General features: G+C 43.8%; 5 protein-coding genes, 1 long non-coding RNA gene and 1 other non-coding gene across 9 annotated transcripts; 5 read left to right on the forward strand and 2 right to left on the reverse strand.

Moving 5' to 3' along the window:
• Nucleotides 1-25,504: 25,504 nt before the first annotated feature.
• Nucleotides 25,505-407,467, forward strand: LOC115472725 (collagen alpha-1(XI) chain-like). The gene is made up of 8 exons (XM_030207103.1): nt 25,505-25,694; nt 220,685-220,832; nt 229,902-230,060; nt 242,412-242,607; nt 252,618-252,770; nt 254,763-254,810; nt 266,640-266,681; nt 406,838-407,467. The coding sequence occupies exons 1-8, from the start codon at nt 25,574-25,576 to the stop codon at nt 407,444-407,446; spliced, it is 1,476 nt and encodes a 491-aa protein (XP_030062963.1). The 5' UTR covers nt 25,505-25,573; the 3' UTR covers nt 407,447-407,467.
• On the reverse strand, nt 83,314-83,395 carry TRNAS-AGA. Its single transcript has one exon. It is a non-coding gene; the product is annotated as a tRNA-Ser (tRNA).
• LOC115472527 (collagen alpha-2(VIII) chain-like) lies at nt 407,456-542,431 on the forward strand. The gene is made up of 18 exons (XM_030206820.1): nt 407,456-407,706; nt 426,568-426,612; nt 426,833-426,952; nt 448,643-448,681; nt 450,170-450,223; nt 450,811-450,864; nt 453,681-453,788; nt 465,642-465,695; nt 477,568-477,621; nt 489,020-489,064; nt 502,316-502,369; nt 517,924-517,968; nt 519,810-519,863; nt 529,738-529,782; nt 529,968-530,021; nt 531,596-531,640; nt 536,422-536,475; nt 542,279-542,431. The coding sequence occupies exons 1-18, from the start codon at nt 407,569-407,571 to the stop codon at nt 542,429-542,431; spliced, it is 1,215 nt and encodes a 404-aa protein (XP_030062680.1). The 5' UTR covers nt 407,456-407,568.
• A 350-nt stretch (nt 542,432-542,781) lies between these two features.
• Nucleotides 542,782-798,907, forward strand: LOC115472910 (collagen alpha-1(V) chain-like). 2 transcript variants are annotated; one of them, XM_030207418.1, is made up of 44 exons: nt 542,782-542,835; nt 565,385-565,491; nt 578,719-578,771; nt 583,624-583,674; nt 586,175-586,225; nt 593,521-593,574; nt 596,757-596,801; nt 597,376-597,429; nt 602,032-602,085; nt 613,189-613,242; nt 624,802-624,855; nt 627,974-628,027; nt 631,238-631,282; nt 632,744-632,788; nt 635,104-635,211; nt 636,533-636,586; nt 652,133-652,186; nt 652,521-652,574; nt 654,323-654,430; nt 666,874-666,927; nt 667,879-667,986; nt 668,529-668,582; nt 672,878-672,931; nt 682,673-682,726; nt 700,870-700,923; nt 714,323-714,430; nt 715,704-715,757; nt 717,644-717,697; nt 718,592-718,645; nt 732,964-733,017; nt 748,585-748,638; nt 760,587-760,640; nt 765,779-765,832; nt 772,458-772,511; nt 772,597-772,650; nt 772,764-772,817; nt 782,393-782,410; nt 792,911-792,964; nt 793,443-793,505; nt 797,543-797,708; nt 798,006-798,112; nt 798,185-798,265; nt 798,368-798,556; nt 798,641-798,907. In XM_030207418.1, exons 5-44 carry the CDS (start codon nt 586,187-586,189, stop codon nt 798,788-798,790), a joined length of 2,730 nt encoding a protein of 909 aa, XP_030063278.1. In that variant the 5' UTR covers nt 542,782-542,835; nt 565,385-565,491; nt 578,719-578,771; nt 583,624-583,674; nt 586,175-586,186; the 3' UTR covers nt 798,791-798,907. The 2 variants fall into 2 exon arrangements, with proteins under 2 accessions (XP_030063278.1, XP_030063279.1); XM_030207419.1 differs by having other exon boundaries at nt 732,964-733,014; nt 748,582-748,638.
• A 12,978-nt stretch (nt 798,908-811,885) lies between these two features.
• SLC31A2 (solute carrier family 31 member 2) lies at nt 811,886-836,131 on the forward strand. 2 transcript variants are annotated; one of them, XR_003942550.1, is made up of 5 exons: nt 811,886-812,295; nt 833,428-833,494; nt 833,980-834,166; nt 834,454-834,904; nt 834,937-836,131. XR_003942550.1 is itself a non-coding variant. In XM_030207106.1 (4 exons), exons 1-4 carry the CDS (start codon nt 812,287-812,289, stop codon nt 834,638-834,640), a joined length of 450 nt encoding a protein of 149 aa, XP_030062966.1. In that variant the 5' UTR covers nt 811,886-812,286; the 3' UTR covers nt 834,641-836,131. The 2 variants fall into 2 exon arrangements, 1 of the variants encoding a protein (XP_030062966.1); XM_030207106.1 differs by having other exon boundaries at nt 834,454-836,131.
• An 11,991-nt stretch (nt 836,132-848,122) lies between these two features.
• LOC115472742 (niban-like protein 1) lies at nt 848,123-1,058,420 on the reverse strand. Its single transcript, XM_030207126.1, has 14 exons — nt 1,058,115-1,058,420; nt 951,532-951,662; nt 927,301-927,429; nt 918,901-919,006; nt 917,614-917,781; nt 895,874-895,989; nt 894,055-894,159; nt 874,719-874,881; nt 873,616-873,803; nt 870,446-870,601; nt 864,964-865,080; nt 855,387-855,494; nt 854,805-854,916; nt 848,123-853,604 (listed from the first exon to the last, which is right to left on the reverse strand). Exons 1-14 carry the CDS (start codon nt 1,058,167-1,058,169, stop codon nt 852,235-852,237), a joined length of 3,024 nt encoding a protein of 1,007 aa, XP_030062986.1. The 5' UTR covers nt 1,058,170-1,058,420; the 3' UTR covers nt 848,123-852,234.
• LOC115472743 lies at nt 864,642-888,168 on the forward strand. The gene is made up of 4 exons (XR_003942553.1): nt 864,642-864,843; nt 883,318-883,325; nt 887,089-887,098; nt 888,155-888,168. It is a non-coding gene; the product is annotated as an uncharacterized LOC115472743 (long non-coding RNA).
• Nucleotides 1,058,421-1,123,487: the final 65,067 nt, after the last annotated feature.

Consider the following 1,123,487-nt stretch of genomic DNA (forward strand, 5'->3'; position numbering starts at 1 on the left):
CCACCATGTTATCCCTGTTCGTTTTAACTTGGGTTGCTTTCCAAGCACAGAGAAGGCCAATTTGCCATGGTGGGTTTCTTGCTCCCTTTTCAGCGTGTCTGCTGTCTCTTTCATTGCATATATATTTCCCAGAATTCTCATGGTGAGTTGCCAAACTTGAAATGCACCAACCAAGTTTCTGCATCCAAAACCAGTCTAGTAGTGGCTGTAATTTGAACAAGTAATGTTTGCATGTAAATTATATACATACTATACATATAAAAAGTATGTGCATGAAAAATGTTTATCTTCGTACTTTTTTGATACAATGTATTCATCAGTTGTTAATTTTTAATTATATTTGATATAAATTGGGGGTTTGTTGCAAAAGCTTTATATTAAAAAAAAAACAGTGTTTCAAAAAGTATCAAAAGTTCCGATCATGCAACACAGCTGGAACTGGAAAAAAAATGCCCTTCAATTAACTTACTTTCCTGCCTGAGTACTATTTATCAGCCAAACTTTGAATTCTGCCGTTGTTTCTACAATTATGTTTTGTATGAAGCAAAGTCCTTGAATTAAAATAAAACTTAGCAAATAAAAAAAAATGTGTGTGAGATGTGGCTAATGTATAAGAATGTGGATGTTACTGATGCAGCAGTGCTCTGATGAAACAGAGGAACCCCAGATTTCCCGTTGCACTTTCAGAACATGAAGTCCGTTTACAGGCCCACATCACAAAGAGATCGGAACCACAGCATGTCCCATTCTATCTGAACAAGTATCTTCAGAAATTACCCATAAATGTTCAGATTTTCCAGTATAAATAGAAACAGAGGATTATATATGAATGCACCAAAGAAAAGGAAATTCTTCTTGAGTAATTAGTTGAGCTGTTACTGTTAGGTTGCTTTTTTTATTATGATGCCACTCTTTTCAGCTGGTAAAGTGCCATTCATGGAATACCAATGGATGTTCAGGAAAAGAGAAGGTGCTGGTGTACAAAGAAAATATAGTATTTATATAGGAGCTCATTTTCAAAACAACAACAAAAAAGTCCAAAAAACGTCATAAGGTGGCAGAACGTTTTTCTCTCAAAGACATCCAAGTTGGAATTTTTGACACCTCGACTCTAGACGTTTTTCTCCATAGTTTGTCTGAATTTCATGGGGGCATGTTGTGGGCGGGACATGGACAGCACCAAAAGATAGACATTTTTCTTGGAGCAAAATGAAAATGTCTAGGGCCAAAATTGAGATGTTTTTAGCTAGACCTGTTTCAGTCATGATGAAGTGACCAAAAGGTGCCCAAAATGACCATGTGGAGGGATTAAGGCATAATCCCCAAGGGTCACTGACCCCCTCCCACCCCCACCCCCTCCCCCAAAGATGTGAAAGAAACAGTGTATATACCAACCTCTATGACAGCTTCAGATGCTATGGCCAGTCCTATTAAAGCAGCAAGCAGGTCCCTGGAGTAGCCTAGTGGTCAGTGCAGTGGATTGTAGAGAAGGGGACCCTTGTGGTGGAATATATGTAAGCCCACCAAAACACTACTGCCCCTACATATATAGGGTGAGGCAAAAAAAGTAACTTCCTAGAGTTTTTTTGCTGTTTTCTCAGCAACCTTACAGCTTTATTTGTTGTTAATATCCATGTTTATGTGCCCAGTGAAATGAGATTATCGTTAAACACAGTGAAGTCACAGACTTTAACATGACCACCCAGCAATTTTTGCACATTCAAAAATGTTTGCACTTTTAAACTATCATTATTTGAAAAAAAAAGGGGGGGTACCAGATTACTGTTAATGACATCACAATGACATAGACCTTTGTCTTAGGAGCAATGTTGGAGGCCTATAAAAAGCTCCACCCAATCGCCAAACTCAAGGAAGCGCTGCAGATGATCTGGGACAGTCTGCCACAGGGACCGATCAACAAGGTTGTTAATAACTTACCAAAGTGACTGAAGGCCTGTGTTCACAGTGACAGCAAAATTCTGACACATTAATTGTATCATTGGAATGATGCTATTTTACTGTGTTTTAACTTAAACATTTTTAATGCACAAATGTTGGTAGGTAGTAACGCTAAAATGTCAGCAACATCAACATAGCTTAAGATAATTAAATGTTATTTAACAGTAACACATAATAAGTAGGATAACTGAATAAGTACATAAAATTTCTCATTGACATTCAAAGCGGTTGCTGAGTAAACAGCAAAAAAACTCTAGGGGGTTACTTTTTTAAATTTTATCTCACCCTCTATGTGACACATGCAGGCTTAAGGGCTATTGTAGTGGTATACAGTTGAGTACAGTAGGTTTGGTGGGTTTTAGGGGGCTCACCATACAATATTAGGGGTAATGGTAAGATGTGTACTTGGGACCTTGTATGTGAAGTCCTCTGCAGTGCCTCCTAGGGTGCCCCACTGCTCTCCTGGGATGTCTATGTGGCCAGACTACTAAGAATGCTGCCCCCTCCCCCAATACATCCCAATGGCTTGTTTTTGTGTGTTTTTCCCTTCAACTTTTTTTTTCTTTCAAACATGGTCCTAAAAGATAGATGCACTGAGTATAAAAACGTTTAACCATTTTTGAAACAAAAAGTTGGACATTTTTCCATTTGAAATGGCTATATTCACTACTGGATTTTTGGACATTTTGCAATTGGATTTAGACATCATATCAAAAATGCCTCTCTACATATATTGTAATATATTAATTACATAATATTTCACTTTTCTCTGGGAAGGGGAGAATTTATCACATTTTTTCTCACATTTTCTTTAAATGATTATTAAGGGGCCATTTTATTAAATGGCAGTAAAAGGTATCCCTTGGTGGTACCAGTGCATGATGGGATTGCCATGCACCAAGGCCACATTTTACCACAGCAGGTAAAAGTTGTTTAAAAAAAAAAAGGGGGGGCAGTAAATGGCCATGTGATACATAAAACATTGTCACGTGGCCATTTACTGCTGGAACTCTTACCGCCTCCTATTTAGGAAGTGGTGAGGGCTCTGGCAGTAATTGGACAATGCACAGCACACCCATCATTGGGCACAGTGCGTGGCACACCCACTGCCTGCCCACCAGCGCTAGAAAATAAAAATATTTTCTAGCGCCGGAAATGGCATGCAGCAGACCCGAAACTATGGGCCAATTTGCTGTGTGCAAACCCAGCAGTAGCCCTACTGCCTCTTTGTAAAAGGCCCCTAAATGAAGCATCTTCAGATATCATCATAAATAATCATCGCATCTTCTAATTCTTGGGGCAGCCATGTTAGCGTGGTGTAAAAAATTGACAGAGGCAGGTGGCACCTTACAGACTAACCAACTTATTGAGGCATGAGCTACTGAGGATCAGAATCCAATTTGTCAGATGAACACTCATGCCTCCATAAGGTGGTCTTTTACTAAAGCTTAGCTTGAGTTATCTGCAGCAGGCCCCATTTTATTCCTATGCAGTGGCGTAGCAAGGGGGGCGGGGGGTGGTCCGCCCCAGGTGTCAGCTCAAGGGGGTGCTCCCTGCCAGCTCCCCCCCCCCGGGTGCAGCATGATAACACCCCCCCTCGGCGTATCAACACCCCCAGACCCAGTGTCTACCCTCAGCTCCATCCAACCAGCTCCCGCACCCTACCTTTAAAGAAATCTTGGAAGCCTGCATGTAAAAGAAGTGTGGATCGTCTCATCGGGCCTTCCCTCACTCTGTCTGTCCCACCCTTGCGGAAACAGGAAGTTGCATCAGCGGAGGGCGGGACAGAGTGAGGGAAGGTCCGATGAGACGATCCACATTTCTTTTACATGCAGGCGCGAGGCGCTGCGCCTCGCCTCGCCATGGCTTCTGAGATTTCTTTAAAGGTAGGGTGCGGGAGCTGGTTGGACGGAGTTGAGGAGGGTAGGCACTGGGTCAGAGGGGGGGTGTTGATGTGCTGGGGGGGGGGATGTCATCGTGCTGCACCCGGGGGGGAGGATGCAACGGCGAACCACCCCGGGTGGCAGTCCCCCTTGCTTACGCAACTGTTCCTACGGGCCCTGAAGTAGATAACTCAAGCTAAGCTTTAGTAAAAGACCCCTTAAGTTGGTCTGTAAGGTGCAATCTGCCTCTGTCAATTAATAGCAATATATGGGGATTAGATATAACAGACTTAATCAGCTGTTTATTTTGTATTTATGTACTTATTTGGATTAACTGCCTTTATGAAGAGATTCATCCAAGGCAATGTACGACAAGTAAAGGTTTCAGGTTTATTTACCTTTGATGTACTGCTGAATGGGATACTGACTCAGTGATTAACAATAAAATAAAATCAAGTATACAAAGGAAAGAAGAAAAAAGGGAGGGGTAGAAATAAAAGTTAAATAATTAAAATAAAAGTGGAATACAACCAGACATACTATCCAGAACTTACGGACATCCCTGGTATCCCAGATCCCCTCCACCAATGCAAATCTGTCTATTCTCAGACACATCTTGAAACAGGTAGGTTTTTAGGATGCTCATGAACCTTTGAAAGGAGGTATCGCTTCTAAATTATAGTGGAGAAGATTGTTCCAAAGTGTAGGACCCCTCACGCTGAATATGGTATAGATTGACAAAACAACTTACAATGTATTAACAGCATAATGGTAAAATGACCAAATGTCAGAATAGTACACAATTAGATAACAACAAGGATAAAACTTGGAGACAGACAAATTAAATCTTACTAATGGCAATAATGTGATACATTGTCAGTAATATACACATCTACAACAGCACGGTAGAACATTCATACAAAGAAATATGATTAATGTCAGCAGAATACAAATGATACACCATAATAAATAGCATGGGAGAACACTTATGTAACACAGATGTGATATGATCTCAGCACAATAGAAATTAAACACTAACAGGCAGCAGTTGAGACATGTAGAAAGGCAAGATGGGTAAAACAAATCTTTAGGATGAAAAAATGAGTGTCTATATTGAAGGCAAATTATATATAGTAAAGTTGAGGGGCATAATCGAACGGGGACGCCTATCTCTAAGGTCAGTGCCGTGAAGGGGCGGGGTAACCCGTATTATTGAAACAAGATGGACGCCCATCTTTCATTTCGATAATATGGTCGGGGATACCCAAATCTCAACATTTAGGTCGACCCTAGAGATGGTCATCCCCAGTTTTCAGCGATAATGGAAACCGAGGACACCCATCTCAAAAATGACCAAATCCAAGGCATTTGGTCGTGGGAGGAGCCAGCATTCGTAGTGCACTGGTCCCCCTTACATGCCAGGACACCAACCGGGCACTCTAGGGAGCACTGCAGTGGACTTCAGAAATTTCTCCAAGGTACATAGCTCTCTTACCTTGGGTGCTGAGCCCCCAAAACCCACTCCCCACAACTATACACCACTACCATAGCCCTTAGAAATGAAGGGGGGCACCTACATGCGGGTACAGTGGGTTTTGGAGGGCTCACATTTACCAGCACAAGTGTAACAGGTAGGGGGGGAAGGGCCTGGGTCCGCCTGCCTGAAGTGCCCTCCACCCACTAAAAACTGCTCCGGGGACCTGCATACTGCTGTGATGGAGCTGGGTATGACATTTGAGGATGGCATAGAGGCTGGCAAAAAATGTTTTTAAAATTTTGTTTTTTGGGTGGGAGGGGGTTGGTGACCACTGGGGGAGTAAGGGGTGGTCATTCCTGATTCCCTCTGGTGGTCATCTGGTCAGTTCGGGCACCTTTTCGAAACTTGCTCCTGAAAAAAAAGGGACCAAGTAAAGTTGGCCAAATGCTCGTGAAGGACGCCCTTCTTTTTTCCATAATCGGCCGAGGACGCCCATTTCTTAACCACGCCCCATCCCACCTTCAGTACACTGCCGACAAGCCCCCGTGAATTTTGGTCGTCCCCGCGACGGAAAGCAGTTGAGGACGCCCAGAATCGGCTTTCGATTATGCTGATTTGGGCGACCCTGAGAGAAGGAAGCCCATCTCCTGATTTGTGTCGGAAGATGGGCGCCCTTCGCCTTCGAAAATAAGCAGGATAGTAACATAGTAGATGACAGCAGAAAAAGACCTGCACGGTCCATCCAGTCTGCCCAACAAGATAAACTCATATATGCTACTTTTTGTGTATACCTTACCTTGATTTGTATCTGCCATTTTCAGGGCACAGACCGTAGAAGTCTGCCCAGCACTAGCCACGCCTCCCAACCACTAGCCCCGCCTCCCATCACCGGCTCTGCCACCCAATCTCCGCTAAGCTTCTGAGAATCCATTCCTTCTGAACAGGATTCCTTTATGTTTATCCCATACTGTACATGTTTGAATTCCGTTACCGTTTTCATCTCCAGCACCTCCCGCGGGAGGGCATTCCAAGTATCCACCACTCCATGAAAAAATACTTCCTGACATTGTTCTTGAGTCTGCCCCCCTTCAATCTCATTTCATGTCCTCTAGTTCTACTGCCTTCCCATCTCCGAAAAACGTTCGTTTGCGGATTAATACCTTTCAAATATTTGAATGTCTGTATCATATCACCCCTGTTTCTCCTTTCCTCCAGGGTATACATGTTCAGGTCAGCATGTCTCTCCTCATAGTCTTGTAACGCAAATCCCATACCATTCTTGTAGCTTTTCTTTGCACCGCTTCAATTCTTTTTACATCCTTAGCAAGATACAGCCTCCAAAACTGAACACAATACTCCAGGTGAATAAGATATATGGAAGAGGTCTTATAATTTAGTCTATTGGAACACATATTTATAGGCCAGATTCAGTAAACAGGGCTCAAATTAGGCAACAGGAAAAATATGTGCTAAGCGTTATTCTGTAGTGCATCCAACTTTGCGTATGAGGACAACATCTGCTGAAACCTGGTGTAAATCCAGGTGCACAAATTGGATGTGTAACACCACTTCTGTAACACTGCACCTAAATATGTGGCATGTACCTCCCGTGGCCATGCCTTCTTTTGGGTTGTGCATGAGATACTTCGGGCATGCAAAGTTATAGAATAACACATAGGCAGATGTGAGTTTAAAATCCAAACTAGTGCCAATTAACTCCAATAATTGGTTCTTAGTGCCCAATTGACTACTTAGTTTATGCGTGCATTTGGGATCCGCACCCAACTTTGGGTGGCCTATATAGAATTCGGGGGATACTACCTTTCTATATATGCAACAAAGTGGTGTGCAAAACAACAATAATAAAAATAACACAGAAGGACAATGAAACAGAAAGGCCTGATGCTCAAAGATTCACGGTAGAGGGAAACTGTACTGTGAAACTAGCACTGAAAACTTACATTGGCTTGCTCAAAATAATGAGCATGCAAATTCGTGCCACACTAAAATCTCGCAAATCTGCAGCTCAGCACAAAGAAATGTTAGTGTACAACTTCTCTGGTAGTGTCTGAGCGATGATTAGCTCAGGCACTGACAGAAAAGCTGGCATTAGAAAAATAAAAAGCATGCTGCGGCAATAATTACCCAACACAACCCCCCCTTACCCCAGCCTTACTAAAAAACAAACAAAGGTCCTCTCCCCTTTCCCAGCTAGGCTGAGCCAACCCAGGGACCTCCACCCTCCCTCCCCTAAATAAACATTCCCTCCCCTAATTAAAAAAAAATGCACCAGGATGCACTGCCATTTTGAAGATCACGGCACCCAGATGCGGAAGTGAGTAGACATCACTTCTATTTCCTACAAAAATATATTGGGGGGGGGACAGATCTTCACTAGACCACCAGGCCTGTTTCTGGGGAGGCCAGGCCTGACCCAGTTTAGCCGGGGGTTCACCGGGTGGGCTGGGCTGGGAGGGTACCTCTGGACTACCAGGGCATTTTTGGACAGGGAAGGAGAGAGGGAGGAAGGTAAGGGTAGGGGGCCACCGGACCACTGGATAATTTTTTTTTTTAAATAAGGGATGGAGGGAAGGATCAGATTGGGTCAGCATAATGAGTTTGGAAGAAGAGAAGGGGTGCTGCCAGAAACCCACTCCTCTCATTCAATCCTTTTACACTGACCCGACCTGGTGTTAATTTTGTGGCTCTAAACACACCTGAGAGCCTTTATTTATTTTTTGAGGGGGGGGGGAGAAATTAGCGCGGGGTGCTTAATGATTTAAATGCAGTCTGCAGTAATGGTTTCAGCACCCGCACTGAAACCATTAGAGCATTCTGGACACACTAACACCAAGTGCTAGTCTGACGCTAATCGCCTTTAGTGCAGGCATTAGGTTTTGAGCATCGGGACCAAAGAAATAAAGAAGAAGAAAAGGGTACAATTCATCTTGTTAGCAAAATAAAAATAAAGCAAAGAAAAGGCATAGGAAAGACAGGCCACCCTATGAAAAGTATCACAAGATACAGGTCAAAAGGTTTGTGAGCAGAAATTAGCTTTCCAATTAGCCTTCAATACAGGGAGCAATGTCTTGTACCTAAGATAACAAGGTAAAGAATTCCACAACCAAGGAGTTAAGTAGGAAAAATGCTACCTAACAGAAACAGTCTAAACAGACAACAGAAGGAGGTGATAGTATCAATAAACTAGCAGATCGCAAATAAAGAAACTTAAGGGGAGATTCTATATATGGTGTCTTTAAAAAATTGTCACTGAAATCAGTGCCGACTAAGTGTATTCTATAATTGGCGCCTAGATTTAGGCACGGTATATAAAATGTGCTTAGTTGATATCTCATCGCCTAAAACTACGTGCATCCATTTACACCAACGAAAATGTGGCATAAATCCCGGCATGTAGATTTACATGCACTTGGCCATATTCTACAACTACATGTTTAAATTTGAGAATACCCACGAAATGTCCATTTTTCTGCCTATAACCATGCCCTTTTTTGCCTGCATGTGTTAGAAGTTTGGTGCACTTTGTTACAGAATACGGTTCGTGACTTGTGTAAGTAAATTCTAATTAGTGCCAATTAGTGCTCATTATTGCTTGTTAAGTGCTGTTATCAGCGCTCATTAACTTGTTAAGCTTCTTAAATTGTGCACATTTTTATAGAATCCACTTGGATTTCGGCGCAGATCTCTAGGCATGCTATATAGAATCTGGGGGTTAGTGGGGTGACATGGCATAAAAAGTTTAGTAAGAATCTCAGTATAGAGGGCCCTATGCACCAAAACTAAGAGTTGAAACTTGATGATAACAAATGTAAGCTCTGCCATTAACAAAGGGGAAATAGAATCATACTTGTAGGCTTTATGAATAACTAGTAAAACAGGCCCGTTTCTGGCACAAATGAAACAGGCGCTAGCAAGGTTTTTCTCGGAGTGTGTATGTTTGAGAGAGAGTGTGTGAGAGTGATTGTGTGTGAGAGAGAGTGAATGTGCGAGTGTGTGTGTGTGACAGAGAGAGAGTAAGACCACTGGGTGCGAGTGTGTCTCTTCTGTCCCCTGCCCCCCCTCCAGCCACCCAGTGATTCTCCTCTGTCCCTTTCCCCCTCTGTAGCCACCCAGCAATTCTCCTCTCTCCCCTGCCCCCCTCCAGCCACCCAGCGATTCTCCTCTTCCCCTGCCCCCCCTCTAGCCACCCAGCAATTCTTCTTTTTCCCTTGCCCCCCCTCCAGCCACCCACCAATGCTCTTCTCTCCCCTGCCCCCCCTTCAGCCACCCATCGATTCTCCTCGTTCCCCTGTTTACCTCCATCGAAGCAGCCACGTCTTTGAAAGCCCTGCCCATCTGTAGCCTTCCCTTTGACTTCGTTCCCTCTGAGTCCCACCTGCTGACGTCATTTCCTATTTCCGCGAGGGCAGGACTCTGAGGGAGCGAACTCGAAGGGAAGGCTATAGACGTTGAGGTTGTGCCTCGTGCTGCTATCCTGTGGTTGGTCAGTGCTGTTTGTGACAAACCCGGAAGTGCGTGACGTAAATTCAGGAGATGGATACAGCGTTAGAGGCAGCACGAACCCTTCAACCTTTCACTGCCACGGAGTCAGCTTCAGAACATTGGAGGTGCTTTTTATTATATAGGATATGAATAGCTGTATTCTGCATAAGCTGTAATCAACACACTGAGGAAAGGTCCCATCAAAAAGAGATTTACAATAGACCGATTGACTCAAGACAAGGGCATGAGTCACAGAGTACAGATCTCACTCCAATTTTACCTAAGAGATCGAATTTGCCAAAAGGAATAGAAATGAGTACACAACTGAAGAAAAATTAGAATCAAATGTTAGCAGATTGAGTCTCCAAAGTTCTAATGATATCATGAACCAGAACAGGCACCCTATCAGTCATGGATTGCACCTGAAGGAGAAGGAACTTTCTAGACAACCAAATGCAGCCTGACTTAATAGTTGGTCACTACAGCCATTAACGGCTTCATCTGCTTCCTGTAGCAGCGATGGTCTTGACAAGTGTAGCCCTTCTGGGAGTGAGTTCCAGAATTTGGAGGCTACTCTTGAGGAGACTCACTGATGGGTGTCACATTACATGATACCTTTTGACAAGGATACAGAGATGTACATTGAGAGGACTTCAAAGATTTGTAGAGGGCTAACTTATTCTTTAAGAATCTATAGGTTACTGATAGCCAGTGCAGTTTTGCAGGAAGAGTGGTGTGGTCATGCCATTTGTAACCCTCTATCAGTTTTACCACAGAAAAAGAATTGGCCATTCAATAAATGAAACACTTGTCACATGGCCATTTCCAAGGGGAGCCCTTACCACCACTATTTAGGTGACGGAAAGGCTCCAGTGCTAACCTGGCGGTAACCAAGCAGCACATGGCGTTGCCCGATTACTGTCAGGCAACCCCAGCACTACAAAGATAAAAAAGATTTTTGTCACGCAGGAAATGGGGCACATTGGGGGGGGGGGGAACTAACACTGGGCTCCTGCGGTAGCCCAGCAGTAGTCTCAATTTGGCGCACGGCAAAGCAGCAATACATGTACCGCTGCTTTGTAAAAAGGGCCCTAATAGTGCAAAAGCAGAGAAGGTCAATGAATAGAGGATTTGGGGGTGGGGGGGGAGAGGTTGCAGTAAATCTGGGCATGGAAAAGCAATCTGAAAATAAATGCAAAGAAAAGAGGAAAGGAATTGAAAATGAAATTTTAAAATGAGCAGCCAAACATATACTTGCAGAATAAGTTTCTGATTCTGAACTCCTACCTTTGATTTTTGAAAAGGCAACCTCATCAAGAATATTTTAATGTAGTTCCTTTACCTGTAGATAAAACAGAAATGTTTGTAAAACATAAACTGTGCAACCAAGAAATGCAAGGTCTGGCTGCCTAAATGAAACAGCACCATGAAATTTCTCTTTCTTTGAAGATTCTCAAGGAGTCATATCTGAATGTGCAAGATCTTCAGGTTAGTAAATACTCTTATGCCATATTATTTGTGACTGTGTCTGGGAAAAGGTGACAAAAGTCTCAGATGCAAAATTTTCAGAATGGCTGATTTTTCATGTCATGAGTCCATAAATAATCTGAAAAAGTTATGTTTGAACTTCTGTAACTTTTTTATTTTTTTCTCATAAAAGGATGAGGTTTGTACTGTTTTATTACAAATTGCTTGCTCTAGCAGATTTAATTAATTAAAACCTTATTTGTTGTTTCTGGTGACTTTAGTTACCTTTTCCCAGAGATGGTCACGGTAGCAATGTTAGTCCACTTTTAAAGGTAATAGAAATACATTAAAACATAGAAAAGAAAATAAGATGATACCTTTTTTATTGGACTAACTTAATACATTTTTTGATTAGCTTTTGAAGGTAACCCTTCTTCTTCAGATTGGAAAAGACTTTTGAAACTGCTACTTGAATTCTCACATTATACAGTTTTCATGTTTTGATGCTATTACTTCTAATGCAGTTAAAAATAAAACAGGTAATCCATTTACAGTTTCACTTTTATAAATATTATATTTGTCTGATGAGTTGTTTAAATAGTGATTTAAATCAAATCTGCCTTGCTTCATTGTTGAATGTCTGGCTAATACGCGAGGAACTGGCAACACAGGTCACCAACATGCCCTTATTGGATCTATTACTGAGCTAGCTTTTTCATTCATGCCTAGTTAGCAAAATATTTTGACTTGTAAGGGGGTGGAGGCAGTTAAAGGGAAGGTGTTGCTTTTCACTATAGTTCCTTAATTTTGCAGATCTTCTCTTGGGGTTGTATATGCTAAAGATCTCAGGTCAGTGCAAGGGTAATAGGTGGATTTTCAGCCTTGCACTGCTCACCAATTAGTTTAAAGTCCCCTAGGCGCCCCTTAAAATGTTGATGAACTCAACAATCACGATCATATCAATGCCTTCCAGAAGAATCCTGTAAAAATGCATAATTAGACATCATAGATTTTAATATTAAAGAAGACTGCATTGGAGGCAAAAACACATGGTAAAACCTTTTTAGGTATATTAGAAGCAAGAAGCTGATAAAAGAATCAGTTGGACTGTTAGATGACTGAGGGGTAAAAGGGGCACTCAGAGAAGACAAGGCCATAGCTGAGAGATTAGACAAATGCTTTGCTTTGGTTTTCACCGAGGAAGATGTGGGGGAGATAACACTGCTAGAAATGGTATTCAGTGCTGATGAGTCAAAGAAACTGAGACAAATTTCTATAAACCTGGAAGGTGTCATGGGGCAGTTTAACAAATTAAAGAGTAGCAAACTACCTGAACTAGATGGTACACATCTCAGAGTACTGATAGAATTGAAGAATGAACTTGCAGAGCTATTAGTAATATGTAATTTATCTTTCAAATCAAGCATGGTACCAAGAGATTGGAGGGTGGCCAATGTAATACTGATTTTTAAAAAGGGTTCCAGGGGTGATCCAGGAAATTACCGACCGGTAAGCATGACTTTGGTGCCATGGAAAATAGTGGAAAGTATTATAATGAATAAAATTACAAAACACATTGACAAACATGGTTTAATGGGACAGAACCAGCATAGGTTCGGCCAAGGGAAGTCTTGCCTTACCAATTTGCTTCATTTCTTTGAAGGCGTAAATAAACCTGGCTAAAGGTGAACCAGTTGACGTAGTGTATCTGAATTTTCAGAAAGCTTTTGCAAAGTTCCTCATGAAAGGCTCCTGATAAAATTAAAAAGTACTGGGATAGGAGGCAATATCCTTCTGTGGATTAGGAATTGATTATTGGATAGAGAAGAAAGGGTAGGGTTAAATGGCCATTTTTCTCAATGGAGGAGGGTGAATAGTAGAGCACCGCAAGGATCTGTACTGGGACCAGTGCTATTTAACATATTTATAAATGATCTGGAAAATTGAACGATGAGTGAAGTGATTAAATTTGCAGATGACACAAAACTATTCGAAGTTGTCAAAGCGCATGCGGATTATGAAAATTTTCAGGAAGACCTTAGGAAACTATAAGACTGGCATCCAAATGGCAGGTGAAATTTAATGTGGACAAATGCGAAGTGATGCATATTGTGAAGAATAATCCAAATCATATTTACCGATGCTAGGGTTCATCTTAGGAGTTGGCACTCAAGAAAAAGATCTAGGTGTCATTGTAGACAATATGCTGAAACCTTCTGCCCAGTGTGTGGCAAAGGCCAAAAAAGAAAACAGGATGCTAGGAATTATTAAGAAAGGGATGCAAAATATGACCAAGAATATTATAATGCCTCTGCATTGCTCCATGGTGCAACCTGAACTTGAGTATTGCATTCAATTCTAGTCATTGTATCTCAAAAAAGATATAGCAGAATTAGAAAAGGTTCAAAGAAGAGTGACCAAAATGATAAAGGAGATGGAACACCTCCCATATGAGGAAAGGCTAAAGAAGTTAGGGCTCTTCAGCTTGGAAAAGAGACGGCTGAGGGGGAATATAATTGAGGTCTATAAAATACTGAGCGGTGTAGAACGGATAGAAGTGAATCGATTTTTCACTCTTTCAAAATGTCCAAAGACCACGGACACTCAATTATCTTACATGGAAATACTTTTAATATAAATAGGAGGAAATATTTTTTCACTCAAAGAATAGTTAAGCTCTGGAACTTGCTGCCGGAGGATGTGGTAACAGTGGTTAGTGTATCTGGGTTTTGAAACAGTTTGGACAAGTTCCTCAAAGAAAGGTCCATAGTCTGTTATTGAGATGGACATGGGGGAAACCACTGCTTGCCCCTGGATTGGTAGCATGGAATGTTGCTACTAATTGGGTTTCTGCCTGGATTGGCCAATGTTGGAAGCAGGATACTGGGCTAGATGGACCATTGGTCTGGCCCAGTATGGCAATTCTTATGTTGTTATGCCATTATTAAGATGGACTTAGGAAAGAGGTATTACTCAGATATTTAAGACGTACTATGAGCAATTGTACACTCCTCATCTGACTCACACTGCTGATTTGACTCACACACTAGATCCAGACATATATTTAGGAAATATGGATTTGTCTCGGTTTTCAAATTTGCAACCAGCGAGGCTCAATAGACCTATTGAACAGGATGAAATACACTGGCCAGTGGTGAGAAGTGCACTTTATAAGACACTGGGACCTGATGGTTACAGAGCAGAATTCTATAAGCAGTTATTAGTGAATATACGACAACCTCTGGCAGCTGTGTTTAATACCATTATAGAAGTGCAGATGTTACATTCCTCCCTGTCAATGGCGGAGATAATTGTGTTCCCCAAACCATAGAAGGATTCCACTTATCCAGAATCCTATAGCCCTATCTTGCTGATTAGTTACAAAGCGAAATTGCTGGCTACCATTTTGTCTAATCACCTAGCCCGGGTGCTTCCTTATAGCAGAGCCACAAGTGGGTTTCAGATGGCATAGACAGGCCGTTAAAAAATATTAGCTACTTTGGAACATGTTTATCATGCAGTGCTTTCCACATTGCTTATCAGCTTTGACGCTGAGAAAGCATTTGATAGGGTTAATTGGGGGTTTCTCTTTGCAGTCTTATGTGTCTATGGCATTGAGGACTTCTTTGAGCAAGTGATTAGAGCATTACATCGAGCACCCACAGCTTGGGTCTCTGTTAATGGGACTCTCTCAGAGATATTTGCAGTTCTTAGTGGAACCCAGCAGGGATGTCCGCTTTCTCCACTCCTATTGGCGTTGACATTGGATCCTTTTATTTGGAAGATTCTTACTAATCCAGAGATCACGGGTGTTAAATTAGGTACCCTTGAATTCAAGATATTGGCCTTTGCTGATGATTTGTTGGTGCATTTGTCTTCCCTTGCTCAAGCCTTCCCTGTGTTGTTGGAAAGTTTTGCTGAACAGGGGTCATTTTCAGGTTTTCATCTTAATATGCATAAGTCTGAGGGCTTGCCAACTTCTCCCAACTATGTCATCAATGGGTGAGAGCTTTCCCAGGGCCCACCCATTTAGAGCTCAGGCCCACCCAACAGTAACACATGTTTAGTGGTAGCTGGTGGGGATCCCAAGCTTGGCCAGCTGAAGACTTCCCCCTGATGGTAACGAAAATGCTACTCTCCATGATACTGGCACCTGAGCATGCTCATTTTTCAGTGTATACCTGCTGCTGACTGCCAAGATGGAAAGAAGCGTTTTCCTGCCAGCTGAGATATTTTTTTGGTGGTGGTTGGGGGGGGGGGGGGGGGAGAACACTTGGTACCCACCCACTTCTTGCCTAGGCCCACCCAAAATCTGTTGTCTGGCTACGCCCCTGGTTTAAATAGGGTCTGGCATCTGACGTCAGCTACCTAAGACGTCAGCCCAATCCCTGACATGGCCAATCAGGAGCGAGTCCCAGTCACTATAGGCACTGACTCCGTGGGTGCTGTGGATGCTCGAGCACCCCCAATATTCACCGGCCAGAAGTTGGAACCATACGTTCCCTTCGCCAGCCCAACCTGCCCGGTGAAAGGCGAGCAGGCTCGGCGCTTCAGCCTTCCCTTCTCTCTCTCTCTCAGCTCTGGTCCCGCCCTTGCAGAAACAGGAAATGAGGGCGGGACCAGAGCTGAGAGAGAAGGGAAGGCTGAAGCACAGAGCCTGCTCGCCTTTGACTGCTGCTGCAGGGACCCCAAGGTAAGATGACTTTTAAAATTCTGGGTGGCACGCAGGAAGGCGAGGGCGGACCAGCGGAGGACTGTTGTGGGAGAAGAGGTAGGGCTGGGGTTGGGACTGGCACTCAGAGGGAGGGAGGGAGGGGGGCCTGGAACTGGGAGGGAGGGAGGAGGGGCCTGGAACTGGGAGGGGTCTAGAACTCGGAGGGAGGGGGCCTGGAACACAGGGAGGGAGGGGGCCTGGAACTTGGAGGAGAGGGAGGGGGAGGGAGGGGCAGGGGGAGCGGAGGGGGGAATGCACCACCTGTAAAAAAAAAAAAAAAATTTCAGCACCCTTAATCATTTTGAAAAGTTGGCTCCTATGCCAGTCACTACCCTGCCTGTCCCAGTAGGATCAAGTTCCAATGCTTCCAGTTTTGAGCTGAACTCAATTTCTTGTCTTTCAGTGAAACTCCCACTGACAAACTAGGTATCTGAGCCCAAACTTTTAAAATTGATCTGCTAAAACCTTTCCCAACTGTCAATCACTAACCAGACTCCAACGTTATTACTTTCAGTTTTGACACTTCATCTGGGGAAACTAATCCACTTTTCTGTTCACCCAGGTTCTGCACCACAGGAACTGTCTGTGTTTCTCTACTGTGAACAGCAGAAATGCTCCCAGGACACCTTCATCCAGTCTAGCGGCACATACTCCTGAACCAGATGGAAGACCCCAATCCTATTCCTCTCATGCAGCTGCAGCTACAACATAAAACCAAGAGCATAAGAATAGCCATACTGGGTCCATCTAGTCCAGTATCCTGTTTCCAACGTGGCCAATCCAGGTCACAAGTACCTGGCAGAAACCCAAATAGTAGCAACATTCGATGCTACCGATCCCAGGGCAAGCAATGGTTTCCCTATGTCTATCTCAGTAACAGACTATGGACTTTACCTCCAGAAACTTGTCCAAACCTTTTTTAAACCCATACCTGCTAACTGGTATTCTTGGTCTTATTTGTCATTGCTTTCCTAATTCCTAGCATCCTGTTTCCTTCTTTGGCCACCGCCGCACACTGGGCAGAAGAGTTCAGCATATTATCTTTTTTTTTACTCCTAAGGTGGACCCTAGCATCAGGTAACTATGATTTGGGCTATTCATCCCAATGTGCATCACTTTGCATTTGTCCACACTAAATTTAATCTACCATTTGGATGCCCAGACTTCCAATTTCCAAAGGTCTTCCTGCAATTTTTCACAGTCTGCATGTGTTTTAACAACTTTGAATGGTTTTGTGTCATCTGCAAATTTAATCATCTCATTTGTCATTCTGATTTCCAAATCATTTATAAATATGTTAAATAGCACCAGTCCCAGTACAGATCCCTGCAGCTCTCTATTATTCATCCTCCTCTATTGAGAGAAATGGCCAATTAAACCTACCCTCTGTTTTCTGTCCAATAACCAGTTCCTAACCCAAAACAGAACATTGCCTCCTATCCCATGACCCTTTAATTTTCTCAGGAGTCTCTCATGAGGATCTTTGTCTAAAGCTTTCTGAAAATCTATCCTGCTTATTTTCAAAGGAGAAGGGCAGCCATCTTCCGACACAAATTGGGAGATGGCCGGCCTTCTCCTAAGGCTGGCCAAATCGGTATAATCAAAAGCCGATTTTGGCCGGCTTCACCTGCTTTCCGTCGCTGGGCTGGCCAAAGTTCAAGGCGGTGTGTCGGCAGTGTACCGAAGGCGGGACGGGGGCGTGGTTAAGAGATGGCTGTCCTCGGCCGATAATGGAAAAAAGAAGGCCGGCCCTGACAAGCATTTGGCCAACTTTACTTGGTCCCTTTTTGTTCACGACCAAGCCTTGAAAAGGTGCCTGAACTGACCAGATGACCACCGGAGGGAATCGGGGATCACCTCCACTTACTCCCCCAGTGGTCACTAACCCCCTCCCATGCAAAAAAAAATATTAAAAACTTGTTTTTGCCAGCCTATATGCCAGCCTCAAATGTCATACCCAGCTCAATCACAGCACTATGCAGGTCTCTGGAGCAGTTTTTAGTGGGTACTGCAGTGCACTTCAGGCAGGCAGACCCAGGCCCATCCCCCCCTACCTGTTACACATGTGGTGGTAAATGGGAGCCCTCCAAAACCCATCCGAAACCCACTGTACCCACATTTAGGTGCCCCCCGTTACCCATTAAGGGCTATGGTAGTGTTGTACAGTTGTGGGTAGTGGGTTTTGGGGGGCTCAGCACACCAGGTAAGGGAGCTATGCACCTAGGATCAATTTGTGAAGTCCACTGCAGTGCCCCCTAGGGTGCCCGGTTGGTGTCCTGGCATGTGAGGGGGACCAGTGCACTACAAATGCTGGCTCCTCCCATGACCAAATGGCTTGGATTTTGCCCGGTTTTGAGATGGCCACCATTAGTTTCCATTATCAGTGAAAACCAATGGCGGCCATCTCTAAGGGCGGCCCAAATGTTGAGATTTTGCCTGCCCCAACCGTATTACCAAAACGAAAGATGGCCGCCCATCTTGTTTTGATAATACGGTCGGGCATGCCGCTTTACGGGGCTGTCATTAGAGATGGGCGCCCCCGTTCGATTATGCCCCTCTATATAGATACAAGTCCAGCTTCCAAAGTTAGATGTGGATTGGCACTATTCCATATCTTGGTGCCTAACTTTTGGGAATGCCCATAATTCACTCATGCCCCTCCTATAGCCACACCCCCTTTTTGGTTGTGCATGGGAAAGGTTAGGCACCAAGTTATGGAATAGTGCCCAAGGGAGATCTGTGGGTAACTTCAACTGAGCACCGATTAAGTGGCCAATTGGGGCCAATTTCCTTGTTAAGTTGCATGCAGAACTCAGATCCACATGCAGATTCTGGCATCCAATGTTCCACAACCCATATATAGCATCTGGGGGACTGTTTTTACCATATCTTCTTTCAGCAAATTCCAATCCTTAACTATGTGGTGAGTGAAAAAATAGCTTTCCTATTTATTTTAAATGTATTATTTAATAACTTCATGGCACGTCCCCTGCTCTTTGTATTTTTACTATGCCACTTCACACCGGATTTTACAGATCTCTATCATATTTCCCCTCAGCCATCTCTTCTCCAAGCTTAAGAGCCCCATCCTCTTTAGCCTTTCCTCATATATGAATCGTTTCATCCCACTATATCTTTTTTTGAGCTGCAATGACCAAACTTTCACACAATACTCAAGGTGCAGTCGCAACATGGAGTGATACAGAAGCACTATTTAATTAGGATTTATTTACCACCTTTTTGAAGGAATTCACTCAAGGCGGTGTACCATACTATGATATTTTCTGTTCCTTTCCTAACAATTTCTAACATTCTGTTTGTTTTTTTGTCTACCGCTGCACACTGAGCAGAAGATTTCAAGATATTGTTCGCAATGACAATAATTTTCCTGGCTGGTGACTTCTAGAGTGGAACCTCACATCATGCAGCTACTTTATAATTTGTTATTCTTCCTTATATGCATCACTTTGCACTTGTCCACATCAAATTTCATTTGTCATTTGGATGCCCAATCTCCAAGGACCCTCCTGCAATTTCTCATGATCCACAAGCGATTTAACTTTGAATAGTAACATAGTTGATGACAGCAGATAAAGACCCACATGGTCCGTCCAGTCTGCCCAACAAGGTGGACAGTGTCGAATCTGCCACTCCTATGCAGGTTACACTCCTTCATGATCCGACACTGGCATCACAAACAGGGCAATCAGAAATTCACCCCAATGTCAACTACTTGTAGGCAGTTATATTTGATACAAGCTTGGAAGAGTGTTTTTTAAAGGTTGGCTGCAACATAGTCACAAAAGAAAGAATCCAAGTAGGTACTTCCAAAGGTTTTATCTAATAAGGCTTAATCAAGGGTCAATAGATGTTTGTAAAGCACAGGCACAAAGTAGCAAAAGCTTTCTACTATAATGAAGTAAAAATGATTGCTGTGCAGTTCGTCAAGTAGCTCTGTGGTGTTGGATGAAGAAATTGCCGCTGATCTATTCTGTCACTGTTTTTATCTCCACCAGCTCCCCAGGAGGACATCCCAGGTAACCATCATCTTCTCCATGAAAAAGTATTTCCTGATGCTATTCCTAAGTCGACCTCCCTGCAGCCTCAATTTATGTCCTCTAGTTCGCTCACTTCCTCTTCTCTGGAAAAGATTGTTTGTATATTTATTTATTCAGAACTTGCTATACTACTTAAATTAACAGGTAGGGCCAAGCAATTTACAAACTAAATCATAGAAGGGAAAGGAACTCTACCTATCATAAGATAGGTCAGAGAGTAGACAAAAAGAAAACAAAACATTTCACATGCAAACGGTCCCAGGTAGTGCACTGAATCCAACTCAACCCAACTCAAGGCTCAAAGGCTTGTAAAAAAAAAAAAAAAAACCCATGTTTTAGCTTTAGATTTATAAGCTTTCAAAGATAGTTCAGTGTGAACATCCAAAGGAAGTGAATTCCAGAGCATCAGAGCAGTGAAAAAGAAAGCACTGCGTCTTTCAAGTATTTAAACATCTGTATCATATCTCCTGTATTCCTCCAGGGTATACATATTCAGGTCATCAAGTCTCTTATGTCTTTTGATGCAAACCCCATACTACTTTTGTTACCTTCCTCTGAACCACTTCAAGTCTTTTTATGCTCTTAGAGATGTTTTTATTTATTTATTTTCAGCACTTGATATATTGCAGTGATCCCTGAAGTGACTATGTGGTTTAAAATTTCTACTACAGGAACGTTGCACTGTCCCTAATGGGCTCACAATCTAAGTTATATATTGTTCCTGGGGCAATGGAGGGCTAAGGGGTTCTTTTACTAAGCCTCATAGGCGCATCCTATGTGTGTCAATTCTGAACTACCGCCCGGTTATGAGGTCTGGGTGGTAATTTCATTTTTTATACATGTCCACTAGGCACACTGGAAAATTTTCGGCACACGGCACTAGCCGGGCAGTAATTGGCATTGTATGCACATAGCCCATTACCTCCCGGTTAACACGTGAAACTTTACTGCAAGGCCAATGGGTGGTGGTAAGGTCTCAGGCCCAAAATGGATACGTGCCAATTTTTATTTTGTTGCACGTCCATTTTCGGCCCCCCAAAAAAGGCCTTTTTTGCAGGTACGCTGAAAAATGGACCTGTGCGCATCCAATACACGTATCTACTCCAGCGCATGACATTTTTCGGCGCACTTAGTAAAAGGACCCCTAAGTGACATGCCCAGGGTCACATGCAGCTGCAGAGAGAATTCAGCCTGGTTCCCCAGGATCTCAACCCACTGTTCACCCTCAGGCAGCAGCAGGAATAGAACCCCAAGTCTGTAATCCACTGCACTAACCATTAGGCCACTCTTCCACTCAGTACGTTAAGTGGGACTTCACCAATGATCTGTACAGGGGCATTAACACCCTGTTGTCATCTATAAATTTGATGACCTCACTCGTTCCCATTTTGAGATTATTTACAAATATGTTAAAAAGCAACAGTTCCAGTGGGCTACTCCACCATATTCTTTCTGTTGAGAAAATTGGCCATTTAGCCCTACTCTCTGTTTTCTAACTTTTAACCAGTTCCCAATCCACAGAGAACAAAGCACTTGTACTTTGTTACAGTACTTAAGTACAATTGTCAGTACTTTTTACATGTAATGAGTTAAATTTTTTCCAATACTTTTACTTGTAACTCGTTACAAATAACCTCTGCTTCTCTCCCTCAGGGCTTGCAGCTGATTGGGCCCGAACTTCCAGTCCCAAAACAGCTGAGCTGGGACCAGAAGTTCAAGACCAATCAGAGGCAAGCCAGCATCTGACATGGCAGGTTTCAGGGAGCGGCAATGGCATCACAGGCATGTCAGCCAATCAAAATAAAAAGAAATTCCATGCACCACACGCATAGACTATAACCAGGAAGAGGAGGAGTTAGATGCAACAACACATGCTATGAATGCAGTTGCTGCTCCATGGCGCTCTGCTCTCGCTTGCCTGCTGCTGCCTTGTGCTGCCACTGCCTGCTTTTTAAAGCTGCTCATGGCACTGACTGTTCTTTTGCTGCCTGCTGTGATGTATCTTATCTGGATGCCACTGCCCCTCCCCCTCCAGTGACAGATCTCCTTTGTCAACCCCCCCCCCCCCCCCCGTGACGGTTCTCCCGAGACGGTAAAATCCATCAACCCCCCCCCCTCTCCTGCAACCATAATCCTGCCTTGACTACCCCTGCTCCCCCTCCACGACGGTTCTCCTTCTACACCCCCCCCCCCCGCAGGGTGTCTTTAGTCCTTACTCTCGCCTCCCCACTTCTGGTCCGGTAGCTCTCTGACACTGTTTGCCTTCTTTTTGCCTCACTGACATTCCTCCATCTCCCACTTCAGTCTGCTCTGTACGGGATCCTGACCCTGAGGAAACAGGAAATGACTTGACATCACCCAGAGCAGGACCCCATACAGAGAAGATTGATCCTGGAACTGGCAGCCCGTGCAAGGGGGTTAGACTGAGAACAGGAGACAGTATGGCGTCAAAAAGCTGAAGCCAATTTGGTTAGTCTCCCTTTCCCTCTCTGGACTTCAATAGACTGCATTAGGGGCTTTTAGCCCATTTAGTTATGTTTAAACAAATAAGATATCTGCATGAAATAAAATATTTATGTAATGTTTAATTTGACTTATAAAACTACTTGTCCTTGAAACTTGATCAAAATAGAATAATCCATTTGTGTATGTAAATTGCAAACTTCTACATGGTAGATTACAACAGTTAAGACAAACCCATCAAGAAACAGGATATCCTCACTGAAGTTTGACCATGTATTATTTATTTATTTAGATTTTGCTCACACCATTTTCAGTAGTAGCTCAAGGTGAGTTACATTCATGTACACTGGATATTTCTCTGTCCCAGGAGAGCTCACATTCTAAGTTTGTACCTGAGACAATGGAGGGTTAAGTGACTTGCCCAGGATCACAAGGAGCAGCAGTGGGATTTGAACTAGCCACCTCTGCATTGCAAGACCAGTGCTCTAACCACTAGGCCACTCCTCCATTCCATTATTGCATTCTGTAGAATAGTGTAGAAAAATGAGCACAAAATACAGAGTTTCTTAGTGCTGTTTCTACCAGCTAGCAGCTGCAATAATTTTTTAAGCTGTTTTAGTGATATTCAATTTTATTTCATGATATTTATTCCTTCACTGTGTAGGAATCTATAAAAGTCCAGTAGTAAGTATATTGTTGCTCTAGAGCGCAGTGTAATATTTATTTTATAGCACTGTCTTTTCATAGGTGTTAGAGCTGTTATGGTGTGATAAGTTTCCTATATAGGTTTTGAGTGTCTTTTCAACCTCCTGTTGCTGCCGCAAGGTACCTTTGCTGGCAGGTGTCCCCAACCCCCGCCAGCCTTAGTCTTCTTCAGCGCCGGTCTCCGGCACGTTCGCTCACTTCGCTGATCTGTGCTGCGAGTCCTGACGTCCTGCATGTTGAGCGTTAGTTAGAATGTGCTTTTTAGAATGTGCTAAAAATGCTAACGCACCTTAGTAAACAGGGCCCTTAGAGTATAACAACTATGCTTCAGACTTGTATGCCAACTGCCTAGTGCCCCTCTCAGTTTGGGCCCTCCTAAAAATAAGATCTGATTATGCCACAAATTAACCAAACTACTCCCGTAGTTAGCAGGCAAATGTGGAGCCAGTAGCTGAACTTATTTTCACTCGAGGCAGTCAACATGGATTTAGTGAAGGGAAATCTTGCCTCACCAATCTACTACATTTCTTTGAAGGGGTGAACAAACGTGTGGATAAAGGGGAGCCGGTTGATATTGTGCATCTGGATTTTCAGAAGGCGTTTGACAAAGTACCTCATGAAAAACTCCAGAGGAAATTGGAGAGTCATGGGATAGGAGGTACTGTTCTATTGTAGATTAAAAACTGGTTAAAAGATAGAAAACAGAGAGTAGGGTTAAATGGTCAGTATTCTCAATGGAGAAGGGTAGTTAGTGGGGTTCCCCAGGGCTCTGTGCTAGGACTGCTGCTTTTTAACATATTTATAAATGACCTAGAGATGGGAGTAACTAGTGAGGTAATTAAATTTGCTGATGATACAAAGTTATTCAAAGTCGTTAAATTGAGGGAGGATTGTGAAAAATTACAAGCGGACCTTATGAGACTGGGAGACTGGGTGTCTAAATGGCAGATGATGTTTAATGTGAGCAAGTGCAAAGAGATGCATGTGGGAAAGAGGAACCCGAATTATAGCTACGTCATGCAAGGTTCCATGTTAGGAGTCACAGACCAAGAAAGGGATTTAGGTGTCGTCGTTGATGATACATTGAAACCTTCTGCTCAGTGTGCTGCTGCGGCTAAGAAAGCAAATAGAATGTTAGGTATTATTAGGAAAGGAATGGAAAATAAAAATGAGGATGTTATAATGCCTTTGTATCGCTCCATGGTGTGACCACACCTCGAATATTGTGTTCAATTCTGGTCGCCGCATCTAAAAAAAGATATAGTGGAATTAGAAAAGGTGCAGGGAAGGGCGACGAAAATGATAAAGGGGATGGGACGATTTCCCTATGAGGAAAGGCTAAAGCGGCTAGGGTTCTTCAGCTTGGAGAAAAGGCGGCTGAGGGAAGATATGATAGAGGTCTATAAAATAATGAGTGGAGTTGAACGGGTAGATGGAAGCGTCATCACGCTTTCCAAAAATACTAGGACTAGGGGGCATGCGATGAAGCTACAATGTTGTAAATTTAAAACAAATCGGAGAAAATGTTTCTTCACTCAACGTGTAATTAAACTCTGGAATTCGTTACCAGAGAATGCGGTAAAGGCGGTTAGCTTAGCGGAGTTTTAAAAAGTTTTGGACGGCTTCCTAAAGGAAAAGTCCATAGACCGTTATTAAATGGACTTGGGGAAAATCCACTATTTCTGGGATAAGCAGTATAAAATGTTTTGTACATTTCTGGGATCTTGCCCGGTATCTGTGACCTTGATTGGCCACTGTTGGAAACAGGATGCTGAGCTCGATGGACCTTTGGTCTTTCCCAGTATGGCAATACTTATGTACTTAAGCAGAATTATTAAGCAAGGAGCAGTCCACTGTACCGTACATCTAGAAGCCTAAAAGCTTTCTTCATTTTCAGAGATTCTGAAAACGTTATTGGTATGATAAGTTATACCTATTGCCGAAGTAATACATAAAGTACAATAATAAAAATGATAAGCAGTGGAAACGAAAATGTATATATAGTAACGGACATAAAAGGCAGGCAGAAGAATAGCGTTACTCACTCACATGACACCTGTTGGTGAGAGGGGATGGAGCCCAAGCTCCAATCAGTGTCAGTGCGCGCCCCAGGTAAACCCCATAGCCTGGCCGGAAAGTCGTTCACCGATTGGCCAGCTCGCCACCGGAGGGCGTCGGGAGGGAGGGGCGTGAGTGGGCGTCGCAGCCGCCGCTAGCTCTAAGCAGTTTGAGCTCGCAGCTATAGTTCGAGCGCTGCTGCCTCAGGCGTAGCTGTGTGCATTTCCTCTTTCTGTAAAGGTAGAGCCGAGACTTCTCTTTTCGAGGAAAGAGCTAAAAGAAAGTAATGCCAAACGTGCTTCGGAGCGGCCGAGGGGCGGTGCTGTTGTTGCTGTGGTGGGGTGCCTACCTGGCGCTGGTTGGGGAGGCGCAGGAGCCCTTGGAGCTGAGCTCTGGGCAGTTGATAGGTATGTCTTTCTGTCATTTCGGGGCTTTCTGCGGATGTCCGCTGCCCTGGTACGAGTCTGAAGCCCCCATCCCTCAAATGGTAGAAGTCACACGTGGGGGAGGGGGTAGCTATTAATCATCTCTAGTTGTATGCTGTACTGGGAGCTCAGGGTTTGCCTGAAGCCCCTAACCTCTGTTGCATTCTGACAGGATTCGGCGTCGCAGAATGGACAATATATAAATATTACGATAATTTTGTATTATTATTACTGTTACAGGATGGGGGTACACTCAGAATATTCACAGGGGAGAAAGGCACCAGAACAAAACCTAAGTGAAACTTGCGAATAGACTTGGGACTGGTTTGCTGTCTGTTTTATGTTCCAGTATTCTTGTTATAAGCCATATTATATAATAACTTTTTGAATAACTAGGAAATATAGTATCATTTTTGTAGTGTGCATTTTGATTTCCTTGCTTTGTAGCGGAACACGAGAAACCAATCTGAGACCGATGCTCTTCCACTGGAAGCAACAGCATATACTGTTAAAAGTTTTTGGCCTCTGCAGATATTTACTCCCAGATTCTGTAGGTCCCCTAAATTTGGGCATGGATCCCAGATAGAACAGTATAAATTAAAACATAAATATAAGTAACATCCTAAGAGGAGCATAATAAACCAAGGACATTAATAACATAATGGGTGAAAAAAATACCAACAATAGGCTTTACTTTTATACTATTTAGCTCTTGGGTGGATGTAAAATTTAAAACAGAGAAGGTTTTGATATATTCAAACAATTGTTTCACCTTATATATACGTATATATTTTTTTGGAATGTGAACCACATTGGGATAATGTGGGATACAAATTATAATAAAATGTAAAGACTTGGTGGGGATGTTTTTTTTTAACCCATTGTGGTATTTAAAAGTGTCCATGGTTTATGTTCCTCTTAGGATGTTGTTGATACTTATGTTTTAATTTATATTGTATGACTGTGAATTTCCTTGTCTCTATATTAATGGTGGTCCTCATATTTGGGCTTCTTTTTCAGTCATATTAATAGTTTCTCCTTTGTTTTTATATTGTTTTATTTATTATGCATTTCATTTTTGTTTTATGTATTTCCATTTTTTATGCTTTTATAATGTATAAATCAGTTTTATTTATGTTTATAATTTTTTATATAGATTACCGAGGCAGGCTTTTTAATCGAGACACAGCCCGTGTCGAGTCATTGTTTTGTTTTGAAATTTCTTATTAAAGGACATAAGTGCACCAGATTTCCTTTGTCAGCTCCACTGTTTCTTGCATTGCTGATGAGGGATCTCCAGCCCCTGCCAACTGAAGAAGTGTGAAGCCCACCCGCAGCATGTGAATCGTCTGATACCAGCACCATGAGCATGCTCAGTTCTCATAGGCATTTCTTAGCTGGTGGAGTTTGGGGACCTCACCAGCTAATAGGGGTAGGGGTGGCAGGGAAGCAGAAAGGGGAGGCAAGGGAAATGGAATATCTAGTATCCACCTATATTAACCGTTGGCCTCCTAAAAATGTGGTTCTGTCTATGCTTCTGATCTGTATTTAGAATGAACAATCACATCCAGACAGATTACGTTTTAGTTATGCTACTTCATATGTTTAAAATGCCAGATTAATAAGACCAGCCATGTTTTCACCTGCGTTGAACAACGTATGTGTATGTATATATGTATGTGCTGGAGAATATCAGGAAACATATACATCATTTCTAGCTCTAGTTGGCAGTCATAATTTGTTTCTTGAGTAATCGTAGTTTTTGTGGCGGACTCCTTTATCCCCCCCCCCCCCATCCAGTCTGTATTCTACAGTTGTCGTTTGCTGAGAAGAGGTTGGTGTAAAGAAAAACAGGTTTGAGTGTATCATAGACCACAACCAGACTGAGCCCCCCCCCCCCCCCACACACACACAGTCCCAGCTGGTGGTTTCATCTTGGTATAGATCTGTTACAGGAATTACACAGATGACTAAGGATATGCTGGCAGTATGAGGGGAAGGGAATCCATGACTGGAGTGGCAAGTGGTGTTGCATTAACACTGAGGTGTGCATAATGTTTCTTTGAAGGAGTAGCGTAGTGGTTAGTGCAGCAGACTTTGATCCTGGGGAACTGGAGGGTTAAGTGACTTGCCCAGAGTCACAAGGAGCTGCCTGTGCCTGAAGTGGGAATATGTTAGCTACGCCCCCCCCCCCCCCACCTTCTATAAAGCTGCGCTAGGGCAACTGTGTGCATTACTGTGTGGTAGCTGCTAGTGGTGGCTTTGTAAATGGTGGGGGTTAATAACAATGTTGGCTGACATGTTATTGAAATTAGCAAACACTAGAAGTTCACACTTCTTTGGTATTTGCCTTATGCAATCTCGGGCATCTTGTTTTAAATATTTGCAAAATGGATAAGGCAATGGATTTTGTGCCTTCTTTTTAGCACATAAACGGAGTTGTGTTCTCTTTTAGACCATATTTGAACACTGTTGAGCGAGGGGAAAAGTGCACTGTTGCTCTATCATCAGCCTTCAATCTGGTTGACCATACCCTCTTTACAGAATCTTGAGGACATAGGAATGTCCTAAACTGGTTTAGAGGGTTTTTTTTGTCCAGTAGATCATATAGGGTTAAATTGTACTCTGCCTTATCTTCTAATTGGAGTAACCCATGTGGAGTGCCGCAGGGCTCTCCCCTTTCCCCGGTGCTGTTCAACATTTTTCTGTGAACTTTGTATTCATTGTTAGATTGTTATGGTTTTCTTCATAAAACACAACAAGGCAATCGATCTGCAGACTCCAATGTGGAAAAGAACACAGCAGATCAATGATTAGTCCAAAATGTTCTTTATTGCAGAGTCTCAGTCAAACAAAATGCCCAACACAGGCAATGTTTCGCCCAAAGGGGCTGCGTCAGGAGCTATATCATAAACTACAAAGACGAGCACTCTGAATGGTTTGTGATGATTTAAACCATACATAGTTGTTGGTTGACAAATCATGACACCATGGAGATAAGTGTTTTTATATCAGAAACATTTGTTACAATTTGTTTAGAAAAATTAGAACAGGTGTTTCTGATATAAAAGCACTTTTTCCACTTAGGGGCCCTTTTTGCATAGCTTTCTCCTTCCATTTATCATTTTTTTTATAGTCAATAGCCTATCTTAACTTTAGCTGTTTTTATCCATTTCCGCTCTAGTTGTCTACATTTTTGTTTCAAGAGTAACTTGGAATCAAATCATTCGTTGTTCGTTCGCACAGGTTTAGTCTTCCAAAATAAAGGAGCAATATCGTTCAAAATTTCTCACTATAATCAGAACATACAATTCCAAAATTATCCCAATGTTCAATTAATTGAGAATGTTTAAACAAATCCCAAAACCGGTTAATATCAATTCTACTCCTTGTTGCATACTTTACTGCAGGTCTAAAAACAGCCTTCCTCTCCCAATCCCATCTCAATAAAATTAAGCATAAAATGATCCAATCATATAACTAATTTGCAATAAATATCCAGAAATATTAATAGATTGTATAGGCAGTACTTCACCTGTAAAAGCTATCTAATTGATTTCCCTTTGAGTAAGTCACTGTGGTTTGAATGGGAGAATAGTTCAGTGCTGACAATATAAATTTTAGACCTAAAATTCTTGGGTCTTCCTTATCTTCTAAAGGGATATTAATATATATCCCCTAATAATAAATTTAAATGGGAATCTAAACAATTTTTAAAAACAAAATCATAGAAAGTCTCCTTATCTTGAGACCAGCAGACTGGAGGGCACACATCCACTCGTTTCAAATCTCGCGGAACCTCTCTCGTCTCTAAAGATCTATTAAATAAATCTTTGAGGTCCTGCCAGTACCTCTCTGAGCTCCTTCAGTATCCTGGGATGTATCCCATCTGGCCCCATAGCTTTGTCCACCTTCAGATTCTCCGACTGTTCATAAACACTTTCTTCCATGAACGGCACAGTATCCACTCCATTCCCAGATGTTCCCTCCACAGCCTACTGCGGTCCTCCAGGATTTTCCTCTGTGAACACCAAAGAGAAATAATTGTTTTGCACGTTCACTTTATCTTTATCACTCTCCACATAGCCATTCTCATGACCTTTCAGTTTCGCAATTCCATTCCTATCTTTTCTCTTTTCTCCAATATATCTGAAAAAGGTCTTTTCATCTCTCTTTACATCTTTAGCCATTTTTTCTTCCGCTTGTGCTTTCGCTAGCTGTATTTCCCTCTTCGCTTGAGTTTAATCCAGTAATCTTTTCTGTGATCCTCTCGTTGCATTCTTTTGTATTTCTTGAACAAATCCTCTTTTGCTTTTAGTTTTTCAGCTACTTGTTTGGAGAACAATATAGGCTTCCTGTTTCTCTTGTTTTTGTTTATTTTTCTTACAAAAAGATCAGTCGCCATATTTATAGCAGCTTTTAGCTTGGACCACTGTTTATCCACATCTACTACACCTTCCCACGGCAACAGCTCCTTCTTCAGGTATTCCCCCATTTTATCAAAATCAGTACGTCCACACTCTGCCTTCGCCCTTATATCAAACCATATGGTGTAATGGTCACTATTACATAGGTTGGCACCCACCCGGATATTGGAAATACTTCCTCCACTCGTGAGCGCTAGATCCAGCATTGACCGTCCCTCGTGGGTTCCGTCACCATTTGTCTGAGTAAGGCACTTTGACAGGCATCCACAATCTCCCTACTTCTTTCTGATTCTGCAGAAGGGACATTCCTATCCATGTCAGACAAATTGAAATCTCCCAACAGTAGCATCTCAACTTTCATACCAATAGTGCTAATTTTATTTCACCTTTCCATCAGTTAAGGTTAAAAGGAGGCTGTTGCTTTATGAGAACTCTCTGGCTATTCAAGTCACTAGATTGTAGAAAGATATTGCCGGCATGTCGTTGTCTTCTCAATCCTATCTTCTATTCAGAAGGAAGATTAAAACATTCTTATTTAAGAAATATGTATTATAGGCTGGTATTGTTAATTTTTAAGTGATCTTTGTAATTCTGAGAGGTTTGCTTTGGTTTTCTTGGGTGTTTGTGACCCATTTAGAACTGAAAGGTGATACCGGGATGGAAGTCCAGATGTTAATCTTAATGTTAGCCATAGTGTTTAATGTTTAATAGCTAGCTTGATATACCACCTTTCTTAAAGGAAAGTCAAAGCAATTTACATAACTAGGTTTATTATGAAAACAAAAAGGACTACAATCATCATAGGAAAGGAGAAGAATAGGAGAGAGAAGGAAAAATGTGCTGCTAATCGGATACTGAACAAAATGTCTAATGGGAGGAGGCAAGGGAAAACAGATGGGTTTTCAAGGCTGACCCGGATTTGAGGTAGGATCCCTCAGATCTATGTCTGAGGGGTAACATATTCCAGAGGGAGGGCGCCTGGTAGAAAAGAGCTGAATGCTGTGTGGATTCCAAACAAGAACAGTAAAGAAGTGGGATAGCAAGTTGATTAGAAAAGGACGACCGGAGTGAACGTGAAGGGGTATAAGGAGGAATGACTGAGGAAAGAGAGGCTGGGTAACAGCCATGTAGAACCTTATGGGCCATAGTTCAAGTCTTGTGCTGAATTTGGAACTGAATGTGTGACCAGTGAAACTAAGCAAAAAGTGGAGAAACTCGGTTGAAATGATGGGTGCATGTCAGGATTCTGATGGTGTCAGATTTCTGAGTTCTTGTACCAAGTAGAGCACTGCTGAGCCTGGTACTCAGACCAGGTTCTGCTTGGCGGCCGGACAACCCCGGGTTTCACCTGATGTGACTGCCGTTGCATGAGGTTGAGCCCCTAGGTTTGAGTGGCCTGCAGGACTTACGAGACGGAGCTGGAAGCAGCGTGGTGAACGTATCGGCCAGGCAGGCAGCAGGTCAAGAGAGTAATCCAGGTACAGGCAAGTCAGTAGGCAGGCTGCAGGCAAGAGAGTAATCCAGGCACAGGTAAAGTCAATAGGCAGGCAGCAGGCAAGAGAGTAATCCAGGCACAGGTAAAGTCAATAGGCAGGCAGCAGGTAAGAGAGTAATCCAGGCACAGGCAAAGTCAGCAACGAGGGACAAAGTAGAGAAGAAGCAAACTACTGAGCAAGTAGCACCTACCAAAGTAGAAGCCGAAGCATCTGACAGCAGGAACCGGCAGGGAGAAGGAGCACAGCCATAGGACAAGAGCAAGGGAAGGAGGAACCGGAAGACAAATAGGAGAGAAGCAAGGGAAGCCAGGCAGAAGGAGAGAGCACACCAAGGTGCATGAAAGCAAAGCAATCAAGGAGCCTGCAGCCAGAGAAGAACTAAACACACATGACTCAGGGCTGTGCCAGTCAAGTGTGCGTGTCGACAGGACCCTGCGCAGCCCGAGGACGCCGCTTGCATTGAGGTAGGGGACATGACAGATGGCAGTATTCTGAACCATTTTTCAATCTTTTTAGAGGAAAGTGGGAGACCAGAAAAGATAATATTACAATAATCCAGCCGAGAGGTGACAAAGGGCTTAGATTAGTAGTGCAAGAAAGGTCACCCAAATAGTAGCAGAGGGAACAGATTATTCTTAAGGAATAAAAGCAGGACTTCACAAATGATGAAATGGGAGAAGTAAAGGAGAGCTTCAGCTAAAGAATGGCACCAAGGTATCTCATAGAATCGATGGAGGTAATTAGAGATCCTCTCAAATAAGGAACAATCACTGTTGTGGGGTGTGGGGGGGGGGGGGGGGGGGGGGGGGGGAACAATACCTGGAAAGCCATAAGGCTGCCCTTTTAGAAGGGTTCAGAATCAGATTATGTGAACAAAGCCAGAAATCAATGGCATCAAGACATTTTTGGAGTGGGGAAAGATCAAGGGTGGGGAGGGTCTGTTTGTCCATCATGCAAGGTGGTGGGGAGATCAAGCTCCACCATCTAAAGATATTTTAGGGCTATGGCAAAAAGTTGGTGCTCCAGGGAATCTAATCCCCCAAAGAAAAATAAAGAAGAAAACCATGGTTGCAGTGCACTCTAGTATCGTGTCAATAGAAGAGGCAGCTCCTGCAGAGACTCATTGAACAGTAGTCTGTTGAGGACTTAACCTGTACCAATAGAAGAGGAGACAGTTATTGGAGTGGTTAAGGAGTTGATTGGAATAGAGGAAATTGCCCAGGGAGTGGAAGGAGGTGTGAGAAATGACCTTGAGAGAGAGAGGACTGAATGGGGTTAGGGGAAAGGGAGCTGGAGACACATGAAGTGGACAATTCACGTGTGAAAGAATGTACCACCCACACACACTCATATTTATACATCAGTCAGACACACGCACACATGCATGACACGAAAAACACATGTACCCTCTCAGATCAACTGCACATATACATGCACCCATCACTCACACACCCCTCCCCACCAAGTTATTATCTATGCAGATTCACACTCGCATATAGACTCCTCATTCACCCACTCAGTAAAACATGCCTACTTAAAATGTTTCTAGCAGGTTGCAAGGGAGGGAACTATACCTTTTAAATGTATATGCTCCCACTCCCCCAGATGACTCTTTCTTCCCTAGACTGTCTAGGCAGTTACTCCCTTATGAAAGTAAGCAACTAGTGATTGTGGGAGATATGAATGTATTGATGGACCCAAGAATTGACTGTTCGAAGGGAGACCAGGAGGGGAGAGAGCACCGCAGGGGAGGTCGAATGTTAAAGGAATTTAGCAATTCACTGTCTGTCATAGATACATGGCGTAACTTACACCCAGGCTCGAGAGAATATACACATAGATCTAGGGCGCACGGCACCTGGGGCAGAATAGATTATATGTTTACTTCTCCCACACTATTTGCGTGTATTAAAAACACTAAAATTGAAGAAATATTGATATCTGATCATAGCCCTGTCTGGTTGGAACTGGAGGCACCTGGGAGCTACCAACCGACCAGGCAATGGAGATTCCCCAGTTACTTAGCAAAGGATAAGTCTTTTCAAAAATTTTTAGTTACAAAATGGGAAGAATATGGTTGGTTTAATAGACAACATGAAGCTAATCCCCAATTATTTTGGTGCACTGGAAAGGCAGTTCTCAGAGGTAACATAATTGCCTTTATTGCAAATAGGCGGAAAAAAAACTCGGCTAGCCTCCTGCACTTAAATAGACAATTACAGAAAGCCAGAAATCGATATATGACACGGCAAACCATAACTAATAGAGACTCTTATCTATCTATCCAAGCAGCGGTGAATTCCCTGCTGCATGAGAGAATGAAAAAAAATAGAATCTTTCAGAAGTATAGCTTCCACAGGTTTGGGAACAGAACGGGGGGAATGCTGGCTCGGATAGTTAGGAGACGGGAGGGAGGTAGAACCATATCGGTACTAAAAGAAAAGACGGGAAGCCTCACCAATTGCCCGGATAGAATCCTTCAATTGCTCCATGAACACTTTGCACAACTATACACAGCTGAACACCCGGCTGGGGAAATACAAATGAATGATTTTTTGAAAAGAGCCAAGATGCCAAAACTCGGGGATCTAGATATAGCGGGCTTAGAAGCTCCCATCCAACCTAAAGAATTAATAGAGGCAATTAAAGGACTGAAATCCTTTTCAGCTCCAGGGGTGGATGGGTATTCCGGAGAATTTTATAAGCTATTACAACCTCACTTAATACGGCCGCTTTTTGAATACCACCAGTCGGTGATACAAGAAGGGAAATTTCCCTTATATGAAAACACCGCCTGTATTTCATTACTGTTGAAGCCTGGGAAAGTGGTTGAAGATCCAGAATCCTATAGGCCTATTTCACTAATCAATGTGGATATTAAGTTGTTAGCAAAGATTATGGCTTCACGACTCGGTAGATGTATACCTAGTGTAATAGATCCGGCGCAGGTGGGCTTTATTCCAAAAAGACATTCTGTTGTACATATACGGAGAATGTTACTAGCAATGGCACAGTGTCAGTTCCACGAGACACCAGGGATATTGGTGAGCCTTGATGCCACTAAAGCTTTTGACAGAGTGGGGTGGAGTTATCTGTTCTATGTATTGAAGTGGATAGGACTCCCTCCTGGAATAATCCAAACTATTGAGACTTTGTATTCTGGCATGGAAGCATGCATATCAGCTAATGGGGACTTTCGACACGGTTCAGGATAGGGAGAGGAACAAGGCAGGGTTGCCCCTTGTCCCCACTATTGTTTGATATAACGCTAGAGCCACTGTTGCGCCTTCTTAACTCCGACCCCAGAATTCGTGGGGTACAGTTGGGGGGGCAGGAGATCCGAGCGTTGGCTTACGCGGATGATGTTCTTCTACTATTGACTAAGCCACGGGAATCATTTGAAGCGGCACTATCTCTGATAAAAGAATATGGGATGTTATCGGGATTTGAACTCAATCTCTCTAAATCTTGTGCGATGCCTATGAACTTGGGAACTGAGTCCCTCTGGCGGGGGGAGGCCCCCATTAGGTGGGAGACGAATAAGCTGAAATACCTAGGAGTATACATCCCGTGCGATAGGTCCGCTGTGTATCGAGTTAACGTAGGCCCATTAATGGAGATGACTAAAAGTAAATTGATGATGTGGAAAGAGCTCCCGCTCACCATCTGGGGTAGAATAGCACTATTTAATATGATGGTGGCCCCTAGATGGTTATATGTTTTTCAACAACTACCACTCTTTTTGAAACACAAAGATGATAAGCAGTTACAGCGCTTAATACAAACATATCTTTGGCAGGGAAAGAAACCCAGAATATCATACAGCCAAATAGTGACGCCAAGGGAAGGAGGTGGCATGGGACTTCTAAATATCAAATTCCTAACGACTGCATGCTCTATGAGACATATAAACGACTGGTATCGGGGGACATCTGAGTTCTCCGCCACATTGGTGGAGACTTCGGTGTTTCCGGATATACATTTCAGTCATTTGCTACACACGGGTGCCCCATTACCACGGATGGCATTTAAGAGGCATCCACTTTTGCGACCCCTCAGGGAGACTTGGAGATGGGTGTGTAGAAAGTATCATTTTTCTTCTCGTGTAACCCCGTGGGTGTCAATTTGTAATAATCCTGCATTCCCACCCGGCAGAGGGATTAATATATTCAGTAGTTGGGCAAAAAAAGGGATTGTATACTTGGCACACATAGTCACAGAGGAGGGACGCATTCTGGAGTACGCGGAACTCCAGGCCAGATACGGAATTTCCCCAGTGCATTACTTTGCATATTACCAGTTGAGACACTATGTGGCCACATTAGAATGGACAGATATTACAGAAGATGTGGTGGAGGTTCTATCTGAAGAGTTTACATTGGGAGCTCAGCTGCAGGTGCCGCTAAAATTTCACCATAGACAACTCAAAGATACTACAGCAGAGCTGGATTTCCGGCGTCTAGCACGAGAATGGTCGGGGGATCTGGGTTGCACATTTACTGAGGATGACTGTAGGACTTATTTAAAATCCATTTATAAGCAGAGACTTTCCATTCCGCAGAGGGAACGGCTATATAGATGGCTGCTTAGGACTCACATATCTCTGCAGAGAGCACATAAAGCGGGATTTAACACGACAGGTGTGTGCCCCAAGTGCAGCCAGCCTGCGGCAACCCTAGGCCATATGTTCTGGAGCTGTCCCTATACAGCAAGATTTTGGCAACAAGCACTAAAGGGAATAGATCAAATGTGGGATTGTACTCTCCTGAGGGAGCCGTTAATCTTATTTAACTTATTTAAATACACAGTAGACCCACCAGACGGGTTTAGAGCGTTTGCAAAGATAGCAATTTATTTTGGAATAAATACTATACTACAATTTTGGAGAGCACAAGAGGCGCCCCCATTGCAGGTATGGCGCTCTCAATTAGTACAGCAAATGAGAATTGACAGGTGTGGGATACATGATTTGGAAAGCACAAGTGGTTTAAAGTTCCAGGCCCAATGGGAGCCCTTATGGAATACCCTTACACCGAAAGCACGTAGTCTTCTCTTGAATTTTTGACTTATCCGTGAGAATATCTGAAATTGGCCCTACCCAAAGAACTGAGTGATGGGATAAAGCCCGTCTATGTCTTCCTTTTAGATAGGGCCCTCAGTGTATTTTGCAAAGTATTGAACTCACTTCAAATATTAGAGAGGTGAAGTCGGGCCAGTTGTTTATGCTAATGGTTAGAGCCCTATTCAGTCCATTCTATTATATAGAAGTTGTGGAGACACCGAGTGGGGAGGGGGGTGGGTTGAGAGGAACACAAGATCAGTTCAGGCAGGGAGGGAGGGAGGGTAGGAAGGGGGGAAAATATAATAAAAATAACATATATTGTTTATTTTAGTATTGCACATAAGATGTTAGAAGACAATTTTTGTGTTATGCATTTTCTTGACAAGCATTTGTTATGTGTCAATTTATTAATAAAAACGATTTAAACATAAAAATGTTTCTAGCATGTTTTATTTTGATTATGTTTAATACATTTGTATTGTTATAGTTGGAAGTGTGTTTTTAGTGATTAGGTGTATGATAAATGGATCAAATCTGATTACATGGTGAGAGGAAGAGGTAAATAGTTGCTCATCAAGCCACATCCTTCTCCTCCTGCTGCTTAGCTTGTAGCTGCTGTTTTTTGTTAGTCTTTGCCTCTTTATTGATTAATTTGTTAAAGTACAATAACGGGAAACAACCCAAGTACAGCAAAGGCAAGAGTTGAGCATATATCCAAGACATATGAACATCCATCCATGAAGTAGAATAAAACAAAAAGATTAGCACTGTAAATATATTTCCAACTGCTGGTTTGGACTTGTGGTTCAAATCAGCAATTGGGCCTAGGATGGCAGATAAGGAGGACATGGTCCAAAGTGCAGCCACCCTCCTTCTGCTCTTGCTGCAATGAGCAGTGGGGAACTGTGCCTTCCACTGGGTCTACTGGTTCTGCCTCCTGGTCTCTATTGAGAATTCTCTGCAAACTCTACATTCCATAATTGATCAACCCTTTACTCTGAAGGGAATTCTGCACAATTCTGCTGTCGTTTCCATATACTGCTGTTTATATTCATTGAACATAATTAGAAGCTATGATGACTATTCATGTTAATGTCCTTGGGTTACATTTATTTGCAAACCTTTTTAAGATAATTAAAAAAATTGAAATATAAAGGACTCTCTGGGGGGGTGGGGGGATTTAAAATGCTGCCAGTTTCTACCCACTCTGCTTGAAAATACAATCTGCATGTTTTGGTATCCTGCCCTGTCGAAAACGTTCCCTTGGGAATGCCATCTCTAAATGTTAAAAGCATGAGCAATTGTAGAATATCACTGTGCTTTTAGTAAGCTTGGGTGATGGTGTGTGTGGGGGGTAAATAAGTCTGTTTACTCATGCAGGAAACCATTGGAGTCGCCACTAAAATTTAATGTCCCTAGTACAGAGACTGTAATTGTTTATTCCAGTGCTATAGCCAGCCAAAAAAAAAAATTAATTCACTTTCCCACATGAATACAGTAAGCAGAAACATTTATGTAGTGTAACATTTATGTCACATTGTTAACTTAATAGATAGGAAAGTATAGTTCTGAGTTTTTTCACCAATTAAGTTGTCTTGGTTTAATTTACATTAGTATCACCTGTAATTGATTGACTCCAAAAGTTACAGATAGATGAATTGTTCCTGAGTGATATATCTAAAAGTTTGTAACAAAGGGTTTAATTTACCTAGTGAACTCCTACCAGACCTTTTGACAGTAATTAATGTAGCATTCACAATAGGGTATGGAATGAACAACTTCTAAATTCCATCATAAAATGCTTAACCCGTATTGGTTGATCACACAAACTGTTCATGAGAAAAATAACAAGTGGAATGGAATGATATTAAGGAAGGGTGAGAGGGAGGTAAATTATTGTTCAATAAAAAGGAAATATATCTTGTCTGCTACTGAAGCATGGAAGTTAAGGATTTTGAGCTGTGTACTAAGTGTCATGGTGATTGCTTGGGCTGTGAGAAATGTTCCCTTTTTGACAAAGAACTGAGAAGCACCCTTCATTTAATGTTGTGGCTCTGAAAATCGTCTCATGCATTTGCAATGTAAATCCCATACCATTTTTGTAGCTTTTCTTTGTACTGCTTCCAGTCTTTTTACATCCTTAGCTAGATACGGTCTCCAAAACTGAACACAATACTCCAAGTGGGACCTCACCAATGACTTGTAGAGGGGCATCAACACCTCCTTTCTTCTGCTAGTTATACCCCTTTCTATGCAGCCTAGCATCCTTCTGGCCATGACCGTTGCCGTGTCGCATTGTTTCTTCACCTTCAGATCCTCGGACTCCAATACCCCAAGGTCTCTCTCCTGAGTCGAGCTTACTAATCTCTCCCCTCCAATCCAGTATCTCTTTTTCGAGTTTCTGCACCCCAAGTGCATCACTCTACACTTCTTGGCATTAAATTTTAAATCCCCAGTAGCTATTTTTGAAATACAAAACACCCATTTATTATATCTAAGTGCACTCACACATGACACATATCAATTAAAACTTCATTCATCCACCAATCACCCACTTAAACCCATGTTTTTTTAGAATAAACCATATTAATAAATATAACTTTGCTTCATACACATAGACTGCACTCAATATAACTGCAGTACATAATGTCCACAAAAGTTACACTGAAAAAATGTCTTTGTGCAATGCTGGATGTGGCTGCATTCAGACTGAGTTTTGATGACCTTTTACAAGATAGAGGGTACATCAATACCTTCATTATCTGAAGAGCACGAGATAAGTGTGGTATCATTTGATAAGTGATCTATGAACCAACTGATCTGAACATTTCTCAGCACATCCAGCATTGCACAAAGAGACATTTTTTTCAGTGTAACTTTTGTGGACATTATGTACTACAGTTATATTGACTGCAGTCTATGTGTATGAAGCAAAGTTTTATTTATTAATATGGTTTATTCTAAAAAACCCTCTTCCACCTGTCGGTCAACCAGTTTCCTATTCAGTTCACCACTTTCGGTCCTAAATTCAACCCTTTCAGCTTATTCACGAGTCTTCTGTGGGGGACCGTATCAAAGCTTTGCTGAAATCCAAGGAGATTACATCTAGTCAGTGCTTTTTTTGTAGAAAAAAAGGTGCCGGTACTCATTGTGGGCGGGGTCACCACACATGGCACCGCCCCTATTATAGCCACACCCACATTAGCCACACCCCTTATACCAGCCATGGCGCATATAAACAGACATCATTGAAAATATTATACTAGTATAGGAGAAAAAATAATGTGATTTTTTTTCATTATAAATAATTTCTGTAAGCTGTTACAGCTCCAGTATACCCAGTGCAAAATAAGACAAATTCCAAATACTAAAATGAAAATAAAATGATTTTTTTCTACCTTTGTTGTCTGGTGACTTTGTTTTTCTATCCATATTGGTCCCAGTCTCTGATTCTGCTGCTCTCCATCTGTTCTCTTAACTCCGTTTCCAGGGCTTCCTTTCCATTTATTTCTTTACTTTCCTCCTTTCTTCTTCTTTTGTTGCCCTGCATCCATAAGTAAAAGCTGGGTCCTCCTCCATGGAATTGACTGGAGGAGGTATAACATGGATCCAGCTTTTGCCTATTTTCTCCATCCATGTGCAGTTTTTCTCCTCTCTTCCCTTTCCCTCATCTCCATCCATGCGCATCTTCTTTTTTCTTTCCTCCCCTCCATTCATGTCCAGCACTTCTCCTCTCTCTTTCCCTCCATCCATGTCCAGCATTTCTCATCTCTCTTCCCTCCTCTGTATCCATATAAAGCAATAATTCTCTCTCCCCTCTCCTCCATCCAAGTCAGCATTTCTCCTCTCTCCTAGCCAACTCCTCCATCCATCCATGTCCAGCAATTCTCCTCTATCTCCTGCTCTCCTCTCCATCCATTTCTAATATTTCTTCTCTCTCCCCTCTCATCCATGTCCAGCAATTCTCTCTTCCCTGTCCTCCCCTCCCTGTCCAGCGATTCTTCTCTCTCCCCTCCATGTCCAGAAATTCTATCTTCCCTGCCCTCCCCTCCATGTCCAGCAATTATCTCATCCCTGCCCTCCCATCAATGTCCAGCAATTCTCTCCCCTGCCCTTCCCTCCCATCCCATCCCATGTCCAGCAATTCTCTCTCCCCTGCCCTTCCCTCCCTTCCCATGTCCAGCAATTCTCTCTCCCCTGCCCTTCCCATGTCCAGCAATTCTCTCTCCCCTGCCCTTCCCATGTCCAGCAATTCTCTCTCCCCTGCCCTCCCCTCCCATTACTTCCAGCGATTTTTCCATCCCTCCCCTGCCCTCACCTCTCCCATAACCAGCGATTCTTCGTCCCTCAGCGTCCTCCTTCACTGCCTGCCAGCCAGCGTCGGACTCGGAAGCGAACGGTGCAGGCAGCGATTGGCTGGCAGCGTCGTAGCTTCCCTCTGCATGTCCCACCTACAACTTCCTGTTTACGCATAGGCGGGACTTGCAGAGGGAAGCTACGACGCTGCCAGCCAATCGCTGCCTGCACCGTTCGCTTCCGAGTCCGACGCTGGCTGGCAGGCAGTGAAGGAGGACGCTGAGGGACGAAGAATCGCTGGATATGAGAGAGGTGAGGGCAGGGGAGGGACGGAAAAATCGGTGCATGTCGATGGGAGGGCAGGAGAGAGGCGGAGAATCGCTGGAAGTAATGGGAGGGGAGGAGGAGAAAAAGGTGCCGGTACGCCGTACCGTTGCGTACCGGCACAAAAAAAGCACTGCATCTAGTGCACATCCTTCATCCAGTTCTTTGGTCACACAGTCAAAGAACTCAAGATTCGTTTGGCAGGATTTTCCTTTGGTAAAGCCATGTTGCCTCAGGTCCTGTAACCCACTGGTTTCTAGAAAGTTAGCTATCCTTTCTTTCAGCCGTGATTCCATTATTTTTCCTACTACCAACGTAAGACTTACCGGTCTGTAGTTTCCCTCTTCTTCTTTCTACACGTTTGTGAAGAGGGACCACATCTGCTCATCTCCAATCCCACGGAACCTCTCCCGTCTCTAAAGATCTATTAAATAAATCTTTAAGAGGTCCTGCCAGTACCTCTCTGAGCTCCTTCAGTATTCTGGGATGTATCCCATCTGGCCCCATTGCCTTGTCCACGTTCAGATTCTCCAGCTGTTTATAAACTCGTTCTTCTGTAAACGGCACAGTATCCACTCCATTTACAGGTGTTCCCTAAGCAGCCGACTTCGGTCCTTCACCAGGATTTTCCTCCTTGAACACGGAAGAGAAGTAATTGTTTAGTACGTTCGCTTTATCTTCATCACTCTCCACATAGCCATTCTCATGACCTTTCAGTCTCGCAATTCCATTCCTATCTTTTCTCCTTTCTCCAATATATCTGAAAAAAGTCTTGTCATCTCTCTTTACATCTTTAGCCATTTTTTCTTCCACTCGCGCTTTCGCTAGCCATATTCCCCTCTTCACTTCTTTGAGTTTAATCCGATAATCTTTTCTGTGATCCTGTCATTGCGTTCTTTTGTATTTCTTGAACAAAACCTCTTTTGCTCTTATTTTTTCAGCTACTTGTTTGAAGAACCATATAGGCTTCCTGCTTCTCTGTACTTTTGTTTTTTACTTAAGTACTTTTAACAAGTAATGACCCCCATCTCTGGTTTGAGCCAGGCTTTGTGAACTGCATTCTGTTATAAATAATAATTTTAAATTATTGTCAAACATTTATTTTTGAAGGCTAGGGATTTCAGTCAAAATTCTAAGTTCTTTTCAGCCTGGTTTCTAACGATATCATCATCATCATCATTATTATAACCAGGGCTTGTGCCAGGGTATACCCCCTAATTCTATAAAAGTCACCAAAACCTGTGCGCCCAAATTTGGGTGTGTGCCCAATTTGCACCCGCAATTTAAATAATGAGCTAATTAGTGCCAATAATTGGCTTTTTAACAAGCAATTGGTACTAATTAGATTTAATTGGAATTTTATGCAAAAAGTATTAAAAGGTGCAGAAATGGGGAGAGTCATAGGCAGAACAGGGTCATTATAGAATAAGGGGGATATGTGCCTAATTTAGGTGTGTACATTTGCATCATGTTTCAGTTTTTGCAAATGGCTGTGCCTAAAGTTAGGCATGATTCCTAGGTGTGCGTGCTATTCTATAAACTGCGCCTAACTTTAAGTGCGACTTATAGCATTTTTTTGGTTCCACACATAGAATTCACTCTATAGCGTGCCCTAGGCAAATCATCAGCACACAAAACAAAGAGCAGACCAGCAATATGAAGAACAAGGCGGTTTATTAAAACGAGAACCCAACATGGCCATGTTTCACCCAAAGCCTGTCGGGGGTAAAGCTATAAGGGATTAATTATTAAACGTTCCCCTAATAGCCAATTCCAAACAGCACACTCCAGAGCAGCAGCATTGCCCTCCCACCCCCCTTAATAGTTACACCAACCCTGCATATATTTTGGATTGCAAGTAAATGTTCTGGCTTTCTCATACTGTATGTTGTCTTAGATCCATCGTCATCCATTTTATTCTTCTAGTTTATTTCTATTTTGACATTTCTAAGCAAGTTAATTTTTACATAAACAGGTTACCAGACTATCAGTCCACTTTTTGCCTCTTTTCTTTAGACTTGTTTAGCAAAGATGTGCCTACTGGAAGCATGTTCTCTAACAAATTTCTCAGGCTTATCAGAGTATGTAAGTGTCCTTACAAACATGAAGGTAAAATAGAAATCATGCACTGAGTCCTTCCACACTTCTGGATACTTTAATAACACAGCATTCTAAAGTAAAGATGAAAAATTATTGAAGGTTGTTCATTTTCATTTTTTGCAATTTTGTAAAAAAAAAAAAAAAGACATTTTAGTAGATTCACAGCATAATTTATTCCAGGTGAGGGAACAGCAAAAGCAAGTGATACTTGATACTTCATTAATGTTTTTGGCACTCTAAGAGCTGAGGCCAAGGAAATGTGTGACCTTTGTGAAAATCTCTACAGACGAGTTGGTAATACATTGAACAGATGTGTGGCAGAAAGTTTGTCAAAGAGGACCTGCTGTGTATTGTAATTGTCATAAGGCAAAATAGATCTGACTGTATGTTCCCTTACAATGAAGTAATAAAGAACCAGAGTATAGTTAGGAGGGAACCAAAATGATAAAGGATTGACCAAATAAACTAAGTAAACTATGTGAAAAATATTTTTATGATAATGGAGAGATCTCAGAGTATTAACTCACCCAAGTGAGGCTACACCGAAGTGATTTACGCCTCTTAGGGTGGACAGGTTTCTCGATCATGGAACTTCTCCACAATTTTTTATTTTCTATGTGAGCAAAAACACTCATGCGCTTTTATTGCATTGAAAATATATAACCTAATGCAATATTTAAAAAAATTATCTGGATCAATCCTCTCATTTGCTCCGTCCAATCTCATGCACGTAACAAACAAAAAATTTTTTATAGAGGATGTCACTCCTTTTTTACTTTTATAATTTCAATAGAATGATAATGTGCTGTAATCTCTCTATAAATCAATATAATCAATATAGGCACTTAGCATATAGTGCGGTGATCCACTCCCAGATGGACTTTCAATCTGTGTTTGCAACTTGTACTCTAGGCAAGTGGTCCTTCACTGGTACTCATTCTCCAACAGGAGCGAGTCTGGTATTTTGTATATTCCAGATCTTAGACGCTCCCGTGCTGTAATGCACTGTGTTGTTCTGTTTTCCTCAATAAACCATAGCGAGTTACAATGTAGGCAGTTTTCCTCACTGAAATGGTAAAGAGAGAGTAAGAGACCCTTTCCTAGCAACCAAAAAATTGGTATTCAGGGTTTGAAATATTCTGGTGTCTGATAATTAATTGGAAATTACTGTGAGCAGGTAGGTTTTGTTTTTGTTCATATGGCTTAGAGCACGCATGGGCAACCTCAGTCCTCGAGGTGCCACAACTGAGTCGGGTTTTTGAGGATTTCCCCAATTCTTATGCATGAGATCTATTTACATACAATGGAAGCAGCAAAGGGAATACTAAGTGACCTTAGGAAGGTTTTGGCTAGACCAGACCAAGTGTCTGTTGCTGTGATCTCAGTGGGCTGTGCAAGGTACCACTTGACTGAATTGGTACAGGAACGTCCTCTGGGTGGGAGGGTGATATAGGTTTCTGCTGTCCAATGTTGAAGCTGTAGCCTGTGCCCAGAGATCCCATCTTGTTGTGATTATATGGAAGGAAAGGGTGACAGACACAACAGGAGGAGGAAGTTCTAGCTGACAGTGATGTTGATACTGACAGTTCTGCAAGAGGAGTTCTCTTTTCCCACTGTCTTTCTGTCTCTTGCTCTTAGATTCCTGCACTCAACCCACAAGTGCTTCTTTCCAGTAAGTCAGTACTTCTTTTTACCCATATGTCACACAGGGTGGCTAGGATGTAAGAATCCAACTGGGTGAGAGGTTTGAATCTGTTTTGTAGCTGCAGCTGCAAGCACTCCACTAGGGTGCCATTCCAGTTTCCCACTGAAATCCTTGTAATTTAGCCTTTAGCAGCTTGACTATGTGGCTATGGCTGAATTTTGTGGTATCCTTGAAGGGGTGCAGGATGTACATATTTTGCTTTGTGTTTAGCCAAAGGGTGATGAGAACCAAACCAATGTCTGTCTCCATAGAAAGCTCATTACGGGTTATCTGCTGCTCCACAAGTCTCTGCGTAATGTGAGAGGTGAGATTCCATCTGATGCCCATATTGTGAATAATGTGCTGTAGAGACAACCCCACCTTTATCCTGTTTTTACAGTAGCTCCTGTCCACACTTCATGCTACAGTTGAAATGTTCACTATTTTCCTGTACAAAGGTATCAGATCCTACAGGATAGAGCCATCATCATTTCCCAATGCAAACCATTGGATTTCTTTTTGCCTATATCACCCACTGCCCAGGTCATGTTTTTTGATACTGTGATGAAATAATACAGGAATAGTCTTGCCTGGCTGGTCTAGTTGGTACAATCTTGCTAGAGCTGATACCTGCCTCTGCCTTGTCCAGCAGCCATCAGTATGTTGTCAGAGAAGTGGGCATGTGTGGTGGTCTAGTTGGCACAGATGTTGCACATAAATTGGATGCTGATGCTAATGCCCTTTACCTTGACCAGTTGTGCCTGTATGTGGACAAAATCACTGAGTGTACAGAGTGGAGATCATGTATCTATTAGAAGTTGTTTTGGAAGGCACTTAGTAATTTTGGAGGAAACAGCTTAAATTCCACATCTTCAAATACCTGCAAGGGGATGATTATCCAGGATGATGAAATTCACTAATGCACTGTGATACAGCCTTCAATACTACCTGTTTCTTGTCTTGGGACAAAGATGTGTAACACTACCCTGTTTGTTTTATAGTGGCTTGCTTCTGAGGATGTGAGGCCGATGCATGTTGGCCTGCCATCTCACTGGATGATGGGCCCAGAGGACTCAACTTTGTGATGAATTTCCCCATTTCTTTAACCTTCTTCCATGTTTAAACCAACTGGGAATGAATCTATGGTTTGAGGAGCTGAATTTGGAGAACGGTTGCAGAGTTTTAGAAAATACACAAGGAATAAGTTAGGAGATAGTTATGCGATGGACATGAGTAAGGTAGGCACACTTCTGGAAGATCTTATTGGACCAGAATTGGGTGTGTTCTGGTTTAGTACTGAATAAAAGTCCAGTTCCTGTGGGGATTACCTCTTGCTTGCTCTGTTCATCTGGTTCCTCTTCCTGCATTTTGCCTGGTTGATTCTGTTTTTCCTGATCCATGCCTGATGTTGCTGTGCTTCATAGTTTTACTCAGTGACTTAGTAGTGCCTGCACCACTCTGTTATTCCCTGGCCTTAGCCTCTCTAGATATGCTGTCTTTGTAAGGCATGAGTACCCCCCTTGCAGGGGTGATCCCTGATAGCAAGATGGCCCTCTGTGCTTGCTCTACTGATGGTCTTTTAACAGGGAAGGAATGCTGCAACATGCTGATCCTTCATAGCACTAAGTGCTCCTTCAACCTTGCTTCTTTATCAGGATCCCTTCTCTGGAGTAAAAGTTAAGGTTGGATGGAGCATTAAAGCCTAGGGGCATTTCATGCTCTCATGTACCTGATCTTGGAGGGAAGATGATCTTGGCCCCAGTAGTACCCTTCTGATACCAGTCCTGACATTTGATCATTGCCTTCATTTTCAATTGACCTTATTCATTGTAACATGGAAATATTGTACTCCAGGATGATTTAGAATCTGTACTGGCCACATTCATGTGCTGCCTTTAGCTCTGAAGAGTTGACTGACAATCCTTAGTGCCTGTGAGCTTTCTGCTTTCTCTGTTCACTGATAAGATTCTCATTTGTACAATATCATCTCCTAACAATGTACAAACCCTCAGCAGATATATGACCAACGGGAAGAGGAAACAACCTCTTTTTTTTTTTTCTTTGTTATACTTCATTTATTTCTGTCTAGTGCCTCTTGCTAGGTTGCTGCCATACCTGGTCCCCAATATTTTCCATTTTCTCTCTGATTCCTTCCAGTACATAGTCTGAGATTTTCATTCTGTTTATCTACTTTTAGTGGTTTACGTGATTTGCCACTAGATGTCAGCATAAGAGTCCGATCAAGTGGCTATGATAGCTTCTTTGACTGCAGTAACCCTATGCTTCAACTGGCAATTGACTTCGTCTGTCTGGTGGCAGCACAGAGCATTCACCACTTTAAGAGGTTTTTACATCTTGACTATATTAAAATATAGTCTGCAAGCTTGCTACTGCCTTGGATTAAAAAACCAAAACAAACAAACAAAAAAACCTGAAACAAGAGTTTGCCAAGAGTTTGCTAAAGTACCACTTACAGATCCTTCCACTTGTGGATTTCTTAGTTCAAAATTTGACTTTGGATTAAAACATAGAACTTAAATTAATTTTCACAGCTAGGAGTCATAAGTGAGGACTGCAAACCAACCAGTTTCAAGATATTCATGATTTATATATGATTGGATGTATTTTTGTACGCACATGATACAAGTCTAAGACTAATCCACATATTTTGCTTACCTTGAGAATAGACTTGTTTTTTCTTTTTTTATTGAGTCAAGGAGGTATACTGTAAATATAGAAAAAAGAAGCCTTTACCTTGCCCCCCTTTCCCTGAGAGGGGGGCATCTTGCAGAGGACAGGGAGGTACAGAGGGCTCCGGGCAGCCCAGAAACAGCACTGACACCTTTTTTTAAAGTGTTTAAAACGCTCCAGCATTGTTATAAAACTAAGAACTCAGGTGCCCATAGATGCTAGAGGTGTGTGTAAATTTTATGAGTTTGTAACTGGGGGGGGGGGGGGGGATACAAGGCTCCTGATTGGTTGTCTGAGGCCCCAGGGAAAGCTGGGATCCTGAGGGGCATGTGAGGCAAGCCTGGGGGGCCGTGTGGAAGGTGGCCAATAGGAGCCAGGATCTGGTAAAAGGCATGAATTTGGACCAATGAGGTGGCAGGAGGCAGCCTGACCCATAGATTGGCGTGAATTTCAAGCCAATCAAGGGGTCAGGAGGGGTGGAACAGCAGGAAAAAGAATAGCAAGGCAGAGGCATCCTTGGAAAGAGAAAGGCAAGCCTGGGCAAAGAGAGAAGGTTGAAAGCATGCTCTGAGAGGAGAAGATCAGATCAGATCCAGGCAGGAGTGTGCTGCAAGCAGGGGAAGAGAAGGGCAAGCTCAGGCAAGAAGAGGTAGCTGCAGGCTGGAGGAGAAGATAAAACCCAAGCAGGAGTGAGCTGCAGGCTGGAAGAGAAGGACCCACTGATGAGCCCCAGATGAAGAGAGAGAACTGGTGAGTCCTGTAAGGGGCCAGGCACTAAAGCAGACAGGAACAGAGGAGGAGGAGAAGGGGGTCTAGAGCGAGCTGGGGGCAAAAGAGGAGCCGAGCTGCAGGGGAACGGGCAAGCTGGGCCCAAGAAGAGGAGCTGTAGCAGTAGCCACAGAGGCCATTCTTCAGGCAGAGAGAGGAGCAGAGGAGGAAGAGGGACCACACTGGGAAGCTGAGACGTGTTGGGAGCAATGCAGAGCTGAATAGAGAGCAGCGTGGCAAGGGCCCTTAATTACAGAGAAGTCCACCCAGCGCGTCCCTCCGTGTGTGTGCTTGCCTGTCCAGAGAGGAGAAAGCCAGCCGTGTGACTGTGTGACTGCCTGTCCTTTTAAAGAAGAAGCCTATCCCGAAAGGGAAGAAGCCCCACAAAGAGAGAGATAGACACCCCCCCCCCCCCGCACTGAGTGCCCAGACTCCAACGGAACTTTTTTAGAGTGTCTGCCAGTGTGAGTGTCTTCCTCAAGAGGATCCAGCACAGAAGCCTGCTGGTTCGAGTGTCCATACCTAAGCAAGCCTGCCCTGGGGAAGGAGCTGCCCAGCCTAAACCTCGAGCCCTGTGAGTGCCTGCAGTTAAGGGCCTGCCTTTAGGAGGTTTAGTTTAGCAGTCCATCAGTTTGAGTAGAGGGTGTATAATAAAAGAAAAGGGATCATATATTGGGAGGGCTAGATAAGAATTTCCTTTGCTTATCTTTTTATTTGAATTTAGTTAGCCCACAAGGTCCTTTGCCAAAGAAAATACTGATTGAGGTTAGCACACACAATGAGCGCAGGGAGTCAGGAATTTCATTTTTTTTTTTAGCTCTTTTAGTCAGAGAAGTAGGTATCCTGGAGTTCCTGAGCCGGTGAGCTAACCTCACCAACCGAGGAGACATGGATGTGGAGAAGACTAAGGTACCCAACGCAAGAGAGCAGCAATGCTAGCAAAGATTTGATATACCGGTAACATTATTGTGCGCACACAAATTGAAATATATATATCAGATCTGAGTACAATAATTGGGGTTGTGTACATGTTTGGGATGGTTTGTGTTATTGCAGAAGTGGGGTTGGGGTCTTGGTAACTGTAATTGTAGTTTTGAACATCTTATTGCCTTTGTAACTTATCACAAAGTATTTAACACCGTGCAGTATTTTTATTTAATACTAGCAAACTTTAACAATTGGTACCAACATTTAGGAACATATCTAAATGTTTCTATTAATTTTACCATTTAATAAAATATTTAATATTTTTCTTGTCAAATCCCTTGGTTGCGTGGAGTTTATTTGGGAACCCTATTTGAAACTGTGACATTCCTATATATTTATTTCTTTACTTATTGTAATTACCCGCTCCACCTCTAGGGGGCTTACAATACAGCAGGTACAGTTTAACATAAAACTTACAATTTTGTTAACAGCATAACAATAGTAAAAATATCCAAATATAAACATAAATACAATAAATGAGATGAACTTAAGAACAGCAAATTAAAACTCAATAGGACTACAATGAAACTATCCAAAATATACACATTTAACATATGTGAACTTCAAGTAACGGAGACACAATGCAATGTCAGCATAATACTAATGAAACATAAATATGTATTAAAACATTCAAATAACATAGATATGATGCTAATGATTTTCTACAATTCAGCTTAGCATGTAACTGAGGGGCGAAGTTCAGATATATAGATGGGAGGTAAAACAACAAGGCAGACCTTGTAAAAAAGCACCGTTTTTATTAATAGATTAAAAGCTCCCAGAAATTCAACATAGAATGCCTGACATGGCCATGTTTTGCCAGTATAAAATGGCTGCATCAGGGGCAGTGGGTCACTGTAAATGAAAATAAAATCATTCAGTGTGTAATAAAATCCTATAAGAACATAATTATGAATAAATAATCTATAAAAACTCCCAGGATTAAATGTGGCTCAGTTTCCAGTTGTGCTGACAGTATTGGCAGGACCGGTGTTTGGGGGGGGGGGGGGGGCAAACAGGGCAGTTGCCCTGGGCCCCATAGCTCTAGGGGGCCCCCGTGGTCTGCCACCTCTTCCCATTCTCACCACCCACATCCAAGGTCTCTCTCTCTGTTCCCCTCACTGATAGTGAATATAGAGGTAGAAGCGTAGTAATGGAGGGTAGATGAAAGATGGAAAGGAATGGCAGACTGGGGAATGAGTGAGATGGGATAGAGAAGAATATGGAAAGTTAATAGGTAGCTGAAAAGTCAAAAGAAGGGCAAGAGTGAGAAAGAAGGTGAAATCTGAGTGGATAGAGAGGCAGAAAAGAAAAAGACCTAGAAAGGAAGGATCAGTATATCAGAGAAAGGTTTAATGAAAGAATAGAACAAGACTGGAGAGTGAAGAAAAGACAAATGGATAAAACTGCTAGAAAGAATTAGCTGAAGACAGATGGAGAAACTGGGACCAACATGATGGAAAAATAAAATGTCCCGACATCAAAGGTAGAAAAATGTTTTATTTTGAATTTGTTAACTGGAATATGTTAACTTTGGGATGTATGTATCACAGATATCTTTGTATTGTGTACACAGGGGGGGAGGGGAGCAAGGCAGGGCTGAACTTTAAAGTGGGTGGGCACCAATTTTTCCCCTCCCCACCTGAATACAAAATAAAATACCTGAGCTGGCAGGGATCTCCAATTAAGACCTCCTGTTCCTTTGCTTCTTTGACATCCAGAACTCTCCAAACTCTGTAGCCAGTGGCAGTGTCCCCAAGCTGTTGTCGCCACTGGTAACCTACCCCTGTGAATACTTGGTTTTTCTGCATGTATGAAAACTAAGTATGCATGGGGAGGCCAACAGTGGCAGCAGCAGCTTGAAGACACAGCTACTAGCTGCAAAGCTTGGAGAGCTCTGGCTGCTGTGAGAGTGCAGGTGAAAGGGGAACCGGGAAGGCACGAAGAAAGGGGGTACAGGGAGCTGGGGAATCCCAACGGGGCAGATTTCAGGTGCACAACACCCACATCCAGAAAGCTGGACTACCGGAGGCAGAGAGGTTGGCTGGGTTAAGGAAGAAGGGGAGGAACTACCAGTCCCAGAATCCTTCTCTTCCCCACCCAGCTGTGCAAGAGTTAGGGGAGGAGATAGAAGATTGGGAAATGGTCTCTGAGGAAGGTGATGAGGGCCAGCTGGAGAGATTGGGGGCGGGGGAAGTTGGAGAGGAGGATAAAATGGAGATTACTGAAGGGCTAGGGGAGGAACAGATGAAGATTGGAGCCCTGGCTCAAACCCAAAAAGCTGCTGTAAGAGGGTGGCTAGCTGTACCTTGGAGAGACTGGTGGAGGACCGGAGGAGAGAGGCTAAGGCACTGGGGGAAATCTCTACTAAAGAGGAAACAGGTTCAGCCTGTGGGAGAGAAAGAGAGCTGGGCACAATTGAAACCCCAGCCTGAACCAGGTGGGAATAAAGCTGTGTAACCGTGCTGTAAGAAGGTACAAGAAAGGCTGTGTAAACTGTTTCATACTAAAAAGGTCTGGGCTGCAACCTACCAAGCTATTGGGTTTTTCCCTCTGATAATGTACTGTTCCCTAAGTGAAGTAATCTGAGCTAAAGTGAAGTTATATGGACTGTTTTTGAACCTGAGTTTGCTGACTGTGTTGAACCTGAATTGTGCTCTGGGCTGCTAGCCTAAACAACCTGGAGTGAAGGGTGTTTTGTTGCTCTAAAGCAAGAAAATAAAAGCTCTTACTTATAAACATTGGGCTTTGAATGTGCCTCTGTGAAAGGAACGGAGGGAGGAGGGAGGAGGAAGTCCTGGGAGTTCGCAGGGCCTGGAGCCAAGGCTCAGAGGAGCCAGATTGCTGTGGAGTGAAGGTAACAGTTGTGTGGAGGAAGAGGCAGCTAAGCAGGGTCCAGCCTGGCTGGGTCCTGGATGGGCAACCCAGCTACACTGCTGGACTAGAGGAGGTGGTCTTCAGCTGGCACAGCTTGGGGATCCCCCTTCAGCTACAGCAAGGGTAATGGCTAATTTTGGGGGAGTCCTCTGTGGATTTGCCACCTATTATGTTCAATACAAAAGGAATTGCATTTCTGTTTTTATTTCTTCAGTGTTGCAGTACTTGCCAAGTTTAGGTTCTTGGGGTTCCTAGTTCAATTTTGGTGTTCATTTTTCTAATTTCTGATCCCTTGTTCTGTATTTGGTGAAGTTGTGTCTGTGTTTCATGTGTGAAGAAGCCATGTAAAGTTGATTTTTATGTGGCAGTAATAGTGGGTGGGGAGATTTGGGAAAGGGGCCCCCTCCTTAATTTCTGCCCTGGGCCCCTAACATGTCTAAAACCAGAGCACACGAAAAAGAAGTCCAAATCTCCCGTGAAAACAGAACAAAACACAAAAAAGGCAGAAGATAAACCAAAACAGACCAAAAACAAGGGAGTAAGAGCGCCAGAAAAGTTTGTTTCTGGCGCTCTTACTCCCTTGTTTTTGGTCTGTTTTGGTTTATCTTCCGCCTTTTTTGTGTTTCGTTTATGTCTAAAACCAGCCCTGAGTACTGGAGGTCAGTCCGATTCCATTTGTATGCATTTAATCCAGGATTACATACTCCTTTAAAAACAAATTTAGAAGTACAACTACCCTTAAATTACTCTCTTTCATGGTGGGATTAGTTCCAGTAGGGCTAAGGTATATTAGAGAATAACATAGGGACATAGTTTGGCCTTGTCTCCCCCCCCCCCCCCCCCCCCCCCATCCCTGTGTCCTCATCTACAGAAGCCTCAAACACTTATGATTTTATATTTAAATCTTTTTATTAAAGTATAAAAAGGAACAATATTCTGTGCAACTGTTGTTTATAAATCACAAAAAGAAAACAATAATAACATAAGCAACTATAATAACCCTCCCACCACCACCCTCTATACTTCCAACCCCAACAATAGCTGACTTCTACTACCCCAAGGAATCCTAATCCACTCTGTTAAAATGTCCAGGGTTACAAAATACAACCTGTTCTGTATGCCCTAGCGAGGGAGAAATATGCCTCATGAAGCACTGTTAAGATTTTTTAATCTGCGGATGAATAAGTCATCAACAATCTCGGGATTCAGACTAGCTCTCCTGTCTTCCACAGTCCTAACTGCAATGGAAAATGTCTTCTTAGAAGGTGTGCTGGTAGCAGGAATGTACAGGATCCCCAATGCAAATGCTGCTAGTTGTGGCCTACATGTTGGGTTGTTTTTCCAAAAAATCTAAATATGCATCTGCATCACTCAAACAAAAATCCAGATTAACAGGCTTCAAAGTAGAAAATGACACGGGGTCAAAGTTTTTCCCCATGGTTACTGCAGGTCCTCATGTCATTCTCTAAGGTACACCTCTGTTGCTAGTTTGAGTGCAAGCAGCACTGTATGTTTCCTGAGAGCGCTTTTGTACAGAAAGCATAAATTTAGCCGTTGCTTGTGAAAAATAAATCATTTTGAAATATAGGATGGAGGAGAAGGAGCCACCGGAGAAGGAGCCACCGGTGAGTCAGTGGAAAGCATTAGTGCATAAACTGGCGGCTTTTGAGCTCCAAACTGCTAAACCTAAGTGAAAGCACGAATATATAATGATCAAACTGCTGTAGCATAGCTACATCAAGTAGAGCCCCAATGATGTGTAGAAGAGTAGATGCTATATGTACCAATAATAGAGTGTGGGGAGGGCGAAGATGGGAGGGAAGGGAAGTGGGGATTTTTTTTTTTGGGGGGGGGGGGGGAGGGTGCAGGAAGGCCTAGGGATAGGGAGGAAACAAACAAAAAAAAAAGAACAAGATTAACTTCAAATGTTAGGTGTACTGGCATACAATTTGTGTAAATAGCAAGGTTTATGACTGTATTTCCTTGTTGCTTCAATTAAAAAAAATGATTTTGTTTGAGTCTAGATCCAAAACTATGTCTAAATATTGGGTAACTATTTTCAGTTGATGAAGTGTTGCAGTGTGTGGGCATGCTTTTGTATGCACTTGCCTTGTAACTAATTTTCAACTAGAAACTGCCTGGATATTTTCATTTTTGAAAATTAGCTACACATGCATATGAAAGCCTCATACCTTGCACTGTTTCTCTAGGGCAGTGATTCACAAACCTGTCCTGGGTGATCCCTAGCCAGTCAGGATATCTCAGGCTATCAGGATATCTACAGTGAATATTCATGAGATAATTTGCATACAGTGCCTCCTTGGTATGCAAATCTGTCTCAAATATTATCTGGGCAAATGACTTGAATAATGGCATATACTCATGTATGTGTGCGCATATGCTAGTGAATACAAACACTTTGCCCTTAATATATTTAGAATAGTAGTCATTAGAAGCTCAAACATACCTAATCTTTCTAAAGTCAGCATTACTGCCCTTTCACTTCACTTACAGATCCTGCCTGGAGGTGTCTGCAGGGATGGTTCATTTAAGACAAAATCCTGATCTTAGTCTTTCTTCTAAGCTTCAGTGCTTCTATGGTTAATGGTAACAGTGCTTCCATGGCGTCCCACAGATCAATCCAGAGACTTGTGGGTTGTGTCCCTCTACCAGCAGGTGGAGATAGAGAGAACCTCAGAGGTTTGCTATATGTGGACCTGTTCAGCCAGCTGAACCTCAGTATTCTCTCTATCTAGCAGGTGGAGGGACGTGTCTGTGCAGCTCTGGTTTGATCTGGCTATTGGTGTCCTTTGGGCCTAGTTTAGCACATACAGGGGGTTGAGTGGCTGTTTGCAACTTGTGGTGTATATCTGGTGGTGCGAGGTCCCTTCCGGTCTCCCCCTACCTTTCCTCCATCACCCGGGGCTCTTGGCCTGATCGGGTGTTTCCTTTCTCTCCTGACTTAAAAAATTAAAAAAAAAAAAAAAAGGTAAGAGGCTTTGTTTTTATTTAATCATATGGAAGAACTAGATGTTCTGCTGAGTCAGTGTTGGGGCAGGTGTTTGTGGAGTATGTCTGCCTTTTGAGGTGGCTAAGCTCTGCTCCTGGTGTGGGGGCCGGAGAGCAGCATCGGGGGAGTGCGAGTCCTGCCGCCGTCAGCCCGCAGCGGGTGTTCAGTGCGATGGGGGTCCCCTCAGGCATCCGGTGAGTCGGAAGCGCAGGGGATAGTTTCGGCAGTTTTCTCGGGGCAGTTAGTGCAGCGCGCATTGGTGGGCACCATTTTTTCCTCTCAGGCGTGACCTGATCTGCGCGTGGCGGTTGATAGACAAGAGGTGCAGCATGCTTCTGTGGCACAGGCTCCAATGGAGGGAAACGATGTACAGGGAGCAGGGGAGTCCCTTGCAGTTCTTTCCCCCAGATTTTGTTTTATTAATGCACAATGCCTTTCTTTTGAAGAAGTCAGGAGCTTCTCTTCAGGCAGCCCCGTCTCTTCCTCAGCAAACTTTGGTTGCTGCAGTCTCTGTCTTTCCTGCCTAAACTTCCTTGGGTGGAGAGTTTGGATCCCGAGGAGCAATCTGACACAGATGGCCCAGTTTTGTCTCCGGGCTCTCCCTCAGAATCTTTGGATTTGGCAGATGAAGTCACCCTGCCCTCTGTGGAGGGGGATGATCTGACGACTGCCCGCCTTTTTCACAGGGAAGAACTTCCCTCCCTGATTGTTAGGGCTTTTGAGGTTTTGGCCATTTCCCCCCTGAATCATCAGGGGGAACAGGTCCAGTGCCCTCTATTATGTCTGGCACCAAATACCCACCTCGTTCCTTTCATGTGCATGAGGCCATGAGGATCCATATTTTGGCACAGTGGGATACGCTGGCCAGTGGGCTTAAGGTTGCTTAGAGCTATGTCGCTACCTGCTCCTGACTTAGACTTGCTGAAGGTCGCTACGGTGGATTCCTTAATCAGTGGTCACCAAGAAAACCACTTTCCCTGTGGAGGGTGGCACGGCGCTCAAGGACCCTTAGGATCGTAAGTTGGAGACTTGCTTGAAGCTGTCCTTGAAGTAGCGGCCCTTTCCCTGCAGGCCTCAGTTTGTGGCTTCAGCGTCCTCCTTTCGAACCCTTATCGGGGATTACGATTAAGGATCTCACCTTGAAGGTGATTTTCCTAGTAGCCATTTCTTCCACTCAGAGAATTTTAGAGTTGCAGAGACCCCTTCCTGAGCTTTACGGAGGCAGTGGTATCGATTAGGACAGTTCCTTCGTTTTTGCCCAAGGTGGTTTCTCGTTGCCACTTGGGGTAGTCCCTGCATTTGCTGGCCTTCCGCTGGGAAGATTACCCTAAGCCAGTGATGGCGAACCTTTCAGAGCCCGAGTGCCCAAACAGCAACCCAAAATCTAATTATTTATCGCAAAGTGCCGGTACTCATTATGGGTGGATTCACCACATATGACTCCACCCTTATGATAGCCACACCCCTTACACCAGCCATGGCGCATATAAACAAACATCGTTGAAAATATTATACTAGTATAGGAGAAAAAAATAACATGATTTTCTTCCATTATAAATCATTTCTGTAAGCTGTTACAGCTCCAGTATATCCAGTGCAAAATAAGACAGCAGATGTAAATTTTCAAATAGGACATATTCCAAACACTAAAATGAAAATAAAATGATTTTTTTCTACCTTTGTTGTCTCTGATTCTGCTGCTTTCTTAACTCCGTTTCCAGGGCTTCCTTTCCATTTCTTTCTTTACTTTCCTCCTTTCTTCTTCATTTCTTGGCCTCCATCCATGTCCAGCCACCCTCCTCTCCCCTCCAGCCACAGATGTCCAGCCACCCTCCTCTCCCCCTTGCCTGCCCATCCTCCCTCCCAGCACCAGGCAGGTCTCCCACCCACCTAGCACCCAGCACCAGGCCTGCCTGCTTCCCTCCCAAACCGACGAAGCACCAGGCCGCCCGCCCTCCCTCCCAGCACCCAGTAGCACCAGGCCTGCCTGCCTGCCTCCCTCCCTTCCAGCACCCAGTAGCACCAGGCCTGCCTGCCTGCCTCCCTCCCTCCCAGCACCAGGCCTGCTTCCCTCCCAAACCGACGAAGCACAAGGCCTGCCTGCTTCCCTCCCTCCCAGCACCACCGCTTACCCTCCCTCCCAAACCGCCAAAGCACCAGGCCGCCCTCCCTCCCTCCCAGCACCAGCGCTCGCCCTCCCTCCCTCCCAGCACCAGCGCTTGCCCTCCTCCTCCGAAATTGAAAAGGCGTCGGCAGCTACAGCGAAACGCGGCATGGTCTTTGCTCGGCGCGCCTTTGCTTTGCTTCTGTCTCTCAAGCTCTGGTCCCGCCAAATCTCTGCTCTCTTGCTGCCAGTATTCAGATGTCAAATATATGCTTTTAAAAATTACTCACTTCAATAACTCTAACAACATGAATGATCTGAAAAACAGAGCAGCCTATTTTGTGCCATCTTGTCAGTTAGCTGATGTCACTTCTGATGTGCTCATGACAGTGCAATCCATGCTAGGACGTGTGAGCTGGCATGGTAGCAACACAGCAGGTGTACTTTTTAATATTTTAAAGCAGCTGTCTACTCTGAATGAATTTATTTTTCTTTGGCATGTTTGTTAATTGCTGAGTCCTTTACAGCTACCCTGGTAGATGCCAATACCAGCAACAGCAGGGCTGCATGACTGGAAATTGCTTGAATCCATCTGCAGTTTGTATGTGAGAATGGAGCCATAGTTTCCATAGTGAATCTGAAACAGTTTGGGTTTGCATGCTATTTCAAGTCACCTGGAAAAGGAGAGGCACCATAGGGGGAGTTTTTAGTTGGTCACACAATATCCTGTAATTTATTCCTTTTAATATCTATGTGCTGTATGTGTTTTGTATACATGTTAATTATCCCTGTATCTGAGATCATCTTATGTCTTTCAGATCTTGACTCCAATGCTGGTTGTGTTTCTATGACTCCTGATTTAACAATTACTGTTACTCCAGTGCATTCCTCTCAACAGCTGTATCTTCATCACATCCTGTTACTATTACTTATTCTTATTTCTATAGCACTACTAGATGCACTCAGCACTGTACAGGTACCCATAAGAGATAATCTATTCAACAGTGCTTGTAATCTCTAGAATCATTTTGAAAGATTTTTTTTGTTCTTGCTACTGAAGCCACAAAATGGCATTGAAGATCTTCATTTGCTGCTGGGCACAGTTTTCACTCCCTGACCAGGGCTGGGAGTGCTGTGGAGGTAGTGCCAACTATTGCTCAATTGTTGCATCTACTGTCTGGACCTAGGATGTGCACATACAGTTTCTGGAAGCAGCTGTGGCCAAGGACTGAAGGGCCAATGCAGGGGTATAACCAGCTTTTGATTTTTGGGGAGGGACAGGGGGGGCGACAACTGTGCTCCGATCTTCCCCCTCCCACCACCTGCTGTGTTAATAAGCATACCTTTGCTGGTGGGGATGCCTAATCCGCACCAGCTAATGAGATCTGCTGCCCCAATGCTGCCTTGGCAGCGAAGTAGTTGGTGGCCTCCTTTACTGCCACTGACAGCAGCATTCCTTGTGCATGCTTAGTTCGCTCATGAACTAAATATGCTTGAGGAGTGCTGGCGTCGGTGGCTGGAAAGGTGTCCACCAACTACTTCTCTACTGGGGCAGCGTATCTCATCAACTGGCGAAGATTTGGCATCCCCCAACAGTCAATCAATGGATACCCCAGTTGTGGAGGGGGCCTGAGCCAAAAGTAGGAGGAGGGTCAAGGACTCCCTTTGGCTATGCCACTGGGTCAATGCAGTAAAAGTGTGCAAGGCTTTGCACAGGGCTAGCTCAGGGTGAGCATGGTTATAGTGCACAATTTTGTGGGCACACAGATGCAAAAGGGTTTTGCGCAGAAGCTAATGCTGTGCAGAGTTTTGTGTTAGACATCAGTGCAGAGCATAATAAAATCTGTTGTAATGAGGCTGTCCCATTAGTCTCATGGTGTAGTCAGTAGGTCTCTTGCCTATGTCTGCAACCTGAGTCCAAATCCTTCACTAGGATTTCTGTCAGGCAGCCAGCCAGCCAGCCTCAGGCCAATTTGGCCATCCACTTTCAGTCAGTAAATGCCCAGCCTTAGCTGGGGGGAGGGAGGGGAAAGATGACTGGGGAAGGCATTGGCAAACCACTCCCTAATAGTCTGCCAAGAAAATGTCACTCAAGTAGCGTCCCCCACAAGTTGTTCATCCCCTTTGGAGGTCCAGCTCCTGATGTACCACCTGTGGAGTTGCCTGAAAAATTACTTTGATTTGATAACCAGGGATAAATTGGGCCTGCTGCATAATCTTGTTGATCCCTCGAGAACATTTTGATTTTGAACTTAATACCTTAACCCCTTATGGACTGAATGACAATATCGAATGGAACACGGTCATTTAGGCAATATAGACATTATTAGATTTAAGCGTTCTTTGATGAACCCAGATGCATTCAATTTTACCTTATTATCCTAGAGATTGAACAGCGTCATTTCCTGCCTGGGATCGCATTTAACTCTCCTCCATATTGTTAGCAGCTTTGAGAGTAAAGAGGTAGAGATTTTCCTCCAAGGTTGACGCTTGAAGACATTTAGAGTTCCTGAGGAAGTTTTTCAACGAAACTCTGCAGTGTTGGACTCTTGATGCTTTAAGGATAGAGACGCTGCCGAGCCATAGTGTGAAGTTTTCATTTTGATTTAGTGGCTTTTGTGGGAAGCATATATGGAAAAGACAATCTTACCAGTAATTCTAAGGAAGTCCAAGGAAAGATAAGTGATTAATATTGTTAAGTGCCTCGTGAATATAAGAACTACAAAAAGACTATAAACGAGTCAATATAGAAATCCTTAGTGAGAGTGAGAAGAAATAGGGGTATGAGATTGACGAGCACAACTGACTTTGATTTAGCACTTTAAAGAGCACTATAGTGGTTTTTGTGAAAGAAACGTACAAATATAAAAACTTTTTTAATAAAAACCACAGAGAGGCTCTATGATTGAGAAGCTCAACCACCCTTTGAGATTTACACATGTATGTGTAATTTCTCGCATTTTGGGTGAGTAGATACTCTGAGAGCCCTCCAATACACATTATACATTATTTAGTGAATGACATCAGTAAGGGTCAGATGTGCAGCCAATCTTTTAATTGAACCCCGGTATCCATGTTTTCAGGATTCAAAGAAGTGTGCAGAAGCTTTAAAGGCTGAGCACAACACGTGGGCTTTAATGCCAAGTCTAAGGAGGCATAGAAGTGTTAACTCATTCATTTGCAGTAACATATGTAAGCATTTATGCCAGTTTCTTCTTTTTCCTCTGAGCATACAGGACCCAACCAAATAGGAGTAGAGGATGGATAATGGACACTCCAACACAGGGACTAGTGCTTAAAAGATGCTTTATTCAATGCTTGTACCTCAGGACCTGACATGGTCTGTGTTTCGCTGTAATCAAACGCCTGCCTCGGGGGTCACAATGATGTTCAAACAGATTTGATTAGATAAAACTATCCAAAGGACTTCGCTCAAAAAAACAGTGTCCAAACATTCAGGAAAACCCAAAGGAGTCACACTGATACTGTGCTTAGATCTTCAGGTTTTGCTGGATGTTTGGAATTTTTTTTTTAACAAACTCCTTTGGATAGTTTTATCTAATCACATCTGTTTGAAAATCATTGTGACCCCTGAGGTAGGCATTTGATTATGCCGAAACACGGACCATGTCGGGTCCTGCTGTGCAAGCATTGAATAAAGCATCTTTTTAAGCAAAGTCCCTGTGTTGGAGTGCCCATTATCCATCCTACTTCTATTTGGTTGGACTTTCTTCGTGGAGGTTTTTCCTGTTTGTTGTTCCTCATACAGGACCCAAAACATTTTTCATGGTGTCCACGTAGTGCATAAGTAAAAAGACAGAACCGGACTGTTGAGAGCAGGTGGTGCTGCACATAGGTCTGAGCAGAAGAAAATGATATCTGCACACATCTGTTCATATGTGAAATGCTATTCTGTTCATGCATCTGGACATGTTGCAGTGCTATTCTCTCTGATGATGTTTTCTGATTAGACATAAACACAGCACTAGCTGACCTTGAGGCAGAATGTGTGAATGTTCTCTCCTGGATTAGTGTACAAGTTTTGTGTAAGTCTCATTTGCATACAATTTGTGTAACACTTGGGTTAAGGAAGCTGCGCTCTGTCATGAATGTGTAACACAACATTACTGCATCAGCCCTTGGACCTGCAATGGCTGAACCAGAGAAGGGTTTTGAAAATAGCCTAGCTAGTCGTGAATGAAGGCTCATGGTGCCCTGTTGCAGGAGAAACTAGTTTAGATTGAGCAGGAGTTCAAAACACTAGGAAGAAATTGCAGATCTAAAAATATAATAAAAATATTATGATCATGCAGTTCTTTGTTAAATTATTCTAAGCCATGGGCGTAGTTTGACGGTTTCATTTGGGGGGGGGGGGGGGGCAAAGGGTGTGGCTTGGCACATTTGCATATTTTGCATATATACATCTCATACGTATTCATTATGGCTATTAATAAAATCAACAAAAACACACACGCACCAGACTAAAATGCTGAATATGAACCCAGCATATCAAAAACAATAGGGGCAGACACTTTATGAAATAACACAAAACCCTACAAAAGACACTCAAAACCTATACAGAAAACTTAACACACAACAGTCTTAACCCACCTATGAAAGACAGTGCTATAAATTTTACGCTGGACCCTAGAGCACCAATATACCTGCTACTGGAAAACAGGGGCGTAGCCACGGACGGGCCTGGATGGGCCCAGGCCCAGCCACTTTCCCTCCAGGCCAGCTGGCGCCGCAATCCCCACCTGCCTACCAGCTCTGTCGATGGGGAGAGATGACCCTCTTCTGCCACCCAACACCCAGCCTTAAAAAAGAAAACGGAAGAAGCGCCTCGCGTCTGCCCTGCTCTGCGCTGCTAAGGCAAACAAACTGCCCCCCTCACCCCCCAAACTACGCCCATGTTATAAGCCCTTAAGACAGTTACATCTATGTGTTTTGACACAGAGAGTGGTGATAAAGTGCTTCATTTACAGACCAGTGGGGTAGAAACATCCACTGTAACTGTATATTCAGTTTCATGGCAGTATGCATGATGAGCCCCAGTAAGTCCAGCTGGAAAGATGGGAAGGTGTGAAACTAATCAACATTCATTCTTGCCCAGCAGTGATGACAAGGAGCAGCTATGGAAACAGAGCTGGTGTCTACCACTGTTGCTACAACAGTGCAAATTACTATACTTCATGGGCAGTGCCAATTAAGTGGGCTTGCTGGCTGTGGCAGTGTCATTGGCAACTCTGCCCTCTGGAAGCATCTCTCCTTGCTTTACTTAAGGGTTCCTGAGGTCAGACAGCTAACTTCAGAGATGGGGGAGGGGGGAAGAGGATGGCTAAACTTAATGAGACAGATGGAAGCAAACAAACCAATTTAAATAAATTCTAGATCCTTTCACTGTCAGCCAACTGGATGGGCTCATTCCCAAGCTGACTACAAGGAAACGGAGAACATAGATGGTGACAGCAGGTAAGAACTGTGAAACCCTTCTAGCCACCTTACTGTCTGTTTAGGCCTTCCCTGCATCCAGCACTGTTTTTCATAAAGGAATATATTTGTTTCTTTTTTTTTATCATAATTGTACAAGTTAAACACACTTTTCAAGAAATACAGAGAGTGTTTCCATTAAGTATATGAAAGAAGAAACTCAAATACAGGGACGTATCAAAATTCTATGGATACACCAGTACTCTTCCTTAGACCACCATAAATGGGGAGAGTGGCAACAAATTTAAGGAGATCATTATCAAGAAAAATTAAACAATAAGGCAAAGGCTTAGCCTAAGTAAACAGCCTATATAGGAACATATTCTAATGTTAATCCTGAGGCTACTTTTGTGAGACATCTAGCATGAAATTTTGATTTAATTTCCACTGAAAAATATTTGCTACTTGTGCATTTTTTAGACTTTCCATTTTCTTTTTCTACTTTCTTCTTTTCACTACCTCATCCACCTCACAAATAAACTGCACTGTTTGACCTTCTTTTGACCCCCTTTTTAGGTATGGAACATTGAACTTATTGAATGATTGTGCAATAAATGTGACATCTGAAGTGTGTAGTCTGGGTGTCGTGTTAGACTCTCGCCTGACCTTAACACCACAGATTTGTCATGAAGTGAAAAGCTCCTTTTTTTAAGCTTAGGACGTTGAATAGGTTAAAGCCCTCCTTATATCCTTCTGATCTTTGGTTTTGCAGAGTCTTGTGTTGAATGGGTTTGATTACTGTAATTCTTTGTATTTAGGCCTGCCAGCATCAAGGTGTGAGCATTGCAAGTGGTTCAGAATGCTGCTTCAAGTTTTGAAACGTATACATGTAACCCTGGTCTCGCCATATAGTCTGGCACCAGCTAGCTCTCCACTGGTCAGCATCCGAGCCACAAAGAAAATCCAACTCACTCACTGTCAAGTCTCCTCTCTCTCTCTCTCTTGAACTTGGGCGTAGGTCAGGGTCGGATAAAAATCTGGAAGGCCGTAGGGTTATGAGCTGTTCTTTCACTGTCTTCTCTTTCCTTTACTAGTCTGGGAGCAAATAAGCTTCACTATCACGCAAAGAAAAGACTCCAGTCTAGAGAGTTATGCAAACAAACTAAATTTTACTGAATATTCTGCAACAGGAAGTTCAAATCCTCTTTGAAGAAAACAGTCAATTTATGAACCAACTTGATAGCTGATGCAAACTGTAAATAGGGATATGGTGTATCTTCGTAATCCTACAGTATGTACATATTTACAGCTCCTCCTGCCAATACCCATCCATTCTGGGTGAAATAATCTAAGGCTGTGCCTGTAGCACTTTTGCAGCAAGCAGGTCTTCACTTTGGATCAGCCCCTTGGGCTGGATCCTTTACCATCCACAACTCCAGAATCCTCCCCTCGGAAAACTCTACAGAGTTCTACATTCTGACACTTAGTAATTCCCATTATAATGGGGGATTACATACTCGAAGTTTTGAAAAAAGAATCCGCTTCCTACTTGTTCTCTGTTTTACATGTACAAGTTCTAAGTCGATCTCTGTGGTCTGAGAATGAGATCTGGCTTCAGTGCCAGCATTTCAAAATTTTCATTATGAAAAAACCCGAATGCCTTTTCAGGTCCTAAAATATGGAATTTGCTACCTGTTTATATCTGAAAACTCACTGATATCATGCAGTTCAGGAAACTGTTGAAACATCATTAATTTGTAAAAGTTTACCATATTCTTTAATCTTTCAGCATCTAATTCTTGGTAGCTTGTGATGTGCTTCTAATTGTGGTTGCAGTAGTATGTAGTTAATGACTGTCATTTTGTATAACTGTTTATGATGTGATGTGTTTATACAGTGGGGGAAATAAGTATTTGATCCCTTGCTGATTTTGTAAGTTTGCCCACTGACAAAGACATGAGCAGCCCATAATTGAAGGGTAGGTTATTGGTAACAGTGAGAGATAGCACATCACAAATTAAATCCGGAAAATCACATTGTGGAAAGTATATGAATTTATTTGCATTCTGCAGAGGGAAATAAGTATTTGATCCCCCACCAACCAGTAAGAGATCTGGCCCCTACAGACCAGGTAGATGCTCCAAATCAACTCGTTACCTGCATGACAGACAGCTGTCGGCAATGGTCACCTGTATGAAAGACACCTGTCCACAGACTCAGTGAATCAGTCAGACTCTAACCTCTACAAAATGGCCAAGAGCAAGGAGCTGTCTAAGGATGTCAGGGACAAGATCATACACCTGCACAAGGCTGGAATGGGCTACAAAACCATCAGTAAGACGCTGGGCGAGAAGGAGACAACTGTTGGTGCCATAGTAAGAAAATGGAAGAAGTACAAAATGACTGTCAATCGACAAAGATCTGGGGCTCCACGCAAAATCTCACCTCGTGGGGTATCCTTGATCATGAGGAAGGTTAGAAATCAGCCTACAACTACAAGGGGGGAACTTGTCAATGATCTCAAGGCAGCTGGGACCACTGTCACCACGAAAACCATTGGTAACACATTACGACATAACGGATTGCAATCCTGCAGTGCCCGCAAGGTCCCCCTGCTCCGGAAGGCACATGTGACGGCCCGTCTGAAGTTTGCCAGTGAACACCTGGATGATGCCGAGAGTGATTGGGAGAAGGTGCTGTGGTCAGATGAGACAAAAATTGAGCTCTTTGGCATGAACTCAACTCGCCGTGTTTGGAGGAAGAGAAATGCTGCCTATGACCCAAAGAACACCGTCCCCACTGTCAAGCATGGAGGTGGAAATGTTATGTTTGGGGGTGTTTCTCTGCTAAGGGCACAGGACTACTTCACCGCATCAATGGGAGAATGGATGGGGCCATGTACCGTACAATTCTGAGTGACAACCTCCTTCCCTCCGCCAGGGCCTTAAAAATGGGTCGTGGCTGGGTCTTCCAGCACGACAATGACCCAAAACATACAGCCAAGGCAACAAAGGAGTGGCTCAGGAAGAAGCACATTAGGGTCATGGAGTGGCCTAGCCAGTCACCAGACCTTAATCCCATTGAAAACTTATGGAGGGAGCTGAAGCTGCGAGTTGCCAAGCGACAGCCCAGAACTCTTAATGATTTAGAGATGATCTGCAAAGAGGAGTGGACCAAAATTCCTCCTGACATGTGTGCAAACCTCATCATCAACTACAGAAGACGTCTGACCGCTGTGCTTGCCAACAAGGGTTTTGCCACCAAGTATTAGGTCTTGTTTGCCAGAGGGATCAAATACTTATTTCCCTCTGCAGAATGCAAATAAATTCATATACAGTGGGGGAAATAAGTATTTGATCCCTTGCTGATTTTGTAAGTTTGCCCACTGACAAAGACATGAGCAGCCCATAATTGAAGGGTAGGTTATTGGTAACAGTGAGAGATAGCACATCACAAATTAAATCCGGAAAATCACATTGTGGAAAGTATATGAATTTATTTGCATTCTGCAGAGGGAAATAAGTATTTAATCCCTCTGGCAAACAAGACCTAATACTTGGTGGCAAAACCCTTGTTGGCAAGCACAGCGGTCAGACGTCTTCTGTAGTTGATGATGAGGTTTGCACACATGTCAGGAGGAATTTTGGTCCACTCCTCTTTGCAGATCATCTCTAAATCATTAAGAGTTCTGGGCTGTCGCTTGGCAACTCGCAGCTTCAGCTCCCTCCATAAGTTTTCAATGGGATTAAGGTCTGGTGACTGGCTAGGCCACTCCATGACCCTAATGTGCTTCTTCCTGAGCCACTCCTTTGTTGCCTTGGCTGTATGTTTTGGGTCATTGTCGTGCTGGAAGACCCAGCCACGACCCATTTTTAAGGCCCTGGCGGAGGGAAGGAGGTTGTCACTCAGAATTGTACGGTACATGGCCCCATCCATTCTCCCATTGATGCGGTGAAGTAGTCCTGTGCCCTTAGCAGAGAAACACCCCCAAAACATAACATTTCCACCTCCATGCTTGACAGTGGGGACGGTGTTCTTTGGGTCATAGGCAGCATTTCTCTTCCTCCAAACACGGCGAGTTGAGTTCATGCCAAAGAGCTCAATTTTTGTCTCATCTGACCACAGCACCTTCTCCCAATCACTCTCGGCATCATCCAGGTGTTCACTGGCAAACTTCAGACGGGCCGTCACATGTGCCTTCCGGAGCAGGGGGACCTTGCGGGCACTGCAGGATTGCAATCCGTTATGTCGTAATGTGTTACCAATGGTTTTCGTGGTGACAGTGGTCCCAGCTGCCTTGAGATCATTGACAAGTTCCCCCTTTGTAGTTGTAGGCTGATTTCTAACCTTCCTCATGATCAAGGATACCCCACGAGGTGAGATTTTGCGTGGAGCCCCAGATCTTTGTCGATTGACAGTCATTTTGTACTTCTTCCATTTTCTTACTATGGCACCAACAGTTGTCTCCTTCTCGCCCAGCGTCTTACTGATGGTTTTGTAGCCCATTCCAGCCTTGTGCAGGTGTATGATCTTGTCCCTGACATCCTTAGACAGCTCCTTGCTCTTGGCCATTTTGTAGAGGTTAGAGTCTGACTGATTCACTGAGTCTGTGGACAGGTGTCTTTCATACAGGTGACCATTGCCGACAGCTGTCTGTCATGCAGGTAACGAGTTGATTTGGAGCATCTACCTGGTCTGTAGGGGCCAGATCTCTTACTGGTTGGTGGGGGATCAAATACTTATTTCCCTCTGCAGAATGCAAATAAATTCATATACTTTCCACAATGTGATTTTCCGGATTTAATTTGTGATGTGCTATCTCTCACTGTTACCAATAACCTACCCTTCAATTATGGGCTGCTCATGTCTTTGTCAGTGGGCAAACTTACAAAATCAGCAAGGGATCAAATACTTATTTCCCCCACTGTACTTTCCAAAATGTGATTTTCCGGATTTAATTTGTGATGTGCTATCTCTCACTGTTACCAATAACCTACCCTTCAATTATGGGCTGCTCATGTCTTTGTCAGTGGGCAAACTTACAAAATCAGCAAGGGATCAAATACTTATTTCCCCCACTGTATATGGGTATGAGATTGGAGTGTATGTGTTTTAATTCTAAAAAAAACCCTTCAATCTCTATTGATGGATAGTTGGATTGTGTTTTTATCTGTTTTACCATGATTTTGAATGTTTTCTATACTCCGTCTGGATATAGGTGGATTATCAATAATAAACTAAAGTAAACTAAACCATATTATCATGGTCTCCTTTCAAAGTGCTATAGCAATAGGTTTTTTGTGTGTCTTCTTTCCATTGATGACAAATTAGATTGCATTTTCATTGCTATTGTGGATATGAAATGAGGAATATGAGGGGGTTTATAGAACACTGACCCTCACCCTTAAGGAAAGCTCTCTCTAATCAGTTTGGGCCACCTTAAGAGCACTGGTCCCGCCCTGGGAGGAAATGTGTCGGGAGGGGCGGAGCCCATACTGGGCCAAGCTGAAATTAAAGAGGCCCAGGGAGGGAAGACTTGAATCCCCACTCTTAAGCTGCTGAAGCTCCTGTACCTGGCTAAGCTAAGCCATTGTTACTGTGACTGAATCTTGCAAGTTTTGCTTTGAGGTCTGGCTGGAGGCAGACCTGGACCTTGGAGTAAACCCGAGAACTTATAGGTTGTGTTTGGGGTGTGGCAACCCTGGCAGTCACAGACTGTGTTAAGTCTGCCACTGGAGGCCTGCTTAATACCGTTTTACTGAACAGTGGTTTTCCTACCTTATGTCTCGGCCCTTTGAGGGAACAGGCCTGAGGATTCCTTTGAATAAATACTTATTTTTGTGTTCATCCCTTTTGTCTGGCTGTGTTATTTCACCAGCCCACTCCCAACACTAGCTCAGGATGTCACAAGAAGGTAGACTCAACAGCAACATGGGGAAACATGTTTTTACAGAAATAGTGTTGGTGGGTTTATGCAGTGTCCTCCCAGAAGAGCTGGTGGAGGGAAAAATGGTGATGGGCCAAAGGAAATGGCCCAGAGTACTTGACAAACAGGATAAGTACATAAGTATTGCTATACCTGGCAAGATCACAAAAAAGTACAAAACATTTTATACTGCTTATCCCAGAAATAGTGGATTTTCCCCAAGTCCATTTAGTAACAGTCTATGGACTTTTTCTTTAGGAAGCCGTCCAAACCTTTTTTAAACTCCGCCAAGCTAAACGCCTTTACCACATACTCTGGCAATGAATTCCAGAGTTTAATTAAACGTTGACTGAAGAAAGACTTTCTCCGATTTATTTTAAATTTACTACATTGTAGCTTTATCGCATGCCCCCTAGTCCTAGTATTTTTGGAAAGTGTAAACAGACGCATCATATCTACCCGTTCAACTCCACTCATTATTTTATAGACCTCTATCATATCTCCTCTCAGCCGCCTTTTCTCCAAGCTGAAGAGTCCTAGCCGCTTTAGCCTTTCCTAATAGGGAAGTCGTCCCATCCCCTTTACCATTTCCTTCACCCTTCTCTGCACCTTTTCTAATTCCACCATACCTTTTTTGAGATGCGGCGACCAGAATTGAACACAATATTTGAGGTGTGGTCGCACCATGGAGCGATACAAAGGCATTATAACATCCTCATGTTTGTTTTCCATTCCTTTCCTAATAATCCCTAAAATTCTATTTGCTTTCTTAGCCACAGCAGCACACTGAGCAGAAGGTTTCAACGTATCATCAACGACGAAACCTAGATCCTTTTCTTGGTCTGTGACTCCTAATGTGGAACCTTGCATGATGTAGCTATAATTCAGGTTCCTCTTTTCCCACATGCATCACTTTTTGCACTTGCTTACATTAAACATCATCTGCCATTTAGATGCCCAGTCTCCCAGTCTCGTATGGTCCTCTTGTAATTTTTCACAATCCTCCCGTGATTTAACTACTTTGAATAAGTTTGTGTCATCAGCAAATTTAATTACCTCACTAGTTACTCCCATCTCTAGGTCATTTATAAATATGTTAAAAAGCAGCGGTCCCAGCACAGACCCCTGGGGAACCCCACTAACTACCCTTCTCCATTGAGAATACTGACCATTTAATTCTACTCTCTGTTTTCTATCTTTTAACCAGTTTTTAATCCACAATAGAACACTATTTCCTATCCAACGACTCTCCAGTTTCCTCTGGAGTCTTTCATGAGGTACTTAATCAAACGCCTTCTGAAAATCCAGATACACAATCAACCAGCGCACCTTTAGCCACATGTTTGTTCACCCCATTCAAAGAAATGTAGTAGATTGGTGAGGCAATATTTCCCTTCAGTAAATCCATGTTGACTTTGGCTCATTAATCCATGCTTTTGAATATGCTCTGTAATTTTGTTCTTGATAATAGTCTCTACCATTTTGCCCGGCACCGACGTCAGACTCAATAGTTTATATTTTCTCAGATCTCCTCTGGAACCTTTTTTAAAAATCGGTGTTACATTGACCACCCTCCAATCTTCCTGTACCACGCTCTATTTTAAGGATAAATTACATATTATTAACAATAGCTCCGCAAGCTCATTTTTCAGTTCTATCAGTACTCTGGGATGAATACCATCCGGTCCAGATTTGCTACTCTTCAGTTTGTAGCACTGCCCCATTACATCCTCCAGGTTTACAGAGAATTCATTGTTTCTCCGACTCGTCAGCTTCGAATACCATTTCCGGCACCGGTATCCCACCCAAATCTTACTCGGTGAAGACTGAGGCAAAGAATTCATTTAATCTCTCCGCTAAAGCTTTGTCTTCCCTGATTGCCCCTTTTACTCCTCGGTCATGTAAGGTCCAACCGATTCTTTTGCCAATTTCCTGCTTTTAATATACCTAAAAAAACATTTTACTATGTGTTTTTGCCTCCAATGCAATCTTTTTTTCGAAGTCCCTCTTAGCCTTCCTTATCAGCGCTTTGCATTTGACTTAACATTCCTTATGCTGTTTCTTATTATTTTCAGTCGGTACCTTCTTCCATTTTCTGAAGGATTTTCTTTTAACTCTAATAGCTTTCATCACCTCAATTTTTAATCATGCCGGCTGTCGTTTGGTCTTCCGTCCTCCTTTTTTAATACGCAGAATATATTTGGCCTGGGGTTCCAGGATGGTGTTTTTGAACAGCATCCACGCCTGATATAAATTTTTGACCCTTGCATCCGCTTCTCTACTTTTTTTTTTCCACCGTTCTTCTCATTTTATCATAGTCTCCTTTTTTTAAAGTTAAAAGCTAACGTATTTGATTTTCTTTGTATTCTTACTTCAAAGCTAATATCAAATCCGATCATATTATGATCACTGTTTACAAGCGGCACCAGATCATGCATTCCACTAAGGACTTGGTCTAGAATTTTTCCTTCTCTCATTGGCTCCTGTACCAGCTGCTCCATAAAGTTGCCCTAATAGTTACTAGTTAGTGGAATTGAATATCACCACTAGCTGGATAACTCTGGGGGCCACCTTGGCTCCACTCACAGCCTGCCCCTCACCATCCATACCACACATATCTCTGGTAAATCCAGGCTGTAGAAATATTAAGTGGCACTCTGGCACTAATTGGATTAATATGCACTGTCAGCCTGATAGCTGCTGAATATTGGGCTGTTAACAGGGCTAGCCCAACCATTAGGCAACCTAGGAGTCTAGGGTTGCGACTAGAGTGGCAGAATTTGGGGGGTGGCAGCAGAGCTCTGGCTTTGCCGATTTGCCATTGCCATCCCGTCTACCTCCTGGGGAAGCTGGAAGATAAAAGAAGCATTAATGCGGTGTAGGCCCTATAAGCACAGACCATAAGAGCATCTTGTCCTTCAGTTTTGTCTGTGGTCCACCCTGTATAATACTTCTGTTTTACCTATTGATATTTTTTCCTTTCTACCTTATGCTTTTTAGCTATCATGTTCTTACATTGAGGGATAGTACTGTTTATTGCAAATATAATGTAACCCTCCATTATTTCTCTCATTTGTAAATTGCTTAGGTATTTCACTGGTGGTATACGAAATAAAGATGACTATGACCCATACTGAAGTGCTGCTTTTTTTTTCTCTTCTCCTCCCCCCCCCCCCCCCCCCAGACAGTTCTCATATCAGAGGGAGGCAGCCAAAGCGGCACTTCAGCATGGAGTTCTGTGCTTACAGGGCCAATGCAGCACTGATGATGCTTTAATCTTCAGGCTATCCTGGGGAGGAAGTAGGGGCGGCAGGCCCTGTGGCGAGAATGAAAAGGAGAAATGTTAGACTAAGGATGAGGGTTGGGAAAGGGAGATGAGAAGCTGGCCAATAGATGAGTTGGCATTAGAGGAGAAGGGGAGATGCTTGACTTTGGGGGTGGGAGAGCAGCAGCACGCCTGAAGGTTTGCCTAGGGCATCTGATACCCTTAATCTGGCCCTGGCTATTAGCATGTGCAACACACACAGTGAAATGGCAACGCATCTATATTATGCATTTTTATTCAATGTACATAGATACCTATGGGAACAAGGTGTCTGTAATAATTTTTAGGAAGCCATAGACGCATTCTCTCTATGCATGCAATGTGTTAAATGATGCTCCAGTATAAACAGAGGAGAGGATATTCATGGTTTAAATAAAACAAAGGCTGGGATTCATTCTTTTTGGTACTTTTGGTTTCTCTTCAGACCAAATAAACTGGAATATTGTTCTTCGCCCCTATTTGGCTAAGAATTTAGTGTTTAGACCTCAAGAAGTGGGCAGATAAGGCTATCTCTGCTTTTCCTTCCTTAAGAACATAATAATAGCCATACTGGGTCAGATCAATAGCCAATCTAGTCTAGTATCCTGCTTCCAATAGTGTCCAATCCAGGTCACAAGCACCTGACAAACTCAATTAATAACAACATTCGATGCTACCAATCCCGAGGTGAGCAGTGGCTTCCCCCATGGCCATCTCAATAACAGACTTTGGACTTTTCCTCCAGGAACTTTTTAAACCCAGATAAGCTAACCGCTTTTAACACATCTCCCGAAAACAAGTTCTAGAGCTTAACTATTCTTTCAGTGAAAAAATATTTCCTCATATTTATTTTAAAAGTATTTCCATGTAATTTAATTGAGTGTCCCCTGGTCTTTGCACTTTTTGAGAATGAAAAATTGATTCACGTTTACCTGTTCTACTCCACTAAAGATTTTGTAGACCTCGATCATATCTCCACTCGGCTATCTCTTTTCCAAGCTAAGAGGCTTAACCTCTTTAGCCTTTCCTCATATGGGAGGTGTTCCATCCTCTTTATCATTTTGGTCGCTCTTCTTTGAACCTTTTCTAATTCTGCTATATCTAATTCCTTATCTGATGTGGTCTTGGTCTGCTCAGAGGAGCCATCGTAAAGAAGCAGTTTTTTATTGGACATAATACATTTCTTGATTAGCTTTCGAAGGTTGCCCTTCTTCGTCAGAGAAGAAAGATAAATTGTAGCTTCCCGGGGTGGACTCGCTTGTTATGGTGGTGTTTGAAGTGGCATCAGCAGTCTGCAACACAAGATGGGTGCCATAGCACCCTGCTGGGAGCGGGGTTGGCCTACTTTGTGGATGCTATTTATGACATGTTACAACCCGCAATATGTCTTTGGCTGTCACAGCATGTTGGAAACTCTGGTTGTGTCATTTGGCAGTGGATGCTGCGTCAGTCATGTCTAATTAAAGAAGTGCCCTTTCAGGGCAGGTAGCTATTCGGAGACGATCTTAGTAGTTTGATAAAAACTGGGGGAAAGTAAGCAGCAGTGGTTGCTGGAGGATACACCGAAAGCCTCTGGGCATTTGTCTTCCAGGGGCTCTCAGTTTTGAGACAGCAGATGATACTGGCTTGGTCATCAGCAATGTGGTCAAAAGGTCCACTTTCAGACACGCCAATCTTCCTTTCATGCAGACAGGAAGTCCTCTCAGTCAACTAGTACACCCAATGCCTCCCGAGCTTCGCAATGATACGAGCCCGGTCCATTCTTCTCTTCCTCCATTAGGAGGGTGTCTTCAGAGTGTAGCTTTCCAAAACAAAAATTAACTAAGTAACTTTCTTAATAGTGATAAGTTATCAAACACATTTACTTCTGGAATATTTATAAAATACATTTAAGCAGTCACTTGGGGCCCCTTTTACTAAATGGCAGTAAGCTTACCCTCGCTAAACAGGAAGTACTGCTGGGCTACCTCAGCAGCCCAGCAGTACTCCCCACCCCTAGTGTGCTGTCATATCCGGCGCTACAAAAATATATATTTATTTTGTAGTGCTGGAGTCTACTTGGTGGTAATCAGGCAGTGCACGGGAGCCCCTACCGCCACCTCAATGGGTAGCAGTAAGGGCTTCCTCAAAATGGCTGCATGGCAGGAGAGACTTCCCTTTTACCCGCTGCTGTAAAAGGGGGCCTTGGCGCACATGAAAAACACACGCCAAGCATGCCCCCTTTTGCTGCAGCTTGGTAAAAGAGGCCCTTAAATAGTTCAGAGAGATGCAGGGGCCTTTCTTGGCTCTAAGAATCCCTTCACACTACCCTAGGTATTTATCCTTGACTCTTTGGAATGCTACTTTATACCTAAATTTTTCAATCCAGTATGTCTTTCTTTATGACTATCCTTCTTTCTAGTTGAAAAGCTGATAAACATTTCTGATGACTGTCACTCATTTTTAGACATCAAACTGGAGAAGATCTGCTGCACTTTTCTCTTGGCTATAGACCTTTGTCAGTTTCTTTAAATTCACTGGACTACTTGGATCTATTCTAGGACCAACTTGCTGAGACTCCCAGAGAATGAAATGCTGAGCAGGTACTAGTTGAGCTCAGGTTGTTGAGGACCTCTATGAGGTACCAAAAGTTGGACTTGGAGAAGTCACTATCTGTTCTCATGCTATCCCAAGACTTCCAAAGCCATTAGAGGCATATCATGTACTGGCCTCTGGTTCCTTTCAGTGTATGTCTGTTATTGTGGCTGAGATGTCATCGTATGCTTCTGATGGAAAGATTGAGCAAATGCAGTGCAATATGATGGGCATGATGGGCAAAATTTTCACTTTATTTCATTTTAATTCTTCCTTTCCTTGATATATTTGTTTCATTTTAATGTGTGAATGCATATTGTATTTATGCATGTAAAGCAACAAAATGAAACTGACTGGAAGCATCTCTAATTGTTACCATCTCCTCTTGCTTTCTTGCAGATGAGACTTTGATGATGATCTCCCATCCCCTCAATCTCTGTTTAGGGTTTAGTTTTCTGATCTGTGTGTAGTCAGTTGCAGGTGGATTCCCTTTCTGACCAGATAAATGTGTGAGGGTGAAGAACAGTATTTGTATTTTATAGGGTCCAGCGGCACAGCAGGGGGAAATCAATCTCCAAGACCCTTATATGACAACTCGCTAAGCAGTCTGCATTCCATGCTGTGTATCAGTTCTCTGTCAGATCAGGAACAAATCCACAGTGCACACTGGTGTAAACTGAAACTTCATATTAATGAAAGAAACATGGTTTTCATTAACTGGGCAGCAATCTGAGTCTTCCAAAATAAGCAGGCTTTACAATTCTCAACTCTTTAGAGAGGTAATTAATTCCAGGGCCAGAATAACACTATATTTGAGCTCTAGGCAAACACATATTTTTTGCCCCATATCATGGAGCTCCATTTCTTCTTTCCTCATGCCCCCCCAGAGTTGCATTCACTTTCCCTCTCCGCCTTAAATGTTCATTCATTATCTTCCCTCCAAATTTCACCTCTCCAAGTAGCAGAAGTACAGAGCCTACAGTAGCTGTGGATGTGGCAGCAATAACAGTTTATAAATGAGCATTGGCACTAAGCAAGCATGTGCTTTGAATGGGGTAGCTTAATGATTAGAGCTTCCAAGTTACCTAGTCCCAGGAGGGAGATTTTAGGGCAGTTCTGGATTTCTGACAATCCTCTTGTGATAAAACAGTGAGTTTTAAGCCTATAAACTGTATTGATTATTTCTTGAAGTGTATTTCTCTAGATTGGCCAGCAAGTGGTGCATGTTTATGTTTAAAGCTGTTACAGAGAAATGACTGTTCCCTCTTTAGTTAACACAGGTAAGAAGTAGCCTGCAATGATGTGGCCAGCTACTTTTAAAACTTGTTCTGGGCTCTGATTGGCCCAGGAGCTCAATTTATCTAGGAGGTACTGGCTTTTGCCCCAGTCTTAGCCAGGGAGAAAAGAGGGAAAGATCTCTTTGCTGAGACCTGTGAACAGTTATATTTGATAACCTGTGAGCAGCTACATGTCCTGGACTGTCCAGGTGCTATTTAGATAGTAAACAAATGTTTAGATTGTGTTATAATTGATTCATATATTAGTTACCTGTTATTGTTTTGTTTTGTTAATTGCACCTTTTCTGTTTTATTGTTCTAATTTTTTCATGACAATAAACATTTTTAGTTTATTGCCTCTGCTTGTCTGGACTGACTAAGAACCTTGGTGGTTTGTGTTTTGGGTCTGTGGGTGCTTTCTGGGAATTGTGGGACCACAGGGAGTGTGGTCCTAGTAACCTAGGAATCTCTGGGGATAATTTGAGAGTGAGAGATTTGCTTAGATCGGGACCCAGTTAGTGGGAGGAGGGTGCTAGTGTGGAGCACAAGTGGCAGGTGCTAAGTGGCCTCAGGGTAGCCCCAGGTGGGCGGCTAGGCATTTCGTGACACCTGTCATCATGTATTATGGGAAACGCATAGCTGAACAAAGCAAAGACACTTTTCCCTCCAAAGCCAAGCCTTTTATAACCTTGGGAACTCTCGGCTCCTCCTCTGGACACTTATCCAATAAGTAGTCCACCTAGAAATTTCCTAGGAGTATAATTCCTTGTGCTGCTTCCAGGGCAAAGTTTCCCCTGAAAGGGCATATCAGGAAACATATACCTTCTGTTATAAGGGCTTAGTGACAACCTGGTCACATATAATATCAAGAACATTAAAGTCATCATGCACTGTGACTTGGAAAATTATTTGTAACTTAGAAAACTAGTGACCAAGGTATTCTAAAGCCTAGAACAATATTATTCATTTTATACTAGTTTTCAGACGTTCTAAGAGGTTTGCAATTTTGGTTTCTGAGCGTGTGATTTTCTTAACCATTTAGGCTAGTAAATTGTTTTATAGGATAATTTCAGCAGTGTACACTATTGATATCACAGGCAAAACAGTAAATTTTCAGGGTTTCTTTTTCTGCTTCAGGTTGAAAACATGAAGCAAAATGGGACATTTCCCATGGAGTAAAGCCTAATAGTTAGAAGAGCAGGCAGAGAACTAGGGAAGTCCAGTTCAAATCCCACTGCAGCTGTTTGTGATCTTGGGCAAGTCACTTAGGGCTCCTTTACAAAGCCATAGTTGTGATCAGTGATGCGCCAAACAGAGCAAAGCCCATTCAATTCCTGTGAGCTTTGTCGCATTCTGCATTCGGTAGTGACTACCACAGCATTGTAAAAGGAGCCCTTAACTTTTCATTGCCTCAGGTTTGAAACTTTTAGGGGTCCTTTTATTTATTTATTTATTGCATTTGAATCCCACATTTTCCCACCTCTTTGCAGGCTCAATGTGGCTTACAATACATCATGGATACTGGAAATGAGAGGAGAATATACATTTGGTTTCACAGAAGGATTTTGTGTTACATGGTCATGAAATATAGGATAATGGTACGCCAGCATTTTTAGCGCACACTAAAAATAATCGCACAATAAGCGTTAGTCATCCGTATATTTCTATGAGTGTTGCTAGTGTTTAGCACGCGCTAATGATTAGTGTGCCCTAAAACCGCTAACATGTCTTTGTAAAAGGACCCTTCAGTTTCTAAGGCCTCTGGGGACAAGAAGATACTTACTGTGTCGGAATAAAACTTGCCTTGAGTCACAACTGGAAATGCGTGAGCTAAATCCAAATTTTTATCCCTTTTCATGTTTTATATGAATGCACATCCCCCCAGGCTATTTACTAAAATAAAATATAAAAGTGCTTTAATTCTGAATATAACCAGCATTAACAACCTTTATTTGTTTTTATTATATAGCTTGGGATTCAAATTGTTTTTTTTTTCTTAGTTTGATTAGCGTTCTTATCAAGAGAGCTCCACCCTCAAGGCTTTCTGGTTGGAAGTCTAGAGGAAATGCTTCTCCACCCCCTTTTCTCATTGCTCCATAATCTGAGCTCTGAGAAGGACCCACATCCCTGGCTTCTGGTGCAGACAACAGCTATCAATATGGCCGTGTGTTTGCACATTCCTGGTACACAGTACAGTAGAGTCAGCATTTAGCATGCATTCTAATTAAGTGATTTCATGGGTGGTTGAGTAGAGAGGTGTGGTAGCTGTGTTAGTCCACTTTTAAAGGTAATCAACAGAAATAAAACATGGAAAAAAATAAGATACCTTTTTTATTGAACATAATACATTTCTTGATTAGCTTTCAAAGGTTGCCCTTCTTCGTCAGATCGGAAATAAGCAAAGTTGGTAGATGACAGTATATATGTGAAACATCAAAGCATTTCAATGACAGTCTAACAGGATGAGGGTGGATAGGTGAGAGGCAGGAAGAGTCGGGCGGATGAGGGACAGGGAGATATGCATGGAGATAGGAGGGTGACAAAGCAGTTCAATTTTATGGTTTAAAATGGGCTAGAAAACCCAGATCTTTGTTAAGGCCTGTCTGATGGGTGTCAAAATATTTAATCATTCTGACTTCAAAGGTCTTACATTACAGGAAGTTAGACTGTCACTGAAATGCTTTGATGTCTCCTCCCATTTAACCAGTTTTTAACTCAGTCATTTTAGGTCCCATACCAAGGGCACTCAGTTTATTTATCAGTCGCCTGAGCGGGATCGTGTCAAAGACTTTGCTAAAATCCAAGTACACCACATCTAGTGCCCCTCCCACATCCAACTGTTTCATCACCCAGTCAAATAAATCAATTAGATTCATCTGACATGACCTGCCTCTAGTGAAGCTATGCTGCCTCAGGTCCTGCAGTCCGATTTGAGAAACCTCATGATCCTCCGCTTTAGAAGCATTTCCATTAGTTTACTCACCACCGAGGTCAGACTGACAGGTCTGTAATTCCCTACATAAGTATTGCCAAACTGGGACAGACCAAAGTTCCATCAAGCCCAGCATCGTGTTTCCAACAGTGGCCAATCCAGGTCACAAATACCTGGCAAGATCCCAAAAAAGTACAAAACATTTTATACTGCGTATCCCAGAAATAGTGGATTTTCCCCAAGTCCTTTTAATAATGGTCTATGGACTTTTCCATTAGGAAGATGTCCAAACCTTTTTTAAACTCCGCTAAGCTAACCGCCTTTACCACATTCTCTGGCAACGAATTCCAGAGTTTAATTATACGTTGAGTGAAGAAACATTTTCTCCGATTAGTTTTAAATTAAATTTACTACATTGTAGCTTCATCGCATGCCCCCTAGTCCTAGTATTTTTGGAAAGTGTAATCATGCTTCACATCTACCCATTCAATTCCACTCATTATTTTATAGACTTCTATCATATTTCCCCTCAGCTGCCTTTTTGCCAAGCTGAAGAGCCCTATCCGCTTTAGCCTTTCCTCTTGAGCAGAGGGACCAGACCTGCCCTTCTGCAGTCTTCCAGGACCATTCCAGACTCCTAAGGAAGCATTGAAGAGGTCAGACAGCAGAGCCACCAGAACATCTGAGTTCCTTGAGTACCCTCGGACGTATTCCATCAGGCCCCATATCTGAAAAATGTCTGTCCCCCAGTTTTACTTTATTGGCCATCTTTTCCTCCATTTGCCTCTTGGCTTCCTGACTGCTTTTCCAGCTTCTCTTAGCTTTTCCAGTGTGCCCATCACTACACAGGTTAATTGCACAATGTGGTTCCCATCCCTTGTGGAAGATGATTTTATAACAAGGAGCATGCCTATTTTTATAAAAGCAACATGTGCTTGTATGCCTTCATAAAATAGGCTCATGCAATGACTCCCATTGGTGCACATAGTCGCTCACACAAATTTTGCATCTGCTTCAAAGAAAGTGTAATTGTGTGTGTGTGTGTGTGTGTGTGTGTGTGTGTGTACTTGATGAATTGATGCATGTATTTTATAAAGTATGCTCCATTTCTGCTCTGCCCAAACAACGCTTCCAGGATCACCTACATGAAGTGTGTGAAAGTAAGATGCACATTCTTGGCATGTGTATATTTATTTATTTATAAAACATTTTATCCCGCTCCATATACAATTCTGGGCAGTTTACAAAATGAAAATCAATGCAAACAATTACAAAAAGACCTACTCCATTAAACAATTACATTGGACATATTCCAAAAACATTAAACATTCACAATCTGAGACTCGTCCACTTATCCTCAGCTATTTACAATGTCAGAGGCAACTCAGAATGTCATGTTTAAAATAGGCAAAACCATGTTACAGGTTTTACTAAGAGGTCACACAAATAAACCAATGGCAAAAAGCTTTCTGAAATGGTTTCTGATTTTCTTTTTAATCCTTTGTCCATTTAAGATCAATCAACTTGATACCATGGTATAACGAAGAACTGAAAAAACTAAAAAAAACAAGCTAGGAGGCTTGAACGAGCTTGGGAAAAAATAAAAGATGAACACACACTCAACGCATGGAAACAAATGCAAAGAAAATACAAATATGCAATAAAACAAACCAAAAGGTCTTATTTCAAAACCAAAATAGGGCAAGACTACAAAGACATGAATAAACTATACCAACTCGTGAATAAATTACTAGACACCACACTGGTTACCACAGCCAACACAGACACCCCAACTGCAGACAAACTTGTAATTACTTCAACGAGAAAATTGTAAACCTACGCAATACATTATCACAGAACACCACTGACATCGACTGTCTGGACCCAATCCTCGGTGAATATCCAGCAGACTGAATCTGGACAAATTTCACTCTCCTTACCGCTGAAATCGTCACCCAAGCGATTAACAGGTTCGCCAAATCTCACTGTAAACTGGACACATGCTCCAACTACCTAATAAAATCCGCCCCTGAACGCTTCATAGCAGACTTCACATCACATCTAAACTACATGCTGCAACATGGACTCTTTCCTAAGGACAAAGGCAACATACTACTCACCGCAATACCTAAAGATTCAAAGAATAAAAGCAAGTGATATCACCAACTACCGCCTGGTAGCATCCATCCCTCTGGTAGTCAAACTGCTGGAAAGCATGGTAACCAAGCAACTTACCGACTACTTAAACAAATTCTCAATATTACACGAATCACAATCAGGATTTCACTCCAACCACAGCACCGAAACAGTACTAATCACTCTCCTAACCAAATTCAAACAAGAAATTGCAACTGGCAAAAGTGTACTTTTCCTACAATTCGACATGTCTAGCGCGTTCAACGTGGTAAACCATAAAATACTACTAAACATCCTGTGCTTTAAAAAGTTAACCAAAAAGGCATAGATATGAAGAAATGTATAGACAGAAAATTCTGATGTCCACATCTCAGCTTATGCCTCAAGTGAGTGACTCTTTGGTTAGCTGGTAGGTTCATAAACATTAGCAAAAGTTTTGGGGTTTTTTTTTGTTGTTGAAAGTATGATTAGTCTGTACGCTGTAGGATATGGCTCATTGCCTGGTAAAACAGGAAGGTGGCACATTTCTATAACCACAAAATACATCAGAACAAATCCTGAATAGAAATAACATGTGGATGATGGCTAATGTTTAGAGGAATCAAGACACTCCTCACAGCTGTGTAAACCACTATCATGTACTGTAGTATGAGACATATGAGGTGAGCAGGTTCTCCATAGGGTTAAAAATGTGACACTTCCTATCATGCTATGGAATATGCCGGGGGGGGGGGGGGGGGGGTAGGGGGTAGTGCAGTGCCGTGCCTTCATCTCTTGTCTTCGCTTAATCTTTTCAGTTCAGCCTTCTTTTTTCATCCAGGTTTTATTTCAGCAAGGATATAGGGAAAGTATGCTTCTGATGGAAAGGGGTATCCATAGGGCAAACAAAAACACACAGGAGTAGTTTGCCTGCTTAGTTTTTTTTTTTTTTTTGGGGGGTGGGGAGGAGGGCAGAGGGTAAGGAAATCATACTCCCTATGAGGAAAGGGGACCAATTCAGCATTAGCACCCATAATATCTAGAAGGGCACCAGCTCCCCCATACCAGCTCCAAAATATGTCTATTCCCAAACATGCTTAGAAAAGTCATTCTACTGGTTACTGCAACAGGATTGCTCTAATTGTTGCCTGTGTTCTATGCACTGATTATAGCAGATGCTAGGTGTAAAATCATTATCTCTGGGGTGTGTAGATTCAAAGTCTGATGTGTGCAGAAGTTAGGTTTGACAACCAAATAGTTATTTTCTTTTAAGTATATACTGTTTCCTTCTTCTCTGTGTATATTTGTATGCGCAATCTCTTTTTTTTTTTTTTTATCACTGAATCCTTCAGTGCCATTTTGCATCATGGTGATGACGTGTAATTTACAAGGAATGAATGTAACACATCTGTGCTGGCACCATTGCACAAGAGACCCAGACCTCGTAACTTACATTTTAAAAACTGTTATAAAGATATGGCACTGTCCTCACTTCAGATATACATGGATGCTTATTTTCAAAGCAGTTAGACTTACAAAGTTCCATAGATTACTATGTAAGGGGGTCTTTTACTAAAGCTTAGCTTGAGTTATCGGCAGCAGGGCACATTTTATTCCTGTGGGCCTGCTGCAGATAACTTGAGCTAAGCTTTAATAAAAGACCCCCTAACATTGTAAGCCTAAGTCCTTTGAAACCTCCACTTGACTTTGTAAGTCTGTGTGCTTTAAAAATGAACCCCATGGCCATTGCCAGAGGGTAATATATATATATATATATATATATATATATATATAAACTGGTTGCCTGGAATAAGAGGACAAAAAGGCACTTATTTTCAGCTTATTATAAAAAGGCACATAGGCTTCTTTGTGTTTTTTATAAAATACTAGCACGAATTACTACAGCAATTGCACCTTCATTACTCCTGCTCAACAGCAGATGTAAATGTACAAGTGTGCAATACACACTATTACTACTATTAATCATTTCTACAGCACTACTAGACATACGTAGTGCTGTACACATTATATGCAGGTACTTTCTCTGTCCCTAGAGGGCTCACAATCTAAGTTTTGTACCTGGGGCAATGGAGGGTTTAGTGACTTGCCTAAGGTCACAAGGAGCTGCAGTGGGATTCAAACCCTGTTCCCCAGGATCAAAGTCTGCTGCACTAAACGCTAGGCTACTCCTCCACTTGACAAATTTTGCAGCCCCGTAATCGGCAGGATTTGAACCTACACGGGGAGACACCAATGGATTTCTAGTCCATTGCCGTAACCACTCGGCCATGACTACCAGGTCCTGTGTATTTTATAAAATATGTGTTTAAATCTTGCTTCATTCATGCTTTGCCCAAGCTCTATCCCAGAATATGCCTACACTAAAGCAATCTTGGCACTGAATGTTCAGATTGGGTAACTTCATATAAGGCAGCATACACACGTATTGGCATATACCCTTAAAAATGACTTAATAAAATTAATGGTTCAGTTGTATGAGCCATATGTACCAGACCTGCACCTGTTTTATTTGCATGATGTAAGTCATTTAGTTATCCTTGACCTAACTTTTTCTGTTGCATTTAAATGATGGCCCTTCCTATTTAATCTCTTTCCAGCCCCGCTCCCAAATAATGTTTAAGAATTTCCAATCACCTGGCAGTTTTCTGAGCTGTAGGCTTGTTAGATGTTTGTGTCATGTTGGTTCACACTTACTAATGTGATGATAATTTGGTGTGAAGTGTCATAACTCTAGGCAAAGGAAACTCAAGGGTGCCCTCTGTAGCAACAGACTGGATTTGAAATAGTGAAAGAATAAAAGGGACTGCTTATGCCCTCTGCCTTCAACCTACTCGGGCCAAAGGGCTAGAAGGAGTCAAACTTGTTTCCCTAGCCAGCGGTTTGCTCACACAGGATGTTAGGCTTATCAACCTTGCAAATATTTATTTGTTTGGATGAATCTCTTCATAAAGGCAATTAGTAAATATTAATACATTAAATAAAATGAAGGTGTATCAATCTTAACAGTTGTATTACTGGTTTGTCCTCTTGACCCATGCCCAGTCTCTCTCAAAGGTAGCTCAAGGCAAACTGCATTCATTTTATTTTTTATTAGTTGCTGGTGCTGGGTTCTCATCCCATCCTTGGTTCTCAAAAGGTTTGTCAAGTAGCTGGTGGTGTAGTCTGTGCGTGAGGCAATTTCTTCCTCTGGACAGGGAAACAGATAAGCTCAACTGTGGTTGGCAGTAGAGGCGGATTGAATTTCTGGCCCAAAATCTGCATTCGGCCTTGTTTTGGCTGAAAATGGTAGTGCATTTTAACCTAAACCAAAACATTTTTATTTATGGCTCATGGCTCTCTTCCTCCCCCCCCCCCCCCCCCCCAATAGACCGTAATAGCTGACTGCACCTGCTCATACCGGCTCAATCTCAAAATAGCCACTGCAACCTCCAGCTGCAATTTTGCAAGCTGTATGCTGGAATTCACAGCAGACGTTTTGACAAGGGACACGAGATGGGCAGGAGTGACTGGAGATTGCTTCTGCTCCAACTTGCCACTAGACCACCAGGACGATGACAGTGACAGCCTATGAGTGATCTGGGGGAGATTTATTATGTTCAGGTGGGAGGGAAGAAGTGGGAGTGGGACCTCTTGTGGTTTGAAAGGGCAGTGGCTTTGGAAGAGAATGGGAATGGAGATTCCAGAGACCAATCTGGCAGCTGCATTCTGCACAATTTGTAATGCTTTAAGCCTACACTCTGGAACCCCCAAATAAAGAGAGTTGCAGTAGTCAATCCTTGACAAAAACCATAGTGTAAATAACACTTGAAATCAGTCAAATATAACATAGGTTTCAACCAAAACAATAACTGCAGTTTATTTCTTTATTAGGATTTTTTTTTACCACCTTTTGATAAAAAGCTGATTGAACCACATGCAGAATTTGTTCTTTCATTGTAAGTCATCCAAAATCACACCCATAGGAATATGTGGGTGTCTCTAGCGTTAGTGTGCGCTAATTTTTAGCATGAGCTAAAAACGCTAGCCTGCCTACAGCGCAGCTTAGTAAAGAGTGCCCTTTTCCTTGTGCACAGGCGTATCAGTTTCACCCACACAAGTGGTCAGAGGCCAACAGTCAATCAACCACCCTGCCCACAAGAAGAATTTCTGTCTTATCCACTTTCAAAGCAAGCTTAATAGATGTCATCCACTTACAAATCTCACTCATGTAATACGTTAATTGTACAGACAAGTCTCCACCCCATACTGTTATTGGGAAAAAGAACTGAATATCATCAAACAATAATCCAGACCTAATGATTTGAAAACCTCACACAGAGGGGCCATATAGATATTAAACAAAAGCGCTGATAAGGCAGAACCTTGTGGACACAGGAATAGATTTAGAAACCCCTCGTCCGCTTTGAACAAACAGAACTTACCCAGATAAATAGGAGGCAAACCACTCGTACACCTTACCTCCTATACCCAAACTCTGCAATCTAGCCAGCAGACTTGCCCCCTCAACAGAATCAAAAGCAGATGACACATCTAATAAAATCAAGCAAAAACACTGATTCCTATCCATACCTCTCTTTAAAGTATCTACCGTAGAAATTAACACAGTTTCCAAACTATGAGCCTTTTTAAACCCATATTGGAATTAATTCAAACATTTATTCTCCTCCACAAAATCTTCTAGTTGTTGTTAAACCACCTTTTCATGATTATGACTAGTAGCGTACCAAGGATGGGGTGGTGGAGGTGGTCTGCCCTGGTTGCAGGCAGCAAGGGGGTGCATGAAGCAGGTGAACGGCTGTTGGCTCTGCTGGTCCCCTGCTCCCTCCAGTGTTACATCCTGTTCCGGGGCAGGGACCGGCAGAGCCAACAGCCACGCACCTGCTCCGCTCACCCCCCCTTGCTGGGAGCAAAAGTTCTGGTGATGCGCTTCGGGGGGGGGGGGGTGACATGCTAGGGGGTGACGCACTGGGGCAGTGACCCGCCCTGGTAACAAACAGGCTAGGAACGCCACAGATTATGACTTAAAAAGTCCATACTAAAATGTGTTTCCCTCAATCTAAAGAGTTGCTTTCTGTTCTTGCTTAGTTGTGTAATGGGCCTCTCTCATAATGGTCTTGTAATGGAATTTAATAATAATTATAAGTAGAGGAATGTGGTAGCCGTGTTAGTCCACTGTCATAGAAATGCTTGAATGTTTTCACTTATATACACTGTCAGCTAGCACATTTGCTTATTTCCGATCTGACGAAGAAGGGCAACCTTCGAAAGCTAATCAAGAAATGTATTAAGTTATGTCCAATAAAAAAGGTATCATCTTATTTTCTTTTCCATGTTTTATTTTGTTTGATAATAATTATAGAAAGGTCTATTGCCCAAAATATACTCCAACGCTCCCAACTTTTTCCCTCATGTCACAGACCAGTAAAGGATCCTCTGCTAGTGAACTTAACATATTATGAGAAATAATACCAAGGCACAGTAAATTAGAAAAGGCAGAAAGTCTGGAGATAGATATGGCTTTAAAATTAAAAGCTCCCTTTTTCATCCACTCACCAGTAATGTACAAGTATATTCAAAAGAAAGATTATGAAAACCAAAAGACAAATAGTCCATAAAAACAAGGGAATATACTTACAAAATGAATCGAACGGTTTCATTGGGCTCATTTACACAGGACTCCCCACATCAAATTCCAGCATTGCCCACGTTCCTTCACAGAGTAGATAACTGTAGAAAAATACCATACTCCCTCTTATGATGCTTTTATTCCTCCTCAGTGCCACTCTGTAGCCCTTATCTCCTTTTATCAGTTGGTGTGGGGTATTGGGCAAGGGTTAAGCCCAGTAGGTTACCTTTCAGAGCTGGACACCCCGTACCGCCCGAACAGCGCAGAAAAATGTCTCTCCAGTTCTCAAAGGAAATGGTATTCAAATTATTTACTTGCTGTAAAAGCAAGGGGGAGGAATGTGCTTGGCGGATGCACAGAAGTGTTTCATGATAAGTGCAGCACTTGTGCGCATGCGTCAGGCAAAAACATGACCATGAAGCACATGTCGGTGCAGCTCTTCTGTGCCTTTAAATGTAAGCATTTCAATTTATGTATGTATGTATTTATTTACTTGGAAGGCTTATATTTAAGCATTTTAAACAGGTGCCAATATGTGCTTTCACTTTCAGGTTTGCTTGGACTTGCGCACATTTCTTTCTCAGTGCTAGCGCTTACAGGCTTTCATGGGCTTTCTTCCGCTTCCAAAAGAAATCAAAACTGGCAGATCTTAAACTGGAAATCACAAGAAATCCTCTCTTCAAACCTTCCACCACCAGCTCCGAGCTGGTGTTCTTTTTCCAGTGGTAAGATGAGGGTTTGTTTGTTCGCTGTTCTCTGAGCATTGGGAAGGCATAGCAAATGATATCATTAACATGCATTTGACTACATTTAAATACAATTTGCAGCCATCTCTGCTGTACATGTTTTTCACACTGAAACCCTCTGTGCATTCCATGCAGATTTATATTCTCGCTGTTCCTGCTCTAACTGGCCTTACCAGTCCACCAGCGGTAGGTTTTGAGAATTGGCCTGCTGCTCTCCTTTCTTATCGCAACAGGTCTTATGTGCTCTTTCTCCATTTGATGTCTACTCTAGCTCTCTTGTGATAGCTAGGTCCCCAGTTCTTTGGATACTTGGACTAGGAAGAAGTTGGTGGCCAGTATCTTGGATGGGTTGGTATCCCTTCTTATTTAAGGTAGTAGCACTCACCAGCCCCACTGCTTCCAGCTTTCTAGATCCCTTCCTCAACAGGGACTGTCTCTTTGGCAGTAGCTGTTCATAATCTCTCTGGTTCTTGTCGCTGTGATCAAGTTTCCCCTTCCCTTAAACGGTATCATTGGCTTCTTGTTTCCTTTCAGATTTGTTACAAGATTTTTGTCATTTACTCATAAGGTACTCATTCTGGAACCCCTTCCTACCTTTTCTTTTTACTTGTCCCTTATAAGCCAACATTGGTGTTGCACTCTGCCTCCAGTGATCTGTTCCCGTTTGGAGTCTATATGATGCGCCTCATTTTCCTTTGTAGAACCATCGCTGTGGAATTATCTCCCTCTGGGCTTAGGGCTGAGGTATCCTATCCCCGTTTTATGATGGCTCTTCTTACTTGTTCATTGCAGTCTTTGGAGGCGGCTGATTGTCGTTTGGGTGCCAGTTGGCCAGTGCATGAGGTGCTCTTTATTTTTCACCTGTTTTATTTCTGTGGTTTACTTTCCTATGATTTACTGCAGTTCTCTTTCTTGTTTTGTGTTTTACCATGTTAGTTGTAAACTGCTTTGGTTCATGTTGTGAAAGGCGGTATACTAACCATCAATAAACTAAACTGAACTAATCGGTTATTGTGCTGCAATCTAGCTGTGCTAACTGATTAGCGCAGAATACACCTATTCTACATACCCCAAACGCACTCCTGGTGCGTTCTATTTTTTTAGTGTATCAACTCCCAAACTATCAGGGGTCACCTGAGTGTGCCCCGCAATAGTGCTTTTTAACCTGTGGTAAGCACGCATTAATGCTTACCACAGCTTAGTAAAAGGACCCCCAAGTAAGATACTGTAACATATTGCTCCTACCAGCTAATAGAGACAGAGCAGTAGTGGGAAGCTCTTCATCTGGCAGACAGGTGTTCAGGAGAAATGTAAAACATTGCCACAAGAAAAGAGGATTTTGAAAAGTGAGGTGGGGAGAGGGGAAGAGTGAAAACATACTAAACATTTTTGTGCAGGATTTGCTAAATGAAACTCCTAGATGGGATTTAAATCTGAATGTTAACATGTGCCTTAGAGGCAAACAAATCAGGCAAGGTATGCAGACTGCACATGATTCATGCCAGCTTTTAGATTCAAATAACAAGAAGCACTGAGGGAACTGAGAACAAAAGATACAGTAGTTGGGAAAACTAGAGGATAGTTTTCAAAATGATTTACCTGGATAAAAAGTGTTCTCGCATTAATCAACTATTTGAAAATGGCCCTAGGTCAATGTCTGAACTTTTAGCCATAGTGGCATGAAATTGAGGAGTAGCTTAACAGGGTGGTGGAATGAGAGCCAGGGGAGCTGGGTTTGATTCCCACTGTGGTTCCTTGTGATCCTGGGTAAGTCACTTAACCCTCCATTGCCCTAGTACAAAATTTAGATTGTGAGCCCAGTAGTGAAAGAGAAAGTACCTGCATAGAATATGTAAACCCCTTTAATTGTACCACAGGAAGGCAGTATATCAAGTCCATGACCATTTACCCTTAAGTCACTTAACCCTCTGTTGCCCCAGGTACAAAAACTTAAGCCTGCAAGCCTATTAGGAACAGAGAAAATTTAGGATCACACTCCTAAATTTGTGAGCGTACCTGTTAATTGATTTGTTAGCACCAATAATTGTTTTTAAACAGCCAATTATTGGCACTAATTGGCCCATTATTCAGTTAAATTGCACGCAAAAATTGGGCACTCACCCAATTTTTCACACGTAGTATTTGGTGATTTTTATAGTGAGAGGAGGCATTGGAGAAGAGAAATAATGTATTCAGCGCTGCATGCTTCCTTCCCACCCTTTCCCAAGGGAAAAAGTAACCTAGAAAAAGTGGGCAAGTTTCAAAGAGAAGATATTTAGCTTTGAATCTTGTTCACAGTTGGTGGGTTACAAATACCTTCAGACTTGATCCCAATGCACAGTTTGAAGGGGTGTGCTAATGAAATGGTTAAAAGGAGGTGCAGGAATGGTGGAAGATCAGGAAGTGCTGGCTCTTTTTGGGTATTAAAAAGTGTGCTGTCTGGTCTTAGCTCTGCTTAGGCTCATGCATAAGGCTGGATGAAAGTGTATATACTGACCATGGTTCATAGGCAGATGATCAGAAGCCCCATGCCGTTCCAAACAGCACTCTAAGAACAGCGCAGGGCTATACCGCCCCTGTGATCAGAGCTAATGCAAATATAGGCACGCTACATTTACGGGAGACGTATGTGTTAGGCGGGGAGAATCTGATAGGTACGGACGGGGAGAGGGATCTTGGGGTGATAATATCTGAGGATCTGAAGGCAATGAAACAGTGTGACAAGGCGGTGGCCGTAGCTAGAAGGTTGTTAGGCTGTATAGAGAGAGGTGTGAGCAGCAGAAGAAAGGGGGTGTTGACGCCCCTGTATAAGTCGTTGGTGAGGCCCCACCTAGAGTATTGTGTTCAGTTTTGGAGGCCTTACCTTGCGAAGGATGTAAAAAGAATTGAAGCAGTGCAAAGACAAGCTACGAGAATGGTAAGGGATTTGCGTTACAAGACGTATGAGAGACTTGATGACCTGAACATGTAAAGAAAATGCTTTACTTTTTGTCTATTAGATTGTAAGCTCTTTGAGCAGGGACTGTCTTTCTTCTGTGTTTGTACAGCGCTGCGTACACTTTGTAGCGCTCTAGAAATGTTAAATAGTAGTAGTAGTAGTAGTAACATGTATACTCTGGAAGAAAGGAGAAACAGGGGTGATATGATACAGACGTTCAAATATTTGAAAAGTATTAATCCGCAAACGAACATTTTCCGGAGATGCGAAGGAGGTAGAACGAGAGGACATGAAATGAGATTGAAGGGGGGCAGACTCAAGAAAAATGTCAGGAAGTATTTTTTCACAGAGAGAGTAGTGGATGCTTGGAATGCCCTACCGCGAGAGGTGGTGGAAATGAAAACGGTAACAGAATTCAAACACGCGTGGGACAAACATATAAAGGAATCCTGTTCAGAAGGAATGGATCCTAAGGAGCTTAGCCGAGATTGGGTGGCAGAGCTGGTGGCGGGAGGTGGGGATAGTGCTGGGCAGACTTATACGGTCTGTGCCAGAGCCGGTGGTGGGAGGAGGGGCTGGTGGTTGGGAGGCGGGGATATTTCTGGGCAGACTTATACGGTCTGTGCCAGAGCCGGTGGTGGGAGGAGGGGCTGGTGGTTGGGAGGCGGGGATAGTGCTGGGCAGACATACACGGTCTGTTCCCTGAAAAGGACAGGTACAAATCAAGGTAAGGTATACACAAAAAGTAGCACATATGAGTTTATCTTGTTGGGCAGACTGGATGGACCATGCAGGTCTTTTTTTTGCCATCATCTACTATGTTACTATTAGCTCTGATCATGGGGGAAAAGCTCAGCACAATCCTCTTGCACTATTTTATAGGTCTGGGCTGTCAAAAGCCCGGACCTGTCAAACGAGGAGATGGAGGTCTGTGGGACCTCCACCATTCGCCACCTCAAGCCCCCCCCCCCCCCCCAGATAGAGACATGGGGGCAAGAGGTCCAGCGGACCTCCAGCCTCCCGACACCCCTCCCGACACTGGATCTCCAGCCCCCCCCCCCAACCATCCCAACACCCCAAAAAGAAGCCGAAGTGGACTTCCACCCCAGCCACCTCCTTCAGAGAGGTATGAGAGGGAGGGGGGAAGGGAAAATGGGGGGTTGGTGTGGCAGCCCACTTGGGCCACCAGGGCTCCTTTTTTGGGTGTAGGGGGGTATGGGGCTGGATATCCACCAGATCTCCAGCCCCCCAGGCCCTTTGTTTGGGGGGGGGGCTGTAGGTCCGCCTATTCAGTCTGCCTACTAAGCTCTATAATCCCTTTGTCTTCATTAGAGACCCTCTGGCCCTCATGATCAAAAGCAAACTCCGGTGCTAGAGGCTGTTAACACCATACTAGCGCCGGAGTTTGCAGCCGACCCATGATCAGAGCCCTCAAGCGCCTGAAACAACGCACCCGAGGGCTCTTAGCGCAAGTAGCATGCAAATGCATGTTAAACAGGGCTTCCAGCATTCATCCCCAATGATCAGCGGCCAGTGCGCCAAAGATTGGGTCGCTGGCCGCGGTAAAATCAACGCCAGCTCTGAGCTGGCGTTAGACTTTGCGGATCATTGGGGAGGAATGGTGAGCACTGTCCAGCATGCAGTTGCATGCTGGCAGGCCCCCGTTCCCCCCCAAAGCAAACGCAAACAGGGGACTGGAGGTCCCCCCGACGATCCGACCCCCTCCATGCCTAGGGAGGGCTGGAGATCCGGTGGGTCTCCAGCCCCCCCCCCCCCCCCGAACCCCCATAAATCATGGTGGCTGCCTCCGGCCAAACGCTATCCCACTCTCCCTCCCACTGAGCGACGGGGGGGAGGCTGGAGGTTCGGTGGGTCTCCAGCCCCCCAAACCCCAAGAAATCGTTGTCGGGGCTACAGACCATGTAAGGGATTCCCTTACATGGTCTGTAGCCCCGCCCAGCGCATCCCAGGATGCAATAGGCGGGGCTGGGTGCCGCCATTTTGCAGCGGCGTCGACAGGAAGAGGGAGGCAGGCAGGCTGCGTCCCTCCTCCAACAAAAGGTAGGGGGGCCAGCTGGGGGGGCCGGCAGGGAGGGTGGGTGACCACGGACCACCAGATTCTGAACGCTGGGGGAGGGGAGGTGTTGGGGTGGGCTGGAGGTGCACCGGACCTCCAGCCCCCACCCCCCTCCGTCGATGGATAACAGGGTGGCGGCAACAACGATTTCTTGGGGTTTGGGGGGCTGGAGACCCACCGAACCTCCAGCCCCCCCCACCGGTCGCTGAGTGGGAGGGAGGGTGGGATAGCGTTTGGCCGGAGGCGGCCACCACGATTTATGGGGGTTCGGGGGGGGGGGGCAGGCTGTTTGACAGGTTTGGGCTTTTGACAACCCAGACCTGTCAAACAAGTGCAGGAGGATTGTGCTGAGCGCATGCTCGGCACAATTCTCCCGCATTTTAAACATGATAATCAAAGATAATAGCGCTGCTTAGATTTGCATGCATTTTCTTTGATCATCGATGCAGAAAAGCCCTGCGCTGTCCAGGCGCTATTTTATGTTTGGAACAGCGCAGGGCTTTTGATCATCTGGGCCTCTGTGCTTGTCCCTCAGGGCCCGATGCACAAAGCTTACCGTGCTTGCAAAATTTGCTTTAGACTGGTTGTAGCTGGTCCAAAGCACACGTTGTTTAGCATCTAATACACAAAGGAATTCTACGTCCCTTTTACCATTCACCATAGCACCTACCTATAACACTATGCAAATGTATTACAACAAGCTCGTCAATAATAAAATGAGCATTCTGACCAATGCACAGACATTTCCGTGCACTGATGTGCAGATGATCAAAAACCCTGCTCTGTTCTGATAGCGCTCTAAAATTAGCTTCGGAACAGCACGGGGCAATAACACTCCTATGATCAAAGTAATAGCATGAAAATTCATGTGTGCTATTAGGTCTGATCATAGGAGTACTTCTGCAGGAGGATTCTGCCTGTGCTTGTATGCAAGTCAGACTCCTCCCACAGAAGTTGTTTGACAGGTCTGGGCTGTCAAAAAAAAAAGTCCAGACCTGTTAAACATTCCAAGGGGCTCCAGACCCCCCCCCCCCGATAGAAGAGCCCCCTACACCCTGACCTGGCGAGACCTGAACCCCCCCCCCAGACAGAATGGAGGGCTGGACCTCCAGCCTTCCTCTGGTGGTCTAGTAGCCCACCTTACCCTGAACCGCCCCCCCTACCCCCCCGACAGAAGAAAGGACTGGAGGTTTAGTGGACATCCAGCCACCACCTGGTGGTCTAGCGCCCCCCACCCCACGGTACCTTCAGATGACAGAGGGAGTAGCACTCCCTCCTCTTTCCAGTGCTGCCTTCAAAATGGCGGCATCCTTTCCTGCCTAGTGCATCCTGGGATGTGCTGGGTGGGGCTTCCCTATCATTAAAGGGAGAAAGTCACTTTATATGGTAAGGAAGCCCCACCCAGCACATCCCAGGATGCACTGGGCAGAGCATGGTGCCACTATTTTGAAGAGGCACCCACTGAGGAGGGAGGGAGTGCTAGTCCCTCCCTCCTCCAATTTTGAGGTAGGCTGCGGGGGGGTGCCAGTGAGGAGGGCTAGCGGTCCCACTGGACCACCAGGGTCTCTTTAGTTTTTGGGGTGGGGGCTAGAGGACTCACTGGACCACTAGGGTCTTTTGGGGGGTTGGGGGAGCCTGGAGGTTCACTGAACCTCCAGTCCTTGTGTTTGGGAGGGGCAGGCTTTGGTTTGACAGGTCCTGGAGAAAATCCTGGACCTTGTCAAATTTCTTCTGCTGGTCTCCCTCATTCATCCCTTGCTCAGCAAACCCTAACGCCAGCTCCGAGCTGGCATAGGGTTTGCAGCGGGAGTAGCACACTTGTTTGGTGTGCTGTCTGCTGATCATAAAGGAGGAATCTGGGAGTCCCTTGTTTGCATGCATTTGCATGCAATTAGCAGTTGGAGCCAGCGAGCGCGTTGTTACACTTGCTCAGCCAGCTCTGAGCATCGGGTAGGAGCAAACACGAGCACTTAGTATGGTAATATTGGCCTCTAGCGCCCACATTTGCTTTTGATCATCTGCCTTTGAGTGCCTGCCTTTAACGTGCAAAACTTAATGACAGCTCCTGGAGCTGTCATTATGGGGAGTAGTCTGCTTGCACTATATAGTGCAAGCAGACTGAACCCCCGACCCCAAAACTTTAAGGTATCCCTGGTAGTCCTGTGGACCCCCCCCCCTTACGACCCTCCAAACCTTTAAAACTCCCTGCAGGTTCATACCCAGACTCCAATTCACCCCTTAACCTTTAAAACTCCCTGGTGGTCCAGCAGACCCCCCCCCCTCCTGACCCAGCCCAATCACTGGAACCCAAAAATTGCTGGTGGTCCAGTGGATCCCCTCTCGAGCCTCCCAACTCAAAAACCTCCATGGTGTCTAATTACCCCACCCCTCCATATACCTTGTGAGAATTGGAGGCAGGAGGGCAGGAGCAACACCTACTTCTTCCTGCCTCTGGGCTCACTCTTCTCAAAATGACAGTGCCCAGCCCCTGCCCAGTGTGATGCACTAGGAGGGGCTAAGCACATCTCTTGTGGGCCTACTCCAGGAATGCTTGGATCCTTTTACCGACCAATGCTCAAAACTTAACAGCATGCATATAATTTGTATGCTGTTGGTGTAGAGCATTGATTGGTTGGTAATTCCGACTCGATGTTGAGCCAGTGTTTTTGTGGCGCTGTTCTGTACAGTGACAGAGTTTTGTGCATCAGGGACTCAGTTTCTTGACTTCAGAGACCATGTTCATCTCCACCACTTACATTGCGGAGGCTATTTCACACATTAACCACTCCTTCCTTAAAGAAATAATTTATCAGTTTACTCCTGCCTTTTTTTCTCTCTGACAAGTCAGAAATATTTTAGATAAATGCTAAAACACATTTTAGTTTCCTCGACATTATGCCTTTCTAATTTAGGACATATTTTTGGGGAAAGGGAAGGAGTCTGAAATTGAGGCTTGGGTGTGAGGGATAGCTAGGCTTTCAGCTGCTGTGTTATTATTGAAACCTGGTCCATTGCCTGGACTGAAGGGTAAAAGTTTTTGCTGGAAAGTTTATTATTTCCCCTTCTTGAGGGGGCAGGAGTTTGCAGATTTAATTACAGGGGAAGGCTGTAGTTAATCAAAGATATATTTTATAGTTTCTCCAATACGTTTGGAGAGAAGAAAATACTTTACTGCCACCTGGTGGTGAATTATAAGGTATCTAAAAGCATAGGGGCAACACAGTACTGAAAGATGGAATAGAATATAAATAAAGCTATTAATTTGAAATGGACTAAAGAGTAAAAGTAAATAGGTGTTAAGAACACACAGGCTGGCATTGTTTATTTCAGAAGAAACTCATTTGTCAAATGCAGAAGGTGGAAGAAAATGAGCTTGGGATGATGCATATTCTGTACTCGTTTCTGCTGCAGCCTCAGAAGGGGGGAAAAGGTTCCATTAAAATAAGTAAGCTGTGTATTAAAGATCTGGAAGTGGTTAAGGATGCAGAGGACAAGGGCATTAAAAGGGTTGATGTTATCATGATTTAACCAGGTCTAGTGTTGATTTTTAGTAGCACTTAACCAGAGACCTCTGCTGAATATCCGCACAGACCACCACGGACCTCTGCGGTTAGTGGTGAAACCAGGAGTTATCTGAGCACTGCCTATATTGAATGCTGGTGCTCTGATAACTATCTTGGCAAGCAGGACCACATACACAACAGTCCTAACCTGCCCTGATGGCTATCCAGATACCAGGAGTGAATATCGTCAATATCTGGATACCTTCTGGGAGCTGTTGGAAGATCCAGGTGTTCATTGTAGGTACCCGGATATGGGCCTGCACTGAATATCCAGATTTAATAATAATAATAATAATAATAATTTAATTCATCCTGTGGTGGTCAGCATTTAAAAACAGAAACTGCTGACAGCTATGGGGTCAATATTAACCACAAAGTTTTCAGTGCAGTGTTAGGAGATGTAACACAGTCCTAAAGAAGATACCTGTGCTGCTAATCAACACCAGGAAATTTAATAATAAGTTTCCAGAATATCACTCACAGTACAACTAAATCATACAAAGCCTGCAGTAAGGGTAAAACTACTGGCAGAATAATGGAGAAGTTAGTAAATGCATACACTGATAGCAGACTTGTCCAGATATGCAAAATATTGGCTTTTGATGGAGACTGTTGCAGTCCCAGTGCCAGGTTGCCATAGCAACTCGGATTTGCAACTTGCAAAGAGTGTCAGTGTATCACTGTAATCTCTCTAGCGCTTTGCAGTGCGTAAGTCATTAACTTTTTCTGTGCACCTTGCTCTTTTCATTGTTTTTGTTCTTATGCGGATGGCATCTTTGTATTTTATCCTTTTATTTCTGCAGGTTGTGCCTGTATTGAGTTTTTTTTAGTGTGTATCACTTGGTCTGTGAAACAATTACAACTATGTAGGCCATTGTGGGATTTTCATAAAGTATGAAAGAGGTAGTGTGTACAGAAGATCCTATTATCGGTTACGAAGCCACACTAAAAAAATTAAAAAAAAAATTAAATTGACCCATGAAACTGCAGGCTGGAGTAGAAAAAATATACAAAAATTACTACCAGCACATAACTGAAACAAGTTGAAAAGTGTGGCTTAATGGCATGTTTCCACTTTCCTCTAGTGGCAGATTTGGGCATGTGAGTGGAGGACACTGGGTTGAAATATCCATGGTAAAGTGCATCTCAGTAGAGTAACAGGATAAAGACAGGGAGTGAATAACGGATATGGATAGTGGTTGGTGATGTATGTGTGTGTAGATACTGATATATAGTTTATTCATCCAACTCACATTCAACTTGCTTGCTTCAATCATCTCTAGCCGTCCTCCCCATGGTGACCATTTCTCTCCTCTACTCTGCCCCCTGTGATAACCACCATTTTTGTCCTGCCTCCTGCAGTAACTGGCATTGCTCTCCTCTACCCTTCACCCCCCTTCAACGACCGGATTGCTGCTCTTACTTTGCATGCTCAGGACCTTGAGCATGCGCAGATACTTGAGGCCCCGCACCATAACCTTAAGACGAAGCAATAAGAGAGATCTGGTTGGGGAGGGAGGGACAGTAAAGCCAAGGGAAGATGGGCAATTATTGTAGGGGAATCTTGATGTGGTTTTAAAACCAAATTTTACAGCATGTTTGGGTTCTGAAGCAGAACTGTGGGCAATTGTTGGAGGTGGGCTATTAGAGATAATAAAATCTGTGCAGTAGAGTTGCCATTGAGCATAGTTGCACAGTAATCAGCAGATCCTAAGTTCTGTAAATAACTGGACTGACTTCTAATTTGTGGAACGCGGCAATTTCTGTATCAGTTCTTCCCTTTTGCAAATCTGCAAGTTTGCTGTTCTGGCCAGTTATAATGGTCAGAAAGGAACTTTTGCATTTACCGAGTTGGCCTTTTGTGAAAATTTCATGTGCAGGAGTCCAGCGTTCAGATTCGTTCTCTTTGAATATCCTCTGTATTATGTTATGTTCGCAAAACAGAGGTGAGAGGGTCTCATACATGTACTCATGGAAAATAGCTGAAGAATCTTTGTGACCATGGGAGCAGTGGTATAAATTCCACCCAAACAGCCCCTGTGTTGCAGAGAAGCCTAGGAAAGGCAGGGGCCCATTTTACAGCTGCTCTTGTATCTTATATATAAGTACATAAGTACATAAGTAGTGCCATACTGGGAAAGACCAAAGGTCCATCTAGCCCAGCATCCTGTCACCGACAGTGGCCAATCCAGGTCAAGGGCACCTGGCACGCTCCCCAAACGTAAAAACATTCCAGACAAGTTATACCTAAAAATGCGGAATTTTTCCAAGTCCATTTAATAGCGGTCTATGGACTTGTCCTTTAGGAATCTATCTAACCCCTTTTTAAACTCCGTCAAGCTAACCGCCCGTACCACGTTCTCCGGCAACGAATTCCAGAGTCTAATTACACGTTGGGTGAAGAAAAATTTTCTCCGATTCGTTTTAAATTTACCACACTGTAGCTTCAACTCATGCCCTCTAGTCCTAGTATTTTTTAATAGCGTGAACAGTCGCTTCACATCCACCCGATCCATTCCACTCATTATTTTATACACTTCTATCATATCTCCCCTCAGCCGTCTCTTCTCCAAGCTGAAAAGCCCTAGCCTTCTCAGCCTCTCTTCATAGGAAAGTCGTCCCATCCCCACTATCATTTTCGTCGCCCTTCGCTGTACCTTTTCCAATTCTACTATATCTTTTTTGAGATACGGAGACCAGTACTGAACACAATACTCCAGGTGCGGTCGCACCATGGAGCGATACAACGGCATTATAACATCCGCACACCTGGACTCCATACCCTTCCTAATAACACCCAACATTCTATTCGCTTTCCTAGCCGCAGCAGCACACTGAGCAGAAGGTTTCAGCGTATCATCGACGACGACACCCAGATCCCTTTCTTGATCCGTAACTCCTAACGCGGAACCTTGCAAGACGTAGCTATAATTCGGGTTCCTCTTACCCACATGCATCACTTTGCACTTGTCAACATTGAACTTCATCTGCCACTTGCACGCCCATTCTCCCAGTCTCGCAAGGTCCTCCTGTAATCGTTCACATTCCTCCTGCGACTTGACGACCCTGAATAATTTTGTGTCATCGGCGAATTTAATTACCTCACTAGTTATTCCCATCTCTAGGTCATTTATAAATACATTAAAAAGCAACGGACCCAGCACAGACCCCTGCGGGACCCCACTAACTACCCTCCTCCACTGAGAATACTGGCCACGCAATCCTACTCTCTGCTTCCTATCTTTCAACCAGTTCTTAATCCATAATAATACCCTACCTCCGATTCCATGACTCTGCAATTTCTTCAGGAGTCTTTCGTGCGGCACTTTGTCAAACGCCTTCTGAAAATCCAGATATACAATATCAACCGGCTCCCCATTGTCCACATGTTTGCTTACCCCCTCAAAAAAATGCATTAGATTGGTGAGGCAAGACTTCCCTTCACTAAATCCGTGCTGACTTTGTCTCATCAGTCCATGTTTTTGTATATGCTCTGCAATTTTATTCTTAATAATAGCCTCCACCATCTTGCCCGGCACCGACGTCAGACTCACCGGTCTATAATTTCCCGGATCTCCTCTGGAACCCTTCTTAAAAATCGGAGTAACATTGGCTACCCTCCAGTCTTCCGGTACTACACTCGATTTTAGGGACAGATTGCATATTTCTAACAGTAGCTCCGCAAGTTCATTTTTTAGTTCTATTAATACTCTGGGATGAATACCATCAGGTCCCGGTGATTTACTACTCTTCAGCTTGCTGAACTGACCCATTACATCCTCCAAGGTTACAGAGAATTTGTTTAGTTTCTCCGACTCCCCCGCTTCAAATATTCTTTCCGGCACCGGTGTCCCCCCCAAATCCTCCTCGGTGAAGACCGAAGCAAAGAATTCATTTAATTTCTCCGCTACGGCTTTGTCCTCCTTGATCGCCCCTTTAACACCATTTTCGTCCAGCGGCCCAACCGACTCTTTGGCCGGTTTCCTGCTTTTAATGTATCTAAAAAATTTTTACTATGTATTTTTGCTTCCAACGCTAATTTCTTCTCAAAGTCCTTTTTTGCCCTCCTTATCTCCGCTTTGCATTTGGCTTGGCATTCCTTATGATCTATCCTGTTACTTTCAGTTGGTTCTCTTCTCCACTTTCTGAAGGATTGTTTTTTGGCTCTAATGATTTCCTTTATCTTACTGTTTAGCCACGCCGGCTGACGTTTAGTCTTTTTTCCCTTTTTTCTAATACGTGGAATATATTTGTCCTGAACCTCCAGGATGGTGTTTTTAAACAGCATCCACGCCTGATGCAAGTTTTTTACTCTGCGAGCTGCTCCTTTCAGTCTTTTTTTCACCATTTTTCTCATTTTGTCGTAATCACCTTTTCTATAGTTAAACGCTAGCGTACTTGATTTCCTAGTTTCACTTCCTTCAATGCCAATATCAAAACCGATCATATTATGATCACTGTTATCAAGCGGCCCTCGTATCGTTACCCCCTGCACTAGATCATGAGCACCACTAAGGACTAAGTCTAGTATTTTTCCTTCTCTTGTCGGCTCCTGAACTAGCTGTTCCATGAAGCTGTCCTTGATTTCATCAAGAAATCTTATGTCCCTTGCGTGTACAGATGTTACATTAACCCAGTCTATATGCAGGTAATTGAAATCCCCCATTATTATTGTGTTGCCCAGTTTGTTTGCGTCCCTGATTTCCTTTAACATTTCCGCATCCGTCTGTTCGTCCTGGCCAGGCGGACGGTAGTACACTCCTATCACTATCCTTTTCCCCTTTGCACATGGAATTTCAATCCACAGTGATTCCAAGGAGTGTTTTGTTTCCTGCAGAATTTTCAATCTATTTGATTCAAGGCTCTCGTTAATATACAATGCTACCCCTCCACCAATCCGATTCACCCTATCACTACGATATAATTTGTACCCCGGTATGACAGTGTCCCACTGGTTATCCTCCTTCCACCAGGTCTCAGAGATGCCTATTATATCTAATTTTCATTTAGTGCAATATATTCCAACTCCCCCATCTTATTTCTTAGGCTCCTGGCATTCGCATATAGACATTTCAAACTATGTTTGTTGTTCCTAAGTACATCATGCTTAGTACTTGACAGTATTAATTGGCAATCTTTTGTCTGATTTTTATTGTTATTTAAAGATACCCGATCTACTACAATCTCTTTTGCAACCTCACTATCAGGATACTCTATCTTCCCTGTTATGGTGATATCTTTGAAAGATACCTTATCCCGAACCATGCTCTTTTGAGCGACTGTCGGCCTTCCCCCCATTTCTAGTTTAAAAGCTGCTCTATCTCCTTCTTAAACGCCGATGCCAGTAGCCTGGTCCCACTCTGGTTAAGATGGAGCCCATCCTTTCGGAATAGGCTCCCCCTTCCCCAGAATGTTGCCCAGTTCCTAACAAATCTAAAGCCCTCCTCCCTGCACCATCGTCTCATCCACGCATTGAGACTCTGGAGCTCTGCCTGTCTCTTGGGCCCTGCGCGTGGCACAGGTAGCATTTCAGAAAATGCTACCCTGGAGGATCTGGATTTCAGCTTTCTACCTAAGAGCCTAAATTTTGCTTCCAGAACCTCTCTCCCACATTTTCCAATGTCATTAGTACCCACATGTACCAAGACAGCCGTCTCCTCCCCAGCACTATATAAAATCCTATCTAGGTGATGCGTGAGGTCCGCCACCTTCGCACCAGGCAGGCAAGTCACCAGGCGATCCTCACGTCCACCAGCCACCCAGCTATCTATATGCCTAATGATCGAATCACCCAGTACAACAGCTGTCCTAACCTTTCCCTCCCGGGCAACATTTGGAGATATATCCTCGGTGCGAAAGGATAATACATCCCCTGGTGGGCAGGTCCTGGCTACAGGAGTACTTCCTACTTCACCAGGGTGATGCTCTCCTTCTAGGAGACCTCCCTCCTCCAAGGTAGCACAGGGGCTACCTGACTGGAGGTGGGACTTCTCTACAACATCCCTGTAGGTCTCCTCTATGTACCTCTCTGTCTCCCTCAGCTCCATCAAGTCTGCTACTCTAGCCTCAAGAGAACGGACACGTTCTCTGAGAGCTAGGAGCTCTTTGCATCGGGCACACACATATGACACCTCACCAATTGGGAGATAATCATACATGTGACACTCAATGCAAAAGACTGGATAGCACCCCTCTCGCTGCTGGACTGCTGACTCCATCTTAGTGTTTTTTGAGTTTTTCCGTAATTTAAAACTTGCTAAAGTATTAAGGATATCAGCCTATCACTAACTTACAGTTCCTCCTTTAAACCCCAATCTTCAAGTTCCGAAAGCACAAGCAAAATTTGTTCACTTACCAGAGAAATATCCTCTTCTCCCAGAACTTATTAGAAGGAAAGCTTTCGCGCGCCTAACGGCGTGCGGCACCTTGAGCAGAGGCCCCGAGTGGATCGGAACGGACCTGGGAGTCACTCCGGCGAAGGCTCCGAGGATATGCAGATGAGCTGCAAGTCCTCCACGGCACCTGAGAAGGCAACCGGTGGGAGAGCTGGGCACCTCTCAACCAAGAAAAGGCTTACCAGGGGTTAGGCCGAAGCCAGCATTCCTCCCCCTGAGGGTCACCTGATCCTGGCTAAGAAGTACCTGGTAGGGTAGGGACCTTTCTGATATTTTGCTTTAGGGCCCTTAATTTGAACTTTTCCTAGTGCTAGGGAGAATACAGTCCTTTACTGAGCCTGGAACAACTGTTTTGCACTGAACTTAAACTAAACTGAACATTGAGTTGCTGGGGTGGACTCTATAACCATTTGCATATGTCTCTGGGTTTTATTTAACCAAGCCTTGTTTTATATCTTGAGGATAATTTTGTGATGGACATTTTAACATTACTATGTATGTATGGTTCACCTGATAAGCATTCGTGTATGTATGATGTTTTACATATTATTTCGGTAAGCCACACTAAAAAGCATAGAAGAAAGCAGACCTCCGCAATGGAAAAACCAGTAGAACATAGCGAAGGTGACATATTATTTCTTAATATTTTATATTTTGATTTTGTAGAATTTTATTTTTACAGTTTTATATGTCCACTAGTAAAAAAGGCCCGTTTCTGACACAAATGAAACGGGCGCTAGCAAGGTTTTCCTCGGAGTGTGTATGTTTGAGAGAGTGTGTGTGAGAGTGACTGTGTGAGAGAGAGAGAGTGAATGTGTGAGTGTGTGTGACAGAGAGAGAGAGTGAGACTGGGTGCGAGTGTGTCTGTGACAGAGAGAGTGTGTGTGTGAGCATGAGAGTGGGTGCCAGGGCCCCCCTCCCTCCTAGTTCCAGGGTCATCCCCATCCCTCCCTCCCCTCCGAGTTCCAGAGTTGTTGTCCCCCTCCCTGCCTCTGAGTTCCAGGGTCGTCCCCTCCCTGCCTCCCTTCGAGTTTCAGGGTCCCCTCCCTCCCCTGCATTCATCCATATGCAGGCAACGTCCTCTGTGCCCTGCCCCCTCCATCCATCCATCCATCCATCCATCCATGTGCAGCATCTCTCCCCTGCCCCTCCACCTCCCTCCCTCCCCTCCCTCCCATTTCCAGTGTCCCCCCTCCCTCTGTCCCTCCCTCCCAGTTCCAGGCTCCCATGGAACTGGGAGGGAGGGGGGACGGAGAACGTTGGAGGAGTGACGTCAGCAGGTGACACACATTGGAACGCTGGAGGAGTGATGTCAGCAGGTGGTTACGATCCCAGTGAGACACATTGGAATGTTGGAGGAGCAAATTATTATATTAGATAATGTTTTTTTAATCATTGGATTTTGCTATGTTTGTAATACTTAATTTTACAATTGTTCTAGACCCCTGTGACAGGCGCTGGTGAGAACTCAAACATGACCCGTGTTGGGTCACTTCCAATAAAGACTGTACCATTGTTCCAGCTGTGGAGGCCTTTTTGTGCTTTTTCTTTATTGTTATATTTTGTGTACTTTTGGACCCTCTCTTTTTTGCTGTTTCTTTCAAAGTAAACATATGGAGGTATTTAGGTCTGTCCCCACATGCTTTATAACAAAGACCGGTGACCACTTTAGTAACCATCCTCTGGACTGACTCCATCCTGTTTGTTTTTGAAGATGTGGTCTCCAGAATTGTACACAGTGCTCTAAATAGGTCTCATCAGAGACCTATGCAGATACAGCCTCATCTCTTTTTACCTGGTGGCCATTCCTTTCCCTATATACCCAAGCATGCTTCTGATTTTTGCTATCACCTTTTCCAAGTCCTTATCTTCTTTCAGGCATAGAAGTACTTAATCCCCTATACTATACCATTCCCTCAGGTTTTTACAGCCCATATGCATAACCCTGCATTAAATCTTAGCTGCCAAATTCTAGACCGTTCTTTAAGTTTTCCTAGATCCCTTCTCATGTTATACACACACCATCAAGTGTTTTACCCTATTGCAGATTTTGGTAGCATCAACAAAGTGGCAAACCTTACCAGACAACCTTTTTGCAATATTTCTTACAAAATCATTAAAAAGAATTGAACCAAGACTGATCCTTTCAGAACACCACTGGTAACGTCCCTTTTGTCAGAATGAACTCCGTTTACTACTACCCTTTTTTGCCTTCCACTCAACCAGTTTCTAACCCAGACACTTTAGCCTTACCCCATCTGCCATACAGCCTAGACAAAGCACCATGCAATTTCCATCTTTTTCCAAAATTAAAGAAATACATTCGGGAGCATCTCTTTGACTTGAAGGAAGTGGTGGAAAGGACTGTGAAGACAAGATGTGCAATTCTTTTGTGACTGCTTTCAAAAACTTGTCCATCAGCAGAAGTGTGTGGTGAATGGTGGCGACTACATAGAGCAGTAAATGCCGCTCCGAAGGGACACCACCTTGTAGTGGTGGAGGGGCTTCTGTGTTTCAATGACTCAGAGGGCTATGCTGAAGGGTTACCCATATCAGACAGGCCTCTGAGGAGAAACCAGTCAAAGAGTGTCCCAACTAGGGAGAATGGAAAGATGGCGACCTGAAGCTCGTACGCTCAACGGCCCAGCTGACCTCTGAAGTTCTGTCTTTGTTTACTTGAAATTTCCTCTCTGTAATTGCAGTTACCTTAACTGAGAGAAAGGGGACAATCGGGGGTCAGCCGCCGATGGCCAGCGTTTTGTCCCCTGTGCAGCAAGTGTGGGACTGCTGCGTGACGAGCTGCCCACAGATGACTGGGTTGGTGACTCCTTTGATTAGCGCCGGTGAAGGAGCGTCAATGCTCTTGGACCTGGAAACAACTTCATCACTCCCGAATCATTTAACCACCATGTCCAAAGGAGTGGAGGAGTGAGTTAGGAGCGTATGCTGAAACGGAAGTCGTTTACAGGTGAACCCGTGTTGGTGGTGCCACTCCTAAACCCACAAGAGCTTTCTGCTTGGAGTTTTTGGCTCCCGTGGAGGTTACATTGAATATCATCTGGAAGGCTCTCCAGGACCTAACTGTGGTAGTAAATAAGTTTGCTTCCGATATAATCTTATTAGTGAGCCACATGAATAATCTAATCAAATCCTTTGAGAATGAAAAATTGATAAGGCAAATGAAGTTCTACATGAGTAGGAAATGGTTAAGATTTTGAAGATGACAATAGACCAGAAAAATTTGAACAAAATGAATATTATTACAGATTAATATCGATGTTGTTTTCCGAGAGTTTCGGGTATGACTCCTAAAGTTTTTTCCTCTGAAATGATTCCTCTTAGTATATTTATTCAAAAGGAGTGAAGCCTGTGAAACTGGGATTACCGTAATCAGTGGGAATTGGATTAGAGACTCAATTGTTAAATAATGTCTGGTTTTAAAAGAGAAAAAAATGAAATCAGTTGACACCGTTTTGGGTTTGAAGAAGCCAACCCAGATGATCAATGTGGAATAATGATACAGGTAAATAATAACTGGGGATAATCAGGTTAATACCACGTTTTCTTTGTTTACTATTGTTTAATTGATATCCATGTCTTGTTTCACTCTCCCTATATTGTGATCTAAGGAAGAGTATAGAATTACCTGATTGAAATAATTCTTGTATTATTTTGTCTGTATTTCTGGCAAGTTATTTTAGTGCTTGTAAAATTAAATTGTTATAAATAAAATTTTTAAAAAAAGAGAACAGTAAATGCATGTAATAAAAGAGCAAGTTTCAAGCATGACTTGTTCTTTTTAAAATTCATTACAATATCTTCATTTAAACAAATGTTATGGATGTGGAGGCGTTACTTTTCATTTAACCCTTGTTCATACATGCTAGTACCTGGAGAGTATTCTGTACTAGAAAAATATCATTTGCTGGCAAAATTTTTCATCTGGTGATTAGGGTTAGAAGATATGGAATCGTGTAATGCAACATCATAACATAAAATGGTCAAGTTGTAAAACACAGGGATGAAGCTTGATGACCTTGGCATGCTTCTAGTTGAGAACAGCTCAGCCTGGAGCTGTCATCTGGTGTCTGTAGATCCATCCAGTGATAAAGAATACTTTATCTAGTAGCCCTCAAAATTGCTTTTCCTGGCAGACATCCTTCCTGATGGACCAGATCTTATCTAAAGCTATGAGCTTGGGAATACAGCTAGCTCTCTATTAGCACGTCCAATTGATGAGGTTCAGGTTTCATCTTAGATTTTTGGTTTAGTCTTGATGCTTTTGTTCCCATCAAAATGTTCCTTGAAAAGGAATAAAGTTTGCAGTTATCTAGCTAGCTTTTAGCTGTCAAGGTGTTATACCATAGAGTTACCAAAAATAAATACATAGAAAATTAGTCCTTGTGAAACATGGGTCATTTTGCAATTTTAATGAATATGTCCGGGCACCATTATTTGAAGAGGTGAGTTGCAAATCCTGTTTAAAACTTTTTTTTCCAAAAATTGACTTTATAGCAGAAACACACTGCCTTTATAGATAGTTGTAGATTGGTACTAAAGATTGAAGGTGACCTATATAACTCTAATTTTTAAAAAGAGTTCCAGAGGTGATCCAGACAGTTATAGACCGGTGAGCTTTGTGGTGGTGGTGCAGGGCAAAATGGTAGAGAATATTATTAAAAAAAACCTTTCTGAGTATATTCATAGGCATAGTCAACATGGATTTAGTCAAGGGAAGTCTTGTCTCACCAATCTACTATATTTCTTTGAAGGGTGAATAAAAATGTGGATAAATGTGAGCCGATTGATATTGTGTATCTGGGATTTCAAAAGGCATTTGACAAAGTTCCTCATGAACAACTTCTGAGGAAATTAGAAAGTCATGGGATAGGAGGCAGTATTCTATTGTGGATTAAGAACTGGTTAAAAGATAGAAAACAGAGAGTTAGTGTTAAGTGGTCAGTATTATCAATGGAAAAGGGTAGATAGTGGGATTCCCCAGGGGTCTGTTCTGGGACCGCTGCTTTTTAAAAATTTTATAAATGATCTTAAGATGGAAATAACTAGTGAGGTAATTAAATTTGCTGATGACACAAAGTTATTAAATTACTAGAGGATTGTGAAAAATTGCAAGAGGACTTTACAAGACTCGAAGATTGGACCTCCAAATGGCAGATGACTCTTAATGTGAGCAAGTGTAGAGTGATGCGTGACATTTAATGTGACAAGTACAAAGTAGTGCCTGTAGGTTCACTTGAGTTAGTAACAGAAAGAACCACTATGTTAGTGACATTTGCAATTCGAGTTGGACTGCAATAATGTGTTTAAATTATATTTCCGCCACATAAAGATTTCTTGGGCTCGAAAGTTCAAATTTTTCCAGACTTATCCAGGGAAACTCTGAAAAGGAGAAAAGCATTTTTACAGCTGAAATCTAGGTTGCTTATTATAGGAGGGACTTTTCTGCTTAGGTATCCCTGTAGATGTGTCGTAGTCTTTAATTCTCAAACTTGCATTTTTTTTGAACCTGAGAAACTTCTTGAGTTTATTTCTAGTAAGGAATAGTGAATTAGACCCCGAATATAATGCTACGCATCGGCTGCGCTCATAGAAGGTGCCTTCTGCTTCTGTTTTTATAAACTTAATTTACAATGTTTATTATTTTCCTTGATCTTGGACATTATTGTGGTCTTATAAATTGTATAATTTTCCTTTAATATATATAACTAGTAAAAAAAGGCCCGTTTCTGAGACCAATGAAACGGGCGCTAGCAAGGTTTTCATCATAGTGTGTTTGAGCGAGTGTGTGTGAGAGTGACTGTGTGAGAGAGAGAGACAGAGTGAATGTGCGAGTGTGTGTGACATAGAGTGAGGCTGTGTGTGTGAGAATGTGTGTGTGTGTTCCCTCCCCTTTTTCCTCACCTTCCCCTCCCAGCTTCAGGGTCGTGGCCCCCCATCCCTCCGCCTATCAGGGTCATGGCCCCCCACCCTCCGCCTTTCAGGGTCATGGCCCCCCTCCCACTGGCATGTTCCAGCTGGCTCCCTCCCTCCCTCCGACGTTCAGGCTGCCTGCCTCCCTCCCTTCCTCCCAGATTCAGGCTTGCTCCGTTCCTCCCTCTTTCAGGCTGCTTTCCTCCTTTCTGCCGAACAGCTGACTCCCTCTTCCCCGATGGCCCTGCAGCCCTCTCCTCCAAACCGCCTCCCCAACACGGCTGCTGAAATCACCGCTCCAGTCTCGCTGGGCCCCGCCACAGTGTCGCGAACCCCCTTCCCGCCTAACAGCTGACTCCCTCTTCCCCGATGGCCCTGCAGCCCTGTCCTCCAAACCGCCTCCCCAACGCGGCCGTTGAAATCGCCGATACGGTCTCGCTGGGCCCCTCAACAGCATCGCCAACCCCTTTACCGCTGAACAGCTGATTCCGTGCCTGTCTCTCCTCCCCTCTCCCACTCGCGCAGCGCTGCAGCTTCCCACATGGCTGCCAGTGATGTGATTCATTGATTGGCAGTGCTCCGCCCTCGATGTCATCACGTTGGACGCGAGGGCGGGGCGAACAGTCATGGGCAAAATTTGATCTACACCAACACGGATTTAGAACGTTGGGACTTGTGGAGGCTTCATTAGAACGTTGGAGGTGCGTTTTATATAGAGAGATATTTACAATATATTTTTCTTGTTTTTTTCCAAATTTATGTGTATGCATGAATGTAAAAAGAAAATTCATAAATAATTTTTTTTTTAAGTAGTGCATGTAGGAAAGAGGATCCCAATCTATAGCTACTTAATGCAAGATTCCACATTTGGAGTCACCGACTGGGAAAAGGATCTAGGTGTCATTGTTGATAGGTTAAAACCCTCTGCTCAGTATGCAGTGATGGGTAAGAAAGCAAATAGAATGTTAGGGAAGGGAATGGAAAAAAAATAAGAATATTATAATGCCTTTATATCAATCCATGGTGTAACCACACCTCAAATGCTGTGTGCAATTCAGGTTGCCACATCTCCAAAAAGATATAGAGGAATTAGAAAAGGTCTAGAGAAGGGCAACAAAATGATAAAGGGGATGGGATGACTTCCCTATGAGGAAAGACTAGAGAGGTTAGGGCTCTTCATCTTAGAGAAGACACGGCTGAGGAGAGAGGTATGATAGAGGTCTATAAAATAATGAGTGAAGTGGAATAGGTAGCCATGAATCGCTAGTTTGCTCTTTCCAAAAATATGATGACTAGGGGACATGCAAAGAAGCTACTAAGTAGTAAATTTAAAAGAAATCAGAGAACATATTTCTTCACTCAACTTGTAATTGAATACTGGAATTTATTTCCAGAGAATGTGATAAAAGCAGTTAGCTTAGCAGGGTTTAAAAACGGTTTGGATAATTTCCTAAAAGAAAAGTGCATAAGCAATTATTAAGGTCGACTTAGGAAAATCCACTGCCTTATTTCTGGGATAAGCAGCTTAACATCTGTTTTACTCATGGAATCTTTCCAGGTACTTATGACCTGGATTGGTCATTGTAGGAAACAGGATGCTGGGCTTGATGGACCTTCAGTTTGTCCCAGTATGGTAATGCTTATGTTTTTATGTAATGTGTGAAATTTGCACTAAAAGGCATTTATTGGTAAGGTATATGATATTCATTGAAAGAAAAAATTCTTTTGTAGGCTGTAATTCTTGAATATAAATCTTGAATTTATCCAGAAAACAGCTTTTCGTATTTAACAGATTTTGGAGCTCACCTTTTTTATTTGTTGAGATTTTAGTGCCATTCACTAAACAGAGACAATCAAAATCCTGAACAGTTAAGTAGAACATTTGAACTCTATGTTAAATTTCTCCTGCATTATGTCTAAAGATGCTCTGAAACAAAACTTAACTTTTGACTTTAGCTCCACTGCTGAAGATTAGTGGAGGATCTGGAAATACTGCCAGCTTTGCCCGTGGTCAGTCAGTAAATCCAGCTGTCAGTGAGGAAATCAAGATGATTTATGATCTGAGTTTTTCAAATAAGCAGATGATTACATGCTCCTGAAACTTCACAACTCTTCCAGCATTAGGTGGGTGATGGTTATGTGCGATAGTTGGAACACTGTCTCTCCAGGTGATTGTGAACACTGTCTATGTAGTATTCTCAACCTTTACCAGCTTGAGGTTCAGGAACCAAAATTGGATCTCCTGCATACACAACATTCCCACTGGGCCATTAAGACACACTAATACCTTTTTAGATAATTAGAGAGAGAGAGGTTTCTTGATTAAATCAAATAAATGAAAGCAAGTACATTTTATAGTATTATATAAAAGCAGGTAAATCATATAGTAGTATTATATTATTCACTTTATTTTCTTTGATTCTCTGTTGTGTTTTCAGCCCTTACTAGAAACCCTGACCAAGTTTCTCTGACCTCAGCCTGGTAATTCCATGGGCCTGTAGCATTTCTGCTGTTGAAAGTTTTGCCCCGCTGACACATTAATGCTCTGGAGCAATAACTGCGTATGTGCCTGTTCCAGTGATACTCTGCTTTTTGTGGGCTTTCATGGGGAATACAGCAGTGTTAGTGCTGTGACAGTGCACCCAAATACATATTTTTATGTTCAGCGTTGTAAGGGGGCCAGTTCTCTGTGCTGTATACGCATCCTACTTGAAATTACTTTTCTGCTTACTTTGGATGCTCAGATTATATTTAGCTCCCTTACTATGGTTTAGTTTAATGATTTGTTTATACCACCCTGCAGATCATAAAAAGTTTTGGTTCTGCCTCTCCAGTATTCAAGAAAACAACATGTTTTAGTCCTGCAGGAGAAATTAATTTCACATATGCTCAGATAACTTTTGTTTGTTCTATTGTATTAAAAATTGGAGCTACATGTCTCTCTGCGCAACAGAAAATCATGTGCATAATTTTTCTAACGCTGGGACCTGTTCCCCTGGGCACATACCCCCCCTCCCCCATCGCCTCCTCCCCATTCCCTTTCTTTCAAAACCAGCCTCACAGATCAATAAAACTCACTTACAAAACCAACCTGGGATAACAGTAGGCTGCAGCTTAATGTATTAACAGCTTTCAAAACATAGCTACATCAGGGAATAACATACCCCCCTGAACTACAGCTGTTAAAGGTATCAACATCGAAACATGCCGCCCCCCCCCCCCCCCCGCCACAGTTTGCTAGGTCAGCAAAGCAGAAAAAATGCTTTCTGTGGTCGTTGCCAATCTTCCTCTTCCGGCTCTGCCCTGGCAGCAAGAACTCCATCTTGTGTGGACCTCCGCACTTTTCATTAGGGTTACTGGACCCGCCTTTCAGTGACCTGGCTCATTCCCTATGAGCATATGCTCCTGTAGCTTGGGTTTTCCAAAACAGGGGGTCTTTGACATCTTTCAAAGACACCCCCCCCCCCAAAAGAAAAGCTGCGGCCTACCAAAGCCCCCCCCCCCCCCCCCAAACAACACTAAACAAGAAAATCTTGAATATCATTTAGGAAAAGGTCCAGGCCCACATCTGACAGATGAACCCTGTCCCAAGCAAAAAGGCCAGCACACTGCATGTTGACCCATTCGTGCTTAATCGACCAAGCCCCTCCACGCCATCGACCAAACCCCAATTTGGCAATTAATTTTGTGCAAACCCCACCTCCACTTGCACGCAGGTAATTGAGCAGGCCTGGGAATAATATGAGACCATGCCAGTTTAGTAAAAGGAAACCAGGGTAGCATAAATCACAAATCTTCCTTGATGGTATCAATCAGTCTCTTGCCTGTACAACTGTCCACCTCATTGTCACCCAAGTGGATGATCAATACATGCGGGTGCCGAGGTTTGTTGCACAGCTGATACAGAAGAGGCAGGAGTTGACACCAGCTCATTCCGTGCTCTCCCAACCACGAGATGCAAATCCCCAGCCACGCCAGGCCCAGATGAATTCCTCTGGGATGACTTGTAGCTCTGCATCCAGCCCAGTGAACAAAAGAGTGGCTGATATTCCAAATAGACTGGATCGAGCAAACAGCATCAAGAAAAGCAACCAGCAAGTAGGAGAGTGTGGACAGAGCAAAACAACCCCACTACAGAGATCCAACAGCCAAGAAGACAGGAAGAAGGCCAAAAGAACAGAAGATTGAGCCTGGATCTAGTCAGCACCCAAAGATAACTGAACTCACCCCTCCAATCCTCCTGATCAGAAGGGCCAAATATAACCCTGGAAGGCCTTAGACGATCACATGTCAATACTCTGGATGGCAGCTGCCACTAAACCCGCCTGGCAGGTACTAGTTGCCAACCCAGTGAGGAATGAATGGGTGCCAAACCGACCTGGATCCTCTCCCACGCCGACTAGACATTCGTTGCCAGAGAATGCTGTAAAAGCAGTTAGCGAGGTTTAAAAAAGGTTTGGATGGCTTCCTAATGGAAAAGTCCATAGGCCTTTACTAAAATTGACTTGGGGAAAATCCACTGCTTATTTCTAGGGTAAGCAGCGTAGAATATATTGTACTGTTTTGGGATCTTGCCAGGTACTTGTAACCTGGATTGGCCACTGTTGGAAACAGGATTCTGGGCTTGATGGACCTTTGGTCTGTCCCAGTATGGCAATACTTACAGTGGTGGAAATAAGTATTTGATCCCTTGCTGATTTTGTAAGTTTGCCCACTGACAAAGACATGAGCAGCCCATAATTGAAGGGTAGGTTATTGGTAACAGTGAGAGATAGCACATCACAAATTAAATCCGGAAAATCACATTGTGGAAAGTATATGAATTTATTTGCATTCTGCAGAGGGAAATAAGTATTTGATCCCCCACCAACCAGTAAGAGATCTGGCCCCTACAGACCAGGTAGATGCTCCAAATCAACTCGTTACCTGCATGACAGACAGCTGTCGGCAATGGTCACCTGTATGAAAGACACCTGTCCACAGACTCAGTGAATCAGTCAGACTCTAACCTCTACAAAATGGCCAAGAGCAAGGAGCTGTCTAAGGATGTCAGGGACAAGATCATACACCTGCACAAGGCTGGAATGGGCTACAAAACCATCAGTAAGACGCTGGGCGAGAAGGAGACAACTGTTGGTGCCATAGTAAGAAAATGGAAGAAGTACAAAATGACTGTCAATCGACAAAGATCTGGGGCTCCACGCAAAATCTCACCTCGTGAGGTATCCTTGATCATGAGGAAGGTTAGAAATCAGCCTACAACTACAAGGGGGGAACTTGTCAATGATCTCAAGGCAACTGGGACCACTGTCACCACGAAAACCATTGGTAACACATTACGACATAACGGATTGCAATCCTGCAGTGCCCGCAAGGTCCCCCTGCTCCGGAAGGCACATGTGACGGCCCGTCTGAAGTTTGCCAGTGAACACCTGGATGATGCCGAGAGTGATTGGGAGAAGGTGCTGTGGTCAGATGAGACAAAAATTGAGCTCTTTGGCATGAACTCAACTCGCCGTGTTTGGAGGAAGAGAAATGCTGCCTATGACCCAAAGAACACCGTCCCCACTGTCAAGCATGGAGGTGGAAATGTTATGTTTTGGGGGTGTTTCTCTGCTAAGGGCACAGGACTACTTCACCGCATCAATGGGAGAATGGATGGGGCCATGTACCGTACAATTCTGAGTGACAACCTCCTTCCCTCCGCCAGGGCCTTAAAAATGGGTCGTGGCTGGGTCTTCCAGCACGACAATGACCCAAAACATACAGCCAAGGCAACAAAGGAGTGGCTCAGGAAGAAGCACATTAGGGTCATGGAGTGGCCTAGCCAGTCACCAGACCTTAATCCCATTGAAAACTTATGGAGGGAGCTGAAGCTGCGAGTTGCCAAGCGACAGCCCAGAACTCTTAATGATTTAGAGATGATCTGCAAAGGGGAGTGGACCAAAATTCCTCCTGACATGTGTGCAAACCTCATCATCAACTACAGAAGACGTCTGACCGCTGTGCTTGCCAACAAGGGTTTTGCCACCAAGTATTAGGTCTTGTTTGCCAGAGGGATTAAATACTTATTTCCCTCTGCAGAATGCAAATAAATTCATATACTTTCCACAATGTGATTTTCCGGATTTAATTTGTGATGTGCTATCTCTCACTGTTACCAATAACCTACCCTTCAATTATGGGCTGCTCATGTCTTTGTCAGTGGGCAAACTTACAAAATCAGCAAGGGATCAAATACTTATTTCCACCACTGTATGTACTTACGTAAAAAGGCAAAACCTGCCAGATGACGAGACACAGCGCTTCAGGAACACCTGAGCACTTTGGCATGAACAATGTACGCAGCCAGCAGCTCATCAGACGCCAGTCCAGAATTCCAGCCTTCACTCCTTAGATAACTCGCTACCCTGTCATAACTGTAGAGATAGGCAGACCAAGTAGATGATGTAACTAAGGCTCTCAATATCTCCCACACTTCAGGTTGCCTAGTTGCCAGAGACATACCGGCATCAATAGTCCATCTCATCTTCTGGAGTAAGGGCATGAAAGGCCTGAAATTGAAAGCAAAAAAGGGACATGCTGAGCCGCAGGTGCACATTGAGCCCAAGACAATGGAGGACCTGATCAAGGAGTTCACCAACAAGCAGTGAGCCACCTCCTTGTTAACCACCTGTTCCATACGCCGATTGACACACCACACCAAAATACTCTTATTCAGGAGCCTATCAGGCCATAGCTCACAAGCAACCAGAAAAAGGAAAAGCTCCAAAAAGGTGATACTCTTTGTTAAACTGGATGCTTTTCAGTGGTGTGGCCACGGGGCCGCACACCAAGAGCCTGCATAATAAGCCCCAAAGCCCGAGCCCCCCGCCGCATCCAAGGTCCCATTGAAAGATGACAAAAATTCCAACCATATCTGTAAATCCAGTCAAACTCCAGCAGATAAATGCACATAAAGATACAGTTTCTTCACTCCCAACGACGCAAAGGCCAAACACCTAGAAAAGGCATGGCCCATCGGTATGACCCAACAAGTGAAATTGAGGCTCACCACAAGCGACTGGACTGAACGTAAGAGGGCTTTGCGGGCCCACAGCACAGCCAGTATTTGGGCGTCCAGCTGGATGACATTCTCCCGAGGCAGATGGATGACCATCCGATAAGCATTGATTTCAGTGTCCAGGAAAGTTAATATGGAGACAGTGCCTTCCATCTTGTCAGAGGCCAAAGGGATGCCAAATGCTCCTGCAACAGGCATGAACTCAATCAATAAATGGCTGCAATCATACCATCCAATGCCCAATGAAGAGAAAATTGTCCAAATAGTGCACCAGACTGCCCAGACCTGTCCTCTGGGCAGTCACCCAATGCACAAAAGAGCTAAACCGCTCAAAATTGGCGCAAGAAATAGAACAGCCCATCGGTATATACCTTTCATAATAAGAGGACCTCTCCACTTGGAACCCCAGCAATGGAAAAGAGGTAGGATGGACAGACAGCAGCCAAAAGGCAGACTCAATATCTACTTTCTCCAATTTCGGCCCCACACCACATTGGTGGACCAGATGCACCGCAGTATCAAAGGAGATATACTCCGAGCAAACTTCTTTGAAAATGCCTGCATTCACAGATCGACCAGTCGGGTGAGATAGGTTGTGAATGAGCCTGAATTTCCTCGGCACCTTCTTTGGGATGACCGCTAGAGAAGAAAGCATTAGAACCGGAAAAGGCCAGCAATAAAATGGGCCAGCAATCCTGCCCAAATCAATCTCCTTCGACAATTTCCTCATCACCACCCTCACAACTGAGTGGTAGACATCGAGTTGCTCACCCAATTGTTGACCAACTTACCCTGGAATGGGACAACACACCCTTCCCCGAATCCCTTCTTAAATATCTCTGCCGCAGCCCTATCGGGGTAACAATTTAGCTATGGCAGTATAACATTGACCTGCACCGGTGTAGGGGCCCAGAGAAACCAGTTGTGGCTTTCGGGTGGATGGCGCACCACCAACTCCCTTCTTAGGACATTTGACTGTGGAATTTCCTTGCGCGCAGGAGGAACATACGTGTCTAAACTTGCAATCTGGAAAGGGACAGGACGACCTGTTGAACCTCCAGCAGATCTGGACCCGGGGGCACTTCTGGCATGACCCAATGAACGAAAGGAATGTGAAACTGCTGGAGGGCTGAGCCCCGCCTTGTATCCTGCATTCCTCAGGACATATGGTGGTTCTCCATCTTGTCTCTAAACGCCTTGTTATAACTTAACCACGACCACCCGCAATACCACTTAAAGGCATCAAGTACCGTATCGGCATATGCCAACAGGAGGCTGTACGGTTCCGGATCTCTGTGCCCCGCCCCCCAGACGCTGTCCAAATGCATAAAAGATTGCATCCAATTAACTACATTTTTCGCCACCCTAGGCTCCTTCATACCCTCTGTGTATTTCTTAGCCTTCTTCTTATCCTTACTATGCCCCCGCCCCTCCATTAGCCGAAACAAGTCAATACATTTTCTTTTCCTGATCTATCTATGCACTGAGTGTGGGATCTGCTCCCATAATTCGGAAAGGGCCACTAATGCCGACCAGGCCCCTAGCCTGATCCTCCTCAGCCGGCGCTGTCCCCAAAGTCGTGGATAAGACCACAGAAGGAGAGAAGGAAGAGAATGAGGTAAAAGAGGGTAAGGAAGAGCTAGAAGAAGAGGAGTCTCTACGCTTGTTTCCCTTCCCCTTCTTTTTTCACCTAGCGCCCTGCTCCCATGTGACCATCTCCAGACAACATCCCAGGATGCACTGCTGCCAAGTCCATGGTAGGGGCTGCAGCCCAAGCAAGACCCGGGCTGGCCAGGCTGTTTGTACGGGCCGCCGATGGCCCAGGGTTCACCTCTGCAGACCGTGATACTGCTCCTCCACTCTCACCAGGCACCACCACCTCCTGCTCTCCGGATTCCTGCACCTGCAAAGACACAACAGGAACAGTGGCAGGACCAGTACCAATGATTTCTACCCCTACCCCCGCTCCAGGGAACTCCCCCACCCCCCACCGGAGGACCCATGGAGAGGCAGGCCCCCAAAAGGCATGGGGGTAAATTGGCCCATATGGCAGACGGGGAAGGGAGGCAGGGGGCTGCCCATGGGGTTCAATGGTAAGGCTGCCAGGGGCCCAAGTTGAAGTGACCTAAACCCAAAGGAGCACCACTGACCAGAGAGCTAAGAGGGAAACACCCCAATTGCAGGCTGGCAAATTAGAGGTGCCAGGGAACACATTAGAACTCCTCTCCCTGTTCCCCAGTGGAAATCAATCCCACGATGTTAGGGAGACAAGCCCTGACACCCGATACCGCTGCAGTAGAACCCTCATCCTACTGCATCAGAAGTGATGCGGCAGAAGCAGTCGGAAGACAGAGAGAGACCCTGAAGGGGATTCCATCGCAGAGAACCCCCAACCCGGGACCGGCAGCACAATGGACCCATTGCCCGCAGAGGAGCTGGATTCCCTGGAAAAACCCCCTCCAACCCTTTTAAAGCTGCAGGCCTCTCAGTCCCGGTTTTCTGGTTTTTGGCCCTGGCCAGGGAGACTTTTGAGCAGCGCTTCCTGCCAGCACCCTGTGCCGCGACAACAGCAATGGCCATCTGAGCACTCTCCTTAGACCTGTGGGTCAAGGAGAGTGGAGCCATCTGCCCCAAGAGAGTACCCATGTGCTCGGGACTCCCCCAGTCGTCTAGGTCGTTGCACAGAGGGAAATTTCCTCCTGCAACAAGTCCTCCACGGAAGTCTCCGGACCCGGGCTGAAAAGTCACCTCCAAGGAGTAAGAATGCCCTGATCCTTGGAGGGGGCAATCATTTAAGGGGCATCCATAGCCTGCCTCTACCACCATCCCAGACAATCCCCCAGCCGGCAGGTTCACGGGCAAACTGCTTTCATTCAAATTTGCCCAATAGCAGCCGCCCAAGATGCGCTGGACTTGCCCCCCTCCCCGGCCACTAGCCACTGCATGAGCTCGTGTTGAATAGGCCCAGCTCACAGTTAATTGGGCCTGTCGAGGCACACTCGCGGGCTTGTCTTTTCTTGGTGTATTATTGGCACAGCCTAGATTTATCCCATTGTACAGTGGAGTGACTAGAAACCCTCACTGTAGAATAGCATTTTACATGTTCAGGTAAGGGTTTATAAAATTAACCCAGTGTGTAAATACACAAGTAAATACTAGAAAACACGGGGTAGATATTCAAAGCATTTTAAATGTTCAGGATAGGCTCCTAGCCGTTTAAGGGGTCCTTTTACAAAGCTGCGGCAAAAGGGGGCATGCTCTGTTGGGTTTTTGACACACTCTGAGACCCCTTTTTACTGCAGCATGTAAAAAGCAGGGTTTTTTTAAAAAAAAGAAATGGACGTGCGGCAAGTGAAGCACTTGCCTTGTGCCCATTTCGAGTGGGAGCACTTACCTCCACCCATTGAGGTGGTGGTAAAGACTCCCGTACTACCCCAGTGGTAACCGGGCAGCGTGTGGCATTGCCCAATTACTGCCGGTACACATATTCTTGTAGCGCTGGAAATGGGCGCACAATGGGGGTAGGAACTACCTCTGGGCTAATGGCTCCCTTTTAGCGAGTGGTAAGCCTACGTGGGCTTACTGCCACTTTGTAAAAGGTTCCCTAAATTGTTTGTGTGGTGCTATCCAACAATATTAGTGACATTTCAGTGGCACTTAACTGAACAGTGCAACTGGATAATGTAATAGGGGGCTAAGGAAAACAAAATTAAAATACTTACCTGGGGTCCAGGGCTGTTCGGGGCCATTCTTGGGCCCGTTTGTGGAAACGGAGGCTGTCTGGGGGCAGGGGGGTTAGAGGAGGAAAAGGCTGCACGAAGCAGCATTGTATTGTTTTTTTTTTTAAGCTCTGTTTTTGGCGGGGGGGGGGCCGCTACGGAGAGCGTGGGCCCGAGAGGGACTGGCGCCAAGTTTACTGACTCCCGGGAACGATTAGGCACATTCCCGGGAGCGAAGAAGAGTACCGGGCAGTTCCGGTGTTGGAGAGGCCGGGATTGGGCCGATTACGGCGACTGGTGGGTGTCCGGGGCCGTTTCGGGCCGGGGAAGGAGTGCGGGTCGCGAATCGGGCATTTTGGGCCCTGTTGCGGCCGCTCTGCAAGCCCGGAGTGAGGCCGGATGAAGAGGAGAGGCGGGAGGAGCGAAGGAGTTCGTGCATGAGGCAGCGCGCAAAACTCCGTGAAGGCCGAAGCCGGGGGCTAAATTTTGGGCCCGGCCACGGAGGTTTTTTTGTTTTTCCTCCGTTTTTGAAGAAGGATCCAGCGGGGGTCTTCGCGAAAGAGGAAATTCTTCTTTCAGGTAAGGGGTCGTTTGACCCGAAATTTTAATTTATTGAATTTTAAAATGTGGAAATAGTGTTTTTTATTTTTAAAAATTCGGGGTTTTGGGTTTTTTAAATTTGGTTTTCAGTTTTGGGGTCGGGGAATTTTTGGGAATTTTTGTGGCGGGTTAGATTTTGAATTTGCATATTTTAAGTGGGAGTTTTTGATAGGGTGCTGTTAAAAGGGGTTCTGAAAGGGTTAATTCGACGGGGTAGGTTTAGAGGGGGGAGTTTGAATTTTTGGGATATTTGGGATATTTTTTGAATTTTTTTGGGATTTTTAAAAGGGGATTTGGGGGAAAATAGTGAGGTATGGTTTAGAAAGGGTTAAATTTAAATTTTGAAATTACAGCTAGGTAGGGAATAAAAGTGTTATTGGGTATGGGAATTTTGGGGTAGATTGGAAGATGTTTAGTTGGGTTTTTATTTTAATTATTGATTTCCCCATTATTTTCTATGGGAAATCAGTAATTAAAATGGGGATTTAGCACTGTTGGCCAAGATTCCGCCGGTCAGCAGTGAAGCTCGGAATGTTGAGGGAGAGGGCTGATTGGTTGGGAAGGGCTTGGAATGTCACCGAAAGCTCCGTATCCTTGGATACGGAGTCGTTGGCGGTTGGCAGAAGGAGTTGGGATCTGGTGAGGAGAGGGTGTGTTTTGGAGTGGCTGGTGGAGATAGGTGATTTGAGGGTGAGTGGTGTTGATTTGAGTTGGAAGAAGGGAGTGATTGGTCAGGAGGAAAGTGAATAAAGAAGGATTTGGTGTTAAAGGGTGAATTAATGCTGGTGGGGCTGATTTGTATATATTTGGAGTTGAATGTGAATGTTAGGGTTACTGGGGGGGAAAAGAGTGATTGTGGGGTGTTGTGTTGGGTTCCTGTTGATCACCTGATCGCTCCTTTATTAGTTTAGGGTCTATAATAAAATAAGGTTAGGTTTTTTTTAGACTAGGGAATTATAATTGTATTTGTTTAAAAGTTAAATAGAACCAAAGTTTTGATAGTGTAATAAAGTAGTGTCATTAAGTGGGGGTACCTGAAAGGGAGAGAGGGTCTTGCCTCCTTTTTTTTTTAAGGGTGAGGTTAGGGCGAAGACGCGCCGGAGGAGTGAAGCTGAGAACATGGGCCCCCACGCAAGAAAGACTAGCGACCAGCTAAAAGGAGCGTAAGGAAAAGACTGCATTGCTGCACCCGTTTAGGAGAACGGGACTTTTGAAAAGGGAAAAGGGGAGGGGAATAGGATATAATAAGAAGAGTAATACTTACCTGGTTTGAGGGAAGGTTGGTCCGGGAATCCTGTAAAAGATAAAAATCACACAAAGGATCAAAATCCTTATATGAAAACGATTCTGGAAAAGAAATTGAATAATTTTCAGGGATATTGTAAAGTATAGGAATAGAGGTTAAGAATAAGGATACTTATCTGAGTCTGGGTGATGTGGAGAGAAAACCTGTGAAAGGAATAGAGAAATAAAATTACCTACTTGATTGACATTATAAATTTTATTAAATGTTATGCGAAATGTTACATCTGTTTAAAATAAATTCCTAATCGTTTACAATTTTATATGGTGAGTTGGTGATTTGTGCTCTCAAATTGGGAAAATCTTGAAATTAGTTTCCATTCCTCTCTTGCTTCAGAAGCAAGGGACGAGGTTAGTGATTGTTGTCTGCTCCTCACTCCTGGGAACTGGTTCCTGAAGAGTCGTCACGACTACTTCCATCAGGCTTACCAGGGTCCAGTTTATTTACACCATCCCGGGCCTGAGGGCCGACTAACAATATCCCCTCTAGCTGCTCCTGCCAAAAACGATTAATTTGTGGACAGAGTTAGGGTGAAGTGGAAGCTTAGCCAGTTAGGGGTGATTTTCAATCTGCTAAACATCCGAAGAACCATATGAAGTTGGGACAGAAAAAACGCTGCCCTGACTTTATACAGGGAGTTAACAGAGCACCTGTGTGAATATGGGCTGGTGCCCAGTTAACATCTGGTTCCTGGCCAAATTCATTTCCAACCCCCCCACTCAGGATAGACCCCTCTGGCCTACTCAATTTCCTGGTGGTCTAGTAGAGGTGATGAGGACAAGATTGAACCCCACTCACTCCTGCCCCTAGTGGCTGTCTCTAGAAAAGAACTGTTGTGACCTCTTTTGGCAGCCTTGCAGTACTACCGAAGTAGGGTTGCGGCATCCAGGAGTAAAAGTTAACGTACCAGTAAATTTATACCGGTTCCCTGATGTAGTGGCATGAATACTGGCCACAACATGTTGGCTGTCGTTGGAGAATGCCTCTTGCCGAAAGAATCCTTACACCCTGTGCAGTCAGCTGCAGTGTTCCCGAGCCACTACCGCCCCACCCCTCATGCTTGCTCAGTTTGCGCGCATATGCTGAGGTTGGCCATGTCAGCGACTCTGGGACATTGCTGGTGGCAGCACAGGGTGTAAATGCTCTTTCTGCTGCGAGGAGGTCTTTCGCTAGTGGGGCTTGAAGCTCGGGTATTTCTTTTCTTTTGGGTTTTGAGCTCAGGCCCACCGCCGATTGGCCCTCTGGCTATGCCAGTGGTTCTATAGTTTTCCCATTTTGGAAAAGGTTCATTTTGTTCATTGATACTGCTTAGATCTGCTTGTTAGTCCAGGTAGTATAGGAAGTGCTTATAAACTATTTGAACATCTATATCGTATTTCACCTGTCCTTCTCCTAATATAGTAACATAATAGGTGATGGTAGTTAAGACCTATATGGTCCATTCAGTCTGCCCAACAAGATAAACTCATAGTATAAGGTATGATGTGATACTACATATGTATACTTGATCTTGATTTGTGCTTGCCATTTTCAGGGCACAGACCATAGAAGTCTGCCCAGCACTGGCCTTGTTCTCCAACTTTTTGAAGTTGTCATCAAAGTCTCACTCCAGCCCATTCAAGTCTGTCCAGCCACGATCAGGACACAGACCCTAGAAGTCTGCCCCGCACTGAATTTGCTTCCCAATTACTGGTGTTGCTATCTAATCACTGCTATGCTCGTTTAGTTCCATGCCTTCTGTATAGGATTCCTTTGTGTTTATCGCTTGCATTTTTTAATTCCGTTACCATTTTCATCTCCACCACCTCCTGCAGTAGGGCATTCTAGATATCTACCACCCTCTCCTTGAAAAAGTACTTCCTGACATTGTTCCTTAGTTGGCCCCCCTCTAGGACATATTCAGGTTTTCAAGTCTTTTCTCATGTCTTTTGGTACAGACTCCATGTCATTTTGGTCACTTTCCTCTGAGCTGCTTAATCTTTTTTTTTATCTTTTATTCTTTATATAGGTGAGTTCTATCAATGTGAGTCATCCATCATCATTGTCATGTCTTTGTAAAATGTGCATTCATCTGTATGCACATTTTAAAGGACATCTCCATGGACAAGTTTCACTTAAATTTTAGTAGGATAGTTTCTCATTGAGCTGCCAGCATGCTAGATACATTTCAGCAAAATGCATTCAGGGTTAGGGTCCTTATTTATTTCAGTGCTTGTATACTGCCTACCTGCTTCCAAAGAGGCAATTAATGAGGGTGCTTGGGCAGTAAGATTAGCAAATGTGTACAGGAAGATTAGGATTGTGCGCTCCATGAGTTAAACTATTCACACATGCTTCTCCAAATTGTTTAATTATGTAAGCTGCACTCTTAAACCCCTGAAGGCCCTGCTAACTTAAATTTACAAATGATGCATACTATCTTGCTGATCCATATTGACTGTGATTTGTAGTGCGACCATTGCTGTTCTGCTGCACAGTCTTGTGAATAAATGCATCTACTTCTTTTGACAACACACAATATTTTAACAGGATAATTTTCAAAGCCATTTACCTGGATAAAATGGCAGGACTGAAAATAGCCCTGTCTCTCAGCTAAAAGTACTCTAGGCTTCATTGTTACAGGTCCAATTTGATAGAATGATTTAATTGGGCAGGAGAGGCTCCTGACTGGTAAATCATTCTGCCCTGCTTTAACACTACTATTCAGCAGCCCTTCACCAGAGAGTGCAGTGGAATATTAGCTCTAACTGCCATGGCACGTGCCAGTTAGTGCCTTGACGGTCCAGAGGCAGAGTTGGGGTTGACTTGGAAGTTCAGAGGCGGAGTGGGGGAGTGACCTCGAAGTTATCGGAACACTGCTCATATTCAGTGCTGGAGCTGAGATAAGTAACAGAGTAAAGTAGGACCACATAAAATACAGTCCTAACTATTCCTGGTTAGCTATCCAGATCCCAGCACTGATTATCAGCTGGACCTAGATAACTTCTGACATCCCATAAAGACCCAGATATTCAGTGCCAGTAGCTGGATTAGGTCCATCACCGAGTATCCAGGTTTGATTATCCCACAGTGATCAGTGCTTTAAAAAACATTGACCATTGGAGGCTGAATATTGACCCTAGTCAGAAGTTAGCATTTGAAAAAATCAAGAAAACTATGGTAAAAATTCTTTAATAATGTTTAGTTCATTTGCTGGTACAAGTCACCTGACCACTGTGGTTTTTTCACCTCTCTGATGGTTTTTAGGTTCTAGGTCAGTTCCCACCTGGACAATTCCCACTGAACCAATTCCCACCACACCAAGAAGGACAATTCCCACCCATAACCCAAAAAATAAAAAACACAGTAGGACAAGTAATCTCCCTTTCCTTTCTAGGTTGTTTGACGGGGCCAGTACCCCTCACAACATTATCTTTTACACATCTGATATTTATACAAGCTGATACACACCACCACCTTCTCCTACTTGAGCACGCAGCTGTGGAATGCTCTACCTACAGACCTGAAAGCTACTGACGAAATAACTAACTTTTGCAAATCTCTGAAGACACATCTCTTCCAAAAGGCCTACAAAGAAAATACATAGCCTACAAAACTACCTCAACAATCCACACAGTTATCACAGTTCACCTCTAACCTACCTAACACTTTCCGTCTATCTTCCCTTACCTAATCTTCAAACATTAATAATTGCACCTGTTATCACGAAATGATTGTCATAACCACACTCTGTAAGCCACATTGAGCCTGCAAATAGGTGGGAAAATGTGGGATATACATGCAATAAATAAATAAATAAAAATCTCTTACCCCTTCCAGACACGCAGTTTGTGAGTTGAGGGGGTCAATGATCCCCACACACCCCAAACTAGGTTTCAACCTAATTCATTTTAAATCTGGGATCTAAATGTCATGAATAAGTAAAAATAGATAAATACAAACTGCAGTTCATATGGGGGGGCAGTGCCCCTACCCCTCCCCCAAACTAGGTTTCAACCTGATTCATGTCTAATCTGGGATCTAAATATCATAAATAAATACAAACTGCAGTTCGTGTGAGGGGGCAATTAAATCTGGGATCTAAATGTTGATTAAGTAAATAAATAGATAAATACAAACTGCAGTTCATATGGGGAGCGCAATGCCCCCCACACAACCCCAAACTAGGTTTCAACCTAATTCAGCCCCTCAAAATGACACACTGATTATGATTTATAAACATTTTACCAGGATTATGGGACCCAATACAAGAAAGAAGCTACAGTCAGTTTAAAAAAAAAAAGGCTAGGGAGGGTGGAAAATGATCGGGAGGGGGGGGGGGGGAGTCCTTGGTGGGAATTGTCCCCATTAAGGGGGAATTGTCCAAGGTGGGAATTGGCTCGGGGGGAATTAGTGAATGTGAACTGTCTAGGTGGGAACTTGCCTGATATCGGTTTTTAATATTGACCCTGCTATTTTTAACAGAATTTAAAAAGGTGTTCTGGGAGGAGGGAGACACTTCAGCATATATCTATGGAATCTCCAAAGTAAGCATACTAATGTACTCCCATCTAGGCTCCCTGTAGATGGGAGCCTAGATGAAAGTACATTAGCATGCTTCAAGTGGTAATCTCATGAGGCTCCCAAAGGAAGTCTTGGCAGCCATTTGCAAGAAGTGACAATACTGGCCTGGAGCAGTGGCAGAGGGCAGGAAAGAGTCAAGTTCTTTCCTGCCCCGTATGTCCTATGCAACTCCTAGCTCCCTGGTGAGTGTGGGGGCAGCAGGCGACAGCTGTGAAAAAATTGGATGGTGTATGGGTGCAGGGGGGGCTGTAAAAAAACTATGAATGGTGTGTGAGGGAGGGTGCGGGGGGCTGGATAAAAGGTAGGTGCAGGAGGGCTGGAAAAATATGGATGGTATCAGTGCACAGGGAGGGGGCTATAATATTGTTTAAATTATGACAAACTTGCAGAATTTGCAAATTTTGTGCACAGAATTCCAGCAGTATAGTATGTATTGAACATTTTATATTTCCAAGGTCTTATCCTTCTGAGGGTTAATTGACAGCAGGCTCTCGCTTTTACAGTCTTCACTACTTCAAACTCCGCTGATATATGAAAGTCCTAGCACTTCTTCCACAGCAACAGGCACAGATATTGAGACACATTTTGCACAGCAACATCTACTTGTATGATGGAATGTAGCATCCAGGGGCGTAGCCAGACACCCAATTTTGGGTGGGCCTTGGTCTAAGATGGGTGGGCAGAAGAACTCTGCCTTGTCCCACAAGTGATTTGGTCTCTCCTTCTCTCACCTGCATGCCATATGGTCTATCAAACATCCCCCCCCTCTCCTGCATACCTTTTAAATAGCAAATTTTCACTGGCAGCGAGCAGCAACTAATACACATTGCTTATGTTGACCCCAAAGCCTTCCCTCTGATGCATCTTCCTGTTTCCGCATAGGTGGGAATACATCAGAGGGAAGGCTGTGGGGCCAGAGTAAGCAGTTTGTATCAGCTGCGTCTCACTGCAGGAGAAGATCTGCTGTTTACAAGGTATGCAGGAGGGACAGTTGTTGGGCATTTTAAGCTGGTGGGGCTTGGGGATCCCTGCCAGTCACATCATAGGTGTGCTGCTACTAGGTGGGCCTGAGCCCAAAGTGGGTGGGCCTGGGCCCACCCGAGCCCACCCTTGGCTACGCCACTGGTGGCATCACAAAGTCCTCATAGAGGTGGACTGTGTGTGTGGGTGCAGTGATATTGCATCTGTAAATGCTAATATCTGCCCATGCCCCTATTTCTAGTAACTTTTCTTTCTCTTGCTCTGGAATTATTTTTATCTGTCCTCAAATTAATCTACAATTGTGTTCTTCAGTGACCAGCCCCTCTGGGTTCTGCAGCAGCCCTGCCTCTCTGCAATAACTTTAGTTGATAAGCCCAAGAGCAGGTAAGATTGATGAGCGAGGAGGAGCTGCAAGACCCCACTGCAAATCCAAACTGTCACTTTTATGGTAAGAGTACATTTATGCACAAAAGTGCTAGTATTCTATACACATATGAGCTTAAGGGGCACATAAATGTGGGCAATCTGTTATAGAACTGCCCTTTAACTAATCCATTTCCCCCTTCCAACTTCGTATCTCCTAATGGGTGAGACTTGCTGTACAGTTGCCTGATCTCCCTCAAACAATAACTTAGCAGTTGAGGTGTTTTGCTGTCATGTCTCTTAGAGGTAGTGTCGCCTAATGGGTTAGTTTTGCACATACCGTAACAGCAATGAACCTTCCTCCCAGTGGCGTAGCCAGACCTGACATTTTGGGTGGGCCCAGAGCTAATATGGGTGGGCACTATATATATGAGTAGTGTTTCTTGGAATACTACAAAATAATGCCTTAGAATGCATTTGATCACGAATTTCTAAGTAGTCTGCCCAACAGCTGCCCTGCATCAACATAAACCACAAACATACTTAACAGAAAAAAACAATATTTTATAGAGTTACATTATCCCGTATCTTAAACTTGACCAGACATAAGTCTACTATAATGGCAAACACCTCAACATATGACAAGATCTCCACCATCCATCCTGTAGCTAACATTAGCCCTACCCTACCCCCACCCCTCCCTGTAGCCCAACATCAGCCCTGTCCTAAGCCCTACCCATCCCCCGTCTTGCATCTCCCCTGCTCTTCCTAATCTCACCCCCACCCCACCCCACCTTAAAGCACACTAGCATTAAATATAAAACATTTTGTATTTTAATGTCATGCGCATGGCAGAGCCCACCTCCACCCAGAAACCTACCTACATTAATACAAAACGGGTTTGTTTTTTTTAATCCTGGGCTCTGCAGTACTCAGGCCCAGGTTAAAATAATTTTTTTTAATGTTTTTGTATTTAATGTTGGTGGGTTTCTAGGTGGGGATAGGCTCTGCAGTGCCCAGATTAAAATTAAAGTTAAAAAAGCGACCATCCACATCAACATGACATCTACAACCTTTTTTAAAATTTTATTTTAACCTGAGCATTGAGCCTGTCCCCACCCTGAAACCCACCAGCAGTCCAGCATTACACATAATAAAAATTAAAACATTTGCTTTTACCTGGGCTTAAATGTTGCAGTTATGCACACTATGCAGTCAGTGTGCATGTGGAGCAGAGCACTGCAGACTGCGCTGGATCCTGCACTTGGCCCTGTTTTTGGCAGCGGGGGAGTGCTGAGGCCGGTCTGAGGCTGAAGTGAGTGATACAGCATCGTGGATGCTAAAGCCACTGCTGCCATGTTGCTTTGTCTGCACTCTGCGGCTGCTCTCACCGGTGCCTGCTGCCCTGTCCCCCACACGCCCCCTCCCCCTGCAGCGTGAATGCGACTCGTCGGGCCCGATCTCTTCCAACTGTGCCTGTGTTCCACTGCCGGTACTGAGCTCCTCCTAGGATACGACCCAGATTCGGGACGGGTCCTTGGAGGAGCTCAGTGCTGGCAGTGGTGCGTGGGCACAGTTGGAAGAGACCGGCCCGACATAGTAGATGACAGCAGAAAAAGACCTGCACAGTCCATCTAGTCTGCCCAACAATTTAAACTCTTATGTGCTACTTTATGTGTATACCTGACCTTGATTTGTTTCTGCCATTTTCGGGGCACAGACCGTAGAAGTCTGCCCAGAACAAGGTCCACCTCCCAACCACCAGCCCCGCCCCCCCCCCCCCCCCCCCCCCCATTGGCTCTGCCACCTAATCTCAGCTAAGCTTCTGAGGATCCATTCCATCTGAACAGGATTCCTTTATGTTTATCCCACGCATGTTTGAATTCTGTTACCGTTTTCATCTCCACCACCTCCCGCGGGAGGGCATTCCAAGTATCCACCACTCTCTCCGTGAAAAAATACTTCCCGAGTCTGCCCTTCAATCTCATTTCATGTTCTCTCATGCATAAGCACATAACTTGTGACCTGAATTGAGTACTGTTGGAAATAAGCTACTGGGTTACATGGACAATAAAAATAAAATAAATATTGGTCCAACCACAATGCAGAATACCATCAAATAGATGCGATAGCCACTACTTCTGGAAAATTAGTATCCAGTCTCTTGCTCAAATAAAAATCAGTTACTATGGAAAATTATTTTTATTAATAAGAAAAAAATATTTTAAAAACCCTCTAAATGCATATTGCATAATGCTAGAAACAGATTACCTAACCATCCGCGGAAGGGTTAAAAAAAAACCTCTTTGTTAGCCTACCTGCTTAATTTTTGTGTATTTTTATGTTTAGCATATAGGACAATTCTCACTGGACAAATGTTTTTGGGATTTGCAGACTATAGTTTGTGATAAGTGTTAACACTAAACCAAAAGAAAACACTACTTAAAACAAAAAAAAGAAAAGGTTGTGGTAATGTTATCACAAAAAGCACATTATTACAAAAAGCTTTGAGACTGGATTTCAGTGAGCCTACGACCCTCATGTACAGTCCTGAAGCTTCTGTACCTCTCATTTTTCTTCCGATTTTAACTCAGCTCCCTCAGTTCAAAGTGCAAACCTAATGTAGAAGCAGTTGCCTTCCTCGGACTCTCATGCCCTGAAAACTGTGCATGGAACAAAAATACTGACAAAAAGGAAAAATCCGGACCGTCCCCAATATCAACGGCCACTCTCTGGCTTACCAAGTCACACATACTGGCTGCCCTCACACACCGAGCACCATTCTTATAATCAACCCCACCCCACCCCTGCGCCGCCCGGCATCTACCCCCTCTCTTCCACTCTCCTAGTATCTCTCCTCCCGTCCGTGATCTGGCATCTTTCCCTTCTCTCCCCTTCTTCGCATTCGCGCCGTGGGGGGGGGGGGCAGGGAAGCAGGCACCGGTGAGGGCGGCTGCAGAGTGCAGACAAAGCACTACAGCAGCAGCATTAGCAGCCATGCGTTGATGCAGTCAGCGACAGTCAGAGTAGGTCCTCCCAGCTGCTGACTAACTCCACTACCGGCTGAACGATCCGGACCCCAGCACTGCAAGAAAACCGGTAACGACGATCCAGGCTTCTGCAGCTGAACCGGCGCCTAGAAGATCGGCGCCAATTGGTGGATAAGACAAACTGGGCGGGCCTAAGCCGAGATTGGGTGGGCCTGGGCCCACCCAGGCCCACCCGTAGCTACGCCCCTGCTTCCTCCTATGCCAGAGTATGGCGAGTATGATCTCTGTCTCTCAGATGTATTGGTAAAATTTGCAGTAGTACTTGCATTGTGTGGAACTATCTTTGTTCTAGAGATCAAGGAAATAATGGAAATGATACACAGTGAGATTGTCCATTATGAAAAGTAGCATTGTCTTCTACCTTCAGCTTCTGTTGAGGCTTCCCCCACCCCTTGACCTTTAACACAGGCACACACACAATCAAGAAAACTTTACCCAACTTTTTAGAATAAAAAGGTTAAGTTACAGTTGGTGATCATCAGGTCTGCTGTACCCCCATCAACTATCTTTCAGGCCTCTAGCTCCGACCCTCCTTCAATACATTGGTATTTAAATATTGGAAAATCACCCACTTTTTTTTGTGGGTAAAAGTGCATGCCAATGGTTATGAGTTGCAGTTGTAAGGACTGATTATTTTGCTTAAGAGTCAGCTGTTCTTTGCTGCCCCCCCCCCCCCCCCCCAAAAAAAAAGAAGATTGTGTAGTTTGCCTGTTGGTGACCATTGATTCATTTTATTCAGTTGAATTTAATTTGTGAATCAGTCTTACTTTTTTGTGAGAAGGTGAAGGCTGTTTGGGAATAAAATCCCTTCTCATTTTTCTTCTGCCTGCCCAAGAGCATGACAGCCAGAGACCACAGATAGGAACTGACTAGAAATGTGCTGGTTAGGTGCCTAAGGCTAACACATGGGACATGTTTACAGAATCTTACATTATTTGTGTAAAAGGTGGCCAGGGTAGAAATTAAATGGTATCAATTGTTTGCAAATTTATTGCTTAAAATCAAGCTTAATAGCATGTGATCTGACTTTTCCTGCAGAAATGCAAAGGCTAGTAAGCTCAGCTGGGTTTAAAAAGAGGTTTAGACAATTTCCTGGAAGAAAAGCTCATAAACCCATATTAGCTATAGACTTGAGAAAGGCTCTGCTTTTCTCTGGCTGTGACTTCAGGGAATGGATGTACTCTTCCTTGGATTCCTGCTGGCCACGGTTGAGGATAGAATTCTGGGCCTGATGGACCTTTGGTACACAGAGAAGCAAAAATCACAATCAGTGGAAATGGTAGCAGATCAACAGTGCATTCCAAGATAAGAAATGAGTCTAGCAGCAGAATGACAGCACAAGTTTATTGAGGCTTAACTATTTGTTGAGTGAAGAAATATTTCCTCCTCATCATTTAAAAAGTATTATTATCTAGCTTCATTGAGTGTCCCTTAGTCTTTGTATTTTTTTTTTAAGTAAAAAATGATTTTGTAGACCACTTCATATTCCTCCCCCCCCACCCCCACCCCTTTTTCAAGCCCTAATCTCTTTAGCCTGTCCTCATATAAGGGAAAGGGAAATGGGACTTGATATACCACCTTTCTGAGATTTTTGCAACTACATTCAAAGCGGTTTACATATATTCAGGTACTTATTTTGTACCAGGGGCAATGGAGGGTTAAGTGACTTGCCCAGAGTCACAAGGAGCTGCAGTGGGAATGGAACTCAGTTCCCCAGGATCAAAGTCCACTGAACTAACCACTAGGCTACTCCTCCCCTTTATTATATTGGTCGCCCTTCTTTGAACCTTTTCTAATTCCGCTATATCTTTTTTAAGATAAAGCACCCAGAATTGCGTGCAGTTTTCAGGGTGAAGTTGCACTGTGGCATTTTAATATTCTGTGTATTATTTTCTAAGACTTCCATTGGCAGAATCCATACTTACTGTGTCCCATTAAACCATGTTTGTCTGTGTGTGCAGTAATTTTATTCTTTATAATAATTTTCACTGTTTTTGCCCAGCATTGAAATCAGACTTACTGGTCTGTAATTTCACGGATCACCACAGAACCCTTTTTAAAAATCTGTGTTACATTGACCACCCTCCAATCTTCAGGTTCTAAAGAAGATTTTAACGAAAGGTTACAGGTCACTAATAGCAGATCAGCAGGTTCATGTTTGAGTTCTTTCAGTACCCTGGGGTGCATACCATCTGATCCAGGTGATTTACTACTCTTCAATTTGTTGATTTGGCTCAGTATGTCTTCCATGTGCACCAAGATTTCTTTCAGTTCCTCTGCATTGTCACCTTAAAAAACAATTTTGGTACAGGTAGATCTCTTACATGTTCTTCAGTAAAGATTGAAGCAAATAATTCTTTCAGCCTTGTGCTTCCTGAGTGCCCCTTTTGCTCCTTGATGATCTAACGGTCCCACGGATTCCCTCATAGACCTTTTGCTTCTGCTATACCGTTATTACTAAGAGATTTTGACTCTGTGGCAAGTTTCTCTGAGACTATTACAGTAAGAGGATAATTTTATAAAGGTATATTAATACATATGTGACTGTATATGTGTATATAATTCCACTTATAAAATCTTCCTACCCTCATGTAATTTCAGTCTTTTTATTGATGACAAATTAGTACAAACATAACAAGCAAACCTGCAAGCAGTTATGAGTCATTAAAAAATTTTATATCTTCTCCCCATCCATCCAACCCACCACCCACCAATGCCCATTTCAAATCCACATAACGATACCCAAAGTTCAAACAACCCCTTCAACCTCCCACGTCCCCTTCCTGTATCATTGCAGATAAACGAAGGGAGATGTTGCACCATGAATGACACACAGAGAGACAAGTCACACTATAAAACAAAACAAACAAAACCAAAAAGAAACAACACACAGTACAATAGTAACATTCCCCACTATCCAAAAGATCGAAGAACAAATAGTATATTGGATTTGTCAACCTATGAGTTAAGCCGTAGCACTAACCAGAGGAAATGAAGAACAGCCTGTGTTGTTATAGCCCTTCTATGCTCACCTCAGCTGAACAAAGGAACTATACCTACCCACCTCCCCACCACTTCTTAAAAAAAAAAAAACGAACCACACACACACACAGACCACAGCAGCCCCAGTGTAAAACATTCTGACAGTCTAAATATGCCTTAAAGAGAATTCAAAACAAAACTGCAAGCCCTTGGAGAAAGGGATGAAATATATGGGTCCAATATAGATAAAAATGTTTTCTTCTGTTTGAGTGATCTGCCTACGTGTAATTTTTGTTCCACCCTCATATAAATATACACGCACACTTTTATGTGACTTGAGGTGTATTCAGGGATGGATTTTGGGCAAAGTATGAGCAGTTTTTGGGCTTGTATTTTCTAAAGACAAATAGGTAACTATGGGGTTCTTTGTGTATTGGGCGTGCACTGGGCCAGTCTTTATGCATCTACAAAAAATGAGTTTTTTTTAATGAGACGGGAAGAGGGCCTGCGGTAATCAGTATGCGCCCAAAACCAGCCTGAGCCCTTAACTCCACCCATTGATCTAGTGGTAAAGGCTTATGCGCTACACGCACGGAGACCGGTTGAGACGCATGTAGGAGGAAATAAATTCTTCCAGGTGTTATGGGTACACGCCAAATCAAATTACCACCAGGAGGGTAAGCTGGCCTGGCGGTAGTTTCATTTTGGCACACGCTGCACACTTGTAGAGTCTACCATGGCTTAGTAAAAGAGCCCAATGTAACTATAAAATGAGGCCAAATAGCACCTACTTGTACTTGTGACCCATTATATAATTATTTTCCAAAACAGAACAGAAGACTAGTAAAGCCTCCCTACTTTGCTTACTTAACGGTAATACCACAAACTTTACTGCATGCTCGACTTTTTTCTTAGTTCCTCACCATTAAGCATTTGCTGTTCATTGAATAATTTTGCTATTTTTGTCTCATCAGCTGTCAGGGGATACTGTTCATGAATCCATCCATTTTTTTCTGTCTAGAACTGAATAGGTATTTATGAGACATTTGCTTAGATTTGATCAATGAACCAAGTTTTCACCTGCATCATTTGGTTGCCTTAAAAACTTAAGGTCCAGATTTATAGACCACTGTTTTTGCTTAATCAGGAAAGAACACTGGCCTAAACAGTAAGGAGTAAATTCTATATATAATGCCCAAAAATTGCTATTCTACAAAATGTGCTTAAAGTTTGGCGTAGTTTTGTAGAATAGCACTTATGCCTGGGAAACATGCCTAACTTTGCTGTATCCATTTGCATCAGCTAAAACATGGTGCAAATACCCGTGTGCAAATTTAGGTGCAGATGCTCTTATTCTTTTAACTATGAACGTAATTTAAAGGAACACTCCTAATCAGCCCATGACAATCCCGTTTCCACACCCCCTTTTTTGACTCACGCCTAAAATTTATGCACGTACATTTCAAGTAAATTGGTGCCAATAATTGCTTGTTAAAAAGCCAGTTGGCATTAATTATCTCATTCCATTAAATGTGCAGATTGGGCTATACCCCTGGCTGGGTTTGTAATATATAAGCATATAAAATGCTCTTAAGAAAGCTTGTTGCACATTGAAAGAAAAAATATATATGCAAGGGTCATGCTTCAAATGGTGCTTCTCTTCCCTCTGGGAACATTGTCCAGATCTGTCTGTGAGAAGATATGGGAAATGAAATTGCTGTACAAAGCAAATGATGTGATGAAAGCTGTTAAAGACAGAACGTCCACTTCCAACCAGGCAAGTTTCAGCCTGATTCATTAGATGGAATGTTTGCTCTTTCAAGAGCAAACAGCAGGGTCAATAGAAAACAACATCGTGGTACTGCTCACACAACAGCTTTATTTCATTAATGTAGGCTTGATTCAATACGAGCTTGTTTTAGTCAAATTTGAACTTGTGTGATATAGCATTTTAATGTGCTGTAATTGACTTAGTGCATGTTAATTGGTAGGTTAATGTACCTTTAAATCAATTTAGTGCACACTTTTTTTTTCAGACAAACTAATCAACTAAATGCAGGTCCCTGAACACCACTTCCTTTGTACTTGCACCCCTCCTCTGGTTTGTCTTATATCTTCCACTGAGTTATATGGGGTCCTTTTACTAAGCTGCTGTAAGCAGTAGTGTGTGCTTACTGAAGCTTTACATGGCTTACTGTGGGACACGCTCAGGTGTCCTGTTTTAATTTTTGGATATGTGTGCACAAACCACATGCTAAAAAATGTTATTTTTTACCACAGAGGGGGGCGTGTCTGGGGTGGCAGAGAGTGGATGTTGCACTAATCAGCACATCTACATTACTGTGCGCTAACTGATAGCTTGGGATTAGCACATGAGCCCTTACCACCTACAAAATAGGTGGCAGTAAGTGCTCACATGCTAATAATGACAAAATTAGCACATGACAATTAATTTAAAAAATAGAAAATTAGCCTTTTTCTGGCTGCAGTAAAAATGGCCTTAGTGTGACATGAATGAACTAATTTGATTCCATCAGAAAAGGGACCAGTACTTCTGTGGCACAAAACCTCTGATAATCATCATTTTTTTTTTTTTTTTTTTTGTATCCCCTAATTAGCTAGAAAATCAATAACTAAATTTACAATTTATAAACAGCTAAGAATAGAAGATGTAATTTTACTGCATCTCTGCCTGTGCTTGGAAGAATGCAGATCTTGTTAATTTCTCTTCTCCTGTGGCCTATAGCCAGATTTATGCTCTACTACACTGTAAATCTGTTAGTGTGCATTAATAATCTTTGATGATTTGTGCTGCTAAGTAAAGACTTAGGAGCTCATTTTCAAAAGAAAAACATCCAAAAAAACATCATAAGGTGGCGGAAGGCCATTTTTCTGTACAAAACATCTAATTTTGCAATTTTAGATGTTTTGCTCTGCAGTTCAGTAAAATTTCAAGGGGGTATGTTGGTGGCAAGCTTTGGGCGGGACATGGGTGGCATCAAAAAATATACGTTTTTCTGTAATAATGGAACAAAATGAAAATGTCTAGTGCCAAAATTAATATGTTTTTGGCTAGACCTCTTTCAGTCATGACCAAGTGACCAAAAGGTGCCATAAATGACCGCTGAAGGGATTAAGGCAGAAACCCCCTTACTCCCCCAGTGGTCACTGATCCCCTCACACCCTCCAAAGATGTGAAAGAAACCGTACATACTAGCCTCTTTGACAGCTTCCGATGTTATGGCCAGGCCTATTAGAGCAGCAAGTAGGTCTCTGGAGTAGCCTAGTGGTTGGTGCAATGCAGTGTAGAGAAGGGGACCGAAGCCCATATCCCACTCTGTTACACTTGTGGAGGAAAGTGTAAGCCCTCCAAAATCCATCAAAAGCTTACAGTACCTACATAGAACTGACACCTGCAGGCATAAGGGCGATTGTAGGTTTTGGGTGGATTTTTGAGGGCTTGCTGTACAATATAAGGGGGTAGCAGTGAGATGTGTACCTGGGATCTTTTATATGAAGTCAACTGCAGTGCCCCCTAGGGTGTCCCACTGCTCTTCTGGAATGCCTGTGTGGCCAGTCTACTACGAATGCCTCCCCCTCCCCCCACATACATCCCAGTGGCTTGTTTTTGTGCGTTTCTCCCTTGGACCTTTTTTTTTTTAATGGTCCTAAAAGATAGATGCACTGAGCACATAAGCATCTAGCAAATAGCCATTTTTGAAACAAAGAGTGGACAAAATATTTTTCTGATTTGAAAATGGCCATGTTCACTACTGGAGTTTTGGATGTTTCTAGCAAAACGTCCAAAATCAGATTTATACATCATATCAAAAATGCCTCTCTTACTTTCTCTAAAGTGCCCATAAAGCCCAATTTATTTCCTGTGAGAAATGGTCTTTGCAGCTGAGCCAGTTCTAGCACATGTCTATCAGCAGTTGATGCAAACCTTGCCGGTGGTACTGTGCATGCCCTAAGCTAAGTCATTCTGAATAAAGATACCAGCTGACTCAGATGTAAGATGATGGTTCTTCATTTGTAGGCTTCTGCAAGCTATTGGTTTTTAAGTTATTGTGGCATTACCTTGAAAATATAAGACTGAAGTTATGCAGACTGGATAGTTAAATGTGCACGTAGAAAAGCAGAGCATGTCTATAACTGCAACAGTTTTTACTGGGTTTCACCAGCAGCCTTCTGCAGCTGAACTGCTCTGTAGCAGGGGCATAGCCAGACCTTGCCGGGAGGGGGTGCCAGAGCCCGAGGTGGGGGGGGGGCCACTGTTTAAGCCACCCCCCCAAGCCACCGCCACCACATTGGACCCCCCCCCTGCCTGCCTGCCAACGACCCCCTTGAACCCCCTTCCGCCACCAACCCTCCCCCACCGTCGCTGACCACCCCGCTGCTGCATCAGAAACCTTGTTTGCTGGCGGGGGTCCCCGAACCCTGCCAGCCGAAGAGAGTCGTCTTCAGCGCCGGAGTAGCGCCTTCGTTCAGTGAAGTTCCTGGTGTGATCAGCTGTTTCGACGCCTTACGTCCTGCACGGGGCTACGTGCACAGTGCAGGACGTAAGGCGTCGAAACAGCTGATCGCACCAGGAACTTCGTTGAACGAAGGCGCTACTCTGGTGCTGAAGAAGACTCTCCGGCTGGCGGGGTTCGGGGACCTCCCCCAGCAAACAAGGTATCTGACGCGGCGGCGGGGCGGGCGGCGACAGCGGGGGAGAGTCGGTGGCGGGAGGGGGGTTCAAGGGGATTGTCGGCAGGGGGGCCAGGGCCAAATCTACGGGGGCTCAGGCCCCACGTAGCTACGCCACTGCTCTGTAGAGAGACTAGTGTTTACAAGATTAGCTCTTTTTGTGGGCAGTGTCTCCAAATGGGTTAGTTTTGCACTGATATGTATTTATTTAGGAGTCCTTTTACTAAGCCGTGGTAAAATGTGGCCTGCAGTAGTGTGAATGTGTGTTTTTGGCACACGCTGGGCCATTTTTTACGGTGACTGGGAAAAAAGGCTTTTTTTAAATAGGGCAGTAAATGGCCGTGCACTAAAATTAAAAGTAGCGCATGGCTATTTACTGCCTGAGACCATACTGCCACCCATTGACCTAGCGGTAAGGGCTCACGTGCTACATGTGCAGTACTCAAGCAATACGCACCAATGTGGGTGTGCTGTCAATTGCTGCCAGGAATGCCCCCCTGCAGTAGAAAATAGAAAAATATTTTCTACTCTGGGAAACAGCACACGCCAACTTTAAAATTACTGCTGGGTGGTTGTGTCGATTTGGCGCTCTACACTTGCAGTAGCCCTATTGGACAAGATGGTATTCATCCCAGAGTACTGATAGAATTGAAAAATGAACAACAGCTAAGAATAGAAGACGTAATTTTACTGCATCTCTGCCTGTGCTTGGAAGAATGCAAATCTTGTTAATTTCTCTTCTGCTATGGCCTTTAGCCAGATTTATGTTCTACTACACTGTAAATCTGTTAGTGTGCGATAATAATCTTTGATGATTTGTGCTGCTAATTAAAGACTTAGGGGCTCATTTTCAAAAGAGAAAAACATCCAAAAAAAAGTCATAAGGTGGCGGAAGGCCATTTTTTTTCTCCAAAACATCTAATTTTGCAATTTCTGACACCCCCGATTTTAGATGTTTTGCTCCGCAGTTCAGTAAAATTTCAAGGGGGTTTGTTGGTGGCATGTTTTGGGCAGGACATGGGTGGCACCAAAAGAAATTTATTCTGTAATAATGGAACAAAATGAAAAGGTCTAGGGCCAAAATGAATATGTAAGTTATCTTTAAAATTGAGCATGGTACCGGAAGATTGGAGGGTGGCCAATGTAACGCCGATTTTTTTATGTGTAATCATTTTTATTGTCAACATATGCTGCATCTTACATCACAAGCGTAAAATAAAACATTACAGCGTATAACAGCCATGTTGAGTTTCCATTAACCAGAGAACTTTGCAATCCCAAAACCTAAAACAAATAACTCCCCCCCTCCCCCCATATTCCCCCCCCCCCCCCCTTGTGAGTCAATCAGATGTTCAGAATGTAGCTTCTCGCTCGTGAGGGCATGGTCAGCCACAAAGGTTCCCAAAGTTTGCGGAACGCCTCCCCTTCCTCACTATCCAGCGTCCGCACCCTGCATCTATCAAGCTTCATTTGTTGAATCATCAGAGCTCGCCAATGTGGCAGGGGTGGTCCCCACTCCGATCGCCAGGTTTTCAGAATTGTGGAAATCCCAAATAACATCGCCCATTGCACATATCTCTTAAACCCGGGTGGCGGCCTCTCTGTGAATTTATAAATGTAAAATAAAATCAGAGGGTCACACACTAGCGAGCACCCCCACTGTGAGTGTAGAGAGAGAAGAACATCCCCCCAGAATTGCTGCACCAAAGGACAGAGCCAGAACATGTGTGCCAGTGAGGCTGACCCGCTCCCACACCTGTTGCAGGTCCCATCACAAACTTCAGTTATACGAGCTACTCTCTTTGGTGCCAGGTATGTCCTCAAAAGAAATCTATATAACTTTTCACACTGCGGGACTGACAGGTGTTGTAAGTGAATTTTCCTAATGAAATTCTTGCAATTCTCCAGAGTAAGCGTGCACCCCAAGTCCTCTGACCATTTTGCGGCAAGCCGCGTGTAATCTATTTCTTGTGTTGAGTCCTTTAGCTGCTGAAGATGAAACCGCAGGGGGACAGACTCCTGTGCCCCCAACGAATAATTCTCTGTAAGAATATCTACTACATCTTCTGTGAGGTCAGACCACGTGAGAGAGGACACATAGTGCTTTAATTGTGTGTGCGCAAAGTAGTGTGTACCAGGAATGCCAAACTCTTCTGTGAGAGCAGCCAGTGTTTTGAGTTGCCCCTCTTCATTAACTACGTGAGATAAATAAACAACACCTCTGCTCCTCCACCGGCCAAAGACACTAACACCCAGCCCCGGGGGAAACTCTGGATTATTGCTTATGGGAAGCAGCGGTGTGACTTTGGCATTAAAATTATGTCTCCTACATACCCACCGCCAAGTAGCTCTGAGTGAATACAATAGAGGATGGCGGTGATATGCTAGGGGCGGTAAGCGATAACCCGTGTGCAGGAGATAGCTGAAATGTATCCCAGGGAAGATTGTCGTCTCAGCCACCGTATTGGAAAACTCGGTCGTTCCCCGAAACCAATCGTTGACATGCCGCATAGCGCATGCGATCGAAAGGCACCTTAAACTCAGAAGCCCCATCCCACCCTGTTCTTTGGGGGTACAGACTACTGATAGAGGCAATCTAGGGCGTTTACCCCGCCAAAGGAAATTTTGCAACAGCCTGTTTAAAGCCCGTTCCTCTCTCCCTTTCAAAAACAGCGGGAGCTGTTGAAAAAGATAAAGCCACTGCGGGGCCATAAGCATATTAAAGAGTGCAATCCGCCCCCACAAGGAGAGCGGGAGAGCCTGCCACAACGTCAATTTTAGTTTCATACTTTCCATCATTGGGCCCATATTGAGTTTGTATAAGGACGACAATTCCCGAGGGATTATTATCCCCAAGTATTTTAGGTTTGTATCTACCCAGCGTAACGGGAAGCTCCCCTGCCATGTGTGTTGTAGCCCTACGTCTAAGGCGAGTGCGCATGACTTCTGGAGGTTCAGCGAAAACCCCGATAGAGCCCCATATCGCCTCACAACTTCCAAGGCATGTCGCAAAGATGTCTGAGGCTCCCGCAAAACCAGCAGAATGTCATCCGCATAAGCCAATGTTTTCACCTCCTCTCCAGCAATGCCCACCCCCCTAATTTCATCAGCACCATTCAGCGCCCATATCAGGGGCTCCAAGGAAAGATCAAACAAGAAGGGCGACAGGGGACACCCCTGCCTTGTTCCCCTACAAACCGGGAACCAATCCGATCTCTCCCCATTTGCTATAACCTGTGCGCCTGGTCTTTCGTATAAGGCTCTTATAGGGCGAACAAATCCCTCTGGGAACCCCATCCATTCTAACACCCTGAACAGATAACTCCAGTTCACATGATCAAAAGCCTTCGCTGCATCTAGGCTTACTAGCATACCGGGTTCTTTTTGATCATTGCAATGGGCCATGGCCAAAAGAATTCTCCGCACGTGTAGGACAGAGTGGCGTTTGGGAATGAACCCCACCTGTGCTGGGCTTATGAGATCTGAGATACACGCTGCTAACCTATTAGCCAGTATCTTTGCTAGCAATTTGACGTCTACGTTGATTAAAGAGATGGGGCGATAGGAATCGGGATCCCCCGCCGGCTTGCCCTGTTTAAGTAAGATTGCAATCAGTGCCGTGTTTTCATGCTGTGGGAGACCCCCATCCTCCACCACCGCCTGGTAGTACTCCATTAATGGTGCGACAATGGACAACTGCAATGCTTTGTAAAATTCCCCCGAGAATCCATCTATCCCCGGGGCCGACCCCAGTTTAAGGCTACGAATAGCACTTTGGAGTTCTTTTAACTGCAGGGGCAATTCCAAGGCAGCGCGGGTCCCCTCATCTAACCTGGGCAACCCTGATCTAGACAGAAACCTATCCACTTCCACCATGGGGGCCGGGCCATCAGCTGCATACAAGTTTCCAAAATATTCCTGCAACAGCTTCAGTATCTCGTTAGTTCTGCTGTGCATGTTCCCTTGCGGGTCCCTCAGTGTAGTGATAGTACGATTCCCGGTCGGGGGGCTAACCATCTTGGCCAACAGACCGCCCTGTCTACTCCCATACTTATGCAATCTGAATTTATAATAGGTAATGTTCTTTTGTGTTTGTTCTTGTATTAAAGAATTTATGGAAACTTGCAGCGCTTCATAGTTGTCCCTATGTGTCTGTGAGGGGGAGGTAATAAGTTTGCGCTTGGCGATACTCAGTTGCGCTGACAGATTAATAATACTAGCAGCCACTTTTTTCTTTCTGGCCGCCATGTAGGAGATCACCTCCCCCCTCATCACTACCTTTGCCGTGCACCAATACAAGACTGGATCCCCTCTGTGTTGCTGGTTGTGAAGAGAAAACTCCTCCCATTTCTTTTTAAGGAAATTGGTGAAATCCACATCTTTCACCAGATAACCCGGGAACCTCCAGTGCTTTGTTGTGGAAATCCCCCCACCAAATTCTATAGTAATCTTCATCGGGGAGTGATCTGAGATTATAATTTGTTCTTTGGAGGCCTCTGTGACACCCGGGAACAAAGAAGCTGACACAAAAATGTAATCTAAGCGTGCCCATGTCCCGTGCGCACGGGATCTGTGTGTGAAGTCTTTGCCCTCCGGGTGTAGAGCTCTCCAAGTGTCTGTTAACCCAAGAGGCGTCGTGAAAGAGGATAGTAAATCTCTCCCCCTGCTATTATCTGCTCTCATGTTCCTCCTCCCCGTGCAATCCACCTCGCTGTCCATGATTGCATTCATATCCCCAGCTAAGATTATCTCTTGATCTCTAAACGGTAGAAGAGCCCGCAGCAACTCAGAAAAGAAAACCGGTGTTTGGGGGGTGGGAGCATAAACTGACAACAAGTACAGTTCTTTACCCTGTATAGTCATCCTGACCATCAGATAACGCCCCTCCTCATCTTTAAGCACAATTTCTGATGAATACACTAGGTGTTTGCGATATAGAATTGCCACCCCCCCTTTTCTCTGACCCGATGATACATAATCTACTCGGCCCACCCACATTTTCTTGAGCTTTTCATGTTCTTCATCGGACAGTCTGGTCTCTTGAAGACAAGCTATGTCAGCATTAAGCCGTTTTAAATGTGTGAGGACCTTTTTACGTTTTATTGGGGAGGAAATCCCCCCCACGTTCCAGGTTATAAATTTATAGGAAGCTATCCCTTATGGTTATGTACTTGTGCCACTGACATCCTGTGTACCGACTCTATGGATATGGGAGCCCAGCCCAGCCCAGCCCCTCCCCCACACCCAGACACCGTACTTGGCCCTGTTCACAACAAACAAACCCTGTTGTATTCTCTGCCCTCTGTGAATGTTGTCGTATGGCTCACAAGGTTCCACTATCGGAGAAAATCTTTCTTCACTCAGTGTGTAATTAAACTCTGGAATTCGTTGCCAGAGAATGTAGTAAAAACAGTTAGCTTAGTGGGGTTTTAAAAAAGTTTAGATGTCTTCTATAGGTAAAGTCTATAGACCATTATTAAAATGACTTGGGGAAAATCCACTGCTTATTTCTGGGATATGCAGCATAACATGTATTGAACTTTTTTAGGATCTTGCCAGGTATTTGTGACCTGGATTGGCCACTGTTGGAAACAGGATGCTGGGCTTGATGGCCTTTTGGTCTGTCCCAGTGTGGCAATACTTATGTACTTATGTACCACCTCTTTGTAAAAGGGCCCCTTAGTGTAGATTTATATTCCACTAATCCAATCAGAAGCATTCTCTCAGCAGATAAGAATATGAGGTGAGCCTTTTTTAAATGAAGGAAAACTCTGGAATGAGAGAATTGAAGCGGTGCAAAGAAAAGCTACGAGAATGGTAAGAGATTTGTGTTACAAGATGTATGAGGAGAGACTTGATGACCTGAACATGTATACTCTGGAAGAAAGAAGAAACAGGGGTGATATGATACAGACGTTCAAATATTTGAAAAGTATTAATCCGCAAACGAACCTTTTCCGGCGGTGCGAGGGCGGTAGAACGAGAGGACATGAAATGAGATTGAAGGGGGCAGACTCAAGAAAAATGTCAGGAACTATTTTTTCACGGAGAGAGTAGTGGATGCTTGGAATGCCCTCCCGTGGGAGGTGGTGGAAATGAAAACGGTAACAGAATTCAAGTCTAGGCTTAAAACCCACCTCTTTGTTACTGCTTTTGATTCCTAACCATGACTCTCTTACTCAACACACTCACTTATCACCCCTACCACTGCAATTTCCCCACCCCTAGCTGTCTGTTCGTCTGTCCAGTTTAGATTGTAAGCTCTGTTGAGCAGGGACTGCCTTTTCATGTTCATTTGTACAGCGCTGCGTAAGTCTAGTAGCGCTATAGAAATGTTTAATAGTAGTAGTAGTAGTAATTCAAACATGCGTGGGATAAACATAAAGGAATCCTGTTCAGAAGGAATGGATCCTAAGGAGCTTAGCCGAGATTGGGTGGCAGAGCCGGTGGCGGGAGACGGGGATAGTGCTGGGCAGACTTACACGGTCTGTGCCCTGAAAAGGACAGGTACAAATCAAGGTAAGGTATACACAAAAAGTATCACATATGAGTTTATCTTGTTGGGCAGACTGGATGGACCATGCAGGTCTTTTTCTGCTCTCATTTACTATGTTACTATGAAATTAAAAGGAATTAGGTTTAGGAGGAATCTAGGAAAATGGCCTCCCAGTGGAGGTTGTGGAGACAAGGACTGTGCCAGAATTTAAGAAAGCATGGAAAAGGAACACGGGATCTCTTAGGAAAAGAAGGAGTTAGTGGCTGCTGAGGATGGCCCATTTTGCTCTTATCTGCCATCTTGTTTCTATGTTTCAATGAAAATGGAACATAGAATTAAAAACAGAACACACTAAATCAAAACAGTAGCAACCAACTGTTATAACACAGACTGATGCATTAAAGAGGTTGTTTTAGAAGGGTTGCACAGCATTTACGCACGTAATTGGTACTAACGCGGAAATTCCAGTTTTACAGTACCATTGTTTACATGTGTAGATGCCATAGGATGCATACATTTGAAGGGGTGCATCCTGCATGTGGTTTGTTTGGATAAAAAAAATTGTATTCCTCATTTTGCAAGGCAGTACACAAATATTTTTCAATATTTCACTGCTGGCATTTATCCATACTTCAAGGCAGGCATAAGTGTCAACTAGCTGCTGGTTTTGGATTTGGGGTTTCGTCATTAATTGATATGACAAGAGTGCTTACCTCAGTGATGTCTGACACCACCTAAGGAATTCAGAAAGGTTATTGCGCCTGTCTTTTTACTTGGCCCTCCTTGTACATGTAGTTCAAAGGTGTAGCCAGAACGTGAATTTTTTTTTCTTTTGGGGGGGGGGGGGGACTAGGGGTAGATGAGGGCAGCCTAGCATTTCCTCTGCCCCCCCCCTTTCCTCCATACTGCTCCCCATCATACCTTTGCTGGTGGGGATGATCAAGCCCTGCATGCTGAAGACATTCTCTGCCACAGCATGGGACCATGCTGCCTAAGGGGCAAGGAAGCAAGCAGGCTGCTCCAGCCTCCAATGCCAGCACTTCCGCTCATGCTCAGTTCAATTGCATGAACTGAGAATGGTCATAAGTGCCCAGCATTGGACTTTCAGCTGCTCAGACAGCATGAGCAGGGGCTTCGGCAGCAAATCTCTTTGGCTGGCAGGGCTTCACCATTACCGCCAGCCACGTATTTGCTTCTGCAGTTTTGGATGGTGCCTGAGCCCAAAGTCGAGGGAGAGGGGGGCAGGAGCAGGGCCCTGAGGCCTTCCCTGTGGCTACATCACTGATGTAGTTCAATTAAAATTGGCAGTGTACATGTAAATGGCAGCAAATATGTATGTTGCAAGATCAGAGCTTAGAAATGTAAAGATGTGAAGGATGCCACTCTTTTTTTGTTGTTGTTATTGTTTTGTTGTTAATGTGTGTTCCCGTGAAATCTCTATTGCTGCTGGATGTGCCAGTTAATACACATATATTTGCCAGTGTCCTTATACGTATTTTATAGAAGGCTTTTTGTTCATCTAAGCCTTTTGAAAAATAATCAGCTTTGTTGACTTCCTGACTTGGATGTGCCAATTCTTACCTAATGTCCTGTGCAAAATAGGCCCAACTAAATATGTTACACTGCCAAAAATATCACTAAAATTAAGATACAAAAGCATGTTATGACTACAGTATGATGGATTGTTTTGCCTGTTACTTCGTCATCTCCCCTTAACCAGTCCTCCCCCTAATTTTTAACCTTAAAATCCACTTAAAGTTAAAAGCTACTTCAGGATACTGACTTATCATAAGCCTACTTGTGAACTGGCTAGAAAAGAGGGATTTAAGAAGCTTTTTCCAAAAGTGTGAATTCAAAAGCTTCAAGATTTTGAGAGCTATAATGATTTTGGTTAAATGGTGTTCTCTTCTGATTGGGCCTTAGTATTCACTCCCAATCCTTGAGAGCCACCACCAGGTCAGCTTTTTAGAATTCCTCGAATATGCACGAGAGAAATTTCAGTAAAATAATGAAGTGGAAGGCTAGTCTAATGGTTAGAACACTGAGCTGACAGCCAGAGAAAGCTGTGTTCAAATCCCTCTGCTTCTCGTGATCTTGGGCAAGTCACTTAACCCTCCATTACCTCAGGTACAGACTTGCATTCAGATACAGTAGGTATTTCCATGTCCTCAGAGGGCTTACAGTATAACTCACCTTGAGCTGCTACAGAGAGAGGTCTGAACTAAAAATATATTCTATTTATTTGGATTTAAGTGCCAGGTGATGAAGATATCCTACAAACTAAAGGACTAGTTTTCTAAAAATGGTACATTCATTTAAACTGGACTGTATCAGAGAGGACATAAAAACTGGAAGCTGCAGTAACTGATTCTAGAAAAAGAGATATGCCTGATGGTAGTTTTATTTTAGGAAGTAAAAGAGTGTTCTGTCTTGCTTAATTGCCACTTTCTCCCCCCCCCCCCCCCCCCCCCCCGACTACTGTGAAGTCTACTGTACTTTTAGCTCAAAGAATTAAATTATTCCTTAAGTCAAAAATTTCTGTTATAGTAAAAACCAGCTTGACTATGACTATTAGTAACAGAAGAATTATGCACATGTCAGAAACTGGACATACCCCCAGGGTTTTTCCTTGGAAACCAGGAGACACAAGACAGCTCTCTAGGTTGATAGTGATCCCTTCCAGCCAGGCACCTGGAACTGATGGCAAATACTCCTCTTAGAGCAAAGGTGGAGAGCCAGGCACAGTGTCTTTCTAGTCTGGGATATGTATAAGGGCAGAGGGTGCCTCAAAAGTCATTATTTACTATAGAAATTTTAAGTGAGGCATATGCATATTTGAGGAGTTTGCCTTAGGACTACTGTGTGTCTGTTTGCTCAGTGTTAAAAGGAAAGATAAATGATTGCACTTACTTTTGGTTTTGTCAACTTAATGACTGTTATTTCAGATGCATTCCTCCAAAAGTTGAGGTGCTGTTTTTTTTTATCGACCCTTGAATAACTAAACAAAATAAAGTCATAGTGCTGTGCATAGAAAAATATTCTGTTGTTTTTCAGATCTCTTCTAGGTATTTTTGGCTAATATTTAAATATTTTTTCAGTTCATAAAATTATGTGTATAGAATTCAATATATGTGTTTTAATCAACTTTACACACTAGTGCATATTACATGTGCATAAAGTTTTCTAAACAAAAACATAATCTAAATTCTTGGATGGTAAGATTGCACCTACTTTCTGAAGACCACTTTCTTCTGATATGATACAGACGTTCAAATATTTGAAAAGTATTAATCTATAAACAAACCTTTTCCAGAGACAGGAAGGTGGTAGAATTAGAGGACATGAATTGAGGTTGCGGGGGGGGGGGGGGGGGGGGCAGTCAGGAATAATGTCAGGAAGTAGGTATTTACAGAGATGGTGGTAGATAGCTGGAATGCCCTCCCATGAGAGGTGGTGGAGATGCAAACTGTAATGGAATTCAAAAAGGCATGGGATTAACACAAAGGAATCCTGTTCAGAAGGAATGGATCCATAGAAGCTTTGTAGTGATTAGATGGCAACACCAGAAATTGGGAAGCAATGCCAGTGCTGGCAGACTACAACAGGTCTGTGCCCTGATCGTGGCTGGACAGATTTGGATGGGCTAGAGAGGGACTTGAATAACAACTTCAGAAGTTTTAGAACAAGGACAGTATCGGACAGTCTTCTACGGTCTTATGAGAAGTTCCAAGAGAAGAGGACATTTCTCTGTTAAGTGAACACTATTTTGCTTTGTGTTTTGGGAACTAAAACTAAATCTAAAACTAAAACTAAATCTAATGCATTTTTTTGAGGGGGTAAGCAAACATGTGGACAATGGGGAGCCGGTTGATATTGTATATCTGGATTTTCAGAAGGCGTTTGACAAAGTGCCGCACGAAAGACTCCTGAAGAAATTGCAGAGTCATGGAATCGGAGGTAGGGTATTATTATGGATTAAGAACTGGTTGAAAGATAGGAAGCAGAGAGTAGGATTGCGTGGCCAGTATTCTCAGTGGAGGAGGGTAGTTAGTGGGGTCCCGCAGGGGTCTGTGCTGGGTCCGTTGCTTTTTAATGTATTTATAAATGACCTAGAGATGGGAATAACTAGTGAGGTAATTAAATTCGCCGATGACACAAAATTATTCAGGGTCGTCAAGTCGCAGGAGGAATGTGAACGATTACAGGAGGACCTTGCGAGACTGGGAGAATGGGCGTGCAAGTGGCAGATGAAGTTCAATGTTGACAAGTGCAAAGTGATGCATGTGGGTAAGAGGAACCCGAATTATAGCTACGTCTTGCAAGGTTCCGCGTTAGGAGTTACGGATCAAGAAAGGGATCTGGGTGTCGTCGTCGATGATACGCTGAAACCTTCTGCTCAGTGTGCTGCTGCGGCTAGGAAAGCGAATAGAATGTTGGGTGTTATTAGGAAGGGTATGGAGTCCAGGTGTGCGGATGTTATAATGCCGTTGTATCGCTCCATGGTGCGACCGCAGCTGGAGTATTGTGTTCAGTACTGGTCTCCGTATCTCAAAAAAGATATAGTAGAATTGGAAAAGGTACAGCGAAGGGCGACGAAAATGATAGTGGGGATGGGACGACTTTCCTATGAAGAGAGGCTGAGAAGGCTAGGGCTTTTCAGCTTGGAGAAGAGACGGCTGAGGGGAGATATGATAGAAGTGTATAAAATAATGAGTGGAATGGATCGGGTGGATGTGAAGCGACTGTTCACGCTATCCAAAAATACTAGGACTAGAGGGCATGAGTTGAAGCTACAGTGTGGTAAATTTAAAACGAATCGGAGAAAATTTTTCTTCACCCAACGTGTAATTAGACTCTGGAATTCATTGCCGGAGAACGTGGTACGGGCGGTTAGCTTGACGGAGTTTAAAAGGGGTTAGATAGATTCCTAAAGGACAAGTCCATAGACCGCTATTAAATGGACTGGAAAAATTCCTCATTTTTAGGTATAACTTGTCTGGAATGTTTTTACGTTTGGGGAGCGTGCCAGGTGCCCTTGACCTGGATTGGCCACTGTCGGTGACAGGATGCTGGGCTAGATGGACCTTTGGTCTTTCCCAGTATGGCACTACTTATGTACTTATGTACTTATGTAACTTAAAGATTGGGGTTTAAAGGAGGAATTGTAGGTTAGTGATAGGCAAAATAAAAATATAAAAAGCAAATTTTATCAACTAATCTCCGTGGAGGGGCATAATCGAATGCAAACGCCCATGTGTAAGAACGTCCATCTCCGAGAACGGGTTGTGAAGGGGTGGGCTGAATCGTATTTTCGAAAAAGATGGACGTTTATCTTTAGTCTCGAAAATACGGTTTGTGCCAGGCAAATGCATTAGATGTGGGCGTTTATTTGAGCTGGGCGTTTTCGTTTTTCAGCGATAATCGAAACCAAAGCGTCCCAGCTCAAAAACGACCAAGTCCAAGGCTTTGGGTCATGGGAGGGGCCAGGATTCGTAGTGCACTGGTCCCCCTCACATGCCAGGACACCAACCGGGCACCCTAGGGGGCACTTTTATAAAATAGGAAAAAACATTAAATTACCTCCCAGGTGCATAGCTCCTTTACCTTGGGTGCTGAGACCCCCAAATCCCCCCCCCAAAACCCACTCCCCACAACTCAACACCATTACCATAGCACTTAATGGTGAAGGGGGGCACCTACATGTGGGTACAGTGGATTTGGGGGGGGGGGGGGTTAGAGGGCTCCCATTTACCACCACAAGTGGTACAGGCAGGGGGGGATGGGCCTGGGTCCGCCTGCCTGAAGTGCACTGCATTACCCACTAAAACTGCTCCAGGGACAGGACTTGCTGCTGTATAACCTTGGCACAGCAGTTCACACCATAAGACTAATCTCGCTGAAAACGTCCTTTATTTCAATAACCGTGTTTACTCACAGTTAACTGCAGATCAGAGGTTGTGCCCCACTGGCAATGAGTCTCCCTGGTACTAAGATTAGCAGTAGGTCAGAGCTGGCAGAATGGTGTACAATGCCCTCTTTCAGCAACATTCAAGGTAAGAACTACGTTCTGTAACGTGGCTAACACACGAAAGGGATCTAAAATGGACTTACAAAAATGGCCACTACCTCGTGGACTACCGGAAACAAAACAGGGCACACTCTGACCCAGTAAGCAGAGGGAAAAGCACCATGGGAGAAGAGCCTACCAACTACCAACATTGTGAGACTGTAACACAAGCTAGTGAAATCACGGAGCCCAATACCCTACACCCACCACAATGCAATGCTGATGTGACCCTGCAGTGCACCCGAGAGCCACATCTGACCCAGAGAAAGGCTGTGAGAAGATCAAACACATTCTGCTGTCATGGAGGTGGGTACGGAATTTGAGGAGGGTGGCATAGAGGCTTGGAAATAAGGTTTTTGCAAGTGGGCTTTTTTGGTGGGAGGGGGTTAGTGACCATTGGGGGAGTCGGGAGGTGATTCCCGATTCCCTCCGGTGGTCATCTGGTCATTTAGGGCACTTTTTTGGGACCTGTTCGTGATAAAAAAGGGTCCAAAAAAAGTGTCCTAAATTCTCGTTAAAAACGCTTTTCTTTTTTCCATTATCGGCCGAGCGCGCCCATCTCTGCTCGGCCGATAACCATGCCCCAGTCCCGCCTTCACCACGCCTCCGAACGCCCCCATCAACTTTATTCGTTCCCGCGATGGAGTGCAGTTGAAGACGACCAAAATCGGCTTTTGATTATACCGATTTGGCCGCCCACGGGGAAACGGACGCCCATCTCCCGAACATGGGCATTTTTCTCCTTTCAAAAATAAGCAGGATAGTCTTTTCTACTTAGTTTTAAAAACATTGTACCACAGCATTAACAGAATCTAGCAGGCACTGCAGGATCTAGTTTAGTCTTCCCGCCCACCCCTAGGACAACTCTTCATTTATAGTCAGTTATTGTAATTAGAGTAAAGCAAGGAGTGCTCTTCCAGATTTCTAAATACATTTCATTGCCATCTAAGAAGGAAACACTAAATAAATCATACAATATACTATATAAACTACAGGACATTTTTATATTAGGCTAATATCCTTAATACTGTAGCAAGTTTTAAATTATTGAAACACTCAAAAACACTAATATGGAGTCAGCAGTTCAGCAGCGAAAGGGGTGCTATCCAGTCTTTTGCATTGAGTGTCACATGTACGATTATCTCCCAATTGGTGAGATATCATATGTGTGTGCCTGATGCAAAGAGCTCGTAGCTCTCAGAGAACATGTCTGTTCTCTTGAGGCTAGAGTAGCAGACTTGGTGGAGCTGAGGAAGACAGAGAGGTACATAGAGGAGACCTACAGGGATGTTGTAGAGAAGTCCCACCTCCAGTCTGGTAGCCCCTGTGCTACCTTGGAGGAGGGAGGTCTCCTAGAAGGAGAGCATCACCCTGGTGAAGTAGGAAGTACTCCTGTAGCGAGGACCTGCCCACCAGAGAATGTACTATTCTCTCGCATTGAGGATATGTCTCTAAGTGCTGCCCGGGAGGGAAATGTTAGGACAGCTGTTGTAGTTGGTGATTCGATCATTAGGCATATAGATAGCTGGGTGGTTGGTGGACGTGAGGATCGCCTGGTGACTTGCCTGCCTGGTGCGAAGGTGGCAGACCTCACTCTTCACCTAGATAGGATTTTAGATAGTGCTGGGGAGAATGCCGGCTGTCCTGGTACATGTGGGTACCAATGACGTAGGAAAATGAGGTTCTGGAAGCCAAATTTAGGCTCTTAGGTAGAAAGCTCAAATCCAGAACATCTAGGGTAGCATTTTCTGAAATGCTACCCATTCCACACGCAGAGCCCAAGAGACAGGCAGAGCTCCGGAGTCTCAATGCGTGGATGAGACGAAGGTGCAGGAAGGAGGGTTTTAGAGTTGTTAGGAACTGGACAACATTCTTGGGAAGGGGGAGCCTATTTGAAAGGATGGGCTCCACCTTAACCAGGGTGGGACCAGGCTGCTGTCGTCGGTATTTAAAAAGGATATAGAGCAGCTTTTAAACTAGAAACTGGGGAAAGGCTGACAGTCGCTCAAAAGTGTATGGTTCGGGATAAGGTATCTTTCAAAGATATCACCAAAACAGGGGAAGATAGGGTATCCTTCCTCACCACCAGGTCCTACCAAGTAACAACGAACAATGATAGATCACCACCCTGGACATCAGAATGTGGAGTTCCTCAGGGATCCCCCCTTTCACCAACTATTTTCAACCTAATGATGATACCACTAGCCAAACTACTAGCCAATCAAAACCTTAACCCCTACATATATGCGGACGATGTTACGATCCACATCCCGTTCAAAAGTAACCTAAACAAAATAACCAACGAGATCAATCAGAGCCTCCAAATCATGCACTCTTCGGCGGACTCATTCCAGCTAAAACTGAACGCGGAAAAAACTCAATGTCTAGTTCTCACTTCCCAATACAACACAAACAACTACCATAACCTCACCTTACTGCACACTCCCCATCTCAGAAAATCTAAAAATTCTTGGAGTCACTATTGATCGAAACCTAACACTTGATACCCACGTGAAGAACACAATGAAAAAAATGTTCCACTTGATGTGGAAACTCAAAAGAATAAAACCTTTTTTCCCAAGATACGTCTTCCGCACCCTAGTACAGTCACTAGTGATAAGTCACCTGGACTACTGCAATGCTCTGTACATAGGATGCAAAGAACAGACAATTAAAAAACTCCAAACAGCCCAGAACACCGCAGCCCGACTCATTTTTGGAAAAACCAAATACGAGAGCGCAATGCCCCTAAGAGAGAAACTGCACTGGCTCCCACTCAAGGAACAAATTGAGTTCAAGATCTGCACGACCGTACACAAAATTATTCACGCGGATGCCTCACTCTACATGCTAAACCTAATAGACTTACCACCCAGAAATGCCAGAAGATCAGCCCGCAAGTTCCTACATTTGAACTTCCCCAGCTGTAAAGGAATTAAATACAAACAGGCATACGCTACTACCTTTGCGTACAAAAGCACACAGAGATGGAACGCACTACCCGTGGACCTAAAAACCACGAACAACTTAACCAGCTTTCGCAAATCTATGAAAACACATCTCTTCAACAAGGCATACAAAAATAATCCTTAATGAAACAAATCACTCCCTACACCACCCAAATGCTTTAACCACCCCTCACACAACCTTACCTAACACCTTCTAACTAATTATTCTTTTACCTCCAGCCTATTACCGAATGTATCTAAGATTATGTAATGATGATATCATATTAACACCATGTAAGCCACATTGAGCCTGCAAAAAGGTGGGATAATGCGGGGTACAAATGCAATAAATAAATAAATAAAATAAATCCTGACAGTGAGGTTGCAAAAGAGACCATAGTAGATCAAGTGTCCTATTACATTTCTTTGAAGGGGTGAATAAACATGTGGATAAAGTGAGCCGGTTGATATTGTGTATCTGGATTTTCAGAAGGTGTTTGACAAAGTACCTCATGAAAGACTCCAGAGGAAACTGGAGTCATGGGATAGGAGGTAGTGTTCTATAAAACTGGTTAAAAGATAGAAAACAGAGAGTATGATTAAATGGTCAGTATTCTCAATGGAGAAGGGTGGTTAGTGGGGTTCCCCAGGGGTCTGTGCTGGGACCGCTTTAACATATTTATAAATGACCTAGAGATGGTAGTAACTAATGAGGTAATTAAATTTGCTGACTACACAGTTATTCAAAGCCGTTAAATCGTGGGAGGATTGTGAAAAAGAGGGCCTTATGAGACTGGGAAACTGGTCGTCTAAATGGCATATGACGTTTATCGTGAGCAAGTGCAAAGTGATGCATGTGGGAAAGAGGAACCCGAATTATAGCTACGTCATGCAAGGTTCCACGTTAGGAGTCACAGATCAAGAAAGGGATCTAGATGTCGTCATTGATGATACGTTGAAACCTGCTCAGTGTGCTGCTGCAGCTAAGAAAGCGAATAGAATGGAATGGAAAATAAAAATGAGGATGTTATAATGCCTTTGTATCGCTCCATGGTGCGACCGCACCCTGAATATTGTGTTCAATTCTTGTCGCCGCATCTCAAAAAAGATATAGTGGAATTAGAAAAGGTGCAGAGAAGGGTGACGAAAATGATAAAGGGGATGAGACGACTTTCCTATGAGGAAAGTTAAGGCGGCTGAGGGGAGATATGATGTCTATAAAATAATGAGTGAGGTTGAATGGGTAGATATGAAGCATCTGTTTACGCTTTCCAAAAATACTAGGACTAGGGGGCATGCGATGAAGCTAGAAAGTAGTAATTTAAATCAAATCAGAGAAAATTTGTCTTCACTCAACATGTAATTAAACAATGGAATTCTTTGCCAGAGAATTTGGACAAGGCGGTTACCTTAGAGTTTAAAAAAGGTTTGGTCCATAGACCATTATTAAATTTACCTTGGCAAAAATCCACTATTTCTAGGATAAACAGTATAAATGGGAGAGGGATTGGAAGGGGGGTCATGCTGTTCTGGGGGGGGGGGGGTGGGGGTATCAGAACAGGAGGTAGAGAGACCCCCCTTTGGAGCTACCCAGAGGTTAACCAGGCCAATATTCAGAGTGGTGTCCAGGTATCTCCATGGCTAAAGTTAGGTGAGTATCACTACTAGGGGCCAGATTCTATATAAGGCACCTAGAAAATCCACGCAGAAAACATTTCTACCTAAGGGTATTCTATAAGCGGCCCCAAGATTTAGGAGTGGTATATAGAATACACTTAAGTTGATATCCCAGCACCTAAAGCTATGTGCCTCCATTTACACCAGTGAAAACGTGGCTTAAATCCCTGTGCATAAATTTATGTGCACTGGGTCATAATCTATAACTTTGTGTGTAAATTATGGAATACCCACAAAATGCCCATTCCCCCCATAGCCATGCCCCTTTTAAACTGCAAACATTAGAATTTAGGCACAGTTCATTATAGAATATGCTTAGCGAGTTGTGCATGTAAATTCTAATTATTACCAATTAGTGCTTATTGCTTGTTAAGTGCTGTTATCAGCATATGCCTGGATTTTGGCACGGATCTCTAGGCGCACTATATAGAATCTGGGGATAAATGGGTAGGTATCAGCTCAACACAGACTTTGCCCAAGCTTTATCCATGAATTGTCCCAATACTAACTGGACAGTGCAGGGGTGGTTAGTGAAGATATTCAGCAGCACTATCCAGTTAAGTGCTACTGATTATCAGGGAGCAATTTAGCTGCATAGGACCCTCTCCCGCTTGGTTCAATTGCTTTGAATATTGGGTAGGAGATCAATAAATAAATGATAACTAAGCAGAATTGCTGAACTTGCTGTTTTCTTTAGCAAATGGAATGTGTTCTTGCTTCATCATATAGTTTAGCTGTTTTATATGATATTTCCTTTAAAATAAGAGAAATTATATTAACTTAATAGGATTGCATGTGCCTTTAGAATGAGTTTCAGTTACTGCTGGTTGCTCTATATACTGTCCTAATCGTCCTTCCTCCTCTGAAAAACGTATAAAGAATTTGTTGGAGAGTTGGGATGGAAGATGTGATGAGGGCCCATGTGAAATGTTGGAGGATGGTGCTCAGATTGTTCCTTCCAGGGCAAAACACCTACATCTCTAAATGCCATGGTGGAAAAAGTCATGCCTAGGATGCTAGAATCCAGTTTTTTATCAAAAAGAAATTTGTTAGTACTGCAGAGTACATTTTTCTGTCATCTTTTTTTATCTGCACGAACATTCCTTTGGGGTTTGTTTTATTGTGATTTTAAAGTTTTGCAGACTATAGTTAACAGGAAAGTAAGATCAGAACAGATAATGTCTCTGGTCTTCCAGTTGGGAAAAAGTCTTAAGGAAGCAATTTAGATAAATAACTGCAGTGAGTTTCATGGCCCTGTGTTTGTTGATTGTATATTCTGGTTATTTTGTAAGATGAAATAGTGTGTCCAATCATCTAAAAAAAAAAAAGTCATATCGTTGAGCTAGTTCTGCTTATTGATAAAAGGTGCCATACAGTTCCTTTAATCATTTTAAACCATTAACACGGTTTTCTCTGGGAAAATGTTTGTCTTCAGTACATAGTATCATCTCACTCACCGATGAGATTACTGCAAAGCTAATAAAGAACTGCTGGTATGCCTTTTTTCTTCTTAGATATTCTAAATACAGGTTTAAAAGAGGGAATCTTCCCTGATACATGGAAGTGTTAAATGATCTGCCCTCTTTTAAAGAAGCCCAACTTATCACAGTTAGAGCCTAAGAATTATAAACCAGTGTCTAACCTCCTGTTTGGATATAACTGAAAAGGCAGTAGCCTCTCAAGTTGAGGTTTACCAGGCGACCAGAAATGTTTTCCATTCCTATCAATCGGGTTATTAATTGGAGTGCCTCAGGGCTCAGTGATAGCTTTCACATTATTCAATGTGTATCTTGCTCCTTTAGCATTATTGATCCAGGACCTGGGACTCCATGCTTATTTTTACACAGAAGATATGCAGTTAGTGATTGCCTATGATTCCTGAGATAGTGTATTTCAACAACCCCTCAATCAGAAACTAGATTGAATAAAGCAGTGGCTGGATGATCATGGGCTATTTCCTTAATCCTGTCAAATGTGAAGCATTATGGATCTCGGAAACAGATACACCTATGTTTATTCCAGACAGGACTTAACAAAGATTTGGGTTTTCTATCACATTATAAACCATAAAATTCTACTGCTTTGTCACCCTGTCTCTCACCCACCCAGCTCTCCCTGTTTCTCACCTAACCCACCCCACCCTTTTCCTTAAGACTATCATTAGAATTATTTTAAGTCAACACTTGCTCAGTTTTGATCTGAAGAAGACATTGCCTTTGAAAGCTAATCAAAAAATATATTGTTAGTCCAATAAAAAAGGTATCATTGTGTTTTCTTTTTTCTGTATTGTTTTATTTCTATTTATTACATTCCAAAGATTCAAAATCTCAGTGAAATCTATTATTAGTTTGTTAGGAGTGATTTGGGACTCTAAATTAACATTCAATCTTTGTATCTCAGGTATTGTTAAAAAGCTCATTTAATAGTTTGAGGAAAATCTGATCTCTTTTGCATGTCTTAGATCAGAAAGCAACCAAGCTCTTAATTCACGCACTAATGATAAGTAGACTTGATCAATGTAGCTCCATAATAGCGGGTTGTCCTCAATATCAAATTAAGCACCTACAGCTGATACAAACCTCAGCAATCAAGTTATGTAATTGAGTCAAGTTCACATCGCATGTTACACCTTTACTTTCTAAGCAGGATTGGATACCTGTACTTACAAGGATTAATATCCTTATATTGGCCTACAGGGCATTTTATACGGGGGTACTGTCCTACCTGCATTCATTCCTTCCTTATTGGCCAATGCGAAGCTTGCAGTCCTCACAAGCAAATTATTTGATAGTACCATCTCATAAAAGTCTGTGGTTGGATGGACTCTTCTTGCTCTGCAGCATTTAGCTATGCTGCACCTCAACTTTGGAACTCTCCTCCCCAAACTTAGATAGAAATGCTCCTATTCCAAAATCAAAATAGGCCTAAAGACATGGCTGTTCAATCAAGGCTTTGGTATAATAATTAGTGATTTTTTTTTTTTTAATGAAGGCCAAAGACCCAGAATAGGGGGCGGATTTGGTTGGCGGATGTCTGATTTCTAACTCTATTCCTAGTGCCTACAGTTACTCTTCCAATGTCTACTGAAAGATAAATTGTTGTGATATTCATGTCCATCCTGTTGTATCCATTATTGTCAGATTGTTAGATGTTTGTTAACATATTTGTCAGCACATTAGTCAGTTGAACCTGTTTGTAAACAGCTTTGATACTGTAATTTGAAAGGTGCTATATTAAATAATCCAAATAAAAAATAATGACATCTGAATCTTTGAGTGAGGAAAGAAGTAGAGATTTTTTAGTTCTGAAATAACGTTCAGAATTGTTGTGCTCTGATTTGATTAGGTTGGTTCACATGACCATGCAAGTTATGTCAGTCTATTCCACAGTCAGGAGGGATCTCTCAGGGACAATGTTTCCAAATGGTTTGTTTTGCACATACTGTGACAAATGAAACTCATTCCTAAGCAACATGGTTTCACTAGAGGCAGATCTTGTTAGACAAATCTAATTAAGATCTAATTATTGTGTGGACATTGTAAGTAGTATTCTATGCCATACTTTCTATTATTTAAATATTTTTACTGCTGTAATTGCCTATTGCTCATGTTTGATCTATTCTTACTGTACACCGTCTTGAGTGAATTCCTTCAAAAAGGCGGTAAATAAATCCTATTAAATAAATAGATTTCTTTGACTGGATCGAGGGAGAGCATTAAATGTGGTGTATTTAGATTTTAGCAAAGCCTTTGACACAGTTCCGCATAGATGACTAATAAATAAACTGAGTTCCCTCGATATGGGCTCTAAAGTGACTGGGTTAGGACTGGTTGAGTGGAAGGTGACAGAGGGTAGTGGTAAATAGCACTCATTTTGAGGAAAAGGATGTTACCAGTGGAGTGCGCATGGTTCATTTCATGGGCCAGTTATTTTTAACATTTTTGTAAGTGGTCTTGCTGAAGGGCTGACTGGTAAAGTTTGCCTCTTTGCAAATGATACCAAACTCTACAGTAGGGTATACACCCCTGGTAATGTGGATAACATGAGGAAGGACTTAGCGAAGTAGAGGAATGATCTGGAATTTGGCAGCTTAGATCTAATGCTAAAAAAACAGTACAGTTGAGGGGATGAAGAACTTTTGTGCATGAAAGAGGAGTGGGACTTAGGTATGATCGTTTGTGATGATCTTAAGGTGGCCAAACGGAAAAAGGTGACTGTGAAAGCTAGAAGGATGCTTGGGTGCACAGGAAGAGGAATGGCCAATAGGAAAAAAGAGGTGATGATGCCCCTGTATAAGACTTAGGTGAGACCTCATTTGGAATATTATGTACAATTTTGAAGACTGCACCTTCAAAAAGATATAAACAGGATGGAGTCAGTACAGAGGGCAGTTATTAAAATGGTCAGTGGTCTTCATCATAAAGTTATAGGGACAGACAAAGATTTCAGTATGTAAACTTTGGAAGTAAGGCAGGGGAGGGAAGATATGATAGACATTTACATACTTATGTGGCATAAATGCATAGGAGGCAAGTCTCTTTCAATTGAAAGGAAACTCTGGGATCAAGTGGGGGGGGGGGGGGGGGAGCCATAGGATGAAGGTGAAAGGGGATAGACTCAGAAGTAACCTGAGGAAATACTTGGAATTCATGGAACAACCTCCTGGTGGAAGTGATGGAGATGAAAACAACATCTAAATTCAAGAAAGCTTTGAACAAGTACTTAGGATCTCTAAGAGAGTGATGGTGAGAATAGATGGCATGGATGAGCAGACTGGATAGGCCATATGGTATTTATATGCCTACATGTTTCTATGTTCTGTGCATATTAATTACACTATTCTATAATTTACACATCACCCCACCCATGCTCTACCTAAATGCCCATGTTTGCCCACTTTTCATCAATTTGCTGTTGCATTTTGACTTCTGTTTATAAAAATAGCGCTTATTATTCTAATCATTTATGTGAGTATTCAGTGCATAAATGTTAGCACCTGCAAAATTATCTCTTAGAGCTTGGTGACTGGTTAAAGTCTGGCCAGTGCGTGCTTCTTCTCATGTACTTATCTCCCTGAAGGCTCCCCTTGCATGAGAACTGAGCTGTGGTCTTTGCCTATTTTTATATAGCTGTTAGTTACAGCCTGATGATGAGGTTGCCACCAACTGGTCCACTGAGAACGCACTCTGGCTGGTCTGGTTCTTAGGAATCCTTCTTTTCTAATTGGCTCCTTACATATCTATTTCCTGGACCTCCCTTTCTACTTAACCCCCAGATAGACTTTACCTGCAAGTTGTTGAGTGCTATACTTTTTCTGCTTATCTTCAGTATCTGACCATTGCCTACCTTACACTTACACGTATGGGGTAAAGATGTCTCTACCATCTTACTTGCTCTATACAAGGAGCATCTCCACTCCTACCATAAAAAATATCTCTTGGACAAAGAAGGCTTACTTGTTTAACATTGTACAGACAAAGGGAAAGGAACAGAAAGCTTTTTAGCATCATCTTTAATATCACCAATCCTCCACCCACTTGAATACCATTCCAGCCAGCCACCTATTGCAAATGATCTAACAGTTCATTTTTTATCTAAAATAGAGAACAATTATTCCAATCTTCATTGTTCTTCTACTGCACTCCAGTGATATAAATGGTCCTTCCTCTGCTAGTTCTAAGTGTATCACTTGTGTTACTGATTCTTATTTGAGCTCATGGTCTGATTTTAATGAGTTTACTATGTGGGCCACAGAGTAACCTCTCATTCATGCAATCTTAGTGTGATTCTCCTCCCTCTTATCTTGTTAAAAACCCAGCTTTGGGTCATTCTGAAGTCATCACAATCATGATCAACTCTAGCCTTTCCACTGACATTCTGCCACCTAACAAGCAATAATCCATTCTAAGCTCAAAAAAGCCAAAGTCCTTTTCCTGATCTCTCAAGGCCTACACAGATGAGACGGAGGGCCTTTTTGGAACTCCGTCCTAGGGTGGTGGCACTGGGAGCAACTTTTATATTACGTTTTCCTTGTTATTGTAATGTAATGCTTGAGGATAAACAGTTTCAATTTGTAGACCCAAAACAGTTAAAACAATTTCTAGATGCTAGAGTGGAATTGAATGTTGTGTGCCCTCCCTAAATGCAGGCTGGGGTCTGAACCAGAGGTTGCAACCACTAGTCCGTAATTATTGCTTTAAATTCTACATTCTTGGATTCCTAATTTCCTAAACTTGTGGACAGAAAGGCTGTTATTTTTTATTTTTGCCTCTTGTATAAATGCCGATTGCATTTTCACGTATTGTGATGATATATTGAAATATATGAATAAAGAAATAATAATAATTAAAAAAAGCCAAAGTCCGACCCTTCTGATCCATTCTAATGTAGACCTGTTTCAAACTTCCCTTTCATAGGATAAATCACTGAAAAAGTGGTTGTCCAACAACTAAGACACTAAGTTAAGGCCATGAATGCACTATCCCCCTAATTCTATAAAAGTCGCGCACACAGATTTGGACAGGTGCCCAATTTACATGTTCAGTTTAATTGAATATCAAGCTAATTAGCATTGATATTTAGCTTGTTAACCAATTATTGGAACTAATTAGATGTAATTGAAATATACGAGTGTAAACCCGCATATAATTTTACAAGCAAATTCAAAAAGGGGGCATGAAAATTGGAGGGTCATGGGTGGAATGGGGCATTCCTAACATTTATGCGTATTGTTATAGAATGAGGAAGATACACACCTAATTTAGGCATATACATTTGCACCACAGTTCAGCTGGTGCAAATAGCTATGTCCAGAGTTATCTGCGATTCCTGGGTATGAGCGCTATTCTATAAACCACGCCTAACTTTAAGTACGGTTTATAGAATAGTGCTTGTTTCTGTGCTGATTTTTTTTGTACTACATAAAGAACTCACTCCATACCTTAAAAAATCTGCTTGTGTCTGTGTTTCAGTACAGAAACTATGCTAGCATCCCTTAACTGTATTTATTTCAGCAGGTCTTTGAGAACGTGAGTTGATGACTGTGGGTTGCATTAGTTTCCAGTTTTCTCTCTTTCTTACATTTTCTTTTTCCTTTTCTCCTGAATGACGAACTGTATTGCTTTCTATTGAATTTATATTTCCTTTTCTGTTTCACAGTTTTAATTTTTTTGTAAACTGCCTTGATATTATTAAACGTTAAATATATACATAGCATTTTTGATGGGGGAAGGGCTGTTTTGGTCTCACTAGTCCTCTCTTTTGCTTTTGATTTTACTGATCAGTGATCACCATCTCTGCCTCTCACATGCTTCATAATTTGGCATTCATGGCACCATTTCTCACTTGTTTACATCCTTTCTCAAGGACACATTGTACTTTGCTTCTTTTTTAACATCTCCACTTCCACACTTCACTTGCTTCATTGTGGCATACCTTGCTACTCCGCTTTTCAGTCCCTCCTTTAGTCCTCTTTCCATGCTTACAAAGTCTTTGGCATAAATGACTATTACTCCATTGATTCAGCCCTGTTCTATACTGACAATACTTCTAATTTCTCCCCACTAAACTATTGTCTTAATTCTGTTGCTTCTTGGATCACTGCAAATAGGCTTGTATTGAATCCCTCCATAGACAATGGTCATGTTTCTCACCTTACATCTCCCTTGTTCTTGCAAACACTCCAATTGCTCTGGTTATTATTTATTATTATTATTATTTATTGCATTTGTATCCCACATTTTCCCACCTCTTTGCAGGCTCAATGTGGCTTACAATACATCATGAATAGTGGAAATATATTAGAAAATAGACATTTAGTGTTACAGAAGGATCATTGGGCAACATAATGATGAAACATGATAGTAGTATAACAAGCAGATATTATAAGACAGTGCTGAATATATGTGGAGGAGTTGTGTATGTTCACATTGGTTGATCTTTGTGGTATGCCTTGTTAAAGAGATAGGTCTTAAGCAGTTTGCGGAAGTTCATTAGTTCGTCAATCGTTTTTAAGTTGCACGGTAATGCATTCCATAACTGTGTGCTCAAGTAGGTAAAGTTTGACGCGTGCATTAGTTTGTATTTTAGACCTTTGCAGTTTGGGAAGTGCAGATTGAGGAATGTGCGGGATGATCTTTTGGCATTCCTGGGTGGTAGGTCTATCAGGTCTGACATGTAGGCTGGTGCTTCTCCGTGAATGATTTTGTGGACTAGGGAGCATATTTTGAACGTGATGCATTCTTTAAATGGGAGCCAATGTAGTTTTTCTCGTAGAGGTTTAGCACTTTCATATTTTGTTTTACCGAATATGAGTCTAGCTGCAGTGTTCTGGGCTGTTTGAAGTTTCTTGATTATTTGCTCTTTACAGCCGGTGTAGAGCGCTTTGCAGTAGTCTAGGTGACTGAGCACCATTGATTGTATTATGTTACGGAAAACAGTCCTTGGGAAGAAAGGTCTTACTCTTTTTAATTTCCACATTGAGTAGAACATCTTCTTGGTTGTGTTTTTCGCGTGGCTCTCGAGTGTTAGGTGTCGATCGATGGTAACTCCAAGAATTTTTAGGGTGTCCGAAATTGGAAGGTTCAGATTTGGTGTATTGATGGCGGTGAATTTGTTCTTGTTATGTTGAGAGGTGAGTATTAGGCACTGGGTTTTTTCTGCATTAAGTTTCAGCTGAAATGCGTCCGCCCATGAATGCATGATCTGGAGACTTTGGTTGATGTCATTGGAAATTTCCTTTAGATCTTGTTTAAATGGGATGTAAATCATTACATCATCTGCGTATATGTATGGGTTGAGGTTTTGTTTTGATAGTAGTTTGGCTAAGGGTATCATCATTAGGTTGAATAGAGTCGGCAAGAGGGGGGATCCCTGTGGGACTCCGCATTCAGGTATCCATGTGGCTGAAGTAATCGAGTTAGATGTCACTTGGTATGATCGTGTGATTAGGAATCCCTTGAACCAATTGAGAACGTTACCTCCAATTCCGAAGTACTTGAGGATATGTAGTAGTATTCTGTGATCAACCATGTCGAAAGCGCTTGACATGTCAAATTGTATAAGTAGTATGTTCTTTCCCATTGCGATCATTTGTTTGAGTTTGGTCATGAGAGTGACTAGTGCTGTTTCAGTACTGTGGTTAGACCGGAATCCTGACTGGGAGTCGTGGAGTATTGAGTGTTTATTTAAATAGTTTGTGAGTTGTTTGATCACTAACCCTTCCGTTAGTTTGGTTATTAAGGGACTGGATGCTACTGGCCTGTAGTTGGTTAGTTCACTGGCACTTTTCTTTGTGTCTTTGGGTATAGGGGTGAGTAAAATGTTTCCTTTCTCCTTCGGGAAGAGTCCATTTTGTAACATATAATTCAAGTGTTTCGTAATGTCTGTTATGAATTGTTGAGGAGCGAATGTCATAAGGTTGTTTGGGCATATGTCTAGTTTGCAGTGAGTTTTGGCAAATTATTTGAGCGTTTGGGAGATGATATCCTCTGACAGTGTCTTGAAATTGGTCCAGGTTCTGTCTGCTGGGTAAATGCCAGGATCTGGGTCTAGACAGTCAAGGATTTCATCATAGTCGATGGTACTGGCAGGTATCTTACGTCGCAGTTGTACGATTTTTTCGTTGAAGTATCTTGCGAGATTGTCTGCTCCTGGTGCATCTTTGCTGTTGGTTGTGACTGGTGTAGTATCTAGTAGTTTATTCACGAGTTGGAAAAGTTTGTGTGTCCTTGTAGTTTGGTCCAATTACAGTTTTGTAATATAATCTTTTGGTTTGTCTTATGGTATATTTGTATTTTCTTTGAAGATGTTTCCAGGCATTAAGTGTGGGGTCGTCTTTATTTTTATTCCATGCGCGTTCTAACCTTCTAACTTGTGTTTTGAGTTTTTTCAGCTCTTCATTGAACCATGGTATTGAATTCTTCCTGTGTGAGGTTCTAGTTTGGGTTGGAGCAATGTTGTCTAATATGGATCTGCATCTGTCATCCCATTCTAAGAGGAATTGGATTGTATCTGCTTTTATTGTCCATTCCTTATTGTAGATCTGTTGCCAGAATATTACCGGGTCTATTTTTCCTCTCGTAGTATAGGTTTTTCGTATAGGTTAGTTCTTTTAACTACTACTAATCATTTCTATAGCACTACTAGGTTTACGCAGCACTGTGCGCTTTATATGCAGGTACTTTCTCTGTTCCTAGAGGGCTCACAATCTAAGTTTTTTGTACCTAGGGCAATGGAGGGTTAAGTGATTGCCCAAGGTCACAAGGAGCTGCAGTGGGACTTGAACCCAGGTTGCCAGGATCAAAGCCCGCTGCACTAACCATTAGGCTACTCCTCCACTCAGCTTTTAAAATCTCCACTCTTAAAATCTTGGATTGCCATTTCCACCCCTCTCTCACAACGGTAATTCAAATCTCCTCTACAGTTAGGCATGATTTGCTTCACTCTGATCCATCTGATCTCTCAGACCTTGCCTAGATAGTGTTGCCCTTAGAATGATCAGGCATGCTCTAGTACTGTCACTCTGATTTATGTGAAATTCTTTATAGTGAATTGTATTCTATCTCAAATCAAATATCTGCAAAACATTCTTAACACTGCAGCGGGTTGCAGACCTGGGGAACTGGGTTCGATTCCTACTGCTGCCTGATGGTCAGCAGTGGGTTGAGATCCTGGGGAACCAGGTTCAATTCCCTCTGCAGCTCTGTGTGACCCTGGGCAAGTCACTTAACCCTCCATTGCCCCAGGTACAACAGTAGTACAAAGTACTACTTAGACTATGAGCCCACTGGGGACAGACCCAGTACCTTTAAAATGAAAACTGTGGGGGGGATCACGTGGTGCGATGAGAGGGTGAGATGTGTTTTTGCTCTCTCCGAGGCCCCGACACACTTAAAATCTCAAAATAGCCCTACAGCGCTGGAATTATAACATCACTTGAGCAGCGGAGGCCAGTTTAATATATATGGACAAATACCTAGAAACGCCAGCTAAAGGTATGGCGAACAGAGGGGCTAAAAAAGAGAGAGAAAAGCCGAGAGCATCGGAGGTTGGGGCAGAGAAGTCGCCATCTTGTGCTGGGCCGACTTTCTCGGCAGAACAACTGGCGCAGATGAAGGAGGTGCTGGAGCCCAAGTTTGAAAAATTGACTAGTCAATATGAGGCCATTGAGGTGCGACTCGCTGAGACCACGAAGAGGACCGGAGAATTAGAAAAGAGGGTATCTGATCTAGAAGACACCGCCAACCCGATGCAGACAGACCTCAAAAAAACTCACCGGCACGGTTGAATCCCTGTCTACAAAATTAGACAATTTAGAGAACAGGTCCCGACGGTCGAATTTGCGGATCATGGGACTGCCTGAATCAATGAGATCGAGTGCTGGCAACAACACTAGAGCGCTGGCTGGCTTCTGAGTTTGCCTTGTCGGACTCGTCAGGGCCGCTTTGCCTTGAACAAGCGAACCGCGTGGGACGAATCAAAGATGGCAGACAACTGCCTCGTGTGGTGATTTTGAAAGTCCATAACTACCTGCACAAAGCAGAAATCCTACGTGGGTACCGGTTAAAGCGTGATGAGGTAAAGTTTGATGGGCACCTTATACGTATATTTCAAGACTATTCTGCCCAGCTACAGGACAGACGGAGGCAATTTACTCCAGTGTGCAAGCAGCTGGCCGCACTTAATGTCAAATTTATGCTCCTGTACCCAGCCATATTAAAGATCAGACAGGATAACAATTGGAAAAGTTTTGAGTCAAGTCACGCAGTAAAGGATTTTGTCTCCGGCCTTGAAAGAGACCAAAGAGAAACAAGGAGCAGCCCTTCAGGAGACTGAAAGCCGTTGCATTAAGGTTTGGCTGGCTGAGTATACAGGCTAAAGCTGTAGATAATATACCGCTGTGGGTTATATAGAATTATGTTGAAGTAAACGAAGTTGTGGGGGCCTCGAGCAATGAAGTGTCCCCTAATGTTACAGGTTGGGAAGTGGTTAAGGGGGGGGGGGGCAGTGGAAAGGAATTTTGGGAGGGAAGGGGGGAGGGTGAGATATGGGAGCAGACAAAAAGGAAGAGACAGAAAGGAGAAATGTGGAAGACTAGACTATTGGGGTGTAGATGGGGGCAAGGTTAAAGAACGCAAAGGTGGTGTAGCGAAACAGAGGACCCTAAGGGTGAGGCTGGGCGCCCTGGGGTGGTATGTACAAAATAAGCTGAAAGTAATTTCTGGAAGAGGACCTGGCTAGATTAGGACTCAAAAAGGTACGCCTGGTCTCATGGAATGTGTGTGGTATCACATCCCCAGTGAAACGCACAAAAATTTTGGCGGCCCTTAAACATCATGGAGCGCAAATAGCCTGCCTACAGGAAACGAGGTTGTCACGAGAAGAACACGATAAATTAAAGAGGCATTGGGTAGGAGAGATGTTCTGTTCCCCAGCAATGGGACGAAAAGGTGGGGTTGCAATCTTGATACATAAATCCCTTGCGTGCACAGCCAAGCTGAGGTTCAAGGATGGGGAGGGGAAGTACCTGGGAGTTCAAATAAACATGCAAGGAAAAGAGTTACTATTGGTAGCAGTCTATGCACCTCTTGTGAAAAGCAGAAGTTTTTACACACACCTGTTGCATAGATGTCAGCAATACACACACCTGCCACTGATAATAGCAGGAGATATGAACCAGGTATATGATGCACAGGTAGATAGGTCCAGTGGGAGAGACCATATTAGAATCCTTCTGCACATTAGCAGGGCTAATAGACCCCTGGAGACTATTGCATCAGGAAGAAAGAGACTATATGCATACATCTAGAGTACATCGCACACAGTCCAGACTGGATTACATATTGGTGTCCCCAACCCTGTTCCCTCAAGTGTTAGACGCCCAAATAGGCCCGGAGGAAATCTCCGATCACGCAATGATATGGGCAGATTTAGAAGCACAGTCTTTTTTTCAGAAGTCCTCAGGCTGGAGATTTCCCTCATATCTTTATTCCTCCCCAGACTTTAAAAATATATATCTGTGAGAGATGGGAGGAATACCTGAGGAATAATGAGTGCCATTTGGAAGACCCGGGCCTTTTCTGGTCGGCGGCAAAAGTGGTGCTGAGAGGAGACATAATAGCGTATGTGTGTAAGCGTAATTGATGTATTAATCAACAAGTTATCGCTTCCGAATGCAAATTGAGGGAGATGAAGAGAGCATATACTAAAACCCCCACTCCAGCCTGTTATGATGCCCTTATGGTGGCACGGGCGGCGCTGAATAGCCTTTTACATGAGAGAATGACTCGTTCCCTTATTTATCAGAAATTTTGGCTCCAGAAATTTGGAGATAAATCTGGAGCATATCTGGCCAAAGTAGTGAAAAACACTAGAAAACTACATTTTATTACAGCATTGCGCACACGGGAAGGCGGGGTTTCCACTAATATAGAAGAGGTTGCGGAAATATTTAAAGAACATTTTGCAACACTCTATAAAGAGGCAGGGGAGAAAGAACCATTAGAGACCAGAATATTAGACTATCTAAAGATCTCGGAAATGCCCAAATTGTCAACAAATGCAATTGAGGCCCTAAATGCTCCAATAACAGCGAAAGAAATTATACATGGCATTAAAGCACTCCGGCTTCATACTGCGCCTCGGCCAGATGGCTATACCAGTGAATTTTACAAAATGCTTCAAAACCAGGTGGTGGGACCATTAATAGATGTATATAACGAAGCGGTACAACAGGGCAACTTCCCCCGCCATGCGAATTCAGCTTTGATTAGCTTGATCCCTAAACCAGGGCGAGACCCCTTGCAGCCCAGCTCATACAGGCCAATATCACTAATTAATGTAGATATAAAAATTTTATCTCGAATCCTGGCAGACAGACTGGCTTTTAGCCTGCCTCATATTATACACACAGACCAAGTGGGGTTCATCAGAGGACGGAAATCTGTACTTAATGTGCGGAAGCTGCTAGCAGTACTGATGCATGTGAGAGAGTCAGGTACAAACAGGCTAATGGTCAGCTTAGATGCGGAACGAGCATTTGATGTAGTCAAGTGGCCGTTTATGTTTGAGACGCTGCGGTGGGTGGGAGTCCAAGGTTGGTACTTTGAAGCAGTTAAGGCACTATATACATCGCCAAAAGCTGCCATCTTGGTCAATGGCATTCGGACAGGAGAGTTTGGGATTGAGCGGGGGACGCGACAGGGTTGCCCGCTCTCCCCCTTACTATTTGTGCTCACTCTAGAACCACTGTTATGTGTAATTAGAAACACAAATGCAATTAAAGGAGCACAACTCCCTGAACATATGATTAAATTATTGGCATATGCGGATGACCTTATGCTCCTTTTAGATGATCCCCAATCGTCGCTGGAAGCCTTACTTAAAGTGGTAGGAGAATATGGAGAGTTATCAGGTTTCAAGCTTAATAGCACAAAGTCCTTGGCAGTGCCGATGAGTGAAGAGGTTCAAACTGGGTGGCGGGGGCAGTTTCCTTTGAAATGGGTGACTGAGCAGTTGAAATATCTTGGGGTTGTGATACCTGTTGACCCTTTACGGCTTTATAATGAAAATGTATTACCACTTCTGACTGAGACCAGGCGTACATTACAAAAGTGGGGGAAGGCCCCACTTTCTCTGACCGCTAAGATCGCCCTGTTTAATATGATGGTGGCCCCTCGGTGGTTATACACCTTCCAAATGCTCCCGCTGTATTTAAGACAGAGAGATGAAAGGGTCCTATCCAGAGCGATCCAAATATTTTTGTGGCGAGGCCTGAGACCGAGGCTCCCAATTAATGTTCTTCACAAGCCTAAAACGCATGGAGGAATGGGCTTACTAAGCATAAGATACCTCACTATAGCTAGCTCCATGAGACACATAAGAGATTGGCTGGTGGGGGGCCAGGAATTAACAGCAACCTCCATAGAATCATCTGCTTTCCCTACTGTGCACCTCAGCTGGCTGCTGCACTCGGGCAAACAAAACCCAGATATTAAGATCTCTACAAACTTGTTCTTGACATCTGCTAGAGCAGCTTGGAAATGGCTATGCAGACGGCATGGCTTTTCAGCGAGTTCAACGCCGTTTTTGTCAATATATCATAATCCGGACTTCCCGGTGGGTACAACTTCAGGAGTGTTTGCTCGTTGGCGGCAGAAAGGTATTCAATTTTTGTATCAAATAATTAATGAAGAAGGACAACTGCAACCTTTTAAAGATCTACAAAGAGAATACACACTGCCAGCTTCAGATGTGTTTGCTTACTTGCAAGTGAAACATTATGCCACATCGGTGGGCTGGATTAACCTATGTGAAGATGTTCAAGACACGCTGAGTACAGCCCTGACACTGGGATCTCAAAATGAAGTCCCGCTAAAGTACCATCATAAATATTTGTTAGACACCATGGAGGACATAGACTACAAGAAGAAGGCACAGGACTGGTCTGCAGACCTAGCAGCTGAGGTGTCAGACAGTATGATACAAAACTTTCTGTTGTCCGTTCTCCACACCTCGCCATTCGTACGATATTGGGAGCTACAATATAAATTTGTACTCCGTTTATATGTATCGCCACACAGAGCCCAGAGAGCAGGATATGGAGCAACTGGAAATTGTCCAAAATGCGCTGCCCCACTGGCCACCTTGGGACATATGTTCTGGGCCTGTTCAAGAGTGCAAAGATTTTGGAAGCAAGTGCTCGAAGCGGTATGGATATGCTGGCATAGAAGGACAGTGTTACAGCTATTGATGTTATTCGAAGTATACAGATATGTTAAGCCGGCGTTGCCGGGATATCGCAGATTTTTGCAACGCGCGATATTGACAGGAAAGAAAGTGATTTTAAATGGTTGGATGGATCAGAAAGGACCGAACATTACTCAATGGAGAATACTTATGATAGATTTATCCAAACTGGAACGATGCGCAGTCCGAGACCTAAATTCAGAAGAAGGAAGTCGGCTGCAACAGACTTGGGGCAAATTCTGGAATACGCTACAACCATCAGCAAAGAGACATTTACTTGCCACCTAAATCCCAATGCTCTTCCTTATTGTTATTTCTAGAAGTTAATAAGGGAAGGGGAGAAAGGGGTGGGGGGGGGGGGGGGGGTTGGGAAAGAGGGGAGGGAGTTTATTAGTTATATAATGTTAGATAGCAAAGAACTGACATGTAAGTTTCCAGATGGATGTAACTGTATTTGATTTGCTGTCAATAAAAATTATTGAAACATAAAATGAAAACTGTAAACCACTGAGGTGTAACCGGTATCTAAATACTTAAATGAATGAAAATCAGCGCATAACTTTATTTCCCATCAAGTTCAAAATCTTTTTCTTAGCATAAAAAACTTTCTTTTTTTACGTATTCAGCATTCTACCTAGCTTCCCTCCTCATTTCCACTGCATTCTTCCCATACGATGAGATCTCAGCATATTAATCTTATCTACCCAGCAATATGTAGTGTTCTTCGACGCCCCTTTCCTCTGGAATTCCCTTTGGGCCACCCTTCATGCTGAATCCAATTATAATTAATTCAAGACCATCTTTAGGATTTTCTTTTTCTTCAAAGGTTATTGGAAAAGGAAATGGAGTCTTAGTCTACTAAATAAGCCTCATGACTCAATGGCTTGTGAAGAAGTGCCAGCTAGTGAGGCCAGGTTTTAAAACATCCTATATAATAATTCTCACCTCCAACGTTCTGAGGCTGCCTGGAACCGTGGTTTCCGGCCAGAGTTAGATGGAGTAGATAAGTGACGTCAGGGAGAGGGGAGGAGCCGTGAAGCAGGGAGCAGCGAATCGGCTGCAGCGAGTGTACAATGGCAGGGAGAGGAGTAGTTTCCCTACTCCTCCGACCCAGCCAGCAGCAAACAATGACTCAGGCAGGGGGAGGAGTAGGGAAACACGCCTAGGAATTGCTCAACACTGCCTGCCAACCGCCTGCGCTGCGACCCTCCCCTCCCCCTGCCCTCTTCCAGCCACCCATGTCCAGCGACAATCCCCTCCCCTCCCCTCCTGCCCCCCCTCCGCGCATCACCCAAGGCCCTCTGTAACGACGGATCACCAAGCCCCTACCCCCCCTCGGGATATCACCCTCCCCCCGGCGCATCACCAAGCCCCTCCCCCTCCCCCACCCACATCAGCCCCCTTAGCCGCAAATACTAACTCTGTATAGCCGCTGCTGCTGCTGCTGCTCCTGTTGAGCAGCAGCAGCCCATACATAACGAAAAAAAGAAAAAAAATCTTACAACTAAAACGCACCTCTGTGGACAGCCATCTCACATTGGCTGACGTCTCTGCAGCTGCTCCTCCTCTCCCCTCTACGTCACTGCCCCTGGGGAGGAGCGCAGCGACGTCAGAAGGGAGAGGAGGAGCGGCTGCAGAGATGTCAGCCAATGTGAGATGGCTGTCTACGGAGGTGCGTTTTAGTTGTAAGATTTTTTTTCTTTTTTTCGTTATGTACGGGCTGCTGCTGCTCAACAGGAGCAGCAGCAGCAGCCGGACAGAGTTAGTATTTGCGGCTAAGGGGGCTGATGTGGGCGGGGGGGGGGAGAGGTTTGGTGATGCGCCGGGGGGGAGGGAGGGGGGTAGGGGCTTGGTGATGCGCCATTACAACATACCCAAACAATGCCCTCTTGCCACCTACGGGGTTCCACACTCCTCCTCTCCCCGTGAAAGCCGGAAGCACCCGGTTCCTGGGAATATTCCATGTGAAAAACAAACCACCCACACCATCACTGTTTGCCGACCAAGGCCCCCCCCCCCCCAACTAACAAGTTTCCTACACCTCTCATAAAAACACACTGCAGCAAACCCCTCCAAGTTCACCAGACAACCCCCTCCCTGTTATATTGTTACACACACACACACACACACACACACACACACACACACACAATATAAACTCCACACACACAATTTCTGAACCCCACACACCAACTTTGACACACTCTCTATCACATCCACACACACAAACACCGCCACCCCCCCCCCCTCAAAACCCCAGCAAAAAACACACATACACTGATGCAGAACATGGAGAGATGCACAATCTCTCTCTCTCTCTCTCTCTCTCTCTCTCTCTACCCCCTGCAACAATAACCACCCTCAAAAACCCCCTCCACTTCCTCCCACTTTGCTAGCATGGCACACCCCAACCCCCCCCCCCCCCGAACCAAAAAAAGCACCACACTAATACCAGACAGCAGCAACACGGCCAACCCCCCCACCAGCAATGCTGACCCCCCTCCAAGCTCCCCTGCCACACCCTCTCAGTTCTGTTGGATTATTTGTAGTAAATAATTAGCAGATTTTAGTACACACAGCTTCAGCTTTAGAAATGTTAATTTCTTTCTTCATCTCTCTCTCATTCACCCCTGAATAATTCACTGCTGAGTCACTTTAAAGTTGAAGTAACAAAACATCTGTTTACTCACAGTTTGTAGTTAGATTATAATCAGACAGGCTTATATATACATATTACTATACATTTGTCTTATCAGCTCCTTCCATGTGCTTAGATGGTAATGGATGCTCACACCACCATAGATCCTCTCAGGTTAGGAGAGATCATGAGCTCCATGTGCTCCATGTGCTGCATGTGCTGCATCTAACCCCCACAGGAAGTTGCATAGCTGTGTGACCTCTCTAAGTAATTCACATCAGAGGTCACAGAGTAATCACAGAGAAATAATAGGTGACAGGCAATGCATGTAAAATACAATAAATTCCAACAAACCCCTTCTCATGCATAACTGTCATGCAATTATTTATTCATACAAAGTCCAAGCTTTATACGCAGATTCACAAAATGTTCTCTGGGTAACGGTTTGGTCATGATGTCAGCTGTCATCTCACTGGTGTGACAATAGTGTAGACTGATGACCCCTTCTTTCGCCAACTCTCGCACGTTGTGGTATTTCGTTGCGATGTGCTTGGTGCGTGACTGAACCTTGTCATTCTGTGACAGTCGGATGCAGCTCTGATTATCTTCCATTATCTGGATTGGTCTCTTTTCAGCTATTCCGAAATCCAGCAAAAGTTTTTCAATCCACATCAGTTCTCTGCACGCTTCCGATACGGCCACGTATTCAGCTTCTGTAGAAGACAAACTCACAATACTTTGTTTATGACTGGCCCATGAAATTTGTACATTTCCATACATAAACACATATCCACTTGTGGATTTATAATCAGAATGATCCCCTGCCCAATCTGAATCACAGTAACATATTAGTTTTGGATTACTATTGGCTGAAACCTTTAATTTACAATCAATGGTACCCTTTAAATACCTTACCATCCTTTTAACTGCAGTCCAATCTGATTTGGTAGGTGAGCTGACCCTTCTGCTCAAAATTCCTACTGCATTTGCTATATCAGCCCTGTACGTGGTAGTTAGATATAAAAGCTTACCTATGGCTGATCTATATTGGATGTTATCTGGTAAAGGTTCTCTTACTGTTTCATCCTTCAGAAAATCAGTGATCATGGGAGTGCTTACAACTTGGGCATCTTGCATACCTAAACTTTCAATAAGCTCATTTATTTTCTGCTTCTGGCTTAGAAGATAAGAACCATCATTTTGTTTCTCAATTTCTATACCAAGATAGTATGACACATTACCAAGTTCTTTTATCTCAACATTGTGGTTTAAACACTTTACAATGTCCTTGTACTCTTGCTCACTTTTGCTTGCAATGAGCAGATCATCAACAAAAGCTAAAATGTATGCATATTGTCCATTTCTGCACCTAGTGTACAAGCATTTATCTGCTTCACCTTGCTTAAATCCTAAATTTGTCAATATTTCATGCAATTTATCATTCCAACATTTTGCACTTTGCTTTAATCCATAAAGACCTTTGTTTAATTTACACACTAGCTGTCTTTGTTTTGTATTTATGAAACCTGTTGGCTGTTCCATGTACAAGTCTTCAGTTATATCTCCGTGAAGAAACGCTGTTTTCACATCAATGTGGTTGACTTGCATGCCTTTTGAGACTGCAATGCTCAGAAGTGTTCTGATTGTCGTGTGTTTCACTACAGGTGCAAACACTTCATCAAAATCTTCTCCATATTTTTGAAGATATCCCTTTGCCACTAATCTGGCTTTATACCTTTCCACTTTTCCTTGTGCATTCCTTTTTAACTTGAATACCCATTTGCATCCTATAGCTTTCTTGCCAGGAGGTAATTTTGTAAGAATCCAAGTATTATTTTTATCCAATGCATCAATTTCTTCTTGTGCAGCTTTATGCCATTCAGCAGCTTCTTCTGCTGGCATTTTCTCAATCTCATCCCATGTTAAGGGCTCTTGCGCTTCTGCTGACTTTGTTAGGTAAGACAGTCTTGGGGGTGGAACACCTTTGTTTTCCCTGGATGAGCGTCTGACAACAGGTTGGTCCGACCTTTCTGCATCCTCTAAATCTGAGAGTACTTCTCCAATTGATTCCCCTTCTCCAACTGTACTGTCTTCTTCAATGATCCTTTCTGTGTCTGCTTCCTCTGCCTGTTCCTCGTTAGATACAGGTGAGTTGCTTTCAGACATCTGCCTTGGTATGGCATTTATATACACTGGCATGTCTATTATGGTTCTAGTTTCATATTCTGGATGATAAGGCTCATCTGGGATAATCCAGCCTTTATCAACCCTTTTGTTTTCATCAAAATATGTAACATGTCTTATGCCAACAATGCCAGTTTTCAGATTCAAAATTCTATATCCTTTGTGTCCTGGAGCATAGCCAACTAAAATGCCCCTTTCTGTTGTGGAATCCAGCTTATGCCTTCTTTGCTTTGGTACATGAGCATATGCTGTACTTCCAAATGTTCTTATGTGTGACAGGTTTGGCTTCCTACCATGCCATGTCTCATGTGGTGTGCGCTCAGCGCCTTTAGTTGGCATTCTGTTTTGTAGGTACACTGCTGTGAGAATGGCTTCCCCCCATAGTCTTTTAGGGAGATTGCTATCTGACAGCATACATCTGGTCATTTCCACAAGTGACCTAAATTTTCTCTCTGCAACAGAATTTTGCTCTGGTGTATAAGCTACTGTTGTGATATGCTGAATGCCTTCTTGTTCTAGAAATGTGCGCATGCTTTGTGAAATGAACTCACCACCATTGTCGGTCTGAAGAACCTTTGGTTTTCTTTCAAATTTATTGCTCACCATGGCTACGTATTTCTTCAGCATGTCTGTGACTTGACTTTTTTCTTTCAGCAAATAGGCCACACAATATCTAGAGAAATCATCCAAGAATATTAGCACAAATCTGTTATTTCCCAATGATGGGATATTAAACGGTCCACATAAGTCACTGTGTATTAAGTCCAGCACTTTATTACTCCTATTTCCTGTGTATGCAGGAAATGAGGGTCTTACACCTTTTTGAGTAACACAGTCTATGCATTTCTCCATTTTACCAGCATCTGCACTTATCTGAATGCCGGTGGCTAGTTGCTTACTGTAAAGATCCTGGATCACCTTAGAATCACGATGTCCCAGGCGGCGGTGCCAGATTTCCAGACTACATTTACCATCATTCTTCCTTACTTGCGCCATATGTGAGGCTTCACCTGAAATGCTCAGTTTATAAACATCATTATGCATAAAAGCTTCAGCATACACTTCATCATTTTTAGAGATTGTGCACTTACTGTTTTCAAAATGAATCACAAATCCCTTCTTATCTAATGTAGATACACTAAGCATATTGCAAACTGCTTGGGGAATATACAAGACATCACTTACAGGAATTTCTTTAACTTCATTAGACACTTTGCATTTTAAGAATCCAATCCCTTTTGCTTGGATCTTAGCAGTCCCTGCGTTTGCAGTTTTAAGAATACCTTCCTCTGGACACATTTCCTGAAAGAAATTCTTACAATTGGTTAAATGGCATGTGCTCCCCGAATCCAAAATCCAAGTACTTTCATTTGAATTATTATTTACCATAGTCAAAGATTTTTCTGCCATTAGAAAGCCCTTGTGTTTATCTTTGTCCTTCATACATTTCCTGGTTTGAAAATTCTTTAGTTCCATTGGCTTAGGTGAGCTAGAGGGAGTGTTTTGTGTTTCCTTACACCATTTAGATACATGTCCCTCCTTTCCACATGAGTAGCAAATCAGCTTGCCCTTGGGTGGAGTTTTCCCATAGCTCCGCCTTCCTCTGTTCTTTGCCAAGAAATTTGTTTCATTTCTCTCTGACTTGCTTTGAGAACACATCTCCTCAGAATCATTTATTATGCATTCCTGCCTTAGTTTTGATGTTGTCTGTTCAAAAGATTGCCCTTCAATGGCCTCATTTACAGACCTAAAAACATCAAACTTCTTTGATAGTGAGGTAAAAAGAAATGCTCTTTTCAATGCATCACACATGGGAATTCCAGAAAGTTCTAACTTTTGAAATGAAGACATAAGATGCATAATGTGATCATTACATTTACTTTTATCCCTTAATTTGGTTTCATTCAACTCTGCCAGCCAAATTGGTTGCTGCTTTGCATATGTAGTTGCATACATAGTTCTCAGTTTATATAAAATGTCCTTTGGTGTATCTTTTCCCTCCACTAATATGGCTTGTTTCTCTGAGAGAGCTTCCAAAAGCATGCACTTCACATAATAGTTTGCATTGTCCCATTCAGCCATATTTTCAGCTGTCCTGTCTTGGTCTAAGCATATATTTAATCTTTTTGCTCGAAGGAGACATATGAATCTTAGTTCCCACTGCTGATAATTAAACTCATTTAATTTAGGCACCTTGAGAGAATAGAACAATGGTGAATTTCTTCCCTCAGCCATTTTCTTAGCCTTCTGTCTGCTGTGTGGGGGGAGAGAGAGACAGACTGAATCTTTCCTTTAAAACTTAAGAGAAAAATGTGGCCTTTTTTTCTGCCTGGTAATATTTCTCTTCTTTTTCAATTCCTGAGCCCTGGGCCCATAACCCTTTTGTTGGATTATTTGTAGTAAATAATTAGCAGATTTTAGTACACACAGCTTCAGCTTTAGAAATGTTAATTTCTTTCTTCATCTCTCTCTCATTCACCCCTGAATAATTCACTGCTGAGTCACTTTAAAGTTGAAGTAACAAAACATCTGTTTACTCACAGTTTGTAGTTAGATTATAATCAGACAGGCTTATATATACATATTACTATACATTTGTCTTATCAGCTCCTTCCATGTGCTTAGATGGTAATGGATGCTCACACCACCATAGATCCTCTCAGGTTAGGAGAGATCATGAGCTCCATGTGCTCCATGTGCTGCATGTGCTGCATCTAACCCCCACAGGAAGTTGCATAGCTGTGTGACCTCTCTAAGTAATTCACATCAGAGGTCACAGAGTAATCACAGAGAAATAATAGGTGACAGGCAATGCATGTAAAATACAATAAATTCCAACAAGTTCACCACCACACACTCACTCACTCTCTGTCTCTCACATACACTCTCTCTGACAGACACGCTCCATCTCTCACACAAGCTCTTTCTGAAACATACACTCCGAGGAAAACCTTGCTAGCGCCCGTTTCATTTCAGACAGAAACGGGCCTTTTTTACTAGTTTTTCCTATATTTTCCTATTCTTTCTAATTGCTTTCTTATTTTTTTCTATGCTGTCCCCTTTCTTTTTCTGTGTTATATTATATTGTTTGCTATGATGGCTTTAGAAGCAGTGTATTAGAAATTCAAATAAACTAAACTAGTTCTGTGAACCCTTACTTTAGCCTGCTTTCTGAGCACTCTTCTGCCTGCTGTCTTGGTGATGTTCTGTTCAGCAAGTCTGCCTTTTGCCTGGCTGTGGTGTTCGTGAGCCCAGCCTATCTTTTACCTCCTTCCATCTGGTGACTGGTGTCTACTCTGCTTCTGTGGGAACACCTCAGGCTTATGCTCTTAAGCTCTAACCGTCCCCAAGTATAGAGGGGTCAACTGGAAGGGAAAGGGGGCTGTTAAAGGTTAATATTTATTTAAACTTGGTATATAAACTTGATATATTACCCAATCTAAATTAGGTTCAAGTGGTTTACAGGCAATAAGTTCAAACAAAACAATCAGAAGAAACTCCATCTTCAGATAGAATAGAACATAACTCAGGCACATAAACACCAACATAGGTGAAAATGCGCATGACCTAGGTTTAGGGTCCCTGCTGTTTCTTATGGTGACCCAGCTGTGAGACTTCTACAAGCTTGGACTGTGTGTGTGCGTGCGCGCGCGCACATGTACTTGTTGCAGTACTTATCAAGTCACCTTTTAAATACCTCTACCAACCAAACACAAACATATATTATTGTTTCTGGTTCTGTTTTAGTTTATGTCCTAGATTCTTTCTCAATAGATGATACAGAGATTGTTTTCAGTAAGAAAATTTGATCTTTGGGTGTCCTGATAGATTCATCACTGAATATGAAATCTCAGGTAGCTTAGGTGATTAGTACTGTCTTTTTCAAATTAAGACTTGTTAGAAGATTGAAGGATTATTTGTCCCTTGAGAATTTTCATTTAGTAATTCGAAGCATAGTAATGCCTCACTTTGATTATTGTAATGCCTTGTTTTTAGTATTGACAAGATATGCTTTACAGTCATTACAGATTACACAAAATGCTGCTGCACGTGTTTTTTGGGGAATGAACGGTTTTCAACATATTACACCCACGCTTGTCTTTTTGCATTGGATGCCTGTCTTATATAGAATGCAAAACAAAATCTTGATGGTATTTAAAGTGATAGATAACCAATAAAATCTCCCCTGTGATTTTAGCACGTTTGCATTTATATCAGCCTTCTCGGTCCTTGAGGTCAGCATTTTCTAATATGCTTGATGTTCCTTCTTTCAAGACTGTTTTTCTGGAAAAATATAGGAATTCGATTTTCTATATTGCAGGACGTTAATTTTGGAACTCCTTTCCTACTCGGCTCTGACCCTTACAAAATATGGATGAATTCAAAAAGGTCTTCAAAACTGCAAGCGTTTGATATCCCCTTTTAAGGATAAGTCTCAGACTATCTGAATAATGTTGACCCTGTTGTTTTTTATTATGATTATATTGTGTGTTTTCTAACATGTCTATTACTATTATGAATGTGTATTGTTTCCTGCTCAGGGTTGTAGGTGTATGGATCATACATTTAAATATATATAAATAAATAAATAGGGCACCTTTTTGTGGCTTAGTCGTGATTTGAAACAGATCCAGATAAAACTAACCCAATTTTTGCCCTACACGTTTTAATCTTATTCAGTTTTGGGCCTGCCCAAAACACACCCCCTCACAATTTAAGCAAACTGCGGAGAATACATCTCGATTCTTAGTTTCAAAAATTGTGATGTGGACGGTTTCCCATGAAAAATGTCCATCTGCTGCTTTGTTCCCCTTCTGAGATGTTTTTCTCTTTTGAAAATGAGTGTCATAGAGGGGCATAATCGAAAGGGACGCCCAAGTTTTGCTGAGGACATCCTCGCAAAACGTCCCGGTGGAGCGATGGGGAAACCCGTATTATCGAAACAAGATGGACGTCCATCTTTCGTTTCGATAATACGCTCGGGGACGCCCAAATTTGACATTTAGGTCGACCTTAGAGATGGTCGTTTCTGATTTTCAGCAATAATGGAAACCAAGGACGCCCATCTCAGAAACGACCAAATGCAAGACCTTTGGTCGTGGGAGGAGCCAACATTCGTAGTGCACTAGTCCCCCTCACATGTCAGGAGACCATCCGGGCACCCTAGGGGGCACTGTAGTGGACTTCATAAATTGCTCCCAGATACATAGCTCCCTTACTTTGTGTGCTGAGCCCCCCACCCCACCCCCCAAAACCCACTACCCATAGCCCTTATGGGTGAAGGGGGCACCTAGATGTGGGTACAGTGGGTTTGTGGTGGGTTTTGGAGGGCTCACATTTACCACCACAAGTGTAACAGGTAGGGGGTATCGGCCTGGTTCCACCTGCCTGAAGTGCACTGCACCCACTAAAACTGCTCCAGGGACCTGCATAGTGCTGTGATGGACCTGAGTATGACATTTGAGGCTGGCATAGAGGCTGGCACAAAATATTTTTAAAGATGTTTTTTAGGGTGGGAGGGGGTTAGTGACCACTGGGGGAGTAAAGGGAGGTGATCTCTGATTCTCTCCGGTGGTCATCTGGTCATTTCGGGCACCTTTTTGATGCTTGGTCGTAAGAAAAACAGGACCAGGTAAAGTCGTCCAAGTGCTCGGCAGGGACGCCCTTTTTTTTCCATTATGGGTCGAAGACGCCCATGTGTTAGGCACACCCACCTTCTCTATGCCTCCGACACGCCCCCGTGAACTTTGGTCGTCTCCGCGATGGAAAGCAGTTGAGGACGCCCAAAATCGGCTTTCGATTATACCGATTTGTGCGATCCTGTGAGAAGTACACCCATCTTCCGATTTGTGTCGAAAGATGGGCATCCTTTTTTGAAAATGAGCCTGATAGACTAAAATCTGGTTGAAGTTCTAGCTTGAATTGTTCACACCTACAGTAATATACAGGTAACCATCCTACAGTTTCTTACAGCAGTTAAGTATTGCATCTTTTACATGCACCATACAGTGCCTGCTTTTCATTAAGTGCCTTTCTTCTGGGAAGATATCAGGGTACTGCAGAAGGGAGACTTCCAGACATGATGGCTTTTAAATAATTGTAGAATGTAAAATTCCAAATCAATTAACGTCATGAGATAAAGACAACCCTATTTGTGCCAGGGCAAAACAATTTGTTTTTGGTTTATTTGACCTTTTTTCCCCCAAAGTTCTGGACAATTTTTTAGTTAGTTTCCCACATTCGTTTCAATCTTTAAAGAAAAAAACCCCAATGTTTAACATTTGTTATATATTTTTGACATGAACTTATTGACTTAATACATGGTAATTTATAGGCTAATGTGCATTTAATTGATGTCATGAGCACTGAATTAATTTTTTAATGGCATATTAATAAACCAAATGTGCACTACTGAATGCACATCCCTACCCTTTTCTGATTTGAGAGTCAACAAACAAGCTGTAGGTGATAACATTTCTCTAAACTAACATAATCCATTTGCTACTAGCTTTTGAGAGTTATGCTTTCTCTTCATTTCAGTGAAGAAATAGCACAGCATAGTCAGCTTGACTGTAAGTTGTCTGGATCAGTGTTTTGGTGTTTCTAGTTTCTGCCACGGTGTATGTGGAATGCTGTATCTTAAGGGACATAATTTTTGTATGTGAGCAGCAGCAGAAAGGGGATAAGAGAAGGATGTTTCTACCACTAGTCCACCACCCGGACTCAGGCTTCTGTTTCATTCTCTCCATCTCTTTCTTCTCAGCTTCCATCTCTTTTCTCTTCGTTACTGTCTCTTCTAATTTCTGACAAGCTTTTCTCACATTTTTCAGTTCTTCCCTCCCTCTTCACCCAATGCCCCATTCTGTTTCTCATCCTTCCCTATTCTTCCATCTCCACATATCTACATTTCTTCTGTCTCTCTTTTTATCCTCATGTCACGAACAAGACACTTATGGGAGGGGCAGCATTATATATGATATCTCTCACCTGCAGTTTGTCAGCTGTGTTGCCAATTATTTAACTACACTGAACTGAACTGTGAAACCTGAAATCCTGTATTCCCTTCCTTCTGCCCTAGAGGTGACTGTGTGTATTAATGTGCAGCACTGAAATCATTACAGTAGCAGTTGGTTAATTCAGACCCCTTGTATTAAGGAAAGCCTTGTTATACAAGGACCCTCTTTCAGATGTGCACATTACCCAGCAGCAGTACTTGTTTGATATAACTAACTATTTGTACTGTTAAGCCATTGTTTTAAATGACCCATGAGAACCAGCAGTTTGGAAGAGAGTTACCAGTGGCACCACTCAGACCATTGTTTTTGCGCAGTTCATGATATCGAATTCTGAGCAGATTTCTACAGTCCTTTTCCCTATATGAGAAGACAGAATCTGTCTCATATATGACAAGACAGATTTGGATAGGCTGGAGTAAGCTTTGATGGCAACTCTAGTAGTTGGAATGTAAGGACAGTGCCTGGAGGACTTTCATGGTCTATGTCCCAGAAGTCTCAAAGAAACACCAGGATAAAGTATTTTATACCACATTCTAGAGAATGATGCAGGGACAAAGTTTATCCCCGTCCCCTTGTGGGCGATCTCATCCCATCCACACAAGCCGCAAACAGTTATGATGTTATATTTAAATCATTTTATTAAAGTATAAAAAGAAACAATGTTCTGTACAACTGTCATTTTATAAATCACAACCAATACAGAACAAAGAATTTTTTTAAAAACCTGTCTCCCCTCCCCCCTCACAAATATCTCCTCCACTATTGGGAAAACTGAACAGGCCAAATTACTACAGAATGCTAAATAGAAAATTCATGCTATCAGAATACTTTGGTCAAACACACAAAACACAAATGCCAAATACATAATAGCTGACCAAAAATGGTAAACATATATTAAACCAAAACCCCAAAAGGCCACACCAAAGACATAGAAAGAGATGCATTTCTGTCTATACTGTGTAAACTATAAAGATCACACATGCCAGAGATGGTGTTAGGGGAGTGCAACCAGGACAACTGCCCCCAGCCCTAAGTCTGCTGGAAGCTGAAGAAGGCACAGCCTGGTATTGGGCTTTGGGGTCCTGTCACAAATTTCTGCCCTGGGCCTCAACTATGTCTACCAGCAGCTGTGGGAAGATACACATTTTAAATCTGACACATTCTAATCACAAAATAGAAAATAATTTTTTTCCTACCTTTTGTTTGGTCATTTTATTTTTCAAATAATGTTGGTCCCGGGCTCTGGTTGGTCATGTTGGTCCCGGACTCTAGTTTCTGTTTCCCTCTGTTTTTTCTTAACTCACTTGCTAGGATCTCCTGCCAATTTGACATTTCTTCTTTCTCCATACTCACCATCCATCTTCCATCTCTATGTACCTATCTTTCCCCATGTACAGTATCTCCCTTCTCTGTGTCCCCTATATTTCCCCATCCAGCATCTCCCCTGTGTCCATCTCCCCGCATTCATCATCACCACTCTGTCTCTATCTTCAACCTCTGAGTCCAGCATCGCTTCTCTGTGTTCTGTGCCCCCCAAGTGCAGCATCTCCCTTCTATATTCCTATTTTCCCCCCATGTCTAGCATCTTCCCTCTGTGTTCGTGTACCCCCTCCCATATCTTGCATTGCCCTTCTGTGCCCATATACCATCCATATGCAGCTCCTCCTGTTCCTTTGCTGCTTCTCCCCTTCTTTCCCTGACTCCAGTCCTCCCCCGGATCCAACACCTCTCTCCCTTCCCTCCAGCCCCATGGGTCCAGCACCTCTCTCTCTTCCCTGTAGCCTCCAACCCCCCATTGGTCCAGCACCTCTCTTCCTTCCTTCCAGTCTCCCCCCATGGGTCCAGCATCTCTCTCCCTTCCCTGCCACTAGCCCCTCTCTCCTTTTCTCCCCTCTTTCCCTTCCCTCCTGCAGGACAGTAAAACGTTTTGCTCCTGCACCTGCGGTAAATGTGGTAACTTTTTTAAACTACAGTTTACCGCAGATTACTGTGGGTCCCATCCCCATGTCATTCTCTACCACATTCATTGTTGGTTAGTCATGAATTAATAATGAGTGTGGCTGTTGGGTAGACTGGTTGGACCATTCAGGTCTTTATTTGCTTTCATCTACTATGTTAATATGTATATTAACAATGAAGAGACGAGGATATTAACACTATCCCTTTCCAGATAAAGAAGAAGACCTCAGTGAGTAAGCCAATCAGAAAAGTATAGAGATTTTTCTTTCAGTGTTTTTACATCACAGGTCATAAAACCTCTGCCATATTGTATATTTTTTTATCAAGTCAAATCTGTATCATTACTTAAAAACTTTTTTGTTCAATTCAACCGATTTAAACAGTTCAAAGAGTTACAAAATTTTAATTAGCTTAAGCTTGCAGTTGTGGTATCCAGACTTCAACATTGCCAGTAAGATTTATTCAAATATGGCACTGGTCATTTTTGATGACATGCATTTGAGCCAGAGCCAGGGTGCATATGTCCATTGACACTTTAGCTGAAATGACACTTCTCATGTCAGGCGTGTGGTAGGGAAAGTTTAAATAGTTCCATAAACAAAGATATAACAGTCATATTTTAATTTGCAGTAAGGAGCTTGCTTTGAAACCTTATGAAGAGCATGGATGATGAGTAATGCTTTCCTTCAGGAAAGATAGGATAGGATTTGTGGTGAGTGTGACTGTTCTACAGATAGTGAGGGCAGTTTTCTCATGAGAATATTCATTGCTCAGCTGGCACAGTTTGTAAATCTAGACCTTTTTCTTGTGTCATTCAAGATACATTCTATTGCTCCAGTTAGAAATAATGATGCTAAAGGGTATTTGTTTAATTAACCTAGAATATGAACTAGATTGTATCTGTTGCTCTGAACATGTGTTTCAAATAAAACCAGTTGCTAGCCTGACTGGTGTTTGTCGTGTTGGATTTTGCTTCAGATGTGTGGAGAAGATTCTAGTTTCCAGCCTTTCTCGGGATTCCAACGCATATAGCGTTTCCCTCCCCCATGGTCTTTGCAACTTTGATGTAGTGTCCTACACAAAAGATAGGAGGCAGGGTAAGCAGCTATCATGCAGCTAGTGCCTTGATACATTGCATATTTTCCTTGAGAAGTCATAAGATGATATTGTCTGGACCCACAGACTGTGGCTTACAGTTTTTCAGTTGGGATACTGTTGTCTTCTAAAGAGGTAAATTGGATCAGTCTGACATACCACCCATGAAATGTTGTAACAGGCTCTTATTTTATAAGCTATGTGTGTGATATGCTGTACATGTGTAAATAGCAACATTTGCATGTATGTATTGCTTATGTGTAAAATCCAGTTTCAGAAAGCTTGTATTTTCATCTGTAAATCCTTATGTGTAAATATCAAGGATGCATGGGAAGGGCTTGGGTAAGATTAAAATCTATAAGTTTATTCCCTATTTCACAAAGAGAATACATGTGTATGAGAAATTCGCACATATGAATTTACTCCTGGTCAAAAGCATGCGTAAATGTTTTAATGTGGTCTTTTCATCCAGTTCTTTATAGGATAGATTAGAGGAGTTATCCTTCTTAATCCCATGTTATTTCTCCCTCAAAGCAATAAACAGTTGCAAATTATGTGCTTAATTACCAGCACTCACATGTGTAGGTTTAAAAAATGGCTGATAACATATGTGTAAGCTTCACACACCTCATGCATGTAGGTTTTGAAATACCAACGTACACATGTCAGCTGTTATGTGTAAGTTGCTGAGTTTTCACCGTTCATCTTTTCAGTGTATGTCTGTGTAAAATAGATGCTCCTACTGCACATCCTCGTGCATTACTGCATGTATGTTCGAAAAGACTCTACAATGACTGATCCTCTTCTAAACTGCTACTGGAATTGTGCACATCCTGATCTGGACATGTCAATTCCAATTTCGTTGTTCTCTGTAAAATGATGCTTCATATGTTTCTGGAACTGATGTGACTTTGAAGAAGGCAAGTGGACTGGTGGAGGATGAAAATGTCATGGTATAAGGGGGAGATGCATCAAACTTACTGGCCCAGCAACGTGCTTTCTTGACCAGTTCCAGCTGGTTTAGTGAGTGAGTTTTTCATCCGGATATGCACAAAGGGGCTTTGCGAGCTTTTTATCGTTCACAGCAGCAGACAACAGGAATCACATGCTAATATATTCAACTGAGCTATTTCAGCATTCAAATTTGCATTCCAAGGGATGCACAGCCATTTCCGAGTGATGCACAGAAAGGACCACCCTTTTTTAACAACAGAAATTTTACAGGAGGTCTGGAGCAGCCATAGCGGAGGTCAGGGGCTGTCAGTAGTGGTTTGAAGGAAGATTTGAGAGCTGAACCGGAAGAAGCATTCTGGTCAGATGGCAGAGCCCCAGATGTGGGTAGTCATTGCAGTCTCCTGCAAACTCTGTTGGTCGTTGGGAGGGAGGAAAGCAGCTCCTTCCCACTACTGCTGCTTTGGGCACCTGTCTACTCCCTCAGCACAACACCGAGGACTCCAGGTGCTAATAGCGGCCCCGCACCATATCTCGGGCCCCGGTTGGCAGGGGATGCAGAAGGATGAGGCACCTCCCAAGGCCGTTCAAGGGGAGATCTTCCAGGGACTCTTGGGAGGAAATTATTCACAGTTCACTCTATCAGCTTTGAAAAAAAAAAAGCTAAAAATGGCTTTAATACATACAGCTTGTATGCATGTAAAAAAGCCATGAGAAGTTCTGAGAGAAGAGGACATTTCTCTGGTAAGTGAACACTACTTTGCTTTGTGCTTTGGGAACTTAAAGATTGGGGTTCAAAGGAGGAATTGTAGGTTAGTGTTAGGCAAAATTAAAAAGCAAATTTCAACAGCTAACAGAAAACAGCTAATCTCCATAGTCTTTTCCACTTAGTTTTAAAAGCTTTGTACCACAGCATTAACAGATAGAATCTAACAGCCACTGCAGGATCTAATTTAGTATTAAGGGTGAATAAAAAAAGAGAGAGAGAGGGAAAAGCAAGCAGGGCCTAGTTTAGTATTAAGGGAGGAATAAAAAGAGAGAAAAGCAAGCATCATTAACTAGTTGCCATAGTGTATAAACCCTTTCCCCACAGTTTTAAACTGAACTTTTCTCTAGAAATAGGCATTTTCCCCATAGTTTTAAACTGAAACCTTTTCTAGAGGTAGGAACTCCTTTGTTCTAAACGGCAGTTATTTTTCTTTTCCTTGGCTGCTGGAGAGTTAGCTCATCCAGTGACCTAGTTTTAAACTGAAACCTTTTCTAGAGGTAGGAACTCCTTTGTTCTAAAAGGCAGTTATTTTTCTTTTCCTTGGCTGCTGGAGAGTTAGCTCATCCAGTGACCTAGTTTTAAACTGAAACTTTTTCTAGAGGTAGGAACTCCTTTGTTCTAAAAGGCAGTTATTTTTCTTTTCCTTGGCTGCTGGAGAGTTAGCTCATCCAATGACCTCAATTAAGTGATAATTAAGGGTGGGGGAAGTAGAATACTTGCATAGGTTGCTGAATCAGCTTAAAAGAGACTGTTCAAAAGAGGCCCCTTAGATTCAAAAGTATATAAAGAGGAAAGGTCCCACTGAACTTTCTTTCTGAGAAGTTCTGAGAGAAGAGGACATTTCTCTGGTAAGTGAACGCTACTTTGCTTTGTGCTTTGGGAACTTAAAGATTGGGGTTCAAAGGAGGAATTGTAGGTTAGTGTTAGGCAAAATTAAAAAGCAAATTTCAACAGCTAACAGAAAACAGCTAATCTCCATAGTCTTTTCCACTTAGTTTTAAAAGCTTTGTACCACAGCATTAACAGAATCTAACAGCCACTGCAGGATCTAATTTAGTATTCCCCCCCACCCCTAGGACAACTCCTCATTTATAGTCAGTTATTGTAATTAGGGTAACAAGCAAGGAGTGCTCTTATAGAGTTTTAAATACATTTCATCACCATCTAAGAAGGAAATACTAAATAAATCATACAATATACCAGGGGCGTATCTGCGTGGGGCCTCAGGGGCCTGGGCCCCCGCAGATTTTGCCCTGGACCCCCCTACCGACATCAACCCTCCCCCGCTGCCGTTCTTACTTTTGCTGGCGGGGGACCCCAACCCCCGCCAGCCGAGGTCTGCTTCCACCTGCCGCTGCCGTAAAAACTTCTTCTTCAGCCGGCGGGGGACCCCAAACCCCCGCCAGCCGCCCCGCGGTGTTTAAAATTCATCTTCGGTCTCCGTGGCCGTGCTGCTGTGATAGGCGCTTTTGAAATCCACTTCGGAGTCTGAGGTGGGGGCTCGGCGGTGGGGGCTCGGCGGCGGCGGGGGGGGGCTAAAATGTGCCCCCTCCCTCTGGCTCTGGCCCTGGCCCCCCCTACCGCCGGAGTCCAGATACGCCCCTGCAATATACTATATAAAGTAAAAGACACTTTTATATTAGGCTAATATCCTTAATACTGTAGCAAGTTTTAAATTATTGAAAAACTCAAAAACACTAAGATGGAGTCAGCAGTCCAGCAGCGAGAGGGGTGCTATCCAGTCTTTTGCATTGAGTGTCACATGTATGATTATCTCCCAGTTGGTGAGATGTCATATGTTTGCGCCCGATGCAAAGAGCTCCTAGCTCTTAGAGAACGTGTCCGTTCTCTTGAGGCTAGAGTAGCAGACTTGGTGGAGCTGAGGAAGACAGAGAGGTACATAGAGGAGACCTACAGGGATGTTGTAGAGAAGTCCTACCTCCAGTCTAGTAGCCCTTGTGCTACCTTGGAGGAGGGAGGTCTCCTAGAAGGAGAGCATCACCCTGGTGAAGTAGGAAGTACTCCTGTAGCCAGGACCTGCCCATCAGGGGATGTACTATCCTCTCGCACTGAGGATATGTCTCCAAGTGCTGCCCGGGAGGGAAAGGTTAGGACAGCTGTTGTAGTTGGTGATTCGATCATTAGGCATATAGATAGCTGGGTGGCTGGTGGACGTGAGGATCGCCTGGTGACTTGCCTGCCTGGTGCGAAGGTGGCGGACCTCACGCATCACCTAGATAGGATTTTAGATAGTGCTGGGGAGGAGTCCGCTCTCTTGGTACATGTGGGTACCAATGACATAGGAAAATGTGGGAGAGAGGTTCTAGAAGCCAAATTTAGGCTGTTAGGTAGAAAGCTCAAATCCAGATCCTCTAGGGTAGCATTTTCTGAAATGCTAGGACTAGGGGGCATGCGATGAAACTACAGTGTAGTAAATTTAAAACAAATTGGAGAAAATTTCTTCACCCAACGTGTAATTAAACTCTGGAATTCATTGCCGGAAAATGTGGTGAAGGCGGTTAGCTTAGCAGAGTTTAAAAAGGGGTTGGACGGTTTTCTAAAGGACAAGTCCATAAACCGCCAGTAAACAGACTTGGAAAAATCCTAAATCCCAGGAATAACATGTATAGAATGTTTGTACATTTGGGAAGCTTGCCAGGTGCCCTTGGCCTGGATTGGCCGCTGTCGTGGACAAGATGCTGGGCTCGATGGACCCTTGGTCTTTTCCCAGTATGGCATTACTTATGTACTTATGTAGTACGAGTATGCACAGAGCAGCCATACATAATGATTGACTACTCTGCGCATGCCCTGGCAGCCTTCCCTACCGAGCTGCACATAAGTCCGTGCAGTTCATTTGCATAGGATTCATTTCATGAATTACCTGCTATTTCTACCTCGGTAATTTTTACCAGGGTGGAAATAACAGGTGGTTCTTTCTGGGGCATAAGTGCATAGGCCCCTAAAACTTCTAAAGTGGCTAGGGCTCTTCAGCTTGAAGAAGAAATGGCTGAGAGGAGATGTAATAAGAGGTCTATAAAATACTGAGTGGAGTATAACTGATAAATGTGAATCACATGTTTACTCTTTTAAAGGAATAGGGGACATGCAATGAAGCTACTAAGTAGTAAATTTAAAACAAACCAGAAAAAATATTTCTTCACTCAACGTGTAATTAAACTCTGGAAATAGTAGAATGACAAGCAGACCAGCAGTCTGAAAAGATGTGCAGCTTTATTAAAAAGAATCACCCGACGTGACCATATTTCGTCAGCAGGCTGTGTTGGGTAGAAACTAATGTACAAACAATCAAAACCATACAAATCACACGATGTGGCCACATTTCATCCGTAGGCTGTGTCAAGGGTAGAAACTAATGTGCAAACAAACAATCAAAATCATACAAATCATAAAACTTAGCCTTAAAATTAAAAGCTTCAAATTTAAAAAATATGTAAGGCTTCAAAACCAAATGAATATAAACTCATACTTAATAAGACAGACAATAACTGTTAGAATAAATAGTGACAGTGAAAAGACTATAGTGTATCCACATATTTAAATTAGGTTAACAGTGAACCAACTCATAAACAGAAAAAAACATATCATTTTGGTGCACAGCATCTGTATTATATAATTTTAATTGTTGGTTTGTATGATTTTAATTTGTACATTAGTATGAAGAAACTGTGTGTTTTAAGCCTGTAAAATGTATTGGGTATTTTCTTGCATTAATTATGTCTTGAAATGCACTTCTACTATTTGGCCAGAAGGTGGTGTTTCTTTGCTGTAAATCTGTTCAAGAGAACTGAATGCTCTTTTCTTTAGTTTAACACAAACAGGAAACAAGAAGCAGTATATTTGAAATTTTGTTGACCTGGGCTCCGATTCGCCCAGGAGCTCATTTCCTTTAGAGTGTACTGGTTTTGCCTCCAGTCTTAGCCAGGGAGAAAAGAGACAGATCTCTTTGCTGAGGCTTGGTAAATTATATGTCCTGATCTTCCCAGGTACTGTTTAGAAAGTAAACAAATGTTTAGTTAGTGTTATAATTGATCCATATTTCAGTTATCTGTTATTGTTTGCTGATTGCACATTTTTTGTTCATTGTTCAACATATTTTTAAGACAATAAACCATTGTTTATTGCCTCTGCCTGTCTGGAATGATAAAGAATCCTGGTGGTTTGTGTGTTGGGTCTGTGAGTGCTTTCTGGGAATTGCAGGACCACTGGGAGTGTGGCCCCAGTAACCCAGAAATCATTGGGGAAAATTTGGGAGCAGGAGACTCGCCCAGAGGCGGTTGTAACCCAGTCAGTGGAAGGAGGGTGCTAGTGTAGAGCAGAAGCGGCAAGTGCAGGCAGACCCGAGCTGTGTTGAGGATAGACCCTCTAAGTGGCTGCGGGGTAACCCTAGGCGGGTGGCTAGGCATTTCATCACAATTAGTTTCTACAACTGATGCAGTCTGCGTTGAAATGTGGCCACGTCGGATGACTGTTTTTAATAAAGCTGCACACCTTTCAGACTGCTGGGTCTGCTTGTCTTTCTACTACTGTGCTTAGGTTGTGGATCATCACCTCGCTTTTCTGCTGTATTAAATTCTGGAATGTGGTAAAAGCAGTTAGCTTAGCAGGGTTTAAAAAACAACTGAATAATTTCCTAAAAGAAAAATCCACAATCCATTGTTAAAATGGACTTGGGGAAAATCCACTGCTTATTTCTAGTATAAGCAGCATAAAATCTGTTTTTCTGTTCTGGGATCTTGCCAGGTACTTGTGACCTGGATTGACCACTGTTGGAAACAGGATACTGGGCTTGATGGTCTGTCCCAGTACAGCAATGCTAATGTTCTTATGTTTTAATGCTAAAATATGAAACGTAAACAAAATTATTGCATGGATTTCAAGGTTTTGTTTTCATAGTTTGTATACATAAAGGGTAATTCTATAAACTTTCAAATATATATATAGATTATAGAATACTAGCACTTAGGCATATTGTTAATGTCAATAATTACCATTTATACATGTAAGTGCTAGGTGATATTCTATAAATCATGCAGCAGATTCGCTTAGCACATACCTGCAAGTCACACACAGGCAGAGCATGGGCGTGTTGCCACCTGATGCATGCAACTCATAGAATAGTATCAGTTGCACACTTACACCACTACCTAAAGACGCTAAGAAAAGCACAATGGACCTAACCAACTATCGCCCAGTAGCATCCATCCCGCTCTTAACCAAACTCATGGAAGGTGTAGTGACGAAACAACTCACTGACTACCTAGAAAAATACTCAATTCTGCATGAATCGCAGTCAGGGTTTAGGTCGAACCACAGTCCTGAAACAGTACTAGTGTCTGTAATGAACTCATTTAAACAAGCAATCACAACTGGCAACAACATACTCCTACTACAATTTGACATGTCTAGTGCTTTCGACATGGTCAATCATGGAATTCTAATACACATACTAAAATACTTATGAATTGGAGGCAAAGTTCTCAGATGGTTCAGAGGATTCCTGACCACTAGATCATACCAAGTAACAACAAATGTGGATATTTCAGCCCCATGGATACCTGAATGCGGAGTTCCCCAAGGATCCCCACTATCACCCACCCTCTTCAACCTAATGATGATACCCTTAGCCAAATTACTTGCCAACCAAAACCTCAACCTCTACATATATGCAGTTGATGTCACAATTTATATCCCATTCAAACATGATCTAAATGAAATCACCGACAAGATCAACCAAAGCCTCCAAATCATGCACTCCTGGGCAGATGCGTTCCAATTAAAACTTAATGCATAAAAAACACAAAGTCTTGTACTTACCTCACAACATAATACAAGCAATTTCACCACCACAACCACAACAAACTTCTCTCTCCCCATCTCAAATAATCTGAAAATCCTTGGAGTTACCATTGACCGAAACCTCACACATGAAACCCACATGAAGAACACAACGAAAAAGATGTTCCATGCCATGTGGAAACTCAAAAGAGTAAAATCTTTTTTCCCGAGATCCATCTTCCGCAACTTGGTACAGTCCATGGTATTAAGTCACGTGGACTATTGCAACGCACTGTATGCCGGTTGCAAAGAATAAAATATTAAGAAACTCCAAACAGCCCAAAATACCGCTGCCAGACAGAGGAGTGGCCTAGTGGTTAGGGTGGTGGACTTTGGTCCTGGGAAACTGAGGAACAGAGTTCAGTTCCCACTTTAGGCACAGGCAGCTCCTTGTGACTCTGGGCAAGTCACTTAACCCTCCATTGCCCCATGTAAGCCGCATTGAGCCTGCCATGAGTGGGAAAGTGCGGGGTACAAATGTAACAAAAAAAAAAATATTTGGAAAAACAAAATGTGAAAGTGCAAAACCCTTAAGAGAGAAAGTCCACTGGCTCCCACTTAAAGAACATATTGCATTCAAGATCTGCACGATGGTACACAAAATCATCCACGGAGATGCCCCGGCCTACATGTTAGACCTCGTGGACCTACCTCCCAGAAATGCCAAAAGATCATCCTGCAAGTTCCTTAACCTTCACTTCCCCAGCTGTAAAGGACTAAAATACAAGTTCATACATGCGACTACCTTCTCCTACATGAGCACCCAGCTGTGGAATGCACTACCAAATGACTTGAAAACAATCAACGAAACAGCTAACTTTCGTAAATCTCTGAAAACGTACCTCTTCAACAAGGCCTATAAAGAAAACCCATAGCTTAACTACACCACATTGCTAACCCACCCCAGATTTGATAGTCATCTCTCTATAATATCTACTTAGACCTTTTTTCTCATCATTCTTCTTTCTGTATCACCAATTGTATCTGTTAGCCTGGAATGGCTATGCCATAACAAATCTATGTAAGCCACATTGAGCCTGCAAATAGATGGGATAATGTGGGATACAAATGCAACAAATAAATAAATAAAAACAAACTCATTGAATATTCTCTGTGTAGCATGGCCATTTCTCTGATTGATGCATCTGTATTCACCTAGTGGCTGGTCTATAAATCTATTCATATTCTGTGGATCGTACTCATTTTGGCAACATTTGGTACTCCACTGTAAGATGAACCGTGCTGATTTTTGTCTAACCTAGATCCAGTCTGCTGCTTCTTTACATAATCTGGAGCAGAACAGCTGATCATCTTACTGGCATGGTATAAAGTATGGAGGTCCTCCAACCTCCTTAGATGCTTCATCCATTCCAGAAAAGATTTTGGGATGCTTTCCTGAGGAGTTATTTTTCTCTTTGCTACTTTATTTCTGTGATGAGCTCTTGTCTCTAGGGCCCTCATTGTTGCTGTAGACGTTCTGGCTTACCTTTCCATTTCATTTACTTTTTCTCTCTCTCTCTCTCTCCCAGATGCCCTAAGCATATTTTCCCCATAGACACACAATAGCCGCATTGAGCCTGCCATGAGTGGGAAAGCGTGGGGTACAAATGTAACAAAAAATAAGAAAAATTCTTTAGCACATCTGACTCTGTGTAAAGTGTGTAAACCTCATCTCATAACTATAAACTGGGAAGCAGCAGGATTTTTATGAAACCAAACTACCTACTCCAAGGGGTATTCATCTCTTTTGTACTTCTTCCATAAGAGAGATTATATTTGTCTTTTGGAAGAATGGATTTCTTCACACTTTTTAAAATTGACTAAGGATAAAACCAAATTTTTTTTAATTGGTCAACATACAGAAATATGGACAGACAGTCTCCTGAAATTAGCTAACCCAAGAGCCCTTTTACAGAGTGGCAGTTAGCCCAACATGAGCTTTGCACTTGCTGTTCTGGGACTACTGCTGACCCAATGTGGCTGCCGGTGGTACTCCAACCACAAGTGCGCACCATTTCCGTGGGGAAAAAAAACCCCTCGGGTGGCGGTAAGGGCTCCCTGTCGCATGGGTGTGCGGTAAGAGTTTTCTTACAGCATGGCCATGTGTGCCCTGGGTCTTTTTACCTGCTGTGGTAAAAAGGGCCCTGGCACACAGGAAAAATGGCCCCTGCTGCTAGCACAGGGCCCTTTTTCCCTCTGCTTAGTAAAATGACCCCTCACAGTTTAAATTTGAATCGAAGGTGTGATAACTGGCCAATGCACTAAATCCAGACTTGCAGGTTCAGGCTTCGGTTTAGAAATGAAAAATTGAGAAGCTTAATAGGTTATTTTGAGCAAGATGCTTTTAAATTAATTGTACAAAGTTTTATATTAGGCCAGCTGGACTATTGCGATAATGTCTGTTTGGGATGTACTAAGTCCTTATTGAAAAAGATTTAGACAATACAGAGCACGGCAGCCCGCCTTATATTTTCAGCACATAGGTATGAGTAGGTTACATCATTTCTGATTAGGTTGCACTGGCTCTCAGTAGAGGCCAGATTTTATTTTAAGCTAAGTATTTTATTGTGAGGCTCCAGTATATATGAAGAATTTAATTGTTCTTTTGACGCGATCTAGGACATTTTTTTAACAGAAATCCTCTGCCTTTTGCAGTTCCTAAATCCTCAAAGAATCCGTTTGAAGCATATTTTTTCAACCACATTTCAATACCTACCTGCACAAGTCTGGAATGCCTTGCCAATTAAGATTCAATTATTTCAGATTATATGGTATTGAGAAAAAAGTTAAAAACATATCTTTTTAACAAATATCTTTATTAATTTTTGGTTATTGTAATATTAGTTTCAATTTGTTGTCTATATTTCTGGTAATTGTAATTTTTCAAGTTTGTCTGATTTCTTACGATGTATGTAATCTGCATTGAACTTAAAAGTTGTTGCGGAATACAAGTGAATATCAGTATCAGAGGGGAGAGTTATGCTCAGCAATTAAATAGTCCCTCACTATCTTATGCCATTACAGATGGTACCAGCTTGCATAAATCGCACAAAGCTGTGAAAACACCCTGACATGCCATTCACTGCAAAAGGCTGGCTTCACAAAAGAGCCACATCGTCTTACAAATGAGAAATAGTGTTGGCAACCACAGTAGCACCTATCTCACCTCCACCATCACTCTGTCAGTGGCCATTTTATTGGACAGTGGATCAGTTGACCATAGTATGGCTATCTGATTCCTATCTTTACTATGGAGCTCAGTTCAAACAGATTATCACTGGACCACAGGAGCTGCACATACTCATTTTCCTGAAATCTGCTGGAATATGAGAAAGTTGAGAATTCTTTTAGTTGTTATTAGTAATTGTTTGGTGTAATTTAGAAGTAATTTATATATGTCTGTGCTGTTGCAATTGTATTGATATTTTAATGTTTTCCTTTATTTTAATTTATTGCTGTTGGGCTATGACTGAGAAAAATAAATTAGAAATAAATAGCTAATTCTGATTTTTCAGATTAAACAAGTGTCTGATAGGGATGTACAGCCCAAAAATGTTTTTCTTGTCATTTCCCATATCATTATGATAATTGTTTTGTGTTTTTTTTTTTTGTTCATTATAGAAGAAATATCATTAGTAGTGCACATTCTTTTGCAAAGAGCATTCACTCTATTAACTACACATGAAAAAAAACCCCAAGATTTTGGGATTTCCTGTCTTTTTGGGCAAAAGCGATACAAAATGTTGTTGACATTTTTCATGCCATATTTCAGATGAATGCATATCCCTAATGTCTGTTGCACCTGTCATTGTCATAACAACAAACCCCAAAACTAATTTTTCTAGCAGTTATCAAACTAACCTCTAACTACCAAACTTTGTTTTTGACTATGGTTCTCATGTTAATCTTAAGAAGGTTTTAGTCTGTGGTTCACCAACAGCAGAGGTTCCTTGAACTGTCCCGGTGGGAATCCCAGCCAGTCAGATGTCAGGATATTCACAATGAATATTCATGAGTTAGATTTCAATACATAGTAACATAGTAGATGACGGCAGAAAAAGACCTGCACGGTCCATCCAGTCTGCCCAACAAGATAAACTCATATGTGCTACTCTCTGTGTATACCTTACCTTGATTTGTATCTGTCATTTTCAGGGCACAGACCGTATATGTCTGCCCAGCACTATCCCTGCCTCCCAACCACCGGCTCTGGCACAGACCGTATAAGTCTGCCCAGCACTATCCCCGCCTCCCAACCACCAGTCCCGCCTCCCACCACCGGCTCTGCCACCCAATCTCAGCTAAGCTTCTGAGGATCCATTCCCTCGGAACAGGATTCCTTTATGTCTCTATTGCATGCAAATCTAACTCATGACTATTCATTGAGGGTATCCTAAAAACCTGACTGGCTGGGGTTCCACCAGGACAGGTTTGGGAACCACTGACCTACTGCCATTAGTTAACTCCTTTGACTCTTTCTCTGGATTTATTTATAACCTTTTTCTTTATGTCTGAGCAGTGAGAAACAAGGAACTTCAAAATCTTCTTCTTCTTCCCTGTCTGAAATCTTAGATGTAAATATTTTTTTATTGAAAACAAGAAATTACAACAGACTTGAAAAAAAAAGAAAACATACTCGAACAAGAGAGCTCAACATGCCAAACAAACTGCTATTACACAATCATAAAGAAGCATTTAAATATCTTCAACTTCAAAATTAACCCCAAAAGATCACATAATTCCCTTTACACTTTAAAGCTCTTAGGGGCCCTTTTACTAAGCCGCATAGGTGCCTATGCGCATCCAATGCATGCCAAATTGGAGTTGCCACTTGGTTACTGCATGGCCCTTGTGGTAATTTCAATTTTGTCACCCGTCTGAAAAATATTTTTTATTTTTTGGTGCGCTGTGGCTACATGCGTTGACCATTACCACTAAGTCAATAGCTTGTGGTAAGGTCTCAGACCCAAAATGAACGCGCGACAATTTTCATTTTGCCGCATGTCCGTTTTCGGCAAAAAAAGGCATTTTTTTTAGGTGTGCTAAAAAAGAATTCTGTGCACACTCAAAACATGCATCTACAGTACCGCAGGCCATTTTTTAGTGCACCTTAGAAAAAGGACCCCTAAGTGTCGGTAAGCCCAACATGGGCTTTACCCCTCACTATTCCAGAACTACCACAGGAGCTCAGTGGTAGTTCCCACCCCCTGTCTGTGCCACTTCTGGTGCTACAAAAATATGTTCTAGTTTTGTAGAGCTGGTGCTTACCTGGCAGTAATCGCTGCCCAGTTACCACCGGGTTAGTGAGGGAGCCCTTACCACCACCACAATGGGTGGCAGTAAGAGCTCCCTGTCAAAATGGCCATGTGGCAAGTGGTTCTCTTTCCGCACAGCCATTTCTTTTTTTTTTAAATGTTTTTATTGAGAAGAGAAACACACCATACAGATAGGTAATTCACAGAGTACCAGAAGTACAAACATCAAAAAGAGATTCCATTCTACAGATGCAGATAAATGTCATATAGGTCTGGCTCTCACAAATGATGGGGAAGTCCCAACATAACAATGACATAACCCCAGTGAATCAGTACGACCATTTCTTTTTGATCAATAAAGACAGCCTTTTACCCCATGCAGTAAAAATGGGGGCATCAACATGTGTCAAAAACACATGCTGACGCTAGCACTGGACCTCCTTTTACTGCAGCTTGGTAAAAGGACCCCTCAGTGCTGTAGGTATTTAATAAACATTTTTATACAGTCTGCCTTCTCTTTTACAGACCTGCTGTAAATATAGATAAATAAGTAGAAGCCAAGATTATTAGCTGATTGATCACACATCTCATTTTAGATACAGATGTGTAGATTTATTGCAGTATGTTTGGGTAGCTTGTGAGATGTATTTTGTAAGTGTGAAAAACAGTAAGAAAGAGCCTTGTCCGCGTCTCATGATATCTTGTGTGGTTGATGTGGCTGGAAACAAGCATATCTTTGAATTCTCTGTTTGTTTACTGTGTAATTATGTACCCTAATTGTGCATCCTAAACAGCAGTGTTACTTAATTGTTTCAGTCTGTTGTTGGTATGTTAAGTTCATTGCTGGAAAGTCCTCTTGTATATGGTCAAACAGAAACTTTCTAGACTGGGTTAAATCAGGAACTGAAAGGATGGCAGCGACGTAAGAGTTACATTATCCCTACAAAGTAATCTTGAGTAACAGCCAATCTCTTTCTTAGACCACTATTAGCGATTGAGGGAGGGAGAGGCTACTAGATAAGGAGATCCAAAAATAATACACAGAAACAAAATTATAGGTAAGTGGCCTGGCCTGAATATTCCCACCCTATTCTTTTTTCTGAATCAGTTATTCCAACTATCATTCCATCAGTCTATTTGACCAGTTTTTCATATCCAAAAATGCTCAAAGTTGTTCTGGGGGGAGGCGTGTCAAGATGGCGGCCTGAACTCATCTGCTAGTCGGTCTGAGCTGTTTTCTGGCATTTCTTCTACTAGTTTCATTACCCAATGCTTCATACCAAAAGAAAGGGGACAGTGAAGGGTCAACTGCAGCTGGCCAGAACCTCATCTCCTATCCAGCAAACGCTAGACAGATATAGGACGAGCATCCCACCGAATACCAGAGTGTTGAACCCTGCTTTGAGAGCCGACGGAGGAGCGATGGCGCTCGTGGGAACTGAGACATCTTTATCTTCTCCGGAGCTTAATCCACCACCATGTCCTGCGTACTTTCGGGGTATAGAGGAAGGCCCAGCTGAATCGGGAGTCGGTAGCAGCAAGGTCTTGGTCGGCAGCGTTCTACCCCAAACTGCAGAGGAAACGAGCTTGGAGTCTGAAGCTCCCGTTGTGGTTTCATTGGAGTCTATTTGGAGGGCAATTCAAAAATTAATAACTGCAGTTACCAAATCAGCCCAAGACACATCTCTTCTCGTGAGTAAAGTAGATGCTTTAACTTTGTCGTTAGAAAAAGTTAAACAAGATTCAGTGAACCAAGTTTTACAGACGCAATCAGAGGTTGAAAATTTAAAATCTATTACTGATATATTGGTTAAAAATAAACTTATGACATGTCGGAAAATAGAGCAAATAGAAAACCACAACAGGCATCTAAACTTAAGAGTACTGAACTTTCCTATGGCTACAGGAATAAATGCGATGGATTTCTTTAAAAAAATACCTAGTAGAAATTCTTCAATATCCTCCTTCTGTTATTCCTCCATTTAACAAAATATATTACCTTCCATTATCTCCTTGAACTGGAACGGAGCCATTGGGCTCTGAGAGTTTGCCTCAAGTTCAGGTTCCTGGGCCGAGAACTCAGGATATTTCTTCTCTACTCGAAGAATCTTTGTCAGAAGTAACAATGTGACGGACTTTAATAATATCATTTGTATTTGAACAAGATCTAAATTCAGTAATGAAGCTATACTTTAAGAATTAATTAAAAACCTTTTGTGGTCATAGAATATGGATTTTTCCTGATGTGACAAAGACAACGCAAGACAGAAGGAAATTATTTCTAACTCTCAGGGAAGACACGAAGGCATTAGGAGCAACACTTCTCTTGGCATATCTGTGTAAATGCCTAATTTGGTTCTTGGGCACAAAATATGTTTTCTTTGAACCAATCCAAAAATTTATATACCTCAAAATTCAAAGGTCCTACGTGGTTTAAAACTTTTCAAACTGCCATTACAGAGCATATATAAACACAATGATTTAAAAGAAATAAAAAAGAAAAAATACAATGAACATAAATTAACATAATTAAAAATTACACTGACAGCCATTTCTCAAAGAGAGGTTTTCAGTCTCCTCCTAAAGGAGTAATTTCAAGGATCTAACCTAAGGACCATACTGATACTGAAAAAAAAAACAAAAGAAAAAGCTTTCTAGTGCTTTCTATATTTCACGCCATTAGGTGAAAGGAAAAATAGCAAGTAACAACTTTTCAAACGTGTACATTTTCAAAATAAGAAAAAAAATTCAGTTGTTCAATCAGAAAAACAGATACTGAACAATAAATTGCATTATGAATAAATCATAAAACTTTAAATATCAGTCTCGCATGCACAGGAGGCCAATGAAGATTTCTCAACAAGGGAGAAACACTATTAAACTTAGTGCAACAAAAAATCATCCTTGCAGCATAAGTACATAAGTACATAAGTAGTGCCATACTGGGAAAGACCAAAGGTCCATCTAGCCCAGCATCCTGTCACCGACAGTGGCCAATCCAGGTCAAGGGCACCTGGCACGCTCCCCAAACGTAAAAACATTCCAGACAAGTTATACCTAAAAATGCGGAATTTTTCCAAGTCCATTTAATAGCGGTCTATGGACTTGTCCTTTAGGAATCTATCTAACCCCTTTTTAAACTCCGTCAAGCTAACCGCCCGTACCACGTTCTCCGGCAACGAATTCCAGAGTCTAATTACACGTTGGGTGAAGAAAAATTTTCTCCGATTCGTTTTAAATTTACCACACTGTAGCTTCAACTCATGCCCTCTAGTCCTAGTATTTTTGGATAGCGTGAACAGTCGCTTCACATCCACCCGATCCATTCCACTCATTATTTTATACACTTCTATCATATCTCCCCTCAGCCGTCTCTTCTCCAAGCTGAAAAGCCCTAGCCTTCTCAGCCTCTCTTCGTAGGAAAGTCGTCCCATCCCCACTATCATTTTCGTCGCCCTTCGCTGTACCTTTTCTAATTCTACTATATCTTTTTTGAGATACAGAGACCAGTACTGAACACAATACTCCAGGTGCGGTCGCACCATGGAGCGATACAACGGCATTATAACATCCGCAAGCCTGGTTTTCAATCTCTGCGGGAGGCCAAGTATACTGAATTACTTTTTTTCTATTACCAAGAATCTCACTAGAGGTTAACTTTCTTATACTAGAGGTTCAGTACAAATTAGTAACTATAGTAAAAATTGCCCCAGACCAGCAGGTAGTACTTTTGGTTCCTATTGCAGTACATTTTACTAGAAATGAGTGTTTTTCTGTCTCATTTGTAGGCCACTGGAAATTCATGTCAGTCCTCCCCCTCTCCCCCTATTAACACAAAAATAGTAATGTGCAAAGAAAGTTATTTGTGTTGATATAGTTCAGTATCATAAAAAAAACTAGTTGATGTAGAACAGGAATGAGCAAACTTTTTTTGTAGCACAGGACCACATTAGTGGCACATGCTTGATCTGGGGGCTGGCGTCATCTTGGTGGTTTAGTACCATAGATACGGAGTGGGGAAGGGGGGGACATTGGCTTAGCTAGTCCTGATACGTGTGTAGATCATTTGACAAGTCATCATAAGAAGGTATCTCATTTGAATTTTGTGTTGATCTTGCAAGAATCGTAGAAAACAAGACTTGACATACCCTACCAGCAGTGGTTCTGAATCCTGTCCTTGGGACACAACCAACCAGTCAGATTTTCAGGATACCCACAATGAGAGAGATTTCCATATAATGGAAGTAGTACATGCAAACTAATTTTATGCTCATCTACTCAAAGTGAAAGAATTGCAAGTGAGTAAACGGGATGGAAAATGTGAAAGCCAAATTATTCTCTTAGCTAGAAAATTGAAATCCAGATCCTGTAGGGTAACATTTTTGGAAATGCTCCTCATTCTACACGCAGAAGAAGCACACAGAGCTCTGAATCTCAATGTGTGGTTGAGACGATTGTGCAGGGATGAAGGATTGAGAGTCGACAGTTGCCCAGGGGCGCATGGTTCAGCGTGGAGTATCCTTGAAGGATACTATTGAACTAGAGAGTTGCATGGGGACAGAAATTTAGTGTGTCCCTGCCGGAATCTAACCCATCCCCATCCATCCCCAAGGAAATCTAACCCATCCCCGCCTCAAGTAATCTCCTCCATCCCAGCCCCCGGCCCGCCCTGCCCTTGCTGTGCCATACTGCAGTCACTGTGACCCTCTCCCATGAAAGCCAGATTCTATAAGCAGTAAAAATACTAGTAAAAGTATCATAAATAATTTTCTTCCATACTCTGCTAAATACAAAATTAAGTAAGATACAGATATCCATGAGCAGCATGTCCCCATCTCCTCTCCATCCCCTTCTATCCCATGTGCTCTATTTCCCCTTTCCCACTCCTCCATGTATGTCCCCCTTACCAATCTTTTTTCCCTCTTCCCTGCACCCACACTCCCTATACCCTTTTTACCAAGGAGATTACATAAAACAGGAGACAGGGTGAGCCTATCTATCCCATTATATGGGCTGAAGCCAGTAGGTGGATTGCCGCCACACTGGATCACCAAAAACAATAGCAAATGCTATTGAAAACAATATCAAAAAGACTATTAGAAAGAAGAAACTTTTTTTTTACATTTATATCACACATTATCCCAAGCAAACTCTTTTTCAATTTAGCTATATGTTTAAAAATACAGTGAGACAGAATAATAGAATTCAAAGTTGAGATTAGCATATATACCCAACTGGGCATTTAAAAAAAAAAAAAAAAGGTAAGTGCATTTTCATAATATACCACTGCAATCCTGAAAACAAATTCCCCTTACTCTCCCAGTGGTCACTGATCCTCCTCCCATCCCTCAAAGATGTGAAAGAAACAGCGTCTATGACAGTTTCAGATGTTATGGCCAAGCCTAGTAGAGCAGCAAGCAGGTCCCTGGAGTAGCTAGTGGTTGGTGCAGTGCTCTATAGAGAAGGGGACCCAGGCCCTTATCTCACTCTAATTGTTACACATGGTGGAAATTATGAGCCCTCCAAAACCCACCAAAACCAAATCCCACATATAGATGACACCTGTAGACATAAGGGCTATTATACTGGCGTATAGTTGGGTACAGTAGTTTTTATTTATTTATTTATTTATTTTTTATTGATCATTTTACTTAATTACATTCACATTTATCACATAAATGTAAGGAAATACAGAAATTAATATAAAGGAAAAAGAAAACATTTTCTCTCATCAATATTATAATAATTGTCCACAATTGGGGGATCCAAGATCAGGAAAACAATCTAAAAGAAAATAAGAAAAACACAAAATTGCTAATCTTACAATTCATATTTTGAGGGAGGAAGGTTAATCGGTAATTGCAGCCGGTACAGTGGTAACTAAAGGAAGCTGCTGCAGAGGATTCTTCATCTGTTCTTTTAACTCCACAAACTCTTGTAATTTCTTGGGTTCAACAAATAAGTAATAAGGAAATAAAACACTTACAAGGGAATCGCTCTAGGAAGGTCCCACCTAGGGCAATGATTCTTGGCATAAAAGCCAAGAATTCACACCTCCCAGTCTGCGACTCCCTTGATAAGTCAGGAAATATATTTATCTTTGAACCCAAAAAACTATCAACCATGTGTCGGAAATACAATTTCAAAACATTGTTCCTATCTAAATCAAAGACAAAAGTCACTAATAATATAACTCTCTATATAGGATATTTTAGGAAAATTTATCATTCAAGTTATTTTTCCTTAATTGGTTCTCCAGAAATTCCAATTTTTTTTTTTACAAGAAACATGTCTGTCCTTCATTATCAGATTAACTGATTTTCGTAGAGAAACCATTTCTGTAATCAAAGTCTCTATTTTTATATCTTGGACTTCCACTTTGGTAGATAAATATTGATTAATCACATATTTATTCCTGAAATATTTGTGACATCTGAAGAAGAAAGTTATTCACTTTCTGCAGCACTTCCCATAGTGCGTCCATTATAACATTTTTGGCTTCACCGAGTCCAATTTCTCAGCAGAAACTGCTCCAGATATCTTTGGGGGGGGGGGAAGAGCTCACTCTCCAATCCCCCAGTTGGTTTATTATCCGGCGTCAATGCTGCGCCAGGACCTCAGATCGCGTGAGAATCCTAATCCACTTCGGGCGTTTCCACTGTCGACCTCCATAGCGAAGCGTTACTGTTTCCGGGTCTTGGAGAGGTCATGCCAACAGGGGGACTCAAAGTCACTCCCTCTCCACTGAGATTCGGCGATAAAGCCTTGCTGTTCCCCGAAGCAGGAACCAATATCCCCGACATTATGACCCCGAATCTCTCCAAAGTAGACTGAGAGGTGGTGGGACCCCCAGCCATGTTCGAGGAGGATAACACCACGGCTTTGCCTTTTCTGTTCCCCATTCTCTGGGGAGCGCGCCTACTTCTTCAGGTATTCTGGTGTAAAACGGGAACTCAACTAACGTACGTCCTCCCTCCAGTTTGGGACACTCTTTGTCTGGTTTCTCCTCAGAGGCCTGTCTGATATGAGTAACCCTTCAGCATAGCCCTCTAAGTCATTGAAACACGGAAGCCCCTCCACCGGTACAGTAGTTTTTGGTGGGCTTTGGAGGGCTCACCACACAATATACGGGGGTAGCGGTGAGATGTGTACCTGGGAACTTTTATGTTAAATCCACTGCAGTGCCCCCTAGGGTGCCCCACTGCTCTGCTGGGATGTCTGTGGCCATTCTAGTAAGAATGTACCCCCCCCCCCCAATACACCCCAATTGCTTGTTTTTGTGCTTTTTTTCCCTTAGATGTTTGTTTCTGAAAATGGTCCAAAAAGATAGATGCACTAAGCACAAAAACATCTAGCAAATGGCCATTTTTGAAAAAAAAAAGTTGGATGTTTTTCTGGTTTGAAAATGGCCATGTTCACTATTAGAGTTTTGAACGTTTTCCGCAAAGCATTCAAAATTGGGTTTAGATGTCATATTGAAAATACCCCTCTATTTAGCACTAAATAAAGAGGTAGATATAATAGGCATCTCAGTGACCTGGTGGAAGGAGGACAGTCAATGGGACTGTTTTAACAGGATACAAATTATGTTGCAATGATAGTGGACCAAATTGGAAGGGTGGTAGTGCCAGGGCTTTTTTTGAGGGGGGTACTTGGGGGTACTGAGTACCAGCACCTTTTCCATTGTCTACTAAAATTGACCCATGGTCTCCATGTTTTAATGAAAGAGCTCAGGCTTTACACAGCAATTCTGCCTTATCATAGGTTCTGTTACTGGTTGCAGGGGGCCTGGCTATTGTGGGGTGGGTCCCTCAGTGATCACTCCCACCCCTGAAGTGTGGCCTGCCATTTGAGTACCGGCACTTTTTTTGCTAGAAAATATGCACTGGGTAGCGCTATATGTTAAAGAGGGAATTGAGTCAAACAAAATAAACATTCTACATGCAACAGCAGCGTGAAATACTTCTGGATAGAAATTTCATGTGAGAAGGAAAGGAGAATACTGTACTACCGTTCCCCAGGACAGATTGAACAGACAGATGAAGAAATATTTACAGAAATTAGAAAAGCTGGCAAATTGGGCAACAGTGTAATAATGGGTAATTTCAATTACCAAAATTTCAAAAAAACATCAGCACCCTTTCTCTGCAGAGTCACCACCAATTAAGTGGCGAAAAAAGTATAGAAAGAGCTCCAAACAGGCAGCACTAAGACGGTAATAGCAGAGAACTCACTTTAATCATTGGTTACACCAAAAAAACTCCACTTACAGAAGCAACAGTCAAGTCCTTGACCTGAAGTGGGCATAAAGTAATAATTCACCCCAGTCCAATCACTCTTCTTAGCAGCAAGTTGACAGCAAACTCAATCAGCCATTTAACAGTACACTGAACAGTTCATAATTCATAGTCCAATGTCACTTATCTAATCTTCCTGGTGAGGTCCCAAATTCACAGCAGGAGACCCTGTTTCACCCAAAGGCATCATCAGGGGAAAAAGCCAACTGGTTTCAATAACATCCATACTCAAAGTGGCCACGGAGGATAGAAAACGCCCAGCTTTCACTTCTCAGCACCATAGCATGACGTCATGACGTCAAGCAGTTGACTGGATAAATATTACAGCAGGGACCGCTAGGGAGGTAAAATTACTAGATGTAATAAATGACTTCTTCTTGGAGCAACTAGTCCAGGAACCAACAAGAGAGGGAGCTATTTTAGATCTAGGCCTTAGTGGTATGCAGGGCACAGTATGAGAGGTAACAGTGTTGGGTCTGCTGGGAAATACTGATCTTAACATGATCAAATTTGAGCCAATATCTAGAGTAAAGCCAAAAAGGAAATCTACTGTAGCAGCATTTAATTTTCAAAAGGGCAACTATGATAAAATGAGGAAAATGGTTAAAAAGAAACTAAAAGGATCAGCTGCAAAGGTTAGGACTTTAAATCAGGCATGGACATTGTTTAAAAATACCATCATGGAAACCCAGACCAGATGTATTCCATTTCCACGTATTTACAAAGGTGGAAAGAAAAGCAAACAGCATGGTTAAAAGATGAAGTGAAAGAAGTTATTAGAATTTTTAAAAAATCCTTAAAAGAATAGAAAAAGTACCCTAGTGAAGAAAATAAGCAACATAATCACTGGCAATTTAGATGCAAACATTGATAAAGATGGTTAAAAGAAAGTATGAAGAGAAATTTGCCACAGAGTCAAAAACTCGCATAAGAACATAAGCATTGCCATCAAGCCCAGTATCCTGTTTCCAACAGAGACCAATCCAGGTCATATGTACCTGGCAAGATTCCACAACAGTAAAACGGATTTTATGCTGCTTATCCTTGAAATAAGCAGTGGATTTTCCCAAGTCCATCTTAATAGTGGATTAGGAAAATATGCAAACCTTTTTTAAACCCTGACAAACTAACTGCTTTTACCACATTCTCTGGCAATGAATTCCAGAGTTTAATTTACTCGTTGAGTGAAGAAAAAAAAATTTTTAATTTCTTTTTAGCTTCGTTGCGTGCTCCCTAGTTTCTAGTATTTTTGGAAAGGATAAACAAGTGATTCACGTCTACCTGTTCCACTGCATTCAGTATTTTTTAGACCTCTATCATATCTCCCCTCAGCTGTCTCTTCTCCAAGCTGAAGAACCCTAGCCGCTTTAGCCTTTTCTCATAGCCTTTATCATTTTTGTCACACTTCTCTGTACCTTTTATAATTCCAGTATATCTTTTCTGAGATGCGGTGACCAGAGTTGCATACAGTATTCAAGGTGTGGTCGCAGTATGGAGTGATACAAAGGCATTATAACATTCTCATTTTTGTTTTACATTCCTTTCCTAATAATTCCTAACATTCTATTTGCTTTCTTAGCCGCTACTGCACACTGAGCAGAGGGTTTCAACGTATCATCAACGATGATACTTGGGTGTTGACCTCTAATGTGGAACCTTGCATCACATAGCTATAATTTGGAATCCTCATTTCCACATGCATCACTTTGTACTTGCTCACTTTAAACATCATCTGCCAGTTAGATGCCGCCATTTGAATGCACGGTCTCCCAGTTTCATAAGTTCCTATTGCAATTTTTCACCATTCGCTTGGGATAATTGAACGTTGCCTGCGAAATCTATTTTGGCGGCAGCGCAACAGCTGGCCGGAACCATATTATCGAAAAAGATGGCTGGCCATCTTTTTTTCGATAATACGGTTTAGCCTGGCCAAATGCAAGAGTTCACCGGGTTTGAGATCGCCGGTTTTGTTTTTCAGCGATAATGGAAAAAAATGCCAGCCATCTCAAACCCGGCGAAATCCAAGGTCATGGGAGGAGCCAGCATTTGTAGTGCACTGGTCCCCCTGACATGCCAGGACAGCAACCGGTCACCCTAGGGGGCACTTCTAAAAATGTTTAAAAAATACACAAATAGCTCCCAGGTGCATAGCTCCCTTACCTTGGGTGCTGAGCCCCCCAAATCCCCCCCAAACCCACTCCCCACAACTCAACACCATTACCATAGCCCTTATGGGTGAAGGGGGCACCTAAATGTGGGTAGAGTGGGTTTTGGGGGGGGGTTTGGAGGGCTCAACACTTAGCACCACAAGTGTAACAGGTAGGGGGGGGATGGACCTGGGTCTGCCTGCCTGAAGTGCACTGCACCCATTAAAAACTGCTCCAGGGACTTGCATACTGCTGCTGTCAGGGAGCTGGGTATGACATTTGAGACTGGCATACAGGCTGGTAAAAAAAGGTTTTTATTTTTATTTTTTTAGTGTGGGAGGGGGTTGGTGACCACTGGGAGAGTACAGGGAGGTCATCCCCCATTCCCTCTGGTGGTCATCTGGTGAGTTGGGGCACCTTTTTGAGGCTTGGTCGTGAAAATAAAAGGACCAAGTAAACCCGGCGAAATACTGCTTAACGCGTTTTTTTTCTTTTCTATTATCCGCGAAAGCCGGCCATCTGGTAGCCACGCCCATGCCTGCCCATGGCCCGCCTTCGCTATGCCGCCGACACGCCCCCTTGAACTTTCACCAGCACTGTTAATAATAATGAACATGCTACATAAATATAATGAGAAACCGTTGAACAGTATAAAGTTCCTATGGTCAGTGAAGTGCAAGTATTAAGGCAAAAGACCTATGAGTCACAAACCTGTGAAAACAATGAGGGAGTCATAGAATCAACCTTGAGCAGCCTGGTGTGAAGCAGAGACAGGAGGCTGTGTAAGGGGGGGCAGAAGGAATGTTGCTTGCAGACATTTGTAGATAAGGAATGTAAGAACAAGCTTCAAAGAAAGGGATTGCTGATGTGCACACATTGGGTGCAGTATGAATGTAAGTGTATTTAAACTGAGGAGAAGATAGGTATCTTAAGCAAAGCAAAGCAAAAGCAAAGCAAGGCAAGCATATATCTCTGTATTACTGCTGAGCAAATATATATATCTCTGTATTATTGCTAAAAATATATTGTGTAAGCAGACTTTGCTTCCAGTGTGGTGTTCCCACGCTGCCTCTGTCTGACGGAGGACAGTTGAAAAAAAGAAAAATATTTTGATTATTCTTCTTTATAATAGGTGTCAGTTTCTTTGTTTACACACATATAAGGTGTAAATCAACAAATTGGCGACCGCGGCAGGATGCGGCTGCCGTCGTTCGGATTAAGTTTTTGGATTGGTAATCGTGTGACTTTCTTTCCTATGATCTCCAGAAATGGCCAGCCTGGATTGAGTAGGTTATAGACTGTCAATCAGCTGAACCGTGAGTATATCTTGAAGCAAAGTCTTTTGAAAAATTGCTTTTTTATTTTTATTCTTGTATCTTTCATTATTTATATTATTGTTTGCTGTGTATTTTGCTAGCTTAGGCATTGTTTGTTATTATATCATGAGACCTTTTCAGTCTAAGAACGAACTATCCCCTCAACCCGCTGCAGAGGGTCAGGGAGAAACATCTATCACTCCTTATGTTTTGTATGTAGATAGCCGAAAGAATTGCTCACCCCTTGTGCATGTTAAGGATACTTTTCCCTTTGAGGCACCCGTTATTCAAAAGGTCTGTGAGAAATGGACTGGATATGCCTCACAGGATTCATTTTTATCATGGCCAGGTGGTGGTTCATTTGTAAGAACTCAGCTGTTGTCTGTTTTAAAATACATACAACAAAACAAAAAGGGAAAATCCTTGCAGAAACACTTACATGTTTTAAATCTTTTTATGGTAGCAGCAGACTTATACCATGCTGATAAAATGAAAATTGAGACACAGATGCATGAAGGCAGACGAGGAATTTCAAAAACAGCCTCCTTATCAGAGCTCTGAAGCTGCCACAGCAACACTACAACATCTTGGATACCTTTTGCAGAACCAGCTGCCACTGCTGAATTAGGACAATTACAATCATTATTACATGTTGTTACCCATGAATTGGACATTGCTTTAACCACCCTATAAAGGCAGATTGATGATGATGTTTGTGAACTTATTAATGATACCTCATGTTGTACTGTTATCAGAAATCAATAATTGTTAAAAATGCAATGCAGCACATTCTTTCTCTAGCAAGAATTCAAGTAAGTGATTATGAAGGGATATTGGACACGTCATGGTGGGATACCATAAAAAATTGGTTTGGAGGATTAGGTCCATGGTTAAGAGAGATTGTGACTGGATGTATTGTTTTCATATGTGTTGCAGGACTCTTATTATGTTGTTTGCCTTGTTTACTTGGTTGCTGGAGACGAGCATGTCAAGATTAATTGAAAATGACCATGGTAACTCAGATACAAAATATAATGCCTGACACCAGTGACTATGAACCAAACTGTCCTGGGTTACTGATGACTCCCGAAAGTTCTGTGGTTTGATAGAAAATGTTTGTCATTGCCATGACGGCCTGAGGTGTTACCTATTTATAGGATGATGCCCAGTCTAACAGTGATGAAAACTATAACCATGAAATTTTGGTGAACCTTGCTCTACAAGGTTCAAGGGAGGATTTGTTAATAATAATGAACATGCTACATAAATATAATGAGAAACCGTTGAACAGTATAAAGTTCCTATGGTCAGTGAAGTGCAAGTATTAAGGCAAAAGACCTATGAGTCACAAACCTGTGAAAACAATGAGGGAGTCATAGAATCAACCTTGAGCAGCCTGGTGTGAAGCAGAGACAGGAGGCTGTGTAAGGGGGGGCAGAAGGAATGTTGCTTGCAGACATTTGTAGATAAGGAATGTAAGAACAAGCTTCAAAGAAAGGGATTGCTGATGTGCACACATTGGGTGCAGTATGAATGTAAGTGTATTTAAACTGAGGAGAAGATAGGTATCTTAAGCAAAGCAAAGCAAAAGCAAAGCAAGGCAAGCATATATCTCTGTATTACTGCTGAGCAAATATATATATCTCTGTATTATTGCTAAAAATATATTGTGTAAGCAGACTTTGCTTCCAGTGTGGTGTTCCCACGCTGCCTCTGTCTGACGGAGGACAGTTGAAAAAAAGAAAAATATTTTGATTATTCTTCTTTATAATAGGTGTCAGTTTCTTTGTTTACACACATATAAGGTGTAAATCAACAAATTGGCGACCGCGGCAGGATGCGGCTGCCGTCGTTCGGATTAAGTTTTTGGATTGGTAATCGTGTGACTTTCTTTCCTATGATCTCCAGAAATGGCCAGCCTGGATTGAGTAGGTTATAGACTGTCAATCAGCTGAACCGTGAGTATATCTTGAAGCAAAGTCTTTTGAAAAATTGCTTTTTTATTTTTATTCTTGTATCTTTCATTATTTATATTATTGTTTGCTGTGTATTTTGCTAGCTTAGGCATTGTTTGTTATTATATCATGAGACCTTTTCAGTCTAAGAACGAACTATCCCCTCAACCCGCTGCAGAGGGTCAGGGAGAAACATCTATCACTCCTTATGTTTTGTATGTAGATAGCCGAAAGAATTGCTCACCCCTTGTGCATGTTAAGGATACTTTTCCCTTTGAGGCACCCGTTATTCAAAAGGTCTGTGAGAAATGGACTGGATATGCCTCACAGGATTCATTTTTATCATGGCCAGGTGGTGGTTCATTTGTAAGAACTCAGCTGTTGTCTGTTTTAAAATACATACAACAAAACAAAAAGGGAAAATCCTTGCAGAAACACTTACATGTTTTAAATCTTTTTATGGTAGCAGCAGACTTATACCATGCTGATAAAATGAAAATTGAGACACAGATGCATGAAGGCAGACGAGGAATTTCAAAAACAGCCTCCTTATCAGAGCTCTGAAGCTGCCACAGCAACACTACAACATCTTGGATACCTTTTGCAGAACCAGCTGCCACTGCTGAATTAGGACAATTACAATCATTATTACATGTTGTTACCCATGAATTGGACATTGCTTTAACCACCCTATAAAGGCAGATTGATGATGATGTTTGTGAACTTATTAATGATACCTCATGTTGTACTGTTATCAGAAATCAATAATTGTTAAAAATGCAATGCAGCACATTCTTTCTCTAGCAAGAATTCAAGTAAGTGATTATGAAGGGATATTGGACACGTCATGGTGGGATACCATAAAAAATTGGTTTGGAGGATTAGGTCCATGGTTAAGAGAGATTGTGACTGGATGTATTGTTTTCATATGTGTTGCAGGACTCTTATTATGTTGTTTGCCTTGTTTACTTGGTTGCTGGAGACGAGCATGTCAAGATTAATTGAAAATGACCATGGTAACTCAGATACAAAATATAATGCCTGACACCAGTGACTATGAACCAAACTGTCCTGGGTTACTGATGACTCCCGAAAGTTCTGTGGTTTGATAGAAAATGTTTGTCATTGCCATGACGGCCTGAGGTGTTACCTATTTATAGGATGATGCCCAGTCTAACAGTGATGAAAACTATAACCATGAAATTTTGGTGAACCTTGCTCTACAAGGTTCAAGGGAGGATTTGTTAATAATAATGAACATGCTACATAAATATAATGAGAAACCGTTGAACAGTATAAAGTTCCTATGGTCAGTGAAGTGCAAGTATTAAGGCAAAAGACCTATGAGTCACAAACCTGTGAAAACAATGAGGGAGTCATAGAATCAACCTTGAGCAGCCTGGTGTGAAGCAGAGACAGGAGGCTGTGTAAGGGGGGGCAGAAGGAATGTTGCTTGCAGACATTTGTAGATAAGGAATGTAAGAACAAGCTTCAAAGAAAGGGGTTGCTGACGTGCACACATTGGGTGCAGTATGAATGTAAGTGTATTTAAACTGAGGAGAAGATAGGTATCTTAAGCAAAGCAAAAGCAAGGCAAGCATATATCTCTGTATTACTGCTGAGCAAATATATATATCTCTGTATTATTGCTAAAAATATATTGTGTAAGCAGACTTTGCTTCCAGTGTGGTGTTCCCACGCTGCCTCTGTCCGACGGAGGACAGTTGAAAAAAATAAAAATATTTTGATTATTCTTCTTTATAATAGGTGTCAGTTTCTTAGTTTACACACATATATAAGGTGTAAATCAACAGCACGGTGACAGGAAAGCGGCAATGGTGTCAAAAAAGCCGCTTTTGATTATATGGATTTCGCTGCTTTTGAGAGATCGCCGGCCATCTCCCGATTTATGTCGGAAGATCGCTGGCGATCACTTTCAAAAATAAGCCTGTGTGTGTCATCAGCAGACTTAAAGGGGTTCTTTACTAAATCTTAGCTCTAGTTATCTGTAGCAGGGCACAATTTATTCCTATAGGTACTTTTGTCAAATGCCTTTTGAAAACCCAGATATACAATTTCGACCGGCTCACCTTTATCCACGTGTGTACTTACTCCTTCAAAGAAATGTAGTAGATTTGTGAGGCAAGATTTCCCTTGACAAAATCCATGTTGGTTTTGTCTCATTAATCCATACTTATGTATATGTCTTGTAATTTTGTTCTTTATGATAGTCTCTACCATTTTGCCTGACGACAGTGTCAGGCTCATCAGTCTATAATTTTCTGGATCACCTCCAGTACCAAGCTTGATTTTAAAGATAAATTGCATATTATTAACAATAGCTCTTCAAATTCATTTTTCAATTCTGTCAGTGCTCTGGGATGTATACCATCCAGTCCAGGTGATTTGCTACTCTTCAGTTTGTCAAATTGCCCCATTACATCTACCAGGTTTACAGAGATTAGCTTAATATTCTCTGATTCATCAGCATTTCTGGCACTGGTATCTGTTCCACATCTTCTTTGGTGAAAATCGAAGCAAACAATCCATTTAATCTCTCTGCTATGGCCTTGTCTTCCCTGAGTGCCCCTTTTACCCCTCAGTCATCTATCGGTCCAACTGATTCTTTTACTGGCATCTTGCTTCTAATATACCTATAAAAGATTTTACTATTTCTTTTTGCCTCCAATGCAATCTTCTTTTCAAAGTCTCTCTTTGCCTTCTTTATCAGCGCTTTGCATTTGACATGCAATTCCTCATGTTGTTTCCTATTTTTTTCAGTCAGATCCTTCTTCCATTTTCTGAAGGATTTTGTTTTAGCTCTTATAGCTTCCTTCACCTCACTTTTTAACCATTCCAGCTGTCGTATGGCCTTATTGCCTCCTTTTTTAATACATGGAATACATCTGGTCTGGGCTTCCAGGATGATATTTTTAAGAGCATCCATGCCTAATGTAAACTTTTGACCTTTGCAAATGCTCTTTTAAGTTTTGATTTTTTTTTTCTGATATTTCTTCTCATTTTATCATAGTCTTCTTTTTGAAAGTTAAATGCTAATGTATTGGATTTCCTGTGTGTACTTACTCCAGAGATTATATCAAATTTGCTCATGTTATAATCACTGTTATCAAGTGGCCCCAGCACTATTACCTCCTGCACCAGATCATGTGCTCCATTAAGGACTAGGTCTAGAATTGTCCCCCCTCTTGTTGGTTCCTGAAACAGCTGCTCCATAAAGCAGTCCTTGACTTCATCAAGGAATTTTAACCTCCCTAGCATGCTCTGATGTTACATTTACATTTACCCAGTCAATATCGGTGTAATTAAAATTGTTGTGTTCCCCAGTTTGTTAGCCTTCCTAATTTCTGATAATATTTCTGCATCTGTCTGTTCATCCTGGCCAGGTGGACAGTAGTACAATCATATCACTATTCTTTTCCCCTTTACACATGGAATTTCTATCTATTTGGATTCCAAGGTATGTTTTGTGTCTTGCAGAATTTTTAGTCTATTCAATTCAAGGCCCTTCTTAAAGTATAATTCTACCCCTCCACCAATTCGATCCACCCTATCACTACAATATAATTTGTATCCTGGTATAACAATGACCCATTGGTTATTTTCCTTCCACCAGCTCTCAATAATGCCTATTATATCTATCTTTTCAGGTACATCAGAAACAGAAAACCTGAAGGAATCCATGGGACTGTTAGATCATGAAGGAGCAAAGGTGCACTAAGGGAGGGCATGGCCATAGTGGAGGGACTGAATAAATTCTTTGCTTTGGTTTTTATGGAAGATGTTTGAAGTCTACCTGTACCAGAAATGGTTTTCAAAGGTTACAATGCAGAGGAACTGAAAGAAATCTTGGTGAACCTGGAAGACGTACCGAGTCAAATCGGCAAATTAAAGAGTAGTAAATCACCTGGACCAGATGGCATGCACCCTAGGGTACTAAATGAACTCAAACTTGAAATTGCTGATATGCTGTTAGTGATCTGTAAACTGTTGGTAAAATTGTCTCTAGTACCTGAAGATTGGAGTGTGGCCAATATAATGCCGATTCTTAAAAAGGGTTCTAAAGGTGATCTGGGAAATTACAGATTGGTAAGTTTGACTTCAGTGCTGGACAAAATAATGGAATTATGGAACACATAGATAAACATGATTTAATGGGACAGAGTCAGCATGGATTCAGCTGAGGGAAGTCTTGCCTCACAAATTTGCTTCATTTCTTTGAATGTGTGATTAAACATGTGATAAAGATGAGCCAGCTGATGTAGTGTTTCTAGATTTTCAGAAACCTTTTGACAAAGTTCCTCATGAGAGATCATGAGAAAATTAAAGGATAGGAGGCAATATTCTGCTATGGATTAGGAATTGGTTATTGGACAGAAAATAGAGGGTAGGGTTTAAATGGCTATTTTTCTCAATGGAGGAGGGTAAATAGTGGAGAACCACAGGGATCTGTACTAGGACTGATGGTATTTAACATTTATAAATAATCTGGAATCAGCATGACAAGTGAGGTGATTAAATTTGCAGATGACACAAAACTATTCAAAGTTGTTAAAGCATATGTAGACTATAAAAATGCAGGAATACCTTAGGAAATTGGAAGACTGGACATCCAAATGGGATGGACAAATGCAAAGTGATGCAAGTTGGGAAGAATAATTTGAATCATAATTACCTGATGCTAGGATCCACCTTGTGAATCAGCACCCAAGAAAAAGATCTAGGTATTATTGTGGACAATACACTGGAGTCTTCTGCCCAGAGTGTGACTGTGGCCAAAAAAGCAAACAGGATGCTAGGAATGATTAGGAAAGGGATGGTAAATAACTTCAAGAATAATATGCTTTTGTATTGCTCCATGATGTGATCTCACCTTGAGGTATTGTGTTCAATTCTGGTCGCCGTATCTCAAAAAAGAAATAGGGGACTTAGAAAAAGTTCAAAGAAGATCAACCAAAATGATAAAGAGGGAATTCCTCTCATATGAGGAAAGGCTAATGAAGTTAGGGCTCTTCAGTTTGGGAAAGAGACGGCTGAGGGGGAGATTTGATTGAGGCCTACGAAATCCTGAGCAATATAGAATTGATTAAAGTGAATCGATTTTTCACTCTTTCACAAAGTACAGAGACTAAGGGATACTCAATGAATTTACTTGGAAATACTTTAAAAACAAATATGAGGAATTATTTTTTCACTCAACGAATAGTTAAACTCTGGAACTCATTGCCGGAGGATGTGGTAACAACAGTTAGCGTATCTGGGTTTAAAAAAAAGGTTTGGACAAGTTCCTGGAGGAAAAGTGCATAGTCTGCTGTTGAGATAGACATGGGGAAAGCCAGTGCTCGCCCTGGGATTCATAGCATGGAATCTTACTATTTGAGTTTCTGTCAGGTACTTGTGACCTGATAGGCCACTGTTGGAAACAGCAGGGCCATGCCGACACGGTAAGCGAGGTAAGCATGGCAGGAGGGCGCCATCCTCTGGGGGGCGCCCCGCTGCACCATGCTTACCTCGCCCTCTTCTCCCCAGATCCTTGTCCTTTTTTTTTTGTTTTGTTTAAATTTACCTCTCCGGCGCGTGGCAGCGTAGCGTTAGTGAGGAGGCGGCGCTCCCCCGCCCCGACGTGTTAGTCTCTTCCCTTCGCTCGGTTCCCCCTTCTTCTGACGTCAGAAATGACGTCAGAAGAAGGCGGGACACTGAGCGAAGGGAAGAAGACACATCGGGGCGGGGGAGCGCCGCCTCCTTCTCACTAACGCTACGCTGCCGCGCGCCGGAGAGGTAAATTTAAACAAAAAGGAAAAGGATCTGGGGAGAAGAGGGCGGGTAGTGTAGCGATCGTTTTCGGGGGGGGGGGGGCGCGCCGGCGGGGCCAACTGCAGGGGGGCGCCGGAGACCCTAGGCACGGCCCTGGGAAACAGGATACTGGGCTGGATGAACCACTGGTCTGAGCCAGTGTGGCTGTTCTTATTGAAGATTTGGAGGTTTTTTTCTACCGTCATTTACTTTGTTTCTATGAATTATGATTTGTATGTGTGTCCCTGAGCATAGCATCTGTTCAGCTGTCTACAGGAATATTCACTGTATACCTACAAACTCTGTATAGTTCTCATGATGCTGTTTTGTATAACTCTTGAATTATTAATAAAAACACAATATAAATTTGAAACCCCCCCCAAAACAAAACACTGAACCAGTTTACATAGTAAATGATGGTAGGTAAAGACCAAATTGACCCATCCCATTGGTTGTGATGGAATCAGACAGTGCTGAGGAACCAAAGTAGATATTTGTGTCATGTAGCCAAGACTGAACTTGAACTGGTGCCTCTTCCATTGACAGAGGTGGCAAGGATGATTGTAGGTAATACTCTTGTTTATTTGTTTTTAAACATTTAGAGAGCAATTCTATAACTGGCTGCCCACCTAAACATACTCCTCGCGCACCTAAATGTACAGAATGTTAGCACTTTTGTGTGTAAGCATACACTTCCCCACAAAAGTTCCAGCAAGGTGCCTCAGCATTCTATTCTGTAAGGTCTATGAAAGTGGCATAAGAGGACATTCTATAAATGGTGCCAAAATTTCAGTGCTGGAAAAAATCGGTGCAGAACACTATTCTATAAGGGGTGTTCTAGGTTGAGCGCTGTTTGTATAATTGGAGTTAGAGCCCATTTCTGCATCAAAATGCCCTATTGGGTACCAGCATTCCCACTGGGGTTTAGCTGGTATAAATACTGGCACTGAACTTTTGGGTCACAAATGAATTATACAAACAGCGCTCAACCTGGAACACCCCTTATAGAATAGTGTTCTGCACCGAATTTTTCCAGCACTGAAATTTTGGCACCGTTTATAGAATGTCCTCTTATGCCACTTTCACCCCACGCGCAACTTTTAGGAATGCCCTTCTGAGATATGTGCTAGGGAATTTAGGCACGCAGATTATAGAATAGGGCACGGGGAGATGTATTTGCAAATTTCAGTTATTGTCAATTATCTGCAATAATTAACATCAATTAATTGCAATTAGCTTGTAAGCTAATTAATTTGCACACTGATATTTGATCCACAGTTGAATTTTGGCGCCGAAATCCCAGTGCCGTATATAGACTCCTGGGGATAGTGCGTAAATGCAAGAGGGTGTATGCATGGGCTGAGCATAGGCAGGACATGGACAGTGCCTCCACCAATGAATATTACTTAATGAATACTGTAAATGTCATGCTTCCTTACCACATTTACACAACCACAGTTAGACCAGGTCTATGACTGGTGTAACTGTGGGTACATAAATGTAAAGCTCCCCAATACCAGGTTAAAATTATACTTTACTAGTAAAAAAAGGCCCGTTTCGGAAACAAATGAAACGGGCGCTAGCCAGGTTTTCCTCGTGGTGTGTATGTTAGAGAGTGTGTGTGTGTGAGATAGAGAGAGTGACTGTGCGATTGTGAGAGAGAGATTGAGTGCTTGTGTATCTGTGAGTGAGTGTGTGTGTTTCAGAATGAGTGTGTGCAAGTGCGTATGTTGGACACAGTGAGTGAGAGAGACAGAGTTTTCCGAGAGCTACAGTGTGTTTGACAGAGTGAGAGTCTGGTTCCCCCCCCCCCAATCCTACTTTTGACTTTTGTTGCCCCCCTCCTGCCTTCCCCCTCCCCCCTCTGTCCCTTCCCCACCTCGAGTGAGTGAGTGTGAGCCCCTCCCCTCTCGCAGGGCCCCCACCCCCACCTCTCTGGTGTGAGGAGCCCCTCCCCACCTGCTTTTCCCTCTGTTAAGCGGTTCTGTCTTCCATCCCTAATGTCCTCCTCCTCCATGCCAGCATTCTGTCTTCCTTCCCCGATTTCCTCCTCTTCCATGCCATCATACCCTCCCAGCCTGAGTTGACCCTGTTGCTGTGAGGTTAGGTTTTGTGTGTTGATGTCGATTACCGAGGGTGGCTCCGGGATCTCGGTGCAAGTTCTGTATGTGTGACGCTCTCTGTACCGCCCCGCCGTCATCGCTTACCGAGGGGGGCTCGGGGATCTCCGTCCAAGTTGTGTTTGTGCGACGCTGTTTATACTGCCCCGCCGTCGACGTAATCGCGTGTTGACATGCGGGTGTAGCTACACGTCCCGGCCCGCAAACAAAAAAAACTCGGCTCCGCCTCCCTCAAGCTGAGTGAAGTTCCTCTTTTTTTTTGTTTGTTTGTTTACCCGACGGACTGATGCGAGGGCGGGGCGGGTGAGCGATGCGATTGGGTGAGTGCCATTGCCCCGCCCTCGACGTCATCACGTGGTGATGCGAGGGCGGGGCAGACACTTATGTGATCTACACAACTTCAATTTAGAATGTTGAAAATTTAGAATGTTGGAAATTTCTGAGGCTTCATTAGAACGTTGGAGGTGCGTTTTATATAGAGAGATAATGGATTCTAGGTGCCCAGATACCATTATAGAATAGTCTTTTTATGGCCTCGGGTGCGCCTAAATAGAGGTACCTACATATAGAATCATCTCCTTATAGACTACCTATCAATAACAGTCCTAGTTGGCTTATAATAAAACATTTTAAAAAGTAAGCAAATTATTATTTCCTCATTGCAGATGAAGTGAACTTGCTGGACAAGCTTACAGTGCACTCTCCAGACCTTGTGAACGTGTCTCTGACCTACGATGAAGCTAACTGCAGTTCCCTTGAGATTGGCCAGTATTCCACCCTCAGCCTCCCAACCAAGACAGTGTTTGGAAACAGGCAAGTCCTCTCTTTCCTGTTGGCATATGCAGCTCAAATGTAGAGGTGGTTCTAGAACAAGAGGTCATAATATGAGAGGAATACAAAGATCAACTGAGGCCTAATGTAACCAGAGGTTAAAAATAATTTGTTTTTAAAAATACCTGGGACCTGGGAGTTGGTGTTGGCTCTGGAGAGACCCAGAGAGCAGGTAATTCAGGTGCAGGAATTCCACACCTGGCATGACCTGCAGTGTTCTGGACCACCTGGCAGTAAGAAAGGCCAGCAATAGGTTCCAGGAGAGGCCCAGGCTGTGCTCAGGCCTAGGTTTAGACCAGGAAATGTTGCCATGCACATGCATAGTTAACACACATGCTCGGTGACTACATGCACACATGCATGATAGAGGGAAGGCAGCTGATGGCTCCAGGAAGGTCCTGGGAGCTTAGGGGATGCCCTGAACCACCAATTAAATGAAAAAAAAAAAAAAGTACAAGTGATGGGGGGGGGGGGGGGGGGGGGGGGGCAAGGCTTGGAGAGGATCTTTGTTAATTGAGTCACAATTGGTGATGTAATTCTTAAGAACATAAGTATTGCCATACTGGGACAGACCGAAGGTCCTTCAAGCCCAGCATCCTGTTTCCAACTGTGACCAATCCAGGTTACAAGTACCTGGCAAGATCCTCAAAAGTACAATATATTTTATGCTGCTTATCCTAGAAACAAACAGTGGATTTTCCCCAAGTCCACTTTTATATTGGCTTATGAACTTTTCTTGTAGGAAGCCATCCAAACCCGTTTTAAACCCTGCTAAGCTAACTGCTTTTACTACATTCTCTGCCAACGAATTCCAGAGTTTAATTACACATTGAGTGAAGAAATATTTTCTCTGATTCATTTTAATTTACCACTTTGTAGTTTCATTGTGTGCCTCCTGGTAGAGGCTATTATTAAAAACAAAATTACAGAGCACATCCAAGGACATGGATTACTGAGGCCAAGCCAGCACGGCTTTTGTGTGGGGAAATCTTGCCTGACCAATTTACTTCAGTTCTTTGAAGGAGTAAACAAACATGTGGACAAAGGGAAGCCAGTTGATATTGTGTATCTGGATTTTCAAAAGGCGTTTGACAAGGTACCTCATGAAAGGCTGCAGAGGAAATTGGAGGGTCATGGGATAGGAGGAAATGTCGTATTGTGGATTAAAAACTGGTTGAAGGATAGGAAACAGAGAGTGGGGTTAAATGGGCAGTATTCACAATGGAGAAGGGTAGTTAGTGGGGTTCCTCAGGGGTCTGTGCTAGGACCGCTGCTTTTTAAATATATTTATAAATTATTTAGAGATGGGAGTAACTAGCGAGGTAATTAAATTTCCTGATGACACAAAGTTATTCAAAGTCGTTAACTCGCGACAGGATTGTGAAAAATTACAAGAGGACCTTACGAGACTGGGAGACTGGGCGGCTAAATGGCAGATGACGTTTAATGTTTGCAAGTGCAAGGTGATGCATGTGGGGAAAAAAGAACCCGAATTATAGCTACGTCATGCAAGGTTCCACATTAGGAGTTACGGACCAAGAAAGGGATCTGGGTGTTGTCGTCGATAATACACTGAAACCTTCTGCTCAGTGTGCTGCTGCGGCTAGGAAAGCGAATAGAATGTAGGGTATTATTAGGAAAGGTATGGAAAACAGGTGTGAGGATGTTATAATGCCGTTGTATCGCTCCATGGTGCGACTTCACCTTGAGTATTGTGTTCAGTTCTGGTCGCCGCATCTCAAGAAAAATATAGTAGAACTGGAAAAGGTGCAGCAAAGGGCGACTAAAATGATAGCGGGGATGGGACGACTTCCCTATGAAGAAAGACTAAGGAGGCTAGGACTTTTCAGTTTGGAGAAGAGACGACTGAGGGGAGACATGATAGAGGTATATAAAATAATGAGTGGAATGGAACAGGTGGGTGTGAAGCGTCTGTTCACACTTTCCAAAAATACTAGGACTAGGGGGCATGCGATGAAACTACAGGGTAGTAAATTTAAAACAAATCAGAGAAAATATTTCTTCACCCAATGCATAATTAAACTCTGGAATTCGTTGCCGAAGAACGTGGTGAAGGCGGTTAGCTTAGCAGAGTTTAAAAAGGGGTTAGACGGTTTCCTCAAGGACAAGTCCATAAACCACTACTAAATGGACTTGGGAAAAATCCACAATTCCAGGAATAACATGTATAGAATGTTTGTACGTTTGGGAAGCTTGCCAGGTGCCCTTGGCCTGGATTGGCCGCTGTTGTGGACAGGATGCTGGGCTCGATGGACCCTTGGTTTTCTCCTAGTGTGGCATTACTTATGTACTTATGTACTTAGTGGTGCTGGCAGTTACTGAATGTGTGAGATGTGGTTACAGCATCTTAATTAGGCTGCGGGATCTTGAAATTAAAAGAAATTCCTTAAGAGTACAATATAAAATTTAAACATGTTTGGAAAGCTAAAATGTTTGGGAAAAAGTTACGTTGAGAGTCTGCAAACATGAATTCTGTTAATCCTATTCAAAAAGAAGGTATGAAAATATTTATTTCAACTTAATTTAGTGATATAGAATGTGAGTGAGTTTTAATGTAGATGTAAGCTGAATGCTGATTGCCTGTACTGCTCAAGAAAGAATCTGACAAAAACAGTAGTTGGGGGGAATCAATGTTAGGAGCAGAAGAGGAAGGAGGTGTTGCAGAGGGTGTCTGTGTGAGAGAGGTTTGAGGAGATAAATGACTGGATTGAAAGTTAAATTTTGAGAGGAAAAAAATGTAATGAATGTAAACTGAGTGAAACTAGGTTTTTTTTTTTTTGTTTTTACAGTTCACAGTTCATCTATATTTAATGTACCACAAATAATAATAATATCTAAGTGGCTTACAGATCAAAATTTATTATGGTTAGAGCAATGGGTAGAAACAAAAGGTGAGATTAGGTTACATGGGGTATTTAATAAAGTGCCATATATACAGCTTGTTTGGGGGCAAATATGGCAGGCCAATAATGAAAAAAAGGTGGAGAAAAAAAGACTTCAGAAAATTCGGATACTCCTCGTTCTTAAAGGACACGCCTTTGGTATAATGAGGGAACCATAGCAATCATATGTCTTCACAAAAAAAACTCCACTCTATAAACCCTTCATAAAAGCACTGTTATAGGCCACCACAAACACTTGTACTGGAGACACATTTATCACAACTTGGAAAGAGTACTTAGCTTCAATGTTGATGTCTTCAATATCATAGTCCGGTCCAGTCTCATATATCATACTCTTACAGTTCATCAAAGATGAACTTTGGGATTTGATGAACTGTAAGAGTACGATATATGAGGCTGGACCGGACTATGATATTGAAGACATCAACATTGGAGCTAAGTACTCTTTCCAAGTTGTGATAAATGGGTCTCCAGTACAAGTGTTTGTGGTGGCATATGACAGTGCTTTTATGAAGGGTTTATAGAGTGGAGTTTTTTTTTGTGAAGACATATGATTGCTACAGTTCCCTCATTATACCAAAGGCATTTCCTCTAAGAACGAGGAGTATCCGAATTTTCTGAAGTCTTTTTTTTCTCCACCTTTTTTTCATTATTGGCCTGCCATATTTGCCCCCAAACAAGTTGTATATATGGTAGAATTTTGGGAGTTTGTTAATTTGGTTCTACCTATTCTAGAATTATACAGTATTTAATAAAGTCCAAGAGAGGAGTAGAATTTAATTAAAATTAAAACTGAAATTAAGGGCCCTGTTTACTAAGGCATGTTAGCGTTTTTAACGTGCCTACAATTAGTGCATATGCTAAATATGTGGGTGCCTATAAGGATATTGTAGTCACGTACACTGTTAACGTACATACTAACGATCCTATAATGGCTTGGCAAACAGGGCCCTAAATTAGGGAAGGACATGAGGTGGGGAAAGGAACATGAAAAGAAGAGACAATGGACATAGGTGTGCAGAGGTTAAACTTGCTGTGAGGAGTGGGAAAGAAAAATAGTTGCAATCATCATGGAGTAGAGTTAAATGAGTTAGTGAAAAGATGAGTTTTAAGAATAGCTTTAAATCTTAGAAGCAAGAATTCGGTTTGTAGGTGCAAAGGGATATCATTCCATAGGGTAGGTGAAATGACTGAGAATGTGGTAGTTCTTGCAAGATGTGAGCGCACCTGAAGAAACAATGGTACTATTAAAAGTTGCTGTTGGGAGGAATGTAAAGTACATATTGGAGAATAAGGTATGAGCTGTTTGAATAGGAAGAGTGGGAGACCATAATGAAGAATTTATAATCTTAAAGAGAATTTCGTATTGGATGGGTAGCCAGTGTTCTGCTTGAAGAAGAGGGGAGACAGTGTACCGTGTATCAGTTTAACCATTGTGTTTTGAACCAGTCTATTGGTATAATGATAGACCATGAAGGAGGTAATTGCAATAATCAAGGCATGAAATTACCATGGATTTAATGAGATGGTGGAAAAAGGATTTATCAGAGAAAGATCTTGCAAGGCGTATTTGGAGAATACAAAAAATTTCTTGACAATTAAAGAAATGTGGGATTTGAAGATAAGATAATTGTCAATAAGAACTTCAAGGATTTTAATCTCTTCTTTAATAGGTGTAGATACCCCAGAAATAGAGGGGATTGAAGTAAGATAGGAAAAGCTCAATAACGGAAAGAAGAGAGCTGTGGTTTTGGAAAGATTCAATTTTAGTTGATGCAAAGAGAACCAATCAGCAATCATGATCAATTTATTTGAGATATCCAAGATTAGAGATGAACCAGTATTATCAAAGGGGAACAGAAGTTGGATATCATCAACATAAATAAAGAAGGTGATTTTCATAGTCTGAAGAAAAACGGCTAGTGGTGATAGAAAAATATTGAAAAGAATAGGCCCTAAAATGGAACCTTGTGGGACTCCGCATGAAAGGTTCTACATTGAAGAGTAGATATCAGACCACAGTATTTTAAATGCTCCGCCTTGGAGATATGATTGAAACCAGAGAAAGGGAACACCGGTTACTCTTCTCTTTGAGTTGGGAAAGAAAGATGTCATAATCTACTAAATCAAACGCTGAAATAAGATTAAGTGAGATGAGAAGGACTTCTCTACCACTGTCAAGAGAACGATGAACAAAATCTGTGAGAGCCATCATTGTGTGTTCAGTGGAAAAGTGGTCGCAAAAGCCAGTTTGACAGGGAAGGAGATAGTTTTGTTTTGTCTATGAAAAAGACAAGTTGTGTGGCCACAATTTTTTCAGTAAATTTTGAAATAAATGTAACTGTTTAACAGGATAATAATTATTGGTATCTGAGGTGTTAGTGGCAGCCCCTTTGGGTAGGGGGTAAATAACAGCAAGTTTCCAGGCTGATGAAAATACACTTGTAGAGAGACTTGTAATGAGCATAGAATGCAGATAGGTGATGAAATATTTGGAGATTTACTACTACTAATCATTTCTATAGTGCTACTAGACATACACAGTGCTGTACATATTATATGCAGGTACTTTTTCTGTCCCTAAAGGACTCACAATTACAAATTTTTGTGCCTGGGGCAATGGAGGGTGAAGTGACTTGCTCAAAGTCACAAGGAGCTACAGTGGGAATTGAACCCCAGTTGCCAGGGTCAAAGACCACTACACTAACCATTAGGCTATTCCTCCACTCCTTTGAAAAGCAAGGGATCAGTGGGAACAGACGAGGGGTTCATAGTAGAGTTTACTTTAAGAACCTCAGATTGTGATGGAGTTTGAAAGACTGCAAAAGCATTATGTGAGTGTATAGGATTGTTTAGATCAGGCAGTGGTAAAGCAAATGAATCAATGGAACTCTGAAGGAGAGTAATATTGTTGGTAAATGCAACTGCAAAATCTTCCACAGTAAGGGATGATGTAGGGGCAAGATTTTGAGATGAATTCATATCTTGATGAGCTAAGTCCCTACAGAGGAGTTTAGGCAAGAGACCTAAGAGAAACCAGTTTTACAAATTTACTGAAGAGATAGTAAACCAGTAATGGAAGATAGTGATTAGAACATACTTTTATGCAATATTTTAAAATTTAAATAGTAATTTTCTGTATGTTTTGGTAACTAATTGTAACAGAGTTCAGTAAACCTGACAGAATCTGAGGAGTTATATTTATCCTCATTTGATGACTATGAGAAAAGTTATCTGAAATCGTTAGGTATATTTAAAAAAAAAACAGAAGTTGGTAAATATATTTTTTAAAGAAAAGAAAAAACAGAACTCACTTCAAAAGAAAAAATAACCCAAGGCCAATTAAAAATTAGCCTAATTTCAAACCACCTGCTTGAGAAGCAGTGTAATAATAACAGTATATGTAGCTCAACTCCAATCACTCAAGACCCGAGTCATAGGGAAAACCTTCTTTTTCTTCTTTCTCTATTCTTTACACCACACTCCTCGCACTTCACATACTCCACACTGCACAATCCGTTCAGTTTGACATTGGCAGTGGGTCAAGGTCCGGAATAGAGATCCGAAGATTGGGAAATTAAGTGAAGGCTTATCAGTGTCTCTTTACCAGTCCAGGGAGCAAGCATCCCCTCCCATTTTTGAGACAAACCACACTGTACTCCAGATGTTTCCTTAAATGCAAGTCGGCTTTAGACATAAATCTGACACAAATGATAGAGGATGATACGGCAGGCCTTACAGCAGCAACACTCAAAGTTACATTTATTCTGCAGCCCGACAGAGATTGGATACTAAAGCAATATTTCCTACATAGAGAACAGGATTTCCTAGGTTATAAAATAAGAATGTACCCAGATGTCTCGAAGGCAACGCAGAAAAAAAGACAAGAATTTCTTAAACTTCGCCCCAAAGCATTGCAACTGGGCGCGTTGTTTTGGCTAAACTTTCCATGCAAATGTGTTATAAAATTAAATTCTGTTAAATATATATTTTTTGATTCTAAACAACTGACCTCTTTTTTGGAATCTAAGCTAGCTGGCTCATCCGTTTTGCTACCAAGACCTGTGATAACTTCTACGCCGTAAAAGTTTAACACTTGGCTTGTCTGCTATGCCACCTTTTTCCTTAGCAAATATTAAGATAATTTCCTGTGGTATAGTTTTGTATTGCCTCCATATTGTGGACTAAAGATGATGTGATTGAATTTAGATTGTTTTTTGTATTTCCTGTATATTGCTATGACTAATAGTCATCTTTATTGAACACAAGATTGTACTTGATTTAAACTATAAAAGTGATAAATAAAATAAAATAAAAAGAAACCTAAAGTGCAGAACAGTAGGGCAAAAAGTCAGTGAGTCTTCATAATAAAAACGAACAGTAAGTGAACTTAAAATGCAATAGGAAATAGTGCATTCAGTCAGCCTTAAAAGTATCTTGAAAATAGCTTCAAAAACAGTCTTCCATATTTAAAAGCCCAGAGTAAGAGATAAATATCAATATACAGCATAGTGCAAAGTACTTATAGAAAGCATATAGAAATGTGCTGCAATCAAAGTACTCACGGATGTGATCAATTCATATCTCAAAACCAAAAGTAATCATAATATCAAAATGCAGTCAAAGTGGCCTAAATAATGCATGTGAACATAAAAATGCAAAGCGATTGTGGGAACAAACTACATAAAATTACCCCCCAATTCTAATTTACAAAACTGCGCTACTGATTCCCGGTGCAGCAAATGAGAGGAAGTCCATTCAATTCCTATGGGCTTCCTCTCATTTGCCACGCGGAAATCACTAGCATGGCTTTCTAAAATAATCCCTTAATTATTTATATTTATGTATGTTAAGTACAATTATTATCTTAATTATGTTTTAAGATGTTTTGAGTCCAGTTTTAAGCTATCATTATTAAGGGCCTTGTTTACTAAGCCGCGATGTAGGCACACTAACATTTTTAGCATATGCTAAACTTAGCACGTGCTAATATATGGGTGTCTCTTTCACTTAGCACACGCTAATTTTAGTGCACGCTAAAAACGCCAGCGCACCTTAGAAAATAGGGCCCTTAGTGTTTTATTGCAATATGATTTCTGTACTGCTTTTGTTTCTATAGTTGATAGTTTTATTTATTTTGGTTTTAACAAACATGGAATGTTATTCAGTATATATGTTTATACACTCGATTTTATAATTATGATATGATTTTTGTTTTTATGATTGTTTTAATTGACCCCTGATGTAGGTGGAGTACCGCCAAAACACGGCCCATGTCGGGTCCTTTAAGAATAAAGTGCTTGTCCCAGTCTTGAAGGCCCTTGTGTGCTTTTTTTTATTTTTATTTTTTGCTTAAATAAAATTATCACCCTTACATGTGACTGGTCTTTTAAAGAAAAATCCTGAAATTTAGTTTAATTTCCTCCATTTAATTCAGGATTCTGTGGATGGGGTGGTTTGCTCAGGGTCAGAGTTGGGCTCCTGAGATGACCACGACTACAAAAACTTTCTCACAGGATCTAACTTCACCTGAAACAAAGCAGGTTACAATACAAACTGTTAAAAAAATAAATAAGTTTAAAAAAAAAAAAAAAAAAAAAAATATATATATATATATATATATATATATATATATATATAAATGGAGGATATGCATGTATGTAAGCAGAGTGCTATATGTTAGAAATAATACAGTAAGATGATATCCCTTCCACAAACAGTAACACATAGCAGATTTTGAAATGTACTTTATTGAATACTTTGATTTACCACAGGCCTTACTGTACACACTTTGCAGTGTTAACTACACTTCAGATAGTCTGGGCATTATCGAATGTGTTAATGTTCTTGTCATATACTGAATGATACAGACATTAAACATTCCTGGCTGCAGGGGCGGACTGACAGTGATCCTGGCATTAAGGGTCATGACCCCTAACCACCTATCAGAAATTATTAAACAAGATGGAAGCTAGGAGAAAGTGGGCCCCCTACTGCTGTGGGCCCTCAGGTGCTGCCCTGTTGTCCCAGTGGTCAGTTCACCCCTGCCTGGCTGTAACTGTACAGTTGAGTCCCACATGATTCAGGAGCTGTGCTTTCTCTTTTTCTTTTCCTACTGTCCTCACAGTTTTGTGGATGAGCTGAGTGTGCTGATAAAGTTCAGGTACTCACTTAAGGAAGACACCAGCCTCCTGTCCATTCTCAACATTCATGGCCAGGTGCTGTTCCAGATCAGAATTAATCCTCACGCCTTCATTTTCGTCTCTGTCAGGAGAGGTGACTATGAGTAAGTTTCATTGTTTATGTGCTTTTCTTTCTAGTGGTTGTACTGGGTGACATGCAAAAACATTGAAGTGAGAAGTTGCCTGACCAAGAGGACTAAAAGGATACTGGGGGTGATAGTGTTATAAGGATCCACTTAATTTATCTGCTAAGAACATGAGTAAATGGTGATATTTTAAACATTTGCGTATGTAAGTGGCCACTTAACGCACATATATGACCTCATAAAAAACAATCAGCTTAAATGTATGCACGTTGTTTGCATGGCCCATATTTTCATTGTGGACATGCACATGGGCGGTGTTTGGATGGAGTACAGGCGGTGCATGGATGGAGTACGGGCGGTGCAAACAATATGTGCATTATTTGTGAAATACAATAATTTGTGCACATGCAAAATGTCAACAGTCACATTTAAATCACCTCTAGAGCTGGTGTAAGCATCAACATCAGCAATATATGCACATGTTAGGTGACTTACACTAGTATTTTTTTTTAATAGATATATGCTTTTCTTTATAGAATAGTCTTAAAATAGGCACCTTAAATAGCATTTTTAGTAGGCACCCTGTTATTAAATTACGCTTTTTCTGCTGGCCACCTGAAATACTGTACAAAAATTGGGGCTATAACAAGCCTCTAAAATGCATGTACCAGCGAAAAAGGTTCTGCTAGAATAGTACCAAGTGTACATTTTCAACCATAGCACCATGATATTGCTCTCATAACTATTTCTTGGTCTGGAAGTTGATGGATAAGTCCTTTGGTGTGCTGTCACATGTTAAAATAGGAATGAGTTAGTGAGCGATTCTTAGTTTTTTCAGATTGGCTTTTTTTTTTTTTTAATCATCTCAACTGTTGACAGCTCATGTCGACATCATTAGTGTTTTGAGCCTTAATCCTCAAACAGATGGGCTTATGTTTGCTCATCTGTAAAACTTCTTAAAGCAAATGGTTTTCCCAAGCTCATTTTGTGGTGTCCAGCGGTCACGTTCTACAGAGTTTCTTGGGACTTGATAGGAGCCCTTCTTACTCGTATTGTTTTTCTTTCAATCTTGCTTCTACCTCCTTGCTCTCTTCATTTTTTATCCATTTCCAGTGAGGTTACATTGGCTCAACACTGCTGCAGGGTTATCCTGTAAAGAATTAGGGGACAATTTTCAAAATCCACAGGTATTTTTTTTACACAAGGGCTTTGTGCCAATTCTGAACACAACATACACATATTTTTCATTTGAAACTTGTACAGGTACTAAGTACCTGGAGAGACATACATGCATTTTCTATGTGTACAGTTCAACATGTTATTAGCACACATATGTTACTTTCCCTACCCTAAACATGCCCCTGGGAACATGCAGACGATATTCAGATTTTTTGCAAAGTTTCTGATGCATCCTCTATCTCGTGCATAAATGACTGTTTGTCTCATGTATCTTCTTCAGTCAGAAGTTAATCTCCTCTATCGCAATATCTTCAAATGTGAGTACATCTTCTTCCCTTCCTTCCGTAATATTTCATCTCCTTCTCCTTCACTTGATGGTATTCTGCTTCCTTTCAAAGACTCTGTTAAGATTCTGAGGCCTGGATGCGCACCTAGAGGATGGTTGCAACCCCAGGGAGCTCTCGAACCGCTGACCACAATCTGCTAAAATCAAATGGAGCAGAGCAACAAGAAGCTGATCCAAAATAAAAAAAAAAAAAAAATTCTCACAAATGAAAGCAGGCGATAAGAAACTGACCAGAACAACTCCTCTACCAGTGAAAAATGGAAAGCTGACATGACAGCAAACCATGACAGAGTGCATGAGAGCACAAGATGGCAACGAGGCCTCGGCACCATCCTCACCGGAGATATTGGGCGGGAGCTCACCTCAAATAGAGAACATAACTTCACCAATTTACCAAGGAGATCCCACAATAGATCCTTGCCTCTATAAAAGAGAGCACAGTATCACTACAATGTACCCTGGCACAAATCCGAACTGACTTAAACAGAGTGCAGGCAAACATCAGGTCTGCAACAGAGAGAGTTGAACATGTGGAGCAGAGAATCACAGATGCAGAGGAGGATCTAATAGCAGACTGGAGGAAAGAAACCAAAAAGTGCAGCAACCGGCGGAAATGCGCCCCCCCAAACCAAGCAATTATCCCACCTGACAGACTCCTTGACATCCAGTTGTTGGGGAAGCAGAATCATTGACTCCAGAATCATGGCTCCAGTACACTTTTTCTTCTTGGTACTGTCCCTTCCTAATCTGTTTCTCCATCTGAAACCACTGTACACTGCATTGTCCACCCTCTGTATTCATCAGCTCACCATCTCTTTTTTCCTCTTCCTTTTTCTCAGCTCTCAACCTTCAACATTTCCTTCCTTCCATTCTCCATCTCCTTTCTATCTGAGTACATCTCGCCTTCGTCGCTGTCATCATACCTCTCCTACTCTTCTCCATACTCTCTTGCTCCTTCTCCTGCGCTCTGCTGGGGACATTAATCCCAATCCTGGTCCTCCACATCAGCTCTCATCCTATTTGTGCAGGTCACACCGTGATATCTACAATCTAATTTGTGTTCCTCTCCTCCCCACTTCTTCCCTGCCTTTCTCTTGCGCTCTGTGGAATGCCTGCTCTGTCTGTAACAAACTTTCCTACATCCATGACCTCTTTATCTCTCGTACTCTCCATCTGCTTGCCCTAACTGAAACTTGGCTTTACCCTGAAGACTCTGCTTCAGTCGCGGCCCTATGCCATGGAGGTTATCTTTTCTCCCATACTCCTTGCCCGCGGAGGTGGTGTTGGGCTACTACTTTCACCCTCTTATAGATTTCAACCTCCTCTTCCACCTCAGTCTCACTGTTTTTCTTCCATCGAAGTCCGCTCCATCCGTCTATTTGCTCCTCTGCCTCTCTGAGTAGTAGTCATTTATCGACCCCCTGATAAGTCCCTTTTTTCCTTTCTCACTGACTTTGATGCCTGGCTTTCCTTCTTTCTTGAACCTTCATCTCCTTCCCTCATTCTTGGGGATTTTAACATTCATGCTAATGATCCCTCTGACTCTTATGCTTCTCAGTTTCTTGCTTTAACATCCTCTTTCAATCTTCAACTGTGCTCTACTGCCCCCACTCACCAGAATGGTCACTGTCTTGATCTTATCCTCTTCTCAAACTGCTCACTCTCCAGTTTCTATGCCTCAGCTCTTACCCTCTCTGACCATCATCTGATAACTTTCACACTTAAAACACCCTCCTCCCCAGTCCTGTCCAATCTTAACCAATACATTTAGGAATCTTCAGGCTATTGACCCTTCTACTCTGTCCTCCAGTGTTTCAAATCTCTTCTCTACCACTATGTTATCCAAGTCTGTCAATGAGGCTGTCTCTTCCTATAATACTATTCTCTCCTCTGCTCTGGATACTCTAGCTCCTCTCATTCCCCATTCTGTAAAACATACCAAACCCCAGCCTTGACTGACCTCTAGAATCCGCTACCTACGTTCCTCTGCCCGCTCTGCTGAATGCCTTTGGCTGAAATCCCGTGCCCATGCTGACTTCATACATTTCAAATTCTTGCTGACCTCCTTCCAGTCTGCTCTTTCACTTGCCAAACAGGACTATTACATCCAGTTGACAAATTCTCTTGGCTCAAACCCTCAGCTTCTCTTTACCATACTGAACTCTCTCCTCAAAGTGCCTTCACCTCCAACCCCCCTTCACTTTCCCCCCAGACTCTGGCTGAGTTCTTTCATGATAAGGTTCAGAAGATTAAACTTATTCAAGTTCTCAACCAGGTCACCTCCACCTCTCCTTCCCTTAGTCCATTCTCTCAACCCTCCAACCCCTGCCTCCTTTTCTTCCTTTTCTGAAATCACTGAAGAGGAAACTGCACATCTTATTTCCTCCTCGAAACTAACTCCCTGTTCCTCTGATCCTATTCCCACTCATCTACTTAACACTATCTCTTCTGCTGTCATCCCTTTTATCTGTCATATCCTCAATCTTTCACTGTCCACTGCGACTGTTCCTGATGCCTTCAAACATGCCATAGTCACACCATTCCTTAAAAAACCTTCAACTATCCTTCCAACTATCGCCCCATCTCCCTCCTCCCTTTCCTATCCAAGATACTTGAACATGCTGTTCACCGCCATTGCCTTGACTTTCTTTCATCTCAAGCTATTCTTGATCCACTTCAATCTGGCTTTCGCCCCTTCATTCAACTGAAACAGCGCTTGCTAAAGTCTCCAATGATCTGTTTCTGGCCAGATCCAAAGGTCTCTATTCAATCCTCATCCTTCTCGAACTATCTGCTGCTTTTGACATTGTTGATCACATCCTACACCTTGATACGCTGTCCTCACTTGGATTTCAGGGCTCTGTTCTTTCCTGTTTTTTTTCTTATCGCTCCCAGCGTACCTTTAGGGTATACTCTAGTGGATCCTCCTCTACTGCTATCCCACTGTCAGTTGGTGTACCTCAGGGATCTGTCCTGGGACTTCTCTTTTCTCCATCTATACTTCTTCCGTTGGTACTCTGATCTCATCCCATGGTTTTCAGTATTATCTTTACGCTTGTGATTCCCAGATCTACCTCTCCACAACAGAAATCTCAACCGAAATCCAGGCCAAAGTATCAGCCTGCCTGTCTGACGTTGCTGCCTGGATGTCTCAGCGCCATCTGAAACTAAACATGACCAAGACTGAACTTCTTATCTTTCCCCCTAAACCAACCTCTCCTCCTCCCCCATTCTCTATTTCTGTGGATAACACTCTCATCCTTCCTGTCTCATCAGCTCGTAACCTTGGGGTCATCTTCGACTCCTCCCTCTCCTTCTCTGCACATATTCAGCAGACTGCTAAAACCTGTCGTTTCTTTCTCTATAATATCACCAAAATTTGCCCTTTCCTTTCTGAGCACACTACCAGAGCCATCATCCACACTCTTATCACCTCTCGCTTAGACTATTGCAACTTGCTTCTCACAGGTCTCCCACTTAGCCATCTCTCTCCTCTTCAAACTGTTCAAAATTCTGCTGCACGACTAATATTCCGCCAGTGTCGTTATGCTCATATTAGCCCTCTCCTCAAGTCACTTCACTGGCTTCCTATCCTTTTCTGTATGCAGGAGGGGGTGCGGCCAACAAGGAACTTTTAACCATATCTAGTGGGAGTGCCCAACAATACAAACTTTCTGGAAAGGGCTACATCGATGGACACAAATATTAACAAGAAACAAACTGAACTATAAAATAGAAACCATGCTGTTGGGCTACCTGGGAGAAGCACAGAACCAATGCTTACAAAGAAAGGACCTTGCTTCATACCTACTGCTAGCAGCATGACTAGTCATTGCATTGGATGGAAACAACCAATTCCTCCCTAGCTACATCAGTGACACAACAAAGTGATGTGGATCAGGAACATGGAAAAAGCAGTGACTAGATGGCACGAGCAGACCTGCAGATTCAAAATGACATGGACCCCACTAGTAAACTGTACAAGCACCTAACTCCTCTCCAGACAAGAAAAGCCTAGGGCATAGCCTGAAGGCAGTGGTGTGCTGGAGCCGGCTCGATCCGTCTCGCAAGATCCGGTTGTTAAATTTTCTTCGGACTTTAGAGCCAGTTATTAAAATGGGCGAGCCGGCTCTCCTCCCTCCCTCACGGCCAGTCCGACCCAACACGGTAAACATGGCAGGGGGCGCCATGCTTACCGCCACTTATCTGCCCGCCGTGGCGCCCTCTTCTTCCCCCAAGGATCATTTCTATTTTAAATTTACCTAAACTTCCGTCCGTCACTGGAAGTGCTCCTCCCCTCCCGAGTCCCGACGTCTCTAGCAGAAGCTTCCTGATTCGTTCATTCTCATTGTCCCACCCTCAAGGGCAGGACACTCTCTATGTCTCCCCCCACCCCCCGGATGCTCCTGCTTCAAACTAGTAGCAGAAGCAGCATCAGTGGCAAAACAAGTTAAAGATATTGTGGTCGGGGGCCTGCGTTCCACATACCTATGGCTGCCAGCTCTGCTCCGGAACTGGAAGTGATGTCAAAGGAGCGGGATCGGTAGGTAGAGTGCATCCCTCACAATCATATCTAACTTGGTTTGCTGCTGTCACCGCTGCTGCTGCTAGTCTGCAGAAAGAGAAACAGTAGTGGCAGGGGTGGCGGCTGGATGAAGGCATGAAATGGAAGGCTTCGGGCCACACACTACAGTTAAGAGGGAATAGTGCACGGAATCCGATTTAGCACCCCTTATTATCTGCAGCCAGGGCAGGCCGTCCCCACCGTTCCGGTACACCACTGAGACAGATGCCAGCTGGAAAGGGGAGAGAGAGGAGGCAGACACTGAATGTGGGGGCGGGGTAAGGAGGTAGACACTGGATGACATGGGGAGAGAGAAGGCAGGCACTGGATGGAAATAAGAAAGAAGGGTCAGAGGCTGGATGGAGGGGGGAAAGAAAGAGAACAGATGGTAGGTGGAAGGGAGCAAACAGACAGAGAGAGAGGGCAGACACTGGATGGAAGAGGAGAAAGGACGGATGCTGGAAGGAGGGGGAAGTAGAGAAACAGGGCAGATACTGGATGGAAGGGGGAAAGAGAGGGCACACGCTGGATGGAATGGAGAGAAAAAGAGTGCAAATGCTGGATGAAAGGGTGGAGAGAAAGAGGGAACACACTGGATGGAAGAGAGAGGGGGCAAATGCTGGACGAGGGAAAAGAAAAAGGATAGAGTTAGTGAGAGACTGGGAAATAAGAGGAAGTGAAATAGGAGAGCCAGAGTGAAGGAAAGAGATTTTTCTGTAGACACAGAAAAAAAGAAAAGAGGGTGGGAATTGAAAACCATACAGTTTGTCCATTATATGGTAAGGAAGCCCCGGCCAGCGCATCCCAGGATGCATTGGGCAGGGCGCCGCCATTTTGGAGGCGGTGCTGGAATAAGGAGGGAGTGCGACTCCCTCATCGTCATCAAAGGTACGAGGAAAGGAGCGAGGGTACTGCTAGACTAACAAGTTGGGGCTGGATGTCCACCGGACCTCCAGTTCTTTTCTTCTATTGGGGATGGGTCAGAGTAAGGGGGCTGCTAGACCACCAGAGAGGTCTTTTCTGTTGGGGAGGGTTGGGTCAGGGTAACGGGGAGGGCGCTAGACCACCAGGGAGGTCTTTTCCGTCAGAGGGGAGGGGGGTAATCGGATCATCTTCCATTGGGAGGGTCTGTTCTGTCAGGGTGGGGAGTGGACCTCCAGGCCTTGTGTTTGAGGGTGTGGGCTTTAGGTTTGACAGGTCTGGGAGAAAATCCCAGACCTGTCAAACCCTTGCGGAAACAGGAAATAAGGGCGGGACCAGAGCTGAGAGAGAAAGAGAAGGAAAACGGAACTAAACACTGAGCCGAGCCTGCTTGCTTTTTACCGATGCTGCCACCCTAACCCTGACAAGGTAAGATAGATGACTTTTAAAATTCGGAGGGAGGGGGTCTGGAACTCAAAGGGAGGGAGGATGCACTGGGCAGGGCACTGCCATTTTGATGACATGCCCAGGAAGAGGGAGTAGGAGTTCTCTCCTCCTTCAAGGTATGAGAGGAGTTGGGGGCCAGTGCTGTAGTCTTAGGGGGGTCCTGGCCAGGGGTCCCACTGGACCACCAGGGTTTTGGTATTTGGGGGAGTGTGGGGTCTGGGGTACACCGGAACACAAGGACTGTAAGTCTTGGGGGGGGGGGGGGGGGTCTGTGGTCCACTGGACCACTAGGGCCTTAGGTATTGGGAGTGGGGGGTCTGGGGTCCACCGGGGTTTTCTTCCTAGATGCTTTCTGGGCATGTGCTTAAGAGCTCTGCTTAACACACAGTTCTTGAGTGCATGTGCCAGACACTACCCTCCTGCCGAACTCCCTAATGCTCCACGCTATGAGCATGCTTATATTTGCATCTCATTAGCGTTGAGCATTAGGGTGTTGTTCCTTTGCACTTTCAGCACCATTTCTCCTGCGCTGTTCAGTACAGCGTCAAAGTTTTGAGCATCTGGGCCTCAGAATCTTTTTTTTTTTTAATCATTGTTTTTATTGAATTTCCAGTGCATAGGTAATGCCACACTGGGAAAAAAACAAAGGTCCATCAAGCCCAGCATCCTGTCCACGACAGCGGCCAATCCAGGCCAAGGGCACCTGGCGAGCTTCCCAAACGTACAAACATTCTATACATGTTATTCCTGGAATTGTGGATTTTTCCCAAGTCCATTTAGGAAACCGTCTAGCCCCTGTTTATACTCTACTAAGCTAACCGCCTTCACCACGTTCTCAGGCAATGAATTCCAGAGTTTAATTATGCGTTGGGTGAAGAAAACGTTTCTCTGATTTGTTTTAAATTTACTACACTGTAGTTTCATCGCATGCCCCCTAGTCCTAGTATTTTTGGAAAGCGTGAACAGATGCTTCACATCCACCTGTTCCACTCCACTCAATATTTTATATACCTCTATCATGTCTCCCCTCAGCCATCTCTTCTCCAAGCTGAAAAGCCCTGGCCTCCTTAGTCTTTCTTCATAGGGAAGACGTCCCATCCCTGCACCTTTTCCAATTCTACTATATCTTTCTTGAGATGCGGCGACCAGAATTGAACACAGTACTCAAGGTGCGGTCGCACCATGGAGCGATGCAACTGCATTATAACATCCTCACACCTGTTTTCCATACCTTTCCTAATGATACCCAACATTCGCTTATAACAAGACATCTTCAATTTACATTAACATGGTTTACCTTCCTTTCTTTCAACAGCTAATATTTAACTGAACCAATCAACTATTTACTTATAACCAACGAAGTGATGTATCTGTGTGTTCCCGTTACCGGGCTGAGTATTTGAGTGAATTGAGGTTAGAACTGCAGGCTATGCCCTAGGCTTATCTTGTCTGGAGAGGAGTTAGGTGCTTGTACAGTTTACTCAGCCAGATTAGGACTTGGGCCATCTTTCTAGTGGGGTCCATTTCGTTTTGAATCTGTGGGTCTGCTCGTGCCATCTAGTCACTGTGTTCTCGTTACCGGATCTCCAGCCCCCCTAAACTTGTGTGAGGGAGGGTCAGGGGAACTGGAGGTCCACCGGACCTCCCACCCCCATGGTGTTGGCTTGGGGTTGAGGTTCAGTGAGGTACTAGGCCACCAGGACCATGCTGTTTGGGGTCTGGTGGTCTCGCGGACCTCCAGCCCCTATGTTTGACAGATCTAGGCTTTTGACAGCCCAGACCTGTCAAACAAGTGCGGGAGGATTGTGCCTGAGCCTCACACACTTTACCCTATGATCAGAGATAATAGCGTGCATAAAATTGCATGCTATTATCTCTGGTCATAGAGGCAGTAAAGCCCTGTGCTGTTCCAGCGCTATTTTTAAAGCGCTATTTGGAACAGAGCAGGGCTTTCATTCATCCAGGTGTTAGTGTTTTTATGTAAGGTGCCATAGATTTATACTTTGCTATGACAGAATTGTGTTGGTGCTTTGCTTAGAGAAATAGTGTGGAATCCTTACTTGTACCTAACAGATGAATCTCTTTGCTTTAGATCTCAAACCTCACACTGTAACTGAATCTTGTTGGTATAGAAAACCAACAACCTTGGCAAGCATTAAAGGCTGTGTTTAAAGCTTAACTTAGTAGAATTTTCAATTTGAGTTTGACTGGTCATATCAAAGGCACCAACTTAATTCACAGAACGGATTGCTGAGTTCCATTTGAGGCATTTTTAAAACACCCATGCAGTAAATATTACAGTAAGAAAAGTCACCTGATGGGGCGGGGGAAGGATTTTGGATTTAGCTCACAATTCAATTGTAGCTCAAGGAGAGTTACATTGAGATATAGGTATTTCCTTGTCACTGGAGGGCTCACAATCTTAAATTTGTACCTGAGGTGCATCAGTGGGATTTAAACCCAGGCTTATGTGGTTCTCAACCCACTGCTCTAACCATTAGTCTGCTACTCCACTCTAGGTAAGATTCAGCTGACAGTATATAATCCACATGGGCACAATTGTTATATATAAAAAAAAACAGGCTCAATATTGTAAACTGTTTTAATACACTGGTGCTAAGTGGTATATAAAGTATTAAAATCAAATTAAAACCACTAAGCAGTACAGAACTGGAAAGGAGCATGGTCAAAAAATTATACTGGTCAGTATTAAGCCATCAGCAGTGAGTGTTTCTTTTTTTTTAATGCTTACCTTCACCAGATAAGTCAGACTTGCATAATCAATGTCGAGTCTGACCGGATTGGAGACAGCCATCCTTAATTAGTGTGTTCCAGCCAATAAATAAGACACTTTTATGCGAGTCCTGGTTCAATATCAACTGGGACCTACATAATGGTTTCTGGTCAGGTTCCCAGAAACCCAATCCCCCTTCCTCTACCCTCTGTAAGCTCCATCACACCTACCTTTCAAATCCCTGGTGGTCTAAGGGTAATGCCTTTTGGACCTTAGACCCCCCCCCCCCCCCGGGATTTGAAATGTAAGGGAAAGGGAAGGGAAATGGGACTTGATATACCGCCTTTCTGAGGATTTTGCAACTACATTCAAAGCGGCTTACATATATTCAGGTACTTATTTTGTACCAGGGGCAATGGAGGGTTAAGTGACTTGCCCAGAGTCACAAGGAGCTGCAGTGGGTATCAAACTCAGTTCCCCAGGATCAAAGTCCACTGCACTAACCACTAGGCTACTCCTCCACTCCATGTGGACATGGGAGGGCCCTACAGGGGGTGGGGAGTGTCCATATTAGGGGCCGTAAGGCTCTTGGAGAGAAGGAGATGAAGGGGAAATCAAATTCAGGAGGCCTTTGCTCTTGGGGAGGGGGGATCAGGTTCGAGGAGCCTTTGCTCTTGGAGAGGGGGGAGGAGAGATTAGAATTAGGGGGGGCCTTTTCTCTTAAGGAAAGGGTTTGGATTCGTGGAGGGAAGATCAGAGGGAAGAGGTCAATAGGACTTTTCAGGCCACCAGCCGGAAGTTATCCAGGCACTGGCCAATATTCAGTTCCTGGATAGCTAACCACTCGAAGAGAGGACTGCTTTTTATGTAATTTTATCTGCCAATTTAGGTATCTGGCCACTGGCACTGAATATCACCTGTACCCAAATAAGTGCCAGCTCCACCCAGACTCCACTTCTGGAGCACCCCAGCACTACTCGGACAGTGCAGGGGGATCATTGCTGATATTCACTGGCACTACCTGGTTAAGTGCTGCTGAACATCAGTGGTTAGCTGGCCCCATGTGAATTAATCGGGCAGGAGTCTCTCTTGCCCAGTTAAAATGCTTTGAATATTGACACCATCATGAAAAAATAAATTCCTACTAATCAATTTCTACTCATTACATTTATAAACAAAACCCCCTATACTAGAAACCAAACTCAAATCCACAAAAGTAAAAGATATTATTAATATAGCCCTAAAATAGGAGCTATACTATATTCATAAGAAGAAAATTACCAGTCAGGACTGGTGTTAGACATTCTGGGACCAAGGGCAAAAAGTTTGGAGGCAGCCCCCAAATCTGTTGACAGGCTGCACTTTCTTCTATGTCGGGCAAGTTTGGGGTCCCCTTGGCATGGTGCCCAGGACAGTTGCTCTATTTGTACTCCTCTAATTCTGGCCCTGCGTCCAGTTTTCAGTTGTTTCATATCCTTGTAAAAACTCAGTCAACTTCAATCATTCAGGTGATGTCTACAAACTAACTCCACCAGCTGTGCACAATACCTTTTTAAAAATATAAAGCCCATTTAGTCCCAGGGGGTTTTGTTTTTGTACATGTAGGAATTGATTTTAGAAGAGGCTGCCTATGTGAGAAGTTCTGAAAGGTAGCTATTTCATAAATGCAACACAGGTGTCTATCTGCCTTATATAAACTAGGCATCCAGATCAAGCCTCAGTAGTGCACTGGATCTGAAAGTGTAAATATATGTGTGTACTTTACACATAATTTTATAAAATATATATACACACACACCCCAAACCCCATCCCTGGGTCACGTAAAAGTATGCAGACTTTCTGTGAATATAGCTTTTATGTACATACTCAGTTGCACAATTTTATAAAACTGCTTTTCTGCACGTAAAGCAGGTTTTAAACATGGAAAAAACTTTATTAAGTTACTCCATAATGATCTGAATGTGTTTATGAAAAGTATATTTCATTATGATTTTTGACAGGTCACTCTATTGTATTCACAGTTGTTATTATTATTTAAGATATGCACTGTCAGCTTGTGGTGATTACTGCAGGTTGCCCAAGAGGGCAGTATGTTAGATGCCAGTTAATTGTCCTTAAACACCCAGAGTGGTGCTGTATAAGATTTTACTTGTGGTTAAACATGTAAATTTCCACAGGTTCCCTGTTTCTTTTCTGTCTGATGGGGAGTGGCATTGTATTGCCCTAAGCATCTCTGCAGAGAGGGTTGAGCTGCATGTGGATTGTAAACTCATGGAGCGCATAGCCTGGACCAACTTCTTTGGAATAGGGGTCACCACTGATGGGCTAGTCCTGGTGGGAGGCCTCATTGAGCCTTTTGAGATACCATTTGAGGTAAGAAGAGGAAAAAAAGAGAGAGTGAATTGGGTGGGAGGGAGAGATGAGAATACTGATGCATAAAGTGCATTCAGCAGCAGAGCTAGTCAGGATTTTATCAAAGATGGGTTAACCTGATCAAAATTCCAATACAGATATATAGTACTACCAGTACTTTTTAAATTGTCATTTTTGCTTAGACACATTCCATGTCTCCAGTAGATTCTCAGCAGTGGCATGTGGAAGGAATAACAAATCTGCAATGAAAATGAATGTAATCTAAATGCTATCATCACATTTTTACAGTTCTAAATCTTCTTGTAGCTATTGTAGAACATTTCAAAACTATGTCTTTCCAAAGAGAATTTCCTTATTCTTTGAAAAACTGAGGCGTTATTTTCTTTGCTTGTCATAAAACTCAGAGAAGTGCTTCTCAATGACAAGACTGAACCTTTCAGTCCCATGGAAGGAAGGTCTGAAGGTCAAACATCAAACATGCTTGAAAGAACAGACTTGTTATAGATGTTGCTCCAAAACGGGATTCTCATCCCAGTCATCAGGACATACCTAGCCTGTTAGGTTTTTAGGATATCCAGAATGAATATGCAAGAGAGAAATTTGCATGCACTACTTCCAATGTATCGCAGTCTATTTTCATGCATATTCATAATGGGTATCCTGAAAACCTGATTAGCTTGGTGTGTCCTGAAGGTCGAGTTGAGAAACCCTGCTCCAAAATGGACCAGAAAGCTTGTCAAGTTAGGGTTAGCATATGTCCGGATTCCCCCGGACATGTCCTCCTTTTCAGGGGACTGCCAGGGGTCAGGAGCAGTTTTTACCTGCATGCCCGTTTTGTCTGGGTTTCTGGCAGGTGGGCTGGCCGGCCTTTTCTCCCCCTCTTCCCCCTCCCTGGGCCTATCTTATAGCCCTAGTGATCTAGTGGCCTCATCGGGGCAAGAAAGAACACCACTTTTTCCTGCTCGCTGCCGCCGCTTCTTGAAAATAGCTGCCGAGATTTCAAGTGGTGGCCTAACAAGACTTCCACAAAAGTCTTCCGAGGCCACCAATTGACTGGGCAGTCATTTTCAAGAAGCGGCAGCAGTGCACAGGAAAGAGTGGGGTTATTTCCTGCCCCGAAGAGGCTCCTAGATCACCAGGGCTGTAAGGTAGTACAAGGGAGGAAAGAGGACTTGATATGCTGCACATGGATGGGGAGGGAAAGGAGAGGGACAAGCTGTTCATGGATGGGAGGGAGAGAAGGGGGCAAGCTGCACATGGTTGGAAGGGAGAGAAGACGACAAGCTGTACGTGGATGGAAAGGAAGGGAGAGGAGAGGGGGCATGCTAAACATGGAGGAGAGAGAAGGGAAGGGAGAGGTAGTTAATGGATAGAAGGGGATGGAGAGGAGAGGGGGGACATGCTGCTCATGGATGTTTGCTTTTTTGGAAATGTACACATTTTCTAATTTTGTATTTAGCAGAGTACAGATGAAAATGCATTTCTGTTACTTTTACCAGTATTTTCACTGCTTATAGAATCTGGCTTTCTTTGGGGAGTCAGGATAACTTTGTGGCAGGGGGCGGGGCAGCATTTTATTTTTTTTGTCTCCACAAATATGGTAACCCTATGTCAAGTCAGTATGAGGGCGTCTGTTTTGGATGCTGCAGCCAGCAAATAAGGTAGAGTCCTATCTTCTGTTGAGACACAATGTTAGTATCTGAGTTAGAGAGCCAAATTGAAACAGAAATCAGCAGTCAGATGATGTGACTGTAAATTTTGGGCATAGAGTGGCACTTTTATTAGGCTTCATTGTTTTTTTGTTTTCTTGTGCTAAAAGTTACTGCCAAGTAAAACAACACATAAAATATCCCCTTATTATGCAGCATTGATCCACAAGAACCCTGCATAACACTTGTACATATTCTTTGCTGCCTGCTATTGGACCAGTGCCTTCCTTTCAGACTTCCTGCTCTCTAACGTCACAGTCTAGCAGCTCTCTCCATTTCCTCCCCTCCCCCCATGGGTTTGGCATCTTTCCTTCTTCCCATCCCCCCCCAATGGGTCCAGCATCTCTCCTTTCTCCCCCTCCAACCACAGTCCAGTGTCTCTCCCTTCTCTTGCCCCTCGTGGTCCTCTAAACTCATGTAGGTTGACAGCTGCTATGAAGACAGGCTGCCTTCAGCCTGCAGGGCCTTCTCTCTTCTGCATCCTGCCCACAGGAAATGCCTTGGTGGCCTAGACCCCCCCCCCCCCCACACACACACACACACAGATTGGGCTCAGGCCCCCTTCAAAAACTGCAGCACCAGATTCATAGCTAGCAGGGTTGCTCAAGCCTCACCAGCCAAAGAAGATTCACAGCCCAGCCCCCTGCACTTCTGCGCATGCTCAGGAGCAGTGGCGTTTCCAGAAAGCAATTTTTGGGTGGGCCAGCAGGTTGGATGGGTGGGCACCCATGCTCTGTCCCTACCCCACTCCATGCTGGACCTCTACCTTACTCCTCACATGGTCCACATCGCTCTCCTTTCCCTTCAGCCATCCCCAATCCCCTGCATATCCAGCACCTATCTCAGCCCCGCTTCTGTGTGTCCAGCACCTCACCTTCCCTTTCCCTCCAACCCCCACCCCCCCACCTGCATGCCCGCATATGCAGCTCCTCTCCCCTTCCCCCTGCAAATCCAGCACCTCTCCGTCTCCCCGTCCCTGCAACCTCCCCTCTGCAAGTCCAGTGCCTCCTCACCTCACAGTCTCCGTGTCCTACCCCCGCTGCAGCGCTTGCAATTTGCTATCGTCGGCGCTGCCTGACACAGCTGAGAGACACGACACGACGTCCTGCTCCGGGGCCTTCCCTCTGCCGCGCTATTTCAACTTCCTGTTTACGCATGGCAGAACGCACGCGGCAGAGGGAAGGTCCCAGAGTAGGACGTCACGCTGCGTCTGTCAGCTGTGTCAGGCAGTGTGCCGATGATAGCAAATTGCAAGCGCTGCCGTGGGGGTGGAAAACGGAGACTGTGAGGTGAGGAGGTAGCGCCGATAGCGTTAATGGGAAGCGCTACGGTGGGGGTGGGAGAGGGTGTGAGGAGACTCGTCGGTGACGGAGGTGTTGGGAGTCTTCTCTGGATGGGCCTGGGCCCACCCAGGCCCACCCGTAGCTATGCCCCTGCTCATGAGTACTGATCATGTGCAGAAGTGCCGGCGTCAAAGGTTAGATCATTCTGTTGGCTTTCTCACTGCTTCTGTAGCACGTGCAGGGGCTCTAGCAGAGGATCTCTGGCTGGTGGGCTTAAGCATCCCCGCCAGCAAAAGTATGATTTTTCGGTGGCAGCAAGGAGGAGAGGGACTGAAAGGAAATGCATGACCCTCTGACCATTCCTGGGCTCTTCCCTTCCCCCAAAAAACGAGTTCTGTACAAAAAAATTAGGGCAAAATAGTCTGCATTCAAGAACACAACAAGAGGATCACGGAAAAGATTAACATATTAAACTCAAAGAAGAGGAAAATATGGCTAGTAAAAGTGCAGGTGGAAGAAAAATAACTAAAGATGTAAAGAGAAGGTGACAAGACTTTTTTCAGATATATTGGGGAAAGGAGAAAAGCCAGGAATGGAATTGTAAGACTAAAAGATACTGAGAACAGCTATGTGTGAACAGTGATACAAATAAAGTGAATGTGCTCAACAAATACGTCTCTTCATTGTTCACAGAAGAAAATCCTGGAGAAGGATCACTGTCAGCTGGCAAGGATATATCTGGGAATGCAGTGGATATTGCACCGTTTACGGAAGAATGTATTTATAAACAACTTGAAAATCTGAAAATGGACAAAGCTATGGGGCCGGGTGGGATACATCCCAGGACACTGATGGAGCTCAGAGAAATATTGGCAAGACCTCTTAAGGATTTATTTAATAGATCTTTAGAGACGGGAGAGGCTCTGTGGGATTGGAGATGAGTGGATGTGGTCCCTCTTTACAAAAGTGGGGATAGGGAAGAAATGGGAAACTATAGGCCGGTATGCTTCACATCAATGGTAGGAAAATAATGGAGTCGCTGCTGAAGGAAAAGCTAGTTAACTTTCTAGAATCCAACATGTTGCAGGATCTGAGGCAACATGGCTTTACCAAAGGAAAATCCTGCTAAATGAATTTGATTGATTTCTTTGGGGACCAAAGAACTAGATAAAGGACATAAACTAGATTTACTTGGATTTTAGCAAAGCCTTTGATACAATTCCTCACAGAAGACTCATGAAGAAGCTGAGAGGGCTGAACTTAGGACACAAAATGGTGACCTGTATTGAAAATTGGTTGACCAAGTGGTAAATGGAATTTGTTCGCAGGAAAGGAAGGTGAGTAGTGGAGTGTCTCAAGGGTTGATACTGGGGCCGATTCTGTTTAATATATTTGTGAGAGACATTGCTGAAGGTTTTGAAGGAAAAGTTTGCCATTTTGCGGAAGACATGAAAATAGCCAATAGAGTGGATACCCTGGAGGGAGTAGAAAGCATGAGAAAAGGTCTCCAAAAATTAGAAGAATGGTCAAAGGTCTGGCAGTTAAAATTTAATGTGACAAAGTACTGAGTGATGCACTTTGGGGTGCAGAAATCTAAAGGAGAATTACCAGACAAGAGGAGAGAGATTGATAATTACAGCTCAGAACAGGGACCTTGGGGTGATGGCGTCCGAGGATCTCAAGGTGATGAAACAATGCCACAAGGTGGTGGCCACGTCCAGAAGGATGCTAGGCAGCATAGAGAGAGGTATAAGCAGCAGAAGAAAGGAGGTGTTAATGCCCCTATACTAGTCATTGGTGATGCCCCACTTGGAGTATTGTGTTCAGTTTTGGAGGCCGTAACTTGCTAAGGATGTAAAAAAAGACTTCAAGCGGTTCAGAGAAGTGCAACAAAAATGGTATGGGGTTTACACAACAAGGCATATAAGAAGAGACTTGAGGACCTGAAGATGTATACCCTTGAGGGAAGGAAAGGCACAGGTGATATGATACAGACATGCAAATATTTGAAAGGTATAAATATATAGACAAACCTTTTCCAGAGATGGGAAAGTGGTATAACTAGAGGACATGAATTTAGGTTGCAGGGGGGCCGACTCAGAAGGTACTTTTTCACAGAGAGGGTGGTAGATACCTGGAATGCCTTCCCGTGGGAGGTGGTGGAGATGAAAATGGTAATGGAATTCAAAATGCATGGAATAAACAATCTCCTCCCTCCCAGTCCCGTCCTATCTTATCTAATTTATCTAGGAATCTTCACGATATTGACCCTTCATCTCTATCCTCCCATGTTTCAAACCTATTCTCTACTGTGGCACCATCCACGTCTGTCAACGAGGCTGTTTCTTCTTACAACAATACTCTATCCTCTGCCTTAGACACTCTTGCACCTTTGATGACCCGCCCTATAAGGTGTACAAAACCCCAACCTTGGCTGACTTCTAATATCCGCTACCTACATTCCTGTACTCGCTCCGCCGAATGCCTCTGGCGGAAATCTCGGGCCCTTGCTGATTTCTTACACTTTAAGTTCATGCTGACCTCCTTCCAATCTGCTCTTCTACGCGGCAAACAGGATTATGTTTAAATGATTTTTATTGAGTTTTTTCATAAAACATATACATTCAACATTATGCAACATACAGCATTGTAAGTCTCTGCAACTAACAACTGATCTTCTAACCCTTTAACCTTCCTTACCTCCCATCCCCTTCCCCCTCCCAAACAGGATTATTATATCCAACTGACCAAGTCTCTTGGCTCTAACCCTCATCTTCTCTTCACCACATTAAACTCTCTCCTCACTACGAATCCTGGCCCCTCCCACGACCCAGTGCCTTGGATGTGTTCATTTTTGAGCTGGGCGCCTTCGGTTTCCATTATCGCTGAAAAACGAAACCACCCAGCTGAAATCCACACAAATCTGATGCATTTGCTGGGCACCAACCGTATTATCGAAAAAAAAGATGGGCGCCCATTTTTTTCTAAAATACGGTCTGTCCCAGCCCTTCACATACCCGTTCACAGATATAGATGCCCATGGAGATGGGCATTTGCATTCGATTATGCCCCTCTAAGTCTTGCAGATTCTCTCCCACAGGAGCAGGCTGCAGAGCTTCACCAGTTGGCCAGTAACCAGCTGGAGTGTAGGAAATATCTGGCCAGGGGCACGTATAGCTCTTTTGACATAGGATCCAGACTCTCTTCTATGGGTGTGGGAATGCACAGACTCTCATGGCTGTGTGTCTCTGACCTAGAACTGGCAGTTTAGGAGAGGCTGGCAGACATTCCTTGCAGGGTGATAACTTATTTGGAGATAAGGTAGGAGAAGGTCACCAACCTCATAAAGAATTATACAGATGCCCTCCAGCTGCATCCTCTTCCTCAAAGATTTTTGAGTGGGTCTAGACAATGAACCTACTACTCTCAAAGGTGTAGGTTCCCACTGCCTTCCCACTCTGCCTAGCTGCCCCACGCCTAGCATTCTTGGCCTCGCCAACCCCGTCCTCAGAAGACCCAAGCTGACGCTCCAGTTGAAGCAAGGGGTGAGCTTTTGATTGTCTCCAAAAGAACACAGCCAAACTCAAAGTAGCCATCCTGAACAGCCTACTGGTAGGGGGAAGGCTGAATTTTTGATGGTGCTGAAGTAATTTTGGATGCTCGGTTTTACTACCAGTGCTAAGCATAGTGTGTCCCTGGCTAGCTGTTTTAGTTCTGTATCCCTGATGTGGCCTATGATGCAAAACATGGCCATGTCGGGTTTGTTCAAATAAAGAGTTTTTGGATTTGACAGTGTTGGCTCTAGTCCTTACCCTCCAAAACCTAGTACAGAACTTGTTTCAGGTTGATCAAATAACAGGCCTTGAAGAACCCCTGAAGAGAGTTTGAGGATCCCTAGAGTTTCACAGATTCCAGTATGTGAATCACTGATCTAAGATGTGGTATTCTGTTAGCATTTATTTAATAAATTTTTATACCGCACAATCTACCATTCTTGCAGTGTACAATAAGACATACAAAATCATTGTATGCAATGAAGCATGAAGAGATCTTGTTGCAGTTATGTTTGTTTTCAGTTGTTTCAGTGGGTAATATATTGGTGTTTTAGAGCATGGTGTAATATTTACAGTGCTGCCTCTTCATGCATAAGGTTGTTGCTTTCCAAGTCTTGGGAGTCAGTGCTGTTAAGGTATGGTAAGGTTCTGAATGTGTTTTTGCACAAGTTTGTGCATAGTGTTTTGAAGTGGAGGCATTGTGTGTTGGCCTTAATGAGGTGACATCAAAACTTTAATTTTTGTTTGTCAAAACATCAGACAGAGTGTTTGAAAATGTTGCAGAATCTGTTGTGTGTTGAGGTGGTTGTCTTTATAGCAGACGTGTGTGATCAGGTTTAACTTATGAGATACTGCCAGATGAGGGATATTTAAATACAGTTGAATTGTTTCCATAGATTTGTATGTGGTTTAGTGTTAAGTGTTTGAAATAATTTAGTTTAAAATATGTAACATATCATCCACAAAGGCACGTGAAGGCATTACTTGTGAATAAGAATGACCAGCAGCCCTTCCTTGGGCTTCAGTCCCTTCACCACCATTTCAAATGTATACATTGAAAGCACTATGAGAAAAACCTCTCATTGAGGTACATGTCACTCTTCTTGATGGGATTAGCTATAAGTATACAGGGGAACTGGTTTCTACCAGTCAGTCCATATAAATACAGAAACCTAGTTTAACAGTAAGTAGGCATTAAATATTCATTTATGGAGGAAAAACGCCTCAAGAAGCACCTCTGCCTTAAAATAAATTGGCCGAGGGCTAGGACTTCTTCATCATAGGCTAAAAAACCTCCTTCTTCGATACTCTCAGCTGTTTAGCAAAATACAAAACAAGGCACTGCCTTCTACATTGAAAACTTTTTTTACTTAACTTAGGCAGGCTCGCTCTTCAGCTGGGATCGTGGTTAACAGGCCCTGTTTTCCCTTAGCTGCTTCAAAACCACTGATCTCGTGCTATAAAATAAACAGGAGAAAAACATTTTTACAACGATTTCCTTCTCATCATCTTCTCATTCATTCATGCACCTTAACTTACAATCCGTTCACTCTGCCGACGGTCGCATGAAGGGCAGTCATACTTCCAACATGGCGGCCGTATATACTCCTCATGACGTCACACGTTATTCTTAGTGACCTATCAGAACTCTTCAAAACTAAAAAAAAAGTGAAGCCATCCAGTCTTCCCATTAAGCCCAACGGGGGCTAGAGAATTTAAACGGAATATCCATTGTTCTTTTCTAAGAAGCAATAACCGGGCTTCATCTTCTTGCATATCTGATCTAACCTGTTGCAGGACGATACATCTTAATGAATCAAACCCGTGGGCCATCTCTGTACAGTGGACTGCTAAAGGTGATGTAGTCTTCTTAGTAAAAATCACACTCTTATGTTCTGTCAACCTAACCAAAAACTGACGGGAAGTTTGGCCAACGTACAGTTTTTGACACTGGCATTTTATGCAATAAACTACCCCTTTAGATTTACACGTGGTGTTAATGTAGAGAGCAAATTTGTGTCCTGTAGATAGATCTATGATGTCACTTTCTTCTAACATAATTGGGCACATCTGACAGTTGCCACAGCGTTTATGTCCTCCATAACTACGAGGATCTGATGATTTTGGGATGACAGAGTATAACACCTCTTTTATCTAAAGGGGTAGTTTATTGCATAAAATGCCCGTGTCAAAAACTGTACGTTGGCCAAACTTCCCGTCAGTTTTTGGTTAGGTTGACAGAACATAAGAGTGTGATTTTTACTAAGAAGACTACATCACCTTTAGCAGTCCACTGTACAGAGATGGCCCACGGGTTTTATTCATTAAGATGTATCGTCCTACAACAGGTTAGATCAGATATGCAAGAAGATGAAGCCCGGTTATGGCTTCTTAGAAAAGAACAACAATGGATATTCCGTTTAAATTCTCTAGCCCCCGTTGGGCTTAATGGGAAGATTGAGTGGTTTCACTTTTTTTTAGTTTTGAAGAGTTGTGATAGGTCACTAAGAATAGCGTGTGACGTCATGAGGAGTATATACGGCCGCCATGTTGGAAGTATGACTGCCCTTCATGCGACCGTCGGCAGAGTGAACGGATTGTAAGTTAAGGTGCATGAATGAATGAGAAGATGATGAGAAGGAAATCGTTGTAAGAATGTTTTTCTCCTGTTTTTTGACAGCACGAGATCAGTGGTTTGAAGCAGCTAAGGCGAAACAGGGCCTGTTAACCACGATCCCAGCTGAAGAGCGAGCCTGCCTAAGTTAAGTAAAAAAAAGTTTTCAATGTAGAAGGCAGTGCCTTGTTTTGTATTTTGCTAAACAGCTGAGAGTATGGAAGAAGGAGGTTTTTTAGCCTATGATGAAGTCCTAGCCCTCGGCCAATTTATTTTAAGGCAGAGGTGCTTCTTGAGGCGTTTTTCCTCCTTATAAATGAATATTTAATGCCTACTTACTGTTAAACTAGGTTTCTGTATTTATATGGACTCTTCTTGATGGGCCACCCTTGTCATCTATCATATTCCTTCTCTCCACTATTCCCGTGTCCATCATTTTCCTTATCCCCTCTCCCACCATGCCTTCCAACTACAATATGTAGCCAAGGAGCTCTCAGACAGTTGGAGTAACCTGAGGTTCATGAAGAACCTGTTGACCTTGTAGTTCCCAGTCTCATGAGCCAGCAAAATCAACAAGCTCAGCTGAGCCACTGACTGCCTATGCTTACCACTTATTAGAGTCTAGGATAAATGTTTGTAGTTGAGGCTGTTGATTTTATGTATTACTGCAAGGGATTAGCCAAGGAGAGGATATATATAAAGGTATATATACACAAATAAATATAAGGAGGATATCTCCTTTGGTACAGGATGCCAGAGAATAATGTCAGACTTTGTTCCAAGGTAACTGATGCAGAGTGTTGTATAGGTGATGACCACCTCATATAATGAACTTTCTTTCACCTTTCAGGGTTCTCTGCAGCAACTGATGTTTGTCATGGGAGACCCAGGGGCAGCCAAGGATTACTGTAGCACCTGCAGTGAAACCTGCCTGAGGACTTTCAGTACAGAGACCGTCCACAATCAGTTCTTTATTAGGGAACCTTCCACAGCTTATCCGGAGGTGTGATATGCATGCTAAGGGCAGAGCTATATTCTTTTTATTTGGCTATGGATTAAAGATAACTAGAGGGGTTCTCTGTCTTTGTAGCTATTCATTTGTTTTAAACACAGTAAGGCATTAACCCTGGAGAGGGGACTACTTCTCTGACACTGCCCACCATAACACTAAATTTACAATTAAATAACAACCAGAGGTGAGTCGACCCTCCCAGGGTTAGTCTGGTCCCTTGAGACCAGCTCTGGTATCTGGTACATATATTTAGTTCTGATATACATCCTGTGTAACACAGGAACAGTCATTTACATATTTTTATTTACTTTTCTCTCCTTCAATACAAATGCAATCCATTACTCAACCAGCCAAACCGTGTGCTATTCCTCTTCCACCAATGTCTCCAATATTGCTGAATCTGACCAGATACCTATTTACCTTTGGGAATGAAATATACACATTATCCCTTGGATTCTATATTTTGTTCCGAGATTTCTGCACGGAAATTGAAGTGTATTCCATAACTGTGAGCATAACCTAATTGGTTAACAAGCCAATCAGTGCTGATAATTGCCAGTTAGCAAGCAATTATTGGCATTGGCATTAATTAGAATTTACGCGCAAAACTAAGCAGATTTTATAGCATCCTGTGCGTAAATTCTAGGTTGCATAGTTGAAAAGGGGGTGTGGAAAGGGTGATCATGGACATTTCTAGAATCTATGCGTGTTGTTATAGAATATACCCAGTCCACATCTAATTGAGGCGTTGGCATTTACACCAGGTTTTACTTGGTGTAACTGTCCACTACTAAATTGAGTCTTACGGACCAGTGCTTGGCATATTCTATATACCGCGCAGACATTTAGGCTTATTCTATAAAGTATGCCTAGATTAAGGCATACCTTATAGAATGCACTTGAGCAAATTTCATTATGGCGCCAATTTTTTAGGCATGAAATATAGAATCTGGGGGGTAATTCTAGAAGTGAGCATCTCCTTTTAGGCACCACAATGCTCTGCAGTGAGAGCCTATTCTATAATGGCATCTGGGTTCCCAGGTTTCATTATAGAATAATAGATTAACCCAGCATCAATGAGGCTTAGATTTATGTGCCTGCAGTTACACCAGCCACAGACCTGATGTAATACTGGGTGCTTAAATGTTTCAAGGATGCACGTACCTTACAGTATTCTGTAATCTGCATTAATGGAAGGCACACCAGTGTCCTGCCCATGTGAACGTCCCCCCACCCCTGGCTTTTACATACAATGCCACAGTTACAGAAGAGCACTTAGCTGCTTTGCTGCCTCTTAAGCAGGTAAATGTACACTTACCTGTGAAAATGCTGGTATTCTGTACATTTATGTGTGCAAGTGGTCAGTGCCTTCATAAGCCATTGCTATTAACTCTTCAGAAATAGTACTTCTTTTCAATATTTCTTTAAAATATTCTGTGGGAATGTAGCTGCCAGCCTGGGAAACTTCACAATATGCAGGTTTGGATGATTAGCATGGTTCTCTACATTTTCAACTTATATGACAGTAGGATTTTATTAGGAGATGGAATTTGATATACTGTCTTTCTGTGGTTTCAATCAAAGCAGGTAGCATATTATATACAAGTACTTATTTTGTGCCTGGGGCTGTAATAACCTGAGTTTGATAGCTTGGACATGGACAGCTGGCTGCCCCCTCCAGGTGAGGGAGAAAGGATTACCCTGGAGGCTATGGCCAGCTAGGGCGTGGGGGAGTTGTCTCCCTCCATAGTTCCAGGACTGGCCAGGTGTGGTCTCAAATTTCAAGTTCCAAAGCTGGCATGAAAAGAAATAATCTATATGCTGAAATTTTATTTTCACTAGGATAGTAATTACCTGCTCACATCCTAAGAAAGATGGGTCTAGATCAGTATGAGGACACTGCAGACTGAAACTTATTTAATCATGTAAAGCTTTCCCATTCATTTTACCAACTCTGGTTCTTTTCTTTTTCATGCTGAACAGGTGCACACGCCCTCCTCAGAGGGTCCTGAAAACTCCTTCCCTTTAAATGTAAGCATTCATTCATTCTTTAGTCTTCCTTTGCCCTGCTGTAACCATAAATGACAACTTTATTTTTGTTCCTAAATTAAAGACATTTGGTGGTTCTCTTAGCTGCTGGGTCTTTTCTCTTTCATAGTCTGGCATTTGCTTTTATGCATGTTTTATAAAAGCACTGTAATGAAGTATTATGAACAGATCATTGTAATCCTTATCTAAAAAAATGCAGTTAGTGCAGATTATCTAGAAAGAAATTACAGTGGATAGACTCGGTAATATAATAATAATAATGTATAGTATCTATCTGGGCTGGCATAAGTAAGCTAGAAAATAACACAAATACTCAATCTCCCCACCCCCACCCCCTACCCAGTTTAAGAAGTCTCCACTTTGAGGGTAGTTGTATAACAGGGCACTTTGTCGGGGAAAGGCACATTAGTGTTTAGAAGTTAGGGGGAGGATGGTGCCTGGCTCATGCGTTCAAGAGTTGTGCATTAAGCATAGCTCTTACGTGCATGCCAGAGGGGGGAGGAGGGAAGGAGGAAGAAAGAAGTGCCAGTTGCCCAGCAGTAAAGAGAAGATGGAGGTAATAAGAACTTTCATTCTGTTGATGTGTCTTGTGTCTAGTGCAGCCTCTGTTTCTCCTTGCAAAGTTGGTTTGTTCAAACCAACTACAACCTTTTTTTTTTCATATCCGATAATCACAGGCCCAAAAGAACCCTTCCCGGAGCCATATTATTTCAGCTCCCTCAACCTGTGCCAGGTCGGTCCCTAGCCTGTAAGGAACCGTACCTGTCTGGCACATTCCAGCCGGTTGGGTACCATAGACACCCTAATGCCATCTCCGAGCTGGTGTAGGGTTTACAGCAGAAAGAGCACCTTTGTTTGGCATTCTGTCCTCTGAGCTTTGGAGAGGAATAGAGAATAACCTTGCTCACTGTGTTGTGAGCTGGCGAGCTTGCTGGTTCATGTGCTTGTCAGCTCTGTGCATCGGGGCCTAAGTGTTTGTTTTTTCAAAATTGGAGGCACAAAGGGGGGAGGGGTGCAGGAAGGGGGGGAGTGGCTGAATAGTTACATACACGGCAGAATAGGGCATTTAATGGAGCCTTTTGGGAAGCCACAGTTCTGAGTCCATAGCTGGTATGGGATAAGGTTACCATATGGCTCCAGAAAAAGGAGGACACATTGATCCAGTCTGGGTTTTGCTTCCATTGAAAACAATGGAAGTAAAACCCAGACTGGCTCAATCTGTCATCCTTTTTCTTATATCAAGATGGCCGCTGAGTGGATGGTCGCAGGAGCACCCAGCTCCGCTGACCCCCAGCGATCCAGCCCGTGATCAGTTACAGACCAGCCCGGTATCGCTGGAGATTGCAGCGAAAGAAGCCGGGAAACCGAGGATTACTCTCAATACCTGATCCAGCCAGGAGCACCAAAGAGAACCCGGTGAAACATCCTGCACGCAACAGTCCCAGGACCACGTGTTGCTCGGCCCCGACCTCAGCATCGGCCCGGCCGTAACTGCATCCAACGCCTTTGGAAGATCGCCCAGACAGAACTACCCTGCTCCGCTGAACACTAGCTAACGACGAGTACGGCCTGCACCGCCGACGTCCGCCATCCCGACGGCGCCCTCCTCCCAATCAACTGTTGGTCCATAGAGCTCGCTCTTGTTGCGCCGATCAGGCTTCCCGGCGCCAATCATTGAGGGAGGAATCCAATCGGCCCAGAGAGAGTAGAGCAAGGGACAAATCGAGGAGTGAGCTGGGTGCAGCACGGAGCAAGGTGAACGAGGGGAGAGGGGATCGGAGACCCGCAGCGCAACGAGGGAACGGTAAACGGAAAGCAGGAGTGAACCGTAGCTGTACCTTAACAGCTTCGGGCGGCCACCCCAGCTAATCCCTAGACCCTCGTGCTGATTCTCTCCCTCAAGCCCATCTTTCGCGTCCTTGTGACCCCTGTTGGCTTTGGTCCTCGCCTCTGCCCTGCTGCCCCGCTGCCCTGTCCTTCTGCCTCCGGTCCTTCTGTTCCAGCTTGTTCCTGTCCTGCTGTTCTGCTCTCTTCTGTTCCTGCTTGTTCCAGTCCGTCTGTTCCAGCGTGTTCCGGTTCTGCGGCCCTGCTGTCTACTGTTCCAGCTTATTCCAGTCCGTCCCTTCCAGCTTGTTCCAGGCCGTCCATTCCTGCTTGTTCCAGGCTGTCTGTTCCAGCTTGTTCCAGTCCTGCTGCTCTGCTGTATTCTGCTCCAACACGCCCCAGCTTGTTCCAGCTTGTTCCAGGCCATCTGTTCAGCTTGTTCCAGTCCTGCTGCTCCGCTGTATTCTGCTCCAACTTGCCCCAGTCCAGCTGTTCCAGCTTGTTCCTATCTGCCTGTGAAACCAGTCTGCGTGTTCCAGCTTGTTCCAGTCCGTCTGTTCCAGCTTGTTCCAGTCCATCTGCTCCAGCTTGTTCCAGTCCGTCCGTTCAAGCTTGTTCCAGTCCATCCAGCTTGTTCCAGTCACATCGCATCTACTCCAGCCTACCTGCCTGCCTGCTAGCCCATCAAACAACCTGCCTGCTTGCCAGCCCATCAATTTGCCTGCTTGTCAGCCCTACCTACCTGCCTGCCTGCTAGCCCATCAACCAACCCGCCTGCTTGTCAGCCCATCAACTACCTGCCTGCCTTCAAGCCTGCACGACTACTTAGCTGACTCCCCACCTGCCAGCTTGCCAGCCCTTTACCTGCCTGCCAGCTCACCCATCAACCTGCCTGCCTGCCTCCCAGCCCATCAACCTTACCTGCCTGCTTGCCCACCCATCAACCTACCTACCCGCCTACCAGCCCCTCTACCTACCTCCCTACTTGCCAATCTGCCTGTCAAACCACCTGCCTACCCACCAGCCTACCCACCTTCTGTTCCAAGTTGTTACATGTTCCAGTTTTAAGCCCCCAGCCCGGCTTTCCTGCCCTACCTGTTGCTTAACACCTCAGTCACTACATATGCACCTCAGTCAGTACTCATGGCCCCTATACACATTCTCTTCCTTGCCCTGTCCCTTCCTAATCTTTTCCCCCTCCCCCACCGCTGTCTACTGCAGGAACTCACTGCCCATCCATGCCCTCTCCCGTCCTGCTCACTACTGCAATACCCTACCCACCCCCGTCCCCCAACACCTCACCATCTCTCCTGTCCTCCTCCTCCTTCCTAGCTCTCAACCTTCAACACCTCCTTCCTGCCATTAACCCTTCCCCATTCCTCCTAAGCACATCCCGTCTTCGTCGCCTTCGTCGCCCTACCTCCCCCACCCTCCTCCACACTCTGTTGCTCCTTCTCCTGCTATCCGCGGGAGACATCAATCCCAACCCAGGTCCCCCACACCTATCCTCATCTTATCCATGCAAACGATTCCGCGATGTCTCCAATCTCATCTCTGTTCCTCTCCTCTCCCCCTCTTCCCTCCCCTTCTCATGTGCCCTGTGAAATGCCCGCTCGGTCTGCAACAAACTTTCCTTCACCCATGATCTCTTCATCTCCCATTCCCTTCAACTGCTCGCCCTAACTGAAACCTGGCTTACCCCTGACGACTCTGCCTCAGTTGTGGCCCTATGCCATGGAGGTTATCTTTTCTCCCTCTTTCCCCGCCCAGTTGGCCGCGGAGGAGGCGTCGGGTTACTACTCTTGCCCTCTTGTAGTTTTCAACCCCTCCTCCTACGTCAGTCTCATTGCTTCTCATCCTTTGAAGTTCACTCCATCCGTCTATTCTACCCGCTGCCACTCAGAGTTGCAGTCATTTACCGCCCCCCTGTTAAGTCCCTCTCTTCCTTCCTTACTGACTTCGATGCCTGGCTCTCCATTTTTCTTGAACCCTCATCCCCGTCCCTCATTCTTGGAGACTTTAACATACACGCTGATGACCCATCTGACTCTTACACTTCTCAGTTCCTCACTCTGACCTCCTCCTTCAACCTCCAACTGAGCTCCACCATCCATACTCACCAAACTGGCCATTGCCTTGACTTCGTCCTCTCCTCTACCTGCTCACCCTCCAATTTCTGTGCCTCAGCCCTTCCTCTCTCAGACCATCACCTGATCATCTTCACACTTCATCACCCTCCCCCTCAGTCCCGCCTAACACTAACCACTACTTCCAGGAATCTCCAGGCTATCGACCCTCCCACCTTATCCTCTAGTATCTCTAATCTCCTCCCTTCCATCATGTCCTCCGAGTCTGTCGACAAGGCTGTCTCTGCTTACAATGCCACCCTCTCCTCTGCTCTGGACACCCTTGCACCATCCATCTCCCGTCCCACAAGGCGTACTAATCCCCAGCCCTGGCTGACCCCTTGAATACGATACCTTCGCTCCTGTGCCCGATCGGCTGAAGGCCTCTGGAGGAAATCTCGCACCCATACCAATTTCATTCATTATAAATTCATGCTATCCTCCTTCCAGTCCTCCCTATTCCTTGCCAAACAGGACTATTACACCCAATTGACTAATTCTCTCAGCTCTAACCCTCGTCGTCTCTTCGCTACCCTTAACTCCCTCCTCAAAGTGCCCTCCGCTCCCACCCCCCTTTCACTCTCTACTCAATCACTGGCTGACTACTTCCACGACAAGGTGCAGAAGATCAACCTCGAATTCACCACCAAGCCACCTCCTCCTCTTCATCCTTTAACCCACTCCCTCAACCAACCAACCCAGGCCTCCTTCTCCTCTTTTCCTGATATCACCGAGGAGGAAACCTCCAACCTTCTTTCCTCCTCTAAATGCACCACCTGCTCCTCTGATCCCATCCCCACCAACTTAACACCATCTCTCCTACTGTCACCCCCCCCCCCCCCATGTCATATCCTCAACCTCTTTCTCTCCACTGCAACTGTCCCTGACACCTTCAAGCATGCTGTAGTCACGCCACTCCTCAAAAAACCATCATTAGACCCTACCTGTCCCTCCAACTACCGCCCCATTTCCCTCCTACCCCTCCTCTCCAAGATACTTGAACGCGCCATTCACAGCCGTTGCCTTGATTTTCTCTCCTGTCATGCCACCCTTGATCCGCTTCAATCTGGCTTTCGCCTCTACACTCGACAGAAACAGCACTATCTAAAGTCTGTAATGACCTGTTCCTTGCCAAATCCAAAGGTCACTACTCCATCCTCATCCTCCTCGACCTGTCCGCCGCTTTTGACACTGTCAATCACAATTTACTTCTTGCCGCACTGTCCTCATTTGGGTTCTAGGGCTCTGTCCTCTCCTGGTTCTCCTCTTATCTCTCCCACCGTACCTTCAGAGTACATTCTCATGGATCTTCCTCCACCCCCATCCCACTCTCTGTTGGAGTTCCTCAGGGATCTGTCCTTGGACCCCTTCTTTTTTCAATCTACACCTCCTCCCTGGGCTCGCTGATCTCATCTCATGGTTTCCAATATCATCTTTATGCTGACGACACCCAGCTCTATCTCTCCACACCAGACATCACTGCGGAAACCCAGGCCAAAGTGTTGGCCTGCTTATCCGACATTGCTGTCTGGATGACCAACCGCCACCTGAAACTGAACATGGCCAAGACCGAGCTTATTGTCTTTTCACCCAAACCCACTTCTCCTCTCCCTCCACTCTCTATCTCAGTTGATAACACCCTCATCCTCCCTGTCTCATCTGCCCGCAACCTCTGAGTCATCTTCGACTCCTCCCTCTCCTTCTCTGCGCATATCCAGCAGATAGCCAAGACCTGCCGCTTCTTTCTCTATAACATCAGCAAAATTCGCCCTTTCCTATCTGAGCACACCACCCGAACTCTCATCCACTCTCTCATTACCTCTCGCCTTGACTACTGCAACCTACTCCTCACTGGCCTCCCACTTAGCCATCTATCCCCCCTTCAATCCGTTCAGAACTCTGCTGCACGTCTTATCTTCCGTCTGGACCATTATGCTCATATCACCCCTCTCCTCAAGTCACTTCACCGGCTCCCGATCAGGTATCGCATACAGTTCAAGCTTCTCCTACTAACCTACAAATGCACTCGATCTGCAGCTCCTCGTTACCTCTCTACCCTCATCTCCTACCCGTAACCTCCGCTCACAGGACAAATCCCTCCTCTCAGTACCCTTCTCCACCACCGCCAACTCCAGGCTCCACCCTTTCTGCCTTGTCTCACCCTATGCTTGGAATAAACTCCCCGAGCCCATACGCCAAGCCCCCTCCCTGCCCATCTTCAAATCCTTGCTCAAAGCCCACCTCTTCAATGTCGCATTCGGCACCTAACCATTATACCTCTATTCAGGAAATCTTGACTGCCCCAACTTAACATTTCGTCCTTTAGATTGTAAGCTCCTTTGAGCAGGGACTGTCCTTCTTTGTTAAACTGTACAGCACTGCGTAACCCTAGTAGCCCTTTAGAAATGTTAAGTAGTAGTAGTAGTTTCTGGAGCCATATGGTAACCCTAGTATGGGAGGGCATTGATTTATAACTGTAAAAAATCTGTATAAATTGATAAAGTTCAAGCTCCTGGAAGCACAGCATCTCAGCATGGTATGTAGTTGGTATCCTAAAGTTAAAAAAGCAAGTATTTCCTCTCTCAACCATAGTCTATATCTAAATTTCCAACACCTGCTAAGAAAAAGGAATCCTGCTAAAACCCTACTGTGTCCCACACAGTAGGTTAGGAGCTCAGAAGAAGGGAAAGATAATGACTAGTTCCTCTGGAAACACCAGTGAGCATCTGCATTCTAAAGTAAGAAGCAGGAGAACCTTTAATAAGCCACTTATTACCTGGAACAGGTGCAGTCCCAATTTGGGAGAAGCACTGTAGCCATTATAGGTCTGATTCTTGGGAGTAGGGGAAGGGGAAGCAAGGTAGGTCTCAAGAGGTTGGATTAGGAAGCAGTCAAAAGAAATGTGAAAGCCTTCTGGGAGATTTATTTAAAACATATTTTACCCGCTCTTTTCGACTATTCTAAGCAGATTACAGTGTAGTCTTTAGCCTATCTCTCGGTCAGATGAGCAGGAGAGCTCATCAGCTGCCCCAGCAAGGAAGGAGAAGAGTGGGGTTGAAAGCTCTCCCTAGCTCAACAAGCACTACATCAGAGACCTCTAGAAGGGAGGAAGCAGATGTCAGTCACACCCTGAATTCTCAGATCTAGAGGCAGTAGAAACCTTTACAGTTAAAGGGAGAAGGAATATGATGAGGACAGACAGCAAGGTGGGAATTTTGTTTGATAACCCTTTTCTTAAGCATTCCTCTGTGAGACTGAAAGAGGAAAATCTCGGATACTGGAAAGACAGGTCATGGAGGTTTACAATAAAACATAAATCAATAAAAACTATCAGAAAAAGAACCCCATAGTCAGTAGGATAGTAATTACATACATACATCAAACATATCAAAGAAATCAATCAATCATACAAAAATATACAACCATTGTCTCTGTCTGCACTGGCCTAACCAGTCATACTGAGAGAATATCCTAATGCCAATTGAAAAAAAGTGAGTTTTTAGGTTTGACTCATTTGGCAATGGAGAGTTCTGCCCTAATAAGTGGGGGCAGATTGTTCATAGCTTTAGGGCCAGGAAAATAAATGCGGACTTTGTGGTTGACTCATAGTGTGCCCATTTTGGAGGAGGCAAGACTAGATTACTGGCACCAATGGAACGAAGTGCACAATTTGGGGTATAAGTCAAGGAGGGAGTTTTGTCTGATAACCCTCTTTTCTTTAACTTTTCCTTTTACCAAAAGCCCCAAACCAGATGGGCATGGACTTTGTTTAACCTTCTGTTTTGAAGGAAGGATTCATGTATGATGTTTAAATTCAAAATCTAGCAGCCCAGGGAAGGCTTTAACGGCCCTTTAACGACAAAATTTGCCACCGTTGCATGCATTATAGGCCTTTTTCTGAAGCTGCTAGCAGATAACGAAAATGGAATGCAAACCAGAAACTACCATTGAAATGTGGACAATTCGAAGTGCACTAACCATACCGACGATTCTAACGAATCATTTAACGTGAGAAATTTAGCGAGATCTCAGACCTATCGCTCAGGCCTGAGCTGTCATCTCCCCGCTCCCTCCTGCACCTTAAAAATGCAAGCTGGCAAGTAAAAACAAAAAAAGTTATATAAAACACAAACCGGTAGTTCCCCACTTCCCCCTGCACTAACCGAAACCAAAAAAAAATTCAAATAGATCGGGAGGAGGCAAAGGCGCTCGTCAGGAGCGTCCTGTATGGGCGCCCTTGCCCCCCCCCCCCCCAAATCACCACTGTTCCCCGCTTCAGCCGGTTTTAATGAAAACAAATCTCCACATTTTATCATCCCTGGTCCCCCTCCCTCCCTGTGTTTCCTGTCCCTTGCTCCAGGGCTCCTCCTCCCGCCATCCTCCGCCCTGTGCCCCGCCCCCCTGGGATCGTCGCCGCCGCTCCCACCCTCCACCGGACCCCCCTCCGCATTACCGTCCCGTGCAGCGCCTGTCACCTGTATGTGGAGGCGCTGCACAGGATAAAACATCTGATCGCCAATTGCTTCTCCCTCCTCCGACGTCAGTCTGTTGTTCCTGGGCCCGCCCTCCATTGACGTAAGTTACCTAAAAAGGCTGTCCCGGCCCCCCTCCCTTCCTCTCTTTCCCAGCCCCGCCTCCCGAATCCTCTGCCCTGTGCCCTGCCCCCTCCTGGGGTCGTCGCTGCCATTCCCCCCCTCCACCGGGCCCCCCTCCTACGGGGCCCGTGCAGCGCCTGTCACCTGCACAAGCAAGAAGAACAGCTCAGCTGATGCCTTCGCCCAGTCTTCGTTTGCATCTCTCTCCTCCTGGGTCCGCCCCCGTCTGACGTAAGTAACCTACGTAGGTTACTTATGTCAGACGGGGGTGGGGGCAAGGCTGTCTGTACAGGACGCTCCTGATGAGCGCCTTTGCCCCCTCCTGATCCTTTTTTGATGTTAGTTTCATTTTTATTTTAGGCAGAGGGAAGCAGGGAGCTCACTTTTCTTTTTAAACATGATTTTTATGGTGCAGGGGCCAGTGGGGAGATGACAGCTCAGGCCTTAACGACAGGTCTGAGCTCACGTTAAATTTCAGACGGTAGATGATTTGTTGCAATCGTCGGTATGGTTAGTGCATTCCGAATTGTCCACATTTCAATGGTAGTTTCTCGTTTGCATTCTGTTTCGTTAGCTGCTAGCTTCGTTGGAAAATGGCCTTTGATGCATGCTACGGTTCCTTAAGGGTCAGTAAAGGGTTGTTAAAAGGGTCGTTAAGGTTTAGTGCGTCTGGGCCTTAGTCTTCTGCAGCAGTTCTCTTCTTCAGGCAGCATAACCAATAGCCTCATAAACCATTCATTTTAACATGCTGTGTGCCAGTATCTACCATGCAAGTTAACTTTTGTAATGAACTCCTTTCTGCATTGTGTGCCTGGTAACATGCATGTAGACCTATTGCATGTTTCTCCCCACAGTAGCTTTCTGCATTGGCCCCTAGGTAGGGGAAGGGAGAAATCTTCCTAGTTCAAATACACAGAAGAAGCATGCCCTAAAAGAATTTGTTTTGCAGCATGAAACTGCACAGGTGCAGTTTTATAGGTTCTCTTTGATTTACAGCCTGAATAAAAGACTGTACCTTAATTCCTTACACTGCACATGTGAAGTTATACTGTTTACTTAGGGGCAGCAGCCTATATAAAAGGGATGAGTAATTGGAGTTTAGTCTTTTGGAGAGCTAAGTTCTGGACAGGGGCGTAGCTAGACAACAGATTTTGGGTGGGCCTGGGCAAGAAGTGGGTGGGCGCCAAATGTTCTCTACACCCCCCCCCCCCCCACCCCACCAAAAGATATCTCAGCTGGCAGGAAAATGCTTCTTTCCACCTTGGCAGTCTGCAGCAGGCATGAGCTGAAAAGTGAACATGCGCAGGTGCCAGTATCTTGGAAAGTAGTGTTTTCTTTACCATCAGGGGGAAGTCTTCAGCTGGTAGAGCTTGGGATCTCCACCAGCTACCGCTAAACATGTGCTACTGTTGGGTGGGTCTGAGCCCTAAGTGGATGGGCCCTGGCCCACCCAGGCCCACCTGTTGACTATGCCACTGGTTCTGGGAGGGAGAACGGAGAAAAGGGGAAAAATCTCTGAGTTCCATGAACTCACAGCAGGATCCATCTGTAAACACCACCACGTAGGGTGGCATGGTTGTGATACCACATGTTAGAGATTGAATACCAGCAATTCTAGGAAGACTTAAAAAAAGACAGTGATAAGTACATAAGTAATGCCATACTGGGAAAAGACCTTGAGTAAGGTCCATCGAGCCCAGCATCCTGTCCCCGATAGCAGCCAATCCAGGTCAAGGGCACCTGGCAAGCTACCCAAACATACAAACATTTTTTATGTTATTCCCGAAATTGTGGATTTTTCCCAAGTCTATTTAGTAGCGGCCTATGGACTTATCCTTTAGGAAACCGTCCAACCCCTTTTTAAACTTTGCCAAGCCAACCGCCTTCACTACGTTCTCCGGCAACAAATTCCAGAGTTTAATTATGCGTTGGGTGAAGACAAATTTTCTCCTATTTGTTTTAAATTTACTACACTGTAGTTTCATCTCATGCCCCCTAGTCCTAGTATTTTTTGGAAAGTGTGAACAGACGCTTCACATCCACCTGTTCCACTCCATTCATTATTTTATATACCTCTATCATGTCTCCCCTCAGCCGTCTCTTCTCCAAGCTGAAAAGCCCCAGCCTCCTTAGTCTTTCTTCTTTCGTCCCATCCCTGCGGCGACCAGAATTGAACACAATACTCAAGGTGCGGTCGCACCACGGAGCAATACAACGGCATTATAACACTCACACCTGTTCTCTATACCTTTCCTAATTATACCCAACATTCTATTCGCTTCCCTAGCCACAGCAGCAGCACACTGAGCAGAAGGTTTCAGTGTATTATCAACGACGACACCCAGATCCCTTTCTTTGTCCGTAACTCCTAACGTGGAACCCTGCATAACATAGCTATAATTCAGGTTCTTTTTTCCCACATGCATCACCTTGCACTTGTTCACATTAAACGTCATCTGCTATTTAGCTGCCCAGTCTTCCAGTCTTGTAAGGTCCTTTTGTAATTTTTCACAATCCTGTTGCAAGTTTACGACTTTGAATAACTTTGTGTCATCAACAAATTTAATTACCTCGCTGGTACTCCCATCTCTAAATCATTTATAAATATATTAAAAAGCAGCGGTCCTAGCACAGACCCCTGAGGAACCCCACTAACTACCCTTCTCCATTGTGAATACTGCCCATTTAACCCCACTCTCTGTTTCCTATCCTTCAACCAGTTTTTAATCCACAATAGGGCATTTCCTCCTATCCCATGACCCTCCAATTTCCTCTGTAACCTTTCATGAGGTACCTTATCAAACGCCTTTTGAAAATCCAGATACACAATATCAATCAGCTCCCCTTTATCCACATGTTTGTGTACTCCTTCAAAAAATTGAAGTAAATTGGTCAGGCAAGATTTCCCCACACTAAAGCCGTGCTGACTTGCTATCAGTAATCCATGTCCTTGGTTGTGCTCTGTAATTTTGTTTTTAATAATAGCCTCTACCATTTTCCCCGGCACCGACGTCAGACTCAGCGGTCTATAATTTCCCAGATCTCCCCTGGAACCTTTTTTAAAAATCGGCGTTACATTGGCCACCCTCCAAGCATTTGGTACCAAGCCTTGGCTTTAGCGAAGAGGTGATGGGCAGCAGCAGGATGGTTTGTTTTGAATGTTTTAAATCTCTTCTTTTTTAAATTTATTATACTTGATATTCTGCATTTCTAATTAGCTAACAAACATAAAATTTTAATTCAACCCTCTCTTGTTGTCTTTGCAGGTCAAAGAAAAAACTTCTGAAATTCAAGAGACTTCTATTCAGGTAATTAAAGCTCAGTTGCTAAAGACCTGAGCTGCATATTTAAGAGGCAATTTGTTGCATTGCCTCCCATGGTGCAAAGTCTTGGACCTAATTTTCAAAATTGCCCATGCATACAAAGGTTTGCACCTCCTCTTCTAGCACATTGTTGCTGGAAAGCAGGTTGTGTAGATGTGAAAATATTCCTTCCAAAGACAAGGATCCGTACTTCATGCATGCTTTTAGTCAGACCATAGTGAGGGCAGTTAAATAGCCAGTTCACCTAGATAAATTGCTTAAAAATGTTTTTCTTCAAGGGGGCAAATTTTAAAATTGGTAATATGGGTACTTTTGTATCCCGGGACTTTACGCCCATAAAACAGGCTATCTGCTACCTGTGCCCAACCAAATCCCACAGCTTTATTCCTCAGGTAAAACTACTTTTCTTCCTCCTCTGCAAGTAAAAGTATTCGTGTTTTGCAGTGGAATTTTGTACAGTTGATTTTACCTGGGCAACTGTTTTATTGCCTCAGTAAAATAACTTGGAAATTGTCCTCAAAGTACTTAAGGTAGTATTAGTCATTCCACCTCTGTGTTATTAATAATAGCCAAAATTCCCTCAATTTGCAAAGATGATCACGGATAAAGAGAACCAGGGAAAATGTTTTGCCAGGGCCAGGTAAATTTTTGGTCCATGAAGAGAGGAGGTTTAAGTGCTTTGGGGGTTTTGTGGTCAGGGGCCTCCATGTAGTGAGACACCAGGCTTGGGAGGCTCTGGTCTAGGTGCCCAGGTTGGGAATGCCCTACCACAGGTGCTCTGAAACCTGTGGGTCCTCTAGCTTCAAGGTCCAATCTCCAAGGGTACCCAACTTGGGGATGCTGTGCTGATTTTTTTTTTCAACTTCTAATAACTTTTGTTGAAGGGAAAATGAACTGAACAGTTCCCTTGGACTGTAGTGGCAGTAAAACAAATGGTAATGAATGATTTTTGGTTTCATCAGAATGTGTGTCCATTTGTTTCATTTGAAACTAAGGGCCCTGTTTACTAAGCTGCACTATAGGTGTGCTAACGTTTTAGCACTCGCTAAAAATTAGCATGCGCTAATGCTAGAGACAGGGCCCTGAATGAGTCCAAACTTTTTTTGCTTGTGTTTTTGGAATGTGCACAAACAAAAAAAGTTTGGTTTATTTTTGTCATTTTCCAAATTTTTCCTGATTTTTGGGTATGTGCTTGGGTTCATTTCGCATATTTATCTCCATAAAGATTTGTTATTATTCATTAATGAACATGGGGCCTTGTTTACTAAGACACGCTAGCATTTTTAGCACACGCTAATACTAGAGACACCCATATATTCCTGTGAGTGTCTCTAGTGTTAGCGTGTGCTAATTTTTAGTGCATGCTAAAAATGTTAGCACCTACAGCATGACTTAGTAAACAGGGCCCTTAATGTGTGTTACTTAGTGCATCAGTGCATGTTAAATCAATTTAGTGCATACTAATGAGTCAGTATTCAGCTGGTAGTAGTCAGCATTTTTTCACCGGCTAAATTAGATCCAGATATAAAATGTTGGGCCATGTCCTGGTACTGGCATTGAATATTCGGGTAACACCAGATGTGTCATAGTCTATGGAACTTATGCGGGTCTCAGCAGATATTCAGCCGAGATCTTACATAGGTCCCACTGAATATTGCCCAGGACCCACATAAGAAGATGTGTGAGGTCATTGAATTCCCACATTCTGATTTCCCCACCACCACCATACACACACATACTGACTCCAAAGGCTTGCTAGCCACATACATGGGCTGAATATTGGGCTCTGTATTGTTATTGAAAATTTTCCTTTTTATAATTAACACATTGAGGCTTATTTTCAAAGCACTTAGACTTACAAAGTTCCATAGGTTACTATGGAACTTTGTAAGTCTAAGTGCTTTGAAAATATACCTCATTGTACATTTGCACAGTTTAAAAGAGTATTTCAGCAAAATAAAAGAAAGCTGTATTAACAATTTACTTTCTTCCTATATTAATTAAAGCTTGTCTCTTTCACAATATTAGTTCTCCTTTTTCTACTCTCGAATGGAAAGTCCCACAGGTCAAGAAAGGGAAAACAGAACTTCTCATTTATGTCTTTGATGAGTAGACTGAACTTCCAAAATTCCCTATGCAGTGGCTCTTCAACACATCTGACCTTATCACAGCTGTCAGACTCAGGTTTATTTAGAACATAAGAATAGCCCTACTCGGTTAGACCATAGTCCAACTAACCCAGTATCCTGCTTCCAACAGTGACCAATTTAGGTCACAAGTACCTGACAGAATCTAAAATAGTAGCAAGATTCATTCTACTGATCCCATAAACAGTGTCTTTCTCCATGTCTATCTCAGTAGCAGACTATGGACATTTCCTCCAGGAACTTGCCTAAACCTTTTTTTAAACCCAGATACACTAACCCAGGGCTTGACAAATCATCATGGCACCTAAAAACTCTGACCTGGCACCTAGGTTTTGTCCCTGCCAGCAGTTCCTGTCTCTCCACTACTCTTGAATTCAGCGCCTCTGTCACCATTTCCCTCCCCAGGAAACTTGCCTCTGATCCTTACTGTAAGCTGCAGGCTTTCAAGACACCAGTTTCCCAGGTTCTCAGGCCACTGAACTAAACATTAGGCTACTCTTTATGCTGGATGTCTCTGTTCCTCCCTAAATCCAGCATAAAGAGTAGCCTAATGCTTAGTGCAGTGGCCTGAGAACCTGGGAAACTGGTGTCTTGAAAGCCTGGTGTCCAGATTCTCTTCTCTATGTTTCTGTTGCTCTTTGATTTCTGGTATTTAGTGTTATGGTACTCTAAGATTCTCAATGTGTTTTTCACATATATGCATAATCTATTACGGGGGAGGGGATTGAGTGTTGCTCTTAATGAGGTGGCATCTAGGGTACTACCTGTTATAGGTTGAGTTTTTTGTATTTGAGTCTTGAACATTAGTGCTGCTTTATTAATGATTGGTTTTCTATAGAGCTCTGAAATGTATTTTTTGCAGGGTTTGGTTACTTGTTCTCTGACGAAGTCTCCCTCCCCCCCTCCCCCCCCCCAGCTCACCCAGTCCCCAGGATCTTGGAAGCGATGGAGGGAGTGTGAGAAGAGAATGCTGAAACTGAAATGCAGAGCGTGGATATTTACCATTCCCCTGAGAGTTCTATTATAGGTGTTTGACTCAGAGCTTCATTTCCTAACATGAGTTAATTCAAGTTAAATGCATATTAAATAGGCCTCATGGAGAATAATGGGGCTTGCATCATTTAACGTGAATTAAATTGCATTTATGTGTGTTAGTAAATAAAACCCAAAGTCAAGTAATAGAGAGTGAGAAATGAGCAACCAAGTTACAGGAGATGGGGATGCAGTGGCGTAGCCAGAAGGCAATTTTTGGGTGGGCCAACAAGTTGGATGGATGGGCACTAGAGAAACACTTGCCACCTGATATGCCCTGCCCATGTCCCTACTCCTACAGCACACCTACCCCACTCCCAATAACTTCAATGGGAGTAGCAGTGCTGGCCTCAGTGGCTGCAGGACACATTGAGAGCTAGGGGAAATAAAAGAGGGTGCACGCTTCATCCTCCACTGAGCCACAGTCCGCCAACACACATATGCTTCCCCCAAATATGCCCTAAATATTACAGTGGGGCCCTAAAATATCAATACATCAAGAAAACTGAACAAGCCAAAGTACTACAGAGTACTACATAGAAAATTGGTGCTAACAGAATACTTTGGTCACACACACAGAACACAAATGCCAAATACAGAATAAGTGACCACAAACCATAAGCAAATTAAATCAAAATCCCAAGAGGCCAGACCTTGCATTTAGCACAGAGAAACACAAAGAGATGCATTTTCTCCTATACTGTGCAAAATATGATACCACATGCAAGAGACAGCGTTAGGGGAGATACAACTAGGGCAACTGCATTTGGCCCCCTAGCCAAAGAGAACCCCAGGCCTGCTGGAAGCTGAAGAAGGTGCAACCTGTTAGTATGACTGGGGCCCCAAAGCAGATATTTAGGGGTCCCCTCCTAAATATCTGCCTTGGGCCCCAGTCATATCTAACACCAGCTCTGGCAGGATGTACATTTCAAATCTGACATATTCTAGTCACAAAATAGAAAAATAAAATTATTTTCTCTACCTTTTGTTGTCTGCTCATTTTATTTTTCAAGTCATGTTGGTCCCAGTCTCTAGTTTCTACATCCTTCTGTCTTCTCTTAACTCACTCACCAAGGTCTCATGTCCATTTGATATTTCTACTCTCTCTCCATGTCCACTATCCATCTTCTTCCATCTCTGTACCTCTATCTTCCTCCATGTTTAGTATCTCCTTTTCTCTGTGTCCCTATATTACTCTGTCCATCTTCTCCCCTCTCTTTGTCCCCAGTGACATATCTCTACCTTCTCTGACCCTACCCCATCCAGCTTCTCTCCCTCTCACTCCCTCTCTCTTTCCAGCATCTGGTTTGGTTGCTTGATTTCCTGCCTCCCTCCCTCAAGCTGTAGGTTTAATATTCCCTTTTCCTTCATCTCCTTGGTCTGGTATCTCTGTTTCCCTTCCCTCCCTCCTTGTGCTGTACCAGCAGTTCTCTCCCTTCCCTCCAGTTCTCCTCCCATGTCCAGCAGCTCTCTCCCTTCCATCCAGTCCCCTCCTCCTCTTCCTCCCACATTCAACAGCTCTCTCCCTTCCACCCAGATCCCCTCCTCCTCTTCCTTCAGCAGCTCTCTCCCTTCCATCGTCCCCTCCTTCTCTTCCTCCCATGTCCAGCAGCTCTCTCCCTTCCCTCCAGTCCCTTCCTCCTCTTCCTCCCTTGTCCAGCAGCTCTCCAACCCCTTCCTCCTCTCCCTCCCATGTCCAGCAGCTCTCTCCCTTCCATCCAGTCCCCTCCTCCTCTTCCTCCCATGTCCAGTAGCTCTCCCCCTATCCTCCAGTCCCTTCTTCCTCTTCCTAGCTTGTCCAGCAGCTCTCCAGCCCCTTCCTCCTCTCCCTCCCATGTCCAGCAGCTCTCTCCTTTCCCTCCCTCTTCCTCCCTTGTCCAGAAGCTCTCCAGCCCCTTCCTCCCATGTCCAGCAGCTCTCTCCCTTCTATCCTGATCCCCTCCTCCTTTTCCTCCCACCTCCAGCAGCTCTCTTCCTTCCCAGTTCCCTCTAATCCCCTTCCTCCTACAAGTCTGACTCTGTCTCTGGCAAAAGTATCCCTTCCCTTTCCTCTCCCCCCCCCCCCCCAACCAACCAACCACAAATCCAGCACTTACTCTTCCAGGCCCACCCATCCAAATCCTTCATCGCTGTCGCTGCCTTTTCTCCCGCGGCTTCGGGGAATGGCCGTCCGGGAGGCAGCGATCAGCGTTGCCTGTCAGTGCCTGCCCTGAAATTGTGCTTCTCTTCTCCCCAGGCTTCCTCCCGCTCTTTTCTTCGCTCGTCGCGCAGCGCTGCGCTGCTATTCAAACAGGCAGCTCCGCTCCTCTCCTCTCTGCCGCGTCCATCTGGCCCTACTAAACAGGAGAAAAGGCAGCGACAGCGATTAAGGATTTGGATGGGCGGGCCTGGAGGGAAAGTGGGTGGGCCTGGGCCCGTCCAGGCCCACCCGTGGCTACGCCCCTGTGGGGATGTACTAATTTAGCTAAAAGTCCTGCTCTAGATCATCTTTAGCCATACAGTTGTATTTCAGATTTCTAAGATCCTTTGCTGTGGAATAGGTTGTGGACCTACGTGGTTCTGCAGCAAGTGAAACCTGCACATTTGGCAGCTGAATGATATTCAGAACAGAGAGTGAGACTAGTGTTCTTAAAAAAAGCCATTCCTCTCTTGATCAACAGAGGAAAGTAACAGGGTGAAGCAGTGATTTAAGACTGGCTGCCAAGTTTTATTTTATTTTTATTCTATGTATTTATTAATTAATATTAACCACCCTAATGAAAAGAATTGAGCCAAGCCAGCATACAATAGATATTTGGAACTTCACCAGAGCAGGTTCCCTTCTTTCTCCAGCAGACTGCTAACTTACTTGAGTGAGACCAAACTTATCTTTTATATATCTATATCTTCTCTATTAAAATACATAATCGACATTTAAATGCAACTACAAGTGCATTGATAAATGCATTAATTGCATTTGACTCACTTAACTTAGCTACAAATCTTATCAGCCAGTATTAGTAGACAAAACAAAATATCCTGCTGGGTAGCTGACAGACGATATGAAGAGCTGCTTATCTTAATTTACAAATAATAATTCTAAGGTATTGCACCAGGGCAAATTCTGTCTGTCTTGGATTAACAGGTTTTAGCAGACTGTCAGCATTCTTGGCGCTGGCAGTAAGTTTAAAGAGTCTGCACTTAGTTTGCAGCCCTGCAGAGTTTTAAATAAGATGTCTCACATCATTTCATTGCCTTTTAGTAAATGTGGGCTACATTGTGGCTGGAAGATTGCTGTGAGGAACAAAAATAATGGATCTCTTCCTGGACCAGCCCTGCACCCCATAATAATGTGTGGTTCTGAAATCTGTGCCCAGTTTTGCATTCCCTGATGGCCACTCTTCTTTTTCATGATCCCTGCAGTAGGGAATATACTGTCCAGGGAAGCACTTATTCAACAGTGGCTGTGGGAACTGTTGGTGGAATTGTTTCCCAGATAAAGTATTTTAGGAGCACTACAGTTCTGTGGCTTGGCCAGTTCTTGGCCATTGCCTTCTGTGGGCTCCTTTATGTTCACTGCCCACTCTAGGTTCCTATTTTCCATTTTTAATTCTTCTACTTCATGTTTTCTTTTTGTAGCTTAAAATTATAGTTGGCTATTTTTACATCCAAGGCTGGGCCTTCTAATCTATTTGTTGTGCAAGCCCTTTGCATGAAAGGGGTAGACCCATAATTAGCCAGCTACAGAACTCTCTCGCCATTGCTGCATGGTACTAGTCTAAACACATTAAGTGGGGGGGGGGAGGGAGTGAAAGAGACTTGAGATACTGCCTTTCTGTGGTTTTTGCAACTACATTCAAAGCAGTTTACATAGTATATACAGATATGTATTTGTACCTGGGGCACTGGAGGATTAAGTGACCCAGATTCACAAGATGCTGCATTGGGACTCAAACTCAGTTCCTCAGGATCAAAGTCCGCTGCACTAACCACTAGGCTACTCCTCCACTCCATTACCTCCAACATCATTTTTCTTCATATAGTAGATGGTTTATTATATATTTGGTTTTTTGAAATATAGCTTGCATCATTCTTTGAGGAATTGTATTTATATTTAGGAGAAACAAGGTGATAAGTTGAGGATGTAAGTTGTTAGTAAACATAATCTAGCCAATATTCAGTGCTATTTAACTACTCAGTGATGATCCTAGGTCAGCTGCCACTCGGGGCGGATCGCAGATGCGCACATACTCCCCCCCCCCCCCCCCCCCCCGGGTGCATTTTTAGCTGCTGGGAGCAGCCGCACAGCTCTCTGCTCCGCTGGCTCCCTGCTCCCTCCGGGGCACAGGGAACCAGCGGAGCCGACAAGCGCACGGCTGCTCTCTGCACCCCTCCAGCAGTGTGCACCTGGGGCGGACCGCCCCCACCACCCCGCCCTTGGCACTCCGCTGCTCCTACTGAATATTCGCAGTCAGCAGATAACCAGCCATATCGCTAATATTCAGCACATCACAGCTAAGTTTTTGGCAGCCAAATTGGGCCAAAATAGCAGGCCTATCTTTGGATGGTTTACTACTACTACTGCTTATCATTTCTATAGTGCTGCTAGATGTACACAGAGCTTTACAGTGCTGTACACTTGACCATGAATAAATAGTTCCGGCTCAAAAGAGCTTACAATTAGGACAGACAAACTGGACGGATAAAGGAATTACTAAGGTGGGAATGATAAAACATGGGTACTGAACAAGTGAGTAAGGGTTAGGAGTTAAAAGCAGCATCAAAAAGGTGGGCTTTTAGCCTAGGTTTGAAGACGGTCAGAGATGGAGCTTCACGTACTGGCTCAGGAAGTTTATTCCAGGCATATGGTACAGCAAGATAAAAGGAACAGAGTCTGGAGATAGCGGTGGAGGAGAAGAGTGCAGATAAGAGAGATTTACCCTGTGAACGGAGTTCCCGAGGAGGAGTGTAGAGAGATATAAGAGTGGAGAGCTACTGAGGAGCTGCAGAGTGAATGCACTTGTAAGTCATTAAGAGGAGTTTGAACTGTATGTGGAAACGCATAGGGAGCTAATGAAGTGACTTGAGGAGAGGGCTAATAGCATAGCGACATTGGTGGAATATAAGTCGTGCAGCAGAATTTTGAACAGATTGAAGGAGAGAGAGGCCTTAGGGGGAAACCTTTGAGAAGCAAGTTGGAATAGTCTAATCGAGAGTTGATAAGATTGTGGATGAGGGTTCTGGTAGTGTTCTCAGAAAGGAAAGGATGAATTTTGGTGATATTATAGAGAAAAACAGGTTTTTAGCAGTCTTTTGAATGTGTGCAGAGAAGGAGAGAGAGGAGTCAAAGATGACCCCAAGGTTACGAGCTGATGAGACAGGGAGGATGAGAGTGTTATCCACAGAGATAGAGGAGATTGGTTTAGGGGGAAAGATGATAAGCTCAGTCTTGGTCAAGGGGGGAAAGATAAGAAGCTCAGTCTTGGTCATGTTTTGTTTCAGATGGAGGTAAGATATCCAGGCAGCAATGGCAGACAGGCAGGCTGATACTTTGGCCTGGATTCCTGCTGAAATTTCTGGTGTGGAGAGGTAGATCTGGTACTCATCAGCATAAAGGTGATACTGAAAACCATGGGATGAAATCAGATTACCAAGGGAGGAACTATAGATGGAGAAAAGAAGAGGTCCCAGGACAGAACCCTGAGGTACACCAACTGATAGTGGGATAGAAGTGGAGGAGGATCCACCAGAGTATACGATAAAAGTATAATGGGAGAGATAAGAAGAAACCCGGAAAAGAACAAAGCCTTGAAATCCAAGTGAGGACAGCGTATCAAGGAGTAGGCGGTGATCAACAGTGCCAAAAGCAGCAGGTAGATTGAGAAAGATGAGGATAGAATAGAGACATTTGGATCTGGCCAGGAACAGGTCACTGGAGACTTTAGCAAGCGCTGTTTCAGTTGAATGAAGAGGGCAAAACCAGATTGAAGTGGATCAAGAATAGCTTGAGATGAAAGGAAATCACGACAATGGCAATGAACAGCATGTTCAAGTATCTTGGATAGGAAAGGGAGGAGGGAGATGGGGGTGATAGTTGGAAGGACAGGTAGGGTCCAATGAAGGTTTTTTTGAGGAGTGGTGTGACTATGGCATGTTTGAAGGCATCGGGAACAGTTGCAGTGGAAAGTGAAAGATTGAGGATATGATAGATAAAAGGGATGACAATAGGAGAGATAGTACTAAGTAGATGGATAGGAATAGGATCAGAGGAACAGGGAGTTAGTTTTGAGGAGGAAAGAAAGGCAGGGGTTGATGGAAGGTTGAGAGAATGGACTAAGAGAAGGAGAGGTGGAGGTGACTTGGTTGAGAATTTAAGTTTAATCTTGTGAACCTTATCATGAAAGTACTCAGCCAGAGGCTGGGGAGAAAGTGAAAGGGGAGTTGGAGGTGAAGGCATTTTGAGGCGAGAGTTCAGTGTGGCAAAGAGACGTCGAGGGTTTGAGCCAAGAGAATTTGCCAACTGGATGTAGTAGTCCTGTTTGGCAAGTGAAAGAGCAGACTGGAAGGAGGTCGGCAAGAATTTGAAATGTATAAAGTCAGCACGGGATTTCAGCCAAAAGCGTTTGGGAGAGAGGGTTTCAACTTAACCGGCCAGCACTGAATATTGACTTGGCTGGTTAAGTTGAAACCGGCCAAAAATAAGCCGAATATTCAATGCTGGTCCCCGGAAACAGCCTAGTATTGAAGTATTTTAAAACCTTTTGTACTAGTTAATAAAAAAAAAAAAAAAGGAATGCATGGACTTCTCATTGTATACAGAGAAGTGTAATATTGTAACAATATACATCTGACCTGCAACAGCTTTTAAGGTGACTCATATACCTACATGTCATAGCAATTGTATGCTGTGATCACCAAAAATCATTTGTTTAGAAGTAGAAAACCCCTGCAATGCAAGCATGCAGGCTCGTATACAGTTTCCATGAACTGAGTCAGAAGGAATTATGACCAAATATGGGCTTTGGTGAAATTTATGAAATAAAAATCTCTTTCTAAATGTTTGCTGTGCATTTTACCAAGACCAGCAGAAATCTGATGGAAATCCATGGAGATATATGTGTGGGTCTGGTGGGATGTATGTGGATCCAAAGTTACTCATTTGAAAAAGAAATGTTGGATCTGTGAACTAATTCCCTGCTCTCAAATTTTGAAAGCTCATTTCTTCCAAATTTGTGTGACTCTGCATATGCCCCATAATCCTCAGCACAGTCTTGCTTTTGTAGTGAGCAAGTTTGCATGGTTTTGCAAGCAAACCTCACCAACAGGTTAAGAAAGCTCCCAGCTCATGTTTGGTGGGCTCTCTTATTGATTAATGTCACTGATGTGTTACTTCTTTTTCTTTTTTTTTTTTAAATCTTCTTGCACTGACAGAGCCCTAAGGATGAAAGTAGGTTAAATATTAAACTGTTGAAGAAGCTGACATTGATGCAACCCTCAGGGAAACTTTTAACACTGGCTAGAGAGAACCTTCGGGCCACTTGTAGAGTGGTGTGAGGTATATCTCTTTGAGAGCTCTAATTAATCTTCATTAAATTTTAAGGTTGCAGAGGTATGCAGGGTACTTGGATGGTGGCACTGGTTCCCATCCCCTGTGTGAAGGTATGCAGGTTTGTTTGCTCTGGAATTGGTTTTTATGTAGTTTACTACTTTGAGGCAGGGGTGGAAGTTTGTATCTTTTGGAGATTAGTCAGAAAACAGTGATCTGCCTCTTAAATCTCCTTTGTTATCCAACATTTACTGGTACTTGAGATTTATTGGGCCATAATCATAGCTCAGAATATGAAAATCACAGGAATTGTGTTAAACATTTCCATGGTATTTATGGGGGGGGGGGGGGGGTTCTGTCTCTTCTCTCTGTCTGGAATCTTCAGATCCTGTTCACTTGTAAATGCTTCAAATATGTAAACCAAGGCTCTCCAATAAATCTCGGCTACCTAACTGTAGCTGGCAACCTAACACATACTTTCAAGTTGATTACCCAAATAAGTTGGGTTAACACCATGATAATATTTCAAACATACTTGTCAACCATTTAAAATGAACACAAAAATCATTGGGCAACCAGTGTAATTGCTGAGGGACATGAGGAGAAACAGCAATAGAGATGCAATCACTTTGTAGATGTAACCCCTAAGGGGTTAATTATGTTTTTTTTTAACCTGGGGCGGGTCCTCCGGGGCACTTCGGTGGTCTTTGGTGGTCATTTTGGCCATTGATTGCCTTGGAGACATCCCTGATGGTCAGTGTTCACTTTGGTGACCAGAGCTGCTGATTGTGGAGTCTGGAGGTGACTGGGAGGTCAGGACGCCCTCTGGCTTATTTTGGGCCTGAATCCGACTGGCATGGGTGGCCAGGAGGGTTCAGGATGGGCTGGAGCCGGGAGCTTTGTCAAAATGCAACCGGCAGCGAAGGCACACTGATCGTGAATGAAGGAAGACAGGCATCAGGCAGGCAGGAAAATCCCAGCGTTGGGCCATTTTTGAGCTGCCTGGCTGGAGTTCCAGATATTTGGAGGGGGGGATCGGGTTTTTTTTTGTTTGAGGTCCAGAATTGCTGGGGGGGTCCATTGGGACCCAAACCAATGGTGGATACCAGGTAGAGGGAGTTCAAGGATCAAGGTAAGGGGTCTGGTGGTTCAGGATTATGTATAATCTTTTTAATGGTTTTAGGGTCTGGAGTAGTGCTGTCCAATTCAGTCAAAACATTTTTGATTTGGTACGATTCTATTCTTTCAAAAAAATTTAACTTGATTGAAATAGTGAAGCCCACATGCTAATATTATAACACACAGGGTAAAAAAAAAAAACAACAACAACAGGCAGCAGCAATTGAACAAAGGCAAACTTTAGTGTGAGCACGCCATGCACTGTTATATCATGTGAAAAGTGAAGTTTGGTCAAGTCCTACATCTTCCAGTTTTATTAAGAAAAATCATTTTGTCCGTTTTGGCTGGCTTCAGACAACTGTGTCTTGCAGCTATAATTTGTCCAGAAGCTGAAAAAATTCTTTCTGAGGGCACAGAGGTGGCTTGCGTACACAGAAACATACTGTTCTTCAAATGCAATTGTTGTGGCTTCCTCAAAAGCCTGGAAAACATAAACAAGTTTTTGGGCAAGATCATAGTTACGTTCGGCAGGTGCACCATTCTTTGTGATTTTATTGCTGCTGTTCAAAGTTAAACCAATGGGTTGCTTGCCCCTGAAACATGTTCAAAACAAAATAATCCATTTGTGTATCTAAAAGGTAAACTTCTACAAAACAGATGAAGATGTGATTCCATGTGCCCCAATGAAAGGAGAGTTTAATTCTACTTCCGTTTAATTTCAATATATTCCATCATCTTTATAACACCAGGCTTCCCAAGGCTGATTACAACAGTTAAAATAAACCCGTCAGGAAATAGGATATCCTCACTGAAGTCTGGCCATATGTATTGTATAGAAGAACAGTGAAGAAAAATGGGCACAAACTACAGAGCTTATAATTGCTGTTTCTACCATCTACAATGATTTGTGAAGCTGTTTTAGTGATATTCAATTGTTATTTCTTTTCTCCTCCACCTTTTAAGGCATTGCCTATCCAACTGAAACAGCTTTAGACTTGTTACAGATGTGGACCAGCAATAAACAACGACAATGTGGAAGCAGCAGCTCTTAGGTTTGCTTGTTTGTTTTGAGCGTAAGGCAATGATGGCTACGCAGGGGAGTGTACACACAGATTAACCAAATTGGCTTACTTGCTTACAGTGGACAAGATAGCTGGCTCACTTCCACTCCAGTCTAATAAACCTCCTTACTTGGCTTCCTTGGCTCGGCTGCCGGCCCCGCCCCCTGATGTCAGTTCCTATTCTGGCTGCACGCCAATAGAAAGACTTTCTTGCCTGCGCTAACAACAGAGAGACCTTGGGCAGCTGCAGTGATTTGGGTGAGAGCCTGATTTCTGGATCTGGGCAGATTAAAGATCCAGTTTCCAGAAGGAGTTTTTCAAAAGTGAAGAAATGTGAGGGAAATAAACTTCTTACAGGAGTTTATTTCTGGTTTGGTTTAGAATCTGTTTTAAAGTGATTCTGAGTGAATCTTTAAAATTGCTGTGATTGACATCAAAGGCTTTTCTTAGTGATAGGGAAGGAAAGTAGAGTCAGGCCTAGAAAACAGGGCATATTCTTTTTATTTATTTTTGCAGTTAATAAGGCCACATTTTTTGGGACTAATTGCCACAGATTATAAATTAATCGTATTGATGTAAGGAGACAGGGTATTGCCTCCTATTTTATTTAAGTTTAGCCAGGTTTAGGTGAAAAAAGAAAAATGTGAAAAGAAAAACAGCAGAGGATGTCAGAAGATCACGTGGAAAATCAAGGGCCCCACGCAAGAAAGAATAAAGAGTTCCTGGCACAAGTGAGAAATCTTCAACTAAGTAATTTTGCACCTAAACATCATTTAAAAGGAGACCTTGTTAGGGAAAGTTAATAAAAATACTTACCTGAGTCCATGCTGGATTTCATTGAGAACATCCTGAAAATACAAAACAGAACAAAGAAGCAAATTATTGAAAGTGTTTATATTAGTTTAAAGAAAAATGTACACTAATAGTGTTATTTAAACAATGATACTTATCTGATAGTCATGGGCATAGTTTGGGGGGACGAGAGGCAGGGCCAGCGCAACGCTGCAGGCAGCTCTCCCTCCGTCCCGCCCTCAGCTCTCCCTCCATCCCGCCCTCCACTCTCAGCTCCCCGACCCACAGCCCTCCTCTCCGTAACTCCCCCCCCCCCCCGGCGCGTTTAACCTTTTATTTTCAGAGGCAGCGACGGCAGTGAAGAAGAAAGCACTGCAGGCTTGCCTCCAGCTTCTCCCTTCCCTCACACAGTGTCCTGCTGTCAAGGAAACAGGAAACGCATCATCGCAGAAGAGGGGACACTGTTTGAGGGAAGGGAGAAGCTGGAGGCGAGCCCGCAGTGCTTTCTTCTTCACTAGCCGTTGAGCCCGTGAAAATGGGCTACTTTTGGAATGGGGGGGTTTCCGAGCCCCCGGAGTCCCGCCGCCGCCCCTCCACCCGGCCCGAGCAGCACTGTAAACTTACATCAGCACGCAGCAGCAGGCACATCAGCAAAGCTGCCGTCGGGGCGGGCTTCCTTCTCTGCCTGTGTCCCGCCCTCGTGTGACGTAACGTCGGCAAGGGCAGGACAAAGGCAGAGAAGGAAGCCCGACGGCAGCTTTGCTGATGTGCCTGCTGCTGCGTGGTGATGTAAGTTCACAGTGCTCGGGCCAGATGGAGGGGCGGTGGCGACTCCGGGGGAGGGGGAGCGTTTCTGACGTCTGCAGCATGCCAGTAGAGACTTCCCTCTCTGTCCCGCTCCCATCATCACGTATTGAAGCGGGGGTGGGGCAGAGAGGGAAGTCTCTACTGCGCATTTGCGAGTGAGTACGGTCACTCACCGTTTCTATGTTTGATTGCTGTTGCTGCCACTGAAAATAAAAAGGTTAAATGCGCCGAGGGGAGGGGGGAAAGAACGGAGAGGAGGGCTGTCGGGGAGTTGAGGTAGGGCAGGGAAAATCGCTGGACATGGATGGGAGAGGAGAGCAGGGGGAGAGAAGAGATTGCTGGACAGGGAGGGGGGCAGGAGGAAAGAAAAGAATGCTGGACATGGAGAGATCGCTGGACATGGAGGGGAGGGCAGGGGGAAAGAAGAGATCGCTGGACATGGAGAGGAGGGGAGGGCAGGGGGAAAGAAGAGATCACTGGACATGGAGAGGAGAGGAGGGCAGTGGGAGAGAAGAGATCGCTGGACATTGAGAGGAGGGGAGAGCAGGGAGAGAGAAGAGATTGCTGGACAGGAGGGGAGGGCAGGGGAGAGAGGAGAATTGCTAGACATGGATGGATGAAGGGGGCAGGGGAGAGAGGAAATTTGCTGGATATGGAAGGATGGAGGAGAGGGCAGGGGAGAATGGAAAGTTGCTGGACATGGATGGAGGGCAGGGGAGAGAGGAGAATTGTTGGACATGGATGAATGGAGGGGCAGGGGAGAGGAAATTTGCCGGATATGGGTGGATGGAGGAGAGGGCAGGGGAGAATGGAGAGTTGCTGGAAATGGATGGATGGAGGGGAGGGAAGTCAGAAAGGAGATGCACATGGATGGAGGGGAAGGGAGAGAGGAGAAATGCTGGACATGGATGGAGGGCAGGGAAGACAGAGGAAGCAGATGCACATGGATGGATGGAGGGGAGTGAGGAGAAATGCTGGATATGGATGGAGGGAAACTGCTGAATTTAAGGGCTGGATCGGAACACTTTGAGGGGCAGATACTGAAACTCGAGGAAGGATAGGGACAGGGCTACAGATGGTAGACAGGACGCATAAGGACACAGGAGGATGGTGGACATAGTGAGTGAAAAAATATCAAATGGAAAGAAGACACTGCATAAAACAGAAGACACTGGGAGCAAAGCGAATAGAAAAACTATATGCTCAGACAACAAAAGTAGAAAAAAGTATTTTATTCAGAATGTATTAATTGGAATGTGTCAGCTTTTGAAATTTGCTTCTGTGATATTTTGCATGTAAGTTTCAATTTTTCTAATATTGCTGCATGCCGAGTCTAACTTCTTGAGGTAACTTTCCAGTTCAGTATTTTGCCTTCATATTTTTTTATTTCTAGTTCCTTATGTCATATCTGTTGTCATGTGTTTTTCATGTGTGATCAAGGTGCAGTATTCTGCTAGTGTGTAGTATTTGCAGTCCTTTTCGGGTTTTTTTTTTATTAGGTAGTGTACTGGTGTTTTAGAGCCCGGTGTAATTACAGTGCTGCCTTTCCACGCATAAGGTTGTAGCTCATCGTGTCCTTGGAATTAGTTCTGTTATGGTTTGGTAAGGTTATGAGTGGGTTTTTGCACTAGTTTGTGTATAGTGTTTTGCCCTGGAGAGATTGTGTGTTGGCCTTACTGACATGGCACCAAAACATCAGAAAGGGTATAGAGCCTAAATCATGACACACTTACCTCTTGAAGGATCTACATATAGAGCTTATGCATTTCTAAGGTCTACACTGGCATGGTATGGGAAAGGGGGTGGGGAAATACTACTGGAGAGGAAGAGGGAGTGCTGGGTAGGGAGGAAGGAAGGAAGGGAGAAAGAGCTGACTTTTTTGGGAATAACCATAATGTATATGTATGAGATATCTCATACATATTCATTACCACAATTCTAAATGAGGTTCACACTCAGTATATTATGAACCTAGTATATTATGCAACATATTCAAAAACCATTTATAATGCAAAAATTCACTCTTTATTAACTATCTTTTATAAATCTATGTTCTTCCCTTCACATTGTTGTAAAAAACTGACAAAATCATACCACAAACATCCACTCTCATTCATACATATCACAATTATAGAAAAATAGTAACATAACAGGACTTTTCTCTAAGTATGCATCATTACTTTTCTGTTCCACGTTATTATGAACACTTTAACAGTACAGATCTCACAATTATAATCCTTCAATTCTCATTCCCAACTCGGGCTGTCATAGGTATTTACTATTCGCCATTCCCCAATGGAGTCTTTACATAAAAGACTTCAGTAGCGTAGTTCTCCAGCGAGAAAGGATGTAGTCTCTAGTCCTTTATACTGGCGCAATGTCACTTATCAATAGATGGCCAGCGACAACCCAGCAGAATGAAGTGTCCAGCCTTTAGATAGAGTCACTGTTAACTTCTTAATGGTGAATTCCCAGTCGAATCCAGGGACCACAGTCTCTGGCCTTTACATGGAATAACTGTTCAATCCTTGATCGAATAACCACAATTGGACCCTACATGATCATGTTTCGCTATAAAAAAGCGTCTTCAGGGGTCTTGTGTTCAGCCTGACCATCTTGAAGCATTCTATCCCAACTAGTTGGGTTACTGTCCCACATACTACAAAAAGATTTTATCGGCATAGTAATACTACATGTAATAGTGACAGGGTCGTATATTGTATTATATGCCCTTGCCCTTTATATTACATTGGGCATACTAAGCGATGTTTAAAGCAGAGACTTGCAGAGCATGTCAGTAATCTTAGAATCTGTAAAAAGGATGTCCCTTTAGTAGCTCATTGAGCTTCATGTAAACACACTCTAGAGGATTTGAAATGTGTTGTGTTAGTGCAGTTGCCCACCCCTGAAGGGGGAGGAGGGGATATTACTGCTCGGTTGTTGGCTATTGAGCAGCGTTACATCTTTCAGTGGGACACTGTGACCCCTAGAGGGCTCAGTCTGGAAATTGAATGGATTTGAGATTCTGTTCCTTTAAGTTAAGGGCGTTTCCTCTTCACTGTTTGGTATTTAGCTCATTGCCCTGTGATGTGGTTTATGAGTTGGAAGCTTGGAGGTGGGGCTTGGATTCCCTGCCTGGAGGTTGGTCCTGTTGGTGAGTAGCTGTTAAAATGTATGATTCTTGAGAGTTGTATTTATATGAAGATTGATTGTTATTTATGTGATTGAGTTTGGATTTTTTTGTTGATATGTTATAGGCTATGAGGGGTGGCTCCCCCTTAGGAAGATCTATGAAGTGCGGTCTCGCATTGGGGAACTTTGGAGTATACCAATGTTGTTGGTTTAATTATCTATCCCTGGAAGCCTCCCACTTGCCTGAAACGTTTTATGGCTGCCTTTAATTGAAGGTTTGACTGTTTGCTGAACCACAGAAGATTCTTGTGACTTTGCAATCCCCTGTGTTCCTCTGTGTGTGTTTTTTACCACATGGACAAGAACAGTGGTTTCACTTTGTTTGCAGCGAGGATTTTTCCTCTCTTCGTTTATGAGCTTGCTGGATACTGTGAGCAGTGACACCTACTGCTAAAAACTGGGTTCCGTACACCATTATTATTTATGGCTAAGTGAGTGATCTTTACTGAGCCCTGTGTTTTGATTATATACAGAGACTGAAGAAACTGCAGTTTAGGGTTTATGCTTAGTGTTTTTGGGATGGGATTTGCATGTGTGATCTTGGTACAAGTGCAAGTGTGGATGGTAGTGGGAGTGAGTTGCAGGGGTATTGTTTGGTAGGTTTTTAATGCACTGAATTATTTTCACTAATAAAGACTTTTTAACTTATAGAGAATAGGAGTACTGTTTGTTACAGTTAAAATTTAATGCCAAGAAGTGCAGAAATTCAAAAGAGATATACCAGATAGGAGGGGAAAGATTGGTAAGATCGTCTCAGGAGAAGGACCTTGGGGTGATGGTGTCTGAAAATCTCAAGGTGACAAAACTGTGACAAAGCAGTGGCCACAGCCATAAGGATGCTAGGCTGCATTTAGAGGGGTGTAACCAGCAGAAGAAAGGAGGTGTTGATGCCCCTCTACAAGTCACTGGTGAGGCCTCACTTGGAGTATTGTGTTCAGTTTTGGAGACCTTACCTTACTAAGGATGTAAAAAGACTTGAAGTGGTTCAGAGAAAAGTGACGGAAATCTTAGGGGGTTTATGTAGCAAGATTTACATGCAGAGATTTGCTGACCTGTACATGCATACACTGGATGAAAGGAGAAACAGGGGTGATATGATATAGACGTTCAAATACTTGAAAGGTATCAATTCACAAACATTTTTCAGAGATGGGAAGGTGGTAGAACTAGAGGGTATGAATTGAAGCTGAAAGGGAGCAGACTCAGGAATAATGTCAGGAAGTACTTTTTCACATAGAGGGTGGTAGTTACTTGGAATGCCCTTCCGCAGGAGGTGGTGGAGATGAAAACGGTAACGGAATTTTAAAATGCTTGTGACAAACACAAAGGAATCCTGTTTAGAGGGATCAGATCCAAAGAAGCTTAGGGGAGATTAGATAAGAAAGCCAATGGCTGACTTCTACAGTCTGTGCCTTGATGGAGGCTGAATTAGATTTGGATGAACCAGAGTGGAGCTTTTCAGGGGCTTTGACAACAACTTCAGAAATTTCAGAACAAGGCCAGTGCCGGGCAGACTTCTATGGTCTATGCCCTAAAAATGGCAAGGATAAATCAAGATATATGAGTAGGAAATTAAATAAACTTATACCTTTCAATCCAGTTATATATATTTTTAAGGTATGAATCTTTTTCAGGAAAAATATTGCCAAAATATGCATAAAAATATAATCTACTATTAAATCATAAATGTGAATATTTGTGAAAAGTGCTCAGTTCACACGTCAGTCATAATGTAACGTGACTGGCTGAGTAGAGAACCATCATCGCACCCTTGGCGTTCTCAATTGTATAGGGACAAACGTATTGTCCCTATCAAGCATCTAATAATAAAGAACCTTGATTAGACAATTATCAACTGTTATTAATGCTAAATCAAGATGCTTGTATTAATTATTGTATCAGCCGTTATTAGTGCTAATTCAAAATGCTTATATTAAATATACTTATATACGTTTCTCATGTTATACAAATTAGAACTAGATGCTAAACAGATGTTACAATACCATTTTGATGACATTAGTCAGATAATTGAGTCACTGGTTTAGTACCATTCATATCAAACAGCTGAAATATTCTTGTGGATAACCCACTATGTATAAGCTTTTTCAATATGGTAATGAGCGCCAATTGTGCGGAGATGGATCCACATCCAGTTCAGAAAGTGCTTCTCCCAACAAAACCGATATCCATGAAGCGTGGAAAACAATAAAAAAACAACAAAAATAGTATTGTGTCAAAATATTAACAAATCTGTACATCCCATCCTATTAGTCCTCAACTCTAGCTGATCCGCAATTGTTTCACTAATAGTTCCAGCTGAGTTTCAACGGGTCTTCATCAGGAGGAATAACTAAAAAAGCACATATCAAAAACTAAACCTTATGACCAATCAAAACTGCAACCTAACTTATGCTTTATCATAGATGGCTTATGAACATAAAAAATAATATAAAGTTAATATGGAACAATAAGCTAGCCACCTACCCTGTGGGAACTCCAAACTCTACTCGTCGTTAACAAAGCTCTATGTGAACAGCATATTTAAATAGCTCGTAAATTTAACGCACCTTAATGTATCACGTCATGCGTGATTACATCACTATCTTTCCGTTTACTACATAAATTAAAGGACCATTCAACCATAACCCATTCAACTTCACGGTTTAGACCATTGGGCTATACCGTGTTCCACTTGTATATAAATCGTTGTTCCTTGGTGATCAAAACCTTGGATATATTGCCCCCATTAGGCAGTTCTACCTGTAATAACACAATAAATTTAAGGTCTTGTTCTGTATGATTGTGTTCCATCCAGTGGGATGTAAGTGGGGCTTCTTCTCTGAGAACGCTAAGGATAAATCAAGAACAGGTTTTCATACCATATGTAATGAGTTTATCTTATTGGGCAAACTGGATGGACAGTACAGGTCTTTATCTGCTGGCATCTACTATGTTACTATGTAATTAGTACATAAGTATTGCCATACTGGGAAAGACCAAAGGTCCATCAAGCCCAGCATCCTGTTTCCAACAGTGGCCAATCCAGGTCACAAATACCTGTCAATATTCCAAAAAAGTACAAAACATTTTATACTGCTTATCCCAGAAATAGTGGATTTTCCCCCAAGTCCATTTATTTTTATTTATTTATTTGTTACATTTGTATCCCACATTTTCCCACCTATTTGTAGACTCAATGTGGCTTACATAGTGCCAGAGCGGCGTTTGCAGACTCCTGTGTAAACAAATACAAAGTGTTGTTGTGGTAAGATAAAGTTCATGTGGCACAGCCACATTAGGGAATCATACAACGGAAGTGTTGTGTTATGTCCTTTACGTATTTTAGTATTAGTGTGTTGTAGAAATCGGTGTTTATGTTGGGTTGGTAGGGTATGCCTTTTTAAACAGGTTAGTTTTTATTTTTTTCCGGAAGTTTAGGTGGTCATAAGTAGTTTTCATAATGGTCTATGGACTTTTCCTTTAGGAAGCCGTCCAAACCTCTTTTTTTAAACTCCACTAAGCTAACCACCTTTACCACATTCTCTGGCAACAAATTCCAGAGTTTAATTACACATTGAGTGAAGAAAAATTTTCTCCGATTCATTTTAAATTTACTACATTGTAGCTTCATCACATGCCCCCTAGTCCTAGTATTTTTGGAAAGCGTAAATAGACGCTTCACAACTACCCGTTCAACTCCACTCATTATTTTATAGACCTCTATCATATCTCCCCTCAGCCGCTTTTTCTCCAAGCTGTATTTGGATATTGTCAGCATAGACAGAAGTTGTAAAGTCAAGTGATTGCAAGAGTGTAAGGAGAGTTGCAAAAAAGAGGTTGAAGAGGGCGGGGGCTAGAACTGAACCCTGTGGACCCTGAATAGAAGTGAAAAGGAGTTTGATGAGGAGTTAATGTTTTGTACTATGTAAGATTGGTTGATTGAATAGGGAGTAAACCATTGAAGAGCAATGTCTCTAATTCCTATATGTTTTCCTGAGGGTGGAACTAATACATAAGTGCTTAGATTAAAAGAAAACAAACAACAACAAACAAGTGTAACTAGCTTAGGTGTGACTATGAGCAGACACTTCCCAGGTGGTTATTTTATAAAGGTAGGCATTCAAATTAATTCAAATTAATCCCTTTATAAAATAGATGCAACTTATGTGCATTTTGGTAACATAAGGTAGGCTCTTTCTTATAAAAAATAGCCTCTAAATGCTTGCTGTTTTCAGTTGGCACTAACTGGTATCCACCTTGTGGTCTAAGTGTGATTATTTATGGACACCCATTAACCAAAAACTGGTTTGAGGCTATGAACTTAGAGTCCATTGAACAACCTGCAACAACCACTGACCTAATGTTCCAGTAGGGTGTACTAGTACAGTTCTGTCTTTGAGCCACAGTGGATTGCATAGATGTTTCATTTCATTTTTTCATTTATTGATGCTTACGGTATATCTCACATTATCCAAATGAGGTTTGGTTCAATGTGACTTACAACCGCTTAACATTGGCAAACATAAATATTAACAAGAATCTTGTTCTCTTAAGGGTGAATTTACATAAGGAATATACGTGCCCTATTTTCTATCTGGTTTGACACACATGGTCAGTAGTTACCCTTTTTCTAATAAGAAAATCTTTAACTGAGCTTTAGCATTTTGCAAAAACTAAGGTATTCAGATGTGTGTGTGTGCATGTTTGTGAGGGAAGGACTGCATAACAGCTGTAATGTAAGAATAAACTGTGACTTGGTAAGGGAGAGGAAATCTAAGTATAAAACTGCTAAGGGCACTGCCTTCCAGTTTGATTTGGAATTTAAGGTGTAAGTATTGCTGAGTCATGAGTTAGAATATTCTGTGGCAAACATTCTCAAACTGAATGACATATTTGTATAGATTTGCCTAGATTTGCAAACTAACTGCATTTTATATTATATAAAAAATGAAGCAATTTCCCAGCCTCCCTTCTGTTTGAATAATTGATTTTGTTCTTGTTTGGGTGTGAGTGACATACAGGCTTATTTTTGAAAGTGATCGCCGGGCATCTTCCGACATAAATCGGGAGATGGCTGGCGATCTCTCAAACGCGGTAAAATCCGTATAATCGAAAGCTGCTTTTTTGACAGCATCGCCGCTTTCCCATCGCCGAGCCGGCGAAAGTTCAAGGGGGCATAGCGAAGGTGGGACATCGGCGGGCATGGGCGTGACTACCAGATGGCCGGCTTTCACGGATAATGGGGAAAAAAGCGGCGTTAATCAGTATTTCGCCGGGTTTACTTGGTCCTTTTATTTTCCCGACCAAGCCTCAAAAAGGTGCCCCAACTCACCAGATGACCACCGGAGGGAATGGGGGTTGACCTCCCCAAAGTCCCCCAGTGGTCACCGACCCCCTCCCACACTAAAAAAAAAAATAATAACCTTTTTTTCCAGCCTGTATGCCAGCCTCAAATGTCATACCCAGCTCCCTGACAGCAGTATGCAAGTCCCTGGAGCAGTTTTTAATGGGTGCAGTGCACTTCAGGCAGGCAGACCCAGGTCCATCCCCCCCTACCTGTTACACTTGTGGTGCTAAGTGTTGAGCCCTCCAACCCCCCCAAATCCCTCTGTACCCACATGTAGGTGCCCCCCTTCACCCATAAGGACTATGGTAGTGGTGTAAAGTTGTGGGGAGTGGGTTTTGGGGGGGATTTGGGGGGCTCAGCACCCAAGGTAAGGGAGCTATGCACCTGGGAGGTATTTGTATATTTTTAAAACATTTTTAGAAGTGCCCCCTAGGGTGCCCGGTTGGTGTCCTGGCATGTCAGGGGGATCAGTGCACTACAAATGCTGGCTCCTCTCATGACCAAATGCCTTGGATTTCACCGGGTTTGAGATCACCGGCATTTTTTTCCATTATTGCTGAAAAACAAAACCGGCCATCTCAAAACCGGCGAACTCTGGCATTTGGCCGGGCTAAACTGTACTATCGAAAAAAAAGATGGCTAGCCATCTTTTTCGAAAGTACGGTTCCGGCCAGCTGTTGTGCCGCCACCAAAATAGATCACCAGTGATGTTCGATTATGCCCCTCATAGTAGCAGACGTCCCTAGAAACATTCCCTCACTGAGATTATAGTTCAGCCACCTTTCAGCAGGTGGCGCTAGTCTGCTGAGACTGTCAGAGGGGTGGGGCTCATGCCAGGAGGGCGTTAAAGTGAGAGAGAGAGAGGCCCCAATATAGAAATTTGAGAGAGAGAGCACCAGGAACCTGCATGCAGAGGACTCCCAGAATCCTGTAATTGCTAATAGGTCAAGCTTCAGTGAGGTAGGAGAAGTTTCCTTGAACTTCAGAGTGAATGTTAACTAACCATGTGGCGTATATAAGAGAGACTACAAGAGTCTAAGTTAAGAAGAAGTAACTATGTTTACCCTGTGAAGCCTGTGTTTGGGACGAGGTGCTGGAACCCTGAACCAAGAGGCAAAAGTAGTCTTTATTGAAATGTTGAACCTGTCAGGGATAAGGTTCCAGGGTTATTTTTTAAGAGACTTCATTGAGAGTGAAAACCCTGTGAGGAAATAGGCTTGTTTATTTCCCTTTCTGTACAGAATAAAGTCTTTCCTTTTGACATTGCACTGCCCTCCATCTGTATTTTATGGAGACTCCATGCCTTGCCATCGCTCACATTACCACAGTTCTTTTCTTGGGGAAAAGGAATCCAAGGAGTTAATGCCATGTTATTGTTGATCAGCTCATCAGGGTGAAGGGAGGTGGACGGTGGGGATTTCTGTAGGTGAGAGGAGGGTTTGCAGGAGAAAGGTTCACCTATGCATATATGCCTGTTCAGCTGCCAATATGGGGTCTTTCTGCTGGGGCTGTTCCTGGTTTCCTGAGATTCTATGTCCTTGTCTGTGGAATCTAGAGGTCCTGGCTATAGTGGTAGTAATTGAGAGGAAAGAATTCAGATCCATTTTCTCTTTGTGTAAATGATTTTGACCTTGCATTGGCAGCTGTTCAGTGCCAGGTATAATGAGAGGGGAGGAGGGGATGCTCAAACACTTAATAGTGGAAGGAAAGTGATTTATGGGAATTGTTTTTTTTTACCAAGGTCATGTTACAAGGGTCATGAACCATCAGCCTGGATTTAGTGATTGAAGAAACCCTGAAGGAAACATTAATAGCAGTGTTGGGGCCGACATGCAACATTTTAAGTGCAAGGACTTGGCCTCAAAATGTATTGCGAAGCAATTATCATTCCAGACTAATGATTCATGGAAGAGTGGACACTAGAAGCCAGGTGTTACTAGTTAGCCTAGTCCATATCCAGAGAGTGGCTTTCAGCAAAAATAGTCTCCCATGTGATGAATGTGAACAGCTGTGTATATGCTGCCTCTTAAACCCTTCTTTCAAGTGATATTTTCTGTTCTGCTTCTCACATTGTGATACTTTATTCCTTGGACATGACATGAGCATTGAAGTTGGACAATAAATAGAGGGGGTAATTTCATAAAAGTCATTTTTAGATATATGTGTCTTTTATAAAATTACCCCACACTTACACATTTAATGTAGGTGTGCTCTGGCGCAAAGTTTGGATGGGGGCATGATTTTTAACTCTTATAAAATTGTAGCAGGGGAAGTGCCGACTAGAAGCCTGCATTGAGTGGTGAGGTGCATAGAAAGAGGAAAATTGACAGCTGCTCTATTTGTGCACTGCCCTAGGTGGAGGTGGCTGATAATCTGAAAGTGAAGTCATTGCCATTAATGCCTATAAAAACTATGTATAAAAACTGTACCTAACCCCAAACTTTATGAGAAGTTCTGAGAGAAGAGGACATTTCTCTGGTAAATTAACACTATTTTGCTTTGTGCTTTGGGAACGTAAAAATTGGGGTTTAAAGGAGGAATTTTAGGTTAGTGATAGGCAGAATAAAAATATAAAAAAGCAAATTTTATCAACTACCCTCCATAAGTCTTTTCCCCTTAGTTTTAAAACTTGAACTTTGTACCACAACATGAACAGATAGCCTCTAGCAGGCACTGCAGGATCTAGTTTAGTCTTCACACCCACCCTCCTCAACACTTGCCCAACCCTAGGACAACTCTACTTTTATAGTCAGTTATTGTAATCAGGATAACAAGCAAGGAATGCTCTTATAGAGTTCTAAATACATTTCATTACCATTTAAGAAGGAAACACTAAATAAATCACACAATAATATAAACTAAAAGACATTTTTATATTAGGCTAATATCCTTAATACTGTAGCAAGTTTTAAATGATTGAAAAACTCAAAAATACTAAGATGGAGTCAGCAGTCCAGCAGCAAGAGGGGTGCTATCCAGTCTTTTGCATTGAGTGTCAGATGTATGATTATCTCCCAGTTGGTGAGATGTCATATGTGTGTGCCCGATGCAAGGAGCTCCTAGCTCTCAGATAACATTTCCATTCTCTTGAGGCTAGAGTAGCAGACTTGGTGGAGCTGAGGAAGACAGAGAGGTACATAGAGGAGACATACAGGGATGTTGTAGAGAAGTCCCACCTCCAGTCTGGTAGCCCCTGTGCTACCTTGGAGGAGGGAGGTCTCCTAGGAGAGCATCACCCTGGTGAAGTAGGAAGTACTCCTGTTGCCAGGACCTTCCCACCAGGGGATGTACTATCCTCTCGCATCGAGGATATGTCTCCAAGTGCTGCCCAGGAGGGAAGGGTTAGGACAGCTGTTATGGTTGGTGATTCAATCATTAGGCATATAGATACCTGGGTGGCTGGTGGACGTGAGGATCGCCTGGTGACTTGCCTGCCTGGTGCGAAGGTGGCGGACCTCACACGTCACCTAGATAGAATTTTAGATAGTGCTGGGGAGGAGCAGACTGTCTTGGTACATGTGGGTACCAGTGATATAGGAAAATGTGGGAGAGAGGTTCTGGAAGTCAAATTTAGGCTCTTAGGTAGAAAGCTCAAATCCAGAACCTCTAGGGTAGCATTTTCTGAAGTGCTATCCGTTCCACGAGCAGGGCCCAAGAGACAGGTAGAGCTCCAGAGTCTCTGCGTGGATGAGACAATGGTGCAAGGAGGAGGGTTTTAGATTTGTTAGGAACTGGGCAACATTCTGGGGAAGGGGGAGCCTATTCCGAAAGGATGGGCTCCACCTTAACCAGGGTGGGACCAGGCTGCTGGCATTGGCATTTAAAAAGGAGATAGAGCAGCTTTTAAACTAGAAACTGGGGAAGACTGACAGTCGCTCAAAAGCGCATGGTTCGGGATAAGGTATCTTTCAAAGATATCGCCAAAACAGGAAAGATAGGGTATCCCGATAGTGAGATTGCAAAAGAGACCGTAGTAGATCAGGAGGGGCATTTTCGAAAGGGATATCCAAGTTTTGATGAGGAAGTCCTTGCAAAACGTCCCCATCCAGGGGTGGGGAAACCCGTATTTTCAAAACAAGGTGGACGTCCATCTTTCGTTTCGATAATACGGTCAGGGACGCCCAAATCCTGAAATTTGGTCGTCCTTAGAGATGGTCGTCCCTAGACTTGGTCGTTTCTGATTTTCAGCGATAATCGAAACCAAGAATGTCCATCTCAGAAATGACCAAATGCAAGCCATTTGGTCATGGGAAGAGCCAGAATTTGTACAGCACTGGTTCCCCCTGACATGCCAGGTCACTAACTGGGCACCCTAGGGGGCACTGCAGTGGACTTCATAAATTGCTCTCAGGTACATAGCTCCCTTACCTTGTGTGCTGAGCCCCCCAACCCTCCCCCCCATGAAACCCACTACCCACAACTGTACACCACTACCATAGCCCTTACAAGTGAAGGGGGCACCTAGATGTGGGTACAGTGGGTTTCTGGTAGGTTTTGGAGGACTCGCTGTTTCCTCCACAAACGTAATAGGTAGGAAGGGGTGGGCCTAGGTCCACCTGCCTGAAATGCACTACACCCACTAAAACTGCTCCAGGGACCTTCATACTGCTGTGATGGACCTGAGTATGACATCTGAGGCTGGCAATCAGTATTTTGAAAGATGTTTTTTGAGGGTGGGAGGGAGTTAGTGACCACTGGGGGAGTAAGGGGAGGTCATCCCCGATTTTCTCCGGTGGTCATCTGGTCATTTCGGGCACCTTTTTGTGCCTTGGTCGTAAGAAAAACACAACCAGGTAAAGTCGTCCAAGTATTCGTCAGGGACGTCCTTGCTTCTTTCGATTATGGGTCGAGGACGTCCTAGTGTTAGGCACACCCAAGTCCCTCCTTCGCTACGCCTCCGATACGCCCCCTTGAACTTCGGCCGTGCCTGCGATGGAAAGCAGTTGGGGATGTCCAAAATCGGCTTTTGATTATACCGATTTGGACGACCCTGTGAGAAGGACGCCCATCTTCCGATTTATGTTGAAATATGGGTGTCCTTCTCTATTGAAAATGAGCCCACAGGTGTCCTTAAATAAAAATCAGGCAAAAGATTGCAAATTAAATACTGTCAAATACTGAGCATGATGTAAATAGGAACAGCAAACATAGTTTGAAATGTCTAAATGCAAATGCCAGAAGCCTAAGAAATAAGATGGGAGAGTTAGAATATATTGCACTAAATGAAAAATTAGATATAATAGGCATCTCTGGAACCTAGTGGAAGGAGGATAACCAGCGGGACACTGTCATAACGGGGTACAAATTATATCATAGTGATAGGGTGGATCGAATTGGTGGAGGGGGTAGCAATGTATGTTAAGGAGGGCCTTAAATCAAATAGATTGAAAATTCTGCAGGAAACAAAACACATCTTGGAATCCCTATGGATTGAAATTCCATGTGTAAAGGGGAAAAGGATAGTGATAGATACCGTCTGCCTGGCCAGGATGAATAGACGGATTCAGAAATGCTAAAGGAAATTAGGGAAGCAAACAAACTGGGCAACACAATAATAATTGGTGATTTCAGTTACCTCGATATTGGCTGGATAAATGTAACATTGGGGCACGCTAGGGAGGTAAAATTCCTTGATGAAATCAAGGACTGCTTTATGGAGCAGCTGGTACAGGACCCGACGAGAGAAGGAAAAATTCTAGACCTAGTCCTAGTGGAGCGCAAGATCTGGTGTGGGAGGTAATGTTGCTGGGGCCGCTTGATAACAGTGATCATAATATGATCAAATTTGATATTATCTTTGAAGTAAGTATACACAGGAAATCCAGTACGTTAGCGTTTAACTTTAAAAAAGGAGACTATGATAAAATGAGAAGAACAGTGAAAAAAAAACTTAGAGGAGCGGCTTTGAGGGTCAAAAATTTACATCAGGCATGGATGCTGTTCAAAAACACTATCCTGGAAGCCCAGGCCAAATATATTCCACATATTAAAAAAGGAGGATGGAAGACCAAATGACAGCCAGCATGTTTAAAAAGTGAGGTGAAGGAAGCTATTAGAGCTAAAAGAAAATCCTTCAGAAAATGGAAGAAGGAACCGACTGAAAATAATAAGAAACAGCATAAGGAATGTCAAGTCCAATGCAAATCGCTGATAAGGAAGGCAAAGAGGGACTTTGAAAAAAAGATTGCGTTGGAGGCAAAAACACATGGTAAAATATTTTTTAGGTATATTAAAAGCAGAAAGCCAGGAAAAGAATCGGTTGGACCGCTAGATGGCTGAGGGGTAAAAGGGGCGATCAGGGAAGACAAAGCCATAGCGGAGAGATTAAATGAATTCTTTGCTTCATTCTTCACTGAGGAGGATTTGGGAGAGATACCGGTGCCAGAAATGGTATTCAAAGCTGACGAGTCAGAGAAACCGAATGAAATCTCTATAGACCTAGAGGATGTAATGGGGCAATTTGAAAAATTGAAGAATAGCAAATCTCCTGGACCGGATGGTATTCATCCCCGAGTACTGATAGAAGTGAAAAATGAACTTGCGGAATTATTGTTAGTAATATGTAATTTGTCCTTAACATCGAGCGTGGTACCAGAAGATTGGAGGGTGGCCAATGTAACGCCGATTTTTAAAAAAAGATTCCAGATGAGATCCGGGAAATTATAGACCGGTGAGTCTTACGTCAGTGCCTGGCAAAATGGTAGAGACTATTATAAAGAACAAAATTACAGTGCATATTCAAAAGCATGGATTAATGAGATAAAGCCAACATGGATTTAGTGAAGGGATATCTTGCCTCACCAATCTATTCCATTTCTTTGAAGGGGTGACCAAACATGTGGATAAAGGTGAGCCGGTTGACATTTTGTAGCTGGATTTTCAGAAGGTGTTTGACAAAGTACCTCATGAAAGACTTCGGGGAAAATTGGAGAGTCGTGGCATAGGAGGTAATGTCCTGTTGTGGATTAAAAACTGTTTAAAAGATAGAAAACACAGAGTAGGGTTAAATGGTCAGTATTCTCAATGGAGAAGGGTAGTTAGTGGGGTTCCCAGGGGTCTGTGCTGAGACTGCTGCTTTTTAACATATTTTTAAATGACCTAGAGATGGGGGTAACAAGTGAGGTAATTAAATTTTCTGATGACACAAAGTTATTCAAGGTAGTTAAATCGTGGGAGGATTGTGAAAAATTACAAGAGGACCTTACGAGGCTGGGAGACTGGGCGTCTAAATGGCAAATGATATGAGCAAGTGCAAAGGGATGCATGTGGGAAAGAGGAACCCGAATTATAGCTACGTCATGCAATGTTCCACGTTAGGAGTCACAAACCAAGAAAGGGATCTAGGTGTCGTCGTTGATGATGCGTTGAAACCTTCTGCTCAGTGTGCTGCTGCAGCTAAGAAAGCAAATAGAATGTTAGGTATTATTAGGAAAGGAATGGAAACAAGAATGAGGATATTATAATGCCTTTGTATTGCTCCGTGGTGCAACCGCACCTCTAATAATGTGTTCAATTCTGGTCTCCGCATCTGAAAAAAGATATAGTGGAATTAGAAAAGGTGCAGAGAAGGGTGACGAAAATGATAAAGGGGATGGGACGAGTTTCCTATGAGGAAAGGCTAAAGCGGCTGGGGCTCTTCAGTTTGGAGAAAAGACGGCTGAGGGGAGATATGATAGAGGTCTATAAAATAATGAGCGGAGTGGAACGGGTAGATGTGAAGCATCTGTTTACGCTTTCCAAAAATACTAGGACTAGGGGGCATGCGATGAAGCTAAAAAGTAGTCAATTTAAAATGAATCGGAGAAGATCTTTCTTCACTCAACGTGTAATTCAACTCTGGAACTCATTGCCAGAAAATATTGTAAAAGTGGTTAGCTTAGCAGAGTTTAAAAAAGGTTTGGAGGGCTTCCTAAAGGAAATGTCCATAGACCATTATTAAATTGGACTTTAGGAAAATATTTCTGGGATAAGCAGCATAAAATGTTTTGTACTTTTTGGGGGGATCTTGCCAGGTATTTGTGATTTGGATTGGCCACTGTTGGAAACAGGATGCTGGGCTTGATGGATCTTTGGTCTGTCCCATTATTGCAATACTTATGTACTTATGATAGTGGGAGTTGTTGAATGCAAGCCCACATTGAGTGAAGAGGTGTATGGAGAGTGGAGAGCTGATAGCTGATCTGTTTGTGTATTGCCCTGGGGGAGGCACCTGATAACATGAAAGTGACATCATTGCCATTGACACTCAGGTGTAGAAAACTCTATCTCACTGGGGCTGCAGGCGTATACCTGAAGGGGTGTGCCCAAAGGGGAACACCCCTTTGGAGCCCCAGTGATGATTCAGTGGTGTCTCAGTGAACGATGAGCAGTGTGCAAGTTTAGTAGTGTCCATTCAATCTATGTTTCATTCACTGGTTAAAGGGAATATGGAAATGGAGAATAAAATGAAACAATTGGAAATTTTACCTTGCAGCAGATTGATAACCCCTTTGAACATATCCTATATAATACTCACCTCCAACAGGATGTGCTTGGGACCGTGCCTGCCGGAAGTGGTCTGCTAGGCAGGCACGCACTGACCTCAGTGACATCAGTGACAGACAATTTGGCAAAGCAAAACAATCTGAGTGCTGGCCATTAGGACACAGGGTTGATAGGAGAGTTTTAAAAGACTGAAGGAACCGAAAGTGTTAAATGAGGGGAGGGGGGAGTTCTGAACGACTGAAAGACATGAACATTTGGGAAAGGAAAACAATCGGAATGCTGGCCATTAGGACACAGGGTAGATAGGAGAGTTTTAAAAGACTGAAGGAAACGAAAGTGTTAAACTGGAGAAGGGGGGGGGAGTTGTGAATGACTGAAAGACATGCAAATTTGGGACAGGAAAACAATCTCAATGCTGGCCATTAGCACACAGGGTACATAGGAGAGTTTTAAAAGACTGAAGGAACCAAAAGTGTTCAGGGGGGGGGGGGGGGGGGGGGGCAAGTTCTGAATGAATGAAAGAAATGAAAATTTACAAGAGGAACACAATCTGAATGCCGGGCATTTGTACACAGGGTAGATAGGACACTTTTTAAAAAAAAAATGAAGGACATGAAAGTATTACATCTTGGGGGAGGGGTGAGGAGGAAAGCGGTGGGGTATCCGGATACTGGGAGTTAGGGCCACGGGGGTACATAGACTTTTGAAAGCCTTAAGGATCCCAAAGTGTGGGAAGGAGGAGGAAAAGGAGGGGAGGGAACGGGGTGAGGGGCATTAGGAACAGGGGAGGGGGCCCTGTCACACACTCTCATTCTCACACACACAGTGTCACACAGACAGTCTCACTCTGTCACACACCCGCACATTCACTCTGGCTCTCTCTCAAATAAGGAAAACCTTGCTAGCGCCCGTTTCATTCATTCCAGAAATGGGCCTTTTTTACTAGTAATATAATATAGATAGAGATAGTTAGATATAGATAGATATGTTAGGTGTGTTACATATTGATCATGTTTCTCTGCTGGTGATCTCCAGGGCTTTTTATATTCCAGACTACACGGAGAGTCTTGAAGAAGCTGCTGGAACTGCAATAGCGTTTGATTTTTAACTGCTTGCCTTGAGACATCTATAGAAGGGCTATTCCGGTGACTTTTTTTCTATATGCCTCAGAAAGGAGTTTGAAAATTGATTTGGTTTTTTTTGTACAATGTAGTTTATTTTTTGATCATAAGGTTTATGTCTTCCCAGATGTATCTGCTGAAACCCAGAAAATTAAACGAGGTTTCTTCAACTTCAAACCAGAGCTTCAGCTCTATGGATGAATTTATTTGTAATTTCCTAGGAAATGTATTAGATTTAGAGAGAGTGAGAGACTATGTGTTTAGTGATTTGGCCCATTTATGGGAATCATTCCAGTGCATGAACCAAAGACATGTGAAAGGTAATTTTATAACTATCTTAAGCCTATTTATTAAAAAGAAAAATAGGTGTAACTAGCCAAAAATGCACCTAGAATGTAGAAAGATTAAGAAGTCTATATATTTTTTAACCTGGTAACTGATTGCTGCCCTTCAAAGAGAGACTTCTTGTTTCTCCCCCTTTCTCAGAATCTCTGAACTTCCCGACTAGGTGTTGCATCCCTTAGTCTAAGCAAGACCTTTTTTTTATGCATGTATTTTGAACACACACTGTAATACATCTCTGTGCTAACCTTCAGTTGGGAGCCTGGAACAAAGGATGTTTCTCTAATTTCTTAGCAGTTGATCTAGAACAGCAGCTTCGTTTACTAGGACCAGCTGGGAATCTCCAACACAGTCTGGAATCCTCTGGGAAGGGCCCTTCTATACAATCTATTTTAATAGCCCCAAAACATCTCTTGTATGTTACCCCACATTTCTTGTTATGCTTGGATATAGCATTCCGATTGCCAACTACTTTTATTCAGATTTCTGAGACCGGGGATCTGAAACCACTCAAGTTTTGTGGCTTCAGACTCCTTGTCCTGCCTCTAATTTGAGTGTGTATTTTAATGACAAGTTTGGCCAAAGCAGAGATGAATCAGAAATATGCTTTCTGATATTTATATGTCACTGACTGCTTCCTTCTGGCAGCAAACACTTAACCCACTGGAGTGCATTGAAAACTGCTTTATAATTATCAGCTTGGCAGCTATATAATTTGATTCATCTTTAATGTGGCCCCGAGGCAGTCATAAGAAAGGAAGTTGATTCAAGCTGGTGTAGCCATAGTGTTAATCTTTTCATACAATAAACTAGAATCTTTGCAGGTGGTGGTAGTGTTTATTGAACCAGCATAAGAGTTAATCAGAAATGGTGTTCAGTACCTCAAAATACCTCTCTTCATATAGAAACACAGAATCAGAGAAAAATGAAAGCAGATAAAGACCAGATGGCCTATCTAGTCTGCCTGTCTGTACTATCTATTATCCTTTCCTGGCCCTTAGAGATCCTATGTACTTCTCCAATGCTTTCTTGAATTCAGATACAGTCTTCATCTCCACCACCTCCACTGGGAGGCCAATCCATGCTTTCACTACCCTTTTCGTAAAGAAGTATTTTCTGAGGTTACTTTTGAGTCTGTTCCCTTTAGCCTTCATCCTATGTCCCCTCATTCTAGGGCAGAAGTGAGCAACCTCAGTCCTCGAGGGCTGCAACCCAGTCAGGTTTTCAGGATTTCCCCAATGAATATGCATGAGATCTATTTGCATACAATGAAAGCAGTAAATGCAAATAGATCTCATACATACTCATCCTGAAAACCTGACTAGGTTAAGGCTTTCAAGGACCATGATCATTGACAATGATCTTAGATTCAGACCGCACATGTCATCAGTAGTGCAGCACTCCTTTTACAAACTAATACTAATTCATTCTATGCAATCCCTTCTCTATCCCTCAGCGCTTAATATTCTGGTTCATTCCTTGGACTACTGTAACTCATTGTATAGGGGTCTTAGAGTTAGGGATCTTCATTGTTTATAGCTAGTTCAAAACACCACCATTGGGATCATTAAGCAAAACAAAATCATGTAACTCCACACCTGAAGACTGCCCTTTGGTTACCACTCTCGCATTGCATCACTTATAAACATTACTCTTGGTATTTAAAATTCGTTACTCTGGTGAACCACCCTATCTCTCATGATTCAAGACACCTTATTTCCCACCTAGGACACTTAAATCATCTCAACAAATTTGCTTATTTGTTCCTATCTTTAGAGAAATTGTTTATGAACATACCTGGCATTCTATCTACTTTGGAATATGCTACCTGAACATCTTTGAATGCAACCCACCCTTGACCGATTTAAGTCTGACCTTTAAAACTTTCCTCTTTAAGGATGCCTTTGGCATCTATTGATTTTCCTACAAGCATTGACTGCAAAGTGCTGGCCGCATAGCTTTAACCTCATGTGTTTTCCCCACCCCCACCCCTGCTTTCCTATCTGGCATTGTCATTGCCCCCTCCTGTCTTTCTCTGTCTAGTCCAGTGTTCTTCAGTGTAAGGTCCGTGGGCAGTGGCAACTTCTAGAGACCTCTGGGGCAGCCCCCATCATTCTAGCTTTTTTCTGCTACTTTTTGACTCTCTACTCAATCAAGCTCATGACAGAAAGGGAAAAATGGATGGGAGGAAAAGATTCATGCTTGAAGGACAAGGTATTTCTCAGTAGAAGAAGAAAAGAATGCATTTGGAAATACCCATGTCCTAAAGGATACCCTCAATATAAAGTCTGAAGGGGGGCTGGTGGGGTAGATGTGATGGACGCACACTGGTCAGGAGTGTCACGGCCTCACATGGGAAAATATTTGGCGGCTCTGCTTCAGCTCATTTGAATCCAAGGTGACCCCCAACTTAAAAATTAGCACCACTGATCTAGTTTGTCAAATTAATATACTACTCTTTTTTTTAGACTGTATGCCGTCCAGATAGCTGTCTCATTGGTGGGATAGTAAATTCTGATTAAACTTGAAACTGGTTGCCCACCCCTGTTCTAGAGCTAAGTTTCAACTGAAAGAGAATCATCTCCTTTGCATTTATTCCACAGAGGTATTTAAAGTCTTTCTGCTCTCCCCTCTCGTGCCTTTCTTCCAAACTATACATATTGAGATCTTTAAGTCTGTCCCCATATACTCTATGATGACCACTGACCATTTTATTAGCTGCCCTCTTATTGACTCCATCCTGTTTATATCTTTATGTGCTGACATTTATGCCTGAGCATGTATAGTACCAACAGAAATCCACCGAGGCGGAGAACACTGAAATTTCATGGGAAATAGTAGCAGAAAAATGTAGTCACTATCTGTTTCGGCATTAGCTAGGTTTGATGTTTTTAAATAACAAACCAACGATCTTTTGGGTTATCCTTATTCCCATCATACATTATTAATATGTTGGAATATTAACATCAAGGTCAGTAAATAGATATATATGTGTGTATTCATATCAGTTACATTTCATGATATCTGTATGCAGTCTAAGTTTTTTTTTTTAATTAACTACTTTTGTACATCATGTCCTTATTGGCAATTCATTTACACTGCATATTGTATATGTGTAAGTATTCCAATAACTTTTGGTGTATTTTTTGTAGACCTTTTCGTTTGTAGTTTTTGCATTCAAAAGATACTACATTGGAGATTTGTCATCCAGTTGATATCAACAGGTTGGTTCATATATACTTTTATTTATGCGTACATCTCTATTTACACATATATTACTCTTCATTGTTTTTTTTAATACATATATTATGTTCATATTTATATACTTTCAGCTTTAATTATCATCCTTTTTAGATATATATGTTTTCCATCAATTTCCCTTCCTAATATTCTTGTTTATATTTTAATACTATTGTTTATATTTCAGTACTATTGTTTATATTGTATTGGTTATTTTCTTGTATATACAGTGCAATCCACTTAAGTGCAAGGGTCTGGGACCAAAGAAATACATGCAGTTAACCGGAGCATGCATTTAACCGTTGTGACCCAAAGAAGCTTGACATCTGATAAACATATGTACAGTACTGTTTATTATATACGTACAGTATACAGTCTCCGTTAACTGACGTTAGGCTTACTTGAAGTAATCAGTCATAGTCCTCTGTACACTATTGTGTCTGTGAGTTCCGTAGACTGTGTCTGCCAGATGGTAAAAACTGTCATAGCACTGACATCCAGTGGCCTCCAGGTAGGCCCGCACGGTGTTGAGACTCTCCAGTGCTCTTGTAAAAGTGACAGGAGGTTGTTGAATTTCGTCAGCATGTGTCTCGCTGCTCATTTCATCATCTGTTTCATCATCAGCCGTTGCCTGCGTGTAGGCGCATATCTCGACATCAGTGCTGTCGTCAGCTGTTTGTAGATCGTAATCAACAGCTACGTAGTGATGAAACTCCTCTTCACTAACACCGGCTGGGATGTCAATAGCCTGTTCATCTGACGCGTTTGCAACAGCTGCATCTGTTTCGTCCCTCTCCACATCCTTAAGAAAGCTTGCCCGTTTGTAGGGAATCCAACAGTGATAGATTACGAGCCAGTTCAACAGCACGTTTATCCTTGCCAGTCTGGTCATCCATAACGCTCATCAGACGACGTAGCACAAGAGTCCAATAATGTTTTTTGAAATTGGCTATTATGCCCTGATCCATAGGTTGGATCAGAGAAGTAGTGTTTGGTGGCAGGAAGTCCACCTTGACGTTAGGCAGCCTGACATCATCACTGTGTGCAGCACAATTATCACAAAGCAACAAAATCTGATGCTTTTGTGCCAGCAATCTAGTGTCAAACTTCTTTAGCCACTGCTTCCAAATTTCTCCGGTCATCCATGAATGCGCGCTAGCCTCGTATGACACAGGAAGTCGCTTAACATTCTTGAAGCTACGGGGCTGTTTGCTCTTTCCAATGGCGAGTGGTTCCAACTTCTCACTCCCATCCATATTGCAGCAAAGGAGGATCGTCAGTCGCTCCTTTGACGTTTTACTTCCTGTAGTTTCGGCTTGTTTGAATGCAAGTGTTCCATCAGGAATCGCTCTCCAGTAGAGACCGTTTTCGTCAGCATTGAAAATGTCATGAGGTGCAAACTCGTTCAAGATGGTAGGAAGCAGGGGCGTAGCCAGACACCCAATTTTGGGTGGGCCTGGGCCCAAGATGGGTGGGCAGAAGTACTCTACAAGTGATTTGGTCTCTCCCTCTCTCACCTGCATGCCATATGGTCTCTCAAACATCACCCCCTCCACTGCATACCTTTTAAATAGTAGCTTTTCACTGACAGTGAGCAGCAACTAATACACACTGCTCATGTTGGCCCCACAGCCTTCCCTCTGATGTAACTTCCTGTTTCTGCATAGGCGGGAATACATCAGAGGGAAGGCTGTGGGGCTAGTGCGAGCAGTATGTATCAGTCGCTGCTCACTGCAGGTGAAGATCTGGTATTTACAAGGTATGCAGGAGGGACAGTTGGGAGTTTTTGGCTGGTGGGGCTTGGGGAATCCCTGCCAGCCACATCATAGATGTGCTGCTACTGGGTGGGCCTGGGCCCACCCGAGCCCACCCTTGGCTACGCCACTGGTAGGAAGAACTGAATTATCCCAATTTTCAGCACCAAAGTCATCAGCGTCTTGTTTTTCACCATGCTGTTTCTTGAATTTTATGTTGTTCCTCTCCTTCCATCTTTCCAACCATCCAACAGTGGCTTTGAATTCAGTTAGTCCAAGACTTTCAGCTAGCTGATAAGCTTTCTCCATAAGCAATGGACCACTGACAGGAAACTGTCTGCTCCTGACTTGAGAAAACCACCAAAGAAGAGCATCTTCTACATCCTCAGCTTTTCCCACCCTTTTACATTTCCTGTGTGGATTTGTTTTGTTTTGCCAGTCTTCCAGAAGCTGAACTTTCTGCTTCAAGATATGTGAAATTTGACTGGGATTGACACCATATTCTTTAGCAACAGATGCTTGACTTTGTTTGTTTTCTAATTTTTTAAGAACTTCTATTTGTTCAGCCAGTGTTAAAGTCTTACAGTTGCGCAATGACCACGACGACTACTCCAGTGTACACTCTAACAGCTTTCTTTCGCTTATTCTGCCTTTGGCAGTTAACTAATGAGATTTCAAATTTATCGCCCCTTTCTCACGTGCCAGTCGGCTTCCATATTCCGTGCGTGCGCTTATGCGGAGTGTTTCCTGCAGAGGAGCGGTCTTAAACCATGCATATAAGCGAATCTTGCACTTATCAGTGTTGCGCTAAACTAAAGTTTCGCCCCATAGAAATTGATGGCGCCAAAAATGGGACCGAAGTACGGCATGAAGTTAAACAGAGCATGCGCTTATCTGATGTGCACTTAAATGGAGTGCACTGTATTTACTTTTTAGACTCCTGAAGCAGGCCATAGGCCAAAACACATTGCTGTGTCGAGTCTTTTTATCAATAAATCTTCTCTAAAGTATCAAGGTTGTCCTAATTTCTGGAGTCCACAGTTGACTTCCCACATGTCTTTTTCTGTGAGCATGTATAGTATCCATGGCTTCAATATGACCATTCTGGTCATATTAGAGAACTTTCATTGTTACAACACTTAGCTGACTCACTGGCAGGAAATCACTGCACAGCAGGAGGTGGGTTGGGCTCTGATATAGAGACTGAGACCACTTGCTTGCATTGCATTGCATGTGCTGGACCTGAACCAAATTACTGCTAAGTAAATTCTGATTACACTGGTAAATGACATTTTTGTTACAAAGAATGTGAATGGTGTTCTTAGCTAAGTCATGGGTGCTGAATTCAAAATGAAATCAGTTTTTTGCCTATCGGGCTCAGTTTTATTTTATTTTTATTACATTTGTACCCCGCACTTTCCCACTCATGGCAGGCTCAATGTGGCTTACATGGAGCAATGGAGGGTTAAGTGACTTGCCCAGAGTCACAAGGAGCTGCCTGTGCCGGGAATCAAACTCACTTCCTCAGTTCCCCAGGACCAAAGTCCACCACCCTAACCACTAGGCCACTCCTCCACTCCATGTATTTCTTGTGACACACTACCCTTTTTATAAAAATCCTTGAAAACGCTGCATTTTGGTACCCTGCTGTGAAGTGCCGCCGAGGGGGGGGGGGGGGGGCGGGGAGACAAAATTCCCAGGGCCCGGGCCTTCAAGGGGGGCCCGGTGCCAGTCCCACCCGCCCTCTGACCGTCTGCCACCGGGCCCGCCCCCTGTATTAAAATCACCGCGCGGTGCGACTCTCCCTCTCACCTCCCTGTGAGGCGGAACTCCTCCCTTCGGGTCTCCTTCCCTCCCTGTATCCCGCCCTCGGGGGAGCAGCAGCAGCAGCGGCGACCTCGGAGGAGGGAGGGGAGCGGCAACCTCGGGGGCGGGGCTGCGGCGGGGGCAAAGTGGCCTTGTCCCGGGCCGAGCCAAGTTTCTCGGAGGCCCTGCTGCTGTGGATTAATTTAATTCAGCAGTTGTAATTGTTGGAAAAACAATTGAAATATACTAGGAATTACAATACAAAACCCTTAGTTTAGAAAGCCACCACCAGGAAATAAGGGAGGTTTGGCAACATTGCCCATGAGTCATGCTCGAACATGTTCAAACACGTTCTGTTGCGTCAGTTGCCACCTGTATCTCAGCATTGACTACTACTACTATTTAGCATTTCTATAGCGCTACAAGGCATACGCAGCGCTGCACAAACATAGAAGAAAGACAGTCAACAATTGCTGTTGGAAGTGACTGCTTGTAGTTCTGCGTTTGTGAAGGTTTGTGTTTTGTGTCATTTCAAAAGAAATGCCTCGTACCTGTGCAAATAGCCCAAATTCTTTTTGTTATATCTGTGGAGAGTTTACTCTGAAATCGCAAAAACGAAAACTTAATCCTCTTGTAAAAAAGTGCTACGAACTATATTTCGGGTGTAAGGTTGGTGAACCCACATTTGCTGTTTGATGTGTGTTACACTCCTGACAGGCTGGTTAAAAGGAAGACGTCGCATGCCCTTTGCTGTTCCCATGATTTGGAGGGAACCAACGGATCACACAACAGACTGTTATTTCTGTCTGACAAAAATAGCAGGAATCACCTCGAAAACAAGGAAAACTGTGCAATATCCTAACTTACCATCTGCTATAAGACCTGTATGTCACAGTGAAGAATTGCCAGTGCCAGTGCCTCCTGAGAATTTGATAGTGAGTGAACATGAATACAGTGACGAACATGCAGAAGACAGAGAAGGGGATATGCATACCGACCCATCATTTAAGGACCTCTGTGAATCAAATGTGCCCCACCTTTTGACACAAGGGGATCTCAACGATCTTGTTCGTGATTTAAATTTGTCGAAGCAACAGGCTGAGCTTTTAGGTTCGAGATTAAAAGGATGGAATCTTCTTTCTTGCGATACGAAAGTGAGTGTTTTTCGTGACCGACATGCTATTTTTTCTGAATATTTCTCCAAGGAAGGTGACATGGTCTTTTCTAATGATATTGAATCCGTTAGAACGGTTCCACCAGGACATTTCTCAAATGGAAAAGCGTTATCAAAGCAAATGGAATGCCGCAATGTTATCCGACTACTGCTGGACCTTACGGAGAGACGTTCCCGAGGCAAAGTACCACAGGAAATCAGGAAGGAAATCTTTTTAGGTATGTTTCTTCACTTCTCTTTACGCTTATGTTGCTTATATCTTTGATTTATTTGTGAACTGACACAGTTTTTTTGGAACTCTTGTAGCAGAAGCGTGTCATTTTGCCAGATACATATAATAGCTACATGCGCCAACACAAACATTTACAAAAACCATTATCACATGAAAACTGAGGCTGATACAGAAATTCTGAAATGAGATCTGGATTCAGGGAAGAATTATCTTCCAGAAAATGTATGTTTTGTTCTTGTTTTTTGTAGACCAGTGTTATTTTATTCCAATTTCTCCACGTTTTGGCTAGAGATTTAGATACCTGATATTTTCTTTAATTTAATGCTTATTTAATTTATTGCTTATTGCTTAATTAATTTGTTTTGTGAACCCTCTTTCCTTTCCTGCCTAGCTCTGATAGAGGAGAGGCTTTTCAAACTGCATTGTGGTTATAAAGTTGCTTTTTACATTGATGAAACTGCTATAATTTAATGGGAATAATTAGATTTATTTACAAAAGGAAAGTTATATTCCAGGGGAATTTGAAAGTTTAATCTTGAACTGAAAATTCCTTGACCAGACTCAGAGCCGTGCCATCACAGTAAGCGCGGTAAGCGCCGCAGGGGGGGGGGGGGGCGCCTGCCTTCAAGGGTGCCGCTCCTTCGAGCTGTATTTAAAAAAACAAAAACCTTACTCCTCCGCTCCATCCCCGATTCCCCAATGCTTTAAATTTACCTCGCTCCAGCTCCGACGTCTGCGCAGCGTCAGTGAAAGTGCTCCCTGTCTGACGTCTCTCCACCAGCCTTCCCTTCGCTCATTCATTCCCTCTGTGTCCCGCCCTCAAGGAAATGACGTCAGAAGAAGGCGGGACACAGAGGGAACGAACGAGCGAAGGGAAGGCTGGTGGAGAGAAGTCAGACAGACAGCGCTTTCACTGATGCTGCGCAGACGTCGGAGGCGGAGAGAGGTAAATTTAAAGCGCCGGGGAATCGGGGATGGAGCGGAACTCAGGCCAAACCCAGCCATTTCCTCCATCGTGCCCCAGATAGCAGCTTGGGGGAGCAGCGCTCAGCTCTTTGGCACCGCCCAGCTCTTCACGCGCCTTGGAGCCAGGCAGGTCCGGGGGGGGGGGCGCATGCATGTGCCAACTGATAGTCTGCGGGGGGGGGGGGGGGGGGGCGCCAACTGATGGTCTGCAGGGGGCGCCAGAGATCCTAGGCACTGCCCTGACCAGATTTTACCATTCTGGTCATACTAGAGAACTTTCATTGTTACAACACTTTGCACTGATACTTATAGTCCCACCCACCCCAGGGTTTTCCACTCATTTATAGACAAGCCAAAACTCATTAACTTTACTCATCAGTCATACAGAGGCAATCTTACAGACTGTTCACCCGAACATAGTACACCTATTCTTACCCATTTCAACTAATCAGGATGACTTTTATTCTCTGCAATAATTGTGATGCTTTAGTTTCAAGGCCAATCATCTGGAGACTTAAGTCTTGTCCTATCTGTCTTCAGCTATCTAGTTTAAAACAGGAGCTCAGTAAAGTAAAGCAGGAATTGAATGCACTTAAAGCAACTTCTAAGACTGCACAGAATCATACCATCTTTTCACCACTGCCTCAAAGAATAAAACTACCTAAGAATAGATGGTTCATGGTAGGCTCAGGCAGACTTCGTTATGTGATACAAAAGCATCCGCCCTCACAAGTGTTGCCCCTACAGAATTCTTTTGCTCCATTACAGCGTATTGATGATCCTGAAAATAGAATTGAGGCAGAAGAGAAAGCAATGAAGTTGGAGCAAAAGGATAAGAAGGTACCCAAAGAGAAAAGACAACCCCAAATCACAAATGTTAAAGCACATACCAGGAAATGTACATGGAAAGCGATGGCCACAAATGCTGGCAGTCTAAGCAGTAAAGTTCATGACCTTCAAGCCCTGATGTTGGAGGTAGACTTAGATGTTGTTGCAATGACGAAGATGTGGCTTAATGGTTCCCATGAATGGGATGCAAACATACCAGGCTATAATCTATTTAGGAAGGATAGAGAGGGTCGTAAAGGTGGAGGAGTAGCTCTATATGTGAGAAATGATATCATGGCGACCGAAATGAAAGGGACCTGGGGAAAGGAAGAAGCGATATGGATCACCTTAAAAAGAGATGATAGAAACTCTGTCCACGTGGGTGTTGTCTACAGAAAACGACACAATTGGAGGAATTAGATAAAGACCTGATCGCAGATATTCAAAAGTTGGGAAACAAGAGAGAGGTGCTGTTGCTGGGAGTTTTCAATCTGCCGGATGTAGATTGGAAGGTTCTGTCTGCGGAATCGGAAAGAAGTAGAGAGATCGTGGATGCTTTCTAAAGTGTTTTGCTCAGACAAAAGGTGACGGAACCCATGAGGGAGGGAGCGACGCTGGATCTGGTGCTCACAAATGGGGATAGCGTGTCAAATATCCGAGTGGGTGCCCACCTGGGCAGCAGTGACCATCAAACCGTTTGGTTTGATGTAACAGCTAAAGTGGAGAGAGGCCACTCAAAACTCAAAGTCCTGGATTTCAAGCATGCTGACTTCAGTAAAATGGGGGAATACCTGAGGAAGGAGATGATGGGCTGGGAGGAAGTACGAGAAGTGGAAGGACAGTGGCCCAGGCTGAAAGAAGCTATAAATAGGGCCACGGACCTTTATGTAAGGAAAGTAAATAAAAGCAAGAGAAAAAGGAAACCGATATGGTTCTCCAAGCAAGTGGCTGAGAAAATAAAGGTTGAAGAATTGGCGTTCCAGAAATACACTAAAACTCAAGAAAAGGAACGCAGGGAGGAATACCGGATGAAAATGAAAGAAGCCAAGAGAGAGATACGTCTGGCGAAAGCGCAAGCGGAAGAACAAATGGCTAGAAATGTAAGAAGGGGTGACAAAAATTTCTTCAGGTATATTAGTGATAGGAGAATGACTAAAAAGGGAATTGTGAGACTAAAAGATACTGTGAACTGCTATGTGGATAATGATGAAGAAAAAGCAAATTTTGCTAAATAGATACTTTTGTTCTGTTTTCACTGAATAAAATCCTGGAGAAGGACCGCGATGGACTGGAAAAAGTACAAATGAGAATGAAGTGGATAGATCACCGTTCACGGAAGAGAGTGTGTATGAACAACTTGAAAAGCTAAAGGTGGACAAAGCCATGGGACCGGACGGGATCCACCCCAGGATATTGAGGGAGCTCAGAGAGGTTCTAGCGGGTCCTCTTAAAGATTTGTTTAATATATCCTTGCAGACGGGAGAGGTTCCGAGGGATTGGAGAACGACGGAGGTGGTCTCTCTTCACAAAAGTGGTGATAGGGAAGAAGCTGGAAACTACAGGCCGGTAAGCCTCACTTCGGTTATTGGAAAAGTAATGGAAGCGATGCTGAAGGAAAAGATAGTGAATTTCCTGGAAGCCAATAAGTTGCAAGATCTGAGACAACATGGTTTTACCAAAGGGAAATCGTGCCAAACAAATCTCATTGAATTCTTTGATTGGGTGACAGGAGAATTGAATCAGGGACGAGCTATGGACGTCATCTACTTAGATTTCAGCAAAGCTTTTGACACGGTTCCCCACAGGAGGCTCTTAAATATACTGGACGGGCTGAAGATAGGACCCGAAGTGGTGAACTGGATTAGGAACTGGTTGATGGACAGACGCCAGAGGGTGATGGTGAATGGAATTCACTCGGAGGAGGGATAGGTGAGTAGTGGAGTGCATCAGGGATCGGTGCTGGGGCCGATTCTGTTCAATATATTTGTGAGTGACATTGCCGAAGGGTTAGAAGGTAATGTTTGCCTATTTGCAGATGATACAAAGATCTGTAACAGAGTGGACACCCAGGAGGGAGTGGAAAACATGAAAAAGGATCTAAGGAAGCTAGAAGAATGGTCTAAGGTTTGGCAATTAAAATTCAATGCGAAGAAATGCAAAGTGATGCACTTAGGGAATAGAAATCCACGGGAGACGTATGTGTTAGGCGGTGAGAGTCTGATAGGTACAGACAGGGAGAGGGATCTTGAGGTGATAGTATCTGAGGATTTGAAGGCGAGAAAACAGTGTGACAAGGCGGTGGCCATAGCTAGAAGGTTGTTAGGCTGTATAGAGAGAGGTGTGACCAGCAGAAGAAAGGGGGTGTTGATGCCCCTGTATAAGTCGTTGGTGAGGCCCCACCTGGAGTATTGTGTTCAGTTTTGGAGGCCGTATCTTGCTAAGGATGTAAAAAGAATTGAAGCGGTGCAAAGAAAAGCTATGAGAATGGTATGGGATTTGCGTTACAAGACGTATGAGGAGAGAGTTGCGGACCTAAACATGTATACTCTGGAGGAAAGGAGAAACAGGGGTGATATTAATCCACAAACGAACATTTTCCATAGATGCGAAGGCAGTAGAACGAGAGGACATGAAATGAGATTCAAGGGGAGCAGACTCAAGAAAAATGTCAGGAAGTATTTTTTCACGGCGAGAGTAGTGGGTGGTGGAAATGAAAACAGTAACGGAATTCAAACATGCGTGGGATAAACATAAAGGAATCCTGTTCAGAAGGAATGGATCCTCAGTTAGTGGAGATTGGGTGGCAGAGTCAGTGGTGGGAGACGGGGATAGTGCTGGGCAGACTTATACGGTCTGTGCCAGAGCCGGTGGTGGGAGGCGGGGATAGTGCTGGGCAGACTTATACGGTCTGTGCCCTGAAGAGGACAGGTACAAATCAAAGTAGGGTATTCACAAAAAGTAGCACATATGAGTTTATCTTGTTGGGCAGACTGGATGGACCGTGCAGGTCTTTTTCTGCTGTCATCTACTGTGTTACTATGTTAATATAGGCACATAAATGCAGTTCTATAACTAGGTGCTTGCAGTCATGTGCATATTACACACAAATGCACCAATTAATAGCACTTAGGCACCCAAATGCACTACACGCTCTTCTATATGGTGCATAAATATGAGGGGTGTATACATGGGTGGAGCATGGGTGGCCAAGGTTGTGGTGCTAACCTACATAGGTAATTTGTAGAATACTGTAAGATATATGCCATAGCAGAGAGATAAAATTAATTCTTTGCTTTGGTCTTCACCGAGGAAAATTTGGGAGAGATACCGGTGCCAGAAATGGTGTTCAAAGCTGACGAGTCAGAGAAACTGAATGAAATCTCTAGAAACCTGGAGGATGTAATGGGGCAATTTGACAAATTGAATAGTAGCAAATCTCCTGAACCGGATGGTATCCTTCCCAGAGTACTGATACAATAGAAAAATGAACTTGTTGAACTGTTGTTAGTAATATGTAATTTATCTTTAAAATCAAGCATGGTACCAGAAGATTAGAGGGTGGCCAATGTAACACCGATTTTTAAAAAGGTTCCAGAGGAGGCTTTAGGGGCGTGGTTAAGATGGCGGATTGACCTCGTCGACTGCCAGAGCGTGTTTGTTTCTCTCCAAAATTCCTGTTATTCTTTCTATTTTGGTAGAAATGCCTCATACTAAAAGGAAAGGCATTGTAAAAAGCTTACCGCCGGCGACTTTAAATACAACGTTAATACAAACAACGCTAACATGGCATGTTACGAGTACACCTCATTTACCCGGCTCGAGTATTCCCGCAGCGGGCGGAACTGAAGGAGGTTTCAGCCTGCAGGGAGAGGAAACAACTTTGTCCTCGCCGGAATTGAACCCACCGCCATGTCCTGCTGCAGCTCAGGAGAGCGTGGAGATTCAGAAGCCTTCGGATCCCGTGGTAGAAGTTTCCCCGTTTGGCTGCGCCTCCTTAGATTCAGCAGAAGTTGACAACAAGAGTGGAAATATTTCCCCCATGGCGCCGACATTGGAGTCTATTTGGGCAGCGTTACAGACTTTGACTTCAACTGTCTCTCAAGCTGCCAGAGAAACTTCCTTAATCGTGAGTAAACTGGACACATTAACTACTTCTTTAGAAAGACTGAAACAGGATGCAATTCAAGAGAAATCGAAGGTTCAACAAAAGATATCAGGCTTAAAGATGAAGACAGATCTATTAATCAAAGTTAAAATATCAATCCACCGAAAATTAGAGAACTTTGAAAATTATAATAGACGTTTGAACCATCGGATTCTAAACTTTCCACGCTCGACGGAAATAAATGCAACAGATATGTTCAAGAAGTATTTGGTTGAAAACCTATCTCATCGACACTAATTCCTTCGATTAATAAAATCTATTATTTACCGCTTCCTAAAGCGAAAGGAGATAGAAATGAAGGTTTACAAGATCTTTCAGCGTTTCTAGAACAATCTAATGATGGTATTTTTGAAAGGCGTACTTTGTTGGTTTCACTAGTGTTTGAACAGGACTTGATTATGATAAAAAAGACTGTACTTTAGAAATTATGCTAAACCATTTTATGGTGAAACAATTCAAATTTTCTCTGATGTTATACAGGTTACACAGGAAAGGAGACGGGCTTTTCTGGCAATGAGGGAAGAAGTTAAAGCTTTAGGAGCCAGCTTTTTGCTGGCATTTCCCTGTAAATGTCAAATACGATATCTTGATAATAAGTACCTTTTTTTGGAACCGGAACATTTAAGATCTTTCATAGATGTTAAAACTTTGAACAAATAGCTCAAATGTGTATTTAAGATCATGTAGTTCATATTAACAAAACGAAGTACACCAGGCCATATTCCTATATTATATTTTTGCTTTTTGTTATCTCCTTTGGTTCTTTAGTCCCCTATGAATCTAATTTGTGGTCTAAGAAAAAATGTGTTATTTCTTTTGATTTTCAGATATGAATGCTTGATATTTTTTCTTTTCTGATTTTCTGTAATCCGTTGGGTTGGTCGTGAGCCCTTGGGCCCTGGCCGAGGCCAGCAGGGCGCCGACCCAGGCCAAGGGGAGACCGACCCACCACCGCACACCCCAGCTACACAATACCCCCTAAGCTACCCCTACCCCCAGTCCCTCAGGAAGAAGGGAAATAGGCATACAGGCGGGCCTCGCGGCCGAACCGGAACCCACACAGACAGAGCCACTCGTGCGAGCCTCACGGCTGAACTGGAACCCAATCACACACAGGGAGGGGTGAAAGAACCCAGAGGGCCCCAAGATGCCAGACACGCGCTGAACACCAGCAATAGGGCAGAGGGGGAAACAAAGGACCAGAGCGGGCCACGCCCACACAGGGGACTAGCGCAGGACAGGGGAACTAACACAGCAACCCCCCCCCCCCCACCAGGGTAGGAGCCCCAGGCAGAAGCCAGAGGAACCAAACACAAAAGGAAGGCAGAAAGCCCTTGCCTCAAACCCACTGTAGACAGAGGCACACAGAACACAAAGGGTTAAGCTTGTAGAGCCAGCAGAGAGAGAGAGTGCCATAAATCAACAAACAATCAGAGAGAACGCTTCCCCTCCTGAGAGGGAGTGGGGCAGTGTTGCCAGGTGGGCGGTTTTACCGCCCAATTTGGCGGTTTTTCGCGACCCGCCGCGGGAAATTTTTGCCCGCGGCGGGTTGCGGTTTTTGGGCTGGTTTTTGGGCTTCAGGGCGGGTTTTTTTTCGGCCGCGGGGGGCGGGGTTAGTGACGTTTTGGGCGGGGCCGATGACGTGGGAGGCGGGGCCGATGACGTGGGAGGCGGGGCCGGTGACGGGGGAGGCGGGGCCGGTAACGGCGGGGGCGGGGCCGGTGACGGCGGGGGCGGGGTTGATGACGGCGGGGGCGGGGGTGATGACGCGGGGGTGGGGGTGTCAGGGGCGGGGTTTGTGTTTGGGCGGGTTTTGGGCTGTTTCTTGTGCGGGATTGGGTGGGAAAAAAATTTTCCACCTGGCAACCCTGGAGTGGGGCCCATCCAACAAACACACTGGCAGAGGCAGGAATACAATACACACAGTACACAAAGGGTTAAACTCACTGAGCCAGCAGGCCGGGACACTGGGAAGAGAAATCCTTAAAACAAACAAACAAAGGAGAACTCTCTCACTCAGCCCAGAGCCCGGGAGGCTGAGCAATGCCCAGCCCCCACTAAACAACCGAGCAGCTGACCCTGATTACAGAGCTAGGTACACACACACACACAGCAGTAGCTAACCCAGAGGGAAGGAAAAGAATACTCTAAATCAACACAGATCCCTGTCAGAACCTAGAGCACGTTCTGAGAGAAACCTATCAGGCTTTCCTGTTACTACCAAGAAGTAATGCAAAAGCAGAGAAACTCCTCAGCTGCAGGCTAAAGTACTATCCCCTGACGTCAGCACAACCCCTGGCAGCCAATCAGAAGAGACGTCCCCCCTCCCCCTCCCCCTCAGCCAAACCGGCAGAATCATAACATTTTCTTAAACAAGATGCATTGCTTGTGTTTGAAGTTATAAATTCATAAATAAAAAATTTAAAAAAAAAAAGTTCCAGAGGAGATCCGGGAAATAATAGACCGGTGAGCCTGACGTCGGTGCCGGGCAAAATGGTAGAGACTATTATAACGAACAAAATTACAGAGCGTATTCAAAAGCATGGATTTAGTGAAGGGAAATCTTGCCTCACCAATCTACCACATTTCTTTGAAGGGGTGAACAAACATGTGGATAAAGGTGAGCTGTGTATCTGGATTTTCAAAAGGTGTTTGACAAAGTACCTCATCAAACACTCCAGAGGAAATTGGCGAGTCATGGGATAGGAGGTAGTGTCCTTTTGTGGATTAAAAACTGGTTAAAAGACAGAAAACAGAGAGTAGGGTTAAATGAGTATTCTCAATGGAGAAGGGTAGTTAGTGGGGGTCCCAGGGGTCTGTGCTGGGACCGCTGCTTTTTAACGTATTTATAAATGACCTAGAGATGAGAGTAACTAGTGAGGTAATTAAATTTGCTGACAACACAAAGTTATTCAAAGTTGTCAAATCGCAAGAGGATTGTGAAAATGGAAGATGATGTTTAATGTGAGCAAGTGCAAAGTGATGCATGTGGGAAAGAGGAACTCGAATTATAGCAACATAATGAAAGGTTCCACGTTAGGAGTCACTGACCAAGAAAGGGATCTAGGTGTCATCGTCGATGATGCATTGAAACCTTCTGCTCAATGTGCTGCGGCGGCTAAGAAAGCAAATAGAATGTTAGGTATTATTAGGAAAGAAATGGAAAACAAAAAAGAGGACAAAAAAGAGGCCTTTAATGGAAGAAGTAACTAACTTGTTAGTCTCACTCACACACACAAGGAGTGACTCGGGCTGCACATACTGCAGGAGGACATGTTTATCCACTCCTACCCTAGCTGAGATAATATTTAACCATCTCTCTGACCTCCTGTTCAACTTTCTTTAAATCGGTCACCTTACTTTCTTTCTTACTCTCTTACATATCTATATGTTCCATCTTTGCTTAAAGCTTCACTATCAGTTAAAATGTTCTATTATGTATTGTGTTGACATTGCAAGTAGTATACCATGCCATATTTTGTATTGTTATTTGAATACTTCTACTGCTGTAATTGCCTATTGCTTATGTTTGTTCTATTCCTACTGTACACTGCCTTGAGTGAACTCCTTCAAAAAGGCGGTAAATAAATCCTAATAATAAAATAAATAATGCCTTTGTATCGCTGCATGGTGCGACCGCACCTCGAATATTGTGTTCAATTCTGGCCACCTCATCTGAAAAAAAGATATAGTGAAATTAGAAAAGGTGCAGAGAAAGGCGATGAAAATGGTAAAGGGGATGGGACGACTTCTCTATGAGGAAAGGCTAAAGTGGCTAGGGCTCTTCGCTTGGAGAAAAGACGGCTGAGGGGAAGATATGATAGAGGTCTATAAAATAATAAATGGAGTGGAAAGGGTTGACGTGAAGCATCTCTTTACTCTTTCCAAAAATGCTAGGACTAGGGGGCATTCAGTGAAGCTACAATGTAGTAAATTTAAAACGAATCGGAGAAAATGTTACTTCACAGTCATTTACCGCCCCCCTAATAAATCCCTCCCTTCCTTCCTCACTGACTTCGATGCCTGGCTTTCCGTTTTTCTTGAACCCTCATCTCCGTTCCTCATTCTTGGAGACTTTAACATACACGTTGATGACCAATTCGACCCTCACGCTTCCCAGTTCCTCACTCTAACATCCTCTTTCAACCTCCAGCTATGCTCCACCACCCCTACTCACCGAGACGGCCATTGTCTTGACCTCGTCCTCTCCTCTACCGGCTCTCCCTCCAATTTCCACGCTTCAGCTCTTCCTCTCTCCGATCATCACCTGATCACCTTCACACTTCGTCACCCCCCCTCAGCCCCGTCCAACTTTAACCACTACTTCTAGAAATCTCCAGGCTATTGACCCTCCCACCTTATCCTCTAGTATTTCTAATTTCCTCCCCTCCATCGTGTCCTCCGAGTCTGTCGACAAGGCTGTCTCCGCTTACAATGCCACTCTCTCCTCTGCTCTGGACACCCTCGCACCATCCACCTCCCGTCCCACAAAGCGTACTAATCCCCAGCCTTGGCTGACCCCTTGCATACGTTACCTTCGCTCCTGCGCCCGATCTGCTGAACGCCTCTGGAGGAAATCTCGCACCCACTCAGATTTCCTTCACTACAAATTCATGCTATCCTCCTTCCACTCCTCCCTATTCCTTGCAAAACAGGACTATTACACCCAATTGACCAATTCTCTCAGCTCCAACCCCCGTCGTCTCTTCGCCACCCTTAACTCCCTCCTCAAAGTGCCCTCCGCTCCCACCCACCCCTTCTCTATCCTCAATCACTGGCCGATTATTTCCGTGACAAGGTGCAAAAGATCAACCTTGAGTTCACTACCAAGCCATCTCCTCCTCCTCTTCTCCCTTCAACCCTCTCCAACCAACCAACCCAGGCCTCCTTCTCCTCCTTTCCTGACATCACCGAAGAGGAAACCACTCGCCTTCTTTCCTCCTTGAAATGCACCACCTGTTCCTCTGATCCCATCCCCACCAACTTAACACCATCTCTCATACTGTCACCCCCTCCATCTGTCATATCCTCAACCTCTCTCTCTCCACTGCAACTGTCCCTGACACCTTCAAGCACGCCGTAGTCACACCTCTCCTCAAAAAACCATCACTTGACCTTACCTGTCCCTCCAACTACCGACCCATCTCCCTACTACCCTTCCTCTCCAAAATACTTGAGCGTGCCATCCACAGCCGCTGCCTTGATTTTCTCTCCTCTCATGCCATCCTCGATCCACTTCAATCCGGTTTTCACCCTCTACACTCGACAGAAACAGCACTCTCTAAAGTCTGTAATGACCTGTTCCTTGCCAAATCCAGAGGCCACTACTCCATCCTCATCCTCCTAGATCCATCCGCCGCTTTTGACACTGTCAATCATGATTTACTTCTTGCCACACTGTCCTCATTTGGGTTCCAGGGCTCTGTCCTCTCCTGGTTCTCCTCCTATCTCTCCCACCGCACCTTCAGAGTTCACTCTCATGGATCTTCCTCCATCCCCATCCCGCTATCTGTTGGTGTTCCCCAGGGATCTGTCCTTGGACCCCTTCTCTTCTCTATCTACACCTCTTCCCTGGGCTCCCTGATCTCATCTCACCTCCGCTCACAAGACAAATCCCTCCTCTCAGTGCCCTTCTCCACCACCGCCAACTGCAGGCTCCGCTCATTCTGCCTCGCCTCACCCTATGCTTGGAACAACCTTCCTGAGCCCTTACGCCAAGCCCCCTCCCTACCCATATTGAAGTCTTTGCTGAAAGCCCACTTCTTCAGTGCTGCTTTCGGCGCCTAACTCTTACCTTTCAGGAAATCCAGACTGCCCCAATTTGACGGCCCCTATCGGACTGACTGTTCACTTGTCCTTTAGATTGTAAGCTCTTTGAGCAGAGATTGTCTTTCTATGTTAAATTGTACAGTGCTGCGTAACCCTTGCAGCGCTTTAGAAATGTTAAGTAGTAGTAGTAGTAGTTCACTCAACGTGTACTTCAACTCTGGAACCCGTTGCCAGAAAATATGGTAAAGGTGATTAGCTTAGGAGAGTTTAAAAAAGGTTTGGAGGGCTTCCTAAAGGAAAAGTCCATAGACCATTATTAAATTGGAGTTTGGGAAAATATTTCTGGGATAAGCAGCATAAAATGTTTTGTACTTTTTTGGGATCTTGCCAGGTATTTGTGACCTGGATTGGCCACTGTTGGAAACAGGATGCTGGGCTTGATGGACCTTTGGTCTGTCCCAGTATGGCAATAGTTATGTACTTATGAATTTGTCCAAACCTTTTTTTGAACCCAGATACACTAATTGCTGTAACCACATCCTCCAGCAATGAGTTCTGGAGCTTAACTATTCATGGAGTGAAAAAATATTTCCTCCTATTCGTTTTTCATGTAACTTCATTGAGTATCCCCTAGTCTTTGTACTTTTTAAAAGAGCAAAAATTGATTCACTTTTACCCATGCTATACCGCGCATGATTTTGAATGTATAAAGTTCTAGAATACTAGCACTTATATACATATGTGTGCCAAAACCTGCAAAAATGCCAGCTGGGTGTCCAAGTAATATTCTGGAAATACCTAGTTATATAACACATATTTACAGGGGGAATATACATGGGCTAAGCATGGACAAGATCTGCTTACATGTGAAACTTACATCATAGTGAAAGTTGTGTGCATACACCACATTTAGGTGCTAGCCCTATGGCTGGTGTAATTGTAGGCACTAATACTGGATTATGCTAGTATTCTATAACAACCTGGGAGCTTGGGTTCCGTTATAGAATATACAGCATTGGAGCACCTAAATGGAGGTGTCTAGTTGTAGAATTGCCTCCTGCTGCAGGGTTTGTGCTAGTATTTTATGAAGACACATAGGTGTCTGTGTCTTTATAAAATACGTTGGAAACACATCCTTTTTGCCGTCTCACTTGGGTTCATTTTTATAAAATTATCCTTTAATAATTTTTAAAGGTGACCTCAGGGATCCTGTTGCTTGCAGTACCTTATACTTGATGTGAGGTGTGTACATGTGATTCCTATTGTAAAGCATGCTGGTCTTCTGCAAGCTGTGTGTATTTATGTTGATTGCATATGTCAGGGTGGGGAGCACAGTGGACCCTGAAGGAAGGTTGTGCATATATTCCAGAATTCCCATGGATGTAATAATTTTTGATGGCTGGATACAGCTTAAAGGGATCACTGGACAGCTTGGTTTGGATTTCAAAAATGGACATCTGGATGTTTGGTTAATGTAACTATTTTAAGCTACGCTAACATTTTCCTATCATGTAGGAATAGAAAGTATATGTAACAGCAGGCTGTTGCCAACAAACACCACATGAATGTTCCTAGATGGTACCTACTGCCATAGTTACACCATTAAAATCTGAATAAAAGGGATTTTTCCAAAATTACGTACAGTGCTTTGTGTGTAAATCTGGATAAAAATTAGACAGTTCCCAGAAGTACCTTTATTTCCAAACCTGCACTTAATAGTTGAATAGAAAGATCCAGACCCATTCAAGCTTTAAAACTGGTCACAAATAGTACTTCAGGGGAACCAATTTTCAATAGCTTCTGTGAATGTTCTCTCTCATCCCATGGCTTATCCCATGCCAGGTGAGTTACCCTGGAGGTGGGCAGTATCTGGAGCAATAGCTTTCAATAAAAACCATTTAACTGGATAACAAAGCTCTCTGAAAATTGCCCATTCTCTGAACCAAAGTCTGTGTGGGGTTCTGCAGGATGTGTTTTTGTATTAGGTGGAGGCTTTCCTAAAGACATGTGTAGGAGTTTTGTCAGCTGTCCAGTGGCTGCCAGTTCAGTCTTGGTTCCAGTCTGAAACAATGACATTAGCCTTTAAGGGGTTAGGTAGAATGGCACCAAAATAATTAAGGAAAAATCTGCATTGGTATACCCCAGCTTGAAGATTATGTTCACAAAGAGAATCTTGGTTGGTGATCCCAGGAATAGGTAAGTTGCAGTCCTTTGTGTTTTCTGTGAGTATCCCTACCTTATTGAATAAGCTCCCTTTGAGTTGTGTCAATTGACTGAGCTATTGCCTATAAGGATGTAATTGAAAACGTACTTATTCCATGGATTGGACTAATGTTATGTCTTCATCTGAGAATTGTTTGGGGGAAGCTGATATGACTATCCTACATAATAATTCTCACCTCCAACAGGATGTGCTTGGGACCGTGCCTGCCGGACGTGGTCTGCTAGGCAGGCAGGCACTGACCTCAGTGACATCAGTGACAGACAATTTGGCAAAGCAAAACAATCTGAGTGCTGGCCATTAGGACACAGGGTTGATAGGAGAGTTTTAAAAGACTGAAGGAACCGAAAGTGTTAAATGGGGGGATGAGGGGGAGTTCTGAACGACTGAAAGACATGAACATTTGGGAAAGGAAAACAATCTGAATGTTGGCCATTAGGACACAGGGTAGATAGGAGAGTTTTAAAAGACTGAAGGAAACGAAAGTGTTAAACTGGAGAAGGGGGGGGGGGGAGTTGTGAATGACTGAAAGACATGCAAATTTGGGACAGGAAAACAATCTCAATGCTGGCCATTGGCACACGGGGTACATAGGAGAGTTTTAAAAGACTGAAGGAACCAAAAGTGTTCGGGGGGGGGGGGGGGGGGGCAAGTTCTGAATGAATGAAAGAAATGAAAATTTACGAGAGGAACACAATCTGAATGCCGGGCATTTGTACACAGGGTAGATAGGACACTTTTTTTTAAAAAAATGAAGGACTTGAATGTATTACATCTTGGGGGAGGGGTGAGGAGGAAAGCGGTGGGGTATCCGGATACTGGGCGTTAGGGCCATGGGGGTATATAGACTTTTGAAAGCCTTAAGGAACCCAAAGTGTGGGAAGGAGGAGGAAAAGCAGGGGAGGGAACGGGGTGAGGGCCATTAGGCACAGGGGAGGGGGCCCTGTCACACACTCTCATTCTCACACACACACTGTCATACAGACAGTCTCACTCTGTCACACACCCGCACATTCACTCTGGCTCTCTCTCTCTCAAACATACACACTCCCAGGAAAACCTTGCTAGCGCCCGTTTCATTCATTCCAGAAACGGGCCTTTTTTACTAGTTAGATTATAAGGGTTGAGGGGGCCGTGACAGAACAGTGTGTTTTAAGCCTGTAAACTATCTAAGGGGTCCTTTTACCAAGGCGTGCTGAAAAATGGCTTGTGGTAATATAGGTGCAGGTTTTGGGCACGTGCCAATTCATTTTTCAGCGCGCCTGTGAAAAAGGCCTTTTTTTTTTTCCAAAAATGGATGTTCAGCAAAATGAAAATTGCCGCACGTCTATTTTGGGTCTGAGACCTTACCGCCAGCCATTGACCTAGTGATAAAGAATCCAGGCGGTAATGATGTACGTGTGCCAAATGCCACTTGGCGCGCATCTGTTACACGCGTCTGAAAAAAAAAATTTTTCAGACCCATGTAGTGGATGCGCACCAAAATTGAAATTACTGCAAGGGCCACGAGGTAACCGGGCGGTAACTCCAATTTGGTGTGCATAGGTGCCTACGCAGCTTAGTAAAAGGGCCCCTCAATTAACTCCTGAAGTGCATTTCTCTGGTTTGGCCAGCAGGTGGTACATGTTTTATATTAAAGCTGTTATAGAAAAGTGAATGCCCTCTTTTAGAGGCCCTTTTACTAAGCTGCGTAAGCACCTATGCGGGCCCAATGTGCGGCAATTCAAAGTTACTGCCCTGATATTGCATAGCCCCTGTGGTAATTTCATTTTTTATGCGTGCCTGAAAATATTTTTATTTTCTAGCTCATGGGTGGTAATCGGCATTTTATGCACGTGGACCACTACTGCCCGATTACTGCATGAGACCTTACCACTAGGTCAATAGCTGGCGGTAAGGTCTCAGACCCAGAATGGATGTGCAGCAATTTTCATTTTGCCGCACATCCATTTTCTGCAAAAATTTTAAAAAGGCATTTTTTACAGTTGCGCTGAAAAATGATTCTGCGTGCAGCCAAAACACGCGTCTACACTACCGCAGGCCATTTTTCAGTGCACCTTAGTAAAAGGAACCCTTAGTTTCACTCAGCGAAGAAGTGAATCTACAGTACTGTGAGCAGTATACTTTTAAAACTTGTTGACTGGGCTCTATTTGGCCCAGTAGCTCATTTCTTGTGACCTGTACTGGCTTTTTCCCCAGTTTCAGCCCAGGAGAAGAGCGAGAGAAAGTTCTTTGATGAAGCCCTTTAAAAAACAGTTATATTTGATAATGGGTGAGCAGCTATATGTCCTGATCTCCCAGATACTTTTTAGAAAGTAAACAAATGTTTTGTTAGTGTTATAATCGAACCACATTTCAGTTACCTGTTATTGTTTGCTGATTGCACATTTTTTGTTCATTGTTCAATATATTTTTAAGACAATAAACAATTGTTTATTGACTCTGCCTGTCCGGACTGATAAAGAATTCTGGTGGGTCTGTGAGTACTTTCTGGGAACTGTGGGACTACTGGGAGTGTGACCCCAGTAACCTAGAAATCACTGGGGATAATTTGAGAGTGGGAGAGTGTGACCCAGTCAGTGGGAAGAGGGTGCTAGTGTTGAGCACAAGCGGCAGGTGCAGGCGGACTTGAGCTGTGCTGGGGATAGACGCTCTAAGTGGCCATGGGGTAACCCCAGGCAGGTGACTAGGCGTTTCATGACAGGGGTGATTCATGTGTTTAATTGTATTAATATGAGTGTAACTCGTTCTATGCTTTGTTGTAAAAATGGGCTAAAAATCTAAATAAATAATACATAGATGTCCATGAGTACTTTGTAGCCCCGGCAGTTTTCAAAGTTAAAATACACTTGTACTAAAAATTGTTACAAAGTATAGGGAAGATGTACCCCAAGATGTTGCAGTAATGTTGGCAGTCTGAAAATTACCCTGTTTGTTTAATTATTGTATAAGAAAAAGCTGCTCTGCTTCTTCTTTCATGTTAGGATTTGAGTTTGTGTTTATTAGGGCAGAGGCCTGATGAAAAGCATCACTCATTGCACTTAATACTACTGTCAGTAGTGATGGGGGTCAGTTTATGCTAGAACTACAATCAATTCTGTATTTCCAAATTATTCAAATGTACTTATTGATGATATTTTTCGGATAGTGAAATTCTAACTCTCTGAAAAATATAATCAATAGGTACATTTGAATAATTTGGAAATACAGAACTCTGTTTTTTTTCTTCTACAAACATGTTGGTAGGATAATAGGTCACATTCATAGTGCTGGATTTGCATGTCATGCACCCCTAGGCATAGGATCTTATTTATTTATTTATTTGGATTTTGCTCACACTTTTTCAGTAGTAGCTCAAGGTGAGTTACATTCAGGTACACTGGGTATTTCCCTGTTCCTAGAGGGCTCACAATCTAAGTTTTTACCTGGGCCAATGGAGAGAAGTGACTTGCCCAAGATCTCAAGGAGCAGCAGTGGGCTTTGGATGTCAAGACTGGCTCTGTAACCACTAGGCCACTCCTGTCTTTGCCCCTTGTTCCTTTGCTAGGGAGGAAGGTCAATATTGGGTGCTGGGGAGGAGATGAATTTTCCCATGGTGCTCTGTATAGTGCTGACTGACCCTAGGTATGTACTTTGTGTGCCTAATAGAGCTGTACTGAATAGCATATTTTATTATTCAGCCGAATATGAATAGTGAAAAATATTATTTGGCCAAATACAAATACCAAATATGAATAATGGGCATTGATCGTTAATATATCAAATAATAAAAGAAGCAACGTGAAATCAGAGATCAGTAGGATTTAACACAGTAGAGCCCCAGATTATTCGCATTCTAATATAAATCACTATTCAGCTGAAGATGAATAATGTATTTGGGGCCAAATCAAATACAAATATTTGGTACAGACCGAGTGCCTAATGAACAGCTTCATCTGCAGGGCCAGATTTCTCAACCATAATTTTTCCACCCTTCTGCACCATCCACCTGGAACAGATTTAGTAAATTGATATGGCATGCTCCCTCTCTGGCCATGTTCCAATCCAATCTAAAAACTTGCCTTTCTGAGACTGCTTTTAAATCTTAACTACTTCTCTTTAAATACATTTCTCATAGACTTTTTGTCATATATGTTTCTCTTGGCTAGATGATGAGCTTCATTGAGCATAGCACTGCGTACATCTAGTATTGCTTTAGAAATAAGTAGTAGTAGTTTCAGTGATTAGTGAGGACATTATGCTAGTAGAGTTTTTTGAGACAAATCATAGAATAGCAATTTAGGCTGCATTATGCAAGCATCTAATTTTAGCTTATGAATCTTAAGGCTTCTGAGTAGCAGAAAACTTTTTTTCATCTAACGTGGACTGAAAAAAAATGGAAAAAGCTTGATTAATTACGTGTGTGAATTGGCACCTTAGTACTATAGTGAGACTGAAAAAATGGCTTTGTTACTAAGCCCAGCAGTTTTTATAAAGAAGTAGAGAATGGGACCTTGATGTACAGAGCATGGTCTGTTCTTGTTTCCATTATACTTTGACTGCAGTAAGTGATGATGTTGCATCTATCTGCCTGTTACTCAGGTTCCCAGTTCCTTCAAGGTAGAAAGACATGAATATCTCAGCCTGGTTCCTTGCAATCTGTGGCATAGTTATAGAGAAATCCTGAATGTTTTCATTAATGAGATACACAAATTTAACTTGTGCAGTTGGTGGGTCTCAGGAAAATCTCTGGTACATTTCTAAAACATTGGACATCTTCTATGTTTTCAGGCATCAAAGTGAACTTTATCATTTGTAGCTACTGAAAAAAAAAAGAAAATAATGGTCCTCCAGCAAAGAGTGAGAACAGAAAATGTTTCTGCATACCACATTTTATTCTAGTATTTCATTAACTGAAGTTGTTAACTAACTATATTCATGGTCAAAAATGGTTACAAATCCCCCAAAGGTAAAAGATTGGAAGCAATAGACTGCCACATATTTTTAAATGCAGGCTCTGTTAATTGACTTCAAGAACATGAAAATAGACCAGAATTTGAACAGAAAGGAATTTTGCATTCTGGCTGCCAAACTTGTCCACCCTTGCTAGTTCTTCCTTTGTAGTTAGCACAGTTCAGGTTCCCTGGAGCGCAGGGGGCTGTGAAGTGACACAGCTCAGCAGGTACTGCCAGACTAACCACTCCTGGCCTTGGGATATGTTGGTGGTATTTCTCCAAAGCCACATTAATCCCTTTCTGCTGATAGGATGGAATGCAGACATCTTGACAGATATCAACCTTTTGTTTTCAGGCATGAGTAAGCTTTATTCCATTAATGTTTGTATATTTTTTTTCAATTATTTCTTTATTAAATTTTCAGAAAATAACATAAAGAGTAGTACATCTTACTTAAGAAGATGTAAAGATAACATGAGAACAACAAGAAAAACTGATGTAATGCAAGATATTACAAGTTTACTGGTGTTGAGATGTTGGAAAAAAGAACAGTACTGTCATGAATTATTGTATATGTAATAAGCATCAAATGGATCCCATCATTTTCTGAAATGAGAGATGTGAACTTTGTAGACTGCTGCTTCTTCATTTCCTAATGGAACATAAATGACTCCCATCATTTGTGCACATTAAGTGTAGAGTTATTTTTCTAGTAATATACAATAAGGTGAGTCGCAAGTACTAGCATTGCAAAAAAAGTTTGTTGAGCAGGTCTCCAGTTTTCAAGCCTGGCGTAGAAGAGCAGAGAATGACTAACTTGAAGGAGATTGTGATATTAGTGTCAGTAGGTAAGATGACAAAAGCTTTGCTCCAAATTGAGAGCCAAAAATTATGCATATGTTCACAATACAATTGGAGATGAGATAGAGATCCCTCTTGTTTGGAGCATGACCAGTATGTGGGTGGGACTTGACTTCTCTTGAATTTTGCCATTTTAATAGGAGTTCAGTAAGCTTTGTAGACAATAAAGAAAGACAATTATGTAATCCCAGCAGATAGTGAGGGGCAGTTAACTTTATACCAAACATTTTGCAAGTCTAATTCAGCAGCTTGCAGTTCAAGCTCTGTCTCCCAAGCGCTCTCCAGCTTAGTGCATGGGTTAGTTAGATTCTCAAGTATTTTCTTGTTTATTTTTGAAGCTTTCTTATTTCCTAAAAGCAGGGCTTGGCAAAAAGAGAAGTTCAGAGTCCACAGAAGGATTAGAGGGCAAAGCAAAACTTTTTAGCAGTTTTTCATTTGATGCCAGGAATCATATTGTTGTACAGGCAGACCATGTAAAGAATTTAACTTTGTAACTGAATACATAATCCCATTAGAAAAAAAGTTGGTGATACAGACCACATGCCACAGTTTTGTCAAAGAAATTCAAATAGTTGTTAGTTTGTGTACCAGAATTATACCAAATAGAGATATCTGAAAATGATATGTCAAAAAGTTAAAAAAAAATGTTTTCCACATTTATAGTGGATACAGTGGATTTAATTAGTTGAAAATTATCAAGGTAAGGATAATTGTCCATGGAGGGAAATAGATAAAGTGGACATGGGTATGTCAGAATGGATTCAAATGTTAGCCACCTTGTAAGATCTAATGTTCAACTTTCTTCAAATTAATCAATCACCTTACTTTCTAACTCTTCCTACTTTCTTACCCATCTATATGTTACAACTTAGCCTTACCCTTCACTATCAATTATAATGTTCCATTACGTATTGTGTTAACATTGCAAGTAGTATACCATGCCATACTTTGTATTGTTAGTTGAGCATTTTTACTGTTGTACTTGCCTATTGTTCATGTTTGATCTATTCTTACTGTACACCACCTTAAGTGAATTCCTTCAAAAAGGCGGTAAATAAATCCTAATAAATAAAATAAATAATGAATCTGTTTGGTAACACAAATGGATGGCTTTAGACATTCTAAAGGCAAGATGGTATGATTTAAAGTCAGGTAAATTGATGCCACCATTTATCTTACTCATGTTAAGTTTCTGAAGGTCTATATGAGAAGTTTTATTCTGCCAAATAAATTTAGTAATGTTACTATCAATTCTTTTATATATGTTGTGACGAAGTGAAAAGGGAATCATACTAAGAATAAAGTTCAGTTTGGGGACTAGTATCATTTTAATTACTTCTGTCTTGCCCCACCACAATAGGTATAGCAGTGACCATTTGTCAAGGATAGAATTAATAATAGATAAAAGGGCATTAGAGTTTAGTTGTACTTTATCTATGGCAGTGGCGTAGCCAGACCTGAGATTTTGGGTGGGCCCAGAGCTAATATGGGTGGGCACTGTGTGTATAGTAGTGTTTCTTGTGATACTACAAAATAATGCCTTAGAATGCCCTTGATAATGGATTTCTAAGTAGTCTGTCCAACAGCTGCCCTAAATCAACATAACCACATACATATTTAATGGAAAAATTTATATTTTTAAATATGATTACATTATTCCATATCTTAAAATTGACCATGCATAAGTCTACTACAGCGGCAAACTTCTCAACACACATGGCATGATCCTGCAATATAATTCATAGGAGAAATATATTCAAATTCTGGAAGCACCTCAATAATTGCAATACAAAATCCCTTCACTGCCAGGTACTTTGTGAAGTAACACTAAAGGCTGCAAAGAAGCTCCTTAACACCAATTCTGAACACGTTTACCAACAACAGTACTTTTATAAAGGCAGAGGTGAATATACATAGTAGCAATACATTCCATTGGAAAATTCAGACGTCAGATTCATACCACACAAACTACATGCCAGCAGAATCTCTCACCTCAGTCACATGCAGAACACATACCAACCCTCATCAATTACAGAAAAGAGGACCAAAAATTAAAAATTGTCCTGTAACATGGCATCAGCCCTTCTCTGCCCTTCCCTACCCCCCAAATCCATCCCCATAGCGCAGCATCAGCTCTATCCTTCCCTTCCCCACCATCTAACCCTGCATTTTTTCTAGCAAAATAGGTGCCGGTACTCAAATACTAGGCCACCCTTCAGGGGTGAGGTGATCACTGAGGGACCCACCCCACAATAGCCAGGCCCCCTGCAACCAGTCACAGAACCTATGACAAGGCAGAATTGGTGTGTAGAGCCTGAGCTCTTTCATTAAAACTTGGGGACCATGGGTCAATTTTAGTAGACAATGAAAAAGGTGCCGGTACTCCCAAGTACCCCCTCAAAAAAAGCCCTGATATATATTCCATCAACTTTATAACACCAGGCTTCCCAAGGTAGATTACAACAACAGTTAAGATGAACCCATCAGGAAACAGGATATCCTCACTGAAATTTGGCCATCTGTATTGTATACAGTGTATTTATTTATTTTATTTTTTAGTGTACAAAAATGAGCACAAAATACAGAGTTTAAAATTGCAGTTTCTACCAGCTATAATAATTTTAAAGATGTTTTAGTGATATTCAATTGTTATTTCATGATATTTATACCTATATGGGAAGCTTTCTAATAAATAAAAAAGCTGTCCAATAAGTAAAAACAAAAACTTTTGACCTCTACCTTTTAAGGCACTACATATCCAATTGAAACAGCTTTAGACTTGTTACATTACAGATGGACAAACAGTAAAGAGCGACAACGTGGATGCAGCAGCTCATAGGTTTGCTTCCTTTGGTTTGAGTGTACTAGAGGAGATGAGAGCTATGTGGGGGAGTGAAAACAGAGATTAACTTGGCTTCCTTGCTTACCATGGATTAGATCGCTTGGTCCCGACTCCTGAGTGTCCCGACAGTGTCCTTTGACTGCCGCCGTGTCCTGCAAGTTGAATCAGAGTAGGCGGGATGTGGCAGGCAGCAGAAGGACCCCGACGCCCAGACGCCGGCACCCTCTCCCCACTGCCTGCATGTACGACGGTCCGGTCCGGACTCCGGAGGACTGCGGGGGGGGGGGGGGGGGGGGGAACGAGGTTGAGGGAAGGAGGAGCGGATGCGAGAGGGAAACTGAAAATGGACAAAAAGTTCAACAGAAGGGTGGGAAGGGCAGCAACAATTCTTTCCAGAAGCCGAGGGTGTGCTTCTAGCAAGTTCAGCCCAGCAGTCCTGCCTCTTTTAAGGTAAACTTCCGGGCCGGGCAGGGTCACAAAAGACTGGGTGGGCCTGAGCCAAGATTGGGCGGGCCTGTGCCCACCCAGGCCCACCCGTAGCTACGCCCCTGATCTATGGAGTTACTGTTCCAGAGACCCAGGTAATTTAATTTATTAGGTTGCCAGATGAAGGGAAATTGAGATAGGTGATGTTTTAAAACATAAGGTGATAGAGGACTTCAGTCTGGGTATTGTAGAAATATGCTAGCCCTTGCTCTCAGTAAAAACAGGCCAATGGCTCAGGCTAAAGAGCTAGGCCTCTTAAAAATCAAAATCATCTCTAATACAAAGTACATTTTACTGCAGCACAAGCTGAAGTGAGTTCTCAGAGAGCTGGCAAGGGAGGGGGGGCATTTGCTCTTGTAAACAATCCTGGGACTGGCACCTGTGAGAAGTCATGAGAAATATGTTTTGGCTAATAGAAGTTGATAGAGGGTTAGATGTACATAGGATGAGAATACCCAAGGGGAGGGGGGGGGGGAGCTGAAGAGAGCAAGATGATCTGTGAAGTCATCTAACAAGATGCGCTCTGAGCATATCTTGTTTATACTTAGAGCTTGAGAACTTGTGAAGTCATTTCTTATCAACTGATAAGGGCCAAGAGCTCTAGTGAGAAAGCTGGGGTCCATTGGAATCAATAGGGCCAAAATGGTATAAAAGGAGCAGTCTGAGGGGTATTAAATCAGAAGGAAGGTTACAAGAGAAGGCGGGTGACAGACGTGTTGTGAACTGCTTCTCAACCATATGAGTGACTGAACTGCTTGTACTGTTTTTGGGTAAGATATCAATGCTAATAAACTATATTTCTTTATTTACTAAATACTGGGTTCCTTTCTAATTACGTAGGTTTATACAGCCTTGACTATGTAACACTGTCATGAGCAGATACAAGGTTGGGGTAATTAAGTATTTAGAGGGGATAGGCAGTTCTGGCCAGGGTAGTAAAAGGGCCATGGCTCCGCTACCCAAATGGAGATGGCAGACCTAATAAATTAACAGTATGGTGCAATGAGGAGAGCAGTTAGAAGGCTCTGGACCCCCCTGCTTCCATTTGCTACTTAAGACCCCTAATTGATTAATATTGGTTCAGAGAATTCCTCCTGAGTCCCGTTGGATTCCTTGCTGATCAAATCGAGTGCCTATGATTTCTAGAAATGCCAAAAAGGACCACATAGGAGATGACAAGATGGCTGACAAGAGCTGCCACTGTAACATAGTAACATAGTAGATAACGGCAGAAAAAGACCTGCACGGTCCATCCAGTCTGCCCAACAAGATAAATTCATATGTGCTACTTTTTATTTGTACCTGTCCTCTTCAGGGCACAGTTGGGAGGTAGAGATAGTGCTGGGCAGACTTATACGGTCCGTGCCAGAGCCGGTGGTGGGAGGTGGGACTGGTAGTTGGGAGGCGGGGATAGTGCTGGGCAGACTTATTCGGTCTGTGCCAGAGCCAGTGGTGGGAGGCGGGGCTGGTGGTTGGGAGGCGGGGATAATGCTGGGCAGACTTATACGGTCTGTGCCCTGAAGAGGACAGGTACAAATCAAAGTAGGGTATACACAAAAAGTAGCACATATGAGTTTGTCTTGTTGGGCAGACTGGATGGACCATGCAGGTCTTTTTCTGCCGTCATTTACTATGTTACTATGTGTTACCTTTAGTATGAAGGCAAAACTGCCCTTTGTTTTCAGGATTACTCTGCAGTGGTTTCAGCAATGCAGAACCGTTTCGTTGATATGCACCAATTTGGTGCAAAAAGAAATTTGCTTTACTCTAGCATATCTGGCAAGGCTCCGCATAACACATAATGGTACTGTGCAGACCACATAATGGTACTGTGCAGACCTTTGAATCGCCTACTGATGCAGCCAAATTTATGGAGTGATTTGACCTAGCTATACAGGACTGAAATTCTGAGCATTCATTATTTTGGGAACTATGAGCTCAAGGTGACTGATTTATATACTCTACACGTGTATCCCATATGCTACTTGTTCGATTTAATTTACATTTTAAAATTTGGGATTACAAAGTCATTTGATACATGGACCTAGTACAACTGCAGGGAGTCTGCGGAAGCTCCGTGATGTTTTCTGGTGGGGACATTTTCAGCACAGAGAGTGGTCTCCCTCTGTGATATGGCTCGCAGCAGCGGACTCTGGGTGACTGTTTATATACTGACCATTTGGTGGAGTTCATGCTGTTTACATCTCCTATAGTCTCCTATACTGATTTGGAAACTGCTATTAACCTTGATAACACACATTTGAGGGGTGGGGGTGTAGTGATTTTCACTGGAAAAGACTGAACGTGGGAGCCTCTTCTCTTAGAGTCAATTCATCATTCAGCAGCTGTTTTATATATAATATGTGCTGCTTCCCATATAGAGGTCATGGGGCAGGGCACTTGGACTAAGATATTTGGAGACTAGGTGATCCTTATTCTAAGCGTTTCATGGCAACTGTGACTGTATGTTGTTTTCAGGGTTTAGGTGCTCAGGCAGTTTTGATGATGGTATTTTCAGTTGTCTCTAAGTGGGATATGGTTATCTTGGCTCGTTTTAGTATGTATTTTGAAACTGTTGGTTGATAGGGGGATGTTTCTTGCCAATACATGCTATGAAAGAAGAACATTCTTACTCTTGGTATGGGGAGGGACAGGGCCTTCGAGAAGTAGCACCTTTATGGTGGTTATGGTAATTATGGGGGGTATGGGGATGGAAGAGAGGGCATGGGGGAGTTGGTTGGGAGGGTCGAGGGAGGGTATACTTAGAAATTTTAGGGAGGTTGGGTTATGGCTATGCAAGATATTTTTACTGGCTATGGCAGTGGAAGGCATTTTATGTTTGTTTGCAGGGGGTTGGTACTGATAATCAGGTCACGGGGGAGGGGGGTAGTGGCTGGGACGCCCCTCTAGTTTTATGGGTATGGTTTATTTTTGTATTTTTTTTTTCATGTCACAATCTGTAAACCTCTGAAGATCATTACTTGCAGTGTGGAGGGTATACAATCCCCTATTTAAAGACAGAAATTTCTTCACGCTTTGCATAAGTGTGGGGCAGCTATTGCTTTCTTACAGGAAACCCACTTATCTACAGCTGAGCATGAGAAACTGTGTAAGTGGTGGGTGGGAGAATATTTGCATACACCTGCTTGCCATTAAAAAGCTGGAATAATTATCCTAATACATAAAGGCATACAAGTGGTCACCCATAAGGTAATCTCAGATCCTGAGGGATGCTATGTTATTGCATTGGTAACGTTAGGTTGTGTAAAGTGTGTTTTATGTAATATTTATGTGCCCAGTACTTATGTAAAAACGTTTTAAATTTCCCTGCTGAAAATCCTACATAATTAGGAAGACTTTTCAATTATTATGTGGGGGTGAGGGATTTTAATGAGATAAATGGCCCTTTCTTGGATAAGTCACATATGCCTAGAACATCTTCTCTGGTTGCCCAGGGGGGACTTCTCGGTTCTGTGGGCCATTGGGTCTGGTGAATGTGTGGAGGACACTGTATCCCACAGAATAAGATTATACACACTTGTCCAGGGCTCATTCCAAATGATCTCGTATAGGTTATATATTCACAACCAGAGATCTCTTTTCAGATGTGGAAGATGTAGAAATCAGACCTATAGGGATCTCTGATCTTACTTGGGTGGAAATATCGATTAGTCTCTCTGTGGGTTCAGTAAATGTGTCCAAGTGGCAATTTCCTACTAAATTATATAGAGGTGCTAAATTTTAGGAAAAGGGTCACCCATTTGTTTAAATTATTTGGTCAGTATCACACCCTGAAGTACAAAGCCTTGCTGTTGGTGGCTCAGCAGGCTCTTAACTCATTGATTCATCAATCGGCCCAAGGTCCTTTGCTTAGTATAAATACTCCTTATACAAACAAGCTAATAAAAGTGGTCATCTCCTGGCTAAGTTGGTGCAGCGGTTTAGAGGACCTGTTAAAGTGCTGGCATTGTGTGATAGATGTGGAGTGTTGGTCAATTCAGATGAGGGTATAATAAAAAATTTTCAGGGTTTTTTTTCTGACTTGTTTTCTAGCCTAGTGCAGCCACATATAGAAAGAGTGATATTTATCTGTCCAACCTTGGTGTTCTACAAATTGTGCTGGCTGATTTGGAAAGGCTGAATGCATGAAAATGTTGGAGGAAGTAGACTGGGCTATCTGGCAGAGTCCTCTGAATAAGACCCCAGGCCCAGATGGGTTCAGGGCAAGTTTTATAGATTGTTAAAGGATCATATTGCACCTGTCATTACTACCATTTTTATTGCTATTATTGATGGAGGAGTTTTGCCTGATTCTTTGTGACTGGCTGAAATTATTGTTTTGTTGAAACCGGACTGGAAACCGGAGAGACCTGAATCTTATCGTCCCATATCCCTTTTAAATTTTGAAGCCAAGTTATTTGCCAAAGTTTTGGCTGATCATTTAGTCCCAGTGCTGCTTTCTTTGGTTGTCGAACCCCAGTGGGATTTGTGAGCAACTAGGTGGTTTTGAAGAAAATTAGAAAAATTGTTGCAGCATTGGAGATGGTGAAAACCGAGGTTACTCCCTCACTGCCCATGTTTTGACACAGAAAAAGAATTTGACTGGGTGGTGTAGGGGTTCCTCATTGTATGCTGTCATCTTATGGGATACACAGTTTTTTTGCCCAGGTGAGTTTGGTTCTTTATAGTCATCCTCAAGCTAGAATCTGGGTGAACGGAGGATTATCAACCGTGTTTGATGTTCAGTTAGTACACAGGGGTGCCCATTGTCCCCATTGCTGTTTGGGCTAACCCTTGCAAGATAACCCAAAGATTGTGGGATTTCAGGTGGGGGAGAGTTGTTTTAAGATCACAGCATTAAGTACATAAGTATTGCCACACTGGGACAGACAAAAGGTCCATCAAGCCCAGCATTATGTTTCCAACAGTGGCCAATCCAGGTCACAAATACTTGGCAAGATCACCAACGATTTACTAGTTTTCCTTCAGGAACCCCATAAATCATTACAAATTTTGTTGGAAAATTTTTGGGACCAAGGCATTACAAAGGAGATGGGGAACATCCCTCCTGCTTTGATGGGTTCAGGGTTCTTTTAGATATTTGGGAGTGCATATGTCTATGGTTTGGTTAAATATTGATAAACTTTTACAGGATACCTATACACAATTGGTTCATTGGCCTCATTTGCCTCTCTTGCTGATGGGCAGAGTACAGTTATATCACGTGATTATTTTTTCCTGCTGGTTATATGTCCGACAGACACTCCCTTTACGTTTATTATGGAAGGACATCAAGGCTTTACAACGGCTGCTGAGCACATTTTGTTGTCTGGTAAGAAGTCAAAGATGTGATGGCATCACTTGCTTTGTAATTGGTGTCAGGGTGGCCTGGATTTGCTGAATATAAAGATTTACAATCAAGCTTATTTACTACGACATCTGACGGACTGGATTCTGGACATGGCTAGCTATACAGCTATTTTAGTTCATGGCACCCAGTTGCTGTCTTACATACTCGGTTCTCTGGGATTCCTGCTCAGCTCAAACATAGCCTTCTACTTCACCCACTCTGGCAATTGTGGAGAAAATTGCTTTCAGCTTGGGGTCAAAATCCACATAGTGCAGTGTTGTTACCTTTGGTTGGTATTGTGGATTTTCAGCCTGGTCTAGACAATGTAGTGTTAGGCATTGGAGGACGAAGGGTCTTGAACTTGTAGAGCATTTGTGGCATGAAGGAGGTTCTTTATTGTCTTTTGCTGACTTGCAACAGATATCTTCCTTTTCGATGGCGGATCATTTTGTGTATCTACAGGTCTCTAGCTATTTTAAGGCTATTCCACCTCATAGCTTGCTCCCATCTTTTAGCACTCGATTGAGGGAATTTCTTAAAGGTAATCTGTTGGACAAGTTTCTATTTCTTGGTTTCATAAATTGTTGACTAAACAGTAGTCGGCTCCTATATATACTATGGTAAAGGATGCCTGAACTAGGATATGGGGTGCTCACTGGTAGGTACCATATTTATGCAAATTTCAGCACTGGTTCATCAAACCAAACTGCAGGAATGTCAATACCAGGTGCTTTGTCTATCTTATTTTTCTCAGCATCATGCCTTTCATGCGGGATGTGAAGACGTCCCTTGTATAAAATGTAAGACACGGGATAACACGTTATTCCATGGTCCTGTAGCAAGATTAACTTTCTGGGTGGCTCTTCTAACCTGTTTGTAGCGTCTGTTGGGACATCTTTTTGTGTTGGCTGTGAAGAGCATTTTGTTTCTTAAAATCTCATTTCTGAGCTTACAGAATGGTGGGGAGCATACGTTTTTGGGAAAAACACACATTATGGGTAAGAAATGCTTATTAAATCATTGGATGCAGAGAGTCCCCTCCTACATTTTGGTATTAGAGGAATAAACTGCATGCATTAATGCTTTGGGAGTTACGGGACCAGTACTCATCCTAAACGCCAGAAGGCTTTTCTTCTCACCTGTGATCGTTATTTGGCCTCGACTTCACCAACTGCCTATAGCCAGGTTCTCAATCAGTTTCAAGATAGGACCAGCATACCTGCATAGCTCTTTAGGTAAGGAGGAGTATGGGTTGGGTTGGGAAATGGTGGGGCAGTAGGATGGTTTTCTTCAGTTTGAGGTATTAAGATTCCATACCTTGAGCTGTTGTAAGCTATTTATTGATTTGTTTATTAGGATTTATTTACCGCCTTTTTGAAAGAATTCACTCAAGTTGGTGTACAGTAGGAATAAATCAAGCAATAGATAATTACAGCAGTAAAAATATTAAAATAACAGTACAAAGTTTGTCATAGTATGCTACTTACAATGTCAGCACAATATGTTATAGAACGTTTTAATAGACCGCGTAGGGAATGAGCAAAGATGGAATGTATAGATAGGTGAGAGAGTAAGAGGATTTAGAAAGTAGGATGACTAATTTAAAGAAAGTTACATATTAGGTCAGAGAGATGATTAAATGTTATTTCAGATAGGGTAGGAGTGGCTAAACATGTCCTGCTGCAGTATGTGCAGCCTGTGTCATTCCTTGTGTGCGTGTGTGTGTGTGTGTGTGTGTGTGTGTGTGAGAGAGAGACTAAGAAGTTAGTTACTTCTTCCATTAAAGGCCTGGTTGAAGAGCCAAGCTTTCACCTGCTTCCTGAAGCAGGGATAGTCTTGTGTTAAGCGGAGCTTTTCAGGGAGTGCATTCCAGATAGTGGGGGCTACTCTGTAGAAGGCTTGCTTGAGGGTATCACATTGTGTAATGTCTTTAGAGCAGTGGCGTACCTAGGGTAGTTGATACCCGGGGCCGGTCATTTTTTAACACCCCCCCCCCCCCCCCCAAATCCAGAACTAGGCATGCCGAGAATACAAAACACTCAGGACCTATAGAGCAATTCTACCATACCATAAGCAGTCATTTCTACGAGTCACACAAGGAAAAGGAAAGCATCTTAAACACTACAGGGAGCACTAGAACATCAATTCACCTATTGTAAAACGAAACCAGACAGAATTGTACAGATCGTAGATCCTGCACAGTCAATGCCAACTGAAAGCCATGTCTTTTTCACAAACACAGATACACCCTAATCCACTATAGAATAAGTAATCATAAACTTTCTATTTAGACAAAAATTAAACTGAACCCCCAATGCCAGACTCTGCATACAATGCAACACCACAGAAACAGAAACTGTCCCCTAGTACTGTGCAAAATATAAAGACAGCAGATGTAAATTTGAAAAAAACTAACAAGTACCAATCACCTCTTTACAAATTAACAAATAGAAATAAAACAAATATAGAAAGTAAAATAATACCATTTTATTGGACTAATACATTTAGCTTTCAGAGGCCAAAACCTCCGTCCTCGGGTCAGTACAGTATAGTGCTGTTACAGTATCCTATCCTGACCTGAGGAAGGGGGTTTTGTTCTCCGAAAGTTAGTCAAAATGTATTAAAATTAGTCCAATAAAAAGATTACCTTATTTACATGTTCTATTATAAACATTTAACACATCTATAATACTTTATCCTAAAGCAAAAAAAAATAAAAAAATATATTTTATTTACAGTTTGTTGTCTCTGGTTTCTGCTTTCCTCATCTTCTTTTCACCGTCTTCCTTCCATCCAGCATCTGTCTTCACTCTCTCTCTCTCTCTGCCATCAAGTGTCTGCCCTCTCTGCCGTCCCTTCCATCCACTGCCTGCCCTTTCTCTCTGCCCCTTCAATCCACCATTTGCCCTCCCTCTCCCATCCATCCAGGGTCTGCCCTCCCTCTCGCTCCCCCTTCCATCTAGGATCTGTCCCCTCTCTCTCTCTGCCCCTTTTTTCAGCCCCCAGTTCCAGCCCCCTTCTCCCCTCTGAACACCCCCACCACAGTCCCCTTCTCCCCTCTCCTGTCTGAGACCCCCACCCCAGTCCCCTTCTCTCCTCTGAACATACCCACCCCAGTCCCCTTCTCCCCTCCCCTTCCCTTCTCCCCTCCCCTTCCCTTCTCCCCTCTGAGATCCCCACCCCAGTCCCCTTCTCCCCTCTGAGATCCCCACCCCAGTCCCCTTCTCCCCTCTGAACACCCCAACCCCAGTCCCCTTCTCCCCTCCCCTTCTCCCCTCTGAGATCCCCACCCCAGTCCCCTTCTCCCCTCTGAACACCCCCACCCGAGTCCCTTTCGCCCCTCTCCTTCCCCACCTCAGTCCTGTTAAAACCGGCGAAGCAGCATCGCAGGCAGCGCCTCGTGCCCTGCTTGTAAAAAAAAAATCTAATCTCCTTCCTTCTCCTCGTCTTGACGTCGACTCGGGCCTTCCAATCAAGGCCCGAGTCGACGTCAAGACGAGAAAGAAGGAGATTTGATTTTTTTTTTTACAAGCAGGGCGCGAGGTGCTGCCTGCGACGCTGCTTCGCCGGTTTTTTTAATGTGCGGCGCCGCGGGAACGGCCACGGGAGGCGGCGGGAGCGGAGCACCCCCCACCCACTGGCACCCAGGGCGGACCTCCCCCACCGCCCCCCCCCCCTTGGTACGCCACTGCTTTAGAGAGGTTGTGGTTAGGGGTACCCCTTGGGAGGACCTTAGTGTCCTTGGATGTGTATAAGGGGTCATCCTGTTCTTCAAGTACTCAGGGCCATTTCCTTTAAGGGCCTTGAAGATCAGACATAGAGTTTTGAATTTAGCTCTGTATTGTACTGGTAGCCAATGAAGTTTTTGCAAAAATTGTATGATGTGGTCACGTCACTTGCAACCTTCTGAGTCTTGCTGTAATATTCTGAATCAGTTGGAGCTGATGCAGACTCTTTGTACTCAGACCATTATAGAGTGCATTACAATAATCCAGTCTTGATGTTGTCATGGCATGCACAACTGGGATAAAATTTCCTTCTCGATGTAAGGAGAAAGAGGCAGCATAGTTGTCGCAAATAGTAGAAGCAGCTCTTGAAGGTTGCTTTGATTTGGGGAATTAGAGTAAGAGTTGAATCTAACTGTATTCCAAGGTTCCTGACTTGTGATTTGAGGGGGAGTTTGTACTTCCCAAAAGAGATTTTGATGTAAGGTGCGTGTCCACCCAGAGAAGCTCAGTTTTACTTGGGTCCAGACAAAGTTTGTTGTGCTTAGCCCATTCTTGAATTGATGTTAGACAGGTAATCAGTTTATTCAGGTCTGTGGGTAAGTCAGGTTCAGTGGGTATGAGTAGCTGCACATCATCCGCGTAGATGTAGAACTGAGTGTCCATTGACCGAATCAGCTCGGCTTGTGGCTTGAGGTAGATGTTGAACAGAATGGGTGATGGTATCGATCCTTATGGCACCCTACAGGTCATTGGCCATGGTGGCAATGAGGTGCTGCCAAACGTTATGGATTGTTGTCTGTATGATAGGATCTGAACCACGCAAGTACTATTCCATTGATGCCAGTTTCTGCCAGTCGTGCTATAATTATGAATCTTGTATTGTTCATATTTTCTTAATAAAAAGATTTTGTAATAAAATATAAGGTGATGAATGCATAACAGCAGATTTGTTTCAGTTAATTTTGTAACACAAAATAGCTGAAAATGATTCTATGCAATTTAGCATAGAGGGAAGAGACTCTTTGGTTGTATAGAGAAGAATGTCATTGGCATATATCGAGAGTTTGCAGTCCTCTTTATCGAGATGCACACCCTTTATGGATGTGTTTGATCTAATTGACATTACCAAGTGTTCTATGGCCAGATTAAATAAGAGAGGGGAAAGAGGACAGCCTTGCCTTCTACCTCATTTGAGTGAGAAAGGGTGGGATGTAGTACCATTTACTGAGGTAGTTGGTTGAGGGTTAGCATAGAAGAGTTCAGTAATTGCAATAAATTTGCCACAGAAACCAAACCATTTCAAGTAGTGAAATAAATAGTCCTGTTTAATGTTTTTTCTGCGTCAAGAGAAACTGTAATTGAGGAGTTTTATGAGGAATTAGCATACGACAGGATATTCCAAAACAGATGAGAGTTATTGTTAGGGAACCTATTAGGGGTGAACCCTCTCTGGTCTCTATGGATGAGATAAAGAAGAACTTTTTGCAACATAAATGCCAACATTTTGGCATAAATTTTGTTGTCAGTGTATGTTAAAGATATGGGTCTATAGTTCTAAACTTTAGTGTGATCTTTATCTGATTTGAAATCGCTACTATATTGGATTCTACAAAGGATCCTTTATAAGAATTCTCACTGAGTAGTAAATTATATAATTTCAGGAGCTTAGGGACCAAGATGTCTGAGAAAGCTAAGTAGAATTCAACATTAAAGCCATCCTTACCCAGGGCTTTGCCTTTTGGGAGAGCCCTCATGGTGTCAATTTCTTGCTCAGACAAATCTTTCTCCTTATTTAAAAGGTGAGATGGTAATTCCAGAGAGGGTGAGAATTCTGTGAATTTCTGTAAAAGCGAGGCTGAGAAGTTACTCAGAATTGTACAGGTTTTTTAAAAATAATATTCTGAAACTGTTGGCAATCGCAGAATCCGTAATGTGGGGTGTTCCGGACGTGCCTATTATTTGAGATAGTCTAGATCTGTTGCCTTTGGATTTCAGATATTGGGCTAAGAGAGAACTAGACTTTTGTTCAATATTTTCTTGGCCCCTTTTCTGTCTCTTGCACAATCTCTTGATTTTACAACTTTTGTATATGCTCATGACATTCAGTTGCTTTGTGCAGTTAACCATTTTGACTCTCTAGACATTGCCGTCCTTAATAACAAATTATCCAAACTGACAGACTGGTTTCAATCTAATAAATTGATTCTAAACCCCGTAAAATCTACAGCATTACTTTTCACTAATCATGCAATTAAAAAGCTATGTACACCTGCTATTTATTGTAATATATATGGTAAGAAATATATAAAAAAAACTTTCTCCCTTACCTGGGGCTCTGGGGCGGCCATTCCAGGGTTTTTGGTGGCTGGTACTGGCTGCCTGTGATGTGGCTTCGGGTTTGGGGCGCAGTGGGAGGAGGCACCGTTGTTGGGTGGCCATGGGAGCGTGTGATCGCAGGCAACGGTCAGACCCGGGATCGTGAGGGGGCCGCTATGGGTAGGGTTACCATATGGCTCCAGAAAAAGGAGGACGGATTGAGCCAGCCGGGTTTTACTTCCATTGCTTTCCATTGAAAGCAATGGAAGTAAAACCCGGCTGGCGCAATTGCTTTCCATTGAAAGCAATGAAAGTAAAACCCGGCTGGCTCAATCCGTCCTCCTTTTTCTGGAGCCATATGGTAACCCTAGCTATGGGTGGTCAGCTGTTCAGGTCCAGGTTTAATAGAAGCGCATAGGAGAGGCGCTGTTGTGGCAGGGTTAGTCGCTGGTCTAGTTCGCTTATGCGCGGTGCGTCAGCATGGGCGCGTGCACGCTTGGGGTAGTCTCTGGGTCCGGTTAGGCCGCAGCCGGGGGCTCGATTTTTGAGGCCTAACCGGAGCTCCAGAGAATTCGGCGATTTGGGGGGTGTTTTTTTGTTTTAGCTCCATTTTTTTTTGAGTCGTCGTGGGACCGGATTTGTTGGTGGTCTTCAGATGAGAAGATTCTCAGGAACATGATAAGGGGTCTTGTGGTCCAGGATTTTATTTAGTTTATTTTTAAATTGTGTGTTTGGGATGTTTAGGCTTTGGAAAGCAAGGGGTTAATTGAAAAAATTTTTTTTTTGGTAATTGTGGGTTCTGGAGAATTTAATGATAATTACTGGGGGGGGGGGGGGTTAAATTTAGTTTTATGGCTTAAAGTGGGAGTTTTAAAGGAGGGGCTTAAATAAGGGTCCAGTTTGGGGTTTAAAATTCTAAGTTCGACGGAGCAGGTGCAGGAGTGTTTAATTTGATTTTTGAAAAAGGTTTAAATTTAGTTGGGAATTTTTAATAGAGTTAGGTGAAGAAATTGTGAGACGTTTCTTAAAAATTGTTTTTTTAGAAAAATAAAACCATGATTAGGTGGGGATTGTAATATAAAATGTTTCTGGGTGTTTTGGGTACAGTTTTTTTTAATCATTTTACTTAATTACATTCATATTTATCACATAAATGTAAGGAAAAACAGAAATTAATATAAAGGAAAAAGAAAACATTTTCTCTCATCAATATATATTATATAATTGTCCACAATTGGGAGATCCAAGATCAGTAAAACAATCTCAAAGAAAATAAGAAAAACTCAAAATAGTTAATCTTACAAATCACATTTTCTGAGGGAGGAAGGTTAATCGGTAATTGCAGCCGGTACAGTGGTAACTAAAGAAAGTTGCTGCAGAGGGTTCTTCATCTGTTCTTTCAACTCCACAAACTCTTGTAATTTCTTAGGTTCAACAAATAAGTAATAAGGAAATAAAACACTTACAAGGGAATCGCACTAGGAAGGTCCCAACTAGGGCAATGATTCCTGGCTTAAAAGCCAAGACTTAACGCCTCCTAGTCTGCGATTCCCTTGATATGTCAGGGAATACAGTCATCTTTGAACCAAAAAAACTATCAGCCATGTGTTGGAAATACAATTTCAAAACATTGTTCCTATCTGAATCAAAGGCAAAAGTCACTAATAATATAGCTCTATATGTAATTTCTGAATTTTCCAAAATGTCAATTAAGTTCACATCTCTTTTCTCTGATAAAGAAAATTTTAAGGGAAATATAAATCACTTTAGACACCAGAGGGTGGCTATCAGAAGGTATTTGCAAAATATCAGAGAAATATTTCTTCAACAGTTCAGTAGCTGATATATAGGATGTTATAGGAAAATGTATCATTCTCAAGTTATTTTTCCTTAATTGGTTCTCCAGAAATTCCAATTTTTACAAGAAACATGGCTGTCCATTACCAAATTAACTGATTTTTGTAGAGAAACCATTTCTGTAGTCAAAGTCTCTATTTTTATATCTTGGACTTCCACTTTGTTAGATAAGTATTAATATAAATTCTTTAACTCGCATGATTATTTCTGAAAAATTTTAAACATCTGAAGAAGAGAGTTATTCACACTCTGCAGCACTTCCCATAGTACGTCCATTGTGACATTATTGGCTTCACCAGATCCAATTTCTCCACAGAAACCGCTCCAGATATCTTCCGGGGGAAGAGTTTACTCTCCAATCCCCCAGTTAGTTTATTATTCGGAGTCGATGCTGCGCCAGGACCACCTCACGTTGCGTGAAAATCCTAACCCACTTCGGGCGTTTCCACTGTCGACCTCCATAGCGGAGCATTACTGTTTCCGGGTCACTCCCTCTCCACTGAGATTCGGCGATAAAGCCTTGCTGTTCCCCGAAGCAGGAACCGATATCCCCGACGTTATGACCCCGAATCTCTCCAAAGTAGGCTGAGAAGTGGTGGGAACCCCAGCCGTGTTCGAGGAGGACAACACCACGGCTTTGCCTTTTCTCTTCCCCATTCTCTGGGGAGCGCGCCTACTTCTTCAGGTATTCTGGTGTAAAACGGGAACTCAACTAACGTACGCCCTCCCTTGACGCCATCTTGGATCCTCCAGTTTGGGACACTCTTTGGTTTCTCCTCAGAGGCCTGTCTGATATGGGTAACCCTTCAGCATAGCCCTCTGAGTCATTGAAACATGGAAGCCCCTCCACCACTACAAGGTGGTGTCCCTTCGGAGGGGAGTTTTACATTAATTTCTATGGAGAAAAGGAAATCCAAAATGGAGATTCAGTTAGGACAGTCAAGATTCTAGAAAAAAAAAAGGGGGGGAACCAGCCTTTAACTGACAGTCTGGCTGAGGGACGTCAGATGTTCCTCTTGGAGGGGGGGAGTTGCCTAGGAGACTTCAGAGCTGGAAGAAGGGAGAAGGCTGAAGCACTGTGAGTGAGAGGAAGCGTATGCTGGGTATCTGTAACATAAAGGAGAAAAAGTATAGATTTTATCGGTTTAAAGTGAAATAAGTGACAGGAAGAGCAATTAAAACATAGGCTTATGTGTGTCAGTTTGAAAGAGGGTACTTTGATATTGAAAGTGAGCTGAGGTGAGTGTGAATGATGTTCCAGTGATAGAACTGGATTTCAAGAGATAAAAAGTGAGTTACCATTTTGGGGAGAAAGGAATAAATGAGCCTTGGTACTGATAATGAGGTGATTTGGGCTGAAAAGTGAGTAATTAAATAAACAGCCCCTTGACATAGCTGTATTGTTGAATCCAATTGGGGAAAACTGATGTGTTTTGGGTGAGTGAGGGCTGTCCTAAGAGAAAGCAGTGAGAAATTTTAAACCGAATTTAATTTGGTTTTGAGTGGAAAAAAGGTATGTCCCTGCTGTTAATATTCCATTACAAGAATTTCTCTTGGACCCGGGTCTTATCACTGTCAGGCTTATTTTCGAAAGAGATCGCCGGCAATCTTCAGACACAAATCGGGAGATCGCCGGCGATCTCCTGAAACCGGCCAAATCGGTATAATCAAAAGCCAATTTTGGCCGACTTCAACTGCTTTCCGTCGCAGAGCCAGCGAAATTTCAAGGGGGCGTGTCGGTAGGGTACTGAAGGTGGGATGGGGGCGTGCTCACGAGATGGCCGGCTTCTCCCGATAATGGAAAAAAAAAGCCAGGCTTGACGAGCATTTCGCCGGCTTTACTTGGTCCCTTTTTATTCATGACCAAGCTTCAAAAAGGAGCCCCAACTGACCACCAGAGGGAATTGGGGATGACCTCCCCTTACTCCCCCAGTGGTCACCAATCCCCTCCCATCCCCCCCCCCAAAAATCGAAGTGCTCGTCAGGGACGCCCTAAATCAAAAGTATTTTTGCTCGGCTTTTTCAGTAGTACCAGTGGGATTTGAACCAGCCACCTCTGGATTACAAGACTGGTGCTCTAACCACTTGGCCACAGCTCCACTTACTTCGATGTCCCTCCCTTTTGATTATGTCCCTTCAGGTCTCTCTCAGCCAATCACAGACAGCTAAATGCGCTGTGATTTTTCGATAATACGGTTGGCACCGCCCTTTTGCGGAGCTGGCCCCGAAGATGGCCGGCCATATAGATGGCCGGCGCCGTTCGATTATTCCCCTCTTTGTTATCTAAGTCCCCAACACTTCTTCCCTCTCAAACTGTAAACATAGTCTTAATGTCCGCGTCTGAGCTAGAGTCAGTGGCACCATCTCTGTCAGGGGAGGGAGAAGAGCACTCTTTTCTGGTACAGTGTGACCTTGGGTGGGTGTAAGAAGGTAGAAAAACCCTATTTGTCCCATATTTCCAAATTGTATATTTCTTATGGTAAGTAAGTATATCAGAGAAATAATTCCCACATAATTACAGCCCTCACTGATACTACTACTACTTATCACTTCTAAAGTGCTACTAGATGTACGCAGCGCTGTACACTTGAACATGAAGAGACAGTCCCTGCTCGACAGAGCTTACAATCTAATTAGGATAGACAGAACAAACAAGAGGTAAGGGAATATTAAAGTGAGGATGCTAAAATAAGGGTTCTGAACAAAGTGAATAAGGGTTAGGAGTTAAAAGCAGCATCAGTGGGCTTTTAGCTTAGATTTGAAGACGGCAAGAGATGGAGCTTGACGTACCGGCTCAGGAAGTCTATTCCAGGCATATGGTGCAGCAAGATAAAAGGAACAGAGTCTGGAGTTAGCAGTGGAGGAGAAGGGTGCAGATAAGAAAGATTTATCCAGTGAACAGAGTTCCAGGGTAGGAATGTAAGGAGAGATGAGAGTGGAGAGGTACTGAGGAGCTGCAGAGTGAATGCACTTATAGGTCAATAAGAGGAGTTTGAACTGTATGTGAAGTGACTTGAGATGAGGGTTAATATGAGCATAACGATACTGGCGGAATATTAGTCGTGCAGCAGAATTTTGAACAGATTGAAGAGGAGAGAGATGGCTAAGTGGGAGACCTGTGAGAAGCAAGTTGCAATAGTCTAAGCGAGAGGTGATAAGAGTGTGGATGAGGGTTCTGGTAATGTGCTCAGAAAGGAAAGGGCGAATTTTGCTGATATTATAGAGAAAGAAACGACAGGTTTTAGCAGTCTGCTGAATATGTGCAGAGAAGGAGAGGGAGGAGTCGAAGATGACCCCAAGGTTACGAGCTGATGAGACAGGAAGGATGAGAGTGTTATCCACAGAAATAGAGAATGGGGGAAGAGGAGAGGTTGGTTTAGGGGGAAAGATGAGAAGCTCAGTCTTGGTCATGTTTAGTTTCAGATGGCGCTGAGACATCCAGGCAGCAATGTCAGACAGGCAGGCTGATACTTTGGCCTGGATTCCTGCTGAGATTTCTGGTATGGAGAGGTAGATCTGGGAGTCATCAGCGTAAAGATGATACCGAAAACCTTATCTAGGTTGTCAGAAGAGGCCATGTAAGAACAGACTCCGACTATAAACACTGCATACAGTGAATGGAATGGCTAAGTTATAGGGAATTTAAGGTCATGGAAGGTTGAATGAGAGTCTGTATGCTAACTTACTAAGTGGACACACGGCTGCCTACTCTTTTTAGAATAGGGAGAAACAGTGAAGCACAGGTTTGAAAGAAAAGGATGTTTTGTTAAGTTTATTTTGAGTAGTAATTAAGCCACAGTAATATTTTTCCTTAAATGTCCCATAGGAAGGAGCGGAATCATTAGGTAGTCAGGGTTTTGCCTCCTATTTGATTTCTTTAAAGTGAGGTTTAGGAAGAAGAAATCTGTGACATATCCTCTGAAGGGTTTCCGGTTGAGCTCCAACGTAAGAAAGAAATCACCCAAATCAATTCAACTACAGCTAAGTGACATTTGCAAAGGGTGTTGAAATAAATATATATTTTTTACAACATTTTAAGGGAAAAGAGGGAAAAGAACAACATCAAATGCCCAAAAATCCATACTTACCTGACCTGGCTAAGTGTTCTGGTTCCAGTGAGATCCATGCAAAAACATCAATAATACACACAAAGACTCAAATTCTTAAATCAATAGCAAGGAAAGTAGAATAGCAACAAACATCTGATTTTGATAAAAGACAATTTAAATACTTATCTGAAAGGGTTCTTTTCTGCCTTTTGAAGTGGTTCTGTTGAAAGAAACCTAAAAAGTAACGGGTATAAATGAAGTTCCACATTTGAATGTTGAATATGTTGAGTGGAGGAGTGGCCTAGTGGTTAGGGTGGTGGACTTTCGTCCTGAGGAACTGAGTTCAATTCCCACTTCAGGCACAGACAGCTCCTTGTGACTCTGGGCAAGTCACTTAACCCTCCATTGCCCCATGTAAGCTGCATTGAGCCTGCCATGAGTGGGAAAGCGCGGGGTACAAATGTAATAAAAATAAATAAAATATGTTATTGCAGTTCTATTAAGCCACAAACTAACTTTGAATTTGAGATTATTTAAATGAAAATTTGCTTGCATTTATATTCAATAAAGAAAAAGATCATTTGCAAATCTGAAAGTCTGGTTCTTCCATATCAGGAGCAAATCCTAAATTTTAGCATCTTTTCCTCCTTTATTCTTTGAGAGTAAAGGACGAGGTTAGTCTATTTGTTCTACCCCCTCTGCTGTAACTGCGTGTTTCCTGGATATTCGCCACGACTACAGCAGCAGGTATCCCATGCCACAATCAAGTCCCTGTGCTTATAGACGATACTCTTTCCTTTAAACATCAAATTAGTCAGGTTGTTCGTTGGATGTTTTATATATTACAGTTAATTAGATCCATATGACCATTGCTTATACAATCAGATCTCAATATATTGGTCCACTCCCTTGTGATTCAAAGTTAGATTATTGTAATTCTCTTTATAAAGGGATTAGAGTAAAGGATCTAAATGCTTATTGTTACTTCAAAATACTGCTTTACAACTGGTATACAGGATAGGTAAATTTGACCACATTACGCCTCATATGAAAACAGCCCATTGTCTTGCCTGTACAAAAAAGGATCATTTACAAATATTGGGCCCTGTTTACTAAGGTGTGTTAGTGTTTTTTTATCATGCCTGCACTTAGTGCGTGCACTAACCATATAGGCGCCTATAGGGATATTGTAGGCACGTACATGGTTAACGTGCGTTAAAAATGTTAACACGCCTATAAAGCTACTTAGTAAACAGGGCCCATCGTCTTTTGGTTTTTGAAACCTTACAAACAGAAGAACCCCCTTATCTTAATTGCCATCTAATTCGCTATGTCCCTGCCTCCACTCTTAGATCCCTTAATCAAAATTGGCCACATACACCTAGTCATAAAAAAAAATACTTCATGAACATATCATATGTAAACCCCCACTATGATGTCATGAGTGCTCACTTGAAGGAACAGGCCCTGAAAATGTCACAGTGCTTTTCCCCACAAAAAAAAAACTACCAGAGCCTTTGTCAAATTAAGGCAAATGTTACAAATTAACGTTTATTAAAAAACAACTAACAAACTATTTTAACATCCTAATTTTCAAGTAAGCAATTTATAAACTAGTCTTTTAATCCTTTTCTAGATTTAGTTCCAATGTTCATGTAAAAATGACACCAATACTGACATTTGCATCTAAAAATGAAAACTGAGTGTACACACACAAAAAAACCATATGTATTGAAAGAACAACTTCACCGGCTCCGTCGCTTTCTTGCGGTGGGTACCTTAGGTTCTCAGCAGCTGGTTCAGTCTCTTGATCCCCTCCTTGGATCTTTAGGGTGTCTTCAGAACCTACTAACCTTCTCAAAAAAAATCAAAGAAGGAAGACCCTGACTCCCTTTGTGTGCAGCTGAATCAGGCCCAGATGCATCAACCAAACGTAAAAAAATGTAAAAGTCCTTAACGAATTTTAAAAAACAAAGAATGCACCAAAAAAAACAAGTATTTAATGTTCGGTACGGTATTGTAAAGTACAATGCATTAAAGATTCGTTAAATTGGTGTAATCCCCATCGGTAATCGGCCCCTAAAGCATGCGCAGAGCAGCCAAGCGTTATGCTGGCTACTCTGCGCATGCCACAAACGTCAAAACAAAACAAAACACAAACACGTGGCTTCCCGCTTCCCCCTGCATAAAGCGAAAAAGGATCGGGATGGGGCAAAGGCGCTCGTTATGAGCGTACTGTATGGACGCCTTTGCCCCCCCACCCGCCCGAGGTTGACGCTGCTCCCCGCTTCTCCCTGTATTAAATAAAAAATTAAAACAACCTACGTATTAAACCTACGTAGGTTGCTTACATCAGACGGGGGCATGCGAGGGGGGGATCGGGACGTGCGAGCGTTTAGCTCTGTGATCCTAGCAGGAGAGTGCAGTTGAAGACGTCCTCCTCAAGACTCCAAAAAGGATGTCCTTCACAAACCCCCCTTTCTAACAAAAGACCTCTTTCACTGTGATCCCCTTTAGCTCAGCAGAAAGACCTGGGCCCGCCCCCGGCTGGGGGAAACAGAGGATGGGAGGGGGACCGGGGCAGTTTAAAGTTGTTTACAGAACCGGGAAATTGGTTTCAGAGGAGAGCAGAGTGATTTTTTAAAAATTTAATACAGGGGGAAGCGGGGAGCAGCATCGACCTCGGGCGGGGGGGGGGGGGGGGACAAGGGCGTCCATACGGGACGCTCATGATGAGCGCCTTTGCCCCATCCCGATCCTTTTTTGCTTTTTGGGTTTTTTATGCCAGCTTGGATTTTTATGCTGCAGGGAGAAGCGGGGAGCAGTGTCTGTATGACAGCTCAGGCCTTAACGACAGGTCTGACTTCACGTTAAATATATCACGGTAAATGATTGTTGCAATCGTCAGTATGGTTAGTGCATTGCGAATTGTTCACATTTCAATTGGAAGTGACTCGTTTGCATTCCGTTTTCGTTAGCTGCTAGCGTCATCAGAAAATGGCCTTTAATGCATGCTGCAGTTGAAAATTTCTTGTTAAAGGGTCGTTAAAGTTTTGTGCATCTGGGCCTCAGTGTCTTCTTTGGCAGAAAAGCCGTATATACTAACTAATTCTGAAACCAAAATATAATTATTTGTCCCTGTGCTAATATCCCCAAAATCCCATAAGGTCTTTTAATGCACACTACACTCTCAACAATGCTCCATACAACAATGCAGCACCCAAACCTTTCTCACTGTAGAACACATGTCAAGTCTCAGATTTTGTCAGTCACTAAGCAGCTTCCAGCACTGCTCCCTATGCAGACCCCAACATTCTAAAGCTGCTTCAAGCTTAAGGTCACTTCAGCTTCAATACAGCACTGGGCATTCTAAACTGTTTTTCAGCCCTGCTTTTCTCTTTCTCCCCAGCAAACTCAGGAAAGCAATCAGAAATGACTAAACAAAAACCCACAGTATTCCCTGAAGTTACTCTTCCCCGAATCTGTTTTTTTTTTCCTTTAAAACCAGCCTCTCAAAACATCAGTTCCCTTTTATAATGAAACTGTGAAATTAATAACTTTCTCTTTTAATCCCATGTCATATCCCTTAAGAGAACATTGTTTCTCTGAAATCCCAAGCTCTTCAAACTCTTTTCAGAGCTCTGACATCAACTAAAGGAAATTTCTGGTTTCCAATGTTTTTCTCATCCCCTGTAAACAGAAGTTTTCTTTCCCCTTTCTCCCTGAAACAGTACCCTTTTCCTTCCAGACTACTAAAAATCCTGAAACTAGATAACCTTTTTTTATCTCTAAATTCTGCCTAAAATTCAGACTGCAGCAACACTTGTCTTTGTCTTTCTTCAGGTTTTCCAACTGACTCATACAACTGAACTTTCCTGATGACATCACTCATTATACCAGGATCATGCATGTGCAAATTCTAAACCCTGCACATGCCACAACTCACTGCACAAATAGACTCTATCTCCTCTTAAGGACAGACACAGTTTCCTTGTCCTTTCTCCAAACCACAGCAGTCACTCTGCCTAGCAGTATTTATTTATTAATTTTACTGAGTTTACACATAGATGTATCTTTTCACTACAAGGCCCACTTTTGTGGAATTCATTTCCATCTCATTTTCATCTCCAGACATCCATTACTCAATTTAAGATAGACTTGAAGATCCATCTTTTTCTAGACGCATATACATATGGCATTGGCACGTTTGAGGCCTGCAGAGCAAGAGAGTTCCCTTATGTGTATCCCCCTTGCTTTTCTATTAAACATTGTAGTTCTGTCCCTCCTTCCTCACTGTGTTGTATTTTTCAGGCACTTTCCCTCTGTTTTTATATTTCTTTTAGAATGTAAACCACCTAGATGGCAATGCCGTAGAGCAGGGTAAAAAGTGTGAATTAAACTTGGAAGCTTGGACTTGTTATTTTCAGCATACAATTTAGATTTCTGAGAGTGAATAAATGAGATGACTTCCTGAGAAAAGGTTGAATTACATGTATATTTTAAAGATTGCAATTCAGCATGTGTAGAGGGTTTTTTAAAATTAAGGGGTCCTTTTACAAAGGCGCGCTGAAAATGGCTTGCGGTAGTGTAGGCACAGGTTTTCGGCACACCGCGATCCATTTTTTAGCATGCCTGTAAGAAAGGCCTTTTTTTCCCCTGAAAATGAATGTGCGGCAAAATCAAAATTGCCGCAAGTCCATTTTGGGTCTGAGACCTTACCGCCAGCCATTGACCTAGCGGTAAAGAATCCAGGCAGTAATGATCTATGTGCGTCAAATGCCACTTGGCGCGCGTCCATTACACGTGCCCAAAAAGAAAAGATATTTTTCAGATGCATGTATCAGACGCTCGCCAAAAATGAAATTACCACAAGAGCCACTTGGTAGTCAGGCAGCAGCTCCATTTTGGTGCGCATTGGGTGCACGTAGACGCTTACGCGGTTTAGTAAAAGGGCCCCTAAGTATTGTATTTTTTATATTACTCTGTAAATCCATTAGCAGTTTTTTGTGTTCTTTGTTTTTGCAGCTGAGTAATTAATTATAGCTCCTCTAAAGGTGGCTTTAAAGGCATCCCACCAACTACTAGTTTTAACATCAGGATAAAGAGTTATTATTAACAAAGTAACATATAGTAGCATAGTAGATGACGGCAGAAAAAGACCTGCACGGTCCATCCAGTCTGCCCAACAAGACAACTCATATGTGCTACTTTTTGTGTATACCCTACTTTGATTTGTACCTGTGCTCTTCAGGGCACAGACCTTATAAGTCTGCCCAGCACTATCCCCGCCTCCCAACCACCGGCTCTGGCACAGACCGTATAAGTCTACCCAGCACTATCCCTGCCTCCCAACCAACAGTCCCGCCTCCCACCACCGGCTCTGGCACAGACCGTATAAGTCTGCCCACCACTATCCCCGCCTCCCAACCACCAGCCCCGCCTCCCGATCTCGACTAAGCTCCTGAGGATCCATTCCTTCTGCACAGGATTCCTTTATGCTTATCCCAGGCATGTTTGAATTCCGTTACCGTTTTCATTTCCACCACCTCCCGCGGGAGGGCATTCCAAGCATCCACTACTCTCTCCGTGAAAAAATACTTCCTGACATTTTTCTTGAGTCTGCCCCCCTTCAATCTCATTTCATGTCCTCTCGTTCTACCGCCTTCGCATCTCCTGAAAAGGTTCGTTTGCGGATTAATACCTTTCAAATATTTGAACGTCTGTATCATATCACCCCTGTTTCTCCTTTCCTCCAGAGTATACATGTTTAGTTCAGCAAGTCTCTCCTCATACGTCTTGTAACGCAAATCCCATTCCATTCTCATAGCTTTTCTTTGCACCGCTTCAATTCTTTTTACATCCTTAGCAAGATACGGCCTCCAAAACTGAACACAATACTCCAGGTGGGGCCTCACCAACGACTTATACAGGGGCATCAACACCCCCTTTCTTCTGCTGGTCACACCTCTCTCTATACAGCCTAACAACCTTCTAGCTACGGCCACCGCCTACAACTTCCTGTTTACGCATAGGCGGGACTTGCAGAGGGAAGCTACGACGCTGCCAGCCAATCACTGCCTGCACCGTTCGCTTCTGAGTCGACGCTGGCTGGCAGGCAGTGAAGGAGGGTGGCTGGGGGACGAAGAATCGCTGGATATGGGAGAGGTGAGGGCAGGGGAGAGATGGAGAATCACTGCACGTCAATGGGAGGGCAGGGGAGAGGCGGAGAATCGCTGGATATCATGGGAGGGGAGGACGGGGAGAAAAAGGTGCCGGTACGCCGTACCGTTGCGTACCGGCACAAAAAAAGCACTGACCAAAGGCATGTCTCCGATAGCTTCCAAAGTTATCACAGTAGGTTTAGGGTAAAGGGTCATGGATTTGATATACTATCTTGCTATGGGTACAACCAAAGCGGTTTACATACACTTTCCAAAGACAAGCATGCCTTTGTATTCTTACAGCTGGGTGACGTCATCTGACACAGCCCGGTGTGGATGCTGACCAGCGAGACTAAGAACTTCCTAGTAGCATCCCACCACTTATGCGCTAGTGTCTTTCCGGCTGCCACAAGAGCTCGAGTCCCTCAGTTTCATTTTTTTCATGGAGCAGGGAAGATGCATTTTGGGTTCTCCTCTCTCTTTCGCAGCGTCTTCCCATGTGGGTAGTTTACCATTTTTCAGCTACTCTTTTTTATACTTACTTAGTTTGCCTTTATTTTCATTAGTTTAGATTCTTAAAGTTTCCTTTATTTTTTGCAAGCTGCTAGGCCCGTTTAGGCTGGAGCACTGACCTCAGTTTGACTGCTGCCCCTTTTTCAGTTCACAATTGAGGAGTTTAATTTGCCCACGATTCTTTTCTCCATGTCCCAGAAGAAGCCACTGGGGTTAAGAGTTGCATCCAGTGTAATCGGTGGTTTTCTGTGATGGACCTGCACCCTTGGCATTCATTTGCAGTGTAACAGCACTTATTTGCTATTCTGTAAACTTAGCCCTGCCATCAGTTGGGCAGCCATTTTCTCTGTATGGGAGAAGTATGCGCTTGCTGGAAATTGAACCTCTTCCCTGAGGAAGATATGAAACCTGGCCATGTCAGTGGACGTTCTCTCAGCGTGGAAATCAGCTGCCAGTTAAGTAATATTATTGATGCTAGTGCAGTCAACTACATTTTGAATAAGAAGTTGTTGAATCAAAAGGAGTTTCTTAGAAAAATTGAAAAATATGGATCGATGAAGATTTGCACATCGCTGCTTTTTGAAAGTGGTATAAGCTGCGTCGATGCTGTGAACTCTGATGATCCTTCATAAAAACATTTTAAAAAATGTTTTACAAAAGAAAATAAATTTGGAGAGTGTGATATAATATTGATGATAAATGTTTTGATATATTTTTTCACTCTGTCTGTATATTGGATTTAAAAGATTAGGTGCCTGGGACTGCATTTTTTGTATATCAGTTGGGCGCGAGGATGTATCCTAGCTCTTGGCAGGTGTAAGTGCTCATGCCCAAAGCTAGGTGTGGGAAGTATGCCAAGCTACTATATTGTAAAGGGTGCTCTGCATGGAACACCCTTTACAGAGGGGTGCAGACAGTGGTGTGCTGGTAAATGTTTAACAACAGGCTCTCTCCCCGGTCCACCTCTGCGCCCCCCGTCCACCTCTGCGCCTCCTCCACGTCCACTTCTGCGCCCCTCGTCCACCTCTGTACCCCCCCCCCCCCAATTGCAGAGCAGGTTATAGCCGGGGAGAGAGCCTGGTGGGGGGGGGGGAATCTAATTCATGTTTAATGTGGGATAAAATGCCGTAAATAAAAATAAACTTTTAATGTTGAGCACCTGATTCTCAAAGTGGACATATTCCAAAAACTATAATGAAAATAAAATGATCTTTTCTACCTTTGTTGTCTGGTGACTTTGTTTTTCTGATCATGCTGGCCCAGTATCTGATTCTGCTGCTATCTGTCCTCTTAACTCCATTTCCAGGGCTTCCTTTCCATTTACTGTATTTCTTTTCTTTCCTCCTTTCTTCTTCATTTCTGGTCCTCCGCAGACTTGACTGTCCAGTGGATCCAGCTTCAGCCTATTTTCTCCATCCATCTGCTGTTATTCTCCTCTCTTCCTTTTCCCTCTTCTCATCTCATTCCTCACTCTTCCCTCCCTTCCTTCCATGTCCAGCATTTCTTCTCTCTCCCTTCCCTCTCCTCCATCCATGTCCAGCAACCCTCCTCTTCCCCCTGCCCTGCCCTCCATGCATCCATGTCCAGCAGCAACCCTCCTCTCCCCTGCTCTCCATGCACCCATGTCCAGCAACCCTCCTGTCTCCTCCATCCTCCCATGTCCAGCAACCCTCCTCTCCCTTCCATCCACCCATGTCCAGCAACCCTCCTCTCCCCCCTGCCCTCCATCCACCCATGTCCAGCGACCCTCCTCTCCCCATGCCCTGCATCCACCCATGTCCAGCAACCCTCCTCTCCTCCCTGCCCTCCATGCTCCATCCACCCATGTCCAGCGACCCTCCTCTCCCCCCTCCACTGCATCCACCCATGTCCAGCAACCCCTCTCTCCCCTCCATCCACCCATGTCCAGCAACCCTCCTCTCCCCTCCATCCCCCATGTCCAGCAACCCTCCTCTCCCCCTGCCCTCCATCCACTCATGTCCAGCAACCCTCCTCTTCCCCCTGCCCTCCATCCACTCATGTCCAGCAACCCTCCTCTCCCCCTGCCCTCCATCCACCCATGTCCAGTGACCCTCCTCTCCCCCCTGCCCTCCATCCACTCATGTCCAGCAACCCTCCTCTCCCCCTGCCCTCCATCCACCCATGTCCAGCGACCCTCCTCTCCCCCCTGCCCTGCATCCACCCATGTCCAGCAACCCTCCTCTCCCCCTGCCCTGCATCCACCCATGTCCAGCAACCCTCCTCTCCTCTCCCCTGCCCTCCATCCACCCACGCCCAGCAACCCTCCTCTCCTCCCTGCCCTCCATGCTCCATCCACCCATGTCCAGCAACCCTCGTCTCCCCATGCCATCCCCTCCATGATCCACCCATGTCCAGCAACCCTCGTCTCCCCCTGCCATCCCCTCCATGATCCACCCATGTCCAGCAACCCTCGTCTCCCCCTGCCCTCCTCCCCTCCATCTGCCTTCTTCCAACCCCCCCCCCCCCCCCCCCGCTGCCCCGGTCGTCTATCATCCGTCTTCCCTGTGCTCCCCGACAGACCTGGTTTCCTTCCTGCGCCGCTGCTTGCCTTTAAAAATAAAGGCACGCCGGCGTTGAAGGGAAGGCAGCAGGCTTAGCTCGGTTTCAGCCTTCCGTTCCCTTCCCTCGCATCATGGCTCCGCCCTCGTGCAAACAGGAAATACGTCAGAAGAGGGCGGAGCCATGATGCGAGGGAAGGGAACGGAAGGCTGAAACCGAGCTAAGCCTGCTGCCTTCCCTTCAACGCCGGCGTGCCTTTATTTTTAAAGGCAAGCAGCGGCGCAGGAAGGAAAATCTTAGTTTCTTACCTGTAACGGTAGTTTTCCGTGGACAAAGGATCTTCTAGCCACACCCCTTGAATATACGCCACGATGACGTGCGTGACCCGGCCATCCAATAGCAACGCTTTAAAAAGAAAGCAAAGAATTAGCGGATTCCCGCCCATACATATGGTATAAATACCCTTGACAGCTCAGACCAGTCAGTTTAATAATATAGCTACGACAACCAGGGAGGGTAGGGAGGGATGGTGTGGCTAGAAGATCCTTTGTCCACGGAAAACTACCGTTACAGGTAAGAAACTAAGATTTTTCCATGGACAGGATCTTCTAGCCACACCCCTTGAAGACTCCCAAGCCAACACAGGTAACCAAAACATGCAATCATTAACATGAAGTATAAAGTAAATCCCATGTTGGAGATCTGTTACCTGTGATAGGAGGAGGAGGACAGTTGTCGGTTACATAGCCTCCCGCAGTATTGACAGTCCAAACAATGAATCTGCCCGTGAAGCTGCATCCAAACAGTAATGCTTTGAAAACGTATGCAGAGAGGACCAGGTAGCTGCTTTACAGATATCAATAAGAGGTGCTCTATGTAGAAATGCAGTAGAGGCCGCCATTGAACGTAATTTATGAGCAGTAACATGAGGATGTGATGAATGCTGTTTATAACAAAAATTTATACACTGAGTCACATATGATGATAAAGTTCGTTTTGATATTGGCTGTTGAGCCTTACTATTGTATGCTAAAAAAAGCTGTGAAGGTCTATGACTATTTGATGTACGTTGCAAATAAATGGATAATGCTCTGGTACAATCCAATGTGTGGAACCTACTGTGTTGAACAGATTGATGTGGAGGAGGAAAAAACACTGGTAAAACAATAGATTGATTTATATGAAAAGAAGAAACTACCTTTGGCAGAAACTTCGGATGAGGACGTAGTATCGCTTTATCATGTAATACTTGAGTATAAGGACTGTAATATACCAGTGCATGTAATTCCCCAATTCTTCGAGCTGAAGTAATAGCTATAAGAAACAGGGTTTTCCAAGTAAGATATTGAAGGGTTGTTTCTTGAAGAGGTTCAAAAGGAGGTTCCATAAGTTTTTCTAAAACTAAATTCAAATCCCAAACTACTGGAGGTAATTGAATCGGAGGTTTAAGGTTAAATAACCCTTTCAAAAATCGTTTAGTGATGGGATGTGACATGACAGTGCAACCATCAATTGAATCATGAAAAACAGAAATCGCCGCAACATGTACCTTTACTGAAGATGCAGCTAGTTGTGAATTAGATAAAGAAAGGAAATATTCCAATAAGGAAGAAATTGAACAGGACACTGGGTCAAGTTGATGTGCTGTACACCAATGACAAAATCTTCTCCATTTTGAGGCATAAACCATTCGAGTCGAGTGCTTCCTGGAAGCCAACAAGACTGCAAGAACTGGTTGAGAAAAAACTAATGATTGATTTGAAGATACCACGCAGTGAGCTGGAGGTGGTTGAGATTTGGGTGTAGAAGCTGACCATTGTTCTGTGAAAGAAGGTCTGGAACTAGAGGCAGAAATTGTGGTGGTCGGATAGTTAACTGGGTTAGCACAGGAAACCACACCTGTCTCGGCCAATACGGCGCTATTAGAATGAGTGATGATTTGTCTTGGAGAACTTTCTGCAACACTCTTGGAATAAGAGGGATTGGAGGGAATGCATAAAACAGAGAATTTGTCCAACGGATAGCAAATGCGTCCTCTGCTATTCTGTTCTTTGCAGGCCACCTTGAACAAAATCTCTGACATTTGTTGTTCTGTGGGGAGGCAAAAAGATCTACTAGAGGCCAGCCCCACATCTGGAACAGATCGTGAATAATTATGGTCTTCAGTGACCATTCGTGAGGTTGAAGACTCCTGCTTAACACATCTGCAATCTGATTCTCCCGACCTGGTAGATAAATTGCTTGAATCACCGAATTGAGGGAGAGAACTAGGTTCCAGAGTGTGACAGCTTCTTGACATAGATGAAGAGAACCCATACCTCCTTGCTTGTTGATGTAAAACATTGCTACTTGATTGTCTATACGAACTTGTATCACTTGGTATCGAAGAAGATGGTGAAAAGTTTGAATAGCTAATCTGACCGCCCTCAATTCTAGAAGATTGATGGAATAACTCTTCTCTTGAGTGGTCCAGCAGCCTTGTGTCGAGAAGTGGTCGATATGCGCTCCCCATCCCACTTTGGATGCGTCTGTGGTAAGAACTTTTGTTGGAAGAGGTGACTGGAAAGGTGCTCCTACCAAGAGATTGTGTTGATGTGTCCACCAAGAGAGCTGACGTTTGATTCGGGAGGATAGAAGAATCCTTGAAGTAAGTGGATCTTGATACTGAATCCACCTGTTCTTTAAATACCACTGTAAAGGTCTCATGTGCAGACGTGCTAGTGGAAGTACTGCAACTGTTGATGCCATATGACCTAACAGAATGAGAAGAACCCGAGCTGTTATGATTTTCAGTGATTGAAGATAGTGAACTAATTGGATAAGCAATTGAGCTCGAAGGAGCGGTAACTTCGCTAGAGACTCGTATGACACCAGATCCGCTCCGATGAAAGTCAATCTTTGTGTTGGGATCAAATGTGATTTTTTGTAATTGATCACTAAACCTAACTTTTCGAGAAGCACAATGGTAGTTTGTAAATCTTGAAGATTCTGCTGAGAAGACTGTGCTACAATCAGCCAATCGTCGAGATATGGGAAAAGGACAATTCCTTGTCGATGTAATTGAGCCACTGGTGCTATGACACACTTCGAGAACACCCTTGGAGCTGATGTTAGACCAAAGGGCAGAACTTTGTACTGGTAATGTTGCCCTTGACAGACAAACCGAAGAAATCGTCTTGAAGAGGGATGAACAGGAATATGTAGGTAAGCATCCTGTAGGTCTATGGCTGAAAACCATGCTCCCTGATTCAATAGAGGGAGAATGACTTGTAACGATGTCATTCGAAATCGTTGTTTTGGGAGAAACTTGTTGAGATGCCGGAGATCTAGTATCGCTCTTTGACCTCCATCTTTTTTGGGAATGAGAAAAAATCGGGAGTAAAAGCCCTTGTTTATGTCGTGAGCAGGTACAATCTCTATAGCATTGAGTTGAAGAAGTCTGCATACTTCTTGACGTAATTGAAACAGTTGAGAACTGGGGACATGGAGATGTGTAGATGATTGAAAAGGTGGGGTTTGTGAAAATACCAGACAATAACCATGTTGAACAATCTCCAGAATCCACTTGTCTGTTGTTATTGATCTCCAAGCAGGGAAAAAATGTTGAATCCTGCCCCCCACCGGATGTTGGGTCTGGGAAGGGTCAAAAAGATGGTGTAAGCTTTTGCGTCTGATGTGGTTGAATAGGCTTCTGAGAACGCCTTTCTCTAACCGGTCTAGGATGAAAATTGTATCGGTGATACTGAGATTTGAAATGAGAAGTTGACCGTTGAGGAGGAAAAGATTTCCTTTGAAAAAATCTATTCTTAGTATTAAAATAAGGCAAGCGTTTATAGTTTGATTTTGAAGGCTGTTGTTTATCCTGCTCTAACGTATCTAACGTTGTACAATCCTCTTTAAGACCCTCAATTAACTGTTTTACTTTATCTCCAAACAAAGAATCCCCAAGACAAGGAGCATCAGCTACCTTGTCATGAACATCTTCTCCTAATGCCGACGCTCTTAGCCATGACAAACGTCTGGATGCAATAGAAGTAGCCGCAGTTCTGACCGAAGTGTCAAACTGATCATGAATAGTTCGGATCATTTGTTTCGAACTGTCTTCTAAATTCAGCAGAATTTGCTGAAAAAGTGGCATGTTCTGTTGCTGAATCAATGATTGTAATTTAGATAAGTCTTCCATGATGGTATAAAGGTATTCAATCTGATGGAACATGTGAATCGCAATACGTGCTGACAACATGGAAGACTGAAAAGTTTTCCGTGCTAGAATGTCCATAAATTTCAAATCTTTTGGTGGTGGATGGTTGGTGATATCTTTCTGTAACTTACTTCGTCTCATGGCTGATTTGACTACCAAAGATGCATGAGGAAGTTGCAACTTTTCATGACCCAGAGAATCCTGAACCTTATATTTATTATCTAACGACCTTTGTGTAGGTCTAATTGAATAAGGTGTGGACCAAACTAATTTTTGATGATCTTGAAGCACCTGCGGTATAGGCAAGGCTATTGATTGCTTGACTAAATTTAAATATTTAGTGACAGATCTTTTACCTTCAGAAATCTCCCCTTGAGATGTAAGGGGTATATGCAAAGTAGTCACTAATTTGTGTAAAAATTTTGTATAAGACTCATCTTGAACAGGAAGAGTCTCTTCCTGAGACGTGGAAGGAATAGGTGGAAGCACAGGTAAATCTTGTCCTGTGGTAGTCTTGTGTGAATGATGCGAAGAATCCACTGAAGGAGGTGGTGAATTTACTAATGACTTCACTGACAATTCGTCTTGCACCAAAGGTGAAGGGGAAAAGGCACATAATTGCTGCCTCTGAGGTGAATGAGGTAGAGAAATTGAGTCAGAATGAACTGCAGGCTGCTGTATTTTTTGCTGGTTTTCTAACAACTTCGTTAGCAAATCCACTATTTTCAATTGTGTAGTGGAAGAAGTGGAAGAACGCCCTCTAGAGGAGGCATGAGAAATAGACCGAGTCGATCCCCTGCATCTAACAGAGCGGGAGGGTGATCGAGCCTGCCTTCTGCATCGCTTTTTGTGAGGAGAAGCAGATGAAGAAGAAGAAGAACTGGATTGGACAGTGCTTCTGCCTCGAGGAAAACACTCATATCTTGAGGAATGTCGATGGTGCCGTGCACTAACCTGCCTGGCATCGATCATGGATCCATTGCTCGAAGTCGAGCTGGCTGACCTTTTACGACGTCGAGGGTTGTCATGACGACGTCGAGCATCAGCTGATCTCGAAGATCTATGATGCCGACGTCGATCTCGAGAACTGACCTCGATGTCAGTGACTTCTCTCCTCGAAGTCTGCTGTCCATTTTGTATTGAAACAACCTGATCCCCGGGCACTGAGGCAAGGGGGAGAGCAGGAATGGACGCCTCCTGATCCCCGGGCACTAAGGCAAGGGGGAGAGCAGGGAGAATGGCCACATCCTGAAGCGTTGAAGCTGCTGCTGTTGTGGCCGCCATATGTGGTGAAGCTTTGTCAGAGGAGCTGACCGATCGAGTGTCAGACTGAGGCGCTGTTAGATACTGATGTAGTTTAAACGCCCTAATGTCCAAAGATTTCTGAGACATATTTTTACAAGCAAAACAGGACTTGGTATCGTGATGTTCACCTAAACACCTCAAACATCTAAAATGTGTATCTGTGAGAGATAATTTACGGGGGCATGTAGCGCAAGCCTTAAACCCCGTTTTCTTTTGAGACATAACGTGATAAATTTAAATTAATTGACTGACTAACTGAGTAAATAGAAAAAACCGGGTCGCTGTCAATCGCGGAAAAAATAAAACTGACTGGTCTGAGCTGTCAAGGGTATTTATACCATATGTATGGGCGGGAATCCGCTAATTCTTTGCTTTCTTTTTAAAGCGTTGCTATTGGATGGCCGGGTCACGCACGTCATCGTGGCGTATATTCAAGGGGTGTGGCTAGAAGATCCTGTCCATGGAAAACAAGGTCTGTCGGGGAGCAAAGGGAAGACGGATGATGGACGACCGGGGCAGCGGGGGTGCAGAGGCGAGCCGGCTCACAAAATGCCAGTAAATTTAACAAGCGGCTCTTGCGAGCCGGTGCGAGCCGGCTCCAGCACACCACTGGGTGCAGAGCACCCATTATGATCTGGGTCTAAATGTGGGTGCCATTTACTGAATCTGCCCCAGTGTGACTCCCAAAAGCAGGAGAGGACAAGTATGGCTCTCTCTTTCCTTACAGACCCATCAGGCTTCTCCACTGCCCGTGTATATTTAGTGTTAGGTTTAAATGAAGCCTACTGTAAACATTCTTCCTCCATCCTGGCAACCCTATATTGAAGGAATTTACAGATAGGAAAAGGATTGCCAGCCAAAAAAGAAATGCATTCTGGGCCATGTGTGCACCTACCACTGGTCTTGTGATCGACTTTTAATTACACCCAGTGTGGCATCTCTGTCTTCACCTCATTACACACTACTGTTTGTTATACTTGAAAATGTAAACTACACTGGATCCCCATGAAAGACTGTATCAATTTCAAAGCTGCCTGCTTGATCTTTCAAATCCTATACGGAACTACCTCAAGCCTATTGATTGACACACTGTCACTAAACCTAGCCCGTTCCTTGAGACTCAGCAACCAGCTGTTCATTTCCTCACAGCCTCACAAGGGAGTCAAGTTCTGGAAAACCCTCAGCTCTCTCTTCCCTGCAGTCTGAACCTCCCTATGGAACTCTCTACCCATCGGAATTAGGAAAGAGACAGATTACCTCAGTTTCAGAAAGAAACTAAAAACTCATCTGTTCCCTAACCCTTCCACATAACTCTCCTTCTTAGCCTGGCTTGAATTTCTTGCTATCTATTGTTATCTCTACCTAATCCATGTAAACCTCACTGACTCTATTTAGGGGGTATTAGCAGTATGTAAGACCTAACTTGAAATTGAAATCTTTGTGGAATAATACACTGCAATATTGTGACTTGGGGTTCCTCAGTTTGATGGGATTGCCTTTATTGGCAAACAAACAAAGGGGCAGAGATGGACCAGGTACCTTCCAAATAAAAGAAACCCAGAGTATCTGAGACTTTGGCCAAAGAAAAATGTATTAAAAATCCACAACCAGGCCAAACCAGGCCAAGGGAGGAGTGGCCTAGTGGTTAGGGTGGTGGACTTTGGTACTGAGGAACTGAGTTCGATTCCCGGCATAGGCAGCTCCTTGTGACTCTGGGCAAGTCACTTAACCCTCCATTGCCTGCCGCATTGAGCCTGCCATGAGTGGGAAAGCGTGGGGTACAAATGTAACAAAAATAAATAATAAAACAACATAAATATCCACCAGAAGGCCAAGAATCATAGGAACAAACAAATGGACTCAACACAGGTCAGTGTTTCAGCTAAAAACACCTACTTCAGGAGTCACAAAATCTAAATTCCCTTAACAATGTGCCAAATACTGGAACTCCCTCCTAAAACTAGTCAGATAGGAAAATAATTATTTGAAATTCCAGAGATCCTTAAAAACCTTTCTTTTTAAGAATTTTGTTTTACTGATGAACCCCCCCCCCTATAAGATAGAATCCTAATGCAAAAAGTTCATTTCCATTCTTTTTTACTTCATAATGTTATTCCTTCAAATTAACTATCATATTCTGTTTAATCATTGTTTAATTCAACCAAGTTTTTTTATACTGATGTATTCACTGATTAATTTGTATTGTTAGCTTAATATGTTAGGTACATTGAACCCAATTTGTATTGTTTGTATAATAATCTGTTGGCCACATTGAAACCAATTTGATTGGGAAAATGTGGGCTATAAATGAAATAAATAAATAGTCTGACTGGATTCATATGCAGTTAAGACTCTCCTATGAAAATATATATGCACTTGGTAGAACAGGGAGAAAAACACCATGTAGCAATGTGTGTATTTTTAGCCACAGTCTCAGACACTCTGGATTTCTTTTATTTGGAAGGTACCTGGTCCTTTCCTGCTCCTCTGTTTGTTTTGTCCCCTCGCAGGGTTTCTTCGGTTTTTGGGGTTTTTTTGCTACCCATGGTTGCACTTATGGTCTCTTGCTCTTAAATGCTATATAGTATATAGAGTTTTAAAAATAAAAGTTGCAGAATGTGATGTGCTATATGCATCAAATACTACAGGCTTTTTTTTCCTAAGCCACGCTAACTTTTTAGCATACACATGCTAAAAAGTTAGTGCACCTACAGCGCGACTTAGTAAACAGGGCCCTATATAAGATGGGGATAAAAGGAGCACCATTAAATCCTCAGCCTCAAATACATGTCTAAAACTGTCCTTATTACAGTGAGTGGCTGATTCCCAAATAACCTGTGCAAATATTTTTTATGGTTGCTAACATATGAAAAGTTGTAGAGATTTATGTGAAAAGAATCCATGTCTGCCTCCTGGTGTACTGAAGCAGCTGGCTAAGGATGGTCTTATTCAAGCGACCTTCTCTCTCTGCACACCCTCTATCCCTCCAAATTTATTATTTAAAATCATTTCTATCCTCATTCATCCATATGGCTCACAGCGAATTGCAATAAAATATACATAATAGTCACAAAATTTAATAACCAAATTAACACTAACACAGCATAAATCTGATGTTTTATAAGCTAAACATCAAGGGGCCTTTTTACTAAGCAGAGCTAAAAAGTGGCCTGCGCTATCCCACCACCCAGGGTCCTCTTGTTCCCATTGTGCCTTGTATGCTAACTCCCCCGTCTGTAGTATTCTCGAGAGGATCCCATACAACACCGATATCAGGCCCCCTTCCCTTATGCCCGTAATAAAATAATTCTTCTAATGGAGTGAGGGGCCTTAAGAAATCCTCTTTATTCTTATATAGATAGTGAAACACCTGTAGTACAGGGAAGACTCTTGCTTTTAATACTAAATCTGGTCCTAACTCCTCCAGGGTCTTAAACCTCCCTTGGCTAATATAATCAAACACCCTCCCCATGGCCAGCTCTGTCATCCATTGGAATCTCCGAAAGTCCTGTCAGCCAGGTTGAAACTCCGGGACACTCAGTATATCCTTAATAGGGGAGGAAGCAGGGTTAATACCCATCTCTCGGGTAATAGTAAACCAGGCCTCTAGTGTGGGACCCACCAAGCTATGTGCTCTTCAGTTCTGGGGCAGCTGATCCCTCCTTTGAAATAAGAGGAAACTCAAAGTGCGGTTTCCCACCCCACCCTCCTCCATCCGTATCCAGTTCTGATCCGCAGTACTCCACCACCAAAAATAAGCAGTGCGCAGTTGTGCAGCCCTATAATACAGCTGCATCTAATGGTAATTTCAGGGTCCATAGTGCTACTCTGGGTCGTTCCCCCCCCCCCCCCCCCCATATAAATCTAGATACCATAGAGACTAATTGGCGAAAGAAAAATCTCGGCAGAGCACAGGGCAGCATTGAAAACAAAAAAAAGCAACCTTGGCAAACTATTCATCCTAATAACATTAATTCTAGTCAGGAGAGCATTCTCAACCAGTTCACCTTCACCTCTCCTTCCCTTAGCCCATTCTCTCAACCCTCCAAACCCCTGCCTCCTTTTCTGAAATCATTGAAGAGGAAACTACATATCTTCTTTCCTCCTCGAAACTAACTACCTGTTCCTCTGATCCTATTCCCACCCATCTACTTAACACTATCTCTCCTACTGTCATCCTGTTTATCTGTCATATCCTCAATCTTTCACTGTCCACTGCGACTGTTCCTGATGCCTTCAATCATGCTGTAGTCACACCACTCCTTAAAAAACCTTCATTGGACACTACCTGTCCTTCCAACTATCGCCCCATCTCCCTCCTCCCTTTCCTATCCAAGATACTTGAACGTGCTATTCACCGCCGTTGCCTTGACTTTCTTTCATCTCAAGCTATTCTTGATCCACTTCAATCTGGCTTTCGCCCCCTTCATTCAACTGAAACAGCGCTTGCTAAAGTCTCCAATGATCTGTTTCTGGCCAGATCCAAAGGTCTCTATTCTATCCTCATCCTTCTCAATCTATCTCCTGCTTTTGACACTGTTGATTACAGCCTACTCCTTGAAACGCTGTCCTCACTTGGATTTCAGGGCTCTGTTCTTTCCTGGTTTTCTTCTTCTCTCTCCCAGCGTACCTTTAGTGTATACTCTAGTGGATCCTCCTCTACTTCTATCCCACTGTCAGTTGGTGTACCTCAGGGATCTGTCCTGGGACCTCTTCTTTTCTCCATCTATACTTCTTCCCTTGGTACTCTGATCTCATCCCATGGTTTTCAGTATCATCTTTACGCTGGTGACTCCCAGATCTACCTCTCCACACCAGAAATCTCAGCCGAAATCCAGGCCAAAGTATCAGCCTGCCTGTCTGACCTTGCTGCCTGGATGTCTCAGCGCCTTCTGAAACTAAACATGACCAAGACTGAGCTTCTTATCTTTCCCCCTAAACCAACCTCTCCTCCTCCCCTATTCTCTATTTCTGTGGATAACACTCCCATCCTTCCTGTCTCATCAGCTCGTAATCTTGGGGTCATCTTCGACTCCTCCCTCTCCTTCTCTGCACATATTCAACAGACTGCTGAAACCTGTCGTTTCTTTCTCTATAATATCAGCAAAATTTGCCCTTTCCTTTCTGAGCACACTACCAGAACCCTCATCCACACTCTTATCACCTCTCGCTTAGACTATTGCAACTTGCTTCTCACAGGTCTCCCACTTAGCCATCTCTCTCCTCTTCAATCTGTTCAAAATTCTGCTGCACGACTAATATTCCACCAGTGTCGTTATGCTCATATTAGCCCTCTCCTCAAGTCACTTCACTGGCTTTCTATCTGTTTCCGCATACAGTTCAAACTCCTCTTATTGACCTATAAGTGCATTCATTCTGCAGCTCCTCAGTACCTCTCCACTCTCATCTCTCCCTACATTCCTACCCGGGAACTCCGTTCACTGGGTAAATCTCTCTTATCTGCACCGTTCTCCTCCACTGCTAACTCCAGACTCCGTTCCTTTTGTCTTGCTGCACCTTATGCCTGGAATAGACTTCCTGAGCCGGTACGTCAAGCTCCGTCTTTGGCTGTCTTCAAATCTAAGCTAAAAGCTCACCTTTTTGATGCTGCTTTTAACTCCTAACTCTTGTTCACTTGTTCAGAACTCTTATTTTATCATCCTCACTAATATTCCCTTATCCCTTGTTTGTCCTGTTTGTCTGTCCTAATTAGATTGTTAGCTCTGTCGAGCAGGGACTGTCTCTTCATGTTCAAGTGTACAGCGCTGCGTACATCTAGTAGCGCTATAGAAATGATAAGTAGTAGTAGGGGTCTAAGAATCTCCATATGGTAAAATCCGCCTCTATGACCCTGAGCATCTGGGGGTAGTGTAGGTGATATATTTCTGACAAGTTCGCTGAAACTTGAACCCCCCCCCCCCCCCCAGGTACCTGACTCGATTATGCCACTGATCTTGTGTGATATTAATAGGTAAAATAATGGATTTTGTCGCATTTAACTTATACCCTGAGGTTTGGCTGTAACAGGCAGTAAGATCAAGAAAGGCCTGTAGGGACTAAGCTGGGGACTGTAAGAATAACAATGCATCATCAGCATATAAAGCCACCTTGTGCTCCACATTCCCCATCTCCACTCCCCTTATGTTTGGATCCCGCCTTATAGCTTCCTCCAGGGGCTCCAGGGCTAAGGTGAATAGCAATGGCAAGAGTGGACATCCCTGTTTTGTCCCCCGACCCAGGGAAAAAGAGTCCATCAAGTAACTGTCGATCTTTATTCTTGCCCTGGGATCTCTAAATATAGCCTGAAGGGTCCCCAAAAAACCCGGTCTGAAGTTTAAAAACTCCAGTAGGTGAAACAGAAAAGACCACTCCACCCTATCAAAAGCTTTTTCTGCATCTAGCGCTAATAACATTGTCGGGGGTGGGGATCCTGTCCCACATGTTGTATCACATTAAAAACCCGTCGGACATTATGCGTTATATTTCTCCCCTTAATGAAACCTATCTGATCTCTATGAATAATCTGTCCCACTACTCTATTAAGTTTTGTAGCGAGCACTTTTGTAAGAAGCTTAGCATCAACATTAAGTAAACATATGGGTCTATAAGATCTGCAAAGGGTACTATTCTTCCCGGGCTTCTGTAATATTGTAATGTTAGCGTATGAAAAAGCGTCCGGGATCATCCTGTCCTCCAAGGCTAAATTAAGAACTTTCAATAAGGGTTCCCCTATAACGTGCCAAAAAGTTTTGTAAAATTCTATAGGCAGGTCTGGGCCTGCTGCCTTTCCCGGGGGTGAGGACGATAGCCTCCCAGAGTTCCTTTCCGTGAATAGGGGTGTCAAGTGCTATCCTATCCTCCTCCTTAAGTTTCCTATATTCCAAAAGGGATTTTAAAAAATCTGAATGCCGCCCTGTGCCATACCCTCTGAGGTATACAGCTTAGAATAATAATCAGTAAAGGTGGTGGCAATCCCCCTCCGATCCCTATGTGAGATGCCTTGTTCATCAAAAATCTCTAGTATGGTACTTTGTGCAGTTTATCAATTCCCCCCCCCCCCCCCCCCCGTGAGGTAATGTTGAAGCCCCATCTTGTTGTAAAGCAAATGAACTTCGGCCTTGGCCATAGCATTAAGTTCCCTTCTCAGTGCCATTACTCTTGTGGTGTACCTTTTTGAGGAATCGCTTTTATGTTGTTGTTCTGCCTCAGCGCTTTCAACACTGCTTCCCTTCTCCCTAACTTCTTGCTCTTCAGCCTCAATCCCAGTTCAATACATTTTCCCCAAAATACAGCTTTCAGCTCTTCCCATAGGACCCCCCCTGAGATACTTCCCCATTATCATTAATATGTAGATAGTCCTGTAGGCACTCCAGTAATTCTTTAACGAATGTCTAGTTATTCAGAATAGAGGTATTTATTGTCCATGCTGACCCCCCCCCCCCCCCCCCTTTCCACCCTTCCATATCCTGTCTGGAGATACTTATGTAAAATGGAGCATGATCAGAACTAACTATATTTTCAATCTCACAAGAGCGCACATATACCCGTAACTGTTGCTCCACCAGAAATAAATCTATACGTGAATAAGAATTATGACTTGCAGAATAATATGTATAGTTTCTCTCCTGTAGATGTAATTCTCTCCATATATCCAGAAGATCAATGTATTACAAATTTCCTGCAAAGTCTGTGATGAAGAACCTGTTATAGAAGAAAGTGGGATGTTTGACCGCGGCAAAACAAAATCTGGAGAGATGGATCTTAAAAATACTTGTTTGTTGATGAAAAAAAGGACTCGACACAACCGTTGTGTTTCGGCCATTAGGCCTGCATCAGGAGTCTCGCTCGACGCTGTTCTGTGGGGTGGGTCTCAGACACTGGCGAATAGCTGATGCGTGCGTTAGAAGGTACATAATGTGTAGATCTACGAAGTGGGTCTTTAAAAAGACCTTTTGCGAGAAAACATGCTCGTAGACAAAAGGATTGTAGATCTACACATTACTTGCCTTCTAACGCACGCATCAGCTGTTCGCTGGTGTCTGAGACCCACCCCGCAGAACACTGTTGAGCGAAACTCCTGATGCAGGCCTAACAGCCGAAACACAACGGTTGTGTCAAGTCCTTTTTTTCATCAATAAACAAGTATTTTTAAGATCCATCTCTCCAGGTTTTGTTTTGCTGTGGTCAAACATCCCACTTTCTTCTATACCTGTGTTCTCCCATGGGGCGTTCGAGTTCTCCGCTTGACTGCGGATTTTTTTGATGAAGAACCTGTTAACCTCGTAGAAATTGCATGATCCAATCGGACAGACATAACCCAGTTCAAATCTCCCCCTACAAACAGAGGCAGGCTAGTCCACCTCTGTATCTCCATAAGTGTGTTCTGTAAGAAATGCAATTGCCCTTTATTTGAGGTGTACAAATTAACCAGACATAGTGGAATACCACCCAAGGTTTAGTTCTATTGCTATTGCCCTCCCATCCCTGTCCCTCCACACCCTTTCAATCCCTCTCACTTTATTCTTCTAAAATAATACCGCCACCCCTGCACTATTGAATAACCCTCCCGAGTGATAAATTTTGCCTACCCAGGTTGCTCTTAACTTCCGGGAATCCTCCCTTCCCAAGTGCGTTTCCTGAAGAAGACATATGTCAGCCTGTGACCTATCTAACTCGAGCATAATTTTCTTTCACTTACCTCGCACATTGTAGGAGATAATATTAAGTGTCATCAGTATTTGTGATGCAAATCTTACTTAACAGCATAATTACAGTTAATACCCCAGAACACCAGTCTCCGTCCCCTACTATGTCCACCAAACCCCCGCATCCCACTCGCCCAGCAATCATCCACATCCACTCTTAATTTTCAAGTGTTAGGTGTTTATCAGTGGTAACTCCAAGGATTTTTAGGGTGTCTGAAATTGGAAGATTCAATTTTGGTGTGTTGATGGTGGTGAATTTGTTTGTGTTGTGTGGGGAGGTGAGTATAAGTCATTGGGTTTTTTCTGCGTTAAGTTTCAACTGAAATGCATCCGCCCATGAGTGCATGATATGTAGACTTTGGTTGATGTCATTGGAAATTTCCTTTAGATCTTGTTTGAATGGGATGTAGATCGTTATGTCATCTGCGTATATGTATGGATTGAGGTTTTGGTTTGATAGTAGTTTGGCTAAGGGTGTCATCATTAAGTTGAATAAGGTCGGTGAGAGGGGGGATCCCTGAGGAACTCCGCATTCAGGTATCCATGTGGCTGATGTAGTCGAGTTAGATGTCACTTGGTATCATCGTGTGGTTAGGAATCCCTTGAACCACTTGAGGACGTTGCCTCCAATTCCGAAGTACTCGAGGATGTGTAGTAGTATTCCATGATCCACCATGTCAAAGGCACTGGACTTGTCAAATTGTAAAAGTAGTATGTTCTTGCCAGTAGCGATCATTTGTTTGAATTTGGTCATAAGAGTAACTAGTACTGTTTCAGTACTGTGATTAGACCGAAATCCTGAAACCATTGTTTTGGTTATTAAGGGAATGGATGCTGTGGGTCTGTAGTTGGTTAGTTCACTGGCACTTTTCGCTCCCCAGTATCTCTCCACACTCGTCCTTCCCTACACCCCTTCCCGTGCACGCCGCTCCATGGATAAATCCTTCTTATCTGTTCCCTTCTCCACTACTGCCAACTCCAGACTTCGCGCCTTCTGTCTCGCTGCACCCTACGCCTGGAATAAACTTCCTGAGCCCCTACGTCTTGCCCCATCCTTGGCCACCTTTAAATCTAGACTGAAAGCCCACCTCTTTAACATTGCTTTTGACTCGTAACCACTTGTAACCACTCGCCTCCACCTACCCTCCTCTCTTCCTTTCCGTTCACATTAATTGATTTGATTTGCTTACTTTATTTATTTTTTGTCTATTAGATTGTAAGCTCTTTGAGCAGGGACTGTCTTTCTTCTATGTTTGTGCAGCGCTGCGTATGCCTTGTAGCGCTATAGAAATGCTAAATAGTAGTAGTAGTAGTAGTAGGATATGGGGGAGAATAGTAGTAGTATGTTTCCTTTTTCCTTCGGGAAAAGTCCATTTTGTAACATGTGGTTCAAGTGGTTGGTTAGATCTATTATGAATTGTTGAGGGGCTGATGACATTAGGTTATTTGGGCATATGTCTAATTTGCAATGAGATTTGGCAAATCTTTTGAGCGTCTGGGCGAAGGAATTCTCTGATAATATCTCAAAGTTGGTCCATGTTCTGTCTGCTGGGTATATCCCATGGTCTGGGTCTAGACAGTAGAGGAGTTCGGTGTAGTCGATGGTGCTGACAGGTATTTTTAGTCGTAGTTGTACAATTTTCTCATTGAAGTATTTCGCAAGATTATGTGCTCCTGGTGTGTCTTTGTTATTGGTTGTAACTGGTGTGATATCGAGTAGCTTGTTCACGCTGTGAAGGTGTGTACTGGAACATAAGAAAACTGGGCCTAGGAGGGAGGAATTGGATTCTAGACACCAAACAGATTCTGCAGGACTATTTGCCCAAACTGGCTGTCAAGTTGGGTATCCTGCTTAAGGCAGTAGTGAGATGTGAATGTGTGGACTGAAGACCTCATCACAGCATTGCAAATCTCCTCAATGGAGGTTGATCGCAGTTGGGCTATCAGTATAGCCATGGCTCTGATGTTATGAGCCTTGACATGACCCTCCAAGAGTCAGCCTAGCCTGGGCATAAGTGAAAGAGATGCAATCTGCTAGCCATTTGGACATTGGGTAGTTGCTGATAGCTACCCTCATCCTGTTTGTGTCGAAAGAAATAAAAAGCTGGGTGAACTGTCTATGACCTTTAGTCTGCTCCAGATAGAAGGCTGCTTGCAGTCTAAGGTATGCAGTACACTTTCGCCAAGATGGGCATGTGGTTTTAGGTCAGAGACACACAGCCATGAGAGTCTGCACTTCCCCACACCTATGGTGGACAGTCTGGATGCAACATCAAAAGTATCATAAGTGCCCCTGGCTAGATACTTTCTGCACTTCACCTGCTTACTGGCCAACTCACAAAGCTTAGCAGCCTGCTCCTGAGGGAGTCTGTGAAGTGAAGGGTACTTCAAATGGAGGCTCAGGAACAGCTGGTAGGACTGGATTCAGGTAATAAAAATTGAGGCCTAATAAACTTTCCTCCCAAATGAGTCTAGTGTTTGAGCCTCTCTACCTGGAGAAGCCGAGGCATGAGTCCTGGAACTCACTACTCTTTGGTAGTCAAATCTGCCCTCAGATGAGTTCATTTGAGGGCACAGATTCGACTACCAAAGAGTAGTAAGGCAGCTGAGCCCTCTCAAATCTGGGAGCTTCTAGATATGGTACTGCTTATCTACCTTCTTAGGTGCAGCCAGAACCGAGAAGGGAGATTCTTTGTCAGTGCATCTTTAAGGGTAGGGTGTAATGAAACCTTGACCCCCTTCCTTAGGAAGTGACTCATAATCCAGGATAGACAACGTCTCTGCCCTGGGTTCCTCCTCTTTCTCCAACTTAAATGGGATGACTGAAGCTATCTCCTTCACAAAACCTGTGAAACAGAAACCCACAGGTGGAGATTTACATCTCTCTTGAGGTGGGGAGGAATCAGAAGTGACCACACAAGACTCAGAGAAGTAATGAGGGTCCTCTTCTGAGTCCCATGAGCAGTCCCAATCAGACTTCTCACAGTACTCAGGTTGAGCAGAGTGGGTCTGTGCCTGCCCCAGCTCAATGGTATCACGCCCATGCCCTGAAGGGTGCCAGGGTACAGCCCTACCCTCAGTCTCTGGAGAAGCTTCCCCAAAGTCAAGATTGGTACTGCATGAGTTGACATTGACACCCATCAGGATACTGGTATCGAAGACTGCTGCACAAGCAAGGTAGGAGCCTCAGGAAGAAGGCAACCTGAGCGGTGTGCAGCTGTAGCAGCTGCACCAGCTCCTCCCTGAGCATGGCGTGGTACCACTCATTGAAGGTAGGCATTGGCAAAGGCTGGGGAGCCGGGATAGGGACAGCCTTCGAAAAAGCCAGTGCTGAACTGGAAGTGGGAACCTGGCCGCCCGGATGCTGACGCAGTGACACCTCCACCAAGGAGGGAGTGCGCTCCATCTGGTGCCAGTGCTTCTCAGATACCAGTGATGCCAAAGTCTCGGTGCTTCTGGCACCGTGCATCAAAGAGGACCAATGCTTGTGCTTGTTGGGCTTTCCCCGACGCTTAACATCATAGTCCTTCAGTGCTGACGAGGATGATGTCGATCCTGTATGCATCCTCGGTGTCAGGTCCAATTCTGACCAGTCCTGGGACTGACTATCAGTGCACAATTTTAGGGAGGTGTAGACCTCCTTGATACCAGTGCACTCCCGGTGATACTTGAAATCTGGGCAGCTATGGAGGTCAGTGCTTCCATTGCTGATGTCAATGGATCGACCTTTGAGGAGCCAAAAAATCTCTCCTGCTGGACCTGACGTGTCCTATGTGTCCTCCACTGCATCTTCAAACAGAGAGAACAGGAGTTAGAGTCATGGTTAGGCCCAAGGCACCCTATGCACCAAGAGTGTGGGTCCATCACCGAATTCATCTGATTATATTGGATGCACCTCTTGATGGCACTGGGGGAGATCTTGAACTTCAAGAAAAGAATTGTGTCGCTTTAAATTCGTGGACTTTTTTGGAATACAAAAAGGGGCAGAGCCTAAATCAAGCTCGGTGCTCAGGCCTAAGCGGGCCTATCGAGCCATGAAAAAGAAAAGCATTTTGAAGGCCTGAAAACACTAAGAACTAAGAGGCAAAATAACTAAAAGTGAAATTAAAGACAAAAATATGAAATGAGGGGAAAATACCAGCATGGGAAGGCACTGCAAAAACAGAGAAAGCACTGAGGGGAGACCACAATGACACGTTCTCCCTGCTCTGTGGAAGAATGAAGACTGAGGGACCCGAGTTCACGCATCAGGTGGGAAGACACCCATGTATGTGCAGTGGAACGCTACACTAGTTGGCGTTCACACCGGGCTCCATCGAATGACTTCACCCACATGTGAGAATGCAACTGGACCTGCTTGTCCTCGGAGAGATAGTCCTTTCCTTCATTTGTAACACTGTCTGACTGTGTGGTAAATTATTTCATCTTTGGGAATAAAAGAGGATATTTCAGAAACCTTGAATCTTGCAAAATTTTCCTTGTGCCTTAGCAAAGAACCCATGGAACGTAGGGTGCAGTATGGTCCCTAAGCTGCCCAAAGAAAGTTTATGTCCAACTAGAGGACACCAACGTTTCTACATTTAAAATAGGTACAAAACCAGTTTAGAGCAGGAGAAGTGTTGATAGTCTGAGATTCTGTGACAAATTATATAAATTTCTTTGTGATTTTAAAAGTTTACTAAATGCATGCAGTTTGGCTATTTTGCTGCCTGTTGAGCCTGCTTTTTGTTAACCATATTCTCAATGTATTCTGGGTTAAATTAACCTCATAATGTGTCTGTCTGTAAGTTTGTATTTAATGCATCCTACAGTAATTTGAACAGTGAAATTAAACTTTAGGATGTTGGCCTGCACCCAGGCAGTACTTATGTCAATTTTTCCAATTTGCCAGTTTATTACTGGAAAGAAAATTGTGTTTTTTTCATTCAGTTGGAGAAATACTAATCATAACTACCGAATATTATAAAAACAACATGTGACTTGACAGCCTTCAGGAAATTATTGAAAACGCACTTGTTCGAAGAGACTTACAATAAGAATCCTCCTTAAGGACTTGATTATTCTATGTCTAAGCCAACCACTTACTGATCCCTCTGAATTGATTATATTAGTCATATTATCATTATTGGTCATTTATATTTTACTGCTTTCTATTATGTGTTATGTAACTCATTCTACAGACCTATTTTCCTTATTTCTTACATAGTAATATGTTAAATTAGAACAAACCTCTTACTCTGTTCATAATTATACCTTTTGCAATATAATGTAAGCCACATTGAGCCTGCAAATAGGTGGGAAAATGTGGGGTACAAATGCAGCAAATAAATAAAAATAAAAAAATAACTGTAATGACCTAAGGGGCTTATTCACTAAGCTGCATTGGCTGTTTAACATGGGAATTACCACATGCTAAAACAGCACAATCCTTTGCTAAATTACCATAGCCAGGGCCGTGCCAAGGGTCTCTGGCGCCCCCCTGCAGACTATCAGTTGGGCCCCCCCCCCCCCCCCCCCCCCCGGTGAAAATGATCGCTCACCACTTACCACACTGACAGGAATTGTCAGCAATATTCTTAGAAACAAATTGCTATACATTGCAAAATAAGATAGCAGATGTAAATTCTCAAAGTGGACATATTCCAAACGCTAAAATGAAAATAAAACGATTTTTTTCTACCTTTGTTGTCTGGTGACTTTCTTTTTCTGATCATGCTGGCCCAGTATCTGATTCTGCGGCTGTCTGTCCTCTTAACTCCGTTTCCAGGGCTTCCTTTCCATTTATTTCTTTCCTTTCCTCCTTTTTCCTTCATTTCTGGTCCTCAGCTTCTGCCTATTTTCTTCATCCATGTGCAATTTTTCTCCTCTTTTCCTTTTCCCTCATTTCATCTCCTTCATCTCTCTTCCCTCTCCTTTATGTCCAGCAGTTTCTCCTCTCTCCCTGAGCCCTGCCCTGCAATCCATATCCATCCATGCCCATCTGTCCCCTGCCCCCTCCATTCATCCCTATCCAGCAATTCCCTTCTCTCCCTGAGCCCTACCCTCCCATCAATCCATGCCCATCTGTCCCTTGCCCCCTCCATTCATCTCTGACCCTATCCAGCAATTTCCCTCTCTCCCTGAGCCCTGCCCTCCCAATCCATGCCCATCCATGCTCCTCTGTCCACTGCCCCCTCCATTCACCCTATCCAGCAATTCCCCTCTCTCCCTGAGCCCTGCCCTGCAATCCATATCCATCCATGCCCCTCTGTCCCCTGTCCCCTCCATTCATCCCTATCCAACAATTCCCCTCTCTTCCTGAGCCCTACCCTCCCATCAATCCATGCCCATCTGTCCCTTGCCCCCTCCATTCATCTCTGACTCTATCCAGCAATTTCCCTCTCTCCCTGAGCCCTGCCCTCCCAATCCATGCCCATCCATGCTCCTCTGTCCCCTGCCCCCTCCATTCACCCTATCCAGCAATTCCCCTCTCTCCCTGAGCCCTGCCCTGCAATCCATATCCATCCATGCCCCTCTGTCCCCTGCCCCCTCCATTCATCCCTATCCAACAATTCCCCTCTCTCCCTGAGCCCTACCCTCCCATCAATCCATGCCCATCTGTCCCTTGCCCCCTCCATTCATCCCTGACCCTATCCAGCAATTCCTCTCTCTCCCTTCCATGAACCCTGCCCTTGCATGCTCCTCTCTCTCCCCTGCACTCCGGCAACTATTCCCTTTCTTTTTTTTTTTTTTTTTCTTTTAATTTTACCTCCGTGACTACCCGGCAGCGCAGCGTCAGTGCAGGAGGCGGCGCTCCCGACGTGTCTAGCCTTCCCCTTCGCTCATGTTCCGCCTTCTTCTGACGTCAAGGAAATGACGTCAGAAGAAGGTGGAACATGAGCGAAGGGGAAGGCTAGACCGGGAGCGCCGCCTCCTGCACTGACGCTGTGCTGCCGGACGGAGGTAAAATTAAAAGTATTAAAAAAAGAAAAAGGGATCTTGCTGCAGGAGAGAAGAGAGCGCCGGCAGTTGGGCAATGGGAGTGGGAGGGCGAGGAGGTAAGCATGGTGCGGCGGCGCCCCCCAAATGACTGCACCCCCCTGCCATGCTTACCTCGCTTACCGTATTGGCACGGCCCTGACCATAGCTCCTTAACTGTTAGCACACAATAATTTTTTCAAGGAAATTAGTATTTTGGGGACATGGATTGAGTGAAGACTGCACCTTACAGTTAACAGCTATGTTTTATGTGCTGCATTAACACCATTTCAAGATGTGTAGCCAACTGCATTGAGTGTTATCTACCATACAATTAAACATGCAATATCTACTTTTTCTCTGTATTAACTGTACATAAGCCCTCCCAAAAATGCTGGGAATGTCGCCATCAGTTAATGCAATAGTTATGCAGTTATACAGGTATTGCAAAGCCTTACTGCAACTTAGTAAACAGGAGCCTAACTGTGCTGTAAATTAGATTAATACCATTGAAGTTTCTGGAGACAGCTGTAATGAACTGAGCTGAAGACCCTTTATGCAGCATAGAGATAGTGCAGGCCAGATATTCTCCCACAGTTAAGCAGTGGCCATGCCTAAGTTGTAGGGGGAAGTAGATTGAATATTGAGATGGTCATATGTAGGGTTATGTTGAACATTTGGCTACATGAATACGATAGTTGGACGACGTTTTGTTTGTCCATTTTTAGGGGGGTTTGTTTTGTGTGTTTTCTATATATGTGTTTGTTCTTAAACCATTTAAAGGCCTTTTCTGTAAACTAGGCCCACACCTATTGCCCTTGTAAATGTTTAGCATATTAAAATATATGTGTGTGTCGGTGCTCACATAGTCACGTGTATGCTAGTATGACGCCTAAGCACTATTTTATAAATACAGGACTATCTTGCAGAGTTTGTATTTGCAAGGGGGTCATACATGTGGAAGGAGCATGAGCAGGACATAGATGGAGCTACCACTTCCGTGCGCATCTTACAGAATACTATAAGTTATATGGGTCCCTGCTGCATTTAGGTGCCTGTTCTTATGCCACCTCAATGGCTAGTGTAAGTGCAGGTGTCAAAATGTTAGGCATGCTGAGACTGGGTTACACTAGTATTCTATAATGGAACCTAGGCACCTAGGTTCCATTCTACAGTAGGCTCCTACCGCATGGCCTTGGGGTGCCTAAATGGAGTTGCCATGTTATACAAATGTGTAAGTGCCCCCATAGTGCATTATAGTTCCTGACAGCAAGAATTTTGTATACCATCATAATACAGAGCCATGTTGAAAGAAATCAGAGCAACTGATCAATCAGTAAAGTAAATAGAATTATTCAGACATCCCAGATGAACCTGGTTAGTTACTGTGTTAGTCTACTTGAAAGGGTAGCAATAAAAGTTTAATAAATAGGGCATAGATGATATCTCTCTACTGAACTAATTTAACAGATTTGTGACTAGTTTCCATGAGCTGTGCTCTCTTCATCAGGTCTGTACAGACAGAACTATATTAATATATCATATTACTTCAGTAGAAAGATTATATCTACAATGTATTATTGACCTTTATATGAATATTCCAGAAATTCTGCATTTTATCCCATAAAACAAAATGTCTTGGTTGTTATAGGCAGCAGAATGGGATGGGCCACTGAGGCCATGGCTCAATCACTATTTTGCCCAAGACAAGCATCAGTGATTAGAGAACTTGGGAGGGGAGCTAGAGCTTGGTTTGTTTGGCCCCTCCAACCATTATGATGTTCCATTGATCCTGTTATAACTTTGAATGAATTCTCATGGGTGAATATTATAATGGTTTGCATTAGCTTATGTTTTAAGAGCCAAGTAAAGACATAATGTGCTAGTACCAATATTTGAAATAATCTAGAAATCAGAAGTATTAAAATGATATAATATAACATCAATAAGCCAGTTTCAATGGAATACCTCCCCCCTCCCCCACAGTCATTGGAATTCCGCAAAAAAGTTGGGATAATGTGGGATACAAATGCAGTAAATAAATATTAATGTCCCTCATGGTCCCCAGCCAGCCAGACTTCTGGCATGTGGGTCAGGGTGCACAGTGCCACCAACTGACTCTATTGGATCTTGTTGCTGGGGTTTGAAATAGATGGAGATGCACTTGAATTCTGGGGTGTGGGAGGGAACATAATCAGATATGGAAGCTTAGTCAATTTGGGGAGGGGGCAGTTGGATCGGAGAGGTTGGAGTTAAGCATTCATATTGTGAATGCTTAACTTAATCAGAAGGTGAGAGGTATTGGGTTGATGCTGGAAGGCCAATTGGGTGGCAAGAAATATAAATATACTTTCAGGGGGAGGAAACACATTTGGATTTTGGTACACAGTAACACTGGACCAGTTAACATGAGATATCATAATTTTGTGTTAATGAGAGTCGGGGGCATAGCTACAATTGAGTGAGCCTGGCATAATGCCCAGGGCTGCCTATAGCTGAACCCTCCCCTGCAAGCTTGTCATTCTTCCCTTCCTTCCTCTGCCCTGGCACCCCTCCAGCACCACCCCCCACGCTGGTCCTGTGGACATGTTGTGGTTGTCAGCTGAGGCAGTTCTGAACCGGTCCCGCCAGGGCCTTCTGTGCATCATATTCCGCCTCTCTGATGCAATTTCCTGTGGGTGGGATTTAGTGCAGGGAACACCTTGGCAAGCCTGGCTCACAGGCAGCCTGTGTTCAGAGCTGCCTCCTGCGGACATCCACAATGCATCTGGAGGACCAGCGGGAGTGGTGGTGCTGGAGGAGTGCCAGACACACAGATGAGGAGGAGGGGGGCTGGAGAAGTGCTAGATTTGTGAGGGGGTAGGGGAGAGATGATGGACGAGAGGGAGGGAAGCCGAAGGAAAAGAGAGAGACCTGGAGAAAGGAGGAGCATAGAAGGAGAGATAATTGGCCTGGGGGGAGGGAAAAAGACAGACAGACCTGTATCAATGGAGGAGAAGAAATACTGGACATAGAGAGTAGGGAAACAGAAAAAAGAGAGACAAACATGAAGCAACGGGGAGAGGGAATAAAGGTGGAGAGATGGCTGGACTGAGGGTGTAGGGGGAAGCAGAGGGGAGACACATGAACCAGGGGAGGGAGGGACAGAGATGCCAACCATGGGGCAGGAAAGAGGGTCGGGGTCCGGAGTGTAGGATCAGTGGAAGAGGTAGGGTAGAAGCTGCACATGGGGAGGCACAGGGACACAGAAAAGAGATGCTGGCATGGAGGGAGCATAAGGATAGGGACAGAGTAGCATTTCTGGACACAAGAGGAGAGATAGGGACACAAAGGGGTATACCAAATATGGGAGAGGAATGTCAGGGCAGATAGGTTGCAGAGGAAAGATGGATGGTGGACATAGAAGAAATGTCAAAAGAACAAGAGATCCTAGAAAAAAAAAAATTTTAATGAGAAAAGCAGAAAAGAGACACTGGGATGAAAACAATGCTCAGAGAACAAAGATAGATAAAAGTTTTTTTTCTGAATTTATTAATCATAATATGTCAGCTTTAGGAAGTGTGTATCTCTGATATCTTGTATTTCAGTTTCTATTTATATTATTTATTTGGATTTACTGTAAGAGATATTCTGTACAGGTCTGTTTTCAGGGTTTGTTTACTTGAGCTCTGAAGGGATTCCTCCTCCCTCCCTCCCTCTCCCCCCCATCCTTACCATCTTAAGAGAGATGGTGTTATAGAGGGCCCATCTTTTTTCCATCAGGGGCCCATTCAGTCCTTGCTACACCACCGATGAGAGTCCTAACTCCTACTTCTGTAGAAGTTTCAGTTTGTTGCTGATTAGTATATTCTGGCTTTAATGAATGCCACAGTATGTAAATATTTTCCTGTGGAACTGCACGCAGCTTTGGAAGTGTGAAAAGTGCCCCTTTGGAAGGCAGTTCTATAACTGGACACCTGGTAGGAGCCTATTCTATAAAGGAACATAGGTACCTCTTAATACTAGAGTAATAGAAAAACATATGCACCCATAATTTAGGTGTGAACACTTAGGCCAGCCGTAGAGCTGGTTTGTGTATGCCTAAGTGGCAGAGATATGCGTGTCAAATACTAAGAGGATTTTCAATGTACAACCTTTATTGTAGTCACAGTAGCAACACGGCCGTGTTTCGGCATGTGAGTCTGCCACGGGGTCATCAAATCTGTGAGCACATGTTAATGAGAATACAGGTGGCTTGTATTGAAAAAAACAGTCCTTTGTGGGACTAATCACAGTGTCTGTGTGTGAATCAGGTGTATTACGTCACCAGTTTTCCAGAGCTGACAATGTATAGTAGAGTATTCTATAAGTTACATGTATAAGTCCAGCCCACTCTCCTCTGCCCAGACTCCACCTCAGTATCTTCTATCTCCAGCAAGTGGATGGACAGACTTTCTCTGTCTCTGGTTCTGAGGCCTTGCTCTCGGTCCAGTTGGTTGAGCATAGTGGGCAGACATACCTGGTGGTGCTGGGTCCCAGTTGTGCTTTCCCCACTGGAGTGTTCTGCGTTCTTATGGGAGCCTGCTCAGCAACCAGTCTGTTTCGGAAGGTAAGGAACAGTGCAGGCAGCGCAGTGAATTTGGCAGACCGGTGGTGCTGTGCCCTGCTTTGACGGGGGGGGGGGGGGGGGGGGGTGGCTGTGTCCCCTGGGAGCATGGACCCGGGGTAGTGTGTTCTCTGCTGTGCTTTGGGCCTCAAGACGTCCTTGGGAGCGATTTGTCTGTGTTCACAAAAAAAAAGATGTTTATGGTTGAGTTGTGCTGCGCTCTGGTTAAAAAAAAAAAGCGCACGAAAGACAAGCGAGTGTGTAGCGCGGTACATCACATGCATTCCTGCGCTGTGACAGTCTTCGTTCATGGCAGCCCCCGCTGGGAGTGCGAGGAGCTGCTCGTCTTGCAGCGGGTGGGGTTCCTCCTCGGGCTGCTGCACGGTGTGCAGTCCGGTTCCCGAGTGGAGGGGTTGAGTCGGGGCTCACTCACACAGAGCGCCCTCAGTCGCAGCAATGCGTTTCTTGCAGCTCTGGTCCCCAGTGCAGCGTCTCGGTGCTTCGCCTCAGAGGGAGGCGGGAATGGCAGCCATTTTGTTCTCTACCGGCGCGAGGGCCTGTGCAGACAGCTGTAGCAGTGGGGATCTTTTCGGAGGGGGGGGGGGGCCCTGAGTCAGAGCCTACCCTTCTAGGCTTGTTCTCTTGCTCTGCCAGACTTTGGGTTGGTGCAAGTAGTCCCTTCTCCAGCGGCCCTAGCATCTCCTGGGGGACAGGGGACTGGGTTTTCCCCGCTGGCTCCCAGGAGTTCGCAGCGGATAACACGTGGAGTCTTCGTTTTGTTTTGCTGCAGTTGGGCTGCTCTATGGGGTCTCCTCTGTCAGAGCCCTTGGTGGAGGGTGAGCTCCCTCTGAGGGAGGGGGATGACCCTCGAATGCTCGGTCTGTTTCAGCGGGGGAGTTTGGCTCCCTGTTTTCGGTGGCGCTAGCAGCGCTTCCCATAGCGAAACCCTTGGGGTTCTCTGGAGGAAAGTCGGGTGGCTAGCCTTGCATAGGGCCTCAGGGACTTGTCCAAGGCGTTCCCCATGTAATGGTCATTCGGGGCCTTTTTACCACAATGTACAGTACACTTGTCTCAGGCCTATAGGTTGGGAGAACCATGGCCCACTTCTTTTCTCTAGTGCAGGGAGGCGAAGCTCTGTTCCCTACGTTGGACTCAGTGTCTGCAGTCACCTTGAATTTTCCCTTCCTGGCTGCTGGCGGCATTGCCTCATGGAATCTGCTAGATGGGAAGCTGAATCAGACCTTGTAGCCTGTCTTGGAGGTGTTTGCATTGGGAGCTGCAGGCTTCTATTGGTAGCTCTTTGTCTTTCCCGCTGCAGGCTGTCTTGAGTCGAGGGCTGCAGCATGGGCCTGTTTGCAGTGGCAGCAGCAGTCTGTTTCCCAGGGCAGTCCCCTGGTTGGAGGCACATTTTGCCTGTCTGGTGGACGCTGTGTATGACATTCTTCGGGCTTCGGCCTAGGGTATGTCTTTTGCATTCACCACAAGCTGTCAGTTCTGTCTGCGGCCGTAGGCGGTGGTTGCCACCTCCAAAGCCTGCATGGTCAGGTTTCCACTTTGGTTCACCTTTCTCTTTGGGTACAACCTCAGCGATTTGGTTCAGGAGCTCGGTGAGTCGGGCTCCATCATTTGCCAGGGGGACATTCCTTGTTCTTGGACTGCCCTGTGGGCTCGGCAAGTGCCCGGTTTTGTGTCAGCACTAAGGGTAGGCCTGGTCCTCAGAATTTTGGCCAGAGGGCTCGGTTTTGAGCCTGGCATTCTCCCTTCCGGGGGATGGGGAACCAGGAACCAGCAGGGCACTCGGGGTGAGTGGCTGCTGTCTCCTGGCCATCCTTGGGTGGCCTGGCTGGCTGGCCCATCTGGCTTTCAGGTATTTTGGGATGTGTGGACTACCTTCTCCTCAGCTTAGGTGCTGGATTTCGAGGTGCTGGCATCTGGCTGGCGTTCTCTCCTCTAGTAGCCCCTCTCTTCTTGCAGTCTCCTTGTCAGAGGGGGCCTCTGTCTGCTCAGAGCAGACGAGCAGTGGAGGTGCTGCTATCCTTTTGGGCCATTTTTCCTGTCCTTCCTGCCAAGCGCTGTTTGGGAAGACGGGAACAATGCAACCCATTCTGGATCTTAAGGGATCCACAGGTATCCATTTTCGGATGGCAGCCCTAGGTCTCTGATCGCCTCTGTTTGGGAGAGAAAGTTTCTCTCCGCTCTCAATCTCAGGGAGGCATACTTCTGTTTCCCGCTACGGGCTGTCTTGGCAGTTCATTCCTGTTCTGGACCCTGCCAGTTGGTTCCGTCGGACCTGAGGATCCTTTTTGAGGTCATGCTCATAGTGGCGGTCTTTCTGCGGAGACACAGGTTTTTGTGTTCTCCTGTACCTGGATGACTCCGGGTCTCTTCTTGCCTAGCCTGAGTAGAGACCCCTTCAGCACTGGTTCACCCTCAGTTTTTTGTCTGATTTGGGTGTTTAATTTTAACAGGAGCAGCGCCAACTTTTATTCCCGATGAGCTTGAGTGTTTCTTCAGAGGGACAGCGCTTTAAGTTAGCTTCCAAGTTTCTCGCTCCTGCTTTGTCACCAGCCACAGGCCTGGTATTTCATGCAGGTCCTTAGATCTATGGCAGTGGCCATGGAAGGGGTTCCTTCTTCTCTCATGTGGCCGCTTTAGGGGGCCCTGCTCAGCCGCTGGTCTCAGGTTTCAGAGGGCAGCGGCATCTGGCTGTTTTGCTTTCAGTGCATGAGGGGGTTGCTGCTTCCTCAGTCGTAGACCCTGGGAAGGTCCTCCTCGAGCCTGCTTTGGGAGGTGGTGTGTGTTCCAGCTTCTCGGGCTGGGGAGTGCCCTTTGCTGGGGTTCCTTGGTGCAGGGCTCTTGGTCTTCAAGGAGGGCATTGGCCCTCTATCCTCTGGAGCTGCGTGCAGTGAGCCGAACTCTGGAGGCCTTTGCCCCACTGTTGGGAGTGCCGTCGTTTGGGCCTTTCGATCTTGCCTGCGGCAGTTGCCTTTTTTCACCTCGGGGGGGGGGGGGGGGACTCCTAGCAGTCTGCTGGCGGGGAAGTCCAGCTTGTTAATGGACGGGGCAGTGAGACTTCGGTTGTGCCTTTGGCTGGTTTGCAGGGTCTCTCAATATGGAGACTTGCTCAGTCGGTACGCTCTGGTTTCCAGCAGAGGGAGCAGTTGGTCGAGCCATTTTCAGCTGGTGGCCTAGTCCTATGTCTAGGTTCCTCGGTGCTTTAGCCACCGCCGGGCATAGGACTCTAGGGATCTATTCGCCCTGCGACAGTTGTGTCTGAGCGAGAGACCTCTGTATGCCTTCCCCCATGCTGATTTTAGGCCGGCTGTGGGGGAGAGTGGTGGACCTTTGGGGCAGGGTCTCCAGCCTGGCCATGGCTTCCATGGTATGCAGATCTCGTGAGGCTCCTGGTTAGGGAGCCATTGTGATTCCCTCAGTGTCGAGGTCTTTCTGTCGGGGCCTAGTGGCCATGGAGGTTCCCTCCCCCCTTTCCTTTGGTCTTGTGGCCTGGCCCTGGAGAGGGCTCGGCTGAGGAAGAAAGGTTATTTGCTTTCAGTGGTGGCTTCCCTGCTTTGGGCTGGGAAGGGCTCTTCCTCATCGGCGTCTGGCATGCTGTGACATTTTGGGTCGCTGTTGTGTCCTCTCTGGGCCACTTTCTGGCTTTTTGGCAGGGGCTAAATTCATGGGTCTAGTGCTGTAGGTCCAGTGGGGGTCCTGGCTTGCTTTCAGGGCTGCTTGCAGGAGTCTTCTTTAGCTGCTCCTTCTGGACTGAGTTCTTTTTCTGGTCCTTCGGGAGCTTCAGCACTCCCCGTTCGAGCCTGTTGATAGGTGGCCCTCGTTCTATGGCACCATGGCTTAGTTGGCTAAAGCACCTGTCTAGTTCTCTCTTTGTCCATGGTGTTCTTTGAGGTGTTTCTGTCAACCTGTTGCTTCTCGCAACTTCAGTCTCTTTCTCTCTTGGAAGGACCCTTTATCCGTTTTTCGAAGGCAGGGGTCTCACTTGGGGCAGTACCAAGCTTCTTGCCTTAGTGTTGGGTCTTTCTTTTTCTGTAGTCAGCGGTCTGTTTTTTTGGAAGCTTCTGGCCTTAGCAGAGCGTTCTTGCATTTCATGGTTCCTGATGTTTTTTGCCATTCGTTTGGTCCTGTTGGGCTGTTTGGTAAACAGCAGGGGGGTCTCATGTTGCCCAAGGCTTTCTTTGCCCAGTGGGTGAAGGTGGCTGTGGTCTCAGCCTGTATCCTGGGAGGCACTTCTCAGTTTGAAGGCTCTCTCTCCTGGACATGTGGCTACGTCTTGGGCGGAGGCTTCGTTGTCTTCTCTGATGACTATCTGTAGGTCAGTGGCGTACGCTTCGCTGCATACCTTCAGTAAGTATGGTAGAATGGCTGGTGCCGCTCAGGCAGCAGCTACATTTGTGGCGTCGGTTCTGCATATGGCAGATTCGGCTTCCCACCCTCGTAGGGATAGCTATTGAACATCCCACTTGTCCTGGAATTGTGGGAATGAACGTAATGGAAGGAGAAATTAGGTCTTACCTGATAATTTTCTTTCCAATAGTTCTTCACACTATTCCAGGAGCCCTCCCGTGGTGCGACGCCTTTGTTGATGGCTCTATGTACTGTCTTTGTATCCTGTTTTCCAGGGACCTTATCTTTGAATGGTTCTTGGGGCTGGATATGTTGATTGCTGACCATGCTCCTGATTGGGTGTGTTTTCTTCCTTGCTTGAGGACAGATACTGAGGAACTGAGCTGCTAGCAGGGAGCTATGTAGTGGTGCTCAGTTCTGTATTCTCTATCTCCACCTGCTGGTCGATGGACATAACTACCCACTTGTCTTGGAATAGTGTGAAGAACTAATGTAAAGAAAATTATCAGGTAAGACCTAATTTCTCCATTATTCTCATTACATATGCACATAATTGGCACATAATGTTCATGCATATTTTATAGGATTGCCCTGCACTTGCACCAAGATATATTGTAGGTGGGTGACCCTATAGCTAGAGGTCATGGAGACCAGCCTGAACCAATCTAGTTTTCAAGCTTGGCAATGTGTTTCTGATTTCCAAGAGAAAAACAGAAGAACCTGAATTCATGTACTGGGGTAAAACCAGATCTTGCTTCATAGGAAGCTTTAGCATCACCCTTTCTGAAAACCACACTGTAGAATGGAAACTTATACAGAGGAGCCGCCTCTGTTGGTGCCATTGAGTGCTTAGCACCCTCAGTATGGATTTCTTTGTTTTTTAATATAAATTTTAGTTTTTATGATGTAAACTGTTCTGTTTTGCGAATGCAGTAAGAAACAGTATAGTAAATAAATAAAACACCTTCATTATGTCAGGGAAGGTGCTATTTGTATTTTGTCTGGCTACCCCAACAGTTTTAAAATATTAGCATCTATGATCTTATAGGAACATGGTTGCACATTCATGTGCTTTTTTATATGTGAGAAATATAAGCCTCCATGCACTAAAGTGGACTTATGTATTGAAAAACAGCAGACAAATGGGACTCATTCAAAATGGACTTTCTGGAAGGGGAGGCATTTGGTCTGGAATGTGCTAAAAAGCAATTCTTAGAAAAATATATGTATATATATTGTGGTACCATTTATACATCGTTTGTCCTGCACAGTGTGAGAGATCTTACTTTCCATTGTGGTATTGGACAAGTGTGACAGAATGAATACTTGACAACTGTAGTAGTGAAAAATTGCTGGTCTTAAATTGCAGGTGAATGCTAGTGTCTTACAGAGAGGTGGATGATGGGGCAATAAGAGGGGATGTCAGTGATGTAAGTTTTGCTGATTTGTGGGCTCAGTGAAGGATTTACTTATTCATGTAGCTAGATGTTCAACATAACCCTATATATGGCCAGTCTACTTCCCTCCACCAAGTTAAACATGGCTGCTGCTTAACTGTGAGGAAAAACAGTCTATCAATGCAGGCCAGATTTCCCCCTATCTCTATGCTGTGTAAAGTGTCTTCAACTCAAGTCCTGAATAAAAGACATTGGGGGAGGACAATTTTCAAAGCTAATTAGGTGAATAAATGTGCATTTACCCAATTAAAATGGCCTGACTGCAAATTGCTCTCCTGCAATGAGGCAAAATGTATGCCTGCACTCATCTGCATTAAAAAGCAGTGTTTCCATGACTGTGGTTAGGTGCCTTCAGCTTTGAAAGGTATGCATACTATTTCCTCTCCTTTGCCCCATCACCTGTAAGTATAAAGTATGTGGATGCTTTTAAAAGGCAAGTATCGCACCTCTGTATTTTCAAAAGTTCATGATCAATACAGGGTTTAGTTGCTACAGGTGCTATTTTATAAATAGCCCGCATGCTTTACACACAACTCCAGCTATTGATCATCTCTAAAACACAATAACAACACCACTGCACTACCCTTTGTTTGTACAGTTCCAGTATCCAAGTGTGTGCCTCCCTGGCAAAATCTGACCACACCCTGACATTGGGCACTCAGGTCCTCATGATCAAAAGCAAACTCCGGCGCTAGAGGCTGTTAACGCCTTACTAGTGCTGGAGTTTGCTGCTGACCCATGATCAGAGCCCTCGAGCGCCTGAAACAACGCACTCGAGGGCTTTTAGCGCAAGTAGCATGCAAATGCATGCTAATCAGTGCTTAACGCATTCATCCCCAATGATCAGCATCCAGCGCGCCAAAGATTGGGTCGCTTGCCGCGGCAAAATCAACGCCAGCTCCGAGCTGTCATTAGACTTCGTGGATCATTGGGGAGGAATGGTGAGCCCTGTCCAGCATGCAGTTGCATGCTGGCAGGCCCCTGTTCCCCCCCCCCCCCAAAGCAAACGCGAACAGGGGGCTGGAGGTCCGGTAGACCTCCGGTCCCTCCGACGATCCCACCCCCCCCATGTTCAGGGAGGGCTGGAGATCCGGTGGGTCTCCAGCCCCCCCCCCAAACCCCCAGAAATTGTGAAGTGGCCGCCTCCGGCCAAATGCTCTCCCACCCTCCCACCCAGCAACGGGGGGGAGGGGGCTGGAGGTCCGGTGGGTCTCCAGCCCTCCCCAAACCCCCAGAAATTGTGAAGTGGCCGCCTCCGGCCAAATGCTCTCCCACCCTCCCTCCCAGCAACAGGGGGGGAGGGGGCTGGAGGTCCGGTGGGTCTCCAGCCCTCCCCAAACCCCCAGAAATTGTGAAGTGGCCACCTCCAGCCAAATGCTCTCCCACCCAGCGACGGGGGGGGGGGGGGGGGCTGGAGGTCCGGTGGACCTCCAGCCCACCCCAACTCCTCCCCTCCAGTGTTCTCCTTTCAATCCCTGGTGGTCCGTGGTGACAACCCCCCTCCCGGCACCCCTACCTACCTACCTACCTACCTACGTCGCTGGGTGGGAGAGCGTTTGGCCGGAGGTGGCTACTTCACAATTTCTGGGGGTTTGTGGGGGCTGGAGACCCATCGGATCTCCAGCCCTCCCTGAACATGGAGGGGTGGGATCGTCGGGGGGACCGGAGGTCCACCGGACCTCCAGCCCCCCACCCCACCCCCACCCCTGTCGCTGGGTGGGAGGGTGGGAGAGGGTTTGGCCGGCGGTGGCCACAACGTTTTCTGGGGAGGTTGGGGGGGTGGAGACCCACCAGACCTCCAGCCCCCGTTGTTCGGGCCTCTGGGCAGGCTGTTTGACAGGTTTGGGCTTTTGACAGCCCAGACCTGTCAAACAAGTGCGGGAGGATTGTGCTGAGCGCATGCTTGGCACAATTTGCCCGCACTTCTACAGGATAATCAAAGATAATTGTGTTGCTTAGATTTGCATGCATTATCTTTGATCATCTATGCAGTAAAGCCCTGCACTGTTCCAGCGCTATTTTTAGAGCGCTGTTCAGAACAGTGCGGGGCTTTGGATCATGAGGGCCTCAGTAAATGTTTATACAACCAAGTATTAAGATAGGCAGTTCATGCTGGCATGTTCAAGATAGTTAGGAAGAACTATGTACTCCCACTTAAAATTGAAAAAAAAAAAAAGTGTTTCTTTGCTATGTAAGGACTAAATACAGAGGGTAGCAGAAATAAACAGCAGTATGCTTAGAGAACCCGGCCACACCTTTTTTGTTGGTTGTTTCCATTAAGAGAATAAGATCAGCATTTAGGGGATGTGGAGAAGAAAGGCAGAGGGGAGATTTTGAGTTCCAGTAAAGTGGGAGGGCTCATATCCCTCTGGCTTTACTGGGACAGCTCATTGCTCTTTCTCCATTCTTTGTGCTTGCTTTTGCCCCAAGCACAGGAGTAGATCCTGTTGCTGCTGCTGGACATGGTGCCTTTGCTTCTCTTTAGCTGTGTGCTGCTGGATCTGCATGCGGCAGGGTCAGCAGCCGGCCTCAGTGAGGTAAGGAGTGCAGTGAAGGTGGAAGGTGTAAACTGGAGGGTACCTATCAATGTGCACAGACTGTATCCTAATATAGCTAGGAGCCTTGAATCAAAGACCTTTGTTCCATCATGGAGCTTTTTAGAAATTTAGCATAATTAAGATAACTTATTAATACACTTTTCAAGCTTTCCTTTCCCATGTGCAATATTGTAAGATATACTGCCTACAGAATATCTCTGGTGCAAAAGTTCATATTCTCTGTATGATGATAATGCAGCACTAGCATCAAAAGATTTTTCTAATTCATTGAAGGTTATGGGTATATTTTCTGTCTTCCTCTTTTCTCTTTTTTTTTTCTGTCTCCACTTGTAAGCAGCTGCTAAATTTCTGAACTGTTTATTGCCTCTTCACTTATCCACCAAGTCTGTGGGAACTGGCAAAGGATTTCACACCTAAGCTCATTTCCTTTGACTACCTCCCCTCCTTATCACATTATTTTCTGGTGTGGGGTTTTCCTCCCCTTCCTCCTCTCTCTTCCTCATGGTTCTTACTCATTTGACCTGCAGGCTGCAGCATAATAGTTTTAAAGAATTTGATTCAGAAATACATGCATGCATATTGGACACATGGCAAAAGACGGGAAAGGGGCTGAATTTGAAAGCTCTACTCTAGAGGAGATTACTCAGAAGAGAAAAAAGACTATACATCTCTGCAGGGTTTTTTTTTTTTTAAAATCCAAATATAACAATTACTGTTCCTCCTCTGTAATTTCTGGACAAAATGTTTCATTTATGTAATATTTCCATTAATTTATAGTAGTGCATTTATGTGATATTGTTGAGCCACAGATGACTCTAATGAAATGTGAATTTTATTTTGATCTATTCTGTGTGAAATGAAACTATAGCTCAAACTGCAACGTTTAAAAAGTAATGGGTCAATATTAAAAGTGATTTAATAGGCCAGGAGAGGCTCCTAGCTGGTTAAATTGCTTATTGGGCGGGGGGGGGGGGGGGGGGGGGGGGGGGGGCTAACCACTGATATTCAGTGGCACTTAACCAATTAGTGCCACTGAATATCAGCACTGAATGCTAAACTGTAAACTGGCTATTGTGTGAGTTGACTATTGCAGTTAACTGGAAAAGAGAGAGCTTGCTTCATAAACCTGGATATTCAGTGCCGGTGCCTAGGCATGGCACAGCACTGAATATCCAGATATAACTCCTATGGCGGCCAAAAAAGACACTGACTGGCACTGGCTGAATATTTACTCCTAAGTGATATTCGCATGGTGATAATGTGAGGGCACATTTTTAAAGGGATTTCTATGTATGAATCTGATTTTGTATGCTAAAAAGGCCTTTTATAAAATGCATGATGGTATATGCATCTGTAAGAATGTGCAACACCAAGATGTAGGGAACAACAACATAGACATGTATATGTGCACATGCCTGTGTAAGGGTTCCCAGGGGCATAGTTTGGTCAGAGCAGGGCTGGAATTGCAATGTATGCATATAGTTATATTAATCACTTGAGTATAAGCTTAAGAGTGCACACATTCATTTAAACCAACTTCGGAGCAATTGTGCATTTGTATCCCATAATAGTGTGCATAGTTTTTTTAAACAGGTTTTTAAGTGCCTGTTTTATAATTGCACATAGGTTTCTATGCTGCTTTTATAAATCAATGCAACAATTCTTAAGTAAAAATATAAAAATTACTCCACAACACTGATGTTTAAGGGATATATCGTCAAAAGAGCAGCTCAAATAATGGTAGTCAATTTGAGCTAGAATGAAAGAGCCTCATGTCCAGGCTATCATTTTCATGCTCATTTTATATCATCTCATATCCCTTATGAACTCCTTTTCTTTTTCTCAAATATAAAGTGCTATTATACATTTTATTAGTTTTTTTTACAGTGTGTTTATTCTATAGTTTTCTTTAGGAATTAAACTTTGTTGCATTGTGTTGTGAATTAGTTTACTTCATTTAGACTAGGGGTTTTTGTTTTTTTGTGAAATTGCCTATATAAAACAGACATAAGTACGTAAGTATTGCCATACTGGGACAGACCAAAGGTCCATCAAGCCCAGCATCCTGTTTCCAACATCTTACTTGGAACTTTGAAATAAGTACCCTGTTTCAGAAGTACCTCTTGAATGTGATCCTGCACTCTAATGATTTGGATTTAGTGTACACCTCTTCTCAATAGTTCAGTATAAGTTAGATTCAGGTATTTTCCTGTCCCTGAAGTGCTTACAGTCTATGTTTATACCTGAGGCAAATGGAGAGTTCTTTGACTTGTCCAAGATCACAAGGAGCAGCAGTGGAATTTCCACCTTTTGTGGGCCAATGCTGAGAACTCGGCGCTATCTGGAACAGCACCTGATCAATACTGTGGGAGCAGCGCTGAAAAATAGCTCCCCAGTGCTCAACTGTAAAAAGATGCAAATTGATGTGCAGTCTGTTTCTGAAAGCAAGGGGGAGGAACGTGCTAGTGCATGCGCACAACAGTTTTGTGATAAGCACAGCTCTTGTACACATGTGCCAGGCAAACCCTGAAGCAAAGCACACATTGGCACTGTTCTGCGCCTTTAGATTTAAGCTTTTCAAATTTTTTTTCACCTGAAAAGCTTATATTTACGTGCAGAAAACAGGTGCCAATGTGTGCTTTCACTTTTAGGTTTTCTCCTACTTGCATACATAGTAACATAGTAGATGACGGCAGAAAAAGACCTGCACGGTCCACCCAGTCTGCCCAACAAGACAAACTCACATGTGCCATTTTTTGTGTATACCTTACCTTGATTTGTACCTGTCCTTTCCAGGGCACAGACCGTATAAGTCTGCCCAGCACTATCCCCGCCTCCCAACCACCAGCCCCGCCTCCCACCATCGGCTCTGGCACAGACCGTACAAGTCTGCCCAGCAGTATCCCCACCTCCCAACCACCAGCCCCGCCTCCCACCACCGGCTAAGCCTCTGGGGATCCCTCCCCTCTGAGCAGGATTCCTTTATGTTTATCCCACGCATGTTTGAATTCTGATACCGTTTTCCTCTCCACCAACTCCCGTGGGAGGGCATTCCAAGCATCCACCACTCTCTCCATGAAAAAATACTTCCTGACATTTTTCTTGAGTCTGCCCCCCTTCAATCTCATTTCATGTCCTCTCGTTCTACCGCCTTCCCATCTCTGGAAAAGGTTTGTTTGCGGATTCATACCTTTCAAATATTTGAACGTCTGTATCATATCACCCCTGTTTCTCCTTTCCTCCAGGGTATACATGTTCAGGTCAACAAGTCTCTCCTCATAAGTCTTGTAACGCAAATTCCAAACCATTCTCGTAGCTTTTCTTTGCACCGCTTCCATTTTTTTAACATCCTTCACAAGATATGGCCTCCAAAACTGAACACAATACTCCAGGTGGGGCCTCATTACGTCTTATACAGGGGTATTAAAACCTCTTTTCTTCTGCTGGTCACACCTCTCTCTTTACAGCCTAGCAATCTTCTAGCTACGGCCACCGCCTTGTCACACTGTTTCATCGCCTTCAGGTCCTCAGATACTATCACCTCAAGATCCCTCTCCCCGTCCGTACCTATCAGACTCTCACCGCCTAACACATACATCTCCCGTGGATTTCTACTCCCTAAGTGCATCACTTTGCATTTCTTCGCATTGAATTTTAATTGCCAAACGTTAGACCACTCTTCTAGCTTCCGCAGATCTTTTTTCATGCTTTCCACTTCCTCCACTCTGTTGCAAATCTTGGTGTCATCCGCAAAAAGGCAAACTTTACCTTCTAACCTTTCGGCAATATCACTCACAAATATATTGAATAGAATCGGCCCCAGCACCGATCCCTGAGGCACTCCACTACTCACCTTTCTCTCCTCCGAGCGAACTCCATTTACCACCACCCTCTGGCGTCTGCCCGTCAACCAGTTCCTAATCCAGTTCACCACTTCAGGTCCTATCTTCAGCCCGTCTAGTTTATTCAAGAGCCTCCTGTGGGGAACCGTGTCAAAAGCTTTACTGAAATCTAAGTAGATTACATCCATAGCACGTCCTTGATTTAATTCTCCGGTCACCCAGTCAAAGAATTCAATGAGATTCGTTTGGCACGATTTCCCTCTGGTAAAACCATGTTGTCGTGGATCTTGCAACTTATTTGCTTCCAAGAATTCACTATCCTTCCTTCAGCATCGCTTCCATTACTTTTCCAATAATTGAAGTGAGGCTTACCGGCCTGTAGTTTCCAGCTTCTTCCCTATCACCACTTTTGTGAAGAGGGACCACCTCCGCCGTTCTCCAATCCCACAAAACCTCTCCCATGTGCAAGGATTTATGAAACAAATCTTTAAGAGGACCCGCCAGAACCTCTCTGAGCTCCCCCAATATCCTGGGGTGGATCCCATCCGGTCCCACTGCTTTGTCCACCTTTAGATTTTTAAGTTGTTCATACACACACTCTTCCGTGAACGGTGCTATATCCACTCCATTCTCACATGTACTTTTGCCAGTCCATTGAGGTCCTGCTCCAGGATTTTCTTCAGTGAAAACAGAACAAAAGTATCTATTTAGCAAATTTGCTTTTTCTTCATCATTATCTATATAGTGGTTCTCAGCATCTTTCAGTCTCACAATTCCCTTTTTAGTCTTCTTCCTTTCACTAATATACCTGAAGAAAGTTTTGTCACCCCTCCTTACATTTCTAGCCATTTGTTCTTCCACTTGCTCTTTCGCCAGACGTATCACTCTCGTGGCTTCTTTCAGTTTCCTCCGGTATTCCTCCCTGTGTTCCTCTTCTTGAGTCTTTCTGTATGCCAACTTTTTAGCCTTTATTTTCTCAGCCACTTGTTTGGAGAACCATATCGATTTCCTTTTTCTCTTGCTTTTATTTTCTCTCTTTACATAAAGGTTTCTGGCCCTATTTATAGCTTCTTTCAGCTTGGACCACTGTCCTTCCACTTCTCATTTATCCTTCCATCCCATCAGCTCCTTCCTCAGGTATTCCCCCATTTTACTAAAGTCAGCACGCTTGAAATCCAGGACTTTGATTTTTGAGTGGCTGCCCTCCACTTCAGCCGTCATATCAAACCAAACCGTTTGATGGTCACTGCCGCCCAGGTGGGCACCCACTTGGACATTTGACACACTATCCCCATTTGTGAGCACCAGATCCAGCGTCGCTCCCTCCCTCGTGGGTTCCGTCACCATTTGTCTGAGCAGAGCACTTCGAAAAGCATCCACGATCTCTCTACTTCTTTCCGATTCCGCAGACGGAACTTTCCAATCTACATCCGGCAGATTGAAATCTCCCAGCAACAGCACCTCTCTCTTCTTTTCCAACTTATGGATATCTGCGACCAGATCTTTATCTAGATCCTCCAATTGCGTCAGAGGTCTGTAGACAACACCGACGTGTACAGAGGTTTTATCATCTCTTTTTAAGGTGATCCATATCGCTTCTTCCTTTTCCCAGGTCCCTGACATTTCAGTTGCCTCGATGTCATTTCTCACATACAGAGCTACTCCTCCACCTTCTCGACCCTCTCTATCCTTCCTAAATAGATTATAGCCCGGTATGTTTGCATCCCATTCATGGGAACCATTTAGCCACGTCTCCGTGATTGCAACAATGTCTAAGTCTGCCTCCAACATCAGGGCTTGAAGGTCATGAACTTTATTGCTTAGACTGCAAGCATTTGTGGTCATCGCTTTCCATGTACATTTTCTGGTATGTGTTTCAACATTTGTGATTTGGGGTTGTTTTTTGTCTTTGGGTACCTTCACATCTTTTTGTTTCACCTCCATTGCTTGTTCTTCCGCATCCGTTCTATTTTGAGGAAGATCACAGTGCTGTAATGGAGCAAACGAATTCTGTAGGGCAACACTTGTGAGGGTGGATGCCTCTGTGTCACGTAATGAAGTCTGCCTGAGCCTACGGTGAACCATCTATTCTTAGGTGGTTTTATCCTTTGAGGTACAGTTGTCTCTTACTACCAGCACTTAGAGGCTTGCACGGGCTTTCTTTTACTTTCACTTTCAAATTAAATAAAACCGGCAGCTTTTGAAGAAAAAATTGTGGGAAATCTTCTCAACACACCAACGTGTGCTTCGGATAGGCATTAGGTTTTCATCAGTAAGGGCGACTTTGTTTTGTGCACTGTTCTCTGAGCATTGTGAGGGAATACAAAATGACCTCACTAACAACCGTTTGACTGCATCTGCATGCTATTTGCGCTAATCTTTGGCATGCACATTGTTGCATTAGAGCCCTCTGAGCATTCTGTGCTCACTAATGTCGGTGCTAGACCGGTGCTAATTGCCTTTAAACAGTTGTTAGGTTTTGAGCATTGGACCACTGGTTCTTAGCCTGCGGCTCTAACTATTAAGTTATTCTTCTACTCCATAGCTAGCACAGAGCTGGTAGGCTGCTCCAGACCAACTTATGCTTATAAGAACACAGCATGCCATAATGGGTCAGACCAAAGGTCCATCAAGTCCAGCACCCTGTCTCCAGTAGCGGCCAGTCTGATTAAATGTCCCAGCAGATTCCAAAGAATGATCCGTTTCTTGCAGCATCTTCCCAGGGATGATGAGTGGTAGTTTTCCAAGATCTACTTAGCTAATAATTGTTTGATAGACTTATTTGTCATGAATTTGTCCAATACCTTTTAACTCGTCTGTGTTAGATAACTCATTGTCACATCCTGTGGCTAATAATTCTCCACTGCTTGATTGCTCATTGAGTGAAAAAAATAATTTTCTCCAATTCGTTTTAAGCTGCTATATGTTAAGTTTCATGGAAAATCCCCCACTCATGGGTTTATAAATCTCTGTCCTATTCTCTCTTTTCCATGCTGAAAAGCCCTCAATTCATTAACCTTTCTTAATAGTAAAGTTGTTTTATCCCCTTCAACATTTTTATTACCTTTCTCTGTACCTTTTCCAGTTCTTTTGCATCCTTTTTTAGATGGGGTGAACACACAATACTTAAGTACAGTCACTCAATAGATTTTGTATGACCCTCATGAGAATGAGAGAAATTATCCAGATGAATCTTTGATTCTTGCTAATTAAAGATGTGATGGGAAATTTTCAAACTGCCCCCATTATTGCAAAGCTCACAAGTAGTTACTGTCTTTGCACTAATTTTCAAAGCAAAAGTAATCACTTTTGCATTTAAAATTGCTTAGGGTATAAAGTAACGATGGGCACTTGGACATGGAAAATGTGCTCAGAGAAGAAAATGGAGTGGAGATGTAGCCTAGTGGTTACAGCAGTAGGCATAGTGTGAGGGAAGTCAGGGTTCAAATTCTGTTTCTCCCACTGATGTTTTCTGTGACCTTGGGTAGGTCCTTCAGCCTCCATTATCTCAGGTACAGCTCTCTGGGGTCCAGGAAATAACTTATATTACTAAATGTAACTTATCTTGAACTTTAATTTGGAAAAGGAATGCAAGTTAAATATAAAATCCAAAATGCAGTCTACATGCATTATTTTCCTACCTAATGGTTAGAGCAAGTGAGTTGATAACCAGGGAAGCCATGTTCAAATCCAACTGTGGCTCCTTGGGATCTTGGGCAAATGTACTAACACCCTAATTCTATAATCATATACTTGCAGCTTTATACATAGCATGCAAAATTGTGCACATAGGTTATAGAATATCTACAGTTATGCATATAATATAAATAAGTAGCTGCTAATTAGTCAAACAACCAATTATTGATGTTAATTGGCACTAATTTGCAGTTACAGGCAAAACTGCACTTAGTCTATATCTTTATAACTTTAGAGTACAAATTTTATATCACACAACTGCAAGGGGGGTGTACAAGTGGGAGGGTCATAGGCGAGTCAGGGGCATACCTAGCACCTATACCCTAAGGGTCCAATTCCATAAATGGTGCCTTAAAAACGGTGCCAAAAAAACCATGCGGTTAGCATGGTTCTATAAACTATGCCTAAAATTATGCATAGTTTATAGAATATGCTTACACGCCATTCTTGAGACTAAAATTTAGGCAAACCCATTTAGGCCACCTAAAACCAGGCCTAAATACCTGCACCTAAGTTAGGTGCAGATTAAGTTTATCTCATAATTGTGCGCATAGTTTTTTTTAAACACCCACAACCTGCCCATTCCACGCCGATGGCCATGCCTCCTTTTCAACTGCACTAATTAAAATTTACATGCACCGCTTTATAGAATATGCTCAGAAAGTTGTGCACATAAATTCTAATGAAAGCTAGTTAGTGTTACTAATTGGTTGTTAAGTACCAATTATCAGTGCTGATTGGCTTAAGTTGTGCATTTAATTTGACCATGCGGCTATATTAGCACGTATAACTTGAAGCACCATATATGGAATTAGGGGTAAGGTTATAAAATACTGTCACATGCGAGCATTTTCACCATCCTTTGCCATAAAGTAAGTGGCTGCGCCTAAAGTCAAGCATGTAAATGCGAGCTTACACTACTATTTTATAATGGCAATTATGCATGTGATTGCTGATATAGATTTCACGCTTAGAGTGCAGCGACCCGGCACCTGGTTTTAGGCAACCTGCAGAGAATTACCACCTTATGGACACTAACATTTACACACCAAATATGCACATAAATGATTACAGTACTGGCACATACATGCAAAAATCCAGTAGGGGAAAGTATGCATGTGGAGGATGTAGGATCATTTATCACAGGTAATAAATATCTATGACCACGGTTCCCCAAACAGAACTATTGGCAGACAAATTATTCTGTACTCGATCTAGGGAAGGGAACCTTGGAACCTAGCCAAGTACTTCCGCGAGAAAGAACTGAAAGTGAGCCCTTGGGCCGCAGCAAAGTTGACTCCACCAGTGCGGTGCATGTACAGCACAGATCCTCGCTGACACAGATGCTTGACAAAAGTCCAGGACACTGTAGTGTGCGCTGCAGCAAACCCAAGCTAGAAGTGGCAAGAGCCAAGCCCCGCAGCAGACAGACAAGGTCTGGAACATACATGCATGCATTTTTTTAGCAATCTAGGCATGAGCCATTTACACCAGCTCTATGGGTAGTGTTGAGTGGCCATGCCTAAAATATACACGTATATTTGCCCTGCTATTCTGCTGTCATATAAAGGAAAGTAAGTGCCTACTTTCCTTTGTAGAATAGACTCTATATAGGTGCCTAAATATAGGCGCCTCCTTTATAGAATTATCCTCTAAGGTCAATTCTGTAATTGGGAGTCTGCATTTACATGCCACTTGCCTGCATAAATGTATATAATACCAACACTTTCACAGCTAAGTGTACACTTAACCTGGGTAAGTGGCAGCAAAGTGACTAGGCTGTATGGAGTGGGGAAGTAGTCTAGCGGTTAGAGCAACAAGCTAATAACCAGGAAACCTGGGTTCAAATCCAGGTGATCTCAGGCAAGTTACTTAACCTGCCATTGTCTCAGGTACAAACTTAAGATTAGAGGTGTGGTAGCCGTGTTAGTCCACTCCTAAAGGTTATCAATAGAAATCAAACAAAATAAAACATGGAAAAGAAAATAAGATGATACCTTTTTTATTGGACATAACTTAATACAAGAAATGTATTAAGTTATGTCCAATAAAAAAGGTATCATCTTATTTTCTTTTCCATGTTTTATTTTGTTTGATTTCTATTGATAAACTTAAGATTGTAAGCCCTCTGTGGATAGGAAAATACCTAAATATAATTGACCTTGAGCTACTACTGAAAAAGGTGTGAACTAAATATAAATAAATATTCTGTAAGGGCACATATAAGCAGCATGCAGTTTAACACATGTAACTTACAGAATACTTCAAATTACTCATGTCCTTGTCACATTTAGGTGCCCACAGTTACATCAGGTCTATGACTGTGGATGTGTAAATGTAAGGCATGTTGGTGACAGGTTGCACCAGATACTGTTAAAGAATAGGTTCCCTCATGTCCTTGGAGCGCCCTAATGGAAGTGCCAAGCTGTAGAACTGGCTCCATAGTATTTACATATGTACTCTATTATAAAATTGCTTCACAAGTTACACAAATATTCAACCTAAAATTTAGGGCACTTAGGTCAAGACATTGAGCATCCTTTGAATTTCATACAGTATGCTGTTTGTAGAAGGGGTATTGTAGTCGTGTGAAGCATCTTACAGAATCTTGCTCTTATATAAGTAATGTAATTATTTTAGGATAATACTTGCAAGGCTTATTCATAGCTCTTCCAGTGAGGGCTAATGTGTTCATGATAAAAACCATGCATGGCTCTTGTACTCATACCTAATAATTTAACTGTGAATAGTTCACCTCATGCTCGGTACTAGAAAGAACCTCCATCACTTCCGCATTCTGTTCTGTATTGAGTTTATATATAGCAGTAGTTCCCAGACAGCAGGTCACAACCTCAAATGGGATCATGAAATATTCATTTGAGTTCACAACCACCATGGCTAATTTAAAAAATAAAACATAGGAGTGGCATCATCATTCTGCATGGGCCAACAGGGTGCTATAATTCAGCCTGCATAGATTCAGAGGGATCAGGACTGCAGCTGAAATATCAACTGAAGCTACATGTTGGCAAGCATACAAGAAAAGGGCTGGGGTTGCAAAACTGAAGCTGGGAAATAGGTTCTAAGGCCAGCATAGTTTGTTAAGCGTGCGCTAAGTGATAAGATGCCCATAGGAATATAATGGGCACATTATCATTTAGCATGCACTAATCTGTTAGCGCACCTTAGTAAAAGGACCCATAAGCATGCTGCTGCAGGTGTGATCAGCAATGCTTATAATGTCCCAGAGTGTGCATGCTGGCCTTCTTTTGTTTTAGAAGATCTTTATTTATTTATTTTTGTTACATTTGTACCCCGCGCTTTCCCACTCATGGCAGGCTCAATGCGGCTTACATGGGGCAATGGAGGGTTAAGTGACTTGCCCAGAGTCACAAGGAGCTGCCTGTGCCTGAAGTGGGAATCGAACTCAGTTCCCCAGGACCAAAGTCCACCACCCCTAACCATTTTGGCAACTTTTTGTTTCATTTAGATTTTTCTTTTGATTTTCTACGTGGGTTTTTAAAAAAATGCTTGATATTTGTGAATTGCGCACATTAAAAGATTCCCGCTGCTGCCTAACAGTTAGCAGTGGGTTGAGATCCTGAGGAACCAGGTTCATTTCCCTGTGTAGCTCCGTGTGACCCTGGGCAAGTCACTTTACCCTCCACTACCCCAGGTATAATGTGTATATATATATATATAATTTTATTATTTTAGATTTTGCTCACACTTTTTTCAGTAGTAGCTCAAGGTGAGTTATATTCAGGTACTCTGGATATTTCTCTGTCCCAGGAGGGCTCACAATCTAAGTTTGTACCTGAGGCAATGGAAGGTTAAATGACTTGCCCAAGATCACAAGCAGAGGGCTAGATTGTGAGCCCATTAGAGACAGTACTGGTACCTGTATAGAAACATTTTACTTGGTAACTGATGTATGCCTATTTGAAGGCCTCAGCAGTATATGAAATGTGCTAAATAAATAATGGAATAAAATCTGAATAGCATATATTTATTATTATTATTAGTTGTAGTAGTAGTATTGGAAATGAAACAAACCTGTCACATTTTATTTTTACATTTCATTTAAAATTGAATGCACATCCCTGATGATGCCATATCCTGGTCTCTGGATTCTGACTTTAGTAGACCTTTGAGTTGTCCACAGTTCAGCTCTCTCTGTTGCATCCAACAATATTGCCTGCCTTTCACCTTTGGCAATGAATGAATTTTATCCATCCACCACAGTTACATTGCAGACTGAGGAGATGAGCAGTTGGGGGAAGAGGACTTGGCAGGTCTGCCTTAGGGCACACAGTACAGTGAAAGCTAAAACAATAGTAAAGTTCAGCATGCCCAATTAAGTCTTTTCTAGTATGAAGAAAATGTCAGGAAATAGATTAGTGCATTGGAGAGGGGAGATCTGAGAATATAGAAGGCAGCAGCAGCATCTTGAGGCACAAATTAGCAGTTTGTAGAACTTGCATGTCTGTGTATGCCAGGTTTGGAAAAAAGGTATTATGCTGGAGAGACACAGTAAATGTGATTTTAATACATTTATTTATTTTCTGCCTGGACCAAAATACACCAAAAACACGGTCATATTAAAGTGGCAAACTGCTGTATCAAATGAAAGAATGCAGTTCTCCATATAATAATGCATTTCATTGTAGGTCATATTCTCTGTAGTTACAATTTAATTTTGTTTCTAATGTGAGAAATAGTGGTGGTTTGTTTAATCAGTAGCAGATTAAAGGAGATGTCCAGCTCATGCATGTGTTCTGTTCCTAAAAGCAGAAAGGAACTCTCTGGTGTTTGCCATTATTTATTTTATTTTTGTTACATTTGTACCCTGTGCTTTCCCACTCATGGCAGGCTCAATGCGGCTTACATATTGTATACAGGTACTTATTTGTACCTGGGGCAATGGAGGGTTAAGTGACTTGCCCAGAGTCACAAGGAGCTGCCTGTGCCTGAAGTGGGAATCAAACTCAGTTCCTCAGTTCCCTGGGACCAAATTCCACCACCCTAACCACTAGGCCACTCCTCCACATCTCTCCCTTTTCTAAAACAACATTACTGCCTCCCCCGTCTCTGTCCGTATACATTATAAGATCTTAATGCTACTTACAAAATTCTCTTTTCTGATGCCCCTACCTATCTTTCATCCTTGATAGATCCTTACAGACCTATCCATACTCTTTGTTCCACTACAGCTACCTACTTTTCCATCCTTGCTTCAATCCTGGTCTCATTCTGCTTTCTTTGTCTTTGAGTCCTTCCCTATGGAACTCTCTGCCTTTTTCACTTTGTAATGAACAACCTTACCAACAATTTAAAACTGCCCTATAAACCTACCTTTTTCACTAAGGCTTTTGTGAATCCTTCCTCTTAGTGGTCTGGCTCAGCAGACTGATCAGCCAGTGTCTCTACTGTTTTTTTTTTCCTGACTAAATCTATTCTGTTCTTTAACAGTTGGAGTTCTTTTTATTTTCTTTTAACCCTTGTTTTTATTTTGCTAACCACTTTGATTTTGTGAAAGGCGGTGTGAAGGGGCATAATCGAACGTTGCCGGTGAAATAGATTGCCAGCGATCTATTTTGGCGTCGGCGCTACAGCTGGCCGGAACCGTATTATTGAAAAAGATGGCCGGCCATCTTTTTTTTCGATAATACGGTTTAACCCGGCCAAATGCCAGAGTTCGCCGGATTTGAGATGGCTGGTTTTGTTTTTCAGCGATAATGGAAAAAAATGCCGGCGATCTCAAACCCGGTGACATCCAAGCCATTTGGTCGTGGGAGGAGCCAGCATTTGTAGTGCACTGGTCCCCCTGACATGCCAGGACACCAACTGGGCACCCTAGGGGTCAGTGTGGTGGACTTCAGAAAAAGCTCCCACATGCATAGCTCCCTTACTTTGGGTGCTGAGCCCCCCAACCCCCCACCAAAACCCACTACTCACAAATGTACAACACTACCGTAGCTCTTAGGGGTGAAGGGGGCAACTACTTGTGGGTACAGTGGGTTTTGCAGGGCTCCCATTTACCAGCACAAGTGTTACAGGTAGGGGGGGATGGGCCTGGGTCCGCCTGCCTTAAGTGCACTGCGGTACCCACTAACAGTGCTCCAGGGACCTGCATACACGCAGGCCTCTAGGACTTGTTGCTGCTGTATAATCTTGGCACACCAGTTGACACCTGAAGACTAATCTCTTTGAAAAAGTCCTTTATTGGAATAAGCACTTTTACTCACAGTTAACTGCAGATCAAAGGTTGTGCCCCACTGGCAAAGAGTCTCCCTGGTACTAAGATGAGCATTCGGTCAGAGCTGGCAGAATGGTGTACAGTGCCCTCTTTCAGCAACATTCAAGGTAATAACTAAGTTCTCTAACATGGGTAACACATGAAAGGGTTCTAAAAGTGGCTTACAAAAATGGCCACTACCTCATGGACTACCGGAAACAAAACTGGACACACTCTGACCCAGTTAGCAGGGGGAAAAGCACCATGGGAGTAGAGATCACTACCCTACACCCACCACAATGCATTGCTGATGTGACTCTGCAGTGCACCTAACAGAAAAGGTGTCACACTCACCCGAGAGCCACATCACAACAAGGGAACGGCTGTCAAAGGATAGAACACATTCTGCTGTCATGAAGGTGGGCAAGGCATTTAAGGCTGGCATACAGGCTGGCAAAATATGTTTTATTTGTATTTTTTAGTGTGGGAGGGGGTTGGTGACCACTGGGGGAGTCAGGGGACGTCATCCCCGATTCCTTCCGGTGGTCATCTGGTCAGTTGGGGCACCTTTTTGAGGCTTGGTCGTGAAAATAAAAGGACCAAGTAAACCTGGCGAAATACTGCTTAACGACGCTTTTTTTCCATTATCCGCGAAAGCCAGCCATCTGGTAGCTACGCCCATGCCCGCCCATGTCCCACCTTCACTACGCTGCCGACATGCCCCCTTGAACCTTCGCCGGCGAGGCGACAGGAAAACGGCGATGGTGTCAAAAAAGCCGCTTTTGATTATACTGATTTGGCCGCTTTTGAGAGATCGCCAGCCATCTCCCGATTTATGTCGGGAAATGGCCGGTGATCACTTTCGAAAATGAGCTGGATACTAAGCAATTAAACTAAAATATCAATCGCCTTCCTCCCTCAGGGCACAACCTGAGATCACCTGCTGTGGAGAAAACCCTTTTCAAATGGCCAGGTTTTTCTTACTGTAAATACATTCATTTTTCTATAAATGTCAGCCAGTGCCTGTATGTTTTTATCTGTTCATCTTCTTTCCTTGCTCTCTGGCTTTGATACATCACTCTGAGGGACTTCGCTTTCCAAAGCATGTGTCCAGCTCTCTGAACGTGTAGGTCATAGACTTGACAGGTAGCAAGATGATGATTTTTGATCAGTACATGTTTATTTTGTGAGGAAATGGCATAGAAAAGGAGTGGAGAAAGAGGTTTTTCAGTTTTCCATAGGCATTCTTGACTTAAGTTTGTTTTAGAAAAATTAGAGGCATTGCTTTCATTTACTTAAATTTTCTTCTTGCCTGGGGAAAAATGGAAAATGTTATAGACAGCATCAGAAAACCGTGAAGCCTCTTTCAGTGTTGCTATCAAGTTCTTCAGCTTGAATTGCATTATAAGAACATTCTTTGCACAAGGGAAAAATTGATGTGTGGAGCTGAGTGACACAAGAAAACTAATCATTTCCTGTTTTATTTTTCTCTAGATCACCAACTTTACAACCTTCAATTTAACCTTGAGACCGTCACTTGCGAGGGAATGGCCCAACAGGAAGGGTAGCAGTTTTACTAAAAGTGAAAGTGGACTGACCAGAGATTTGGCTGCTAGAGGGCTGCTTGCACCCAAGGAGGATGACAGCATGTTTTCCATAGCGGACGAGGGCTATGAACTTTGGAACATCACCTCAGAAAAAATCCACAGAGCCCACAGGCCAGGATCTGTTAATAGTGTGCCCCCAGAAATCACTGAGAATGTAACAGAGTCTGTAAATTTTACCTTGCAGCCCCTTGTGGGGCTCAGGAACCCTGAGATGCCCAATGCCAATATTACTTTCTTGGCAGCCACTAAATTGAACAGACAGATGGACAAGGAGGACCATACCTCTAAACCCCATATAGAGGATCAGAGTATCACAACAGATAAACTTAGAGAAGATCAATTCCCACTCAGTAAACCGGTAGACGTCATTATTAATCTAGATGAACCCTCTACTTTCACCAAACTCTCTGTAGACCAACACAATTTTCAAACAGTAATTTCAGCAGAATCTTCCCCTCAACTTAGCTCTGACTCAAAGAAAAGCAACTGCCACTAGATGTAGGAAGCAGGACTGTTCTTTCCCAACCAACCTCTAGGACTGAGATTTTTAACGAGTCCACACCAACTGTGCAGGATGATGAAGTGCCACCCACATCATCCATTGGAGTAGACCTGCCTATGAAAACAAGTAGGAGCAGGATGATAGAGAGCACCCCTTGGAAACAAGATCAGAATGTTGACTTAAGGAAAACGTATGAACCAAGAGTGAGGGTAAAGCAAGGACAGGCCGGACAACCAGGCCCTCCAGGTTTACCAGTAAGTTAAGTGTTGCATGTGGCCTGTTTTCATGCTTTGGGTGTTCTCTCACCCTCATTTTGCAGAGCAGTGCCCTTCTTGCCATTGTTATTTCCTCAGATGACAGTGTTATCAACCTCATATATTGTATGAAGACCTGTAAATTTCATCTCTTTGAAATGAACATGAAATGCAAGTCTGTTAAATGAATGTGTCACTTTAATTTGTTACTTTTTTATAGGGGCAGACTGACAATTTGGGCAACTGGGCAGTGCCCAAGGGCCCAGAGAAGTGATCCATCTGTCTCTTTTCTGTCATAGGTGCCAGGATGACCATAACCTTCCTCGCATCCCTCCTGCTGCCATTTCTGCCAATGCTGCTCTGCTTCTCAAGGTCAGAAGCAGCAGCACAACAGAAAATAGGCTTGGGGCTACAGTCTCTATGTGTGTTCCTGCTGGCTCTGCTAGTCTCACTGTCCATGAGATTGACTTTTAGGAGGGCTGGGATCAGAAGAGCCAGCAGGAGCACGCATAGAGGTTGGCCCCATACTTGTTTTGTTCTTATTGCTGCTGCTGGTCCAGGAATCAGCAGAGATGGAGGGAGGGGGGGGGTTAACGAAGGTGCCAGGGAAGGCGGGGGGGGGGGTTAACAGAAGATCGATACAGGGGGGCAATAGAAGATGTCAGGGGGGAAAGAAAAGGGAAGAGAAAAGGTGCTGAATGCAAAGGAGGAGAAAGATGCTGGACAAAAGGGGAGGGAGAGAGGGTGAGAAGCTGGGTGGAAGAGGATGGAAAACTGTAGGTAGATGCAGTATAAAGAGGGAAGTTGAAAACTGGATAGTGAAAAAGGATGAATTCTGGACAGAGAGACAGGGAAATAAATGGAAGAAAGCAGAAAGGAAATGATCAGTGTTGGAGATGGCTGTAATGGAGGAAGTAAAGACAGGAGTAGAGAGAAGAATTATAAATAGGCAGGAAATCCTAGTGAGAGAGTTAAGAGAAGATAGCAGAAAGCAGTGTCTGGGTCCTACACAATTAAAAAAATTAAATGGCCTGATAACAAAGGTAGAAAAAATAATTTTATTTTTAATTTAGGATAATGTAATGTTGTAGTCATGTTAGACCCAGTGGCGTACCTAGGGTAGTTGACACCCGGGGCCGGTCATTTTTTAACACCCCCCCTCCAAAATCTAGTACTAGGCATGCTGAGAATACACTGTATAACACTCAGGATCTATAGAGCAATTCTAGCATACCATAAGCAGTAATTTCTACAAGTCACACAAGGAAAAGGAAAGCATCTTAAACACTACAGTGAGCACTAGAACATCAATTCACCTACTGTAAAACGAAACCAGGCAGAATAACACAGATCGTCCATCTTGCACAGTCAATGCCAACCGAAAGCCATGTCTTTTTCACAAACACAGATACACCCTAATCCACTATAGAATAAGCAATAACCTTTCTATTTAGATAAAAATTAAACTGAACCCCCAAGATGCCAGACTCTGCATACAATGCAACACCACAGAAACAGAAAATGTCCCCTAGTACTGTGCAAAACATAAAGACAGCAGATGTAAATTTGAAAAAACTAACAAGTACCAATCACCACTTTACAAATTAACAAATAGAAATAAAACAAATATAGAAAATAAAATATTACCATTTTATTGGACTAATACATTTAGCTTTCAGAGGCCAAAACATCCTTCCTCAGGTCAATACAGTATAGTGCTGTTACAATATCCTATCCGGACCTGAGGAAGGGGGTTTTGTTCTCCGAAAGTTAGCCAAAATGTATTAAAATTAGTCCAATAAAAAGATTACCTTGTTTACATGTTCTATTATAAACATTAACACAGCTACAATACTACTTTATCCTAAAGCAAAAAAAAATAAAAATATATATTTTATTTACAGTTTGTCGTCTCTGGTTTCTGCTTTCCTCATCTTCTTTTCACTGTCTTCCTTCCATCCAGCATCTGTCTTTGTTCTCTCTCTGCCATCCAGTGTCTGTCCTCTCTGCTGTCGCCTCCATCCAATGTCTGCCCTCTCTCCCTGCTCCTTCCATCTACATCTGCCCTCTATCTCTGCCCCTTCCATCCACCATCTGCCCCTGTCTGCCCTCTCTCTCTCCCCCTTCCATTCACTGTCTGCCCTTTCTATCCCTTCCATCCACTGTCTGCCCTTTCTCTCTGCCCCTTCAATCCATCATTTGCCCTCCCTCTCCCATCCATCCAGGGTCTGCCCTCCCTCTCCTCCCCCTTCCATCCAGGATCTGTCCCCTCTCTCTTCCCCTTTTTTCAGCCCCCAGTTCCAGCCCCACTATCCCACCAGTCCCCAGTTTCAGCCCCAGTCCTTTTCTCCCACCAGTCCCGAGCTTTAGCCCCAGCCACTTCTCCCTGTCCCCTTTTTAGTTTCAACCCCAGCCCTTTTCTGTCACCAGTCCTGAGCTTCAGCCCCAGCCACTTCTCCCTGTCTCCTTTTCAGCCCCCAGTCCCCACAATTTCAGCCCCTGCCGCCTTTCAGCCCCCAGTTTCAGCCCCCTTCATCTACATGCCTTGCCCCCCTTTTCAGCACGACCCATTCTCCCACCTGACCCCCAGGCATGCCCCATTTTCCGTCATGACCCCTTCTCAGACCCCAGTTCTAGCCCTCTTCTCCCATTTGAGAGCCCCCTCCTCCCATCTGAGAACCCCCTCCCCACCCCAGTCCTTCTCCCATCTGAGAATCCCCAGAACACCCCTCTGCTCTCCCATCTGAGAACCCCCCCTCCCCACCCCAGTCCCCTTCTCCCATATAAAAACCCCCTCCCCTCCCCATGTGAGAACACCCTCTCCCATCTGAGAACCCCCTCCCCACCCCAGTCCCCTTTTCCCATATAAAAACCCCTTCCCCCCATGTGAGAACCCCCACAACACCCCTCTCCCATCTGAGAACCCCCTCCCCACCCCAGTCCCCTCCTCCCATATAAAAACCCCCTCCCCTCCCCATGTGAGAACTCCCCTCTCCCATCTGAGAACCCCCTCCCCACCCCAGTCCCCTTTTCCCATATAAAAACCCCTTCCCCCCATGTGAGAACCCCCAGAACACCCCTCTCCCATCTGAGAGCCCCCTCCCCACTCAGTCCCCTTCTCCCATATGAAAACCCCCTCCTCTCCCAGCATGTGAGAACCCCCACAATACCCCTCTCCCATCTGAGGACCCCACCCCGACCCGACTCTCCTGCTCCCACCCTACTTAAAAAAAAATTTTTTTGAAGCGTCGTTGCAGGCAGCGCCTCGCGTCTGCCCTGCTTGTAAAAGAAGTAAATCTCTTCGCTTCGTCGTCGTCGGGCCTCACTATGTCCCGCCCTCGCGGAAATTACCTCAGAGGAGGGCGGGACATAGTGAGGCCCGACGACGACGAAGCAAAGAGATTTACTTTTTACAACAAGCAGGGCAGACGCAAGGCGCTGCCTGCAACGACGCTTCAAAAAAACATTTTTAAAGGTAAAGTGGGAGCAGCGGGAGCGAAGTGGATCACCCCCCCACCCACTGACACCCGGGGCGGACCGCCCCCACCGCCCCCCCCCTTGGTACGCCACTGGTTAGACCACACTAAAGGCTGATAAAAAAAATACAACAAAAAATGGCAAATAAAGTGATATCTTTTTATTGTACTAACTTAATACATTTTTGACTAACTTTTAAAGGCCAAAACCTCTTCAGTTCAGGACAGTATACAGCAGTATATTGTCCTAACCTGAAGAAAGAGGTTTTAGCTTTGATAGCTAATCTAAAAAGGTATTAAGTTGGTCCAACAGAAAGGTATCACATTATTTCCAATTTTTTTGTTTTTGTTTTATGATTATTATTATTTATTTTTTAATGTGATAATTAGAATATGTCAGTTTTCAAAATTCTCATCTGTTATCTTTATATTTTGTACAATACTGGGGGACATGTATCAGTGTTCCTATTTCTCTGGTGTTGCTTTGCATACAGTGTCTAGCTTCTTGGAGGGAGGAGGTCAATTTAATTTTTGTCTACATATTTTTATTTATACATAGTTTGTGACTACTTATTCTATACTTGGTGAGGGTCTGTGTTCTGTGTGAGTGAAAGAGACCAGGTATACAGTTGGCACATCAACCTGGTTTTTCTCAAGAATTCTGTGAGGCCAGTTGTATTCTCACAGCTGGGTGATGTCACCCGGTGCGAATGCAAGATTAATGTAGAGTTTTGTAGCAGCATCCCACTTCACATATGTGGGTCCCTCAGTCTTTGTTTTACCATGGAGCAGGGAGGATACGTCATCGTGTTCTCAGTGCATTTTTTTTCTATGATTCTCAGGCATGCTGAAAAATGGCCTGCGGTAGTGCAGATGCATGTTTTGGCCACATGCAGAATCATTTTTCAGTGCACCTGTAAAAAATGCCTTTTTAAATTTTTGCCGAAAATGGACGTGCGCAAAATGAAAATTGCCTTGCGTCCATTTTAGTACTGAGACCTTACCGCCAGCCATCTTGACATCAAGTGCTGAAAGTAGGTCCCGAGACCGATCAGCATCAGATCCGACACCGTGTGTGCGTATGTGTTTGACATTGTCCTCATTGGCAACAAAGAACGGTGATACGGAGCATTGAGGGAAGCGCAACAAGCATAAGCATCGGTTCTTATCAGTGCATGGTGCTGGAAGCTCCAGGGCCTCAGCATCACTAGTACCCAAGAAGTGCCTGCACCGGGAGGAGCACTCTCCCTCTTTGGTAGTGGTGCCGGTGCACATGTAACCTAGCAGCCAGGCTCCCGCTTCCAGTACGATTCCTTCTTAGGCTGTATCTCTCCCTGCTCCCCCGCCTTTGATGAGCGGTTCTGAGCTATGCTGAGAGAGAAGCTGGCATAGATGCTGCAGTTGCAATCTGTTTAGGCATCAAGGGCACTTGTGCCAACCGCAGATTAGCCTCAGATTCTTCTTGAGGCTCCATCCATGCCTGTGGAGAGATCCTCGGTGCCGGTGCCTCAAAGGGTGTTGACATCAGTATCAATTCATGCAATACTGCTGTCAGTATCAGGGGGGGAAGCTTCCCCCGAGTTTGAGGGTAGGGCTGTACCCCGGTGCTCTTCGGCACGTGGATATGGTTCCACTGACCTGAGGCAGGCGCACACTCAGTTTGTTCCGAGTACGGTGAGGAGTCTGACTGGGATCATTCATGGGACTCAGAAGAAGACTCTCATTTTCCCAGGGGAGGAGTCTTAATGGGGACCTTCTGATCCCACCCCACCTCAAGAGAGACATAAATCTCCTCCTGAGGGTCTCTTTTTCAATGGTTTTGTCAAAGAGATGGCTTCTGCCATTCCATTTAAGCTGGAAACTTGAGGAGGAGCCCATGGCAGAGATGTTACCTGTTCTGGACTTTGAGTCAGCTCCCAAGGAAGAGGTCACTGTACCATTGTACCCTATCCTTAAAGATGCACTGATAAAGAACTGGGAATCTCCCCTCTCAGTACTGGTCGCACCTAAGAAGGTGGATACTCAGTATCATATTCAGAAGGCTCCCGAATTCAAGAGTGCACAACTGCCTCACCAGTCTCTGGTTGTCAAATCCACCCTCAAATGAGCTAGGAGCACCAGGACTTATGCCTCAGCTCCCCTAGGTAGAGAAGCTTGGACACATTTTGGAGGGAAACTTTTCAGGCCTTGATGCTTATTGCTTGCATCCTACCAGCTTTACATGAGCCTTTTCTGCAATCCTTGCTACTCAGTCCACTAAGATTCCACAAGAGCAGGCTGCAGAGGTTCGCCAGTTGGCTAGTAAGCAGCTGGAGTGTTGGAAGAATCTTGCTAGGGATGCACATGATTTTTTTTATATTGCGTCCTGGCTCTCCGCAGTGGGTGTGGGATGGTGCAGACTCTCATGGCTGCGTATCTCTGACCTAAAACCAGCGGTTCAAGAGAGACTGGCAGACATACCTTGCCGAGGAGACAATATTTTGGGGACAAGAAGGAGGAGGTCACTGAAAAATATTAAAAACTTTCCTCTTTGGGAAATTTTTAGGTGTGCATACTGATCTCCCTGCCTAGTCAATTTTTGGTTACTGAATCTTTGTTTTTTTTTTGTTCTGCATTGTTTTTTTTCTTTCTCTTTCTATTGCAATGTACTATGTATTATAGTCAAGTAGTATGTTCACTTTGTGTTCTGTATAATGTGATTTCACTGTATTGTTAACCACATTGAACTCAGGTTGCTAGGATAATGTGGGATTGTCATGAAAGAGAGAAAAAAGAAAGAAAGAAAGAAAGAAAGAGAAAAAACATACTGATACCATCCAGACCCTGCCTCAATAACCTCCAATTTCAGCCTCTTCATCTAGGAAGTTTTCAAGTGGGCATAGGAGGCGACCCTGTTACTCTCAAAAGTGTAGGTTTCCACTGCCTTCTCGCTCTGCTCAGAACCCCCAGGGCCAGCATTCTTGGCCTTGCCAGTCCTGACCTCAAAAGAGCTAGCTGGCTCCCCAGTTGAAGCAAGGGGTGAGCTTCTGACTGGCTCCAGGAGAGCATATCCACACTCAAATTAACCGTCCCAGATGCCCTAGAGGTAAGGGGGAGGCTGAACATTTTCCACCACAGGTGGCCCTTCGTAACCTCTGACTGGTTAAGTAGGTCACAGTTACGTCCTGCATTGGCAACAGATACCACCAAAGTCTATTCCAGGTAGTTCGTTGTGCCCAAGAAAACAGGGATTTTGTTCCATCCTAGACCTAAGGGCCCTGAATAAGAAAAGTTCAGGATTATTTCCCTGGGCACCCTTCTCTCCATGATTCAGGAAAAAGATTGGCTGTGCTGTCAGGACTTAAAGGATCCTTGTACCCACATTTCAATACTTCCTAGTCACAGGAAGTACCGTATTTTTCGGACTATAAGACGCACCGGACCATAAGACGCACCTAGGTTTTAGAGGAGGGAAATAGGAAAAAAAAAAATTCAGACTATAAGACACACTTTTTCCTCCTCTAAAACCTAGGTGTCCGGTGCGTTCTGTCCGAATCCCTCCCTCCAAGTTCGGGACGCCCTCCCTAGGGTTACCTCCCCTCCCCCAGCCCTGTCACCACCTCCCCCCTTACGCGATCTTCCCTGGTGGTCTAGTGACGTCGGGGCAGGAAAGAGCCCCCTCTTTCCTGCCCAGCGCGCTGCTCTGCATCCTCCTGTATGCTGCCTGTGACGGTCTCGGCGAGATTCAAAATGGCCTCCGAGAATTGAAGTGGCCTCGCGAGACTTCAATTCTCGGCGGCCATTTTGAATCTCGCCGAGACCGTCAAAGACAGCATACAGGAGGATGCAGAGCAGCGCGCTGGGCAGGAAAGAGGGGGCTCTTTCCTGCCCCGACGTCACTAGACCACCAGGGAAGATCGCGTGAGTAAGGGGAGAGGTGGTGACAGGGCCGGGGGGAGGGGAGGTAACCCTAGAGAGGGCGATCCCGAACTTGGAGGGAGGGCGGGAGGGTGGGTGGGCGGCCTGCTAAATCTCTACCTTCAGACTATAAGACGCACCCCCCATTTTCCTCCCAAATTTGGGGGGAAAAAGTGCGTCTTATAGTCCGAAAAATACGGTATCTTAGATTCTGAATAGGAAAACACCACTACTGGTATTGCATTCTGCCATTTGGCCTCACATCAGCTCCCAGGGTATTCACCAATTGTTAGCGGTAGTTGCAACGTATTTGCACATACTGGGAGTAAATGTGTTTCCCTATCTGGATGATTGGCTGGTCAAGAACACATCGCAGAAGGGTGTGACAGAGTCAATACACCTAACAATTCGAGTGTTTGAGTAGGATTTGTCATAAACTACCCCAAGTCTCACCTTATCCCGGTTCAGTGATTGGAGTACGTAGAAGCCTTGCTCAATACATTGCAGACCTATGTTTTTCTTCCACAAGCGAGCGCAGAGGCCTTGATAACACTCACCTCGCAGGTCCGAAGCAGGAAGCACTTCACAACTCAGCAAATGTTGAGATTGATGGGCCACATGGTCTCAACCGTGCATGTCGCTGGCTACAGAACCAAATAATTTTCATTCAAACAGACAACGAGGTTGCAATATTCTATGTGAACAAGGGGGTATGGGATCCTACCCCTTGTGTCAGGAAGCAATGGGGATGTGGCAGTGGGCCTTCCATCATGGAATGGTCCTAAGAACAACATACCTAGCAGGAAAGGTCAATTTCTGGCAGACAGACTGAGCAGAGTTTTGCAACCGCATAAGTGGTCTCTCAACATGAGCATAGCCCACAAAATCTTGAGGGTGGGGCACCTGCTCGGTGGATATTTTTGCCAATCATCTCAACAACAAAGTCCCCCATTTCTGTTCCAGGCTCAGACCACATTGCAGACTAATGTCAGATGCCTTTCTCCTTCATTAAGGGGAGGGTCTTTTATATGCTTATCCTCCAATACCTCTCACAGAGAATATTTTGCTGAAACTCAAGCAAGACCAGGGAACTATGATCCTAATCACTCTTTACTGGCCAAGGAAGATCTGGTTTCCTCTTCTTCTGGAGTTGTCTTCCAAAGATCCATGGAGATTGGAATATTTTCTGATCCTCATCACACCGAATGAGGTACCCCTTGTGCATCCCAACCTCCAATCCCAGGCCCTGATGGCTTGGATGTTGAGAGCAGGGAATTCAAATTTTTATGTTTGCCAGAAGGTATCTTCCACATCTTGCTGGCTTCCAGGAAAGAGTCCACTAAGAGGTGTTACTCATTTAAGTGGAGGAGGTTTGCCATTTGGTGTGAGTGCAAGACCTTAGATCCCCTCACTTGCCCTACCCAAAAATTGCTTGAATACCTCCTGTACCTCTCTGAGTCTTTGAAAACCAACTCTGTAAGGGCTCATCTAAGTTCAATTAGTGCTTGTCTTGTCTTCTCCGTGTAGGAGGTAAGCACATCTCTCTACAGCCTCTAGTTGTTCACTTCATGAGAGTTTTGCTACTGACAAAACCCCCTGTCAAACCTCCAACTATGTTATGGGATCTCAACTTTGTCCTCACCCAGCTGTTGAAAGCTCCTTTTGATCCACTTGACTCCTGTCATCTGAAGCATTTGACCTGGAAAGTTGTGTTTTTGGTGGCCATCACTTCAGCTCACAGAGTTAGTGAGCTTCAGGCCCTAGTAACTGATCCACCTTACACTAAGTTTCACCACAATAGAGTAGTTCTTCGCACACACCCTAAGTTTCTTCCTAAGGAATTGTCATTCCATCTTAATCAGTCATTCATTCTGCCAACATTTTTCCTGAAAACCACATGCCCATCCTGGTGAAAGTGTACTGCATACCTTAGATTGCAAGTGAGCCATAGCCTTCTATCTGGAGCAAAGTAAAGCCCATAGACAGTCCAACCAGCTTTTGTTTGTTTTGACCCAAACAGGATGGGGATAGCCATCCGCAAATGCATGATTTCTAATTGGCAGTGTTGTTCAAAGTACTAGGTCAACGTACTTAAGTAAAAGTAAAAAATAAGTGTATATTTTAATACTTATGTAAAAGTACAGTGAAAAACACATTAAAATGTTTACTTAGTAAAAAAGCTATTGCCTAATATAACTTTTTTGAGTAAAACGTAAAAGTACCAGAACTAAAATGAATGCAATTATTGTTAACGTTTTTATCCCAGCAACTTTATTGCTCTATAATTCAATCCACTTTGACTTTAGTAACATTATTAAAACCAGCACAGCTGGCCAAGTTGCAGTCTTACTGATGTTTTCTCACTGGGTCTGTGGATTTTGATGAAAGGAATCTCTGAAACATTTGACTTCCATCATTGTCATTATCATCTGCATTAGAAGTAGTGCCTAATTCAACACTTGCATCTTCATCGTTATATTTGTTATTATTGTCATGCTGTCCAGTTACAAAGAAGGCTTTCGCAACATTGGAATCATTGTCTATTGTTCTAACAATTTTTTGTCTTATGGCAAAGTTTGTTTGAATATCTTTGAGAACTGATGCATGAACATCAAATATGTGGGAACCCTTCAGTCTTAAGGCCAGACAAGAAAACATCCCCTCTAAAGACTTATCAATCAAGTGGACAGTCACTCCAATGTAAAATTTTCTATAGGATGATCAGCAGTCTGTTGTAATGGAGACATATGTATGTTCACCAAGAATTGCAATCAGCTTCAGCTTCGTCTCCGCTTCAAAGTGACTCAACTCATCACTGTTCTGTAAAATTGAAGTTCAGCAACCAGTTCAATAAACTCAGGCAACTCCATTGTTCTTATGTGCTATATTCACTGAATAGCAAAGTTTAAGATTAGATGGTCTACTGTTTGTGTGATGAGGTTTGCAATATCACAATCCTATTCCTAGTTTTGCTGTTTCCTTTGGTTTACTGAGGAATCATTAGTTACATGTCGCTTCTGCTTTTACCTTTTACTTGTAACTGTAAACATCAGATGTAGCTGAATAAAAGTAGTAAAAATTGGCAAAATTATTACTTCAGTAAAAGTAACTAATGTTATCCTGTACTTCTTTACAAGTAAAAGTAACAAAATTGTAATTGAAGTACAGTAACTAGTTACATTTACTTAGTTACTATACACTACTGCTAATTGGCTAGCAGATTGCATCTCCTTCATTTATGCCCAGGCTGGACTAGAGGGTCATGTCAAGGCTCATAATGGCAGAACCATTGCTATATCGGTAGCGCACTTGATGTCAGCCTCCATTGAGGAGATTTGCGAAGCTGCAATGTGATCTTCTGTCCACACATTTACATCTCATTATTGCCTTGAGCAGCATAGCTGATGTGACAGCTGGTTCGGACAGGCAGTCCTGAAGAAATTGTTTGGTGTTAGAATCCAACTCCACTACCCTAGGCCCAGTTTTTTTTTTGTTCCAAGCTGCACCTTCATAACTAGTATGTAAATAGTTGCAGGTTGGAGTGGAGGAGTAGCCTAACAGTTAGTGCAGCAGACTTTGATTCTGGGGAACTGGGTTCAATTCTCACTGCAGCTCCTTGTGACTCTGGGCAAGTCACTTAACCCTCCATTGCCTCAGGTAAAAAAAAATCTCTGCACCAATAACAGGGTTAAATGTCATAAATAAGTAAGTAAATAGATAGATAGAAACTCTGAATGTTGAGCACCTGATCCTTATGACATCTGTTTTAATGGCCCTTTACCAGAAGAAAAGAGATCTCTGCACAAATATAATACATACTAGGGTGTCCCTATAACCAGCCCCTCTAAATGACACACTGATTGATTTATAACAAATTACTACTCTATCTATGAAAAGTTATTCCATTACTATACTTCCTCTGACCTCTGTGTACATCTGTATGCTGCCAAAGCTGGCATGTTTGAAAATATAAGCGAGAATGAATTAAAATGCTACCAACAATAAAGAATGACAACATGGACGCAGCACCTGATTCTTATAACATGATATCTGTTTTAGTGGCCCTTTACCAAGAGAAAAAAAAATCTCTGCACAAATATAATACATGCAAGATGGTGTCCCTATAACCAGCCCCTCCAAATGATACACCAAGTACGATTTATAATAAATTACTACTACCTCTATGTTCATCCGTATATGCTGCACAAGCTGGCATGTTTGAAAATATAAGTGAGATTAAATTAAAATGCTACCAACGATAGAGAACGACAACGTGGATGCAGCAGCTCATAAGTTTGCTTGATTTTGTTTTGGGTTTAATGGCGAAGACACCTGCGCGGGAAGAGGAAACAGACTAACCTAAATAGCTTCAATTTTTTTTTTTTTATTTCATGCTGTCTCCGTCCTCATCCAAACCCAGCATCATCTCCCTCCTGCTCCTCTGCGAGTCCTACCTCTCTCAGCTTCCATTCCCTCTCTGGCCATTCTTCAAACCTTACTCTTCCAGTAGCTCTAGTGGTAACAAGTGACGCTGCCTGGTCGACCCGGAGCCTTGTCTCTGCCGAGTAGTGTACTGCCCCACTGATGCAGCTTCCTGTGGGTGGGATCTGGCAGAGAAAAGGCTCTGGGCTGCAGGGCCGGTCCTAGGGTCTCTGGCATCCCCTGCAGACTATGTTGGCGCCCCCCCCCCCAGCATCTCCTTTCTCTCTTCTCCCACCCTACCCCTGTCCAGCGATTCTCCTTCGCCCCCATCCCCCTCCCATTTATGGCCACCTGCCCGCCCTCTTCTCCCTCCAACATCCCCCTTTTTCTTCTTGCCACCCTGCGTGTTTAAGTCTTTTTAAAATTTACCTCCGTCCCAGCGGCCGCGTCATTTCAAAGCCCTGCCTGTCTCTAGGCTTCCCTCCCTTTGTGAATTTGTTCCCTCAGAGTCCCGCCCTTGAGGAAATGACATCAGAAGGCGGGACTCTGTGGAACAAACTCACAAAGGGAGGGAAGGCTAGAGACAGGCAGGGCTTTCAAATGACGCGGCTGCTGGGATGGAGGAAAATTAAAGATTTAAACCCCCAAGGGCGGCGCGGTATGGCACCGTAGCGGCGCCCTTGAAGGCAGGCGCCCCCTGCAGTGCTTACCCTGCTTACTGGGTTTGACCGGCCCTGCTGGGCTGGTCAGGCTGTGGTGAGGGGGACATGATGCTTGTGTGCTCGCTGCCTGACTCCATCAACAACCGGCTTGCAAAAATCAGTAAAATTTAACAACTCCAGCACACCACTGGGTTAAATGGTCAGTATTCTCAATGGATGGGGTTCCCCAGGGGTCTGTGCTGGGACTGCTGCTTTTTAATGTGTTTATAAATGATCTAGAGATGGGAGTAACTAGTGATGTAATTAAATTTGCTGACGACACAAAGTTATTCAAAGTTGTTAAATCGCAAGAGGATTGTGAGAAATTACAAGAGGACCTTATGAGACTGGGAGACTGGGCATCTAAATGGCAGATGACGTTTAATGTGAGCAAGTGCAAAGTGATGCATGTGGGAAAGAGGAACCCGAATTATAGCTACATAATGCAAGGTTCCACATTAGGAGTCACCGACCAGGAAAGGGATCTAGGCATCATCGTTGATGATACTTTGAAATCCTCTGCTTAGTATGCGGCGGTAGCTAAGAAAGCAAATAGAATGTTAGGTATTATTAGAAAAGGAATGGAAAACCAAAATGATAACGGCTAAAGCAGCTTAGGGCTCTTCAGCTTGGAGAAAAGATGGCTGAGGGGAGGTATGAAAGAGATCTTTAAAATAATGAGTAGAGTGGAACAGGTAGCCATGAATCCGCTTGTTTACTCTTTCCAAAAATACTAGGACTTGAGGGGGGGGGGGGCACATAATAAAGCTACAAAGTAGTAAATTTAAAGAAAATCAGAGAAATTATTTCTTTAATTACTCAACATATAACTAAACTCTGGAATTCATTGCCAGAGAATGTGGTAAAAGCAGTTAAGTTAGGGGATTTAAATAAGGTTTGAATAACTTTCTAGAAGAAAAGTACATAAACCATTTTTAAGATGTTCTTGGGGGAAAATCCAGTGCTTATTTCTTGGATAAGCAGCATAAAATGTACTGTTTTGGGATCTTGAAAGGTACTTGTAATCTGGATTGGCCACTGTTGGAAACAGGATGCTGGGCTTGATGGACCTTCGGTCTGTCCCAGTATGGCTATGCTTATGTTCTAAAGGGCACCAAAGGTTAGGTGCCTAAATGCAGATTGCGGAGTGTAAATTCTATAATGACGTCTGGGTGCCCCAACTCTGTTATAGAGTATTAATGTACGTTGGTATTTACATGCCAAAATTTAGGCCCACCCATTTACACCATGTCTATGAAGATGAAAATACACATGCCTAAATGCAGACTTTAGTGTTTAAATGACAGTATTTTATAATTTAAGTGTGTAATTGTTTGATAAGCCCATGCCACCCCATGCACCTCTTCCTGTGAATGTCCCCTTGCAGTTAAGAACTTTGCAACTCGTATGCTCACATTCTAGAATAAGATTATAGAATACTAGCACATAAATACAAGAATGTCACATTCACGTGCATAAATGCTCTCACATTTATGTGCTAGTATTCTATAATCTTAGCATGCAAATGGTTTCTTCAGCTCCAATACTTACAAAGACAAAACATGATCTAAACATGTACACAAGCTGTGGGGGCAGAACAAAAACATCTGCTTCATTCCTTATGGTCACCTTTGTTCTCCTTTTATTTTTGTTCTGCCATCCATTTATCCCAACAAGAATCCTTGTGTGCTTTTTTTTTTCTGGGACAAGGAGATACAACCTCTTTGGTCCTTATTGGCAGTAGACCCAGGTTTGAAAATGGACCCTGTCTGGAAAATTGATTTTCTTAATAAATCTGTAGTGGTGACTAATGGCCAGGCTAGTCTTGCTCAAGCCAGTTTGAAGTTTAGCTCCTAGCTAAATGATTTATCATGATGACAGTCTCAGGGCTGGACATTCCCCTTTACCTTGGCCCTGTCAGCTCAGATTTATCTGTCTTTTTAAGAAAGCAATATATTATGGCCATGTGGGTATGATAAAAGGTTCAGAACAGAAGTGAGAACTTTACTTTGGAAAGCACACATGCTTCAGTACTACACTGATAAATATTAATAAGAACATGAGAGTTGTCATACTAGTTCAGACCAAGTGTTCATCTAGCCCAGTATCCTGTTTCAAACAGTGACCAGTCTAGGTGACAAGTACATGGCAGAGTCCCAACATGTAGCAAGATTCTATGCTACTTAACTTCAGAGATAAGCAGTGGCTTTCCCCAGGTCTACCTTAATAATGGTTTATGGATTTGTTTCCTCCAAGAATTTGTCCAAACCTTTTTTTAATGCTAGCTACATTAACTGCTTTTACCACTTGCTCCGGCAATGAGTTCCAGAGCTTAACTTCCAGAACCAGATTTGAGATTTCCATTGCTCATATGCACAGAAAAGTGGAGAGGGTGGGGGGAGTTCTCTGAGATACTTCTGCCCAGATATTTCCTCTTCTATGCACCCTCTAACCCCCAAGCATTAGGAGTGGAGAGTAGTCAAATGGCTAGAGTCATATCTGAGAACCAGGGAAGACAGGGTTCCCTCTGACACTCCTTGTAATCTTGATAAACCACTTAACTCTCCATTGCCTCAAGTACAAACCTGGATTGTAGGCCTTCCAGGGATGGGGAAATACTTGCAGTACCTAAATGCAACTCAGCTTGAACTTTGAACTACAGAAAAAGGCATGAGCCAAATCCAGTTACCCTTCTCCCTCCTGTCCTCTGTTTGGTCCGTGGCAGCAATGGAAAGAGATTAGTGCAGGACATGTGAACAGGCGTGGGCTTGTAATTCCCATGGCTGCCCCACTCCTTCCTCCACAATGGCATTCTGTTACTAAAGAAATCTGTGCAGTAGGTGGGGGTTGGGGTCACTGCTTATAGGTCCTATGCTGACATCATGTATCATTCATTTCAACATTCCTTTACCCTGAAGGCAGATTACAGCTGAGTTTCAATACAATATGAATATACTATACACAATTTAATGTAAAAACATTTCTATTAACCATCTGCTGTTATCCAATTCTTTACAAATTCCTTTCTTACATTAGGAAATTCAGTTTACAAAAGCTTGGCTATAGAGCTCTGTCTTGACCCATTGTTAAAAGTGTAATTATGTTGTATTCTAATTATGACCAAGTGGCATCATAATGTCAAACAGATCACTGAGGGTAGAAGGATGACCTGTAGGCTCAGCTGCAATAAGCACAAAGACCTTGCAGGCAAGTAATAACATAGGCAGCCGAGAGACCTCGGTTTACAATTTTATAGCAGTAACCGCATTAATACATCACAAGACACAAGGCATTTGGTATGGCACAACTCGGCCGCAGCTTTATTTATATACATGGGCATACCCAAGCCGCTCACAGCCTCTGGCTCAATGTCCATCTTCAGTCCGCCGTCCTAGCAGGACAGCAATCGTAACTTGAGCTCCCCGCCGTCTAGCAAGGGAGCGCCCCCGTACTCGCAGCTCCCCAGCTGCCTAGTTTACACCATCAGGCTTGGGTACCCCGCCACCAGGCCGAGGTAGCATAGCTTGCCCCGGACCTCCCACTCTAGCCACTGTGGCCTGTTGTGCCATAAATATCTCCTCTAACACATTCTGTAGGTCATTGTTCAATAGGTCATTTCCTTTGGCAGATAGGTGCGTACCGTCTTTCCAGAATAATCCCTCGCATAATTCATCGGCCCATGTGTGAGTGATCTGCCATCCGCCCCTGCCCATTACCCCCGCTGCGATCTGCCTGTTCACTTTCTTTCTGGGCCTGCCCCAGATCTTCCAGTGTCTGTGCCGCCATCTCGGGATTATATCGGACCATACAATGTGAGTATTGGGAAACATTTGCGAAATTAGTGACAAATTTCGCTCGGCAACGCGGACTAAGTCAATGCAGGGGAGTGTTCCGATGTTGTTTCCGCCCAGGTGAATTTCTTGTTCGCTTGCTTCTTTTTGTGTGCAGTGCTCGGTGGTGGCGTCTCAGTTGCATCGTACACTGTCTGCTCGACTTCCGGCGGGGGTGACGCGCTGTGTCCGTCCTCCGCTCTGACTTCCTGTGTGGGACGGGTTTCGATCGCATCTGTACCTGCTTCCATTCTGATGGGGGAGGGAATGCAAGGTAGCCGACAGACAAGGATCTAAATAGACTTAAAAGATAACAAGTTAATATCTGCCTCGCCGGTGGATAAATATACTTGCCCAGAACAACCTTATTATTAAGATTATAGCAGTGGTATATGCTTCACAATTATAAATATACCCGGTTGCACTGGTAGATTTATTATAATTATCATTTATTATATATTTATATTATTATTTTATTTAATTTTATTTATATATCATTATCATTTTTTTTTTTTTGTCCGGCAAACTTCCGCTGCTTCCGATATGGCCTATGCCTGCCCTACTACATTGATTAGCCCTTCATAGGACTCTGCCCTCCACAAGATGGCTGCCCTCAAGAGGAAGATAGAGCTATCCTATTAATTGCCCTACCCAAGATGGCCACCTACAGGGGAAGGAGCCTGACTGACCAATATGGCCACCCCCTGAGCTATGCATTTAGCCCTATACAAGATGGCCGCCCATGGGAAGGAGCCTGACTAACCAATATGGCCGCCCCCAGAGCCATGCATGCACTAACCAATATGGCCACCCCTCTTCTGCCTAAAGGCCACGTTTTCTCACTCGCTTTTCTTTTTTTTTTTTTTTACTTATGTTCGCTCGTTGCTCTGCCTTTCTTTTGTGTGCTCCTAAGGTGGGGAAGAGGGGGAATCCCGACGGGATCGTAGGGGCCACGGGGCTCGAAACGCTCAGGAGCCTGCCCGATGATAGGCGACGCCGGCCACTCGAATCCGCTCAGTCTGGGGACGTAATTCGCTCCATCTGGATCGTACCTGGATGCAGGTGAGCTGCACCTGGAGCCTGGACGCGAAAGAGGCTGTCCAGGCTCCTCCCCGGGGCTTTTAAGCCCCGTTTCCTCTCCTCCCTCTCTCAGCGGGGTGCCCTTCTTGCGGCGGGATCGAGCCCACCTTGCTCCTCCCAGGGCGCCCCGCTGGCACAAACGTGCATATCACCTCGGTGCACGGCGCCATGTTATCTTCGGCTCCGTGCACCCGAGGGGGCACTACGCCTCTCTTTTCTACCAGAGACTTGACACAGCTCCTATACATACATCGGTAAGTCTTTTCTTGCTGCTAATGACCCAATTGACTGGAAGAGGAGAGGGGAAGGGCACAGCATCATCTGAATTCCCTCCTGGTTTATGTTAAAATTTGAACTAGCACCATAAAGTGGATCAACATACTTGGGAACTTCTGAGTTGTGATCACCCTGCAACTATTTATTAGCAGAAGGGGGGGTAACAGTAGGGGCAATTATATAATGTAGGCATTTACAAGGCAAAAGTGAAAGCTAAAAGGATGCTTGGGTGCATAGGGAGAGGAATGGCCAGTAAGAAAAAGGAAGTGACAATGCCCCTGTATAAGACTCAAGTGAGAACTCATTCAGAATATTGTGTACAATTCTCGATACCACAGCTTCAAAAAGATATGAACAGGATGGAGTTGGTCCAGAGGGCGGCTACTAAAATAGTCAGTGATCTTGATCATTAAGTGTATGGGGACACACTTAGAGATCTCACTATGTTTTCTTTGGAAGAAAGGCTGGAGAGGGGAGACATGATAGAGACATTTAAATACCTACATGGCATAACTGCACAGGAAGCAAGTCTTTCAATTGAAAGGAAGCTCTGGAGTGAGGGGGCATAGGATGAAGGTGAAAGAGCATAGACTCAGAAGTAACCTGAGGAAATAGTTCTTCACAGAAAGGGTGATAAATTCATGGAACAGCCTCCCAGTGGAGGTGGTGGAGATGAAAACAGTATCTGAATTGGAGAGAGCTTGGAACACTAGGGGAGTAAGGAGAGGTCATCCATCATTCCCTCTAGTGATCATCTGGTTATTTAGGGCACCTTTTTGTGCCTTATTCATTTTTAAAACAATTCTAGCTCAAAACATCTTAGTTTTAGTCCTGTATGGTTTTGTTTTGTTCCATTATGGCTGAAAAACATCCAAGTGTTAGGACCACCCAGATCCTGCCCTTAACATGCCCCTGACACATCCCCTTGCAGTTTGAACATACTTTTTGTGCAGAAAAAAAAACCATCTAAATGTTGAAAATTAGTGGAGGCCTATATTAGACAAGTATGTCTGTCTTGGTTTACCACAATTTTTTATTCATCTATTTTTGAAATGTTATCAGGCTATTGTGTGCTTTGCTGTATTCTTCTCCCCACCACCACAGCCTGGTAACTGCATTGTAAGAACCTAAAATGTACATCATGAAGATAGATTAAAGGACTGTGCTTTGATTTTTCAGGGCTGCCCAGGGAGACGAGGAATTCCAGGCCAGAAAGGAGACAAAGTGAGTGCACTGCAGCGGTCTAGAATTTACACAAAATTAAATAATGTGTAATTTAAAGGATTCAAGCTTGCTACATATTTTGTCCACTTTTTGCTGTAGCAGAAAATGAGAAGAGAAGGAATCTACTACTTTTTCTGACTTGAAAAAAATGTTCCAATTTCAATTGTTTGAACTTGCTTGAAAGAGTTATCTGTAATTACATTGCTCTTTCCTGTTTCAGGGGTATCCTGGTGTGATGGGAAGGACAGGCATGACTGGAGATCCTGGAACACCTGGTCCACCTGGTCTACCAACCATTGTTCTCTGGAGAAATACAAAGGAGGATTGGTTGGCATTCTCTGTAAGTTGTATAAGTTTGAATAGAATGGTAAAGAGCCATTTATAAGGGGAGAGAAAGACAACTGGACATCATCTTATTATTTATTTACTTACTTAAAACATTATCCCCTTCTTTTACAAGTGGCTGCCAGTGCAAAGTGAATGGGCTGTGTCAGCATTACCGTGCGACTTTGTAAAAGGGGGTATCCCACCAATCCACAATACTCTGGGTGGGTTACAGGAAACATGAGCATTAATAAAATGAGACAGCACAGTACCTAAAACTACCAGACATACTAAGCAGACAGAGTACTAAAACCTAAAGAATCATGGAGATAAACACAAGAAGGCCTAACTGAAGAATATGGTGTGACCATTAAAGAGACAGTGGGGGCTGCTAGCCCTCTAACACAAAAATCATTACAAAATTTTATATTGAAACATATATTGAATGTATAACCAGTGAAACTCTATAAGAACCAGAGTAATGTGCTCGTACCTAGGAATCCCTAATAGAATCTTAGACACAGAATTTTGAACAACTTGTAGAGCCTTAATGGTCAACTCCAATAATCCTGTCAGTATAACATTTGCATAGGCAAAACAAGGTAAAATGAAAGCTTGCAAAACTTTCAGAAGATCTGATGGTGATAAAAGGGACCCATGATGGTGCCGAATTCTTAACTAAGAGAATGTAGTTTGTACAGTTTTCCTTACATGCCCTTTCAAATTAAGCTGACTGTCAAGGATCACCCCTAGAGACTTAATCTGTCTCTTCACAGGTATCCCTAACCCACAAAGATGTACAAACTCAGGCATATCCAAGCCACTTCCAATATTTCTGTTTTCTTTAAATTGATAACCAAATTTTAAGCAGTTAACCAGTCTATCCTCACCTGAAAAATAGCCAGCAGTCAAGACACTGACAAGGCTTCTCTTAATAGAAAACAGAATATACAGCATAACGCTGTCAGCATACATCATAGTGGTTGTAGATAACTGTTAAACAACAGAGTAGCAACCTTGTAGCTCTTCTGTTTGAGCATTTTACCAAAGGAAGATAGCCCTCCCAACCCACACTTGTATATCATCCACTAAATAGAATCGGAATCAATCAAATATCATACTACTCAACCCCTATTGCCAAAGCCTCTCCAATAAAACAAACAAAATTAAAGGTATATTAACATTATCTAATCCTCTCCATAAATTATCAAAGAAGGAAACAAGCAAGGGATGTACCCCATAACCCATCTTATAAACCACGTTGCTGGGAATCTAATAAGGCATGTTGATCAACAAAATCTAACAACTGAAAATAAACGGCACTTTCCAACAACTTTGCAAAAAAAAGGAAAGGTAGGGATATGAATTCACATCCAACAGATCCACTTTTTATTTGTAACACTGAGTGCTTTAACATGACTGGCATTATGATCTCCTCCATGAACACAAATACCAAGTGATGCACAATTCCCACAACCTCTGGTACAATAGTTTATATCCAGCTAGTGGGACAAGTTCTAACACACAAGTGGTTCTCATCTGACATACAATTTTTTGTCCCTCGATATACGGACAAAGTTGATGCAGATTGAAGGCTGTCAGCATCAGTATCTGAAATTTTAGATAGAGTTTAATGGACCCTGTAACCCACTAGCTTTAGACATAGAGTGTGAAAGTAATTCTTCAGGAGCCAATGGGCAATTATCCTCCATTTTGTTTGGCGATTTTACCCTTCTATTGTACAATTTAAGCAACTCCCAAGGCCTATAAAAATAAATTAACCTTTGTATATAAAATTGCTTTTTCTTCTCGTTTAACAGCATACTATACAGGCTTATTTTTGAAAGTGATTGCCGGCGGTCTTCCGACATAAATCGGGAGATGGCCGGCGATCTCACAAAAGCGGCGAAATCGGTATAATCGAAAGCTGCTTTTTTTGACACTATCGCCGCTTTCCTGTCGCCGAGCCGGTGAAAGTTAAAGGGGGCATGTCGGCGGTGAAGCGAAGGTGGGATATGGGCGGGCATGGGCGTGGCTACCAGATGGTCGGTTTTGCGGATAATGGAAAAAAAAGCGGTGTTAATCAGTATTTCACTGCTTTTACTTGGTCCTTTTATTTTCACGACCAAGCCTCAAAAAGGTGCCTGAACTGACCAGATGACCACCGGAGGGAATGGGGGATGACCTCCCCATACTCCCCCAGTGGTCAGCAACTCCCTCCCACACTAAAACAATAAAAATAAAAACCTTTTTTGCCAGCCTGTATGCCAGCCTCAAATGTCATACCCAGCTCCCTGACAGTAGTATGCAGGTCCCTGGAACAATTTATATTGGTTGCAGTGGACTTCAGGCAGGTGGACCCAGGCCCACCCCCCTACCTGTTTCACTTGTGGTGGTAAGTGTTGAGCCCGCCAACCCCCCCCCCCCCCAAAACCCATTCTACCCACATGTAGGTGCCCATCTTCACCCATAAGGACTATGGTAGTGGTGTAGAGTTGTGGGGAGTGGGTTTTGGGGGGGATTTGAGGGGCTCAGCACCCAAGGTAAGGGAGCTATGCACCTGGGAGGTGTATATTTTTTTTAAATTTTTAGAAGTGCCCCCTAGGGTGCCCGGTTGGTGTCCTGGCATGTCAGGGGGACCAGTGCACTACAAATGCTGGCTCCTTCCATAACCAAATGCCTTGGATGTTGCCGGGTTGGAGATCGCTGGCATTTTTTTCCATTATCGCTGAAAAACAAAACCAGCCATCTCAAACCCGGCGAACTCTGGCATTTGGCCAGGCTAAACCGTATTATCGACAAAAAAAGATGGCCGGCCATCTTTTTCGATAATACGGTTCCGGCCAGCTGTAGCGCCGTCGCCAAAATAGATCGCCGGCGACGTTCGATTATGCCCCTCGTAGTCCCTCAAAAATCTAACATAGAAACATGACGGCAGATAAGGGCCAAATGGCCCATCCAGTTTGCCCTTCCTCAGCAGCCCCTAACGCCTCCTTTTCCTAAGGCAGTGGTTCCCAAACCTGGTCCTGGAGGCACCTCAGCCAGTCAGGTTTTCAGGATACCCACAAGGAATATTCGTGAGAGAGATTTGCATGCAAATCGATCTCATGAATATACTGAAAACTTGACTGGCTGGGGTGCCTCCAGGACTAGGTTTGGGAACCACTGTCCTAAGGGATCCCATGTGCTGGTCCCACATCATCACACCTATCAACTTTGTTTTACACCACATCCTTTCCCTTGTCCTGAGTTTTCTCTTTTTTTTTTTTACCTGAAAAGACCTGAGATCCAAAGAGCATATTCTGCAAACTACCTTGCACTCTCATTTAAATGTAATGTGCCATGTTTTATCCAACTCTCCAAATCATCCTGTAGTATGTTTGCATCAACACCTGTATTATCATATCTTTCAAAAATTGCTTCTGCACCCTCCTAATAGATACCTTTTTTTAGTTGTTCCACATTTGTACTTTTTTTTTTCCCAAGTTCTGCGGTTAGACCATTTCTTGGTGCAATCCAATTCTCTCTCCTGCTGGGCGTCTTCTGCTACTACCTCCTCAGCTAGGAGGTTTTTTGGAGGGAAGAGGAGTACTCCCTGTTCCTATGCTAGGCGTAGGTACATTCCTGTGTCTCAGCAGCCTGTCCAGGCTCAGTCCCAGCGCGCTCGTTCTCGTCAACAATGTGCGCCTAAGGCCTCTGCAGCTCCCCAGCAAAAGCAAGGGATGGGCTTTTGACTGGCTCCAGTTCAGTATAGCCTCAGTAAAAGTGTCCGTGCCGGACAACTTGCCGGTCGGAAGGAGTTCACTATTTTTTCACCAACCGGTGGGTTCTTCAAATAATCTGATCAGGGTACACCCTCAATCTGGAATCCAAACCTCCAAATTGTCCACTGGGAGCTCATTCTTACAGTTCCCAGCAAAAACAGGTACTTGCAGAGGAACTCTCCGCCCTTCTGAAGGCCCAAGCGGTCGAACCCGTTCCACCAGGGGAAGAAGGCAGGGGCGTAGCCACGGGTGGGCCTGGATGGGCCCAGGCCCACCCACTTTCCCTACAGGCCCACCCATCCACATTCTTCCTCGCTGGCTGCCTTTTCTCCCCAGGCTCCGCTTCGCTGCATCGCTCTGCATTCTTCTTCTCACCTGTCACGCTGCACGCAGCGCTGCCATTCACACAGGCAGCTGCGCTCCCCCCTACCGCGTCTATCCGGCCCTAACAGGAAGTGCATCAGAGGACCAGATGGACGCGGCAAAGGGGAGCGCAGCTGCCTGTGTGAATGGCAGCGCTGCGTGCAGCGTGAAAGGCGAGAAGAAGAATGCAGGGAGCGACGATCACGCAGTGAAGCGGAGCCTGGGGAGAAGTGTGCATATCTACATTTTGGGCTCAGCCAAGGTACCGGGCAGAAGCGGAGCAGAGGGAGAAATCAGTTGTATATTGTGGGAGGAGAGGGAGAGGGGGATAGGGACAAGAGATATGGGGTGGATGGTGAAGGAGAAATGTTGCTTGGAGGGGGAGGGAGAACACTGGGAGAAATGTTGGACACAGAGGTGAAGGGGAGGGAGAGATGGTGCATGAGGGTGGAGGGGAGGAAGAGAGAGAGAGACAAAGGGGTAGAGGGGGGAAGAAAGGGAGAAATCTTGTATATGGGGGTGGAGGGGAGGGAGAGATGGTGCACGGAGAAGAGAGGGAGAAATGTTGGGCATGACAGTGGAGGGAGAGATGCTGTATGGGAGGAGGAGAAAGAGATATTGGACCTGGGGCATAAGGGAGGCGGAGACAGAGATGATGGACAGTGGGACAGAGGCAGAAATGTTGGACATGGTGCAGGAAGGAAGAGAATGCTGCATGGGAGGGAGGAGGAAGACAGATATTGGATCTGGGGTACAAGGGAGGGGGAAAGAAGGATGTGGACAATGGGAGAGAAGGGGAGATGTAGGACATGGGGTTGGATGAGAGGCAGAGGAGATTCATGGGAGAGAGGGAGATATTGGATCCAGGAGCAAATGAGAATGATGGAGAGATGCCAGACAATGGGAGTGAAGGAAGAGAGAGGGAGAAATGCTGGACCATGGGGGACAGGGGAGGAGAGAAGAGAAAGGACAGGTAGATGTTGGGCTACGAGAGCAGGGAGGGAAGAAAGAGGGAGTAGATACTGAGCTAGAAGGGTGGATGGAGGAAGATGCTGGGAATGGTGGAACCATGTGGAAGAGGGTGGCAAGAAAATGGATCAGAGGATAGAAATATAGTAATGGGGAGTAGATTAAAGATGAAAGGGAATGGCTGGAGAAGGAGTGAGTTGGGTAATGGGAGAGGTAGTGGGTGAGAGAAGAAGATGACGATCTGATAGGCAGCTGTAAATTAAAAAGAAGGAGAAAGAGAGTAAAATTTGAGTTGACAGAGAGGCAGAAAATAAAAAAAAGAGGAAAGAGCTAAAAAGGAATGATCAGTATGTCAGAGGTAGATGTAGTGAGGGAATAGACAGTAGAGAGGAGAAAAGACAAATGGACAGCAGTCACTTGAAGGAGAATTAGTAGACGACAGACAGGAAATTAGAAGCAACATAATGGAAACATAAAATGTCCAGACATCAAAGGTAGAAAAAAAGCATTTTATTTTGAATGTTTAAATGGAATATGTTAGCTTTGTGAAAAGTGCATAGCAAATGTCTTTGCATTGTGTTCAGTAGAAAGGAAATGCATTTTTGTTTTTATTTCTCCAGAGTTGTAGTATATGTTAAGTTTAACTTCTTGGGGTTCTCAATTCAATTTTTGTGTAAATATTTTTATTTCTAACTTGTGATCCCTTGTTCTGTTTTTGGTGAGGGTCTGTCAGTGTGACAGTAATGGCAGGTACAGAAATCAGAAGGGAGGCAGGGAAGAGAGGGGATTGGAGAGAGTGCCCTCCTTTATTTTCTGACCTGGGCCAGAGCATGTCTAACACTGGCCCTTACCCTTGCTTTATAGCTGGTGGGGCTCCCCAAGCATCCCAGCTGAGGACCTCCTCCAAAGGCAGTCAGAACTCCCTTCTACCAAGCTCTGCAGTTGGCAACAGCATCTTTGAGTTACTGACAACTAAGGATGCAAGGGGTGCCAGCTTCGGTCGCTTAGGGAGGTTGCTACTGCCTGCCAAGCTTGGTAAAAGGAAGTTCTGGCCACTTTCAGAGGAAGTCTTCAGCTGACAGAGTTTGAGGATCCTCATTAGCTAAAGTATTTATATTTTGAGTTGAAGGTAGGGCGAGGCAGAGAAACTTTTGTGCCACCCACTTTGGGCTCAGGCCCACCCAAAATTGGTTTTCTGGCTACGCCACTGGAAGAAGGGCTGGGATTCTATTCCAGGTACTTCCTTGTGCAAAAGAAAACAGGGGGACCCCTCCGAAGGGACACCACCTTATAGAGGTGGAGGGGCTTGTGTGTTTCAGTGACTTAGAGGGCTATGCTGAAGGGTTACCCATATCAGACAGGCCTCTGAGGAGAAACCAGACAAAGAGTGGCCCAAACTGCGAGAGTGGTAAGATGGCGACCTGAAGTGCGTATGCCCAACGACCCAGCTGCCCTCTGAAGTTTTGTCTTCTTTACGTAAATTTCCTCTCTGCAATTGCAGTTACCTTAACTGAGAGGAAGGGGACAACCGGAGGTCAGCCGCCGATGGCCAGCGTTTTATCCCCTGAGTAGCAAGTGCGGGACTGCTGTGCGATGAACTGCCCACAGATGAAAGGGTTGATTAGCGCCGGCGAAGGAGCGTCGATGCTCTTGGACCTGGAAAAAAAACTCTATTGCTCCCGAATTATTCAACCACCATGTCCAAAGGAGTGGAGGAGTGAGTTAGAGGTATATGCTGAAACGGAGGACGTTTACAGCGGAATCACTCCTAAACACCTATGAGAAATCAACAGAGTTTTTGGCTCCCGTGGAGGTTACATTGAATACCATCTGGAAGGCGCTTCGGGACCTAACGGTGGCAGTACATAATTTTGTTTTAGATATAATTTTATTAGAGAGTTACATGGACAATTCAACTGAACCCTTTGAGAGTAAAAAATTGATATAACAAATGATTCTACATGAGCAAGAAGTGGTTATGATAATAGACCAGAAATTTTGAATAATAAAATGAATATTATTATAGATGATTAATATCAAGATTATTGTTGTTCCCAGAGTTTCGGGTATGACTCCTAAAGTTTTCCTCAGAAATATTTCCTCAAATTATTACTTTGAAAGGAGTGAAGCGTGTGAAAACTGGGATTACTTTAATCAGTGGGATTTGAATTAGAGACTTAAGTATATGTATTGTTAAAAAACTTTTAAAAGAGAGAGAATGTAATTAGATGTATTATTTCTAACTAACATTTGACAATAAGTATGTTTTCAATGAAATGATTTGACTGTACACCGTATTGGCCTTGAAGAAGCCAACTAGATGATCAATATGGAATAATGAATTAGATCAGTAATATCTGGGGATAATGAGGTTAATACCACTTTTTTTTTTCTGTTTACTGTTTAATTGATCTCCTTGTCATGTTTCACTCTCCCTATTTAGTGGTCTAAGGAAGAGAATAGAATTACTTGACTGAAATAATTTCCTACATATTACTTTCTCTGTATTTCCAGCAAGTTGTTTTTTATCACTTGTAAAAATTTAAATGGTTATAAATAAAAAATTTAAAAAAAAAAAAGAAAAAACAGGGGGAATGCATCCCATCCTAGACCTAAGGACCCTGAACAAATTACTTGTCCAGGAAAAGTTCAGGATGGTTTCCCTAGGCACCCTTCTTCCCATGATTCAGGAAAATGATTGGCTATGCTCTCTGCACTTAAAGGATGCTTACACACACATCTCGATACGTCCAGCTCACAGGAAGTATCTTCGATTTCGCCTGGGAACATAGCACTTTCAATACCGTGTACTGCCTTTTGGCCTGGCGTCTGCGCCCAGAGTGTTTACCAAATGCCTAGCTGTAGTTGCAGCGTCGCTATGCAGACTGGGAGTGCATATGTTTCCTTATCTCGACGATTGGCTGGTGAAGGGCACCTCAAAGGAGGGTGCTCTGGACTCCATGCGAATGACTATTCGGGTGCTAGAGCTACTGGGGTTTGTTATAAATTATCCCAAGTCCCATCTCACCCCAGTCCAAAAATTGGAATTCATTGGAGCCCTGTTGAACACTCAGACAGCTCGAGCTTATCTTCCCGAGGCAAGGGCGGACAACCTTTTGTCCCTGGTGTCCATGGTTTGAGCGTCTCAGCAGGTCACGGCTTGGCAGATGTTGAGACTTCTGGGGCACATGGCCTCCACAGTTCATGTAATGCCCATGGCACGTCTACATATGAGATAAGCTCAGTGGACCCTAGCTTCCCAGTGGTTTCAAGCTGCAGGGGATCTAGAGGATGTAGTCCAACTGCCCACCAGCTTTTGGAATTCTCTTCAGTGGTGGACGATTCGATCCAATTTGACCATGGGGCGACCATTCCAAGTTTTTCAGCCAGAGAAAGTGCTGACGACGGATGCATCTCTCTTGGTGTGGGGAGCTCATGTAGATGGGCTCCACACTCAGGGAGCCTGGTCCTTTCAGGAAAAAGGTCTGCAAATCAACCTCCTGGAATTAAGAGCGATCTGGAATGCTCTAAAGGCTTTCAGAGATCGGTTGTCCAACCAAGTAATCTTAATTCAGACAGACAATCAGGTTGCCATGTACTACACCAAAAACCAGGGGGGCACCGGATCTCGCCCTCTGTGTCAGGAAGCTGTCCAGATGTGGTTGTGGGCATGCCGTCATGGCATGTTTCTCCAAGCCACTTATCTGGCAGGCGTAAACATCAGTCTGGTCGACAGGCTGAGCAGGGTAATACAACCTCACGAGTGGTCACTAAACATGGGCATAGTCCGCAAGATCTTCCGAGCGTTGGGCACCCCCTCGGTGGATGTTTTTGACACTCAAAACAATCACAAGGTCTCTCAGTTCTGTTCCAGGCTTCAGGCCCACGACAGACTAACATCAGATGCCTTCCTCCTACATTGGAGGATAGGCCTTCTGTACCTCTAGTACGGAAGACTTTGCTGAAACTCAAGCGAGACTGCGGAACCATGATCCTGATTGCACCCTTCAGGCCATGTTAGATCTGGTTCCCTCTTCTTCTGGAGTTGTCCTCTGAAGAACCGTGGAGATTGGACTGTTTTCCAACCCTCATCACTCAATACGAGGGGTCGCTTCTACATCCCAACCTCAAGTCTCTGGCTTTCATGGCCTGGATGTTGAGAGCTTAGAATTCGCCTCCTTGGGTCTTTCAGAGGGTGTCTCCCAAGTCTTGCTTGCTTCCAGGAAAGACTCCACGAAGAGGTGTTACTCTTTCAAATGGAGGAAGTTTGCCATCTGGTGTGACAGCAAGGCCCTAGATCCTCTTTCTTCTCCTACGCAGACCCTGCTTGAATACCTTCTACACTTGTCAGAGTCTGGTCTCAAGACTAACTCCGTAAGGGTTCACCTTAGTGCAATTGGTGCTTATCACCACCGTGTAGAGGGTAAGCCTATCTCTGGACAGCCTTTAGATGTTCTCTTCATGAGAGGTTTGCTTTTGTCAAAGCCCCTGTCAAACCTCCACCAGTGTCATGGGATCTCAACGTCGTTCTCACCCAGCTGATGAAAGCTCCTTTTGAGCCACTGAATTCCTGCCATCTGAAGTACTTGACCTGGAAGGTTGTTTTCTTGGTGGCTGTTACTTCAGCTCATAAAGTCAGTGAGCTTCAGGCCTTGGTAGGGCATGCACCTTATATCAAGTTTCATCACAACAGAGTAGTCCTCCACACGCACCCTAAGTTCCTGCCAAAGGTGGTGTCAGAGTTCCATCTGAACCAGTCAATTGTCTTGCCAACATTCTTTCCCCGTCCTCATACCCGCCCTGGCAAATGCATGTTGCACACTTTGGACTGCAAGAGAGCACTAAATGATGAGGTAGATATAATAGGCATCTCAGAGACTTGGTGGAAAGAGGACAATCAATGGGACACTATCAGGCTTATTTTCAAAAGAGAAGGGCGCCCATCTTTCGACACAAATCGGGAGATGGGCGTCCTTCTCACAGGGTCGCCCAAATCAGCAAAATCGAAAGCCGATTTTGGGCATCCTCAACTGCTTTCCGTCGCAGGGACGACCAAAGTTCACGGGTGCATGTCGGCAGCATAGCGAAAGCGTAACTGGGGCATGCTTAAGTGATGAGCGTCCTTGGCCGATAATGGAAAAAAGAAGGGCATCCCTGACGAGCACTTGGGCGACTTTGCTTGGTCCATTTTTTCTTGCGACCAAGCCTCAAAGGTGCCCGAACTGACCAGATGGCCACCGGAGGGAATAGGGGATGACCTCCCCTTACTCCCCCAGTGGTCACTAACCCCCTCCCACCCTCAAAAAAAATGTTAAAATATTTTTTCCAGCCTCAAATATCATACTCCGCTCCATGACAGCAGTACGCAGGTCTCAGGAGCAGTTTTAGGGGTACTGCAGTGCACTTCAGGCAGGTGGACCCAGGCCCATCCCCCTCCCCACCTGTTACACTTGCAGTAGTAAATGTGAGCCCTCCAAAACCCACCACAAACCCACTGTACCCACATCTAGCTGCCCCCCTTCACCCCTTAGGGCTATGGTAGTGGTGTACAGTTGTGGGGAGTGGGGTTTTTTTTTGGGGGGGGGGTTGGGGGAGCTATGCACCTGGGAGCTTTTTCTGAAGTCCACTGCAGTGCCCCCTAGGGTGCCCGGTTGGTGTCCTGGCATGTGAGGGGGACCGGTGCACTATGAATGTTGGCTCCTCCCATGACCAAATGGCTTGCATTTGGTCGTTTCTGAGATGGGCGTCCTCGGTTTCCGTTATTGCCGAAAATGGGCGACGACCATCTCTAAGGACGACCTAAGGATGACCACCTCTAAGATCAAACTAAATGTTGAGATTTGGGCATCCCCAACCGTATTATCAAAACGAAAGATGTTTTCCCCACCCCTTCACGGAGCCGTCCTGCGAGGACGGCCCCAGGAAAACTTGGGTGCCCTGTTCAATTATGCCCCTCCACGGAAACTAGTTAATAATGCTTGCTTTTTTTCTCTCTCTTTCTTTCACTCCTAAGACGAAACTAGATCCTGCAGTGCCTGCTAGAGGCTATCTGTTAATGTTGTGCTACAAAGTTCAAGTTTTAAAACTAGGGGGAAAAGAATATGGAGATTAGTTGATAAACGTTTGCTTTTTTATATTTTTATTCTGCCTATCACTAACCTACAATTTCTCCTGTGAACCCCAATCTTTAAGTTCCCAAAGCACAAAGCAAAATAATGTTCACTTACTAGAGAAATGTCCTCTTCTTTCAGAACTTCTCAAACTTCCCAGAAAGAAAGTTAAGTGGGACCTTTCCTCTTTGTATTAATATTTATATTTATATAATACAATATCAGCATAATACTAATGAAGCATCTAATAAGCACACATTAGAACAATCAAATAGCATAGATATTGTATTATATACACTTTGGTGCTTGGGTAAGAGTCCACCAAGTCTTGAAGGTCAGTTATTCTATGGGGAATGGGGAGGGGGTAATAGGGACTAGGGGACATATCTGAAAAACTTTGCTATTGTTGTTGTCTTTTTTTTTTCAAGTAAAAATATATTTAAAATAAAAACATAGATGGAGGTTAGGGGAGAGTGGGCCTCCCTACTGCTGTAGGCCCTTGGGCACCATCCTATTGTCCCAATGGTCAGTCTGCCCCTGCGCCCAGTTACCTAGACAAAGCAGATAGGAGGAATCATTCCTTTCTCCTCCTGGCTGTGCTTCTCTCAGTGCTCTAGCAATGTGTGTCTCACCTCTAAACCTTATTTTACACTCACAAAGTCACACTGCCATCCATGTTTTAGGATTATGATGAAAGAACATACTCAGTTGGATCCCAAAATGAGAGAAATCCCTCTGACCATTGCAGAGGCTTCCAGGGAGAAAATTTGGGCTTAAGCTAGACCATATACCAACTGCCTCCTTTTGAGTGGTCTGCTGTTTCCATGTTGAATCAATAATGATGTGTTAGCTTCCAAAGGAATGAGGGGCTTTTGGGGGCATTGTAATTCTTCTCCTAGGTGCTTGAATTCATGATTTGGGAATTGGTTATGAAGGGCTGATGTGCCCTGCTCAGTGTTGTCTCCCTTAGCACATTGGCAGTCATCTCCTGGGTAAATATTTAGCTCATACTAAATATTTGCACATGTTGAAAATATGTTTATATTGCAATTACTGTAATCTGGCTGACAGATTACTGGTGGTGGGTAGGGTTACCATATTTGTGGAGACAAAAAGGATGACACACAAAATAAAATGCTGCCCCGCCCCTAGTCCCACTCCTGCCGCACAGTTACCTTGATCCCCCAAGAAAGCCACATTCTATAAGCAGTGAAAATATTGGTAAAAGTATCAGAAATGCATTTTCTTCCGTAGTCTAAATATAAAATTAGAAATGATGTACATTTCCAAAAAAGCAAACATCCATGAGCAGCATGACCCCCTTTCCTTTCCCTCCCATCCATGAGCAGCATGTTCACCTCTCCTCTCCTTCTATCCATGTGCTGCATTTCACACTTTTCCCTTCCGTTTTCTCCATGTACAACATGTCCCCCTCTCCTCTCCCTTCCCTCCCATGAGCAGCTTGTCCCCTTCTCTCCCTCCCATCCATGAGTTGCTTGTTTCCTCCCCTTCCGGGCCTACCTTGCAGCCCTGGTGGTCTAGTGGCCTCTTCAAGGCAGGAAAGAACCCTCCTTTCCTGCCCGCTGCCGCCAGTTCTTGAAATTGGCTGCCCAGACCGCTTGGTCTCGGCAGCCATTTTCAAGAGGTGGCAGTAGCTGGGGGGGGGGGGGGGGGTCACTGGCAGCAGGCAGGAGTGGAGTTCTTTCCTGACTGATGAGGCCACTAAACAACCAGGGTGTGCTACGGTAGGCTCGGGGGTGGGGGTTGAACTCCAGTCCATCCGTCAACCGCCTTGAGTGAATTTCTTCAAAAGGCGGTAAATAAATCCTAATAAATAAATAACCCGCCAGCCAGCCCAGAAATCCAGACGAATGGGCTGGCTGTAAAAAACCAACCAGACCCCCAACAGTTCCCTGAAAAAGAGGACGTATCTGGGGAAATCCGGACGTATGGTAACCCTAGTGGTGGGGGACTTCTAGGCTCTACTTTTATGTCTCCTTTTCAGTATAAATAAATTGATTTTTTTATTTAGGATTCAGGATCAAATTTCCTGAAGTTTTGAAGACAATAAAGCCAGCAGTTTAGTTTTGTGCCCTTCCCCTCCCAAAATAGTTTTTCTCCCATCTAATTTTTCCAATCATCTGAAGGATACAGCTTAAACAGTAGGTGTGACGGTATTCTGATGCACACGTGGAAGAGTGTCTTAGCCACCAATCAACAGTGATATCTCCTTACTAGTTCAAGAGCACCCTCATGCTGTTGTCCTAAAGGAACTGTTATCCATGATAGCTGCTAAGGCTATGATGATGGAAAAGGGAAGTCCCAGGTGGAGAAGCAGCTGGTAGCTATAAATGAAGGCCCCTTGTTCTGAAGATCCATGTGGGACAGGTTCCTGTTGGGTTGGAAACATAAGGGTAAGAGGTGTGAACAAAGCAGTAAAAAAAGTGATGTACAATTTAATTTTTAAAAGGCTACAATATAAAATCTTCCCATAACTGACACAGTGACCTCAACGCCAATTGGAATGTCAGTATATCTACTATGAATACACATGAGGTGGTTTGATGTCACTAGATTTGCTCCTATTGACCATCAGTTGGCAAAAACTGGGCATTGCAGACATGGCTTTAAGCTGGTTCATCTCTTTTCTGGCAGATCAATCTTTTATTTTGTGACTTGGTGGACATTTAACATCACTTTCAAAAACTATCTTGTGGAGTTTCTCAGGAAGCAATTCTTTTCCTCTTACGTTTTGACATTTTTATGGCTTTTGACACTCATTCAATTGTGTGCTATTAGCTGATACTTCTTTGCAGATGACATTCAACTGCTGGGAATAGTCTCTCCATGCTGAATAACTACCTATCTGTCTGGGTGAAATCCACATAAATGAAACATAAATCCATCAAAGTGCAAAGCCATTTGAATCAGTAGATGAAGCCAGTTTCCTCTATAAAATCCATTTTGAGTATTATTTGAAATCGTTTTTGTTAAGAAGTCATTTTTTTTATAGACAATGTATTGTCTGTAGTCATTGTGTAAGTCCCCTTGTTGTATAGGTGAGCTAAGCGACGGCCTGGTCACTGCCCGGAATGGTGGAAGACGGGGCATATAAAGAATTTATTTAGTGGGACCAGGACCAGGGCCAGGGCCAGCCTTAAGGCTGGAGGGTTGGGTAAGCAAGGCATCAGACTTCCATTCACTCAAAAATCCAGACCACACTATGAAGTAACTTAAAACATACTGGAACTTTACTACACTGTCAGTTGATGAAACACAGATGAAAAAAAATCACAGTTAATTCAAACGCTAACTTATATACATTGGATATCCTTCCCGCCTATTCACACTTCTAGCTTTGCTGCTGTATTCTGGTACAGTGAAAGATGTTACCCTTGTTCTCTTAAATTAACCTTCACTCTTCCATAGAAATATGGGCTGCCTGGGTGAGATAAGACTGAGTGTCCTGAAGACTATACAAACCTTCTCACTATAGCAAACCAGTGCTGGGTTTTGGACCTGTCACTTACCCCAGCCTCTGAATCCTTGCTTTTGCAAGTACCATGAATGTCTAATCGGTTGGTTATAGATCGGCTGATTTTCTTTCATTCTCATCAGGGCCAGCTGCAGGCATTGGCAGAAATGGGGCTCTCCCTTGACAGGTATGGTCTGTGGCAGGAGAGGTTCCAAAGACAAGTTTTGCCGGCAAAGTCAAGACAGAGTCTAAATCTTTTTCAGGAGAGTATACTACTGCCACTAGCAACACCCTTTCAGAAGATCCAACTCCTCCCTGCTTCCACGTTCCCTTCTAGAAACTACCAGAGACCATTCTCTCTAGCAGGATCTGGAGGTCTGGGTACCTCCTGAACTAGAACAGGTACAGGAAGCATACAGGAAAAAACAACAGGTCAAAAGTGCAGCCTAAAGACCCTAGGTCTGCAGATAGCTTGAAACAAAATGCTGGGATAGATTGCTGGAGAAATTCACCAACAACTCCTGTTGGCTTACAGAAAAGAAGGCTGCCAGCCACCAGCTAGATACAGACACTGATGCAAGGGGGACACTGATGCAGCTGTATAATGTATATTTCCCCTTACTGTTACAATTGGTAGAATCCAGTGGTGTTCCTTGGTTGGCTGCCACCTGGGGTGGATCACTGCTGCACCCCCCCGGTGCAATGGCCCCCCCCCCCCCCCCCCACCAAGTGCATTGCTCTTACGTCCTGGGGATGCCACGGCCACTTAGAGGGTTTATCCCTATCACAGCTCAGGCCCGCCTGCATCTGCCACTTGTGCTCTACACTGGCACCCTGCTCCCACTGACTGTGTCTCAACTGCCTCTGGGTGAATCTCCCACTCTCAAATTATCCCCAGTAATTTCTAGGTTACTGGGGTCCACATTACCAGTGGTCCCAGATTTCCCAGAAAGCATGCACAAACCACCAGGATTCTTAGTCAGTCTAGACAAGCAGAGGCAATAAACTAAAAATGTTTATTGTCATGAAATATATTGTTAAGTGACCCATAAAAACAGATGGAACAAAAACAGCATATAATAATAGGTAACTGACTATAGATCAATTATATAAAACTATCTAAATATTTGTGCACTACCTGAATAGTGCCTGGGAAGTACAGGAAATGTAGCTTCTCACAGGTTACAGAATATAACTGTTCACAGAGTGTTATGACTGGAGAAATGTGAGCCCTTGTGCCCCAACTGAGCATGGCTAGGATGGAGTGACACCGCACTCGGTCAGGCAGCCAGACAACCCCTAGCTTCACCTGGGGAGCGACCGCCGTTCCCTGGGAGTTGTGCCCCCAGGTTCGGGCAGCCGCCAGGACTTCTGGAATGGGCAGGGTTGCACAACCACTGACCAGACAGGCAGGCAAACAGACACAGTCCAAAAGCCAGGTAAATCCATAGGGCAAAGAGTAGTCAAAAACAGTCCAAGGTCAAGGCAGGCAGCAAAACAAGCCGAGGTCTGGAACACTGGAACTGAAAGCAAGGCGCACCAGCGTGGACCTCAAACACAATTGAGGCCGAAGCAACGAAGAACTGAAGGCAGGGCCTTAAGTAGTGGAGGAATTAGGCTCAAGCATGTGCAGCTGATTCAAGATGGCTGCCCCCATCAGCAGAGGTGCCTACGTCCAAATATGGGCTTCCTGACCTCGTTACTCCAAGATGGCTGCCCCCTCCTGAGCTAGCCAAGATGGCTGCTGTCCTTGATCCAACCAAGATGATGGCTGCCAGAAACAGGAAACAGAAACAGACCCATCCTGGAGAAACCACATCTCAGCCGGACCGCACCTCGCTGGCGAATTGGCCGCGCAGGCCTGGAACCAGGTGAGGAACGTAACACAGAGTCTCAGTAAAGATGTCTTTCTCTCTCTACTTCCAAGCTGAGACAGGAGAAAAATCCAGTATGGCCTATATGAATTTGAGTTCCTGGTCCAATCAGATCCCAGAAAAACAAGTTTTAAAAATAGCTGGCCACATCACTACAGGTTACCTCTTATCTGTGTTAACTAAGGAGGGAACAGTCATTTTTTGGTAACAGCTTTAAAGATAAACATGCACCACCTGCTGGCCCAACTAGAGAAATACACGTCAAGAAATAATACAGTTTTATATGCTTAAAACCCACTATTTGGTCACAGTTAGCATTTAACTTTCAAAGAGAAGAACAGTGAAAGAAAAAACTTAAAGGAGCAGCTGCAAAGGTCAAAAATGTATATCAGTTGTGGATGCTGTTCAAAAATACCATCTTGGAAGCCCAGGCCAGTTATAGTCCATGCATTAAAAAAGGAGGAAAGAAGGCCAAACAATAGCCGGCATGGTTAAAAAGTGAGGTGAAGGAAGCTATTAGAGCTAAAAGAAAATCCATCAGAAAATGGAATAAGGATCCAACTGAAAATAATAAGAAACAGCATAAGGAATGGCAAGTCAAATGCATTTGCTGATAAGGAAGACAAAAAGAGACTTTGAAAAAAAGATTGCAATGGAGGTAAAATCACATAGTAAAAACTTTTTTAGGTATATTAGAAGTAAGAAGCCAGCAACAGAATCAGTTGGACCACTTTATGACCGAGGGATAAAAAGGGCACTCAGGGAAGACAAAGCCATAGTGGAGAGATTAAATTAATTCTTGGCTTTGGTCTTCACTGAGGAAGAATTGGGAGAGATATCAGTGCCAGCAATGCTATTCAAAGCTGACGAGTTAGAGAAACTGAATAAAATCTCTCTAAACCTGGAAGATGTAATGGGGCAATTTGTCAAATTGAAGAGTAGTAAATCGCCTGGTCCAGATGGTATTCATCCCAGAGTACTGATAGAATTGTAAAATGAACTTGTAGAACTATTGTTAGTAATATGTAATTTATATTTAAAATCAAGCATGGTACTGGAAGAGTGGAGGGTGGCAAATGTAAAGCCGAATTTAAAAAAAAGGTCCCAGAGTTGATCCAGGAAATTATAGACTGGTTAGCTTGACGTCAGTGCTGGGCAAAATGGTAGAGGCTATTATAAAGCACAAAATTACAGAGCATATTCAAAAGCATGGATTAATGAGGCAAAGCCAACATGGATTTAGTGAAGGGAAATCTTGCCTCACCAATCTACTACATTTTTTTGAAGGGTTGAACAAACATGTGGATAAAGGTGAGCCTGTTGATATTGTGTATCTGGATTTTCAAACGGCGTTTGACAAAGTACCTCATGAAAGACTCCAGAGGAAATGGGAGAGTCATGGGTTAGGAGGTAGTGTTCTATTGTGGATTAAAAACTGGTACGTAGCGTATATTTGCAGAGGGGCAGCATATACAGAAACAAGCATGGGCAGAACATGTGCAGGGCTCCTACTTATGTGGGTAACTTACAGAATACTATAATTATGCATGTCCCTGCTTCATTTAGACACCCATACATACACCAGCTCTTTGGCTGGCATTAGTGCGAGTGCCTACATGTAATGCATGCTGATACTGGATTATGCTAGTATTCTATAACACCTTGGTTCTTTTATAGAATACTAGTAAAAAAGGACTGTTCCTGTTTGAATGGAAACGGGCGCTAGCAAGGTTTTCCTCTGGGTGTGTATGTTTGAGAGAGTGTATGTGAGAGTGACTGTGTGAGAGAGGCTTCTGTTCCTGCTGCTATGCATTCCCCGTGTTGTGCTGATTCGCTGCTCCCTGTATCGTGGGCTCTCCCCTCTCCCTTCTACGGGCCAATCTGGTGTGGGTTGTGTGACGTCACCATTATCTACTCCAACTCCAGACCACCTCCAAGGGATCCACGGTTCCAGGCAGCCTCAGAATGTTAGAGGTGAGAATTATTATATAGGATATGGCCTCAGGATGCCTAAATGGAGGTGCTCTGTTATATAATTGTTCCCAAAGAGTTTACGTTCCCAGGGGCAGACTTTGGACTCAAGATTTATGTTATAAAATGTATGCAGATGTGCATATCTGTCAGGACATTTATGCCAGCTTCAGAGCAATTGTTAATGTCTGTGGCTATTTTGTAGGGGGTAATTTTATAAAGGCATTTATGGATTAATTTTTCTTTAAAAAAATAGGAGTAAAATGCAAATATCTGACACACAAGGTGAATACCCTGTTATAAAACTACTCTCCACAGGAGCAATTTTTAAATATGTTTACACTGTCATAACATTTGCAGGTAGTTTTTGCATCTTTCCCTTTGAAAACTGTCCTGGGGAAAAGTACTGAGAGCTGCACTTACTTTATTCTGCAAGTACTAATTCCATATAAAATTATGAATATCAATTGGAAAATGTAATCTACACTTTTGTCCCATGATCTAAACATGCCCCTAGAACAGCCTACTTTTTTACCCAGCAGCAGTACGTGTACCCTCTAATTCTATAAAAGTCTCCCAAAATTGCATGTGCAAATTTGGGTACACGCCCAACTTGTATATACAATTTAATTGAATAATGAGCTAATTAGCGCCAATGATTGGCTTTTTAACAAGCAATTATTGACACTAATTAGACTTAATTGGCATTTACGCTTGTAAATATAGGCTTGATCTGAAAAAACGGGTTGCGGAAATGGGAGGGTCATGGGCATAAAGGGGCATTCCTAAAATGAACATGCATTATTATAGAATAACAGAGATGCACACCTAATGTAGGTGTGTACATTTACACCACATTTCAGTTGATGCAAATGTCTACACCTAAAGTTAGGCATGATTCCCAGGTGCAAGCGCTATTCTATAAACTGTGTCTAACTTTAAGCACGGCTTATAGAGTAGCACTTTTTTCAGCGTCAATTTTGTCGCCATATATAGAATCTAGCCCATAGCGTTGATCACTATCAGGCTTATTTTCAAAAGAGATAGACGTCCAAAAAGTGACATGTCAGCATTTGGATGTTTATCTCACAGAAACGTCCAAATCAGTATTATCGAAACCTCTTTTTGGACGTCTTTCTCTGAAGTCCGTCAGAAGGATGTCCAAATCTCAAGGGGGCATGCCAGGGGCGTGTTCAAGGCAGGACTTGGGCGTTCCTAAGACATAGACATCTTTCAGCAATAATGGAACAAAACAAAGACGTCCAAGACTAAAACTTAGATGTTTTGAACTAGACCTGTTTTTATAGCAAATAGCTGCAGTGGGGATTGAACCCGCTTCCACCAGGATCAAAGTCTGCTGCACTAACCACTAGGCTACTCCTCTACTCCACACAAGAAGTGCCCCAAATGACCAGATGACCACTGGAGGGACTTGGGGGATCACCTCCCCTTACTTCCCCAGTGGTTACTATCTCCCTCCCACCCCCAACAAATGTGATTAAAAATATTACTTGCCAGCCTCAGATGTTATACTCTACTACTACTACTACTACTACTATTTAGCATTTCTATAGCGCTACAAGGCATACGCAGCGCTGCACAAACACAGAAGAAAGACAGTCCCTGCTCAAAGAGCTTACAATCTAATAGACAAGCTTACAATCTAATAGACAGGTCAATTAAAATAGCATGCAGGTCCCTGGAGTAGTGGGTGGGTTTTGGTGGGCCCAGCAGACAAGGTAAGGGAGCAATGGTGATATGTGTACCTGGGAGCATTTTATAAAGTCCACTGCAGTGCCCCCAAGGATGCCCTATTGCTTTCCTGGGATGTCATTTTTCCACTATTTTACCTGATGTCAAGCTTTCTATTTTTTTTAATAACATCTGAGCCTTGTGTCTATTGTTTATCATTAGATTTGGGCTTTGAATTCAGATCTATAGATGAAAAGGAGGTCTCATTATATATATCTAAATACCAGAGTGCTATTTTTCCATACTTCTTAGCAAGAGTGTACATTCCCTAATTACCTGTCCCAATGCAACTGAAGCTTTTACCTCCTTAGTGCATGTACATGGTTTCATCCCTATGTAGATTCTCTGATGCCATGTGAGGCTTTCTTTCCAACCAAAGCTTTCACCACACTCAGGACATATAAATGGTTTCACTCCTGTGTGTATTCTCTGATGCATTGTGAGGTTTACCTTCTGACAAAAGCTTTTACCACACTATATACATTCAAATGGTTTCTCTCCCGTGTGGACTTTCTGATGCACTTTGAGATTTACATTACAACTAAAGCTTTTACCACACTTATAACATGTGAATGGTTTCACTTTATTGTGGATTTTCTTGTGCATTTTGTACGTTTTGCATTTGGATGTATTTGTTTGAAAATGGACCAAAAAATAAAACATCCAAATCACAAAACATATTTTCAAACAGCATTTTCAAAAAGAAAAGAGACTTTTTTGTAGAAAATGACCTTTCCTGTTCTGATTTTGGACGTTTTACAAAAAAATGTCCAAATTCAGACTTAGATGTCATATCCAAACATGCCCCTTGTGCATTTGACTTGCCCAAGTCACAATGAGCAGCAGTGGGAATTGAACCCATGTTTCCAGGATCAAAGCCCACTGCTCTAACCATTAAGCCACTCCTCCTCTGTTTTGGATGTCTTGCATTTGGACTTCTTTTGTTCGAAAATGGAACCAAAAAAAGGACGTGCAAATCACAGGATGTCCATAGTATTTTCGAACACAAAAGATAGACATCCATTTTTTTTTCGAAAATGACCTTCTTTCCTGTTTGGAATTTGGACATCTTTGTAAAACGTCCAAATTCTGATTTAGACGTTTCTTTCGAAAATGCCCCTCTGTATGTACTTTCAGCTGAGTAAGGGCAATGTAATTTTTAGACAAACAATATTTTATCAGTGGTTTCTAAAAATTGCATTTCCTTTTTATTTTTATAAAAGAGGCAACATTTTAAATTGTTTTTCATGTTAGTTATATTAGGAATTTTTTTTTGTCTTTCCAGTTTACCGTTGATTAATGCTATTCTAGCTGGTTAATAGTGCAGCAGTAACTTTATGACTTAGGTGGAGTAAATGTTAGGAGTTTTTGAATAAATTAAGGGAGCATTTCTCATTTGCTGTTAACTTTTCACTCTTCCTCTTTTAGCAAACATCATTCTATCAGATGCTTCAAGCAGGCTGTCCTGTGAGTACTACTGTTTCTTCTATGCCCACTTTGAAGCATGGCTAGGTAATGCAAACAATTTTTCTAAAGAGGGGAATTGTATGTGAGGGGAGGTATTTTAAAGAGATAGAGAGAGGAGGAATCCTGGAGGTTGGGGTGGGGATGAGGGATCAAAGACCACTGAATTGCTGGAGGGGGACTGTGGATGGAACACCACTAGCAGTAGAGCGGAAAGGGGGACCCAAACCAGTGGAACAGGAAGCCTGAAAACAACCAGAGATTGGCAGGGGATTGAACACCACTGGCATGATAGTGTAGTGTAGGTGGGCTGTGGATGAAGGACTGATGGTGGTGGGGGGGGGGGGGGGGGGGGTGAATGAGGGGATTGAAATATGATTGCTTGCTCCAGGCATTAAAATACCTAGGTGCATCCTGTCTGAAGTAATTTCTGATCACAGAACAAAAAATACCTTGGGCCAGGGTCCACAGATTTCCACTATCTGAGATATTGGGAGTGATGTACTGGTCAGAGAAGTCACATATAATCCTTTATAATAAATGACGGAGTGAATTGTGGAAGCCCTGTGAGAAATCTGTAATATACCATATGAAGTCTGTTGAGGAGGAGCAGCCTATTGGTTGAAGCAGTGGACTGTCAACAAGGGGAAGTCAGGGATGAAATCCCATTTCTCCCACCATCACTCCTTGAGGCCTTGGACAAGTCACTTCACCCTCTATTGCCTTAGTTACAACTTAGATTGTAAGCCCTTTGGGGCAGGAAATTACTTGTACACCTAATTTTAGCTTATTGTAAGTTCAAATATTGAAAAGGCGTAACTACATTTTAAAAACCTAATCCATCCTTATGTAAATTTGCCACATTACTCTAGATTTACAGAACAAGCAATCCAGTCCTGTATGTATGTTTTTTTTCAGTTTTTCATTGATTCTCCCTCCCCCCCCCCCCCAAATCAGACTACAAAATTCACACATGCAATGGAGCAGGAGGACTGAATCGGTCTGTTTTGTTGACTTGGGGGGCGGTCACAGCCTAGCTTTACACCCACTTTGATCCTGGTCTGTAAATTCTCTCTCTCTAGATTTGTTATACTTCTTTTTCCTTAAGTAAATATTATTTAATTTGGTAATTGAAAATTTTTATTTTCTGCTTGACAGTTTCTATTTGATTCATATGAACAATAAACTCAATGGGGGGGAAGCTCTACCAGTGCTCTAGCAACCTGAGTTTGGAATTTTTCTGCCATTTTTAATCCTCTCTCATCAATCCCAGAGATTACAGAGAGTAACGTAGTAGATGATGGCAAATAAAGACTTGTATGGTCCATCCAGTCTGCCCAACAAGATAAAACAACAGAGTTTTTCTGATTGGAAGGCACAACTCATTTCTTTCCCAAACAAGCATGAATGTACTCTTAAGTCACTGAGCCTAACCAAAATGAAACTATTGGAATTTATTTAAAAATAAAAATGTGCATATGTGTTTTTCAGAGACGGCCTGGACCAACAGGACCTCCTGGTCATCCAGGGAAACCTGGTTTGCCTGTAAGTATTTGAGTTTATCTGCAAACACAAGAAATTTCATTACTGCTGCTGGTCCCTTAAGAAAGTCTTAGCTATCTCTCTAGGATGAGTCTCCTGTTAATTGGGCCCAAGGTTCATTGTTTATTTCTGCTATAGTATCACAGCCATAGAACATGAGGTGCCATACTGGGTCAGACCAAAGGTCCATCATGCCCGTATCCTGTCTCCAACAGTGGCCATTTCAAGACACAAGGACCTGGCAGGATCTCCAAGAGTAGCAAGATTCCATGCTACTGACCCAGTGATAAATAGTAGTTATTCCCAAGTCTGCTATAATAACAGTAATGTACTTTTCCCTCTATGAACTTGTCCAACCTTTTTTACACCCGGTTAAGCTAACTTTTTCTACTACAGTGCTTTGTAAATTGTAATAAAGGAAAGGGTGAAACAGTCTAATCACGTTGCTTTTGAAAAAGTCTTCAAATGCAATTTTCTGCACTGTTCATTGTTTACCTTCATAATGATACCTTACACAAAGCCTAAGACACAGACATCTATCAAAAACTTTAATACTGAAAGGTTATTGCATTGTTTTTCTGTATCCATAGGGTCCTCGGGGCTGGGCAGGGGAGCCGGGTGAGAAAGGCCATCAGGGCTACATGGTAGGTGGCTACCTAACGTTTTCTTTCTTGTTGGTTTAGTATTTTGGTGTGTATTGCCTCACTGTAAAAACCAATATAGTATAGACCTGGAAGATTAAATTCAGTTGCAAGTGAAAGTCTGACTCTTCTCCCAAGAGCATGGGACCAGCAGTCTTGTGTTTTCCACAGAGCAGAGAGTTCTCCTCAGCATGTCAAACTTTCTCTTTTTTGGTATCTTCCCTTTTTGGGATATTTTTTTCTGTCATATTTTCTTTTCCTTATTGTTCTATTTAACTAAAACATTTTTTCTATTTTTGTTTATTTTTATTTTTTTTTAGCCTTAATGCCTTCTGAGGCCTTTTTTGGCCAAGGAGCATCAACCATTTTCAGTAAGAAATTTACTCGAGCTTCACGGACTATTGAGCTTTTTGACCTTACGTCAGCCATTTTTCCCATGTCAAAGAAGGTGCTGAGCGGCTTGAAAAAATGTACTCGGTGCAATAGGACTATCTCAGGCACAGACTCCCATAACAGGTGTGTTCAGTGCTTGAGTCCGAAGCACCAGGACATTCAGTGTAACCTCTGTCTGTGCATGCTTGTCATCGGACTCGGTACCATAGCTGCATAAGGACTCCACGTCCTCCTCGTTAGTACATTTTTCATATGATGTCTATGTAAATGCCAGTGCCAACCAAGATGTTACCTCTGTGGGACAGCACTTTACAAAACCAGAACACTGTACTAATCATTTTATAGTGAGAATGCTTACAGGAAACTTTAAAACAATACAGGAACGCAAGACCTTTGAAGTCAAAATGATTAAATATTTTGACACCCACCAGACAGGACTTAACAAAGATCTGGATTTTCTGGCCCATTATAAACCATGAAATTTCACTGCTTCGTCACCCTCTGATCACCATGCATATCTCCCTGTCCCCCATCCTCTTGCCCTCTATCCGCCTTATTTTCGAAAGAGAAAGACGCCCATATTTTGACCCAAATCGGGAGATGGGCGTCTTTCTCCCACGGGCACCCAAATCGGTATAATTGAAAGCCGATTTTGGGCGTCTTCAACTGCAATCTGTCGCGGAAATGGCCAAAGATGACGAGGGCGTGTCGGAGGCATGGTGAAGGCGGGACTGGGGCGTGTTTATCGGCCGAGGAGAGATGGGCGTCCTCGACCGATAATCGAAAAAAGAAAGGCGTTTTTAGCGCGAATTTGGGTCACTTTTTTTGGACCCTTTTTTTGTCACGAACAAGTCCCAAAAAAGTGCCCTAAATGACCACCGGAGGGAATCGGGGATGACCACCCCTGACTCCCCCAGTGGTCACTAACCCCCTCCCACCCAAAAAAACAACTGTAAACACTTTTTTTTTTCAGCCTGTATGCCAGCTTCAAATGTCATACCCAACTCCATCACAGCAGTATGCAGGTCCCTGGAGCAGTTGTTAGTGGGTGCAGTGGACTTCAGCCAGGTGGACCCAGGCCCATCCCCCCCTACCTGTTATACTTGTGGTGGTAAATGGGAGCCCTCCAAACCGCCCCCAAAACCCACTGTACTCACATCTAGGTGCCCCCCTTCAGCCATAAGTGCTATGGTAATGGTGTAGAGGTTGTGGGGAGTGGGTTTTGGGGGGGATTTGGGGGGCTCAGCACCCAAGGGAAGGGAGCTATGGACCTTCATAGGTAGTTAAAGTTTTTTAAATTGTTCCAAGTGCCCCCTAGGGTGCCCGGTTGGGTTGTCCTGGCATGTGAAGGGGACCACTGCACTACGAATCCTGGCCCCTCCCACGACCCAATGCCTTAGATTTGTTCGTTTTTGAGCTGGGCGCCTTCAGTTTCCATTATCGCTGTAAAACGATACTGCCCAGCTCAAATTCGCACAAATCTGATGCATTTGGCTGGCACAAACTGTATTATCGGGAAAAAGATGGACGCCCATTTTTTTTCGAAAATACGGTTTGTCCCGCCCTTCACGTACCCGTTCTCTGAGATAGATGCCCATGGAGATGGGCGTTCGCGTTCGATTCTGCCCCTCCACATTTCTCACCTAGCCCACCCCTCCCTCATCCTTTCAGTCTGTCACTGAAATACGTTGAAAGCTGTAGAACCAGAGGAAGGCACAAGACGACTTATTTATTAATACAGCTTAATAAAGTATTTTATATTTCTTATAAAGTTGAGGGATATGTGCCACTGCAGTAATTATTTTCTAGGATACTGTGATGTGAGTTGAGAGGTTGACCAGACTCAAGTCTACTATAATGGTAAAGTTTAAGTTATGGGATAATGCAACTTTATTTAAAATGTCAGTGCTTCCAAGGTTTCCATAAGGGTGCATATTGTTTATGTTCATGCAGGACAGACTTTTTACTTAGAAATCCATTATCAAGTGCACTCTTAAGGCATTATTTAGGAGTATACCAAGCACTAATCATGCTTATATGCCTAGTGACCCCCATGTTAACGTTGGCCCCCCCCCCAAAAAAAATAAATGTCAGGTCTGGTTACGCCTCTGGTTCAGAGGAGTGGAGGCATGCTCCAGTACCACCACTAGTGTCAGTCTAGTGGTGGATATATGCTCCTGTGACACTATTATTCCAACCCAATCTGTCAGTAGCTGCTGGCCCAGACCGCTACCTCATACCATCTGTCCTCCTGCAGATCCATGGATGGGGCATGGTGAAGGGAATGACCTGTGCTAGGTTATGTCTTTGGAGTGGGATCCTCCAGTCAAGATCAATGACAACTCAGGTTGTCATTATGTCTCCTAACTGTCCATTTCATACAAACTCATATTTCCTTTAGCGTCATTCTTTCTTTTCTTCTGTAGGGTGAGTTTGGCCTTCAAGGTCTTTCAGGATATCAGGGCTTCCCGGGGCATGATGGTTTCCCTGGATTAGATGGAAAGATAGGACAACCAGGACCACCAGGAGAGCAGGTGAGAACAAAAAGATTTTTAAGGGTTAAATGAGATGATGCAATTTACTGAAGACCCAAACAAACAAAAATCTATATATCTATATCTATATCCAGTGCACTCCATTTAAGTGCATGTCGGATAAGAGCATGCTCTGTTTAACTGCATGCCGTACTTCAGTCCCATTTTTGGCACCATCAATTTCTATGGGGACAAACTTCGCTTTAGCGCACCACTGATAAGTGCAAGATTCGCTTATATGCATGGTTCAAGACCGCTCGTCTGCAGGAAAGACTCCGCATAAGCGCGTGCATGGAATATGGAAGCCGATTGGAGCGTGACAACTGAGATTTCAAATTTACCGCCTCTTTAACTGCCCCAGGCAGATAAGGGGAAAGAATGTTGTTGGAGCATGCACTTGGGTCGTCGTTGTCGTTGCGGCGGCGGCGGAACTGTAAGACTTTAACACTGGCTGAACGAATAGAAGTTCTTAAAATATTAGAAAACAAAGAAAGTCAAGCATCTATTGCTAAAGAATATGGTGTCAATCCCAGTCAAATTTCACGTGTCTTGAAGCAGAAAGACCAGCTTCTGGAAGACTGGCAAAACAATACAAATCCACAATGGAAACGAAACGTGCAGGAAAAGCTGAGGAGGTACAATATGCTCTTCTTCGGTGGTTTCTCGAGTTGGGAGCAGACAGTTTCCTGTCAGTGGTCCACTGCTTATGGAGAAAGCTAACCAGGTAGCAGAAAGTCTTGGACTGACTGAATTCAAAGCCACTGTTGGATGGTTGGAAGATGGAAGGAAAGGAACAGCATAAAATTCAAGAAACAGCATGGTGAGAAACAAGACGCTGAGACTTTTGGTGCTGAAAATTGGGTTGTTTCAGTTCTTCCTACCATCTTGAATGAGTTTGCACCTCGTGACATTTTCAATGCTGATGAAATGGTCTCTATTGGCGGCGATTCCTGATGGAAACACCTTGCATTCAAACATGCTGAAACTACTGGAGGTAAAACATCGAAGGACCAACTGACAATCCTCCTTTGCTGCAGTATGGATGGAGTGAGAAGTTGGAACCCCTCGGCATTGGAAAGAGCAAACAGCCCCGTTTATTCAAGAAAGTTAAGCGACTTCCTGTGTCATACGAGGCTAATGCAAATTCATGGATGACTGGGGAAATTTGGAAGCAGTGGCTAAAGAAGTTAGACTCTAGAATGCGGGCACAAAAAGCATCAGATTTGCTGCTTTGTGATAACTGTGCTGCACACAGGGATGATGTCAGACTGTCTAACGTCAAGGTGGTCCTTTCCTCCCACCAAACACTACTTCTCTGATCCAACCTCTGGATCAGGGCATAATAGCCAATTTCACAACAACATTATCGGGCTCTTGTGCTACGTCATCTGATGAGCGTTATGGATGTCCAGACTGGGAAGGATAAACGTGCTGTTGAACTGGCTCGTAATCTATCACTGTTGGATTCCCTACATATTCAGAAAGAAGCTTGGAATCATGTTACACAAGCAACCATTGTGAACTGCTACAAGCGGGCAAGCTTTGTTAAGGATGTGGAGAGGGATGAAGCAGGTGCAGCTGTTGTAAATGCGTCAGATGAAGAGGTTATTGACATCCCAGCTGGTTTTACTGAAGAGGAGTTCCATCGCTACGTAGCTGTTGATTACGATCTACAAACAGCTGAAGACAGCACTGATGTTGAGATACGCTCCTACATGCAGGCAACAACGGCTGATGATGGAACAGATGAAGAAATGAGCAGCGAGGCACATGCTGATGAAATTCAACAACCTCCTGTCACTTTTGCAAGAGCGCTGGAGAGTCTCAACACTGTGCGGGCCTATCTGGAGGCCACTGGATGTCAGTGCTATGACAGTTTTTACCGTCTGGCAGATGTAGTCTATGGAACTCACAGACCCAAGAGTGTACAGAGGACTATAACGGATTACTTCAAGCCAGCCTAATGTCAGTTAACTGAGACTGTATACTGTACGTATAATAATAAACAGTACTGTACATATGTTTATCAGATGTCAAGCTTCTTTGGGTCACAACGGTTAAGTGCATGCTCTGGTTAACTGCATGTATTTCTTTGGTCCCAGACCCTTGCACTTCAGCGGATTGCACTGTATATATAGATATACATATACATTTTTATTAACTATAGTATGTTATGCAGCTGTGTTGTAAGGGTACAGATCCCTATTTTCTCTTTTGCTAGCTGTAACGAAACAGTGGGTTTCTAAGCATGTGAACTGTATTATTTCATGAAGTGTATTTCTCCTAATTGTCCAGCAGATGGCGGTTTTAAAGCTGATGCAGAAAATGACTTTTTCTTTTCCAGATTAAGGGGGTCCTTTTACAAAGGCGCACTGAAAAATAGCTTGCTGTAGTGTAGGCGTGGGTTTTGGGCATGCACCGATCCATTTTTTAGCACACCTATAAAAAAGGCCTTTTAAAATTTTTGTCAAAAATGGACATGCAGCAAAATGAAATTGCCGTGCGCCCATTTGGGTCTGAGACCTTACTGCCATCCATGACCTAGCAGTAAAGACTTATGCGGTACCGGGTGGTAATGACCTACGCACGCCCATTTCCGGTGCCAAAACACAGCAGCTGTGTCATTTGGTATTTTTCAATAAGATCCTGAACCTTACATATATTTCCCTCGTTGTTTGGAAAGGGCCAGCTTACCCTACTCCTCCCCTTCACAAAATGTTTGCACATGCCCAGTCTCTTAAAGGAGACTGGCACTGACAACTTTATTTTATATAAACTGTTTACGTGTCTCAATGCTCATGCAATGTTGTAAACCTAAGAATTCAGGTACCCAGAGCTGCCAGAGGAGGGCTGTGACCTTCTTTGCTGGAGTTTTAATTGTGAAACGTTACAAACTGTGAGTTACCTGGTTTCTAACATAGTAGATGACGGCAGATAAAGACCTGTACGGTCCATCCAGTCTGCCCAACAAGATAAACTCATTGTATGTGATACTTTATATGTATACCTGTCCTTGATTTCTGCTTGCCATTTTCAGGGCACAGACTATAGAAGTCTGCCCAGCACTGGCTTTGCTTCCCAACTACTAGTGATTGTAACCTAGAGAAGAAAAAAAAATAAACCATTTTCCCCTCCTTTTACTTGGGGGGGGGGGGGCTCTGGATCTGTGGGGGCTGGCAGTGTGGGCCATTTTCGGAGGCGGATGCGGGCCGCACGGAAGGCGCTGAGCTTTTCTGACTCCCGGGGACGTGTGTTAAAAAGTTATCATAATTTGTGGACACCAATAAAATGTATATTTTGCAATTATCCAAACTGGTCTCATTCAAATTCAGAATCTATCCTAAACTTAGTTTTCTATTCCTCTCCCGCCCTTTGAGGACGGGAGACGAGGTTAGTTATTTTGTACCTCCTTCCAGTTTTGGGCAGGGAGTTCCTGAGTGTGGGCCACAATTACCGACAACCAACCCTCAGAGAACCCACAGCCAACATCGCTTGCCTTACCAGGGAAGGCTGGTCACATGATGCCACCCAATCTCCGCTAATCTTCTATGAATCCATTCCTTCTAAACAGGATTCCTTTGTGTTTATCCCATGCATTTTTGAATTCCATTACCGTTTTCATCTCCACCACCTCCCATGGGAGGGCATTTGAAGTGTCTACCACCTTCTCCGTGAAAAAATAGTTCCTGACATTATTCCTGAGTCTGCCCCCTTCAACCTCAATTCATGTCCTCTAGTTCTACCACCTTCCCATTTCCAGAAAAGGTTTGTTTGCGTATTAATACCTTTCAAACAGAGGCGTAGCCAGGTTTTGATATCAGGGGGAGCAGACTTTTGTAAAATAGGCGCCAGTGCGAGGCTGAAGGACTGGGAGAGAGGAAAGGGTTAAAATCCTCATAGGCATATATGTGTGGTCAGTGATTCACTTGTTTGGGGAGGCTAAGGTGGAGTTAAGTGGGCCTAGAATGGGGTTGAGGCAGGGCTAGGTAAAATCCTTAGGGTGAAGGCAGCACCTATGTCAGCAGCAAAGGAACAGTGAGGGCAATTTGAACACAGCAGTGAAGGGACCCCCTTCTCCCCTTAGTATCTCTATTACATTATGTATTTACACTGAATACACTCCATGGAATTATGTGCCAATAACATCCATATACTGTACCACAATAATATTATTAAACAGAATAGTATTTACAGTATTCTGTAAATATATGCAGGTACTTTTAAAACTTGGCTCCCAGTCAGTCCTAGCTCTCTAGTCCAGCATCTTCCTGTTGGCCATGTGAACAGTGATGTTCAGCAGCACTGCAACAGAAATCCTGTGGTTACTGGCAACCATAAGATGATTTGGCTATCACATTTTTGATAAGTTGCCAAATGGCCGCCAGGTTTACTGCAGAGTTACAAAACATGTTTGGAATAGGTATTAGCTATATTAGATTATTATTATTATTTATTGCATTTGTATCCCACATTTTCCCACCTATTTGCAGGCTCAATGTGGCTTACAAAAACCTGTTATGGCATCGCCATTCCAGGAGATAGATACAATTGGTGTTAGATTCATGGATGAGGAAAAAGATCTAAACAAAGTTATAGAAAAATAGTTAATAGAATAGGGTGAGGTGGTGAGGTGTTATAATTAAGCTATGGGTTCCCATTTTAGGCCTTGTTGAAGAAATGGGTTTTCAGAGATTTATGAAAGCTAGTTATGTCGTTTATCGTTTTCAGAGCAGTTGGTAGTGCATTCCATAACTGCGTGCTCATGTAGGAGAAGCTAGTTGCATGTGTTAGTTTATATTTTACTCCTTTGCAGTTGGGGAAAAGTAGATTGAGGAATTTGCGGGCTGATTTGTTAGCATTTCTAGGAGGTAGGTCCACGAGGTCTTGCATGTAGCTCGGGGCATCTCCGTGGATGATTTTGTGGACAATCGTGCAGATCTTAAACGCGATACGTTCTTTAAATGGGAGCCAGTGCAGTCTTTCTCGTAGGGGTCTCACACTTTCATATTTTGGTTTGCCAAATATGAGTCTGGCTGCGGTATTCTGGGCTGTTTGAAGTTTCTTGATAATTTGTTCTTTGCAACCGGCGTATAGTGCATTGCAGTAGTCTAAGTGACTCAGCACCATGATTGTACCAAGTTACGGAAAATGGATCTCGGGAAGAAAGTTTTACTCGTTTGAGTTTCCACATGGAATGGAACATTTTTTTCGTTGTATTCTTCACATGGGTTTCAAGTGTGAGGTTTCGGTCAAAGGTGACTCCCAGAATTTTCAGATTGTTTGAGACTGGAAGAGAAAAGTTTGGTGTGGAAATGGTGGAGAAGTTACTGTATTATGTTGTGAAGTGAGTATGAGGCATTGTGTTTTTTCTGCATTGAGTTTTAACTGGAATGTATCAGCCCAGGAGTGCATGATTTGGAGGCTTTGATTGATCTCGTTGGTGATTTATTTCAGATCGTGTTTGAATGGGATATATATCGTGACATCGTCTGCATATATGTAGGGATTATGATTAGCCAGTAGCTTGGCTAAAGGTATCATCATTAGGTTGAAGAGGGTTGGTGAGAGGGGGATCCTTGGAGAATTCCACATTTCGGAGTCCATGGGGCTGATATATCTCCGTTCGTGATTACTTGGTATGATCTTGTGGTTAGGAATCCTCTGAACCAGTTGAGAACATTACCTCCAACTCCAAAGTATTCAAGGATATTTAGTAGTATTCCATGGTTAACCATGTCGAAGGCACTGGACATGTCGAATTGTAGGAGGAGTATGTTATTTCCAGTTGCAATTGTTTGTTTAAATGAGTTCATTAAAGTCACTAGTACAGTTTCAGTGCTGTGGTTCGAACGGAATCCTGATTGTGACTCATGTAGGATTGAGTAATTATTTAAGTAGTCCGTAAGCTGTTTTGTCACTATGCCTTCCATGAGTTTGGTTATTAGTGAGATAGATGCTACTGGGCGATAGTTGGTTAGGTCATTTGTACTTTTCTTTGCATCTTTAGGTAGATAATAATAGAGAAGTGAGCTGAGAACCAGAGAAGCCAGGGTTCAAATTCCACTGCTGCTCCATTACCTCCTGCACAAACTTAGAGTGTAAGCCTCCAGAGGCAAGAAAATACCTGTTGTAGCTAAATGTAACTCACCTCCAGCTCAACATACATGTAGAAAATCTACCATAGAACAGTAGCACTGATTCCTATGATTTAAACAACAAGAACCCTATGTGAGAACAGGCAGCACAACAAACAATACACAGGGCGCTAGAATACCAATACACCTACCACTGGTACAACAGAACAAGTGGGACTGCTACAGAATTCTACACAGAAACTATTTGCCAACAGAATACTACACCTCGGAAAAATAAAAACAGAAATGCGTTTCCTCTTGTACTGAAAAAACCCCCCAAAGACATCCATGATGCACACTTCCCAAAGTTAATGTATTCCACCAAATAAATTCAGATAAAACACTTTTTTTCTACCTTTGTTGCCTGGGCTTTTTATTTTTCCAAGCATATTGTTTCCAGTTTCTTCTTTTCTGTTTTCCTGTATGTCTTCTGCTCTATTTCCAGAAAGTGCAGTCCATTTGTCCTTTCTCCACGTTACTCTTATCGTTTCCTGTTCCCTCACTATATCTCTCTGATATATTTCCTCTCTCTCTCTCTGTTTTCTGTCTCTCCCCTCAAATTTCACCTTCTTGCTCTTCAGTCCTCCACCTATATTTCATTTGCCAGTACCTATCAACTTTCCATGTCTCCTCTCCCCCCTACATCTCCTGTGTCACTCCATCCCTGGCCTCAATCTCTTCTCTTTCACCTACTCCTCATTAGTACAATTCTTCCCTCGGTACTTACTATCCTCCTCTCACACTCCTCTCCTTGAAATCCCCCATGGTCTCTCCCACATGGTTCCACCATGCCAAGTATCTCCCCCTCCCTCTCCATTCTTACACCCTTGTAGCCCAGCATCTCTCTGTCCCTCCCCTCTCCTCCAACAATATGGTTAAGCATTTCCCTGTCCTCTCCCCCTTCTCTTTCACCCCTATGGTCCAGCAATTCCCTTTCTCCTCCCCCCCTTCCTCCCTATGGTCCAGCAACTCCCTATCCCTTCTTCCTTTCCCTCCACCCCTATGGTCCAGTAACTCTCTATCCCCTCTACACCTATGGTCAAGCAACTTTCTGTCCTCTCTCTGCCCCTCCACCTTTATGGTCCAGCAATTCTCTGTCCTCTCTTCCTTTCCCTCCATCTCTATGCTGCAGCAATTCCATGTCCTCTCTCTCTCTTTCTTTTCCCCCCTTATGGTCCAGCAGCTCCCTGTCCCCTCTCTCTCTCTCTCCCCCTTTCCCACACCTCAAAGCAAAGCTTCAGTGTTCAGCAGGGCAGCAGCTCGGAGAGGAGAGCCTACTCAGGAAATTCAGCCTGGTGCCGAGAGAAGTGGCTACACATATCCCAATGCCATGCACCTTTCCAGGTTGTGTAAGTGGCAAACTGCACAGTAAAAATAAAAGCCTGCTAAGCATGGTTTAGCCCCTACACAATCCAGGAAGGAGCACCGCATCAAGGTTGTGTACCTGCATCTCCTGTGAGTCCAGCATCTCTTCCCTTCTCCTACTCACTCTCTCCATCCGCCTATGGCCTTCCATCTTCTTCCTCTCTCCCTGGTCCCCTCACCTGTAGTCTGGCATCTCTCCTATCCCCCCACCCCTGCAGATCTAGCACCTGTCCCCTTCCCTGCCTCTTTCTCCCCCCCCCCCCCCCCCCCATGGGTTCAGCACATCTCCCTTCTCCCTAGTGAGTCCAGGACCTTTCCATCTTCTTCCCTAAGTTCCCCTGGAGTCCAGAACCTCTCCTTCTGCCCTCAGCCCCCCCCCCTCCCCCATGAGTCCAGCAACTTTTCCTCTCATTCCCTTAGCCTCTCCTGAATCCAGCAACTTTCTCTTTATCCCTCAGCACCCCCCCCCCCCCACCCCGTGAGTCCAGCACCACTTTCTCTTTATCTGTCACTTTTTTTGTAGCCCTCTCTTGAGACCAGGACTGCTCCTTTTCCCCTCAATCCCTATCCTGAGTCCAGCACCTTCTTCTTCCCTCAACAGGAGGAAGCTATTGGACAATCAAACTTGTTTGCATGCATTAAATAATTGGAAACAAATTTGGATATGACCTTCAAAAAAATAAATCAAATATAGTGAACAAAAAGCAAGACATAGAATTTTAAATTCAGTGCGAACTTCTATAGGCAACCGGTGCAGCAGCATTAGTATAAAATGGCCAATAAACAAAGGTTATAGAACTAAAACAGGGAACAAACCCTGGCAAACCATTCAGACCTCAAAAGATTCCACACCATCACATGCTCTTCAATTGTGTATATACTATATATCAAAACGATTCGCATGTCCAAATGTCCACGTTTCTTACTAAGGTGTCCAACATGTGCAAAATTTCATTTCATAACTGTTGATTCAACAAAATGGCAACATACCATCATATTATTGTACGAGACATCCTAGCAGGATAAATGTAAATATAAATAGCAGCGACTTGAGCAGTACTGCAAGTGTTAGATCATGTATGACACCTGATGCCACTGGTGCTAAAACTTCAGTTATGATGAATAGCACGCAAACATTTGGGCATTTTGGAGTCGCTCGCCTCCTTCCCCCCCCCCCCCCCCCCCCCCCCCCCCCCCCCCCCACCTCCCCCCCCCCGCTTACTTCTATGGTTGTCACACTAAAAAAAACCATCGCTAATAAACTCATATAGGGGCCCTTTTACAGAGCAGCGGTAAGCCCAACTCGGGCTTACCGCTTACTCTTCCAGGACTACCGCCGGCCTAATGTGGCCACCAGCGGTAGTCTCGTCCCGAGTGCGCACCATTTCCGGAGCGAAAAGAAAACCCCCCCAGAAATGTTTTACGCAGTGGTAACCTGGCGATAATCAGGCATCACCACACATTGCTCGGTTACTGCCAAGTTAGTGTACACCTCAGTGGGTGGTGGTAAGGGCTCCCCGCCACATGGCCATGCAGTATGAGTTCTCTTACCGCTTGGTCATGTGTGTCTGGGGGCTTTTTATCCACTGCAGTAAAAAGAGCCCTGACGCGCGGGGAAAAAAGACCACCGCCACTAGTGCAGGGCCCTTTTTCTCGCAGCATGATAAAACTACCCCATATTGCACAGAAGTGTCTATCAACTTCACAGCTTGACCTAAACTACTCAGATAGTGCCAAGGTGGTCAGGCATGAATTTCAGCAGCGTTATCTAGAAAATGCTGCTGAAAATCACTGACTGGGCCTGGTGAGTGCCAATTATCTGAGTAGCAGGTGCTGCTATCTAGATAACTACTTTTGAATCTTTGGCCTATATCTTTGTGTCCATCCCAGCTGTCTTTTTCTAAGCATAAAGCTGTTTCAGGATATCTACCCCAGCTCATCACCTACTCTACGTACCTGACTCTTCCAGGTGATGCTAATTTCTCGTTACTCCACAGTAGAGAGAGCTGTAGTCTGCTACTTGAACTGTGGTTTTGTTTTGTTTTTAATCTGATCTTGCTTCTTCTCTTTCATGTTATGAAATCAAGGGTAGTTTAACTTTACTTTTGATGAGCTTGACAGAACACTGAATGTTCCTTTTTGTTTGTTTCCAAGATTGTTTCCTTTGGGTGCAGTAGTTTTTGTATTCAGTTTATTTCTTAAGTGAGTGTGGTTTTTGGTTGTTTAAACACTGCACTGCTAAAAATATAAAAGTGATTTTAAAAAATTGAAACAAATTTGGAGCCCTAAGAAAAGTAAAGGAGTCCTCTATAAAAAGATAACCCTGCTTTAATGGAAATCATTTTTTTAACTTAAGTTTCAACTTTATTTAATATTTGATATACTGCCCATCGGTAAATAACCATCTAAGCAGCTTATAATACATTTTATAAAAGATAGAAAAGAACTACAATATTCCAGTAGAGAAGAAGGCATCCAATTCTGCACCTGAGAGCGTCTCTCACTGCTCCTGCCAGTGTTAAGTGTTGAAGTTAATGGGCAGTCAATCTGGATAACATTTAAAAAAAAGAAGTGGAGGAGTGGCTTAGTGGTTAGGGTGGTGGACTTTGGTCCTGAGGAACTGAGGGCTAGATGCATCAACCAAACGTTAAAAATCTAAATCGTAAAAGTGCTTAACGAATTTGAACAATGAAGAATGCACAAAAAAAACAGCTCAGAAATGTTCGGTGCGGTATTGAAAGTACAATGTATCATACGTTCGTAATCCCCGTTGTTAATTTGCCCTTAAGCATGCGCAGAGTAGCCAAGCGTTATGCTGGCTGCTCTGAGCATGCCACAAACGTATTAAACCTACGTAGGTTGCTTACGTCAGACTGGGGCGTGCAAGGGGGGGATCGGATCTAGCTCTCCTGCTAGATCAGAGAGTATAAAGGCTTGCAGGTCCCGGACCTACAAGCCTTTAAGCTCTCTGATCTAGCAGGAGAGTGCAGTTGAAGATGACTCTAAAAAGAACTCTTTCACTGTGATGGAACAAGAAGGGAGGGAGGGGGAAGGGGCAGCTTGTTTACAGTACTGGGAAATTGGCTTCAGGGGATAGCAAAGAGTGTTAATTTTCAAAGCTGTGGGAGAAGGAGAGAGAGACAGGATTTTTAAGCTGCAGGGAGAAGCGGGGAGTAGTGTCTGTATGATCTGGGGGGGGGGGGGGGCAGGGAAAGCCATCCATACAGGACGCCTCTGACGAGCGCCTTTGCCCCCTCCCGATCCTTTTTTGAGGTATGTTTAGTTTTGTAGTGATGCAGGGGGAAGCGGAGAGCCATGTGTTTGTGTTTGTATCTCACTTTTCTTTTTAAACATGCCGGCTTGGATTTTTATGGTGCAGCGGGCAGCGGGGAGATGACAGCTAAGGCCTTAACGACAGGTCTGAGCTCACGTAAAATTTCTGACGGTAAATGATTCGTTGCAATCGTCGGTATGGTTAGTGCATTCCGAATTGTCCACATTTCAGTGGTAGTTTCTCGTTTGCATTCCGTTTTCATTAGCTGCTTGCTTCGTAGGAAAAAGGCCTTTAATGCATGCAACGGTTAGGAATTTCCTTTGTTAAAGAGTTGTTAGAGGGTCGTTAAGGTTTAGTGCATCTAGCCCTGAGTTCGATTCCCACTTCAGGCACAGGCAGCTCCTTGTGACTCTGGGCAAGTCACTTAACATTCCATTGCCCCATGTAAGCCGCATTGAGCCTGCTATGAGTGGGAAAGCGCGGGGTACAAATGTAACACACAAAAAAAGAAAAATCGGTTTTAAATAGTGAAATGGATGCTTCCTTACAGAGGCCTAATGGAAGGTTGTTTTTCTCCATTTTCTCAGTTGTTGTTCTGTCACTTTGGAACATGTATACTTGAAACAAATTTGATGAAATGACTGCACCACTAGTGACTGCGAAAATCAAAGGGATCGCAGGAGGATATAGGGCATAAGATATCGGAAAAGAAATAAAGATGTTTCAGAGGAGCAAATTTTGTACACAAGCATAAGGATTTTAAAAGGTTTATCCTTTGTTCTTTCTTTACTTTGAAGTACACAAAGAACTTTGACTTTCAAGAAATCATTAAAAAAAAACAACCTAGAGCAGCAGAAATTAGCTAATATCTACACTATTGTATGTTTTTCATTGTAACAATTAATATGTTTTCCTGTTTTGGACATGTGTTGAAGGAAAACCTTTTTCTCCCACATGTAACAAATCCCTTGTCTTAGTGAAAATGTTTCACAAACAGGACTGCACTGCAAATTTAATTTCTCATATATTTTATTTTCTTTTGTGTAGATTTTTTTTAACAGTTTATAGTCTTTTTCACAGGGGCAACAGGGATTTCAGGGTGACCAAGGATCAACTGGTGAGAAAGGAGATGAGGTGAGACCTTACGTAAGTATATAAGTATTGCCATACTGGAAAAGTCCAAAGATCCATCAAGCCCAGCATCCTGTTTCCAACAGTGGCCAATCCAGGTCACAAATACCTGGCAGGATCCCAAAAAAGTACAGAACATTCTATACTGCTTATCCCAGAAATAGTGGATTTCCCCAAGACCATTTAATAATGGTCTATGGACTTTTTTCTTTAGGAAGCCGTCCAAACCTTTTTTAAACTCCGCTAAGCTAACTGCAACAAATTCCAGAGTTTAATTACATGTTGAGTGAAGAAAACATTTTCTCCAATTTCTTTTAAATTTACTACATTGTAGTTTCATTGCATGCCCCTAGACCTAGTATTTTTGGAAGCGTAAACAGACGCTTCACATCTACCCGTTGAAATCCACTCATTATGTTATAGACCTCTATCATATCTCCTCTCAGCCACCTTTTCTCCAAGCTGAAGAGCCCTTGCCGTTTTAGCCTTTCCTCCTAGGGAAGTCGTTCCATCCCCTTTTCATTTTCATCGCTCTTCTCTGTACCTTTTCTAATTCCACTATATCTTTTTTGAGATGCGACAACCAGAATTGAACACAATATTCGAGGTGCGGTCGCACCATGGAGCGATACAAAGGCATTATAACATCCTCATGTTTGTTTTCCATTCCTTTCCTAATAATACCTAACATTCTATTTGCTTTCTTAGCCGCAGCAGCACACTGAGCAGAAGGTTTCAACGTATCATCAACGACGACAACTAGATCCCTTTCTTGGTCTGTGACTCCTAACGTGGAACCTTGCATGACATAGCTATAATTCGGGTTCCTCTTTCCCACATGCATCACATTTTGCACTTGCTCACATTAAACATCATCTGCCATTTAGACGCCCGGTCTCCCAGTCTCGTAAGGACTTCTTGTAATTTTTCACAATCCTCCCGCGATTTAATGACTTTGAATAACTTTGTGTTGTCAGCAAATTTAATTACCTCAATAGTTACTCCCATCTCTAGGTCATTTATAAATATGTTAAAAAGCAGCGGTCCCAGCACAGACCCCTGGGGAACCCCACTAACTACCCTTCTCCATTGAGAATACTGGCCATTTAACCCTACTCTCTGTTTTCTATCTTTAACCAGTTTTTAATCCACAATAGAACACTACCTCCTATCCCATGACTCTCCAATTTCCTCTGGAGTCTTTCATGAGGTACTTTGTCAAACGCCTTCTGAAAATCCAGATACACAATATCAACCGGCTCACCTTTATCCACATGTTTGTTCACCCCTTCAAAGAAATGTAGTAGATTGGTGAGGCAAGATTTCCCTTCACTAAATCCATGTTGACTTTGTCTCATTAATCATGCTTTTGAATATGCTCTGTAATTTTGTTTTTTATAATAGTCTCTACCATTTTGCCCGGCACCGACGTCAGGCTCACTGGTCTATAATTTCCCAGATCTCCTCTGGAACCTTTTTAAAAAATCGATGTTACATTGGCCACCTCCAATCTTCTGGTACCATGCTCGATTTTAAGGATAAATTACATTTCCATATCATCATGCTGATCAATCCATAGACTGGTGGGTTGTGTCCATCTACCAGCAGGTGGAGATAGAGAGCAAACTTTTGCCTCCCTATATGTGGTCATGTGCTGCCGGAAACTCCTCAGTATGTTCTCTATCTCAGCAGGTGGTGGTCACACACAGCAGCAGCTCTGGCTAGGCCTCCAAGCCTAATTTTTAGGTTTTGTTGAGTGCCTGGGGTTGAGGGCTCTTCTTGAGCAAGTGCAAACGTGGTGGCGCCAGGTCCCTCCTTTTCTCCCCCCTCCCGCTGGCTCCGTTAAAAAAAAAAAAAAAAAATTTTGAACGTCCTTAAGGCGTTTATTTCGACGTTTATTTAAACGTTTATTGCAGCTACTCACTGGGACACCAGGTCGTTACAGCTCGGAGCGGGAAAGCAGGTAATTTTACCTTTTTATAGCGGGCAGGGGGTTCCCCGATTGATCTCCACGTGGCCTATGGCGTCGGAGGGCGAGGGCGCAAAGAGTCGCTCCCCGGATCGCTTGTGCGCTTCTAGAGGGGATGCGGGGGTCTTAAAGTCTGATTCGCCCTTGTTGGGTGACAGTTTCGTGACCGATGAGTGTCCCGGTCCTTCCTCCGGTGTGGCGGTTTTTTCCCCGCCATAAACGCTCATCCCCCGCTGCTCGCCTCCGCCATCTTGGCCGGCCACGCGGCTCGGACGGCTTCTTCTTGGGCCGCCCTTGAGGTGCGAGACGTTAATGCCATGAACGCCCTTAATTTGGGCGACGGCACAAAAGCGGCTAAACTTAAGCGCCGTTCTTCCCGCGCGGCTCCTTCGCGGAGTGTCGCGCCGGACGCCATTTTGGATGCGCAGCATGTCTCTCCCCCGGTTGAGAGTGCGTCTAGGGCTGTAGCCCAGGCTGCGGAAGTGCACAGTCTGGGGGGGTTTCTCCCCCGAGTTTGTTTTGCTGCTGCATCAGGCCTTCCTTATGCAAAACGCTGCCCCTGCTCCCTCGTCTGGTAAAGAGGTTGAGGCCCCCGGAGGTAAACGCCCTCGGGTTGATTCCCAGGCCTTGGAGGACTTTGTCTCCTCCGATGTAGATGAGGACAGCGTTTCTGAGTTCTCCCAACGGTCCTTTGCGGATTCCTTGGAGGAGACGGATCCCCGCTCGGATGGAGCGGATGACCCCTCTGCAGCGCGGCTCTTTAGCTCAGAGGATTTGCCCAACCTGTTAGTGCAGGCCATGGGCATTTTGAAGATTTCCTCTCCGGAGGACGTCTCTCCCCTCAGCCCCTGTTGGTTCTGCCATTATGCTGGGGACGAAGCGCCCGCCTAGAACCTTCCACGTGCATGATGCTATGCACACCTTAATTTCGGCTCAGTGGGATGTCCCGGAAGCGAGCCTTAAAGTGGCTAGGGCTATGTCCCGCCTCTATCCTTTGCCTGAAAGTGAACGTGAGGCCTATCTGTGGCCTACCGTGGATTCTTTAATCACTGCGGTGACTAAGAAAACGGCGTTGCCGGTGGAAGGTGGCACGGCCCTAAAGGACGCCCAAGACAGAAGATTGGAGGCGGCCTTAAGGTCGTCCTTTGAGGCGGCTGCTTTAAGTTTGCAGGCCTCAGTTTGCGGCTCCTATGTGGCCAGGGCGTGCCTGACTATGGTGCAGCGGGCTTCCCCCCTCGGATCATTCCTTGAGGGCTGATGGCCGGCCCTGGAATCGGGCTTGGCCTATTTGGCAGACTGCTGTATGATGTCTTGAGGGCCTCAGCTAAAGGCATGGCTCAGACAATCTCTGCGCGGCGGTGGCTTTGGCTGAAGCATTGGTCTGCTGACCACGCCTCTAAATCCCGCCTGGCTAAATTGCCTTTTAAAGGCAAGCTGCTCTTTGGGGTCGAGCTGGACAAAATCGTGACCGATCTCGGCACGTCTAAGGGCAAGAAGTTACCAGAGGTCAGGGCTCAGGCTAATACTCGCCCCGGTACCTCCAGAGGACGGTTTCAGGAAGCCCGTCGGTACCGCCCGGGCAGGTCGGGCTCTTCTGCCTCCTCTTCCTTCAAGAGGAACTTCTCCCCCAAGCAGCATTCCTTTCGCAGAGGACCGCCATCCCGGAGGTGCTCCCTCCGGTCCTCCCCCAGGGTCTCGTACCCAATGACGGGCCTTGGTCCACCCCCCAGTGCAGATTGGAGGACGGCTGTCCTCGTTTCTGGGCGAGTGGACCACAATAACTTCAGACGCTTGGGTGCTGGAAGTCATCAGAGACGGCTACAAGCTAGAGTTCTGCCGACCCTTAAGAGACGGGTTTGTACTCTCTCCCTGCAAGTCTCCGGTCAAAGCTGTGGCAGTGCAGCAGACCTTGGACAATCTGATCCGCCTGGGTGCGGTCGTTCCGGTGCCAGAAAATCAGCTTGGCAAGGGACGTTACTCCATTTACTTTGTGGTACCAAAGAAAGGAGGTTCTGTACGGCCTATCCTCGACCTCAAAGGGTCAATCGGGCCTTGAAAGTTCGGCACTTTCGCATGGAGACTCTCCGCTCTGTTATAGCGGCAGTGAAGGCAGGGGAGTACCTGGCATCCTTGGACATCAAGGAAGCGTACTTGCATATTCCCATCTGGCCTCCTCATCAACGCTTTCTGCGTTTTGCAGTACTGTGCCGACACTTCCAGTTCAGAGCCCTCCCGTTCGGGTTTGGCTACTGCCTCCGCGGACCTTCTCCAAAGTAATGGTGGTCATCGCGGCCTTCCTGAGGAAGGAAGGAGTACAAGTCCATCCTTATCTGGACGACTGGTTGATCCGAGCCCCCTCTTATGCAGAGTGCGGCAAAGCTGTGAACCGGGTGGTTGCTCTTTTGAGCTCCCTGGGGTGGATCATCAACTGGGAGAAAAGCCAGCTGCGCCCAACTCAGTCCCTGGAGTATCTGGGAGTTCGATTTGACACCCAAGTGGGCAGAGTGTTCCTGCCAGACAATCGGATTGTCAAGCTTCAGGCTCAGGTGGACCAGTTCCTAGTAGCCTCTCCTCTTCGGGCTGGGACTATGTGCAGCTGTTGGGCTCTATGACGGCCACGATGGAAGTAGTGCCCTGGGCCAGGGCTCATATGAGACCACTACAACACTCTCTGCTGCAGCGCTGGACCTCCGATGTCGGAGGATTATGCTGTGCGCCTTCCCCTTGGAACCAGCCAGTGCGCAAGGCGCTGAGCTGGTGGACGCAGACAGACAAGTTGTCTGCAGGTATGCCTCTGGTGACCCCGGAGTGGATTGTCGTCACGACGGACGCCTCTTTGTCGGGCTGGGGAGCCCACTGCTTGGGAAGGACAGCGCAGGGGCTCTGGTCTCCTGCAGAGGCAAAGTGGTCTATCAACCTCCTGGAAGTCAGAGCCATTCGGTTGGTGCTTTTGGAGTTCATCCCGGTACTGGCGTTGAAGCCAGTACGGGTCCTGTCGGACAATGCCACGGCTGTGACCTATGTCAACCGCCAGGGAGGTACCAAGAGCGCCCCTCTAGCCAAGGAGGCCATGAATCTATGCCAGTGGGCGGAAGCGAACCTGGAACAGCTGTCAGCAGCCCACATTGCCGGAGTCATGAATGTCAAGACGGACTTTCTCAGTCGCCATACCTTGGAGCCCGGAGAGTGGCAGCTATCTGCTCAGGCGTTCTTGGGCATCACGAAGCGCTGGGGCCAGCCGAGCCTAGATCTGATGGCGTCATCGGCCAATTGCCAAGTGCCGCGCTTTTTCAGCAGAGGACGGGACCCTCGATCCCTGGGAGTAGATGCTCTTCTCCAACAGTGGCCGACACAAGAGCTCCTCTATGTGTTCCCGCCCTGGCCCATGTTGGGCAGGGTGCTAGACCGGGTGGCAAAGCATCCGGGCCGGGTAATCCTGGTGGGTCCGGATTGGCCCAGACGTCCCTGGTATGCGGACTTGATCAGGCTCTCAGTCGACGACCTCTGCGGCTGCCAGTGGAGCAGGGTCTGTTACATCAGGGTCCCGTGGTGATGGAGGATCCCTCCCCCTTTGGTCTTACGGCCTGGCTATTGAGCGGCAGCGTCTGAGGAAGAAGGGCTTCTCAGACAAGGTCATCGCCATTATGCTGAGAGCGAGGAAGCGCTCTACTTCTACTGCTACGCCAGGGTTTGGCGTACCTTTGCAGCGTGGTGTGAAGCAGGCTCATGTTCTCCATTCACTGCTCCAATTTCTTCAGTGTTGGCATTCCTGCAAGAAGGTCTGGAGAAAGGCCTGTCGCTCAGTTCCCTTAAAGTCCAGGTAGCGGGCCCTGGCTTGCTTTAGGGGCCGCTGAAGGGTGCTTCCCTGGCTTCGCAGCCAGATGTGGTGCGTTTTCTCAAGGGAGTTAATCACCTGCGCCCTCCTCTGCACTCGGTGGTGCCTGCGTGGAATCTCAATCTGGTGCTAAGAGCATTACAGAAGCCGCCTTTTGAACCCTTGTCGAGGGCATCTCTGAAAGACCTGACGTTGAAAGCAGTCTTTTTGGTGGCTATCACTTCAGCCAGAAGAGTTTCCGAGCTCCAGGCACTCTCATGTCGAGAGCCTTTTCTGCAGTTCACTGAGGCAGGAGTGACTATTTGCACAGTGCCTTCCTTCCTGCCCAAGATTGTTTCTCGCTTCCATGTGAATCAGCAGCTCTGTCTCCCTTCCTTTCGTAGGGAGGACTACCCAGAGGAATACTCTGCTCTTAAATATCTGGATGTGAGACGAGTCATCATCAGATATTTGGAAGTGACCAATGATTTCCGGAAGTCGGATCATCTGTTTGTCCTGTTGCAGGTCCTCGTAAGGGTCTGCAGGCTGCTAAGCCTACAGTGGCAAGATGGGTCAAGGAAGCCATTGCAGCGGCTTATGTGGCCGCGGGGAAGGTGCCGCCTATCCAGCTGAAGGCTCACTCCACTAGAGCTCAGGCGGCCTCGATGGCAGAGGCCGGCTCCGTCTCCTTGGAAGAGATATATGCAAGGCGACAACTTGGGCATCGGCCCATACATTCTCCAAGCATTACCGCTTGACTGTGGCGGCACGGACGGAGGCCTGGTTTGGAGCTTCAGTGTTGAGGTCAGGGATTTCAATGTCCCGCCCTGGGTGAGTACTGCTTCGGTACATCCCACCAGTCTATGGATTGATCAGCATGATGATATGGAAGGTAAAATTATGTATCATACCTGATAATTTTCTTTCCATTAATCATAGCTGATCAATCCATAGTCCCTCCCAGATATCTGTATTGTTTATATTCTGGTTGCATTTCAGGTTCAAGTTTAGTCTTCAGTTCCTGTTCAGGAGGACTTCGTGTTCAAGTTTTTCAATGGATTCTTCAAGAGTTGAGACGAATTTGTGTTACAGTGAGCTGCTGCATTCCTCTCCCCTCCGTTTTACGGGGCTGGATTGAGACTTAAATTCTGCCGGCACTCCCTCCCGCTTCGTGCGGCTGTAGGGCAGCTTTGTACCCTTCCCGCTTCGGCGGTGTTAGGGTCAGTCAGCTCCTCCCGCGGTTGCGGTTGCAGGATAAGCCAGATCCCCCCGCATCGGCGGGTGTGGTGTCCCTCCCCCGCTCCGCGGGGATGAGCTGGACGGATTCCCCTCCCCCACTTGTGTGGGGATGAGCTGGGTTAATTCCCCTCCCCCGTTTCGGCGGTGGTGAGCTGGGCAGAGTGTCCCTTTGTGGGTGTAATTCTCTAAGTGCTGAGTCCTGCGGATGGAGCTTTGATATCGACATACTGAGGAGTTTCCGGCAGCACATGACCACATATAGGGAGGCAAAAGTTTGCTCTCTATCTCCACCTGCTGGTAGATGGACACAACCCACCAGTCTATGGATTGATCAGCTATGATTAATGGAAAGAAAATTATCAGGTATGATACATAATTTTACCATTTCTAACAATAGCTCTGCAAGCTCATTTTTCAGTTCTATCAGTACTCTGGGATGAATACCATCCGGTCCAGGAGATTTGCTATTCTTCAGTTTGTTGAACTGCCCCATTACATCCTCCAGGTTTACAGAAAATTAATTTCTTCGACTCGTCAGCTTCGAATACCATTTCTGGCACCAGTATCCCACCCAAATCTTCCTCGGTGAAGACTGAAGCAAATAATTCATTTAATCTCTTCCCTACGGCTTTGTCTTCCCTATTCGCCCCTTTTACTCCTAGGTCATCTAGCGGTCCAACCGATTCTTTTGCCGGCTTTCTGCTTTTAATTTATCTAAAAAAACTTTTACTATGTGTTTTTGCCTCCAACGCAATCTTTTTTTCGAAGTCCCTCTTAGCCTTCCTTATCAGCGCTTTGTATTTGACTTGACATTCCTTAAGCTGTTTCTTATTATTTTCGGTCAGTTCTTTCTTCGTTTTCTGAAGGATTTTCTTTTAGCTCTAATAGCTTCCTTCACCTCTCTTTTTATCCATGCCGGCTGTCGTTTGGTCTTCCATCCTCCTTTTTTAATACACGGAATATTTTTGGCCTGGGCTTTCAGGATGGTGTTTTTGAACAGCATCCATGCCTGATGTAAATTTTTGACCCTTGCAGCCGCTCCTCTAAGTTTTTTTTTTTTTTAACCGTTCTCATTTTATCATAGTCTCCTTTTTTAAAGTTAAACGCTAACGTATTTGATTTCCTATGTATACTTACTTTAAAGCTAATATCAAATTCGATCATGTGCATGTGATTTAAGATAGTCACACAGCTTAGCAGGATGTGAAATTTCTGGTCACTGAGAATTAATAGTTGATAAAGAAAAATTCACTTCACAAATGGTGGTGTCATCTAATCAAGAAAAGAGCACTGACCTGAGCAATTCAGTCTTCCTGCCAGTTGGTGGTGCCAAGGAAAGAAATTGGAGGCAGCCTGGGGCACAGAGAATCATAATCCAAAGAAAAAAGCCCATCAACACAGCAATTCTACCCCTTCTACCTCCACCTGTGGGTGATAGAGATTTGAGATTCAGGGTAGGGAGGTAAGAACTAGGGAGGGAAGGATACAGATAGAAGAAACCCAATACAGGAGGGAGCACAGTGGGGCCAATGCAGAAAACTGCCATGGGCTGCAGCATGCAGTTAACGAGCAGTTACCTGTTCGTTGATGGTCGCTGCATATTAAAAGGTTTCTGCACTGAGGTTTACTTCCACAGTAGACATCAGTGCACAGATATTAAAAATGCATGCTAAACAGCTTATTAGCTACCCCGTAGCAATGCAGGGCTGTGTGCTGATGTCTACTGTGGGGGGGGGGGGGGGGGGGGGGGGTCAATGCCAGAAACCTACCGCCAGGACTATGGTTGCTGTAGAGCCCCCATGGTGAGCCTTGGCGCCATCCCGCTCCCGTCTGCCCCTCAAATAATGTCCCTCCTACACCCCCCCCCCCAACTTGACTGTAAACCTCCCCCTCTGATATTAAAAAAAATAATTTCCCTGCGGTCTGTTGCCCCCTCCCCCCCCCTCCCCAACATGACTGGCACCAACCACCCTCAAAATCACGAACCCAGGCAGAACTGACCATCCTTCTTCCGATTAAAAATATTGCCCTGGTGTCTAGTGGCACCTAGTGTTTCCTCTAAGAAGCGGCCTGGTGTGTGCAATCTTTTTTTCGTGTGAGCAACATGTTTTTAAAACCAATAATTTTGCACCACTATTAGCTATGCATTTCTTTGTCTAGCACAAAAAAAAAACATTTTTGTGAGCAACACTCCTAAAATGTATGAGTAATTGCTCATGCGCTCGGCTTAGAGGAAACGTTGGTGGCACCCCTACTACTACTACTATTTAACATTTCTAGAGCGCTATCAGGGTTACGCAGTGCTGTACAATTTAACAAAGAAGGACAGTCCCTGCTCAAGGAGCTTACAATCTAAAGGACAAAAGTGCAGTCAATCAAATTGGGCCAGTCTAGATTTCCTGGATAGAGGTACAATGGTTAGGTGCCGAAGGCGACATTGAAGAGATGGGCTTTGAGCAAGGATTTGAAGATGGGCAGGGAGGGGGCTTGGCGTGTGGGCTCAGGGAGTTTATTCCAAGCATAGGGTGAGGTGAGGCAGAAAGGGCGGAGCCTGGAGTTGGCGGTGGTGGAGAAGGGTACTGAGAGAAGGGATTTGTCCTGTGAGCGGAGGTTACGGGTAGGAGCGTAAGGGGAGATGAGGGTAGAGAGGTAGTGATGGGCTGCAGATTGAGTGCATTTGTAGGTTAGTAGGAGAAGCTTGAACTAAATGCGGTACCTGAACGGAAGCCAGTGAAGTGACTTGAGGAGAGGGGTGATATGAGCATATCGGTCTAGGCAGAAGATAAGACGGGCAGCAGAGTTCTGAATGGATTGAAGGGGGGATAGATGGTTAAGTGGGAGGCCAGTGAGGAGTAGGTTGCAGTAGTCAAGGCGAGAGGTGATAAGAGCGTGGATGAGAGTTTGGGTGGTGTGCTCGGAGAGGAAGGGGCGAATTTTGCTGATGTTATAGAGAAAGAAGCGGCAGGACTTGGCTGTCTGCTGGATATGGGCAGAGAAGGAGAGGGAGGAGTCGAAGATGACTCTGAGGTTGCGGGCAGATGAGACGGGGAGGATGAGGGTGTTGTCGACTGAAATAGAGAGTGGAAGGAGAGGAGATGTGGGTTTGGGTGGAAAGACAATGAGCTGGGTCATGGCGATGTTCAGTTTCAGGTGGCGGTTGGACATCCAGGCGGCAGTGTCGGATAAGCAGGCCGACACTTTGGAGAGATAAAGCTGGGTGCCGTCGGCATAAAGATGATATTGGAAACCATGAGATGAGATCAGCGAGCCCAGGGAAGAGGTGTAGATTGAAAAAAGAAGGGGTCCAAGGACAGATCCCTGAGGAACTCCAACAGAGAGCGGGATGGGTGTGGAAGAAGATCCATGAGAATGTACTCTGAAGGTACGGTGGGAGAGATAGGAGGAGAACCAGGAGAGGACAGAGCCCTGGAACCCAAATGAGGATAGTGTAGCCTGATCTCACTTTAAAATGATGGCCTAGTGTCTAATGGGGACCCACCCAACCCCTCACCTAGTTCCCCCAGACCTCATACCTCTAAATGAGGCAGGAGTGATGTCCATTCATTCTTGCCTCTGTGCTGTCATCTCCAAAATGGCGGCACCCTGCCCTGTACGGTGCATCCTGGGATGCACTGAGTAGGGCTAGTCTGCTATATAAGGTAACTAAGCATTAACCTGGGGAAAACTGACAAATAGGCTTGCAAAACCTGTGAGACATTCCAGAATTTAGTGCAATCCACGGTACTTACCCATGCTGATTCCTGCAACAGTATTTTCTTAGGCTGCAAAGCCTATTTTCTAAAAAAAATTCAGACTGCCGAAAATACAGCAGCAAGACTCATCTTTGGCAGATCACGTTTTGAGAGTGCAACTCCTCTCCGTGCAAGACTGCACTGGCTCGCCAATCAAAGAACGTATCAATTTCAAAGCCCAGACTTTAATCCACAAGATAATACACGGAGAATCTCCGAACTGTATGATAAATCTGGTCGCCCTTCCAGCAAGAAACATGTCTGTATCCTCACGAAAGTACCTCAACCTGCACTACCCCAGCTGTAAAGGTCTCAAGTACAAAACCTTATTATGGATCCAATTTCTCCTTCCTGGGCAGCCGTCTCTATGGAACTCTCTCCCTAGACCTATCCGAGCAATCCATGACCACCTACCATTCAGAAAAGCACTAAAACCCATCTATTCAAACAAGCCTACCCAAAAGACCCAGATTAATCTCATGAACCCATCTACCTTACATATACTGAAGAGAAAACGACATTGACCCAGAATCTATCTCCCATCTTACCCTCCTCTCTCTATCACCTGTCTCTACCTACCTACCTACCTACCCATCCATTTACTACCCATCCATCCTTCTATTATGTTATACTTAATTTCCTACTTTACATAACAAAATTCTGTGTTACCTATTACTATGTAAGCCGCACTGAGCCTGCTTTTAGTGGGAAAGTGCGGGATACAAATATAATAAATAAATAAATTTATTGAGACAGAAGTTTTCAAGGGCAAGTGCCCACTTCCACAGATTTGGGTACACTTGGTTGCTGAAAATTGCCCTCCCCTATCTTTGCAAAGGAGTTGGGGAAGCAGTGCACTGGGACTTAATCATAAAACTCTTACATGTGTTTTGCAATACTGATGAAAGTAGGTGCAATATCCACAAGTATGGAAGTATCTGTGATGCTGAACAGTCCAAATATATAGAGAGGAAAATCCTGGGTCCAAATGGAATGAAATGAGTAATGAAGCTTGAAGTCCATGAGCTGAGAGTATATTCAGACTACCTCCAGGTGCTCTACTTGGACTGCTTTGAATCGTGTGTTGTGTTTCTGCTTCAGGGATTCCTGGGAGCGCCTGGGCTACTTGGTGAGAAAGGCGAGAAAGGAGAAAAGGTGAGTGATACCTGCTTCTCCTCTCTGTGACCCATTAAGTGCTGAAAATGCAAGAATTCAAATTTTAGGTGCCTGGGTGATCAGATCCCTGGGGATTTCCATCCCCTTCTTATAAAAGGTTTGATAGCCTGCAAAGAATACAGAATAGGCATAGTTTGTATGTACAGAAGAGAAAAATTTTTTTTTGGATTTTAATCATGCTGTTTCTGCAGCTGTTTTATAGTTGCATAGTAACACATATAGTAGCAGACAGCAGATAAAGACTAACATGATCCATCTAGTTTGCCCAGCATGGGAGCTAGAGTCCTACTTACAGCTCTGTGCAGAACTTGCAGGTTACATCCACTGTGCCTTTGTTTAGGATTGTACCTGCCACTCTGTGCAGGTTACACCCCTCTGTATCATTTGTTTTCTTTTGATGCCATGCTCTTGCTAGATAGGGATACTCTGTGTTTATCCTACGCCTTTTTGAATTCTGTCACTGTTTTTGACCCAAATGCAGGCACAGCAAGCAGGAACAGTCTCTACAAAAAGCAACATGAGTAGCAGGGGAAAGTAGAGGCTGGCGAAAGGACGATCCAACACAGGAAATGTTGCTTAAATGCACTTTATTCACAGTCCCTCTACTGATTGCTGCAAATAAAGTGTATTCAAGCAACATTTCCTGTATTGGATTGTCTTTTGGCTAGCCTCTACTTTCCCCTGCTTGTACTGTTTTTGTCCCAACCACCTCCACCAGGAGGGCGTTCCAGGCATCCACCACCATTTCCTCGAAAAAGTATTTCCTAATGGTGCTTTTAAGTTTACCTCCTTGCAATGGCATACCGAGGGTGGGGCAGTGAGGGTGGCCTGCCCTAGGTACAGATCATAAGGGAGTGCTACCATGGGTATCTCCCCTCCCCCCCAACTGGTGTGGTGCTGCCATGGATGTTCCCCCCCCCCCCCTCCCTGAGTGGTGCAGTGCTGCCATGGTTGTCCCCGTCCCCCCAACTGGTGTGGTATCACTCTCCCTCCTTTCTTCACCACCCCCCCCCCCCCCCCCGCCTGCTGCAGGCTTTTAAACTTCCAGGCCTCCTTCAGTGTTAGCTATGTAATTGCTTCTTTCGGACATCCCCAGAAGCCTTGTTTCCAAGGCAGGCCGAAGGTGGGCCTGGAAATCTTCAAAGCAGGGCAGGGATGGAGAGAGGAGGGAAAACAGTGCCAGACCACAGGGAAAGGGAAAGAAGGGTGGAGAGAGGACAATGTGATGCCAAACCGAACGGGAAAGGAGTGGAGAGAAGGGAGAGAGATGCCAGACCTCAGGGGAAAAGGAAGGGGAAAATGGGGTGCAGAGATGAAGGAAAGTGATGCCAGACCATGGGGGAACGGAAGGGGAAAGGGGGGGTGGAGAGAGGAGGGAGAGCAATTCGATGCCAGACCACAGGGGAAGGGGAAAAGGGTGGAGAGAGGAGGGAGAGTGATGCCAGAAGCAGAAGGGGAAGGAGGAAACGAGAGCAAGGATGAAGGGAAGGGGGGAAGCTGGAACCACCGGGGGAGGGGTGAGAGAAAGGTGGGACACATGAGGGAGGGGAGACTGGGAAAAAGCTGGATCTGGAGAAAGGGAATAACAAAATGCACTTCTAGGGGGCAAGGGAGAGAAGATGCTCCCCCTTTTTTCTTCCTTTTTCCTGCACTTCCACCCCAGGGCCAGCAACATGGGAAGGGGGGAGGGATGAAGATACAGAGGGCAGATTCTGAACAGGGGTGGAATAGGGACAGGGACACAGAGAGGAGGTTATGGACAGGAGAGATAGGGAGCCAGAGGGAATGATGGTGGACATGAAGAGAGAAAGAAGCCAAATAGGAGATACTGGAAAGCAGAAGATGGATATGGATGGGATGGGGAACAGAGGAGAGATATAGATGGAGAGAGGGGAAGATGCTGGAATGCATCATGTAAAAAGGAGAGGGGGGCACAGGCTGGATGGAAAGGAAAGAAGGGGCAGGTAGTGGATGGAAGGAGCAGAGAAAGCAGGCAGACACCATATGGAAAGAGGGAGAGGGCAGATGCTGGATGGAAGAGAGAGACAGCAGACAGTGGATGGAAGGGGCAGAGAAAGCAGGCAGACGCTGGATGGAAGCAGAGAGAGAGAGGGCAGAAACGATGGAAGGAAGAGAGAAAGAGAGAAGGCAGACGCTGGATGTAAGGGAGAGCGTGAGGAGAAGATGAGGAAAGCAGAAACCAGAGACAACAAAGGTAGAAAAAAAAATATATATATATTTTTTTGCTTTAGGATAAAGTAGTAATGTAGCTGTGGTAATAGAAAATAAAAATAAGGTGATCTTTTTGTTGAACTAATTTTTTAACTAACTTCAGAGACCAAAACACCCATCCTGTGGTCAGGACAGGATACCATAGCAGCAGTATACTGTACTGACCTGAGGAAGGAGGTTTTGGCCTCTGAAAGCTAATTGAAAAATGTATTAGTCCTATAAAATGGTATTATCTTATTTTCCATTTTTTGTTTTATTTCTATTTGTTAATTTGTAAAGTGGTGATTTGGTATTTGTCAGTTTTTTCAAATTTACATCTGCTATCTTTATATTTATATTTTGCGCCGGAGATCACGTGATGACTTGAAAAGAGAGGACATGTGGAAGCTCTTCTCCAGGGCCTCCTCGCCCGCCTGGCCTCAGCCGACCACAGCAGAGCCTTGAAAATAGCTCAAGTGGGACGACAGTGGTACTGTTGTGTATGGACGAGTTTGTGGTGTGAACATCGGCGGCGATGCCCAGGAAAACAGGGATAAAAGAGCAAGAAAAATCACGAGGAGTCGCCGATTCCAAGATGGCGGCGAGCCCGATTTAGGCCCCCCTGCTTTTTACCCCGTCACATTTGCAGCAACTCACCGAAGCGGTAAAAACAGCGATGGAACCTCAGTTACAGATGCTATCGGGGCAGATTACCAGCCTGGAAGGTTTGCTGGAAGATACTACACATAGGACGGGAAAGCTAGAGCAGAGAGTGTTGGCGGCAGAGGACACTGGAAAGGAAACAACCAACAAAATAGAACAGCTGCAGAAATTGCTAAAAGAGCAGTCGCAACACCTCGATGATCTGGAAAATCGGATTGTTGGGTTACCAGAAACTTTGCCAGATCAAACACTGCCGGAAAGGGCGAAAAAGGGTAGTGGCAATATTGATTAGAAAAGGGATAGCGGTGAGGGCAGAATTGGTAGCGAAAAACCCCTTAGGTAGATACGTTTTGATACATCTCTGGTTGCACAATAGAGATTACCTGGTCTTAGCTCTATATGGGCCTAACACGAACCTGCATTTTACCAAACAATAGTTCGACTCTGCTCCTCATATCATTCACACAAGTTGATGGTTCTGGGAGATTTTAATCTAGTCTCAGATCCAATACAGGATTGTTCAGTCCCTAGAGCAGCTCCCCAGGGCAGACTCAGGGTTCAGGCGCTCCCCACTTTCATGCGTACGCTGAACTTAATTGACACTTGGCGATTCCTACATCCGGGAGAGAGAGATTTCATACACTTATGTAGAGCCCCTGGGTGTTAGCCACAGGTATAGGCCCTGAGGAAGTTTCAGACCATGCCATGATATGGGTGGACAGAGAAGCTCTTGAGTACTACCAGGCCAGGACAAGGTGGCGATTCCTAGCGTACCTGTACCATAATAAAGAGTTTGCTAAATACCTCCATCAGAAATGGGACGATTTTGTGCGCTTTAATGAACAACACTGGGAGAGCCTGACCCTCTTTTGAATGACATTCAAGGCAGTTCTGAGAGGAGATGTCATAGCTTATGTACAGGCCCGGAATAGGAAACTTTCCAAAGCAATTCTGCAGTTAGAATTAAAATTACAAAAAGCAAAGAAAATGTATATAAAGACCCCAAACGCAGGAACACGGGAACAACTACAAGCCACTCAGGTAGCTTTAAACTCCCTCCTCCATGAACATGCCACTCGGTCCCTTCTGTACCAAAAATATATGCTTCAGTGGTTTGGGGATAGAGCAGGAACACTACTAGTGCGACTTGTTAAGTCCTAGGGAGCTCGCAGAACGATAACCGCTATAAAAGATAACACTGGAGCGGTGCGGAACAAGAGTGAGGAGATAGCACAGGTTTTCACTCGATACTTTGCTAAGCTGTATGAGGGGCATGCAGAACCACCGACCCCCCTCCTGAGTAACTATTTAACATGAGTAGGTCTCCCACATCTCCCTGCCCAGGAAGTAGAGAGCTTAAACAGCCCCTTTACAGGCAAAGAACTACAGGAGGTTATTAAAAACCTAACATTACATTCGGCTCTGGGACTAGATGAGTTCACAGGGGAGTTCTATAAGTTATAGGCCTCATCATTTTTGGGCCCTCTTCAGGCCTATTATGAGCAAGTGATAGACACGGGTGAATTCCTACAACATGCTAACATAGCCCTGATATCACTGATTTCAAAGCCGGGAAGACCAAGAGACCAGGCGGATTCTTACCAACCTATCTATTTATTTATTAAACGTGGACATTAAGATCTTAGCAAGAGTGCTGGTGGATCGCCTGGCTCGACTGCTTCCCCCGGTTAATTATTGGGGAGCAAATGGGATTTGTGCGCCACTGCCAAGCTGGTGGCAGCGTTTGCCATTTGCTGCTGGCTATGGCACAATGTCAACAGACTAATACTTCAGCCCTAGTATTGAGCTTAGATGCCGAAAAAGCTTTTGATAAAGTTGACTGGGAATATCTGTTTGGAATGTTACGGTTTATGGGCTTCCAGAGTTGGTTTTACAATGCAATACAAGCTGTACACTGGACCTAAAGCCTCAATACTGGTCAATGGGGTGCGAAGTAGCACATTTCCGGTTTGTCAGGGGTGCCCATTGCCTCCACTATTGTTTGTTCTTTCGGTGGAACCCCTGCTGAGAGCCCTGGGGTTGGAGAATGGGGTGTTGGGGGTGGAAGTGGGAGGGGAGGTGGTGAAAACATTGGCATTTGCTGATGATTTACTGGTAATAACAAGGGCTCCAGACAACTCACTGCCCATACTGCTTCAGATAATTGATTGTTTCAGCCAGTATTCAGGCTTTAAGTTAAACCTTCAATAATCCAGAGCCCTCGCAGTACTCCAGAGAGAACGTTCCCATTGGAAAGGGGCCTTTCCCTTAACATGGGCGGGAGAGGCCTTTAAATATTTGGGAATGTATATCCCAAAGGATCTTTGTCAATTATATGCGACGAAAGTTTCTAAATTGATGTCCAAGACCTGTATAAGATTGCAGATGTGGCAGGCCTATCCGCTCTCGCCTTTGGGATGGATAGCCCTATACAATGTGATGATTGTTCCACAATGGTTATACACCTTCCAAATTCTCCCATTGTATCTCTCTAATAAGGATGAGAAACAAATCGTATACTGCAAAAATTCCTCTGGCGGGGGAAGAGAGCGAGAATACCGCTGTCAGCCCTTCAGATACCGGTGGAATATGGAGGATTAGGGCTTTTAAGTTTAAGACATTTAACAATCGCAAGCGGCATGAGGCACATCAACGATTGGATTCAAGCTACACAATATTTTTCAGCTACCACGATTGAGACCCAGTTGCTTAAGGATACCCATTTTAGTTATTTGCTATATGTGTCAAGTGGAAGTACAATTCCAGTGCTGTGAGCCACCCGCATTTTTTCAGCTGCTGGAGCAGTGTGGCGTTGGATCTGTCGACATAATCATTTCTCAGCCAAAACCACCCCATACTTACCTATTTGTGGCAATCCAGACTTTCCGCCAGGATTAATATATGGTGTTTTTCTGAGATAGTGGCGAAACGGCCTGACTTATTTAACACATGTCTTAACGGAGGTGGGTCGGATAAAGACGTTTGGGGAGCTGCAAAAACAATTTTCGCTATTTCCAGCAGACCTCTTCCACTATCACCAGTTAAAACACTTTATTGCCAGTCTTCCATGGGAGTCTTTAATGGAGGATGTACAAGAGGAATTGGCAGCGGCGTTTTCACTAGGGGCACAACAGAAAGTGCCGTTGTCGTTCCATCATAGGCACATCAAAGATACAACCCCAGAATTAGACTTTGCAAGGTTTGCAAAGGCATGGAGTGAAGAATTGGGTGTGGTGGTAACTGCAGCAATACTCAAAGAACATGTCATTGGCCTTTGAAAAGGCTCCATGGTGACGGCCCATTGGGAGCTCCAGTATAAGTTTGTATTGCATGCATATGTTTCCCCACGGCGAGCTTTTCATATGGGATTGTCACCTGATGGAGCTTGTATGAAGTGTGGAGCAGAGGGAGCAAATCTGGGGCACATGTTTTGGCCCGAATGTAATGGCCTTTTGGAAAAGACTATTAAAACTGGTCTCAGCTACATGGTTGGTCGTGTGACATTATGATCCAAAGCTGCTGGTCGGACAACCCCGGCTGGGGCCGCCTATGCCCCAGGAATTTAGAGACATTATTGTGCGAGCTATAATCATTGCCAAGAAAACAATCCTGTCAGGGTGGCTGTCTACACACACCCCATCAACTCAGTACTGGCGTGGTCAAATGTTGCTTCTGATGTGACTCGAGAGACTGGAGGCGAACAACTCAACCCCCGCCAGGGTCCGGAGATTTCAACATAGGTGGTCTCCCTTTTGGGAGACCCTTACCCCCGTAGCCAGAGGACGTTTATTGAACTTGTAATCACAGGCTTGAGAGAAAGCATTGATTGATAAAATTGAGTACAGCTATTGATGTTGAGGGAGGTGGGGGGATGGGAAGTAGAGATACTGCTGTGTGTTCATGGATATGGAAAGTTATTGTTTTGTTTATATATGCTCAATAAAAATGATTGAACATATTTATATTTTTCATAGTACTAAGGGACATACATCACTGTTTCTGTGGTGTTGCATGGTATGCAGAATCTGGCTTCTTGAGGTTTCAGTTTAATTTTTGTCTACATATTTCTATTTTTAGTTTGTGGTTACTTATTCTATACTGAAAAGAAAACATGTTTTCTGTTGGCATGATCATCTTTACTTATCTGGCTTGTTTAGTTTTAAATGGTTGTATTGATGTTCTAGTGCTCACTGCAATCTATATAAATAAATCCCACCTTGAACGTTCTGAAGCTCCCTCCAACTGTGGCAGTGAAGTCCTGAACTGCTGTAGTCCTCCTGGCTATTCGGACTACTCACCACCGCCCTCAGCCACGCCCCATCTGCGACCTACGCCACGCCCCAACTGGACATAAAAAGCACCATGAACGTTCTGAACCACACTTTGAGGCTTCAAAAGTTTGTATGTTCGAAGCTCTGTAACCACTTTTAACCACAGTCCATCTGTGCGCCGCCATGATCTGAATCTGCCCCGCCCTGACCTATCAGAGTACATCTCTGCCCTGCCCTGACCTATCAGAGAAGGGAGGAGCGTCACAGCTGCACCGCTCTGACCTATCAAAGGGAACTGAAACAGGAAAAGGGAGGAGCATCACACCAATGAGGGACCTATCAGGGAAGTCAAATAGAAGAAGGGAGGAGCGTCAGAGGCGAAGGGGTCACTCGGGAGGAGCGTCACTCGCTTTGCTGTGCACATGTGCTGGAGGAGTTCTGCACCCGTTTCTCCTCCCTCTGTTTTCTCCGGTGGCCTTGGCAGCTGAATGTAGAACTAACGAGGGCAGGAGCTTTTGCTTCGCATCTGGCAAAGTAAGTCAGCTTCTGCTGTGCACCCTCCCCTCCTGTCCTTTCAAGCAGCGAATACGAGAGAATACGAGCTGGGACTGAACAGGCAGCACAAAACTCCTTTTTGTTTTGTTTTGTTTAACAAGGGCAAGAGCTTTTGCTTCGCATCTGGCAAAGTAAGTCAGCTTCTGCTGTGCACCCTCCCCTCCTGTCCTTTCAAGCAGTGAATACGAGAGAATACGAGCTGGGACTGAACAGGCAGCACAAAACTCCTTTTTGTTTTCTTTTGTTTACACTTGCACAGCTGATAGCTGGTCGCTGCCTGCCGTGCCCCTCTTCCTTTTTACAAACATTATGCCACTTTTCCTCTTTTTCCCTCTTTTCTTTCTCTACAAACATGACAAGGGGGTTGGAACAGGAGGTCCTGCACAGCTCTCTCCACTGTTGCCACAGGCTAAGCAATAGTTCAGGCACAAGGAGGGGAGGATGAGGGCCAGAACAGGTACACAGACCACAGATGGAGGCGGAGGAGGGGGTCCTGACAGCACAGGTGAAGGGGGGAGGGGCGACCCACAGTCCTGAGAGAAGGGCTGTAGGGAGACCTGAAAGGAGGGGGGGAGACTGACCAGACAAGGAGATGAGGGGTCCTGCGACAACACAGTGGCAGATGCAGACGGAGGGGGGTCCTTCCAGCCAACATAGGGAGGGGGGGGGATGTATCTCCGTCACACACACTATCTCTCACACACACTCTCTCTCTCTCTCACACACTGACTGTCTCTCTCACTCTCTAACACTGTCTACAACACACGCTATGTCTCACACTCGATCACATTCACTCTCTATGTGTCACACAGTCACTGTCAAACACTCTATCACTCTCATACACTCTCGCTCTCGCTCACATACCCACTCAAACACACTGTCAATCTCACACACACACTCTCTAACAGACACACTTGCAGCCACACACATTCAATCTGTCTCTCTCACAAAGTCACTCTCACACACACACTCTCTCAAACATACACACTCCGAGGAAAACCTTGCTAGCGCCCGTTTCATTTGTGTCGGAAACGGGCCTTATTTACTAGTGTTTAATATGATGCTTTTCCCTAGGTACACCCTTGTTGTGTGACTCATGGATTATTACTAAAAATATTTTTTTTCATATAGAGGAGGGGGTGTTAAAAAAAATGATTGGCTCCAGGTGTCAAATACCCTAGGTATACGACTGCCTTCTTGTAGTTTTATTTCATGTCCTCTAGTTATAGCTTCCCCATCTTTGAAAAAGATTTGTGTTTACTCATTAATACCTTTCAAGTATTTAAAAAAAAAACTGTATCATATCGCATCCATCTCTCCTTTCTCTCCAAATTCTGAATAATTGTATTTTCTCACTTAATAGACATCTGAATGAGAGAGGGGAATAATTCAGAAGCTAAATGAAAGCCTTTAGCTGGTTGCATTCAGAAAAACAAATTCCTTACCCATAACAGATATAGAGTTAGGGAGAGCAGGAAACATATGAATTCAGCATTACTAGTAACTGATGATTTCCTAAAGTTTGATTTTTTAACTGATTTTATTGTTGCAGTCCTCCTAACCGAAATTAATTCTCTCTCATCAGCTTTGATTTTCCTAACATTGAGTTGCATTATTGTTCCATTTGTTTTGTTTACAGGAATGTTTTAGAAATTAATGAACAGTTTTACAAATTGAGGTGGTCTTTTACTAAAGCTTAGCTTGAGTTATCTGCAGCAGGGCCCATTTTATTCTTATGGGCCCTGCTGTAGATAATTCGAGCTAAGCTTTAGTAAAAGACCCCCTGAGTTAATTTGTTCTTGCAATTGTATTCATGGAAATGTAAGGCCAGTGGCGTTCCGACGCTGGCTGACACCCGGGGCGGATCGCCGATGGGCCCCTCCCCCCCCCCCGGCGAAATGACACCTCCCCCCCAGCGAAATGACACCCCCCCCCGGGTGCACGCCGCTGGGGGGGGGTGGTGCTGCGGCGCGTGCCTGTCGCCTCCGAGTTTGCATGTGTTCACTGCTCCCTCTGCCCCGGAACAGCAAGTAACCTGTTCCGGGGGAGAGGGAGCAGTGAACACATGCGAACTCCGAGACAGGGCGACAGGCACGTGCCACGGCACCCCCCCAGCGGCATGCACCCGGGGCGGACCGCCCCCACCGCCCCCCCCCCCCCCCGGTACGCCACTGTGTAGGGCCAATATTCAAAGTGATTTAAATGGCCGAGAGGCTCCTGGCCATTTAAATCACTTGGTCAGGGCTAACTGGCAATACTCAGCACCACATAACCGGACAATGCTACTGAATATTGCCAGGGGTGGAGAGTGGGCGGAGTGCAGCCCTGGCTGGTTAGTGCTGATATTCAGACCATTAGCCAGCTAGATAAGCACATAAAGTTAGGACAGAAAAAAAGCTATCCTTACATTGGGCCTTTTTTTACTAAACTGCTATCAATTCCTGGCGCAGCAAATGTGCCTCAGCCATGCAGGAATTGCTGGTGTGGTTTAGTAAACGAGACCCATTATGTACTGAGTTCAAATGGACACTGGTCTGAATATTGCTGGGGCCAGTTAAATTCAAATAGAGTCTGGTGGGCGCCCCTCTTGCAATCTCCCTCCCAACTCCCTATGAAAATATAAGGCTGCCCCAGTTCCCTCTCCCTACCTCCATAGGCTCTCCCAGACCTACTTGAAGAAGTTCCTGGTAGTTTAGGGGCAAATCGGGCAGGAGCGATGGCCACTCACTCCTGCTTGGTGCTAGCCTGCAGTCCAAAATGGCTGCCATGACCTCTAGCAGCAGCTTCGCAGTACTTCAGATACCATTGTAGTTGAAATACCACAAGGCTGCTGCTAGTCATAGCAGCCATTTTGGACTGCAGGGCCGGTGTCAGGCAGAAATAAGTGGACAAAGCTCCTGCTTGATTTGCCCCTAGACCACCAGAGGCTTTTTCTTTTTTTTGGGGGGGGGGGGGGGGGAGCTACTGAGGTGGGGAGACTGGGGTATCCCTCTATTTCCTTGGGGGAGGGTGAAAGAGGGGGATTGGGATACGGGCCACTTGACCTGTTTTTGTTTTTATTTATGTGGGTCTTGGCCAATATTTTTCTGGAACCCTATAAGTGTCTTATGTGGGTCCTGGCTGAATATGGCCAGGAATCACATAAGCTCTGGTGGCTAGGACATCCACAATTAGCCCTGGATATTAAGTGCTGGTGCCTGTGGCTAATTTAGCTAACAAGAGTCAGCGTTTAAAAAAACGCTAACCGCCCCCAGCTGAATATCAGCCAGGTAGTATTTTTCCCCAGTAACTAGTATCTCTATTGTCATACTCATGTGGCAATAACCTAGCAACAGTAACTTATGTACAAGGATCAATGATTTGAATCTTCAAAGAGACTGCAAACCTACGTTCAGGATATTTATTTATTGCATCAGTATCCCACATTTTCCCACCTCTTTGCGGGCTCAATGTGGCTTACAATGTGTCGTCATTAGTAGATAGTAGATTAAAGAGTTAACAGTTATTGTTACATACAAAGTAGCATGATCGAATTTTAGGCAGGTAAATATAATTAGAAGACGTTACTGATAGTAAGGTGGAGATGTCATAGAAAATAGCCTGATCGAATTTCAAGCAAATAGATATTGTTTTCATGTCTCTTTAATTACATTATCTTTCCATTTTTATTGCTGCAGGGTGTGAAAGGGAGAATTGGCCTCTCGGGTCCTGCTGGGATACAAGTAAGGAAGTAATTTCGACTTTTGATGCTGCTTCCTACAAGGGAATTTCCCACTTTTCCCATCTTATTCCTTTCTCTAAGTTACTCCTCCTCTTTCCTCTAAGGAAGCAATTCTAAAGCTGGACTTCAAAGCCATGCAATAGGAATTTATTCTATAATGGAACCCGGGCTCCCACGTTCCATTATTGAATACAAGCATAACCTAGTGTTGGCGTTCCCAACTATATTGCACAGCTGGTGTAAGTGCAGGAATCTAGATGCAGCAAGGATGTGTGTAACCTAGTAGTCTGAAGATTACATACATAGGTGGGAGATATGCCTATGTCCTGCCCATGGTCCATCCTTGTGCAGGATCCCCCGTGCAAATACCCACAATGTAAGTTAAGTGGGTATTCACCGAATAGCACTTAGGGTGATTATGTTTATGTGCATTTGTGAACATATGCATGAACAAATGTCAGTATTTCTGTACATTTATGCATGTAACTTGCATGTAAATGTAAGCACCCATTTTTTTTTAGAACTGACCTTCATATCTTAACCCTGTGTCTCTCCATCAGTTTCACCTTTTCTCCATATTCTTATTTCTCTTCTCTATGCCTTTCTGTATAGTTTTTCCCTTTTATACCATCAGTCTCTCTTCAGCCTATATTGACAACTTATACAGTAAGAATATGAAATGGTAAAGTCCAGAGTTAAGTGATATGGCTCAAAATTTGCCTGGAGAGTTTTAAAATGCATATGAGCAGAATGTGTTCCTCATGAAAACTGCTGATTACTTAGCTGTAAAGCACAACCCAGTTCCTTGAGCCGTAAACAGTCCTGGTTTTCTTCGCATCCATGTTAATCCCTTAATGTCTATACCAAACCAGTCCAGAATTTGTGAGTGTGACTGTCAACCAGTGGATAGGGACAGATTCACCCCTTAAGGGCACTGTAGAGTCAGAGGAAGTGACGTCACGGGGGAAGATGGCCGCCTAAGCGCCGAGCTCCCGATCACCCATGGTGGAGTTCTAGCATTCCCCCAGTACACAGCGATCAGGACGAGCCAAGTTCGGGCAGCGGAGATCCCCCGAGTGCTGGCGTTCCAGAGAGGGAATGGAAAAACGTGCAGAACAAGCCGATCTCTCACAATTCGCGTTTACAGGCAGCACGAGCAAGAACCGCATGGTGACAATGGGGGAGGAGGCTGTGGAGGAACAAGAACTGATGCGAATCCCATCCTCGGGGGACATGTTTTCAACACAAGTCCAGGCAAGTGTAGAGGAGGGGACCTTCCCAGAGCTCCAGGCCTGGCTACAAGAAATCCGGATAGACCTGAAAGCGGTTCGAGCTGACCTAGCCACCCTGGGGGCAGACCTGCGGGGCAAAATCAAGGAAATGGGCCACAGGGTGGAAGAAGCCGAGGGCCGCCTCGAGGAGCAAGCAGAGGCAATAGGGTCCCTGGACTGGTGAATTAATGATGTGCACATAAGTCAAGAATGTATAGCTGATAAACTAGAAGACCATGGAAAACCAAAGCAGGCAGAATAATCTCAGGTTCCGTGGCTTACCAGAGACCTCAACATATCAAGAAAGTGAATCAGTGATACAGTGCTTGGTCAGCATATTACTTGCTACAACTGACTCGCCCATTGAACCTGATAAGGTAATATTGGAAAGAGCCCATCGAGCTTTGGGGCCGACAAGAAATAATCTCCCCAAGGACATTATAGCCTGTTTTTGCGATTTCAAAATGAAAGAGCGAGTGATACAGACAGCGCTCCAAAAACAAGACTTTAAGTAGGACTCACACAATAGAGATATATCAAGATCTAGCCTCAGCCACACTGAAACGACGGGCTGACCTGAAGCCTGTTACAAGGAGACTACGTGAGATGGGGATTCGGTATAGATGGAGGCATCCCTTCGCACTGGTTTTTTATATGGACGGGAGAATGCACCAGGTGAACTCATCTCGGAAGCACGTGAATTTCTTCCCGAAGGAGATACAGCAGCAACACCATCAAAATCTGGAGAGTCACGACCAGGATCTGCTATGAGAACCCACCCGAAGTGGCAACGAGTGGGTCACAAGCGTCTGCAGCGTCAGCAGTCGGCTGGTGCCTCACTTGAGGGAGACTCAGGAGCATAAAATATGTTTTTTGTTCTGTTATTGTTGGGGTCCCCCCCGGGGGAATTGTTTATTTAGGAAGAGAAGGCTTTGGGTGTTTTAACAAGGGGGAGGAAAAGTGAACCGGGTGAGATGATGGGGGTTGCAACTCGACAGAGCTGGGGGACCTATCCAAGAGCCACAAGTTGGCTAGCTGATGAGGAATGGGGGAATAAGATATAATGGTTGTAAGTTAGGATGTGGGTGGGTGGGTCACGACCTCTCCATAAAGCACTGTCTCTGGGATGGAGGGAGTGCTCTGGATAAGGTGCGGGAGGAGAGGGGGGGAGGAAAAGGGGATACGCTAGGGAACAAAAGAGGGAGAGGGGTGGGAGGGGACAGGGGGTTCCATAGCACATGATGGTGATCGGTTAAGCGAGAGTACTATATGAAGGATGTATTGTGATAAACACAGGACTGCCCTACCCTGAGGAGGCCACCAGAGGACGCTGTCCTACAGAAAGTCTGGAAAATGCCCTGATCTGGTCACTAGAGGGAGCCAAATGGGGTACACCAGTGTAAGGACCGGAAGGGACAGCTAGTGGGTGCTCATGGTATAGGACCTGCCCTTCCCTGAAGAGGCCACCAGGGGGAACTCTCAGAATAGGAGATGGAAAGTTGGAGAGAGTTCTGGGCCTGGACCTTTCTGGAACCAGGGGGAGGGGCCTAAAAAGGTAGGGAGGATAATTAGCCACCCTATAAAGAGCGCCCTCCAAGACAAGAGAGGAGAGGAGATGGGGGACCTGAAGCCAGTTGGAGGAGGAGACCTGGAATGAATGGACCCTGAAGTAAGAAGGTGGAGAGTGGCTGGAGGAGAACCCCTGAAAGCTAAGGGAAGGTTCCCTCAAAAAAACCCATAAGGTACTCACCTGTCTTTGGACATGTTGTTAATGGCATTGGGGATTATTTGAAATGGACTAACAGCCGTGGGGTGGAGGACAGGACTATAAAGTTGAAGTGAGTGAGGAAAGTGCTGTCCAAGGGAGGAGGCTGTTTACACTGGGGCCCATGTCTCTTCAGTAAGTGGGCTCAGTGGAGAAGAAACCAATTGACTAAAGCTGGAAAGAAGTGTTTCCCATAAGACTGGAGTCAGGTGATAATAAAGTGTATTTGCATCTACTGTGGCTAATTTGCATATTGGTGAAAGCGGAGAGACCAGGGCTATATTCCCCAAAGAAAGTGTCAAGGGGCACTGCCGGAGTACCAGAAGGGTGACTGGTTACCAGAGGGTATATCAGGGAAGGATTCATAGAAGCAGTGAGTGAAGGAGGAGCCCCAGTCTTTGAGGCTAGGTGTACAAGCAGCCATAGTGGAGAACTGTCTGAATCCTTCTCAAGAAGCCAAGTGCTGGTAAGCCCTGGTGGAGAGCATGTGAGTCTGGACAGGAGCCACTAGAGGGCCTCAGCACATGTGAGAGACCCCTGGGGGTTTACAGTATAAATGTGTGACTTTGAATGTACGAGGCCTTAATTCTCCCCAAAAGCAAAGACAGGTATTTAGAGAAATGGTACGCCAAGAAGCAGATGTGGTGTTTCTTCAAGAGACGCATCTAAAGCGAAGCCATGAACATCTGATGAGACATGGGCACTTTCCCATAGTACATTGCGCCTCCAGTTTAGATAATAAAAAAAACGGGGAGTACTTATAGCGCTATCCAGCGCCTTTCCTTGGGACGTACATAAAACGATAAAAGACACAGCGGGTAGATATGTGTTGTTGATAGTCTCCCTATATAATAAGTATTACACTATGGTGTGTGTATATGCACCCAATGAGGGTCAGAGAATGTTCCTGGGAGCATTGGAAAAAGTCATACAAGAAAATGCAAAGGGTGACCTCTTAGTTGGGGGAGACCTAAACCTTACGATAGATCCCCGAATAGATAATTCAGGGTGAAGGGTGGGATATGGTAAGAGAGATCAGCTCTTAAGGGTTGGATGGCAAGATGGGGCCTAGTAGACCTGTGGAGAGAGATGCATGGGATAGAAAGAGACTACACATACTTCTCTCCGAAACATAGTACCTATTCGAGAATTGATTACTGGCTGGGTGATGGAGTGATACGAAGCAGAGCGAGAGAGGTGAAGATTGAGCCATGTACTTGGTCTGATCATTCCATGGTGGTTTTGTTGTTGAGAGTGGGAGGTGGGACTAAGGGACAGAGACGTTGGCGTTTAAATGAAGCAATTCTTCTAGACCCACAGAATGTAATGGAAATTGAAAAACATATAGCGGAATATATTCAGTTCAATGATACAGAGGAGGTGCAGCCGGCTAAAAGCGGTCATTAGAGGACAACTTATTGCAATGCAGGCCCACCTTAATAAGAAGAAGACAGGAAGAGAAAATACTCTTAGAAATGCGGTGGCAGATATGTCGAGAGACCATAAAATAGACCCGACAGATAGTAAAAAGGTGGAAGAGTTACATCAGCTTAAGTTACAACTTAACGAGTTACAACTGGTGGATATTGCGGTGCAGTTACAACAAGTGCAACAGGAACATTTTGAATTCGGGAATAGAGCTAGTAGGTTACTGGCCTGCAAACTCAAAAAACAGGTTCAATGCTACTGTATCTCTAGCATAAATAAGAATTCAGGTGCCCCAGTAACACAAACAGAGGAAATATTCGAAGTGCTTTGGGAATTTTATAATCAACTGTATCAGCCTGAGCAGGCCGCATCCCTGGGAGAGATGGAGCAGTACTTGCAGGGAACAGGCCTTACTAGATTGTCAAGGGTGGAACAGGAGAGCCTGTCGGTGGCCATGACCCTGGAGGATGTAGAAGAGGCAATAGCAGATCTTCCTAACAACAAATCCCCTGGGCCAGATGGATTCCCCGCCAGATTTTATAAACTATTTGCCAAATGGTTAGCCCCTATACTGCTTAAGGTGATTACCTCCTTTGATGATGCACAGGAATTGCCGTACTCTTGGAGGATGGCAGAGGTGGTCATACTTTTGAAACCAGGTAAGGACCCACTACAATGTGGCTTCCTACCGGCCGATATCGCTGCTAAACACAGATTATTTTATTTATTTATTTATTGCATTTGTATACCACATTTTCCCACCTATTTGCGGGCTCAGTGTGGCTTACAAGACATTGTGAATGATGGAAATACAATTTGTTGCAGTACAATTATGGGTTACTTTGTGAAGAGTTATAGGAAGACAAAGTCAAAGATAAGATCTTTACCAAAATACTGTGAGGTGAAGGAAGCTATTAGGGCTAAAAGAAACGCCTTCAGAAAATGGAAGAAGGAACCGTCTGAAAATAACAAGAAGCAGCATAAGGAGTGTCAAAGCAAATGCAAGGCGCAGATAAAGAAGGCCAAGAGGGATTACGAAAAAAAGATAGCATTAGAAGCAAAAAAATAGTAAAAATTTTTTTAGGTATATTAAAAGCAGGAAGCCGGCAAAAGAATCGGTTGGGCCGCTGGATGACCGAGGGGTAAAAGGGGCGATCAAGGAAGATAAAGACATAGCGGAGAGATTGAATGAATTCTTTGCTTCGGTCTTCACCAAGGAAGATTTGGGTGGGATACCGGTGTCAGAAATGGTATTTCAAGCGGACGAGTCGGAGAAACTTACTGACTTCACGGTAAACCTGGAGGGCGTAATGGGGCAGTTCAGCAAACTGAAGAGTAGCAAATCTCCTGGACCGGATGGTATTCATCCTAGAGTACTGATAGAACTGAAAAATGAGCTTGTGGAGCTACTGTTAGTGATATGCAATTTAGCCTTAAAATCGAGCATGGTACTGGAAGATTGGAGGGTGGCCAATGTAACGCCGATTTTTTAAAAAGGTTCCAGGGGAGATCTGGGAAATTATAGACCGGTGAGTCTGACTTCAGTGCCGGGGAAAATGGTAGAGGCTATTATCAAAAACAAAATAACAGAGCACATCCAAGGACATGGATTACTGAGACCAAGTCAGCACGGCTTTTGTGTGGGGAAATCTTGCCTGACCAATTTACTTCAATTCTTTGAAGGAGTAAACAAACATGTGGACAAAGGGGAGCCGGTTGATATTGTGTATCTGGATTTTCAAAAGGCGTTTGACAAGGTACCTCATGAAAGGCTACAGAAGAAATTGGAGGGTCATGGGATAGGAGGAAATGTCCTATTGTGGATTAAAAACTGGTTGAAGGATAGGAAACAGAGAGTGGGGTTAAATGGGCAGTATTCACAATGGAGAAGGGTAGTTAGTGGGGTTCCTCAGGGGTCTGTGCTAGGACCGCTGCTTTTTAATATATTTATAAATGATTTAGAGATGGGAGTAACTAGCGAGGTAATTAAATTTGCTGAAGACACAATGTTATTCAAAGTCGTTAACTTGTGACAGGATTGTGAAAAATTACAGAAGGACCTTACCAGACTGGGAGACTAATTGGCAGATGACATTTAATGTGAGCAAGTGCAAGGTGATGCATGTGGGAAAAAAGAACCCGAATTATAGCTATGTCATGCAAGGTTCCATGTTAGGAGTTATGGACCAAGAAAGGGATCTGGGTGTCGTCTTCGATAATACACTTAAACCTTCTGCTCAGTGTGCTGCTGCGGCTAGGAAAGCGAATAAAATGTTGGGTATTATTAGGAAAGGTATGGAAAACAGGTGTGAGGATTTTATAATGCCGTTGTATCGCTCCATGGTGCGACCGCACCTTGAGTATTGTGTTCAATTCTGGTCGCCGCATCTCAAGAAAGATATAGTAGAATTGGAAAAGGTGCAGCAAAGGGCGACTAAAATGATAGCGGGGGTGGGATGACTTCCCTATGAAGAAAGACTAAGGAGGCTAGGGCTTTTCAGCTTGGAGAAGTGACGGCTGAGGGGAGACATGATAGAGGTATATAAAATAATGAGTGGAGTGGAACAGGTGGATGTGAAGCATCTGTTCACGCTTTCCAAAAATACTAGGACTAGGGGGCATGCAATGAAACTACGGTGTAATAAATTTAAAACAAATCAGAGAAAATTTTTCTTCACCTAACGCATAATTAAACTCTAGAATTTGTTGCAGAGTTTAAAAAGGGGTTCGACGGTTTCCTAAAGGACAAGTCCATAAACCACTACTAAATGGACTTAGGGAAAAATCCACAATTCCAGGAATAACATGTATAGAATGTTTGTTCGTTTGGGAAGCTTACCAGGTGCCCTTGGCCTGGATTGGCCACTGTCATGGACAGGATGCTGGGCTCGATGGACCCTTGGTCTTTTCCCAGTGTGGCATTACTTATGTACTGGCACGCCGACTACAGGGGGTAATGCCAAGGTTAGTACATGAAGACCAGGCTGGCTTTATTGCAGGTCATCAAACATACGATAATATTAGGATTCTGCTGCACATTATCCAGCAAGCAAGAGATGAGCTAACACCAATAGTATTATTTTCGGTGGATGCCGAAAAAGCATTCAACCGGGTAAGCTGGGAATTTTTATTTGCAGTATTAAAACAGATAGGCATGGAGGGAAGGTTTTTGTCGTGGCTTTGATTGTTATATAATAAACCGATGGCGGTGCTGAAGATAAATGGGATGCACACTAAAACACTAGAGCTTCATAGGGGTACAAGACAGGATTGCGCAGTCTCCCCACTGCTATTTGCGTTATCAATTGAACCCTTAGCTAAACTGATTAGGGAGCATGGGGACATACTGGGGGTGGTCAGAGGCAAACGTGAACATAAGATCATGCTTTTTGCTGATGACATATTGCTGACACTAGCCCACCCAAAGCGGTCAGTGAAAGAGGCGCAGCATCGCCATCGGAGGTAAGGGTGATAAAGGAGGCATATCCGTTTGTATGAGCAACTAAATCCATTCGCTACTTAGGGATACAGATTACATCGGAGATAGGAAACCTGTATCAGGCCAACTACCCTAAAAAGATAAGAGCTTTTTGAGGAACTTGACAGATGGGAGGGTCTTACTATATCGTGGCTGTGGAGAATTCATGCCATAAAAATGATGTTATTTCCTAAAATACTATATCTGTTCCTGGCCCTACCGGTCCAATACCACGTACCTTTTTTCAACAACTAAATAGAAAAATATTTGCATATATCTGGAGGAAGAAACCACCTAGGGTACATAGGACGATGATGTTCCAGGCTCCTGCTGAGGGAGGGATGGGGGTCCCTAATTTCTATCTATATTACCAGGCGGCCCAATTAAGGGTATTAACTGATTGGAACCCCAGGGCTACCAAGAAGTGGCTACACCGGGAGAGAGCATGGATGGGCACCTGCTTCATGGTAGACATACTATGGAGACAAGGGAGTGAAATTTTGACTGTGGCTAGGAGGGTCCCGGTGGGATTAGCCACTTGCTGTGCACCTGGCTTCAGATACGAAAAAGAGTTTTCCTGGAGAGTGTCTATTTCCAGCAGATGGCCATCTGTGGAGCACCGGGATTCCCACTGGGAGAGTCAAAGAAAGTGTATCAAAGATGGGCCCGCAGAAGGTTATACATGTTGGGACAGATCTGGAGTAATGGGAAAGTAAAAGATTTTGAGGAGCTACAAGAGGAATATGACCTGGAGGAAAGAGACTTGGTATATTATCAGTGTCTGAGGAACTATGTACTCAGACGCACGAGGGAGGAGCTGGAATTTGCGGAAACGGTTCTGGAGAGGGCAATAAGAAGGGGAGGGGGCAGGGGTAGTGTGACACGGCTATATAGAGCATTACCACAGCTCCCAACTCCCCAAGATTACTATACCAGAAGATGGGAGGGGGTGCTTCAGCAAACATACACCATGGAGGGCTGGACAATGGGCTACATGTACTTGCTGAAACCGTCAATCACTCAGCCAATAATTGAAAATGGATACAAAATACTATACTGGTGGTATTGTACACCAGTTAGGTTACAAAAGATGTACTCGATGATGTCAGCTGACTGTTGGAGAGAATGTGGGGCTCAGGGAACATTTATGCACATATGGTGGAAATGTCCTAAGGCACAGACATATTGGACACAGGTCCTGGCGATGGTTAATAAGGTAGCAAAGGTGGAATACCCCTGTCGGGCAGAATACTGTTTGCTGCATTTCCGACCAGCGAAAAGTCAGGTTCACTGTCACAGGTTGGTCATTCAGATTTTTGCAGCAGCCAAGATGGCATTAGCAAGGGCATGGAAACAATTAGATGCTCCACAGATGCGGACTGTAGTTTGCAAACTAGACTACCTATACCAGATGTCAAAGCTGACGGCCATGCGAAAAGGTCATCTTCAAATGTTTCAGAAAATATGGCAACCATATGAACACCTGAGAGACAGTTTAATACCATTACCATAAAGCTGGAGGGAGGGGAGGGGGGGTGGGAGAAGGTTTCAACATGTATGTTTAGGCAAGATTGATAAGAAGAAAATGTTTGAAGGCTGTTATTGTATTGATATGCAGAAATAAGGAGTGTTGTTATTATAAAATTTAATAAACAAATTATATAAAAAAAGGGGGCACTGTAGAGTCCTAGAATGTTCAGGATTTTCTCTGTCTCCAGTGGATGGTGATGGCACACTTTGTGGTCTCTGGGTAATCAAGCTACGTAGGCTCCTAAAACTGTGGAACTGGTTTGGTTGAGCTCAATGTCCCCTCTAATAGGAATAAGGGATCTGGAGGAGAGGAAAAGGAATTTTTTTAGGGAAAACTTGTAGGGATCCAAGTGCCTTTTCTCTAATTCCCCCTTGTTCTCCAGTAAGTGATCTTCATGCAGTTGAGGTGCCTCTGAAGAATGGTTGTCTGCTAATATGAGGCTAGCTTCTGGACTTGGTGAATATCTTGAGTTGAGTTGAGTACAGTGGGCTTTTAATTTATTATTCTGGAGCAGCAGCCAAAGAGACTTCAAATTTCCACCCTTATTGGCTCTGCCTTGCCAAGGTACAGACGAGTTGCTTTTCTTCAGGCACTGCGGTTCATTTTTCCAAAGGCTATTTTTGGCTTAGGCTTGCTGCCATGCCAGTCTCTGCATTTTTTTTCCTTCTCAAGTTTCACAATTCGGGCTCCTGTTCTATTGTTGGGGGTACTGTTAGCAAAAAACGTTTACCTCAGTGAGTTCAATTTCATACAGTTCCTCGAAGGACTCTTGGGTTTTTCAAAGCACACGAAAGTGGGGGCCACTTTAGCTGCCTCCTGCCACTTTCAGATATATTTACAGGTATCATGTCATCCTAAGGCTTGCAATTTGCCACCTTTAGATGTCCATTTTATCTTGGCTTTGTATTTCAGCTCAACACATGCAACTGTCATGGCTTAGTTCTTAGTTTCTCTGTGCCAAGCCAACCTGGTCACAATTTCCTTGTGTAGTGATTTCTACTTGGAATGTGAGTTGTGGGTGACTCATTGGGACTAGTGAGTACTTTTGACATGAGTGGGAATTCTTATACAGGGGAATTACCATTGTTGCCTACTAGGCACATTTTTGCCCGCCAAGTTATTTTGATGTTTTTTAAGCCTCTCAGCATTTCTCAGTGCAATGGAAATCATGCAAGGAGTTGACTGTGGCGTCTAAAGGAGTACTGAACTTCTAAAACCATGGGCAGCTGGAGTCTGCCTCTCAAGTTTGAGGAAAGGAGAGCCCTTCTCAAAAAATCAGTCACAACCTATCTTACTTTTTAGTTACAATTCTACTGGTTCTTTCTGCTTTATTTTTCCTCGGAACAAGATTTCTTTTGTCTGTTACCTTTATTTAAAAAGCTAATGTGCTGGTCTAGCTATAGAATGTCTGTAAAGAATATGTTCTTTTCTCCTGAAATATGTGCTGCTTGTGTGTCAGCGTGAATGTATCACCGACATTACAACATGGAAAACATTATACTATACTCCAACTTCTCCTGTATTTCAATTTGGTAGTTTCTGCTGCATTGCTTCCTCGGATTGTCAGCTATAGTGCCGTTTGACAGTATCAATTATATAGCATCCGAGAAGTGTCAGCTGTGTTGCAGCCTGCAAGTATCAATTACATCCTGGGGCATCAGCTGTATTTCTTACTGGAGGTTTCACTTGTATTGGTGCCCGAAGGTACCAGCTATTTGGCAGCTTCAAGTTACCAGCTGGTTGACTGCTTCAGGGTACCAGCTGATTGATGGCCTCAGGGCACCAACTGAGGCTGAAATTTCAGAGATCATACAGTGCAGTTTAATTTGCAGTTCAGCAGATTAACTGGGGCATTTGCCACTTCATGCCAGGAACTATGACTCTGGCCCTTTCTGAGAATTCCTGGTGCCTTGCTGATATAGTTCTTGGATGGATGCATCTTTTGACATAGAGTGTATATAAGATCTCCATTGCTTGGTCTTACAAAACACTGAACATTCTATGACTATATGGTGCCCTTAAAGGGGCGAATCATATGGAACTACTTTGTTTCTCTGTCTCCATCCATTGGTTGACAGACACAACCCACAAGTTCTGAACTGGTCTGGTAGGACTACTTGAAAGAAAATTATAAGGTAGGACAGATTTTCATAAATTTTGATCTGAGAACCAGGTTAATTTGCATAGTTTGGCCACTTAACAAACAAGACCAAGGTAGAACATCTTTGCTGTAGGGTGGGTGTCAGTGAAGCTGAAGTAGTTACAAGTTACTTTGGGGGTAATTCTTTAAGAAGCTGACTAGTTTAGGTGGTAGGAGCAACACACTTAAATGGCAGTAATCATGAATGTAAGTGGTCTTTTATAGAATACCAACTAGTGGGAACATACATGCCATGTTTTGGTGGTACATACTTTGTGGGTGAATGTGTGCATAGTGGAGTTTGGGCAGAGCGCACAAATAAATGTATAAAAATCATAGTATTCTGTAATTTACGTGTGTTCTGGCTGACACATAGGTACAGGCATTTACACTAGCCATAGGGCTGGAGCAAGTAATTGCATTCCTCTCACAGCATTTTCATGGCAAACTTTACAGAATGGCTTTGCTTCATCCTTGTTATCTTTGGTTAAAAGCAGCAGCATGCAAAAGAGAAAAAACAGAACAAGGAAAGTGAGTAATTGTGGCCTTTCATGTGCAATTTTCAAAGCTATTTATCCTGGCAATTAGAGTTTCTGAAAGTTGTTTGTCTTTAGTCCAGCTTAAAAGTATGTGCATCATTTCACAGCAGTTTCTAGCTACACTGGTGGGGGGGGGGGGGGGGGGGTTGGGGAGTGTACCCACAGGCATGAGTCATGCCTTCCCTAAATACAGGTGTACAAGTCTAAGTGCACACATCTTCGCACATTGAAAATTGACACAGAATTTGCTGGTTTATATGTACCTTTGATTTTTCTCGTAATGTAGACAATTTAAAAAAATCCTCCCAAAATTTCAGTTTTCAAATGGCTTGCCTAGGTTCAGTTTTCAATGTTGTCTATATTAGACCAAAGTCATTGGCCTTTTGACCAATTTTCATAGTGATAGTAAATACATCCTTTCACTTTGAAATGTGTCATGGATATTTTTTCAATAGAAAATAGCATATGTATATTTGAAAATGTGACCTTTGCACATTATTTTCCTCCCCCTTCATGTGAACTTGCCCCGGAAATGCTACCTCCAATACAACTAAAGTCACACATGTTGAGAAACCAGCACATACTTTTAACTAGGTTAAGGATGGAAGGGCAAGATTAAAGCATCAACAAACTAGGCATATGCCTAGGGCCCACATGTTTAGGAGGGGTCTTCTTAAATGTGTTCATTCAGTGGTTTCTGTCACAGTAAGGCAGAAAGAAACGTGGTGGGGGGGGGGGGGGGGGAAGAATAGCTACCACTACCCCCAGGCATCTGTTCTCATCAATTCTTCTGCGCTGTCCTCCAGAAGACAAGGGATATTGGCCAACAACATTTCGTATCAGCTACTTACTCCTCTGCTAGTTTTCCTCTGCAGTCATGGGGCTCTACTTGTGGAAGTTTTAATGTTTTTATATTGCAATGGGGGAGGGAAGCAATTTGCTTGTTTGCCCTGATGGTGAGCAATTTTCAGACAGCCCTTTTATTTGGGTAGATCAATTCTTCCCCAGGAAAAAAGGCTTTTCAAGATTGTGAAGAATATTGCTTATAAGTTCTTTTTCAGTAAACTTCTCTATTTTGTTGTTTGTTGATTGTCTTTTAGGGGCCAATGGGTGTTAAAGGGGCCCAAGGTTTCCAAGGCCTCCCTGGACCACCTGTAAGTGTATTTTCTTTATTTTGTTTTTGGTATTTTACATTTGATTTGTACCTTATGCCCACATTTCCTACACTGTTTCCTAACACTATCTGATAATACCATGTCTTCTGTGGAGGTAGTGCTCTCTGGGAAATAGTTTAACACTTAATACAAAACCAAATAGTCTAAATAACATCAAATGATAATCCCACAAATATTAAATTTGGCATACACAAATATTTATCATGATGTAACAAATGAACAGAAGTTCAGAAATAATATTATCGACGCATCCCTAAGGCAGGTGATTTTCAGACAAGAAGAAAAAATTAACACTTGGTGATAATTTCATGTCTCTTGGATAAATAAAGTAGACTTGATCAGCCGTGGGCTATTTCATCCATATAGTAGTATCTTCATCTCAATGGCTGTACCAGATAGACTTGAGCAGCTGTAAATAGTCACCTCTTTAGAAAGTCTGTTCAATACCAAACTGAGATATAGTCCAATTTTTGATAACTTGAATGCTGAGGCATAATCTCTCATACAAAAAAACAACAACAAAGGCTTATCCCAGAAAATAGAAAGCCATGTGGTCATTTTTCCATTCAAGTGTGGACCATGTTTTTTTTTTTTTTGTTACATAATGGTTTTGCCAGGGAATAGCTAACAAATTTAATTACGGATGTGGCTAATATTTATGAACTTTTTAAGATGGGGGTTCTTTATATTCTGTAGGGATTTTGTTTGTAAATATGATAACTAAATGATGATAAATAATATTTTGTGTGTTGTATTTATAACACTGTCACAGTTTTGTTCTTTACTGTGTGTTTGTAAGCCTATGAGGGATACTGCTGCATCCTGCACTCTCCATCCTCTAGTTGTGTTTTTATTTAATGTAACAAACCATCTTGACATATCACCCTTTTGTGGACCACCCAGTAATCAATGAGATGACATTTTCACCATAAGCAACAATTATTTTTCATCCAGAATAGATGCAGCAAACTTTCATCATGCATCGCATCTCTGTTTTCACTTAATAGTGAAACAAACTTGTTTTACTCCGCCTTGCCTAAATCTCTTCATTAAGGTGGCAAATAAATCCCAATAAAGAAATAAACCCCAAACTCTAATACTAGATGATATTTTGCAAAGTAGTTTGTGGAGGGAAAGGAAAACAGAAGTAAAAGGATAAAGGCTGAAATGGTTTCAGAAAGCAAATGGTCTCTGAGGTCACTTTATTAGTAGCAAGAGTTCTGACTGTGTGTTCAGAAATTGACTGTATCATAGAATTGGGGTATGTGGAGGTCATTTCTATAAACTGGGTACTAACATTTATATGCCCCAGGGGCATAGTCATGGGTGGGCCAAGGCTCACCCATTTTTGTCCAAGGCCCACCCAAACTATCCCCAGTCTAACATCCCTTGCTACCTTCCTCCTGCAGGTCCAGCCATCCTGGATCGATGTCTCTTCCTTCTACCCCCTGCTCCACTGCTGCTGTGGGGCCTGCAGCTTTCATTTATCGGGCCGTCGCTGTCAGCGATTCACACAGGCACTCTAGGGTGGCCTTCTCTCTGCCACGTCTGGTGCTCACATAAACAGGAAGTTGCATCAGAGAGAGCCTGATGCGGCAGAGGGAAGGCTGCCCTGACGTGCCTGTGTGAATCGCTGTTAGCAACAGACGAAAATGAAAGCGGCAGTGGCGCGGGCAGGCAGGAAGTGTCAGCAATCTCAGACAGCTGGACCTGCAGGAGGAAAGGCAGCAAGGGGTTGGAGGAAAAGGAGAGAGCTGCTTGATGTGGGAGCAAGAGGAGGAAGAGAGGGCTGGAGGGAAGGGACAGCTGCTGGACATGGGAGGAAGAGAGAGTGCTGCTGGATGTGGGAGGAGGAGGAGGGGGCTGGAAGGAAGGTAGAGAGCTGCTGGATTTCTGGGAGGAAGAGAAGGAGGGGAGCTGGATTGAAGGGAGAGAGCTGTTGGACGTGGGAGGAAGAGGTAGCTGGAGGGAAGTGAGAGAACTGCTGGATGTAGGAGGAAGAGGAGGAGGGGGCTAGAGGGAAGGGAGAGAGAACTCCTAGAAAAGTACAAGGGGGGAGGGAAGGGAAATAGGGATGCCAGGCATCACAGCGGGAGAGAGGGTAGGCAGGCAATCAAGCAAGCAAACCAGATTCTGGAAAGAGGGAAGAGAGGGAGAGAAGCTGGATGGGGTAGGGTTGGAGAAGAGAGAGATATATTGGAATAGGGAGGAAGAGAGGGGAGAAGCTGGACAGGGAAGTATAGGAACACAGAGACTGGGAGATACTGAACATGGAGGAAGATAGAGGCACAGAGATGGAAGAAGATGGATAGTGGACATGGAGACAGAAATGTTAAATGGACAGGAGACCTTGGTGAGTGAGTTAAGAGAAGACAGAGGAAAGCAGAAACCAGAGCCTGGGAACAACATGATTTGAAAAATAAAATGACCAAACAACAAAAGGTAGAAAAATAATTTTATTTTTTTCATTTTGTGTTTAGAATATGTCAGATTTGAAATATACATCCTGCCAGAGCTGGTGTTAGATATGGCCGGGACCCAGGGCAGAAATTTGGGAGTGGACCCCAAAGCTTACTACTTGGCTGCACCTTCTTCAGCTTCCACCTGGCCTGTGGCTCTCTCTGGCCAGGGGCCAAGGACAGTTGCCCTAGTTATAACCCTTAACACCATCTGTGGTTTGTGCTACCATTATATTTTGCACAGTGTAGGAACAAATGGATCTCTTTCTATTTCTCTGGTGCTATACTACATGCAAGGTCTGGCCTCTTGGGATTTTGATTTAATTTGATTATGGTTTGTGGTCACTTAGTCTGTATTTGCCATTTGTGTTCTGTGTGTGACCAAAGTATTGTTGGCATGAATTTTCTATGTAGTATTCTGTAGTAATTTGGCTTGCTCAGTTTTCTCAATAGATGTATTGATATTTTAGAGCCCCACTGAAATATTTAGGGCCCTAAAATATCATAGGTAGGATCCTTGTTTTGGATGTTAGTGCTGGCATAATAGATTTGCTCAAGGTTCTGAGTGACTTTTTGTTTGATAGATTTTTGTACTATAAAATATGCCTTGCTATTTGAGATATAATATTAGAAACACACAATCTTGTATGGTGAGTTTTATAAGGAAATGTTCTAACTCTGCTCTGCATCCACTGTTGGGGGAGGGCCAGGGGGTTCTATGGATGCAGAATATTTGGGGGAAGCACATGTGTGTTGGAGGACTGTGGCTTAATGGAAGATGAAGAGTGCACCCTCTTGTACTTCCCCTAGCCCTCATCGTGACCTGCAGTCACTGAAGGCAGCACTGCTACCCTCATTGAAGTTATTGGGAGTGGGGTAGGTGTGGGGTAGGGGTAGGAGCAGGGCATGGGTGCATCAGGTGGCAGTTGTTTCTCTAGTGCCCATCCATCCAACCTGTTGGCCACCCAAAAATTGCCTTCTGGCTACACCACTGGTGGGGCTGCATACCGACACGTGTTTCGCCAGAAAAGCTTTTTCAAGGATCTCTATGTTGGAAAGGCCCCTAAGCCAGGAGCAATGGGAAGCAGCAGTACCACCAGAGCTGTGACACAAACGGGGACGGCACGAACACTTCACTGCTGCAGGCTGCACCTTCAAACCTAATGCTGGATGATGTGCTGATGGTAGTATTACAGGAACTAAAAGCGCCAAAGTTGGAGAACGGACAATGTTCCAACATTAGGATATGTGGAGGGGCATAATCGAACGGGGCGTCCAAGTTTTCCTGAGGGTGTCCTTGCAGGACATCCTCGCGAAGGGGCAGGGAAACCCGTATTATCGAAACAAAATGGGCAGCCATCTTTTGTTTCGATAATACAGTCGGGGACGCCCAAATCTCAGCATTTAGGTTGACCTTAGAGATGGTCGACCTAAATGTTGAGATGGTCGTCCCCGGTTTTCGGCGATAATGGAAATCGAGGACGCCCATCTCAAAAACGACCAAATCCAACTAATTTGGTCATGGGAGGAGCCAGCATTCGTAGTGCACTGGTCCCCTTGACATGCGAGGACACCAACCAGACACCCTAGTGGCACTGCAGTGGACTAACTGATGCTCTAACTGAATGGAAAAAGCCCTTCCCTTACCAATCCCTTAGCGATTCGGAAAGGAATGGGCATGCATGAAGGAAATTGCATGCAAATGAGCTGCTCGCTGTTGGCTCATTTGCACACGATTTCCTTCCTAAGGAGGGGAAGCCAGTGCAGAGCAACCAAGCGTTATGCGTATGCCAAAGATGGCTTCATACACGCAGACAAGCTGCGTGTATAATAGCCATCTACAACCTTAAATAAATTGCCATCTACAACCTTAAAAAAACAGAAGTCCAGGTGAAAACGTCCAGGTGCTCGTCAGGGTCATCTTTTTTTTTTTTTTTTTTTTAATATGGGTGAACGACGTCCAAGTGTTAGTTGCCTTCGCTATGCCTCCGTCCCTGCGATGGGCAGTTGAGGACGTCCAAAATATGGATGTTTCTGTGAGAAGGACATCCATGCCTTTGCTATGCTTCCGACACTCCTTTTATTTATTTATTTGGATTTTGAATCACAAGTAGCAGCAGTGGGATTTGAACTGGCCACCGATTGCAAGACCAGTGCTCTAACCACTAGGCCACCCCTCCACTCCACTTCCTTGAAATTTGGCCGTCCCTGTGGGGGGGCAGTTCAGGATGACCAAAATGTTTGAAAGAAGGACGCCCACGCCTTCGCTATGCCTCCGCTGACACACACACACACCTCCCCCCCCCCCCCCCCACCCAGGGACCTGCAAACTGCTGCGATGGACCTGAGTATGATTTTTGAGGCTGGCAAAAAAAAAAGTTGTTAAACTAGATTTTTCAGGGTGGGAGGGGGTTATTCACCACTGGGGGAGTCAGGGGAGGTTATCCCCGATTCCCTCCGGTGGTCATCTGGTCAGTTCGGGTACCTTTTTGAGGCTTGGTCGTAACAAAAAATGGACCAAGTAAAGTCGGCCAAGTGCTCATCAGGGACACCCTTCTTTTTTCCATTATCGCTCGAGGATGCCCATCTGTTAGGCACGCCCCAGTCCCGCCTTCGCTATGCCTCCAACACGCCCCTGGGAACTTTGGTCGTCCCCGCAATGGGAAGCAGTTGGGGACACCCAAAATCAGCTTTCAATTATGACAATTTGGGCGACCCTGAGAGAAGGACTCCCATCTCCCGATTTGTGTCGAAAGATGGGCACCCTTCTCTTTTGAAAATAAGCCTGATGGTGTCCCAGAAGGTATGGAGGCGAGGCACCTGTGTCATTTCTGTAGAAGCTGCTAACTACTTGCTTTCCAGATTTGCCAGCACAACTGAAGTTTGAATTAGAAAGGGCGCACAGAGAGCTGCACCCTGAGCCTGACCCTAACCTTCCCTCTTGGGCATTTATAGTGAAGCTGCTGTGATACACGAAAGTGGAACGTGCTGATGGTAGCCCGTAAGCAAAACGTCTGTGAGAATTGGGAGATCAGAATCTTCCGGATCTTAGTGCAGAGACAAAGCGCAAACACAAAGAATTGCTGACTTATAAGCAAGCACTGATTGCGAGGGGCCTGTAGGCCTGGATATGGTATCCGGTCAGGCTGGTCTTATTCCAGGATGGACAGAAAAGATTTTTTGACAATATAAAAGACACTGAGAGTTTTCTTAAATTGCTGTACTATACTCAAAAACAGAAAACTTGGAGACTGAGGAAATAGTGCCCTGCTGGAGACATCTGCGGGCAAGAAACTTCGCATCGCTGTAATGGCTTCTTGGAGGAAAGCAAAATCTCAAATTCTTCACAAGGCCATACTGTTTGTACAGCAGAAATGGTCTCCCAAAAGGGTGTCTGGAGCAGCTTGGATAGTGGAGGAGGAGTCGGAAGACTCGGGAGATGCAAGTGCTCAGAGTGCAAAGATGGAGGCAAGCAGGGACTCGGGCAGTACGCCTCTTATTTGTGTTGGCACACCCAAGGTTGTACTACAGCTTTCTGGGAGCAACGGAGTGTCTTCAGATACTGTCTAACTGGGACTTTCAACTGTATAGATGTAGTGGCAAGAGAGAGACTCATGAGCTAAGGAGCGACAATAGGATGTACTCTTCATGTAGAATGGAGGTTACAAGAGAGTGGTTGAGTGTGCAAGAGGGTTTAATTGCAATGGCAAACAGCAATGGGGACATAGGGCAGCCCTGTCTTGTACCTCTTCAGATATTATGCCATTCACTACTATCGTGCTCTTAGGGTCCACATAGTGAATGGCATAATATCTGAAGAGGTACAAGACAGGGCTGCCCTATGTCCCCATTGCTGTTTGCCATTGCAATTAAACCCTTCACTGCTCGTATATGGGAAGGTTTCTGAGATTGCACCAGTGGTGGTCCGAGGAGACCCTCATAGCATTTTGTTATATGCCGATTACACTCTATTCTTTATGGCTGACCCAACTCGATCTTTGCCACACCTATTAGAGAAATTGGAAAACTTTGGGAGCATCTCCAGTTTTAAGACCAGCATTGACAAAACTGAGACATTACTGTTTAATATAGATGCTTCTGCCTTCCAACAATTCCCCTTTAGGATAGCAGGAAAGGGTATTTAGATACCTAGGGATTATTATATCAAAGAAGTGCTCAGAGCTGTTCAGATTGAATTATGAGTGCCTCATGAAGCAAGTGCAACAGGATTTAGATTCCTGGAAATCACTGTGGTTATCTTGGTGGGGCAGGGTGGCAGCTATCAGGATGATGATACTACCAACATTTCTATTTCTTTTTACTCAGCTGCCAATCTCGATTCCAAACAATTCAGACAATGGGGTACCATTCTGAGAAACTTTATTTGGAATAAACAAGAGAGATAGGGTGGAGTGGAAAAGGTTACAAAATTCAAGGTGGTGGTGGTGGGGGGGGGGGGGGGGGGGTCGGTATGCCAAATTTGAAAAGATACTATCAGGCAGCTGTTCTAAAAGCTCTGAAAGACCACTTATTTTGAGGACCCCTCAGTGCGATGGGTGCCCTTAGAAAAGGCAATTCTCCAACCGAGTTCCATTTTTGAGGTGGGAAGTACAGGAAGGGGAGAGAGAGGATGTAGTGCTAAGGGACTGATGGGATATCACTTTCTCTGTCCCCTGATTACTGCTTGGAGGCTGGTGAATGGAGGAAGTGGGCTAGTAGGCTGTATGTCTCCCTATATCTTGTTGAATGACTGCTAGCCTTGGTCATCAAACTATATTTCCGTGTTACATTGGCAACTGGAAGAAGTGGGGTTCATAAGTTGTAAAGGTCTTTTCTCCCAGGGATCTTTGGTGTCACATAGCCAATTACAGGATCTATTGGGAGGAAAAATTCCCTTTTATCAGTACTTTCAGGGAAGGGCATTCCTAATGGATAGCAATGTTAAAGTAAATTTGCATAGAAAACCCACTCCGGTGGAACTGGTTTTGTTTAACATCTCGCAATAAACTTGTGTCACACCTTTGTTCAGAATTTTCCCTCTTGTCACCCAGACCCAACAATGTGGCAGAGGAAAAGTGGGCTTAGTGGGCAGGGTGTTTGCTGAGCGAAGAGGAACGGGGGTGGATATATTGGTATGCCCACAAATGCACTTCCATTACGAAATATAACCAAATGGAGTTTCAGATCCTTCATAGAACTTATTGGACGCCGGTTGAAGTGGTGAAGGTAGCTAAGGGGGAGGGGGGATGGACAATGGGGACTTTGCTGGAGGGGTTGTGGGCAGAGAGGCACTGAAGAACACATGTGGTGGGACTGCCCTAAAGTACAAATTTATTGGAGAACTATTTGGGCTCTAGTATATAATTGGACAGGAGAAGATTGGGGGGGGGGGGGGGGGAATAAACTAGCCTGCTTGTTGGGTCCGATAGGGGTGCCCCCGGCAGAGGGGATTTCTCAGGAGATTGTCCACTTACTGATTCTGGCTGCCAAACCAGGTATAGTCCAGAATTGGAGGAATAGTGCAGGTCCTTCTGTTTCACAATGGATGTATGTGGTTGCAGAACTCTGGAGATACCATAAAATCACCTTGGAATTGAAGGGCAAAGGGCATCAGTTTGATCAGTTATAGCAGTCGGTACAATGTGGCTGACTTTCTTTGTTAAGGGCCTGCCACTTGTCCAGATAGTCTACCAATTACAATTTCTAGCCTAACTTTTAAAGGTATATTCCCTATTTCCTCTATGGTGAGAGGGAATTGGAGATGGTATTTTTGGAGGCCCCTACTGCCTCATTGCTTTCTTTGATCTTTAGTGTCCTTTGTAGATTATTAGCATTATTATCATACCCCAAAGAGTGATGTTGTCTTAGGATTGGGTTGGGAAGGAGGGCAGAGGGGGCGGAGGGGAGGGTAATGTGATGGATATTGCTATGTTGGATATTGTTACAGTTATTGATAAAATTGTATGGTTCTTTATCTCTCTATATAAAACGCACCTCCAACGTTCTATGAAGCCTCTTTTAGCCAAAAGTGAAGGGGGTGAGATCGCATTGTGTCTGCCCCGCCCACGCATCAAACGTGATGACGTTGAGGGCGGAGCAATGACACTCAACCAATCGCATCGCTCGGCAGCGAAGCGTCAGGGAAGGAGGCGGTGCTCTCGACGTCTAGCCTTCCCTTCGCTGTGTTCCGCCTTCTTCTGACGTCAAGGATGACGTCAAAAGAAGGCGGAACACAGCGAAGGGAAACCTAGACGTCGGGAGCGCCGCCTCCTTCCCTGACGCTTCGCTGCCGGAACCGCCACGAGGTAAATTTTAAAAGAAGAAAAAAAAAAAAAGATGCATGGATGCGAAGGGGGGGAGGAGAAGAGGGCGGGCCAGGCTGGGACATGGGAGAGAGAGGAGCATGGATGCGAGGGGGGGTCATGGAAGGGAGAGAGGGGACTTGCTGGAAAAGGATGAATGGAGGCGGCAGGGGACAGAGGAGCATGGATTGCAGGGCAGGCCTCAGGCAGAGAGGGGAAATGCTGGAAAGGAATGAATGGAGGGGGCAGGAGACAGAGTAACATGGATGGCCATGGATTGGGAGGGCAGGGCTCAGGGAAAGGGGAATTGCTGGATAGGGATGAATGAAGGGGACAGATGGGCATGGATGGATATAGATTGCAGGACAGGCCTCAGGCAGAGAGGGGAAATGCTGGAAAGGGATGAATGCATGGGGCAGGGGACAGAGGAGCATGGATTGCAGGGCAGGCCTCAGGCAGAGAGGGGAAATGCTGCATAGGGATGAATTGAGGGGGCAGGTGACAGAGTAACATGGATGGCCATGGATTGGGAGGGCAGGGCTCAGGGAAAGGGGAATTGCTGGATAGGGATGAATGGAGGGGACAGATGGGCATGGATGGATATGGATTGCAGGGCAGGCCTCAGGCAGAGAGGGGAAATGCTGGAAAGGGATGAATGGAGGGGGCAGGAGACAGAGTAACATGGATGGCCATGGATTGGGAGGGCAGGGCTCAGGGAAAGGGGAATTGCTGGATAGGGATGAATGAAGGGGACAGATGGGCATGGATGGATATGGATTGCAGGACAGGCCTCAGGCAGAGAGGGCAAATGCTGGAAAGGGATGAATGGAGGGGGCAGGGGACAGAGGAGCATGGATTGCAGGGCAGGCCTCAGGCAGAGAGGGGAAATGCTGGATAGGGATGAATGGAGGGGGCAGGTGACAGAGTAACATGGATGGCCATGGATTGGGACGGCAGGGCTCAGGGAAAGGGGAATTGCTGGATACGGATGAATGGAGGGGACAGATGGGCATGGATGGATATGGATTGCAGGGCAGGCCTCAGGCACAGAGGGGAAATGCTGCAAAGGGATGAATGGAGGGGGCAGGGGACAGAGTAACATGGATGGCCATGGATTGGGAGGGCAGGGCTCAGGGAAAGGGGAATTGCTGGATAGGGATGAATGAAGGGGACAGATGGGCATGGATGGATATGGATTGCAGGACAGGCCTCAGGCAGAGAGGGCAAATGCTGGAAAGGGATGAATGGAGGGGGCAGGGGACAGAGGAGCATGGATTGCAGGGCAGGCCTCAGGCAGAGAGGGGAAATGCTGCATAGGGATGAATGGAGGGGGCAGGTGACAGAGTAACATGGATGGCCATGGATTGGGACGGCAGAGCTCAGGGAAAGGGGAATTGCTGGATAGGGATGAATGGAGGGGACAGATGGGCATGGATGGATATGGATTGCAGGGCAGGCCTCAGGCAAAGAGGGGAAATGCTGGAAAGGGATGAATGGAGGGGGCAGGGGACAGAGGAGCATGGATGGCCACACACACACACTCTCTATCACACTGTGTCTCACATACACACTTGCACACACTCTCATTCTCACACACACACACTCTCACAAACACACTCACACCCAGACTCACTCTCTCTCTCACACACTCACACTTTCACTCTGACTCTCAAACAGTCACTCTCACATACACTCTCCCAAACATACACACTCCGAGGAAAACCTTGCTAGCGCCCGTTTCATTTGTGTCAGAAACGGGCCTTTTTTACTAGTACTTAATAAAAATCAAAGTTAAAAAAAAGATATATCCAAATCTCCAAAGAACATTTGCCAGCTCAATTTCCCTCCAGTGTTAAAACTTCTTCTATCAGACCTTGAACGTTAGGAAGGTTCAAACCTCTCCTGGTTGGGAAGGATTCATGCCATGAAAATGGTGGTCCTACCTAAATTATTGTACCTTTTCATGGCCCTGTCTACCACAAAGCAGATCAGTTGAAAATTGTAGCTGAATGGATACAATACTCTATGAAACCTTGGCTAAGGCTTGAACAGACATTCTTAGGTGAAACCCTGCTTTGCACGTTGCCTTGGCTATCCAAACAAGACTTGCTAAATTATGTAAATAAATTGAATTTCTACACACAGGCACCATTGCATACTTGACTGGCCTTGTGTCTTGCCCTCTTCCTGGAAAGGTAATGCTTTCTGTGAATAGCAATAATATATGCTCCAGGATTTATACCAGGTAAGCAAGATGGAACCTATAAGAGATGGGTATCTTTCTCATTGTGGACATTGGAACATATTTAGGATGATGGTAAGATACTGTCTATTGTTGAGTTCGTAAATAAATATAGTCTTATCTACTAAAGATATTCATTATCAGCAATTAAAGGATTGTATTACACGTAAGACTAGCCTAACAGAAATCATATTGGATTGAAGAATGGATGTGGTAGAGGTGGAATCTCCAGACAATATAGAGCTTTGCTAGATCAACATACACCCATTCTACAGCCTCTTGGGAAAAAGATCTGGCTAGTACATACAAATACGCATGTTGGAAAAAAGTTTTTTAGTCCCTTTTTAGGAGTTCCTTATCGAGCAATATGGTTGAAAATGGCTATAAAATTCTATATAAGTGGTATTATATACCAGTATGATTACATTGGATATATAAAACAGGATCCACTCTTTGTTCGTGGCAATGTGGGAGTCGGAGCACTTTTTACCATATTTGGTGGTCCTGCCCTAAAGTCCAGCTTTTCTGGAAAACTGTACTTAGTGCTTTCCATCAGATCACTGTAGTGACTTAACCCTGCTCAGTAGATATTTGCTTATTGCATTTTAAGGTTTCAGCTGCAATATTTACCATTCATAAACTGGTCATTCACTTGCTTACTGCCTGCAAATTTTTGCTAGCTCAATTTTGGAAGCAAATTAATACACCGACATTGAACCTGGTTTTACATAAATTAGATTTTATTTGCCTAATGCCCAAGTTAATGGTACAAAAAAATGGCACGGTAATAGCCTTTCATAAAATCTGTAACACTTATACAACCTGGCGAAACATTCAATAATGTAGGAAGTTGATTTGCTGTTATCTGTTTCCTGAGGCATTTTATTTTTTGTTTGTCACCTAGAAGTTGGTAGTTAATCATTAGAAAGATAATACAGTTTTACATGTCAATCTGTGGTAGAACTTGATATGTTTATTTAGGAAATATGAACACATATTGGAAGTTAAGTGTGCTGATCATGTCTGATGTAAACAAAATGGCTTTGTCTAATGGATAAGGTACATCGTAATTAGTTTGTACTGATATATAATTTGCCACTCAGGCATACTTGTAATTGTAGTTGTTGAAACTGTTTCTCTAGGGTGATACTCAAACAAAAAGATTTGAACAGATTAAAAACAGTTTTCCCGTTTCCTTGTTTTTCATGCCTTTTTCATTGTTAATGGTATGTCAATGAACCCAAATTAGGGGATAGTTACTAAAGCAGCGATTTTCAATCAGTGTGCCATGGTGGCTCCTCAGGTGTGTCACGGTTGTGAGAGGATCCTGTGGTGATCTCCTCTGGCCTGGCCTTCCCTGGCTCTACAGCTGTGTGCACTCTTAAGAAGCTATAGCCGGCTTTCAGTGATAATTTGGCTTGGATTCAGTAGTGCTTCCTGCTGCACCTCCTGTGGGAGTGTATGAGCCTCTTGGTGACCTACATACCCAGGGTCTTCCAAGACGTCCAACTCCTCCTCCTCCCTCCAATAATTCAGTGCAGCTGCACTTGCTCTGTGCTCAGGATGATGCAGCAAGCCTCACACTGACACACACACGGCAATCACCATCAAAGGTCACCTGATCTACTGGCACATGCGTGTGGTGACCTCCACATGCAGCTTGGCCCATCCATGTGTCATTGTGAGCCTTGCTGCATCAGCCCAAGCAGGGAGCAAGTGTGGCAATGAATTACTGAAGTGAGTACTCAGAGGACTTGCACAATGGCAATTAACCGTGGTTTGTCACCAAATTTATAAGTGTTTGATGTTATGAGTCTCAGATGAGGACTGATAGGGAGTCTGGAGTGTGGGTGCAGGGAAGAGGGTTTCAGTGTGGGTATAGAGAGGGGAGCTGGAAAAATATGGATGATGTGTGGGCGCAGGGAAGGGGCTGGAAAAAAGATGGATGGATGATGTGTGTATGCAGAGAGGGGAGCTGGAAAAATATGGATGGTGTATGGGTACAGGGAGAGAGGCTGGAAAAAACAGGTGCACGGAGTGTGGGTACAGGGAGGGTGCTGGAAAAAAGATGGATGGTATGTAGTTGAAGGGAAGGGCTTGAGAAAGATGCATTGTGTAGGTGTGCAGGGAGGGGGGCTGGAAAAAGATGGATAGTGTATGTGTGTGTAGGAGGACCTGGAAAAAAGGTGGATGGAGTGTCATTCAGGGAGGAGGGCTGGAAAAATATAATGGTGTGGGTGCAGAGAGGAGGACTAGAAAATGACCTTACAGTCATACCATTGGTATGACTGTAAGGTCATTGGTCATAAAAACCTTTCATATTTTTAATTATCATTACCAAATTTTTTATATTTGACAACACAGCGGGTAGAATTTTCCCGCTGGAGCATTCAATGCTCTTTGGTCAGGCTGAATTCAATTTGTCAATAAAAGGTGTATGCTAGCTGCCGTTCCTGGGCAGTAATTTGCTGTGGTGCAGGCTCAAGAAGAAGCCATACTTGGTGAAACGGACAGCTCTCTAGATCCTGGGAGATACTATCAACTAAAGATAAGCTTTCTACTTATCTTTTCCCACTTATCATTTTTGAAATATCCAGCCTAAGGGTAGTAAAACTACGAGAAGATAAGTCGTTTGAGAATTGTTGGGGAACATTTAAATGTTTGAGTATCAATATTAAGATATTAAGTAGCGATTCAATATTATAGTAGTTCACAACCAGTAAAATATAAAATATTTGCCCTCCGAAGGGACACCACCTTGTAGTGGTAGAGGGGCTTCTGTGTTTCAATGACTCAGAGGGCTATGCTGAAGGGTTACCCATATCAGACAGGCCTCTGAGGAGAAACCAGACAAAGAGTGTCCCAAACTGGGAGAGTGGTAAGATGGCGACCTCAAGTTCGTATGCTCAACGGCCCAGCTGCCTTCTGAAGTTTTGTCTTCTTTACGTAAATTTCCTCTCTGCAATTGCAGTTACCTTAACTGAGAGGAAGTGGACAACTGGCGGTCAGCCGCCGATGGCCAGTGTTTTGTCCAGCAAGTGCGGGACCACTGCGCGACGAACTGCCCACAGATGAAAGGGTTGGCGAGTCCTTTGATTAGCGCCGGCAAAGGAGCGTCAACGCTCTTGGATCTAGAAAAAACAACTCCATCGCTCCCGAATTATTCAACCACCATGTCCAAAGGAGTGGAGGAGTGAGTTAGAGGCATATGCTGAAACAGAGGACGTTTACAGCAGAACCCGAATCGGCGGAACCACTCCTAAACACCTAAGAGAAATCAACTTGGAGTTTTTGGCTCCTGTGGAGGTTACATTGAATACCATCTGGAAGGCGCTTCGGGACATAACGGTGGCAGTAAATAATTTTGTTTCAGATATAATTTTATTAGAGAGTTACATGGACAATTTAACTGAACCCTTTGAGAGTGAAAAATTGATATAACAAATGATTCTACACGAGCAAGAAGTGGTTATGATTTTGAAAATGGTAATAGACCAGAAACTTTGAATAATAAAATTAATATTATAGATGATTAATATCGAGATTATTGTTTTTCCCAGAGTTCCGGGTATGACTCCTAAAGTTTTCCTCAGAAATATTTCCTCAATTATTACTTTAAAAGGAGTGAAGCGTGTGAAAACTGGGATTACTTTAATCAGTGGGATTTGAATTAGAGACTTAAGTATATGTATTGTTAAATAACTTCTGGTTTTTAAAAGAGAGAGATCAGATGTATTATTTCTAACCTATATTGGACAATAAGTATGTTTTCAATGAAATGATTTGACTGTACACCGTATTGGCCTTGAAGAAGCCAACCAGATGATCAATGTGGAATAATGAATTAGACGAGTAATATCTGGGGATAATCAGGTTAATACCACTTTTTTTTTCTGTTTACTGTTTAATTGATCTCCTTGTCTTGTTTCACTCTCCCTATTTAGTGGTCTTAGGAAGAGAATAGAATTACCTGACTGAAATAATTCTTATATATTACTTTCTCTGTATTTCCAGCAAGTTGTTTTATCGCTTGTAAAAATGTAAATGGTTATAAATAAAAAAATTTAAAAAATATATATAAAATATTTGGTAATGATAATTAAAAATATGAAGGGTTTTTATGACCAATGATGGTGGTATAACTGTAAAGTTCTTCCATGCATGCCTTATTGGAAGTATGAGAGCCACTGAGGTCTTTTCCCTTCATTACTAATTAAGTAGAATTACATGCATATGGTTTGAGTATCTTTCTGTAGTGAGGGATCTCTCTATAGCTATTTCAAACACAGACATGCATACGTACCACAGAAACATTTATGTTCTTGAGTTGCTCTGATGATATTACAGAAATCTGTTTTTGTAAAATGGATGTTCATGCTGCACATCACCGGCACATGAATGTCCATTTGGCCACGTATTTTAGAACAGACTCAATCTCTGTTCTAAGATACTAAAGGAACTACAGACGTTATGACTTGATTGTCTAAACTCCAATTTGAATGTCCTTTCTAAAATATTCTGCTTTTTCAGGGGGAGCAGGGCTTGCTCGGTCCCTCAGGGCCAGCTGGACTTTTGGTAAGTTTACAAAAAATATCAGGCATTAATATTTTGTCTGGAAGAATTTGTGGCATAATGATTTAAATGGCCATTAATGTGCTACTTTTCTTATAGTAGGGGGGGTAGAGTGGATGTTAGATGGTTGACATGGAATAAACACATAGACACAAAATATGAAGATAGAGGATGACCACAGAGGGTGACTGAAACCAGAGTTCTCGGTTTTGACTGAAACCGATTCTGCGGAAGAAATTTGCAGCTTGGTCTTGGCTGAAACTGAAACCAAAACTGTAGGTATCCCCCCAGCAAAGAGTGAGTCCCCCCTGGATCCCTCTAGCAGAAAGCAAGTATCCCAGGCCATACAAACATATCTTACATAGCATATATTTTACAGGTAGGCTTACATATAGCCAGAGTCTGGGTATGATTCGTATCTGGTAACTTATAGAATAGTTTAAATTACATTCGTATCACCGGCACTTAGGCGAACACATTTAAACCAGCTCAGTGGCAGGCATAAGTGCTTGGCCAAAGTGCATATGCACATACAGTATTTACCTAGTTATGCTAGTATCCTATATAGTAAAGTAGGTGCCTATTTTCATTTATATGTACACCTATATATAGGTGCACAGTTATAGAATTATCCCCTTAGAACACTGCACTGCTTTGGTCCTTTCTTGATGGTAGGGTGTTAAATTTGGAATAAGCCTTTGACCTACTCCGTTCATTAGCAAACAGGAAATGTGCAGGCCTAGAGAGTATTACTCATGCTGAAAACCATCATACAGCTTGTGACCAATCAATTGATTTTCTGCCCTTGTTCTCATGCCTTTTGTAATGAACTCTATAGTGAGTCTCCTTTTACCATACATTCATTCAACTTAAACCTAGTATTTCATTACCAGAGAGAAAAGACCTGAATCTTTTCAAATTGTTCTTTTTAATGCAGTTGATCACAAAAATAAGGAAAAACACACACTTACATTGAGATGTGCTGGAATAAGAGTTCTGTCATTACAGATCTGAGTCTTGTTTCTGTGACTAGTCCTTCTGACACACTTAGGAAGAGGCTTAGGCAGATGACAGCAACACGCTGTTGGTAAGGTGTAAATGCTTAAAAATAAAAAATCACCATAAATTTCTCTGGGAAATCAAGCATTAGGATTACTGCCTCAGCATGGAGAGGTTCAGGTCTCTCAACATGCTGGCGTACTAACAAGCTACCTTCCCTCTATTCATGAGAACTACACAGGCAGACATTCAATGGGATGGGGGATTCTGCTCCTCCCAGCATGCATAGGGCAGCCAAGCAAACCAGAAGGGTCCCATAAAGCACTGAGAATAGAGCTCAGGTATTCAGAAAGGCCAATCACCTAAGGCCTACAATCTCAAGGTAGTTCATTATACGTTGCTTAATTCTCATATATACATATAGACAATGCAATCTGTTATACCGAAACAGTAAAATCTGCTCCTGTGCAGTGGGAGGAGAACACCTTCAAACAGGCAAAAATGAGATTGTCATCTGACAGTTTGTTCCTTTAAGGGAGTTTCATGAGGAATTATTTTTTTAAACTGTAAGATGTTAGACCCACACATGGAAGGAAGGATTCAGAAATGTGTTTAGGTAAGGGCCCCAGTATTCAACTTTAGTCTCTCTCCAACCCTTCTACAAAAAATCATTCTGTATTTTTATGCTAGGTGGGTTTTTTCTTACTGGTAATGCCAGGAATCAGCATTAGTATTAAAAATTAAATAATTATGTTTTTAAAAGCATTTGTTAGTGCATTAGATTTATGATATAAGTTAAATGTTAATCACCTGTTATTTCTTCCTGTGTTCTTCTTGTTTCACAGGGTGATCCTGGATTTCCAGGAGTCATTGGTGCTCAGGGAATCAGTGGCTCTCAGGTGAGATTCCTGTGCAGTATAGAATACATTTATTTAACGCAGGGGCGTAGCTACAGGGGAGGCACTGGGGGCTGGGACCCCGCAAATTTTGTCTGGGCCCCTGGTTTGGCTGGCGGGGGTCCTCAACTCCCGCCAGCCAAAGCCTTCTTCAGTGTCAGTCTCCAGCGCAGCCACGTTCGGTGCCCTGCTCTTTGTTCTTGTTGCTCCTCCTGTGCACGCTGATGCTCCTTACGTGAAACTGAGAAGGAGCGTCAGCGTGCACAGGAGGAGAAAGAAGAGCAGGGCAGCGAACGCGGCTGCGCTGGAGACTGGCGCTGAAGAAGGCTTTGGCTGGCGGGAGTTGAGGACCCCACCAGCCAAACCAGGGGCCCAGACAAAAGGAGGTGAGGGGAAGCAGCAAGTAGGTGAGGCGGTAGAGGGGGCAAGGTGTGGCGGTGGCAGTGGGGGGGGGGGGGCAGCAATCAAAATGTGCCCCCAACCTTGGGCTCTGGCCCCCTCCCACCGTGAGGTCTGGCTATGCCCCTGATTTAACAGGCACTTAAAGGAAAGTTTTTCCCTTTGAAAACTGCTGAGGAAAAAGTACCAGTAGAAATCTGGAAATGCTTTTTCTGTGGTTACTTTTTCAGCAAAAATAATGCAAGTAGGTTAGAAAATATAAAACTACACATTATTGCCTCTCCTCACCCAATTCCATCCAAACCCACTTTCTTTTTTCTTTGGGTAAAAGTATGCTTAATATTAATCCCTACCACTATTTGTACTCAGGGAAAGGCTGGACAATTTCCAAGAAAAACTATTTACCAGGATGAATAGTTTATAAATCTTTTCCCAGGTGTAAAGTATGTTTACATGTCTAAAATGGCTCTTATAAAATAGGGCAGGACGTATGTACCGAAAGTACTTTTATGCATCTGTATGTAGGCATTCCAGGAGGCATCGTAGGAACTTATTTAATAAAAACACATAGGTGGATATTACCTTTTTTAAATGGGTGCTTTTTGACATTTTGTGTAGGCATTCTGTTATGAAAGTATTGCCTTATTGGCATGGGGAGTGTATAGACGTTCAAAGAGGGCAGCCAGTGGTCAGCTGTTTGATGTTTCTGTGAAGCCAAGGGCATTTCCATCCATGGAGGGAACAAGAACATATGTGGCATTGCATTCTAATTGATCTGTGTTCACGTGAAAGAGGTATATCGGCTGATACAGGAATGCCAGGTGATGAGCAGCTTGTACAGATTTCATAAAAGCGGTGTTGTGCATATATGGCAGTATCAGACTCATTTTAGAAAGGTTGTATAAGTTGGAACTTAGAGCAGAATCTGCTGACATAGAGGCTGTAATAAACTACAGGAGAAATGGATGTTTAGACGCCAAGCGTGTGCGGGATAAACATCTATTTTATTTATTTATGTATTTATTTGTTACATTTGTATCCCACATTTTCCCACATATTTGCAGGCTCAATGTGGCTTACATAAATACCGTAAAGGCATTCACCAAGTCCGGTAGGGGATAAGTACAATACATGTGGTAGTGGGATAGGGAAGCTAAGAATCAGTTAAGTTGGGTTTAATTAAAGGGTTTGTTAGTGTCTAATACGACCTTTGATTGTGAAGTGTTGCAGGGTTGAGGCATTTAAGTTGGGTCAGTCGGGTATGTCTTTCCAAATAGGTGAGTCTTTAATAATTTCCTGAATTTTAGGTGATCGTAGGTTGTTTTCACCACTTGTGGCAGTTTGTTTTAGGAAAAAAAAACCAGAAAATTTCAACGGGTTGGAAGCAAACACTTGCTTGTTTATCTTAGCCAGTTTAGAAATATAACTGGCACTTAAACATTTATCTTGTGGGAAAAAAAGGCATCCCTGATGAGCATTTGGATCACTTTACCTGGTCCAGTTTTTCTTACGACCAAGGCATAAAAAGGTGCCCAAACTGACCAGATGACCACCAGAGAGAATCAGGGATGACCTCCCCTTACTCCCCCAGTGGCCACTAACCCCCTCATACACTCAAAAAAGAACTTTAAAAATATTATGTGCCATCCTCTATGCCAGCCTCAAATGTCATACTCAAGTCTATCGCAGCAGTATGCAGGTCCCTGGAGCAGTTTTAGTGGGTGCAGTGCACTTCAGGCAGGCGGACCCAGGCCCATCCCCCCCTACCTGTTACACTTGTGGTGGTAAATGTGAGCCCTCCAAAACCCACCACAAACCCACTGTACCCACATCTAGGTGCCCCCCTTCACCCGTAAGGGCTATGGTAGTGGTGTACAGTTGTAGGTAGTGGGTTTTGGGGGGGCTCAGCACACAAGGTAAGGGAGCTATGTACCTGGGAGCTTTTTCTGAAATTCATTGCAGTACCCCCTAGGGTGCCCGGTTGGTGTCCTGGCATGTGAGGGGGACCAGTGCACTACAAATGCTGGCTCCTCCCATGGCCAAAGGGCTCACATTTGGTCGTTTCTGAGATGGGTGTCCTTAGTTTACATTATTGCCGAAAATCAGAAACGACCAAGTCTAAGGACGACCATCTTATTTCGATAATATGGGTTTCCCAGCCCCTTCGCTGGGACGTCCTGCGAGGACGTCCTCAGCAAAACTTGGGCGCTCCTTTCGATTATGCCCCTCTATGGCTGTTTCCTCCTGACTGGTCCTGCCCCCTCCAAAAGAGCAAGTTCTGTCGGAGGAGGTGGGATGGGTCCAGAGGAGAGAGAGATAGGAAATGCTGCTTGCCTGGACCAAAGAGAGACAGAGGGAAGGGGGCAGTGCTGGATGGCAGGGAGTTGGGGAGAAAGGAAAGATTCCATGAAAGAGAGGGGAATAAGAGGAAGGAGAATGGGTGAGCCAAGATGAGGGAAAGAGATGGATGGAATGCTGTAGGTAGAAGCAGTAACAAAAGGGAGATACTGGATAAGAATATATGAAATTGAATGGATAGAGAATCAGAAGAAATGGAAGAAAGCTGAAAGGAACAGATTAATGTTGAAGTTGGAGAGGTGATGAAGATGGAGAGAAAAAAATGATAAATGGACAGGAGACATTTGGAAAGAGAAAGCGGTAAGCAGAGACTCGGGTCAAAACGATTAAAAAAGTTAAGTGGCCAGAACAAAGGTAAAAAAAAGAATTTTATTTTTAATTCTGGATGAAGTAATGTGATAACTGTGTTAGCCCACTTTAAAGGTTAATAAATAAAACATTTTTAAATGGAAAATAAGATGATACACGTTTTATTGGACTAAATATATTTTTGACTAGCCTCCTTAGCCTAAAAAATATTTTTTAAAAGAGAAAACAAGCAGTTCTTGCCTTGGGGAAGAACTGGCAGCTTGCTGTGGGGAAGTTATTTACTGCCATGTCAGTCACTTAGGGCTAGATTAGGCACCTAAAAAATCCACACAGAATTAAGTGTATTCTATAAGATTTACGCTTAGTTGATACAGTGGCGCCTAAGTCTACACACGCCCATTTACGCTAATAAAAACCTGGTGGAAATCCCTGCATGTAGATTTAACAATTGCAAACTCAGGGATATATATCTTTCAAATAGCTGTAACTAATGATATGAAAACTACAAAATCTCTGACTATTGCTCAATCTCTGATTTATTATAAACTAGTAAAAAAGGCCCGTTTCTGACACAAATGAAACGGGCGCTAGCAAGGTTTTCCTCGGAGTGTGTATGTTTGGGAGAGTGTATGTGAGAGTGACTGTTTGAGAGTCAGAGTGAAAGTGTGAGTGTGTGAGAGAGAGAGTGAGTCTGGGTGTGAGTGTGTTTGTGAGAGAGTGTGTGTGTGAGAATGAGAGTGTGTGCAAGTGTGTATGTGAGACACAGTGTGATAGAGAGTGTGTGTGTGTGCCCATCCATGCTCCTCTGTCCCCTGCCCCCTCCATTCATCCCTATCCAGCATTTTCCCTCTCTGCCTGAGGCCTGCCCTGCAATCCATATCCATCCATGCCCATCTGTCCCCTCCATTCATCCCTATCCAGCAATTCCCGTCTCCCTGAGTCCTGCCCTTCCAATCCATGCCCATCCATGCTCATCTGTCACCTGGCCCCTCCATTTTTCCCTATCCAGCATTTCCCCTCTCTGCCTGAGGCCTGCTCTGCAATCCATATCCATCCATGCCCATCTGTCCCCTCCATTCATCCCTATCCAGCAATTCCCCTCTCCCTGAGTCCTGCCCTTCCAATCCATGCCCATCCATGCTCCTCTGTCCCCTGGCCCCTCCATTTTTCCCTATCCAGCAATTTCCCTCTCCCTGAGTCCTGCCCTTCCAATCCATGCTCCTCTGTCACCTGGTCCCTCCATTCATCCCTATCCAGCAATTCCCCTCTCTGCCTGAGGCCTGCCCTGCAATCCATATGCATCCATGGCCATCTGTTCCCTCCATTCATCCCTATCCAGCAATTCCCCTCTCCCTGAGTCCTGCCCTTCCAATCCATGCCCATCCATGCTCATCTGTCACCTGGCCCCTCCATTTTTCCCTATCCAGCATTTCCCCTCTCTGCCTGAGGCCTGCCCTGCAATCCATATCCATCCATGGCCATCTGTCTCCTCCATTCATTCTTATCCAGCAATTCCCGTCTCCCTGAGTCCTGCCCTTCGAATCCATGCCCATCCATGCTCATCTGTCACCTGGCCCCTCCATTTTTCCCTATCCAGCAATTGCCCTCTCTCCCTGAGGCCTGCCCTGCAATCCATTTCCATCCATGCCCATCTGTCCCCTCTATTCATCCCTATCCAGCAATTTCCCTCTCTCCCTGAGTCCTGCTCTCCCAATCCATGCCCATCCATGCTCCTCTGTCCCCTGCCCCCTCCATTCATCCCTATCCAGCAATTTCCCTCTCTTCCTGAGCCCTGCCATCCCAATCCATGCCCATCCATGCTCCTCTGTCCCCTGCCGCCTCCATTCATCCTTTTGCAGCAAGTCCCCTGTCTCCCTTTCATGACCCCCCTTGCATCCATGCTCCTCTCTCTCCCATGTCCCAGCCTGGGCCGCCCTCTTCTCCCCCCCCCCCCCCCCTTCGCATCCATGCTGTCGTTTCTCCCCTGCCCTCCCGCTCCCATTGTTGTTCTTTAGTGGCCACCCTCTTATCTCCCCCCAACATGGTTGTTTTTTGTTTTTTTTTCTTGTTTTTAAATTTACCTCCGTGCCGGTTCCGGCAGCGAAGCGTCAGGGAAGGAGGCGGCGCTCCCGACGTCTAGGTTTCCCTTCGCTGTGTTCCGCCTTCTTTTGACGTCATCCTTGACGTCAGAAGAAGGCGGAACACAGCGAAGGGAAGGCTAGACGTCGAGAGCGCCGCCTCCTTCCCTGACGCTTCGCTGCCGAGCGTTGCGATTGGTTGAGTGTCATTGCTCCGCCCTCGACGTCATCACGTTTGACGCGTGGGCGGGGCAGACACAATGCGATCTCACCCCCTTCACTTTAGAATGTTGGCTAACAGAGGCTTCATTAGAACGTTGGAGGTGCGTTTTATATAGAGAGATTATTCTTTGACAATGATCCTCTTATACCCATAACCTCACTCATATACACCACCCCTCATACTCCCCCAACATCACATGCATATAATCCACAAATATCCGTTTACATCACAACAAAGAAATATCCCCTCAATTTGAATTTTTAAAGTGCTACATGGCACCCATTACAAAAACAGGGAGATCACACATCTCTAATCAGGACATATTGACACATCAGCAAGCTGAATATTACTTATAACCAGTGGCTTAGGAAGGGGGGGCTGTGGGGAGGTCCGCCCCAGGTGCACGCCGCTGGGGGGTGTCGGCGCCTCGCTGGTTCCTTGCTCTCTCTGCCCTGGAACAGGTTATTTCCTGTTCCAGGGCAGAGAGAGCAAGGAACCAGCGAGGCGCCGACACCCCCCAGCGGCGTGCACTCGGCGGATTGGCCCTCCCGCCCGCCCCTCACCGCCTTCCAGGTATGTTCTCGCGAGGGGGGGGGGTTGCGCTACGGAGGGGGGAGGGTGCGTCGCGCTGCACCTGGGGGGGGTGCGCAGCGGCGACCCGCCCCGGGTGTCAGCTGCCCTCACAACGCCACTGCTTATAACAGAGTTAACATATATCTATGAAAACCATGTCCTTGAATCAAACTGTCCCGTGGATTTTATCACGTGCACCTCTACTATTGTATCATTCGTTACAATGGTTATCGCACATTCCCATATACTACTACTATTTATCATTTCTATAGCGCTACAAGGCATACGCAGTGCTGTAAACCATACACAAAAGACAGTCCCTGCTCAAAGAGCTTACAATCTAGATAAGACAGGTAAACAGACAGAACAATAAGGTTAAGGGAATAAAGAGGTGAGGATAAAAGGACAGGGCAAGTAAGTAGTGGTTAGGAGTCAAAAGCAGTGGTAAAGAGGTGAGCTTTAAGTTTGGGCTTGAAAACGGCCAAAGATGGGGCTAGACGTACAGGCTCGGGTAGTCCATTCCAGGTGTGAGGTGCAGCAAAACAAAAGGAACGGAGTCTGGAATTAGCAGTAGAGGAGAAGGGGACAGATAAGAGAGATTTATCTACTGAACGGAGTACCCGAAGGGGGGCGTAGGAAGAGACAAGAGTGGAGAGGTACTGGGGAGCAGCAGAGTGAATGCACTTACAGGTCAATAAGAGAAGTTTGAATTGAATGTGGAAACGGATAGGGAGCCAGTGATACCATCCTTCCTGGTTGTAACAGTTCCTCAACTCTGTTAATGAATCCATAGTTTTCAATTTATCATCTAAATGTTTGTCTTTGGCCCAAGCACAGGTATTAGAATACCTACTCAGTTTCATGATGCATTTATCATTCGGAGAGCATTGCAAAACTTTTTTCGCAAACTGCGACTACGCTTGCACTTTGGTGACGAGAGGTCTGATGCTTGGGTGGAGGGAGATTTGGCTACACAAACATTTCTACAGAAATACCATTTACCAGCGGCGTACCAAGGGCGGGGCGGTGTGGACCGGTAGATCAGGTTCTGAGTACATTTCAGCAGTGGGTGCTAAGTGATTTGTACATTATGGAACCTAAGAGGGCACGGGGGAACCTCACTAGAGAAAAAAATTAGCCATTCAAGGTTTGCAACAAGGTGACTCGATTGTGACTTTGCGGGCTGAGAAGGGGGCAGTGTAGTGGTGCAGAACAAGAGTGATTATCATCAGGAGGCTTTGAGACAATTGTTGGATGAAGTGTGCTATCAAAATTTACTGGAGGACCCCACTATTATGTATGAACAGCGGGTCTTGGCAATGTTTTCTGGGGCTGTTGAGTCAGGGGTTATCTCTGCAAAAGAATATAAGTATTTGTATAACCGATGTCCAAAAATGCCTATGATATATTTTGCCCCTAAAATCCATAAAACCCTACATCGCCCCCCTGGTCGCCCCATAGTTGCTAGTTGTGGTTCCCTTTTCGAGCCACTCTCGTAATTTTTAGACTTCCATCTACAGCCCTGCATGGTTCATATTGCCTCGTTTGTGCGTGACTCAGGGCATCTGTTACAGCTATTTAGCAGGTGGAGGTCGATTTACACAGGATGTCACGTTAGTCACCCTGGATGTGGTTTCGTTATTTACAAACATTCCACAGAGGGTAGCTGTGGATATGGTTAACCGGCTGGTGGATACACTGCTGTTGAGAGAGGGATTGGTTTTCTTGTTGAAGGAAATAGCCCAGTTGGTTATCTGTCATAATTTCTTCATGTTTGAGCACCAGTTCTTTCGTCAATGCAAAGGAGTTGCCACGGGGGCTACTGTTGCCCCTACGGTGGCATGCTTGTATATGTCGCAGTTCGAGGAGAGACGTGTATCCCTCAGTGTATTTTTCGAACGTTGTGGCATCATGATGGCATGATGATGTCCTTCTTATTTGGAAGGGAGATGCTGAGACTTTGAACCAATTTTTTGAATTTTTGAATTTAGGGATAAGAACATTAAATTTGAACATCAAGTTGGAGGACTCAGTATTAATTTTTTAGACATCAGTATTTCATGGATGCAGGGTCAGTTTGTTACCAGTGCATATCGAAAAAGTACCGATAGTAATGCAATCTGCATTACCACAGTCACCATCCACAGCGTTTGAAAGATAGTATCCCTGGAGGGCAGTTCCTACGGATTCATAGACTATGTAGCTCCCGTCATCAGTTCTGCATGCAAGCTTTTGATATGGCTGGTAGGTTTACGCATTGAGGTTATCCATCTACAGTAGTCCATAGGGCGATGAAAATGGCTATACACAAGTTGAGTTTTGGACGTTTTTAGCAAAGCATCCAATGTTGAACTTAAGATGTTGTATCAAAAATATCCCTCCACGTTCCTTCCGAGGGTCGGTCATTTCAGCAGGGATGGCTGTATCTCACTCAACTTGAGGACTACTTTTTTATATCCCACTAGTAAAAGAGGCCCGTTTCCAACAGAAAGGAAATGGGTGCTAGCAAGGTTCCAGGGCGCCCTCCCTACCTCCCTCCATCCTCCGAGCTCCAGGCTCCCTCCCCTCCCCGTTCCATGCCCCCTACCTGCCTCCCTCCCTCTGAGTTCCACGCCCCCCCTACCTGCCTCCCTCCCTCTTCTCTGAGTTCCAGGCACCCCTCCAAGTTCCAAGACCCACCCCTCCTCCTCCCCCTCCCCTCTCCCTCCCCCTCCTCTGCCGCCCCTCCCCCTTCTCCACCGCACCCCCGAGCGCACACGCGCCTGCAACTCCACGGGTATGCATCAGCTCTGTACCTGGTATTGCCGGCGCCAGGCGCTCAGTCTGATCCAGAAGTCCCCTGCCAAACTACAGCTGATGGTGCTGCTGGGATCCGCTATGCTGCTGCACGAACTTCCCAAAAGTGACTCCATGTCACTCCTGCTCAGCGCGTAGCCAATAAGCGCGCTATTCATTACAGTCCGCTCAAGACCTTCCACCAATGACAGCGGCGACATTCATTGTCATTTCTAACCAATCCCCTTCCAACTTTCCCCACCCCCTAAACGAGCATGTTGAACCCACACAGGCTGGTCTCAGCGCGCTCAGGTGGAAGCGGGTGGGAGGTCATCGCTCGCTCCCTCGCTGGATAAGGTGTTGAAATTGGCCCTGCTCTCTATTCAGGGGTCCGCCCTTGCTTGAGACGCGTCGCAGTTTCCCAGGCAAGACGGTGATGTCACCGGAAGGCTTCAGACATTACGAACCGGGCTTCAGCTTCCTGGCAGGCAGCTTCAGAACGTTGGAGGTGCAAATTATTATATAAGACAAGTCTGGACTGATCCTTGGAATATAATGGAAGGAAAAATTAGTCCTAACTTGCTCCTTTAGTCCCAAATAATCAGTCCAGAACTCGCTCTTCTCAATATGTTGTTGTTGATTGCCCGTTTTTCATCTTTCATAGGCACTGGGTAACAGTTTATTTAGGGTTGCATCTGTTCTTTGCTTCATTTTCCTTGTTAAAGTTGTTCCTTCATTGCTAAGGAGGCAGGAGTTCCAAAGTATTTCCTCTTGATTTACTACTTTGAATTCAAATATTGGCTGAGAGCAGATGCACAGTAGCCTTTAAGGCAGAGAGACCTGCCGTACTCTTTGTCTCCACTTGCTGATAGATGGGCATAACCCACAAGTCTGTACTGATCCTTTGGGACTAAAGGAAAGAAAATTAGCAGGTAAGGACTACTTTTTCGACAACAGGCACCTTGTTGCCCTCTCAACCTAGGCAACCTTCTATAAAATTATTGTCATTATATATACTAGGAGCAAGAATCATTACTGTCTTCCATTACTCAGGTAACCGGAGGGAGGAATAATTACTGCAAGGCAAAAATTGGGAGACACTGTTCAGGTTACTATCTGTGTTCATTTCTCTAAACATTGTTTTCTGTTTTTATATATTTAGGGAGAAATGGGTCCTCCGGGTGTGCCAGGCCCCAGAGGCCCCCAGGTACTTCTTCCCATTTACAGCTGCTTCTTTTATAATGTAATCTCACCTCAAGGACAGTGAGTGGGATATAGCAAGTTCTTACTCCCTTTAAATTTAACCCAAATCACATCCCACACATACTTCTGTAAACACCACATCTCTCCCTGCCTGAATATAATCAGTGTTGTTTGCCATGTTTCCTGCAGGGGCCTCAAGGTTTAGAGGGAAGACATGGTCCTAGAGGACCTAGAGGACCTCAGGTAACTCTTGTATTTTAAACACCTTCTCTACAAATGAAGAAATAGGGGTCAACTAACAAGGTGCAGATGATAATGAAGCAATAAGAAGGTTAATACTGTATGTCAGTGACTAGCTTTTGAGAATTATCTCCCTTCTTTAGGTCAGTGAAGGAAGGTGAGTTACACTGGGTTTAAATTTCCCAGGGTCAGCTAGGTCTTGGGCTGCCTGTATATGATATAGTCAGGGGTGGACTGACCATTGGGACAATAGGGCAATGCCTGAGGGCCCATGGCATTAGGGGTACTACTCTCCCCTACATTTCATCTAGTTTAATCATTTTTGATAGGTGGTGAGGGGCCCATGACCCTTAGTCCCAGGGGTCCAGATCACTGTCAGTCCACCCCTGGTTACAGTTCAAGAAGGAAAACAGAGAAAGGGATTGACAGGTGGCATAGACAGTGAAAACTTTACAATTCACTGTTCCTTTAGGGAAGGTGCAAGGATAATTCTCAGAAGCTAGCCACAGGTATGATTAAAATGTTTCACACCTGTTTATGGACTCTTTTCTAAAATGCAAGTAGCCCAACTTGGTAATCACTGTACTTTATAAATGAGCAGTGGCTCGCAGTAGCTCTTCACTATAATGAGTAGGCATCAGCTTTAGACCTGTGGCAACACAGGAGACAGGCACAAATGGGAAAACTTAGTGGTCAGAGTGGGTCTGTGTTATGGAACCCTGAATAACTTCTTGCAACTAGACATAGATATTCAAAGCTATTTAACCAGTCAGACACAGCCGCTAACCGGTTAAACAACCCCCCCCCCCCCCTAAAAAAATGAAAGCATCTTTTAATCTTCTGTCCACATAGGACTGTATCCTTCCTGTTGTTTCTTATTAGGCTTTTTTCAGAGCAGTTTTTTCCCATTCTTTTGGCCCTCCATCTCAATCACAAGTGGCCTTTGGGCAGTGGTACCGTATGACTACCCCACCTATAATCCCAACTAAACCTCTCCCCTATCCATCCATCACTGCAAATGTCCCAGGTCATTATCACAGCAGAATTAATCCTTTGGTGAGCCCTAGATAAGCACATTGGGACCACCATCATAGTACAAGTACATTTTAAAATTCTCATAAACAGAGTCCCATGTGGTTCAGAGGTAAATCTGCAGAGGAGTAAGCAGCAGGTAAGAAATGCTGTTCACTGACTCCTCTTACTGACTAGAAGACAGTACACACAGGTAGGGAGAATAGACAGACCTCTGTGGGCAGTTATGTCTCCCCCCCCCCCCCTTCTGCCAGCAGCTGACTTTCCAGAGCAAAACACTCTGTCTTAGGAGCCATTGAATTAACACATCAGAGAGGGCCCCTCCTAAACATTTGGACCCTGAGCATATGCTTAGTTTGTCTATGCCATAACCCTGTCCCACTTTTTATGCAACACCTACACTGTCTAGTCTCTGTATCACTCTTTGTGCAGGCTGAGACTCCTTCCCTCCCTGTCTCCCTCCCTTTTCCTCCTACCACCGTATCTAATAAGGTTTAGTGATTGGAAAAAGATCCTAATTTCTGATTATATTTGCTTATTTTTAGGGCTCCATTGGGATAGAAGGTTCGCCTGGTCCAAAAGGGAATATTGTAAGAATCCTTTTACAAACCTCTTTTACAGTGCTGTTCTTGTTTTTTGTAATCAGAGAATGGGATTCTGTGTTTTAATGGTGTTGCAGCCTTTTCTATTTCACTGATGGTCCCACACAGCTCTTGAGTACTTCATATAGTGCACCCGAAACATCAGAGCAGCTTCTCATAGTGTATGAAAAAGAACAAGAAGCAAACAATAGCGTCTATTCTTTTTTTCTATGTGATTGATACCTTGGATACATTTTTAGCCTATTTTCCAAATGAAAAGAAGGCTTCTAGAATCACATTTGGGCATGGGCGTAGACTGGGGGGGGGCGAGGGGGGCATTGCCCCCCCAAACGACGACGACCCGCAGCGGCAAACGGGCGGCCAGCAGTAGTAAAGGCAGCAAGCAGCAGACAGGCTGGACTCCGCTTCTCTGCCCTCTCTGCATCCCGCCTTCCTCTGATGTCATTTCCTTTCAGGCTGCTGGCCACCCGTTCGCCGCTTCAACTTCGGTACCAGGGGCTGTTGGTAGCGGCGCTGCAGCGATTACAACAGTCTTCCTCGGAGCCTCAGCCTTCCCTGCCACACGTCCCGCCTATGCGGAACAGGAAGTTGTACCAGAGGAGGCGGGACATGTAGCAGGGAAGTCCGAAGCAGACTGCTGTTATTGCTGGCTGGCTGCAGTGCCGCTACCGGCAGCGATCAATGCAAGTGAGTGAGGAGGAAGGAAAAGGGAGAGACGCTGGAACCGGGATTGGGGAGGAGGTGAGAAAAGGAGAAAAATGGAGGTACTGTTCAGCTGCACCTTTGGGAGGAGCGAGGTGATGGAACCATATGGGTAGGGGTGAATGGTGGCAGGAGGAGGATCTACAGGATGGAGGTAGAGAGGTGCAGGTCTGTTGTGCTGGATATATTTTTTTTTTTTTTGGGGGGGGGATGATGAACAGAGAAGAAGAGGTGATGGATTGGGGGGGGGGGAAGGGATTGTTAGATGTGGATTAGCTGGTAGGAGGAAAGAAGGGAGAGTGGATGGTAGGAGGAAGGGAAGAGAAAAGAGAGTGTCAGGGAGACAGAGAAGCGAGATTCTGGTCATTGAGGGAGCATAGAGACAGGGACACAAAGGGACAATGCTGGACAGAGAGGGGATAAGGGCATACAGGGACAATGCTGGGAGGGAAAAAGGGATATTGGAAGATGCAGGACATAGGATGGGTAAGAGGACAGGGGAGATGCTGGAAATGGGGCGTAAGAAAATTATGGGGGGGGTGCTAGACATTGTACGGGGATGGGGACAAAGAGGGGATATGCTGGACATAGGAGAAATAATGATATAATGGAGAAGCTGACATGGAAGGGAAGAGGACATGGAGGGATGCTGGATTGAAGTAAGGGAAGGAGGATATGCTGGACAGAAGAGGGTGAGAGAAAGAGAATATACTGGTCAGAGGAGTGAAAATAGGGAGAGAGGGTGCTGTATAGAAGGGAAGAAATAGAAAGAGAGGGTGCTGGAAGAGGGGAGAATTAGCAAAAAAAAAAAAACCCAGGAATAACAGGATGAAGATTGGGGTGAGGGACACATTGAGGGCAGATACTGAAACTCCAGGAAGGGTAGGGACAGGGCTACTGCATAAAGAAGGCACTGCATAAACAGAAGACACTTGGGACCAAAGCGAATAGAAAAACTAAATGATGAGACAACAAAGGTAGAAAAAAGTATTTTATTCAGAATTTATTAATTGGAATATGTCAGCTTTTGGAAATGTGCATCTGTGATATTTTGCATGTAAGTTTCAATTTTTCTGGTATTGCTGCATGCTGAGTCTGTCCTTGGAATTAGTGCTGTTATGGTTTAGTAAGAATATGAGTGTGTTTTTGCACAAGTTTGTGTATAGCGTTTTGCAGTGGAGAGATTGTGTGTTGGCCTTACTGAGGTGGCACCAAAACATCAGAAAGGTTGTAGAGCCCTAAATCATGACACACTACCTCTTGAAGGATCTACATATAGCCTATGCATTTCTAAGGTCAACACTGGCATGGTATGGGAAAGGGGGTGGGGAAATACTACAGGAGAGGAAGAGGAGGTGCTGGGTAAGGAGGAAAGAAGGAAGGGAGAAAGAGCCGGCTTGATATCTCATACATATTCATTATGGTTATTCCCAAAAAAAGCCAGCTCTTTTTCCCTTCCTTCCTCCCTATTAGCATATTCATTTGCATATGTTTATATGCAAATGAATATGCTAATATGCTCCGCCCCATCCTTTGCCCCCCCAAATGAAACAGTCAAACTACGCCTATGCATTTGGGGTCTTGTCTGCTCTGAATGTTTAGGATATGGTAGGGGTTGATGAGGATGCAAGCTGAGATTTTTTTTCACTTTCACTAATATTGTACACATACCCTGAGCTCTTACAGAAAAGGGGAATAAAAATGCAAAAAAAAATGTATAGATAATACATGTTCCAGAAATAAATTTATTATTAGTAGTAGTATAATTATTATTGGTGTTTGTGTAGTGTTATCAGGTGTAGGCAGTGCTTTACAGACACATGGAAATACAAAAAATAATGGTAGATAAAAACCATTATAGTATAGCCTATCCCCCCTACCCCATTCCCGAGCTTTCTTTCAGTTGAAAGAGGCCTGACTCCTGTGCATTTATACCATGGAGCCACCCCCCCCTTCTTGCTGCCGTGGCGCTGTCTCTCGTCTCCGCTTTTTAAAAATAGCTTCCGAGACTTCCACGGAAGTCTTGCGAGGCCACTGCTGGAAGTCTCAGCAGCCATTTTAAAAAAGCAGAGACAGCGAGAGAATAAGCGGCAGCGTGCAGGAAAGAGTAGGGATCCTTCCTGCTCCGAAGAAGCCACTAGACCACCAGGGTGCCTTAAGGTATGTGCCAGGAGGGCACCCAGGGACGATGGAGAGGTGAATGGATGGAGTTGGGATGATAAAACGTTGAAGCCATTTAGGTGATTATCTGTTTCCCCTTCCTCGCGCAGCTGTCATCGCCATACACCCAAAGCAAGCAAACCTATGAGCTGCTGCATCCACATTGTCATTCTTTATTGTTGATGGCATTTTTATTTAATCTCACTTATATTTTCATACATGCCGGTTTGTGCTGCATAGGGATGTACACAGAGGAAGTATAATAATGGAATAACTTTTCATAGGTAGAGTAGTAATTTGTTATAAATCGTAATCAGTGTGTCATTTGGAGGGGCTGGTTATAGGAACATCCTAGCACTGTTAAATTCGTGCAGAGAATTTTTTCTCCTGGTAAAAGGCCACTAAAACAGACATCATGTTATGAGAATCAGGTGCTCAACATTCTTATCTATTTACTTATTTATGAGATTTGTATTCCACATTAAACATGAATTAGGCTGAAATCTGGAAGCATTTAAAATCTTTTTTTTTCCTGTGCCTACATCAAAAGAAAAAGATGGCATGTGGTAACTTGCTCCTTTTGTTTTGTGGATTGCTGTGATATATTATAAAAATGCTCTTACCTTTGTTATTACTACTTTTTCACAGAGAGGTATTGAATAATTAGGGGGAAAGCTTCCTTCATGCAGAAGTTTGTCCAGCGTCAGTCTAAATTTGCCAACATTGTCCAGTTCAGCACACTATTAGCTGCCAAGTTCATACAAAGTTAATTATGTTCAGTAGAAAATAATCCTTTGCTTCAGGCTTCTTGCTATGTGAATATTCTATCACTGTTTCATTATTGCTGCCAGTATTACATATTAAGGGCATTTGCTTTAAACTTGTTTTAATTCATTTATCCAGTTCTTACATGCACATAGTTTTGCTTTTTAAACCCAAAGGTGAATCCGAAGGGTGGTTGAACAATTAGGTATAAACTATATTATTTGAACAAAAAATATAATGGAAGTTGAAGGAAGAAAGAAATCAGAGGAAAAAAAAAGAAAAGAAGGCAGTTCACTTTCTTTATAGTATATGAAATGAGAAGTGATTTCATAATATTGCTCCCTTTTTAGGACCTGTGAAATTCTGCTGTTCTCCTTCAGCTCCAGTCATACGCTTGATTCCCTTTACCTGTTTTTCCATGCATTGCTCTAGCTTAGCGTTTTCCTCTTCTGTGTGTGAGTGCAAGATCTTTCTAACCATGAGAATGGCTATGAATCCTACAAATCTGTAAATGTTTTAATAAAGCTGGTGGGGGCAAGGGCTGTTAGGAATTCCCCAAGGGAAGAAGGGCTTTGCTGTCTATCTGGAATTGTTACTTGCAAACTATCTCCCATAAAGCAAGAATTGCAATATTGAACAGATTTTCAGAGTGTTTCCTAAGTTGATACTGTTATATTAGGGGTTACTTTTGGGGTTCTCTGCTTGGGTGTGGGGGCTGAATGGGACTACTAGATGTAATCCTTTCAAAGATGACCTGGGATCATAAGAGTCCAGGCACCAGGTCATCTCAGGGTATGTTTAAGTTATGGGTAACGCAGGGTTGTGGGGGGGGGAGGGGTGATCTTGTGTGTAACTATTACATTTGAAAGGAAATCAGGGTAATGAGGGGGGAGGGTCTGGGAGTTTTCTCATAAAACAAAAATGGGATCATGGGTTATATAGCTTTTTGCTGTATGATGTCTTTGCTTATTATTATTTTGTTGTGCTTGATTGATGTCAGGTAATCAGCTAGATGTTTTTTGTCTAGACTTGTTGATTAGTTGTTCGATGTTGGATATGTTTGATCCTGAATAAAAATTGTTAAACAGTAATAAAGCTGTGGTAACTTAATTATTATTATTATTGTTCATTCTTGTTGGCAGGGTGAACCTGGTCCAGTAGGATCAGGAGGAGAGCGTGGACCAGAAGGCCCTGTGGTAAGTCGACATTTGCAAGCTGTTACTTTTTCAACATATCTCCACACACACCCCTCCCCTGCATGCTGCACTTTCATAGGATGTCTATTGAAGCACTCACTAGCAGTAAACAGGGCTAAGAAAGAAAAGAAGACATTTTCAGTGTACAGAAAAACCCTATTGCCCCTGTTCTTCATTGACTGTGTTTACAGATGATTCCTGGAATCCATGCACACTCATTGTAGGCAGTGCTGTTCAATGTTCTACTTCAGCCTCTGCTACTGGAGCAAAACAGAAAGCTTTAGAAATGTCCACAGACAAATATAATGTAACCCCGCAGGGTTAAATGTTGTTTTTTGTAGATACGTGGCTCCTTTAGGCTGGGCTGAACTGAGTTGGGTCAGCTTTGAGGATGTTGCGGTTGGAGGGTTGCAGTCCAGCAGCAGAGATGTCAGGCAGCAATGGTCCAGTGTAGGATTGGGGCAGCTGTGGAGACAGGGCTGGAAGGCTGCCACTGGTGCCACGGGGCTGGAAGGACAAATAGGATGAGAGCCACAGTGGTGGCAGCAGTGTAGGGCTGCATGAACATGACAGCTGTGATGTCCAGTTCTATGTGTATGTGCAGGTTTCCATGTATGTGCAGACGGCATGAGGGGCTTGCAGTGTTGGCCCTATTTAGGCTTCTGAGCATACGCAGAAGCACCGGGGTTTGGGCCTGAAAGCACTGGCCCGATTTGGAGAGCTGGGCCAGTGCAGGGAGGAAGAAGAAAGGCGAGGTTTGTTGAGACATGACTGGGGAGAGCTCCAGAGAGCCTCCCTGAAGATTTTGAAGGCAGATTTTGGTGCGGCCCAGGTCAGCTGGACACGCAAGTGGCATCGGGTGCCAGAGGAGGCAGTGACAGATGCCAGTGATTGCTGTCTCGTGGCAGAGCCGCGCAGGTGAAGGTGATTAGGATGCAAGCAACTCTGAGGAGTTTGCAGACCAAGGAGGTTCTGGCATGGTAAGAGGAGCAGAGGAAATTATTTGGGAGATGTTTTGGTTTAAAGTTTGGTCTGGGGTGTTAATAGAGAGGAAGTCTGAGGCAGCATGCAGCACGAGTTGTGTCCATGCTGATAGAATTCTCAGGAGAGTTCCAGATGGCTCATCTTGGCAGTTGGGTGGGTGATGCTGGCTGAAGAGGATGTGTGTTGGAGGTTGAGTGTGTGAAAGTTAACATTAAAGCTGGAATTTGATGACTTTATTAATAAATTTCAGGGCAGTGTTTCTGGAACAGTTAAACTGTGAAGCCCGCGGTTTTAACTGGCTTCAAGGTTCTGCGTGGGTGAAGGTTGTGTGAAAGCACCATTAAAAGGCTTTGCCTGTACTTTAAACTTTATCTTTAAAGGGTAAATGAAGAGGCAACTGACAATTTTAACTATTGTACTTTAAGTGTCAGATCAAGAGCTGCCAAAAAACAGCTTGAATAATTTGAGACTGCTTTGTTAATTAAGTATCAGTGTCTTTCAGGCAGATGTTCAGGAAGCAAATTCGGGTTCTAGAGGCCATTAGTGCTGGACTAGAGCCCACATTTGCTCCTGTGGAATGTTCAGATCCAGCGAGGTGCGTGAACAACGAGCTTGCCCACTTTGAACACTAATTGCATACAATGCATGCTAAACAGGGTCATCGCTATTCCTCCTCAATGCTCAGCGGACAGCATGCCAAATAAGGGCACTGTTCCTGCAGCAAACCCTATGCCAGCTAGGAACTGGTGTTAGGGTTTGCCAGGGCTTGTGGAGGAATGTAGAGATCCTTTTCAGCATCCATTTGCATGCTTCCAGGCCCCCACACCCTTAAACTTAAAAGGACCTGGAGGTCTGGTGGACCTCCAGACCCTCCACCCCTTCAAACAAAGAGCCTAGAGGTCTGGTGGACCCCAGACCCCTCATCCTCCCCAAGCACATGACCCCCACCCCACCACAAAAACATGGAACCCGGGTGGTCACGGTGTACCCTTGCCAGGCCTGCTCCCTGGAAGCTAACCCTGGTAGTCTACCGTTCCCCTCCAAGCCGCCCTCGAAGCCACCCGTACCTTCTAACGGGTTCCTAGGTTGAAACAGCAGAAGGGACTAATACTCCTTCCCTTCCTGCTGGTGCCACTTCAAAATGGTGGCACCCTGCTTACCTGTATGCACTAGGCAGGGCAGGGCGCCACCATTTGAGGCAGTGCCAGGAGGAGGGGGAGAGGAAGTGCTAGTTCCTCCTCATATTCAATTAGGAACCTGTTTAAAGGTACGAGGGAGCGTCGAGGGGGGCTTGTGGGGGTGAGGGAAGAATGCTAGACAAACACAGCTAGCTTTCTGGGGGGGGGGGGGGGAAGGCCTGGCAAGAGTCTCACTGCCACCTCCAGGGTTCATTGTTTTTGCGGTGGGGGATTTTATGTGTTTATGGTCAGAGGGGTCTAGGGGTCCTTGGACTTCCAAACCAACCTCCAGGCCCTTGTGTTTGGGGGAGGTGGGGTCGGGAGGTCCACTGGACCTCTAGGCCCCTTGTGTTGGAGGGGTCTGGACTACCAGGGCTTTAGGTTAGACAACTTGTCAAAACTCTTCTGCAGGAGGATTGTGGCCAGAGCACATGCCCAGGCACATCCTGCAGAAGTCCACTATGATCAATGCTAATAACACGCTTATATTGCATGTTATTAGCATTGAACATAAGGGTGTTCTTCCCCTCGCTGTTCCAGTGGTAATTTTACAGTACTGTTTTGGAACAATGCGGGGAACTGAACAAGGGGGCCTCTGAGAACAGAGAAAAATTTCAGAATCCTGACACTGGGAAAAATTAAACCCTAAGCCTCATGATTGATTAATGATACTGTAGTAGCTTGTGGTTTAATGCTGTACTTGCAAAAAGTTCTGCTGAAGTTTTCTTTTCATATTAGAAAATTAATACTGAATGACCTGAGACCCTGACAGTAACTACTGTCCATTTAAGAATATATATGGATTCTTAACTTGTATACTGTTCTTAATGTTGTTATTAAATAATTTAAAGGAGAATGAATGTGGAATAAAAGAAGTATTTTTTGTGAGAGGGTTCTAGCAGGGACATTATTATCTTTTCCTTTGACTAGATAGTTAGGGAAAGACAGGGAAGGTATCTATCATTAAAACTTGCCTAAGATAGTTCAGGGTTTTTTCCATTCAGTTTATAAAGCCAAGGAGTAGGAATCATTAGGAAGAATGAATTTCCAATGTAAAGAAAGGAGACGAAAGAAGGCATAAAAGAAAGAGGAAGACTGGTGAGATAAAGGACAAAGAATTGAACTGATATTAAAGGGAAAGAAGACAGAAGCAGTGCTGACTTACCTGTATCCTGGGAATCCGCTGTGCCACTGTCCTGGGAAGACAAGGACATCACATTTAAGTTATAGGATTTAGTTATAGGAAAAATTAATTTGTACTTATCTGATATGGTAATTGCTCTTTCTAGTTATGTACACTACACTGGATCCAGTTAGGACCTAAAGAACAAGATAAATTGTTATTTAAAAACAAAAATTTACCTCTCAGACACCCAGATGATTAGAAGCTCCACACTGTTCCAAACAGCGCTCAAAAAATAGCATCAGAAGAGCACGGGGCTATAACGCCCCTATGATCAGAGCAAATAGCATGCGAATTTAGACATGCTATTAGCACTCATTTGACAGGTCCGGGCTATCAGAAAACCAGACCTGTCAAATGCAGGAGATGGAAGTCTTTGGGACCCCTGGAACTCCGCCATTGCTTTGGCCCTGGTGGTCTAGTGCCACCCCAAGTCACCCCCCCCCCCCCAGACAGCAACATGGGGGCTTGAGGTCTGGCAGATCTCCGGTCCCTTCACCCCTCCCCCGACACAAGGGCATGGGGGGTCTGGAGATTTGGTGGATCTTTTTATCTCCCCTAACCTCCCTCTAACCCCCCCCAAAAAATTCAATAGTGGGCCACAAACCCAACCCACCAGCAGGAGAAGGGAAGGAGTACTAGTCCCTTCTGCTGTTTCAACAGGTGAGGATAGTGCTGGGCAGACTTATATGGTCTGTGCCTGTGCCAGAGCCGGTGGTTGGGAGGTGGGGCTGGTGGTTGTGAGGCGGGGATAGTGCGGGGCAGACTTATACGGTCTGAGCCCTGAAGAGCACAGGTACAAATCAAAGTAGGGTATACACAAAAAGCAGCAAATATGAGTTATCTTGTTGGGCAGACTGGATGGACCGTGCAGATCTTTTTCTGCTGTCATCTACTATGTTACTATGTTACTTCTCACCTGGTTGTCTAGCGGTCCCCTCTCCCCCATGTACCTCCATTATGGAGGACGGAGTAGCACACACCCTCCTCTTCCAGTGCCACACCTTCAAAATGGTGGTGCCCTGCCCAGTGCATCCAGGGATGCACTGGATGGGGCTTCCCTACCATAAAAGGGAGCTGAGGCTTTTCCCCTTTTCAAGAATTTTTAGATTGTACTTCATTTATATTAAGGTGTTGAAGTATTATTGCCAATTATTTTGAGAAGAGTTTATATTGTTTATAAGTAGTGCTCATTAAGGGTGCCACATATGTACATAAGTCACTATAGAATTGCCATGAAAGGGGTCGTTATTCAGCAGAACTTATCCAGGTTGGAGCAGCTCCCGCTCACTGAGTCATACCTGGATTTCCAACAGCACTTACCCAGTTAGGGCTGCTGAAAACCTGGTCAGATCAACTCGGCATTATCCAGACTGTGTCAGGTGGAGCCAGAGTTACCCTGTTAGCGGCAATATTCTGTTCACTATCCAGGTATCTGTCCAGAAATAATTAGGACAACAAGTTATATCTGGATATTTAGTGCTGATATCTGGGTATAAAAAACCCACAATAGCCAGCATTTAAAAAAAACACCAACTGCTGTGGGTTGAATGTTGACCTGAACATTTATTATTATTATTATTATTATTATTATTATTAATAATAATGTCTCTGTACATTATTTTCCAGTTCCATCAAAAACACGCTCATAGATCTAAAAATACACACATTGTGGGGCCATGTGCATATTTTCAGGTGGACTGAGGGAAGACAGTTCTCAGAGGACCAATATACAGGAATAAATTAGTACAGGGTAATCCATGTATGGAATTACCCCACTGTAGTATACAGGGAATTGTACTCTTGGGAAAGCAATAGGGAAATCAGAACTACAAATCCCTGCATGCCTTGGTGTAAGGCAAGGACTGTGCCAGGCAGATCAAGGGCCATCTGGCAAATCTGTTTACCCACGTAAATGACATGGCATGGAAATTTATCCATTTGAATATGGCTCGTCATCCAAACTTGACTCAAACATGCATTAGAGTCATAGGGGAGAATATTTAATGCAGGCTAAGCACCCAACCTGGCTGGCCAAGTTTTGCAGTTGAAATTATACTAAATCTAGGCAGTCAGATTTAGGCGTACTTTTTGTATGCTGTAGTCAGGTGACTAAGCTTCACCTCAGGCCCTCTGACTCAGGCAGTGGTTCTGGGGTCCCATACTGAAACAAGTAAAACTAGATGAATGAAATTAGCCACCAAGTCCAATCAGTTTTCAAAGGGGCTAATCTAGTCACCTAAGTCAAAGTCATGAAGTTGAAAATTGACTCTCAAGCACTTTGGAGACATGCATGCAGCCACCTCTGAGTAGATGACTGTGATAGCTTCTGAAAGGTATACAGGAGAAACAGCAGCAACATTAATAATCGCTCAGTAACACTAATGACTCATTTTGATATTAGAAATCCTCACTTTGTTAACTTATAGTGTTATACCTATTTAATTTCCTTTTATAGGGACTAATTGGATTACCGGGTTCAAATGGCCAACCTGGAGACTTGGTAAGCAAATTGTCCCATACTATTTGTGTTGCGCACTTGTTGAATGCCATCAAGCAGAGAGGAAAAGAAAGGTGCAAAGGACACTTGAGAATGGCAATTTTAGTGTAGTGAAGATGTGACTTGTTTGTGATATTGGTGAGATGTAATCCAAAACTAGGATTCAAGAATTTACCCTGCTCATCCTGTCATTGAATAGCATGAAAGTAAGACCAGACATGGAGAACATTAGCTGATCTCCACTGAAGTGTAGACTATTTCTTGGACCAATATTTATTTATTTTAAAACATTTATAACCCATCTATCAAACAAATCCTAAGCAGGAAACAACATGAGAAACAATTATTGAAATGTTCATTTCATGGATGTGTGGATACAGAAAGCAAAAAGCCAAGGTTATCTACGTCATAGTGGACAACTGTATTTAAGCTTCCTAAGGACTGACTGATGAATTTTTACAGGTCGCATGGGTTACAATGGCGCAAAAGGAGATCCTGGGCCTAAAGGAAACAAGGTAAGACTTAATCTCATAGCTAAGGCAATAAGAAATAATTTTTATTTCAGATGTCCTAATGTTTATAGTCCAAGAAGGCATCTTTTTTAATTGGGTTTTTACTGTTTTCCAAAGCAAAAATCATTTTATTACATTAAGATAGGCATTTTATTAAATAGAAACCCTGAAACAGCCTTGATAGCATGCTGGACCAGATGGTATTCATCCCAGAGTACTGATAGAATTGAAAAATGAACTGGCGGAACTATTGTTCGTAATATGTAATTTATCTTTAAAATCAAGTGCAGTACCGGAAGATTGGAGGGTAGTCCATGTAATTCCAATATTTAAAAAAGGTTCCAGAGGGGATCCGGGAAATTATAGACCAGTGAGCCAGACATCGGTGCCGGGCAAAATGGTAGAGACTATTATAAAGAACAAAATTACAGAGCATATTCAAAAGTATGGATTAATGACATGGATTTAATGAAGGGAAATCTTGCCTTACCAATCTATTACATTTCTTTGAAGGGGTGAACAAACATGTGGAAAAGGCGAGCCGGTTGATATTGTGTATCTACATTTTCAAAAGGCATGTGACAAAGTACCTCATGAAAGACTCCAGAAGTAATTGGAGAGTCATGGGAAAGGAGGTTGCATCCTATTGTGGATTAAAAACTGGTTAAAGAATAGAAAACAGAGAGTAGGGTTAAATGGTCAGTATTCTCAATGGAGAAGAGAAGCTAGCAGGGTTCCCCAGGGCTCTGTCCTGGGACCGCTGCTTTTTAACATATTTATAAATGATCTAGAGATGGGAGTAACTAGTGAAGTAATTAAATCTGCTGACTACAAAGTTGTTAAATCGCGAGAGGATTGTGAAAAATTACAAGAGGACCTTACGAGACAGGGAGACTGGGCGTCTAAATGGCAGATGGCGTTTAATGTGAGCAAGTGCAAAGTGATGCATGTGGGAAAGAGGAACCTGAACTATAGCTACGTAATGCAAGGTTCCATGTTAGGAGTCACCGACCAAGAAAGAGATCTTGGCATCATTGTTGATGATACATTGAAACCCTCTGCTCAGTGTGCTGCAGCAGCTAAGAAAGCAAATAGAATGTTAGGTGTTATTAGGAAAGGAACGGAAAACAAAAGTGAAGACGTTATAATGCCTTTGTATCGCTCCATGGTTCGACCGCACCTCGAATATTGTGTTCAATTCTGGTCACTGCATCTCAAAAAAGATATAGTGGAATTAGAAAAGGTACAGAGAAGGGCGATGAAAATGATAAAGGGATGGGACGACTTACCTATGAGGAAAGGCTGAAGCATCTAGGGCTCTTCAGCTTGGAGAAAAGATGGCTGAAGGGAGTATGATAGAGGTCTATAAGATAATGAGTGGAGTGGAACGGGTATATGTGAATCATTTGTTTACTCTTTCCAAAAATACTAGGACTAGGGGGCATGCGATGAAGCTACAAAGTAGTAAATTTAATACAAATCTGAGAAAATATTCTTCACTCAACGTGTAATTAAACTCTGGAATTCATTTCCAGAGAATGTGGTAAAGGCAGTTAGCCTATCGGGGTTTTAAAAAGATCTGGATGGCTTCTTAAAGGAAAAGTCCATAGACCATTATTAATTGACTTGGGGAAAATCCACTGCTATTTCTGGGATAAGCATCTTAAAATATATTGAACTTTTTCGGGATCTTGCCAGGTATTTGTGACCTGGATTGGCCACTGTTGGAAACAGGATGCTGGGCTTGATGGACCTTTGGTCTTTCCCAGTGTGGCAATACTTATGTACTTATGTAAATTCTAATAAACAAATTTACACCTGCTCCAAAAATAGTGTAAAGGTACACATATCTTTAGAATTCATACATATATTGCAACTCCATCTCTGCTTCTTCTAAACGATGCCCCCATGAATGTACATGTGGTCTGCATAAGCCACATACTTTTCATACACGTATAAGATCACGTGGAGGGGCATAATCGAAAGGAGCGCCCAGTTTTCCTGAGGACGTCCTCGCAGGATGTCCTGGCGAAGGGGCGGGTAAACCCGTATTATCGAAACAAGATGGGCGTCCATCTTTTGTTTTGATAATATGGTCGGGGACACCCAAATCGCAAAATTTAGGTCGACCTTAGAGATGGTCGTCCCCGATTTTCAGCGATAATGGAACCCAGGATGCCCATCTCAGAAACGACCAAATCCAAGCCATTTGGTAGTGGAAGAAGCCTGCATTCGTAGTTCACTGGTCCCCCTCACATGCCAAGACACCAACCGGGCACACTAGGGGGCACTACAATGGACTTCAGAAATTGCTCCCAGGTGCATAGCTCCCTTACCTTCAGTGCTGAGCCCCCCAAAACCCACTCCCCACAACTGTACACCACTACTAAAGCCCTTATGGATGAAGGGGGCACCTAGATGTGGGTACAGTGGGTTTCTGGTGGGCTTTGAAGGGCTCACATTTACCACCACAAGTATAACAGGTAGTGGGGGGGATGGGCCTGGGTCCGCCTGCCTGAAGTTCACTGCACCCACTAAAACTGCTCCAGGGACCTGCATACTGCTGTCATGGAGCTGGGTATGATATTTGAGGCTGGCATAGAGGCTGGAAAAAATAATTTTTAAAAATTTTTTTGAGGGTGGGAGGGGGTTAGTGACCACTGGGAGAGTAAGGGGAGGTCATCCCTGATTCCCTCCGTTGGCCATCTGGTCATTTAGGGCACATTTTTGTGGCATGGTCGTAAGAAAAAAAGGACCAGGTAGAGTCGTCCAAGTGTTTGTCGAGGACACCCATGTGTTAAGCATGCCCCAGTCCCGCCTTCGCTATGTTTTCGACATGCCCCCCATGAACTTTGGTCATCCCCGCAACGGAAAGCAGTTGAGGACGCCCAAAATCGGCTTTCGATTATGCCGATTTGGGCGACCCTGTGAGAAGGACGCCCATCTTGCAATTTGTGTTGAAAGATGGGTGCCCTTCTCTTTCGAAAATAAGCCTGACAGTGTTATAAAAGGGCCTTGCTCTGTGTAAAATTGAATTTACACATGGAAAAAGCATTTAAAAATTAGCCCCATGAGGACAATTTCCAAACCATTCACTGAACTGGATACACCCGGTGCACGTGTTAAAAAACGGCTATTTTTGAAAGGAGAATTATAGATATTCTTTTCCTTCTAATTACCACTTCAGTGTTTAATGAGCAACAGCAAGCACACTTGTATCCTTATGCATAGATGTATGCATATTTCTCTGCTGAAATGTACATATATACTTTTCAAAGTGTATGTCTAAACGCTAAACTCCAGCCAACTCTGCCCTGCTAACATCCACTTTAAAAACATTCATAAGACTGCTGCTGACATGTACTTGTATACGTGTATCTGGTGCCCTATTTTAGAAATGGCTCTAAATTAAGTTTTTAAATGTGGAAAGCGTTTCCAAAATTTCCTTCTAAATCATTAAGTGTTAGAATGTTATTTTTTATGAATTTAATGAGTTAACCCACTCTGTGCACCTCCAGTAGAAGGATGGGCTATAACATGTGAACAATAATTTCTGTGCCTCTGGGAAAGGAAGACATTCCCAGCCTGGTGTGGGCAACAATATTTGACTGCAGTAAGACGTGGACACTGGAGAGAGTGGTTTTCAAGGTCTTTGATGAACATTTATGGGTAGATTACTGTTTTGAGAGAAAGTGGAAACTTAAGACTTCATTGAATCTCTGTAGGAAAGGCTAAGAGGGATATCAGGTTTTGTAATTCATGCTGGTGACTGAGAAGAGTCTGTGGCTTTAAGACCCTAAGGATTTGATTTAATGGTGAGAACACCTGGAAGGGGTATACAATTCATTTACAAAACTAAAGGAACATATTTGATATTAACTGATGTCTCTGTATTGCATACACAGAGAGAGGGAGAGAGCCAGGCATACATATACACAAGCACCCAGATAGCTGCTGTTTGTTTTGTTCCCTCTAGTCTTTAATTATAAAACTCTCATCTTCATTTCTCCCCTGCCACTGGAGGATGAAGTCAAAATAGTATGTGTGGTTTATCCACAGCTCTAGCATGTTTTCAGTAACCCTTCTTGGGCTTCAGCTACAATTTGCCCTCATTGTTATGCACAGAAGAATATTGCCTTTGGGACTATAATTCCATCATCTGCACAGTACAAGTTATTTGGATTGGTGGTTGTGAAAAAACAGTGGGTTTTTGTAAGCCTGTAAACTGTATTAACTATTTCTTGAAGTATAGTTTTTCCAGTTTTGCCAGCAGGTGGTGCATGTTTTATGTTTAAAGCTGTTACAGAGAAATGACAGTTCCTTCTTTAGTTTAACACAAAGAGGAAGTAACCTGCAATGATGTGGCCAGCTACTTTTTAAAAATGTTTGTTCTGGGCTCCAGGGCCATCAAGGGGGGGGGGGGGGGGGGAGGGGGGCAAAATTCACCAGGCCTGGCATCCAAGGGGGGCCCAGTGCCGGGTTCTCTTTCTCCTGCTCCTGACGGGACCTTGTGATCACGTCCCGTCAGGAGCAGCAGAGGAAAACCTCTGGTGCCGGGCCCCTTCCAGCGCTGCTCTTTGCTCCGCCTCTACCGCCATGCCAAGCAGGTGCTGCTCTCTTTTGAAATCGAGCATGCACGATGAGAGAAAAAAGCAGGGGCAGGGCAGGCATGGATTGAAGAGCAACGCTGGATTCTTCTGCAGGCGAGGCCTCAGGATCCCCCGCCAGCCCCAAGGTACTTAAGTTGTAGCAGCGATCCTGGGGGGGGGGGGGGGGGCGGCAGTGGTGACGATCCTGGGGGGGGGGGGGGTGGGCGGTGGCCCTGCCCCAGCCCGGATCAGTCTCTCGGCTCTGCTTGGCTCCGATTGGCCCAGGAGCTCATATTCATTCTGGAAATACTGGAATATTTCTCCAGTCTCAGTTTGGAAGTAGAGACAGAAAGACCTGTTTACTGAGACCCTGTGAGCAGTTATATTCTGTAACCTGTGAGCAGCAATATTTCCTCTACTTACCAGGCACTATCCATGTAGTGATAAATGTTTAGATAGTTTTTATAATTGATCCTGTCTGGATTGAGTAAGAATCCTGGTGGTTTGTGTGTTGGGTCTGTGAGTGCTTTCTGGGAACTGTGGGACCACTGGGAGTGAGGCCCAGTAACCCAGAAATCACCGGGGATAACTTGAGAACGGGAGACTCGTCCAGAGGTGGTTGAGACCCAGTCGGTGGGAGGAGGGTGCTAGTGTAGAACGCATGTCCAGGTGTAGTTGGGCCTGAGCAATGCTGAGGGCAGACCCTCTAAGTGTGCCACAGGGATAATCCCAAGTGGGTGATAGGCATTCTGTGACAGTGGTCTTACATGCTTAGATGTTAATCAGTCAATAAGTTTTCAGTGGTGATCATAAGTGGGCCAGAGGCTCTCCTGCCAGCTTAAACCATACTGAATAGTGACTCTTAGATTTCATTCCTCGTTAGCTTAATATGGGAATGTTATCCTTCTATTCAAAAACCAAAAGGTAATCGATACAAGAGTCCCACGAGGACAATAGTGGTACACAAAAAAGCAGGGAACAGAGGAAGACTGGGCAAACCACAGGATCAATTACATTAAACATTTTTGCTGTGATATATATAAAAACAAGGCACAATAACATAAATCAATACTTGACACAGCACTGTGTTTCGGCACAAAACATGCCTGCCTCAGGAGTCTGATGATATGGGGTTAAGGATAAGATTGTACTTCTGGAGTGACTGATGCACTATACAAAAACACTTGTGGCAATACAAAGCCAAATACTGTGATAGAGTTCAAAAGTTTGGTAAACGTTGGTGCTAATCTCCTATGGACAGGAAAAAAATGATTTTTACCAGGTTTAGGGCACACAACAATTACAGAATGAGTAAGGCCCACTACTCTAGTACTCGCTGGAAATAAGCCTCCAAGGGCAGCAAGACCTGGTCTTGAAAAGAAGTTATAAAACTTGGCCATAAGCCATCAGGTCCCGGAGCCTTGATCAGGAAGACCTGTTCAGTGGCAGCCAGATATCAAACACTGAAATAGGCTCCCCCAAGAGCTGAACCCGCCTCCCCAAATTGGGGTAACTCAACAGACACTAAATAATCCTCAATAGCCTCCCAGGAACATCCCTGCTTTGATAAAATGATTGAAAATATTTGCTAAACGCAGTTAAAATACACTGATGGTTTGTGATGGTCTCCCCTCATACACTAAACTTTAAAAAAAGTTTGGGCCTTGCAATGGGTGGACGAAATGAGCCAATAGCCTACCTGTACGATTGCCATATCTATACTGCTTATGGCAGTAAAAATACAGGTAAGATCTTGTTGCTTTCTCATGGATTTTTGAATTCAGAGCTACCTTGTTAGCCTGCAAGTTTTCTCTAACTTCTTTTGTTCCCTGTTCTGAGCATTGAGCTTTACATGCCTCGATTTGATGCTCCATATATAAACAATTCCCTGGCAGCCTATTTCCATTTATGAGCTACTTAGGCTATTGTTTCCCCCTGCCAAGGCCGTTAGCAGTTTCCCAAAACAACACTTCATCATTCGTGCTCAGCATTGTCCTCAACATAATGTTTCCAAAAATTTCTTATAAGCAGGAAAGCACCAGCTGGGACCCCCTCCTCCCCCACCTGAAAACTGTGCCACGCTGCCTTATCGCATGGTCAGAAATGGTGGGTAGCCCTATAACATAATGAGAACCCAGTCAAACCACCTTGATGGTACAAACACATAATCAATACATGACATGAGTGGGGGTGAGCTCTGATTTTTTTTTTATTACATTTGTACCCCGCGCTTTCCCACTCATGGCAGGCTCAATGCGGCAGGCAATGGAGGGTTAAGTGACTTGCCCAGAAATCACATGAGTGAAATCCTTATCCAGTGGATGAAATTCCTTCCAAGCATCCACAAGGTCTAAAACCCTACAAAAGCGCTGCAGTCCATGAGCAGACCTAGAGTCCCCCAGAGGGGACCCAGCCTGGTCCATCTGAGGATCCATAAAAGTGTTAGTCTCCCAGATCCACCAGCGGCTTATGCAAATAGGGACTGCAGACTTTATTCAATGTCTGAAAAAAGGTTTGGTGCATATACATTGAGCAACACCAGCTCAGTGCCCTGAATATACAAATGTACAAGCTATCCTTTTGCACTGTACTGTTACAATTCAATTGAAATGTTATGGTGCATAAAGTGAGGACTAGACCCTGCCGCAGCTGATTCAAAATTTGGGCGCATGTCTTCCGTTGGTTCCTCAACTATATAAGTCTAGCTATCTTTGCTTATTTTAAAGTAAAATATAAAATATTTTTCCAAAAGAAATACAAAAGTATGAAGAGAAGTAAATAAATATAATCAAAGGAACTATAGAAGTCTATACAGACCAGTGAGGAGGCAAGTGAGCCAAGTGTTTGTCTGGCTCTTTGAAATGAGTCGCTGTTGAGGTCTGTGATTTTAAAGCCAGCTCTTATAGCAAAGTGTATGTTTTGTACAGTGGGAAGCTGGGCTTTTTTTTTTTTTCAGATTTAGCTCTTTTTTTGTAACGGCAAATATGATAAATCTAGCCCAGGGTCTTCAGGATGGGGATAGATGCTCAGGGGCGCAGGGGGGTGCCTCGGTGGATGTGTTGCACAGGTGCTATTATAACTTGCTATGGCCCTGGTGCCTCCCACACAGAATTTACACAGTGATAAAATCTAGATTTTGATGAGTGATTAGAAACTTTTTTGGTGCATATTCCCTTCTGTATAGGGTATATTTGCCAGCCTTGAGACCTTTGTATTGAATTTAATATTTAGTGGTATGTGTAGCTGCTATACATTTCCACTAGACAACCATCCCTCCCCTCAAATGAACTGCAGGTGTCCCAGATTCACCCACTAGAAGTCAGGTAACGCCTGTAGAGCATAATCAGTTTACTCAGCACTATATAGACATGAAGTTTAAAGAAAAAAAATACTCATGATCTAATGAAAAATAAATAAGATGTGGACAAACTGGGAGGAGTGGGCTTTGATCCTAGCAACTTGGGTTCAATTCCCACTGCTGCTCCTTGTGACCTTGGGCAAAGTCACTTAACCCTCCATTATCCAGGTACAAAAAACTTAGATTGTGAGCCCTCTAGGTACAGAGAAAGCACCGGCATATAATGTGTACAGTTCTGCGTACGTCTAATAGCACTATAGAAATGATTAGTAGTAGTACTTCCTCTGAATCACGGAGATGTCATTTTGCTTTCTTACAACATTGACATTACCACAGGTTAGGTTAAACTAGGATCCGTTTTTGCATGCATCTGAAGTAGGGAAATGGGTAGGCATCACTCAGACATGCTTCACTTCAGATGCACTATTTATACAGTGACTGCTTTAATTCATTTTGCACAAAAGTTTAGACAGATTGTGAAATATGTACAAGGGTGTGAAGTCTTTTCAGGATACCATATCTGCTCTCTATTTAGCACGCAGCTGCTCTGAGGTTTTTACCTCATCGTATCTAAGACCCCAGCAGCTCTCACACCTCACTGACAAGAGGACCACTGGGCTTCCTAAGACATAAAATATTGAAGGCTTTGCAAACACTTCCATAGAAACCAGTCACTGTGGTATTTTCTCTCTTAAAGCCTGCACAATTTCAGACTACATTTGTAGTCATAGGAAGTTGTTACACTACACTGCAAAAATATGTGGTGATTTCTAATCGGGAATAGATCAGGATTAAGGTAATGCAAAAACACTAAGGGGTGCTTTACTTCAACTGGCCAGGGATGCTGTAGATAAGAAATTTAGTTTTATCAAAAGGGAGCCAAATGGATGATCAAAAACAACCAGTAATTTATACACTCCTCTCAGCCATTTTTGCACTTATTTCTAGCAGAGTGAGAATTTATATTTCTGCATCTGCTCATTTGTAGTTAGATATTGTGCATTCATCAAAAAATAACTGCTCACATGGTCAAGACAAGTGAATATGATCTTGCTTATATTCTCTTACGACTGGGTCAACCAATACGAGGAACACTAAGGGCCCTGTACCTAGGTCATGCGTTTTCACCTATAACAGCCCCATTTTCCCTTTATTTGAGCCTTCTAGTATTTAGAGGCTGCCAGGACTTGGAGCATAAGCCTACGGTGTTTCCCACAGAGACAGACAAAGAGGTAGGCGATGGCCGGGGCACAGGAACACCATGGTCAGACTAACAGGGCACTTTGCAGAATGCAAAGAAAGGAGACAGATGAGTGATTAGTGTTGGATTATTTGTAGTAAATAACTAGCAGATTTTAGTACACACAGCTTCAGCTTTAGAAATGTTAATTTCTTTCTTCATCTCTCTCTCATTCACCCCTGAATAATTCACTGCTGAGTCACTTTAAAGTTGAAGTAACAAAACATCTGTTTACTCACAGTTTGTAGTTAGATTATAATCAGACAGGCTTATATATACATATTACTATACATTTGTATTATCAGCTCCTTCCATGTGCTTAGATGGTAATGGATGCTCACACCACCATAGATCCTCTCAGGTTAGGAGAGATCATGAGCTCCATGTGCTGCATCTGCTGGGTCTAACCCCCACAGGAAGTTGCATAGCTGTGTGACCTCTCTAAGTAATTCACATCAGAGGTCACAGAGTAATCACAGAGAAATAATAGGTGACAGTCAATGCATGTAAAATACAATACATTCCAACAAACCCCTTCTCATGCATAACTGTCATGCAATTATTTATTCATACAAAGTCCAAGCTTTATACGCAGATTCACAAATGTTCTCTGGGTAACGGTTTGGTCATGATGTCAGCTGTCATCTCACTGGTGTGACAATAGTGTAGACTGATGACCCCTTCTTTTCGCCAACTCTCGCACGTTGTGGTATTTCGTTGCGATGTGCTTGGTGCGTGACTGAACCTTGTCATTCTGTGACAGTCGGATGCAGCTCTGATTATCTTCCATTATCTGGATTGGTTTCTGTTCAGCTATTCCAAAATCCAGCAAAAGTTTTTCAATCCACATCAGTTCTCTGCACGCTTCCGATACGGCCACGTATTCAGCTTCTGTAGAAGACAAACTCACAATACTTTGTTTATGACTGGCCCATGAAATTTGTACATTTCCATACATAAACACATATCCACTTGTGGATTTATAATCAGAATGATCCCCTGCCCAATCTGATCACAGTAACATATTAGTTTTGGATTACTATTGGCTGAAATCTTTAATTTACAATCAATGGTACCCTTTAAATACCTTACCATCCTTTTAACTGCAGTCCAATCTGATTTGGTAGGTGAGCTGACCCTTCTGCTCAAAATTCCTACTGCATTTGCTATATCAGCCCTGTATGTGGTAGCTAGATATAAAAGCTTACCTATGGCTGATCTATATTGGATGTTATCTGGTAAAGGTTCTCTTACTGTTTCATCCTTCAGAAAATCAGTGATCATGGGAGTGCTTACAACTTGGGCATCTTGCATACCTAAACTTTCAATAAGCTCATTTATTTTCTGCTTCTGGCTTAGAAGATAAGAACCATCATTTTGTTCTCATTTCTATACCAAGATAGTATGACACATTACCAAGTTCTTTTATCTCAACATTGTGGTTTAAACACTTTACAATGTCCTTGTACTCTTGCTCACTTTTGCTTGCAATGAGCAGATCATCAACAAAAGCTAAAATGTATGCATATTGTCCATTTGTGCACCTAGTGTACAAGCATTTATCTGCTTCACCTTGCTTAAATCCTAATTGTCAATATTTCATGCAATTTTTCATTCCAACATTTCGCACTTTGCTTTAATCCATAAAGACCTTGTTTAATTTACACACTAGCTGTCTTTGTTTTGTATTTATGAAACCTGTTGGTTGTTCCATGTACAAGTCTTCAGTTATATCTCCGTGAAGAAATGCTGTTTTCACATCAATGTGGTTGACTTGCATGCCTTTTGAGACTGCAATGCTCAGAAGTGTTCTGATTGTCGTGTGTTTCACTACAGGTGCAAACACTTCATCAAAATCTTCTCCATATTTTGAAGATATCCCTTTGCCACTAATCTGGCTTTATACCTTTCCACTTTTCCTTGTGCATTCCTTTTTAACTTGAATACCCATTTGCATCCTATAGCTTTCTTGCCAGGAGGTATTTTGTAAGAATCCAAGTATTATTTTTATCCAATGCATCAATTTCTTCTTGTGCAGCTTTATGCCATTCAGCAGCTTCTTCTGCTGGCATTTTCTCAATCTCATCCCATGTTAAGGGCTCTTGAGCTTCTGCTGACTTTGTTAGGTAAGACAGTCTTGGGGGTGGAACACCTTTGTTTTCCCTGGATGAGCGTCTGACAACAGGTTGGTCTGACCTTTCCGCATCCTCTAAATCTGAGAGTTCTTCTCCAATTGATTCCCCTTCTCCAACTGTACTGTCTTCTTCAATGATCCTTTCTGTGTCTGTTTCCTCTGCCTGTTCCTCGTTAGATACAGATGAGTTGCTTTCAGACATCTGCCTTGGTATGGCATTTATATACACTGGCATGTCTATTATGGTTCTAGTTTCATATTCTGGATGATAAGGCTCATCTGGGATAATCCAGCCTTTATCAACCCTCTTGTTTTCATCAAAATATGTAACATGTCTTATGCCAACAATGCCAGTTTTCAGATTCAAAATTCTATATCCTTTGTGTCCTGGAGTATAGCCAACTAAAATGCCCCTTTCTGTTGTGGAATCCAGCTTATGCCTTCTTTGCTTTGGTACATGAGCATATGCGTGTACTTCCAAATGTTCTTATGTGTGACAGGTTTGGCTTCCTACCATGCCATGTCTCATGTGGTGTGCGCTCAGCGCCTTTAGTTGGCATTCTATTTTGTAGGTACACTGCTGTGAGAATGGCTTCCCCCCATAGTCTTTAGGGAGATTGCTATCTGACAGCATACATCTGGTCATTTCCACAAGTGACCTAAATTTTCTCTCTGCAACAGAATTTTGCTCTGGTGTATAAGCTACTGTTGTGATATGCTGAATGCCTTCTTGTTCTAGAAATGTGCACATGCTTGTGAAGTGAACTCACCACCATTGTCGGTCTGAAGAACCTTGGTTTTCTTTCAATTATTGCTCACCATGGCTACGTATTTCTTTCAGCATGTCTGTGACTTGACTTTTCTTTCAGCAAATGGGCCACACAATATCTAGAGAAATCATCCAAGAATATTAGCACAAATCTGTTATTTCCCAATGATGGGATATTAAACGGTCCACATAAGTCACTGTGTATTAAGTCCAGCACTTTATTACTCCTATTTCCTGTGTATGCAGGAAATGAGGGTCTCACACCTTTTTGAGTAACACAGTCTATGCATTTCTCCATTTTACCAGCATCTGTACTTATCTGAATGCCAGTGGCTAGTTGCTTACTGTAAAGATCCTGGATCACCTTAGAATCACGATGTCCCAGGCGGCGGTGCCAGATTTCCGGACTACATTTACCATCATTCTTCCTTACTTGCGCCATATGTGAGGCTTCACCTGAAATGCTCAGCTTATAAACATCATTATGCATAAAAGCTTCAGCATACACTTCATCATTTTTAGAGATTGTGCACTTACTGTTTTCAAAATGAATCACAAATCCCTTCTTATCTAATGTAGATACACTAAGCATATTGCAAACTGCTTGGGGAATATACAAGACATCACTTACAGGAATTTCTTTAACTTCATTAGACACTTTGCATTTTAAGAATCCAATACCTTTGCTTGGATCTTAGCAGTCCCTGCGTTTGCAGTTTAAGAATACCTTCCTCTGGACACATTCCTGAAAGAAATTCTTACAATTGGTTAAATGGCATGTGCTCCCCGAATCCAAAATCCAAGTACTTTCATTTGAATTATTATTTACCATAGTCAAAGATTTTCTGCCATTAGAAAGCCCTTGTGTTTATCTTTGTCCTTCATACATTTCCTGGTTTGAAAATTCTTTAGTTCCATTGGCTTAGGTGAGCTAGAGGGAGTGTTTTGTGTTTCCTTACACCATTTAGATACATGTCCCTCCTTTCCACATGAGTAGCAAATCAGCTTGCCCTTGGGTGGAGTTTTCCCATAGCTCCGCCTTCCTCTGTTCTTTGCCAAGAAATTTGTTTCATTTCTCTCTGACTTGCTTTGAGAACACATCTCCTCAGAATCATTTATTATGCATTCCTGCCTTAGTTTGATGTTGCCTGTTCAAAAGATTGCCCTTCAATGGCCTCATTTACAGACCTAAAAACATCAAACTTCTTTGATAGTGAGGTAAAAGAAATGCTCTTTTCAATGCATCACACATGGGAATTCCAGAAAGTTCTAACTTTTGAAATGAAGACATAAGATGCATAATGTGATCATTACATTTACTTTTATCCCTTAATTTGGTTTCATTCACTCTGCTAACCAAATTGGTTGCTGCTTTGCATATGTAGTTGCATACATAGTTCTCATTTTATATAAAATGTCCTTAGGTGTATCTTTTCCCTCCACTAATATGGCTTTGTTTCTCTGAGAGAGCTTCCAAAAGCATGCACTTCACATAATAGTTTGCATTGTCCCATTCAGCCATATTTTCAGCTGTTCTGTCTTGGTCTAAGCATATATTTAATCCTTTGCTCGAAGGAGACATATGAATCTTAGTTCCCACTTCTGATAATTAAAACTCAGTTAATCTAGGCACCTTGAGAGAATAGAACAATGGTGAATTTCTTCCCTCAGCCATTTTCTTAGCCTTCTGTCTGCTGTGTGGGGGGAGAGAGAGACAGACTGAATCTTTCCTTTAAAACTTAAGAGAAAAATGTGGCCTTTTTTTCTGCCTGGTAATATTCTCTTCTTTTCAATTCCTGGCCCTGGGCCCATAACCCTTTTGTTGGATTATTTGTAGTAAATAACTAGCAGATTTTAGTACACACAGCTTCAGCTTTAGAAATGTTAATTTCTTTCTTCATCTCTCTCTCATTCACCCTGAATAATTCACTGCTGAGTCACTTTAAAGTTGAAGTAACAAAACATCTGTTACTCACAGTTTGTAGTTAGATTATAATCAGACAGGCTTATATATACATATTACTATACATTTGTATTATCAGCTCCTTCCATGTGCTTAGATGGTAATGGATGCTCACACCACCATAGATCCTCTCAGGTTAGGAGAGATCATGAGGCTCCATGTGCTGCATCTGCTGTGTCTAACCCCCACAGGAAGTTGCATAGCTGTGTGACCTCTCTAAGTAATTCACATCAGAGGTCACAGAGTAATCACAGAGAAATAATAGGTGACAGTCAATGCATGTAAAATACAATACATTCCAACAATCAGGAAACACACCAAAGTCAGGGAATGGAGGAGCAGGTTCATATGCAGAAGGCAGATAAGAGTCAGACACCAAAGATCAGTAGACCACTCAGTTCCCAAGGAAAGCCTATCCAGGGCTCTCCTGGTTCTCTTCCTACCTCTCCCTCTGCACCTTTAGTGTTCACTCTGGTGGATCCTCTTCTTCTACTTCTATCCCTCTGCCTGTCGGCGTACCTCAGGGTTCTGTTCTTGGTCTCCTCCTCTTTTCTATCTACACTTCTTCCTTGGTTCATTAATCTCATCCCATGGCTTTTCCTACCATCTCTATGCTGATGACTCACAAATCTACCTTTCTATCCCTGATATCTCACCTTGCATCCAAACCAAAGTTTCAGCGTGCTTGTCTGACATTGCTGTCTGGAAGTCTCAATGCCACCTGAAATTAACGTGACTAAAACCGAGCTCTCATTTTTCCCCCCAAACCCACCTCCCCACTCCCCCCCGTTTTCTATTTCTGTGATGGCTCTCCCTGTCTCCTCAGCTCGAAACCTTGGGGTCATCTTTTGACTTTTCTCTCTCCTTCTCTGCTCATATCCAGCAGACCGCCAAGACTGTCGTTTCTTCTTTTACAACATCCGTAATATCCGCCCCTTCTTTCCGAGCACTCTACCACAAACCCTCATCCACACTCTTGTCCCCTCTCATTTAGACTACCTGCAATCTGCTTCTTGCTGGCCGTCCCACTTAGTCACCTCTCCAATCGGTTCAAAACCTCTGCTGCCCTTCTCGTCTTCCGCCAGGGTCGCTTTACTCATACAACCCCTCTCCTCAAGTCGCTTCACTGGCTCCCTATCCGTTTTCGCATCCTGTTCAAACTTCTTCTACTAACCTATAAATGTACTCACTCTGCTGGTCCCCAATATCTCTCCAACACTTGTCCTTCCTACACCCCTTCCCGTGCACTCCGCTCCATGGATAAATCCTTCTTATCTGTTCCTTCTCCACTACTGCCAACTCCAGACTTCGCGCCTTCTGTCTCGCTGCACCCTACGCCTGGAATAAACTTCCTGAGCCCATACGTCGTGCCCCATCCTTGGCCACCTTTAAATCTAGACTGAAAGCCCACCTCTTTAACATTGCTTTTGACTCGTAACCACTTGTAACCACTCGCCTCCACCTACCCTCCTCTCCTCCTTCCTGTACACATTAATTGATTTGATTTGCTTACTTTATTTTTTGTCTATTAGATTGTAAGCTCTTTGAGCAGGGACTGTCTTTCTTCTATGTTTGTGCAGCGCTGCGTATGCCTTGTAGCACTATAGAAATGCTAAATAGTAGTAGTAGTAAGATAGATAGGAACTTCAACCATGAGTAGAAAGCCTATCCAAGAAATTCATTTCTAAGAACCAATCATGCCAGAGTGCATTCCTAGTGGGCCAATCAGGGCAACCCACAGCATCAGGCTGTGCCTAGGAGAAGTATAAAAGGACAGGAAGAGACTACATTCACTTTTTATGCAAGGAGAGTCCTGTTGGGGATTAAGTACATGACACATGTCAGAATAGACAGTCCCCCTCATTCTATAACTTGGTGCCTACTATCAGGTGGCAAGTGCATACCTAGTTATAGAATGCACATCAGAGGCACCAATAATTGGCAATTACTCACACAGGTGCTAGGCACTATTCTATAAAAATATTCACCAAAGTTGCTTAGCACATAACTGCATAGGAAATGTACAGGTGGGTGGAGCATGGAAGGGCCATGGGTGTGTCTCCAAACAACATGTGCATCTTATAGAACATTATCAGTTGCATGGTGCAGTTATGGACACCAACTTACATCAGCCATTGACTTGTAAGTGGGTGCACCAGTGTGAATTTGAACTAGTTTTCTATAGTGGCTAGGCACTCCTAAGTGACGTTATAGAACTGGTGCTAAAAATGCCCCGGCTGTGGTGCCTATATCTTGGTGCAAGACATAGAATTGTCCCCGGTGTGCCTTTATAAGTAGGGACAAACAGATTTCCTGAGAAAGAATAGCTGTGGCGGAAATATTAAAATGCATTTCAACAAAAATAGCTTTTTATTAAGTTGCTTGGAAATATTATGTAACTTATGTACATACAACCTGCATATGCTTAATTTATCCAATCTGGTTGAGGCATTCCAGAGAATGGGTTGGGGAGGGATTACGGCTTATACACATGCTTTATAAAATATGCATGTATGTACATAAAATAAACCAGACAGTTTGTGCCTAATAAACAGCAGGTGTAAATGAGTGTGTGTAGTTTCCCTGGGTAAATTTTAAAAGGAATTGCATGTATATACTTCCCTTTGGAAAATGAGTATAACTTATGTGTATACCTGCAGACATATAATAAAATTACCCTTCATTGTGATAATTTTATAATACTTATTCTGCATGTTACATCTGTTTTAAATGCAGTAAAGGGCTTTTAGAAAATTGAATAGTCACATATGCAAAAAGTACAAGTACGAAAAGTGCGTGCTTACTTTTATACAATACGTGCATGTACTTTTAGGGACAAAGTTTGGGTGGAACACAGGCAAAGTAGCAAAGTATGTGCATATTTTTAAAAACACAGAAGTACACACATGAAGGGCAATTCTGTAACAGGGTGCCCATATTCATATGCCACTTGAGCTCGGGAATGTACAGAATACCGTCACATGTTTAAGTATGCATTACCTGTGAAAGTGACAGCGGGGTGACTAACAGGGGCATTTTCAAAGAGAAGGGCGCCCATCTTCCGACACAAATAGGGAGATGGGCGTCCTCAGTGGTGTGCTGGGTAAATTTTTAACAACAGGCTCTCTCCCCAGTCCACCTCGGCGCTCCCCCCCCAATCCACCTCTGTGCCCCCCGTCCACCTCTGCGCCCCCCCCAAAATTGCAGAGCTCGCTATAGCCGGGGGGGGGGGGGGGGGAGGCAATGCATTACTCTCTCCAGGAAAAAAAAATTAAATGATCCAGGTTCCAATCTAATTCATGTTTAATGTGGGATAAAATGCCATAAATAAGTAAATAAATATAAAGTTTTAATGTTGAGCACCTGATTTTCAAAGTGAACATATTCCAAACACTATAATGAAAATAAAATGATTTTTTTTCTACCTTTGTTGTCTGGTGACTGTTTTTCTGGTCATGCTGGCCCAGTATCCGATTTCTGCTGCTATCTGTCCTCTTAACTTCCGTTCCAGGGCTTCCTTTCCATTTATTTCTTTCTTCTTCTTCATTTCTGGTCCTCAGCTTCTGCCTATTTCTTCATCCATGTGCAGTTTTCTCCTCTCTCTCCTTTCCCTCATCTCATCTCCTTCCTCACTCTTCTCTCCCCTCCATCCAGGTCCAGCATTTCTTCTCTCTCCCCTCCTCTCCCCGGCCCTCCATCCACCCATGTCCAGTGACCCTCCTCTCCCCTGCCCTCCATCCACCCATGTCCAGTGACACCTCCTGTCCCCCTGCCCTCCATCCACCCATGTCCAGTGACCCTCCTGTCCCCTGCCCTGCCCTGCATGCACCTATACCCAGCGAGCCTCCTGTCCCCTGCCCCTCCATCCACCCATGTCCAGCAGTGACCCTCCTCTCCCCTGCCCTGCCCTGCATGCACCTATAGCGACCCTTCTCTCCCCTCCCCTCCATTCACAAATGCCCAGCGGACTCCCTTCTCTCCTCCCTGCCACCCCCTCCTGAGTTCGGCGAATTCAACTCCCTCCCTCCCTCCGGATCCGGTCCCTTACGTCAGGGACTTCACGAATTCTTCGGGGTCGCTGCAAGCGCTGACTCTCCCCCACTGGCGCTGCAGGTTCGTGATTCAAAATGGCCGCCGAGACTTACAAGGGCGGCCTCCAAGACTTCGGCAAGAAGTCTCGCGAGGCCACCTCTGGAAGTCTCGGCGGCCATTTTTAAAATGCGAACCTGCAGCGCCAGCGTGGGGAGTCAGTGCTTGCAGCGACCCCGAAGAATTCGTGTAGTCGCTGACGTACGGGACTGGATTGGGAGGGAGGAAGAGAGCCGGCTCACGCAATTCAACAACCCGGCTCGCAAGAGCCGAGCAAAGTAACAACCGGCTCTTGCGAGTCGGTGCGAGCTGGCTCCAGCACACCACTGGGCGCCTTCTCTCAGGGTCACCCAAATCGCATAATCGAAAGCCGATTTTGGGCATTCTCAACTGCACTCCGTCGCAGGGACGACCAAAGTTCATGGGGGCGTGTCGGCACTATAGCGAAGGCGGGACTGGGTGTGGCTTAACACATGGTGGTCCTCGGCCGATAATGGAAAAAAGGGCGTCCCTGACGAGCATTGGTCGACTTTACTTGGTCCATTTTTTTCACGACCAAGCCTCAAAAAGGTGCCCAAACTGACCAGATGACCACCGGAGGGAATCGGGGATAACCTCCCCTTAACTCCCCAGTGGTCCCCAACCCCTCCCACCCTAAAAAAATTGTTTTTATTTTTTGCCAGCCTCTATGCCAGCCTCAAATGTCATATCCAGCTCCATCACAGCAGTATGCAGGTCCCTGGAGCAGTTTTGAGTGGGTACTGCAGTGCACTTCAGGCAGGCAGACCCAGGCCCAGCCCCCCCACCTGTTACACTTCTGGAGGTAAATATGAGCCCTTCAAAACCCACCCGAAAACCCACTGTACCCAAATGAAGGTGCCCCCCTTCACCCCTTAGGGCTATGGTAGTGGTGTACAGTTATGGGGAGTGGGTTTTGGGGGGGGGGGGGTTGGGGGGCTCAGCACCGAGGGTAAGGGAGCTATGCACCTGGGAAGCAATTTGTGAAGTCCACTGCAGTGCCCTCTAGGGTGCCCGGTTGGTGTCCTGGCATGTCAAGGGGACCAGTGCACTATGAATGCTGGGCTCCTCCCATGACCAATATGCCTTGGATTTGGTCATTTTTGAGATATGCGTCCTGGATTTCCATTATTACCGAAAAATGGGGATGACCATCTCTAAGGTTGACCTAAATTTGAGATTTGGGCGTCCCCGACCATATTATTGAAACGAAAGATGGACGCCCATATTGTTGCGATAATAGCGGTTTTCCCCTCCCCTTCGCCGGGACTTCCTTAAAGATGGGCGTCCTTAGAGATAGTTGTCCCCATTCGATTATGCCCCTCCACGTGCCATTCTGTAACAGCGCATCTAACTAGCATAGGGGCCCTTTTACGAAGCGGCAGTAAGCCGAACGTGGGCTTACCACTCTCTAAAAGGGAAGTACTGCCGGGCTACCACAGCGGACCTGTGGTAGTTCCCTCCCTCAGCACTTGCCATTTCTGGCAACTGCAAAAATTTTCATTTTTTTGTACTTGCCGGTGTGTACCCGACAGTAATTACAAAACTGTGCTTACATTACATGATGGAAGGCTGATTTAATAACAGGGGTGCCTATATGAAATGTCCAAAAATTTGTCTTATTTGATGCCCATAAAACACAATAAAATTAGGGATACACCAAAAAGGTCAACATAAGGAAGGGTATCTAGTACAAGACGGATTCCTCCCAAAACATGAAAAGGCCTCTCCACAAAATCAGAATTGAAGGCAAGTCTTTCCTCACCTCACCAATTTGTTTCATTTTTTTTGGAAGGCATGAATAAAGTTGTCATAAAGATGAGCCGGTTCACGTAAGTGTATCTAGATTTTCAGAAAGCTTTTGATAAAGTTCCTCATGAGAGACTACTGAGGAAATTAAAGTCATGGGATAGGAGGCAAGGTTCTGGTATGGATTAGGAACTGGTTATTAAGACAGAAAACAGGTTAGGGTTAAATGGCCATTTCTTTCAATGGAGGAAGGTGAATAGTGGAGTGCCGCAGGGATCTGTACTGGGACCAGTGCTATTTAACATATTAGAAATGATCTGAAAATCAGAATGATGAGTGAGGTGATTAAATGTGCAGATGACATATGGAGGGGCATAATCGAACGGGGTGCCCAAGTTTTCCTTAGGACGTCCTCACAGGATGTCCCGGTGAAGGGGCGGGGAAACCGTAATTATCGAAACAAGATGAGCGGCCATCTTTCGTTTTGATAATACAGTCGGGACGCGCCCATTCTCCACATTTAGGTTGGCCTTAGAGACGTCATCCTTAGAGATGTCGTCCCTAGTTTTCGGCGATATGGAAAACTGAGGACTCCCATCTCAGAATGACCAAATCCAAGCCCTTTGGTTGTGGGAGGAGCCAGCATTCGTAGTGCACTGGTCCCCTTGACATTCCAGGACCCAACCGGGCACCCTAGGGGGCACTGCAGTGGACTTCATAAATTGCTCCCAGGTGCTAGCTCCCTTACCTTGGGTGCTGAGCCCCCCCAAAAACCCACTCCCCACAATTGTACACCATTACCATAGCCCTAAGGGGGCACCTACATGTGGGTACAGTAGGTTTTGAAGGGCTCACATTTACCCCCACAAGTGTAACAGGTGGGGGGGGGGGGGGGGGCCTGGGTCCGCCTGCCTGAAGTGCACTGCACCCACTAAACTGTTCCAGGGACCTGCATACTGCTTGTCAGGGAGCTGGGTATGACATTTGACGCTGGCACAGAGGCTGGTAAAAAATATTTTAAAGTTTTTTTAGGGTGGAGGGGTGTAGTGACCACTGGGGAGTAAGGGGAGGTCATCCCCGATTCCCTCTGGTGGTTATCTGGTCAGTTTGGGCACCTTTTTGAGGCTTGGTCGCAAGAAAAAATGGACCAAGTGAAGTCCGGCCAAGTGCTCGTCAGGGATTGCCCTTCTTTTTCCATTATGGCCGAGCACGCCCATGTGTTAAGCATGCCCCATTCCCGCCTTCGCTATGCTTCCGACACGCCCCTGGGAACTGTGGTCGTCCCCGCGACGGAAAGCGTTGAGGCACCCAAATTGGCTTTCGATTATGCCGATGTGGCGACCCTGAGAGGAGGACGCCCATCTCCCGATTTATGTCGAAAAATGGGCGCCCTTCTCTTTCAAAATGAGCCCAAAAACTATTTAAGGTTGTTAAAACATATTTGGAATGTGAAAATTTGAAGGAAGACCTTAGGAAATTGGAAGACTGGACATCCAGATGGCAGATGAATTTTAATGTGATAAATGCAAAGTAATGCACACTGGGAAGAATAATCCAAATCATAGTTACCTGATGCTAGGGTCCACCTTGGTGGGGGGGAGGGGGGGTCAGCACCCAAAAGAATCTACATGGTGTTGCAGACAATATGCTGAAATCTTCTGCCCAATGTTTGGCGGCAGCCAAAAAAAGCCAACAAGGTGCTAGAAATTATTAGAAAAGGGATGGTAAATAAGAAGAAAATACTATAATTTATTTATTTATTTAGATTTGCTCACACCTTTCTCAGTAGTAGCTCAAGGTGAGTTACATTCAGGTACATAATGCCTCTATCACTCCATGGTGCAATCTCACCTTGAGTATTGCATTCAGTTCTGGTCACTGTATCTCAAGAAAGATAGCAAAATTAGAAAGGTTTGAGAAGAGATACTGAAGGCCATGGGGAGCTGTACTGAGTGAGAGAGAGACTGGTGGGGTCCTCAGGACCATGGTGATATGTAAACAAAAGAGGCAATTGCTTCTTTGCTTCACCTATTAAGGTGTTGCCATCACACAGCTGACAGCATGCTTTGGGAAGAGAGACTATTGGTTTCTGCCAGTGATACGCAGAGGCACCTTAAGGACTGCCTTACTGAAGTTTCTTTGCCCACAGACACAGAACAGGAAAAGAGCTTTAGTAAATCAGTTTGGAAAAGAGCTATTGCTAATCTGGGAGGGGATTGTGGCCCCTCTGCACCTCTCCCTACCAAAAATAATTCACTACAGACAGACATGAAAGGGTAGAGAAGGAGCAGCAAAGAGGTCCTGGCTTCTGGCTTCTCAGTTTTTGGGCTCTGGCTCCTAGACTTAATTACAAAAAAAAAAAAAAAAATTGAGGCCTGCTAGAAGGGTTTAACTGTAGTACTGGAATAGCAGGGGCGCTTTGACAAAACTCATTATATGGAAAGTGGGATCACTGCTCATACTGCACTTATTGATAGAGCTTTGTTTTGTTTCTCACTTATGAAAGTACAAAATTCCACACAGCATAAGAAAAAAAATATTATTCTTTAAAATGAGATCAGTAATTATCACAGTGTAAGCAGAACATACACCGTAGGCATACAATTTGTCTAATCCAGCTTGTATTTTTTTTTTATGTTTCAGGGACCCAAAGGATACAAGGCAGTAAGGGGCCTCCAGGAGTTCATGGTCAAGCAGGTTTCATGGGGTTTGCTGGACCCAAAGGTCAGGCTGGACCAACTGGACCTGAAGTGAGTATCTTCTTATCCCAGATGCATTAAGGTTTATATGAAATATTTATTATTTTTTAAAAATTCTAACCCGCTTATACCTAAGCAGGTTACATAAAATACATATCAATACAAATACAAACGACATCAGTTGCTGCTCAGTTTGCATCAGTAGTGACAATCACGACATGTCTTATAACCCACCCCATCCCATGATTCACCATACACAAACAGAGTGCTACATGAAGGTGGCATCTCTGCTGTGGTTTCTGGCTAGAATAAAGAAGCAGAAGAGAATAGCAAGACCCCTTACCCCCCCCCCCCCCCAGGAAAGATGAGACATGAGATTTAGGTCAAATGAAACAAAAAATTGTCATGGATTAAATAGATAGAGGTTGTTGATAGCTATATGCCATAGGTTTAGTCCCCTGTTCAGTTCTTCTCTAATAATCAGTATCTGCCCTATAGATATATTCCTCTGATATCAGTCCTAGCATTGTATGTATGTGTGTATACATCTATATCTATAATTTTATTTTGCAATCAGTTATACACAGTGTGTTTTTTCTAGCAAAAAAAACAAAATGCTAAGCCGTCCTTCAGGCATGGGTTAATTACTGAGGGACCCACTCCACAACAGTTAGACCCTCCCTGCAACCCAGTCATAGAATCTATGAAAAGTCACATGGTGTGCAGAGCCTGGGATCTTCATTATTCTTGGAGATAATGGGTTAATTTTAGCAGGCAATAGAAAAGGTGCAGTACTCAGTGCCCCTGAGTACCACCTGAAAAAAAGCCCTGATACATATACATACATACATTATGCAGTAACTGATTTCAAAATTAAGCATATTTGTCTATGTGATCAATGACTTTTTATATGCTTCCATCGTGCATCTTCTCTTCCTATTTTTCCTGTTTACATTTGGACTTGTCATCTTAAAGTGTAAGACTGAGGGATCTTCTACAAGCTGATGGTCCATTCCTTTCTGCTTTGAGACATGATGTTGTAGTGCAGGAGTGCCCTCTTCTGGTCAATTTATGCTATCCAGAGTTAGGCAGATTCTGTTAGCTGAGAAGGACAGAGTCTTAGTAGCCCTATAGGCCTTGGAGAGAAATGGATTATTCAGCCTTTCTACTGGACTATCAAGAATTAACAATGATGTTGAACAGAAGCTTTCCAGACCACATAGGTATGTTCATCAGATATCGTCATGAAAGAGATGATGTCTGGAGAAGATAACCTGTGTGGTTTGGAAAGTTTCCATACATGCATATGTTTAGTCTATCTATTTATTTAATTTTTCTGAAATGATATTGGTGAATCAAGGAATAAAGTGCTCTGTATTAGAAGAAAAATATAGTTTTGCCCAGCACTATCCCTGCCTCCCACCACCTGCTCTGACACAGACCGTATAAGTCTGCCCAGCACTATCCCCGCCTCCCAACCACCAACCCCGCCTCCCAACCACCGGCTCTGGCACAGACCGTATAAGTCTGCCCAGCACTATCCCTGCCTCCCACCACCGGCTCTGGCACAGACCGTATAAGTCTGCCCAGCACTATCCCCAGCCTCCTAACCACCAGCCCCGCCTCCCGCCACCGGCGCTTGCACAGACCGTATAAGTCTGCCCAGCACTATCCCTGCCTCCCACCACCGCTCTGGCACAGACTGTATAAGTCTGCCCAGCACTATCCCCGCCTCCCAACCACCAGTCCCGTCTCCCACCACCGTCTCTGGCACAGACCGTATAAGTCTGCCCAGCATTATCCTTGCCTCCCAACCACCAGCCCTGCCTCCCACCACAGGTTCTGCCACCTAATCTCGACTAAGCTCCTGAGGATCCATTCCTTCTGCACAGGATTCCTTTATGCTTATCCCACGCATGTTGAATTACGTTACCGTTTTCATTTCCACCACCTCCCGCGGGAGGGCATTCCAAGCATCCACCACTCTCTCCATGAAAAATACTTCCTGACATTTTCTGATTCTGCCCCCCTTCAATCTCATTTCATGTCCTCCTCGTTCTACCAGCCTCCTTCCGCAGCTCCGAAAAGGTTCGTTTGCAGATTAATACCTTTCAAATATTTGAACGTCTGTATCATATCACCCCTGTTTCTCCTTTCCTCCAGACTATACATGTTTAAAGAAATACAGGACAATTTTTATTACATCTAATTAGACCACATGGAGAGGGAAGCAGACCTCCCCGGACATCCCCCAGTGGTCACTAACCCCCTCCCACCAAAAAAACCCCACTTTACAATCTTTTTTTCCAGCCTGTATGCCAGCTTCAAATGCCGTACCTACCTCCATGACAGCAGAAGGTGTTCGATCCTGTCACAAGCCTTTCCCTGGGTCAGATGTGGCTCTCAGGTGCAGTACAGGGTCACATCAGCATTGCATTGTGGTGGGTGTAGGGGTATTGGGCTCCGTGATTTCATTAGCTTGTGTTACAGTCTCACGATGTTGGTAGTTGGTAGGCTCTTCTCCCATGGTGCTTTTCCCCCTGCCTACTGGGTCAGAGTGTGCCCTGTTGTGTTTCCTGTTGTAGTCCATGCGGTAGTGGCCATTTTTGTAAGCCAGTTTTAGTTCCTTTTCCTGTGTTAGCCACGTTACAGAACTTAGTTCTTACCTTGAATGTGGCTGAAAGAGGGCATTGTACAGCATTCTGCCAACTCTGACCTACTGTTAATCTCAGTACCAGGGAGACTCGTTGCCAGTGGGGCACAACCTCTGATCTGCAGTTAACTGTGAGTAAACGCGGTTATTCCAATAAAGGACGTTTTCGGAGAGATTAGTCTTCAGGTGTCAACTGGTGTGCCAATTTATACAGCAGCAACACGTCCTAGAGGCCTGCATGTAATGCAGGTCCCTGGAACACTTTTAGTGGGTACCGCAGTGCACTTCAGCCAGGTGGCCCCAGCCCATTGTCCCCCCCCCCCCCCCCCCCCCACCTGTAACACTTGTGCTGGTAAATGGGAGGCCTCCAAAACCCACTGTACCCACATGTAGGCGCCTCCTTCACCCCTAAGAGCTATGGGTAGTGTTGTACATTGTGGGTAGTGGGTTTTGGGGGAGGGGGGTTGGGAGCTCAGCACCCGTGGTAAGGGAGCTATGCATGTGGGAGCTTTTTCTGAAGTCCACCGCACTGACATAGGGTGCCCAGTTGGTGTCCTGGCATATCAGGAGGGCCAGTGTACTACCAATCCTGGCCCCTCCCACGACCAAATGGCTCGGATTAGGACGTTTTTGAGCTGGGTGTTTTTAGTTTCCTTTATCGCTAAAAAAAAACAAACGCCCAGCTCAAAAACGTACATTTTTCGAAAATACGGTTCAGCCCGTCCCTTCACGGACCCGTTCTCGGAGATAAACGCCCATGGAGATAGGCGTTTCCGTTCGATTATGCCCCTCCACGTGTCCTTTCCAGTCCTCAGTGACATTTCAGGCAGCTTCTTGCTGGAATTCTCTTCCTCCTTTCCTGAGGCATATAGAACACTTCTTTGAGTTCAGGAAATTGTTAAAGACTTATCTTTCAGAAAATATTTCTAATTCATAGATGTTCTTTCTTAAGATTTAGATTGGGATTTTTGTACAATTATCTGGAGTATGCACTTTTTCTTGGTGTTATGTGCTTAGAACTTGATGGTTGTAGCAGGTTATGAGATCATAGTGTAACGTAGTGAAGTTGGTGAAGGAAAATATTTCAAAAAGAAAGGATAGGAAAAGCCTAATCTTCAATATAGGGTCTGTATCTGCTTCTGGGCCTTAGTTTTATTCTTCACTATTTAAAGGCACTGACTATCTCTGCTCTCACAGATCCGGTGCACTCCGAATAAGATTTTACACCACTGCTTTTTTTTTTAATTTGGTTCCTCAAAACAAAGAAGTCCACACGAGCAACGTTTCTGGTTCTTTTTCTGCTTCTATCTTGGAGTTTTTGTGCGAGTACCACTTCTTCTCGTAGTCAACATGACCTTTGCCTACCAATACCTGTTCTTTGGGACCGTTGCCCTTATTCTTCTTGGAAGAAAGAACGCTGTCCACCTGTCCTCTCTCAATTTCACTGTAAGTCGCCCTGTCAACTGCCCAGCTCCACATCCTCAACAGCTATGATATTCCAGTTGGACTTTTGAACTGTAGATCCGTTTGTTCTAAATCCTTTCTCATTCGGGACCAGATAATTCAGAACAATTGTTCCCTTTCTGTCTCACAGAGACTTGGGTTAGGACGGGTGAAGAGACCTATCTATACTCCTGCCTCTCCTTCATTATGATGTCTGCTTTGTATCAGGTCTGGCAATAATTTATAAATCCGAATTGAAAATTCAAGAATCGCCATTCTCCTATCCAGAGACATATAGAAGCGTAGCTATATCAATTCAAATTATTAACTATTAATAATTTGAACTGATATAGCTACGCTTCTATATGTCTCTTATTCTGTTGCCCCCCGTCTCTCTCAGCAGGTGGTTGGAAGTCTGACAGACTAGCTCTCTCTGAAGCCACAATACAGTTTCTTAATTTGCTGGTTCTGGGGGATTTTAACATTCATGTAGATAACCTTACTCACCCTAGAGCATGGTTCTTTTGGGAATTCTTCTCTGATCTCTCATTACAACAATGGATTTCTTTTCCAATGCACACTGCCGGCCACACTCTGGACCTTGTTCTTACTCTTCAAGAGTCCCCCTTTGCTTTTATCAGACTTCTCCTGTTCATCCTTGTCTTGGTCTGACCATTACCTTATTCTTTTTCATCTCTCAATGTAATTTTGTCAGCAGTCCAATCACCACCTTCCGGTTACTGGTCTAGAGACCTTTCCAAACTTGATTTACCATCACTCTCTCCTTCACTTGTTAATATTGCTACTTTTTTCGGAAAAGCCATTTGATGGCCAAATAGATTCTTGGCATTCTACCCTGTCCCATGGTCTTGATAAGATTGCTCCTAGAATGTTTTTATCAATGTAGATACACTGCTAGAAATTCTTGGTATTCATCTACCTTATGACAAATCAAATGCCAGTATCATCAGGCTGAAAGATTATGGAGAAAAGCAAGATCTTTTGAGTCTCATTAGAAATGCCGTAGACTATACCACGATTTTAACTATCATCTAAAAAAAGAGAGTTCATTGCCAAAAACTTCAAACATCCTCTAATCCATCGAAAGATCTCTTCTCTATTTACAAACAGTTTACATCATGTCAAACTGTAAATACAGCTTCGATATCACCATCAGCGGAATCACTTTCAAAATTTTTTACTGATAAGATAGATAATTCAGCAAGAGCCTGTCCAGTTCCATTAAGTCATATACCACCCTTAAATGATCATCATTCTCAAGTAGGAACTACTTGTTGGTCATCTTTTGAAATTCCTACCCTTTTTTCTCATCAAACGTCTTTAGCATCAATGAAACCTACTTACATTGTAGCATGACCCCTTGGCTGTGATGCTTGTAGAAGCTGAGATGGAGTCCTTTCCAGTGTTGGAATGTGAGACTGTTACAATGCAAGCCCCCACAACACAAAAACAAACATCAATAACAAAAAAAAAACCTGCTGCAATCTCAATTGTAATTCCAGTCCAGGATTTCAGTCTGACTTCACCAAGGACAAAGTAGCACTCCATGCTCCTTAGCAGAGATAGTTCTTTCTCATTGTACAGCCCTCTGTAATGTTAGTCCGCCTATAGTTTAAAAGGATGGCACACTTCACTCTTCCTCTCCAGATTAGAAACAACCACTGGACAAACAATCTGTGGAGGGTCTGTCTTTCTGCAGGCTTGAAAAACTTCCAGGAAACTTAAATGTCTCCCATTTCTACACACAGTCTTTCTCAAAAATAAACACAAAGCGAGAAACTCAGAGCACTGCTACTGCTTATCAGTTAAAGTTCATTTTTCAGTTCAAAACAGTTTGGAATTAGTTGATTGCTTTTCACACCTCTTACTGACAGCCCCAGCATAACTTACACTGGGGTTTGTCCCTCACCTCCCACTTCACCATTATAATTGGTCTGGTCCTCCCACAGCAACTGTGTGAAAGCAGAATGTAGAAGGCATTGAATTATTGAAACCTCCAGCAGCTATCTTCAATTGTTCTATGTAGCTACCTCCATCCTTTCCTCCTGTTAAGGAAGTGTGACCCCTGGGGCAGTTTGGGAGATGTCCTGATCAACCCACTCCATCTCCCTACTTGTTCCTTATTAGCCCCTGGGAACCCCTCCCTCTCCCAGCTTCAACCCAGGGAGCATGGGCTAAAATCATGATTCTGGTCTGTCTGTAAGGATTGCTCTCCGAATTGCATAGAATCTATCCGTCTGGGAACCTCCTCTTTCTCTTGCCAGGCCAGGTTTTCCTACTCTCTGAAAAACCTATGCAGAGCCCGCAAATCATTACACTGTGCATTGGATCTCCTTCTGTCCTCCTGGCTCAAGATACCAAAATTTATTGCCAACTTTGCTATCATTGATTACCATCAGTTTATCATCGGGTCAAGTTCTCAATCTTTGAAAACAAAGCTACAATTCATCCTATCTTGAAGAAACCAGCTCTAGACCCTATAGTTCTTAGCATATTATCACCCCATCTCTAACCTTTGCTTTATGTGTAAGATTCTTGAGAAGACCGTATTTACCCAACTTTCTTCTTTCTCCAAAAAAATATTGGCTTTGTACCCACGACAATTAGGCTTTTGGACAAATCACAGTACATAAACCATTCTGACTACTTTGGTTATTGAGCTTCATTTACATTTTGACCACCACAACACTGTATTAGCCATCTCTCTAGATCTATCTGCAACTTTTGATCTGGTTAAGTTTTCTCTTCTGCTTTACACGCCTGTATTCACTGGTATCTCCGTCACTGTCTGAACATGGTTCACTTCTTTTTTTATCTCATCATTCTTTCAAGGTAGTGTTCTCTGACACTGTTCTGAACATAGGGTCATTCACAGAGGAGTACCACAGGGTTCAATACTTTCACTGCTTCTCTTTAACCTTGAGCCCTCTTGTTGCGCTCATCCAATATTTTGGAATTTCAGCCTATTTCTATGCAGATGATATCTTACTTCTGTACCCTACCTTCCCATCCTCGCCTTCCATTGCTCCATTTCATGCCTGTCTTGAATCTGTTGCCACCTGGCTCAATGAACATCAACTAATACTTAATACTGATAAATCTGTTGCATGTTGGTTCTCCTGCACACCCTTGTTGTCTCTACCCCCGATCATTCTTTTCGGGACAACAATTATTCCAGTACCCATTTCCAATGTTTGGGTGTAATCCTTGATTCTTCTTTATCATTTCTACCTCAAATATCTCATTTAACCAAGGTTAGTTTCATGGTTTTTCGACAATTAAGGGCTATCTATCACTTATTTGATACTCCAAAGTTCCATGCATTGATTCTTTCTTTCTTCACTTCCTGGCTGGACTACTGTAATATCATTTACGCAGGTTTGCCACATTCAACATTACAAAGATTACAGACACTCCAGAATATAGCCATAAGACTACTAGTGTTGAGCCCATAGTTCAGACCACATATCACCTTTACTGAAGAAACACCAGCTGGCTCCCCATAGAGAAGTGATTTACATATAAAGTTGCATTAATTAAATTTAAGGCTGTTCGATTTGGTACCCAGACTACCTATCCTAATTGACTATCCCATACGCCCTCCTAGAACCCTTCGGTAGATTAATGACAGGAGACTGATCTTACCTAGCCCGAAATTAGCTCATTTGGTATCCACACAACGTAGTGTTTTTTACTTTTTCTACCCGCATACCTGGAAAACCCTCCCTCCATCTCTCCCTGGTATCCATCTCTCAAGAATTTAAGATTGAGTTAAAATCCTGGCTCTTTGAACAAGCTTTTGAAGTGACTGTCTATCAGCACCACTGCCTACAACGCCTATTGTATTTTATTCTATCCTTACTTTTTTCCATAACCTGATTTTACTCTCTTTTAGTTACTTCTGGAATGGATGTTACACTTTTCTTTTTTTAATGGAGTTCCTTTCCTATTTTCTGGTTTAGGTCTGTATACTGCTCTGCTAGGCACAGCAGTATAGAAAGTTCTTGAAATAAATAATACCTTTATACTCAAGAAAAAAATTGCAATTGTAATGCATCATAAAACAATACTCCCCTCACCCAACCCAGGTAATCAAAGCTATTTAACCAGCCTACATGACTTCTAACTTGTTAAATAGTATATTGGTGCCTAACCGCTAATATTTAGCAGGAGATAGCCGTTTATCTCCACTGAATATTGCCAATTGGCGCCTATTGCATAACTGATGCACGACTTACCAGTTAGGCACCGATATTCAGAGCCTAACTGGATAAGTTAGCAGTCTAGTAGGGCCACATAAATAGCTTCTTATTTTAACCGCTAAAAATTTATCCAGTTAGCACTGATATTGGCATAACCGGTTAACTTTTTAGTGGTTTAAAAAACTCCAGATATTCAATGCCGGTCACCGGAAACGGCCCGGTATTGAATATCCTGGTTTAACACTGGTAACAGACATCAAAAGTGCTGCTCACCATTGGCTGAATATTGAGCCCAATTAATATTTTCAAGGGAACAACACAATGGCAGGATATCTAAGTTGGAATTTTACCCCTGAGACAAAACTTGCTGACGATAACGCAGGAACTTATTTTTCTTCACCTTTGTGTCCATATGCATACATTTGGAAAAATTTGAAACCTTATCACCCAAATTGCAATCAGATGACAAAATAATCAAAGCAAACCTCCTTTTTCTTGATAAAAGAACAAACAAACCAAAATGTAAATCTTTCTATGAGTTCCTCTATAGAATGTTCCAAAATTTCTGTTATAGATCTCTGAGAACACTCCTGAGCTACACTGGTCCTAGGAATAAAATATAAGTTATGTAAAGGAGGTAAAGTTTGTTCAGAATTTTTATAACATTCTTTAAGGAACAGATAAAATAACTCTTTAGGAATAGCCATTATTAATTTAGGGAAATTCAAATGTCTGAAATTCATCTGTTGTGGTAATAATTGTCAAAGTTTTGAATCTTCCACTGAAAAGTTTTTTTGTCTTAAAGTAAAGATGTTTGAGACTGTTTAACTGCAGACATTGAACAGATAAGTCTTGAACTTTTAAGGTATTCTACTCAAAAGTCTATTCCAGCTTCTGAATTCTAATTGAATGTTGCTGAACAGAGGGAGTCGAACCGGCACATAGTTTGTAGAAAGAATCTAGCACAGTCTGTATCGAGTCTCAGGTTTACTGAGCTGATTTTACGCAAGGCCACTTCCAGGCTTGCCTCCTGACTGCTCTGGACCTCCAGTGACGAGAATGCTGACCAGAATCTGGTAGCGACACCACAGCCATAGCTGTCTCTGCTTGAGACTCCAGTGGCTGAGGCACGCCTGCAGCAGCTCTCAGCAGTTTGTTCTTCAGAGGTTGTGTTGCAGTTGCTGTTCTACAGTCACATGGCTTCATAGTGGTGAAGGTGTTACCAGAGCATGTGGACTTAGCAAAGTCTCATTTCCAGTCAGGGCTTTCCCATAGGTTCTCCCTGTGACGAGGCTTGTAAAAAGCTGGTGATCTCTGACTGTCGAAGAGGAGCTGTTTGCAGTAGATGAGCAGAAGTCTGCAGTTTTACTCTTCAGCATAATTAAGGAGAAGAAGAACAAGGTATAAAGGCTATTTATAATGCTACAAAGCAGGAAAGACTTGCATAGCGTTCCTACTCAGCTTTGCTCAAGGATTCATAAATTTTAATATAAATAAGTTTATTTAATTCATGATATGCTCTTCCAAAACAAAATGCCTGAGGTAAGGAACGATGAAGCAAAAGTACCATCAACAACAACACCTTAATATAAAATCATCCAAATGTAATAATAAAATGCCATGCAGTCAAATCTATATTTTATAAGTCAATTAGTCATAATGTAACCCCCCTTGTCTGCACACCTAGGTGGCTGCCTGGTGTAAGCCCTGGAAGATGGGTGGAAGGGACACACATCAAATTTGTTGGTTTGGAACCAGAAGCAGGACCAGGATGTATCTCTTGCGAGGCCGCATCAAGTAGCACCAGACTTTGAGGCAGTAATTCACTCCTCACAGTTTTTTTCTGTCCCATCTATCCTTTAAATGATTTAAACACAGTACACTTTATCTTTACTGATCAAGTAGTAACGATTTACAGTTCTTTCCTCCTCTCTACAGACATCAATAAAAGTACAATTAATGATTACTTTTAATTCCCTTAGATGGCTAAACCTACTCACCAGGTTTGTGAGGGTCTTTTGTGCCGACATATGCTTTTGAAAGGAGGACAAAGGAGAAAAAAAAGCTTCTTTGCTCTCTATCTAAATAAACCTTCTGTGAAGCAATAAAAAAATGCTAAAAAGGAATGGCTTTTCTCTCCCCAATCATCTTCAAAAAAATATATATTTAGTACACATGATGTTCTATTTAGTTCTCACTCATATGAAATTTACACAGAGATTATACTCCTAAGTGGACCTCAGGAATCATGGGCAAATGGTCTCCCTCTCTGTTAAGGAAACATTCCAGCACTCCTCCTCAGTAGGGTGCTTTCCGATTCGCTTGTCCTCTAATGAGAATCGGTCAGAATGAGCCACATCTTGCTCATCCCGGCAGAATTTTGGCCCACAAAAATCTGTTATCTGGCTCTAAGCCAGATAATAGAAAAAAATGAATAGGAAAGCTTTAACTATAAACCTATACCTCTTATTTCAAACAAATTAATTTAAGGTATGAAATCAACAGCAAAAATTATATACTTTTATATTTTAAATAATACATTTTGAATTAAATTGAAAAGTGCTCAGTTCACACATTAGTCATTATAAAAGTGACTGGCTGAGTAGAGAACCATCATCGCACTTTTGGCGTTCTCAGGGCTAGGGGTCCTAACGCAATGGTGTCCGTTATTGTTAATAGATGGAAAGGTTTAAATCTGCAAATCCGATCACTGCCCTATTGGTTATGTGAATAATTACAATCAATGATATTTATGTTCAGTGATACTGCCTTATACAATATTTCTACAACGTTGTATTAAGTTTATAATATGATGACATCTCTATGTAGCGCTCGATACATATCCACAGTATATCCACAGATTATATAAACTTTCTACACAGGTTGTCAATAATTAGTCAACTGATCTGCTTTTGTAAGTACTTATCTGTGGGCTCTCATAATGCTGCTGTAAACGCCTATAGTTGTGAGTCTGGATCCGTGCTGAGTCCAGGTAGTGCTCCCCCAAATTCATGACAAAAGAAAAAAGAAAACAGTGAAGAAAAACAAAAAGTCCCCAATTGTTTATCCTTGACTCAAGCTGCATAGCGAGTTCCTTAATTCTAGTTCCAGCTGAGTTTCAAAAAGTCTTTGTCAGGAGGAAATAGCTATAAATAACATACAACAAATCTAAAAACTGAGGCTAATCTTATACAAATAATCATGAACACAAGATAACATTATGCCTAAACTTTATGTAAACTAACAGTAAGTATGAATCGTCTTGAAGCCACTTACCCTATGGTACTCCAATGTATGCACATCGATTTCATGCTGTTCATTGTAACGGGGGGGGGGGGGGGGGGGGTCGATTTTAAATAGCTCAAAGATCTTGGCACGCAATGACATCACAATAATTTGTTTGAAATAAGAGGTATAGGTTTATAGTTAAGGTTTTCCTATTCATTGTTTTCTACTATCTGGCTTAGAGCCAGATAACAGATTTTTGTGGGCCAAAATTCTGCTGGGATGAGCAAGATGTGGCTCATTCTGACCGATTCTCATTAGAGGACAAGCGAATCGGAAAGCACCCTACTGAGAAGGAGTGTTGGAATGTTTCCTTAACAGAGAGGGAGACCATTTGCCCATGATTCCTGAGGTCCACTTAGGAGTATAATCTCTGTGTAAATTTCGTATGAGTGAGAACTAGAGAGAACCATTTTGTGTCCTAAACATTTTTTTGGAAGATGATTGGGGAGAGAAAAGCCATTCCTTTTTAGTATTCTTTTTATTGCTTCACAGAAGGTTTGTTTAGATAGAGAGCAGGGATAAGCTTTTTTTTTCTCCTTTGTCCTCCTTTCAAAAGCATGCGTCGGCACAAATGAATTAGAGATATTTTGAAGATGGACAGTAAGCAGAATGTGTATTTAGAAACATTCTGTTGTAAATTGTATAGACTGTTTTTTCCTGTATTGCATTTCCCCATAACAACTGACAACACTATAGCTATAAAATGCATTTTCCATTTGAGCTGTGAAAAATCCGTTTGGCCATTCATCATGTCCTGCGGTGAACTTCCTCTGAGACAGTGCCCTTGTACTCCTTATGATTTCTTCATTCAAGTCTCATAGGATTATCAGGCTGTCATATAGAAATAAGATGAACCACATCCTCAGTGATGAAAGACAGAAGGTAGAAAAGGAATGCAGGGGTACCAAGGATGGCTGAAATGGTGACAACATTGTTACACCTTCAAGATCTTCTTAGCTTAACTCAGTTCTGAGAAAAAAACAGGTACCAGAAGATATTGTAGTTGGCAAGAGGGAAGTCTAAATGAAAAAAATGGACTTGCAGCTTTATATAACCCAAGTACCATAGTTACAGAGTGAAATGCCACAAAATCTCCTGTAATCCCAGCACCAAACAGGATATATTACAGATGCCACATGGAATGAATGGTAAGAGCATTGCAACATCACTGTGTCTAAGAGGGCCTAGAAATCAGTGAGTGAGCTTTAGTGTTGGTAGGAGATTCTTTTTTTTTTTTTTTTTTTAGCACAGCACTTTCCTTCTGCCATGTCAAAACTGGCCTCTGCTGAAATTGTGGCTCCATGAACTTTCATTTGCACTATTGATGGAGCTACCCTTTGATCTACTGACAGTCTTTATGCATGCTCAACCCAAGTCTGACCATTAGATGTTGCCATTGTATGATGGCTGGCACTCTGGCCCCCAGGAGCTGTGAAAGCTACCATGACTGCAGCATCCCTAGCCCCAGGGTTGTCGAGAGATGGAGCCTGCCCCCCCCCCCCCCCCAGTCGTGCAGCTTCTCCTCCCTGCCCCCTTACCTTACTGCGTCTGCTCCTCCTCAGTTGAATACTGTTTTCATGCATGGACGCACTACCACGGAACCGTTGAGCTAGTTCTTGTAAATGATTGTAATGCGTGTTTGTTTGCCTTTTTATTTTTCCCTTTCCTCAGGGGGAGGAAGGACAGATTGGCCCTGTTGGACAGAGTGGAGTGAAGGGCCAAAGGTTAGTAGTTCAGTATTATTCTCCTATCTTTATAAGAGCTGGAAAGCTATATCCAGTTCTTGGGATGGAGTACAGGAATAACAGAGACTTTACTTCCACTGGTTACTTTTCATATCTAGAAAAAAAAAAACTTGTGTTTTTATATCTGTAAAATTATTTTTAATCCCTCATCAACTTGTGCTGCTTATTGTATTTGTTGTCGTTTTTATTTATTTTTTGTTACATTTGTACCCCGCGCTTTCCCACTCATGGCAGGCTCAATGCGGCTTTGGAGGGTTAAGTGACTTGCCCAAAGTCACAAAGAGCTGCCTGTGCCTAGAAGTGGGAATCAACCTCAGTTCCCAGGACCAAAGTCCACCACCCTAACCACTAGGCCACTCCTCCACTTTGTATAAGCAGGGGTTCCCAAACCTGTCCTGGGGAACTTCAGCCTGTCAAGTTTTCAGTATATCCATAATGAATATTCATGAGATAGATTTGCATACTATGGAGGCAGTGTATGTAAATCATCTCATGAATATTCATTGTGGATATCTTATAAAGCTTAGAGGAATCTGTTTCATATCATATTAAGTGCATAAATAGAAAAAAATGTACTTCTTTATAGTGGAAATGAATAGTTGAGCAGATGACCTAGAAACGTAAAACAATGTAGCAGATAAAAACTGTACAGCCTGTCCACACCATTGCTTGGATCTACAATCTTTCCCTCTCCCTTACAGATCCTCTGCACTTGTCCAACGCTTTCTTGAATTTAAATGCAATCCACGTCTTTACCACCTCTGCTGAGAGGGCCGTTCCATGCATCCACTGCCCTTTCTGTAAAGAAATATTTCCTTAGTTACTCCTGAAGCTCTCTCCTTCCACCTTCATTCTATGACCCCTTTTCAGAGCTGTTTTTTTTTTCTTTGGAAGAGTCTACCTCCTATACATTTATAACATATATGGATTTACAAATGTCACTGTCATATCTCCCTTTCCCTCTTCATTTCAAATCATGTTATTATGTTTAGATCTTTTAATCTGTCCCCATATGGTTTATGATGACCACTGACCATTTTAGTGACCACCCTTTGGACACTCCAGTTTATATCCTTTGAAACATATGGTCTCTGGAATTTCACACTAGCTCCAAATTAAGGTCTCACAAGAGACTTATACAAAGGCAGTATCACCTTTTTTCTGAAGTCTATTCCTTTCTCTGTGCACCTAAGTATTCTTCTTGAGTAGGAATATAGAGCGTTTTGTTCCTTGGTTTAGACATGTGAAAATGATGGCTTTTTCCTAGTATTACTAAAATCATTATTTTGTGCTTTGTAGCTATACTGCACTGCAGTGGCAGAAGTCCACTTATGCTAAAAAATAAGTTCTTATGTATAATCTAAGAACTGTGTTCCATCAAAAAAATATCTATATATATTGATGGGAACACAGTTCCTAGATTATAGATAAGAACTTAACTTATTTATAGCATAGGAGTGGCCTAGTGGTTAGGGTGGTGGGACTTTGGTCCTGAGGAACTGAGTTGAATTCCCACTCAGGCACAGGCAGCTCCTTGTGACTCTGGCAAGTCACTTAACCCTCCATTGCCACCATGTAAGCCGCATTGAGGCCTGCCATGAGTGCATAGCCTCTTCAAGATCCCAAATATTTCAGAGGGAGAAGGGTAGTAATTAATTCCAGAGAACCAGCAAAATCATATATTTTTTCCCTATTTTCACACAAATCAGCCAAAATTTATTTCTTCTGCCATTGTATGGCAGTATAGCGAAAATAAAAATCACTTGTCTAAACGGGTGGGCTGAATTCTCAAACTGATATTACTGGCTGAAAAGTAGCTTAAGTTCAGTCTCTGAGGACAAGCAGCCGTTGTATTCTCACAGCTGGTGACGTCATCTGATGGAGCCCGTTCAGACACTGACTAGCAACATTAAGTTAGAACTTTCTGGTAAGGTCCCACCATACTACTACTACTACTAGTTAACATTTCTAGAGCGCCACCAGGGTTTCGCAGTGCTGGTACAAAAAACAAATAAGGACAGTCCCTGCTCGAAGGGACGAAAAGGACAAAGAGTGCAACAATCAAAAATTGGGACAGTCTAGATTTCTTGGGTAGAGGTATAATAGGATGCATCGCTGATGGCTTCCCACCAGATGTGCAAGTGCGGTTTCCTCAGCTTTCGTTGTTTTTCACAGAGCAGGAAGGATGCGTTCTTCATGTCTCTTCTCTCTTTCGCAGTGCCTTTCCATACGGGTAGTTTTTTCTCCTTAGTTGAACTATTTTTCATTTTTCTTTATTGTATTTTAGTTCCTTTAATTTTTGTACTTTTTAGGCTCTTCAAGGTTCTTTTCGCGGGTTGCTAGGCCCGTTTAGACGGAATACTGACCTCAATGTGATCGCTGCCCCTTTTCTCTTCTCACAATTGAGGAGTTGAATTTGGCTTTGATTCTATTCTCAGTGTCCTAGAAAGACCCCCAGTGGATTCAAAAGGTGTGCCAAATATAAGTGGGTGATTTCTGTGATGGACCCGCACTCATGTTGCATCATGTTCCTTGGGCCTGACCTATTGGACTAAACACAATAACTGTGCCTCATTAGAGGACCAGCAAAGAGACAGACGTACAAATATGACAAATATAGTAATTTAGCACTCTGGGGTTAGATCACAAACTTCCCACACATGCAATCCAAATTCAGAACAGTCCAAATTATAAAAACTGAGAGGAAAGAACACAAGACCTAGGGTACTAGAAAAATAGGAAAGCTGTTTTATTAAAGGCAAGGGTAGCAAATGTAATTAGAGACATATTTAGGCAGATTTACCCACACTGATGGTAAAGTACTTGGTTCAAGTATCGGTCAAGGTAAAATGAAGAGAACACACACTACCCTATTCCAAGGTTATAGGATTCCTGCACCCTAAGCACTAAGAAGGAAGCAGTTCAGCCTGACAGATGATTCACACTCTCACCCCGTCATGAACACAGGACCCACGAGTAGTCAGGGAGCAGCAACTAATAGAGGCACTATAGCTGGGGGGGCAAGCAGGTTGCTTCTCTCGGGAAGGCAGTGGCAGGTCAGCAGATGGTACAGATGTTAACTCTACCCAGGTTGGTGATCATGCAGGCAGGGGGGCCACATATCTTTAACGAGCCTTCATCATGTGACCAGCTCAGAGCCACTATAGCAGCTGTTGTGTGAACTGCTCAAGCTAACAGATTGCATCTCTTTTACTTAAACCCAGGCTGGGCTGACTCTAGATGGTCATGTGAAGGCTAATAAATAGTATAGTAATATCAGAGCCATGGCTACATTGGTAGCCCACTGAGGTCAGCCTCTATAGAGGAGATTTGTAAAGCTGCAACATGGTCATCTGTCCACTGATTCACATCTCATTACTGTCTTAAGCAGGATACCCAATGTGACAGCCAGTTCGGACAGACAGTCCTAAAGAATTTGTTTGATGTCTGGAACCCAACTACACCCCCCTAGGCCCAGTTTTCTTTAGTTTCAGGCTGCACCTTCACAAATAGTATGTAAATAGTTTCAGGTTAATTGCTTTCAGGTCTCAGTGTTTCGAGTCCCTATTGTCCTAGCATTGTGGTTTTCAGTGAGCCCGTAGCTAGGGATTTCCAGCTTTGAGAATACAGTGGCCTGCTTGTCCTTGGAAAAGCAAAGTTACTCACTTATAGCAGGTGTTCTGTGAGCACAGCAGGCAAAGTATTCTCACATACCCTCCCACAAAAGAAATCGAAGCGGTGCAAAGAAAAGCTACGAGAAATGGTATGGGATTTGCGTAACAAGACGTATGAGGAGAGATTTGCTGACCTGAACATGTATACCCTGGAGGAAAGGAGAAACAGGGGTGATATGATACAGACGTTCAAATATTTGAAAGGTATTAATCCGCAAACGAACCTTTTCCGGAGATACGAAGGCGGTAGAGATGAGAGGACATGAATGAGATTGAAGGGGGGCAGACTCAAGAAAAATGTCAGGAAGTATTTCTTCATGGAGAGAGTGGTGGATGCTTGGAATGCCCTCCCGCGGGAGGTGGTGGAGAGGAAAACGGTAACGGAATTCAAACATGCGTGGGATAAACATAAAGGAATCCTGTTCAGAAGGAAAGGATCTTCAGGAGCTTAACCGAGATTGGATAGCAGAGCCGGTAGTGGGAGGCGGGGCTGGAGGTTGGGAGGCGGGGATAGTGCTGGGCAGACTTATACGGTCTGTGCCACAGCCAGTGGTGGGAGGCGGGACTGGAGGTTGGGAGGCATGGATAGCGCTGGGCAGACTTATACGGTCTGTGCCAGAGCCGGTGGTGGGGAGGCGAGGGATAGTGCTGGGCAGACTTATACGGTCTATGCCAGAGCCGTGGTTGGGAGGCGGGGCTAGTGCTGGGCAGACTTATACGGTCTGTGCCCTGAAGAGCACAGGTACAAATCAAAGTAGGGTATACACAAAAGTAGCACACATGAGTTGTCTTGTTGGGCAGACTGGATGGACCGTGCAGGTCTTTTTCTGCCGTCATCTACTATGTTACTATGTTACCTCCCCTTGGAGTTGTATTCTTTAGTTTTTGTTAAATGACTGAGGAACCCACACTTGCTGTCAGGCGGGAAGGCACCAGCGCATGCACAATGAGATGCTGCTGGAAAGTTCTAACTTAATCTCCCTAGTCAGCATCCGCACTGGGCTCCGTTGGATGACATCACTCAGCAGTGAGAATATCTGGCCTGCTGTCCTTGGAGAACACCTACAGGTGAGTTACTTTGCTTTTGGTACTGAAGAGCATCACCCTGAGTAATAACTTGTTGTGTCAAGTAAACTGAATTCCTTTATGAATTCCAGGGCTTTCGGGGGAGCAGATGTGCCCAAAGGGAATAGTAGGACTCCGTGAAACAGGGTAATGAGCTGCAAACCTTTGCAATGCAAACATCCACCCATGGTCTGCTTTGTATAGCTTTGAGATGGAGTTAGAGATCACAGTGAAATCATTGAATAAGTGCAATCTTAATGGCAATCTGCATATATGAAGGAGTTAGGGGACCTGAAGATTGATCAAGTATGGGCACATGGAGGTTATGCATTGTGACACCTGACTGACAACAGCTTCTATTCCTATATGCATGCTCCGTTCATTTCAGCTGAGGCTGTGTAGTCATTTCTTATGCAGATCTGAAAGTGCACTGGTGCTTTCTTTGCAGTCAAACCTCCTATAGACAAGTCATATACCATTGTATCATGTAATATCTGCAACTACATAGTTGTAATTGAGATGGTTTAAAGAAATATATCTGTCTAGAATTAACCAATTTATGTATGAGAACCTTACACTATTATCCAGAAACTGTGAAAGAGAGCTTAAGAGACCAGATGGTAAGGCATAAATAGGATGTAGTGGGATTGAGATGAGAGTACTTTTAGGTTCACAGTAGGAGGCAGTGTAGCCCCAGGATGTGTAACTTCTGTCAACCACAAAAAAAAAAAAAAAAAAAAAAAAAAAATATATATATATATATATATATATATATATATATATATATATATATATAAGATATTGTGATGAGTTAGCCAACGTCCCCACATTCATTGGGAGCTGCAAGGAGGTTTAGAGTTTGGGGGGGAGGGGGAATACCTGGAGCGGAATCCCCTGGGCGGGAAGGATTTTCCTTAGGCTGCAGCAGTCCAGGGATAGTGCAGTATGCTGAGTGGAAAGATGTCAGCCCTTAAGAGTCATTAAGGGAAAGAAGAAGGAGGTCCCTTTAAGGCTAGGTAGAGGGGAGTATAGAGAGCGGGTGATTCCAGAAGGCTGGGCTCCCGGGCTCCACCTCAGGGGGGATTCAAGTTTCTCACCATACCTGGGAAAGAAGGAGGGAGAAGAAGAAGAGGACTGGCTGTATTTTCGGGTTTCTATTCCTTGAAAAGGAGTCTGGTGAAAAACCAGGAAGGAAGTTCAGATGTAGGTGAAGCTTGGTTTTTCCTGCTAGATGCTGCAGACATTCCTGCCCAGAGCTAAGTGACTCAGCGTGTTCCAGAGGCTGAGGGAAGTGTGGAGCGTGTGAAATTGGCAGTGGTGAAAGGAACAAGCCTCTAGGGATAAAAAGGTATTGCCAAGGTTTTTCTGGTGCTACAGACATTCCAACCACAACCTGGTGACTCAGCAGTGTACGAGGGGCTAAGGAATGGGCTGGAGCGTTGTGAGACTTGCCATGATGAAAAGGACAAGCCTCTAGTAGAGAGGTATGGACAATGTACTTTTGAGAGGGGGAATCCCATGTACTTAGAGTGGGAGCATGCTGCAAATAAGCCCTGCTGGAGAAACCAACCAGAAGCAGCCAGAAAGGGTCCCAAGTCAGAAGATAAAATAAAGCCTTTGGGATACTTGTGGAATATTTCAGGCTTATATAAGAATGCCAGCCTTTGCCACCTAGTAGAAAGTTGTTTTGTTGGAAGTTAATAAATTGATCTGAACTGTAGTCTGGACCAGTTCCTTTTGTGAGTTTGTGAAACCGAAAACCCCCACTGGATTAGTTTCCAGCCATGGACTGAACTCCTAGAAACTAAAGTGGTTCTCCCTGATCTAAAAAATGGCAGTATATGAAGTGTGGTGGTTCCTAACCATGACAACGTGACCAGGACCATCACAATATATATCTTTAAAAAGTGAAAACCTAAAAACATGAGTGCAAGGCAAGTCAGGGCTTGGGGATAGTAGGGAGAGGCAGGGCAGAGAAGCTGAGCTTGGATTTGGATTTATTACCGAATCGGAGATGAAGGTGAGTTGTATATTGTTATGTTACATGTTATATATGCACTTATATCCCACCTAATCCCTGTAGGAGTTCAATGCAGGTTACAAAGCAAGAAACCAAAGCACGACTTTGGGAAATTACAGTTAAAATAACAATCATGTTTAAAAAGTTCACTAAAAAAAATAAAATGAATTATTCCCTGCCCAATGAAACCCATTCTGAGTTGTACCTGGCTAATGAGAATTTGTAAGAAAAGGATTAGTGGCAATTTATCAGGTTGATAGCCTTTTACTTTTAACCTTTTTTAATGATACAAGAAGAGGATTTGGGTTTTCCTGTACACACTACAGCAATAGGATCCAAGGTTCATTTCTTTGGACTGCTGGGCTTAATTAGACCTAGTCATGCCACAGAGGTAATGCACTTGGATGTTGGGAGGGGAGGGAAGGAAGGTAAAAAGATGTCTGTAACTTGGCACAGTGCCTGCAGGTCAGTAAGCAGTGCTGAGGATGCACCTCAGAGGAGATGCTCCTCCATTCCTGAGGCAGCAGGGGTTCATAGAGCCACTCGAATACACAGTCTGAAAAGTCAGATAAATGCTAGGGGGGAAATGGTGGGAAAACATGTTTTCTAAAAGTGAATTTTTTACAGGGGTCGGGATGGGTCAGCGAGGCCTTGTTGGACAGCCAGGACCTCCGGTAAGTGTATACTCTTGTGTAGTTTTGAATTGATTATTAGTACAAATCCAATGGGTTAATATAACAGTTACTTTAGATTATGGTGCAGGTGCCCATGTCTCTCTCTCCTCCCCCACCCCCTCAAGGAGAGAGAGAGATCCCTTAATCAGAGAGGTTGAAGCTGAGCCAGACATTCTTGGGTCAGTATAGAGGTCTAAGATATTTTAAAATTGCAGATTAACTATAGATTAAATGTTGCTAAACAGTTAGATCAAACTAAACTTCAACTAAGGTAGAATTTTTCAACTGGTGTGCTGCAGCTGCTCCCAAGGTGGAGTCCAGGATTCCCCTTCAGGTCATAGGCGTTGTGCGATTTGCCTCATTATCTTTCTTCAACCACCCCTCGGGTCTCTCTCAACTCCTCCGCAATACTTCAAATTTAGGCGGTTATCAGAAAGTATTAGGACAGGCATTCCTCTGCCATGGGGTCCTTCCTTCTGATGTGACTTCCTTTTGCCACACGGGAGGGGCATGGCAGAGGGAAAGCCATCGGGATGGCCAGAGTGAAGGCCCTGTTTTAATAACTTCCGTCAAACGCAAGGTTTGTGAAATCGGAGCAGAGAGGAGAGAGAGGCCCAAGGGGTGGGAGGAGAAGGTAGGAAAAGAGAGAGGACCTGTGGGAGAGGGGAGACAGGCTGCACATTAAGGAAGGGAAGAGACGAGACCAGCTGCACATTAAGGGAAGGGAAGAGAGGAGACCGGCTGCACACTAAGGGAAGAGCGGAGACAGGCTGTACATATAGGAAAGTGAAGAAGGGAGACAGGCTGCACATATAGAGAAGGGAAGAGGAGAGGGCAGGCTGCGGAAGAGGGGGAGGCAGGCTGCATATAAAGGGAAGAGGGGAGGCAGACTGCATATAAAGGAAAGGGAAGAGGGGTGGCAGACTGCATATAAAGGAAAGGGAAGAGGGGAAACAGGCTGCACATAAAGGGAAAGGAAGAGGGGAGACAAGAGAGATTTGAGAAGGAGGCAGAGAAATTGAAGAGAGCTGAACGTGAAAGATCAGTACCAAACAGACATAGGGCAGGAGGTGAGAAAAGAAATTGTAAATGGAAAAGGAGTCTGGAAACAGAGTTAAGAGAACAGACAGAAGAAAGCAAGACTCAAAGATTGGGAACCACCAGACTAGAAAGGTAGAAAAATTATTTTATTTTCAGTTTAGTGGTTGAATTATGTTAGTATGAAGAAAGACGAAGGAGGCTAGGGCTTTTCAGCTTGGAGAAGAGATGGCTGATGGGAGACATGATAGAGGTAATAAAATAAATGAGTGGAGTGGAACAGGTGGATGTGAAGCGTCTGTTCACGGCTTTCCAAAAATACTAGGACTAGGGGGCATGCGATGAAACTACAGTGTAGTAAATTTAAAATAAATAAGAGAAAATGTTTCTTCACCCAACGCATATTAAACTCTTGAATTTGTTGCCGGAAAACGTGGGTGAAGGCGGTTAGCTTGGCAGAGTTTAAAAGGGGGGTTGGACGGTTTCCTAAAGGACAAGTCCATAGACCGCTACTAAATGGACTTGGGAAAAATCCACAATTTCGGGAATACTTGTATAAAATGTTTGTACGTTTGGGGTAGCTTGCCAGTTGCCCTTAACCTGGATTGGCCGCTGTCGGGGACAGTATGCTGGGCTCGATGGACCTTTGGTTTTTTCCCAGTATGGCATTACATATGTACTTATGGTATTTAGAATTTACAGCTGTCGGCTTTATTTTGGCACTGTACAGGAGGACATGCATTTCTTTCTGTTTATCTGGTGTTGCATGACATGCAGAATCCTGTATCTCTGCCTTCAGTTTTTGTCTGCATGTGTTTTGTGGTTCCTTATTTTGCATCAGGTGAGAGTCATGTTCTGCAACTGAGGTAAAGGATTCTACTGGTATGTGGTGTCTGTGTAGGAATCTGTAATATTCCATCTTGTTCCAGTTTCCCAATAGCAGGTATATTGGTGCTCTAATGTACTTCAGTAGCATCATTAAATGAAATAACTACTGCTGAAGGTTACAGGTACAGGTAAGGATGGAGGAGATTACTGGTGGGGATGGGGTGGGGATGAAATGGATCTTAGCGGGGACAAGTAGGGATGGGTTTGATTCCAGTGGTATGCCTTGACAATTTTTGTGCCTTGTAAGTGTGCTGTGATGTTAAAAAGGTTGAAATCACTGAATTAAGGACTTGGCAAAGCCTTCCTCTTTCATTGATGGGAAGAATTGCTTTGATTAGATTGACATTGTTCCCCAGTAGACTCTCGCTCTCTGGTTTTTAAATAAGGATCTTCACGCATTATATAAGCATTGGTACAGTTTTGTTGGGGATGGGGGAAAAAACCTAAGCTATGTAATGAATTCATGGTTGGGAACTGGAGAGTGGGGGCTTGGGTTGCCTGATTTCCAACTATACAGTTGGGCCTGCTTGTTAAGGCACCATGGAGATTGATTATTTGAGTTGGAGGACTATACCCACTTCACTGGGAAAAAATTTTCTTTACCCCCTTGGTATTTTAACTTGTTCTACTGCATGCTTGACAAGAGAGTCTTCCTGTCTCTGTTAAGCACAGTATATTTTTGAAGCCACTTCGGGCATTAGGCACACTGCTGGAACCAGGATCCTCCTAGATCCCTTCTGCTTCCTCTTACAGGTAATTCAGACTTCTCACCTGTCAAATAATTCAATATTCATTAAATGCAAGCTGGAGGGGTTGGCCTCTTGAAACATTGTATGCACACGATAACTGGACAGAGGCTGGGAACTTACCCAGGAGATGCCTTTGCATATCACCAAATGCAACATTATGTACATCCCTACCTTTGGGGCTCACTTTCTGCTGATTAATTACACGGTTACAGAGTTATTTCATTCTCTGGTTCCCAACCTGCCTTCAGTGTCTTCTCATCATAAAACCTTGTTAGATTTTGGACATTCTAGTTGATATGACAGTTTAAAAAATAAATGGGAAGGGGAATTAACCTCTACAGGAGGAGAAATTGATTTTATTACTGTAATTAAACATATACCTCAAGTTTTACATAGTGCAGAATATTGAGAATGTTGGTATCAGGTTTTACATAGAGCATATGTTTCTCCATCTAGAGTGTTTCAGATGGGCTGTGTAACATCTCCACAGTGCAAAAAGTTCACATCCTCTAAAGGAGATATTTAGGACATGTTTTCTGGAAATGTCCTCAAATTCGAACCTTTGGCGTGCCATTGTCCGTTTCCTTAATGAGATTTTATGACAAAATATCAACTGTCTGCCTTGAGGGTCTAGGCTTGGTTGGGAAAGAACTTTGGGGTTACTGGAAAAGTTGTAGACTTGGTTCAAAAGTCTAGAGTAGTGGCACTGAAATGTATTCTCAAGAACTGGACATAGACCACCCCTCCTTCCTTCTGAGAATGGAGGAATAGGCTCGACAATCTGTTCTTGATGGAACTTCAAGATGTGCAGGTCCTCAATAAGCGTCATAAACAATTCCTGGAGACATGGAAAGCATTATCTCCCAGGGCCAGAAGCCAAATTTAAATGTGGGGGGGGGGGGGGGAGGGTCTGTATAGGATAATACGGGTAGGATAGGTACTGGAGAATTGACTTGGGTTTGGACTTCTGGAAGGAGGAGAGGTGGGTATGAATTTTTTATTTTTTTATTTTTAAGGGGGCTATAAGAACACAGGCCCTCTTTATGGTTTATTTAATAATTTTCTGGAATTAGTTTTGGTAGGTTGATTTTTTTTGGGGGGGGGGGGTGGAGGGGGTGGTAGATGTTACCTGGTAAAAGCATTATAGAGTAAATAGGAGTTTCTGGGGTGATGTACACAGTAGGGTTTACAAATAATGTTATATATTCAAAGACTGTTTGTAATGTTAATTTCGTACATTTGAATAAAATAAACTTTTATATATATATAAATAAGACAGCTGAGATAGGGAAGGGAATCTAGGCCACCTGATCTGTTATGACCTGAGTCAAGGAGCATATGAACTGGATTCCTGGGATAATAGTCTACCACGCAATCAAACACTGTTGCTGTGATGATTATAACATGGAGACAATGTCCAGGTTAGAGAATGACATGGGGACAAAGTTTGTCTCCATCCCCGCCCCGTGGGCTCTGTCCTCATCTACAGAAGCCTCGAACACTTATGATTTTATATTTAAATCTTTTTATTAAAATATAAAAGGGAACAATATGCTGTGCAACTGTTGTGTATAAATTACAAATAGAGAACAATAATAACAATGAGCAGCTATAATAACCCAACCACCACCCTCTATCCTTCCAACCCCAACAATAGGTGATTTCTACTACACCAAGGAATCCTAATTCACACTGTTAAAATGTCCAGGGTATAAAATACAACCCGTTCTATGTGCCCTAGAGGGGAAAAATATGCCCTATAAAGCACTGTTACGTTTTTTTAATCTGTGGATAAATAAGAAATTATCAACAATCTCAGGATTCAATCTAGCTCTCCTATCATCCACAGTCCTTCCTGGAATAGAAGTTGTCTTCTTAGAAGATGTGCTGGTAGCAGGATGTACAGGATCTCCCATGCAAATTTTGCTAGTTGTGGCCAGTATGTTTGCTTGTTTTTCCAAAAAAATCAAATATCTTTGTAGGCATCACTTAAACATAAATAACAGTCCAGTTCATTAACAGGCTTCAAAGTAGAAAATGACACGGGGACAAAGTTTGCCCCCTGTCCCCGTCCCCATCCCCGTGGTTACTGCGGTTCCCCATCCCCTTGTCATTCTCTAGTCCAGGTAGCTCTGAGTAAAGGCTTGTAGCACCATAGGAAAGGAAGGGAAGGGAATTTGGATTTAACTTTTTCAGTATGTCAAGATGAGTTAGATTCAGGTACATGGCATATTTTTTACTGTCTCAGAGTCTAATTTTGTACCTGAACCCAGCAGAGGCTGATTGTGGTTTATTTGGAGGCTCAAAAGACAGAACTGCAGGAGCCAAAAGAATGTGAGGCCCGATATTCAAAGGATTTATGCTCCTAACTTTGGAGCCCTGTTACTAAAATCTGGGCATAGCACATCCTAATGTGGGACTTTCCCATGTGCTAATCCGAGAATTTTTGTGACCTTTTTTTAAAGCATTTTCAATATATGTTTATTTATTTGTTGGATTTGTACCCTACATTTTCCCACCTCTTTGCAGGCTCAATGTGGCTGTTAGCCACCTCCGGTGATGAAACAAATACAGAGTGATGTTGTTACAGAACATTAGAGAATCAAGAGAAGAAGAGAGATATATTGTTCATTGCAGGTTATGGCTTCGATGTGTTGCTGAGTTCAGTTACTTAAGTTGGATCAGTAGTGTATGCCTTTTCGAACAGATCGGTCTTTAGTGATTTCCGGAAATTGAGGTGATCCTGCATTGTCTTTATGGCTTTTGGTAATGTGTTCTATAGTTGCGTGCTCATATAGGAGAAGCTGGATCCATAAATTGATTTGTACTTGAGTCCCTTGCAGCTAGGGTAGTGAAGATTTAGGTATGTTCGTGATGTTCTAATTGCATTTCTGGTTGGTAGGTCTATGAGATCAGCCATATAACTCGGGGCATCGCCATAGATAATCTTGTGGACCAGGGTGCAGATTTTGAAAGTAATACGTTCTTTGATTGGGAGCCAATGCAGTTTTTCTCGTAGGGGTTTGGTGCTTTTGAATCGGGATTTACCAAATATAAGCCTGGCTGCTGTGTTTTGAGCAGTCTGTAGTTTCTTTATGAGTAGTTCTTTACATCCTGCATACAGTCCATTGCAATAGTCAGAATGGCTTAATACCATTGATTGTATCAGGTTGTGGAAAGTTACCCTCGGGAAGAATGGTTTCACGCATTTAAGTTTCCACATTGAGTAGAACATTTGTTATGTTTATATATTTGTTTTTAAAAATATTTTCAGGTTGTGCACTAATGTTGCCATTAACATGTATTACATGCAAAAACTTAATGTGGGATCACTTGTCGCCTCCTTTTTAGGAGGTGCTAAGTGCTCCTGCATTAACCCTGTATTAACCAGTTAGTGTGTGGTAATTCTGATGTGCGAGCTGGTTAATGCTTCCATGCCCATTCTCTGCCCATGACACGCTCCTGGAAAAGGTATTTCAAAAATAAATAATATTCAGTTTAATGCACACTAACTATCACAAAATGCTTTAGTGCATTTTGCAGTAGCCTGTTTTTCATGCACTAAGTGACCCTTTTACTAAAGGGTTGTCATGCGGCAACAGGCTTCCCATGCACCAATCCAGAACTTCCACTGGGCTACCGCAGGAGCCCAGTTGTAGTTCCACCCCCAGCACGCACTTTTTCTGGCACTACAAAAATATTTTCTATTTTTGTAGTGCTGGTGTTTACTCAGCTGTAATTGGGCAGCGCCGTGTGCTGTCCAGTTACCGCCAAATTAGCATGGGAGCCCTTTCCGTCACCTCAATGGGTGGCGGTAAGTGCTCCCACCCAAAATGGTTCACTTACTGCACGGCCATTTCTTTTTGGGGAAAAAAGACAGCCTTTTACCTGCTGCGGTAAAATGGGGCCTCAGCACACGTCAAAAACATATGCTGATGCTAGCGCAGGTCCCCTTTTACCGCAGCTTAGTAAAAGGCCCCTAAGTGTGCATTAAGGCTTAACATCCTTTAGTAAAAGGGTCCCTTTGAGAGTTATGCTCCTAAATTGTCCTGTTTGAAAATCTACTAACGCTGTGCCTAAATTTATACTCAGAATTTCACAAAACCCTTAAATTTAGGAGAAAAAAAACTGGGGAGGGGAAAAAAAAGTTAAGAGCTTAACACTGATTTTCAGCACTAGGCTCATAAATTAGGCTCGTAAATCTAAGAATGACAGACTTAAATTTATAAGCATAACTTTTAAGCTCCCAAATTAAGATGGATTTACAGTCTGTGTCCCAGAAACAACAAAGAATGACCATGATCAAGTATATAATATCACGTTTATTGTTGATTTAATCTAGAATTGAGAATGAATGTGACTGGTGGGCAGACTGGATGGACCATTCAGGTCTTTATCTGCCATCATTTACTATGTTACTATAAAATAATTTTTAGATAAAAACTTACGTGCCTAAGTTTAATTGAAATATAAAGCACAAATTTAGGAGCATAACTTGGGAGTCAGCTTCTGTTGAATAATGGGCCCACGGTTAATGTCAATATTGAACTGAAGATTTCTCAGAAGGAGTAACGCTTTATTTCTTCTGTAATCTTTTTCTTTCTCATCCTCTCATTACAGGGTGCTCCAGGGTCTCCTGGGATGGAAGGTCCAGAAGGAAAGCCTGGTACACAGGTTCCCATTCTATACTCTTCTTAAATCTTCCTCATTGTTTGTCTTTTGCTGAATTGTTTTAATACTGTGTCCTGAAGCAAGATTCATTGTAGGGCCATATACTAGGAGTTCCTTGGAATCCTTTTTCCTCACTTGGTTTCTGGAACCTGCCACAAAATACTAAAGCTGCATCCAGAGCTTGCAGCCAGTGGTCTCCACCTGCCCACAAGTGCACTGTTCACCAGTATGCTGACACCCCTCCCCCACCCTCCAATAGCTGCGCCTATGGTGATTTTTTCCTTGTAGCTTATCAAAGTTCCCACTATTATATTTCCTTTTCATCGCCTTCCCCCCCCCCCCCAATCATGTCTCAAGTAATTCCACTAATCAAAACCCCCACCCAACTGCCAGCTATTTCTCTCCCCTTTCCCGCCATGCTGGTCATCTCCTTCTTTAAGGCCTTTAGCTAGACTCACGAAATTGTGAAATTCGCAAAGAAGCTGTACCCCATTGGTTCAAGCTCACTGAAAGTCACATGGTTCCAAGACGAGGAGAGAGTAGTGGTTTGGGGTAGAGCTATACCAAGCAGCATATTTTACCAGTCAGCTGAATATGAATGATGGGCATTGAGCTTTAACGTAACAAATAATAAAAGAAGCAATGTGAAATCAGAGATCAAGTGCTCCTATGGGCGTCAACATGGTTAGCGCAAGCTAATTTTTAGCGCGTGCTAAAAATGATAGCATGCCTTAGTAAACAGAACTCAAGTGTTTATTTCAGTAGGACTTAGCACAGTAGAGCCCCAGATTATTCATATTCGAATTTAAATCACTATTCAGCTGAATACAAATAATGTATAAACACATGGAGGGGGGCTAATTTTAGAAAGTGGTTTCCTGTGAGGAAATCCTGTTTTACATTCAAAAAAGGGCTTTAAGAATTTTGCACAACCTCATCTGCACTAAAGGTATATTCATGGAAAGTGTGTGCTTACTTTTATGTCATCTGCATGTAGGTAGGCTTTCGCATTGTTGTAATTTGGATGAAGTGGAGGTGCAGTTGTGATCTTTGCACATATTTCTTAAAATACGTGAATACAATTGTAGCAACATGCTCAAATTCACACCTTCTTCAGGGTGAATGTAACTTTGCACATGGGCATTTGTGTGCTACAGGGGCTGGTTCTGGGAGCCTGTTTTATAAAGAGACAGATAATTATGTTTCCTTTAGAAAAAAGGCATAAAATAGGCACCTTTTGGATCTGTCACATAAGCATTCTGTTATAAAATTGGGACCTCTGTGCCCTGGAACCTTTTGAACTGCAGTTAGTAGAAGATAAATGCTGCCATTGGCCTCAACCTGGTACCAACCTTTTATTTTTTATGAAAATTCACACTGTGTATAGCTTTTATACGTTGATAGTTATGAGATTTGTTTGTGCAGGAGGTCTCTCTTGCAACCTCTATGTAAAGGACTCATCTTCTTGTGTCTAGGGGTCAAGAAACAAGCATTAGATAGAACATTATTTGCATGTGTATAGAAATAAGTCATCATAATTAGAATTAATCGTTTTTATCTTTAAATGTCCCATAAACTTATCTCCTTAAGATAATACAATTTTTTTCATATTTATGAGGGCTAGTTTGTAAAAATTCATATTTTAAATTGTAGTTTAGTTTGTTCTTCAGAGTATGATTTTCCAGCTGCACTGTGCCTCTGCCTTGCCTAGAAAATAATTCAGGCCAGGTTTAACTTATTGGTGAAAGCAGGTCAAGCAACCTGAGAACAAGATTGCATGACAGTTTGCTTGCACCTTGCTTAAACAGCCATCAATTAAGTTTCACTGCAGCTTCAAAAGTGGAGAGTGTAGAAAATACTGTATTGGCAAAAAGTTAGATTTAAAAAAAAAACCCACTGGAATGTTTACTCTACTAAAGGGGCTACATTTAAAAATCAGAAAGAGCTTTACACAATTTTGTACAAGCAAATCAGTAGTTAGAACAGAGAAAGTTAACATATTTTCTGTTTTAAATTTCTAATATTAATTTTACTTTTGAGGATAAGTGAATATCTTGGCCACACTCACTGTTATAGTGATTCTGTTCTGAATGTCAAAAAAAATATCTTGCACATGTGTTTCTGATAAATGGAAAAAATAAATATATACAGTGTGTAGAAGTCAAGTGGCCTCTTCGGAGTGTCTTTTTTTTTTTTTTATAACAATGGGTGCACACTAAAATGCTCACACATTTTTTAAAACTGAGAGCATGTACAGTTCTAAATCTACAAAGAACTGGGGATAAGAATGATGGAAGAAGATAAGAGTATGTATCATAAACAGTTTGCATCATTAATTGAAATATATAGTATTTTTTAAAAAATAAAGCCACTTTGAAATATAGGACTAAATTCTATAAATGGCGCTTAAAACACTTGGTACCAAAAAAAATAACGCTTAGCACTATTCTATAACCGTTGTTTAAAATTAGATGCTGTTTATAGAATAGCACTTAGCGCAGGGAACAGTGACTACATTTAGGCACAACCCTTTACACCAACGAAACCTTGGTGTAAATCCCCACTCCTAAATTAGGCACGGATTCCCTTTATTCTATAACAACGCACATAAATTAAAGGAATGCCCCCAATCCGCCCATGGCTGTGCACTCTTTTTGGACTGTGCCTAAATTTACACGTGTAAATTTTAATTAAATGCAGTTAGCACCAATAATTTCTTAAAGTTCAATAATCGGCACTAATTGCCTTGTTATGCAATTAAATTGCGTGTGCAATTTTTAGCATCTTTTATTGAATTCAGAGGATAGAGTATTCTTTAAAATAAAGCCACTTTTTTTTTGCAACTAATGTATTCCACTTTTAAAACTTAAGACATTCCTATAAATTCCCTGAAAGACACAGGTGTCCTTTTTCTAAAGCTTAGCATGTACTAATAGATATTAGCGTGTGCTAAGTGCCACATGGCCTATAGGTATAATATAGGACACAAAGCATTTGGTGTTGTTTCCTAGGAATAATGTGATGAGAGCTGGGCTGTTTCCAAACGTTTGTCGTCAGGACTGAGATGATGGGAAGAACCTATCTAAAATAAAGCTACTCTAAGTTCATATCTGTTCTTGAGAAATGTGGCATATAAGACGGGTCACTTCAGTAGTGTCTTATCATTCCTCTGTTCTATCTTGCAGGGTGCAGCTGGTGCCACAGGTAGCTCAGGCAGTAATGGACTAATGGTGAGTGGAACTGTATGTGGTTTTAGATGTGGTGGTTTTCTTTCGTCATGCTGGAGCCAAAACTTAAATGTCAAAACATATTTGTACTTTGCTTGTTTCCCAATATTTATTCTTGATTTGAAATATGGGAGAAAGTCTTTCTGAAGCTTACACAGCAAGTGGAAGCATTTTTTCAGTTTAATATTTTATTTGGCATTTAGTAGCTTCCCTGTAAGATCTCTCTTGTCCTGAGAGCAAATGTGTTGGAAAGACTCTGTAACAGTTGATATATTTTGCATCATTCTGCTTCAGGCAACAGAAAAAGGGTATGTTGAGGAAAGGAGAAAGGAACATTCCTGCCAACCTTGCAGATACTAGGTTTTTAACACTCCAACAAATTTAAAAAAGAAATAAGAAAATAATTCAAACTATCAGGTGCCGGCTTCTTCCATTCACCACCACCTTCAATGCCTTCTTTATTGAATGCAGAAAAGTCCTTCCTCATCTTTTGAAAAGGGGGCAAAGGGTCCTGGATACAGATAGTAATGCCACTGCATAACTTGCTTACTTTTTCCTTTTTATTTTATGTTTGCAGGGTTTTGGAGGCTTCCGTGGTGAGGCAGGCTGGAATGGACCTCCTGGCCCTATGGTGAGGAAACAATTAACAGTTCTTTTGTCATTGATGGTCAGAGAATGAAATGGGAGAGCAGAAAGAAGCAAAGTTCTCATCTAATTTATCTTTGGGTGGTTATAACAGTGGTGTGTGGGGTAGGGGGAGGATGTACACATAAAACAGAGTGGAACTGCAGAGTTCTCACCTTTTATCTCCAATGTGTTGAAGAAAGCTCATGAAATCGGAAGCATACAGTTTGAGAAACCTAAATTCTCCACCTCTTCCATCACTGTTTTTCATCCTTTCACTAAACTGCGGTAAAAGGGGGCCTTCGCTAGTGTCAGCATGTGTTTTTGACACACGTGAGGCCTCCTTTTACCACAGCAGGTAAAAGTCTGTCTTTTTTATTCTCAACAAGAAATGGCCGTGAACTAAGTGAGTAAACAACAGTGGGAAGATGGAGATGCTTGAGAAAAACCAGGAACGCAGATAGTTCATAAATTATCAAAACACTTTATTTCTTGCGATGACATATAACACCCAACACAGCACCATGTTTCAGCACTGAGTGCCTGCATCAGAGGTCAGGTATTGTTACTGCATCTGGAACAGTATCTAAAAGAAGTGATGGGAAATCGCTGCTATGAATCATCACTTCAATGGATGTATAATCGGTCTTTTAAAAGACCCTTGATTGAATGATGCATCTCAGGTAAACTGCAGCGTAGACACTATGACCGATAACAGTACCTGACCCCCAAGGCAGGCACTCCATGCTGAAACATGATGTTTTGTCGGGTGTTATATCTCATTGCAAGAAATAAAGTGTTTTGATATTTTATAAACTATCTGTGTTCCAGGTGTTTCTCAAGCCATCTCCACCTTCCCATTATCGTTTACTTAGCTGTGGTCTACATGGGATTTTTTTGGCTTTCTTCTCTTCTTTCATGAAGTAAATGAACCACCTACCGCGTGGCCATTTTGGGGGCAGCACTTACCGCCACCCATTGAGGGGGATGTAAAGGCTCTTGCACTAACCCAATGGTAACCGGGCAGAGAGCAGTGCTGCCAGATTACCGCTGGGTAAGCACTGGCACTACAAAAATAGAAAATATTTTTGTAGCACCAGAAAGGGCATGTGCTAAGAGTGGAACTAGCACCAGGCTCCTGCGTTAGCCCGGTGTTAGTTCTGGATTGGCACATGGCAAGCACATTGCTGCATGCCAACCCTTTAGTAAAAGGGACCCTAAATTCCCTATCTTTGGTTCTTAACTCCTGGTTATAGTGATGATTGTGCATAGAGACAGGGCCACCATTGGTGGTAGATGTGGCACATGCTGGTATAGAGATCTGGTAGCTCCTAGACTACTAAATGAAGTGGAGTAAAGAAGAGCTGCTTGCCTGTTTTCGCCATGGCCGTCTGCAGTTGTTGGGCAGCTCGTGCTTCAGTCACTCACAAGTGCCACAGACAAAAGCTTTCCTTGAAAAGACTGAGGCACAATGGCAAAAATGATGCATTACATAAAGACAGGTATTGGCTGTTTTTCATTGAAAAAGCTGGCAAAGCCATGAGGACCAATTTCGTCCCTGCATTGGAAGCTTGATAGATTTAACTGATAGTAGAGGATTGTGGAATGGCTCCAGGTTCAGCAGAATGACTGAAATATAAGAGCTCTGTAACTTGTTCAGTTTGAAGAAGTGCCTCTGACTACAGTAGACACCAAGGAGACCGCTTTTACCCAGAAGTCTGATAGAGCTATAAAGGCAGCTACTACTGTGATAAGGACATTTTATCTGGCTGTTCTTCTCACATTAAGGTCATTACGATTGTGAGGTTGAAGGTGTACTCAGCGGTATTTGTTTTGTTTTATAGTTTGGTCTTGTTGACATATGTATATTATGTATGTTATTTTGTAATCCGCTTTGGATAATAGTGGATTATTAATTACAGTAAATGAAATGAAAATGAAATTATGACAGACCATGAAAAGTCCTGTGCAAGACAGGGTCAGTATTATGCTGGAGCCCAGGACAGAAATTTGCAGTGGGACTCTAAAGCCTGCCAGCAGCTGTGCTCCCTTCAGTTTTGGACAAGCTTGGGACCTCTGCTGGAATGGAGGCCCAAGGGAAGTGCCCTGTAGCACCTCCCTAACACCAGCCCTGCTGAAAGAACCACCAATGCTTCAAACATGCTGTTTGTTCAAAAGCTGGCTGGTAGTGCCTTCTGTGTGAGCAGGGAACTGGCCAAAGACCCTTAAATTCTGAAGAACCTTTTGATCAGATATGTTCAAGGTTTGATGTATTGGAACTCTCTCAGCAAATTAAGGGGCTCTTTTACTAAAGGGTGCCAAGCCCTTAATGGGCTGTTAGCATGCGAGAAGAGGCTTCCACACAAATGTGTTAACAGTGTTGTATGGTCATTTCCCTGTTGTCGTGTGCTAAACCACGTACCATGAAATTTCTAAAAATATTTTTGGGAGAGGGTGTGGCGTGGGCAGGGAATGGGCATGTTTGCGTTAACCAGCTACCTTTTTATGGTTAGTGTGCGTTAAGTGGTTAACATAGATGTAATGCAGGAGCACTTACTGCCTCCTAAATAGAAGGTGCTAAATGTTCTTGTATTAGGTTTTTGCAGGTCTCACACAGTAATGGCAATATTAGCACATGACCTGTGAAAACCAAAAAAGAAAATATCCTAAAAAGCAAATGCACTAAATTTGCAGGCAGTGCATGGGAAAATCCAGTGTTAAGCTATATTACCTACAAATTTTAGTGCATTTTAGTAAAAGGGCCCCAAAGTCCTCTTTTTCCTCTCCTATCTTTAGTCATCTGCCAAATTGACTGTCTAAAAAGACATTAAAAAAAAGCCAAAACAATATATCTAAATTCTCAAAGAGAAGCAACATTTTCAACCAGTAAAAGACACTGCAGGGACGGTTACTAGACTAGAGCACTGCTTCCCATCCCTCAATTTGACATTTAAACATTCATGTGACCTCAGATAATAATGGAAACAAAGGAGCCCTCCACTGCTCTCCCTCTCCCCCCCCCCCCTGCACTTATCCAAACCATTAAGGTAGCACTAGCTGCAGTCACAGACCCCAGTTGCTTTGCATGGATTTCCTGTTGAACAAGAAGCCCACATGAAAGGGAGAAAAAGTGTCTGTGAACGTTCATTGACTGCCACTACTGACCATAGATCACAGTGGAGGCCCAAATTGAGGGGGAGCAGCCCTGTTTCTGTGACCCCAACCACTGATGATGTGACCCCATTTGGGGTCCCAATGTATAGTTTGGGAACCACTGCTCTAGAGGGGAAAAAATTCAGGTGTGTGATCCTGATATCTCCTCCTAAGACATTTCACAATCTTCAGGCTCTACAGAATACAGTTCTCACACTGGTAGTCTGATGGTTCTGATTTTAAAGTCCTTCTAAACATATAGTAGCATTAAATCTTCACAATTCCTCAAGCCCCTCAGCAGAAGAGGGAAGACATCTTCCATATGTCCATTCTCACAAGGGATGATGAAGGGAGTATGGGCACATCTGACCATTTTAAATAAAGCTAGACATGATCAAACTGATAAGACAGGAAAATGAGCAAAGGCATGTCCGTTCTGCATACTAGAAAAACTATTCCAGTACAAGGAAATGTGTGTTCTTTGGCCCAGAGATAATCTACTATGTCAGCTCTTTTTGCCTCAGTGTTCGTCTCACCACTAATGCTGTCCTACTGTTCCTTCACAACTGGTGACCCATAGCCCACCACAGACTCTTCAATGAGTAGTGTGCTGTCCCTGCATCAACAACTCTTTGGTCTACCAATAGTGGCAGTGGCTTCTTGCTATTAGCTCTTTCTGCCACTAGTAGCAGTAACATTTTATTCAAACCTGCAGATGTTCATTGAGTCTCTTAAAGTGGCATGTATCTTCTATGTGAGCAGCAATTCACTCGCATTCAGCCTGAGCCAAAGGCGTCAGACATAGCTCTCCTCTCTACCAGCTGTGGTGGCCAAGGGGCAGGCCTCAGACCACACAGATCTTCTCTGAAGTTTGCATAGATACTGCAAACTACTATTTGCCCATTCAAGCCAAAGAGGACTATGAAGAAAATTCGGTCATAAAAATGCAGAACTCCAGAATTTAACTGAAATTGCACTGTAATACCACTGAATCTGCAGAAATTGAGCAGTCAGGACCTGCAGAATTTCTCTGTATTTTGTTTTAAGGCCAGCAAAAACATTTATATGTCACCAGAATTTAATCTGTCCTTCGTAGCACAGTGTTCATTGCCTACTGGATTGAAGGATACTTTGGGACAAAGCCTTCAAGGAACAGACATAGCCCTTCGTCATCTCCAGAATTCCCTAATCAGCCTGAGACTTACAGCTCAGATTTGTGAATCAACAGTGATTTAAAAAACCCAACAACAAATATTTACATTTTAATGTTAAGAATGTCTTCTGAAATTAGCATCCCTTGATGAGATGTCCTAAGGTCTTGCTGAATTTGATGAGGCTTGAATATTTTTTGTATTAATTTTGAAATTTGCTTTTTTGGCTTAGAGTAAGTAAGGCTATGACTATTATTGATGTAAGGAAGCTATTGTAGCATTCACTTTTTTTCTCTTGTTCTTAGGGTCCTCCAGGGAAACCAGGGCTAGACGGAGACCCTGGGCCACCAGGAGAAAAGGTGAGAGAATGACCAAACTAACTGTAATCGATGAACTGACGGGAACAAGGCAGGATTGTCCTGCAGAGTATTCCTCATATAGTCTTACACTTTCTTGTGTTTTGAGCTCTTTCATTTTTTTTTCTTAGAAGAAATTCCTTTGACTGTATAGGCATGTTCTAGTATAGTGGTTTTCAATCCAGTCCCCAAGGACCAACTGACCAGTTGAGTTTTCACAATATCTACAATAAATATGTATGAGAGAGAATTTGCATGCACTGCCTTTATGGTATGCAAATCTCTCTCATACATTTTCATTGTGGATGTCTTCAATACCTGACTGACCAGGTGGTCCCTGAAGACTGGGCTGAAAATCACTGATCTAGTGCATATGATCACTGGGGACTCTATGGAAAACAGATCTGGTTGGGATGGACTGGGAGGGGGGGTTCAACACATTCCTCCCCTCCCCATTTGCAGCCTCTCTTCCACTGCACCCTGTGAGATCACCACTCTCCCTGTTACCACTGCCCACATCCTTAGCCGTACTGTACCCTGTGCCTATAGCCTCAGTATTGCTCACACCTCCAGCAAATGTGACCCTTGAGCTGCAGGGGTAGAGGTTTTTCCAGATTTTTTTATGGGGCTTCACAGTGTGCAGAGACAGTGGATGAGAAAACACTGCCTTCTTCTGAGACCAATGGCACCTCATCTCACACCCTTATATATCATAACAACTGGGTTGCAAGAGGGGGGAAAAGGGAATGGTAACAGGAAAGAGGAAAGAAGATGCCACAGATATGTAGGTGTAAATGCTTGCACATAAAGAATATATTTACAAACTTCATATGTAAATCATGATTTCATGCTCCCTTTTTGGCACTGCACATAATTGTTGGGCTGAAGATTCTGGTTTTCGAAAGCTAGTGTAAAAAAAGTATTTGTCCTTGACTGTTCAGCGTACAAGTTGATGTAACCTATGTTTTCTAGTTATGTTTGTTGCTTTCTGAATGTTAATTTTATACATTCAATAAAGAAATTTGAATTAAACAAAAATATACTGTTAATCCAATAAGAACATAAGAATTTGCTATACTGGGTCAAACCGATGGTCCATCTAGCCAGTATCTGGTTTCCAACAGTGGCCAATCCAGGTAACAAGTACTTGGCAGAATTCCAGAGTATCAAGATTCCATACTACTGACCCCAGAGATAAGTAGTGTCTTCCCTAGTTTGTGAACTTTTCCTCCAGGAACTTGTTCAAACCATTTTTAAACCCAAATACGTTAACTGCTTTTGCCAAATCCACTGTCAACAAATTCCAGAACTTAACTATTCTTTGAGTAAAAATTTTTTTTTTTCATCTATCTGTTTTAAAAGTATTACCCTGTAACTTCATGGAGTGTCCCATTGTGTATGTGTGTTTTTTTTTAATTATGATATACATACCCCACAAAGCAAAGTTAATACAACTACATCATACAATATTACAGTGTCTTTTTGTACTTCACTTCACATTTACCCATTTTACTCCACTCTAGATTTTATAGACCTCCTCAGCTGTTTCTTATCTAAGCTGAAGAGCCCTAAGCTCTTGAGCCTTTTCTCATATGAGAGGAGTTCCATCCCCTTAATCATTTTGTTCGCCATAGTTTGAACCTTTTCTAATTCTGCTATATCTTTTGTGAGATATGGTGGCCAGAATTTTACACATTACTCAAGGTGAGGTCGCACCATGGAGCGATGTGATACAGAAGCATTTTAATAATCTTTGTCTTATTTTCTATTTTTTCCTAATAACTCTTAACATTTTGTTGTCTTTCTGGCCACTGCCGCACACTGAGCAGAAGATTTATCATATTGTCCAGGATGACACCTAGGTCTTTTCATGAGTGGTGACTCCTAATATGGAACCTAGTATCAAATAGCTCTGAGTTTGATTATGCTTCCTAAGTTCATCACTTTGCACTTGTCCACATTAAATTTCATCTGCCATTTGGATGCTCATTTTCCCAAGGTCCTCATGAATTTCTTACAGTCTGTATATGATTTAACAACTTTAAATAGTTTTGTGTCATCTGCACATGTAACCATCTCACTTGTTCCCATTTCAGAATCATTTATAAATATATTAGAAAGCACCGGTTCCAGTATAGATCCCAGGTGCACTCTACTATTCATCTTCCTCCATTGAGAGAATTGGCCATTTAACCCTACCCTCAGTTTTCTATCTTTTAACCAGTTCTTATCCACTACAGAACATTACCTCCTATCCCATGGTTTTTTAATTTTCTAAGTAATCTCTCATGAGGGACTTCGTCAAAAGCTTTCTGAAAATCTTGATATATTGTATCAACTACCTTACCTTTATTCAGTGGCGTACCTAGAGTAGTTGACACCCGGGGCCGGTCATTTTTGAACACCCCTCCCCCCAAATCCAGTACTAGGCATGCCGAGAATACAAAACACTCAGGACCTATAGAGCAATTCTACCATACCATAAGCAGTCATTTCTACGAGTCACACAAGGAAAAGGAAAGCATCTTAAACACTACAGTGAGCACTAGAACATCAATTCACCTATTGTAAAACGAAACCAGACAGAATAGTACAGATCGTAGATCCTGCACAGTCAATGCCAACTGAAAGCCATGTCTTTTTCACAAACACAGATACACCCTAATCCACTATAGAATAAATAATCATAAACTTTCTATTTAGACAAAAATTAAACTGAACCCCCAATGCCAGACTGTGCATACAATGCAACACCACAGAAACAGAAACGGTCCCCTAGTACTGTGCAAAATATAAAGACAGCAGATGTAAATTTGAAAAAAAAACCTAACAAGTACCAATCACCACTTTACAAATTAACAAATAGAAATAAAACAAATATAGAAAGTAAAATAATACCATTTTATTGGACTAATACATTTAGCTTTCAGAGGCCAAAACCTCCGTCCTCGGGTCAGTACAGTATAGTGCTGTTACAGTATCCTATCCTGACCTGAGGAAGGGGGTTTTGTTCTCCGAAAGTTAGTCAAAATGTATTAAAATTAGTCCAATAAAAAGATTACCTTATTTACATGTTCTAATATAAACATTTAACACATCTACAATACTTTATCCTAAAGCAAAAAAATATATATATATATATTTTATTTACAGTTTGTTGTCTCTGGTTTCTGCTTTCCTCATCTTCTTTTCACCGTCTTCCTTCCATCCAGCATCTGTCTTCACTCTCTCTCTCTCTCTCTCTCTGCCATCCAGTGTCTGCCCTCTCTGCCGTCCCTTCCAACCACTGCCTGCCCTTTCTCTCTGCCCCTTCAATCCACCATTTGCCCTCCCTCTCTCATCATCCAGGGTCTGCCCTCCCTCTCGCTCCCCCCTTCCATCTAGGATCTGTCCCCTCTCTCTCTCTCTGCCCCTTTTTTCAGCCCCCAGTTCCAGCCCCCTTCTCCCCTCTGAACACCCCACCCCAGTCCCATTCTCCCCTCCCCTTCTCCTGTCTGAGACCCCCACTACAGTCCCCTTCTCCCCTCCCCTGTCTGAGACCCCCACCCCAGTCCCCTTCTCTCCTCTGAACACCCCCATCCCAGTCCCCTTCTCCCCTCTGAGATCCCCACCCCAGTCCCCTTCTCCCCTCCCCTGTCTGAGATCCCCACCCCAGTCCCCTTCTCCCCTCCCCTTTTCCCCTCTGAGACCCCCACCCCAGTCCCCTTCTCCCCTCCCCTTCCCTTCTCCCCTGTCTGAGACCCCCATCCCAGTCCCTTTCGCCCCTCTCCTTCCCCACCTCAGTCCCGTTAAAACCGGCGAAGCAGCGTCGCAGGCAGCGCCTCGTGCCCTGCTTGTAAAAAAAAATCAAATCTCCTTCCTTCTCCTCGTCTTGACGTCGACTCGGGCCTTCCAATCAAATTGATTGGAAGGCCCGAGTAGACGTCAAGACGAGGAGGGGAAGGAGATTTGATTTTTTTTTTTTTACAACAGGGCACAAGGCGCTGCCTGCGACGCTGCTTCGCCGGTTTTTTAAATGTGCGGCGCCGCGGGAACGGCCACGGGAGGCGGCGGGAGCGGAGCACCCCCCACCCACTGGCACCCGGGGCGGACCGCCCCCACCGCCCCCCCCCCTTGGTACGCCACTGCCTTTATTCACATGTTTGTTCATAGGTTCAAAAAAGGTAGCAAATTGATGAGGCAAGGTTTCCCTTGACTAAATCCATGCTGATTCTGTCCCATTAAATCATGTTTGTCTATGTGTTCGGTAATTTTATTCTTTATATTAGTTTCTACTATTGCCTAACATTGACTCAAGCTTTTCCAGTCTGTAATTTCCTGTATCACCCCTGGAATTCTTTTTTAAAATTGGCACTACATTGGCTACCTTCAATCTTCAGGTACCATGGATGATTTTGATGACGGGTTACAGATCACTCTAGAAGATCGGCAATTTCATTTCTGAGTTCTTTCAGTTCTTTGGAGTTTATACCATCCAGTCCAGGAGATCTACTACTATTTAACTTTTACATTACATTATCATTTGCTTATATTCCACATATACCTGGTCAGTTTATTATAACATAGAAAACTAATTATTATGGCACAGATACCATTTAAAGAGCCTTGTTGATTTGGCTCGGTACATCTTTCAGGTTCTCTAAGATTTGTTTCAGTTCTTCTATATCATCACCCTTGAATACCATTTCTGGCACAGAAGTTCCTGGAGTATGCTCTGGCTTCTTTTCTTGTTTCCCACATTGAACTGGTGGTATATGCGGACTATAAGCCATAACGTAATTTAATGTAAAGGTAGATCTCGTACATCCTCATTAGTAAAGACTAATGCAAAGAATTAATTCAGTTTCTCTCTCCTATGGCCTTGTCCTCCCTGAGTGCCCCTTTTACTCCTTGATAATCTAAGTCCCACTAATTACATCACAGGCTTTCTGCTTCTGATATACCTATAAAATGTATTACTATTAATTGTTGCCTGTACTGCAAGTTTCTTTTCAAATTCTCTTTTAGCCTTTCTTATCAATGGTTTGCATCTAACTTGCCAGTGCTTTTACTGCTTCCTGTTTTCTTCAGTTGAATCCTTTATCCATTTTTTAAAGATGTTCTTTTGGCTCTATTAGCCTCTTTCCCTTCACCTTTTAATCATGCTGGCTGTCATTTGCTCCTCTATCCACCTTTCTTAATATATGGTATACATCTAATCTGGGCTTCCAAGATGGTATTTTTACATAGAAACATAGATAAAGGCCATATGGCCTATCCAGTCTGCCCTTCCATATCATCTACTATCTCTTCCTCCCCCTAAGAGATCTTACATGCTTGTCCCATGAATTCAGATACAGTGTTTGTCTCCACCACCACTGGGTGGTCGTTCTATATATCCACTACCCTTTCCGTAGAGAAGTATTTCCTAGATTACTTTTGCGTCTATCCCCCTTCATCTTATCCCCTCTCATTCTAGAGCTTCCTTTCAGTTGAAAGAGACCTGCCTCCTATGCATTTATTCCAGTTATATCTCCTCTCTATCATTGTGCCTGATTTAAATTTCTAACCTTTGCAGCTACTCCCTTTAGCTTTTTAAAACCAATTTTGCTCATAGTAACATAGTAATATAGTAGATGACGGCAGAAAAAGACCTGCACGGTCCATCCAGTCTGCCCAAGAAGATAAATTCATATGTGCTACTTTTTTATTTGTACTGTCCTCTTCAGGGCACAGACCATATAAGTTTGGCCAGCCCTATCCCCGCCTCCCAACCACCAACCCCGCCTCCCACCACCAGCTCTGGCACAGACTGTATAAGTCTGCCCAGCACTGTCCTCGCCTCCCAACTACCAGTCCCGCCTCCCACCACCAGCTCTGGCACAGACCGTATAAGTCTGCCCAGCACTATCCCTGCCTCCCACCACCGGCTCTGGCATAGCCCGTATAAGTCTGCCCAGCACTATCCCCACCGCCCAACCACCATCCCCGGCACAGACCGTATAAGTCTGCCCAGCACTAGCCCCGCCTCCCAACCACCAGCTCTGCTACCCATTCTAGGCTAAGCTCCTGAGGATCCCTTTCTTCTGCACAGGATTCCTTTATGTTTATCCCACGCATATTTGAATTCCGTTACCGTTTTCATCTCCACCACCTCCCACGGGAGGGCATTCCAAGCATCCACCACCCTCTCTGTGAAAAAAATACTTCCTGACATTCTTCTTGAGTCTGCCCCCCTTCAATCTCATTTCATGCCCTCTCGTTCTACCACCTTCCCATCTCTGGAAAAGGTTTGTTTGCAGATTAATACCTTTCAAATATTTGAACGTCTGTATCATATCACCACTGTTCCTCCTTTCCTCCAGGGTATACAAGTTCAGGTCCGCAAGTCTCTCCTCATACGTCTTGTAACGCAAATCCCATACCATCCTCGTAGCTTTTCTTTGTACCGCTTCAATTCTTTTTACATCCTTAGCAAGATACGGCCTCCAAAACTGAACACAATACTCCAGGTGGGGCCTCACCTACGACTTGTACAGGGGCATCAACACCTCTTTTCTTCTGCTGGTCACACCTCTCTCTATACAGCCTAGTAACATTCTAGCTACGGCCACCGCCTTGTCACACTGTTTCATCGCCTTCAGATCCTCAGATACTATCACCCCAAGATCCCTCTCCCCATCCGTACCTAGCAGACTCTCACCGCCTAACACATATGCCTCTCTTGGATTTCTACTCCCTAAGTGCATCACTTTGCATTTCTTCGCATTGAATTTTAATTGCCAAACCTTAGACCATTCTTCTAGCTTTTTCAGATCCTTTTTCATGTTTTCCACTCCCTCCCGGGTGTCCACTGTGTTACAAATCTTAGTATCATCTGCAAATAGGCAAACTTTACCTTCTAACCCTTCGGCAATGTCACTCACAAATATATTGAACAGAATCGGCCCCAGCACCGATCCCTGAGGCACTTCACTACTCACCTTTCCGTCCTCTGAGCGAACTTCATTTAACACCACCCTCTGGCGCCTGTCCGTCAACCAGTTCCTAATCCAGTTCACCACTTTGGGTCCTATCTTCAGCCCATCCAGTTATTTAAGAGCCTCCTGTGGGGAACCTTGTCAAAAGCCTTGCTGAAATCTAAGTAGATTACGTCTATAGCACGTCCATGGTTCAATTCTCCGGTCACCCAATCAAAGAATTCAATGAGATTCGTTTGGCACGATTTCCCTTTGGTAAAACCATGTTGTCTCAGATCTTGCAACTCATTTTCTTCCAGGAAATTCACTATCCTTTTCTTCAGCATCGCTTCCATTACTTTTCCAATAATCAAAGTGAGGCTTACCGGCCTGTAGTTTCCAGCTTCTTCCCTATCACCACTTTTGTGAAGAGGGACCACCTGCACCATTCTCCAATCCCTCGGAACCTCTCCCATTTCTAAGGATTTATTAAGCAAATCTTTAAGAGGACCCGCCAGAACCTCTCTGAGCTCCCTCAATATCCTGGGGTGGATCCCATCCGGTCCCATGGCTTTGTCCACCTTTAGTTTTTCTAGTTGTTGATACACACTCTCTTCCGTGAACGGTGCTATATCCACTCCATTCTCAAATGAACTTTTGCCAGTCCATCGTGGTCCTTCTCCCGGATTTTCTTCAGTAAAAACAGAACAAAAGTATCTATTTAGCAAATTTGCCTTTTCTTCATCATTATCTACATAGTGGTTTGCAGTATCTTTTAGTCTCACAATTCCCTTTTTAGTCATTCTTCTTCTTTCACTAATATACCTGAAGAAATTTTTGTCACCCCTCCTTACCTTTCTAGCCATTTGTTCTTCCGCTTGCGCTTTCGCCAGACGTACCTCTCTCTTGGCTTCTTTCAGTTTCCTCCGGTATTCCTCACCGTGTTCCTCATCTTGAGTTTTTCTGTATATCTGGAACGCCAACTCTTTAGCCTTTATTTTCTCAGCCACTTGCTTGGAGAACCATAGCGGTTTCCTTTTTCTCTTGCTTTTATTTACTTTCCTTACATAAAGGTTTGTGGCCCTATTTATAGCTTCTTTCAGTCTGGACCACTGTCCTTCCACTTCTCGTACGTCCTCCCAGCTCATCAGCTCCTTCCTTAGGTATTCTCCCATTTTACTAAAGTCAGCATGCTTGAAATCCAGGACTTTGAGTTATGAGTGGCCACCCTCCTCTTCAGCCATCATATCAAACCAAACCGTTTGATGGTCACTGCCGCCCAGGTGGGCACCCACTCGGACATTGCTCATTTTATCATAGTTGCCTTTAAGTTAATTGCTGCCTCGGTAGATTTCCTTAGTGTCTTCACTCCAGTTATTAAATTTGGTCATGTTATGATCATTGTTTTCCAGCAGACCCAACACCTTTACCTCTCACACCAAGTCCTACATTCCACTAAGGACTAGATCTAAAATAGGTCCGTCCCCCTCTTATTGATTCCTGGACCAGTTGCTCCAAGTAGTAGTTATTTATTTCGCCTAGGGATTTTACCTCCCTAGCATTTCCTGACATGACATTTATCTAGTCAAAATTGGAGTACTTGCAATCACTATTGCCAAATTTGCTAGCTTCCCTAATTTCTGTTACCATTTCTTTTTCTGTCTGTCCTTTCCATCCTGATGGATGATAGTATAGCCCTACCAGTATTCTCTTTCCCATCATACATGAAATTTCTATTCATAACGATACCAAGATGCTATCTGTTTCCTGCTGAATTTTTATTTTGTTAGGCTGAATTCCCTCTTTAACATATAGCACCATCCCGCCCACTCCAATTTGATCTACTCTATCATTGTGATGTTGTGTACCCAGATGCCTACCTCTTCATTTAGGGTTCCTTTTACAGAGAGAGGCAGTAAGCCCAACATGGGCTAATCTGGAACTATCAGTGGCTGAACAGGGGCGCTGGCTGTAGTTCCTGCCACGCTACAGAAAATAGCTAGATATTTTTCAGCATGGTGCTAACCCGGCGGTAATTGGGCAGTGTCATGCGCTACCTGGTTACTGCTGGGTTAGTGGGGGAGTCCTTAATACCACCTCAATGGGTGATGTTAAGTGCTCCCCCCGCATGGCCACATGGTAAGTAAAACCTTTCCACATGGCCATACCATTTTTTGGCCTTTTTACTGCAACTTAGTAAAAGGATCCCTTAGTGCTATATACTCAAATGCTCCCATCTTATTTTTTAGGCTTCTAGCATTTGTATGCTGGCATTTCAAACTGTGCTTTTGTTTGATTCTACAAGCTACTTTGAAGGTGAAAGGGATAAATTGCAATCTTTGCTCTCCCCTTAAAGGCTTCTGACTTTTTCACCTTTGTTGCAAACTCTTTATCGGGATGTCCTAACTTCCCTGTTTTGATAGTATCCTTCAAAGATACCTCACTACTAACCATACGCTCCAGAGTAATTGTCAGCTCCCCTCCCCTCCATTCTAGTTTAAAAGTTGTTCTATCTTCTTTTTAAATGGTAGTGCTAGCAGTCTAGTTCCATCTCAGTTGAGGTAGAACCTATATTTATGAAATAGGTTACCCTTTCCCTAAAATGTTGCCCAGTTCCTAAGAAATCTAAATCCTTCATCCCTGCATCATTGTCTCAACCACGCATTGAGATTCCAGAGCTCTGCCTGTCTTGGGTCCAGTGCATGGAACGGGGAGCATATCTGAAAATGGTACCCTGGAGGATCTGGATTTCAACTTTCTACCTAAGAGCATAAATCTGGATTCTGGAATCTCCTCCCATATTTTCCTGTCTGCGGTACCCACATGTACCAAGACAGTCAGCTCCTCCCCAACATTGTCTACATTTTTTCTAGGTAATGCATGAGATCTGCCATCTTTGCACCAAGCAGGCAAATAACCAAGCAATTCTCTTGTCCACCTGTCACTCAGTTATCTACATGCCTAATGATCAAATCACCAACTAATACAACCTTCATAACTCTTCCCTCTTGAGCAGAAGCCCCTAGAGACACATCCTCAGTGCATCCCCTGGAGAGAAGGTCCTGGCTGCATGATCACTTCCTGGTTCACCAGAGTGATGCTTTCTTTTAGGTGATTTCCCTCCTCCAGGGTAGCACAGAGGCTTCCAGACCACAGGTGGGATTTCTTTACTATGTTCCTATAGATCTCCTCTGCATACCTCTCTGTCTGTCCTACAAGTCTTATACTCTAGCCTCAACAGATTGGACTCGTTCTCTGAAAGCTAGGAGTTCTTTCCACCGAGTGCACACATAACCTCTTGCCAAATGGGAGATAATCATACATGTGACACTTAATGCAAAAGACCAGATAGCACTGGACTGTTGTCTGCATCATAGGATTGGTGAGTTGTTAAATTATTTAAAGCTTATTAAGGTAGTAGGGCTATTAGACTAATATAAAGAGCCTTAAGATTATAGTATGTTTTTGTTTAGTGTTTGCTTTTCAGCAAGGGCAAATAAATTGTTAAGGGCAATTCATCTGCAGATGAAAATACTCTATAATGACAAATCTCCCTCTTGGTTTCTTAATTGGGATAATTGACAGTAAATTTAGAGATATGCCAGAGGTGAGTGGGGAGTTGGGGAGGGTGGATGGCAAAGAAGACTGATTTAGGCCCTGCTCAACTATATACTAGCTATCTTTTTTTTCTTTTTTTAAGATTGTCATAAAGTTTTAAGACCTGCTCATCTATCTGCTGGCTATCTTATAGAGCTATAGGCTGTAACAGTTAAGTTTAAAAATATAGCAGAAAAGTATCTTTTTTGTTGTTGTTGTTGTTGTTGTTTTTTTTATTAAGTATAAAACCCTAGTCACATGGTTTTCTTCATACCTTTGCACTTTCTATTGTTCTGAAGGCAATAGAAGCAGGATCCTGCTAGAGATTAAGGAATATTGCAGTTGTGAGGAAGGTTCTGGGAGATTTATTATTTCTGTCAAGCCATTTACACTAAATAAATAAACTTCAACAACTCTTTATTGCATACAACTTTCTGTAATTAGATGGCTGGTTTCCCCCCCACCCCTTTTTTTTTCCCTCTTTCCCTCTTCTATGTCATCCATTCCTTAGAAGGTTTAGACAGGTTTACAGAAACTTAACTAACTTATGCATTTGCTTTTCATTTTGTAGGGGTTTCCTGGTAAACCTGGTTTTGAAGGACCCCAAGGACCCGTAGGCATGTATGTAAGTGCTAACAGACACCAACTGTAAAACAAATCAGAGGACTAGCTATTATGAAAGAATAATCATTATTGTGGGACTTCCTAGGGATGCACGTTCCTTAATGTGCCTTAAAAAGCTTAGTGAGCATTAAATTGATTGAAGGTGCACTAACCTATGAAATAACACACATTAAATTGATTAATGTACATTAAAACACTATAATGCTTGTTGTTAAAACAAAATATGTACAACAAACAAAAACACCCAAAATTGAGAAACCTTAAGGGAAAAGATTTTTTAAAAAATGTGTGCTGTGCACATCCCTAGGATTTTCTTGCTAACCAGGATATGGGAAAGGTCTTAAGGGCCCTTCTACTAAGGCATGCTGAAAAATGACCTGCGGTAGTTTAGACATGTGTTTTGGTGTACGCAGAATCATTTTTCAGCGCACCTGTAAAAAATGCTTTTTTTTATTTTTGCCAAAAATGGACATGCAGCAAAATGAAAATTGCCACGCGTCCATTTTTTACTGCCAGCCATTGACCTAGCGGTAAGGTCTCATGCAGTAACCAGGCGGTAATGGTCTTCAGGCGTAAAATGCCGATTACTGCCCGCGCGCCAGAAAATAAAAATATGTTCCAGCGCACATAGTGGGCTGTAGTCCAGGTGGTTAGGTAATGAAACTTTGAACACATGGTGTTGTGGATATCTGGCGAGCCCTTTGAGTGGATATGGAAGTCAAAATTTGTGACCAGAAATGAGCAATCTGAGGGCAAGTCCAAAACATGTGACTCAAAGTCGCTGGGTGATGATGGCATTTGCGGCAGGCCTCGGAGGTGCCAAAAGAAGCCCAAGAAAGCGAGATATAAAGCTGAAGAGCAAACTTATATGAAATTCCCAGAAGATAACAGATGGAGAAAAATGCCGGACTTCTAACATACAGTTTTTCACCTGAGCAGGACTCACTGTCACAGCCAGTTCTGCGGACCAAGTAGTGGCCAGATTATGGTAATCCAAATATTTGGTTGTGTCTTGGTGATAGCATAAGGGCACCAAATTCTGGGATCCCAAAGTGAGTGCTGTGTTTATAGTGTCCTGTACATCTTCGTTGAGGTTAACCTGTTCCAAACCAGAAACATAATTCGCTAGTTGAGCATAGGCAAAAAAAAGTCAGTGGGTGGCAATTTATATTCTGTCCAGAGATCTCCAAAGGGTTTCAGTTTACCCTCATCAGTTAAAAGTTTAGTTAAGTACTGTATTCCCATAGTGCACCAGTGGGCAAAAACAGGAGAATCAAGAGCCGAGGGAAAATCAAGATTATGAAAGATGGTCAAAAATGGTGTTGCAGCTGCAGAAAAATGGTGGTGGTTACAAAGCCATCTCCAAGCTACCCTAGTGGAAAGTTGCAATAGGATTATGATCTGCCTGGTATAATGTGCAGCACTGGGCCTACCACCGGGATTCAACATAAATCCTAAAGTCCTTCAAAACAAAATATAAACAGACCGTTTTGAACTCTCTTACCTTTCCCCTTTCCCCATTTCACCTTGTTCTATCTATCCTCTCTGATTTCCACGATATATTGTAATTGTATAACTGCTGGACTGGCGATAGCCTTTTTGGTTTATTGTAAGCCACATTGAGCCTGCAAACATGTGGGAAAATGTGGGGTATAAATGTGATAAATAAATAATGTGCAGCAGCCAGCTATTATGTGTTGTAAGAGAAAGGGAAGTTTCCAATGAGGTTATAGAAAATGTCCCAGTTCCCTGAAACCAATCATCAATACGTCTTATTGAGCAAGCTACTGTCAGATATCGTATATTTAAAACTCTCAAGCCAACATGAGCTCGTGGCTTTTGCAACACTACTACTATTTATTTCTATAGCGCTACTAGACATAGGCAGCGCTGTACACTTGAACAAGAAGAGATAGTCCCTGCTCGAAAGAGCTTATAATCTAGTAAGAACAGACAAACAGGACAAATAAGGGATAAGAGAATTAATAAGATGTACAAGTGAATAGGGAGTCTTGGGTGCCTACCCTTCCAAAGAAAGTGCTGTAATTCTCTGTTCAGCAGACGTTCTTCACACCCCTTCAAATAAAGGGGCAGCATCTGAAAAACATACAGCCAGTGAGGAACTAGCATCATGCTGAACAGGTTTATGCACCCCAGTAAAGAAAAGGGATAGGCGCTCCAGAGTTGCAACGTACGTTTTGTTTTAGACAGCAAGGGGTGCATGTTGCAATCATGTAACCGGGATATATTAGAGGGAATATGGATCCCAATCCCTAAATATTTTATTTGCTCATCAGCCCACCACAATGGAAAGGTCTCCACCCATTCGGCACGAAGCGACGGGGAAAGCTGAATCACCAAGGATTTGGTTAGATTAAGATTAAATCCTGCCAGCACACCATACTGAGCGATAAGATAAAACAGATAGGGGAGAGAATGACATGGATTATCCAAAATTAACAACAAATCATCCGTATAGGCCAATGGTTTTAGAATTTGATCCTGCAAGCATATGCCTTTCACCTCATCCGCAGCATGGAGTACACACAAAAGGAGAACTAAAGAAAAAAGGACCAATAGTGGGGAAAGGAGACAGCTCTATCTTGTCGCTGGACAGATGGAGAAGACTGGCATACAAATTCTATTAACCAACAGAGATGCTTGGGATGATGTATAAAGCGTAAGAATTGCCTGCAGATACCAACCCCAAAGGCCAATCTGGCATAATGTGACAAACAAAAAAGGCTAGTGGACTTGATCAAAAGCATGTTCTGCATCAAGCCTCATCACCAAAAATGATTCACCTGTCTCACGCCAAGAGCAGCTTACCAACGTTGACCACTGACTGATGACCCCGAACGAAACCCCCCTGGTCTTTCACTATCAATTGCAGTAACAGAGGTGCCAATCAGTCTGTCAGGATCCGAGATAATATCTTAACATCAACATTAATAAAGAATATTGGTTAGTATGACCCCAGCAATGTAGGTTCTTGTCCCAGCTTGAGTAAAATACTAATAATAGCCATGTTAGCATTGGGGGGGGGGGGGGGGGGGGGGGGGGGGACTGCACTCTGCTACTACAGTGTTGTAAAAATCTAAGAAGTCCAATAATCTGGCCTTGTAAAACCTTGTAAAATTTACCAGTGAAATTCCCATGTAGCAGCCTTCTTGGTCTTTGATTAACAATTTGGTCTGTATTGTTAAAGACATATGTTAATACCGCCACTCTAACCCCACCATTGGTGAGCAGTGAACCTCCCCCATGCAATGGCGCTGCAAAGATGCTCCTCAGCAAAAAAACTGAGAAGGTAATCCCACAAACATTCCAGGAGAGAATACGAATGGGACATCCTAGGGTCTTAGCCAGGAGTGATATGGAGGAACAGTGTTCTGACAGAATCCTGACACACAAGCCTTAAGGTACCTAGCCTCCCACCAGAGCAGCCAATTTCAAAGTCATGTATCCTGGACTGCGGATTCATACAATTGAAATTTCCACACCAAGCAACCCAAGCATGCCTGAAATGCTCTTCATACCCTTTCCCCAGCAGTGATACCATCAGAACCAGCCCAGACCTCCCAAAACCTATACCCACCTCTCCACCCCCACTCCTACCCCCCATAACCAAACCAACGCCCTCCCCATCCAACATGACAGGAATTCTCGAGATCAGTAGAGTGCTAGGACCCCCCCCAACCCCAACAAAAATTTTACATAGCCCCACACTATAACAACAATAGAATCAGACATATACAGGATAGAGAAAAAAAAAGATAGAATACTGATCTATGTACTGCATAGTCTGTAACTATACCAAGTGCACATGTAAAAGAACAAAGAGCTCTGTAAGAGCTCCAGTGGAAAATGATCACCAGGGCTTCCAAAGTCAGGTGGATGGGCTTGGGAATTAATTGATATCCTGGGCACTTGTCAACGAATCAAAGACCCACCATTGGCCCTCATAAAAAAAATCTTTAAAACTGCTGGATATAAAAAGAGAAATCACACTTTGTGATCATAGAAAGTGTTTCATAAAGGAGAAAATAGACGTCTGTGTTCCAGCAAAGCTGGAGAATAATCCTGGAAGAGAAAAACAGCATCTCCTTCATATTTTCAAATGATCTTTACTGCGCTTATAAAGATGCAAAAGTTCCACTTTATGAGGAAAGTCTAAAATTCAGGCCACTATTACACGGGGCCGCATGGCGCCATCTCTCTTGCAGCCTATCTTGTGTGTGAGCTACAACTGCAGCTGCCCCAAGTCAGCCAATTGATGATATTTTGCGGTAAGCCAGCTCTCCAGAGAATGCGGCAGGGTAGCCTCAGGAATGCTTTCTGGTAAACCCACAAAGTGCACATTGTTGTGCCTCGAGCAGTCCTGCAGTTGTTCTTGCAGGCGCATTACCTAAGCCTCCAGAGATGCAGACCCATCTTCTATATTAGATACTCGCTGTTCAAGCTGTCCAGTCCGCCTGTTCGTTTCGGTAAGCAAGATCTCCGTATCTAGATACTGACCAGAGAGCTTGGCCAATTTCTGCTCCAGTGCCTGGGACACCGCAATAGTGAGTTTTTCAATTTGGTCTGCAGTGAAGGCCAGTGCCATAGGACTTGCAGGCTCCGCCATTTTCTCTTCCCCATTGTGGCTTTTACTTGTTTCTTTCCTTTTGTTTTTTGATGTCATGGAGCCGTGGAAGGACAAAAGATATTTGTCCTTGCCATCCTTTAACCACTACTGCAAAGCTATGATTGTTGTGGGTGTGAAAAATCTAATTAAATGCTTTATAGAGAGGGGGCCTCTGGAGCGCAGCAGCAATGTGTCTTCTCTGCTCAAAGCATCATGTGACCTTCTTTTCCCCACTTTTAAGTTTCCTTATTTTTTCTTGGGCTTACAAGGCCCTCTTAGGCTTGTGCTTCAGTCGGGATACTTTCCTTTCATTTTTCTCAGTGATTTGCCTTTTTTCCTATCACTATCAAGTCGTGTGATTTGGCCACAGCTGTTTTACCTTCCATGTCATTGAAGGTTCCTAGTAGCTTCAAGCACTGTGCTCGGTGCAATCGGACTATCTCTGGGACTGACACCCATTCCTGGTATCTCCAGTGTTTGGGGCCAGACCATAACTCTACTATGTTCTTTGCTTCTGTCTGCAGAAAAAAAAATGGTTATCCAGAGAGCCTCAGAAAGAGAACATTTTGGGAGCCAGGTCTGGATCGTTGGCATTTACATCGGCATCAATGCTTGCACTGGCATTGGATGCATCAGACCCCATGGCTGCTAGACCCATATCTGACACTGGGAGCAGGCATGCTTCAAGCAGGTCTCCACCTGCCTTGGAGCCGTCCACTGTGCAGGGCCCCCGGGACCAGTCAGCATTGCACCCAACACTGAGGAGGCATGAGGATTCGACGATGTCCTCGTCAGCATCGAAGGGTATCAATGCTCGGCACCAGATAAAACCCAAGAAGCACAAACATCGAACCCCTTCAACACATGGTGCAAGGAGCACTGGGGCACCGAGGGATCCAGTACCCAAGAAGCGTCAGCACTGGGAGGAGTGCTCTCCCTCCATTGAAGAAGTGCTGATGCAGGGGTCTCCATGCTGCTGAGACCAGGTGCCTGAATCTTCATTCAACAGGCTGTCTCTGAACCAACACTCCAGCCTTTCCTGAGGTCAGCCTTTGATAAGCGCATCCATGTCATGCTCCAGGAGCACTTGGCAGGGATTATACAGCAGAGTTCATTGGCATCAAGGATGCTTGTGCCAGCTATGCCTCTACCTGCTGCCTTGTAGGGCCCTCATCCTATGGTGAGGTCCCTGACACCTTTGCTGTGTGTGGTACCAGCATCGACAGCCACCCATGTGGATATCCCCTTTACATCAATGGAGGAAGCTTCGCCAGAGTTGAGGGTGGAGCCTGCATCTCAACACTATTCTAGGCAAGGACCAAGATCCTCATACTCAAGGCAGGCTCGGTCTTAGCCCTCCCATGAGGAGTTCTTTGCTGACACCAATATGGAGCACTCATGGGCGTCTGATGAGGATCCTAGATACTTGTTGGAGGAGGAATCCTATGGTACTCATTCAGACCCCACCCCACCAGAGGAGAGATGGAAGTCTCCACCTGAGAGCTTCTCCTTCCCAACTTTTGTGAAGGAAATGGCAGCTGCCATTCCAATTCCTTTAGAGACGGAGGACAAGCTCAGGGCTGAGATGTTCAAGGTCCTGGACTATGACTTTTCTCCTAGAGAGACTGTGACTGTCCTGCTTCAAAAGATCTTGCGTGATGTTGAGGTGAAAAACTGGAAGCCCCCTCTGTCGGCACTGTCTTCCCCATGAAAGCTGATACAATGTATTGGATCTAGAGTTCCGCTGGGTTTGAGAAGCCACAGTTGCCTTATCATTCCCTGGTGGTAGAATCTAAGCACAAATGAGCCAGAAGTTACAGAGACTTTGCTTCAGCACCCCCAGGCAGAAAAGCTCAAACTCTGAACTCCTTTGTGCAGAAGATGTATCAGGCCTCAATGCTCATCTCCCGTATACAATCATAATCTTTTTGGAGAGAAGATAGAGGAAGTCATGGATCTTATTTAAAAAAAGCACACAGATCAAATTGATACTCTCTCCTGCTGGATGCCTTTTGCACCTCCTCATCCAGGAGGTTTTCGGGCAAGTTGAAAATAGGTCCCTAGTACACTCCTCCTTGCCCTCCTCAGCAGACTCAGACCCAGCGCTTGTTCTCGTCAACAGCATGCACCTAAGACCCAGCTGGCTCCCCAGTCAAAAGAGGGGATGAGTTTTTGACTGGCTCCAGCAGAGCATAGCCTCCATAATAGTGGGGGGGGGGGGAGGCTGAAGTTTTTTCCAAGAAAGGTGGCCACTTGTAACCTCCGACTGGTGAGTTCTTCAAATGGTTATGCTCTACATTGGCATCAAAAACTACCAAATTGCCCTCTGAGAGCATGTTTATTAAAATGCTTGATATCCCGCCATTTCTAGTTACAGATCATGGCGGCTAACAGTACCAAAATAAGCATAACTAATTTTCAGAGGCTGGAAAGGAACACCAAAATTAAAATAGGAAAGAGGCCAATCAAAAGAAAAACACTCACATGCATTAAAAGAAATTAAAAGTTTGGATACACGTAGTTCAAAAGCTGGGACATAAAGACACCAGAAACCCTGGTCTAATAAATCAGGGGCTTGAAAGCTCTATTGAAGAAATTAGTTTTTAACAGAATCTTAAACTTTGTGAATGACGTTTCAGAATGAATACAAGGAGGAAGTGAGCTCCATAGTGAAGGCGCCATGGAGGTACTTGCAGAGGAACCCTCTGCCCATTAAAAGGCCCATGCAGTCAAGCCCATTCTACCAGGGGAAGAAGAGAAGGGATTCTATTCCTTGTCCCAAAGAAGATGGGGGGATACATCCCATCCTAGACCCTAAGGGCCCTGAACAAATTCCTTGTCAAAGAAAAGTTCAGGATGGTTTCCCTGGGCACCCTTCTCCCAATGATTCAGGCTATGCTAGTGGTTCCCAAACCTGGTCCTGGAGGCACCCCAGCTAGTCAGGTTTTCAGGATACCCACAATGATTATTCATGAGGGAGATTTGTATTCAATTTTCAGTTCAATTAAGTGTCGGCAGCCAAAATATACCTGTATATTCAGTGCCAGCCAATATCCACATACTGGCGGTAAATATCTGGGTATAAAATAATCACAGTGGCTGGCATTTCAATCAAATGATGACCAACATGGCTGTATATCGGTGGCGTAGCTACATGGGGCCTGGGCCACCCCAAATTTGGTCTGTTACCCTGGTTTGGCTGGCAAGGGTCCCCAACCCCCACCAGCTAAAGCCTTCGTCCAGCTCTGGTCTCCAGCTCTGCTGCATTGCCTGCCCTATTTTGTCTTCCCTTCATATCCGGCATGCTCCTTTTAGTGAAATTGAGCATGCCGAACATGGGAAGAGAGAGCAGGGCAGGCAATATGGTGGCAGCACCGGAAACCAGCACTGGATGAAGGCTTCAGCTGGCGGGGTGTGGGGACCCCCTGCCAGCTAAAGTATTTGTGGTGGCTTCAGCTGGTGGGGGTTGGGGACCCCCACCAACCAAGATGTACAATGGCGGTGGTGCTTCAGCTGGCGGGGGTTGGGGACCCCCACCAGCCAAGATGTACAGTGGCAGCAGTGGGTGGGGAGCGGCAGGGTGGCGAGGTGGCGAAGGGGGGTGGCAGTGGGGTTACCCCCCCCCCCCCCACGCACACACACCTTGGGCTCTGGCCCCCTCCCACCTCGAGGTCTGCTGTATATTACCTCATAACTTCCAGAGGCACCTGTTTAACTGATGTCTTTAAGAAGGTGTATGACGGAAGTGATCAATTAGGATTAGCAGGCTCTGATGACATTGTTTGAACATTGTAGAATAATCCTTCCTATGCACCATGAGTTGAGGTTTTCTGGTAAATCAGTGTTTTTTAATCAGTGTACCGCAGGGATCCCCTCCACAGAGATACCAAGTTGCATCTTCCCTCCTCTGATGCAACTTCCTGTCCCCACATAGGTGGAAGCTGCAGAAGCATCAGAAAAGGAATAAAAAAGTTGCTGGACCTTGTGGGGGGGGGGGGGGGGGCGCAGGTGGAAGATGCCGGTTCTTGGGGAGGGGGTGGGTGGAGGTGGAAGATGCTGATTCAGGGGGTGTGGGCACAGATAGAAAATTTGGGGAGAGGTATGGGTGGAAGATGCCAGTTATGGGGTGTACACAGGTGGAAGATGCTTGAAAAAGATGCTGCACAGCAGCTGAGCAAAGCAGAATGGTGGTGGGGGGGCATGGAAACAAAGATGCTTGACCATGAGACAAGAAAGGAGGGAGAGAGATGCTAGAGATGAGGAGGTGACCTGGAGAGAAGAGAGAGATTGGATAATGTAGTGGGAGAGAGGCTAGAATAATGGAGGGAAAGAGAGAGATGCTGAGGGGGGAGGCAGGTGAGCAGAGGGAAAAGTGGGAAAGACGCTGGACCCAAAGATGGGAAGAGCAAAGATAAGAGAGATGCCTGCCCTTGGATGAGGGGGAAAATCTGGACACTAGGAGGGGCAGGGACACAGGGGAGGGATTGAGACACAATAGACAGGTGCTAGACAGGACAGGATACAGAGGGAATGATTGTGGACCCAAAGAGAGAAAAAATGTCAAATGGACTGTGGACCCTGGAAAGAGCAAAAGATGGGACTCAGGGTTAGGGGAACAGAACAGAAGATGACTGGGAGCTGGGAATTGAGTTGGTGGGGGGGGGGACTATGGATGGGAAAGATAGAGAGAGATACTTATGATGGGATAGTGATGATCTGGCAATTAGTAGGTAAGAGTGAGGGTGTGTTGATGAGTCGGGAGAATGAGTGAGGGTGTGAAATGGCGGGAGGGGGGGTAAGAATGATGGGATAAACTGTGGTGAAAGGCTGACACATAATGTGAATGACCTGGTAGACTGGAAAAAAGATGAGAGGCATTGAAAAGGGATTGGGGTCCTGAGGAGGGGTATTGAATGAAGGGGATGGGTCTCTGAAGGGGTTGAATGAGAGTAGAAATGGGGTTAAAAAGGTGGTGAAATGGAGGCAATATGAGTGAGGTATTGAGTAAGAGATTAAAAGCATAACATGGAGACAAGAGAAGAACGGAGAGACAGGGATGGAGCAGGGACTGGTGAGGGGATGAGATGAGATGCAGTGCAGGGTAGGTGAGGGCTGAGATGGAATGTACAGAATGGATGGACTGTTCAGGTCTTTATCTGCTGTCATCCACTATGTTACTGCAAAATGGAGGACTAGGAAGAGAAACAGAGGGAACAAGGAGCATGCTAGAGAGAGAATGAGAGACAGATGGGAAAAGCTGGTAGGCAGATGAGAGGTAAAAAGGAGGAGACTAAAGAGAGAGTGAGAGAGAGAATTAGGATAAAATCAAATAGGTAGATATAAAGGCGTAGAAGAGGAAAGTAAAAAAAAAAAAAAAACCACCATAGTTCAGTGGCAGACATATGTAGAAAAGGAAAAGAAAACAACAAGAGAAGAGAGAAGAAATGGAAATGCAAACCTGGGAAATAATTTTGAAAAATGATACAAGGTGTCAAGGATGGAGAGTGGTGCTGCATCGGGGGCAAAGAGAGAGATGTGCTGGGTTGGGGGGGGGGGTCAGGGAAGAGAGAGATCTAATGAGGTGGGTGAAGAGAGGAGACATGAAGAGGGAAAGAAGTTCTGGACTTGGGGAGGATGGGGGAGGAAAGAGGTTTCAGGACCTGCAGGGGAAAGAAGGAGAAGGAGACACAATACCAGAGGAAAATGAGTGAAATGTTGCATATATTTATTTATTTTTATATTTGTATCATACATTATCCCAAACAGAGTTCAGGTTCACTGTGGCTTACAGTCCAATTATAAGCAGGTACTATCTCTGTCCCTAGAGGGCTCACAATCTTGGTTTTTGCACCAGAGGTAATGAAGGTTTAGGTGACTTGCCCAGGGTCACAAGGAGCTGTGGTGGTAATTGAACCCATGATACTGAGATCAAGGTCCACTGCACTACCCATTAGTCTACGCCTCCACTCCTATAGGGAAGGGAAGAGGAGAGACAGGCTGAACATGAAGAGAAGAGGTGAGATATGCTGTACATGAAGAGAAGGGAAGATGGTAGACAGGCTTTACATAAGGGAAGGGAAGAGGGGAAACGTGCTGCACATAAGGGATGGGAAGAGGGGAGATAGGCTGAACATGAAGGGAAGAGGGTAGACAGGCTGCACATGAAGGGAAGAGAAAGGGAAAACAAGATAGATTTGAGAAGGAGGCAGAGAAATTGATGAAAGCTGAACGTGAAAGATCAGTGCCAAACAGACATAGGGCAGGAGGTGAAAAAAGAAATTACAGATGGAAAGAAGACCTGGAAACAGAGTTAAGAGCACAGACAGAGGAAAGCAGAACCAAAGATTGGGAACAAGATGATTGGACTAATAAAATCACCAGACCACAATGGTAGGAAAAATGATTTTATTTTTAGTTTAGTGATTGATTTATGCTGGTGTTGAGAATTTCTTTCTGGTGTTGTACGACATGCAGAGTCTGGTATCTCCTGCTTTCAGTTTTTGTCTGCATGTTTTTTGTGGTTCCTGATTTTGTATCAGGTGAGAGTCATGTTCTGCATCTGCAACTGAGGTGAAGCATTCTGCTGGCATGTGGTGCCTGTGTAGGAATCTGAAATAGTCCGTCTTGATCCAGTTTCCCAGTAGCAGGTATATTGGTGCTCTAATGTATTTCAGTAGCATAATTAAATTAAATAATTACTTCTGAAGGTTACAGGTATGGGTGGGGATAGAATGTATCTTAGTTTGGATGGGCAGGTATGAGTTAGATTCCAGTGGTGCACCTTGACAATTTTTGTGCCTGGTAAGTGTACTGCAAGATGAAAAAGGTTGAAAATCACTGTGGTAAATGTTACTTCCTTGTCTTGCTTCCTTGTTTTAGTGGACCTAACTTGCTTTATAGACTCAAACTTATCCTTTCTCTCTCATGTTCAAGGGATGTCCAGGCTCTGTTGGAGACAGAGGACGTACAGGCCCCATGGGGCAAAAGGTACCATTTGAAGAAAATGTTTAACTTTTCGTATACCAAAGAATGCGATTCTCATGCTAACTGTGGTTCATTTTAATCTCTTTTTTATTTTGTAGCTTTTATAACACTATTTGAAGGTTTTTATGTGCACTGAATTGTACACATATAAAATTTGCAATGTCATGATTTTATGCAATGTTAGTACGAAATCCTACATGCCTATATCACAGAAAAGCCTGTTGCATGATTTCTGTGTACTGGATGATTGATAGCTGTCTGAATTGATGCAGAGCTAATGAGCCCTCAGTTTTTGTAAGTCAGTGGTTCAAATTTGGTTGGTTATGCCGAAAAAGTGGTTGCCACAGGAGTGGGATAAAAATCAAAGGACCTCAATAATTGTTTAGTACTAGGATGTCTAAATCTAAGATAAGTGAAGCTCAATATTACATAGAACATTGAGATGGGAACTGATATGTCCGGGTCGGGACATGTACATTTCCCCTGCTATTTTTCAATAGGCTCTGCCAAATGCGGAGCTTCTTGTAAACTACGTTTAAGAATGTGGAGGGCTGTACTTGTATTTGCTACCACATCCCCAATTGTGCTTGGGATCACTTTTTTTATACTGCATTTTCCCAAGAAAGTTCAGGTTCAATGTGGCTTACATAATAAATTAAGAAGAAGCATTATAAGACAATTAATATTAATACAAGAATACAACTATTAAAAAATTATTTTCATATTAGCTGAACACAGATCTAAAGAAGTGGGCTTTAAGTAAACTTCTATACAACATATAATTGACTGAGTGTCTGACATACTTGGGTAATGAGTTCCAGAGTGGTACTTTAATAAAATGATTTAAATATAAAATCCTAACTGTTTGAGGCTTCTTTGAATGGGATCAGACAGAGATTGGACGGGGACAAACTTTGTCCTCGCGTCACTCTCTAGTATTCTTAATAAGAACTGCAGGTGAAATCAAGGGTAGGGGTGGGGACTAATAGGACAGGGGAGTTAGGGATGCTGTTAAATGCCAGGAGGGTGTCCAGGGTGCTGCTGGATTTTGGGGAATGTTCAGGGCCTATTATTGGATTTTTGAGAGATGTTGGAGGAGGATAGCAGATATTCAGAGGATCTGAGGGAATTAATTTACTTATTTGCACCTCTATAGTCCACCTAAACTAAGTGGATTATATGATAATATCCATAATGGATGCTGGAAGTGGCTTTGGCTTTGCAGTTGCCCCTTTGAACTGCTATTTATTCATGCCTCAGTGCGATGTAAAAACAGACATTTACAATTTTTAATATCTGTCTGCCTGATATTCAGCCGGCAGCGGGCCGTGCTTTGACTGCTGGCATCCAACCCAAATATTCAATGCTAGGCCATTTCCAGCAACCAGCACTGAGTATTCGGGTTGGGGGGTTTCATTGTTGGCTAGCGCATGACCATTTAAGTCAATATTCAGACTTAACCGGCCATGGCTTAGTGGGCAAAGATAGACTTGTTATTTATGTGACCTTATTTGGCTGTTAAGCCTGCCAGATTAAGTTCCGAATATCAGGACATAACCATTCACACCCTTGGAATGCCCCTACATCACCAGCATTATTTCTGGCACTAACTGGGCATTTTCAGCAGCGATAACCACTTAAATGCAGCTGAAAATGACTCATCTGCCGAGACGCAAGTTAACCGGTCGGCAGCCATTCCTGGCTGGCTAACTTGCGCTAAATATTAGCCAGTATGTGTATTCCTGCTATAAAATGGGGAATATATGTGGATATTTTAGGCCTGGCAAAACCACATCCTATTCATGCCCTTCTTGACATCTGTGGCACTCAGTTTCAAAGCAGATGGATGTTTCAAAATGGCCAAAGAAAGTCCATCTGCCAACATCCATATCGTGGTTTTTTGAAAGACAGAATTTGGACGCCCCAGATAGCAAGGGGCGTGTTGGAGGCATGTTGTTGATGAGACTAGGGTGGGCACAAAATTAGGATGTCTTTCAGCAATAATGGAACGGGAAAAGACCATCCAAGGCAATGAAGGAGGATGTTTTTATCTAGATCTGTTTAAATCAGGTCCAGGGTACAAAAAGGTGCCCTGATTGAGCAGCTGATCACTGGAGGGATGAAGGAATGACCCCTCCTTCATCTCCTAGTGGTTAGTGACCCCCCCTCCCACCTCCCTAAGAAGTGAAAGTGACAGTGGTTACCATGCTCTAAGTCAACTTCAGGTATTATGGCCATTCCTAATAGAGCAGCAAGCAAGTGCAAGTAGTAGTCTAATGGTCTGTGCAGTGGACTTTGAACAACAGGATCCAGATGTAACTCCCACTTTAACTCTTTTATTTCTGAACAAATATATGACTACTCCTGGAACATAGAAATACCTACTGTACTTGATTTTATAAGACATCTGCAAGCATGATGGCTATTGTAGCGGTGTACCTTTAGATACAGTAGGTTTTTATCTGTTCCTGGACAGTTCACAATAACATATAAAGGAATTAAGGTGGAATTTGTACCTGTGTCCTGTTGTTTAAAGTCCACTGCACAGACCACTAAGCTACCCCTCTGCTCTGCAGGGACATATGTGTGGCCACTTATATACGATTGATAGCAGACAGCCATTTTTGTGCCTGCTTTTTTGACGGTCATGTTTTGGACATTTTATTTTGGAAAATGGCTGTTCATTTTGGATGTTTTCAGGACAAGAATGTCTCTCTCACTTATTTTCGAACAGGAAATCCCAACATTTTTCCTGTTCGAAAATGGCTGTGAGATGGACATTATGAGCAGGATGTTCCAATTCTGATGTGGACATTCTTTTGAAAATGCTCCTTCACATGTAATGTGGCTGTCCATGTATAAACAGCTATCTAAAATTGTTATTTGGATGTGTAACTGATCTACATGTGTAAAAGCAGCTATTACATTTGGGGATCCTTCTAAAATAGGGGCCTAAATTGCAGATCTAAATTTAAGAGCCTAACTGCAGACAAATATTCAGTTGACAATTCTCCTAGATTGAGCCACTTAAAATATAGAATTAACCCTTTACTGACTAGTACAGTGGCAAATCTTAGGTTGAACAATAGAAGATCTCATAATGTTTTTGTTTTTCTTCCAGGGAGAACCTGGTATTCAGGGTCCTTTTGGGTTCCCAGGAAAAACAGGTCCTAGAGTAAGTGTTTCAGAACTCTGCTGATACATTTTACGTAAATCACTTGCATGCCTTAGTTCCTTGTTTCCACTTGACAGATACTTTTTAGCTGGTCAATATTCAGTGGGCAGTGTTTCTTTAGATGCTGGCCCCCGCTGGCTAAATTAGACCCAGATATTCAGTGCCAGTTCCTGATATCTAGATATTCCCATCCACTGGCACTTAACCAGATACTGGATGATATTAGATGGGTACCCAAATAACTGCCTGCATAAATTTAGAACAGCCTGAAATATTCCTTTACTTTTCTTTCTATTTCCGATGATTTTATTGGCATTCTGTTTCCATTTTCATGTTATATTTATTGTAAACTGCCTTGATGACGGTATATCAAGTTAATAAACATAAACATACAACTGTTTCTGAATGTCCAGATTATGAGGGACATGGGAACAGCTGTATTTTTTCCCCCAAGAGGGCATTAAGGGGCAATTTTCAAATCTGACAGCATAGATGCAAAATCTGTGGGAACTCACCTTTGGGCTTTGTACTAGTTTTCATAGGGAAAGAACATAAATACACATTGATAATGCCTCAGGATAAAGTACCTGCAGAGATGTATGCCTGCTTATTCTGCAGGTATTTTCCACTTCAAAATAGCATGTGTGGATTTGAAATTGTAATCCATGCAAGTTTAATCCCTCCCCCGACCTAAATGTGTCCCCATACCCACCTACTTTATGCTTGGGCAAGAGCTGTGTGGTGTTGATAGCTGCACATAGTTATAGCTGGATAAGGGCTGAGAAGTTTACAGATGGCCAGTTTACTGAGGTAAATTGGAATTTGCCCAGGTAAATGTCTTCAGAAAATGGTTCTCTCTTGGTAAAAATGGCTTTTGTATCATCATAAAATCAAATCTTAAGACTGAGTCATTACAGGAGCTCTGCACTTGTGTAGATCTACAGTGGAAATTAGACTGAGGGTCAGCTACTGCTAAAATTGAAACATCACTCTGCTGGAGATTTGTGAGCTCAGGAAAGATGTCAGTGTGGAGGATGCAGGCAAGAGGAAAGGTTGATATTCCCTCTCTCCTCCTCTGCTCCTAACTTCTTCACTTATGTTCCTGTATTCTCTATCTGTCCCACCCCACATATCTTTATCTAATCTTCCTCTCCTCTTGTTTTTCTCCCTCTCCCACAGTACCTTTTACCTTTGCCACACACATGGCTTGCTCCCTGTGCTTCAGTGAGTTTATGTCATGAATGTGAAGTTCCTGTAATAATGTGAAGTGTCATGCCATGGCCAGTCAGGTCACATATAACTGGTCTTTTGCATTAATGGGAGTTTCTTACCTCCATGTAGAGAGTGAGAGGTTAGCTCCTGATGTTGGGGGGGGGGGGGGGGTGTTTGGGTGATTTTTTAAATTCTGTTTTGTTTTAATTTTTTTTATTTATCCATTTTAACATGCACACACAAGTATCAACTTGTTTAATAGCAACGTGAGTAACTGAAAGAAAAGGAAATAAATTCCAGCACACATTGACAAAGAGAAGAACAAAGAACCTGTTGGCATTGTATTAGAAAGCAATAAAAGAAGGAAGGAGTTGACTACAATGAAGATTTATAGCACAGAAAAAAAATCAAAATAAACTGTATAGATATAATAAGTCCAAGCATATATTATACATTCATTCCAACATCTACCTCATCTTCCGTTGTAGATGTTAAAACTCTTAGCTTCTTAGCATCTACTATAAAAAGGAATGCAGTTGTTCTGGGGCAAAGAAGGTATAACAGAGTCCTAAATATTTAACAGATTTATATGGATATGCTAAGGAAAATGTAGCACCTAATTCCAGTGCTTCCTGTCTCATTGCAAGAAACAGTTTGTCTTTCCTGTATGTCCCTAGCCACATCAGGATACACCCAAATTCTTTGATCCAGAACAGTAACAGTTGAGTTTCTAAAGTACAATTACAGAAGCATATTTGGGTCTTACTCAAATATGTCATTAACATCAAGACTATTAATCATCCCCAGGAAGAAAATATACTTTATTTACTGGAAATATTACTGAATCAGGAATCTTCAATATCTCAGACACAAGGGCAAAATAACTGGTTCTTAGGAAAATTCAAAAGATGAAGATTTAAATGTCTAGCCTGTTCTCTAGTTTTTCCGGCTTCCTATGGATCATGATTGTGACTTGAATTAACACATTAAGAATCCCTTTCGATTCGCTGGATTCTCGTTTCAAGGCCACAGCCCACTCCAGATGTTCTTTCCCAAGGTCTTCCTGCTTCTGGGCCAACTCTCCTACTTTTTTAATCATGGAATTTAAATCAGAAGAACATTTAGAAACAGATGCCTCCATTCCAGATAGTGCTTAGAGACACCCGAGGAGCACCTGAAGCTGTAAATATCCCACCCTGTCCCAGAGTCACTGAAGATATTCCAGCTTCTACGTCTGGAGTCTCCTCCAATGCATCTATTCTATTCTATCAAGTTCTTCTATACCGATTGTTATTCCTGAAATGGATTCACAGTGGTGCACAAAAGAGAAAATTCTCAACATTAAAGAGAAGAAGTTACAAAACCAAAAAACTCTATACAAACTTAGTCTTACTCCTCAAAAAGATAGATCTTAAGCATCTTCCTGTAATATCTATAGGAAGGTTGTTACTCCACATTCATTGATAAAAATGACAAAAGTCTAGATGGCCACATAGCGACAGGCTCCCACTCTTTCCCATGGGTTTTTGGCAGCATTCATTTCCAGGATGTCCTCCAATCTCTTTGTCACCTCTGGATTGCCTAGGCATGGCTGTAGGGTGGAAAGAGCCCAGGGGACAAGACTGACCTCACCCTAAGCGCGGTTGACACTCCAACGTTAATACCCGCAGCAGAGAATAAACTCTTGTGAGCTACCACCAGGCTTTTCAGGAACCCCATGATCTGCTGCTGCTGTAATAGAGAAGGGCCTCTAATTCTAGGAGAGTGAGCCTTGTAGGGCTGAGGACAGCAACTGGAAGTGGACCCTCAAAGCTCACCTGCAGGCTATACCTCCTTCATCTTGAGCCACAGAAAATCAAAATGAGGTAATGAATTTTCAGGTTCACCAAACACATGCCACCATCTTGTCTCCTCCCCTCTCTTCACAGTTGATTTTTTTTCTAGCCTTCATACATGGTATAAATTTGACATGATCTTTTTATTTCTTTCTATTCCTAGGGTCCACCTGGCCCGCCTGGGGAAAGAGGCCCATCTGGGCCACAGGTAATATAAAGCAAAACTTTCTTCACTTCTCCTCTGTACTTCCTGTAAATCCAAATTCTTGTACAGGATGGAATTTGCTCTCATTTCTGTCGGCATGATACACCCTGGTTCAGAGCCACAGTGGTGCTCTGATATGATCCTGTTCCCCTGGTACATGCGTTGGGGGGGTTTTATTTTTCTATTGCCTGACACTGCAGGCCTGTGTGAAAGTCATCAAAATTTCTGAATAGTAAAAACTCTATTAGCCTTTAAGAGGTCAATTTTCAGAGGCATGCAGGATGCAAACTTATATATATATATATATATATATATATATATATATATATAAGTTGTCCTTTGCTGCCCTGTGGATAACTAAGCCCCACCCCCAGCCCAGTCCAGAGTATAGCCCGTTTTTAAACACTTACATTTTGGCTATATAATGACTTTTGAAGCCAAAATTTAAGTGTTATCTGTGGCTGCATTTTTGAAAAGAAACACTTTGCAGATCGCACCTGCTGCTGAACACATACTGTAATTGCTTTTGAATATCGGGGCCCCTAGTATAAAAGCTATTCCACCTGTTGGCATGGAAGCTGAATTACCCCCATATTTTCTAGGTCTTAAATACGATTACTTTTTCTGAACCTGAATGAGATTAAAAAGGGAACAATAAACATAGGGGAATGGGGTGGGGGTGGGGGGGTTGTTCTGCATGGAGAATAATAATTTGTTCTTTGCTTTATCTTATTTGTTGATGTGTCTGTTTCAATCTTAATAAAATAAAATATATTTAAATTAAAGTGGACATAAAAAAAAAGAACAAGAAACAAAACTCGATTCTAGTGCTAATGCATGCTGATGAGTGCTGACATCCTGGGATGCATGTATTTATCAGATAACTACAATAACACTTGCTAAGAGCTGTCTGTTCAAGACATCCATACACTGCAGTGAACTACCCTGACTGATGGCCTGAGCTGCAACTTCCCTGGACTATGCAACAGTGTGAATGGTTTGCACTGCTGCAAAGCCCAAGGCTAAAAACCTCTGTCTTTGTGCCTGTTCTCAAATTGAAACTATGCATGTGCTTTTGCTTTGATAATCATCTAAGGAAATCATATCCACAGAGATTTCCACCTGATTTTCCTGCAGGTACTTTTTCCAACTAAAACAACGTACTTAATTTTGAAAACCCAAAATTACATGTGTGTTTTTCCTCAAAGCTATCCCCACCCTGGGAACACCTCCACTACAATGTGCTTAAAAAAATCCATAGTGTTCTGATTTTTAACCACACACAGGGCGGGCAACTCTCAATTTATGTAAGTGGATAAAACACTGTTTTACCTGCAAGAATGGCTTTGAAAATTGCTGGCCTAGTGAATTCTTGTTGGAAAGCTGTAGAGTCTCGTAAGTATTTTCTTAAGCTGTGTTTCTGAGAACCTATGTAGATTAATATTTAACTCACTGCTGTTGTAGGGAAGACAGGGAGATCCTGGACCCAGAGGACTGACTGGAATGCCAGTAAGTGAGTCTTGAAACTACATGAGTACATTATCCTCCTATTGGTACAGGTTCCATACACAGTGTTGATCTGTTACAGGGAAATGTATAAACAGTAGTTTTGGAGACAGATGGACATGTCTTGAGGTGCACTGCATGGGTCTTCCTATTTAAAGGGCAGGCAGCTCACTAAACACCTCACTTACTAGTGCTAACCATGGTGACTCAGCTTGTGGAATCAAACAGAAAGAGGACACTGCAATAGGGTGGCCCAAGGATTCCCCCCTTGGAACTTCCCTTGGTAAACATTACTGCTTCAGCTCTCTGAAGAAGCCTAAATGAAAACTGTAGTGCTGCAAAATATGGAAATTATCATGTGTCAGAGGCATTCCTGGGGCTGAATTTGCATGCTTGTTGCTTGCCACGCACTTTATAGAATTTCCTCCTATGATGTCTCTGCACCTGTTGTTTACAGATCTATATATCAGGCAATCTTATAAGAGCCACCTGAGAGTGTAAACCACTCTTCTACTCACTCATGTCCCTTAATTATTTTTAAGATACTTTTTTAGTATTTAAGTTTTTGGATGGTACTGGCCCTGAAGATGGATCTCTGTTAGTAAGTTTATTAAAATTTAGGGCTAGCTCTAGGAGTTGTAATTGTCTGATGTTAGCGTTTCCAACTGTTAAAGGTACACAGTTAAAAGCTGCTTTTTCTCACTCCCTTTTCTTCTCAGCTGTTCATCTTTGGAATATTCTTCCCTCAGAGCTTTGTTCAATGAGTAGTTATTTATCATTTCGAAAAGCCCTGAAGACTTATTTGTTTTCTAGGTTGGGGTGTGTGTGTGTGTGTGTGAATTTTTTTCCTCATTATTTGTATTTTTTTAATAGTTATTTAGAACATAAGAGTAGGTATACTGGGTCAGACCAGTGGTCCATCTAGCCTGATATCCTGTTTTCCAAACAGTGGACAAGCCAGATCATTACCTGGCAGAAACCCAAATCGTGGAAACATTCCATACTACAAATCCTAGGGCAAGCAGTTGCTTCCCATGTCTGTCTCAATAGCAGACTATGGACTTTTCCTCCAGGAATTTGTCCAAACCTTTTTTAAACCCAGATACACTAACCGCTGGTACCACATCCTCCGGCAAAGAGTTCCAGAACTCTTGTTGTTGTTGTTGTTATTATTATTATTTGTTAACTCCTGGTTGATTGTATCAGTTTCTTAATCAATAGATGTAACTCACCCTGAATCTGGATTAAGAAACATAGAAACAGATTAACATGATGGCAGATAAAGGCCATATGACCCATCCAGTCTGCCCATCCTCTGTAACCCCTAATTCTTCCTGTTCCTAAGCGATCCCCCATGCTTATCCCATGCCTTTTTAAATTCTGGAACAGTCCTCGACTCCACAACCTCCACCAGGAGGCCATTCCATGCCTCCACCACCCTTTCTGTGAAATAGTACTTCCTTAGATTACTCCTAAGCCTATTCCCTCTTAACTTTGTCATATGCCCCCTCATTCCAGAGCTCTTCTTCATTTGAAAAAGGCTCTCTTCCTATACATAAATGCCCTTGAGATATTTAAATGTCTCTATCATGTCTCCTCTCTCCCAGCGTATACATGTTGAGGTTCATAAGCCTGTCCCTATAATTTTTGCGTTCAAGATCACTTACTAATTTCGTAGCCACCCTCTGGACTGACTCCATCCTGAGAGTTGGTGAGTAATAAGTCTCTTATAGCATAGCAAAATCTGTGTTTGTGTTTATGGGTAACATAAACATTTTAATTTTATGTATAAAAAATGTTCAGCATTCGTGCTTCTTTCATTTGTTTTGCTGTTTGGCCTTTATTAAGTAAAAGCATTGATCGGGTTCTATTGTGGGATGCTATTCTTTAGGACTCATATGAAGTATGGAGGCAGGTAGGTCTATGCTACATGTCAGACTTGTTTGGAAAGGAGAAATAATTCCAGTCACGGGAGGCAGTAACACACAGACTGTATTATGCTAATAGAAGAATTGTGACTTTTTACTCCATTCCTGTTGTTCTTTTTTTTGTTTGTAATATAGAAGGTGATTTTTTTCCAAGCTATGCAGGTACTTTTACCAATGGGCTTTGCTCCATTTTTCAAAAGAAAAGTTTGTGTACAAATCTACACCTCCTTTTTCTTTAGATACTGTCTACAGTATGTTCTGTCAGGTTAACATGGACCATCATGTCACTTTTATTCACACCACATGTTTACATGCTTCATTTGTCTGTGCAAGCAAATGTCTTACAGATATAGTTATTACTTTCGAACAAACTTTCCAATCTTCCTTTAGGGTATTCCAGGTAATCCAGGATTGGATGGTGCCACAGGAAAACCCGGACCTTCAGGTGACCCAGGACCATCTGGTTTAGTAGGAGCTGCTGGACCTGTTGGGCATCCGGTAAGTCTTAAATTTTTAATTCCAAAACAGTAAGTTCAACTTTGTCTTGCTGTATTAAATTTGGGAAAAAATTTGTTCCATTATTCTTCAGAATGTGCTACAGCTGCATCACAAATGACCATGTCTTTGTGGGGCCCATTTACAAAGGTGTGTAAGGGCCTACTCGCATCCAGCACGCGCCATAACGGTATTACCACCCGACTACCACATGCGCCGGGAGGTAATTCTGAATTTGGTGTGCTCCGAAAACATGTGGTAGAAATTATTTTCTATTTTCTACCACGTGGCGCTTACCCGGCAGTAAACAGCAGCGGGCACACGCTGCGTGCCTACCACCCGGGTAGCACATGAGCCTTTACCGCTAAGTCAATGGGTGGCAGTCAGGTCTCAGTCTGAAAGTGGACGCACGCTGGTTTTTATTTTGCCGCACATCCATTTTACGGTCCTTTAAAAAAAGGCCCTTTTTGCAGGACGTGGCAGAAACTGGCCTGGCGCGTTCCCAAAAGATGCGCTCACACTGCCGCAGGCCACATTTTGTCATGGCTTAATAAAAGGGCCCCTCTGTCACTTGACTTGCCAAGCTGTAATTCAGTGGTAATAATGCCACCCACAAAACATTCATTCCTCTTCAGCCCTACTGGAAATATTCTTGCAGTTCAAGTGACAGAAGTGGGATACTAGGCTTTTCTTCCCTGAAAGCCCTGTGTGTGTATTTCTGAAAAATTCATCCTGCAATATCAAGTATCACTTTATTCTTGATAATACCACCTATCATAAACACAGCTAAGTGGTTTACAAATGCAAACAGTACCAATAGAAAAAAGAAAAAAAAGAAAGAGGAAATTTACACATCATTAATCAGAAAGGAAAAGTAGTAGATCATAATGAAGGCTATCATGAAGGAGCCCAGGGCACCAGGCCTACTTTAGGACCCAGATATTTTCTCTTAAAAGGAAAAATTATGTCTCTCCATCCACAGAAGAAGGGGTAGTGTATTCCAGTATGTTCACAGAAGTTGAATGTTGGTGGGATAGGAAACAAATATGTGAATCTCTGTTAAACTGGGTTGTCAACATTCATTATACAAACATGTGCAAAATGTATACATTTGAATGTGTGTGTACAAGCCACTCAAATGCTAGATGATATGGAATATACATTTTTTAATAAAATAAAATTAAAACCAATTAGCCAGAAATGGTTTTGAAGTAAACGTTGCCCTGTTTACCCTTCTGTATTAAGAAAGAATCAAAAGTCCCCTAGGAAGTTTTTGAGAGTTTAGTTTTGCATTACAATTTTGCTGATTGAGCAATTCTTTCAGGGCAGAGAAGGTTCACCTGGTTTTGAAGGTCCTCCAGGGAACAAAGGAGAGAAGGTGAGTCCAAGACTAGATGCGAAACAAGCACCATACAGTGCATGTGCAGTCTCCATGAGTACTTTGCCTCCATCAATGCCTTATTTTTTGGCTTGGGTGAAAGAATGTGTTTGTGAACAATGCAAATACTTTTCTCAGAAGACAAACAGGCTGTATTCTCACAGCTGGGTGACGTTATACAAGGGAGTCCGGTGCGGACGCTTACTAGCAAGATTAAGTTAGAAACTTCTAGTAGCATCCCAAAGCACATGAGCTGGTGCCTTCTCACGATGCGTGAGCGCAGGTTCCTCAGTCTTTATTTTTCTGTGGAGCAAGAAGGATGCATCATCGTTTTCTCCTCACAGTTCATATTCTCTCTCTCGTTCACAGTGCCTTCCTGTGTAGGTTTTTTTTTCCACTTTTATAAATTATTTTTCATGTTTCATTATTTTATTTTGTTTCCCTTTAATTCTAATAGTTTTTTTCAGCTCTTCAGGTTCCCTTTATTTTTGTAAATTGTTAGGCCTGTTTAGGCCAGAGCACTGGCCTCAATTTGAACACTGTCCCCTTTCTACTGTTCACAATTGAGAAGTGTAATTTGGTCGTCATTCTTTTTTCGATGTGCTAGAAGACCCTCAGTGGCTTCAAATGGTCTCCCCAATGTAATTGAGTAATTTCTGTGATGGACCCACACTGTTGGTGCCTAACCATGAGCCTAACTGTTGTTCTTTCTGTTTAAAAGTGCAGTTGAGGACTCAGAGGGCATGGCAGGTCCAACAAGAGAGTCTTTCTGGCTCTTCGAAGACCGGTGCATTGATATCGGCACCAGAAGCATTGACCTTGATGGACCACAATGTTGACCATCTGGGGTAGACTAAGAAGCATAAGCATCGGTCGTCATCGATGCATGGTGCTGGGAACACCGGGGCAACAGTATCCCCTATATCTGAGAAGCACCGGCACCAGAAGGAGTGCTCCTCGTCTTTGGAAGAGTTGCCAGTGCACAAGTCTCCAGACAGCCAGGTCCCCACTACCAGTTCAGTACTGACAGCTTCTCAGACTGCCTCGCTCCCAGTTCCGCCACCTTTGCTGATGCCCACCTTCAATGAGCGGATCCAAACCATGCTTAGGAAGGATCTGACACAGATGCTGCAGTTCCAGACTGTTCAGTAATCGAGGGCGCTTGTGCCAACTGCAGATCAGCCCAGATCCTTCCTGAGGCTCCATCCATGCCTGTGTAGAGATCCATGATGCCAGCACCTTAAAAGATGAAGACATCAACATATACAGTGCTGCTCTCAATGTTGGGGAAGAAAGCTTCCTCAGAGTCGGAAGGTAGTGCTGTACCTCGGTGCACTTTGGGGCATGGATATGGTTCCACTGAGCAGAGGCAGGCACAGACTCACATAGCCCAATCTGAGTACGGTGAGGAGTCTGAATGGGACCATTTATGGGACGCAGAAGAGGACCCGCATTACTCCTCAGAGGAGGAGTCTTATGAAATATCTTCTGATCCTTCCCCACCTCAAGAGAAACGTAATTCTCCACCTGAGAGTCTCTCTCTCTCCGGTTTTGTCAGGGAGATGACTTCTGCCATGCCATATAAGTTAGAGATGGAGGAAGAGCCCAGGGTGGAAATGTTAACTGTCCTGGACTACAAGTCTGAACTTAACTAGCTTCTGTATGCCCGAAGATTAAGGACTACAAAGGTTCAGTTACTGATCCCACCAATTATAGACCAATCACCAATCTCCCATTTCTGGCCAAAATCATTGAGCATATTGTTCATACACAACTCTCTGACTTTATCACTCAGACAAAAATTCTACACCCAAACCAGATAGGATTTCTACATCAGCTTAGCACAGAAACAGCACTTCTAGGGATCCCTACCTATATTCACACATAAGCACATAAGCACTGCCACGCTGAGAAAAGACCAAAGGTCCATCAAGCCCAGCACTCTGTCTCCGACAGCGGCCAATCCAGGCCCCAAGAACCTGGCAAAAAACCCAAAATTTAATAACAATCAATGGACTTTTCCTTCAGAAATCTTTCCAGACCCCCTTTAAACTCAGCAAGGCCAGCTGCCATCACTACCTTCTCCGGCAATGAGTTCCAGAGTCTAACTACGCACTGAGTAAAGAAAAACTTTCTCCGATTTGTTTTAAACCTACCACATTCTAATTTCATCTTGTGTCCCCTGGTTCTATTATTGTTAGAAAGCGTAAACAAACGCTTCACATCTGTCCGCTCTATCACGCTCATTATTTTGTAAACCCCTATCATATCACCTCTCAGCTGCCTTCTCTCCAGGCTAAAGAGTCCTAGCCGTCTTAACCTCTCCTCATAGGATAGTCGTCCCATCCCTTTTATCATTTTTGTCGCCCTTCTCTGCACCTTCTCCAATTCCTTTATATGTTTTTTGAGATGAGGCGACCAGAACTGAACACAATACTCCACAATACTCGCCCTCATTTCCTGTTTCCGCAAGGGTGGGACCAGAGCTAAAAGAGAGAGAAGGGAAAACTGAACTAAGCGCCGAGCCTGCATGCTTTTTACTGCTGCTGCCACCATAACCCCGACGAGGTAAGATGACTTTTAAAATTCAGAGGGAGGGGGCCTGGAACTCGAAGGGAAGGAGGGAGGAAGGGAGGGACGACAACCCTGGAACTCGGAGGGAGGGAGGGGGGACGGGGGAGGGGAGAGGGAGGGAGTGGGATGAGGGGGAGGGGGGAATGCACCACCTGTAACAAAAAAAATTTCAGCACCCCCAATCATTTTGAAAAGTTGGCTCCTATGGATAAGGTTGAAGAGGTTGCAGATCTCATAAAGAAACACACTGATAAAATCCAAACCCGTCCTCAGCAACCTCCAGCTGCAGCCTCCTCTTCTAGGAGATTTTCGAGTGGGCCTAGACAGTAGCCCTACTATTCTTAAAGGCATAGGTTTCCACTGCCTTCTTCCTCTGCCAGAACCCCCAGGCCCAGCATTCTTGGCCTTGCCAGTCCCACCCTCAGAAACCCCAGCCAGCTCCCCCAGTTAAAACAAGGGATAAGCTTTTGACTAGTTCCAGGAGAGCATAGATGCACTCACTCAGAGTAACCATCCCAGATGGCTTACTAGTATGGAGGAGGATGAATTTTTACCAACACAGGTGACCCTTGTAACCTCTTACTGGTGGGTTCTTCAAATAGTTCGTCTTTGTTACGCTCTACATTGGTCATGACTACCATATTGCCCACCAAGAGCATCGTACATCAGCTCACAGCACAAGCAAGTACTTGTAGAGGAAATCTCTGCACTTCTACAAGCTAAGGGATTCTATTCTAGGTAGTTCCTTGTGCCCAAAGACAGGGGGACTTCACCCTATCCTAGACCTAAGGGCTCTGGACAGATTCCTGGTCAAAGAAATATTTTGGATGATTTCTCTAGGCGCCCTTCTTCCCATGATTCAGGAAAAAAATTGGCTATGCTCTCTGGACTTAAAGGATGCCTATACCCACATTTTGATACTTCCCACCCAGTCACAGGAAGTAGCTCAGATTCCGAATAGGGAAACAATATCACACTCTTCCTTTTGGCCTCACTTCAGCTCCCAGAGTATTCACCAACCCCCTGATATTCAATGCTATTTAATCAGCCAGAATGGCTGCTGACCGGTTAAATAGCACTTAACCGGTTATCCCCTGCTGAATGTCCCCAGTTAGTGGCTAGCAGATAGCTGGTTATATTGTGTGATATAACCTGCTATCCACCAGTTTTTAAAGTGAGTTTAGTGGCCATGTTTGGCCATGTGAAACCATAGAGTATCTTTGGCCAGTTTCAAGATAACCAGCTAAGTCTGAATGTCAGCGTATCTGGTTATCTTGAAACCGCCCAAAAATAAACCAGATATTCAGTGCTGGTCACCAAAAAGAGCCCAAAATTGAATATCTGATTCAGCACTGACCACAGGAGTTAGCCGGTCTAACTCCCACGATCTGAAAATCAGCCTCCAAGTGTTAAGCGGTAATTGCAGTGTACTTACGAAAACTGGGAGTTTATATGTTTCCCTATCTGGACAATGGGCTGCTCAAAAGCACATCACAGGATGGAGCGACAGAGTCAATGCACCTAATGTTTTGGGTGTTGGGGATACTAGGATTCATCATAAACTACCCCAAGTCCCACCTTCTCCTGGTCCAGCAATTGGAGTACATAGGAGCCCTGCTTTGATGCATTGCAGGCTCGGGCTTTCCTCCCACAAGCGAGAGCAGAGACCTTAACAACAAAAAGCAGCAAAAAGGTCACAGCTCAGCAAATGTTGAGATTGATTGACCACTTGACCTCAATAGTACATGTCACTCCCATAGAACGACTCCATTTGAGAGCAGCTCAGTGGACCCTAGCTTCCCAGTGGTCTCAAGCACTAGGAATCTTACAGAGGTAATCCACATTCCACCAAAATTGACAAGCCTTTCTCTAGTGGACAATTCAAACCAATTTGACTGTGGGACTACCATTCCAGATTCCACCTCCTCAGAAGATGCATTCAACCAGTGGCGTAGCCAGACCTGACATTTTGGGTGGGCCCAGAGCTAATATGGGTGGGCACTATGTAATGAGTAGTGTTTCTTGGGATACTACAAAATAATGCCTTAGAATGCACTTGATGATGGATTTCTAAGTAGTCTGCCCAACACTTGCCCTGCATCAACATAAACCATATACATACTTAATATGAAAGAAAAAGCAGAGCCATCATTTTGATTACTTACAAGAGTAATCAAAATGCTGGCTGACAGTGGGCTGCTGGGTGGGGGTGGGCTCTTCACTACCTAGGGCAAAAAAAAAGGTATATGTAATCATTAAATATACCTTTTTGCCCTAAGCAGTGAAGTGCTTACCCCACCCTGAAGCCCACCACCACCAGGCAGCATTTTTGAGTACAATTATACATTTAAAAAATATGTTTATTTATTACCTGGCTCCTGTAGCTGTGTTGTGGGGCCGCAGGGGAGTGCTGCTGCTGTGACTGTGATTAACTCAGGAACTGACAACCACTGAAAATTATGGACCCCACCGCAGGGCATAGGCAGGCACAATGTGGACTGAGGAGCCGTGCCTGTGTCACAACATATTCAGGCTGGCAGCCTGAGCCTTCCCATGCAGCACACTAGATGTCTTCTGCATCCCCCTTCTGGTGGGATGGGCTAAGCTGGCCCTGGCTTTATCCCATTGCATCTATGCAGCTGTAGTTCCAGTTTTTCTTTGCTACTTCTGAAGTTCCCCAGTTCCAGGACAGAGACCTTTTGGCCAGTGTTTGTTTTGAACTTACCTACCAATGCAGTGCGTGGTATTTGTAATGCTTGATTCTTCTACCCATTGAAACCAGCACTGCCAGGGGCTGCCAGTGTGCGTGCGTGCAGTGCCATCGTGATATCGCGCATGGCGGGCTGGGCCCTGGCCGGGGGGGGGGGGGTGAGCGTGCAGTAGTACATTAGTGTGGTGCATGCAACTGAGATTAACAACAGAGCAGCCGCAAAACTTTAGTGCGCTGCGAGATTACAAGAGCGGCCGAGGAGCAGAGGACCGTGACTGTCCAGATCGCTGCCGACTGCCAAAAAAAAAACAGGTGGGAGGTGGAGCGGGCTGCCACAGCACAAAAAACTAAGACTCTGGCAGCTGAGCTGGTGTGCACTTTTGGTGTTTAAAACTGGGTGGGCCTCAGCCGAGATTGGGTGGGCCGGGGCCCACCCAGGCCCACCTGTAGCTACGCCCCTGCATTCAACCTAGGATGGGAATCTTATATAGATGGACTTCACCCACAAGGGACTTGGTTCTCAGGAAACACATCTCCATATCAACCTTCTTGAGCCGAGGGCCATTTGGAATAAAGGCTGTCAGAGATCGGCTACAGAGACAAATTATTCTCATTTAAACAGACAACCAGGTTTCAGTGTTCTATGTAAACAAGCAGGAGATATGAAATCCTGCCCCTTGTGTTAGGAATCATTAGGGATGTAGAAGTTGGCCCTCCTTCACAGAATGGGCCTCCAAGCCACATACCTACCAGGGAAGGACTACTGCCTGGCAGACAGACTGAGCAGAGTTTGCAACCACACAAGTGGTCTCTCAACATGGGCTTAGCCCTCAATATCTTCCGAAAGTGGGGAACTTCCTTAGTGGATCTTTTAGCTACTCGAACTTACAACAAAGTAGTCCAGTTCTGTTCCAGGCTCAGATCACACTGCAGACTAGTGTCAGATCCCTTCATCCTACATTGGGGGGAGGGTCCTCTGTATGCATATCCTCAGAAGATCCTTGAAGATTGGAGCATTTTCTGACCCTCATCACGCAGAATGAGGAATCCCTTCTGCATCCCAACCTCCAACCCCTGGCCCTCACAGCTTGGAACTTGAGAGCGTAGAATTTGAATCCTTAGATTTGCCAGAGGGTTTCTCTTGCATCTTGCTGGCTTCCAGGAAAGAATTAAGAGGTTTTATTCATTTAAGTGGAGGAGGTTTGCCATCTGTTGAGAGGAAGGCCCTAGATCCTCTTTCTTGCCCTATACAAAAACTATTTGAATACCTCCTGCACCTCTCTGAGTCTGGTTTGAAAACCAACTCTGTAATGGTTCATCTCAGTGCAGTTAATGGTTATCTACTTGTGGAAGGGAAGCCCATCTCTGTATAGCCTCTAGTTGTTTGATTCATGAGAGCTTTGCTATTGAAAAAGCCCCCTATCAAACTTCCAACTGTCATGGGATCTAAGCGATGTCCTCACCCAGCTGATGAAAGCTCTTTTCAAGCCACTTGATTCCTGTCGCTGAAGTATTTGACCTGTAAAGTTGTGTTTTTGGTGGTCACTTCAGCTTGCAGGGTCAGTGAGCTACAGGCCCTAGTAGCTGATCCACCTTACACTAAATTTTACCACCATAGAGTAGTTCTCCGCATGCACCCTAAGTTCCTTCCTAAGGTAATGTTGGACTTCCATCTTAACAAGTCAATCATTCTGCCAACATTTTTCCCAAAACTACATGTCCATCCTGGTGAGAGTGTACTGCATACCCTAGACTGCAATCGAGCCATAGCCTTCTATCTGGAGTGGACTAAAGCCCATAGCCAGCCCATCAAGCTTTTTGGTTTTTTGACCCAAACCGGATGAGGGTAGTCATTGACATACATGCAATTTCTAATTGGCTAGCAGATTGCATCTCCTTTACTTATGCCCAGGCCGAGCTGACTCTAGAGAGTCACGTCAAGGCTCATAGTGTCAGAGCCATGGCTGCATCAGTAGCCCACTTAAGGTCAGCCTCCATAAAGGAAATTTGTAAAGCAGTGACGTGGTCATCTGTCCACTTATTTACATCTCATTACTACCTTGAGCAGGATACCCGATGTGACAACCAGTTCGTTCAGGCAGTCCTGAAGAATTTTGTATCTAGAATCCAACTCTACCCCCCCAACCTCCCTAGACCCAGTTTTCTTTTGTCCCAGGCTGCATCCTCACAACCAGTATATAAATAGTTTCAGGTTAATTAACTTTCTGGCTTCACCGTTTCAAGACCCTATTGTCCTAGCATTGTTGTTTTTGTTCAGCATGGTAGTTAGGGATTCCCAGCTGTGAGAATACAACGGCCTGCTTGTCCTCAGAGAAAGCAAAGCTACTCACCTGTAGTAGGTGTTCTTTGAGGACAGCAGGCTAACTATTTTCACATACCCTTCCCCCTCCTTTTGGAGTTGTATTCTTTAGCTTTTGTTAAAAGACTGAGGAACCCACACACACACACACATTGGGCAGTAAGGCACCAATGCATGCATGGTAGACACTGCTAGAAGCTTCTGACGTAATCTTGCTAGTCAACATTCACACCAGGCTGCATCAGATGACATCACCCAGCTGTGAGAATGTTTGGCCTGCTGTCCTCAGACAACATCTGCTACAGGTGAGTAATGTTGTTTTACCTGAAAATAAGGAGGGGAGTAGGGAATGAGCAAGAAACTTTTCAACATGGGTAAACATACCTTTACCCAGGTAAACAGCTATGTTTCTTGCCCTCTAGGGGTTAATTATATAAGGGATACATGCAAAACAGCATGTTATATGTACAAATTTCTGCTTATTAACTGGTCTGAGGTATACATGCATAAAAGTACACACTGCTGAGACACAGTGCATTCTTCTGCACAGTACAGAGGTAATAATATAAAGCCTTTTCTACATGTAAAACCTATTTTACGATCCAAGAAAGCAGGTAGGCAGACAATTTACATGATCCAGCACAGGGTACAAAAAGAAGCAAATCACCAAGAAAATTCAGTTTAAAAAAAGTGTCCAATTTATTCACCACTAAAACCATAAATAATAAAAAAAAATAGTTAAAAGCCCAACACAGCCATGTTTTGCCCTCTCAAAGGGGTGTGTTAGGGGCTTGAAATCAAACTGTTACTAAAAACATAAATACATATTAGCATAAATAATAAAATAAAATATAGATATCATATATAACACAGATCATATATAAAAACATATACTTGTAAACCATCAATATATATACCCATAAATATGCAACTTAAGCACTAATTCAAAAATAAATAAAATTAGAGATACCCCAGTGGTGTAATCAGACAATTTCACCTACTGGTTTAAACAGCTGAAACCAAAAAACATATATACATAGTTCATACTACAAAGCTCTCTAGATACAGAGCATAGTGTACTTGGACTAGTTGTGTGGTACAACAAGACATACTTAAAGGTATTATAATTAAAATAACATAAAATGCATATCATCATTTAATAGACCTTACTTCTTATACAAAGAAAGATATACCACACTATACAAACTATCGCTTGGGTTTACTAAGCCATTACCACAGCTAGCTGTGTGCTAGTGCTGACACAGCCCATTTACTTTGAATCATCAATAACAAAGAATACAATTGAAGCACTATTATCCCTAATACTCTTAAGTCTAGCATAAGCCCTTCAAAATATCCAGTCAGCAAAAATGAGTAAAACAGCTGAATATATACATACCTTCTCTCTTGGTGAAATTATCTGACTACACAACTGGGGTGTATATATCTCTAATTTTATTTATTTTTGAATTAATGCTTAAGTGGTATATATGTATGGTTAATAGTATGTGTTTTTATATATCGCTGTGTTGTATATTATATCTATGTGTATCTTATTATTTATACTAATATATATTTATGTGTTTATTAACAGTTTGATTTCAAGGCCCTGACGCAGCACTTTTGAGAGGGTGAAACATGGCCTTGTTGGACTTTTAACTATTTATTTATTATTTATGGTTTTAGTGGTGAATAAATTGGACACGTTTTTTAAACTGAATTTTCTTGGCAATTTGTTTCTTTTTGTACCATGAAACCTATTTTACTTGCAGAAAAGTGGGTTTTTTTTAGCATTGCGTCATGTACTTCCATAAAAAGTACATTACTCCTGCCAGAATTCTGCGACAAAAAGATCAAAATTCTGTGCAAAAAATTTCAAAAATGTGCAAATTCTGAAAACTTCTGTACACAAAGTTTGGAAATTTTGCAACATTCTGTGCACAAAATTTGCAAATTCTGCAACTTTATTTGGCAGAATGTAACCAATATTACAGCCCCCTCTCCTGTACAGATACCATCCATATGTTTCCCAGCATCCATAGCATCCACCTTTTTTGTAGCCCCCTCCTACCCACAGCATCCTTTTTTTACAGCCACCCACAGTATTTCCCCTTTTTTTTACAGACCTTCTCTCCCCCACCCACAGCATCCTCATTTTTCGTAGCCCCTCCCACCTACAGCATCACCCCTTATTTTTATAGCCCCTCCCTTCCCCACACTTAGCATCCCCCTTTTTTGCAGCTCCCCTCCCACCTACAGCATCCCCACTTTTTTGTACAGCCCCTCCCTCCAGCCAGCCACCCCTGCACCCATCCGTGAGGTAGGAGGAGGAGCTGCAGCAGGAGAACCTCTTCGGGGCACAAAAGAACCCCACTCTTTCCTGCCCTGCTGCCTTTGCTCTCTCGTTGATGCAATGCTTTTTTCCAAATGCCTGCTGAGACTTCAAGTGGTAATCTTGGCGGCTATTTTGAAAAAGCATGGCACCAGTGAGAGAATGGTGGCAGCAGGGCAGGAAAGAGTGGGGTTCTTTTCTGCCTCCGAAGAGCCACTAGACCATCAGAGTGTTCTGTGCTCAGGTAGGCTGGGTGGCAGCAAGCAGGCAGCAGCGGGTGGATGGGGGGAGAATGCAGATTCTGTGCAGAAATGTTGAATTCTGCGCAACTGGGAAATTCTGCACAAATTTTATGTACAAAAATTTTCTGCTTATTTTTACACACTGGCCAAACCAAAAAGAGTTTATATCACCTCCAACTAATTCAGAAAACTGCTGCAAATGGCGTTACCACATCACACCCTTCCTGCAAAAACTACACTGGCTACCAGTACCTTACAGGGCTAAATGTAAAGCTCTATGTTTGATTTTCAAAGACCTTAGACAAAATGGGCCAGAGTACTTAAAGAACAAGTTAGCCCTCTACACACCTTTGAGACCTCTAAAATCCTCTCAAGGATCATCACTATGTGTCCCCTCATCAAAAGAAATTGTACAATGTGATACCTGCCAGTGAGCCTTCTCAGGAGTAGCCTGCATGCTCTGGAATTTACTCCCAGAGGGGCTACATATAACTGGAGACTACCTGTACTTCAGGAAGCAGGTAAAAGCCTGGCTGTTCTCCCAAGCCTTTAATACATAGAGTGATTGACTATACACTAGAGAGTTGCACAGAGACAGAAATCTACCCCGACCCCACCCATCCCCATGGAGAATCTAAGCCATCCCCACCGGAATCTAGCCCATCCCCACCCGTCCCCACTGCACCCCCACACCCACCCATGAACGAACAACATTCATCTACCTCCTCCATCCCTGGGTGCCTTCCCTGCACATACCTCAAGGAACCCTGGCGGCAGGGTTGCCAGGTGGAAAATATTTTTCCAGCCTAAAGGAGCCCAAAATCCAGCCCAAAAACCGCCCAAACTCAAACCCCGCCCCTGACACCCCCGCCCCCGCGTCATCACCCCCGCCCCCGCCGTCATCAACCCCGCCTTCCCCATCACTAACCCCGCCTTTCCCGTCACTAACCCCGCCTCCCACGTCACTAACCCCGCCTCCCACGTCACTAACCCCGCCTCCCACGTCACTAACCCCGCCCAAAAACGTCACTAACCCCGCCCACCGCGGCCGAAAAAGCCACCTAAAAAAACCGCCCGAAGCACAAAAACCAGCCCAAAAAACCGCAACCCGCCGCGGGCAAAAATTTCCCGCGGCGGGTCGCGGAAAACCGCCCAATTGGGCGGTAAAACCACCCACCTGGCAACACTGCCTGGCGGTCTATTGGCTTCTTTGGGGGCAGGAAAGATCCCCACTCTTTCCTGCCCATTGCTGTTGATCATTGTCTCACTCCTGCTGCTTTTTTTAAATAGCTGCTGAGACTTCAAGTGGTGGCCTCTCCTGTTCTCCCATTCTCAATCTCTGTGGATAACACTCTCATTCTCCCTGTCTCATCAGCTCATAGCCTTGGGGTCATCTTTGACTCCTCTTTCTCTGCACATAGTCAACAGACAGATAAAACCTGTCATTTCTTTCTCTATAATATCATCAAAATTCATCCTTTCCTTTCTGAGCACACTACCAAAACCTTTATCCACACTCCTACCACCTCTTGCTTAGACTATTGCATCTTGCTTCTCACAGGTCTCCCACTAAGCCATCTCTCTCCCCTTCAGTCAATTCAAAATTCTGCTGCACGACTTATATTCCGCCATGTGTCGCTATGCTCATATTAGCCCTCTCCTCAAGTCACTTCACTGGCTCCCTATCCATTTCCACATACAGTTCAAACTCCTCTTATTAACTTAGAAGTGCATTCACTCGGCAGTTCTTCAGTACCTCTCCACTCTTATCTCTCCCTACACTCCTCCCCGGGAACTCTGTTCATTGGGTAAATATCTGTATTCTTCTCCTCCACTGCTAACTCCAGACTTTGTTCCTTTTAACTTGCTGCACTATATGCCTGGAATAGACTTCCTGAACCAGTATGTCAAGCTCCATCTCTGGCAGTCTTCAAATCTGGGCTAAAAGTCCACCTTTTTGATGCTGCTTTTAATTCCTAACCCCTATTTACTTGTTCCTGAACCCCTATTTACTTGTTCAGTACCAATGTCTGCTTTATCATCCCCACCTTAGTAATTCCCTTATCCCTTATTTGTCCTGTCTGTCTGTCCTGATTAGATGGTAAGCTGTGTTGATTAGGGACTGTCTCTTGATGTTCAAGTGTACAGCACTGCATATGTCTAGAAGCGCTGTAGAAATGATAAGTAGTAGTAGTAGCAATGTTATTTGAATGTTCTAATTGTGTGCTTATTAGATGTTTCAGTAGTATTACGCTTACATCATATCTGTTATTTGAATTTCAGTGCTGTTAAATATGCATATTTTTGATCCTGTTTCATTGTAAACCTATTATTAGGCTTCAATTTTGTGTGTTATTGTATTTATGTTTATACTTGTACATTTTATGCTGTTAACAAAATTGTAAGTTTGATATTAAACTGTACTTACTGTACACCGCCTTGGATGAATCTCTTCATAAAGACGGTTAATAAATTCAAATAACTAAATACATTTTATAACGGCACATAGGGGCCCATGTTGCCTTTATAAAATAGTCACCTTTTTCTACATCACAGTAACCCATTTTGTTAAAACAATTTGCCTTGTTAATAAATAGTATAAGAAAGCAAAGGGGCAGACGATCTGCAAACTCCAAAGTGGAAACTGTACAAAGCAGATCGTTGATAAACCAAAATATATTTTATTAATACGATAAAGATAAAATATGCATACAATATTCCGTATACATAAAATATTTTATGTATACGGAATATTGTATGCATATTTTATCTTTATCGTATTAATAAAATATATTTTGGTTTATCAACGATCTGCTTAATAAATAGTATATACAGGGAAACCCCCTAGAGGTTTTTGCTGTTTGTTGCTACTATCTACGTTTATGTGCTGAGTTGAATGAGATTATGTTTAAACACAGTGAAGTTACAGACTTTTTAGCGTGACCACACAGCGATTTTTGCACATTCAAGAATGTTTGCACTGTAAAACTACCATCATTTGAAAAATAAACAGGGTACCAGCTTACTATTATTGACATCACAGTGAAGTAGACTTTTGTTTGAGGAGCAATGTTGGAGGCCTATTACAAGCTCCACCCAAAGCCTCAAACAATCGCCAAACTCAAGGATCTGGGACAGCCCGCCACAGGGATTAATAGACCTCATAAGCATCTATCTTCTCCTTCCTTACCTTCTCTCTTGAATCCTTTCCATCATATTGAGCCCCTCTCTCTTTCAATTAAAGCTGTGGGTGGACACTTTGAGCCTTCACAGTGACTGTAAAATTCTGATACATTGTTAATTGTATTGTTTGAGGGACATTATTTTACTGTATTTTAGCTCAAACATTTTTAATGCACAAAAATTGCTAGGTAGTAACGCTAAAATGTCAGTATCATCAACATAGCTTAATATAATTAATTGTTTAATAGTAATTCGTAAATATGATGACTGGATAAGTACATAAAATTTCTCATTGAAATTCAAAGCAGTTGCTGAGAAAACTTCGAAAAACTCTCGGGGGTTACTTTTTGTTAGCTCACCCTGTAGTAAAATTTTTAAAAAAGAGAGATTTTTGGGCTCTAACAGTGATTTATTTTACCATTAGTTGAAGCACAGAACATCCTTCTAGTGATGGGGGTGGAGAGGGGGCTGTAGTGCCAAAATGAACATCTTAATGTTAAGGAGAGGATATTCATGGAAATGCAAGTGGAGACTGTCCTTGAAGGCAGTGGGGCATGGGACTTCTGCATCTAGGGATGTGTATTTATTGAAGATTTAGAAAATGCTGATAGCACCTGGAAGAGTAGGCAGATTTCCAGGTCATGGTTATTCTTACAAAGAGAGGAAAATGCCACCAAGAAGGTGGAGGTACGCTAGGATCCTACGCAATGAAACGCACACAGCAGGGAGTAGGAAGGGATGGCTCCTCCAAGAAACCGGGAAAGACGTGTATTGTAAATCAAACCTTTATTCCAAGTTACACAGTGAAAAACTCGACTCGACACAGCTGTGTTTCGGCGCTAAAAAGCGCCTTCCTCAGGAGTCTACAAAATAAGTATTACTATTAAAAAAATATTTCACAAAGAAATATTACATATATAAATAAGGAGAAATAAACATCACATATGTATCTTAATATAAAGTATACAAATAAACTCTTTAAAATAATATATACTTTAGACACACAAGCAAACCTATTTAAAAAATGTATACAAAATAAATAATAAACCATTGTACAAAGAACCAGTGACTATGACAGAGACTAGATTAGGGGGATTGTGGTTTACAAAAAAGGATAGGTGTGGGAGTGTTTCGCCTTTGTAACATTGTGATTGTCTTAATGAAGAGTAGAAACCATGTCTGTCTTTGTTAAATAAGGCATAATTTATTCACATTTTCATTTTTTCTTAAAATATACCCAAAAACAAAGTTACTACTTTCTGCATACACACTCTATCATGAGGATTGGCCATGGTTCTTTGTATTGCAAGCATGCCTTAAGAAAAACTGAATAACTTTACCTACTATCCGTAACTCATAAATAGAACCTTGATCCCTCGACACAGTTGTTTTTTTCTCACACTATACTGTACTATAGCCTGAAAGTTCTCACAAATGACTGTCAGCAGTAGATTAATAGTTCTTCCTTTTCTTGTTCCCACTGCTGACACACAGAGATTAAGAAGTTCCCTAGCCAGTGGATCATTAAAAAAAAAAAAAAGCACTTTACAGTCACACCACCCTGCCTCCAGAACATGCTCAGTAAGGAGTCCTTTTACTAAGCAGCAGTAAGCCCACCGTGGGCTTGTAACACCCCAATCCGGAACTACCACCAGCCCAACACAGGCACCGGCGATAGTTCTGCCCCCAGCATGCAGCATTTCTGGCGCTAGGGAAAATAGGTCCTTATTTTTTACTGCAGCAGTTACCCAGCAATAATCAGGCAGCACCGTGTACTGCACGGGAGCCCTTACCGCCACCACAGTGGGAGGCAGTAAGTGACATGGCCATTTCTTTTTTGGGCCTTTTTACCTGCTGTGGTAAAAGGGCCTCAGAGTATGGCAAAAATGGCTGCCACTGCTAGTGCAGGGCCCCGTTTACCGCAGCTTAGTAAAAGGGTCCCTAAAATCACCTCTCCGAAAATAATGTAATTAAAAAAAGTCCTTATTTTTGCTTTTTTTTTCTCCTGAGGACAGTAGATCTTATATACTTCATAATCAATTAAACAAGTAGGGATTTCCAGCAGTTGAATGTGAGTACTCTGAATGAGGTATGTGTTTTATAGCCCAAGTTCAATTTCAGTATAATCAGAGTAAATTTCTAGTTCTTCTTTGTCATGTTTCCAATGCTGAATTTTATTTTAAAGGGAGAAGTGGGAGCTGTAGGAGATGATGGTACCCTTGGCCTTGATGGTGAACAGGTAAACCTCTGGCATTGCTGAATTTTATTTTGACTTAAATCACAACATTGAAGCATTGCACAAATCCGGCAGATATCTGCAGGTAACGTAAGGAGATTGGGAGGAGATGCTTTCTTTTAGAGTACATGCTTTACTGACTGCCTACAGACTTCCCCAGAAGTTGTAGACTTATAGCAGTTCTGACAGATTCTTTTTATTGCATTTTTGTAAATGTTAGGCTGTGAAAGAATCACAGTGAAGGCCCTGATTCAGCACTTCCCTGGAAACCATGCATTACATCTGCATATATGTGAACAGTTGAGTATTTATCTTTTCCTTACCTTTTACTTTCTAGGGGTCCCCTGGACCGTCTGGAGCAGAGGGCCAAATTGGAAAGAAAGGCGAACAGGTCTGTGTTTCAGACGGCCTTTTGATTTCTCTCTCTTCTAAACTTGTATCTTGTTCTAATTGGAAGAAGGCTTATATGGCAACTAGTACTTCTCTCTAGAGCAGTCCTAGATGTATGCCGTGCCGTAGAAAGGGATGAACCTGAAATGTTTCATTTGTAAGTAAAAGAATGAGTTGGTGGGGCGCAGGTGTGACAGAATGCAATGTTGTCTCACACCTGCCAGCACTGTGGATTCAGAACACTTGCAGGGGCATTTTCAAAAAAAAGTCCAATAAAACATGTCCTGCTTATAATGTCCAAAAAAACACGGACATCTCACGGTCATAATCAAACACGAAAAACGTTTAGATTTCCTGTTTGACTATGGCTGTGAGATGGACGTTTTTGCACTGAAAGCATCCAAAATGAATAGCCATTTTCTAAAGAGAAACATCCAACGTTTTTCAAAAATATGGCCACACAGATGTCCTTGCAGCACAGAGGAGTAACTAGTGGTTAGTAAAGTGGACTGTAAACCAAGGGACACAGGTTCAAATCCTACTATAACTCTTCTTTTTGTAAATATGATCCCTCCAGGACCTGAAAAAATACCTATTGTACCTGAATATACACCACTTCAATAGCCTTCAGGCTTCCAGATGTCATATATTTAGGTACAGTAGGTATTTTTCTGTTTCTGAAAGGCTCAGAATTATAATAATTAAAAAAAAAAAAGATTTGAACTGGGACTTGAACCATGGTCCCTTGGTTCACAGTAAACTTGGTTACTCCTTTGACCCATTTACTGCTTTGTTCAGAATGGCTATAATACCTGCAGTTGACATAGAGACTGGTTTTCCTTTCCAGTTTCACTTTCAAGGGAGAGGGAAGGGGACAACAACCACTGAGAGATGTAGGAGGAGTCATGCCTTAATCCCTCCAGTGATAAGACTCACCTGTTTGAACAAACTTACGGAAAGAGCAAAAACACATAGAGACCACACTCACTGTTCACCAATACAATGCGCATCCACTTCTTATCCCTCATCCCGTTATCCAGTCAATCATACATTTATTCACGGAACTATATACACCATATGTCTTGGTGTCCAACAATGAATGTTTTTTCCCATTGTCTCTTTCCAATGTTTCTAAGTTGATGTCCCATTGTTATATTCCCAATGATATTTGAATGTCTCGCACAACCCTGTTCAATGTAATCTATAACCTAGTTGTAACAAATGTATTTCTACTATTCATATCTTATTGTAAGCCACACTGAGCCCGCAAATAGGTGGGAAAATGTGGGATACAAATGCAATAAAATAAATAAATAAAATAAATAAGCTGCTCAATTAGAGCAATTTTTTTAAACCTGGAAGTGACTGAAACAGGTCTAGATAAAAATGCATTTCTTTTTAGACATGGACGTTTCTTCCCATTCGAAAATCCCTGTTGTAGGTCCTACTTTTGGACCCTCCCTATTCCTGCCCAGAACATGCCCACAACACACCCCCTTGCTATTTGGATGGACTGCAGTGGGAAATGTCCAAACTCTGACCTTGAAAAAGTTTGAACATTTATAGCAGATGGATGTTTTTTATGCATTTTAAGTTGTACATCTAATTAGAAAATGATCACCTTGGTGCCCTTACTGTTTGTTACTCTTTGTAAGGGACTCTTCCAAAAGAGAAACAACATTGTCGATGATGAAAACAGTGCTATGATTCCATTCAGTGACCAGTTATTCATTTTTTTTCTTTCCTTAGGGAGAAATTGGAACACAAGGGTATTCTGGGTCCAAAGGAGCTCCAGGGCTTATAGGAGAGGAAGGGCTAAAAGGACCAGAAGGAGAGGCAGGGGAATCTGGGAAAGAGGTAGGACTTCAGAGAGAGGATTCTTCAAATAATGGAGATGTTATCTTAGTTGCACTCAAGTTACTATATTCATTTTTATGTACAGTGGGGGAAATAAGTATTTGATCCCTTGCTGATTTTGTAAGTTTGCCCACTGACAAAGACATGAGCAGCCCATAATTGAAGGGTAGGTTATTGGTAACAGTGAGAGATAGCACATCACAAATTAAATCCGGAAAATCACATTGTGGAAAGTATATGAATTTATTTGCATTCTGCAGAGGGAAATAAGTATTTAATCCCTCTGGCAAACAAGACCTAATACTTGGTGGCAAAACCCTTGTTGGCAAGCACAGCGGTCAGACGTCTTCTGTAGTTGATGATGAGGTTTGCACACATGTCAGGAGGAATTTTGGTCCACTCCTCTTTGCAGATCATCTCTAAATCATTAAGAGTTCTGGGCTGTCGCTTGGCAACTCGCAGCTTCAGCTCCCTCCATAAGTTTTCAATGGGATTAAGGTCTGGTGACTGGCTAGGCCACTCCATGACCCTAATGTGCTTCTTCCTGAGCCACTCCTTTGTTGCCTTGGCTGTATGTTTTGGGTCATTGTCGTGCTGGAAGACCCAGCCACGACCCATTTTTAAGGCCCTGGCGGAGGGAAGGAGGTTGTCACTCAGAATTGTACGGTACATGGCCCCATCCATTCTCCCATTGATGCGGTGAAGTAGTCCTGTGCCCTTAGCAGAGAAACACCCCCAAAACATAACATTTCCACCTCCATGCTTGACAGTGGGGATGGTGTTCTTTGGGTCATAGGCAGCATTTCTCTTCCTCCAAACACGGCGAGTTAAGTTCATGCCAAAGAGCTCAATTTTTGTCTCATCTGACCACAGCACCTTCTCCCAATCACTCTCAGCATCATCCAGGTGTTCACTGGCAAACTTCAGACGGGCCGTCACATGTGCCTTCCGGAGCAGGGGGACCTTGCGGGCACTGCAGGATTGCAATCCGTTATGTCGTAATGTGTTACCAATGGTTTTCGTGGTGACAGTGGTCCCAGCTGCCTTGAGATCATTGACAAGTTCCCCCCTTGTAGTTGTAGGCTGATTTCTAACCTTCCTCATGATCAAGGATACCCCACGAGGTGAGATTTTGCGTGGAGCCCCAGATCTTTGTCGATTGACAGTCATTTTGTACTTCTTCCATTTTCTTACTATGGCACCAACAGTTGTCTCCTTCTCGCCCAGCGTCTTACTGATGGTTTTCTAGCCCATTCCAGCCTTGTGCAGGTGTATGATCTTGTCCCTGACATCCTTAGACAGCTCCTTGCTCTTGGCCATTTTGTAGAGGTTAGAGTCTGACTGATTCACTGAGTCTGTGGACAGGTGTCTTTCATACAGGTGACCATTGCCGACAGCTGTCTGTCATGCAGGTAACGAGTTGATTTGGAGCATCTACCTGGTCTGTAGGGGCCAGATCTCTTACTGGTTGGTGGGGGATCAAATACTTATTTCCCTCTGCGGAATGCAAATAAATTCATATACTTTCCACAATGTGATTTTCCGGATTTAATTTGTGATGTGCTATCTCTCACTGTTACCAATAACCTACCCTTCAATTATGGGCTGCTCATGTCTTTGTCAGTGGGCAAACTTACAAAATCAGCAAGGGATCAAATACTTATTTCCCCCACTGTATTGCCAGTCTTTATATAGCAACGCTGCCCAGGTGCCCTTATTAGCACACCCCAACAAGACAGTAATATAGAAATGGATAATAAATGCTAAAAGGACTTAATGCTTCTTCATAAAATAGTCTGAAAAGGTAGGGAATTTTGTTTTTCTTTGTGGAGAGGGGCTTTGGCCTTGAAGTTTCCTACTCCTCAGTACTTGGATTCAGGGATTTTGAGGCTTCAGTCATAACCAGTGGCGTAGCTACAGGGTGCCACGGAGGCCTGGGCCCCCACAAACTGGCTCCGGTGCCCCCGGTTTGGCTGGCGGGGGTCCCCAACCCCTGCCAGATTAGGCATCTGTCTTGCGTCTTACATTGCCTGGCCGCAGTGAACCATTATCTGGGCCCTTCCAGCTTGCGCGCGTCTCTGTTGACCCTTCACCCTCCCATCCTAGCTCTATTGAGCACGTTCATTGGAGCTGCAGGTGCTCATGCTCACAAAGCCACAGTTATGCAGCTTGTGATTGAATGAAGTAAGCGGGTTTTCTGAGCGCATTACTGTATAACAAACGAGAGACAGAGAAGGGGAGAGCATGCGCCTGATGGGGTAAAATCACAAATATTCATATTTAATATAATCATAATAATGGCGGAAGAGGAGCAGTGGCAGTGGTGTCTCAGGCGCGGGGAGGGCGGGATAAGCGGGTGTGAAATGGATATGTGTGTGAGGCGCCAGTATCTGTTGTTCAAAGGGGAGAGGGCGGGAGATCTACTGACGGAGGGGGTTTAAAAGAATAAAATGTTGTTTCTGGCTCTTTTTCTCTGATGTGTGGGAAAGGCTCGGGCTTTGGTGGGTAGGAGACATTTTTTTTCTTGTTTTTTCCATGCTGGCCTGGACTGATGGTACCTCGGGGGATTCTCTCGCGTTCGCAGTGGCTGAGGTGTCTCTGGGTGTCACATCATGGAGAGATGCTGGCTTTGCTGCCTGCTGCTCTTTTCTGGAGCTCTGGGAGGTTGGTTGGTTGGTTGCTGTATCTGCTGCTTTGGGAAAGTGTCACAACTGTCTGGAATAGTGAGCCCTTGGACCAAAGCCGGAGCTTTGGCAGACAAATCACCTAGGCTGGCACAGGCAGGAATCAGAACAGACTGGACTAAGATAAACTAACAGACTCAACACAGGCAGGACCAAGGTAACTAAACACAATGGACTAACAGACTCAAGACAGGGCAGGACAGAGGTAACTAAACACAATGGACAAAACAAAGAGCGGATCCAGACGAGGCAAGGAAAAGAAGACAAAGGGCCAGAACTGGAACCCAGACAGGACAAGGCAAGACTCGGAACTGGATTAAAACTGGGTCCAGAAAAGGGCAAGACAAGGACAAGGCAAGGACTGGATCCAGACAGGACTAGACTGAAAGAGACAAGACAAAGCACAACTAGACAGGCAAGATAGGGTAGGAGCTAGGCAACAAGAATAACAGAAGCAAGACAATAAACAAGGAAGGAACAGGATTCTGGATTCTCGAATAGGCTTGGCTAGAACAGGATTCAGGATTCTCGAACAGGCTTGGCTGGAACAGGATTCTGGAACGGGCTTGGCTGGAACAAGATTCTCAAACAGGATTGTGAAGCACTGCGTACGACTGGTAGCACTATAGAAATGATTTATAGTAGTAGTAGTAGGATTCAGGAACAGACTTGGCTGGAACAGGATTCAGGATTCTCAAACAGGATTCAGGATTCTCAAACAGGCTTGGCTGGAACAGGACTGTGGAATGGGCTTGGCTTGACTGGAACAGGATACTGGAACGGGCTTGGCTTGACTGGAACAGGATAATGGAACGGGCTTGGCTTCACTGGAACAAGATACTGGAACAGGCTTGGCTTGGCTGGAACAGGATTCTGGAACGGGCTTGGCTTGACTGGAACTGGATTCTGGAGCAGGCTTGGCTTGGCTTGACTGGAACCGGATTCTGGAACGGGCTTGGCTTGGTTGGAACAGGAGTCTGAAAGGGACTTGGCTTAGCAGGGAACTGGGACAGAACTAGCTCAAACACAGAGCAGGAGCAGAATCTGGCTCAAACACACAACAGGAACAGAACTTAGCAGAAACAGAGCTCAAGAGCCAGGAAGCAAACATAGCAGACAAAGGATTAAGCAGACTATGGGAAGACAAAGAAAGAAAGAAAGAAAGAAGCAAGTTTCTTACCAGCATCCACAGCTGGAGAGGCCAGGCAGATTGAGAGGCAGCAGACCAGCTGCATAGCAGTGAGATATTTAGGGACAATGCTGGCTTCTACAGATTCTCAGAATTAACAGACAAGAACTACACACACAGGAAACAGAATAGGGGAAACAGGAACAGAGCTTGGCTAAACACAGAGCTTAACTACAGCAAAAGTCAAAAGCAGGGCTAGACTAAAAGCAGGAGCCAAGGGTAGATGCAGACACGAAGGGCAGGGTGTGGCTCTAGAGCCAGGCTTTCAGGATCAAGGTACAAAAGCAAACACACACAAGCAAAGCATTGAAACACAACACTGAAAGAAACACAGAACCAGGCACAAGCCTCTCAGGAACAAAGCCAAGCAGAGATATGTCCTATACAGGTAACACAGAGGCAAATTAAGAGACCTCTTGCAACGGCAACGTAGGAAAGCTCCCTGGGTCCTTATAAAGAAGTAGGCTGATGATGTCACAAGTAGGAAATGAAGCAGGGAGACCAAAGCGAGGCTTGGCTTCAGGGACACCAAAGCAAGGCTTGGCTAACAGGAAGAACAACAACAGGAAATGAAGCAGAAGCAGGGAGACCAAAGCGAGGCTTGGCTTACAGGAAGAACAACAATAGGGAAAAGGGCAGATTGGAGAGGTCACAGAGCTAGATACAGAGAAACAGTAGGTCTGAACATAAGGGCACGGCCACAACCGTGACAGAAAGGAAGGGAGAATGAGGGACAGCCGGGATCAGTTGTACTTTTTGGCCGTGTTGGTTTTCTGGGGTACTGTTGCCATTTTGTCATTTTGACGATGGGAATCTCGAGCATATATGTGACCGGGAAGTGCTTGTGTATGTGCAGAAGCTAAGAAAAGACATCAAGCTCATCTTCCTTCAGTCCGAATTGTATGTCTTGATTGATTTTAGTATCTAGGATTTCTTTTTTTTAGTTCAAATCAAAGTTATTTTCATGTTATTGTTAAACTTTAAATGTCATCGATGGTATCACTAAGAATCAAAATGGCTCCCTTCAATTACTTAAATTTTAAGTGTATAAGTGTTGTATAACATGTTGGTTGTGTCAAAAAGTTTCCAGTATCATGCTGTTGCTATCTTTTCAGTTCATACTCGTTTATTTGCACAAAGGGCTAGTACTGGTGTTTAATGCCTCCTAGAATGGCTGTGAGCCCACTACCCAACTTCTCTGATTGGCACCCTGTCCTGTTTTCAGCGCCATGCTCACATACTCAATTTCATTAAAATGAGCATACAGGGCGCTGAAAACAGGGTGCCAGACAAATGCTTTAGGTGGTGGGGGTTGGTAGGCAGTAGTGGCAGTGGGAGGGCGGCAGCGGGGATACAGGCCAAAATGTGCCCCCCCCCCCACCTTGGGGTCTGGGCCCCTCCCTTCCCATCGAGGTCTGGCTACATCCCTGGTCATAACCATTTAAAGATTCCTCCCCCCCTCCTCCAAACACACACAATGTTTTTATTCCCTCCCCTACTCCAGGTACCTAGTCTTGTAATAGTAGTGACAGTCATAGGAGTCAACTTTTCAAAATGATTAGCAAGGGCTAAGCCCAATGGAAATAACCCCTCCCTGTACACATACAAGGAATTTTCTCAATATTGGGGGTGCTCAGGCTCCCACAGAGCCAGCTCCTATGGTGGCAGTCCTGGGCTAGAGTTCATGTTGTGGACACTAGGTATTTATAAGTTGATATTCAAAGCCACTTACCTGAGTTAAACCAGTAGGAATTTCCTGCAGTTTGATTTATCCAGGTAAAACTTTCTGATGTTTTGGTGCCACCTCAGTAAGGCCAACACACAATCTCTCCACTGCAAAACGCTATACACAAACTTGTGCAAAAACACACTCATAACCTTACCAAACCATAACCGCACTAATTCCAAGGACAGGACGAGCTACAACCTTATGCATGGAAAGGCAGCACTGTAATTACACCGGGCTCTAAAACACCAATACACTACCTTGTGAAAAGAAACAAAAAGGGCTGCAAATACTACATGCTAGCAGAATACTGCACCTTGATCACACATGAAAAACACAAAGAACTAGAAATCAAAAAATATGAAGGCAAAATACTGAACTGGAAAGTTATCTCAAGAAGTCAGACTCGGTATGCAGCAGTACTAGAGAAATTGAAACTTACATTCAAAATATCACAGATGCACATTTCCAAAAGCTGACATATTCCAATTAATAAATTCTGAATAAAATACTTTTTTCTACCTTTGTTGTCTGAGCATTTAGTTTTTCTATTCGCTTTGGTCCCAGTGTCTTCTGTTTTATGCAGTGTCTTCTTTCCATTTGATATTTTTTCACTCACCATGTCCACCATCCTCCTGTGTCCTTATGCGTCCTGTCTACCATCTGTAGTCCTGTCCTTATCCTTCCTCCAGTTTCAGCATCTGCACTCAGTGTTCCGATCCAGCTCTTAAATTCACCAGTTTCTCCTCCATCCATATCCAGCATTTCTCCTCACTTCCCTCCCCTCCATCCATGTGCGTCTACTTCCTGTGTCTTCCCTTCCCTCCATCCATGTCCAGCATTTCTCCTCCATCCGTGTGCATCTCCTTCCTTTGACTTTCCTTCCCTCCATCCTTGTCTAGCATTTCTCCTCTCTCCCTTCTCCTCCATCCGTGTGCATCTCCTTCCTTTGTCTTTCCTTCCCTCCATCCTTGTCCAACATTTCTCCTCTCTTCCCTGCCCTCCACTCCATCCATGTCCAGCATTTCTCCTCTCTTCCCTCCCCTCCACTCCATCCATGTGCATCTCCTTCCTGTCTTCTCTCCCCTCCATTCATCCATAAATGCCCAGCAACTCTCCATTCTCCCCTGCCCTCTCCTCCATGCATCCATCCATATCCAGCAAATTTCCTCTCTCCCCTGTCCCTTGCTCTCCCCTCCATGTCCAGCGATTTCTCTTCTCTCCCCCTGCCCTCCCCTCCATGTCCAGCATTTCTCCTCTCTTCCCTCCCCGCCACTCCATCCATGTGCATCTCCTTCCTGTCTTATCTCCCCTCCATTCATCCATACATGCCCAGCAACTCTCCTCTCTCCCCTGCCCGCCCCTCCATCCATCCATGTCCAGCAACTCTCCATTCTCCCCTGCCCTCTCCTCCATGCATCCATCCATATCCAGCAAATTCCCTCTCTCCCCTGTCCCTTGCTCTCCCCTCCATGTCCAGCGATTTCTCTTCTCTCCCCCTGCCCTCCCCTCCATGTCCAGCATTTCTACTCTCTTCCCTCCCCGCCACTCCATCCATGTGCATCTCCTTCCTGTCTTCTCTCCCCTCCATTCATCCATACATGCCCAGCAACTCTCCTCTCTCCCCTGCCCACCCCTTCATCCATCCATGTCCAGCAACTCTCCATTCTCCCCTGCCCTCTCCTCCATGCATCCATCCATATCCAGCAGATTTCCTCTCTCCCCTGTCCCTTGCCCTCCCCTCCATGTCCAGCGATTTCTCTTCTCTCCCCATGCCCTCCCATACATGTTCAACGATTCTCCCTGCCCTCCCCTCCCTGTCCAGCGATTCTCCTCTGCTCTCCCCCCCAACAATTCTCCTTTGACCCCCCCCACCCTCCCCCTCTCATCCATGTCCAGTGCCTTCCCCAGCTCCCCCTTTTCAGTCTCCGAATTCAGTTCCAACCCAGCCCCTCCTTCCCGCCCTCAGCTCCCCAACAGCCCTCCTCTCTGTTTCTTCCGCCCTGCATTTAAACATTTTATTTTAAATCGCAGCAACGACACTGAAAACAGCACAGCGTTTCAGCGGGCACACCTTCAGCCTTTCCCTTCTCTTTCTGTGTCCCACCTTCCTCTGATGATGTATTTCCTGTTTCCGCGAGGGCGGGACACGGAGAGGGAAGGGAAAGGCTGAGGGTGAGCCCACTGTCATGCTGTGCTGTTTTCAGTGCCATTGCTGCGATTTAAAATAAAAGGTTTAAATGCAGGGTGGCAGGAACGGAGAGGAGGGCTGTCAGGGAGCTGAGGGGGAGGAAGGAGGGACCGAGAGCTGCCTGTAGGCGGGTTGCACCGGCTCTGTATTTGGGGGGGGGCAATGCCCCCCTCGCCCCCAAAACTACCTCCATTCACTGCATTGACTTTGGCATCAGCATCAAGCATAACAGGAGATTCAGTCAAAGATGCAGAACTTCATCGTCATCTATGTCGAGTGCACCCATGTAGCATCGAGATGGTGCTGCATCGAATTTGATGCCACATTCATGCCAGGATTCTACATCCTCCTCGTTGATACTTCAAGCATCGAGGGACTTGTTGCGCACAAAACCTAAGAAGCATTGCCATTGCTCTCCCTCTAGGTGCTCCTCCCACACCTCCCCTGCATCCATGTTATTGATGCACGGTAAATGTCCATGCTGTAGTGACCACACTGCATCTCTACAGTTCATTTCTCATTGAGAGCCTTCAAGGTCTTCTAGATCTCCTATGCCTGCACAGGCTACATCTCAGGTGACGTCCACACCGGCTTCTGAGCCAATACCGACACCTACCCTTCATGAGGAAATCCGTGCTATGCTCAAGGAAGAGCTCTCGGGGTTACTGCAATCACAGTCTCTACAGGCATACAAGCCTGTGGATAATCAGAGACAGTCACGGGAGAGTTTCTTTACTCTAGCCCGACGTCAACCTTTGGGAATAGCACATACCCGACCAACGCATGTATCATAATCAGCACAGGAGCTTTCTCCTTCATCAGAAGCTCATATGCTTCAATGCATAGCCAACGTAAAGTCAGCACTCTCTTCCATGTACTCCTCATGAGCAATACTTTGCAGAGTCAGATCTCACCTGGGAGACAGATCATGGCCTACAGGACCTCTCAGATGAGGAGTCCTATGACATCTCCTCTTATCTTTCTCTACCAATTCAGAAGTCCCACACACACCACCTTAGTCAAAGAAACAGCCTTTTTTTTTTACTCCTTACTAGAAAGTATTGCCGCTGTTCAGTTATTGAAACCAACAAACCTTCGTATCAGACTCAGAGGGAGGCTTCTTCTATTCCATCAATGTGGGCTCTCATCACCTCCAATCGCTGGGTGTTACACACAATCCAAGACCCCAAGATTTTCCACCAAGAGAGTCTCATTTCAACTCCCTCCAACTCCAGTTTTTACAAGAGGAGATCTCTGCCTTCCTCCGGCAGAATGCAATAGAACCAGTTCATCCATCAGACAGGGGTCAAGAACTCTACTCCAGATATTCTCTAATTCCCCAAAAAACAGGAGGAATATGTCCAATTCTCGATCTATGAGACTTAAACACATTTCTCCATGAAGAAAAGTTTTGCAGGATATTTCTGGGGTCACTACTTCCCATGATATAGTTCAATGATTGTTTTTGATCCCTAGACATCAAGGAGGCATATACCCACATACTTATTCTACCTGAGACTGCAAATGTGATCTAACATACAATCTAGATCGCATAAAGCCTTATTGACAGTCCTCCCAGCTCTTTGTATCCTTTGATCCTAACAGATTAGGAGTTCCCATCACCAAGCATACAATCTCTACTTGGGTGGATGACTGCATCTCCTGCATCTATGCTCAGGCTAGGCTGACCCTTGATGGCCATGTCACCGCTCATAATGTACGAACTATGCTGGCTTCAGTAGCCCATTTCCAATCTGCCTCTATTCAAGACATTTGCAATGTGGCTACGTGGTCTTCTGTCCACAGTTTCACAACTCACTACTTTCTGGACCAGTATTCCAGGCAAAGTAGCCACTTTGGACAAGCAGTTCTGCAGAATCTTTTTACTGTTTAAAATCCAACACCAGCCTCCAGCCCATTTTCCATTAGGCTCACTATTTGCTTGACTGTCAGAATATACTTTTCCTTTGAGCCTGGTAGCTTCTGAGTCCAATTCGTAAGAATATTATTCCTGCTTGTCCTTGAAGAAAGCTAAGTTACTCACCTGTAGCAGGTGTTCTCTGAGGACACAGGCATATATTCTCACAACCCACCCACCTCCCCTTGGAGTTGTCTTCTTAGCCTTAACACTGTATTGCCGGTCCTGCACTCATGCGTTGGGCGGGAAGGCTCCTGCGCATGCACTGCCTTAAAGATTTAAAGGCAGAACACTTTGGCAGCGTCCACATCAGATCCGTCGTATGACATCACTCATTTGTGAGAATATATGCCTGCCGTCCTTGGAGAACTATCTGCTACAGATGAGTAACTTAGCTATCTTGGAACTGGAGGAGAAGGACAGGGGAGATACGATACAGACGTTTAAATACATGAAATAAATCAATGAACAATTTAACCTTTTCAAAAACAGGGAAGCTGTAGAACTAGAGAACATGATATGAAGCAAGGAGGGAAACTGAAAAGTATATCAGAAAATAACTTTTCAGAGAGGGTGGAGGATGCCTGGAATGCACTTCTAGGGGAGGTGGTGGGAAGAAAATGGTGACAAAATTCAAAAAAGGTATGAGATAAACACAGCTAAAGATTAAGTAGCTAGAGAGACTATTCTCCATTTAGCTTGATTTTAAGACTTGTTCACTCATTTCCCATCAACTTTATTTTATTCTTGTCTTGAAGATGCCCAAACATTACTCCTCTTATCTACTACTACTACAAATCATTTCAGGTTGATAGTGCTAACCAAGGAACTCTGATTCCTCATTGTCCCTCCAAACCAGTCCATGCAAGTGGGTTGTGCTTTTCTACCAGCAGATAGAGCCTGAAAACTACTAAAGCTGTGACATCACTCTGTAAGACATATAGTCAGGCTTGAACCTGCCAATATTTCTCATTCACCAGCAAATTGTAGATGCATATCTGTGCAGAGCAGCTCTGGTTGGGGGGAGGGGGTTCCCATAGATCCCCTGGTATTTTGGTGGATGGTTTAGTTTCTTTGGTGTGCTAGTTCTGGTCCATTGTGTGTTAAAAAAAACCCAACTATTGATTTTTCACCTTGAACTGGCCATGCTCATTCAGTTGACCTCATTACAGAGCATCTGCCACTTGTGCCGTGGCCCCTTCCCTCACACTGTGGGAGGGTATCTTTGAGTGCTTCCCAGATGCAGGTAAGCAATCAAGCTAACTGGATCTTTAAAAAAAAGAGTGAAGAGGAGAACATCTCCTGTTTTAATTCATACCTTCCAGGCCTTGTTCTATTGAAGAGAGAGAAGTGGTCCTTAATCTTAGCAGCACAGTTGACTCACAATGGCTTCACTGACCGAGAAAGGCAAGTGCTCTGTGGCCTGTAGTGCCTGGAGACTGGTTGCAGCTGCAAGCAGCCTTTGCCACCTGTGTCTCAAGTTGAGACAGGGAATCCAGAGTGAGCTCTGAGCAAGTGCTGCATAGGAGTACAGCTGGGTTGGTTTCTGATTCAGCGGGGGTTCAGTTTTGGCAGGAAAGTCTGCCATTTCAGACTGCTCTGATGCAGAGTCATTCTGAGGAGCTGCTGGTCCTCACATTGCCTTAGAACCTGTTGCCATGAGGACACTGCTTTCTCCCCTGAATTTGTCCATGTCCTTGTCCTACGTTCAGCCTTTTGTCTTGAGAAAGGACTCTCTGTGGGGGATCCAGCAAAAAGTCTCTGGCCTCAGGTTCTGGAGAGCCCATCAGGGTCCAAATTACCAAAGTTATCATTCTCCCAAGATGCTAAGGATGAGGAGCTTTATGACCCCTGGCTGAGATGTCCTACACACAAACCTAGACTTGTCCTCTGGATCTTTGGGGACTTTGGAGTCCCCTAAATATTTCACCAGTTTTTCCAAGTCCTCTTCAAAAACATATTAAGGTGGGTCTTGAAGGCTACACTACAAGGTGATTGGTAGGGCTACCATGCATGTAGCAAGCGCGCCCACCCAGCAGTAATTTTGAAGTTTGCATGCGCTGTTCCCGTGGTAGAAAATATTTTTCTATTTTCTACTTTGGGGGTGTTTCTGGCAGTAATTGGCAACTCAGCCACATTGGCACGCGCTGCAAAAGCTCTTACCACTAGGTCAATGGGTGGCAGTAAGGGCTCAGGCAGTAAATAGTCGCATGCTACTTTTAATTTTAGCTCAATGCCATTTACTGCCCCCATTAAGAAAGCCTTTTTTCCCAGCCACGGTAAAATAATGGTCCAGCACGCACCAAAAACACATGCCACACTACCACAGGCTACCTTTTACCACAGCTTAGTAAAAGGATCCCTTTGTGTGCATATATATGGGTTTACCCCTGTATTCTGTAGCGGAATCTGTGCATATAAACACAGTTATTGAGTAGGTGCTCCACTTGCAGAATCGGGATGCCTAACAGGGGTGTCTAGCTATAAAATTGCCCCCCAAAGTGTTTTATCTGAACTAGTAGTCCCTTGTTTCTTCCTTCCATTGTGGATGGCCTAGTTCTAAATTCATAAGTTATTAAAAAGTCACACAAATTATCTTATTATTCACTCTGATTGTCTCTTAGAGCTTATGTACTGGGTTCAGTGATTATTAAAGTTTATTGTGGTAATCAAGTCATGCTAAAGTACTCCAGAAAGGTTCCGCATGTTGTAAGAAGTATACTTTTGGTTTGCAGGGTGATATGGGAGATCCTGGAAATATTGGGAAACCAGGGCTCAGAGGAGAAAAGGTAAACACTAACCCCCCACACCCCCGGATGCTTACAGTTATATTGTGAATGCTGGTAAGATCACTGTCCCATAATTGGGCCTATCAACAATGCAGATGGGGCAAAATGAGCAGCCAGCAGAAAGTAATATTGGCTTTGTCTAGACCCCTTAAAACAGTTTACCCTCTGCCATCGAGGAAGGCACACTTTTTACTCATACATTATTTTTTCTAGTTGTATATACAGAACACCATTAATGTGTATGTCCATGCCAATATATGATGTAGGTGAAATATGATAATGGCAAACAAGAGACTTGGTACTAGATATGTAGAAATGAGTTCAATTATTGGGGATTGCAGCACTTAGGGAACTGTGCTGAGGTGCTAATAGAAAGCTTCATGGCACAGCATCAGTTGATTCAGGATTCGAAGATAGGCAGAAAAGGAATTGGCCAAATGGAGAAAGGAAGGGAATTTTACAAGCAAAGAAAGAAGGAATAATAACAGGACAGAAACTGGAGTTGGTCATGCCTTGGAAGACTGGCAGGTGGGGTATGAGACAGGATGCTGATGGGGGGAGGCAGAGGTTTTTTTTTATTACTATTTTTATATAAAAAGATTTATTTTTTTTTGGCTGATGGAAGCTGGACACAAAACTTTTGTTTTCATTTAACTTGTTATGTTTGTTATTTTAAATAAATTAAAATGAAACAACAAATCATTTCAAAAACAAAAGAAACATAAACAATGGAATGAGAGAAAAGGAGGGATAGATTTGGTGGTGGTGAAGGAACAGGATGCAACATTTGGCAAGCAATTAGATTTAAGAGACAGAGAAAGCTTAGCTCACACTCAAACTCAACCTAAGCACAGAAAATCCTCCGCAAAAATCTGTGCACTGAACTTAAACATCAAAAGTTTCTATGGTTTTTGAAAATAATTCCTGACTGTGTGCCCTTTTGTGCCACAGGGTGATCCTGGTGCTCTTGGTCCTCTTGGAATTGATGGGCCAAGTGGAGTTATGGGAGAGAATGGTGAGAAGGGCCTTAAAGGAGAGAAAGGACAAGAAGGTTTATTGGTAAGTACCTCAGACCTCCATGAGTTCTCTCTAGCAAGAAATGAGAATTGCATCATATCCTGTTAGATGAACTGGATTCTCTGTTTCTCATTGTACTTTCCTTAGCAAATATTTTAACATCCAATCCCAGCTTATAACAGCAACCTCATCTAACAAAGATAATTCCAACTTCTTTTTTCCAGTATATTGGCAATCTCCTTTTACAGAACCAAAATACTAGCATAAAAACTGAAGTAGAAAGTACATTAGAATCCCCTGAAGTAGAAAGTACATTAGAATCCCCTGAAAAAAGATAAGTTGAGGGTGATGGGATGAAAATAGACATAGTCACAGTATTGGGATAAAGGAGTAACCCAGTGGGATGCTGAGAACAAGAGAAGCCTCAGGTACAAACTGTAAGCCCTCTGGGGAAAAGAAAATACTGACTGTACCTGAATTTAACGTGCCTTGAACTACCAATGATGTGAGCTGAGAAAAATGTCTACCTCTTCACTGATTTAATTTTGTATTGGATAAGTAATTCCATATTATTTCCTGAACAGGGTCAAGTAGGCCTGGTTGGAATTGTAGGCCTTGTCGGTACCAGAGGACATATGGTATGTTCCTTTTGTAATTTTTCTCATTTGAAAAATGTGCACACTTCTGAAGCTAAAAGTCACATCAGCACACTGTACATATGGCTTATTTTTCCATTCAGAGGAAGTATATTTAGGGTGTGCAACAACATTTACCTAAATTTAATTAAATAATTAACTGTAGATCAGCCAAATAAAATCTGTTACAGTGAGTAAGCCTAATCAAATTGAGATGCTGCTGTGGTAATGATTATCAGAGCCCCATTCACCCCACCTCACCTCCCAACCAAAGAGTAGATCTGGAGGAAGAATGGAGCAGAGTGACTAAAACTGAAGTATGAAACACTAAGGGGATAAGAAAAAAATGATTTAGGAGTAAGACCAAAAACAATAAAGGTAAGTTGATACATTGAGCAATCTAAGTTAGTGCCTGGGCTAGCACTGTGGTTGAGCAAATGTGTTTTTCTCACGTGGCCTCACTGTTCAGCCCCTGCTAACTTAATCAAATGAGCTCCCACAGTGAGACTCTGCATTCCCCAAGGGCTGCCCTGGTTAGTGCTGCTACATTAAACGTTGGCAACAACTTGCAAGGACATCAGCATTTCTTGTTGCCTGCCACAAGTGGCCAGTGGGCAACTGCAGTGTACTTAGTCCCCTCTGTTCAAAAGGATAGGATGTTGTATTTGTGGATGAGATTATTAGAATGGTCTTTGGGGATTTCAATTCACAAAATTATAGAACAACATTCTGCCTTTATTCTACAGTTCTCATTCGTACTTGGATTTTAGAAAGCGAATCAAAACTTGGTTATTCAGAAAATTTGTATTACATAATTGATACGTATTTGATGTTATATTAGATGTTATCCTGGGTTATGACCTAGCTTCTTTTATATTAGCTACTTAGAGCCGTGAGGTCATGTGTGTTATGTTATACTAGTAAAAAAAGGCCCGTTTCCGAAACCAATGAAACTGGCGCTAGCATGTGGTTTTTTTTGTGTGTGTGTGTATGTGTCACAGAGTTATTTTGTGTGTGTGTGAGTGTGTGCAGGTTGTTGATGTGTGTCTTTTTTTGTTTTGTTTTTTGCTTGGTGGTTGGGGGATGTGCTATGCTGTGCTGGCAAAGTGGGTTGGATTGGTGTGTGGCTTTGAGGGTGTGTTTCTGTTGTATTGTGTGTGTGGTTTTGTCTGTCAAGGAGGTTTGTGGAGGGGGTCTTTCTGTTGGTGAAATGTAAATGTGGTTGTAGGGGGGGGGTCAGCCTTTGTTGAGTGTTGTTTTTTTTTCCATGTTGTTTTTTTTGTGTTGTGCTGAGGCAGCAGTGTTGTTTTAGATGGGCGGAAGGTTGAGGAGCACGTTCTTTGTCTGTCGGTATTTTTTGGCCGTTTCAGGGCTGCTGTAGGGGAATGCTGGAAGAGAAATATGCTGTTGGGAGCAGCGCCATCTTTTTCCATTGGGCTGGGGTTCTGGGCATCCTGGAGGTGGGTGACGGCTTGCCAGAGGACGGGTATGGTGGTTTTAAGTTGGCGGAAGGGAGAAGAGCACGGTCTCGGGCCGTCGGGGGGTGATCCGGTATGTTTGGTCCATTTCAGGCCGGCTGCAGGGGAATGCTGGAACATTTATGCGCTGCAGGAATCAGCGCCGTCTTTTTCCGGGTGCTCGGGGAATCCCCGAGGTGGGAGACAGCTTGCCTGAGGCTGGGGATGGTTGGGCACGTCCTTGGCCACTTCGGCAAAAGGGGAAGAGGAAGGGGGTGGGGAGTTACCTGCAGCCGCCTGAGAAACCATGTATTCTTTGTTTGTTTTGTATTATTAGTTTGCATTTCTGTTGAAGAGTGGATGCCTTTCGAATGATGGAGGTGGTGCGTCGGTGTGCGGTTGTTTCGTTAGTTTGGCAGCCAGTCTCCAGCGATTCCTACTCCTCCCCCTTCCTTGTTCGCTGTTTGCTGCTGGCTGGGTCGCAGGTAATTCTTCCAGCTGGGCCGCAGGTTGTCTTGTTCGCCCATGTCCCAGATGGTGACGGGCACGTTGTTTTCCGGCTCCTCTGACTCCATGTCAAGCGATCCCAAATATAGTCTGTGCTATAGGCCCTCTGGCACTCTTCAGTACTGGCATTAGGCATTTAATAATTCCCCCCCCCCCCCCCCCCTCTTCCCCGGTCTATTTTTGCACATACCCACAGCAGGAATGTTCTTCTCTCGTTCCAGCGGTGGTTCTGTGCTCTCCATGCTGCACAAGTAATGAACCATTGTGCTGGGGAATGCTCCTCCCTTATTGTCACGTAGTTTCCTCTGATTGGTCTGTCTTACGTTGCCTAGTGTTGCCTGGGAACGGTGTTGTGATGGTCCTTTGTGTTTCAGAATGTTGAGGGTGTTTTTTCTGATTGGTCCGTCATGCGAGGGCGGGGCAGAGAGACATGGTCAGTGTTCTGGCTTCACCACCATGAATCCATGAACCCTTCAGTGAGTGACTGAGTGACTTCAGAACGTTGTCTTCAGAACGTTGAGGATGAGTTTTATTATAGTAGATGATTGAGACCCCCCCCCCCCCCCTTCACTTGTGGATTGTGACAACAGAAGAATCCCTTTTAAAAGTTAGAATTGAGACAACTCCATATGCTGAGTCTTTGAAGGAATAGAAAGTGGGGCAGAAAGTTTTCCCATTTTGTTTGATATCACAATCAGTTCATTGATAGCTGTTAATGGGGAGTCACACTGAATAGATGCTTTTTGACAGCCATTTCTAAAATGTGAATATATTTGATTCAATCTCTTGAACTTAATGCTTTTTTTATGTTGATGATATTCAGATCCCAGCTAGAATAGATATTACAAGTTCATCTGACTTAGCTCAATTAGGAGTCCTTTTATTAAGGAGCGCAAATGGATTTAGTACAGTCTTAACGATTAGTATGTGCTAAATGCTAAAAAACCCATAGGAATAGAATGGGTTTCTTAGCATTTAGTGCACACTAATCTATTACTGCAAGTTAGTAAAAGAAGCCCTTAAACATTAAGCTTCAAACTATATATGATTGGATGTTATATCAGAAACTAAAATTAAATCCAGAAAAAATCAAAGGCCCTCGAAGAGGAAAATATGTTGCCCCAGTTGTTCAGCCTCAACTAGCTGGTTGACAGATTTCAGTGTTTAATTCCATAAATTTAGGGGCCCTTTTACAGAAAGGTGACAAGCCCAACACGGGCTTACTGCTCGCTCTTCCGGGACTACCGCCAGCCCAATGTGGCCACCGGTAAGGGCTCCCCGCTGCATGGCCACACAGTAAGAGCTATCTCACCGTGTGGCCATTTTTTCAGCTTTTACTGGCTGCGGAAAAAAAGACCCTGCAACACGGGAAAAACAGCCCACGCCGCTAGCACAGGGCCCTTTTTCCCGCAACTTGGTAAAAGGATCTCTTAGATTTCAGGTTACACATTTCTAACCGGAGTATGATATTTTTTCAGACTTCACATGATTTATTCCATATGTAAACTCCTACTTAAAAAAAAAAATCAGCCATAATTCTTTATTTATTTGTTGATCATGAGTAAGCTTTGTTATTGTAATGCTGTATTAGATGGACTATCTCTTAGACATGGCTATATTCAGATTATCCAAAATTGTGCAATTGTTATTATTGGGTTCTCGTAAATTTGTTCACGACACCTCTCCTGAAAGCAGAACATTAGCTACCAGTTTCCTCAAATTTCTTATATTGCTTTTCACATTTAAAATTCTTAAGTCAGGTCAGCCACTATTTCTTTCTGGTTGTTAATTCCCTACTCAACAGAATTTGCTGGTGGTGCCTTCTTTTCAAGTTGGTTACAATAAGCAGTGCTATTTTTAGTGTAACTGTGTCAATGCATTGGAATGCTCTTCCAAGCTACCTTATACTAGTAAAGTCCCTTGAAAACTTTAAGATCAAACTTTAAATGTATCTTTCAAAAAGCATGTGACCTATGAATTGGGATGTGGGTAGGGATTGGTTGGTATTATATAGGCAACTACTAGATAGCATACTGTTTTCTTTCATCTATTGTTTTTAGTATGATATAATTTCACTTTTTTTTTCTTCTCTTTTTGTATAATAATTTTGTAAACCACTCAGACAATATATGATGGGTGGCATATGACAGCCGAATAAACTATATTGTTAGAGATCACTGTTATTTTTTCAAGAATGCAGTAGCTAAAGGTCAGTATGCCTTGTCCTATGTTAAGCAATGTGCTTCAAGCTTATTTTCCTCTAAAAATGTTTCTTAACAAAATTTCTTTTGTAAAACAAGACTGTAAAATTACTTGCCTCCTTGGTCTTTGCAGGGAGAAGAGGGCATCCCAGGTCCACCTGGACTGAATGGTAAAGAAGGGGAGAAGGTACAGTATTCTTGAAAATTCTATGATGCTTTGCCATTAGATTCCTTTAAAAAAAATTAGTAAAAAAAAATTAGTAATTTGGCCTCTGGGCTCAAGAGCATTACCAAAGAGACCCATATTCAAGTCATTGGTCTAAACAAAAAAGTGGTGGTGGTGAGTCCAAGTTATGGAAGAGGCTTCCCCCTTCTCCAGCCCTCAGTTAGCAAGGTGATGGTAAAAGAGGGTCAAGGTACAGAGAATCGGGAAAAAGACCAAAATAAAATAGCATTTACAAGAGGAGGGCTGTGAAGTGTCTGCCTTTAAGACAATGAACTCAAAGTATGTTGCAGACATTGGCACACATCATCATAGATATAAATAATATATTGTACACTAGGAGTGAAGGAGGTGGGAGGGAGGACAGAATGGGGGGTCCAACTTCTTTTGGGGATGGGGTCGAGAGAGAGGGCTGGCCATTAGTAGCTGATTGGATATTCAGCCCGTTACCTGACTGCATTCTGACCATATGCACAGAACAAAAAGGGGGGGGGGGGGAACCCTCTACATGCAGATAAACAAAAGCAAAGCAAGGAAGTAGGGGTGGACCAAAAGTACTCTATAGCCAGTAGGGTAGAAGATCAGACTTTATTAAGCACCACAGTTGTCTACAGACCCAACATGGGTCCGTGTTTCTTCAGGAATGCTGCCTGCTTCAGAGGTCACAAAAATTGTATAATAGCACTAGTGCTGCTTTCCAAGCAACACAGAAAGGTATGCAGACCTCACAGTGGTTCAATGGGTTCCTAAAGACCAGATCCTACATTGTAAAAATGAATAACCAGCTATCAGCCTCCTGGACCTCAAAATGTGGGGTACCACAGGGCTGACCATTATCACCTACATTGTTCAATATTATAATGACCCCATTTGGGAAAAAACTGGAACAAATGGGTTTCAACCCATTCTTATACACAAACGATGTCACCATCTACATACCTTTTAATAATAATATCACAGAAATAAAAGACAAGGTCAAAATAGGTCTGGACCTTATGGAAAACTGGGCCACAACCTTCAAACTTAAACTAAACAGAGACAAAACTAAATTCCTGGTTTTATCCAGTTCGCATAATCCCACATCATACCAAAAATTCACAATCAACAACCAAACATACCAAATCGAAACACAACTAAAAATATTGGGAATCATTTTTGACAAACACCTATCTCTGGACAGTCAGGTATCAGCAGTCACATCAAATTGCTTCAAAACACTATGGAAACTGAGAAGGATCAGAGACTATTTCCCAAGACAATCATTCCAGCTAATCGTACAATTGTTGATATTGTCAAAACTAGACTACTGTAACACAGCATATGAAGGATGCAAAGAAAGCACACTAAAATCATTGCAAACCGTCCAAAACACGGCAGCAAGGCTGATATTTAAAAAATAAAAATATGAGAGAGCAACCCCACGACTGGAAACTTACATTGGCTACCAATCAAGGCAAGACTATTCTTCAAAATAAGCACCCTCATTTATAAAATACTATTTGGACTGTCTCCAGAATATATACTAGACCTAATCGAATTATCCCCAAGAAATGCAAGACCAGAAACCAGAGGCTACCTACTTCTCCACCTACCAAACTGCAGAAACACAATCTACAAAATCATCTACATGGTCGGATTTAGCTATCTAGTCTCCAAATGGTGGTACTCAGTACCCAAGGCCATAAGAAGCATCACTAACAATCTACAGTTCAGAAAAGAACTGAAATCCTATCTTTTCAAAAAATTCTATAACTAATATCACAAACTGCATATGACCAAGAATACCTTCTAATTTAACTTCACAAACTGTAAAAGTGTAACTGTAAAATTGTAAGCCACTTTGAACCGAAACTTGTTTTTGGAAATAGTGGGTTACAAGAATGTATAAATAAAATGAAAGCGAGTTATAACCTACAGGTATCCTCATTTAGGTAATCACAGAGATGATGTTCTCCAAGTTGCAGCACGTCAATTTGGTGTTTGACGAGCTGCAACTCGGAGAACGACATCTCTGTGATTATCTAAACGAGGATACCCGTATGGTATCACTCACATTCATTGTGAAGTCTGTGTACCTTTCTGCTTTGCTTGGAGAGTAGCACGAGCACTACTATACAGTGTGACCTCTCAAGTAGGTGACATTCCCGCCGAAACATGGCCCCAAGTCGGGTCTGTAGACAATTCTGGTGCTTAATAAAGTCTACCCTACTGGCTGCAGAGTACTTTTGGTCCACCCCTACTTCCTTATTATGCTGTTGCATTCTGACCATAGCCAGAGCCTGCACAAAGCCTAAATATTCATTACTGGTACCTGCATAAGTGCGGGTATTGAATCTCGGGGCCTAATTCAGACCAGGAGTACCTGCTGTTATTCCCACAGAGCCGGTGATTCTATTTGGAAACATCTTTTTTTATCTAGATGTTGAACACCTAGAGAAACAGTTCTCAGTCAGGGCCATGAACAGCCCTGATTTTCAGGGTAACCAAGCTATGCAGATCAATTTTATTCTTTATCTCTTAGATTCACCAGAACTATTCCATTTTCCACAACAGGCCAGCAGTTGTTGGTGGTTATTACATGTGCAGCCAGGCCTAACGTGGTTTGGAATGAGAGATACATTGTGGGCAATAGCATGTGGCTATTAGTGTATGATTTAGTAAGTAGGGTGATTATTTCAATGAGCCTATTATGCATTAGTTTGCATATCAGTATGCTCATTAGCTTGTGCCTAAACCTGATGCTTTATCCATCATCTGTTTAAGCAGTGGCAGGCGCCATAGCCTATACATTAAGGGGTCGATTTTCAGCATGGTTTAAACAGGCAGGAGAGGCTCCTGCCTGCTTAAACCATGTAGTGCTGTCCATCTGCCAATATTCAGCGGCATTTAACCAGCCAGTGTTGCTGAATATTGGCTTTAACCACAAACAGTGAAACCGACCAGTGGAAAGGCGTTCTAGGGTGGAATCAGGGTAGAGCCAGAAGGTATGTGGACAACAGCCATATTTAGAGCCAGTGCTCACATAGTTAACTGGACAAGTAGGACCACATAAATAGCAATCCTAACTTTGCCCAGTTAGCTGTGCAGGTGCTGACACTGAATATTGGCTGGCACATAATGTCTGGGTACTGGTATGAGGAAAGGCTGAAGCAGCTAGGGCTCTTCAGCTTGGAGAAAAGATGGCTGAGGGGAGATATGATAGAGGTCTATAAAATAATGAGTGGAGTGGAACGGGTAGACGTGAATCGTTTGTTTACTCTTTCCAGAAATACTAGGAGTAAGGGGGCATGCAATGAAGCCACAAAGTAGTACATTTAAAACAAATCAGAGAAAATCTTTCTTCACTCAACGTGTAATTCAACCCTGAAATTCATTGCCAGAGTATGTGGTAAAGGCGGTTAGATTAGCGGGATTTAAAAAAGGTTTGGACGGCTTCCTAAAGGAAAAGTCCATAGACCATTATTAAAATGGACTTGGGGAAAATCCACTGCTTATTTCTGGGATAAGCAGCATAAAATGTTTTGAACTTTTGGGGGATCTTGCCAGGTATTTGTGACCTGGATTGGCCACTGTTGGAAACAGGATGTGGGCTTGATGGACCTTTGGTCTTTCCCAGTGTGGCAATACTTATGAAATACTGTGGGCTCCCTCCCATCTATACCCCCACATACAGGATCACCATCTCCTCCCTCCCACAGCCTCCTCCTCCTCCTCTCAACCACCATCTCCACTAGGCCTGCTGGGCCCACCTTTCAAATCTCTGGTAATCTAGGGGTTGATGGGGCAACAGCAATCCCTATTTGCTCCTGCCTGCCTCCACCAAAATGGCTGGTGCGATTTTTAGTGGCAGTCTCGCAGTACTAGCAGTATACTGCGAGACTGCAACTAGAAGTCACAGTAGCCATTATGGTGGGGGAGATGTGATGGGCAGGAGTGAGTGAGTATTGCTCCTACCCCAGTGATCTCCAGACCACCAGCAATTTGAAAGGTAGACCCAGGGGTTTAAAAAAGGAAAAGACGGCTTCCTAAAAAAGGAAAAGTCCATAGACCATTATTAAATTGATTTGGGGAAAATTCACTGCTATTTCTTTGATAAACAGCATAAAATGTATTGAACTTTTTCAGGATCTTGCCAGGTATTTGTGACCTGGATTGGCCACTGCTGGAAACAGGATGCTGGGCTTGATGGACCTTTGGTCTCTCCCAGTATGGCAATACTTATGACCTTCTAGGAGATGAGGGAGGGATCCGGGATAGTGTTCATGAGGGGGGAGTCGCGGGGGGGGGGGGGGGAGGGAGGAGATGATTCTCTATGGAGAGGTCTGGTGGGAGGCAAGACAGAATAGGGGGCCAGGAGGGCTGGATGGCTGTTAGTAGCTTATCCAATATTTTGCTCGCAAATCCCTGACCTCAGCTGAATATCTCACCTAACTGGCTGCATTCTGACCATAGCCAGAGCTCACACAAATCCCAGATATTCAGCACTGGTACCTGACCGCTACTAGCTGAATATTGCTGGTAAGAGGGCAATTCTATAACAGTGTAGCTATGTATAGGCACCTAGAGGGCACCTGATTTTAGCCTATTCTATAAAGGAAAGTAGGCACCTACTTTTCCTGATAAAATACTAGCATAACCAGATATTTATGATTGTATGCAATTAGATGTGAGCACTTAACACCAGCCATAGAACTGGTGTAAATCCTTGAACTTAAATGTCAGAGATGCAGATGCAACTTATAGTATTATATAAATTACATACATAAGAATGAGTCCCACCCAGACTGTCCATATGTGCAACGCTGCCAAAAAGCCAGGATTTCTTTTACGTTAACAATATAGAAAAATCTTTATTTACAGATTCTAATTAAAGGAGGAAAAGACCTCAATTGTCAGTCCTGTGAAGATACAAATTCTCCATACTTTAAGAGCATGGTCATAAAAATCTTATATTAATCAAAGGTGAAACTGTGGGGAAAAAAGTTAACGTATCTTTAATTGTGCAGATCTCTTGCAATACTCCTTTTTGGAGCAGTCTGCCTCATGCAGTGGTAATCTAGTGTTCTGAAACACTGTTTCAGAGCACCGTTTTCATTGAAAACTGTTTCTTTTACTTTAGGTTATGAGTTTTCTAGAAAACATAAGGGCCCTTTTATAAAGGCACGTTAGGCGCTATACATGTGCATAGCACACCTAAATGAAGCTACCACCAAGCTACCGCTCCCCCCGGCAGTAATTTTAGATTTGGTGCTCGCCCATAACACCTGGATTATTTCTTTATTTATTTCTTCCCATACGAATCATTTCCTGCAGTAATCAGCAGTTGGCGCGTGCCAACCGGTCACCGCGCATACTGCTAGATCAGTGGGTGGCATTAAGAGCGGGTTTTGGACCTGCGTCAGTTTCAGTTTTACAGCATGCCCTTTTCCCATCCCATTTAAAAAAAGCCTTTTTTTGCAGACACGGTAAAAACTGGCCCGGCACACGTCCAATACATGCGCTTACACTACCGCAGGCCACCTTTTACTGCAGCTTAGTAAAAGGACCCCATAGTAACTTCCTTGACTAGACTAGTCAAAGACAGAAGCTGTTTTTTAGGGTCTTTTCTGAAATGATTTATCTGAACAACCCCTAGAATCCAAACTTTTAAAGAAGGGCTGTGGTGGTTCTATCATTGGAGCACCAAATTTCCCATCTCTTTCTGCCCTTCAACCCTTCCACCTTAGTCTCTCTCTTTTCCTGCCCTTCAACTCTTCCTTAGTCTCTCTCTCTTGTCTCCCTCCCCTAATGTTCCCTTTTTCGTTCACTTTTAACCTATACAGGGTGAGTTTGATTTGGTATGTGTGGTTCTTCTTTCCTATCCAGATTTTGTTGTTCCTTTCTAATTACTCTTGTTTTTTTAGACTATAGATCACCTTGATCTGGTAAGGTGGTATGGCATATATGAATAAACTGAACTAAATTAGTGGGACCTTGTTGGCAAAAAAATAAATAAATATAATAATTTCAGTACGAGAGCAAGAATTTATTGTTGGTCAAAGCAAACAGCACACTGCCTGGGGAGGGGTTAGGGCCACATGTCCTCTTGCTATCCTGCAGGGGCGTAGCTACAGGTGGGCCTGGATGGGCCCAGGCCCGACCAATCTCGGATCAGGCCCACCCAGTCTCTAACCCGCCAATCAGTGCCTGTCTTCTCAGGTGCTGGTTAGGCTGCACACAGTGCACAGCAGCATTTCAGCCATGTGCAAACCTGAGTACAGCAGCAGCCATCCTAACCTGCTTTATTGTTGCTGCAAGCACGGTGCTTGGAAACAAATCGAGTGTCGGGGCCAAGGGACCTGCTCTATTAAGGCAGTATGCAGTTAGAGTGACTGTGTGTCTTTATCATCCCGGGTGTGGTTGCTGCACTGCTGCATGCTGGTAACTCTAACCCTTCCCCTTCTCCAGCCTTTGAAAAACGGCAGTGTTTAAACCCATTAGTCTTTCTACCAACTACTACTATTACTATTTAACATTTCTAAAGCGCTACCAGGGTTGCGCAGCGCTGTACAATTAACAAAGAAGGACAGTCCCTGCTCAAAGGAGCGTACAATCTAAAGGACAAAAAGGCAGTCAGTCAATGAAATACAAAGTTACCTATACGGCACTCAAAATTTCACTGTACTTTTTAAAGCTCATAAGAAAATGAGCTGTGGTACAGGAAGCTACAGATTCACCCAGTCGCACAGTAGAAAACAAAGTGAGACCCTAGAGTTTAAAATAATCTGCCAAAAACCTTGATAAACAGAGTGAACGATCCATAGGAAAACCAATCTTTGTTATAACATCTACTTTTACGATCTTCTAATCCTATTACGTTCCCATGGGGCAATGTGCTTAGCAAATTAGGATGATTATCTATGTGTTATAGGAGCACGTAGGTGACAGATCAGCCACCCCACATGGCAGGAAGTATAGAGTTAACATCCTACAAACACTTGAGTATTTCTGATTTCTTTTGTGTCCAAAATGCAGCCTGTGCACACTGGTCTGCTCAGATCTCCCCCACAGTGCATCAGACAGTGTGTGACTGTGCCCTGTCAGCACTGAAAGCTCCTGTGTCCCGGATTCCCTAAGCCTGTGGCAAAGTTGGGATCATGAGTGGAGGACCCAGAATAATTTTCCCAGCAGGGCCAGCACCAGTGGCGTTCCTAGCCTCGACGGCACCCGGGGCAGATCGCCGATGCGCCCCCCCCCCCCCCCCCCCCCCGCGAAATGACACCTCCCGGGTGCACGCCGCTGGGGGGGGGCCGCAGTGCGCGCCTGTCTGCTCCGAGTTCGCTACGTTCGCTAAATTCTCTCGTTCGCTGCAGTTCCCTCCCTCTGCCCCGGAACAGGAAGTAACCTGTTCCGGGGCAGAAGGAGGGAGCTGCTGCAGCGAACGAGAGAATTTAGCGAGCGTAGCGAACTGGGACCAGACAGGCGCACGCTGCGGCACACCCCCCCCCCCCCCCCCAGCAGCGTGCACCCGGGGCGGACCGCCCCCCCCTCCTTGGTATGCCACTGGCCAGCACTGATGAACAGGCACTGCAAGCTTGGGCCTCCAGCAGCACAGTCTGCACAACCTGCACACAGACTGCACACCCATCAGGTGCTCAGGAGCAGTAGACCTTTACCTCAGTCTGTAGGAAGCTCAAGCCCAGGTTAAAAAAAGAGAGAGAGCAAGAAAAGAAAAAAATGTTTAAATTTATGTGATGGGGGTGGGCTCTGCACTCTGCAAAATGCTGGTGGGTATTTCGGTGAGGATGCTTTTACAGTGCCCAAGTAATAAAATGTTTTATGTTTAATGTTGGTGGGTTTCTGGGCGAGGGTGGGCTCTGCTCAGGATGTAAAAAAGAAACGTTTTATATTTAATGATGGTAAGCATTAGGGTGTGTATGTGTGTGTGTGTGTGTTTGTGTTTGTGTGTGGTGGTGATGGTGGGGAGATTGGGAAGTGCAAGAGAGATGCCAGACTATGGGGGACATGTAAAGGGTAAGGTAGGACTGATGTCAGGCTACAGGTAGGGATGGAGGGGAGACAAGAGAAGGTTATGGTTGATTCTGGGCTATAGAGATGGATTGGGTGGGGGTAGGGAAGGGTAGGATAGGGCAGGGCTGATGCCATATACAGGACAATTTCAAATTTTTGGTCCTTTATTCTGTAATTGATGAGGGCTGCATGTGACTGAGGTGAGAGATTCTGTTGGTATGGCATGTAGTTTGTATGGGGGATCTAGGAGTTTGACTTGTCTAGCTTTTCCAATGGGACACATATTGCTTGTGTATATTCACTGCTACCTTTTTAAAGGTACTGTTATTGGTATTCATGTTCAGAATTGGTGATAAGGTTTGTAATATATAGGCTCTGAGACGCTTCTTTGCAGGATTTAGTGTTGCTTCACGTATCTGACAGTGAAGGAATTTGAGGTGCTCCCAGAATTTGAATACATTTTTTAATGGAAAGCTGTAAGAGGAAACATTCTAGTTATATTCTGTATGCTACAGTAGGTGGAAAAAAATCTTAATGTTGACAATATGATTTTGCATATGTTTATCATTAAGAATTCTTGAACTTCATGTGGTTTTTGATATGTTAACATTTGTGAAAAATTTAAATGTATTAATTTGTGTAAATGAATGGTTATTGAAATGATTATTGAATTGAGAGTTTTATATTTTCCTTGCAACCTTTTTTTTTTTTAACTAAATAATATTTGGGCTCTTATTTGGTTCTGTCACAAACTGCAGTGTTCAGTGTGTTGCCTAAATGAACATATCTGTTGGGTGTGTCCCAGCCACTGATCTAGATTGTGGGGTTTGGGGCTGCAAAGCTTTAGTAAGAAGGTTACTTTATTATCCTTCTGCTACCCACATTTATGGAAGAGGTTTATGTTGATGCAGGGCAGCTTTTTCTGTGGGCAATAGGCGCAATTTGCAGCTACCACCTCTTAGTAAAAGAGTCCCCGAGTGCACTTTAATTTATTCTACTCATACCTATTTACATAGTGACCACCCATATTAGCTCTGGGCCCACCCAAAATGTCAAGTCTGGCTACGCCACTGCTATCCTGACTGATTTCCCCCTCTCATATAGTCAACCCAGCTGCTCAGGTGCATTCAGAATAGTTTGTGTAACTAAATTAAAAGTTTTCCCCCTCATCTCCACACACATACCCACACACACATTTTCTCTTTTCCTAAGCCCATCTCCCCCATACACACTCTGTATCCCTGTTTACCAGCTCCTTTTCTCAACAGTGTCCTCCAGCTCCATCCCAGCTACTCCCAGTTGCTATCACCATCTCATCCACACCAGTCAGCCTTCCCCATCCTGTCTCCATTTCCAACCTCTTCAAGCTGGCTCTCCCCCCAGGTTTTTAATTCTCCTGTAATTACTACATATATTTGGAGAGCTGAATGGTGCAGGTATGTAGAAAAGAGAACAACTTATATGGATGTAGTACCACTAGCAGGGCTGGAGAGGGAGGCAAGAATCAGGAGGGCCACACTTAGGGACAGTGGGTGCCACCATTGGCCCCCAGGTTTTGCAGTGAAGAGCACTGTTTCAAGGAGAAGAATCTTCTGCCAGTTTAACATAGAGAAACTATTTGAAATCCTGACACTTAAGAGAATGGGACTTGAATGTATGTGTCAGAGAACTGATTACTTTTTCTATGCATTGCAGGGAGATACTGGAGTACTAGGAGTGATTGGACCCACTGGAGTTATTGGGATAGAGGTAATATCTGTACAATTTGCTACACTCTAAGTCCTGTAACTTCTTACTTATTCTTCCCCACAGACATTGGTGAAAAACATTATCTTTGAAAATCTCATCAGTCAACATTCAATATCTATATCTATAATTAGAGCATTTTGTGCTATGATCTGCAAAACATATCCTTACTTTATCATTGGGATCATACAAACTCCAGACAACACCACAAAAGGACAGTCAGTAGAACAGCCAGACACAACTGATGAGCCTCTGTAAAAATTTTAGGGACCCTTCATCTATATCCTTTGAAAGAACACATAGGAAACATACTGATTAATAATGAGACCTTTATAAGGGCCTTCTCAGTATTGAGGACTGCGTTGGCAATTTTTGATCCAGTTGTATAGTAATGTGTACTATTCTCTCATACTGTGCCAACATAACTTTCTAAGAATATCAGCAACTTCTCTAGAGTTTTTATGCTACAGAATTTTTCCTGAAAAATTCACCATTGCCCATGATACATGTTGAAAAAGAGTATACCCTTAACCGTGCCCTGTTCCTGTAATGTGAAAAAGAAATACTAGCTTTAGGCTCTTGATCACATTCTTATGTTAGATTGTATCCATTTCTTTATTGAATTGTATGGTTGAGGTTTTTAGAACCACTAATGACTTCTTTAAAGCATGACTTTGTGAGGGAGAGGGCCCATGACTTTCTGTGAGGGAGGGGACCCAGGAACAATCTAGTAAGGTCTTGACTGTAATAATAATAATAATAAGAAGAAGAAGAAAAAAAGCCCACTCGTGCCATGCTTCTTTGGTTGAGTGATTCTTTTCTATTTATATTTTGGTGTTCCTTTCCATTTTATTCATAATATAGTTGTTATACGTGAACTGCTGCGACCTTTGTCTAGAAGTTGCGGTATATAAAGTTCTCTAATAAACATGAACATATGTTTCTTCAACCTGGCTAGTCTTCAATGCTCTGTTTACCTCTAGTGCTGGTGAAATTTAAGCAGCTTGGCCAGTAAGAGTGACACAGAGCAGGGGACTGACCAGCAGTACTTTTTTCATCTTCAGATGAGTATTGTTTTAAAACAAATTAATATAAGTTTTCTGATAAGCTGAAAGATGTTTGATACAGTAATGAGGAATTAAAAATAATAAGAAAACATTAATAAAAATGATTTAAAATGAAACTGTGGTGCCGATGAGGAGGTAGGTGCTGTAAATCTTGTTGATAAATGAAAGTTTGGATTCAGTCAGTTGCACCATTGAGGCATATACAGTGAAATCTTAGTTGCAAGTGGGTGATCTATTTATAGGATTGGTATATTTATGACCCACAAAAACTTTTGAAAGTGCCAAATAGTTTGGTTTGCTAATCAATAATGGGTATAAAATCCTGCACAAACATGTGTCTCTAGATTAAGTGCCACAATTAAACAAAAGTCCAAATAACTTATCTTTTATAAAGAGCACACCACCTCTGGATCTGACATTGACCAGCTTCAGGGACTCAGGGAACTGCAAAAAAGCAGCTTGTCAGTAAAATCGTACAAACTTTATGAATTCATTAAACAACCAAAAGGCTTAAAACATCTTTATATATCGACATGGTGCTATAATCAGATATCGGTCCAGGCTCACACAAAACATGGCAGCTCCTTTACTTAACGATGTCTCGACCAATCACAGCCTGAAATCAGAAGGAGGCAAAATGATATCATTGCTTCAAAAATACGTGCTCCGTTCAATTTTTGTATTCAGACCAGAAGGTGTTGAAGTTTGTAATTAAAGATCCAAAATTGTTCATGCTGTACTAAGTTTACGACGGTCACCATCCCTTTTTGGTGAGGAATATGATCCAGAACAATTAGAGTTATCTTCTATTTAAGAAGAGAAGAATCTGTGATACCTTATTATTGTAAGCTACATTAGCTACCTATAATCGTTCGATCACAGTTTAAATTATGTACATTAATTTTCCGGTCTTTACAGGGAAACGTTATCTGATAGGTTTTTTTCCCCCTTATTAGGTAGACAGTTGTTGAGAGAGCAGGTTTCTTTACAGTTTTCTGTCATTGAAGTCAGTCAGGTATTTTAGACAGCATTTGTCTTTCATTCAATATCAGGCTGATTCCTTATGGAATTTGCTTCTGGTAGCAGTTTGCTCATTAACTGCGTTATTTCATAAGCAACTTAAAGCAGTGTTATTTGAGCAGTCTGTGGGTTGATGAAAAGTTTAGATTATTATGTGATTTGTTGTATATTCCCAGTTGAATATGCTGGTTTTTTACTGTTTTGTGATTTGCATGGAACTGAAGAGCATGTTGCGGATTATAAGATCAATATAATAAAAATAATAACTTATTTCCATCTTGAATTCAAAGCACTCTGGTGTTCATTTAACTGAATCCGAAAGCACCCCTCTTGGAGAGGAGTACTCTTGAACAAAAAAGATGCATATGGAATATCGGATAAAAACCTGGAGGTATTTTTATGTAAAGCATTTGCAGTGGGCAAAAAATGCATATTGAGACATTGGATGCAGGTAGAGCCACCCTCTGTTTGGCTGTGGAGGAATAAGCTACATGAGCTAATGTTGTGGGAGGCAAGGGAAGCATATGATAACTTGAGGAGAAGAAAGAAATTTCTTAATGTTTGGACTCATTATTTGCAAAATATATCCCATAAAGCCAGAAGTGCTATACTTAACAGGCTAGGACCGATATAATGAAGTATGAGCTCTTCGTGTAAGGGTATAAGGACTGGACAAGGTTTGACTGGAGTGTCAGTAGGAAGCATGAAGTTCCAATCCAGAGGTTGTTGTTCCATTTTCCTTGGGGGGGGGGGGGGGGGGGGGGGGAGGGGGGGAAGATGGGGGGAGGGGGCAATGTTTAAAAAAGTGATAGGACAGACATGTTGTAAGATATGTTGCTGTTATTGAAATATTGGTAAGGTATAAATTGTAAGCATTTATTATGTTTGAATTGAAGTTTGTACATCAATAAAAACTGTTTAAACATAACTGAATCCGAAAAAGTCTAGAGGTTGGTCCTATGTATAGCTTCTTGCACGGACATATAATGCAATAGGCCACATAATCAGATGCACATATTGTAAAGTATCATAACTTATATCTCTTTCCATCTTCTGGATTCTCAAAAATAGACAAAGGCAGCATAATAGCATAATTCTGATGTCGGCCACAAGGGGCATGTCCGAGTACTGTAAAAAGAAACACTTGCTTCATTTACAGGTTTTAATGATGAAGAACTTAGTAAATCTTTGAGATTTTTACTTCTCCGATAAGCAATCTGCAAATTGTAGTCACTTAGAGGGTCTTTTACTAAAGCTTAGCTTGAGTTATCTGCACCCTCCTCCCACTGACTGGATCACAACCACCTCTGGGCATGTCTCCTCCTCTCAAATTATCCCCAGTTATTTCTAGGTTACTGGAGGCCACACGCCTGGTGGTCCCACGATTCCCAGAAAGCACTCACAGACCCAACACACAAACCTCCAGGATTCTTTATCAGTCCAGACAGGCAAAGGCAATAAACAATTATTTATTGTCTTAAAATTGAACAATGAACAAAAATGTGCAATCAGCAAGCAATAACAGGTAACTGAAATATAGATCAATTATAACAATAACTAAACATTTGTTTACTATCTAAGTAGTACCTGGGAAGATCAGGACATATAACTGTTCACTGAGCCTCAGCAAAGAGATCCTGCTCTCTTTTCTTCCTGGCTAAGACTGAACTCAAAACCAGTAACTGCTAGGTAGCTTCAAACTCCAGGCTAATTAGAGCCCAGAACACATTTCAAAAATATACTGCATCTTGTTTCTTGCTTCCTGTTTATGTTAAACTAAAGAAAAGAGCATTCATTTCTCTGTAACAGCTTTACAGCAAAGAAACACCTGCTGGCCAAATAGGAGAAATACACTTCAGGACATAATTAAGACAGGAAAATATCCAATACATTTTACAGGCTTAAAACATACCGTTTCTTCACAAAGCCCAACTCCGATCTGGTCGGTCTCGGGTCCAACAACAGCGAGAGCTGGGAGCTAAGGATTGTGCCATACAATCCACCCAGCCCATAGGTGGCCCCCAAGAAAACCAATCATTCCTACATTAGAGGTAAATACTAAGGGGAGGGGGAGAGAAATTGAGTGAAGACTGGGGAGGCTCAAAAATGAATAAAAAAAGAATAGAACAGAAAAGAAAAAAATTATAACAAAAATGAAAAAATTGGAATGGTTTACAACATCTGAAAAAAATCACTTTGTGCTGCTTTTTTTCAGTTTAGTATTACATTTGTTTGAAACTTTCCCTCTCTTTTATCAAGCTGCACTGCAGTCCCAACACAGCTTATTCAAAGTGAATGGGCTTTGTTGGCATTACTGCAATGGCAGCCACTAGCATGGCTTGATAAAAAAGGGGGCCTTTATTTTTTACTGGCAAAATGCATGCCATTTTAATCGTGTGATTAATCGTGATTACAATTTTTAAGTGTTGCCCAACCCTAATTTTCACACATCATACCCTTCTCCTCCACCCCCCCCTTTGAAATTAGCATGGTAATTAATAGTATCATTTATAAAGCCTTCTGTATTCTCTACAGGATAGGTCAGAATCTTTATATAAATCCTGAAGGTCCTGTTCTATATCACAAACTTCATATTCCCAGCAATGGAGCTATCCTTCTTAGAACATGCCATACAATAAATATTCAGATTGTGATTATCACCTCAAGAGCAGCACAAGCTCCTCACTGCCAGACACTTTGTATAAAGCAGAGGGGTTTTAGTTTGTGTGGTGACTCTATTGGATGCGGAGTCCGCTAGTCCTGAGTATTTTTATTTTGGGTGATAAGGGCCACCTTTGTCAGCTCTTGCCCCAGAGCCTGCTTTCAAACAGGCCAGACACTTTCCAAAATAACATGAAACCCTGCAAAAAGACACTCAAATCCTATACAGTAAAAACTTACCAAGCAATAACAGCCCAGACCTAGAAAAGACAGTGTTATAAATATTAGTGTAATCCGTTGAGTTGGTCGTGAGCCCTTGGGCCCTGGCCGAGGCCAAGGGGAGACCGACCCACCACCACACACCCCAGCTATCCAATACCCCTAAGCTACCCCTCCCCGCAGTCCCTCAGGAAGAAGGGAAACAGGCATACAGGTGGGCCTCGCGGCCGAACCGGAACCCACGCACACAGAGCCACTCGTGCGAGCCTTACGGCTGAACTGGAACCCAATCACACACAGGGAGGGGTGAAAGAACCCAGAGGGCCCCCCGGGCCCCAAGATGCCAGACACGCGCTGAACACCAGCAATAGGGCAGAGGGAGAAACAAAGGACCAGAGCGGGCCACGCCCACCCAGGGGACTAGCGCAGGACAGGGGAACTAACACAGCAACCCCCCCCCCCCCCCCCCACCAGGGTAGGAAGCCCCTGGAAGAAGCCAGAGGAACCAGACACAAAAGGAAGGCAGAAAGCCTTTGCCTCAAACCCACTGTAGACAGAGGCAAACAGAACACAAAGGGTTAAGCTTGTAGAGCCAGCAGAGAGAGAGTTCCATAAATCAACAAACAATCAGAACACTTCCCTTCCCGGAGAGGGAGCAGGGCCGATAGAACAAACACACTGGCAGAGGCAGGAACACCATACACACAGTACACAAAGGGTTAAACTCACTGAGCCAGCAGGCCAGGACACTGGGAAGAGAAATCCTTAAAACAAACAAACAAAGGAGAAGGCTCTCACTCAGCCCAGAGCCCCTGAGGCTGAGCAATGCCCAGCCCCCACTTAACAAACGAGCAGCTGACCCTGATTACAGAGCTACATGCACACACACACAGCAGCAGCTAACCCAGAGGGAAGGAAAAGAATACTCTAACACAACACAGATCACTGTCAGAACCTAGAGCACATTCTGAGAGAAAACTATCAGGCTTTCCAGTTACCACCAAGCGTAAGTAACGCAAAAGCAGAGAAACTCTTCAGCTGCAGGCTAAAGTACTATCCCCTGACGTCAGCACAACCCCTGGCAGCCAATCAGAAGAGACGTCCCCCCCTCCCCCTCAGCCAAACCATCAGAATCATAACATCTAGACTGGATCCTAGAGCACCAGTAAATCTGCTACTGGGAAACTGGAACAAAAGCTGGACTGTTACATAGTCCTATAGAGACACTACATTTTAGCAGACTCAGACATGCAGAACATGGACAGACCCTCACGTGATACAAAATAGGGGACCACAAAAAAAATACAGACAAAAACTGAATGGGGATCCCCAAGTAAGTCAGACTCTATAAACAGTGAAAATATTGGTAAAAGAGAAACAGAAAAGCATTTTGTCCTGTACGCTGCTAAATACAAAAATAGAAAATATGCATATTTCCCAAAGCAGACACATACCAATCCTTAAGAAATATTAAATAAAAATATATTTTCTTTCTCTTTTACCTTTGTTGACTGGATACTTTTCTAATTGAATTGGTGCCAGTCTGTTCCACTACTTGTAGTCTTCTAGATTTTTTCCAGGTTTGCCTTTCCATTTCTTCTCTATATCCGTTTGGCACTGATTTTTCTTCTTTTTTTATGTTTCTTTTTCTCATCTTTCTCTTCCCTGCCTCTGAATCCACCCATGTATGATTTTTACCCTTCATTTTCCCTTTCTTTCACCCTCTAGTACTTAGTCGCCTTCTTTTCATCTCTCATCTCCCTTTCATCTCTCTCCAGCAATTCCATTGCCCCCTCTGTCTTTCTCCTTCCCCAGTCTGCTAATCCCTTCTACCTTTCACCCACTCTCTAGTCTGCCATTTCCATCCTCTGTACTCACCCTCTCAACCCTCATTTACCCTCCACTGTTTCTCATCCCCTCATCAATCCCAGCTCCATCCCTGTCTCTCCTTCCTTCACTTGTCTCCAGGCTATTCTATCTCTTACCTTCTATCCAATCTCATTCCATGCTACTAATCCCAGGGCAAGTAGTTGCTTCCCCATGTCTGACTCAAGAGCAGACTATGGACTTTTCCTCCAGGAACGTGTCCAAACCTTTTTTAAACCCAGATATGGTAACCGCTGTTACTACATCTTTCAGACAAAGAGTTCCAGAGCTTAATTATGAGTGAAAAAATATTTTCTCCTATTTGTTTTAAAAGTATTTCCATGTAACTTCCTCAAGTGTCCCTTAGTCTCTGTACTTTTGGTATGAGTAAAAAATCAATTTACTTCTACTTGTTCTACACCATTCAGGAATTTTTAGACCTCAATCAAATCTCCCCTAACCTCTTTAGCCTTTCCTCATTTGAGAGGAGTTCCATCCCCTTTATCATTTTGGTTGCTCTTCTTTGAAACTTTTCTAATTCCGCTATATATTTTTTTGAGATATGGTGACCAGAACTGAATGCAGTACTCAAGGTGCATTTCCACAATAGAGCTATACAAAGGCATTATAGTATTTTCTGTCTTGTTCACCATCCCTTTCCTAATAATTCCTAGCATCCTGTTTGCTTTTTTGGCTGCTGCCACACACTGACCAAAAGATTTCAGCGTTTTATCTACAACGACACCTAGATCTTTTTCTTGAGTGCTGACCCCCAAGGTGGACCCTAGCATCAGGTAACTATGATTCTGATTATTATTTCCAATATTCATCACCTTGCATTTGTCCACATTAAATTTCATTTGCCATTTGGATGCCCAGTTTTCCAATTTCCTGAGGTCTTCCTGCAATATTTCACAGTCCGCTCATGTTTTAAAAACCTTGAATAGTTTTGTATCATCTGCAAATTTAATCACTCATTCCGATTTCCATATCATTTATAGATATGTTAAATACCACCAGTCCCAATACAGATCCCTGCGGCACTCCACTGTTCACCTTCCTCCATTGAGAGAAATTACTATTTAACCCTACCCTTCCAAATCTACTTGTCTGCCTCTTCCCCTCTCTTCAATCTATGTACAACATTTCACCCCTCTTCCTTCTAACCATGGGCAGCATGTCCCCCTTTACTGTTCCTTCCCTTTTATCCATGTGTTGCATGTTCCTCCTCTTTCTTCCCTTCCATCCATCCATGTGCAGCATGTCCCCCTCCCCTCTTCCCTGTTATCTATATGCAGCATGTCCCCCTCTTCTCTTTTTATTTATGTGCATGTCTCCCTCCTCTCTCCCTTCCATCCATGTGCAGCATGGCCCCTCCCTTCCTTTCTCCTCTCCTGTCCCTTCTATCCATTTGGCAGCATGTTGTCTCTCCTCTCCCTTCCCTTCCCTTCCACCCATGTGCAGCTTCTCCTCTCTCCCTTCCATCCATGAGCACCATGTCCCCCTCTCCTCTTCTCTCCCTTTCCTTCTCTCCTCTCCTCTCCCTTTCCTTCATGGGGAGCTTCTCCCCTCTTCTCTCCCTTCCCTTCATGCAAATGCAACTTTTCCCCTCTACCTCCCCCTGTGGGTCCAGCATCACCTCCTTACCTCCCTGTCTGTCCTTCTTCCCTACAGGCCCTACAAACTTACAGAATTTGCCGGCATTTCTGAAAGTGATTACAACAGACTCCCTCCAGCAGCTCCAAGGCTTTCCCTCTGCTACGTCCTTCCTACAGTGCAACAGGAAGCTGTGACAGAGAGAAGGATCCTGGGATTGGCTGGCCAGAGAGAACCTGTTGTAATCGCCACTGGGCCGGCAATGCTGGTGAACTCTGTAAGTTTGTAGGGCCTTCGGGGAGGGAGGGAGGGAGGGAGGGAGGAAAGGAGATGTGCAGCTTTGGCACTAATTTTCACTAGGGGTGCAAAGGGGGGGGACTAAGATTTGCCCCCCCCCCCCCCAATAGCGATGCCTATGCCTTTCACTAAGTTTCACAAGAAGCAACAAATCTGAGTCATACCATGAGTTAGTTCAGGTTCAGTGTCTGAATTTTGCTAGTCTGAGTTATCATCCTTTCCTTTTACCCCATGATCCAGCATGTTTCTCTCTCTCTTTCCTTCCTCTCCTTCATCCCATGATCCAGCATCTCACCAGTTTACCCTCCTTTTACCCCATGATCCATGTTTCCCTCTTTCTTTCCTCCCTCAACTTCACCCCATTATCCAGCATGTTTCTCTCTTTCCTTCCTCTCCTTCACACCATGATCCAGTATGTTTCATTCTCCTTCCTTCCCTTCACCCCATGATCCAGCATCTCATCATCCTACCCTACCTTCACTCCATGTTCCAGCATGTTTCCCTCTCTCTTTTCTTCTTCCCCTTCACTCCATGATCCAGCATGTTCCCCTCTCTCTTTCCTCCATCCCCTTCACCCCATGATCCAGCATCTCATCATCCTACCCTACCTTCACTCCATGATTCAACATATTTCCCTTTCTCTTTTCTCCCTACCCTTCACCCTATCATCCAACATCTCACCATCCTACCCTCCCATTTTCCAGTATCTCACCTTCCAATCTACCTCTGCCCCGGGTCCAATATCTCTTACTATTCTTTGCTCCCCCTTCCCCTCATTGGCCAGCATGTCTCTATCCTATGCCCCCCCCCCCCCCCCCATTCCTGGATCAGGTATACATTTCCCCATGCAACATCTCCTCACATGTTCCTTTCAGCGTGAATTTCCCCTTCGGAGCACAAACAGTGGCAGTGTTTCACATTCAACTGCCTGCCCTGCATCAGCCCAGGAATCCTTCTCTCTGGCATACTCCACCCTCTTTCCTGTATCTTCCTGTTTCCTCAAGGGTGCACTGGCGCAGCAGAGAAAAGGACTCCTAAGCCAGCGCAGGGCAGGCAGTTAAATGTGAAACGCTGCCACTGTTAGTGCTCTCAAGGGGAAAATCAGGTTGAAAGGTACATGGGGGAATGGGGAGAGAAGCTCAGGATAGCTGCCGCTTGAGGCGGCAGGAGAAAGAGCGGCTCAGGACAGCTATGGAGAGCAGGTGAAAAAAGGTGCTGGTTCACTATACTGGCACATACTGGCACAAGAAAAGCCTTGTATGAAACCATTGGTACTGAAGTAGAAAAGGAACCATAATCCTACACCCTCTACCTTAGCTACGGATCTGGACAGTGAATACGAGGTCAAGACATTATAGATTCTAGACAGGTGTGAGACAAACTCCAATACCACGTTGCTTGGAAGGGGTATGGTCCTGATGAGAACGCCTGGAAACCAGCTACTCAGGTCCATGATCCCCTGTTCGTCAGAAGGTTTCACCATATGTTTTCCTATAGACTGAAACCTAGACTGAGAGGGAGGAGGTATTGTCACAGCCGTAGCCGTGCCCCACACCTCGACTACCTTCTGACTCAGGAGGAGGTGTCAGGGTTGGCCCATGACTTCCCTGGGGTCTCGGCCTGCCTTATTGGTGTCGCAGGACATCCACACTGTGGTGTCCAGCGTGCTGGAAGTCTCGCCTGGAGGCCCATACCACTCCTGTCATGGGCCGGTTAGTGTTCCTGCTGCTAAGCACATGCGCTGAAGAAATACTTTTAAAGGGCCAGCAGTGCCAGGCCACTAGGAGAGAATATAATTTTCAGCCCGACAGCTTTTTAGGAGGACTCACCTTCCTTACCAGTGCCTTATCAACAAGTCTCCTAGTCCTGTCTTAGAGGGTTGCTTCAGCCTTGTTCCGAGTCTTCAGCATTGTTTCAGTACCCACAGCCTTGTTCGAGTCTTCAGCATTGTTCCAGTACCCACAGCCTTGTTCCAGAGTCTTTGGAGGTGTTCCAGTACCTGCAGCCTTGTTCCAAAGTCTTTGTCATTGTTCCAGTACCTGCAGCCTTGTTCCAGTGTCTTTGGCGTTGTTCCAGTCGTATTCTGTATATCCAGTTGACTCCTTCCAGGTCCCTGTTAGTCTACTCCTGTCTTTCAACTAAGGCCACCCCAGGGCCCTTCTTGGACCACTCTCCAGCCTTGCCTCTGCCAGGCGACTCCACCTGCCTAGCCTTTGGGCCTGGTAGGTAGTGCAAACTTGACTGCAGCCTAAGAGCTCACTTACCTTGAGTGCGATAGAAAGGGCCTGAGAAAAACTCTGCAGCACCTGAGCACCTTTCTCAGCAGTCCCCAGATGAAAAATCAAACAGTCCTTCTGGGGATCTAACACCAGATTCATATCCCCAGCCACTATTAAAGGTTTCTCATCATACTGTAAGCACGCCTGAGTTAATTGGGAGAAAAACTCAGCATCTGAAGTGAGAGGGCTATAGACCATCACCAAAATCAATACACATCCCTGCATATCCAGCTGAAGGCCTAAGTAATCTACTCCAAACACACAAAAAAATGGGAGAAGGCCAATGAAATTCCAGTACTAGGAAATTTATTGGCAATCAGTCAACTTAGGACAATGAGATCAAACTGGCTCGACATAATTCTGCGTTTTGGCGCAACATGCATCTTCCTCAGGAGTCAAATCTATTTTATAAATGTAATACAACACATATACATACACCAAATAGAACAAAAACTGTTGCACAATAAAATAAAAAAAATAAATAAAGAAGCCAAACATAATATGAATAAACACATACAATTTATTAAATATTGGACAATTATATCAAATTGACTCAATAAATATGCACAAAAGTGTATAAGAAATATAAGTAATATATAGAACATTAAAAAACATAAGTAATGTGAATAAAGACAAAAAATATAAAATGAGATAAAAATGTGATAAATGCATAAATAATTAATAAACATACTGCATATAAAACTGTTGTAGATAAATAATAACTACATACGTTAAACCAGACAAAATTAAGATAGTTTTATGCAGTTTTATTTGTCTGGTTAACTTATGCCATTACGTGCTGAATATCAGCATTTTACCACATAAGTGTTGACTCTGTCCCTGGACCACCCACAAAATCGCCAGCTATGAGTTTTGCAGTTAGTGCTGATATCCATCAGCAGTATCTGGTTAAGTGCTGCTGAATATCAGCAAATAGCCATGCACAAGTGATTTAACTGGCCAGGAGCCTCTCCTGCTTGGTTAAATTGCTTTGAATATCAAACTCTCTTTTATTAGGCCTATCCTAGTCCTTTCTGAAACCCACCCAGACCAAACCCCCTTGCCATTTACACATTCTTCAGTTTTAGATTTGTATGTACTGGAGTTCTAAAATTTGAACTTAGACATTTATGCAAGGTAAGTATTTAAGTGGTGGTTTGGGCACATCTAAAACACGAATTGTGCTTCTAAAATAAGCACCTCTGTGACTTAACTGAGGGAGAATGGCTATCACTCCCTGGTACTCCTGTAAAATAGCACAATATTTTCAGATTGTTGTATTCAATTCTCTTTTATTTTTGTTATCTTTAGACCTTTGTTTCTTTCTTACTCCTTCCTTTTGATCCCACTTCAGTTTCTTTCTTTTATTTAAATGTTTTCATTTTTTTCTTTATTCATTTTCCATTTTGCTACATTTCTTCTCCCCTCTGATTTGTATTTTCATTTGCTATCCATTCTATTCTATAAGGTTTTCTTTTAGATATTTCCTTCCTGCTGTCCCTTTCTTCTTTTGTTACCGCATAATAATTTTTGAATGGTAATTCAAAGTGTATTCACGCTGTGTTTTGATTATTGTGATGGTCTTTTGATTAGGTTACTGAAAAACCTTTTAAAGGCATTAAAGGTGGCCCAAAATTCCATAGCTAGAATCTTAGTAGGCTGCCTTCAATTTATTCCTCATCATCCAAAACAACTTCATTGGCTTCCTATCGAACAGATAATAAAGTTTAACATTTTGTATGTGGTATACAAAGTTTTTATGAACAAGGTATCTGTGATTATTGCTGTGGGTTTAAACTTTTATCAGCACTCACTCATTTTGAGATAGCTAACGAGGCCTTTGTGGAAGTTCCATCTTTTCATGCAGTGAAAGTTTCTCAATATTTTTTTACATAGCAGATCCACAATTATGGAATTCTTTGCCGCTTGCTTTGAGAGAGACTCAGAATTTGGAGTTATTCAGAAAGGAGTTAAGACATTTTTATTTTGTCAAGCATATTGTAAAGTCTGACCTGAAGTCTGTGAGAATTGTTTGGGTTACTCCCACAGAGCAGTAGTCACATTCATTTTATGGGTGTATTTTATGTGTTTTTATAAATTTTAATTTGTAATCTGAGTTTGTTTTATGACTATGCATGTAATACTTGTAATCCTCTGAGAATTGATAAGATCAAGCAGAATATAAATGTTTTAAATTCCCAGGTCCTATTTTTTTCTAACATTTTGACTCCCCTCTGGCTAACACTTAGCTCTTTCCAGATTACTGAAACATGAAGCTTGTTCCCATGTGCTCTCACCCACTGCTTATCTGCTCCTCCCTCACCGATATGGCCCTCTTTCTTCTCTTCTCTTGTTTTTTCTTTCATCGATTGTCTTCATCTTTGTTTCTTCTCCATTTCCACCATGACCTCATGTACTTTTAGGCACAACCTAATTTTACATAAGTACATAAGTAATGCCACACTGGGAAAAGACCAAGGGTCCATCGAGCCCAGCATCCTGTCCATGACAGCGGCCAATCCAGGCCAAGGGCACCTGGCAAGTTTCCCAAACGTACAAACATTCTATACATGTTGTTCCCAGAATTGTGGATTTTTCCCAAGTCCATTTAGTAGCGGTTTATGGACTTGTCGTTTAGGAAACCGTCGAACCCCCTTTTAGACTCTGCCAAGCTAACCGCCTTCACCACATTCTCCGGCAACGAATTCCAGAGTTTAATTACGCATTGGGTGAAGAAAACGTTTCTCCGATTTGTTTTAAATTTACTACACTGTAGTTTCATCGCATGCCCCCTAGTCCTAGTATTTTTGGAAAGCGTGAACAGACGCTTCACATCCACCTGTTCCACACCACTCATTATTTTATATACCTCTATCATGTCTCCCCTCAGCTGTCTCTTCTCCAAGCTGAAAAGCCCTAGCCTCCTTAGTCTTTCTTCATAGGGAAGTCGTCCCATCCCCGCTATCATTTTAGTCGCCCTTCGCTGCACCTTTTCCAATTCCATTATATCTTTCTTGAGATGCGGCAACCAGAATTGAACACAATACTCAAGGTGCGGTCGCACCATGGAGAAATATAATGGCATTATAACATCCTCACACCTGTTTTCCATACCTTACCTAATAATAGCCAACATTCTATTCGCTTTCTTAGCCGCAGCAGCACACTGAGCAGAAGGTTTCAGTGTATTATCAACGACGACACCCAGGTTCTTTTTTCCCACATGCATCACCTTGCACTTGCTCACATTAAACGTCATCTGCCATTTAGCCGCCCAGTCTCCCAGTCTCGTAAGGTCCTTCTGTAATTTTTCACAATCCTCTCGCGAGTTAACGACTTTGAATAACTTTGTGTCATCAGCAAATTTAATTACCTCGCTAGTTACTCCCATCCCTAAATCATTTATAAATATATTAAAAAGCAGCGGTCCTAGTACAGACCCCTGAGGAACCCCACTAACTACCCTTCGCCATTGTGAATACTGCCCATTTAACCCCACTCTCTGTTTCCTATCCTTCAACCAGTTTTTAATCCACAATAGGACTTTTCCTCCTATCCCATGACCCTCCAATTTCCTCTGTAGCCTTTCATGAGGTACCTTGTCAAACGCCTTTTGAAAATCCAGGTACACAATATCAACCGACTCCCCTTTGTCCACATGTTTGTTTACTCCTTCAAAGAATTGAAGTAAATTGGTCAGGCAAGATTTCCCCACACAAAAGCCATGCTGACTCGGTCTCAGTAATCCATGTCCTCGGATGTGCTCTGTAATTTTGTTTTTAATAATAGCCTCTACCATTTTCCCCGGCACCGACGTCAGACTCACCGGTCTATAATTTTCTGGATCTCCCCTGGAACCTTTTTTAAAAATTTTATAAGAGCTTGTTTACGTTTATAAAATTACCCTCCACATGCGTACTTAGGTAGATTGCGCCTTCACCCAAACAGTGCTCCTGGGAACACCAACATACAGCCCATATAATCACACACACTGGGCCCAATATTCAGACCGCAGGTGTTAGCCCGTGGTGGGCACTGAGACTGAATATTCAAAGCCGGGCTGTTTCCGGTGACCGGCATTGAATGTCTGGTTTATTTGTGACCAGTTCAAACTTAACCAGCGAAGCCGATATTCCTGTAGGCCTGTTATTCATGTAGCCAAATATGGCCATCAAACTTAGCCAGTGATGCGCTGAAAATCAGCATCTACCTGCAAATTTTCAGTGGGTCACTGCCAGCCATGTCTTGCTGAAAATTTGTGGGTAGCCGGTTATGGGGCATTTAACCAGCTAGGTGCCGATCCTGACCAGTTAAATGCTTTTGAATATCAGGGGGACTATCTTTTGGCATATCTATTTTGAGAAGAAATTAGCGTTGGAAGCAAAAATACATAGTAAAAACTTTTTTAGATACATTAAAAGCAGGAAACCGGCCAAAGAGTCGGTTGGGCCGCTGGACGAAAATGGTGTTAAAGGGGCGATCAAGGAGGACAAAGCCGTAGCGGAGAAATTAAATGAATTCTTTGCTTCGGTCTTCACCGAGGAGGATTTGGGGGGGACACCGGTGCCGGAAAGAATATTTGAAGCGGGGGAGTCGGAGAAACTAAACAAATTCTCTGTAACCTTGGAGGATGTAATGGGTCAGTTCAGCAAGCTGAAGAGTAGTAAATCACCGGGACCTGATGGTATTCATCCCAGAGTATTAATAGAACTAAAAAATGAACTTGCGGAGCTACTGTTAGAAATATGCAATCTGTCCCTAAAATCGAGTGTAATACCGGAAGACTGGAGGGTAGCCAATGTTACTCCGATTTTTAAGAAAGGTTCCAGAGGAGATCCGGGAAATTATAGACCGGTGAGTCTGACGTCGGTGCCGGGCAAGATGGTGGAGGCTATTATTAAGAATAAAATTGCAGAGCATATACAAAAACATGGACTGATGAGACAAAGTCAGCACGGATTTAGTGAAGGGAAGTCTTGCCTCACCAATCTAATGCATTTTTTTGAGGGGGTAAGCAAACATGTGGACAATGGGGAGCCGGTTGATATTGTATATCTGGATTTTCAGAAGGCGTTTGACAAAGTGCCGCACGAAAGACTCCTGAAGAAATTGCAGAGTCATGGAATCGGAGGTAGGGTATTATTATGGATTAAGAACTGGTTGAAAGATAGGAAGCAGAGAGTAGGATTGCGTGGCCAGTATTCTCAGTGGAGGAGGGTAGTTAGTGGGGTCCCGCAGGGGTCTGTGCTGGGTCCGTTGCTTTTTAATGTATTTATAAATGACCTAGAGATGGGAATAACTAGTGAGGTAATTAAATTCGCCGATGACACAAAATTATTCAGGGTCGTCAAGTCGCAGGAGGAATGTGAACGATTACAGGAGGACCTTGCGAGACTGGGAGAATGGGCGTGCAAGTGGCAGATGAAGTTCAATGTTGACAAGTGCAAAGTGATGCATGTGGGTAAGAGGAACCCGAATTATAGCTACGTCTTGCAAGGTTCCGCGTTAGGAGTTACGGATCAAGAAAGGGATCTGGGTGTCGTCGTCGATGATACGCTGAAACCTTCTGCTCAGTGTGCTGCTGCGGCTAGGAAAGCGAATAGAATGTTGGGTGTTATTAAGAAGGGTATGGAGTCCAGGTGTGCGGATGTTATAATGCCGTTGTATCGCTCCATGGTGCGACCGCACCTGGAGTATTGTGTTCAGTACTGGTCTCCGTATCTCAAAAAAGATATAGTAGAATTGGAAAAGGTACAGCGAAGGGCGACGAAAATGATAGTGGGGATGGGACGACTTTCCTATGAAGAGAGGCTGAGAAGGCTAGGGCTTTTCAGCTTGGAGAAGAGACGGCTGAGGGGAGATATGATAGAAGTGTATAAAATAATGAGTGGAATGGATCGGGTGGATGTGAAGCGACTGTTCACGCTATCCAAAAATACTAGGACTAGAGGGCATGAGTTGAAGCTACAGTGTGGTAAATTTAAAACGAATCGGAGAAAATTTTTCTTCACCCAACGTGTAATTAGACTCTGGAATTCATTGCCGGAGAACGTGGTACGGGCGGTTAGCTTGACGGAGTTTAAAAAGGGGTTAGATAGATTCCTAAAGGACAAGTCCATAGACCGCTATTAAATGGACTGGAAAAATTCCTCATTTTTAGGTATAACTTGTCTGGAATGTTTTTACGTTTGGGGAGCGTGCCAGGTGCCCTTGACCTGGATTGGCCACTGTCGGTGACAGGATGCTGGGCTAGATGGACCTTTGGTCTTTCCCAGTATGGCACTACTTATGTACTTATGTACTTATACATGCATATCTCTGTATTCAATTTACAAGCACCATTTCTGGAAGGAAAGCATTTTATTATATCCAAGAAATGCTATAAAAATTATTTCCAGTGACTCAATGCATATTTTATTTTCTGAGGAGTATATTCTATTTGTTTGCTTGTAAGGCAGTTTCTTACTGTGTTTTAACTTTTTATTTACCACTTTGTGATAATTTTTTTTTTATTTATGGAAGAACTTTATTGAAACAACAGAAAGAGGCAATACATTGTCAAATGCAAATCATTTACAAAACATGTAAAATCAGAATGAAAATATTAAGACTATGGGTATATCAACCTGAGCAAATCTTATCCCAGAGTATAACAGTTTTAACCCTCTTCCCCACCCACAATCCCAATGCCTCCTACCCTCTACTTCCCCCTCTTTCATTCTCCCTCCTCTTGACTTTGTGATGCCTCCTTTAAAGTGATTAAGAAAGATAATGGACTTGGTCAGGTACTTCTATGTCTCTCACACACACGCATGCGCACGCTCACACACACACACACACACACACAAGCTAGTTGCATTTGTTTTGTTTTTAATACCTGTAATTTTTTTTATTGTAGTTGCATATTGCTGATGTCTTTGTAACTACCTTGGTCTTTGAACGAATGGGCATGTGCTAAATACAATTAAATGTATGCATGTATACGAAGGTGTGTTTGTGCATGGAATCATTATTTTAAGAAATTGTGTATAATACATATATTTCTTTCTTGAGTTGCGTGTAGCAACTGAGTACACTGTATGTGCAAACTCAAGTGCTTCCTGGTTTAGTAAACTTTAATCCTTTTTTTATTTCATTTTAGGGTGTTCCTGGGTTGGAGGGAGGAAAAGGGGAGCCAGGCAAAGCAGGTCCTGCTGTAAGTATAGAATGGACAAGCATAAGCTTATTAAATTTTAATGCAGACCCTTTATTGGTAAAGAGCTAAAGGCAAAGCTGCCAAGTTACCCAGTTCCAAGAAGGAGATTTCAGGTCAGTCCTGGCTTTCTGACAACCTTATCATGGTGCATTAGGGGATCTACAGCATAGATTTCTATGAGAATTGGGAACTATAAATTTCCACTGCTTTGGGGTGCAGGATCAAAATTAGGATTGACCCATAAGTCTACATCATTTGGAAGCTGAAAGTATACTGTCAATAAAGTGTACCACAGAAATGTTTGGTTGTAAGATCCCATAGCCTGACTCGGGCTCACAATATTCAGCTGTCAAAGAAATATGACATGTTAGGAATGTGCCAAAGTTAAGACTTTTTTCCTTTGGTGGCCTAGAAGATGAGACTGCCACTGAAATGTAGCTGGAATGCAATGACCACAAATGCTTGCAGTCTAAGCAACAGAGTTCATGATCTGCAAGCCCTGATGTTAGAGGCAGATTTAGGTATTGTTGCTATCACAGAGACAGTTCGATGACTTCCATGAATGGGACGCAAACATATTGGGCTATAATCTATTTAGGAAGGATAGAGATGGTCAAAAAGGTGGAGGAATAGCTCTATATGTGAGAAACAATATCAGGGGTTCTGGGGAAAAGAAGAAGCAATATGGATTGCCTAGAAAAGAGAAGATGGAACCTCTGTCCACATGGATACAGACCTCCAACACAATCAGAGCAACTTGATAAAGATCTGAGTGTAGATATCCAAAGGTTAGGAAAGAATGGGGAAGTACTGTTACTGGGAGATTTCAACATGCCAGATGTGGATTGGAAAGGTCCATCTGCAGAATTGGAAAGAAGTAGAAAGATCGTAGATGTCTTTCAAAGTGCTCTGCTCAGAGAAATAGTGATGGAACCCACGAGGAAAGGAGCAACGCTGGATCTGGGCTCACAAATGGGGAAAGTGTGTTTAATGTCCGAGTGGATGCCCACCTGGGCAGTAGTGATCATCAAATGGTTTGGTTTGATATAACAGCTAAAGTGGAGGGCAGCCACTCAGAACTCAGTCCTGGATTTCAAACATGGTGACTTTAGTAAAATGGGAGAGTACCTGAAGAAAGAACTGATGGGATAGGAGGACATACGAGAAGTGGTCCAGGCTGAAAGGCGCTATAAAAATTGCTACTGGCCTTTACGTGAGGAGAGTAAATAAAAGCAAGAGAAAGAGGAACCCAATAAAGTTCTCCAAACAAGTGGTTGAGAAAATAAAGGCAAAGGAATTGGCATTCATGAAATACAAAAGAACACAGGAAAGAATACCAGATGAAACTGAAAGAAGCCAAGAGAGTTTGGTGAAAGCACATGCTGAATAACACATGGCTAGAAATGTAAGGAGGGGAGATGAGAATTTTTTCAGGTATATTAGTGAAAGAAGGAAGGCTAAAAATAGAATTGTGAGGCTGAAAGATGCTGTGAACCACTATGTGGAGAGTGATGAAGAAAAAGCGTCCGTGCTAAACAAATACTTCTGTTCTGTGTTCAAGGAAGAAAATCCTGGACAAGGACCACAATTGGCTGGTAAAGGTACATATGAGAATGTAGATATTGCACTATTCACAGAAGAAAGTGTTTATGAACAACTTGAAAATTAAAGGTGGACAAAGCTGTGGGACCATACAGGATCCATCCCAGGATATTGAGGGAGCTTAGAGAGGTTCTGGTGGGTGCTCTTAAAGATTTGTTTAATAAATCCTTGAAAACAGGAAAGGTTCTACGGGATTTGAGAAGAGTGGATGTGGTCCCTCTTCATAAAATAGGTGAGAGAGAAGATGTAGGAAACTACAGGCCGGTAAGCCTCACTTGGTTACTGGAAAAGTTATGGAAGCATTGCTGAAAGAAAGGGTAGTGAATTTCCAGGAATCCAATGGACTACAAGTTCCGAGGCAACATGGCTGTACCAAAGGTAAATAGTGTCAAACAAATTTGATTGAATTCTTTGACTGGGTGACCAGAGAACTGGATTGAGACGTGCGCTAGCTGTAATCTACTTGGATTATAGCAAAACCTTTGACACAGTTCCTTATAGGAGACTCTTGAATAAATGACAGGCTGAAGTTAGAACCCAATATGGTGAACTGGATTAGAAACTGGTTGATAGATGCCAGAGGGTGGTGGTTGATGGAATTCACTTAGAGGAAGGAAAGGTGAGTAGTGGAGTGCTTCAAGGATCGGTGCTGGGGCCGATTCTGTTCAGTATATTTGTGAGAAGCATTGCCAAAGGATTATAAGGTAAGGTTTTCCTTTTTGCAGAACATAACCAAGATTTCTAATAGCGTGGACACCCTGGAGGGAGTGGAAAACATAAAAAAGGATCTGCAAAAGTTAGAAGACTGGTCTAATGTTTGGCAGTTAAAATTTAATGCAAGAAGTGCAGAGTGATGCATTTGGGGAGTAGAATTCAATATGTCCTAGGAGATGAGAGGTTGATATGCACAGACAGGGATAAGAACCTTGGGGTGAGGATCTGAAGGTGACAGAACAGTGTGACAAGGCGGTGGCCATAGCCGGAAGGATGCTAGGCTGCATACAAAGAGGCATAACCAGCAGAAGAAAGGAGGTATTGATGCCCCCGTACAAGTTGCTGATGAAGCCCCACCTGGAGTATTCAGTTTTGGAGGCTGTATCTTGTAGACAGGTGCAAAGTGATGCACATTGGAAAGAATAATCCGAATCATAGTTACCTTATGCTAGGGTCCACCTTGGGTCAGCACACAACAAAAAGATCTCGGTGTCATTGTAGATAATACATTGAAATCTTCTGCCTAGTGTGCAGCAGTGGCTAAAAAAGCAAACAGAATGCTGGGACTTATTAGGAAAGGGATGGTAAATAAGACCAAGAATACTATAATGACTCTGTATTGCTCCATGGTGCAACCTTACCTTGAGTATTCTGTTAATTCTGGTCGTCATATCAGAAAAAAGATATAGCGGAATTAGAAAAAGTTCGAAGAGTGAACAAAATGATAAAGGGGATGGAATTCTTTGCATATGAAAGGCTGAAGAGGTTAGGGTTCTTCAGCTTGGAAAAAAGACAGCTAAGGGGAGATATGATTGAGGTCTCCAAAATTCTGAGTGGAGTAGAAGTGAATCAATTTTTTTACTCTTTCAAAAAGTACAAATGCTAGGGGACACTCAATGAACTTACATGAAAGTACTTTTAAAACAAATAGGAGGAAATATTTTTTCACTCAATGAATAGTTAAGCTCTGGAACTTGTTGTTGGAGAATGAGCTAATAGCAGTTAGCGTATCTGGATATAAAAAAAGTTTTGGACAAGTTCCTTGAGGAAAGTCCATAGTCTGCTATTGAGACAGATATGATGAAGCCACTGCCTGCTCTGGAATTGGTAGCATGGAGTGTTGCTACTATCTGGGTTTCTGCCAGGTATTTGTGACCTGGATTGACCACTGTTGGAAACAGTATACTGGGCTAGATAGACCATTGGTCTGACCCAGTATGGCTATTCTTGTATTGCTATTCTTATGTTCTTATGCTAAGGATGTAAAAAGACTTGAAGCAGTCCAGAGGAAGGTGACAAAAATGATATAGGGCTTGCCGTAAAAGACATATGAGAAGAGACTGGAAGACATGAATATGTATTCCTTTGAGGAAAGAAGGGACAGGGGAGATATGATACAAATGTTTAAATACTTGAAAAGTATTAATATAGAAACAAATCTTTTCCAGAGAAGAGGAAACAGTAAAACTAGAGGACATGAATTGAGGCTGTGGAGTGGTAGACTTAGGAGTAATATCAGCAGTGCTTTTTTTGTGTCGGTATGGTGTACCGGCACCTTTTTTACCTAGGGCCAGCTCACCTGTCCGCCCTTAGCTCCCTGACAGCCCTGCTTTCTATTCCTGCCGCTCCGCGACGCATTTAAATCTTTTAGTTTTTTTAAATCTGAAGTCGAAGCGCCAGCAGTGGCGTTAGTGAAAAGACCAGGCTCACCTCCTCCAGCCTTCCCTTCGTTTCCTTTGTGTCCCGCCTTCCTCTGACATAGTTTCCTGTTTTCACAAGGACTGGACACTGAGAGGGAACGAAGGGAAGGCTGGAGGAGGCGAGCCTGGTCCTTTCACTAACACCGCTGGCGGCGCTGCGACTTCAGGTTAAAAAAAGATTTAAATGCATTGCGGGGCGGCAGGAACAGAAAGCAGGGCTGTTGGGGAGCTAAGAGCGGGCAGGTAGGGCTGGGGTTGGTACTGGAACTCGACAGGGCAGGTGGAGGCTGGGACGAGTTACTGGACATGGAGGGGAGGATAGGGGGCAAAGGAGAATGGCTGGACATGGATGGTAGGGCAGAGGAGAATCGCTGGACATGGATGGGAAGGGAGGGCAGGGGAGACAGCAGAGTTGCTGGACATGGATGGATGGATGGAGGGAAGGGCAGGAGAAATGCTGGACATGGATGGAGGAGAAGGAAGACAGGAAGGAGATGCACATGGTTGGAGGGGAGAGAGGAGAAATGCTGGACATGGATGGAGTGGAGGGCAGGGAAGAGAGGAGAAATGTTGGAGGGAAGGAAAGACAGAGGAAGGAGATGCACACGGTTGGAGGGGAAGGGAGAGAGGAGAAATACTGGCCATGGATGGAGGGGAGGGAAGACAGAGGAAGTAGATGCACATGGATGGAGTGGAGGGGGAGAGGAGAAATGCTGGACATGGATGGAGGGGAGGGAAGACAGAGGAGAAGATGCACATGGATTTAGGTGGAGAGAGGAGAAATTCTGGACATGGATGGAGGGGAGAGAGTTGAAATTCTGGACATGGATGAAGGGGAGGGAAGAGAGAGGAAGTGAGGTGAGCATGGATGGAGGGGAGGAGAGAGGAGAAATACTGGACATGGATGGAGGGGGAGAGGAAAAATGGTGGACATGGATGGAAAGAGGAAGGAGATGCATTCTGACGAGATGAGGGAAAGGGAACAGAGGAGAAAAACTGCACATGGATGAATAAAATAAGCAAAAGCTGGATCCACTCTATACCTCCTCTAGTCAAGTCCGCGGAGGACCCATCTTTTACCTATGGATGTAGGACAAGAAATGAAGAAGAAAGGAGAAAAGCAAAGAAATAAATGGAAAGGAAGCCCTGGAAACGGAGTTAAGAGAACAGATAGAGAGCAGCAGAATCATAGACTGGGACCAACATGATCAGAAAAACAAAGTCACCAGACAATAAAGGTAGAAAAAATCATTTTATTTTCATTTTAGTGTTTGGAAGATGTCCAATTTGAGAATTTATATCTGCTGTCTTATTTTGCACTGGGTATACTAGAGCTGTAACAGCTTACATAAATTATTTATAATGAAACAAATCACATTATTTTTTTCTCTTACACTGGTATAGTATTTTCAATGATACTGCTTATATGTGCTGCATATACTTGAGCGTGCTGTTCACCGCCGCTGCCTTGATTTTCTTTCCTCACATGCTATTCTTGACCCACTACAATCTGGTTTTCGCCCTCTCCACTCAACCGAAACTGCACTTACTAAAGTCTCCAATGACCTATTACTGGCTAAATCCAGAGGTCAATATTCCATCCTCATTCTTCTTGATCTTTCCGCTGCTTTTGACACTGTCGATCACAGCATACTTCTCGATACCCTGTCCTCACTTGGATTCCAGGGCTCTGTCCTTTCCTGGTTCTCTTCCTTCCTCTCCCTCCGCACCTTTAGTGTTCACTCTGGTGGATCCTCTTCTACTTCTATCCCTCTGCCTGTCGGCGTACCTCAGGGTTCTGTTCTTGGTCCCCTCCTCTTTTCTATCTACACTTCTTCCCTTGGTTCATTAATCTCATCCCATGGCTTTTCCTACCATCTCTATGCTGATGACTCCCAAATCTACCTTTCTACCCCTGATATCTCACCTTGCATCCAAACCAAAGTTTCAGCGTGCTTGTCTGACATTGCTGTCTGGATGTCTCAACGCCACCTGAAATTAAATATGACCAAAACCGAGCTTCTCATTTTCCCCCCCAAACCCACCTCCCCGCTCCCCCCGTTTTCTATTTCTGTTGATGGCTCTCTCATTCTCCCTGTCTCCTCAGCTCGAAACCTTGGGGTCATCTTTGACTCTTCTCTCTCCTTCTCTGCTCATATCCAGCAGATTGCCAAGACCTGTCGTTTCTTTCTTTACAACATCCGTAAAATCCGCCCCTTTCTTTCCGAGCACTCTACCAAAACCCTCATCCACACCCTTGTCACCTCTCATTTAGACTACTGCAATCTGCTTCTTGCTGGCCTCCCACTTACCAGCTTATAATCGAACGAGAAAAACGCCCAAGTTCCGACCTAAATCGGGAGATGGGCGTTTATCTCACAAAAACGAATAAAGCGGTATAATCGAAAGCCGATTTTGGACGTTTTCAACTGCACTCCGTCGCGGATGCGGACAAAGTTGATGGGGGCGTGTCAGAGGTGTGGCGAAGGTGGAACTGGGGCGTGGTTATCTGCCGAACAGAGATGGGCGCATTTCACAGATAATGGGACAAAAGTATGCGTTTTTAGCTAGAATTTAGGGCACTTTTCCTGGACCCTGTTTTTTCACGAATAAGGCCCCAAAAAGTGCCCTAATTGACCAGATTACCACCAGAGGGAATCGGGGATGACCTCCCCTGACTCCCCCAGTGGTCATAAACCCCCTCCCACCACAAAAAATGATGTTTCACAACTTTTTATTTTGACCCTCAAATGTCATACCCACCTCCCTGGCAGCAGTATGCAGGTCCCTGGAGCAGTTGTTAGGGGGTGCAGTGGACTTCAGGCAGGTGGACCCAGGCCCATCCCCCCCTACCTGTTACAATTGTGCTGCTTAATGCTTAGTCGTCCAACCCCCCCAAACCCACTGTACCCACATGTAGGTGCCCCCCTTCACCCCTTAGGGCTATAGTAATGATGTAGACTTGTGGGCAGTGGGTTTTGAGGGGGATTTGGGGGGCTCAACACAAAAGGGAAGGGTGCTATGCACCTGGGAGCTCTTTTACCTTTTGTTCTGTTTTTGTAAAAGTGCCCCCTAGGGTGCCTGGTTGGTGTCCTGGCATGTTAGGGGGACCAGTGCAATACAAATCCTGGCCCCTCCCACGAACAAATGCCTTGGATTTATTCGTTTTTGAGCTGGGCGATTTCATTGTCCATTATCGCTGAAAAGCAAAAACGCCCAGCTCACAACTTGGCGAATAAAACATGGACGTCTAATTTTTTCGAAAATACGCTTGGGTCCGCCCCTTCACGGACCCGTTCTCGGAGATAAACGCCCATGGAGATAGGCGTTTCTGTTCGATTATGCCCCTCTTAGTCACCTCTCCCCTCTCCAGTCGGTTCAAAACTCTGCTGCCCGTCTCATCTTCCGCCAGGGTCGCTTTACTCATACTACCCCTCTCCTCAAGACCCTTCACTGGCTCCCTATCCATTTTCGCATCCTGTTCAAACTTCTTCTACTAACCTATAAATGTACTCACTCTGCAGCTCCCCAGTATCTCTCCACACTCGTTCATCCCTACACCCCTTCCCGTGCACTCCGCTCCATGGATAAATCCTTCTTATCTGTTCCCTTCTCCACTACTGCCAACTCCAGACTTCGCGCCTTTTGTCTCGCTGCACCCTACGCCTGGAATAAACTTCCTGAGCCCCTACGTCTTGCCCCATCCTTGGCCACCTTTAAATCTAGACTGAAAGCCCACCTCTTTAACATTGCTTTTGACTCGTAACCACTTGTAACCACTCGCCTCCACCTACCCTCCTCTCTTCCTTCCCGTTCACATTAATTGATTTGATTTGCTCACTTTATTTATTTTTTGTCTATTAGATTGTAAGCTCTTTGAGCAGGGACTGTCTTTCTTCTATGTTTGTGCAGCGCTGTGTATGCTTTGTAGCGCTATAGAAATGCTAAATAGTAGTAGTAGTAGTAGTATAAGGGGTGTGGTTACTGTGGGCGTGGCTACCACAGGGGCGGAGCCATAAATGGTGACCCCCCGCCCATAATGAGTTCCGGTACCTTTTTTCCTACAAAAAAAGCACTGAATGTCAGGAAATCCTTTTTCACGGAGAGGGTGGTCGATGCCCGGAATGTCCTCCCGAGGTAGGTGGTAGAGACAAAAATGGTGATGGATTTCAAAAAGGCATGGGTTGAACACAGAGGATCTCTAGTTAGAAAAAGGATGGTATAAAAAAACAAACAAAACAAAACTTAAATGGCTACATGTGTGTGGATGTGTTGAGTGATGCTTAGATGGCAACTCCAATTGTGAAGAATTAAGGCAGACTTGCACAGTCTATGTCCTGTATATGGCAATGCAGTTTGGATGGACTGGAAAGGGCTTCGACAGCAACTTCAGTAGCTGGAATATGAGGATAATGCCAGGCAGAATTTTATGGGCTGTGTCCTGCAAATGACAAGACAGATTCAGATAAGCTGGAGTGGGCTTCAACAGCAACTCCAATAGTTAGAATGTTAGGACAGTGCCGGGTGGACTTCTATGGTTTATGTCCCAGAAACACCAAAGAAAGACCATAATCAAGTATTTTGTATTTATTTATATCCCACAATTTCCCACCACTGGCAGCCTCAATGTGGCTTACAACATTGCAAGTATTGCATTAATTGTTGGTTTAATCATTAATTGATAATGAGTGTGACTGTTGGACAAACTGGATAGACCATTCAGGTCTTTATCTACCATCATTTATTATGTTAGACAGTAACTGAACCAGAGAGGATAAATTAACATGATGAGATCTGTAGAACAGTTGTCATATACCTTTCCCGTAATCCTGACTTGAGGAAAAACGTTTTAGCTCCTGAAAGCTAGTCAAAAAGGAAGCTCTTTTGGAAGAGTTAGATGGCATTTACATGTGTAAAAACTAGTTTACACATTTAAACATGTAAGTATCGATTTTAGAAAACCTCCTGCTCAACACATCTGCAGCGTGAACACTTTTCAAGGAGGTGTGGCATGGGTAGACTAGTAAAATATACATGTGCTTCCTATTTTACAAATGGAATACATATTCCTCACTGACGTTTACATCTTCTTCAAATCCTGGAGAAGTGTGAGCTAACTGCTCATTTGGACCTGGGATTTTGAGGGAGTCTTTTACAAAGGCATGGTAGCATTTTTAGCACGTGCTGAATGCTATAGATGACCATAGGAATATATGGGTATCTCTAGCGTTTAGCGCATGCTTAATTTTAGCGCACGCTAATAACACTAGCATGCCTTTGCAAAAGGACCCCTGAGTGCGTATGTTTATCCCTCTGGCCTTAAAATCCTCTTTGTACAATCAAAACATTTGAGGTTTAGAACTTAGCTTCTTAGTAGACTCATCTTGTACATGCTCTGGTTGATATTCAAAATGATTTAACCGGCCAGGAACGACTGCTGACAGGTTAAATCTCTTGTTCAACACTTAACCAGTTATTGCCGCTGAAAATTAGTGGTTAGCACCTAAGTGAAAACTGGTTATTTTGGAGGCATTTTAGGGGCGTTCCGGGGCATAGGACTGCATAAAAGTCAGTCATATTTTTATGAGGTAACCCATAGCCACTTAAGTGCTGAATATCGACTTAACTGGCTATGCGTTAGCAGGCTCTGCAAAAAAAATACAAATATTCAATGCTGAAGGCCAGACATGTCCCGGCATTGAATATCCAGGAATAACGCTGGTGACAGTCAGCAAAATGCTCACCACCACTGCCTGAATATTTACCCGTCTGTTCATACAGCTTAATATGTATAAAGTTTGTCCAATATTGGGAGATGCTGGAGTTGTTCAGTGTGGAGAAAGCATTTGACAACAGACTGAACAGATTGCCACAAGCAAAGGAAGAACTGGTGATTGTTTCTAGTGAGTAATGGCTGGTACCTGGGAACATCAGGAAGAGCGGCAGCATGCGATGTCATGCAGACATGTTCCACTTCTATAAAGTCTGATGGACCTTGCAGCTAGCTACAGGGCATGGTTGAAGAGGCATTGTTGAAAGGGTGTGCCCAAAGCACCATCCCTTGCCCTTTTGGAGTATCTGGAAAGCACTGGTGGGATGGGGGGGAGCTAACATTTTAAGGAATGGTGTTTCAGTGGGCAAGAAGAAAGTGGAGCTAAAGGTGACTGTAATATTGACACCTACTATATCAGGTCCAATAAATAGACATATAGTTAAGGGCTCTGTTTCAAGAACTGCACCATTGTTCTATCATCCAATGGAGCTTTTTTTAAGCTCAGCTGAGAGAACCCTGCCTCCCGGGCTGCAAAGCTCTGCTGATTCTTCTCAACCTGTGTTTGTTGAAGGTGGGGAGGGGGTAGTCTGCAATCTTCTACACCCTCTACACTTTTGATAGTACCTGGGGAGATTGTATTTCCTTTGCAAGAATTAGAATATGCTGTGAAAGTGCCTCAATATGTTTCTTTAAAGGGCATACAAGCAGTTGTCTCTTGTTTTGAAGATTTGATGTAGACTATTACTGCATGATTATAAACTTTTACATGTCAAGTGATTTTGAAATTTACTGGATAGGATAACTAAGTTTGCATCTTTTGAGATTCAACTGGTGAATGTCAAGACAAAGATTTCCGTTACAATTAACAAATGTCTCAGCTATCAAGGATAGTTTTACATTGCATTGAAAAATTGAAGCATTAGAGAGAAACCTTCAGTTTCTTAATTTTCCTGTTATGCATTTCTTGACTGCTGAGGTACTGGTATGGAAATACATAAAGGAAGTTTTTTTTGTTTGCCAAGAGGATATGGTGCTTATTTTTGTCTTTAAAAGAAAGTACAGGAAAGTAAACAAGAGCGAGAAGCCAATGTTATTGTTTCTTCAGCCAGTTCAGATTTGAATGGCTTTTTAGAAGACTCTTTAGGCACTATTTCTGCGCTGTCAGACCTGCTTGTCACTTTCCTTAATGACACTGTCAAAACACTGGTTTTAATAGCATACCTTAAAAAGAGGGGAGTGCATTTTTGTGCTCAGAAATCACAAATCTTCCCAGATGTGGCAAGGTCTACCTAAATGACTAGGACAGCAGTTTTGGCCTTGAAAGTAACTAGCATGAAAGGATCCTCCTTTTTTATTCTCCTGTAAATTTTTAGTTACCTTTCAAGGGAAGGAATATATTTTTATAGATCTGTCACACCTTGAGAAATTTGTCTTGGATCACAGTCAGGGCAGGTATGCACTACTTACTCTTGATGATGGTGCTATTAATTGACAGGCATCTATGTACACTAGGCGCTATTCTATAAGTGCTCATCTCTTATTCAAGTATGCTATGTCTTGTCATATTACTTCTATTCTTTCGTCTTTGCATTGGCTATCTCTTGAGAAACGTTGTTCCTTTAAATTGTTGGTTTTGGCTTTTAGTTTGTCATCGAACAGCACCAAAATATTTTTTGAAGAAATTACCTGTGTATGTAGCCAGTGTTCATTACATTCGTAAAGCAAGAGATGTTTTTCTCTTCCCTCTGTTAACTCTTTTATGCTTGATTGTGCCTGTAGGCGGGCCATATTGTTGTTGTTTGGCTTTTCTATGGAATAGTATTCCTTTGCATATTAGGAATACTGATGATCTTTTAGAATTCATAGAAGTATTGTTTAGTTTTAGATAGATTGTTCATTTTTTGGATTTACATGGGTACAGTTTTGGTTTGTTTATGTGACTGGGTTGAATGATGATATGATTTTATGTATTATTTTGTTTGTATTGTCATTTATTTTATTTTTTTTGTTACATTTGTACCCCGCGCTTTCCCACTTATGGCAGGCTCAATGCGGCAGGCAATGGAGGGTTAAGTGACTTGCCCAGAGTCACAAGGAGCTGCCTGTGCCGGGAATCAAACTCAGTTCCTCAGTTTCCCAGGACCAAAGTCCACCACCCTAACCACTAGGCCACTCATCCACTCTATATTTTTATTATGTATGTAACTCTTGTAACCTGTTCTTGGTGTAATTTGTAAAGCGGGCTATACATGAATGAATGAATAAAAAAATAAAACTGCAAAGGGGTGTACATGTGGGCAGAGCACGGGTGGGCTCTGGATGTGACTCCCAGATACGTGCATAGTTTATAGAATACTGTAAATTGTGTGTATCACTTGGTGCACTTAGGCACGCCAATTTACGTCTGTCATTGACATGGTGTCAGGGTGCATGCCTAGGTATGGGCATGTCAATGCCAATGTTACACTAGTATTCTATAATGTAATCTTGGTGCTGTGTGGGGAGGAGTTTGGCAGGGGCTAAAGGGTATTTTTGATGAAAGGGTATTTTTGATGAAGAATTATACCATTTCTCCTTTGTTTTCTGTTTGATACCGGTGTTGTCTCCCTTTTCTCTTTCAATTTACCTTGAAATAGTGATTTGAATTTTCCTTATGCTTTGTTTTTGGAATGTATATTCTAAAATTTCATTTAAAGAAATTGCACATGCATATTCTTTGGGGACTTTTGTTTTTATTAGCTTTCATTTCAGTGTATTCAAGTAGACTAACACTGACAACTATACTACTTGATCTAAAATCTAAGGGAAGCCTTTCTGCCCACCAGGAAAGAGAGACGTCCTTCTTCCTGTTGTCAGAGAGAAGGGAGTCCCTTTAGGTCCATCTAGAAATCTCTTTCAAGGCAGTGTATCTCCTTTCTTAGCAGGAGGGAGAAAAATGCTCAGCCAATGGAAGGGCATCTTGTGAAGCCCCCACATCCTCTATTTGAACATCTTTTTCTTCTCTAGCAGAAGAGAAAGGGGTTGTGAATGTTACTTCTGTCCATGAGATGTGCAAGAGTGAGAGAGTCCTGGCAGATTACAGTTAGCTCTGTGGCATTTGGAGGGCCAGTCTAGCATGTTGGCATTAAGCTAACTGGCTTTTTCTTTATTTAAAAAAAAATTATCCCACCCAATATACAGGTTTTTTTGAATGTCCCAACAATCTCAGAATAAATATTCCAAATTGTCCCACTGGTTTGCTTTTGAATGTTAACCATTCTGCAGATGACAACATGGGAAAGCTAAACTTAAGCTTGATGAATTACGGGGCTTTGTAGCATTGTCAGATACTGGAACTGCACAGAACTGAATCAGACTGTGATATAATGATTTTGCAGTACTCATAGTAACAATTGTATTCTAAATTGTTGTAACATTGCCTGCGCTGAGGGGAATTGATTTGACTTCAGTTATGATCTCAGCCTGTTATGTCACTGAGTTTTGTGCAGTGCCATATCACAATCTTTGTCCACGCAGCTTGATAAAAAGCATCACTAGAGTGTCACATTCACTGGTAGCCTTTTCTGTCTGTCTAATATACTTGCTGCATATTTCTCTTTATCTGCTGTAGGGTGTGCAGGGCTCCACAGGTGACAAAGGACTTCAGGGACTCAGGGGTTTTATTGGCTCTGGAGGACCCAAAGGAGAAATGGGAAACAAGGGGCAGCCTGGCTTACAGGTAATTCTGTCTCCCTAAATTTACAAAGGAATGCACTTCCACTGTGGACATGCATATATCATACAATTTGTCACTAGGAAAAGGGGATTAAGCTTAGCTACAGAACCTTCTTATAACTTTGATGAATTCAACCCAACTCTAAAGCGCTGAATTCTGAAATTAAGAGGCAGTAACAGGTCACAAAAAGGCTACAGTTCTCCCTGTTTTATAGGACACCCATGCTAAACTTCCAAATGCCATAAAATATTTAGGTGTCATTATGTCAGATGGGCTCAGCATAAGAACAAAGAACAGCAATTGGAGGAGACCAATGTAATTCCAACCAGAGGAAACAATTTATTGATAATACAAAGGCTGATAAGTCCAAAACATCAAAAAGACTGAATGGACTTGACACAGTCCTGCGTTTCAGCACAGCAAGCACCTGCCTCAGGAGTTAGAGATATTCCGGTCTAGTTGATAATGGAAAATTGTTAGCCAGTGAGTGGCAGTACAGGGATATCAGCTAATAAGTCACACTATAACATAAAACTGTAACACCATCAAAATGATGAAACAACCTATAGAAATGACATCGAAACAAAGACACATAAACTGTTGCTTTCACAAAAATATGCTCCTAAACTTCCCCAGCTGTAAAGGTGTAAAATACAAACTAACACACACGACCATCTTTTCCTACGTGAGTATGCAGATGTGGAATGCACTACCAATCCACTTGAAAACGATCAATGAACTAAATAACTTCCGCAAAGCTTTGAAAACCTATCTCTTTAACAAAGCCTACCACGAGAACCCATAATTAACTAGAACTCAACCCCTTTACTCCTTGATTCAGAATATCTTACTCTACAACTGCTTGACCAGATCCTCCTGTCTTCATTTATCTCTTTCTAACACCAACTGTATTCTACTCCTTGTTATGGCGATGCCATAACAGATCTTTGTAAGCCACATTGAGCCTGCAAATAGGTGGGAAAATGTGGGATACAAGTGCAATAAATAAATAATAAATAAATAAACACATTTAGGAGCATGCTGTTCTAAAAGTGTTGACCCTGGTTTTGTGATTATTAAGAAACAGCAATATGAGGGGGGGTTATTGTTTAGGAGAATAATTTTTTGTTTTTCTGTTCCCTTTCCCAAGCTGTCTTTTCCCAGCAAAGCGATAGGGATGGGTGCATTTTTTCACGTTCCTTTAGCGTCACTTGCTAAGACTAGAATCTTTACAGCTAAATTCATGTGATTTCTTTTTTTTTAATCATTGCTGCAGGGACCTCCTGGAGCCCCAGGTCAAGTGGGATCCTTAGGATTACCAGGCATACAGGTGTGTGTTTTTGTTTCATGATAAACATTATGAATGTGAGTAAAAACCAGGGTTTGAATTTATTGAGAAACAAGCTGGCTGGTTGCAGCTAAGGATATATATCAGCACAGAAATCAATTCCTGACTAAGCGTATTCTTAAGTGGCACTTAGATTTTGGCGCAGTATATAGGATACGCTTAGTTGATATCTCAGCGCCTAAAACTATGCACCTCCATTTACACCAATGAAAATGTGGCGTAAATCCTGGCGTGTAGATTTAGGCACACAGGGCCATATTCTATAACTACATGTGTAAGTTTCTGAATGTCCGTGAAATGCCCATAACCATACCCCTTTTGCCTGCGCACGTTAGAAGTTAGGTGCACTGCGTTACAGAATATGCTTAATGAGTTAATTAAATTCTAATTAGTCAATTAGTTCTTATTATTGCTTGTTAAGAGCTGTTATCACTGATTAGTTTGTTAAGCCAATTAAGTTACGCGTGTTATTATAAAATACGCTTTTATTTCGGCATGGCTCTCTAGGCGTGCTGTATAGAATCCGGGGGATAGTACTTCATAGTGCTTGTTTTGCTCCTACAGTGCAAAGTGTGTGGCATTGGCACACCTAGCTTGAGGCACCAAATTATCAAATCTCCCTTCCTCTGCCTTGTTGAAGAGACAAGTATTTAGGTGCTATTTTGTAAAGGTACATAGGTGCCTATGGGTCAATGTGTGTATTTTTATGCCAGTCAGAATTTTGTAACTGGCCATTTACGAGCCCCATGCAGCCACATATGCACAAAAATAACTTTATAAAATTACCCTCAAAGGTCTAGGAGTGTGGGTGCAAGAGGATTTTGAATGAAATGGCACCTATGTAAATTGTCTCTTCAGCCTTGCACTGCTACCTATTTTACAAAAGGTCTGCCCCCCCCCCCCCCCTAATGAGAAACTCTGGCTACACTTCTGATTACCCCCTTTATATTCCCAACCAGTACCATATTATTCAAGAGTTAATAGGAGTATTTCCACTTAAAGAGAATAATTTTCAGAAAGGGAGGCCCAATAAGGCGTCCCACAGGGAGATATATTGCATAGTGCTCTGAGTGAGGCTGTTGTGTGACCTTTGCAGGCTGTATTTTGATTTTTAGCCCTCTTTTGATGGGCAAACCTAAGGAGAAGGTAGATGGGTCTCCTGGGTGTGTGTGTGTGTGGGGAGGGTACTACAAAAATTAGCATAAAAGACACAAACTATAACTATCCATGTATTTTGCAACTCTGGAGACTGAAATTTTCACTACCAGAAATGAAAAATTACTGATAACACATTCCTGCCAGTACGTACAATCCTTATCAGCAGTTAGTTCATAATTAAGAGTTATATGCATCTAGCATTTTCACATAATTTGTTTTTTTGTTTGCTTGTTTTTTTTCTTTTTTAAATTATTATGCATGGTGCTGTCCAGAGCAAATAACTTAGTAACACAATTCCTGTTGACATGCAGTGGTAAAACATTGGAATAGCAAGGTCACCGCTCTGTCCCACCAGCTGCTGGGGCTACGTCCCTGGCTGGGTGGGATGAAGTATGGGGTGCTTTGTATGTTCATCTGTCCAGGATGAAAAATAGAGGAAGAAAATAAAACTGGCTTGGACATACAGTGACATCCTAAAAGCAGCCTAGTTTCTATGGCTGGCAGCTGGGATACAGCCTTTCCATTGTAAACCAAAAGAATTGTGCAGACTGGATTGGCAAATGGTCCTTTTCTCATGTTGTGTATTATGTTAGTGCCTGGAAACTTAACCAGACCATCATATTTTAGTTAAGTCAAGAACATGAATGTTGGTCGAGATTTTACCTTCACACATGGTCTGAATGCTTGTCTGATGTCTTGTTCAATTTTAGGGTCCCATGGGTGAGAGGGGGCAGTCCAGTGACCCAGGAGAGCCCGGGCAAATGGTGAGCAGCTGAAGGGTGATATACCACTGAAGCTGAAAATTAGATGGGTTGTTTGACTGTGACTATATTTTGGTAGAACTGAAGATTGAATTGCTGTACTGTAGGCAACACCCAAGGGAAGTTATCAGCCATGGTGTTCACTCTGCTGTGGTCTTTGTACTAGGGCAACTAGATATGGAGAGCAGCATGCCTATGTTGACAGTGGTAATTGGGCAGTAATGTACATGACACCTTGTGTTACAGTGGGTACCTGTCTATATTACCCCATATGAATTCCAGAAGGAGGCTAGTTTTGAAAGTGCAAATGTTGAGATGAGCATCAACAGGGAATCTGAGAGTCTGAGATCTTCTGCAGCATACCTTGGCACAGGGGTGAGGTTCATGCCTGCCATGCTATACACTAAATTAACACAACAATAAAAAAAAAAACATATCTTGCCATTTCAATTCATAATATGCATAATTTTTCATACTGAGTGACAGTGTGTATGAATATATGTACAAAATTAACCCATTTACAGACATTACTGTGGAGGGATTAGAGTTCCTGAATCCTTCTCATTGGAGAGTTAAGAATAAATTTGTACGTTTTTGTATAGAGGAAGGGCGAGCAGGTTCACAACACTGTGTAACTAGTTGATACTGAGTGGTTGGAAATTATAGTAGCATGGCAGAGGTGTGCATTTCATTTGCAGTTTTGGTTCAGAAAATATTATATGTGCATAGAATATGCACTATAAATTGACTATACTCACATAAAAGCCCATATATTAATCAAATTTGGCATGCATTAATTTCTGAACAGAACCAAACTGACAATTTTTTATTTGTACACTCTCTAGTTTCAACAAACCACATCTGATTCTGAAATGTTTTCTCTTTTTTGTGTTTCAGGGGCCCATAGGACAGCCAGGTCCAGAGGGCAGAAGTGGTTATAAAGGAGAAAAGGTATTTTTCTGTAAACTCCAGTCATTATAACTATTTAAGAGTCAGAACGCTACAAAAGGTATCGGATATTGATAGACCTTAAAATGCTCAATTCCTTATCATCCCCTCATATCAGTCCAGATGCTTGGGTTATGCTCTCCTGTCAGGTGGAGATTGAGAACTAAGAACTATATGCAACCTCTTAACCAGCCAGTATTTCTCAGTCTCCAGCAGGAGGTAAGTTAGATAACCGTTGCAGCCTCTTCTCAAGTCTGGTAGGATAGTTGTTTGTTTTGGTTTTTCTGGAGTTAAAAAAAAAAAAAGAGAGAGGGAGAGACAAAAGCTAGTGAATGAGGCTAAGACTTGAGGAGCTTGGCCATTCCAGGAACCTCAGTGTGTTACACCTGGTTCCAGGTCCTTCCCTCCTCTCTCCAAACACCCCTTTTAATCTTGGTGTTTAAGAGGTAGTTATATGCCTCAGTCCCTTCCTCACAAAAAGGGACCCTGAGTGCCCAAGCTAAGCCTTCCTGCAACAGGGAAAAAAAAAAAAAGCTTTTGGCTACTATACAGTGTGTTTCTGTCTGCTAATTTCTTTTTGTGTGAAAGCAAGACTGTTTCAGTTTTTTGTGTGGAGGGAGAGTTTTTTTTGTTTTCTTGTATAGTTAAGTTACATTTGTTTTAAAACAAATGGGAGGAAATATTTTTTCACTCAATGAATAGCTATGGAACTTGTTACTGGAGAATATGGTAATAGCAATTAGCATATCTGGGTATAAAAAAAGGGTTGGACAAGTTCCTAGAGGAAAAGCTCATAGTCTGCTATTGAGACAGACATGGGGAAGCCACTGCTTGCCCTGGAATTGGTAGCATGGAATGTTGCTACTATTTGAGTTTCTGCCAGGTACTTGTGACCTGGATTGGCCACTGTTGGAAGCAGGATACTGGGCTAAATGGACCATTGGACTGACCCAGTATGGCTATTCTTATGTTCTTATAATCATTCTAGGTTCTCGGCTAGGGGGTCATCTAACACAGGTCACTTCAGAGAATCTAGCAGATTTAGCTTTGATAAAGTGAGTGATACTTAATAATCTAGGTTCTCTTTTAGAGGTCATTCCTTTTGAGGCACTCATAAAAGTGAACAGGATTTTGCTGGAACTTCTGCAGGTTTATTGTTTACAGAGCGCTTATTATACCACTAAATGAGAAAATGCTCAAAGCCGTTTACAAACTAATTAGAAAAAGGAAAGGAAGGCCATAAATGTAAAGGAATGAGAGAGAAAAAAAAACTAGGCTGGGTGCTGTGCAGGTCAATATGCACTCACCAGTCTACAGGAAAAGGGTCAGAGGAAGGGCATGAGATTCTGAAAGCTAGTTTAAAAAGGTAGGAAGCTCTGAATACAATATACAAGGGCTCGTTACAGAGCTCAGGTGGCAGTGAGTTCCAAAAAGAGGGGGCTAGACAGAAAAATGCTGAATGACATGTAAATTGAAATTGATGGAATACATAAGCGGTGTGCATAGACTGAGCGTGACAGGTGAACTCGGTAATATGGGATAATAAGGAACAATAGGAAGGGGTGGAACCAAAGAGAATTTTGTGTGTTAAAGTAAGCATTTTGAATTAGGTTCAGTATTGAACCAGCAGTCATTGGTGTTGGTTTAGAAGTGGGAAAACCCTGTCAAATTTGTTTGCTCAGATGAGAATGCGAATATCAGTGTTTTGAATTGACTATAGGCATTTGAGTAATTTTGAAGAACCAGCATAGAAAACCTTACAATAGTTGAGTCTTGAGACTACAGATGAATGACAGGGTGGGAGGGTGTCAAAGTACTTCCATATAGAATGAAAGCAACATAATGCAAAGAAACAAGATCTGGCAACCAGTGAGACATGCTGGTTGAACTGGAGTTACTGGTCAAGCTGTATACCCAAGTAGCAAAAGAAAACTAAATATATGGGTAAGCTGAAAAGTAGGTGTGGAATTGGGCCAAAGGGCTGGCCAGTGAGCCAGCAAGCAGTTGTTTTGGAGGGGTTCAAAATCAATTTTCTCTTGGTGAGCCAAAAGGAAACTGTGTCTAGAAAGGTCTGGTATTTGAGCAATCCAGGCTGTCGGGATCGTGAAGGGAGTAGGAAAATGTCATCTGCAAAATTATAGACAGCAGTGATATAGTTTTGAATAAGTGTGAATATTGGACTTTAAAAAATGTTAGAGAGAATCAGTGCAAGGACAGAGCCCTAAGGACACCACAAGGCAGAGAGTAAGAAATTGAAGAACCCAGTGAGGTGCTTACAGTGTAAGAGTGAGGTTCAAGAAAAGAGCAGAACCATTTAAGTACTGTACCAGAAAGCCCAAGAGAGGCCAATCTAACAAGAAAGAGGTGATGATCAACCAGATAGAAAGCAGAGCTGAGGTCAAGGGAGATGGCCAAGACCATATATTTAAATAATATTCTGGCTTGGATACTGTGGGTTTAGCAGAGGGGTGCAGACTGCTGGAATTTCCTGGAAGCCAATAAGTTGCAAGATCCGAGACAACATGGTTTTACCAAAGAGAAATCGTGCCAAACGAATCTCATTGAGTTCTTTGATAGGGTGACAGGAGAATTGAATCAGGGACGAGCTATGGACGTCATCTAGCAAAGCTTTTGACACGGTTCCCCACAGGAGGCTTTTAAATAAACTGGATGGGCTGCAGATAGGACCCTAAGTGGTGAACTGGATTAGGAACTGGTTGACGGACAGATGCCAGAGTGTGGCGGTGAATGGAGTTCGCTCGGAGGAGGGAAAGGTGAGTAGTGGAGTGCCTCAAGGATCGGTGCTGGGGCCGATTCTGTTCAATATATTTGTGAGTGACCTTGCCGAGGGGTTAGAAGGTAAAGTTTGCCTATTTGCGGATGATACTAAAATCTGTAACAGAGTGGACACCCCGGAGGGAGTGGAAAACATGAAAAAGGATCTGAAGAAGCTAGAAGAATGGTCTAAGGTTTGGCAATTAAAATTCAATACATATACTTTCCACAATGTGATTTTCCAGATTTAATTTGTGATGTGCTATCTCTCACTGTTACCAATAACCTACCCTTCAATTATGGGCTGCTCATGTCTTTGTCAGTGGGCAAACTTACAAAATCAGCAAGGGATCAAATACTTATTTCCACCACTGTACATGCTCTTATTTATTCAAATCTAGTTTTACAAATAAACATTTTAAATAGCACTTACTAATAATACTACATCAGGCTGCACGCCGAGTGGTAGTCGGCCGGACTTCCGCCCTGGAATCGCACCACCGGAAACTATTGTGCGTCAACCGCAATGGTATGTGAATTAAATACCCAGGGGCTCATTAAACAGACGTGCACGTCGATAATTACATCACACCCACTCGACCTCCAAATTGAGGCCGTGCGGTGTTACTGTCCCCCATGTGTAAATGTATCGCTGCTCCAATAGTAATAGACGAGCGCTAATGTCCCCACTTCTATTGGTGGGTACAATCTGCGATAATACTACGCATTGGAGCTGTTCAATGGTGTGATTGTGTCGCTGCCAGTGGGACACCAGCGGATTCTCCTTTTTACCTAACCTTAAATTACTGACATGTTCTGCCAATCGATTCTTTAATTGTCTCTTTGTATGGCCTATGTAATATAGTGCACACGGGCACCAAATACAATAAACTACACACTCACTGATACATGTAGTATTTTGTCTTAAAAAGAATTGTTTATCGCTATGTGGGATATTGATCACGTTGGTGTCCACAGAATAGCAACAATACACACATTTACCACAGGGGGAATGTCTACCCATACTGTTTTGTCGTTTGGAACGTTTGAGCAACTCCCCTATGTTGGCCTGTTGTGCATACGCCACTTTGGGACGTTCCCTGAACTCTGAATGAACAGACAGGACATGCCAGTATCTGTGGATGATTGAAGAGATGCCCACTGCTCTATGTGAAAACGGAATGACACATGCCATTGTGTTACTGGAGGAGACCTGACCTGAATAGAACAACCAAGGACGATAGGCATATAGCGCCCTCTTATAAGCACTCCGTATAACCTGCTTCGGATATCCACGCTCTATAAATCTATCACTCATCTCCCGAGCTTGAACTCTGAATTCACTAACTGAAGAACATAGACGGCGTAACCTCAAAAATTGGCCCACAGGAACACCCCTCCTCAGAGCCTTATGGTGGAAGCTCTGATAATGAAGAAGGGTGTTCCTGTCGGTCGGCTTACGATAAATAGTCGTAGCAAATCCACCATCTAATGTTCTAATGATTTTGATATCCAAAAAATCAAGCTCGTGGGTATCCCTTCTAGAGGTGAATTTAATGTTAACATCAACATCATTGAGACTTTCGATGAAGGCATTGAGAGCGCTAAGGGGGCCACGCCAAAACAAAATAACATCGTCAATGTACCTTTTCCACATAACAACGTGGCGGTACCAACTCGAAGTGTAAACATGAGTACTTTCATATTGAGTCATGTATAAACAGGCCAGGGAAGGTGCGACTGTAGCTCCCATCGCAACTCCCCGGGTCTGTACATAAAACTGATCATTAAATTGAAAATAATTATGCCCAATCACCAAAGTTAACAGTGTTTTTAACACTTCAATTTTAGGCAAAGGCAATTGTAGATCAATCAGATGATCACATGCTAACTGTATAGCCTGTGCTTGCGGAATGTTAGTGTATAAGGCGACAACATCCAACCCCACCATGTAAAACTCCTCGCCACAACAAGGGTCCATTTGGTCTAATATCTGAATAAAATGCATGGAGTCTCGAACATAGGATGTAGCTCTTTTAACTATAGGGTTAAGCAGTTTGTCAATATACTTAGATATAGGTTCTAATACCGAGTCACGTGTAGAGACTATTGGACGACCAGGTGGATCCACGAGAGATTTATGGACCTTAGGGACAAAGTATATATATGGTACTTTTGGATTGGGATGACATAAATATTTCTGATCGGTCCTAGTGAGGACCCCATTCAACACAGCCTCAACCACACATTTTTCTATTTGGTCCTGCAACCATTTAGTAGGATCATGATCAATAGGAGTATAATATTGTATCTGATTCAATTGATTCATCCCTTCACGTATATATTTGTCCCTGTCCATGATCACCGTGGATCCGCCTTTATCTGCCCGCTGAATAATAATTCTGTCATTATTTAGCCAAATCCGTTATACTTTGACGCTGCACTCGAGACAAATTGCTTACTTGTTTATACCCTCGGGACTCCAAATCATCTACCGCCGCCAAAACTAGTTTTTGGTAGGCCGCAATGGAAGGATCCACCACTCCGGGGGGCATCCATCGAGATCTAACTCCTGGTTTAATAAGGGGTCTATTATCATTATCTAGTTGGGCGGGATTACCAAAGTGGAGTCGTAACCTTAAGTCGCGAAAGAACCTATGTAAACCTCTTCTAGTTTCAAAAGGGTCATATCTGTTCGAAGGAACAAATGATAACCCCTTGGCCAAGGTCTCCTCCTGCACCACAGTCAATCTGTTGTTTGATATATTAATTACCGTACTTATTTCTTGAGATTAAAATTCAATGCCAAGAAATGCAAAGTGATGCACTTAGGGAATAGAAATCCACGGGAGACGTATGTGTTAGGCGGCGAGAGTCTGATAGGTATGGACGGGGAGAGGGATCTTGGGGTGATAGTATCTGAGGATTTGAAGGCGACGAAACAGTGTGACAAGGTGGTGGCCGTAGCTAGAAGATTGCTAGGCTGTATAGAGAGAGGTGTGACCAGCAGAAGAAAGGAAGTGTTGATGCCCCTGTATAAGTCTTTGGTGAGGCCCCATCTGGAGTATTGTGTTCAGTTTTGGAGGCCGTATCTTGCTAAGGATGTAAAAAGAATCGAAGCGGTGCAAAGAAAAGCTACGAGAATGGTATGGGATTTGCGTTACAAGACATATGAGGAGAGACTTGCTGACCTGAACATGTATACCCTGGAAGAAAGGAGAAACAGGAGTGATATGATACAGATGTTCAAATATTTGAAAGGTATTAATCCGCAAACGAACCTTTTCCGGAGATACGAAGGCGGTAGAACGAGAGGACATGAAATGAGATTCAAGGGGGGCAGACTCAAGAAAAATGTCAGGAAATATTTTTTCACGGAGAGAGTGGTGGATGCTTGAAATGCCCTCCCGCGGGAGGTGGTGGAGATGAAAACGGTTACGGAATTCAAACATGCATGGGATAAACATAAAGGAATCCTGTTCAGAAGAAATGGATCCTCAGGAGCTTAGCCGAGATTGGATAACAGAGCCGCGGAGCTGGTGGTTGGGAGGCGGGGATAGTGCTGGGCAGACTTATATGGTCTGTGTCAAAGCCAATGGTGGGAGGCGGGGATAGTGCTGGGCAGACTTGTACGGTCTGTGCCCTGAAAAAGACAAGTACAAATCAAGGTAAGGTATACACAAAAAAAGTGGCACATTTCTTGGGCAGACTCATGGGCGTAGATTGGGGGGGGGCGAGGGGGGGCATTGCCCCCCCAAACGAGTCACACCGGCGAACTGGCGGGGCTTAATTGTGTCTTCCCCGCCGGCGCTGCCTCAGTCCCTGACTCCCTGCAGCATTTTTGTCCGTCGCCGTCAGCGCTGCCATTCATTCTCACAGGCAGCCTCGTTCCCGCTCCCCTTTGCCGCTTCCACTCCTCCGACCGGCTCTCTCTGATGCACTTCCTGTTAAACAGGAAGTGCATCAGAGAGAGCCGGAGGACGCGGCAAAGGGGAGCGGGAACGAGGCTGCCTGTGAGAATGAATGGCAGCGCTGACGGCGACGGACAAAAATGCTGCAGGGAGTCAGGGACTGAGGCAGCGCCGGCGAGGAAGAGCGAGGCAGCATGCTGGCTGGTGGCAGGGAGAGACAGTCACAGGAGCACTGTTGAGGTGATGGGGTAATGCTAGGTAGAGGTGAGCGAGAGAGGTGGGGAATGTTGGTGGGGGAGATGCATGGAGGAGAGAGAGGGAGAAATAATACTGGATGTGGAGGAGGAGGGAGGGACAGCAAGAGAAAAGGTGAAATGTTGGAACATGGAAGTGGGAGGGAGGGAGACAGAGAGAGATGCTGTATGGGGATGGGAGAGATGCTAAAAGGGGAAGGAAGAGAACGAAAGAGATAGATGTTGGGCCCAGGGTGCAAGGAAGGGAGATACTGAGAGTGATGTGGGCAGTGGGAGAGAAGAAGGAGGGAAGAGAGGTTGTACATGGGGATGGATGAGAGGGAGGGATAGATATACATTAGAGGGGAAAGAGAAAAAGAGGGAGATTGTGGATCCAGGGACAGAAGGGAGTGAGGGAGAAATGCTGGACAATTGGAGGGAGGGGAGAGAGAGAGGAAGAAATGCTGGACCACAGGGAGGGGGGGGGGCTGGAATATACTGGGGTGTGGATGGAAGGGACAGGGAGATATTAGGCTACAAAGGGAGAAAGGGAGCAGGCGTGCTGGGCTAGAAGGTTGGAGGGAGGAAGATGCTGCAAATGGTGGAACTATTTGGGAGAGGCCAAAGGGGAGGCGGGAAGGAAACAAATGAGAGGATGATAGTGATGGGGGGGGGGGCAGAAATGTGGTAATGGAGAGTTGATTAAAGATGAAAGGAAATGGAAGGTTGGAGGAAGGACTGAGAAGAGGAATGGGGCAGCTAGTGGGTGAGAGAAGGAAATGGAATTTGATAGCTGAAAACTAAAAAGGAGAAGGATAAGGACGAGGGTGAAATTTAAGTGAACAGAGAGGCAGCAAAGAAAAAAAAACAGAGGAAACAGCTAAAAAAAGAAATAATGTGTCAAAGGTAGGTGTAGTGAAGGAATGGAATAAGACAGGAGAGAAGAGAAAAGACAAATGGACAGCAAGCAGTTGAAGGAGAATTAGCAGAAAGACAGGAAAAGAGGAAACTGGAACCAGCATGATTGAACAGTAAAATGTCCAGACAACAAAGGTACAAAAAAGTATTTTATTTTGAATCTATTAAATGGAATATCAAATGGAAAGAAGATACTGCATAAAACAGAAGACACTGGGACCAAAGCGAATAGAAAAACTAAATGATCAGACAACAAAGGTAGAAAAAAGTATTTTATTCAGAATTTATTAATTGGAATATGTCAGCTTTCTGTGAAATTTTGCATGTAAGTTTCAATTTTTCTGGTATTGCTGCATGCTGAGTCTGACATCGAGTTAACTTTCCAGTTCAGTATGTTGCCTTCATATTTTTTGCTTTCTAGTTCCTTGTGTCATGTCTGTTGTCATGTGTTTTTCACGAGGTAGTGTATTGGTGTTTTAGAGCCTGGTGTAATTACAGTTCTGCCTTTTCACGCATAAGGTTGCAGCTCGTCCTGTCCTTGGAATTAGTGCTGTTATGGTTTAGTAAGGTTATGAGTGTGTTTTTGCACAAGTTTGTGTATAGTGTGTTGCAGTGGAGAGATTGTGTGTTGGCTTTACTGAGGTGACACCAAAACATCAGAAAGGGTGTAGAGCCTAAATCATGACACACTACCTCTTGAAGGATCTACATATAGAGCTTATGCATTTCTAAGGTCAACACTGGCATGGTATGGGAAAAGGGGTGGGGAAATACTACTGGAGTGGAAGAAGGAAAGAAGGAAGGGAGAAAGAGCTGGCTTGATATCTCATACATATTCATTATGGTTATTCCCAAAAAAAGCCAGCTTTTTTTCCCTTCCTTCCTTCCTTCCTCCATATTAGCATATTCATTTGCATATGTATATATGCAAATGAATATGCTAATATGCTCTGCCCCATCCTTTGCCCCCCCAAATGAAACAGTCAAACTACGCCTATGGGCAGACTGGATGGACTGTGCAGGTCTTTTTCTGCCGTCATCTACTATGTTACTATGTTACCTCTGACAATCCCCAGTGGCCCTCATCGGTTCACATTCACACAGCAAAACTTGAGTTTTCGATTTCAGTATCTGTTTCAGCTTTGCCTGAAACCAGGTGATGAGTTTCTGCTGCGGTCAAAACTGAAAAAAAAAAAGCAGTTTCTGTCTGCCTCTACAGCATATTGTACTTGGTTGAAAGACATTGTTTTAAAGTTTACTAAGTAAAGAAATGTAGGGAGGACAATTTTCAAAGCTATTTATGCAAATAAATAATAATGTTGCCATGTAAACTGGCCATCTGAAAATTTCTGTCCTCAGTCTCCACCCTAAAAGCAAGTATGTTTATGCAGTGGCGTAGCCAGAAGGCAATTTTTGGGTGGGCCAACAGGTTGGATGGGTGGGCACTAGAGTTGCCAACTTTTTTGAAAAAGAAAAAAAACAGCAAACCTGATGCACCCATGCTCTGTCCCTACCCCACTCCCCATAACTTCAATGAGGGTTGCAGTGCAGGCTTCAGTGGCTGCAGGCCAATTTAGAGCTAAGGGAAGTACAATAGACTGCACTATTCAGCCCCACTGAGCCATGGTCCTCCAACACATATATGGTATTGAAGCCAAACACATTCTGCATCCAGAGAACCTCCTGGCCCTCCACCAACAATGGATACAGAGCACAGCAAGGACAATTCTCCATAAAACTCATCATATAAAGAAATTTTGTTTTCTAGTGTAATCTCAATTACAGACATATTATAAATTAACTTTAAAAAAAATCTATAAAACAAAAGTCACTCAGAACCTAGAACAAATCTACCATGCCAACACTAACTTCCAAAAACAAAGATCCTAACTATGAAAAAGAAGTGCCTTAAATATTATAGTAGGGCCCTAAAATACAAATACATTTATCAGGAAAGCTGAACAAGCCAAATTACTACAGAATGCTACATGGAAACTTCATGCTAACAGAATACCTCAGTCACACACACAAGACACAAATGCCAAATACAGAATAAGTGACTACAAACTCTAGAAATATAAATTAAATGGAAACCCCAAGAAACTAGACCTTGCATGTAGTACAACACCAGAGAAACAAGAAAGAAAGGCATTTGCTCCTGTGCAAAATATAAAGATGGCACATGCCAGGGATGGTGTTAGGGGATGCAACTAGGGCAATTGTGCTTGGTTCCTTGGCCAGAGAAAGCCTGCATGCTGGAAGCTGAAGGCGCAGCCTGGTATTGGACTTTGGGGTCCTTTCCTAGATTTCTTTCCTGGACCCCAGCCATGTTTACCATCAACTTTGGCAAGATGTACATTCCAAATCCAACATATTATATTCACAACATTGAAAATAAAATATTTTTTATACCTTTTTGTTGTCTGGTCATTTTTTCTCAAATCATATTGGTCACAGTCTCTGGTTTCTGCTTCCCTCTGTCTTCTCTTAACTCACTTGCCAGGATCTCCTATTTGACATTTCTTCTTTCTTCATGTCCATCATCCATCTCCCATCTCTGTTTTCCTATATTTCCTTGTTCATTATCTCCCCTGTGTTCATATCTCCTCATCCATCATCATTCCTCTGTGCACCTATGCACCCCATGCCCAGCATATCCCTTCTGCGTTCCTATTCTCTCCCTTATCTGGTATCTCCCCCCCCCCCCCCGTGTCCATATACCCCCCTCTCCAGAGTCCAGCATTTTATCTCTATTCCATATCCCCGTTCCCCCCCCCCCCCCTTGGTCAGGCATTACCCCTCTGTGCCCATGTGCTATCCCCATACAGCATCTCACATTTGTGTCCCTGTCCCCATGCTCCCACCTAATGCCCATCATCTCCCTTCTGTATCTGTATACTTCCCTATGTCCCTTTTCTCCCTCCTCCACACCAATGTGTCCCTCTCCTCTCTGATCCCACCCCCCCAACCAGCTTCTCTTCCTCTCTTTCCTTCCCCTTATGCATCTGGCTCTTTCTCCCTGCATCTCTCTCCCTTCCCTCTGCATATGCAGCACCTCTCCTTCAGCCCCCCCTCCCCCACACGTCCAGCATCTCTCTCCCTTTCATCCAGCCCCCCTACATGTTCAGCACCTCTTTCCCTTTCATCCAGCCCCCATACATGTCCAGCACCTCTCCCTTTCACTTCAACCCTCTGCATATCCAGCACTTCTCCCCTTTCCCTCCACCCCCCTGCATATCCAGCACCTCTCCCCTTCCTTCGACCCCCCTATATATCCAAAACCTCTCCCTTCCCTCCAACCTCCCCTCTGCAAATCCAAAACCTCTCCCCTTCCTTCCAACCTCCCCTCTGCAAATCCCAAAACCTCTTCCCTTCCCTCCAACCTCCCCGCTGCAAATCCCAAAACCTCTCCCCTTCCTTCCAACCTCCCCTCTGCAAATCCCAAAACTTCTCTCCCTTCCCTCCAACCTCCCCTCTGCAAATTCCAAAACCTATCCATTTCCTTCCAACCTCCCCTCTGCAAATCCCAAAACCTCTCTCCTTCCTTCCAACCTCCCCCTCTGCAAATCCAAAACCTCTTCTCTTCCCTCCAAACTCCCCTCTGCAAATCCAAAATCTCTCCCCTTCCCTCCAAACTCCCCTCTGCAAATTCCAAAACCTCTCCCCTTCCTTCCAAACTCCCCTCTGCAAATTCCAAAACCTCTCCCCTTCCTTCCAACCTCCCCTCTGCAAATTCCAAAACCTATCCCCTTCCTTCCAACCCTCCCCTCTGCAAATTCCAAAACCTCTCCCCTTCCTTCCAACCTCCCCTCTGCAAATTCCAAAACCTATCCCCTCCCTTCCAACCTCCCCTCTGCAAATTCCAAAACCTCTCCCCTTCCTTCCAACCTCCCCTCTGCAAATCCAAAACCTCTCCCCTTCCCTCCAACCTCCCCTCTGCAAATCCCAAACCTCTCTCCCTTCCCTCCAACCTCCCCTCTGCAAATCCCAAAACCTCTCTCCCTTCCCTCCAACCCTCTGCCCCTGGCAAGTCCAGCACCCTTCTGTTCCCTCCCCTCCCTGCCTCCCCTTACTGGGCCAGCACGCAGCACCCCACTGACTTCCTCACCCTCTCCCACCCCTGCCGCAGCGCTTCATTTAATGTTGTCAGTGCTGCTGTTACAGTTTCCCACCCCCGCAGCGGCGCTTTACACTTTACCTAACAACAACGCTACAGATGCAGCGCTGACGTCCGAGTCCGACGTCCTGCTCCGGGGCCTTCCACGCTGATGTAACTTCCTGTTACGGAAGCGGGACGCGGAAAGCCCCGGAGCAGGACATCGGACTCGGATGTCAGCGCTGCATCTGTAGCGTTGCTGTTAGGTAAAGTGTAAAGCGCCGCCGTGGGGGTGGGAAACTGTAACAGCAGGCACCAACAACATTAAATGAAGCGCTGCGGCAGGGGCGGGAGACGGTCACGATAAGGATCTGCTTCTGGGTGGGCGGGGCTTAGGCTAAACTGGGTGGGCCTGGGCCCATCCAGGCCCACCCATAGCTATGCCCTGTGTTTATGTGAGTGATATTGCTATTGATTGATAAAATCATTTATATTCTGTTGAATGATAGATGTTCTCAGGAAATTAGGCCACTACATAAGACTTAGTGAAAGAAACATGTCTGTAACACTAAAAACAAAATCAAATAAATAACTGATCACTGGGCAGTAGAAAACATTCAAACATACCCCACATGAAAAGCAGGTGCAACAATCTGTGGATCATTTGTACCCCCCCCCCCCCCCGGCAAGTTTCAGAGTGAAAGTGTGTGTATTCGTTAGCTCTGAAAGGAGGGACAAAGTTAACAATTAAAAAGTATCTGTTAACTTTGTGCCAATGTGGGCAGTTTGAGAATTTGTTTCAGAAAGATCAGTTTCTAAGTCCAAGTACCTTGGACTGCTAGCTGTTTGAAAATGCCCTCCCTCAATCTAGCTAAGAGAAAACATTGGGCTACACAACATATATACTTTTAATTGGATCAGTGGGGGGGGGGGGGGGGGGAGAGGACTGTATATAAGGGCTTATATTAGGGTAAAAGGATGCTGAGGTGGGGAAGGCATAGAGGCATACTTTCACAAAACTGCCTCCTTAAAAGCTGCTGCACAAAGTTTGTGCTAGTATGTGCCACTAAGAATTGGTGCTTGACAGTGTTTTATTAGACCCAAAGTGTACCAAAGCTTCCAATTGAAATATGAAGATCTAACCTTACAGCTCCCGGGCTGCAAATGTACTACTACTTTCAATACACCCGATGTGACTCCAACTCTCAGATACTACCCAGCCGTTAGAAGGTGGAGAAAAAAAGGCCTCAGTAATACCACCCAGCCAGCCTGTATTATCCAGCTATAAGGCGTGGGCCCGGTATACCATCATCTGGCCAAAAAAAAAAACTCCAGTTTCTTATGCTGAAGTGTTTACTGAAGAGTTCAAGTAACAAACCTGTGCATATGTACAGAACACAGAATGTAGAAAATCAGTTTAGTTCTACGCAATGTTCAATCACATGAATTAAGTATAGATGTACAACTTTGGTGCAAGAGCCCCACAGCACTTATGTGAAGATCAGTCTTGTGTCTCCTATTCATCCAGCGCTTCGCTGCTCCAATTTACCACCAAGTTGGTTCATCCAAATCCACGAAACAGACATAAGATTACACCCAGTTCTCCACCCCCAGAACACCTACATAATAGCACATACAGGCGGGCTTTCTTTCTTTTCATGTAGCTTATACCTTTTCAGCAGCAGTAGTTCAAGGTCAGCTACATTCAGGTAACAGTAGGTATTTCCCTGACCCCTGAGATCTTATTATCTAAGGGGTCCTTTTATTAAGGTGCACTTACAGACTTAACGCAAGCTACATGATAAGGCACCCTATGGACGTTTTATCATTTAGCATGCACTAATCATTAGTGCACCTTAGTAAAAGGACCATTAAGTTTGTACCTGAGGCAGAGGAGGGTTAAGTGACTGTTTTTTGTGCACCCCAGTTAGATTGCAGTTTCAAATCTATGCAAATTACTTTTCAGCAAAATGCTGCCTGCGTTAAAAGTAGCTGCAAAAAACTACCTGAATGCAATGTTAAAAGAAAAATGGATCCACGTTTTCTCTTTGAAATTTGTGTGGATAAGAAGTTCTGTGGACTTTTATATCAAGACAGGCAGCTTGAAAATCACCCCCCAATTATTAGAATGAACATTATTACCTGGCTATTGCTTCCATTGTGTCAAGTGGTAGGAAGGTAGTTGTTTACTTACCCAAAATGAGTATAAGAAAAATTGCCCCTTACATTGAAAATCACTTACATTCGGTAGTTTTCAGAAAATATGATGTAACAATGTTAATTTTTTGGCAGAGGGATACTTTGAAGAGTGTTAATTTTCTGCTCCCTGTCCTTGTCCTGTATTTCCTTTTACATGTTTCCTCTGTTGCCTTTTGTCTGCTTACACAGGGAGACACAGGAAGTGATGGTAGTCCTGGAGCCCCGGGCAATCCTGGTCAAAGGGTAAGCTTTGCTTTTGTATTCACCTTGGGTCCCGATGCTCAGAACTCCTGCAATAAGCCAACAATGCTGAAACTATACCACTGGAACAGTGTGCAGAATATTAGCTTGCCAATGCTCACAGGGAATGGTATGCAAATCATATGCATGCTGTTAAAGCAAAAGCAAGGAGGGGGGATGTGCAGAAGAGTTTTGCAGTAAGCCCAGTTCCTGTGCACGTGTGCCAAGCAAACCTGAATGTGAAGCATACATTGGCATCTGTTTCTGCGCCTTTAAATATATATTTCATTTAATTTATTTTTTTTACTTGAAAGGCTTATATTTAAACGCAAGAAACAGGTGCCAATGGTTGGTTTCATTTTTGGGTTTGCTCGGACTCGCGCACATTTGTTTCTCACTACTGGCACTTAGGGGCTTGCTTCAAAATTAAAGAGAAAAAGCTGCAAATTTAAAAGAGAGAATCATGAGAGAGCCTCTCTTCAAACATCCTAATGTTTGCTCTGAACTGGCATTATTTTTGGAACAGTAAGGGTGGCTCTGTTTTGTGCGCTGTTCTCTGAGCATTAGAAGGGAATAGGAAATGACCTCATTAACATCCGTTTGACTACATTAACATGCTATTTGCGCTAATTTTTTGCACACTCATTTCCCGTACTAGAGTCTCTGACCATTCTGTGCTCACTAATGCGGGTGCTAATCCTGCACTAATGGTTTCTGGCACCCACATTTGCTTGTAAGCTATCGGGGCCCGTCCCTTGCTATTTAGCTGGACTGGGGGAACTGAGGGCGGGGAATTTTGAGAACAGCTTTTCCCCAACTTTGAAAAGTGCTACTACTCAGCATAAATAGATGACAAATAAATGTTTTCTAATAGAACTCTTCCAATTGTTCTGCATAAGGTTAGGAATTCACTTTATTCAATGAGGTTTAATTCTGAAAAAAAAATGCCATTATTGGAAATTTCCTAGGTGTCTTCTGATTTGCTGTTATAAAGGACTCTATCATATTCAGAGCAAAACTGTTCTCTTTGAGCTACTGTTAAATTTATCTCAACTTATTGGATAACTTTGTAAAATAAAGCCTATGCAAAAAGTCATCTACAGTCAGAGGACTTGGTTTCATAGTACATTAACGCTCTAAACAGATAAGATCAAGGATTAAGTCCTGGGGGAATCCCCAGAACAGACTTTCACCACTTCTTTTCAAACTCCATAGAGCAGCAGGGATGTTGTGCTCTAGCCCTTCCCTTCCATGGAGCCCATGGAGCACATAGAGCAATGTCTGTGAGAATTTTTAAATCTTTATTTTTATTTCAAAATTTCTTTGTAGTACATCAATCAGATACGACAATTTCAAGTTCTGTGCAACAACTGTGAAAGTTGTGCATACTATGTTACTTAAATGCTGCATGCTTTATTTGTACTTTTTTCTGTTGAATTCTCCCTTCAAAAGGCTGAGCTCATCCTCTAACTTTCTCTCTTTCCAGGTTAATCCCTCTCCAGCTCTACTCCTTACTTTGCTTGAACACCTTCCTATGCTGCTCTCCCTTCCTTTCAACAGGTTCAACCCTCAGCTTTCTCCTCTACCCCTCAGCAGGTTTAATTTCATCTATGTGGGGGCTCTCTTATTAATATACATGGAGGGGCATAATCCTAAGGGACGCCCAAGTTTTGCTGAGGACGTCCTCACAAAACATCCTGGTGGAGGGGCGGGGAAACCCGTATTATCGAAACAAGATGGACGTCCATCTTTCGTTTCGATAATACAGTTGGGGACGCCCAAATCTTGAAATTTAGGTCGTCCTTAGAGATGGTCGTCCCTAGACTTGGTCGTTTCTGATTTTCAGCGATAATAGAAACCAAGGACGCCCATCTCAGAAACGACCAAATGCAAGCCCTTTGGTCATGGGAGGAGCCAGCATTCGTAGTGCTCTGGTCCCCCTGACATGCCAGGACATCAACTGGGCCCCCTAGGGGTCACTACAGTGGACTTGATAAATTGCTCCCAGGTACATAACTCCCTTACTTTGTGTGCTGAGCCCCCCAAAACCCACTACCCACAACTGTACACCACAACCATAGCCCTTATGGGTGAAGGGGGGCACCTAGATGTGGGTACAGTGGGTTTTGGAGGGCTCACATTTACCACCACAAGTGTAACAGGTAGGGGGGGTGGGCCTAGGTCCACCTGCCTGAAGTGCATTGCACCCACTAAAACTGCTCCAGGAACCTGCATAGTGCTGTGATGGACCTGAGTATGATATTTGAGGCTGGCATAGAGGCTGGTACAAAATATTTTTAAAGATGTTTTTTGAGGGTGGGAGGGGGTTAATGACCACTGGGGGAGTAAGGGGAGGTGATCCCCGATTCTCTCTGATGGTCATCTGGTCAGTTCGGGCACCTTTTTGTGGCTTGGTTGTAAGAAAAACAAGACCAGGTAAAGCCGTCCAAGTGCTCGTCAGGGGTGCCCTTTTTTTCCATTATGGGTCGAGGACGCCCATGTGTTAGGCATGCTCAAGTCCCGCCTTCGCTACACCTCCGACACGCCCCCGTGAACTTTGGTCATCCCCGTGACGGAAAGCAGTTGGGGACGCCCAAACCCAGCTTTCGATTATGCCGATTTGGGTGACCCTGTGAGAAGGATGCCCATCTTCTGATCTGTGTCAAAAAATGGGTGTCCTTCTCTTTCAAAAATGAGACTGATGGTATCCAGAAAAAATAGGACCCCCAACATTTTTACAAATAACCCCCCCCCCCAAAAAAAATTATTACTATTGTTTACAGGTGTTACTGCAACATGCCATAAAAACTCGATGATCCCTGTTTTCAAAGTGTCATCATTAAGATCTGTTTTAGCAAAATGGTGTTTAGCGAAGAAGATACAGTTGCAATTAAATTTTTGTGACAAAATAAGGCATATGGCGCAAAGGGTTGGCTAAGGGAGTTTCCTAAAAAAGGTTGGACTAATGTGCCTCTCCAGTACTATGTAAGCCACACTGAGCTTACAAACAGGTGGGAAAATGTGGGATACAAATGTAATAAATAAATAAATATTAAATGTTTAAACAATTACCAAGTATTTTGAAACTATGTAAGGGGTCCTGTTTTTTTCTAGACACTTTGTAGATTAAGAAGTAACTATTCTATTTACACTTACTGGACTTTTTCACAATGTCCAATTGAATCTGCTAAACTGGCATTTGTCAATAACTCATTCTAAGACATTTCTTAGATTTTTCCAGTCTAAAATGTTAACTCAAACTTTTCCAGTACCTCCACAGAAAACAATCCCCACTCCTGACTATTCCCTTTGTCTCCTACTCCTCCTTGATCTCTGCTCCGCATGGTCTCTGGGCAGGGAACATACTCTGCCACCCATTTACTGATCTCCCTTTGGAGGTGGAGAAGAGACCTTTGGACACTTCCTTGGACAGAATTTCATACTTTCCCCAACAGTTTTTTTTTTAAGAATACCTACCACTGGGGTGTTCCCAGAGTAACCCACTGTGTAGTTACTTTAAGTGGCACATCAAAGGAAGCAGGACACAGCAGCATCTTTCACAGCACAAGGCCACTGAAGCTCAGCAAAGCTTGACTTAGTTTTTAATTTTCCTGTTGCTGATTCATTGAGAAGGAGCTATTCAGAAGGGAACATGCTGGCTGGACTTGGTGGGGTTAGGGGGGTCAGAGAGAGATGCAGGACTGGAAGGAAGGGAGAGGGAAAGATGATGGACCTGGGGGGGGGGGGGGAAGAATGCTTGGAGATGGAGCAAAAAGGAGAGAGTGTGTGCTTGGGAGGGGGAGGGAAGAGGACTGCACTTGGAGAGAGGTAGGAAGGAGAGAGAGAATGCACCAGAGAAGATGATAGTGAGTTCTCGGACGGATGAAGCAGGCGAGAGAAGATGAGTTGAAAGAAAAATGAGGAGAGGAAAGGAGATGGGGGAGAGAAGGTGGAAGAAAGAGACATGGGTAGAGACCGGAGAGGGAGGATGAGGAAAGGGAAAAGGAGAGTGTGGAAAAACAAGGTTTTGAAACCTGTGAACTGTATTAATCTTTTTATGCAGTGTATTTCTCTTGTTTGGCCAGCAGGTGATGTTTGTTTTCTGTTTTAAAGCTGTTGCAGAAAAAACTGTTTTCAATTTAAGCCCTGTGGGAAGGCAACTTGAAGTGCCATTAGACAGATACTTTCAAAATTGGTGCTCTGGGCTCTGATTGGCCCTGGAGTTCAAATCCAGCCAGGAGATACTGGATTTTCCTCAGTCTCAGAGAGGGAGTGCAGAGGGTAAGCATCTCTGCCCTGAGACTGTGTTCAGATCTGTGAGCAGTTATTTTCCTGAACCTCCCAAGGTGCTACCCAGCTAGTGACAAAGTGTTTAAATAGCTTTAATATTGATCCTTATTCAGTTACTTGTTATTGCTTCCTGATTTCACCTTTTTCCTTGTTCACTGTTCTACTTTGATAATAAACACGTTAATTTATTAGCTCTGTTATCCTGGACTGACTAAGAATCCTGGTGGTTTTTTTTGGCTCTGTGGGTGTTTTCTAGGAAAGTATGGCCCCAGTGTCCTAGAAATCACCAGGGAATAACTTAAGAATGGGAGACTCGCCCAGAGGCAAGCAGGACCAGTCAGTGGGAGGAGGATGTCAGTATAGAGCACATGCACAGGTGCAGGCAGGCCTGAGCAGCAGTGCTGGGCACAGACACTCTAAGTGGCCACAGGGTTAGCCCCAGATGGGTGCTAGGTGTTCTGTGACAGAGAAAGACGGGGAGAAGTGAGGAGGAGAGAGGAATGGGAAGGGGCAGAAGGCGGGAGATGATGGTATGGAGAAAATAAGGAAAGAGGGAGTGGTGGAAAAGGAGATGCAAGAAAAAGATGAAAAATAAGGGAATTATGGAGAGGTAGGGAAGACCAGGAGCAGATGGGTGTTTGAAAGAGCATATTTGAAAAGGTATAGGTAGGTAAAGGAAAAACACAAGAAAAAGGGAAAATAAAAGAGAGAGAGATTCTAACATAAGCGAAAGAAAGACAAGATTAAAAAAAAACAGGAAATGCTAGAGAATAAAATGAGTTAAAAAAAAAAGGATTTTACTGGTCAATATTCAGCTGGCAGCCATCAACATTTTTTTAAAATTCTGTTTATTAAGTTTCAAATAAGGTAACAACGTACAAACAAAGATGTACATAAAGTATACAAAATGATATCTGTTAGAAAAGTAATATCTGCAACAATGAGAAACCATGTCATCTCCCCCCCCCCCCCCCACCCACCCACACACACACACACACACACCTACTAATGCATTGTACCCCCAAGGGAAGGAGAAAAAAAAGAGAGAACTTGATCAGATAGTTGGAAGTCGCTCAGTGCCTACTAAGAGCTACTACTGTGACCTGAAAGGGAAGTCCAGAAATTAAGTGTTCAACTGTGCACCACTGGTGTCAAGGTGGCCCAAAAGGGTTCCCATACCTGAGAAAAATGTCACCCAGATACAGAATCCAGGTTATGAACACCACAGCGAACGTTCTTTAGAGATGTACTGGATCATCAGAGACCTCCACTGGGATACTGAAGGCGGCTTTATTAGATACACTTCACCCCATCAGTACAGTGTGTTTAATAAAAGATAGGATTCCTTTCAGCAAAGGGCGAGATATGTCATACTTGGCAAACAAAGATAGAGGCCGTAGCATCATCCACCACCATTTTTTAAGAGCTGACTACTGCCAGCTAAAATAGACCTGGATATTCAATGTGTGGCCATGTCTGGGAGCCAGCATGGAATGTCTGGATCTGCAGTAGCAGCGAGAAATTATATTCAGTGCTGTACCTGCATACCTATGTGGGCAAAATTAGGACTGCCCTTTCTGCAGTGAAACTTGTCTAGTTAGGTATACAAGCACCGGCACTGAATATTGCTGATGTCTGCACCCTGCACTTCCTGATCAGTGCCGTGGAATACTGGCAGCCAGCCTGCTCTGCATGGCTTAAGCAAGCAGGAGTCTCTCCTGCCCACTTATACCATGCTAAATATTGACCCCTTAGAAATCAGAGAGGAGAGAAAATGAGGGGGGAAACCCATGATTTTTAATAGGGAAAGGCTAGAAAAAATGAAAAATCTAAATTAAATTTTAAAATAAACATGAAGATCCTATCCATTTCTGCATACAGTTCAAACTCCTCTTATTGACCTATAAGTGCATTCACTCTGCAGCTCCTCAGTACCTCTCCACTTTCATCTCTCCCTACATTCCTCCCCGGGAACTCCGTTCACTGGGTAAATCTCTCTTTTCTGCACCCTTCTCCTCCACTGCTAACTCCAGACTCCGTTCCTTTTACCTTGCTGCACCTTATGCCTGGAATAGACTTCCTGAGCCGGTCCATCAAGCTCCATCTCTGGCCGTCTTCAAATCTAAGCTAAAAGCCCACCTTTTTGATGCTGCTTTTAACTCCTAACCCTTGTTCACTTGTTCAGAACCCTTATTTTATCATCCAGACTTTAATATTCCCCTATCTCCTGTTTGTCCTAATTAGATTTTAAGCTCTGTCGAGCAGGGACTGTCTCTTCATGTTCAAGTGTACAGCGCTGCATGCATTTAGTAGCGCTATAGAAATGATAAGTAGTAGTAGTAGTAAGATAAGAAGGTATTAGTGTAACCCTATGAGTTAAAACAGTGTTTTTTTTTACCTGGGTGTTGGGTGGGGAGACTGCACCGGGATATGGGCTGGCAGGAGGATCAAGCTGGTGCTGGCTGGGGGAAGTGGTCAGCCCCAGATCTGTGAGCGGGTACTGGAGCTGCTGACATGGGTGGCTGCGCCATGGAGAAATAGGGTTGACAGATCAGTGGCAGGGAAGGCTTGTGTTTAGGCTCAGTTTTGGGCCCAAGAGGTAAGAGGCGGCAGAAAGTAGAACGGCTCTGGGTAGGAAAATTGGGCTGCCTCGGGCCCGACTGGAGCTCTTCTGTGCATAGGCAGTTGTTCACACATATGCAGAGAGGACTCAGAGGCCTGATGCAGGCTCAGAATTAAGGAGCATGGGCCGTGGCCAGTATCATGTCTGGGCCTTGGGGAAGTAGACAGTTTTGGGGAAAGACTGGGAAGGGCTCACTCAAAGATTCTAATGAAGAGGCTTGAGTGTCTCACGGAAACTGAGTGCACATACACATAGGAAGGAACTCCTGGTGCATGCACAGAGCAGAGCCGTGTTATGTGAAGTGTGCTGGCTAAGACAGAAGTAAAGCTAAAGTGGAGAAGATAGAATTTAAGATTAACACTAAAAAGGTATGTATCAGGAGATATGGTTATTTAAATTTTTGTTTTGCTGACTGTGAAAAGTGGTGAGCAGGGTGGAGTGGAGCTTGTGGCTCCTGCTCGTGACTGTTGACTGCATAAACTGGATTGTGTCACCTTCTGCAGGCACTTAAACATTCTAAACTGACAAATTCAGGCAGTTAAGCGGGAACTGTGAAACTGAGTTGTTGTGTGAGAGTGTTTGGGAGGGCTAGCCAGGATAAAAACAATTTGTTTATTTAAAAGGACTAGTTAGTAACCCAATAGTACTCAAGAAAATGATGAGAAAACAAGAAGGCAACTGGTCTACAAAACCACCGTGGAACAGAAGAAAAAAGCAGACCTTATTGAAGAAAAACAGGTCTTTAATGGGTTGTTTCAAAGCTTACAAACAAGTGCCCGACATGGCCATGTTTCACCAGAATTATAGGCTGTGTCATGGGGCAATAGAAACTGTGACAATAAACAAAAACAAATTAATAAGCAATCCAATAAAATAAACCCATGAAAGCTCAAATATGCTGATTACTGCCAAAAAAGATAAAATATCACTTAGTTATATATCTAAAAATAGCGGTAGTGCCACTCCAAACAGATGTATAAAAAAGACATTTAAAGAAACCAGAAATATACTTAATGACTCATGTTTGTCTCTTCTTGGGTCTGTTTGAAACCATAAAAACAAACTTGCTGTGATAGCCTACCTTAAACGCTGAGACCATGTAAATATGTGTTCCAACCACAGAAGAAGCCTCAGCAATTTAAAACTACCTTAAAAACTGTGAGAAACATCATAAAACATAATAAAACTAGTAGGTAACATATCAAAATCATAAAAACTAATGTCAGCACCTCCATTAAATGTCACAAAATAAATGTAAAAATCTTGATGTAAAAATCAGGTAAGCCATCCTCTTAAAACCAAAAACAGGGGCTCCTGTACCAATTGAAACCATAAAAAATGAAAATCTCTAATAAAAACACACCTCCACAATGACAAAACTTCAGAAACTGATAAAAATCTACATAGATTCTAAGGAACAGCTAAAATAGCATAATGGAAAAGCAGGCCTCGTATGATAAAATGGAATAAAAAAAATAGCAGTGCATCATCATCACAAACAAAACTGAGACATCTACATCCTAGTTCAGTTCAAATGGAAACTTTATTGAAATCATGAATGAACCTTTGCTCTGTTTGTAGAAGTAGTCTTAAGTTCCCTTCCCTTCATGAGGGACGTGGTACACTTACCACAAAGAACTGAAAGTCCTCAAGCTTATGTTGTTTGTTTCTCCATAGAGTGTTGTATCAATGGCTTGTTGGCTGAAGATCTTTTTATTACACTTTTATGTTCCAGGATGCGTTTATTCAGAGGATGTATGGTCTTTCCAGTATAAATCAACTGACAGGGACACATAGCAACATAAACCATCCCTGCAGTCTTACAGTTGAAAAATGTAGAGAGATGAAACTTCATTCCTGTGACTGGATGGGTGAACATTTTGATATTAATATTGATTCTGCAAACAGAACAGTTACTACATTTGTGGTATACCACTGGTCTCTGAGTCAGTTGCTGAAAAGATACCAGGAGTGCTGAGAGTACAAGCATGTCTTTGAGACTTTTCCTTTTCTTGTGTGCAATCATGATGTCTTTGTCCCTGAAGTGGTTAATCCCTTGGACAATGTGCCAATGTTTGCAAATGTTTTGATGATATCCTTGGACTGGTGTGTAAATGGTAAGGCACAGATAACCTTCTCATTAGGTTCCTTCAATTTAGGTATTGGCAGATCTTTTCTGTTAGCTTCTGCAGCTCTCCTGTACCCTTTGACAATAGCTTCCATAGGATAACCCTTGGACTGGAAACACCAGGTCATCTCTCTGGACTGTTTTCTGAAGAAGGTGTCTTTAGAGCAAAGCCTCCTGCTTCTCAGAAACTGAATGTATGGCAACTGCGGAAGTCCAAATATTTGTTCACTTTAGTTGGTTTCTTGTGGAGATAAGATGTGAACAGAGCCCTCTTCAAAAATGATCAAGAAGAGGATACACTTGTTATCAAATGACATCTTGAATTTCAAATTACCATCAAACTGATTGAGAGCTTAAAAAAAAAAAACGTTGGAGGTTGCCAACTGACCCCTTCCAAATCATGAGGATATTGTCTATATATCTTACCTGATTTTTACATTGGGATATTTACATTCATTCAGTGACATTTTATGCAGGTGCTTACATTCATTTTTATGATTTTGAGATGTTTCCCACTGGTTTTATTATGTTTTAAGAGGTTCCTCACAATTAAGGCAGTTCTAAATTGCTGAGGCTTCTTCCATGGTTGGAACCCATTGATGACATTGTGAGGCTTCTTCCTTGGTCAGAACCCATTGATGACATCACTGGTATGCACTGGTATGCATATTTACATAGTCTCAGCTTTTAAGGTAGGCTGTTGCAGCAAGAGTTGTTTTTATGGTTTCAAACGGACCCCAGGAAGAGATACATGTGAGTCAGCTAGTATATCTCTGTTTTGTTTTTTTCAATGTCTTTTCTAGGCAGCTGTTTGGAGTGGCACCACCACCATTTTTAGATGTATAACTAAGTGATATTTTATTTTTTTTGGCAGTAATCAGTATTGGTGGAGTTTCACTGGAATCCATCAAGGACTGCAAAGCCAGCTAACAGAGAACTAGATCAGAGTAAAGTGCCTGAGGTATTTGGAAAGTGTGCACATCTGAGATGAATAGGGAGGAAAGATAGAGAGCAAGGAAAGGGGGAAAAAAACAAAATAAATACCTGCATAGAATCCTGTGACAGGGATAGAATCGCCGCAGAACCTGAAAGATAAGAAAGGGGTAGCAAAGGATCAAATTCTTAATTGAGACACTGTAACAATGTTCAACAATTTAAAATAGTTAACAGGGAAGTTTACTAATCTGAAATTATTTTGGTTATGGTGAGTATTTTGTTTCCTGTAACTGAAACACAAATTAATAATTACCATCTGTTTTATTTTTGCAAAAATCAATGAAAATTATAACACCAAAATCACTAATACTTGATAATAAAAAGATTTTTTTTTTACCTTAAGTCCCCTGTTTGGTGTTGAGTTTAATGGGGAACCTATAAACTTTGGCCTTGCTTAACACCAACTTTTTCTAAAGTGTAACACTTAGCTCTATCACCAGGGGCTTTACGTTAGAAAATAATGTTTGCAAATATGTTATTAAATCACACTTTGGTAACTAGGACTGATGAGGTGGGAAGGCTGAGACTGGTGGCAGCAGATCTGGGAGGAGGGGGTAGGATGTGAGTGATTGTGTGTGTGCGCGGTTGAAAAAGATGGTGGGTGTCGGGAGGGGGAGGTGCAGAGAAGAAAACACTGATGAATGTGCATGATCCAATTTAGGCACCCATTCTTACAGTGCCCAAATCATAATTAGTGCCAATTAAGTGCTTGTTGGCTCCAATAATTAAATATTTGTAGGCCATTAATTGATTATTTTGGGAGCTGATCTGGGATCTGCTCCCAAATTTGGGCAACCTTTATAGAATCCAGGGGTAAGTGTATTCTAAAAGCAGAGTGTGCTTAATTCCTTGGTTGCCTTGGAAAACTGTAAAATTTAGTTGTATTTATCGTGCCTTTTCACTGCTAAAAAAAATAATAATTTTAAAAATAATTTTAAAAAATTAAAGCTAAAATGATTTAATAGTGAATTCATTTGAATTTAATTTTTTCAGCATATGTGTATATAAAGTATATTAGATACTGGCAATGTCTATCATTCAGCTTTACGAGGATTACAGCGCAGTACATTAGTATTATTTACATTGCTTGATATACCGCTGTATGCCAGTAACTGGCTTCAAAGCGGTTTACAATAAAACAATCAAGTTGCTGAAGAAAGGAAAGGTGAGGAAGGAATTAAGAACAAGTAGGGTATGCTAAAGAGAAAAGGTGAGTTTTCAATGAAGATTTAAATTCACCAGTTTCTGAACAGAGGGAGGGGAGTTGGAACAAACCAGCAGTTGAAGAACAGAGTGAATGTGTGGGGGTACAAGGAATAAGAAGGCAGGAGAGATAATCTGGAGAAGTTGGAAAGCAGGATTTAAATACTAAGATCAAAATTTTAAAATGAATATGTGCCGAGAAAGGAAGCCAATGTTCTTTATAAAGCAAGGGGGTGATATGATCAAAAGGTTTTGCAAAATAGAAAAGGCGGACAGCGGTGGATTGCACTAATTGAAGACGCTTTAAGGAGTGAAGTGGTAGGCCAGCATATAGAGAGTTACAATAATCTAGATCTGTGATGACAAGAGACAACAGAAGGGCATGTATTGATGGAAAAAATATAACGCACAGCACGTATTCGGTGAAGTGAAAAGAAGGAGGTTTTTACAACAGCATTTATTTGTGGTTTCAATGTAAGTAAACTATCAAAGATTACACCAAGAATTTTAACCGTATCTTTAAAGGGAAGATGACAACAAGTGAGAACAGGGCAAGATGGAGTCTGGGCGCATGGCTTAGGAAAATGAATGGCTGACATTTTTGAGGATTAAGAAACAGATGGTGATCCTGGAGCAAGTGAGATACCTTGAAAAGACAATAAAGTTCAGATAAATCTGTTCATAAGGGAGGAACACAGTAGAGAATTTGTGTATCATCACCAGGACCTGTTAGTGCTTGTACTAAGAATATCAGTAATACAGTGACTTTTTAAAGTATAAGTTGTTAACTGGAAAATCTGATTTGGAAAAGCCTTATTCTGAACTAGGTCCTGGTAAAAAGGGTATAAGGCATAGACTGAGTAAAAGGATACTGAGGTATTGTGGGGTATAAGCATCTCAGATGCTGCACTCGGACATTGTTTTCTGCTGTTGTGCTGCTGCTCAGGGTTGTTTGTTCTTTGTGTTTCCTTACTATTCCTTTATTAATTACATTCTCTGTATTTAGGTAAAGATAAATTCAGGCATTAACAACATAGCCTTACTTGAATTTTGCTGAATAAACTTTTGCATTCCTACTCGTATCATAATGTAGGAAGTATTTCAGAAGCAGTCTACTAAAGTTCAAACCAGCCGCAGAATTAACTGTGCATCTCCCACCAAGCAAACCACTGACTGCTGATTAAGAATCTTCCAGCTAGTAGTGTTGTGTAGTAACTAAGTAAATGTAACTAGTTACTGTACTGTACTTAAATAAAAGTTTTGTCATTTTTATTTGTAAAGAAGTACAGGATAACATTTGTTACTTTTACTGAAGTAATAATTTCACCAGTTTTTATTACTTTCACTCTGTTACATCTGATGCTTGCAGTTAAAAATATAAAGTAAAAGTGAAAGTGAGATGTAAATGACAATTCCTCAGTAAACAATGGAGCTCATTTTCAAAGCACTGAGGCCTAGATGCACTAAACATTTTTCATCGTTAAATGAGCCCTCAAGAAAGAATTTCCTATCCTTTCCATGCACTAAAGCCTATTTTCCGACGACAGTAGCAGCTAACGAAAACTGAATGCAGATGAGTAATTCTTCTACAAATCTCATTGAAATGACATGCACTAACCTTTTCCGATTCGTTTAACGCAGGAGAACACCGTGAAATCTAACGAGAGTCTGTACCTCTCGTTAGGGCTGTCTGCTAGAAGTTAACAAAATCCAATAAAAAAAATAAGTGGGGGGGGGCGAAAACGCGTCAGGGGCGTCCTTTATTGACGCCCCAGGTCGCCGCTGCTCCCCTCTCCCTCAGCACCAAAAAAGAAAAAAAAAAAAAAAGGATCGGGAGGGGGCAAAGGCACTCGTCATGAGCGTCCCGTATGGACGCCTTGCCCCCCCCCCCCCCGCCCTGCTCCCCGCTTCCCCCCCCCCCCCCCCCCGGCACAAAAAATCTCCAATTTTAGCAGCCATGGGCCGGTCCTCCTCCCTTCCTGTATTCTCCCACACTAGCTCTGCCTCCTGCCATGCTCCGGTCCCGTGCCCCGCCTTTGGTCGTGGCTGCTGCTCCCCCCGTCCAACGACCCCCCTCTTTGCCTTACCGGCCCGTGCAGCGCCTGTCACCTCTGCTGCACGGGCAAGAACAGCTGATCGGCGAGTCAGAAGGCCTCCTCAGACGTCCCTTCTTTCTTCCTGGGCCCGCCCTCCTCTGACGTAGGTAAACTACGTGTTTTTTGGGGTTTTTTTTTTTGGTTTGACAGCTGGGCCTTTGTGGCATGCGCAGAGCAGCCAGCATAACGCTTGGGCTGCTCTGCGCATGCTTTAGGCGCTGATTAACGACGGGTTTAACGATTCTGTGATACATCCTACTTTGCAATACCGATCCGAACATTTCTGGAGTGTTTTGGTAGTGCATGCCTCGTTTTTTTTAAAATCGTTAAGCATTTTTACGATTCTTATTTTTTAACGTTCGGTTGATGCATCTGGGCCTTAGACTTACTTCTATGGAACTTTGTAAGTCTATGTGCTTTGAAAATATGCCCACAAATGAAACTTCACAACCAGGGACAGGAGTTTGATATTGCAAATCTCATCATGCAAACAGTGGATCATCTCATCTTAAATTTTGCTATTCAGTGAATATAGCCTATAAGAATAGTGGAGTTGCCTGTGTTTGTTGAACTGGTTACTGGTCTTCAGCTAAACAGAACACTGATGAGTTGGTCACTTTAAAGCAGAGATGAAGCTGACGCTGGTAGAAATTCTTGGTGAGCAGACATATATCTCTATCACAACAGATCACTGGTCATCTCATGGAAAATGTTATATTAGGGAGACTGTCCACTGGATTGATAGAGTCTTTAGAGAGGAAGTCTGCTTGTCTGGTCTTAAAACTGAAAGGTTTCCACACATGTAATGTTATTGCATCAGTTCTTGAATATATTCAGAGTTTGCCATCAGATGAAAAATTGTTAGAACAATAGACAATGATTCCAACTTTGTGAAAGCCTTCTTTGTAATTGGACAATATGACGATGATGATAACGAAGATAAAGATGAAGATGCAACTAATGAATGAGTCAGCACTACTTCTAATGCAGATGATGATGAACAATAATGATGATAAAGTATTCTTTGCTATACGGAAGTCAAGTGTTTCAAACCTGCAGACCCAGTCAGAAGACATCAGTAATACTGCAACCTGGTCTGATTTGAAGAAACTTTTTATTAGACTGAACAATCCACTTCTGCTAGTGCAGTTGTTGAACACCATTTTAGCTGTGCTGGATTAATGACTCACAAGAATACTCACATGAGTGACAGTCATTTTCAAAATTTTAATTTTACTAAAATCAAAGTGGATTGAATTGTAGAGCAGTAAAGTTATTGGGATAAAAACAACAGTTACATTCATTGTATTGCAGTACTTGTACATTTTACTCAAAAAGTATTATATTAGGCAATAACTTTTTTGCTTTCACTTAAGCAACTTTTTTAATGTGTTCTTCACTGTACTTTTACTTTAGTTTTAAAATATACATTTATTTTTACTTAAGTACTTTAAACAACAATGTCAATTAGTGATTTTGCAGCAAGGAAAGAGAAGGCAAGGGATATTTAGCTCTGGCCTTTTTCAGTAGTAGCTCAAGGTGACTTACATTCAGGTATAGCGGGTATTTCACTTCAGGGCTGCTTGAGAAGGGGGGGGGGGCAAGATTCCCCAGGCCCGGCCTCCCCAGGGGGGCCCAGCACCGGGGTCTGTCTCTCTCCTGCTCCTATGTTTTGAGACCCAGGTGATTGCGTTAATGTAATATTCTGAGTCCCAGCACACAGGAGTAGTGAGAGTGACGAGGGAGGAGAAGACGTGGGAAGGTAAGGTGGACAGGGGAGTGGTGGCTGCCCAGGCAGGGAGGGGGGAACATGAAGGGGAGAGATCAAGGGGTGGCGGCGGCCCTGCCCTGACCATGGCTCTGTCTCTCAGAGGCCCTGTTTCCTTTTTTTTCCACAGTCCTCTACTTGTTCCTGGAGAACTTGTAGTGTACACTTGTAACTGAGGCAATGGAGAGTTAAGTGAGTTGCCCAAGATCATAAGGAGCCGCAGTGGGATTTCAACCAGGATTGCCTGATTCTCAGCCCACTGCTCCACTGGCAAGGCTACAATAACCATGCATTTCATTAACCCTTTCAGTTCTTGGGCTGAGGCTGTCCAGATGGTTCACAAAAAAACTTGGCAACCCTAAGGTAGTCCCTATGACTCAGAGTATTACATGAAACCAAAAGAGAGAGGTCCTGATGTGATTTTCAGTTTATTAATGGTGAGATGTAAAGATTTTCTTTCTTTCAGGGCAAACGAGGCAAAGCAGGTCAGAGGTCACCTAGAGGCCCGAGAGGACCAAAGGTGAGTTTTTGAGCAATTTATGAGGCTGGAGTAGATCAAAATAGAACCCTTTTCCCAGAGCCAGTGGGGGTTGTGATGCCCAGAGCCATCTTTTCTTATATTGGGGGCTAATCTTGTGAAATGAGCCATGCACATGCAAACAGAGTTAAATTTTCTGCCAGCCTGGTCACTGGCTAAAGCTAAAGGCCAGCACCACCATTTAACTTCTTAATCCCTATATTCAGTGCCACTGTCCGCAGAGGTAGCAGTGCTGAATATACCGGTAGTTCAGGCCCTGTTTAGTTTTTTTTATTTTTTATTTGCATGAAGTCTTTATTTAACAGGATAACAGAACAATATTGCATCATACACATCGGGTAAGATATACTGCTACTATTCGTTTAACAATCAAGTGTAAGATTCCCAACTCACCCCAGGACACCATCCATGAACGCCATATATTAACCTCAATAAACTTCAGTGTTTTATAAGTACATTTTCTATAACTTTTACATATCAGTAAGACCCCCCCAGCCCCACCCTCTTCCCCTTCCTCCCAGCTACCCTCCCTCCCTAACACCCAAACACTCCCCTTCATTACCCTGCAATTCATATTTTTTTACAGTTCATAGGTTAGACAGTGTATGCTTAATCCATGGACAAAGTTTCCCAAATGGATTGCTATCTGCTCAGCTGATGTTTTCTTTCAGCGAGCAGCCGCTCCTCGCAGATATATTTCAGCTTATTATGCCATTTTATAATTGAAGGAACCTCTGTCTGCTTCCAATGGGCTGCTATAACTATCTTTGCGGCCCCCACGGCCTGCTGCACTATGACCCGCTGATGCAATTTTAAGCGTACCATCTTTGCAGTAAACAAGAAAAACTCAGGGGTCCGTGGAACCGCACAACCCACCCATTTCTGTAGCCTACTATGGACTGATTTCCAAAATGTTTGGATTTTGACACAGCTCCACCACACATGCCCCATAGTCCCCCATTGACCACATCCTCTCCAACACAAACCCGAGGTATTTGGGAAAATGCGCCAGAGACGGTCCGGAGTGAGATACCACCGAAACAGTACCTTCACCGCATTCTCCTTGAGAGGCACGTGGAGAGACACACCTACCGCCGCTCTTTCTATTCTCTCCCACTCGGTCCCCCCCAGGGCCACTCCAAGTTCCCGCTCCCAGCTTGTGCTATGTAAGGTATAGCAGGCAACCTGCGCATTAATGCTCTTATATATATGACCTATCAGGCCCCTTGAGGTACAAATTTACCACAGATCTCCAAATCCAATGTTTCCCGCTTTAATACCTGACAGACCGCTTTTGTTTTAAGGAAATGGTTAAGTTGATGGTATGCAAATTCATCCCCCTCCCCAACAGAGTATCTGGCCTGCAGTGCCGTAAACGACAACAATGAGTCATTCTCTACTAGTTGGCCCCAGGTCTTCAAACCCTCCTTGTACCACCGTGTAAAAGGCCCAACTACAGTCCCAGCTAGGAACAGCGGATTGAATGCTATGGGTGACATCCGTGTAAGGACACAATGCCCCTTAGGAAATAAGCTATCCCAGTAATGGAAAGTGACACATATGGACGGACACGTCCCCTCCCCCAGCTCCCGAAACTTCCTAGGCAGCCACATAAGCGCCCCCAGTGGCGTCGATCCCAATGAATGCTGTTCCATATACACCCATTGCCTATCGGGGTACTCCTGATACCATTCAATGGCCGCCTTCCCCTGGGCGGCCCTATAGTACCAAATAGGCCCGGTTTAGTTTAACCCTGTTATTCTACAAGCCTAAACTAAATATATAATTTATCCAGACAGTGGCTGAATATCGTAGCTGTCTGGACAGTGTTTTGATCTGCCCTTACCCTCCCCAAATGGCCCACAAATGTATGCATAATATCTGGCCATTCAATAATTTAACAACTAGAGGTGGACCAAAACTGCTTTTATCAGTTTCGGCCAAGACTGTCTGAAAGCTTTTGGCTGAAACTGAAACTGCAGCTGAAACTCATCACCTAAACCGAAAATTGTATGAATGTGAACCCGTGAAGGCCACCGGGGATTGTCAGAGCTTGCAGTCTCCATCCCTCTGCTAAACTCAAAGTATCCAAGCCAGAATATAATTTAAAAATGAAAGATCATATTTTACCTCCAAGCAAAATAGCCTCCACACATATGGATACAGCTAATGAAAAATGAAACTAAAAGCCACAGTCAGTGGCGTTCCGTGCTTGGCTGACACCCGGGGCGGATCGCCGCTGTGCGCACCCCCCTCCCCCCGGGTGCAGTGCAACACGGCACCCCCCCTGGCGTGGACCGTAACCCCCGCCCCCCCGGCGCAGCACCTCTCACTCCCCCCCGACAGTCCCCACCTGCCTAACAGCTGAGCTCCGGCCGGCACCGCCAATCTGCAGTGCTGCTGACTTTAAATGAAGAAAACCGTCTGGTCGTTGGCCCTTCACTAATGAGTCCTGCCCTCTGATATTACTTCCTATTTCCTCGAGGGCGGGACTCAGTAGTGAAGGGCCAACGACAAGACAGTTTTCTTCATTTAAAGTCAGCAGCGCTGCAGATTGGAGGTGCCGGCCGGAGCTCAGCTGGTAGGCAGGTGGGGACTGTCGGGGGGAGTGAGAGGCGCTGCGCCGGGGGGGGGGAGGGACGGAGCACCCCCCCCACCTGTTGACACCCGGGGCGGACCGCCCCCACCGCCCTGCCCTTGCTACGCCACTGGCCACAGTGCTTTTACAGTGGCTGACACCACACTCAGAGTGACAGTTTATATCATAACTCCACAGAGAGACTAATTCTGTATCAAAAAAACTACTGTGCAAGATCATAACTGCATTACTTACAAAATCCCCAAAAAAATCAAAATACAAATAGTCCCCCCCAGGACTACCTTAGAATCCCTGTGGTGAGCAGGAGCGATTCAGCCATTTGAGAGCAGAGCCAGAATGGGCATGAGTAACTGGGGATCACTCCAGCCCCAACTACACACCTAAACCATCAGGGATTGTAAGATGGGCTCTGGCGGGGGAGGGGCACTCGAAGGTGGTTCAGGGGGATGGGCAACTCCTATTCAGGGTGGAGGGGGATGAAGACAAAGGGGACAAAGCACAAATTTTCAGCTTCCACCGAAAACACAGTCCATCCAGTCTGCCCAACAAGATAAACTCATATGTGCTACTTTTTGTGTATACCCTACCTTGATTTGTACCTGTCCTCTTCAGGGCACAGACCGTATAAGTCTGCCCAGCACTATCCCCGCCTCCCAACCACCAGCCACGCCTCCCACCACCGGCTCTGGCACAGACCATATAAGTCTGCCCAGCACTATCCCCGCCTCCCAACCACCAGCCCCACCTCCCACCACCGGCTCTGCCACCCAATCTCGGCTAAGCTCCTGAGGATCCATTCCTTTTGAACAGGATTCCTTTATGTTTATCCCACACATGTTTGAATTCCGTTACCGTTTTCATTTCCACTACCAGGGCCGTGCCTAGGGTCTCTGGCGCCCCCCTGCAGACTATCAGTTGGCGGCGGCCCTCCCCCCCCCCCCCCCCCCCCGTGAAAATGATCGCTCACCACTTGTCACACTGACAGGAACTGTCAGCAATATTCTTAGAAACAAATTGCTATACATTGCAAAATAAGATAGCAAATGTAAATTCTCAAAGTGGACATATTCCAAACACTAAAATGAAAATAAAATGATTTTTTTCTACCTTTGTTGTCTGGTGACTTTCTTTTTCTGATCATGCTGGCCCAGTATCTGATTCTACTGCTATCTGTCCTCTTAAAACCGTTTCCAGGGCTTCCTTTCCATTTATTTCTTTCCTTTCCTCCTTTCTTCTTCATTTCTGGTCCTCAGCTTCTGCCTATTTTCTTCATCCATGTGCAGTTTTTCTCCTCTCTTCCTTTTCCCTCATTTCATCTCCTTCATCTCTCTTCCCTCCCCTCTATGTCCAGCAATTTCTCCTCTCTCCCTGAGCCCTGCCCTCCCATCCATGCTCCTCTGTCCCCTGCCCCCTCCATTCATCCCTGTCCAGCAATTCCCCTCTCCCTGAGCCCTGCCCTGCAATCCATATCCATCCATGCCCATCTGTCCCCTCCATTCATCCCTATCCAGCAATTCCCCTCTCTCCCTGAGCCCTGCCCTCCCAATCCATGCCCATCCATGCTCCTCTTTCCCCTGCCCCCTCCATTCATCCCTTTCCAGCAATTCCCCTCTCTCCCTGAGCCCTGCCCTCCCAATCCATGCCCATCCATGCTCCTCTGTCACCTGCCCCCTCCATTCATCCTTTTCCAGCAATTCCCCTCGCTCCCTGAGCCCTGCCCCTCCCATCCATGCTCCTCTGTCACCCTCCATTCATCCCTATCCAGCAATTCCCCTCTCTCCCTGAGCCCTGCCCTGCAATCCATATCCATCCATGCCCATCTGTCCCCTCCATTCATCCCTATCCAGCAATTCCCCTCTCTCCCTGAGCCCTGCCCTCCCAATCCATGCCCATCCATGCTCCTCTGTCCCCTGCCCCCTCCATTCATCCTTTTCCAGCAATTCCCCTCGCTCCCTGAGCCCTGCCCCTCCAATCCATGCTCCTCTGTCACCCTCCATTAATCCCTATCCAGCAATTCCCCTCTCTCCCTTCCATGACCCCCCCTTGCATCCATGCTCCTCTCTCTCCTGTCGCTCCCATGTCCCATCATGTCCCAGTTGGCCTGGCCTGGCCCGCCCTCTTCTCCCCTCCCCCTTTGCATCCATGCTCTCATCTCTCCCCTGCCCTCCCGCTCCCATTGTTCAACTGCCCGCCCTCTTCTCTCCCCCCCCCCCCCCAACATCCCTTTTCTTTTTTTTCTTTTTAAATTTACCTCCGTGGCGGTCCAGCAGCACAGCGTCAGTGAAGGAGGCGGCGCTCCCGACGTCTCTAGCCTTCCCTTCGCTGTGTTCTGCCTTCTTCTGACGTCAAGGAAATGACGTCAGAAGAAGGCGGAACACAGCGAAGGGAAGGCTAGAGACGTCGGGAGCGCCGCCTCCTTCACTGACGCTGCGCTGCTGGACCGCCACGGAGGTAAATTTAAAAAGAAAAAAAAAGAAACGGGATATTGGGGGGGGGGGGGAGAAGAGGGCGGGCAGTTGAACAATGGCAGCGGGAGGGCGAGTGAGGTGAGCATGGTGCGGCGGCGCCCCCCAGAGGGAAGCGCCCCCCTGCCATGCTTACCTCGCTTACCGTGTTGGCACGGCCCTGTCCACCACCTCCTGCGGGAGGGCATTCTAATTTCAAGGTGTGTGCTTGCTATTATTTCAAGGTGTGTGCTTAATTTCAAGGTGTGTGCTTGCTATTATTATTATCCTATATAATAATTTGCACCTCCGTCTGGATGCCTGGGTTCGTAACACACTTCCCATTGGTCCGCCCTGGGGATGATGTCACAGGTCGGACCAATGGGAAGTGAGAGGGAAGGGAAGCCAGCACCAGCCACCGGAGGTCTGCACAGAATCGCCCCCCCCCCCCCGAGTTCACGATGACCTGGGAAGGGAAGACAGCACCAGTTCCATGCCCCCCTCCCTCCCTCCTTCCACTCCCGTCTGAGTTCCACGCCCAACCTCTCCTCCAGAGGTCTGCACAGAATTGCCCCCCCCCCCCCCCCCGAGTTCACGACGACCTGGGAAGGGAAGCCAGCACCAGTTCCGTGCCCCCCTACCTCCCCCCTCCCTCCTTCCACTCCCGTCTGAGTTCCACGCCCCCCCTCTCCTCCGAGTTCCCGTGCCTCCCTCCCTCTCTGTGCCCTCCGAGTGGAAGCAGGACATGTGCGGCTGGCTGTCCCCTTCGTAAGTGCCCGCTGTTATTTAAAACTTTTTACCTAGTTCTCCGCCGGCAACAGTGAAGTCGAACAGGCACGGCGCTTCACACTGCCTTCGCTTCTGTTTCAGCTCTGCCTCTGGTCCCGCCCTTCCGCAAACAAAAAATGAAGGCAGGACAAGCATTCCAATGAGTAGAAGGAATGGGTGAAAAGCCATTGGTAGCAAAAAGGAAGCAACAGAATTTGCAGAGGAAGAGAAAAAACACTCTTCAAGGAACTGGTTTAGCAGCGGAGAAACTATAGTGGGAAATACAAAGCATTACTACAGGTTCGTGGTTTGAAATCGGACACATTAATGGTTAAGGAGCGCTGAATTGAAACCTGAGGATGAGCGATAGAGAGTTGCAGCCCAGGACAGCGGATTACGGACGAGATGGTTACAGCAAGCATTGAAAAAAACTGGTACAACAGAAATCTGTAGATTCTGTAAGAAAGAAACAGTTATTCAGCTCGTGGCTGGCTGCGAAGTGCTGATGGTGGAAAAATTTTATACAGAAAGATACAACAAAGCAGTGGCGTACCTAGGGTAGTTGACACCCAGGGCCGGTCATTTTTTAACACCCCCCCCCCCCCCAAATCCAGTACTAGGCATGCCGAGAATACAAAACACTCAGGACCTATAGAGCAATTCTACCATACCATAAGCAGTCATTTCTACGAGTCACACAAGGAAAAGGAAAGCATCTGAAACACTACAGTGAGCACTAGAACATCAATTCACGTATTGTAAAACGAAACCAGACAGAATAGTACAGATCGTAGATCCTGCACAGTCAATGCCAACTGAAAGCCATGTCTTTTTCACAAACACAGATACACCCTAATCCACTAAAGAATAAGTAATCATAAACTTTCTAATTAGACAAAAATTAAACTGAACCCCCAATGCCAGACTCTGCATACAATGCAACACCACAGAAACAGAAACTGTCCCCTAGTACTGTGCAAAATATAAAGACAGCAGATGTAAATTTGAAAAAAAACCCTAACAAGTACCAATCACCACTTTACAAATTAACAAATAGAAATAAAACAAATATAGAAAGTAAAATAATACCATTTTATTGGACTAATACATTTAGCTTTCAGAGGCCAAAACCTCCGTCCTCGGGTCAGTACAGTATAGTGCTGTTACAGTATCCTATCCTGACCTGAGGAAGGGGGTTTTGTTCTCCGAACGTTAGTCAAAATGTATTAAAATTAGTCCAATAAAAAGATTACCTTATTTACATGTTCTATTATAAACATTTAACACATCTACAATACTTTATCCTAAAGCAAAAAAAATAAAAAAAATATATTTTATTTACAGTTTGTTGTCTCTGGTTTCTGCTTTCCTCATCTTCTTTTCACCGTCTTCCTTCCATCCAGCATCTGTCTTCACTCTCTCTCTCTCTCTCTCTCTCTGTCTCTCTGCCATCCAGTGTCTGCCCTCTCTGCCGTCCCTTCCATCCACTGTCTGCCCTTTCTCTCTGCCCCTTCAATCCACCATTTGCCCTCCCTCTCCCATCCATCCAGGGTCTGCCCTCCCTCTCGCTCCCCCTTCCATCTAGGATCTGTCCCCTCTCTCTCTCTGCCCCTTTTTTCAGCCCCCAGTTCTAGCCCCCTTCTCCCCTCTGAACACCCCCACCCCAGTCCCCTTCTCCCCTCCCCTTCTCCTGTCTGAGACCCCCACCACAGTCCCCTTCTCCCCTCCCCTGTCTGAGACCGCCACCCCAGTCCCCTTCTCTCCTCTGAACACCCCCATCCCAGTCCCCTTCTCCCCTCCCCTTCCCCCCTCTGAGTCCCCACCCCAGTCCCCTTCTCCCCTCCCCCTCCCCTGTCTGAGATCCCCACCCCAGTCCCCTTCTCCCCTCCCCTTTTCCCCTCTGAGACCCCACCCCAGTCCCCTTCTCCCCTCTGAACACCCCCACCCCAGTCCCCTTCTCCCCTCCCCTTCTCCCCTCTGAGATCCCCACCCCAGTCCCCTTCTCCCCTCTGAACACCCCCACTCCAGTCCCCTTCTCCCCTCCCCTTCTCCTGTCTGAGACCCCCACCACAGTCCCCTTCTCCCCTCCCTGTCTGAGACCCCCACCCCAGTCCCCTTCTCTCCTCTGAACACCCCCATCCCAGTCCCCTTCTCCCCTCCCCTTCCCTTCTCCCCTCTGAGATCCCCACCCCAGTCCCCTTCTCCCCTCTGAGATCCCCACCCCGTCCCCTTCTCCCCTCCCCCTCCCTGAGATCCCCACCCCAGTCCCCTTCTCCCCTCCCCTTTTCCCCTCTGAGACCCCACCCCAGTCCCCCTTCTCCCCTCTGAACACCCCCCCCCAGTCCCCTTCTCCCCTCCCCTTCTCCCCTCTGAGATCCCCACCCCAGTCCCCTTCTCCCCTCTGAACACCCCCACCCGAGTCCCTTTCGCCCCTCTCCTTCCCCACCTCAGTCCTGTTAAAACCGGCGAAGCAGCGTCGCAGGCAGCACCTCGTGCCCTGCTTGTAAAAAAAAATCAAATCTCCTTCCTTCTCCTCGTCTTGACGTCGACTCGGGCCTTCCAATCAAATTGATTGGAAGGCCCGAGTCGACGTCAAGACAAGGAGGAGAAGGAGGAAGGAGATTTGATTTTTTTTTTTTTTTACAAGCAGGGCACGAGGCGCTGCCTGCGACGCTGCTTCGCCGGTTTTTTAAATGTGCGGCGCCGCGGGAACAGCCACGGGAGGCGGCGGGAGCGGAGCACCCCCCACCCACTGGCACCCGGGGCGGACCGCCCCCCCCCCCCCTTGGTACGCCACTGCAACAAAGTGCCACATCTAATTCACTGAAAACTCTGTAAGCATTACAATATCTGTGTACAGGGAAAAGCATTGGGATCATGACCCTAAGAGAACTGTGGAAAAAATAGGTTATGATCACCTGGGACATCCCCATCCCAACTAATAAAAAGCTGTATGCAAGAAAATCATACACAGGGGCCCTTTTACCAAGCCACAGTAAAAGGTGGCCTGCGGTAGTGTGGGCATATGGGATTTCCACACGCCAAGGCCACTCTTTACTGCGGCAGGAAATCCCTATTTTTTGATTGAGGTCCTTAATGGCCGTGCATTAATTTTCCAATTGGCACATGGCCATTTACTACCTGAGCCCTTACTGCCACCCATTTAGTAGGCAGAAAGGGCTCACGCACTACACCTACAGCAGTGGCCGTACTCTGCCCAATTACCACCAGGAACGCCTACTCCCTGCACCTAGCGTGGGAAATGGCATGCGCCAAAACCAGAGTTACCACAGGGAGCCTGGGTGTGCCCAGCAGTAGTGCTGTTTTCCCATATGCTACCCATGCAGTAGCACCCTTTTGTAAAAGGGCACCATAGTGTGGTAAAAGAGAAAGACACCAGAACAGCATTGATTATAGAGGTGTCAGTCCCACATGATTACTCAGTGAATCATGTGGAGAGAGGGAACATCCTCAAGTACTAAGAAATGCAGTCTGAGACCTACAAAATGTGACAGAAAGATACTGAAATATTTTCCATCAGTTTGGGTGCCACAGGCTTGATCAGAAAGAACTTCCTAGTGTACCTGAATAAGTTGCCTATACTTGTTGCATCTCATGAACTCCAGAAAGAAGCTCTATTTGGCACAATGCAAGTACTATGGCAAGCACTAAGAGTAAATTTGAGAGACTGAGATCATACTCCACATACCCTGGCTTAAGAGTGAGGTTCATTCCTGTCATGGTATGTGCAAAACTAACCCATTTGGACAAATTGCTCCCAAGGGAAACAGATCTTTGATCTAATCCAGAATAATAAAACATATTATTACAATTATATCACCTTACAGAATAGTTAAGAATTCTATGATCTTTGCAGTTAGCACACAATTATATCACACCAACTCCATGACCAAGCCAAATGCAGTTCACTGGAAACTGTATCAGAAGGTAGCCAATGAATACCTCAGACCTGCGGAGAAAACAAGGCACTCAAGGCCGGAGGCTCAGCCTAAGTGTTAAAGCAGAATGTGATTGTATAATTCCAGCTCATGTACCATAACCCAAGAACCCATCTGTGACAGGAATACCTATGGGGAGAAATACCCTAAGGACAGAGCCATGGCATCTGTCCAAGTTCTCTTGGGAACCAGCAGAAACCAAAACACTTAAGAGGTTGAATAACTGCGTTTGAGGATAAACTCCATGAAAAAAGAAAAGTGTAGATAAGACCAAGAACCCTCAGGAGCAACTGAAGTAAATTCCACAAAGATAATTGATAGCAGAAAATAATAAAACTTCCACCCAAAACTCAGCTTAGAAGAGCGAGACTAAGATGCAAACCGTGGACTTCACCCTTCATCCAATCATTACTGCTGAAGCACAACATGCCAAATGACAGACCCACATGGTCTCTGGGAAAAGTTAAGCCCACTAGTCTAGCCTCAAGTGGAATATCAAACCTCTGTTTGTTGGTGCTCCTGGCTTCAAATACAAACTCTCTGCGTGGAAAACTTTACAAACCTGGTAGAGTAAAACCCAAACCATCTTAGGTACTGCTGGAAAAGCAAATCTTTGCTCACCTTGAAGCTACAGGACAGAGTAGGTAGTACAAAATCCAGGTTTCCTTTGGTACTGCCAGTGGAAGCATATGTTACCTTAAACCAGGGGTTCTCAACCCAGTCCTTGGGAAACACCTAACCAGTCAAGTTTTCAGGATAACCTTACTAGAAACATAGAAATATGATGGCAGATAGGAGCTAAATGGCCCATCCAGTCTGCCCATCCACAGCAAATCACTATCTCCTCTTTTCCCTAAGAGATTTCACGTGCCTGTCCCATACTTTCTTAAATTCAGACACAGTCCTCTTCTCCACCGGGAGGCGATTCCACTCATCCACCACCCTTTCTGTGAAAAAGTATTCCTCAAATTACTCCTGAGCCTATAACCTCTTAACTTCATCCTGTGTCCTCTCATTCCAGAGTTTTCCCTCATTTGAAAGAGGCTCACCTCCTGTACATTAAGAGCTTTAAGTCTGTCCCCATATGCTTTATAACAGAGACACTGACCAATTTTGTAGCCCCCTACAGACTCCATCCTGTTTATATCTTTTCATAGGTGTGGTCTCCAGAATTGCACACAGTATTCTAAATGGGGCCTTGGGCACTATCACCATTCAAAATGGGTGCTGAGTTGAAGCGAGGCCGCTTCAACTCTCGGCAGCCATTTTGAATCGGCGCCGGGACCATCAGCACTCAGCATTGCAAGGGGAACAGAATGCAGGGCAGCGCTCCGGGCAGGAAATAAGAGGGGGCTCTTTCCTGCCCCGAGGTCACTAGAACACCAGGGCAGTAGAGTAAGGGGGGGAGGCTAGGACACCCTTAGGGGGGGTGTGTGTGATGTGGGGGTGAAAGGGGTGGGGTGATATGTGACAGGGGGTGGAACAGGGGTGTGAAAGGGGAAGGGGCATGTGCCCTCTTTTTGGGGGGACCAAATATGGTAACCCTTCAAGAGATAAGCAGGGACTATGATAGGCATGTTGCCCCAGCTCCAGCACAAGCTCAACCTATGGACCAGGTAAAACACTGGCTCAGGATGCTGGTGATAAATGGGTGCCAAAATCCCAGTCTGGCATTTCTCCCTCCTCTCCGCCTGTGGTTCAGCATCCATTCCACACGCACACCCCTCCCCGCTGGTGCCCTCTAGCACATCCCACCCTCTCTGACATAACTTGTTTCCAGTGGGGTGGCACATGACAGAGCAAAGGCTGCTGGCACCCTTTAAGACTTGGGTTGGGCTTTTGAGAGAGAGGAGGGATTGCTGCCCTGCTCTGCTCTCACCAACTACTGCTCCACTCCCCATTAGTTTTACCTTTGGGTCAGACAGGAAGCAGCTTCTTTTCTGAATAGAGTGTTCTTTCTAGTCACTTGTGTATAGTATTATCAACCCTGGTTGAATTCTGAGATATCTCTAGCACCTCAAATGCTGATGCTTATATACATTCTGGTTTGCTTGTTTACTTACTGTGCCTGTGAGTGACATAAGTACCAAGAATAAAGACAGCTTTATTGATGTGATATGGAATTTAGGACTGACAGATTTATCAAATTCTTTATTTCAGGGCTTTGTGGGAGAAATGGGTTTGGAAGGGCCAAAAGGACCACAAGGACCTTATGTAAGTTAAAAAGGAAACACTGACAGAAAACAAGCTTTTAGAGGTATTTACTGGAAAGGACTCTTCTCTGCCTCACAGAGATTGAGTCTACCTTTCTGATATATACCATTGCTAATAGTTGAACTGGCCTTTTCTGCTTTCCCCTGTAATGCTGGTTAGAGGTCCTGGAAGGATTTTGCATTCAGCAGTTTTCTTGCTGAAAATGGAGGCACTATTTAAATGCATAATTCTTCATCTCTGTGCTGTTATATTAATTTTGTTTAATCCAGAGGGTGGCAGCAAGTCTTGCAATAACTGTTAGCATTTCCTTTCTCTGCTAGCAGGGGTGAAGGGTGTGTCTGTTGTATGCTAGCAGGAGCAATGGGTTAAGAAAGTGAAGATACTTAACCTATAGCATGCATTCTCCAAGGACAGCAGGCCTTATATTCTCACAGATGGGTAACACAGGTCTGCATTGCCGGTCCGGTGCTTGTAACAAGCTTAAAAAATAGGGTTTTTGAGTGTGAGACACGCTCCATCATGCATGCACGAGTGCCTTCCTGCCCACCACAAGAGCACAGGACCAGCAACACAATATAAAGCATAATAAAAAGGAGATAACTCCAAGGGGAGGTGGTTAGGGTATGTGAGAATATAAGGCCTGCTGTCCTCAGAGAATACGTGCTACAGGTAAGTACCTTTGCTTTCTCCGAGGACAGTCAGGCCTATAAATCTCACAGATGGAAATCCCTAGCTACCAGGCTCACCAAAAACAAAAACCAGTGGTCAATTGGACCTTGCAGCTGCGAGAGCAAAAAAGTAATTAACCTGAAACTATATACAACTGGGTGAAAGTGCAGCCTGGAACAGAACAAAATGAGTTGGACTCTAGACTCCAAACAAATTCTGCATTACTGTCTGTCTACACAGACTGTGGCTGCAGTACTGAGTTATGAATGTGTGGACTGAAGACCACGTCGCAGTCTTGCAAAATTCTTCAATGAAGGCTGACTTCAAGTGGGCTACCGACGCAGCCATGGCTCTGACACTAAGCCTTGGCATGACAGCGAAAGAAATGCAATCTTCCAATCAGTTGGAAATGGTGCATTTCCCGATGGCGACCCCCATCCTATTGGGATCAAAAGCAACAAAAAGTTGGGTGGACTGTCTGTAGGGCCTAGTCCGCTCCAAGTAAAAGGCCAATGCTCGCTTGCAGACCAAGGTGTGTAGTGCACTTTCACTAGGATGGGCATAAGGTTGGCGGAATGAAACTCACAGACCCTGCGAGCTGAAGTAACAGCCAACAAAAATATAACACTCCAGATCAAGTACTTCAGATGACAGGAATCAAGTGGCTCAAAAAGAGCTTTCATCAGCTGGGTAAGAATGACGTTGAGGTCCCATGACACAGGCGGAGGTTTGACAGGGGGCTTTGACAAAAGCAAACCTCTCATGAAGTGAACAACTAGAGGCTGTCCAGAGATGGGCTTACCCTCTACACGTTGATAAGCACTAATTGCACTGAGGTGAACCCTTACGGAGTTGGTCTTGAGACCAGACTCAGAGAGGTGTAGAAGGTATTCAAGCAGGGTCTGTGCAGGGCAGGAAATAGGATCTATGGCCTTGCCCTCACACCAGACGGCAAATCTCTTCCATTTGAAAGAGTAACACCTCTTAGTGGAATCGTTTCTGGAAGCCAGCAAGACCCTGAAGCCACCCTCAGGAATATGCAAAGAATCATATTCTAAGCTCTCAATATGCAGGTTTTGAGGGCCAGAGACCGACAGTTGGGATGCAGAAGATATCCCTCATTCTGCATGATGAGAGTTGGAAAACATGCAAATCTCCACAGTTCTTCAGAGGATAACTCTAGAAAAAGAATGAATCAGATCTGTCCAGGCCAGTAGGTAGCAATCAAGACCATGGTCCTGTGACCTTGCTTGAGTTTCAACAGTCTTCCCCACAAGAGGAATGGGAGAATACACATACAGAAGTTCCCAATGAAGGAAGAAGAAATCTGATGCTAGTCTGTCATGGAGCCTGGAACAGAACTGAGGAACTTTGTGATTGGACTGAGTGGCAAAGAGATCCACAGAGGAGGTGCCCCATGTTCAGAAGGTCTTACGGGCAACACCCATGCTGAGGGACCACTCGTGTGGTTGCATGACCCTGCTTGGTCTGTCTGCCAGGCTGTTGAATTTTCCCGCCAGGTACGTGGCCTTGAAGAGCATCCCGTGCTGGTGCACCCAACGCCACATCCGGACAGCCTCCTGACACAGAGGTTGTGATTTGGTGTCCCCCTGTTTGTTCATGTAGTACATGGCAACTTGATTGTCTGTTTGAATGAGTACAATTTGATTGTTTAGCCGATTCCTGAAAGCCTTTAGAGCATTCCAGATCACCTGGCGCTCCAGAAGAGTGATTTGGAGATCTCTTTCCTGGGTTGACCAAGCACCTTGAGTGTGAAGCCCGTCTAAATGAGCTCCCTATTCTAGGTGGGATGCATCCATCGTCAGCACTTTCATGGGCTGTGGAATTTGGAATGGGAGTCACAGAGTCAAATTGGGTCAAATTGTCCACCAGAGTAAGGACTGAACCAACTCTGGCAGAACTCTGATGACATCCTCTAGGTTCCCCGTGACCTGACACCACTGGGAAGCTAGGGTCCATTTGTCAGTTCTCATGTGAAGACATGCCATGGGTGTCACATGAACAGCAGAGGCCATGTGGCACCTCAACATCTGACTGTGATATGCCAAACTGCTCGGATGCGAGTGGCAAGGGCGACAGCATCTGCCTGCGCCATAGGGAGAAAAACATGAGCTAGCTGAGTATCCAGCAGGGCTCCAGTGTACTTTAATCACTGGACAGGGAACAGATGGGACTTGGCAAACCCTAGTAGCTCTAACACCCGAATAGTCCTCCGCATGGACTCCTGAGCCCTGTCGCACGATGTGCTCTTCGTCAGCCAGTTGTCAAGACAGGGGTACATATGGACATGCTCTTCATCAGCCAGTTGGACACTTGGTGAAAACCCTGGGAGCCAACACGAGGCCAAAAGGCAACATGCAATACTGGAAGTAACGTGTCCCCAGCCAAAATCAAAGCTATTTCTGTGAGCTGGAAGTATCAGGATACGAGTATAAGCATCCTTTTAAGTCCAGAGAGCATACTCAATCATTTTCCTGAAGCATGGCAGGGTACCCAGGGAAACTATTCTGAACTTCTCTTTTGACCAGGAATTTGTTCAGGCCCCTCAGGTATAGGATGGGATGCCATCACCCCCGTTTTCTTTTGCACAAGATGTACCTGGAATAGAATCCCTTCCCTGGGAGGAATGGGTTTGACTGCACAGACCTTAAGAAGGGTGGAGAGTTCCTCTGCAAGTAGCTGCTTGTGCTGAGAGTTGAGGTGATGTGCACTCAGTGGGCAATCTGATGGTCTTTGAAGCCAATGCAGGGCATAACTGAGACTATTTAAAGAACCCACCGGTCGGAGGTTACAAGGGCCCACCTTTCTTGGTAAAGCTCCCCCCCCCCCCCCCCCCCAGCAAGTCATCCAGGATGGTCACTTTTACAGTGGTTATGCTCTGCTGGAGTCAGTCAAAAGCTCACCCCCTGCTTTGACTGGGGAGCCGTCTGGGCCTTAGGCACACGCTGTTCATGAGAATGAGGGTGCTGGCTGCCAAGGCTGGTGAGAAGAAGGGGTTACCTACGCCTCTGCGAGTAATAAATACTCCTCAACTTGACAAAAATCATCCTAGAGGAAGCAGGTGCAGAAGGCACCCAGCGGGGAAGAGAGAGAATCAATGGTATCAGTGTGCCTCTTGATGAAGTCAGCAACCTCCTCCACCTTCTCTCCAAAAAGATTACTCCCTCCCCCCCCCCTCCCGGCACATGGTATCTGACAATCACTATTGGATCACTTGGTCCAAGTCAGAGAGATGCAGCTATGAGAGTCTGTACGTTGCTGTGCTCTCAGCAGAGATTCTAGAGGCCACATCAAAAGTGTTGTAGGCGACCTTGGCCAAGAATTTATGACATGACTTCTGCTGCTTCACCAGCTGGCGAACAGATTCAGCCTGCTCCGGTGGGAGAAAGTCTGCTAAATCAGACATACTAGACACCACGGACCGCAAGTACAGGCTTGTGTAGAGCTGGTAGGATTGGATAAGGGAGATGAGCATGGAGGCCTGATACATCTTCTGCCCAAAAGAATCCAGGATTCTATCTTCTCTTCTAGGGGGCAAGCTGAAGTATAGTCCCTAGAACTCCTGGCCCTTTTGAGCATGGATTCCACCACCAGAGAATGATGAGGCAACTGTGTGGAGACCCACGCATCAGCACCTCCTTTATGGAGGGGGAGTGGTTCTCCCGGTGCGGAGGGGGAGCAGTCCTCCCGGTGCCAACACTTCTAAGGGACCAATGAAATCCTTAGTGCCCCAGCACCATGCGTTGAGGGGGATTGATGCCAGTGCTTCTTCCAATGCTGGCATCAATGCGCCCAGTGCCAGAGGATGACGTTGAGTCCTCTCGTTGCCTCGGGATTGGGTCCAACACTGATCGGTCCCAGGGAGCCTGCATAGCGGCCAGCGTTGAGGCAGATGGAGACCCACTTGATGCATGATCACTCCCAGTGCGCAAGGGTCTTGCATACGTATGGACCGATGCACTCAATGCTAATGCTGACACCAATTTCGAGGCTTCGGATCTGACTCCAAAAATCTTTTTTTCTGAGCCTCTCTGGCCAACTGTGTTCTCGACTTCATTCAAAGACAGAGAATACAGTTTGCAGGGGTAGGATAAAATAAGGAAAATCCTGAAAGAGGTATTAAGAAAAAGAGAGAGAAAAAAGGAAGGCACAAAAAGCTGTGAGGAGTGGACAATGACACATCCTCTCTCTTCACCGTGGAAAAAAGAGAATTGAAAAAGGCACACATGCGCAATGTAGCACATTTTGTGCTTCAAAACTTATTTTTTAAAGCTTGTTACAAGCTCTGGACCGGCAACACAGACCCGCGTTACCCATCTGTGAGAAGAAATAACAGATCATTAAAAGCAAAGAAACAGAGAAATAAGAGCAGAGTGCTGGCTAGGAGTGACAAGATAGCCAATGTGCACTATCCAGTCCATGCTCTGAGTGTGGGTTTCTCTTCACAGGGTATTCCTGGATTGAGAGGAGAAAAGGGAGAGCCAGGACCCAAAGGATGGAAGGTACAAGAGATGTGTTCTGTTGACTTCACATTATTATTAGGGCTGCAGTTTGATTAAACATTTTAATCACGATTAATGTCGAGACATAGCCAGATGCTCATTGGGGGGGGGGGGGGGGGCACACATTTTCTCTCCCCGCCCCCCCCCCCCAAATTAGATATCATACTTTTGCTGGTGGGGATGCCAAAGCCAGTTGAAAAAATCCACTTCCAAAGGGGTGACTCGTATCGAATTTCTTCAGCTGGCAGGGCTTCAGCTACCCTACCAGCCATTGAGAAAGTAAGGTAGCTTTGGAGGGGTCCTTCACCCATCCTGTCTCTCTCCCCTGCCTCCCATGCCTTCCCTTCACCCATTCTCTCGTTCTCTCAATTGCCCCCCCCCCCTTTCTTTCTCAATTCCTTCCTTCCATTCACCTGCCTGACATCTCTCCCAGACCGCCGGCAGCTCTCCCCTCCAAGTTTACCTTGTTATTTGCATTAAATCTTCGCCCTGCAGTGGCTGCCTCGGCCTGCACCAGGCCTTTCCTTGTGACCTGGCACCCCCTTCTGAAAACAGGAAGTTGCATCAGAAGGGGCGGGATGAGTCAAAACAAAAGGCCCAGTGCACTGCTGGAGTGCCAAAGACTTACTGCAAATAACAAGGTATAAACTGGGAGGGGAGGGGAAGGGAAGGGAGAGCCACCGGCCATAATTGAAATGAGAGCCGCCAGCCATAATTGTGGGTTATAACATGTGTTTGGGGAAACTTACCAACTACTCTATTTTTAGCTATTTTAATTGCATAGGCATAACTATAATAGACTTTTGTAGCATTTTATTAGGTGAGACTGCAGGAGTGGCACCATATGGCAAAATACTGGTGCCCACACACATGCAGCTTAACTAGTGTATGAGTTAAAACTTGCATTTCTAATTTTTTTCTTTTTGGAAAATGGGGGTGTGTCACAGGGATTTATGGCTGAAGTTTTTGAATAATTTATCCAATTATACTGTCTTTCTCTATCCATTTTGATGCTGATTTTCAAATTAGGCAGCAATGACACAAGGTTGGAGACCTGAGGTAATAAAAACAAATTAGCAGCATTTACCACAGGTGTGGAAGCAAAACTTTGTATATCACCTCTGCTAGAATGGCAAAAAGTAGGGGTGGGAAACAATTAACATTTTTAATACCACAATTAATTTGCACCTCTGGGCTGGATGGCTTTGTACTAAAAAGGCAGACTATATGGAAATTATTTTAAACCTGCTGAATATAATGAAATACAGGCGCCCATTTCTCTCCTCTCCTGCTAACACCCCCCCCCCCGAAGCATACAGATCATAGTAACATAGTAGATGACGGCAGAAAAAGACCTGCACGGTCCATCCAGTCTGCCCAACAAGATAAACTCATATGTGTATACCTTACCTTGATTTGTACCTGTCTTTTTCAGGGCACAGACCGTATAAGTCTGCCCAGCACTATCCCCTCCTCCCAACCACCAGCCCCGCCTCCCACCACCAGCTCTGACACAGACCGTATAAGTCTGCCCAGCACTATTCCCCGCCTCCCCACCACCAGTCCCGCCTCCCACCACTGGCTCTGGCACAGACCGTATAAGTCTGCCCACCACTATCCTCGCCTCCCAACCACCAACCCCTCTTCCCCCCACCGGCTCCGCCACCCAATTTCAGCTAACCTCCTGAGGATCCATTCCTTCTGCACAGGATTCCTTTATGTATATCCCACGCATGTTTGAATTCCGTTACTGTTTTCATCTCCACCACCTCCCGCGGGAGAGCATTCCAAGCATCCACCACTGTGATAAAATACTTCCTGACATCTTTTTTGAGCCTGCTCCCCTTCAATCTCATTTCATGTCCTCTCGTTCTACCGCCTTCCCATCTCTGGAAAAGATTTGTTTGCGGATTAATACCTTTCAAATATTTGAACGTCTGTATCATATCACCCCTGTTCCTCCTTTCCTCCAGGGTATACATGTTCAGGTCAGCAAGTCTCTCCTCATACGTCTTGGAACGCAAATCCCATACCAATCTCGTAGCTTTTCTTTGCACCGCTTCAATTTTTTTTACATCCTGTCAGGCTCAGTCGCCAGATCCGCAACACTCTTTCTCAGTCTCTTCCTTTCTTCACCAAGCACGCCCTTCACTCCCGAGTCGACAGTCTGCAATCAGGGTCTCCGGACAACAGGCAAATCACCAGAAGTGTTTTATTATCTCCTGATTACATTTAATCTGCTTTAAGGCTTCACAGGCCTTCCCCTCTCCTCAGTGTAGCTCCACTTTTAAACACAGTTCATTGGAGCCCTGCTTGCAATACAGTTCAGCTTGGGCCTGCTTTCCACACAGTTCACTTTGGCCCTGCTTTCAATATGGTTTTCTCCAGCACTGCTTCTAATCCAGTACTTAGTGGTACTGCTCTTTCACACAGCTAATGAGCACTGCTCACAATTCAGTTCAGTTAGCAATGTTTTCCTCATCAATTCAGTTTAGCACTGCTTTCAAACACAGTTTAGTTTAGCATTGCCTTCAAACACAGTTCATCTTAGAAATGAAATTAAACAGTTCAATTCAATGGCAATATGGTCTAAGTCACTTTCTCACGCTTAGACCTAATGACCCCCCTCCCTTGTTTGTCAGCACAAAACCACCTGACATCCACCCACCAGGTCAATTCACCAAGGCTTCATTCACTCTCTCCAGTGTTGCCAGGTGGGCAGTTTTACTGCCCAATTGGGCGGTTTTCCGCGACCTGCCGCAGGAACTTTTTGCCCGCGGCGGGTTGCGGTTTTTTGGGCTTCTTTTTTGCCTTTTAGGCGGTTTTTTTGGCGGTTTTTTCGGCCGCGGGGGCGGGGTTAGTAACATTTTGGGCGGGTTTAGATGTTTTGGGCGGGGCCGATGACAGGGGAGGCGGGGTCGATGACGGGGGAGGCGGGGCCGATGAGGGCGGGGGCGAGGTTGATGACAGCGGGGGCGGGGGTGATGACGCGGGGGTGAGGGTGTCAGGGGCGGGGTTTGAGTTTGGGCGGGTTTTGGGCTGGATTTAGGCTGGTTTGGGTGGGAAAAAAATTTTCCACCTGGCAACCCTGACTCTCTCCAGTTCAGTTCATAACTCACTTTAAGAGCCTTCCACCAGCACTTCCATTTCCTCCTCATTCTCCCCTCCTTCCACCTCCTCCAGTTCCATTCTCTCCTCTCCTTCCTCTTGGTCTAGGGGCTCCTCCCTTCCTCCATCTGATTCCATCTCCCAATCACACCCCAGCTCCTCCCTCTCTTGCATAGAATCTTCTCCCTTCACCTGATCCCTCTGCTGTTGCTGCACTGCTTTCTGGGCCTTGTAGTTTCTTAGTTCCTGGTTTCTCTGACGTTGCCCTGCCTTCTGGACTCTGTAGTTCCTTGGTTCTGAATCTCTCTGTGCTGCACTGCCTTCTGGGGCTTGTAGTTTCTTTGCTCTTCACAATCCTTAGCAAGGTACGGCCTCCAAAACTGAACACAATACTCCAGGTGGGGCCTCACCAACGACTTGTACAGGGGCATCAACACTTCCTTTCTTCTGCTGGTCATACCTCTCTCTATACAGCCTAGCAACCTTCTCGCTACGGCCACCGCCTTGTCACACTGTTTCGTCGCCTTCAGATCCTCAGATACTATAACCCCAAGATCCCTCTCCCCCTCAGTACATATCAGACTCTCACCGCCTAACACATAAGTCTCTCATGGGTTTCTACTCCCTTAGTGCATCACTTTGCATTTCTTCGCATTGAATTTTAATTGCCAAACCTTAGACCATTCTTCTAGCTTCTGCAGATCATTTTTCATGTTTTCCACTCCCTCCCGGGTGTCCACTCTGTTACAAATCTTAGTATCATCTGCAAATAGGCAAACTTTACCTTCTAACCCTTCGGCAATGTCACTCACAAATATATTGAACAGAATCGGCCCCAGCACCGATCCCTGAGGCACTCCACTACTCACCTTTCCCTCCTCCGAGCAAACTCCATTTACCACCACCTTCTGTCGTCAGTCTGTCAACCAGTTCCTAATCCAATTCACCACTTTTCCCCCTCTCCCCACCCACATTTATCTGGCTCTTCATAGGGTCTCCAACAGCAATTCCCACATGCTACTTGCAACCAATGCCAATGCGTTCCCTCTGCTACAATTATGTCAGGGGAGAGAAAGCAATGCTGGACAATGGAGGGGAGTTAAAAATTTAAAACATTTACCAAATTAATAGTGCACTAAATGCCCATCTAATAAACAGGGCCGGTCTTAGCAATTGCGGGGCCCTATGCAGACCACTTCGGTGGGCCCACCCGCCCCCACCTAGCCCTGCCCCTTGTTGACAAGATGTGTTTTCAACTTTTTTTTATTTCAAATAAAGACAAGTCAAGCAAAACTTGTACATAAAACTAATTTAAATATGCACAATGCTATCATAGGAAACCTTTGGGTTTAAAAAGCAAAAACATGTGCATGTAAGGACTGGATTAATTAAAACAAATCCCCTTAATATGTAATACTTGATAACAATAATGAAACAGTGAATAAATATTCACATAGCAAGCAGCCTGAGCCAACAGATTTATTTTCCACTGAACATAATTAACTTTGTATGAACTTGGCTGCTAATAGTGTAATGAACTGGACAATGTTTGCACAGTTCCACACAAAGGAACCCCTTCCCTCATTAATCAATACCTTCTCTGTAAAGTAGTAGTAATTCAAAAAAGGCAAGTGCATTTTTATAATATACCACTGCATTCCACAAAGCAAAAGGAGCAAGTTCCCACATGCCATCTTTTTTTTTTATGTAGGCACTGGAAAAAAAAAGATTTTAAATGCTCCCAGGTTTCAATCTAATTCATGTTTAATGTGGGATAAAATGCCATAAATAAGTAAATAAATTGATAGATAGAAACTCTGAATGTTGAGCACATGATTCTCATAACATGATGTCTGTTTAGTGGCCCTTTACCAGAAGAAAAAAAAAACTCTCTGCACGAATATAAGTACTAGGGTGTCCCTTTCCCTCCAAATGACACACTGATTATGATTTATAACAAATTACTACTCTACTTATTATACTTCCTCTGTGTGCAATCCGTATGCACAAGCCAGCATGTTTGAAAATCTAAGTGAGATTAAATTTAAAAATCCACCAACAATAAACAAAGACATAGATGCAGCAGCTTGAGTGCATAGGGATCTGGCTACGCAAGAAGGTGAAACAGATATTACCTTGATTTTTTTTTTTACAGTATCCTCCCCACCCACCCACCTCCCTACCCACCTACCTATTCCAGACCTCCTTCCCGCTCCCCCGAGCCCAGGGTGCCCTCCCGGCACATACCTGAAGCACCCTGGTGGTCTAGTAGAGTCTTTGGGGCAGAAAAGATCCTCAGTCTTTCCTGCCTGCTGCCGGCGCTGACTCTCTTGCTACCACATCATCTTTAAAATGGTTGCCGAGGCTTACAACGGCGACCTTGCAGACTTCAGTGGAAGTCTCGAGAGGCCGCTACTGGAAGTCTCAGCAGTCATTTGTAAAGAGTGATGCGACAGGAAGAGGGTCAGCGCCGCACAGACAGTGAGCAGAAAAGACTGGGGATCTTTCCTGCCCCAAAGAATCTACTAGACCACCAGGGTGGCTTCGGGTATGTGCCAGGAGGGCACCCTGCGGCTCAGGGGAGGAAAGGCAAATCAGTCAGTGCGGCAATAGCAAGGAGCAGGAGGAAGCACTGCGGGGCCCTTGTGTGACCGCCCCTCTTACCCCTGCCTAAGACTGGCCCTGCTAATAAAAAGTCTTGCTCCTGTGGGGGGGGGGGGGGGGGGAAGAAAAAAAAAAACCTGATTACCACTCCCACGGGTCTGGCCTCTCTTCTGTCTGTCTTCCTCCCACCCCCACCCCCCTCACCCACCACCAACAGCGATCCCCACAGGCCTGCTCTGGAGTCCCGCCTTCTGATACAAAACAGGAAGTTGTATCAGAAGGCGGGACTTGGCAGAAAGAAGGCCCCAGAGCAGGACTGTGGGGATCAATGTCGGCGACAAAATGTAGAAAACAAATGTTTACAATTTGTGAGAACAATATGTCAGATTACAAATGTGTATACTGCCAGAGCTGGTGTCAGACAGGGCTGGGATCCAGGGCAGAAATTTGGGAGGGGATCTCAAAACCCACTGCCAGGCTATGCCTTCTTCAGCTTCCAGTAGAGTTAGGGCTCTCGGGCAATTGCCCTAGTTGCACTCCCCAAACACCATCCCTGGCACTCCCCTAACACCATCCCTGGCACGTGTGATCTTTGTCCCCATGTCATTCTCTAAGGTAGTCCAAGAGGTAGCTGAATCAGTTGTAAAACAGCAAACATATATCTTTCAGCATTATAAAACAGTGACACAAAATACATATTTGTCCATGATACTCTTGTTAGCTTCCTGAGCTGGTGAATTCCTTGATATTGAATAGATGAAACATTAGACATGTTCCTCCTGGAGTGCAGAGATTTGCAGACAAAGTTGCAGCTTCTTGTTTGATATCCTCATGAGATCTGGTATAGGAAACAAAGTGTGGTATAGCATGGTGCCAGGCCTAATAACTGTAGCTATGTTAATGATCTTTCCAGGGTGAAAAGGGCATTACAGGGTACCCAGGACCCCAAGGAGATGACGGTCTAAAGGTGAGGTAGTGGGTTTTTCATATAGTTCCTTTCTCTTTCATTCTTCCTATCAGAATGCTCACTTGTCCATGTTTCCTGATTTCAGGGTAGGCAAGGACCTGTAGGTGCACCTGGCAAGCCAGGACTGAAAGGTGAACAGGTAAAGGTTCCACCCTCCTTTCAGTACCAAGGTCTCCCCCAAAATGGAAGACTAATTCAGCTGTTTGGATTGGTAGAAAGGTGATAATTAACATATGTTGTTTTGTTTTACAGGGCAATATTGGTTCTCTTGGTCTGCAGGGCTTGCTGGGGTTACCAGGGATGCCTGTGAGTGACTGCATGCCCCACTTCTTGAATTTCTGCACAAGCACACCTGAATATAATATTAAAAGAAGAAGGATAGATCCAAGCTTAAGAAACATGATCTAGAACTAATACTCCTGGGAGAATTATGCATAGACAAAAAAAAAATAATATATATATATATATAATACAGGCTAGAAGTGCAGTGCTTAACAAATTGGATACGTCCTAGATAGTGAGACATCCAGCAGATATTTGCTCCGGATTTTAGACCGGTTAAGACCTGTAATAGATATTGCTAGTATAATTACCATGAAATAAGTAGATAAAGGTAAAGGAGTAAAATAAAGGGGAGGTTGGGGGGGGGGGGAAGGGGGAGGAAAGGATGTAAAATAATGATGATGATGTTAGACTAGATGCATATGTACAATTATGACATGACTGAATGTTTACAAAATGTTTGACTTTATTGGTTTTGTTTGACGTGGTACATCATCAATAAAAACCGTTGAAATGTAATAAGGCAGGTAATGCATTCCATGCCTAACAGAACAGTTTGCTTGCCAAGCTCACAAAACTTATAAATTGGGGGGAGGGGTTAAAGAGGGGAAAGGGGAGGAGAAAAACAAAAAATTATTGATGGCAAATATTAACTCATTGGTTTCGTGACTGCTGTACAATTTACCATATAGTATATTGTATATTGAATTGATTGGTTATGTATAATAAGTTGATTCTTCAATAAAAATGTTGAAATATATTTATATATAATACAGTGTACTCCATTTAAGTGCACAGTGGATAAGCTCATGCTCTGTTTAACTGCATGGCGTACTTCGGTCCCGTTTTTGGCACCATCAAAAGACTCCACATAAGCGCACACATGGAATATGGAAGCCGATTGGCGCGTGACAACCAACGAGATTTGAAATTTACTGCCTCTTTAACTGCCACAGGCAGAATAAGCAAAAGAATGCTGTTAGAGCGTGCACCGGGGTCGTCGTCATCGCGGCAGAACTGTAAGATTTTAACACTGACTGAACAAATAGAAGTTCATAAAAAATTAGAAAACAAACAAAGTCAAGCATCTATTGCTAAAGAATATGGTGTCATCAAATTTCACGTGTCTTGAAGCAGAAAGACCAGCTTCTGGAAGACTGGCAAAACAATACAAATCCACAATGGAAACGAAAACGGGCGGGAAAAGCTGAGGAGGTAGAAGATGCTCTTCTTCAGTGTTTTTCTCGAGTAAGGAGCAGACAGTTTCCTGTCAGTGGTCCACTGCTTATGGAGAACTAACAAGCTAGCTGAAAGTCTTGGACTAACTGAATTCAAAGCCACTGTTGGATGGTTGGAAAGATGGAAGGAGAGGAACAGCATAAAATTCAAGAAACAGGAAGTGACGTCACCGCTTAAGATGGCAGCCTAGCTTCGTAGCTCCCGATCCTTACCCTCATTAAAAGCTAAAATCAGTGGTTTTTCGCTACCTTGAAAACTTCAAAGACTTACCCCAGACTAACGCACCGCGACTCACCATGAGCAAAGCACTTTCGGCGCGAAACAAAGACGCGGAGAAGCAGGTTGGCAGCAGAACAAGTAAGACCACGAAGCGCCACGAGGCAGTGGCGCAGGCCTCGCCTTCCGATTCAGACTCAGCACCTTCAGTGGCGGAATCGCATAAGCCTCCTGCCAAAAAAGGAATCTCCAGCGAACTGTGTCAATTGCTATTGGGCATTCAGGACGTTATTAAAAAATCAAAGGAGGAGATATTGGATAAAATGGATGTGCTGAGCACTGACCTCCGGGAGTTGGGAGGCAGAGTTGAGGACACAGAATTAAAGCTGTAAGAGCATGCCGAATCCCTGCTAGCACATGAGGCACAAATCCAAATGCTGGAACAGAAAACCACGGAGCTGACATACAAGCTTGACGATCTTGAAAATAGGGGCAGGAGGAACAATCTCCGGTTTCGGGGAGTCCCTGAAGGTGGGGAGACCGAGGATGTCCCACAAATAGTGAAAAGCCTGTGTGCAACTTTGATGGGTGCAGAGGCGGAAGGGGTTGTGATCGAACTGGACAGAGCCCACAGGGCTCTTGGTCAGCGGCAAGAAAACCGAGCGCGGGACATAATTGCACGGTTTCATAAATATGAAGTTAAGGAGCAAATAATTAACCGTGCCCGGAAGGCGCATGACTTGGAACACAGGGGAGCTAAAATAACGGTGTACCAAGACCTCTCGCAATACACCTTATAGCAGAGGCGCCAAATGAGACCAGCCCTGGACACTTTGATTAAAGAGCGGATCCCATATCGATGGGGATTCCCGTTTTCCCTGAATTATACGGTGCAGGGAACCAAGTACATAGTTCAAACATTGTCAGAAGCTTGGGCATCCCTATATGCGGCGGGACTGGTGAACTCGAGCACACCATCGGGCGCACTGGCACCCACTACCAAAGCGAAGCTACAAATATGGCAGTGGGTCCCTCAAACTCCTAAACGGAGCAACCCGAAAAGAAGAGCGGCTGCAGAAGAGACCTGAACCCAAGAAGGGCAGACCAGAGGGAATTTACAATCCAGGGTGACTGGCCTGTTCGGAAGATGGAGGGACAATGGACAATACTGTGGTAAATGGTGGTTTGGTAGAAAGGTATAACAAAATATATTTTTTTTCTCTCTTTCTGAAATGTTTAGAATGTATCCTGTTATTTAACAAATAATGACCTGCAAGGGTATTAGCACATAGAGAGTCAAGGGAAAATGGAGACAGGAATGTTGAAAATTAAATTGTTATGTTGTTAAAGGTAGGGTGGGGAATATAAGGGGATGGTAAGATTGGTGTGGTATGGAGTGTGGATGGTTGAGCAAGAGAAGGAGTGGGGGAGAAATGATGTAGAGGGTAGCAAGGGGGGGTGCAGGGGAGGGGCTAAGGGGCGGGGCTGTTGGGACAATTGCGGGTTACTTTCTCTTTTTCCACAAAGGGGACGTGTGTCCTCTGGTTGATGTTAAAATGGGAGGGGGGGGGGGGGGGGCGGGAGGGGTATTAGATAGGGATTGGGTGGGTGGACTTGGTATGGAGACATACATGTACTGGGGGCATATATGCATGGAGTGGACCGGTTTCCTCTGTATGGAATGCTTCGGACAACCACCAAGAAATGAGTAATGACCTAAAGATTATATCTTACAATGTTAAGGGGCTGAACATGCCTCAGAAAAGGCAGAAGTTATTCAAAGAACTATCACAGTTAAAGGCCCATATAGTTATGCTGCAGGAGACACACCTTCGCCGGGTGCACGAGTGAGTTCTCTCCCATCCAAGCTACCCCAGGGCCTTCTTTGCCTCCTCCACTGAGGGATCTAAAAAACGGGGGGTGGCGGTGTTATTTCACAAGTCGGTAGCAGCCCAAATAGTGAAGATTAAACGAGACACTGGAGGGCGTTTTTTGTTTTTGCACATAGTTATAGACCAAGTGGACCTAACCTTGGCATCCATATATGCACCAAATGAACAACAAGGGGCCTTTTATACAAAGGTGAAGAATGCCCTTGCAACATTTGTACAGGGCTCCCTGATACTGGGGGGCAATTTTAATGAAGTTGTGAATCCGGCTTTAGACCGATCAGGAGTTAATCAGCAGCCGGCAAGCAAGGATTCTTTAGCCTTGGGATCCCTGGCTTATTCACTGGGGGCTCTAGATGTGTGGAGGTTAAGTCATGAAGGAGTGAGAGATTATACGTACTTTTCATCAGTACAAGCTTCATACTCACGTATAGATTACATTTTTCTTGATGTTGCGCTATCAGAGAGAGGCCCGAGTGCAGGGATTGGTAGCGTAACATTATCAGACCATGCGCCGGTTTGGGTTACCCTGCCATCCATAAGGGCGGAGATTAAGGACAAGAGATGGACGCTTAATACGAGCATGCTACAGGAGGGTGAGGTTGTGGAGGGCTGTAGGAAAGTTCTGAAAGAATATCTGGAGCTTAACAGGGAGTCTGGGCCACCCCTTAGCATAGTATGGGACGCCATGAAGGCTGTCTCGAGAGGCTACTTCCTGCAATTAGCCAGTAAACGTGCGAAGGCCCGTAGGGCTCAATTGTCGCAATGTTTGGGAAACATTCGGTACTTAGAAGAGCAGCATAAGGGGGGGATCCCCTATAGTTCTGGAAGAGTTGCGAGGGCAAAGACTCCTGCTGGACTCTATTTATTCGGAGCACTTAAGCCTGGTACAATCAAGAACCAAGGCCAGGGCTTATGAATTCACCAATAAGGCAGGACGCCTCCTCGCCATAAGGTTGCGTAGACAAAAGATAGACCGAGCGGTAACCCGTATCCGGGACAGGAGGGGGGATATGCTGCTTACATCAGAAGCGATACGCAGGCGCTTTGGGGAATTCTATCAGGAGTTATATGCGCAGGAGATCAACCCCCCTATAGAATCCATTGTTGACTACTTAGCGGAGAGTGACCTAGCCACGTTGACACTTCAGCAGCAGGCAACTCTTGAGGAGCCTGTCACTCCAGTGGAGATTCAAAAGGCTATCCAACATCCTGTAAATCCCCGGGGTTGGACGGCTTTCCCTACGAATTCTATAAAAAATTCGCTTTCGAATTGGCTCCACTTCTAGCTGACTTGTTCAACCAGATCGGGAAGGGAGAGTCCTTGCCCTCATCCAAGTTGGAGGCATGGATAGCGATACTGCCCAAACCAGATAAAGATCATAAGGAGTGCGGCTCCTACCGTCCAATTTCTGTCTTAAACGTGGACGTTAAAGTGCTAGCCAAAGTACTGGCTAACCAGCTGGCGCCGCTACTCCCAGCAATTATTCACCCGGACCAGGTGGGCTTTATCTCCTATAGAAAAGCAACGGATAACACACGGCATGTACTCGATCTAATGTACCTAGCTAGGAGAACTCGGAGGCCCTTTTGTCTTCTTAGTTTAGACGCTGAAAAGGCCTTCGATCGGGTTCACTGGCCATTTATGTACAAAGTGATGGAGGCCTTTGGGATAGGACCGCAGTTTCTAGGGTGGATCCAAGCTTTCTATAACTCACCTAAAGTGTGTGTGAGAGTCAATGGAGGCAACTCTGAACTTGCAGAGAGGTACCTGACAGGGGTGCCCTTTGTCTCCATTATTGTTTGCCATGGTTATGGAACCCTTTGCTTCTAGTGTGAGAGCTAGCCCAGATATATCTGAATCACCATAGCGGGGAGAGAGCATAAAATGGCACTTTTCGTAGACGATGTACTGCTGTTTGTCACACGTCCCTCGGTCACCCTCCCTGGTCTTTTGTGTGCCATCGAAGAATATTCGACAGTGTCTGGATTTAAGGTGAATATGTCCAAATCAGAGGCCCTGAGTGTAACCCTTCCTGATGAGTTGGTGGAGTCCTTGCAATCTTCCATCCCTTTTCGATGGGCCAGTAAGGGAATTCGCTATCTGGGCGTAAATGTGACGGCTAAGCTCTCGGAACTCTTTAATGCAAATTACAAAGGGCTAGCCAGGGTTATCACCGAAGACTTGGAAAGGTGGGGGGACTTGGAACTATCCTGGTTTGGCAGAATAGCCGCAGTAAAGATGAACGTCCTGCCGCGCTTGTTGTATTTATTTCAAGCCCTTCCGATACAGATACCCCGGACATTTCTAGCGGCACTACAAGATCGCATTGTGCGCTTTGTCTGGGCAGGCAAACACCCGCGTTTATCTCGTTCTTTCCTGTGTCAGGATAGGAGGCGGGGAGGGTTGGGGGTCCCCAACTTGGCCTGGTACTACAGAGCAATCCAAGCACGTGCAGCCGTGGAATGGTTACAGGACTATCCTGATAGGCAGTGGGTGCACTTGGAACAATACTCCATAGGAGAGAGACCTCTCGGGGCTATAATGTGGCTTCCGAGCTCGCTTAGGTCACTGGGGGAGGGATTGTGCCCATCCATATATGTCACCCTTTCAAACTGAGATAGTTTGTTTCCAAAGCGAAGATGTCTACTGTCCCGCTTGACACCCATAGCTTTCAACCCACTATTTTACCCGGGTACCGAGAAGGGAATATTTACCAGGTGGTATGGGGGAGGTTTGAGAAGGTGGGGTCAATCGTTCGATGGAGACTCTCTAATGCCATACTCTGAGGCCAAGGGGAAATTCCCGATAGTGGGGACAGATGAATATGCCTACCTTCAGTTATCCCATTTTCTCAAGATGAGCTGTACGGGAGGTGGTGACCCGGGATAGGTTAGATCTGGAGGAAATTTGTGAGGGGCCTGCTGTGATGACGGGAATGATATCCCACCTCTACCGTATTGTTAATATGCAAACACCACGTTATACACTTCACAGGAGGAGTTGGCAGAGAGAATTAGGCCTGGAGCTGACGGAGGCACAATGGGAGAGGATGGAGCGGGCAACGGCGAGGGTGTCCACCCATGTACCCTTTAAAGAAAATGCGGTGAAGGTGTTGTTTAGGTGGTACCTGACGCCCGAGCGCCTTCAGCGCATATACCCAGCTATGTCGGGGTTGTGCTGGAGGGGTTGTGGAGTTAGAGGCACAATGGGGCATGTATGGTGGACATGTGTGAAAATTAGGGCTTTTTGGAAATCGATCCATAGCAGGTTGCAGCGGTGGTCGGGAGGCCTGATACCATGGGAACCTGCTTTTTTTCTCTTCTCTGCTAAAGCGGAGGGCTTCACCCCCGATTAGCAAACTTTGTTGCGGTATGCTACTTGCACAGCAAGAGTTGTAGTAGCCTCATGTTGGAAACAGCCCTTGACTCCACCGATAGAGAGGTGGCTTCAAAAATTGAGGCATGTAAGCGAGATGGAGAGGCTACTAGCAGAGAGGCTCAATCAGTTGAACAAGTGGTGTATGATCAGGGAACCTGTTGTCCTCCATGTATAAATTCCAATGTCACCAAAGGTACCAACAGCACAAGTCCTGGGAGGGAGGGGTTAGGGAGGGGGAGGGTGGGAGTGGGAGGGAGGGAAAAGGACCAAAATAAGTTTATAAAATATTGAAGTCCTAAAATGTCCACACTGAACAGTTAGAGAAATAATGTTGTGTATTATGTTGTGATGAGTGCATTGTAATGGGCGGTTTGTTGTCTCTTGATATTTTGTATTAACTGTTAATAAAGACTTCATTCAAATAAAAAAAAAATTCAAGAAACAGCGTGGTCAGAAACAAGACGTTGATGACTTTGGTGCTGAAAATTGGGTTGTTTCAGTTCTTCCTACCATCTTGAACGAGTTTGCACCTCGTGACATTTTCAATGCTGACGAAAATGGTCTCTACTGGCGAGCGATTCCTGATGGAGCACTTGCATTCAAACGTGCCGAAACTACTGGAGGTAAAGCATCGAAGGACCGACTGACAATCCTCCTTTGCTGCAATATGGATGGGAGTGAGAAGTTGGAACCCCTTGTAATTGGAAAGAGCAAACAGCCCCATTGCTTCAAGAAAGTTAAGCAATTTCCTGTGTCATATGAGGCTAACGCAAATTCATGGATGACTGGAGAAATTTGGAAGCGGTGGCTAAAGAAGTTAGACACTAGAATGCGGGCACAAAAGCATCAGATTTTGCTGCTTTGTGATAACTGTGCTGCACACAGGGATGATGTCAGGCTGTCTAACGTCAAGGTGGTCTTCTTGCCACCAAACACTACCTCTCTGATCCAATCTATGGATCAGGGCATAATAGCCAATTTCAAACAACATTATCGGGCTCTTGTGCTACGTCATCTGATGAGCGTTATGGATGACCAGATTGGCAACGATAAACGTGCTGTTGAACTGGCTCGTAATCTATCACTGTTGGATTCCCTACATGTCCAGAAAGAAGCCTGGAATCAGGCAACCATTGTGAACTGCTACAAGCAGGCAAGCTTTGTTAAGGATGTGGAGGGGGATGCAGCTGTTGCAAACGTGTCAGATGAAGAGGTTATTGACATACCAGCCGGTGTTACTGAAGAGGAGTTCCATCGCTACTAGCTATTGATTACGATCTACAAACAGCTGAAGACAGCACTGATGTCGAGATATGCGCCTACACGCAGGCAACAACGGCTGATGATGGAACAGATGAAGAAATGAGCAGCGAGGCACATGCTGATGAAATTCAACAACCTCCTCCTGTCACTTTTGCAAGAGCGCTGGAGAGTCTCAACACCGTACGGGCCTATCTGGAGGCCACTGGATGTCAGTGCTATGACAGTTTTTACTGTCTGGCAGATATAGTCTATGGAACTCACAGACCCAAGAGTGTACAGAGGACTATAACTGATTACTTCAAGTCTCTGAATATTAAACTTAGTGGATTGCTGAAATAAATTTGCATCTTTAAGTTTGAGGGGAGTTCTGGGATGCAGGTAGTGCCGCCTGCTTGCAAAAACAACTGTAAAAACAATTGGTGCAACCTGCAATACCTCTTGGCCTCCAGATTCCCAATAAAAATAAATGAAATTCAGAATCCCTAACCGTAGGCTGTTGATCATGTCTCCCTTACATACATGTGCTGTCCTGTACAGCTGTGTCTCCTCCCTACTTCATCACTCTCTCCTACCTAAATCACCCCCTCCCCCTTTCAACATTCTGCTTTCTATATATATCAAAATAATACAGCATAACCACTATCTCTGAATATTAATTAAACTTCTAAACTGAGAAGTTCTTACTTAGTGGACTGCTGAAATAATTTTGCATCTTTGAGTCCAAGGGGAGTTCTAGGATGCATGTAGTGCTGACTGCTTTCAAAAACAGCTGAAAAAAACAATTGGTGCTACCTGCAATTCCTGTTGACCTCCAGCTTTCCAATAAAGGTAAATGAAATCCAGAATCCCTAACACTCTCTCCCACCTAACTCATCCCCCCTTCTTTCAACATTCCTTCTCAACTCTCCCCCCCCCCCCCCATTTCACGTGCTGTCCCATACAGCTGTCTCTCCATACTTCCAGCACTCTCTCCTACCTAACTTATCCCCTCCTCTTTCAACCTTCCTTCTCATCTTCTCTCCCCACCCCCATTTCATATTACTTTTCTCACTTCTTCACCCCACCCCACATTACATGCCCCTTAACCAATCTCTCCCTTACTTATTAGTTGTTGGACAAAGAGTTCTTTTCCAAATTTAGCAGTACACACAACCTTCCTGTACCATGCAGCTCTTCTAGTGTGCAATTGATGTGAACCATGTGCTGTACAGCACAAGACTTTTCTGCACCTTGCTGATCATACACTGGAAGTTATATAATGCAGAAGGCTTCAGTAGCAACTGAGTTTCAGTAGGACTCCACCACTCCCACCTCAATTGTGTGCCGAGAGAAAGGTGGAATTTCACAGTGTGCAGTTGCACAGTATTCACCCCCCCCCCCTTTTTTTTTTTTTTTTTACAAAGTCATGCTAGCGGGCTACCAAGTTGCTGGTGCAGTGTTGGAATTACACTGCAACTTTGTAAAAGGAGGAGGGGGGAAGAGTTAGTTTTGAATGGTTCTCATGTCAAAGTAATAAACTAGGCAGGAAATGTTGTTTACCTATTAACTTCTGCTACTGAGGTCTTTCTTTGAGGTCTATAATTAACTGTTGTACTTTCTCTTTCTCCTAGGGATTGTTTGGCATAAAGGTAATACCTCCATCCTTCCATGTGTGTCTGTCTTCTCAGTCCATGCCTGCTGAGATTCCATGCCAACTGCGTATAACCTCTGCAGATCTATGGTGTTGCAGGAATTGATGCATGAATTTGTGATGCCTCAGGAGTCAGACAGCACACACCAGTATGAGAGAAAAATCTTCTTTATTTGCCAGCAAACAAAGCAAGACATCAGTTCTAGCTCTCTTCTCTTTCTCTCAGCTCTCTGTGTCTTTGTCTCAGCTGCTTCTCTTCTTATGCTGTCTTCTCCTTCTTCTGTCTTCTCCTTCTTCTGTCTGTTCCTTCTGTCCTTCTCTTTCTTCTGAGCTCCTTCTGAGTTCTTTCTGACGTAAACTGCTTCTGCTCCTACTTAAATACTGTTCTATCCAGCCTAGCCTAGCCCAGCCCCCTTACTCTCCAATTGGTTAAGGAATTAGATTGGCTACCTTGCCTCAACCAATCATTACTTTTGAAATATCAGTTACATAGGTTCCAGACATCCTAAACTGACCTCTGACCTGGGGCCCCTTAAGCCAGACATTTGGTCTCCAGTCTCTTACATGTTATTATGATTGATTTCTCATATTCCTAGTACTAACTGCTAACTAAACTCTGGCATTCATTAAAGAGGTCAAAAGCCAATCTTACTTAATGGCATACTGCTATACTTTCAGGACTATTCCTACAGTTACCTATAATTAATCAAGGAGAAGAGAGCTGACTAGTTCTGACCTTTTTCACCTCTCAGCTCCATACACAGAACTAGCTAAGACCATAGTTAATTCAAAACACATGTTGGCCCCCCTTCACTGTAGCCCTACTCAGAACGTCAGACAGAAAGTTGAACAAACATTCCACACAGAATTATTAATTTACACAGAATACAACATATTCTAAAATAAGCATAATCAGATATATCTTATAAGATATATCTATATCTAAGCTATCTACATATTAAGCACTTCTAAATAGTATTTCAGCCTATTCTTAAACTACAATATGTCATATGTCTGGCTCGTGCCTGCTTACAAAACTATTCAGTAAGCCTAATAATTTACAGATGTGCCAGCTAGCATTGGCAATTCACAAGGGACAGAGTTTCATTTCTCACTGACCTTTCCTAACCTTAGCTCGGCCAAACTAGACTCTAATTAATTCCAGCCTGCATTCCTTCACTACTTTGCTGGCAGAGTGAAAAGAATTCAAACTTCAAGCTTTTAATATCATTTCTTATATATATATAATTATTTCTCAGAGTTAACACTTTCTTTGCCCATGGCTGCCTCATTCCCCCCTTTGAGACTAAAATCAGCTTATGCAGAAATAAGTCTCACATCTCAAACTCTGGAGATTATAGTGATCCTAACTAGGAATAGACTTGTGAATCACCATTACCCTACTTGTTAAGGTTCGACGGCATACTGCCGAAGCACATGAGGCCAAGAAACAAAACAAAAACCCTGCTAAAACTAAGACTATTAGGGAAATGAACAAGGGACGTATCCAGGAGGTCAATGACCACCACCAGGAGGTAAGATCTAATCCTCCTCGGTAATCCTCCACATTAAGGCTGGCCAACTGTAGGACTTTATCCATAGCATGCCTAACTACATGCGTCCTATTTATGACAATAGTACAGCACTCTGAAGAATTTAGCACTGTGCAGAGGCCACCCTGAGCTGCAAAGAGGTAGTCAAGGCCCATACGATTATACCGAGAAACTATACTTAATTCATTAATTTGATCCTGCAATGCATTGACTACCACGTTCAGCTCATGAACTAAAACATGGAGTAGGGATTGAAGTCTCCGGGTAGCCATACCTAGTTCAGTAATACCCGCTACCGGGCCTCCAATTGGAATCCAGGCCGTGGCAGAAAGGGCTACAAGTCTCTTTTTAGTCAGAGGATAAGTAGAATTAATATACTGGAGGGCTAATTCAATCGCCTCATCCTCTGTGGCAACGGAGGAAGGTAAGGACAAAGCCTCTCGCTTAGAGCGGTGCGGGGATAGCGGCTTAAGAGGAATAACTTTAGGAAAATAATTCAAGGTTACCAATACACAAAAATCATATGTGGAGGGAAGAATCATGTGGAGGACATTATCACAAAGCCAGTAATGACCAAGGAGAGGGTGAGGAAAGTTCCCAATAAATGTTGGCTCAGGCTGGACAGGGTACTTAGGGTGCCCATAATGCGAGCCCCTATCCCAGGGGGAACGAAGACGAAATGGAGACTTTGCACACCATAGGCGCCAATCCCCAATTGTGACAGGCTGCTCATTTGTTAGTAACTCTTCATACCCCGGGGACTTATGAAAGTAGAAAATAAGCTTGGACACTATAGTCTTCTCAGTGGTACGCTTAGGAGCCAGATAATCACCTGGGTCATAATCTACAGGTATGGTAGCAGGGCACATAGGAGTACCTGGAGAAACTACCCACACAGATTCTCCTTTTTCTGGGAGAACATTAGTATAGTTACAGGGAATGGGAAGAACAGTTGAGATGCTTCTTGTTAAACAAAACACTCCAGAAGCTGGATAGGGAGACGTAAAAACTGGCCTTAGAGAAGATTCAGAGGGGGAAGTAGCATTATAAAAGGACCACCAAGTATAATCCTGGCTCCAAGGACCTGAACTCGAAAAGTAGGGAGGTATAAGAGCTGGGAGTTGCACAGGAACAGGAACAGCTGGGACATCTGTAGTATAAGGAGAAAATCGGGAACACACAATACAAGGGGAAGTAATCTTTGCCTGGCTAATTAGTTCCTGGACTGAGTGTAACCAAAGGTTGGAGCGAGTTGGGATATTAGGAACAAGGAGGCAAGGAGTAGAAAACAACAAAAGCATCCAAACTACTAACATTTTCTTTCTTCCTAATCTAAAACAAATACAGCAAACTAATTAAGCAATAATATTTCAACAGTCTGTGCTAATCACAGATTACTCTCATATAATGTTCTCAGTCTTTGAGTTCTTATACCAGTTGGGATAGACCCTCAACTGACAAGGATCAAGCTTTCAAATTCCAAGAAAGCCAGAATCAGGCAAGAAAGAGTCTCAGTGTGAAGCCGAAGTTCAGCCGCTCCTGCAGTATGCAGTTGACCCTTCTTTTCAGCTAGTAGATTCTTTGGTTCGGGTCAAGCGCAACTTCAATGGCTCCGCTGGATCACTTTCTGCTCTCCACTGTTTAGGCTCCGTCTGATCCGTGCTGGGCTCAGTCTGATCAGCAGACTTAATTCGAGACCAATGGACCCATGGAGTAATCCCTGCGACCTTCACAGCTGTAGGGGTAGAAAGCAAAACAGTAAAAGGTCCTTTCCATCGGGGCCCCAAAGGCTGGAGCTTCCAGTCTTTCACCCAAACTCTATCCCCTGGCAGGAAGGAATGTACCTGAGCCTGGAAGGGGACAGGGTTTATTTCTCTCACATAAGACTGAAGCTCAGAAATTATCTTACCCAAGAGGGCTACCTGTTCCTGCACCTGGGCAGACCCTAAAATCCCTATGTCTCCCTTAATTCCCTGTAAAATGGCTGGGGGCTTCCCATACACAATTTCAAAGGGAGAAAGGGCTGTTCCTTTAGTTGGGGTGCATCGGAGGCGAAAGAGGGCTAGTGGCAATGCCTGTGGCCATTTCAATTGGGTTTCCTGACAAATCTTTGCTAGGCTATTTTTCAAGGTTCTGTTTGCTCGCTCAACCTGCCCTGAACTCTGGGGACGATAGGCACAATGCAATTTCCAGGTAATGCGCAATGCGCGGGACAGGGCCTGAAGTGTAGCTTCAACAAAGGCGGGACCATTATCTGAACCTATGGCAAGGGGCAGTCCATACCTGGGGATGACATCCCTAAGGAGGGCTCGAGCTACTTCTGTGGCTTTCTCAGTGACTGTAGGATATGCTTCCACCCACCCAGAAAAGGTACAGACCATGACTAAGAGGTATCGGAACCTACCGCTCCTGGGCATTTCTGTGAAGTCTATAACTAGGGACTCAAAGGGTGTTAGTCCTCTAGACTGAACTCCTGGTGGAATACGGGGTCCCTGACGGGCATTATTCTGGGCACAGAGAGTACATCGGGCAGAGGCAGTGGCAACCAGACTATCCAATCCTTCCAGCACCACTACTCGATTGAGTAGGCGGGCTAGTGCTGTTTTCCCTAAGTGTGATAGGTCATGAGCTTGAGACACTACAGGCCAAGCTAGGTGGCGTGGCACCAGAACTCTGGTATCAGGGAGATGTAACCAGCCATCAGGTCTCCTTACTGCACCTTCTTCTTGAGCCCATTTCTCTTCCATTTGGGTATATATAGGTGTCCATTCTTGCAGTCGGATTTGGAACAGGGGGGTCACAGTACTTGCTGGGGGTCCTCGAGCAGCTTCCTTGGCCACCCGATCAGCATGGCGATTCCCTCGGGCCACTGGAGTATCTATCCTTTGGTGTCCCCTGCAATGAATGACAGCTACCTTCTTAGGGGCCCACACAGCCTCTAGCAGCTGAAGTATTTCGGGTCCATACTTAACAGGTTGGCCTGCAGCATTTATGAGTCCCTTTTCCTTATACAAAGCTCCATGAGCATGTAGAGTTGTGAAGGCATACTTGGAATCAGTATAAATGTTAGTCACCAGTCCTGCTGCTAGCTCCAGAGCTCGTATGAGGGCCACAAGTTCTGCTTTCTGAGCTGAAGTTCCTTGGGGCAGGGCTCTTGCTTCTATCACCTTGTCCTCTGTCACCACAGCATAGCCTGCCAATCGCTTGGAGTTCTCCACATAACTGCTTCCATCTGTGAAATAAATTACATCTGGGTCCCTCCATGGAACATCTTTAAGATCTGGTCGACTGGAGTACACTTCATCCATAGTTTGGATACAGTCATGATCCGGTGGTCCCTCAGATGCTGGCAAAAGAGTAGCAGGATTGAATGTAGCCACTGTTTCCAGGTGTATCCGTGGATTCTCACACAAGCTAACTTGGTACTTAACCATACGGTTATTTGTAAACCAGTGATTGCCCTTATACTCCATGAGGGTGAGAACTGCATGGGGGACTTTAACAACCAGTTCTTGCCCCAAGGTCAACTTATCAGCTTCCTGGACCAGTAAGGCTGTTGCTGCAATGGCCCTCATACAGGCTGGCCATCCTTTAGCCACTCCATCCAGCTGTTTAGACAGGTATGCAACAGGCCTCTGCCAGGATCCCATCATCTGGGTCAGCACACCCAGAGCAACCCCCTATCGCTCATGGACATACAGTGAGAAAGGTTTCTCCACATCAGGAAGGCCTAACGCAGGGGCTTGGAGTAGGGCTTTCTTTATGGCAATGAAGGATTGTTGAGCAGTAGGTCCCCATTCAAATGGTTCCTTTTCACCCCCCTTTGTGGCTTGGTAAAGGGGTTTCGCCATCAATGCAAAATTTGGAATCCAAATTCTGCAAAATCCGGCTGCTCCCAGAAATTCCCTAACTTCTCTTCTGGACTTGGGTTGGGGAATTGCAGCTACCGCTTGCTTCCTACTAGCATCCAGTCTCCGACTTCCCTGGGAAATGCAAAAGCCCAGATACTTCACTTCTGACTGACAAAGTTGGGCCTTTGAGCGTGAGACCTTATAGCCTGCATCCAAGAGTAGCTCCAGCAATTCTCTAGTAGCCTCAAAACACTCTTCCTGGGTCACTGCTGCAATCAGGAGGTCATCTACATACTGGAGTAAAACTCGCCTGGAAGGCTCAGATTTAAAAGTCTTAAGGTCTTGTCCTAGGGCAGTCCCAAAAATGGTGGGGGAATTCTTGAACCCCTGTGGCAGGCGAGTCCATGTATACTGAAGCTTCCTTCCTGTTACTGGGTTTTCCCATTGAAAGGCAAAAAGCAATTGACTGGCTGGGGCCACCCGAATACAAAAGAAGGCATCTTTTAGGTCTAGTGTTGTGAAATGGGTAGCTCCAGAAGGTATCAATCCTAACAGGACATATGGATTAGGCACTACAGGATGTAATGAGATAGTGGATTTGTTGACCACTCGTAAGTCTTGGACTGGCCGGTAGTCCTCAGTCCCTGGCTTCTGAACTGGCAATAGTGGCGTATTCCATGGAGACTGGCAAGGACGAATAATTCCATGGGATAACAGACGATTCAAATGTGCTTGAATCCCTTCCAGAGCCTTTCTGGGAATTGGGTATTGGCGAAGATGGATTGGCCGGGCACTTGGAAGTAAGTCTACATGTACAGGAGGAATATTTCGGGCCAACCCTGGGGGATTATCTTCTGCCCATACCCCACTGACCTGAAAGCTGTCTGCCAGGGGTAGGTCAACTTGGCCATGTGACTGATGCAGCCGCCATTCTTCTTCAAGAGGGCAACAGAAACTCAATATACCCTTAGGGCTGGATGTCGGGGGCCGAAAGGAGACTGAAGTCTGGCCATCAGAGTCAAAAGAAATTTGGGCCCTAAGCTTGGACAGCAGGTCTCGACCTAACAAAGGGATTGGACAGTCTGGCATATACAAGAATTCATGAGTGACTATGTGTGAGCCTAATTGGCATCTACGGGTTGTCAGGAAAGGCCTCCGGTTCTGCACCCCCGTGGCTCCCACCACTCGGACAGTTTTTCCAGACAGGCGCTAATCGCTCTGTCACAACAGAATGTTCAGCTCCTGTATCAATCATGAATGGAATTGAGCGGCTCCCTATAGTTAGCTTGACCATAGGTTCCTGGGAGCCCAGTTTGTAGGAACCCGGTCTGTCCTATTCGTCCCATTCTGCCATCTCGGCTATCCCGATGATGTCAGATTCAGGAGGCTCATATCTTCCCTCTCGAACTCGGCCTCGGCTTCCTCGATCTCCTGGTCCCCTTCTCAGTCCCTGGCGCCTCTGGGGGCATTCATCTTTCCAGTGCCCTCTTTCCTTACAATAGGCACACTGGTCCCTCTCCAATCTTGGTCTGGGATTCTCCCCCCTTGGCCGGGATTGATTGAAGGAATCTCGGGGCCTGGCTGGTGGTCCGGGGTCCCACTTTGGCTTCCCATTAGCTAGAGGTCGACCTCGGTTAAGGGTGGAATTAGTAATGGCTGCCGCTAAAAGGTCGGCCTTCTTCTGCATCTTCCGGTCAGCCTCTCGGCGCACCTCCTGATCTCTATTAATGAAAACCTTGGTTGCGATCTCAATTAGCTGGGTGGTATTCATCCCTGCGAATCCCTCCTGACGCTGCAACTTCTTCCGGATATCTGGCATACTCTGGGCCACCAATGCACTATTCACCATTCTCTGGTTTTCTTGGGCTTCAGGGTCAAATGGGGTGTATGTTCTGTAGGCTTCAATTAGTCGCTCTAAAAAGGCCCCAGGGGATTCAGTTGCCCCTTGGAGAATTTCAGAGACCTTTGCCAGATTAATGGGCCTCTTTATGCCTTTCCTCATACCTTCCAGTAAGTCCCGGCAATAGCCAGACAACAGTTCATAGTGCTGCCCATCATTTGGATCCCAAGCTGGAGCTGCGCGAGGAAACCGAGCTCTAACCCATCCCTCTGGATCCTGTGTCCCGTCGGGAACACGCTCTCGCGTGATGGCCTCAGCATTTTGCAAAATCTTCCGCCTCTCCTCAGTTGTGAAGAGGGTCAGGAGAAGTTGTTGACAATCAGTCCAGGTTGGGTTATGGGTGGCCATAATGCTAGTCACTAGGTCCACCACTGCCTGAGGCTTTTCAGTATAAGAGGGGTAATGCGTCTTCCAATTCAGGAGATCAGTGGTTGTGAAGGGTACATACTGATAGGCCTGTGCCTGTATAACCTGACCCTGATTATTAGGATCCGGTCGAGTGGTAGTTACCTGACGAAGTGGCAGAACTCTCGAGGAGGTGGGAATGGAACCTGAGGTAGAGCTAGGAGCTACCCTCCTATCATGCTCAAAGGTAATTGCAGCGGGTCTAACCCATTCAGTGGAGGTAGGTTGAAATCCTGAGGGATGGGGAGGGGTACTCATAGACTGAGAGGTGGTCACAGGTGAGTCAGTCCATTGAAAGGGATGCCGGGCCCCTAATGAGTGGGTAGGGGTACTAGAGGGAGAGGCTGGGCTGTCAGGAGTTGAGGAGTCAGGGAGTGGAGCCCAAAGTGGGTCTACAGAGGTTAACAGGGGAGGATGTGGCACAGAAGGGTAGAGGCCAGGTGAAAAGTCCAACCTAGGGTGTGGCAGGTTTGGCACAGGAGGGGAAGAACTATCCGGAGAAGCCTGTGCTGGAGAGGCTTGGGCTGGGCGGCGTGGATCTCTGGGGGTGGCACGGAACCCCAACAATGGGCCATAAGGTGGTGGCTCAAGGTCTGAGGGGTCATCAGAGAGTATGGGTTTCTCGGACAGGGTAGGGGCGGAAGCCACCGATTGGGTGGTAAGCTTCCTGGGGCTCTTTCCCTCTTCTAGTTTAGATTTTCTAATCTTTCTTTGAACACGACCTAACATGAATTTTACTGGGGATCCCATATAAGTTTTCAACCACGAGGGAGGGTCAGTCACAAGGCTGTCCCAGGAATCTATATAAGGGAGTTGTTCAGAATATTCTGGTTCTCCTACAACTATGCTGTATACCTTCCGGATTACTTCAATATCTAAGCTGCCACTAGGGGGCCACCCCACTCCCATAGATGGCCACTCAACTTCACACAAGGTTCTTAAAGTACCTGAGCTTAAAGTCTGTCCATAGTCATTAATTAAAAAACCTTTTTTAAAATTTCTAAGCATACAATCTAGGGGGGTAACAATTTGTCTAGATGATGTCCCACCCATAATGCTTACAGTTACAACACACAAAAAGGGGGGGAATTTTTGAGAATGCAGTAAGGGGTCTGCACTCTCGAGACACTAGGTAGACAGACAACAATCGCTTCCTTCCGTTGCTGACCAATTGAACTCGCGTTAATTGGAAATGCAGCTATAAGAAGTCCGCACTCATTTAATCATTCACTCATCACACATTCCATACAGAAAATCCCACCCAACAATTTCAGATTTCTCAGATACAGATAAGCTCAAGCGTTTTCGCTTCTAGTCCCTGCGACTAGAAGGTACTAGGGCCTTCGCTGAGAATTGATCAGATTCTCCTTCCCTCCTTCTTGAGGGGCTGGTTTACAACTTCCTAGCTAGGATTACAATACAGAATACAAAATACATACCCGGCGAATGTTCTCCAGTCAGTTAGGTGCTGGGATTAATGCAGGATTCAGGATCCCACCGCTGCCACCAAGAATTGTTGCAGGAATTGATGCATGAATTTGTGATGCCTCAGGAGTCAGACAGCACACACCAGTATGAGAGAAAAATCTTCTTTATTTGCCAGCAAACAAAGCAAGACATCAGTTCTAGCTCTCTTCTCTTTCTCTCAGCTCTCTGTGTCTTTGTCTCAGCTGCTTCTCTTCTTATGCTGTCTTCTCCTTCTTCTGTCTTCTCCTTCTTCTGTCTGTTCCTTCTGTCCTTCTCTTTCTTCTGAGCTCCTTCTGAGTTCTTTCTGACGTAAACTGCTTCTGCTCCTACTTAAATACTGTTCTATCCAGCCTAGCCTAGCCCAGCCCCCTTACTCTCCAATTGGTTAAGGAATTAGATTGGCTACCTTGCCTCAACCAATCATTACTTTTGAAATATCAGTTACATAGGTTCCAGACATCCTAAACTGACCTCTGACCTGGGGCCCCTTAAGCCAGACATTTGGTCTCCAGTCTCTTACATGTTATTATGATTGATTTCTCATATTCCTAGTACTAACTGCTAACTAAACTCTGGCATTCATTAAAGAGGTCAAAAGCCAATCTTACTTAATGGCATACTGCTATACTTTCAGGACTATTCCTACAGTTACCTATAATTAATCAAGGAGAAGAGAGCTGACTAGTTCTGACCTTTTTCACCTCTCAGCTCCATACACAGAACTAGCTAAGACCATAGTTAATTCAAAACACATGTTGGCCCCCCTTCACTGTAGCCCTACTCAGAACGTCAGACAGAAAGTTGAACAAACATTCCACACAGAATTATTAATTTACACAGAATACAACATATTCTAAAATAAGCATAATCAGATATATCTTATAAGATATATCTATATCTAAGCTATCTACATATTAAGCACTTCTAAATAGTATTTCAGCCTATTCTTAAACTACAATATGTCATATGTCTGGCTCGTGCCTGCTTACAAAACTATTCAGTAAGCCTAATAATTTACAGATGTGCCAGCTAGCATTGGCAATTCACAAGGGACAGAGTTTCATTTCTCACTGACCTTTCCTAACCTTAGCTCGGCCAAACTAGACTCTAATTAATTCCAGCCTGCATTCCTTCACTACTTTGCTGGCAGAGTGAAAAGAATTCAAACTTCAAGCTTTTAATATCATTTCTTATATATATATAATTATTTCTCAGAGTTAACACTTTCTTTGCCCATGGCTGCCTCAATGGCTCACTGTTCCACCTATCACACTCTCTGCTTGAGTCATGAATGATTCCCCTATTTTGGTCTCTCTTTGTAGGGATTCAAAGGCTTTCCAGGTGTTCAAGGTTCCAAGGGGAAGCCAGGAATACCTGTGAGTAAACCACACGATCACCTTAATCCCCCATTTTTGTTATTTTAATCTTCAAAAGTGAATCATTAAAATGATACATCAATAGTGTAGCAAGGGTGCAAGAGAGCACCCTGAAGAAGTAAATGAATAGGAGTTGTATGGTAATATATTCAGCTCAGTCTGTGAAAGTAGGAGTCATTTTAGAATAGCTCATTTTATCTGTACATAATTGTTTTGTAGATAATACATTGCAACTAGCTTATAGTAGGAATAAGAATCTGAAAATGTCTTCTGGCTGCGATTATAAGTTTGTGCAATTTATGTTGAAAGGAGATTCTGTTATATGCCATTATATATCAAGGAAAATAGGCACATTAATGCTTGCTCCAAAGCAAGTGTAGTTTTACAGCTATGAACTTGATAACAGTGAATTTACCATGTGACGCCTTAGTGAACTGACATTGTGTCTAAAATGGAATCAATACTGTTCTGTTTGTAGGGTCCCCCTGGTCCTCCAGGGCCCCCTGGACCTCCCTTGAACAGCACTGTGGAAATGCTAAAGGTAAAGACAACAGGGACTAGAGCTGAACAACTTGTGCTGATGCCAGTGAAGATGATTCAAAGTGAAGAGAGAAAGCAAAGATACTTACCTGTAGCAGGTATTCTCTGAGGACAGTAGGCTTTATATTCTCACAAGTGGGTGACACCGATCCATGTCGCGCAGTCCGGCATTTACCAAAGCTAAATGAGGGCTTTGTGGAATGCTCCACTGCACATGCGCGAGTACCTTCCCGCCCGTCACTCGAACATGGTCTCCGCAGTTTTATACTATAGGAAAAAAAGTAAAAATAAGAAAGGAGACAATTCCAAGGGAAGGTGGGAGGGACTGTGAGAATGTAAATCCTGCTGTCCTTGGAGAATACCTGCTACAGGTAAGTATCTTTGCTTTCTCCAAGAAGATCTATATTCTCACAAGGGTGAATCCCTAGCATCCAGGCTCCCCAAAAACAACAAACATTGGTCAGTTGGGCCTTGCAACTGCGAGGACATAACACATATTAACCTGAACCTATATACAATCTGAATGAGAGTTCAGCCTGGAACAGAATAAAACGGGCCTAGGAGGGTGGAGTTGGATTCTAGATCCCCCCCTCCCCCAAACAGATTCTGCAACACTGTCTGCCCAAACCGACTGTCGCGTATCCTGCTTAAGTCAGTAGTGTGATGTGAATGTGTGGTCTTGAAGACCACATCGCAGCCTTGAAAATTTCTTCAATGGAGGCTGACTGCGGTCATGGCTCTGACATTATGAGCCGCCAAGGCCAGCCCAGCCTGAACATAAGTGAAGGAAATGCAATCTGCCATCCAAACTGAAATGGTGTGTTTCTTGATGGTGACCCCCCATCCTATTGGGATCAAAAGAAACAAAACGATGGGCAGACTGTCTGTGGGGTCTTGTCTGCTCCATGTAGTAGGCCAATGCTCTCCTGCAATCCAAGGTGTGCAAGCTGCTTTTGCCAGGATGGGCGTGAGGTCGGGGAAAGAATGTTGGCAAGACAGTCGACTGGTTCAGATGGAATTCTGACACCACTTTTGGAAGGAACTTAGGGTGCGTGCAGAGGACTACTCTGTTGTGATGAAACTTAGTATAAGGTGCATCCACCAATAAGGCCTGAAGCTCACTGACCCTGCGAGATGAAGTAACAGCCACCAAGAAAATGACCTTCCAGGTCAAAGATGTGCAGGAATTCATTGGCTCAAAAGGAGCTTTCACCAGCTGGGTGAGAATGATGTTGAGATCCCATGACACTGATGATGGAGGTTGAGGTTTAACAGGGGGCTTTGACAAAAGCAAACCTCTCATGAAGCGAACAACTAGAGGCTGTCCAGAGATGGGCTTACCTTCTACATGTTGATGAAAAGCACTAATTGCACTAAGGTGAATCCTTACTGAGTTGGTTCTGGTAAGTATACAAGATATTCAAGCAGGGTCTGTGTTAGGGCAAGTAAGGGGCTCTAGGGCCTTGCTCTGACACTAGACCGCAAACCTCCTCCATTTAAAAGAGTAACACCTCTTAGAGGAATCTTTCCTGGAAGCCAGCATGACTCGGGTGACCCAAGGAAGTGAATTCTAGGCTCTCAACATCCAAGCTGTGAGAGCCAGAGACTGGAGGATGGGATATAGAAGTGACCCCTCGTGAGGGTTGGAAAACACTCCAATCTCCACGGTTCTTCGGAAGATAATTCCAGAAGAAGAGGGAACCATCTCTGTCTGTCGTGACCAGTACAGCGCAATCAGAATCATGGTTCTGTGGTCTTGCTTGAGTTTTAACAAAGTTTTAACAAAGAGGTATTGGAGGATACGCATACAGAAAACCTGTCCCCAAACTGAGGAGGAAGGCATCTGACGCTAGTTTGTCATGACTTTAAATTAGGGAATACCTCACTATAACTATTCCTCAAATCTATATGACCTCAACTAATAAGAATAGATTGTTACCCAATTATATTTATTACCATAACAACTACATATAATCAAATATACAAACTTTACTTCTCATATCATCCTCCACATAGATCTTATAATATAACCTTTGAATATTCACTTTGTCTCCCCGTTAGAGTTCTCATCAATGAACGCCTTCAATGTCCATAAATCATAATTCCAGGAGGAACATAAAGTTTGTAATCCTTGTAGAGGGATGAATAAATCCACGTCGCTCTGTATTATGCAATCCTCCGCTTCATTCGTGAATAATAAGAAAGTTCTATTAGCCACAAAAATGCTTAACAATTGCAGTTCAAATGATGTCACTATGTCACTCAAGTATATCTTCTCAATGAGGATCCTTTCTCATCATATCATACAGTTCTACACAGGGCTGTGTTTCACCAAAAGGCTTTTTCAGGTGCCGTTCAGATGTCACTTCAATCTAGTGACTTCAATTTATTCAGGAGCCATTCAACTAGCACTTTCTCGAAGTAGTGTTGATTCTACAACTTCCTCATCATTTGAGCGCATTCCTTCAGGTGGAAGACTATTCGAGTTAAACTACCCTCCCTCAAGTTCAAGGGATCTTGTGGTTGAAGTGAGTGGCAAAAAGATCCACCGAGGGGGTGCCCCACACTCGGAAGATCTTGCGGGCTATGCCCATATTGAGAGACCACTCGTGAGGTTGCATTATCCTATCAGTCTGTCGGCCAGGGTATTGTTTTTGCCCGCAAGATAAGTGGCTCGAAGGAACATGCCACGTTGGCAAGCCCAGTACCAAATCCAGGCGGCCTCCTGACACAGAGGACTGCACCCCCCGTCCCCCCCCCCCCCCCCCCGCTTGTTGGTGTAATACTTGTATGTTTGAATGAGAACAATTTGGTGGACAGACCATCTCTAAAAGCGGCCTAAAGATGACAGGAAAAAAAAACTTAAAACAGGGCAAAAAAAAGTCTAATGAAATTAAAGGGAAGGAAAACGGAAGTTCCAACAACAGGAACACAATTAAGAAACAAAAAAATAGACGGAAGGCACAAAAAATAGGTAAGACTGAGCGAATGAGGAGATGGTAAGAAAAAGCACCTTCTCACGTGGAAAAAGAAGAACTGACGAGACCACATTCACATGACAGGCGGGAAGCAATCGCGCAAGCACGGTGGAGCGAGCTCTCATTTAGCTTTGATAAATGCCAGACTGGGCGACATGGATTGGCATCACCCACTTGTGAGAATATAGAAGCTTGCTTCTCCTCGGAGAAATTAATTTTCAGTTTTACAATTTTTTTCAATGCACAAGAGAAACATAGCCTCAATTCTATAAGGAAATGACCTATGCCAGCAGACCCGACTCCTCCTGGATCATTTCCCCACCCCCCAGTTCTCCAATATCTGCCTTGGGCAGACTGCCTCTGACTGAAATCAGGCTCCATAGTGTCCTGCCTCCTCTGATGCAACTTCCTATTTCCGGGCATGATACACAGCCAGTAAGGTTTTCAAGATATGACTATGCATATATCATACATATTCATTGAAGGTATCTTGAAAACCTGACTGTGTCCTAAGAACTGGGTTGAAAACTCCTGACGTAGAGGGAAGGCCCCAGAGGCAGAGTCTGCCTTAATCAATCAGACACTGGACTCAGAGAAAGAGTGGTGGGCAACCTAGATGTTGGTCCTAGGGAGGGAACAAGGGCAACTGCCATATACAATAATACTAGAAAAACGGAAAATTAATTGCAAGATGTTGATATCAGAGATGGCACATTTTCCAATCTCTCTAGTAGTGCCGTATATGGAAGTCTGACTTCTTGAGGTTTGCAGGGTTTTTTTGCCTTCATATCTCTGGGTTCTATGTGTATGGCCAAGGTGCAGTATTCGGCTAGCATGTTTTATCACACCCTACAAAGATAATGTTGTCCTTTTGAGCATGTTGGGGCTAGAAGTTGCCTTCTCAACCCTTCCCCCCCTTGGGGAACAGTACTAGGAAAGGAGTGCTCATAAAGAACTGAGGGAGGGGGGGACAGCGCAGAAGGAAAGAGTGCAGGTGAGCATGAAGCTGGGAGAAAGTCAAATCTGGCTTACTCACCATAGTTAATCTGTTTCTTCATAGAGGCTGATTTATTCAACAGATAAACTGAACCATGACATGGTATGGGCCATCCTCAATAGTCTAGGTCATGAATTAAAGCTTCTGGTTGACCACCCAAATGGTACAAAAGAAAACCCAGCTACCACATGCCAGGAACTACACCTGGCCTGGCCACTGCTGCCTGATGGTAAGGAAGCAAGAGATATCTTTTGTAGAACTACCTTAGTCATCTAGATTGCTTAGATGGATGCTCATTTAATTATTGTTGAGCAGTATATCAAATACACTTGAAATTTGATTCTCTGATCACTATTCTGTATAATTTAAAAGTAAAAAAAATACAAATGCGAGCATGCAAATGCATAACATTTATAGCAAAGTTTCCTGATTATTCCTGGAGGGAGGGGCAGGGGCAGCAAACAGGTCAAAGCTCAAATTTTAACTTTTACCTCCCCCCTTCCTTGCAATTGCTCCATTCTTCTAGGTTTTTATTACATTGACCCCAATCAAGGCAACCCTGAAGACTGTTTGCAAGTCTTCTGCAACTTCACAGCAGGTGGAGAAACATGCATTTCACCACTACAAAACCAAGTAAGGTAACTTAATAATTGACTTTTTGGATACTGGAAAGCATCTTTATTGAAAAAAATATCTCCTTCTTAGGTTCCTATTGAAGCTTGGCTGAAGGCTTACACCTCTGAAAGCATCTTTGAATGGCTCAGCTCCCTTCCTGGGGGTTTCACAGTAAGTGCTGCCTTGCTTTTTTTTTTTTTTTTTTTTGGAAGGTGTGGAGGGGGGCACCCTACTGCAAAGCAGCTAATTTATACACTTTTTGTGCCTTTACAGTTTGAGTACGCTGGTGCCAGCATCGTGCAACTGCGATTTCTGAAGCTACACAGCACTTTTGCTAGTCAAAAAGTGTCATATTCATGCCGGCCGGATCCAGCAACTGGGAAGAAACAGCCGGCAAAGGAGGTGAAATTTTTAGCTGACACCAGGGAGCATAGTTATCAAGCCTCTTTGGAAGGCTGTGTGGTAAGGAGGCATTTTACTTACTAATTGCCACAGGTGGGCTTTACAGCCTTGTCCATTATTAATTTTTTGCTTCTGCTTTTACAGCTGGACAACGAATCTGTGCTCACAGATACCATCTTTCAGTTCTCCACAAATGACCTGACATTGTTGCCCCTACGAGACCTGGCTGTATTTCACAACGGTGACACCTTCCATCAGTTTGGCTTTACAATTGGACCCGTTTGTTTTAATTGAATGCTTTGTCTTGAGAAGAGAGAGGCAAGAACTACAAACTGACTTATTTATAAATATCAGTCTTACTAGAGCCCTCATGTCCTGGGCTCATCAGACAACCACCATTAATAAATCTACTCAGGTTGAAAAAGTGTGTTTTCTTTAAATTGTGCCACGCCGGGGAGGGGGGAGGAAAGAAAAGTGCTGTTCTGCATTTCTAATAATCATCAACTCCCCAACTGATTCCACTGCAATACAAGCACATCTGATGCATGTGAACCCCCCCCCCCCCCCCTTTAGAGTTGTATGTGGAGAATGTGGTCCTGGGCCACTTTTGACAGAGTGGAAATCGTAGATGCAGATTTTATTGATTTATGTGAAGCCCCCCCCCCCCCCCCAAGTACCCAATAATTTTTTTTTATTTCTGCATTTGTACCCCACATTTTCCAACCTAGTGGTAAGTTCAGTGTGGCTGACAAGTATCAAGTTGTGAAAGTTATTGCAAGCCTGGTTCCAGTTGTGTCCAATTGTGTAATGTGGTGTGGTGGCTGGGACCTCCTGCTATGTGATTTCACAGGAAAATTTCCGGGAGCTTTCAATTGTTTTCAGAATTTAGGTGTGTGAAGTAGTGTTGCACCTACTCAATTTAGCCAAATGAATCCACAGTCTTTCCTTGTAAAATCTAATTGTTTTGATTTAAAAACACAAGCACATACATCACCACTTTCTGCTTTTGGTATTTTTCTTTACTTGTGAAGTCCCAGTAAAACCTGGATCTTCTAACAGGACCACCAAATATGAGACGAGGGAAAGGAGAAAAAGATCATAGTAGCAGCTGCAGCTGCTATCGCTATCCTCAGAGAAAGCAAATATTCTCAACAACTGGGCAACGTGATTGCATTAAGGGCCAGATGCACTTAACGACTCTTTTACAACCATTTAACGAACCAAGTTTTAAACCGTGACATGCATTAAAGGCCTTTTTCCGACGACGGTAGCAGCTAACGAAAACGGAATGCAGATGAGCAATTTGTGTACAAACCCCATTGTAACGAGATGCACTAACCTTTTCCAATTGCCTTAACGCAGGAAAAACGCAGGAAATCTAATGAGAGGTCTGTACCTCTCCTTATGGCTCCCGGCTTCCAAACTGTAATGTAAAAAAAAATCGGGAGGGAGGGGGCAAAACGGGCGTCAGGAGCGTCCTTTATTGACGCCCGAGGTCCCCGCTGCTCCCCGCTCCCCCTGCATTTAAAAAAAGAAAAAAAGGATCGGGAGGGGGCAAAAGTGCTCATCAGGAGCGTCCTTTATGGACGTCCTTGCCGCCCCCCCCCCCCGCCCGCCCGAGGTCACCGCTGCTCCCCGCTTCCCAAAAATCAAAACTTTAAGCTGCTCCGCCCCCCCCTTCCTCTCTTCTTTCCTTTCTCCCCAGCTCCGCCTCCCACCATCCTCTGCCCCCATGCCCCGCCGCCCCCCCAGAGGTCGTTGCCGCCGCCATTCCCCCCCCCTCTGTCTTACCGGGCCCATGCAGCGCCTCTCACCTCTGTGTGAAGGCGCTGCACGGGCAAGAACAGCTGATGCCTCTTCGCCAAGTCTTCGCGTCTCTCCTTTCCTCCTGGGCCCGCCCCGTCTGACGAGCGTTTTTGTCCCCCCGCGATTTTTTTTTTTTTTACATTTTACTTTTTTAAGCCGGGCAGCCCTAACGAGAGGTACTGACCTCTCATTAGCTTTCCCGGAGTTTTCCAGCGTTAGGGCAAGCGGTAAACTTTGATGCATCTCATTTCAATAGGGTTTCTACACAATTTGCTCATCTGCATTCCTTTTTTGTTTGCTGCTACCGTCGTCGGAAATTGGGCATTAATATATGCCAGGGTTAAAAACTTGTTCATTAAAGGCTTGTTAAAGGCTCGTTTAGTTTAGTGCATCTTGCCCTTAGTTGGCAAGCAGGTTCTGTGTGTAGGGCAGGAGGATTGAGGGCCTCACATCAAATACCTGCTACATGTAAGTAAGGTAGCTAAGGATTCCCCACATATGAGAATTAAAAACAAAGGGGGTAAATTAAATCACAACTTTCTAGTAAATAAAAGTAAGAGTTGAAGACAAGACACCTTTATTATTGGATAGTATGTATGTACATTTGAGTTGAATTTGTTTTTAAATACATATTATGTACCATTTACATATGTATTCAAAAATGTCTCTTCTAATCTAGATAGAGGAAACCTACACACTTCACAATGGGAGCTCCAGCACCTTGAAGAGTGGGGGGGGGGGGGGGGGGAGATGTGGTAAAAGTAGCCACTAAGAACCCAGCATGGCAGGGGGATGCACAGCTCCTTTAGCATCCTACCTCACCCACCCCCCTTCCAAATTTCCCTGCTGGGTCCAATCCAGTACCTTCTGGGATGCACCCTCGTAAAGGTGTGTCCTTTAGCTTCCTACCTAGCACCTCCCTGCAAGGCCACACCCCCATTTTTTTAAAATTTCCCTACTGAGTCCAATGTAGTACCTTCTGCGATGCAGCCAGCAGCTGGCTTTGTGTAAAAAAATAAAAGTGGAATAACAGCTACCACATCACCCCTCCCACGAAAACTACCTTTCTTTGCTCCTGGCCCAACCCCCCCCCCCCCCCCCCCACCTTCAATAACACTATACAAGGGCTCCACAGTGCATCGGGGGGAGGGGGGCACCAAGGAGGTTAGATTGAGAACAGGAGGTAGTACAAGGCTATCTAGCCCATTATGTGGGTTGAAGCCAGTAGACGCAGTCACAAGTGCAGATAACACTATCACTAAAACAGCTTCAAAAATTATTGTAGCTGGTGGAAACAGCACTAATAAAGGCTGTTTAATGCTCATTTTCCTACACTGTTCTATACAATACAGTAATACAATGCCACATTTTCAGTGAGGATATCCTGTGTACTGATGGGTTCATCTTAACTGTTGTTGTAATCTGCCTTGGGAAGCCTGGTATTGTAAAGATTAGAAGTAAAATTAAACTCTCCTTTCATTGGGGCATATAGAATCACATCTTCACCTTATCTCTTTTGTACAAATGAATTATTCTGTTTTGAGCATGTTTCAGGAACAAGTGGTTTTCATAAGTCAAAATATTTATTATTTTCTTTCATGTAGATTTCTCATTTGTTCAAACATAAAGCCCCTAATGCAGTCCATTGATTTTCTTATATTTTGACCCTATGATGACTTATACTGTGCCAAAACTGGAAATACAGGGAGAGGAGAAATAGAATTCAGTAACAAAAACATATTAACACTATAAGTGTGTTCACATTTGGGTAAGAACTGAGAAAATGCTGTTAAAAACTGACTTGAAGAAGAAACACAGAATTGGACAATGTTGGCACATTTAGACTGTACAGAGTCAGTCTAAAATGTGCCAATATTGTCTAGTTCCAGTTCAGCACACTATTAAGCCACCAAGTTCATACAAAATGATGTTCAATGGAAAATAAATCTGTTGGCTCAGGCTGCTTGTTATTCGATCACTGTTTCATTATTGCTGCCAATAATTACTGCTTTTTAATTTGTTTATCCAGTCCTTACATGCACATGGTTTTGCTTTTTAAACCCAAAGCTTGGTTGAATAATTAGGTATAAACTGTGTTTCTGACATTACTTGTTTTGGACTGCTTTGAGTCCTGCCCATCTATTGTCTGGAATTTTGGGAAGATAGAAATGAGAAAATAATTAAGTTTTGTTGTTTACTTTTGCAATATGTGTATGGATGCCCACAAGAAAAACTTCGCTCACTGGCCTTCGGTTTGCTTTGTTTTGAGTGTAGTAGTGCTTTAGGTATATTAAAAGCAGGAAGCCGGCAAAAGAATCGGTTGGACCGCTAGATGACCGAGGGGTAAAAAGGGCAATCAGGGATGACAAAGCCATAGCTGAGAGATTAAATAAATTCTTTGCTTCGGTCTTCACCAAGGAAGATTTGGGAGAGATACTGGTGCCAGAAATGGTATTGAAAGCTAACAAGTCGGAGACACTGAATGAAATCTCTATAAACCTGGAGGATGTAATGGGGCAATTTGACAAACTGAAAAGTAGCAAATCTCCTGGACCAGATGGTATTCATCCCAGAGTACTGATAGAATTGAAAAATGAACTTGCAGAACTATTGTTAGTAATATGTAATTTATCTTTAAATTTATCTTTAAATTAAATCGAGCATGGTACCGGAAGATTGGAGGGTGGCCAATGTAACACCAATTTTTAGAAAAGGTTCCAGAGGAGATCCAGGAAATTATGGAGCAGCAAACCTGACGTCAGTGCTGGGCAAAATGGTAGAGACTATTATAAAGAACAAGATTACAGAGCATATTCAAAAACATGGATTAATGAGAGAAAGCCAACATGGATTTAGTGAAGGGAAATCTTGCCTCACCAATCTACTACATTTCTTGGAAAGGGTGAACAAGCATGTGGATAATGGTAAGCCAGTTGATATTGTGTAGCTGGATTTTCAAAAGGTGTTTGACAAAGTACACAACAAGGAAATGGGGTGGAGAGAGCCCAATTTCAAGAGATCAGTCACCACATATAAGGGTAAGATGCTCCAGAAAAACCTTTATTAGGACCCAACACGGTCCGTGTTTCGGCTATATCAGCCTTCTTCAGGGGTCAATCAATAAATAAATGAAGGTATATTGATTGATGGAACATTTAATGATCGTTAATAAGAATCACAAAAACCTATAGCCAGAAAGTTGAGAAGTTTGGAATTGAACCCCGCTTTGCCTTTCTGTTTGACAAAGTACCTCATGAAAGACAAGTGAGGTAATTAAATTTGCTGATGACACAAAGTTATTCCAAGTCGTTAAATTGCGGGAGGATTGTGAAAAATTACAAGAGGACCTTAGGAGACTGGGCGTCTAAATGGCAGCTGACGTTTAATGTGAGCAAGTGCAAAGTGATGCATGTGGGAAAGAGGAACCCGAATTATAGCTACGTCATGCAAGGTTCCACGTTAGGAGTCACAGATCAAGAAAGGGATCTAGGTGGCGTCATTGATACGTTGAAACCTTCTGCTCAGTGTGCTGCTGCGGCTAAGAAAACAAATAGAATGTTAGGTATTATTAGGAAAGGAATGGAAAATAAAAATGAGGATATTAATGCCTTTGTATCACTCCATGCTGCGACCGCACCTTGAATATTGTGTTCAATTTTGGTTGCTGCATCTCAAAAAAGATATAGTGGAATTAGAAAAGGTGCAGAGAAGGGCGCCGATAATGATAAAGGGGATGGGACGACTTCCCTATGAGGAAAGGCTAAAGCTGCTAGGGCTCTTCAGCTTGGAAAAAAGGCGGCTGTGGGGAGATATGATAGAGGTCTATAAAATAATGAGTGGAGTTGAATGGCCTAGTGGTTAGGGTGGTGGACTTTGGTCCTGAGGAACTGAGTTCAATTCCCGGCCCAGGCAGCTCCTTGTGACTCTGGGCAAGTCACTTAACCCTCCATTGCCTGCCACATTGAGCTTACCATGAGTGGGAAAGCGTGGGGTACAAATGTAACAAAAAAAAAAAAATAGGACTAGGGAGCATATGATGAAGCTACAATGTAGTAAATTTAAAATGAATCACAGAAATTTTTTCTTCACTCAACGTGTAATTAAACTCTGGAAGTTGTTGCCAGAGAATGTGGTAAAGGCGTGCTTCCTAAAGGAAAAGTCCATAGACCATTATTAAATGGACTTGGGGAAAATCCACTGCTTGTTTCTGGGATAAGCAGCATAAAATGTTTTGTACTTTTGGGAAATTTGCCAGGTATTTGCGACCTGGATGGGCCACTGTTGGAAACAGGATGCTGGGCTTGATGGACTTTTGGTCTGTCCCACTATGGCAATAATTATGTACTTAGGAGCATGTTTCAGGGACAAGTGGTTTTATAAGTCAAAATAATAAAAATATTTTCTGTCAGATCTCTCATTTGTTGAAACATGACTAAATGGGCTATAAGCCCTAATGCAGTCATTGGCTTTCTTATATTTTGTTCTTGTGATGGCTTATACTGTGCCAAAACTGGAACTACAGTGAGATGGAATAGAATTCAGTAACATCCAAAACTTTTTTTTATGTTTTAATCATCTTTATTAAAAGCAAAACATGTTGGTTGATAAGCTTCATACAGAAGGAAAAAAAACCCCAGTAAACCAACCATCCAACATGGCACAAGGTAAAATTATGTATAATCATACCTGATAATTTTCTTTCCATTAATCATAGCTGATCAATCCATAGACTGGTGGGTTGTGTCCATCTACCAGCAGGTGGAGATAGAGAGCAAACTTTTGCCTCCCTACATGTGGTCATGTGCTGCCGGAAACTCCTCAGTATGTCGATATCAAAGCTCCATCCGCAGGACTCAGCACTTAGAGAATTACACCCACGAAGGGACACTCTGCCCAGCTCACCACCGCCGAAACGGGGGAGGGGAATTAACCCAGCTCATCCCCACACAAGTGGGGGAGGGGAATCCGTCCAGCTCATCCCCGCGGAGCGGGGGAGGGACACCACACCCGCCGATGCGGGGGGATCTGGCTTATCCTGCAACCACAACCGCGGGAGGAGCTGACTGACCCTAACACCGCCGAAGCGGGAGGGGTACAAAGCTGCCCTACAGCCGCACGAAGCGGGAGGGAGTGCCGGCAGAATTTTAAGTCTCAATCCAGCCCCGTAAAACGGAGGGGAGAGGAATGCAGCAGCTCACTGTAACACAAACTCGTCTTAACTCTTGAAGAATCCAAGTGAAAAAACTTGAACACGAAGTCTTTCTGAAGTAACTGAAGACTAAACTTGAACCTGAAATGCAACCAGAATAAAAACAGTACAGATATCTGGGAGGGGCTATGGATTGATCAGCTATGATTAATGGAAAGAAAATTATCAGGTATGATTATACATAATTTTACCTTCCATATCATCAAGCTGATCAATCCATAGACTGGTGGGATGTACCGAAGCAGTACTCACCCAGGGCGGGACATTGAAATCCCTGACCTCAACACTGAAGCTCCAAACCGGGCCTCCGCCCGTGCAGCCACAGTCAAACGGTAATGCTTGGAGAATGTATGAGCCGAAGCCCAAGTTGCCGCCTTGCATATCTCTTCCAAGGAGACGGATCCGGCCTCTGCCATCGAGGCCGCCTGAGCTCTCGTGGAGTGAGCCTTCAGCTGGATAGGCGGCACCTTCCCCGCGGCCACATAAGCCGCTGCAATGGCTTCCTTGACCCATCTTGCCACTGTAGGCCTAGCAGCCTGCAGACCCTTACGAGGACCTGCAAACAGGACAAACAGATGATCCGATTTCCGGAAATCATTGGTCACTTCCAAGTATCTGATGATGACTCGTCTCACATCCAGATATTTAAGAGCAGAGTACTCCTCTGGGTAGTCCTCCCTACGAAAGGAAGGGAGACAGAGCTGCTGATTCACATGGAAGCGAGAAACAATCTTGGGCAGGAAGGAAGGCACTGTGCGAATAGTCACTCCTGCCTCAGTGAACTGCAGAAAAGGCTCTCGACATGAGAGCGCCTGGAGCTCGGAAACTCTTCTGGCTGAAGTGATAGCCACCAAAAAGACTGCTTTCAACGTCAGGTCTTTCAGAGATGCCCTCGACAAGGGTTCAAAAGGCGGCTTCTGCAATGCTCTTAGTACCAGGTTGAGATTCCACGCAGGCACCACTGAGTGCAGAGGAGGGCGCAGGTGATTAACTCCCTTGAGAAAGCGCACCACATCTGGCTGCGAAGCCAGGGAAGCACCCTTCAGGCGGCCCCTGAAGCAAGCCAGAGCCGCTACCTGGACTTTAAGGGAACTGAGCGACAGGCCTTTCTCCAGACCTTCTTGCAGGAACGCCAACACTGAAGAAATTGGAGCAGTGAAGGGAGAAAGTGAGCCTGCTTCACACCACGCTGCAAAGATACGCCAAACCCTGGCGTAAGCAGTAGAAGTAGAGCGCTTCCTCGCTCTCAGCATAGTGGCGATGACCTTGTCTGAGAAGCCCTTCTTCCTCAGACGCTGCCGCTCAATAGCCAGGCCGTAAGACCAAAGGGGGAGGGATCCTCCATCACCACGGGACCCTGATGTAACAGGCCCTGCTCCACTGGCAGCAGCAGAGGATCGTCGACTGAGAGCCTGATCAAGTCCGCATACCAGGGACGCCTGGGTCAATCCGGACCCACCAGGATTACCCTGCCGGGATGCTTTGCCACCCGGTCTAGCACCCTGCCCAACATGGGCCAGGGCGGGAACACATAGAGAAGCTCTTGTGTCGGCCACTGTTGGAGAAGAGCATCTACTCCCAGGGATCGAGGGTCCCGTCCTCTGCTGAAAAAGCGCGGCACTTGGCAATTGGCCGATGACGCCATCAGATCTAGGCTCGGCTGGCCCCAGCGCTTCGTGATGTCCAAGAACGCCTGAGCAGATAGCTGCCACTCTCCGGGCTCCAAGGTATGGCGACTGAGAAAGTCCGCCTTGACATTCATGACTCCGGCAATGTGGGCCGCTGAAAGCTGCTCCAGGTTCGCTTCCGCCCACTGGCAAAGATTCATAGCCTGCTTGGCTAGAGGGGCGCTCTTGGTACCTCCCTGGCGGTTGACATAGGCCACAGCCGTGGCATTGTCCGACAGGACCCGTACAGGCTTTAACACCAGTACCGGGATGAACTCCAAAAGCGCCAACCGAATGGCTCTGAGTTCCAGGAGGTTGATAGACCACTTTGCCTCTGCAGGAGACCAGAGCCCCTGCGCTGTCCTTCCCAAGCAGTGGGCTCCCCAGCCCAACAACGAGGCGTCCGTCATGACGACAATCCACTCTGGGGTCACCAGAGGCATTCCCGCAGACAACTTGTCTGTCTGCATCCACCAGCTCAGCGCCTTGCGCACTGCTGGGTCCAAGGGAAGGCGCACAGCATAATCCTCCGACATCGGAGTCCAGCGCTGCAGCAAAGAGTGTTGAAGTGGTCTCATATGAGCCCTGGCCCAGGGCACAACTTCCATCGTGGCCGTCATAGAGCCCAACAGCTGCACATAGTCCCAAGCCCGAAGGGGAGAGGCTACTAGGAACTGGTCCACCTGAGCCTGAAGTTTGACAATCCGATTGTCTGGCAGGAACACTCTGCCCACTTGGGTGTCGAATCGAACTCCCAGGTACTCCAGGGACTGAGTCGGGCGCAGCTGGCTTTTCTCCCAGTTGATGATCCATCCCAGGGAGCTCAAAAGAGCAACTACCCGGTCCACAGCTTTGCCGCACTCTGCATAAGAGGGGGCTCGGATCAACCAGTCGTCCAGATAAGGATGGACTTGTACCCCTTCCTTTCGTAGGAAGGCCGCGATGACCACCATTACTTTGGAAAAGGTCCGCGGAGCAGTAGCCAACCCGAAAGGGAAGGCTCTGAACTGGAAGTGTCGTCCCAGGACTGCAAAACGCAGAAAGCGTTGATGAGGAGGCCAGATGGGAATATGCAGGTACGCTTCCTTGATGTCCAAGGATGCCAGGAACTCTCCTGCCTTCACTGCCGCTATAACAGAGCGGAGAGTCTCCATGCGAAAGTGCCGCACTTTCAAGGCCCGATTGACCCCTTTGAGGTCGAGGATAGGCCGGACAGAACCTCCTTTCTTTGGTACCACAAAGTAAATGGAGTAACGTCCCTTGCCAAGCTGACTTTCTGGCACCGGAACGACCGCGCCCAGGTGGATCAGATTGTCCAAGGTCTGCTGCACTGCCACAGCTTTGACCGGAGACTTGCATGGAGAGAGTACAAACCTGTCTTTTAAGGGTCGGCAGAACTCTAGTTTGTAGCCGTCTCTGATGACTTCCAGCACCCACGCGTCTGAAGTTATTGTGGTCCACTCGCCCAGAAACGAGGACAGCCGTCCTCCAATCTGCACTGGGGCGTGGACCAAGACCCCGTCATTGGGTACGAGACCCTGGGGGAGGACCGGAGGGAGCACCTCCGGGACGGCGGTCTCTGCGAAAGGAATGCTGCTTGGGGGAGAAATTCCTCTTGAAGGAAGAGGGGGCAGAGGAACCCGACTTGCCCGGGCGGTACCGACGGGCTTCCTGCAACCGTCCTCTGGAGGTACCGGGACGAGTACTAGCCCGAGCCCTGACCTCTGGTAATTTCTTGCCCTTAGACGTGCCGAGATCGGTCACGATTTTGTCCAGCTCGACCCCAAAGAGCAGCTTGCCTTTAAAAAGGCAACCTAGCCAGGCGGGATTTAGAGGCGTGGTCAGCAGACCAATGTTTCAGCCAAAGCCACCGCCGCGCAGAGATTGTCTGAGCCATGCCTTTCGCTGAGGCCCTCAAGACATCATACAGCAAGTCTGCCAAATAGGCTAAGCCCGATTCCAGGGCCGGCCAATCAGCCCTCAAGGAATGATCCGAGGGGGAAGCCCGCTGCACCATAGTCAGGCACGCCCTGGCCACATAGGAGCCGCAAACTGAGGCCTGCAAACTTAAAGCAGCCGCCTCAAAGGACGACCTTAAGGCCGCCTCCAATCTTCTGTCTTGGGCGTCCTTTAGGGCCGTGCCACCTTCCACCGGCAACGCCGTTTTCTTAGTCACCGCAGTGATTAAAGAATCCACGGTAGGCCACAGATAGGCCTCACGTTCACTCACAGCCAAAGGATAGAGGCGGGACATAGCCCTAGCCACTTTAAGGCTCGCTTCTGGGACATCCCATTGAGCCGAAATTAAGGTGTGCATGGCATCATGCACGTGGAAGGTTCTAGGCGGGCGCTTCGTCTCCAGCATAATGGCAGAGCCAACAGGGGCTGAGGGAGAGACGTCCTCCGGAGAGGAAATCTTCAAAGTGTCCATGGCCTGTAACAACAGGTTGGGCAAATCCTCTGGGCTAAAAAGCCGCGCTGCAGAGGGGTCATCCGTCTCCTCCAAGGAATCCGCAAAGGACCGTTGGGAGACCTCAGACACGCTGCCCTCATCTACATCGGAGGAGACAAATTCCTCCAAGGCCTGGGAATCAACCCGAGGGCGTTTACCTCTGGGAACCTCAACCTCTTTACCAGACGAGGGAGCAGGGGCAGCGTTGTGCATGAGGAAGGCCTGATGCAGCAGCAAAACAAACTCGGGGGAGAAACCCCCCAGACTGTGCACTTCCGCAGCCTGGGCAATAGCCCTAGACGCACCCTCAACCGGCGCTCGCAATAGCGGGGGAGAGACATGCTGCGCATCCAAAATGGCGTCCGGCGCGAAACTCCGCGAAGGAGCCGCGCGGGAAGAACGGCTCTTAACTTTAGCCGCTTCTGTGCCGTCGCCCAAATTAAGGGCGTTCATGGCATTAATGTCTCCAACCTCAAGGGCGGCCCAAGAAGAAGCCGTCCGAGCCGCGTGGCCGGCCAAGATGGCGGAGGCGAGGAGCGGGGGATGGGCGTTTATGGCGGGAAAAACCGCCACGCCGGAGGAAGGACCGGGACATTCATCGGTCACGAAACTGTCACCCAACAAGGGCGAATCAGGCTTTAAAACCCCCGCATCCCCTCTAGAAGCGCTCAAGCGACCCGGGGAGCGACCCTTTGCGCCCTCGCCCTCCGACGCCATATGCCACGAGGAGAAGAATCGGGGAACCCCCTGCCCGCTATAAAAGGTAAAAATTACCTGCTGTCCGCTCCGAGCTGTAACGAACTGGTGTCCCAGTGAGTAGCTGCAATGAACGTTTAAATAAACGTCGAAATAAATGCCTTTAAGGACGTTTAAAATTTTTTTTTTTTTTTTTTTTTTTAACGGAGCCAGCGGGAGGGGGGGAGAAAAGGAGGGACCTGGCACCACCAGGTTTGCACTTGCTCAAAAGAGCCCTCAACCCCAGGCCTCAACAAAACCTAAGGATTAGGCTTGGAGGCCTAGCCAGAGCTGCTGCTGTGTGTGACCACCACCTGCTGAGATAGAGAACATACTGAGGAGTTTCCGGCAGCACATGACCACATATAGGGAGGCAAAAGTTTGCTCTCTATCTCCACCTGCTGGTAGATGGACACAACCCATCAGTCTATGGATTGATCAGCTTGATGATATGGAATAAAAACTTTTACAGAGAACATACCGCAAGAACCCTTCCCCTCACGTATTCCTCTCCCTCCCTATAAGCCTCTGTTTCCAACTGTGAAAATAACACAACGGATACAGCTCAGTAGGCCTCAAAGCATTTTACAAACACTGCCTCCACTGTATGCAAATCTCTCATGAATATTCATTGTCAATATCCTGACAAACCTGACTGCCTTGGGTAACTCCAGGACCACATTGTCTTAACTACCATAAGAAGCAGACACGGTTGTATAATTAACATAATTTTATTTGTATTTGGGTAATAACTGAGAAAATGCTATTAAAATTATATTACAAAGCATGAAGTTGACTTGGTTAACTTCTGCCGTATATCAACCAGCACTAAATAATAGTAATAAACAATATTAAGTGCATTTTTATAATATATCACTGCAGTCTTCAAAACAGATGGCACAAATTCCCACAAACCATCTTTCTCCTTTGATCTAGGCACAAAAAAAGTTTACAAATGCTCCCTGGTTTCAACCTAATACATGTTAAATGTGGGATATGAATGTCATAAATAGATAGAAACTCTGAATGTTGAGCACCTGATTCTCATGCGCTCCATAGGGGAAACAAAATCAGTTTCAGACTAGTCTTCATCGCCAGACCAGTCTCAAACCTCCTTGGGTTAAGTGGCTTCAACATTTTGACGTCATGCCTGCTCCCGTTCTCAATCAAATCTCCTTGGCGGCCTGGCCACTACATTGGAAGAGACCAAGACCGGACTAGGCTAGGCCCTAACACGCTGAAGGACCAAAACATTACCAACCAACCACACTGAAAGCAATAACCCACGCGACGCGAGTCCTTAAAAAGGAAAAACAATTGAAAGATACAATTTCTTAAACAGTTCACTCAAACGTACTACACTCCGTAGCGTACCAGACCCCACATTCCTCATGTTCCCACATAATTTCTGCCCCCACCACCACCAACCAATTGAACAACCGGCGCCGCAGCTGCAGCCCCACCCCCTTTTCGGCTTCCTTCGCTGAGCATGTCGGGAAGGTAGAGGCCGTCTCGTGACTTACCACGCCCCCTTAGGCTAGGCAGGTAGTAGTACCGTATAACTTCTGCGTATGCTGAAAAGAGGTAGTGTGAGATAGTTCTGGTCTATCCGTGTTTACAAAAGAAAGTGCTATTCGGGGAAAAGGAAAGGATGGTATGTGGTTTTTAGCACCCACTATCAGGAAAGCACATATATTACTTATTTCTTTCCTCCCTCGGTTTCCTTCTTTTGCTGATACGATTCGTCCTATCACCTACATTCCCCGCCTCTGACGTCAGCTCCAGCAGCAGCATGCGCCTCCTCCAGTCCTCCTGCTGTTGCAGGACTGGACTTGCAGCGATGTTGTTTTACAGAAGTGAAAGAAAAGAGGTCACCGCTCTATAGCTGTTCTTGGGTTTTACTTTTACACAAAAATCGAGAATGATGTCGGTAAGTTTTTTTTTTTTTTTTTTTGCATTTCACTTGTCTGTTACGTACAGCCCTCCTTCCCTAGAACAGGTACAATAATAAGAGAAAATGTGCTCCTAAGTGACTGAGGTATAGTTCCTTAGCGAGCATCTTGGGACCAGGGGCAAACGCCAACGCAATCGACTCACAAATTCTCGAAAACACAGGGCTGATATCACTATGAGGAAGACTCGGGGAAGCAAAAAAAAAAAAAAAAACCGAGAGAAATGCGCAGAGCTGGCTATCAGTTTATGTGGAGAGAAAGTTATAAAAGTTAATTTCTCATACCGTAAAGGTTATCAATAGAAATCAAACAAAAGAAAACATGGAAAAGAAAATAAGATGATACCTTTTTTATTGGACATAACTTAATACATTAAATACAGTAAAATAATCTCCTGCAGCCCTAGCGCGTCAAATATCTACAAACTACAGAACATTGTAACTCCCTTCCTACTTACCACCTGTAGCTTAACTTATCACGAACCAACATTTAAAAAAATTACAGCCCCGAATAAATAAATTAAAATATATGAGCATAAATGATTTTCGCACGTAATTAAGCAGGGTAAGGGTAAGTACAAAAGTCATTGCTACTTCTGCGTTTTAGTAGAAATGGATCATTCGCTACGTACAAAACAAAATTGCAAACTGCCTTCGTGGATATTCCTCATGCTAGACGCAGAAGGCTGATTTGCAGAGGGAATCTCTAGCTACAAGTAGTTAGGAGCAAGTCGATTCTTCTAGTCTATAAAAAAAACTACTACTAGAAGAAAAAAAGTCCCCAACCAGTATCCATCACCCAGAAAAACTTCCCATTGCACTTGAGAGCAATGCTCAACGAACTTTATGTGGAAGTGAAAACAGGATTTTATACATTCCGGGACCATTTAAACCTTACAGCTTTAGTTCTTCAAAACAGAGATCCCCATTTCATTTGCCATTCCAAAACAAAATTATATTGACATGGGGGGGGGGGGGGGTCCGTCACAGTCAAATTCTTCAAAAACCTACTTGCATGGCTAAAACACTTGTTTTGATATGGTTGTATCTGAAAAGTTAAGACTTACATATTACATTGGGGGGAGGGAGGGCCTTAAAGCACCAGAATGCTGCCTATTGGCAAAACAGAAATAACGGAATCATTCAAGTCTGTTCCACAGATGAAACAAGAACAAAAGCTCATTTTTAAATAAAGAAAACAAAAACTGAAATGGAAATACCCTAAAAAGCTAGATGCTATCAAAAATTCAGAAGGGGGGGGGGGGGTGGGTAGGAGGAACCCCAAATGCATTTTCCACTTGCAAGTTGCCAAATATGATGACCATTTGAAAAGCAGACATTTACTTTCCTCCTCTTTCCTCATCAGCCCCAGTTCTTCCGTATTGGTCAACTGTTCCAGGTATATGGCCCCCTTCTCTTGCAATTCAGTTTCCTAGACTTTTTATACAGTTTATCAACTGTTTCCAACCCTCTCTCTAGGTCAGGCTTGGCCAACATTTTTCTAGCAGGGGCCATATTTTATAGTTTGTAACATACAGAGGGCCAAATACATGAGTGCGCATGCACTCTCGCTGTATGGAAAATAAGATGATACCTTGTAACCTAAGTTTTCACAGGCCAAGACTTCCTTCCTTCAGTCACGACAAGCATGATCTGGTGTGGGAGGTAATGGTGCTGGGGCCACTTGATAACAGTGATCATAATATGATCGGATTTGATATTAGCTTTGAAGTAAGTATACATAGGAAATCACATACGTTAGCATTTAACTTAAAAAAATAAGAGACTATGATAAAATGAAAAGAATGGTGAAAAAAAAAACTTAGAGGAGCGACTGCGAGGGTCAAAAATTTACATCAGGTGTGAATGCTATTCAAAAACACCATCCTGGAAGCCCAGGCCAAATATATTCTGCGTATTAAAAAAGGAGGATGGAAGACCAAATGACAGCAGCATGGTTAAAAAGTGAGGTGAAGGAAGCTATTAGAGCTAAAAGAAAATCCTTCAGAAAATGGAAGAAGGAACCGACTGAAAATAATAAGAAACAGCATAAGGAATTCAAGTCAAATGCAAAGCGCTGATAAGGAAGGCTAAGAGGGACTTCGAAAAAAAGATTGTATTCGAAGTTGACAAGTTGGAGAAACTTAATGAATTCTCTGTAACCCTGGAGGATGTAATGGGGCAGTTCTACAAACTGAAGAGTAGCAAACCTCCTGGACTGGATGGTATTCATCCCAGAATACTGATAGAACTGAAAAATGAGCTTGTGGAGCTATTGTTAGTAATATGTAATTTATCCTTAAAATCGAGCGTTGTACCGGAAGATTGGAGGGTGGCCAATGTAACGCTGATTTTTAAAAAGGTTCCAGAGGAGATCTGGGAAATTATAGACTGATGAGTCTGATGTCGGTGCCGGGCAAAATGGTAGAGACTATTAGAACAAAAGTACAGAGCATATTCAAAAGCATGGATTAATGAGACAAAGTCAACATGGATTTAGTGAAGGGGAAATCTTGCCTCACCAGTCTACATTTCTTTGAAGGAGTGAACAAACATGTGGATAAAGGTGAGCCGGTTGATATTGTGTGTCTGGCACCACATCTAGCACCTGAAAAAAGGATGCTAGAGGGCTAGTGAAGTTGGCAACATCAAGGAGAAAATAGAAAAATTAGGAGAAGGGATAATATAATTTTGAACTAGAGATCCATGTGACATGTTGTGACGTGGTTCTTCAAACCTATTTCAAGATGAAATTTGTGGCAAACCTGTGCTCTACTTTGGACTGGAAATCGTAGCAGTTGGTGGCTTTCTCTGGTCATGTCTCACTTGGATTTCTGTAATACTGTTAAGGGTGTTGTAAAAGCTGTATGTCATTGGTTACATTTTTTTTAGAAAACCTCAATATCAAAACAGGGAATTTCAAACTTTAATCAAAATTGACAAGCTATCCAAAAAAGTTTCAAAAAATTTATTTTGTATCTCAGCCACCTGTTTCCCCAAAGTTTCAACAAGGGAACATTTCATACAAATTTAAACAAAAGAGATCTCAAAACTCCCGATAGGGATGAATACCCAAAGTATTAATACAATCCACTATCATTCATGGAAGTAAGGTAATATCATTGGTCCCAAGAATAAGAAAAAAGGAAAAAAGAATCAACTGCAAAAACTCTTTAAAAAGGAGAAAAATCAGATGATTTAAAAAAACCTTTTTTCAAACACTAAATGGGGAACAAGTGAATGATCATACAAAATAATAATGGCAAAACTAAATGCATTAAGTAAAGCAGGGACCCCCAAAACGGCCACTCATATAATAAGATCCAAAATCGGACAACTGAATGAGCATGGCCAGCCCTTCAAAAAAAGACTAAAAACTTAGCTGTAACTATAGCTGTCCTCGGAACTGAAGTGGAACTGCTGTTTCCAAATATCAAGCAGTAAAGCTGTCAGGCAATCAGGTGGTACACTGAAGGAACCTCTCGAACAAAATCTCTCAAACAAAATCTTCATATCTCCCTCCAACAAGAGCACCTTGTTTCGCTAATCTATGTGCTGCGTCAGGAAGGAAAAAGTTTTTAATCCAAGCAAAAAGAATTCTTTGCCATCACTGGCTTGTTACATTTTAACATTCTGGTGCTAACATACAAAACATTGAGGGAGGGAAGACAAAAAAGTTGGATGATGATATACAGGTAGGTAGTTGAGATCGAGCTAGGAACCTTTTAGCAAAGGTCCCTATAATGAGGGAAAGTTGGAGGAGTTGGGTCCAAAATAAGTTGTATTGGTGGCACAAACTTAGTAGAATTGCCTGATGTAGGAAGAAAGGATGGAAGCAGATAGTAAGTTTAGGATGATAGTAAAAACCTAAATCTGACCCTTCTATGTAAGGGTGAAATTTTTTTTCCCTCCTAGGGACCCCAGTTGGATTTTAGCCATGTATTGGGAGGTTAGGTGGGGGCTTTTTGATTTGTCTTTGTTAACAGTTCGAAATCAACCGTAAACTGCATTGTATACATTTAGTTGCAGGAATCAAATCTACTGGCGTGATTGCTGTTTTGGGCAGTTGTGCAGCACTCTGTTGCATTCCCAGCCAGCTTCCATGTCCACAATGTTAATGGTGCACATAAGGCATCAGGCACTACTGATTCTGAGCCTTTGATCTTCAATTGAAAAAGGACACTTTAAAACCACCCAATCCTGTAACATCCAACAGTTCAGACAAATCTGGCCTTATCCACTTGAAGATAAGAACTGCTTTAGTTGAATTGGAAAAACATTTTGTTCTGATTTTAATGAGGTTTATTTAAATTATTTTGATTTACACATGGAACTGTGGTTCCACAAGTGTGTGATTGAAATGTTAGCATATGTTGACAAGTGCCATGAATAAAATGAATTCTCCGAGGACAAGCTTGTTCTCACATATGGGTGACGTCCACAGCAGCCCCAGGTCCGGAAAATCTTCCTAGCAACAAAGGTTGCTAAAGCCTTGCGCGCACCACGCATATGTGGCCATCTTCCTGCCCGTAGCGCGAGAGTCCCGCTTTAGTCTTTTTTCCGCGGTCAAGAGCAGCTGTTTACGGCGATTCTGTGCCCCAGAAAAGAAGAGCCTTCGTTTTTAGTTGGCTTTTTGCCGGTTTTTTCTTCTTCGTCGTGCTCTTGCTCGTGCACGAGCTGTTTACTTTTTCTTAAAAAAAATAAATAAATACACACGAGTGTATTTACTCTTTTTGAAAATCGCACACCCTGAGCACACCAGTCTCTCTCTCTCTCATGTATCCCCCAGTCCTCCTCACCCAGTCTTTCTCCCCACTTGGCTCCAGTGGCAGAAGCTCAGTGGGATTCCTGCTTCCTCTGTTGCGACACAGCTGTCTGCAAGCGCGAGCTGCACAGTGCTGGAAGTTCAGGTTGATCACCCGAACTTCTGGCGTCATGCAGTTCAAGCTTATAGACAGCTATGGCAGGGTGAGGGGAAGCAGGAATCCCACAGAGGGCCAGGTAAAAGCTCTTGACAGGAGGTAGGTTTTATTTCGTAATCTATATAAATAAAAATGTAAATGTTCGTTTGTTCAAAATCTTAAATCTCCGAAAGTTCTTCACCGATTGCTTTCAAATTTGGACACAACGTTGCATTCGAATACACGCATGTTTTTATATACCTACTATTATATAGATGTCACAGCTGTCATACTCGCGGAGTGGAAGCAGTGCGACGAGTAATTGCAAATCAAACTGAGGAAGAATGGCCATCAGTGAACGAGCGAAACACACAAAGAATGGCTCAAATACGTGCCGACGAAGCAGCAGAGCGATGTGCAGCCAGACTTGACGATGCACGGTTGCGAGCACAGCGATCATGTTCTGCAGCTTCAGATCTGCTTCGTTCTCAACAGAATCAACGCGACAGGCTGAGAGTGGCTTAAATCTCCGAAAGTTCTTCTCCAATTGCTTTGAAATTTCGACACAACGTTGCATTCGAATACGCGCATGTTTTTATATACCTACAATTGCAAATCAAACTGAGGAAGAACGGGCATCAGCGAATGAGCGAAACAAATGGCTCAAATACGTGCCCAGGAAACAGCACAGCGAAAAACATCGCTCGAGGCTCTTGATTGATCATTGCAAGATTTGCGTGGAAACATCAGACCATTTGGGAACACATTAATATTGCTTGCAGGAGATTTCAGGCAAACATTACCTGTAGGTCCTCGATCGACACCAGCGGACGAAATAAATGCTTGCCTAAAATACTGTACTTTGTGGCAACACGTAAAGTCATTAAACTTAACTACAAATATGCGTGTCCAGCTGCAAAACGATCAATCAGCTCAGATATTCTGACATCAATTGCTGAAAATTGGGAACGGAAAGGTGGCGGTTGATTTGACCTCAGGACGAATTTCATTGCCTCATAACTTCTGCAATTTAGTGACCTCAAAAGAACAATTGGTTGAAAAAGTATTTCCCAATATTCAAACCAATTATAAGAATCACGATTCGCTGAGTGAACGAGCTATTCTTGCGGCCAAGAACAAAGACGTCTACGAACTGAACAATATTATTCAGTCTAACATTCAAAGCGAGCCACTCACATACAAGTCCGTCGACACTGTTCTGCAAGCTGATGAAGCGCTTAATTTTCCAACAGACTTTTTCAATTCACTCGATCTGCCAGGGATGCCACCGCACGTACTGCAATCGAAAATCGGTGTCCCAATTATCGTTGCGAAATATCAACCAGCCAAAGCTTTGCAACCGCACGCGACTTGCAGTAAAAAAATTAATGAGCAATGTCGTACAAGCAACAATCTTGACAGGACCTTTCAAAGGTGAACATGTCCTCATTCCTCGCATTCCTATGATTCCAACAGATATGCCATTTCAATTTAACAGATTGCAATTCCCAATTCGATTGACGTTTGCAATCACCATCAACAAAGCTCAGGGCCAGTCTTTAGAATTCACCCGTTTACATCTACGCACGGATTGCTTCTCACATGGACAATTATATGTTGCATGTTCTACAGTCGGCAAACCAGACAATCTCTCTATCTCTGCACACACAGTGGAACAACAAAAAATATTGTATACCCACAATCATTGTGAAATTAAACATATTAGAAACGTGCGCTTCCTCTTTTCTTTCTTTTCCATTTAACCAGACTGAGCCACAGCAACGCGTGGCCGGGTAGAGCTAGTGTTTAATAAAACTTGATATACCACTTTCTCTGAAAAAAAAATAACAGGTCTAGGTGATGTATTGACATTTGTAAATTACAATGATTAAAATAAGTGGAAAATAGCTCTTAAAAGAATAGGAAAGGCACTCATACCAAGGGTCATAAGACACAACAAATCTCAATAAGACAGAATTATTGGATCTTAAATCACTGTTCCAAGAACATCCAGATACTGTAGGCTAAAAAAGTGAGATTTCAGCATTGATTTAAATTTCTTTAAGGATAGTTTCTTCCGTAGCTTAACCTGTAGGGTATTCAGCATTCTTTTTCACTGCTTTCTTTATGAAATACAAATGTGTCCATTTGGGGGGTGAGGGTGTTGAGAACAAGGTGTTCATGTACTGAATGGAATGACTGACATGCAACATGAGGGGTGATTTAAAGGAGAGAGAGGATGGAGTCCCTTCATAAAGAGCTGTAAAATCTTCTATTGAAAGTGATAAACGGGTAACCAGTGCAGCTTCTGAAGAATAGGAGAGATATGGTCATATATATTAGCCCTATATAAGAATCTGGCTGCTGTAGTTTGAAGATTTTTTTTGTTTAATATTGAGGTATGCCAGCAAAAACAACACTGTAGTAGTCTAGATGCTACATGACAAGTGCCAAAACTGATATAAATGAAATGTCAGCATCAATGATCTCTCCCAAATACTTGAGTCATACTTGCATTGGAGCGCTCCATAAGAAAGGAGTAATTGTGAGAGGAGGGAGATAACCTGAAAACCAGCAAACAGTAGTTTTATCCTGATTAAGCACAAACCCATGGTACATCGGGCAAAGCTAGAGTGGGTTCAAGGCTGGGGTACCCAGAGAAATGAAAAACACCCAAGGTTGGACAAGCCAGAGTTATAAGCATGTAAACTGCAAGTGGCTGTTCACATGGAAAGAGGCATACTGTCTGTTACATGCACAGCTGCAGCATTTAGTCACAGTCCTTTACACTAGCCACTTATGTCATAAGCAGCCATGTGTAAATGCCATCTCATGCTTAGTATTGTATTACAGCAATTCAGCATGTGTTTGCCAATATAGAATTAGCACTTAACATGCAGCATCCTAGCGCCTACATTTCATTGACCTTTTTAGAACTGCCCCCTCAATGTGCAGAGCTTTAGACGTTAGTACAGATCTCATTGTTTGGGACATGCTAATATCCTGTTCCATGCCACAGAATCTGCAGTCCTGAACTGCAATTATCAACCTTTGTGGGTGGTTGTTGATATATAAAAGGAGTAATTTTTTTAATTTATTCCTTCCATGTTAATTTACATCTCCATAATGATCATGTAGTGCATTCTGATCTACTTGAGTTCTGAAGATATTGTGCTGTTTGTGATTTAGTAACATAGTAGATCACAAACAGCACAATATCTTCAGAACTCAAGTAGATCAGAATACACTTTATCTGCTGTCAACATAGTAGATGACAGCAGATAAAGGCCTGTGCAGTCCATCTAGTCTGCCCAACAAGAAACTCATAGCATAATGCATGATGTGATACTACATATGCATAGTATATACATAGTAGCATGCTGATGAATTATCTCACTCCTTTTGTAGAAAGCTAGGCCACAGTTTATTTATCAATGTATTTATACCCCACATTATCCCCACAAACGTGCAGGCTCAATGTGGCTCATAAAACCAGAGAGAGAAATGGACATCTGCCTTCATTCTTGAGCACTTTGAGTATTTGGATCTGATGCTGTTAACCATGCTTGTAGTTTTTCAGCTCATGGGCTGTATAGTATCTACATAGGCTAGTTCTGATAAATTAACTGGTGGGCATGGATGAGTTCCTTCGTTAGATCAGCTTTTCATGATAGGAGTCATTCTACTATCCCAAAGCTGTTTGAGAATATGGAGTTTAAAGTTGATTGCTTGTATCTTATTCCTTGCCATTAAAGCACTTGTTTTTATTTTTTGTTTTATGCAATCTCTGCTGATCTTTCTCCCATGCTTGTACCAGATCGTTGCTCCTTAAGTTCCTTCTATAGAAATCTCGCTTGGAGTTTTCCTTTAAAGACTGTTGCCTTCATTCACAAAACACTTTAATCAGTTATTCCATTAAATAACTTTTATATTACAGCTTCAAATCATTCACAAGGGTTATGCACAGTGTTTTCTGGCACTCACAGGTACCTTGGTGATTAAGGATAAAGCCACAGCCATGGCTTAATATTCACTGGATGTCTTGAGTAAATCATATTATAAAATCTTTTATAAAAACACTGAGCCACTGCAAGGGATCAAGAAGGCAGATATTGAACTGTAATGGTAATGAATCTGATATATTACCTTTCTTTGTTTAGCCAAAGTGGCTTCCATAGGTGTGAAGTATTAAGCAGACCTTTCTGTATACAAAACTGTAGACAAGTACCAAGGTAACAGTGATGGATTAAGGTTTGGGCCTTTGTCCGGGTGCCATTTACAGAATCTAGGGCCAGAATCACTAAACTTAATGAGCCCTTAACGAGCAAGTAGTAAACCCTGGCATGCACTAAACACTTTTTTCCCGACGACGGTAGCAGCTAACAAAAACGGAATGCAGATGAGCAAATCGTGTAGAAACCCTATTGTAATGAGATGCAGTAACCTTTTCCGATTGCCTTAACGCTGGAAAATCTAACGAGAGGTCTGTACCTCTAGTTGGGGCTGTGTGGGATTGGAAAAATTATTAAAATGTAAAAAAAAATCAGGGGGGGGGGGCAAAAACGGCCAAGTGCTCATCAGGAGCGACCTTTATGGACGTTCTTCACTATATACAGTGGGGGAAATAAGTATTTGATCCCTTGCTGATTTTGTAAGTTTGCCCACTGACAAAGACATGAGCAGCCCATAATTGAAGGGTAGGTTATTGGTAACAGTGAGAGATAGCACATCACAAATTAAATCCGGAAAATCACATTGTGGAAAGTATATGAATTTATTTGCATTCTGCAGAGGGAAATAAGTATTTGATCCCCCACCAACCAGTAAGAGATCTGGCCCCTACAGACCAGGTAGATGCTCCAAATCAACTCGTTACCTGCATGACAGACAGCTGTCGGCAATGGTCACCTGTATGAAAGACACCTGTCCACAGACTCAGTGAATCAGTCAGACTCTAACCTCTACAAAATGGCCAAGAGCAAGGAGCTGTCTAAGGATGTCAGGGACAAGATCATACACCTGCACAAGGCTGGAATGGGCTACAAAACCATCAGTAAGACGCTGGGCGAGAAGGAGACAACTGTTGGTGCCATAGTAAGAAAATGGAAGAAGTACAAAATGACTGTCAATCGACAAAGATCTGGGGCTCCACGCAAAATCTCACCTCGTGGGGTATCCTTGATCATGAGGAAGGTTAGAAATCAGCCTACAACTACAAGGGGGGAACTTGTCAATGATCTCAAGGCAGCTGGGACCACTGTCACCACGAAAACCATTGGTAACACATTACGACATAACGGATTGCAATCCTGCAGTGCCCGCAAGGTCCCCCTGCTCCGGAAGGCACATGTGACGGCCCGTCTGAAGTTTGCCAGTGAACACCTGGATGATGCCGAGAGTGATTGGGAGAAGGTGCTGTGGTCAGATGAGACAAAAATTGAGCTCTTTGGCATGAACTCAACTCGCCGTGTTTGGAGGAAGAGAAATGCTGCCTATGACCCAAAGAACACCGTCCCCACTGTCAAGCATGGAGGTGGAAATGTTATGTTTTGGGGGTGTTTCTCTGCTAAGGGCACAGGACTACTTCACCGCATCAATGGGAGAATGGATGGGGCCATGTACCGTACAATTCTGAGTGACAACCTCCTTCCCTCCGCCAGGGCCTTAAAAATGGGTCGTGGCTGGGTCTTCCAGCACGACAATGACCCAAAACATACAGCCAAGGCAACAAAGGAGTGGCTCAGGAAGAAGCACATTAGGGTCATGGAGTGGCCTAGCCAGTCACCAGACCTTAATCCCATTGAAAACTTATGGAGGGAGCTGAAGCTGCGAGTTGCCAAGCGACAGCCCAGAACTCTTAATGATTTAGAGATGATCTGCAAAGAGGAGTGGACCAAAATTCCTCCTGACATGTGTGCAAACCTCATCATCAACTACAGAAGACGTCTGACCGCTGTGCTTGCCAACAAGGGTTTTGTTTGCCAGAGGGATTAAATACTTATTTCCCTCTGCAGAATGCAAATAAATTCATATACTTTCCACAATGTGATTTTCCGGATTTAATTTGTGATGTGCTATCTCTCACTGTTATCAATAACCTACCCTTCAATTATGGGCTGCTCATGTCTTTGTCAGTGGGCAAACTTACAAAATCAGCAAGGGATCAAATACTTATTTCCCCCACTGTATATATATATATATATATAAAAAATCAAACAGGCTCTGATGCTGTTTTGATAAATATGCAATAAAGACTTCATGCAACTTAAAAAAGTGGAAAAAAAATCCAAGTGCTTGTCTTTTTTTTTTTTTTTTTAACAAAGCTATTAGTGGGATTTGAACCTGCCACCACTGGATTACAAGACCAGTGCTCTAACCACTCAGCTACAACTCTACTTGCTTGGGTGGCCCTCCCTTACTTCCAGGTCTCTCAGCTGAGTGAACCACGGCCAAAAAGGACGTTTTTATTATGGGGGGGGGGGGGGGGAGGCCGCCCAAAATGGACTTTTTTTTTTTTTTTTTTTTTTTTTTTTGAAGTGAAGCTTAATTTAAAAAAATCAAACAGGCTCCAATGCTGCATGCTCTTTTTTGGACATCATTCAACCCCGAAATAATAAAAACGTCCTTTTTGGCCGTGCTTCACTCAGCTGAGCGACCTGGAAGTCTCTGAGCCAATCACAACGTACATTTTGGGTGGACTCCTCCCCGCTCCCCCCCCCCCCCCCCCCCGCAATAATAAAAACATCCTTTTGGCTGTGCTTCACTCAGCTGAGAGACCTGGAAGTAAGGGAGGGACATCCAAGCAAGTAGAGTTGTAGCCAAGTGGTTAGAGCACCTGTAATCCAGAGGTGGCAGGTTCAAATCCCACTAATAGCTTTGTTAAAAAAAAAAAAAAGGACGAGCACTTAGATTTTTTTTTCCACTTTTTTAAGTTGTATGAATTATTGAGCATTTATCAAAACAGCATAACAAAATACAGCACTCCAGAACTAGTAAGTAATAGCATAACTGATCAGCTCCAGTTCTCTCTCAGCCAATCTCAGCGCGTTTAGCTGTTACCAGTATCCTCTCGCGTCCCGATTTTCTGGGCTGGAAGTCTCCTCCATATCGTCAGGTTAGATTTTATTCTCTTGCCTCTGAACTGTACATTAGCTTGTAGCCTGTAAAAAAAACATCTTTTTAGAGGGAGTTTTTTTTATAGTGAAGGACGTCCTTGGCTGCTCTGCGCATGCTCCACCGGCCGATTGGCTGACTGTTTAACGATGGAATAGAGAATGCAAGTGCAGCTGATTTGCATTCCTATTCCTTGATGCATGCCCATTCCTTACCGATTCCCTTAGCGAATCGGTAAGGGAAGGGCTCTGATTGATTAGTGCATCTAGCCCGTCCTTAACTGACATTGGGAGCTCTTTAAGGACAGAGGGACTAATTCGCATTAAGCTACAACTGAAAAAAGGCATAAGACATCCAAATATATAAATAAGCTCATGCAATTGATTCTCTTACTGGAGGTGGGATGAAAACAGTTTTTAACATGTCAAGAAAGCCTTGAATAATACCAGGGCTTAAAAAGAGGGGAGAGCGATACTAATGTGGAACAAAGTGAAGGTGGGCTTCTGAAAAACAGACACATGGTTCTACTTAAGTTCCAGAATAGTCAACAGAGGGCTTTTTTTTTACTAATTGAAACACGGCTATATAATCTAAATTATGTAACTAACATTTGCAATAACTTGCTGAGCATTGTAGATTAAAAGGTTTTGCTTTTTTTTTTTTTTGCACCTGTCCAAACCAGTTAATGTTCCCTTTAATAAAACATGAACCTAAACAGCTTTTACAGACAAGCTGCTTCAGTCACCTGCAGCATCTGCTGCCAGTAGAATATCTAATTGGTGCAATTGACAATATGGTACCTGCTGCATATTTTGGTATTAAATGCAAAAACCTACAGCTCCAGATCATCCTTAGACATAAGGAAGCTTGTCTGTATAACTGAGTTCATCGAACTGGCCAAGGAGGAGGGTAGTAGAAAAGACAGAGATATTAAGTGGAATATTCATTTAGAAGTAAAGAAAATTTCTTCTTCTTATAACCTTGTGATTTTCCTGACAAAAGGGAAACAAACCATGATCTCGGTCTGCTGTTAACCACATGTTGAGACATGATTTATTTCACCATATCCAGTTCCCTCTTCTAAAACGTTATGCCAGAATAAGTCATGGGCTCCCAAAGGCCAGACCACAAGGCTAGATTTGCATCCTGCCCCTGCTCCTTAGTTATACTTTTGGAATCCTGTGGCCTGTTACCATGTTGGAAAGCAAAACCAAAGCAATGGGGGTGGTCAATGTGCTGTAACCTCTTCCTCTCTCTGGATTTCAGGACACAAGGTCTAACATAGATCAGGACCCAGCAATTAGGGCAAATTAGAATATTTACAGCACACCTGAAAAATCAGAAGTTAAAACAATAAGAAATATTTTGCTAACTTATTAAAACATAGTAGTGCAGTGCTATAGGGTCCCTTCAAAGTGTTGGATATGGCACTGGGGCAGGGCTCCCCCCCCCCCTCCAGGATTGCTGCCACTGCTACCGCTCCCCCCACCCACCACAACTGCAAATACCATAGCTGGCGAGGATCCTCCAGTGCTGCTCTTCACTCTGCCGCATTGCCTGCCCTTGCGGCTGCTTTTTCTCTCACGTCTCGCATGCTGGTTTCTTCCTCAAAACCAAGCATGCGCGGCATGAGAGACAAAGCAGCCGCATGGACAGGCAATGCGGCAGACTGAAATCCTGCTGTGTTTGCGCCGGGTCCTCCCTAGCCTCCAAGGGGGGGGGAGCACCAGAGTTTTCTCTCTTTCCTCCTGTCAGATCACGATCACCTGGGTCCCGTCAGGAGCAGGAGAGAGAGAGACCCTGGCGCTGGGCCCCCCTTGGAGGGCCGGGAATCCCCCCCCCTCCTCTTGGTGGCCCTGCCCCAGACCAAGTCATCTTAGCAGGTGTTCTTATTAAAATAAGGTCAGTATGGCTTCAACAAAAACACTTCCCTTTGTGCTGCTACATAATTATCCCCCATTCATTCAATGTCCCACAACATAAAAATTATTTCTGAAGACAGTGCAAGGTCAGTTTGAGGGCACCCATTCCAGTTGCACCTGTTTCTGAAGGACTGGCACCTTCTGTACTCCCTTTTTATAGCACTGCTAGAGGTATGCAGTGCTGTACAATGGTACTGTGTGTTCAGGTATGCTGACCACCTTCGCTGCTGAACTAGCCCTTAAAGTAGGACCCTGTGCCAAAAAAACCCTTTCTTACAGAGGGCTTTAAACATTATTTTGATAAAAATCTTTTGAAAACCCACCAGCAGGTGCAGGGCATGGTGACTGAAGCCGCAGATTGTTAGTGTTAGAATTCATACTCCATTTTATAGGATTTCTGATCCCTGTGGACGCCAGCCTTTGCTTTCGTACTAATTGATGTACATGGAAGTAGTAACAGAAATACACTCTGCCTCTTATTCACTTTAGAAGGGACAAGACAGTACGATTAGCTTTCCATCTCAGATTTGAAAACAGAAAACTTACTAAAAGTACCTGAACTAAAGAGATTGGAAGTCCTATGAATGCATCAAATGGATCCAAGTTACTTTCGTTCACTTCTGTGAAAACAAGCTTCCAATTGTGCTCCCTTAGACTTGCTATTTCTATAGAGGTCATTAGTTCTACTATGCTTGTGCCATCTGCCAGAATAAATCGGTGGTATGATACTGCAGGCACTTTACTGGGGAAATAGTCATATGGCCCATCCCCCCATTCACTGGATGACCTGGAGAAAAGCACAAACATTCTAACCAAGTGCTTCACTTTGTACACTTGTAATTACAGCAGATGGGAAAATTAGGTTCTTACCTTGGTAATTTTCTTTCCTTTAGTCATAGCAGATGAAGCCATTACGTATGGGTTATGTCCATCAACCAGCAGGGGAGATAGAGAGCACTCAAACTTTCACAGTGCCCTCTTGGCCAGCTAGCTCCACTGCCTCTTCAGTATTTGAAGCTTCCAAAGCAGTATGGCAAACTGCAATGGGAATCACAAGAGCTTTCCTCACAGCGAACGATGGCCCATCACAAGGGCATGAACTCATAAAGGAGGGAATGCACATCCTCCTGGAGGGAATAAACTCATCCTCCTTATTGTATAAGTGGAGGGGAACACACGCACCTCCTGGAGGGAATCACACATCCTCCCAACACACTGGAGGGAATGAACTCATCCTCCTATTTATAGAACTGGAGGGGAACACACGCGCCTCCTGGAGGGAATCACACATCCTCCCAACACACTGGAGGGAATGAACACATCCTCCTAAATTTAAACTGAACATGAATCCTGAAGATTGTTTTCCAACTTTCTCCCAAGGAAGGAACTTCAGGAAATTAGAACAGAACCTGAAAAACAGATTCACAGCATACAGACAATCATACAGGGAGGGCTCATGGCTTCATCTGCTATGACTAAAGGAAAGAAAATTACCAAGGTAAGAACCTAATTTTCCCTTCCTTGTCAGCAAACAGATGAAGCCATTACATATGGGATGTAACAAAGCAATCCCTAGATAGGGTGGGGACAAGCCACACCACGCGCTAGCACTTGTGCACCAAAACGCGCATCCCTCCTGGCAGCCACATCCAGCCTGTAATGTCGGGCAAAGGAGAGCTTAGAAGCCCATGTTGCTGCACTGCATATCTCTTGAAGAGAGAGTGCTCCAGTTTCAGCCCAAGAGGAAGAAATCGCTCTAGTAGAATGCGCCTTAAAGGCTACAGGCAGAACCCTGCCGGCCAGCAGATAAGCTGAAAAGATAGTTTCTTTGAGCCAGCGGGCAATAGTGGCTTTAGACGCTGGAGACCCTCTGCGAGAACCGGATAGCAAAACAAACAGATGATCAGAAGTCCTGAAAGAGTTAGTAACTCGCAGATACTGCAGCAGAGTCCTGCGCACATCCAAAAGGTGCAGCTGCCCAAAAGATTCTGGAAACTCTTCCTCTGAAAAACAGGGCAAGAAAATGGGCTGGTTTAGGTGAAAGGCTGAAACCACCTTAGGCATAAAGGAAGGCACGGTCTGAACCGTGACTCCGGACTCTGAAAATTGCAGAAATGGGTCTCTACAGGACAGCGCCTGGAGCTCTGACACCCGTCTCGCCGAGGTAATGGCCACCAGAAAAACGGCCTTCAGTGTCAAATCTTTCTCCGATGCTCGCCGAAGTGGCTCAAAAGGAGATGCCTGCAGGGTTTTCAAAACTAGCCCCAGGTTCCAAGCTGGACAGGGTGCTCGCACTGGAGGTCGGAGCCGAAGCACCCCTCTAAGAAACCGTGCCACATCTGGGTGAGCAGCCAAAGACACGCCTTCCACCTTACCACGAAGGGAGGCCAACGCTGCCACCTGCATCCGCAGGGAATTATAGGCCAAGCCTTTTTGTACACCTTCCTGCAAAAAGTCCAGAAGCGGCGAGACAGGAGCCCGCATTGGAGCAATGGCTCTGGAAGCACACCAAGACTCAAACAGGCACCAAATCCTGGCATAAGCCACGGAAGTGGACCGCTTGCGGGATTGCAGGAGAGTGGAAATAACTTTATTGGAATAACCTTTATCCCTCAATTGCGCCCTCTCAATAGCCATGCCATAAGACCAAAGCGGCCGGCGTCCTCCATGGCTACCGGCCCCTGAGTCAACAGGTTCGGTACCAGAGGTAACGGCAGAGGAGCCTCCAGGAGCATCTGTCGGAGGTCTGCATACCAAGGTCTCCTTGGCCAATCCGGGGCGATGAGGACCACTTCTCCTGGGTGCAGCCGAATCCGCAAGAGCAGGCGCCCTATCAAGGGCCATGGGGGAAACACATAAAGTAGACCCGGAGGCCAGGGTTGAGCCAAGGCATCCAACCCCGCCAAGCGAGGATCTCTCCATCTGCTGAAGAAGCACGAGACTTTGGTATTGGCACTTGTCGCCATTAGATCCATCACGGGCTTGCCCCATTTGGCACAGATCTGCAGGAATACTTCGTCTGCCAGATTCCATTCTGCTGGATCGATCTGATGCCTGCTCAGATAATCGGCCTGCACATTGCTCTGACCTGCAATGTGAGCTGCCGACAGACACTGAAGATGCAGCTCGGCACAGTGGCAAATCAGTTCGGCCTGCGCGGCTAGTGCTCTGCACCGTGTTCCGCCTTGTCGATTTATATAGGCCACCGTTGTCGTGTTGTCCGACATCACTCTGACAGCCAATCCTTCCAGGGTCACTTGAAAGGCCAGAAGCGCCTGAAACACCGCTTTCAACTCTAGGCGGTTGATGGACCACTCCGACTCCTCGGGTGTCCATAGACCCTGGCATGCTTCCCCTTGCAATGTGCGCCCCAGCCCTTCAGGCTGGCATCTGTTACCACTAGGCACCAAACGGGGAGCGTCAGCGGCATTCCTTGCCGCAGCATGCTGTCCGAGAACCACTACTCCATGCTGAGTCGGGCCGCAGGGAGCCAAGTAAGTCTGCATTGGTAATCCTGAGAAATAGGAGACCATCTCCGGAGTAGGGAATACTGTAGAGGTCTCAGGTGCGCTGTCGCCCAGGGTACCACTTCCATCGTGGCTGTCATCGATCCCAGCAGCTGGACAATGTCCCAAGCTCGCGGGCGGGGCATCCTCAGGAGCAGACGGACCTGATTCTGAAGCTTGCACCGCCTTAGCTCGGGTAGGAACACATAGCCCGAGACTGTGTCGAACCTGGCCCCCAAAAATTCTAGAGATTGAGAAGGGGTCAGGTGACTTTTGGCCATATTGACGACCCAGCCTAGAGATTGCAGTACTGAGACCACTCTGGCTGTAGCTTGTAAGCTGTCTGTTGCAGAGTCTGCTCTGATGAGCCAGTCGTCTAGGTACGGGTGAACCCTGATACCCTCTCGCCTGAGAAAAGCAGCTACTACCACCATTACCTTCGAAAAGGTTCGGGGAGCTGTGGCGAGGCCAAAAGGCAAGGCCCTGAACTGGAAATGCTTTCCCAACACCGCAAACCTCAGAAACTTCTGGTGCGGGGGCCAAATCGGTATGTGCAAGTAAGCTTCTTTCAGGTCTAGAGACGTGAGAAACTCTCCTGGCTGTACCGCCGCAATGACGGAGCGCAGGGATTCCATGTGGAAATGCCGCACTCTCAGAGACTTGTTCACTTCTTTTAAGTCCAGAATAGGGCGAAAGGACCCACCTTTTCGCGGCACCACAAAGTAGATGGAGTATCGGCCGCAGCCTTGCTCGGCGGGAGGCACCGGGGTCACAGCCCCTAACAGAATCAGACCTTGCAAAGTCTCCTCCACCGCCGCCCGTTTGACGGCAGAACCGCATCGGGACTCCACAAACACGTCTCTTACTGGGGCGTTGAATTCTATTCTGTTTCCATCTCTGATCAGGTCCAGAACCCACTGATCTGAGGAAATCTTGGCCCACTCCTCGGCAAAGAGGGAAAGCCGTCCTCCGATGACAGGCATTGAGGAGAGGGCCGGTGCACCATCATTGAGAGGGTCGCCCCTGAACTCCTGGTCTTGAGCCACCGGCTGCGGAACGCTTGTCCGAGCGAAAGGAGTTCCTCTGCTGACCAGGGGCACGTGAAGTGAACCCAGCAGAACGCCCCGGGGGGGTACCTTCTAGCTTCACGGAAGCGAGGTCTGTACGAGGAGTGGACCGCCTGGCCCTTAGAGGAAGGCCTCTGCCTATCTTCGGGCAAGCGCTGGGGTTTAGGATCACCCAGGCCTTTCACAATTTTCTCCAACTCCTCACCAAATAGGAGAAGTCCTTGAAAAGGCAACTTCACCAACCTTTGCTTAGAGGCCATGTCCGCTGCCCAGTGTCGTAGCCACAGACGACGGGGCTCTTTTCATCATGTATGCTTTATGCAGCAAAAGCACAAAATCCGGGGAGAAAATCTCACCCTGGGCACCCAAATCCTGTCCGGTGCCAGCCACTCCTGAAATAACCTCATCTCGAGGTGCCCCACCCGGCTCAGGTCTCTCTGTGTCCACGGAGGCCGCGCCATGCGGTGTAAGCAAAATGGCGCCCGCTGTCAGCTCAGAGCGGGAAGAAACATCGCTCGCCATGCTCGGGCCGGCTCCTACGCCAGTACAGCACGATTTACAGAGCCCTGCTGCTGATTTGCGCTTGCCACAAGTGGAACAGCGCTTTACATTGTCCGCAGCCATCGCCAAAAAAACGGCGGTAAAATCCAAAATGGCGGTTTCGCGCCAAAATCGCCCCGATCGCGGGCCCACCCCGGAGGAGTTGGAAAACACTCTTACCTCAAAGGATCTAGTGTACAACTACGATCCTGCTGAAAATCAGGTCAAAAACCTTTCTTTTCTTTTTTTTTTTTTTAAAGCTGTGAGGAAAGCAGAGGTATTGAAGACTCCGGAGGCTCAGATGAGTGGGAAAGGCAGGGAAAGGGCGAACCTATATGCCTGCATCCACTGTTGGTGGGAAAGGACAGGGAAAGCAAGGCAATATGTCCACATCCACAGAGGTATGGGTAAGGCAGGGAAAGGGCTAACCTATGTGCCTTTAAAGTGAAGCTGCTATAGCCTCCAACACCCCGGTTAACAACTGGCAAGCCAGGAACCACCTCCCGGCAGATTTTTCTGGAGCTCGAACAAGCTGCAGCCACCCTGCTAGGAGAGATAGAGAATACTGAAGAGGCAGTGGAGCTAGCTGGCCAAGAGGGCACTGTGAAAGTTTGAGTGCTCTCTATCTCCCCTGCTGGTTGATGGACATAACCCATACGTAATGGCTTCATCTGCTTGATGACAAGGAAATTGAGATTTGGGCTATGTTTTCAAATGTCCTCTTAAACACCTTTAGTCCTCAATGTACAATTAAAGTGAGCTCCATTGAAGCAGGTCAGATAAAGTAAAACACATTGCAAGAGGAGAAGCTGTAATTGTGTACGTGGGTTATGCAAGAAGGAAGGGCAGGGCATGGCATATGCACACACAGCCCTCTGCTGCTGCTCAGTGACATTTGGAATTTGTGTGCCCACTGCTGCTCCTGGAAGCACCCCAGCCAGTCAGGTCTTTAGGATATCCACAATGAATATCCACAACAAAACATATACCAGACCTGGATATAACTGAACTTTTTATACTTGACTTTCACCTACTGTCAGCAATGAACTGTAACGCAATTCCACTTTATTTCACACTCTGGATCTAAACTCTCTACTTAACTGCTTATCTCTCTCTGTTCACTTAAGAACTTTAATGAAATACCACTTTGTATGTATCACTCCGGAAATGGCGATCGCCATTACGGCATAATGTAAGCCACATGGAGCCTGCAAATAGGTAGGAAAATGTGGGATACAAATGCAACAAATAAATATTCATGAGAGAGAGTTGCATGCAAACCTGACTGGCTGGTGTGCCTGTAGGACCAGGTGTGGGAACCACTGGACTGGGACCTCTGCTCCTCTGTGGGGCTCCTTTCATCTTAGGCCTGTGTCTAGAGTTCCTAATACAGATTGTCCTCTTGATTGTAGGTTGGAAAGCCAGCAGCAGTTTCCTCTTCTTTGTCATTCTTTGACTTGACAAAGTTTTATAGGATATGAAACAATGACTGTTACAGGTTTTAAATGAATCATATCTGAAACTTCCCATGGTTCAATGAATTAACAACACAGGGGGAGGGGATCGGTACACAGAAGCAGCGAGAGAAAACATCAATATGTCTTGGAGGTCCAGTGCCAATGACAGTTACTAAAGAGGAGCAATCTGGGCCAGAGCTTAGAAAAGACCCCCAAGAAAAATCACTAAATTCCTTTTGTCCAGAGCAGCAGCAGCAGCAGCATCATCTATGTCAAAATGATCAGTTTCATTAGCCTTATGTTATAGGAGCCAACACTTCAAAATGATTGGGGCACCAAACACAATACAGATTGCCCCCCTTGGAACACAGGGAAGCAGCTTGTTCAATAGTCTGGGTGCTCAGACCCCCACAGAGCTGGTTCCTGTGTCTGTGGAATGATGATTAGAGCATTTAATGAGTTACAAGAGAGAAAAAAATCACTAGTTTGTACCTCTGTTGGCAGGTACATTCATTCATTCAGCCTCTATCTGGGCTAGCTAAGGCATAGAAGATTGCACATCAAGTTTTCAGTTCTTCTCATACAGCTTCCTATCTCTCTTTCAGATGCACTTTTTCTTCTCCGATAAGGTGACACTTCTTTTTGACTTCTGGAACGTGCAGAGTCCCCCAGGTAAAGTCTCACTTTTCATCTCGGTCCTGGAGTTCCAGCAGGAGGAAACTTGTTGACTAACTACTCACATGCTCCTAGTGGTTTTTGATATCCTGTGCAAGAGAGAGCAACAGTGTTCTTAATGGCTCAGTGTTGGGAACTGGGGCTCAAACCTAGCAGCTTTGTCTTCACACTGTATTCCGAAGGCTGAAGCCTGGGTGCCTGTACATGAGTTGAGCATGTGCTCGTTCTCCCCTTTAGATGTCTAATAACATTTGTGCCCAAGCCATTCACTTGATTGTATGTGTATTTCACATGTTCTTGGATTGTAAAATCATTTGGGATACAATTTTAAGAAAGGCACCCCCTTAAACCCTAGCCACAGCAGTATTAAAACAATACCAGATGTAGAAGAGTAAAGTTGGCATCTTTAGTACAGCATTTCAGGAGTTGTTGCCAGGAAGAGACTATTATCATGCATTCCATTAGAGATGTTTGCCTTGCAGGAATGGTGCTGTCTGTGTTGGTGGTCCTACTTTTAACTGTCTTGTATGAAAGTATCAAGGTTGGAAAAGCCAGACTGTTCCAGAAAACAAAACTGGCTATCCCACCAAACATAGCTGAAGAACATCTACTTGAAGACAGTGAATCAGTCAATAATGTTACACTCCACTATAGCAATCCCAGCCAAAGGTAAATGCATTAAACAGCTTCTACTGCTTGACAAGTGTGTTCCTGCACAGGTGTGTCCGAAGACCATGTCCAGAAGTTCCAACCTGATCTTCAACTGAAACAATTGGTTTGCTAATCAAGAACCAGTTTTCTATTTAGTCATTCTAACACATACTTTGCTTAATAATCACTTGATAGTCTACCACACACTTACCTATGCAAATGGCTTTAAAAGTTGTGTTCATAACTAGCTAGGCTCATTCCTCATGAATATGTGCGTATATTCATCATGTGATGTTTTTGGACAGGTGGTTATGGCTCCATGCTGGTCAGTCGCTGGTGCACATCGTACAAGTGGTATTGGGTTATCTGGTGATGCTGTGCGTCATGTCCTACAACAGCTGGATCTTCTTGGGTGTCCTGATGGGCTCTGCCATAGGCTACTACTTGACATATCCACTGCTTCCGCAGATTCCATTACCTGCAATTGTGTAAGGCACTGCTGGTGCTCCTTTTAGGGATGATTGGAGAATAGCTGCCATTGGTCCCTGCTCTACATCCTGCTGCTTTAACATGGTATCTTCTACCATTAACTATGCTAATGGTTATATTTTATTGAGCAAACCAAATGCTTTCTCTTTTCTATGGCTGTGGGCCAGTTGTGGTATACTGGCCACCTTACTAGCATTAACTGGGAAGCGATGGCTCTGTACCTGTACAGGTCTGACAGAAAGAGAAGGGAACTGCAGTATTTACTGGGTCCTATGACTAGCAGATTACAAGTATTTGAGGTCTTAAAACATCTCTGTTTTGTGGGTAGGATGGGGCAAGGGAGAAGACTGGCAACCGGGATGGAATAGAGATATATGCACCTAAAATATCCCATGCTATGTAATGAGCATATTTACACATTATTGTTTGTATATAAGGGCTTTTTGGTAGGATATTGCAGAGAGAGCAAAATATTACAATTGATTCTCTTATGTAATTACTGTTTGCTTAACTGTGGCCTCAGATCTGAATTATGTCATAATTAGTACATAGCTAGGAAATTACAAGCTTTTCATGACTTCTGATTGTTAATAATAGGATGAGGCAGCTCCATAGAGTGCTGGATTGGGTGACTGGTTTGAATTCATACTCCAGTGGAATCTATGGGGTTTTGAACATATAAGTGATGGCCCACCCAGAGAATGGGGGAAGAGGTATGCTGCTAGTGGCAGTGAGCTCCAGCAACACACGATCAGCACAGAAGATGTGGCCTCAAGAACTCCCCCCCCCCCCCCCTCCTTTATCCTTAGCAAATACTGATAGCAAGACATAGATGGGGGGGGGGGGGGGGGGGCGGGCGGGCAAGATTAATAAAGCTTCTCATCCAAAGCAACTCACAATGTATTTTATAGTTCTTCAGGAAAAATAACACACACAGGGGAAAGATAGGCCATGTGGCTGCTGGTCTTTCTCCCCTCTGAATCCCTATTTCATAAGCCAGACACATCTCTGTAAAATATCAGCTTCCATCAGCCATGGCACTGGAACAGAATATTCACTCAGGTCAAACCTTTTGTCCTTTCACCTGCAGGACATGAAGTAGGTCTGACCTGCAAATCCAGTCAGATTTGCTTCAAACCTTCACCTTACAGGGTGTGTGCATGGAGGGGAAGGCAGAGGCAGAACCATATAGAAATTTATAGTCTGGGTCAAACTGCAAAGATTCTTCATTGGTGGGAAATGAAGAGTAATGTCGGCTCAAGCACAATCTGCTATTGTAAGGGAGACAAGATGGGCCATGTGGTCAAAATGTAATAAATAAATATCCACCTTAGCTCTCCAGACTCAAACTACTATGCGTGATGTTGCACAGTTGATGATAGCTTGTGTGGAATTAGGTTTTTAAAACCAATTTGAAATATGGTAATCCAAAGTATATTTAAATGATTTATTCAAATTTATCACTAAATAAAATTGTGCCTTATTTTTTTGAGAGTGCTGGTGTTTTACTGTGGCATAGACCTTTTTCCAGACCTGTGACCCGAGATGACTTCCATATCTGGTCTTATCTTGAAGAGAGAAACTAATCACATGAACTTGCAGTGAGAAGGGAACATCCTACATCAACTGTCTAAGTTTTAATTTTTTTTTTCTAGCATAATTGTGCCAACTATTGGAATCCTGGTGCCTTGAGTCTTCCTTTACCATTACCAAGGGGGTTTTCTACTGGTCTTTACCCGAGACCCATACAATAGCTCCTTCTAGAGCTCTGTAGCGTGAGGCCTACCATCCTCTGGCTAGAGTTCTCACCTACAAAATTCATTACTTTGGGCAGTTGCTAGGTACACTAGGCCCTTGTGTACCAGATGCTTTTAGTTGTCCCCTTCGTGTTCAGGCTCATGATCATGCCAAGGGACAGCCAGCTCATCCTGTATATCACCAAGGGCAGTCAACACTAAGGGGTATGTTTATTAAACTACACTACATGATTATCATGGGCTTTAGAGTGCAGTAACTTAGCACAGACTCATACAAATGTGTCTTTTACACTAAAACCAGCCGGCACAGTAAATGTAACGGGTCATAGGCAGTGCTGGGAAAGGCAAGTACTGTGTGCTGTCAAGGATATGTTTACTGTTTCTGGCAGCTTGACCCTAGTTAGTGTGGTGGGGGAAGGCGGATTGGCTGGTGCTTGAGGGGGGAGAGGAAAGGCACCAGGCTGATGTGCTGTGGGGAGGGGGATTGATGATGAGGGTCAGAAGGTTATCGGTTTGAGTTAAGGGGCTGTGGTAAATTCATCGATATAGCACCAATGTATTCATGGTCTGCCCTGGGGGGGGGGGGGGGGTGTAAATGCAGGGTAGATTCTTGCCATGCCCCTGACATTTACAGCATAGGCTTTGCTCTTCAGTAAACAGGTCCCTTACCCAGAGGGGATGCTGAAGACCTGATGCAGGGTCCCCTATAGGGAAGCAAAGGATGCTGCCACTGAATCCTCAGCCTACATTCAAATATATGGCTAGTGTTGCTCATGTGTGCTACTGCATTAGCCCTGTAGTATTCTACTCGTCCCATTGCTAATAACACTAGAATGGTAGTACACATTAGCACCTCAAGGCCTTTGATCCTTGAAGTGTTCTTAACCCACAAACATTCAAACCATAGGAAGTTTGTATTTTCCCAAACTTTTACGGACTGCACTTGGTAGTTGAGTTTGGTTAGAATTACAGAAGCCCTTGGAGTTACCTTCATGCGTGTGTACAGGCAGTAAAGGTGCCAAGAAAGGAAGATGAAGGCAAATGTGTTTTCTTTAAACAAGCGCTATTCCTTTGGAAGGCAGAAGGTAAGATAACCTCACTAGTTCAAATTCCCTTTGGGTCAATGGTGACTGTCATAACTCACTCCAGGTCCATGGGATGTCATCCACATGATTGAGAATAGGCCCAAGCATCATCCCTAGTAGCTATGTGAAATGAGGATTCACTAACTAGCTTACAGGTAGATCAGTGTGGTACCTGCTTGAGTGAGGTTGGCATAGCTAGGATTAGATGGACCCATGTTACACAAGGTACTGAATGGCAAGAAGGGGGTGGAGGAGGAGCCTAATAGTGCAGCAGCCTGAGAACCAAGTTCAATTCCCACTGCAGCTCCTTGTGACTCTGGGCAAGTTACTTAACTCTCCATTGATCCAGGTACAAAATAATTACCTTAATATGTAAACCAATTTGTAACCTCAGAAAGGCAGTATATCAAATCTCATCCCCCACCCCAGTCAGCTGGGGGAATGAGCCGGGAGAGTGTATGGAAAGTGAGGGGTAGTTAGGGTACAGTATGTGTATATGGGGCACGGTAGTGTGTGTACATGGGGGTAGCTGAGTAAGGATGGGTGGGTATTAGGATCCAATGAGTGGGGTGTAAGGTGCACAGCAAGATAAGCGGGCTGAGGCAGGTGCTGGGTGTAATGAAGGGTTTAGAGGAACACACCTCAGCAGATAAAACCTGCAAGTTTGGGAGACATGGAGGAAGCAGTAACTGTACCTACCCTCTTGCAGCATTCCTGCGTTATCTGCAGTCTTAATTCCCCACTGCAGCTGGGCAGCAAGAGAAGCATTCAAGTGCCTTATAACCTGTTGCAGTGGGGACCTAGTCTCGCTAAGATTTACCAATCTCACAGCTCATATCATGAGAGTTGGCCCCACAGCTGCAGATGAGGCACTTTGGTGCTTTTCCTGCCACCCAGCCTCATCAGAGTAATTGAACCACTCACTGGCCTGGAGATGGCACAGCAATACAGAACAAGTGCAGTCTCGTAGCAGTAGTCAGACCCCATCAGTAGGTGGCTCCCAGCTCTTTGGCAGGCTTCCTGCATTTGGTTATACCAATGATATGAATAGAGCACAGAAGAGCATGTCCTCCGAGGAGCCCCATGCACATGGCATGCTGATGCATACACAACTTTAAAAGTAAAGGATCACTGTGATAAGAACATTCAAAATATATTAAGACAAAATTGGACAGGCAGACCCATGAAGAAGACTAAAAGAGGCAGGCAGAGCAAGAAATAGCTTAACCTTTTTGTGTCCATATTTTTGTGCCCATAAATGCCTATTTCAGTTGCAACAAGGGACATGAAAAGGTTAAAGACCTTAGAAACTAGCATAAAGACTGTTAGTTAATTGGAAAATGACAAAAGCAGATTCTCTGTTAAAACAAATCGACTTGGCCAAATGAACATGTAGCAGCTTAGGTACAAGGAATCCATGAAAAAACACTACAAATCCACTACCTATCCTCTTCAATTAATACTATCTAATCTGCAGCCGAACTTGAGAGGAAAACATTGTTAATTAAGATTAAAAGCAGACAGCTGAAAAGTATTGTATTCTCTACCTCTTGATTTAAAAAAAGGGGGGGTTATTTATAATATCGGCATTCCTAGGTTCATTGTTATATTACTTTACATCCATAAATAAAAGGGGATTAGTTTAGTTTCTCGGTTTTCTTCTAAGGTTTACTTGTTAGCTTGCCCTGGGGTTTTCTCCCCCCCCCCCCCCCCCCCATTTCAAAAGGGAAAGCAAACTATACTTTTTCTATAGGCTCTATAATCCATACAGACCCACTCATCATTTAGCCCTACCCAAATTAATAGAAGAGTGTGGTATTGGTTGGAAGGATAATCATAGAATTCAATAATTTACATTAATCTATGAAAAGAGAATAATATTTTATTGTCTCAAATTAGTACATTCTTTAATCCTCAAGTTACAACTACAAAGGGAAAACACCTTTTCACATATCAGATATATAGAACACATTTCTGAGCCTTAAAACATCAGATAATACCACTCTATACTCAAATAGCAGGTGAGGAAGCAACCAGGATACACCCAGGGAATCAGAAATTATTAGATCTTACTTTAAAATGGCTTACAAACAGTTGAGGGATAAATATCTTTGAGGACCTTCACAAACCTTTTCTTCCTACAGGTACAAAAGCTCCTACTACTTAAGCATGACTAGGAAACATTGTACCTCGAAAGCTGCTGTTGCTCCCCAAACAACTTCTGCCTCTGTTCAGGCTGAGAATGATCCAGGGCAAGGGATTGTGCCATGTGCGAGATGTCTGCATATTGAATCCCTCAAGAATTAAGTTAAGAGCCAACAAAAGAGGTGACAAGACTACAAAGCACCCATGACAATAAGATATCCATCCAATGCTTGTGGAGCTAGTGGGGATCTCTAGCAAAGAGAAAGGAGTCTGAAGCCAGTGGGGATATCTAGCTAAGAGAAAGGAAATGCTGTACAAAAAGAAGACAGCTGGTCACAGATCAACAAACCCTGCAAAGTTAAGACCCCAACTCCACCTTCCCTCAAACTGAGGAACCAGTCTGCGACTCTGAGATTCTTGTCCTTCATATCCTCCTGTTCCTGGGGTATTTTGACCTCTTCCACTTCCAAAGTTGTTGAACCAGTGATCACTAGGAACCGAAAGGTTATGGTAGCTGGCAAACAAATTTAATGTGGACAAATGCAAAGTGATGCACATTGGGAAGAATAATCAAAATCATAGTTACTTGATGCTAGAGGCCAACTTTGGGAGTCAGCACCCAAGAAAAAGATCTAGGTATCACTGTGGAGTCAGCACCCAAGAAAAAGATCTAGGTATCACTGTAGACAATATGTTGAAATCTTCTGCCCAGTGTGTGGTGGTGGCCAAAAAACGCAAATGGGATGCTAGGAATCATCAGGTTAAGAAATGGAAAATAAGACAAAGAATATAATACCTCTGTATCACTGCATGGTGTGACCTCACTTTAAATATTGCATGCAGTTCTGATCACTGTATCTCAAAAAAGATAATAGTGGAATTAGAAATGGTTCAAAGAAGAGCAACCAAAATGATAAAGGGGATGGAACTCCTCTCATATGAGAAAAGGCTAAAGAGGTTATTTATTTATGCATTCTTGTATTTCACTATTATCCAAAAACAAGTTTCGGTTCAAAGTGGCTTACAATTTACATTTTGGTGGAGTTACAATCATGCTTTGCAGTGTTTAGTTTGTGTGGTTATTCAAGAGTTTATGAGGAGATAAATTAGACAAGAATTCATTTGTGGCTTTTGTCATTTTTTGTTATGTTTTGGAGTTCATTTGTTTTTGAAGGGTGGAACTCAATACCAAAAGCCATAAGAAGCATCTCAAATCTCTTCCATTTCAGGAAAGAAATGAAGACCTATCTCTTCAAAACAATTTCTGAAATGGAGATTTGGATGCTTCTTATGGCTTTTGGTATTGAGTTCCACCATTTGGAACCCAGGTAGCTAAATCTTCTGTGTAGATGGTTTTGTAGTTAGTGTTTCTGCAGTTGGGTAGATGTAGTTTCTTGTTTCTGGGCTTGCATTTCTTGGGAGATAACTCAATCATGTTCAGCATATATAGTATTTTGAAGATTAGGGTGCTCACTTTGAAAAGTAGTCTTGCCTTGATTGGTAGCCAATGCAGTTTTTCAAGTAATGGGGTTGCTCTCTCGTATTTTGATTTCTTGAAGATCAGTCTTGCTGCCGTATTTTGGACTGTATGTAGAGATTTTAGTGTGTTTTCCTTGCACCCTACGTGTGCTATGTTGCAATAGTCTAGTATTGATAATATCGTTGATTGGACTAATATCCTGAATGATTGTTTAGGGAACTAGTCTCTAAGCCTTCTCAGTTTCCATAATGTTCTGAAACATTTTTATGTGACTGCTGATATCTGACAGTCCAGTGTTAAAATGTTTATCAAGGATGATTCCTAGTATTTTTTAGCTAGTTTCAAAGTTGTTGCCCATGAGGTTCCGACCTTTTTTGATTTTGTCCAGTATGTTTCCGATATTGTTTTGAAAAGGTATGTAGATGGTGACGCCACCTGCATATATGAATGGGTTGAACCCCATTAGTTCCAGCTTTTTGCCGAGTGGCGTCATCATTATATTGAACAGTATTGGTGATATTAGTGATCCTTGTGGTACCCCGCATTCAGAAATCCATGGGGCAGATATCTGGCTAGACAATTTTTCAATATAGGATCTGGTCCTTAGGAAGCCATTGAACCATGATGCCACTGCCCCGCTGATTCCCATGTTGTTGAGCAGTGTCATTAGTGTAGTGTGGTCTAGCTCGAACACACTTGACATATCGAATTATAGTAGTAATATGTTTTGTCCTTGGCCTATTATATTTCTAAATTTCAATATCAGGGTGGTTATGACCGTCTCGGTGCTGTGTTGTGGTCTGAAGCCTGATAAGAAGTTATGGAGAATTGAGAATTTTGTCAGGTATTCCGTTAGCTGTTGTGTTACAAGATTCTACTACTACTACTACTTAACATTTCTAAAGTGCTACTAGGCTTACGCAGCACTGTACAATTTTAACATGGAAGGACAGTCCCTGCTCAAGGAACTTACAATCTAAAAGACAGGTGTACAATCTAAAGACAAGTGTACAATCTAAAAGACAGGTGTAAATCTAGAGACAAGTATACAATCTAAAAGACAAGTGTAGAGTCGATCTGATAGGGCATACTATCTCCATCGTTTTGGTCAGTAGTGGTATTGAGGCCACTGGTCTGTAATTTCTGATGTCGCTGATCTTGCTAGTTGTGTTTTTGGGGCATTTTGGGGGATGGATGCGAGCACTATGTCGCCTTTGTCTGTTGGGAAATGGCCTATTTCAAACTTTCTTAAATCTTTATTAATATTTTCAATAATTCACAAACCAATGTGACTTAGCAATCCATCATCAATTCAAAAGAAAAAAAAAAACTTATTAACGCAAAAAGTGTAAGGAAATGATATAGACATTATTTTCCGTCCACTATTAAAGAAAGAGTGTTTCCAAGAAAAGGAAAAAGAAAAAAAATAAATAGAATTAAAGATTAACACACATTTACCATTTCTGTGCTCAAACTCCAGCCTACTATGTGGGAGGGCATACAACTGTCACTTTAACTCTAGCTTCCAAAAAATCTTTAAGCTGTTTAGGGTCCATAATTTGAAATTTTTTACCCTCAAGCATTACATGACATATACAAGGAAAACGTAATACAAAGTTTGCTCTCAAGGCCTCGACTCTGGGGCGCAGTTCCAAAAAGGCCTTGTGCCTCATTTGTGTTGGCCTGGAGAGGTCAGGATAAATTCTAACTTTAGAACCCATAAAAAGCCTGTCCAAGTGTTGTAAAGAAAGTCTTAATACAACGTTCCGATCTGGCTCAAGCACGAAAGTGACCAGCATAGTCGTCCTATGGGTAATAACTTCCAACAAACTTTCCAAGAAGGAAGTAAGATTCATTCCTTCACCCATCTCTCGCCTTGTGGGATCTCCCAAGGTCCCCAAAGTATTCCAGATGTAATATGCCCGAGTTATGGGGGGCAATGAGTCTTTATCCATTCCTAGAATGTCTATCAAATATTTTTTCACCATCTCAATCGGAGGAATTAACGGAGATTTGGGGAAATTAAGGAATCAGAGATTAAATCTTCGTGCCTGATTCTCCAAATATTCCAAATGTTTATGCAAAAAGTTATTATCTTTGATCAAAGCAGATTCCAAAGTCCACATTTCTTGAATTTTGGCATCCACTTTCTCAATCTTAACGGATTGCTGTGCAGTCACTTGTGCCTGTATCAGAACAGCTTCTGAGAGAGTTTTAATATCATTTGAATTTTCTTTTAACATAGCTTGTATCGAGGAGTGAATGTTGTATACCATATCCCACAGTGACTCAAGCGTCACAATAGTGGGTTTACTTATTCCACCCGTTGGTAAAGGGGAATGAGGTGGGGGCCCTGGACGAGAGAGTTTAGAGACTATGTCCTGTGGCAATACCTTTAAGGCCAATTCAGCCGAAAATGCTTGGTCCTGGGTCTCACTCCGGTTCGTTGCAGTCCTCCCCTCTAACCGTTGCGAATCCACCCCTTCGGTGTCCGTTTCTGGTAGGGCTGCTGCGAAGACCTCACTCCCCGGCTGTGGTGGAGCCCTGCGTTCCCCGGGGCTCAGGGAAGCCCCATCTCCGCTTCCAACTGACGTCAACGCGTCAGTAACTGTAGAAGGAGTCGATGTGCACAGAGGTCCCGGTTGCTGCGTCGGGAATTGCAGAATCGACTGCTTCAGCGTCGAAGAGGGTCCAGGAGCCGAGGGAAGCTCCTTAACCTTCCCCCTCCGCTTTCCCATCATAAACGAGGGGGCGAGGGTCCCGCTGTTAGCGTCTCACTGCAACAACTCCGTGGAGCAAACTCAGGTACGTGTGTTCAGTACACCATCTTGGAAACCGGGCCTCTATTTCAAACTTTCTTTATGCTGTTTGTAAATGTTATCGCTTTTCTCGATATGGCTTTGTTTGTGTCTGTTTTGTTTTTGGCCCCTGCTCTTTCAAGTTTCCTGCATAATTTTTTAATGTTTAGTAGGCCATATAGGTTAGGGCTGTCAGCTTGGAAAACAGACAGCTGAGGGGAGATATGATTGAGGTTTACAAAATCCTGAGTGGTGTGGAAAGGGTAATCAATTTTTTACTCTTTCAAAAAGTACAAAGACTATGGTACACATGGAAATACTTTTAAAACAAATAGGAGGAATATATTTTCACTCAACAAATAGTTAAGCTCTGGAACTCATTGCCAGAGGCTGTGGTAACAGCAGTTAGCATATTTGGGTTTAAGAGTTCCTGGAGGAAAAGTCCATAGTTTGCTATTGAGTTAGACATAGAGAAGCCACTGCTTTACCTAGGCTTGGTAACATTTGCTACTATTTGGGTTTCTGCTAGGTACTTGTGACCTGGATTGGCCACTGTTGGAAACAGGATACTGGGCTAGATGGTCTGACCCTGTTTGGCTATTCTTATGTTCTTATGCCTCTGTACCTCTCAGAGAATCACCATCTGTTGACCAGACATGATGTCCAGGGAGGTGTGCTCCTGCTGGGAAAGCTTCATGGAACTCCTCAAGCCTACTGACCATTATCCTATGTTGCTCATCCCTGCTGGCACAAATGATACTGCTAGAAATCCCACCACATGTATAAAAAATGACTTCATGGCTCTGAGAGACAGGCTGAAGCAGAGAGGTGTGCAGGTGGAGTTCTTATCAATCCTTCCTGTTCAGGAGAAAGGCCAAATCAGAGAGAGACACATTTTGGAGATAAATGCATAACTGTGCCAATGGTGTTATCAAGAGCATTTTTCCTAGACCACGAGATGATTTTTATGAGTTCCTGAGCAAAGATGGAGTCCATCTATCAAAGAAGAGATGAAGTTTCTTCTGCAGCAGACTGGATAACCTACTGAAGAGGGCTATAAACTAAATTCATTGGGCAAGAGTGAACAAAACCCACAGATAATTAAAATCCCTCAGGCAAGTAAAAAACTAAATACTTTATAGAAATGGAAAAAAGGCAATATCTGGAGAGCTCTGTATACCAATTCCTGTAGTATGGGGAACAAGATTCTGGATCGTTTATTCATTTACTATACCATTTCAAATTGTATTCACAAAACAGAACGGTTTACATAGAGGCTTTGATGGAAGAGGCTGGCTTGGATATAGTGGTGGTCAGAGAGACATGGTTCAAGGAGAACCATGACTGGGCTATCATTATAACAGGCTATACTCTTTCAGGAAGCAAAGGGTAGGGAAACAGGGCAGAGATGTGGTATTATATGTTAGAAATAATATTAAAGCGACAGACTTGCTGGACTTAACGGGTAAGAAGAAGAACTATGGGTTAATCTGTACAGAGTGAATGGACATTGTATTTATATTAGTGTGATATACAGGCCTCTTTCACAGATCAAAGAAGTGCTGAGATTAATTGAAGATATTCACAAGATTGCAATGAAAGTACAAGTGATATTAATAGGTGGTTTTAATATGGCAGATGCTGATTGGGTAGTCCCTGTTGCAAGCTCATCTTGAAGTGAGGAGATCTTGGATTCTCTACAGTAAGAACTGTTCCAGCAGTTAGTAATAGAACCCAAGCAAGATGGGGCCATACTGGACCTGATGGTTACAAACAGGGAGAGTGTTTCTGATGTTACAGAGTGTGATCATTTGGTATCTAGTGATCACCAGATGGTGTGGTTCAAAATTAAGACATGCGCTGAGAGGGTTTATTCAAAGTTGAAGGTTAGAATTTAGGTATTCCTCCATCTTGACAAAATTAGTTCTTCTAAAGGAGTTGTTAACAGGACAGAGACAGCTGAGGGAAGTAGAAAACCATTGGACAAACCTGAAAGGAGCTAAATTAGGGGCAACAAACCTTTTTATTGGGAAAGTAAACAAAAGGAAAAGAAGGCTGTTTTTGTTCTCAAAAGTAGTAATTGAAAGACAACCACAGACGACAATAGCTTGGAAAACTAAGAGCAACTAGTAAAGTAGTCAGGCAAGCAAAGATGCAAATGAGGTAAAATTTGGAGAAAAGGCATTCTTTAGATATGTAAGTGATAGCAGGGAGTATAAAAGTGGCATTGTGAGACAAAGGTGAAGGGGAGCAATACATAGACATTAATATGGATAAAGCAGAATTGCTCAACACATATTTTTGATGAAAGCCAGACGTGGAACCACAGAAGACAAATTATAGTAAGAATGGATGTGTGGTAGTCCTTGACTGATTTTCAGAAGACAAAGGTAAACAAAGCAATGGGGCCCGATAGGATACATCTGAGGGTACTGAAGGAACTTAGGGAAGTTTTGACAGCTCCGCTGACTGACTTTTTCAATACTTCTCTTGAGTCGGGAGTGGTCTCGGAGATGTGGTCCCTCTCCATAAAAGCGGGAGTGAGGAGGAGGTTGGGAACTACATGCCAATTAGTTTTTCCTCTGTGGAGAGTAAATGGTAACGCTTCTAAGAGGCTAGAGAGGTTTCTGGAATCAAATGGATTGCAGGACCTGAGACAGCATAGTTTTACTAGAGGAAGGTCTTGTCAAACTAATCTGATTAACTTATTTGACTGGTATACTTTTAGCAAAGCCTTTTACACAGTTCCATATAGGCATCTGATAAATAAACTGAGTGTCTTCATTCTGGATTGAAAAATGACTGACTGGGTTAGAAACTTGTTAAGTGGAAGAAGTGTTAAATGGCATTTACTCTAAGGAAAAGGATGTTACCAGTAATGTGCCACGGAGATTGGTCCTTACCCTTGACCCTTTTTAAAATCTTTGTGAGATATTGCTAAAGGGCTGTCGAATAAGGTTTACCTCTTTACAGATGATACAAAAAAACTCTGTAATAGAGTAGACACTTCTGATGGTGTAGATAGCCTGATCTAGCAAAGCTAGAATGGTCCAGAAATTGGCAACTAAGATTTAATGCTAAAAAATGCGGGGTCATGCAGGGCTACAGAAACCTAAAGGAGCAGTATCATGTGGTGGTAGTGGTGAGGGAGTATTACTTCTGTGCTAGAAAGTAGAGCAGGACTTGGGAGTGATCATTTCTGATGATCTTAATGTGGCCAAACATGTAGAAAGGGCAACGGCCAAGGCCAGAAGGATGCTTGGGTGCATAGGAAGAGGAATGGCCAGCAGAAAAAAGGAGGTGATAGTGCCTCTGTATAAGAGTCTGGTGCAATTCTGGAGACCATAGCTTCAAAAAGATATAAACAGGATGGAGTCAGTCCAGAGGGCGGATACTAAAATGGTCAGTAGTCTTCATCATAAAGCATATAGAGATAGACTCATAGACCTCAATATGTATGCTTTGGAAGAAAGACAAGAGAGAGAGGAGATATGATTGAGACATTTAAACATCTCCACAACATAAATGCATAGGAGGCAGGTCTCTTTCAAATGAAAAGAAACTCTGGAATGAGAGGGCATAAGATGAAGTTAAAAGGAGACAGACTCAGAAGTAACCTAAGGAAATATTTCTTTACGGAAAAGGTGGTGGATGCATGGAACAACCTTCCAGTGGAGGTGGTGGAGACGAAAACTGTATCTGAATTCAAGAAAGTGTGGGACAGGTATATAATTTATTTATATAAAACCTTTTATTCCACTGGATCCATAGTTCTCAGCGGATTACACACATAATAGATAAACTAGGCATTACGAAATGACATCCCAAAATAACTGTTAAAAACAATCAGAGTCCCAGAGCAGATGTTAAATCATCATTCATTACCCCAACTGTAGGCTTACATAAATAAGTGCCTTGAGCTCTCTGTTAAATTCTTTAAACTCTATAATAGTTCTGATTCGAAGAGGCAATTTACTCCAGTAAAGTGGACCAGCAATATAAAAACGCTTAGGGGGGACAAACAAATATTGGATGGTATGGATGGGCCAACTGGATGGGCCATGTGGTCATTATCTGCTGTCATTTTCTAATGTTTCCATGTATTAGCTGGATGCATACTCCAGGTATCTGCAATCCCAATAGCTTGTACATGACTGGGTTGGCAACACGAACAAGAAGTACAGACAGCACAGCAAAATAAATAAATGACCACCACAGTATGCTATAATAAAGCCTTTTTATTAATAGAAGCATATTTATACATTTGTATCCTTTTCCATAAAATATCTTAACAGAGCATTTTCCCCTCCACATAAGGCACTTCAGGCATCCCATGTGACCGTCTTATAGAATCTCTTCCCTCATGGAATGATTTTCTCTTCAGCATCAGGAACCAGTGTCTGGTCTTACTCCTGCACTCTAGCACCACCTCATCAGACTACACTGAAACAAGCAGCTGAGAACTGACTTCCCCCCTCCCACCCCTTGCTCAAGGCTTCAGCATCACTCCTTTCAAGCATGCAGTGATCACCACAGGAGCTTTGCTCACCAGCACAGTGCAAGAGAAGAAAGATCATCAATTGAAAAAGTTATTCAGTGGAAGCATTAGGCATCGCTAGCATCTATATCTATCTATATATACAGTTCCATGCCAGGGTTTACTTGCAGTCATAATCTGAGAAAAGTGACAACTCGGGGGATGCAACAGTGACTGTGCTAGTGTCAGGCAAGAAGAGTTTGTCTCAGTTGGTGCAAGTGTCATATAGGGACAGATTCCCTTCTCTGAACTAACAGGGTGTGGTGAGACATTAATTAGTGCTGTGCTAGTGTCCCTCCCATTCAGCTGGTGCTAGTGTCATGGGCTTGACTTGGTGCATTATAGTGTCACAAACAGGGAGACTTGCTCAGGCTGCATCACAGACATGTCTCCCTCCTGCTGAAAGATAAACTAAAAATAGAAAGAGAACCCAGATAAAATGTGGATGACCCTCCTTCAAACACAGAAAGGTGCAATGTGAAGATGAAAAATAAAACAAATATTTGTGCATTATAAAGAAAGTAGGTGTTAAAACATTTTTGGAAATTACATTTTATCAGACCCTGAGAGGCAAGGCCCCAACAGAAAGATTCCCCAGTTTATGGAGATATGGGTGGGTCACAGTTTATTCTCATAAAGCTCAAACATCCCCAGCTCCAGCACTGAGCTGCAGCATTTGGTATACCAGACTTGCCATACTAGAGGGGGTTAAATAAATTGTCTTCAGTGCACTTCATCATGACGTCCTAAGCTGCTAACACTATCCCCTTTCTGCAGGTTTGGTTTTTGAATCCAAGCATGGGGCATTTACATCTCCTTCCTCCAAAGTTGCATCATGACCAGCACGTGAGGGATAGTTCTCAGGGCACAAACCTAAGCCCAATGTGAGCATGGAATGACCTTTCCTTCCCATTCTGGATAAAAATCTAATGCCTGGTCTGCACTCCCACCCCATCTTTTACACATTTGTTTTTGAGTTACAGTGATATAGGAACAATTGAACAACCTTTCGTCTTCTCAGTCTGGGATACCAATGACAGTACACAATTATTTCCTTCTATGTCCCAAATCTGAAACTGTCCCCTGTCTCCCCCCCCCCCCCCCCAAAGCATCTCTTACCACCACTCAGTTTATCAGCAAAGCTATCTGGGGTCACAACCACCAGCAAGAGCCCTAAATGATGTGAGCCCAAGCAAGTTGGACATTAATTAAATAGAAAATAAATAACCACCATATCTCAGCAGTACACAAGTCAGCTAGATGCAAGCAGATAATCTTCTCCAAGATGCCAGGGGTGTCAGGGGCATGTATCCAAGCCACTATTTGCATTTTTATGGAGGGGGAAGGGTGTCAACTCAGACTCTTGTCATGGAATTCAGGCTTCATTGAGTCAAAGTACTGACCCAGGGTTAAGGGATATTTAGCAGTTTAATAACTTGTTTGCTCTGTTGGGGAGGGGGGCCCTTCCCTTCTTCACAAAATTTAATGTTGAAATGCCCTGTTGGCACAGAAATGGTATATCTCAATTCCTAGCCCCATTGCAGAGGCCATTAAGCATGGAACAGTTTGCTACTTTCTTAAAAATTTGAGATTCTAGTGACTATTTTTTACCTCTTTTTTCCCTCCCAACAAAAGCTCTCTGTATTTTAATACCAATTTGATTTAATTTCTTATTCAAGCATTTCTTCCATGGGCCACTCTGAGCTTCCATACCAAGTGCTAAAAGACATGCCCTTAATCCAACAAGGATAGGGCAAGAAGTTAGTGTTCACTATTATCCTAAGATTACTGGTAAAGTTCTCCAAAAGCAATCACTAGAATGGAGAAAATTGAACCATGGTGGTAAGAACTCTGGCTCCCAGGGAAACAAATGCCAAAGCCAGTACCAATGTAGTGTAGTGCCGAGCGGTAAGAAAGAACACAAGTGTGTCCTGTGTGTGTAAGTAAGCTTGAGGGGGTGACCAATGCATCCTCTATTACTTGTGTGTTATGGTACACCAACCTTCAAGACAACTGTAAAAAAAAAAAAAAAATTAAAGGAATCATCTTGTTCATTCCATTATCTGCCCCTACTGGCAGAAGCAACACAAAAAAGTACCTTAGCCCTACAAGAAGAGCCAGAATGTGTCTGATAAAAACATAACCTATCTTAGAAAATAAAAACCTATAAACTCATGTAAATTATGATTATAATGTCTTTAGTTCTAATGTCACTGCTCAGGTTCAGGCCCTTTGGATGACAAAATTACTCAATTTAATTAAACTGAAATATTTTCCTTTTTAAATCCCTCCAGTATGAGTGGAAAGTACCCTCTGCTGAAATGCCTGTGACAGTGCCTCCTGACCTCTTATATTCTGAGTCCCTCTTTGCTTTCCAGGGCACTTGGAAAATTCCAAAAAACAACCCACCCCACTAACAATATAAATCTCCTCTTCCTGCCCACCTAGGGCATATCTGTGGACTATGTTCTCAGCAGTTAAGAGAAACAGATGGCATGCACTTCTAAGAAATGTGCATGACTGAAGGTACTTGCCATCAGCTGAGATCCACAATTTCATGGCAGTGTGACAGGAAGGAAGATTTAGCCACTTTCTGGTCAACCCAGCTCTGTCTTCTAATAAGTCTGGGCTGGGAAGAATGAGAGCAAATGGTAAAACTGGTAAACCAGAAACGAATTACTAGACAGTGGGAAAGAAGTGCCCTGCTCCCACTAATCTGATTTTGAACAGAACGTGCAAATGATAAAGGTGCAGATGTGCCAGTGTCTTTGGATCCACTACCTTTCTTCTCCCTTTCCTGAGAAAGATGAGTTGATCAAACCTCAACTCAACTAAGCTTCAATGCAAGTCAACTGAGAAACAAAGCTTAGTTTCAATGAGCAGTTTTGAACCCATGCCACCTGCTGGTCAGCCTCTTTTTACACAGTGCGCTTAGTATTGCTCTCTACAGGTCTTGCAGAATAACGTCTGGACTGGCTGTAGTTAGAAGTTCCCGAGGTAGACCTCGCAGAAAAGATCCCTTCTTTGACACATAGCTACTGTCAAGTCCCCCCTGAGGAGGTGTAAAGGGAACATGTCCAAGCAAAAACAAGAGGCTGGTAGGAAAGCCAACCATGCTACACACTGCAACTTGGAGGCCTAAATATAAACTCAGAGAGGATCCGGAATGGTGATTCTGCGCTAGGCTTTGAGGGGCACAAGGGTGGGGAAGGGGGATGGTAGAGAAGTAACCCATGTAAAATCCTTAACGCACCCAGAAAAATATAGAAGTGTTTCAAATCACACCCTGAAGCTTAAGCAAGTTTGACCACTGCCCTGCTGCCCACAGGTCCCTAAAGCATGTTAGTTAGTGCGGCTATAGCATTAAAGTATCTTTCACTGGCAAATACACAGCAAAATAAAATACTGCACAGGTGGAGTAGAAACATAATTTAGCCTTCCTCTGGGTCCCGCCAAGTTTGGCTCTAAACTAGGCTACCAATCTGCTCCAGTTGTCCAGTATTAACACATGTACTTATTGGCAAAAATGGACCTCTTTATAAAAAGGGATAATTGGTCCTCAATATATTCTCCCCCTCCCCCTCTTTTGTTGCAACTTATCAGGGTTTGTGTTGCTTTCTTTGTTCTCTCAAATCCTTACTCAAAACATGGAGCAGGAGTCCACTGCTGGCTGAAGTTTGGATCCTGGTCATCTGGTTGTCCAGGATCCCTTAAAGTTCTCAGCAAAGCCAGCGGTAGACCATTTAGCCCAGTTCACTTTTGGTAAATGAGGTACAGGAGTCTACATAGTTCACGTTAAACCTGGGGTTGACCTTCAACTTTCTCCCTCAGCTCCATGGGTGATTGCATCTGTTTTGCTTGTTCAGAAGGGACATGGATAGGGGCCTCTTCCTTGATGTTGTGTTTGTGGCTGTCTGCAGAATGAAACCCTCCATCAGAAAACACAACAACATCTCCTACTGGTGACTTGAAAGGTGAAGCTGGTGCTATAGGCTTCTCTGCAAGCTCTTCTCCTTCCTCGCTCATTGGGGACTGGAAGCCACTATCATCCCGGTTCAATTGTTCCAGGTACATTGAGGATGATTCTTTTGAGTAGTGTGTAGGATCATCAGTCTTTGATTCCTTAGATCTCAGGTTCTCCTCAGCTGGTATAAGAACCTTTGATTCTTCACTAGTGAGTTCTGCAACAGGGTATACCTTCACGGCAGGTTCTGGGACCTGATGCAGCTCCACTGCAGGTACCTTCAAGGTAGGTTCTGGGACCTGGTGCACCTCCTCAGAAGATACCTTCATGGCAGGTTCTGGGACCTGGTGCAACTCCTCAGCAGATACCTTCACGGCAGGTTCTGGGACCCGGTGCACCTGCCCAGCAGGTATGTTCACGGCAGGTTCTGGGACCTGGTGCACCTGCTCAGCAGGTTCTTGGATCTGGTGCACCTGCTTGGTAGGTTCTGGGACCTGGTGTACCTGCTCAGCAGGTACCTTCACGGCAGGTTCTGGGACCTGGTGCACCTCCTCAGCAGGTACCTTCACTGCAGGTTCTGGGAAGTGGCCCACCTCCACAGCAGGTTCTGGGACCTGGCACACCTCCATGGAAGGTACCTTCACGGCAGGTTCTGGGACCTGGTGCACTTCCAAGGCAGGTACCTTCACGACAGGTTCTGGGACCTGACACACTTCTACAGCAGGTATCCCATCTTTAGATTTCTCTGAAGCTTTGTTATCTTTGACTGTAGAGCTGTTAGCAGGCAAAGCATCAGTTTGGTCATGGACTGGTACTGGGGTCTCCACCTGGAATTCTTTCACTAGCATTCCACGGATCTGTGTCACGTTATCTGGTGACCGGAGCAATTGTGGTTCAGCCTCAGCAGCACTTGCAGAGATCTGTTCTGCCTCTGGTTCTTCCCTGATATCCTCATGTGCTGGAACTTCCATGCACGACTCGTATGGCAAGGTGCCATCATCATCATGAATTAGTGATACCACCTGCTTGGCTCGACGGTGTTTCTCAGCGGAGGCAGCATCTACGGATTCATCACCGTACTCTCTGCTCCAGTTGATGGGCACATCATCACCCAGCAAATGCAGGTTGGGGTCACTATTGTGTAGAACCACGCTGTCTCGGAAAAGGTTGTGTTTTTTCTGTACTGCGGCTTCTTTCACAGCTGAAAAAAATATACATATATTAATTAGTTAATTATTGGCATATCTATGGACTCTTCAGCTTTGCTCAATAGTGGTTTTTTAAAAGTTACCCCAATTCACTATCCTCCCCCCCCCCCCCAGCTTCCTCCACATCTTAGCCCCCTCCCCAAAGAAACATCTCTTGCTCAACGTAAAATTCCTGAGTTCTTCAGGGCCAAAAAGAGTAAGGGGATTCACCAATGGGTTAATTTTAGAAGAAAAAAAAATAAACACTGATCAACCTATATTGTTTGTTAATGATATCAGTACCTAAGAAGTTTCAGCTTACAACCTTTACAGAAAATCAAAATTTTCATTTGCTGACCAGCAGCATTTAGGGAAGTGCTGCTTGCTTAAAGATAAGCAGTTTTATGGCAGTTTTGGAGGTTGTTCCAACACTCCTGCCCACCCCCACCCCTCCAGTTATTTTGAGTTTCTCCAATAGCTCTCCATGACAAAACACCCTCAAGGCATGCTGGAATGTGCCTGAAAACAGAGTTATTTCTTCCTAAAACCAGCTGACAAAACACCATTAACATTGTACAGAAGCAGATGTGTGAGAAAAGCTTGCATTTTTCTTAGCTTATATGCGAGACACACGATGATAGGTCCTTTTCTTTAAATGTGTTCCTATCCAGTAGATAAACTGGGCCTTTTCTGCTAAGCTAAAAAAGTGTTGCCAATTTAACACCCGTAGAAGGGTCCCATCCATGATTTTCCATGTTGTTACCATCCTGATGGGTTAGGAAGGAGGTAATTGTAGTAGAGTCTTCAATTCAGCCCTTCACTCTATCAACAAGCTAAAATAGGTCTGCAGAATGGCAGAGAGACCACTAGAAGCCATTTCTTAAAGCTATCTCCTTCATCACAGCAGTGGCATAACTCAAACCAGGGGCCTGTTTACTAAGGTGTGCTAGCGTTTTTACCACATGCACAAAATTAGCACGCGCTATGTAGGCCCCCATAGGAATATTGTGGGCGCTTACACAGTTAGCGTGCGCTAAAAGCACTAACGCGTCTCTAGCGCGGTTTAGTAAACGGGGCCCCAGGTCTGCAACATGGTAGAGAGAGGACTACCAACACATCTCTTGCACAACTACTATCCATGCCCATCACTGCGGTTTTCCCAGGTATCTGATTCCAAGGTGATGATGCTGGGGAAGATGCAGGACAGTCATTACCCTGCATGATGTCTTTCATAACAGACTGCAGCACGACCTCCTCATAGGTGTTCTCGACCAAGATAAACTGAGAAAAGTCTTCAAAGATGAGTTCCTGGAACCGTGATAAATCCTGCAACAGGGAAATCAGGCATTGGTTACCATACTACCAAAAGGTTCTTCCCCAGACACCATGGCCAGCTCCAGATAGATGTTCTTTCACACACCCCCTCCCCGCCGTCAACCAATTTTAGCCAATAAATTCAAGAAATATTTCAGAAGTATCCTGTTTCCAGACCATCTTAAAGTACCAGGGGTGCTTTTTATGCTACAAAGAGCAGGCATGATCAGAACAGTTTTCCAAATCACCTCACAGATGCATATATAACACAGCATGCAACCTGGCAACACATTACCATATGCAAGGTGATCAGAAGCTCTGTTCCTAACAAAGTCATCTTCAGGGAATTACTCCAGATTTCAAGTCCAGTAAAAGTAATTTAGTCTCTGTTAAAATGATTGTCCTTGGCCTGGCAAGCACATAGGCTTCTCCCAAGGGAAAGCTCTCTTCCTTTCCTGTGGCTGGCCCTGTCAATTTCTCACCGATTTGCAAGTAGGTGCCAATTTTTTCAGCAGGAAGGGGATGATGATCTGAAGCAAGGCTTCCCGGAAGAACTTCTTGCGAACGGTGCTGCTGTCATAGTCATATTTCTGAAGGACACGTGGGAAGAAGAAAAGTCACAGGTTAGACTACTATCTCCAAATCACATGCTGAAGACAGCACAAACTGAGCTTGCAACTACTGTCTTGAAAAGCAAAGGCATCCATATTCAGGAACAAGCAGCATGTGTCAAGGTACTGCCACTTCTGGAACATCTGAAATAAAACCCATGGGCTGTCTGCTTGGAGGGAATTGTCCTCTGCTGTATAGTTGCTTTTTTTTTTTTGCCCCCTGCCCAACTTTACATGGCAAAAAGGGGGGGAATCCTATGGTGGGGAATAGCTAGCTGCCTCTACTCAGGATTAGGCAAGGACAGTGTGATGAAAAAAAAATGGATTAGGACTGTTTTATATCAATGACCCAATAAAGAGGGGTAACTTTCAAAAAGTAGTCATGGAGGCATATTTTCAAAGCACTTTGGGAGGCTAAGTTCCATAGGTTTCTATGGAACTTTGGGAGGCTAAGTGCTTTGAAAATGAGCTTGATAGTAGTCCAATCAAATAGCCTCACATACAACTTGCTGATCCTATTTCTGCACAGCCCTAACCAGCTAAGCTGTAGCCAACAATCCCAGCTGCAATAAAATCTAGTCAAATTTTACATCAGCTAGAGACAGGTAAATTTTCAGCAACAAACTTAGACAGTGAAAGGAAGCAGAAAGTTCAGCTGGGGCCTATATTTGTCAATATGAGGTTCAGGTCAGAAATTTTGAAGAGGTCCCAAAGCCTGCCAGTAGACTGTACCTTCTTCAACTTTAAGAATGCTTGGGGCCTCCTGTGTCATGGGGGCCCAGGGAAATTGCCCTGCTTGCACCCTCCTAAATAAAGCTGGCCCCAAGTTCAGCTACACAGACCAGCTAAAATCATCCCATTCTGTTGGCTGGGCAGTGGGTTTTCTGAATATTATCTTTTAGGGGTTTCTTTTACAAAGGTGCACTAAATGCCATGTAGCCCACTGTATACCTATGGGCTGCGTGGTACTTAATGCACACTAATTGATTAGCACACCTTAGTAAAAGGATCTATTCATTTTCAAGGCTGTTTTCACACCGCCTGCATGGCTGCAAAGTCCACAGGGACATTTTACCCACAGATTTTGCATCATTGTTGAAAGTGAAGTAAAAAGCAAAACTAGGCACGTGGTTGCAATCCCAGCCCTAATGCTCTGCTCAGTCTGGGTAAATGTACGCACAAAGGTGAGCAATTTTCAAATACTTCATGTCTACAGGGAAACAATTGTTTTTATCCATGGAAATGACTTTGAAAAATCATTTTTTTTTGTACTGGCAAAATTAACATCATAAACCAGCAATTACAACAGACGCTCATTTCATCGATCTCCAAAAGATATAGGGCCTGCTATTCAACGCTATTTAACCGGCCAGGAATGGCTCCTGGACAGTTAAATAGCACTTAGGCCAGCTAAGCGCTAATATTCAACGCAAGATAGCTGGTTATCTCCACTGAATATTAGCACTTAGCCACTAGCCAACTAAGTGCAAATACTCAGCACTAAACTGGCTAAGTTGAGCAGTTAAGATAGGCCACTTAAATAGCAGGCCTACCTTTAACTGCTAATAACTTAACAGGCTAGCTCTGAATATTCAATTATCTGGTTGCCACAGCCTAAATTGAAACTGGATATGGCCCGGAAGTGAATATCTGGAGTCACTGCTGGAAGCGGCATCTATGCACTGCTTGTTGAATATCAGTGGGAGGGGGGGGGGGGGGGGGGGGGGAATACTGCCCGATATTTAGCTGGCAGTGATCAGTGTTTTCCTGATTGCTGCTGGCGGCATTAAACCCAGAAACTCAATGCCAAGCCATGTCCAGTCACCGGCACTACATTTCTGGGTTTCTGGAGCCAGCTAATGCATAGATGATTAAGTGCGATATTCAGCATTTTTTTTTTTTAATATTTATATAGTTTAACATACACTTCAAAGTATATTGCTATAATTTACATATGAACAATCCCATATCCCCTCCCCCCTCCCCCCTCCCTCAACTCCCTACCCGTGTGTCTCCTCTATTTGCATTCTGCAATAGTCCCGATACTGCTGCCCCCGTGGTTAAATTTATGTTGTATTTCGGTCCTTGCATGTTTAATGGCGTTCAGAGCCATGGTGTCATCAGCTGGGGGCGCATCAAGGTCGATCCCGGCCCGATGCCTCCATTCTTTGTAATTATCCCAGATTTTTAAGAACTGGGCTAATTGTCCATTCTTTATCGCCGTCAATTTAGACATTTGGTAGAAGTAGTCCATTTTATATATCACTTTCATTGCTGGGGGAGTCGATTGTTGCCTCCACGCGGATGCCACCGCAATCTTGCTCGCTGCCAAAAACATGGAGGCCAATCGATGTAAAGGTTTCGAAAGTCCTGTGGGTCGAAAGTGTAGTATGCAATGGTCCATTGTCAGTGGATACTCTTTGCCCAGTATTTGTTTAAGCATGTCTAACAGTTCTCTCCAGTATCTTTGTATTTTTGGGCACGTCCACCAGATGTGTAGCATGTCTCCCTTCACTGTACATCCCCTCCAGCATTGATTCGACGCTTCTGGTATCATTTTGGCTAGTCTGTCCGGGGTGTAGTACCAGCGATATAGTATCTTATATCCATTCTCTATGATGGCACTACTCACAGAGCTACTTAACAAGAAGCCCCATGCCTTCTCCCAGCTGTGTATATCATGTCTAGTATCTGTGTCTTGTTCCCATCTCTGTGTGTATTTCAATATGGGGGTTCTATGTGCTAATAATGCGGCATATATTCGTGTTATACATCCCTTGGTGCTACTCCCTCCCATTGCCCGTTCCAACTCTGTTTCCTCACCCTGCAACTCTGCCCTCGCTTTTCGAAGGATGTAGTTTCTAATTCTGGAGTAGTAAATTAAATGCTGTGGTTGAAGGTCATATTCCTCCTGCAGCTCATCATAGGAACGTACTACCCCCTCTTCCCATATTTGTCCTAACTGTTTTAGCCCTCTCTGTTCCCATTGTTTATACACTGTATCTCCCTCTTCCCATGCAAAACCTGGTGCTCCCCTAATGTGCATCTTTCGGAAATATGTTCTATTTGGGCAAAACTGCTGACGTATCGTGTTCCAGGTCAGGAGTGGTAATTGAATTGCTATTGGCAAAAGTGCCGCCATTGCTCTGATTCGCTTTCTAGGTTGCCATAGCAGCATGGCTGGTTGATGCATACCCACCCACTGTTTTTCTATCTGAAGCCATGGTTTTGTTTCAGCGTTAACCCAAGTTACCAGTATCCTCAACTGTGCTGCTTGATAATATCGATAATAATCTGGTACTCCCATACCCCCTTTTCTTCTTGATTGATAGAGCATTTCCGCTCGAACTCGCGGCGGTTTATGTTTCTATATATATATGCAAATGTTTTACGCTTTAGTTGTCGGAAAAATTTATTGGGGATCGGTAGTGGCAGTGCTATGAAGAGATATATCATCTTGGGTAAGATCATCATTTTTATCGCTTGTATTCTGCCTATACATGATAGCTCCAATCCCTCCCATCGATCTAGGTCTTTGAATAGCTCCCGCATTTTGGGGGGAAAGTTTGCTTTATATATATCCGATAAATTGGGTGTAAGATTGACTCCCAGATATCGCAATCAGCGAGTTGCCCATCGCAATGGGTATTGCTGTTTTATGGCCTTGGTGGTTTCTCCGGACAGGTTCAGGCCCATTAGTTCTGATTTAGTCATATTTATTTTAAACCCTGCTATTTTCCCAAATTGCTGCAGAATTTGTGTTATGCCCTCCATGGAGCCCTGGGGATTTGTCACAGTGAGCAAGATATCATCTGCGAATAACATGATTTTATGTGTCTTTTGTCCAATATGGACGCCTTGTATATTGGGGTGTAATCGAATATCCTGGGCTAGGGGTTCTAATGTTAGGGCAAAAAGCAGAGGTGACAGGGAGCATCCCTGTCGTGTCCCTCTCTCCAGTGTAAAGGTTTCAGAGCATTCCCCATTACTAATCAGAGCCGCTAGTGGTTGTTTATATAGTTGTCTTATCCATGCTATAAAGCTGCCTGTTATCCCCATTTTCTTTAGTACTTCAAACATGTAGGGCCAGTGAACTCTATCGAACGCTTTTTCGGCGTCAAGTGACAGAAGTACCGCTGGTTGTTGCGTGCTATTGATCTCCTGTATGAGATGTATAGCTCTTCTTATGTTATCAAAGGTCTGTCTACCCTCTATAAACCCCGTTTGGTCATCTCGTACTAGTTGCGGCATAAACATCTGTAAGCGCTTAGCCAGAATCTTCGTAAAGATTTTGTAGTCTGTGTTTAATAACGATATTGGGCAGTATGAATCGCAGTGTTTCGGGTCTTTCCCCGGCTTTAGCAGTATGATTATATGTGCCAGCCTCCATGAGTAGGGCAGTTCTTTCTGATGCTCAATCCCATTTAAAACTCGCGTCAGTAAGGGGGCTAATAGTTTTCTAAAGCTCTTATAAAATTTATTCGTAAACCCGTCTGGCCCTGGCGCTTTTCCATTTGGTAGGTTACTAATGGCCCACTCTATCTCTTTTAGTTCTATCGGCGCCGAGAGTATGGCGTTTTGGTCTGGGGTGATTTGGGGGAGCTCTACCTTTTCCAGGTAGGTCTGTGTTGTTTGAGGGTCTGTGTGAATCTCGTCTCTATACAAGTGTTTATAGAAATCCATAAAGGCCCGGCTAATTTGCTTAGTTATGGTTGATCTCTACCCTGTGTTTTCTTCTATTGTATGGATATAATTTTTGCTTTTATGCTGCTTCAGTTTATATGCTAATAATCGGGACGCTTTATTACCAAATTCAAAATGGCATTGTTGAGTTTTTTGCAGGGTTTCCGCCACTTCTGCTAACTGGAGTTCCCTAAGTTCCATTTGTACCTGGTGGCATCTCTCCGCTGCGTTAGTTGGCGGATTTCCATTGGCCATTGTTGTTTGCAGTGTTTCTAGCTCTACATGTAATTGTTGTGTTTTGGTTTGCTTCTGTCGGTTCCTATGGGCCTGCAGTGATATAATTTGGCCTCTTAGGACTGCTTTTAGGCCCTCCCATACTACCTCATCTCCTACTTCCCCCGTATCATTTTCGCTAATGTAGTGTTTTATATCTTCTTCTAATTGTTTTATAACATTTTGATCTGCTAACATACTATCATCCATGCGCCATGTCGGGGGGGGCAGTCTATTAGTTGCACATTTTAGTTGTAGGGTGAGCGGGGCGTGATCCGACCACGTTCTATTCTGTATTTGAATTGTTTGCACCTGTTGCAGTACAGCTCGCCCTCCTAGCCATAAATCTATTCTGGAGTATGATGCATGTACTGCTGAGTAATATGTGTAGCTGCAAGATGTGGGGGTTATAATGCCTCCATATATCTATCATCTGCCATTTGGATAAAAACGTATGTAGTTTAGCTCGATCTGTTCGTGCATAGCGTATCCCCTGTGTGGAGTTATCCATTGATGGGTGGGGCGTTAGGTTAAAATCCCCTCCAATCAGTAATTCTCCCTCTATGTGTTTTGCTCTAAGTTCCGATAGTTCCTCATAGAAGGAGCCCTGATGCTCATTTGGGGCATAGATGTTTAACAGGGTAAAGATCTCTGTCCCCAAGCTTATTATCAGTAATATATATCGGCCATCTCTATCTCTCACCACTCTCTGCACCTGCCACATATATCTATGTGTCAGTGCTATCAGTACCCCCTTTTTTTTGTTCTCTATGTGACTAGATGCAAAATATATATCCTTATATCGTCCATGTTTACATAGCTTTTCATGTTTTGGTAGCAAATGCATTTCTTGCTCAAAAATTATATCTGCCCTGAGACGCATTGCCTCCTTAAAAAGGAGTTGGCGTTTTGCCGGGGAGTTTAAGCCCTTCACGTTGATAGTGAGTAAGTCAATCGTGCCCATCATGCCCTTCTTTGTCAGTTTCTGCCCTATCCTCTCCTTCCCTGGTACTCTCGCAACCCCTCTGCCTCAAAAGACCACATCTATCTTGGTGCAGCAGTATCAGTGAATATTTCCCCCCTCTATCCCCATGTATCCCTCTCCCATGACCGTTATCACCTGTCATATTTGGATCAGGTGTGCTGGGGTAAAATGTGACCGTCACGTGTCCCTCTGCTTATCGGTTAGCTATTTCGTGTACTGTTAGCCCAGTATGTGTTTAAACATAGTTGAACATTTTAAACTCTCCTCTGGTGCAACATTAACATATTAACCTTTATATTCCTGCTTTAACTTAACAGTGGCACTTCAGTTCACTTACTACCTCTCAGTCCTTAATAGTAGCTATTCTGTGTGCGCCATCGTGCATCTTCCATTGCAATGCCTCCTGGCCGATTGATTCTGTGTTATCGATTTAAGTTCAAGTAGTCACCCGACCTCCACTTCTCAGTGCAGTATCCGATTGCTGACGCTGTAGCCGTCCTTTTCCTTTTGTCACTCTCTGCCATCTGGGTCTCTCTCTACGCATTGTCCCCGTTTCCCGCCTTGGCGCCATCGTGGAGTGCAGCTCTTTGTCTGGAAATATCAATGCCGCTTCTGCCACCTCTCTGATTTGGTGTAATTTTCCTTCTTTATAGAAGCACAGGGCGAAGGGGTGACTCCATCTATATTGAATGTTCTGCGTGCGTAAGTATTGAGTGATCGGGCGTAATTCTGCCCGTCGTCGCAGCGTAGATGGCGCCAGATCTTGATAAAGTTGAATCTGGTGTGTATCCCATTTGAAATTCGGCTTTTCTCGTGCTGCCTGCATTATTTTCTCTTTCAGTTTATAGTCCACAAAGCAAGCTATCATATCTTTCGGCTGGTTGTTTCTTGGTGCTCCAAGCGCTCAGTGTGCCCTCTCGATTTGTATCTCCAAGGGGTATTTATCTATTTGTATTTCCTTTAGGATGGCGCTTGCTATTTGCTGCACTGTATGTTCACAATCCGCATATAGGGGAGTCTCTGGAATACCTCGGATTCTGATGTTATGACGTCTACTGCGGTTTTCTATATCCTCCATTTTGTCCCATATTTGTTGGATGTTTTTCCTTTCCTCCGCTTGCTGCTCCGTTACAGATTGCAACAGTTCGCTTTGATCATCTAAACGCTCTTCCGTTTCTGCTACTCGAGTTCCTAATGCAGCGATATCACCTCTGAGATCCGCACCTAGAGTGATTAAATCAGAGCGGAGGGCTTTCAGTTCTCCTGTTATTTCTTTTAGCCAGTCTTGAATCTCTAGGATTGGTTCATTTTCGCCCGTTAGCGATTCCTCTTGTGTAAAGAGGATCTGGGATTCCTGCGGTATCTGTTCTTGTTGAACCGGCCGCTCCTCCGCTGGGCCTTCCGCCATGCTGTTTTTCTTTTTTTGTACCGCGGCCTGCTGTGTCGACGCGCTGGATCCCGTATACGCGAAACCCGCCAGCGAGTGCTTTATTGTTCGAGCTGCCATGCGTTTTTCGATCACCTGATGTTCCGCTGTTATCCGCGATCGTTGATTTTATTGTAGCTTCGCGCTAACTGCTTGTATTTTCCACTTTTCTTCGTGGGACAGCCAGAGCTCTTTGCTCAAGCAGCCATCTTGGCTCGGTAACGTCACTTCCCCCCGATATTCAGCATTTTAACCGGCTATGGGTTACCACATAAAGATAGGACTGATTTTTATGTGGTCCTATTTATGCGGTCAATCTGGCCTGTTAAGTGCTGAATATCAACCATTAACTGGCCAAGTGCTCACTCCACCCCCAGAATGCCCCCAAAATTGCCATTTTTCAGTTTGGTGCCAACCGGTCATTTTCAGCAGCACTAACCACTTCTGGCTGGTTAAATTGCTTTGAGTATTGATCCCACACCCTATCCATATAGAAGGGGGGATTTACATCCCTTTCAGACATGACCTTTCTGAAATTACAAATGATATCATGCGCAGTCTGAACATTCATGGACTCATGGGCAAACTCATTTCAACTGAAACCAAACGCCGAAAAAACACATTGTCTTATCCTCTCTTCCCCACATAATAATTATAAACTCACAACCCTAAACACTCCTGATCATTCTCTTCCTATTTCTGATATCCTCAAAATTTTAGGTGTTACAATTGATCGCCATCTTACACTTGAGAGCCAAGTTAACTCCATTATAAAGAAGATGTTTCATTCTATGTGGAAACTTAAACGTCTAAAACCTTACTTCCCGAGGGAAACATTCTGTAACTTGACACAATCAATGGTTCTGAGCCATGCAGATTACTGCAATGGAATAAATGCGGGATGTAAAGAACAGCTCATGAAGAAATTCTAGACAGCCCAAAACGCAGCTGCCAGGCTGATATTCGGCAAAACACGATTCGATAGTGCCAAACCTCTCCGAGTAAAACTGCTTTGGCTCCCAATCAAGGAACGCATTACCTTCAAAATTTGATCTTTGGTCCACAAGATTATCTACGGTGAAACTCCAGGATACATGGTTGACTTGATAGATCTTCCGACCACAAATAGAACTAGTACATCACATACCTAGTTGAACCTCCACTATCCGAGCTGCATAGGACTCAGATATAAATCAACCTATGCATCCAATTTCTCCTATTTAGGCACACAAATGTGGAATGCACTACCAAAGACTGTGAAAACAATTTACGACCATCTTAACTTCAGGAGATCATTAAAGACTTACCTGTTTTGGAAGGCCTATCCCACTGACCCTACTTAAATGCTTCAACGCTGCAACAAAACATAACCTTAGATCGTATTAGACATTATATATTCCTTATTATCATTGACCCTTATTGTATCTTATACCCTAACCTTACCTGACCCTATTTCAATCTATATTTGTTTACTCCTACTGGACTTGGCGTTCGCCTTTACGGTATTTTGTAAGCCACATTGAGCCTGCTAATGGGTGGGAAAATATGGGATACAAATGTTACAAATAAATAAATAAATTATTTCAGCAGTAAGGATGCACAGCAATCCCTCATTATAAGGCACTTTGCTCAATATAACACAATTTTGTTAGAAGAAAACATGAAGTGTGTGTGGGGGTGATGGTAAAACGGGGAGGGGGAGGAGAACTGAAAATAATACTGTATATGAATTGATATGGAAGACACCTCCATTATGCTCATTTATGATAAAATGTAGCTTCCCTTTATGTATGTAGGAACAAGTTTTTGTAGTGGGAGTGAAAGGATTTAATCCAGGGGTGAACTGACCAGTGGGAAACAGGGCAGCACCCGAGGGCCCACAGAAGTAGGGGGCCCACTCTCCACTAGCTTCCATCTAGTTTAATTATTTTTGATAGGTGGTTAGGGGCCCATGACCCTTAGTGCCCGGTGGCCCAGATCACTGTCAGTCCGCACCTGGTTTAATCTGTAGAAAAAAAATGAAAAGAAACTCTCTTCCATGTATTAAAGGTGCAGATGACACTTAGCCGTTAGCCCCTTACCTTCAGAACTCGCTCCAGGACCCTTTGGATGGATGGACACAGCTCCTCTTTGTCTGGAGACTTCCCCAGCTCCTGGTGCAGCAGCTGTTCAAAGGTGTAAACAGCATTGTCCATTTGCTGGAAGGAAAGGAAGCAGAGTGCTCATATGGCATATCGCGTAACTATTACAGGGGTGTTCCCAGGGGAGGAGCATGGACAGGGCACAGGCGGACCCAACATTTAGGCAGGTCATAGATCTGTCAAACATTCACACTGCAGTGCAAAGGAGCAGATCGCAATAGGAGAAATTTCTCTTTATTGTGGTCTTCTCCTTTGCACTGCCATCTTGGATTTTGTGGATTGTTTGCCCTGTTGTTTCCTTCGTCCATAAACACTCACACTTGTATTTCAGCATGTTGATGCTGGATTTACACTAGTATTCACTAAGGACGCTTGCATGCCCAAATGTCCCTTATAGACTAGGCTCACTATCTGCAAGGAAGTGCCCTGTTATTGAACATGTATGATATGATAGAAAATTAACTGATTTAAAACCAAGCCCAAAAATTAAAAAGAAAAGCTGTAGATTAGAAAGACGCTCCTTCTTAAAAAGGCTGGGTATACCTGGAAGTTCCAGAATAAAACCATGGTGAACTCAAACAACACTGTGCAGAAAAGTCACAGCAGAACAATGACAACACCTACCTACAGACAGGAATCCCTATGAGAGGGATTAAAAGGGATATCAAGGAAAGAGAACAGATTACAGCATCCCACTGTATAGAGACAACAGCTGTGCTTATTCAGCTGTCAGCAAGGGAGTGTGGAGAGGAGATGGAACAGTGTGATTGGAGTTCACTGTGGCTGGAGGCGGTAAGGTTTCATCTTTTTGTCAGTCACAATGAGCAGCACTCCATGATTTTCTCCTCTCTTGTCACTAGAGGGCATACATGGTACATACACAGCATTCTGCTTAACTTTCACATACTGCATTTCACCACCCCGTGTGTCCCATTTCCAAACCTCACTTAAAGGGCCATTAACTAGGAGTGGGCAAGGGGTGCCGCAACCCAGGGTGCAAAGACTCTCGGGCCAGCAACAGAAGAAAGCCAATTACAGTACTGCTCTCCTACCACCTAGGTTGGGGTCAAGAGAGGAGAAGAGAGGAAGGAAAGAGTTTGGGGGGTTAGCTTGAAGGAGAGAGGAGCAGGAATTAGAGAGGGTGCAGGTGGTGCAAATGTGTTTGCCTGCTTTGGTACTATACACCCAGTTACAGCTTTGTTCACTTGGTCCTCCATCTGGCACCCAGAAGGCCACTGCCCTATCAATACATCTGCCAGGAGCCAAAACTCCAGTTTCAGCTACATTTCTCTTCATCAAGACCAGTACATATAGCACAAAACGGGCCAATCTAGCTAAAGAGTAAGTTAACCCTCTACATGCCTTTAAGGTAATCCGAAGGAAAATCTCTAACTGTACCCTCACTAAAGAAAATGTGACACCCAACAGAAACTGGAACTCACTCCAACAGGAGCTAGACGCAACTCAAAGTGAGGTAGGAAATATATTTACTGTATTTATCAGGGCCGGCCCATGCAAGATGCCCCACCCCCCCCAATCCCTTTACCTCGTCATGGTGATGTTTCAAACCTGGCAGCGGCAGTGATTCCCGTACACTGCCCTGTCACCGCCAGCACCCACCCTTTCCTTTTCTGCAGCTATCTGAGTGAAATAGGAAGTTACTTCGGGCGCCCGCAGTAAAGGGAAGAGGTGGGTGCTGGCGGTGGCAGGGCAGCATATGGGAATCACTGCCGCTGCCGGGTTTGGAAAGTCAATGTGACGAGGTAAAAAGCCGTGAAGCCGCCCCCCCCGAAATGCTGTTCCTGAAGAGTGCCGCCTGAGACCCCCACCTCAGGTGGACTAATGGTCGGGCCACCCCTGGTTTTTATCATTGTAATTCCTGGGTATTCCCCAGTATCTTATTTCGTAAACTGCTCTGAACAGGAAGGCTAGTGCGAGTAATACGTTTTTTGTTGTTATCATTATTACTTCTACTTCAGGAAGCATGTGAAAGCCCTGGCTCTCCCAAATCTTTAATGACTGTTGCCACCGACTATCCTGCCACTTGCCACACACCCTTGAGACCAGCTGCACGTACCTTATTGAACTGAACATATAATTTACTCTGTTTAGCCACCCACTTTTATTTATCCAATGGTATTCATCCTAGAGTACTGATAGAACTGAAAAACGAGCTTGCGGAGCTACTGCTAGTGATATGCAACTTATCCTTAAAATCGAGCGTGGTACCGGAAGATTGGAGGGTGGCCAATGTAACGCCCATTTTTTAAAAAGGCTCCAGGGGAGATCCGGGAAATTATAGACCGGTGAGTCTGACGTCGGTGCCTGGGAAAATGGTAGAGGCTATTATTAAAAACAAAATTACAGAGCACATCCAAGGACATGGATTACTGAGACCAAGTCAGCATGGCTTTTGTGTGGGGAAATCTTGCCTGACCAATTTACTTCAATTCTTTGAAGGAGTGAACAAACATGTGGACAAAGGGGAGTCGGTTGATATTGTGTATCTGGATTTTCAAAAGGCGTTTGACAAGGTACCTCATGAAAGGCTACAGAGGAAATTGGAGGGTCATGGGATAGGAGGAAATGTCCTATTGTGGATTAAAAACTGGTTGAAGGATAGGAAACAGAGAGTGGGGTTAAATGGGCAGTATTCACAATGGAGAAGGGTAGTTAGTGGGGTTCCTCAGGGGTCCGTGCTAGGACCACTGCTTTTTAATATATTTATAAATGATTTAGAGATGGGAGTAACTAGCGAGGTAATTAAATTTGCTGATGACACAAAGTTATTCAAAGTCGTTAAATCACGACAGGATTGTGAAAAATTACAAGAGGACCTTACGAGACTGGGAGACTGGGCGGCTAAATGGCAGATGATGTTTAATGTGAGCAAGTGCAAGGTGATGCATGTGGGAAAAAAGAACCCGAATTATAGCTACGTCATGCAAGGTTCCACGTTAGGAGTTATGGACCAAGAAAGGGATCTGGGTGTCGTCGTTGATAACACACTGAAACCTTCTGCTCAGTGTGCTGCTGCGGCTAAGAAAGCGAATAGAATGTTGGGTATTATTAGGAAAGGTATGGAAAACAGGTGTGAGGATGTTATAATACCGTTGTATTGCTCCATGGTGCGACCGCACCTTGAGTATTGTGTTCAATTCTGGTCGCCGCATCTCAAGAAAGATATAGTAGAATTGGAAAAGGTGCAGCGAAGGGCGACTAAAATGATAGCGGGGATGGGACGACTTCCCTATGAAGAAAGACTAAGGAGGCTAGGGCTATACAGCTTGGAGAAGAGACGGCTGAGGGGAGACATGATAGAGGTATATAAAATAATGAGTGGAGTGGAACAGGTGGATGTGAAGCTTCTGTTCACGCTTTCCAAAAATACTAGGACTAGGGGGCATGCGATGAAACTACAGTGTAGTAAGTTTAAAACAAATCGGAGAAAATTTTTCTTCACCCAACATGTAATTAAACTCTGGAATTCGTTGCCGGAGAAAGTGGTGAAGGCGGTTAGCTTAGCAGAGTTTAAAAAGGGGTTGGACGGTTTCCTAAAGGACAAGTCCATAAACCGCTACTAAACGGACTTGGAAAAATCCAAAATTCCAGGAATAACATGTATAGAATGTTTGTACGTTTGGGAAGCTTGCCAGGTGCCCTTGGCCTGGATTGGCCGCTGTCGTGGACAGGATGCTGGGCTCGATGGACCCTTGGTCTTTTCCCAGTATGGCATTACTTATGTACTTATTTATCTTACCAATCTTGTCTAAGTCCCAAGTGAAGATGTTCCCTCTTCTGCCTATTAAGATGTTTCACTGTATTGTGTTGACATTGTATCAGATTTCTGTTACATGAATGTGACACTGTATCATATTACTATTATCAGATTTTATGTTGTCAATCTCCATGTTTACCTCATATTTTTCACTGCGTTTTACACTGATTTTACTATTGTTATGCTGTTACTGGAGTATACGTTCCCTAAGTCAGGCTACACCTGCTGTACTCCACCTTGGGTGAATCTCTTTATAAAGGTGGTTAATAAATTGTTAGTAATTGCACCTGTATTTAGCTACTGACTCACTTCTATAGGCAGGGACAAGCATAGGTCTCATTCTAATGTCCCTGCTGGGATGCAGGACCACTTCCGCCAGAATATCACAGAAATAATCACAACTGTGACCAACAGGTAAGGAAAATGTGCACAAGGACCCTATTTTGGTACCACAGATACTCTTCCACTATTCCTTCTGCCTTACCTTAAAACACACGTTTCATTTTGCCCATACCGGGCCACAGGGAAGGCAGCCACCACATGGTAAAATGTTTGTGTATTTGCCTAACTGTCCCCTCTGTACAATGCAGCAGCCTTGAGAAAGTGAAATGATGATGATGGACATGATGAGAGTAGTGAAAGTGGCCAGTGACCTGGACGTAGAAGAGCTAAGCAGATAGGAATGTTAAAGGGTCTTTTACTTAGGCGCGCTGGTGTTTTTAGCATGCGCGCTAAAGACACCCAAATGAATACATTGGTGTTTTTAGCATTTAGCGCGCAACTATTTTTAGCGCGTGCTAAAAACGCCAACGCACCTAAGTAAAAGACCCCCTAAATTTGCTAATCATCTGATTGGTGGAGGCGCTGAACCTGACTGCAGCAGTGCAAAACAGTGTTGTGTTCAGTACTGGAGTATTGTGTTCAGTACTGGTCTCCGTATCTCAAAAAAGATATAGTAGAATTGGAAAAGGTACAGCGAAGGGCGACGAAAATGATAGTGGGGATGGGACGACTTTCCTATGAAGAGAGGCTGAGAAGGCTAGGGCTTTTCAGCTTGGAGAAGAGACGGCTGAGGGGAGATATGATAGAAGTGTATAAAATAATGAGTGGAATGGATCGGGTGGATGTGAAGCGACTGTTCACGCTATCCAAAAATACTAGGACTAGAGGGCATGAGTTGAAGCTACAGTGTGGTAAATTTAAAACGAATCGGAGAAAATTTTTCTTCACCCAACGTGTAATTAGACTCTGGAATTCGTTGCCGGAGAACGTGGTATGGGCGGTTAGCTTGATGGAGTTTAAAAAGGGGTTAGATAGATTCCTAAAGGACAAGTCCATAGACCGCTATTAAATGGACTTGGAAAAATTCCGCATTTTTAGGTATAACTTGTCTGGAATGTTTTTACGTTTGGGAAGCGTGCCAGGTGCCCTTGACCTGGATTGGCCACTGTCGGTGACAGGATGCTGGGCTAGATGGACCTTTGGTCTTTCCCAGTATGGCACTACTTATGTACTTATGTACTTATGTTCTGAACTTCAAAATGGTTCTAACATCAGTGAGATCTCAACTAGATTAAGACTGGTCCTCTGCTTTAGAAACCTGTCTCTCTCTCTCCAGGACTTGCAGCTTCCTGCTCTCCTTACCTCTCTCATGTGAATCTGGGCTCTCTGTTTGAATACAGCAGGGCTGGACACATCAAATCGTTGTTGTAAGCCCTCCAGTTTCAGTAAGTCCATCTTTTCGTAGCAGGCCTGCATCTTGACAGGATGATACGCCAGCTGGGACAGTTTCTCCATGTACTGATAGAAAAAAAACAAAAAGCACACACACAGAATGACTGACCATGACCGACAAACAGAAAGGTCTTGTAAACAAAGAGTGAAAGCAACATACAGGGTCACGTATCATGAACAGATTGCATGCCCTTAAATGAAGAAAGAGGGATTAAACACACTATCACATGTGGGTGGCATCACCATGGCCATACACACTAATACAGACATAAATGGGGTCCAAAATTTCAATTACTCCATTCAATCCCAAGACCAAAAGAGTATCAATGCTGTTACTGATTTGGGTGAAAAACCAACATTTATTCAAAATACCACAAAAACAAAACAGTATAAGAAAAATAATTAAAATCAATACACATAAATAAAAACTCAATAAGCACCCAAGCAAGGACTATGCAGATTGCAAAACTGGAAGACAAACTCCAAGGGAAAATAAGCTAAAGGCAGAAATATTTTGCCATACTACAGCTGCCTTCTCTGTACCCCAGATTAGTGCTGTCTGATTCAGTCAAAAAAATTTTGATTCAATTTATTTCGATTCAAATTTTTTTTTAATTGGTTTTTCGATTCAATTTGATTTGATTTAACTAGATTGAAATAGTGAGGCCCACATGCTAATATAATAACACAAAGGGTAAAAAAAAAATTGCCAGCAGCAATTGAACAAAGGCAAACTTTAATGTGAGCACGCCATGCTGTGTTACATCATGTGAAAAGTGAAGTTTGGTCAAGTCCTACATCTTCCAGTTTTTATTAAGAAAAAAATCATTTTGTCCACTTTGGCTGGCTTCAGACAACTCAGTCTTGCAGCTATAATTTGTCCAGCAGCAGAAACATGTTTAAAAACAGAATAATCCATTTGTGTATCTAAAAAGGTAAACTTCTACAAAACAGATGAAGATGTGATTCCATGTGCCCCAGTGAAAGGAGAATTTAATTCTACTTCCATTTAATTTCAATATATTCTATCACTACAACACCAGGCTTCCCAAGACAGATTACAACAAGTTAAAGATGAACCCATCAGGAAACAGGATATCCTCACTGAAATGTGAACATTTGTATTGTGTACAACAGTGAAGAAAAATGAGCACAACCAACAGAGTTTATAATTGTGATTTCTACCAGCTACAAAACTTTTTTAAGCTGTTTTAGTGATATTTAATGGTTATTTCTTTTCACCTCCACCTTTTAAGACACTGCCTATCTGACTAAAACAGCTTTAGACTTGTTACAGATAAAAACAACAATAAAAAATGACAACGTGGATGCAGCAGCTTTGTTCTGAGTGAAGGCAGTGATGGCAGCGCAGGGGAGTGGAAACAGATTAACCAAATTGGCTCCCTTGCTTACAGTGGACTAGATAGGCTCACTTCCACTCCAGTCTATTAAACCTCACTGGACAGCTCTTTCTCCCCCCCCCACCTCCGAGTCTTACATCTTTCGCTGCTCCCTGCCGTCCGCGTGGTCATTTTCATTGACCTGAACCGTTCTCCCTCCGGCACCGGCAATTCACGTAGTCAGCCTTCTGCCAGCGTCGGAGACTCTTCTCAGGCCCATCCTGCCTACTCTAATGCAACTTCCTGTTTTCCGCAGAGGTGGGATGCGCCTGAGGAGAGGCACCGACTCTGGCAGGAGGCTGACTATCCACCTTATAATTGAAAGAGAAAAACGCCTAGATTTCGACCCAAATCGGGAGATAGACGTTTATCTCACAAAAACGAATAAATTGGTATAATGGAAAGCCAATTTTGGACGTTTTCAACTGCACTCCATCGCGGAAGCGTACAAAGTTGACGGGGGCGTGTTGGAGGCATGCCGAAGGTGGAACTGGGGCGTGGTTATCGGCCGAGGAGAGATGGGTGCCTTTCGCCGATAATGGACAAAATGTATGCGTTTGTAGCTAGAATTTAGGGCACTTTTCCTGGACCCTGTTTTTTCACGAATAAGGCCCCAAAAAGTGCCCTAAATGACCAGATTACCACCAGAGGGAATCGGGGATGACCTCCCCTGACTCCCCCAGTGGTCACTAACCCCCTCCCACCACAAAAAATGATGTTTCACAACTTTTTATTTTCACCCTCAAATGTCATACCCACCTCCCTGGCAGCAGTATGCAGGTCCCTGGAGCAGTTGTTAGGGGGTGCAGTGGACTTCAGGCAGGTGGACCCAGGCCCATCCCTCCCCCTACCTGTTACAATTGTGCTGCTTAATGCTTAGTCATCCAACCCCCCCAAACCCACTGTACCCACATGTAGGTGCCCCCCTTCACCCCTTAGGGCTATAGTAATGGTGTAGACTTGTGGGCAGTGGGTTTTGAGGGGGATTTGGGGGGCTCAACACACAAGGGAAGGGTGCTATGCACCTGGGAGCTCTTTTACCTTTTTTTTTGTTTTTGTAAAAGTGCCCCCTAGGGTGCCCGGTTGGTGTCCTGGCATGTGAGGGGGACCAGTGCACTACGAATCCTGGCCCCTCCCACGAACAAATGCCTTGGATTTATTCGTTTTGAGCTGGGCGCTTTCATTTTCCATTATCACTGAAAAACAAAAACGCCCAGCTCACAAATTGTCGAATAAAACATGGACGTCTATTTTTTTTTCGAAAATACGGTTCGGTCCGCCCCTTCACGGACCCGTTCTCGGAGATAAAACGCCCATGGAGATAGACGTTTTCATTCAATTATGCCCCTTCCATGTGAATCGCCTGTGCTGGAGGGAGAACACTTTAGGGCAATGAAAATGACTACACGGATGGAAGAAAGTGGCGCAAGATGTAAGAGACTGCTATGGTAAGCGATAGCGGCTTGGGTGACAGTAGGAGGGAGGGAGGGAGGGAGGGAGGTGGGGGAAATCCCAAATTGAGACTCCCAATTTTTTTACAAAATGAATCGATAAATCGATTCAAATCGTGAATTGGACAGCACTACCCCAGATATGTACATTAGGAGACGTGCATTAAGTAGGTAGGTAAGTGGGGCTGGCGACACATCAAGTGCCACAGGGCAGTGGAATGGTCCTTACCTCACCCAGCTTCTCCTTGCCCCCTTCGTTAACCACGTTCATGTTCATTTCTGTGACCTCCTTGAAGAAGAGATCACGCACCTCAGTAAAACCCAGGCTGGTTGGGAGCATCAGTGCATCCAGGATGGAGCCAATGTATGGCTGGACATGGTTTCGCACACAGATTTCTGCCTTTGAAAAGACAGAAGCTGCAAGACAGCAACATACCAAAAATAATCAAAACTTCTCATTTGTATGGTGGGTAATGTTTGTATGGCTGGTGGCAATTCCACCTGGGAATCACCACCAGCCATACAAACAGTACTAAGCCAGCCTCTACCCACCCCCTCACTTTCCAGGCTAAGTACTATATCGGGAGTCACATCCTAACTTTAAAAACAGCAAACATCACAAGATTCTTATCCAACTCCAGCCTGCATGCAGAGAGAGATTCAGCACAAGGACTTTGCTAGTTTCTTGCACTCTGATTCCCCCAATAGCATGCTTAGGACTAGACCCTATATAATGCACCAGATTTCCGCACAGAAATCGAAGCATATGCTATAAAGTACGCTTTAATTAGGCATACTTTATAGAATATATCAAATGCTGGTCCACGCAAATAAATTTATTCACGGTCAATTATGCCAACTAAAGTGGAGTAAATCCCATCACCAAAATTATGTGCGGAGCTAGTGTATTCTATAACAATGTGCATAGATTTTAGAAACGCCCACAACCCGCCCATTCAACACTCATAACCACGCCCACTTTTCAACTATGCAACTTAGAATTTACGTGCACCACGTTACAGAGTACGCTTAGCAAGTAGTGTGCATAAATTCTAATGCCAATCAGTGCTAACTGCTTGTTAACAACTAATTATCAGTGCTGATTAACTTGTTAACTAATTGTTATGTGCATTGTTATGCAATACGCTTCGATGTCCATGCGGAAATCTAAACGTGATATATAGAATCCTGGGGTTAATGTTTAGGTCGTCTCACCTACATTTTTTTCTCTCTCTCTTAACAAGCAATATTCCTGACTCGTAAACATGCCAGGGGTGTAGGGGTGTGGGAACAGCTCTATAGAACTCCTTGCACCTGGAGACATTTACACACCACGGATTTTGTTGGCAAGGTGTTCCTTCGACGTGATGATCTGGTCCATGTCCGTCCGGATGGTGCTTTCCATAGTTGACCGCATGGACTCACATTTGCCAGCTATTGCATCGTAACGGACCTTGGCATGCTCTTGGACCATTCGGTAGACTGTATCTGAAATCTGCGAAGGCAAAAGCCAGAAGAACAAATGAAAAAGTCCTACTACAGTTGTATCTATCACCAAAGCTCTAGTAGCACTCGAAGTGATCAGAACCACTGAACTATCAGTCAAGTCCTTCAAGGGGCCATTTCCAAATTTTATGCATTGGGACAAAATCTGTATATACTTTACCAGTTTGGGAAGGCCGGTATGTGCTTACTTTTACTTGGAAACTTGTTGGGGATAGAAGAGATATGTGGTCACTTTCATTTGTTTTGTGGGTAGATTTCTGATTGAAAAAGTATGTACTTAAATGTTAATATGCTGGGTACTGTACATATACTTTTTGCCTCCCCCAACCTCATCCAAGACACCTTCTCTCAAATGTGGTTAGAGGTAACTGTATTTTCAAATGCCAGAGTGGGAAATTTTCATTGGTCTTATTCATGTAGATATAACAATTTTTAGCCACATACATCACTTTGAAAATTGATCTTTATATGAAATTCACATTCCTCTTGTGTGTGAACAAAAAAAAAAAACCTACGTAGAAGATGCAGATATTGGGTTAATATTCAGCTGCCATGGTCAGTCGCTTAATTTTAAACACTGGCTGCAGGGGATATTGGCCAGCCCTGAATATTCAGATAGATTGAATATTGGCACTATCTAGATACGTTATCTGCAGTGGCATACCTAGCATATTTGACACCAATCATTTTTTATCACCCCTCTCACCATGATATGAAACAAATGGTCAGAAAAGAAACAATGAAATTTGAAAGAAATAACAAATACCAATCACCACCTTACAAATTAACAGAAAAGTAACACAAGAATGGAAAATAAAATACCATTTCATTGGACTAATACATTTTTCAATTAGCTTTCAGAGGCCAAAACCTCCTTCTTTAGGTCAGTATAGTATACTGCTGTTACTGTATCCTATCCTGATCTGAGGAAAGGGGTTTTGGTCTGTGAAAGTTAGTCAAAAATGTAATAAAATTAGTACAATAAAAAGATCACCTTATTTACATTTTTTGTTTATAAATGCTTATTAACACAGCTACAATACTACTTTACACAAAGCAAAAATAAATAAATAAAAACTATCTACTTTTGTTGTCTCTGGTTTCTACTTTCCTCATTTTCTCTTCATTTTCTTCCTTCCATGAATTCCATCCAGTGTCTGCCCTCTCTCTTCTTTCCATCCACCATCTGCCCTCTCTTCCATCCACAAATCCACCATCTTCTCTCTCTCTGCCATCCATCCATCCAGCATCTGCCCTCTTTCTCTGCCCTCTCTCCCTTCCATCCAGCGTCTGCCCTCTCTCTGCTCCTATAATCTACTGTCTGCCCTCTCCCATATGGCACCTGTCCTCTTTCTCTGCCCCTACCCCTTCCATCCAGCCTGTGCCCCTCCCTCTCTCCTTGATCCAGCATCTCCCCAGCTCTCTACATCTGTATCTCTAATCTCCATTCTGAGATTCTCCGCTCTCTCTATCCTTCCCCAATACTACTGCTCCATACTAGCAGCAAAAACAATTTTAAAATCCTAGAACAGGATACATAGCAGGGCCTACATCTACCTGCAGCTGCTGGCTCTGCTCTGGAAGTGGAAGTGACGTCAAATCAGCAGCCACGCGATTGAGTGCAGACCCCACGATCGGTCATCGATTGGCGATGCTGCCCCTGCTGCCAGTGCACTGGTGGACTCTGGAGGAGAAGCAGCAGCAGCAGCCCAGTGGGAGTGGAGGCTGCACTTGGGAAGACGCACTGGTGTGGAACTGCTTGGGGCCACATAAGAGGGAATGGAACGGTAGAGGAAGCAGCAGCACTCCCTTATGATCTGCAACAGGGCAAGCCATCCCACCGCCCTACCATTGGTATGCAACTGCCTATCTGGATAACTTAGCACAACTTTATGTCTATCATAAGTTATCCTGATAGCACAGGGAATATTGCCACTATCAGGATAACTGCTAAGATCGTTGGTAAGAATATTCAGTGTCACTATCCAGACAGAACCTCTGAATATCCCAGTCAATAGCGCTTATCCGGACAGCAGGTGCTGCTATCCAGATAAATGCTCTGGAATGTTGACTCACACAAGGGTGCCGTTACTGCAGCCTTCTGGCTGATAAAGAGTCTGGGTACAAAGAAGGGGGAGGGGGCATTAGTGACCCAACACCCAACCCCACTGGGAATATAAAAACGTTAACACTACTTTCTTGTATGTTGTGCTTGTTTAATGTTTATCCGATTTAAAACTATGAATCTCTTTGCTGTTTTTAAACTCAGATTTAAAGCAGTAGGATTAAACCTTTCACCTTGGGTCCTAATAAAAAAGAAAAGAAACCAGAATTGGAAGCATGCAAGGACAGACACTGGACTAAACAAAGTTTTTACGGAAGCTTCTTCAACCACACATTGCCTTCAGAGGCAGAGCGTGGAGAGTCTCTGTACTACCCTATCTCCGGGAGATCTCAGGATGCTGTGGAGGATCCTCTACATTCATAAGCACAGCATAGACAAAACAAAGAGACCGCCCCCATCCCCACTCTGTCAACTTAAGGGAGGAAATTACAGCTCATTCAGATGGAACTGTATCCAATATGGAAAGTTTACAGTATTGCGGGATATTTAGGTTTGGTGAAATAAAGAGGAAAGCCTGGCACAAATGCAGCTGCATACCACAGTCACTAACCTCTGCATCGGCAATTACACGATGATGAGATTCAGAGAGCAACCTGTAAAGCTCGATACTTCCAGTGGTCATCCAGTGGTCCAGAAAGGAAATCGTATTTTGTCATAAATTTTAAAAGCACACATAGGAAAGAGAACTTGCGTTTAGAACCTCATTACTTCCACATAAACAGATTAGCCAAACATTAAAAAGAAGAAAGTGAAAAGAATGAAGGAATTTCCTTCAACTGAAATAGTTTTTTGTGAAGTACACCTGAAGATTTTTGCTTGCTAATGTCTCCTTTACTGGCTACACAAGCAATTCACCTACAAGTTTTTACATTAACATTACATGGCTTATATTCCATGAATACTGTCCAGTTCAATGCAGATAACAATTAGAGGAATATGGGACAAACTCCCAGATACAAATTTCAATTCAGAATAGTTACAGCATAATTTACTGCTTCTAGGGGACTTCAATATTCATGTAGATAACATGAGTGGAGTGAAGGAGTAAGCCTAGTTAGTAGTTAGTGCAGTGAGTTGAGATCCTAGGGAACTGGATTTGATTCCCACTGCAGCTCCTTATAACCCTAGGCAAGTCACTTGACCCTCCATTGCCCCAGGTACAAAAACCACCTAAGACTGTAAGCCCACTAGGGACAGAGAAAGTACCTGTATCTAATGTGTACAGTGCTGCATATGCCTAGTAGTGCTATAGAAATAGGTAGTAGTAGTAGTAGTATTACTCATGCACACTCTTCTCAATTTAGCACCCGTTTATCAGATCTAGGACTTAGGACTATCCCAACATATCCATTTTCCTACACACTCAGCAGGTCACATGCTGGATTTGGTTATTTCTACTCCTTCTCCTTTTGTTTGCTCCAATCAGGGATCTGTACCCTTATCTCACACAGATCACTATCTGGTTCTTTTCTCTTTTTATCTTGCTTCATTAAGTAGCTCTCCAGAGTCTGGTAGATGGAATAGGAAATTTCCTCCAGCCGACATTTTGGCCCTTCAATCTCGTGCTTTTCCCTCAGACATTTCCACTCATCTACTGAAAGAATAACTTGATATATGGGATAGTCTTCTTACATGTAAATTCAATGAGCTAGCTCCCGAGAAAGTATATTCCTAGCATCTCACAAACCCTGGTATCACCAAGGCCTCGCTCTCCTGAAGCGTCAGGTTAGGTGGGCAGAACGTATTTGAAGCATGAAACTCTAGAGAATCAACACCACTGTAAAATGTACCAAAGCTTTTACGCATCACAATTAAAGATAGCTAAGAAAGGTTATTTTAGCAAAATGATTAATTCCCTAAGGAATCCTTTTACAAAGGCGCACTGAAAAATGGCTTGCGGTAGTGTAGGCGCAGGTTTTGGGTGCACATCGATCCATTTTTTAGTGCGCCTGTAAAAAAGGCCTCTTTTTTTTTTTTTTTGCTGAAAATGGACATGCGGCAAAATCAAAATTGCCACGCATCCATTTTGGGTCTGAGGCCTTACCACCAGCCATAGACCTAGCGGTAAAGAATCTGGGCAGTAATGACCTAGGCGCGTCAAATGCCAGTTGGCACGCATCCATTACGCGCGCCGGAAAATAAAAATATTTTTCAGACATGTGTCAAAATTTAAATTACCACAAGGGCCACACAGTAACCAGGCAGTAACTCCAATTTGGCACATGTTTGGCACGCATAGGTGCCTACGCAGCTTAGTAAAAGGGGCCCTAAATTCTAGCAAGAAGCTTTTTTCTACTTTTCAATTCCCACTCAAACTCAGTGCACCTGGGAATCTTTCAACACAGCCTCTCCAGATGTTTTAGAACAATTCTACATCTGCAACTCCTGTAGAATTTTGGAATTGGTTTCACAAACTAGAACATCTACATCTCTTTGTTCCTTTTTTAAATTTGCCATCTCTGGAAGCCTTTTTCCAAACCTTTCTCTAGTGTTCACTCAAACACATGCTCACTGGATCCAATCCCCTCTTCTTGGTTGAAAGTTTCTTCTTCCTTGGGTCTTCCATCACTTATCCATCAATTAACATTGCGGAGTTTATCTGCGGGAGTGTTCCTTGGTCCTCTCAAATCAGTCATATTTCGGCCCATTCTAAAAACACCACAGACCGATTCCTCTATACCGTCTAACTACCGGCAAATTTTGAACTTAACATTTCTATCCAAGGTCATTGAAACTGTAGTTTTTGCACAACTGCATTCTCACATAAAGGTTCCTGTTCATCCACATCAATCGATTTAGACCTGCTTTCAGCACTGACAATGGCTTTGTTGCTCTGGAAGTATCATTAGATCTGGCAGCAGCTTTTGAAGTTATCAACCACTCCCTTCTTTTGCAGTATCTCAGGGGTCCTTTTACCAAGCTGAAGGAAAAAGGGCCCTACGCTAGAGGCGGGGGCCATTTTTCTCCGCCAGGGCCCTTTTTACTGCAGCGGGTAAAAAGACCCCAGGAATATATGGCCATGCACATGGCCATGTGACGGGAAGCCCTTACCACCACCGAGATGGCGATAAGGGCTCCTGCACTAACTCGGCAGTAACTGGGCAGTGCACAGTGATGCCTGATTACCGCTGTGCAAGCCATTTCTGGGGGTTTTCTTTTTACCCCAGAAATGGTGCATGTTTGGGGCTAGACTGATGCCTGATGCCTGCGGTCGCGTTGGGCTGGCGGTAGTCCCAGAAGAGTGAGTGGTAAGCCCACATTGGGCTTACCGCCGCTCTTTAAAAGGGCCCCTCAGTACCATAGGTATGAAAGGGACAGTATTTCAATGGTTCTCTTCATTTCGGGTTTCAATATCAGCTGAACAGTCTCAGCTTTATTCTTTACCCTGTGGTGTACCACAAGGGTCTCTACTCTCCCCTACTCCTTTTAATCTGTTCTTGAGCCCTCTTGCTTCCTTAATTGAAACCTCAGGTATAAGTACTTACCTGTATACTGACGATATCCTTTGAATTCACTACACTACCTTGGGTAACCCTGACATTTCCCCTCTTCAATCCTGTCTAGATAGTGTTGCAATATAGTTGAGGGACCTCCATTTGGTCCTGACCCCCAAAAGACAACAGCTTGTCAGATATCGGGTCATGCCTCTCCTCCTACACTTATTCCCACCCTATTTTGTCTCCCAGTGCATCCAAGTTGATCAATTTAAGTATCTTGGCTGTTATTCTTGATTCTAAATTAAGGTTTTACTCCCAAATGTCATCTGATCTGAAATCAGGATTCTATTCACTCCACAAAATTAGAACCGCCGGGAGCTTCTTAGACTTCCAGCCATACTATTTTGTGCTTTTATTAGTTCACGTCTTCACTACTGTAATGTGGTTTATGTAGGAATTCCCAATTTTGAATTTAAGAGACTCCAGACTCTTCAGAACACTACTACTACTACTACTACTTAACACTTCTAAAGCGCTACTAGGGTTACGCAGCGCTGTACAGTTTAACAAAGAAGGACAGTCCCTGCTCAAAGGAGCTTACAATCTAAAGGACAAAATGTGCAGTCAATCAAATTGGGGCAGTCTAGATATCCTGAATAGAGGTATAATGGTGGTTAGGTGCTGAAGGCGACATTGAAGAGGTGGGCTTTGAGCAAGGATTTGAAGATGGGCAGGGAGGAGGCTTGGCGTATGGGCTCAGGAAGTTTATTCCAAGCATAGGGAGAGGCGAGGCAGAAAGGGCGGAGCCTGGAGTTGGCGGTGGTGGAGAAGGGTACTGAGAGGAGGGATTTGCCCTGTGAGCGGAGGTTTTGGGAAGGAGCGTAAGGGGAGATAAGGGTAGAGAGGTAATGAGGGGCTGCAGATTGAGAGCATTTGTAGGTTAGTAGGAGAAGCTTGAACTGTATGTGGTGCCTGATCAGAAGCCAGTGAAGTGACTTGAGGAGAAGGGTGATATGAGCATATCGGTCCAGGCGGAAGATAAGACGAGCAGCAGAGTTCTGAACGGATTGAAGGGGGGATAGATGGCTAAGTGGGAGGCCAGAGAGGAGTAGGTTGCAGTAGTCAAGGCGAGAGGTAATGAGAGAGTGGATGAGAGTTCGGGTGGTGTGCTCAGAGAGGAAAGGGCGAATTTTGCGAAGAGGAAGAAGCGACAGGTCTTGGCTGTCTGCTGGATATGCGCAGAGAAAGAGAGGGAGGAGTCGAAGATGACTCCGAGGTTGCGGGCGGATGAGACGGGGAGGATGAGGGTGTTATCTACTGAGATCGAGAGCGGAGGAAGAGGAGAAGTGGGTTTTGGTGGAAAGACAATAAGTTCGGTCTTGGCTATGTTCAGTTTCAGGTGGCAGTTAGACATCCAGGCAGCAATGTCGGATAAGCAGGCCGATACTTTGGCCTGGGTTTCCGCAGTGATGTCTGGTGTGGAGAGATAAAGCTGCGTGTCGTCAGCATAAAGATGATATTGGAAACCATGAGATAAGAACAGCGAGCCCATGAAAGAGCTGTAGATTGAAAAGAGAAGGGGTCCAAGGACAGATCCCTGAGGAACTCCAACAGAGAGAGGGATAGGAGTGGAGGAAGATCCATGAGAAAGTACTCTGAAGGTACGGTGAGAGAGATAGAAGGAGAACCAGGAGAGGACAGAGCCTTGGAACCCAAATGAGGACAGTGCGGCAAGAAGTAAATTAAGATTGACAGTGTCAAAAGCGGCAGATAGGTCAAGGAGAATTAGGATGGAGTAGTGACCTTTGGATTTGGCAAGGAACAGGTCATTACAGACTTTAGTGAGTGCCGTTTCAGTCGAGTGTAGAGGGCGAAAACCGGATTGAAGCGGATCGAGGATGGCATTAGAGGAGAGAAAATCAAGGCAGCGGCTGTGAACGGTGCATTCAAGTATCTTGGAGAGGAAGGGTAGGAGGGAAATGGGGCGGTAGTTGGAGGGACAGGTAGGGTCTAGTGATGGTTTTTTGAGGAGTGGTGTAACTACAGCATGCTTGAAGGTGCCAAGGACAGTTGCAGTGGAGAGAGAGAGGTTGAGGATATGACAGATGGAGGGGGTGACAGGAAGGACAGATGGTGTTAAGTAAGTTGGTGGGGATGGGATCAGAGGAACAGGTGGTGCATTTCAAGGAGGAAAGAAGGTGGGCGGTTTCCTCTTCGGTGATATTAGGAAAAGAGGAGAAGGAGGCCTGGGTTGGTTGGTTGAGGGAGTGGGTTAAAGGGTGAGGAGGAGGAGGAGGTGGTTTGGTAGTGAATTTGAGGTTGATCTTCTGTACCTTGTCGCGGAAGTAGTCAGCCAGTGATTGAGGAGAGAGTGAGGGGGGTGGGGGTGGGAGCGGAGGGCACTTTAAGGAGGGAGTTAAGGGTGGCGAAGAGACGACGAGGGTTGGAGCTGAGGGAATTAGTCAATTGGGTGTAATAGTTCTGTTTGGCAAGGAATAGGGAGGAATGGAAGGAGGATAGCATGAATTTGTAATGAATGAAGTCGGTATGGGTGCGGGATTTCCTCCAGAGGTGTTCAGCAGATCGGGCACAGGAGCGAAGGTATCGGATGCAAGGGGTCAGCCAGGGCTGGGGATTAGTGCGCCTTGTGGGACGGGAGATGGATGGTGTGAGGGAGTCCAGAGCAGAGGAGAGAGTGGCATTGTAAGCGGAGACAGCCTTGTTGACAGACTCGGAGGACATGATGGAGGGGAGGAGATTAGAGATACTAAAGGATAAGGTGGGAAGGTCGACGGCCTGGAGATTCCTGAAAGTAGTGGTTAGTGTAGGGCGGGACTGAGGGGGAGGGTGATGAAGTGTGAAGGTGATCAGGTGATGATCTGAGAGAAGAAGAACTGAGGTGCAGAAGCTGGAGGGTGAGCAGGTAGAGGAGAGGACGAGATCAAGACAATGGCCAGTTTGGTCAGTAGGGTGGTGGAGCTCAGCTGGAGGTTGAAGGAGGATGTCAGAGTGAGGAACTGAAAGCGTAAGAGTCGGATGGGTCATCAGCGTGTATGTTAAAGTCTCCAAGAATGAGGGATGGAGATGAGGGTTCAAGAAAAACGGAGAGCCATGCATCGAAGTCGGTAAGGAACACCGCAACAAGTGTCCTTTGTAAGGTGAAGCAAAGAGACCATATTTACTCCTCTTTTAAAAAAAGCTTCATTGGCTTCCAATAAATCAGAGGATTCAATTTAAGATTTTAACCCTGACCTTCAAAAGCCCTCCGCATCAGTATACCAGAATATCTATCCCAATATTCCTTATTCTCCTCTTTGACTACTCCATTCATTAAACGATCACAGACTTGCTTTCCCCAATCCATCTCAAGAACATTGGAAATCTACCCGAAAGAGCGCCTTATATTTTTTTGGCCCCTTCCTTGTGAAATAATCTCCCTCTTGCCACTAAGATCAGAAGTGTCATTTATAAACTTTAAAATAGCTTTGAAAATTCATCTTTTTCTCTAGCCTTTACCCGCTTTGTAGAGCGTTTTTGTGGTTGGGTGGCCTGATGAGCTAAACAGGAAGTGCTATTAATTTTCTTTCCTTTGGATGATTGTCCTGAGTGATTGTTGATCTCTGTTCTATATTTTAATGGCGTTCTTTTCTTGCCTTGATTCATTGATTTTTGAACTGTACATCGCTCTGATTTGCTGTGTAAATCTCAATAAACATAAACATCACCTAAAAGAATCCAAAAAACAATAATGTCTTCAATTTCTTTCTAAAACATAAATAATCGATCTCATATCTGATGGAAGTCGGAAAAGTGTTCCAAATAGAAGGAGCTTGATAGAAAAAGGAAGAACTAAAATTTGTTAATAATTAACACATTTAATAGATGGAAAATTTAACCGCATCAGAAAGCATAAATGTTGAGATTTTCGAATAGAAGGTAGATTAATTAAAAACAACAAATAATCAGGGGCCATTCCATATAAAATCGTAAATATGAACACACAAATTTTAAACTGAATTCTGGTCTCTATCAGAAGCCAATGTAATTTCATGTATAACAGAGAAACATTGTCAAAGCAAAATAAGTACGGCTGCTATATCTTGCAACATTTGTAATTTTTGTAGAAGCAGCTTAGTACAGCCTAAATTAACAATGTTACAATAGTTAACCTGAGACAACATTAGTGCCTGAACCAACAGCCTGAAAGCAGCAATGTCAAAATACTTCCAAACCACCCTCACTTTCCTTAGCCAAAGAAAATACCACTTTATTCACCTGATATTACATAGAACATTGATTGTCCTAAATCTTGGGTCATTACTTCAAATTTTAAACTTAGGAATGATCTTTTGACATCACTAGGAACCATGTAGAAAACCTAACAATAGGAATTTTGTTTATTCTTTATTTTTAACTTGTGAGAATGGGCCCAATTTTCAGCTAGAGTACTACAAATTGATATCCCAATCAAATCAGTAGTATAATTTAACATTAGTGGAAACAAAATGCAAATATCTGCATAAACATAGGAATGGACCTTGATGTTTTCCAACTCTGCTGCTCAAGGTTACATATTAAATTAAACACCGAAGAAAGTGGGGAGCCTTGCAGAACCAGTATCAAACCAGCAACTGGTATTAATTGGTACAACAATCATCCAAAGAACTACCAGAAATAAATCTCAATCAAAAAAAGTCATTCTTGTTCCCCCAATCCTTCTGTGTGGCATGAAACTCTATTGCTGATTTTTAATACTTTTATAAATATTTTTGTATATTAATATATGGGAGAATAAGACCTCAGAGAGGCATACAGAGAATTTTTTGGTTTCCAATAACGGGTCAAATCTCAATCATTGGTCTTAAAAAACCTTGCAGAACCCCATAATCTGCTTTCCACTCAGAGGAAAGTAAACTATCTTTCTTCACTTTACAAGATATATATGACAAAAAATATTTCAAAACAAAATCTGCAATGCCCATATCCTCAAGAATCTGTAACAAAAGTTTGTGATCCACTAAATCAAATGCTGATGAAAAATCAGATTGAATAAGTATTGCTCTTTTACCTAATTGAAGGATGGATTTCCCTTGTACAATCAATTAACATAAAACTGTCCCTGTACTAAACCTGGACCGAAATCTGGATTGAGTATAATGTAAAAGATTAACGGACCCTTTTTCAGAGCAGCACTAAGCCCAACATGGGTTTACCGCTCGCTCTTTCGAGACTACCACTGGCTCACATACACATATATAACATAACTTTTATGGCACTCAGTAATTGTTTTGGCACATGACATACAATCGGGAATCAGGCCTGAATTTAGCACAGAAACATGCTTAATAACACTGTTGCACGTGAAGAAGAGTAGTGTGACCAGCAAGGCCCTTCCAAGAAACACCAGGAGAAGGACACTATGATGAAAAAGCTTTATTCTTCTAATACCCGACACGGCACCATGTTTTGGCTAAGTGCCTGCCTCAGGGGTCTATATTTAGGTTATCATTTAATATTGTCTTTGTACTTCTCTTGGGATATGCAATAATTTTAACATTACCAGCTTTATGTATATATTTTAATTTTATTTTTAATTTTAATTACAAATGTCACACCAGTCTTATTAACATTTCATTTATTTATATGTATCTCTTTTCTCATATATATGTTTTTAAGTTACATACTCAATGTTTTGTTTATAATAGACCCCTGAGGCAGACATTTAGCCGAAACACGGTGCTGTGTTGGGTATTAGAAGAATAAAGCTTTTCATCATATTGTCCGTCTCCTGGTGTTTCTTGGAAGGGCCTTGCTGGTCACACTACTCTTCTTCTTCACGTGTATCCATGCTCGTAGTGGACCTTGGTCTTCCGCTTCTGTGGCTTTCCTTCCCCTAATAACACTGTTGGCCAACTTCAGGAAAGAGATAAGCAAGGGGAAAAAGATAATACTACTACAATTTGACATGTCTTCAGCATTTGACATGGTAGACCACCGAATTCTACTCAGACTTCTAGATGAAATCGCAATCGGCAGAAAAGTCCTCAGCTAGTTCCAGGGCTTCTTGACCTCCAGGACATACCAGGTGAAGACAAACCAAAAGTTATTGGCACCATAGAAAGCAGTCTGTGGGGTACCACAAGGGTCCGCCATCTCACCAACACTATTCAACATAATGATGATCCCACCGGCTTCCCTGATCATGGAATGAGTTTCCAAGAGCTACTGAGCAGTGATGGTATCTATCTATCACGGAAGGGACGAAGTGTCTTCAGTAACAGACTGACTAAAGTACTAAAGAGGGCTTTAAACTAAATCTGTTGGGGATGGGTGAGAGAAACCCCAAAGTAATTAATAACCCCCAGGGAGGTAAGACATCAAATACCATTATAGAAAAGGGGACAAAAGGTAACATCTGGAAAGCCTTGTATACCAATACCCATAGTATGGGAAACATTTCTAGACCTAGAGGCTGCAATGATAGAAGCAGACTTGGATTTAGTGGTGGTCATGGAGACATGGCTCACAGAGAACCATAACTGGGACATAGCTATACCTGGCTATAATCTACTCAGAAAGGACAGGGTAGGGAAAAGGGGTGTGGGAGAATAATATTAAAGTGACAGAATTGCAGGGCGCACAGGGTAAAGAAGAAGCACTGTGGGTTAAACTAGTAAGAGGGAAAGAGAAATGTATTTACATTGGTGTAATACACAGGTCACCCTCAAAGTCAGAAGAAATGGACAGAAACTTAATTGAAGACATTCACAAGATAGCTAAGAAAGGGGAAGTACTACTAATAGGCGACTTTAATATGCCGGACGTTGATTGGGGCGTCCCTGCTGCAGGGTTGTCTAAAAGCAAAGAGATCTTAGATTCTTTGCAGTGGGTGACGGAACCGACGTGGGATGGAGCAATTCTAGACCTGGTGCTTACAAACAGGGAGAATGTTTCTGATGTTACGGTGGGAGATCATTTGGCATCTAGTGACCACCGGATGGTGTGGTTCAATATTAAGACAGAGGAAGGGAGAGCTTATTCGAGATTGAAGGTTCTAGATTTCAAAAGAACTAACTTTGCCGAGATGGCAAAACTGAAAGGAGCTATTTTAAAGGCGACAACCCTTTACGTTAGAAAACTACATAAAAATAAAAGGAAAAGAAGGCCATTCTGGTTCTTGAACATAGTAGCTGAAAAGATAAAGGAAAAAAGGTTAGCCTTTATACATTACAAGATGACAGAAAGAGGAAGACAGGCAAAAATACTTCGAAAAGCTCAGAGAAGCTGGAAAAGCTATCAGAAAAGTGAAGAGGCAAATGGAGGAAAAGATAGCCGATAAGGAGGAAGTGCCATAATAGCATTGTGAGGCTCAAGGCTGAGTGGGAGGAATACGTAGAAGCTGATAAAGGTAAACATAGTAACATACATAGTAGATGACGGCAGAAAAAGACCTGCACGGTTCATCCAGTCTGCCCAACAAGACAACTCATATGTGCTACTTTTTGTGTATACCCTTACTTTGATTTGTACCTGTGCTCTTCAGGGCACAGACCGTATAAGTCTGCCCAGCACTATCCCCGCCTCCCAACCACCAGCCCCGCCTCCCAACCACCGGCTCTGGCACAGACCGTATAAGTCTGCCCAGCACTATCCCCGCCTCCCACCACCGGCTCTGGCACAGACCGTATAAGACTGCCCAGCACTATCCCTGCCTCCCACCACCGGCTCTGCTAAACAAATATTTATGTAGTGTTCACAGATGAAAGGCCGTGGGCAGGATCGCAGAAGACAAATGTAAAATGAGGATGGATGTATGGTAGACCAGGACCAATTCTTGGAAGACTATGTTCGTGAGGAGCTGGCTAAACTAAAAGTAGACAAAGTAATGGGGCCTGATGGGATACATCCGAGGGTACTCAAGGAACTTGAAGAAGTTCTGGTGGCTCCGCTGTCTGTCCTCTTCAATGCTTCCCTAGAATCTGGAATGGTCCCAGAGGACTGGAGAAGGGCGGATGTGGTCACTCTGCACAAGAACGGAAGCAAAGAGGAAGTTGTGAATTATAGACCAGTCAGTCTGACCTCAATAGTGAGTAAACTAATGGAAATGCTTCTAAAGCAGAGGATTGTGAGGTTTCTCGAATCAAATGGGCTACAGGACCCAAGGCAGTATGGCTACACTAGAGGCAGATCTTGTCAGATGAATCTGATTGACTTCTTTGACTGAGCGACCAAACAGTTGGCTGTGGGAGGGGTGCTAGATGTGGTGTACTTAGATTTTAGCAAAGCCTTCAATACAGTTCCACATAGTGGAAAATGGACTTTGCTCTGAGGAAAAGGATGTTACAAGTGGTGTACTGCAGGGGTTAGTCTTTGGGCCGACTCTTTTTAACATCTTTTTGAATGATATTACAGAATGGCTGTCTGGTAAGGTTTGTCTCTTTGCAGATGATACCGAACTCTGTAATAGGGTGGACACCCCAGAGGGTGTGGATAGCATTAGGAAGGATTTGGTGAAGCTTGAAGAATGGTCTGAAAATTGGCAACTAAGATTTAATGCTAAGAAATATAGGGTCATGCACTTGGATCACAAAAACCCAGAGGGACCGGTACAGTATAGGGGGTGAGGAGCTTCTGTGTACGAAAGAAGAGCGGAACTTGGGGGTGATTGTATCCGATTACCTTAAGGTGGCCAAAAAGGTAGAAAAGGCGACGCTCAAAGCCAGAAGGATGCTCGGGTGCATAAGGAGAGGGATGACACCAGCAAGAAAAAAAGAGGTGATAGCGCCCTTGTACAAATCTCTGACGAGGCCCCATTTAGAATACTGTGTGCAATTCTGGAGACTGCATTTACAGAAAGATATAAACAGGATGGAGTCGGTCCAGAGGGCGGCCACAAAACTGGTCAGCAGTCTCAGTTATAAAACATATATGGACAGGCTCATGAAGCTCAACATGTATATGCTGGAAGAGAAGCAGGAGAGAGGGGATACAATAGAGACGTTTAAATACCTCAGTGGCGTTAATGTAAAGGAGCTGAGCCTTTTTCAAATGATGGAAACCTCTGGAACGAGACAGCATAAGAGGAAGTAGGCTTAGGATGAATCTGAGTACATAAGTACATAAGTACATAAGTAGTGCCATACTGGGAAAGACCAAAGGTCCATCTAGCCCAGCATCCTGTCACCGACAGTGGCCAATCCAGGTCAAGGGCACCTGGCACGCTCCCCAAACGTAAAAACATTCCAGACAAGTTATACCTAAAAATGCGGAATTTTTCCAAGTCCATTTAATAGCAGTCTATGGACTTGTCCTTTAGGAATCTATCTAACCCCTTTTTAAACTCCGTCAAGCTAACCGCCCGTACCACGTTCTCCGGCAACGAATTCCAGAGTCTAATTACACGTTGGGTGAAGAAAAATTTTCTCCGATTCGTTTTAAATTTACCACACTGTAGCTTCAACTCATGCCCTCTAGTCCTAGTATTTTTGGATAGCGTGAACAGTCGCTTCACATCCACCCGATCCATTCCACTCATTATTTTATATACTTCTATCATATCTCCCCTCAGCCGTCTCTTCTCCAAGCTGAAAAGCCCTAGCCTTCTCAGCCTCTCTTCGTAGGAAAGTCGTCCCATCCCCACTATCATTTTCGTCGCCCTTCGCTGTACCTTTTCCAATTCTACTATATCTTTTTGAGATACGGAGACCAGTACTGAACACAATACTCCAGGTGCGGTCGCACCATGGAGCGATACAACGGCATTATAACATCCGCACACCTGGACTCCATACCCTTCCTAATAACACCCAACATTCTATTCGCTTTCCTAGCCGCAGCAGCACACTGAGCAGAAGGTTTCAGCGTATCATCGACGACGACACCCAGATCCCTTTCTTGATCCGTAACTCCTAACGCGGAACCTTGCAAGACGTAGCTATAATTCGGGTTCCTCTTACCCACATGCATCACTTTGCACTTGTCAACATTGAACTTCATCTGCCACTTGCACGCCCATTCTCCCAGTCTCGCAAGGTCCTCCTGTAATCGTTCACATTCCTCCTGCGACTTGACGACCCTGAATAATTTTGTGTCATCGGCGAATTTAATTACCTCACTAGTTATTCCCATCTCTAGGTCATTTATAAATACATTAAAAAGCAACGGACCCAGCACAGACCCCTGCGGGACCCCACTAACTACCCTCCTCCACTGAGAATACTGGCCACGCAATCCTACTCTCTGCTTCCTATCTTTCAACCAGTTCTTAATCCATAATAATACCCTACCTCCGATTCCATGACTCTGCAATTTCTTCAGGAGTCTTTCGTGCGGCACTTTGTCAAACGCCTTCTGAAAATCCAGATATACAATATCAACCGGCTCCCCATTGTCCACATGTTTGCTTACCCCCTCAAAAAAATGCATTAGATTGGTGAGGCAAGACTTCCCTTCACTAAATCCGTGCTGACTTTGTCTCATCAGTCCATGTTTTTGTATATGCTCTGCAATTTTATTCTTAATAATAGCCTCCATTTTTTCATGGAAAGGGTGGTGGATGCGTGGAATTGGCTCCCGGTGGAGGTTGTGGAGACAAAGACTGTGTCAGAGTTTAAGAAAGTGTGGGACAGACACATGGGATCTCTTAGGAAAAGGAGTTAGTGGTTATTGAGGATGGGCAGACTAGATGGGCCATACGGCCCTTATCTGCCGTCATGTTTCTAACTCCTAGCAAAGGAAGGTTTTCAACCCTTCATTTACACAGACAATGTGTGCGTTTATGTTTCCTTTGAAAATAATTTGAGCAAAATAAATGGAAAGATTAGTCAATGGATCAAACTGCTGGAGTCCTGGACAACTGCCTTCAAAATAAAACTGCTTACCTCCCCATATTGCAAAGACACCTTTTCTAGTATCGAGATAAGTAGAACCAACTACCCAATCCTAAGCCATCTAAAGATCCTAGGGGTCACGTTGGATCAAAAGATCACATTTGAAGATCAGACAGCAAGTGCAATAACCAGGATGTTCCAAATTCTCTGGAAACTGAGAAGGATAAGGAGCTACTTTCCCAGAGACGATTTCATATGCTAGTACTGTCAATGGTCCTAACCTACGTGGACTAGTTCAACAGAATATACATGGGCTGTAAGGAAGAAATCCTGAAAAAACTTCAAAACACACAGAGCACAGCTGCAAGATTAATACTAAGAAAATCATGTTATGATACAGCAGGACCATTACTACAAGATCTACAATGGCTCCCAATAAAGGAAAGCATTGCATTCAAAATATGCAGAGTATAAAGCCTTAATTACTGCTGGATAAAGCAAGGCACAGAGAAGTGATGTAAGTGACGCACCAGGATCAGATGGGGAGTCTGAGTCAGGGGGAGATGAGCTCACAACTCCTGATGTGCCTCCTGACTCCGTCCAAATCTTTACTCAGCAAACACTTCCCTGTTCTCTGTTAGCCTCACAGAGCTGAGCTGGGGGGAGGGGCAGAGAAGACTCCTCACTGTACACAAACTGCTCCAAACCAACATCAAAAATATGATTCTGTCAGGTCTATTACTAACATGTGTAGTACGTCCTGGCTTTCTTCCTTCTTTAAAATCTGGGGTGGTTACACTGACTCCACGGTTAAAACATAAAAATGTATTGTCTGCTAAGGAAGTAGTAGAGGCAGCATTCATTGCTTAAAGGTAACTCATGATAGCAGGATTCAGGACCATATGGTTAGGGAATATTAAACAGGAGAAAAATCACCAGGTAGCTGCAAATGAAGACTCACAGGGTTGTATCCTGGCCCTGGTTCCAACTGAGCTGCCAGTTCCAAGAAGCAGAAAGTAGCTCCCAGATCACCAACCCAAAAAACTAAGTAAATTGGTTTTCTCCATTTGTAAAAGGGGGAATTAACAAACACAGGCCAAACAGTTTTAAAAGGAACAAGAAGTTCTTTTCATCACACTTAAGAATAAGGAGGGTTTCACAATGAAAAACATTATGCACGGAGATCAGCGGGTATTACAGTTATGGTTATAGTTCTTGTATTTTTGTGGGTTTTTAAAATCCAGCTGCTGGATATCTACCCTTCACAATCTCCTCCCCACCTCACCATACTAAGCAGCAAACAGTTTCAATTCTGGAACCTCTGTCCAAGCAGATCCAACCCCCCAACTGAACATCTATCCTGTGCACATAGCAAGGTCCCAATTCATGGCCATTCATCTGCCTTATAAGCAAGACTCCCCTATTGGCTCTATATGATGAAATTCTACTGGCCGGCCAGAGTCAACACTGCATCTGCAAGATAGTCAACCCAAAACCGTACCCCTTCCTCTCTAGCCATGGGGTTTCTGTTTCTGAAGATTTCTGATTTGTGTTCTGCAGGATTCACATATAACTATCACCAGAGTAACTAGGCACAGACGTGATCAAGAGATAAGTATTTCCTTTTCCTCTGATCTCATCTCAAGCTGTCACGCAACTAAAAATACCAACTATCTGTTGGCCAGGAGTACAATCCTGACTCAGGGAGAAATGAAAGTGGGTTTCCCTTCTTACTTCACACTGAGCTGGAGGTTCACACCCTGAAGGACGTCCAGCAAGCACTTTTAGTTACACAGATCTCAGGCACTAAGTTGAACCACGAGCTGTGCTGTTGAGAAGTAGCTTTGTGGTTAGAGAAGCAAATTACAAAACAGAGAAGCCAGGATTGAAATCCCGCTTCTTCCACACTGGCACTGTGACTTTGAGCAAGCCACCTCAAAATAACTCACATACTTGAACTTAACTTACCATGAGTTCAGATTTGCAAAAGGCATGTACTAAGTAATAATGCAGAATCCACTTCTAGAGCACTACCTCCACATACACAGAAGAGCCCTAGTTCCCACTTACCTACGCATGCACACGCAGAAATAAATTTATCCAAGAAATGAAGAAAAAAAAAGAGGCTTTGGTTACAAACTCAACTGAAAGATGCTGACCAGTCTCTTAAGGGATAATTTGCAAAAAAAATAGTAGTTATCCTGGTAAATCAAGGCTGGAAACTGCCTTCTCCATTCTGGGGGTCAAAGTAGCCCCACCGCAAAAGCAGAGGACCCCCACCACAGAGGGAGGGCACAGCCAGCAGCCAAAATAGATTTCACTTTTGAAATTCCCACACATAATTTTACTGTTGCCAACCCTCATTTTCAAACAAAACTTCATCAGGAATTTTTCTTTGAAACTCTGTTTGTAAGCCTGTGGTTACTCCCCATGGTGTTTAAAAGTTAACGCTTAAGATTTAACTCACGCGGCGGCTGAATATTAACTTGGTTGCATTTGCATCTTCTACATAGGTTTCATGCACACTTGAGAAGAATGTGGAATATCGTACAAAGATCAATTTTCAAAGTGATATATGTGGCTAAAAATAGTATCGCCAAGCATATTTTTAGTGAGAACCCCAAGACAGGAACCAGTTCATCTTGTAAAACAAACTGCCAGTAACGTCTTGCACAATCTCATGATAAACAAAGGTGTTTGCTCGATACATTCTCACTCTGTTCCTCCTTTCCCCACCCCATTCATCAGTATCCCATCCCTGTCCCACTCACCAGTAACCAAGCTCGCTGTCTTTCATGGGATTTGCCCTTTAACTTTGGACCAATCACATTCTTCAGGTCCGGGATCAAATCTTCCATCACCAGATTGCTTAAAATCTGCAGAAAATGGAAAAAATCCATTACCTATTTATCTCTTTCTGTCATGTCCCCTACCTCAATGCAAGCGGCGTCCTCGGGCTGTGTGGGGTCCTGTCAACACTTGACTGGCACTGCCTGAGCCATGTGTGTGTAGTCCTCTCTGGGTTTGTTCAGAGAGCGGTGGTTGCAGGCTCCTTAATTGCTTTGCTTCCATGCACCTGTTTCTGCTCTCTCTCTGCCTGGCTTCCAGGCTCTTTGATTGCTTTCCTTCCACCCACCTGGGTCTGCTCTTCCTCTGCCTGGCTTCCTTTGCTTCTCTCCTATTGGTCTTCCGGTTCCTCCTTCCCCTGCTCTTGTCCTATGGCTGTGCCCTTTCTCCCTGCTGATGTCATACGCCAGCACTTTCAGCTGAGCTCTCCATGGACTCCATGCTTCGGCTTCTACTTTGGTAGGTGTTTCTAACACTGTAGTCTGCTTCTTATCTACTGGTCCCTCGTTGCTGACTTTGCCTGTACCTGGATTACCCTTCTGCCTGCCGCCTGCCTACTGACTTTCGCCTGTACCTGGTTTACTCTCTTGCCTGCCGCCTGCCTACTGACCTTCGCCTGTACCTGGTTTACTCTCTTGCCTGCCGCCTGCCTACTGACTTTCGCCTGTACCTGGATTACTCTCTTGCCTGCCTACTGACTTGCCTATACCTGGATTACTCTCTTGCCTGCCTACTGACTGGAGCTTGTACTTGGATTACTCTCTTGACCTGCTGCCTGCCTGGCTGATACACTCATCACCCTGCTTCCAGCTCCGTCCCGTAAGTCCTGCAGGCTGCCCGCACCTAGGGGCTCAACCTCTGGGGAACAGCGGTCAGTGCAGGTGAAACCCGGGGTTGTCCAGCTGTCAAGCAGATTCTGGTCCGAGTACCGGGCTCAGCAGTGCTCTACTTGGTACAAGAACTCACAAGTCTGACACTTTCCTCTCGCTCACCTCTCCTTCCACAGGACTGCTTCGCTGTCAGTGCAGAGGTGCAGCTACCAACAATCAACGTGAGGAACCTAATTGATCAAAGCTCACTAGGCCTATCCCTGACTCAGCCTGCAGAGCACATGTGGGATCTCTGCGTATAAATCAGCCCAGTCATTTCTTACATGGGGACAGGAAGCTTATCAATACAGGGAGGCTCTGTACCATCCAAGCCTGTCCCCCACTCCATCTTTCAGTACTGAATACACTTAGGATCAGCAACAGCGGACCAGGTGTCCTAACACAACATGACTCACAACACGTGCACCTGACCCGCTGTTTCTGGCAGTAAGGTTTTCACTGGACTAAAGAACACCTTGTATTATTTATGTTTCTGAGTCACTGAGTCAGGTAACTAAGGAGTTATGGCTTGATTGCTCCAAGTTCAAATTGCACCCCTTACTTCAAAGATAAGTGTAGACTTCCATAATGCAAACTCTTTTGGTGCAATAGAAAGAAAAATTTTCAGAGGGCAAGGGAGAAAACGTGCATATGTTTAACTTTCAAAATGGCATATGCACCGATGTGGCCTAGACCAGCTGTCCACAAAAAAAAGCAAATGCAAAATATGCAGGTACGAAGCAATGCAATCTATATGGGCTACTTTCAATTGCGCCCCCCTCCCCTTTTGACTGCCAGTGTCTGCAAGCTCAGCTCATGTTATTGTTCGTCTTGAAAAGGGGGCACCCCAGACTTCACACATCCCCATTCTCACCTGGACTTCATTACCACAAAGCATGTCCCAAGTCCCGTATTGATCCTTCGACTGACGGTACATTCTGACAGCATCTGTGAAAGCTGGAGCTTCCACTTTGGAATCCTCTGAAATCCCTGTAGAAAACAATTACATGTGAGAAATTTCTCCTCAAAAATCCATTCATACCTAAGTCTTCCAGCCCAGCAGGAACGTTCTCTAACGGTCTAACCCCACTCAATGCCATTTATTTTGGGAAGATAGGGGCTTGAGAGTGAGGTGGTATGAGCTTAAATTCACAATCTCCAGATAGTTTCCTGAACAGAGACCCCCACTCCCTTCCTGGCCTAGGCACTTCAGCAATAGTACTTTGGCCTAGAAGACTGAATAGCTTCCTACAGTACCCTGTCCAAGTATGCCCTGGCGTCAGCCTGTAGATGCTCTTGTGATGTGTGAGATGAACTTCCTTCCTCCTAATCTATAAAGAATCAAACATGTTCTCTTTTCCAAACAGCAATTCATCTTCAGACCCATCTGAAAGACTTCCGGGACCTAATTTCTGTTTCCAATCTGTAATATGAAAAGCGCCACTGTATGGTTACCAGATGGCTGCTGGCTATTGCAGATAACTCAGCAACTCCTGGTTTTATACTTTTATCCCACTGCAAAGACCCTTATGGAAATTCAAACTTCAAATCCCATGAGATCAAACCAGGACCAGATAAGCCTATCCTTGACCTGGCGTCATCTGGTAGCAGTGTGTTGTTGCCACCCCCACACAACAAGAGAGGGACACCTTGTCCCATACATTATTTAACTCATTTAAAAAAGGGAAAATTCTTCTGATCTCAAAGTCAAAAGAACTCTTAAAATATCACAGGATTTTAAAAAAGAGGTTGAAAGAGCAAGTTTTAAAAAATACTGCAAGCCCTCTCTTCTCTCTTAAAAAGTCTGATAAAATATTTCAGTTTCATGAAAGATTACATTGACTTCCAGTAGAGATGAGAATTGTATTTACATTTTCATGTTCCCTTTATAAAGTTCTTTATGACCTAGTACCAATTTACTTCTATGAACATTTTAAATTAGCAAAAGGTGCCAGGAATTATAGGAAAGAGAATAGTATTTTTTTTTAATTTTTACTATCTACCTCCTAAAGGTATACAAAGGTTAAGAGCATTTGAGTACCTTCTTGCTTTTCAAGCTGCAAAGTTAGGTAAAGAAATTTTGGTTATGATTGGATCTTCCATCTCCTATAATGAATTTCAGCAAAATATTAAAACACAAGGAAAAAAAAAACCATTTTGCAAAAAATGAAACGGTCCCTAGGAAGGCTATCATCTAAGTGATTTCTCCTCTCTCCTCTGCCCTCCCCTCCATGTTCCAGTGATTCTCCCCACCCATCCCATCCCATCCATGTCCAGTGACTCTCGTCTAAGCGATTTCTCCTCTCTCCCCTGCCCTCCCCTCCATGTCCAGCGATTCTCCTCTCCCCCCCCATCCATGTCCAGCGATTCTCCCCTTCCCTCCCATCCATGTCCAGTGACTTGCCCCAGCCCCCACCTGCCCCCTTTTTAAGCACCCAAGGTCGAGTTCAACCCCAGCCCTCACCTGCCCGCCCTAGTCTCCCACAACAGCCCTCTTTTCCTTCCTGCCACCCTGCCTTGATTTGTCCTCTCTTCCCTGCCCTCCCCTCCATGTCCAGTGATTCTCCCCTCCCCTCCATGTCCAGTGACTCGCCCAAGCCCCCACCTGCCCCACTTTTAAGCACCCACAGTTGAGTTCAACCCCAGCCCTCACCTTCCCGCCCTCGTCGCCCACAACAGCCCTCTTTTCCTTCCTGCCGCCCTGCCTTTAAAACTTTCCTTTTACCTCAGGTTGCAGCGGTGGCAGGCTCGGCTCGCGTTGCTCCAGCCTTCCCTTTCGTTCCCTCTCAGCATCCCACCCTCCTCTAATGCTGGAGGCGAGCTGAAGTAAGCTTATTTGCATATGGTTATGAACCCAGCCAGCCATCCAGGGACGCAGATGAACAAATTATATAAAGAGATTTTAAGAAATATGTTGTAGCTTTTATATCATACTGATATTCTTGTTTAGTGTGTGTGTATATATATATATATATATATATATATATATATATATATATATATATATATATTGATATTAAGGATCACTGTATTTTCCTGGATATAGCCAGCTTCTTAAGGTGGTCTTTCACAAAGGCACCTAACGTTTTTAGAGTGCGCTAAAATTTCACGTGCACTAAACACTAAGATGCACATAGGAATATAATGCGAACTAAAAACACAACCATGCCTCTGTAAATGGAGTACTTTGGGCCCTGTTTACTAAGCCATGCTGTAGGCACGATAGTGTTTTTAGCACGTGCTAATGCTAGAGACACCCTTATATTCCTATGGGTGTCTCTAGTGTTAGCGCACGCTAATTTTTAGAGTGTGCTAACAACGTTATCACACTTTAGTAAACAGGGCCCTAAGTTTGCTATTTGCTCTGAACTGCAAGGCTTGAGCACAGTATAAGTTCTGTTATTATTATAATTATACTTTGTTCTGGTTAGCTATTTGCTCCCTGAAACAACTGTGTTGCATTCTCTTAGATGTCACAAGGCCCATTATAATTCTGGGTTGCCTTTTTTTCCTTTTCATTATGTTATTACCCCATACACCAATCCAAACTCTTTGCTCATAATTTCAAAACCTTATGGCTGTTCCTTCGCATCATCAATTGCATCCGAAACTCTTTATCAGTTTGATAGCTCCTACACTCTGGAACAAACTGCCTCTGTCCAGTTATTGTGAAGGGGTAAGACAAGATGTACTCTTTGGTAGTATATAGGCAGGAGGACTATCCTGGAGCGTTATCATTGATCCCTGTAGAGAGGTGTTGCTCCATAGTGAATGAGGGGAGATCACCATATGACAGCAAGCTAAACCCTGGGTAGCAGTTGCAGGATGCCAGATGTCTGTATCTTTTCTGCTGAAGTTTCTGGTTGTGGAATGCAGGAAATGAGTGGGACACAGCCACAAGTCTGAGGCTCTGCTTTGTGCCATGGGTCAGCCCTGCCAGCCCCCTTTGTCTGAAACCAGCAAGAGCTACCACCTCCTTCTTTTCCTCCTCCTCCTCCCTCCCAATGCTCTTTATTTCTCTGCTAAGTATGTCCTGCACAAATGAATCAGATGAAGGAACATATGAGTTGTCCAAAACTGATTAAGCTGTGACTGCTTCTAAGCTTAATCACTGTGGTTCTTTAACAAGCCAAAATCTGGGACACAATTACAGCTGTGGGCTGGCACAGGAGGGCCACCATGTCTTGATGCTTTCTAAAGTGGAAACGTGCACATTAGTTTTTTGGTTTTTTTTTTTTGGGGGGGGGGGGGGACAGGGAGACTAGATAGTATGAGACTGTCTCCTGGAGATTTACACAATTAAGACTAGAGCCCGAACCAGCTTTTTCTCCCTCAGGAGTACACTGCCCACAAATTTGTGAGGGGGGGGGAGCTGCATGGAGCAATGGTTTTCCTCAGGACCTGTTAAAGCCAGATGATCTGTCCTTCACAGTGAGGAAGGGAGGCCAGCAGACCAGTGTCCTCTCTGAGCAGAAAAATTAGGAGCAGCAATGGGGGGGGGGGGGGGGGGGAGCCAAAATGACAATTTCACACATCAGGCCCATCGCATCATGACCTCTTCACCTGCCTTTAAATTACCTATAAACCACAATACCAGATAAGTCACAAGTGCCTTCTATGCATAAAGAAATCTCCCAGTCAGTAACAGCCTATAGTAAAACTACAACTTTAATGGATTGAATCATTCAAGTTATTGTTCTAAAAGTCTGAAATCTAAACAGGATTATACAGAATCTCAATGTGACACTGCACCTACTGTTCTCTAACACACACTCCACATTCCCCCAGCTATTGTGCTAGGATATTTCCCCTTACAATTTGCCATAAAAAATTGTGTTACCTCACAAACAGTAAAAAGCTCCTACTGCTACCAAACGCTTTCTAAAATAACAAAAAAGACCTGCAGACAATCAGAAATATATAGCAAACTTTCCATAACAGCACAAACTCCCATAACTGAAACTGCAACAATCCAACCTATAATACAGCACTATAAATATTGCACACAAGGCCCAGAGCATCAGAACTCCTACTATAGGGAAAAATAACAGGACTACTATCAGTCCTTACATTCAATTAGTTTTTGATAGCTTTCAGGCCTGTACATGATATACAACAAATTAATTAACTTTATTTAAAAATTTCTCCTCTTCAGTCCTTAGTATCCAACTGTCTTCTCCTCCTTTATGAATTTCCTATTCCCCTATCACGAATTCCTCAAATCTTCCATCCTCACCCCTTCACAAACCATTATCCACCTTCCTCTGACTCTCATTCCCTGCCATACAACCATCTCTTTTCTTCTTCTCTCTCTAACCCAGCTTCCTGATCCCTCTCATCTCTTCTCCAATACGATTTCCACAATCTCTAACCCCAGCTTCCACATTCTACTGTCCCTTTGCACTCTCTCTCTGAACCCTGACTACTCCTTCCCAAACCGTCTTACCTTATTCCAACCTCCCCTTCCAGAAACTCTTCCATTCTTCTCATCCCTTCCTTACTCTGAAGGTTCTTTCTCCTTCACACCTGCTCACTCAGCCATTCTTCTTGCACCCTCCCTGCCACTCCCTCCCTCCACTTTCAGCCTTGCCCTGTGAAAACCCAGCTGCTTGTGGGGTCTGCAGGATGTATTTAGGAAACCCATACTAAATATTTTCTCCTACTTTTGGCCTATGGTACATAAGGCCCTGTGTGTACTCGTTTCATCAGAAGGACTGGGAGATTCAGGATAGGACTAGACTCTTTCGGAGCACGCACTTTATTTAAAAGTAATTCATGAAGTTTTTTAAGGTTTTTTTTTTTTTAAACAAGGTAACATTTAGTTTATTTATTTATTTAGAACATTTATATCCCACATATTCCCAACATAGCAGGCTCTATGTGGCTAACAGCAGTTAAAGAAATAACAACATACTAATTCAGGGTGGAACAAAGAATAGGGATCAACATGGGGTGGGAAACAGCAGGGGAAACAAATGAGGGACGGCAGGCAGTTAAGTAACAGTGGAGTAGGCTCTGTCACAGAGATAAGTCTTGAGGAATTTCTTAAACAGAATGTGGTCGGCAGTCTCTTTTAATGGAGGAGGTGGTGGAGATGAAAACGGTAACGGAATTCAAACGTGCGTGGGATAAACATAAAGGAATCCTGTTCAGAAGAAATGGATCCTCAGGAGCTTAGCCAAGATTGGATAACAGAGCCGCTGGTGGGAGGCGGGGCTGGTGGTTGGGAGGCGGGGATAGTGCTGGGCAGACTTATACGGTCTGTGCCAGAGCCGATGGTGGGAGGCGGAGATAGTGCTGGGCAGACTTGTACGGTCTGTGCCCTGAAAAAGACAGGTACAAATCAAGGTAAGGTATACACAAAAAGTGGCACATTTCTTGGGCAGACTGGATGGACCGTGCAGGTCTTTTTCTGCCGTCATCTACTATGTTACTATGTAATGATGATGGTACAGCATTCCAGAAACAAGGGCTCACAAAGCAAAATGTGGAGGCGAAGAGCAATTTGTATCTGAGATTCCTGCAGTTAGGATAGTGGAGATTAAGATAAGTGCGAGACAGCTTTATGGAATTTCTAGGAGGGAGGTCAATCAGGCTGAACATATAAACTGGAGCATCCCCGTATATGATCTTGAGAGTGACAGCACAGATTTTGAATTCAATACGTTCCTTCATTGGGAGCCAGTGGAGCTTCTCTCTCAGAGGTTTTGCTGCTTCAAACCGAGATTTACCAAATCTCGCCGCCGTATTTTGCGCCATCTGGAGTTTCTTAAGGGTGTGTTTTTTGCATCCGGTGTAAATCCAATTGCAGTAGTCAAAGTGGCTCAACACTAGAGAGTGGATTAGAGTCCAGAAAAGGTCAAACGGAAGGAACTGCTTGATACGTTTGAGCGAGCGCATGGAGAGGAACATTCTCTTCATAATAGCTGATACCTGAAGGTCGAGGGACAGGTGGGAATCCAGAATGACACCAAGGAGCTTCAGTTTATCTGCAATAGGGATGGAGAAGCCCAGTGCAGAAATCGTGCCTGGGATAGATTTAGTGAACTGGGAGGAGAGAATGATACACTGGGTTTTTTTCTTTGTTTAGCTTGAACTTAAATGCGCTCGCTCAGCTGGCCTTGATGGCAAAACTATTCTGTATGGCGTCAGAGATTTCAGTTACAGAAGATCGGAAGGGAATGTAGATAGTTACATCATCTGCATATATGTACGGGTGCAGGCCATGGTTGGATAGTTCCGCAGCAAGTGGAGACATCATAATATTAAATAGGGTAGGTGACAGTGGGGAGCCCTGAGGGACTCCACAGTGGGATCTCCAAGGCGTTGAGATAGAGGAAAGGACTTTGACCCGATAGGACCGACAAGACAGAAATTCCCTAAACCATTCTAAGACATAGCCTCCAACGCCGAATTCAGATAGCAGGGTAAGAAGTTTCAACAAATGTTTTTACAGTATCACATCTAATAGTTTTTTTCCAATATTAAATAAGATACTCTCTCCCCCTTTGTACTTCCATTTTCTTCTCTACAGACAGTGACTCTCTCTCTCTCTCCTTCAGATATTATTCCTTGGTCTACCTATCCTTCTCTTTCTGCATGCACTTCACTTTTCTCACTCTTTCCTTCCAGACACACTTTAAACCTTTTAACCCTCTCTCATCCTGAATATATTATCCCCTTCTCAAACCCTTCCTCCCCCAAAATGATATTCCCTCCCTTCTCACCCTGGCCTATCCTTCCCAAGCTCTGCTTCCCTCAGTTTTCCACCCTCCCTCTTCTCCCAGAATGAGCAGACTACTACTCATTATACAACTTGATACCACCTCTGCTGTTCATCCCTACTAGTAGCAGGCATCACCCCCTGCTGCTGTGAGATCAATCTCGCAGCTCTTACTAGGAAATTTGGGTCCATCCACAGTAGCAGCAAACAGCTGATTAAATATGCCAGCTTGTAAGAATACACACCAGGTGGGGGATTGATGTGAGTAACCCACAAAGTGGCCCTTTCCACTCAAGAGGATGGGGTAGGTGGAGACCTAAGGAAAGGAAAGAGGGGTAGTCATCCCATTCACCACATCCTAGTCCTGGCCCTGATTAAGAACTTAAGAATAGCCATACTGGGGTCAGACCAATGGTCCATCTATCCCAGTATTCTGTTTCCAACAATGGAATCCAAAAAGTGGCAGCATTCCATGCTGCCAATCCCAGGGCAAGCAGTAGCTTCCCCATATCTGTCTCAATAGCAGACTATGGTCTTTTCAACCAGGAACTTGTCCAAACATTTTTCAACCCAGATACGCTAACCACTGTTACTACATCTTCCAGCAAAGAGTTCCAGAGATTAACTATTCATTGAATGAAAAAATATTTTCTCCTATTTGCTTTAAAAGTATTTTCATGTAACTTCCTTGAGTGTACCCTGATCTTTGTACTTTTGGCACGAGTAAAAAAATCGATTCACTTCTACTCATTCTACACCACTCAGGATTTTGTAGACCTCAATCATATTTCCCCTCATCCCTCTCTTTTCGAAGCTGAAGAGCTCTAACCTCTTTAGCCTTTCTTCATAGGAGAGGAGCTCCTTCCCCTTTATCATTTTAGTTGTTCTTCTTTGAACCTTTTCTAATTCCATTATATCTTTTTATAAGACACGGTGAGGTTGTACCATGGAGCAATAGAGAGGCATTATAGTATTTTCGGTCTTATTCACCATCCCTTTCCTAATAATTCTTAGCATCCTGTTTGCTTTTTTAGCTGCCGCCACACACTGAGCAGATTTCAAAAAGATGAAAAATTACAACGGGTCCCCCCCCCCATCCCAACTCCAAGCAACTGAAATATAGATAGCAATACCCATCCCATTTTTTCTCTTTTACTAGGCACGTGTTTTCATAGTTTCAGATGTATAATTGCTCCAGTTGGTGTTTGTACTTGACAAAGAGGAAAGATCTCACAATATGTATATGAAGAATGTACTGGATGCATACTCTACTCGGTAGGTAGGGGACAGTATGAAAGTTTCTTTACCCTGTTTTGACACTCTCACTCCAACACCCAGCAAGAATTCTTCTACAAGGCAATTAAGGATGTGCAGGACAAAAATCTCTGTTCCTTTTCTCAACATTTTCATTTTTTTAAAACTATTTTAAATTTATTCACAAAGAACTACAGCAAGCGATAAAACAGTTGCACATCTACTTCAAAACCCCCTCCCTATCCCTCCCTCACCCTACACCCACAGTATGTATGGTGTCCAAATATCAAGACACCAACATCATGTAAATCCAAAAGATGAGACACTTGAACAACGGTGTCTCAATGACAAAGTATTTCTTACTATAGCCTCTACCTCGGTGAGGCCCACCTATTCTCATACATACTTCAGACTTTATAAAATTTAGCTATATGTCCATGTCTAAGTGCCACAGAAGATTTGCATTTATCATGTCATCGGTTTTTCGGCAAGATGTGGCATCGCAGAGCGGTTTCTCCTTTGGGAAGACACGACGTTTCATATAGCCAGGATCTTAACATCTTTTTTAAAGCCACGTTTCTTTACCACAACCCAACACATTTGTTTGATCCCCTGAGGTAAGCCTTTGTGCTGAAACACAGCTGTGTCGAGTTGTTTTTATGACTTTTATAATAAAGGTTTTATATATTTTTTATCCTCTTTGGATCCGCCTCACTCTTTTCTTCTGTTGTTCATGTTTACGTGAGATTTTTTTTCCTTCTTTTTTGTTCCCATGTCTCAGTGCCATCAATTTTGACATTTGAAAAATACAGTCACATTTTTGCATTATTCGTGCTATAGAGGGCAAGGAAGGCTGTTTCTAAGCTTGTGCAAGAGCCAATTTCCTTGCCGTAAAAAGATAAGTTGACAGTTTATGATGTTCCACCTTGATCTCCAAGGGTTTGACATGAAGCAGGCAATGATCTGCCATTCTAGGGTATGGTAAAGAGAAATTAGGTCTTATCTGATATTTTTCTTTCCATTAGACCTTTCCACTATTCCAGAAACTGTGAGATGTTTTAAAAGCAATCTCTAGAGTGAGTGGGATCCTGGCACTACTGCCCTGAGGGCTGAATCCCCTAAACTGGCTTCCAAATGCTGCAATGCACCCTGTAGTGCTTGGCAATGTTTTGCATCATTGACCATGTCGCTGCCTTGTGTATATCCCCCAGAGACAATAAGGTTATCTTCACCCAGGATGTCGCTGAATGTCTCATAAAATGATTGTTGTATGCCTCATAGAATGAGCCCACAAGGCCTGAGGAGCCTGCTTCCCTGCAAGCAAATAAGCCAACGCAATAGTCTCCCCTCAGCTATCTAGCAATTGTGGGCATGGAATCCATGAAGCCAAGCCTCTGCTTACCAAAAAGCACAGTCTGTCTGATTTGCAAAACTCATTACTGACTTCCATATATCTAATGAGAACTCTACACACATTGAGAAGCTCCTCAGTTGGTTGAGATGAAATGCTGATACCACTTTTGGGAGAAAGGAAGAAACCGTGAACAGGGAGACCCCCACCTCTGAAAAGAAGAGAAAGCGATCCTGAGAAAATAAAGCCTGAAACTCTTAAATTCTACATGCCAATGCAACAGCCACCAAGAACACTGTCTTTTGCATAAGATCTTTCAAGGAGGCCTTCTGGAGTGGCTCAGAAGGAGGCTTCTGCAGAGCCTGAAGGACTAAATTAAGGTTCCATTCTAGACACGTCATACGAAAGGGAGGCCGAAAGTGGCCCATTCCCTATAAGAATTGAAAGATATCTAGGTGAGCCACAAGAGATGTCTTCTGTAGTTGGCCCCTGAAATGGGCCAAAGCCACAACTTGAACTTTTAGTGAACCCAATGCCAATCCTTTCATAAGACCTGCCTGGAGAAACACTAGGATGTGCGCAACCTGAGCAGAGAAGAGACAAAATCCACAATAAGAACATTGACTGTCCTCCATACCGTCACGTTCCCAATGGATATAGAGTGTTTCTGAGCCAGAATCAAGGTAGCAATGACCAAATCAGAATAACCTTTTCATCTCAACTGAGCCCTTTCAATGGTCAAGCTGTAAGACAAAAGGGGCATAGATCCTCCATGAGCACCAGACCTTGCTGCGGAAGATGAAGAGGATCCCTGTCCAGCAGTTGAATCAGGTATGCATACCATGGCCGCCACAGCCTCCGCAGTCAATCCAGGGGTAAAAGGGGCACTCAGAAAAGACACAAGCCATAGCGGAGAGATTAAATGAATTCTTTGCTTAGGTCTTCATTGAGGAAGATTTGGGAGTGATATCAGTAATGGTATTCAAAGCTGACGAGTCAGAGAAACTGAATCAAATCTCTATAAACTTGAAAGATGTAATGGCGCAATTTGACAAATTATCGTTTTTATCGGATGGCATTCAGCTCAGAGTGCTGACAGAATTGAAAAATTAACTTGCAGAACTATTGTTAGTAGTATGTAATTTATTTTTAAAATCAAGAGTGGTACAAGAAGATTGGCAGGTGGTCAATGTAACGCTGATTTTTAAAAAAGGTTCCAGAAGTGATCCGGGAAATTATAGACCAGTGAGCCTGACGTCAGTGCCGGGCAAAATGGTAGAGGCTATTATAAAGAACAAAATTACAGAGCATATTCATAAGCATGGATTAATGAGACAAAGCCAATATGGATTTAGTGAAGGGAAATCTTGCCTCACCAATCTACTACATTTCTTTGAAGGGGTGAACAAGTGGATAAAGGTGAGCCAGTTGATATTGTGTATCTGGATTTTCAAAAGGCATTTGACAAAGTACCTTCCAGAGGAAGTTGGAGAGTCATGGGATAGGAGGTAGTGTTCTATTGTGGATTAAAAACTGGTTAAAAAATAGAAAACAGAGGTTAAATGGTCAGTATTCTCAATGGAGAAGAGTAGATAGTGGGGTTCTCCAGGAGTCTGTGCTGTGTGGTGTTTTTAAAAACATATTTATAAACGATCTAAAGATGGGAGTAACTAGTGAGGTAATTAAATTTGCTGACAACACAAAATTATTCAAAGTTGTTAAATTGCAAGAGGATTGTGAAAAATTACAAGAGGACCTTACGAGAATGGGAGACTGGGCATCCAAATGGCAGATGACATTTAATGTCAGCAAGTGCAAAGTGATACACGTGGGAAAGAGGAACCCAAACTATAGTTAAATGATACAAGGTTCCACATTAGCAGTCACTGACTAGGAAAGGGCTCTAGATGTCATCGTTGATGACAGGTTGAAACCCTCTGCTCAGTGTGTGGCGGCGGCAAATAAAGAAAATAGAGTGTTAGATATTATTAGGAAAGGAATGGAAAACAAAAATGAGGACATTATAACGCCTTTGTATCGCTCCATGGTGTGACCACATCTCGAATACTGTGTGCAATTCTGGTTACTGCACTAATGTTTTTAAAGGACACTAACTAATCAAACATGCTCTAATGAATGCACATCTCTAATGGTGACATCTGTCCACCTCTCATCAAATAGGACAACATATGAATGAACCACTCATCAAGACATGTAAAGTATTCAGGATGGAATTACAATACAGCTGGACCTTCAGATAGGTCCACCAAAGGTGGTAGAAATCCCCCTGGCCATCACATTCTCTCCAGCATAGATCAGAGGCCATTTGAAACATTTTCAACAACCTCACAGGAGTATACCAGTGATACATTTTAAAATCATTTTCAACAAGACAACTAGCAATGGCAACTAGCAACTTTCAACAGGTACTTAAACCCATTTTCCCAGCATTCTGGGGAATAAATAGTACCCAAGTCTTCTTCCCATTTGAAGATATACTTTTGAAGGGGAGTATGATATATTAGTAAAGCTAAATAGAAGCAAGATATACTCCCCTTACCTCCCTCTCCTCTCAATGCCCTTTCCAAAAGGGTTTCCTCCAAGCTTAATTCCCCCTTGGCTTTGCAACGAATCAAGTCCCGAACCTGACTATAATGAAAATTTTACCTCACTGTTAAGCCATATTCACCTTGTAAGTCTGTAAAGGACACAAATTCACTCTCCTTCCACAACTGTCCCATGGTACATAAGCCATTGATAGCCCATCGTCTGTACACTGTACACCGAGTCCCTGGGGGGAAAGGGGGGAGGGCATATTGCACAGCTGTTTGGAGATCATAGAGCTGATCTGGGAAAAATTTAGTATGAATCGTGTACCAGGTGGCAAGGGGGTAACTAATCCCCTTCAGAACCCTCCTAATTATCCCAAGCAGATCCTTTTGGGGTAACCAGGGAACCACTCATAATGGAGATGTCTAGTGAGTCCATTTTTTTAAACTACCACGGGCATCTTCAGACTCCTCCTAATTTTCAAACATTTCTTCGGTTTATTTTACACATTCATGTTAATAAAATATTTTACACATGTGGTAACTTACAGTGCACTGTTTTGTTTTTCAATTTATAAGAAGCCTTTATTGATCAGAACAAAATTCCTGTACAAAAAGTACTACTGTTTCAACAACATATTACAAGCAGGGCATAAGAGATCCAAGATGGCGTCGCTCTGTTAGGACGCTCCGAACCTCGCTCTCAAGATGCCGAAGCGTAGGGGGAGAATAGTGGGCAGAGCTTCCCCGCGTTTACCAGGTCCAATTGACCAATTTTTGAGGTCACGAGCAGCTGTACCTGAATGTGGAATGCCACCGGTAGGGAACGCCGGTGAAAGGGAGATTTCGGCTTCCCCCGGTCTCGAAACAACTTTGAGCCCCGCAGTGCGAACCCCTCGGCGCAAGTTCCTTCCTCTCTGACCCAACAGGGTCCCCCTTGGGGAAGAAGGCACGGACCCAGGAGAACGCCGGGGAGCAGCGTCGATTCTATCTGAGGAGGGAATGGAGGGCAGTCTGCCCACAGTGCCGGTGGGAAACGAAGGGAGAGAAACTGAGAGTCGAAGTGAAGATCGTGAGCAGTCTTCAGCAAGGTTTGAACTTCCTAAAGAGTTAGCAGTAAAACCAAAAGAAGTGACTCTAGATGTTTTGTGGGACTTAATGTCTAACCTGGGACAGCTTTTCCTTAAACAAGTTAATGAGGTTTTACCAAAAGTAAAGCATATTGAAATGGAATTGCAAAAAAAGGAAGAAGAGACTAAAGTTTTGAATGAAAAAGTAGAAAAAAATTGATCAAAGGGTTATGAAGTTGGAAACAATACAAACTACGATGTTAAAAGATGTGACGAATATCAGGCAAAAAATGGAAATATTTGATAAATCATAACCTGAGATTTGTCAATTTTCCTAAGTTACCAAATGTTCTTCCCTTGGATATGTTGAAACGTTATTTTTCTGAAGTTTTGAATATCTTAGAAAAGGATTTTCTACCCTTTTCACAAGTATATTATGTCCCAGGAAAAAAATTGAATCAAGAAAAACCGATAGATGTCTCTCTTTTGCTTGAGACTTCTGACTCTGGCTTGGCGATGGCCGCTACTTTGGTGGCGACTGTCGCATTGATGCCTGATAAGAACTGGACTTTCCGTCTGTTTTTCCAAAATAAAGAGAAACCCTTTTGGGGTTTAAGAATAATGCTATTTCCTGATGTCTCTAAGGAGACAAGAAGATGGAGGAAACCATTTTTGCTCCTTAAGCCGGAGGTTTTGCACTTGGGGGGTACCTTCTTTTTAAGGTACCCCTGCAAGTGCATAATAAGGCTTGGGGGTAAAAAATACATGTTTACTGAACCTGTCCACGTTTCAACACTGATAACCTCAGTTAAAATGGAGAAGCACTAAGAAGAAGATGTACAATTTCTTAGCAGAGCAAGAATTGCCGTTTAATTAGTTCCTGTGTTATATTTCTCCCCTAGATTTATAAACGAGATCTTGGATCTCCATTTATGGACTTGAGAGTCATAAGGTTTTGAAAAGTAAAGATTTACCTTTTTTCCCCCCTTTTTCTTTTTTTCTTATATTCACTGGTGTAATTCCTATTATTGACTCTATCCTAACCAAGATGTTTCTTGTAAATATTGTTTAAATGAATAAATAATAAAATAAAATAAAAAACATATTACAAGCATTAGCAGTCAAACAGGATTTCCTCTACACAAACTCCATGTAAGTACTTGTAATCACAGTAACAGCACTAACTAATCAAATATGCTCTAATGAATGCACATCCCTAATGGTGACATCTGTCCACCTCTTATCAAACATTGATCTGAACATGAAGCAACATGTCAGAAGTTACAGGATGAGTGTGTGACAGTGCTATAGCCAGGATTACATTTTTAGTGGGGCGCGAGGTTAACAAGTAAGCCCTAGGCAAAATGCCTGTTGACAGTGCTTCTAGCTCTCCTCTCATGGGCCTGTGCCACAGTGGATGACTCTAAAGAGGAGGGGACATGGCCCATGCCTCTGGTGTGTGCATTGTGTGCCCATGTATATTTGTATGTAAACAAATAGGGAGAAAGAATGTGTAACATAGTAACATAGTAAATGACGGCAGATAAAGACCTGTATGGTCCATCCAGTCTGCCCAACAAGATAAACTCATTTTACATGGTATACGATACTTTATATGTAAAACCGAGTTTGATTTGTCCTTGCCATCCTCAGGGCACAGACCGTAGAAGTGTGCCCAGCACTCTTCTTGTACTAAGTTCTGAAGCTAACATTGAAGTCCCTTAAAATTTACACTCCAGCCCATTCATATCTATTCATATCTAATGCGCATATACATAGACCTGTGTGAGGATGTATGAATAAATGTATAAGGGCCTGAGTATCCTTATTTCCTTACATGTAACAAGGGACGGTATGAGAACAGATCTGTAGCACTGTTAGCCAAGCCATGCAAACTCTTGTCTCCCCCATAAATACAGCCATACACACAAACACCACTTTACTTCCTCAGAAGGGATTACAGCAGGATGGGTGTGCACACATGGGAAAGCCAGCCAGCCTCACCCTGCCCGCAATTCCCTGACAACCCCCAGTTCAGCCTGCTCGCCCAGGCTTGTGAGGTGTTTGCTCTGCCAGCAATCTCTCACAGCAGACTGGAGGGAAGGAGAGAAACCTCTGCTGCTCCCGAAGAACAGTCACACCTTCAGCACAGACAGATCCAGTAAGAGTATATCCGTTTTCTAGCCAAAGGTGGCTATCTGCATGGAACCCTGCTGTATTATATATAAAAAAATAAATAAATAAAAATACTGAATCACTGAGGTTTCCAAGCCAAATTTTCAGTTGGCTAGTAACCAAAGTAATTTACTAGTCAGACTGAGTTCCTGCCATGTCTCTCTCTCTCTTATATATATATATATATATATATATATATCTACTATAATAAAACTCACCCTCAACGTTCTGAGGACACTGACGTCAGTGAAGCCAAGCTCTGACTTCCTTCAAAAAGGTTCGAAGGTTCGTGGTGGTGAAGCCACCAAAATCTCTCCGGGCCCCGCCCCCGAGGGCGGAGCAATGGCAGAACAACGAAGGGGTTGGCAGGGAGGGAGGCAGGGGGGTGGGAAATCGCTCCTGGCCCCGCCCTCGCATCAAACGTCATGATGTTGGGGGCGGAGCAATGGCAGAACAACGAAGGGGTTGGCGACGAAAACCTTGCTAGCGCCCGTTTCATTTGCTCTGAAACGGGCTTCTTTTACTAGTATATATATATATATATATTTATTTATATATATAAAGGCAGTTGAGGAAAGTCTTTGTGAGTTGGTGCTGTTGTGTGGTAATGGGACATATGAAAAGGGTGGTTTGCATTGTGGGGGAGGGTAGTTGCAGGGGGTAGCTTGTGGGATGGTGGGGCAGTCACAAGGGGTAGTTTATGCAGCTTGGGCAGTTTGGGGGAGGTGGAGATTTGGCAAAATAGAGTAGAGGGAGAGGTAGTTTAAAATGAGGAATTCCCCAGTTGCTATTTTCCACTGTATGTTAAGTTTCTACACTAAAGCAGCAACTCCTTCTTCCACAGAAGGACAATGGACCATATTTTTGGGGAGCTTACGTCGCTGGAATTCCCAAGCCAATCTAGTCTGTTTTCAAACTCCACCCCCCCCCCCCCCCCCCCCCCCAATTTCAGCCAGCAGCAGGCAGTTAGCTGCCGCCGCACTGACCCTGGATATTCAATGCCAGGCCATATCCGGCGACCGGCATTGAATATCCGGTTTCAGTTTAGTCTGCAGCAGTTTACTGATTAAGTCAATACAAGGAGGTAGAAGTTAATGGATTGTTATGAAGCAGTCTTTGAGAAGAAAAAGGTTTTTAGCCTCTTTCTGAAGCTAAAGTAGATGTTTTCTGTTCTGATGGCAGTAGGTAGAGAGTTCCATATTTTAACTCCAAGTACAGCGAATAGAGAGCTGAAAATCTTCTGATTTTAAATTGTCTTTTGAAACAGTGACGCTAGCATCAATTGTTCTTTTAGTCTGTTAGACTGGACCAACCATAGCAAAGCAGTCTTAGTCAGTAGTTCAGAGGTGAAACCCTGTAAGATTTGAAAACCTAAATAAGCAGCTTTGAACCTGAGTCTTTCTGCTATGGAAAGCCAGTGCAGTTTGTTAAGAAGAGCTGAAACACAAGTATATCTATTTAATCTATAGTATATCTATTAGTCTAGCAGCTGTATTCTGTCTAATTTGCAGTTTTTTCCTGATACTGACACTTGATACCAAGAAATAGAACATTACAGTAATCCAAGTGAGGTAGTAGTGCAAAGGCTTTTTGGTTGAAGAATGATCTGACTAGACGTAGCTGTCTCATTTTGAATAGTATTTTCTTCAATAGCTAGTTAATATGGGACGAGAAGGTGAGTGAAGAATCAAGCAAGATCCCTAGTACTCTGGTTTCAGACTTGACTGTAAAGCTTTCACCAATGGACAAAAATACTGATGATGGGACCTGAACTCCTTGATTTCAGCACCACAGGACCTTGGATTTTTGTGCGTTCAATTTCAGTTTATTGGTCAGAGCCCAGGTGCTAACAGCAGTCATGCCATTCACTACAAACCGAGGTATATCTTTGTTTGATGCTGTCACTGGTAAGAGAAGCAGGATGTCATCCGCATAGGATAATAGTACTTCATTAGGACCCAGGTGTATTGAGGCAAGGGATGACATAAAGAGATTGAACAGGATAGGTGAGAGGGGAAATTAGGAGACCAGTAGTTGGAAAGTTGGTTGTTTTGCTTGATAGAATAGCTTCGATTTTTAAGGAATTCACTGAACCATTTGATCACAGTCCCCGTTATTCCTATCTGATCCAGGCGTTTAAGCAGCAATGTGTGGTCAACCGCATCGAACGCCGCCGATCAAATTGGAGAAGAATTATTTGGTTGCCTTTGCACAGGTGTTGTTTGACATATGTAGTTTGAACTAGCAGCAATGATTCTGTACTATGTGACGATCTGAAGCCAAATTGTGATCAGTGTAATATAGAAAATTTTCCAGATATAATGAGAGTTGTTTACTGATATTGGTTTCTAAGAAAAAAACGGGTATGCTTGCCACTGGATGGTAGTTTGCAGGCGATGTTACATGTAGCCCAGATCCCTTCAACAGCGGAGTGAGAACAATTTTGCCCATATCAGGTATCTTTATTTATTTATGCGGCAAATGTTAACCGCTAAACTTAGCTGGTCAGTGCTGAATATTCGTGCATAACCACTAAGTCACACGACATAGCCAGTTAGTGGCTAGCTGCTAAGTGCTAATATTCAGCGGAGATAAGCAGCTATCTCTCGCTGAAAATTAGCGGTTAACCAGCTAATTGCTATTTAACCGGCCAGGAGATGTTCCTTGTAGGTTTAATAGCACTGAATATTGGGCCCTATGTGTCTTTTTACTGGGTTTTCCCCACATGTCAAGTTTGATCCCATTCAGCAGGAGATGATGTGCCAAGCCAGAAGGACAAATTTTTCTCAACCCCATTGGTACACAATTCTATCCAACTTCCACTGGGTTGGAAAGAATAAAGAGCCACCTGAAAACAGGGGCAGCAGACTTACAACACAGTCTTTTGTTGTTTAAAACCTGAGGCCTGATTTCTGACTTTCAAATACACAATATCATCTCCCAATTTGGAAATAATTTTTTTTCTGTTATGGTAAAAACATTAACCTCGGCCCCTGCTTATCTGATCATTTTCAGAGCAAACATCTCCCCATTCAAACATTTCTAGATGATCCAAAGGCCAGGTGAGGAGGAATGAAGTAGTAGGATAAAATCCAGTTTTAGTCATTACCAGTCCAATAAATTAAAGTCAGTTATACATTCAACAGCAGCCAGCAATTACCTGCCTGACTTAATAGTGTATTTTTGGGCTTTATATCGATAATATACGGCTGAAAATCCATCTGAACCGTCCAAAGTCATCTTTAAGTTCAACAGTTTTTTATTAATGTGTTAACATGTTATACATAGACATGAACTTCAACATTCAGTAATTAAGCTGACAAAACATACTAAAGTGTATATATCCTAACCTTCAGTTATCAAGAACATTCAATAATTTTCTCCCCCCCTCCCCCCCATTATCCTATATTCAAATGTCTTAATAATGCTGCCACTAAATAACCATAAATCTCCGTCCACCACAGATCTTCCACCAGCTCACCCAACAATGAAGTAACACCATTAAACAAGCAATATCTAGAAACTTTTATAGTTCCCTCCCTGAACCCCCCTCCAAAGTCATCTTTAAAATAAGGGAGCCAAGTTTCTAATTGTTCTGAAAGCAGCAATATTTAGCTACTATCTGGATAAAATGTTTAATTTAGGCCTCATGACCAACAGGCCTAAACTAAATGGACAGTGTTGGCATGGTGATCACAATATCCAGATATTCAGAGCTGCTGCTTAATCTGTCTATAACTATATATAAATAGTGGTGCTGAATATACAGATTAAGACATCAGCATTTCACTTAAACTGGTCACCACAGCAACTGAATATTAGGCCCTGTATTTTGAAAATGCCAGCTAGACCCTGAATAGCCAGAGCGAGGGATGAGTTAAGACAGTTATACTAATGGCACCTTGTCACCTCTAGCCTTAAACAAAGGGCCTTCTATCCAGTCTTGAGTAAGGTTTGTTTTTTGATGCTCCATTCCTGCAGCCCTGTACACAGACTTAAAAGAGAAAGCTCCTACTCTGTGGGGTCCTGTTTACTGGACTTGCCCTACTGAGGGCTGGGTCATAATTACTCAAGAACTTCAGCTAGCTAATACTCTTGGCTTGTTTCTACAAGGTCTGCTTTCACTTGAACCCTGAAAGCCAGCATAGTACATATCATGTAAACTGACCTTTATAGAAAAAGGAAGTCAATGCACAGAATGCGCAAACAATATACGGGGCAGGCAGAGTAAGTAAAGAGCATAGGATAGTGGTAAGGCATTTCCAAGATAGTAAAGAATGCAAATGTGAGGTCTAGAGCAGCACAATCTTGGCAGACATCTAATCCTGTGCACAATGCCAGCCACGTATGTGCAGCCACATCTACAGCTCCTAATCTGGAAATGTCAGCTCCCCAGTTCCCAAAACAAAAACAATGGAGAAGACAATACCAGAAAAGGACTAAATACTCAAAAGACATTCTATTTAGAAATTTCACTTGACTCGACATGGCCTGTGTTTCAGCTAGACAGCTTTCATCAGGAGTCTAAACATTAAGGGCTCCTTTTACAAAGCTGCACTAGCGAATGTGGCGTGGCAAATGCAACAAAGCACATTCAATTCTTTTGGGCTTCATTGCTAGCACGGCTTTGTAAAAAGAGCCCAAAATAATAAAGAAATACATAAAATAATGAAAAATTATATAACAATAAAAAAAAATCAAAGCACATAACACAATCTCATCAAAGCATGTTCACTAATTAACCTAAAATATTAACGTGAACCCATCCTTATTGTATATCACTCCACCACTGAACCTCTACTTATATCATTCATATTTAACCTATTGGCCCAAATAACTAATATTTTTTTTGTTAATTAGTAGACTATTAACAGTTACTCTAGAAATATCTGTTTGAGATTTCTTTAAGTTTTAGCTGTATGTATACAATTGTTTGGAGATATTTCTGTTCCAGTATTAGATTTATTGATTACTCCTGTTCTCCCCTTTATTTGTTAACTCTTTTTACAATATCACCTTTATCAAATCATTTACATATTTTAAACATATCTCTCTATATAAAACGCACCTCCAATGTTCTAATGAAGCCTCAAGTCTCCCAATGTTCTAAAATGTCAAGGTGTAGATCGCTTTTTCTCCATGAGTGTCTGCCCCGCCCTCGCGTCACACGTGATGACGTCGAGGGCGGAGCAGTTACACTCCACGAATCACATCGCCCACCCATTCGTGACGTCAAGCGCATCGCCTGCAAGAAAGAAGGGAGGACTACCATCACCCCGCCCTCGCGTCACAACGCGATGACGTGGAGGGCGGCACACTGACACGGGAGGAAGCGAGGGAGGAAAGCAGCATGAACGTGGGAGGGAGGGAGCAAGCCAGCCTGAACGTGGAAGGGAGGGAGGGAGGCTGGCAGGCAGCCTGAACGTCGCAGAGAGGGAGGGAATGAACCAGCCAGGAAGCCAGCCTGTACGTAGGAGGGAGGGAGCCAGCCTGAACGTGGCTGTGGGAGGGAGGGAGGGCCACGACCCTGCAAGGCGGAGGGAGAGGGGCCACGACAGTGAAGCTTGGAGGGGGAGGTCAACGAATCACATCGCCCACAGGATCGTGATGTCACACGCATCGCCTGCAAGACATAAGGGAGGAGTACCATCGCCCCGCCCTCGCGAAACGCGATGACGTCAAGGGCGGAGCACTGACACGGGAGGAAGCGAGCCAGCCTGAACGTGGGAGGGAAGGAGGGAGTCAGGCAGGTAGGCAGCCTGAACGTCGGAGGAAGGGAGGGAACGAGCCAGCCAGCCTGAACATGGGAAGGAGCGAGGGAGGGAGCCAGCTTGAACCTAGCAGTGGGAGGGAGCCAGCTTGAACGTGGCAGTGGGAGGGAGGGAGGGCCACGACCCTGAAAGGCAGAGGGAGGGGAAAAGAGGGCGGGAGACAGAGGGGGGGCCCCTACCGCACACTCTCATTCTTTCTCACACACACACAGCCTCACTCTATGTCACACACACACTCGCACATTCACTCTGTCTCTCTCTCTCACACAGTCACTCTCACACACACTCTCTCAAACAGACACATTCCGATGAAAACCTTGCTAGCGCTCGTTTCATTGGTCTCAGAAACAGGCCTTTTTTACTAGTTTTTTTAAATAATTTTATGTTCTGAGAATATTCTTTGATGTCGATTTTATTTGTCAGTTGCTACTGTTATAATTTTATAAGTTTTGTGAACCATGCTTTGATTTCTTATTGTTATATGATTTTTCATTATCGTATGTATTTACTTATTATTTTACGTTTATACTCCTGATGCAGGCCATCTAGCTGAAATACAGCCGTGTTGAGTCAAGTGAAGATTCTAAATATTTTTGAGTATTTAGCCCTTTTCTGGTGTTGTCTTCTCCACTGGTTTTGTTTTGGGTTGCCCTTTGTGTGGAGGACTGTTCTTCTGTTTCTACTAGCTCCCCAGTTTCACCAGTTCCAAGGCTCTGCTTACCATTGTTACAGTGTCTCACACAGTCCTGGAACACTGCCGTCCACTTCACGTGCTCCTTTTCCGTCATAACACAGAAGTAGTAATGGCGTGCGTATGGATGCCAGAGGATGATGGGAAATTGGGTAGCACACTTCAGAATCTGGGAGCTGCTTGATTTGCTCTTGCCTCCTGGTAGGCGGTGGGGGGGGGGGGGAGGGGGGAGTCAAGAAGAACAGATAATCAGACTTCATTGCCAGGACATGGTTGCAAAATCAGACTGGACCTAGAATGTCTACATGAATGTGAAAAAGAAGAGTGCCACAGAGCCCATGATGCTGCCATAAAACACCACAGATGTTAAACACCTTGACAAGCTAAGTGTGTGTCAGTCACAGGGCCATCTGACCTCATCCAACTTGCACACAGTCTACTCACACAATGATTACAATTCTGTAGCTTTGCTGGACTGTACCTCAGCTTTGAAACACCACCTGTCACATTTGTGGAAAGTGGTTGAAATTGTCCATGCACAGGATCCGTTCTACACCCCTACAAGCCATTCACCAACTACCATGCAAATATCTGAACACAGGATCGAGTGGCAAGAATTTTCTGTTTCTAGTCAAGGTTCTGGTACCAATTGCATAAGAGGCACTTTTCATTGTTTTTGGAGACTCTACGCTACAGACACACAGATACTGCTTCTTTTTGGGAACTATTTTAGATTGTAAGCTCTATTGAGCAGGGACTGTCTCTCTGTGTCAGGTGTTCAGTGCTGTGTGCGTCTGGTAGCACTATACAAATGCTAATAATAATAACTACTGTATACAGACCTTCAAAGCAATGCCTCAGTGCTGCACCAATTTACTTGTACATGTACATACTGTTATGTGAACATCTAAACAAATTGGCATCTGTACAATCATGTATTATGTTTGAATCATTGGGTATGTCATACAAGCCAGCGTGTGGAATATATATCCATGCAAACCCATGGGTCCAGAGCATGACTGACACACACCAGAAGACTGAACTCTTCCTACTTCCCTTTTTCACTCCTAACCCTCCTTCCCCCTTCACTACCAACAGCTCTTCAACATCAAAGATCCAAGCCCATGAAATGTATAGCAATCTGTGTTGGAGAGGTGCATGACTCCTAATAAAGGTTCCTAAGCACTCCTTTAGTCTTGCCTCCCGCCCATCCACCACAGACCGAAATACTGTCGTCATTAATGAAATCATAGCTGTAGCTGGATCTTCTGCTGACCCATGAGTCTTTCCTCCTGGGGAAATAATGACAAAACTTACCAGGCAAGCTATTGTTAAGAAGATCAACATACTGATCAATAGAGGTAAGGACCTTGTACCCAGCAGAGTTGATACCCGCTCGAGGTTGAATACCTCTATCATGAGCCTGCAGAGAAAGGAAAAATACCCCATTATTCATGGGGAAAAAGAGGCTCAAAAGTAGTTGAACTATCCTCTCCTACGACTGACCATTTCAAAGAAGCAAACTAGATTCACCTGATACATTGCTAGCCTCTTAGCTTCCTCAATGTCCTATTTCAAGCACAATGCCATCTGATCCAACAGAATGACAGCTAAACTCTTGCACTGTGCAAGTAGATGGGATGCAATCTACCTTGTTCCCTAAACTTTTCTAAGTGAATATGATCATAAAGTGTTAACATTTCTCCTAGTGACAGATTCTCATCAGAGATGGGTAGGACAGAGTTTTAGGAGCTTTTCTGATCCTTGGAGAATTCTGCAGGTTGTGACCCTATTTATTAGATCGATGTGCACACAAGCTAAAGATGATGTAATACATAAGCTTAGAAGACCACGTAGGCTCCTTCTCAGGATGTTACGGGATGGTCCTTTAGTCAAACATATGCCATTACATACATCACGCCCTAACCAGTGGCTTCTAAAGAAACATTTGGGATCCTAGTTAGTATCAGTAGCCAGAGCTGTTGCTTATGCATGTAAACATGATCTTAGCCAAGAAAAGGGTGCATCAGGTGAATTTCCTCTACTGCGATATCTTTTTCAGTTCAAAAAATTTTGTTGTATTTTCCAGAACAAAAGAAAAACAATACAAGCCTGCAAGAAGCATACCACAGAGAGAATGAAAGAGAGAGAGAGAGAGAGAGAGAGAGGAATGCATATCTGCTCCACAAAAAGAAGATACCAGCTATCTCCTGCACTGTTCCCTCTAAAATGGGCAGGAGTCCTCCAATTCCAACTACATTGTTTTCATTACTAGGGACAACCAGGTTTCCTGGAGTCCTGAGGAGCTTGCCTGTCTCTCACTATTGAAAATGTAATAGTGAAACAGCACCCTCTGCTTGAAGGATTACAGGTAGAAGACTCCCGCTTGGCTTAGAGCAGAGTTTCTCAACCCATTCCTCGGGACACACCTAGGGGCCCTTTTACTAAGCTGTGCAGGTGCCTACTCATGCCCAACGTGCGTCAATTTTGGGGTACTGCCTGGCTACCGCGTGGCCCTTGCAGTAATTTCATTTTTGACACACATCTACTACATATGCGGCAGAAACCAGGCGGTTATCATCATTCTACGCACGTAGACGATGACTGCACAGTTACCGCGTGAGACCTTACCACTAAGTCAACAACTGGCGGTAAGGTCTCAGACCCAAAAAGGACGCGTGCCAATTTTTATTTTGCTGCACATCCATTTTCGGCAAAATTTTTAAAAAAAGGTCTTCTGTACAGGTGCACTGAAAAATGGATCTGTGCGCGCCCAACACACACACCTACACTAGCGTAGCCCATTTTTCAGTGCACCTTAGTATAAGGGCCCCCTAGCTAGTAAGGCCTTCAGGATCCCCACAATAAATATTCATGAGATAAATCTGAATACAATGGAAGTAGGGCATACAAATATATCTCATGAATATTCATTGAGGGTATCCTGAAAACCTGACTGGCAAGGTGTGTCCCGAAGACTGGGTTGAGAACCCCTAGCTTATAGGGAACAGAGATCGCCTGTAAAGAAGAAGGGGTCTTATACCAGTCCTTCAATAGATGTTGACGTTGCAACCATTTAAAACAGTTAAAAAATGGAAGACCGACACAATTCTTAAAAGGTCATAAAGCGATCATTACATAAAAGATCAGCAAGAGTCCAAATCCCATTTTGAGCCCAGCCTTACCAAAAAGGTTTTATGCGAATTAACCTAGAAACAAGATAAAGTGGGTTACATTAGAGTGGGATCTGGTGGGAACATTGAATGCCTATAGAGAATGTGCCATCTAAGTATACCAGTGCCACAAATGTAGAGTGAAATATTTGGTTTGACTGAAGATATTTAGGCAAATTTGCTCCCAATAGACCAGATAACTTCAGAGGTTTTATCAGATAGCACTCCACGTGTAGCCATGATGGTGACAGCATTTATCTCAGAAAACGTATGCTGTATGGTAAATATAAAAATTAGGAAAATTTACCCCTCCAAAATCAGGGGTCCTGTGAAGGGTAGACAAATGCAATTCTAGAAAGTTTCTCATGCCACAAAAATTGGTTAAAAATGCCCATACATTACATCAAGACAGGCACAATAGACATTTTGTCTCAAGATGACCCCACCATGTGAGGAAAAGAGGAGACCAACAAGTACTTTATCTTACTTAATCATCTTATTGTATAAAATAGTATCCTCAAGGGTGGGATGAAACATTATGCCTAAATATTTCATACCAGATGACTGCCACTGGAATGGATACGAGTCCATTAGTGCTTTGGTGCAGTGTATATTAAGAGGCATAGGCTCCAACAGTTCAATTTATTTTATAGCTACAAATCTCCCTAGACCCATTAATGAGACTTAGTAAAGATGGGATCATGATGGATGGTCCATTAAATACAAGAGGATATCATCCATATATGCTGAAATTTTATAAACCCTGTCCCCCACAGTTATTCTCTGTATAGTGGTACTCTGACAGATGGTACATAGTAAAGGTTCAAGAGTTAGATTGAACAAAAGGGGCAATAGCATGAACCCTTGTCTAGTACCCCTATACAATCTATAAGGTTTGGATACCACACAATTTAAATATAGTTCGCTAGAAGGTCACTATACAGGAGTCTTACCATATGGGTAAAATTGGGCCCAAAACCGAACCAATCCAACACCAGGAGCATGTAAGACCATTCCACTTGATCAAAGGCCTTCTCGGCATCAAGAAATACCAAGAAGACCTGCTGATCCATATCACGAACAATTGTCATAAGTTGAAAGCAGAGTCTAGTATTGTTAGAAGAAAGCCTACCTTTTATAAACCCTGTTTGGTCTAGGCATATAAGGGATTGTTCTGGAGATTCTAGTCTATTAGCCAGGATGTTTGCGTAGATCTTGGCATCTACGTTAATTAGGGAGATGGGTTTAAAATTAGCCACACCTGAATGATCCCTCCCAGGCTTAGGCAGGACTATAGCTGATTCACTAACCGTGCCGGCTATCCGTCCTAATGCAGCATACAACTGACAAAGTTCTAACAGTTTTGGTCCTAAAGAGTGTTGAAAAGCCTGAAAGAATTTTGCTGTCAAGCCATCCATGCTGGGTGTTTTATAGTGGCTAAGGGACCTAATCACTTCAAAGATTTCCCAAACTGTAATAGAGGACTCCAGAAGATCATGATCTGATTGAGACAATTTATGCCCTGTATTCTGATCTAGGAAATGTCTCTAATCTAACTCTGAACAAGAGCTTTCAGACTGGTATAGGCGTTCATAGAAATCAAAGAAGTAATCCCTAATATGATCTAGTTCAGAGTCAGAATGGTACCTGTTAAATTTTTAATGGAGAGTGTATTAACTCCCTCTGTTTCTTCCACTTTAGATATATTGCCAGTGTCCTGCCAGTTTTCTGCCACCATACTAGCAGCATGATTGTACTGAAACTTCAGTGGTATCAACTGTTGAATAATAGTGTTGTCCCACCCGCTGCTGTAACTACTTTTCTAAGCTAGAAATTTCACATTCAAGGTGTAACATTTCACTTCGTCTGTTTAGTTTTCATAGTGGAGTACGCAATAATGGATCCTCTAATATATGTCCTGCAATTAATGGATCCTCTAATATATGTCCTAAAGGCATCCCAACACACTACTGTGGAAGCTTCAGCGGTAAGATTGTTAGTGAAATATTCATCAATTTATGCCACTAAGTAATCTGTATCTTGAAGGGGAGCATTGTTGAATCTCTATAAATGTGAGGCAAGCTGCTCTCTAGGACCTTGTAAGGTCAAATGAATTGCCACATGATCTGAAATAATAGGGTTATCAATACTAACCAATTCAATGGAGGGAAGCAAGGATTTAGAGACCAAAAAGTAATCAATCCTTGAGAATGATGGATGTACAGGTGACCTAAAATTAAAATCTTGACCATCAGGATTAAAGAGTTTCCCCTGGTCTATAAGCCCCAGAGTCTCTCACAAATTAGCATCTCTAACCACTACAGACATCTTCCGTTTAGGTGTGCAATATAAATATGGATCCATTATTTGATTGAAATCTCCAGCAACAATCAGCTGGTGCTTAACTAGATCTAATATTGTAGTTGTAAAATTTGTAAAGAAATTAGGGGAGTAACCCATAGATGAATAAACACTGAAGAGTGTCAAAGACTTGTCATTTAACAAAAACATTACTGACACCAAATTACCAGTATCGTCATGCTTAGAAATAGATATAATGATTTTGGATGCCTTATTGACTAACATAGCTACTCCGCCTTTTATATGGATAGGAAGTGAGTAGAAGCATTCACGTACCCATCCTCCTTTCAGTTTCTCCGATTCCTTAGCATCAAGATGTGTTTCTTGGAGAAAGTAATTTACTCTTCTTCAAGAAATTGAGCACTTTTTAATGTCAAATAGATGATTTAAGCATGATTTAAGCCATTGACATTCAGTGAATATATTTTCACAGATCCCATGTCGAGGCTCCATATTCGAAAAATGCATGTAGCTATATAGAAAAATTGACAAGTGTATCATAAGAGGGAAGTCAGGCAACATATCACTATGCATGAAAAGGGCACACCCATCTCATTCTAAGATCCCATTATCCCAAACCCACCTTCCATATGCTGCTGGCCTGCAACTGCAAATTAATGTGTGATACCTCCGGATTTGAGATCAGCCTTATCCATGCCTCAGCTGTTAAAATAGGATCTGTGATATCGTGCAGTTCCTGCAGCGTTACCATTTTCTGGGACATCGGCAGATCTTGTTTCGGATGTTTGGGTCCAGGAACGGATGCAAAAGCTGCCTCAATTTTATTCTGTTTCGAGGGCACGATCAGGAACAACTCTTGGGCCGAACCAGTGACAGAGCTCCAGAAAACGGCAGGCAGGAGAGGTAAGAAACTGAACACAAGTGGGAGAGTTCCTTTAGGCTACCATTCTAGTGCGCTGCTGAACCAGAAGTCCTAGTCTGCGATATCTTAACCCTTTAGTATCCAATGTTCCATCAATCTGTTCCCATATGGCTTATTACGGGAACATTGGACACGAAAGGGTTTTTAATGTATGGTCAAATGCTTACCATCTACCTCTAGATATGCTTAACCCTAGAACGCATGACGTTAAAAATATACATATTAACGTCATGGGGGCCTTTTAGGCCCCCATGCACATAATGTAGAAAAACACACTTAAATAACTTTCACAAGTTTATTTCAAAATTGCTCAATAAAATATGAATAGTGGACAACATTTTAATTATAATTTTTCACAGAAAATACCAAAAAATCTTTTTTTTCCCAAATTTCATGCAAAGACATGAAAACACACAAAAATGCATAGAAATCTATAGCAAACTAGCTGCAGCTACATTTTTATTCTAACTTTCTTTTCTATTATATTAGTCTTCCAAACAATTCTGACATGTTATTTTTTCAGAAGAGTGTTCTTTGCAAACAGTTTCCTTACAAGTGGAACAACATCGCTCAGTTTTCCTCTCTATGTTTCTTGGACACATGAAACAACGCTTTCGTTTTCTTTCTCCTGGCTCTGGAGTAATCTGAAACTGTACGCCACACCGTTTCATTGCTTCTTTAGTTTTCTTTGGCAAGCATTTCAAGTCGCTTCGCTCTATCATGTGAGGTATTACAAGCTCATGACAAAGGTCCTTCAAGAATAAGCGTCTCCTGTCCTTCCTCTGTGCATGAAATTCAGGATGAGTTTCTGTATAAATAATGAATGAATTTAGGGCTGCTACATCAAGCATATTTGAAAATAGTACTACAGGCCATCGTTTTGTTTGCCTCTTACACGAATATTCTCCCACCATCTCATCCATTTTATCTACACCTCCTTTTGTTGCAATGTAATGCAGGATGATTTCTGGTTTCAATTTTTGGTTGTTGCTTTCAACACTGCAATCGTGATGCATGGTACTGAGTAAAATTACAGATTTCTCCTTCTTTGCCTTGTAAGATACCAAAGTCGCTTTGTTATTGAATCCAAAGACACTCTCATAAAGTGCTCGCTGACGATTGTGTTTGAGTGCTGCTGGAATTTCTCGTCTGTTTTGCTTTATAGTACCAACAAGTGTAATAGCTTTTGCAAGCAGAAAATTGCCTAGTTCAACATTGGTGAAATAATTGTCCATGGTGATGTTTCTACCTGAATTGAATATTGGAACAGCAAGTGTTTTGACTATTTCAGACCCCAGATCCTTCTGCACTGGTGCACCAACCTCTTTGCCACAGTAGATTACGCCATTTATGCCATAATAATTTGCAGAATCACACATCCAGAAGATTTTTATACCGTACTTGGCTGGCTTGCTGGGCATGTATTGTATGAATTTGCAGCGTCCTCTGAACGGTACAAGTTGCTCATCTACAGTAACATTAGTACTAGGATTGTAAAGTTTTGTGCAATTTTTGATAAATATGTTCCAGATATAACTGATAGGGGCTAATTTGTCTGTTTCAAACCTCGCTGCACGAGTTCGCTTATCATCAAAGCGAATGATCCTTCTAATTTCCTCATATCTGCCCACTGACATTGTCGCCTTATAGTGTGGATCAGAAAGTGGGTCCAGAAATAATTCTCGTATTGGGACATCATACGATTTTTGACTCCCTGCCAGCAGGAAAAGTCCAATATATGCATAAAGTTCCTCTTTTGAGATATTTTTCCAGGACTTATTTTTTGCTGAAGCGATACGTCTTCCTTCTAGGTTTGAACATAATAGGACCTCTTCTGCAATATTGTCAGAAAAATAAGTACAGAATACATCTTTAGGGGTAAAGTAACTGGGACTTCCCACAGCTCCTTGAGCCTGTCTCACAATATTGTGTATTGGAGTACGTCCGACTAATGTAGGATTACTGTCCCAAAAAACATTCGTTTTGGATGTTCTACTTATCACTTCTTGAGGATCCACTAGATTCACTTCTTCATCATCAGAAGAATCACTGGATGAGGATGTTTGATTAGCTGGTGGCAGATATTCTTCATCAGACAAAGATAGTTCACTTTCATCATCGCTTTGAAACATAATCGCTTCAATCTCTTGGTCAGTCAGACACTTGGAGGAAGACTGTGCCATTGCTGACTAGATGTTAGAAAATGAAACAGATTTCCTCTCAACAGCTTATCTTATCACAGGTCCTTCAGCAATTAGCTCACAGTGTATACTGTCCTCAGTGTTCAGAGGACCTGAGGTGATGTCATGGCCTTATCACTCCCTCCAAAAATCACATGACATCCTCACATGTTATTATCCACACCCTGGCCCCTCCACCAGCATTACTGAGTACAAATAAAGTAACTTGAGACACAAACACTTCTGAGAACATGATAAAAACAGCGGGGGCCTAAAAGGCCCCCAATTCGTACAGATATAGTTTTCACCAAACAAGCATTGTTACACCATAATGCCTATGAAAAAAAATTATATGAACAACTGGATATTATCAACAATGACATACTTGAGTAATACCTTGAGTTTCAAAATTCTAACTAAAGTAATTTTGCAGATAATAGCAAAAATGTAAGCATGGGGGCCTAAAAGGCCCCCAATATGCGTTCTAGGGTTAAACAAAATTTGTTGTTTAAGAAAAATGTCCCTAAAACCTGAGGCAAAAGAAACTTTCTGTTTGTGTGCGACCACTGAGAAAATAAGATGTCATGGAAGGTTTAGCCAATCTAATGAAATTCTCATCACCTGACAGCACCTTTTAAAAAATTCTTGCATCTGAAGGAAGATGCAAGAGAGTCACAAACCTAGAAAAATCAACACCATTTTTTCCCTTGTTACTCTGCCTCTTCCAGTATAGAACCTCTTCCTTCTCCCCCAGGATCAACCAAAGGAAGATTGCCAAAGCTAAGCCAATCCTGACACCCAGAAACAGAATGGTCTTAGAAATCATGGTCTTGAATGTACCTTCAGATGTGATGACTACTGTTAAATTAATACTCAAGTGAGGCAGCTGATAAGGAGGTTTGGTTAGATGGTATTAATGAACTCTTACAATCGACTTCTTGATAACTCCAGAGACGGGTGACTTCCTGTGTGAGTAGCTTTAAAACATTTTATTTTAAAAGCAGGAAAGACAGAATAAGAGAGTAGGGAAGAAAGGAGTGAATGAAAATGAAATGAGAAAAGGAGAAAAGGCAACAAGAGAAAAAAAGAATGTGGGGAGAGGGAGACAGACCAAATTTACCATTTGGCTCTCATACAACACCAGACCATAATGGCTTGGGACAAGGCAGAACCGGTTCCTCCATTTCTTGTTGTCTTCCAAGTATTGGAACAGATTCCCTGAAAATATAATTCCATCCTCCAGAAGCGCCTAGGAAAGAAAAAAGCAGCAAGATTTTAAAAAAAGGGCATTAACATAAGAAAACACAAAGCAAAGGCGCAGCAGCGTACAGCAAAACTTCTGATCTCTAACCAATTGGCTTGTTCGGAGCCACAATGGTATGGATAGTTATTTAAGGTCAGAGCCAAACACTACTACTTAATTCCTCCCTTTATATATTTGTTTTTTTAAGTTTTTGAATTAGGACCATAATTTTCTTAGGGCCCTGTTTACTAAGGCGTGTTAGCCTCTGGAACGTGTCATGGACATTACTCAAGACAGACTCCTGGTGACCTAATTCAGGGCACTTGGGTGTAAGATTCTGAATGGAGCTCTGGGCTAGGACCAACACTGCAATGACCATTCCGGGTATGTTGGAGAATTTGAAGTCAGGTAAAGAGAATACCTGCATGGCTGCAAAGTTAAGAGTCACAGCGCTAGATCCCAGTACTGGTTCCATTGAACCAAAGTACAAAAGGATTGAGGAAACTGCTGTCAAATCAATCAAGCAATCAAAAGTCCCCTCAGAGCACAAGCCCCTGCATGTTCTCTATCTTTTAACCTTTCCCCTTTACTCCCAAGCAACGGCTGTCTCTACCCTACCTCTCTCCAGTTTACCAGCCCACAAGATAGTGACAGCCCCTCCAAAGTACACCTTCAGTGCCACTGGTTCTGGGAGCCTTACAGTCAAGGCAACTGCCTGCCTCCCACTTCCTCAAGACAATGAATGGCACGAAGACTGCATCTTTTATTCCCAAAACAACAAAAACTACTACTGACAGGATGAAAGAAATCCAAGTTAGAGTTGTCCTTTCTATATCAGTGAGTGAAGCTTTAGAACAGATTTGCCTCTGGAAATCTGGAGAATACCACTATACTATGCTTTTCAGTATTAAAGTCATTTTTACTTGTTGAGAAAGATGTTTTATAGTGATGATGATGGTTGTATTTTACATTAAAATTCATAGATGTTTTTATTGTAATTCTCCTAATGAAGGAATTTTAGTTTGTAAATCCACTTAGAATCTGCTTTGAACTTAGCGGAATATAAGTATCATGTGGTATAGTATAGTAAATAGTATGGTTACGTCTGAAAGAGGAAACTGCTAATAAATGAGCAACCTGGTATTTTTAATAATCCAGCTTGTGCCAATGACCTTGTGTGTACTAAATGGTTTCCTTGGAGAAGAGGAAGTAGACCACTTCAGAGCTCTACCACAATAAAATGCAACTAAGCTGCCAGTCAAAGCAAACAAAATAATGAACTCCTCCTCTTTTTTTAAAAAATGTTATACCAAAGATCGATAGCTGATGGAAGGGGCTTATTTTCAAAACAGAAAAATGTGCATCAGCACAAAGCAGTCAAACATCCAAATCGCATTTAAACCCCAACATTTTAAAGACATTACTTTGTATGCAATCCGTCCAAATTACAAGAGGGTGTGCTGGGGTAGGATATGGACGTTCCCAAAACTTGGATGTTTTTCTGCCATAATGGAACAAAGAAAAGTGTCCAGGGCTAAAAGTTAAGACGTTTTGGTGTAGACCTGTTTCAATCACGACTAAGTCACAAAAAGGTGCCCTAAATGACCAAACGAACACTGGAGGAATTAAGGCGTGATGCCCCCTTACTCCTCCCCCAGTAGTCACTGGCCCCCCTCCCACCCCCCAAAAATGTGAAAGAAACAGTACATGCCAGCCTCTATGACAGCGTCAGATGTTATGGCCAGTCCTATTAGAGCAGCAAGCAGCTCCCTGGAGTAGCCTAGTGGTAGGTGCAGTGCACTGTAGAAAAGGGAACCCAGGCCCATATCCCACTCTAACTGTTACATTTGTGGTGGAAAGTGTGAGCCCTCCAAAACCCTACTGTACCCACACATAGGTGACACCTGCAGATCTTAGGAGTATTTGTAGTGGTGTACACAGTTGAATACAAAATGTTTTTGGTGGGTTTTGGAGGGCTCACCATATAATATAAGCAAATAACAGGTGAGATAAGTACCTGGGACCTTTTATGTGAAGTCCTCTGCAGTACCTCCTAGGGTGCCCCATTGCTCTGCTGGGATGTCTGTGTGGCCAGACTACTAAGAATGCTGTCACACACCCCCCCCCCCCCCCCCCCCACCCCTGCCAATACATCCCAAAGGCTTGTTTTTGTGTGTTTTTCCCTTGGACATTTTTTTTTCTTTCAAAAATGGTCCAAAAAAAAAAATAGAAGCACTGATCATAAAAACATTTACAAATGGCCATTTTCAAAACAAAAAGACAGACATTTTTCTGATTCATAAATGTCTGTGTTCGCCACTTGAGTTTTGGACATTTTCAGCAAAAAGTCCAAAATCATATTTAGACGTCATATCAAAAATACACCTCAAAATCTCTTTGTAACAGAGCAAATCCACATTAAATGATGGTTATGAATCACCGGTCCTGGCCCCTGGCATGCATCTCCCCAATTTACCCAAAGTGTGAAAAAACACAAGTAGTTGAAAAGGGGGAGTCCAAAAAGGAGATTCTTATGCTGAGGCTTTTGCCAACCTGAAAAGGTGCCTACATGTTCTAATAGGGAGTGGAGGAATAACTTATATTAAGGAAGAGAAAGAAGACCCAGGCCTAAAGAGGATGCAATGACATTTTATTTGTATTTAATTTTGGTCATTACCTTATACTTTAGTATGCTACTGCTTGAAGGCAACAGTTAATGCAGAAGGCTCAACGTGCAGTGTGGGGGTGGGCATACCAGATAGACACCTCCCAGGAAAAGACCAATTACTGCCTGGGGTGTGATAGGTTAGTATTATCCATAAAGGGGATGTTTAAGGATTTGCTTGCATTTTATCAGACATGGTAAAGAAAGGCATTCAAATGAAAATCTTTTTAACTTTAAGCAACTTTTATTCAACAAATGAATAAAAATACAGTAATTCAAACAGAAACATCTGTAGTTCAATACTTTTAACAAGTTTCATTCCTAACCCTAAAGCCCCACCTCCCACCCAACCCTTCATATTCATCTTTAAGATTTAATGGCTTTTATTCAGAATGAAGGTAAACTGTCAGCAAACAGTCGCCCAATAGTTCTTGCCAATGTCATTAGTCTGTTATGTAGTAATGAGAAGACAATGAAAAAACATTGGACAAAACACCTCACAGCACTAAACTGAGTAAATGTAGAATCCCAGTGCGGTCCTGTTTATGCAGTTATTCTAGCCGGTTAAGGGGCCCTTTTACAAAGCTGTAGGAGGAATAACGTGCGGGTAGCACGCACCGAATTGGCACTACTCTCAGGGTAGTACATGTGCCTGGCAGTAATTCTGAATTTGGCGCATGCCAAATCCCAGGGTAGAATCAGCCATATTGGCGTGCACTGCAGTTCCAGCTTAGGTGCTAACCAGGTATTTTCAGCAGCATTCTCCAGTTAAGTGCAATTGAATATGCCCAGACACGCGATTTAAACAGCCAGAAGCCATTTCTGCCTGTTTATCACTTTGAATATCTACCCTATAATATTTAAAATGGAGCAGCATTTTCAGACCCTTTCAGTCTCACAGCATATTACAACAGACCCAGTTCAGCGTTGCAGGATGTGTGCATACGATGATGAAAAGCAGCAAGTGGGATGCTAGGATCTCATCCCAAAGACCAGGGGTGTAGGAGCACCTTATTGGTTGAAAGGCCAAACAAACTAATTTCTAACCCTACCCCCAAACTCTCTAGTTGCTGATGCAGTTTTAGGCAAAATATTGCTAGGGTCATGCTCTAGTGACCCATCCCATTCCACTGCTTATGCAAAAGGCACAAAAAAAACAGTAGAGATGATCAGAGAAATGAATGGTGTATAGCTGATTTTTATTAGTCGATTCTAAAATGCATGGAATCTCACGCAGATAGCTAATTTACTGCCGGGCACCTCAGTGCATCCCAATTAAGTGCATTAGTAAAAGGACTCCTTAGTAATGTTACCCTCAATGTGGAATAATAATGCCTCACTTGCAGTAGTAAAACATGCATCAGGAATATGTACTCATGTCTGAATGATGACTATCGAACACCATGATGGTGGTTGGGAGGCAGGGATAGTGCTGGGCAGACTTATACGGTCTGTGCCAGAGCCGGTGGTTGAGAGGTGGGGCTGGTGGTTGGGAGGCGGGGATAGTGCTGGGCAGACTTATACAGTCTGTGCCAGAGCCGGTGGTTGGGAGGCGGAGCTGGTTGGTTGGGAGGCGGGGATAGTGCTGGGCAGACTTATACGGTCTGTGCCCTGAAGAGCACAGGTACAAATCAAAGTAGGGTATACACAAAAAGTAGCACATATGAGTTATCTTGTTGGGCAGACTGGATGGACCGTGCAGGTCTTTTTCTGCCGTCATCTACTATGTTATGTTATGTATGATGACTTTGTGGTTCTTCTGCTTGTGGTTTATGCCAAAGGCACTACAGGATCTGGTTTCCACAGTAGTGCAGATACTGCAGGGTGAAATTTAAAGGCAAAGGCAGAGTCTATGGTAGCCTGGGAAATCAGGTCTAGCTGTAAACAGTGGCACATACCCTTACCTTGCTGCAGGCCCTGTAAGCCTGACAAGTCACAAGGTAGAAAGACAAATCAAAGAAAGATGTGAGGACCTGAGGGGAGGAGGCAGAAAATCCAGCAGACACAGGAATATATGGATGCTGAAGTCAAAACACTAGTGAGTCATAACCTTCTCCCAGAGCTCTTAGAAAGACGGCAGAGGAGGAATTCAGTCTGATAGCCGTTTACATTTTAAATTATCAGTGTACCTTTGTTTCTAAATGTGTCTTCCGTGAATGTGCTTAAAACATAATGCTGTGATGTGTCCTACAGCAGAACAATACCTTTAAGATGTTATACAAGGAGAGACAGAATACAGGGAGCAAAAGTTTCTAAGTGCTCAGGGTAAGGTTGCTGCAGAGATGTGTGATTCAGGGCATGATAGGAGGAAGAAAAAATATCTGAAAATGGAAGGCACATAATTGAAAATGAGAGAGAGAGAGATGGAAAGTCTTCAGCCTCCTGCTCAGACCTCACCCACAAACTTCTTCCCTAGGTTCCCCCTGCAATGAAAGCAAGCACTTCCCACTTTGACTGGTCTGTCTCACATGTTCCTGCTCCGTGTAGCCCAAAAACGGGCTCTTTCCGCCTAGGTCCAGAGGATTTCATCAGGTACTGCAGCAGCCCCACTTCCAGAAGCTGATGTAATAAGTTGTGTCCCAAAGCTGAACCCACAGTTTCTAACCACATGTTAATGAAGAAAAAAAAAAAAAATTAAAAAAAAATAGGTTTTAGTGCACCCAATGCTGTAATCAAAGTGTCTTCAAACAATCTGCACACAAAATGTGAAAACATGGACAAGCAGGCCTCTACCATGGACACATGTGCACACAGACATGCATAAGCAGCCAAATCAATATTTTGCACACAATTGCATCAGCTCCTGGAGTTGTATGTTTGGAATATGTGGTATAGTAAACTTTTATTAAACAAACATATATTATCCCCTGGATTCTATATATGGTGCCCAAATGTTGGTGCTGCTCGAAGATGCACGCAGAAATTAATTGGCTTTCAAGCAATCAGCAGGGTTCAGGTCTGGACTGTTAGGGGGTCACAAGTCTGGCAAAATGAAATCCCGAGTCATTCTCTGCAACAGCTGAATGTTTCATGAGCACGATGAGCAGGTGCACTGTCTTGCTGAAAGGCAAACATTGCCAGTGATATGCCAAATTGACAGTGGCAGTTGCTGTGACAGCCAAACTTCACGATAGAGTGGAGGAGTAGTCTAGTGATTAGTGGAGCAGGCTTTGGTCCTGGGGAGCAGAGTTCAATTCCCACTCTGGGCAAGTCACTTAACCCTCCATTGCCTCAGGTACAAAATAAGTACCTGTATATAATACGTAAACCACTTTTATTGTAACCACAGAAAGGAAGTATATCAAGTCCCACATTCCCTTTCCCATTAATCTTTGCATCTGGGATGATGAAGAAAAGCTCCGTGCATCCCATTTTGGACACCTCAACAGAGACTATGACCAATTTGATGAATGTCGAGCAAGTACATGGAAGACAATCGGCAGCAAAATCATGCTTCTTCATTGCATTCTGTGTGTAAAGGCGGTCATTTTGGTTGTTGATAGGTGGCTTAACCATGATAATTTTCTCATCTGTAAGCCAAAGGAAAATCGATAGCATGTGGGGGGGAACTTGTAAAAGGAGTTTCTTGGACCGTGTCATTTAAGCAATATGGTTGCTCTTAGTCAGCGGTTGCGCTCGCCTCCATTCAAGACACACCTTCAACTAAGAAATGCCAGTTGCTTGACTAATTTGATGAATGGACTTGTGCTGAGTCAAGAGTATGCACCTAACACTCACAAGTTCTTCAAATGTTGCAATGTTTTCTTCAGTGTTAACTGAGAAGGCCCTTCCTGACTTGCGATCAGCTGAGCCCGACTCTCACAATTTCTTCAAAACATAATTCTATGCTTACCCTCTTCCACCTCTTTTCTGGAAGCTCTTGCACCAATCTATGAGAACCATAACCCTTCTCCAAATACAAATTTTTAATAAGGATCAGATCCTCCTGACTGAAAACTATAACTCTTCATGTTTAAAGCAAAAGGGCATCTGCGCATATCATGACAATAACCACTAGAGGTGTGTGTGGTATGGTATATGAAGTTTAAATGAAAAGTAATGCTTCCATCTCCATAATTTATCAACAGATGGTAGCACTAATACGCTGGTCAAGTTCACTTATTTATTTATTACACAGTTTCTATACTGCGTTATCAAACTTTCTAGGCAGTTCACAATTTTCAGATACACAATAAAAACAGATCAATAAACACCACTTGCTCTTCCAGCAAAACACTTATTCTTTGAAATCTCTTTCTTCACCTCAACTGGCGAGAAATGTCTGTGTGAAGAGGCTGTTTTGCTATTGCTTGTGAAATGGAAGCATGCAGTGAGAGTGTTCATTTATGTGATTTCAGCAACGTGCCATCAAAGAAATTAGAACTTCTGACTTTTGAAAGAGTCCCTCCAACTGAAATTCACTGCTGCATGAAAGTTGTTTATAGTGATGACTGTGCTGATGGTGTTGATGTGAGTACTGTAGGTCACTGGGCCAAAAAATGTAAAGTGATCAAAAATGAAGTGGACAACCAAGACAGCAATAGATGAGTCTCACATGAGAAAGGTTGACAAACTCAAACTCATTATATTACATTACAACCCTGAAAACTTTGAATGAATGAATGAATGACTGTAGTGTTTCATGCTGTGTGAGGCTTAGCATTATCATGTTGCAACAAAATTTCCTCCTTGTGCTTCCAAACTCTTCTCAAAGGCAATTGCAAAGATGGGTCTCACAATCTTACTCTATCCGCCATACAGCCCAGACTTAACACCACACAATTTCCATCTTTTTCTAAAATTGAATGAATACCTTCGGGAGCATCTGTTCAAATAGAATGAAGAGGTGGAAATGAATGTGGGCAACTAGTTGAAGTGATATGATGTGCAGTTCTTTTGGGATAGCTTTAGAAACCTTGTCCATCGTTGACAGAAATGTGTGATGAATGGAGGTGACTACGTAAAAAAGTGTATATAATAAGAGCAACAGAAACAATCCTCTTATCTGCTACTCTCTATGCTATTTCTCCCTATTTCGCTTCTAACAATACTTTATTCTCTATAGCATTTCTCCCCCTTAATATGCCATCATCCCCATCAATCCCTGCTCATTGGTGAAAACCAATTCCCTGTTACGCACCACATCACTTACAAGATTATAATCCTAACCTTCAAAGTTCTCTATTCGGGTAACTGTCAAGCCTCTTAAGACTTGTTAACTGTAAAGTCTCAATATCTTGAAGTATAACCTTGGCACACCAGAACACACCTGAAGTCTCTTTCTTTTCTGAAGTTTCCTTTATTGAATAAATACAGATAATTTACTCACAGTCAGATGTTCAGAAGTGTTGCCCCAGGGCACAGAGACTCCGTAATTCTGAGAGCTGTATCAGTGGTTGGAGGTAGAAATCTGAGGAGAGGCAGCTTTATTGCAGAGGTGAGCGAATAGTTGAACAGGCAGAAGGAAGTAGCTCAGAGCTGGGTGACTGGAGAGTGCAATATCTCATTAGGAAGATATATTAAAGGTAAAAAACCAAGTTCGTTCCAGGGAGTTTTAGCAGGACAAGTGCTCTCTGAAGCAAGATGGAGAATGCCTCATGGCAAGGGGGAGGGAGAGGCTAAGAATGGCTCACACAGGCCCAGGGAGGAGGGGGTAAATAGACCAATGGGAACACAGCCTGCCGTCGGGTAGCAAGGGGTGGTCCTAGAGGACAGCCCTTGGTTGGAGGCTAAGGTCATACCTGGCTGACCTTCTAGGCCAGAGATAGTAAGGATGACCAGGAAATGATAGCAGGAAGATAAAGGAGCCAAGCTTGGCTGAGAAAGAGAGGAGGTCTGGGCAGCAGCACAACCAATGGTAACAGTTCTTCTACAGACAGGCAGGGGTGGCTGCATTACCTGTGAACTACGTTACACACAATGCATTGCTCACGTATCTTTGCAGTGAGAACTGCAGCAATGAAAATCCTTAGAAGTGAGAATAACAGCAGAGGCATTAAACACATTTTAGGATCACATTATAAACTAGTGCGAGGCTGTCAGAGGACAGAACAGTAACCCCCTCTACTTATCCTGTTTGCTAATTCCTTATCAACATGCTAGAACTCTACATTTCGCTAATCATAAGCTATTAACAGTCCCTTCTTTTCAACACATCTGCTTTGATAACATCTGTACAAGAATTTTTAGTGTGAATGGTCCTGCACTCTCGAGTTCACTATCTTTACACCTTCGATTAGAACATGCTCTCGACAATTTTAAGACTGGGCTGAAAACTTTTATGTTTAGGGATGTCTAATGTTTAAATTAAAACTTTTTATAATGCCTTATCTATTAAAACAGGTCAAAGCAGTTTCCACTTCTAAAATATTAACGTGCAAAGAAAAAAGAATTCCAGTTTCTGATAGGAAAGAAACAGCTAATCTGAGATCCAAACACTCTAAAAACAGCAAACACATACAAAAAAAAAAAAAAAAAAAAGGGAAAAAGGAACCACTTCAGCCAAATGTCAGGGCACAGAAATGTGTTTTTAGTAGAGCTTTGATGCCTTTGGGTAGGAGTCAGCATTGTTTCCTGTGACATTGCTAGAGTTTGGGATGCGCAGATGTTCTGGATTGGGTCTGCACGATATGGTTTCCTTCCTTATTACAGTTCTTTTTCTTTCTTGTTCAATTACAATTACACTACAGTAAACCACTCAGAAGGAGTGTCGATGGTGAGGTATATCAAAATAAACTGAAGTTTCAAGCATTATTTTCATTTTGTATTCATTACAATAATCTTCATTTAAATAAAAGTTATAGAGGGCTGGCATTACTTTTTATTTAACTCCTGCGTGCAGGAATGTGTGTGTAACCTCTATGTAATCCGTTGTGCACAGTTTTCTTGTGCACTAAATTCCTTTGAGTATACCACAGCCTCAGTAATGCAGAAATTTTTGCAGAACCTGCAACAAGCCTCTTACACTATTACATCAGCCTCCCAGTGTTTCAGCCAAGGTCATATCATCCTTGGGGCTGAACTGCTGACTGGAATCATTGCCGATTCTAAATCAAGAATCTCTCCGTCTCTCTCACTCACGTTGTTTTCTTAAGAAAATATTTTCCTCTCCATAATTGTGGCTCTGAAGGCTGTATCCTTGTTTTTCTGTCTGAACAATGCAATCCCATACACCATCTCCTCCCAAAAATCACTGGCATGTACAAGAAACTTATTTATATCTGTCGACTGAAAGAACACCCTTTTCTTCTGATGAAATAGTACCGTAAGAGCTTGGGAGACACCTCTTTACTCTTTCACAACAACTTTCAATAGGGAGGGAGGGAGGGTGGGTGGCTAAGCATGGTGTTTTTTTTATCTTCTCTGTAAACCCTCTGTGTCATTTTTTTTTTTTTTTGAAAGATTATTCTTTCTGGTAGTTTGTAAATCATCTGTGCTTCACATGGCAAATAGGCTCTTCTTTCCAAAGTTTGATCTTAGAAAGCCCCCCCTTATAGTTGCTAAAACACAGGAGCAGAAATTTAACCATGCATGCTCCTGGGATGGCCTAAACCCATCCAATTTTTCCTCAGGCCTAACCAGCTGCCAGGCACAGCCTCCATGTAGCTGGCATGGATCACTAAGCCCCACTGAGCATGTTCCTGTTGCCAGCACCTGTGGCTCAATATGTCAATATGCTACCGCTGACTGATGAGCTTTACAGACTGGAAGAAGTTCTGCATTTCTTCAACTGGCAGGGCTTGGGGATCCCCACCAGTTAAGCTAATGGGGGAGCAAAGGAAGGCAGAGAAAACGGGGGAACCTAGTGCTTATTCATGTTAATCATAGCCCCCCCCCCCCCAAACACTCATGTCCGGCTACACTACTACATAGGATGCCTTTTCAGAAGCATCTATACATGGATGTAGCGGTATTTACACATGTAGACTGGCTGTACTTGTAAACTGCAATTTCAGAAAATTGCTATTTGCATGTGTAGCTCTCCAGGTCATTGAGGTTTCATGGGGGGCATGGCTTGGACAGGCCAAAAAAGTATAAACATTTCCCACTGGAATATATGTATATATGCAACAATTTCGCCATCATCTTTAGTACCTGCTCCAAGGCGCACACAGATTTACCAGTAACAAAAGGCGAGCAGAAGATTGTTTTAAAACTCTGTTGAGACGTCTATGGTTACATATATTTATCAACGAGAGCAGAATGACCCTGATGCAGGCTTAAGTCGAAACATGGCCAAGTAGGGTTTCCCCTCAATAAAATTTGATATCTGACTTTTTTGGCGACTCCTTCCTTTGACCACCTCTGCTATCTTTGTTGGCACACAGATTTATAACATTTCAGCAAAAGATTTCAATAGGAGTTAAGAAGGAAATAGCCCTTACTTCTTAGTTATTTTTTGTCTGTTTGTCTTTACTGTGTAAAAAAAATATGTTTGGCAGTTTGTGAAAATTGACCAAATATACACACAAGTGCTGGCATTTATACCTAGAAGTTACAGTCACTAGTTCCACATATATTCACAGGCAGAGCATTGCTACCCTTTTTTCTACATGCAGCTTTGTGAAATCACTGTTCCTGCTGGATATGTCAGCAAACAAGCATCTGGCAAAACCGTTGTAAAATACTGGGGTAACTGTGTGACCTGACCTGGACATTCCAATTCCCCACTTTGGGCGCTACACAAAAATGGTTCCAGTTTGTCCTGGGGAGCCCACATCCAGTCAGGATTGTAGATTATCCGCAATAAATATTTTTGAGAAGCAAATTTCTCATTATCCTAAAAACCCAGGGAAGATTTAGGACCCACAATCTTGGGATAACTTCCACTGCAAGCACACAGTCACATGAGCATCAACACTTTATAAGAAAGAATTGCCACATAGAATAAGTGCAGTGCAGACACTAACAGGAGCTTCAATTTTTTTTTATTCATTTTTTTAAAACAGATTTCAATCCTTTGTGTGCAAACCCTTTTCTACAATGTGTTGTTTTGGTAAGGCAGTTGAGTGTCAGTGCTGTATGCAGATCTATACAGGCATCTTTCTGTACTTATCCCAAGCCCTCTTCAGTTCCATGGCTCTGTTGCTACCACCACCTCCACAGCCCTTTCTGAGAGGAAATATTCTTTTTTAATGTTGCTTCTGAGTCTATCCTTTTGGAACTTTGTATCCTTATACTGCATGTGTTCCTTGGATTGGCAGGGAAACTGCTGAGGTAGCATATAGGCCAAACCATCGTTTCATAGCAACTCCTGGATGAGGTTCTGGAAGAAATCCCAGGCCTCAACCCATAACCACAGAACTATCACTGTGGTGATTAGGCTGGATGTCCAGTGACGAGATAGTAGGTTGCCAGGCCAAAAGAAAAAGTTGGAAGTATGTCTGACAATTGTACAGAAGCTCCATCTGAGCAACAACAGATAAAGAAAAATCTATCACTAGGTTTTGCATTAATAAATTAGAGTTTGTTCACATGCTTTCCAACAAATGCAATCTTGAATTACATAGAAGGGATCCCTGTTCCTCCACTGGTACAATAACTCTCCAATCAATCAATCAAGAAATGAAGACAATTTACCAAATTTGGCATGCAGAAAGAAAATGTGATTCGAGTAGTTACAAAAAAACAGTATCAGTTCCTCCAACAATTCACCATGAAACTGTTACAGAATGTTGGCCATCACTCTATTCCCAACACTCTCCAGCAGTCTGATCCAAAGCAACATAGGAAGACAAGAGAAAATAACCGAGGCAGCTCTGAAGAATGACACCAATAGGCACTTTCCTAGCCATCTCCACCAAACTTTCAAACACACCCTACACATACATTCTCACATTCATCTGTACCCCCAGACTAAGCCCCCTCAGACTTCCCCAATACCCTGTAAACCCCAACACCACTATCATACAGTGCTCCTACATATCTACCTACCTGTCCATTATACTTTCTCACATATCCACACTTCTGTATCTTCACATCGACCATTATCACCCCTTCCACAAAGCCACTGGAAACCCTTCACATTGGTTCGTTGATTCAAGTTATAATTGACAACAGATTAACTTTTGAACCACAGGTAAATGCTCTAGTGAAAACTTGTTTCTATGCTCTTAGGCAATTCCACGCTATTTGTCCATTTCTGGACCACTCATCACAAATCAAATTATTACTCACTTTAGTTATCTCAAGATTCGACTATTGTAATACTGCATATAATAATAATAATAAAACTATTTATAACCCACTATATCTGCAAGAGTCTAAGCGGTGAACAAGACACATACAAAGTATAAAAGGACAAAACAATAAAAATTATTTCTCTACTCGACAACTATAAAAATTACTATATTACTCTAACAATAAAACATACAGCAGTTTAGATTTGTGTAGTATGAAATAATATCATACATCATCAGGCTAATTTACGAAAGAGAAAGACGCCCATCTTTTGACACAAATCGGAAGACGGGCATCCTTCTCACAGGGTCACCCAAATCAGTATAATCGAAAGTCGATTTTGGGCGTCCCCAACTGCTTCCATCGCAGTTCACGGGAGTATGTTGGAGGCGTAGCAAAGGTGGGACTTGGGCGTGCCTACACATGGACGTCCTTGACCCATAATGGAAAAAAAAAAGGACATCCCTGACGAGCACTTGGACGACTTTACTGGTCCTGTTTTTCTTACAACCAAGGCACAAAAAGGTGCCTGAACTGAGCAGATGACCACCGGAGAGAATCGGAGATGACCTCCCCTTACTCCCCCAGTGGTCACTAACCCCCTTCCACCCTCAAAAATATCTTTAAAAATATTTTGTGCCAGCCTCAAATGTCATACTCAGGTCCATGACAGCAATATGCAGGTCCATGGAGCTATTTTAGTAGTGCAGTGCACTTCAGGCAGGCGGACCCAGGCCCATCCCCCCCCACCTGCTACACTTGTAGTGGTAAATGTGAGCCCTCCAAAACCCACCACAAACCCACTGTAACCACATCTAGGTGCCCCCTTCACCTGTAAGGGCTATGATAGTATGATAGTGGTGTACAGTTGTGGGTAGTGAGTTTTGGGGGGGGGGGATTTGGGGGGCTCAGCACACAAGTTAAGGGAGCTATGTACCTGGGAGCAATTTATGAAGTCCACTGCAGTGACCGGTTGGTGTCCTGGCATGTCAGGGAGACCAGTGCACTACGAATGCTGGCTCCTCCCACGACCAAAGACTTGCATTTGATCGTTTCTGAGGTGGATGTCCTTGGTTTCCATTATCGCCGAAAATCTGAAACAACAAAGTCTAGGGACGGCCATCTCTAATGACAACCTAAATTTCAGGATTTGGGCGTCCCCAACCGTATTATCTAAACAAAAGATGGACGTCCATCTTGTTTCGATAGTATGGGTTTCCCCGCCCCTCCATCGGGACGTTTTGCGAGGACGTCCTCAGCAAAACTTGGGCGTCCCTTTCGATTATGCCCCTCCAAGGGAACCAAAGGCCTGAAAAAATAAATGAGTTTTTAAAGCTTTTTAAAACTGATCCATATTCTGTATTAATCGAATTTCAATGGGCAGCGCATTACATAATTTCAGACCTTTGATATAAAAATAGATCTACATTCTTCCAAATAAACCTGATGAAATGAAGGCACATCAAGTAGCAGTTTCTGAGATGATCTCAGAGAATGAGCACGTTGACAGTATCTTAGAGTGGCACTAAGAGTTGGTGAGATATTACCATTTAATATTTAAAAATTTTAAATTTAATACAAAATTTTACAGTAAAACAGTGCAGTGATTTCAAGATTAGAGTAACATGATCATAACGGGAACCTCCTTTAATCACTCGGGCTATAGTATTCTGAACAACTTGTAATGCCTTCAGCATAGTACCGGTAATCCCCATTAACAAGCCGTTGCAGTAATCTAACACTAGAAAAACTACAGACTGCACAATTTTATGGAAGATTTCGGCAGAGACAAGTGATCTACTACGCCGTACAACCCTTAATTTATAAAATACTTTTGCTATTATATTTCCAACTGTACAGAGCTTGGCCATCAGAATCCTCTGTCATGCTAGTCGCTATGATCAGGCCTCGCCTCTTTTAATGCAATATCACTGGCTGCCAGTTGCCTATAGGATAAGATTTAAAGTCCTTACCTTAGCTCACAAGACTCTAGACTCTGGTACTCCTCTATTTTCTCATATCATTCCTTACACCCCGTCCCTGCACGCTTCGTTCATTAGATGACTGCTGATTTCATCTTCCCTCCGTGTCCTCTGCTCATCTTGAATCTACCCGCTCCTCTGCGTTTTTTCTACCTAGCACCATCTCTCTGGAATTCCCTTTCTAAGCATTTACAGCTGGAGCTGTCTGCTTAAAATTTAAAGCCGGCCTAAGACTCACCTGTTCTCAACCACCTTTGAAACATGACTCACTGGACCATCCTACTCCTAAGTCATTGTCCACCAAAACCAACAGTGTCTCTCTTATCTCCTCTCTCTTAACCTCCCACAGTCTATTCCTTTCTATCTTTTCTTTAACTTTTTCTGTTTATATTGTAGTTCTTTTTCATACTTTTTACATTTCCAGACAATATTCAAAATGCTTTAACTGGCCAGAAATGGCCGCCGACCGGTTAAATTGCTTTTTTGTGGCTATCCGGTCATTTTCAGCAGCACTTAACCGGTTATCATAGCTGAAAATAACCGGTTAGTGATGAATTCAAAAGTGGCTAATTCATGGGCATTCAAGGGGTGGATTCAGGTTATGTGCCAATATTCAGCTCCTCACTGCATAAGTAAACCACTTAAAATCGGACCACATAAATAGCAGTCCTATCCTTAAGCAGTTTGGCTTATGCGGTGAGGGGGCTGAATATTGACATAACCGGCTATGAGTTAGCCATCTAACCCCCCCCCCCCCCCCCCCCCACACACAAAAAAAAACCCGGATATTCATTGCTGAAGTCCAGACAAGGCCTGGCATTGAATATCTAGGAATAATGCTGGTGGCAGTCAGCAAAAGACTCACTGCTGCTGACTGAATATCGGCCGGTTTGTCTTTATTGTATACCACTTTGCTGATTTTATGAAAAGCAGTATATTACAAAAAAAAAAAGTATAAACCGTAGCCTCCACCACTCCCCCCTCCCTCCAAGATCCACCCCTTCAAGTATATGCTGGCAGGATTTCCTAAAGTTGTGTCTCTACATGCTTTCTCTACTTGTTAAATCAACCAGCATGAGCTTCTAGGAGGAGTAGCCTAGTGGTCAATGCAGTGGACCTTGATCCTGGGGAACTGGGTTCAATTCCCACTGCAGCTCCTTGTGACCCTGGGCAAGTCACCTAACCCTTTGTTGCCCAAGGTACAAATAAGCACCTGTATGTAATATGCAAACTGTTTTGAATATAGTTGCAAAAAAACATAGAAAGGCAGTATATCATATCCCATTCCCTTTCCGAGACTATACCTGCCCTTTGAAAGGTGTTGAGAAATCCAGAGGAAGGATACTGGGAACTGAATTATACCAATGGCATGAAATGCAATTAAGGGTGAGAAACACTGTGGTGCACCTGCATGCCTCCAAAGGCTAGAAGGTGGATGCATTTACTCTGTTTTTGCACATGAAAATGGTATCAAGACATGGTGTACCATATGTGACAAGCTGTCAAATAATGATAAGCACGTCATCACTGTTCACTGGAGTACATCAGTGCTGCAGGTTGACAGGTACTGTACATTAGTTCCATAACATAAAAACTCTGCTAAACAAGTGTGGAAGTGAAGAATCTGCTTACATTATCAGCTGGATGCATCCATGTGTGTTATTAAATTCCTTCCCTTTCCTCTGATCAGTTCCTCTCTCCTACATTGATGATCAGGTGGTGTCCTTCTCCTCTCCCACTCAGGGTCTGAATACCTACAGTGGCCTGTTTGGTTCAAAGCAGCAGTAGAGGATAATGCAGTCTGAGGTTATGCTGTTTCCCTTCTCTTCCTGCCACTCAATCAGCATGGGAGAGAGGAGGGATGAGGAAGGACGTTGTAGTGCTAAAGAGACTAGGGAATGGAAGGTGAGGTATGTAAAAGAGGGACTGGGGAATCAAGGGTGTTGAAGGAGCAGTTAGGGACTGTGTTCTATGTATGCACTGGCATGTATCATGATGAAAAGGATACCTGGTTAGGCAAAATGAGAATGGGGGGGGGGACTGAAGCCTCCTCCCTCTTCTCTCTGGATCCCCCTGAAGATGCCAGAGCCTCCCTCCTCTCCCCCATCTCCAAACCTCCCTCTTCACTACCCTTCTCTATAAGTACTTTTCTTCCCTCCCCCCCACATTGATACCCCAAGGATCCCCACCTACAGAACTTCCAAACAACAAAATAATTAAGATGTAAAGGGGCCCCTTTTATTAAGCTTAGAACGCATGTGTTATATGCATTGACCGTACAGGTCTTTATCTGCCGTCATTTACTATGTACTGTGTTATGTTATGGGCCATGTGGAACTTAGCACGTGCTAATGTCCATTAGCATGAGCTGAGCTTTAGTAAAAGGGCCAAAAGAAGGTGGGGAAACCATTTTTATTAAGAACAATAAGTTATTATTGAGAAGAAAAAAAAACTTCTTTTTTTAAGTAGGTAAAATTCTGGTTTGAATCTTGTTGCACCACACCATTTTATGTAAATGTATATGTATAATTTGCACTTGGGCTCTCGTTATCAAAAGGTAAAACTGAGTTTGCAAACTCATAGACAAATTTTGCTATTGTCCTATGCAAAAGAATTCAAAATGTTTGCATACGTGATGCACATTCTTCTAAGTTCTGCCACTGATATACACCTGAGCTACTGAACTGGAGACTGTGATTCTTCCTTTTGCACACACAACCCCTCCTAACCCCAAGGTGACAGACAGATGGGAGGACAGATTCCACCTGTGAGTAACAGGTAGATACAAAGAGAGAATGAGTTTAGGGAACTGAGGTTTTGTTCTGCTTTAACAAACTAAAAAGAAATATTGCTCACAAGGAATGAAACGTACTGACAAAGTGGGGAAAAAAAATCATGTGCTCTTGTGCACCCTTGATAAATCCACTCTTACCACCTCTGATCTGAGAATAAACCTAACCTGGAGCTCCCATTTGTCTGAACGTTTCCAGTCTATTTCAGTCCCTATTAAAGGTAATCAATAGAAATAAAACAAAATAAAACATGGAAAACAAAATAAGATGATACCTTTTCTATTGGACATAACTTAATACATTTCTTGATTAGCTTTCAAAGGTTGCCCTTCTTCGTCAGATTGGAAATAAGCAAATGTTGATAGATGACAGTATATATAAGTGAAACATCAAAGCATTCCAGTGGCAGTCTAACAGGATGGGGGTGGATAGGTGAGAGACAGGAAGAGTCCGGTGGATGAGGGACAGGGAGATATATGCATGGAGACAGGAGGGTGACAAAGCAGTACTATATTATGGTTTATAATGGGCTAGAAAACCCAGATCTTTGTTAAGTCCTGTCTGGTGGGTGTCAAAATACTTAATCATTCTGACTTCAAAGGTCTTATGTTCCTGTATTGTTTTAAAGTTCCCTTTTAGGATTCTTACCATGAAATCACTGGTACAGTGTTCTGGTTTTGTAAAGTGCTGCCCCACAGGCGTGACATCTTTATTGGTACTAGCATTTGCTTATTTCCGATCTGAGGAAGAAGGGCAACCTTCGAAAGCTAATCAAGAAATGTATTAAGTTATGTCCAATAAAAAAAGGTATCATCTTATTTTCTTTTCCATGTTTTATTTTGTTTTATTTCTATTGATTACCTTTAAAAGTGGACTAACAAGGCTACCACACAAGTCCCTATTAAATAAACTGCTGAAGTCATTCTATCAATATGTACACCCTCTTGTTTTTATAATACTCCTTTCAATGTAAGGCTGCACCACAGACGGTATGAGGACAGAGGAATGAGGCATGTGATGAAAGAGTATTCCCACAAGGTGTGTAGATCTTACAAGTGTCACAATCTGGAGAAATCCCAAAATCTACGATGATTTAGAGAAATAAACACATCAGTCACTTCCACATTTCTGCGTCACACGCTGCACTTAGAAATACAAAAATGTTTTATGCATTGCTATGCATTAAGATGTCATCTGTGTACCTGTAACCAGTGTTTTCTGATAACAATGAGCCACACAAAAAAATCTTGCAACTTTGCAAAAGTATCTGCTCAGACAGCTTTCAAATGTAGCTTTTGGCACTTTCAGGACCTTTCCACAACTATCAGACCTGCTCCTCTTCAGTTTACCAACTACCTAACCTATAATCTACCTGAACTGGAACTAAGTACTTAATGGGCCATTAAATGCAATATGTGGCTCACTGCACTGTTGTGACTAACACCAGTTACAGATAAGCATGTATGTTTTCAAGTGTGTGGAATGCTTGTAGAAATGAGAAAGCCTAAGGCAAAAGGATCACACTCTTGATGTGGTCTGACTGGGGGTGGGGGGAGAAGCTGGGAGTTTGTGCTGACTGTGGGTATTGTTTACAGATTGATTGCATTTCCTTACAATCTACTCTTGCTATCTCACTAAAAATAGTAACACAGTAAATGACGGCAGAAAGAGACCCACAGTCAGCACACACACAAAAAAGAAAGAGACCAGCATGGCCCATCCAGTCCCACAGGCTGTTACCCACCCCCCTTTGTCTTTAGAGTTTTAACTGTCTCACTGTGCAGGTTACTTCCCTCTATACCTTTTTTTTTTTTTTAAGTTTGAAAGTCATTTATGTTTTTATTTAAATTGAAATGCTCTACACTTTTATTCAGGCTACATACCTCATAGGGAGCCTCTGTTTTTGTCCTATCACTTCCTGTTGAAGAGCATTCCAAGCATCCGCCACCCTTGCCACCATGCTTATAAGTTTCCCTCCTTGCAATCCTGTAACAACCTTAACTCTGTCATAATGGGTAAATTTCAGATCAGCCACGGGTTCTTTAAGTCCTCTACTCTAGTACTGTGCTTGCCTTGAGAAAGTTTAGCTTCTCCTTTGCCCTCTATTTTTAGATCAACTCAAGAGCGCGTCTCGGTCCTTGAGCAGAAAAGGTGAGAACCTGTCACATCTCTGGGCACCGATTAAGGACATAAAGCATAACATTCCTCCCCCCCGTAGAGCACATAAATTTCTCCCCCTCTCCTGAAAGTTCAGCACCATATGTATAGTTTGGAGTGGGCATGGGGGAGAGGGAGGGCAGTACCAGGAATGGACTGACAAATGTTCTGGACCCTCAGGCAATAAGGGCCACGGGCCCCTAACCACCTATCAAAAGAGATTAAATTAGATGGAAGCTAGGGGAAAGTTGGCCCCCTACTGCTGTGGGCCCTCAGGCACTGCCCTTTTGTTCCAATGGTCAGTCCACCCCTGGGCAGTACACACACACAAAAATACTGCAGGTGCTAAAGCTGAATCGGTCTCCCTCCCCCCCCCCCCCCCCATGCCAATGACTTCCTTGTCCTTTGAGTCCCCCAAACTAAGCAGGCAAAGTACCCAAAAATGAGTAGATCCCGTTGGCTTTTCCTGAGGGTGGTTTCAAGCTAGGTAGACATGCCCTGTCATTCTACCACTCACTCACTTCAGACCTTCCAGATTCAGTTTAAATAAGGTACCTGAAGAGTGGTTACATAAGCAGTAATTTAAAGATTACAGTTTTGGAAGATTACAGATATTCGTAAACATCCCACCCCCCAAAACCAGCATTCATGAATCTTCACCATAATGCAAATGCACTGGTCTGTTTCAAATGATTTTTTTTTTTGCCAGTTTGAACACAGTGGGGACAGAAAAGGAGAGGCTGGAGAAAGAGAAACTGGCACTGCACAGTAGACAACCAAGCTGTGAAAAACTGGGAGCTGTAAAATCACAGGGCTTAATCTGAGCACTTCCCTTTCCTCCTCACTTCACCAGTCACATCAATGTTATTTAATTCAGAGCCACAAGAGGAGACTGAAGTTGGTTGAGGTCCCATGGCTACAAGCATCTGTGGAGCCCTCCTGAATCTGTGGACCCTTCTGAATCTGCATCATTGAGTCACACCCAGGCAATGGTGCCTGAAGATGAAAGCCTGGCTCTTCTCCGAAGCCTTTAATGGAAAAAGCAACTAGCTAGTCACACACACGAGAACCAATATCACCTGCACACACGAGAACCAATATCACCTGCACATACTACAGCAGATTTACTTACAGAGAAAACAAAAACAGGAGTCCGCACTCCGCACACAAAGGAAAAAACAGCGGAGTTGACGAGAAAGGCAGGATATTTTCTACAAACTGACTCAGTGTTCTATATGCGCATTTTGCAGGTGAAATCATTAGATACAATTTTTGATGCACAGCAGTATCTACAGCAGCCTACATGTATAGCAGCCTACATGTATAGGAGTGGAGGAGTGGCCTAGTGGTTAGAGCACCAGTCCTGATATCCAGAGGTGGCCGGTTCAAATCCTGCTGCTACTCCTTGTGATCTTAGGCAAGTCACTTAACCCTCCATTGCCTCAGGTACAAAATTAGATTTTGAGCCCCCCCCCCCCCCCCCCCCAAGGACAGAGAAATACCCACTGTATAGCTGAATATAACTCACCTTGAGCTACTACTGAAAAAGGTGTGAGCAAAATACAAATAAATAAATAAAATATATAGAATACTAGCCACAAGTTGTGCACTCATATGATGTAGGTCTAGTTTGCTGTCTAGACCTATTGTCCATGCGCATGTTTACAGACGCCTGATGCAAGCAGACCCTCTTCCCGAAACAGTCAGCGTCGAGTCAGTTTGAAGATTTGTTAATAAGGGTATCCTGCATTTCTCGTCAACTCCGCTGTTTTTCTTTGTTTGAATTTTTTTCCCTTGATAGTCATGATTATCAAGCTCCTATTAATCTACCTTACTGTCTATATGTTCCCTCTGTGCTGTCTATTAAGATGTTTTAATGTATGTTGACACTGGAACTATTATACTACGTTACTCAGGATTGTTTAAGAGACGGCTTAAGCAGCATTTGTTGAGACAGGTTAAATAGTGCTTTATGAATCTGATGGACACAGTATGGCAATCAGTTTATTTGTTATGTTACTGAATTTGTATTGTGTTTTATAATATTTTATTATGTGTGTTTGAGATGTACACCGCTCTGGATAAGGGGGGTATATAAATGGTAACAAGTGAAATCACACAAAATGTTACAGTGCATATTGTTCCTTACATAAGCATCGCCATGCTGGGACAGAGCAAGGGTCCATCGAGCCCAGCACCCTGTCACCGACAGCGGCCAAAAGAACAAGCCATTTGTCCTTACCATCCTAGAAATACTGTATTCCCTCGTCCATTCAATAACATTCTATGGCTTTTTCCTCCAGGAAGCTGTCCAACCCTTTTTTGAAGTCCGCTAAGTTAACCGCCTTAACCACCTTTTCCGGCAGCGAATTCCAGAGTTTAACTACATGTCGAGTGAAGAAACATTTCCTCCGATTCGTTTTAAATTTACCACACTGCAGCTTCATCGCATGCCCCCTTGTCCTAGTATTTTTGGAAAGCGTAAACAGACGCGCCACATCGACCCGTTCCATTCCACTCATTATCTTTATTTTTTCTTTTTTTCAGTGCTGTAATTGCTTCTTGCTTATTTCCAGCTTAGTCTTGCTGTACACCACCTTGGGTGAATTCTTCAAAAAGTTAAAGTAAATTTAAATAAAAGAGCCCTTTTACTAAGCAGCGCTAAGAAATAGGCTTAGTGCATTCTTATGTGGGTCTTTCTTGTACATTAAAGCCCATTTCTAGCGTGGCTACAAATTCATCTTTTTTCTATTATATCTTTTTCTGGCTGTGTGCTCACGTTAATATTAGTGCATGCACATTTTTTAAAAATTACTGTTGGAACACTTACTGCCTCCTATTTAGGAGGAGCTAAGGGTTCACACATACCCCCGGATCCTATATAGTGCACCTAGAGTTACAAGCAAATCTGCACATAAATCTAGGTGTATTCTATAACTATGCGTGTAGATTACTTATTTCAACAAGGTGTTAAGCATTGCTAACAGCTCTAACGAGCACTAATTGGCAAAAATTAGAATTTATGTGCGTACATTACTAAGCGTATTCTGTAATGTACTGTGCCTAAATTCTAATGTGCGCATGGAAATGAGCATTTCTAAATCTACATGCGTTGTTGTAAAATATGGGCCAGGGATCTACACCAGCTTTTCGCTGGCGTAAATGGACGCACGTAGATTTAGTCACATCAACTATGCGTATTCTGAATAATGCGCAATACGCTAGGGCAGGATCGCCTAACGTGCGTTAATTTTAGGTGCCATATATAGAATTGGGCCCATAATGGACACGCTAACTAATTAGCACAGCAGTAAGGTTGGCCTATTCTCCATCCACACTCATTCTCCACTCCTGACACGCTGCCCCCCTCCAAATAAATTATGCACAAAAATAAATACTGCACACACAGATGCAAAACTAACACAGAACACTTTAGCATTTCCTGCGTTAGGCCATTTTTGCTGTGTTAGGCATGTGTTAGCACCTAACGTAGCTTAGTAAGAGAATCCCAAAACAGAATAAAATAAAATAAACCTATTCAACAAGGGCATCTAGTTTCACACCCACAGCATATAAAGCAATCAACTTTACTTTACCTTATTAGTCCACTGCTTCTCAATCCGCTCCTGGAAGCGCACCTTGAAAGTCAGGTTTTCAGGATCACCACAATAAATATGAATGAGATAAATTTGCATAAAGCAGAGACTCATTATACACAAATTCATTTCATGCACATTTGTCCCCTGATTCTATAAAGGGTGCCCAAATATCCATGCCCAAATTTGGGTGCAACCCAGAAATGCATGCGCAACCCAATTTATTAACAAGCCAATTAACATCAATAATTGGACTAACAATTTTTAATGTTAATTGGCACCAATTAAAGGTTGCAGGCACATCTGGCTGGCTGCTATCATGTAAGCCTAGGTATCCAAATCCCATAGCACACAACCCATGGGAAGCTCAGGAGGAGCCTCAAAAGATGCGTGCAGTATTACAGAATTCTAGGAATCCATACCCAACTTGCATTTATACCTGGTTTCAGGTGTCCTCCTGCCCAAGTTTGGGTGTGGGAATTCTCGCTAGGTACTATTCTATAAAAAGCGCTCATCCCAGAGCACCGGTTATAGAACAGCAAATTGAATCCGGCCCTAATTGTGTGAATCCGGCCCTAATTGTGTGGTTACAGGAGAGGGCTGAGAAGCACTGTATTATTCCATGCAGACCAGAATATGCCAGTACAGAAAGGGGAAAAAAATGGACAATCCAAGACCAGAGATAACTGCAGTCCCCTCCCCTCCCCTCCCACTAGACAAGATAAGTACAAGTTTACCTTTCGGTGAAGTAGCTGAGACTGCGGCCCTCCGTTCCCTTCAATCTCATATCGGACTTTGTTAAACAGAGCCACACCGTACTGTTCCTCATAGAACTTGCAGAACTCCTGCAACACCTTTGCCGTTCTCACTGAAAAACAAAAGCATTTTATCCGTTAGTGCCTTTAACAACCTATGCTTCATGGACACAATATCCCCTCTGGTTAGATCAGCTACAGAACTAATGATATGAAGAGTGCACTGCTGCAATTCAATGCTATGGACTGGGACTGTGAAACTCCAGGCCAGAGCTCACAAATAGGTCAGCTTTTCAAGATACCCATAATGAATATTTATGTCACTGATTTGCATACACTAGCTGTAGTTTCTCATTAAACCACCTACGTAAGATATTTAACCAAGAGTTCCACCACTTCCAGATCTCTTCTGTGCTTGCTTTATTTGTCCAGTTGGTAAACATTTAAACCATAGGATAACAGTTTAAAACAATGCTAGGGGCAACCAGTGCTTCTATGTTTATTAGATTCTCAATATACTGTCTTTCTGTGGAACTAAAGTGCACAACAGAGATATCACTTCAAGCAAAAGTCATTATCAAAACAAAAAGATCTCGAGTTTGTTCTGTGGTTAAAGAGGTACACAAAGATTACATCATGAGGCGAATATATCCTAGTGTGGTGTTAATTTATAGTCACACCCCACCCATCTGACTGTACTAAATTGTATCTATATCAAAGTTTTGATTACCTTCAATCATACAAGAAAGCCCCCACACTTAGGCCCAAAACAAGCAAAAAAATAGAACTAACTAGCTTCTATACTACCATTTATTACTATACAAATTCCTTATTTCTCATGTTTTATAAAGTGCTTTGGGCATTGCTTTTTTGCCCGAGGGTTTTCGGAGGGAGGCAAGGAAGGGAATCTTATAAATCAAAGTACATTAGCATTTCCTACAGTCTCTCTCTCAGGCCTGTCGACCCTCAAATTCCTTTATCTTCCAGTGTCAAAACCCAAAGCAAACTGAAAAGATGAAAACCGGTGATTTAAGACTTTAGTTGAAATCATTTTCCTGCACCTTTTCTGACTTTATGTGCAAATTTTCCCCAAGTTAGTCACTTTTGTCTTAACTCCTCTTACTCTATCTTTCTGTCTACATGTTCCACCTCCTCTTACATCTTATGCTGTTAAGATATTTTAATGTGTACTATGATGATCGTATGTAGCATATTATGCCATAATATATATTGCAACTGAATATTTTTACTGCTGTAATTCTTCATTGCCTATATATATTTGGCTTATTCATGCTGTTCACTGACAGGTGAATTTCTTCAAAAAGGGAGTAAATAAATTCATGTCATGGTATGAGGAAAGTGAGCCCTTGGGCCATAGTGAGGTTGGCTCCACCCCTGCGGCGCAAGCACAGCACAGGTCCTTGCTGATGGCTGCTAACACAGATACTTGACAAAATATAGTGGGCGCTGCACGAACCGAAGCTGGAAGTGGTAAGGGCCAAGCCCCACTGCAGACAGATGAGGTCTGGAACAGATCAAAGTTCTAGGGAGGCTGCAAGCAATAAAGTGAGGAACAGGCTGGCAGGAATGCTGGAACAAGGCAGGGCAGGAACTCTGGAACAAGGCAATGCACATTGAAGTCTGCAGGACACCAAGAAACCTGTTGCTGAGGCACTGGTTGAGTATAGGGCACTTCATTAAATACCTAGGCAGGATGTGATGTCATCAGTTAGCACCCTCTTGCAGGACTATAAAAAGGAAGTGCAGAGTTCCAGGAAGTAGAAAAGATTCTTCAGGCACGGGAGCAAGGAGGTTAGATTGAGAAAGGAGAATGGCATGAGCCTATCTAGTCCACTATATGGGCTGAAGCCAGTAGGCAGAGCTTGCCACCATTTTAGTTCACTCCAAACAATTGCATATGCTATTTAAAACAACAGCAAAAGATTATTAGAAATAACAGACTGTCTATGAGTGGTCCACCTGTTAAAAGTCTAAAGCAAACATCTCTAAGTCTCCAGATCAATACCAAAGGCTTCCCTAAAAAGGAATGCCTTCACACATCTTCTAAATTGACCATAGTTCTTCAATAGGTGAATTTTATCTGAGAGCCGATTCCACAGCCTTGTTCCTTCCACATAAAACATTCTCAAGCTATGATCTTCCAATCGTATATATTTCACAGGAGGTACATCAAGTAACAACTTGTTATCAGAGCGAAGGGCCCATTTTGGAAAGTAAATTCATAATAGAGTAGCCAAACTGACAGGAGCCTCATTGTTCAGACACTTAAAAATTAGTGTCAGAATCTTAAATTGTGAGCGCCATTTAACCTCATCAGAACTGGAGTGATGAAATCTAACTGTTCTGGTCACTATTCTTGCTAACGCATTTTGCGCCTTCTGAAGAGGGTGCAACAGGGTCCCGAAAGCTCCCATAAGTGAAGCATTACAGTAATCAAATAGTGGACTAATATGAGCAAAGATAATGGACCTAGTTATCCTCTGACAGAAAGGCCCTTAATCTACTCAAAAGCTTAATTTTAAAGAAAAGTTGTCTGACCATGCTCTAGACATGGCCTTAAAAAGACAAAGAAGAGTCCAGGAGTACCCCAAGATATTGCATCCTCTCCCTTTTTATCTTGGTCCCTTGCTCCCCCAATAAGTATCTTCCCTAGCTTCTCTCCTGGCACTGTTAGACAATACAGTTGGGGCTGCAGCCTTCCTGTACAGCACTATAGTTGCTGCTGGTGATCCTTGAAATCCTGCACTAGGCGAGAAGGGCGCAGCAACAGCTTAATTGGAACCATGGATCCACTTCTCTGGCTCAAGGTAACTTTGCACAGGAAGAGTTTAAAATCTGTGCCCTAGGGGAATTCTATACAAATTCTGCAATGTGCAGTTGTGCAGAATTCATCAGAAGTAAATACTCCACCACCCATCCTTACAAATGCACCTTAAACCCTGACTAGCATATTCCCTTGCTGTGTCTATATTAAACTCTATATCACTTAACCCCTGTGCCACAATCATTGTGTGTACACCCCTTCTACCACAGACCTACAAAGTAGCTTCGGCTCAAACCTTCAACCCCCAGTTGTTCTAATCCTAGGCTCTCCACACGATTTTCTTCCAGTGCAACTCAAGACTTAACATTGGTCAACACCCGACATCACCTGCTGTGCAAATGGCACAGGTAGAGATTTAAACCAAGCTTAAGTTGGTATGAACACAGAGCTTAAAGATCACATTATCCACCAGCAGAGCGACATTTCTTTGCACGCATTTTTAGAATTTTCTTGCATGTGACAGATGGCCTCAGAAGGGCACAATGCAGATGACGACTGATATCCCATGCCCCAGACATGATCCCAAACTCCACGACAGGGACAGGATGCAGTGCATCAGAGATGAAGCAGTAAAGCAAGTCTAGGCTCCTGTTTTTCGTCTGCTAGCTCACTGAGTGCACTGAAAACCACCAGACACATATGGAAGTTCTATCACTGACCTCTGCCAGGAATGCTGAACTGCTGGGGTTCATGGCTTCCCAAGGATATACATAGCTATAAATCTTCCCTCCCTCCCTCCCTCCCCCTAAGTCCTGCTTTCTGCATATGAACTTCAGCAGGAGGCTGAAGGGTAAAGCTGTTATTGTGGTTTTTCTTCTGAACTTAAAAGCTGGATCTTGGCCATGCTTCCAGCAAGCCTGCAATAATCTGGAGAACAAAAGGTTCCCCTCGGGACCTTGCCAAGCAGGCACAATCAAAGTTGCAAACTCTGTGTTTAAGAAGAAACAGGAAAAATTAAGGAAAGAGCATGACTAAACCAGGAGTTTCAAAATCTTGGTTCACTGGATGTGTAATACCCGACGGAAACCCAAATCATGTGACCAAATGGTCATATCATGGAGACTATGTAGAGAACAAGAGAGGCTCTTTAGATTCACCCCAGTACTTCTGCTATTCCAAATCAGAGGGGGTTTTTTGTTTTGTTTTTTTTTTTAAATTGGTTGAAGGGTGAAGGATAAGAAATGATTAATTTAGTCAGGACCAGAGAAAAATCACAAAGCAGCACAACCGAAATGCTACTCACAGGCTATGTGCAGTGATTCCCAAATTTGGTCCTGGAGGCACCCCAGCCAGTCAGGTTTTCAGGATATCCACAATGAATATCCATGACAGAAATTTGCATACACTGCCTCCACTGCATGCAAATCTCTCTCATGGATGATTCATTGTAGATATCCTGAAAACCTGAATGGAAGGGGTGCCTTCAGCACCAGGTTTGGGAATCACTAGGCTTTGGTATTAAATTATGCCACTGACTTTCTTTTGCCTATCTATTCTCTTCATCTTCTTTGCTCTCCAGCTCATTCAGACTATCCAAGGATTATTTATTTCCCCTGTCTCCCCCACCATACAATACTCAATTGGATCACTGCAGTGACCGGTACCACATAGCCTGGTTACCTTCAGAGCTTTACTGCTCTGACTTTGAAAGTCTAGGGGGGTCAGTTATACAATGACCATAACTCCCTCCCCTGGGGACAGTGAACACCGCTTTACAGAATCCCCAGGGCCACCCAGCCTGGGAGTTGAACTAGGGACTTTCCATATTTTTTTTTGTTGTTACATTTGTACCCCGTGCTTTCCCACTCATGGCTTACATATTCCAGGAAACAGTACTTACCACTTAAGCCACAGGGCCAGCCCATACTGTCACTTTCTTTTATAATTCAGGGCTTGGTGGGTCCCACCTCAATATTTATTCCTTTGCCACTTCTAGTTCTATTTCAGGGTCACTCGGCAACAGTCAGGTATGCAACCAGGAATGGCCATTTCCATAAGAAGAATTATTTATCTGTGAGGGAAAAGTCTCAACCGCTACAGCTATATTGTATACACCTAAGTGTTCATTTTATAGCCTGTAGAAAAAGTCATCATAGACTTGAAAAAAACCCTCAATTTTTTACTTATATAGAATTTTTGTTTGCTTTATTTTGTCAAAAAAGTAAAATCACCACTTATCTTGCCAAATGTTTCTTTTGAAAAGGCGCTAAGTCCGGTTAGATACTGAAAATGCAATGGTTCCTACGGTCCCGTTTCGAGTAAGTCAGGGAACCTTCTTGCACCTGAAAATATTGCGCCAAAATCATTAAATGAAAAGCAGGAAAAATTCAAATTCGAATAGTGTTATAATAGTAATACCTCACAGACAAATCATGTCATCATACCTTTGTTCGAAATCTTTGTTCAAAATCTGACTTAGTTTTTCTCTAAGGAAGATCGTGTCTTCTGTGAAGAAATTTATTGGCGTCCTCACCTGGCTTAGTTGGGCAATTAAAAAGAAGTTCTACCCAATCGAGCGTAAGAACGTCATATGCTAGACTGCTGGCTCGGTCCAATCACGGACTGACGCGTCACAGCTCACCCGAATAGGTTTAATTGGTCAATTTAAAGGGCGCCTTTTTATCCTTTACAGCTTGTATGTAACAAAATATATATATATTTCCATGATTACCGTTGTTCCTGGAGTTATAAAATCAAGTTGTAGAATTATAAAAAAGCTCCCCAATGTATGTTCATATTTAACCCACGGGGTTCCAAAGTGTTCAATCTATAGATCCATCGTTGTTCGGCTTGTAATAGCTGTCTGCTACGATCTCCGCCTCTGATGTGTTCTGTCACATGGTCTATCACTGAACATTGAAGATGTCCAAAATTATGTTGAACTCTTTACAGTGGGAGACTAAAGGAGCTCCTAATTTTAAAGAGTTAATGCATGACTTGTGTTCACTCAATCTTGTTTTTAAACTCCTGTCTGTCTTGCCAATGTATATTTTATTGCACGGACACTTCAAAAAATATATCACATGATCAGTCCTGCATGTGGTCAAATGTCTGCGTTTATATACTTTGTTGTCTAGTGGATTGCAGAAATTGTCACCTTCTATCATCATATCACAAAACGGACAAGATCCACATTTTGTATGAAATCCATTCTGGATTTTAGTTCTCAAGACAATGTCAGCTGGACATAATATTTCTTTTAAATTGCGTTCTCTTGAAAAAGCTATTTCTAGCTCCGATTTATTGAACATAGAGTGTTGCTGTACAATGTCCCAATTTTTTCTAACTAGATTAGAATCTAGTTAGAAAAAATTGGGACATTGTACAGCAACACTCTATGTTCAATAAATCGGAGCTACAAATAGCTTTTTCAAGAGAACGCAATTTAAAAGAAATATTATGTCCAGCTGACATTGTCTTGAGAACTAAAATCCAGAATGGATTTCATACAAAATGTGGATCTTGTCCGTTTTGTGATATGATGATAGAAGGTGACAATTTCTGCAATCCACTAGACAACAAAGTATATAAACGCAGACATTTGACCACATGCAGGACTGATTCATGTGATATATTTTTTGAAGTGTCCGTGCAATAAAATATACATTGGCAAGACAGACAGGAGTTTAAAAACAAGATTGAGTGAACACAAGTCATGCATTAACTCTTTAAAATTAGGAGCTCCTTTAGTCTCCCACTGTAAAGAGTTCAAACATAATTTTGGACATCTTCAATGTTCAGTGATAGACCATGTGACAGAACACATCAGAGGCGGAGATCGTAGCAGACAGCTATTACAAGCCGAACAACGATGGATCTATAGATTGAACACTTTGGAACCCCGTGGGTTAAATATGAACATACATTGGGGAGCTTTTTTATAATTCTACAACTTGATTTTATAACTCCAGGAACAACGGTAATCATGGAAATATATATATATTTTGTTACATACAGCTGTAAAGGATAAAAAGGCGCCCTTTAAATTGACCAATTAAACCTATTCGGGTGAGCTGTGACGCGTCAGTCCGTGATTGGACCGAGCCAGCAGTCTAGCATATGACGTTCTTACGCTCGATTGGGTAGAACTTCTTTTTAATTGCCCAACTAAGCCAGGTGAGGACGCCAATAAATTTCTTCACAGAAGACACGATCTTCCTTAGAGAAAAACTAAGTCAGATTTTGAACAAAGATTTCGAACAAAGGTATGATGACATGATTTGTCTGTGAGGTATTACTATTATAACACTATTCGAATTTGAATTTTTCCTGCTTTCATTTAATGATTTTGGCGCAATATTTTCAGGTGCAAGAAGGTTCCCTGACGAAGATACTCGAAACGGGACCGTAGGAACCATTGCATTTTCAGTATCTAACCGGACTTAGCGCCTTTTCAAAAGAAACATTTGGCAAGATAAGTGGTGATTTTACTTTTTTGACAAAATAAAGCAAACAAAAATTCTATATAAGTAAAAAATTGAGGGTTTTTTCAAGTCTATGATGACTTTTTCTACAGGCTATAAAATGAACACTTAGGTGTATACAATATAGCTGTAGCGGTTGAGACTTTTCCCTCACAGATAAATAACTCTGCTTTACACACATTGAGATTATCTGTATTGATTGTAGAGTATCTGTGATAGTGTTGTACATTTCCATAAGAAAACACATGTAGGTAGAGTTGGAGCTTTATCAATGGTGGCATCACTATCGGGAAGCAAATTTCCACATGAAGATCCAGCAAGAATCTTATGCATTTTAGGGGGAAAACCCCCCAAAAGCAGCCTTGTTTCTCATGATCTGAGAAAGAGTGAACGGTAACAATATCTCCATGATGTGTTTAGGTCAGTGGTTCCTAAACATGGTCCTGGAGGCACCCCAGCCAGTAAGGTTGTCAAGATAACCACAATGAATATTCATGAGAGATTTACATGCAGTGGAGGGAATGCATGCAAATTTCTCTCATGAATATTAATTATGGATATCCTGAAAACCTGACTGGCTGGGGTGCCTCCAGGACCAGGTTTGGGAACCACCGGCTTAGGTTGTAAGCAAGCACTGCATGTATGTCTGTGAGATTTTATTGGACTGTTATGTTTTAATTTGATCATAAACCATTTTGAATGATATATGCAAAAGATAAGGCAGTATATAAAATTTTGTAAACAAAGAAAATGAGCTGGCTAAGGTTGAACATGGGCATCTTCTATTTTTCATGCATGCCTATCTGGGTACCTAATAATAACGGGAAAACATTTAAGATCATGTTACAACCCCAACAAACACCAAAGAATGAGACCAGCAAGGCACAGCACTATGATGCTCAAATGGTTTCCTCACTGCTCCCCGAGACTAAAACACTGGTTTCAGCAGGCAGGAAAGAATACTGGACTTCCACCTATCCTGCTCTCAGCAAAACTAATCAGTTAGGCAGATAAGCAGCTAAAGCCATATTTCTGCCCCAAACAAGTATCACATGCCTGGTACACATAGAACCTTTCCTGTTGAAATCTTGGCAGAGCAGATTAATGAAAAACTCAACTGAATGAGCCTTGCCAGCGTCCATCCGGAAAGTCAATCACACATTCATTTTTAATAGCACTATCGGAGCTGCATAGATCGTGTGTACAACTGTTTGTTCTAGAGCTACAGTTTTCTTACTATAAGGAGTATAGTCCTGCTAACTCCTCATGAGTGAAGGCAATTCCTGAAGGTTAGTTTCATTGTGGCAGAAAAGTAGTGAGAACAATCCACAACCAGGTACTTATGGGTCTAGTAAATGAGGTCCAGTCAACAGATAAAGTAGAACATCTGCTATAAGTAATATGGCAAGAAGCTTAGTTCAAGGGTATGGATTTCTAAATATGGTACATTACAGGCAGCAAAGGCTTTGCATGCACAACAGAAAAATTAAAATTCACTTTCCTCAAAATATCCAAAGCCATTTTCCTCTTGCTAAAGTATACCCTATATTTAAAAATTTTTTTGACGAAGTTAAATCATGAAAAAGTGGGACCATAGAGTGCCAGATTCAACTTTGGCCATCTTATACTTAATATATTAAATATCAGCAGATCTTATCACGCTCCACAGAGCATCTATTAGGAATTTTCAGATCTGGCCAGGCTTATTTTCAGCTTACTATGACTTCTGATTGCATTTCATCTTACAGATGCTGTGGGTTATCTAAACTGAAACACTTCCAGGTCCCCTGATGTCAGTCATTTGGAAACTGGCTCCCTCTCATCTGGCTATGGAAAGGGATCCCTTCTGTGCATTCTCCTTTCCTTGAATGGAAATCTCTGCTTCATCAGGCCTCCCTTGGATGGGTTTTCAATATTTCACGTGTTCATATTTTCCCCATTTCTCTGGATAGACATATAAACAATCATTTGATGGTATGTCTATGCATCTAATTTACTGGGTGTAGACCTCTATCCCCCCTACCACCCTGATTTTGAGCTCATGGTGGTCAGCGTTTTGTTTAGGTTTTTGTTTTTTGTTTTTTAATGTCTGATGCCACAGGCAAAAAAAAAAAATCCAGATATTCAGCAACACTGCCCAGTCAGTGGCTGATGTGAATATGTAGAAGAAGCAGTGAGATGATGGCATTATCTGGAGAGCAGTGATATTTGGCTGCTGCTTGGATAGATTTAGGACAGCTTTTATACTATATCAAGTTAGTTATCTGCATAGCATTGCTGAAAATCACCTCTGCCCAGATAACTCTGATCTCTGCCCCAGACCGCCCCAACAATCTCCAAATAGTGCTGCCTAATCTCTCTCTTGGCAGGACTTACCCAGTTGGCAGGTACTGCTACCCAAATAAGTGGTTTTTAATATCGAGCCCTGTATTTTCAGACATATGTATAATTCCACTACTATGAGCACACAAACTTTAAAAACACACGCACTCCAAAACAAAACCTCACTCTATTTTTAACGTACCAGTCTAAGTTTGCATCATCCTTTGAGGCTTCCAAATTAAACACATAAAGCATGACATGCAGTAGAGATATAAACATGTGACAACAGAAGACAGTGTAGCAGGTGGAGTCCCCTCCTCACTGCATCCCTTCTTTTGCACCATCATCTCCATCCTTGCATTGTATGTTACTATAAAACAAAGATCAGGTCAGGTTTTAAACTCCACAGTTGGCGTTTCTTTTAAATGCCAGCTGTGGAATAATTAGAGTCCTTGTTGGAAAAAAGCATGTTCATGTCCCTCTTGGATTTCTGTTTGGGAAATTTGCGGCCTGTGGTCCCCTTATGTAGAAGGGAGAGAACTCCAGCTGTGGAGTTTAAAGATATTCCCTGATATTCAGCACCAGTCGCTATCTGGACAGCAGCACTCGATAGCCAGGTATGCCACCAACTGCCAGCGCTAATCTGATATTCAGCATCGCTATATTAGTGAATTCTTCTGCTCTAAGTTCTCCAGATCTTGGCAGTGAATACTGATGCTATCCAGATCATTTCCTGCTCCACTCCTGTACCTCTTCAGTTCTATCCAGATAGAACCAGAACAGACTGTAATGACTTTTAAAGATATTATCTGGAAAATGCCACTGAAAATCAATGACGGGTCCTGGTCTGTAGCAGGTTCTTTAAATATCGGGCCATAAAGGTAAAACGTGTAAAAATGGTCAGTGAATGGCTTAAAACCATTTGGAAGATATAGGGTAGGGAGAAAACCCCAAAAAAGTTATCTTGCCTGGTGACTTGGCCTTACAATAGTAGCCGTAGATCTGGGGGGAGGGGGGAGAAGGAAGGACAGGACAGAGTATGAAACGGCAAGCACTAGCCTGCCATATGCCTTATCCTCTATCTGCAAGAGACAGAAGCCAGTGATGAGGGGGGAAACATCATTATACCTTTTGCCAGCTATAACACTGAAAAGACTTGAACTTATGAGTCCATCCACCTCTTCATTCCTGCCCAGCAAGGTAAAGACACGCTGGAGCTAAGCAAGGTCATCCTTCACTAACACCACCCTCGAACCTAGAAAGTAACCATCAACTAAAAGGCAGGAGGAGTCAGAAAGGAGGGAAACCAGAGATCCCCAAGGAAAGAAGAGACACAATTTTCTACATTTAAACATGTTGAAGTCCTTTTAATGGACAAAACTAAGTAGGGTGGTTGAAAAATCATTGAATTAAATTAATATTTTCAGTGTATCATAGCACCCACCCCCCTCAAGCACAAGCAAACGTAAACAGAAACACAGAATATGACATAAGAATTGTTCCCATCTAGCATGCCCATTCTTTGTGCAACGCCAATGGGTCTCCATCTTTCCTTTCGCAGTTAGGGGAGGGGAAAGGATTTTGAATTTAGCTCACACCTTTTTCAGCTGTAGCTCAAAGTGAGTTATATATGAGTGAAGTAGGCATTTCCTGTCTATGGAGGGCATAGAGTCAAAGTTTGTGAGGCAATATTAGCTTGCCCAAGGTCATACAGAGCAATGGGATTTGAATCTTGCTTCTCTGTCCGCTACTATAACCATTATTATTATTATTATGCATTGCTTCTATTCCGCAACAACCTATTATTTGAGTGTGGATTACAATTAAAAGAAATTAATCACAAAACACCCAAGAATTACACAGCAAAAACAGAAATAAAAAAAGCCCAGCCAAGTTTTGAGATAGTTACTAGAAGTCATATAATCTGTAATAGTTCGAATATATGCTGGCAGAGAATTCCATATTGTTGATACCTGATAATGTATAGATGAAGTAAACATCTTATGAGATTTGACCCTCTTGAATGTCGGAAGAGTAGTAACATCTGGTTTTACTTATAGAACTTTTGTGAAGAGTGGCCCAATCAGATAAATAAATGGGGTCAACCAAGATCTTAAAAATGATGGTACATAGCTTGAATTGGGACCTAGCCTCGACCAGAATCCAATGCAACTCAACAAGCAATGGGATAATCAAATCAAACTTAGAGGTTGAGAAAATCAGCCAGGCTGCCACATTTTGAATCAGTTGAACTTTCTTTAGCAGCATACTCGAGCATCCAACATAGATGACATTATATGAACTAAAGTCTATTCAATTAGGCTAATAGAGGCCCTCTATGCCTATCCCAGGTCTTCTTCGGAAGGGAAGGGGATGGGATGGGATTTGATATACCGCCATTCTGTGGTTACAATCAAAGTGGTTTACATATTATGTACAAGTACTTATTTTGTACCTAGGGCAATGGAGGGTTAAGTGACTTGCCCAGTGTCACAAGGAGCTGAAGTGGGAATTCAACCCGGTTTCCCTCATGCTCAGGCCACTACACAAATCATTAGGCTACTCCTCCAGCTAAATTCCACTACTGTTTTTTGTCTCCACCATAAACTAAGCTCCCACCCCCACCCCACCCACCACACACACGCATACACATTCCACCCTTCCCTTTAAATAAGCTGGCCAATATTCAAAGAAAATTCTGGAACAGATGGTGAGAACATAATAAATACCAATCTCCAGTGATTCATTAGGGAAGCTGAGTGTTACTGAAGAAAAACTTGGAAGGAGAAGCGGAGGAGGCTGGGAAGAGTTCAGACTTGTGGTTATAAAGAGGATTTAGAAAGAAGAGGAGAGGAGATGGTCACGTGGGTGAGATGGCTGTATAAGGCTAACCTGGCCACGGGCTGCTCTGAAAGAGTCTGTGGAAGCTAACGCCAGGCAAAGTTGTTCATACATTTCTTCTCCATTTTTGAGAAAACATCTGCTCTTGTTTTCTACAAGTGTTGGAGACTGAAAGAATATTCCCACACAGATTTAGACACTAACAACTTGCAGAATGCAAGCCAGTGATGCCTGCCAGACTAGGAGCGAAGCCAGATTCTGCTCTGTGAAGCAGTGACTGTTTCACATACCCACAGAGAAGGGATGAGATGAAGCCTTAGACAAAAGGCAGCATCACTAGGCACTCTCTGCAGGTTACAGTGGAGACCTGTGTACTAGATTGGCAAGGTGGGAGAACTACAAATACTGAGCTGCCTTTACAAAAGGACATGACCAAAAGCATGAGGGTGACTTGATGCAGGAAGGAATTTCTCCATGTTAAGTCTATGTGAAACAGCGGTGGTACAGGCTCCCTGATGAATAAGGGAGGTGTACTAGTCTGGATTTATTCAGAAAAGCTTTGAAATTATCTCTTTCCAGTAGAGGCCTCATAGTAGGTACGATTTATTCTGCTTATTTTCTTTTATCTCTATCTTGTTCTTTTTGTCCTGTACTGTTTTTAAATTTATGTTCTCCATCTCTAACAGATGTCTAAGGAGAGGGATATAAAGATTAATCAAATCAGTACACATTCATGGTTAACTGGAGTGTTGACTTATACACAGGTAAAACCGATAAGTCATTTCTTTTTTCCCAGCCTCTCCCATGATGCCAATATTTCCCCTTCCTTTCACTTGGAGGAGTGGCCTAGTGGTTAGAGCACCAGTCTTGCAATCCAGAGGTGGCCGGTTCAAATCCCACTGCTGCTCCTTGTGATCTTGGGCAAGTCACTTAACCCTCCATTGTCTCAGGTACAAACTTAGATTGTGAGTCCTCCTGGGACAGAGAAATATTCAGTGTACCTGAATGAAACTCACCTTGAGCTACTACTGAAAAAGGTGTGAGCAAAATCCAAATAAATAAATAAAATACGTGGTGATAATAAAAACTGTTTCAAACCCAAATACAGGAAGCAACAAAGCTTTTGACCTCTCTATTCTTTTAGCTTTTTTTTTTTTCATATTGTGTTTGCTCTCATATTAACCTTCCAGCAACAGTGGTTTTGTGCCATACTTGCTTGGTGAGATACGTTGGGAAGTAAAACAGGTTAGTTTTGGTCTGGCTAATCCTCTAATTGCCTCTCTTCAGTCTTTATCCTTACATTTTCTCTCTCTCACATTCACACATTTCACCTTTTGGGCTATGGTTTACAATTTTTCATTTTCCAATACAAACATGTATTTGAACACTTTTTGATAAAAATACATCTATTCACGTTTTTATGTCTGCCTTTTTTCACAGTCACATTATTCATATATTGATGTCATCACTCTATTTTTGCAGAAATACTTTTATCCCTTTATATTTTTGTACACTTTCCTCTGACACACTACCCCTTTTCTATATATCCACTATAGCATTTTTAATGTACATCTATAATTTTACAACATTATCAGTATGTATTGTTTTCTGTTTTTATGGTTCTTATGTTTGTAGATACTCAGATTCCTAAAGCAAGAATTTATTTGACGAAACACGGGACTGTGTTGAGTCCATTATATCTGTTTGCTAATAAAGATTTTTACCAATCTTCCTCTGGAGTACTTTTTGGTTGGATTTCCTTGCATCCCTTCCTTACTTTATTGGACATTTTATTTATTAATTTATTTATTAATTTATTTGTTGCATTTGTATCCCACATTTTCCCACCTATTTGCAGGCTCAATGTGGCTTACATAATACCGTGATGGCGGACGCCAGTTCTGGTGTCAGAAATGGGAAAATTAGGTTCTTACCTTGGTAATTTTCTTTCCTTTAGTCATAGCAGATGAAGCCATTACGTATGGGTTGTGTCCATCAACCAGCAGGGGGAGATAGAGAGCACTCAACTTTTCACAGTGCCTCATGGCCAGCCAGCTCCACTGCCTCTTCAGTATTTGAAGCTTCCAAAGCAGTATGGCAAACCGCAATGGGAATAACATGAACTTTCCTCACAGCGAACGATGGCCCCTTAACAAGGGCATGAACTCAAAAGGAGGGAATGAACACATCCTCCTGGAGGAAATAAACTCATCCTCCTTATTGTATAACTGGAGGGGATACACGCAACCTCCTGGAGGGAATAAACTCATCCTCCAAAACATAAACTGGAGGGAATGGACTCATCCTCCTGAACATGAATCCTGAAGACTGTTTTCCAACTTTCTCCCAAGGAAGGAACTTCAGGAATCAAGAACAGAACCTGAAACAGATTCACAGCATACAGACAATCATACAGGGAGGGCTCATGGCTTCATCTGCTATGACTAAAGGAAAGAAAATTACCTAGGTAAGAACCTAATTTTCCCTTCCTTGTCATCAAGCAGATGAAGCCATTACGTATGGGATGTAACAAAGCAATCCCTATATAGGGTGGGAACAGGTCACACCATGCGCTAGCACTTGTGCTCCAAAACGCGCATCCCTCCTAGCAGCCACATCCAGCCTGTAATGTCGGGCAAAAGAGAGCTTAGAAGCCCATGTTGCTGCACTGCATATCTCTTGACGAGAGAGTGCTCCAGTTTCAGCCCAAGAGGAACAAATCGCTCTGGTAGAATGCGCCTTAAAGGCTATAGGCGGAGACCGGCCGGCAAGCAGATAAGCTGAAAAGATAGTTTCTTTGAGCCAGCGGGCAATAGTGGCTTTAGACGCTGGAGACCCTCTGCGAGGACCTGGTAGCAAAACAAACAGATGATCATAGATCCTGAAAGAGATAGTAACTCGCAGATACTGCAGCAGAGTCCTGCGCACATCCAACAGGTGCAACTACCCAAAAGATTCTGGAAACTCCTCCTTATCAAAGGAGGGCAAGAAAATAGGCTGGTTTACGTGAAACGCTGAAACCACCTTAGGCATGAAGGAAGGCATGGTCCGAACCGTGACCCCGGACTCTGAGAATTGCAGAAATGGGTCTCTACAGGACAGCGCCTGGAGCTCTGACACCCGTCTCGCCGAAGTAATGGCCACAAGAAAAACGGCCTTTAGTGTCAAATCTTTCTCCGATGCTCGCCGAAGCGGCTCAAAAGGAGAAGCCTGTAGGGCCTTCAAAACTAGCCCCAGGTTCCAAGCTGGACAGGGTGCTCGCACGGAAGGCCGGAGCACCCCACTAAGAAACCGTGCCACATCTGGATGAGCAGCTAAAGACACGCCTTCAACCTTACCACGTAGGGAGGCCAACGCTGCCATTTGCACCCGCAGGGAATTATAGGCTAAACCTATTTGTACACCATCCTGCAAAAAGTCCAGAATCGGCAAGACAGGAGCCCGCATGGGTGTGATCGCTTTTGAAGCACAGCAAGACTCAAACTGGCACCAAATCCTGGTATAAGCCACGGAAGTGGAACGCTTGCGGACCTGCAGGAGAGTGGAAATGACTGTGTTTGAATAGCCTTTGTCCCTCAATTGCGCCCTCTCAATCGCCATGCCATAAGACCAAAGCGGCAGGCGTCCTCCATAGCTACCGGGCCCTGTGACAACAGGTTCGGTACCAGAGGTAAAGGAAGGGGAGCCTCCACTAGCATTTGTCGGAGGTCCGCATACCAAGGCCTCCTGGGCCAATCCGGGGCGATGAGGACCACTTCTCCTGGGTGCAGCCAAATCCGCAGAAGCATGCGCCCTATCAAGGGCCACGGAGGGAACACATATAGTAGGTCCGGAGGCCAGGGCTGAGTCAAGGCATCCAACCCTGCCGAGCGAGGATCTCTCCGTCTGCTGAAGAAGCACGGGACTTCGGCATTTGAATTTGTGGCCATAAGATCCATCACGGGCTTGCCCCATTTGGCACATATCTGCAGGAATACTTCGTCTGCTAGTTCCCATTCTGCTGGATCGATCGGATGCCTGCTTAGATAATCGGCTTGCACGTTGCTCTGACCTGCAATGTGAGCTGCCGACAGAAACTGAAGATGCAGCTCGGCCCAGTGGCAAATCTGTTCGGCCTGCGCGGCCAGTGCTCTGCACTGAGTGCTGCCTTGTCGATTTATGTACGCCACTGCTGTCGTGTTGTCCGACATCACTCTGACAGCCAATCCTTCCAGGGTCACTTGAAAGGCCAGAAGCGCCTGAAACACCGCTCTCAACTCCAGGCGGTTGATGGACCACTCCGACTCCTCGGGTGTCCAAAGACCCTGGGTATGCTTCCCCTTGCAATGTGCGCCCCAGCCCTTCAGGCTGGCATCTGTCACTACTAGACACCAATCGGGGAGCGCCAGCGGCATTCCTCGCCGCAGCATGCTGTCTGAGAGCCACCACTCCATGCTGAGTCGGGCCACAGGGAGCCAAGAGAGTCTGCATTGGTAATCCTGAGATTCTGGAGACCATCTTTGGAGTAGAGCATACTGTAGAGGTCTCAGGTGCGCTCTCGCCCAGGGCACCAGTTCCATGGTGGCCGTCATCGATCCAAGCAGCTGGACAATGTCCCAAGCTCGCGGGCAGGGCATCCTCAGGAGCAGACGGACCTGATTCTGAAGCTTGCACCGCCTTTGCTCGGGTAGGTACACATACCCAGAGGCTGTGTCGAACCTGGCCCCCAAATATTCTACAGACTGCGAGGGGGTCAGGTGACTTTTGGCCAAATTGACCACCCAGCCCAGAGATTGAAGTACTGAGACCACTCTGGCTGTTACATGCTGACTCTCTGCAGCAGAGTTTGCTCGAATGAGCCAGTCATCCAGGTACGGGTGAACCCGAATACCCTCTCACCTTAGAAAGGCAGCTACTACCACCATAACCTTCAAAAAGGTGCAAGGAGCTGTGGCGAAGCCAAAAGGCAAGGCCCGGAACTGGAAATGCTTTCCCATCACCGCAAACCTCAGAAACTTCTGGTGCGGGGGCCAAATTGGAATGTGCAAGTAAGCTTCTTTCAGGTCCAGAGACGTGAGAAACTCTCCTGGCTGTACCACCGCAATGACGGAGCGCAGGGTTTCCATGTGAAAATGCCGCACTCTCAGGGACTTGTTTAATTCTTTTAAGTCCAGAATAGGGCGAAAAGACCCTCCTTTTCACGGCACCACAAAGCAGATGGAGTATCGGCCGTAGCCGTGTTCGGCGGGAGGTACCGGGGACATGGCCCCTAACTGAATCAGACCTTGCAAAGTCTCCTCTACCGCGCCCGTTTGGCAGCAGAACCGCATCGGGACTCCACAAACATGTCTCTTACTGGGGCGTTGAATTTTATTCTGTAGCCATCTCTGATCAGGTCCAGAACCCACTGATCTGAGGAAATATTGGCCCACTCCTCGGCAAAGAAGGAAAGCCGTCCTCCGATGACAGGAAGCAAGGAGGGGGCCGGCGCACCATCATTGAGAGGGTCGCCCCTTAACTCCAGGCCTAGAGCCGGTGGCTTCGGAACGCTTGTCCGAGCGAAAGGAGTTCCTCTGCTGAAAAACGGGCACGAGAAGTGAACCCAACAGAACGCCCCGGGCGGTACCTTCTAGCTTCACGGAAGCAAGGTCTATAAGAGGAGTGGACCACCTGGCCCTTGGAGGAAGGCCTCGGCCTATCTTCAGGCAAGCCCTGGGGTTTAGGATCTCCCAGGCCTTTAACAATTTTTTTTCCAACCCCTCACCAAATAGGAGAAGGCCTTGAAAGGGCAACTTCACCAACCTTTGCTTAGAAGCCATGTCCGCTGCCCAATGTCGTAGCCAAATAAGACGGCGAGCCGCCACTGCTACTGCCATTTGTTTAGCCGAAGCTCTGACAATATCATAAAGGGCATCAGCCAAAAAGGACAAGGCCGACTCCAGCTGCGGAGCCACATCCGAGAAGGGCTCCGCTCCATCTCCGGGCTGTTCCACTGCCTGTTGCAACCACACCAGGCAGGCTCTAGCAGCATAACAACTGCATGCAGACGCCCGAACAGTAAGACCTGCAATTTCAAAGAACCGTTTAAGTGCTGCTTCCAGCCTAGGGTCTTGTATATTCTTCAGGGCAACTCCTCCTTCCACAGGGAGGGTAGTTCTCTTTGTCACCGCAGTGACTAGGGCATCTACTTTAGGCATTGCAAAGCGAGTCAAATGCTCCTCACGCAGAGGGTATAATTGCCCCATAGCCCTGGAAACTTTCAAAGGTCCCTCAGGGTCAGCCCACTGAGCGGAAATAAGCTCTTGGATGGAGTCATGCAAAGAAAAGGCTCGAGCAGGCTTTTTGGTACTAGCCATCCTAGGATTCACAGAGGAGGCCGTGCCACTGTCAGGCTCTTCAATAGAAAGGACCTGTAGGGCATCTGAAATAAGCGCTGGCAGCTCATCACGGTGGAAAATCCTCACCGCGGAGGGATCATCCAGATCCTATGGTAATTCTGCACCTGACTGGCTCTTCAGACCACGAAGGCCTGCCAGAACTCTCCGAATCCTCACAGCCCGACCACGGGAGGGGGGGGGGGGGGGAGGTGCACCTCAATCTGAAGGGGAATTAGCCCTTCTACGCTTTTCTTTATGCCAATTATCAGGGAAAATAGCCTCAGTGGGCAGTCCCAGGCCAGAATTCACCGGGGGGGGGACAATAGAAGGGGCCTCAGACGACCCTTGAGGGAGAGCTCTTTTCAGCATGTATGCTTTATGCAATAATAACACAAAATCAGAGGAGAAAAACTCGCCCTGGGCACCCAGATCCCGTCCGGGGCTAGCCACTCCCTGAATAGCCTCAATTCGAGGTCCCCCCCCCCCCCCGGGCTCAGAGCTCTCCATCTCTACGGAGGCTGCGCCATGCGGAGAATTCAAAATGGCGTCCGCTGCCAGCTCTGAGCGGGAAGAATCATCGCTCGCCATGCTCGGGCCGGCTCTTACACCTGTACAGCACGATTTACAGAGCCCCGCTGCTGATTTGTGCTTGCCACACCGGGAACAGCGCTTTACATTCTCTGCAGCTATCGCCGCGCCAAAAACGCCCCGATCGCGGGCCCACCCCGGAGGAGTTAGAAAACACTCTTACCTCACCGGATTGAGTATCACAGTTCCGGTCCCATAGAAGAATCAAAGGAAAACCTCTGTTCCATTTTTTTTTTTTAACGCTGTGAGGAAAGCAGAGGTAATAAGAACTCCAGAGCCTCAGATGAGTGGGAAAGGCAGGGAAAGGGCGAACCAATGTGCCTGCATCCACTGAGTGGGGAAGAACAGGGAAAAGCAAGCTAATATGTCCACATCCACGGGGGCATGGGTAAGGCAGGGAAAGGGCTAACCTATGTGTCTTCAAAGTGAAGCTGCTATAGCCTCTAACACCCCGGCTAACAATTGGCAAGCCAGGAGCCACTCCAGGCAGATTTTTGATGGAGCTCGAAGAAGCTGCAACCACCCTGCTTGGGGAGATAGAGAATACTGAAGAGGCAGTGGAGCTGGCTGGCCATGAGGCACTGTGAAAAGTTGAGTGCTCTCTATCTCCCCCTGCTGGTTGATGGACACAACCCATACGTAATGGCTTCATCTGCTTGATGACAAGGAAACAGAGTAGTAACTGCGTTCAAGTTCATGAGTAACAGTGTCTTTAGGTAGTTGAGGAGGGAGAATTAAGTGTTCTGCTCTGGTACAGGTACATCACTTCTTCCTTAGGGAATCCTTCCTTGTTTATCAGGTGTCAGATAGAGAAGAAACATTTTACATCATTGCAAGGCAGTGAAACTGTTTTCTGGTTGGTGGAGGGGCAAACCAACCAATCTCTACCACTGCTTCTATGCTCCCTAGGGGCTGACACTGTGTAGGGCAAAAAGTTGACTGGACCATGGCCCATCATGTTCCATTGCCATGCATCCTTTTAAACTACACTTAATCAGATACCAGTAGTGTGATTGCCATCTTGGTCCACTCAAAAGTCAACAAAATTATTGTAGCATAGTAAATGATGGCAGATAATGGCCCATGTAGTCTGCCCAGAAAGGTTGCTAAGGTTGTACATGTCAGGTTACCCTCCTCTATGTCTTATTTAAAATGTGAAAAAGTCATTTCAGTTTTGCTTTGAGCAGAAATGCTTTATTCCTTTATTCCATCCTTATACCATATAGGGATCCTCTGTGATTGACCCTATGCCTTTTTCAATTCTGCCACGGTTTTTGTCCCCACCACCTCTAATGATAGGGAAATGCCTACTGTACCTGAATGTCACTCACCTTGAGCTACTACTGAAAAAAAGGAAAGTTAAATCTAAAATAATGAATTAACACAGATGTTCAGGCACCAATTTCCAGAAGGATGAGGCACTAAGCTGTTATTATTCATTTCCATAGTGTTTAAAAATCTACTGTATTCTCATGGTTGGTGGGCAGATTTGCACAGGGAGAAGATGACCAAGCCATCTTCAGTCTCAATCCGGGCCCAGGGAAGGTTACTATGGGGCTCATTTTCAAAGCACTTAGCCTCCCAAAGTTCCATAGAAACCTATGGAACTTAGCCTCCCAAAGTGCTTTGAAAATATGCCTCTACGTACAGTGGCAGGGCTGCAGGGAGGGAGGAGGGGAGCATAAAAAGGCTACAGAAAATAAAAGTGCAGAGAAGAGAATGAAAGAGTTGTATGTTTATTGGCGGGGGGGGGGGGGGGGGGCATGTATAAAAAGGAAGACATGCAAAGACACAAGGGAGTGGAGGTGGTAAAGAAGCAGGGTGGGAAAACTACTGAGGAAGGAAAGACCAGTACTACTATCAAAGATTGCTATTCAGCCACTGGTTGGTTCAACAGGTTGATGGAAGCAATTTCTACCCCATGCAGTAAAGTCATGAACTCACATCTGGACTAAGCAAGATACAGCAAGATGTAATGTAGCCAAGATCTCAAGGAGACTCACCAATATTTGTGTCCTTGTTCTAACTCAAAGTTTAGTGCCCTCATTACAACTTTCTCTCCAATTAGTACAGGGCAAATTACTTTAGAGTAACTTTGTAGCAGCAGTGATTACACTTAGCTACCTTCAGAACAAAAAGTGCAGAATCAAAAGCTGCTAGACAATATAACTGTATGCCAGGTCAATAAGAATCCCATCTCTCCATCTCAGGGTGGTGAAGGGTCACTTTAGTGGTGGGTTTGTGCACTGCTGTGTGGTAGGACCTGGATTTGATTCTCAGCTTAGATCTTCCATTTCCAAGGCTGGTTGGGGTACTGCAGAGACAAGTGCAGAGGGAGGTTCTGTCCTTTCAAATCAGTAACAGCGAATAGCTGAACTTACACCCAATGATTATAGAGTTCCACAAGGAATCCTGGAGCCGGGCTCCTGACTCAGGACCATCACTGCATTGACTAGGCCACTGATGCATGAGGAGATCTAAAAGGGGCGGGAAGGAACCTCCACTAAGGCCCATAATAACAAATTCCAGCTGAAGACCAAAAGAAGCAGGAAGAAACTGAGGAGCTGAAAATTGCAGTCTTAGAGCATACCCAGGACATTCACATTCACAAATCTCCATAAGAGAAATTCTTATAACACCATCCCTAGAGACATTTAGAATGACTAGCTGCTCTAAGTCAAAATGTTAACTTGGCCAAGTGATGTCCAATGCACTGTAATGACACACCATATCAATTATTGTTACGCAGAAGCATGTATAAGATTTCCATTGTCTGACCACTTCAATTCAGGAAGTAACTGTTTTGCATTTCACGTTCCAATCTTGTTATGTTGTTTCACTTCCTCCTGAATAAAAAAGATTTTTAACCAGTGAACTAAGCAGCCACATGATCTGAAGCTCTCAATGAACAGCCACAAGAAAGCAATACAAAGTGCTCATACCCACAAGCAACTCGTGTAAGCTGAGAAATCATTAATGCACCCTTAGAACCATCTGAAGTTTTCAGGTACACGGACGCGACACTGTGTGCCTCAAACTCTCCTCCATAACATCTCTGGAGCCATCCTCACACCTTGGTACTATTCTCATTCAGGTCCCATGGACAATCAAAGATACCCTGCACTGCTCTAGAAAGGAAGACAGACAGCAACAACAACCTGAATGCTGAACAATGGCACTATCTGTCCAGCTGGCTGGATCAGAAAGTCTAATACACAAAATGAGGTGGTGATCCCCCAATGCAAAAACCACAGTAAAAGAAAGAAAAGTGGGTGAGGACCAATCCAATTCCAGCACAAGGGTTAGGCAAAAAATAGAATTTATTGACAGGTCCTTAAAATATAACTTCTTTCAAATAAACTCTTGATAAGTCCTTGAAATACAAATGAATAGACTTGACGCAGATCTGCGTTTTGGTGCAAACTACTACTACTTAGCATTTCTATAGGGTTACGCAGCGCTGTACAAGTTAAAACATGGGGAAGGACAGTCCCTGCTCAAGAGAGCTTACAATCTAAAGGAGCACCTGCTTCAGTAGTCAATAATTCTGCAAACATAAACAGGCAAAAAAAAACCAAACATAAATCATACATATATAATTGTTTAAAAAACACAGAATGTCAGATATAAAAGATGTAATCAATCAATATTCCGCTTAAGAATTATAAATTTACACCAACAAATAAAAGAACATGCCAATTAAGAATAGCAATGCTCACAATTTCATAGAGGTAAAGTGCCAATTGCACAAACCACTGGAAAAGAACCATAAATTGATATTAATGTGATCAAGCAGTGTGTATTTATTATATACATGCATATCAATCCACTTGATAAAACAACTTATTAACTGATCTCTCAATTCTGCAATTTATGTTTGTTTTTTGCATTGTTTATGTTTGCAGAATTGTTGATTCCTGAAGCAGGCATTTTTGTGCCGAAACGCACATCTGCGTCGAGTCTATTCATTTGTATGTCAAGGACTTATCAAGAGTTTATCTGAGAGAAGTTGTATTTTAAGGACCTGTTAATATATTCTCATCTATGCCTACCCTTGTGCAAGAATTAAATTGGTCCTCCCCCACTTTTTTCTTTTACTGTGGCTCAGAACTATCATAAAAAAAATAATAATAATAAAAAGAAGACATATGAATGAAATCCCTCCCCCCTCCTTTTTATTTTTAATTACTCAGACGCTCATTGCCTTCCTCATATGGCTGCCCTCTCTTCACGATGCCCAAGAAAAAAAAAAAAAAAAAAAAGACTCGCTGATATTGAGAAGATATGCTAATTCCTCCAAACCCAGATATTTATTACTTTGTAATAAAATGGGAGAGAGAGACACATTAGTTCGGCACTGCTCTCACTTCCCAGCAAGATTCCACTTGAGCCTAAGAGAAGCACAACTATTACTTCACCTCCTGACATCACCCTCTTCACAGCAGACAGATCCTGCTGTGATGGTGTCCTTAACCATAAGTAAAATAAGACACCCCACAGACACAATTAAACAGGCAAAGAAATACCCAAAACGTCATTTGTTTTTCTTTTAAAATTCTTATTCATGTCTGATCTGATTCTCGGCATCCTCCCTGACACCCCTCCACCCCCTCACAAGGACACACTAAAACAACCATGTAAAAACAGCTGGCTGCTGGAAATACGTTCTGCCACAGTGGGCTGTGCCATCCCAACCTGAAGGGTAGTGGAAAACATTTCCAAAAGCAATGCAACAACACTGGCTCCAGACTGTCACAACTCTGCCAGGTGTGCACAACATAAAAATATGCAAGACTTGTCCACAAATATGAATGGGTCATCCACATGTTAACTTTGAGGAAATAAGTCACTCATTGGCCCAAGGACTCAGGAGACTCCAGATCAAGTCTCCCATCCAAAGGTTCTCGGCAAAGGTCAGGACCTGCAAACTCTGGAGGAAGGCTAACAAAATAAAGTGAGTTAAAGAGCCGGCAATGATTTTAAGACTGCATCACATATCAACTTTATCACAATATATCGGATATACACAACCACTCGCCCGATGATAGCAACATCTGTAATTGCACTCCAGAAGTCAGCTGATCAATCACACTCCATCATCAGTTCACACTAAGGGCCAGATGCACTAAACTTAGGGAAAAAAAAACAAACATCCAGCTGCTCGTCAGGGACGTCTAACACGAGCTGGACGTCCTCCTGCAGCTTTTGTGATGGGCGTCCTTCTTGGACATGTTTTTCTTATATGCAATTAGGAAGGAATTCTCTGAAGAAAAAAAAAAAAAGAAGGACGTCCCTGTTTTTCTTACCTGCCTAAACTGACCACAAGCACAGTTCTCTCAACAGTCCCCTCCAAGGTTGTTTTCAGCTTGCGCCCCCCCCCCCCCCCACACACACACACACAAGATCGGGACGTGCGAGAACATCCAAATCAGAACTTTTTGGATGTCCCTCCCTCCAGGTCTCTCTCACCCAATCCCAGCGCGTTTAGCTGTTACCAGTATCAGCTAAACGCGCTGGGATTGGCTGAGAGAGACCTGGAGGGAAGGACGTCCAAAAAGTTTTGATTTGGACGTCCTCGCACGTCCCGATCCTGGGGGGGGTGGGGGGGGGCAAGCTGAAAACATTGCAGGTAGGAAAAACACGTCCAAGAAGGACGCCCATCACAAAAGCTGCAGGAAGACGTCCACCTAGTGTTAGACGTCCCTGACAAGCACTTGGATGTTTTTTTTCTTCACAGAAGTCCTTCCTAATTGCCTGATGTAAGCCTGCCTTTAACATGCAAAGCAGTAAACAATGGAAATGTTACACAAGGGAAGAGCAGTAGCACTTAAATTAACTGGGGCTTTTTCCAGCACTCTTTCTCTTCTGAGGTTCAGGATGCTGACAAGTTTCCTGCTGGTCAGGGACGTCCTTTTTTTGTTGTTTTTTTTGAGTGGACGTCCATAAAGGACGTCCTTGGCATGCGCAGAGCAGCCGGCATAACGCTTGGCTGCTCTGCGCATGCTCGACCTGCCGACTGGCTTCCGAGGGAATAGAGAATGCAAGTGAGCTACAACGAGCAGCTCATTTGCATTCCGTTTCCTTGATGCATTCCCGTTGCTTACCGATTCGCTAAGGAATCAGTAAGGGAAGGGCATTAACGATTGTTTTAGTGCATCTTTCCCTAAGGGCAAGAGGCCAGGTAACGTTTGCCCATGTTTCAGCACATAGCCATCAAGGCCCTTTAGCTTTCCAGTTCAATATGAATTAGGGTGATTTTGTCTTTCTTCTTCATTTAGGCTAGCCATTGTGGCAAATATCCCCAAACTATGGTCATACAGCTGCCCTTCCTTCACAGTGTGCAGTCATAATCCCAGAGTCCGGCTCACAAACAACTTCACCCCCTTGCATACATGTCACTGAAACCTTCAAACCCAAGTGACTCATTGTCAAGATAACTGGCATAAACCATTAAGTACAACACTGTGCTTTCATTTACAGGAACTTGGGACCTTCTGAGAAGCTCGATTTACTGACACAACACACACTTGGGAGATCAATTATATAACAGGCTCTCGCACAACACAACAGTGATGTTTGTACTCTAGTACCCACTTTCTCAGCTGTCATCAGGGTGAGAAAATATGAGCTAGCTTCTTCAGCCCTGATGGAGCAGCACATTAGCAACACAAAATTAAGGTAGGTACATAGAAAAACAGAAATAATGGCAGTAAGACCATGGGGCTCATTTTCAAAGCACTTAGCCTTCCAAAGTTCTATAGGTTTCTATGGAACTTTGGAAGGCTAAGTGCTTTGAAAATATGCCTACATATGACCCACCAAATAAGCACTGGGAAAGACCAAGGGTCCATCAAGGCCAGCATCCTGTCGCCGACAGTGGCCAATCCAGGCTTCAAGAACCGGCAACCCCCCCCCCCCCCCCCCCCAAAAAAAAAAAAAAAAAAAAAAAAATTTTAAATAATGTTCAATGGATTTTTTCCTTCAGGTCTACCACAGATGAAAGCATGGAGACTGATAAGTGATACTGAGATCATCTTGGAAAGAATTAATATCTGAGGAGGATACGTAATACACAATAACTGTTTTTGAAATGCAGTAGTGGCATCATTGGATTTCAAGTTAAAATCCGTGAGTGCACATCTGAGACTATTTAAAGTATTAATATAGTACACTGTCATGTAAAATTATGATCTAAGGAGAAGTCCCCTTCAGGGAGTAGATTAATCCCAGTGTCATGCAAACTCCTTGATGTAAGAGTACACTTGTATGAATTGTAACTAATACAAGAGTTTTTGTGGATTTGAGTGAATGGATGTAGTATGAAAGAGAGAATGAGGAAGGTTAAGAGTAAATGCTGATATGATAAAGGTGTTATTCATGTTAAAAACTGGATATTGAATAAAAAGTATAAATAACACACAGAGTGAATTGCAGTCAATTAGAAGTGGTTATATAGGGTCTGCAATATATTAAAGGGAGCTCATTTTGATATAGTCAATAAATATGCATGAGATAAATCTGCATGTAATACCTCCACTGTATGCAAATTATCTCATGCATATTTATTGTGACTATCTTGAAAACCTGACTGGCTGGGAGTGTCCCCAAGGACTGGGTTGAGAACCCCTGGCTTAGACTATCTCCTCCTGTTTCATCTAAGAACTACACTACCAATCCAGAGCTCAAACCGATCAATCTCTTCCGTAGCAGTAAGAATTAAGGTTTGAGTATTAAAAGCAGCTTCAGAGACTTGAGCTTTGAAGCTGGATTTGAAGCCTGTACTAATAAAACAATCACTTGCCAGTATGGCAGAACTCTGGCATTTGGGACTTTGAATCAAAATAATTAAAGATGGCAAGGTACTCACATTTCAAGAAGTACAGCAGAAATTCTCCTTCCCACCTAATCAATGTTTCAACTGGATACAATTATCACATGCTATTTTAAGAAGCTCCATAAACTGTAAAGTTCTAATAGAAACTTCGGATTTGGACATCTAGAGTGATGGTGTCATACACACGGGGAAAACTATATCCATAACCTATAGATTGCTGAATAACAGTAATACGAAACTACCAAAAGGTTTATTCAAAGTATGGGAAAGTGATCTACAATTGAAATTGGAAAAAACGTTAATAGACCTACACTCTCTAGTAGCCTCCAGCAAGCCCTATTTCTTATGGCTCATCGCACACTACAGACACCATGGGAAAAAGTGGAGGACTGGTCTGAATATAGATAATTCTGGTTGTCACTGTAGTAAAGCACAGGGTACCCTCTCTCATATGTTGTTTGAATGTGAAATACTCTTTTCCTTCTGGAAGAACATCTGGACAAATACTAAAGCTATCATCCCAATTAAGATAGAACCTTCACTTGACGTTACCTATCTCAGATATCCACATCCTACTTTAAATCTATCTAAATACCAAGATACTTTATTTGATGTTTTAATATTAATTACCATTCAACACATTCTAAGAACTGGAAGGACATATCTGTATATCCAGTTTTTGGTGGAAACTGGTAAGCTTAGCTTATAAATACGAAATGAAAGCATCTGAAAAAATAAGATGCATCTAACTGTAATGAAAATGTGGAGATTTGCTACTAATTGGGTTTCTGCCAGGTACTTGTGACTTGGATTGGTCACTGTTGAAAGCAAGATACTTGACCATTGGTCTGACCCAGTATAGCTATTCTTATATTCTTACTAATAACTCTAATTATACTCCTCGACATTCCATTTGTATACAATCTTTTCTTTTTATTTGATTCCACTCAATTACAGTATTTTCTTAAGTATAGTTTTTGTTCTTATTGTTCTTCATTAACTTGCAATGTATACTGAATAATATGTACTTTTAGATAACATTTTTTCCTTTGTCTATTATCTAATATAATAATTTGCTCTTGCAACGTTCCAATGTCTCTGGCTGCGTTCGTAACCATCTCCTGACGTCACTCTCCCACAGTAGAACCCTGCGTGCCTGACGTCAGGAGATGCTACAATTCCAAGCCAGGAGGCAGGAACCGCGCGACCAAACAAAACAAGGCAGAGCTGAGACATGGGACCGTGGGAGCACGGAATGCGTTAGCCGCTATAGCACTCGAGCTTCAGCCCACGATCGCGACTGACAGCTGAACTGCTTCAGGCTGCCTTTGCTTTGGGTTCAATTTCAGCTGTTCCTCTGGTCCCGCCCTCATTTCCCGTTTCCGGAAGGGCGGGACCACAGGAACAGCTGAAACTGAAGCGAAACCAAAGGCACTCTGAAGCGGCGTCTGTCCGTGCTCCCCTTCACTCTTGGCGGCGCAGCAGCAGGGAAAAACCTTTAACAACAGGCAGCAATAACGAAGGGGAGGACCTGCAGCACACGTCCTGCTTGCAATCCGAGGCCACAGAGACCAACAGTGGGTGCATGGGACGAGAGGGGGGGAAGGGTGTCCAGGGATAAGAGGTGGGGAGGGGATCCCGAGACTAGAGAGGTGAGGAGGGGGTCCCGAGACCAGAGAGGTGGGGATGGAGGGGGTCCTGAGACCAGAGAGGGGTAGGGGAGGAAGGGGGTCCAGAGACCATAAAGGGTGGGGGAAGGGGGTCCTGAGAGAGGGGGGGAAGGGGGCACACACTCACTCTCTCTCACATACACTCTCTCTGACACACTGTCTGTCACACACACACACAGTCTCTCTCTGTCTCACTAATTCTCTCTCTTACACACACACTCTCTCTCAAACATACACACTCCAAGGAGAACCTTGCTAGCACCCGTTTCATTTGTGTCAGAAACGGGCCTTCTTTACTAGTATTAAATAAAATGTTTGAAGTAAAAAGGGAAGCCTGGTACATTTATTTATTTATTGCATTTGTATCCCACATTTTTCCACCTATTTGCATTCACTCAGAAAGGTCATCCTACAATAGCTCTCATTAACTGAATGCTAAACATGGCTGTTGGCTTGCTGAATTGTGTTTATTTGCAGTCTGTTGTGTCACTGTATAGATTTCAACAAGACAACTCGGTCCCATCAAAGGAACTTAAATCCAGAGCAGGGTTCTCAACCAAGTCCTCAGGACACACCCAGTCAGTCAGGTTTTCAGGATTTCCACAATGAACCCGTATGAGGTAAGGTTTTCATACAACTGAGGCAGTGCATGCAAATTTATCTCATGCAGGTTCATTGTGGATATCCTAAAAACTCAACTGGCTGGGTGTGTCCTGAGGACTGGGTTGAAAACCCCTAATCCAGAAGAATTCATTTCCCCGATCACTCTGCTCCCTGAAAGATGACCGTCAGACTGACTCTCTACCCACCTATCCACTAGGTTTTGCTTCTTGGGTTTTTTTTTTTTTAAGTTTCTCTGTGTCTCTGGGAGTTCTGGACCTCATGGGACCATCTTTTCCAGATGACTGGGGAGTGTTAAATGAATACAATACCCCTCTCCCTGGGTATAATGAAGAACTCTGTTCAAAACTGGGGTTGCTATAGCACCCAAAGAGCTGCCACCCATGCTGGACCCTTTGCTTTTCTTCCTCTGTAATGAAAGCATTGGCCAAGATTGGTGAATCCAGTGCATTGCTCTGTAATTCCCGAAAGGCCTTAGACCAGGGTCTAGTTTCGGTATCCTACATGTATCCTGGAGAAAGTGCAGAATTCTCATACATCCCTCCTTTCCTTCACAACACCCACAAAGCTGCCAACACACAAACAGTGTTAACAATCGCCAGTTTGTACAGCCATCAGATATGGCACAGGAAGAGAAACAGCTGAAAATAAACAGAGCTGTCAGCACAGAAGCTCCATGCCAAACACATATTATGGGAGCTCAGCACAGAACCCCAACATGAACAAGGAAGAATGGGCAACTGTAAGCAGGAGGGCTCATGCCAGACAGAAAAACAAACAGAAGCCCTGTCAACATGCACATCTCAGTCCTCCTTCTTGCCTTCCGTTTTGAAAAATTCACATCAGAAGCGTCTCTTTCAGCATGGGAAATGAATAGAGATAAGTCACAATCTCCAACCAGAGCCCCCTTTTTCCTGTGGCAATTCAGGGTTAATGTCTGCAGCAAGTTTGCATGAATTTGCGTAAAATTTAGATTCAATATGCAAACCTGTTTTATACAAATAAAATACTTTTCCAACCTTTCTGCTAAGTCTGAATTTGTTTCTGGCCTCTCTTTTCTCCCCTTTCCATTCTGCTTTCTTTCTGTTTTTCTCTCCTCATCCTCTCAATTTTGCTTCTAAAATGCTTTTGCCTGTCTTCACCCCTCTACTATTTTTAACTCTCTTCTTGCAAAACTCTTCCTGCTGGGTCCCATTTGATCCTTCCTGAAATTCTTCCTCCCTCCAGTTTCTCGTCAGTCCATCCTACTTCCTCATCGGGCCTTTCTTCTCATGTAGCTTTATCACCAAACCTCTCATTCCTGTTACATTTCCCCCTTCTCTGCCCCAGTCATATCCCACCTCTGATGCTCTCTCCAGAGCAGTGGGCTGAGAACCAGGGAAACTGGGTTCAAATTTCACTGTCATTCCCTGTGATCTTGGCCAAGTCACTTAACCCTCCACTGCCTCAGGTATTACTGTAAACTCTCCAGGGACAGGGAAATTCTTAGTGGACCTGAATGTAAATCACTTTGAGCTGCTACTGAAAAAATGGTGTGAGCTAAACCAAAAATCCAATCCTTTCTTCCTTTTCAGCTCCCTATTCCCCTCTTTCTACCCCCAATTTTCCTCTCTCTACAATCCACCAACTCTTCCCCTCCCTTCCCTCTATCCTCCTCAGTCAATCCTCTGCTCTTCCTCCTCAACCTGCGTGACACACTGGCCAGTGTTGCCAGGTAGTCGTGAAAAAATAAGCACGTTTTGCTTAAAAAACAAGCACAAAACAAGTGATATCAGTTCCTAAAAATAAGCCCAATTTTAATGTGTCTTATAAATTATGTCCCGGGTGTCAGAAGGCAGCCCTAAAACAGGGGAGGTGAATGTTGTAATTAAATTCTTCCACAGCCAATGAGGAAACAAAAGAGGACAAGAAAAGGTGGGACTGACTGCCGGCTAACACACTTACTTGCAATGTTATCATGGCAACAATTGTGGGCAATTGGCGTATATCAAGTCAAATAAAAGAAAAAACAGAACAAGCCCAAAAACAAGCTACCGAGTTCAGAAAAAAATGCAACTTCAAAAAACAACAAGCTCAAACTTGCAGGAAATAAGTTAGGTTGGCAACATTAACACTGGCTAATTCAATTCTCCTCTGCCCCTTTCCTCCAAGTTGAATCTCTTTCCTTTCTTCAATCCCTCCCCCCTCCCCCATGCTCATTATTTCCTTTGCTCAATTATTCTCATCTAGACTGATCCTCTCCCTCCATATGCAGAGGAGCAGGACTTCATTCTGCATCTGCTTTCTCCTGCCAAAGAGGTCAAACATGCAGATCCACTACAGGGGCACCATGGTGTGACACAGTGCTGCACAGGTAGCAGATACGACACAAAACACCACTGCAATTCTCCAGTTTCTGGTTCTGTATCCAAATAGGTCATAGAAGTGGGGTGCCTGGTATGGCCAGCTGATCACTACCCCTTCTAAGTAACTTACGATTGTGCAGGGATTCCTGGTACAGTGGAAGTTTCTGGGGCAAGACCCAGCACCACAGCATCAAGGACACCTGGTCTATAATTAAGGGGCTTCTTTTTACTGAAATGCAGCTGGTTTTGCAGTTACCATAAATTTAATGCAACAATATGCAGTAAATGCAGGGGGCACATTCAGCATCTGCTCTGCTTACCACACCACATTGAATTACATGCAGTTGCAGGCAGTGCATGAGCACCCGCACTACTGATTCTGCATGTAATCCAGTGCTGGGCCAGCTGGAAATAGCTCATTAACAAGTCTGGCATGGCGACCAGTGGCGAAGCCAGAAGGCAATTTTTGGGTGGGCCAACAGGTTGGATGGGTGGGCACTAGAGTTGCCAACTTTTTTGAAAAAGAAAAAAACAGCAAACCTGATGCACCCATGCTCTGTCCCTACCCCACTCCCCATAACTTCAATGAGGGTTGCAGTGCAGGCTGCAGTGGCTGCAGGCCAATTGAGAGCTAAGGGAAGTACAATAGACTGCACTATTCAGCCCCACTGAGCCATGGTCCTCCAACACATATATGGTATTGAAGCCAAACACATTCTACATCCAGAGAACCTCCTGGCCGTCCACCAACAATGGATACTGAGCACAGCAAGGACAATTCTCCATAAAACTCATCATATAAAGAAATTTTGTTTTCTAGTGTAATCTCAATTACAGACATTTTATAAATTAACTTTAAAAAAATCTATAAAACAAAAGTCACTCAGAACCTAGAGCAAATCTACCATGCCAACACTAACTTCCAAAATCAAAGATCCTACCTATGAAAAAGAAGTGCCTTAAATATTATAGTAGGGCCCTAAAATACAAATACATTTATCAGGAAAGCTGAACAAGCCAAATTACTACAGAATGCTACATGGAAACTTCATGCTAACAGAATACCTCAGTCACACACACAAGACACAAATGCCAAATACAGAATAAGTGACCACAAACTCTAGAAATATAAATTAAACGGAAACCCCAAGAAACTAGACCTTGCATGTAGTACAACACCAGAGAAACAAGAAAGAAAGGCACTTGGCTCCTGTGCAAAATATAAAGATGGCACATGCCAGGGATGGTGTTAGGGGATGCAACTAGGGCAATTGTGCTTGGTTCCTTGGCCAGAGAAAGCCTGCATGCTGGAAACTGAAGGAGCAGCCTGGTAATGGACTTTGGGGTCCTTTCCTAGATTTCTGTCCTGGACCCCAGCCATGTTTACCATCAACTTTGGCAAGATGTACATTCCAAATCCAAAATATTATATTCACAACATTGAAAATAAAATATTTTTTATACCTTTTTGTTGTCTGGTCATTTTTTCTCAAATCATATTGGTCCCAGTCTCTGGTTTCTGCTTCCCTCTGTCTTCTCTTAACTCACTTGCCAGGGTCTCCTATTTGACATTTCTTCTTTCTTCATGTCCATCATCCATCTCCCATCTCTGTTTTCCTATATTTCCTTGTTCAGTATCTCCCCTGTGTTCATATCCCCTCATCCATCATCATTCCTCTGTGCACCTATGCACCCCATGCCCAGCATATCCCTTCTGCATTCCTATTCTCTCCCTTGTCTGGTATCTCCCCCCCCCCCCCCCCCCCCCCGTGTCCATATACCCCCCTCTCCAGTGTCCAGCATTTTATCTCTATTCTATACCCCCCCCTCCTTGGTCAGGTATTACCCCTCTGTGCCCATGTGCCATCCCCATACAGCATCTCACATTTGTGTCCCTGTCCCCATGCTCCCACCTAATGCCCATCATCTCCCTTCTGTATCTGTATACTTCCCTAGGTCCCCTTTCTCCCTCCTCCACACCAATGTGTCCCTCTCCTCTCTGATCCCACCCCCAACCAGCTTCTCTTCCTCTCTTTCCTTCCCCTTATGCATCTGGCTCTTTCTCCCTGCATCTCTCTCCCTTCCCTCTGCATATCATCATCTGCATATCCAGCACCTCTCCTTCAGCCCCCCCCCCCACACACACACACGTCCAGCATCTCTCCCTTTCATCCAGCCCCCCTACATGTTCAGCACCTCTTTCCCTTTCATCCAACTCCCATACATGTCCAGCACCTCTCCCCTTCACTTCAACCCTCTGCATATCCAGCACTTCTCCCCTTTCCCTCCACCCCCCTGCATATCCAGCACCTCTCCCCTTCCTTCCACCCCCCCTATATATCCAAAACCTCTCCCCTTCCTTCCAACCTCCCCTCTGCAAATCCCAAAACCTCTCCCCTTCCTTCAAACCTCCCCTCTGCAAATCCCAAAACTTCTCTCCCTTCCCTCCAACCTCCCCTCTGCAAATTCCAAAACCTATCCCCTTCCTTCCAACCTCCCCTCTGCAAATCCCAAAACCTCTCTCCTTCCTTCCAACCTCCCCTCTGCAAATCCAAAACCTCTTCCCTTCCCTCCAACCTCCCTTCTGCAAATTCCAAAACCTCTCCCCTTCCTTCCACCTCCCTTCTGCAAATCCCAAAACCTCTCTCCCTTCCCTCCAACCTCCCCTCTGCAAATCCCAAAATCTCTCTCCCTTCCCTCCAACCCTCTGCCCCTTGCAAGTCCAGCACCCTTCTGTTCCCTCCCCTCCCTGCCTCCCCTTACTGGGCCAGCACGCAGCACCCCACTGACTTCCTCACCCTCTCCCACCCCTGCCGCAGCGCTTCGTTTAATGTTGTTGTCGGTGCTGCTGTTACAGTTTCCCACCCCCGCGGCGGCTCTTTACACTTTACCTGACGGCAACGCTACAGATGCAACGCTGACGTCCGACGTCCTGCTCCGGGCCTTCCACGCTGATGTAACTTCCTGTTACGGAGGCGGGATGCGGAAGGCCCCGGAGCAGGACGTCGGACGTCAGCGCTGCATCTGTAGCGTTGCCATCAGGTAAAGTGTAAAGCGCCGCCGCAGGGGTGGGAAACTAACAGCAGCGCCGAGAACATTAAATGAAGCGCTGCGGCAGGGGTGGGAGACGGTCACGGCAAGGATCTGCTTCTGGGTGGGCCTGAGGCTAAACTGGGTGGGCCTGGACCCATCCAGGCTCACCCGTAGCTACGCCCCTGATGGCGACACTCTTCCCCCCTCAACATCCCTCCCCTGTTCCACCTATTACACTTTAAAATCCCCCCCAACAGTGCCTAATCCCTCCCGCACCACCAATTCCAATTCTGAACCTCCCCCTCCACACCCTAGTGGCAATCAGAACCTCCCCCTGCACCCTCAGTCAAATCCAAAGCCCCCCCCTCCCAACAACCTGGATCCATGGACACAAACCCCGCCCCTTGCCATTATAATCGTGCCCCCTGGTAGGTACTGCTGGGGTCATCAGCACCATTTTGGATTGGGCACCTACCCAGGCAGCAGCAGAGGAGAATTTCTGATGCCTGGGGGACTAATGGCCACTAAAGAGAACCTCCCAATGTGAGTCCTGGGGGTGAACATAAGAATAACTATACTGGCTGAGACCAATGGACCACCTAGCACAGTATCCTGCTTCCAACAGTGGCCAATCCAGGTCACAAGTACCTGGCAGAAACCCAATTAGTAGCATCATTCCATGCTACCAGTCCCAAGGCAAGCAGTAGCTTCCCCCATGTCCATCTTAATTACAGACTATGAACTTTTCCTCCAGGAACCAGCCCAAAACTTTCTTAAACACAGAAAAACTAACCACCATTACCACATCTTCCGGCAACGAGTTCCAGAGCTCAATTATTCTTTAAGTGAAAAAAAATGTCCTCCTTTTTGTTTTAAAAGTATTTCCATGTAATTTCATTGAGTGTCCCCTGGTCTTTCTATTTTTTTGAACGAGCGAAAAATTGATTCACCTGTACCCATTCCGCACCACTCAGGATTAGGTAGACCTCAATCATACCCCCCCCCCCCTCACCTGTCTCTTTTCCAAGCTGAAGAGCCCTAACCTCTTTCGTTTTTCCTCATATGGGAGCAGTTCCATGCCCTCTATCATTTTGGTCGCTCTTCTTGAACCTTTTCTAACTCCGCTATATCTTTTTTGAGATACAGCAGCCAGATCTGAACACAATACTCGAGGTGAGTCCGCACCATAGAGCTTTTTTGGCCGCCACCACACACTGGGTAGAAGATTTTGGCGTATTATCTACAATGACACCTAGGTCTTTTTTGACTGTTGACACCTAAAGTGAGCCCTAGCATCAGGTAACTATGATTTGGATTATTCTTCCCAATATACAACACTTTGCAATAGTCCACATTAAATTTCATCTGCCATTTGGATGCCCATTCTTCCAGTTTCCTAAGGTCTTCCTGCAATTTTTCACAACCCACATGCGTTTTGACAACTTTGAATAGTTTTGTGTCATCTGCAAATTTAATCACCTCAATCATCCAGATCATTTATAAATATGCTAAATAGCACCAGTCCCAGTACAGATTCCTGCGGTACTCCCCTATTTACCCTCCTCCATTGAGAAAAATGGCCCTTTAACTCTACCCTCTGTTTTCTGTCCAACAGCCAATTCTTAATCCACAGAACAACATTGCCTCCTATCCCTTGACTACTTAATTTTCTCAGGAGTCTCTCATGAGGTACTTTGTCAAAAGCTTTCTGAATGTCAGTAAAAGAAGTGGGTATTGAACCCAGGGGTTCTCAACCCAGTCTCTGGGACACACCTAACCAGTCATGTTTTCAAAAAATCTATAATGAATATGCACGAGATAGATTTGCATTAAAATGGAGGTATTGCATCCAGATTATGTCATAGAAACATGATGACAGATAAGGGCCAAATGACCCATCCAGTCTACCCCTTCTCAGTAACGACTAACTCCTCCTTTTCCTAAGGGATTCGATGTGCCTGTCTCACACTTTTTTAAATTCTGACACAGTTCTCGTCTCCGCAACCTCCACCGAGAAGCCATTCCACGCATCCATCACCCTTTCTGTGAAAGAGTAGATTCCTCCTAAGCCTATGCCTTTTCATTCCCGAGTTTTCCTTTTATTTGAAAAAGGTTCACCTCCTGTATATTGGCATCACTGAGGCATTTCAACGTCTCTATCATATCCCCCCTCTCTCGCCTCTCTAGTGTTTCGGCTGTCTCCCTCCTCCTCCTCCTGTCTTTTGCGCTTACAAGAGAGGCAGACTGCTAACTCCAGGCTCCCACCCCACCTCCTGGCAGGAGAGTACAAGCTCCCGGCTTGTTTTTGGAAGGAAAAAGAAAAAAAGCTACTCTGGCTCTCATACATGCAGTTTGTCTGCATGTAGGAAAGCCATCTGTAGCATACGCAGAGCAGCCGTGCTTAGTGATGAGCTACTCTGCGCATGCTCAGCTGGCCGACTGACTTCCCCCATATTGCATGCAAACGAGTGGAGAGTGGAGGTGGCCTAGTGGTTAGAGCATCGGTCTTGCAATCCAGAGGTGGCCGGTTCAAATCCCACTGCTGCTCCTTGTGATCTTGGGCAAGTTACTTAACCCTCCATTGCCTCAGGTACAAACTTAGATTGTGAGCCCTCCTGAGACAGAGAAATATCCAGTGTACCTGAATGTAACTCACCTTGAGCTACTACTGAAAAAGGTGTGAGCAAAATGAAAATTAAAAAAAAATGGAAAAAAATTAGCTGGGTCACAAAAGCAACAAGCAGCTCATTTGCATGCAATTCTCTTTGGGAATCCATCTGTATTTCCAAATCGGTAATCTTTACCGATTTGAAAATACAAATGGATTCTTAACAGGGATCTCAGTGCATCTGGGCCATCAGCACATCATTATCAGCATATAACATGAGCCATTGGTAACTAATGGCACCCTTTGCATGGTCACTGGGATGACAGAGTCACAAGTCTATTTTACTTAAGACATGAAATGGCATTCTCAAATCACTCCACCATCTTTGTTTTTTCATGCTAACTGCATTTGCACCTATGAGATATTATGATGTCCTTAATAAAAAAATTAAAAATAGGGAATTCAGCTTCCTTGGTTTCAAATTTCCTCACACTTCTAGTACTGCTCTTCTGAAGCTCCTCATTCTTGACCTGGGCGCACCTTGGCTAATTGCCTTCTCTCGGAATCAGACAATCCATATTTGATTAGGTCACCAAACTCATCCAGCCTCACTGAAATCTGGTTATAATTAAGACATGCTCCATCTATTTCTTTCAGTGTTTAAAGTACTTAAAAATGACAGACATTCAAAGTTTGAACTTCAAACAGAAGGGCCAGTAAACTCTTTATTTATTTATTTATTTGTTGTGAACACTTATATCCCACAAAATCCCACTGAGGCAGGCTCCATGTGGCTTACAACATTCAAGTAAAGTAGTAACATAGTAATGCTATACATATAAGCAGGAGCGTCTCATCTTGTGCATAAGAGCACAGAGTTTAAATTCGATACGTTATTTAATTGGGAGCCACTGCAGCTGTTCACGAAGGGGTTTTGCTGCTGCAAACCGAGATTTGCCAAATAGAAGCCTCACCGCCGTGTTCTGCGCAGTCTGGAGTTTCCTAAGGGTATGTTCTTTGCAGCCAGTGTAAATTCCATTGCAGTAGCCAGTAAACCCTTTCCCCACAATGGGCTTTTTCGTTGATCTAGAAAGGGAAATCAAGGGCACAGACTGCAGCCACCCCACATCAGAATATGGTGCTCCTTCAGGACTGGAGATGCATGATGAAAAGTCTACCAGGCTCTTTGCATTCATTGCTAATTCAGGAAATAATTATGTGAAAATGAAGTGCTAGCAAGCTGGCCTACTAAATGACTACACCTATGCTGAAAAATATGAAAGTAATTTGGAGGTTAGGCAATAACACATTTCAAACATTTTTTTCTTCCTCTGGCATTTCACCTTCTTAAACAGAAGATGAAGTAATTCCTTCTGCTTGCACTGAGTGGGTGGAATATTTCATGTGATGTGGAGAAGCCATCATCAAAATGTACATGAAGAGATGTCATTAAGCTCTCCACATTCTGGTCATCATGTCTGCAATCTACAGCTAGAAATGAAGGAGCAACCTAATGGTTAGAGCAGTGGGCTGAGAACAAGGGATGCCAGTTTCAAATCCCACTGCTGCTCCTTGTGGTCTTGGGCAGTTCACTTGACTTAACCCTCCATTGTCTCAGGAAGAAACCTAGACTGTAAGCTCTCCAGGAAAAGGAAAATACCTACAGTACCTGAATTTAATTTGTCTTGAATTTCCAAGATAGGTGTGAGCTAAATCCAAATGCAATTTCCTAATTAGTACACTCGAGCAATTTATGTTCCAATACAGAGCTTCCAAAAGCCATGTGACATCATCAAGGTGAAAGTGGATGGCAACATTCCATAAAGTGAAGAAATGATTAATACAATTATTTGAATTATGTTGTTCCAAATGATGTTCACGGTGGCTTTGGGCATAATAGTATCCAGATACAATAAGACCCTGCCCAAAAAGTTTACAATGAGCACTTGAGGCAACGGAATATGAAAGCAACTTGCCCAAGCTCATGGGTGGGTTGGTTTGTTGTTGTTTTTTTAGATAGCCCCAGAATACCATTTCTTGTAGTGGCTGTAACCAAGGTTTTAAAAAAGCAATAAATATCCATGAATATTTGAAGGTTTCATCCTGAATGACCAAGTTCTATACAGCCTATGGACACAGAATCCTTTCCAAATCCTACCAGAGTTACCAACATTTGGATTGAGTAAAGAAATTCATAGAATGATTAAGGTCACCATACAGAGCAGTTACAAACAGGTCATGCTTCGTAATAATCCAGCCAATGTCCATTAAATGATATCTGAAAATGTGTCGATATGTTCTTGTGCATGGTTTTGTAGATGTGGCCAACAAACATTTTCTGACTTAAATGGGCAAATATTTGTTATTTTTGAAATAACAACCATTCCTGTTACAGGTCCATCACCAGTAAACTACGATGCTGACTAGACATGCAGCAAAGAATTAAAGTATGAATATTAGGAGACCAGGAAAGTGACAGCAAACCCTGAATGCACTAAGACAACCAGCATCAGCCCTAGACTCTTCATCATATAATGACTCCCAGTGGAACAAGGCAGTGGCTTCAAACAAATATATTATTTTTGCACAACACAAAAATTAGTTGCTAACTATTGGAACTTCTAAAGAGCTGTGTGGTGTATGGAAGAGGAGCATTCCTATAATTATCAGCAAACACCTGCCCCAGCAGTACAGCTGGGAGCTCAGTCGCTGAAATGCTCCTCTGGTTGAGTCATTGCCATATTTACCTTCAGAAGCCTCAAAACATGCAACACAAAAAGAGGAAACAGCCCACAAAAGATTAAAGTCGATGCTAGTTTTGAAGTGCAGACAGGTAGCCCTTGTGGTTCCAATTTCCACTGCAGCAGACTAAACGGAAAATGCTCTGTGGCACCATTGGCTGCTATAGATTCAGTCCTTCTGCTTGTGGGCACCAGCTTCATTATGGATTTACCAGCAACGCTTGGTACCATGCATTTGGCTTCTTGCCATTTTATCATTTGCTTTATTTTAGGAGCAGCTGTACTAACAGGATGTTCCACCCAAAATAAAAGGCACCTATGCACACACAATAACCTCCTAATTCTATAAAAGTCACCACAAACTGCATGTGCAAATTTGGGCACATGTGCAATTTAGTTGAATGAGCTAATTAGCACCAATAATTGGCTTTTTAACAAGTAATTACTAGCACATAAGGACATATGCGTTGTCATACTGGGATAGACCAAAGGTCCATCAAGTCCAGAATCCTGTTTCCAACAGTGGCCAATCCAGGTTACAAGTACCTGGCAAGATCTCAAAACAGTACAGTACATTTTATGCTGCTTATCCTAGAAATAAGCAATGGATTTTCCCCAAGTCCATCTAATAATGGCTTATGGACTTTTCTTTCAGGAAGTTATCCAAACCTTTTAAAAACCCTGCTAAGCTAACTGCTTTTACCACATTCTCTGGCAACGAATTCCAGATTTAAATGGAATTTAGGCACAGGATCTGGGGCCTAAATTTTACATGCAAGTTTTTTTTTTTAAAGGGGCATGGAAATGGGAGGGGCATGGGCAAAACAGGAGCATTCCTAGCATTTACATGCGTTGTTACAGAATATGGGAGATATACGCACAATTTAGGTGTGTACATTTGCACCACGTTTCAGTTATGTGCAAGTCCCAGACTTAAACGCTATTCTATAAACCATGCCTAACTTTAAGTGCAGCTTCTGGAATAGCACTTTTTTCAGAGCCGTATATAGAATTCACCCCTAAACTCACAAGTCTTCTTTCACTTCAAAACGTAGGTTAAAAGTACAATGTACGATTTTTGTAGCACTACTGGATATACTTAATTTTGTACTGTCATGATACATATTCAGGTACTATAAGCGAAATTCTATAAAGGTGCATCTACAACATGCCTATTCTATAAAGACAAGTAGGGATCTACTTTTCTTAGAATACCAGTGTAAATGGCATGAGCGTGCCCATATTCTAGGCGCAATCACTTACACCAGCCATAGAGCTAGTATAAATGTCTGTGCTTAGATCACTAGATTTTAGCACTATGTGCACAAATGTACATCCCACCTACACTCTTGCCAATGTGAACATCCACCTGAAAAATACACACAGAAACAGAGAAAAATGTAAGCAGATAAAGACCACATGGCCTATTCATTCAGTCTACCCATCCATGCCATCCCTACACTCCCTTAGGGATCCTATGTACTTGTCCCAGGCTCTCTTGAATTCAGAAACTATTTTCATCTCCACCACTTCCACTGGGAGACTGTTCCACGAATTCACCACCCTTTTCTATGAAGAAGCAATTCCTCAGGTTACTTTTGAGTCTATCCCTTTTCACCTTCATTCTAGCCCTCGTTCCAGAGCTTCCTTTCAATTGAAAGACTTGACTCCTGTACATTTGATGCATAGGTATTTAAATGTCTGTATCAAGGATTGGAATCAAGATGGCGTCAAGAGCAGACGTCGGGTTTCTCAGCTCCTGAACGCCCACAAAGCGATCTGACGAGAGACTATTTTCCCCGATTTGAAATGGGGAAAAGAAAAGGGAAAACGGCGATAACTACCACCAAAGTATCGCCGTCAACTCCTGTCCTTCGCCAGACAACATTGCAGGGTGTTTGGGCTGGAATCCCTGGAGTGCAGATGTCCACTTCGATTGGTTTGGCATTATCTAGCGCCGAACACAGCACTGAGGGAGCGACGCTTAGCCCCCCGTCTCTCGCTACACCTCCACAACCCGGAAGCGATTTTCTAGTTACGGGAGATCAGCGTTTGGAGGCCTTGGAGCAGCCTAGAGCCTCAGCGCTGGTGAAAGGTGGTCCCATGACTACTTCAACCCCGGGCAAGGAGTCATCACTGCAGGAACCCCTTCGGGGAAGCGTGCAGACTGCCTCGGAGATCGGAACTGTGAGTACTGGAGGATTATTGAGACCAAGTGTAGTGACAATGGATTCACTATGGGAAGCTATCCAAAGTGTGAACAGCACATTGCTTTTGATTAATGTTTCCTTCAAAAAAGAAATAACTGAATTAAAAAATATGGATCAGGTACTGAACGCTCAGATTCAGGAACAGAGTACTAAAGATTTGAAAATTCAAGAAGAAATTACAAAATTAAACCATGTAACGGAAGCTTTGATCAAAGAACGTGAAGTTTATGAAAGGAAGATAGAATACTTGGAAAACAATATTCGTAGAAATTATTTAAGATTTCTTAACTTCCCGAAATCTTCTCTGATCAACGCTTTGGATATGCTTAAAAAGTATTTTAAGGAAGTTCTGGGAATTCCAGAAGAGGCTTACCCTCCTATAACACGGACACAATATATAACGGGAATATTTAGTGGGCCTCAAGATAAGAAGCAATTAACTACACCCCAAGATCTAAATTTGACTGAATTTTTGGAGTCTTCTCTGGAATTGATCACGGAACGGACGACATTACTGGTTACATTTGCCCTTGAGTGTGACCGTAACAGTATCTTAAAGTCTTACTTCAGACATATTTATGAGACTTTTTTGGGATAAAAAATTCAAGTGTTTCCGGATTTAGCGCGAACTACTCAAAAGAAAAGGAAGGAATTCTTAATTTACAAATCTAGAATTTTGAATTTGGGTGGTTCCTTTAATTTAAAATTTCCTTGTCGATGTTGTATTTCTTTTCAATCGGTGAATTATCTTTTCTTTAGTCCTAAAAAATTACTTGAATTTATTGAATCAAAAGAAAAGGCTGTATCACCAATAGAGATAGGCCCATAGCTAAGGAGAGTGCTGTAAATTGGCTGTGGATATTTTGCTTTCTCGTCTGCTGAACTTTAAGTGATATTTCCAAATGATTTATTTCTTAGTTCTTGATTCAACTTATTGTGGACAAAATGAATATTTTCTTTTTCTTCTTTTTTGTTATTTGAGGTATATTGTAATGCCGTATTATATTGCTGATATTTCCACACATTTATGTTGTAATTAATATAAATGAAACCAATAAATAAGAATTTAAAAAAAAAAAATGTCTCTATCATATCTCCCCTCTCCCACCTTTTTCCCCCAAAGTAAACATATTGAGATTTCTGTCCCTATATGCTTTACCATGAAGACCACTGACCATTTTAGTAGCCACTAGCATTTACTCAGCTAACTGTCTACACAGGGGTGAAGCAAAAGAAGTGTATGGGGGCCGCAGATGGAAACAAAAAGTGGAGTCAAAGACAAAAGAAACAACTTTATTTAATGACCCGACACGGCTCATGTTTCGGCAAATGCCTGCCTCAGGGGTCAGATAAAAATCTGCGGCTTACTTGGATTTTGTTTCTTGCACGACGCAGTAAGTTCTGCTTTGTTTGCTACTGACATGCAAAGTGTTTGCATTTAGTGTCCTCATTTGTCATGAAGTGAAGACTTTCAAAGGAAGCCACGTCTTGTTATAATTTTTCTCCGATCCTTGACCCAGGCATTTGCCAAAACACTGACCGTGTTGGGCCATTAAATAAAGTTGTTACTTTTGTCTTTGACTCTGCCTTGTGCTTCCATCTGCAGCCCCCATACACTTCTTTTCCTTCACGATTTATTGTGTTCTCGTTTCCTTCTGATCTGCTTTTTTTACACTTAGGGGCAAACATTTTCACCAGCCACTGAGGTAGAATAAGTGTTCACGCCAAAGGTTAGGTGCCTAAAAGAGGACTTATGCTAGTATTCTATAAACAGTAGTTGTGCGCACAATTGCCGTGATAGAATTTGTGCTTAGTGCACTTCATCCCAATGCCTAACTTTAGGTGATCTATAGAGATACCCCTAGGGGGGACAATTCTATATGCTGATGCCTCCATTCAGGCGTGCTGATGCCATGATTTGCACACCAATTTTATAACAGAATCTGTGTGCCAGGAATTCACTATAGAGTACTAGTGTAAACCCAAATTGGGGCGCCTAAATTTAGCTGCAACCATTTACACCAGGTCGATGGCAGGCATAAATAGACATGCTTAAATTTGCCACACAAAGCCCGAAACTTATAGTTGGAGACACACTCATGCAGTTATGCACTCTCTTATGTAATAGTGCACAGTGCACACACATACATAACAGCCACTTTACTGTGCACTTACATGCACAAGACAAGCATAACTACACCTACTCAGGTACAGAATTGCCTTTTAGGCCACTTCCTCTCCAATGTTATACTTTGGTTTTAATTTGCAAAACCTTTTGGAACTCCCAGAGTGGAATGCCTATGAAAAACTTAAACACTTGCTAGAAACGCCATTATTTAAAAGTTTTTATAGATGTAAAGATGCCTACTAACCCAGTCTTAATTGGCTTTACAGCCAAATTTAATGAAAGATTTCAAGAGACACTGGTTGGACCTCTGGCAACTTTATTCAATGCAGTTACTAAGGAAGAGAATTTCTCAGGAGACACTGACTGTGGGGATAACACTATTTCCTAGGCCATCTGTGTAGCTCTTATAGACAAAACATCTTTGCCAAATTTAGCCATTAAATTCTTTGTACAGATCTTAGCTAGCCGCTTGCAAATGTTTATTTTGTGGCTGATCAATGATACCAATCAGTACATAAGTACATAAGTAGTGCCATACTGGGAAAGACCAAAGGTCCATCTAGCCCAGCATCCTGTCACCGACAGTGGCCAATCCAGGTCAAGGGCACCTGGCACGCTCCCCAAACGTAAAAACATTCCAGACAAGTTATACCTAAAAATGCGGAATTTTTCCAAGTCCATTTAATAGCGGTCTATGGACTTGTCCTTTAGGAATCTATCTAACCCCTTTTTAAACTCCGTCAAGCTAACCGCCCGTACCACGTTCTCCGGCAACGAATTCCAGAGTCTAATTACACGTTGGGTGAAGAAAAATTTTCTCCGATTCGTTTTAAATTTACCACACTGTAGCTTCAACTCATGCTCTCTAGTCCTAGTATTTTTGGATAGCGTGAACAGTCGCTTCACATCCACCCGATCCATTCCACTCATTATTTTATACACTTCTATCATATCTCCCCTCAGCCGTCTCTTCTCCAAGCTAAAAAGCCCTAGCCTTCTCAGCCTCTCTTCATAGGAAAGTCGTCCCATCCCCACTATCATTTTCGTCGCCCTTCGCTGTACCTTTTCCAATTCTACTATATCTTTTTTGAGATACGGAGACCAGTACTGAACACAATACTCCAGGTGCGGTCGCACCATGGAGCGATACAACGGCATTATAACATCCGCACACCTGGACTCCATACCCTTCCTAATAACACCCAACATTCTATTCGCTTTCCTAGCCGCAGCAGCACACTGAGCAGAAGGTTTCAGCGTATCATCGACGACGACACCCAGATCCCTTTCTTGATCCGTAACTCCTAATGCGGAACCTTGCAAGACGTAGCTATAATTCGGGTTCCTCTTACCCACATGCATCACTTTGCACTTGTCAACATTGAACTTCATCTGCCACTTGCACGCCCAATCTCCCAGTCTCGCAAGGTCCTCCTGTAATCGTTCACATTCCTCCTGCGACTTGACGACCCTGAATAATTTTGTGTCATCGGCGAATTTAATTACCTCACTAGTTATTCCCATCTCTAGGTCATTTATAAATACATTAAAAAGCAACGGACCCAGCACAGACCCCTGCGGGACCCCACTAACTACCCTCCTCCACTGAGAATACTGGCCACGCAATCCTACTCTCTGCTTCCTATCTTTCAACCAGTTCTTAATCCATAATAATACCCTACCTCCGATTCCATGACTCTGCAATTTCTTCAGGAGTCTTTCGTGCGGCACTTTGTCAAACGCCTTCTGAAAATCCAGATATACAATATCAACCGGCTCCCCATTGTCCACATGTTTGCTTACCCCCTCAAAAAAATGCATTAGATTGGTGAGGCAAGACTTCCCTTCACTAAATCCGTGCTGACTTTGTCTCATCAGTCCATGTTTTTGTATATGCTCTGCCAGGCAGGCAAGCTGGTGACAATATTAAGTGCTTGCTTAAATCTGTTTTGGCTAGCTAAGGAGGAGGCCTATGACAGAGTCCACTGAAATTATGTTTCAAGTGTTGAAAAAACTGGGGATTGGAAAGAAATTTGTTGGGTGGGCGACTATGCACGAGAATCAGGATTAACGTCAGTTATTCTGAGGCCTTTTCAGTAACCTTGGGGTGTTCTTCTGGAGAGACCTTCACACTTTTAAATAAAATCACAAACACCCAGATGTAGTGGGGGGGGGGGGGGGGGGAAGAAACCTGATAATTGAATAAAATGTGTTTGTTTTGTAATTCAGTTTTAATTGGGCTATGTGGAGGGCAGAAGAGGAGCTGTTTTATACATATATATTTACTTGTTTTCTGTCCAAAACTCTTAACTACCAGCTTTAATCTTCTGAGAAAAATAGCAAATAAGCTTATTAGAAAAACTTATGAAAAAGAGATGGAATAAATGTGCCAGTTTTATGCCATGTTAATTTGTGATAATTTTATAATAAGGCCACTTGGAGGAGAGAGAGCAGGCTGGAACATGTACTATGTGGCCCAGGTTTGTGCCAAGCTGTTAATTCCTCATTACATGACAAGGCCTTGTTTAGACACTATACTGGTTAATATGAGCAACGTGCTCTCACAGTATAAAGGAGGCTGTCAGTACTGCCTGTGCTTTTATGCTACTGGAAAAAAGAGACAGGGAAGTTACAAAGCATCACCTCCAGTCCCTGTTTCTACAGCCATGAGATGGCATCATTTCAACGCAAAAATAATCTGTGGCAGAGTAAAGAACTCTTTTCAAAAAGTTAATCCCTCTGCTTCTGGTTTGTTTTGCTATCCTATGAACCTTTCCACATCTTCCTTAGACTATTGTAAGAGCTGCCATAGGGGCTCAAACCAAAAGTGCATTTAGTCCACCTTCCTGCCTCTAACAAGCAAGATAGGGCATGTGGTCCATCCCATTACACTTCATCATTCACATGACCAAATCTTCCATTTTGCCACATGCACCTTCATCCTGAAAGCGGTTCTCTCATTTTCACAAATCTCCATCCAAGAAAAGGCTGCAGTCTCTTTCTCCATGCTGAATATATTTCTGCCATCCTTGTGTGTTTTTGGTCTCCACTGGGTGTGGTCGCCCAAGGAACCAGATATTCAAGTTAGTGGTAAATGTTAGTTGGGCAATGATGAGTCAGAAACAAAACACAGTACAAAAAAAGACCAGTAAATAAATTAAGCGATGTGTCATAGCCTGGACAAAACAGAGAAATGATCTTTCACCTATTACTCAGACTAGCATTAAACTTTATCAATTACCCTGACTGAATGAAAGGAGGGATGATACACAAGGAGGCGATACGAGATTTATAAGAAGTATAGCGGCTCACTCCATTCTTTATTTGCAAATGTGAGAGATAATAACCATCAGGTCCATTCACTATGCAGCTTGACAAGCAACATCAGCACTTTGTTTAAAGAGCTTGAAGGAAGAAGGAGGAGAAGGTAGTAGGAAATGATAAAAGAATACTGTATAAGGAAAAATGTTATTATAGTATGCACACATTGAACTAGATTCAGTAAATGACACTCAAATTTGGGCGAATAAAAAAAAATGCAAAGGCATGTCAAGCGCTGTTCTATAAACAACACTCCAAGTTGGGTGCCAGCACTGGGATCCACATCCAACGTTTGGCGTGAGGATTTAAACCAACTGAAATCTCTCTCTCGCTCTATGCTACAACCCAGTCATTAGACTTGGGTGTGGCTGCCTCACTAGAACTAAAAGGCTTATTTTCAAAACCCTCCAAGTTCATATTAGACTTAGCAAGTTTTGGAAAGGTAAAATTATGTATAATCATACCTGATAATTTTCTTTCCATTAATCATAGCTGATCAATCCATAGACTGGTGGGTTGTGTCCATCTACCAGCAGGTGGAGATAGAGAGCAAACTTTTGCCTCCCTATATGTGGTCATGTGCTGCCGGAAACTCCTCAGTATGTCGATATCAAAGCTCCATCCGCAGGACTCAGCACTTAGAGAATTACACCCACGAAGGGACACTCTGCCCAGCTCACCACCGCCGAAACGGGGGAGGGGAATTAACCCAGCTCATCCCCACACAAGTGGGGGAGGGGAATCCGTCCAGCTCATCCCCGCGGAGCGGGGGAGGGACACCACACCCGCCGATGCGGGGGGATCTGGCTTATCCTGCAACCGCAACCGCGGGAGGAGCTGACTGACCCTAACACCGCCGAAGCGGGAGGGTACAAAGCTGCCCTACAGCCGCACGAAGCGGGAGGGAGTGCCGGCAGAATTTATGTCTCAATCCAGCCCCGTAAAACGGGGGGGAGAGGAATGCAGCAGCTCACTGTAACACAAACTCGTCTCAACTCTTGAAGAATCCAAGTGAAAGAAGAACTTGAACACGAAGTCCTCCTGAAGTAACTGAAGGCTAAACTTGAACCTAAAATTCAACCAGAATATAAACAGTACAGATATCTGGGAGGGGCTATGGATTGATCAGCTATGATTAATGGAAAGAAAATTATCAGGTATGATTATACATAATTTTACCTTCCATATCATCAAGCTGATCAATCCATAGACTGGTGGGATGTACCGAAGCAGTACTCACCCAGGGCGGGACATAGAAATCCCTGACCTCAACACTGAAGCTCCAAACCGGGCCTCCGCCCGTGCAGCCACAGTCAAACGGTAATGCTTGGAGAATGTATGAGCCGAAGCCCACGTTGCCGCCTTGCATATCTCTTCCAAGGAGACGGATCCGGCCTCTGCCATCGAGGCCGCCTGAGCTCTCGTGGAGTGAGCCTTCAGCTGGATAGGCGGCACCTTCCCCGCGGCCACATAAGCCGCTGCAATGGCTTCCTTGACCCATCTTGCCACTGTAGGCTTAGCAGCCTGCAGACCCTTACGAGGACCTGCAAACAGGACAAACAGATGATCCGATTTCCGGAAATAATTGGTCACTTCCAAGTATCTGATGATGACTCGTCTCACATCCAGATATTCAAGAGCGGAGTACTCCTCTGGGTAGTCCTCCCTACGAAAGGAAGGGAGACAGAGCTGCTGATTCACATGGAAGCGAGAACCAATCTTGGGCAGGAAGGAAGGCACTGTGCGAATAGTCACTCCTGCCTCAGTGAACTGCAGAAAAGGCTCTCGACATGAGAGCGCCTGGAGCTCGGAAACTCTTCTGGCTGAAGTGATAGCCACCAAAAAGACTGCTTTCAACGTCAGGTCTTTCAGAGATGCCCTCGACAAGGGTTCCAAAGGCGGCTTCTGCAATGCTCTTAGCACCAGGTTGAGATTCCACGCAGGCACCACTGAGTGCAGAGGAGGGCGCAGGTGATTAACTCCCTTGAGAAAGTGCACCACATCTGGCTGCGAAGCCAGGGAAGCACCCTTCAGGCGGCCCCTGAAGCAAGCCAGAGCCGCTACCTGGACTTTAAGGGAACTGAGCGACAGGCCTTTCTCCAGACCTTCTTGCAGGAACGCCAACACTGAAGAAATTGGAGCAGTGAAGGGAGAAAGTGAGCCTGCTTCACACCATGCTGCAAAGATACGCCAAACCCTGGCGTAAGCAGTAGAAGTAGAGCGCTTCCTCGCTCTCAGCATAGTGGCGATGACCTTGTCTGAGAAGCCCTTCTTCCTCAGACGCTGCCGCTCAATAGCCAGGCCGTAAGACCAAAGGGAGAGGGATCCTCCATCACCACGGGACCCTGATGTAACAGGCCCTGCTCCACTGACAGCCGCAGAGGATCGTCGACTGAGAGCCTGAACAAGTCCGCATACCAGGGACGTCTGGGCCAATCCGGACCCACCAGGATTACCCTGCCGGGATGCTTTGCCACCCGGTCTAGCACCCTGCCCAACATGGGCCAGGGCGGGAACACATAGAGGAGCTCTTGTGTCGGCCACTGTTGGAGAAGAGCATCTACTCCCAGGGATCGAGGGTCCCGTCCTCTGCTGAAAAAGCGCGGCACTTGGCCATTGGCCGATGACGCCATCAGATCTAGGCTCGGCTGGCCCCAGCGCTTCGTGATGTCCAAGAACGCCTGAGCAGATAGTTGCCACTCTCCGGGCTCCAAGGTATGGCGACTGAGAAAGTCCGCCTTGACATTCATGACTCCGGCAATGTGGGCCGCTAAAAGCTGCTCCAGGTTCGCTTCCGCCCACTGGCAAAGACTCATAGCCTCCTTGGCTAGAGGGGCGCTCTTGGTACCTCCCTGGCGGTTGATATAGGCCACAGCCGTGGCATTGTCCGACAGGACCCGTACAGGCTTCAACACCAGTACCGGGATGAACTCCAATAACACCAACCGAATGGCTCTGAGTTCCAGGAGGTTGATAGACCACTTGCCTCTGCAGGAGACTAGAGCCCCTGCGCTGTCCTTCCCAAGCAGTGGGCTCCCCAGCCCATCAAAGAGGCGTCTGTCGTGACGACAATCCACTCCGGGGTCACCAGAGGCAATCCTGCAGACAACTTGTCTGTCTGCGTCCACCAGCTCAGCGCCTTGCGCACTGCTGGGTCCACGGGAAGGCGCACAGCATAATCCTCCGACATCGGAGTCCAGCGCAGCAGCATAGATAGCTGTAGTGGTCTCATATGAGCCCTGGCCCAGGGCACTACTTCCATCGTGGCCGACATAGAGCCCAACAGCTGCACGTAGTCCCAAGCCCGAATAGGAGAGGCTACTAGGAACTAGTCCACCTGAGCCTGAAGCTTGACAATCCGATTGTCTGGCAGGAACACTCTGCCCACTTGGGTGTCGAATCGAACTCCCAGATACACCAGGGACTGAGTCGGGCGCAGCTGGCTCTTCTTCCAGTTGATGATCCATCCCAGGGAGCTCAAAAGAGCAACTACCCGGTCCATAGCTTTGCCGCACTCTGCATAAGAGGGGGCTCGGATCAACCAGTCGTCCAGATAAGGATGGACTTGTACTCCTTCCTTTAGCAGGAAGGCCGCTATGATCCCCATTACTTTGGAAAAGGTCCGCGGAGCAGTAGCCAACCCGAAAGGGAGGGCTCTGAACTGGAAGTGACGTCTCAGGACTGTAAAACGCAGAAAGCGTTGGAGAGAAGGCCAGATGGGAATATGCAGGTACGCTTCCTTGATGTCCAAGGAAGCCAAGAACTCTCCTGCCTTCACTGCCGCTATAACAGAGCGGAGAGTCTCCATGCGAAAGTGCCTCACTTTCCAGGCCCGATTGACCCCTTTGAGGTCGAGGATAGGCCGGACAGAACCTCCTTTCTTTGGAACCACAAAGTAAATGGAGTAACGTCCCTTGCCAATCTGATTTTTTGGCACCGGAACGACCGCACCCAGGCGGATCAGGTTGTCCAAGGTCTGCTGCACTACCACAGCTTGACCGGAGACTTGCAGGGAGAGAGTACAAACCCGTCTCTTAAGGGTTGGCAGAACTCTAGCTTGTAGCCATCTCTGATGACTTCCAGCACCCACGCGTCTGAAGTTATAGTGGTCCACTCGCCCAGAAACGAGGACAGCCGTCCTCCAATCTGCACTGGGGCGTGGACCAAGGCCCCGTCATTGGGTACGAGACCCTGGGGGAGGACCGGAGGGAGCACCTCCGGGACGGCGGTCTCTGCGAAAGGAATGCTGCTTGGGGGAGAAATTCCTCTTGAAGGAAGAGGGGGCAGAGGAACCCGACTTGCCCGGGCGGTACCGATGGGCTTCCTGCAACCGTCCTCTGGAGGTATCGGGACGAGTACTAACCCGAGCCCTGACCTCTGGTAATTTCTTGCCCTTAGACGTGCCGAGATCGGTCACGATTTTGTCCAGCTCGACCCCAAAGAGCAGCTTGCCTTTAAAAGGCAATCTAGCCAGGTGGGATTTAGAGGCGTGGTCAGCAGACCAATGTTTCAGCCAAAGCCACCGCTGCGCAGAGACTGTCTGAGCCATGCCTTTAGCTGAGGCTCTCCAGACATCATACAGCAAGTCTGCCAAATAGGCTAAGCCCGATTCCAGGGCCGGCCAATCAGCCCTCAAGGAATGATCCGAGGGGGAAGCCCGCTGCACCATAGTCCGGCACGCCCTGGCCACATAGGAGCCGCAAACTGAGGCCTGCAAACCTAAAGCAGCTGCCTCAAAGGACGACCTTAAGGCCGCCTCCAATCTTCTGTCTTGGGCGTCCTTTAGGGCCGTGCCACCTACCACCGGCAAAGCCGTTTTCTTAGTCACCGCAGTGATTAAAGAATCCACGGTAGGCCACAGATAGGCCTCACGTTCACTCACAGCCAAAGGATAGAGGCGGGACATAGCCCTAGCCACTTTAAGGCTCGTTTCCGGGACATCCCATTGAGCCGCAATTAAGGTGTGCATGGCATCATGCACGTGGAAGGTTCTAGGCGGGCGCTTCGTCCCCAGCATAATGGCAGAGCCAACAGGGGCTGAGGGAGAGACGTCCTCCGGAGAGGAAATCTTCAAAGTGTCCATGGCCTGTAACAACAGGTTGGGCAAATCCTCTGGGCTAAAAAGCCGCGCTGCAGAGGGGTCATCCGCTCCATCCGAGCGGGGATCTATCTCCTCCAAGGAATCCGCAAAGGATCGTTGGGAGACCTCAGACACGCTGCCCTCATCTACATCGGAGGAGACAAAAGTCCTCCAAGGCCTGGAAATCAACCCGAGGGCGTTTACCTCTGGGAACCTCAACCTCTTTATCAGAAGAGGGAGCAGGGGCAGCGTTTTGCATGAGGAAAGCCTGATGCAGCAGCAAAACAAACTCGGGGGAGAAACCCCCCAGACTGTGCACTTCCGCAGCCTGGGCAACAGCCCTAGACGCACTCTCAACCGGCGCTCGCAATAGCGGGGGAGAGACATGCTGCGCATCCAAAATGGCGTCCGGCGCGAAACTCCGTGAAGGAGCCGCGCGGGAAGAACGGCGCTTAACTTTAGCCGCTTTTGTGCCGTCGCCCAAATTAAGGGCGTTCATGGCATTAATGTCTCCAACCTCAAGGGCGGCCCCGAAGAAGCCGTCCGAGCCGCGTGGCCGGCCAAGATGGCGGAGGCGAGGAGCGGGGGATGGGCGTTTATGGCGGGAAAAAACCGCCACGCCGGAGGAACGACCGGGACATTCATCGGTCACTAAACTATCACCCATCAAGGGCGAATCAGGTTGTAAAACCCCCGCATCCCCTCTAGAAGCGCTCCAGCGATCCGGGGAGCGACCCTATGCGCCCTCGCCCTCCGACGCCATTGCCACGAGGAGAAGAATCGGGGAACCCCCTGCCCGCTATAAAAAGGTAAAATTACCTGCTTGCCGCTCCGAGCTGTAACGAACTGGTGTCCCAGTGAGTAGCTGCAATGAACGTTTAAAGAAACGTCGAATTAAACGTCTTTAAAGACGTTTAAAAATTTTTTTTTTTTTTTTTTAAACGGAGCCAGCGGGAGGGGGGAGAAAAGGAGGGACCTGGCACCACCAGGTTTGCACTTGCTCAAAAGAGCCCTCAACCCCAGGCCTCAACAAAACCTAAGGATTAGGCTTGGAGGCCTAGCCAGAGCTGCTGCTGTGTGTGACCACCACCTGCTGAGATAGAGAACATACTGGGGAGTTTCCGGCAGCACATGACCACATATAGGGAGGCAAAAGTTTGCTCTCTATCTCCACCTGCTGGTAGATGGACACAACCCACCAGTCTATGGATTGATCAGCTTGATGATATGGAATAAGCCCTTCAATTGGTACAACACCAAAATGCAGACAACATGGCAGGTCCATCTGTTGCTTCAGGGGTCTCCTAAATAAGACTTAAGAGTTCTTATGAGATTTCCAGTCTACAGGGTACCCTCCTTTGGTTTCTAGGGCTTAAAACTTTAAACAGTGCCACCTATTCTGCAAGCTGAAAATATTTTGTTTAGCAATAGGGTCACTGCCTGCCTGTCAGCCAGCCAGAAAATAGATTCCATCAGTGTATGGAGCACAGCTGGATGCAACAGTCCTTTAACCATGGGCACACTACTCAGACTGGTATATGATCTCACTGCCTAACACATATGTCTCCCATGGATTTCTCTTCCCTAAGTGCATCACTTTGCATTTTTTCGCATTGAATTTTAATTGCCAAACCTTAGACCATTCTTCAAGCTTCCGCAGATCCTTTTTCATGTTTTCCACTCCCTCCCTCGTCCGCAAATAGGCAAACTTTACCTTCTAACCCTTCGGCAACGTCACTCACAAATATATTGAACAGAATCGGCCCCAGCACCGATCCTTGAGGCACTCCACTACTCACCTTTCCCTCCTCTGAGCGAATTCCATTCACCACCACCTTCTGGCATCTGTCCATCAACCAGTGGCGTTCCTAGGGGGGCGGACACCCGGGGCGGCGCCCCCCCCCCCGATGCAGCGCGGACCCCCCCAGCCAAAGACACCCCCCCACGAAAGAGCCCCCCCCCCGGGTGCATGCCGCTGGGGGGGGGGGGGGGGGGGTGCTGCGAGTTTACTAACTTTGCTCGTTCATTGCAGCTCCCTCTGCCCCAGAACAGGAAGTAACCTGTTCTGGGGCAGAGGGAGCTGCAGCGAACGAGAGAAGTTAGTGAACTCTCGCAGCAGGCGCGCGCCGCGGCACCCCCCCCCCCCCCCCAGCGGCATGCACCCGGGGCGGACCGCCCCCCCCCCCTTGGTATGCCACTGCCGTCAACCAGTTCCTAATCCAGTTCACCACTCTGGGTCCTATCTTCAGCCCATCCAGTTTATTTAAGAGCCTCCTGTGGGGAACCGTGTCAAAAGCTTTGCTGAAATCTAAGTAGATTACGTCTATAGCCCGTCCCTGATTTAATTCTCCTGTCACTCAATCAAAGAATTCAATAAGATTCGTTTGGCAAAACCATGTTGTCTCGGATCTTGCAACTTATTGGCTTCCAGGAAATTCACTATCCTTTCCTTCAGCATCACTTCCATTACCTTTCCAATAACTAAAGTGACGCTTACCGGCCTGTAGTTTCCAGCTACTTCCCTATCACCACTTTTGTGAATAGGGACCACATCCGCCGTTCTCCAGTCCCTCGGAACCTCTCCCGTCTGCAAGGATTTACTAAACAAATCTTTAAGAGGACCCGCCAGAACCTCCGTGAGCTCCCTCAATATCCTGAAGGTTGTTAGGCTGTATAGAGAGAGGTGTGACCAGCAGAAGAAAGGAGGTGTTGATGCCCCTGTACAAGTCATGGGTGAGGCCCCACCTGGAGTATTGTGTTCAGTTTTGGAAGCCGTATCTTGAGAAGGATGTAAAAAGAATTGAAGCGTTGCAAAGGAAAGCTACGAGAATGGTATGGGATTTGCGTTACAAGACATATGAGGGGAGACTTGCAGACCTGAACAAGTATACTCTGGAGGAAAGGAGAAACAGGGGTGATGTGATACAGACGTTCAAATATTTGAAAGGTATTAATCCGCAAATGAATCTTTTCCGGAGATGCGAAGGCAGTAGAACGAGAGGACATGAAATGTGATTGAAGGCGGGCAGACTCAGGAAAAATGTCAGGAAGTACTTTTTCATGGAGAGAGTGGTGGATGCTTGAAATGCTCTCCCGTGGGAGGTGGTGGAGATGAAAACGGTAACAGAATTCAAACATGCGTGGGATAAACATAAAGGAATCCTGTTCAGAAGGAATGTATCCTTGGGAGCTTAGCCAAGTTTAGATGGCAGAGCCGGTGGTGGGAGGTGGAGCTAGTGGTTGGGAGGCGGGGATAGTGCTGGGCAGACTTATACGGTCTGTGCCAGAGCTGGTGGTGGGAGGCGGGACTGGTAGTTGGGAGGTGGGGATAGTGCTGGGCAGACTTATATGGTCTGTGCCAGAGCCGGTGGTGGGAGGCAGGGCTGGTGGTTGGGAGGCGGGGATAGTGCTGGCCAGACTTATACGGTCTGTGCCCTGAAGAGGACAGGTACAAATAAAAAGTAGCACATATGAATTTATCTTGTTGAGCAGACTGGATGGACCGTGCAGGTCTTTTTCTGCCGTCATCTACTATGTTACTATATGTTACTATGATCGTTCCTGCCTGACCTTAAAGGATAAATCTCCGTATTTTAGTATTTGCTATGTGATCTAAGAACTTTTAAAACTACCTTTTTTAATTTAAAAGTTATTCTTGTAGTATCAACAAAGTAAGATGCCAAGTACTTGACAGCAATATAAAATGTTCTTCAAGTCAAAATTAAAAAAAAAAAAAATTGGACCGTCAGAAGATGGGTGTTCTCAAACTGTGTTTCCCAAAGGAGCACCATATACCAATATCAGCTATCCTCATTGGTCCTTTTTATCTTTTTCTTCTTTTTGGTCAGGAAATTTCGAGATTTTGTGGAGCTTGTGGATTTCAATTGAGATGCTTGTTTCATTGACTTTTCAAATTGAAATGCTTTGAAATGTAAGAAGAATTAATTTGAATCATTTGTAGTGGAGCAGCTTGTGAATTATACTTTGTTGATGAAAAACTTTCTTGAAAATTTTCAGGGAAAAAAGATTTGACCAATAAGGATAGCCGATGTTAGTATATGGTGCTCCTTTGAGAAACACAATTTGAGAATACCCACCTTCTGATGGTCCAAATTTTTTAAAAATTTTGGAGAACCTCTTTATATTGCTGTGACAGTTTATTTATATTGAGCTTCTCTTTAAATATCTTAATCACATTTTGTGTTACATTTTTTGGGATATTGAAGTACCTCTTACAGCATAAAGAAAGAAGCCTGGAAGTAGGGTCTAAAGCAGTTTCAAACACCCCCTCTCATACCTAAGGTCCCACCCCATGTCAACCTTATTAACACCCTTTCTATCACTTTCTGTGCCACCTTCAGAAACCCTAGACACATCTGGGCCCCAAGGTCAAGGAGGAAGAGCTTCCCTGACAATTACTGGCAGAATTTAATAAAAACCAAACAAAAAAACACAAACACACATCAGCTCTCAAGCAGCAATGCAAAAGGAAGCCAAGAAGGCTAATGTCATCTCCAACGAGCACAAATAAATCCAGCCCAAATAGTGGGCTCATTGTATAATCCTGTTTATACAACGCCGGCTTGTTTGTACCAAACTGCAAATGTATCCAAACTGAAGGGTTTCTTTCTTCTGTTATCACTGAGCTATTATTTTCTCACTACAGAAACACCACAGCAGGACAATGACAGGCTGATGGGTCAATTCCCTGCGCTGTTCAGAAACAGCACCCTAAAAATAGCACTGGAACAGTGTGGAGAATTAACTCCCCAATGATCAGTGCTAATAACATGTAAATTTAAGCATGTTATTACCTGTCAAACACAGGACCTGTCTCCCTTGGAAAAGCAAGGTCCTGGGGGCCTAAAGCCCCCCACAGCCCCGGGACAGCGACAGGGGCTGGAGGTCTCACGGACCACCAACCCCGACCCACAACACAAGGGCAGGGGGGTCTGGAGGTCTGGTGGAACTCCAGCTCCTCTACCTCCCCCACACCCAAAATAAAATCCCTGTTGGCCCAAGTGGGCTTCCAAACCCACCCCCACCCGCCCTGGTGGTCTCTCAGTCCCCACCCACCCCTGTACCTCATTTTAGGAGGAGGAAGCAGCACTTCCTCCTCTTCCAGCACCGCCTACAAAATGGCGGCGCCCTACCCTGCAGCTTCCCTACCATATGTCAGGGGCTGGTGGTCTGCTGAACCTCCCCCCATGCCACTGTCTGCGGGGAGCACTAACGATGGCAGGGGTCTGGACCCCCCAGCACACAGTAACAGCCCGGGCTGCCTGACTCTGACAGGAGGGGGTGTGGGGGCGGGAACAGAGCCTTAACCCTAATGACAGTTCTGGGCTGGAATAGGATTAAGGCCCTATTCTGCTCCTATGATCAGAACACTGTGCTCTGAACATAGGGGTGGAATACCTCAGAGCTCATTTAAATAAGATCTGCAGTATTCCTGCACTCTCGTGCTGGATGTTCTTTGATCTTGGGCGCTGGGTAAATGTGGGCGCTAGTGGCCTCTACAGCCCGCATTTACTTTTGATCATCTGGTCTTGAATGCTTAGCTTAGGATTGACCCCCAAAGTGTGAATTAACAGGTTTATGACAGGTGAAGCATCCAGATAACATTTGATTTCACTACTGCGCAAGTAACTGAAGGGAACAGGTGTGGGACCAACACCACGACCATCTACAACACACTTTAATAAATATACCAGCATTCCCATTTTGGGAAACAGGACTGGTTGTTTAAGACATTCTTAAGTTTGATCTCACGAATCATGCCCATCTTTGTTCTTACCCCACAGTAGAGAAGAGCAACAAGAGCTAGAGGTGTGCACAGATATTTAAAAAATCCTCTGCTCATTTTCAGATTTTGAGCTTTTCCCAATTTTCACGGGTTTTTTTTCAGTTCCTTTCCAATATTATTTTTAATAAAAATTGTTTTAATGTGCATTAGAACTTAACATATACAAATCAATCGTGCATCCGTTACACTGATTTTGCACACATTAAGCTTAAGGTATTCTAATGAACCAAATAAAACCTAATGAATGCATATCCCCATTAATTATCAAGAGAAGGAAGCTGACCCCAGGCATACTGTGTATGACAATATGGAAGCATGTACGAGGCAGGAAGAAAGACAGCTAGGCCCATGTGCTCTGTCCAATTCCCTGTTCTATTGCAATAGCTTTTCTCCAAATGGACTGATTTTTCCCTCTCTTTCCTACAAGTAAGGATCCTCTCTGCTTGTCCCAGCTTTCATTTCTCTTTCTTTTTATTTCTATTTGATTTCAGATACTGGGTTTTTGCTTCAACCGCCTCCACTGGGAGCATATTCCATGTCATTGACCATACTTGCACACCAAAACATGTCTGCTTGCTGTAAAATTATGGGTTTGGGGTTTTGCTAACACACAAAGACAACCATTCACACGCAGCAACAGAGGAGGAGGGCCGGGTGCAGCATAAAGATCAAACAGGTACTCACAAATGACGGCTCATGATGTGATGCCACAGCCCAAAAGGTGGCTTGTTCCAACTGAGCTGGCATCCCAAAGAATCAGGAGTACACTGCCAGACCCTCCCACCACCCCAATGAAAACTTTACAATGAAAAATGAACAAAGTTTGGCACTTAACAATGTTTTTTTTATCTACTTAGCAGTGAAAACAAGTTCAGACAAAAGAAGCCAGGGCACAATCCCTTCTTATAAGCATAACACTAAGCCGTCATCTTTAAGCAATCTACCACCAATGTTCATGTACCTAACATTCATTTCATGTTATAGTTGTATGTGAATGGGCTATCCTAAAAACTACGTAATTACTACATACAGTCAACCAAAAACGGCCAGGCAGCATACTTAGCAAAAGTTCAAGAGTAGCCAAATTAACAGCAGACATAGACTGATAATACATTGGAAGAGAGTGCAAAGAACTAGTGTAAATGCACAGCTCAGATGACTATTTGCTTTGCTCAATTCTTAACATATTAAAGCCACAAGATGTTTATGGTTGTGCAAAGCAGCAGAGGGTGACAGAGCTGTTTCAACAGTATCCTAAATGCATCTCCCTAGCACTTTACACTGTAAATGCAAAGCTATAACAGAGCAGAGCATCTGAAGGAAAGAATTTAGAAAAGGTAGAAGCCAGAGCAATGATCTAGAAGCATCTATGGTTTTTTTTTTCTATTTTGCCTTGTTGCTAACTTCTTTTTGTACTTTTCTTTCCTTTCCTCTTTCTTCCTCCAGCCTTTGCCCCCTCCCTCCGGCAGCTTTTTTTTGTGCCAGCTAGAAGTGACACCCATCCCTTTTCAAGCTTGGCAGCAGGTGCAAAATTTTATTTGTCGACCATCTGAGATTCTTCTATTCTACGTATCTCGACAAAGCAGAAATCAGATGGACTTACAGAAATTGCTTTAAATATTATTTAATGGGTATGTTTCAAAACACCCCACACTTATTCCTAATGTCACAAAAATCACAGCTAGTTTGTAATTTAGTTAAACAAACACAAGATTCAGAATGGGGGTAGGGGTAACCCTCCATTCTCCATGCTTTACAAGGAGATTAGCTCTGCATAAATGATGGTGATAAGGGTCAGGGATCACCCTTCTTGGGCTCAGTTAATAGTTTAGGTCTCATTATGGGAGACACAGAATAATGTGGTTAGACCTCACTAGCAGTCACATGTAATAAAAACCTAATAGATTGTTAACAGTGTTTTATTTCCCTTTCACACTATATTTTTTATCCTGACATCTGATGTAGTAAAATGAAATGCAAGAAGCAGCAAAGTAAAAATTTGTGCTCAAAAGGAAGAGTACAAATTAGAAGAAATGTATTAAAACTTAAGTAAACTTCAAAGTGAACTGTACTTGCACTTTAACTTCAGAGGCTCTTTGGTTCCAGGACCCCCAAAGCTAGAGTATGCTGAGTCAAGAAGAGCCTTGGACCAGGAATGTGCGATGGCAAAGTTTATATGGGGAGAACATCTGACCTCCTACCAGTAGAGGTCATTATGTCTCACCTGACATATGAAAGTCTCTGCCATTCACTCTATGGCTGCTAACTTTCTCCTAAGGACCCTTTTTTGGGCTCTGCCAGAATATTAACCTACGATTTTGCCTATATGCAATTGTAATGTCTGGTTGAAGTCCCTTGATTATTATTATTATTAGCCTGAGTCAGTTTCGTGCCTAAAGTTTGAAATTTCAGCTTGACCAAAGATTTATTGGAAGATAATGTGTCTTGGATAATGATACGAATTCTTCCTTTGGGATCCAGAGGCATTCAGAAAGATTAGTTGTTTGTTTTTTGTTTTTTTAAACAAGCTCAATGCCAGACATATTTCAGGCAAAACAAAGAAACTTAAATAAAACAAAACCCAACAACCTTTTGGCTCTTAAGTTTCTGATCATCTAAACTTTCTCAAGACATTTTTCTCTAAAAGAGTGCCGTCATCAAGAGCAGTCTTAGCAACTTGGGAAGATCCCAAGATTTTCCTCATTACCTCCAAAGAATGTCGATATAGATTTTCAAGGTAACGGTCGTGGCCTCCAGATTTCAAACAGATTTTTGTTCAGACTGTAGTTCAAAATGCAATTTTGGGGGCATTTACATACATAAATAGCAACTCACCTATGCCAGTCAGCTATCTGAAAACTGTTCTATTTCAGTTTCAATGTGGCATTCAGAGTTGGTGTTTCTAGGGTGTGACTGAATAATTTGGCCAAATATTTCTGCTTGCACATTTGTTATTTCCGTCTCATAGCTGGGAATTTTTCTGTTCTAATCTCAGTGTTTCACTCTCAGAATTGGTTTCAGGGATACCCTCCTTTCTAGTATGAAGGATCGTCGAGGCCCCTCTGGATAATGCCCCTCTTTCCTGGTTGAGGGGCTCCTGGGTCTGTCCAATCAACTCCCCCTGCAGTTGCATTTTATACTGCTTAAAGTCACCACAGTAACCTTCCTGGAAGGCCCAAATATAACTCATTACAGTAATCCATAAGGAAGATCGCAAAAGCCTGAACCACCATCTTGTAGGATCGCAGATCTAAAACAAAACCTAAACTTTTAGATGAACTTCAACATGCCTCCAATTCCTTTTGAGCAGATTCCCCTAATCATTATCTGTCTATGGTTGCTTCCTCCTCAAAGCTCCAAGTTTGTTTGTATATTTTCTTATATACCAACTACAACCCCAAAATTTATCGAAGTGATATAGATTCAGGCAAAGTAGGTATTTTTCGGTCCCTGGAGGGCTCACAATTTGAGTTTGTAGCAGAGGCAACATAAAGTTAAATTGCCAAAGATTACAAGGGGCTGTAGTGGGATATGAACCGGTCCCACTGGTTGTCAGTCCACTGCTCTAACCATTAGGCCACTCCTCCACTTCACCTGCTGGCAACCTTAGCCCTATAAGGAGGATGCTCTACTGGCCTCAAGTAGATTGTAACTTACTGACTGACATCATCCAAGCAGGCATTCTTGCAGTTGAACTTCTGCAGCAGGTAAACTAATCATGGAAGCAGCCGGGCTCAGAAGTTCAGCAGTTCAACACAAACTTTCTTCCCTAAAGACAAGACTGGGTCTAAAGACAACAGCTAGGGGAAAGGCAGGATGGAAAATGCTGCTTGAAATACTGTCAAATCTTATCTTTATGCCTTTGAATTCTGTGCTTTTTTCCACTAGCTCTGCATATGTGGCTATTTCTGTCTGTCTTATTTTACCAGGATTTCTTATTCCAAAGTATAAATTCATTCCATTAGAATTTCCTTTGGAGGATGCCACTGAGCACATACACACACACACACACACATACATAATGAACTTATGGATTTATTCAGTGTACAGACTCCATAACTGTATAACGTGGCATATCACACATTTTGTTACTGTACAGTTACTGCTCCTGATCCCTAAGCGCTGGATGAATTGTCTAACTCTGAAGTTCAGCTATGTTTTTACCATTTTCTCCCAAATTCAGGGCAACCATTATGGGGGCCATCCTCCGCCAGAAAGGTCACACTGTTGACTCTTTTTGGTCTATAGAAGCATCCTCCTCCTGCCCTCCCCCTACTTGACCACTGCTGCTGAATAATGCCAAATGTTTCCCTCGCTACCTGCACAGAGTACCAAACCCAGATCCTCTGCATGGCAGCATGTCACATTGCCACTGCTGTGCATTGGGCTAGCACAGTTTCTAACATTTTAATAAATTAAAATAATGAAATGTTAATGCGTACTATATTACTATCTGAATCAAGAAGTATCCATGGCAGCATAAATAAGGTTCTGGCACCAGGTACAGGCATCTGTGCTGCAATACTTTGGTATGCCAGGCACACTGAATGTCTACATATGAAGGGAGTTTAAAGGCACCGCTGAGTTGTCATACCGTGAAGTGGCTTCTATCTTCATCTTCTGTGAACTTTAGCTATTTCTTTCTACATACTTCAGCATTTTTACTTTCAGCACCACTAAATTCTTGGCTGGAACTCCAGCCAACAACATTAATTGCAGATAACTTGAGACGAGAGCAACTAGTGAAGACCTACACAGGAAAAAAAAAAAGTTTCAGAACTTCTAAAGTCAAGAATACAAAAGCTCGAGAAAAGCTGAAGCCGTTCTGACATTTTTCATGTATTTTATTTATTGCATTTGTACCCCACATTTTCCCACCTATTTGCAGGCTCAATGTGGCTTACATAGTACCGTCAAAGGCGTTTGCCCAGTCGGTGGATAACAAATACAAAGTTGTATAGTGATCGTATGATGTATAAGTGGAGGGTTGAAATGTATATCACAAGGAGAAATGATTTGATTTTATCCATCTGAATGATCTTGAATGTGTGATTATACAGCTCCAGAACAAGGACACAATCTGTGTTGTTCAGTAACCTTTGCTCAATTGCCCTCTCCTGCACCAGGATTTGGCCCATACAAAACAACATGTGACCTCATTTTAGGAATCTAAGGTGCTGATGAAGAAAGCTACCATGGGCTGCAGCATGCCCTTAACCTGCTCATTAATGGTCACTGAATATTGAAGGGAAAATTAGGTTCTTACCGTGATAATTTTCTTTCTTTTAGTCATAGCAGATGCAGCCATTACAGATGGGTTGTGTCCATCAACCAGCAGAGGGAGATAGAGAGCACACTTTTTTCAGTGCCTCATACCAGCTTGCTCCACTGCCTCTCTTCAGTTTTTGAAGCTTCCAAAGCAGTATGGCAAACCGCAATGGGAATAACATAAGCTTTCCTCACAGCGAACGATGGCCCTACAACAAAGGGCATTAACTCAGAATGGAGGGAATGAAACATCCTCCCGGAGGGCATAAACTCATCCTCCCGGAGGGAATAAACTCATCCTCCAAAACATGAAACTAGAGGGAATTAAGTCATCCTCCTTTAACTGAACAAGAATCCTGAAGACTGTTTTCCGACTTTCTCCCAAGGACGGAATCTCCATGAAACACGAACAGAACCTGAAATAGATTTACAGCAGATAGCATCAGACAGGGAGGGATCATGGCTGCATCTGCTATGACTAAAGGAAAGAAAATTATCACGGTAAGAACCTAATTTTCCCTTCCTTGTCATCAAGCAGTTGCAGCCATTACAAATGGGATGTATCAAAGCAATCCCTAGATAGGGTGGGAACAAGCCACACCAAGCGCCAGCACTTGCGCTCCAAAATGTGCGTCCCTCCTGGCAGCCACATCCAGCCTGTAATGTCGGGCAAAAGAGAGCTTAGAAGCCCATGTTGCTGCACTACAAATCTCTTGAAGAGAGAGTGCTCCAGTTTCTGCCCAAGAAGAGGAAATTCCTCTAGTGGAATGCGCCTTAAAGGCATCAGGCAGAGGCCGGCCGGCAAGCAAATAAGCTGAAAAGATAGATTCTTTAAGCCAGCGGGCAATAGTGGCTTTAGACGCTGGAGACCCTCAGCGAGGACCTGATAGCAACACAAACAGATGATCAGAGGTCCTGAAAGAGTTAGTAACTCACAGATACTGCAGCAGAGTCCTGCGCACGTTCAACAGGTGCAATTGCCCAAAAGATTCTGGAAACTCCTCCTCGACAAAGGAGGGCAAGAAAATAGGTTGGTTTAGGTGAAACGCTGAAACCAGCTTAGGCAAGAAGGAAGGCACGGTCCGAACCATGACCCCGGACTCTGAAAACTGCAGAAAAGGGTCTCTACAGGACAACACCTGGAGCTCTGACACCCGTCTCGCCGAAGTAATGGCCACTAACAAGATGGCCTTCAGTGTCAAATCTTTCTCTGAAGCACGCTGAAGCGGTTCAAAGGGAGAACCCTAAAGGGCCTTCAGCACTAGCCCCAGGTTCCAAGCTGGACAAGGCGCACGCACGGGAGGACGGAGCCGAAGCACCCCTCTAAGAAACCGTGCCACATCCGGATGAGCAGCTAAAGACACGCCTTCAACCTTGCAACGCAGGGAGGCCAATGCTGCCACTTGCACCCGCAGGGAATTATAGGCCAAGCCTTTTTGTACACCATCCTGCAAAATGTCCAGAATCGGCGAGACAGGAGCCCGCAGGGGAGTGATCTCTCTGGAAGCACACCAAACTTCAAACTGGCGCCAAATCCTGGCATAAGCCACGGAAGTGGAACGCTTGCAGGCGACAGTGGTAATTACTTTATTGGAATAGCCTCTGCCTCTCAATTGCGCCCTCTCAATCGCCAGGCCATAAGACCAAAGCGGCAGGCGTCCTCCATGGTCACCGGACCCTGTGACAACACGTTGGGAACCAGAGGTAACTGAAGGGGATCCTCTACGAGCATCTGTCGGAGGTCCGCATACCAAGGCCTCCTGGGCCAATCCGGGGCGACGAGAACCATTTTTCCTGGATGCAGCCGAATCCGCAGGAGCACTCGCCCTAACAGTAGGCCCGGAGGCCAGGGTTGAGCCAAGGCAACCAACCCCGCCGCGCGAGGATCTCTCCATCTGCTGAAGAAGCACGGGACTTTGGCATTGGAGTTTGTCGTCATTAGATCCATCACGGGCTTGCCCCACTTGGCACATATCTGCAGGAACACTTCGTCTGCAAGTTCCCACGCCGCTGGATCGATCGGATGCCTGCTTAGATAATCGGCTTGCACGTTGCTCTGACCTGCAATGTAAGCTGCCGACAGAAACTGTAGATGCAGCTCGGCCCAGTGGCAAATTTGTTCGGCCTGTGCGGCTAGAGCTCTGCACTGAGTGCCGCCTTGTCAATTTATGTACGCCACTGCTGCCGTGTTGTCCGACATCACTCTGACAGCCAATCCTTCCAGGGTCACTTGAAAGGCCAGAAGCGCCTGAAACACCGCTTTCAATTCTAGGCGGTTGATGGACCACTCCGACTCCTCGGGTGTCAATAGACCCTGGGCATTCTTCCCTTTGCAATGTGCGCCCCAGCCTTTCAGACTGGCATCTGTCACCACTAGGCACCAATCGGGGAGCGCCAGCAGCATTCCTCGCCGCAGCATGCTGTCTGAGAGCCACCACTCCATGCTGAGTCGGGCCACAGGGAACCAGAGAGTCTGCATTGATAATCCTGAGATACTGGAGACCATCTTTGGAGTAGAGCATACTGTAGAGGTCTCAGGTGCGCTCTCACCCAGGGCACCAGTTCCATGGTGGCCGTCATCGATCCAAGCAGCTGGACAATGTCCCAAGCTCGCAGGCGGGGCATCCTCAGGAGCAGACGGACCTGATTCTGAAGCTTGCACCGCCTTTGCTCGGGTAGGTACACATACCCAGAGGCTGTGTCGAACCTGGCCCCCAAATATTCTAGAGACTGCGAGGGGGTCAGGTGACTTTTGGCCAAATTGACCACCCAGCCCAGAGATTGAAGTACTGAGACCACTCTGGCTGTTACATGCTGACTCTCTGCAGCAGAGTTTGCTCGAATGAGCCAGTCATCCAGGTACGGGTGAACCCGAATACCCTCTCACCTTAGAAAGGCAGCTACTACCATAATAACCTTCGAAAAGGTGCGGGGAGCTGTGGCGAGGCCAAAAGGCAAGGCCCGGAACTGGAAATGCTTTCCCATCACCGCAAACCTCAGAAACTTATGGTGCGGGGGCCAAATTGGAATGTGCAAGTAAGCTTCTTTCAGGTCCAGAGACGTGAGAAACTCTCCTGGCTGTACCGCCGCAATGACGGAGCACAGGGTTTCCAAGTGAAAATGCCGCACTCTCACGGACTTGTTTAATTCTTTTAAGTCCAGAATAGGGCGAAAAGACCCTCCTTTTCGCGGCACCACAAAGTAGATGGCGTATCGGCCGCAGCCGTGTTCGGCGAGAGGTACCGGGGACACGACCCCTATCTGAATCAGACCTTGTAAAGTCTCCTCTACCGCCGCCCGTTTGGTGGCAAAACCGCATCGGGACTCCACAAACACGTCTCTTACAGGGGCGTCGAATTCTATTCTGTAACCGTCTCTGATCAGGTCCAAGACCCACTGATCTGAGGAAATGTTGGCCCACTCCTCGGCAAAGAGGGAAAGACGTCCTCCGATGACAGGACTCGAGGAGGTGCAGCACTCTCTGAAGGGGAATGAGCCCTTCTGTGCTTCATATTCTGCCAATTATCAGGGAATAACGCCTCAGAGGGCATACCCAGGCTAGAATCCACCGGGGGGCATTAGAAGAGGCCCGTGCCGAGCTTTGTGGGAGAGCTCTTTTAAGCATGTATGCTTTATGCATTAATAAGACAAAATCAGGGGAGAAAAACTCACCCTGGGCACCCGGATCTCTGCCGGGGCTAGTAGCTCCCATATCAGCCTCACTCCGAGTCCTCCCCCCGGGCTCAGGACTCTCCGTCTCAGCGGAGGTCGCACCATGTGGTAAATTCATAATGGCGCCCGCTGCCAGCGCAGAGCGCGAAGAATCATCGCTCGCCATGCTCAGGCTGGCTCTAACGTACAGCACGATTTACAGAGCCCCGCTGCTGATCTGCGCTTGCCACACTTGGAACAGCGCTTTACTGTCTCCGCTGCCATCGCCGAAAACGGCGGTAAAATTCAAAATGACGGTTTGTGCCAAAATCGCCCCGATTGCGGGCCCACCACGGAGGAGTCAGAAAACACTCTTACCTCACTGGACTGAGTATCACAGCTCCGGTCCCACAGAAAAAGGCAAGGAAAAACCTCTGTTCCCTTTTTTTTTTTTTAACGCTGTGAGGAAAGCAGAGGTAAATAGAACTCCGGAGGCTCAGGTGAGTGGGAAAGGCAGGGAAAGGGCGAACCTATGTGCCTGCATCCACTGTTGGTGGGGAAGGACAGGGAAAGCTAAGCAATGTGTCCACATCCACGGAGGTATGGGTAAGGCAGGGAAAGGGCGAACCTATGTGCCTTTAAAGTGAAGCTGCTATAGCCTCTAACACCCCTGCTAACAATTGGCAAAAGCACAGGAGCAACCTTCAGGCAGATTTTAGATGGCGCTCGAAGAAGCTGCAGCCACTCTGCTAGGGGAGATAGAGAATACTGGAGAGAGGCAGTGGAGCAAGCTGGTATGAGGCACTGAAAAAAGTGTGCTCTCTATCTCCCTCTGCTGGTTGACGGACACAACCGATCTGTAATGGCTGCATCTGCTTAATGACAAGGAAAAGATTTCTGTTTTACTACTGCAATAGACATGCAAAACAGCCTATTAGCTTGCCTACAGCAATGCAGGGCTGTGTGTGGATGTCTACTGTAGGAGCTCAATGCGAGAAACCTAACACCAGGTTGTGGGTAGCACAGAGCCCCCGCAGTCTGCTTTGGCCCCATTTCCTTCCCTAAAATTAAAAAAAAAAAAGTCTCTCCCAATATCATTGGCACCCCATCCCACCCACAACAGGACCAGCCCCCTCCTGCATGGTTCCATTTCCTCCCGCCCTCCCAATTAAAAAAAAAAAAAAAAAAAGAATTTCCCTGGTGTCTAGTGGCCCTTCCAACATGACTAACCAACCAAACAACCCCCTCCATCCTTAAAAACATTGCCCTGGTGTCTAGTGGTACCCCTCCCACCCTCCCTGAATTGTCTTGGTGTCTAGTGGGGACCTCCCCAAGGCCCCCATATCTCTAAATGACTACTACTACTTATCATTTCTATAGCGCTACTAGACATACGCAGCGCTGTACACTTGAACATGAAGAGACAGTCCCTGCTCGACAGAGTTTGCAATCTAATTAGGACAGACAAACAGGACAAACAAGAGATAAGGGAATATTAAAGTGAGGATGATAAAATAAGGGTTCTGAACAAGTGAACAAAGGTTAGGAGTTAAAAGCAGCATCAAAAAGGTGGGCTTTTAGCTTAGATTTAAATGAGGCAAGAGCGATGTCCACTCACGCCTACCTCCAGTGCCATCATCTTCAAAATAGCAGTGCTCTGCCCTGCGTGGTGCATCCTGGGATGCACTGAGCAGAGTAAGTCTGTTATATAAGAGGAAAAAAAACTCATCCCACTGCCATCGGTTCTTAAGTACCATGCCAGCTCAAATAGTCTATCAAGCACAGTATCTCATTTCCAACAGTTGCCAATCCGAGCAACTTGGGAAGTAAATCAAGAATGGATCTTCATATTAATGTACTTTATTTCTTGATATACCACAACAAGTGCTATTAGAATATGTCAGGTACTTCCAAGTCTCCTTGGCCCCCAGAAACATGTCTAAAACTTATTTTTATACTCAGCTATCTTACTTGCCCCTGACCGCATTCTCTGGCAATACATTTCACAGATTAAATGTGCATTGACAAAAAAAGAAAAAAAATCACTTTCTTATGGTAATTTTGTTTTTAATTTGTTTCCATTTAGTACTAGAGCTAGAGTACACTCAAGCTATGTGAAAAAGTGCCCAACTTAGTGGTTCCTAGAGTCACCCCAGCCAGTCAGATTTTTAGAATATCTACAATGAATATTCACAAGAGAGATTTACATACAGTGGAAGAGGTGCATGCAAATCTCTCTCATGAAAATTCATCATTATGCTCTTAGTGTTGTTGTAATTCTTTTTTGAACACAGTCTGTTTTATTGTTCAACAAAAAGAAAGTAAACCAAAGAAAGTCAACAAGGGAAATTAAAAACCTCTCTGTCCTAAACAAGGGTACTTGGCCTTGCGTTAAAAAGGTCTCAAAACTATTAAAAACTATGCTTATCTCACAATTTATATCCATGCACTATTTATACTGACAGCTAAACCAAACCAACATCCAAAGGAAGACTCGCTTTCTTATAAATGTTTATTGTAAATAAGTTATACATAACTTGTGCATGCAGATAGTTTAAAACAAGAGTTCTGCCCTGGAAGGATGAGTCCTTGAAGACTCCAAGACTCAAAGAGTGGAAGTTGAGTGCCTGGAGAAAAGCAGACTAAATTATTGCAAAGGTGGAAGTTAATTTTAGTTGGTAACTGACTGGATAAACACAGAGTTCAAAGCAAGAAAGATGTTGGCTACGCGGCTGAAAAAAAAAAAAAAAGAGGATGCTTTCTCAGTGGAGAAAGCGGTACAGAGAGCCAAGGGGCAGCTTGCTTGAGCCCAAGATGGAGAATTGGGCTGTTTAGGGAGGGGTGTAGAGAGTACCTATAAGGCTAGGGAAGAAGACCAATAGGGTCAGAGCATGTGCTTAGGTTGGAGGATTAAGCCAGAATCTGGTAGGTTTCTGTGACTGAAGGAAATGGGTCACAATACACCAAGGTACATCCAAATCTCTTCCAAGCCATTCCCAATGCCCATCCAGTGGGGTGAATAAGCATATGCCTCCTAAGCAGATGGGGGAAGCAAATGTGTCTTAACATGCAGCAAATATGACAAGATGTGAGGGGACCCCATCTGCTTTTCAATGTCCACTTCACTAAACTCAAATGTTTCTTGGATCCAATCTCTTCCTTGCCTCAAAGACAACCTATACTGTAGCCCTTGAGATCGAAGCTTCCTCCTCACACCTATAAAAATGTTATAAGTATTCCAATCCAGCACTTCAAATCTTCCACCTCCTGAAGGCATGCTCAGAGCACGTGCAAGAAGTCCTGGTTTGCAGACAAACAGGCAGGCTGGAATCTCCCGCCCAGATGTCCCAAGTGTCCTCAAAAAGAGGACAAGTAGGTCTCCTGCTTGCTACCTGCGCCACTTCAAAATAGCTGCCGAGACTTCAAGCGGCGGCCTCGAGAGACTTCGGGAAGTCTTGCGAGGTCACCGCTTGAAGTGTTGGCAGCCATTCTGAAGCAGCACCAGCAGCGAGCAGGCAGTGGAATCGCCAGGCAGGAAAGAGTAGGGTCCCTTTCCTGCCCCAGAAGCCACTAGACCAGGGCACGATAAGGGAAGGGGGAGGGGATATGGGTAGAGGGGAGGAGGTGAGGAAGCGGTGGAGGGAGGATAAAAAAAGATTTGGGGGCGGGAAATATATAGAAGGGGATGGCTTTCTTTTGGGGGGGGGGGTCAAGGTGGCTGTGTGACATGGGGGTGGGGAGGAGGCGTGACAGAGGGGGTGGGGGCATGGTGGGGCATGGCTGTGGTTATTGGTGTTCTCTTTTTTGTAAGGGCAAATATGGTAACCCCAGGTGGAGGGGGGCCAAAAGTGCAAGGCCACTTCCCCTCTTGTTGGTAGAACATGGAGCAAAATACGCAATATAATTCATAGGGAGACACTGTGAAAGAAATGGGTTCTTTGCCTGAGCAGATCCAAGTCTCAGTTAAGAAAAACAGGGAACCAGGATGTTGGGAAACAAGGTCATGAACTGCTGCTGTTTTAGGCCTGAAGGACCGGCAGTAACAAAAAAAAAAAGAGACGGAAAAAACAACAAAGAATCAGGGGGAGAAGAATCAAGCACCACATGAGAAAGGGGAGGAAAGAAGGCAAACAATTTATAAGAACATGGGGATGGTGAGGGTGATGCCCCCAATGAACAGGAATAGAAGCCATTTCTACACAACGGAAACCCACCTGAAGGGACCAGAGAAGGAGGCCAAACCAGAATATAATTATCAGGCGTCAGATAAGGAGTTACCCCAAGAAGCTCGCCTAAGGAGCATGTTCAGGTGTGTGGAAAGTTTTTAAAAAAATGTAATTCAGGCTCCAGGCCTTCTAGCTAGTTGATCAGGAACCTGCAAGCTTATAGCATAGGTGCCAGTCTCCTGTTTTTCAGGAGCTAGGTAGGTTCCAGATTAATGTTGGAGGAAGGAGGGGGGAAGGTACTGCCTTCTTTTATTGAGACTTACTCGCTCTACATTTTGTTTTATATTCTTTTACAAGACCCCTACCTTGTTTACCAAGGGTCACATTGACATTCCTTTCCCGTTTGCCTAACCAGGTTTTCACTGTAGTGTTGAATGTGTAATGTTCCAGTTTTGGGAATGCGGTATGTAATCTTTATGGGTATTTCTAAGAGGCACAAGACAGAGTTGATTTCATGGAACTGTTGAGAGTGACAGTAGGAGGGTTGGCCTGCTTTCTCACCTTTTTCCAATGGGAAGGCTACTTATCTTTTCACAGAGAGTGGGCCTGTTTTCTGTTCCCAAAAAAATAGAAAATACAGGAGTGTTTACTCTTGTTCTTCGCTAAAGGAGAAAGATCAACCCTCCACATACTCTTTGTGATCAAGGATCTCTAATGGTATGCTACAGTTCCACATCTGTGAGCTGAATTCTATATTCTGAAAAAGCAGCTGGTAAAGACACTGAGTGTTACCTTTGGAAGGCATCACTCTTAAAAAAGAGGAGAGGAGAAGAAACTACAACCACTCACTGCCTGAAGACCACAGTAAGAAAATCTAACAGCAACAAAAAATTCACATAGATTCTAAGAAAAGCTTTGGAAGCAAAGAAGGGCCTGATGAGATCTGGGATCTGCACTTCTGTTTTCTACTGTGTATATTTTAAATTTAGATTGCATGGAGCTGGAGAAACTAGAAGTCCATAAACAAATTCATTTTTTCTTACAATTTCACTATTTTTCAATAAATTCTCCGTTTTGGAGCAACAGGACTTGGGTGGAGATTTTTCTTAGTATTTGGTTTACCCCAGTGGAGAATCCTGCATCCAGTTTTCCCCTACTCTGTAACTTCTGAAGATGAATCTTTGCTTTCCACAAGGTGTCCCCTGTAAACAGGGGGTTCACTAAATCATAAAGAGGTACAGCACATTTTCCTATTTCACCCCCAGATACCACAGTGTTTCTAGATGTTTGGGCCCTGGTAAGGATTACAGAAGATGCATTTAGAATTTTGATAAATAGATTAGCGCCATTATGTTGTAAAACTGAAACAAATTCAGGCCAGCTTGTAAGGATGTCTACCACCATTGGAAAATAAGAATAGCCATACTGGGTCAGAACAATGGTCCATCTAGCTCAGTATCATGCTTCTAACAGTGGCCAATCCGGGTCACAAGTACCCGACAGAAACCCAATTAGTAGCAACATTCCATGCTATCAATCTTGGGGCAAACAGTGGCTTCCCCCATGTCCATCTCAATAACAGACTATGGACATTTCCTCCAGGAACTTGTCCAAAACTTTTTATATACTCAAATACAATAACTGCTGCTACCACATTCTCCAGCAGAAAGTTCCAGAGCTTACCTATTCTTTTAGGGTTCCTTTTGCTAAGCTGTGGAAACAAGGGGCCTGCGCTAACATCACCACATGTTTTTCATGCACACTGAGGCCCCCTTTTACCACAATGGGTAAAAGGTGTCTTTTTTTTAAAGAAATGGCCATGCGGTAAGTGAACCACTTACTGCACGGTCATTTTTTTCAAGGGGGGGGGGAGCATTTAATGCCACCCATTGAGGTGGCAGTAAGGGCTCCCACGCTAACCCAGTGGTAACCGGGCAGCGCCATTACCGCCAGGTAAACACTGGTATTACAAAAATAGAAAATATTTTTTTTTAGCACTGGAAATGGCACGCGCTGGGGGTGGGAACTACCAACGGGCTCCTGCAGTAGCCTGGCAATAGTTCCAGATTGGTGTGCGGCAAGCCAATTGCCACACGCCAACCCTTTAGTAAAAGGGCCCCTTAGTGAAAAAATATTTTCTCCTATTTGTTTTTAAAGTATTTCCTGTAGATATTAGGATTCTAGCAAAAACATTGACAGATAGATTAGCAAAAATTTTACCTCGAATGATTAGCTCACAACAAGTGGGATTTGTTTGGAATCTGCAAATTGTCAGTAATATGCGTCGTTTACTCCTGGTGATGGTGTCCTGCCAGAAAACAAAAACTCAATCCCTGATAGTTAGTTAGGTGCCGAAAAGGCTTTCGATAAAGTCAATTGGAAATATTTGTTCGAGGTTCTTAGACACATGGGCTTTCTCCATGCTAGTCAATCATTATATACCAAACCGGTGGCCTCCTTGATAATCAATGGGGTTAAGGCTCCTACCTTTCCAATAGGCCGGGGGCACACGACAAGGTTGTCCTCTCTCTCCAATGCTCTTTATACTAATGATAGAGCCTTTATTGTGTGTTCTGAAAGGAACAGAAGAGATTGTGGAGGTGGGTGGAGAATTAGTTAAGGCTCTGGCTTTTGCGGACGATCTACTGGTGATTATGAGGAGCCCGGAAGATTCCCTGCCAAACCTATTGCAGCTTATTCAAAACTTTGGGTTATACTCTGGCTTTACTTTGAATATATTAAAGTCTCAGTCTCTTACGGTCTTCGGGGTGGGGGGGCAATACTTGGCGGGGTATATTTCTAGTAACTTGGGCAGGGAACTCTTTTAAATACTTGGGGGTGTATATACCTAGGGATCTCTCACAATTGTATAATATTAATGTTGTAAAGCTGCAAGGGGATACATGTAGTATGTTACAAGCGTGGCTGTCTTATCCAGTGTCACTAATAGGCCGCATAGCGCTGTACAATATGATTATCATTCCACGCTGGCTATATACTTTTCAGGTATTACCATTATATCTTAAAAAAGGGACAAGAGGAAATTAAATAAATGTTTACAGCAGTTTTTGTGGTGAGGGAAAAGACCAAGGTTGCCTCTTTCAGTGTTACAAATTCTAGTGGAATATGGGGGTTTGGGTTTTTAAGTTTGCAGCACATCACTGTTGCCAGTGGTATGAGACATATTGCTAACTGGTTTAGATCTACCCATGATTTTTCAGCTACATCTATGGAGTTACAATTAATTGGAAACACACACCTTAGCTGCTTACTTTACACTGTAGGAGGGCCGGCGCCTCCAGTACTCCATTCATCTTGGATTCTCCCCTCTGCAAGGGCAGTCTGGCAGTGGATGTGTCGTCACCATCACTTTTCAGCAAAAGTCACTCCCTTTTTGGCTATTTGTGGCAACCCAGCTTTTCCACCTGGTACTCTATCCTACTACTACTACTACTACTACTAATAGCATTTATATAGCGCTACCAGACGCACGCAGCGCTGAACACTTGACATAGAGAGACAGTCCCTGCTCAAAGAGCTTACAATCTAGGTAAAACGGGCAGACAAGACATTACGGGCAAGGGAAATTACAGGGTAAAGAGGAACAGGGAGGAGGAGCATTTAAAGTGTGGCAGAGGAAGGGGATCGTTTACCTATTTCATGTCCTCACAGATGAGGGGCAGATCAAGTCTTTTTCCTCTTTGCAGGAGGAGTTTTCATTGCTGGCGAAAGACTTATTTCATTACTACCAACTGAAACACTACATAACTGGTCTATCTTGGGAGAATCTTACGGAGGACGTACAAGAGGAGCTATCTACAGCTTTTTCTCTTACTGCACATCAAAAGATACCGTTATCCTTTTACCACAGGAATATTCGGGACACTGCACCTGAACTTAATTTTGCAAATCTTATTAAGGCATGGAATGAGGATTTGGGAACAAGCCTGTCTATAGAACTGTTTAAGGCGCATGCACTAGCATTGCGGGGGTCCCCATTGGGAGCTTCAATATAAATTTGCCTTAAGACTCCACATCCCTCCTCAAAGGGCTTTTTAACATGGGTCTTTCACCAGATGGAGCTTGCACTAAGTGCGGACATGAAGGGGCTACCTTGGGGCATATGTTTTGGTGGTGCCCGAGGATTCAACACTTTTGGAAATGCCTGCTTAAGCAGGTATCCAGTATATGGAAGGCGGGTTGGCATCTGGACCCAAAGTTACTGTTTGGTCACCCAAGTTTGAGTTCCCCAGTGCCTCGGGGATACCGTGAATTTGTAGCTCGTGCCACCATCATTGCCAAAAAGTCTATTTTGCTGGAGTGGCTGTCTGCTGGAGGTCCTTCCTTGCTTCAATGGCGTACTCAAATGTTGAGCATGATGAGATTAAAAAAATTGGGAGTTGATAATATTTCATCAGCCAAAGGCCTGAAATTTCAATTCAGGTGGGCTCCTTTCTGGATGACCTTGACACCAGCTGCGAGAGGACACTTGGTGAATATATGATAGTTGATTTTATTGATTAGAGGAACATGGTGCATCTGAGACTTGTGATTGAGTTTGACGGGGGGGAGGGAGAGGGGAGGGATAGAAAGAGTATTATTGGTATTTGTCAGATTGTGATAAGTTTATTGCTTTTATCTTTTTCTGTTAATGCTTAATAAATAAGAATTGAACATAGAAGTATTTCCTTGTAATTTCATCGACTGTCCCCTGGTTTTTGTACTTTTTGAAATTGTGAAAAATTGATTCAGTTCTACCTGTTCTACAGCACTCAGTATTTTATAGACCTCAATCATATCCCCCCTCAGCCATCTCTTTTCCAAGCTGAAGAGCCCTAACCTCTTTTGCCATTCCTCATATGGGAGGACTTCCATCCCCTTCATCATTTTGGTCACTCATCTTTGAACCTTTTCTAATTCTGCTATATCTTTTTGAGATACAGCAACCAGAATTGAACACAGTACTCAATGTGAGGTTGTACCATGGAGAAATACAGAGGCATTTTAAATCCCTTGTCTTATTCTGCATCCCTTTCCTAATAATTCCTAGCATCCTGTTTACTTTTTTGGCCACTGCCACACACTGGGTAGAAGATTTCAGCGTATTGTCTACAAGGATACCTAGATCTTTTTCTTGAGTGCCGACTCCAAAGGTGGACCCTAGCATCAGGTAACTTATGATTCAGATTATTCTTTCCAATGAATATCACTTTGTATTTGTCCACATTAAATTCCATCTGCCATTTGGATGCCCGGTCTTCCTGCAATTTTTCACAATCCACACATGTTTTGACAACTTTGAATAGTTTTGTGTCATCTGCAAATTTCATCACCTCGCTTGTCGTTCCATTTTCCAGATCATTTATAAATATGTTAAATAGCACTGGTCCTAGTACAGAACCCTGCAGCACTCAACTATTCACCCTCCTCCATTGTGAAAAATGGCCATTTAACCCCACCCTGGAAGTAGCTCAAGCCTCCCACCACTACTGTATTTCTTTCAAGTTTTACAGAATGCTCTTACCTAGAAAAAATTATACAACTTGGCTTTAAAAATACTAATTCATATGCATCAGCACATGTACAATGACTGGAGAAGACCCAACACTTCTCAAGTGACAACTTGGCAACCGTTCAGTCACTAGAACATTAGAAACAGAGAGCTGATCCTTTTCTTATCCACAGATGATGTTCTACATCCTGTGTTCATACTGTGACTATGACAGGAGAATTATTTTAAAAACCCACCCGAAAATGGAAGCTTCTCTTAGTCACTGGGTTAAGAGTTTGCATGAGTCACAGAAACCAGCTAAGGGACACTAGCAAAAGAATTTGTGGCTTTCTGGGAAAGACAGACAATTTGTACAAAAATGAAACCTGATAAGTCTGTGGCCTCAGGAAAGAGCAAATTAATACAGAAGAGCTTCAGCAGGAGATGCAGGACACATTTCTTAAGGAGGGAAGCAGTTAATAGAGAAAAGGTGGAGTTGTAGATGATGCAATGGCCCAGGACAGATCTTTCTGGGGCAAATGCTGCCACATTTTACTTGACAGGGGAGTAGAGACATTTTCTAATATTTCAACATATAAGGTGTACATTTGGATGCTACACTATTGCATATCTGGGAACACATGAAGCTTTAGGCCCAAAAACTAAGCAGATGAGAACTTCAAATGAACAAGAATGCCATGATAAACAGGGTGGCCATGCCAGGATTGTAGTGGAAAAGCTTCACAGAGGAGAATAGTTCCTTTTTTCTGCTTGGATAACTGCACATGTGGGAGAGACGTGGCAGTTTCCTGTCCTGTGATACTTTATTAAAGTATGGGGGGGGGGGGGGGAGGAATAGACAGAGAGGGACACAGGGCTGGGACAGGAAGAGAGGCTAAGTTACAGCCCTACATACAGAATGAAAGAAGAAAAGCTGCAAAGGTTAGGGAAGGGAGGGAAGATGGGAAGAAATATCCTAGTGAGAATATGCAGGGTGTTAGGGTTTCTTCATGCATCATAATGTCCACAACAGTCTTGGAGAGGGTTATGAGCCACCTACTATGGGCAAATACTCTATACAACCCTAAACAAGACAAGGACCAGTGGACAGTCACCTGCACACAGCAGCAGTTACAACTCTAGATGGGTGATTTCAGTTTTTATATGCCATCATCTACTACGTTACAATGATCACCTCCATGGCAAACTGTGGCACCATCGTATGTAGCAGAAAGCATCCCGCAAATTCTTCTTTGCTCTCAGTTTGCCCACCCTTTATCTCACCACCACTAAGTTCCGAGTAAACAAAAGACCCTAAGTTCCCACCACCATTTAGTCCACACAGGTGAATGTGAAAAGCAGAACAACATTTTTCTGCTCAGAGTCTTGCCAGGAAGAAATTCTATCCCCTTAATAATGTGTTCCAAAGATGCAAAATAAGAGACTTATCACCCCCTCCCACCCCAAATAGGGAATATAATACAGTATTTAAGGAAGACCTTAAAAAATAGCAGTAAGCCTCTTTCCCACTCTGGATTTATCCTCACTCTTAATTAAGAGTTACCGAAAGAAGCTTGTGTACAGTTTAACTAGCAAAGAACCTGCTGATAAAACTGAAAGAAATCCTGTGACATGCAGAAGGTCAATGATGTGGAAAATGAATCAGTCCCATAAATCAGTCTAAACCACTTCCGTCAAGTTAAAAACTGCCTCTACTGTGGGTACATGCAGCTAGGAAATCATATCACTGTTTATTCCAAATCTGGAGACGTACTTGTTCAATTTCTCTCACTGGGCCTATACCTAATGCTTGGAGGAGGGGCGGAGGAGCAATGGTGCAGTGGGTGTTCTTGCCTCATAATCTCCCCTTTCTCTACAGTTTTCTAAGTATGTTTAGCACTGTCTGAGTGAAAATCACCGACAAGCTACAGCCATTGCTTACCTAGGATTTTCAGTGTCCAAGAATACCCTTAAAGAATAAACCACATACATGGCATAGCTCTAAAAAGGTCACAATTTCAGCTCGAGTGTGAGGTGGTTGGTAACCTTCTCAAGGTCATATTAAGTGGCAAGATTGGCAGTACATTTTCTGCTGGATGTGACTTTTATATGATAGGATTTTAGGGGTGAATATTCAGTGCAAGTTAACCTGTTCAGGGTGAACTGCTCATTTTTAGCGGCACTTAACTGGTTAGTGCTATTGAAAATAACTAGTTAGCGCCAAATTGAAAACCAAATATTTGGGGAGCGGAGTCAGTACTTGGCCAGTTAAGTGCTGATATTCAGAATTTAACCAGCCAAGGTCACCAGTCATTATGCAGTAACCCATATTTGGTTTAGGGAAAATTTATGTTCTTACCTGATAATTTTCTTTTCTTTAATCACACCAGACCAGTCCAGACCAATGGTTATGTCCATCCACCAGCGGAAGGAGACAGAGAAAATAGTTCCAAGTAATTCGCTCCATTAAGAGTATTGTGCAGCCTAGAATATTCAGTATTTTCTCTGTCTCCTAGCAGATGGTAGACGGATCATGAAGCTCCTCTTAGTGACTGGCTATTAGCTCCTGTCCCAGCTTGTTCTAGAGAACAGTGGAGCCAGGAGTGTGCTGGTAGCCCAGATTTGGGTAATTTGTGATGACAGTAGCCCTAGGTCCCTCATCTGCCAGCTAGGGGATATCCAGTACTCTTGGTTCCCTCCTCTCTCCTACCTCGCCTGTTGGCCTTGTGGCACAGTGATGGTTGCTGGTGGCATGGAACACATTTATCTGCCTGTGAGGCTCTTTTCATGCAATTTCAACAGGTTTGGCTTGGTTTCGTCTGTCTGTAAGGTAAGCTATCCTTTTGGGTTTATCTTCCTCAGAGGATGTGTATTTATTTTTTTCTTGAGGCACAGGTTTTATGGACTCTGGTTACAAAAAAAGGCCAGTTACTACAAGGGCTAAGTTAGATATAGAGAAAATATCCTAGTATTCATACAGGAAGGCTCACCTTTGTCCAACAGAAGCTGGTTAAGATTGAACTGGAGGGTCAAAAAGGAGCAAGAGGAAACGGTTGGGCCAAAAATACAATACAAATGTCACAGACTCCATTTGCCTTTTAGTTGCACACCCATTATGTGAGGGTAACACAATGTGTACACCCCAGAGAATAGCTATACTACAACACAATTAAAACCAAACTCAAATCCCTCAGAAACCTGCCCCCATTCATGGCCCATTGAGATTTCTAGTAAACAAATCAAAACAGAGCTACAAACAGGTGGAATGATAAAGTCAGTCATGCTAAAGAACACCCCCACACCCCCAGGACAGATGACGCAGTCCCATATACATGGATAAGTACACACTATCAACACCCTTCTATCTATCTGATCCAAAGGCGAGGTGGGTGGGGGGGAACTATATGATCTTACAACCTTGTAAACATCATTATCTTTGGAGAATTCTTACTCTGACCCAATATAGAAGCATTCAGATTTCTACAGGGCCAATATAGCTATTTAAATTCAACTTTAACATTGCAAAATATCTGTAGTGGGCTGTCCATCTTAAGCTGCACTTCACTGCTAATATTCTTCCCATTGCATGAAGTCTAGTAACAGGTTAAGTAGAAACTATTTGTGGAATTCCTAACATTACTCACAGTCAGAAGGTCAAAGCCCTGCTAGGGCATATGATTGTAGAGAAAGAGAATGAAAGAAAACAGGCCCTCCAACATCCCAATGCACAAGAAGAGTAGTAGCAGGGAACTGAAGACCTGAAGAGGTTCAAAGAGCAGCATCTGGTCTACGTGTAGGTTAAGATAGATGAGATGAAATTTCTAGCAAACAAGACAAAAAAATATTTGGAAATGTGTGAGACAGGGTCAGGCATGGGCTGGCCTTGAACTAATGCCCTGAGGGCTTGAGGTACTAGTCTCCCATGAAAATCTACTTAGCCTCATGGAAAGAAAATAGCTTAGTGATTAGAGCAATCTGCTGAGATTCAGCCAGTGTTCAAAAATCATTTTCTCTTCCATTGCCTCAGAGACCCACTTATATTATAAGCTCTTCTGGGCAGGGACATGTGCCTGAATGCTTCTCATCATGGTATACATCTAGTAGTATTAATACATGAAGAGTATGGTCATTCATACCAGGGTAAGAGAATGCGAGTAGGGGCACCCCTTCCAAAACCAGACAGCAGTCATTGTAGGACCTGTGCAAGGTCAGAACACCAGTGGAGCAACACCACAATCCTTTAAAAATTCAAAACCTAGATTATCTGTCTGAACATTTAAATTCAACTTCATTTTTTGCTCAGTAAATTCTGCCTGTTTTTAACCTCCATTTATGGTTTAAAGGAGTGTCTCAAAAGAACCCTCATACGTTGGATTCAGCCAAATCAAAATATTTGACTAGGAGTATGAAAAAAAATTGTTTTCCATTTTTGATGTCATTTGAAAAGTAACACAACCTTCTCTCTATTCCCTACCTCCCCACAAACCTTCTCAGGTCTATATACTAAACATTTTTACCACAGACCTACAGTTGAAGCCTTGATTGGCGCTCCAGTGCATAAATTTCAAACCTGTGCAGATTCAACTGCTCTTTGCATCTGTAACCATCTACCTTTCTACAGATATAAAGCACATCTGATCCATAAGCAGGCCAACATTGGAAAACATGCGGGCCGAGTCCCGAGCAGAGGTAATGCCACGAACCAAGGTCCTGCCTCCTCCTAGCTTCCATACAGGAAGAAGGCCTGGGAGCACAGATTGGCTCAGTCTTAGACCTCAACCACTGAAGTGGCAGACAGTTTAAAAAAATAAAGCATCAGTCCATAGGCCTGCTGCAACAGTAGCCTCAGGCTTTAGGGTAGGATGTGCATTTCTGCATCATCTTATTTCATAATGGCACATACTATTGCATTAAGTACACACTATGTAATACACACCATTCCTAAATAATGTGTAGTATTACACAATAACAAATACCATTACAAACCACACACTCCTAGAATATACTGCACCCTTCTCACTTTGTTTTGACTACAAAACAAAAGATAAGGGATGAGGCAAATGTGGAAACAAATGACAGACCTCCTGACATACAAGTGTAAGACTACCAAAAACAAGCACACAACCACATTTTGGGACTATGTTTTATTAATGGAGGAGGTTACTATGGTGAGGGAAATGGAGAGTGGTCCATAAACCTTTCCAGTGTCCAATAAATATAAACCAACAAGAACTGCCTTATCAGTGATTCAAAAGTGGACACAGGGAGCGAGGGGGATAGGCACTGAGCATCCCGAGTCCACAAAGACCTGCACACCAGGTAGAAACGACAGCCATCATGTTTCATGTGACCCAAGTGAAGTTTCTCTTTTCATGGCCTTGCAGGGATGGAACTGCCCTGGAAGCAGTATAGTGGGATAAACACCTAGGACTGTTCTAGCTAGGTAATCAATTGTGAGATGAGCAGGGAAAGAGAGTTAAGCCCTAGTTGTTGAGGAAAACTGTCTTTTCTCTTGCCTCTTTCCTGATGCCTAGTAGCACCTGCAGATCTGCATCCAGCAGGCCAAAGCCTTGTTAGAGCTAGGCCTGAAGAATCAATTAGACTGAGCTCTAAACAGAGAGGAGAGTGGTAGATCCTGCAAAAGCTTAACACCTGTTAGAGAAGGAAAGAACTTTGAGAGAAAAGGGAGGGGAAGCACCAGGGAAGTACATGACATTCTGCATAGTGTAACACTACCAGAAAACTGTGTCTGAAATAATGCACACATCTAACTGCATCACCAACATCCTACCCATTCAGGGTTTTAGTTCATTTCTGAGGAGCTATTAGCACTTCAAAGTTTTAAAAGATCCTCCTACTTTGCCATCCCAGGAGGCAAAGTGAAAACCAGTGCAACTGTGGTAGACTCTCAAGAGAACCCCCCCTCCCCCCCAAAGAATATTCTAAAGAACAAAGTATAGTGACCCTAGAAGGAGTCAAATTACAAAATGATATCCAAGAGAGTGATAAGAGGAGAAAAAGTTAAAATCCAGAAAGACCAAGAGGCAAGGAGCTGCTTTGAGGAACCTAGACGGAATGGTTGCTTTAGAAGTAGCCTATGCCGGAAAATGAGGCATCCCACATTCTCTCTCCCTCTGAAGCACATAGCACTAAGAAACCCATGCTTGCACAGCAGGATGGGAGGCTGCTACTCAGATTAAGAAGTTCAAGCACGTCTAAATTAGAAAGAGGATTAGAGCTAGCCCCGCAGGGCGATGTCTTAACTACAAAGTGCTCTGGTGAGTGTACCTTAGAAACAGCATTCACACTTAGGATAATTCTTCTTAATGCCCTCTGTTCCCTTCCTCCAACACGCTGCCTGTTCCATCACCATAAAGCTGAGAAAAGAGGGTCAGATTGCACAGCACTACAGACTGCCACATTCCCCTCTATTGCTAAGGCAGAAGGATATGTACTGTACTGCCAGATCGTCATCTGGTGCAGTAGTGACACACCAATGTGCGGTGATCATAGCATATTCCATCACTGCTAGCCAGAGACACCAGGAAAAAACAGAATGCAAGACCCTACCCAACAGGGTAAAGAAACTGGAGCAGTGGCTAACAGGCCAAGGCACACAAGCATCGGAAGGAAGGGAAGAAGAGGAAAAGGGATTTAGCTCACACCCAGTAGTAGCCCAAGGTGCATTTTACTGTTGTGCAATGGCATTCATTCCTATTTTGTACTCTTCCTTGTCTGGTATTCTCATTTTGCTGTAGTTATTTTGTTCTGCTATACTTTTATTGGATTATAAGGAACTCTTACCTGCTAATTTGTTTCCTTTAGTCCCGCTGGACTGGCCAGATTGTGACTGATGGGTTGTGAACGCCTTCCAGCAGGTGGAGACTGAGAATTCTGACTCTATAGGGTAAGCCAATTAAGAGCCCTTGCTAGGTAGAGAATGATCCAGTATATCGTAACAAAACAGGAAAAAAAAAACAGAAAACCACGTTCTATGCATCTGTGAACCTGAGCAGTCACCGGTACCAGACTAACACAGAGCTTGTGCTTCATGCTTTATGTGCCTTCCGCCTCATAGGTACTAAGAGCACTGCACATTTGATATTAGCATTAACATTTTTTTTTTAACAATAGAACAGCAAACGGACAACACAGCACTCCATGACAAAAACTAACTTGCCAGACAAGAATCAACAGATGGAATAATCCACATGAGGGCTCTGGGCTGGTTCGGAGGGACTAAAGAAAAGCAAATTAGCAGGCAAGACCTAATTTCTCCTTCCTTAGCATCCGGATTGGCCCAGATTGTGACTGATAGGAAGTGACAAAGCAGTAAATTCATGGGCAGGACCCCAGCAAACCAACTGTGAGAACATGCGCCCCAAAAACTGCATCCTGACTCTGAACATCTAATCTGTAATGCTTCAAAAAGGAATGCAAAGGGGAACAAGTTGCCACCTTACAGATCTCCAAAGGTGGAACTAGAAAACGCTCAGCCCAAGAAGTCGCCTGGCCTCTAGCAAAGTGAGCTTTCACTCCTTCAGGTACTGGTCTGCCCACCAGGAGGTAAGCGGAAGCTATCATCTCTTTAAGCCATCTAGAAAGAGTGGACTTAGAAGCCGCTAACCCCTTCCGAGCTCCCCCGATCAAAACAAACAGGTGATCCGTCTGCCGAAATTCCTCTGTAACTTTCAAATAATGCTTGAAAACCCTCTTCAAACATCACTTCAAACAATGTTGCTCCTCCGACCCAGAAGAAGAGCCCAGGACTACAAAAACTGCACTGGCTACAAGTACTTTACAGGACCACATTTAAATCTCTAACTTGGATTTTCAAATAGACAAAATGGGTCAATGTAACTAAAGAACAAGTTAGTCCTCTACACATCTTTGAGGCCTCTTTGAGGCTCAAGCAGCATTACTATCTACATCCTTGTCAGCATTCTAAATTAATTGGAGCTGGTGCAAACTCTGTTTGGTTTGACAATGTACACGGTGTTTCAGTAGTCCAATTGTGACATTATTATGGCAAGGACCACTTTGGTCAGACTCATCTTTTCAATATGTGGAGAGAGATTTTCTAGTTGCCACAGGTGATAGAAACCATAGGAGCCAATTTTTCAAAATGATTGGGGGTGCTAAACCCCAATGGAAATTAAATTACTCTTCCCTCCCTGGACACAGTCAAGGAGTTTGCTGAATATTGGGAGTGCTCAAGCATCCACAGAGCCGATAGAAACAGTCTGAATTTGCAAGATCGAAGTATATGATGAATAACAGTATCCCAAGATTCTTGATCTGTGATTTTAGAGGTAGTTCATACTTCAAGTCAGGTACCTTATTTTACTTATTAAAACCTATGACCTCAAAAAAGCAGCTCTCTGTGGCACGATGAAAAACTCTGAGATGAGGGCTACCAGTAAACTTGTGAGACAGAGATCACACTCAACATACCAAGGCTTATTCAAACATACCAAGGCTTAAGAATAAGGCTCATGTGCAAAACTAACCCACTTGCATGCACTACCCCAGAAAGATAAAACAAAATTTATGAACTATTACTGTGTCTATAAAGGATGAATACACCACTGTATATTGCACTTAAGTAAATAAGGTTCCAGGTCGGTTAACTAAACAAGTATGGAAATAAGGGTCTAACCAATTAAAGGGGAAACCTTTTTATTGGACTAATTCAATAAGTCTTTAGTTCTTGAGAGCTAAATCACCTACTTATTTGAGTTTTCTTTTTACATATCATTTAAGTGGATGAACATAGTAACTATGCTTGTTAGCTATCCAATCAATGCTATTAACCCAGAAAGGTCATTTTCCTGTTCAGGACCCTTCATTTGGAATAAACCTCTGTACTGATAGAAAATCTTAATTATTTGTACTTTATGAAAATGACTCAACACTATGTTTGAAGAATGCTTTAAACAGCAGTTGAAGATTATTGTATCTAGCTTTTATGTATTTTATTTACTTGATTGTGTCATGTATGATTCACCATGAAATATTGTGAATAGCAAAATAATAAAATCAACTCAGAAGCTCTAAAACAAGTAATAAAAAGAAACTCACTCTTCCTGGAATCTTCAAGTCTTTAGTGAGTTTGTCCTGCTGCAGACTAATGTAAATGGCTGTAAAGCAGATATTCAGTTGCACATGAGGGAAAAGTCTCAACTGCTATGGCTATATTTGCACATGAAAGTTCATTGTATAGCACATAGAAAAAGTCATCATAGACTTGAAAAACCCTCTAGTATATACTCAAAAATATTTTTTAATTTTTTAAATCAATCTGTGTGTAGGTCTAATTAGACTTGAAACTCTGTGATCATATCAAAATAATATCAGAAAATTGACGATAACAAAAATAACATCACTTAGCTTATCACGAATCATGGAATGATGTCGTTCTAATAAGGCGGTGGATCCAAAAGAATATATATTATGAATGCATTGGTTCCTACGGTCCCGTTTCGTAAATCTTCATCAGGGAACCCGCTAATTCATGGAACCCCGCACCTAAATCGCTATATTTGCAATGCAATTCCCACGAAACTCGTGTCTTCTGGAAAGAATTGTTGGCCTAATGTAACCTTTCCTACCTCAACAAATCCCAAGTAGGGAGTGAGGCAGGAGAATTACAAGACAACCAGGCCAAAATCAAAGCAAATTAATGTATGGCTGGGTTAATCAACAGTAGCTTGCTTTCAAACAGCATGACCATGCAGGGGGAAAAAAAAATATACAGTAGGCCCAACGTTAAAAAAAAAAGCCGAGTTTCTAAATGTGTGCCCTATTTTCAGCTGAACTTTAGAAGCTTAACGTTATACTTATAAATGTAGGCCTGCTACTCATGTTGGGCAAGAGCAATGGAAACTAAGTCCAATGTTGCAAAATTTGGGTGAAGATTCGGCAACTCCAGTATATCACTTTATTATCTTATGAAACGAGTGAGGGTTCTTTGCAACTGAAGGGGGAGACGAAGACACCTTAATTAGCAAGTTAAATACCATTCACAATACTTAACATATATTATCCGAAGATTCCATCATATTCAACAGCCTGTATGTGGTCGGCAAGATGGCAAATTGCCAACCAGTGTTTAAGCATGAATGACTATAACCTTCACAGAGTGGTGGGTGTGGCTCTGGCCACCTTGTTGGGCAGATTGGATCAGTGGTGGCCCTACCATTAGGCTACCTAAGGCAAGGGCCTCAGGCAGCAGTCTTCCAGGAGCAGCATACCCTCTCACACAGGCCGCGGTCTGGCATCTTCCCCCTTCCTTCTTCAATCCCCTTCCCCGAGCCTACCTTTGTTTATTAAAAGGCAGCGGCGACAGCGATTCCCATTGGCTGCCCTGCCCCAGCACCGGCCTCTTCTCTCTAGTGCGGCCCTCCTCTGACATAACTTACTGTTTCCTCAGAGGCAGGCCGCAGTAGAGAGAATATACTGGTGCTGGCAGTAGGGCAGCCTATATGAATCGCTGACACCACCGCCTTTTGGAAAAGAAAGGTAGGCTCAGGGAAGAGGGGAAATGCCAGACCACAATCGGGGGGGGGGGGGGGGGAGCATGCCATCTCAGCCTTCGTTTCAAGCAGCAGATTGCCTTGGGCCGCCCCTGGATTGGATGGACCATGCAGATCTTTATCTGCTATCATTTACTCTTTTACTGAGTATTTGCCTAGATTTATGAGCCTACTGCAGAACATCAGTGCTAAGCTCCTATTTTTTTCACACTCTAAATCTGCTCCTGTTGCCGCCCATTTTTATACTCCCAAATTTAGGCATTCAGTGAAATTTTGAGTATAGTTTTAGGCAATGAGACCTAGTACCTTTTATGTTAGGGAACATAAATCCTTTAAATCTAGGTCCAATCAATATCAAATGGCAACCGCCACTACGGCAAATGTAAGCCACATTGAGCCTGCAAATTGGTGGGAAAATGTGGGATACAAATGCTACAAATACATCTATAGCAACGACAAAAGAGTATTTTAACTTTGGAAGTGAGCGAGTGTGAGTGCAAGAGTGTGTGTGTTTTCCTTGTAGAGTTAGGCCTCTGCTGTTCCAAATATGTACCCTGACCTAACACCCTTCATCTTCACTCCCAATTCTTGAGGTCTCCTCCCACCAGGTTTTCAAGACATCAATAATGTACATGCCTTTGAGGCCTGGGAGTGAAGACCAAGGTTCTCTACCATGGCCTGAAGCAGCGTGCAGAATAGAATTTAATAAAAGCAAGTCTCCTAAAATGGGACTTCATCTCATCTCATAGCCCAGTCCCATCAAACAACTCCAGTTATACGACCAGCAAGCTTATGCGCAACACCAGCGAGTGCACACAAAACACAACTTGGGACAATGTTCTAATATATGCATCACGTCATGTTCTCTCCCAGTTTTGCTATGGAAGTGCACAAACCCAAATGAAAGATTTTGTCTTGGAGAATTTTTCTAATAGACTAATCCAGTTTTTTCTGTGCTGTCCTTGACAGATTTGGGGGTTTTGTGTTCTCCCAGGCTCTTAAACTATGCACTGATCAGCTCTGCAAAAGTAGCACTTGGCATCCTTCCATCCACTCAAACAGAAAAATCCTTGCCTTCCGAAGTCTGAGGGGTATCGGGCAGACATGAGGCATAGTGGTTGATTATTCTTTGTTTTAGCTAGGTTTATCTTAGCTATTCTAATTCGCCCACTTTTACCTAGCTAAAATGTATGAGAGTAAAAAACATTTTTTTAAAAAAACCCTTACTATTAACATTTCTGCTGGTAACTAAAGGGTCTGGGTATCCAAAAGTAAGGGGCCCTTTTATAGACCGGTGAGTCTGACGTCGGTGCCGGGGAAAATGGTAGAGGCTATTATTAAAAACAAAATTACAGAGCACATCCGAGGACATGGATTACTGAGACCGAGTCAGCAGGGCTTTTGTGTGGGGAAATCTTGCCTGACCAATTTACTTCAATTCTTTGAAGGAGTAAACAAACATGTGGACAAAGGGGAGCCGGTTGATATTGAGGGGCATAATGGAACAGAAACGCCTATCTCCATGGGCGTTTATCTCCGAGAACGGGTCCGTGAAGGGGCGGGGCGGATCGTATTTTTTAAAAGAAAAAGACGCCCATGTTTTATTCGTCAAGGTGTGAGCTGGGCGTTTTTGCTTTTCAGCGATAATGGAAAATGAAATCGCCCAGCTCAAAAACGAATAAATCCAAGGCATTTGTTCGTGGGAGGGGCCAGGATTCATAGTGCACTGGTCCCCCTCACATGGCAGGACACCAACCGGGCACCCTAGGGGGCACTTTTACAAAAACCAAATAAAAGGTAAAAGAGCTCCCAGGTGCATAGCACCCTTCCCTTGGGTGTTGAGCCCCCCAAATCCCCCTCAAAACCCACTGCCCACAAGTCTACATCATTACTATAGCCCTAAGAGGTGAAGGGGGGCACCTACATGTGGGTACAGTGGGTTTGGGGGGGTTGGACGACTAGTAGCATTAAGCAGCACAATTGTAACAGGTAGGGGGGGGATGGGCCTGGGTCCACCTGCCTGACGTCCACTGCACCCCCTAACAACTGCTCCAGGGACCTGCATACTGCTGCTTGGGAGGAGGGTATGACATTTGAGGGTGAAAGTAAAAAGTTGTAAAACATCATTTGTTGTGGTGGGAGGGGGTTAGTGACCACTGGGGGAGTCAGGGGAGGTCATCCCCGACTCCCTCTGGGGGTCATCTGGTCATTTAGGGCACTTTTGGGGGCCTTATTCGTCAAAAAACAGGGTCCAGGAAAAGTGTCCTAAATTCTAGCTCAAAACTGTTCCATTATCGGCGAAGGGCGCCCATCTCTGTTCGCCCGATAACCACGCCCCAGTTCCGCCTTCGACACGCCTTCGATACGCCCCCGTCAACTTTGTCCGCATCCGCGACGGAGTGCAGTTGAAAGCGTCCAACGTTCGGCTTTCGATTATACCGCTTTATTTGTTTTTGTGAGAAGAACGCCCATCTCCCGATTTAGGTCGGAACTTGGGCGTTATTCTCGTTCGATTATAAGCAGGAATGTGTATCTGGATTTTCAAAAGGCGTTTGACAAGGTACCTCATAAAGGCTACAGAGGAAATTGGAGGGTCATGGGATAGGAGGAAATGTCCTATTGTGGATTAAAAACTGGTTAAAGGATAGGAAACAGAGAGTGGGGTTAAATGGGCAGTATTCACAATGGAGAAGGGTAGTTAGTGGGGTTCCTCAAGGGTCTGTGCTAGGACCGCTGCTTTTTAATATATTTATAAATGATTTAGAGATGGGAGTAACTAGCGAGGTAATTAAATTTGCTGATGACACAAAGTTATTCAAAGTCGTTAACTCGCGACAGGATTGTGAAAAATTACAAGAGGACCTTACGAGACTGGGAGACTGGGCGGCTAAATGTGAGCAAGTGCAAGGTGATGCATGTGGGAAAAAAGAACCTGAATTATAGCTACGTCATGCAAGGTTCCACGTTAGGAGTTACGGACCAAGAAAGGGATCTGGGTGTCGTCGTCGATAACACACTGAAACCTTCTGCTCAGTGTGCTGCTGCGGCTAGGAAAGCGAATAGAATGTTGGGTATTATTAGGAAAGGTATGGAAAACAGGTGTGAGGATGTTATAATGCCGTTGTATCGCTCCATGGTGCAACCTGCACCTTGAGTATTGTGTTCAATTCTGGTTGCCGCATCTCAAGAAAGATATAGTAGAATTGGAAAAGGTGCAGCGAAGGGCGACTAAAATGATAGCGGGGATGGGTCGACTTCCCTATGAAGAAAGTCTAAGGAGGCTAGGGCTATTCAGCTTGGAGAAGAGACGGCTGAGGGGAGACATGATAGAGGTATATAAAATAATGAGTGGAACAGGTGGATGTGAAGCGTCTGTTCACGCTTTCCAAAAATACTAGGACTAGGGGGCATGCGATGAAACTACAGTGTAGTAAATTTAAAACAAATCAGAGAAAAATTTTCTTCACCCAACGTGTAATTAAACTCTGGAATTCATTGCCGGAAAATGTGGTGAAGGCGGTTAGCTTAGCAGAGTTTAAAAAGGGGTTGGACGGTTTCCTAAAGGACAAGTCCATAAACTGCTACTAAACGGACTTGGAAAAATCCAAAATTCCAGGAATAACATGTATAGAATGTTTGTACGTTTGGGAAGCTTGCCAGGTGCCCTTGGCCTGGATTGGGCTCGATGGACCCTTGGTCTTTTCCCAGTATGGCATTACTTATGTACCAAGCTGCACTAAAAAATGGCCTGCGGTATCAGTAATGCACGGCTTTCCCGCACGCTGAGGCCACTTTCAGCACAGCTGTAAAATGGACACATTTGCTATTTCAACCATTAATGGCCATGTACTAATTTCCCAATTAGCACATGGCTATTTATTTATTTCAGGTCATTTATACCCCACCTTTTGCCGCAGTTTTGCAGCCCCAAAGTGGCTTACAATTAACTAATCAAAATAAATACATTACAGTTACATTTCAGTAGTTAGGGCGGGAGAACAAGGTAAGAAGGGAAAGGTAAGGGAGGCAAAGATAAACGGCAGAAGTCCAGGCGGGCCAAGAGGGATGATGGAAATCCAGGCTGACACGAATAGGTGATCCCTACACGGGGACTGCAACAGGGCCCAGGTGGAACAAATGAAGCACTGAAGAACCAGCAACAGCATGCAGAGGCCGGACAAAGCTGGAGGCAGACATCCACTGCGACGGAGTCAGCAGAGCAGGAAACAAGATGGTGGACCAAACAGACATCCTCCGCAGCCCCAACTGTCGGGGCTCTCCAAGCCAGGGACCTCCTCCACTGCGACTCCATCTGGCCGGCCGAAGAGGAAGAGCCGGGAACAAATCCAACAGGTGGCCAGAAGATCGCGAAGGCAGCAGACTCCCCGACGAATAAGATGACGAGCAGGGGGGAGGTAACAGCATAGCATCCAGCAGTCAGGTAGTAAGGGCTCCTGCGCTAACCGTGTGCTAATTTGTTATCGCGCAGCGATCCACCTGTGCTGATTATTTATTTTATTTCACAGTTTCTATACCATACTAATCAAACATTCTAGGCAGTTTACAACCAAAACAACCATCGTAAAATAAAACAAAACAAGTACTTATCAACTTATGCTCTTTCAGCAAAATAAACAGCAATCGCAGGCAACAGATATCTTAATATATAGTCCTCAAACTTCCATTTCTGTACCAAAGCCATCCTGAAATAAGAATACCTTCACCTGCTTTCAAAACTGACCATAGTTCTTCAATAAACAAATTGTGTGTGGAAGCCAATTCCACAACCGTGCTCTTTCCAAATAAACATTCTCAGTCTGTGATCCTCCAACCGTATATGTTTCACAGATGGTACATCAAGCAGTAACTCATTTGAGCGGAGCGACCTTGTTGGACAATAACTTCTTAACAGTGTAGCCAAAGTGACTGAAACTTCATTATTTAGAGCCCTGTTTACTAAGGTGTGCTAGCGGTTTTATGGGTGCGTCTTGTTAGTGTGCGCTAATTTTTAGTGCATGCCAGAAATGTTAGCATGCCTATAGCATGACTTAGTAAACAGAGCAATTAGACATTTATAGAATAATGTCAAAATCTTAAATTGTGAGCGCAACTGAATCGGCAACTAGTGTAAATTTTATTAGGACTGGAGTGATGTGGTCATATTTATCTGTTCTAGTCATTATCCTTCTGAAGAGGACACAATGGGCACGCCAACTCTCCACCCCCGAACACACCCCCGACACTGAAAAATATTTTCTACTGTTTAGCACGTGGGTAGCACGTGTTGAACACAAAACTACTGCAGGATGCCCGAGCACACCCCGCGATAGTAGATTTTAGCCTACAGTAAGTACTCACTGCTTACTGCAGCTTAGTTAAAGGGTATTTTTTTCCCTAGACAGCACAATATTTGCTGTTAACTGGCAAATTTGTGCAGACAACTCCAGCCACACAAATTTGACACATTTGTGTAAGTACATTTGGGTGAAATGTCAGAACCACAAGATAACCAGGTAACATTGACCTGGTTATCTTTAAGTCACAGCCATATTTTTAAAATCAAATTCAACCCTTTAGTCTTTAACTGAACCCAGGTCTTCCAACATCATCAGATCATAATTTAAAAAAAAAATACCACTTTTACTTCTTTCCTGGCAAGTGCATTTTCTTTGGAAGCAAAAGCAACACCCCAGGATGTAGCAAGAGATAGTGTGCTGTCACAACTATCTGGAGTTAAGACAGGTATTTCTTTCTCCCCACCCATGAGTACTCTCTCTCTCTCCCCCCATTATCTTATCTGGTGCATAGCAAGGGACCAACTGCTATAACAAGGTTTCCTTGTTATAAAAGGAGGTCTCTGATCTGGCAGCCACCACCCAATTGCACAACATATAGCAGCTAGTAATTAAAATATTCACAATCAGACCATGCATTTTAAGGGGGTTTACCATCTGCAAGACAAGGACAAGGACAGAGGCCAATGCTACATTCCATGCAAGCATAGACTTCTCTTCTCACATTCCTCCAGTGATGTAGGGGCCATGAGGATCTTAATCTTTCATTTCCCAAAGTGTGATCTTAAACAGTCCAAACTGACCTAAAAGCCAAATTTTGAGCACTACACAAAAAGCAGATTTGAATTTGGATTTATGTTTAATCTGCCTTTGTCCAAAGCGGCTTACAAAAATACATAAATAAAATCATGTAAACATATAAAAATGCAAGAAAGCTTACTGTTTATCCTTTCCTGACAATAATTAAGTTAAAGACATTAAAATAAAGTAGTATCCACAGAGTCTGGCATAAGATTTTTTATTTTCGCTAATAATTGGGAGGGGGAGGGGAGAAAGGGTTGAAAAGTTGGATGGTTTGGAAGGGATACAAAAGGATTATTCCTGTATTTAAAAAAAATCATACTATGTTGTTTATCACAGTTTTTCTATTTTGTTAATAAATAAAATAAAGTAATGTTAGCCCACTTTAGAGAGAATGATACAAATTAAATGAAATAGAAAATAAGATGACATTTTTAACTAGCTCTCTAAGGCCAGAACCTTTTTTCTTCGAGACAGGAACAGGCAATGGGGCTCCTGACCTCAAGAAAAAGGTTCCGGCATTTAGAAGATAGTCAAAAATGTACTTAGTCCAATAAAAAAAAAAAGGCAAAGCCCAATTAAAAAAAAAGACATTAAAGTCCAATTACCCCCCCCCCCAACCCCCCCCCCCCCCCATTAAAGTCCAATTTTTAAAAAAAAATGGCAAAATATCAGCATGGAAACAAGTGACTTGGTCCAGATCACCCTTTGAAGGTAATGACAATGGTACAGTATTTAGATGAGATACCAGCTGTGTGCTTTAACCAGTCAGACGCATTTCCAGATCCAGCTGCAAACTCACCTTCCAGTATTAACTTCACATCCAGCTCATAGCTGCCAACTAATTACCAACATCAGATCCTCCAACCTATTGCTACTAAAAACTCACTTCTCCCCACACAACAGGCAGAAGCAAAGTCTCAGCAATTCTATTGTAAACATTTATTTATTAGGATTTATGTACCACCTTTTTGAAGGAATTCACTCAAGGCAGTATACAGCAAGAATAAGTGAAACACAAGCAATAGACAATTACAGCGGTAAAAATATTCAAACAATGCAAAGTATATCACATTATACTACTTACAATGTCAACACAATAAGATAACCAAACTGACCTATTGAGTTGTTCTCTCTGTGCCTGTATAAAAGGGAGAATTAGCTTCTGGTAGGTACTTACAGTTCCCTAGGATTTTAATGTCAACCTATTTAAGTACAACGCCTGCCTTCCAAAGACAGACACACCAACATGACCAACTATCCTAAAAGACATCATAGGGACATCTCACAACAGCAAACTGGTTTTAAATACTACCCGATTCTGAACACCACTTTTAAACAATTAAGAACAAAGTGTAGAATTGTTTACTTTGTGTCAACTTTACCTAGCAAGCAAAGGGGGAGAAAAAAAAGGAAGCTGTATGCTACTCATAGTACACTAGTCTCCCGTGGCATATATGATTTAGGAGATGCCCCACAGCCTTTTACATTTTCAACCTTTTGGTTCATAACTTTATACAGACACACCCCTCCTCTCTACAAACGGCATACACTCACACACACACACCATTCATCAAATCGCAGAGGCTTCTCAGAGGAATGGCTTGTTTCAACATGAAGAGAAGGCCAAGGAGGGGACAGTTTTCGGAATTAGAAAGGTAAACAGAGAGAGAGGCTACAGAATATTGCACAAGGCTGTTCTGTACCTACACTAGACAGATGAGAGTTGAGGGAAATGGGGGAGGCTGAGGAAAATAAATGTATTGCAATAAAAAGTATAAGTACTAGGGTTCTAACACTTGGGCAATCATACAGAAATGATTTCTGCTCCATAACAAGAGTTTGAGAGAGCCTTTTTCAAATGAAGGAGTGTGGTAGCCGTGTTAGTCCACTCTTAAGGTTACCAATAACAATCAAACAAAATAAAACATGGAAAAGAAAATAAGATGATACCTTTTTTATTGGACATAACTTAATACATCTCTTGATTAGCTTTCGAAGGTTGCCCTTCTTCCTCAGATCGGAAATAAGCAAATGAAGGAAAACTCTGGAATGAGGGGGCATACGATGAAGTTAAGAGGAAATACACTTAGGACTAGGAATCTAAGAAAGTATTCATTTACGGAAAGGGTGGTGGAGGTTGTGGAGAACAGGATTGTGTCAGAGTTTAAGAAAACATGGGACAAGCATGTGGGATCCCGTAGAAAAAGGAGGAGTTAAGGGTTATGGAGGATGGGCAGACTGGATAGGCCATTTGGCCTTTATCTGCTGTCATATTTCTATGTTTGGTGGGATTCCAAGCAGTGCATAATTCCCACACAGCTCTTTTGCTCATGTCCACATTGCTGCTTTAACAATCTTGCAAGAAAAATATATGCTCTAGGGCTTGGTAGTTGATGTCAGATAAGAAGTGGAATGGAGAAGATTATTTCAGTCCAAAGGCAAGGATAATGGCTGGTTTCAGGTCAGGAAGGACTGAAAGAAGTTCCAAATATTAGGAACACTAGGGATCAGACTAGACTGAAAAGCTTGGATATGGTGCATATGAATATACCCAGTCACAATGTGAATTTGCTCATGCACTGGTCAGATATTATTCCGCTCAAACTACCTTGGACATCTTCTGGATCAAGCACACACTGCTTATGCAGTCTTGGACACACAATACTCTTGTGCCAGGCATGGCTGTTTCAGTGAATAAAGTAAACCTCAGCCTTACACCTTCCCTCAATTCATTTTCAGATCCCAATCCCATTGGCTCTCTCACTGCAAGACTTTTCAGGTCTCAATCCCATTGGCTCTCCCACTGCAAGACTTTGGAAATTAAACTCTACAATCATGATCTACAACAATTCTATATCAAAAAACCACCACTGGCAATCATGTTTTTAAATATTAACTTTGTTTTACTGGTAAAGAAGGCAATGATGATTATTTGGCAATCAGGACTTACTGTTTTGGCTTTGACTGTAGCTGTTTTTGCTCCCTCCTCCTCATACTGCTATCCTAGGCAATCACCTAGTCTCGCCCAATGGTTGGGCTGGCTCTGGAAATAGCCTACCATCACCCATTGCCTGATCCAATTCTCATCCACTTGTATAAGAATCTGTTATCTTTCTGCCTCAATAGCTTTTCAACATCTTTTTCCAGGCTATACACATGCAGACACTCAAGACCAAATGCCTTCAGCGTACTGATGCAGAAGGGTAAAAGGCATAAAATCCATTATGAGTGATTCCTCATAATAGCTGAACAGGACTCTTGTCTCTATCTAAATTTCAGTTATTCTAAGAATTGGGGGTAGGTACGACGAGATAATTATGTAAGAGTGGATAATACAGAGGGAACATGTCTCTCTCTAGCAGACACCATGATTCCCTGACAGAGATCATTTCCATCCTGCTGAGATTTAACAGACAGCTGTAGACCAAACTGAAAAGTTCTTACAAACCACACGTTGTCCACCACTGCCTTAAAATATTGGTTCCCATCAAGAAAGTAGACTAAGGCAACACAGTGTACAACAGCAGCAAAAGATCAGTTACTCCAAAGGATACATTCCAACTGCCAGTCATAAAGCTAGATCACCTGTAGAATCTCAGGGATCTCACCTTTTATTCAAGATTATTTTGTCATCTTCTCCCATTGTACCCCACCCTCCTAAGCAATTCAATCTCAAAATTTCCTTTTTAGTTCATATCCAGCAACTCTCTAATGTCCAATTAAAAGGTCCCACAATAATCCAAACAGCTACCTACTCCGGCATGATTATTACCTCCTGAGTCCATTTGTCTTTTCCAGATGGCGCCCTCCCACATGTACCCAGGGCAACATGAAAGTGCAGAACCTGCCAGTCAAACTCAGGCTATGTGAATCAATTTCTGCATTTCTGCTAGCACTTCCACATTTTACTGTGCTTTTGCATCCCTTGATCAGTGCATTCCTCAAATATTTACAACCTCTAATATGGGGGGAGGGAGGAATGCCTCTCCTAAAACTACCACATCACTTCCAGACTCAAAAGACTTGGAGAGTGAGCCACTTACAGGAAAGAGATTGTGGCAGATGACAGAAGCATCCTCAGATGTCTCTCCATTGAGACAGCAGTTGACAGAGCTCTGGAGGTAAAAGACAGAAAGGGTACAGATGCTGAGAAAGAATAGTTCTTTGTAACTCAAAGCTTCAACTGAACATCCATCTCCTACTTTCCCCAGTTTGCAGAGTCAGCTCACTGCCCTGCCCTCTGACCTATCTCTAAGAATGCTGAGCTCTTAAGATTCCACACTAGCACTGGATCTATTGGAAATCTGTTGCATGTCTTATTTTATACACCACTTTTCAAACCAAACAGCAAAGCAGCATACAACATTTGAAACAAAAACAGAAAACATATACCTCTCCTAAGATCAAGTCAGGGCTGGCTTTTGGGGGGGGGGGGGGGGGGATGCAGACAGGGTAATTGCCCTGGCCCCCCATGGTACAGGGAGCTCCAAACCTACATAGAACAAGATACAGACTGCTATCGTGAACTTCGGAGCCCCCTCCTACATTTTTGCACTAGGCCCCAGCGTGTTTAACATCCCAGACATTGGGCTTAACCTCTTCTATTCCCAATAGGAGGTGAACAGCCAAGGTAACAGTCATTTTAGAATGTAAAGCTCTTTGGGGGTAATTCTATAACTGGTTGCCTTGAGGTAGGCACCAATGCCCAGCACTGAGCACCACTTCTATAACAGCATCTATGTACCAAGATGCCACCACAGAATACCAGTATAGGTTGGCACTGATGTGCGCAAACAGTTACACCAGGTCAATGGTATTCTATAAATTATGTGCGCATAAGGTGTAGTCATGCCCATTCCCCTCCTATACGCTGCCCATGTGTATGTCCCCCTTGCGGTTACATGCTAATTTCATAGAATAACGACACATGCCAATTATCTCAGCACTTACACACGTACAAATATATCTTACCTCAGATACAAATCAACCTATGCATCCAATTTTTCTTACTTAAGTACGCAAATGTGGAATGCATTACCAAAGAGTGTGAAAACGATGAACGACCATCAAAACTTCAAGCGAACGTTAAAGACCTATCTGTTTTGCAAGGCCTACCCTATTGATTCTACTTAAATGCATCAACTCTACAATGCATCCATATATACATTGCAATGGACATTTTATTTATTTCCTTATCCCTTATTGTACCCATTTACCCCTACCTTACCCTTTTTTTTTTTTAATTATCTTTATTAGTATCAATATAATACATGTCTGCCAGGTACCAACTGTTGTACATTCTATCACTGCGTCAAACAAGCGTTACATTCAACCTAATCTGGTACATATGGCCTTCCCTCAGCACACAAATTGCATTGACATTTTCTACTTTTTACCCTTGCCTATATAATCCCCTCCCTCCCCCCTCAAATCTCCTATAAAACTCCATTCAGAAAAAAGAAAACTTTCACTTCTTCCCCTAGCAACCCACACACATACCCCCCTACCCGGATTCTTCCCCCACTCCCCCTCCCCGCCTGTGTATTAGACATTATGTTATACCATCTTACGAGCTAATTAGCTCCTCAAAAGCCTTCCATATCTGCGCATAGTGTCTGTTGCATTTGTTTAATACCTACCGTACTTGGCGTTCACCATTACAGTATTTTGTAAGCCACATTGAGCCTGCTAATATGTGGGAAAATGCGGGATACAAATGTTACAAATAAATAAATATACACAGGATACTGTTGGTCAGTACAGTGACATGCCAGGAACTTTTAACAGGGGGTGCATCTCTCGTGCCCCTCCTCCACCGGGTATCTTAAAATCATCTTTGCTCTTGTCTTTAACTGAGCCGCAGCAGTGGCACTCATAGGCTGCCTGCACCGTTTCGCCCTTCACAAAACAAGTTGCGTCAGAAGGGGCGGGACAGTTCAGAGAGGAAGTTCCAGGGCAGGCCACCTATGAGTGCTGCCGACACTGCCTGGGTGAAGACCGGAGCAGAGATCATTTTAAGGGGCGGGGACAGGTCTGACACCATGAATAAATACACCACTGGGTCAGTAAATATCTACTACAGAATATTAACTTTGATTCCCCCCCCCCCCCCACTGGAATTTTATGGAGGCCTACAACAAACAGGTGGACTTAATGAAAGGTTGGTCTGAATGGGAAAGGAGAAAATTCCTGCTTCCCTCTTGTGTCACTGAGAGGTTTACAATTAGTCTGTCTGTCAAAGTGCTATCACTTCCCAACACTCCAGAAACATTTTTCAACAGGGAGATAACACAGCAAGTGACTAAGAACTTGGCACTGCCAACAGCCTCACATGTGGGGAAATGAGAAACACTAGAAGATTATCAGAATGACTCAATTACAACTGGAGAGCACTGGAGATCCAAGACCAGGAAACTTGCCCAAGGACATAAAGCAGTAAGAGACAGGATGAGACACCCATGGTGGTCCTGACTCAGAATGGAAGGAGTGTTCTGCCTTCTGACATACTATGATGTGAAAAAAAATGTAGTGCAACAATGACCACACCAAATCACCAAAATCTAAAACAATTTCCAAAACAGAAGTGGTCAAACAAAACATATTCAAAAATATTGCTTATTATACTTTATCAATGCATTTTGTTTGATCACCTCAGTTTTAGATATAGTGAAAAACAAATCTGCATTTACAAAATAAATATTAAAAGATTGCCTTTTTTTTTACATAACACTGCATGTAAAGAAGAACATATGATGCCAGATTATACATTTTCTTATCACTTCACAGTGTCAAGAACATTCTCCATGCCCTTTACATTTTATTCGGCTTAATTTCTGCATCGCCCGTGAACACATACTGCACTAGCAATAAGTTTAAGACTGAGATCATACCCCAGCTGAGGCTTGAAGTTCCATAGCATCATGGGAGACACACATCTAACCCTGAAGGTTACATTCTGCTTTCCTTTAACAGAGTACTTGTCTATACAGTTCAGTGGTTCCCAAACCTGGTCCTGGAGGCACCCCAGCCAGTCAGGTCTTCAGGATATCCACACTGAATATTTATGAGAGAGATCTGCATGTAGTAAATCTCTCTCATAAATATTCATTATGGATATCCTGAAGACCTGACTGGGGTGCATCCAGGACCAGGTTTGGGAACCACGGATATAGTTGAAGCAGCCAAGGTTTTGCTATTGTAATAAAAAACAATATCTAGTTTTCTGCACTTATCAGATAAATCTGTGCCATGTACCACAACCATGAGAAGTGTGGGAAGAAGGAAAGGCCTCCAGCTCATGGCGCTTCATCTGTTTTATTACCATTAATTAGTCATATGCCACAGCGGCTTCCTGCCACAGAAGGGATCTCTGTATGAAAGGATACTACAGCACCACAAGAAGCTGGCTAGGGATGGTCACCTCACAAATACCATCTGCAAAGCAGATTTTCCACTTGCCAGCAGAATACATTTGGCAAAGCTTATTTATTTCTCCTGCGTAATTCTCTCAATTCCTCAGAAAGACAACTCCTCAGACAGAGAACTGAACCCAGGAAAAATTTGGTGCCTCCACCCACAAATTTTCAGCTCATGCATGTCTTGATGGTGAACCAAAGGGCCCATGTGCTATCACTGATTTCAGGTTCAGTGCAGCCCCATCCCTCTGCAGAGGGAGTCAATATAGCTATAAGAATGCTTTAAGCAAATGGAGTTCACAGGTAATTTAGAGGCATATTTTCAAAGCACTTAGCGTTCCAAAGTTCCATAGGTTTCTATGGCACTTTGGAAGGCTAAGTGCTTTGAAAATGAGCCCCTTGGTCACACAGATCATATAACACACTGGGGGTGGGGGGGAGGGACGATGCAGAAAGTCACACAGTAGAACTATGCACCCATGGCTTCTACTGCAAGATTAATGAGGGAATATTCCACAGCGATACGGTAAACTAATGGATGCAAATTCAAAGCGCATAGAACTTGCATGCCAATCAGGGAAAGCCTGCCACACACATATGCACAAAGGTTCTGCTGTAAGGACAGCTTTACTGTGTGCACAACCATAGAAAATGAAAGAGGCAGTGCTCTTCAGGCTTTTAAAGTTACAGGTACTTACTGTGATCACAGAAAAAGAGAGAAAAAACTAGCAGTAAATTCCAAACAGTGGCATTAAGGGGTCCTTTTACTAAGGTGCGCTGAAAAATGGCCTGTGGTAGTGTAGACACGTGTTTTGGGCGCACGCAGAATTATTTTTTAGCACACCTACAAAAAATGCCTTTTTTCTTCTGGCTGAAAATGGACATGCGGCAAAATGAAAATTGCCGCGTGTGCATTTTGGGTCCGAGACTTTACCACAAGCCATTGACCGGGCGGTAATGGTCTACACGCGTCAAATTCAAAAATAATTTTCATTTGTGTGTAGCGGACGCATGCCAAAATTGAAATTACCGCAAGGCCCACGTGGTCGGTAACTCCAATTTGGCACATGTTGGGCACGCGTAGGCACCTATGCGGCTTAGTAAAAGGGCCCCTAAATCCTCTCTACTAACCCTTCTATGCTGCCTTGGACCTGGCAAAGAATTTCTCACAATCCCCTATTTATATCTGTGCATTGCGGAGGAATATCTGGTGGCCTCAGTACCATTCATTTTAACATACCTTGAGTCCATGCGTATTGCATGAATTAACTTCTGCACTGAACCCCTTCGTGCACCCAAGGCAGTGCTGCATGAGGCGAGGGATGAGATGGCGCCACTAGCACCCTGCCCCCCCCCCAGTCCAACATATCTCCCTTCTACTCTCTCTCTCCCCCAACTCCCTCCCCCTCCGGCCACAGTCTGGCATCAACCCTCTTCCCTAAATCTATCTTCCTTTTTTTGTTTTCCAAACGTTGTCGTTGGCAGCAATTCCCATATGCTGCCTTACCACCAGCACCAGCTTCTTCTCTGTACTGCAACCCACCTCTGAGGAAACGGGAAATTATGTCAGAGAAGCGGGCTGCAGTACAGAAAAGAAGCCAGTGCTGGCAGCAGGGCAGCGTATGGGAATTGCTGAGGACAACTTTTGGAAAACAAACAAACAAAAAAGGTAGATTCGGGGAAGAAGAGAAAGAAAGGGGGGAGAAGCCAGACTGTACCCAGTGTGCGATGCCGCACCATGAAGAGTGCTGCCTGAGGCCCCCTCCTCAGTTGTCCTAATGGTAGGGCCACCACTAAGTGCACAGTAACCACGCACTTCTGCTTGTGGTAGCTTTCTGCATCAGCCCTAGATTTCTCCAACTAACATTTCAGTACGGCAACCCTACAACAAAATTGGCTAGCTTTTGTTTGTAATTTACTTTAGAGAATAGCAGAGGGGTCTCAACCTAGCTCTTGGGACCCTTCCAGCCAGTGAGGATTTCAGTATATCCATAATGAATATGCATGAGAAATTTGCATGGACTCTCTCATGCACTTTCATTGTGGGTATCCTGAAAACTTCACTGGCTGGGTGTGTGGAAAATAGTGATAAAGCTTGGAATTTCCAGAACATAATTTACAAGCCCTAGATTTCAAAGTGAGTTTCACACTCACCCGCACAAAAAATGTTCTCATGTATTATACAACAAGATAAACAGAGAAACAAAGGAGCTGAATTAGCACCTGAGAAATGTATGCAAGGAATCAAGGTGTGGTAAGACATTAAACCTCAAAATACAAAACCAGAATATCAAGCCTCATACCTTGAAGCACTACACAAGTGATAATATGGTACACTAATCCCCAGATTCTATATATGCACACAGATCAAAGATGTCCACACAAATTGAGCTAACAAACTGTTAACTAGCAATAAATTGATGTTAATTATTGCCATTAATTGGCATTAGATTTTTCACAAGAATCTTCCTGTGCATTATTTTATAACCCCACTATCACCGATTCTCTTCAACCTCATGATGACCCCACTAGCCAAGACTCTACCCACCCAAGGCCTCAACCCATTTATCTACGCTGATGACGTTACATTATACATCCCATACAAACATGATCTGGTGGAAATCACCAACGAAATCAAACTAAGCTTAAACATCATGAACTCATCATGGGCAAATGCATTCCAACTAAAACTCAATACAGAAAAAACACATTGTCTCATCATCTCATCCCAATACAATACATACAAACCCACAAACATTAACACCCAAGGATACACCCTCCCTGTCTCAGACAGCCTGAAAATTCTCAGAGTAACAATCGACCGTAACCTAGAGACCCAAGCGAAATCCACCATAAAGAAAATGTTTTTCTCAATGTGGAAACTCAAACGCGTAAAACCATTCTTTCTGACGGAAATATTTCATTACCTGGTTCAGTCCATGGTATTAAGCCACGCAGATCAATCTAATGGAATCTATGCAGGATGCAAGGATCAAATCATAAAGAAACTTCAGACCGCCCAAAATACAGCAGCCAGGCTTATATTTGGAAAAACACGCTTTGACAGCGCCAAACCACTCAGAGAAAAACTGCACTGGCTACCACTCAAAGAACGCATCGCTTTCAAAATCTGCATGAATGTTCACAAAATTATTTACGGCGAGGCACTGGGATACATGACAGACCTCATTGACCTGCCAACCAGAAACACCACAAAATCTGCACGATCATATCTAAACTTCCACTACCCAAGCAGCAAAGGACACAAATACAAATCCACCTATGCAACCAGCTTTTCCTACCTAAGCGCACAACTATGGAACTCATTGCCAAAAGCAGTAAAAACTACACTCGACCACCTAAATTTTCAGAAAGCACTAAAGACAGACTTGTTCAGAAGAGCATACCCCACTGACCCAACATAAAAATACCGGTCACTTGCGACACAATATAACCAAAGACCGTAACGGACATTACCTGACTCTTCTTCCCCCTTTCCCTCTCTAAGTTCCCCCCAACTATTTCCTACCATATATATACCTCATTATACCACAATATCACCTTGTATTCATTGATACTATGTATTTGTTCAAACCGTAACCGGCAAACGCAGTTAACGGTTATATGTAAGCCACATTGAGCCTCCAAAAGATGGGAAAATGTGGGATACAAATGTAACAAATAAATAAATAAATAAATACCATAGCGGGCAACTCAAAAGCCGGCATGGTAGGGATGTTCCAAAAATTTGTGTATGGAGTTACACAATACCGTCATTCCTGCACCTAAATGCCAATAGTTGGCCACTGGCGTAAATACCGGTGCCCAAATTTGGGTGTGAGAATGGGCTCTAAGTACTATTCTATAAAGAATGCTCAACACCAGTTTTCCCCAGTGCCATTTCCTGAATCTGGGCCTATGTGAGCTCCCACATACTCCTGCACTTTATTGCAATCTCCTGCATTTGAAATTCTAGAGCAGGTATTCTGAACCCAGGACACATGTTTTTGGGATACCCACAATGAATATGCTCAAGATAGCTCATGAAAGAATGGAGGCAGTGATGCAAATTTATCTCATCTATCCCAAGGACTGGGTTGAGATCAACCCACCCACCCACCTGAGACTCAAGGCCTGCAAAACCCTTGGGAGGGGGAGAGGAAGGGAGTCTCCAGCCAAGCCCTTATAGTTTGCATGCAAGAGATCTTCTTCACTGGGTGGCCCTATAATGTTCACACATGGCACAAACAATGGGAACAGTAAATCAACCACCCATTGATTAAAAGGCCATTGAGTGGAATTTAAGCAGCACTTTGCAATGTAAGATCAGGAAACCTTCTTCATGCCCACGGATCCTGCAGGGACCCAGCCTCCTGCAAGAACACAAATAAGAAAGATTTTACACTGGCACTGCCTGCTGGACTTCCTGCACGTAGGACGCCACTATAGAAACTTTCAGATCACACATACATATTAAAATGGCTCAATCCCTGGAGAATCTCAAGATAGTTCTGACCACCACTCGTTAGTTTTGGTCTTTTATTTTATTTTATTTTTTTTTTTTTTGGGGGGGGGGGGGTCTCCCTCTCCCTTGGGTAGCCAGCAAGTAACACACACAATCAGGTCATCTTTTCATTTAGCAAAAAAAAGTTGACTTCAATCAGGTTTCCTTCCTTCCTTCCCACCCTCTCCATGTTCCTGTCCAGAAAAGTAAAAAAGAAAGTCTAAAAATGTGCCTGCCCCCAACTGTGAGCTCAGAGCCAGTGCAACGTGGAGTGCTGCTGGAAAGGAAACAAGAGCGACGCAAAGTGGGGCTGTGGGGAGATCAATTTAATTAACTCCCCTCCCCCGGGGTGCTTAGCAGATCGGGATTAGGATTCTCCTCGAAGGGAATGGAGTCCACGGCCAGAGAAAAATGCAGATAAGCAAAGCAAAGCAAAGCAATAAACCCCCCCCCCCCCCCCCAAAGGCGAAAGTTTTCTTTTAGTTTCCTTTGGGAAAACCGGTTCAGAATGAATCTGCAAAAAGAAAAGGGTGGGGGGAAACACACTAAAAGAACGAGAAAAAAAAAACCACACCGAGAGAACCTCAAGTCCTAGAAACGATCACATCATTTAGGATTCTCCAAGCAATTCGAACGGAAAGGAGAAAGCGACGGCCGCACTTACCTGAGATCTGTTGGCGTCTGTTCTCATCAAGGTGAGTGGAGATGACATCCCCCATGGCGGATCGGACGCCTGCAAATCCAAGCCAAAAAGGAAAGGCGTGAAAGCAACGCAGAACCCGACCGAAATATTGTAAGCCTCGCCACACGGAGCACCTTCCGGCTAAAAGATCGGGCTTAGGACTCACGCCCGCTCAGCGATCGCACGGTGCTTTGACCTCAGTTCAAAGCAAAAGAGCTGTGCAGCCAGGGGCGGGGAGAGACTGGAGCTCTGGGCTCGGATCCTGCCCGATCTTCTTCCCTCCCTGCCTCTTACTCACAGACACACCCTTACTGCGGCGGCGGCTGCTGCCGCCTGCTTTTTAGCCAGGCTTTGCTTTACGTCTGATTTGTTTTGTTTATGCAAAAGGTAGGTGTGATCTTTTCTTTTGGTACACAAATGTAGCTGGCTTTATTTTTAGAAATGGTATTGATTTTGTAATAAAGTTGGTAGAACAAACAAGCGGAAGGCCCACTCGTGCCACTGGAAGCTGGAGCCCCACTGATACACAGATTGAATGGAGTTTGAGGGTTACACGTGGGCCTCTGAGAAGCCCCAGGTGAATCTCAGTCATACAGGCAAAGAGCCCTATTTACAGGTACACACAGAGAGAAACAGTTCAGAGCACACTTAGCAGGTGCAGGTCACACTGGATGTAAGTGCTCCCATTCAATCACAGTATAAGGGTACATCTATAAGCCCGTACCATCATTTAGGTACCCCTTGCACACATAAATGTATAGAATATTAGCCACCTAAGTGCCATTCTGTAATGAAGGGTGTAAGTGGCATAGAGCAAACAAAGCCTCCTGATGAAGATCAAGACAAGGAAACACGGAGATGTAGTCACTTTATGAAACCAGCGATCTTTATTATATCCTATATAATAAAACTCACCCTCAACGTTCTGAGGACACTGACGTCAGTGTCACTTCCTTCGGGTTTGAAGGGTTCGTGGTGGTGAAGCCACCGAAATCACTGTCTCTGGGCCCCGCCCTCGCGTCAAACGTTATGACGAGGGCGGAGCAACGGTGGCGCAGATCGAGGGCGGAGCAATGGCATCAGTGGCTTCACAACAAACAAGGACACAGGAGATGAAGGTGGCGTGCGTTGACGAGGTGCAGAGCAATGGCGTCAGTGCCTTCACGACGACGAAGAGGTGGGTAGCGAGGGGGGGTTGGGGAGGAAAACCTTGCTAGCGCCCGTTTCATTTGCTCCAGAAATGGGCCTTTTTTACTAGTAAAGTACATAAGTAATGCTGTACTGGGAAAAGACCAAAGGTCCATCGAGCCCAGCATCCAGGGCCGGTCTTAGGCAGAGGCGACCGAGGCAGCCGCATAGGGCCCCGCGCGGCGCGCCTCAACTCTGCCTCACTCCGACCAACCCCCGCTCAGACGACCGCATCATGATCCTGCTCGGCTGCTGCCGCTCTGCTCTCGCCACATTGTGGCACGGTGCCCACCCCCCGCTGAGCCCGCCGTCAGTAGCCTCCCTGGACCACGACAGTTGCACCGATGGCCCCGACAGACAGTTGCAGCGCCAGCGCGAAGGCCCCGGCTCCCGACAGAGAGTTGCAGCGACGGCTCACCCCAGCGTTTCACTTCCCGCTCAATGTCCCGCCTTCTGATGAGGTATTTCCTGTTTGGCGGGCGGGAAAGCTGCCTGGAGCCTGGTCGGAGGTGAGCCGGTGTGCGAGTGAGTGCGACTTAAAAATAAATAAAGACAGTCAAGTGGAGCTCGAGCTGGAGCAAGTTTGTGCCACTGCCATTCAAAGGCAAGCCAGGTATGATGATAGCTTTTCTTATAAGGAAGAAGGAAGTTTCAAACCCCTTCTGTGCCATTTTAAAGGTAAATACTATTGCAGTAGTCTATTATTCTCCCATCAGTGATTAAGTCAAAATTCAGTGTTTTATGAAGGGCAGTGACAGGAAAAGATCAAGAGGTTAGCTAAAGTGGTGCCCAAGGCCGTGCCTAGGGTCTCTAGCGCCCCCCTGCAGACTATCAGTTGCCCCCCCCCCCCCTGTGAAAATGATCACTCACCACTTGCCACACTGAAAGGAATTGTCAGCAATATTCTTAGAAACAAATTGCTATACATTGCAAAATAAGATAGCAGATGTAAATTCTCAAAGTGGACATATTCCAAACGCTAAAATGAAAATAAAATGATTTTTTTCTACCTTTGTTGTCTGGTGACTTTCTTTTTCCGATCATGCTGGCCCAGTATCTGATTCTGCTGCTATCTGTCCTCAACTCCGTTTCCAGGGCTTCCTTCCCATTTATTTCTTTACTTTCCTCCTTTCTTCTTCATTTCTTGCTCTATATCCATTTCCAGCATTTTCTCCTCTCTCCCTGGGTCCTGCCCTCCCATCCATGTCCATCCTTGTCCCTCTCTGCCCTTCCCTCCTCCATCCATAGCCAGCAATCCTCCTCTCTCCCCTCCCCTCCATTTTCAGCAATTTGTCCTCTCCCTGGGCCCTGCCCTCCCATCCATGTCCATCCTTGTCCCTCTCTACCCTTCCCTCCTCCATCCTTAGCCAGCAATCCTCCTCTCTCTCCTCCCCACATTTCCAGCAATTTGTCCTCTCCCTGGGCCCTGCCCTCCCATCCATGCCTCTCTGCCCTCCCATCCATGCCTCTGTGCCCTTCCCTTACCTCAGCTCCGCACCCTGGGGCCTTTAAATCTTTTACCTCCGGTCGCAGCAGCATCAAGTGAAAGCGCTGCCGACGTCTCCCTTCCCTTCGCGCTCAGTGTCCCGCCTTCTGACGTCAGAAGAAGGCGGGACACTGAGGGAACCAACGAGCGCGAAGGGAAGGGAGATGGCAGCGCTTTCACTGACGCTGCTGCGACCGGAGGTAAAAGATTTAAAGGCCTCGGCGGCGCAGAGCTCAGGTAAGCGGCGAGGGTAAGCACCGTGGCGGTGCCCTCCAGAGGTCAGTGCCCCCCTGCGGTGCTTACCCCGCTTACCGTATCGGCACGGCCCTGGTGGTGCGTGTATGTGAGGGGTGGGGACAGGGGCAAGAGGAGAGGGCTAGTAGTGTCAGACTTTACTGTTAATTTGCCCAAAGTTATTGAAAACCTAAAGAATCCCAAGTGGGCAGACTAAAAATTGTCCATCTAAAGGTACTTATCTTGCTAAGCTGGCCAGATCATGTGTATTTAGGAGAATTTGAGTTTCCAAAGCAAATAGCATTGTAGCCTCAAGAAAGAGGGGCATTTCTCTAAGCATGTTCAGCTTAGGAGAGGCAAAGAGTACATATAAAATCCATTTCCAAGGAACCTTTTTAAATTATAAAAAATAGGGGAATTTGAAAGTACTGGATCTTTTCTTAGTATTTTTCCTTTATTCTCCTTTGTTATGAGAATTGGAACTACTAATTGTAGTGGACTTGGACTGAATTTCTGGAGGGGGGTGGGGTTCATGATAGCATTGTGCTTATTATTTCAATCAGTTTTTTTGTACAAGTTATACAAGTTTAGCTTCATTTGTCTTTATTTGAAATTTCATAAAAAGTTTTCTAAAAATGGAATAATCTTATCAATGGGGTAGAGCTAGGGTGGAGGCGGGGCTAGGGTGGGGAGGGGCTAGGATGGGGCCCCACCAAATTGGTCTGCACAGGGCCCCGCACTTGCTAAGACCTGCCCTGCCAGCATCCTGTCCCCGACAGCGGCCAATCCAGGTCAAGGGCACCTGGCAAGCTACTCAAACATAGAAACATTTTATACAAGTTATTCCCGAAATTGTGGATTTTTCCCAAGTCCATTTAGTAGCGGTCTATGGACTTGTCCTTTAAGAAACCGTCCTACCAGCAAACACAATACAACCCCGGTGACCCGACAAAGCCGCGTTTCGGCAAAAGATTGCCTCTGTCAGGGATCTGATCAAACGAACAAAGACAGCATTCAAACTGGGACAATGCACCAAAAGAACTACCTATAGTGGTTTGTGGAATGGCATAGTTATTTCCAAATTTGCTTTTTCACTGTCAGTCTGGCACTGAAAGGTAGTTCTTTTGGAGGCAGTGCATGCAAATCTCTCATGAATATTCATTGTGGATGTACTGAAAACCTGATTGGCTGGGGTGCCTCCTGGACCAGGTTTGGGAACTACTGCTAAAAGGGGAAAAGGAAATGGGATTTGAGATACTTTTTTGCAACTACATTCAAAGGGTTTTACCTAGTATATACAGGTACTTATTTGTAGCTGGGGCAATGGAGGGTTAGGTGACTTGTCTAGAGTCACAAGGAGCTGCAGTGGGAATTGTACTCAGTTCCCCAGTATCAAAGTCCTGGGGCACTAACCACTAGGCTACTCTGCCATATCTGGGCACCTTGATTTCATTATAGAGCAGGGGTTCTCAAATTGGTCCTCAGGCTACACCAGTCAGATTTTCATGATATCTACAATTAATATGCATGAGATAAATCTACATGCACTGCCTCCACTGTATGCAAATTTATCTCATGCATATTCGTTGTAGATATCATGAAAACCTGACTGGCTAGGTGTGTCCCGAGGACTGGGTTGAGAACTCCTGTAATAGAATATTAGCATAACGCGGTATCAGCACGCCTCACATCAGTGGTTCCCAAACTTGTTTTGGGAGAACCACAGCCAGTTAGATTTTCAGGATATCAGCAATGAATATTCATCAGTTAGATTTGCATGCATGCAAATCTAACTCATGAATATTCATTATGGATATCCTGAAAGCCTTACCAGCTGGGATTCCCCTGAGACAGCTTTTGGAATCACTTACATTTAACCACCTGCAGTTACACTAGTCATATACCTGGTGTAACTGCAGGTGTTCAACTGCAATGAGGGTGTATGTAACTGACAATTCTGTAAGTTGTGTGTATAAGTGGTTGCCCTGTCTGTGCTCCACCCATGTGAACACCCCCTTGCATTTATGCTCTGTATGGTACATAAAGGTGGGTGTGCTTACAAAGGGAAAGGGGACTTGATATACCACCTTTCTGAGGTTTTTTGCAACTACATTCAAAGCGGTTTACATATATTCAGGTACTTATTTTTGTACCAGGGGCAATGGAGGGTTAAGTTACTTGCCCAGAGTCACAAGGAGCTGCAGTGGGAATCGAACTCAGTTCATAAGTACATAAGTATTGCCATACTGGGAAAGACCATCGAGCCCAGCATCCTGTTTCCAACAGAGGCAAATCCAGGTCACAAATACCTGGCAAGATCCCAAAAATGCACAAAACATTTTATACTGCTTTATCCCAGAAATAGTGGATTTTCCCCAAGTCCATTTAATAACGGTCTATGGACTTTTCCTTTAGGAAGCCGTCCAAACCTTTTTTAAACTCCACTAAGCTAACCGCCTTTACCACATTCTCTGGCAATGAATTCCAGCGTTTAGTTACACGTTGAATGAAGAAATATTTTCTCCGATTTGTTTTAAATTTACTACATTGTAGCTTCATCGCATGCCCCCTAGTCCTAGTATTTTTGGAAAGTGTAAACAGACGCTTCACATCTACCCGTTCAACTCCACTCATTATTTTATAGACCTCTATCATATCTCCCCTCAGCTGCCTTTTCTCCAAGCTGAAGAGCCCTAGCCGCTTTAGCCTTTCCTCATAGGGAAGTGGTCCCATCCCCTTTATCATTTTCGTTGCTCTTCCCCAAGATCAAAGTCCACTGCACTAACCACTAGGCTACTCCTCAACATAACAAAGCTCTAAACGTGGGCTGACCTGACACCTCAGTGACAGGGCTGTGTGCTACCATGCAGAAGGACCTCAGTTCAATTCTCAGAGCAGACCCTCTGCACCCCAGGCTGTAAAGGATGTTCCAGAGTCAGCCTGTGGGACAAAGGGAATCATGGTCATCGTTACAGGGGTCATTTACTAATGGTTAGTGCATGCGCTCTGCTGCAGGATTCATAGGAATAACCATTAGCAAAGGATGCTTTTCCCACCTGACCTGATAAAGATATCTGCCTCCCCTGTGCCACTCTCCTGTCCTTGAGGTTGGGCACCAATCGCCAGTAGTCTATCTGTTTTAAATCCTTCTTTCCTTAACTCTTATCTTCCCTCACTTCTGCCCGTTTCTTACCTGTTATTATTTCTGGTTCTTTTCATTATTTTCTTTCCCCTAATTTCATATTGTTAACTGCTTAGTTCGTATATCCCAAGGTGGTATATCAAATGCAGAATACGTTTGAAACTTGAAAGACCCCTATGGCAAAACCTAACTTACCAAAATCATGTCAGTGCATGACTCCCAGCCTCAGGTCTCATTATAGCAATGACCAGATTAAAAAGAGCCGAGGGGGAAGGCCACAGGTAGCTGAGAAGGAAGACCTGTGGGCCCAGAACTCTAGCCTCAATTCTCATTGGATTGGAACAGACAGAACAACTCAGCAGGCCAAAAATTAAACCCCTCTGGGGCCAATATTCAAACTAAGCTTTCCAGCCCTGGTATAGACAATAATGAGCCGAAAATCCATCTGAAATGCCCAATATTATCATTATACTAAGGAGTCGGAGACAGTGGTAATATTCAAACACTATCCAGGTAAGTTCTACATTGATTGTAGGGCTGCTGAAATACATAGTAGATGATGACAGAGAAAAACCTGTCCGGTCCATTCAGTCTGCCCAACAAGATAAACTCATATGTGCTACTTTATATGTATACCTGACCTTGATTTGTATCTGCCAATTTCAGGTCACAGACCATAGAAGTCTGCCCAGCACTAGTCCCGCCTCCCAACCACCAGTGCTGCCACCCAATCTCTGCTAAGCTTCTGAGGATCCATTCCTTCTGAACAGGATTCCTTTATGTTCATCCCACGCATTTTTTAATTCCGTTACCTTTTTCACCTCCACCACCTCCCGCGGGAGGGCATTCCAAGCGTTAATCTTTGGTGCATTCGTTTCCTAGGCTAGAGACTAATACGGTCACTAGTCCAGTGCTAATGGCCTCTATCGCCCATGTTTGCTTCTCACCATACAGAGGACTATCAGAACTATCACCTCCTTTTCCCTCCTGGCCATTCCTCTCCCTATGTATCCAAGCATCCTTTTGACTTTTGCCATCACTTTTTCTACCAGTTTAGCCACCTTAAGATCATTATATACGAATACCCCCAGTCCTGCTCCTCCTTTGTACCACCTATACTGTACTGTTTTCTTGCATTTTTGCAACCCAGATTCATGACCCTGCATTTTTTTTTAGCATGAAATCATAGCTGCTAAATTCTAGACAATTCTTCGCATTCCATAGATTCCTTATAATAAAGCATAAGGGGACAGAGTTAAAGATCTCAAAATGTATGCTTTGGAAGAAAGGCAGGAAAGGGGAGATATGATAGAGACATTTAAAATACCTCTGTGGAATAAATGCACAGGAGATGGACTTCTTTCAATTGAAAATAAGTTCTGGAATGAGGGGGACATAGATTGAAAGTGAGAGAGGATAGACTGGAGTAATCTAATGAAACATTTCTTTACAGAAAGGGTGGTGGATGTCTGGAACATTCTTTTAGTGGCCGTGGTAGAGACAAATACTGTATCTGCATTCAAGAAAACATAGGACAAGCACAGAGGATCTGTAAGGGGGCGGAAGAGATTGTATAGATTAGTAGTTGATGTGGATGCACAGACTGGATAGGCCATATGACCGTAGTCTTCACTTCCTGTCCTCAAGGGCCGCCAACAGGTCAGATTTTCAGGATACCCCTAATGAATTGTTCCCAAAACTGATCCTAGAGGCACCCCAGCCAGTCAGGTTTTTGGATATCCACAATGAATATTCATGAGAGAGATTTGCATGCAGTGGAGGCAGTGCATGCAAATCTTTGTCATAAATATTCATTGTGAATATCTTAAAAACCTGACTAGCTGGGGTACCTCCAGGACCAGATTTGGGATCCACTACCCTAATGGATATGCCTAAAAGAGATTTGCATACAATGGGTTTTCATTAGGTGTATCCTGAAAACCTGACCTGTTGGCGGCCCTCAAGGACTGAGAGTGAAGATTAAGGTCATATGGATGGCCTATCCAATCCATTTTCTACTTGTTTGGCCACTTTAAGGTCATCAGACACAATCACCCCCAAGTCCCGCTCTTCCTTTGTACACAAAAGCACTTCACCCCCTACATTGTACCGTTCCCTCAAATTCCCTCCCCAAAGACCCACTGGGCTGACTCTGACCTACTTGACAAAGGATGTTATATAGCTTTGGAATGAACCATATAATAGTTGTTTTCCACTATTATCTTGTCTCTGTAGGTCCTGGTAGGCTTTTCATATCTGTCATTACTAAGTGCTTCTATGTGGTGCAGTGTAGCATGAAGTGTTTGACAGGAGTCAGAGTCTGTTCTTAGATCATTCATGTGTTTCATCTGCTTGGTTTTATGATTAATTTATGGGGGGGTTGTGTGTGTGTGTGTGTGTTTTCTCTTTGACCTTAGCTTTAAGTGTTAATTGCCATTTTCTAGTATTATTATGTATGTATGTTATGATGTGATCTGCTTTGGAGACAATTCAGTAAAGGGCTCCCAGTGGGGCACCATGAAATAAGCACCAAAAATCACGGTGCCAAGTGGTATTCTGTAAGGGCACTTAAGCAGATAAGAGCAGTTATAGAATACTACTACTACTACTACTACTACTACTACTTGACATTTCTAAAGCGCTACTAGGGTTATGCAGCGCTGTACAATTTAACATAGAAGGACAGTCCCTTCTATTTACACACAAACATGTAGCTATGATCATTTACGCCATATCTGGTGTAAGTGCCTGTGGCTATGTGGCACAACATTGGCATGTAACTTACCATATTCTTTAAGTTATGCGCATATCTAATAGAGCTGCCCATTGGAGTAGCCTAGTGATTAATGCAGCAGACTTTGATCCTAGAGAACTGCAGCTCCTTGTGGCTCTGAGCAAGTTCCGTAACCCTCCATTGCCCCAGGTACAAAGAAGTACCTGTACGTACTATGTAAACCATTTTGAATGTAGTTGCAAAAAAACACAGAAAGGTAGTATATCAAGTCCTATTTCCCTTTCCCTTACCCATGTGAAGCCCTCCCTTTCACATATACACTAAAATAGTGGCTAGCACATACGTTGGTGCCAGTTAGTGGCACCCGTGTACGCACTAATATTCTGTAACATACGTGGGTATTTGGCATCTAACCTTAGGCGCAAATGTATAGAATGGTCTTTTTAGTTTTTTTAGGCAGAGCATAAATACAAGCGTTTGGGGGCTGTGGGTGCTGCCTTTGTAGCTTTCTTAACCTTCTATGATTCAGGAAACGAAAGTCCTAATCTCAGAATTGTATCATAGACTTTCTGCAAGGCAACACTCGGTTTTTAGCATTTCAGCCACTGCACGGATATCTCAGCAGCTGCTCACAGGCCCTGACAGGGGAGGGTTTTCTCATGGACACAATGGGGAGAGTCTTTGGTAAACCAGATTCTTAGTGTTATTGAATGTGGAAGACATCCTGTGCATCACAAAGAGCTCTCTTCATGAGGAGTTTCTAACGAGGAAACACGGTTTCTAAAGCAGGAAGCCCTGCTATTCTGTTATTGTATCACTTCAGCCATTGAAATCCCAAGCAGTCTGATGTTACCAATTCAGCTTTAGAGCGTTCTGTGCATTGAGAATCACCTCTTCCTCCTCCTCTTTATCCATTGCTTTGGGTGAGACAGCGTGCACACATCTGCTTCTTTTGGTGTGCATGTATGCCATGTCCCAGGGTGGGGCTGAGCTGCCTGGCATAGACCGCAGATGGTACCAGCTCACTGTTGCCACATCAGCTTTATGTACCTCTGCAATATTTTAGCATTTACTTGGCTGGTTCCACCTCTTAGCTGCTCCCATGGGCTTTTCCCTCAAATGCTTTCTTTGTCTCTCCCTAATCTCGGACGTGTCTCATTAAATTGGAATCTGTGCAACTGAGGGACTTTGCAAAAGATGTGCTGAGCTGTCTTTAAAAAGACTTCTTTATACCATGCCAAAAGTAACAGCCCTTCTTTCTGTTCATTTCGTTAAAAAAAATCCTTTTGCTAATTAAGGGTATTATTCAATAATGATTTATCTTCCCTAGGCACAGAATGAGGGGAAAAAATATTTTCTGTATAAGGCTCCAAAGCATTATTTAACCGGGAATTCCTACTGTAGGCCAGAGTGAGTTAAACTCTTTGTGGAAGAGCGGGGAGGGAAGTGGGTGGGGAAGGAGAATTAAAATGAATATTGCTGGGCACAGAAAACTCAGTTTTATAGTTAGTTTGTGTAAACTATGTTTAAACATTTTGTTTTCATGTTGGGACAGCACAGGCAGGGCAGTGTTAATGGAGCTGTCATTCAAACAGTGCATCTCCACACTGGAGAAGGAGACAGACTACTGGGCCCATGCTCAAAACCTAACACTGGTGCTAGAGAAGACTAATGCCAGCATTAGTGAGAGCAGAATGCTCAGAGCACAGGACACAATGTGCATGCCAAAGATTAGCGCAAATAGCATGCAAATGTAGTCAAACGGATGTTAATGAGGTCATTTCCTATTCCTTCCCAATGGTCAGAGAACAGCGCATGAAACAAAGCCTCCCTACCGATGAAATCCTAACGCCAGCTTACAGCATGCATTGGGGTGTTAGAAGAGATTTCCCACAATTTTTTGTTTAAAAGCTGATGATTTTTATTTAATTTGAAAGCAGAAGGAAGCCCGTGCAAGCCTCTAAGTGCCAGTAGTGAGAGACAAATGTATGCGAGTCAGAGCAAACCCAAAAGTGAAAGCACACATTGATGCTTGTTTTCTGCACTTAAACATAAGCTTTTCAGGTAAAAAAAATTGAAAAGCTTATATTTAAAAGGCAAAGAAGAACGGTGCCAGTGTGTGTGGCGCATGTGTACAAGAACTGTGCTTCTCACAAAACTCTTGTGCGCATACACCAAGCGTGTTCCTTCCCCTTGCTTTCAGTCAAACAGCACGCATATCATTTGCATCTTTTTACAGATGAGCATTGGGGAGCTCTTTTTCAGTACACTGTTCCCGTGGTATTGATTGGGCGCTGTTCCAGATAGCATGATAGCAAATCAAAAGAGAAGTGTTTTAAACTAGCATCAATGGTAGGAAATGCATGTTACCCAAACTGTATCAAAAGTGAATTAAGCATTGAGGCATCATAAATCAAATGAACTGGCTATGAGATCTCTTATAGCCTCCAGCTATTTCAGATCTGCAGCACGAAATGTGAAATAATCATCTGCCTCTTGAGCTGTGATAATTTTTTAATCTTTTTTTTTTAACTAATGAATTTTATTTATACTCAGTGCGTTTTTTCTAGCGAAAAAGGTGCCGGTACTCAAATGCCAGGCCACCCTTCAGGGGTGGGGTGATCACTGAGGGACCCACCCCACAATAGCCAGGCCCCCTGCAACCAGTCACAGAATCTATAACAAGGCAGAATTGGTGTGTAGAGTCTGAACTCTTTCATTAAAACTTGGGGACCATAGGTCAGTTTTAGCAGACAATGGAAAGGTGTCGGTACTCAGTACCCCCAAGTACCCCCTCAAAAAAAGCCCTGTTTATACTCCAATTAAAGGTAAAAATATAAAGAGAAAACAACAAACAATGAACAAAAACAGCATCCCTTGTACTTAACTGATAGGCGATTTCACATCGCATCAGTGCAGCGCTGAAAGTAAGTCATGGTCCCAACGCCCACTATGTGGGGAACAGGGTGTTTCGGCTCTCTGGAACCTGCATCTGGGGCAGAAAGGATCTGGGCATTGAATAAAAAATTAACCGCAATGTTCGAACTGTCAAAAAGACGCCAGGCCAGATCTGAAATAGCTGGAGGCTGTAAGAGATCTCATAGCCGGTTCATTTGATTTATGATGCCTCAATGCTGAATTCACTTTTGATACAGTTTGGGTAACATGCATTTCCTACCATTGATGCTTGTTTAAAACACTTCTCTTTTGATTTGCTATCATACAAATTGTTTTAGAAGTGTTGAATTTCTCCCTTTTTTTGTTTGATAATTTGCTTTTCCAGATAGCGCCAAGTTCTGAACATCGGCCCATAGAAAGGGAAAGTACCGAATCAGATTACAAAGGAAGACACAATGGCCAGTACTGTTTTTTTTTGTTTTTGATTTTTATATTTTGCCAGTTTACATCCCAGTGTATTTTTGAGATTTGTAGTCCTGAATTTTCTGCTAGAAGCCAGCACTTCGGATACCAGGTTGGGGGCATTAAAATGCCAGGGCTGTCTGAAACGCTTCCTCTAGAATTCTACTCATGCAAACATCAAACAGATATGTGCAAACCACAATTATAATGGTAGGGGAAATCTTAGTGTAAAGGAATGAATTAGAGAAACATAAGAATAATAAGAAAAAATCCAGAAGTGAACAATCTGGCTGGTAGTGTTACTTTAAATCTCCCATCTCTAAACACTTGTGTTGACAAAACAGGAACATTTTTGAAGGCTTAGAGGAAGCTTGTATATGGCAAAGGCAGGACCGGCTCAGAGTGGCTGGGAGTTAGCAGCTGGGCAGTTCAGAGCACTGTTAGACTGGGAGCTTCTAGTCCTCTGGCTGAGGAAAAGGACCACAACATGGCAGATATGTTGCAAGGTGGGAATCTCTGCAGTTATCCAACGCTGCAAGATGGCCTTCTTACCAATGAGAACCGCCCTTTTTAGAAATGGCTTCAACCCCTTAGACAAAAATGTGGAAACCCTAAAAACGTCAAACAATTGACAGGGACTTGGTTGCCGTTCTCATGAGGCTAGAGTAGCAGACTTGGTGGAGCTGAGGGAGACAGAGAGGTACATAGAGAAGACCTACAGGGAAGTTGTAGAGAAGTCCCACCTTCAGTCTGGTAGACCATGTGCTTCCTTGGAGGAGGGAGGTCTCCTAGATGGAGAGCATCACCCTGGTGAAGTAGGAAGTACTCCTGTAGCCAGGACCTGCCCACCAGGGGATGTACTATCGCACTGAAGATATGTCTCCAAGTTCTGCCCAGGAGGGAAGGGTTAGTACAGCTGTTCTAGTCGGTGATTCAATCATTAGGCCTATAGATAGCTGGGTGGCTGGTGGACATGAGGATCACCTCGTGACTTGCCTGCCTGGTGCGAAGGTGGCTGACCTCACGCGTCACCTAGATAGGATTTTAGATAGTGCTCGGGAGGAGCAGGCTGTCTTGGTACATGTGGGTACCAGTGACATAGGAAAATATGGGAGAGAGGTTCTGGAAGACAAATTTAGGCTCTTAGGTAGAAAGCTCAAATCCAGAACCTATAGGGTAGCATTTTCTGAAGTGCTACCCGTTCTACATGTAGGGCCCAAGAGATAGGCAGAGCTCCGGAGTCTCAATGCGTGGATGAGACAATGGTGCAGGGAGGAGGGTTTTAGATTTGTTAGGAACTGGGCAACATTCTGGGGAAGGGGGAGCCTATTCTGAAAGGATGGGCTCCACCTTAACCAGGGTGGGACCAGGCTGCTGGCATCAGCATTTAAAAAGGAGATAGAGCAGCTTTAAAACTAGAAACTGAGGAAAGGCCAACAGTTGCTCAAAAGTGCATGGTTCGGAATAAGGTATCTTTCAAAGATATCACCAAAACAGGGAAGATAGGGTATCCTGATAGTGAGGTTGCAAAAGAGACCATAGTAGATCTGGTGTCCTTAAATAAAAATCAGAAAAAAGATTGCAAATTAATACTGTAAAGTACTGATCATGATGATGTAAATAGGAACAACAAACATAGTTTAAAATGTGTATATGGGAATGACAGAAGCCTAAGAAATAAGATGGGAGAGTTAGAATATATTGCACTAAATGAAAAAAATTAGATATAATAGGTATCTCTGAGACCTGGTGGAAGGAGGATAACCAGTGGGACACTATCATACCAGGGTGCAAATTTATATCGTAGTGATAGGGTGGATCGAATTGGTGGAGGGGTAGCTCTGTATGTTAAGGAGGTCCTTGAATCAAATAGACTGAAAATTCTGCAGGAAACAAAAAACACATCTTGGAATCCCTATGGATTAAAATTGCATGTGTAAGGGGAAAAGGATAGTGATAGGTGTGTACTACCGTCCGCCTGGCCAGGATGAACAGACGGATGTAGAAATGTTAAAGGAAACTAGGGACGCTAACAAACTGGGCAACACAATAATAATGAGTGATTTCAATTACCCCGATATTGACTGGGTAAATGTCTCATCGGGGTATGCTAGGGAGATAAAATTCCTTGACAAAATCAAGGACTGCTTTATGGAGCAGCTGGTACAGGAGCAGATGAGAGAAGGAAAAATTCTAGATTTAGTCCTTAGTGGAGCACATGATCTGGTGTGGGAGGTAATGGTGCTGGGGCCGCTTGATAACAGTGATCATAATATGATCAGATTTGATACTAGGTTTGGAGTAAGTATACGCAGGAAATCCAATACATTAGCGTTTAACTTTCAAAAAGGATACTATGATAAAATGAGAAGAATGGTGAAAAGAAAACTTAGAGGAGCGGCTGTGAGGGTCAAAAATTTACATCAGGTGTGGATGCTGTTCAAAAATACCATCCTGGAAGTCCAGGCCAAATATATTCCACGTATTAAAAAAGGAGGAAGGAAGACCAAACAACAGCCGGCATGGTTAAAAAGTGAGGTGAAGGAAGCTATTAGAGCTAAAAGAAAATCTTTTAGAAATGGAAGAAGGAACCGACTGAAAATAATAAGAAGCAGCATAAGGAATAGCAAGTCAAATGCAAAGCGCTGATAAGGAAGGTAAAGAGGGACTTTGAAAAAAAGATTGCATTGGAGGCAAAAACAGATTGTAAAAATCTTTTAGGTATATTAAAAGCAGGAAGCCGGCAAAAGAATCAGTTGGACCGCTAGATGACCGAGGGGTAAAAGGGGCGATCAGGGAAGACAAAGCCATAGCGAAGAGATTAAATTAATTCTTTGCTTCAGTCGTCACTGAGGAAGATTTAGGAGAGATACCGGTGCCAGAAATGGTATTCAAAGCTGACGAGTCAGAAAAACTGAACAAAATCTCTATAAACCTGGAGGATATAATGGGTCAATTTCACAAATTGAAGAGTAGCAAATCTCCTGGACCAGATGGTACCAGAGTACTGATAGAATTGAAAAATGAACTTGCGGAACTATTGTTAGTAATATGTAATTTATCTTTAAAATCGAGCATGGTACCGGAACCGAGCTTCTCATTTTTCCCCCCAAACCCACCTCCCCACTCCCCCCGTTTTCTATTTCTGTTGATGGCTCTCTCATTCTCCCTGTCTCCTCAGCTCGAAACCTCGGGGTCATCTTTGACTCTTTTCTCTCCTTCTCTGCTCATATCCAGCAGATCACCAAGACCTGTCGTTTCTTTCTTTACAACATCCGTAAAACCCGCCCCTTTCTTTCTGAGCACTCTACCAAAACCCTCATCCACACCCTTGTCACCTCTCGTTTAGACTACTGCAATCTGCTTCTTGCTGGCCTCCCACTTAGTCACCTCTCCCCTCTCCAATCGGTTCAAAACTCTGCTGCCCGTCTCGTCTTCCACCAGGGTCGCTTTACTCACACTACCCCTCTCCTCAAGTCGCTTCACTGGCTCCCTATCCATTTTCGCATCCTGTTCAAACTTCTTGTACTAACCTATAAATGTACTCACTCTGCTGCTCCCCAGTATCTCTCCACACTCGTCCTTCCCTACACCCTTTCCCGTGCACTCCGCTCCATGGATAAATCCTTCTTATCTGTTCCCTTCTCCACTACTACCAACTCCAGACTACGCCTGGAATAAACTTCCTGAGCCCCTACGTCTTGCCCATCCTTGGCCACCTTTAAATCTAGACTGAAAGCCCACCTCTTTAACATTGCTTTTGACTCGTAACCACTTGTAACCACTCACCTCCACCTACCCTCCTCTCCTCCTTCCTGTACACATTAATTGATTTGATTTGCTTACTTTATTTTTTTTTTGTCTATTAGATTGTAAGCTCTTTGAGCAGGGACTGTCTTCTATGTTTGTGCAGCACTGCATACGCCTTGTAGCACTAAATAGTAGTAAGAGTAGTAGTAGTAGAGTGTGGCCAATGTAACGCCAATTTATTTAAAAGGTTCCGGAGGAGATCTGGGAAATTATAGACCAGTGAGTCTGACATCGATATTGGGCAAAATAGTAGAGACAATTATAAAGAACAAAATTACAGAGCATATTCAAAAGCATGGATTAATGAGACAAAGCCAACATGGATTTAGTGAAGGGAAGTCTTGCCTCACCAATCTATTACATTTCTTTGAAGGGGGTGAACAAATAAGTGGATAAAAGTGAGCTGGTTGATATTGTGTGTCTAGATTTTCAAAAGGTGTTTGACAGAGTACCTGTTAGGCCTATACCACGATAAGTGAGCCCCTGTGCCAAACAACGTCTGGCAGCCAGACGGTTCTGATCTTACCTGGAGAGACAGGACAGGAACCTCCAAAGGAGGGCAGGGCGGAACACAGGATGGCAAGCAAACAGCTGACCAAAGCCAAGGTTCAGGTCCAAACAGAGGTTCAAGGCAGGCGGCAGGCAAAAGCAAAGTCCAGGTCCAAACAGAGGTTCAAGGCAGGCGGCAGGCCAAAGCAAAGTCCAGGTCCAAACAGAGGTTCAAGGCAGGCGGCAGGCAAAAGCAAAGTCCAGGTCCAAACAGAGGTTCAAGGCAGGCGGCAGGCAAAAGCAAAGTCCAGGTCCAAACAGAGGTTCAAGGCAGGCGGCAGGCAAAAGCAAAGTCCAGGTCCAAACAGAGGATCAAACAACCAGGCAGCAATCCAAAACACAGAACTCAGGAATCCGCAAGCAGAAGCCGAAGCAAAGAGTTCTGCCAGCCTCTGCACTTAAATAGCCCCCTCCATCAGGAAGATACTCATCAGCTGTCCGGGAGGTGGAGCCGACAACCAACCCCAGAGCTCTGGATAGGCTGGCCACAGAGAGTAGATGGAGAACCGCCGTGACCAGCCAATCCGAGCCCAGAAGGGGCGTTCTCAATGCTCCCAGGTCCCGCACCCGGAAGAGACTTCCCCGTTCTGTGAGCGCCGGCCATTTTGGCAGCGCCGGCGCTCTCCTGCCGCCACAGCGCTAAAGCGGCGAACCGGCGCCGTCCAGGAGGCGGGCATAACTCTCCGCACCCGCCGCTCACAGCCAGCGATACCCCGCTCTCTCCTGCTCGCGGAGCGAGGCATCCCAGCGGGCAGGGCGGCGCAGGTAAGGGCCGTGACAGTACCTCATGAAAGACTCCAGAGGAAATTGGAGAGTCATGGGATAGGAGGTAGTGTCCTATTGTGGATTAAAAACTGGTTAAAAGATAGAAAACAGAGAGTAGGGTTAAATGGTCAGTGTTCTCAATGGAGAAGGGTAGTTAGTGGGGTTCCCCAGGGGTCTGTGCTGGGACCGCTGCTTTTTAACATATTTATAAATGACCTAGAGATGGGAGTAACTAGTGAGGTAATTAAATTTGCTGATGACACAAAGTTATTAAATCGCGGGAGGATTGTGAAAAATGACAAGAGGACCTTATGAGACTGGGAGACTGGGCATCTAAATGGCAGATGACGTTTATTTATTTTTGTTACATTTGTACCCTGCGCTTTCCCACTCATGGCAGGCTCAATGCGGCTTACATATTGTATACAGGTACTTATTTGTACCTGGGGCAATAATGTGAGCAAGTGCAAAGTGATGCATGTGGGAAAGAGGAACCCAAATTATAGCTATGTCATGCAAGGTTCCACGTTAGGAGTCACAGACCAAGAAAGGGATATAGGTGTTGTCGTTGATGATAGGTTGAATCCTTCTGCTCAGAGTGCTGCTGCAGCTAAGAAAGCAAATGGAATGTTAGGTATTATTAGGAAAGGAATGGAAAACAAAAATGAGGACATTATAATGCCTTTGTATCGCTCCATGGTGCGACCACACCTCGAATATTGTGTTCAATTCTGGTCCCCGCATCTCAAAAAAGATATAGTGGAATTAGAAAAGGTGTAGAGAAGGGCAACAAAAATGATAAAGGGGATGGGACGACTTCCCTTTGAGGAAAGGCTAAAGTGGCTAGGACTCTTCAGCTTGGAGAAAAGGCGGCTGAGGGGAGATATGATAGAGGTCTATAAAATAATGAGTGGAGTGGAAAGGGTAGACGTGAAGCATTTGTTTACCCTTTCCAAAAATACTAGGACTAAGGGGCATTCGATGAAGCTACAAAGTAGCAAATTTAAAACGAATTGTAGAAAATGTTTCTTCATTCAACGTATAATTAAACTCTGGAATTCATTGCCAGAGAATGTGGTAAGTGCGGTTAGCTTAGCAGAGTTTAAAAAAGGTTTGGACGGCTTCCTAAAGGAAAAGTCCATAGACCATTATTAAATTGGATTTGGGGAAAATCCACTATTTCTGGGATAAGTAGCATAAAATATTTTGTACTTTTGGGATCTTGCCAGGTATTTGTGACCGGGATTGGCCACTGTTGGAAACATGTTGCTGGGCTTGATGGACCTTTGGTCTGTCCCAGTATGGCAATACTTGTGTACTCCTTTCCTTCCTGGTCTTCCATGGAGGAGGATGATGAGCCCTTCCTAACACTCCCTCATAGTTTCCTCCAAATCTAAAAAAACACCTATTTTTGGGAACCACTAGACTAGTCCACTCCTCATTACCTTTTGAGAGGCACTACACTACTGTAGGGACCCAGAATGCCCCTTATATCTCTCTCTCTCTCTCTCTCTCTCTCTCTCTCTCTCTCTCTCTCTCTCTCTCTCTCTCTCTCTCTCTCTCTCTCTCTCTCTCTCTCTCTCTCTCTCTCTCTCTCTCTCTCTATATATATATATATATATATATATATATATATACACACACGCACACAGAAGGTAGGTAGATGTTGGCATCCAACTGCATAAGTAAGAAGATAAACAAATCTAAATATTGAAAAACTTGCTAAAGAAGCTTTCTCCTCACTCTCCATAAGTGAAGATCTTCTGACCTTATCCCAGGCTTTCTTCATTCTGTTTCTAACTTCACCACTGGGAAGGAGCTGGAATCATCCTTACAAAGAGGGAATGGAAAACTGGTTTTGAGCTGTGTCTAAATGAAGCCTGCAACCTACCTAATTTCAACCCCTAAATCTTCACTGGTATGCTGATCCATACCTATCAAATTGTGAGGATACCTTGAGTATTGTGTTCAATTCTGGTCGCCGCATCTGAAGAAAGATATAGTAGAACTGGAAAAGGTGCAGCGAAGGGCGACAAAAATGATAGTGGGGATGGGACGACTTCCCTATGATGAAAGACTAAGGAGACTAGGGCTTTTTAGCTTGGAGAAGAGACGGTTGATGGGAGACATGATAGAAGTATATAAAATAATGAGTGGAGTGGAACAAGTGGATGTGAAGCGTCTGTTCACGCTTTCCAAAAATACTAGGACTAGGGGGCATGCGATGAAATTACAGTGTAGTAAATTTAAAACAAATAGGATAAAATTTTTCTTCATCCAACGCATAATTAAACCTGGAATTCGTTGCCGGAGAACGTAGTGAAGGCGGTTAGCTTGGCAGAGTTTAAAAAGGGGTTGGACGGTTTCCTAAAGGACAAGTCCATAGACCGCTACTAAATGGACTTGGGAAAAATCCACAATTTTGGGAATAACTTGTATAAAATGTGTGTACGTTTGGGTAGCTTGCCAGGTGCCCTTGACCTGGATTGGACGCTGTCGGGGACAGGATGCTAGACCTTTGGTCTTTTCCCAGTATGGCATTACTTATGTACTTATTACTCTCTCAGAGGATGTGGATCACAAGTCCCTAAGTGCTCAGTTTATTGGCCATTGGTAATCACACTGCAGCACACACCTGGAACAATACCACAGAGATACTAACAAAAGCTATATAATATATTTGGACCTGGCCTGGTACTTTGTGTCAGCACTACTTACTGCCATGCACAGGGCTTGGATTTGATTCTCTGGTCATGCCCTCTGCTCCCTGGATCAGCTGGCTCACAGATCCCGGGGATTAGAGTTGGTGTCAGTCATCATGTAACATGATTCTAGAAAGAGCCCCCAAGTTGAGGGCTGTCCATGCAATGTCTGAGCTGAGTTGGGGTGGTGTGGGGTAGGATACACAAATTGATGGAACTAGGAATACGCATTTGTTAGTGCACCTTAAAAGTTTTATTGCACACCAACCCCCAGATTCTAAACAATCCAATCAGCGCCGATAATTGCCAATTAACAAGCAATTATTGACACTAATTGGCTTGAATTAGAATTTATGCGCACAACTTGCTAAGCGTATTCTATAAAGTGATGCACGTAAATTCCAATGTGTGTTGCTGAAAAGGGGTGTGGCCATGTGCATTGAATGGGTGGATCATTGGCATATCTAAAAATTATGCATGCTATTATAGAATACACCCTCTCTCCACATCTAACTTAGTCACTGACAATCACCAAGTTTTACTTGGTGTAAATTCCCATGACTAGATTTAGTCACGTGGATGGGCTCTAGGCATATTCTATAAACTGTGCTGAACTTTAGGCGTAGTTTATAGAATACACTTGGCGTAATTGTTTTCAGTGCTGATTTTTATGGTGCCATATATAGAATCTAGTCCTAAGGGTCTCTTTTACTATGCCGCATGGCAAATGAGAGGAAGCCCATTCATTTCCTATGGGCTTCCTCTCATTTGCCATGCCGGGAATCGTTAGCATGGTTTATTAAAAGAGGCCCTAAATTAGTGTGCACTGACAAATTAAATTGTCGGTTAGTGCACATGAAAAAGTTACAGTGCGCAAAGAAAAAGTTCCATTAACATGAATGTGTGAAACAAAGCAAAAAAAAAAAAAAAAAAGAAAATCCACCTGAAAATTGGGGAAAAAAGTCAAATAAAAAGGAAGCAATCCCAAAATGTTTTACCTGTGCACATCCCTAAAAGGACCCCCTCCCCCATAACATCAAATGAAAGTTTATGGCATAAAACCCAATGAAAGCTAGAAGTCCAAAGGTATAGGAGAAATCTGGCAGGTCAAAAGTTTTAACGTGTTAGATTAAAGAAAAATACTTTAAAATCTATCTATCTATCTATCTATCTATCTATCTATCAGACTCTTTTATAACCTCAACTAGCCGTTGAGCCCATGAAAATGGGCAACTTTAGGAATGGGGGTGTTCCGAGCCCCCCCCCCCGAGGTCGGCGCCGCCCCGCCGCGCCTCCCCTGGAGTCACCGCTGCCACCCCTCCACCCGGCCCGAGCAGCACTGTAAACTTACATCAGCATGCAGCAGCAGGCACGTCAGCAAAGCTGCCGTCAGGGCGGGCTTCCTTCTCTGCCTGTGTTCCCGCCCTCGTGTGACGTAACGTCAGCGAGGGCGGGACAAAGGCAGAGAAGGAAGCCCGACGGCAGCTTTGCTGATGTGCCTGCTGCTGCGTGGTGATGTAAGTTCACAGTGCTCGGGCCAGATGGAGGGGCGGCGGCGACTCCGGGGGAGGGGGGAGGGGAGCGGTTCCGACGTCTGCAGCATGCCAGTAGAGACTTCCCTCTCTGTCCCGCCCCCGTCATCACGTATTGACGCGGGGGCGGGGCAGAGAGGGAAGTCTCTACTGCGCATTTGCGAGTGAGTATGGTCACTCGCCATTTACAGTATATGTTTGATAAGGGTACATGTCAAAGGATCTAGATTTGCATTTCAAGATTTGAACCAATTGAAAATGTATCTAAGGAATACCTGAAAAATATTTTCAGAAAGAGCAGGAGAAAGAGAGAATGGGCAAAGAAATTAGAAAAAGGGATAGAAAGAGGAGGGAAAGGGACAGAGATACACAAAGGTGAACAAGACGGAGAAAGAACTCCATCAGTAGCTGATAACAGGCCCTGAAGAGGGGTTTCCCATGGATACAGAATGGGGAAGGTCTTTGGTAAACCAGATCCTTGGTGCTGTGAATGTGGCAGACATCTTGCCTATCACAATGAGCTCCCTTCACAAGGATTTTATAACAAGGAAACAAGGTTTCTTGGCAGGCTGACTGTAAAAATATTTAACTGAGTCTCTCCTGCCTGGGAGGTGCTGGAAGGTTTCTTTCACCTTCCCAGCATGTATACTGGTTTCGGGGAGTCTGCTTCTAAAAATAATTCTGGTCATACTGTGTGCAATTCTGGTTACCACATCTCAAAAAAGATATAGTGGAATTAGAAAAAGTACAGAGAAGGGCGACAAAAATGATAAAGACGATGAGTGACTTCCCTATAAGGAAAGCCTAAAGTGGCTAGGGCTCTTCAGCTTGGAGAAAAGACGGCTGAAAGGAGATATGATTGAGATCTATAAAATAATGAGTGGAGTGGAATGAGTAGATGTGAATTGCTTGTTCACTCTTTTCAAAAGTACTAGGACTAGGGGGCACGCAATGAAGCTACAAAGTGGTAAATTTAAAACAAATCAGAGAAAATACTTCTTCACTCAATTTACTGCAATGAAGCTACAAAGTAGTAAATTTAAAACAAATCAGAGAAAATACTTCTTCACTCAATGTACTGCATGTTAGCGTCTTATCGTGGAGCTTCCGGAAGTCTCTATGTTACTATGTTAAATTAAACCTGCTCACAAATGAGTTGCCAGTAGCTAGTGTAATTGCCTCAGTAAAGGCCATGAAAAGGCACATTTGGAAGCAGAAAATGCTAACCTGGCACTGGCAGTCCTATTTAGGGCAACCAGAAGCCCGTGCGTGTGTCTCTTTGGAAGACCAATACAGCCCATTGCAGTAGTCCAGAAAGGAAATACCAATTCCTGCACCACAATATGATAGAATAAATCATCCAAAAATGATTGTAACATGCACGCTTCTTGAGATGGTATCTATTAGGGCCCACAGTGATCATCATTGCTCATGCACAGGCCAGGAGATGTGCCTGCACAAACAGCAGCTGGTGGCCATGTGGGCTAGGAGGAGGTCCAGGCATTTGCCTCCCATCTGTCAGAATGGAAGACAAGTGAGAAGTGGCCTGAGCTAGCCAACAGATGGAGGGAGCAACAGTCCAAGTTTCATCAGCTCATACAGGCTGCAAGTGTGAGGAAATGAGGACAATGGTGAGGCTAGACTAGGAGAGGGTACAGGGAGAAAGTACTGGGGATTGGCTGGAGGGGGAGGATAGAGTTTTGGTGTCAGATGGGGTGGGAAAAGGGGGCAAGCATCAGGTTGGAGAGGTGGAGGAAGAATGCTGGCACAAACTATGGAACTAGGGCGGAGGGTCAACTGGGCTTTGGGTAGGCAGAAGAAGGAGAGAATGCTAGGGTCAGGCTAGGGGGAGGGAGGAGAGAGTACTGGAATCAGGCTAGGGAGGGGTTGTGGTCAGATTGGGAGGAAGAGTGCTAGCGTTGTACTGGAGGAAGGGGGGGATTCTGGGGTTAGGTTGGGGAGTACAGCAGTCTGGCAAGGAAGCTGAGGGAGAATTCTGGCATCAAGCTGGCAGGGCTGGCTCAACCACCAAGTAGACTAGACATTTGCATAGAGTGGCAGAGTTTCCTGTAGCAGCACTGGTGTGGCAGTCAGTAACACTAACCTAAGGTCAGGCTGGTCAGTGTAAGATTTTGAGCATTGTGATAAAGTCACCTCCAGGATATTTGGGTTAAGGCAGTTTCAGTCTGAAATACAAGTCCCAGAAGGCATTGCAGGCAAGGAGCCAGAGGGTGAGATGAAGAACCCGGACTGGACTCCTAGCTGCAATTGGGGAAGACATGGGTGTAAGCTGGCAGGTTGTGTGGAGTGGCTGCCCCTAGGGGGAAAGAGAGCTAGGAAACCCTGTGTGCAGGAGCTCATCATTGGTCTCATTAGTCTAATACTTAACTCAGCTGGTTTGGGTGTGAGGAAGCTAATGGAAGGAGAATGATTGGTTGTGGTAGCTGAAGCCAGGGACTGATTAGGCAGGTGGGAAGGAGTCTCAGCAGAGTGGAGTTCAGTTCAGGAGAGAGAAGCAAAAGGAGAGAAGCAGTTGCAGGCTGAAAATCCTTGGGCAGGGAGGCCCTAAAGTACTGAAGCAGGCTGAGATTCCTTGGGTGAGAGGAAGTCCCAAAAGTATTGAATTCACTGTGAAGCTGATGCAGGGGAAAACCCTTGGGTAGAAGGAGTCCCTAAAATATTGAACTCTCCTGAAGGTAAAGAGGATAGAAGGTAGAAACTGCTGCTTGGTGACTGAACTGTGATGATGAACTGAAAGAACTGTTTGTCTTGGGAATTGAATTACTGTTTATTGTGCACTGGATAAAGAGCCCAGACTGGAGCCTGTAAGCTTGTATTGAATCCTGGTATGTGCTATGCCGCTGTTGGAATTGTGTACTAGAAACCTGCATGGAATAAAAGTCCTTAAGATTGAAGTTACAGGGGACATCTATTTCTTCATTATACCGGGAGCCTGTGGCTGGAGGAGATTGTTCTATCCTTGGCTGCACAAGAGAAGTACCTGGTTACAGCATACATATGGTTTAGGCCTGTTGTATCCCTCCAACACCAAATATGAAGTTCTGAGGGGGAGAGATGCAGGCCTTGGACATGAGGGGATGCTCAAGAGACTCTGCAACAACTGTGCTGATTCTGTTTTAGTGTACAGACATGCAAGGTTTCTGGTGGTACCCCCGTGAACTGAAATTACCATCCTCCATTCCTCTCACCCCCCACCCATGGTCTGCCACTGCTGCTGCCATCACCACCCTGCCTCCACTGTCTGCACTGCAGGAACGAAATACAGTGCAAGCCTTTAGTCTCATAAGACATGCATCGAAGTACCTTCCTGCACCATGTGGTTTAAAGTTAAGAGCCAAGTTCTGCATGCAGACAGGGCCACACCAAGTGATAGTATGTAACAGTAAGGGAAAATGTACAGTATATGGCTGTATTTTTTTTCTCTTGCTGTTCCTAATAGTGCATCGGTGTCTATATCTAGCTAATGGCTGGCAACCTTCTTGTCTGTCAGCCAATAAGAGTGAATGGTTGGAGGCTTTGGGTTTTTGTTTTGTTTTTTTTAGCCACATGCAGACCTAGGGTCTCTAGGCTGCACTTCTGCTCTGCTGTTTTTCCTGTGTACTTCCTGCACCTGTTCTAGGTAAAGAAGTACTCAGACTGATCCAAGGGTGGGCCCCACCCCACCCCACCCCACCCCACCCACTTTGGGCTTAGGCCCACCCAGTAGCAGCATACCTATGATGTGGCTGGCAGGGATCCCCAAGCTCCACCAGCCAAAAACTCCTAACAACTGTCCCTCCTGCATACCTTGTAAATAGCAGAGCTTCATCTGCAGTGAGCAGTGACTGATACATACTGCTTGCACTGACCCCACAGCCTTTCCTCTGATGTATTCCCGCCTAAGCGGAAATAGGAAGTTGCATCAGAGGGATGGCTGTGGGGCCAACATGAGCAGCATGTATTAGTTGCTGCTTGCTGATGGTGAAAATCTACTATTTAAAAGGTATGTGTTTGGTGTGAGGGTGGGGGAGATATTTGAGAGACCAGATAGCATGCAGGCAAGAGAGGGAGAGACCAAATCACTTGTGGGACAAGGCGGACTTCTGCCTACCAATCTTGGGCCTAGGCCCACCCAAAATTGGGTGTCTGGCTACGCCTCTGCTGCCAGAAGATTAGAGCAGTTTCTGGAAGGGAACCTGAAAGCAGGGAGGAGTTGGACATCTGAAGGGGTATTGCTAGTGGCAGTAGTATACTCCCCCGAAGAGGATTAAAACTCTGACTTTGCCACCAAAATCTGCCTTTGGAACCTCTCCCACCTTTGACCATACCTGTCAAGGGAGAGCCCCAATTCTGCAGCTGGCCCTAATAAGAGAGAGAGAGAGAATCAGTTTGTCTATGCCCAACTGGTTAGACATTCATGGCACTTGCAAGGAACAAGGATTCAGAGACTGCGACAAATGACAGATCTGAAGAGGTTGCTGTCTTGCTATAGTGAGGAGGTTTGAAGACCCTTCTCATCCCATATAGTCTCTTTGGGAAGGAGTAAGGAGAGTCTTGGGATACTTAGCCTTACCACCCAGGCAGCCCATACACCACTTCTATGTGACACTACATCTATAGTAGAGTAGAGGAAATTTAACAAAAAAAAAAAAAATCATTAACTGTAACAGGCTACAGCAGCAATTTGTGTGACCATCAACTTGTTCACTGAACTGTAATTAACAGGGGTGTAGCTAGGTGGGGCCACGGGGGCATGGGCCCACACAGATTTAGTCCTGGCCCCCATCTACTTTTGATCGCCCCCCCCCCCACCAACCCTGCCCCGCCACTTTTGACCCCCCGCCAGTGGCGTACCAAGGAGGGGGGGCGGTCCGCCCCGGGTGCCAGTGGGTGGGGGGTGCTCCGCTCCCGCCGCCTCCTTTAAACAAAAATTGGTGAAGCAGCGTCGCAGGCAGCGCCTCGCCTGCCCTGCTTGTGAAAAAATCAAATCTCCTTCTCGTCTTGTCGTCTTGACGTTGACTCGGGACTTCCAATCAATCACTATGTCCCGCCCTCCTCTAAGGTAAATTCCGCGAGGGCGGGCGGGACATAGTGATTGATTGGAAGGCCCGAGTCGACGTCAAGACGAGGAGAAGGAGAATTGATTTTTATAAGCAGGGCAGACGAGGCGCTGCCTGCGATGCTGCTTCGCCGATTCAGACAGTAGTGAGAACGGGACTGAGGTGGGGAAGGAGAGGGGCGAAAGGGACTCGGGTGGGGGTGTTCAGAGGGGAAAAGGGGAGGGGAGAAGGGGACTGGGGTGGGGATCTCAGACAGGGGAGGGGAGGGGAGAAGGGGACTGGGGTGGGGGTCTCAGACAGGGGAGGGGAGGGGAGAAGGGGACTGGAGTGGGGATCTCAGACGGGAGGAGGAGAGAAGGGGACTGGGGTGGGGGTGTTCAGAGGGGAAAAGGGGAGGGGAGAAGGGACTGGGGTGGGGGTCTCAGACGGGAGGGGGAGTTGAGAAGTTGACTGGGGTGGGGGTCTCAGACGGGAGAAGGGGAGGGGAGAAGGGGACTGGGGTGGGGGTGTTCAGAGGGGGGGGAGGGGAGAAGGGGACTGGGGTGGGGATCTCAGACAGGGGGAGGGGAGAAGGGGACTGGGTTGGGGATCTCAGACAGGGGAGGGGAGAAGGGGACTGGGGTGGGGGTGTTCAGAGGGGAAAAGGGGAGGGGAGAAGGGGACTGGGGTGGGGATCTCAGACGGGGAGGGGAGAAGGGGACTGGGGTGGGGGTCTCAGACAGGGGAGGGGAGAAGGGGACTAGAGTGGGGATCTCAGACGGGAGAAGGGGACTGGGGTGGGGGTGTTCAGAGGGGAAAAGGGGAGGGGAGAAGGGAACTGGGGTGGGAGTCTCAGACAGGGGAGGGGAGAAGGGGACTGGGGTGGAGGTCTCAGATGGGAGAAGGGGAGGGGAGAAGGGGACTAGGGTGGGGGTGTTCAGAGGGGAAAAGGGGAGGGGAGAAGGGGACTGGGGTGGGGATCTCAGATGGGAGGGGAGAAGGGAGAAGGGGACTGGGTTGGGGATCTCAGATGGGAGACGGGGAGGGGAGAAGGGGACTGGGGTGGGGATCTCAGACAGGAGAAGGGGAGGGGAGAAGGGGACTGGGGTGGGGGTGTTCAGAGGGGAGAAGGGGGCTGGAACTGGGGGCTGAAAAAAGGGGCAGAGAGAGAGAGGGGACAGATCCTAGATGGAAGGGGGAGCGAGAGGGAGGGCAGACCCTGGATTGATGGGAGAGGGAGGGCAAATGGTGGATTGAAGGGGCAGAGAGAAAGGGCAGACAGTGGAGTGGATGGAAGGGAAAGGGCAGACAGTGAATGGAAGGGGCAGAGATAGAGGGCAGATGTGGATGGAAGGCGCAGGGAGAGAGGGCAGACATTGGATGGAGGAGACAGCAGAGAGGGCTGACACTGGATGGCAGAGAACGAAGACAGATGCTGGATGGAAGGAAGATGGTGAAAAGAAGATGAGGAAAGCAGAAACCAGAGACAACAAACTGTAAATAAAATATATATTTTGTTTTTTGCTTTAGGATAAAGTAGTATTGTAGCTGTGTTAATAAATGTTTATAATAGAACATGTAAACAAGGTAATCTTTTTATTGGACTAATTTTAATACATTTTGACTAACCTTCGGAGAACAAAACCCCCTTCCTCAGGTCAGGATAAGATACTCTAACAGCACTATACTGTACTGACCCGAGGACGGAGGTTTTGGCCTCTGAAAGCTAAATGTATTAGTCCAATAAAATGGTATTATTTTACTTTCTATATTTGTTTTATTTCTATTTGTTAATTTGTAAAGTGGTGATTGGTACTTGTTAGTTTTTTTCAAATTTACATCTGCTGTCTTTATATTTTGCACAGTACTAGGGGACAGTTTCTGTTTCTGTGGTGTTGCATTGTATGCAGAGTCTGGCATTGGGGGTTCAGTTTAATTTTTGTCTAAATAGAAAGTTTATGATTACTTATCCTATAGTGGATTAGGGTGTATCTGTGTTTGTGAAAAAGACATGGCTTTCAGTTGGCATTGACTGTGCAGGATCTAAGATCTGTACTATTCTGTCTGGTTTCATTTTACAATAGGTGAATTGATGTTCTAGTGCTCACTGTAGTGTTTAAGATGCTTTCCTTTTCCTTGTGTGACTCGTAGAAATGATTGCTTTATGGTATGGTAGAATTGCTCTAAAGGTCCTGAGTGTTTTGTATTCTCGGCATGCCTAGTACTGGATTTTATTTTGGGGGGGGGGGTGTTAAAAAATGACCGGCCCCGGGTGTCAACTACCCTAGGTACGCCACTGCCCCCCTGCTGCCACCGCTGCAAGGTACCTTTGCTGGTGGGGGCTCCGCCGGCTTTAGTCTTCTTCAGTGCTGGTCTACGTTGCGGTCGCTGATCTGTGCTTGAGTCCTGAACTCCAGCACGTTCCGGGATGTGCTGGACATCAGGACTCATAGCACAGATCAGCGAATGCGATGGAGACCGGTGCTGAAGACTAAGGCTGGTGGGGGTTGGGGACTCCCGCCAGAAAAGGTACTTTACGGGGGGAGGGGTGGTGGCGACGGGGGGGGGAGGGCAAAAGTGGCGGGGAGGGTCGGCGGCTGGGGGAGGCGGGCTAAAATGTGCCTCCCACCTTGGGCTCTGGACCCCTGTCCCGCTGAGGTCTGGCTACGCCCCTGATCAACAACTAACTGAATACCATCAGCCTAGAAGTGTGGTGGGAGGAATGGATATCCAAGTATATATATGTTGGCATTTGACATGACTTTTTGTTTTCACTGTTCCTGTGCTTCATCAGTTGAGAGTACAATAAAGTTCCAGTTTTAAGTTATTTCATGGTGTGGTCTGGAGTTCTTGTATAGATAGAAAGTCTGATGCCTTGCTTGCCCGACCCTCCAGTCTTAAGGTTGGCCCTGGCTCTGGTCTGTCACCCTTTTGGGCTGTGTCTAGGCAGCTGTCTAGACCACATAGAAAACAGGTGGTTACAAGTAGATCATCGGTACTCCTTGCCATGCTTACTGGACTTATCATGTTTTGCTAGCTCTATAGACCTAGGCAGACTCTGTGGGTCATGCAGCAGTGACATTCAAGCACTGCGTACGACTGGTAGCGCTATAGAAGTGATTTATAGTAGTAGTAAGTGAGGGTCAGCCTGGGAGAAGGAAGATGCTGAACACATGGGAGACAGGTAGAGAAGGAGGGAAAAGGAGATGCTGGACACCTTGGGGAGGATAGGGAAGGGGAGATGCTGAACACAAGGGGGAGATGCTGAACACAAGGGGGAAGGGTCTTGAGCCACTCCTGGTAGGGGGGGGGGGGGGACAGCACACTGCTAAAGGTTTGCCTAGGGCATAAATTCCCTTGGGTCTAGTTCTGTTAACTGGGAAGGGGGGGCAAATATACTCTGTTGAATTTTCAATGGGTCCCAGCTAGGACCCATATATATATTGACTCCACCAAGGTCTCTGCATCAGTTTCACACAGAGCCTGCAATATACCAGAGCCTGCAATATGCCTGACACTTTACTGGACAAATGAGAATAACTGAAAGGGTGCATGACTCCTGCAGTCAGACAGGCACCAAAATGATATCAGCTTAGAGGGGCTTTCACTGAATTTTTCCCTCTGTTTCAAGATTTACTGCAGTAGGTTAGTGTGGACACCCTTTGCTGAATAATATTGTAATTTTTTCAATTACAACATTTCTATCTGATAAATCACAAAACCCGTTTCAACAGGCCAGACCCCACCCAATTAATCTATTCCAATAGTACAGGGACTTGCAGCTCCCATGTTCTAGCATCCTGAACATTGTATGTGTCACAACAGCGCCCCTTTGTGTCAATGTCTGGTGTTTATCCAGTGAACCTGATGATGTCTGTATGTCTATAATGGAAATTGTTTTTCTCATGTTCTGCACCATAAATACTGTCTTGGTTTTATTTTTTTTGTTTAATAGATTTTATAGAGTTAAGATGACGCGGATGCTGCCTAATTCATCAGCTTTCACCTATATTATTTAATAATTGAATGTGTTCTTTTAGAAAAATATTTACATCTTGGAGTGCAAGTTTTTATTTATGTGGATGATATCACATGTGATAGCTAATCTTTCACAAACTCTGCAAGTAGCCTCTCCTTTGATTTTACATTTTATTGGCCAGGTAGAAGACCTGGGTATCTTCACCTTGGTTAAAACTGAATAAAGAAAAAAATAACCCCCCCCCCCCTTGTTTAATAAGTCATGTTAGCGGCTTGACGGTGTGGTAATGCTGACACGGACCATTCACTTTGAATAGGCCATATCGGCATTGTCACGTGGCTTAGTAAACGGGGGTAAATTTCTGTTAGTGAGACCAATTCAACAATCACTTTGAGATATCTATTAAGTCCTGAGAGTATGTCTTTCCCACTAGATTCAGTTTTTAAAATTCTAAGGTGGTACTTTGGGGTCGTTTTACTAAGCAGTGGTAAGCACTAAATACGTGCTTACCGCAGCAAAGAATGCCATACCGTGGGGGTGTGCTTAGGCATCCCACGGTCATTTTGGGATCAGTGTGTGTTACCCATATGCTAAAAAATAAATTTTATTGTTTAGTCCTGAGGGCAGGTCTGGGGATGGAGCGTAGGCATGTTGGAGAGAAACCAAGGAGTAGGGTAGATTGACTCTTCCAAGAAACCAAGGGAGACGCTCGTGCATAAAGGTGATCTTTATTGAAACAACTCAAATGACTTGACACAGCAGATGTTTCGGCGTCAAAACACAGCTGCTGTGTTGAGTCGTTTGAGTTGTTTTAATAAAGATCACCTTTATGAACAAGTCTCCCTTGGTTTCTTGGAAGAGCCAATCTACCCTTCTCTTTGGTTTCTTTCTTGTTGATGCACGTAGGGTCGAACATTCCTCCAATCTGTGTGAGTGGGCGTGTTAGTGCATGAGCCCTTACCGCCTACAAAATAGATAAGAGCTCATGCACTAATGGGACAATTAGCATGTGGTCATTGATACTGCAAATAGAAGAATCAGCCATTTAACCACTGTGGTAAAACTGGCTTTAGCGCACAGGAATGACCCACATAAGAATATACTAAGGTAAAAGGGCTCCTTTATCTTTTGAGACTCATATTAATAATTTGATTTAAGAAGTGTCCTTTCTTCTAAGAATGCTATGACACATCGGAGATTATTTAGACTCCACCATACACTAAAAGTACGATGGGAGAGATTGTTTTCAGCAGCACCAGTACCTGAACCCCCTTGTGGCCATAGACATTGCTACGGGATGGCATGGAGCGGCAAATGCCCCCCCAAAAATATTGCTTGCCATCCCAATCTCGGAGTTTTTTTTTTCCCAGTTCCTTTCCCAAGAAAAATGGAGAACAGAGCCTGGGATCAATCCAGTTAAATAAAAAAAGATGGCTAGATAACAAGGTAGAAAATAAAAACATTATTTTCAATTTTTTTGGACCAAACTATCAGCTTTTCTATATTGCAAAATAGAGGAGAAAATGCATCTAGCCTAGAAGAGCACAGTGAAGAGTTTTGTAGTCCAAGCTTTAATTTTGACATATGTGGATTATTGTAATCTGTTATATATAGGATGTTCAGATAAATTAAGAAAGAAGCTGCAAACATTAAAAAAGACTGCAGCTAGGTTATTGTGTTCAGGCAGTAAGTTTGAAAATTTATTAATATTTCCATCAGCTTTTACAAATGCAGATCTGAGAGATCATCTTAAACTTAATTTCCAGGGTAGTTTAGAGATATGCTATACATGAATGTGAGAAATGACTATCTTCCCTTTTTACAAAGCCATGCTAGAGGCTGCTGCGTGGCAATGCTTACACAGCCCGTTCACTTTGAATGGGCTGTGTCGGCATTTCTGCACCAGCAGCTGCTAGCTCGGCTTTGTAAAAGGGAGAAGGATTTCAGGCTGCCAAAATATGCAATACATTACCTTATATTTTAAGATCAGGAGCAAACTATAAGTTATTTTGGAAAAAAATTAAAACTTTTCTTTTTGAAAAATATATTTTAGGGAAGTGTACAATATGAAGCTCTGAAATTATGATTGAACTGTAAAATATGATGCCCTATTATGATCACATTGTAATGTAACCAGTGGGTTAAATTATTAAAATTACCTGGTGAACTGGGGCCGAGTTAGGGGACATAGGCTGGAGCTGAGCCGGTCCCGGGATGAGTGAGGTTGCTCCTCTGTGGTCCTCAGAAGCACTAGTATCTGAACCCCATTATGCCCTCAGGAGTACTAGTATCTCAACTCCCTTGTGGTTACTACTACTACTTCTATAGCACTACTAGACGTACGCAGCGCTGTACACTTGAACATGAAAAGACAGTCCCTGCGTGACAGAGCTTACAATCTAATTAGGACAGACAAACAGGACAAATAAGAGATAGGGAATTACTAAGATGGGGATGATAAAATAAGGGTACTGAACAAGTGAGTAAGGGTTAGGAGTTAAAAGCAGCATCCAAAAGGTGGGTTTTAGCCTAGATTTGATGACAGCTAGAGATGGAGCTAGACGTACCGGCTCAGGAAGTCTATTCCAGGCATATGGTGCAGCAAGATAAAAGGAACGGAGTCTAAAGTTAGCAGTGGAGGAGAACGGTGCAGATAAGAGATATTTACCCAGTGAATGCAGTTCCCGGGGAGGAATGTAGGGAGAGATGAGAGTGGAGAGGTACTGAGGAGCTGCAGAGTGAATGCACTTATAAGTCAATAAGAGGAGTTTGAACTTTATGTGGAAATGGATAGGGAGCCAGTGAAGTGACTTGAGGAGAGTGTTAATACGAGCATAGCGACACTAGCTGAATATAAGTCTTGCAGCAGAATTTTGAACAGATTGAAGAGGAGAGAGATGGCTAAGTGGGAGACCTGATAGACGCAAGTTGCAGTAGGTTAAGCGAGATGTGAAAGGAGTGTGGATAAGGATTCTGGTAGTGTGCTCAGAAAGGAAAGGGCAAATTTTGCTGATATTATAGAGAAAGAAACGACAGGTTTTAGCAGTCTGCCGAATATGTGCAGAGAAGGAGAGAGAGGAGTTGAAGATGACCCCAGGGTTACGAGCTGATGTGACAGGGAGGATGAGAGTGTCATTCACAGAAACAGAGAATGGGGAAAGAGGAGAGGTTGGTTTAGGGGGAAAGATAAGCTCAGTCTTGGTCATGTTTAGTTTCAGATGGCGGTGAGACATCCAGGCAGCAATGTCAGGCAGGCAGGCTGATACTTTGGCCTGGATTCCTGCTGAGATTTATGGTGTGGAGAGGTAGATCTGGGAGTCATCAGCATAAAGATGATACTGAAAACCATGGAATGAGATCAGAGTACCAAGGGAAGAAGTATTGATGGAGAAAAGAAGAGGTCCCAGGACAGATCCCTGAGGTACACCAACTGACAGTGGGATAGAAGTGGAGGAGGATCCACCAGAGTATACACTAAAAGTACGATGGGAGAGATTGTTTTCAGCAGCACTAGTACCTGAACCCCCTTGTGGCCATAGACATTGCTACGGGGTGGCATGGAGCGGCAAATGCCACCCCAAAGATATTGCTTGCCACCCCAATCTCTGAGTTTTTTTTTCCAGTTCCTTTCCCAAGAAAAATGGAGAACAGAGCCTGGGATCAATCCAGTTAAATAAAAAAAGATGGCTAGATAACAAAGGTAGGAAATAAAAACATTATTTTCAATTTTTTTGAACCAAACTATTAGCTTTTCTACATTGCAAAATAGAGGAGAAAATGCATCTAGCCTAGAAGAGCACAGTGAAGAGTTTTGTAATTGTCCAGTGGATTTTACTAATAGATTGTGGTGGACATTCTCAAAGTATCACATGTGTGGATATTATGTTCCAGCTTAAGTGCAAGTTGAATACAGAGTTTAAAAGTGCATTGTTTTAAAGCTTCTAGTGTGTGACCTCAAGTGAAAATTGAATAAGTCTGCAAGAGAACTGTACAGTGTTTTTAGCTCAGCTTCTTCAAAGAAAGCATAGCCACTAATTCAGCTCATAAGAACTTAAGAACATAAGCGTTGCCATACTGGGACTGACTGAAGGTCCATCAAGCCCAGCATCCTGTTTCCAGCAGTGGCCAATCAGGTTACAAGATCCCAATACATTTTATGCTGCTTATTCTAGAAATAAGCAGTGGATTTTCTCCAAGTCCATCTTAATGGTTTATGGACTTTTCATTTAGGAAGTTATCCAAACCTTTTTTAAACCCCACTAAACTAACTGCTTTTACCACATTGTCTGGCAATGAATTCCAGAGTTTAATTACACATTAAGTGAAGAAATATTTTCTCCTATTTACTGTAAATTTACTTCTTTGGGGAGTAACATGATGCCATGTCTGTGAGAAGACACTGAGAAGCATTCTCCGGCCACCCTGCCACAAAACCTCCTTTAAATACTGCCTCTCCTACTGTTAAAATAACTTCTTACCACATGGGAACCTTGCCACAAGTTATATATATATTTTTTTTTGTTACATTTGTACCCCGCGCTTTCCCACACATGGCAGGCTCAATGCGGCTTACATGGGGCAATGGAGGGTTAAGTGACTTGCCCAGAGTCACAAGGAGCTGCCTGTGCCTGAAGTGGGAATCGAACTCAGTTCCTCAGTTCCCCAGGACCAAAGTCCACCACCCTAACCACTAGGCCACTCCTCCACTGATCGGAGCAGAATACAGACAGCAGGATGGCATTGGAGGTGCCTCGTAGCATCAGAGAGCGAGGGAAAGCTACCAACGACAAAATGGCGGTGCCCTCCAGCCCAGCAGATCAAAATCTCATCTGCTTGGATCACGGAAATCACTGCAGAGATGTACACTGCATTGGAAAACCTACTGGATAAATGCCTTAGCCCCATTAATTCAAAATTAGGTACATTACAAACACAATTGACTGAAATGATTCACAAATTTTCCTCATATCAAGCTCGAACAAGTGAGGTGGAAGACTTATTATATGTTTTGCACCTTACAGCATTCATGCAGAACATGCTGGATAATGGCCATGCAGAGCCAGCTCCACCATTAAAAGATAACAAAGAATGTTGGTGCTTACCTACCTTTGGAGTGTATCACCCACAAAAACCAAGCCAGATCAGTATTGTATTCGATTCCAGAGCTGAATTTCAAGGAATCTCACTTAATAATGTGCTATTTTCTGGGCTTGACATGATCAACAGCCTATTAGGAGTCTTGATTCACTTCAGAAAGGAACCCATCAACATGTTCTATTGCTTTGTTGCACACCAAGACTACAGAAACTACTTGAGATTCCTGTGGTACCATGACAATGACATCAACCAGGAGATCGTGGCATACAGAATGAGAGTTCATGTCTTTGGTAACAGTCCATCACCCGCAGTAGTAACCTATGGGCTTAGAAGAACAGCCCAAGAAGGTGAAAGAGAATATGGCATAGATGCCAGATGCTTCATTGAGAGAAACTTTTATGTTGATGATGGTTTGAAGTCCTTACCTACTGTAGGAGAAGCCATTGACTTGCAAAGAGAACACAAGCAATGCTAGCAGAGGCCAATCTGAGACTTCATAATATTGTGTCCAAAAGTCCAGAAGTAATGAGAGCATTTCCTGCAGAGGATCATGCCAAAGATGTAAGAGTAGATACCCTTCCACTTCAGAGAAGCCTTGGATTACATTAGGATCTAAAAAGAGATGTTTTTACCTTTCAAGTCTCCACCCAAGAGAAAATGTATACACGTAGAGTGTCTTGTCCACAGTCAATAGTCTGTACAATCCACTAGGGTTTGTGGCTCCAGTCACCATTCAAGGAAGATCCCTACTGAGGGAGCTGTCTCAAAGAGCAGAGGAGTGGGATGTTCCATTACCACAAGAATGGAAGAGATGGAAAGATTCTCTAAAAACTCTTGAACAACTGCACATCCCACACACTCATATCCCTGCAGCGCTCAGTACTGACTGTCACAAAGAGATCTGTATCTTCTCAGGCGCTTCTGAAAAAGCCATAGCTATAGTGGCCTACTTGAATGCTACAGATGCAGATGGGCTATCTCATATGGGATTCATCTTTGGCAAAGCCAAGTTAGAACCACAACCAAATCATACCATTTTATGCTTAGAATTGTGTGGAGCAGTGCTGGCAGTAGAGATAGCAGAAATGATACTTAATGAAATGGACATTCAAATAGACACAGTCAATTTTTACACTGACAGTAAAGTCATCCTGGGCTACACCTACAACCAAACCAGGAGATTTTACACTTATGTCAGCAACAGAGTTGAGCATATACGAAAGTCAACATGTCCAGAACAGTGGCATTATGTGTCAACTAAGCAAAATCCAGCAGATTGTGCCACCAGAGCAGTGCCAGCATCCCATCTAATGGAAACCACATGGTTATCAGGACCAAACTTTCTTCTAAAACCTGACCAAACATATCCAGTGACGGAGAACTCCTTTGAACTTATAGACCCTGACTCTGACACAGAGATCCATCGAGAGATGACTGTTCTTGCCACCAACATTTGCACCTTCATCTCATCAACCAGTGGATGAAAGACCAGATATCGAACACCAAAGTGCCATCAGAGATGCAGAACTACAGATCATCAGTGACAACTTGGCACCATTTTGGATCTTCGACATAAGACTTCCCTGGAAGACAAGGAACTTCTTCAGCAGAGCCATCACTGAGCCAGTCATCCACACCACATAGAGATGAAGACCGTTATCCACTCCAGAGACTCAGAGACTTTTCACTCTCCTTTGTGTTATATGTTGTTTATGTCTGTCTCTCGTTTCAACTCCTATGAGACAAGAGAGTGAACCAGAGACAAACAAGAAGTTGCCAAGTTTTAAGATTCAGATTTAAATGGACTTTTGCATGCTTATGATGTTTATAGTTTAAGAAGTTAAATAGTAGTAACTACTGATACCAGGGGAGGAGTGTTTGCATACATGTTCATGGTATTAGTATGAGTATTATTTTATTTATTTATTAGAATTTATTTACCACCTTTTTGAAGGAATTCATTCATGGTGGTGTACAGTAAGAATAAGTCAAACATAAGCAATAGACAATTACAGCAGTAAATTATTCAAACAACAATGTAAAGTATAGCATAATATGCTACATTGCAATGTCAACATAAAATGCAATATTTGAATTCAATTGCATTGTCTGTGTAATAGATAGCACTGTGTACTAGGTCTGATTTCGCTATAGTTTACAGTTTCTTTTGATTGACTCCATGTGAGCTTTCCCTACTGGCTCTTAGTTCTGAGCTAGGGCCAGCCTCCCTCTCTGCCCCTGGGGGCTGTGTGAGAGAGTCCCAGTGTGGCTAGCATACCTTTATGATCAGCAGTAATTCTTGGGGCTGATCCCTCTTTCATTTACTGAGATTCCATCAACATTCTTCACCATTTATTCCCAATTGATTTCTAATATTCCCACAATTTCCCACTTTGAGTATTTCAGCTTTTCCTTTCAGCTGGGCTGAAGTTCTGGCCATCTCCTTGCCTCTGAGGTGGCTGGATACGGACTCTGTTTTGCAGAAGGCAACAATTCTTTTCAAGCAACTGAACTGTAAGTTGATTTTCTTTATTTGCTATGCTTGCTACATTAAAGAAAAGTTGGATTAAGAATTGAGAGTCTACTGGTAAAGATTTTGCTTGGGAATGGTTTAGCTTGCTGTTGAAGATTTGTGACCTCAACTATCCTAGAACAGCACAAGACTCACTAATAGTATTTAAGTCAAGTCTCACTCAGCAACCAAATTAACATAGAGGGGCATAATCGAATGGGGTGCCCAAGTTTTCCTGAGGACGTCCTCGCAGGACGTCCCTGCGAAGGGGCGGGGAAACCTGTATTATCGAAACAAGATGGGCGGCCATCTTTCGTTTCGATAATACGGTCAGGGACACCCAAATCTCAACATTTAGGTCGACCTTAGAGATGGTTATCCCTAGAGATGGTCGTCCCCGAGTTTCGGCGATAATGGAAATCCAGGACGCGCATCTCAGAAATGACCAAATCCAAGCCATTTGGTCGTGGGAGAAGCCAGCATTCGTAGTGCACTGGTCCCCCTCACATGCCAGGACACCAACCGGGCACCCTAGGGGGCACTGCAGTGGACTTCAGAAAAAGCTCCCAGGTGCATAGCTCCTTTACCTTGTGTGCTGAGCCCCCCAAATCCCCCCAAAATCCACTCCCCACAACGGTACACCACTACCATAGCCCTTAGGGATGAAGGGGGGGCACATAGATGTGGGTACAGTGGGTTTGTGGTGGGTTTTGGAGGGCTCATATTTACCACCACAAGTACAGTGGGGGAAATAAGTATTTGATCCCTTGCTGATTTTGTAAGTTTGCCCACTGACAAAGACATGAGCAGCCCATAATTGAAGGGTAGGTTATTGGTAACAGTGAGAGATAGCACATCACAAATTAAATCCGGAAAATCACATTGTGGAAAGTATATGAATTTATTTGCATTCTGCAGAGGGAAATAAGTATTTGATCCCCCACCAACCAGTAAGAGATCTGGCCCCTACAGACCAGGTAGATGCTCCAAATCAACTCGTTACCTGCATGACAGACAGCTGTCGGCAATGGTCACCTGTATGAAAGACACCTGTCCACAGACTCAGTGAATCAGTCAGACTCTAACCTCTACAAAATGGCCAAGAGCAAGGAGCTGTCTAAGGATGTCAGGGACAAGATCATACACCTGCACAAGGCTGGAATGGGCTACAAAACCATCAGTAAGACGCTGGGCGAGAAGGAGACAACTGTTGGTGCCATAGTAAGAAAATGGAAGAAGTACAAAATGACTGTCAATCGACAAAGATCTGGGGCTCCACGCAAAATCTCACCTCGTGGGGTATCCTTGATCATGAGGAAGGTTAGAAATCAGCCTACAACTACAAGGGGGGAACTTGTCAATGATCTCAAGGCAGCTGGGACCACTGTCACCACGAAAACCATTGGTAACACATTACGACATAACGGATTGCAATCCTGCAGTGCCCGCAAGGTCCCCCTGCTCCGGAAGGCACATGTGACGGCCCGTCTGAAGTTTGCCAGTGAACACCTGGATGATGCCGAGAGTGATTGGGAGAAGGTGCTGTGGTCAGATGAGACAAAAATTGAGCTCTTTGGCATGAACTCAACTCGCCGTGTTTGGAGGAAGAGAAATGCTGCCTATGACCCAAAGAACACCGTCCCCACTGTCAAGCATGGAGGTGGAAATGTTATGTTTTGGGGGTGTTTCTCTGCTAAAGGCACAGGACTACTTCACCGCATCAATGGGAGAATGGATGGGGCCATGTACCGTACAATTCTGAGTGACAACCTCCTTCCCTCCGCCAGGGCCTTAAAAATGGGTCGTGGCTGGGTCTTCCAGCACGACAATGACCCAAAACATACAGCCAAGGCAACAAAGGAGTGGCTCAGGAAGAAGCACATTAGGGTCATGGAGTGGCCTAGCCAGTCACCAGACCTTAATCCCATTGAAAACTTATGGAGGGAGCTGAAGCTGCGAGTTGCCAAGCGACAGCCCAGAACTCTTAATGATTTAGAGATGATCTGCAAAGAGGAGTGGACCAAAATTCCTCCTGACATGTGTGCAAACCTCATCATCAACTACAGAAGACGTCTGACCGCTGTGCTTGCCAACAAGGGTTTTGCCACCAAGTATTAGGTCTTGTTTGCCAGAGGGATCAAATACTTATTTCCCTCTGCAGAATGCAAATAAATTCATATACTTTCCACAATGTGATTTTCCGGATTTAATTTGTGATGTGCTGTCTCTCACTGTTACCAATAACCTACCCTTCAATTATGGGCTGCTCATGTCTTTGTCAGTGGGCAAACTTACAAAATCAGCAAGGGATCAAATACTTATTTCCCCCACTGTATAACAGGTAGGGGGGGATGGGCCTGGGTCCGCCTGCCTGAAGTGCACTGCAGTACTCACTAAATCTGCTCTAGGGACCTGCACACTGCTGTCATGGAGCTGGGTATGATATTTGAGGCTGGCACAGAGGCTGGAAAAAATATTTTTTTTGAGGGTGGGAGGGAGTTAGTGACCACTGGTGGAGTAAGGGGAGGTCATCCCCGAGTCCCTCTGGTGATCATCTGGTCATTTAGGGCACATTTTTGTGGCTTGCTCATAAAAAAAAGGACCAAGTAAAGTCAGACAAGTTTTTTCCATTATTGGCCGAGGACGCCCATGTGTTAAGCACGCCTCAGTCCCGCCTTAGCTATGCTTCCGACACACCCTGTGAACTTGGTCGTCCCTGCAACGGAAAGCAGTTGAGGGCACCCAAAATCGGCTTTCAATTATGCCAATTTGGGTGACCCTGGGAGAAGGACGCCCATCTCCCGATTTGTGTTGAAAGATGGGCGCCCTTCTCTTTCGAAAATAAGCCTGATAGTATCCCCCTATTTTTTAAAAAAGGGCCTTCTATAAAAAAAAAATAAAAAGAGGTGTTTTAAGTTATTTTTTAGTGTTTTTAAGCGATTTTAAATTTTTGACCTCCAGTGACATCATCATGATGTTTTTGGCACCAAAATCATGTTTTAAATAGATCTGATATACGTGATATTCTAAGTATACTCCTTACCCTTTAGGAACTTGTTTAGAGGTAAGAAATTGTTTTTCAATGGTTCTTTTGCTTGGGATTTTAGTGTTTTTAACTGGGATTTTTAAAAATAAGATTTAATAATAATTAAGGTGATTATTGGAGGTCTGTTTGCACCTATGGGCACTTGTTTTCTATTTTTATAATGTAATAAATTGGTTTTTGGAAGATTTTTCCAGTATTTATAATTGGGGTATTTTTACTAAGTTTTTGGTCTGATATGCAGTTATTATGCCAATGATTGTGTTTCATTACTCATAGTGATATATGGCTGCTCCTTTTATAGCTCTTTTTAAAATTTGGTTTTAAATAACCTTTTTGTGGCTTTTAATTATGGCTGCACTGATTTATAAGCCTGTTTTTAAGGGCAGCAGCAGTTCTCAATACACTGTTTTACATGGATTTAGATGAGTCACGTGATGCGATGAAGCACAGCGGTCACTGAATTGTGCTGATCCTCCATGCTGCCCCCTCTCCATCAGCTTATAATCTGATTTCATTAGATATTTTACCTTTTTCGGCTACAGATTTGATGTGGACAATGTTTCCTTTCAGCGAGGTGCCCTACCACACATCTCAAGATATTAATGGCCTCAAAATTGCTAAAAAAGGATAGGGATAAGCAGCATGCAGCAGAGCCCGATGGCGGCCCCATGCTCTCCACCCAGTCCCACTATCAGTTTGGCATATGCCTCTGAGAGTACAGCAGAAGTCACTGCTTCTGTGGAGGCCGCACTGGACAAGAAGCTCCAACAACCTTTTGACTGTACTGAGGAGGCCTATGAATGCCTTGACACTCTGAGGCTCGAGCTGGAAGCCCACCTGCAATGAAGAGGTAACTTGGAAGACCAAACCATAGCCCAAACCCAGGCCCAGCTCCTGAAGTGGGTTGCTGAATTAGAACAAAAGGTAGATGACCTCGAGAACAGATCCAGGTGCAACAACCTACGGTTAGTGGGACTGCCTGAATCCTTGCTAGAGAGGGATTGGAGGTCCTTTTTGGAAACTTGGCTACCCCAAATGTTACAACTTGAGGAACAGCTTCACATCCTACATGTAGAGAAGGCATACAGGATAGGGGCCTGGCGTGTGGCAGAAAATTGCCCTTGAGCTGTTATCCTCCGTATCTTGAACTTGCTCATAAACAAATTATAATGCAGGCCATGGTCTCTTTGGCATTGAAGGTGATCTTCACCCATTGGAAGTCCTTATACCAGGCCACTTATTTGGAATGGTGGAACCTATTGCTCCAAATCCAATAAAAGAAATTAAACTGATAATGCAGGCTATTGAATCAGGCAAAGAACTTAACTATAATGGGAAATGGATACTCTGCTTTTAAGATTACTCAGCTTCTGTGCAGACTCAGAGGAAAACGTTTGCAGCCATCTGCATGTTGCTTCACACTAAGCAGATAAAATTTGCTTTACTGTACCCAGCAAAACTGCAAATACTTCATGATGGACAATAGCGGATCTTTGAAAGGGCTCAGGTAGCACAATAATTTCTCACGTATATCTGCAACCCTTCTTCAGCTATATGAACCGTGGGTGCTTACCTATGGTGCTACTTGGATTATTGGGGATCCAGTGGAAGGGCCATCTTTGATTTGCACTCTTCAATTTTGGCTGCCAAATGTGGTTGAGTATACCTTGACTTTCTTTGACCACCAACTGTTATTGACATTAGCACATCCAACCTTCGGCTGCAATTAGGAGCCCGATCTAGATCCTACCAGTTGTGGGAGCAGATGTCTGACACTGTTTTGTATATCCCTTGAACCTAATACTTTATTCTTCAACCTCAGGGATGACCGTGGTGATGAGATGCATATTGGATGTTTACACCTGGGCATCCCTGCATCTACACTCTTACGCTTGGGGGAGATGGTCGTCTATTTCTTTCTTCAGCTTTTTCTTTCACCCCTTTTTTTCTTTTCTTCTCCACCCCCCCCCCCCCCCAAGTCCCCATTTATTTTAGTATTTTCATTACCCATCATTGCTTTCTGGACAAGCGCAACTGGGAGTGCTTTCTACATTCTCTTGTAACAGTGACTGCTCCCAACTGTGCTCATTTAACATTTGGGATGAACCTGAGCACTGTTGTTTAAGCTGTCTACCCCCCTTTTTTTTTCATGGTTAGCCCTATGGACAATTTATCTCTGAGCATTACCCTGTACTTTATGATGATATGGTGATTGCTCCTAGATGAGTTATTTTAACATGGGGGACTAACCAGTGTATTTCTGTTTAGGATTATTATTTCTTCTTCCTATCTCTCTCTTCTTCTTCATTTTTCATCCTTGATGGAGGAGGGGGCATAGTGTCCTACGGACTTGGCCTTCTTGGAAAGCAGTTGGTTGGTTGGTGGGGAGGGTTGAGAAGGAATGGGGTTGTTGGGGGGTTTGGTTAGAGGGAGGTGTTAGTGGGGGAAGGGTAGGGGAATGGTGGGATTTCTAATGGATGTAATGTTTTGTATGGAAACATTTCTATTTTCTGAAGTCATTCTTTTTGGATTTAGAACTGCTCCTTCTGGTACATGGTGGTTTACCTGGTATGACTTGTATAATCTGTGGTGGTTGGGATGTTGGAGACTGGGACGACATCTCCCTGTTTCGACTACTATCATCTCTATGATACTGTTTTACTCTAGGGGAATTACTTAGTGGTATTTAAAATCTTGTAAGGGGAATTTCTACACAGTCTTCATAGAAAACAAGCTATAATAGCTACGCTTCAAGAAACTCACCTGTCAGCTGAAGAACAGAAACAACTAGGGACTTGGTGGATCGGCACTTATTTGGATGCCCCTGGTTATTGTGAATAGGACGCCTTCACTTCTATCTAATGTCCATGCCTCAAATGTTTACAACAAAACATTTTATCAACACTTAATCTCCTTAATACATTCTATACCTAACACTGCAATGGTGATTGGGGGGAGGGGGTCTTTAACACAGTGGCAGATCCAGAAATGGACAAAAACTATAGCCCTTATAAAGAAAGAAAGAGAATGTTACAAGGGGGATTCTTTTATTATGTACCATTTTGGATGTCATAGATGTCTGGCGAACCCTTCATCATGCAGTCTGAGACTTTACATGTCAGTCACGGGCTCCTACGACCCATTCTAGGATTGATTATCTTTTAATAGACCAAGTCTTATTTTCATCTGTGACGAGGGCCTTTATTGACTCGATTGCAATATCTGATCATGCGCCTGTATGGGCAGAGTTGGGAGGACTGGAGTCCGAGGGGAGGTGTTTCCCTTTAGACTTATTTACTGATACCAAATTCTTGGAATATTAACGCACCAAACGGGTTGATTACAAATATTTTAACTCTCAGCATGTTTTGGATGCTACCCTTTACTGGGATGCAGCCAAAGCTGTATTATGGGGTGATATCATAGCATACAGCAGCTCTAAGAAAAAATGTAGGGATCAAGCTATCCTGAGATTTTAAGGTCGACTGAAGAGTCCTAACCTCTTTAGCCTTTCCTCATACGGGAGGAGTTCAATTCCCTTTATCACTTTGGTCACTCTTCTTTGAACCTTTTCTAACTCTGTTATATCTTTTTTGAGATTCGGCGACCAGAATTGAATGCAATATTCAAAGTGAGGTCGCACCATGGAGCGATACAGATGCATTATAAAATTCTTGGTCTCATTTTGAACCCCTTTCCTAATAATTCCTAGCATCATGTTTGCTTTTTTGGCTGCTGCTGCACACTGGGCAGAAGATTTCAGTATATTGTCTACAATGACACCTTGATCTTTTTCTTGAGTGCTGACTGCTAAGGTGGACCCTAGCATCAGGTAACTATGATTCAGATTATTCTTCCCAACGTGCATCACATTGCATTTGTCCACATTAAATTTCATCTGCCATTTGGATGCCCAGTCTTCCAGTTTCCTAAGGTCATCCTGCAATTTTTCATAATCCGTATATGTTTTTTTTGACAACTTTGAATAGTTATGTGTCATCTGCAAATTTAATCACCTCACTTATCATTCCCATTTCCAGATCGTTTATAAATATGTTAAATAGCACTGGTCCCAGTACAGATCCCTGTGGCACTCCACTATTCACCCTCCTCTATTAAGAAAAAAGGCCATTTAAACCTACCCTCTGTTTTCTGTTCAATAACCTCAATAACCAATTCCTAATCCACAGAAGGACATTACCTCCTTTCCCATGACTTTTTAATTTTATCAGGAGTCTCTCATGAGGAATTTTGTTACAAGTGTTTTGAAAATCTAAATACACTACATCAACCAGCACACCTTTATCCACATGTTTATTCACACCTTCAAAGAAATGAAGCAAATTGGTGAAGCAAGACTTCCCTTGGCTGAACCCATGCTGACTATCCAGCTTATTTTCGAAGGAGATCGCCGGCCATCTTCCGACACAAATCGGGAGATGGCTGGTGATCTCCCGAACCCGGCTAAATCGGTATAATCAAAAGCCAATTTTGGCCGGCGCCAACTGCTTTCCGTCACGGAGCCCGCCAAACAACAAGGGGGCATGTTGGTAGGGTAGCGAAGGCGGGACAGGGGCGGGATGGGGGCGTGGTACGAGATGGCCAGCTTCGCCCGATAATGGAAAAAAGAAAGCCGGCCTTGACGAGCATTTCGCCGGCTTCACTTAGTCCGGTTTTTTTCAGGACCAAGCTTCAAAAAGGTGCTCCAAATGACCACCGGAGGGAATCGGAGATGACCTCCCCTTACTCCCCAAATGGTCACCAACCCCTCCCACCCAAAAAAAAAAGAAAAATACTTTTTTGCCAGCCTCAAATGTCATACCCAGCTCCCTGACAGGTCCATGGAGCAGTTTTTTGTGGATGCAGTGCACTTCAGGCAGGTGGACCAGGCCCATCCCCCCCTACCTATTACACTTGTGGTGGTAAATTGGAGCCCTCCAACCCCCCCCCCCCCAAACCCACTGTACCCACATATAGGAGCTATGGTAGTGGTGTAAAGTTGTGGGTAGTGGGTTTTGGGGGGCTCAGCACACAAGGTAAGGGAAGTATGAACCTGGGAGCAATTTTGAAGTCCACTGCAGTACCTCCTAGGGTGCCCGGTTGGTGTCCTGGCATGTCAGGGGGCCCAGTGCACTACAAATGCTGGCCCCTCCCATGACCAAATGCCTTGGATTTGGCTGGGTTTGAGATGGCCGGCATCGGTTTCCATTATAGGCGAAAACCGATGCCGGCCATCTCAAACCAGGCCATCTCTGACATTTGGCCGGCCCCAACCGTATTATTGAAACGAAAGATGGCCGGCCATCTTTTTTGATAATACGGTTCGGGACTGCGACGCCAGCCAAATAGATGGCTGGCGATCTATTTGGCCGGCGCCGTTCGATTATGCCCCTCCACGTCTATTTAAACCATGCTTGTCTACGTGTTCTGTAATTTTATTCTTTATAATAGTTTTCACTATTGTGCCCGGCACTGAAGTCAGGCTTACCGGTCTGTAATATCCTGGATCACCCCTAGAACCCTTTTTAAAAATCAGCATTACATTTGCCACCCTCCAGTCTTCAAGTACTATGGACGATTTTAACAATAGGTTACAGATCTCTAACAGTAGATCAGCAATTTCATGTTTGAGTTCTTTCAGTACCCTGGGGTGTATACCATCAGGTCCAGGTGATTTATCACTCATAAACTTGTCGATTTGGCTCAGTATGTCTTCCAGGTTCACCAAGATTTCTTTCAGTTTCTCAACACTGTCACCCTTGAAAACCATTTCCGGTACAGGTAGATCTCTTACATATTCTTCTTTAAAAACCGAAGCAAAGAATTCATTAAATCTCTCTGATACAGCCTTGTCCTCCCTAAGTGCTCCTTTTGCTCCTTCATGATCTAATGGTCCCATGGATTCCCTCACAGGCTTTCTGCTTCTGATGTACTTGAAAAAGGTGCTACTATACTGTAAGTTTTTGTCTCTGCAGCAAGTTTTTCTTCATATTCTCTTTAAGCCTTCTTTATCAATGCTTTCCATCTAGCTTGACAATGCTTATGTTGCTTCTTATCTTCCTAATTCAGATCCTATTTCCATTCTTTGAAGGATGCTCTTTTGGATCTAATAGCCTCTTTCACTTCACCTTTTAACTATGCTGGCTGTTGCTGCTCATACATGAAAGAAGTTCACACCATCTCTTCGATTTGCACAGTGGTGTGCTGGGAAATTTTTAACAGGCTCTTCCTCCAGGTGTAGCCAGCCCTGCAATTTGTGGAGAGGCATTGGGACTAGGGGGGCAATGCATTCCTCTCCTCTCCTCTCCCCCCCCCCCCCTGCAAGCACACTAGGCATACCTTTGCTGGTACGGATGCCGAGCCCCATCAGCCAAATACATGGACTACTGCCACTCCCTGCTGTTTGTTTCTGGCTCTGAGCAACATGCCAGAAATTCTCACACATACTTGCATGATCAGTCCTGGCATGCTGCTCAGAGCCAGACACATGAAGCAGAGAGCAGTGACAGTCCATTTATTTGGCTGGCGGAGCTCAGTATCCCTGCTAGCAAAGGTAAAGGAGTTCAGAGATGCCAAGGGTGGCCCATCTCAAAGCTGGAGATTTACCACCACTATGCTGGAGATTGAAGGCCAACGAGTGAGGTTTTTCTCATGAGCCCCAGCCATGTCTAAAACCAGTTCTGGCAGATTCATATTCCAAAAACTGACATTCTAATCAATAAATAGAAAATAAAATGATTTTTTTCTACCTTTGTTGTCTGGTCATTTGATTTTTTTTTTTTTATTGTGTTGGTCCCAGTCTCTGGTTTCTGCTTTCTTCTCTTAACTGTTTTGGCAAAGTCTCCTTGTTTATTTGGCACTTCCTTTCTCTTCATGTTCACCATCCATCTTCTCTCCCAAGTCCAGCACCTCTTTTCCTCTCCATGCCCTCTCCCTTCCTTATTCTCCTCAATGAATCTTTTTCTTCCTGTCAAGCACCTCTCTTCCTCATTGCTCCCCACCAATTCAGTACCGCTCTCCCTCCCTGCCCTTCCTGATACAGCACCTCTGTTCCTTCTTGCCCCCACCCCTGATGTAGCATCTCTGTCCTTCCTCACCCCTCCTGATACAGCACCTCTCTCCCTCCTTGCCCTCCCATGCAGTATCTGTCTTCCTTGTGTTGTTGCCCACTTCCCCAATGCAGCAGCTCTTTCCTTCTTTGACTCCCATCATGCAGCACCTCTCTCCTTCCTTTTCACCCTATGCAGCAACTCTCTCCCTCCTTGCCCCCCCCCCCCATGAAGCACCACTTTCCTTCCCTGCCTCTCTTGATGCAGCACATCTGTCCCTCACTCCCTCCCTCCCCCTCTCTATTCTCCCCATGCAATATCTGACTGGTTATCTTTGGTCCTTTGTTGACCCCCCACCACAATGCAGTATCTGCCTGCCTCATTGCCCCACCTGAACCAGCACCTCTCTGCTTCTCCCTCTTTGTCCTCCCCCCGCACCTCCTTGCCTCTTCTGCCACGATTAATTTTTTAAAGCAGTGCTGGCACATGTCAGCAAGAGCAGGCTGCTTCAGTCAATCTCAGGGGCCTTCCTTCAGCATGTCCCACCCCAAATGGCTGAAGGAAGCCCCCTGGGATTGGTTGAAGCAGCCTGTTCCTGCTGACTTGTACCAGCACTGCTTAAACAAAATTAATTGCTGCAGAAGACAAGGAGGTGCGGGCAGGGGAAGGACAGAGAGAGAGAGAGAGAGAGATCAGAGAAATTCTGCATGGGTGGCAGTGGTGGCAGCAGAAGATGCTTGAGTCACAGGGGAGAAGGACGCCACTGCTGCCGCTACCAGGAGGGGAACCAAGTCACCCGAGCCCAAATTTTGGGAGCCGATTGTTAAAGCAGCTTACTGTAACAACCACCTACCAAAATTTGTAAAAAATTAACAAACAGCTCTTGTGAGCCAGTGTGAGCCAGCACCAGCACACCACTGGATTTGCATATCTGCCACATAACAACCCCATTGGTAGTCTTGCAGGTGACACCATAGGAGCTGACTCTGTGGGTGCTGTGGGTGCTTGAGCACCCTCAATATTGAGAAAATTCCTTCTATGTGTCCAGGGAAGGGTTATTTCCACTGGGTTTAGCACCCCCAATAATTTTAAAAAGTTGGCTCCTATGGGTAACACATGCATCTGACAGGACATCGTAACAGTGCTCCATAGCCCTCTTTCCCTTCCACTCTTCACAGTGCTCAGAAAACCTGTATAGTAGCCTTAGAACTTTCATATCAGATAGAGCAGCCATAGGCATTGAGATGAAAAGACAGAACACCCATTTAAACTTCAACTATTATATATATATATATATATATATATATATATATATATATATATATTTCTTTTTATTTATCATAACATACACTTTCAGATAATGTAATATATATATTTTTCCTTTAACAAACAAATAAATATATCATAGAAATAAAAAGGATGAGGGAAGGGGAACGGCTCGCTTGGGGGAGAGAGGAGGGAGCTGCCTCAGGAGGTAGGGCTGACTTAGGGTCCTGGAAGATGGGGAGTCCAGGGATAGCAGCATGCACGAGAGCAGAGAGAATTTGGGCTTGAGTGTCTGCCATCTGCTCTAAGGCATGTTTCCACCTGGTCTGACCAGCTCCCAGAACCCTTAGTTACTAGTCAATGGCTTCATGCATGTATCTCATCTCCTCCAAGTGATTAGAACACTTGCCTTATCATACTGGGTGGGGAGTTCAAATCTTGTCAATGATTGCTGCCCCTCAACCTGTATGCATTTTGTACTTCCTTCCTCAGGGCCACAGGTTTTCCCAGTCAAGAAGAAACTGCTATGCAGGAAAAGAGGTTGCGAAGTGGTTGGAACACTTGACCTATCATATTGGGGTGGTGAGTTCAAGTCCCTTCACTGGTGCCTACTCCCCCGAGCTGTTAGTATTTTGCACTTCCCTCCTTGGGGACGCAGGCTTTCCCATTGTAAGATACATTGTCAAGCAGAAGAGGAAGTAGCCTTGTGCTTTGAAAATCCTGCATTGACCCAGGGCCAGCTAGCCACTACAATCATGAACATAACTTGTGCACAATAGTTTCTATATTTACATCCATTGGGAAGGAGGCTTGGGAATTGTAGGCAACAGCTAGTCTCTCCCAGGTACTCCTATACCGTAGCCTGGGAGGACAAAATTCCATTTATCCATGCAGAGAAAAAGGCACGCCAATAACTCATAAGTACACAAGCATTGCCATACTAGGACAGACCAAAGGTCCATCAAGCCCAGCATCATGTTTCCAACCGTGGCCAATCCAGGTCACAAATACTTGGCAAGATCCAAAAAAAATACAAAACATTTTATACTGCTTATCCCAGAAATAATTGATTTTTCCCCAAGTCCAATTTAATAATGATCTATGGACTTTTCCTTTAGGAAGCTGCCCAAACCTTTTTTAAACTCTGCTAAGCTAACCGCATTTACTCTGGCAACGAAGTCCAGAGTTGAATTACACATTGAGTGAAGAAACATTTTCTACGATTCGTTTTAAATTTACTACTTTGTAGCGTCATTGCATGTCCCCTAGTCCTAGTATTTTTAGAAAGCGTAAACAGTCGCTTCACGTCTACCTGTTCAACTCCACTCATTATTTTATAGACCTCTATCATATCTACCCTCAGCTGCCTTTTCTCCAAGCTGAAAAGCCCTAACCACTTTAGCCTTTCCTCATAGGGTAGTCGTCCCATCCCCTTTATCATTTTTGTCGCCCTTCTCTGCACCTTTTCTAATTCCACTATATCTTTTTTGAGATGTGGCAACCAGAATTGAACACAATATTCGAGGTGCGGTCGCACCATGGAGCGATACAAAGGCATTATAACGTCCTCATTTTTGTTTCCCATTCCTTTCCTAATAATACCTAACATTCTATTTGCTTTCTTAGCTGCAGCAGCACACTGAGCAGAAGTTTTCAATGTATCATCAACGACGACACTAGATCCCTTTCTTGTTCTGTGACTCCTAACATGGAACCTTGCATGATATAGCTATAATTTGGGTTCCTCTTTCCCACATGCATCACTTTGCACTTGCTCACATTAAACATCATCTGCCTTTAGACACCCAGTCTCCAAGTCTCGTAAGGTCCTCTTGTAATTTTTCACAATCCTTTCGCGATTTAACGACTTTGAATAATTTTGTGTCATCAGCAAATTTAATTACCTCACTAGTTACTCCTATTTCTAGGTCATTTATAAATACGTTAAAAAGCAGCGGTCCCAGCACAGAGTCCTGGGAAACCCCAGTAACTACCCTTCTCCATTGAGAATACTGACCATTTAACCCTACTCTCTGTTTTCTTTTAACCAGTTTTTAATCCACAATAGAACACTACCTCCTATTCCATGACTGTACAATTTCCTTTGGAGTCTTTCATGAGGTACTCTGCCAAACGCCTTCTGAAAATCCAGATACACAATATCAACTGGCTTATCTTTATCCACATGTTTGTTCACCCCTTCAAAGAAATGTAATAGATTGGTGAGGCAAGATTTCCCTTCACTAAATCCAGGCCTTTTTTTATGCCGGTATGCACCGGTATGGCATACCGGCACCTTTTTTCCCCCTGGTGAGTCCTACACCCTTCCTCTCATTCCCCTACTTACTACTACGTTGGACTTGGCAGTGCGAACGGTGCAGGCAGCGATTGAGAGATGCTGGCAGCGTCAGAGCTTCCCTCTGCGAGTCCCGCCTATGCGGAAACAGGAAGTTGAAACAATGTAGGTGGGACTCACAGAGGGAAGCTCCGACGCTGCCAGCCTCTCTCAATTGCTGCCTGCATCATTAGCGCTGCCGAGTCCAACGCTAGCAGGCAGTGGAGAAGGAGGACGGGCTGGGAGAAGGAGGATGGGCTGGGTGAAGAAGAATCGCTGGACATGGGAGAGGGGAGGGCAGGGGAGAGAGGAGAATCACTGGACATCAATGGGAGGGGAGGGCTGGGGAGAGAGGAGAATCTCTGGACATGGATGGGAGAGGACAGCAGGGAAGAGAGAATTGCTGGACATGGAGGGGAGGGGAGGGCAGGGAGGAGAGAATTGCTGGACATCGATAGGAGGGGACGGCAGGGAAGAGAGAATTGCTGGACATGGAGGGGAGGGCAGGGAAGAGAGTATTGCTGGACATGGATGGGAGAGGAGGGCAGGGGGGGGAAGAAGAATCGCTGGACATGGATGGGAGGGGAGGGCAAGGGAGAGAGGAGAATCGTTGGACATGGATGGGAGGGAAGAGAGAATTGCTGGACATGGATGGGAGGGGAGGTCAGGGGAGAGAGGAGAATCGCTGGACATGGAGGGGAGGGGATGGCAGGGGAGAGAGGAGAATCGCTGGTCATGGAGGGGAGGACAGGGAAGAGAGAATTGCTGGACATGGATGGGAGGGGAGGGCAGGGGGCAGAGAAGAATCACTAGACATGGATGAGAGGGGAGGGCAGGGGAAGGAGGAGACATACTGGACATGGATGGGAGGGGAGGTCAGAGAAGAGAGATTCACTGGACATGGATGGAAGGGAAGGTCAAGGGAGAGAGGAGAATCGTTGGACATGGATGAGAGGGGAGGGAAGGGAAGGGGAGTGAGGAGAATTGCTGGATATGGAGGACAGGGGACAGAGGAGAATTGCTGGACATGGGAGGGGAGGGCAGGGGAGAGAGGAGACATGCTGGACATGGATGGAGGGGAGGGAAGAGAGGAAGGAGATGCACATGGATGGGAGGGCAGGGAAAAGAGGAGAAATGCTGGAAATGGATGGAGAACAGAGCAGGAGATAGAGGAGAATTGCTGGATATGGATAGATGGAGGGGTTGGTGGGGAGAGAGGAGAAATGCTGGACTTGGATGGAGGAGAGGAATTATTGCTTTATATGAATACAGGGGAGGGAATGTCAGGAAGTATTTTTTCACAGAGAGGGTGGTGGATACTTGGAATGCCCTCCCACGGGAGGTGGTGGAGATGAAAACGGTAACGGAATTCAAACATGCGTGGGATAAACATAAAGGAATCCTGTGAAGAAGGAAGGGATCCTCAGGAGCTTAGCCTAGAATGGGTGGCAGAGCTGGTGGTTGGGAGGCGGGACTAGTGCTGGGCAGACTTATACGGTCTGTGCCGGGGCTGGTGGTTGGGCGGCGGGGATAGTGCTGGGCAGACTTATACGGTCTGTGCCAGAGCCGGTGGTGGGAGGCAGGGATAGTGCTAGGCAGACTTATATGGTCTGTGCCAGAGCTGGTGGTGGGAGGCGGGACTGGTAGTTGGGAGGCGAGGATAGTGCTGGGCAGAGTTATACAGTCTGTGCCAGAGCTGGTGGTGGGAGGCTGGGTTGGTGGTTGGGAGGCGGGGATAGGGCTGCCCAGGCTTATATGGTCTGTGCCCTGAAGAGGACAGTACAAATAAAAAAGTAGCACATATGAATTTATCTTCTTGGGCAGACTGGATGGACCGTGCAGGTCTTTTTCTGCCATCATCTACTATGTTACTATGGAAGAGAGAGGAGAAGTGCTGGACATAGATGGAGGGGAGGAGAGAGGAGAAGTGCTGGACATGGATAGAGGGGAGAAAAGGAAAAAAACAGATGCACATGGATGGAGATGAGGGAAAGGGAAGACAGGAGAAAAACTGCACATGGATGGAGAAAATAGGCAAAAGCTGGATCCATGTTATACCTCCTTCAATCAATTCCAAGGAGGAGGACACAGCTTCTACTTATGGATGTAGGGCAAGAAATGAAGAAGAAAGGAGGAAAGGAAAGAAATAAATGGAAAGAAAGCCCTGGAAACAGAGTTAAGAGAACAGATAGAGAACAGCAGAATCAGAGACAGTGGGACCAATATGGATAGAAAAACAAAGTCACCAAACAACAAAGGTAGAGAAAGTGAGAATTTACATCTGCTGTCTTATTTTGCACCGGGTATACTGGAGCTGTAACAGTTTACAGAAATTATTTATAAAGAAAAAATCACGTTATATTTTTCTCCTATACTAGTATAATATTTTCAATGATGTCTGTTTATATGCGCCATGGCTGGTATAAGGGGTGTGGCTAATGTGGGTGTGGCTATCATAGGGTGGAGCCATATGTGGTGACCCCGCCCATAATGAGTACTGGCACCTTTTTTTCTACAAAAAAAGCACTGACTAAATCCATGTTGACTTTGTCTCATTAATCCATGCTTTTGAATGTGTTCTGTAATTTTGCTCTTTATAATAGTCTCTACCATTTTGCTCGGCACCGACGTCAGACTTACCAGTCTATAATTTCCCGGATCTGCTCTGGAACCTTTTTTAAAAATCAGCATTACATTGGCCACCCTACAATCTTCCGGTACTCCGCTCGATTTTAAGGATAAATTACATATTACTAACAATAGCTCTGCAACTTCATTTTTCAGTTCTATCAGTACTCTGGGATGAATACCATCCAGTCCAGAAGATTTGCTACTCTTCAATTTATAGAACTGCCCCATTACATCCTCCAGGTTTATAGAGAATTCACTCAGTTCCTCCGACTTGTCAGCTTCGAATACCATTTCTGGCACCGGTATCTCTCCCAAATCATCCTTGGTGAAGACTGAAGCAAAGAATTCATTTAATCTCTCCGCTATGGCTTCCCTGATCACCTCTTTTACCCCTCGGTCATCTAGCGATCCAATCAATTCTTTTGCTGGCTTCCTGCTTTTAATATACCTAAAAAAAGTTTTACTAAGTGTTTTTGCCTCCAATGCAATCTTTTTTTCGAAGTCCCTCTTAGCCTTCCTTATCAGCGCTTTGCATTTGACTTGACATTCCTTATGCTGTTTCTTATTATTTTCAGTCAGTTCCTTCTTCCATTTTCTGAATGATTTTCTTTTAGCTGTCCTTCACCTCACTTTTTAACCATGCCGGCTGTCGTTTGGTCTTCCGTCCTCCTTTTTAAATACGTGGAATATATTTGGCCTGGGCTTCCAGGATGGTGTTTTTGAACAGCATCCACGCCTGATGTAAGTTTTTGACCCTCGCAGCCCCTCCACCAATTCGATCCACCCTATCACTACGATATAATTTGTAGCCCGGTATGATAGTGTCCCACTGGTTATCCTCCTTCCACCAGGTCTCAGAGATGCCTATTATATCTAATTTTTCATTTAGTGCAATATATTCTAACTCTCCCATCTTATTTCTTAGGCTTCTGGCATTCGCATATAGACATTTCAAACTATGTTTGTTGTTCCTATTTACATCATGCCTAGTACTTGACAGTATTAATTTGCAATCTTTTGTCTGATTTTTGTTTTTATTTAAGGACACCTGATCTACTATGGTCTCTTTTTTGCAACCTCACTTTCAGGATACCCTATCGTCCCTGTTTTGGTGATATCTTTGAAAGATATCTTATTCTGAACCATGCGCTTTTCAGCGACTGTCAGCCTTCCCCCAGTTTCTAGTTTAAAAGCTGCTCTATTTCCTTTTTAAATGCCAATGCCAGCAGCCTGGTCCCACCCTGGTTAAGATGGAGCCCATCCTTTCAGAATAGGCTCCCCCTTCCCCAGAATGTTGCCCAGTTCCTAACAAATCTAAAACCCTCCTCCCTGCACCATCGTCTCATCCACGCATTGAGATTCCGGAGCTCTCTCTGTCTCTTAGGCTCTGCGCGTGGAACAGGTAGCACTTCAGAAAATGCTACCCTAGAGGTTAAGAGCCTGTATTTGGCTTCCAGAACCTCTCTCCCAGTACTATCTAAAATCCTATCTGGCTCCTCCCCAGTACTATCTGGCTCCTCCCCAGTACTATCTAAAATCCTATCTAGGCGATGCATGAGGTCCGCCACCTTCGCACCAGGCAGGCAAGTCACCAGGCGATCCTCACGTCCACCAGCCACCCAGCTATCTATATGCCTAATGATCGAATCACCAACTACAACAGCTGTCCTAACATTTCCCTCCTGGGCATAAAGTCAGCATTAGAAAAATCTGACTGACTTCTGCGTAAAGCCATTTTTTGTCACTGTCCCCGCATGCATAACATCATGATGTCTTTACTCACTGACAACCAATCAGCGCTGATTGTTTCTATACAGTGTGCTGATCAGTTTCTATACAGTGTGTGAAAATTTTAGTAATTCTATAAATAGTGCAGAACAAAGGTAGGCATCTAATATAATAATTTGTACCGTCAACTTTCCAGCTGGCTGTCTGGGTTCGTAACATCCTGACGTCAGTAAGCCTCCAGTGTTCCATTCCCTCTCACTGTTCTGCCCTCGCATAAAAACAAAATGATGTCAGAGTGACGTCAGATGAATGAGTGAGAGGGAAGGGAACGCTGGAGGTGAGCTGACATCAGGATGTTACGAAGGCAAGCAAGACAAGTGAAGGTAACAGAACGCTGGATATAGAGGGGAGGACAGAATCGAGGGACATCGAGGGGAGGGTAGGGCAGGGCAGAGGAGAATTGACATGGATGGGATGGGAGGAGAGGAGAGAATCGCTGGACACGAATGGAGGGCAGGGCGGAGGAGAATCGCTGGACATGGAGGGGATGGGAGGTGAGGGGAGAATCGCGGGACATAGAGGGGAGGCAAGGACAGAGGACAATCGCTGGACATGGAGGGGAGGCCAGGGCAGAAGAGAATCGATGGACATGGATGGGATGGGAAGAGAGGAGAGAATTGCAGGACACGGATGGGAGGGCAGGGTAGAGGAGAATCACTGGACATGGAAGGGATGGGAGGAGAGGAGAGAATCATGGGACATGGAGGAGAGGGCAGGGTAAAGGACAATCGCTGGACATGGAGGGGAGGCCAGAATCGCGGGACACGCAGGGCAGGGCTGAGGAGAATCACTGGACATGGAGGGGAGGCCAGAATCCTAGGATATGGAGGGGAGGGCAGGGCAGAGGAGAATTGCTGGACATGAAAGGGAGGCCAGAATCGCGGGACACAGAAGGGAGGGCAGAGCAGAGGAGAATCGCTGGATATGGAGGGAAGGCCAGAATCGTGGAACACCGAGGGGAGGGCAGTGCAGAGGAGAATCACTGGACATGGAGGGGAGGCCAGAATCACGGGACATGGAGGGGACAGCAGGGCAGAGGAGGATCGCTGGAAATGGAGGGGAGGCCAGAATCGCGGAACATGGAGGGGACGGCAGGGCACAGGAGAATCGCTGCACATGGAGGGGAGGTCAGAATCGTGGGATACAGAGGGGAGGGGAGGGAAGAATTGCTGGACATGGAGGGGAGGGCATGGGAGAGAGGAGAAATCACTTCAACGAGAGCCTTAAAAACATAGTCACCATTACAAGATAGCCTTGCTAGCGCCTGTTTCATTTTTTGGAGAAACGGGCCTTTTTTACTAGTATTCTATAAACCAGGGGCTTAGCCAGACTTCGGCGGGAGGGTGGTCCAGAGCCCAAGGTGAGGGGGCACATTTTAGCCTCCCCGGTGCCGCCGACCCCCCTGCCATTACAGTCACCCACCCCCCGCCATTGCCAAGCCCGCCGCTGCCGCCACCAACTTTGCCACCCCCCGTCTATGACCCTCTCAACCCCCCTCCCGCCGCCAACCTGCCATCGCCTACCTTTGCTGGTGGGGGACCCCACCCCCACCAGCCAAGGCCCTCTTCTCCTCGCAAAAGGCTTCCTTCTGTTTCTGATGTCCAGCACGTCAGACTCACAGAACAAAGCCTTGCAGATCAGCTGATCTGCAAGGCTTTGTTCTGTGAGTCTGACATGCAGGATGTCAGAAACAGAAGGAAGCCTTTTGCGAAAAGAAGAGGACATAACATAACATAACATAGATGACGGCAGAAAAAGACCTGCACGGTCCATCCAGTCTGCCCAACAAGACAACTCATATGTGCTACTTTTTGTGTATACCCTACTTTGATTTGTACCTGTGCTCGCGGGGGGTTGGGGTCCCCAGCCAGCAAAGACAGGCAGCAGCGGGAGGGGGGTAGAGAGGGTTGTCGGCAGGGGGGTCCAGGGCCAAATCTACAGGGGTCCAGGCCCCCCTGGCCCCACGTAGCTATGCCACTGCTATAAACTGTGTAGATTTTTAGGTGGATTACGATGCACAAAAACCATGATGCTAAGCGCAATTCTATAAATGCCATGCGACCTTTACCGAATCACACTTAGCGTGCTTTTAGTCAGCGCTGATTTTTTTGGCATAATATATAGAATTTGGGTCTATGTGTTTTTGCCTCCAATGCAGTCTTCTTTTCAAAGTGTCTCTTTGTCTTGCTTATCAGCACTTTACATTTGACTTGCCATTCCTTATGCTGTTTCCTAATATTTTCAGTTGGATCCTTCTGTTTTCTGGAGGATATTTTTTTCAGCTCTAATAGTTTCTTTCACCTCACTTTTTAACCATGCCAACTGTTGTTTGGTCTTCCTTCCTCCTTTTTTAATACACGGAATATATACGGTCTGGGCTTCCAGGATGGTATTTTTGAATAGCATCCACATCTGATGTAAATTTTTGACCTTTGCAGCTGCTCCTCTAAGTTTTTTTTTTTTTTTTTGGACCATCTCCTCATTTTCTCATAGTCTCCTGTTATGATTGGGGTCAGAACCCCTCTCAAACTTACCTCTTTCCTGGGGGTCAGCTTCTTAGCTGGCTTCTGTTTCTTTTGTCTGTCCTTTCTGAGCTGGCAGCTTCCAGCAGCATGGGGTTAATTGTTTCACTTTACTACAGCTGTGTGGATGGACTGAATTAGCTCTACCTCTCTTTGGGTGTACTGGCTTCAAGTGCTTCACGATGTTGCATTGGTGTGGGTTGGCCTCTCTGGGTCAGTGTGCTTTTGCCTAGGTCTAGGGAGTATGACATCATCAGGGAGGGCCTTGATAAGGAAGTGGTGTTGTTTCCTTAAGAGCCTTTGCAACGGTGGTGTTTGCTTTAGGTAGGGTGGTGCAGTGTGCACTTCTGATTTTGTGTCTAGTTTCCCTGCTTGCTTTTGCTAAGGGCCAGGTTAGTGAGTGCAGTGTGCAATGGTGACTGTATGTTTAGCTTTCCTGCTTTTCCCTTATGGTTCCCCTGCTTTTCCCTCTTGGTTTTGGAAGCATTGCTGTGTGTAGGGCTTTGGAAGCTCTGTTGCTGATAGAAGTACTTCAGGGTTTGGTGTTGTTAGGAACACTGCAGAGTTTGCTGTTAGAAGTACTTCTGGTGTTTGTGCTATTGGGAGCATTGCAGTCTTTGCTGTTGGTGTTTGGTGCCTTAGAAGCACTTTTGGCTTGTGTTAGCTTCCCTGCTTTTTCCTTGTGGCTCCCCTGTCTTCCCTTTTAGTGCTAGGAGCTCTTCTGGTTGCTTGCCAGAGTAGTGCTTAGGAAGCACCTTGTTAGTTTTGTATCTAGCTTGCTAGAGCAGTGCTTAGGTAGCTTGTTAGTTTTGTGTTTAGCTTGTTAGTGTAGAGCTCTGCTTGTAGCTTGGTGCTTAGTAGCACCTTTGTTAGCTTTGTGTTTAGTTCCCTGCTCTGTTAGTTTAGGGCTTAGGAAATCCCTTTCTTGAGCAGGGCTTAGGAGCTCCTGTTTAGTATAGGGCTTAGGAAGTCCTTTTGTCAGTTTACTGTTGGGAACTCTCCTGCTGGTTTAGGGCTTGGGAGCATGTAGATCAGTTTAGGTTTAGGAGCACTTCTGTTTTCAGTCCTGGTCCCTGTGTCATCCGGTATCCAGTAAGCCCTGCCAGCTACTCGAACCCAGGAGCTCAACTCCTGGGGGGCTTAGTAGCTAAGTGCAGGTGAAGCTGTGTGGACCAGTCCGGTGTTCCAGTCCTGTGTCCTCCAGTCCGGGGGATTCCAGTCCATGTGTTCCGGTTTGCTGGGCAGTGCCTGCAGTCCCTGCAGGTGTGCTTGCCCAGTGTTGGTTGGTGGGTTTTGCCTGCTGCTGTCGCTCCTTGGCAGCAGTCCAAGGGCTCACGTTTGCTCCAGAGCCCGGCCTACGGGCTCTGAACCTGAGAACCTGACATCTCTTTTTTGAAAGTTAAATGCTAACATATTAGATTTCCTGTGTGTACTTAACTCCAGAGATCATATCAGAGGTGATCATGTTATGATCACTGTTATGAAGTGACCCCAGCACTATTACCTCCTGCAGCAGATCTTGTGCTCTACTAAGGATTAGGTCTAGAATTGTTCCCCCTCTTGTTGGTTCCTGAACCAGCTGGTCTATAAAGCAGTTCTTGATTTCCTCAAGGAATTTTACCTCCCTACATGCCCTGATATTATATTTATCCAGTCAATATTGAGATAATTGAAATCACCCTTTATTATTGTGTTCCCAAGTTTGTTAGCCTCCCTAATTTCTGGTAACATTTCTGTATCTGTCTGTTCATCCTGGCCAGGAGGATGGTAGTACATGTTTTTTTTTATAATTCATTAAAAGATTTTCTAATACAAGCTCAGACAGCCATGTGACAGCATCCTTAAAGAATTGCCTTGCAGATCATCTGGATCAGTATTTTATAGTTACAGAGACACACTTGGCAGCAATGTTGCTGGATCCAAGGCTGAAGAGTCGTTTAGATCTGATGACATTTGAAAGGTGGAATTGTGCCATAAATAGACTTCAAACACTGAGAGCAGATCAAGCTGTAGTCCAGGTATAGCCAATTGCCAAAACATCCAAAACAAAAACAATCAGAGGCAGATTAGTTTGGAGACTTATTCAAGAGCCAGGAAACAGCTTCAGTGATCGACAAAGTGGATACATATCTATCAAGCTCAGACAAGGAATTTTGCTCCTCTGTTACTACCTATTGGCAACAGGGTATCAGGCGAGTTCCCACCCACCAATTCCCACCTAGGACAATTCCCCCTGGGACAATTCCCACTTAAGGGCGACAATTCCCACCAAGGATGTTTCCCACTCGGTCATTTCCCACCCTCCCTAGCGTTAAAAAATTTTTTTTTTTACCAACCGTAGCTTCTTTCTTGTATTGGGTTCCATAAGTCCTGGCAGTGCTTTTTTTTTTTTTTAACGGCATCTGGAACAAGGAGGTTAGAGCAGCATACAGATGTACTCTCCAAAGTCTGTAATGACTTGTTCCTCACCAAATCCAAAGGTCACTATTCCATCCTCATCCTCCTCGACCTATCTGCCGCCTTTGACACCGTCAATCATAATTTACTTCTTAACACACTATCCTCATACGGGTTCCAGGGCTCCGTCCTCTCCTGGTTCTCTTCGTATCTTTCCCATCGCACCTTCAGAGTATATTCTAATGGCTCTTCTTCCACCCCCATCCCGCTCTCTGTTGGGGTTCCTCAAGGTTCTGTCCTTGGACCGCTTCTTTTCTCGATCTACACCTCTTCCCTGGGCTCGCTGATCTCATCACATGGTTTCCAGTACCATCTCTATGCTGATGACACCCAGCTTTATTTCTCCACTCCCGACATCACGGTCGAAACCCAGGCCAAAGTTTCGGCCTGCCTTTCAGACATCGCTGCCTGGATGTCCAATCGGCATCTGAAACTGAACATGGCAAAGACTGAGCTCCTTGTCTTTCCACCCAAACCCTCTTCTCCTCTTCCCCCACTTTCCGTCTCTGTTGACAACGCCCTCATCCTCCCCGTCGCTTCAGCCCGCAATCTCGGAGTCATCTTCGACTCCTCCCTCTCCTTCTCTGCCCATATCCAGCAGACAGCTAAGACCTGTCGCTTCTTCCTCTATAATATTAGCAAAATTCGCCCATTCCTCTCTGAACAGACCACCCGAACCCTCGTCCACTCACTCGTCACCTCTCGTCTTGAATATTGCAACCTTCTTCTCACTGGCCTCCCGCTTAACCATCTATCCCCCCTTCAATCTGTCCAAAATTCTGCCGCACGTCTTATCTACCGCATGAACCGATACTCTCATATCACCCCTCTCCTCAAGTCACTTCACTGGCTCCCGATCCGCTACCGTATACAGTTCAAGCTTCTCCTTTTAACCTTCAAATGCACTCAATCTGCAGCCCCCCATTACCTCTCTACCCTCCTCTCCCCGTATGTTCCCACCCGTAACCTCCGCTCTCAGGACAAATCACTCCTATCTGTACCCTTCTCCACCACCGCTAACTCCAGACTCCGCCCATTCTGCCTCGCATCACCATATGCCTGGAACAGCCTTCCCGAGCCCATACGTCATGCGCCCTCCCTGCCCATCTTCAAGTCCTTACTCAAAACCCATCTCTTCTCCCTTGCTTTTGGCGCATAACCACCTTCCCCACTCTTGATACCTACACTGACTACATAGTTTGTAACCTTTAGATTGTAAGCTCTTTCGAGCAGGGACGGTCCTTCCCCATGTTAAACTTGTACAGCGCTGCGTAACCCTGGCAGTGCTATAGAAATGCTAAGTAGTAGTAGTAGTACACAGAGAACATATAATAACAAAATAACCATAATTAGTATGACATTTTGAGGGCCTGAATTAGGTTGAAACCTAGTTTGGGGAGGTGTCATTGCCCCCCTCCCTCATGAACTGCATTTTGTATTTATCTATTTATGTATTTACTTATTTATGACATTCCTGGATTAAATATGAATTAGGTTGAAACCTAGTTTGGGAGGTCTGGGGGGCATAGGTAGAGTAGTAATTTGTTATAAATCATAATCAGTGCATCATTTTGAGGGATTGAATTAGGTTCAAACCTAGTTTGGGAGTGTGTGGGGGCATTGCCCCCCACATGAACTGCAGTTTGTATTTATCTATTTATTTATTTACTTATTTATGACATTTAGATCCCGAATTAAACATGATATAGATTGAAACCTAGTTTGGGGGGTGTGGGGGGCATTGCCTCCCCACATATGAACTGCATGTCTGGAAGGGGAAAGGGATGTGTAAAAGATAACGATCTGGAAGAGAAAATGGAGGGAGATTACTTGCCTTGTGTGTTTTGTATGTTTTGAGTTATGGGTGGAAATTGTCCTCCATAGTGTGGAGAGAATTGGTTCAGTGGGAATTGTCCAGATGGGAAATGGTGGGTAGGAACTGTCAAGTTGGGAAGTACCCTAGAACCGGCAACAGAAGTCCAATGTGTGATTGAAACTGACATGTGTAGCCTGTTCCCTGCTTGGAACTCCTGCCACCAAGACAACATCAAAACATTCTTTTTCAGTTGTAGGACTTGAGGAACATAGAATAGAACTAAGCTCTGGCTCTGTAGATGGTTTAATATTTTTACATAGTTTGAAATGATTGTTTTCTCACACTCCATGTTAATAAATAAAATATTTTTCTTTTTAACAAAGTTATTCCTATTGTTTTGTGTTAAATTTTTAAAAAGTTATAGGATGCATTTTTTTGTTTTCTTTGAATTTACAAGATCTTTTAAATGCGGGTTGGGTATGGGTATGGGAAGTAAAACAGTGGGGATGGAAGAGGGATGGTACCAATATGATGAGGATGGTGTAGAAATAGAATTGACTGGGAATGGTGAGGAGATGGTAGCAATATGATAGGGATGGGGTAGGGACAGAATAGAATTGACTGGGGATGGGGACCAGACTATGTCACCAGGCACACCTCTAGTTAGAGCCCCTTTCTTTTGAATGAACTGACACTGCCTGTGCCATAATATTGACCCACACCATCTGGTGATCACTGGATGCTAGATGATCCCCCATTATGGGATTAAAATGCTTTCCCCATTTGCAAGCACCAGGTCTAGCATCTGGTGATCTGACCATTGAACCATAGTGTAAGCCTGAGTGAATTCATAGTTTATGATTGAACTAGCCGTTAAGCCCATTAAAACGGGCAAGTATTGGTATGCTCTATTTTGATGTATAACTCCCTCCCTCCTTCCCTCCCTCCCAGCTCCAAGGGCCCCCCTCTGTGCATCCCTCCCAGCCAGCTGCAAGGCCCCCCTCTGTGCATCCCTCCCAGCTCCAAGGCCCCCCTACTTCTGACCTCCCATGTCCAGCATTCTCTCTCCCTCCCTGCCAGCTCCAAGGCCCCATTCCCTCCCCTCCCAGCTCCATGGCCTCCCCTCCCAGCTCCAAGGGCCCCCGTCCAAGCCAGCTCCAAGGCCCCCTCCATCCCTCCCCTCCCTCGCAGCTCCAAGGCCCCCCTCCTCCTTCTGAGCATTTCTCCTGCCTTCCCCTCCCCCTCCGAGGTCGCCGCTATCGCCCCTCCCCCGAGGTTGCCGCTACCGCTCCCCCCCTCCGAGGTCACTGCCGGCCCCCCTCCACCAGGCCGGGCCCTCTCTTCTACATTTAACTTACAGCGCCGAAAACGCAGGCAGATCAGCTCCCATCGGCCTTCCTTCTCTGCCTGTGTCCCGCCCTCGTGTGACGTAATGTCGGCGAGGGCGGGACACACAGGCTGGGAAGGAAGGCCGACGGGAGCTGATCTGCCTGTGGTTTCGGCGCTGTAAGTTAAATGTAGAAGAGAGGGCCCGGCCTGGTGGAGGGGGTTGGCTGCGACCTGCAGGGGGGGAGTGGCAGCGGCGACCTCCAGGGGGGAGCGGTAGCGTCAACGTCCATGTGGCAGTGACTGCACTCCTCCTCAGCGCAGAGTTTCTCTCTCTGTTCCGTCGTCATGTCTTGACGTGGGGGCGGGACAGAGAGGGAAGTCTCTACTGCGCATTTGCAGGTGAGTCGGTCACTTGCCATTTATATGTTTGATTCTATTTGATATACCACTATTCATGAAATACAACATAGTGGTTTACAATAAAACAAGTCTTTAAACAGAAAAAAACTACAATGTTGGGATAGAGTGGAGGAGCGGCCTAGTGGTTAGAGCACCGGTCTTGCAATCCAGAGGTGACTTGTTCAAATCCCACTGGTGTTCCTTGTGATCTTGGGCAAGTCACTTAACCCTCCATTGCCTCAGGTACAAACTTAGATTGTGAGCCCTCCTGGGACAGAGAAATATCCAGTGTACAACTCACCTTGAGCTATTACTGAAAAAGGTGAGCAAAATCTAAATAAATAGAAAAGTAAAAGTAAAAACAGTTTCAATCATATCAAGAAAAGATAGTTTGAAGGGGATAGAGAAAATGCACATGCAGTCAGAGTAGAATGCAGTTCACAGGTGCCCAGTGCCAGCACTCAATGGGTGTCCTAGTGGTTAGGGTGGTAGACTTTGGTCCTGAGGAACTGAGTTTGATTCCCACTTCAGGCACAGGCAGTTCCTTGTGACTCTGGGCAAGTCACTTAACCCTCCATTGCCCCATGT

This window comes from Microcaecilia unicolor, chromosome 6 (genome assembly GCF_901765095.1).
Source record: "Microcaecilia unicolor chromosome 6, aMicUni1.1, whole genome shotgun sequence".
Lineage (NCBI taxonomy): Eukaryota > Metazoa > Chordata > Amphibia > Gymnophiona > Siphonopidae > Microcaecilia > Microcaecilia unicolor.

Coding starts and splice junctions, on each gene's coding strand:
- LOC115472725 (XM_030207103.1), top strand. CDS start 25,574: ATGCCAAACGTGCTTCGGAGCGGCCGAGGGGCGGTGCTGTTGTTGCTG. Junction 25,695..220,684: donor GAGCTCTGGGCAGTTGATAG/GTATGTCTTTCT, acceptor TCCTCATTGCAG/ATGAAGTGAACTTGCTGGAC. Junction 266,682..406,837: donor TTCAAGAGACTTCTATTCAG/GTAATTAAAGCT, acceptor ATTTTTCTCTAG/ATCACCAACTTTACAACCTT.
- LOC115472527 (XM_030206820.1), top strand. CDS start 407,569: ATGAAAACAAGTAGGAGCAGGATGATAGAGAGCACCCCTTGGAAACAA. Junction 448,682..450,169: donor TGCTTCAAGCAGGCTGTCCT/GTGAGTACTACT, acceptor TGTGTTTTTCAG/AGACGGCCTGGACCAACAGG. Junction 465,696..477,567: donor CTGGTGAGAAAGGAGATGAG/GTGAGACCTTAC, acceptor TTTCTGCTTCAG/GGATTCCTGGGAGCGCCTGG.
- LOC115472910 (XM_030207418.1), top strand. CDS start 586,187: ATGGGTCAGCGAGGCCTTGTTGGACAGCCAGGACCTCCG. Junction 593,575..596,756: donor AAGGAAAGCCTGGTACACAG/GTTCCCATTCTA, acceptor TCTATCTTGCAG/GGTGCAGCTGGTGCCACAGG. Junction 667,987..668,528: donor AAGGACAAGAAGGTTTATTG/GTAAGTACCTCA, acceptor TTTCCTGAACAG/GGTCAAGTAGGCCTGGTTGG.
- SLC31A2 (XM_030207106.1), top strand. Junction 833,495..833,979: donor GAACGTGCAGAGTCCCCCAG/GTAAAGTCTCAC, acceptor TTTGCCTTGCAG/GAATGGTGCTGTCTGTGTTG. Junction 834,167..834,453: donor TATAGCAATCCCAGCCAAAG/GTAAATGCATTA, acceptor GTTTTTGGACAG/GTGGTTATGGCTCCATGCTG.
- LOC115472742 (XM_030207126.1), bottom strand. CDS start 1,058,169: ATGGGGGATGTCATCTCCACTCACCTTGATGAGAACAGACGCCAACAG. Junction 919,007..927,300: donor TGTTGTATGAGAGCCAAATG/GTAAATTTGGTC, acceptor CTTTCTCTGCAG/GCTCATGATAGAGGTATTCA. Junction 865,081..870,445: donor CCCAGATTCACATGAGAGAG/GTAAGGAGAGCA, acceptor CTTTCCTTCCAG/CAAATGGACAATGCTGTTTA.